At 42.0% G+C, this 1153433-nt stretch overlaps 4 protein-coding genes across 15 annotated transcripts; 1 reads left to right on the forward strand and 3 right to left on the reverse strand.

The window, feature by feature from the left end:
- Positions 1-1993: 1993 nt before the first annotated feature.
- On the reverse strand, positions 1994-22036 carry fkbp14 (FKBP prolyl isomerase 14). Its single transcript, XM_080206189.1, has 4 exons — positions 21678-22036; positions 15212-15363; positions 11724-11851; positions 1994-2631 (listed from the first exon to the last, which is right to left on the reverse strand). The coding sequence occupies exons 1-4, from the start codon at positions 21908-21910 to the stop codon at positions 2473-2475; spliced, it is 672 nt and encodes a 223-aa protein (XP_080062315.1). The 5' UTR covers positions 21911-22036; the 3' UTR covers positions 1994-2472.
- A 287-nt stretch (positions 22037-22323) lies between these two features.
- plekha8 (pleckstrin homology domain containing, family A (phosphoinositide binding specific) member 8) lies at positions 22324-77793 on the forward strand. Of its 9 annotated transcripts, XM_080206165.1 has the most exons (15): positions 22324-22458; positions 23329-23386; positions 30018-30134; positions 35322-35477; positions 38118-38251; positions 52029-52181; positions 56415-56455; positions 58322-58458; positions 60242-60428; positions 61373-61458; positions 64296-64354; positions 64486-64616; positions 70657-70727; positions 76077-76138; positions 76241-77793. In XM_080206165.1, the coding sequence occupies exons 3-15, from the start codon at positions 30113-30115 to the stop codon at positions 76436-76438; spliced, it is 1437 nt and encodes a 478-aa protein (XP_080062291.1). In that variant the 5' UTR covers positions 22324-22458; positions 23329-23386; positions 30018-30112; the 3' UTR covers positions 76439-77793. The 9 variants fall into 9 exon arrangements, with proteins under 9 accessions (XP_080062291.1, XP_080062243.1, XP_080062251.1 ...); XM_080206117.1 differs by lacking the exon at positions 23329-23386; XM_080206125.1 differs by lacking the exon at positions 23329-23386 and having other exon boundaries at positions 60245-60428.
- Positions 77794-133149: 55356 nt separating this feature from the next.
- Positions 133150-227830, reverse strand: colq (collagen-like tail subunit (single strand of homotrimer) of asymmetric acetylcholinesterase). The gene is made up of 17 exons (XM_080216224.1): positions 227641-227830; positions 217713-217822; positions 202927-203031; positions 187697-187741; positions 187554-187580; positions 186548-186619; positions 184626-184688; positions 178573-178599; positions 176588-176632; positions 176388-176423; positions 170774-170854; positions 157513-157609; positions 154780-154919; positions 148106-148225; positions 136542-136668; positions 136078-136180; positions 133150-135197 (listed from the first exon to the last, which is right to left on the reverse strand). Exons 1-17 carry the CDS (start codon positions 227735-227737, stop codon positions 135128-135130), a joined length of 1365 nt encoding a protein of 454 aa, XP_080072350.1. The 5' UTR covers positions 227738-227830; the 3' UTR covers positions 133150-135127.
- A 59518-nt stretch (positions 227831-287348) lies between these two features.
- On the reverse strand, positions 287349-902503 carry LOC145354743 (RNA-binding motif, single-stranded-interacting protein 3). Of its 4 annotated transcripts, XM_080206195.1 has the most exons (14): positions 902011-902503; positions 781872-782041; positions 706044-706102; positions 601987-602078; positions 477567-477724; positions 464980-465059; positions 391140-391246; positions 374554-374600; positions 373625-373721; positions 366742-366792; positions 316031-316141; positions 299486-299566; positions 295694-295821; positions 287349-293728 (listed from the first exon to the last, which is right to left on the reverse strand). In XM_080206195.1, the coding sequence occupies exons 1-14, from the start codon at positions 902083-902085 to the stop codon at positions 293722-293724; spliced, it is 1263 nt and encodes a 420-aa protein (XP_080062321.1). In that variant the 5' UTR covers positions 902086-902503; the 3' UTR covers positions 287349-293721. The 4 variants fall into 4 exon arrangements, with proteins under 4 accessions (XP_080062321.1, XP_080062341.1, XP_080062332.1 ...); XM_080206215.1 differs by lacking the exon at positions 366742-366792; XM_080206206.1 differs by lacking the exon at positions 287349-293728 and having other exon boundaries at positions 295690-295821.
- Between the last annotated feature and the right edge of the window lie 250930 nt (positions 902504-1153433).

Consider the following 1153433-nt stretch of genomic DNA (forward strand, 5'->3'; position numbering starts at 1 on the left):
TAAGCCATTTAAATGTAATACATTTTTGATTTTGAGAGATCCAATTTATTTCTGACAACATGTTTCATTACCATTTTTTGAACGAGTCAGCTTGGTGGGAATTTATACTACGCGCACGCACGTTGCCCAGATCCATTGCCTGTGATGAAGGTCTTTCTTACATCTAAGAAGTTCAAGGAAAGCTTAGATATGACTCTAGTTCTCTTTTAAAGCTACAATATGACACAGTATAATTAAAGATTGTAGATACCCAGAAATTATTAAAATTAAGCTAAAAAAAAATATAATTGGATTGAAAGAAACACTAGTTTTGTTCCAACAGCTGTGGACAACCACTCATTGAGTTTCTAAATCAAACTACCAAGAAATCCACAATGGTTGAGTCTCTGTTTGCAGGCTTCAACCTGCTAGATCATTTGGAGTCAGTTTGGGGAAAAACAAAGTTCCAGTGCCCAGTGAAATTTAACAATCTTGGCCCCACCAGTGAGTCAGACTAGCTGGTCAATTACCAACAGCATTCCAGATTACTGCAAACTTTCCTGGGTCAAGTATTGGATTGGTGATACTATGGTCATTGCTGGCAGTGTCAATTGGAGCCAACTCAACTGTGAAGATCTTGCTTCACAAGGAGGAGGCCATTCACTAGGTAATTATTACACAATGACAGATGTCAATTTGAGCCATCACCAGGCAGACAGATAACAGATTAGCAGGAACTCCTCAAGTAATGGATGAGAAGGCAAGGAGAACATCTCACCATTAAATATGTAGGAATCATCCTCCAGATGTTAAATGCAGATGACCAAGTCTCATATTACTTTCAAATTATGGATTCTCACTTTATGCAACTATTTCCAGATAAATTGAAGTAATATAACCTCAGGATAATGTGTAAACATTGCCTGAATTTAAACACCACACTGTTGCAGCCTAACAATCACACGTACTGGCTATTAATTGTTTACGATACTGAATATATAGGAATGACAGTTTTAAAGATCTGTTGGTACAATTTCACACTAAGTGCTCTTCTAATTTAATTTGGCTTTTACAGCAATAGGAAACCTTATCTCATGTAGGAAAGGAAAAAGTATGATCTGTGAATGTTTTAAAATAGATAAATTTGAAATTTATAGATTTGACATGCATCAGATCCAAGGAATGCAGTGCATGAATCCACAAAGCCAATAGAACACAGCTGTATCGACAATACTAGTCAGAAAAAAATATGACTAAACCATGCAGTACTCTTGTCAGATCACACTTTGAGCATTGCATACAAATCAGGTTGCTGAGACTTGAGAGACATCCACGTGCTGGGGGCAGAGTAGAGAAAGGTCACAAAGGTAGTGCTAACTGTCTGTATTATCAGAAAAGACTAAAATTTTCAGCCTGGAAAGGAGACATTTAAAAAGGTAATCCTAGAAGTATAAAAATAAAATTGATTTAGATAGATACTGGGTGAGATTCTCCAGCCACACGTTTCCTGCTAGTGGGAGGCAGCACTTTGTTTGCTAGCAGTGGGATTTTCTGGTCCTGCCATTGTCAATGGGGATTCCTATTGATTTTTAGAGATCTGGAAAATTCCAGCCATCATTTTAAATTAAAAGACTGAGACAAGAGGACATGCATTCTAAGTAATAAAAGATAAATTTAGAACTGCTGTCTAGTGTCCTTTACATAACGTGAGCAACATATGCAATACACTTCCTGACAGAGTAGTCAAGACAAAAACTCTGGCACTTAAGAAAAACATCGAATGTGACATTTGGTGGACCAGAGGATCTCCCTGCATACAAATTAAGTTCGCTAAATTATCTTCTCCATCTATAATTAATTATCTTGGCTATGATTTAGCACAAGTGTATTAAGTTAATTTCATAAACAAAAATCAAACTGAATTTTCTTGTCCTGACAGGGTGGAGGTGAAGAAAAATTACAAGTGGGAAATTTGTTTTAGATATCTTGTACTGTTAAAAAAAACTCCCTGGAACATATTCAAATATACTCTGTTTTAATGTAAAAAAGTCCAATGACAACAAATTAAAAGGACTGTGCAGTTCACTGGTAAAGTACAGACTGGATTAACTGTTGTCTATCATATAAACACACAGCTAGGTGCAGAAAATAAGACTTCAACAACGCACAATTGAAAAGGATAGTGTCCCTTTTCAAAATGAACAATCTGTGGTGGGCTTGCGATTCCATAGCCCTTACTCTTGAAGACTCATACAAATACGATTGATATCGATGTCCACGCTTACTGAGTGAATGTTTAAGATAAAACATTCAAAACGAGAGGTGAATTTGCCATCCAATGAACAATTCATCCAATCTTTTATAATATGTTATGTTTGCTTTTAGAAAAACATGAGGCATTTAATACATCAAGCTTTTCAATGGCGTGATTTTTTTTCTTTTGAGAATGCACAAATTCTCATATGCTGGTGCGGAACAGAACTATTAATTAATTTACAGCTCATCATGTTTATATGTGAATTCCCTGGCAGAAATAAATCCATCTTCGTCTTCATCTTCATTTGTAAAGATGTCTTTAACCATAGAGTCCTGTTGGGTGTCATTTTGTGCAACTCCATATTTGTCGAATTCCCTGCGGAGATACTCTTTCACCTAATTTACAAAGATAGCACAGGATTAATATAGCAGAAAGGAATATTCAAAGGCATACATAACGTGTAGAAAGTTTACATGTGAAAAATATTGTAATACTGGGGAAATGGAAATGCAATTAAAAATAATTAAATGGACATAACAAAAAACATTAACAAAGTACAAAACATTAAGCATCCACACTCACAGGCTTGAATTACGGAAATTTCTTACCCATTAGGAACATAGTTATCAAGTAATTTTTAAGATATTCTGTTTGGGTAAAGGTTTGGTGTGACATGTGTGCATGTGTGAAGTGAGCTTAATGTGCCTGCTAGAGGCTTAAACTACTGGTACCAAATTTATGGGTCAGGTAAGCTCTTTTATAATGCAGTAATAGGCATCTGGTTCAACAAAGGCCGCACTAATGGTACCTGTCTGCTTTAAAGGTAGCATGGTGCAAGTATGGAGTGCTTGGAGGCAGGACATGACTGAAAGCAATGACCAAAATTTTATGCCCCTTGTGTGGTGGGTGGGTAATGAGAATTTGCATGAATGGGATTCCCTTCAGGTACGTGACGCCGGCTCTGACTCGGTTGCAATTTCACACTGAGGTGGACAGGGCCTTGGACAGGAAGCTCACAAATGGCCGCGTAAGGGTTTTTCCCAACCAATTTTTAGGCAGGCAGATGACAGTTTTGGGGCTGGGGGAGGTTGGTTTGGTGAGAAAGAGGCCAAAAGAAAACAAAGTTCAATCTTGAACAGGCAGCTGGGAGTCAGGGGTTCCTCCATCAGAGGACCTTTTCCGACTGTGGGCATCCACCATCAAGCTCCAGAGTGCACCTCCCCTCACCCCCACCGCCCTATTCCTGACTGTGATCACCCTCTATCACGAGCCCCCAGGCATTCATCACCCTCCCAATTCTGGGAACCTTGCCACTTACCAGTCTTCTTTGTTCAAGTACTTAGTTCTGAGCAGCTTCTTGCATTCTCTCTTACGGCCACTGCAGTGCTATGCCTGGAGGGACAGGAGAGTTCCGGTCAATCAGATTGGCCGGCAGTTCTCCAAAATGGGGCTTTTCCTAAGGGAGGGTGGAAGTCTCGCCTTATGTCAATCAACACTCTAAGAATCAAGCCCCCACCAAGTCTGGTGCAAAAGTCAAATGGGAAAGGAGCCAAACCATGGCTTATATGGGAAATTAGTAGTAATGTTTGATTCAAGGAAGAGGAATACAAATGGGCCAGAAAAAAAAACAACAGACCTGAGGATTGGGAGCAATTTAGGATTCAGCAAAGAAGGACAAAGGGATTGGTGACTAGTGGAGTGCCCCAGGGATCAGTGCTGGGGCCTCAGCTATTTACCATTTATATAGATGATCTGGAGGAGGGAACCGGGTGTATGGTGTCGAAATTTGCTGATGACACCAAGATTGGTGGAACGGCAAATTGTGCGGAGGGTGTGGAAAGTCTGCAGAGGGATCTAGATAGGCTGGGCGAATGGGCCAGGAACTGGCAAATGGTATTTAATGTTGGCAAGTGTGAAGTTGTCCACTTTGGTAGGAATAATGGTAGGAAGGATTATTACTTACATGGCAAAAAACTGCAGCATGCAACGGTGCAGAGGGACCTCGAGGTCCTTGTGCATGAGTCGCAAAAACCCAGCCTGCAGGTGCAGCAGGTGGTCAGGAAGGCTAATGGGATGTTGGCCTTCATAGCGAGGGAGATTGAATATAAAAGTAGGGAGGTCTTGCTGCAGCTGTATAGGGCACTGGTGAGGCCGCAGCTGGAGTACTGTGTGCAGTTTTGGTCACCACACTTACGCAAGGATATTTTGGCCTTGGAGGGAGTGCAGAGGAGGTTTACTAGGCTGATACCGGAGTTGAGGGGGTTGAACTATGAGGAGAGGCTGAATAAACTAGGCTTGTACTCGTTAGAGTTTAGAAGAATGAGGGGAGATCTCATTGAGACATATAAGATGATGAATGGGATGGATAGGATAGAGGTGGAGAGGCTCTTCCCGCTCAGAAAGGACAGTGGGACTAGAGGGTACAGCCTCAAGATAAGTGGGGGGGGGCAGTTTGGAATGGAGCTGAGGTGGAACTTCTTCACTCAAAGGGTGGTGAATCTCTGGAATTCTCTGCCCGTTGAAGTGGTGGAGACTGCCTCGCTAAATATATTTAAGACATGGGTAGATAGGCTTTTGTTAGGCAAGGGGATTAAGGGTTATGGGGAGAAGGCGGGAAAGTGGAACTGAGCCACGACAGATCAGCCATGATCTTACTGAATGGCGGGGCAGGCTCGAAGGGCTAGATAGAACATAGAACATTACAGCGCAGAACAGGCCCTTCGGCCCACGATGTTGAGCCGACCAGTTAAAAAGCAATGACCCTCTAACCTAAACCAAACCCTTTCCATCCATAAACCTATCCACGGATCTCTTAAACGTCCCCAAACTAGTCGCATTTACAACTGCAGCAGGCAGGGCATTCCAATCCCTCACCACCCTCTGGGTAAAGAACCTACCCCTGACATCCGTCCTATAACTACCACCCCTTAATTTAAAGCTATGCCCCCCTCGTGCTAGCTTTCTCCATCCGAGGAAAAAGGCTATCACTGTCCACCCTATCTAAACCTCTAATCATCTTATATGTTTCAATAAGGTCCCCTCTTAGCCGCCTTCTTTCTAACGAAAACAACCTCAAATCCCTCAGTCTCTCCTCATAGGACCTCCCCTCCATACCAGGCAACATCCTGGTAAACCTCCTCTGCACCCTCTCCAAAGCCTCCACATCCTTCCTATAATGTGGGGACCAGAACTGCACACAATACTCCAAGTGCGGCCGCACCAGAGTTTTGTACAGTTGCAACATGACGCTGCGGCTCCTAAATTCAATCCCCCTACCAATAAACGCCAAGACGCCGTATGCCTTCCTAACAACCCTATCTACTTGATTCCCAACTTTCAGGGATCTATGTACACATACACCTAGATCCCTCTGTTCATCCACACTATTCAGAGTCCTACCGTTAGCTCTATACTCTACACATCTGTTATTCCTGCCAAAGTGAATTACCTCACACTTTTCCGCATTAAACTCCATCCGTCACCTCTCGGCCCAGCTCTGCAACTTGTCCAAGTCTCCCTGTAAACTAAGACACCCTTCCTCACTATCTACCACACCTCCGACTTTGGTGTCATCAGTAAATTTACTAATCCACCCAACTATACCCTCATCCAGATCATTAATAAAAATTACAAACAGCAGTGGCCCCAAAACAGATCCCTGAGGCACACCACTCGTAACTGAACTCCATGACGAATACTTACCATCAACCACCACCCTCTGTCTCCTATCCGCCAGCCAATTCCTGATCCAATTACCCAAATCACCCTCAATCCCATACATCTGCATTTTCTGCAGAAGCCTTCCATGGTGAACCTTATCAAACGCCTTACTAAAGTCCATATATACCACGTCAACTGCCTTACCCCCATCCACCTCTTTGGTCACTTTCTCAAAAAACTCAATAAGGTTAGTAAGGCACGACCTACCCTCCACAAAACCATGCTGACTATCTCCAATCAATTCATTACTTTCCAAATAACTATAAATCCTATCCCTAATAATTTCTTCTAAAACCTTGCCCACAACAGAAGAAAGACTCACCGGTCTATAATTCCCGGGGAAGTCTCTGTTCCCCTTCTTAAACAATGGGACAACATTCGCTATCCAACGTTCGCTAGATGGCATACTCCTGCTCCTATTTCTTATGTTCTTATGTTCTTATTAAGAAGAGAAAATAGAGTATGAGAGTCAGCTTGCAGGGAACATAAAAACTGACTGTAAAAGTTTCTATAGTTAAGTAAAGAAAAAAAAGATTGGTGAAGACAAATTTAGGTCCGTTACGGTCAGAAATAAGGGAAAGTTTAATGGGGAATAGGGAAATGGTTGACCAACTAAATATATACTTCAACTCTGTCTACACAATGGAGAACACAAATAACATACCAGAAATGTTGGGAAACACAGGGTTTAGTGAGAAAGGTGAAATGGAAGAAATTGGTAGTAGGGAAATGGTGTTTTGCAAATTTATGGGATTGAAGACCACAGCCTGATAATTCACATCCTGTAGTACTTTAGGAAGTAGCCCTAGAAATAGTGGATGCTTGGTGGTCATCTTTCAAGATTCTATGAACTCTAGACCAGTTTCTGCAAGTTGGAGGTTGGCTATTGTAACACCACTATTTAAAAAGGGAGATAGAGAGAACACAGGGCATTGACTTTGATAGTGGGAAATTCTAGAGTTGATTATAAAAGATCTAATTGCAGATCACCTGAAAACAGTGGCAAAATCAGACAGTGTGGATTTACAAAAGGGAAATCATGCTTAACAAATCTACTGGAATTCTTTGAGGATGTAACTAGTAGGGTTAATGATGGGGAGACAGTGGATGAGGTTTATTGGCCCTGCCAACAGCACACCTCGCCACAGATTTCCTAGCAGCAAGTGGTGTGATTAACAGGAAACCCTGCTGAAAATGGTGGGACTGAGAGATCCCACTGTCAGCAAGCACGCACCACTTCCCACCAGTGCAAAACATGCCGTGGAGCAGGAGAAAAATCCTGCCCAAGATTAACTTGTAAAATTAAAGTGCATATGACTGGGGTATTGTACCAAGATGGATAGAAAACTGACTGGCAGACAGAAACAAAGAGTAGGAGTAAATGGCTCTTTTTTCCAAATGGCAGGCAGTGACTAGTGAGGTATCACAGAGATGGGTGCTGGGACCCCAGCTATTCACAATATATATTAATGATTTGTATAAGGAATAATGTAATATCTCCATTTTACAGAAGACAAAAAATTGAGTGGGAGGGCGAACTCTTAGGAGGAAGCAGAGATGCTTTATTTGGACAAGCTGAGTGAGTGGGCAAATGTAGCATAAGTGAGAGGTTACCCACTTCGGTAATGAAAGCAGGAAGGCAGATTATTTGAATGGCTATAAATTGAGAAGGGAATGTGCAACAAGACCTGGGTGTTCTCCTACACCAGTCGCTGAAGGCAAGCATGCATGTGCAGCAGGTAGTAAAGAAGCAAATGGTATGTTGGACTTCACAGCAAGATGATGCGTACAGGAGCAAGGATATCTTTCTGCAATTATACAGAGCTTTGGTGAGACCATACTTGACGTATCGTGTGCAATTTGGGGCTCCTTATTGGAGAAAGGACATTCTTGCTATAGAGGGAGTGCAGCAAAGGTTTACACCAGACTGATTCCTGGGATGGCAGGACTGACACATGGGGATGGATCGAGTCAACCAGAGTGATATTCATTGAAGTTCAGAAGAAGCAGGGTGGGGTGGGGGCAGCGGTGGAGGGAGGAAAGAGGGAAGATCTCATTAGGACCTTATGAAATTCTATCAGGACTAGATAGGGAAGCTGCAGGAAGGATGTTCCCAATGTTGAGGGTGTCCAGAACCAGGGGTCACATTCCTAAGGATACAGAGCTGAGCTAAAGAGAAATTTCTTCACTGAGAGCGGTAAGCCTGTGGAATTCGCTACCACAGGAAATAAATGAGCCAAAATATTGAATGCTTTCACAAAGCAGTTAGATCTAGCCCTCAGGTGAAAGGGATCAAAGGACATGGAGGGAAGGTGGGGACAGGCTATTGAGTTGGTTGATCATCCACGATCATTATGAATCGTAGAGCAATCTCAAAGGGCTGACTTGCCTCCTCCTGATTCAATTTTCTATGTTTTTATGTTTCTATCTTAAAAGTTCAGGCCAATATTTTTTCATTTAATGTGAGACACTCTGGAGGAGTTTTATACTCATTCAAAATAATCAACAATATAACTGAGGAAAAAGTAGTTTTGCATTCAAATGTCAGTTAAAATTAGCCATTAAATGTCCACCTATGTTAAATATTGCCCATTTGCAGTTAAATTGTTGCATGTTATTAATACAACAAAGCATGCAATGGACCTGGTTCACAGGCTGAAGTAAGTAATTAATGCAAGGGCAGGGAAGCATTGAGCAAACAGTGACCACAATACCATTAGGTTAAATAGAAAAACTGAAAATAACTGATGACATGACAAAATACTTGACTTTTGATAAACAAACCTCAATTAAGTAAAAAAGGAATTAGCCCAGATAAACTGGAATGAAAATTGTTGCAAGAAGTCTCACAATACCAGGTTAAAGTCCAACAGGTTTATTTGGTAGCAAAAGCCATTAGCTTTCGGAGTGCTGCTCCTTCATCAGGTAAGTGGGAGTTCTGTTCAGAAACAAGGCATATAAAGACACAAACTCAATTTACAAAATAATGGTTGGAATGTGAGTCTTTACAGTTAATCAAGTCTTAAAAGGTACAGATAATGAGAGTGGAGAGAGCATTAAGCACAGGTTAAAGAGATGTGTATTATTTCCAGACAGGACAGTTAGTGAGATTTTGCAAGCCCAGACAAGTCATGGGGGTTACAGATAGTAATGAATCCAAGATCCTGGTTGATCCTCAAGTGTGCGGGACTTGGTCATCAGTCTCTGCTCAGTGACTCTGCATTGTCATGTGTCGTGAGGGCTGCCTGGGACGGCCTTCACGACACACAACTCTTTTACAACTCATCCGCTTCATCCTGGACCAAAAGGTCTTCACCTTCAACAACCAGTTCTTCATCCAGATACACGGAACAGCCAAGGAGACCAAATTCACACCTCAATATGCCAACATCTTCATGCACGGTTTTGAACAAGACCTTTTCATTGCACAGGACCTTCAACTGATGCTATACACTAGAAACACTGATGACATTTTCTTCCTTTGGACTCATGGCAAACAATCACTGAAACAACTATATGATGACATCAACAAGTTCCATCCCACCATCAGACTCACCATGGACTACTCTCTTGAATCGGTTGCATTCTTGGACACACGCATCTCCATCAAGGACGGTCACGTCAGCACTTCACTGTATCACAAGTCTACGGATGACCTCATGATGCTCTACTTCTCCAGCTTTTACTCTAAACACACCCTCTGTATACACAGGATCTGCTCAGATGAGGAGGATCACAACGGACACCAACATTCTGAAAGATGCCCTCATAAGAGCAGGAAATGGCGCTCGGCTCATCAATCAATAGTTCCGACGCGCCACAGCGAAAAACCGCACCGACCTCCTCAGAGGATAAACACGAGACACAGCAACAGAGTACCCATTGTCATCTAGGACTTCCCTGGAGCAGAGAAGCTACAATATCTTCTTCGGAGCGTTCAACTTATCATTAAAAGAAGATGAACATCTTGCCAAGGCCATCCCCACAGCCCCACTTCTTGCCTTCAAATAACCACACAACCTCAAACAGACCATTGTCTGCAGCAAACTACCCAGCCTTCAGGAGAACAGTGACCACACAACCTTGCCACAACAACCACAGCAAGATGTGCTGGATCATCAACACAGATGCCATCATGTCACGTGAGAACACCATCCACCAGGTACCTGTACATATTCTTGCAACTCGGCCAATGTTGTCTACCTGATACTCTATAGGAAAGGATGTCCCAATGCATGGTACATTGGAGAGATTGTGCAGACGCTACGACAACGAGTGAACGAACATCACTCGACAATCACCAGGCTAGAGTTTCTCTTCCTGTTGGGGAAAACTTCAGCAGTCACGGGCATTCAGCCTCTGATCTTAGGGTAAGCTTCTCCAAGGACGCCTTCATGACACACACCAACACAGAGTCGCTGGACAAAGATTGATAGCCAAGTTCCGTACACATGAAGACGGCCTCAACCAGAATCTTGGGTTCATTTCACACTATCTGTAATCCCCATGACTTGCCTGGGCTTGCAAAATCTCACTAACTGTCCTGGCTGGAGACAATACACATCTCTTTAACCTATGCTTAGCCCTCTCTCCATTCACATTGTCTGTACCTTTAAGACTTGATTACCTGTAAAGACTCGCATTCCAACCATTATTTTGTAAATTGAGTTTGTGTCTTTATATGCCCTGTTTGTGAACAGAATTCCCACTTACCTGAAGAAGGAGCAGTGCTCTGAAAGCTAGTGGCTTTTGCTACCAAATAAACCTGTTGGACTTTAACCTGGTGTTGTGAAACTTCTTACTGTGTTTACTCCAGTCCAACACCGGTATCTCCACATCATGAAAAATGTTAGCAGATGAATTAGTACAAATACAATGGAAAATGTTGAAACACAAAATGGTAAGGGTGGAGATGTGCTGTCACAAAGAAAAAAGTGTAATGCAGCAAGAAGAGTTCCTTCAATAAGTACAGAAATTAAAATTAGACTTCTCAACAAAGCATATGACAAATTTGATAATACTTTTCACTGTTACCAATACATGTGACAATAATACATCAAGTTGAATGGAAAGTCAGAGAAAATAAAGCCAAATTGAACAAAAACAGAGGAAACAAAAGAAATTAGGCTCAGCAAGGTTGTAAAAAAAGACTAGCAAGGAATCTAATAACCTGCATTTTGAGAAGAAAAAGCAGAGAGAGTATGAGTATTCACTGTTACTTTGGAGTAAATTGGACAAGAATTTCTGGCTTCTGCACGTGCAGAGTTAAAGGCAAAAAATGGGAAGTTGCTATCTGGTTTTCCTTGTTCTCCACAAGTTTCGTAACAACAACACCTCATTGATATATTTCACGTATTTTAATATCAAATCTGTGAACCTGCAGTACTTACTCACTGGTTACCTGCTAATCATTCCAGTAAAGGTGAAGGCTGATGCATGCTGAAGTAATTGAATATATTTTAGTGGTATGATGAATCTTAAGTCTACCAAATAACTTTTATGGTCTTAAATTTAATTTTACAAATCTAGGGCATTCCTTCAAAATTTAACTGATGAATTTTTTTAAATAAAAAATTGTATATATTTTGAAAATTTTCTTATCTATAAACTTTTTGATTGCATCTTTCTTTTTTTTTGCTTTCTGTACAGGATTTTATATTGAACTGAAGATTATAATTGATCTTTCCTGGTTTTAGATTCTTCGGCCTTGATTTTAATCTGGCGTGTAGAGAATATTTATCTACAAATAATAATAAAGAAGTCTTACCTCAAGTCTGGACAATTTCCAGTCATCATTGAGGTCCATCTCCTGGAACGATTCATGAGATCGTGGTCCATTTTTGATCTCAAGAAGTTCAATTTCAAATATCAAAGTGCTTTCAGGTGGAATTTTTCCTGCATAACATTTATTTTAGTTAAGAATTGGAATAGCTGCATTCAAAATTAAACAATGTTATGACTTTATTGAATTTTTGAGATATGATCCATTTCCATTTCACCATTCATGTCAAATAAAGCAAGTTAGTCAGAGATAATCATTTCCTATCTTGCATCACTAGTTTTGTCATTAACATAAACATCAAGATATTCTTAGAAATATGGTGCTACATTTTTGATGTCAACTGTTACACTATACACAATTAAATTATTAATGCTATATATTGCTTTTTAAACGGTTTCCGTGAATTTTGTGGGAAATGGAACACTTCAGATTCTGAGCATCCAGAATCAATACCAATCTCTCCTGAGAAACATAGTGTGACTAGATATAGAGTAAGTTTTTTTGATTCTGCCCCAATAACACAAGTGAATCCATTGTATCATTTTTCCATTTGTCTTCCAGCCACTCTGGATGAGATGGTCAATTTATTGCTGAATATGGTGCGTCAAGTGGCATCTACTGGTAACTGGATTAAGATTGGTCAGATTCATTTAATGAACAAAGTTTATAGGCAGCAGAGTGGAAATTCGCGTTTTATTATTCCCGCTGGATTTGAACTTTGGACTGGAGAATACCTGTTAATTGTACTCCTGCAGAAGTCAACATCTGCCACATTTGCAGACACTCCTGAATTGGGAGTGCTCAGGATAGGCACTTGCGATATGGGCATCTGTTGATGATATGCAAATATAGACCTCCTGAGTTCAGTGGCGGGATGTCAGCACAACAAATCTTTGAGGCTAAAACCTCCTTGCTGGATCCTGAGTACCACTTTTAAATAGCAATTTTCCACTTGTGAATATGGCCAATGAGAATTGATAAGCTACTAGAACTCAGGAAGCATCACAGTTGAGTTTAATGTTTTTAACATCCAATATTCAATGTTTATCTTGTCTTAACAGTCCTTCATATTTCTAACATACACTGACATCTAGAGATTAAGTAGGTCTCAGCTATTGAAGGTAAAGAGGTAACAGGAGTTTCAACCACACTGAAATTCAGAATGGTACTATCACTATGGGGCAGATCTTGCCAGACTGTGTGCAAATATTAAGCATGATTATGATAGATGGAATTAGTCCATTATGATATTCCTTTCACTAACTTGCAGCCAACCTTACCAGAAAGTAAAACTGACAACAGCCAAAATCAGCATGCAAAGTTCACTGGGTAACGGAGATTTCAATTCAAGAACATGCATTGAATATGCATGACCATGTTAGCTGTTAACCAAACAGAGAGAGCATGGAATGGTTAGTAATTTAACAGTAAAAACATTAACAATTTTCATACTACCAATTGTTTAGTACATTAGTTGAAAAGGTGAAAAGGGTAGATGCAGGATATTTTGGCTATATTAAATACCTACACAAGCATAACATCTGGTGTTCTTCTTTGTATACAATATCTGCACCAAAGCAAGTAGAACTTAAAACTGCAGACTGACTTTCCTGAACATCTCTAATATGTCAAATTTTATGAATGTTGACCTTATAAGATGGTTATGTTTTAAGCTCTTTTAATTTAAAGTGAGGCAAAATGTCCTGGAATGGGGAATGTGACCATCTATGAAATCCTACCAGGCACAAACCAAGTGACCTGGTTGTCATGGAAATAGAGGCCCAGATCAAAATATATTGAAATTAAGGAGCAAGTTTTCAAAGCTCAACACAAAGAAGGTGGCAGTTAGCCTTACTACTCAGACTCTCAGTCAGACAGAGATTTGGGGAAGAAGATTGAAGATTGCTGTGCTTCCGTAGCAGCACCTAAGGACTGTTTTTGTGTTAACTACCAAGCAGAGTTCTAGTTAGGATGGATTCCCTGTTTGAAGACGCAAAGACCAAGAAATCACCAGATGGTGCCTTCCTACCGGTTAGGTCATGCTTGGAATACTGTGCGCAATTCTGGTCACCCTATTATAGAAAGGATATTATTAAACTAGAAAGAGTGCAGAAAAGATTTACTAGGATGCTACCAGGACTTGATGGACTGACTTATAGGGAAAGGCTGAATAGACTGGGACTTTTTCCTCTGGAGCATAGGAGACTGAGGGGTGACCTTATAAAGGTCTATAAAATAATGAGGGGCATAGACAAGGAAGATAATCAATATCTTTTCTCAAAGGTAAGGGAGTCTAAAAGGGCATAGGTTTAAGGTGAGAGATATAAAAGTGTCCAGAGGGGCAATTTTTTCACACAGTGTTGAGTGTCTAGAACAAGCTGCCAAAGGTAGTAGTAGAGGCGGGTACAATTTTATCTTTTAAAAAGCATTTAGATATTTACATGGGTACAATGGGTATAGAGAGACATGGATCAAACGCAGGCAATTGGGATTAGATTATAGATTTAAAAAAGGGTGGCATGGACAAGTTGGGCCGAAGGGCCTATTTCCATGCTGTAAACCTCTATGACTCTACTGTAGTCCATTTGATTATGCTCAACAGATGGAGTGATAGGATTGTTTTAAAAAAGTGAGAGAGGGAAAATAGATCATGTTGAACTTGTGAGGAGCTTGGTATTTTATATAAAAGACTACATCTCTGCTGGGAATGTGTTTATTAGTTGCCAACTATAAAACTAGTATGGCGCTTTCAGTTGTGTTAAGAATTTAATGGTAGTATCTTTTCTATAGTTTAGTATATCAGCTGCCTACTAAGTAAATGTTTTGTCAATGTGGATTTTAGTTTTCTTTTTACAGTAAAAATCTTAAAACATGAAACCTTGTCATGCAATCCTTTGTACTGATCATTGAAAAATTCAGATTGTGTTTCAAGTTACCAATTCCTATCAAGATCATAACATAAAGCAGATATTCATGAGTCCTGATTAGAATAATGCTTGCCTTCTCGTACTTGACCTAATACTGGAATTATAGAACTTTCACACTATTTGATTTCTTGTATCTTCCAAAGTACCTAACCCATCCCAAATGTTGTGCTTTTATTAGATTACTGAATGGCAGCTAAAATCCACTGGGTTGGATAGGAAATGACTCACTATAAAATATATTAAACACAATGTAGCAAAACTCGTATACTTTGAAAGATTAGGTTTGACTGAGCGATGTTTTCCAGAAATTACTTTTCAGCAATCCAATGTTAAGCTTGTGCTATTATCTCTAAGTATCTAATATACATCAGCATATCTAATCTAGTATCATATAGTATAAATATCATTTGAAAATTACTTCCTGAGCTGATGGTTAAGTATTCTGAAAACCTATTTAGACTGTGCAGCAGGAAGAATGGATAGACTATATTTTCTGGATTATGCATTAACAAAAACTCGGCTGTGTCATTAATTCTGGTGCAATACCTCTTCCTTCTTTCCCATATGCAAGGGCTGGGGGAATGATTAGTTTTCTCTTCTCTCCTGCACACATCTCACGTAACCCTCTGTCCCAGCCGATAAGTGATTCTTTAATCCCAAGTATGAACCAAACTGGCTCGCCATTGTTGTTCTTATGACTGAAATACAATAAAACTGTTTAGTACCAAAATCTGACAGCATAGATGTAAGTAGATTCTTCCAAATTGAAAAAAATGATGAATAAGCCACAAATGTATAGGTATACTGAAGGAACTTGTACTAAGAAGGAAATTATGTCTCATTTCTTATGGGCATTAGCTCACACTGCCATCCATATAAAAATAAGGATATTCTAAGGTACTTCATGGAAGTGTGATCAGACCTTGTCAGGCAGAAATAGTAGGTGGTGACAATTCCATTTTACCATGAAGAGACTGTTTAAAACATAGCCATCTCATAATACCTCACACTCATGAAGATCCAAAGGTGCTTCACAGGAGTTGTCAAAAGCAAATTTGGGCACTTATCCATATTAGGGTAGGTGACCAAAAGCTTAGTCCATGAGGTTGGTTTTAATAACTGTCTTTAAAGCAAGAAAAATAGCTAGAGGTTTAAGGAAGAAATTCCAAAGCTTAGGGCCATATCAGCTTTTTGAACAGCCATTTAAAATCAGGAATGCTCAAGAGGCCAGAATTGGATGAGTACAGATATCTCAAAGGGTTGTAGGGCCGGAGAATATTAAAGAAAGGAGGAAGAGTGAGAAACTGCAGAAATTTAAAAACAGGGATGAGAATTAAGAAAAAAAATGTTTTTGTCAAGGAGCTATTGTATGGCAGCGAGCAAGAGGTTATATGTGAGTGGGATCCAATGCAAGTAAGGATGGAGGCACCAGAGTTTTGGAACTCATATCAAAGACAGAATGTTGGCAGCCAGAGTACCTTTGAATAATAATGTCTAAAGGGTGCAAAGATATGAATGAGGGTTTTGGATTCAGATGAGCTAAGGCAAGGAGGAAGTCATGTGATATTACTGTGGCAATACTGTCTTCATATTGGCATGGGTGGTTGGAAGCTCATTTTGAGTTCAAAGATTAAATCTGTGGTGAACAGTCAGGTTTAGTTTCAGTTATCAGGGAAGGGGTTGAGTTAAGATCAAGAAAATAGTGTTTGGAGCAGAGACATGGCTCTGGTCTCATCAACATTTATGTGGAGAAAATTTCTACTCATTCAGTTTATGGATGTCAGATGAACAGTTGTCATTTCATTGAATTGTGGAGCAGACGATGGACTGAATGGCCTACTTCTGCTCTTAAATTTACAGTTTTATAGTCTGATAATTTGATAGAAGTAGAGGAGTCAAGAGAACTGGTAATGAAGTAGAGCTAGTTGTTGCCATTTGTTCTTGGATAAAATTGCTGAGGGGCAGCACGTGGATGGAAAATAGGAGGGGACCAAGTATCGATCCTTGGATGATCCCAGAAGTTAACCGTGGAGTGGGAAGAAAGCCATTGTCAAAGTCACAGAGAATGCCTCTTTTAAGTGGCCAAGTTCCAATTTTATGATATGTACTCCTGTCCATGATTCTCCCATCAGATGACATCGTTTATTTGGATTTATTGGATGATTTTAACATTTTTAAAGACTTCAATATTCAAGCCAGGTCTATACAAATTATGTCATAATTTAATCCACTAAGCCACCTTCTAATGAATTTGTACTACACCATTTCCTTTCAGAAGTTGAGTACCTAAAACTGCACTTTAGGGTACGGACAGACTTTGTACACCTAAAGCATACTACTTCCCTTGGTAATAAAGCTAATATTCACTTAGCCTTTTTGATTTTTTTTGTATCTGTCAACTAGGTTAAAATGGGTATTGCTGAAAAATAGAGACATGTCATCTTCTTAAAAATTCATTCATGGGACATGAACGTCGCTGGTTGGACCAGTATTACTCACCTCTAACTGCCCTCATTTCAGATCATTTGAGAATCAACCACATTGCTATGAGTCTGGAGTCACATGTTGGCCAGACCAGGTAAGGACAATAGATTTCCTTCCCAGAGGACATTAGTGGACCGGATGGTTTTAACAATCAACAATGGTTTCATGGTCATCATTAGATCTTTAATTCCAGAATTTTATTCAATTCAAATTTCACCATCTGCCATGGTGAGATTTGAATCCTGATCCCTAGGTCTTGCCCTGGGTTTCTGGATTACTAGTCCAGTACCAGTGACAATATCACTATGCCACTGCCTCCTCTTTTCATTATAAATGGTTCTCCTACATAGTAGATAAATTGTTGTTTTACCTTTATACTGATACTCCTGAGAAATATCCTGATGAGTGCAAGATGGAAAAGCTTCAACATATCTCTTTTTTCAATAATACTAAAGTTCTGTACTCCCAGACAACTATAAGTTAAAATGACTAGCGGAACAGAAGGGCTGATACTTAGAGATATCAGAAAGGTATAACATATGACATAAGACCCAGAAAATGGAGTGAAAGAAAGAGGGAATTCAAGAATCCATGAAGAGAAAATGGCTTATCAAGCAGTACATTGTCCTCAAGTCACTCTCCCACCAGTAACTTCAAACTCTCTGCTCTACTTTCCCCTACCATTGGAGCCCTACTCTAATCTTCCCCCACCCTCAAACATCCTTTACCAACTAACAATAGCTACTTCTAGGCCTAGAATGTTGCATCCTGCCCTCAGTCTGGCGCAGGGTATAGCAGTGCAAGTGGTTTTATGCTGCTATTGGAGTAACATGGAATACAAATTCAAATCCTACCATGACAATTTAAAAATTTTGATTCAGTTACAATATCACTAAATAAACAACTGTTATCGATATCAGTGACCATGAAGCTGTTGGATCATTCTAAAACACAAATACACTGCAGGGAAAGGAAATACCAGTCTGACATACATGTGGCTCCTGCACCAGACCAAATGGTTGATTCTTATTTCCTGCATAGTTAAATTAAACCTTCCAGCACCTTCACTACTCAGTCAGAATTTTCACAACATCTGATGAAGGAGCAGTGCTCTGAAAGCTGACTCCAAATAAACCTGTTAGACTTTAACCTGATGTTGTGAGAGTTCTCACTGTACCCACCCCAGTCCAACGCCAGCATCTCCATATCTTCACTATTCAGATTTCAGTGGTTTATGAAGCCAACCCACAACAGCGTTCTCTGCAGAACTGGGGGTGGGTAATAAATGACAGTCTTGCCATTGCTGATCTACATCTTAAAACAATTTTTCTTTTAAATCCTTCATTCTCTACTTCATTTTGACTTCCCACGCCAATGCTAGGGGACATTTATTAGGATCTTTAAAAAAATTACTATGTGCCATCAAAGTCCTTTCCAATAAATGCTTTAAAAAGAACACAACATGTAAATCTTTGGGATATGATTTACAATTTTGATTGTAACCTGTTTTCCAATCTGCCAACATATCTGTTTATGGTCAAGCACCATCCATCATTTGTCATGTTACAGACTGCCCTCCACGGAAATCAGAAACAGAAGAATTCTGAGCAAGGACACTGTCGTGTATGCTTTTCTGATTACTTACCAATGGGCTGTTCTGTCCCAGAAAGCCAGACAGTGACAGATAGACCTAGAACCAATCTTTACACACTTTTAATAAGCTTTTATTTTAGAAATACACATCACAAACATACAGCTCCTAGGCCAGGAACCACTTATATTTATACATTTTGTAGGATCTGTCCTCAATAACGTGCCCCATTTATGGGTGTACAACTGAATTCCCAACTCCTGCTCATCACCTGCATACAGCTGACATACAATTAACATGAGCTGCCTGGGGACTTCAAAAATTAACCAATTTGGAGTTTTGTTGTAGCCAGTGTAAACTTATGCTAGATGGCTCACTGAAGGGTTTTCACGCTGCTTTACTGCGGTCAGAAATCAGAAATGGAATAAGCACACAATTCATGGCATCATTTTATACATGAAACCATTGCATAGAATGTGAAAGTAAAGCCCAACAGCACTGTTACACATTAATTAGAAGTATCAGGGGTGTCACTGTAGAGCCTTCAGCATATGAACAAGGTTGGCACTTTAATGCAGTACTTTCATTTATTTAGCAAATCCAAATCCCTGAAACCATGCAATAATCTCTTCATTTACTGAGTTTAAGGTGATTAGTCTGTAGAGGGGACACTCCTTGGAAATGTGCAGCATGGATTGCCTCTCTCCAAAAGTAAATAAGGTGTTTGTACTGAGGCTTCAGCAGAGGAGGTTGGCTGCAAAGGGATGCTGGCCTGTCTGTTCTCATCATGGTAGTTCAAAGCCTGCCATTAGATAGATGTGGTTTGTCACAAAGATCTTTTTTGGTGACTTCCTGTGTTTCCCATTCCTTCATCCAGAGGATGACTACTGTAAGATCTTGCTCAGGAAGGTTGCTTCACACAGGTGTCAAGATAGAAGTGGGCAGCAGGTGGGCTGAACAGGTCATTATGGAGCAGTAGCTGAGCTGCAGAATGGATGGTTTCCACCAGTTTTTGGCCTTCAATCAGATGTGTGGCCGAGTGATGTTTGCAAGAATAAGAAGCCAGGGAGGATGTTGAATGGAAGCTTCCAGTTCTAATATACATTTTTGTATTCAATTGAGTGTCAACAAGATGCTTGTTTGGTGACCTTTGCCAGATGGGTGCACATTACTGCAGTGGAGTAAGATAGGGGAAGTGCTAACGTCCAATATTGTGGCAGCAGTGATCCACTAGTTTAGTTAGTAGATAGTTCAAAATCAGAAACTTTGTTGCCGTTTTCTTCAGGTGTTCTGAGAAGAACAAAATCCTAACTAAAGTAATTTCCAAGTGTGTTGGGTTGCTTTAGTCTCTGGCTATCCATGTCGATATTTTTTGACACAAGCGTTGTAGAGGTGGACTACACTCAATTTAGTTTTAGAGGGATTCTTGAGAAGCCACAATAAATGCAATCAGTTCTTAGCAGGCTACTAATGTGATATCCTTTCCAGGTTTTGAAATGGCAATGATTTTTGCCATCACACACCTTCAGGAGAGCGAGCTGATGGTTCTTGTGTAGCACTGAATCAGCTAGCTGTGAGCATGGTGGCCTAGTTGGTTCAGATGCAATGTTGCCAAAGAACCATAGAATCCCAAAAGTGCAGGAGGCCACTCATCTCATCAGGCCTGCATCAACTCTCTGAAAGAGCATCTTACCCAGGCCCGCATCTCCCCACTCTCCTCTATCCCCATAATCCACACATTTAGCATGGCCAATCCACCTAACCTGCACATCTTTGGACTGTGGGAGGAAACTGGAGCACCGAGTGGAAACCCACACAGATAAGGTGAGAATGTGCTAACTCCGCAGAGACAGTGACCCAAGCCAGGAATCGAACCCAGGTTCTTGGCACTGTGAGGCACTGCGGTACAAAGCATAGTGATCTTGAAGCAATCATGACTGCCACATTCTCTGCACTGCTCGTGATGTTTTTCCAGTTCGTTTTGGGTGAGGCATTTTATTTTCTATTTCAGTGGTGCCCTCATGGTGACTGATGGACAATTTGGCCTACATGATTTTTGGACTCCTTAAAGTTTATCTATTAGTCATAAGGAAGGCTTACGTTAGCACTGCAATGGAGTTACTGTGAAATTCCTCTAGTTGCCACACTCTGGCACCTGTCTGGGACAATGTACCTAACCAGCACATCTTTCAGACTATGGGAGGAAACCCACATAGACCCAGAAAGAATGTGCAAATTCCACACAATGACCCAAACAGGGGATCGAACCTGGGTCCGTGGCACTGTGAGGCAGCAGTGCTCGCCACTGTGCCAACCCTCCTTCAAGAGGCTCCAGGACTTCTGACTGGAATGAGTGGAATTAAGTCCTGCCGTCATTTTCTCCCATTTGGTGTAGCATGCAGCATTTAGAGAGTCAATGAGGTAGTTTGTTATAATCAGGGTTACCAGATGAGTCATACTCCTTCAGGGAGTGGTATGCTCTCTGTATCAAAGCATGGGACATGGTTGGGCTGACAGATAAGTGATTGCTGTGCAAACAGCTTTGTGAATGGCACCACAAAAAAGTTATACTGGCAAAGTGCTACACTCTTGGAGGTGCTTACCTTGTATATGAAATGGTAAGCTTAGACCCTCTTAGGTGGGCACAAAAGAGCCACTATTAAGAACAGGAGATTCCCTGATATCCTAGCAAAAACTTATCCCTGAGGCAACACCTCGGCCTTTATTTCATTGATGTTTGTTGGATTTTGCTGTGCACAAATTGATTACCAGTTTGGACGCCCTGAGGTTGTGAAAGACACAGTATAAGTGCAAATTATTTCTTCGCTGTTTTGCCTCCATTCGCTCAGCTTTCCTTATAATGCATCTCGAGTTTATTTTGTGTAAACATTTTAAAGCTCTGAAATAGCTAGCAAGTCTTGAACCTCGCGGGCTTACCTGGAGTGAAACATGGTGCCATTCTCAAAGAATCCAGCGTAATGTATCAGTAATCGGTCACCTAGTTTAGTCTTTCGGTGACAGAGGAACGGCTTTTGCAGCACGTCGATTTTAACTTCAGGTTCCGGTATCAGAGCACAGCTGGCGTAACCCAGCACAAAGGTGAAAATGAGTGCTCGGTTTAAAGGCTTGGGTAACATCATAGACGGAGTGCTTTTGCTTTGAGGTAGCATATCTATCTATCTATTATCCCCTCTCTGCCCCGGCCCTCCCTGGTCCCCAGTGCCACACAGACGCATACGTGGCAGCGGCACTTTTCCAGCGCTGAGCTCTCACACAAACCTCACTACCTCCCCTCCCCTCCGGGCTTGCTGCCGCCCACACGTCACAAAGGAATTGGAAGGCCGCCAATAGGAATTGTTCCGCGGCACGAGCGCACCGGTCCGATCGGCGTCATGACGCAACAAAGCGGCATGACGTTTCTCCCAGCGTGAACGTTGACTGGTGCTTTCAACAGGGGCAGGCGGAGGAGGGTGAATGAGCCCGCCCCCTCCAGGTTCTGATTGGTCACTCACTGCAAACACGCAGCGCCTACCTGAGGAGCGAGCGTTGTTGGCCACTGGTTCACTCTCACCTGTCAATCATCGGGGCTCTAGGTTCCTGCTGTTCCTGGTTCCGCCCGGCTATATCTCATTGCTGTGGGGTAGGGACTGAATGAGTGAATGGCTCTGTACACTTATCATGGAAGGAATGCTTTATAAGTGGACCAATTATCTCAGTGGTAAATTCCCTCTCTCTTTTTTTTAAATTTCAAGCTTGAGATTTGCTTTGGTGTTTGGCGCTGATTGGAAAGGTGGGATGCCTGCTCAGCCCTCCTGTCCTGTATTGGAAATCGGTGCATTCTTCTGACCCAAAGGATTTTTAATCCCCCCTCCCAGTTGACAGGCCTCCGAAGATGGTAGTGGGGCCTCTAGAACAACCATCGGGCGTTTTATGTGATTGTGTGTGATTATTTTAAATCTCTATTCGGGGTCTCGGCATAAGCAGGAACGCGGTGCAAATAGGAATATAAACTGCGCCAAGTAAGCTGCAGGCAGTGTTAGAATAGTGGTATCTGGGTCATACGGCAGCAAGTAAAGCTGTTCTTGTCAGGTTAGACCTAATCCTGTTGGCATTCATTTGTCATTAAAAGTCATTGAGGATGTATTATAATAAGCCCTAAATAGCACGTCTGTTTGCAGCCGCCTCGTTTAGAGGCTGCATTTCACAATCCCTAACTACATGTATCTTGAACAAATCTGTTGTCCGTGGCTACTTTTTGCCATTTCACCCAAATCAATATGATTGGGCATGTTACACTTGATAACTACTGAGTGCTTTGGTTATTTTTTAAACAAAAACTGGAGAATGGGAAAATATTGAAGGAATTCTCACTTCAACACATTTCTTCCATTGTCGAACGTTAACTTTGCTGTATGTTTCTTTAAAATTATGTTTCATTGGGATAAGACCAATCTGCAAGTTAATTTTAGTTTGTCCAGTGATAGCTTGTGTAATGGGGTTTGTATTCACTTAGTTTTGTTTGAAATCAAATAATTCATATGAAGTATATTTTATATTGTAAGAGGATGAACTTGGCATGTGTTCATAGGCAACTATCAGATTGGATATTGAAGATTTTTAGTCTGACAGCATTCTGCTTACATTGCGTGAGTAACACTTATTCTGCAACCCAGCAGAAATTTCTATACATTTATGTTTATGTGCACACACAACTCTGCTCCAGTTCCTGTCAGTGAACTAGGCTGGCTGATTGCTTATCAATATGGCAGACTTCAATACTTTAACAGTGTAGGTTGAACAGTCTGTGTTGTCTCAAAGTTTTAGCTAGTTGTTGGTTAAGTATAAAAGAAAAATAAGGAGGTCCAAAGGACTCTCTCTCATTTGTTACATTTTTTTTAGATTTACCTTATGCAGAAGTGAATTAAAAGTGATAGAAAACCCTCTGCTCCATGTTATTTTCAAGCTGTGCATTTACGCTACATCCGTAATTTTGATGTGAAACGGATTTATAACATTGCTGATAGTGTAGCAGCACTTAATTGTGTTCTTGTTATTTCTGCCTTTTCATTCTCACAAAATTCATTCCACATTTGTACTTTTGTGGCCCACGTGAGAGATTAAGGACAAGCTGTGATGTGAATTTATTGCAAAGTTTTCAAGGCCTGTTATGTCTGCCGCTGAATACTCTGCAGGAGGCTTAATTTAACCATAGGCAAAGCACTTTACTAAAACCATGTGAGGGATTAGATTAAGCAATTGATTACTGGTAAACTGGTTATGTGCCCCTGCATTTGAGCATTAAGGTATCTGGAATAAGTGGAGCTGACGTGTCTGGAATCAGGTGGCTCCCTCCTAATTCATTTGACTCTGGAGCCTGGAACCAAGTTAACCTTTCACTATCTCATTAACTAATGTTGCCCCAAGTGGGTCCAGGCAGGTCCAGTGTCATCTTGATTATCAGTAAGCGTGGCTAATCTTACAGATGGTCTCTAGCGAGGTAGATCTGTCACTGAGCTGGAATTGTTTTCACTTAGAGCCAGATAGCCCTGGAAACTGATGCCGCGTTGAACAGGTAATCCTGGCCGGGAAGTTACGTATGTTTTGTGCAGGTTAGCTATGTGGTTTCAGCTTATTAATCTCTAGCAGTTCCCCTCTACAAAACCAGAAGTCCTAAGCTTTAACTCATACTGGTTTAACTCTATCTGGAGTTGGATGGTTGGCTATATTGCTTTAGAAAGATTGTGGTATATTTTATGGGGTCTTGGTTGTGATGGATGTGTTGACGAGAGAGAGAAATTCAATCCTGGTTGCACTCATTGTGTTGAAAACCATATGAGGCAGGAAGAGGGTTGCCCTGGATGTCAGGTGCCAGATTGTTCCAACTAGCTGGACAGACATGCTGCTCTTGCAGTCTCTTGGTAATATATTTTCCAGGATGTCTGAGTTAATCTTGTGAGACCGTGCTTGTGATCAATGTGTACTGATAAATGCAACTGGTCCTATTTCATTGCATCCTGAATTCTAGTCACATTTAGGACTTGAGAACACCAGTGTTACATACTCTTTCCACTCTATACCAGTGATACATTGACAATGGAAATGGTCCACCCCTTAAATCAATTTAGAAGAAGATGAGAATAATTTGGTTCAATACTCCTTGTTCCTGCTGGAGTCATTGCTCAAGTTTCACAAAGGCCTTTCAAATCCGTTGTGTGGTGTGGATTGTGATGCTCTGTTAGAGAGCATTACTGAGGTAGCAGAAATGTATCTGTGACCTTAAGTGGTACATTATTGATTATAATCACGGGATAACTGAATGAGTTGGAACATAACTTTAGTGTTTTTTAAAGTTGATTTTAAAGGCCAAAACGTTATGCAGCCTGAGCAAAGCAGTTGAATTAAAGCAGAATATCCTCAAGAACGTGGTCTGTTAAAATTCTCATGTGTTCAAATCCCTCCATGGCCTTGCCCTTGCCTATGTCTATGACCTCCCTGATCACTACAACCCTACAAGACCTCTGTGCTTCTCCAAATCTGATCTCTTGCACATTCCCCCAATTTTCATCAGAATGTCCTTCAGTTGTCTAGGTTGTAAGATCTATAATCCCCTCCCTAAGTCAGTCCGCTTCTTTGATTTGATTTATATTATCACATGTATTGATATACAGTGAAAAGTATTATTTCTTGCGGACTATGCAGGCAAAGCATACTGTTCAGAGTACATAGGGGAGAAGGAGAGAGTGCAGAATATAGTGTTTCAGTCATAGAAAGATCAACTTAATGTAAGCTAGGTCCATTCAAAAGTATGATGTTCACCTGCCCTTTAAAATCTACTTCTACCAAACTTTTGGTCACCTGAAATTTTTTAAAATGTGACTCAATGCTTTTTTTTAAGGAGCACTCTTGTGAGGTGCCTCAAGATGCTTTACTGTGTTAAAGATTTTGTACAATGGTAAATTGTCATGAGGGCAAGAAAGGCAAAAACAGCTATTGGCATTATCTTTGTTTTTGTACGCAGCCAATGAAGGTTAAAGATGTCATCACCTAGCACAGTATTGGATTTAGCATTCTCTATCATCATTCTGAAACAATCCATGCAGTACTGCAGCAAGCAGTATCCTCAACAGCACAGGCAAGAACACAACCATGCACATTGTCAGTGACTGCAAATGGTGATGACACGTAAAGCTGGCCTGTTACTCAGGCCAACATGCCAGGGGAAACTACTAGACAATATTCATAGTTCTGCCAGGCCATTTGTCCTCTAGAAGTAAATCCTGCAGTGTATCATGATTCACTAATTCAAAAATTTTAGCACACATTGTATAGAAATTCTGCCTCCCCTACATTTTCCTGGATTTTAAGGCTGAAAAAAAGGATGTTCTGTGGCCAACCCAAAAGCCATATGGTCTTTCTGGATTAAAATTTTCTGTTTGTTGTTCTTTTAGTTGGCAGAAAATGATGTGGGCATGAATTTTACCTGCTAGAGATTCAGAAGTGAAATTCCCAGTGCTGGTGGTAGCGGTAGCAACAGCAATCACATTTGTGCTTGTACAGTTATACAGCATCTTTGAGATCTTGCACATTTTTGCATTCCCAGATTTTGTTGTAGAGGGCAAGGAATCTCGTACTAAGCTTGTGGTCCCATGGAGATTGTGGATCTGTGCAGGGATATCATTCAAACCAATTACTTGCTTGATTGCAAATTGGACTTTAGCATTGGTAGTTGGGGTGGGAGGCTGGCCTTGCTAAAGTACATATTGAATGTCAGTTAGTGTGTCAGAAAACACTGCAGAGGGACAGCTGAAGATTTAGTTGAAGTCGCTATATCGATGTTCCCATGATTTCTGTTTGGTCAGTTAAGCATGTTAGTGCCATCTTCACTCTGAATGGGACTGTATCTCTTGTTTTTTGCTCCATGCACAATCTGTAGATTACTGAAGAAGCATATTGTGTTCCTTTTGGTCAGTGGCTCATTGCAGTACCTCATTTATCTTTCATTGCATTTCCCTCACCGAATGGAAGCTTAAGTTTGAACTAGCTGCCTTAATTGTTAATGTGCAGTTTTCTCCACCATGAATCTAGAAGTGGTGGGCAACATGCACAGAAGCCCAAAAACAGTGATTTTTGCCTTTCTTGTCATCAAAATAAGCAACAGTTTGATTTGAAGGCTCCTGACAGTGGACTTTTGCACTTCTTAGCTGACAAAAAAGAAAACTTGTTTTCTTCATATCTTAACTCCTGTATCCAAGCAAGGAAGTCACAACTGAAACAAGAATAGAAGACACTGAAAACTCAACAGGTCTGTCAGCATCTGAAACAATTAACATTCTGAGTCCATAAAGTTTTCATCAGAAGTGAAAGAAGGGAGAATGAGTTAGAGCGATAGAAGCTGTCACAAAAAGTAGCAGCTTTAAGAACAAATGACAGATGGCCTGGCTTGAGAGGGGATGTTTTGCATTGAACTTGGCATATTTGGGTCTCAGTCAAAAGCACTGGCCTTTATTTGATTGATTTGATTTATTATTGTCACGTGTATTGGGATACAGTGAAAAGTATTGTTTCTTGTGAGCTATACAGCCAAAACAGACCATTCATGGAGTACATTGAGGAGAAGGAATGGATAGGATAGAACAAAGAACATCCCAGCACGGGAAACAGGCCCTTCGGCCCAACGAGCCCATGCTGCCGCATCTTCCCACACCTACCCCGCCCTGTGTGTATGTGAGTGGAACCCCTGGTGTAGCCAGATTCAGGGGAGGATAGTGTCAATTTGGTACACCAATCAGCCTAAGAGCACATCTTTGGGGTGTGGGAGGAAACCGGAGCGCCGGGAGGAAACCCACGCAACCACAGGGAGAATGCGCAAACTCCCACAGACACAGGCCCAAATCCGTGTATCTGCACAGCTAGCAGTGCTAGTCACTGAGCTGTTGCGGTGCCCATCTGCTGGTCCAGGATTAAGCATACACAACGACACGAAGTACTAGGCCACTCCCGGAACCTCCAAGAGCAGCCCACGCACGACCCACCATGTGCATGCCCCTCGTTTGACAACAAGGTGGACCGACCCTGCGGAATAAAAAGACAGTACGTTAACATATAAAACTTCGGAAATGCAGAATATAGTGTTAGATTTACCGATAGGGTGATAAGAAAGATAGGACCATTCAAAAATCTGATGGGAGCAGGAAAGAAGCTGTTCTTGAGTTGGTTGATCCATGTTTTCAGACTTTTGTATCTTTTTCCTGATGGAAGAAGGTGGAAGAGATTATGCCCGAGGTGCGTGGGATCCTTGATTATGCTGGCTGCTTTCCTGAGACAGCAGGAAGTATAGACAGAGTCAATAGGTGGAAGACTGGTATGTGTGATAGACTGGGCCACATTCGCATCTTTGTAGTTAACTTTGCTGCAATAGTAACAACAACACTGTGAGCACTTGTCATTATTCCAGACTAAATCTCAGAGCAACTTTGTGTGTCCACATGTGTGCAATTAAACATGGAATTCTAAATGTTGCTGCCAGAGCTCCCCTGCTCCTCCACAGGGTGTACTATTGCATTTCTCTTGCATCAACTTGTGCTACTTGCTTACAAGTTCTGCACTGAAGATGGGTTATTGTCAGGAAAAATCATGATAATTTGAAAATTTAAGGAAATCCACAAATTTGCAATGTGCTGGTTATATGTTTTTAAAACCTATTCAAAAATGGAAGCTGTTTAATTATAGGGACAGTTTGTTTGGATTAATGGAACTAGTGCTTTTGATGGATGAGCCTTGCAACACTGTAAATAGATTTTTACCTAAAAGAAGTTGGTAACAATGGAAAATAGAGCATCAAGGATTTGAGTAAGATGTTAGAGGTTCAAAGGAGGAGAAAAGGCGTGAACTTTGCAATTACATTCTAAAAGGTGGACTCATGAAATTAGGGTAATTGAGTTTGATTTCTGAAGAGATTAGTTTTAGATAAGATGATCAGTAGGGAAAATCTGAAGTCATTTAACCTATGCAAGATTAGCTGTTTTGAGATATCAGTTCACAGCAAGATGCCTCTGTGGAAAAGCCTGTTGGAACAATCAGTTGTTCTGTCCTACGTTAGAAGCAAACTTGAAAGATATAACTGCCTGTTGTGGTAACTATTACTGGATTTTGCTTATAGTTTTTAAAAATCTATAGGATTGGTCCTGAAGTTAGGGAACTAGAGTTGTTTGGAACTGGGTAAATTTAGTGATATCGTGTATAGCAGTTGAGTTAATTAAGTGTATTTCTAGTTGACTTTATTGCTGGTTATTTCATTATTTAATAAACATTTATTTAAAATCATCACAAATGATGTCTGGGACATCATTCTCTCATTTTCGAATTTTTTCTCACATTATATCAAATTGCAAAATACAATTGAGGGAAGCTGTTTCATGTTTCTCATCTGAGATTTGTAATACCCTGGCATCCACCATCAGGTGTGCTTTTAAAATTATAAAAATGAGGGCAAGTGCATTTAGAAGTGATATTGTAATATTATAATAAGTGATAATTACTGCTGAGTAAACTCTGACCCCCAAAAATTTATTTTTGCAAGTGTGAAGTCATATTCCCAGAAAAGAGAATTAATGCTGCAGTTTTTTTTAAAAAAGGTTTCCTATTTTATCTCTCTCCCTTACTCCAGTTGTGCATATACCAATCTCTGTTTCACTATTTGTACATGATTTAAATATAAGTTATATTCCTTGTATTTTGTTTTGTGGCTGGCAGTATGCTTAAGTAAAGATACTTCAATCCGATTGGTTGAAGGACCTTGCCGTTACTTGTACGGTTTGTGATGCCCCAGTGACTGTGTGGAGTTTGCACGTTCTTCACATGTCTGCATGGGTTTCCTCCCACAGTCCAAAGATGTGTACGTTAGGTGGATTATCCTTGGTAAAGGTGTGGGATTACAGGGATAGGACGGAGGGGAGGGCCCGAGTGGGATACTATTTTGGAGAGTTAGTGCAGGCTGGCTGGGTCGAATGGTCTCTTTTGCACTGTAGGGGTTTTAAATTGAGATCCTTTCACAGTTACAAAAGTTATTTCCTAGCATTGAATTTCAGGTGAAAAGGTAGATGCAAATCTTGAAATGAGGTGTTTGACTGTTAAATAAATTACTGGCACTAAGATATTTACTGACATGTTTGTGTACCTGCACAGCTATTGGCTAAACATTCCCATTTTGTCTTTGTAGAATCAAACGTTTGTTACTCTACAGTATAATAATTTGATATTACGAATGTTTCTGCACAGGATGGCAGCCACGCTGGTTTGTTCTTGCTGGTGGAATTTTGTCTTATTATGATTCACGAGAGGACACATGGAAGGGCTGCAAAGGCAGCATTAGGATGGCAGTGTGTGAAATACAAGGTAAGGTATTGGATCACATCATCTCTGATCTTTAACTTTCACCTTTAACTTTCTTTTCCTTAATGCTGTTTTGGAATTGTTGGAAAATCTGATTAGGTGGGACATGCACTTCAGGTAAAAGGGGGAAAATTCAAAGGTGATGTGAGGGGCAGGTTTTTTTTGAGTGGCAAGTGTCTGGAACATGGTGCAGGCAGAGATGTTAGGGGCTTTTAGATAAGTACCTGAATATGCGAGGAATAGAAGGATATGGACCAAGGGCAGTCAGAGAGAATTAGTTTTATTTGGCATCATGTTTGGCACAATATGAACCAAAGAGCCTGTTTCTGAGCTGTATTGTATGATAGTAAATGACATCTTAGTAAATGTTAAGATAAAGTAGTGTTGTCAAATTCATTTGGTTTGTGCTTATAGGAAAGAAAAGGAACTCTTAATTAAAAATTAATGCATCAATCCCACTTGCAGTTAATGGTCTCACTTGATGGAAATTATAAACTAAAGATATCACATTTAAGCCTGATGGCAATTTAAATTACCAGTGCAGAAGAGGCCATTTGGCCCATCGAGTCTGCACTGACTGTCTGACAGAGTATTTTAGCTAGGTCTGGAGGAAACCCACGCAGAATGTGCAAACAGTCACTTAAGGCCAGAGTTGAACCCAGGCCTTTGGAGCTGTGAAGCAGCAGTGCTAACCATTGTGCCACTGTGTCATCCCACATTAAATGTATACAGATAGCAATGGATTGTACTGAATGAAGGGACTGCAGTTTTGATCAAGGAAGCTGTTTTGAAGTGGCTGTATGTATAAAGATTGAATTCTGATTAAGATTATAGTGGAAAAATTTTTATTTTCATTGTATTGGTTCTGAGAAGGTACTATTGTTTTCAAACATTTGTATGAAATGTAACAAGTGACAAATCCATCTTCAAACAAACTTCTAGGGGCTTTTTTAATTTGATGGGAAGTGTTATTTTATCAGCAGGATGATCAGCCTCTTTTAGAGAGGTTATCTTTTTAGGTGCAAATTTTATTTAATTTTGGAAATGCCCAGTAGAACACTAGACATCTAAGAAAATTTTGATTAGATAGAATTACTTGCTTTTCTCTTTCTGATGTTGTTTCATCAATGTTGTCAGAAGTGTATGTTTTTCTTGGTAAGTGCTGTCCATGTTGAATACTTTAAGCAACAGCTATATTTAATTTTCTTTGTTTAGTTTTGGTGCCCCACTTCATGATGTATTTTCAGCAGCAAGTTTGCAATTTATCTGAATAACATGACCTTATCAGATCAAGTAATGGAAATCCTATGATGTTTTATTACAAACCTTGTTTTGGTTTGTTACCATGATGTAGTCAGACCTCTGCACATTTCTGTTTGGATGAAACACAGGAAGGAAACCCCAGTTAGAAACTAAAATTTGAAAACATACCTTTTGTATGGAAACATCACCACTTGTAATTTTACTCCATATCGCACACCATCCTGACTTGGGAATAAATCACAGTTCCCCCGTCATTGCTGGGTCAAAAACCTAGAACCTACTTCCTAACAGCAGTGTGGATATATCTTCACCACTGCTTTTAATGATTTTTATGTATCTTTGTCTTCAGATTCCTCTGTTCCTGTTCCTATAACCACCTTAACCACTTAATTTCTCCCTCAATGTCCACAAAATCAAGGAGATAGCTATTGACTTCAGGAAGTGTAGTGGAGGACACGCCCTTGTCTACATCAATGGGGACGATATGGAAATGGTTGAGAACTTCAAGTTCCTGGGTGTTCAGATCACCAACAACCTAACCTGGCCCCTCCATGCTAACACTATAGTTAAGAAAGTCTACCAGTGCCTCTACTTTCTCAGGAGGCTAAGGAAATTTGGCATGTCTGCTACGACTCTCAACAACTTTTACAGATGCACCCCTAGAAAGCATTCTTTCTGGTCATATCACAGCTTGGTATGGCTTCTGCTGTGACCAAGGCCACAAGAAACTACAAGCCCAGTCCATCACTCAAACCAGCCTTCCATCTATTAAAACAGCCTATACTTTCCCCTGCCTCAAAAAAACAGCTAGCATAATCAAGGACCCCACGCATCCTGGACATTCTCTCTCCCATCTTTCATCGGCAAAAAGGTACAAAAGGCTGAAAACGTGTACCAACCAATTCAAGAACAGTGTCTTCCCTGCTGCCATCAGGCTTTTGAATGGATCTACCTTGAATTAAGTTGATCTTTACATTCTAGTTATGACTGTAACACTACATTCTGTACACTCTCCTTTCCTTCTCTATGTACAGCATGCTTTGTCTGTATAGCAAGCAAGAAACATTATTTTTCACTGTATACTAATGCAATAATGAATCAAATCATAGTAAAACCAACGTGCTATCCATTCTGCTACTTGTCTCCTAACTTCACATTCTCTATGATCTTACCATGCAATACATTTATCAAAGGCCTTTTGTAAATCCAAATATATTACATCTTGAGGCAAACATTTAAATTATACTTAAATATTGGACCTCTAGAGGTTTGTCTTTAAGCCACAAAGTTCAGGATTGACACCAGGCTGGACTGTTGCCCTAAATCTCATAGTTCTGACAGTTTTAAAAACAGCTGTCATTCCTGTAGCCAGGGAACCATTATTAAACACAGGCACCTTGACACAATAGTTCAGAAACCTCAACATATTGAAGTCATCCTGCAATTATAATCTGATTAGAGACTAGGGATGGTAGAGTTCATTATTAGCTGTCAGAATTTTACTGTACTTGGAGAAAGAGAACAATCCACTGCCACAACAAAATTAACTGAAGGAACCAGAACAACCTGTTTTTCTGGCAGTCATAGATCTAATATTGCAAAACATTCATTTCCACATTTTTGCCATGCTGTGATGAGATACCAAACTAGCGACATACATTTTAGTTAGGAGTAAACTATCCCATTCCTATCATCTGTTGGTACGTTATCCAGCACATTAACAAAAATATGAGAACACCAATGAAAGCAAATTTGATTTCCCTACCTGAAGAATGTTAATCCTAGTGCCAGGTTTTTGTGATTAACTCCATATTATGCTCTTTGTGGCCAAAGTGAAGTGATTGTCTACTGTGTGTTGGCAAAACCTATTGAGAATAAATTTAAGCTTTTTTTCAAATTTTTGTTTGGGCTACAGGAAATGCTTGTCAGGCTATATTTATTTACCATCCTTCATTGTCATGATAAGTTTTTTTAAAATTTAAATTGGTGCAGTCATATATGAACATACAAATTGAGAGCAGTGTAGGCCATTCAGCCATTTAAGCCTGCTCTGCCGTTCAGTAAGATTATGGTTGATTTGATTGTGGTCTCAACGCCATTATCCTGCCAACCTCAGTCCAAGTTCAAATGATCTAATGTAATTTGTTTGTGAACAATAGTGATCCCAGCACCAATTCTTTTGGAATACAATCCCTCACTTCTTGTCTGTTGAAGTAGTTGTCCTTAACTCTTACTGTCTTAAAGCCAGTTCACTATCCATTCTGCTACTTGTCCCCTAACTCTACATGCTCTATTCTCTTACTCTGCAATACATTTGTCAAAGGCTGTTTGCAAATCCAAATGTATTACATCTTGAGATAAACAGTCCCTGTGCAATATTGTCCTAGCAGTAGTGTTCGGTAGGGAATTCTTGGCTATGGACTAAATGATGATGAAAGAATTGTGAAATACCATTATTTAATCACATAATTGACTTGTCAGTAAAATTTCTGTCAATGGAATGAAAAGACTATTGATGACATGCATATACTTTGGCTAACAGAGGAAATGCTGGAAAATCTCAGGTCTGGCAGCAATTGTAAGGAGAGAAAAGAGCTGATGTTTCGAATCCAGATGACCCTTTGTCAAAGCTAAAAGGCATAGAAAGTGGGAGATATTTATATTATAGGGTGAGGGAATGAGTCACAAAAACAACGGGAAAGGCTGCTAATGGCAGTCCATGGGGTGAATAAAAGGTGTGAATGGCCAAACAGCAGAGAAGCTAAAATCAGAGGGTAAGTTATGACAGATGACGATGTAGGGGGAGAGGGGAGTTGGGTAGGAGAGAGGTGGGGGGAAAGAAAAAAATAAAGACAATCAAGAGTAAAAGATAGAGAACAGTTAAAAAAAATTAAATAAAATTAAAACAAAGGGTTGAGGTGGGGTAGAGCTAATCATCTTAAGTAGTTGAATTCGATGTTGAGATCGGAAGGCTGTAACATGCCTAGCCAAAAGATGAGATGCTGTTCCCCCAGTTTGCATTGAGCTTCATTGGAATATTGCAGTAAGCCAAGGACAGATGTGTGGACATGAGAGCAGGATCATGTGTTAAAATAGCAAGCAACTGGAAGGTCAGGTTTCTGATTGCACACAGACTGAAGGCGCTCAGCAAAATGATCACCAGGTCTACGCTTGGCCTCTCCGATATAGAGAAGACCACACTGGGAGCAGCGAATGCAATACACCCAATTGAAAGAGGTGCAAGTGAATTGCTGCTTAACCTGGAATGAGTATTTTAGACCTTGGATGGCCCAGGAATGTCTATACTGAAGAAGTACTGCTTTTCTCTTCGACAGGATTTCCGTATGTCTCTTTCCCCCTCCCCAACCATCCACCTTCACTGCTTTCCATTTCTCTTAGTGTTCTCTTCATATCCCATTATCAGTATCCACTCTTTCTACAATCTATTATGTTCAGAATCAGTGAGTCATTGACTGGGCTGGCAAGTCTTTAAAATGCTCTTGGATATGACACAATTAACAAAGCAGATTTGAAAATCTCCTCTGGGGGGAGGGGGGAATGGCTCATCTTTCAATCAAAATCAATTATACATGGTCACAAGTAGGCTTACATTAACACTGCGATGAAGTTACTCTGAAAATCCCCTATTTAACTCATTGCAAAAGGTGGATTTAGTTAAAATCCTGTTTAATTCTTTAAACTTGAGGTAGATCAGAAATTGAAGACCTTATGCAGGTTTTTTTCTTTATAGAAGCAGAAGTAATAGCCAGATATTTCAAATTATTTTGCTCAAGTTTTTCTTTGATATGTGTGTGGCAAACCTTGCATTAGTTATTTCTTCTGTTTAGTTACGTATTAATGGGTATACTTTTTTCTCCCCTATCCCCTTCTGTCAGGGTTATTATAATCAGTTTCTTTCACTTGCAGTGCATACTAGTGACAGCACAAGAATGGAACTGATCATCCCAGGAGAACAACACTTCTACCTGAAGGCTGTCAATGCTGCTGAGAGACAAAGGTGGCTTGTTGCCTTGGGGTCATCAAAGGCTTGCCTGACAGACAGTCGGACAGAGAAGGAGAAAGGTAAGTTCTTTCCATTCTTGGGACAGAACTACCATTTTTATCTTTCTTTAAAGTGTAATTTGCACCAAAACAATTTGCTTTTTTAATTTTTTTTCTTCCATCCTTAAAATTACAAAGCCAATGCGCAGAGTGGACTGGGCAGTCCAAACCCATTCCTTGCTTGCTCCAAATGTCAAATTCAAAATCCAATTGAAACCAGTTCATGGTTCCCCACAAGAGAGACAAACAAGATCCGAGCTTATAGATAAGGGACTGCACCCCATCTTAGGCTTGATCCAATGCTTGATCTTATCCGAAAAGTCAAGAGATTTTCTAAACAAATGGCATGGTGTAGCCAGGTTACCACCCTGAACATGGGTAATTTGGCTAAATATAATTTTGAGATATTTGTGGTAGTACCTTTTTGAAGTCCCCCCTGTTCTTGACACATTGATTTTGAGTTCAGTAGTCCTGTGCCACCTCAATGTCTGACTCTGTTCTTTGACCCCAATCTACACATGCCCCTCAAATGTTAATTCAACGTTAAGGCAAGAACAGAAGTTCAAAGAAGAAAAGACTTGCACTTGTATAGTGCTTTTCATAACCACTGTGTGTCTGAAATTTTTTTTACCGGCAATTAAGTACTTTTGAAGTGTAGTGACTGTTGTAATGTAGGAAATATGGCAACGAATTTGTGCACAGCAAGCTCCTACAACTTGTCAATATTTGTTTGACGTCGGCGGTAGGGAAATTAATGGAAAAAATACTTAGGATTTAAGGGTGAGGGGGGAGAGGTATAATTTGGATGTGAGAGGAAGGTTCTTTATGCAGAGAGTCATGGGGGTATGGAACGCGCTACCGAGTAGGGTGGTGGAGGCAGGAACGTTGGACTCGTTTAAGGTTCAATTAGACAGACACATGAGCGAAACGAGGATGGAGGGTTATAGTAGGGGCTATTAAATAAGGTCAGAGCCTTGGGAGACACCGGAAATGCAGACTTGTAAGTTAACGTTTTTGTCTTTTTATTCCGTAGGTGGAGGTCCACCTCGTTGTCAAACGAGGGGCATGCACACGGTGGGTCGTGCGTGGGCTGCTCTTGGAGGTTCCGGGAGTGGCCTAGTACTTCGTGTCGGTGTGTGTGCTTGATCCTGGACCAGTAGACGGGCGCCGCAACAGCTCGGTGACTAGCACTGCTAGCTGTGCAGATACATGGATTTGGGCCTGCGTCTGTGGGAGTTTGCGCATTCTCCCTGTGGTTGCGTGGGTTTCCTCCGGGCGCTCCGGTTTCCTCCCACACCCCAAAGATGTGCTCTTAGGCTGATTGGTTTACCAAATTGACACTATTCTCCCCTGAATCTGGCTAAGTTAGGGGTTCCATTCGTAGACACGCAGGGTAGAATAGGTGTAGGGTGATGCGGCGGCGCGGGCTCGTTGGGCCGAAGGGCCTGTTTCCCGTGCTGGGTTGTTCTTTGTTCTTATTTCCATATGCAAAATTCATGCTCTCATTTACTGTCATAAATTCTTGGAGAGCTTAGTATAAAGACGACTTCACCTTAGCATTCACAACCTCTGATTTTAAAATCTTTCGTGGGATGAAGATATCACTAGGTAGAGCAGCATTTATTTACCCATCCCTAGTTGCTCTTGGGAGGGTGGTGGTGAGCCATCTTCTTGAATACTGCAGTTCGTATATTCAGTATTATGAGAGCAGGGGTTCCAGGATTTTGACCTAGCAACAGTGAAGCAATGGTGTTACAAGTCAGGATGGCGTGTGGCTTGGAGAGGAACCTGCAGATGCTGGTGCTCCCATGTATCTACCTCCCTTGCCTTTCCTGATGGCAATGATTTGAATAAAATTGTGCTCTGGAGAAAACTTGTTCCTTGTAGCTGATTCAAGTTTGTCCTCCTGGCTATTGTATTTGAGTTAGTGACAAACTCTACCCAAAGTTGTTTTTTTTTAAGATCTATTTTTAATCTAGCTGCAAAGTTTCATCTCAAAAACATGTAGCTTTATTGTATATGTCCCCTTGTATTTCTGTTGTACCACAATGAATTTTCAGGATTAATCACTCTAAAGTGGAGATATAATTAATGCTACGTGTGTCATGATTAGAGCATATTATGAAGCCTACGTATTCCGCAGTCAAAGATTTTTTCAGCAAGTTTTCTGTTCTGCCAATTTGACCTGGACTTCGGAGACACATGCATAATGTATGAATTGTACTGAGCAGTTTAAATTGAGAAGATCTTTTGCTTTCAGATAGGTCAAAAAGCAGGCAATTGGCCTTCATATGCAATATCCCTGTTAAGTTTGCTCACAAATGAAGCTTGCACACTGAGTGAAGAGGGGATTGAGTTGAACTCTGATATCCCCCTGTGGGTGCCAATAGTATCTTAGCTGGCCAATTCTGAATAAAGACCTGAAAGATTGCTATGATTTTGAAACCAGACTGTGTAAGATTTGTGGTCTTTTGCAGAGGCAAGAATTGAAATTAAACTCATCTTTGGGAAATTCACTTATCTATTTGCATTTACATTAAAACTATTTCACTTGCAAAAATTACAGTGAAATATAAGGCTATCAGAACACAAACCAGTAGGCTTATAGAAAGTTGGGGGGGAAAGCAACTAATTTTTGTTTTCTCTTTCTATTTTTTAAAGAAATAAATGAAAACACGGAATCCCTGAAAAAGAAGGTTTCTGAATTGAGATTGTACTGTGATCTTCTCCTCCACCAAGTGAATAGTCTAAAAGAAAATGCACAATCTAATCAGTCTAACCCAACTGATTTGGAGGTATATATTCATTATTTGCCACTGCATTGCATCTGTTGCTCAATAGATATGTTCATTGCTACTAATGACCTTCTAATCTATGTAGTGCATTGAAGGCAAATAATTTTTCTGGGCAATTATCCAGGTTGATATAATGGGATGTTCTATAAATCAATGGGAACAAAACATAGCAGTAGAATTTGATTAAGTGCAATTTAAAAAACAAGGCCACCAGCTATTCTGGCCATCAGAGAAAAGTACTCTCTTTAATTATTTTGGGGGATGTGGACATTGCTGGCAAGGTCAGCATTTATTGCCCAACCCTAATTGCTTGTGAGCTGAGTGGCTTGCCACACCATTTTAGAGAGTAGTTAAAATCTATTTCTGTGGGTCTGGAGTCACATGTAGGCCATTCCAAATGAGGGTGGCAGATTCCCTTCCCTAAAAGATATTAGTGAATCAGATGGGTGTAACCTGAGACCGTAGAAATAAACAAGCTGCAGCATGCTGGCAGCCCATTCAGACCAACCAATACCTGTTGTCATTTGCCCTCCAGTTAAACAAATAGTTCTAACTGTGTTTACCTACCCTGTTCTGACATCATTTGATCCCTTTTCCGAAATTCACACATTTAACCTAATATTGAATGACAAGAAAGCGTTTGCGTCTTTCCTGACTTTGAGACACCCCAAAGTGTTTCACAGCTGAGGAAGTATTTTAAAACCATAGACACTGTTGTAACTTGGAGAATTTGCAGAGAGAGGTGCACAATCAGCAATGAATTGAATGACCTAGATCATCTGTTTTGGTGACATTTATTGGGGGTTAACATTGGTTAGAACTCCTTTTGTTCTTCTTCAAATAGTACAATGGGATCTTCCACTGATAGGGCTGTTTAATATTTCATCTGAAAGATGACACCTTAGTCCACAGCCCACCCAATACAGTGCTCTTTGTGAAGCTGGAACCCATGGCCTGCTAAATTATTGTTCTGTTTTGCAATTTGGGTGTAAGCTGAAGATTTACTTCTGGTTGTTTGGCTTCCTTTTATGTAAAGTGCCTGACCAGGTCAAACCCATGTCCCACTATTTAATTGGCTGCATTTTTCTATATATTCATTTTAAGTCAATATAGTTTTGAATCAGTGGGTGTACCATAGCAGATAACGTTCACTCTTTGGTGAAGGAGGAGAAAATGCCATTGAATAACTCCTTTAAATGATAATGGTGTCAGGGGGACTAGCAGGGTAAATACTTGGGGTTGCAGAGATGGGGCCTGGGTGGGATTGTTGTCGGTCCAGGCTTTATGGACTGAATGGCCTCCTCCTCTAGGGATTCTATGAAAATTAAAGCATCACTGAGACAGTGTAGCTGGTTCAATATTGATTGTTGGATAGCTCAGGAAAGTGGAAAACCCCAGGTATCAATTTGGTCAGGAAAATGAAGTTAATAGATTACAAAATGTTTTGAAGAAAGGTAAGAAAAAAAATTTCCATTAAACTAATTGTAAAATCTTAAAATATTATGAAGGTGGGAATTTCAAACAATTGTGAAATAAGATGAATTGGCTAACAAGTTAGAATATGGTCGCTGTGAATGTGTACTGAGTTAAATTATTTTCTAGCTTTACTTCTATGCATTCAGTGGAGGTTGGGTCAGATTTCGAGGATCAAGTGAAAATGTTTGTGTTTTGTTTAAACAAATGTCATTTTAGTTCTCAAATGACTGTCAAAATTTCTCTGCTCAATTGAAGACTTAGTGACTTTCTCTGAGAATGAACAGAAATGACTTGTTGGTCACCCAGAGGCAAAACGTTCTTACATAGCACCAAAAACGTAACACTGAAGGACAGTGAGAAATTATTAATAGCCTAGAAGTCACTGGCAACACCAGGCACATCAGCTGAAGTTATAGTCATGTCACTAAGGGCAGATACAAGTGACTGGCACAGAATTGTTGGCCATGAGATAAGAAAATATATATATGAAAAACATCTGCACTGACAGCAAAACTGTTGCGAAAGGAAACCTGAGTTAACAATAGGAGCTGTATGAATGGGACCATTTGCATTTCCACACAATAGACAATGAAAGCTAACAGCTGTTTGTTTGTTTTCCAACCGTGAAAGAAAGCATTTATACCGAGTTTCTGTTAATACTGAATTTGAGGTTTGAATGGTGTTACGGCCAGCATGAGGAATGTGCGGTTTATCCAACTCCATATGCCGGTTACACCATTAGTGTGAATGTTTAATTCGTTCACCAGAATGGCTAATTGTTTATGTTTGCTACTATTAGACCCAGAATACAAGAGACTTTAACCAAGCTTCCTTCGATAAAGTCAGAATGATTGATTTAATAATAGATAAAACTTTGCTTAAAAATTGCAAGAACTGGCTAACCCACGGTTTGTAAATTTTTGAGGTGTAATTATATCACATTTGAAGTACCCCAGCTTACATACACAACAAACAAATAGGTTGTCTGTAGAGACTGGCTGCTAAAGAAAAACTTTCTGGAAAGGCTAAAGTTAGCAGGGTCGCCAGTGTCTGGAGGCTGTCCCCAACAAGGGTTTAGTGTGGAGGAGAATAGAACCAGATGAATCCTTGGGCTTTCCCTCTCGTTTCAGCCTCTCTGGTTTCCAAATATAGGCAAGTTCCGCTGAGATGAGGATTCCTAGTTGGATACTGATAACCACACTGTGTTTTAGGCAAGGCACAGAGAATGCGAATTGGCAGCTTCCCCTTCTCTGTTTACTCTGAACTGAACCTTAAAAAAAATGTTCAAAACATAATCCCCATCTTCCTGAGATGATTTCCAGTAAAACACCAAGGCTGCTGCCTTTTAAAACTTTTTTTTCCCCCAACCATTAAAGTAATTATAATTTAAATGAGCAAAATAGCCCTCCTCATGAAGTGCCATGCTGGTCATTTAGTTGAAATCATGTGATTTCTTAGACTGAGAGCTAGCATGCCTTTTCCAAAGTGAACTTATGACTTTTTTAAAAAAATCCAGTTTTGTTCCCAAATTCAAAATTCAATGTCTTTCCAAATTTTCAAAAAAAATAGTTTTTGAACACTTGGTTTCTCAACATGGTCAGGACTTGTGCACAAGGTAGAACAAACAGCAATCTTATCTGTTTAAAATAGAAAGGTGGCTGGATTTTACACTTGCCTGATGACTGGTTTAAAAGTGGGACGGGGGCAGTGGAATTCACTTAAGTTCCTCATCCTGCTACTGCCAGTAATTTATCCACAGCGGATGAGGCTTATGATGTGTGTGAAGCCTGGCAAGTTTAGCTGGACAAGCTAATGATAGGCAAGGAGAATGGACTTCTATTGTGGGCCTTAAAGCAATTAAAGATGCTTGTTGGGTGATTTGCCCACTATACAGCTCCAGTCCCCTTATTTTTTAGTCCAGGCTGGGTGGGGGGGACAAGAACACAGTGCCCTGTAAAACCCAACCCCTCATATAGACAAGTGAGCCTTACTTCTGTTGTGGGCAAAGTTTTGGAAAGAATAAGAACATAAGAAATAGGAGCAGGAGTAGGCCATCTAGCCCGTCGAGCCTGCCCCGCCATTCAGTAAGATCATGGCTGATCTGTCGTGGCTCAGTTCCACTTTCCCGCCCTCTCCCCATAACCCTTAATCCCCTCTCTTATCAAAAACCCATCAACCCGCGTCTTAAAAATATTTAGCGAGGCAGCCTCCACCACTTCAACGGGCAGAGAATTCCAGAGATTCACCACCCTTTGAGTGAAGAAGTTCCTCCTCAACTCCATTCTAAACCGCCCCCCCTTTATCTTGAGGCTGTGCCCCCTAGTCCTACTATCCTTTCTGAGCGGGAAGAGTCTCTCCACCTCTATCCTATCCATCCCATTCATCATCTTATACGTCTCAATGAGATCTCCCCTCATTCTTCTAAACTCTAACGAGTACAAGCCTAGTTTATTCAGCCTCTCCTCATAGCTCAACCCCCTCAACTCCGGCATCAGCCTAGTAAACCTCCTCTGCACTCCCTCCAAGGCCAAAATATCCTTGCGTAAGTACGGCGACCAAAACTGCACACAGTACTCCAGCTGTGGCCTCACCAATGCCCTATACAGCCGCAGCAAGACCTCCCTACTTTTATATTCAATCCCCCTCGCTATGAAGGCCAGCATCCCATTCGCCTTCCTGACCACCTGCTGCACCTGCAAGCTGGGTTTTTGTGACTCATGCACAAGGACCCCGAGGTCCCTCTGCACCGTCTCCTGCTGCAGTTTTTCGCCACGTAAGTAATAATCCTTCCTACCATTATTCCTACCAAAGTGGACCACCTCACACTTGCCAACATTAAATTCCATTTGCCATTTCCTGGCCCATTCGCCCAGCCTATCTAGATCCTTCTGTAGACTCTCCACACCCTCCGCATAATTTGCCATTCCACCAATCTTGGTGTCATCAGCAAATTTCGACACCCTACACTCGGTTCCCTCCTCCAGATCATCTATCTCGGCCTTTTGGCTAAGATCAAGTGTGTAGAATTACAAGGGATAGGATTTATAATCATCCAGAGGGAAATAAATTGATTAGGGATAGTCAACACGGTTTTGTGAAGGGTAGTCGTGCCTCACAAACCTTATCGAGTTTTTTGAAAAGGTGACCAAAGAGGTGGATAAGGGTAAGGCAGTTGATGTGGTGTATGTGGAATTTAGCAAAGCGTTTGATAAGGTTCCCCATGGTAGGCTGGTGCAGAAAATGCAGATGCATGGGATTGAGGGCGATCTAGCAGTTTGGATCAGGAATTGGCTAGCTGATAGAAGACAGAGGGTGGTGGTTGATGGGAAATATTCAACCTGGAGTTCAGTTACAAGTGGTGTACCTCAAGGATCTGTTTTGGGGCCACTGCTGTTTGTCATTTTTATAAATGACCTAGATGAGGGTGTAGAAGGATGGGTTAGTAAATTTGCTGATGACACCAAAGTTGGAGGAGTTGTAGACAGTGAGGAGGGATGTTACAGTTTGCAGAGGGACATAGATAAGCTGCAGAGCTGGGCCGAGAGGTGGCAGTTGGAGTTTAATATGGAAAAGTGTGAGGTGATTCACTTTGGTAAGAATAACAGGACTACAGAATATAGGGCTAATGGAAGGACTCTTAGTAGTGTTGATGAGCAGAGAGATCTCGGGATACATGTGCATAGCTCCCTGAAAGTTGGCACCCAGGTTGATAAGGTTGTTAAGAAGGTGTACGGTGTGTTAGCTTTTATTGGTAGAGGGATTGAATTTTGGAGCTGTGAGGTCATGTTACAACTGTACAAAACTCTGGTGCGGCCGCACTTGGAGTATTGCATACGGTTCTGGTCGCCGCATTATAAGAAAGATGTGGAGGCATTGGAAAGAGTGCAGAGGAGGTTTACCAGGATGTTGCCTGGAATGGTGGGAAGGTCTTATGAGGAAAGGCTGAGGGACTTGAGGTTATTTTCATGGGAGAGAAGAAGGTTACAAGGTAACCTAATTGAGGCATACAAGATGATCAGAAGGATAGATAGGGTGGACAGTGAGAGCCTTTTACCTCGATGGTGATGGCTAACACAAGGGGACGTAGCTTTAAATTAAGGGGTGGTAATTATAGGACGGATGTCAGAGGTAGGTTCTTTACTCAGAGGGTAGTAAGGGCGTGGAATGCCCTGCCTGCAGCAGTTGTGGACGCGCCAACTTTAAGGGCGTTCAAATGGTCAGTGGATAGGCATGTGGATAACATTGCAATAGTTTAGGATAGAGGGTCATTAGATTGGTTCCACTGGTTGGCGCAACATTGAGGGCCGAAGGGCCTGTACTGCGCTGTAATGTTCTGTTCTATGTTCATGTTTATAAAAACTCAGTTTTTCAACTGTGACTGACATTGATAAAAATTCACGATTAAACGCTTCTTTTTAAGTTAATTTAGAGGTAAATTTTAATATTTGATGCTTCTGTTGTTAATAGCTATCTAACTGTAAAATATGGGGTATGTTAGGTTTTTCTTATGGTTTGTTTTGGTTCCTTTTTGTTTTGTGACTGTTGGACATGAAGGCACAACAGATCAATGTACAAAATCTGCTTGTGACCAGCGTCCGAGGTGCCACTAAACTGTTGGCCTTAGCAAAAGATGTATAAACAGAAGCATCAGAGTCTATTTGCTATGGAAGATTCAACAAAGCCTGATCATTACTGCACTTTTATCAGTTGTTCATCTGAACCTCTGCCTCATATTTTGTCTCTTACACTTCAAGCCTGTGCACGTGCTTCTTCTGCCACCTAGCTCAGATGTCGACAAGGATCTCAAAGTTCATGATTATGTACAATAATAGTGGTTGTTAATTGACTAGTAATCCATAAGCCTGAGGCAATTATCTGGTGCTGTGTTCAAACCCCACCCATAGCAGCTAGGAAATTTAAATTGTTAGTTAATTTTGGAACAAAAAATATATTTAAAAAAGTAAGGATCAGTAATGATGACTATGTATCTGCTAAAAATCTGGTTCATTAATATCCTTCAGGAAAGGAAATCTGCCATCATTACCTTGTCTTGCTAACATGACTCCAGACCCACAGCATTGTGGTTGACTTTTAGCTGTCCACTGAAATGGTTCAGCAACACCTTCAGTTGTAACAAACTGCTGTGACATAAAATATAATTGGCACATAGCTTGAGCTGTTCAAGAAGGTGGTTCACCACCAACTCCACGAGGGCAGTTAGGAACAGGCAACAAGCACTGGCCTTACTAACAATGTCTGCATTCTAAGAATGAATCGGAACAAAGACAACAGGGATAATTAGACCAGGGTATGCAGATATTATTTATTACTTATTTGCTGGACTCAGTTTGGATAGAGCTCAGAACAGAAGAACATTAGAAATTGAACAGATGAAAAATGGTCAGAAAGAAATGGTGGCAGTTGTTTATGGGCTCTGAACATTTGTTGTGGCGTAGGGCAGAGTATAACTAAGGAAGTTAAACCTGCATATACTGAGGATTATACAGCTGTCGTTGGGAACTTTGATCTTGTAAGCAAGGCAAACCAAATCTGCAGTATTATGATGGGGAATGAGTTCTGGAATGTGTACAACTGGTGCCCCACAAGGCTCTGTCCTCAGTCCCTTGCTATACTCCTTATATGCATATTATGACTGTGCGACCAAATTCTGCTCCAATTCAATTTTCAAGTTTGCTGATGGCACCACCATAGTGGGTCGGACTTCAAACAATGATGAGATGATGTATAGGAAAGAGAGAATCTGGTGAGTGGTGCGACAACAATAATCTCTCCTTCAATGTTAGTAAAATAAAGGAGCTAGTCATCAACTTCAGGAAGCCCCTATCTTTATCAATGGTGATGAAGTGTTCGAGAGCTTCAAGTCCTAGGTGTCCTGATCACCAGCAGTCTGTCCTCAATCACCAACAACCTGTCCTGATCCCTTCACGTTGATATTATAGTTAAGAAAGCCCACAAAAGCCTATACTTTCTGAGGAGGCTAAAGAAATTCAGCATGTCCGTTACACCTCTCACCAATTTTCACAGATGCACCACAGAAAGCATCCTTTCTGGAAGTATCACAGCTTGGTATGGCTCCTACGTTGTCCTACTATGACAAGAAATTACAAAGGGTTGTGAACGTAGCCCAGTGCATCATGCAAACCAGCCCCCCATCCATTGACTCTGTCTACACTTACTGCTACCTTAGAAAAGCAGCCAGCATAACTAAGGACCCCACAAACCACCGACATACTCTTTCCTCTTGGAAGAAGGTGGGAGAAAAGTCGGAAAGTCTGAGATCACGTACCAGCCAACTCAAGAACACTTCTTCCCTGCTGCCATCAGACTTTTGAATAGAACTTTCTCTATACCCTAGCTATAACTGTAACCCTACATTGTGCACCCTCTCCTTTCTTTCTCCCCTTATGTACTCTGTGAACAATTTGTTTTGTCTTTATAGCACTCAAAAAAAAGAAACCAGTAATTTTCACTGCATCTCAATACATGCGACAATAAATCAAATCAAGTATGTTGAGAACTAACTAGGACACACACGGGCTTGTAATAGATTGAGTATTCAACAGTGACAAATGTTCAATTAATATTGTGATAGTTAAGGGACCTCTAGGGAAGAGTGACCATATTGTGGTAGAATTTTGTATTGATTTTGAAACTGATTTAGTTACACCCAAAACAAGGATTTTAAATGTATGAAGGTGAGTTTACTAAAGGAGATTAGAAAACATATGACGGGCAATTGTAACATTTAAAAAAATTATTAAATAATTTGCAATGCATTTCTGAAGGCACAAAAAGCAATAGAACAAAATAGTCTAACCACAGCTAATAGAGGAGTTAAATATAGTTTTTGATCAAAAGAAGAGGCTTGTATTAATGCAAAGATAAGTCGGAAGCTAAGGATTGGGAGAATGTTAGAATTCAGATAAGATGGACTAATACATTGGTTAGGAAAGAGTAAATTAGAAAGAGGCATAGAAACATTTACAATTTGTTTTCATGTATGTAGAAAGAGATTAGTGAACATAAACATGAGCCCTATTACTGGCACAGACAGCCAAAACTCTAATGATGAGTAGTAAAATGGCAGAGACTTCTTTAAAAAAATACAGTTTTCGGAATTTGGTAGAACATAAACAGGAACAGGAGTAGACCTTTTGGCCCCTCTAGCTTACTCTGTCATTCAATAAGACTGTGACTGACCTGACTCTGGTCTCAACCCTTTCCTGTGTGGCCATCCTCCACCAATTGCACCCTTGACTCTTCTGTAGATTTATGGTTTAAAAAAAAATTCCAGAAATGATGGGGTACCATGAGTTAAGCAAGAGTAAAAAACTTAATTCAGAATAAATAAATACAAAATGCTGGAGGTAGTTGCAGAGATCGTTGATACATTGGTTTTGATGTTTCAGAATCCTTAGATTCTAGAACGGTTCCTAAAGAACAAACATAATTCCTCTAGTTAAGCAGAGGAAGAGAGAAAGCTAGGAACTATAGTACAACCAGGATAGTAGGCAAAATACATATTCTATCATTAAGGCACTTAGAAAATTATTACATGATTAAGCAAGGTCAACACAGATTTATGAAGGGGAAAGTTGATGCAACTTGTAAGATAGATAACCAGTGTTTGTGTATTTAAATTTTCAAAAAGCAGTCAATAAGGTACCACGTAAGAAATTATTAGAATAATTAAGCCTTCTTTTATTGCCCATCCCTAATTGTTCTTGGGGTTGTTGTCATCCTAGTCCTCCCTCAATGTGTGGTGACTGTACTCCTACACCATCGTTAGGTACTTCAGAATTTTGACATCGTGATGATGAAGGAACAGCAATACATTTTCATTGTGAATGGAGGGGGCCATGTATTTGGTGCTTTGTCTTTTCAAATGGTAGGATTTGTAGGTTTGGGAAGTGGTGTTGAAGTCTTGGGCCAGTTGCTGCAGTGCATCTTGCAAGTGGAGTGCCAGTGGTTAGAGTAGTAGTGAATGTTTACTGTAATGGATAGGATACTAAAGAAGCTTAACATGACCCAAAACAAAGCAGTTTTATTGGGGCTGCATTCTTCTAGACAAATGATATTTTCTATAAGACTCCTGTTTTGTGCCTTCTAAGTGGTGGACATGCTTTGGAGAGTAAGGGGATGAATTACTTAATGCTGAATACCCATCTTCTGACCTGCTCTTTTAGTTGTAGTATTTATGTGACTTGTCCAGTTACACTTCTGGTCAAATGAAAATGCCTCACTAAAACTAATTTTAATTTAATCATGATATCAATTCATGCAATATTATAGTGTTTAATGATAGTACTGTAGTATACACTTGTCTAATTTCCTACAGCTTAATTGTCCACCTGTTAGAGTATTTAGTGTAAATAGTGCTTTCTCCATCTGTTAGGCTTGGACCAGTCAACATGACTTTGAACTTATTTAACTCATCGTTAATTACTTCTCGACAGTAGAGTTTCTTTGTCTGCAAATAATCAAAGCCTACTTATGTACACATTTTTCATAACAGAGAAATTTTATTTTTACTCTGAATATACGTGAGCTGCATAGACTAAGCTTATTGCGTACACCAATTTTCAGACACAGTAAAACCAGGCACGGTGTCACAGTAGTTAGCACTGCTACCTCACTGCGCCAGGGACCCAGGTTCAATTCTGGCCTCAGGTCACTGTATGGAGTTTGCACTTTCTCCCCATGTCTGTGTGGGTTTCCTCCGGGTGCTTCGGTTTCCTTCCAGAGTCCAAAGATGTGCAGGTTAGGTTGATCAGTCATTCAGATTGACCTTAATTTCAGGGCAAATAGCAGGGCAAATGTGTGGGGTTACGGGAATAGGGCCTGGATGAGATGTGGTTGGTACAGATTTGATGGGCTGAATGGCCTCCTTTTGTACTATAGGGATTCTATGATTTCATGAATTATTCTGCAGTTTCTTTTTCTAAAAATTTTCACTGCTTGCATTGAAGCATAGAATTTATTGAGAGGAAGTAAAATGTAAAAATCTGGGGTCTGAAAATCTGTAACCCTTCTGCCTCAACACTGATAGGAGTGCCACATTTTGGCTGAATCACAGCTTTGATAAGGAGCTTCTGAGAGTCATTGTCAGGACACAACCTCCTCCACACCAAACAAGGATAATGCCAAGGGAGAAGGTGTAGCTCGACACCTGGATATCCCAGCTTTACAGTTTCCATATCCCTGAATGAGTGAAAGAACATTGAGTGGAATCAGGTGGAAGTGGGATCTGTCTTTGGGATATGACTTGGATCCTTTGAGATCTAATGAGTGCAAAGTTTTTCCTGCTGACCTTTTTACGTATGGTGCTGATGGTCTCCTGTCTATTAGGAGACAGGACTTTGGCATTCCACTTCCTCTCAGCAGACGTCAACAGCCACATTTTGCAGCTGCTCTGCTATAATGGTGCCTAAACCGCATCACCAGATTATAACCACCGAGTTTAAGATAATGAGGTGATCTTTCCAGGATCTTAACCTTTGATAGGATTATTATGCGATGTCACTCTTATTTCCATTGTGATAAAGTGCTGTGGATTTTTGAGCCTTTTGTTTTTATATAACTGAACGTTTTGGATGCCTGTGGATACAAAGATTTACATTCTCTAAATTGCCCTCTTGTTTCCACTTTTCACCATCACCGTTCTTGGCATTTCCACTGACCGCACCAGAGATATCCACTGATTAAATTTTGGGAAACTAAAGACACTGCCCCACCATTCATTCACACTCTAGCCGTGAATTCTATCCTTTTCCTTGGCAAGTGTCTGAAGCTGAAGCAGACTGCAACCTTGATATCATAATCGACTTGGAAGGAACTTCCAAATACAAACTTGCACAATCATTATGATCACCTATTTTCATCTCCAAACCATTCTTGCCTCAGCTCATTTTCTGCTAAAACCCTTACCATGCCTTTGTTATCTTTAGGCTTGATTTATTCTGATCCCTTTCTGGTCAGTGTCCAACATTTTACCCTCTGTAAAATTTGAGGTTATCCAAATCTCTGCTACCCGTGTTCTAAATAGCATCAAGTCCTATTCATCCATCACTCCCCTGCTTGAATCTACATTGGCTCCTAGTTAAATAATATCATTTTTATAATTCTCATGCTTGTTTTCAAATTCTTCTATGGCCTCATCCCTTCTTCCTTTGTAATCTTCTTGAGTCAGACAACCTCCTCATAGTATTGGCAATCCTCCAATTTAGGATTCTTGAGCATCCCAAATTTTAATCACACTATTGTCAATATTGAATTTGGCTGCTGTGGTCTGAATCTCTGAAATTCTCTTTTCTAAACCATCTGCTTCTCTACTACCCTTTCCTCCTTTAAAATGTCAAGCAATTATCACTTTCAATAAGAGAAAAATTACCTCCCCTTGACATTCAATGAATTCAATGGAGTCACTGAATTCCCAACATCAACATGCACTACCATTGACCAAAAAGTTAACTTGACCAGCCATATAACTACTGTGGCTATGAAAGCAGATGAGAAGCTGGGAATCCTTTGGTGTGTAATTCATCTCCTGAATCCTCAAATCCTCTCCTTCATAAACAAAGCACAAGTCAAGAGTATGATAGAATACTCTCCACTTGCCTGGATGAATGCAGCTCCACTAACACCCAAGAAGCACTCAACCTTCCGGCACAAAACATCCTGCTTGATTGACACACCATCAACCAACTTAAATATTAATTTATTCCCTCCACTAACAGCAGCAGCAGTGTGTACCATATACAAAATGCAATGCATTTTGGGAGTCAGTTTAGATCAGTTGGCTGGTAATTTTTCTCTTATTGAAAGTGGTAATTGCTTGACATTTTAAAGGAGGAAAGGGTAGTAGAGAGGCAGATGGTTTAGAAAAGAGTATTTCAGAGATTCAGACCACAGCAGCCAAATTCACTATTGACAATAGTGTGATTAAAATTTGGGATGCTCAAGAATCCCTGTTTGGGGATGCAGTGTGATGCCAACAGCACTGGTTCAATTCCTGTACCAGCTGAGGCTTTTTGTGAAGGGCTCACCTTCTCAACTTTACCCCTAGCCTGAGATGTGGTGATCCTCAGATTAAATCACCATGAGTCACCACCACCTGTGGTCGTCTGGGACTGTGATGACTTTACTTTTACTTTACTGTAACACAGCTACACGTCAAGACTGGCTGAGGAAGTTGTAGACAGACCTGCAAACAGTGAAAATGCTGAGTGCTCAACCAATAATTATTGCCAAATAATTTCCAAAAATAGCAAACCTTACAATTATTTGCATAAGCTTTGCTGTCCTGGCACCACTGTTTCTGGAGCCATCAAATTAAACCATCCTTTGAAAAGATTTGTTTCCCAAACTCCACTCTAATTTTATGGAGTGCACTATAAAATTATTGAATGAGGGTAACCAAAAAGATCCCATTGCCTTTGAACTAATTTAGAACACAATCTTTCTTATATTCCATCTTATTGCATTGGTTACTGTCCCAGAAAGGGAATTGCATTTATTGTTTAACCCTGAATGTTAGAATCATTAGTGCCGCTCAGTGCTTCCTTGTTCCTATGTTTGGTGCTGTTTATAGGTTTGGGTCTGCTTTTACATTGTTGTTGGAATTAAACTTCATAAATTCGTCAGAGGAAATTCTACGCAAAATGTCTGCTGCTCACTAACAAGTATAAAATCCCAATAGTGGAACCAGATGGGAAAAAACTTGATGTTGTTGGTCTTTTCCCTATTTATTTTTATTCTGTCCCACCTGTGCACCACTCGCACAACTCCCCAAGCAATCTTACAGTTGAAGGTAAAACAAATTTTGCTGCCCCTGAGTCTTTTATTCATCGTGTTTTTTGCAATCTATATTGGCTTGACTCTCTGATAATTGTAATCAATCTTATGCAATTAGTTGTTCTCCACTTCATTGGTTGTGATACATCACTGCAAAATATTTATTTTAAAATAAAGGAGTGCCTTAGTGCTATTCTCTCTTCTGGCTGGCTTTAAAAAACACCCCTGCTGTGTATGTATTTATGCTGTGATTTTCAAGAGGAATTGTTACTATTTTGTGGAGGTGGAAAGGAAGCCTGAATTATTATGGTTTGCATACAGTTCAGTTTTAGGGACTGGTGCCCATTAACATCATTACATAATGGGTTAGCAAGCTTAGCCAATGTTTTGTCATCTATGACAATCCCTCTTAAATCGTTAGACCATCTCATGTAAAATTGTAATATTGTGCCTGCTTTTTTTTCTTAATTATGTACACACCACCAAGATTGATATGGCAACCCTTCTAAGATCAACCTGCAATACCTTTCTGAAGACGTTGGAAGAATGCATGCAAATTGCAAATGCTACATTTAGGCCTGAACTGCTACAGCCTACACCTCCAGGTTCTCCACATGTGGCCGTCATAAAACCAAACAGAGTACGTTTGTTTTTAAGCAAGTAGTTTTTTTTAAACATTCTATTTGACTTCAGTATATAGGATGGAATCTCTTCAAGTGAACTGATGCTGCATGCTGTTTCTATACATTTACCTTAATTTGCTCAGGCAGGTTCAAATTGAAAGCAGAACACATGACAGGAGTAAATTATATTACAAGGATACCAAACAGATTATACTACAAGAGCATCCAATGTACTAAAGTTACATAGGATGTAATGCATTTATTTTGTTGATCTGTTTCTTTAATTAGCTACTTAAATGCTACTAGAAAGAAAATAGGCAAAGTGAATAGAGAGATTTTAAAAAAGCAGTGCAAAGAAAAAACTAGCAACACAGGAAGGTTTTCTGTCCCTAAATTAATATTCTCTGGTTCCTCAGTCCCTCAGGTAATCAGCCAATTAAAAGAGCTGTTTGAGATAGGAAATTCCAAAAATGCTCTCATTTTTGATGTTTGTTTTAAAATAAAGGCAACGTAATAATTGTGATGGACTTTAATCTTCAAGTAGTTGGACAAAGGTTGCCTGGAAGATGAGTTTGTAAAATGTTTTCATGAGTTTTTTGGAACTATATGTTGTGGACCGAACTAGGAATGAAGCTATTACAATGTTGTGCGTTGAGACAAAGTTTCTCAGTAATTTTGTGGTAAAAGATCCTCTGAGGGAGAAAGTGATCATAGAACAACTGAATTCCATATTATGTTTGAAAGTGACATAATCAAGCCCAAAACAAAAAGTTAGCAAAGCCAATTACTAGACTGAAAGGTATAATGGTAAATAAACAGTGGGAAACGTTTAAAGAAACAATTCTAAATGTTCAACAAAAATACATTTCATTAAAAGATAAAAGCCCAGTGAGAATGATCCATCCATGGTTTATTATGAAGTTGAGGATATTCATAGATTAAAAGAAGAGGTGGTACAGTGGTTAGCACGTCTGCCTCATACTGCCAGGGACCCAGGTTCAATTCCAGCCTTAGATCACTTTGTGGAATTTGCACATTCTCCCTGTGTGTCCATGTGTTTCCTCTGGGTGCTTTGGTTTCCTTCCACACTCCAAAGATATGCAAGTTAGGTGGATTGGCCATGCTAAATGTGTGGATTACGGGGTAGGTCTTGGTAAGGTGCTTTTTTTGGGAGTCTGCACTGTAGAGATTCTATTGTTGTGTAATGTTGCAAAGCATTGTAGTAAGCCTGAAGACTTGGAGTTTCAGAAACTAGCAAGCCATGACCAAAAAATCAATATTGCTGAAAATAAAATAGTCAGGAAAATGAAAAAAGCTTGTGATAGTTTTTACAAAAGGCAAGTAGCTAAAGCAAATGATGATCCCAAAAGCAGAAGAAATTATCATGGAATGAGGAAATAGTGGAGATGTTGAACAAAAATTTTTTGTCTGGCATCTCAAGGGAAGAGACAAGTTGCACACCAGAAATAGGAGCTAATAAGAGTGAGGAACTTTAGATAATTAATATCACCAGGAAAAGAAATTAGAGAAACTTAAGGGACCAGAAGCTGAAAATCCCAAGGACATGGTGTTCATCCTTGGTCCCTAAAAGAGATAGCTACTAAGATATTGAGTGCATTTTTTAAACAAATTTCCAAAATTCCCTTGATTCTGGAATATCCCTAGTGGGTTGGATGATAACAGTACTATCAAGACTGGAGGGAGAGAGAAATTAGGTAACTGTAGGTTAGTTTGCCTGATATCAGTCGTCAGGAAATGCTGCAATCTATTGTTTAGGGAGTCTTATGTGGCTTTCTAAGTGCTTGTTATGATCAAGGAAAGTCAACATGGTTTTGCAACAGGGTATTGAGTCTGACAAATTTGTTAGAATCCTTTTTGAGGATATAACTAGTAGGATATATAAAATAGAACCAGTAGATGTTGTTTTCTTGTATTTCCAAAAGGTATTCAATAAGATGCCACACAGGTTAATGTAATGCTTTTATGACCACTGATCTTTACGCCATTATAAAGCAAAATTGGCTTCTGTATGTTGCAAAGAAATAGTTTTTCATTTTGGCATATTGCCTTATAATACAAATGCTAATGTGCAAAGTGCCACATCTCCAATAAAGAGGCTTTGTACAGAGAAAGTTATTTCAACAACCAGCTGCATGGCAGCACAAAACGTGAATATTGCTGAAATGAGAGACATGTTACTGAAGTCTTCCCTCTTGTACTCATCAAGACAATTGCAAGAATGCCAAACTTCAGACAGTCTCAATTTGTACCACAGGAGAAGAAAGGTGCTGGTTGGTTGGCAAGTTGACTTTTGGCAGAGGGGTTACCATGGAGAAAGAGGTATGGGCTCTCCATACTTTTAGGTAATTCAAAAAAGACTTCAGGTTTGAAAGTAATCCTTCTGTTCACAGAGAACAAGTCCCTGCATACGAACATATGTTGCTTTTAGTAAACTTAAATGAGCCTTGTTACAAGCTCAAAATAACAAATTCCCCATGAAAGATAAAGTATCTCAAACATTTGAACAACAGGTTAAGCAAGCAGTTCTGTATTGCTTCTCTGCAATGGTGACACAAGTGTATTTTCCACTTATAGGATGCTGTCATGAATCCAAAAATACATTCTACCTCCCACACAATTGAACAACATTTGTGCATGAATTTCAGTGCTGGTGTGAAGCCAGGTATTAAGGTTGTATGTCCCAATAATTGGCTGATCAAATTAAACATCATGTTCCTCTGGCTGTTCATAATAGATGGAGTCCAGACTGTTCTCAATTAGTTCACACTTGCAAAACAAAATACAAAATGTATACTGTTGGTTGTGATTGAACAGCACTTGCTGAACAAGGTTGTACACGTCAATAGCTACACCAACAACTAATTTTAGATAATTGGTTGAGCTCATAATGTGCTCATTTACTCTTGCAAGAAGCAACACACTCATATGCAGGCACCTGTTGTCTGCAAACAAAATCTTCAAACCTTGCACCATTTTTGAATTTCACCAGAAGCATGGAAAGCTCCATAGCAAAGCTTTGGCTAATTGGTTGGCAAGTTGACTCCAATCAGCACCCCTTCTTTCCTGTGGTATAAATTGGTATAATTGTTTGAAATTTGGCGATCCTTGTATTTGTCCCGATAGAGCAAGGTGAACATCTTCAGCAGCATCTTTCTCTTTTCAATAACGTTTCAGCAAGCTAATGTTTTATTCAGGTCCTATTGGAATCAACTGGAATGAAAAAGTGATCAGCATCAACAGAAAGGAGCAGTGTTTAAACTACATTTGAGAAAATTATATATCTCTTTACATTAAAATGTGCTTGCAAAGATTGTTTTTTTAGGAGATGTACCATATTTGTATGCCAACTGTCATTATATATAACCTGAAATGTCAGCTTGCATATTTGCTATAATTTTCCCAGATTCATTTTGTAGTCTTGGCTAGTTGTCTGATTTCTGAGACAGTGCTAGATGTGCTACAATTGACTTCAGTGGCCTTGGTGTAAACTTAGTATCTCAACAAGGGGACAACTCCTTCCAGTTAGTAGGAGGGAAAATAAGTAGACCATCAAATTGGCATAACAACATATATGTTTGTAAATCTTGCTTGCCTCCTGTTACAGCTACTGGCTGGTCTCTCTCACAAGTCACTCTTCTTTGCCAAAGAACCAGTACTTTTATTAAATATAGCATATGTTGTTGTCAAGGTCTAATGTGCAACTCCTGTTCATTAAATTATCTGAATCTATTATTCCTTCATTTTCAACCTTCAGTGAGCTTTGATAAACACATCCCATTGTGCAGATGGTTGAAGGACATGTAGATGCCTAACAGCTCTGCCTGAAACTATGTGACAATTATTTTTTTTTAATAAGCCAAATCAAATAATTTTTAAAAACAATTTTCAAGAAGTAATGTTCGGCAAGATCGACCATAGTTGAAAAAGTGAACAATCTTAGCACAAACAGCCCACAATTGAAATTGTCACATTTTGTAGCTCATGTGATTCTACAAAAGATGGCCAGTGTGCACAATTTGAGAATCAATTTATCACTGTACAAGACACATTAAAACTTGGTTGAGGCCCAAATGATATTGAGTATGTATCAAAGAAACTCGGAATTGACACACTTAAGGTCAGGAAGATAGTTACTGTGAAACGCATCAGCAACATTTTATCATTTGTTGACAATGTGTTGGGCATGTTGCCATTTTATTGTAATTTGTGTTCTTATACCATTTTTGTAGATTAAACATCATTATCCATCCAGTTACAGTTCCACAAAAAGGTAAGAATTTATAAATGGCATGATTCCATGGGGTATGTGTTTCATGGATCAGCAGCACCTGACATACAATTTAAAATTTTTAAAAAATTGTTTTATTTTGAGCACTTTTGGTCTGTGTGAAATCAGGACTCTGACCTTCCGGTTGCTTGCCATTTTAACACACGATCCTGTTCCAATGCCCACATGTCTGTTCTTGGCTTGCTGCAGTGCTCCAGTGAAGCTCAACGCAAACTGGAGGAAAAGCATCTCATCTTCTGGCTATGCACTTTACAACCTTCCAGTCTCAACATCGAATTCAACAACTTCGGATGATTAGCTCTGCCTCACCACGACCCTCTTTGTTTTCATTCAATTTTATTTAATTTTTTACTGCTCTCTACCTTTTCGTTTCTTTACTGTCATTCTTCATTTTTCTTCCCCCCCCCCCCAACTCTTTCCCCCTACTTCACCCCCTCCCGTATTCCCCTTCTCTACGTTCTACCTCTGTCCCACCTTCCCCTCCCCCACCCCAACATCTTCATCTGTTACAGCTTCTCTACTGTTTAGCCATTCACACCCTTTAGTCTCTTTATGGACTGCCATTAACAGTCTTTTCCCCTGGCTTCTATGGCTATGACTCATATTTCATTCCCTCACCTGCAGTATAAATATCTCCCGCTTTCTATGCCTTTTAGCTTTGATAAAGGATCATCTGGACTCAGTGTCAGCTCTTTTCTCTCCTTACTGATGCTGCCAGACCTGCTGAGATTTTCCAGTGTTCGTTCTTTTGGTTTCAGATTCCAGCATCTGCAGTAATTTGCTTTTATCTGACGTACAATGTTGGACTCAGTGTCTTGGTTCAAACTTCAGCCAAATGTGACATTAAAATTTAGCAACCTATATTTGTTAACCTCAGAACCCCAAAGAGTGAATTACTTCAGCGACTGATAGCTCAGTAAATGTGGCAGGATTTCTATGTTAACAATGTTTCACAGCAATAAAATGAATGACCAATATGTTTCTTGTATGTTATTGGTTGATTGCTGCTATCAAACTATTTTGCTGCTATGTTAGGCTTAGAAGAAGTAGCATTTAGCACTGTGGACTTAAACCATGGATAAAATCGGTACAGTGTAGAAGGAAGCCATTTAGCCCATCGGCTCTGCACCCACTCTCCAAAAAAGCAATTACCCAGGCCCACATCCTTGCCTTATCTCTGTAACTCCAAACATTTCCATGGCCAATCAACCTAATCTTCACATCTTTGGACTGTGGGAGGAAACCCATGCAAACTCCACACAGTCACTCAAAGCTGGAATTGAATCCAGGTCCCTGGTGTTTGTGAGGCAGCAGTGCTAACCACTATGCTACTGTATTGCCCCCTTAAGGATGATGAATCTTTATATATAATATAAATAGATTTGATGTATGCAGCTTCTGAGTTTTGGTCAGCGAGTTGTTAACTTACGGATTCGAGGCAAAAACTAGTCTGTTCTTTTCTTTCTTCTACTATCAATAGCAGATGTTAACATTTTGGGAAATAAATGCTTTGCTTCACTTCATTTCTGAATTGCGTGATTCCCTGGAAATGGAAAGGAAAATTTTTTTTTTTATTAACAAAGCAGTTAAAAGTGCAGATTTATTTAAAAGTCACTTATAGTTTGAAAATGCACAGTCTGGAATTGCTGGCTTGTTGCATCACAGTAATGGTGAAATAATGGTGAATGCCATTTCTATCACTGTTGATGGCCTAGTAAATTATGTTGTTGGTGAGTGACACCTCCGTTACTGTAAAAGCATCATTTTCTTTGACTTCTGTGATGCTGTGCAAACAATTTAAAATAATTTAACATAATTTATATTTTGTTACATAAAACTTGTTTACAGCAGGAGTGAGTTGAATAATGTCCAGAATGGAACAACAACAGAACAAGCCAACTTCAAGACTCAGGAAAGGTCACAGTCAGAAGATGACAATCAGCATAAAGTAAATTCAAGAAGGGACAGCAAAGAAAATGCAGAAGGTATATTTTTAAACAAGAAAGAGAATAAGCAAAAAATAAGGATCAAGCTACCGGAACAGTATTGGAAAGCCTTTGGAATAGGAATACTTGGTTGTGGCCTTGATTGAAATGTTATATGATAACTGAAGATTCTAATGAATGGAGTACACAGTAACATATTTGCCTCTCAAAGATCGCTTGAGTAGAAGTGCACCACTGTAGAAACACTAGGTCAATAAATTTGTTTTATTTTTCATAACAAAAAAATGAGAATTTTATTCTTCCTGTTAGGGGCAGCACAATGGCACAGTGGTTAGCACTGCTCTCAGGACCTGGGTTCGATTCCAGTCTTGGGTCATTGTCTGTGTTGAGTTTGCCAACTCTCCCCATGTCAGCATGGGTTTCCTCCAGGTGCTCCAGTTTCTTCCAACACTCCAAAGATGTGCTGGTTAGGTGGCTTGGCCATGCTAAATTGCCCCTTGGTATCAGTGGGTTTAGTGGGATAAGTGCATGGGATTACAGGGATAGGGCCTGGGTGGGATTGTAGTCAGTTTAGGCCTGATGGGCCAAACGGCTTCTTTCTGCACTGTAGGGATTCTATGGATGCAATTTTTTTATTAGCAGATGGAAATTAAGAGCCGTTTAGATTCATGATATCTGAAGAACTAAATCAGGATTCCCTCATTAGCCCCTTGCAATTTTTCACCTATTAAAATGAGTGGGTGGATAATGAGCATAGAAGCACAAACCCTTGCTCCCCCGCACCCTGCACCCCCCCCTCCCCACCGCCAAACTGTCCTTTCATTGACTTATGAAATTATTGTAATGCTGCATTATGTTTTGCAACTTCCAGAAAAAGTTTCCAAACTTTATGAAAATTTCCCTTGTGCTATGGATTTACAATATGGAAGTTGTGATGGTTATAATTCTTGCAGAGATTTGATGCTACCTTGTAAAATTAAGTTTGATTTAGCATGTAGTTTGCACAAGACCCTTTTTTAAGCTGTTGGGAATCATTTTGCATGTGTTGCTTAAAGTCTGTTGCAGCATGAGAGGCTTTGTAAAGAAGTGGTTTTTATCATAAAGCCTACAGAAATAGTTAATTTTATACCAATATTCAAAGCTCAGTAAGCTTTCAAAAAGTAGCACAAATATTTCAAAGCAACCCAATGAAAGGAACACTGCACATCCCAAGTAATCTGTCCTTCTAAACAATTGAATTTTCTATTCTTTTCCCATTATCTTTTGTTCTTAATGAGTGAGATAGAAGAATAAAAGGACTGTGTTTCATGTCATCACAGTATGCAAATTCCTAAGCCGCGCATGGTGCAACTCAGCAGCAAGAACCCTTGCGGTACAGGCTGTGTATCTGTCATGACTGCTGGCCTTTGTTTTCTACAAATGAGCCGGGCTAAAGCTGAATTGAGGCAGCTGTAGTTCAGATTTCTTGTTAAGTAATCTCACCAGCCACCAAGAGGTTATAAAGTCCATTCCTTGGAATAGTAACGTTTCACATGCCAACAAAACTTGGTCTTATCAGGAATTCCACTGAACGTCCTCGTAAAGTATGTTAAAGATGGTACAGCGAACAAGTCAATGATCTTGGATTGCATTTATGTCAATTGCTATTTATGTGGGAAGTATCGGATGTTTACGTCAAAACCTTTTCCCAAAACATGTATATTGGCTACCTAATTCAATTTGAATCAGTGTCATTTATATGCCGATTAATCCAAATGAGTTTTCTTTTATGCCTGTAAAGTCTTGTCTAATTCTGTGTTTTTCTTTCCCCTTGTTATGTAAGCAGAGAGGATGGACAACTCTGAATTAGTAGATGCAGCTACCGAAAAGTGTGGCGTGAATATTGAACTTCAGCCTTCTGGAGCTGAAGATGAACCTGCTGAAGGCAGCAAGGAACTGGAGGGTACAAATACAACACTTCAAGCAGAAAAGGAAGAGATTCAGACATTCTTCAGTGCAATGGATCAAAGGTATGAACAGTTGATACAAGAATCTCCATGTGTTAAACAAGATGTGTTTCCTTCTGCGAAAATAGGATTTTGATCAGCTTGTCTTTCTGTAATCAATGTATTTGTATGTCCTTACACAAAGGTTGAACTTTGATTTATTTGTCCTATATCCAGTTTTCCTCTTTAATTGAGGAACAATTAAGTGGTTAATGATGATCTGGAACATGGTCAAACTTTGTTTCCAGAGCTTGAAATCCCCTGGGTGTGATAACAAGTTGAGTTGCAAATATTTTCCTTTCACATCTTCCATTCAGTGATCTCTGAAGTGCTAGAGTTTATATGGGGGGAAGAGAGAAGAGGTTCTTCAATCTTTCACAGTAATCTCCAATCATTTCAATGAAATTCCTAGAGAAACAGCAAAAATAGCCATTTAAACAGCTCCTGCAGCCGTTGCGAAAACCACCATGAAAATACAGTTGTGAACAAAAATTACAGCCACAAACTAAACATTAGAAAACAACTAAATATTTTTGCGTCAAAGTTAGCCTCTACCAATCAAACATTATCATCAGACTGCACGTTTCAGCTAATCGTTGTTCATTACTCATAGCAATCTCTGTAGTTGTACAGGTCAGCTAATTTAGGTTTCGGATTTATGGTACGTTTTGCTTTTTCTAATTCATTTGTACAAGTGATCCTTTTTAAACTGATAACCGGTCAGGTAGCATTAGTATCTTCTATTTAATTTGTTTTGATTTTACCAATTGTAGATGTTACTGGCCCAGAATTTGCTGCAGTGACGATATTGGCGCCATTCCAAGTTTTCCATGATAGCATAGCCACTTATTAGTCTTTATTTGCATTTCCCTTTGGAGGCAATGTCGCTGGAAGTTTTGTTTTCCTCACCTTAATATTTTCTTTGATACTTCCCAACAGTATACATGGAAGTCTGTTTTCATTTTCAGGTTTAATGATATTGAATTTGAAGAAGACAATGGTATTCCTACTCTGCCATTTCTGGAATCTTGTTATGCAATAGTTCCAGTATTAGGTAGGAAAATACACTTTCATTTTCTGCAATATTCTTATAGATTAACTTTAGGAAAGGATGTGTTCTGTTATGGAAATATTTGGGGAGAGTTGCAAACAATTTACATTATCTTTAATTTTGAATTTGTTTTCTCATTAAAAAATGCATTTTTATCTCGTAAGCAGATACCATAACTTAAATATAATTGTGCTAATTACATTTTGTTCATTCAACCTTTTTTAAATTATCTGCTTTCAGTAAAGTTTTTTTTGTCCCATACCACATTAAAATTTAGTCTCCTTACCAAGTCCCATGGAGTTATGAAAATGCGCAACTGATATTGGATTTCTCTCCTGCAAAATACTTGATTCGCTTAGTATTTTTGATTCAAGAGAAAATTATAATTCTAGAGTCCTACTTTGTACACATTGCATTTTGACATTAGATTTGTTTCAGAAATTAGTTGGATCTTTGAGGATTTCTTAAAATTAAGCCAATATTGGAATGGTAAACTGCAACTATTGCATGTACACAGTCAAATTCAGTTTTATAAATACTAAATTTGACAGCAAACTGTAAATAACTGTTAAAATTAATGTTTGATACTTGCAGCAGATCCATTGATTTCAAAGGAAGTGTTGTAGCAAGCCCTTTAAAACATTGCTATCAAAACTATTACATATTAAGGATTCGATGAATCAGTTGATGGGAATTTTAAAAAAACGCATTTATTAGATTTGACATTTTAAATCTGATGCCCAAATAAAAAGATGAGATCAGTAGTTAATGGAAGTAAGGGTATTGTGCCTGCTGATTGGAGAGCCTGTCAGAGCCTCACATTGCCTTTTATGTTGGGAAGAATTGCCAAATTAACTGGCTAGCCACAGCCACCCAGGATCAAGGATCCCGGGGGCAGACGTCTTACCTAATGAGAGCTGCCAGCCAGTCAGAGGCTGGAAGTATTACTGAATGGCAGCGCTACCAGTGAGGCCTAGGATTGTTGCTCGATGCGAGCCACCGATGGGTGATTGCAGGAGTTGGGTGGAGGAGAGGGGGGGACAGAGTTGGCAGCAAGAGCAGGGGATGGCTCACACCTTGATCTCTCCTTGCCAATGTAAGATCCCTCAATCAGGCACTGAATGCTTTCTAAATGCCCTCTGGGAACCCTCGTGCAACTTCACAAGGGGAGCCCTCTGTCAGCTGCTAGATTAATACCAGCAGCAGCAGGATGAGACACTGAAGTGTATCACCTTGGTATGGGAGGAAAAAGCCTGTGCTGGCTAGCTGAGAGACAACAGCAAAGTTACTGGTAGAGTGGCAATGTTAGGAGCATGAATGCTGTCGCCCTGAGAGGACAGCTAGTTTGTGATGCATGGAGTCACTGCCACTACCACATGGGCAGTACCTATCACCATTACTTGTAATCTGCTGAAGCACAGATTACTGGACTGATGACAGAACCTGTAAGCTGTGTTGAACATTGAGGTCATTTCCATAATGGCAGCAGTTTAGGCCTGCATGCTAGCAGCCATGGATCTCGTACCCTTGACCAGATCTTTCATTGAAGCACTAAGACATCTGGTGTCATCTACCTGTGCTGCAGTGGCAGCTGAGACAGCAGACACTCCATCATTGAGCAGTTGGACAATGCTTCCATGGAGTTGCTCCTCATTTCCAAGCTGAAAAGATGAGCTTCAAGCTCACTGTGAAGTCTGCTATTGGGCTGGAATGGGCCTCTCTGTGCTCAGTGTCAGTGACTGGAGGATGTCTGGTGGGCCTGCCAATAGACCAAGCAGCTTGATGCACATTCATAGCATCATAGAATCATTACAGTGCAGAAGGAGGCCATTCGTCCCATTGAGGCTGCACCGACCACAATCCCATGGTATCCCTATTCCTGTAATCCCATGTATTTATCCTGCTAGGTCCCTCTGATGCTAAGAAGCAATTTAGCATCGCAAATTAACCTTCTTTGGACTGTGGGAGGAAACCAGAGCACCCGGAGGCACCCCACACAGACACAGGGAGAACGTGCAAACTCCACACACAGTCACCCAAAGCCAGAATTGAATCTGGCACTATGAGGCAGCAGTGCTAACCAGTCTGTTGCATGGTCATCAGAGCTCACATTAGGCAACATTTTACCATCATCCTCAATAACAACATCAGTTGCCACTGGTCCCGATGATTTGTTGGACCATCTCTTGAGTGCTGAGGGGATGCATATAAGCTGGTTTTCCAGCCTCTCAGGGACCACCTCCTACAAGTAAGGGGGCAGATGCTAGTGACTGTGTGTTAGTGTGCTTGGGTGATGTGCTGCCATAGCTAAAATTGGAAAATGAATGCGTCAGAGTCTACACTTGTGAAAGGGTTACCCAAATTTCTTCCATTTACCTCAAGGAGGACTGTCAAGTTCCTTTACAAGTATGCACTGTGACTCAGCTGAGCTTTTGATAATTGCCAGTGCAAAGTGCTCTAGGGCACTCTCCCCTGTCGTCTTTAGGTCATGAACACAAACCATGCTGAAATTATTAAAAACAAGTCCGTGTGCTTGTCGTTTTTGATAGCACTGATGGATTTTTAAATCTGCAGTATAATTGTGCGACTTCAGAATGTATTGCTTTCTTAAAGGTGGTAACAAGAAATTCTGTCAATGGAATTACTTTCAATGCTCCATCTATTTTAATTTTGAAAGAAATAATTCCCTCAACCTGCCTAATTACTTTTAAAGGTTAAATGGGCTACTATAACAGTCTATGAATTGCAGAAAATTATTTCCTTACCTTTAGTTCCTATTCCAAATCAGTGTTTCAATTTCAGTATTGTATGCTAAACTTGTGTCATTTTTCCTCTCATAGATAAACTTGGCCCAACAGTCTTTGCTCCTGTTAAATTGGATTTTGTAGGTAATATTAAGGTAAGTGGGACATCATTTTGTTCCTCTGATACTCAGACTACTTGTAATAACACTGGATAGTTAGGTTTCACGTGCTTTTTTAAAAACTATTTAAGTTGATGATGGTTGCAAAAAAAGTATTCTACTTTCAGAAAATAAATCAGAAATACATCACTGATTCCATAAGGTTCACTACCCTTCAGAAGATAGTGCTGTACGAACTGGAAACTGATGAGGCTACAGTTAGAAATTCTGCTACAGAGGCACTCCTTTGGCTGAAGAGGTATGTATAATTTCCTGTCCTTCCTAAAAGTTTATTTTTTGATCAGTTCTCTCCTGCAGGCATTGACATATTGGGAACATAGCTGCACTCATGAAGCACTAGCACATTTCCTAGAGCTTATCCCACAGAAAGGGAGTAGCAGTCTAGTTAACTCAAATAAACGTAAGACACTGAAAATCCATGGAACGTATCTCACAAAGTTGACATTTTGGCCAGAATTCTCTGGTCTCGTTTGCCCTGCCACTGCTGCCAGTGAGGGTGGAGAGTTTGGCATTCAGCCAAATCTCCACTCACAGAAGATGGACTGGAGAATCCTAGCTGCAGACAAGGTCGGCAAACTCCAGCCTTTGTGACCAGAACAGCACATTTTTCTATTTAAATACCTGTTGGTGTTTCCTGAGAGCTGTATGTGTCACAGGACTGTGCTTCCGTTTCACAGTAAAAGTATCAGGACTGATGCTTAGCACAACAGTTAAAACCTGGCTAAACAAAGTACCCACAGTCCTGGCATGTCTACTTGTTAGTGTTGAGTGTTAAGACTAAAATGGAAGGAAAGGACATTAGTGGCATTGTCAGTTTAGTACAAAGGAATGGCTTATTGAGATTGCCACTTGTTTCAAACTTGGCTTGTATTGGAGTTATTAGGAGAGTGTAATCTTTTTAAGTGGGTCATGATGAATTTGGGGGATGGGGGGAGCTGTCACTGTTCTTTGGGATCAGGGCACCCTCTCAGGAAAGGAACCTGTCAGCATATTCAGACCTGACCCCTCTCAAGGCCAGTGTAAAGCTCGTCCCTGTCCAAAAAATTTCCAAGTGTCTGATTAGTGCTGACAGGGCCAATGGGAATGCATTGATTTTTCTACTGGTGGCAGCATATTGCTTTGGGGAATTGTGGGCAGAAGTTTTATGTAACAGACCCAATCACAGCACTGGGTGTGGAAGGCAGGGGGGGCAGCAGTAGGTGGGAAATAAATTTGCTTCAGCAGTGGGATTTGTTGTGACTGTCTAATCAAACCAAACCCACTTTCTGATTAGAGTATGGGCATGAGGGTGACCCACACCTGTAAATTGTAGAATCCCTTTTTAGAGTGACATTGGCAGGGGTTAGAACTACTCCACTGAGACTCTTTGTTAAGTATGCAGTAACCAGAAGGATGGATTTGCAACTTGGGAAGGCTGCCTCTGGGTTTTCTGGTGCTTTCCCAGAATTTATGCTATGGGTTGTCAGCAGGGTCAGGGAGAGAAGTCATGCTTCCAGGCCCCCTTATCCCTGCCCACTTTAACCAAACCTCTCACATCCTTCAGCTGCCTATATTTGGGAACCAGAGTCACAATGGGGTTGAATTGTTGCTTATAGGTTTAGCAAAAACTTCTTGGCTTTGTACTGTATGCCCCTATTTATAGAACCAAAAACTCAGGTTTCTGTATGGTGCACAACCGTGACTTTGTCAGACAATTACACATAACCCAATCTTATATATTATGCAACCAGTTCACTTCTTTGATCCTGGCCTGATGCAATGTTTGGACAGCAACTTTCAAAAGACTTGAACCTCCCAAGCACCTGAACCAATAATCCCTTTACAAATGAGAATATCTTGAGCTAACAGTGACATATTTTTGGAGTAGTATTTCTAAGATTAAAAATGGCAAAAGTTTCCAGTGAATTAGCATTTAACCAATTCACTGGCACTGGAAGCTGACCCTAGAACAGAGTGTGCCCATCATGTGCTTGCTAAAGCAACTGAAGAGAGGCAGCAATGCTGCCCAAGCCCAGGCTCCCAAAAGGTATAGGCTGATTAACAACCACCACCACCACCTTAGGTCCTGGCAGTGAGCACCCAGAGGAAAGCATTGGTCTCTTTGGACGAGAGGAAGAGGCCAGTCTTTCAAACCAAACAAGTGAAGAACTAGCAGAAAAAGTAAGGAGTGCAGTGCCTTGCAGCTGAATTCAGTGCCCCAAGAAGTGCAATAGCCTCATTAGGGAAGGAAAGGTGAGTGGGGTCCCATTTTCAGGCTCCAGCCCTCAAGCCTAACCCCTGAATTCCTCAGCAGCACACATTGTGGCTCCACTGATTCCTCTTAATCAAGGCATCTCATCATAGAATCATAGTAACTCTACAGTGCAGAAGGAGGCCATTCAGCCTGCACCGATCACAACCCCTCCCCCCTGCCTATCAAACATCTCTCCCCAAGAAAGAGAAAGAAAAAATAATTGCATTTTATATTGTACCTTCCACAATCAGCGGCCATCCCAAAGCTCTTCAAAGCTAATGGAGTACTTGAAGCATAGTCTCTGTTGTAATGTAGGAAATGCAACAGGCAAATTGTGCACAGCAAACTCCCACAAAACATAGGACATAATGACTTGATAATCTGTGATTCTGACTGAAGAATAAATATTGGTTAGGATACCAGGAATAACTGCCCGACTCTCTTTTGAAATAATGCATTGGAATATTTTCCATCCACCCGAGGTGTCAGACGGAGCTTTGGTTTAATGCTTCAGCTGAAAGATGGCACCTCTTGCAGTGCAGCACTGGGCAGTCAGCCTTGATTCTTGTTCTCATGTTCTGGCGTGGAACTTGAGCCCATAACCATTGAAGCTGAAGCTAAGAGTGCTATTGACTGAGCCAAGGCTGAAAGTGTCCTCTACCATCATCTTCATTAATGTTGAATAATTAAGCATCCATTCTTTATTTTACAATTATTCTTATAATTAACAATTTCGTTATATCAAACAGTTTCACTACAATTTAATGTATAACTTCAAAGAACAAAAAAAGTGAAACTTTTTTTTACTCCTAAAACTGAACAACCTTTCTGTCCATTTGCTTTCATATCACTAGGCTGATACCGGAGATGAGAGGGTTAGACTATGAAGAGAGACTAAATAGACTAGGTCTGTACACGTTGGAGTTTAGAAGGATGAGGGGGGATCTTATAGAGATGTATAAGATAATGAAGGGGATGGATAGGGTAGAGATAGAGACATTCTTCCCACTTAGAAAGGATAGCAGGACTAGAGGACATAGCCTCAAGATAAGGGGTGGGGGGACGCAGTTTAGATCGGAGTTGAGGAGGAACTTCTTCACTCAAAGGATGGTGAATCTCTGGAATTCTCTGCCTGTTGAAGTGGTAGAGGCTACCTCGCTAAATATATTTAAGACACGGGTAGATAGGTTTTTGACAGACAAGGGAATTAAAGGTCATGGGGAGAGAGCGGGAAAGTGGAACTGATCCACTTCAGATCAGCCATGATCTTATTGAATGGCGGGGCAGGCTCGAAGGGCTAGATGGCCTACTCCTGCTCCTATTTCTTATGTTCTTAATTAAGGCCATGGAACAGCAATAATGAATCATAATTATGGCTGTTATCTCCAGACTTCCTTTACTTTCTTTCCCAGCACCAGAGGAGGCTGCAGCCACTATGAACCATGATCTGTTAACTCCACCTAAAGCAGGATTTGAAACTGAGAGCGTTCTGAGCTATGTAGCTGAGGAATGCACCAGGTTGTCCACTGAACCTCTAAGATGTGCTAGTCTATCATCTTGTAGTAACTTGGCTCCACCAGTTATTAATGGACATAGAGGACATTTATAAACAGTAACAACTATATGCAGAGCAGTGCAAATTCAATGCTTACAGTCATGTCTCTAGGATCTAACTGCTGGGATAAGCCCAGACAAGTTGGAGTAAAACTCCAACTTGTTCCCAATTGGTCAGCCTGGGTCATGTGACCCTTTCAAAAGCTCCTCTTAAAGGGGCCACACACCACAGAGCCACAATGTCATTATTTGTTGATTCACTAATTTATGTTTCTCCCATAATTAAAGTGCAATACTCCTGCATATGTCAGCATTTTAGTGCTATTGAACAAGTTTTGTTCTTTATATTATCATTTTTTATTTTTTTTACATCTGTTTTAGCATTCTGATGTAAGTGAGACTACTGACCATATCCTATTGAGCTCTTGTGTGTGTATATATACCTACATACATTTAGGCCTGGTGTGTTATACTCGAGACTGTTGCCTTCTGCTGGTGGAGGGATAAAAAGTGTAATTTTATGATGGTATTCAATACATTAGCCAATAGCACATGTTATTAATTGAGAATCTGGATGTGGCTAATTGAATTTTTGATTAGTAAATAAAGAATGAATAATTATTCAATCATTGAATATTCAGTGATTTCAGTACTAATTTGCATGGTGTATGCATGCATACTTTTTGTGGTTTTATTGGTAAAATAGTGAGAGAAATGTCAGTGTGTGAGTGAGTACTTTTTACAGCTTTATTTCATTGGGTTCTTGGTTATCTGTTAACATGGTCTGTAATATGGATAAAAGAGCCAGACTTGGACATCATGGAAAGCCAACAGCATTGTCTGGAGAGGAGAGCTTCTCTCATGATCGGATCGGCCAATCCAAATAGCTGTTCCAGGCCTGCAGAATTAAATTACCTCAATCTATACCAAATTGTTCCAACATGTTATATACCATAAGCATAGGCTGATACATCTTTTGCAATTCCGCATTCCCAGCCATTGTCATGATGAAGTCAAAGTACTGTTCACAACTGCAGGACAAATATCTAAAAGTTGCACTAAGATGTGCTAACTTCATGTCAAAATTAGAAACTTCAATAAAAGTGAAAAGTTTTAAAGTTTCATAATGAATGGTTGCAAATATTTGATGTACTTTGTGTAGTACATTAACTCTCTATTTGTACACGGCGTTTTCCACTAAAATAGTACATGATGTTAAAACGGTGTTGCAGTAGCAATGCTTATGACTACTCAACAATTTCTCTTGGGTCTCTGACTTTTTATCCTTGACTACTATTTTTATTTTGGTTAATATAGAAAACATCTATTACAGCACATTTGACTTGAATGGGTATGTCACACAGCACTTTGATACTATCACACCATTTAAAAAGGTGTCTTATTTTGTGTGGGGGCATGAGAATATTGGATATTGAACATAAGCTATTTAACTCCCTCACGCCTGTTCTGCCATTCAGTTAAATAATTGATGATCTTGATTTTTAGGCCAAGAATTGGAATCATCTTTCAGTCTCAGGTTTGAAATTTTGGTTGCCCCAGCCTGAACACCATTTTGGGGAGAGAGAAAGTTTCAGATTTTCATGGCCCTGTCTGTATAGAAGTGCTCCCTGGAGCAGCCTCGCTCTATTTGTAATGTCATGTCTCCTTGTTCTGGACTCTCTCACTCAGAGAATAATGGGAATTCTCTATCTATCCTGCTGATTCCTTTGATCATCTTCAAACACCTCAATCAGACAACTCTTTCTTTCTTCTTTACTCAAGGGAATGAAATCCTAATATGTGCAACCTGTCCTGATTGACTCTCTTAACTTGGACATGATTCTGGTGAAGCTCTGCTACCCAGACCTCATAAGAAACCTTTATTTCTCCACAATCTGAGCTCTCCTCTCTCTGCAAAAATATTAGTTATTTTTGCTTCTGTTCCTGGAATACAATCAAAGGAATGTTGGGTGTAGCTACACCTTATGCCATGACCAGTTAAATACCGCTGCACTTCCACAGTAGCTCCCTTTCAATGCTGGCCTTTTGAAAGGGCTATCCACTTCCTCTGTTCTTTCACCAAGTCCGTCACAATATTACGCCTTCAAATATTAGCCAGTTCACATTTGAAAGGTGTTACTGAATCTGCTTCCACCACTCTAGATCATAACTCACTGCATTTTACAAACATTCTCATGTCACTCCTAGTGCTTTGTTTAAAGATATTTTGCACTTGTATGTTGATTTATTTTGCCAATCTTGTAGGACATGTGCCTTGGTTTTTTTTAAGCTATATTTTAGCCCTTCCATTTTTGTAGGGGTGTGTGAGTGTTTCATTCCACCATCTAGTGGCAGCTTTCAGTATTGCCTTTATCATCCAAATCCAAAACTACTCTTAGATTGTTCCAAACTTTGCTATAAAATGCATCAAGAAGTAACTGGTAATCCATGTGAAAATCACCATTTTCCCTGTTTAATGCTTATGTGACAGGGGATTGAAATTTCTGAAAGGATTTCTGGAAGAAGTGAACAATGGAGAAAAAGACATCCAGAAAGCACTAAGTAAGTCTGAGTTAACCACGTAGTTTGTGGGAATGCCTTACTATTACTCTTGTGTTTAATCAACACTGTGAGAAGAGAGGAAAAGACCCTTCAACTAGAGAGAATGAGCATTTATATGATCTTCTAGAGGGAGTATTTGCTGTGTGGTAGGCAGGGAGATGGGAACCTAAGCAGGATGACGAGGGAAAGAGAAACAAGGACAGTAATAAAAGAAAGAACAGGAAAATGCAAAAATAGGGTAATCAAGAGTGACTGGCAAATAGGGTCACCGTATAAAAAAAATTAGGATAATTAAAAATGGCAAAAGGGCAAACCTAAAGGCTTTGTAACTAAATTTACAAAGCATTCGTAATAATGGAAATTAACTGATAGCCCAAATTGAGATAAATAGATATGATCCCATGACCATTACGGAGACATGGTTAAAAGGAAATTAAAACTGGGAACTTAATGTGCAGGGATATTTGGCATTTCAGAAAGACAGGAAGGAAGAAAAAGATGGTGGAGTAGCATTCTTAATAAGAGATGAAATGAGGTCAGTTGTGAGAGACATCTAAGCTTGGATGATGCACAGTCCATTTGGGAGGAGGTTAAAAAAAAACAGCAAGGGAGAAAAGACATTGGTAGGAGCAGTTTATAGATCCTCTAACCATTCCGTGGGAGAGGGTATAAATCAACAAATAATAGGATCATGTAAAAAGTATAGAGCAATAATTATGGGTGATTTTAATTTTCGTATTGATTTGGGTTACTCAAGTTGCAAAGGGTAGCTTTGACAACAAATTCATGGAGTGTGTTACATAGGGATAGTTTCTGAGAGCTAGTAGTCATGGAGCCAACCAGAGTCATTGTCGGATCTGGTAATGGGGCAGGTTTAATAAACGACCTCCGAGTGAAGGATCCCCTAGGAAGTAGTGATCATAACATGAAAGAATTTAATATTCAGTTTGAGTGAGAAACATGGTTTGGAAATAACTTGTGCTTAACTTAAAGGGAATTACAATGAAATGAAGGTAGAGTTGGCTAAAGTGGACTAGGCGGATAGATTAGCAGGAAGAACAGTAAACAAGCAGTGGTAGATATTTAAAAAGGTAATTTATGACTCTCAGCAACAATATATTCCAGTAAAGAGGGGAATTCTAAGAGAGGGATAAACCAATTATGGCTAACCAAGGAAGTTAAGCAAAGTATTAAGTTGAAAGATAAAGCATACAAAGGGCCAGATTTTACCATTCGGAGGCTAAGTGCCGGATCCAGACGTAAAATGGATCCAAGCCCGAAATTCCCGTTCGAGCGTGCCCATTTGCTTTTTGCCAGCTCCGGTCCAATTCACATTGTAGGGTGAGGCTTAGCGCTGCCGGAACGATCAGAGCCCGGGCATGGAAAAACAAAACAGAGAGAGCTGGGGGGAGGATGAGCCGCGATCAGACCCTCTGGGAGGCAGACACTCCCCCCCTCTTCCCCCGCACGCGGCAGAGCACACCCCCAATCTACCTCGATTGCTGCTGTCCCTCCACCATCCTTCTGACCTCCACTTGTTGATGTGGAGATTCTGGCATTGGACTGGGGTGAACAGAGTAAGAAATCTCACAACACCAGGTTAAAGTCTTGTTGGAGTGGTGTTGAGATGTCTTACTGCACTCGCTGGACAGCCTTCAGCACCTTCCTGGCCTTCCACTCGTGTCTGCCAGAGGAGGGGGCAGGCTCAGATGGATCTCTGGTTGGGGGTGGGGGCAGCGGGCACAGATAGATCTCTGGTTGGTGGGGGGAATGGTGGAGGATGGGGGGGAGGTCTGCCTACCAGGGGATTCGGATCGCGCGCGGTGGCGGGGGAGGGGTGGGGGTGGTGGTCTGCCAGGGTGGTAGCAGGGGGTCTGTGAAAGCTGTTCGAGGATGATGGGCTTTGAAGGTTCCCCTGCAGAACAGCAATCTGCCTCTGATTTTTATTCTGCAGTTTGGTAACAGCGCAGATCTGAAACGGATCCGAAGACGGTAAAATGGGATTTGGTGGTAGAGTTGGGCACACAGTTCATTAAGTCAATTTAAATGCATGCTAATGCATTTAAATCGTTGCGCTGCCTGATTGGGCAAATCGGGTGCCGATAAAGGCACGATCTGCCTGGTTTCGGGTGCAGATCATGTTGCAGGCCTGATACCTGAACTTACTGTGATTTCGCACCTGAAAACGGGTGTGAATTTTTGGTAAAATTGGGGCCCAAAGAGTCAAAAGTCGGTGATGGCCCCAAAGACTGAAATAAATTCAGAATCCAGCAAAGATAGACTTAAAAGATAATAGAGAGAAAATAAATTATAAAGGCAAACTAGCAACAAATATAAAAACTGACAATAAGAGCTTTAAATATGTAAAAAGAAAGAGCAAGGTAAAAGTGAACATTGGTCCCTTAGAAAATGAATCTGAGGAGTTAGTTATGGGCAACAAGGAAATGGCAAAGGCGTTAAATAGATATTTTGCATCAGTCCTTACGTTGGAAGATACTTTGAACATCCCATTAATACTAAAGAATATGGGGAAGAAGTTAAATATCATTAACATTATTAGACAAACTAATGAGGCCAATGGTAGAGAAGTTCCCTGACCCAGATGGCTTGCATTCTAGGAGCCCAAAAGGAGTAACTATAGAGATAATAGATTCATTGGTTTTAATTCTCAAACTCCTTGGATTCTGAAGAAGTGCTGGAGGACTGGAAAGGTACCAACGTGACAATCAAAAAGGGAAGGAGGCAAAAAGCAAGTTACGATAGGCTGATTAGCCTAACATCTATTGTTGGAAAAATGTTGGAATCAATTATTAAGGAAGTGCTAGCAGCACATTTGAAAAATCCTAATCTAATCAAGCAGAATCAGCATGGATTCATGAATGGGAAATAGTGTCTGACTAATTTATTAGAATAGATTTGTATTTGTATTTGGATATCCAGAAGGTGTTCAATAAGGTATCTCACAAAAGGTTATGTCATAAGATTAGAGCCCATGGTGTTGGGAGCAGTATATTGGCATGGATAGAGAATTGGCTAATGGGCAGGAAATCGTGAGTGGGGATAAAAGGGTTCTTTTTCAGCTTGGCAACCTGTAACCTGTTCTGGGATTCCACAGGGATCTATGATAGGACTGCAACTGTTTACAATATAAACGACTTGGAGAAAGAAAGCAAATATACTGTAGGCATATTTGCAGACAGCACAAAAATACATGGAAAGGCAGGTTGCAAGAGGGATACAAACAGTTCACAAAGAAGTATTGATAGGTTAAGTAAGTCAGCAAAAAGTTGACAAATGGAGTATAGTGTGTGAAAATGTGAAGTTGCTCATTTTGAAAAGGAGCTCAAAAGAACAGAAAGCTGTAACACAAAGGGACTTGGGGGCACTTGTGCACAAAACACAGAAAGCTAGCACACAGGTGCAGCAGGAAATCAGGAAGGCTAATGGAATGTTGGCCCTTATTTCAGGAGGGTTGGAGCAAAAGAGTAGGGAAGTCTTGCTGCAAATGTACAAAGTCCTGTTGAGACCACATTTGTAGTACAGTGAACAGATTTAATCCCCTGTTTAAGGAAAGTTATAATTTCATCGGAGGCAGTTCAGAGAAGGTTCATTCAGATGATCCTGGTATGGAGGGATTGTTTCATGTGCAAAGTTAAACAGGTTGGAACCCTACTTATTGGAATTTGGAAGAATGAAATGTGATTTCTTTGAAATATATTGGACTATTAAGGAGCTTGACAGGGTAAATGCTGAAAGGATGTTTCATTCATGGGAGAGTCTAGGACCACAGTGTATAGTCTCTGAATAAAGAGGTGCCAATTTAAGACTGAGATGAGGAGGTATTTCTTATCTCGGACAGTTGAAAGCCTTTGGAGTCCTTGCCACAGAGAGCAGCAGGAGTAGAATACTTGTATATTTTTAAGGCTGAGATAGATTTTTGATCAGTAAGAGGATCGAAGGCTATGGGGAAAGGGCAGGGAAGTGGATGTGAGGAATGTTGGATCAGCCATGATCCTATTGAATGGCAGAATAACTTTGACAACCCCACTCCTCTCTGATCCCAGATGATGCCATGTTCCAGTTGCGAATTGGTTGATTACACTGCTTGTTGAAAGATTTTACATCGCCTTTAGGTTGTTGAGTTTGTGTGGAAACTTTAGTTGTTTTGCTTGAAAACCAGTATAGTGTGTATTGCATTCTGGGCCAAATGGCCTATTCCTGTCCCTGTAGAAAAAATAGCAGCTAAACTTTCCAGCACATTTGATAGTCAATGATTCATAGAGACCCTGTAGTGCAGAAGGAGGCCATATGGCTCATTGAGACAGAGTGTCTTATCCAGGCTCTCTCCTTGCTGTATCCTAGTAACCCCGCATATATTGAAGTATGTTCAGTAGCTGTAGATTAAGCAAATACAAGTAGTTTTCTGCAGCAAGAACTCACAATTAATAATGAGATGTGTGGAATCCCTTTGGTGTTGCTGTGTCAGGATGAACATTGGCCAAGTCAACAGGAGAAACCCCTGCTTTTCTAATAGTTCCATTAGATGGTTTATGTTCACCTGAATAGGCAGTGAAGGAGAATTAAAGTTGGCCTAGTCTGCCACAATGCAAGCAATCAATTGAAATCAATTAAAGCTTAAAATCAAGAGCATAAATACATTTCAATTGATCAACTATAAGTGAATTTAATTTAAAAATTTGAAGAACAGCTAATTTCCTGGTAGTTTCACTCCTCTATGATCCCAGATGATGCCATGTTCTAGCCGCACATTGACTATGATTGACCAAGCTGATTAACCCTTATGTTGATAAGCATGGGTTATTTCTCTTCAAAACTGGCACACTGCGTAATGCATTCTAGGCGCATTTTGCTGATAGCCCCCCCTCTACACCAGCTTGTCTATTTCCTTCAAGAATGGAAGTCTACTTTCCCGGAGACCCTTGGCTTCCAATCTTTGCATGAGCCTGCACAAGAACAGAGTTAACTTTTCTAACCTCTGGTTGGGTTGTTAAATTCTGGTCTATCTCTCGATTCTTGCAAAAGCTGTCGCCTCTGCATTCATTATCATGATTTGTTTTGTTTCTATGGTGCCAATTCTAAAACAATGTTGATGAATTCCTATAGTTTTAGAGAAAGATGGGCATTGCTAATCTTTGTTTAATTTCTTGAAAGATTGCACTGTGAAAAGAGAGAATGAGAGAGAAAGTATTTGTGAATTTATAGTTATCCATTGTTAATCTAACGTGTGAAAAATTGTTGTGGGTGTTGTTTGCTATAATTGTATATAGTTTTACATATTCTAGATTTTTATTATCTTTTACACAAAATGTGTTTTTCTTTCTTGTTTAGATACTTCATATGGTAGAACATTGCGACAGTATCATGGCTGGGTTGTTCGAGGTGTCTTTGCAGTAAGTTTTTACCAAAACAAATATAAGTTTAGTGCATTTTTATGTTCCCTTTTTTCAGAGAAATTGTGAAGTAAGTGTAATCGCCTTTATTCTCATTCACAGTTGGCATTAAGAGCAGCTCCATTTTATGAAGGGTTTATGGCAGCCCTTGCTGTAAATGAAGGAGATGAACAGAAGGAGGCATTCTATGAAGGAATGCAGAGGGATTTAAACCAGTATCTTCCAGCCATGGGGAAGCAAATTGAGATCTTGGATGCTTTGTATGAAGAATATAATTTAGAATCTGATGAAGTGGTATAATAATATATCAATGTTCCACACAACATTGACTGAAAAGGAAGACCTTTGACCCACTTGGGGCATCCTGCACCACAAATGAAACATGCAACTAATATTAGTTCATCGGTTTCAGTCAGGCCTATTGCTTCCACTTGAAATACATTCTATTGAATTTCAAAAATTGAATATGTGCATACTGAACAAATGGACAATGGAGGTACATTTCTGCAGGCTTGTTTTGAAGGTAGCAGCATATTTATTGGGTGTTATGAATCCAAGCATTTTTGAGCTCAACTCACATCCCTCAGAATAATTCCTGCCAAAATGATCATAATTAATTTGAAACACTAATCACTGTTAATAATGATCATCATTGTTAGGTGGTCCTGAAAATAATTACATTGTTTTCTATTTTGTTGTAAATTTATGAACTCTTAAAAGTTTAAGTATTTGATGTATTGCACAGAATCTGGTTGATTTTGGCATATTTTAAAATATTAAGAATTATGCAAAAGGACAAAGTGCTTAAGCAACTGACCATTGTCCATTAATTCTGTGCAGCCCTTCATATATCCATAAAGGACTTGACTGAAAGCAGATCCAGTCATCCAAACCATCTAATAATGTACAACTTTAATATGGTTTATGATGTGATAAAAAGTTGTTAATTAAAGCAGAGGACATGATTTTAATCCATTTTATAACATTATACAGCCATAATATCGTTATGTTTTAATGCTGGCTTGTAGAGTATGAACTTTATTTAGGGTGAAAGCAACTTTTGTGCATGTTACAGCAGACCACTTTTCACTTTTTAATGAAGCTTTAAGGAACAAAGTAGTTTTTCTTACCCGTACTAATCCATGTGACTGTTAGTTTGCCTGTTTGAACTGTTCCAATCCAGTGTTCCTGGAATGAGGTGGTCACAAGTTTAATGTGGTACAGTACCTCATTAAGAGACTAAACAATTAACAACAGCCAAGTATGTGCCAAAGTAATCCATCTCTCTTGCAAGTGGAATGCAGAGGCTTCTGCAGACCATGACTGGGCACAGGGCTGACTCCAAAACTTATTCAGGGAAAAGGCTTGGTATAAAAGAACATATAGCATACGCTGACATGAACACTTCAAAATAATTGCTCAATGTGGAGAAGTTGCCAACATTATTTTTGGCTAACCTATTGTCGTACCAACTTGCCAAATGGGATGACTGAGCTAACTTAGTCTAGTTTTTAGAAGTCTTTCTATAATGCAGTAAATGGACTTAACATGAAATTATAGCCATTAGAATTTATTTAACTGAAAAATGCACTGTTTGTGTGTAATATATATAATATATGCAAATAATATATATATATACACACAAGGATAAATATATGGATATATTTTGTACTTATTTAATAAAAAGTTGCACTTTTCTTGTTGTTTGGTGCAGTTGCATTGTTCATAGGAATATTTGTTGATCATAAAACTTTGAGTTTGTGTGGAAATTCCAATTCAAAATGGAATGATAGAAGTGTAGGAGAATGTAAATTGGCATCCATATACATCTTCCTCATCGTACAATACAATTATGGGATGAAATAACTGACCCAAGAAACTTCAATGCAGATCCAGTCCAAAATTTCACAGTACCAATTTACTTAATCGAGACAGGAGGCCTGGAGTCCAGCAGAGAAACCACCACTGTAGTAAACAGAAAAAGTAGGGTGATGCCATACTGCAGTGGTAGAAACTAAAACCAGGGATTAGTTGAAGTAAAAGGTCAGTCATTTTTGTTATAATCTTAAGGGGGGGGAAAAAAGGTTATTTCTGTCCCTCTGCTACTTTCCATTTCTCTCGCGTGCTAGTTGCGCGTACTTAAGCACGGTTGCCTTAGTCCTTCATTATCGTATGGACTTCATTAAGGGTTTCACTCTCCCTTTTCAAAACCACCCATTACACTCTGATTATTATAATTGTTAACTTCCTCCTCTGCTACAAATAACGCTTTCCAGTCTCCTTACTCTCACTCATAACAAATTTGAAGCAATCATGGATTTTTTTATACAATGACAAAGATGCTTCATTCAGTTGCTACTATGCTATTGAAAGGACGCAGGAAAGAAAAAACTGAATTGTTGACGGGATGGTGAGACTAGATTGTGAAGAACTATTAGGAAATTGGGCATTTCGCAATGGAAAAGAGATGGTTGAGAGTTGATCCAATCGATTACTGTGCTTAGGCACTGGATAATGTAGACCATGTTTAGCTATGAAACCTTGTCTAGAACCAGAGATCGCTTGACTGTTTAATTCAAAGCTAGTCTGCAGAAAATTTAGCCCTGATATTAGTGGAGGGGGATCTTTGGGATCAGGAAACACTGATTTCCTTCAGTTCCTGTTGAATTCAATGACTGGGCATTATTACCATCTTTGGAATCCATTTCTTGGCTGCAACCAGACATATTGAGAAGGTCCCTCAGCATCACACAGGTCAGCTTGTGGCACCAGGCCACAGTTGTAAGCATATAAGATTGGTGGGGCGTTGATCAGGGTGAAGGGAAACATGAATTGGGAGAGGTGGGATGATAATTTAGGCTGGGGATTCGGGTGGGAGTGAACAGCGCTTGGGAGAACTTCAATGGGGAATGCGGGAGAGTTCCAAAGACAGGGAAGTATTATTGCAGAGCATGGGGAGGGGCTGCAGGGCAAGAGATGTTGGGGGTGGGGGACATTTATTGGGGGCAGGGGAGGGGATGGTGTTGAAGAGAGAGTACACAGAGGGTGTCAATAGGGGGTAAGGAATGGGGCTGGGAAAGAGGGGTCAGTCTGGAAAGGTTATGTGTCAAAATGAACATAAATTAAGGGGGTTATCAATGAACAGGCATTGGTGAGGTTGGAGATCCAGGGATTCATCAATTTGGGCCAAGAGAGTTCAGTGGAGAATCAATTGTTTGGGAGAAAATCATGGGGATCCATAGACGATATTGGGAGGTAGGGCAGACTCTGCAATTGCTGCTGAGGTTAACAGGGTTCTTCAGTGGGCAGTGCCTAGCATTTCAGCTCCTCCTGGCCCACAAGCAGTTACGTATTCCGCACAGGAGCCCTCACCAACTTTTAACTGCCGGGTTTCCTCTCTTGTCTTTCTTCTATTCTTGCTCTGAGGATTGACTGCACTTTAATCTTTCTCCCCTGCCTGTTCCACAGGGGCCAGTCCACAGTCTGACATCATCCATTCATGTCATCTTGAGTCGGTCTTATGCAAGTTTTCCAATTGTTTTAATTTTTCATTAACTCTTTCAGAAACACCCCTTCCTGTATACATGTCCAAAATATGTGCACTTCCTTGAAATTACTGCCTCAAAGAAGTATCTTTTGTCACCTGATTCTTTTATGACATAAGTGATTATCGGTCTGAGTCCTTTCATTTCAGTTGCTCTTATTCGAACCTCGTCAGTCTTGATAGTCCAGTTTTCACAGCTATACATTGTTACCAGTCACACACAGGCTTCATTGTAATCAAGATGTTGTGGCTTCTCCATACTGTTAAGTGAGTTCACAATGCTATGACCTTTGTTAACTCGAGCCGGAATTTCTTTGGTAAACAAAGAACAGCTCAGCACAGGAAACAGGCCCTTTGGCCCAACGAGCTTGCGCCGCCGTCTTAACAAAGCATTTTCCTACACCTACCTTGCCCTGTGTGTATGCGAATGGTACCCCTATTGTAACCAGATTCAGGGGAGAATAGTGTAGGGTCAATTTGGTACACCAATCAGCCTAAGAGCACATCTTTGGGGTGTGGGAGGAAACCGGAGCACCCGGAGGAAACCCACGGAACCACAGGGAGAATGCGCAAACTCCCACAGACACTAGCCCAAATCCATGTATCTGCACAGCTAGCAGTGATAGTCACTGAGCTGTTGTGGTGCCCATCTGCTGGTCCAGGTTTAAGCACACACCACGACGCGAAGTACTAGGCCACTCTCGAAACATCCAAGAGCAGCCCACGCACGACCCACTGTGTGCATGCCCCTCGTTTGACAACAAGGTGGACTGACACACCTGCAGATTAAAAGAGACAAAACATTAACATGTAGTATTACATTTCCAGTATCGTCCTGAGGCTCTGACCCTTTTTAAAACTGTCGCCTATAACCCTCCATCCCTGTTTCACTCGTGTCTATCTAAGTAAACCTTAAACAAGTCCAGCGTGCCTACCTCCACCACCTTACTTAGCAGCACATTCCATACCCCCACGACCCTCTGTGTGGAAAAACCTCCCTCTAGTATCCAAATTATACCTCTCCCCCCCTCACCCTTAGCTCGTGACCCCTCGTGATATTTATCTCCAATCTAGGAAAAAGCCTGCCACTGTTGACTTTATCTATACCCTTCATTATTTTATACACCTTTATCAGATCCCCCCCTTAATCTCCGTCTTTCTAAGGAGAAGAGCCCCAGTTTACCCAATCTTTCCTCGTAACCCAGTCCTTCCATACCAGGCAGCACCCTGGTAAACCTCCTCTGCACTCTCTCCAGGGTCTCCACATCCTTCCGGTACTAAGGTGACCAGAACTGGACGCAGTACTCCAAATGCTGCCTAACCAACGTTCTGTATAACTGAAGCATTAGACGCCAGCTCTTGTACTCTATACCCCTTCTTATAAAGGCTAGAATTCCATAAGCTTTCTTCGCAACCTTCTCCACCTGGGTTGCCACCTTCAGAGACTTGTGCACTTGCACTCCCAAATCCCTCTGCATCCTCTGTGATGAGTGACCCAAGATAGTAGAACCTATCAACCTGTTCAGACTGAACTCTATTAGTTAGGATCTTGTGGGTCTTTCCATCCATTCTCCTCACTTTTGTCTTGTCAATGTTGACAAGAGTGCAGCGCAATGCAGAACCAACATGCTACGTCAGAGTACAACATGTATTTATATAATGCCTTAATGTAATGAAACATCCCAAGGAGTATCATTAAGCAAAATATGATGACATCACACAAGGAGATATTAAGCCAGATGACCAAAACCTTATTTAAAGTGGTAGGTTTTAAGGGGTAACTTAAAAGAAGGAAAGGGAAGAGAGATGGAAAGATTTAGGCCTCAGACAACTAAAGACACAGCCACCTAAAGTGGTGATTGATCAAAGGACCATATATTTCCAGTTAATTTTATCAACACGATCCACCAACTCCTGTAGCTCCTTCACTGAGTTAGCGAGCAGAGAAATGTCATCAGCATATCAAAAATCCAAGACGAGCGACCTGCCATTTAGTATCTTGCCTTTGTATTCTTCAAGTGCCTTTCTCATTATTGTTTCTACTAAGTTATTGAATAAATCTGGTGGAAGAGCACACTATTTAATACCCTTTTTTGAAGCTGAACTAATGCGAAGGGTGCTGGCAACTCTAACCCAAGCTTGTTGTCTACAATAAAGCTTCATTAGCAAGTTGATGTGATGCCCACCGTATTCAATGTCTGATCTTCTTGGAATTTGCACATATTCTAAGCTTAGTGACTTGATCTCTGGTTTCTCTTCCATGTCAAAATCCAGTGCTCATCAACAACTCGCCTCGTCTTTTTCCGGGTCAGACCTAGGATGATCCTGAGCAAGATTTTATTTGCATAAAAGATCAAAGCAATTGTTGTATAATTTGTGTGCTATCTTCATTTAGAAGAGGAATGAAGGTAGAATCAATCCAGACCTCTAACCAATCACCAGTGTAGGTGACTGTCTTCAGTTGTCTGGGCCCTAAACCCCTCCACCTCACTTCCCTTTCCTCCTTTTAAGTTGCTCCTTAAAACCTATTATCAACTAAGCTTTTGATCATCTGGTCAAATATCTCCTTGTGTGATGTCATCATATTTTGTTTAATGATGCTGTTTGGGATGTTTCATCACATTAAGGCACTATATAAATTCATGCTGCATTCCGACACAGCATGTTGGTTCTGTGTTGCACTGCACTCCCTATCTCGCCTTCCACTGAGTTTTGTTCTGAACAGTAACTGGTTTAGATGCTGTGGGAATTGTGGATTTGGAATTCCTTGAAATCCTAATGTGTGAGTAGTGTGACCCTGATCTGAGCTGTTCTGCCAATAACCTGAACAATGGTTGGTCAACTTACTGTTGCCAGTTGGACAAGAGCTTTTTCTGTTCAGTCATGTGACTTTAGTATCAGGAAACAATTGACTGCTGGGAAGGGTAGACAAGAGAAAGGGGTGACTGAGAGTAGGACTGAATCCCCTCTCCCCACCAGCCCCCGCCCTCCCCATCCCCACCGGAGGGGAACACTGTGGTGCTCAGTTATATAAGGAGGTGACTAAGCCCAGCACATGATGCAAGTATCATGTCCAAATTTCAGTCTTTTTTTTGGCTCACAGAAGTTTCAACTAAATCCTTCTGCCCTAAGATAAAGGGCATGGGAAGCAAGCAAAATACTGCAGATGCTGGAATTTTGTCCAAACAAAGTTTAGATAAGATTTGGACAATGAGGGTGAGGGGTGGAGGGGCTGTAATGGGAAAGCAATGGCATAGGTAAAATGGCAAAGGGAATGTAAATTGACAATGGTAAAGGCTAATTTTCCTTGCCTTCAGCTCTGACGAAGGGTCATCCTGATTCAAAACGTTGGCTCTATTCTCTGTCCACAAATGCTGTCAGGTCTGCTGAGATTTTCCAGCGCTTCTGTTTTAGCATAGTATGCAATGGGCTCTAAGATTATTATCTTAACACATCCATTGAATGATAAAGGATGGAACATTAAATTCTTATTGCTAATGAAGGAACCCCATTTGCCTAACATCTTGACCCTCTTCTTGATCTCCCTCAGTGACTCATCATTTTTTCTGTCACACTACTAATTGAAGTGTTCTCAGATATGTGCCCTGAATTGTGATTATTTATAAAAGGATATCAAGGAGAAACGTAGACAATAAGAAGGCACTCTGCTAATCTTAGTCAGTGCTCTGTGTGACAGGATGGCCTTGCTGTTCAGCCACTTCTATGGCATGTTCCAGTTGTGGCATCAGTGTGGTAGTGGCAGTCTGCTTACAGGTCGTTGCCTGTGACAGTTGTGCCTTATTGTGGAGGTGCCTGGGTCTGTACCATTGCTGGGACAGTTTCCATGACTTGGCTCTGTTGCACAGATGCTTCCTTAATGAGCGGAGCTGAAGGCACCTAATGAAAGATGGCACCCTCACCCTCCTCAATAACACCCTCGGCTGTCAGTTGGCACACCAGATGTTGGGAAAGGGACACCAGCACATTAGGGACGTGCTTCTCGCCAGTGTCACCGTATTAAAACGAGTGCTGGGATACACAGATGGAAGTATCTTTGTTAGTGCATTGGCAAGATGTGATGATGCTTCCTTAGTTTTGGGAGGTTCCTGTGGTGCTGTGCTGGGACAGGAAGTGGGTGTACTGGGGTAGATGCCTGCACTACTGGGAGACGCATGAGGAAACCCCATACAGGAGAGCAGAGGCCATTGCAGTACGAAGACTAACCAATGCAACTCGGTGTTCTGCATGTTTCCAACATGGTACTGTTCATTGCACCAACCCCACTTCCAAACTGTGTACTTTGCTCTCTGCAGTCATCATCTGCATCACTGGTTCCTAACTTGGCAGACCCAGCCTTGTCTGCATTCAAACTCCTGGCTACCTCCATTGGCATTATCCTTGGTAAAAGGGAATCCCACCAACTCTCATCCCTCTTTCCCTTGTATAATGAACCTGCTTCATCTTGAATGATGAAAGAGGACAAGATAAGGCACATTAAGGATGTACTAAGGCACATAGGGTGTATTAGGGAGGTCCTTTGTGGCCATGGCACCTGATTCATTTTAAGCTGTACACTTCAGTGTTGTGGCTTTGAGCCATTCTTAAGGGTCATTGTGTTCTCTCATGTCTAGGAGTAACGTGATGTGGAGATGCTGGCGTTGGGCTGGGGTAAACACAGTAAGAAGTCTCACAACACCAGGTTAAAGTCCAACAAGTTTAATTGATAGTAAACCCACAAGCTTTCGGGGTTTGCCCCTACGTCAGGTGAGTGGAGAGCTCAGGCCTCAAACAGAGTGTATAAAGGCACACACGGTTTACAGAATACTGAAGTAATGTGCTCAGAGTGTTGTGTATCTGTTAGAGACTGGGGTAGCACTTGCCAGAGAATATCACGTTGTTCAGCCTCTAACACTAGTGGATCCATATTTATGTAGTAATGCCTCTTGCTGCTGCTGGTGCAGGTACCTCATTCCAGGCCTGTTTAGTTTCAGTGGGTGACTACCTTCTGCCACCCTCCAGGAATGTAGCCTCAATTCTCTCCCTCTCAGCCTCGAGCACCACCTGCAAGTCTCTATCTAAGCATCCAGCGTCCAGTGCCAGGCCTCCACTGCCATTCCTTGAAGCCTTTAACTTGGCACAGAGATTCCAGATTTCTGCCTTCAGGTTTAAATAGCAGCAACAATAATGACTGCTGAGGTGATTTAAATCAGACCAGTACTCCTCAGGCATGCTCATGCCAATTAGCTGCCAAACCTGGCTCCAACCCAATTATTGAGGTGCCCCCATGAAAGTCATGACTTTAATATACTTTCACCTGGAGGCAGGTTCAGGAAGCAGAAACAGCCTCAACTTCCATTTCCTATCTCCATCACACAAAATTAGACCTTAATGTTTGTTCCAAAAGCCTTTTGTCTTATTTGTTCTTTCACAGGATGTGGGCGTTTCTGGCTACGTCAGAATTTATTGCCCATTTCTAAGTGCCCTTAGGAGTGTTTTTCTTAACTAAATGGAGGTATAACAACATTAATTTATTTGGAGCATTTCTGAATGTCATTGTGTGAATTCTTTTATCCCCAGCCAATAAGGATATTGTCCGATATATATTGAAAATGACCAGGAGGTGCTGTAGTTAATTCTAATGTACTGAACTCTAAGAATGACCTCACAAGCGTTCTGTTCTTACACCAAGCAAAGGACATCACAAAATAGAATGGTCCAGTGAAAATAAACACTTTAATGACATTTTAGTTGCCAATCAATCTAATGATCATTAATGTAATTTGGTATAATTTTATGATTCTCAGTTCTAGCTCACCTGAATAATATTTATTCAATGGGCATTTTAAATGCAACATCTTTGGTGACTGTTTGTGACAGTTAATCTGTGGTTGAGATTCTTGAAGCCCTCTCTTCCTCCACTCTCAAATTTATATGAAATATGTTTAGATGTGGAACTTTGTTTCCATTCATCAGAAATTGACTAAAATCTTCAGGAAAAACCACCATCAATCATCAAGTAAAACCAACTGCACCTTCTTTGAGGGTAGCACGGTGGCAAAGTGGTTAGCACTGCTGCCTCACAGCGCCAGGGACACAGATTTGATTCCCGGCTCGGATCGCTGTCTGTGTGGAGATTGCGCATTCTCCACATGTCTGCATGGGTTTCCTCCCACGTCCAAAGATTTGCTGGTTAGATGCACTGACCATGCTAAATTCTCCCTCAGTGTACCCGAATAGGCATTGGAGTATGATGACTAGGGAATTTTCACAGTAACTTCATTGCAATGTTAATGTAAGCCTTGTGACATTAATAAATAAACTTTACTTTAAAACTTTGAGGTTGAGATAGGGAGAGCTGACTTATGGAATCTTCAGTTATTTTCTTTAAAAGAATACCTTCTCTCTTGAAGCAGCAGTAATCTTTTCCTAACCCAGCTAGCAATCTTTTGTTTCTCATGTGTGAGTCGAGGCAGTGATTATTGGCAAGCTGCTCAGAGTCAGGAACATGACAGTTGAGTTGAGTATTGCCCTTGCCTTAAATTCTGACATATACTCTCTTCCCTCCAAATTCCCTCCCACCCTCAAATCACCCCCTAGTTGAGAAATTAAGTCAAATTTTGTAGCAATAACTGCAAAGTTGTTGGTGCTCAGCCTCTTTATTCTGAAGGAGGCAACAATTTATGATACTTGCGCATGTACAATTACATGTGGCAATCCAGAAGTTGCTGTCAGTTCTTCCCCAATCCTCCACGGGGTAAGCAGTTGAGGTCCTCACAGTCTTAGAAATCACTTGAGTTAATGTTAGTCTCACCTTGAAAAGACTATATGTTGCTTAATGAGGCACAACTGGGTTTTTACTTGTCATTGCATCTGAAAAACCTCTCGGGCCCTGAAAAACTAATTTTATATTTGTGGAATGCTAAACTCCTTAATTATGATTTAGAAAAACATCTTTAAAATGAATGCTATATTTTCAAGTCTGATATTTCAGTGTTTACTATAATCCCATGTGTGTGTGTCACAATTTTAATTTGCTTTCCGTAGACTGGTTAAAAGGTGAAGAACAATCATTGTTTTTTACTTCCTGGTTTGCTGTGAGAATCCTGCTGCCTGATTGGCTGGTTAGCTTGCTTGATGACATCACAAATCCTGGACACTGGAGATGATGCTGGAATGAAATTAATATCAGAAACAGTGAAATCCATGTTTCAGCTATTCCTGAGGGCCGCTTTCTTCAAGATCCATGGCAAGCACTTGTGGGGAGCCTTTATTTATTTTGCTTTTACTTTTTTATATAACATTTTAATAACATTTTATAATGGTGTATTTATATTAACATTTTTACATGAGATAAATCCTACTGAATCTTCAAGTTTCAATTGTGCTGGGGTCATGTTACAATGTTACAACATGTTGAGATGTGCTACTCTCATTGTCACTTACTCACAGTGTGTGATTTTGCTAACCTCAGCAGAAACTGCTAACTCATGAATAATATATAACCAGAGATTTGGACTGATCAGCGTTGGCCATCTTATGTGAACGTGTTCAACTAACCAATGAATGTGAAAGGAGTGTTCTCTGAAATAATGTATAATAATGACTGTAAGACAGAGAACAAGAGCAAGGGAGATTGGTGATATCATGTAAGAGAGAGAGAGGATGAGTGAGACTAAGAAGCTGGTGAACATCTTGTAATGAGACAACAGAAGGAATTCTAATAAATATGTTTGTATCAGAGACCATGAGGTATCAGTGAATTCTTGATTCTAATACAGTTCGCCGCTGCTAAAATCATGGCTAATCATTGAAACCAACTGTTTTCTTCCATGGCCCAAAATAAGATCAACAAACTCAGCGTAGAACAAGAATGAAACCTGGAACCATTGAGATCTGAAGGGCTCACCCTGTGTGCTGCATGCATGCACTTACTGAGCCATCTGAGTATTTGCTTTAACCAACATCCTCTGACCTGTAAGTGTTCAACAGAAAAATAGTTGTAGAAATAACTTTTTAAGCTTGTAACTAGATTCTGAAAAAGGAAGTAAAGATTTTTTAGAACATGAATGCGAAGCAGAGACTTTTTGCTTGTTTTTCCTGTGCCATGTGGGAGCTTCAGGATATTTCTTGTGTGTCATACGTGTACCAAATGTGTAGGAAATGTCTCCAGTTCATTGAGCTCAAGCTTAGAATTTGTGAGCTTCAGGGACAGCTGAAGTCAGTGCAGACCATCAGAGAGGATGTGAGTTTCCTGGATTATACTTTTCAGGAAGTGGTCATCCCACAGGGAGTATGAGTTCAAGACAGAAGATGGTGGCCATTTGGAATAGTAGGAGGAGGCAGAAATACAGGAATCTTCAGGGTGTGTGCCACTCAAACAGGTGCTCTGTATTGAGCATGACCGGGAATGATGACACCTTAAAGATGTGCAATCCAGACCATGGTACCAATGGACAAAGGAATGCAGGTGGGGAACAGCAATACAGTCATTATGGGAAGTTCCATAGTTCAGGGGACAAGCTGGTATTTCTATAACCATCACTGCAGTGATATGTTGTCTGCCTGAGTTTTAGGGTAAAGGGCACCTCAGAGAGTGTACAGAATATTCTGAACGAAGAAGAAAGTAAACTGGATGTTGTAATGTTTGTCAGTACCAATGATATAGAGAGGACAGGTATTGAGATTCTACACTCAGTTGTCCGACACAGGGGCTCATGTCTAAAAAGTAGGACATCAAAGGTAGTAATTTCTGGATTATTGTTAGTGCCACATGTTGGTGGCATTAGAAATAGGAAGATAAAGAGGATCATGGTTTGAAGCGCAGTGCAGTAAGGAGGGCTTCAGATTTTTGGGATGTTGAGACCAATTTTGGGGCACGGGATATCTATTCAAAGTGGGTAAGTTACACTAAAACATGACTGGGATTAATAGCCTCACAGGGAAGTTCACGAGTGCAGTCGCAAAGGGTTTGAAATAAATTGGCAGGGGAATAGACACTAGCAAATAGAAGGAGAAAAGATTAATAAGTTGATAGTATCAGAGAGCAGGGAAGAAAGTAGTACTTTATTAGATAGGATCTAGCCAAGATAAAATGGATCCATATGTTGACAGAAATATCAGTAATAGAGCAATGGATGATCTTTAAGAATTTTTCATGTACAGGCTAGGCGCATCCTATCAAGGGTGGAAACCTGGTGAGTAAAAGCCAGTACCCCATGGTGGTGAAGGAGATATAGAAAATAATTAAATAAAAAGAAGTATGTTGCGTATGGGGTAAATTCTTCATGTGGGAACCAATTAAAAGAAGTGAAGGAAAAAAATAAGACTGACAAAGAGAGAACATGAGAATAGAATGGGAGTTAACAGAAAAAGAACCCCCCAAATATTCTGCTGACAAATAAACAGTAAGCAGGTGGTAACAGGCAGGAAGAATCCTACGAGAGAAAAGATGGCAAAATATGGTTAAAAGCAGAGGGCAAGACTAGAATTTTTTTTTATCAATGTCTAATAAAGAAGAGGATGCTGACAAAATGTCAGCTAAAGAGGAGATGGCAGAAATAATAGATTGGGTGAAAATTGATAGGTAGGATTACTGGAAAGGCTGCCTGGGCTTTGAGTGGATGTCACCTGATCCAGCTGGATTATATACTAAGTTGCTCATGGAAATGGGGTCAGAGATGGCGGAATGGCTTGCTATAATCTTCCTAAAATACCAAGGGAGAATTAGGGAGTGGCAAATAGGACATCCTTATTCAAGAAAGGGTGTGAGAATGTTCCTAGTAACAACAACGCAATCAGTTTAACACCATGAACTATGGGCACGATTCTCCCAAAAGTGCTGAATTGGTGGGAAAACTGTTCTAAATCCTGACTGTTCTGTCAGTTCAGCTTCTCACCTGAATCTCTGCACTCTGTGCACTGAAGAGGTCCTAGTTGTGAAGAATCTCATTAAAAACCCAGGAGGAAGGGACCTATTCGTACCTGAATTTGACAGTTCGGGAAATCTGCACATGTGTGGTCTGTCAAACTCCTGTTTGCTGGCCAGCTTGGTTGCTGGCCAGCCCGGGACCTCCACAGTGCTGCCCCTCCAGTCCCCCCTCCACCCCCTCCCCACAACCTGATTGTGGCCCCCACAACAACTCCCAGGCTGGCCCTGACCAATCCACCACCCCCGCCCCCCCCCCGCCCCAGAGCATCTCAATGTTGTTCCCCCCCCCACCACCCGGCAGACCTCTAGCAGGAAACTGTGAGTTGATAATCTTGGCTGAAGGAGAGGCAATATAGCCTTAATCCTACTGTTCTAGTAGGATTCAGAGGGACCTGGCGTGCAAATGTGTGGATCTTTAAAGGTGGTAGAACATATTGGGAGAGTAGTTCACAAAGCACAAGGGATCCTGGGCTTCAGAGGTATTGAATGTAAAAGCAGGGAGGTTATAGTTGACCTTTATAAAACTCTGGTTAAGCTACAACTAGTGTATTGTATTCAGTTCTGGTCATCACAATTTAAGAAGAATATATGAGTCTTTGAGAGGGTGCAGAGGGCATTTACTGGAATAGTTCCAGGGATAGGGGATTTTAGCTATAAGGTTAGGTTGGAGAAACTGGGGTCTTTCCTGATGCAAAGGTGATTGAGAGGAGATTTGATAAAGGTGTAGAGGATTATGACAGATTTAGATAAGATAAATGAGGAAACGCTGTTCCCAATAGCAGACAGTGCAAAGACTAATGTTATAATCTCCATGGAGACCAGTAACCTCAAAGAACCAAACTTAGCAAACCACACAACAAAGGAAACTGAAAGACTTTATAATTTTTACTGTAACCGTCAAACCAAACTCAATATAAAATTAAACAAATTAATAGACAAATTGTATTCAATAGAAATTATGAATTACACTTTAGTGGCTGATACAACAAAAATAGAGCTCTTGGATTTATTTGCAGTCTTCTTAACACATTTGTGGCACCATGTGCAGCCATAAGTGGATCACAACTCTCTCCTCTTCAGGTAGAGTTAATCTCCTTTGCTTCATACAAAATTTAACTATGAAGCCATCTCCACAAGTAGCTTTACACCATCCGAATTCCACAGATAATGGTTATCACCAAAAAGGACCTGCTTCTACAGAACCAGCTTGGCTCGGTTAACGACAGTCCTGATGGCATAGATTCCCCAGAGTCACCTGTATCCAACCACTTAACACCTCAGTACCCAGTATGTCCAGCTCCAGTAAAAACTGAAACATTGGCAGTAACCTAATTTCCCTATTCCTGCTGCAAAACGCAATGTTAAGTCTTTGAATGGACCTGTCATATAGTAAGCTCATCTTTCTCTTGCAATTACAACATTGTATTCTGCACCCTCTTCTTTCTTTCTCCCCTATGTACTCTATGAATGGTATGCTTTGCCTGTATAGCATGCAAGAAACAATACTTTTCACTGTATCCCAATACATGTGACAATTAATGGCCTCAGCGATAATATTTATTTTAAGTGCTGCAAAATCCAGCTTAAATACATGATTGTTACAGAAATGGTTGGCGTTTTAAAATTTCATATGCATTATTGTAGATTTTGTTTTGTTATAAAGCTCAAAAGCCATAGGCTGGAACTTTTCAGCTATTCACGCCCCACTTAAAGCAAAGATGGGGAATTTGTCACTCAACCAAATCTCCGTTCGTTGCAGCTGAACCAGAAAATTCTGCTGGCGTGAACAGCCAGAAAATTCCGGCCATATTCTCTTTTGCCATCTGATATGTGTAAATAAAGATAGGGGGAAATAATAGCAGATTGGTGTTTCAAGTAGGTTCCTCCCTCCAAACATCACATAGGTGAGGTAATCCAGCCCTGGAGAGTGGGCTACGAGGCAGCAAATCGAGTGCCCGTCACTTGTCAACTCCATCCGATTCAGACAAGGTGAAGGTCAAGGACAGCATTCCTGACAAGAGGCCAATTAAAGTCCTTAAGTAGTCAACTAATGGATACTTTAAAGCCTCTTTCTTCCGCCACCAGAGGATTACAAGCGGCATGGGGTTAAGGGCTCTATGGTATGTGAAGAGGCTGCCCAGTTAAAGCTGGCAGCTTCCTTACAGACCAGGGTTTGTGATTGTTGGGGGGTGGGTGAATTGGGGTAGTCCCCTGAATGGGCATCCTGTGGCCCATGGAGGGCATCTCAGACAAAGAAGGATGCCCCATTTGAAGAACTCCTTTCCATGCTCTACAATGTCATCCCCCTCCCTCTTGCTGGACTCTGCCTGATGAGCCCCAGGAGCTTGATCCACTTCCCTGTGTCCTCCCCCATTGTAACTGCCCCAGGTTGGCTGTTATACCATCAGTGGCCACCACTGCCAGTGTTGCTGCTTGGTTCAAAGAGTTGCTGGCCCTGCGACTGGCTGGCAGCTCTTGGAGGTGGGGTCTTCACCTTTAAAGGAGCGGGAGCTCCAATTCCAGACAGTTAACTGCCTCAAGGTAACTGAATTGCTTCAGGACTCCTGGAGAGAGCTGTGACAGAGTTGCTCCCAGCATTCTAGCTGATGAACAGAGTCACTGCCACTGACGTTAAATTCAGCCCTTAGTGGCAACCTGCTTTAGTTTTTAGCCTCTTCAATAGCAAAAAAACAAAAAAAAAGGAGCCACACTGTGGATTACACATTTACCAACAAGTCAGAGTTTATTGAGATGGACGGCACAGTGGCACAGTGCTTCGCAATGCTACCTCACAGTGTCAGGGACCCGAGTTCAATTCTGCCCTTGAGTAACTGTCTGTGTGGTATTTACATTTTCTCCCCATATTTGTGTGGGTTTCCTCCAGTGCTCCAGGTTCCTTCCACAGTCTAAATATGTGCGGGTTAGATTGATTTGCCATGCTAAATTGTCCCTTAGTGTCAGGGGAGCTAGCAGATTAAATATGTACGGTTGCGGGGAGAGGGCCTGGGTGGGATTGTTGTCATTGCAGTCTTGATAGGTCAAATGGCCTCTTTCTGTACTGTTGGGATTCTATAATTCATCACAAGTATTTCAGTCTCTAAGATGGAAGAACCCTGTGAGTGCCTCTGGTGATGTCACAGCACGTCATGTGATTAATCATACAGCAATGTCTTGCTTTACAATCCCCTTGTTCTAAGCCAGTTTAAATGCTGTTCATTGACATTTCCCAGTTTTGACCCAGAACGCTAATTTGCCCATTCTCTGCACACAAACTGCCCGTCCTGATGAGTGCTTCCAGAGTGTGTTTGGGTCAGATTTCCAGCATCAGTGATCAATGAGCTGACGATGTGAGCAATTGATCTGTTCTGATGTTTTGAAGGCGACATTCATGACTGAAGCTCCTGGCCAAGTATATTGAAACGAATTTAGCATCTGTTCCAGTGCTGATATGGTCAGCTCATTTGAACTCATCTGAGAATAACGTGCCTCGCATAGTTTCCTATAGGTCACAGTTTTCCACTTGGTTTCACTTAACAGCTGGTACCCAGGCTTCTTCCTGCAAATAAGCCGCTGTGCATCAGTACAACCCTGGGCCTCTCTTCCTCACTATCAGCTTTTTACGGTTCCGCCATATGACATTTGAGACAGGTACTCTAGTATACAGTGCCCTCCTAAACTTTATATGTGACTACTTTCCTATATCCAACAATTGACTTACTTTCTTTTGATATTGTTGCAGTTCAAGGCCAATAGGTCAATGATTAATCTCCAAGCAAGTGAAACCTTTTCAAATAAATGTATATGAATTGTACTTTCTCCTTTCCATTTGCATTCGAGCAGTGTTAAGCCAGCTGCACACAAACTATTACACCATGGAGAGAATTCCATTTCACATAGCATTGGTTGTGTTATATGTTATATTTAGATAACTTCTGTCATGATCCTGATTTACTGCTAATTGTTCAATAAAGTTTTTAACACCCTTCAAACTTTATAATAGGAGCATTAATGAATCCAAAGACTTGTAATATTAGCCAGTACAATACTTCAATGTAAACTGATACATTTTGTCTTATGTGTTGAAGGATTCATAAATAATAGATTATTACAGAATGCAACAAGTGATAAATTAAAAGCTTTTTAATTGGCTTTGCCATAATGGATACTAAAATCCCTTTGATAAGATCAGCATTACATGCCATAGACTGGTCATGGCCACAGAAGTTCAATGTGCTTATGAAATTTTCTATGATGTTGAACTAAATGTTAATTAAGTTTCTCTTTTTTTTCATTATTGAAGTGCAGAGCCTTTAGTGTGACAATGTCTCTAATTTTAGCATGGATTTAGACACATTCAGGGTATGTTGTAGTGGCTGCTCTGATTCATTTAATTGCTTTGCCACAGTGACCCCCTTTTGCATATGCCCACACTGGATTTATTCACAGAATAAGAATAAAGAAACTTTTGCTCCTGACATGTTGCTACCAGGTTTCCCTGTGGCATGTACAAAGTATACAGGAGTAACCCTGTTGGATCTATCATGGTGCATACTTGCCTTATAGGCTGAGCTGGAAATAGACTGATCACTCATTTTATTTAACCGTGATGGCACCACAAATTGAGCATCATATACAAATGGAAATCCGCCACGTTTTTGGTTTCATTTACAACACAAACATTCACTTAAATGAGACTGAACATATTAATTGACAAACAACTGATCACACACATAACGCAGAGAAACAAAGTGTAAGTATGCATTGAGATAAAATATACAAAATAACTGGTCAATCTCTTTTATTTGTTTTGGCCTTGTTTAGGTACAAGATATTTAATGATTTGGAGCATGGAAACTTTAATAGTTAAGGGGAACATTTTTGAGACGCACTGTTGATGATAAGGTTACCAACCCTGTAGGATTGGCCTGGAGTCCCCAGGAATTGAAGATCAGTCTCCAGGACACTGCTGTGTGCAGCCCCAGAGAAAAATCAACAGGACACTAAAAAGAGTTTGCTTTTCTTTGTAATTTTCTTTGAATATTTTTCTTTACCAGATATAAAAGTACTGAAAATGCAAAGAAAAGGGTGTTGGCTGTCAGCCGAGCATCATCCAATTGGGTAATGAATCTTATTGCTTTTCAATTGGTGAAGGGAGGCAGTGCATCACAAAGATGGATGTGTTTGTGACTAATGGGAAGGGCATGGGGCAAGTCATGTGTTGAAGCCTCCAGGAAATACATTTAATCATACTTGGCAACCTTAGTTGAACTTAAGATGGAGGATATCACATGTCATTTGTTCTGAGTTTGTAATTATAGTCTTATTTCTAATAGCTTGCTTTAGGACAGTTTTTAGATACTTATATATAGTTTAGAGTCTAATTATTGTAACTGATGTCAAACAGCCACCACAGACAGACTATTTCTAAGTATGTTCCTTTGGATTATACACAGCACTATAGGAGATATGGTCCTTTGCGCCTGTTCTGGCTCTTTGAAAGAACTGCTCAGTTTCAACGCAACTTTCGAACTGCAAACTAATTCTTTTTAAATATATGTGCAATTTGAAAGTTATGTTATTTGATTCCACCATATTTAACATAATGCACTCCAGACCTCAACAACCCCTCTGCATACTTCCCTCCAGTCAGAAAAGTAGCCGTACCCAAAGTGCCACTGTCCCTTTTATTCATAAAATAGAAAGGCACAAATACTTTTTCAAATACCTGTTCAATGTCTGTGGCTGCAAAATTAGACAAGAGCCAAAAACTGGTGTGACATCACAATGTAGGGTTACTCTGATGCCCGATGCTTGTTAATTTAATTGATTGTGGCATACATCTAGCATTTAAGCACACCTCTGAGGAAGGAGTACAAAATTGTTCCAGGTTATTCCCATGATTCAGCTGACCTGTGCTGCTTAAATTCAGCTTTATCTCTGAAAGGGAAAGTGTGACACGGTTGGAGAAAGTGCTGGTGGCCATTTTCAAAGTGATCTTGATCTGGAGAACACTAAGCAATGGCAGCAAGCAGCCTACAGGGTTTCTTAACATGTGAAGACCTTGCTGAAAAAATATGGAGATGCAATGATATGTTCTCCATCCATAAGGGTGCCTAGGGGTCCTCGGGATGAACCTAATGAAGGCAAGTCTAACAAAAATCCAGGTTGCGCCACAAAATGTTCAGTGACCTCAACGGTCAAGGACAGTGAGAATATCTTCAAATGCCATTTACCTCCAACTCCACTACTCAATGCATCATATCCCTACCAACATTCCCTTTCAATTACAACTCATTCCTAATGTGGTTTCACCTCATTCCTACACTTTTAGCAATGCTGCAAGTCTTATACCCACTTCTCACAGCTTGTATACACTGTCAACTAGTCACCACGACTGCCATAGTTAAAGATCAAAACAAACTGTTCCGCTTGATCATATAAAAATGTACACATATTCTTAAAATGGCTGAGGAGCATTTTTACCAACAAAGGTATACACTTTTGTACATAAAGTGGCCATTGTTAACTTGTTACCACCGAAAAAGACCACTTAAAATGTTTGAGTCTGGCAAATGAACTTAAAAATGAGCGTATACATACAACTGAGCAAGAACTAAGAGATAGTTTAATTACGGATTAACTGGCACCTCCTTACTCAACTTAAACAATGAAGAATTTATGAGCATGGAGGACAGTGAGGCTCAAAAGGTGAATTCTGAAGGAGAATTTTGAACAGACTATTGTAAAACCTGAGCTGTGAAAGTCACATGCTGTGAATGTTTCATGTTTGGATAACAGTGGGGAGCCACCTCCTACTGGATTTTTGTAGGAAGAAAACTTTCAGAAATAATCACACAAAGTAATATTTTCCATCTTAAAGTGGACAGTGACTCCTGGGGATGGAATTTGGTGTGCTTCATCAAGATTGATTTCTGAATTTGGGCAATGGGGATTGACTTAAGATGTGTTTTGCATGAGGTGAGTAAATTGCTAAGATATATAAAATTGTGCAGTCATTTTTTCCTGGGAGCAGGTGTTGCAAACATTTGACCCATAATTCATGTGATTTAGAGTATAAGTTCTCTCAGGATTACAACTTTTAGATTGGAAGCTAAAGTGTTAAATGCAAAAAATAGACATCTGATTGAGAAATTGATAATAACTTTGAAGTAAATTCAATTCAGGCAAATCTGAGTTTATTAAATTAAAAAGTGACTTATGTTTATCTTCCAAAGTCATGGGTAGAGGTGCAAAAGGAATGAAGAATAAAGGCTCTTCTATCTTAGTTTCATAGAGCCAGCAGGTCTATCCCTACATCAATAAAAAATTAAATAACGTATGTGCATTCCAGTTGAAAGGAAGCTCAAAGCAGCTTTATAAACATGTTTCTTTTCTTTTGGATGGAAGCCTGGAGGAAGGGTCGTAAAACTCCATCAGCGATATAAATTATTCATAGTGGCTACAGAATCAGAGTAACATTGAAGGTAATTCATTTGTTTGTATTAATTTTTGAAGACATCCCAAAACATGCTGCATGGCCATAGACATCTGCTGTGGGAGTGGAAGCTTATTTTGTTTAAATTATCTGGGTATTTGCTAACAAAAGTGGTTGCAGCTCTGCTTTGATGTAGACTGCATGTCACTGGACTGAGATAAACAAACAAAAATCCTAGTGAGTTAGGTCTGCACTTCAAGCAAAGAAAATACCAATGGCATGGTTAGCATTACTGCCTTACAGTGTCAGGGAAGTTAGTTCAATTCCGACCTTAGGTGACTGTGTGGAATTTGTACATTCTCCCTTTGTCTACATGGGTTTCTTCTGGGTGCTCCGTCTTCCTTCCACAATCCAAAGATGTGCAGGTTAGGCTAACTGGCCTTGCTAAATTTTCCCTTAGTGTCAGAGGGATTAGCAGGGTAAATATGTGGGGTTACAGAGATAGGGCCTGGGTGGGATTGTTATCGGGGCAGACATGATGGGCGAATGGCCTCCTTTTGCACTATCGGGATTCTATGGTTATATGATTCTTCATTTACTGTGCAAATGTAGATTGAGTTAAGTCTCAGTTGGATTTCATGAGGAGAACATTTGCATTACTTTATAGCTAGTAGATTAAATCTGTTGTTGTCCTTACTGGGCCTTGTGGTTGAAAGCAGCCAGCAAAGATAGTTTGAAAAGTCATGGGAAGGTGGTTGGGCATCTGTTGACAACCAAAATTAGGAACTGAGGCATCCATGTTCAGAAGACCTGTAAAACAAAGGTGAAGGAACATTTGGCAAAAGTTAATGGAACAGAACTTGTTGAATCCTAACTTAGAGGATAGCTGAAACACAGATGAAAATTTAACTGAATTCCAGAGGGCTGTAGCATACCTATTGTTTGGTCCTCAGAGAGGTTTGGGTGGGGGGGGGGGAATGCCAATGGAAGTGGATAGGTTGGGTTAGAGGTTAAGGACCATGACCTGGAGATAACTGAGGAAGATGCTGTGTGGGCTTGGCGGAAGGCCTCCCTTAGGGCTCTATCACTGTGTTCAAGGTTTAAGAATCAAACATGAAACATCCTACCAACCCCAACCGCACCACACCCATTCTCTCATTCCCTCTTTGCCAAACAAAGACCACACTGACACTTCAATGCCATTCATACCCTCCATGCCAATCTATGCCCCTTCACCTACCCCCATAATCCTCTATGCTCACTCAGGCCAACACATTCCCTTTTCCTTTACACCTACCATGCCAATCCACCTTGGGTGGACCTCAGGACACATGCAGAGATGAGATAAAATCAAGTCTTACAAAACAAACTTCTATTTATCTATTGCAGACTTCACTATATTAGTAAAACACTCATTCATAAAAACCCATTTATCAAATTTACATTTCTTCAACTAAATATTGCCTTATAATGAGAAATATTTCATCAAACATTGGAATTCATAAACCTCCATCAAAGAGCCTATAACCTCTTGTAGCTGTCAATCAACCTATGAAATGACAATAATGGAAGGTGTGAAATGTGTCAAGCAGCATTAATACAAATCCTCAGGCTTATGTCAGCAGAGAGAGTAAAATGGTAATTTTTTTAATGCTCCAGACGTTTTCTTTCAAAGATTTAAAGGGCAGGACTTTTAAATGCCTTGACAGCTCCCTTTGAAAGGTGCTTTCAACAGTTTTGACAATTGATTTCGAGTGTGTTGATGGTTCTAATGAACTTGACAGTAAGGGTTTATACAATTTTTACACGAAGTTATGCCTACTTTGAACAATTTCAAAGGTCACTTGGCTAACCCAAAACAGCCCTTAACTCCCTAAAGGCCAGATCCAAAGGGGTGTCTTTCCTTACCAAAAGGCTATCCAAATCAATGTAGCAAGTTCAGACCTGCTGTTATCTAAACTAATCTATACACATCTCACATTCCTGGCTTTCCAAATCCCACTTCAGTGGAAGCAAATGATGAATACATGGACAGTTGCCTCTATAAAGGGCCCATGTGAGAAACATGACTGTGAAAATGGTAAGTGCCATGTTTGAGGGTGGGAATTATGGTTTTCAACCACTTTTGCCAATTTCACCATGACAAAGTGTCTTCCTGTCGAGTGAAAATCTGAGCCTGTGCATATATTAGATTGTTGATTCACTAGACTTTTGGATAGTTCTCCCACCTTGGATATCAGTCCCTAGATATAAGTGAGAAGAACTTTGCAAAGTGATTTAGGCTGATTTTATCTCATGCTGCTGTTAAAATGCAAATCACAACAATTTCTCTAATTTCTCTATTTCTATAACTATTTTAAGTACACCTCCTCTGCTATGAAAATGGCAATTAAATAACCTCATCTGACAATCTTCTCTTGCACTTTAAGCTGCATTTTGTGGCTCCAATTGTAAATACGAAACTAAACTGAAGTTAATAGATCAACAAGAGTATCAAATGTAATATCAAGGGAAAGCAGTAAAACATGCTTAGCAAAGAAAATAATTTAACTTCCCACATTATTTATCTGAAATACCTTTTTTAATAGCTACACTAAAGGGACATGATAGTGCAATATTTTGCAACTTGAACAACTACAGAATGATGGAATATTCTGAAGCCCAGATTTTCGCAGAGCTGTGGCTATTCTGCAGAACTTCCAAAATGACGGATGGGATCTGGATGTTGAAGTCCCACCCCTAGTTCAGAGAGATCTAATTTTTGCAGGTAGGGGGGAAGGGGGCAGATCATGATTCATGAATGAGGTAAACCCAAACTGAGCAGGGGCTTTTGACCTCAGTGCTGAATTTTAGCAGACCCCATTTTGGTTTTCGCAAGGACCTTAACGCATGATGTGGGAGGCACAAATTTATGGGCAGAATTTAAGGCTCCTTGACAGTGGGTTTTCAGGTGAATGGCTTCCTTCTAGACTGTAGGGATTCTATGGTTCTATATAGTGTAAGTACACCCACAGTGTTGTCAGAGAAGGAGTTCCAGACTTCGACCCAGCTACAGTGACGGTCTAGCAATAGTGTTCAGAGTCAGGATATTGTATGGCTTGAAGGGGAACTTGCAGATAGTGGTGTTGCCATGCATTTGCTGTCCATGTCCTTCTAGGTGGACAAGAATCTAAATAAAGGCAGAAGTTATGATTTAAAATTGTTGAAGTCAATGTTGAATCCAGAAGGCAGTAGAACGCTGAATCAAAAGATGAGATGCTGTTCAAAAAAGAGATGTGGAGTTTTCTATTTGCTAGCCATTATTTACCCCTCAATTAGCTCCATGGGCCTTGCTGTGTGATAATGACTGTAGCATTGCCCTTCATCAAAGCAACTCATTTCCTTAACTGTGAAGCTCTTGGGGAGCTCCAAAGGTTGTAGTTGGAAAAATGCTTGAATCCGTCATCCAAGAAGAAATAGCAAGACACCTAGAAAGGAATGGTTTGATAGAGCAGACGCAGAACGGATTCGTTAAGGGGAAGTCGTGTTTGACAAATTTATTGGATTTCTACGAGGATGTGACTAGTATGGTAGACAGAGGGGAACTGGTGGATGTGGTGTTTCTAGATTTTCAAAAGGCGTTTGATAAGGTGCCTCACAAAAGGTTGTTGCAAAAGGTTAGGGTGCACAGAGTTGGGGATAAGGTGTTAGCGTGGATAGAGGATTGGCTGTCTAATAGGAAGCAGAGAGTTGGTATCAAAGGGTGCTATTCTGATTGGCGGTTGGTGACTAGTGGAGTGCCGCAGAGATCGGTGCTGGGGCCGCAACTGTTTACCATTTATATAGATGATCTGGAGGAGGGGGCTGAGTGTAGGGTGACGAAATTTGCTGATGACACGAAGATGAGTGGAAAAGCAAATTGCGCGGAGGGTGTGGAAAGTCTGCAGAGGGATCTGGGTAGGCTGAGCAAGTGGACGGGGACCTGGCAGATGGAGTATAATGTTAGCAAGTATGAGGTTATCCACTTTGGCAGTAATAATAGTAGGAGGGATTACTATTTAAAGGGTGAAAAGCTGCAGCGTGCTATGGTGCAGAGGGACCTGGGGGTCCTTGTGCATGAGTCACAAACACCCAGTCTGCAGGTGCAGCAGGTGATCAAGAAGGTGAATGGGATGCTGGCCTTTATAGCGAGGGGGATAGAATATAAAAGCAGGGCGGTCTTGCTGCAACTGTACAGGGCACTGGTGAGGCCACAGCTGGAGTACTGTGTGCAGTTTCGGTCGCCGCACTTGCGCAAGGATATTTTGGCCTTGGAGGCAGTGTAGAGGAGGTTCACTAGGCTGATACCGGAGATGAGGGGGTTGGACTATGAAGAGAGACTAAATAGACTGGGTCTGTACTCGTTGGCATTTAGAAGGATGAGCGGGGATCTTGTGGAGACGTATAAGATAATGAAAGGGATGGATAGGGTAGAGATAGAGAGATTCTTCCTGCTTAGAAAGGATAGCAGGACTAGAGGGCACAGCCTCAAGATAAGGAGGGTGCAGTTTAGATCAGAGTTGAGGAGGAACTTCTATACTCAAAGGGTGGTGGATCTCTGGAATTCTCTGCCCGTTGAAGTGGTGGAGGCTACCTCACTAAATATATTTAAGTCACGGGTAGATAGGTTTTTGATAGACAAGGGAATTAAGAGTTATGGGGAGAGAGCGGGAAAGTGGAACTGATCCACTTCAGATCAGCCATCATCTTATTGAATGGCGGGGCAGGCTCGAAGGGCTAAATGGCCTACTCCTGCTCCTATTTCTTATGTTCTTACGTTCATGGAAGTTGCTACATAAATATATGTAACGGAAGGTTTTCCTGAGTGTGAGTAATACCCATACTAATAATCATGGAGGAAAATAGTAGCCATATGAATGACGGTCTCCAGTGAAAGGGTTAACAGAGACAAATCACAAAAGCCTACATAATGTATAACTGCTGGATAAGCAGCTAGTTCGAGACACCTGACCTTCAGATAAGAAAGAGCGAAAGGTACTATGCTGGGGAAAGGCCTTTAAACCAGGCATTAGAAAAAGAAGTTGATCCACACTTTAACATTCAGACACAGCTGGGATCTTTAAAGACAGTTGAAAACAATACCCAATTATTGCAATTAAAAACCTCATGCCCATTGGATGGTATAATTAAGCAAGTGTAAGGTGATTGTAATAGACTTTAAAAACTGGCTCAAACAATGAAAGTTAGTGGATAGAGATAACTCCCAGACTTTTATTGGTATATGCTAATTACTTGTAATCAAATTTGAAACTATAATTGCTTTTGCATTTCTGAATTTTTCACTCTGGTCTTGAAAGACTTCATTCAGAGTTCTATATCTATACTCTTTAATAAATTCATCTTGAAACCACTTGGCCACTTTGGCTACTTGAGGGGAACGGTAGTTTTAAACACAACAAGAAAACCATCATGATAGCCCCGTAACACCATTATTAACAAGCTGGCACTTCATCTCCTTTCTTTCTTTCCTGCTGCTTCTGATATTATGATCGATTATGACTTTTTCCATCGTTATAACTAGCTGCTTGAACCAAAAGTTAATTTTATGACTCATTAGGATTCATTTTACTGTTTACAGTTCAAGTAACAGCTTGTGACAAGTGCAAAGTTAATTCAAATGAAAAAAAATTCCACTCAGCTGACAATCAATAGTTTTACAAAATGTTTCCTGCACCATCAAGGTGAATGTGAATGTAATGAAATACAGTGAAATCTAATTATCATCAGCTTTAGTTTGTTCAAAATAAATCGACTATAGATAGAATTTATTCTGATGAGATTTCTTAATATCAATAAAGAAAATAAATCCAATAAAGCTAATATTCTGTAACCTACACAGTACAGTAAATACTACATGAAGCAGACATACTCATTGATATTAAGATCTTGGCCTTGTTTACAGATTTAGTCTCCTTATTTATGGAGGCATATACTTGCATTAGCAGCACTTTAGAGAAGGTTCACTAAGTTCATTCCTGCGATGAAAAGATTGTCTTATGAGGAAACATAAGTTTAAATTTATTACTAGTTTCACAAGTAAGCTTGCATTAACACTGCAGCTAAGTTACTGTGAAAATCCCCTAGTTGTCACACTCCAGGACTTGTTCGGGTACACTGTGGGAGGATTTAGCATGGCCAATGCACCTAACTAGCACGTCTTTCAGACTGTGGGAAGAAATCGGATCACCCGGAGGAGGAAACCCATGCCGATTCCGCACGGACAGTGACCCAAGCCAGGGTCCTGGCACTGTGAGGCAGCAGAGCTAACCACTGTGCCACCAAGCCACCCCATTGAACTCATTGGAGTTCAGAAGAAAGATCTTATTGAAACATATAGGGTGGGATTTTCCAGCCACATTCACCCCAAGGCCAGAAAATCCCGCCCAAAGTCAATGGACCTTTGCATGGTCCGTGTCCCACCCGCTACGATTCCCGTGGCGGCTGGGATGTGAAAATTCCACTCATAAGGTTCCAAGAGGGTTTGACTATCATTGCTCAGAGGATGTTTCCCCTTGTGGGGAATCTAGCTCTCGGAGGCTCATTTCAGAATGAGGGAATCTCCCATTTAACTTAGCGATGTGAAGAAATTTCTTCTCTGAGGGCCGTAGAGCTTTCAAATTCTCTACTCTAAAGAGCAGCTCTGGCTGGACCATAGAATATATTCAAGATTAAATCTGACAGATTTTTGATCTGCTAGGAGGTCAGTGATTAAGAGAGCAGGCAACAAAATAGAGTTGAGGCTGGAATCTGATCCACCACGATCCTATTCAATGGTGGAGTGGATTTGAGTGGTCAAATGGCCCACTCCTGCTCCTGTTTATTTGTTCTTATATCTCAGTTATGGATATAATATCATCCTTCCACACGTCCGCAAATGCTCTCCACTCATCTGCCTTATTTCCCAGACTGCTTGAATTGATGTATATACTAATTGGTGATGTCAAACACCCTTGTTATCTATTTTCTAGTCTTTGCTTCTTCTGCCTTCCAAACATACTTAGTAATTTTCTGTTCTCCACTTTCAACTGTTATTTTCTCCCTTCAGAATCTATTCTCAGGTTCCTCACCAAGCTAGTTAAAGCTCTGTCTACAGTGCTTGCGCAGCTCCTTGCTAGGATACTAATCCATGCCCTGTAGAGATGCAACCCACCTGGCATGTTCAGGTCCCACCTCTCCCAGAAACAGAGCCAGTGCCACAGGAATCTAAAACCCTTTCTTCTTCACCAACTCTCCAGCCACCTTTTCATCAGCTCTGCCTTCCTATTTCTGTACTGTCAAGCACATCACACCTGGAGTAATCTGGAGATCACTACTGTTGAAATCCTGCTTTTCCATCTCTCCCCAGCTCCCTCAAATCTACTTTCAGGAACTTAACCCTCTTCCTGCCTATGTCATTGATGCTAGTAATCACAACAACATTTTCCCACCTCAGAATGTCCTTCAAGTATTCAGTGACATCCTTATCCCAGCACTAGGGATAATTCTGCATTTTCTGGAGGAACTGTTCTCTAAGAGTATTCAGAGCTAAATCACATTTGGAGAGCAAGATACACTTATGGATCCCTGACTTTCTGTGTCTGATCATCCTGTATATATTTGCTCATCCAAAAATATAATATTATTGAAGTCATCACCCCTTAGGGTTATTTAAATACAACATAAGCTGATAAGATTGTAAATCCAATAAACTTTCTTTACTTCAAGCAATGTCTACCCCTTTGATTTTATCAATAGCAAATTCTATCACCCAGGTTTGCCCTTTTGGCTAAGATCAAGCATCAGATCAAGCCCAAGATGGGTGCAATGCCTCATCTTGTCAGCTTGGACCTTGTTTGTCTTTCTTGTGGAAACCTTGAATTGGATTCAAATGGATTTTGAATTTGGTCTTTAGAGCAAGTAAGGAATGGATTTGGGTTTGCCAAGTCCACTCTAAGCATTGGCTTTGTAACTTTAAGAATGGAGTCATAAGAGTTTCATGATGGTTGGCAAATTATAACATTGGGATTTGACTTATTACTCTGAAGTATTTTACATTGTGTTACAATCATTCATATGCATTTAATCAAATGTGTTTAGAAAGTCATTCAGAACTTATCGTGTCCATTAATCAATCATAAGATTGCTATTAAATTGTACACTAATCCCTGATTAAGGCATCACTGTTACAGTTTTATCCTGATTTAATTCATGAAGTTCTGAAGGATTCTCTCACCTGTAGTCATTAGTACCACAAGAAATGGCCAGCAGGGGGCATGTTAAATGAATGCAAATTGCAGAATCAGGAATGAGACAGGGGTTGTCTGTGGCATTAACTGGTCCCACTGCTGTGAATGGAGACTTGGCTGCATGCCAAATTCTCCATTCTTGCTGATAGCAGTAGTGGGACAGGTGAGAATAGAGAATTCCAGTCAGGATATCATAGTCTAGAAGTTTATAATACAAGGCCAGAAACCTAGAAGTCATGAGCTCAAAGTCTATCATGCTAATTTGCAAATCTGCTGTCTACGCTCGCCCTCTCTGTATCATTGCAGGGCGAACTCAACCACAACAAGCATGAGCAAGCACACCCAGCCAGAGTAATGCTGGAGCTCAGAACCCTCACGCTGTTTGAGGAGAGAGCCATCAAGCTGGTCGGGGAGGAGGAAGAACCTGCCTGTGCTGCTGGTGAAGTGGGGGTAACAAACAAACGTGAGAATCCTCAAGACACACTGTCATTCTGCAAGTCTCATGGGAATAATCAATCTTCACTCCTTTATACCCTGTAATGCACTAATGATATCTCCTTTCTCTTGTGGGCAAAGCAGGCGAGCAGGCCGGACCATTCTCATATCCCACCATACACAAGCAGCTCTGAGGAAGACTTCTCGGATCATACTCGCATCTCAGTGGAAGGAAGATAAAGAACTGTTAGGCACCTGGTTGGCACCGGTGAAAGCAGGCGCAAGTGTGGAGAGGTAACCACTGTATATAGCTACAAAAAATAAATCACTCACAGAGTCTCCAACTTGTCATTTCATGCCACCATACTTGGCAGACCCATGCATACATCCAGCACTTCCTCCCTGTGGAGCGTGAGAATGGCTGTTCCATGTCTCTCCCACACTGAGGACACAGTAAAGAAGCTCTGCTGCAGCAACTGCACTCCACCACTCTTAATCCCTGGCCATCCTTTCCAGGACCTCATTCATAGAAGGAACAAAGTCCCCCAACCATCCATCCAGACTAGAGCAGTTCAATTTTGTATCTTGTCATTAGAGTGGGAGAGGCCAGTAGCTGTCAAAATGCTATTGCCTGTCCACCTCAGATGTACAATGAAAGTAAAAACCAGGCCACATATATACCGGGCATTGCAAGCCCTTCTATCAGTCCAGCTTTGATGAAGCCTGTGATTTGCCTGTTCGCTGATCGGGCATGTGCAGCTGAGGATGAAAGAGGCATCGCTTTGTCTCACTGCAAGTCATCATCATTCTCCTGTAGAGTCAGGCTAATGGCTGCAGTTCCCTGTTACTGAAAACATGGTTAGATAATGGTGGCAGTACATCATTAGCTCAACCTTATATCCATTGCGGGAGACCCCATCACCTACTACTCCTGCTCGTCCTCAAAATGAAGGGGAATCAGGGCATTCCCAGGCATAAATAGCCTAGTGCTTCATGTCGTTAGTGTATGCTTAAACTGGACCAGATGTTGGGCAACACGACAGCTCAGTGACTATCACTGTTTGCTGTGCAGACACATGGAATTGGGCCGGTGTCTGTGGGAGTTTGTGCATTCTCCCTGTGCTTGCGTGGGTTTTCTCCAGGTGCTCTGGTTTCCTCCCACACCCCAAAGATGTGCTGTTAGGCTGACTGGAGGTAATAAATTGTCCCTAAATTAGTTTCCCTCAATGTGGAATGCCATAAACAATAGATAAGGGGTCATGGTAATGTTAAAATGGCGACGTGGGCTCGTTGGGCCAAAGGGCCTGTTTCCCGTGCTGTTTTTGTTCTTTGTTCTTATTCCCTTGTTCGACAGCCAATTCTGGCCCTGTCCACTGCCCAACCTTCTTCCTCCTCCTTGACATCATCAGGCCGACTGCCCTCCTCAACAATCTCCTCATCTAAGGAGATCTGGTGCTTGCTCATCTCCTCCAGGTCTAGGTTATCTCCCCCCTGCAGCACTAGATTGTGGAAAGCACAGCAGACCACAATAATAAGGGAGACTCTCTGGGGCCTGTACTGTAGAGCATGCCCTGACCTGTCCAGGCACCAGGACTGTATTTTCAACCTGATCACCTGCTTCATCAACATGCACATTGAAGCGTTAGCCTCATTATATGGAGTCTCGGCTGGTGTTTGTGGTCTCTGCATGGGTGTTACCAGCCACCTCCTGAGAGAGTATCCCTTCTCCCCGAGGAGTCACTCCTCATCCACTGCTCTCCCTCAAAGATAGTTGGAATTTGCAAGTGCCCAAGATGTAACTGTTATGGGCGCTCCCCAGGAAATGGGCACATACCTGCCTGAAGCATGTTGTGTGGTCACAGACAAGATGAACGCTGAGGGAGGGGAATTCCTTGTGGTTCCTGAATAGTGCCACATGCTGCACATGGGTGCAGTCTATCAGTCCTTGAGACTGGGGTATTCCTACTAGGTGGGCAAAGCCCATGGCCCCAGCTTCTTGGCTTGCCTGTTGATTAGTTGATTAGCTTTTCAGCTCTGGCATAAAGGGCATCTGTAATCCACTGATACATTTGTGAGTGGCAGACTGGGAGATGCCCCAGATGTCCCCTGTGCTGAACTGGAACTCGCATAAAAGTTTAGAATGGCTGTAACTTTAAGGGCTACAGGCATTGGGCATCCTCCAGTTCCATGGAGCGCCAACTCATGCAGTATGTGGCAGGGATAGTACACTGCCCCTGGGACAGATGCAGTCTTCTCCGGCATTGCGGCTGAGACAGCCGAAGATAGGGGCATCAAGATGCTGGAAGATTCTTGGCCCCATATCTCTGACATTGTTCCTCCATGTGTAGTCTTGCTCCCTGAGTAGCTGCTGGCCCCTGGTCCGGCTGCATGCAGCAGCACATCATTGTCTCTGCCGCTGAGCAATCCCAATCAGTAGAAAGGCCAACTCAACAGGCTCCATGATTCTCATAAATTATACACTGAAAGAGTAAGAACACCACAGTGACTGTTGAGGAGTTATCATAGAGCACTGACCCTCATCACTTCCTGTGTCTGTGACTTTCACCCCAGTGCTTTCCATTGCCAGTGTGAATTTTTTGCTCTCCCTCACACAGCCCCTCTGACACTCTATCCCCACAGAGCTTCCTCTGTGTTCCAGTGGGTGAATAGTGTTGAGCCTCTATTGTGTCTTGGCATCTGACCTGCACATTCCACCACCTCTCACTAAAGAACATGAGTCCAAGCCCAACATTGCGCTAAAGTGCATTAGAGAGAATGCATGACAACAAGGTCTGCAAAAAGGTGCCAGTCAGGGTAGCACAGTGGTTAGCACAGCTGCATCACAGTGCCAAGGACCTAGGTTTGATTCCTGGCTTGGGTCACTGTCTATGTGGCGTCTGCATGTTCTCCCCATGTCTAAGTGGGTTTCCACCAGGTTCTCTGGTTTCCTTCCACAGTCTGAAACTCATGCTACTTAGGTGCATTGGCCACACTAAATTCTCCCTCAATGTATCCAAACAGACACTGAGGGGATTTTCACAGTAACTTCATTGCAGCATTAATGTAAGCCTACTTGTGACACTTATAAATAAACTTTAAAAAAACTCATGATAATAAACAGGGGGAGTGGTGCCAGCTATCACCGTCCTACATTGCCAGGGCGTTCTCCACAGCGTGAGCAGTGTACTGCTGAGGCTTGAATTGAAAAAGCATTACTGGGGTTTGGTATTCCAAAAGGTTAACCTTTGTCCTCAGACCATGCAACTAGATTCTGAATATTAAACTGGCATGCTGGATTCCTCAAAGGATCGTTAGTGAGTTGCTCTGGCAGCAACATTGATCTTGACAAGACACAGCTGATTCTTGAGAGATTTGCAATTAGGTTTTCAAGCAAATCGTAAAATCCAAGAATCATAGACTCCCTACAGTGTAAAAGGAAGCCATTTGGCCCATCAAGTCTACACCAAATATTTAAAAGAGCATCATAACCAAGATCCACCCACCCATCCCTGTAACCCTGTGCATTTACCATGGCTAGTCCCCCTAACCTACACTCCCTGGACACTAAGGTGCAATTTACCATGGCCAATTCACCTAACCTGCGCACCTTTGGATTGTGAGAGGAAACCAGAGCGCCCAGAGGAAACCCATTCAGACATGGGGAAAACATACAAATTCCACACAGACAGTCATTCAAGGCTGGAATTGAACCTGGGTCTCTCCCGCTGTGAGGCAGCAGTGCTAACCATTGTGCTGCTGTGCTGTCCAAATCCCTAAAGGACAGCGTCGTTCTTTGGAGCCTTCAGTGTTATGCAATTAAGCAATCTTGCGTGAGGGCAAGAAATACATTTTCACAGCTGTACCTGACAGTCAGAGTTTGCAGGGAAGTGTATTTGAACTTCCTGATCAGTAATCACCTCTGGTCTTACATTATTGCCAGGGTGAGAGTTGTAGGCTTCACAGCATTCACCCTCCCCCATGTGAGAGGGTCCTTATATATATCATGAAGCAGGGTAGCTCCCCATCACCGTTCCCCTCCACTGCTCTTGCAGCCTGGCCTCTCCCAAAGCAGGACCCTAGAGCCTTATAGTCACACCCAGTACTGTCCCTCTGTTGTGGCTGCCTCCCACCCAGATTGCCGCTCCAACAAGGAAGGGCGTCTACTCAGCTACTGTTTGAACGTTAACCCAGCATGGAGGAGCCAGGAAGCAATGCCTGCTTGGCAGCCACCACGTCCCCTCGGAGCAAGAGGTGACCTGATCTGAAGGGAAGGTAAGACCTCTGAGCAACCTGCATACCTACCTCAAACTGTCCCCCTCGCACCACAAAGGTGACAGTCACCCTCACCCCCTGCCCTGAACTGCGTTTCTTTACATTCCCAGCATTCTCCCTGGTGCCCCTTGCTTTTTGGACTGCGTGAGAAGTAATGCTGCCTGAGAGTTCACCTCTGATATCCCCTTCTGAGGTGACGGAGCCAGGTTCACATTTATGTAGAGCTGTTGTAAATGGTGCCAACATGTCGCCACGCCTGTGCAAGCTGAATATGCGGTGTGCTGTCAATATCCAGAGTGAGTGCTCACTAATGATACGTTGTTGTATTCAAATTAGAGCTTTTGCCCCTCCCTGGTGTGTTCTACGTCACCACGCCAGCAAGGTTAGCTCAAAATCAGAAAAGACAATCTCACCGGCGAGATCTCTCCATATTGTGATTTCTGATCTCTCCATATTCTGAGCTTGCTCTGCCATTCCCTTGGATGGGGAGAGTGAGCTCAAGATCCTGCCCTATATCATTTAAAAAAATTGATTTATCCAATGGTTCTGATCCATCTCTTTAGTGCCATATTACCTTCCAGATTCTTTATACTGCTCACTGCTTCTAATTATCTCATTCAATACACAACTGCAATGTAATAGAATTGTGGTTTATGGTGTACAGGAAAATGTCAAGAGACCACACTATTAATCACAAGGAAGAATCTGCAGAATGATAGCTTTTTATTATTCTTCGTGTTGTGCTTAACTTAAAATCTTAAAGCTCTTCCTATTGCAACTGCCATTTTTGTCCACCTCCAAAATTCAACCTGAGACTTTAATTACCACCTTGTTTCCTTCTGCTCAGGAATTTCTGATGCTTGTAGAAGTGCTTTTCTTAATTGATAAGGATGCGTAACTTACATTGTAGTTTTATCACCAATAATCTTCTCATTCACTTAGAATAACTTGAACCCTTACATTGTGGCAAAGTATTGAGAATCTGCAGACACCCCAAGATTACCCAATCTGTTTTGAAAAGCTTTCTGCCCTCCTTCAGAGTATTAAAATAATAACACTACCATGATTTCACCTAGCAGCATGTTTACCCTTGGTTGTTACACAGGGACAAACAAAATGACATGGGTGTGGAATGAACTTTAGCTGTAGAAATTAAGGTCCATGGTGAGGTTTGCTGGCAATGGAATTGGGTGACCACCAAAGCATGGTACAGAGATCTGTTTCGGTCTCTTGTGAGAGACAGAGTATTCAGCTGATCTGCTTTCTTTACACCCCTGTGGTAGGGAACCTTCTTCTTCACAGTGGCACTTGTTAGCGGTTCCCACTCTGATCTCCTGCTGATTTCCCACCCTGTGGTCGGGAGATTGCTGCTATCACAATTCCTTTGGCTACAGCTCCCTTCCTCTCAGATGCTTCTGCTCACTGGAGGATCCTTCTCCTGAGTGGAAAATGCCCATGGCTATTTGCCATTCCCAGGCTCAAAGACCATGCTCCTAGATGTTCTACCAACCAGGGAGGTGATAGCCTAGTAGTATTATCGCTGGATTATTAATCCAAAAACTCAGCTAATCTTCTGGGAATTTGGGTTCAAATCCCGCCATGGCAGATGGTGTGAATTTGAATTCAGCAAAAAATGTTTACAATTAAGAACCTACTGATGACCATGAAACCATTGTCAATTGTCAGGAAAATCCATTTGGTTCACAAATGTCCTTTAAAGAAGGAAACCCACTGTCCTCATCTGGTCTGGTTTACTTGTGACTCTAGAGCCACACAAATGTAGTTGACTCTCAACTGCTGTTGGACACTAAGGAAGGGCATTAAATACTGGCCAGCCAGTGATGCCCATGTCCCACGAATGAATAAAAAAACCCATGCCACCACACCACTTGGATGTATATGTGTTAGCAACGAGCAGCTGCAGTGGAGACTCCATTCCAATGTCACCTCATGCAATTTTCAATCCCCACCTCCAAGGCCATCCACAATCTGGGTGGGAATCCTGCTCATTGTCCTAGTTACACAGTAACGGGATGTGCCTGGGTGCTGGGTAATGGATTAAGAGGATGTTATCGGTTTCCTTGTGAGAAATGGCCATTTCTTGCGTGTGGAAATTAATCAGCTGTGCATTTTAACATGACTGTGGATCTGCATGACTTTCCAGAGTGTAGACAGTGATGAATTGTTTGATTTAGATGGGACTGTCCAGTCTTTCTAGCTTGTCTTTTGTCCTTAGCTGCCTGTATTCTTTGCTGTTGGAAAGAAACAATGCCATACTAAAGATAAATAGAAGAGATAGAAATGAAATAATTTATTCACCTTTGTTTAGCATTGTGCCTCTTTCTTTTATATCCAATTATAAAGCTATGGCCTGTACCCAGCTCCTAATTTTTGTGTTACCTCCAGAGATAAATGGCTACTTTGGTATAGATACCCCCAAACCATCCATGTCATCATGCAAAATGATGAATTCATCCTGAACCATTGTAAATTTTTCTAGATCGATCTGTTATCTTGTGAAACAAAGCGTATTGTTGTTTATGGATGTCAACATTCTTTCCGTCCACTGGTTTGTAGATCATTTCAACATTGAAACTTGAATACATAATTATTAGAGACCTTGAAAACAAATGAATGTTATCAGTACTCCTCACAGGCTGTAATCCAGAATGAAATGCAGGACAACAGTGAACTATGATGATGGAAACTATGGCTTTCAATTATTTATTGGATTACCCTAACCCTAATCCGAAACTTTAATCTACAATAAAAACAGAAGTGGCTAGAAAAACTCAACAGGCTGGCAGCATCTGTGAAGGGAGAAACAGAGTTAATGATCCAAGTCAAATATGATTCTTCTTCAGATCTGACCTATACTGTTTAACAGGCTATTGATGAATAATTGTTGAAAAGCTTTGTTAATCTGGTGCACTATCTAGTTCATGCTCTTTTCATCATTTAATAAATAGATACAAAAGACAGAGACACCTAATATAATGCAAGGGTTAAAATGGAGTCAGAGCATTTTCCATTCTCAATTGTTTCCCCTTATCCCAGTATTTTAACTTCTGTTTTTTTTGAAAGCGTGGAGACACTCAACAGAGGGTGGATCTTCTAAATATGCAATTAGGGCCTCAATGCAATTTTAAGTGTACTGATCCTGAATACTGCTGGATGTACCATTAGAAATTCCTGGCAAGCTCGAAAAGAGTCAGTCAGGTCCCCGGTGCTCCACTCCTGAGCACCATAAGTAACGATTCCTATCGAGTTCAGGTTGGTGTCATGTATTCAACATAGAAATGAGAACCTAGGAGTTAGATTCCCTCTGGGCCTCACACTGAGCCATCATGTTATCTTATTGCTCATTTCGAGACCTGCATATGCCTCACTTGTACCCCGAGTTAAAATGGGGGTTTTCGTTTAAAACGTACTTCAGTTGCTGTAAAGTGCATTTGAATATCCTGAGGTAGAGTGACGCTGCTGCAAAATTGCAAGATCTTTCTTCTCTTCCTAAAAGAGTTTTGGTTCCCTACACTTTGTTGTAGGAATGGTGGATAATGTTAAGCACTGCAGTTCAATCAAATTGTAATTTAATTAAAGGTCTGTCTCATGCAAGTTTGGCACTTTAAATATTATTGTAAAAAGGCATTTCACATTTATCAGTCTCTATGTACGCTAAACTAAGTAATTTGATGCTGAGCAAAGCAGACCAGAGCAGCAATAAAAGGGCAGACAAATATAATTGTATTGGCTTTCTTGCCAAAAAAGCCTTTAACACAATTTGCAATCAGACTTTTCTCCAGCCTCATAATATGGGCTGCTTAATTGCAATGTTTGAAGCATCTTATCTGAACTGAGCCCATTTTCTTAACTAATTTTATAATTAATTTCAAAAGCATTCACAATATACCAGCTGACTATAGCACAAGTCTGTTTAATTAGAGAGAAGTGGTCAGTACTGCGGCCTCACAGTGCCAGGGACATGGGTTCAATTCTGGCCTTGGGACACTGTGTGCAGTTTGCATTTTCTCCCTGTATCTGAGTGGGTTTCTTACGGGTGCTCTGGTTTCCTCCCACAGTCCAAAGGCCATGCTAAGTTGCCCCCAGTGTCAGGGGTATTAGCAGGATAAATGTGTGGGATTGCGGGAATATGGCCTGGGTGGGATTGTTGTAGGTGCAGGCTTGATGGGCTGAATGGCCTCTTTCTGCACTTTAGGGATTCTATTCTAAGATGCAGGGTCCGACTCAGGATAGATAAGTTGAGTTTTAATTTGTTCATTTTTCTTTTGACAAATTGGATTAATTTGCTTGCATGATTATTCCTGTAGGACTATCTTCAAATCCAGTAGATCACTTTGCTAACTACCTTGGCAGTTTTATTGGCAGCCAAGAGAAATTTCTACAATTGACAGGCTCAATTAAAAGCTCTGTGTTATCTGGCATACATTTTTATTATGAAAATGCATTGTCCTAGCAAAATGCGCAACTAAATTAAATCCAGGAAATTTTTGGGATAATTTTATTTTCTTGAGACATCATGATGAAGGTCCAAAACCCATAGCACATGCATCTTGAACGTAAAGAGATTAAAGGAGAAGTGATAAATCAGAAATTGGTAACTGTCTCCTGACAAGTTTGTGTTGTAAAGGCTGAAGACTGACTGAGTAAAGAAAGATTAAAGGAGATCGGATATTTCAGTTATACTGTGAATATACTGTGATATTCTTTCAGATATACTGTGAATATGTGTTTGGATCAGAGACAGGGTATAGTCGGCGTTGACTTCAAGATAGTGGGATGTGGGAAGGAAAAGGGTTTATAAAATGATACATATGCAGTTCAGGATAATCCATAGATACAAGTGAAGAAACCTGATTGTCTGACTCTGATAGCTTCAAATCCGGCCCTTCAGCTAATTGACTTTGCCAGCCTCCAGTTTGCCTTTTATCTGATTGATTCTGATAGAGACTAATCATATGTCACAGTCATTCCGGATTGATTTTGATGTCCTCTGACTGGTCTGATTAGTTGGTATCCCAGTGGGAAAGAATGGATTTCTCTTGTGCGTTATCAGTATGTGGCGACGTGAGAGGTTTGGAGGTTGTAGGCACCAAGAAAATATGACTTAATGATTAATGATTAATGTAAAGTGGCATCATTAGCATCATGGGGGTGGTACAGTGGCACAGTAGTTAGCACTGCTACCTCACAGTGCCAGTGACCCAGGTTCGATTCTCGGTTTGGGTCACTGTCTGTGCGGAGTCTGCATGTTCTCTCCATGTCTGCATGGGTTTCTCCCGAGTGTGGTGACTAGGGGATTTTCACAGTAATTTCATTGCAGTGTTAATGTAAGTCTATTTGGGACACTAATAAATAAACCTATAAACTTAGCAAAAATCTGGATGGGATTGGATGATGAGCAATGAAACTAAATTCCCAGTAACATTGTTTTGATGGAGACCATTTGATGGAAGCCTGTTTAATATATGGCATCAATTATATATTCACTGACTACATTTTTGGATTCAATTCAATCAGTCACTCCAGTCGGAAAATTCCCATCCCATATGATTTAGCCAACAAGTTAGCTGTCCAATGGTTGATCAATAATGATATGACCTGCAAATGATAATAACAGATGTCCTGCCATGTGCATAGATACTATGATCTCACATGGGTTACCAAGTGCATTCACCTGCCTTTTCAGAAAAAAGTCTTTTTTTCAGAAAATGGCAGCACAGTGGTTAGCACCACTGTCTCATAGCATCATGGGCCCTGGTTCAATTCTAACCTCAGGTGACTGTGTGGAGTTTGCACATCCTCCCTATGTCTGCTTAGGTTTCCTCCAGGTGTTCTGGTTTCTTCCCACAGTTCAAACATGTACAGATTAAGTGGTTTGGCCATACTAACTTGCCCCTTAGTATCCCATGTTGTGTAGGTTCGAGGGATTAGAGGGGTAAATACCATGGGGTTATGGGGATATGGCGAGGGTAAGATGCTCTGTCAGAGAGTTGATGCAGACGCGATGGGTTGAATGGTGTCCTTCTGCACTGCAGGGATTCTAAAAAAGAGCCTGAAAAGTGCTCTAGTTGTAAACCATCTGATTCATTTGTGCATTCAATTTTCCAGTTAGATGTGCCTATTTTCTACAGATTCCCATACAATATGATAATAAACTATGAAACTCTGCCATTAAAATAGTTAAGCTCATTTACTATTTTGCAGCCTTTGAACTAATCTATTTTTTTGCAGGCCATTCGTCAATTATTGGTCCAATTCTCCCTCTAGCTGAAGATCTGACTTTCTGAACTGACATTCTTAATCCTTTAATCAAATGCCTTTTACATTTTCCTCTGCTAAATGGCCTCACTCAATATCATTGTTAACTTGTTATTGGGTTGGCATTATTGAATATAATGCTCTTGTTTCATTAATATTTCAATTTTAAAACCTTAATCACCTTGTGCCACTTACACTAAATATTCTGCCTGAGGTAAAACTTTTAACTTAAATAGAGGGGGGTGAAACAGTAAGCAGCAGGCATCAAAAGCCTTGTTTTACTATTTTTTTTATGGACAGTATCAATGGCCAGCATTTGTTGTCCATCCCTAACTGCCCATTCCTGTAACGCATCTACCCCAATTGATCTTTCTATTCTTCTGTGAAATTCTATTTTACTTGCATTTAAGACTGAGTTTGATTTGAAAATCATATTCCTTCTTTTTTAAAATAAACAAGAACATACATTAAATTGTCCTTTCTTAATTACGTTTTCCTTTATGTTGCGTACTTATTACTAACAACTATGTTTATTTCTGCTAGATAGTTTAAAAATATTTTTAAAATAAAAATTGCATACATGTTAAAATAATAACTAACCATAAATAATACATGCAAACTCAAAAACAAACTAAAAGATAAATTTTAAAAGTAAGAATAAAATGAACAAGTTGAGAGTAGTGGATTCTAAAGGCTTAAATGTATATTAAAATAAACTTCATGATATGAAATATTACTCAAGCTGCTTATTTTTAACTCTAGTTATTGTATTACTAGTCTACTCAGAAATAATACCATCCCTTCTTAAACCTCAATGTTGTCCCTCTGGACTGCAGCAAGTAACACTGCTTTAATGCTTCTCTCCACAGGTTTGTGTGTTTACATGATCCCACTGTCAAGTCCAGAGTCAGTAGCTTTCTGTTAGCAGTTGTCCTTTAGACTTTTTGAAATGAATGCCACAAAGTGAAATATCATGGGAAGAAAGGTGGCACAGTGCTTAGCACTGCTGCCTCATAGCATCAGGAACCCAGGTTCAATTCCAACATCAGGTGACTGGCTGCGTGGAATTTGCATGTTCTCCCCGTGTTATGTGGGTTTCCTCTTGGTGCTCAGGTTTCCTCCCACTGTCCAAGGAAATGGATTAGCCATGCTAAATTGCCCCTTAATGTATCAGGATGTGTAGGTTATATGGATTAGCCATGGCAAATGTGTGGGGTTACAGGGATAGTGTGGGGGAGAGGACCTGTGTAAGATACTCGGTCAGAGAGTTTGTGCAGAATCGATGGGCCAAATGGCCTCTCCTGCACTGTAGGGATTATATGATTCTTGTGTCACCTGTGAAAATAGCCTGCCATCCTATCTTAAGGGTTTCAAGTTTTACAGCATCAAGTGATCCATTTTAGTAAAATTGATAACAACATTTATACAAATTGTGTGAAATAAGAACATAAGAACTAGGAGCAAGATTTGGCCATCTGGCCCCTCAAGCCTGCTCCGCCATTCAATAAGATCATGGCTGATCTTTTTGTGGATTCAGCTCCACTTACCTGACCGCTCACCATAACCCTTAATTCCTTTGCTGTTCAAAAATTTATCTATCCTTGCCTTAAAAACATTCAATGAGGTAGCCTCAACTGCTTCACTGGGCAGGGAATTCCACAGATTCACAACTCCTTGGGTGAAGAAGTTCCTCCTCAACTCAGTCCTAAATCTGCTCCCCCTTATTTTGAGACTATGCCCCCTAGTTCTAGTTTCAACGCCAGTGGAAACAACCTCCCTTATCTATTCCTTTCATAATTTTATACATTTTATAAGATCTCCCCCTCATTCTTCTAAATTCCAATGAGTATAGTTCAAGTCTATTCAGTCTCTCCTCATCAGCCAATCCTCTCAACTCCAGAGTCAATCTAGTGAACCTCCCCCGCACCCCCTCCAGTACTAGTATATCCTTTCTCAAGTAAGGAGACCAAAACTGTACACAGCACTTTAGGTGTGACCTCACGAGCACTTTATACAGATGCAGCATAACCTCCATCCCTCTAGCAATGAGGGACAAAATTCCATTTGCTTTCTTAATTGCCTGCTGCACCTGCAAACCAACTTTTTGAGATTCCTGCACAAGGACACCCAGGTCCCTCTGCACAGCAGCATGCTGCATTTTTTTATCTTTTAAATAATAGCCCTTTTTGCAGTTATTCCTATCAAAATGGATGACCTAACATTTATCAACATTGTACTCCATCTGCAGACCCTTGCCCACTCACTTAAACTATTTATATCCCTTTGCAGACATTCGGTGTCCTCTGCACACTTTGCTCTAAAACTCATCTTAGTATCATCCGCAAGCTTTGACACACTACACTTGGTCCCCAACTCCAAATCATCTATGTAAGTTGTTAACAATTGTGGTCCCAACACTGATCTGTGGGGCACACCACTAGTCCCTGATCACCAACCAGAAAAACACTCATGTAGCCCACTCTGGAATTCTCTGCCCGTTGAAGTGGTGGAGGCTGCCTCGCTAAATATTTTTAAGACGCGGGTTGATGGGTTTTTGATAGGAGAGCGGATTAAGGGTTATGGGGAGAGGGCGGGAAAGTGGAACTGAGCAGCGACAGATCAGCCATGATCTTATTGAATGGCGGGGCAGGCTCGAAGGGCTGGATGGCCTACTCCTGCTCCTATTTCTTATGTTCTCTTTGCTTTCCGTTGGTTAACCAACCCTCTATCTATGCTAATATATTATCCATGATGCCATGCACTTTTATCTTATGCAGCAGCCTTTTGTGCAACATCTTGTTGAATACCTTCTGAAATCCAGATCTATCACATCCACCGGATTTAAATTCAAGCATTTTCCCTCTACGTAAGTTAAGCTAACCGATCTAAAGTAGTCTTTTGTCTACCTCCTTTTTTAAATGGTGGTGTCACATTTGCTGTTTTCTAATCTACCAGAACTGCCCCAGAGTCCAGCAACTTTTGGTAAATTACCACAAATGCATTTGTTATTTCCCCTGCCATCTCTTTTAATACCCTAGGATGCATTCCATCAGGGTCAGGAGACTTATCTACCTTTAGCACCATTGGCTTGCCCAACACTGCTTCTTTAGTGATAATGTTCATTTCTAGGTCCTCACCTGCCATAGCCTGCTTGGTCATCATTTTTTGGCATGTTATTTGTGTCTTCCACTGTGAAGACCGACACAAAATATCTGTTCAATGCTCGGCCATTTCCTCATTTCCCATTATTAAATCCCCCTTCTCATCCTCTAAAGAACCAATGTTTACCTTAGCCGTTCTTTTTCATTTTATATATTTGTAGAAATTTTCACCATCTGTCTCTATATTCTGAGTGAGTTTACTCTCATAATCTATCTTACTTTTCTTCATAGTTTTTCTCGTGCTTTCTGTTGACCTTTAAAGATTTCCCAATCCTCTGGGTTCTCACTAATCTTTACAACTTTGTATGCATTTTCTTTCAGTTTGGTACCCTCCTTTATTTCCTTAGATAACCATGGCTGATTACTTCTTTTGCTACAGTCCTTCCTTATCACTGGTATATACTTTTATGAGTGCTGTAAAAAATCGCTTTGAAAGTCCTCCACTGTTCCTCAATTGTCCCATCAAAGTTTTTGCTCCTAGTCTACCTTAGCCAACTCCTGCCTCATCCCATTGTAGTCTCTTTTGTTTAAGCCAAGACACTGGTATTGGATTTTACCTTCTCATGCTCTATCGTGTACTTTAAATTCAACCATACTGTGATTGCTCCTTCTGAGAGGATCCCAACTGTGAGATCATTAATTATCCCTGGGCTTATTGACTGACACAGTAAGAAGTCTGACAACACCAGGTTTAAGTCCAACCAATTTATTTGATAGTAAACTCACAAGCTTATTGACTGACACCAGAGTATGTTTCCAGTAAGAAAGATTTATATATCAGGAGACATATTCTGTAACTGTGGGCAGGTCACAGATTTAATACATTGACATCCACAAATGATGGTTAATTTTTCACTTTTTTTGGTGTGCAAGGGGCAAGTTTTGAGAAAAAGTTTTAAAAGTAGAAGATAACTGTTGGCTGCTAAGACAGACTTTCAGCTGTTTCTACAGCAGGTAATTCCCAGATTGAGTCACTCGCCTTTTTCCAGGGACTTATAGCCTGAAGGGCACAACTCCACATCAAGTGTAGCTGCCCAGGAGAACATAAGAACATAAGAAATAGGAGCAGGAGTAGGCCATCCAGCCCTTCGAACCTGCCCCGCCATTCAATAAGATCATGGCTGATCTGTCGTGTCTCAGTTCCACATTCCCGCCCTCTCCCCATAACCCTTAATCCCCTCGCTTATCAAAAACCCATCAACCCGCGTCTTAAAAATATTTAGCGAGGCAGCCTCCACCACCTCAACGGGCAGAGAATTCCAGAGATTCACCACCCTTTGAGTGAAGAAGTTCCTCCTCAACTCCGTTCTAAACCGCAACCCCCTTTATCTTGAGGCTGTGCCCCCTAGTCCTAGTGTCCTTTCTGAGCGGGAAGAGCCTCTCCACCTCTATCCTATCCATCCCATTCATTATCTTATACATCTCAATGAGATCTCCCCTCATCCTTCTAAACTCTAACGAGTACAAGCCTAGTTTATTCAGCCTCTCCTCATAGTTCAACCCCCTCAACTCCGGTATCAGCCTAGTAAACCTCCTCTGCACTCCCTTCAAGGCCAAAATATCCTTGCGTAAGTACGGCGACCAAAACAGCACACAGTACTCCAGCTGCGGCTTCACCATGCCCTATACAGCTGCAGCAAGACCTCCCTACTTTTATATTCAATCCCCCTCGCTATGAAGGCCAGCATCCCATTTGCCTTCCTGACCACCCGCTGCACCTGCAGGCTGGGTGTTTGCGACTCATGCACAAGGACCCCGAGGTCCCTCTGCACCGTTGTCTACTGCAGTTTTTCGCCCCGTAAGTAATAGTCCTTCCTACCATTATTCCTACCAAAGTGGACCACCTCGCACTTGCCAACATTAAATTCCATTTGCCATTTCCTGGCCCATTCGCCCAGCCTATCTAGATCCTTCTGCAGACTCTCCACACCCTCCGCACAATTTGCCGTTCCACCAATCTTGGTGTCATCAGCAAATTTCGACACCATACACCCGGTTCCCTCCTCCAGATCATCTATATAAATGGTAAATAGCTGAGGCCCCAGCACCGACCCCTGGGCCACTCCACTAGTCACCAACCGCCAATCCGAATAGCACCTATTGACCCCCACTCTCTGCCTCCTATTTGACAACCAATCCTCTATCCACGCTAACACCCTACCCCCAACTCCATGCCCCCTTACCTTCTGCAATAACCTCTTGTGAGGTGCCTTGTCAAACGCCTTCTGAAAATCAAGAAAGACCACATCCACCGGCTCTCCTCTATCCACCGCCCTAGACACATCCTCATAGAACTCCAATAAATTTGTCAGACACGACTTCCCCTTAACGAAACCATGCTGCGTCTGCTCTATCAAGCAATTCCCCTCAAGATGCCTCGCTATTTCCTCCTTGATGACGGATTCTAACATTTTACCTACAACAGACGTTAAACTAACCGGCCTATAAGTCCCTGCCTTTTGCCTGGCACCCTTCTTAAACAACGGCGTAACATTAGCCACTTTCCAATCTTCTGGCACTTCCCCGGAATCCAGCGACATCTGGAAAATAACCACCAAGGCATCCACTATCACCTACGCCATTTCTTTCAGAACCCTTGGATGCAGTCCATCCGGTCCTGGGGACTTGTCCACAGTCAGTCCCTCCAGTCTGTCGACCACCGCTTCTCAAGTACCGCCAGCCATTGGTGTGTTTGGAAGGATTTGCAGGTGAACACAGTCTGCCTATTGGGCTGTGTTATGAATGTGGATTTACCTCTGACAGTCTCTACTGCAGCAAGAATCCAGAAAAAAATCATTGAAGCTTGTAACTGAACTGCTCCCCAAAAATTTAGTTAATCACAGGACTAATTAGAAGTTCAATGCAATGTCCATTTAAAATATTTGAATTATTTGAATCAAATCTACAGTTTTCCACATGGCAACTGCATCTCAATGGTTCTATCTTTCACATATGCCCATGATAACAGAACGAGGAGCAGTTCTGCAATAGGTTTTCAGAAAAAGAGGTTAATTTTCAGCCCTCAGATTAATTTTAGCTCATAAATCATGACACTTCCAATGGATAACCATGCACTGCATGTTTTAGAATCTTTCTGCCTCTAACCCTTTAAATAGGTTCCTGGGGTACATTTGGGATTGTTAAAATTAAACATGATTATGCACTTTTTAAACTTATTGGCATTGTCAAGCTGCTAAATAGTTGCCCAGCTGTCAAGAAACTGGAACTGTCCAGTTGTCAAAGAACTGTCCAACTGTTAAAGAAGTATCATAGCTGTCAAGGAAGTGTCAAAGCTGGCCAGGAAATGTCCAAAGATAGTCAGATGGCATGAATGGAGTATAGGCAACTTATAGGGGGAATGTGGAATGAGGACTGGAAAAATATTTTTTGTTTTGATCCTTTCTTTTACTTACTTCAACAGTCAGCTGCCCCCATGACCAGCTGACAGTTTTAAAGGTTCACAGAGCTGGGAATCTCCTAACACTGAATATCAGGGTCGAAAATCTGGGCCTAGGAATTTAAAATGGCACAAAGGAATTGGAATTCTTTTGAAAACTGGCAAATCTTTGACTTTTACTTAAACCATCCAACCCAGTCAGATGCCTTCATTGGAACTGCAGCTTTTGAGTTTATTTTTTATGTATTTTGTGTCATTATAATGAAGAATGACATTGCTATAGAAAGCAATATTTAAGTTGGTTTTTTCATTTCATACTTAAAATTATTACTGCTGCCAGCATAGAGCCATTTCCTAATTTAATTTCTTTCCAGCCTGGCTTCTCTTCTCATAGCTAATTTAGTTTCAGGTATTTTTTGAATGTTGCCCACATCATTCAGCAAGAATCGTTGCCGCAAAGCATCCAAATTGAGAAATGGAAAGGAGCTTACTTTGAGTTTCAAACTGAAGTGGATGTGTCCGTGTAACCATGGAATGCAAGTATTAAAGTTAAAAGTGCAGCTGACGAGAAACAAAATGGTGTTTTATTATCAGCTGCAGTTTAAAACATAGGCTGAAATTCTCCGGTCTCATACACCCTGTTACCTCCATGAGCGAGTACAGAGAATTTGGTGCTCAGCCAAATCTCCATTCACTGCAGTGGGTCCAGAGAATCCTAGCAGCAGGCGAGATCAGGAGATAGCACTGCTGTCTCACAGTGCTAGGGACCCAGTTTCAATTCTGGCCTCAAGTGACTGTCTGCATGGAGTTGCACGTTCTTCCCCTTCTGCCCCTTAGTGTCAGGGAGATTAGCAGGGTAAATACCTGGGGTTATGGAGATAGTGTCTGGGTGCGATTGTTGCTGGTGCAGAATCGATGGGCCAAATGGTCTCTTTCTGCACTCAAGGGATTCTATGATTCTATGAATACTGGCCATAAACTGCCAAACTTCCCTTGTTATGGTGATATTTATTGTGCATCTGCACAGGTCTACTTCTGCCCATCTGTTGATAGAGAAGAAATAATAGAGGAAATTGTAAATGAGGAGAGCAGTGCCAGGAGGCCAGTGTAATGCTACTTGTTCAGAATGAATTTTAGAATGTAAAAACACAAAGCAGTGCTGTGATATCCCGCAGGGCAACAGAACACAATCTCCTCAGCCATGTTCTAACCTGGTCAAATGTATTTAATAAGATCAATCTCTGAGAATTTGCTATCTAATAAATACCATGGCAGCAACACCATCACTAGAAGGATTTTAGCAGTCTGCCTCCCTGCATCCCCTTCTCTCTGGAACCCCTTCTGAGACCAACTAAAATGGGAAATGAACACAGACTTATTAGATTGAAGAAAAATGATGAATAGTTCAATAGATGCTGTAGGGCTAATGCAACTGCAAGAAAAAGCACATTGAGGCAGCGCAGTGACACTATGGTTAACACTGCTGCCTCATAGCACCAGGGACCAGAGTTCAATTCTGGCCTTGGGTCACTGTCTGTGTAGAGTTTGCATGCTCTCTCTGTGTGTGGGTTTTCTCCGGGTGCTCTGGTTTCCTTCCACAGTCCAAAGATGTACAGGTTAGGTTGACTGGCCGTGATAAATTGCCCCTTAGTGTCCACAGATGTGTAGGTTACGTTGATTAGCCATGTTAAATGCACAGGGTTACAGGGATAAGGTGTTGGCTGTACCTGGGTAAGATTGACCTTCTGAGAGACAGTGCAGACCTGATGGGTCGAATGATGTCCTTCTGTACTGTAAGGATTCTGTGGAGGGTTTCTATGGTCCTATGGTTTTATGGAACGCATTAAGATTGTACTTGATAGGCAAGGAGGAAATGGCCAAGTGAGGGAACCATGGTTCACAAAGGAGGTTGAATGTCTTGTTAAGGTGAAACAGTAAGTATATGTAAGGATGAAAAAATAAGGTTCAGTTGGGTCACTTGAGGGTTACAAGGTAGCTAGGAATGATGTTGAATATTGTGCTCAGTTCTGGTCACCTCACTATAAGAAGGATGTGGAAATATTGGAGAGAGTGCAGAGGAGATTTACCAGGATGCTGTCTGGTTTGGAGGGTAGGTCTTATGAGGAAAGGTTGAGGGAACTGGGGTTTTTCTCTTTAGAGTGGAGGAGGATGAGAGGCGACTTAATAGAGGTTTATAAGATAACGAGGGGGATAGATAGTGTGGACATGCAGAGACTATTTCCTTGGGTAGGTATAGCTGTCACTAGGGGGCATAACCAAAAGGTTCTTGGTAGGAGATATAGGAGGGATGTCCGAGGTAGATTCTTCTCTCAGAGAGTGGTTGGGGTGTGGAATGCACTGCCTGCTGTAATAGTGGAGTCGGAAACTTTAGGAACTTTCAAACGGTTATTGGATAGGCACGTGGAGCACACCAGAATTATAGTGAGTGGGATAGCTTGATCTTGGGTTTGGACATAGCTCGGCACAACATTGAGGGCCAAAGGGCCTGTACTGTTCTATATTCTATGTTCTAAGATTCCAGTTCAATGACCCTTCATTCCACAAGCATTAAGTATATAAGTGTACCCATGAAAAAGCCTATCATAAAGAAACATGGTTCATACAGTGGACAACTGTTCCTTACCAGCTCAAAATAAAAAAGCATTGCGGGCTCAACTTCTTGTGGGATTCCATCCCCTCCCACCAGTAGGTTCCTCCAATCCTGCCGATGTCAACGGAGATTTGAATGGCTCACTGCTTTGGCTGCAGGGGAACCCCCCAATACCAGAAAGTCTCAGCCCTTGTTTCCAATCAGCAATGTCATAGATTTGTTGAAGAAGCATTTGGAAGCAGGGTGCCTTGCCTTCTACTGGAGTGTGGGCTTATAAATCTAAACCTCTCTCTTTTTAACTCCCATTCCCATCCTCTGCAAAATGGGTTTAGGTTTAAAATTATACCTGAAACACAATAAAAAACATTAGCGATCCAGCGTGCTCATGGCACTCTTGCTGCTAGAGCCACTCGCATACTTGAGCCACAAATTACCTTATCATCCAGGTCACAATTACCCCTGCCGTCCCTGCCCCCACCAACCCACTTCACCAGCCTGCTCTACTGAAAGGACACCCAGCACTGAAAACTCCCACAACTCTGCGCTCTCCACCATCATCTGCTGGTCCACAGCCATGGTGGAGTCCAGTGCAAACTGGGGGTGACTCCTGCCACATAATGCTGCAAAGGGCCAGTGGCCACAAACATTGGCTAAAAACTAGGGACAGGGCTTTCCCTGCGGCCATCAGACTCTACTGTCTGGCTAAAATGAGAATTAGAATTCCACACGGTTGTTGGAAGTTTACAGCCTTGCTGCAGTGGGGCTGTGTGGTGGATGGTGTAGGGCCGGGCCCTAAAGTGAGTGAGCCTTTCAAAAATCCAGTGACTTCGACTGGAAGGACTGGAAGATCTCACTGGCAGGAAGGGCTGTAAAATTCTACCCTATGTGAGAACAGTCACTTGCCTATGATATTCGCAAAATTGTCCATTTATTCTCCAGAGGGTTGCCTTGCCATTCTGTGAGTGGAGTCTTGAAGTTTGAGGACCAATAGAAAGCTCTCCAGCACCGAAGGAGTGGAATTGGTTTTTCAAGATAAGTTAGAGGCAGGATGCCCTACGGTGATGGAGTCCTTACCCCAATATTTGAATATAAACAATAGATTGAACAGCTGGGTCATCACAGGGTGGCCTTTAGGTCTGTCTGGAGTGCTGGCCCATAAGAACATAAGAACATAAGAAATAGGAGCAGGAGTAGGCCATCCAGCCCTTCGAGCCTGCCCCGCCATTCAATAAGATCATGGCTGATCTGTCGCTGCTCAGTTCCACTTTCCCGCCCTCTCCCCATAACCCTTAATCCGCTCTCCTATCAAAAACCCATCAACCCGCGTCTTAAAAATATTTAGCGAGGCAGCCTCCACCACTTCAACGGGCAGAGAATTCCAGAGATTCACCACCCTTTGAGTGAAGAAGTTCCTCCTCAACTCCGTTCTAAACCGCCCCCCTTTTATCTTGAGACTGTGCCCCCTAGTCCTATTGTCTTTTTTGAGCGGGAAGAGTCTTTCCACCTCTATCCTATCCATCCCATTCATCATCTTATACGTCTCAATGAGATCTCCCCTCATTCTTCTAAACTCTAACGAGTACAAGCCTAGTTTATTCAGCCTCTCCTCATAGCTCAACCCCCTCAACTCCGGTATCAGCCTAGTAAACCTCCTCTGCACTCCCTCCAAGGCCAAAATATCTTTGCGCAGGTGCGGCGCCCAAAAATGCACACAGTACTCCAGTTGCGACCTCACCAATGCCCTATACAGCTGCAGCAAGACCTCCCTACTTTTATATTCAATCCCCTTCGCTATGAAGGCCAGCATCCCATTCGCCTTCCTGACCACCTGCTGCACCTGCAAGCTGGGTTTTTGCGACTCATGCACAAGGACCCCGAGGTCCCTCTGCACCGTCGCCTGCTGCAGTTTTTTGCCCTGTAAGTAATAGTCCTTCCTACCATTCTTCCTACCAAAGTGGACCACCTCACACTTGCCAACATTAAATTCCATTTGCCATTTCCTGGCCCATTCGCCCAGCCTATCTAGATCCTTCTGCAGACTCTCCACACCCTCCGCACAATTTGCCGTTTCCCCCAATCTTGGTGTCATCAGCAAATTTCGACACTCTACACTCGGTTCCCTCCTCCAGATCATCTATATAAATGGTAAAAAGCTGAGGCCCCAGCACCGACCCCTGGGGCACCCCACTAGTCACCATCCGCCAATCCGAATAGCACCCGTTGACGCCCACTCTCTGCCTCCTATTTGACAACCAATCCTCTATCCACGCTAACACCCTACCCCCAACTCCATGTCCCTCGACCTTCTGCAATAACCTCTTGTGAGGCACTTTGTCAAACGCCTTCTGAAAATCAAGAAAGGCCACATCCACCGGCTCTCCTCTATCCACCGCCCTAGACACATCCTCATAGAACTCCAGTAAATTTGTCAGACACGACTTCCCTTTAATGAAACCGTGCTGCGTCTGCTCTATCAAGCAATTCCCTTCAAGATGCCTCGCAATTTCCTCCTTAATGACAGATTCTAACATTTTACCTACCACAGACGTTAAACTAACCGGCTTATAATTCCCCGCCTTTTGCCTGGCACCCTTCTTAAACAACGGCGTAACATTAGCCGTTTTCCAATCATCCGGCACTTCCCCGGAATCCAGCGACATTTGGAAAATAACCACCAAGGCATCCACTATCACCTCCGCCATTTCTTTCAGAACCCTTGGATGCATTCCATCCGGTCCTGGGGACTTGTCCACAATCAGCCCCTCCAGTCTGTCGAGCACCGCCTTTCTAGTAACAGTAATGTCATTAAGACCCTCCAGTCCTACCACCTTTCCATCGCTAACACCCGGCAAATTATTCACGTCCTCCTCCGTGAAGACAGAAACAAAAAAGTTATTCAATACCTTAGCCATATCCCCATCCCCTGCCACTAGGTCCCCTTTCTCATCCTCTAAAGGACCAACATTCACCCTAGCCAGCCTCTTCCTTTTTATATATTTATAAAAACTCTTGCTATCCTTTTTTATATTAAGCGCTAGCCCAGCTTCATAGTTTCTCCTACCCTTCCTTATCAACTTCTTTGTCAATCTTTGTTGACATTTAAACCTCTCCCAATCCTCTTCTCGCCCACTGCTCTTAGCTACTCTAAATTCTTCTGCTTTTAGTTTAACACTTTCCTTCACTTCCTTCATTATCCACGGCTTATTACCTCTCCTCCTACTATCCTTTTTGACCATTGGAATAAATTTCCGTTGAGCACCAAGAAAGATCTCCTTAAAGATCCTCCACTGCTCCTTAACAGACCCTCCCTCCAACGCGCTCTCCCAGTCCACATTCGCCAATTCTTCTCTCATCCTACCGTATTCCCCTCTATTCAAACAAAGGACGCGTGTCCGGGAACCCACTTTCTCCTCCTCCATCTGCACCAGAAACTCCACCATACAATGATCACTCTCCCCAAGAGGATCCTTCACCACAAGGTCTCTAATTCTACCCACTTCATTACATAGCACCAGATCCAAGATAGCTCGCTCCCTCGTCGGCTCCAACACACACTGTTCGAGGAAACTATCCCGGCAGCATTCCAAGAACTCTTCCTCGAGCCCCCCACGTCCAACATGGGTCGACCAATCAATATGCAGATTGAAATCCCCCATAACTACGGCCGTCCCATTCCTGCACGCCGCACTTATTTGCGCGTTAACAGCCCGCCCCATCTCCAGATCATTATTCGGGGGCCTATAGACGACACCCACCAGCGTCTTCCTCCCTTTGCTGTTCCTAATCTCCACCCACAACGATTCCACCCTCTGCTCCTTGGCTCCAATATCATCCCTTGCTACCACTGTGATGCTATCCTTAATCAGCAGAGCTACGCCCCCCCCTTTTCCCTCCTGCCTATCCTTCCTAAACACTTGATAGCCCTGTACATTCAGTTCCCAGTCCCTGTCACCCTGCAGCCATGTCTCTGTAATGGCCACCAGATCGTATCCATTTGTGTCGATCTGCGCCATCAGCTCATCCACTTTATTCCGAATGCTTCGTGCATTCAGATAAAGTGCTTTCATCCCAGCCTTCACCTGGACCCTATTTGCCGCAACGCCACCAACTATACTCACGCCCCCTACTCCCTCTATTATTGGGACATCCTCGGCCTCTTCCCTTACATGTACACTCTCCTTAACTTCAGACCTCGTAAGGTCACCTACCCTCGCACCCTTCCCCCCCCAGTTAGTTTAAAGCCCTGTCTACAGTCCTCTTTACTCGATTCGCCAGCACTCTGGTCCCAGCACGGTTCAGACCAACCCCATCCCGCCCGAACAGGTCCCACCTACCCCAATACTGGTGCCAATGCCCCATAAATTCAAAACCATTCCTCCCACACCAATCCCTGAGCCACCCATTCACTTCCTTAATCCTGTCAACCCTACGCCCATCTGCACTCGGTTCAGGCAGTAGCCCAGAGATAACCACCTTGTCGGTTCTACTTTTTAATACCATTCCCAGCTTTTCATACTCCCTCCCCAGATCCTCAGTTCGCATTTTGCCTACGTCGTTGGCACCCACATGTACCACAACGACTGGATTCTCACCCTCCCACTCCAGGCTCCTCTGCAGCCCAGATCCAGGCCCACCCCTGCTTAGTGTCCTGGAGATCACCTTCAGGCAGTACACAGTTCCACAACACCTCCAGAGACCAGGAGATCATTCAGACAATTCCAGTCGACTTCCAACAACAGGCTTTACTGAACAGGCATTGACAAGGTTAAATTACAGTGGCTAGCCCAGCTACAGCACTTCTTCGATCCCAGAGAAATTGCCTGTGGGTGCTTTGGAGCTACCATCCTAGCTTGCTATCAAAGAATTGCAGGACTTTTCTCTGCAAAAAGGTTCACCAAAGTGATGCCTCACGACCGCACATTTATGGAATGGAAAGTCGGACAGTTTCTAAACCAGTTGCCAATGATGTGGAAGTGCTGCAGAACCAAGTGCACACAATTGATGCCCCTCCTGTGTGATCAACCGCCCACTGTCCTGGTATAGCCATATCCTTTCATCCTGCTTCCTCCTCAACAAAAAGATAACAAACTGTCCTCATTTGAAGCGGATAACCTCTGTGACTACCTCTCCCCCCACTTCTCGCTAGATGGTGTTCTAGCAAGTGTTGCCGATATTTCCCACTAATCTCCTCCTCCCCCAATTGGTGTAGACATTGATTACCTTAATGGCCACTTGGAAGGCCTTTCTGGCTTTGGTGTGAGGCTATAGATCTGATTGAAAGAGGTGGAATTGTTCAGTGACCATCTCCTTATTGAACAGGCAGCATAGTAGCACAATGGTTAGCACTGCTGTCTCACAGTGCCAGGAACCCAGGTTCAACACTAGTCCTGGGTCACTGCTTGTGTGGAGTTTGCACATTCTCCCTGTGTCTGCATGGGTTTCCTCCAGGTGCTCCGGTTTTCTTCCGCAGTCAAAAAATGTGTGGATTAGGTGGATTGACAATGCTAAATTGCCCTTTGTGTCCAAAGATGTCTAGGTTAGGGAGATTAGTAGGATAAATACATATAAATAGGGCATGTTGGCAAGTGTGAGGTGATCCACTTTGGTAGGAATAATGGTAGGAAGGACTATTACTTACGTGGAGAAAAACTGCAGCAGGCAACGGTGCAGAGGGACCTCGGGGTCCTTGTGCATGAGTCGCAAAAACCCAGCTTGCAGGTGCAGCAGGTGGTCAGGAAGGCGAATGGGATGCTGGCCTCCATAGCCAGGGGGATTGAATATAAAAGTAGGGAGGTCTTGCTGCAGCTGTATAGGGCATTGGTGAGGCCGCAGCTGGAGTACTGTGTGCAGTTTTGGGCGCCGCACCTGCGCAAAGATATTTTGGCCTTGGAGGGAGTGCAGAGGAGGTTTACTAGGCTGATACTGGAGTTGAGGGGGTTGAGCTATGAGGAGAGGCTGAATAAACTAGGCTTGTACTCGTTAGAGTTTAGAAGAATGAGGGGAGATCTCATTGAGATGTATAAGATGATGAATGGGATGGATAGGATAGAGGTGGAGAGACTCTTCCCACTCAAAAAAGACAGTAGGACTAGGGGGCACAGACTCAAGATAAAAGGGGGGCGGTTTAGAACGGAGTTGAGGAGGAACTTCTTCACTCAAAGGGTGGTGAATCTCTGGAATTCTCTGCCCGTTGAAGTGGTGAAGGCTGCCTCGCTAAATATTTTTAAGACGCGGGTTGATGGGTTTTTGATAAGAGAGGGGATTAAGGGTTATGGGGAGAGGGCGGGAATGTGGAACTGAGCCACGACAGATCAGCCATGATCTTATTGAATGGTGGGGCAGGCTCGAAGGGCTAGATGGCCTACTCCTGCTCCTATTTCTTATGTTCTTATGTTCTTATGTATAAGATACTCTATTGGACATTTAGTGCAGACTTAACAGGCTGAATGGCCTCCTTCTGCACTGTAGGGATTCTATGATTCTATAAAGCTGAGTCACCTCAGGCACTGTTTCTGGGTCAGGCATGGTGAGACAAAGCGTTCTTGGAAACCTCTTAATGGACAGGCTCTTCTGCGTAGAGCCCTTACTGTCTTCTTTGCAGAGCTTCCCTTATCTGCATCTTTTGCTCCATTACTGCTGGCTCTGTTGCAGAAGCAGGAACATTGTAACCACAGTCCCCGTGGTTGGATCAGATATTCCCCTGTATTCCCTAACTGTAAACACCAGCTCAGAAAAAAAGACTCCAGCAACACTGCACATTAACTCCACTAACTCAAGCTCCTTGTTTGCAGCTTATGGAATGGCCTTTTAAATAGTGTTGCTTCAGACCTCATCTTGTGGCTGAACACTTGATCTTTGTTTAGTGACATGCAAATTTATTAAATGCACTTGGGTGTTCCAACTCTGGGAAATGGGCGGCACACCAAATAGGCTGTATAACATCAGAATCACATCAGTTTTACTTCTTCTGGCACTGCTAGGACATGCCCATCTAAGTACCCTTCTCAAAACCCTGGAACCCCCTTCCTAACAGCACGTGGACCGCAATGGTTACCACTCAGTGCACTGGGTGCCAGGTTGTTACTTCACACCTCCTCCTGATCGCTAATGAGAGGGCAAGGACCCCAAATTTTTCAAAGGGGCAGTTGCTTGGGAAGAGACAACAAGGCTGGAATTTTCCCAACCCGCCCACCACGGGCAGGGTGAACCATGCAAATGTCCATTGACCTTGGGTGGGAATTTCCAGCGTTGTGGGCAGAAAATCCACCAAAAGTATCAGCAAGACTGGAGGCCTAATTTTAGAGCATAATTGGACCTCCCATTTGGAGTGTTTGCTGCTTCTACAGCACATTTTGGAGTTTGTTAAATTCTATTTGGTATAATAATCTTTACAAGAATTCTTTTGTATACTCCATGGGTGGGATTTTTCTCCCACCCCGCGGTGTGTTTCGCAGCGGTGGGAGGTGGCGCGTGCCCAATGGTGGAGCGCTTATGATCCTGCCATTGTCAATGGAGTTTCTCATTGAACACACCCATCGCCATTGGGAAACCCGTTCAGTGGGCATTGTCGGCAGGACCTTAAGATTCCACTGGTGTGAACAGGAGCAAGATTTCGGTGCATGGAACTGTTGAATGAGGAACACACAAAACATCATTTAGTTCTCTTTATTCATACTGATTATAAATTCCAGTATCATGGACATGCGAAGGTACATGTAACGCAGCAACATTTTCTGTGAAAGCTAGAAAATAAAGAATCATACTTTATCTACAATGACCACCTTATTATACACATTCCCAGTGGCAGACTGATATTTTACTCAGATTGCCAGCTTATTGCTCGTGATGTCACAGCTCATGCATTTTATCTATTCACCTCAGTATGTCCTGCCACTGTGGGGTCAGATCCAGCTTCAGTTGAAAGACATTCACATTTTCATATGTACCACTCTAAACACAAAGTGGATTCTTTAACATATTTTATGTTCGGAAGAATGAAAATGATGGTGATGAAAATGCAAGTAAATGGTGGGAAGGGCTCCTTGTGTATAATTCTTCCTGCGTCTACGGCCAAGAGTTTAAATATCCCACTATACAATTTGAGTATTGTGTCTGGTTTTGGTCAGCATACTGTAGGAAGGATGTGAGGGCCTCTGAGTGGCATTTACTAGAATGGTTCCAGGGATGAGGGATTTTAGTCATTAGGTTAGGCTAAGATGCTGAGGTTCTCCCTAGACTGAAGGAGACTGAGGAGAGAAATCTGACAGAAGAGTACTAGGATCATGGCAGGCTTAGGTAAGGTAGACAAAGAAAATGCTGTTCCCATTAGGTATGAGGACTAGGGGGACAGAGATTCAACACTTTAGGCAAGAGGTGCAAGGGTATTGTGAGGAAGAACTTTTTTTTACACTGTGAGTGATCTTGACTTGGAGTTATCTATTGGTGTGGCGGGTGGGAGTGAAGATGATCAATGATTTGAAAAGGAAATTGGTTGGGCACTGGAGAGAAATACATTTGCAGTGCCACAGGAGGAGAGTAGGGAAATGAGGCTGACTGGACTGTTCCACAGAGAGCCCATGTAGAGTTGATAGACTGAATGGCTTCCTTCTGTGTTGTTATGACTGACTATAACATGCACCCACCAAACGATATGAAAGAATATAAATACAATTTGAAGGCAGTCAATGCTATATCCAGCATAGAACATTTTAATAAAGACATTGTACATTCAGGTGAATATTATTTATACTCAGAATGAGAAGTTTTCTTGGAAACAGAAAGAAGCCATGTGTTCCTTACTACATCTGTCACTACTTCAATTCACCCAAACATCAAACCTTTTCTATGTATCATATATGTCATAGCCCACACTCAGCTGGCAACCACTATTTGGTAAATTTTTAGCATTATTAGTTGTTAATAAGGTGAGCTATTCAAATATTAGACAGAATTAGGATATTATACATGTCTCTTAAGAACATAACAGACACCCTATAGGATAATAGCTGATCCTATTGAACCAACAGCAATCAAGGCATGGAAGGGTGTTTTTTTGTAGTTGATGTCTTTGTGCATAATATTCATGCAAACGCAGTAAATAAAGTTTCACATTTCGACAACTGAATACTTGACATTTTCATGTGTTCACTGTATTAATACAGCATCAAGGATTCAGTCAGTTTTTTCCCTTGAGTAAGCCCAGGTATAAAACTACAGTAGTCTGTAACAGTGCACAGTTGAGGTATGGCAGTTTTGATTCCAGTCTCTTACGGAACAATATCACATCTTTTATATTTCTGCCTGAGAGTTGTCAAATGAGGATGAGCAGTCTTTAGACATGGCTACCTAAAATATATATATATATACATATGTAATATTTATGCATATATGTATTCTTTAAAGATCTCAGTGGAAAGCAAATATCATCCTTTTCGTAGCTTTGTTGTTGGTGTTGATTTTATTTTAAGACAAAATGCAATGGTCCTAATTGTCATCCAGATAATGACTTCAATTAAATCCCGGAAATCTAAGAGCCTTCCAGCTGCTGGTTATGGTAATATTGAACAGAGGTTGTATATGTGCAGCCCAAACCTGTTGGTTCTGTAGATAGCACCAGATGAGTATGGTTACAGTGACATGTAACCCAGCAACCACCTTTCAGTATCATGTGAAATACCGACAGCTTGTGGAGTCAATGTAACAATATGAAGTGCATTTCAGTTCCCCATAAGACCTAAAGCAAGCAAATGCAATACAGTGAGTGAACAAGAATCTTTAAATATTCTTTCAGAAAAGGCTGTATGCAAAAAACAAATACAAAATTAGATGATACAGTAAACAACTGGTATCCAGAACCAAATGGACAAACAAAAACACAAGGGATAAAAAGAAATCCATAAAGCCAAGAAATGTGAATGAACACTTAAGGCTGGAAGTACACATTGATTAGTCACTACACAATAGTGAAGTCAGGCTAGTCTTTTGGCTACAACTTTAGATGTGCCATTCATTCACCTGGGCCACATTTGTAGGCTTTCCATTCGATTTTGGTAAAAGTACTATTAGCAGAAACCTGGTTGCAGGTCTCCTGGTTGAAGGTGGTTGTTCTTAATATAGTGAAAGAGTAGAAAATAATTTAGCTTAAAAAACTCTAAAGTATTTTTTGAACAAAATTTGCAGTAAACACATTCCTCATTGGAAAAGAAAATCAAAAATGATGGAAAATCTCAAGAAGTCCACACGGACTTAAAACCTTAGGCAAGATTCCCTGGCTTTCCTTGGCATTTTACTTGGTGGGGTGTCATATCTCTCGTCCCGCCGTGTCAATGGGAATTCCCATTGAAACCTCTTAACGTCACTGGGAAGCCCATGCAGGAGTGTGTCCCTGGTGGGACCAGAGAATCCCGCTGGCACGAATAGTCAGATGATTCTAACCTTAAAGTCTCTTTCTTGCTCCACAGATGCTGCTGAACCTGCTGGGGTTTCTCCTGCATTTTCTGTTTTTATTTCAGATTTCCAGCATCTGCAGTATTTTGCTCCCATTCCTCATCAGTGCTCACTTCAAGGAGTTAATCTTTGTAGTGGAACAGCATGCAGTCCTCAGGTAAACTTACCCAGGAAGATAGGTTTTACAGGTTTGGTAACCAAAATCTTTGCCATCACATTCTTCAAGTCCTTTCCATAGGTATCCATCCCCACAGTGGGCTTGCTTACAATCTGCAACAATGCAGCAACACATTTTATCATTAGAAGCTTATGACACAGATCAGCATTACTGAGTATAAAATATTTCTGCCAAATTGCATTTAAAAGTCCACTTTTTAATTCATAAAATATTCATATATCCATTAGAAAATGCAATCCCAGGACTAGACAGGATTAGCCCATGTCAGGGTTTTTGCTAGTGTCCAGTTGACAGACAGGGTAGTTTCAGGAACATTGGCTGTAACATGTTTGATTTTCCCTAAACTATACTGAGCTCAGTTATCTACAAATAAAAATGATAATGTGCCATTGTACACTTCCAATGAAAACTTTAAGAAGTATTTTTTAAAGTATATAAAGATGGCTAACTTACTTATACAGCCATCAGTGACAATCTTGTTTCCATCATCACATTCTTCTCCATTTTCCTCCTGAACTATTCCATCTCCACAGAACCCTGCTGGAGGTGGAGAAACAACTGCTAGCTGGATAGGGGAGACCTATGTGAAAATAAAATCGCAAGGTAGAATTGTTATTTACTATTGGTATTTTTCACAAAATGGTTTGCTTAACAACTTTATGGAGTGAGGTTAATGTAGTCCATTTCTCTTATTATTATTTGTTCATTGGATGTTTACAATGCTGGGAAGGACATCATTTTTGCCATCCCTGCTACTAACAGCAAGTCAGTAAAGATGATCGTAAAAAGGTACATATCAAGCAGCACCTCAGCGGATGACGGAGATCTGAAGAGGTTGAGAGGACTGGCAAGGGGATTCCCAAACTTAGGATCCAGAAAGCTGAAAGCATGGCCACCAATGGTGGGTCAAAGCAAGAGTGGTGCACAGGGGGCCAAACATGGCACAGAGTTTGTAGGGCTGGAGGATAGTACAGAATTAGGGAGGGGTGGGGCTGTTGGGGTAAAAATTGGAACTGTGACCTTTGAGAGTTAAAACGTGCAGAACTAACTGCACACATAGCACTTACCTTGTGGTTAACAAAGAACATCCTAGTATTGGAATAATTAAGTCTCAGGGTAACGAAGATATTAAAAATAGAGACTTTTCGTTTACCTTGTGGTTAACAAAGAACATCCTGGTATTGGAATAATTAAGTCTCAGGGTAATGAAGATATTAAAAATAAAAACTTTTCATTTGAAAACTTTTAGTAATTTGTTTATCTACAGCAGGAACTCTTGTCGCATCTCAAGAGGTTCCTTTGATCTTCACAGAATCCCTACAATACAGAAGGAAGCTATTCAGCCCATCGAATCTGTACTGACCACAATTCCACGCAGGCCCCAATCCCATAACCTCACACATTCACCCTGCTAATCCCTCTGACACTAGGGTCAATATTTTTAGCATAGGCAATCAACCTAACCCGCACATTTTTGGACTGGGAGGAAATCCGTGCAGGCTGCACATAGACAGTGACCAAGTCTGGAATCAAACCTGAGTCTCCGGCACTGTAAGAATTTGAAACCTGGTCCTAATGCTGCCAAAGCACACGTTCTACCACTGAGCTATGTCATCACCCCAAGCCTACTGCACCTGGAATTACCAGGCAGTCTCCCATCCAAGTACTAACCCAGGCTTGAACCTGCTTAGCACCTGAGATCAGATATTTTCAGACTAGTACAGCTGCAGGTATCGTGGTGAGTAGATTTCAGATTTGTTGGTGCATCTTTTAGTTGAAGTAAATGTTAGAATTTAACAGCTACAATTAATTCAACAGCTTCATGTCAAAGAACAAAGAGAACAAAATCAGCCCGGGAAACAGGCCCTTCGGCCCAACGAGCCCGCGCCGCCATCTCAACACCACCAGTCCCCCTCTCCCCCCACGATCCCTGTCTAATGTTTTACGGCCATCCAGATTGAGGGAAACTGATTTAGGGACAATTTATTCCTGCCAATCAGCCTAACAGCACATCTTTGGGGTGTGGGAGGAAACCGGAGCACCCGGAGAAAACCCACGCAAGCACAGGGAGGATGCGCAAACTCCCACAGACACCGGCCCAAATCCATGTGTCTGCACAGCAATCAGCGATAATCACTGAGCTGTTGTCTTGCCTAGTATCTTGTCCAGTTTAGGCACACATTAACGACATGAAGCACTAGGCCAATCCTGAACAACCAAGAGCAGCCCCAGTACGACCCTTCGCGTGTATGCCCCTCGTTGGACACGAGGTGGACCGACTTAAAACCTGTGAATGAAAAGAGAAAAAACATTATTATCATACCATACCCATTTACATTACCAGGGATGCCCCAATGCTAATGACCCTTATTTAAAACAATCTCCTATATCCACCCATCTCCAACACAGTCATGTGCCTGTCTAAGTTACTCTTAAATGACTCTAGCGTGTTTGCCTCCACCACCTTACTTGGCAGAGCATTCCATACCCCCACTACCCTCTGTGAGAAAAACCTCCCTCTAATATCGGTGTTGTACCTCTCCCCCCTCACCTTAAGTCCATGGCCCCTTGTCCTACGTGCCTCTATCATAGGAAATAGCTTATCTCTGTTTACTCTATCTATACCCTTCATAATCTTATATACCTCTATTAGATCCCCCCTCAGTCGGCGTCTTTCAAGGGAAAAGAGCCCCAATTTCTTCAATCTTTCCTCATACCCCAGTCCTTCCATACCAGGCAACATCCTGGTAAACCTCCTCTGCACTCTCTCCAGAGTCTCCACGTCCTTCCGGTAGTAAGGCGACCAGAACTGGACGCAGTACTCCAAATGCGGCCTAACCAACGTTCTGTACAACTGCAACATTAGACTCCAGCTCTTATATTCTATACCCCTTCCTATAAAGGCTAACATACCATAGGCTTTCTTCACCACACTCTCCACTTGCACTGCCACCTTCAAAGACTTGTGCACTTGCACCCCCAGGTCTTGCTGCGATTCTATACTCCTTACGGGCTTACCCTTCACCATATAACTCCCCCCTACATTATTCCGGCCAAAATGCATCACCTCACATTTATCCGGATTAAACTCCATTTGCCATGTATCTGCCCAATCAACCAGCCTATCAATATCCCATTGTATTGCCAGACACTGCTCCTCACTGCCTGCCAATCCAGCCATCTTGGTGTCATCAGTTAATTTGCTGATCATACCACCTACTCCCTCTTCCAAATCATTTACATACACTACAAAGAGAAGAGGTCCCAGTACTGAGCCCTGCGGCACCCCACTAGTGACAGACCTCCAGCTAGAAAAGGACCCCTCCACTACTACTCTCTGACTCCTCTTTGCAAGCCAGTTCTCTACCCATCTAGATACCTGACCACATATCCCATAAGCTTTAATCTTCTGTACCAACCTACCATGAGGGACTTTGTCAAACGCCTTACTGAAATCCATATAGACGACATCAACGGCTCGTCCTTCGTCGACCGTTTTTGTCACCTCCTCAAAGAATTCTACCAGATTTGTAAGGCAAGACTTCCCCTTGACAAAGCCATGCTGCATATCCTTAATCAGATCGCAACGTTCTAAGTGCGCATACATCCTATCCCTAAGAATCCTCTCCATCAACTTACCTACCACTGACGTTAAGCTCACCGGCCTATAGTTACCCAGGCTATCCCTCCTACCCTTTTTAAACAACGGTACCACGTTCGCTATCCTCCAGTCCTCTGGGACCTCACCTGTGTCCAAAGAAGAGACAAATATTTGCGTCAGAGGCCCAGCAATCTCATCCCTCGCCTCTCTAAGCAGCCTGGGATAAATGCAATCGGGCCCCGGAGATTTATCAGTTTTAATGCCATCTAAAAGCCCTAAATGTCACTTTTCATTGCCTTACACAAACGCCACTACTACTTGCTCTGAAGTAACTAAATGTGTTTTCAGAGTGAACTCTTTCCAGTTTATGTATCCAAAGGCAGCTTGAGGTGAAATGAAGGATGAAGGTAATGATTTATGTGTTTTCTGAAGACTGGAGCCGTGATTCCTACGGACCTTAATGAAGGTTGGAATAAACATTGGGGAAAAATGATTTCATTCACTTGGCTTGATGCCTGAAGCCTGGGAAGACAGTGCATGGTATATTTCTGGATTGCCAACAATCTCTTCTGTTACTCAGAGCAAGGAAACATCTTTAAATACAGAAGCTTGATTTGCTCTTTTTCCTTTTCCTCTTGATGACAGAAAGATGCTGCAGCGTCTAATTAGCACTTCCCCAGTGCGGATCGCTCTCTGCTGGAGAGGGAGGAAGGAGGGCCGATCATTCTCTGATGTGGTGTGGGGTGTGGGGGTAAGCATGATCATTCTCTGGTGGTGTTGCGGGGGGTGGGGGGGCGGGGTTTGGTTGAGGAAAGGGAGGCCTGATCGTTCACTGGTGGGGTGTTGGGGGGGAAGGAGGGAGGCCTGATGGTTCTCTGGAGGGAGCAGGGGAGGAGGGCCAGATCATTCTCTGGTGGGGGGGGGGGGGGGGGGGGGGGGGAGGGAAAGTGGGTCAGATGTATCTCTGGTGGGGGGGTGGGGGGAGAAGCCCTATTACTCTCTGGTGGGGGTGGGAGGGAAGGAGGGAGGCCCCATCGCTTTATGGTGGGGGGGAGAAGGGAGTCAGGCCAAATGGATCTCTGGTGGGGGTGGGGGGGGGGTGCAGGGGCAGGTGTTGTCACTGCCACTCTGCGGGCAATCGGTGGGGGTGATTGGGGGGCTCCGCTGCCAGTCTGCAGTCGATCGGTGAGGGGGAAAGGAGGGCAGGGGGCCACAATCGGTCTGAGTAGTGAGGATGGTGGCGGCCATCGCTCCCGCTTTTTGCTGCCTGCGAGTGACGCGATGGGGGGAGTGTTTTTTTTGGATTTTTTTCTCACTGCGCATGCGCAGTTCCAAGCTCCGATTGGAGCTGCAGCACTTCAGGTGCAATAAGCCCCGCCCACAGTGCGATTCAGACGTGTGATTTTTTTTCAGGCTAAGGGTGTATGGGGGCCCTGAGAGCAGTTTTCCAAGTCAGATCTGAATTGCACCCAGATTCAGCACTTAGAATCAAAATAGTAAAATTGGGCCCATTGAGGAGATTTTACACTGGCCTAAATTTCACGCTTGGTGTGCTCGCAAAGTCAACAGGCCTGGGAGCAGATTGTACATCTGCTGCTGGGCAAGATTGTGTTCTCAATGCAATTTCATTCAGTGTAGCCGATTAAGGCCCACGCAGTGTGAAATACGTCTTCAGGTTGACCTGACAATGCAGGTGGAAGGGTGGGAATGAGTCATGTGCTTGGTCCAGTGGTATCCACGCAGGGCTTTGGTCACTTCAGTTAAACTTCCAGCGGAAAATCATTTAAGTCCTATTACATGGAAATGAGTTTGGTGTTAATACTGTGGCTTTTCAGCCAAGAACTGATCCTGACTAAATGTATTTGTATATAGTGGCTCTAAAATGTGCCTTGAAAATCTGCAAGTTCTGCCCAGCATCTGCCCACTGGTCCAACTAAACCTTGTGGCGGCAGTGAGGAAGATGTGAGTGGGGAAAAATGTTGGGAAGGGGTTTCCCTTCATCTACTTAAAGTTTATGTTATTAGTATCACAAGTAGGCTTACATTAACACTGCAATTAAGTTACTATGTAAATCCTCTAATCGCCACAGTCCAACGCCTGTTCAGATACACCGAGGGAGAATTTAGCACGGCCAATGCATCTAGCCAGCACATCTTTCCCGACTGTGGGAGGAAACCAGAGCACCCAGAGGAAATCCACGCAACTATGGAGAGAATGTGCAGACTCTGCACAGACAGTGACCCAAGCCGGGAATCAAACCTGGGTTCCTGCCGCTGTGAGACAGCAGTGCTAACCACTGTATCACCCAACACCAAATTTCCAAAATTTCCAAAAGGCGTTTGATAAGGTGCCTCACAAAAGGTTGCTACAGAAGGTTAGGGTGCACGGAGTTGGGGGTAAGGTGTTAGCGTGGGTAGAGGATTGGTTGTCTAATAGGAAGCAGAGAGTTGGTATCAATGGGTGCTATTCTGGTTGGCAGTTGGTGACTAGTGGAGTGCCGCAGAGATCGGTGCCAGGGCCTCAACTGTTTACCATTTACATAGACGATCTGGAGGACGGGGCTGTGTGTAAGGTAATGAAATTTGCTGATGACACGAAGGTGAGTGGAAAAGCAAATTGCGTGGAAGGCACGGAAAGTCTGCAGAGAGATCTGGATAGGCTGAGCAAGTGGGCGAGAACCTGGCAGATGGAGTATAATGTTAGCAAGTGTGAGGTTATCCACTTTGGTAGAAATAATAGTAGGAGGGATTATTATTTAAAAGGCGAAAAGCTGCAGCATGCTACGGTGCAGAGGGACCTGGGGGTCCTTGTGCACGAATTGCAAAAACCCAGTCTGCAGGTGCAGCAGGTGATCAAGAAGGCGAATGGAATGTTGGCCTTTATAGCGAGGGGGATAGAATATAAAAGTAGGGAGGTCTTGCTGCAACTGTACAGGGCACTGGTGAGGCCGCAGCTGGAGACTGTGTGCAGTTTTGGTCGCAGCACTTGCGGAAGGATATATTGGCCTTGGAGGGAGTGCAGAGGAGGTTCACTAGGCTGATACCGGAGATGAGGGGGTTAGCCTATGAAGAGAGACTGAATAGACTGGGTCTGTACTCGTTGGAGTTTAGAAGGAAGAGGGGGGATCTTAGGGCTAGGGTTAGGGTTATAGAGATGTATAAGATAATGAAAGGGATGGATGGGGTAGAGATAGAGAGATTCTTCCTGCTTAGAAAGGATAGCAGGACTAGAGGACACAACCTCAAGATAAGGGGGGGGAGCGGTGGGCGGGGACAGTTTAGATCGGAGTTGAGGAGGAACTTCTTCACTCAAAGGATGGTGAATCTCTGGAATTCTCTACCCGTTGAAGTGGTAGAGGCTACCTTGCTGAATATATTTAAGTCATGGGTAGATAGGTTTCTGATAGACAAGGGGATTAAGGGTTATGGGGAGAAAGCAGGAAAGTGGAACTGATCCACTTCAGATCACCCATGATCTTATTGAATGGCAGGGCAGGCTCGAAGGGCTAGATGGCCTACTCCTGCTCCTATTTCTTATGTTCTTAACACCAATGAAGAAAGAAATAGTAATGAATAAGCATAATTCCACCACCTTTCATGACTTCAGTAGATTCCAGTGTGCTTCAGGGACGCATGCCCAGCATCAATTTGTGCAATTTTATGTGCTTTGGGTTGGGCACGTGCCCGATCTTGGAATGTAAGATTCAGGCTATTATTTATTCTCCTTTTCCGATATGAATGGAAATCCAGTAGAGCCACTAACCTCCCTATCTAACTTCCCAATATGCACTCTCAAAGCCAACTATGGGAACATGGGACTCGGCCATTTGGAACTTTATTCTTGCTCTGCCATTTGATAAGCTCATGGCTGATTGTGGTCTCAGCTCCACTTCCCCATCTGCCCCCCATAAACCTTGACTCCTTTATTTATCAAAATTCTATCCAGCTCAGCCTTGAATAAATAAGTGGTTATGAAAAACTTGAAAATACTTTACAGCCTGTTTTTAAAATATATTTTCATTTTTATTAGATTTTCTTGGATCTGCACATTTTTCTGACTTTATATTGCCTACTTTTACAATTTATGCTTAAGGAGAAAAACATTCTAGCTAATGGATAAACAATCTGACTGAAATGAACACATGGAAAAAAAATGGATCCACTGAAGGGCACGCAGATTTGTAAAACTGGCCATGCAATTTCACTGTGTTCCTTTTATATACTTCCAAATGAAGTAACCAACAGTGAATACTAACTGAGCATCAGAGTCAACCTGCCATTGCGTTCTTTTACTGGACCAGCTGGGGGTTGGGCAATCACTTTGTGCAACAGATCATCCAGAGGGAGTAAACATGAAGGAATTTTTTTCTAATGCACTCCCGTTTTAATGCTAGGATCAGTGTAAATTGTACTGCATTTTGCTGTCGCAGAGGAAACATTACAGAACTCTCCGAACGGAATTTGAAAGAAAGTTAGCCCAGGGACACAAAATGATAACATTCTGGCTGAGAGCCAAGTATTCGCCTCTTGAGACTGTCAGGCCTCACAAGCCAGTTGGACAGTTCCAGATTAATTATGTTAGGCTCACAACTAAGTCATGGCATTGTCAGATGTGACATTCTCTTTGAACTGAGTTAACAAAAACCAAAATCTTTAAAAGAATATGGCTTACCTTTCTGTCCCTCCAAATAGTGCACACATCTTTTAATTTGTTAAATCATTAAATTGGCAGGGCTTAAAGTGGCTCAGAAACTCATCTATCTGCACCTCCTCATGATTTTCCGGCAATTGATCTAGCTGGAATGTGCGTGAATAGATGAGGGGTGGTTTTATAAATAGCATACTAATGCTGATAACCTGGATATTACTGCATTATCTGTCATTTACATTGTTTCAAAGTTTGAATGTAGGGGGTGTTTGGAAGGGAAAAAAAATAATTTTGTGGTCATCATTCACAGAGCATAAACTTCAAACACATGGGGGCCACATTGCAAAGATGTGCTGGGGAATCCCGTTTGGAATTTACTAGGTAAGGGTTTGTGCAGCAATTTCCCAGATTACAAGCTCTCCTGCTCTGCACTGGGAAATATCTGAGAATGGGATTTAAATCAGAAACTTGAGATGTTTCCAACTGGGCTACACCAATTGTTACCCAGAAAAAGTTAGAAATATTCAACCATTTCTAACTTCTGGGTAACTATTGTATACACCTAGGCTGATACCCCCTCCCTCATCGCTCCAATATCTCCCCACTGTGGGGCTCCCCCACACTCTCAACTAAACCCCCATAGGAATCCCCCCACCCCTTCAGCAGCAGGGGCTCCTAACCTTTCTCCTGAGCCCCAGGCAGGCCTTACTCTTACACCCTCCACCCCCGTCCCCGAGGCCTAAGTGGGCCTGAGGCCCAATCCCCCTTGCTGATCTCTGATGTCCTCTCAAACTCCATTAGCACACCTATCTCCGACCCATGCCATGAGCTCCAATTCTGCCATGACCTCCATTCCCCTCTAACCCCCAAACCTTATCCACTCACCTTACACACTTACCTTTACCCTGGCCTACCATGGATTTTTAAATTTCAATGAACTTTTAAACTTACCTATTTTAGAACCATACCGTAGAACCATAGAAAATTACAGCTCATAAACAGGCCTTTTGGCCCTTCTTGTCTGTGCCGAACCATTTTTTGCTTAGTCCCACTGACCTGAACCATATCCCTCCACACCCCTCTCATCCATGAACCCATCCAAGTTTTTCTTAAATGTTAAAAGTGACCCCGCATTTACTACTTTATCCGGCAGCTCATTCCACACTCCTACCACTCTGTGTGAAGAATCCCCCCCCTAATATTCCCTTTAAACTTTTCTCCTTTCACCCTTAACCCATGCCCTCTGGTTTTTTTCTCCCCTAGCCTCAGTGGAAAAAGCCTGCTTGCATTCACTCTATCTGTATCCATCAAAATCTTATACACCTCTATCAAATCTCCCCTCATTCTTCGTTGCTCCAGGGAATAAAGTCCTAACGTATTCAATCCCTTTCTGTAACTCAGCTTCTCAAGTCATGGCAACATACTTGTGAACCTTCTCTGCATTCTTTCAACCTTATTTACATCCTTCCTGTAACTAGGTGACCAAAACTGTACACAATACTCCAAATTTGGCCTCACCAATAACTTATATAACCTTACCATAACACTCGATACTCCGATTTACTCTGATTTATAAAGGCCAACTGGGCTACACCCAGGAGAAGGAGAGACTCTAAAGATATCATGGGAAATGGGGAGAGTGGGGGAGTTTCTTGCTGAGATGGAGGATCAGCCATGATCATATTGAATGGTGGAGCAGGTTAAAGAACATAAGAACATAAGAAATAGGAGCAGGAGTAGGCCATCTAGCCCTTCGAGCCTGCCCCACCATTCAAGAAGATCATGGCTGATCTGTCGTGGCTCAGTTCCACATTCCCGCCCTCTCCCCATAACCCTTAATCCCCTTTCTTATCAAAAACCCATCAACCCGCGTCTTAAAAATATTTAGCGAGGTAGCCTCCACCACTTCAACGGGCAGAGAATTCCAGAGATTCACCACCCTTTGAGTGAAGAAGTTCTTCCTCAACTCCGTTCTAAACCGCCCCCCCTTTATCTTGAGGCTGTGCCCCCTAGTCATACTGTCCTTTCTGAGCGGGAAGAGTCTCTCCACCTCTATCCTATCCATCCCATTCATCATCTTATACGTCTCAATGAGATCTCCCCTCATTCTTCTAAACTCTAACGAGTACAAGCCTAGTTTATTCAGCCTCTCCTCATAGCTCAACCCCCTCAACTCCTGCATCAGCCTAGTAAACCTCCTCTGCACTCCCTCCAAGGCCAAAATATCCTTGCGTAAGTACGGCGACCAAAACTGCACACAGTACTCCAGCTGCGGCCTCACCAATGCCCTATACAGCCGCAGCAAGACCTCCCTACTTTTATATTCAATCCCCCTCGCTATGAAGGCCAGCATCCCATTTGCCTTCCTGACCACCTGCTGCACCTGCAAGCTGGGTTTTTGCAACTCATGCACAAGGACCCCGAGGTCCCTCTGCACCGTCGCCTGCTGCAGTTTTTCGCCACGTAAGTAATAATCCTTCCTACCATTATTCCTACCAAAGTGGACCACCTCGCACTGGCCAACATTAAATTCCATTTGCCAGTTCCTGGCCCATTCACCCAGCCTATCTAGATCCTTCTGCAGACTCTCTACACCCTCCGCACAATTTGCCGTTCCACCAATCTTGGTGTCATCAGCAAATTTCGACACCATACACTCGGTTCCCTCCTCCAGATCATCTATATAAATGGTGAATAGCTGAGGCCCCAGCACCAACCCCTGGGGCACTCCACTAGTCACCAACCGCCAATCCGAATAGCACCCGTTGACCCCCACTCTCTGCCTCCTATTTGACAACCAATCCTCTATCCACGCTAACACCCTACCCCCAACTCCATGTCCCCTGACCTTCTGCAATAACCTCTTGTGAGGTACCTTGTCAAACGCCTTCTGAAAATCAAGAAAGACCACATCCACCGGCTCTCCTCTATCCACCGCCCTAGACACATCCTCATAGAACTCCAATAAATTTGTCAGACACGACTTCCCTTTAACAAAACCGTGCTGCATCTGCTCTATCAAGCAATTTCCCTCAAGATGCCTCGCTATTTCCTCCTTGATGACAGATTCTAACATTTTACCTACAACAGACGTTAAACTAACCGGCCTATAATTCCCTGCCTTTTGCCTGGCACCCTTCTTAAACAATGGCGTAACATTAGCCGTTTTCCAATCATTAGCCGTTTTCCAATCAAAGGTTCAAAGGGCTGAATGGCTCCTGTTTCTATTTTCTGTGGTCCTATGCCACAGCGTGAATGGGCAAATGAAGGCGCAGCTGTGAATATCAGAATATTAGCTATAATTATTGAAATGGTCCTATAGTACCGACAGCTTAGACTCAATTTTCCTCCTTAATATTCATGTAGTCCAGCAGATGGCAGTCTGCAATGAGTAGTAAATCAGTCTGCATTTCCATGAATGGTGGAAACTGTAAGCTCTATAACTTTGTGACTCTATGGCCGGAATTTTACCATCATGCCCGTCCTGGAACTTGGCGGGTGTGGCTCGCAGAATGGAATTCTTCATTGGGCTTGGACAGGATTTTACGAGCCTCGCCTTAGCAAGTTCATAAAATACTGGCCTGTAACTCTGTGACTCTATAACTGCTGCTGTTCACATTGCATCTTGCTAACACAGAAATATCTGACCAGAGTTCATAACAAGAGTGGCATGAGAAAAGAATTCTACTTCTCGTTCCGTTGCCACGTTCATGCTTCAAATTCCAAGATAGTAGTTGAAGGGAGGACACAACAATTAAACTCTCACAACCTGAATTGGTAGCCATCCAACGGTGTCCTTGAAGTACAATGACCTCTGATCTTTCCGGAAGGCCAGAGCATTTTCAGTGTTCAGGTTTTCGAGTTCTTCTTCACTATTTACAACAAATATCTGAAAAGAAAATGGAACTCTTTCTCATTTGATTAAATATTGTTTTGATGTTACAATTTCTTCAAGAAATCCAGGATGGCTGTAGTGTGATCAATTGGAGCAACGAAACAATGTTAGAAACACACACTCTTTTTAAATGCAACATTTTCATCAGTGGATTCCAATCTTATACAGCGGGTACATAACTATGGACCAAATCTTCTGAGGAGTGGCTTTCACCTTCAGATTGCCACTTCACACCTTTTTTTTGTACCAAGGTGGAATGCCACATCTCTGGCCCAGAGCATTGAATCGCATCCCTTCAGAAATGCAGCACATATTGGTTCTCAGAATCCTTCTTTGTGGTACAGGATCATCAGGGGAAGCCAAGCCACACATTTTTACAGCACTGACTGCTGTATTTTCACTAACACACTGAGCAGCTTTGGGACATTTAAATATGTTAGTGACTGAGTGGAAGTGACACAAATGGGCGAGTGCTTTAGGTGGCAGGGTGGGTATGATGGCCAAGCTGGTTCATGAGTCAGAAGGTCAAGAGGAGTGGGAGGGGCAGGTGGAGAGTCACAGAGAGGAAGTCAGAGGGTCAAGTATGGAGTTGAGGGTTTTGGGGGAGCAGTAGGTCAAGGAAGGGAGTCAGAAGTCAAGCAGAAGGAATGAGAGGGTGGGGATTTTGGGGTCGGATAGAGAGAGGACATGTCATCTTTTCCTCTTGCTCTGCCTCATTTCATTCAACTCATGTCCAACCCTTGTTGCCCCTTGTGATGTCTTGCCGTTATACTGTGGTTTGTTGTCTTCTTGTCTCCTGGGCCTTTTCCTTTTTCTTATTATTCCTGTTAGTTTTTTCTTCTGTGGGGGAAATTGTTGTTCGGGACACTTGGAGGAGGAGGGTCGTGTGTGTACGGGTTCTGCCATATTTTAGGTGGCTGGGTTGAGGTGGGTGTGTGTTAGGGGGAGGAGGTTGTTAGGTTAGGGACTTTTGTTGTGTTTCCGGGGGTTGGGGTGGATGTCAAGATGGTGTGTGTGTGTTGGAGAGATTTTTTAGTTTTTCTGGCTGGGGAGGTTTTTGTGTGCCTGTTGCTGAGTAAGTCTCTAGATTTGCAGGGGGGGAGCGGGGGAGGTGGTGGGGGTGGAAGCTCTCCTGGGGGTAGCAGGTGGACTACTGGGGAGAAGTCAGGCAGTGACGGGAAGTTTCCTAGGAGTTTCCTGATAGATATTGGGTTGAAGGGTGGTTTGTTGTCTTTCCATGTCTTGGCTCATATACCTCCCATGTATGTATCTGTTGAGGTGGGCAGATGGGAGGGGGCTACCGGAGTCAATGGGATGGAGTGACTTTTTATTTCTGGGTGTTTTATGTTGCAGTGGGCAGGTTGGTGTGGTTTGGATTGGGGTAGTATATATCAGGCTGGTATGGGGACATTAGTTGGCGGAGCAAGGGAATATCGGAACATCCTTCTTTATCAGAAAGGTTTATAGGTTTGGCATGAAGCAAGAACCTTTGTTGGCAGCACAAAATCACTTCTTTGACAAATTATTTATTTATTAATGTCCCAAGTAGGCTTACATTAACGCTGTAATGAAGTTACTATGGAAGGGGACACTGAGGGAGTATTTAGCATGGCCAATCCACCTAACTAGCACACCTTTGGAGTGTAGGAGGAAACCAGAGCACTCTTGAGGAAACCCACACAGGTGCGGGGAGAATGTGCATACTCCTCACAGGTAGAGATCCAAGTCACGAGTCCAGCCCGGGTCCCTAGCCCTGTGAGGCAGCAGTGCTAACTACTGTGCCACTGTGCTGCCCATAGATGAACAATTTTGCATATTTGGTTTCCTGTCCGTCTTTTCACAATGCTATCTTCTCTGTTGTCCACCTCCCCTTTTACCTCCATTTCTTCCTTGTTCTCCCTTGCCCGTTTGCTTTGTATCCTCTGGATTGATCTTGTGTGCCACTTTATTGCTCCATCCCTTCTCCTTCTTGTTTTGGTTCCCCTGTACCCTCTTTCTGCTGCTCTGCTCTGCCAACTCCCCCATTGGCAGCTGTTTGGGAGCGATGGGGTTTGGGAGAAAAACAAGGAGGGGAGGGGTGGGGTTTGGGGGGTGTTGGATTCATCTTTGAGTCTGTTTGGGGTTTTTTCTTTTTATTATGGGGTGTCTGGCCTTTGGCGATGGTTGTGCCGTGTGGTTGGTCTTGGTAGGGCAGTAAGTCAGATATGGCCCTTTCTTTCTGTTTTATGGTCAACATGAAAGAGTTTGGTGAGGAGATGAGTCCATGGTGGGCCTAGGGGTTCTTTCTTTGTTTAACAGTTATGTATTTATGGGTGATATGGGGGAGATGTCCTTTGGGATGTGGTTATTTAGTGGTATGTTCCTACCTTGAGCTCTGTCTCGGTACACTGTACTTGGCCATTTCTCCAGTGTGAGGGAATCCCCAGATTTTGGGGAGCCTAGTAGTTTGTGAACGGTTATTATGTAGTTCCCCCTTGACCTGTGACTCATGTTTGTTATGGTTTCCCAGCTGTACATGTTCCTTTACTCCTTTCAGTAGTGTTTGATTGGATATATTATTGGTTTTTGTTTGTTATCATTCATTGTGGTTTTGGACCTCCATGTAGTTGACCTTTTTGGTTCATGTCATTCCCTGTTTTTGTGTGATTTGTGTGTTCCTGTGTTCTAGGTTTAGGCTATCAGGGTATAAGGTTTTCATTTTATAGATCCACACCTTCTCTGCTCGTTTTCTTACTGCTGTGGTCCAATGAACATTTGTGTCTCATCCTATAATAGTTAGGGCTTCAGTGTGGTGTTGCATGAAATGTTTGTTTATGGCCTTGTTTTCCTTTTTTGCCCTAATCCCACTGAGGTGTCCAGAGAGTCTTTCCCTTAGCTTGTTGCCTGTTTCTCCTATGTATATTATCTTGCACATTTTACATTGGATGGCAAACACCTCATTGTGTTGGTTGCATTGGATTTTTGATTTTAGCTATGCTGATGTTAGTGTGATGGTTTTTTATTTCCTCCAGCATTACCAGGTTTTTGCAAGTCTTGCAGTTTTTATTTCCGCAATTCCCCTCCTTGGACACTTTTATCCTGCTTCTGACTAATATGTCCCTCAGATTTTTATGTCATTTATAAGCAGCTACTATGTTGTAGTTCTCTAAGGTTTTGTTGCTCTTTTTTAAAGTTTCAAAGTTGTTTTTGACTATTCGACTTCCCTACCCTATGGGCTGTATGTGATGATTAGTGGTATGATGAGTTTCTTTTCCTTTCTCCGTACTTGCTTTCCTTTTGATTGATCTTGGGAAGTTTGATCTGAGGTGTCTCAGGAGTCTCTTGGCGTATCCTCTCACTTTAAGTGCTTGGAAAAGAATTGTTGTTGCCTTTTCAAAAATCTGCATATGTGGTAGAAGAGGGATAGTTGTAATTTTACTAAGCCCTTAAGTGTATGTCGTGGGTAGTGGCTGTGTGTATGTAGGAGTGCTTGTGTGTCTGTGGGCTTGAAGAATACTGTAGTAGCCAGTTTGCAAGTACTTGCATTATTGTGTGGTGATTCAAATACTGTCATGTCCAGGAAGTCTAGTTGGTCCTTATGTATTGTTCTTTTCATTTTAATTGAGGGGTGGTTGTTTACTGTGTTGGTGAAGTCCTTCATTTTTGCCTCACTGTGTGTTCATACTCCCCAGGTATCGTCCAAATAACGTAGTGGTGTTGTGGGCTATTTCTTAAAGGCACTGATCACCCATTCTGCCATGTAGATTTCTGCATATGCTGGTGCAAATCTTTTACCGATGGCTGTCCCCTTGACCTGTACGTAGTACTTGCCATTGAATTCAAAGTCAGTCGCAGTCAGTCCAAGATGCAGTAAACGAATTATTACCTCATCAGGTCTGCCTTTGTGGGAGAACTTTCTGAAAGCTATTCTTACTGCTCCAATTCCCTATCTGTTTCCATGTTTGTGTATAGGCTCAACATCCATCGTGAATAGGAGGCTGTTTGATTAACTGACCAGAGAGTTTACCATTTGTACAAAGTAATACGTGTCTTTGATGTAACTTGGGTGTTTCTTTGATATTGGGTTCAGGAGGTAGTCAATATATTCGGCTATGTTGTTAGATTCACTATTGCGGTCCGAAACTATGGGTTTGTCTGTGGGTGCTGTTCCGGGTATTATTCATGTGTTTGGGTATTTTTGGAAGTATGTAGAAGATCCTGGGGAGTGAATGCTGATCTGCTAGATATTTCCTTTGTCTTTTGTTGATGTATTTGTCTGCTAATAGTTGATTCAGGATGTTCCCTATGATTTGCCCGGTTTCTCGATAGATTGGTCTTTCTAGTTGTTCATAGTGCTCCCAGTTGTAGAAGCATCTATTTGCCTGAAGTAGATATTGTTGCCTGTCCATGATGACAATGTTGCTATCTTTGTCTGCTGGTTTTATAATTATGTTCCTAAGTTCCCTTATGGCCTGTCTTTCTGTTTTACTGAGATTTGGTTTGTTTTTCAATTGTGGAATCCTTGCTGTTTTCTCCCTTGTTGCTGTAATAAATTCCAGAGTCTCCATGCTGATTTTGTCCTTGGTGGGGGGTTTCCATTTGGGTTTTGGTATGGATGGAGGCGTATCTGAGACTCCCTCTTCAAAGTGGTCTACTCGTTGTTTGAGAGTGCCTTCTGTTTGGCTGTGGGTACATAGGAAAGGCCCTTCTTTTAAGGTCCTTCTTTGTGTTTCTGTTATTTGGAAGATAGTGCTCAGGTTTATGACTGTGTCATCCAGCTAAGGGGATGTGTTATCCTTGGCATGGGTGAGTGGGGGTTAGAGCTAGGAGGCAACAAAGAACAAAGAACAAAGAACAAAGAACAACCCAGCACGGGAAACAGGCCCTTCAGCCCAAAAAGCCTGCGCCACCATTTTAAAGCATTTTCCTACACCTACCTTGCCCCACGTGTATGTGAATGGTACCCCTACTGTAACCAGATTCAGGGGAGAATAGTGTAGGGTCAATTTGGTACACCAATCAGCCTAAGAGCACATCTTTGGGGTGTGGGAGGAAACCGGAGCGCCCGGAGGAAACCCACACAACCACAGGGAGAATGCGTAAACTCCCACAGACACTGGCCCAAATCCATGTATCTGCACAGCTAGTAATGATAGTCACTGAGCTGTGGTGGTGCCCGTCTGCTGGTCCAGATTTAAGCACACACATCGACACGAAGTACTAGGCCACTCTCGAAACCTCCAAGAGCAGCCCACGCACGGCCCACCGTGTTCATGCCCCTCGTTTGACAACAAGGTGGACCAACACCTGTGGATTAAAGAGACAAAACATTAACACATACTATTACATTTCCAGTATCGACCCGAGGCTCTGTCCCTTTTTAAAACCGTCTTATATAACCCTCCATCCCTGTTTCACTCATGTGCCTATCTAAGTAAACCTTAAACAAGTCCAGAGTGCCTGCGTCCACCACCTTACTTGGTAGCGCGTTCCATACCCCCACGACCCTCTGTGTGAAAAACCTTCCTCTAGTATCCATATTATACTTCTCCCCCCTCACCCTTAGATTGTGACCTCTCATGATATTTGTCCCCAATCTAGGGAAAAGCCTGCCACTGTTGACTCTATCTATACCCTTCATTATTTTATACACCTCTATCAGATCCCCCCTTAATCTCCATCTTTCTAAGGAAAAGAGCCCCAGTTTTCCCAATCTTGCCTCATAACCCAGTCCTTCCATACCAGGCAGCATCCTGGTAAACCTCCTCTGCACCCTCTCCAGGGTCTCCACGTCCTTCCGGTAGTAAGGTGACCAGAACTGGATGCAGTACTCCAAATGCGGCCTAACCAACGTTCTGTACAACTGAAGCATCAGACGACAGCTTTTATACCCTATACCTCTTCCTATAAAGGCTAGCATTCCATAAGCTTTCTTTGCAACCTTCTCCACCTGTGTTGACACCTTCAGAGGCTTGTGCACTTGCACTCCCAGGTCCCTCTGCATTTCTACACTCTCAATTGGTCAGGGATGGTGTCCAGAGTCAGAGGATTGGGGATGGAAGGGGTTAGTGGAGAGGTGTTGGAAGGTCACGGCGGGGGAGTCAGAGGATGATGGACTGTAATCAGAGCTAGATTGAGGGGAGTAGTTGGAGATCAGGGGAGAGAATCAGAGGGTTGGGGATGGAGTCAGGGGGTCAATGAGTCATGAAGGTTAGAATGATCCTGCAATTGGGGTGGAAAGAAGAGTTGAAATAGCAATCTACACAGATTTATTTATGTAATATTTATTTTTAAAGACTATTTCTAGGTCTATAATGAGTAATACAAGATAATTTTCCAACTTTGCTTTCTCTTAGGATTTCATTTGGAGGGATATCTTTATGTCACCCCTTCATCCAAATCCAATCACTTAATGGTTCACATAACTATACAAACATATGTACAAACATACACACATCGACAAAATTAGCCATGTTAAACGCAGAATTGGAACTGAATTGGATAGTAAGTCAATATGTCAACTATTTTTGGAATATAAAATACGGTTTCCACCTAAGGTGTGTACTTACTGCTGGCACTTGTGGAGAGTTGACCAAAGGTGGGAGCTCACTATATGATGGATTGCTTACGGTCTGAGGGAGATTACAATAACATCTTCCTACTGGCCCTGGGAGTCCTCTTTCACCCTTTGGTCCAACCATTAGGCGACCTTTATATGAAAACAAGTGAGTTAGTATTTAATAATGGCCAGTCAGGAACAATGTGCCTCTACTTTTTTTTATTCAATGGCTGAGTCATTTCAGTGCACATTCCATACTTCTTAAACACATGGGTGGCACAGTGGCACAGTGGTTAGCACTGCTGCTCATAGCGCCAGGGCTCGATTCCGGCCTTGGGTGACTGTGTAGAGTTTTCATGTTCTCCCTGGGTCTGCATGGGTTTCCACTGAATGCTCCGATTTCCTCCCACAGTCCAAAGAAATGTAGGTTAGGTGGATTGGCCGTGCTAAATTGCCGCTCAGTGTCTAAAGATGTGTAGATTTGGTGGATTAGCTGTGGTAAAATGCGTGGGGTTACGGGGATAGGGTGGAGGGTAGGGCCTGGGTGGGATGCTCTTTCAGAGAATTGGTGCAGACTCAATGGGCCGGATGGCCTCTTTTTGCACTGTAGAGATTCTTTGGCTATGCAACCATTGTGAAATTGGGTAGTTAAATAAATCTCCTTCAAATGATCTTTGCTAGCCATATGGAAAGAAATTGAAGGGGGCAGTGGGAGTGGAGTTTGGAATAATATATCAGACAGTGTTCAGGAAAGAACATTTTGCATTTGCTAGTCATATCACAGCTCATAGAAGAAAAGCAAAATACTGCAGATTCTGAAGATTTGAAATAAAAACAAAGTGCTGGGAATACTCAGCAGGCCTGTGTGCATTTGCAGTGAGAGGAACAGTTACATTTTCCAGTCCAATCTGTTTTGTCTTCAGGACCAAAGTTCTTTAGTTCTGAATCTGAAGCATTAATTCTGTTACTCCCTTCATGGATGTTGCCAGATCTGCTGAGATTTTCCAGCACTTCTATTTTTAATTATTGTGATATATTGCTGCTCATGTCTGGTAAATAGTGGAACAATGACCATTTATCCAGTACTTGATAAGCAGTTACCTTCGATCAAGCATGTATTGCAATTCAAGCAATTTTTTTCAAACTAGGCACATGCCCTTTGTAGATTTCCACCAAGGGGCAGAATTGAATGCTCTTTCTACAGGCAAGCTTGGATGCAGGAGCAGAATAGTGAGAAGTAGCATTAGGACAGATAGATAAAAGAGTTTAAAGGAGTGTCTTAAAGAAGTGAAGAGGTTTAGGGGGGGCATTCCAGAGCTTTAGAGACTGGACACAGCCACCAGTGGTGCACAATTAAACAGGGGATGCTCAAGAGATCTGAATTGGATGAGTGGGTTGTTTGAAAGGCCCCCAAATTCTGCCCACTCAAACATGCACTGAGAATGCTGTCAGGAGCCCAACACACTTTCTGGTGCCAGTATATTCAGGACCAATCTGCCACGGCTGGCAAAGTCCAAAGTTCCTACTTTTTGTGCCATCTTCACACCTTACTTTCCCACATAGCTTTGTACCATCAGCAAACATAAGTACATTACACTCTGCCTTTAAGTCATGAGTATAGATTGCAAACATGAGGCCCCAGCATGGATCCTTGTAGCACCCCACCAGTGTCAATGTGCCAACCTGAAAATGATCTATTTACTCCTTTTCTTTCTGTCCTTAATCAGTCTTCTAACAATGATGCCAGCAATGCCCACATCCCATCAGTGAATAAATTGAAATTTAAAATTTTCTAATTAAATTCCATTTACGACCACACTCTAATTTATTCCACTTTTTAATGTGAACATTGATTTTAAATGGGTTAGTGCAAGAAGATCAAACGAAGGCAATTATCCATCATCAGATAACAGTAATGCACCAAGTTTTGCTGTCAGAGGCAATGTAGCACTGCAGTGAGGGAAGCAGCATGTTTAGGACCAGAGTGAACAGGGCAAGCAACTGTGCATCTTTATAACAGAGTGAAGTACAAATTAGAATGGGGGAATTTAATGTCAAATCAGGTACAGAAGAGAAAGAAAGAGGGGAAAAAACGTTGGGCGGGATTTTACAGCCTTGCTCGGCCCAAGACCGGGAAATCCAGCCCGAAGTCAGTAGGCCTTCGCACTGTCCGCCCTTGCCCATGCCAATTCCTGTGGTGTGTGGGCTGGTAGAATGCCAGCAGTTGGATCAAGTGAGAGACAAGTGAAGACAGAAAGCAAAAGTAAAAAATGAATTCAATTCAAAATTTAACCTTTCTAAAATCTCCAACACCAGTTTTTACAGGAAGTAATTAATTTTCAGTGCAGAGAAGTTATCTGGCAGTACTTAACAACTATACAATGTTAAACAGCCACTTTGACTGAAAAGGACAAATTTAGCTTATTGTGGTGAGTTTAGTTCATACTTCCTACACAAACACAGCAACTTACAACCTTCAGTGCTTTCAGTAGAAAGGCAAATCAGAAGATGCCATTTCTGTGGAGCTAACAGTGGACCATCACAACATGGACAGCAAATTTTAGATATTTCAGTTTAGCCATACATCTGCCTCATCACCTGAAGTTGCTGCACCATTTGTGTAGAAATAACAGTGAACACCATTAACCTCTCTGTTATTCAGAGAGAAAAAGTGGCCCAATATCTTCTCATACCTTAAAACAATTGTACTTTGTCCTGTGCATCAATGTACTAAATTGCTGACCTGATGTTGATATCCCTGGAGGACCAGGATGACCAGATGGTCCTGGTGGACCCGAAGGTCCCATAATTCCAGCTGGACCAATTTCCCCTTTTTGTCCCTTATAGATAAAGAAAAGTACATAATGTGACACAGTAGATACCTGTTGGAAATTACACATTTCTGATAAATAGGATTCATGCTTATCTCATATTATCTTAAAATGAAAGTCAATATTATATTTCTATTAAACTAATAATAGATTATTAAACAATGCCTGTTGTTTAATTTTCTCTTTATTCCTTATTATCAAATTATAGACATTATATTAGGCAGGTGTTATAGGGGTGCTTTTGTAAGATTCCATTATTGGTGTGAAGAATCATTTGATGCCATTCTATGGCAAGACCCCCACTGCAAGAACCGCCAGCCAATCAGAAGGCTGTTAACAGTTCAGTCTCAGCAGTGTGGCTGTAAATGGGGTCCGCGGTACAACTCAACAGATCCAATTCTCCAAACTTGCTTGTAACTTGTAGAAAAGTTCCCAAAACTCCTCTGCAGCTTTTTGGGGTCTAAATATAGCAATGGCCAGTTTCAACTATGTTGGTGAGTCATCACAGACATAAGCATAAGAAAGAAACTAAGGAATTTCCAGTGTTCTCACAGATTATTAAGCAATGATAGGATATGTTGTCCACCGTTGACATATGTGAATAGCACAGACACAGCTGGTTAGTCCTTCTATTAACTGCTACCACATTATTAGAATCACTTGCAAATCATGTCATGCAAAGACTTTTCAGCCCATTGTCCTTTTATCATGATAGCCCCACAAATAGGTAGTTGGAATTTTATATTCTCTGCAGCTGATCAGTTGGTCAACAAAGTCACTTAAAACTCTGTCACAAAGTAATTCTTTGGATCCATCTACAAAGAAAAAGTTCTCGACAAGCAAAGGAGAATCAATCAATCAATAAACAAACATTTGGCACAAGATTAAAATGATTGAAGAACACACCTCTGCCATACTGTGTTAACTCAATACTATTATAGTTATGTGGCTCTTCCTTCTCCCCATCTGGTTGGTGCTATTTAACCACAAAGCTGAAAAAAAGAAATCTCTTTGGTAAGAGCTGCCATCTCACTGAGGACACTTCAGGCCAATCCACATCCAACAACCTGCTCTGAAAATTCTGCTCACATTTTGACAGCTGTGACAAACTCCATCACAGCAGCTGAGACAATCCAGAACCTTCCACAACAATCAACAGCGTTCTAACTAAACCAACCCAAGATATTATTTAAAAAAGGTCAATTTTCCTCATCTCTCAACGTTAACAGATCCTTTAAAGAAGTTCCAGGGTCCGAGATTGCATTTCACCGAAAGCTAATCAGTCCTCCTTGGGCCGTGTCCTATCTGTGTATCAAATTTCATGGAAATCTGTCCATATTGTTCACAGACAAGCAGACTAACTTGGCAAAAAGATTACATCTACCCAACATCAGCAATAGAGGTAAAAATTCAAATTAATTCACCTTTAGAAAACAGGGGCACAAAATTTGGATCCCTATCATTGATGTTAAGGAAGTTGGTCGTTCTAGAGCGGGGCACTCAAGGTTGGGAACTTTGCCCATTTCCAGCATGGCCTGCATGGTGCCCCACGGAAGGGCAGTCACACGCATGTCTGCTTCATGTACCTTCAGCCTCCCAGCTGGCACTGGCATGATAGCAAAAAGCCATAATGGCTGATTTGACACTCTAATTACAGTTTGGACCATGCAGGGCCATTCATATTTGCTGTCACTCACCAAAAAAAAACCTGCTCAGCTGCAAGAGGGGACCAGCAGTAATGTTACTTAAAGGCTAAGCTCTCAACTTATAGGTAGGGCTATTTAGAATAACTTCTGCTATTGCAACTTCTCTGGAAGTAGTGTGGGCTATTTTGAAAGTGTTGTTGAATTTGGCGGTGAGTGTTGCTGCATTCCCAGAGGGAGGGTAAAGGATTCAGTGAGTGGTCCACTTAAAGGTTGCACCAGGAATGCAGGTAGCAGTGGCAGTGCCTCTTGGTCTGCAACATGACAGGGAAATGGAACACAGGCTGTGGACAGGGAAAACTCTGCATGCTGCTCTCTGCCAGATTCCTCTATTATTCATGAGAATAACAGGCCAGCTAATGCATGTAGCATCTCAGTGTGCACTCTTATCTGCGTTCTCCCATATATCACTCCATCCAGACACCTGGAGCAGAACACATCTGCAACCTTATTCCCATAAGCAATCCTCTCCCCTGCCCCTGGCTGTAGTCCTCTCATGCCGAGTAACTCACCACGCTGGACTTTACCTCCACCCAACCCCCTCACCAAGGCCCACCTGAATGGTTTCAGTCACCGCGGACCCCATTTACAGCCACACTGCTGAGACTGAACTGTTAACAGCCTTCTGATTGGCTAGCGGTTCTTGCAGTGGGGGTCTTGCCATAGATAAAGACAGGAGTCCTGAGGCTGACTGATTAATTTCTGGGCATAGGGAAAATGCAACTGGGGGACTCTCAAGCGGCTGAGGCAGAATTACCCCCAGAGTTGAGAAGGGGTATAAAGTAGGAGCATCCCATCGTCCTCAATGGATTTCAGGAAACTTGGATGTCACTGTCTTTGTTGCTGCTAGCTCCATAATGCAGGGAACCACCTCCTACACAGGGCTCAAGCCATATAGACTGCCCACCTACTGCGACTGCTGCTCTGCTCCTTCCTATTGTGAAATACCTTCTCCTGCTAACTGGAGGGGGAGAATGACAATGAGTATGTTGCACAGTGTTTGGGTGTCATTCCTCCCACAGCTGAATAGCTAGAAGTATGTGCAAGTAGCAGGATCTGGGTGTGCAGCATTGGCAGGTGTTTGAGGGTGAGGTGAATTTTTTATCCACTCGTTCACAGGATGTGGGCATCGCTGGCTAAACCAACATTCATTGCCCATCCCAAAGGCACAGGTGACCTGCCTTCTTGAACTGCTACAGTCCACTCGCTGTAGGAACACACACACAGATAGGAAGGGAGCTCCAGATATTGACCTAGTGACAGCAGAGGAACACTGATATATTTCCAAGTCAAGATGGTGAATGGCTTGGGGGGGATTTTAATGTCATGGTGTTCTAATGCATTTGTTGCCCTTGTCCTTTCCAATTTGATACAGGATGCAACACAATTTCTTTACTGTCAACCTCCGTGATCAAGGAACAGACTTATAATTCACTCCTCAGATGCTCCTTGCTAATCATCCATTCTGGATCAGGTAAGAATTCTCAGTCAGTGTCATGTAGAAAGGAATATTCCTTTAATATTTTCTACTGATGTAATACTAAAATTTATTTTATTGCTAAAATTTATAAAGATGAAATTTCTCCAGAATTTTACTATCCTAAACATTACAAAGTGAAGGAGTATTCAAAAAATCACTTCGCCTTTGATGCCAGCCATTTGCCTATTTGTGTACCATTGATTAAAGGCTCTGAAAAAATCTCACTTAAAACCACTTTAAAATATATTACAACACTGAAAACATCCTTTTCTACCTCTGTCTCCCTGCTTCTAATTTTTTTTCACAGTTATGCCTGAGTGAAATAAAACAGGAAATATAACACAGGAGCACGGAAACACGACAGGGCGTAACATCACAAACCTTATCAGGATTCAATTATTGCTCCATATAGTTGAAAAAGGAATCACAGCAACAGGCTATTTATGTCTACCAATATGCCAAATCTGCTTGTGTTATAAATAAGATGTGGAAATAGAAATTCAGTAACTATTTTTGAACAGGAATCATAAAGTTAAACTGGAGTTAGAATCAAAGAGAACATGCTGCAAACTGTTTAAAGTTTATTTACTAGTGTCACATGTAGGTTTACATGCACACTGCAATGAAGTTACTGTGAAAATCCCTTAGTCACCACACTCTGACACCTGGACAGGTACACTGAGGGAGAATTTAGCATGGCCAATGAATTTAATAAGCATGTCCTTCAGACATGGGAGGAAACCCACTCAGACATAGGGAGAATGTACAGACTCCACATATACGGTGACCCAAGCCAGGAAGTGAGCCCAGCAGTGCTAACCACTGTGCCACCGAGTCGCCCTTAAGTCTAGAAGCTATCACTGTTGGGATGGTTAATAGCTTGTGGTTTAAAATAGAAGTGAGAAGTTTTTTTTCTCTCCTGAATAAGTGAAAGTTTTTCACGGGACATCCAATCACAGTGCTCCTATATTAAGAAGTCAACTAAAATATGAAGACTCTTTCAGGAAGTAGATTGGACTTCAGCATGATTAACACGCGGCAGCCTCCTTACAATGCCAAGGAAAGTATTTTCAAAGGACTTTTTTTTAGCTCTGTAGAACAGAATCAAAATGGTGTTGACGAAAGGCCATGGCCCTAAAACTAATATTCAAATAGTCAATGCCTCCAAAAAAAAATATTTATTCAGTAAGAGCCGGGGACTGGTGTTAACTCTGTGCAAGTGGGTGGATTCTGAACGAGTTCAAATCTCACCCCTGGATTTGAATTAGTTTGCAACCATAATTCAGAATATCTATATTGCCTGTAAATTTAGATATATTTCCATATTGTTTCTGATAGTAACAAAGAGTTAGATTTAGAATCAAAACAAGGAATTGTATATTCTCAAATGTGGGCAATACGAAAAAGCAAACAGGGTAATTTATTTCCACCTAATATAATTGCACTAGAAATAATTTAACAGCAAAATACTGTAAAATTTGTCTAAAGGCAAGCTGAATATAGAACAGCAGTGCAGTTTTATCTTGTCAGTGCCAGCTTTTTGTTAAAGCAGTGCAGAATTACTGCCGGTGCCCTGTTCTCTCCTCCTAATCCTACATCTTCTGCTGTTTCAAATATTTATCCCAATCTCTTTCTTGACTCTCTTGCGGATAATTTAAAATTAGTTATCTCTTATCACTGCCTCCCTTAGAAGATCCTATTCAGTTCATAGAACCTTGAAGAAATCTCCTCATAACTGTCCTTGCCAGTGTCTCAAGTCTCTACTCATTACTATAGGTTTTCATTCTTATCGTTGCGATGATTTTTAGGCTCCTGCAATGCTCTGTCTCTAATGGGATACCAGAAGTGGCACAGCCTTACTGTAACTGAACAAAATTATTGTTATCCCTGCACTGCCTGCTTTATTATAGAACTCAAAATGCAATTTTTATGACTTTGCTAATGAGCATCTATACTTCAAATTTTTATTTCTGACAGAGCAGTTCATCAAAGTCTAGTCACTCTACAGTTACAATTAGCACCATATATTTTACTGACAGTCAAACTATTCCTCTCTGAGATCTGAGTGAATAATTTTAAACAGGGCTTGACATAGAATAATTGCACTGAGATTTAAGACACAATTCCTCTCTAAAAAGGTAGAGGAGATTGAAGATTTGGGAGATGATTCACTTGAGATTTTACAGCTGATTACTCATTGAGAATTGACAGACAGTTCTTTATTAAGATAGTATTCTATGGTGATTATTATGCAAAAGTGGCTATTTAATGGCTCGATGATTGAAACAGAGCCGAACAGAACAATGAGTATTCAAACATAGCAGAAGATTAGAATAATTCAAAGAATGTCCTAAATTAGGTGATAGAGTGGGGCTGGGGGCAGGTGATCTGTGAAGGTTGTCAGCTTCTATGTGCCTTATTGAATGAAACATGCTACCAGTTACAGTGGTGATTGTTACAAAAGTGCAGTTTGCTTGCATAAGATCCTAACTAAGCCTTAGAGTGAAATTTTCCCATCCGGCCCACCACGGGGGTCATAGCGAGGCTGGGACACAGACCGTGTAAAGATCCTCAGGCAGGATTTTCTGGCCTTGCAGCAAGTGTGGCTGAAAAATCCTGCCCTTAGGCTGCATTACCAGAGGTGGCACTCTCAGTGAAGCTGGACACCTAGGGAATAACCTTAAATGAATGTAACAGAGCTTGAACTGGAGCAGTCAGTGCATCCCCAGATGAAGGACACGCTATTTGATTTGAATAAAAAATGAGGATGAGGAAAAGAAATTGAGAATATAGAAACCAAAGAATGGTCCATTAGGAAAGAAAACCTATCAGCATCACTTTTCTTCGATTCATTTGTGGAGTGTGGGCATCATTGGCAAGGCTAGCATTGCTGCCCAACCCAGATCCAACTGTGTGGCTAGGCCATTTCTCAACATAGTTAAAAGGCAACCACATTGCAGTGGGTCTGCAGTCACATGTAGGCCAGACTGAGGAAGGAAGGTAGATTTCCTTCCTTAAAGGATATGGGTTTTTATGGCAATCTGGTATTTTCTATGATCACAATTACTGAGAAGAAATTTTTGAGCTGGATTTTCACTCTAGAGGGGGGTAACGCGAGTTGGGATTTGCAGCCTTCGCATGCCTACCTTGGGAGAAAGTGTCATAAAGGCAGGATTTTCTTTCCAGGGAAATGGGTGAAATTGGATGTTCTGATGCTTCATCACATTATTTTATTTAACATTAGGCCCTCTCACCTTCACCTGCACAGCTCCTCATCCATGCCCATGCCCAATCCATGCCAACTCTTGCCCCTTTACTCACCCCATGGCATCTCATACCCTCCATGCCAACCTATGCCCTCCCCAACAACCCAAGACTGCCATATCTTCAATGCCAATCCAGGTCCTGCTACTAACTGCCAGTGACCCCTCATACTGATCATGCCAGCCTACAGCACTTCCATGCCCATTCACCCAGTATACACTATGTGCAGAACAAATTAACTCAATAGTTTTTTTTTATTCATTCATGAGATGTGGGCTTTGCTGGCTAGGTCAGCAATTATTGCTCTTGAGGAGGTGGTGATGGAGAGCTGCCTTCTTGAACCAGTACAGTCCATATGGTGTAGGTATACTCACAGGGCTATTAGGAAGGGAGTTCCAGGATTTTGTCCCAGTGACGTTGAAGGAATGGCGATATATTTTCAAGTTAGGATGGTGAGTGGTTTGGATGGGAACTCCCAGGTGGTGGTGTTCCATGAGTCTGCTGTCCATGTCCTTTTAGATGGTGGCGATTATGGGTTTATAAGGTGCTCTCTAAGTCTTGATGAAATCCTGCAGTGCATATTGTACATGGTACACACTGCTCCAGTGTTCATCAGTAGTAGCAGGAGTAGATGTTTGTCAATGGGGTGCCAATCAAAGTACTCCAAATCTACATTTCAGCCTGGAGCTGTGGCTGGAATCACTGTGGAGCAACTGCAAGGATGAAACAGCATGTAAAGAACAAGGAACAGTGCAGCACAGGAACAGGCCCTTTAGCCCTCCAAGCCTGTGCCGCTCATGCGCCCGACTAGACCATTCATTTGTATCCCGCTATTCCCTGTCTGTTCATGTGGCTATCTAGATAAGTCTTGAACGATCCCAGCGTGTCCGCCTCAACCACCTTGCCTGGCAGCGTATTCCAGGCCCCCACCACCCTCTGTGTAAAATACGTCCCCCTGACATCTGTGTTCAACCTTGCCTCCTTAACCTTGAACTTGTGACCCCTTGTGTTCGTCATCTCCAACCTGGGAAAAAGCTTCCCACTGTTCACCCTATCTATGCCCTTCACAATTTTATACACCTCTATTAGGTTACCACTCATCCTCTGTCTTACCAGGGAGAACAACCCCAGTTTGCCCAATCTCTCCTCATAGCCAAGACCCTCTATACCAGTCAAAATCCTGGTAAACCTTTTCTGTACTCTCTCCAAAGCCTCCACGTCCTTCTGGTAGTGTGGCGAGCAGAACTGGACGCAGTATTCCAAATGTGGCCTAACCAACGTTCTATGTAGCTGCAACATCATATGCCAACTTTTATACTCTATGCTCCGCCCAATAAAGGCAAGCATGCCATATGCCTTCTTCACCCCCTCTCCACCTGTGCTGCCACCTTTAGGGATGGACTTGCATACCCTACAATGAGAAGGTCACACCACAGATGAAGAGTGCACAGGCAGAAAGAGAATGGTTGACTGCCAGACAGAACAAAAGCACTAGACAGATATTGCAGGAGTCCCTGAGTCTATCTCCCTCTCTAACTAGGTTTTCCAGTTTGGATACTGCTGAGGGAGATGATTTCTCAGGGAAAATAGCAAGCGCCAAGTGTGTGGCGCCATGAGTGGCTCAGTTGCACTGAGGTGGGGTACGGGGAGGTAGGAGGGAAAAAGACTGGGAGAACAAGCTGAGAGGGAGCTGTTTCATAACTGGAACAGAAAGACATTTCTGCAAGTGTTTATCGTAATCTCGGGATGCTAAGCTGTCTTGCTGATGCCAGGACAAGGATGTCACTGAGAGGTTACAGGACATTCTGAAGAAGGTCATGGTCTATATCAATACCAATGACATAGGTAAAAAGCGGGATGAGGTCCTGAAAGCAGAATCAACATAGAATCAGGGAGCTAGGAAATAAAATAAAAAGCAGGACCTCAAAGGTAGTAATTATAGGATTACTTCCAGTGCTGGTGAGATCAGGAATAGGAGAATAGACTAGATGAATGTGTGGAAGGAGGAATTTAGATTCCCGAAGCCTTGAGACCAATTCTGGGCAGATGGGACTTGTCCAAGCTGGACAGGTTGCATCCCAGCTAGACACAGACCAATATCTGCACAGGGATATTTGCTAGTGTCACTGGGGAGGTTTTAAACTAGGTTGACAGTGGGATGGAAATCTAAGCAGGGAGACACAAGAGAGGGACAGGAAGATAGAAATGAAAGACAGAAAAGTAGAAAGCAAAACTGGAAGACAGAGATAATGAGAGTTGGTAACAAAGAGGGTCATTGTACAAAAATTGTCTAAAAAGATGTTAAAAAGACTAGTCTAAAGGTTTTGAATCTGAATACATGAAACATTCAGAATAGGGTAGATGAATTACCAGTGCAAACAAATGTGAATAGAGTATGGTGTTGAAATGGGGGGTGGGGGAATTTGCCACTGTTCACACCAGCAGATTCTCCGGTCCTGCTGGCAGCACACCCACTGGTGTGGGTTTCGTGGAAGTGTGGGATAACATGAATGGGACTTCCAATGGGAATCTTGCCACCAGTGAGTAGCGCACCACCTCCCACTATCCTAACTTGAAAATATATCGCCATTCCTTCACTGTCACTGGGCCAAAATCCTGGAACTCCCTTCCTAATAGCCCTGTGGGTGTACCTATACCACATGGACTGTATTGGTCCAAGAAGGCAGCTCTCCATCACTACCTCCTCAGGAGCAATAAATACTGGTCTAGCCAGCAAAGCCCACATCCCACAAATGAATAAAAAAAAACTGTAATTGGTCTGCACATTGTGTATACTGGGTGAATGGGCATGGAAGTGCTATAGGGTGGCATGGTCAGTATGAGAGGTCACTGATGGTTAGTACAGGCTGGAGAAATCTCCCCAGGAGATCAATCTTGGTCATATCGAATGGTGGAGCAGACACGAAGGGCTGAATGTTTTTATGTTTTTCCTTGTTCTGCTTTCTCAAATCCTCTATATTCCTGAGCTTTATGAGTTTGAAGCCTAAATCCTGTTCTCTCTGTTTCTTCTCCTTTGCAAAGATTCTCAGCTCTATTTTATCCATATATATTTTAGTCCCTAGTCACCACTCATTTTAATAGCTCTCATTTGCCTTTTTTAAAGTTCTGTTGGACGTGGTCAAGGTATGAAATCATTGCATAATTATTACATGAAATGCTGACAAACATGTTGAATATTCGTGGAATAGCTCTCCCTTTCCCTTTCTTATATAGAAAGTTCCCATGGCAATTTTCTGGGCCATTATTTTTGTTGAGGACATGTCTCAAACAAAGTCACTGAGACATTGCTAATCCTGATTGGGGGGAGTGGGGGGGGGGGGGGGGGGGGGTGGTGGTGGTGGTGGGGGGTGGTGGGGGTGCGGCGGTGACATCATGAGCCATATGTGAACCATCTCTCTGAAGGTTAAATGCATTAGGGAACAATGAACAACAAGATGTCTTTGTGGACATCCAATATAAATAGCAGGGATTACCTTGACCATCTTTCCCTTGCCAATGGCCAAATAAATAAATGATTGGCATAAGATACCTAGAAATAAGGCTTCTACAGATCCTCGTCAATCCTTCATTATTGTACAGGATGGAGTTGCCTGTCTTAAATACTGTCATCAACGCTTATCCCTTCTTTTGTTCTCTTTCTCCTCCTTGATTTCTCTCCAAGTTGAAATCAAAACCTATCCCATAATCTACTACTCTAATTGTAATATCATAATTCTGGAAGTCTGTACTGTGCTGAATCTTCTCTTCTTCCAATGAGCTACAAGATTTGAAAACGCACATTCAGCATCATACGTTCATAGTTTTTCTTCTTACACTTTTCCATTTGGTGATATTCCATTCCGTGGCCCATTGCTTTCCATATTTTTGGATAAGAAAACTATGCTTGTTTTTTTTGTTTCCTTCCTGGTTTTCTTTACTTACCTGCAGTTACTGATATTTGGCAGGATATTGTTTCACAGGCACTAACTGCTTCCAGTATCTCATATAAGTGCCAGCTACTTATGTGGGAGCAAATATAGTGAGCATGAGCAGGGATTTTCCGCGTACATAGAGTGGACAATTTTCCTCTGCAGGATTGACCTCTGGTGGGACGGGGCATTCACCTGGTCCTCCTTATCCTGGATCTAAGTTCCTAGGTTTATTAGAAATGCACATGGAACTCCCAGCAGGTTTCCCAACTAGAGGAAGGAGGAATCTTCCAGCGGTATTACAGTTAGGACATTGCTGCAGCATCTCTAGAATGAGGAGCATATTAAAGGGACAAAATCACAACAAAAGTCCCACTAAATGTCTCAGCCTAGCCCAGGGTCTTCAGCAGGTACATTTTATTGGCAGTATCAGAATGTTGACAGTTCAGAAAAGAGCTATTCAGCCCATCGAGTCTGCACCAATCTACCTTTTCTTTAATCTTACCCAGTCCTAACCCCATAATCCCATGTATTTACCCCATTAATCTCCCTAGTTTACACATCTTGGGACAATTTAGCATGGCGAATACACCACTCACATCTTTGGATTGTGGAAGAAAATCAGCACACATGGGAAGAATGTGCAAGCTCCACGCAGTCACCCAAGACCGGAATTGAACCCGGGTCCAGAGCACTGTGAGGCAGCATTGCTCACCACTGTGTCAACGTATTGAAGCAACTACAGCACCCTCTCCCTCCATGGTGTTACAACCAGATTCTACTGTCATCTTTTGCATGCTGGTTCATAACTGGTTGGGAAGAAAATCTGTTTGACCACATGGATCCCAATTCCCTGCTTCGTGGGATGGGATGGAATATTGAGCAGCTGTTTGAGCAGGAGTGGGATGGGCAATTGTTGGCCACACAGTGAGGCTATGGTAAGCCTCATTGCATTCTCCACAGCAATTTACCTAATTTGAGGTAGAATCACAGAGGACAATCCCTCCACCTGCCTTCTGATATATCCAACATGTTTTAATTGACAATAATCAGCAGCGATATCTTTTGCTAATTTTCTCTTGCGTAGCCTGAAACTTTTTGTATTTGCATCTTGTCAATTGATTGTCAGTAGGCTTTCAGACAGAAGCGATCACATTGCAGCAATTACAGTCCTAGATTGTTTTGTTGCATCCAATTAAAATATTCTTGACAGTCTGAAATTAAAGCAGCCGTTATGTTTATACTTTGGGAGTGTTGGGACCTGAGACCAACTGTAATATCCTAGCCAGAATCACATTGCCCAGAGCAAACAGGCAATGGAACCTTAAGCCAACTGTTCTGTCATATCAAATGGTGCCACAGAAAGAGTGGGTGGATGCTTTCCATCCAGAAATTTTTCAAAAATTCCATAAAGGCTGTTTGGGAGAATCTGTTTTCCATGTTTGAAGATATCTAGCTTTTGTTAACTACTCACACAACACTGAACAGAGAAACATAGAAGATAGGAGCAAGAGGAGGCAATTCAGCCCTTCAACCTTGCTCTGCCATTCATTACAATCATGGCTGGTCATCCAACTCAATAGCCTAATCCTACTTTTCTCCCATAAACTTTGATCCTGTTCACCCCAAGTGCGATATCTTGTAGAAGGATGGATTAGTAAATTTGCTGACAACACCAAAGTTGGAGGAGTTGTAGACAGTGAGAATGGATGTTACAGTTTGCAGAGGGACATAGATAAGCTGCAGAGCTGGGCCGAGAGGTGGCAGATGGAGTTTACGACGGAAAAGTGTGAGGTGATTCACTTTGGTAAGAGTAACAGGAGTACAGAATATGGGGCTAATGGAAGGACTCTTAGTAGTGTTGACGAGCAGAGATATCTCAGGGTACATGTGCATAGCTCCCTGAAAGTTGGCACCCAGGTTGATAAGGTTGTTAGGAAGATGTACAGTGTGTTAGCTTTTATTGGTAGAGGGATTGAATTTTGGAGCTGTGAGGTCATGTTACAACTGTACAAAATTCTGGTGCAGCTGCACTTGGAGTATTGCGTACAGTTCTGGTCACCACATTATAAGAAAGATATGGAGGCATTGGAAAGGGTGCAGAGGAGGTTTACCAGGATGTTGCCTGGTATGGTGGGAAGGTCATATGAGGAAAGGCTGAGGGACTTGGTTATTTTCATTGGAGAGAAGAAGATTACGAGGTGACCTGATTGATGCATACAAGATGATCAAAGGATTGGATAGGGTGGACAGTGAAAGTCTTTTACCTTGGATGGTGATGGCTAACACAAGGGGACATAGCTTTAAATTAAGGGGTGGTAATTATAGGACGGACGTCAGAGGTAGGTTCTTTACTCAGAGGGTAGTAAGGTCGTGGAATGCCCTGCCTGCAGCAGTTGTGGACTCGCCAACTTTAAGGGCATTTGAATGGTCAGTGGATAGGCATATGGATAACATTGCAATAGTTTAGGTTAGAGGGTCGTTAGATTGGTTCCACTGGTCGGCACAACATCAAGGGCCGAAGGGCCTGTACTGCGCTGTAATGTTCTATGTTCTATTGTCTCTTCTTGAATACATTCAATGTTTTGGCATCAACTACTTCCTTTGTAATGAATTGCACACACTCACCACTCTCTGGGTGAAGAAATGTCTCGTCATCTCCATCCTAAATGGTCTATCCTGTATCCTTAGACTGTGACCCCTGGTTCTGGACTGAGCTCTGAACTGGAACTATCATGCAAACTATAAAGAAAAAATCAGAAACAATGTAATAGATAGAAGGGCAAAATAATCTTACAGATTTTCCTCTTTTTCCAGGTCTGCCAACAGGTCCTCGGTGTCCAGGGGCTCCAGATTCTCCTTTTGGACCCATTTCACCCTTTCACAAAAAAATATAAAGTTAGGTTCTTGCTATATTATCATTCTTTACAGTTTTATTGACATTTATAACATACCAATTTTTATTTGTCATTTGTACCATAACACTGAAGAAAAGTATTCCACAGATTCATATTTTGAGCATCACCTTAAAACTATGCTTTTGAATATTCTATGCTTTTGTATTCTAATCAGTGATTTCAAAACCATGAGTACTTACGTTATACTGTCCATCACTGACTGGCATTTTAGAACCATAATGGGCAATGTAATGGGCAAGTTTAAATAGTCTCAGCAAATTATTTATGTGTTGACCGTTCGCTATGTTTTACAAAATGTAGGTTTTAATTGTCTGCTGGATGGGAAAAAAGTGACAATTAAAGGAATTGGACAAATTGTTTCTTGAATTTGATTGATTTGTTTTATAGAAGCTACTAGAACTTCACTGGTGCCACGAGAAACATAACTGACTGGCTGATTTCAATGCGTTGCTGGTTCTAGTTGGGAGCTCATCTGTTTATTGGCTAAAGATTAGAGAAGCTTTCTCTATATGTCTCTATTAGGAGGGTTAAAAGGAAGATACTGAAATGCTAGACCAATGGGTGCTATGGCCAGCACTTAATGAGGCTAGCAGAGGGCCCCAGTGTCCGCCACCATAAGACCATAAGGCATAGGAGCAGAATTAGGCCACTCAGCCCATTGAGTCTGCTCTGCTATTCAATCATGGCTGATACTTTTCCCATCCCCATTCTCCTACCTTTCCTCCATAATCACTGATTCCCTTATTAATCAAGATAAGGTGAACTTGTGAAAGCCTTGCCAGCCAGATTTTTAGGAGCCCCAAGGGAATTAGATTCCTAATTGGCAGCGGGAATGCTGCTGTCAGGCTCCTAATTCCACGGAGGGCATTTAATTGTTGCACTTTCCCAAGCCTTGAGGGAATCCTGCCCCCGATACTGTCAGCCAGCGTCAAACCTGCACCCTATCAGCTGATTAAGTGGCCTGTCTCTCCCCAGAGCTTACCTCCAGGTCGAGCCTGGCATTCCAGCCTGTTTGTGTGCAATGCTTGAAAGTTGTTCCATACATTACATACTTGAGAAATAATGTCGGCACTTTTATTTTGTTATTGCTCCATGTGTTTAATTGACGCATGTGATATAGTAACTAGGATACATCTCATGGTTGCATTGTGATTTATACAACTTTACTGGAATTGATATTGCCTATTATGGTGATTAAATATGTGATTAGAAATCCTAAACATAAATATTATTGGAGGTCATATTAGTTAATTAACATAATGGATCTGCTACAATTAGCTTCAGTGCTAGAGAGTGGACAATTGCCAGATACTTTGTTGTGTTTTATTTTTCTGCTTTGGCACCAGCTCTGCCTTTCACTCAAGGACATGGGGCCAGTTGTAGGCAGTATTTTGCCTTCCCCTCACTCCCCTACGTTTAATTCTGTAGCTGGGGAGGCTTGTTCTCTTGTTCTATGCCGAGTTGCTGTTTGATGGGCAAAACCTGTTTACATATCCAATTGTTTCATAACTGTAAACATTTTATCACATTGCCTGTAATCTATGTTATTCTAACTGAAGTGCATACTATTTCCCAAGCCTTTCTCCATGTTTGTGTTTTTCAGACAGCACCTTAGTGAATCTAAATCTCTGTTCTAATATGCTTCTTATACTTTGAAACATTATACTGAAAAAAACTAACTTGACACTTATAAAGTGGATAAAAACTCACCTATATCTCTTTAATATTCTATTGTATTACGAGCTAAAATCTATGAACATCTTTCTTGATTCTATCAAACTAAGTTGCTGTGGAGTCAAATGTGTGCCAGACCAGATAAGGATGGCAGCTTTCCTTCCCTAAAGCACATTAGTGAACCAGATGGGTTTTTGTGACAATCGACGATGGTTTTATGGTCATCAGTTTATCTCTTAATTCTAGTAAATTTTTACTGAATTCAAATTCCACCGTCTGTAATGGCAGGATTTAGATTTAGATTTGATTTATTATTATCAGATGTCTTAACATTCAGCGAAAAGTATTGTTTCTTGCATGCTCTACAGATAAAACATACTGTTCATAGGTAAGGAAATGAGGGAGTGTTTTTAATATCCAATGGACCTGTACCCACAAAACTGCTCTTCCTCGGCACTAAGCCTAATACAATATATAGTTTCCTAAAGCCCATGGGGTGAATGTTTTGCTTTTCAGTGGTGTTGTGCAGGGTTGTGGGAGTGGAAGTCTGACCTGGTAGGGTGTGTTTCATCAACTCCCACACAGAATAAAGCGTCTTGCAGCCAATTAGTGGCAATTACCAGGTGGGAAGCCAAATAGGAAAGGGAAGAGTCAGCAGTGGGTCATACTAGGAGACCTAGTGGTATTATTGCAAGACAATTAATCCAGAAACTCAGAAATGCAGGGGACCTGGGTTCGAATCATGAAGGTCGTGAATGTAGTCCAATCCATCACGCAAACCAGCCTCCTATCCAGTGACTCTGTCTACACTTCCCTCTGCCTCTGCAAAGCAGCCAGCATAATTAAGGACCCCATGCACCCCAGACATTCTCTCTTCCATCTTCTTCCGTCAGGAAAAAGATACGAAATTCTGAGGTCACATACTAACCGAGTCAAGAACAGCTTCTTCCCTGCCACCGACAGATTTTTGAATGGACTTACCTCATATTAAGTTGATCTTTCTCTCCACCCTAGCTATGACCGTAACATTACATTCTGCACTGTCTTGTGTCCTTCTCTATGAACGATATGTTTTGCCTGCATACTGTGCAAGAAACAATACTTTTCGCTGTATGTTAATGCAAATGGCAATATTAAATCAAATCCTGCTATGGCAGCTGATGGAATTTGAATTCAATAAAAATATTTAGGATTAAGAGTCTATTGATGACCACAAAACCATTGTCAGTTGTTGGAAAAACCCATCTCGTGCACTAATGTCCTTTAGGGAAGGAAATCTGTCGTCCTTATCTGGTCTGGCCTACATGTGACTCCAGAGCCACAGTGATGTGATTTATGCTCAACTGCCCTCAGGTAATTAGGGATCAGCAATAAATGCTGGCCAGCCTTTGATGGCCATGTCCCATGAATGAATGAATAAAAAAAAAATCAGGCCTCCAGGGCTGGATGTCCAGGGAGAGACAGGCGGGTCTAGCACCAGTGGTTGGTCATGGCTACCCATTTAAAGACATCCTGGCAAAGTTTTCAGGCAGCTACACCATAATTAGTAGTTTTCAGCCTGAAGCTTTGACCCAGAAGAGTATGCAATCCTACCAACTATTGAAGCAGCAACAGATAAGAACTTGTTTCTAAATTTTAATGACTATCGTGCCAGTCGTGTCTCTCTCAGTAGTCTCTTGAGTGCATCCATCTGAATAACAAGGTTTTTACAAAATTCAAATTCTATTCTTTAGCTCTCTGTCTTTTCATAGAGATTGTAAGGTCACCACAAAGCGAAGAAAGGAGCTACTGAGCGGCCCAGATGTTGAGGGGTGGGGCGGGGGGGAGCCAGGGGAATACACTGGGTGGGATTTTCTGGCCATGCTCATCCTTAAAACCCTGGGCAGGATGGAAAAGTTCCCCCCATTAACTGTGTGTATAGTTGGGAGGAGAGTGGCACTAGCTGTCGGTAGGATGGGGTGAGGGGTGGGAGGAAGAGTCTAGAGGTGCTATCTTTTGACTGTGATGGCAGGGAGGGGATGTTGGTGGAGAGGCACTAGGGGTGTGTGTGTGTGTGTGTGTGTGTGTGTGTGTGTGTGTGTGTGTGTGTGTGTGTGTGTGTGTGTGTGTGTGTGTGTGTGTGTGTGTGTGTGTGTGTGTGTGTGTGTGTGTGTGTGTGGCTGTATTCAGAGGGTAGGTTGGTAAGATTTTAATTATATGGAATCATCATTTTGTATAAACTAACATGTTTCGGATAGAGAAGACAAGCACAACAGTTTATTAAGATACAAGATTAAAAATGATTATTTCAGCACTATTGCGGAGTTAACCACACATTGTTCAATTCTCTCAGTTACTAAGCACGATAGTTAATTCCCCGTTTTACTGTTGTGCTGGAACTGCAGTGAATTACCCACACAGCAGGTCACTCAATAAAGCTGCAGAGTCAATCACCCGAACCAGCAGTACAAACCTTAGTAATGAGTTATTTAAACAGCAGGAAACATGCTGGCAGCCACAGCAGTTAGGACTCAACAATATCCATGAAGGATGACATGGTGCAGACAGAGGGAAGCCACATTTACCGATAGAATGGTGAAAGCTCTAGTGGAAGAAGGTGGGGAGAAGAAGCCAGTGGGAATAAAGGACGCCCTACTGACAGTGAGAAGCAGATAGTGCTGAGTGCATCAGGAGGCAGGAGGTGAAACAACAAACACGATTGGGGTGATCTTGAGCCCATTCATCTGTGTGAATGGCAGCAGGGGCTTAAGATCCAGTGAAACCCAGAAGTCGTAAATCTTGCCGGCGAGATCGTGATTTCCAATTTCATCTCCTCTCGCCAGCAACGTAATCAAGTTCACGACCGCAATGGGCATGAACCTGCATTTAATACATTTCCATACATAACGTAGAATTAAAGACCCCCCCCCCCTCCATATACTGAGCCAAAATCATATTTTCAAACCTTGCTAATATCACATTGGCGCAGTTTACATCAGGTTCACCCCTGGGGGTGTAAAGGTGAATAAAACTCCCAGAGGAGAGGGAAGTGACCAGGCAGTGCCCTGGCAATGCCTCTTGGCATATGTTGGCACCATGCCAACATGTGCCAGAGGGCAGTGCTGGGGTGGATCCCAGTGGGAACCTCATGGGGGAGGATTCATTGATTTGTGGTGGTGGGGAGGAGCAGCTGGTGGCAACTGCTTGATGGAGCTGGGAAGAAGGAGTTTGATGCTGGTGATGTTCAGCGATAAGAGTGGGGGGAGCTGCTGGCATTGACTGTTTGGATGGGGAGACTGCCGGCATTGACTGTTTGGTGGGTTGGGGGGCTGCAGGCATTGACTGTTTGGCGGGTTGGGGGGCTGCCGGCATTGACTGTTTGGCGGGTTGGGGGGCTGCAGGCATTGACTGTTTGGCGGGTTGGGGGGCTGCAGGCATTGACTGTTTGGTGGGTTGGGGGGCTGCAGGCATTGACTGTTTGGTGGGTTGGGGGGATGCTGACATTGACTGTCTGGAGGGTGGAGGGGGCGGCTCTGATTGCAGCAGCCGGGGTTGGGGGGAGGGAAGGTGGGAGCCCTGTGACCTTCATGGTGGGGTGGGAGGGGAAGGTTACTGTTCCCTCTGATTGGGGCGCTCTTTAAACATGCCAGTCCAATCTCACGCTTTGCTTTGTCCCTATTTTGGATTTTACCTCCTTACCTTCTGATTTTAGTTTGATTTCTTGTGGTCACTTTATTTGCTGAATGTAATAACTTAGTTTTAACTTTTCTATTTTTCAGGTAGTATGTTAACTATGGTGGGCTTTGTCATTCTGTGCATTATTCTATGGAAAGTACTTACCTTCTGTCCCAGCATTCCAGGAAGGCCCATAACACCCTGAAATTTAACAAGATTCTAAATGTTAATGATCTTGTCAGAGAAACTTTTACACACTTAATATTCCACTTCTCAAGTCAGAGCACAGTCAATAAAGCAAATGAGAGCAAATACTACGTGTATGGCACAATCTACACTACAGATTATATGACAATTGTTCTTACCATTTCTCCTTTGATTCCTTGTTGACCCTTTTCACCTCTTATCCCCTGTGAAAAGCACACTTTATTAGAATGCATTTTTTTTACATGTTTTAACCTGTCCGTTGCAGAGTACAGGTGACTGGAAATTATATCTTAAATGCAACAATTTTTTTCACTTGACCTTCACGACTTTCTCTCCACATGTCCGGAAAGTTCTAACGTGTTACTTGGGTACAGTTACTCCATAGGGATGTACTGGGCATCTTCCAAAACAGTTCTCATTATTGCATGCGTCTACTTGGTTAACAAATTCTGCCTTCAGCTGACATCCGCTTCCAGCAGAAATAGCTGGACAACAAGCAGGATCAATCATCTTGTCTCTAATACAGTAGCAGCATACTCACACTATAGCAGCAATTAGCTAAACCAGCATAGTCTAGGGATTAATCCTCAGGACCTCCTAGTTTGGGGATGGGATTTTGACTGAGTCCCTTTAAAAATGGGGGCTGATACCTGAATCTGGATGCCCGACCCCATTCCCGGATTTTCCAATTTTCAGGAGCATCTTCTAAAGGCGAAGGTTAGTCTGCCCCCTGAATTCCTTGGTCAGCTCCATTGTAAGGTTAGGAACATCCTAGTCCTCTGCAATTTTCATGGAGTTGGGCCAACTTTGCAAATAATCATGATTCACAGCACTTCAGAGGTGTAGTGAATCATAGTTTGCATGAAGGGAACATCTGAAAATTCAAAAGATATTTATCATGACCTTAAATCCTTGGGAATTTTCACAGTAACTTTATTGCAGTGTTAACGTAAGCCTACTTGTGACACTAATAAATAAACTTTAAAAGGTCAGTCATCCAGGTCCTTTAAAGTATCAGTAATAGGCACTGCAAGCATTTGAAACCTGTTCATCTTACATAAATAAATATTGCAAAATGGATAATATAGACCAGAGCTGTCAATCAAGCAATGTTTTTTCTGTGTGTGAGGTTTTTCCTCAGGACAATGGATTGCCGAGAACCCATAAATTCATTAGCTTGTTGAATCAGTTGAGCCCCAGAGAAAACATGGCTTGATTGACAGCTCTGGCTCTCTGAACTTTGCTGCCAATTTCACAACGTTTCTTCACACAAGATAACAAGGTTTTGCTATAAACTTTAAAGAATCTAAATGTTTGACACTTTTAATGAGCTATAGTAAAAGGGAGTCTTTATTAAGCAATGACTTACTAAAATCTTTCTGTCACATCCTCCAGTCACCCTAGGGGCAATTTGTTAAATTTACACCGAAAATCTCCACCTTCTGAAATTCTCTGGTGCTGCTGAAAGTGAATGGAGTTTTGGCTTTAATGCCAAATTCTCTGTTCTCACTTGCAGCAGGAAAGCCATGGGCAATATCGAAGAATCACACAATATATAGTGGGTGAATTGTAGATTCACATAATTGTAGCAGTACAGAAGGAGGCCTTTTTATCTATTGTGTCAGCACTGGCTCTTCAAACAAGTACCAGAGCCTGGCGTGGGGACATGAGGAGCAACAGGAATGGTTTGGGGGGTATAGCTTGGCATGGGGTTGGGTGGGCAATGTGGTAACATGGATGGGGCATGGGGAGCATGTGGGGATAAAAAGGTATGAGGTTTGAGTGCTGTGGAGCCCTTCTGTTCTTATTTTAATGGGGATGAATTCCTACAGCATCAACGTGGGCTTTCTCAGCAACCCATCTCTGTATTTGGCAACTCCTGTGCTGCCTTCAAACTTCTCCTGTTTTGGCTGGCCTGACTGCAGTCTGTACCTGAACCCTGCCAAAATGAAAATCCCAACCTTGCAGGTACTTTCTCCCAAGTCGGATGGGACAAACTGGGAATTTTCCCAACTCCCATTATCTTGAGTATGAAAATTCAGCCCTAAATATATCTGAGTTATGAAGTTTTAGCCATTGAGCCATCAAGCACCTGAAGGTGGGCTTCTGAAATTATTTTATATATCGTTAATGATCTACTGACCTTTTCACCTTTTTGACCCATCAAACCCTGGAAAAACAAAATGAAAATGCAATTAACTCTTCCACATTTTTAGTTAAGGAATTAACATTCCTCCCTAATATTGAGATTTCACCCAATATACACTGAGTCAGATTTGACTGATTCACTTACTTAACAAGAGTCTATCAATCTCAGTATTAAAAAAAAACTAAATTGGCACAACATTTTGCAGTCTAGGTTTCCTTATGCTTCTTGATTTCATTTTGAAATAGTCTGGCTCCAAATGTAAGTTTTATGCTCACTTGTTCTGAGTTCTCACTCAGAGAATATATTTCCTCCATATCTACCCCAACAATTGCCTTTATCATTTTAAACACTTCTAAGGTCATCTCTTAACCTTCCGATATTTCTCTCCCATTAAAGCAATGGGGAGTAAGTGTTGAGAAAGGACACCAACTGTTCACCATCTCAAGTGGTGTCATCCAATGTGTAATGTTAAAACAAATATTGATTTGCTGCTCCAATTGTAAATATTATATTTGCCGGTACTGTTGGAAGGGTGGATTAAGGCATTGGCTTTACCACATGCTCACTTGCCCAATTGGTATCTCCCTCTGTTCTCTTCAGATGTTGATATCACTTGAATATAGAAAATCCTCTATTTGGATCTGTTCAGGGGGTGTTCCTTTTCCCCATGTGGTGGGGTCTAAATTGTAGGCCTTTCTAAATTTCTAACTTTCTAAATTTAAAAAAATACAAACTACATTGATGCAATCCGTCCTAATAATTTGGCCTTAATCCCTGGCATCATGCAGATTCATCTGTAGTGTACCTGCCATGCAAATTAATCTATGCCATCCCTGGCATCATGCAGATGTATCTGTGCTGTACCTGATATCATACAGATTAATCTGTGCTGTACCTGGCATCATGCAGATTAATCTGTGCTGTACCTGGCATCATGCAGATTAATCTGAGCTGTACCTGGCATCACGCACATTAATCTGTGCTGTACCTGGCATCATGTAGATGAATCTGTGCTGTATCCACTCCAAGGCCAATAAATGTTTCCTGAGGTTTGGTGACTGAAACTAATTGGAGCTCTGGATGAGGTTTCACTAAAGCTTTGCATCTTATTCCTACCCCTAGAGCTGGAGGTCAACATTCCAATAACACTTCTCTTCACTTTTTCTATCTGTTACTAGCTTTTGGTAGTTTCGTTGCCTGGGTCGCCCTGCTGCTGCATATCTCCTAGTTTCTCACAATTAAGAAAATGCTCCAATTTGTCTTTCTCAGATTGCAATGTGGATGATAGCATATTTTCCCCCATTTAGCTCCCTCTGCCATAGTTCTGTCCACTTACTTTTTTGTTCCCCATACCTGACACAACTTAACCTGCCCCATAATTTCATGCAAACATTGATGTCCAATTCTGTAATCCTTAATTTAATTATTAACATAAACTGTGAAAAGCTCAGGAAGCTCAGGCCCCAGTTTAGATCTCTAGGGCACTCAACAATCAGACATTCTTCCCATTGAACCAACTCTCTTTTTATCTCCCGACCAATTTTGAACCCACGCAATAAGATTAGCTCCTATCCTATGCATGTCCATTTTAAAAAAAGATGCATTTTATTTACATTATACATTTTATTAACATTATAATATTTTGAGATAAAATGATGTTTCTCTTATAAATTTAATTCTGATAATAATAAAAATATATTTTTGAAAATTTACAAAGTCATTATATGGTCTTGTCAATAATATGGCTTTAAGACATCAACCATATTGAATACAATAATGGCTTGTGCAGAACATTATCAAGAATCTTGTACAGGGAAGTGATTAAATTATCAAGAGTAACTTGTTACTGAATCTGAAATACTTTCACATTCTTTGATTGTAAAATCTTTTTTTAAATCATATTCATTTCAGAATGGAATGAGAATAGTTCCCCATCACATTTTTTTCAAACACTAATATAATTTCCTAATGGAATAATGCAGTTTGTAAGTTAGTAATTATGTTGTAATTGGACAGAATTTTAACTCGACAAGGTGGAAATTCCAGCCTTGCTTGTAAACCCTCTTGTATGGACCTCATTACGGTTCAAGGACACTTTCTGGCAATTGGCATCTGCACTGCTGGCCACCGGTAGCACAAAAATGTCCTTAAACTAAAAATATCCAATGCCCTTCCCCCATATGTTAAATTGAAACATTATGTTATAAATAGTAAGTTGTCAGGGAGCCATTTGAAAACTGTAAGCCAATCTCAGGGTTCAGGTGTCGGTCATAAATATCTTGAATTTCACTCTCACAATTCATGACGTCATCTGAACTCCACAGTTGAATTACAGCCTTGTGCTCCATCCTAAGTACTTTAAAGAAATATTTATTTTATGTCTTTATGCTGCTCACTTAGCTTTGTAATATTTTGAGATAAAATGACGTTGCTCTTATGACTTTAATTCTGATAATAATAAAAACATGTTTTCGATAAATTACAAAGTCATTCTTTGGTTTCATCAAGAATATGGCATTTTGACATCGATCCTGTTAAACACAATAGCTATGCTTGGACCAGGCACATCGCCAATTCCTGTTGGGCCTGTCGTGACTGCATATTTTAAATCAGCATACATCTGTTTGTGCATATACATTACGAAAACAACTTCATCTCAATTCTGACTCGAGGAACAAGTTGCCTTTTTCCATTGAGTGCTCTATAGATAGATTTCCGTACCATTGAGATGCCATTCAGATGAGTGACAAGTAAATTTAGTGAGAGCTGCTATACCTGTCTCAAAAGAGCAGCTGATTGTTGATGTATGTTAGCTTCCCTAGCTCTGGTTAAATGGAACATTAATTGCAATATATAAAGTATTCAACATTCCTCAATGAGTTATATAGGAACCGCATAAGACTTTGAGTAAATCAGTTGAGGGTCTGGCAAAGAGACAACAGGATAATAGATGACTCGGGAAATGCACTGGAGTGTTTTGATCATTCATGCATGTCCAAGCCCAATTCTTAGAGATATTCTTATGTCACATCTCTCACCTCAGCTTTTAACACAGAAAGCAGACTTTCTGTCTTTGTTGATCCTGTTTTTTAAACATTTACAAGCAAGACTAAAGAACTGAATAACAGGTTAGTTCTTGTTCCCAGGTGAACGTCAGGTTATTCTTTGATTTGAGTATCAAGCATATGCAATCTTGAATGCAGCACTGAGAAGAGATGCATTTTTAAAAATGCTCTTCTTTGAATTTGATCCATAGTTTGAGGATAAAGATGTTAAAGATCCCATGGCACTCCTTGAAGAGCATGGAGGTTCCAACATTGCTCCCTCAGACTATACTGAACAACAAATTAACCGATTGTCCTATTAATTGGATTTTGGTATACACAAATGGATCTGCCCATGTTATATGTATATAACAGTAGTCAATGCAATTCAAAGTACCTCTTTTTAAGTGAAATGCTATGATGTAATATGGTTATACATAACTGTACGTCTTTCTTTGTAAATTAGTGCAAAATGCAAACTCCCTTTCAAGTTGAAAATAGAATTACTTGCCAGTCCTTTTTTTTGATATTGTTATTTTGTAAGGAAGCTTTTTTTTTTTGCTATCTTTAGATTGTAATGGGTGCTATTAGTTGGCTTCAAATGAAAGAAGAAGTGTTGTGTCTATGGGCGAGGAAGAATTCATATCCTGCAGGTGTGGCTAGAAATTAGATTGTGCGGAAATTCAGATCCACAGATGATGTGGCTGCATTGATACCAGCTGGTCAGATCAGCTAATATATTATGTACTCTCACCAGAAGCAATTCTTCATACAGATAAACATCTGCATTGTCGTGATATTGAATCCAACTATTGTCAACTCATAACCTTGACTGCTGGAGACAAATGATTGTCCAGCCCTTCTTTCCAGCAGGATCTTCCAGTCCCACCAAAGGCATTGCCCCCCCCACCCCCCCCCCAACCCCCCCTCATCCCGACTCTGCCATGGTGGGTCCCTAGTGGTATGGTCAGCAAGCAAGCAACACAAATGGCCATTGAGTTGTGCAGGGCCTGAGGATCCTGCCAAAAGCCAATGGTGAGATGACTTTGCCACCAGAAAGCCCACTACAGCCAGAGCGGGATGGGAGGTGTGGGTGGTGGGGGGGATCCTGGCCAATATATCCAGAGGTGGGATTGGGATGTTGATCCTGATCTTTTTAAGATCATTTGAAAGACATGATTGAGTTTACAAGAGTGAGGGCTTGAATGAACTATATTAGATCCTGAACAGTCTTAACACTGTAGATGCAGAAAGGATGTTTTCTTCTGTGAGTGAGTTTTCAATTGGAATTAATTGTTTTAAAATTAGGGGTTGCCCTTTTTTTTAGAGAGCTGCGTGACTTCAGGAGGCGGTGAAGGCAGGGTCATTGTTCTTCTTGAAGGCGGAGGTAGATAGATTCTTGTCAGGCAAGGGAATCAGAGGGTAGATGGGAATGTGGAATTCAAAACACAAACAGGCCAGCTATGATCTTATCAAATAACAGAGCAGGCTCGTGGGGCCAAACGGCTTTCTTTTGCTCTTATTTTGTATGTTCATAAGAAAGCAGGATGGATGGGGGCAACCCCACTTTGGCTCTCTATCTCTGTAACCTCCTCCAACCTCTATAACCCTCCCTATCTCTGTAACCCCCTCCAGCCCCTACACCCTCCCTATCTCTCAGTTGGGCCTATTCTACATGTTGCATTTTCATTGTTCCATCATCGCAGACCATGCATTTGGATACCTCAGTCCTAAACTCTTGCAGTCTCTCCCATAACCCCATCATCTCTTTGCTGCAGCCATTGGTCATCTGTCTTAACATCTACAACTTTAGCTCATTATCAAATTAAACCTCCCTCTACACTGTCCCCCATCAAACACTCCCAGGACAGGTACAGCATGGGATTAGATACAGAGTGTATCTAACCCCGTGCTTTCAGTGGCAAGACTGGCTGTCCCTAATAAGATGGCTGCCTAACCCCAAGAGCTGCCAACCCAGAGGTCCAGCAGCTTGGCAAACTCAGTAATGCCAGTGGTACCAAGTGAGCATTTCAGAGACTGCACCTGGAAGAAGAGAATACCACAGAAGCAGGCTACCATGCCAATTAGCTGAGCGACATCTGGGTGCACCAGGGCCAGTCACCAATTTAGGTTGGCAGCGCTTTTGCCACGAGTACAGCCGTTGCTACAGGAGGCTCATCCGTGAGTTCTTCAATAGGACCACCCCTCTGTAAGCCAGCGGGGAAGCTATCTGGATTTAACTGGTGGTTTCCCCACATGGTGGAGAACTCACCCATCACTGATAAAATGCCAGCAGCACCTAGAAGGGACTTTTAATTTCCCACCATTGATAATGGATACTCCACATTCTGCCTTCCTTGTCATTCTACAGGCCCCACAGCTTCCCAGCCAGTTTTCAGAGGGCTGGCACAATTCAACCCTTTGTGTTTGTCAGATCTCACATAATTTCATGCTTCAGATGCCAGTCCTGATTTAGTGTTATAATGATAACTAGCAAAACTTTTATGTTTGTATTTGAGGGAGTATAAGTGAGAAATTCTACAACCAATTTGAATTTGTTGTACTGACTTTATACAATGGTTTAGCTGCAAGTTTTAATAAAGATAATTAATAGCTTATAGCCTAAACCATACCTACTGATAAGGTGTTTATTCTTCCATAAGGCAAAAATTAGGGAAAAGCCAAACTAATCACCAGAAGGAAAATTTCTTTCTGACTTCTGGGCAAAGCTTCCTTATGTATGTAAAGGCACACATAGCGAATAAGGGCTTGATTACAGGAGCAGTCTTAGGCAATACACATGAGGGAAATATCAGAGTCAGAATTACATTGGCAGCATCTTACCTGGCATCAAAATCAGGCTTATGTCTGATCTTGTACAGTCAGGTTAAGTTCCAAAATGTTGCGGTCATTGGTGGCACTTGCTTTCTTTCAGTCACTGGATACTGTGCTATGCATTTCTAGCATTAAGAGAACAACACACAGGAGGAGGAAGCTACAAACCTTAGAGCCCATTGGTCCTCTTGCACCTGGCAATCCCATTAATCCTCCATCACCCATTTCACCCTTAAAATAGGAGACAGAAATGAGTCATTGAACAGTACTTGGCACTAATTGACTGTATTGTAATGATGAAAACAGCCTGGGTGATTCCTGTTCAACAATACAATTCCCTGCAATCCACAATAATTGTGCTTTGTTTGTAGTAATAAATAGCGTCTTCAGAGAAAAGTCACTGACAAAGACTCGCTGTTTGCAAGTATACAATGTAATTACATAAACAACATTCAGATATTGGAACAAGTTTTCTAGTGTTCAATTGCATTGGGCGGGAAATGGACATTGTCTGTTCACCACTTGCTCCTTGGAATCGATGAATGGTGTATGATTGATTGCCATTCAAATAATTCTGGAGAGTTGGTAGTCCTGAATGGGCACCGACTGGCAGCTCCCCCACCGCAGGAGGGTAAAAGGAGGATATCTATGCAGCTGAGATGGATGTGAAGCCTTTACATGATGGAGGCAATCCCAGAAAAAGAACTGGAAGTGACCAGTCATGTCCCTCCTTCCCCACAAGAATCAGAGTTACAGTGTATTATTGGTGGGTTTGGAAGTGCTGGTAGTGGCTGCTACTTAAACTGTTACTAAGTAAGTACAAATGGTACCTGACAGTGTGCATGGGGGCGCACTGTGTGTCACAGGACTCTAAATTGTACATGCTATTGAGGGGCTTGGCTGAAATGGGTGGACACTCGAGCTACCTATTATCAAGAGATTCTCCCAGCCCGCACACACTCGAACCAGTCTCTATCTGACTGGAAAAATCCTGCCCAATGTGTGAAAATATTTTCCCTGCAAAGATAGAGTCCCTTTAAAGAAATCTATTGAAAACAGAAACAATTTTAACTGCATTTTAACTGGATTCTGTTTTAAAATAGTTAACAAATGGTTTGACCTTTTGACTATGTACTTCCTTCCATCCCCAAATACAAATGATTGTGCCAATGATTTGATGATTAGCATTGCTACTCTATCAAGGATGATTATGAAGTCCCTGGAGTAGTATCAACCTCAATATTTACCCCATAACATCGAGAAAACTAGCAACAATGGACAGAATCTTGCCAGAAAATGGCAGGATCTGACTGAAAACGGATGTGTTTCTCTCCAGAGAAACAGGCTGGTTTCGTTCCAGATCTTCTGACACTTTGGGCGGAATTTCCCCATCCGCCATGGGAATTGTAGCAGGTGTGACATGGACCATGCAAAAGTTTGTTGGCCGTGGGCGGGACTTTCTGGCTTTGGGGCGAGCATGGTTGGAAAAAAAAGGTGTGTGTTTTTCATGTCGTCGAGTTGAGGGACAGGACCTAGACATACTGGGAAAGCTGGCTGCACTAAGATCCTTAAAAACAGGACCCCAGTTAGAGAAAAAAAATAACTTCCCCTCCACCCCACCACGGTCCTTCCTCATCCCTGTGATCAATGTTGACATCTCTTCCACTGCCAAGTAGTTATCGCTGGTATCCAGCCACACCTCCCGCCACCCCCTCGCCCCTCTTCTCTTCCCCTGTGAACTTTACCGGCCACTTCCGTCCACGTCCTCTACCAACCAGTCATGGCAACCATGCACACATGTGCATGTGGACACTCACTCTAAACTTTGCTTTGAAATGTTTCCCTACTGGCAAAGGACCAATGAGCCTAAAAAAGGTATAAGTGGGTTGAGTTGGTCATGCTGACTGAATAATATTTATTGTTATTGGCCAGTACATCAATTCATTTATGGGATTAACTAGGTCGATAACTTCCTCTCAGCATTTTGTCTGTGATTCATATATCTGGAATGCCTGGGTTTGTTTTCGGGGAAGGCAGTGTATGTTTGTGTACAACACATCTGTGTGAATCTGTAAACCAACAGCCCTTACCTTGGGCCCAATTGGTCCCGGTGAGCCAGTTGGCCCTGGCATTCCAGGAGGGCCTGATAAACCTGTGCTCCCCTTCAAAATAAAGAATAAAGAATTAGTCAGATTTCTTTACTTGAAACAAAGGCAGAACAGTCACATTAACAGCTTTAGAACACTCCTGTTTTGGATCAATAACTCAGTAGCTTAGAATTGATTCTATCAATTGTGTGTGTTTTACTAAACAGACAATACTTCAAAGTAAATGCAATTTGCTATAGTCAATTATTCATGCTTATTTACTGCAAGGAAATCTGAATACTGAATTACATTGCCAGTGCAGTAAAACACAAGCTAGAAGGTGGTGAAGCCATATAATGCTCTGCTGGATTGCAATTTGCACACTGAAATGCAGGGAAATCAAACAAGGTTTTTAAATTTTTTTTAAGTTTATTTATTAGTGTCACAAGTAGGCTTACATTAACACTGCAATGAAGTTACTGTGAAAATCCCCTAGTTATCACACTCTGGCACCTGTTCGGGTACACTAAGCAAGAGTTTAGCACGGCCAATGCACCTAACCATTGGCCATGCTAAATTCTCCCTCAGGTGTACCCAAGCAGGCGCCAGAGTGTGACAACTAGAGGATTTTCACAGTAACTTCATTGCAGTATTAATGTAAGCCTACTTGTGACTAATAAAAAAAAGACTGCAGGTCCCTAGAAACTCACAAGCTGAATATATTTTTATTCAAAAGGTTAACAATCAAACTAATGCCTAAGGTGCAAATGATTCTCAAAATGAAGGTGACAATGAAAATGAAATGTCGCACAAAGTTAATAATTGAGAGACCCATTACCACACTTCACTTCACAATTTAGGAGGAAGAAGGAATAGTAACTTTAGTAGGCTTAGGTGATATCAGCAGGACAAATCAGGCATATTTTTAACTCAGATCATTTTAAACTCCAGTCGTAGGGCAACCATGGAGCTGATGAAATGTATTGATGTTGGCCTTAGCTTTACTTACTTTTCTTCCTGGCCTTCCAATTTCTCCCTAAGAGAGGCAGAAACACATTCAATTGATACTGGGTCCTGCACCGAGTTTGCAAAGTGATGACTTTAACAATAAATTCTGTGATTGCTGGGTAAAGCCAATCCAAAGATACTTACATTCTCACCTTTTGGTCCCCTAATCCCTGGAATTCCTGGCAGACCCTGTTGGTAAAAGAGTGCACTTTGTCAGTTTGGAAGGAAATGTCAGTTACAACTACAATACGCTCAACCTTTCCGGACTAATAGTTTAATTTAATTAAATTGCTCCATAACTATGTCGGGGTGACTTTTAAGCAGAAACAGATGCAAATTCAAAGGAAGGTGAAGACTTGCACTTTTTGCCAGCTGAGCATAGCAATGGTTACTAATAAAGTGAGATTTATTGTGTTAGCAAGACCATCAAATTTCTGGGAATTCTCAAGTGCAGAGGAGTGCCACAAGCATCCTGCCCATGTAAACCCTCTCATCTCCAAATCCAGGAATGAAAGATTTGCAAGGTTTACGTACACATCTAAGTTATGGAAGAAATTAAAATCAGAGTGGTGCTTTATTTTTGAGGTCCAAACAGGGACCTGCAGAATTGATCAGTCCAGGCAGGGGGGGTTGATCTGTTTTGGCGGGATGGGGCTCGTGATAGGCCGCGGACCCCCTGGTAGTTGGGGGGATGCTGTATTTAGGCCATGGAGGCCAGCTGAGGGCAGCTGAGACAATGTGACAGGTCTCTCTGCTGCTCAGAGAGTCCTGCACGTGCACAATGGTTCCCTCTGCTGCTCTCAGCCAGCTTTCTAGTGATTTAAGCCCCTCCCCTTGCAGGCAAGAAATGGATTCTGAGGGGTTTGTTCTGCTCTAAATGCATAAAATTTGAGATTCGTACTTGCCAAAAAAAAGAACTAGAAATGTTCCCATTTTCATGCTCGTTCTGGAACTTGAAATGTTTTTCATAAGGTTGCCCCCAATGTTAGGTCAGGTGTAAAAGGCTTGGTCAAAATTTTTTTAAGGCGCGGCTCAAAGGAGCTGAAGAGGTAGTGAAGTGTAAGGAGGAAATTTCAGAACTTCGGGTCTGAGCTCAATGGTTGAACAATTAAAATTGGGGCTACACAAATGGCCGGAATTGGAGGATGGCTGATATCTCTTAGCTCTGGGAGGAATTCATAAGAACATAAGAAATAGGAGCAGGAGTAGGCCATCTAGCCCCTCGAGCCTGCCCCGCCATTCAATAAGATCATGGCTGATCTGTTGTGATTCTCCAGTCTCACTTGAGTGAGATCGGAAGTTCGTGACCGAGGTCAACAGGCATTTCTGTTGTTCGCCCCTTGCCCACTCCGATTCCATGGTGGGCGGGGTGATAGAATTTCACAGACCATTGATCTGTGATAAAGGAGAGGAGGAAATTGATAGGTTTTTAATTAGTAGAAGGATGAATGGGTTTGTGGGGAGCGGGCAGAAAGGTGGAGGTAAGGCTGCGTTGGGATCAACCATGATCGTATTTAATGGTTGAGCAGGCTCGAGGGACTGAATGGCCTTCTCCTACTCCTAATTCTTATGTTCCTAAATCAGAGTCCCTCTCAACAGTAGATGAACTGAGGCAGGGGTTAAATCAGATGAAGTTACACATGTTGAAACAGGTAGTTTTAGTGATGGTGTGGATATGTAATTGGAAGCTCATCTCAGGATTAAATATGACACCAAGATTGTAAACACATTGATTCAATCTCAGACAGTTGCCAAGGGGAGGGATAGAGTCAGTGGCTAGGGACAGAGTTTGTGGCAAGGATCAAAGGCAAGTTCTTGCAATACACAATTGGAAAATATTTCCGCTCATCTAGTATGAGATGTCAGACAAGTAGTTAGACAATTTAGAGACAGTGGAGGGGTCAAGGGAAGTGGTGAAAAGGTAGAGCTGATGTTATCAGCGTACATGCAGAAAATGATGTATGCTTCCATTCTTATCCAAAAACAATGAGTCAAGCTCTGGCAAGCTGAGTAACAGTGGAGCGGTGTTGGAGGATAGTAGTTTAGCCAATTGTGACAAAAGTTACAGCCAGCTTAGGTAAGACGAGAAGGAAAATCATTTACCTTCATCACAGTCACATAGGATGTCAGGTTGAATTTTCTTATTTTTTTTGTCAGCGCTGTGTAAGGAGGGAAAGGCAGCAGGCAGTTCTCTGGCTGCCTTGCTAGTTTTTCCTGCTGTATTTTTAAACAGTTGGGAAAAAACAGAAGGGGTGGATTCTACCACATCTTGCTGCCAGCAACTTCAGTATCTGAAAGATTGGGGCACCATTTTTAAACGGCAGTTTAACATAGGGGAGACAATGAGGCACAAGTGCCTAATATGCCTATGAGAATTGTAACTACTAAAGAGATTTCCAAAGATGATACCAGAACTGAGATGTTGCAACCGTCAGAAGATAAAGTAAGAAAAGGAATAGGAACAGGATCAGACCATACAATCCTTCTGTCCCATTCAATAAGATCACGGCTGACATTCTGTTTCAACTCCACTTTCTTGCCTGCTTCCCATATGCCTCAATTACACAGCCGAAGTGTTATCAACAATTAAATGTAAATAGGGGTGCTGATTTTTAAAGTGCGGCTTCCTGTTAGGTCATTGGCAGGAGTGGTGGGGGGCGGGGGTGTGGGTACAATCAAGCGGGGATATCCTGCCACGTTAAAGCCTCTTTGGCTCCCCCACTGGATTCTTCAGCCATGTCACCATTCCCACCCCCTCCCTCCCACTGAAACAGGGATGGAAAATCTACCCCCCCCCCTCCCTTGTCATTCATGAATTTGATAAGAGCTATTTCAGAGCTGTGGCAGGAGTGGAAACATGATTAGAGGGATTCAAATGTGAAGATCTTGGAGGGTTGTCATGGTGTTGGAAAGCAACAGAAAAGTTCAAAGAGTTTAAAGAGAAAAGGGAGGTTAGAAACGTGGCTGTGGTTTCTGAGCACGAAGGGGTTTCAACCTCTGTTTTCATTTGAGAGGTATGATGACAGCAAATTTGAAGAAGAGACGGACAACACTGAGGAGAGAGAACAGTAAATAATACCAGTTGCAAGTATGTGTGAAAAAGAGGGCCAGAGGATCCACTCTGCACTAATTTTTATTCTTTTCCAATGGGCATGCTTTTTTACAGCAGCCTGGGCGAGTAAAGGAATCAAGTACAGCAGGGAATTATGGCAACAAACTTCTGCAACTGTGGCAGAATAGGACTATCCTCCAACATGTGTGAAATCGTGGTGTCTTATATATTTATAAGAACATAAGAACATAAGAAATAGGAGCAGGAGTAGGCCATCTGGCCCTTCGAGCCTGCCCCGCCATTCAATAAGATCATGGCTGATCTGTCGTGGCTCAGTTCCACTTTCCCGCATTGGTGTCTATGTATATGACAAAACTGGAATCACAATTGACAGTAACTGCTGCTGGGGATCAGCAGGTGACTACTTGATCTGCAAATGGAGTAGTGACATGTGTGGCACTAGGGGTACAACTCAAAAGTTGGTCCTTGTGCTGGAACCTATCCCTTTGTTTCAGAAATTAAAGTACATTCTGGTTAGAGATAAATGATTAACATTCCTATATGGATGCTATTGCTATGGAGAAGCAGGTAGAGGAAGCCATTCTTAGGTCAGGATGCAGGCTTTCCTATAAACCCAGGCAGATCACAGATAGACTGAGGTTTTTGGGGTTGCAGTTTGGTCTTGTGGGATTTTCAGTCAATCAAGAGGGAGGAGAGGAAAGTAAAAGCTTACACCTTCAGCAAAGAAGATGAAAGCCCCTCTTACAGTTCAACAGACAAAATGCAGGTTGGATCTTGCATTCAGTTTGAAGAGCAAGCTCGTGACGAGTTAAAATATGGCTGGGAGGATTCGTCCAGCTGGACCGAGAGGGAGAATCCCACAGGAAATCCCTCACTGTGGAAGATAGTATTGGGGTAAGTAAAAAGAAAATAGAAATAAAATTCTCGGGAGTTGCAAAACACTTTGAATTGGTTCCAGGAGAATGTAATGTCTACTTGAGAGACCGAGTAAAGTAACAAAATTACAGCTTTCAGTTGTCAATAAAGGTAGAAAGGGGCGAATTCTGTTTGGTGATTTTACCTTCACAAAGAACTGTTTCATTAATAGTGTTGTTTTTGTTCAGTCATTTGATACAGTAAAAGTTTTAAAACAAAATCTTGTCTCAGCTAAAAAGATTGGAGTGGTCATGCTGACTGAAGATTGAATTTCTCTTCAAAGCATCACCAGTCCCATTGGGCATCGGACAGTGCCAATCAGTGGAAGTGGGGGTGACCCACTAACATGTGGCTGGCCTGGGGAGTTCCGGAACGCCAACTATTGGGGGATGGGGCGGTTCGGTAGGCCAGCAATGGGGTTTGCAGGGCTGGCCAGTGATAGGGCTAGCTAGCGATCTGGAGGCCGGCAATGCAGGACCACTGCACATGCACTGATCTCCACTCTGACAGATCAGCACATTCACAATGGCCTGCTCAGCACTTTGCTGCCAGCCTCTCAGGCTGCAAGTGGCCCCGCCCCAGATTTCCAGAGTGAATCACACTACGGCACAATGTGATGCACAGAGTGTCAGAGATTCATTCTAGAAATTATGCTAAGAAAAAGCAGTGGGAATTACTCTCATTTTCCCACACATTGAGGACTTAGAATTTTTTGGGGCGAATCCTGGCCAATGAATTACTTTTGGACTGCAGCAACTACTGTTTTGTGAATTGCAGTAACAATAAATTTAGGCCAAATCTTCTTGTCTTTGATCATCAGAAACAGAACATGCAACTGAAGATGTGTATCAGCCACCATACAGAGGTCCTGATGCTCAGGCCCACACGGGAATTGTCCAGGAAGTTTAAACTTACAAAGGGCAACTCCCGTCTCAGGCATTTCTGGAGAGTCAGACTTGGGAAAGACACCTGGGGCTTACTTGTATAGTTACCCAGGAAATGTTATACAGATTAAAACCTGGTCTAAAACCTGGGTAACTCCATGTCTGACAACCACTCCCCACCCCATCACACTCTGTCCTGGCTCACCAAACCTCCTAACTGTCAGATGACTACATTGCTTATTGGACCTGACCTCCCACACCCTCCAAACAGGCTACCCTCTCCCTGACCCAACCAGACTATCCTACTGATACAACCATCCCCCAACCCAACCCGACCATCCCCCCTCCCCGCCCATCCCCGAACCAACTCCCCATTCAACCATGTAGTGCCTCATCCACGTTCACCTCCGACAACTTTCTAATGTTCATTCGAGGACTGGATATTTAAACTTGCCATACAACAGCTAATGCCATAAAGAGGGATCATGTGCAGCTCTACTCCATTCTGATAGAATTCCGTGGAGTTCGTTGCCCTGTGCATTCCTTTGACAGCCAAGACTGAGGAAATGAACAGCAGCATCTGGTCAGGAGAATCTTCGCAAGCTGCAGCAACACATGAAGCATTGTTGCTGCTCAGAAGATTCAAGCCCCAGTCCCAGCAAAGGTTCCAATATGTTTAGTAGGGGAGCTGAAAATTTGATGGTATTGACTATTGCTTAAAAACAGAGAGAGATAGAAACTAATAGCAGGACTGGGCTATTTGGCCCTTTGAACCTGCTCCACCATTCAATATGATCACAACTGATCCTTGATTTCAAAGCCATATTCTCACTTTCTACCCATATCGCTTGATGCCATTAAAGTCTAAGAAATTATCTATCTTTTTCTTGAATATTTTAGTGACTTGGCCTCCACAGCCTTCTGTAGTAGAGGATTCCACAGGTTCATTACTCTGAGTGAAGAAATTTTTCCTTATCCCAGTGCTAAATGGTCTACCCCATATACTGAGACTGTGTCCCCTGGTTCTAGATTCCCCAACCAGCAAAAACACCATCCCTGTATCTAGTCTGCCCAGCCCTGTTAGAATTTTGTATGTGTCAATCAGATCCCCTCTCTTCCCTCTAATCTCTAGTAGGCCCACAGGATCCAGTCTCTCCTTATAGGACAGTCCGCCGTCCCTGGTATCAGCCTTGTGAACCTCCGCTGTACTTCTTCTATGGCAAGTATCTCCTTTCTTAGATAGGGAGCACAAAATTGCACACAATACTCTCACCAAGGCCCTGTAAAACTGCAGTCAGACATCTCTACTTCTGAACTCAAATCCTCTTGCAATGAAAATCAACATACTGTCTGTCTTCCTAATTGCTTGCTGCACCTCTCCACTTTCATTGATGGATGTACAAAGACACCCAGATCCCTTTGTACATCCTCACTTCCCAGGATATCACCATTTAAATAATACTGTTCCTTTCTGTTTTTCACACCGAAATATATAACTTCATGTTTAGTCACATTGTACTACATCTGCCATGTCTTTACCTGCTCATTTAACTTGTCTAAATCACTTTGAAGCCTCCTTGCATCTTCCTCACAAATCACAGCTCTACCCAGTTTTGTGTCATCAGCAAATTTGGAAATGTTATGTTTAGTTTTCTCATTTATATGCATTGTTGGCTCCTCTGTGAATTTTAAGAATTACAGTTGGACATTTGTTCTTGGGCAAGTTTTTAACTTGGCATCAGCTATTCGCTTGTTCATACTTATCATCATCAATCCAGTTAATTTACACATTAGAGATCGTATTTGTTTATGACAACAAGCCACATCCACCCTACAGAATGTATTATTAGCCTTCCATTTTAATCTCTTTGAGACTGGACTAATGAAGCAATTAACTGAATGAGTTCAATTATACACTGACTAGCACAAATAATCGACATTAACATATTGATTATATCCCAGAGATCCAGCAGCTTAATGCTTAATGCTTTCTAATGATCACCCTCTGTCCACTTTTACTGTTAACCCATTGATAGTTTCTCCTTTAAATTACAGGCAGACAAACATGTTGGCCAGGATTTATGCCACTGAGATGAGAAGCTTGAGTTGTAAAATCTTCCAACCTAAAAGTCTCTTAGCTCATGTAACGTTTTGTCAGAAGTGAGGATGTTCGCACAATGTTCAGCACCATTTGCGACTCCTCAGATACTGAAGCAGTCCATGTTCAAATGCAACAAGATCTGGACAATATCCAGGCTTGGGCTAACAAGTGGCAAGTAACACTTGCACCACACAAATGCCAGTCAATGGCCTTCACCAATAAGAGACACTCTAACCACCCACCCCTTGACATTCAATGGTGCAACCATCACTGAATCCCCTACTGTCAACATCCTTGGGGTTACCATTGACCAGAAACTCAACTGGACTCCCAATATAAACACAGTGGCTACAAAAGCAGGTCAGAGGCTAGGAATACTGCAGCGAGAAACTCACCTCCTGACTCCCCAAAGCCTATCCACCATCTTCAAGGCAAAAGTCAGGGGTGTGATGAAATATCCCTCACTTGCCTGAATGGATGCAGCTCCAACAACACGCAAGAAGCTTGATACCATCCAGAACAAAGCAGCCCTCTTGATTGGCACCACATCCACAAACATCCACTCCCTCCACCACCAACGCTCAGTAGCAGCAGTGTGTACTATCTACAAGATGCACTGCAGCAATTCACCAAGGATCCTTAGACAGCACCTTCCAAACCCATGACCACTTCCATCTAAAGGGACAGGGGCTGCAGACACATAGGAACACCATCACTTGCAAATTCCCCTCCAAGCCACTCACCATTCTGACTTGGAAATACATCGCCGTTCGTTTGTCATCACTGGGTCAAAATCCTGGAATTCCCTCTCTCATGGCATTGTGTGTCAACTCATAGAACGTAGATTCCAAAGATTCAAGAAGGCAGCTCACCACCACCTTCTCAAGAGCAATTAGGGATGGGCAATAAACACTGGCTAGCCAGCGATGCCCATATTCCAGGACTGAGCAAAAAAAACTTTGAAAAAAAGTGTTCTTTTGCCGTTAGCAACTTTTGCTCTTCTTTTAGAGTGGTGGCACATGTCTCACAACAGGACCACTGACCTTTTCCTTACTTTCTGTAGTAGGCTGCCTCTTTATGGCAGCGGCGCCATCTTACATAGAATAGCACTCTGCGTAGAGAGAATCTGCAGGCATGGCCCACACCGTCACACTAGCTGGCTGGAAAAAGCCGGCAATACCAGAGATCGCAAGATCGGGGCTCTGATTTGAGTGGGAGCCCTGGTCTCCGATAAGAACCAAGGAACTCCCACATCCACAATGTACACGAAGTACCACCTCTCCCAATACCCATAATGATAAATACCACCACAGTCACAGGGAAGCCACTTCCCCCAACTCCATGGACACAGGTACCCCCACTTGTACAAGGGGATCCCTCCCAATGGAACTCCACAGAGGCATCATCATTTTGCACTTCCCCTGGAACCCTAGAACTGCCCCGGCACCATGGCAATCCTGGTGTCAGCAGCAGCGCTGGGGGAGCATCAAGGTACTTCCTAGCCACGTCCCTCTGCCTCCAGGGCCTTGGTGGATTCCCTTCGCCTACTGCATGTTTTGTAAAACCTTTTGTGAACCTTCATCAGTGTGACATCATGCCAGTGAGGGGGAATTTCTGAATGTGGGGGATGATACAGTGGGGAAGGTCACCAGTTACATCACAAAAACATTAAGATTCTTGTGTTGACTCTGGTGACAGTTCGCGCTCACCTTATCATCTGCGCTCTTGATGAAAACTGTTGCAAAATCACATCCTATGCAGCTGTTAGTAATACCCTGACACCCTAATTGTAATCGTAATCCTGTAACTTGCTGGAATTCATCCTGACATAGTAACCTAAGTCTCCCTACACAAGGAATGATTAGGCTCCCGAGTTGACCACTTTTAACAGATTGGATATCTCTCCTTAGGCTATGGTTTGGTCTCAGGCTATGTGTGAAGATGATAATTCTGACCTGGAACCTCAGTCAGGGCTGACCTGTAGCTGGACTTCACATGTCAAAACCAAGCAGCACAGACCAAACTGAACCAAGAGATCGCAAAAGTGGCAGTGAGTTCACACACTTCTCCTGGGGCACATCGCCCTAAACTCAGCTCAGTATCCAAACTTCTAAGCTACTCTCTAGTCTCAGTTTCAAAATTCTGGAGTTTTTCCAGAATTATAGAAATTACAGCATGGGGCGAGCTGATTTAACCCCTGTCGCTAATGTTCTCTCCTATAACCCCATTCCCCCAAAACGGTCTTTTTACTATTCCTCCTGTTCAGATTCTATTCCCTCTGAAATATTGCTTTAGCTTGCATCTCAAATCAACACACATGGTGAAGGATCTCATGGTCAATTAGCACTCAGTTGGTGAACTTTCTTCTCTTCTCTTCCTATTACCAAGAAGATTGATCTCTTGTTTCCTAGTTTCCCATTCACCCAACAATGTCAATACAACTACCCACAGTAAGAACTCTGAGTTTCAGTCATCCTTTTATCGGCTGTTCCTCTCTTTGTGTCTTTCCCTCTCACCACATTTAATGTCTTGACCCCAATATTTCACTTTGAAACAATAGATCGGATTATCACTCTCAGGCAGTTGGCCAGCAATGTGAGCCAGCTGCCTAATCCTGCTGGCAAGAAGCCTGGACTATTTTGAGGGTCAGATCTCATTACACGCTGCCGGCTAGCTGTGCACCATTGTGGGTTTTCTAATGCAGCACACCATCACCAGGCCAGACTAATGTTGAATTTACTGGGGGTGGATACAATTGACGGCAAGGCAGGCCTGAGCAAGGAGGAGAGCCAGAGTGGCAGCAGCCCAAATTATTCTTGCCAATATTCTTGCCCCTCCTGATCTCACAAAAATAATTGGCCCTATGACTTGTTGGGACCTCTTACTCTTCATCACCTGGTACATGTGGGGAATTGCATGTTTGGTAATGACTCAAAATTATATATGTCATAGGCCATACAGTTTGTATACGGTAATGAAGATTCCCATTTTATTCAACTAGGCACCTCATCAGTCTATGGAAAGACCCTTTGGATATGGTGACAGAGCCAGAACAGGCTGCTAGGCATTGTGCAGTGATTTTAGCTGAATTACACCCCACTTCCACCTTGTGGGCCAAATTAAAATCACTTCAAATATATGAAAGAAGCCACGTGGAAGGTGGGGTGTGGATCTGCATGAATTCACCCAACTAAGATTACACCCAGCTCTTGCGTTGCAACCAACATCATGTAGCATATTTAACATCACAATGGTCTATTGCAGCACTATCTACAGGTGTGGCTGGTAATGTACATACATGTGGGCACTTTCATTATTAAATTTCCCATAAAGAATGACTGGCATAGCTGGTTTCAATCATTTTGAAATGCAACGTTGCAGGCCCCTGGGTGATTTTAGTATAGATGAGATATATTGATTTTATTTAATTCTGTTATTTTAATAACAGAGTTGTCGTGATGGGAGACTTCAATTTCCCAAACATCGACTGGAATATCCCTAGGGTAAGGGGTATAGATGGGGAGGAGTTTGTTAGGTGTGTTCAGGAGGGTTTCCTGACGCAGTATGTGGACAAGCCTACGAGGGGAGAGGCTGTACTTGACCTGGTACTGGCGAATGAACCAGGGCAGGTGATGGATCTTTCGGTAGGAGAGCATCTTGGATATGGTGACCATAATTCTATCTCCTTCACAATTGCGTTGGAACGAGATAGGATCAGGCAGGCTAGGAAGGTGTTTGTCTGGGGTAAGGGGAGATACGAAGAAGTCAGGAAGTTACTTGGACAAATAAACTGGAAGGAGGCATTCTTAGGGAAAAGTACCGAAGGAAGGTGGCAGATATTCAAGGAATGTGTGTCTGGAGCTCTGAATGACAACGTTCCGATGAGACGAGGGGGTTTTGGTGGGTCGAGGGAACCGTGGTGCACAAAGGATGTGTTGAACCTAGTCAGGAAGAAAAGGAAGGTGTACAAGAGGTTCAGGGAATTAGGAGATGTTAAAGATCTTGAGGAGTATAAGGACTGTAGGAGGGAACTTAAAAGGGAAATTAGGAGAGCCAGAAGGGGTCATGAGAAGACCTTGGCGAGTAAGATTAAGGAGAATCCCAAGGCCTTCTATAAATATGTGAAAGGTAAAAGGATAAGAAGAGAAGGGATAGGACCTATAAAAGGTGAAGGGGGAAAGGTCTGTGTGGAACCAGAAGAAATGGCAGAGGTGCTTAACGAGTACTTCGCCTCAGTATTCACGGTGGAAGCCGATCTGGGAGATTTTGTTATGGATTTGCAGCAGATGGAAAGGATTGAGTACGTGAATATTAAGGAGGAGGATGTGTTGGAACTTTTGAATTCTATCAAGGTAGATAAGTCGCCGGGACCAGATGGGATGTACCCCAGGATACTGTGGGAGGCGAGGGAAGAGATTGCAGAGCCCCTGGCGATGATCTTTGCGTCGTCAATGGAGACGGGAGAGGTTCCAGAGGATTGGAGGATTGCGGATGTAGTTCCTATTTTTAAGAAAGGGAACAGAGATAGCCCGGGAAATTACCGACCGGTGAGTCTGACCTCAGTGGTTGGTAAGCTGATGGAGAGGCTTCTGAGGGACAAGATTTACGAACATTTGGAGAGGTTTGACATGATCAGGAATAGTCAGCATGGATTTGTCAAGGGCAGGTCGTGCCTTACAAGCCTAGTTGAGTTCTTCGATAATGTGACTGAACACATTGACGAAGGAAGTGCCGTGGACGTAGTGTACATGGACTTCAGCAAGGCGTTTGATAAGGTCCCCCATGCAAGACTTCTTGAGAAGGTGAGACGGCATGGGATCCAAGGGCCTTTGGCCTTGTGGATCCAGAACTGGCTTGCCTGCAGAAGGCAGAGAGTGGTTGTGGATGGGGCTTTTTCTGAATGGAGGTCAGTCACCAGCGGAGTGCCTCAAGGATCTGTTCTGGGACCCTTGTTGTTTGTCATTTTCATAAATGACCTGGATGAGGAAGTGGAGGGATGGGTAAGTAAGTTCGCTGATGACACGAAGGTCGGTGGTGTTGTGGATGATCTGGAAGGATGGCAAAAGTTGCAGCAGGACATAGATAGGATGCAGGACTGGGCGGAGAAGTGGCAGATGGACTTCAACGCGGATAAATGTGTTGTCGTCCATTTTGGCAGAACCAACGGGATGAACGAGTACACTATTAAGGGCAGAAGTCTGAGTAGTGTTGAGGAGCAGAAGGATCTTGGGGTCCGGGTCCACAGGACTCTTAAATCGGCCTCGCAGGTGGAGGAGGTGGTCAAGAAGGCGTATGGTGTACTGGCCTTCATTAATCGAGGGATTGAGTTTAGGAGTCGGGAGGTAATGCTGGAACTTTATAAGACCCTTGTCAGGCCTCATTTGGAGTATTGTGCGCAGTTCTGGTCGCCTCACTATAGGAAAGATGTAGAAGCTATTGAAAGGGTGCAGAGGAGATTTACAAGGATGTTGCCTGGACTGGGAGGCATGCCTTATGAAGTTAGGTTGAGGGAGCTGGGACTCTTTTCCCTGGAGAGACAAAGGTTGAGAGGCGACCTGATAGAAGTTTACAAAATGTTGAGAGGAATAGATAGGGTGGACTCTCAGAGGCTATTTCCCCAGTTTGAAATGGTCGCTACGAGAGGACACAGATTTAAGGTGCGGGGAGGGAGGTTCAGAAGTGATGTTAGGGGTAAGTTTTTCACTCAGAGGGTGGTGAGTGAATGGAATCGGCTGCCGTCAGTGGTGGTGGAGGCGAACTCGCTGGGGTCTTTTAAAAGACTTCTGGATGAGTATATGGGGTTTAATGAGATTGAGGGTTATAGATAGGTCTGTAGGTTGGTAGGTGATGTGGTCGGCGCAACTTGTGGGCCGAAGGGCCTGTTTGTGCTGTAGTGTTCTATGTTCTATGTTCTATGTTCTAATTAAATAGTAAACTCTACAGTAATTTGCAAAGCAGTGAAAGTGAGATAAGCAGCACAAAGAAGCTTCACAACAATTAAGGCTAAAGAGCCTGGAGTAATAAATCCAAGCTGTTCAAGCACCAGCACTAACAGGAGTGTAATTACAAGCAACACATTTACAGAGGTAGTTTCTGTTATGCATATGGGCATAGGGAATCAAAGTACAAGAGGGAGTGTGCGCAGATATATTTAATACATCATAGGTTTATGTTGCACTCCATAAGTTAACACCACAATGGCAGTCTGATTTTAAAAATCAGTAGAAAAATGTTCATTAACCCACGATTACTAAATGAATCTCTCATTCACTGACCTCAACACAAACTAAACCATTTTCACAGTGCCCCTTTATAAACCATTTTTATTTTACTGTCAATACCAAACTGTGCGAGGTCTTCTGCTTATAATAATTACAACTATTGCAAGAAGTAACAAACTTTTTGCCAGCGCATGATTAATCATCTTAAGTGCTTCCTGAAGGAGAACATTATAATCATAGAATTTCCACAGTGCAAAAGGAGGCCATTCAGCCCATCAAGTCTGCACTGACCACAATCCCACACAGGCCCTATACCCACAACCCCACATATTTACCCTTCTAATCCCCTGAAACAATGGGGGCAATTTGGCATGGTCAATCCATCTAACCCACATATCTTTGGACTGTGGGAGGAAACCGAAGTACCCAGAGGAAACCACACAGATACAGGGAGACTGTGCAAACTCCACACATACAGTTACCCAAGGCAGAATTGAGCCCAGGTCCCTGGCGCTGTGAGGCAGCAGTGCTAACTACTGTGCTACCATGCCACCCTTAATGTTAATGTTGGCATAAAGTCCATTGACTGGTGATCAGAAACTAGTCTTGGTGTCTTTGACATTTGGGTAACTCCATTTTTAGGTTTTAAATCGTGGTGCACAAGTCAAAGAGATATTGTGCGGAGGGTGTGGCGAGTCTGCAGAAGGATCTAGATAGGCTGGGCGAATGGGCCAGGAACTGGCAAATGGAATTTAATGTTGGCAAGTGTGAGGTGGTCCACTTTGGTAGGAATAATGGTAGGAAGGATTATTACTTACGTGGAGAAAAACTGCAGCAGGCGACGGTGCAGAGGGACCTCGGGGTCCTTGTGCATGAGTCGCAAAAACCCAGCTTGCAGGTGCAGCAGGTGGTCAGGAAGGCAAATGGGATGCTGGCCTTCATAGCGAGGGGGATTGAATATAAAAGTCTTGCTGCGGCTATATAGGGCATTGGTGAGGCCGCAGCTGGAGTACTGTGTGCACTTTTGGGCGCCGTACTTACGCAAGGATATTTTGGCCTTGGAGGGAGTGCAGAGAAGATTTACTAGGCTGATGCCGGAGTTGAGGGGGTTGAGCTATGAGGAGAGGCTGAATAAACTAGGCTTGTACTCGTTAGAGTTTAGAAGAATGAGGGGAGATTTCATTGAGACATATAAGATGATGAATGGGATGGATAGGATAGAGGTGGAGAGACTCTTCCCGCTCAGAAAGGACAGTAGGACTAGGGGGCACAGCCTCAAGATAAAGGGGGGGCGGTTTATAACGGAGTTGAGGAGGAACTTCTTCACTCAAAGGGTGGTGAATCTCTGGAATTCTCTGCCCGTTGAAGTGGTGGAGGCTACCTCGCTAAATATTTTTAAGACGCGGGTTGATGGGTTTTTGATAAGAGAGGGGATTAAGGGTTATGGGGAGAGGGCGGGAATGTGGAACTGAGCCACGACAGATCAGCCATGATCTTATTGAATGGCGGGCCAGGCTCGAAGGGCCAGATGGCCTACTCCTGCTCCTATTTCTTATGTTCTTATATCAGCTCCCAAATGTATGATATGGAGATAGTGCAGTAAGATTGATTCACCAACATCCAGTCAGTTTCTCCAATACTTGAACTACCACAAATGATCAGTTTAAAACCCAGGACACTCAAGCACCCAACACTTGACTTTGATAGGCCACTTTAATGCTGTAGCCAAATTATGGACTAAACCTTACTCTCTTTACAGTAAGAACTCCAAATGTAACGATCCCTTCACACCATAAGAGCACCTATTGTACAATGTATAGTTTAGTTACTCATGAAGGCCCCCCCTTCTCAACCTGGCCCTTCACCAGAAGTGTGGTGATTCTCAGGTTAAATCATCACCAATCAGTGCTCCCCCTCAAAGGGGGGAGCAGCCTAAGGTCATCTGGGACTACGGCAACTTTATCTTTATTCAACAGGATGAATTCAAGACAAACAAAAAGACTAGCGCTTTCATTTGTTTTGTGGGACAGTGACTAAGACTGGGCAAAATATAGAGTGCTGAATGGAACTAGACTCAAACACCTGTAAATTGCATTATTTCTAAATGGTGGAAATTCTACATTAAGAGAGAGTGAAGATTCAGATCATTTTGTTCATCCCAAAATGTTGACGAATCTTACCTGGGGGCCTGAAGGCCCAGGAGGACCGATTATACCTGATACTTTACATGAAGATTCATTTGTCTTTACTTCTAATGGTAAATTCTTCAGATTTAGTTCTTCTTGCTAAGAGACAAAAATAATCAGAAAAAAATGTAATGTAAAAATGAGCTCATTCAAAAGGTGATCGATCAGGCTGTAAAAATGGTCCGCTCTTCTTATTTCAACCAGTCTTTGGCCAAGCTATGTAATAACTGGTTCTAAACATTAACTGCATGCACAAGAGTAAAATTAAATGAGGAGGGCGATATTCAGGAACTCACAACATTCCAGCTGTTTTAATTAATGAACAGAAATTTGAATAGTCTCCATTAACAAGTGATTCTTCCTGTCAGCCAAGTACAAAAATAGGAACATTTGACCTACTGCTAATTAAGTTGAGTGACCAAGGTGAAGGGTCAAATATGTGTTATTGGACACTACTAAATTTGAAAAGCCAAGACAAATTAAAGAGCAAGTAGTCAGATTGGCAGTCATTGATTTTCAGCTGTCATGCTCCTTGAGCTGTGACTAAATCATCTACCAAAACAAAACACTTGGAAGTCTCTGTTCAATAATCATTTTCAAGAAAATTTGAACAGCTAACTTAAAAGTGGTCCAGCATGCAGTACTATCTATGTCACATGTCAGAGTGTACAGATTATTACAAAGTAATCTGTTACTGAGTAACAAGTAGAACAGAATCTGAATGAAAAACAGTGAATGCTGGAGAAACTCAGCATGTCTGGCAGCACCTATGGAGAGAGAATCAGAGGCCAGACTTTTACCAGTGTTCACTCCAGTAGGATTTTTCCACCCCACCGCAGTGAATGGAAATTTGGCAGCTGCCAAACTGTCTGACCTTGCTGCAGCATGATTGTGGTATGAACAGATGGTAAGATCATGCCCAGAGTTAACGTTTCAAATCTAAATGGTCCTTCTACAGAACTGAAGCAAGGTAGAACTGTATAGAATTATATAGTTTGATAAGAGGTGAAACATAAGCGTAGGCTGTGTAGCGGTCTTTCTGATGGGTACCATGGCCTCTGGGTGTCTCCAGCTGCTGGGTTACCAGCGTCATCAGCTCTGCACTGAAAATCAGCATGGAGCTGGTTAAAGTATTAAAATGAGCATTTGTATATCATTAGGACTGACATCTCTGGGCCCGCTAGCCTCTCTCCCCTGCACCAGTCCCAGCCTGGCCCCTTGGCACTACCCAAGGGGCAAAGTGGCAATGCCCAGGAAGCACCTTGGCATTGCCCAAAGGGCACTGGGCAATGCAAAGGGGGCATGGCCAGGGCAGAGCCTATAGGGGGAGATCCTGGGGGTGAGGGTATCCCACTGCCACTCTGCAGTCAGGATTGCTGACAGAGGGAGGGTGAACAGTGATCAGAATTGGCCATTGGGGTGGGGTTGGCTTGCTGGGAGGTTTGGGGCTGTGAGGGGAGAGATGAAAGAGTATGGGGGTAGGGCTACATTGGAAGGGGAGGTCGGGGAGATCGGGACTGCTGGGGGTGGGGATAGATAGAAAGGGGGAGTGTCGGGCTGGCCTGGGAGTAAGAAGTCTCACAACACCAGGTTAAAGTCCAACAGGTTTATTTGGTAGCAAAAGCCACTAGCTTTCAGGCCTCCCATCCTCTGGCCCAAAAGCTAGTGGCTTTTGCTAGCAAATAAACCTGTTGGACTTTAACCTGGTGTTGTGAGACTTCTTACTGTGTTTACCCCAGTCCAACGCCGGCATCTCCACATCATGTCTAGGAAGCAAGCAGTTGATGGGTGGAGGGGTCACACAGGCAGTGATTTGGGCAGTTGTCGTGGTGGCCAGTAATTGGGAGGCTGGCAATGCGGGCTACTGCAAATGGCCCACTCAGTACTATGCTGCCGGCCTCTCAGGCAGGAATAGGCCTTGCCCCCAAAGTTTTATTGTGAATCTCGCTAGAGCACTCTTAAGTGCACAGAATGTGGGAGATGCATTTCGAATATCCTGCTGAAAAAAGCAGCAGGATTTATTCCAGTTTTTATGCGAACTTGACACTTTTTTTGGGAGATGTCCAAATGGGGGAGGGGTTGAGATTGTGTTGGGGGAGGTCAGGGAGCTGAAAAATCAACAGATAATGTGGAGGGGAAAGTTCACAGACTGAAATTATTGAACTCAATGTTGAATCCAAGTTGAGCAGGACTAAGAATGGACATGTGGGCATGAGAGAATTGAAATGGCAAGTGACAGGAAGGTTGGGGCCATGTTTGCAGGCAGAGCGGAAGTGTTCAGCAATGCAGTCATCCTGCCTCATTAGGAAACCTAGGGGATTTCAAATGACAATCTGCACTTTTCAAAATGACCCAGCATGTAAACACACTGTCTATTGTGGATGTGTCATGATGTAGATATGCCGGCATTGGACTCGGGTAAGAACATAAGAACATAAGAAATAGGAGCAGGAGTAGGCCATCTGGCCCTTCGAGCCTGCCCCGCCATTCAATAAGATCATGGCTGATCTGTCGTGGCTCAGTTCCACTTTCCCGCCCTCTCCCCATAACCCTTAATCCCCTCTCTTATCTAAAACCCATCAACCCGCTTCTTAAAAATATTTAGCGAGGCAGCCTCCACCACTTCAACGGGCAGAGAATTCCAGAGATTCACCACCCTTTGAGTGAAGAAGTTCCTCCTCAACTCCGTTCTGAACCGCCCCCCCTTTATCTTGAGGCTGTGCCCCCTAGTCCTACTGTCTTTTTTGAGCGGGAAGAGTCTTTCCACCTCTATCCTATCCATCCCATTCATCATCTTATACGTCTCAATGAGATCTCCCCTCATTCTTCTAAACTCTAACGAGTACAAGCCTAGTTTATTCAGCCTCTCCTCATAGCTCAACCCCCTCAACTCCGGTATCAGCCTAGTAAACCTCCTCTGCACTCCCTCCAAGGCCAAAATATCCTTGCGCAGGTGCGGCGCCCAAAACTGCACACAGTACTCCAGCTGCGGCCTCACCAATGCCCTATACAGCTGCAGCAAGACCTCCCTACTTTTATATTCAATCCCCCTCGCTATGAAGGCCAGCATCCCATTCGCCTTCCTGACCACCTGCTGCACCTGCAGGCTGGGGTTTTGCGACTCATGCACAAGGACCCCGAGGTCCCTCTGCACCGTCGCCTGCTGCAGTTTTTCGCCACGTAAGTAATAGTCCTTCCTACCATTCTTCCTACCAAAGTGGACCACCTCACACTTGCCAACATTAAATTCCATTTGCCATTTCCTGGCCCATTCGCCCAGCCTATCTAGATCCTTCTGCAGACTCTCCACACCCTCCGCACAATTTGCCTTTCCCCCAATCTTGGTGTCATCAGCAAATTTCGACACCCTACACTCGGTTCCCTCCTCCAGATCATCTATATAAATGGTAAATAGCTGAGGCCCCAGCACCGACCCCTGGGGCACCCCACTAGTCACCAACCGCCAATCCGAATAGCACCCATTGACCCCCACTCTCTGCCTCCTATTTGACAACCAATCCTCTATCCACGCTAACACCCTACCCCCAACTCCATGTCCTCTGACCTTCTGCAGTAACCTCTTGTGAGGTACCTTATCAAACGCCTTCTGAAAATCCAGAAAGACCACATCCACCGGCTCTCCTCTATCCACCGCCCTAGACACATCCTCATAGAACTCCAGTAAATTTGTCAGACACGACTTCCCTTTAATGAAACCGTGTTGCGTCTGCCCTATCAAGCAATTCCCTTCAAGATGCCTCGCAATTTCCTCCTTAATGACGGATTCTAACATTTTACCTACCACAGACGTTAAACTAACCGGCCTGTAATTCCCCGCCTTTTGCCTGGCACCCTTCTTAAACAACGGCGTAACATTAGCCGTTTTCCAATCCTCCGGCACTTCCCCGGAATCCAGCGACGTCTGGAAAATAACCACCAAGGCATCCACTATCACCTCCGCCATTTCTTTCAGAACCCTCGGATGCATTCCATCCGGTCCTGGGGACTTGTCCACAATCAGCCCCTCCAGTCTGTCGCGCACCACCTCTCTAGTAACAGTAATGTCATTAAGACCCTCCAGTCCTACCACCTTTCCATCGCTAACACCCGGCAAATTATTCACGTCCTCCTCCGTGAAGACAGAAACAAAAAAGTTATTCAAGACCTTAGCCATATCCCCATCCCCTACCACTAGGTCCCCTTTCTCATCCGCTAAGGGACCAACGTTCACCCTAGCCAGCCTCTTCCTTTTTATATATTTATAAAAACTCTTGCTATCCTTTTTTATATTAAGCGCTAGCCCAGCTTCATAGCTTCTTCTACCCTCCTTTATCAACTTTTTTGTCAATCTTTGTTGACATTTAAACCTTTCCCAATCCTCTTCTTGCCCACTGCTCTTAGCTACTCTAAATTCCTCCGCTTTTAATTTAACACTTGCCTTCACCTCCTTCGTTATCCACGGCTTATTACCTCTCTTCCTACTGTCCTTTTTAACCATCGGAATAAATTTCTGCTGAGCACCAAGAAAGATCTCCTTAAAGATCCTCCACTGCTCCTCAGCAGACCTACCTTCCAACGCGCTCCCCCAGTCCACATTCGCCAATTCTTCTCTCATCCTACCATACTCCCCTCTATTCAAACAAAGGACACGTGTCCGGGAACCCACTTTCTCCTCCTCCATCTGCAACAGAAACTCCACCATACAATGATCACTCTCTCCAAAACACAGTAAAAAGTCTGACAACACCAGGTTTAAGTCCAACCGATTTATTTGATAGTAAATTCACTAGCTTTCGAGGTTACCCTCAGGTGACGAAGAGGGTAACCTTGAAAGCTAGTGAATTTACTATCAAATAAATCGGTTGGACTTAAACCTGGTGTTGTCAGACTTTTTATTGTGGATGTGTGTCAGAAAGGGTGGAAAGGTCAAATGCTAATCAGTGCTGAGTTATCTCTCCCCTGTTTTAATACTTCAACAGCAAGGCTACTTCAGTTTGAAACATTTAAGATGGAATATTTGTATGAGATGCCCATTGAACATACTGGATCGCAAGCAATTTGAAAAGAGGTTGCGTGAAGTGCAGGGAGAATGACAGTACAGATCAAGAAAAATAAAGATCTCAAAGAATTGTTTGGCCAGTGCAAATTTCAAAGTTATTCTTCTGAAATTTTAACTTCCAATTAACTGTCGTTCAATCCCTCCACCCTATCAGAGACTTTCCCTTCTCTTCTTTCCTCAAGCTCCCTGCAAACCATCAGCATTTTCCCTAGTCCCTGCGCTCACTTATAAACCAGTGTCCCAGGACGTGAAAGTTAAAGGGATTAGTGCGGTAAATATGTGTGATTGTGGGATAGGGCCTGAGTGGATTGTTGTTGGTGCCAGATTCAATGGGCCGAATGGTCTCCTTCTGCACTGTAGGGATTCAATGATTGATTCTATGAAATCTCTTACTCCTTCCAGCTCTGATGTAAGATCATTGGCCTGAAATATCAGGAATATTTCAACAAAAGTAAATGGGAAGGTTTTGATCATTTGGGAGTTAAAATCTTAAACTTGTGTTTTCTGACCCAAGCCTGGCTCCAGCCTTCAAAGCTTTAACAGAGGCTGGAAGATGGGCCAACCCATCTGGTCACCATCAAGCTGGTGACCAACCTGCCCCAAGTGGGCAAGCTTAAGTCTCATTGTTATTCACATTTTAAACTCTTAAAACACATTTTAAACATATTTTAAATCCAGAGGCCCTGTCTCATACTCTAGGGACATGAGTTCAAATCCCATCATGGCACCTAGTGGAATTTAAATCCAATTAACAATCTGGAATGGAAAGTGGGCCTTTCTGCCACGGTGGAAATCCTGGAAATGGCTGGAATTTCTGGACATGGCATTCGCCAACATCAGTGGGGAGATACTGTGATGATTTGCGGAGGCAGCTGGTGATTTCAACGGTCACCTGCCCCCACTGAAGTGGGATTTTGGAAGAACAGGAATGAGGAATCTGAAGTGTGCAGATTAGAACAGGTAAGAGGTGGCAGGAATTTGATGGGTTCTTATGAATGGCCAAGATAGGGTTCCAGGACTCCTTTGGGAAAGGTAAAGCACACTTCTGAAGAGGTTTCAACACTTTTGAGATTGCTAAAGGTGAACATGATTAAACACGTTTTGCGCACAACTCATCATCACTGTCATCTGTAAAAAAGATGTCCTACTGTCCAAGAGTTGTCCAGCTGTTAAAGCTATCCAGGATGTATCAAACCTGTCAAAGAATTGCCAAAGGATACTAGATGAGATGGCATCGAGGGTTGAAAGCAAAGGTTGGTGGGGGCATGGGTTAGCATGAGTTGACATGGGGTGTGGGGGTTGAATGGGGATGACAAAGGTTGGCATAGGGGTATGTGTGGTGGGGTTATGAGGGCTAGAGAGGATGTTTTTGTTTTATGTTCTATTCATATACACAGTGTGAGGGCACAGAGGCAAACATTGCGCACACCCTCCTACTGCGTCTGAGAGCCTGCAAATTCATTGCAGGGGTATCCATCCTGATTCCTGCTTCAGCCCTCTCCCCTACTCCACCCAATGCCCTGGGGCAGACCATTTTTAAAGGTTGTGTGCACCGAGCCAAGAAAATACTCAAGCTCAATCTGGGTTTGAAAATCTGGACCTCAGTAACGGTGATCATGAAATCATTGGTGTTATTGTAAAAACTGATCTGGTTCATTCACTAATGCCCTTTAGGGAAGGAAATCTGCCTTCTTTACCAAGTCTGATCGACATGTGACTCCAGACCTATGGAAATGCAGTCGAGTCATGAATGCTCTCTGAAAAGGCCTAGCAAGACGCTCAGTTATACCAAACCACTATGATATCTGAAAGGAATGAAATGAGACTGACCACCAAGAAATCGACCTGGGCATCTGAAACAACAAGGACAAACCCAGCCCGTCAAGCCTGTAAAGTGCTCATTGCTAACCTCTGGGGGTTTGTTAAAACCTGGAAGAGCTGACTCTCAGACTAATCAAGCAATAGTCCAACAATCATATTCACAAAATCATACCTTACAGATAATACTCCAGTCATCACCATCACCATCCCTAGGTATGTCCTGTCCCACCTAAGGACAGAGGTGACAGCACAATGATTATAAGCAGGAGGGAATTGCCCTGTGAGTTCTCAAAATCAACTCTGAACCCCATGCAGTCTCTTGGCATCAGGTCAAACATGGGCAAGGAAACTTCCTACTGATTACTGTCTACCCCACCCTTCAGTTGATGAATCAGCCAGTGCTCCTCCACATTGAACAACAACTGAAGGAAACATTGAGGGTGGCAAGGGCACAGAACATACACTGGGTGAGGGACTTCAATGTCCATTGCCAAAGGTGAATTCATATCACCACTACTGACCAAGGTGGTCAAGCCCTAAAGGACATATCTGCTGACCACGTCTTCAGCAGGCAGTCAGGGAACCAAAAAGAGGGAAAGAGCAACGTGACCTTGTCCTGTTACAGATGCATCTGTCCATGACAGCATGATAGAAGTGACCACAGCACAATCCTTGTGTTGTGTGGCACTACCGCTGTGCTAAGTGGGATAGATTTTGAACAGATCTTGCAGTTTATAAACTAGGCGTCCATGGGATGCTGTGGGTATCAGCAGGAGCAGAATTGTACTCAACCAGAATCTGAAACCTCATGGCCCAGCATATTCCCCACTCTATCAAGTTGGGGGATCAACCCTAGTTCAAGAATGCAGGAGGGCATGCCAGGAGCAGCACCTGACACACCTAAAGATGAAGTGTCAACCTGGTGAAGCTACAACACAGAACCACTTGTATGCCGAACAGCAGAAGTAACGTACGATAGACAGAGTTAAGTGATCCCACAGCCAAAGCTCCACAGTGCTGCCACATTAAGTGTGAATGGTGGTGGATGACCAACAGGAGGACGAGGCTCTACAAATATCCCAATCATCAATGATACTGGAGCCCAGCACAAAAGACAAGGCTGAAGCATTTGCAACTATCAGCCAGAAGTGAGGGGGAAAGGAGGAGGAGCCTATGATTGGTCTGGATGGTGGAGGGGTCGGGAGATAAAGGGGTCAGTAATGTTAAGGGGATGGAGCAATATCTGTGGGGGCCAGGGGGAGGCATTATACATCCTGGGAGTGATGTGGCAGGGGTGCCGCATTCCATCATTTTATTGCGCACGCGCAATTGGAACTGCCAGATTTCGGGTGCATCAAGCTCCACGCCCAGGCTTCTGCAGCGCGATTCGGAATCGCTAATATATTTTCAGGCAGGGTGCATATGGCGGTGCCTGAGAACGGGTAAAAGTCGGATCGGAAACATCACAGTTTCAAGTCCACCCAGCACTTAGAATCAAAATGGTAAAATAGGACCCAGTGGGTCAGATGGCCTCTTTCTGCAGTGTAGAAATTGTAGGATTCTATGTTGACAAGAGAATGTGACTTTGTTTGTAAGCATAAGTATCGTATGTTTGCAATGGAATGTAAACTCTGAGACCCCCAAGGGAAGAACAATTATCTTTTGTCTATTTGGCTCTAGTTACAAAGGTGGAATGATACAAGATGATTCGCAGCCTCACCCAATGGAAGAGGTGAATTAGGACTTTTCCAATTAAAGCAGAAAGAATAATGAGAAGTGGGGATAACAGTTGGAAAATTGTAATCTTTGTTGGCTCAATATTACAATGGTCTCTGGAGCATAACTCTCTGGATACAGTTCAACATCACTTCAAAGTGCTGGCAAAGTTCAAGAACACCTAGAAACTTGGGGATGAGGAATACTATTGTGTTTGCTGCTTTGTGTTAAGTACATGTAAAAGCTAGTTTAATAAATTTCACTTAATGCACGCATACTAGTTATTCATACCTTGTTAGCTCAAGCACATCTGAGGACCTGAGCAATGAATAATTTGAAGGTAAAGAAATTTTACTTAGAAGGGTCTTAGCTCATAATCCTAAAGGGGCGATTCTCCCCCAAAAAATTCTAGGTGTCGAATCGCATGAAAACTGGGGTAATTCATGCTGTTTCTTTCAGTAGGAGTGTAGAGAACAATTTCTCACACACTGTGCACTGCTGACAGCCTCAGTGTGAATCATGTAAAAGATCTGGGGGCGGGTCCTATTCCTGCTGGAGAAGTCGGCAGCATAGCATAACTGTGCATGTGCCTATCTGTCAGTGCCCTGTCTGCCAGCCTCCCGAGAGCCCTGTCTATTGGCCTCCCGCTTACTGGCCAGCTTGATCACTGGCCAACCCTGCATTGCCCGTCCTCCGAGTCCTCCCACAGCCCGATCACTGAGCATGCCGAGGCCCAGTCCTGACCACCCCCTCCCCCCAATTCACTCCCCCAATCAACAGTCCCAACACTGTCCATCCTGCAGTGCCAACCCCTCCACCCCGATGGGCAGCCCCGATCACTGGCCTCCCTCCCCAATCAATCCCAACTGCAGAGTGGCAGCAGGAAACTCCGCCCTCACCAATCTCCCGCTTCTTCAGACCCCGCCCCCATTAGGCTTTGTCCACTTGGCACGTCCCAATGCCTGACGGGTGCTGCCAAAGTGCCCCTTAGGCAGTGTTAGGGGGCCCAAGCAGGCACTGCCAAGGTGCCAATACCCAGGGGGTAACCAGCCCCGCTGCCCAGCCCTTTGGGGGGCCTCAATTGCCCGTCTTCACTCCAGCGGGGCCACCAGCTCACCGTAAATGGGGAGCTGTAGTAATTCCTGCTGGAGTGAAACACTCCTGCCGGGGGGGGTTTGAGTTGGTGGGGGGGGGGGGGGGGGGGGGGGGGGTGCGCGCAATCTGTCACTGGAAAACGTGCTTGGGGCTGGACACTCAGCGTGGATCATACTAATCCAATGCCGCTAAAATCTTCCAGCCCGCTGCACCAAAAAGACAGTGCATTGGGGTGGGAGAATCATCCCCCTCTTACATTTCCAGCCTCTGCAACATTTTGCTTTCTTTATAATTGAGCTAAGTTTGACTTATTTAAATATTTCTAAGTGTTATTAGCAAGCATTCCATGCTCTTGCAAATTAATGGTTAAACTTAAAAGGATTATCACAGGTCGTTTTTAGTAACACTGTAGTATGTTAATATTTAATAGCTTGACAATTCTTCTTTCCTGCTAGATATTGTAATGCAGTTAACAACAAAAAAGAATAGAAGCAAAGTAATTTTGGGTAATGGTGGATTAGTTATTGCTGTAATAGTCTATTTTATATTATTCAAATATGTTCATGTGCTGTCAGAACTGTGAGGAAAGTTCACTTGAGGAAAGGAATACAGCTAATAGCTACACAGGTAAACCACAACCTAGTTATTCATACATTATCTCCCCCTAATTCTCACACTTACTAGTCTCCCCATGCATGCGTGTCCAGTAATGGACAGGACAGCTTTCTCCCATTTCTTGGCCAGCCCTGATCTGAAACCTGGACTCTTTCCTGGATTTATTTTTCTTTCTTTCCTAAATTTTCCTCTGATTAATATCTTCCTACAATGATGCCAGTAGAGGTTTTTAAGTCAGTCAGGGTGGGTGGAGTTGTTGGGAAGTGGGGTGTGCAAGAGTGTGTGTAGGAAGAGCAATCAAACATCTTGCACAATATCTTGTATTGTTGCTTTAGGACGCTTCAACAACACGTTGCTCAAACTGCTATTATATTTATTTTAGTTACAGACTTGTTAATTATAGCCTGGAATTCTAATAGTCTATCCAAATCATATAAATCCAAGCATAGTCAGTCTAATCTGTGCATCTAACATTGCTGAGTATTACTGGAAGTCTTGCGGCAGATCTAACTACTATTTCTTTAAAAATTCTGTACCCTTGACCAACTTAATTTACAACTTAGAGCCTCTCCTAAAGAGGGTACAGTGTTAGTTTTATTCCAGTAAACAGTAAGTTAATGGCATCTACAAGTAAATGTTTCTATTCACATGTAAACTCAAGGATGTTTTTAAGACTTCATTTCCCAGACAGGCTCTTTGCCAGCTCTGAATATTGGAAATCCAGGTGCAAAGATGGACAGACCCTGTAGGATTTCCCGTACAAAAAAAAGACTTGTATTGAAATAGGGGCAAGTTTTAAAGGAGATGTACAAGGCACTTTTTTTTACATCGATGGTGGTAGGTGACTGGAATTTGTTGCTGGAAGCAGATATGATAGTGACTTCTAAGGGGCACCTGGGCAAACACATGAATAGGATGGGAGTAGAGGGATATGGTTCCTGGAAAGGTAGGGGGTTTTAGTTCTGACAGGCAGCACGGCCAGTGCAGATTTGGACGGCTGAAGGGCCTGTTCCTGTGCTGTAATTTTCTTTGTTCTTTGATATGTTATTGATACATACCCTCCTTACAGCCACTGCACACAAAGACCTTTGCAGCCGATGAAGAATTTTTTTGAAGTACAGTCACTGCTGCAATTCAGGAAATGCAGCAGCCGATTTGGACAGAGCAAACTCCTGTGAACAGCATTGTGATAATGACCGGATAAATACTAGCCAGAACACTGGCGGTAACTCCCCTCTTCTTCTTCAAAGCTGTGCCATGGGGGATCGTGACCTAAGACAGACGGAATCTCGGCACAACATTTCAACAAAAAGGTAGCACCCCCAACAGTGTAGCAACCCTCAGTATTGTGCTGGAGTGTCAGCCCATTTCTATGTTCAAGACCTGGAGTGCAATATGAACCTGTAACCTTCTGATTCAGAGGTAAGAGTGCCACCAACTGAGCTACAGCTGACACATCCACAAGGGGCCAATACTGCAGGATCAGTTGTGTCCATTGTCTACATTGATGACATGTGCTCCAAGTCAACAAATCTATCCTTCAGTATTTTACACTGTGTACCTCATTCTTTATCTGTACTATTCAAATATTTCTATTTGCATGTTATCCAGGCACATTATTATTTTATTTTTGCCAGTGTATTCAAGTCAATCTGTCCAGCTTGGTGCTTGGTACTAAGAGAATGGATGCATGGTTTACTCTCAGATTTCTATAATGCCCTCTATAATTGGCTGCCAGAAATCATCCACATGGGATGCTCCCCTCCAAAGTAGGGAAACATGGCATAATTTAGGAACTGGAATTGTGTTGGTGTAAAGTTAACTTATAAAATCAGTGAGCTTATATTGTATAAATCTAGAGCTAGGATCAAGCTGACTCTAGACCAACACAGAGAAAAGCTCCAATCAGAGTTGTATTCCAATGATGGACGAGATACTGACTCTCAGGCCTGAACTCCACACTTCACCTGCCACAGAATCAGAGTGGGTGAGGGTCTTATAATGGAAATCTCCTTTGACTTTGGGCGGGAGTTTCCGATCTCGCCTGAGCAAGGCAGTAAAATCCCGCCCTCGATTACAGTTTCAGTTACAAGGTAACTAATGCTGGTGCAAAACAAAATGCTACTGTTGCATAAACAGAAAATTTTCTGAATAAGCTAGCACTCAAACAGCAACTGCTCCATTTCTGTGAATTGGGCATTAGCCACTGTTCACTATCACTAAGCTATCCAAGTTTTCCATCACTTGTATTGAGTTTCTGAATCCAATTCATTGACATAAATTAGAAACAGTCATGTTCCCAGCCCCAAGTTCTGAAGTATCCCATTCAGTACACCCTTCATCCCAACATAACTCTTCTAATAAATACCTATTGGTCTCCACCTTATAAGCTAAATGATTCCAATTAAATTCTTCACACTGTAAGCAGGAATTATAGTGCATCAGAAACTGGATAGAATCATTTATACAAAAACAACACAAGTGTTGAATAGTAATAAGGAGGCAAAGGTAATGTTGTTAAATCTTTATCATCGAAACAAAGCTGAGAAACAGGCTGAACCAAAAAATCTACACCTGAGAAAGAGAAAATAAATGTATAGAAATTAAGGTATTTTCTGTACCCGATTGAGAGTTAGGATACTATAATTTGTCTTAGAAAACAATATTTCAGTCTTGCACTAAAATTTGTGGGTTGGGTATAGGGAGGGCGGGGGGGGGGGGGGGGGTGCGGGTGTCATATGTCTGGCCTTGGGGGTGTTGGTGGGGTCTCAGGAGAGTTGGATGAGGACCTTTGGTGAGGTCCAGTCGTAGATCAGAGTTAGGCTTGTCGGAAGAGGAAGCAAGGTGGGAGGATTCAGGTAGAGATAGGGGAGTTCCATGGGATGGGTAGGAGACCCTTGGAGGGTGCAGACAATAGTTACTCAGAAGTTAGAAGTGGTTATGACCCTTCTAACTACCCTTGTGTAACTATTGCTATAACCTAATCAGAACTCAGTTTGCAATGTAACTTGCATTTTATGGATGGTTCCCAGTGCAGGACAATTGCTCAAGAGAAGTTGGTACTTCTGGGCAAGTTCCATGCAAACCCTACCTGTGAATTTCTGAAGGGGATTTCCAAGTATATCTTTGATTTACTACCCCTTCCCCGCCCCCAGTGTAATGCTAGGGAGCTCAAAGCCAGTACCCATTACGATTGTACCACAGACTCCAGTAGAATCCATGCTGGAATGGAGTGCTTTAATCAACTCGGCTTAAGAAGTAACAAGTAGATAAATAGACTCAAATTGAATTATTGTTCTTAGAATGTGGCACTAGGGGTTACTCACTTACAGCCAGCCAGTCAGAGCACCGATAATGCAATCTGCTAACATAATATGAAAAAGTCTGAGATTCCACATATTTCCCTAGTCAGCAATAAATAAAAGAGTAGCCGTACCATGAATGAGATTTTATTGATTAAGGATGTATCTTGAAATGAGGCACTGAAAAAATTGCTGTCAAATGTGAAAACCCTGATGAACACACGTTGGATGTTACTTCTGAAAGACAGCAGTAAATTTGTGTAGTTCAATCGTGATCCTTCTCTTTAAACTGAAATGTAGAACATAACTGTTGGGAGGGTGTTTGACAACAGGGTTATCATAGCTGAGTTATGCTTTTTTCTCTTCACCAAGAATACCAAGTGTCTGCTGCTGGCTGAGATCAGCAACTTCAGCTCAAACCACACAGTAAACTGAGGACATTCACAGCCTTATAACTCATTCATACAAATAGAAATACACCCACTCAGGTCAGTCACTTCATGTTCTTAATGTTATACTTCTAAATTAGGGCACAGTGGTTAGCACTGCTGCCTTGCAACACCAGGGACCCAGGTTTGATTCCAGGCTAGGGTCACGGTCTGTGCAGAATCTGCATAATCTCCGCATGTCTGCGTGGGTTTCCACTGGGTGCTCCAGTTTCTTCCCACATTCTAAAAGATGCACTGGTTTGGTGAATTGGCCATGCTAAATTCTCCCTCAGTGTACCCAAAAAGGTGCCAGAGTGTGGCGACTAGGGGATTTTCACAGTAACTTCATTGCAGTGTTACAGTAAGCCTATTTTTGGCAATAAGAAATAAACTTAAAAAGTAGATATCTATTTCTATATTTACAAGATACTAAAACAATTGAAATCAGTTGAGAGGCTACAAAGAAAGGGACATTGGAGGTTGAACAGAATGTTCAATTCAGACCAGGAGATACACAACTAATTGTGTCAATCCTGTTCCTCCAGAGCTAGTTCATTTTAATACACATCATCAAAATTTGCTGCAGGTAATTTCTACAGTTGTTATGTGATGGACCTCGTGCAACTGATGAAAGTTGCAAAGGGCATTTCAAAGCTTAAAGAAACAGCAAAGAGAAATATACAGCCATCCATCAAGCAGTTAATGCGGAGTGGATGTGACACCAAGAAACGTGGCGGTACTCACAAGACTTCTGCTTTCCCTGAAGATGGGTGGTGGAAACATCGGGGGTGGAGGAGGGGTCAGAAGGCAACACTTATTAATGCTTCTCTTTTTGTGCTCCACGGGTGCCAGTGCTGCGTGACAAAGGAAACACAAATAAGGCATTATCTTTCTGTTGTTACCAGTGCAGCTCAACATTTCCATTTTAAGGAATAAACTTCTCAAGAATTGGCACAAAGCAATGCATTGATCCTAAAGAGTTCCTACTCAATATTTTTCTTTTAGGCAAAATTCCTTAATATTGCAGCATAAATCTTAAAGCTGATCTCGTATTGACTGGCAGATGGTGACACTAAGGGCCCGATTTTACATTGTGTTGCGCCCATTTTTGGGTGCAAAAACTTGGTAAAGTTGGGCGTGAGGCGAATAGCGCAATCCATGCCCATATCCACTCAGATTCCCACTTTACCAAGGCATGAAAATGGTCATGATCAGAACCACACCTGAAATGGGTGTGACGTCAGTTTAAATGCATCTGCATGCATTTGAATTGACTTAATGAGCTGGACGCCCAATCTTACCTGCATTTCCCCCTTTATCATTGCATTTGAACGGGCGAATACAATGTGAAACAGACATGCTCGGTGTACAGATATGCTTTGGTGGTGGTGGTGGTGGTGCTGGTGCTGGGGCTGGGGGGAGGTCTGATCATTCTCTGGTGGGGTGGGAGGGGAAGTAGGGAGGCCAGACCATTCTCTGGTGGAGGAGGGGAGGGGAGGAGGAGGAGGGCCAGATCATTTTCTGGTGGGGGGGAAGAGGAGAAGGGCCAGATCATTTTCTGGTGGGGGGGAAGAGGAGAAGGGCCAGATCATTTTCTGGTGGGGGGGAGGGGAGGAGGAGGGCCAGATCATTCTCTGGTGGAGGGGTTAGAGGGGAGGGAGGGAGGCTATGTCATTCTCGGGTGGGGGGTAGGGAAGCCAGATGGATCTCTGGCTGTGGGGGGGTAGATAGTCAGGGGCGGCAGGGCGACTGCTGCTACTCTGAGGGCGATCGGTGGGGGGGAAGGGGGGGGTCTACTGCCATCTGTGAATAATTGGTGGGGGAGGAAGAGGGGCAGGGGGTAAGCGATTGGTCTGGGTAGCAGGGGATGGGTGGATAAGGGGGACAGTCATGTTTGGGGGGTTGGGCAATGTCTGTGGGGGCCATCTCTCCTGGGCCACTTTATCCACTTGTGGCCCAGAAACGAGGTGATAGGGGAGTGCTTTTCAAATTTTTTGTCATTGGAGCCTTCAACTGCGTATGCGCAATTGGAGCAGCAGCGTTTTGGGCACGATAAGCCCCACCCACAGTGTGATTCAGACTCGCGACTTTTTTTCAGGCTGAGTGCATTTGGAGGCGCCTCAGAACAGGTTTCCAAGTTGGATCTGAATTGTACCCAGATTCAGCACTTAGAATCAAAATGGTAAAATCGCCCCTTAGGAGTTAAAATCACATATTCGGCAGAACTAAAATTCTACAGGTTAGTACTGATTCACGATAAATCATGGATTTATCAGTTAGTCCAAATGCCTCATTTCATTTTGCAGTAAAATTGAAATTTTAAATTTACTCTTAATTAATTTTCATGTTTAATATACAGAGACTTTTTTTGCCAAAGTGTTTTATTTATGCTTGCAGCATCTTTTGAAGAAATATGAAGTGGAGATAAGCTGCAGCAAGAAAGTTGTCAGGGGGTGTTGTCCACTTAACACAACTGCAGGGAACATAACTGATAGAAATCTTTGCCACTGTTTGTCTAACAGGCTTCTTTCTTCACAGTAATGTAAGCAAGGAACTACATGAACATAAGAATATAAAAATTGGAGCATGAATAAGCCATTCAGCCCATCAAGCCTGCTCCACCATTCAATAAGATAATGATTGATCTAATAGTGGCTTTAACTTCACTTTTCTGCCCTGCACTCTCCTCTGCCTCCCAACACCTGCCCCACCCCCTGCCCTCTCCACCAAAACACTTGACTAAATCCGTGTGTGTGTATATATATAGATACGAAATTGATAGATATTGACAGGCAGATATCTCTCTCTCTCTCTCTCTCTCTATCTGTAACTCAATTAAATACGCACCTCAATCACATTAAAGACTTCACACAGACAGCCCACCAGGAAATTATAATCTCAAGAATCAAATCACTTTTCAAATTTTTTACAAAGGACCAAATAAAGATTGAACATAAATCCTGGGGGTGAAGGTAGATGTAGAAATATCATGAAAAATCTCTCAAGATAGTATTTGAAATATTAGTTCATAAAAATCTGAAAATTAATCTTAATAGTGACACAACACAAACATAGAATTATTATTTTTTCTTGGCCAGATCAGTTACACAGCAATACTTATCATTCTGATACCCCATTAAAAACCCAGTTATGCCTCCCTTAACAATGATGAGAAAAAGCAGCAAAAAGGCAAGTTCTTACCACATCAATTAGTTTCACTCATTGTTGACTCTGGGGCTGAGGGGCTTACGTTCAACAAGATCATGGCTCTCCTATATCTCAACTCTATTTACCAGTCTTAGTGCCATGTTCCTGATATCTGAACAATATTGACCTCAGTCTTGGAACTTTCAACTGATCTATTATATTCTTTTGAGGGAGTTTGTTTTTGAAAACAGCAATTGGAACACCTTGTTGAAGACGTACAAGACATTGGTAAGTCCACACTTGGAGTATTGTGTACACTTCTGATCACCCCATTATAGAAAGGATACTATCAAACTAGAAAGAGAGCAGAAAAGATTTACTAGGATCACACTGGGACTTGATGGTTTGAGTTATAAGGAGAGGATGGATAGACTGAGACTTCTTTCTTTAGAGCATAGGAGGCTTAGGGATGATTTCATAGAAGTCTATAAAATAATGAGAGACATAGATAAGGAGGATGGTCAACATCTTTTCCCAAAGGTAGGAAAGTCTAAAACTAGAGGGCATAGGTTTAAGGTGAGAGGGGAAAGATACAAAAGGGTCCAGAGGGGCAATCTTTTCATACAAAGAGTGATGAGTGCATGAAATGAGCTGCCAGAGGCAGTAATAGAGACAGGTACAATTTTATCTTTTAAAAAGTATTTTGACATTTACATGTGTAAGTTGGGTATAGAAGGATATGGGCCAAATGCAGGCAATTGGGACTAGCTTGGTGGTTTAAAAAAAAGGATGGCATGGACAAGTTGGTTGAAGGGCCTGTTTCCATGCTATAAATCTCTATGACACTATTTCCACCATTGAAGAGAAATAACTTCTTAAATGGTCTGTCTTTAATTGACCTAGGGATAGATTTTCTGAGTATGTGTCAGCAGAAAAGTACATTAACACAGACTTGAAACATTTTCCAGAACACTTTAACAGTATGGGTGTGATTCCCTCTCCACCAGAAAAAGCTTAAAATGAAGGCTTGTGCTTATACATCCAGCTAACAAGTATGTAAAATGTTAACTACTCTTCCTGAGAAGGTCTTCAAATAGAATGTAAAAATGAATGTGGAATAATGTTCTGTTTCTGAATGATGATTTCAGCTTGCCTGAATCATCCAAATAAACAATGTTGATCTTTGAAATAAATAAAACTACAAACTCTGCGACAATAATTCCACGGCTGGGATTCTCCCAAAAACATTCTAAGTACTCAAAGTGCAGGAAAATGGGAGTAACTCCATTTGGCTTTTTCAGCATGATTTCCAGAATGAATCTCCAACACTGTGCATCAGAGAGTGCCCTAGTGTGATTCACCCTGAAAATCTGGGGCAGGGGCTATTCCCGCCCGAGAGACCGGCAACATAGCGCTGAATGGGCCTCTGTGCATGCGCCAATTTCCACGCTGACAGATCGAGGCATGTGCAGTGCCCCCCTTGGCACAACCTGATGCCCAGTGGGAAGTGCCAAAGTGCCCTTTGGGCAGTGTCAGTTTGCCTCTTTGGGCAATGCCAGGGTGTCAGGCTGGCACTGCCCAAAGGGCACCCCCCTTACTTCCGACCTCCTGGGGTGGCCTCAATGGCGTCTCTTCTCTCCACTGGGGTCAGGCAGCCTGCTCTCCATTAGTGGGGAGCAGGAGTAAACCCTGATGGAATAAACCATATCCGGGAGGGGGAAGGAGATGCAAGCAGGCCCAAAAACTTCAGTCCAGTGCCTGTTAATGAAATGTAAATGCTAATTTCCATATTGCAGTCAGCTCTGCATCAATTTCTCATGTGGAGCTGATTACATTGGAAATCTTAATCTTGGAGGCTCGGGGAGATTGTGGTGCCCAGCAGGAAGCCCATGGAACGGCCTCCGCTGATATCTCCTGGCTGCTAGAGTAGCACAGTGGGCTGGGAAAAAATCCCCCCAGATTTCAATTACTCTATATATTGAAATTTCTTGAGATCAGGACCTTCAATGTGTTAATTAAAATGGATCCCTAAAGACTGTTGATGGAGGGACGCCAAAGGTGTAGAACAAGTCCTACTGTCTGTTGATCACTAATCCTTTTTTCTTGGTTGTTAATAGGAATCAGAAGTCAGGGTGAATCTGATCCCATTTGTCCAGCCTATTAATTTCATCCAGGGAGGTTGTCCTGCTTTCAAATGCAATCAAATAACTGGTTTACAGCAGCACACCAGGAGCTGTGGCATCTGCTGGGACTACAGCCAGTCCCAATAGTAAGCTGCAATGCAACCCGGATCACGCCCGATAGTTGATTACAGTCCCTCAGCCCGAGAAATGAAATGCGTGGTAGCGGGAAGAGGCCCTTCGGAACCTCAGTTGGCCTCACATGCAACAAATTCACAAAACATTAATGCTAAAGCCTGATCACAGGAGTATATCTGAGTGCATGCAAGAAAGGGATGGTTGTTAGATTTCAGTATAGCTGTTTATATGTATTGTTGAGTACAGGGAGGTGCATCTGTTGTGTAGTAAACTGGCTGTGTCCATTAGGAGTGCAGGTACATAGTTCCTTGAAAGTGGCATCACAGGTATAGAGGTGGTGAAGAAGGCGATTGGCACCCAACTCCTGTACTCAGTGCTTTCATTGGTCAGAGCACTGAGTACAGGAGTTGGGACATTATGTTAAATTGTTAAGGCCACATTTGGAGTTCTGCTTACAATTCTATTTGCCCTGCTATAGGAAGGATGTTATTAAACTGGAAAGGATGCAAAAAAGATTACAGGATGTTACTGGGACTGAAAGGTTTGAATTATAAGGAGAGGCTGGATAGACTGGGACTATTTTCCCCTGGAGTCTAGGAGGATGAAGGGTGACCTTATAGAGGTTTATAAAATCATGAGGGGCATAGATAAGGTAAAAAGCCAAAGTTCATCTAATGGGTAACATGTTCCCCAAAACAGGGGAGGGGATTCCAAAACTAGAGGGCATAAAAGTTAAAGTTAAAGTTTACTTATTAATCACATGTAGGCTTACATTAACACTGCAATGAAGTTATGAGAAAATACCCTAGTCGCCACATTCAGGCACCTGTTCGGATGTACCTGAGGGAGAATTTAGAGTGGCCAAAGCACCTAATCTGCATATCTTTAGACTGTGGGAGGAAACCTGAGCACCCAGAGGAAACCCACTCAGGCACAGGGAGAACATACAAATTCCACACAGACAGTGATCCAAGCCTGGAATCAAACCCAGGTCCCTGGCACTGTGAGGCAGCAGTGCTAACCACTGTGCCACCATGCCACTCCATAGGTTTAAGGTGAGAGGGGAAAGATTTAAAAGGGACCAGAGAGGCAACCTTTTCACACAAAGGGTGGTGTGTATACAGAATGTGCTGCCAAAGGAGGTGGTAGAGCTGGGTACAATTACAACATCTAAAAGACATTTGGACAGGGGCACGGATAGGAAATGTTTAGAGCAATAAGGACCAAACGTAGGCAAATAGGACTAGTTCAGTTTAGGAAACCTGGTCAGCGTGGATGAATTGGACCAAGGAGCTGTTTCCGTGCAGTATATCTCTATGACTCTACGGTGGGATTTTCTGGCAGTGCTCGCCCCAGAATCAGAAAATCCTGCCCGATGTCAACGACCTTTGCATGGCCTGTGTCCCACCCACTACGATTTCCATGGAGGGTGAGATGGAAAATTCTGCACTGTGACTCTATTACAACTGCTTCTGACTCCATTTATCATTTACTCCACAGACCCCCACACCTACCCTCCCATCAGGACACCCACACACACCCATAAAGATCTTTGTTCTGAACCGCTCTGCAGAAGGTACAGTCTTTTCTGGTCTTCAATCTGGTCTTTCAGCGTTCACCACTATTGGGACCACAAGATCCAAGCCATTATTTTCTATATCCAGGACCCCCAACGTGACACCTGAAGCTATGAAAGTTCATTTTCAGGCCCTTATTGAAACCTAATACTGCACATAGACCTGAGTCCAGGCCAGGTGCCAGTTATTATCTGTAATGCATTCAGTCTTAATTAAAACATTCCCTCCCAGCATTGAAACCATTTGATGCATTCCTGCTCTGGCTAAGACCAATTAACTGTGCAGAACAGAGATCAAAATTGGAACCTTAGTACTCTGTTGTGATCCTGCTGTTTGCTCGCTTAATCCTCATCTTTCAATGATCTAAGTTAACCAAAGAGTTTCGAAAGATGAGCTTGATGTAGGTTATAGTAACACACTAACCAGTGCAAAGATAGTGTTGAGTAAGACTACCTGATCTATGTTATACTGCTCATCTTCACCACTCAACGTGACACCAAAACAGATGAGCAATTTTCTGCCCCCTTGTACAGCTACAACCAGATTGTCTGAAATTAAGGCAAAAACAATTGAATTCCCTTTTATATATTTGTATGGCTTTCCTCTGGAAATATAATTCTAAAGCATTTATTTTCACTACAGTATTTTTCTTCTTAGGTACCATATAAATAATTATTGTCAGAGCCCAACAGCTTTATGGATGCATATATGTTATGAAAAGATCGTAATCATAAAATCATAGAATAGCATAGCACAGAAAGAGACCATTCAGCCTATTGAATCTGTGCTGGGTCTTCTGAAGAGCACTCCAGTTAGTCCCACACCCTGGCTCCTTTCCCTACAGTGTTTTTTTCCCCTTCAAGTCTTCACCCAATTCCATTTTTTCACCCCATCAGGCAGTGCATTGCAAATTCAAATCAATCACTGCATAAAAAGTACTTTTTCTCATATCACTTTTGTTACTTGATCAATTCAGAAACTGAACTGGACTAGCCATATAAATACTGTGGATTAAAGGGCAGGTCAGAAGCTGGGAATCCAGTGGAGTAACTCACCTCCAGACTCCCACCATCTACAAGGCACAAGTCAGGAGTGTGATGGACTAAATATTCTCCACTTGCTTGGATGAGTGCACTCCAACAGCACTCAAAAGCTTGACACCATCCAGGACAGAGCAGCCCATTTGATTGCTTCCTTTCCACAAACATTCACTCCCTCCACCACTGAGGAACAGTGGCAGCAGTGCGTACCATCTGAAAGATGCACTGCACAACCTCACCAAGTCTCCTTATGCAGTACCTTCCAAACCCACAACCACTACCATCTAGAAGGCCAAGGGCAGCAGATACTTCAGAATGCCACTGCGAGTTCCTCTCCAAGTCACTGCCCATCCTGACTTAGAAATATATTGCCATTCCTTCACTGACACTGGGCCAAAATCCTGGAAGTCCCTCCTTAGAAGCACTATAGGTGCACTTACACTTCAAAGACAACAGAGGTTCAAGAAGGCAGTTCACCAACACCTTCCCAAGGGCAACTAAGAATGGGCAATAAATGTTCGCCTAAACAGTGACGAATGAATGAATGAAAACAAATCACTTTCAGTCTGTCAGGTTATCAACTCTTCAGCCATTGGAAACACTTCCAATACTTTTACTCCCTAAGATCTTCATGACGTTAAACGTCTCTATAATCTGGTTAGGTGCATTGGCCATGCTAAATTTTCCCTCAGTGTACATGAACAGATGTCAGAGTTTGGCACCTAGGGAATTTTCACAGTAACTTCATAGCAGTGTTAATGTAAGCCTACTTGTAATAAATAAATGAAATTTATCTCCCATTAGCTTTCTCTCCTCCAAGAGGAAGAATCCCAATTTCCCAATTCTGTCCACATAATTCTAATCCACTCTTGACTGCAGCCATTCTACTAAATCTCTTTCAAAGCCTTTTCTAAAGACTTTACTCCTTTATAAAGCATGGGATTCGGAATTGGACACACTATCCCGCCCAGGATGAAAGTAATATTTTGTGCAGACTTTGCATGACTTTCTGGCTTTGGTACTTTCTGCCTTTGTTTATAAAGTCCATATGTTTTATTAATGTTTTACCGACCTGCTCTGCTACTCTTAAAGGTTAATGCAGAAACATCCCAAGTATCTACCTCTATTTTCCCATAACTTCTAAAATTTTCCATTTAACTTGCCTCTCTTGATTCTTCCAACTAAATAGTAAAGCTACTGCATTGAAAGTAAATGTTACTTTGCTGCCAATAATACTTCAATATTACTTGTTAACAATGCACAGATATTACTGGTAATAATACTTCAGTATTGCTCTGTTAAACAATGCACAAATATTACTGCCAATAATACTTCAATATTACTCTGTTAATAATGCACAAATATTACTGGCAATAATCACTATTTTTTGTTAAAAATGCACAAAATTATGGCAATAATACTTCAATATTACACTGTTGACAATGACAAATATTACTGGCAATAATACTTCAATATTACTCTGTTAAACAATGCACAAATATTATTGACAGTTATACTTTATTATTACTGTTAAAGAATGCTGTTATATTACTGGTGATAATACTTCATTATTATTCTACTAAACAATGCACAGATATTATTGGCAATAATACTTCATTTGTAGTCTGGTAAACATTATCTTTATATTACTGGTGATAATACTTCACTATTACTCTGCTAAACAATGCATATATATTACTGGCAATAATACTTCAGTATTACTCTGCTAAACAATGCACATATTGCACTGCTGTATAAAAGTTATTTTGTTTGCATTCTCTGCTATAAACTTATTCTCCTTACATCCCCATCCGTGTTAGATGCAGGTTTTTCTGAAGTAGGTTGCCAATAACATCACCCGGGAATTTTATGGATTAAGCAATACAGAGTGTGATACCTGATGTTAACCAAACTGCCAGAAAATCCTACACCACGAATGAGTGTTGAGAGGTTTCTAACTTTAAAATAAAGTGGACTTCACACTCTGAACCTCGGATATATGATTACAAGGACCGTGTGGAACATCTGTTGCATAATGCTCCCCATGGTGCTCTAACTAATTGCATTCTTTGACAAATCTCTTCTGAGTCGCTCTGCTCAGTAACTCCAACCAACCAAAACATGCTGAGGACCACCAGAGTTCGGCGTTCCCATGGCAACATCCGCAAACAATTAGAAATAGTTTCCCATAAATTCCCGCTGGCTGAACACAGTTATTTCAGGAGTGCTGACTGAATATGTGATACGGAGGGAGCCAGCTGATGTTTACCCTGCACCTCCCCTACCCCCCACTTCACATCCGATTGGAGTCCGATGGCAATAAGGAAGAGACCTGAGGGTATTTTTAGAAAGAACATTTACATTTGGACCCTGTTCCCTGTCCTGGTGGACCGACCGAAATAGAATGAACGCGGGCAGCTTACACCATTAGTAAATATCGGCAATCTTTTCACATCCTGATCCGGGTCAAGTCGTTAATCTACTGGGATAAGATTTAAGAGAGATCTACAGCGGAGTTCCCCCCCCCCCCCAGATCTGGCAGCTTCCCTCCTTTACACACATTGCCGACTAACAAAGATTTTACACTGAGCACCAAGCAGAGGAGGAATGGGAGAGAGAGAGAGGGAGCGAGCACTCCATCTGTTAATACCTGCTTGTAATGGAAACGCGTTCTCCAAGAAGGTGGATTCAGCCAACACATGGTAGACAGAGAGCTGGAGGAACACTCCGAAGGTGATGGGGAACATCCTGGCTCGGGTGCAATTCAAACTTCACGCTGGCGTCGCTGTTGCCTTTAGGGGAAGAATGGCAAACATTTCCCATTAAATCTTCTCCTTACCGCCCGCCGGCTATATTTAAACCCAAAGCACATCAGCTGCTTTTACAACACAAGCCCCACCGCGGATATTAGACACTGGCATTGCCCATTACGGCCAGTGGTGATGAATGCAGTGAAGCAGCAGACAAGTGTGGAGATGTAAACACACACACACACACACACACAGTGTGACCACGGTTCAGGACCTTTCTCTAAACTCCAAAGGGACTTTTGAAATTACCAACAGCAATAGTTTGAATACTTAAAACCTTTTAAATCAGCGTGACAAGTCGGCTTACATTAACACTGCAATTAAGTTACTGTGCAAATCCCCTAGTCGCCACACTCCAGCGTCTGTTTGAGTACACTGAGGGAGAATTTAGCATGGTTGGTGCACCTAACCAGCACGTCTTTAGACTGTAGGAGGAAACCGGAGTACCTGGAGGACATGCAGACATGGGAGAATGCGCAAACTCCGGACAGACAGTGACCCAAGCCGGGAATCAAACCTGGGTCCCTGGCACTATGAGGCTGCAGTGCTAACCACTGTGCTGCCATGATGACCATTCCAATTATATCATCTCTCCTCACTTTCCATCTTTTTAAGGTGGCCATGAATTATTTTAATATGTTCGCATTAAATAAAATCCTGGTCACCTGAGCAAATACTGAACAAATTCACGTGCGAGTGCCCTCATCTTTAGAAGGAAATAAGCAAATTTGAAACCAGAAGCCATGTTACAAAAATAAATTCTCCAAATGCAATAAACACCACCCTCTTAAACCTAATCCTCAAAAAGAAAGCACCATCCCTGAAGGCAGCTCACTAATGACCCCTCTCCTATCAATACTAACCAAGATCAAGATTCAGTCCCTACCAAAGCCTATAAAGGTACAGACCCTATTAATCCCTCCCTTAACAAAAATATCCCTACCACACCAACAACATCACTCCATTCAATCCAACCCCCAAAACACAAAGCCACATTTATCTTCTGGAGTGACCATATATCCTGTTTTTAAAGGGACAATCTGATATTTAAGCATATCGTAAATGTCCTGACCTTTTCTTAAGAACAAACTGTCCCATATTTTCAGCCTCCTCGTATAACAACTGATTTTGCTAAATGGCTATACTGTTCCGGAAACAAAAACATGGATAGTTTTATGTTGTTATATGATTCCAAAATGATTTAAGAAATATTTACCATGCAAAAGCATACATATCTATATATCCACAGTGTCACATCACTCACTATAGTCCATGTACCAAACCAACACTGTATCATTTCGCCACAACTGGAAGAGATATGTTCAATTACTGCAAAAATGTCAAACATATGCGTGCTCTTTTAATGACCTATAAAAACAAGTTTTTGAAAGGCAATCTTTCAGTAATTGACAGTCAGCTAACTCAGATTATATGCCAAACAAATGCAACACGTTTTCAATTACTCAACTTACTCTGCGTCCTCAGACAGAAACACATGGAGACTGAAAAAGTATTTTCTTTATACATTCATAGGATGTGGGATACGCTAGCTAGGCCAACATTTGTTGTGCATCCCCAACTGTCCTTGAGAAAGTGGCGAGCTGCCTTCATGAACTGCTGTGGTCCATTTGGTATAGGCACATCTGCAATGTTGTTAGGGAGGGTGCGCCAGTATTGTGACCCAACCGCAGTGAAGGAACAGGGAAATATTTCCAAGTCAGGATGGTGTGTGACTTGGAGGGAAATTTGCAGAAAGTGGTGTTGCCATGCACCTGCTGCCCTTGTCTTTCTAGAATCTGGTGGTTATTGGTTTGGAAGGTCTTGTCTAAGGGTGGTGAGTGAGTGGAATCGGCTGCCATCAGTGGCGGTAGAGGCGAACTCTCTGGGGCCTTTTAAAAGACTTCTGGATGAGTACATGGGATTTAATGGGATTGGGAGTTATAGATAGTTCTATGGCCTGGTAGGTATGGATATGATCGGCGCAACTTGTGGGCCGAAGGGCCTGTTTGTGCTGTAGTGTTCTATGTTCTAAGAAGCCTTGATGAGTTCCTGCAGTACTTCTTGTAGATAATATACACTGCTGCTACTGAGCATCAGTGTTGGAGCAAGTGGATGTTTATGGATGGGATGCCAATCAAGTAGGCTACTTTGTCCTGGATGGTGTCAAGCTTCTTGAGTGTTGTTGGAGCTGCATGCATCCAGGCAAGTAGAGAGCATTCCTTCATACTCTTAATGTGCCTTATAGATGGTGGGCAGCCTCAGGGAGCAATCTTGCCAGCTCATCAAGTGGCAAACTGGCAAGATCAGGCGAGAGGGGTAAAACAGGGTTCACGGCCAGTTCCCCGCCTCTCATGATGCTACCGGCTCAGATCTGCTTGAGGTTGATTTAAATATTCATGATGTTGCGGGTGGAATCTAAAGGGATGTGGGCTTATGGGGAAGGGTGGGGCATAAAGGGGGATGGTCCAATGAAGGGGAGCCAGTGCATTGGGGAGCTCAATAGGTGAGGATACTTTGCACCAGGAATGACTGTGGTGGTGATCAGCCGGGGTAAATGGGAGTGTTGATTGGTCGGGTGAGAGGAATTGGGGACAGCAATTTGCTGGGGAGTGCAAAAATAGAGGTGGCAATCCACTGGGGGGTGGGGTCATGATCAGGGGGAGCAATCGGGGGCAGGGAGTGTTGGGATATCCGGGGGGTTGGGGTGTGACAGATCTCAGTGCACTGTGTACACTGAAGATCAGGGCAGCTGTGCAATAGCATTCCTACAACTCAGCAGCTAGCTTCCTGGCATGAATTGGCTCTGCCCACTCCCCCTACTGGTGACCATCACATTTTGCCTCATTAACGATTGCACCCAGATGCTCGCCCAAAATACAGGTGGGATTCTCTCCTGTTTTCATGTTCATTTGATACTTAGAAGTTATTTGTTAAGATGGCCCATTTAGACTTTGACCTGTTCTTGTAGCCACAGAATTTATATGGCTAGTCCAGTTCACTTTCTGGTCAATGGTAACCTGCAGGTTGTTGTTAGTGGGACATTCAGCGATGGTCATGCCATTGAATATCAAGGGCCAGTGATTAAAATCTCTCTTGTTGGTGACAGTCATTACCTGATACTTGTATGGTGTGAATTTTGCTTGTTATCTGTCATCCCAAGCCTGCATATCATCCACGTCTTGCTGCATTTGGACGTGGGCTGCTTCAGTATCCGAGGAGTCGCAAATGATGCTGAACATTATGCAATCATCAGCAAACATCCCCACTACTAATGTTATGATGGAAGGAAAATCATTGAAATCCAAAATGCAATTGGCCCCAAGAGTTTCACATAAAGGATAATTGTTTTGTACTAATCTTTTCTCCAATAAAGATATCGCTTCTATTAATTTTAATCACGATAAAGATACTGCCCCATTAATCCTAAATTCAATAAAGATACTGCCCATATAAATCCCAGCTTTAATAAAGATATCACAGTTATTTATCCATCCAAATAGAGAACATAAAATAAATGAACTGGGGTAGACTATAAAGGCTTTGAGCCTCCTCCACTATTCAGTATGACTGTGGCACATTTTCTGTCTCAACTCCAGTTTCCCGCCCAGACTCCCAGAGGGATCCACACTCTGTCTGTCTCAGGCTTGAATATGTTCAGTGATGGAACCTCTGGGTTAGAGCTCCAAAGAAATACAACATTCTGAGTAATGAAAATTCTCATCTCTGTCCTAAATAACTAGCAACTTACCCTGAGACAGTGTCCTCTACATCCATTCTAGATTCCCCAAAAAGGGGAAACAATCTTCTGGTGTCCACTCTGTCAGCTACTCTTCAGAACCTTCTAATATTCAATGAAATTGCTTCCTGTTCTTTTAAAGTCCAGAGAGTATCAGCCCAATTCACTCAGCCTCACATTAGAGAGCAACTGTCTCATCCAAGGAACCAATCTAATGAACCTTTGCTGTGCTGGCTCCAAGGCAAATATATGCTTCCTTAGAAATGGGGACCATAACTGCACACAGTATACCAAGTGTGACCTGAGCAATTCTCTATACAATTAGAAAAAGACTTATTATTTTACTTCAACCCCTTTGCAATAAAGGCAAACTTGCTATTTGTCTTCCTAATTGTTGCTGTATCTGCACACTAACTTTCTACATTCCTTGTACTTGCACACTTAAGTCTCTATGGCCATCAAGACTAAAAGATTAAAATATTAACAGAATACTTTTTTGAAGTATTCCAGTTTCTATTGTTACCACAAAGCAAATTACCTGATACTTCCCAGATTATACACTGTCTGCCACCTTGTTGCCCATTCACTTAATCTGTCAACATCTCTTTGTATCCTCCTTACAGATTGCATTTCCACCATGTACTATCAGTGAATTTGGATGCATTACTCTTGCTCTCTTCACCTTAGTTATTGAAATAGATTGTAAATAGCTAAGACCCCGCATTGATGCATGTGGCACTCCAGCAGTTATAGCCTGACAAGGTGAAAATGCTGCATTTATTCCAACTCACTAAATCCTGTTCATTGCCCAATTCTCCATCTAAGCTAATATATTATTCCAAACACAAGCCCTTATTTTGCATATTAACCTTTTACATGGCACCTAAAAGAATTTTTATCTAAGTGTATTCTTAAGACTTCATTAAGAACATAAGAAATAGGAGCAGGAGTAGGCCATCTGGCCCTTCGAGCCTGCCCCGCCATTCAATAAGATCATGGCTGATCTGTCGTGGCTCAGTTCCACTTTCCCGCCCTCTCCCCATAACCCTTAATCCCCTCTCTTATCAAAAACCCATCAACCCGCTTCTTAAAAATATTTAGCGAGGCAGCCTCCACCACTTCAACGGGCAGAGAATTCCAGAGATTCACCACCCTTTGAGTGAAGAAGTTCCTCCTCAACTCCGTTCTGAACCGCCCCCCCTTTATCTTGAGGCTGTGCCCCCTAGTCCTACTGTCTTTTTTGAGCGGGAAGAGTCTTTCCACCTCTATCCTATCCATCCCATTCATCATCTTATACGTCTCAATGAGATCTCCCCTCATTCTTCTAAACTCTAACGAGTACAAGCCTAGTTTATTCAGCCTCTCCTCATAGCTCAACCCCCTCAACTCCGGTATCAGCCTAGTAAACCTCCTCTGCACTCCCTCCAAGGCCAAAATATCCTTGCACAGGTGCGGCGCCCAAAACTGCACACAGTACTCCAGCTGCGGCCTCACCAATGCCCTATACAGCTGCAGCAAGACCTCCCTACTTTTATATTCAATCCCCCTCGCTATGAAGGCCAGCATCCCATTCGCCTTCCTGACCACCTGCTGCACCTGCAGGCTGGGTTTTTGCAGATACCAATAATAGCAGATACCAACATTTTTCCAACTATTCATGTTAAGCTAACAGTATGGCCTGTATTTCCCTGCTTTTTCTCTGCCTTCTTTTTTGAATTGTAGTGTTATATTTGCTGACTTCCAATCTAATGGGACTATTCTAAAATCTAGAAATGTAGGTAAATTATAAGCAATGAACCCAACTATCTCTGCAGCTACTGCTTTTAGAACTCTAGGATGTAGAACATCAGCTCTTCAAGATTTGCTGGCTTTTAGCTCCATGAGTCTTTCTGATACTTTTTCAATGCTGATATTAATTATTTTATGCTCCTCAGTCTTATTAACCTCTTTGTTACATTCTATTTCAAGATGTAATTTGAGTCATCCATTATGAAGTCGGAAACAAAAAATTTTATCTCCAATATTTTCATCACATGATCATTTTCTGTCTGTGCCTACAAGGAACCAGGAACTTTAGCAAAAGGCAAAATACTGTAGACGCTGGAATCTGAAACAAAAACAGAAAATGCTGGAAAAACTCAGCAGGTCTGACAGCATCTGTGGAAAGAGAATAGAGCCAACATTTCAAGTCAGGGTTACCCTTCCAAAGGTATTTTTCAGTCTACTAACTAAATTAACGATAGCCTACTCTCCTGTCATATCAATGTAATTGGCTTTATTTTTGCTTACAATTCTTATTTTGGACTCAGATTTGTCAGTCTCAAATTTAACATAGAAAAACAATTGTTTTTCTGAGGAGATCTTTTGTTTCGAGTTTATTAATTAGTTCAGAATCATTGCACAATGCTAGATCTAAAATAATTTTGTCTCAAGTTGGTACCACAAAATATTGTTCTAGTAAGCTGTTCCATAAACAGTCTACAAATTAATCTTCCAGACTACCTTTGCTAACTTAATTTGTCCAGTTTATATGAAGATTAAAGTCCTAATGATTATTACATTGTCTTTATTATAATCTCCAAGTGTTCTTGCTTAATGTTCTGTCTAATGGTATAGTGACTATTAGGAGATCCATAAAACATTTCCTCCAGCCTTTGTTATTCCTAATCATCCTTACTGATTCTGTTTCTTGGTCCTTTCTTTCAAGATTCTTTCTTCCTACAGTCCTTATGTTATCCTTAATTCTTAGAACTACCCCAACTCTTTTCCTTCCTGCTTACCTTTGTTGGGAGGAATCTTACTGGCCCTACAGGAGTAAGTTTGGAAGTGGTTCAGGAAACAAAATTTGGAAGTTACTTGTTGAATCAGCTCCTCAACACATTCATAAGAACATAAGAACATAAGAAATAGGAGCAGGAGTAGGCCATCTAGCCCTTCGAGCCTGCCCCGCCATTCAATAAGATCATGGCTGATCTGTCGTGGCTCAGTTCCACATTCCCGCCCTCTCCCCATAACCCTTAATCCCCTCTCTTATCAAAAACCCATCAACCCGCGTCTTAAAAATATTTAGCGAGGTAGCCTCCACCACCTCAATGGGCAGAGAATTCCAGAGATTCGCCACCCTTTGAGTGAAGAAGTTCCTCCTCAACTCCGTTCTAAACTGCCCCCCTTTTACCTTGAGGCTGTGCCCCCTAGTCCTACTATCCTTTCTGAGCGGGAAGAGTCTCTCCACCTCTATCCTATCCATCCCATTCATCATCTTATACGTCTCAATGAAATCTCCCCTCATTCTTCTAAACTCTAATGAGTACAAGCCTAGTTTATTCAGCCTCTCCTCATAGCTCAACCCCCTCAACTCCGGCATCAGCCTAGTAAACCTCCTCTGCACTCCCTCCAAGGCCAAAATATCCTTGCGTAAGTACGGCGCCCAAAATTGCACACAGTACTCCAGCTGCGGCCTCACCAATGCCCTATATAGCCGCAGCAAGACCTCTCAACTTTTATATTCAATCCCTCTCGCTATGAAGGCCAGCATCCCATTTGCCTTCCTGACCACCTGCTGCACCTGCAAGCTGGGTTTTTGCGACTCATGCACAATGACCCCAAGGTCCCTCTGCACCGTCACCTGCTGCAGTTTTTCGCCACGTAAGTAATAATCCTTCCTACCATTATTCCTACCAAAGTGGACTACCTCGCACTTGCCAACATTAAATTCCATTTGCCATTTCCTGGCCCATTCACCCAGCCTATCTAGATCCTTCTGTAGACTCTCCACACCCTCCGCGCAATTTGCCATTCAGCAGTGATGGGTAGGCAATTGGGATCAGTTAATTGTCAATTCAACAGCATACGGAGCACTTGTATGCAGCCCAAAGACCTCTCCCCTGTGGTGTCAGCCCCTTGGCAAGTGAGCAGAGCCTTGTTAAATTTAAGGCTAAAGGCCTCACAAGTAGAAAATGGCAAGGCTACTGTCTGTCCATATTGCAGTAATGCCATTCAAAGAAGAAATTATGGAGGCAGATGTCACCCACCGATGGTCATATGCCATGAACCTTATATCCATGACAGTAATGGTGACTGCAGTTTCCCCTCGACAACACCATAATTCAGTGCTCCCACTGGTTTCACAGTGGTGTGAGTGGGAGGGAGAGGGAGGGGCATGGTGGATGCCTTGCCTCCGTCACAGGTATCCACCTGTTGTCTTTCACTGGACTGCAAACACAGCCTTTTATTTGCCACCTCCCTGAAAAGACTCCTTCATCAGCACATCTGAATGATCCTGATGCCTACGTATGTTCTAATTGTGTATCCTGGAATATCCATTTCCCACCTTGAAGCCTTGTATTTGTCATCGTAATTACTGTCAACTATGCGTCTCTACTTACATCACTAAATCATTTACCCTCTTACATGCATTCAGATGAAGAGCCTTTAATTTTATTATTTTGCCAGCATTATCTGCATAGACCTTATCCATGCATTGTTATTGTCAAACTCTTCCTGCCCCATTCAGCCTGTCTTTACCCAAAATTGCTACACTGCACAATTGCCTTGACCTTTTTGTTTGAATTTCTATGTCAACGTCACTTGACCACAACCACAACCACACCACCGTGCCCCTCCCCCCCCCCACAAGCAAATTCCCACTTCTTTTATTTGGAGCTCTATCCATATCTCTAGCTATATGATTTGCCAAGATGTTGGTGCCAGCCCAGTTTAATTGAAACTCATCCTAAGGGAATGGTTCCTTCTTTCCCCAATACCGGTGTTCCAAATAATGGATACCCTTCTTCCCACACCACACTTTGATCCACATGTTTAATTCTCTAAGATGCTTAATCCCATATCACTTGGCATGTGATTCAGGTAATGATCTAAAGATGACTGCCTATGTGCTTCTGCCTTTTCATCTGTATCCTAACTGCTCAAACTCTCTCAGCAAAATATCATTCCTAGTTCTGCCTATGTAGCTTGTTCCTACATGGACCACATCAACTGAATCCACCTCCTCCCACTTCAAATTCACCTTCAGCCTTCAGGAAATGTATTTAACTCTGGCATGGGCAAGCAGCAAAACCTTTGGAACTCTCAGTCACATCAGCAGAGAACAATATCTCTTCATCAGACTATACTATCCCCTTCCACCACCTCATTTCCCTTCACTCCCAGGCTTCGTGCAACATTGTACAGTGCACCCTTTGCCTTAATCTCAATAATGATACTGCCTCTTTTAATCCTAAATCCAATGGAACTCACCCTGCTATTAATCACAGCTCCATTCAAGATACTGCAGCTATTAATCCTATCTAAAAAAATGCCTCAGTAACCCTAGCACCAATAAATAAACCTTCCCATTAAACCTAACCACAATAGAGATGTTGCCACTAATAATTTTAGCCCCAACAAAAATATCATCCTTACTAATCCCAACCCAAATAAATATATTGTTTTCCTAACCCTAAAATAAGTAATGATGCCTCTTAATCCTAAACCCAATAAAAATAGTGCTCCTATTAATTCCTAACTGTGATAGAGATAATACTCATATTAATTATGTGAAAAAAATTACGGGTCATCATTAAAAACTAATTTGGCTCACCAGAATCCTTCAGGGAAGGAAATTTGCTGCCATTATCTAATCTGGTCTACAAGTGACTCCATAACTTCTTAACTGCCCTCCAAAATGGCCCGGACTATTACAGAAAAGTCCCTGGCATCAACCTAGGCACCATTAGCAACAAACGAACACCAGCTCGTTCAAACCTACAAAGTCCTTAGTAACATATGGGGACTTGTGTCAAAATTGGCAGAGTTGTCCTACATGGTCATACACACCAAACCATACCCTCCATCACTGTCCTTAGGTATGCCCTGTCCTACCAGCAGATCAAACCACCAGAGGTAGTATATATTCAGAGAGAATGCCTCTGGGACTCCTCAATGTCAACTCTGAATCCCACTGTCCTCATGGCATTAAGTCAAATATGGGCAAGGAGACTTCCTGCTAGCTGTCACCTACCGCCCTCCCTCATCGGGTGAATCAGTAGTCTTTCATATTGAATACCACTTGGAAGAAGCAAGACACAGAATATTCTCTAGGTGATGATTTCAATGTCTAATACTCATAATTGGCTCTGTGGTACCACTACTGTCTGAGTTCTAAAGAATACATCCATCAGACAGCACCTATGACAGCTGGTGGGAGAGCAAACTAGAGAGAAAAGCCTTAAAACTTATTTAAACTTACTCCCAATCTACCTATCATAGATGCATCTGTCCATACCAGCATTGGTAGGAGAGAACACCTCACAATCCTTTTGAAACCAAGCTTCTTATCCTCTATCATGTTGAGTGGCATGACCACTATGCTATGTGGTAAAGTTTCAGAACAGATCTAGCAACTCAAAACTGGGCATTCATGAGGTGCTGTGGGGCCATCAGCAACAGCAGAACTGTATTCAACAACAATCTGTAATCTCATGGTCCAGTATATCCCTGACTCCACCATTCCCACCAAGCTAGTGGTTCAGCCCTGCTTTAATGAGGAATGTAGTTAAGCCTGCCAAGAGCAGTACCAGGGATACCTAATAATGAGGTGCCAGCCTAGTGAAGCTGCAACACAGGATGAGTTGCATCCCAAACAGTGAAAGCAGCATGAGCTAAATGATCCCACAATCACTGGTCAAATTAAATGGCGAATTGTGGCGGACAATTAACTAACTGGAGGAGGAAGCTCCAAAAACATTCCTGTTCTCAATGATGTGGGGGGCTCAGCATGTTGGTGCAACAAACAAGATTGACACATTTACCACCATCTTCAGCCACAAGCACTGAGTGGATGATCCATCTCAGCCTTCTCCTGAAGTCTCAAACAAAACAGATGCCAATCTTTAGCCTTTCACTGCATATCATATTAAGAACTGCCTTAAAGCACAAGATACAGCAAAGAACTTTGGACCCTGCCAGTATCCAGGCTGAAGGTTTTTGCTCTAGAACAAGCTGCACCCATTCCCAAGCAACTTCAGGACAGATACAGCACTCACATTTTCCAGTCAAAGTGGAAAATTTCCAAGGTTAAATCCTGTCCACAAATCCAGTACGGCCAATTATTGCCCTATCAATCATCGTAAAGGGGTCATCAACAATTCTATCAAGTGGCACTTTCTTATCAATAGCCTGCTCACCAATATACAGTTTGGATTCTTCCAGGATCACTCAGCACCTGACCTCAAGCCTCAGTCCAAACAGGGACATAAAGAATTGAATGTTAGAGTGATTGCCCTTGACATAAAGCAGCATTTGACTGAGTGTGGCATCAAGAATTCCTAGCAAGATTGATGTCAATGGGAATCAAGGGGAAACGCTTCATTGTTTAGAGTCATACCTGGCAAAAATTAAGAATGTTTGTTTGTTGTTGGAGCACAATCATCTCATCCTCAGGACATCACTGAGGGTGGTGTCCTAGGCCCAACCATCTTTAGCTGCTTCATCAATGACCTTTCTTCCAAAATAATGTCAGAAATGGGGTTGGTTGCTGATGATTGCACAATGTTCAGGAACATTCACAACTCCTCACCTACTGAAGCAGTCAATACCAGCATGAAGCGAATAGTGGAGACCCATGTCTAGATTGGTCCCCACCTCATTTCCACACTGGGAGTCTTTCCTAGGTATGGCTTTGGAAGTGGATCAATTGTGCATTCCATGAAGGAAGCGCCTCATTATGATAGTTAAAATCCCAATTAGGTTGATTTCACAACATCCATGGTAATTGCTGCCAGCGAAGCCTCACACTTCCCATGCATGGAAGACACAATCTCCTTAGAGGGCACCATCTCCTTCTGGCAGGCCAAATAACCATCAGAACCTCAGGCTTCATGTTGCAAACAAGGGGCTGCTCTCAGGCAAGTTCACTCCCTGAGCAAAAACAGACCCAGTGGGCTAAGGGGTTTCTGCTCTGTCCCAATTAATCTATCATCTAGATCCTGGTTATTTGATGACTGATGCGCAAACCAGTGAGGGCACCTCTATGTTTTTGTTTAATTCATTCATGGGATCTGGGTTTCACTGGCTAGGCCGGCATTTATTGCCTATCCTCCAATTATCCACTCTCTAATTGCCCTTCAGGAAGTTTAAGTATATTTATTAGTGTGACAAGTGGGCTTACATTAACACTGCAATGACATTACTGTGAAAATCCCCTAGTCGCCACACTCCGGCATCTGTTTGGGTACTGAGAGAGAATTTAGCATGGCAAATGCACCTAACCTGCACGTCTTTCAGAATGTAGAAGGAAACCGGAGCACCTGGAGGAAACCCACACAGACACAAGGAGAATGGGGAGAATGTGCAAACTCTGCACAGAGAGTGACCCAAGCTGGGAATCAAACCTGGGTCCTGGCATTGTGAGGCAGTAGTGCTAACCACTGTGCCGCTGTACTACCATAAAGGCAACTTTGTTCTGCCCATGGTATTTCTGACCTGCGTCAAGGTGCTGAAAGGCTCCACTGACAGCAATTACCATGAACATTCTGAAATCACCCGAACTGGGATTATAACTATCATAATGAGGTGCTTCCTTCATGGAATGGACAATCGATCCACTTCCAAAGCCATAGCTAGGAAAGACCGCTAGTGTGGGAATGAGATGGGGACCCCAGACATGGGTCCCCACTATTTGCTGCATGTGGGCATGGACTGTCCCAGCATGTGAGGAGTTGTAAATGTTCCTCAACAACCATCCCCATTTTCAACCTTATTTTGGAGGGAAGATCATTGATGAAGCCAAAATAACCCCACCTATCTTAATTTAATGCCAATAAATTGCCCTGTATAAATTTCATAGCAATAAATATACCTTGTCTGTTATTCCTAATCTCAAAAGGTACCTCTCATTTCATTCCAACCACAATAAAAAAACACCACGATAAAGGCAAATTACTGTGGATGTGGAATGTGAAACAAAAACAGAAAATGCTGGAAAATCTCAGCAGGTCTGACAGCATCTGTGGAGAGAGAATAGAGCCAACGTTTCAAATCAGAATGACTCTTCCTCAGAACTCTGGCTCTATTCTCTCCCAGTCAGAAGCCTCGCAACACCAGGTTAAAGTCCAACAGGTTTATTTGATAGTAAACGCCACAAGCTTTGGGAACGCTGTTTCTTTGTCAGGTGAGCGGAAAGAACAGCATTCCGAAAGCTTGTGGGCTTACTATCAAATAAACCTGTTGGACTTTAACCTGGTGTTGTGAGATTTTTTACTTTGTTTACTCCAGTCCAGCGCCAGCATCTCCACATCTATTCTCTCCCCACAGATACTGTCAGATCTGCTGAGATTTTCTAGCATTTACAATAAAGACATTTCTGTAAATCCTAAAAACCCAATGAAGAAACATTCCCATCAATTTCAAACCAAAGATCTCTACGAATCCTAACTCCATTAAAAGTGCCACTTCTATTAATCCCAAATCTACTAGACACCACCCTTAATAATCGCAAACCCAATTTAAATACCGCCCCATTCATCATAATCCAATAGAGTCTATTCATTTTGACGTTAGCGGGACGGGAACTATAAGCCCTGCTGCTTTTGACTTTCCTAAATGCTGCGAATTACTGATCGAATAAGACACCCATTAGCTTCGTTTTTTGCTCAGTCTTAAAGAGATTCACATAAATTGATCGCACACAGAAACATCTGAACTGTTCGCTGCTGGAGCCATCCGCTCTCTTGTAGAATGAGGAACTTTTAATGACTTGGGGCAATTTGGGGGATTGTAATCCTCATTTGTGTAAAACTTGTGCCTCAACCAAGTTGCAGCGATCGAGTTGGGGTTGGTCACAAACGTAAATAAAACAAAAAAAGTCTCATGAAAATTAGGATCCTACATCATTTAGGGTGGAATATAACTCTCTCACTTACCTTTTCAGACCTTTCAATTCGGCAAAGTCAATCCTAAAGCCCCTCTTGTGGTGATCCCATTGCTCTGACCTCTCATTCAAACATCAATGCAATGCTGCAGCCAAGCGAGGCTGCTTTCAATAAAAATGCCAAGATTCCCCTCTCCAGGTAATCGGCAGAATACCCAGTGCGTTTTTCATATCTTTGATCTCAGCGTGTAACGCGTGATTTGAAAAAAAAGATATTCCTCTTGTAGCCAGACAATGGGATGCGATATTTAAAATACCCAAGTGGGCTGCCGGAGCCCCCTCTCAGGAAGCTGAGAGCGACTAAGTGGCAGCGAGGAGGCGCTCACCTTCTGCAGAGCACACTGAGCACCCCCCCCCCCCACCCGCCACTGGCTGCCAGCCAACTAGTGCCAGTTCACACACACCATGCCGAGGCGCTTCTTCACAGAGTTTAAACTACATGGAGCCAATCTAGAAACAATAGCAGCAAGCAATTCAACTCAGACACTTGCCCCCTGGCCTCATGAAGTAGGAGCTGGCTAATGTGAGATACTCGAGGCTACCCTCTCCTCCTGCCCCCCCCCCCTCCCCCACCACCCCCTCCCCTGGACTATTGCTCGTTTGCCTCCAGAACAAATCTGTAAACAGATTTTAAAAACTGACTTGAAATGTTCAACAAAAATAAATACTCAAACTCTGAATTACGACCATTACCGCACGCTACTCTCCCAGTACATAACTTCCTGATGCCTGCTCGGTTTCAGATAGCTGCTTGCTATCTTGGTCTAACTTTAATATAAGTGGGTCGATGATAGTTATTTAACATTCTATAATTTCTACCACATCCTTATTTAATTTGCTTCCATACACCCAATTTTCAACAGTTTATACAGTTACTGGAGCTGTACATTCAACAACAGAACTTACCTCTTTCAATAAAAGTGCTTGAATTTATTGCTATGGGTCTTTATTTTCCAACATGTAATTACAGATCTAATGATATCACATGGGCACCGAACTGCTGCCGCAGACCAACCTGTAAAAAGTGGACCTGAATTGTAACAATGGACCTGAATTGTATTTCAGACTGACCCAGTTGAGGAAAGTTGAACCCTGGAAATCAATGAAGTAATGAAAACAAATCCCAGGATATTCTTGTATCCGCCCTGTTGCCTCTGATTGCACCAGGTAAACTTCTTATACATTAAAAAGCTATTATGAAAAAGACGCCGTTGCCTTCAAATCTTCAGACTGGGGTTTGAAGGGAAACAGTGAGTAAAGAGTAAGACAATTATACAGTTCTTACCACTCCACGGACCTTGATCAGTCTCCCAGGGATAAGTCCGCAGTCTACCACAGTATAAGGTTATTGATCTACTGCACCACGTAAATCTGATTTATTAAACCTTTCTATTTTATTCTAGAATTAATGGTAATGCAATTAAGTAGAGAGCTATACACAGCATGGTATTGCTTTCACTGACTTTTTTGCACAAACGAAGATTAAATCAATTTTTTTTCTCTTTCATTAAAGGCTGAAGTTAATTAATGAAAAGCTCTGGGCAAAACTGTTGACGAATTCTGATAACGCAGAAAAACGCACAGACCAAGCAAGCACAAGGGTTACACAATAGTGCCACAACATAGACTTCTGACGCAAACGTCCATCAACCAAATAATCAGCCGCTAAAGATTACATATGCTTTATACAGGTATTGATTTGTAGAGTCCGACCGACATACTGGTTAGGAGAATGGGCCATGCTAAATTCTCCCTCAGTGTACCCAAACAGGCATCTGAGTGTGGCGACCGGGGGATTTTCACAGTAATTTCATTGCAGTGTTAATGTAAGCCTATCTGTGACTAATAAATAAACTTAACTTTTGAATCCTAGCTTTAAGAAAGCCAATGAGGATTCAGTTCCCCCCCAGATCTGCAATTTTTGGGGGCTGCTTCAATTGTATTTTACCAAAGAAATTACAAATTGAATGCACAAAACTGAAACTTAACAGAAAAAAAAGCTAAATTCGTAAAAAGCATTTTGCTAGTTTATTGCAATCTATTGGAGTTATTGATATAATTGTTTATTTAAAACTTCATGCTATTCTGATACAGAGATCAAACTTTATCTATTCAAGATAGCGTTTACAGTTTTTCAACATCAGCATTAGATTGCCCACACTGTTGGAAAATACCCATTAGCTAATTGATTGGCAGAGTATAGGGCCATTGATTTAACTACCTTCTTACTCTTTGAAGACATACTCAGGCTTGTCACTCATGACCAGATAAAGCTGATGATAAGGAATACTTGATAAAGCACCTAACAATATTGACATTTTTCTTATGAGGCCTGTCAATTCAGTGGAAGTTGGAGGGAAAAAAAATGATTCTATCCAGTTAAAGGAAATCTTGTGTGCCAGGGCAGCAAACACTTATGTTCTAGTCCGGGTGATACCACGTCACATAAAACTAACTGGCATCTAAAAGAAACAATAGTGTTGGATTGACTGAATCCTTCCTTACGGAAGCGCAAAGGAAAATTGTAGGCCATGCATCTGCATTTTATCAAAGTCTGCATGATCCATGTGAGTGCAAGCACTTCTTTTATTCTTTCAAGGATGTGAGCCTTGTTACCCATATCTGATTTCCCTTGAACTGAGTTTATTAGGCTATTTCAGAGGGCAGCTAAGAGTCAACCACATTGCTGTAGGTCTGGAATCACCTGTTGTTTATATTGGCTTTAGATGGCAGATTTCTTTCCCTAAAGGACGTTAGTGAACAAGATAGGATTTTACAGCAATTGATGATAGCTTTTATCATTACTGAGAACATAATAACATAAGGACATAAGAAATAGGAGCAAGAATAAATGACATGGCCATTGAGTCTGCTCTGCCATTCATTACAATAATAACTGATCTTGGGATTCAACTCCACTTTCCTACCCTTTCCCCATATCCCTCAATTCCCTGAGACCTAAAATCCAACTTGCCCAGTCTTAAATATATTCAACCATGGAGGGCACTAGAATACTGGATTCGAAAGGTACACTTTGAATGAAGTTAATTTCTCCATATCTTAATCCTAAATATTCAGCCTCTTATCCTGAAACTGTGCACCTGTTTTTCAGATTTCCTGATGAGTGGAAAGGACCTCTCACCATCTACCCTATCAAGTCCCTTCAGAATTTTTTAGGTTTCAAGAAATTGCCTCTCATTCTTCTAAATTCCAGAGAATATGAGTCTAATTTACTCATGGGACAACTCCCTTATATCAGGGACCAATTTAGTGAATATTTGCTGTACCACCACCAACGCAAGTATATCCTTTCTGCACACAGTACCCCAGATGTGGTCTCACCAAGGCTTTGTACAATTAAAGTGGGACTTCTTTAATCCTGTACTCCAATCCCCTAGCAATTGATGCCAACATGTTGTTTGCTTTCCTAATTGCTTGATGTAGTTGCATGTTTACATTCTGCTTGTATAAGCACAGCCAAACCACTTTGAACATTCAAGTTTCTCACCTTTTAAAAAATATTCTGTTTTTCTATTCTTATGATCAAAATGAATAAGTTCACACTTCCCTATACTATACTCCATCAGTCATCATGTCGCCCACTCACTTAACTTGTGCAGCCTCTTTGTATCCTTCCTGCAGCTTATCTTTCCACCTACCTTGAATCAATTGCAGACCTACATACGTTATCCACTTTTTCATCATCTAAGTTATTAACATAGACTGTAATTAGCTAACGCCCTTGCACTAATCCCTTGCACTCCATGTTCACCATCAACTTTATAAAGACATGTTTATGCATAGTCTCTATTTTCTATTTTCCCAGTTAATTGTAGCCAGTTCTCTACTCATATCTATTAATTGGCTTTATTTAAGTTTAACATTTTCGTTTGTGTTTGGAATACATCACCTTTAAACTTCACATGGAATTTACTGGTATTATTTTCACTATTTAAGAACATAATGCTGCAGACAAACTGTGTTTATTTCTTCCCACCATCTGTCCATAAGCAGAAGGTGTTTTGAATGATCTTTAAAGTATGCAGTGGCTTTTGTCTCAAACCCATGGTTTGCCTGACCCAATTTGCTAATAACCCACAGTAAACTCACGTTGTGCCTAACTCAGAAGGTTAGTTTATTTCACATTCAAAACCTGGGGAAGGAGTGTTTTCACCTTCCCACTCTACCACAAATGCACATACTATAGGAAGTGGGGTGGGTATGTGATTAAAAAAGATTTTACAACTATGATAATAATAGTACACAGGCCACAGAAATGAGTATTAGTTCACATAATTCTCAAAGCCCAAAGTCCGATAAAGAATTCTTTCACATAGGAGCTTGAGTTCAGCTGGCTAAAGACTGAAGTTGTGGTATTCATTTTACAACTGATGCTGAATCCACAGGATGAAGAAGGCACACAGAGATTGGATCAGTTCTGCAGGCAATGGCTGGATATCTTCCAGCAGAGACAGATTTTGATGGGCAAGCTGTTGTTCTGCCAAGGACCTACTTCTTGATGGTTCACCTGTTGGATGTTAGACTGCAGACTGACTTTAAGGCCAAAGTTGTACGGGGGGGATTGGCTGGGCCCGCAAGCTCGGATCATGAATTGTGATTACCTGAAGAATTGGGAGTAAACTGAGAAAGGGTTTTGCGCTGGGTGCCAAAGCCTCTGTGACCCTCCCCGACCACACTGCTAGCCCTAATTGGATACTTTGAAGTGGTTTGCAAAACAGCAAGTGAAATCATAGGCTGTCAATCGAGATTTTAACCTATCCACATTGTGGTCAGGATCAATGGGGTACTTACAGTGCAGTCAACTATGAAGGGAAATTGAAATAAACGCAGGTGGCTGGAGGATAATAGCCATCTATTGATTTGATAGCCAAATCTTTTAGGAGGCACTGCCATTGAACTTGTTACAGACCATAGGCTTCAAGTGCAATTGAGAGGGCTTTGACGATTTCTGCTTATTGTGAAGCAACTTCAAATCAAAGCTGTTTGCATACAATGGGGCTGACTGTTCAGTTGGGTAGACTGCAAACCACGGCCTCCCTTCCCACACAGGTGAAATTGACATATTTTCCCTATTGGAGGACTTCAAAGGGGTCTGCATTCGCATGTAGCTTCTGACAGGAAGAAAAGAAAATCTCTGTTGCAGAATGTAGCCCTTCAATGATTTAAGCTCCTACCAGGTGACCAGGGTAGGGGTGGCGAGCATGGAGGTTAAAGTGACTTGGCCACTTCAGAACTTGCACAGCTGACAGGCAGGAATGCAGAAATTGTGCCACGGTCAGTCTGCTCATCTACTTTGCGGTTCTGCTCCTCATCCACACAAAGGCAAACACCCAATACCTGTTGGATCACAGGGCTGACTGAAATCACCTTGCCAGGATGATCTTCAGGTAGGCCTGGGCTAGAAGTGGCAGTCCAGCCAAGATACCCCCATTCTAATGGAGAATGGTGAGGTCAGCCCCTTGCTTCCAGCCCGAGCCTATCAATTCCCCAGGACCCTCGAATGCATTTATACCAATTTGTTTGACACAGTCTACATGAAAACTAAAGTCACCCACAATGATTAATAAATATCCTTTGTAAAAAAATCCCTTATTCAATGATCTGCCCAATGGTATAACTGCTCAAAGAGCGCTTGTAAACTACACGCACCAGTGTTTTCTGACTCTTGATATTCCTAATTTCTACTGATAATGACTCCAATTCCTGATCAGAGGCCAATGTTCCTTCTCACTAATGTTCTTATGCCATCCTTTACTATAAGGGATACCCCACCTCCTTTCATATTCTGTCTGCCTTTCCAAAATATTGTCTACACTGGATTATTTATTTCGCAACATTGATCATCTTGTAACCATTGTCCTGTAATGGTGATCAGATCTGAATCACTTGCCTCTATTTGTGTCATTAATTCTATTATAGATACTTAATGCATTCAGAGAAAAATGCCAATTACTTCTATTTCCTGCAATGACCTTATTCACCACCATCCACAATTTGCTAAACTCGCTGTCCCTTCCTGTCCCACTTTGCTTGTCTTTACCCACATCATTATACTGTTCTGATACATTGATCTTTCTCTCCTTCACCCACCCTCCCTCTCCATTAGCTTAAAACCCTGTCCACAGTTCTAGCTGTGCAATTAGTCAGGGCATGAGTCCCAGCCTCATCCCAATGGAATAGCTCACTCTTCCCTGAGTACTCACACCAGGGCCTCTTGAGTAAAAACCTTTTCTTTCCACATTAATCTTTGAGCCATGCATTTAATTCTCTAATCTGTTTAACCCTGTGCCAATTGGCATGTAGCTCAGTTAACAAACCACATATGATTCATTTTGATGTCCTGCATTTTAATTTGAACTCCTACTCCTCAAACTCTCTTAGCAGAACATTATTCCTGGTTCTACCTATGTCACGAGGAGATAATGGCTGGGAACCATGAGCAGGAGGAGGTCTCAAGGGCTGAAGAGAAGGGAGGATGGACGACTGTTAGGAGGGGAAAGAGGAAGAAGAAGAGTAGTCAGGGTCCCCCGGCCTCCCCGGAGGCCCCCCAAGGTTCGTCGACAGGGGCACAGAAAAATAGGAAGGAAGGGGAGACTGACTTAGAGGGACGGAAGGGGGCTGGTAAGGTGATAGTGGTAGGGGATGGGAGGGTCCGAGGGATTGATAGGAGGTTCTGTGGGCAGGGGCGCGACTCCAGGATGGTGGTCTGCCTCCCTGGAGCAGGGGTAAAGGATATAATGGAAAGGGTAGAGGGAATTTTGAAAGGGGAGGGGACCCAGGCAGAGGTCATAGTACACGTAGGGGAGGGGGATATAGGAAGGAGGAGTAGGGTAGAGGTCCGTAGGCAATTTAGGGAGTTGGGGGCCAAACTAAAGAGCAGGACCTCCAGGGTGGCACTGTCTGGGTTGCTGCCCAGTACGAGCAGGGCTAAGAATGACGAGATCATGCAGTTGAATGCATGGTTGAGGGACTGGTGTAGGGTAGAGGGGTTTACTTATGTGGATCACTGGGAGGTGTTTAGGAGAGAAAGGCAATTGTACAGGAGGGGTGGGGAGGATTTGAACGGGAGGGGGACTAGTGTCTTAGCAGGGAGGTTAGCTGGGGTGTTCAGGAATGATTTAAACTAATAGGGAGGGGGGGTGGGGAGGTGGCTTGGAGAGAGACGGGTGAAAGGAAAATTATAAGGGAGAAGGTGGTTCCGAGGGACGCTTGTGGGTTGAACTGTGTCTGTTTCAATGCTAGGAGTGTGGCAGGGAAAACGGATGAGCTTAGGGCCTTGATGTTTGTGAGGCAGTTAGATGTGGTGGCTGTAACGGAGACGTGGTTACGGGAAGGGCAGGACTGGCAGCTGAATGTTCCTGGGTACAGGTGTTTTAGGTGTGACAGAGGAGGGTTGAAGAGAGGTGGAGGGGTGGCACTGTTAGTCAAGGAAAACATCACAGTAGTGCAGAGGGAGGACGATATGGAAGAGATAGGGATTGAGTCGTTGTGGGTGGAGTTGAGGAATAAAAAGGGAGAGATCACATTGCTAGGGGTGTACTATAGGCCACCCAACAGCCCAAAGTCAGTGGAGGAAGGCATTTGCAGGGGCATTTTGGATAGGTGCAGGAAGAATAGAGTGGTTGTAGTGGGTGACTTTAATCTTCCAGGAGTGAATTGGAGGGGGCCTAGAGCTGGGGGTACGGAGGGAGAGGAGTTTGTGAAATGTGTTTTGGAAGGGTCGCTGGAGCAGTATGTAACTAGCCCGACTAGGGGAGGGGCTATACTGGATTTAGTGTTGGGAAACGAGCCGGGGCAGGTGGGTGAGGTAGAGGTAGGCGAACATGTGGCTAACAGTGACCACAAGTCCGTCTACTTTAGGATAAAAATGGAAAGGGACGAGTGACGTCCGAACGGGAGTGTGCTGAACTGGGGAAAGGCGAGCTATAGCCGGATTAGGAGGGAGCTGCAGCAAACTGATTGGGAGGGACTGTTAGCTGGCAAGTCCACGGTTGGCAAGTGGGAGGCTTTTAGGGACAAAATGAAATGGTTGCAGGGGAGGTATGTTCCGGTTAAGCAAAAGGATGGGAAAGGTAGGATTAGAGAGCCGTGGATTACGGGGGATATTGAAGACTTGGTCAGGAAGAAGAGGGAGGCGTATGTTAGGTCAAAACAAATGGGTACAGAGTGTGCGCTGGAGGAATATAGAGAGAGTAGGAGGGAGCTAAAAAGGGGAATTAGAAGGGCGAAGAGAGGGCATGAGATGGCTTTGGCTGGTAGGATTAAGGAAAATCCTAAGGCATTTTATTCCTATATTAGAGGCAAGAGAGTAGTTAGAGGGAAAATTGGTCCTCTTAGGGACAAGAGTGGAGAGTTGTGTATTGAGTCGGAGGGAATGGGGGAGCTCCTGAATGAATACTTTGCGTCGGTATTCACGAAGGAGAGGGGTTCGGAATCGTGCGGTCTCTTGGAGGGGGCGGAGGTTCAGTTGCAGGATATAGTTATTACGAGAGAGGAAGTGCTAGGGCTTTTAGGTAGCGTAAGGACGGATAAAGCTCCGGGGCCTGATGGTATTTATCCCAGGCTGCTTAGGGAGGCGAAAGATGAAATTGCTGGGCCTCTGGCGCACATCTTTGTCTCTTCTTTGGACACAGGTGAGGTCCCAGAAGACTGGAGGGTAGCAAATGTGGTCCCGTTGTTCAAAAAAGGTAGTAGGGATAACCCTGGGAATTATAGGCCGGTGAGTTTGACGTCGGTGGTAGGGAAGTTAATGGAAAAAATACTTAGGGGTAGGATGTATGAGCATTTGGAGAGTTGCGATCTGATTAGGGATACGCAACATGGCTTTGTTAGAGGGAGGTCTTGCCTTACGAATCTGGTGGAATTCTTTGAGGAGGTGACAAAAACGGTTGACGATGGGAGAGCCGTTGATGTCATCTATATGGATTTCAGTAAGGCGTTTGACAAAGTCCCTCACGGTAGGCTGGTAGAAAAGGTTAAGGCGCATGGGATACGAGGCCAGGTAGCTAGGTGGATTGAGAACTGGCTGGGAAATAGGAGACAGAGGGTAGTTGTGGAGGGGACCTTGTCGAGCTGGAGGCCAGTGACCAGTGGTGTGCCGCAGGGCTCAGTACTGGGACCTCTCCTCTTTGTAGTCTACATAAATGACTTGGAAGAGGGCGTAGGTGGTGTGATCAGCAAGTTTGCTGATGACACCAAGATGGCAGGGTTGGCGGGTACGGAACTGGAATGTCAGGTGATACAACAGGATATAGATAGGTTGGTGCAGTGGGCAGATAGGTGGCAGATGGAATTTAATCCTGACAAATGCGAGGTGATGCATTTTGGACGGAATAATGCAGAGAGGAGCTATGTGATAAAAGGTAGACAGATTAGGAGTATAGACATACAGAGGGACCTGGGAGTGCAGGTTCACAAATCCATGAAGGTTGCGTCACAAGTGGAGAACGTTGTTAGGAAGGCTTATGGGATGTTAGCCTTTATAGGAAGGGGCATAGAGTATAAAAGCTGCCGTCTAATGCTTCAGTTATACAGAACGTTGGTTAGACCGCATTTGGAGTACTGCGTCCAGTTCTGGTCACCTTATTACCGGAAGGACGTGGAGTCTCTGGAAAGGGTGCAGAGGAGGTTTACCAGGATGTTGCCTGGCATGGGGGGACTGGGTTACGAGGAGAGATTGAAGAAACTGGGGCTATTCTCCTTGGAAAGACGGAGATTGAGAGGGGACATGATAGAAGTATATAAAATACTGAAGGGAATAGATAGAGTTAATAGTGAGAGACTGCTCCCTAGACTGGGTACGAACACGAGAGGTCATCATTTAAGGGTGAGGGGGGGGAGGTATAATTTGGAGGTGAGAAGAAGGTTCTTTACGCAGAGGGTTGTGGGGGTCTGGAACGCGCTACCGAGTAGGGTGGTGGAGGCAGGAACGTTGGACTCGTTTAAGATGCAGTTAGATAGGCACGAGTGAAACGAGAATGGAGGGATATGGTAGGGGCTATTAAATAGGGTTAAACCTCGGGAGACACCGGAAGGGCAGGCTGTATGATTAATATTTTTTGTCTTTATTCCACAGGTGGATGTCCACCTCGTGTCAAGCGAGGGGCATGCACACGGCGGGTCGTGCGTGGGCTGCTCTTGGAAGTCCAGGAGTGGCCTAGTACTTCATGTCGGTGTGTGTGCTTGATCCTGGACCGGTAGACGGGCGCCGCAACAGCTCAGTGACTAGCACTGCTGGCTGTGTAGACACATGGATTTGGGCCTGTGTCTGTGGGAGTTTGCGCATTCTCCCTGTGGTTGCGTGGGTTTCCTCCGGGCGCTCCGGTTTCCTCCCACACCCCAAAGATGTGCTCTTAGGCTAATTGGTTTTTACCAAATTGACACTATTTCTTCCCTGAATCTGACTCAGTAGGGTCCCATTCGTAGACATGCAGGGTAGAATAGGTGTAGGGTGATGCGGCGGCGCGGGCTCGTTGGGCCGAAGGGCCTGTTTCCCGTGCTGGGTTGTTCTTTGTTCTTTGTTCTTTGTCACCCATCACCACAACTGGATCTGCCACCTCCCACTCAAAGTTACTCTATAGCCACAAGGAGATGTCCTTAATCCTGGCAACAGGCAGGCAATACAACCATTGAGCTGTAGAGAACGGTATCCATCCCCATGGTTATACTGTTCTCTATCACAACTATAACCTCTTCACTCCGCATACCTGAATGACATCCTTCACCATGTGCCATGGTCAGTCTGCTCATCCACTTTGCAGTTCTGCTCCTCATCCACCCTAAGGCAAGCACCTCATACCTGTTGAACATGGCCAGAGGCTGATGCTCCTCCATCACGACATGTCAGGTTCCCATATCTGCAGGATGTGCAGTCATACTCCCCTATCCCTGGTCACTGACAAACTTTAAAGTTCTGCTTAGCCTTTAGGTGCACCTGGAATAAAGCATCCAAGTATTGTTCCCCATTCACAGTGTCAATAACACTGAGCTGAAACTCCTTAAGCTACAGATATTCATGACAGACAACACTGCTGTCCAGACGCTCCCACATTCCACATCACCTGCCCTATCATCTTTTTATATGTTAATTATGTGTTCCTTAATTCATTCATAATTAATAAACCCTATTACTCCTAATAACCCACTACTGCTAACAAATCTTATTTATACCAATAAAACCTTGTAATTATTGATAATTTATGCACTTTTGAAAGAAAAAGGAACAAAATACTCACCAATCAATTACTTCACTGTTTCCCTGTGACCCTGTGACAATTCTTTAATTGCTGTTGGTCCACAGACTGAGCCCCCATGCTGGCTCTGCTCTTTAGTGGACTCTCTCCTCTCTCTCCTCACTCTTTAATGGACTCTCATCTATGTCTCCCCACTCTCTTTCAGGGAGTTTTGTCATTCTCTCTGCTCTTCAATGCCCTCTCTCTCCGTGCTGTTTAATGGACTCCCACCTCTCAGTGCTGTTTAACGAGACTAACTTTATATTCTAGATTACGTGATTGAATTTAAATTCTACCAGCTGCCAAGGTGGACTTTGAACCTGTGTTTCTCTCTGCTACAGACCCAGTACTGCACATAAACCACATCATCACATGACCTTGTCAATCATAGAATCATAGAACCTTACAGTGCAGAAAGAGGCCCTTTGGCCCATCGAGTCTGCACCGAACACAATCCCACCCAGCCCTACCCCCATATCCCTACATTTTTATACCCACTAATCCCTGTAACCCACGCATCCCAGGACACTAATGGCAATTTTAGCACGGCCAATCTACCTAACCCACACATCTTTAGACTGTGGGAGGAAACCAGAGTACCCAGAGGAAACCTATGCAGACATGAGGAGAATGTGCAAACTTCACACAGGCAGTGACCCGAGCCGGGAATCGAATCCAGGTCCCTGGAGCTGTGAAGCAGCAATGCTAACCACTGTGCTACCATGCCACCCAAATCACAAATCAAAAATCCCAGGGGCACGTAAATAAACAAAAGTCCTTAAACTCTACCTGACAGAACCATTTGCAAGGTTGAAATGAATAATTATCCTGCTCTCCCAGCATCAGAGTTGCAATCCCCCCAGATATACTAACTGCCTGCTGCATAAAGCTGAATTTTTAAACGTTCCCTTAAACACAAATATATTGCACCAGCATCATCACAGAAACAAAAGGAAGCAATATTGTTTTGAGAAATATTTTTCACATTGTGTACATGCAGATGAGGTGATCAGGAGACACTTGAGGTGATTCTGTTACTGCCTGCTGCCGATAAAGGATGGATAAAGTTCCTATTTGCTCAAACAATACTTCTTGCAGGCATAGCTGAGAGTTTGGGATTATAGAATCATTCCAGTGTGTCAGTTATTGTGGCACATCTTTAACCTTTTGCTGAAGAGCAGGTTTTGCTATTGGAATCCTTTGGTACACTTAGTTTTTGAAGGAAGAAAAGGAGGAAACATAAAATAGTGCTTGATGCAGGCTGCACCAGAAGTGTTCAGCACCCCTTTTCACAAATCAGGTATTCTCACATTCAGATCTGCACATGAGTTGCACATGCTAATCTGCACAATTTAGCAGAGGATTAGTTCATGCGGAGGTTCCAAATCTCAAGGGAGGTCCGGTCATGTCAGCTTCCTGATAGCATGAAAGTGATATGTGAAAGCCTGACTAATGTTAGAAAATGCTTATGCGTACACAAATAGGGAGAGAATGTCAGAGATCTGCATCTGATTCACAGCAGGCTGGATTTTGTAACTTCTGGTGGGCAAGAGCAGGAAGCAGTGCTGGTGTGAGTACAAGCTTAATTCCCACTGAATACTTATTGAATTCAATCTGATGCCACATGTCACATTTGTCCAAGTTCTGTCTCTAGTATTTATCTCACCAATAAAAAATAGTTCCGTGGTCTTAACCTATTTAGCTGTCCCCTTAAAACTAGTTTATAATGTACATAATTGGGATGGAAAATTAGAATCATACAACCCCACCAGTGCAGATAGAGGCCACTCAGCCCATCGAGCCTGTACTGACAACAATCCAACCTAGGCCCTATCCCTTTAACCCCACTTAATTACTCTGCTAGTTGCACTAAGGGACAATTTAGCATGGCCAACCAACCTAACCCGCACATCTTTGGACAGTGGGAGGAAACCAGAGCACCTAGAGGAAATCTACGCCAACATGGGAGAACATGGAGACATTGCACAGACAGTGACCCAAGGCCAGAATTGAACCCAGGTCCCTGCCGCTGTGAGGCAGCATTGCTAACCACTGTGGCGCCCATTCAATGTTGGTGGACGTTGAGATAGCATTATTTTTTTCTTACCTTTTCTACCATCTTCACAAAAATCGTTGTTTATGGAACCAAATAATTTTCAGGTTTCTTCTTTATTGCTATTGTTATTGTGTAACTTGCAGCTAACAAAATCCAGGAAAGGGAATCACGTGAGTTTCCTCATTGTAGTGCGTGATTTAGATATGGTGCAAAATTTCAAGAGCTGATCATCACACGTGGGTACAATGATGCCCAAGAAGGTATGGACAGAACTGCCAATATTTTTGGAGTCATATTTATACCTGGGTATGCGTGAGAGGGCCTCTTTCCATTGCTTTTTCGTCACTAGAAGAATTGTAACTGTGCAGCTACACTACCTGTTCCAGACTAATCTTCAGACAAATGCAAGAAGTGTTGTGTAGCTGGTCATCATGCAGTAAATACCTCTGCAACAGGATCCATCCAAATCAGCCAATGCTATCCATAGAAGCATAAAGCAATACGATGTGTTATGCTTGTAAGGAAGAACTCCTTCGCATCTTCACCTGCAATAAGGGAGCAATAGCTGGAGAGGGCATAGAATTCTTTTCCATGTCAAACTTCCCAAGAATGTTGGCAGTATAAATGTACCCATATGACTGGACCTCATCCCCCTTTATGCAAAAACATTGCAACGTATGCATATTTACTACCAACTTCTTATGGGTCCTTAAGATTTATGCTCTACATCACTTACGTAATAAGAGACTGCAAAGAAAATTAGGAAGGAATATCTTATACTCTTTGCATTCTATGTCCTTGAGGGTACAGTTATGAATTAGTTTTCTACCCCAATAAAAATCATAATGAATGCAATATTTGTCTGCGAGTGCTGTTTGGAAGGCCTGGAAGCATATGCACATTCTTCTGCCATATTGTTGATGGCATTAGCATGTATACAGTGACCATCTGCTGGAAGTATGCAATGCAGGTATATCATGATGTTAATCAACGTGCAATACTGCACTGACGCCAACAGTGCCACTTCTGGGCACAATGCTGCTGCTAACATTCTCTCTTAACCTTGGACGAGTAACTTAGACAGGCACATGACTGGGTTGGAGATGGGTGGATATAGGAGATTGTTTTAAATAAGGGTCATTAGCATTGGGGCATCCCTGGTAATGTAAATGGGTATGGTATGATAATGTTTTTTCTCTTTTCATTCACAGGTTTTAAGTCGGTCCACCTCGTGTCCAACGAGGGGCATACACGCGATGGGTCGTACTGGGGCTGCTCTTGGTTGTTCGAGATTGGCCTAGTGCTTCATGTCATTAGTGTGTGCCTAAACTGGACAAGATACTGGGCAAGACGCAGCTCAGTGACTATCGCTGATTGCTGTGCAGACACATGGATTTGGGCCGGTGTCTGTGGGAGTTTGCGCATTCTCCCCGTGCTTGCGTGGGTTTTCTCCAGGTGCTCCGGTTTCCTCCCACACCCCTGTTAGGCTGATTGGCAGGAATAAATTGTCCCTAAATCAGTTTCCCTCAATCTGGATGACCATAAAACATTAGACAGGGGTCGTGGGTGGAGAGGGGGACTGGTGGTGTTGAGCTGGCGGCGCGGGCTCGTTGGGCCGAAGGGCCTGTTTCCCGGGCTGATTTTGTTCTTTGTTCTTTGACATTGAACAGGCATTGAACAGCAGCAAGGATTTTCCCCAGAGTGCTATCTAAAGGGTCCATTAACTACTTATAGGTTTTGTTAACTGTGCATTCCTTCTGGATTGTTACAATTTGGTGTTTTCCATATTTCAGTTTGCAAAGGTTGGTGAAGAATGATTGGTAATCAGCAGCTAACACAGTGCCGCAAGGTTTCTAATCTTGAGGGCAGGGATTTTAAAGGGACGAGAGCCAAAGCTAGAATTAATTAGTTGCTAATCAGCCTAAACTGTGGCTGTTGGTCCTCCAGGTAGTCGAGGCCGGGTTTCCCCCAACTTTCTGGCTCATCGTTAGAGCCTCCTGACTCAGCGTTCAGCACAGTGATTGATAGGATGAACTATGATCAGTCTTATAATATAAACTCATCAAATTAAATGTTATCAGCTTCCCATTTGAATGGCTGGAATTTCAAGGTTTGCAAAGAAAGGAGTTAAACCACTTATTCCTTTTGGGGAAATCACAGCTGTCAATCAGGTTTAGCATCTTTGTAAATATTGTGGTTAGGATCAGTGGAGGAACTTGAGATGTATTCAAGTGGGAAGGGAAATGAAAATGAACACAGCTGATTGGAGCATGAGTAGAAATACATTGAGATCTGAGGTGAAGTCTTTTTCAAAGCACCACACATCGAAATTGACAGAGGTCAAAGATTTCCAATGTAATGGAGAGGGCTTCAAAGGTTTCAATTTGCTAGGAAGCCTCAGAAACTTCAAATCAAATAGTCCCCATGGTGGGGGTGTGCCATTGGTGGGATTGGAAGATCCCGCTGCTGTGAACGGCTTATATCTATTTATGTGGAACTCGACTCCAAGATGGTACCAGAGCAGGGCGACTTCTTGCAAGCTATGCCCAGCATACCTTCTAATTCTACCTTTTACTCTCATTATGGCTCTTGCTCTGCCCAAGAGTGCAAGGAACTACAAAAGGTCATGAACATGGCCCAATCCATCATGCAAACCAGCCTCCATCCATTGACTCCGTCTACACTTTGTGCTGCCTCGGCAAAGTAGCCAGCATAATTAAGGACTCCACACGCCCTGGACATTCTCTCTTCCACCTTCTTCCTTTGGGAAAAAGACACAAAAGTCTGAGATCACATAAAAAACCGACTCAAGAGCAGCTTCTTCCCTGCTGCTATCAGACTTTGGAAACGATTTACCTTGCATTAAGTTGATCTTTCTCTAACCCTAGTTATGACTGTAACACTACATTCTGCACTATCTTGTTTCCTTCTCTAATAATGGTATATTTTGTCTGTATAGCACTCAAGAAACAATACTTTCAACTGTATGTTAATACATGTGACAATAATAAATTAAATCAAATGAAAGCAAAGTGAATACTTAACCAATGTTCACCACTTGCTCACGCTACAAATAATATACAATTAATAGCTTTAATTTATAAGAGAATTGGGTTGAATATTGGATTCAACTCATTTTTGGATGTGGGAGCTATGGTACAATCAATTCATGTTTCTTCATGTCAATGATTTCAGTGTGTAGTCTGATGATTGCACATTGGTTGGGGCAGCATGGTGGCACAGTGATTACACATGGACCTGGCGCTCTGAGGCAGCAATGACTGGTGGGCTCCTGAAATGCACCCACCTGGCAGACACTGCTAATGCCAGCAAGAAACACTCCTGTATTCCCACTGGCATGAGCACTTTGTCCCAATTTGGGAGAGTTGCAGCCATGATGTTTGTGACTGACATCACGCTACCCCCTCCATCCCTCACCCCTTCCATCACTCGCCCCCATCAGTCACCCCCCCTCCATCACTCACCCCCCTCCATCACTCACCCCCCTCCATCACTCACCCCTTCCATCACTCGCCCCCATCACTTGCCCCCCCATCACTCACCCCCCTCCATCACTTACCCCTTCCATCACTCGCCCCCATCACTCGCCCCCCAATCACTCGCCCCCCAATCACTCACCCCTTCCATCACTCACCCCCATCACTTGCCCCCCTCCATCACTTGCCCCCCTCCATCATTCGCCCCCCCCCCATCAGTCACACCCTCCATCATTCACCCCCCCATCCCATCATTCAGCAGCAAGCAGGATTTATGTTTAACAACCAGATGTTTGAAGAAAGTTTGCTGAAATTGATTAAAGTAGTGTTTGTCAACTCTGACTCAGTGTACTCCTGGAGGTTTGATCATGTGACATTTGGATAGCAGCTGGTTCCAATTGTGTGATAGGGTCATGAGCAAAGGTTGTGGGTGTGTTCCAATTCCTGCGCTGTTGCATATACAGTGATAGGGCAGAGCTATGGAATTTCAATTCCATTACACCAGATCTTACAAGTTTGATTAGTGCGGGATGCAAAAGGTAACAGAGCAAAATTCCTTTGAAAGTCTGTTTTGTGTTCATGTAACCCGTGCAGTGTACATTGGCTCAGTGATGGTGAGCAGTCAAATGAAGCATAAACACTGGTTGGACTGAATGGTTTGTCTCGGTGCAATAAATCCCAAGTAAATGTCTCCCACAATATCCAGACATGGGTGAATGACCTTGAATTCCTCACCATTTCTAAGGCCTGCTTCACAATGCATCGCTGTTCAACAGAAAGTTGCTGTAACTCATCACGTGCTGATCCTACCAACAGCCCAGGATATTGAGGTATTAGCACTAGATCACAGTTGGACAACGGCATACCACATAACAAACTGTGAGAAATGCTGAAGTGTTTCAAAGAGGAAATCCGAAACACGAAAGGTCAAGCAGGAAGACAGGCACATTGAGGGTTGGAAGACAACTCAAGCTGCAGCATTGTAATGCAGAGTTTGTTCAGATATGTTGTCAGGCCAAAGACTGACTGCAATGTGCTGCCTTCATTCAGATAAGAGGCACACATCCTATCACCATGAATAATGCTTTGGAGAAATGAAAACAAACCATAAAGACTCTTAAAGTGCTCTGTTTAGTACTAATTTTCTTTAGTTTAGACATCAATAAATGGAAGTTTAATTGATATGTAAAGACAAATATTTTCAAATAAGTAGGACGATATATTCTGATTCTAATATGATTTTGAAACGATTCACGCCTCTGGTCTGTATATTCAACCAACAATGTATCAGTCTATAGAACAAGGTGTGATCTGGGAGATATACTTGATGAAGCTTCAGAATTTCAGTTATAAAAGTGATTCATTTGAAATTCTGGGAAGTACAAGAGATAACAGGTATACAAACAATGTGAACCCACATTGCTTCCTGCACTCCATCACTCCCCTCGCCCTTCTTTTCCCATGCTCCTGTCCCTCACTTCCAACTCAGCTCTGATTGCTCGCAACTCATGTGTTCCTCCCCCACTCCCTCTCATCTCCCACCCTTACCCCTGCCATTGTTCACTTAATCTGCTCTGAACTTACACTCTCCTCCCCACTCCCTCAACTCCCCTTCCTCTACCTGTTTCCTTCCCCTGCTCCCTCATATTCCTCCTTGATCCAGTCTCTTCCCTCATCCTCTCCCACTTTCACCCTCATTCCCCTGCTCTCTCCCTCTCCCCTGGGTCTTTTCCACTCTCTTTCTCTTGCTCTCATCAGAGCTCTCCCTCCAATGTCAACAAAATGAAGGAGATTGTCATTGACTTCAGGAAACTTAAAGGAGAGCATGCCCCTGTCTACATCAATGGGGACCAAGTAGAAACGGTCAAGAGCTTCAAGTTTTTAGATGTCCAGATCACAAACAACCTGTCCTGGTCCTCCCATACTGACACTATAGTTAAGAAAGCCCACCAATGCCTTTACTTTCTCAGAAGACTAAGGAAATTTGGCATGTCAGCTACAACTCTCACCAACTTTTACAGATGCACAATAGAAAGCATTCTTTCTGATTTATCTTGGGGAGAGCTCCTGCTCTCCCTAAGATTGCAAAGAACTACAAAATGTCATGAATGTAGCTCAATCCATCATGCAAACCAGCCTCCCATCCATTGACTCTGTCCACACTTCCCGCTGCCTCATCAAAGCAGTCAACACAATTAAGGATCCTGTGTACCCTCGACATTCTCTCTTCCACTGTCTTCTGTCGGGAGAAAGATACAGAAGTCTGAGGTCATGTACCAACCGACTCAAGACCAGCTTCTTCCCTGCTGCTGTCAGACTTTTGAATGGACTTACCTTGCATTAAGTTGATCTTTCTCTACACCCTAACTATGACTGTAATATTACAGTCTCTCATTTCCTTCTCTATGAACAGTATGCTTTGTCTGTATAGCACGCAAGAAACAATACTTTTCACTGTAAGTTAATACATGTGACAATAATAAATCAAATCAAATCAAATCAAATCAATTCTCTTTGACTTCAATTTTGCTCAGGCTGCTTGATACCACCCTGAGTCAAATGTTGCCTTGATGTCAAGAGTCATCCTGACCTCACCTCTTGAATTCAGTTCTTTCGGCTATGTTTGAACCAAGGCTGTAATGAATTGTGGAGCCAAATGGCCTGGTAGAAACTGAAGTCAACATTGTTGCAGAGTAAACACACCGAGTAGAACTGTCGACAACTTCCATCACATTCCTAAAGTCTGGGAGTAGACTGATAGCTGAAAGCTCTGTTCTGAATCTATCTCCTTTAGCACAATGGGACTGTCACACAACACCATGGAGGGAATTCTCAGTGTGAAGATGGTTTCCATAAGGACTATGTGATTGTCATCCTACTAATACTATCTTGGATGGACACATCCACAGAAGGTAATTGGCAAAGATGATGCCAAACAGATTTTTCCTCTTATTGCTTCTCTCACTGCCTGCCACAGGCCTGGTCTGTCAGACAGATCCTCAGGATATGGATTGTTTGGTCTGCAGTAGTGTTACTCTTATTGATGAAGTTGAATTTTCCCACCTGCAGAACATTCTGCATCCTTGATCCCTGAAGTACTTTGTCCAAGTGGCATTTAACATACTGACTCACCGCAACCTTCTTAAGACCAGGTAGGAATGGGCAATAAATGTTGGTCTTGCCAGTGAGGTCAAACATCCCATAACTGAAGACAAGAAAACTAATTTGAAGAGAAAGTATGCAATTTTGTGGCATGGTGATAGGGGTGGGAAGCAAGGAGTAGAACAATTAAAACTTCAATGGAATGTGAGATGCGACTGTTGAATGAATAGAACATTAAAGTGTATAGTCCACCTGGTGTATACTAAATTAATCATCTATTTTAAAGTATGTAGATCACCCAGTATATTGAATTAGTTATATCTTCTAAAATGTGCAGGCCACCTGATCTATACTAAATTAATCATTAATTTTAAATTGTGTAGACTGTCTGGTATATACAAAATTAAACACATATTCCAATGTTTGCAGATCACTTGGTGTATATTAAATGAATCATATATTCTAACATGTGCATGCCACTTAGTGTATACTAAATTAATCATATATTCTAATGTGTACAGCCTACTTGTTGTTGCATTAAATTAATCATATATTTCTATTATTTGCACCCTTTCAACATCAAACTGCCTGTGAGGAACTTTTCCTGCCAAAACGCACGTTGCTAACTCAGTTGTGAGCTTTTTAAGATTTATTGATCATTTTGGTCAGTAAATTATGAAGAGTAGCTTCAAGTTGCTACAATAATTGGGTAATGCTCTCTGTTGTAATCATGAAGTAGGGAAATTATCCTTCATTTGTAATATCAAAGGCCTGAGGCAGTTATGCAGAGTCAGGAAATTTTCCAGCACCAACCTTAGCCTAAGTGGTTGGATCTTGATTGAGGGAGAGGGAGGGCAGGCGTGCACTCAAGTTGATGGAATAATATTAACATTTTTTAAGCCGATATACTTGCTTGTTTACTCGAAGGAGCTGGTAGCAGAATGACCGACAGCTGAAAACCATCCCGCGATTGGGAACTGGCTATTGGGAAAAGATCCCTGGCCAGTGTTTGAGGGAAGGTAGGCCATATACCTGGTGTCCTGGCAAAATCACCAAAAACGATCAATTCATGAGTTATTATGGAATCAATACAGAAGGAGGCCATTTGGCCCATTGAGCCTACACTGACAACATTCCCACCCAGGCCCTAGTCCTGTAACCCCACGTATTCACCCTGCTAATCACTAAAGAGCAATTTATCATGGCCAACCAGCCTAACCTGCACAATGCCTGGACTGTGAGAGGAATCCAGAGCACCTGGAAGAAGCCCACACAAACACAGGGAGAACACACAAACTCCACACAGACCCTCACCCAAGGCCAGAATTGAACCTAGCTCCCTGAAGCTGTGAGGCAGCAATGCTAATCATTGTGCCACCGTGCCACCAATCTCTCATCTCTTTGTGTACTTTGTGTGTAAATTGATGTTGTGCCTGCCTTCAAACCAACAGGGAGTATTCTTCAAAAATAGCTTGTTCTCTGTAAAACTCATTGGGACTGAGACAGTAGACAGGAAAGATGCCATATAAATGCAAGTCCTTTCACTTTCATTTGTTAATGCAATTACACAGTTGATGTAAATCCCTCTGCCAATCATGAAATACCTTTTCCATTCCTATTCTTCACAGTTTAGCATTCAGTGCAAATCTGAAAAGTTTACAGTGAATTGTGATCTTGAAGATATTTTTGCAGACTGGATACAGGGATTCAAGCAATGGACTTTGGAATTCACTCAGAACTCAGCCTTTACTATACCTTTACTGATAATCTGGCCTGGATTTTCACTCTGGGTCAGGGGCAGAGTCAGGAAAGTTCTCAAATCAGCAAACCACACTCGGGAGAAGTTGCCCTGGATGGTTTAATTTTTGTTCCGGGAGAGATGGATGTGTGTGTGTGAGGGATGGGAGGCAGGGGTGGGGGCAGTGCAGGTGCAAATGGAAGTCAGGTACGGATGCAGAGTGTGTGAAAGTCCGGGCTTGGTGTTCTTGGACTTGTAAGAAAAGGAATGAAACCGAATAACAGCCATCTAACTCTCACTCTTCACACCTCACACCCTCCCTATGACATGTCCATGACAAATGATGCCACCTCATGCTCCTCAACCACTTCCCATGACACCTCATACAACCATGTCAATTCATGCCTCTCTACCCACCCACATATCACACCTTAGTACCAAGTCATACCGATCCATGCCCCTCACCCAGCATCCTTTTCCTCTAGACCCTCTGTGCCAAATCACCCAATATTCACTTTAGGAACCGTGCTGAGATGAAATAAAGTTCTAAGTGTATATTGATGATGTAAAAAAACCTCTCATTCATAAAAACCCATTCACTATGTTTACATTCCTTCAAGTATTTAATCAATTAAAAAAGCAAACATTTTATTCAAGTATGTAATCCTTTATAAAACAAGTATTTGTATTCATAGCCCCACACAAAAATCTTATAACGACTTAGAGCTGCCAGTCAAACTGGCAGACTCCTCACTATGATGATGATAAGTTGTTAACAGTCATGCAGTACAAATTCTAAAATGACAGCACTCAAAAATATGTTAACATACAGATTGAAATAGCAAACACTGATTTTTTTACACTTTGAAAGGCAGGAGATTTAAATGATTTGACACCTTGACCATTCCAATGAGTTCACCTACTTCTATGCATATTCATTCCTATTTTTAACAATCAAGAAGGGCACTTGATCTCTCCGAATGGTGTCCCTGGATGTATCCAACAGGGCATCATATTTCTCCAAAAGGGCACTCTACCTCTTCAAAGAACTCCAATAAGTTTAAACCTTCTCTTAAAAATTGTAAAGCCCACAGGTAATGTCTTTGAAGACTGTTTGGGGTAATTGAGTTGGCCAGTACTTCCTTTAATGATAGACAATGCAAAACTCATGAGGTAGATATATTCATATAAAGGTGTAGCATTTATTTAATAAAAACACAAGAAGCAGCTGCTTGCTAAATCACTAAAAGGGTTAAGCAGCTCTGGGGTAGAATGACAGAACCTCTAAGATGAATCTGATGTATACAATCAAAAACAGATCAATTATCATTTTTCTTATCAATTATTCTTGCCTTACAAAAGTTTAAACACAATTACATTTCGTATATCCACATTAATAATAACCTCTGACATTCACCTCAGCCAATTGCATTCTACCATTCAGTATAATGACATTTCATTTGTCCATTAAATCCGGATGCTGGCTCCCAACTTGGCTAAAGTAACTTCTAGGTTGCCTGGTTACCCTAGATGCTTGCTACAAAAGTCAAAGTGGATGTTCCAGCTAGATCATTGCCAACCTGGATGAACACATGGTCCTACGATCAGGTACATCTGTGGACATTAAGTTACAACAAGGCAAACTCTGTCAGCAAATCAAACAAGGCCTCATTTGAGGTCAGCAGTTGTGCATTCAGGAAAGAGACTAATCTAACTCTATGTCAGTTTCATAAACACTGCATTCCAGGGCTTGGCCACAGGATGAAAACAAACACAAGTTACCATGACAAACATCAAAAAACAATATATGTTGACATATTATGTTAATAAGGGGGATGAATTTCTGTAAGAAAGGGCAAAAAGCTATGAATTGGTTGGTGGACTATGTATGTAAATTAAGGATTATAAATTCTATTGGTTGACAGTGCACACTTTAAGGCTATTGGTGTTTTAACTGGCATGTTCTCTCTCCTGGGCTAAGAAGTGCTATAAGTGACACTGTTTGTGGAACTCTATTAGAACACCATAGTGAAATTCACTGTGTCTGTTCTCTTTGCAGGTAATAAAAGCTTAAAAGATTTGAATACTCACCGTGCATTGTCTGGTTAATTCACAACACATCCTTATCCTGAGTCCAAACAATGAGTGAACCTATTTATAATGTTGCAAGATATGTTCCCTTCCCAGAAACTTTTTGATCTGAATTTTCCCTAACTACAGCGTTCCCAGGCTTGTGGCTCTGAACTCTTCACCTTTACCATCATCCCTTACGGTAACCTGCTTTCGGCTGAAGTAAGCAATGATTGATGCAATACTCAAGATACATTTTAAATGTCCATATATGTGTTTTAAAATCATAAATACTTGTTTAATTCTTTTACTGTATTTACATATTTGTAAACCTCATTGGCTTATTGACTTTGTTTTGTGGATCATATAACTCTTTACTGGTAGAATTGACAATGTCTCAGTGTATTCTGTTATGAACGTCATTAAGTAATTAGAAACTTCCCAGTTCAACAACTCATGAGCAAAATTCAGATTTGTTTGAAGGTAACTTTTGCCAGTGCAGTGACCTTCAAACAAACTTTTGCCTGTATGAACCACAGATGTGCAAATTATAAGCTGCCCTGTTACTTGCCTGGTGAAAATGGTGGGTGCCAGGTTCAAGGGCACGACCTTTGGACTCAGGGCTCCGGCACCATTTTGGGGAACCTCTCTATCCCTACTACCTGTAATTTCAATAATTACAAGCTGAGGCAAAACTTATAACAATATTAACAATGACACTGAGCACAAATGATCCTGACACTTCTATTTTCATTGATAACAGCTGTGACTAGATGTCATCCATTGTAAAGCAGAAAGTCTAAAATCCACCATATTTGCAGCATTAATTTATAACTTTGTTCATCTTTCACTTTTCAGAAAATGCATTAAAATATAGGAAGAGATTAAGAGAATAAATGGAGGCAGGTATCTTCAAGAAACGTTGGACAATTTCCCTAGATCATGAATAACAGATTACAAACAATTTTTCACCCGGGTGGGCAATAAATACAATTAATGAAGGTGAATTCAGACACATACTCCCACCTACTGGCATTGTTTGGAATAACATGAACTTGAAGTTCTCTGTTCAGGAGCTTTGCATATTTGCACTTAACTTATTTGGCAGGACCCTTTCTTTCAACAAAATCCTTCAGAAAAATAGGCATTTGGATTTCACTGAGTTTTAATCAAAACATGATCTGCCCTTATTTCATATTGTTCCACTGAGTGGAATTAATCTGTGGTAATCGGCAAAGGCGGTTACTGAAATCTGCGACATGCTTTTTCAACTGCAAAATACGATGTGTAATCGACATCCTTGTACATTTCTACACTTTCTAAGTATTGGCAAATAACACATCATTGGTCCATCTAGTCCATCAAGTTTATTCCACCACGGTGGCACAGTGGTTAGCACTGTTACCGCACAGTGTCAGGGACCTGGGTTCGATTCTCAGCTTTGGTCATTGTCTGATCAGAACCAGCCTCTGTCTGTGTGCGTTTCCTCCGGATGCTCCGGTTTCCTTCCACAGTTCGAAAGACGTGCTGGTTAGGTGCATTGGCCATGCTAAATTCTCCCTCAGTGTACCCGAACAGGCGCCAGAGCGTGGCAACCAGGGGATATTCACAGTAACTTCATTGCAGTATTAATGTAAGCTTACTTGTGACACTAATAAATAAATTTAAACTGTTTTATTAACCAAGAAGCAATTTATATTATTTCTATTCCCTGTCCTTTATCTATTTTCCATAATGATCCCATTAAAATATTTCTAAGTCTTAGAACAAGAAATTTTAATGTGTTTAAAGGAAGAGGCTCTTGTAAAACAAAAATGGGTTTAGATTTAGTGGGAACGTATTATTGCAATAATATGGATTAATAAGTAAAATGGCCAAGATCTCCTGCTAGAAACATTCATTCTCAGCTTAATTTTAACCAAGGGCGTGACTCACGAATGTGTAGGTCAAAGGGGGCAGAGGACAGCCTGGCTGCCAGGAGGACAAAGCCCTGATTTTCAACATGTTTCAATGTCCCTCACTGAAGCTCACTCAAAACTGGCAGCAATGACATAGAGGCTGCAGAAAGTCATGTGGTTACAGGTCACAGTCAGGGATCCAAAAAAAGCCAGGTTAGAATGAGGGATCTGGGGATTCTGATGCATATGGCATGGCGGGGTTGGGGTGTGAAACCTGGATCGGAGGAGGACCAAGTTTCTTGTTGGACTGGGGGAAAATAACTGTGCCTCCTGGCATGGAGGTAATTATGAAATGTTCAATTTATAGAACCTCTCCTGGCTCGTTCCTGCTTGCTGCCAATTTTGGTTACGTTTGCAGTGCAGATCACATCACTTTTTTAATGTTAATATTTATGATTCATATGGCTCCCATCAGTCTGCAATGCTTGGCCTCCAAGCAACCCAAAAGCAAGATATTAAAATCTCGGTGTAGAAGCAGGAATGCAGCACCTACAGCTGAACACTCTCTATCTGCAGTTTCTGTCAAAGTTAAAGTTGGACCTTCTGTTACCATCTTACCTTGACTGATTACGCCTAGTCTGCTATCTGGGGCAGCAGGGCATCGTCCAAGGATAAAACACCCACCACCTTGGCAAAATTTCTGACTTTATCCTCAGCAACGACCAACGTTTGAGATAATTGCGCTCAACAAAGGAGGTAATCTGCCAACTGCTGGAGGCTCAGCTCCAAACTGAGAGCAGGGTAAGGTTTGCTTTTCCAATGGCTGGAATGGTGATCACGGTGATGAACTTTTATACATCTGGCTCCTTCCAGTCTGAAGATATTAGCAGCACCTCACGGTTCACCGTCCATTGTTGCATAAAGAAAGGCACTGAGCCTCTCTGTGTAAAAAATACACCTAGACCTCATTTCCACATGCTAAAGGTAAACTGGCTTTAGCAGAGCTGCAGGCTTCTCCATTGTGCAGAGTGCCATTGATGACTCAGACATTAGTTAAATGCACCTTCTGTCAGCTCTGCCATGCAAGGTAGCTGAAAGGAATTCCATTTCCTCAATGTGTAGATGGTTTTCAATATTATAAACCCGTATCCATTATGTTAACAGGGATAAAATCAGAGTAAAGGTACAGATTTCTTAAGCTGCACCCAGAAGATTTTCTTTAGCTTTGATGGGGCAAAGGCAACCACAGGAGGGACAGCTCTGGACCTAGCTTTAGGAAAATGAAGCTGGACAGGCTGAAGGGGTATCAATGGGAGAGCATTGATCATAATTCAGTCTGATTTTAGTGAAGTTATGGAAAAGCACAAGGCTAAAGGCCAATTTTGCAAAGATGAGGTGTGATTTGGCAAAACTGGACTGAAAGCAGCAGAATGTAAATTAGTATCAGAGCAGAGAGAGCTATTCAAGGAAAAGACAGAGGGAATTCAGGAAATAACGGGGGGTATTTTGCATTCCCGTTTTTTGGACTGGACTGGATCGGCAGTGGGAATGGGAAATCACGCAGCATTCTCAAAACAGGGCTTATGCCAACGGGGTTTTCTGTTCCGATTGTTCCTGCTGCTGCCATTGACGTAAAGGGAATGCCAGCGTTGAGTATTGAGGATCTCATTTGAAGATATTTAAATATAACTATCAGGCCTTTATGCCTGATTAGATTGTTCATTTATGCCAGCATGAATCATGATGTGGAGATGCCGGCATTGGACTGGGTTAAGCATCGGAGGCGCACAAGTAAGTACATTTCTTGGTGGGGGAGGGGGGCAAAGAGAGTCATACCTGAACAGAACCTTGGCAATGGCCCCCGGATCTGCCCCTCTAGGCACTGCCCTCAGTCAGCATTGGTTAGGAAATGCCAAATGAACTATCCAATTATCCAGGCAGTATAGGAACTCCCATCACACAAATTTTCAAACATGTAAACTTATTCAAAGGAAGGTGACAGTTCCACTTTTAAAAAGGTAGCAGTCATATAATTTAAATATATTTACAATTAGAATTCACAATATTCAGAAACATTTCAAACATGATGTTTCTGCTGAAGGCTGGAAAGGTGTCAGTATCCGTTGTTGGTGCCACTGGCTACAGTGGGGGTTGAGTACATACAAACATATGAAAAAGGAAAAGGAGGAGGCCGACAAGCTGTGCTTGGAGAAAAGCCTGTTTGCAAAACCAACTGTTTTATCCCATGCTGGAAGCAACCTCGAAAGATATAAGTGTGGTAGCTATTACCAGATCTTGCCTATACTTTTTAAACATTTGGGATGTTGTTTGGGAAGGTTTCATTTTCCAGTCAGGAAAATAGAGAGATTTGGAACTGTGTAAACCTAAAGACATTGTGGATAACCATTAAGGTTATGTTATGGGGATGTGATGGCCTAGTGTATTATCGCTAGACTATTAATCCAGAAACTCAGCTAATGCTCTAGGACCCAGGTTTGAATCACGCCATGGCATATGGTGGAATTTGAATTCAATAAAAAGTATATATCTGGAATTAAGAATTTACAGATGACCATGAACCATTGTTGGGAAAATCCGTCTGGTTTCACTCATGTCCCTTTAGGAAATCTGTTGTCCTTACCTTATCTGGCCTACATGTGACTGCAGAGCCACAGCAATGTGATTGAATCTCAACTACCTCCAAGGGCAATTAGAGATAGATAATAAATGGCCAGCCAATAATGCTCATGTCCCACTAATTAATAAAAAGAAGTGACTTTCTTTTATGTGTTTTGTTGTTTAATAAGCATTTGTTTTATTTAAAATCATCACAAAATGTCTGGGACATTCTTCACTGGTTTTCACATCTTTCCTCATATTATTCCAAATTCCAAAATATAGTTGAGAGTGGGATTGGAATATCCTAGCATTTAACATCAACTCTGCTCTAAACACTTTCCTTTCAAGTTTTTATCTCTTGGACTTAAGGGAGGGAAATATGGGAAATGGGCAGTGTGAGTACAATGAGATCACTAACAGTGTAATTATAATAGCTATTAAACTTTTGGCAACACTGCATTTATGACCTTAGGGCTTTACTTCTGCCATTGACCACTGTGGTTATCCTTACCCATTACTTTCTCATCATGTATCTTGAGGGTCTCCTGTCCCATGCCGATGTAGGACAACTTTCCTTTATTCCACCCCCTACACAACGGCCATCAATGCCACATCTGAAAACAGTGTACACCCTCCCCTAGGGTCAACCATCGCTGGCTATTATCGCACGGTACTATTCCCAATAATCTCAGCTGTTCCAGCAACCACAATGCACATTCCCTTTGAGAGATGGGTAGACCTGATTTAAGTTGCATTTGTGAGCTTTAAATAATGCAGACTAGTTTTAATTGTAGGCCAGTTTTAATAGTGGATGCTAGCTTTATGTAACGCTGGCTACCTTCAGGTAGCGCAGGCTAGCTTTATGTAACGCTGGCTACCTTCAGGTAGCGCAGGCTAGCTTTATGTAACGCTGGCTACCTTCAGGTAGCGCAGGCTAGCTTTATGTAACGCTGGCTACCTTCAGGTAGCGCAGGCTAGCTTTATGTAACACTGGCTACCTTCAGGTAGCGCAGGCCAGCTTTATGTAACGCTGGCTAGCTTCAGGTAGCGCAGGCTAGCTTTATGTAGTGCAAGCTAGTTTTAAGAAGTGAATTTGTCTGGAGCACTTCTCATGATCGCAGGATATTCCAAAACACTTTATTGTCAATGAACTATATTTGAAGTGTTGTAATATAGGGAAATGTGGAAGCCAATTTGCCCACGGTAAGATTTAACAAACAATCCTGAGAAAATTGACCAGATTTTGTTTTAATGTTATTTTAACATTGACCTAGCTAATTTTACAAGTAAATTCATAATTAATCCTTCACTCTTTCTGCCTTAGTTTGCATTCAGACTACCTCACTACTGCCTTTTGGTGTCTAACGGGTTCAACCACATAAATGTCGACCAGCTATGTTCATTCAGAAAAAAACGGACTGCTTTGTTATCCAACAGTAGCAACACTACAGGGGCTGAATTGCCCCTTAGTGTCAGGTGGATTAGCAGGGTAAATATATGGGGTTTCGGGAATAGGGTGTGGGTGGGACTGTTGTCAGTGCAGGCTCGATGGGCCAAATGGCTTCCTTCTGCACTGTAGGGATTCTATGATTCTAACACAGTTAATGACACATATTCCAAATGTCCATAATTTTTTATGATGGATATATCTCAAGTGCCCAGCTACTTGTAGTTTCTTGAATATTTAAATTATATACATAGGTTTCTGCACTTTGAGGGTATGAATAATTTATGAAGGTCAGCGATTAAACTGTTTACATGGGAACCAGCACTCAGGTTCATTGGATGTGTGCATTTAGCTGACCATGGTAACCCCAAAACAGAGAGCTGATTGGTTCTTTAACTTATGTAAATATATTTGGGTTAACTTTGTGAGAATGTCATTAAAACTTGAGGCTTCCCTATAATGATATACCTGAAAGTGTGTTATAAAGTATGGTTATGTCTCCTAATTCATAAAAAAACCCATTTTTATAGCCTATTTAATGTAATGTTAATTCACAGGAACATTATAAAACATGAAGCCAAGTCATATGAGGAGGTATTTAGATAGTTTGGTCAAAGAGGTAGGTTTTAATAAGCAACTTAAAGGAGGAAAGATCGGTGGAGAGTGTGATATATGTAGGTTGGGATGCATGCTGTCCCTTTAAGAGTATGGATCAGGCGACCCCAGGGGCTAGCTGCACCCAGGGTGGAAACTGGGCAGTCAGTCAAAGGCTGACTGTGAAGCTGGGACATCTGGAATATCCCTTATTCAGTACTTTAGGCCTAACTTGTGGTCTTTTCTACACCCTACAGCAGGAGACCCAAACATAATAGAGAGATGGATAGGTTTAATGAGGGAATTCCTTAGCTTAGAAGCCAGTCAGCTGATGGCACGTCCATCAGTGGTGGAGTGATTACAGAAAGAAGTCTCACAACACCTGGTTAAAGTCCAACAGATTTGTTTGGTAGCAGAAGCCACTAGCTTTCGGAGCGCTGCTTAGTGCCACTCCACTGCCTTTTTCCTACACCCCTTCACACTGTTTCTATTCAAATAATCAACAAATGCCCTCTTGAAAGCTCAATTGAACCTGCCTCCAAAGTGGACTTCTAAATCCATATTCTATGAAAGATGTAGTACTAGAGGTAATCTCTTGTAGCATTTGACTCAACAGGCAAAACAGTGGAAGCCAGAGGCTATTCATAACACGAAACAGGTCATTTTCATGAACCATTTGAGCGAAGGATCATAGGAAAGATTAAGTGACCTTTAGCAATAGTCCATTAGATCACTTCATTATACATCATTTGGAACACTGTGGTGCCCCTTTTCAATTGTTCTGCAGCGACTACTTCAGAGAATCTTCTCGGGCATCTTTTTCTCTTCTAGCGTGTCAGTGTGCGGCCTTTGAAATTGCTGCTATAATCATTTCAGAATGGTTTCCTCTCATTTCTTCGGGAAAGGCTGCATTCAAACTGTGACCCATTCTGGCATCTCTGAGCAGCAGCATGGTGCCACTGACAAGATTGTAAAATGATAATGGCCTCTCGGTGTCCTGCAGCTGATTTCCTCACACAATTCAACAAACCTTCCGAGTTACCAGCCAATCAACACCTTCTACATTTAAGATTGTTAAAGATTTGAGTTTACAAAACATCAAAATACGCGGATATGGAAGAATTTGGATTGGAATTATTCTGTCTCAGAATAACATAAGGTTATTGCCCCATTCCAACTTGGTTGTTAAAACCATACAGTTACATTGTCATTAACCCTATTGTCTGCATACATACTGCTGCTTTGCACTTGCTGTCTTTAATGTAAGCAATGTTGAATAATGACACAATAATTAAAACACAGTTTAACCAATTATTTTGCAACGGATCTGACTGTTTCATTGAGCAAGTTGTCACAACTTCCCAATACATGGAATGTGCATTGGAAAGTGCAGGTCTATGTGGGGTAGAAAAGTTGTTAAAAGTTGTACCATAGATTAGCAAAAGTGATTAAAAAGAAATAAAAAAGAAGCTTTCTTTCAGGTGCGACAGAACTGAAAAATAGGGAGATAAAAGCAAAATACTGTGAATGCTGAAAAATCTCAGCAGGTCTGACAGCATCTGTGGAGGGAGAATAGAGCTAATGCTTCGAGTCAAATGACCCTCCATCAGAGCTTTTCCGTTTTTTGTGTGTGAGAAATAAGGAGATTATGCTAAATGTGTATCAAACATTGGTCAGACCACACTGAGAGTACTGTGCGCTGATTTGGCCTTTATCTCATAATGTGACAGTGTTGAAAAAACATGTTGAAATTATGGAGGTTCTACATTATGGAGGTTCTGCATCGTAGGAATTATAGAATCCCTACGATGCAGAAGGGGGCCATTCGGCCTATCAAACATGCACTGACAACAATCCCACCTGGGTCCTATCCCTGTAACCCCATGTGTTTATCCAGCTAATCCCCCTGACACTAAAAGACAATTTAGCAGAGACAAACCATCTAATCTGTACACCTGAGAAGAAACAGGAGTACTTGGAGGAAACACATGGCGACATGGGACGAAAGTGTAAACTCCACACAGACAGTGACCTGAGGCCAGAATTGAACCCAGGTCCCTGGCTCTGTGAGGCAGCAGTGCTTAGAGACCAATCAGTGACCCATAATTCAACTGGCCTTGAATATATAAGTACACTCATAAAAATTTTTATAAAGAAACAAATATCTCTCAGTAGATGGTCATTGTCTTGGCATCCCAAATTCACAAGCACCCTTGAGAGCTCCACTCCTTACTTTGAATCAGCAGCATTGTAGACTCGTCTGCTTAACAATGGGAAGGATGCCTTGCTTGCACCAAAGTGAAGACTTGTGATTTTGAATGCTTCACTTTGGGGATAATGCAGTTTTACCTTCAAGTTTTTGGATGATTTGCTGGAAGTCTCTTGGCTGAATTTGTCCTCCCACTGTGGCTCCTCACAGCACATGCCCCAAACCCTGAGCAATTGCAGGCCAGAGATAACTGACTGGCTGCTCTGTGTGTGTTTCAATAAACAGTGGCTGCAGTTTCCAGCCCAGTCAATCCAGCACTCAGTCCTTTTCTTCTGTTCTCCCACTCTGAGGCTCCTTCCCTTCCTCTCCACGCTGCCTCAGAGCCTCCTTGTCCACCTGCTCACATTAAAGGCAACTTGAGGCCTCTGTCTCCTCCCTCACAATCCCACCATCAATACTGCTCCATTCTCCAAAGAGATCCTTTGGGCACAAAGACAATTCCCCTGCCTGGGCTTCTTCCCTTACCAATGCCACATGATGGCAGGGATCTGGCTGACAACTACCAGGGCAAATGCTGGGCCAGCATAGTGTCTCCCCATTGTAATCTAAAGGATATAGAAACTCTGGACAAGGTGCAGAGAAGAGTCACAAAGTTAATCCCAGAAATGTATGGACATGCATATCAAGAAAAGATTAATAGGCTGCGTCTCGCCCCCAAAGGGCACGAGGCTGATTAACGTATTTTAAATAGCATAGCCCATTCGATGCCGGACTCTCCCAGCTCTTCCAGGGATCTTCCAACCCTCAGGCATTGCGAGAACCCGGTGAGAATTACTACTGGTCTCCGTTAGCGGAGACCAGGCATGATGGCCACACCAAGAAGCTCAGAGATTATTGAAGGCACCAGGTGGTTGGGAACATGGCTGGGCAGTGCCAATTTGGCACACAGGCACTTCCAATGTGCCATGGCAGTGCCAAACGGATGGGGCTACGTAGGAGGTGCTATGATAGGGGGGCTATGAAGGGAGGTTGTGAAGGGGTGGGGCATGGTTGGGGCACCAAGAGGTGAGGCATGAATGGCACAAAGGGGTGGGGCATAGAGCAGGGTTATGTCAGAGTTCATGAAGGGGGACCCAGTGGGAGGCCTCCAATGCTGGTAATCCATGACTGGGGGGGGTGGTGGAGAAAGATGCTGCCAATGACGGGGTGGTGGTTTTGATGGCTGTGGGGGAAGGAGGGAGTCTTCCAGTCCACTCTCCAGACATGGCGAGACAACAACAGCTTGCATTTCTGTAGCACTTTTAACAGCAAAGCATTCCAAGGAGCTGCACTGGAGGATTGTAAAATAATATTTTGCACCAAATTAGGGGAGGTGACCAAAACTTGGTCAAAGTGCTAGACTTTAAGGGATATCTTAAATTATGAGAGCGAGGCAGAGTTGTTGATGGAGGAAAAACATGGGGGGGGGGGTTGTAAAATGAGACAAGAGGTACCAAGATGGTCCTTCCTTCCTCAGGGAAGCAGCTTCTTTGCCCTCCTATGTCAGTCTAATTAGGATATCGCACTCGTTCCATGGCCTGTCAGAAAATCTTGAAATGAATGTACTAAACCCCCAGCATCATGGGAATTTCAACAATTTTTCATCGACTTTGTCCTGTGATCCCAGGACAAGCAAAGGGAAATTGATCCTTTTACCAAATCTGACATGAATGGAAATTGTAGATTAGCAGACTGATTTGCAGACACAAGGTCAACCAGCTTTTACATCGATGAACAAAGGATAATCACACACCAATCCATCAGCATGCTGCAGAATATTCAACCGTGCAATCCTAAACTTTCTCTCTGCATTGATGCCACTAGATTTAACTTTTAGTTTTTCAACTGATCTGTTATCTGACATTCAAGAAAATGTCACCGACAATGAAGTAATGAATTATAAAGCATGGGATAACAGATCTACATTAAGGAAAGGTCAGTAATTACCTTGACAAGTGACAATCTTCGCAAAAATGTTCAGACACCACAATGACTGCATTGGTCTGAATGTTTACACAGATGGAGAAGTGCAAAATTGCTAGCAGAGACCTGAACCTAACACTTCCACCTCCAAACCTGGCCTTCACCATTTCCGCCAAGGAAAGGGGGCTTTGGGGGTGGGATTGATTGGGGAATGGGTGAGAGGGAGGAGATTATAAATGACATATCTCTGGTTTCCAGGGCTGTTGGCCATATAAATCAGCAGGTGCCTCCATTCCTGTGATTTAAATAAGGCAGGTGTCTGAAGTTCAAAGTGTGCAGGTTAGACCTGGTATGAGCAGGTCTGAACTTTGTAGATCTGTTTGGATAGATAGGAAACACTTTCAGAGAGGGTATACACCCTTTGGGGTAGATCAGCTGCCCTTTGAGATTGTTAAACGTTGGTATGATTGCCTAAGCTCATTGGAAATGGCAAGCTGTCAAAGAACTGTCAAAGCTGTTTGCTTGTCAAACCTTCAAACAATTGCCAAAGTTCATTGATACTGAAAAAAAATCAAGGAATATAACTCTACTGGGCTTTAAATTTATAAAGTGAGGGATTTACAAAAAAAAATCAGTGCCTGCTCTTTTGCTCTGTCAGTTGACATAAACCTAAAGCCTATAATTACAAGATTTTTTGCAGTGTAATCAATTTTACAACCTAATATTATCATAGTGGCGCACCTGTTAAGTGAACAGTTTGATTGACAGCTCCAAGTGGTTCTAGAATAAAAATATTTGTTTTCATAAGAAAGTAACTGAAGGAATTTTAAAGTATTGAATGTTTTTTAATGTAGCTGCTTAATGAATGGGTCGGCATGAGTTGGTACTAATTTGGCCAAGGGGTTAAAAAGATCGATGTAGTTGCCTGACGGATATGGGTTTTCATAGGTAGCATGAGGGGAAATGAGGTGGGTAAAGGGCATAGGGTGTCATGGGGTGAAGGCCCATGGTGGGGGGGGAAGAGGGGCATATGGCAGCATAGAGATTCTGAAGGTCAATGGGTTTGTGTAGTAGGGCATAGTTTGACATTGGGATATGGGGGCATTGGGAGTGGGTAAAGGGATATTGGATGATATAAAAGCTATAAGGGGTCATGAGGGCCTAAGGTGGCATATGTTGGCATGGGGAATATGTATGGAGGCTGAAGAGTGAGGACTGGAGGGATATTTTTTGTTTTTTAGTAATTTTTAAACTAATTGCAACACAGTGTCTGAGCACAGAGGTAAGTCTTCCACCCAGCTCAGCACCACACATGCCTGCCTCCACATGCATTGCAGGGACAATGAGGCCGGCTTCTTATCCAGTCTGAAAGGAAAATCCAATCATCTGGGCCTTTTTTCCCTGCACTGGGTTGGCAGAACCAGAAAATGCTCCACGTCTACAGAGTATTTTCTGTCAGAAACAAACCAGTTGCTGGATCTAATTTTGTCCCTACTATCTAGTCATTTATTTCACGGCTGTTTTGTGGCACTTTGCAGCAGTTGGCAGCCATCTTATCCTACTTGACAACAGTGCCTACATTCCAAAAGTCCTTCAATGGTCATCTGATGTGATATATCAATGTAAGCTTCTGCTTGAAGTATTTTTTCCCAAGACGTGTCCACCTTCTGTGTTTAAAAAAAAATTAACAGTAAAACTTGAACAGTTTCCTGCATCAATTACAATGGCTAGCATCTGGAAATAGATTACTTTTTAGACTAATAACGTTTCCATTTTAAAGGATTAGTTCTCTGCAATATGAAAGTTTCAGACCCCTGAAATAACACTTGGTTAGCCATTTTATTTCATTCCCTATCAATGATACGTCACGCTCATTAAAAATGGGCAAGAGATTAATTTGTAATTGTCAAGCTGTTTAATTTGCATTATTACACCTTCCATTTGATTGGAAGTTTTCACTCACAACTGGTGGTAAATTAAAAGTAAAACTACCAAAAATGATGAGCTAACAGTTGGGCAGAATGTATAGGTAATTACTGCACAGCTATCACTAAAATTGGCATGTGGCCCCAGGATGTTTCTTTATTTTGTTTTTCTAAGATGGCTGCATTCAAGCGACATTGCACAAATTTAGCAACAGCAGATGACAGCAAAAATGTTATTTTTCATTTTAAGTTCAATTAACAGAACTATCCAGATAGCATGGAGATGTTAACAATTTTGATTTGAAGCTAAGGTAGTTTTGTAAATGTTGATCTGATTTCTGGGACCACCTGACCTTGAAAAAAGAAACATGGATTTCATCTTTCTTAACCTTAATCTGGCACGAAGTCAAGGCATCCAGCAACAGTGGCTTCACCAAGCAAGATAAGCAGCAACATTGAATAATTCTCACAGGTAGCAAATCAGGAATTAAAATGCTCTGATTACCCTCCTTTTCTATCCATTTTCCTGACAGCAAAATAAAGATTGCGCATACACATTACAGAAAATTATGGAATTGTTATTACTGAAAGAATTGACATTTATGTAAATATAAAAAATAGTTGTTCAGGATTAGAGAGGTTCAACATCAGAAGTCAACATCTTTGGGGTTACCATTGATCAGAAACTCAACTGGACTGGCCACAAAAACACAGTGGCTACAAGCGCAGGTCTGAGGCTAGGAACACAGTGGCAAGAAACTCACCTCTTGACTCCCCAAAGCCTATCCACCAAGGCACATATCAGGAGTGGGATGAAATACTCCCCACTTGCCTGGATGGGTGCTGCTCCAACAACAATCAAGAAGCTTGACACTATCCAGAATAAAGCAACCCGCTTGATTGATGTCACATCCACAAATATCCACTCCCTCCACCACGAGCTCAGGTGCAACAGTCTGTACTAGCTACAAGATGCACTACAGCTATTCACCAAAGACAGCACCTTCCAAACTCATGACCACTTCCACCTAGAAGGACAAAGGCAGCAAAAACATGGGAACACTACCATCACCAGCAAGTTCCCCTCCAAGCCCTCAGCATCCTGGCTTGGAAATATATCACTGTCCTTTCACAGTCATTGGGTCTAAATTTTGGAATTCCCTCCTACTGGCATTGTGAGTCAATCCACATCACATGATGCAGCAATTCAAGAAAGCGGCTCACAGCCATCTACTCAAAAGCAACTAAAAATGGGCAACAAATGCTGGCCAGCCAGCAATGCCCATCTCCCATAAATGAATAAAAAGAAAGTAGTTATGACTTAATGCAGTAGTAAAAACCCAGTTACAACTCATGAACGAGCTATATCATTTTTGGAGTGAGGGGAATTTAACAATGGCATTAAAAGGGAAAGTTCTCATTAATTCAGTGATTTCTAAAGATTGACATCTGTGGAGACTTTGACACTGCACCCTATGGAGAAGAAGGGAATCATTGACACTGACTTCTGGATTTTGTCAGATGCTGAGAAAAAGTACCGGCCAATCAACAAAGAAAACGTAGCAGTCAACTCTGCAGTGAAGGAATTTCACCGGCACATCTATGGACACTGTTTCACTATTGTGTTGGATCATAAGCCATTGTTGGGTCTTTTCCGTGAAGATAAGCTAATGCCACCTATTGCCTCAAGCAGGGTGCAAAGATGGGCCTTGCCGCTGGCAGCATATAGTTATACCTTCCAGAATAGGCCGGCAATATACACCCTTCAAATGCAGACGCACTAATCTGCCTCCCACTGCCACAAAGCATATCATTGCCACCTGTTGTGCAGGAGATAGCGTTGGCTATGCAAGGACACCTTGCCTTTCTCAGCCACCCATATTAGCTCATGGACAGATTGGGACAGATATGTCAAAGGTCCAGAGAATGGTACTGACGGGTGGCACTTCGACAAGGTAGAGCAAATATTTTCAATGCAGGAATGGCATAATCTGCAAAGATAAAGTGATATTGTGCAGGGTGAGAGGGTGGGGGGGGAGGCATTTCACTTTACCACCCTGGGCAACTGTCACTGCTCCAAGAGCTACATTATGCCCATTCAGTTCAGAGCAGAATGAAAGTGTTAGCCAGAAATTACGTCAGATGGTTTGGCATTGACAGAGAAATAGAGCTAATGATTGGGCTGTGTGAAAGTTGTCAGACTCAGCAAACATTACCATCACCAGTGAGCATGCATCCCTGGGACTGGTTGGGCTGTCCGTGGTCACAGCTTCATGTAGGTTTTGGGGCACATGTTCCTGACCCTAGTAAATGCCCATTCCATCTGACTGGACATTCAGCTCATGAGATCCACCACAGCTATGCTTAATATTGAGAAACTGAGGTAGATCTTCACGATCCATGGTCTTCCTAATGTGTTGGTAATGGATAATGGAGCGGTATTCATGGCTGATGTGTTTCAGATTTTCGTTATGACAAATAGTGCTCACAATGCTAGGGCAGTCCCCTACCATCCTGCCTTGCAGGTGCTGATGGAACAAGTCGTGCAGACATTCAGGGCTCCTACAAAATAGTAGGCTCTTAACAGTTACCTTTGTGATTAGCCAGTTTTTTGCTGTCCTACAACACCACACCTGGAGCCACCACTGGCATGATGCCTGCAGAATTGCTAATGGGTTGGTGCCAACATACCTGTTTGGACTTGGTGTTCCCAAATTTGTCAGGGAGGTTGGAGGCTAGGTAAGCCTCTCAGAAAGAGTATCATGACTCTCAGGTAGAGGACAGATCGTTTCATGTGGACGACCTCATTTTGGCAAGGAATTTTGGTGGTGGATCTGCATGAGTGCCAGGCAGAGTTGCAGAGAAGACTGAGCCAATTTCATATAGGGTGGAGGCACAGGGCTGTTGTTGACCACGTATGCAAGAGAGTAGAGCCAGCTTCAGGAGACAAGCAAATGTGCCCAGCATCCAATTCATATATACCAACCTCTGAGCTAGAGATTTGGATGCCTGTAGTGAGGTAATGGCCACTTCTAGCTTTGGTGGCTGAGACAGAGGAAGAGGCTGGCAGGGACCTAGCTCCAGAGATAGTTAGCATGCCTGCTCTATCTGTGTCATTGGCTGCTGAAGAAGCCCTGACAGAGTTGCAGCGTTCTCAAAAGTTTGGAAGTCACCTGCCATTAGGAACTGATGTCCCTCCAGTAAAATTGTTGTGTGCCTGCATTTGTGTTGACTGTTTTGTTTTACCATAAGTAGTGCAAGATGTTGGGGGGGGGAGAGGAAGCATGGCCCTTTAATTGGTGACCCTTTTTTGGGCCATGCTACTGGGCCAGAACCAATGGAGCATGAGTGTGTGAAGGTGGGCCTTTTGGGAGCAAGAGCACTTACCCCCAGGGCTGGAGGCTGCTATTGGAGCCAAGGCATTGTCAAGAGTAGACCTGTATAGTTGTGCTTCTAATCCCTTCATTGTATATAGCTCTTCTCAATCAATAAATCCTTTAGTTTGTTACTTGTCACATTGTGTCTCTTCGAGTTACTACACCTACTGTTTTCACTGGGAGTACGAATGGGTCTGTATCAGGATACATACATTTGTGTGTGTCACATAATCAGTGCCCATGAAATCAGTGGTTGTCTTCACTCATGTGTAATCTTGGTGTGAGATGTTGCTGAAACTCGCTGTGAACAGCTATAACTTGATATGGGCAGGTCTGAAGTTTGAGAATCATCAGGGATTGTCAGGGAGCTCTTTTAGAGGGTTGAGGTATCCCTTTGAATACAACCTTGTGACATCTAGGAAGAGGTCAGCTTCCTCTTTGGGAGAGGTCAGGTGCCCTTTGTTATTATAACAGTATGTCTGGATGTGTGTAAAAAGTGCATGAACACATTAGAACTGTCAAAACCAATTCTCAGGAATGTCAAGATGAATTATCAAAAGCTAGAGTGGGATTTTACAACCTTGTCTGGGTGAGATCAGAAATTCCCGCTCAAGGTCAATGGAGATTTATGTTGTCGGGTCCTCACCCGACCTTAACATTCATTCCCATAGAAAGGAGAATTGATAATGGAAAACAAGGAATGGCAAATGAATTGAACAGGAATTTTGCATTGGCCTTCATCAGAAATAGCTGTAAATCAGGAATTAGAAGGTAAGGAGAAACTCAAGAAAATTTATAATCACCATGGAAGTGGTTCTGAGACAATTGTTGGACCTGTGGGATAACAAGTCCTGAGGCCCCGATAGACTTCATCCTAGAGTCTTAAAAGAAGTGGCTAGTGAAATATTTGAAGTGCTAGTATTAATTTTCTAAAATGTGCTATACTTGGGGAAGGTCCCATTAGTTGAAAAATAGTATATTGAACTCTTTTATTCAAAAAGGGAAGGTGTCAGAAAGAGGAAACTACAGATCAGTTAGTTTAACCTTTGCATTGGGAAAATGTTAGAAGCTATTATTAAAGATGTTGTAACAGAGCACTTTGGTAAATTTGAGGTAATCAGGCAGAATCAATATAGTGTTATGAAAACAAAATCACGATTAACCGACATACTGGAGTTCTTTGAGGAAGTAACATTCTGTGGATAAAGGGAAACAGGTGGACATACTGTACTTAAATTACCAGAAACATTCAATAAGGTGCCACATCAAAGATTATTGCAGAAAATGAAAGTTCATGTTGTAGGGAGTTACTTACTGACATGGAAAGTAGGCATAAATCGATCATTTTCTGTTTGGCAAGATGTAATGATTGATGGGCCACAGGGATCAGTACTGGGACCTCAACTGTTTACAATTTATGTAAGTGACTTAGATAAAGTGACTGAAGGGATTGTTGGTAAATTTACTGATGACACAAAGATAGGCAGAAAAATAAGTTGTGAAGAAAAAAACAGGGAGGATACAAAGTGATATAGATAGATTAATTATATTGGTAAAGATTGGCAAATGGAGCATAACGTGGGAAAAGTAACATTTTCATTTTTGGAATGAAGAATAAAAAAGAAGCATATTATCTAAATGGTGAGAGATTGCAAAGCTCTAGGATGTGTCTCAATGCATGATTCGCAAAATGTTAGACTGCAGTCACAGCAAGTAAGTAAGGAAACTGATAAAATGTTATCATTTATTGCCAGGGGAATTGAATACACAAGTAGGGGGGTGTTATACTTCAGTTATACATGTGAGACCACACCTGGCGTACTGTGCACTGTGTTGGTCTCCTTATTTAAGAAAGGATGTTAATGCATTGGGAGCAGTTCAAAGTTTTACTAACCTAATGCCTGGAACAGGTGAGTTGTCTGATGAGGAAAGGTTGGACAGGCTAGGCTCATATTTGATTGAGTTTTGGTGAGAGGCAACTTGACTGAAATATATAAGAGCCTGATGGGTCTTAATAGGGTGGATTTTTTAAAAAGTCATTTATGTGATATGGTTGTCACTGGTTGGTCCAGCACTTATTGCCAATCCCTAATTGCTCTTGAACTGAGTGGCTTGCTAGGCAACTTAGGAGTCAGCCGTGGATCTGGAGTCACACGTAGACTAAACCAGGTAAGGACAGCAGATTTCCTTCTCTAAAGGACAGCAGTGAACCCAGTGGATCTTTACAACAATCAACAATGGTTTCATGGTCATCATTAGACTTTTAATTCCAAATTTTTATTGAATTCAAATTTCATCTTCTGCCATTGTGGGATTTGAATCCTGGCCCCCAGCGCATTACTCTCAGTCTTTAGCTTACTTCTGCAGTGACAATACCACTGTGTGGAAAGAATGCTTCCTCGTGTGGGAGAACCTAGAAATAGGGGTCACTGTCCAAAAATAAGAGATGAGGAGACAAAATGTAATGAATCCTTTGAATTATCTTCCTCAAAAGATATGGGCGATGTGGTGGCACAGTGGTTAGTACTGCTGCCTCACAGTGCTGGGGATCCAGGTCCAATTCCAGCCTCGGGTGACTGTCTGTGTGGAGTTTGCACATTCTCCCCATGTCTGTATGGGTTTCCTCCCACAGTCCAAAGATGTGCAGGTTAGGTTGATTGGCTAGGCTTAAACTGACCCTTCTATCATGGGCATTGGCAGGGTTATGGGAATAGGGCCTGGGTGGGATTGTGGTCAGTGCACACTTGATGGGTCGAATGGCCTCCTTCTGTAAAGTAGGGATTCTATGATTGGAAGTAGAAGCAGGGTCTTTGAATATTTTTAAGGCAGAGGTGGATAAATTCTTGATAAGCAAGGTGACAAAAAGTTATTGGGGGTAGGTTGGAACGTCGAGTTGAGGTTACAATCAAATCAGCTGTGATCTTATTGAATGGCAGAACAGGCTCATGGGGCCAAGTGGCCTACTCCTAATTCATATGTTTAAATGTTCAACAACTCATTGTATTTATCAGAACCTCAGAAGACAGAGTTGTCAATTGAGCCACTTTCAAAAACAAAATGGAATATTTTGAATACATCACCATTCAAAGAGCAATGGTTCACATTTCACCAAAGCCTCATGTTCACACACTTTTCTTTTAAATACAGTGCATATTTCCACAATGTTACAACTGAGATTTAAGTGACATTGACAAAGCAGTATTTATTGCCCATCGCTTGTTGCACTGAAGGCAGTAAGAGTGAACGATGTAATGTGGGACTTTAACCACGTGTAGCCAGACAGATGTAGCATCATTTCCTGAAGGATATTAATGAGCCATAACAAAAATCTAGCACAGATAATGCAACACAGCCCACAAATTGCCAGGTTTTTTTGGACTAATTCCATAACTTTCGATGGTGGGATTTGAACTCATTAATCTCTAGGTTACCAGCCCAACATCACAAAGAGAGGGTAGACAGGTAATTGAGGGAGAAAAGGATAGAGGACATTCCAATTGATCAGGTGAAGAAGGAGAGGAGGAGACTCACGTGGAGCATAAGTGGCAGCACAGTTGGCCTGATTGGTCTTTTTCTGTAGATTCTATATAATTCTATGTAGTAACTATTAGGTTACTATATTTTTTACAACACACAGAGTTTAGATTTAGTCACAAGAAAGGAAGCAGAAAAGGAGATTTGGACTCTTCAATCATGTTGCTGATGTTGAATCATAGAATCACAGAATCATAGAATCTCCACAGTGTAGAAGAGGCCATTCGGCCTCCATCAACTCTGTCATAGTATCTTACCCACGCCCTGTCTACCACATCATCCTTGTAACCACACACATTTCCCATGGCTAATCCATCTAACCTACACATCTTTGAACTATGGGAGGAAACCAGAACTCTTGGAGGAAACCCATGCCGGCAAGGGGAGAAAATGCAAACTCCACACAGACAACCAAGGCTGCTATTGAAGCTGGGTCTCTGGTGCTGTGAGGCAGCAGTGCTAATCACAGAACCACTGTGCCGCCCACAGGAGGTTATCTGTCAAGAAAACCTTAATAATTCTGTTGTAGCTGTTGGGTACTGGATCCTGCTAGTTTGACTGCTTTGTAAGTTGCAGTTAAAGGAATATATTTCTATTTGGATTCAAAAGATTCCCTGGGCTTCTTAAATAACATATTCAGAATTTGTACTTTCTCAATGACAGAATAAATGCAAAGGAAATCGGTACAAAATAAAGTTTTTCTGGTAACCCACATTGCATTAGACAATGAATCTTGCCTGATTCAATAAAGTTATTTTTCTATAATATAAATGACTTGTCACATTGCCATCACTATTGTCTTTTATCCTATATCATTGACTTGCTTATCTAACATCAAGTATTGAATTGTTCAAAATTTTCTTTGATAGAAAGGCCTTGCATTTCTGTAACATCTTTCACATTATTTGTGTGCCTCAAATTGTTCTGAAACAATTGAATTTCTTTTGAAGTGCAGACAACATCATGCATGTGGCAGCCAATCTGGACACAGTGAAGTCCCACAGGTACTAAGTGATATAAACAGCTAATTATTCAGCTTCAGTGTTGTTAATTGAGAAATAATGTTGACTAGAACTTGAAGGAGTATTTCTGCTTTTCATTCTTTGACCTACTTGTTTGGAGGATGTGGGTGTTGCTGGCAAGGCGAGCATTTACTGCCTGTCCCTAATTGCCCTTGAGAAGGCAATGGTGAGATAACAGCAAAATTTCACCACCTGGCCCACCATGGGAATCAGAGTGGGTGAGGAGTGAACAATGGAAAGTTCTGTCGACCCCAGGCAGGATTTTACTGTTTCGGAATGAGTGAGGCAACACATGCAATCCATGTGGTGTAGAAAAACTCACAGTGCTGTTATGAAGAGAATTCAAGGATTTTGACCCAGTGACAATAAAGTGACAGTGATATAATTCCAAGTCAGGATGGTGAGTAACTGGGAAGGGAGCCTGCATGTGGTTGTGTCCCCATGCATCAGAACTAAAGACAAAGGCTAGAATGTTGCTAATAGTGTCCATTGAGAGATTGGAATGTGTAAGTGATGGGAAAAAGGTGCAGAGTGTCAAAAGACAACCTGTTGAATGTGGCAGATGGCTCTAGTGAAGTGTTGGTGGGAGGATGGTGGGGTTTTGTTTATAGTGCTGACAAAGGGTCATCCAGACTTGAAACATAAGCTCTATTCTCTCCCCACAGGTGCTTCAGACTTGCTGAGATTTTCAAGTATTTTCTGTGTGAGAAGTATTATGGGATGGTCTGCCCGATGCAAACCACACATGTAGGTAAATAATAGAAGGTTCCCTAAATCAGTTTGTTCAGCACAGAGCCACCACTCGAGTTTGACAAGGATTGGGTGTGTAGTGGAGGAATAGGGCTATAAGAGCTTGAAACAGGTTTGTCTGGAATGGATGGATGGATGGAAGCAAACATGTTGCACTGCATTAATAACAAGTAGCAGTAAATGAAGATAGCACTTTACAAATCAGAAATCAATCCTCAAGGTACGTTGGCATTTTGGTTGGAGAATACTAGTGACTTAGATCATTTGAGATTCCAGAAACCTCAGGGATGGCATGGTGGCACAGTGGTTAGCACTGCTGCCTTGCAGCACCAGGGACCCGGGTTCAATTTCTGGCTTGGGTTACTGTCTGTGTGGAGTTTGCACATTCTTCCCGTGTTTGTGCGAGTTTCCTCCAGGTGCTCCGGTTTCCTCCCACTATCGGAAAGATGCGCTCGTTAGATGCATTGATCCGAACAGAGGCCGGAGTGTGGCAACTAGGGGAAGTTCATAGTAACCTCATTGCAGTGTTAATGTAAGCCTTACTTGTGACTAATAAATACACTTTACTTTGGAAAAGATGGAAGAATATGTTAGCAGCAGACCCTAACGGAAATGAAAAGTTCAATCTCAAAACTGAATGAAACTTAAGGCCACTGTGAGCATGTAGACCAATAGAAGAACAGGCATACCAGGATCCAACCAGCCAGAATCCTAAAGGGTGACATTACAAGCTTAAATATTTAACTATTGCAAGGGTTCAGTGTACAACCTCCCGTAGCATGACAACAAAAGCACGCATACAAACAGGATTTTTTTTTCAAGATTTCTTTTTTATTGAAAGCTTCTTCAAAGAAAACAGAATTTTAAACCTAACATCCACTGATCTACATAAATCTCCAGGAGCAAACAGATAATGAAAGAACAGCCAGACAAAGTGATGCCTAGCATGTCTGTGGCACAACTGAAACACAAATTTAAAAAATTAACTTTCTTGATCTTATAGACATCTCTATGAGTTTTTCTTAAATGAAAAGAACTGTACAAAATAAGGTCTTCATAAATTAAAAAAAAGTTTCATAATTTAATGACTGGTGAAACAATCCCGGTCCAAGACCAGGTTACAGAGTTTCCCTGTGCAGGTTTGTAACAAATGAAAAAAAGTAGTATCAGACAGAAGGAAATGGCATTTAACCCTCCAAGTTCTATAGTTTTTTTCCCCCCTACATGGTAAGAGGCAATATTAAAACAAGCTAGTTGGACGTTGAATGTTTGATTACCGGTAATCTTTCTGTTTTGTTTGGCTTAAATGTCCATGGGCTATGGGGCACTCACTTACACTGTTGGTGGCTCTGAAGTAGGACATTACTGTCGCTTGCTTCTGCAAAAAGTCATTTTCCCTATTTCTTGGTCATCCTGACATATTTTATTTTACTGATCAAATTACTTTTTGACTTCCAATTTAGGACAATATTTGTAGCTTCATCGCTGTTAAGATTCTTTCTGAAGGACATGTGTTACATTAATTTCTCCATGAATGATATTGAGAAATTCACTCAATGTTGACAATGAATAACCAAACAACAATGACCCATTATTTGTACTTGAGCCAAATAATGCCATCCATTTGCTACATTCAAAACAAAGACATGATACTTTGAATTTAGATTTAGACCAAGCAACAGATTTTGTTGGAACTGTTCTGTAGAAATGCCATCACTTTTTTAAAAAAAAATCCATTGAACTCAAAGGTTAAATGTTGTTTTGGACTGAACTGTGTCTGACAAACTAAAAAAGACAGAAAAACATTTATTCTGTGAGGTTATAAATGATGAAAACCTTTGTGTCTGAACAAAGCAGCATAGATCTGAATTGATACACAGAGCAATCTCAACATCTGCACATAATAATGTAGCTTGGTTATCAACTGGTATGTCAATGTACCCTCTTGAAGGATTTCAAACTGGGACCTTCTCCAGTAATCTGATGCCACAGCATGATACTCAGTGTTGATATTACACCCACAATAGGAAGTGAATTTTTCACATTCCAGTTATTCACCGCATCCTTTGTTAAAGAAACGTGAGCCTTCTTAGGAGTCTCTCATTTCTGTCAAACATGCCGAGTCAATTTTGAAATGTTTCAAAGGACTAAACCCTGAGCCTGGGCAGAATCTCAGAAGTCTGGCTTAAGGTTCTTCAAGCCAAAGGTCAAGCCCAAACCCGAGACCATATTTGTGTCAGTCAAATATTGTTCTCTGTGGTTTGAAAACAGATCACTGGGCACTTCGGTTATTAACTAAAAGGCAACTTGGACGGGAGTTTCCCTTCAGAAATGTTAGTATTTTGCTACTTATAGCTTTTTGTGGATGTAACATTGACACTGCAACTGGAGGTTCGTTAGCAGAAAATAACCCCATGATAACACTGGATAGGGACTGCCAGAGCAAACAAAAAGTTTAAAGCTAATTTTGATGTGCATGTCTTGTGTGCAAATTGTTTAAAGCAATATAGTTTCTTATTAGCATTCCTTTTTTGTGATTTGTATTCTCTTTACATTGATGAAAAACAAGGATACCAATAACAATACAAATATCTCTATACTAATTAGATACAAATTCAGGGATAAGTGCTTTGAAGTGCCTCAGAAAGGCAATAGTGTCTCTCTTGCATACACACATATACGCACACACTTTAAAATAAAATTTCATGATTGGTTAGCAGCACTATGATATATCACATGTCCATATTTGGAAATTCAAACAGAAGTACCACTCTGGTTCACCAAAAGCCAATGATTTTTTTTAAAAAAGGGTATCGCTAGTACTGTATTAATATATACAGTATAGACCTGTCTAAATAGGCCACCATTGAGGGACTACTCCTCAAGTAATGACCTTGATTCACAGGTACTGAACAGAGGTGATGCATCAATTGTGTATCTTAAACGTCAATATCAAAAGGTGATCCTTCAACCTAGAAATGTACACTTTGGGACAATTAAACTCGGTGGAGCCACATCTATAATGGATCATTGGTTAAAATGATTGGAAAGTAGATTGCCAAGGACTCACTGTTCAATAGAGATGAATTCTAACTCATTCCTTGAGCAGTTTTGTCTCTCCAGAAGGAAATGGTACATGATTGTGGTCCTCAGAGCAACTCAGTGATTGGGTTTTTTAAAAAATAAGTTGTATATTGCACTCATTCCATTTCATTAGGTTACAATTACATCCTTGTCAGTTTCATTAATAATGGTAAAAAAGGCCATCGGATAAACACAGAAAAGAAAGGACCAAAGCTTCAACTTCTAATCTCTTATCAACAAAACCACATTTGTTTAGGAGTTCACTTTGTTCTGAACAGGTACGTAATTTAGTCCTGCATATTTCAGTGATGCAGTGCGAGGTTCTGGTAAGCTCAGTCATTCATTATCAGAAAATGGGAGAATTAAGAATCCAATTCCTATTGTGAAAATAAGATATACATTTCTACATCTGCACAAATTCTACACAGATTTATGTGATTTCCATGAAAACAAAATTACAGACCTTTGAAATATTAAACATTACCTTTTTCAAATTTATGGGGAGAAATTTGTTTATGCCTGTATTCGGGCCTGGGATGATCAGCATGTCCTCAGCACGAGCTGTAAGCTGGAAGCCCAGGGATTGTTTTATATCGTAGCTCAGACCTCTTTTAAATAATAAGTGAGCCATAGGAGCTTGTTTGGCCTATTGAGGCAGCGTACTGCACCAATCTGGGTCAGCAATAGTAGCTCTCTGATAATCCTGATTAGGGGAAGGGTTCATAAACAAGAAGGGCCCAAGTGTGGGCTGGTTGCAGCCTACAAAATTAATGAGGAGCTAATTGGGTCTGTCTAGTGTTGACCTCCTGCAGTTCTCTTGAAGGAGTGTTGGTTAGGCCAAGGATGGAATAGTTTATAACATATAACCGAAAATGCTAGATAAACACAGCAGGTCTGGCAGCATCTATAGAGAGAAACAGTGGCAGTATTTCAGCACAAAAAATCTGTTTCTCTCTACAGATGCTGCCAGACTTGCTGAGTTTAGCCAGCATTTTCTGTTTTTATTTCAGGGTTCCAGCAGCTGCAGTATTTTGCTTTTATTTAATATCATGATGGAATAGTTTAATTGAGCACAGTACGCTGGCTAATGCTCTGCTTGGAATCTGACCAATTTTGGAGAGGGTTTTTTAAAACAGACATTTGGAATCTCATTAGTATATGCAAGGGACCTAGTGCCAGTTTGAGGTGGCTGCCAGGAAAGCTTTAATATTACCCCAGCCGATACAGTGCTTAATGTAGCCCTGCAAAAATTATACTTTGGCAAGAAAAGGGTAAAACAAGGTCCAATTTCATCCCCATAGTCTCACTTCTGTTGTTTAAATGTTGGGAATTATTAAAACAAAAATATATAATATTTACTTTCCAAATATCTTACAAGAAGTTTGAAAAAATATTAATTGGATTAGGCTTAAACAACAGGGCTTTGTAATGTACACAATTAAAAAAAATCTGGACACTATTCAAGTAGCCATAAAAAAATGAGACAATTGAAAGTGGCTTTTCTGAGAAATTACTCTCTAGGCATTCTGAAGAGACTGAGCTATGGTTTAAAATGTATATAACATAAATTGAATTAGAAATATGATTGAAATCCATCTTGGATAGGCTGACACAAAAATTTACAGTCTCACGAACAATATTTCAGAACTGTGGTGAGAGCTGCCACCTTAATTGTGTCTTTAGAGAGGAGGTGAATTGCTTATTGGTCATTACAGGACACTTTCTTTTGGTTATGTTCATTGGTTGATATGTCCTAAATTTAATTTCAAGTACATTAATCACATATGCCAACACTCAACCCTTGCCCTCCTGATTTTCTCCCCCTCCTTGTAGTCCCTGATTGTCAGCAATATCTTTCATTTCTCGAAATCAGAAGGGAAAGGGTCATTTTTTTAAATATAAATCTATTACATTTAGATTGTTAATAATCAGAACCAGCCTTTACCCAATATTGTTCCCTTTCTTCTTTCCCACAACATTCCATCGGAACATGGCCATGAAATGAATGACTGTGGTACTAAATGACAGCAGTGGCATGTTGCAGTAGCAATATTTACCTTTCAGAATGGGAAACACAACTCTGTATTTTGCACAGTATATTTGTGTTGTGCTACAACACAGACAAATATCAAAGACACAGAGACATTTTTTTCCACCACTAAAATGGTGTCATTTCTTGTCTGGACCCCCAAATGGAGTCTATGATCTGCTTGACTTGACAGTACACATACTATCAATATAGCTCCAGCACAAAGTCATTCCTTTGACTTACAAAGAAAGCATATTTGAACATTTTAATATCAGGTTTCGATCTTAGTAGAGTATAAAAGTGGCTAGTCACTGGGGCAGTGGCTGACTTTCCTGCCACCATTGCGTGCAGGATTAATTAATAAAATCTCTCAAGTCTGGGCATACAGCAACTATTTCTAGACTGCTAATGACCTGATGTGTACCTGTACATCTCATCAATGTCCTGTTGAGGCAATCTGCACACAAGAAACGCTGGGCACGTTTTAAAAAAAAGGGGAGGAAATATTGAAGCTTTGCAAAATGCTGGATAACAGCTGCTCAGCACACTAGGAGATGGCATAGACTGAGGTAGATAAATGAGCTATCCAGATGCAGAAAGTATGAAGGAAGACTGAAAAAGTAATACACTTTGCAAAGATAAACACATAATGCACATTTACAAACACATTAAGGCCAAAGTCAGGACAGAAAAAAAAAATCGATATTTTACAGAATTAATCCTTCTTTCGATGTACATGGATTTCTTCCCTCCCCCCCCCACCCCTCAATACCAGTGCACCACCAATAAATTTTTAGATAAACATTCTTACTGTGTATGAGTTATTAGAGAGTAACCAGTGGAAGAAAAGTTTAAAGAAAGTAAAGTAAGAACTGGTCCGGCCATGTAGGTCAAATAAAGATTTAAAAAACAACAGAAAAAATCTCTAGCTTCTTGACTGCTTTAGGGTGTCACTTCATCTTTGGTATAAAATAGGCCATCCTTAGGCTGCATTTGATCCACAACTATGAAAATTAAAGACTACAGAAATTGTCCACAATTTCTTCAATCTATTGCTTTTGCTTTGATTTCGTTTTAACCATAAGCTCCTATCTATCTAGTTCGCACCTTTTACTCTTTAGCTTGCATCTGCAAGGTGACAAGCAAAGCAGACTAAAAACATTTTAAGCTAATAAAAAAGATTGCAAATATAAAGCACTAATTCTGCTGCTAGCAATTATGCTTTGTAAATAAAACAATCTGCCTTAAGCGATAAACTGCATTCTGTACAATGCAGTCACTTTTTTTTTCAAAATCGCAAAACGCTTCAGCCTTCTGCAAGTTGTCAGTTTCCACTGCTTTAAGACAAAATTCATTAAAAGTCTCAGCAATTTTTTTAGATTTTGTCAGTTGTCCTTGTTCTTTATCAATAAAACCATGTTCTTCTGCAAAAGAAGACAAGCACATTTTTTTTTGTTTTTTTTTGTTTTAACCTGTACAGCTTATTAGCATTTACCTCCCTATAAAGTTAAGCTTTTATCAAATTCTTGCACCAACCACTTGGTCCAAGCACATAATTTCAATCTAGAATTTCTAACGCAATGTTGACAGCTGGCTTTGAGAGCCTGACGTCTTCAAAATTAAGGCAATTAAGAGTCAAGATAAATCTTAGCTAAACGTTTCTGAAAAACCTACAAATTAATAAAAGACATGAAAAAAAGAGTAGCTTAATATCAGAGGAAGACCATTAAACTTTCCTAAAACACTGCAGCTTCCTTCCTCTTCCAAACTTGTCAGTCTTACAGTTCTAAGTCTATCTGAACATACAAATCATTTATATTTTACCTGTTCATCTGAATGAAAAGTCAAAACAATTCCCTTTTATGGGATTTACTTTCTCTTTTAAAAATAAGCTTTTATAGCAAAATTAAACTGTCAGACTACATCACTGAACCATTTGCACAGCACATAAAAACACTTTTTTTTGTCAGGTAAGGTAGGAAATAAAAAGCATTCATTCGACGCCTGTGCAAACTGGAAGCCACCTTCATATTCACTGAAGTTTCCTGGTTCAAGGCAATTTTCAGCTCATGATTCCTGTTTTCAGTCCTGTTTACTGTCTGTGGAAAATAGGAAAAAAGAAAAGGATGTTTGATGCCACACATGGGTACAGGAAAAAATAGTGTCCTATTTACGAAACCTGGTATTAATCCCCCGACACAGACAAAATCATTTCAGGGCAGATTACAAAATAAGACATGCACAATTTTTAAAATTATTTTCTTGAACACATTGCTTTATCTTGGGAAAATGTTCTACACGAGCCAGCTGCACTAGTGGGGTATTCTGTATTCATCCAGCATCCACAATGGCACAGCCTCACAGCATCAGGGATCTGGGTTCAATTCCAGCCTTGGGTGACTGTCTGTGTAGAGTTTGCATGTTCTCCCCTCTGGGTGCTCTGCTTTCCTCCCACAGTCCAAAGATGTATAGGTTAGGTGGAGTAGCCATGGGAAATGCACAGGGTTACAGGGATAGGATGGAGGGGAGGCCCTGGGTGGGATGCTGTTTTGGAGAGCTGGTGCAGACCCGACGGCCAGGTCCCTACTATAGGGATTCTATGATCCAGATTTAGAAATGGCAGATGCTAATGGTAAATGGTCAGCATACGTCCTGGCCAGTTCCTTCCACTCACCCTTAGGATCACCAAGTCCAACTGTAGAGTCTCTACCACTGTCTAAGCTGGCTCAATTAATTTAACTTAAAACGCAGCAACTGAAAATGTAACCATTCTTGTCCTTTTGGTTCAATACTCCACATGGCACCCATTGAGCCACATGGCACCCATTGAGCACTGATCCAGCCTTCAAAGCTGATCTTCAAAATAATTGCTTCATTTATCAGAACAATGGTGAGGCAACTGTGTCTCAGGACAGAGTCAATCAGAATCAGATTCCTCGCTTTTAAAGTACTTCCGGTTTGTGAAGGCAATAAAAACATGAGGAAGAGAGCAAAGTGGCTTCTTGAGTGAGAACCAACTTAAACTTAGTTATCCATGTGAATTGAGCCAATTCAAGTTCATTAATTGATGATGCTTGAATATCAAACCAACTCAGAGACTTTGAGGGTGATGTTTATTGATTTTAAGGGAAAAGAACCTCAGGTTTGAGTAAAAAATGTACTGCGTATGCTTTGCAATGACTGTCTGCTGATAATGATTCAGTTTATTTTGTCAGCTGCGAAGTGATGACATCACTGTAGATTACTGGGGAAATGATGTATCAGGGGTCAGTCACAACATGAACAAGATCACCTCTCCAAGCATTCATTCAGTTCTTAATCCTATGGCCAGAATTTTCCACTCCTGGGTTGGTGATGGGAATGGAAAATATTGCAAGAGTGCAAAGTCACGTTTTACGTTGGTGTAAACACATGACACAATTGTCAGTGATGTTCAACATCGGGAACTTCATTTGAATATATTACCGTCTAATTATCATTTACATACAGCAATATCATCCCCTCTAAACAAAAAATAAACCCATGCGGTGTGATGGAGAATTGCATGAAGCCCAGCTGGTCTCTGATGGCATGCACCTAGCAAGAAGACCTCCCAAAGGAGCTGAGGTGAGTGCAGCACCCGGGGGTGGTGGCAGGGGTGAAAGAGAGGGTCATTCTCAGGTACTGCCCTGGCAGTGCAGTGGCACCCTCTGGCAATGTCAGTCAATGTCAGGATGCTCCTGGGTCGTGCTGTGTGGCAGAGGGAGGATAAAGAGGGTTTCTGGGGTTGAGGGCAGTGGTTACAGGGTTAACTGGTTTGGTTGCTATGTGCTGGGTGGCCTTTAAAAATGGTGCTCCAATTCTCATGTTTCTAAGTTGCTGGCAGGGCAGCCCGCTACACATTGTGGGACCTGACCCTTGAAGTTTTTTTTTGGGTCTTGGACTATATGGTGGAGAAAGCTGTCATTGCCATCGACGGCTTTCAATGTCGCCTTTTCTGCCCGCAGGGAGCCTTTGCCAATTTCTGGGAAAATTTCATGTCTCCTGATTATCCTTGGCTGCTCTAATTGTATCCAATCACTTACTTAGCTTGTTGGTAAGAATAGGTAGGTGCATGATCATTGGTCGTTTCCACTGGTATCTGTTGTTGTTGGCCACTGGCTTCCTGTGATGAAGGTGCGACTGTCTGTGGGGAGGTATCAGCAACGACACCCTGAAGTTAAGAAGGAAGTAAAATCATATGAGACCTTGACTCACCTCCATGAGGGTGATGGTAGTTCACTACACACTGTTAACAATGAAAGAAAACCACCATCAGCAATTTTTGGTAAACAGCTTTCTGCTCCCCCCGCAGTTGAATGGAGATAATTTGACTGAAAATGGGTGAGAGCACAATTAACATCTCTCCCATTTCCAAAATCAAAATTCTCTCAATCTGTTCAATTGACCTCTGTGCTGGACATTTCTTGATTCTAGCTCCTAACTCTTTAAATCATTAGCTTATTTATGATGCATTTTCCAATGATTCAGGCTCCAAACTCTTGCACCTTCCTGCAAAAGGAAAGTAACAGGATTCTTTGAAACAAAACTCTGGTCTTACTAAATGAATTAACTGCTGTAAAACACTTATCAGCTCTCATTTTCTCTGTTCCCTTTTCTGTTATTTTAAAATTCAAAATAATGGCATCTCTCATTCTTCATGTTATAGAAGAATATAACTTATTTCTTCATCAAGGTTACAGAATAGCTGAATTCCAGGAATTGTATTGATTGGTGTACTTTGTTCTTTCTAATGCATCATTTTTTAAAATCAAACTAAGTATAAAACCTGAAAAAGTCCCATTAATATATTGTTCAGGGCTACTTTTAAACAATTATAATCATATTTTTCTGATCTATTTGCCAATGGACAGCACATCGGCAGTGGTATTTGAGAAAGTATATTTGTAAGTTACTTTATTTTGTTAAATACAAGCAGAAAAACACAATATTATAAAACTATTTTAAAAGTATGACTATTTCAAATAAAAATAAATCAACTGCATGCTAGCTTAGAACAATGTGCTTTTGAAACCTTGGCTTAAATAGAGTCCTGTCTTGTAAGATTAAATTTTGCCACTCTGTCAGTTGTTAGGGTCCTAAATGAAATGAGTTAAGGCACTTTCTACCAACTTCTAGGAAGGACAGGACCATAGCACAAATTCGGAATACATACTGACATTTTTTAAGCAGGCAATCTTACCAAGAAAGACATCAGATTTGGTCATGAGGGAAGTGGAAAAAAAAATCACAATGAGAAGTACTGACATGGTTTAAGACTCAAGCATATTGAGCAGGACAGAATAAGGAATCTGAGTGTGTTAAACCACATCTTTAAATGATTTGATGCAAACAACTTTTGCATTTCTAGGGCTAACGAACGTAACAGGTGGAATTTAATAATCACTGGGATGGGCTCTGCCACCTGCTAGAGAGCCTGTGGCGATCCACTACAGTCTTTCCAGTCCCCTCCCCTGGACCTGATTTGACGCCAATCAGGCACTTACCTGGTTGGCGACGGGGTCCTCATCAACTTCAGGGCAGATGTCCCACCTCGGACAGCAGCTGGCCACCCGAAGGCCGGCAGCAATCTACTACTGGAGGCTCACAAGGAACAGTGGCAACTGCTGGCATTGCCTAGGCCCAGGCTTCAGGATTGTAGTTAAGAGCCCTGAAGGAAAGGTAGGTGAGGCAGAATCAGCAGGGCCAGTCAGGGGGTTGGTTTAAAGGGTAGATAAGGGGTCTTCAAGCATGGCCAGGCATTGCTGCCAATGGGCGTGAGCTGTCCAAGTAGGAGGAGCACTCCCCACCAGGTCACAAACCCAGGTATGCATGGCCCCCAAGCCTTGGTTAGACAAACTGGAGTTCTGTGCAGTTTTAGTACCCTTACCTTAGGAAAGATATTATTGCCATAAGGGAGTGCGGTGAATGTTCACCTGACTTGTTCCCGGGATGGTGGGACTGTCCTATGAAGAAAGATTTGGGAAACTGGGCCTGTATTCTCTAAAGTTTCGAAGACTGAGAAGTGTCTTCATTGAAATCTACAAAATACTTTAAAGGATAGACAGAATAGATGCCGGTGAGATGTTCCCCCTGGTTGGGGAAGCTAGAACCAGTGGACACAATTTCAAAATAAGGGGTAAGCCACTTAGGGCTAAGATACAGAGAATGTTTTTCACTCCAAGGGTGATAAATCATTGGAATTTTCTACCCAGAGGATTGTGGAAGCTCAGCCCTTGAAAATGTTTACTGCAGAGATTGAGGGATTTTTAAATACCAATGACATAAAGGGATATCAGAACAGTGTGGGGGAAAAGGCATTGAAGTGAATGATCAGCCATGATTTTATTGAATGACAGAAGAAGCTCGATGGGCTGAATGGCCTTCTCATGCTCCTACTTTCTCACCTTCCACTGGTACAATACCAGTAGTGACAGGATGAGGCCATTTGGTGGGAGAGTCTGGAGGTCAAAGATATCTCAGAAGGACAGAATTATGTAAAGGGGAGGTGTGCCTGGGTAAGACAAATCACAGCTTCAAAAGTCACTGCATCAGATGGTATTGACACTGTGCTGGTGAAAGGGAAATTCATGATCAAAAAACTGTTTGGTTTATAGAAAGAGAGCTGGAGCTCGACTTTGAAGTCAGTTTTGGCTCAGCTTAATCTGTTCAGAAAACTCTCCAACCAAACAAGATGTGTTCGTTCTCACAGAGACTTCCAAATCCTGTCAGTCATAAAAATATTTTAAAAAGTTAAGTAATGCCAAATAAATAATTTCATTAAAAATGTGTGTGTGGTAGCCAGTAATCCAGTAGACTGGCTTTTCACATCTCATAGGATCAGATTTTACAGGTAGTCATCATTGCTGATGCTGATGGGGGGGCAGCTGGGTGGAGCTACTCATAGGGATAGAGAGAATACCAGACAGCAAATCATACAGGTTACTCCTGTATCCCTTCAGCAGCAAAAAAAAATAGATAGAAATAGAAAGCTGAAATGGAGGGAGAGGGGAAAGAAAAAGAGAGAGAGAGAGAAAGAGAGAGAGTGAAGCTCACCCAGTCAGCCCAGGGGATAGTGCACAAATCAAAGTGAACCTAAAGAAGGCGAAGAAAAGTTACTTTCAAAAATGGAATAACATATTTTCATGAAGGAGAACAAACGTCTGAGCTTTATTTTGATTTTTATCAGACGAGGATCACTGATGGAGACTGAAGTGAACAGTGTCAGCATTATAGGCATACACGTGACTCAGAGAGTACAGCCTTCGCTATCTTACCCCAACTTCGGGTGGGATTTTCCCCATCCCCCCTCCCCTGCCCCATGGCATGTTTTCCAGTGGCAGCGGCAGCCCACCATTGGCTAGTGAGGGGATCTTCTGGTCCCACTGATGTCTACGGGATTTTGCGCGGTCCACCCCTTCCGCTGCTGGGGAACCTGCTGCAGCTGGGGGCTGCCACTGACGGGACTGGAAGACCCCGCCTGCGGGAAGGGCCAGAAAATTCTGCCCAATGTGTCTGACCGTCAACTTGAGAAGAGTACTCCTCACTGCATCTGTAACAATTTCCAGTCCACACACCAACCATCCCTTGACCTTTCCGAGTGAGATTGCCAATTAAGTGGCTCATATCCACCGAGAGTTTGGTTAAAACTGCTCAAACCCATTTCACATAGGATTCTCTGACAACAAACTAAAAATCTTTCAACTCATCAGTATGGGTGAAATTTGGTGCCTAACTTTAGGATTTTAATAAGCTTAATAACAATTATGAATCTAAAGTGCTTGGTAAAAAATAAAACTGTACAACTCAGCCATGCAGAGGAGGGTCCATATACTCACTTCAACAGGGACAGCTGCTGGAGGCACAGGAGTGTACTGGGGAATGTAGGTCCCTTGCATAGGTGCTGCAGCAGTCATGTACTGCAAGAAAAGAGGATTACTAGAATCTTTTTTCTAAAGAATGATAAACACAGTACAATAGAGTGTAAGAAGTCAATAGTCAATCATGAGGTAAAAGCTAATGGGAAAAGAATACGTTAGAACCCAAGATAACTAAACAGCTTGGACGCAGTACTTCCTGTTCTGCAAATTTTACCCAAGTAATTCCACAGTTTCCTGAGAAGCTTTGTAAATCTCTGTACGTTAATTAAAAATTCTGCCTCTACTGCAGTGTCGCATGTCCAAAGTACGTTTGCAAAAGACAGATAGAACATAGAAAAACTATAGCACAAACAGGCCCTTCGGCCCACAAATCATGCTGATCATATCCCTCCCTACAAGGCCGACCTATAACCCTCAATCCTATTAAGTCCCATGTACTCATCCAGAAGTCTGTAAAAGACCTATCCAATTTGCCTCCACCACCACAGACAGCAGCCGATTCCACGCACCCACCGCCCTCTGAGTGAATGACACATCGAGCCTCATCATTCCACAATGTCACCGCACAGACCAGCTGAAGCAGAAGAATTTAACTCTTGGTTTGTCGGCAGATTCACGGTTTCTCCGGCTAATTAGTTTGCTTCTCTTCCAAAATACTATGCAATCAAACAAGCTATTGTAATATTAATTTGTTACTGCAACATGAAATATGCACTTAATACACAACTTCACTCAAAATAAAAAGTAAGCATTTTCAATCTGCTTGCCATCACATGATTGCTCCTTTTATTTTCTCTCTCTTTATCTGTAACTGTTCTATTTTGCAGTTTTAGCTCTCCTTATCGCTGTTTGATTTACTGAAATATCCCCATAGAAATTAAGGTTTTGTGTTACCTTGATTTCCTCTTTGCAGTGAAAGCAAGGCTGTATGTTTGTGTTATGGCTTTGCTCTACATAACACGCCAAAGCAATCTTCTACACGACCAGCACCTCCCCGCATCCCCCCATCCCCCACACCAAAAACTTCTACAACACCTTTACATAAATCTCGTCTTTCAGCATTTTAATGTGTTAAGGTTACAACACATTTACTGAAGATGTGCAGTGATCATTCCTTGATCATTTTAATGCAATGTATTAAAAAGCAGGGATGGTGTGAGCATACTTGGTAGCACCCATAAATCCCGATGGCACTTAAATGATTAAACTTTAAAAAACAATGGACTCTTGCAAAATATGGGGCCATATTAATACCTTCTTAAAATCTAGTTATAGAGTTCATGAAGAATTAAAACGAGGCTGGAAGTTTCGCCTAGCTTGCACTAGAGAGGGAATTTCTGGGGGAAAGCCGCGTTCTAGGCCGAAGATGTGTGTCTCCTGGCCGGATCCGCCAGAAAAGTGGCGGGTGTGGATGGGAGAATCACGGCCTTGATGTGGGTATTCCAAGTTATGAAGAGTCTGGACAGAACGGAGAGTAAGAAACTGTCCCCACTTGCGAAATGATCAAGAACACATGGATACACAAATTTAGGGTCATTTGCAAAAGCAATATGAGAAAGAAAATGATCATGCAATGAGTAGTTAAGGTCTGGAATACACTGCCTAAGAATGTGATGGAGGCAGATTCAATCGAGGCATTTAAAAGGGAATTAGACTACTATTTTAACAGGAAGAATGTGTAGGATTAGAGGGCGAGGGGAGGAGAATGTTCATTTGGAGAATCAGTGCAGACACAATGGGCCCAATGGCCTCTTTCAGCATGTATTGTACAATTTTCTGGTTGAAGGACTATATGGAATAAATGCTCCCTCCACTTCTTTCTTTGAGTGCATATCCTATTGAGAGAAACAACCAATGGAAAAAAGACTTTCTTTCTTTCAGTCATAGTTGTTGGTGGATGTGAACAAACTGTTCCAACAATGATCCAGGAATAAGACAGGGACGGTGAGTAGCTGTCAGACACAGGGCAGCCTGACCCTGCAAAGATAATCCCATTAACATAATACAGACTGTGTACTGTAAAATCAAATGTTCACAAGAGTATTGTACACTTCTTCCCTTTGTGGTGACTCTGCTGGAAAGCTGTCTAAGTTTTCAAACACCTCATACATTTCAAACTCCTGCTCCTAAAGTAGAAAGTGAGAATCTAAATTTAAACAGGGGCTTCACATTTGCCAAATGCTCAGAGTTAACTTATAGAAGAAGCTAATCCCTTTTAAGGTCCACAGCACAACATGCAAAATGGAGCCCACTGGTGTTTATTCAAAAAGTTTGTGCATGACGCCAGGTTAAATGAAACCAGCAAAATACATTAATTGGCAACATGGCTCTAGATTCGAAATTACTTATTTCATTGTAGAGCTGCAATGTGTCATGGGATCTGTAGTTCAACTTTCATAGAAATCATAGAAATCCTACAGTGCAGAAAGAGGCCATTTGGCCCATCGACTTTGCATCGACCACAATCCCATCCAGGCCCTACCCCCATATCCCTACATATTTACCCGCTATTTCCTCTAACCCACGCATCTCAGGATACTAAAGGGCAATTTTAGCATGGTCAATCAATCTAACCAACATATCTTTGGACTGTGGGAAGAAACTGGAGCACTCGGAGGAAACCCACGCAGACACGAGGAGAACATGCAAACTCCATACAGACAGTGACTCATGCCGGCAATCGAACCCAGGTCCCTGGAGTTGTGAAGCAGCACTGCTAACACTGTGCTACCGTGCCACCAACTGACCTGCTTCACAAGAGTCTGACTTCTTATAAACAAGCATAGTTCCAAGATTGTGCAGCTGCAAAGTTTAAACGCAAAATGAGTCAGAGGCTCCCTTATCCTGTTTGCTTAGTTTTCTATTATTTCCTTCTGACTTTTACTTTGATTTTTCTCTTTTTCTTTCACCTTTTTGTCCCTAAAAGCAGCTGCTCACACTGGAGTCTGCACAGGATAGTGTCCACAAGCGACACTGCTGCGATCATTCTTTGTGTGCTCATTTGGAAGCGAGTTGGCCAAATTGCTGAACTATGGAAGTCAATCCCGTCCATGTTTCACATTTACCCACATATTTCTTGCAGGGATCGCTACATATCCATTGGGACTGGGGACTCGGGTTGATTTTTCTGCTTCATTCAAGGATGCTGAGACCATCCGGGGGATTCTATTGCAGGCCACACTGAGATTAGGTAAATGACTTACACCAGGGATTAAACATACAGGCCTAGAAAGTTGTCATTGCAACATAGATTTTTTGAGTGCTAAAGGGCTTAGTGAGCCTCCAATAATATGGCAATCTGTCATCTTGGTAAAGGCTACCTCATGATGTGTGGGAAGTAGTCCCGAGCAGAGATCTCCCCAGTTTGGCTAATTAATGACCAAAGGCTGGGTCACTTCATTAGGGTAGGCTCATGAAGCTGGGAGGCCAATAGGTGATCCTCCAACTTGGAAAGAGGTATAATCTGAGAGAGGGCACCTCTGTGTTGAGGTACCCTCTACTATCTCAATTTTTTTAAAAGTAGGAAATAATCAGCAACTTAGTCCCCATTGTGGAGACAGAACCCCTCTATCCTCCCTCCGCCCACCTCCAACCCCAATCAGCCTCTGACAAAGGACCTTAAATGACAGCTTAATGACCTTAAGTGGCTGACGCCATGGCTGGAATTTTATCAGCACACCCACTGCAGAATCGGGATGGGCAAGGCTCGCAGCTCTCCACTGGCCTCAGATGGATCTTACCAGTCGCTGTTGGGCGAGGTGGTAAAATTCTGACACACTTGCGGACAGATAGCTTCTGGGAAAAGGGCCTTGGGACAGGTTGTTCGCAGTGAATGTTTGTGCTTGCCTGCCTCCACACAGGGGAGGCTATCTTGCCTTACATATTTCACAAAAGACTTTCAACAATTCCTACCTTTAATCGGTTGTGCATTTTGTCTCAACAGACACAGAATCACGTTTACCAGTTTAGTATCTCTGATTTGTGGGGTCGGTGGTTTGGGACTGATCTCTGGGGATATTCTACTTAATTGGCAGTTCTGTAGCTAAAAACATCCTAACACTGTGCAGAGTGACAACGTAGCAAGGTTCATTTAACCTTCTGCACATTTGTACTTGTTTTGCATCTGCACCTCTGCATATTTCTGGACAGATGTGAGTCAGCTGCAGAGGAACACAGACAGGGAGAAGCCTATTGCTGTCCTGAGCTGGAAGCTGTCTTGTTGCCTGCCTTCCTAGGAGCCGATCATTGTAATGCAGCTATTGGGACCAATGCAGCAATCAATCTGCGATCAGCTCAGGTGGAGGACTACATATTGCAAGCAAACAGCTCACCAACTTTACTAGCAGCTATCATGGATTACTTTTCAGATTAACATTTGATTACCGAGAGCTCACAAAATGCTACTGTGAGGAAAGCAGCAATCAATCCACAATATGACTGATTTCCAACAACGGTGCTATGAATTACTATTGAACTCAACGATTAAAGCAGCAGTCCATAACACTACAAATTACTATTGAAGTTAACGATAAACAAAAGCATAGCCAAAGGTTCCAAAATTTAAGCAGCAATTCAGACTCCAACACAGCAAGTACAGGCCGAAGGCCTAACACACTTCAGGCAGCTTCAGGCCTGGATTCCCTATAGCAACATGCTTCAGCATACGCTTCTTCCAGTTTCCACTGCAATCTCGGCAGCCTGGGTGCACGAGTGAGTACAAATGATCAAGTGTAGATGCACAGTCTCAAAACGGCTGGGCATAAACTTGCAGAAATGCCTTGTAATCAATCACTCTAGTTTGGTTTAAATGCCTGTGATAAATTGCAAGACTTCTGAGTCATCATGTGAGGTAGTGAGTGAGGTTTCATTTTACTTAGAGATCATGTTTCTCAGGATAAATTTGTGTGGGTTGGCAATTTCTGGCCAGGTGAGCAAATAAAAATACTCTGCATTGATCAACCACAGGATAGATATGCCCAGTGCAGAGTCCAGAACAGTGCGGACACGGTCACTGCGGGACTGACACTGCGGACACGGTCACTGCGGGATTGACAGTGCAGACACGGTCACTGCGGGACTGACACTGCGGACACGGTCACTGCGGGACTGACACTGCGGACACAGTCACTGCGGGACTGACACTGCGGACACGGTCACTGCGGGACTGACAGTGCGGACACGGTCACTGCGGGACTGACAGTGCGGACACGGTCACTGCGGGACTGACACTGCGGACACGGTCACTGCGGGACTGACACTGCGGACACGGTCACTGCGGGACTGACAGTGCGGACACGGTCACTGCGGGACTGACACTGCGGACACGGTCACTGCGGGACTGACAGTGCGGACACGGTCACTGCGGGACTGACAGTGCGGACACGGTCACTGCGGGACTGACAGTGCGGACACGGTCACTGCGGGACTGACAGTGCGGACACGGTCACTGCGGGACTGACAGTGCGGACACGGTCACTGCGGGACTGACAGTGCGGACACGGTCACTGCGGGACTGACAGTGCAGACACGGTCACTGCGGGACTGACAGTGCGGACACGGTCACTGCGGGACTGACACTGCGGACACGGTCACTGCGGGACTGACACTGCGGACACGGTCACTGCGGGACTGACACTGCGGACACGGTCACTGCGGGACTGACAGTGCGGACACGGTCACTGCGGGACTGACAGTGCGGACACGGTCACTGCGGGACTGACACTGTGGACACGGTCACTGCGGGACTGACAGTGCGGACACGGTCACTGCGGCACTGACAGTGCGGACACGGTCACTGCGGGACTGACACTGCGGACACGGTCACTGCGGGACTGACACTGCGGACACGGTCACTGCGGGACTGACAGTGCGGACACGGTCACTGCGGGACTGACACTGCGGACACGGTCACTGCGGGACTGACAGTGCGGACACGGTCACTGCGGGACTGACAGTGCGGACACGGTCACTGCGGGACTGACACTGCGGACACGGTCACTGCGGGACTGACAGTGCGGACACGGTCACTGCGGGACTGACAGTGCGGACACGGTCACTGCGGGACTGACACTGCGGACACGGTCACTGCGGGACTGACACTGCGGACACGGTCACTGCGGGACTGACACTGCGGACACGGTCACTGCGGGACTGACACTGCGGACACGGTCACTGCGGGACTGACAGTGCGGACACGGTCACTGCGGGACTGACAGTGCGGACACGGTCACTGCGGGACTGACACTGCGGACACGGTCACTGCGGGACTGACAGTGCGGACACGGTCACTGCGGGACTGACACTGCGGACACGGTCACTGTGGGACTGACACTGCGGACACGGTCACTGCGGGACTGACACTGCGGACACGGTCACTGCGGGACTGACACTGCGGACACGGTCACTGCGGGACTGACACTGCGGACACGGTCACTGCGGGACTGACAGTGCGGACACGGTCACTGCGGGACTGACACTGCGGACACGGTCACTGCGGGACTGACACTGCGGACACGGTCACTGGGGGACTGACACTGCGGACACGGTCACTGCGGGACTGACAGTGCGGACACGGTCACTGCGGGACTGACACTGCGGACACGGTCACTGCGGGACTGACACTGCGGACACGGTCACTGCGGGACTGACAGTGCGGACACGGTCACTGCGGGACTGACACTGCGGACACGGTCACTGCGGGACTGACACTGCGGACACGGTCACTGCGGGACTGACACTGCGGACACGGTCACTGCGGGACTGACACTGCGGACACGGTCACTGCGGGACTGACACTGCGGACACGGTCACTGCGGGACTGACACTGCGGACACGGTCACTGCGGGACTGACACTGCGGACACGGTCACTGCGGGACTGACAGTGCGGACACGGTCACTGCGGGACTGACACTGCGGACACGGTCACTGCGGGACTGACAGTGCGGACACGGTCACTGCGGGACTGACAGTGCGGACACGGTCACTGCGGGACTGACAGTGCGGACACGGTCACTGCGGGACTGACACTGCGGACACGGTCACTGCGGGACTGACAGTGCGGACACGGTCACTGCGGGACTGACACTGCGGACACGGTCACTGTGGGACTGACACTGCGGACACGGTCACTGCGGGACTGACAGTGCGGACACGGTCACTGCGGGACTGACACTGCGGACACGGTCACTACGAGACTGACAGTGCGGACACGGTCACTGCGGGACTGACAGTGCGGACACGGTCACTGTGGGACTGACAGTGCGGACACGGTCACTGCGGGACTGACAGTGCGGACACGGTCACTGCGGGACTGACACTGCGGACACGGTCACTACGAGACTGACAGTGCGGACACGGTCACTGCGGGACTGACACTGCGGACACGGTCACTGCGGCACTGACACTGCGGACACGGTCACTACGAGACTGACACTGCGGACACGGTCACTGCGGGACTGACAGTGCGGACACGGTCACTGCGGGACTGACACTGCGGATACGGTCACTGCGGGACTGACAGTGCGGACACGGTCACTGCGGGACTGACAGTGCGGACACGGTCACTGCGGGACTGACAGTGCGGACACGGTCACTGCGGGACTGACAGTGCGGACACGGTCACTGCGGGACTGACAGTGCGGACACGGTCACTGCGGGACTGACACTGCGGACACGGTCACTGCGGGACTGACACTGCGGACACGGTCACTGCGGGACTGACAGTGCGGACACGGTCACTGCGGGACTGACACTGCGGACACGGTCACTGCGGCACTGACACTGCGGACACGGTCACTGCGGCACTGACACTGCGGACACGGTCACTGCGGGACTGACACTGCGGACACGGTCACTGCGGGACTGACAGTGCGGACACGGTCACTGCGGGACTGACAGTGCGGACACGGTCACTGCGGGACTGACAGTGCGGACACGGTCACTGCGGGACTGACAGTGCGGACACGGTCACTGCGGGACTGACAGTGCGGACACGGTCACTGCGGCGCTGACACTGCGGACACGGTCACTGCGGGACTGACAGTGCGGACACGGTCACTGCGGCGCTGACACTGCGGACACGGTCACTGCGGGACTGACACTGCGGACACGGTCACTGCGGGACTGACAGTGCGGACACGGTCACTGCGGGACTGACAGTGCGGACACGGTCACTGCGGCACTGACACTGCGGACACGGTCACTGCGGCGCTGACACTGCGGACACAGTCACTGCGGGACTGACAGTGCGGACACGGTCACTGCGGCGCTGACACTGCGGACACGGTCACTGCGGGACTGACACTGCGGACACGGTCACTGCGGGACTGACAGTGCGGACACGGTCACTGCGGGACTGACAGTGCGGACACGGTCACTGCGGGACTGACACTGCGGACACGGTCACTGCGGGACTGACAGTGCGGACACGGTCACTGCGGGACTGACACTGCGGACACGGTCACTGCGGGACTGACAGTGCGGACACGGTCACTGCGGGACTGACACTGCGGACACGGTCACTGCGGGACTGACAGTGCGGACACGGTCACTGCGGGACTGACACTGCGGACACGGTCACTGCGGGACTGACACTGCGGACACGGTCACTGCGGGACTGACAGTGCGGACACGGTCACTGCGGGACTGACAGTGCGGACACGGTCACTGCGGGACTGACAGTGCGGACACGGTCACTGCGGGACTGACAGTGCGGACACGGTCACTGCGGGACTGACAGTGCGGACACGGTCACTGCGGGACTGACACTGCGGACACTGCGGTCATTCTTGATTCAGATGTTGTGAAAATGTCTAATTTCATGATTTGTATGTTTCATGTGTTTTTTTTAGTTTGGAGGTTGAATTTCTTTTTGGAATGTGAGATAAATGACAAGTTGTGATATGAGGCTGATAAACTGACCTAAAGTAATTGGAACTATATGAAGGGCCTATATTTATTTAATAAGATCCAAGTTGTAAGTGGGAAAACATTAAACAATGATGATAACTTTGAGTTTTTTGGTGGAGACAAGATCCTGGACTTTTGCAATGATGGAGAGCTTCTCCGTTGAAAATAGCTGCAGTGGCCAAAATCTGGAAATCCTATGCCTGGACACAGCACTCACCCTTTGTGTGGGTCAGGAACGGGCTCAGGGTGGGACTTGCAAAAGGATGATTTGCAGAGGCAGCTGCTCATAGAAAACAACAGCTGTCTCCAGTCATGTCTAATTTCAATTAGCCAAGAATGGGAAACACGACATGTGCAGATTAGACTAGGTAGTACATAGAACATAGAACATTACAGCGCAGAACAGGCCCTCTGGCCCACGATGTTGCGCCGACCAGTTAAAAAACAATGACCCTCTAACCTAAACCAAACCCTTTCCATCCATAAACCTATCCACGGATCTCTTAAACGCCCCCAAACTAGGCGCATTTACAACTGCAGCAGGCAGGGCATTCCAATCCCTCACCACCCTCTGGGTAAAGAACCTACCTCTGACATCCGTCCTATAACTACCACCCCTTAATTTAAAGCCATGCCCCCTCGTGCTAGCTTTCTCCATCTGAGGAAAAAGGCTATCACTGTCCACCCTATCTAAACCTCTAATCATCTTATATGTTTCAATAAGGTCCCCTCTTAGCCGCCTTCTTTCTAACGAAAACAATCTCAAATCCCTCAGTCTCTCCTCATAGGACCTCCCCTCCATACCAGGCAACATCCTGGTAAACCTCCTCTGCACCCTCTCCAAAGCCTCCACATCCTTCCTATAATGTGGGGACCAGAACTGCACACAATACTCCAAGTGCGGCCGCACCAGAGTCTTGTACAGTTGCAACATGACGCTGCGGCTCCTAAATTCAATCCCCCTACCAATAAACGCCAAGACACTGTATGCCTTCCTAACAACCCTATCTGCTTGATTCCCAACTTTCAGGGATCTATGTACACATACACCTAGATCCCTCTGTTCATCCACACTATTCAGAGTCCTACCGTTAGCCCTATACTCCACACATCTGTTATTCCTGCCAAAGTGAATTACCTCACACTTTTCCACAATAAACTCCAAAAACATTAAACTTGCTATTTAACTCTGTCCATTGAATTACGCTTGAAGGTCACCATTACTGGATTAGCGCAATGTGACTGATTTCACAATCTTCTATTCTCACAATAGTATTTCAATTTGATTGACAGGTCCAAGTGGTTATAGACTCTTTGAAATAGGAATATGAATTCCAATGTTTGTTTTATAAAGAATTAATCAATTGAATAAAATGTTTTTATAAAGATGTAGTTAAAGTAATGTAAATGCAGCGAATGGGTTTTTATGAATGAATGTTTTCTTAAAGTCTGCAGTAGTACATTAACTTTATTTAATCTACACATGGGCCCTGAGGTCTGCTTATGGTTAATTATGAGTAAGTTGACATGTTGGGTGTAAGATCGAAGATTAGTGGTTTGGGGGCATGTTTGGCATAGGGACTATAAAGACAAGGAGTGGCTACAGTGGCGTAGGTTGGCATGGAGGGTATGAGAGGCCTTGGGGGAGTAGGTGGAGGGGTATAAGTGGTAGGGACTGCACGGATGTGCCAATAGGGAGTGATGGAATGTGAAGGTGAGGGCTGGAGCACTGCTTTTTGAAATCATGGACACAGCGCTGGAGCAGAGATACAGACCTTCTTCTCAGCTTGCCTCAGCACCTAAAAGCCTCCTCATTTATTCCAAGTCCAAATCCAGACAGCCCTACCAACCTGGAATGAAAATCTCAACTTCCAGGGTGCCTCATCCCGGGTCTAGTTTGTGGAGCTGGGAATTGTCCTGATGCTGTGCTCCTGACCTGGGAGCGAAAATCCAGGCTGAGATGCCTACAGTTCATAGGGGGTTTAATTTATTCACAAATTTCCTCAGATCAAAGGGCAGGTTTGGGAATGTGAGATACCGCAATGTCTCTGAATCTCCATCTGGAATATTCCAAGAATTGCCACATTGCCATGGGAATAGAATGCAGGGAAGTCTATTTTGTTTTGGGTTTAGTTGTATATTTTCTATGGAAATCATTACTCAATTTGGATGCAGCTTTGAACCAGGCATCTCATTTCTGGAACTATATCTTCCGAAAAACAGGTAAAGAGAATACCTGCCAGAAGCTGTAAATGAGCAGTGGACTAGGACTTAAAGGATATTTCTGAATTGGAATCACTAAGCAATAGTACCATAAGGTCCATGTACACATTGCCCCTAGTGTGACCACGATCATTACTGGAGTAGGATCTGTGTGAACATGGTCGGTACTGGACGAGGAGCAGTGTGAACTTGGTCATCACTGGACTAGGAGCAATGAGAACATGGTCAGTACTGTCAGTAACAGCTGAATTTGAGTCAATTATATATTATGCAACTTAACTGCCTCTTTAACTGATGGCCCAAAATTTCCACAGAAGTCTTTTTATCTGTTGCCATAACTCCAATTGGACATCAGTGCAAGTCCCAGAGAAACAATGTAAGTGTCTTGTTTTTGACATTTGCTCCACCTCGCTGAGAACTCTTGTGAAATCATTCGGAAATTCCAGGCATCTTTTGTTTCTTTCTATTTTCTTATTTCGTGACATTGTAGAAATATAAAAATTATTTACATCAAATCATTTTTTATTGATACACCCTAAAAGAAATCCAAAACCTGAGTTTTTGCATATTTTACGACATGATTTGGTCACAGAGGAACAGCTACGAAATGTACCACAGCGTCACATTTTCCAACTTAATCCAAACCTACAACTGAGCAGTATTGTCTGGAAGTTAATTTTACTTGTACTGAAAAAGTTTGAGTTGGAATCATTAGTTTCACTGCGTCAAAGCAAGGAGCAGTTATCATGTTGAGTGAAATATTCATTTATAGCCCCATAATATACACTGCTGGGATGTCTTTTGGCTGACTGCCTATTCACCTCCAGTGAGCTGCTGTTGAATGCAGATCCTTAATGGATTGGACTGTGTAATGGATTGGAGCATCTTCCATTTCACTAATGAGAAAAGTTAAAAGGCAATTACTTGTATTGATTAACTGTGTTGAGGAGGCACAATGTATATTCCTGTTAAATCTGCACTGAGTTATGCACTGCATTTCTAATTATTACTAATGGTGGTTAAACAAAATAGACTCTCATTCTTGCAAACTAGAAGAAAAAGGGAACCAGGTGAAACAAAGATTACTGTTCAAATGTCAGTTTTATCAAGGTTCCTGATCAAAGGAAGATACTTATTCCAATGCACCAGATCTAGCAGAGAAAGAAAAATGGAGCTGCCACATTTCTCTCCACATGCACACTAGTTTCCAAATTTTGCAGGAAGTCAGATTATTCAGCATTAATGTCACTGACAAGAGTCCACCAGGCAAAGAGGTTTTATTTATTTCGGGATATAGATAGGGGGCTTGGCTTTGTGAGGAATTACTTCAATTTTAGATTTACAACTGAAGGTAATGTAGCACATTTTCCTTTCAGCAGGTCATGTCATTGGGTGTCAGGAGTTTGAATTTAACGCAGTGGTTATTTTACTTCATTAGACATATAAAGCATCCTTTTAGCTAACCACGTATACTTCCAAACTAATGTATTCAACAATTAGAAATTTTAAGCTGACTTTTCCAAACAAACACATTTGAGGTGAATTATCTTGTGGATTTTCCCTCTTCACTTTAACACAATATTACTTTTGCTTGCACACATACCTATGCTAAAATGGGGAAGGGGGCAGCATTGGAAACCCAACCCCATTCATCCTCAAGAGAAATTTTCAAGAACTTACTAAAGCAGTTAGCTAAACAAGAGAAGCCAACAGATTAATTTGCACCATTTTGTTTGGACATCGACCTTGGGCAATCTACCAGCAGAATGGGTGTGGTCATTGCTGGACTTAACACAGTGTGTGCATGATCATTACTGGACTAGGAGCAATGTGAACATGGTCATTACTGGACTAGAAACAACATTAACATGATCATTACTGGACAAGTAGCAGTGTGAACACGATCATTACTGGACTAGGAACAGCGTACTCTCAACCAAGAACAGATCAAACAGTAAGTTCAATATTGCTGATCAATGAACATGTACTAATGTACAATGTACTAATTACTAGTCTGTTCAATATAGATAATATTACATTGTATTCCAAATCACAGCCTTGTTGTTAGTGAAAACTCATAGAATGCCTCTTAGTACTTGTAAGATTCCTTTATAAGAATTTGTTTGGTATTTTCGCAAAAATACATCACATATAATCACAACCAAAGTATGATCATCAGATCAGAAAATAATCAATAATGTACTATTTGCAACATGCTCTTGATCTCCATAGTGTAAGTGAACCTGATCACTTGATTGGAAATGTGCAAGAGCATGAGAACAAAAATCTTCACTTCTCCTTAAGACCCAAGATTTTGGTCAGATCTTCTAACTTCTCTCTCTTTGATTTGGTTCAATTTCTGCCTGATTACACCCAGTGAAGTGCCTCAGCATGTTTCACTAATGACATTACAAATTGTTGGTACATTGGCAATACCACAATGGTTAAAAAAAAATATTCTACAAGACTGTGAGCAAAGGTCAGGAAAAACAGGAAGAAGCTTGGCTCATCAAATCTCTGTTCTTTCTATGTTGCTCCATCGTTTCTGAGGTTTTGCAAAGAAAACCCAGCAGACACTTTGGAAACATTTAAATAAGGAAGGAAGAGGTTACCACTACTATGCCTCTTTTTCAAGTACACAGGGTGGCCCGGAAGATATGGTAATGCGATCTATACCTGAATCTCAGCCAATGGATTGTAGGATACCATATGCAAGCTGAAAACTATAAAATCAGCCTTTACCAATGTGATAAATTACATATAAAATAGGAGCAGGAGAAGGCCATGAAGTCTGCTTTGCCATTCTATAAGATCATGGCTGATCTGAGTGTCACCCTAACTCCACTTTTTCGCCTGCCCTCCATTACCCTTGTCAATCAAAAATCTGTCAAACTCAGCTTTGAATATATTCACTGACCCAGTCTCCTCTGTCCTCTGGGGAAGAGAATTCCAAGCCTTAATGACTCTTTGAGAGAAGAAATTTTTCATCTCTTAAACAAAATCCTTTGTTTTGAATTTGTTCGCCTTAGTTCTAGATTCCTCCATGAGGGGAATTATGCTCTCCATGTCTACTCTGTCAAGCCCCCTCAGAATATTACTTGTTTTAATAAGATCAGCTCTCATTCTTCTAAACTCCAATGAGTATTAATCCAACCTGCTCAATCTTTCCTCATAACACAAACCAGGGCTCAGTGGAGTGAACGTTCTTTGAATTGCTTCAATGCAAGTGTGACCCTCCTGATGATAGGTGACTAAAACTGTACCAAGTAGTCTAGGTGTAGTCTCACAATGCCCTTTAAAGTTCAAGCAAGATTTCCCTACTTTTATACTCCATTCCCCTTGCAACTGAAGCTAACATTCTATTTGCCCTCCTAATTACGTGCTGTACCAACAGGCTGACCTTTTCTATTAAATGTTCAAGGGTATCCAGGTCTGTCTGTACCACAGTGTTCTGCAGCCTCTGTCCATTTACATTATATTCTGTTTTTATATTCTACTTGCCAAATTGGAATAACTCAATTTCTCCACATTATACTCAACCCACCAATTTTTTGCCCACTCACTTAACCTGTTAATATTCCTTTGCAAACTCTTTATATCCTTCTCACAATTTGCTTTCCTACCTATCTTCATATCATCAGCAAATCGAAGTAAAATATACTTGCTTTCTTCATCCATGTCATTCAAACATATTGTAAATATTTGAAGCCTCAGTTCTGATCCACGTCGCACTCCACCACAGATTACAATCCAGAAAATGACCCATTAACCTTGTTAGTTCTCTACCCATTCTAATATATTACCCCAAAACTATACACCCCTAGTTTTTGTAGTAACCTTTTATGTGGCACTTATACTGCAAATATACTACATCTACTGATTTCCCCTTAATGCACCCCACTTGTTACATCCTCAAGTGTCAAACATGATTTCCCTTTCACAAAATCATCTTGACTTTGCCAGATTATATTGTGATTTTCTAAATGTCCTGCTATTACCTGCTTAATAATGAATTCTAGCATTTTTCAACAACAGCTATTAGGCTAACTGGCTTCTGGTTTCCTGACTTGTGCCCAGCTTGTTTCTTGAACTCTCCCTTTTTTCTTGAATCCCTATCCATAGAATGTCCAAGTCTATTCAGGGCTTTTAGCTGACAATCACCATCAACAGCCAGAAATTCCCAGTCTTGAGAAGAAAGGCAGTATCAGACCTGACTTTACTGTTTCTTCTGGTGATACCAGCCCCATGGGAAAATCTTTTATGGGAGCTTCCCAACATAATACACAAACTAGAAATCATAACAGCAGGCAATGATTACCTCCAATAAGATTGAATCTAACCATCTCCCCTTAACATTCAATGCCAGTATCAACATCCTGGAGGGGTGGCATTACTATTGACCAGAAGCTGAACTGGACCATATAAATACCAGGCTTACAAGAGGAAGTCAGAGTTTGGAATTCTGCAGAGTGTAACTCACCTCCTGCCTCCACAAAGCCTGTCTACCATCTATAAGGCACAAATCAGGAGTGTGATGGAATACTGTCCTCTTACCTGGATGAGTGCAGCTCCAACAAGAAGCTTGGCACCATCCTGGACAGGAGTTTCTTGCGCACTGAAGAACAAACTTGGATTAAGGGCTGATTCTTTCTGGTGTCCTGACACACTGGCTGATCCAGATGTTTTAACTTACTGCCCACAAAGAAACCCATTCACCTGGATAGGTTAAAAATCCCCATTTTTATTCTGTAGCCCCCCTGGACATAACTGCACACATTTCTTAATATATCCCTTTAGCAGGGTCTTTATACTCATCCTTCAACTCTTTAAACCTCCCCCTTTTATTATTTTGTTCTAACATCTCCTAATCTGGTTTGGTGCTAACTTTTGATTGGTAACACTCCTGTGAAACACATTGTTACATTTTACTAGGCTGACAGCTATATAAATGCAGGTTATTTTTGTTGTTCTAACAATAGTGTTCCTCCTACTGGACTGAGATTATGATATGGAGATGCAAGCGTTAGGGTAAACACAGTAAGAAGTCTCACAACACCAGGTTAAAGTCCAACAAGTTTATTTACTTTCGGGAAATACTTACTGGCTTTTACTACCAAATAAACCCGTTGGACTTTAACCCGGTGTTGTGAGACTTCAGATGAGATTAGCCTGAGAAAATTTGAGACTGGCCACAAAAATGGAAGAAGGCTCCTTTGCTCATCATTGTTTCTTACCATTAAGATCTTGAACAAAATACAATACATAACGTTTGCCCCATGACTGAATTGGCTGTTTTTTGATATCCCTGTTGTTAAAACATTTATAGCTTATTATAAGATGAAGTGCTTCATATTGAAATCTCCAACACTCACTGTTCCTGCTGTGCCCAGTGACAGGTGATTCATCTGTTGAGTCAAAGGTCCCATCATACTGGCTGGCTGCATGGACATGGTGTGGTCCATTGTGGGCGTTATCACAGCACCCTGAAAAAAAAGCATTATAGCAATTCAGTTAAAAACAAGTTTGCCTCAAAGCTGAATGCAATCTTAACAGTTCCCATTTTTATAAATCCAACTAACATTTATTAAACACAATACATTCTGGGAACCAATTTTCTGCCAATCAAGTCTTGATAAAGCCAAATATAATGCTATAATCTCCAATCCTCTTCAGTAATATGTATAGCGATAGCAGTCATCTGAATTGAAAATATGTGGCACGAGAAAAAACTGACCCAAAACAAAATAGCATTCTCCCCCCTACCCCCAATAAAGAATTAAAATAGTTACGGAGTTTACATGGAAGTGTGTACATGCCTAGAAACAAGTATGAAGCTATTCCAACAGTGTAGTCTAATATCAGGTTATAGTATAAGAGCAAATGACTGCGGATGCTGGAATCTGAAACAAAAGCAGTGAATGCTGGAAAAGCTCAGCAGGTCTGACGGCACCTGTGGAGAGAGAATAGAGCCAATGTTTTGAGTCTGGACAACTCTTCATCAGGTTATAGTTTTGAGTTTGGATGATTCTTCATCAGGTTATAGTTTTGACTTAGGCTGTTTTTTCATATCCCTGTAGTTAAAACATTTATAGCTTATCATAAGATGAAGTGCTTCATATTGATATCTCCAACACTCACTGTTCCTGCTGTGCTCAGTGACAGGTGATTCATCTGTTGAGTCAAGGATTATAGTTTCAAGTCTGGATGATTCTTTAGGCCGGATTTTACCATTGTGTTGCACCCATTTCTGGGCGCGAAAACATGGTAAAGTTGGGCTTGAGGCCTGCGTCCGTGCAGATGCCCACTTTACCAAGCCTGAGAATGGCCGCAATCCAATATGCACCTGAAATGGGTGCAATAGCAATTTAAATGCATTTGCATGCATTTAACTTGAATTAATGAACCGCCCGCCCAACTTAATCAGCATTCTCCCGCCAATACGGTATCGGGAAGAAATGGATATGCTAAATAGAAATCTGTTTCGGGCGCTCCAGCTGCTGAAGAGGTAGGTTCAGAGCTTCCAATGGCTCTCTGACTCAGATCAGTGGTGAGGGAGGGTGGCGGGGAGCAGGGAGGGTGGCGAGATCATTCTCTGGTGAGGGAGTGGGGAGGGAGGAGGAGGCGGGTCAGATCTACCTATGGGGGAGAGGAGAGAGAGACCAGATCCTTCTCTGGTTTGGAGCGGGGTGGGGGAAGTGGAGGAGGGAGGCGGGTAAGATGTATCTCTGGTGGGGGGAGGGAAGGCCCGATTGTTCACCGGTGGGGGGTATCCGCTGCCACTCTGTGGGCGATTGGCGGAAGGGAAGGAGGCAGGGGGTTGCGATTGGTCTGGGTAGCAGAGCGGGTGGGTGGATAAGGGGAACAGTGATGTGTGTGGGGCCATCGCTCCCACACTTTGCTCCCAGGCCGCTTTCTCCACTTTCTGCGGCCCAGGAGCGATCTGACATGGGCGCGCTTTTTCAAATTTTTTTCTAACTGCACATGCGCACTTCAGAGCTCTGATCGTTTCAGGCGCGATAGGCCCTGCGCACAGTGCAATTCAGACTTGAGGTTTTTTTCAAGCTAAGTGCATCTGGGGGTTCCTGAAAGCAGATTTCCAAGTTGGATCTGAATTGCACCCAGATTCAGCACTTAGAATGAAAATGGTAAAAATCAGGCCTTTGTCACATTATAGTTTCAAATCTGGAAGACTCTTCGTCAGGTTATAGTTGATGATTGGAAGGTTCATTCTTCTGCTTAATAATGTCACCACTGCTTTATTGAACTCATTCCTGGGTATGGACCATTGCACATGTTGGGCCAGTATTTGTGTCAGCCCAGCTGAAATATCCAGAGTGAAACTTAAATCCTAAACTTCCGATTCAAAGGCAGGGGGGCCGCTGAGCAAAAGCTGACACTGAAACAACTTGTTATTTTCGGGAGATATGCCTCAGATAAAATAGGACCCTTTGTGTCATAACCTGGACTGCACAAGTTGAACTGAGGAGGGATCACATTACTGGCCCAGATTTGGCAGTAGCATCGGCCATAGGATATATATGACTTTCCAACTGCAAGTGTGAGTCGAAGGTGACACAGAAAGCAAAACAAGGCAGATGAGTGAACAGGGAACCAAGTGTATATCTTTTTAAGTGATCCAGTTGAAGGACTGAGCTGTAGGACGGGCAAGGATTGAAAATTGGAGTGAGCAGGTTCAGTATCAAATCAGGTATAGAATAGAAATAATACAAGATATCAAAAGATTGGATTCAGGGAAAGAGAGACAGAGTGAAACTAAAAGTAAACTATATATATATGTAGGATGGGATCTTTGAGCCCATCCCGCCAGCAGGATCTTCCGATTCCACCAAAGGCACCCACCTTGACTGGTGAGCAATACAAATGATAATTGACTTTGGTGGGACTGAGAAAGACAGAGGGTGAGAAAGAGAGAGGGAGAGAGGGAGAGAGAAAGAGAGAGTGAATGAGTGTCTGGATATAGGTACTGAAGTTATCAGCTGGAACACCATTGGAGCTGGGCGCTTTGTTCTTTCTCAGCCCAGCCCATCACGCAAACCAACCTCCCATCCATCAACTCTGTCTACATTACCAGCTGCCTCGGCAAAGCAGGCAGCATAATCAAGGACCCCAGGCACCCTGGACATACCCTCTTCCACCTTCTTCCGTTGGGAAAAAGATACAAAAATCATGTACCAACCAATTCAAGAATAGCTTCTTCCCTGCTGCCATCAGTCTTTTGAATGGGCCTATTTTATATTAAGTTGATCTTTCTCTACACCCTAGCTATAACTGTAATACTATAGTCTGCATCCTCTTCTTTCCTTCTCCCATAGGTAATCGAGGAAAGGTATGAGTGTCTGTCATACCCTCTCCATTTGTTGACATTGGCCTCCCACTTTGCCACATGAAATGAATTTAAGAGAAAAAGAAGAAATGCTATGCATTTGCTTATGAAGTAAAGTTTATTTATTAGTTACAAGTAAGTCTTACATTAACACTGCAATGAAGTTATTGTGAAACTCTCCTAGTCACAACAGTCTGGCACCTGTTCGGGTCAATGTACCAAACCAGCACATCTTTTAGACTGTGGGAGGGAACCGGAGGAAACCCACGCAGACACGGGGAGAACATACAAACTCCACACAGACAATGACCCAAGCTGGGAATCAAACCTGGGTCCCTGGCGCTTTGAGACAGCAGTGCTAACCACTGTGCCACCGTGCCGCCCCACGGCCCTGCCCCCTAGGGGGCGGGCATGGAAGATCTCATTCTACAAACTCCCTGGCAGAAATTCAGTTCTGGGCCTCTGCCGAGAATTTCTGGCCAGAATGGAATTTGTGCCTGCCTCAAACAGAGCTATAACTTTAGGCTAAAGATTGTACTAATAAAAGTTATTCTTCATTGCTTTAATTTTTAATAGGCCAAATTTTGCTGAAGAAAAATGGCTGGTTGAGGACACACATTGTTATTAATGCCCAAATCGGTTAACAAATTCAGGGAATTAAGATATGCTGAGAGTTGCAAATCTCCAGAACCTGCTGGTTGATTTGCATATTAATAGCAACATCTGCTGTTTCACATAAACCCATCATATCCTTAGCCTCTCCATTGCTTTTAAGAGTTTGGCATATTAACTACCAAATAAGGTTCAGGCTGGTAATTAATAGTACAAGTACCCTTTGAACATTGTGATCATTATTAATACAATATCAATCAATCTCACCAATCCAGAAAGGTAAAAATTTAAATGATTTAGTTTCTTTTCAGCACATAGTAAATGTTTCTTATTTTAAAAATTTGCATTTTTAAAATATTTTTCCTTGTGCCTCTTTTTCTCTTAATCTAATGTTTCTTTGCCTCTGATTATTCATTTACCAGTACCACCCCACTCCATCATTTGTTTCTTTCCCAATCTAGACTGTTGGTCCTATGATTCACTAAAGTCCCAGGTGCCCTGTAGCCCTCGCCAAACCATTATCAGTCCACACTTCCAGTAGGTTATAGTGCAAGGTACTTTCAGAAACATTTCTTTCTCAAAGCTACAAAGCCAAGGTACAGAATAAAAATTTAAACTGCAACTGAGATTCTAATCAGTTGGTCTGCATCAGCTAAGAACTAAACCTGGAGCTGCTGCTCAAGAAGCTGTGTCATGTTACTGCAGTGCATCCTGTTGCATACACACCGTAGGCACGGTATGGCATACAGAGTGGATATTTAGGTGAGTAAATGAAGTCCTGATCAAGTAAACTGCTTTGGCCTGTGTAGTGTCAAGTTCCTTCAGTGTTGTTCGAACCACCCAGACAAGCAGAGAGTATTCAATCACGCTCTTGATGTGTACCTTATAGCTAATGGAAGGATTTCAGTGAGTCAGGAAGGGGCAAACTGAATCCAATTCGTGGTCCCCACAAGACAGAGATACAAGATCCAAGCTGACAAGAACAGGTATTATCCCTAATCTTGGACTTGATCCAATGTTTGATCTTAGCCAAAAGGCCGATCCATCCGGTTATAGCGCAAAGTATATTCCAGCTTAAGGAAAAAGTCTAACGGCACATGACACACGATGTTCACCTCCAGCAAGATCTTCTTCTTCAGCTCTCTTTAAAGTAGGAAGAAAGCAATGGATTCATTTAAGCATTTTTACATGCAACTGCACTGGAGGTCCAGTGACTATAATTTTTTTTTAAAGGCTCCTCCCCTGTAGTAACTGTGTGCATGCGTGTGTGCAGATATATACCTCTACATGTGAGGACCTGGGGCAACAAGAAGGAAACGGAATATAAATTCCCTGGGGACATGCCACCAAGATACATGTCAGAAAGCATGTGCGCGATTGTCTCTGTATGCACAGTTTATCAATTGCAGCTCTCCGTGGATAACTATGGGAGACTGACTGTTGGCAGCAATGATTCATCTGGACTACACACCAAGACAAGGGAGGTCTGTCTTGATTTTTAAAGATTTACATTGAAATAAAGATTTGTGTTGGCAACAAGATGAGTACAGATGGGCAGGCTTTCTGTTTGGCTACAGTTTCTGTTTGAATCTTTATCATGATTTCTGTCCAGATATACATAAACTGAAGGTTAATTCACTTTTCTTCATGGCAAACAGGGATTTGCTTGCTTTCGAGATGTTCCAGTATTGTCTCACTCACAATTATTAGATCAGCACCTCTTCTACCTGCCCCCTCTCCTTCAGTGAAAGATACCTGCAATCGTTGTTCATTGCAATCACTCACTTCATTCATTAACAATCTTCATCTTAGTTGCGACCTTAGTTTAAAAAATACTCTTTAACCTAATGTAGCCCATACGTCCTGTATGTTCAAACACAGATAATAGATAACAGTGAGACACTCACGAATGCCCCTAAGGATTATTTGTAAATATGTTTTGGATTTAGGTTTTCCTAAAACATTGGAAGAGGCCAAGAGAAAAACATACATAATTGCTGCAGAAATGTTTCAGCGGGCTGTTTGGCATAATCTTGCACCTCGATAATTGCAGTGATTAGATAGGCATCACAGGCATTGGCATTTGGACAGAAAAGTTAACCTTTTTAAGAGTTGTTATGACTTTTCAGGGTATTGTGAAAAGCAGCTTTGAACTTGGGAGTATCACTTCAAAGGTGCTTGAGGCACTGTGGTCCTCTGCATCATTTAAATTCACTTTATTATACATGGCCTAAGAAATTCAGGGAGTGCAAAGGTTTTATGGCAGCAAATATGTCTGCACTTTGTGAGCCAAAAAGCTCTTTCAGTTCTCCCAATTATGTGGGGAGCTTTGGAAACTTAAATATTTGGGGGGTGGGGGGGGGTGGTGTCATGCATCTTCATTTTCTACCTGAGTATTCATCAATCTTTGTACGGCATCTATCCACTTCTTTCATCCATCTATTTTCCCATCTACCCATTCACCTTTATAATACATTTTAGGTAGTTATCCATTTGGCAGAAACTCAATTGTGGCATAAAGTAATGAGATTCACCCCCAAACACCCAATGAAGAAAATGGAAACTGTTGAATATTCAGGAATCCCATTGGCACAGTGGTTAGCACTGCTGCCTCACAGTGCCAGGGACCTGGGTTCGATTCCTGGATTGGGTCACTACGTGTGTGGAATTTGCACGTTCTCCCCGTGTCGATATGGCTTTCCTCCGGGTGCTCCAGTTTCCTCCCACTGTCTGAAAAACATGCTGGTTAGTTGTATTGACCCAAACAGGCACTGGAATGAGGTGACTAGGGGAATTTCACAGTAACTTCATTGCAGTGTTCATGTAAGCCTTACTTGTTACTAATAAATAAACTTTAAAATAACAGAAGCTATATCAGTAGGTAGGGTGAATTAAGATATTAGACACACTCAGTAATTTGGGGAAAAGGCAAACTGACAAAATCATCTGAAATTAATCTAGAAAATTGTATCTTGACTGACTTTTAAGTTTTCAATAACAAAGGGAGTTGAATGAATAACGCATCAAATATGAATAGCAAAAGAAATGCTGTGTTGCAAATTTCCTGACAGCTGCATGAAAGTGAGAACATTTTCATGCATGCATTACAGTGAGGAAAAAATGTGTAAATTCAGTTGCCCTCACCGCTTATTCACGTGTTATTTAACACTTTCAGAGTGGTGTTAAATAACAAGATAATTTGCTGCTGCAGAAAACAATAATGGGGGCACATTTTCTTTGTCTTAATAAACATGCACAGCTTTGACTCTCACAGGTCTTGTGAAAATGTTCACAGGTAATCGAGAACATTGTAAACGCGAGGGTGGGGCAACTAAGACTCTTTGATTATTCACTAAGTTTGATTTACTCAGTTTCATTATTAATTTTCTAACTATAGCTAATTAAGTTTAAGAAAATCCAATGGTACGTTTTTGAAATCAAGTACTTCCTCTATAAAATTAATAATTAACTCCTCTCTCAACTTAATTGGTAACTTCACCTCTGGTCATCTTGTCCCTGAGCAATGCAACAGGGATTAACTGGAACATAAATAAAAACTGCGCTTTCAACTTAAGCAAGTACATTTGTTATGTTTATTGCTAATGCATTTTACTTAATGCGCCTTGGCAAAAGGCAGAAGCCCTCTCACAATGACCCCAATGGTGGTGTTGCACTTGTACTTGCTTGTGTCTTTTTTTTGGCTTCTGGCTTAGGCAAATGAGTTCTGCAGAAAATTTCAACATAAATTGGTGAGGTTGGTGTCAAAACCTGTGGAAATTTGGACGTAAATTCTGCATTAAGTGCGATCCAGGAAACTTGAGGCTTGAAATCCAGAATCATTTTCTCTTAACTGCAGAATCAATCTTGTAATGTCTCTCTCCAATCACACTGCTTTTATCTTAGCATCATACATGCTATATCCATCCTGTAATTCGTCTTTGTCCATTCTCATTGTGGAAGGCCATAATTTGTAGATTATAAACAGGACAGTTAAAAATGAATCCATAGCCTTCAGAAGATAAGTGTTTTTTGAAGGAGATTTATTTTGTCCAATAATTAGGATATCATTCTTTTAATGACTGGAGAAAGTGCGTCTTTAAGAGAATTAATACCCGGGTAGGAGGGAATAAACTTTTAACTCGGATAAATAATATTCAACAGGGTTAGTATCAGGGTCTAAATGAATCCTGTAAATCCATTATTTCCATTCCATAAGATCAATTAATGAGAAAAGTATAATGTCTGTTCTGGGTCACAGTTAAATGACAACAGTCACCCAGTGTATCTGGCACAGTGGTTAGCAGTGCTGCCTCACAGCACGAAGGACCTGGGTGTGATTCCAGGCTTAGATTACTGTGTGGTGTCTGCACATTCTCCCTGTGTCTGCATGGGTTTCCTCCGGGTGCTCTGGTCTCTTTTCACAGTCTGAAAGATATGCTGGTTAGGTGTTTTGACCATGCTAAATTCTCCCTCACTGTACCCGAACAGGTGCTAGAGTGTGGAGACTAGGGGATTTTCACAGTAACTTCATTGCAGCGTTAAAGTAAGCTAACTTGTGACACAAACTTGACAATTAGAGTGACACTAATAAATAAACTTAAACTTCATGGGCTGAAAAATGGCAGATGGATTTTAATACAGACAAGTGTGAGGTATTGCACTTTGGAAGAACAAACCAAGGTAGAATATACAAGTTAATTGGTAGGACACTGAAGAGTGCAGTACAACAGAAGGATCTGGGAATACAGATACATAATTCCATAAAAGTGGCATCACAGGTAGATAGGGTCATAAAGAGTGCTTTTGGTACATTGGCCTTTATAAATCAAAGTATTGAGTATTAAAATTGGAATGTTATGGTGAGGTTGTATTAGGAATTGGTGAGGCCGAGTTTAGAGTATTGTGTACAGTTTTGGTCACCTAATTACAGGAAGGATATTAATAAGGTTGAAGGAGTGCAGAGAAGGTTTACAAGGATGTTGCCAGGACTTGAGAAACTGAGTTACAGAGAAAGGTTGAATAGGTTAGGACTTTATTCCCTGGAGCGTAGAAGAATGAGGGGATATTTGATAGAAGTGTATAAAATGACGATGGGTATAGATAGAATGAACGCAAGCAGGCTTTTTTCACTGAGGCTAGGGGAGAAAATAAACTAGAGGACTTCAGTTAAGGGTGAAGGGGGAAAAGTTTAAAGGGAATATTAGGGGGGGCTTCTTCGCACAGAGAGTGGTGGGAGTGTGGAATCAGTTGCCAGATGAAGTGGTAAATGTGGGCTCAGTTTTAACATTTAAGAAAAACTTGGACAGGTACATGGATGAGAGGAGTGTGGAGGGATATGGTCCAGGCGCAGGTCAGTGGGACTAGGCAGAAAAATGGTTCCGCACAGCCAAGAAAGGCCAAAAGGCCTTTTTCTGTGCTGTAATGTTCTATGCTTCTATGGTTCATGAATAATTAATATTCATTAATAACAGAATTGCTTCAGTGATTTAGATGCATAGATTAAGTAACTTTTTAATATACATTTCAACTGCAATTATATCATCTCAAAATAAATAAAAAGTATTTTAAAAACAAAGTGTATGATATGGCAGAGAAGCAGGTAGGGGTACAAACCCATGATGAGCATTGAGTCAAATTAAAAATCAAGGCACCTAGATTTCCTGTAGAGAAACATTTCTGCAGATGAACAATTCGCTAATTTGCAATTTTCTCTTGCAATTCATGTCAAAGGAGTGTGTCTTTGAACCCTGCTGAGTTATTGTTTGCAATTTATTTTTAAGTGCATCTTATAATTTTATTTTCCTGGTTGTCCGAAGGAGGAAGGATGAAATATGGAATGGGATGAAGAGCAGGGACCTGGATTTAAATTTGCTGATGTCCTGATGGGTTTGTACGTATCAATTCTTATTTCTTTTTATACAAATGGGGAAACCTATCTGGTAACCAAGCACTCTGGCATATTTCATGTTTTGAAAGCACTACATTATTTTTACATGAATATTTAACTAGGCCAATATATTTTATTAGCAAGATCTGAGAGGACCTAAAATACTCAGTAGGTCTGACAGGTTCTGTGAGGAGAAAAACCAGAGTCAATGGCCTGGATTTTTGATCCAAACATAGGCGATGCAAGTCAGGGTATTCTGCTCACTGCACTTGCTTTGAGAGAAATTCTCCAAATGGAGACACAGTAGGGTGAGGGAGGGTGGCGTTTGAGGGGTAGAGGTGACCATGCTGCTGTATCCAGATCAAAGGAGGCCACTGGGGTTACAGACATGAGCTGTTTAAAGGTCTGCCACAGTTTCTGGGACTTGTTTCATTAAATTTAGGCTCTCTACTCCTCACCCCTTGCACTCCATCATGAACAACCCATTGCAAATGCCATATCCATGTTCCCATGCTGACTAAATGCCTACCCATGTACCCACTCTCTACCATTTCCTCTTACAGCCTCCATGCCAAATCATGCCAGACTCTTAGCTCTTACACCCTCCGTGCCAATTCATCCAGTATCCATCATGCCAGATCACAGGATCTGTGTTGAGATGAAATCAAACAAAGGTCTAAATATCTATTATAGTCTTCACTATATCACAAAAAAACTCCGAGTTGCAAAAGCCCTCCATAACTTTAAAATATCCTCAAGTGTTTAATCCCTTATAAAAATAACGCACCTTTATTGCCAACTCCATATCAAAGACAACTGATCCTTTAACAACCTTTTCAAGCTGTCAATCAAACTTTAAATTTAGGAGTCTTCCAGCTGAGATAATTAAACATTGTGGAAAGCAGCCAAGCATCATAATGGTGTAATGATAGCCTTTGGAGAAATGTCATCAGACAGCTATTGTAAATGCTACAATACAGTTTGTTCAACTCTCAACAACATCAGCTGCCAGTATTTTTAGTTCAATTTTTATAGGGCTGGTGATTTAAATAACTTCACATCATGGCAGTTCTTAACTACTCTTAACAGGTCTTAACTACTCTTCAAGAACATTTACCCTTAATTTTAAAAAATGTGACTCCCACATTGCGAGTTAAATCACTTGCTTCAGGAAACATGGGTCTGTTGGAATTCAGCACTGACTTGAAATGGCTCTGAGTTTGTGTTTTCTGTATGTGATACTTTGCGCCTTCCTGCTACTGGCAAAAATAGAATATGTCAGAAATGGGGGCAAGACTTCCACATCTGGGTCCTGGCTATCATTTTTAAAGCTCTGCGGTGTTTCATGATTCCATGAAAATCTGGGCCAATGTTTGAAGTTGATAACCTTTCAGGGGCCCTGATGAACTTGCCACTGTTTGCCAGCTTGCTCTGATATGTCAGTGATTTTCTTCTTGCCACCACAGACAAATGTCTAGCATTTAGCCCTTTTATAAGAATCACTGCGGCTGCTTTTTGGAATTGTTAGGCCCAATAAGGACAAGGTTGTGTCACCTTTTTAGGATTCCTAGGTAGATTATTTGGCATTAGCCTAAATCAGCATAACGTTGAGACCGTCCTGTATATATCCCAACCTACCTCCAAAACTGCCTTTCATTCCTTTCTCAGACTGGTATAGCAGTAGTGGACAGTCATTCGAGGAGAATATTGCACTGCTTTATGAACCACTTTATGGTGATTGCCTCCAGATCCAACCTGGTTGCACTGAAGAGTGTATGGAAGCAGGAAGATAATATTTTTGATCCATTTGTTCATGGGACATGAGTGTCTCTGGCCTGCACTTTTTACCCATCCCTAATTGCCCTTGAGAAATGCCTACCATGCAGGCAAGGGGTCACTGAGAAAACCCTATGCTAAGAAACCAGGACAGACTACTACTCATTGAATATACCCACAGATTCCTAAGAGGGCATGAACTGACGTAAATTCCACTTGCGAAAGATTTTCGTTAGACACATTCTGGGATGTCAAACACTTCAACTTGGATCGCAGGAGTCAGCAGAGTGAGACTCCACAATCTACACGTTCCCCTAAAACTGCTGCTCTGATCAGGGGACTCATCAGATTGGCTGAACCGTTTGACATGGTAAACGACCTGGAAGACACTCCCGAACAGAGTACTTTGCTCCCTCAGCATAGACCAACACACAAATGTCTTCTCCCTTCCTTGGCTTTCCATGCAAGTTGGTCTAAGCAGAACCAATTAAAGGGACACCAGACATCTTCACCGGATCATTGTATCACAGAGTTGGCCAACTATATACCAGTTTTGCCATTATCGTGTTGAACGGGTTTATTCAATACAGATCATAAAATCATAGAACTGTACAGCGCAGAAAAGACCTCTCTGTCCATCGAGTCCGCACCAACACATTAGAAACACCTGAACTCCCAGCTAATCCCATTTGCCAGCACTTTCCCATAGCCCTGAATATTATGCTGTGCTAAGTGTTCATCCAGATACTTTTTAAAGGATGTGAGGCAACCCGCCTCCGCCACTCTCCCAAGCAACACATTCCAGACTGTCATCACCTCTGGGTAAAAAAGTTTTTCCTTACATTCCCCCTAAAGCTCCTGCCCCTCAACTTGAATCTATGCTCCCTTGTGACTGGTCCTTCAACTAAGGTGAACAGCTGTTTCTTATCCACTCTGTCCGTGCCCCTCGTAATCTTATACACCTCAATCTTCCTTTTCAGATAACAGTCCAGTTCCATTTTGAATGATTCTGTTGAACCTGCCTCCATCACACTCCCAGGCAGCACATTCCAAACTCTAGCCAGCTGCTGTGTAAAAACGTTTCTCCTCACATCACTTTTGCTTCATTTAGTACACCCTCTCATTCTCAATCCTTTCATGACTGGAAACAGTTTCTCCCTCTCTACTTTGCCTAGACCTCTCACAACTTCGAGCATCTCTATTAAATTTCCTCTCAACCTTCTTTTCTCCAAAGAAAACAGTCCTAACTTTTTCAATCTATCTTCATAACTGAGGTTTCTCATTACTAAACCCATTCTCCTGAATCTTTTCAGCATTCTCTCTAATAATTTCACACCCTTCCTAAGGTGTGGCAATGAGAAAAGGACAAAATAATCCAGCTGAGGCCAGACTACTGATTAATACTAATTCAACATAACTTGCTTGCTCTTGTAGCCAATGCGCCTTTTAATAAAGCCCAGGATGCGGTATTCTTCATTAACTGGTCTCTCAACCTGTCCTGCTACTTCAATGACTTATGCACAAGTACACACAAGTTCCTCTGCTCCTGCACCAATCCCCTCTAGTGTCTTAGCCTTTATTTTATATTGTCTCTCCATGTTGTTCTTATCAACTCCATTTGGTCATCCTCCACAGATCCTCTTTTATCCATCATACTTGTGACATCAAAGAAAATACAAGTAGATTTGTCATGAAATTACTCACCCTAATATAAACTATATTAAAAACTGTGAGGTGAACGTCAAGTACTGCTCAGCTGTTTAAAGTGTGGATGAGAGCTTGTTATTAAAAATGTAGTAATCAGATGATTGGCAAACAGTGGCAGGCACTTTAAGCTAGTGCACACGGGGAAAAACAAACTTGGCTTCATATAGTTCCATTCACATTCTCAAGATACTTCAATACACTTCACAACCATGTTTGATGTGTAGTCATTATTGCTTTGTAGCCAATTTGCATACAGCAAGGTACCAAAAACATTCATGACCAGTTACCCTGCTTTGTTAATGTTGATTGAGAGATAAATGATAACTGCTCTTCTTCAATTACTCTCACAGGACTTTTTTATGTCTAACCGAATAGGCAGACAAGGCTATGATTCACTGTTGAATGTAAAAGATGGCATCTTGAGCAGTACAGCATTCCCTCAGTACGACATTGAAATGTCAAGTTACTGCTCAAGCCCATGGTTGGGTTTTAACCCATTATTTTAGGTTCAGAAATAGCAGTGCCACCACTAAGCCAAAACTGAACAGGAGACTTGCTGACAGTGCTCGACATTGCAAGTGCAGTCCTTCAAAATTTCCTGTTGCAGCATGTTAATTTCTGTTCCAATTAATTAATGTCAGTTTATTGTCCAATTCCATTTACTACATGAGCTCAGTCAGTGAAAATGAAACTAAGAAACGAGTTGGCACGAGGGTAATTGTAGCAGTAGTTATTACTGTGACTGATCTTTAGGAGACTGGACTTTACCTGATGACACTGGAACCGAGAAATATTTTATTAAGGATGTTTAAACACGAGAATAAAGAGCTACCTGCATTAAAACAGCAGATGTGTTAAATGCTCATCTGCAGATATTAATTATTTGTCTCTCAAACAGATCACAATAATTCCCAGGCTGAATTTCTTTTACATGAAGGCAGTGCCATCAATTCTTGAAACAGAGGTTTGTAGTTTAGGGCATTAGTAAATGTAATCTTAATAGCCTCTATTTAGCCGGCAGCAACATTTTTCCTAGATCTCTGACTGGTACTTCAAACTCCCGCATTGGCCTTGTAAACGTGTGAAGCTGGCTAAGCTCAGTGGCAATATTATTTCATAGTGCCAAGCTGAATCAAAATGCGCAAAAGCTGGCATGGAGGAGTATTTGGATGTCACATTAGCATTTTCAACACCTATGCATGTAGTACTGAAAAATCACACACCGTCAACAAAGGGGATTGCTCCCAGTATGTTACAACAGCTTTGTTTTCAGATCTGGCCTTTACAGTACTTGGATTGTCACCATTGCACTGTACAATCATGGGGAAAAAAGCACATTCTCCTCTACACCCACACACATCAAACTTACAGATCTGGGTGATTAGTTTCAAGGAGGTCAGGCCTTAATGAAAGAGGGCAATTGGGACACAGTTACTTATTATGCAACTCCCAACAGTCCCTGAAGCAAGCTTCCAGTTATTTCTTTTCAACCAAGGAAGATGCATAAACCAAGCAGTTTCAATAAGAGTGGGCAATGATGTCCTACATGAATGTGATCAAGAAAAATGCCAGGTCATCTCTCAAAACTCAAGTCTCCTATCCAATCCAAAACATCCATTCTTTCAAGACCCCAACTCTCTCACTATATCCAACAAATGCTCAAATCACCTAACTTCTATCATTTGCCTACTTGGTGAACAAATGGTATCAAGTCTCAAAAATACTCTAACTTGTGCATACTTATATCTTTTTGGCAGGCTCCTATTTTCATATGTTTGATTTGGGGTGCCAATATGTTGTATCACAGAGTGAAGCCAGGCATACCTGATCTTGGTGCTGTCCTATTGTGACTGGAAGAAGACCAGGATTCAACTCAGGCCACTTGGGTAGCAACCATTATTCATTCTGACTCAAGCACCATTGGAAGCAATTTGCCTTTATAGGCTCTCAGCCATGGACCATGCATGGCATGGGAATACCCTTAAATAGCGCAAGAGGGGAAATATTTGTATATTAATGAAGGTACATACTGCACAAAGAAAACGTGGCTCAGATTTTGCAATGAAAGTAAGTGTGAATTGGAGAGCAACTTCCGGAGATTGCGCAATCGTGGTTAAACATGGAAATCATAAAGTTGGGATTCTCTCAGTCTGCTGTGCTCCTTAATCAGCTCAGCAGGTCGGGAGACATCAGCTGGGGGCTTGTAGTGGGACTCGCAACTGGTGTTCAACCAATCGTGAGACTCCCAGTCTATGTTTGTAGACGTAATCAGCCCCAAACTGGAAATCAGTGAGGCGGCAGTGCCGGGAATTGAATCTGGCTCCATGGCGCTGTGAGGTAGCAATGGTAACCACTGTATTCCAACATACAGGTTGCAATATATATTTTTAATATGAATTAGTTAAAATTACATTAATATTGAAGATATCTGACCATTTTCATAATTTGCGTTCAAAATGAGAGGGTTAACACCAAAAATCATGTTTGGAATCTTACCATCGTTCATACTAGCGGGATTTCCCATCCCACCACAGTGAATGGATATTTGGCTGGCTGTCAAATTCTCCAGCCTCACTGAAGTGGGAATGTGGTGCGAATGGCAGGTAAGATCGTGCCCAATATATTTAATGTAAAATTATATATGTTTTGGCAAAATTAAAAAGTTATCCTGTCAAATGCAGAAATAATTATTATCATCCTGAGGATGAATGTGACAGATAAAACAGCTTACAAATTAAGTAACCAACAGTCAGAGTGAAGTAGGATTTAGCATTGCCCCTCAGTAAGTTATGGTTATACACTTCAGAGCTCTAAAGTTGAGCAGTTGCTAGGCCTCAGTCGTCGAAATCTTCCCTGCTGGCTGTGTGTGTCTTTTTTCACAAGATTTCTATTTTTAATTCACATCAACAGGATTTCCCAGGTCTCCAGAGACCTGGAAGGTAAATTGAAGTAGCAAGGGTGAGATCGATAAAAAGTAAAGCACTGCCTGTGGTCAGAGGCAACAGAGGTGTTTCCGTCTGGTCCAGCAAACTAATGCTGCTCATCATCCGAACACAACCTGCTCGATTCCCATCCATCTCATTGACTGTCCCCGTTGCAAGCTCTTGCAATGTCCTCTGCAATTTCTAACTCCGCACACTACCTCAACTCACTCAACTCCACATTGCCTCAGCTCCCTCACAACTCCACATTGCCTCCCCTCCCCCCACTCCACACTGCCTCCCCTCCCCTAGCTCCACATTGCCTCCTCTCCCTCAACTCCATACTGCTCTGCCCACTCCCAAATCCACGCTGCCTCTCCTCTCCCAACTCCACACTGCCTTCATTCTCCCTACATGCCCACCACCCCCCCGCCCCGCCACCCCCTCCATTAGCCACGATAAATGTTCAGCTTTACGGGGATAGGGCAGATGGGGGAGCCTGAGTGGGTTGGTCCTGAGAGCTGATGAAGCAATGAAATAAATGGCATCTTTTTTGCACCACTGAGATTCTATGGGATTGTCCATGAATACACAGCACTTCCCTGCCACTTTACATCAGCGGATCCTGCAACGAAATACAGAATAATGGTAACAAATCAAAATTCTTAATATGCATAATTAATAAACACAACATCAATAGATTAGACGTTCTGGAAGACTGTGTAATTGTTGATGAATCTTGGGCGTCCGCATTTTCACGTTGACTGCAACCTCTTATGTTTTTGGTTTAGTTTGTCTTCATCAGAGTTGATGTGATGTTCAGAAGTTGACCTGGTGTTGGAAGTGTTCGTAACTAAGCTTCTGTCTCCCTGAATTGTTTTGTGTATTGTCAGTTCTCAGGAAGATTCAGGACTTCGCTTAGCACAGATTGTTTTGGACTCTTGGTTGAATATGTCTCTGGCAAACTGATCGTTGTTTCAAAAAGTTGATCTGCATGATTTCTCCATACTACATTAAATCAAGTTTGTACAGTATAGGAGACTGGTCCTGACTGTACTAATACAACGGCAAGTATCCATTTCTCACTGGCGGCGTAATTCCTTTCGAATACTTCTCAACCTTTATGAAAAATGGTTTTAAGCTGCGCTCATGTCGTATAACCTGACTTTGCTGTTTTTTCTCAACAATTTCTCTTGTCTTGGACAGCTTCAGCAGATAAAATGTTGTGTGGAATTGGTGTTTTACCATGAGCAATCTTGGACAAACTTGGCTTGTTGAATGTGTAGCATTTCTGTACATCATTGAGAATCGGCTCAATCATTCAGACAATGAACCTTGCTCTTGGGTTACCTTCAACGGATATTTCATTGTCTGAACAAACTGTTCTGCTAGCCCATTTGTGGCAGAATGCTAAGGAGTGGATCAGATGTGTTGAATCATATTTTCCTTTCAACAGCTTTAAATAGCTTGTGTAATGAACTGTGGCCATTGTCACTCAAGTTGTTCAGGGCAACCGAACCTTCCAAAAGCTTCACCTAGTTTTTCTGTTGTTCTCTCCGAGGACAAGAGATGGACTCCCAGTATGAAGTCCAAATTTCATTGTCAGTGGTCAATAATCCATTAACAAAGTAAAATTTCCTCCCATACAGGTAGTGATGGAAATGTCTGGCTCTGAAAATGATTCCTAGAGTTTCTTTATCTGTGCATCGTCCTCATAATGGCAATTCTAGGCCATTTTGAGTGCGCATGACCACAATGAGAAACATACATCCTTCAAATGGTTCGGCATAATCTATATGAACTCTGCCATGGCCCTTCTGGCCATTCCCATAAATATAATGGCACTAATGGCAGCAGGTTCCGAACTTTTGCACAAGATGAACACATCATCGCTTTCTTCCTGATTTCGGTATTGAGTCCTGGCCTACCTTCTAGCTATTTCCTTCTTCCTGGCTACACCACATGAACTTTGTGAAGTTGGATTAGTACATGTTTCATAATAATAGTGGAATGATGGCTCTCATTCCTCAGAGGAGACACCAGCTTGTATGGACAGTTCGAGTCTTCAGGTGAACCGATTCACCTTCTTGTTGGTTCATGGAACCTGAACCTCTTGGTGATGACCGAAGTTTTACATGAGAAGTGACCCTGCAATATTCCCACTATCTCATCATAGCTTTTTGAGCCTGTCTTTTCCAGCTATAACCAGACTATCTCAAGAGGTTGAATGTTTTTGCCTCCAATGTACTCACAGAGGTTTCGACTATATTATCCACTGCAATTTTTGACCCTGGTTCAATTCTGGCCTCGGGTCACTGTCTGTGTGGAGTTTGCATGTTCTCCCTGTGTCTGCGTGGGTTTCTTTTGGGAGCTCCAGTTTCAAAGGTGTCTGGGTTAGGTACAAATAAACAAGGGCTTTATTGGAAAGGTTCACTCCACAGGCTGTTAGGATAGACTGCCAATTTTCCCATGTAAACGGTTGATTGCATCATCAGGATGTCACGTAATCAATCCCTTAAAATGCCCTTGTTCCAACTAGGAACAACGTGAGTACACAACAAAGTTAGAGTCGCTTGACTAACTGAATGCACATTGGACAAACCAACAGTGTCAGCCATGCTGAGAAAAGGATCATATTAGGTTTGTTTCAGAAGGTAATCTACTAATTGTAGTGGAGGCACTTTTCCTCGGGTTTACTCCAATGACTGTTATAATTTACCTCCAATATTACAGCAGCAACACATTCAAACAGTCTTTGTGAAGCCATATTTTTAAAGCCCTTACAGCCCAAAATAGAATCTAATTAACATTGCTTCATATTTATCCATACTCTGTTTTCTTCAGTGTCTCTGTTTCACATGATATGAATAAAAAATATCCAAAAATCATTACTTTACAATCTGGCCTTTGTTGTGTTGTGGGCAGTGGAAGGTTACTGTGGTTTGGGGGTATGGGGGTGGAATCTTCCACCACGGTGTTTTTATACATTTAGGGAGGATATGAAGTAATAAGCTTCTGGCCAGCAAACCTGAGGAGGGTAGAGAGGGGGGCAGAAGAGTTTATATTCTCTGTATTCACTGTTATTCTGCAAGGAAGGCAGATTGCCAGAGTGATAATTGGGCTCCAGAGGGTAACATGTGACTCTATATTGACTCCAAATGCACCCCTTCCCCACCACCTCCCTGACATTTGTCATGCTCCTATGGATGGAGAATAGGATCCTAAAGCATCTGACGAAAGCGACCTAACCTCTAAAGGTAAACAGATTTTCATTGCATCCATTGCACCAATTATAAACAGTGCATCGAGAGTTCACCGTTAAAGCGTGACTCAGACCTCTAATATTTTCTAGCAATATACTTGATGGTATCACTGAACTGTTCAAGGTTGGCCTGAGATCTGGGCTTTGAAGGAGTTTTGCAGCAAAATAAAATATGCTGGCTGCTTTTAAACAGTGCTTGTTGGTGGTCCTTAATTATTAACATTGAGCTTTCTGCGCTGCAGTACTGTTTACTGTTCTGAATAACATGCTTGTGTTTTCTTACAAAGCAAACAACAGATACCATTCCTGAGCTTGCACGGAATGTTACTAACAGTGCAATAAAAACAGCAAGTGCTGGAAATATTCAGCATGTCTGGCAGCATCTATAGATACAAGTTTTGAGTCAGTCATTCTGAAGAGTCACAGTTGCCTCGAAATGTTAATGCTGGTCCAGATTTTTGTCACAATGAAGCTCCAATGAAGTGGGATTTTGGTAGGCCAGGTATGTGAAATCTGAATGTGCAGGTTAGACCAGGTAAGAGAAGGTCTAAAGCTATGGATTTGTTTGGATAGCCAGAGTACTCCCTTTGGAGACACACGGTCCCCCTTTGGATATGGTCCCACGACACATTTAAAAGAGGCAGGGCACCCTTTGGGAGTGGTAAGGCACTCTTTAAAATTCTTAAAAGTTAACTTGATTATGAACTTTTTATGTATAAACTCAATGAAATAATCAAGCTGTCAAGGAACTGTCAAAGGATACTAGGTGGCTTGACATAGAGATTATAAGAGCAAAAGGTGGGGGCATGAGCTGGCAATAAATTGGCATAGAGACTATAAAGAGCCATAGGGCATGAATGGCATATGGGGCTATGAGGGAACATGGGGGTGCAGAGAGGAGCATGGTTTTGCATGAGCCAAGGAGGGGCCATACAGGTGGGTGGGGAGCATGAGATTGCATAAATTGGCATGGATGGGGCATAAGGAGTGTAAGGTGGGGTGGGGTGAGAGGGGTCAGGGGTGAGAGTGATGTTTTTGTTTTATTCATTTTTTAAATTTATTTCAACACAGTGCCAGAGCACACAGACAGATCTTCTACCCAGCTTGCTTCTACATCCAGCAGCCTTTGCACTCATCTTGGAGTCAGTGAACCCAACTTTTAATCCAGTCCAGCCCATCAGAACAAAAATCTGATCTGTGGGTGACCATTTTTAGAAGCGGATTCACAAAGCCAGGAATTTTCTCTCATCTCTGTGCACTTGATCCAGGAGCAAAAAACCTGAGCCTCTGCTTCTCTCTCCACAGATGCTGCCAGGCTTGTTGAGCATTTCCAGCACTTGCTTTTTTTTATTTCAGATTTCCATCATGTGCCATATTTTTCTGTCATTAACAGTGGTTGGGTTAATCAATGTCTGTATTATAAGAAAAATGGAACACATAGATAGTAAGAGCCCTTTCTCACTCCCAGTTCTGACAAATTCATGTAAATATATATCTTTGGGTGATGTACATTTTTCTCAAATGCTTTGGTCCAAATTCTTCCATATCCATTTCCTGACTGAGAAACTGGGCAAGGAATCATCACCCACACAGTATTTCTTGCAATTTTATTGCAAGCTTGCAATTATTCGTCCAATGTGTTTTTTTAAATTTATTGATGCCACAAGAAGGCTTACATTAATACTGCAATGAAGTTACTGTGAAAATCCCCTAGTTGCCACACTCTGATGTCTGTTTGGGTACACTGAGGGAGAATTTAGCATGGCCAATGCACCTAACAGCATGTCTTTTGGACTGTGGGAGGAAACCAGGGCAGCTGGAGGAAACCCATGTAGACGTGGGGAGAACATGCACACTCTGCACAGACATTGACCCAAGTCAGGAATCGAATTCGAGTGCCTGCTGCTGTGCTAGCTACTAGGATGGTGGTCACTAGGACGGTCCCTATGTGCCAAAATGGTATTAGACTCTTGAAAACCAAGGCAATGATCTTTCTTTCATGTAGAATAAAGCATGCTTCCACAAAGTTTGGAATTTCTGGATGATCAGATCTGGCAGAGCATAAATATTTCGAAGTCCATAAACATACTGTTCCTAATTTGGCCATAAGAGGAAGATGTCTGGTATCTGTTCTCTATGTCGATTTACAATGTAATTAATGAAAAGAACATGTTTCACAATGCCTGACAGCTAAAAGTATTCCATGTAAGGACTACAGGGAATAGAGTATTCACTGATCTTGTTGCCTTTCAGGATAAGCACTTGGCTGCCACACAAGTGCCCTGCCAGATTGTACCACCAGATGGAACTCTGCCACGTGAAGAACTGAAATTGCCAAACCACCTCACTGTGGCACTGCATCTGGAGCACTAAAACACAGCACAACCATCTGGTAAACACTTAAAATATTTGTTCTCTCTCAGGAACATTTGCGCATGAAGTGACAATTCTTCCAATTTCCATAAATCCATTCATCACAGGACAAGAAGTTAGTCCAGCTGCCTCGTATTTATTCAATCAGCCAGATGTGACCCCTCGAGTCAGTGAGCAGGTTATTGATATAGTTAAAAAAAAGCTCAAGCAAAGAACTGTCAGCTCCATTCCTAGCAACTACTGTGTTTTATACCAAACATTGGCAATATAACTTGTGAAGAGCCTAGAATGATACTGACCCCAGGGCTGGTACAAGCATTTCAATGCTCTTCATAGTGATGGCTATATGATAAATCAGACAGTAAGTGGCAGAGTAACACAGCTTCCCCCTTTCTCTGTGCATAGAAAACATACAGCACCGTACTGGAAACCTAACCCCATTTTCTGGTGAAACACTGCCAGAAGGTGATTGAGCAGAAGACCACCATTTTAATGAGCAGAATCATTTGGAAGCTAGTTGTAGTGTTTGTCCAGTAAAATAAATAATCCCACAACATAACAAATTCTGTGGAACGTGTTTTCATATTTTGTTTTGAAATTATTAAATCTTCTCCGACACAGACGTTGTCAGTATGTCTAGCTCGGAATAATAAGACAGTAATGAACTGATTGATTGTGTCTTTGTTTCAAGACTGCTGGTCACTGCAAAACAAACTTTGTCCAGTGATATTTGGACAATTGTGTGGACATTTTGAAACATGAAGCGCATTCATCCAAAAAAAAAATCAACTTTGGCTCAGTGGTAGTGTTCGCGCCTCTGAGCAGGAAGGTCTTTAGTTCAACACCATCCCCCGGAGAGAACACGGCGCACAATCCAAGTTGGCAATTCAAACCAATACTGAGGAAGTGCTGCACTATTAGAGCTGCTACTATTCAAATGTGATGTTAAGCCAGGCATCGATCTGTCCTCCCCAGTGAATGTAAAAGATCCTATAACACGATTTCAAAGAGGAGCAAGAATGTTCTTCCCGGTTTACTGACCATCATATATTCTCGACCACCATCAATAAAACAGATTACCTGGTCATGTATTTCATTACTGTTTATAGGACTTGTGCACAAATTGGCTACCATGTTAGGCTCTGCTGCCTCATAACACCAGGCACCTGGCTTCAATTCCGGCTTCAGGTGACTCTCTGTGTGGAGTTTGCACGTTTCCGACCCCTCCCCTCCGCCGCGCAACCGCACCACCACCGCCCCCCAACTGTGTCTGTGTGGATTTCCTCTGGATGTTTCGGTTTCCTTCCACAGTCCAAAGATGCCTAGATGGATTGGTCACATTAAATTGCCCCGGATGTCAGAGGGTCTTGCAGGGTAAATACACGGGGATATGGTGATAGGGCCTGCGTGGGATTGTTGTCAGTCCAGGCTTGATGGGCTGAATGACCTCCTTCTGCACTGTAGGGATTCTATGATTCTATGTTTTCTGCAGTGCGACAGTGACTACACTCAAATGCACTTGTTTGGCTGTGAATTGCGCTGTGGCATTCTGAAGTCATGAAAAATCCTGTATTAGTGCAAGTCTGTTTCTTTCCCATATGTGGTCAAAGCTGCCTTTTCTCATTGCACCGAAAGTGATAAGATGCCAGTTTTTGTCTTTTAAAACAGCTTGTGATATTGTGGTCTCTACCTGCATTGCCCGGGTTTAAAAAGATATACAAGACTTATGTAAAGGTAAAGGAGTCTCTTGATTTACTATTAAGTCAGCATTGATGAAGTCGAGCTAATTACCAAGATAATTTGAAGTGTTAATTAGTTATCCGAGGAGAGAGATGCTGGCACAAAACTACTTATGCAAATCTCTAGAGTTCTGAGATGAAAGAAAAATATCAGCAAATCTGTAAATTGGAAGGACTAGTCACTGTCAAGATTCAATTATCAGCAACATCTCTATTCAAGACAGCCAGGTAATCTGAATAAATTGGAGAAATGTTATCTGACTACTGTTCCTGATGTCAATCTGATTTAAACTCAATGGCGACTGACATCAGGGAGGGCCAAATCCTATCGATCTCACCACTTTAACGAGTGGTTTTCACCTGACGAAGGGACTAACCCCGAAAGCTTGTGAGTCTATTATCAAATAAATCGGTTGGACTAAAACCTGGTGTTGTCAGACTTTTTACTGTGTTTACGCCAGTCCAACGCCGGCATACCCACATCTTCTCTCTGAGACACAGGATGGGTGAATGACCCCAACCTCAAGTTGCTTGTGAAAAGAAAGACAAAGTCAAATAGCTTTGTGAAGTGAACACTTGTCTACAGCATTTCTAAGATTATTTATGCTGTTCTCCATGAAAAGGAGAGATTGAGAAGTTGAAATCACACTGTGGATACTGAGTTAAAAAGGTTAAATAATGTGGAGGTTGCAGAAACTAAACTTGCATTTCAAATAATCCCTACAGTGAAGAAAGAGATCAATTTGGCCTATCAAGTCTGCACCTACCACAATCCCACCTAGGCCCTACCCCAGAACCCCATGCATTTATCCTGCCAGTCCCCCTGACACTAAGGGGCATGTAGAATGGCCAATCAGCCTAACCCACACATTTTTGGACTGTGGGAAGAAACCGGAGCATCTGGAGGAAACCCACGCAGTCACGGGGAGAATATACAAATTCCAAAAAAGAAACTGACCTAAGCCAGGAATCGAACCCGGGTCCCTGGTGCTGGAGGCAACAGTGCTAACTACTGTGCCACTCCATTTCCTTGCATATGGAAGATTAAGGGTCGAACTAATTGAGGTGTTTTGGATGATTAAGGGAACTGACAGGGATGATAGAAAATATTTCCTCTGGAGGAGGATTGAGTCAAAAACAAGGGGGCATAATGAGTGCAGGGATCCAAACCTTTCCGTGGGCTTGGGTAAACCTGATCTGTGCACAGTCACAGCTCGCAAACCGCACACCTGACCCATGTGTGACTTTGCACATCATTTTAGTTTTTCCGCTCCAGAGTCAGGTTTGCAATGCAGTTTGTAAGTTGCACTGGAGTATGTAAGGATGTAGAAGTTAAAAGGCCCATCACAGCGCTCCAATACAGTATTACAACTCCCAAAATTTTAAAGGCACCAAAACCTCCCTTTTTACAACCCACCCACACCATCACCCATGCCAGCCTATGCCACTTGTATGCCCCCTTCCCTCCATAATCTCCACAGTCATTCACCCAATATGCATGCGATGAGGTGAGAGTGACTGCCCTTGACATTAAGGTTGCATGAGCCCAACTATCAAGGAGCTGTAACAAAACCAGAGTCAAGGGGAATCGAAGGAAAAACCCTCCATTGCTTGGATTCATTCCTGGCACAAAAGAAGATGGTTGTAGTTGTTGGAAGTCAATCATCCCTGTTCCAGGACATCACTACAGGATTTTCTCAGGGTAGTGCCCTAGAGCCAACCATCTTCAGTTACTTTATCAATGACCTTCCTTCCATTGTAAGGTCAGGGTGGGATAGTCACTGACAAATACACAACGTTCGGCACCATTTGTGACTCCTCAGATGCTGAAGCAGTCCATGTCCAAATGCAGCATGACCTGGTCAATATCCAGGCTTGGGCTGACAAGAGACGAGTAACATTTGTGCTGCATAAGTGACAGGCAATGACCTTCTCCAACAAGAGAGAATCTAACTATTGTCCGACAACATTCAATGGCATTACCATCACTAAATCGCCCACTATCAACATCCCTGAGGTTTACCATTGACCAGAAACTGAACTGGACTCACCATATGAATATAGTGGCTACAACAACAGGTCAGAGGCTAGAAATCCTGTGTTGAGTAACCCACCTCCTGATTCCCCAAATTTAGTCCATCATTTACACGCCATAAATCAGGAGTGCGATGGAATACTCTCCCTTGCGTGGATGGGTGCAGCTCCAAGAACACTCAAGAAGCTTGACACATCCAGGACAAAACAGCTCACATGATTGGCATCCCATTCACAAACATTCACTTCCTCCACCACTGACAAACGGTAAACTATGGTAGTAGTGTGTATCATCTACAACAAGTACTGCAGAAACTCACCAAGGCTCCTGAGACAGTATCTTCCAAACCTACAAATACTGCCATCTATTCAAACTCTGGCCTTCTGTGCATCCTTGTTCCCCGCAGACCCCCTTTCCTCAAGCTGCTCCTTTACTGCCAACATTATCTTCAGCTTCAGTTATCTGAATTCTCAGACCAGATTTTAGCAGTGTTGGCCAACTCCAGAGCCCTTTAGAAATGGCAGCCAGGACCCTGATGAGTAGATCCCACATCCAATTCCAGCAGGTCCCATTTTCATTAACAGGTAAAGGAAGTAAGGTGTTAATCACATAAATGGGAAAACTGATCTCAGTAAGATCATTTGAAGAGTGTTGAGATTAAACAGACCACATTTGCATTCTTCCTAGTTAACTCGCAGTATGGGAGTCATGTATTTATTTTGGAGGTGTACAGATTTTGGAAGGGTGGATAAGATCTGTTTAAGTGTCATGGTCTGAAGCTATTTAAGCCATGATGTGGGTATGCCGGCGTTGGACTGGCGTAAACACAGTAAAAAGTCTGACAACACCAGGTTTTAGTCCAACCTATTTATTTGATAATATACTCACAAGCTTTCGGGTTAGCCCCTTCGTCAGGTGAATGGAGAGTTCTGGCCAGAACTCTCCATTCACCTGACGAAGGGGCTAGCCGCTATTTAAGCCCCCAGTGAAATAATAATGAAAAAAGGCTTCACCTGTCAGTTAGAGTAAAAAAACCTAAATATCCAATGCAGGAATGCATTGAATGACATATCATCTGGTACAGCTTAAAAATACCACAGTCATTTGTTGCTGCAGTTACAATGGACTTCATTGTTGACCTTTCTCAAAGGTTGTTATTATTACTGAGCTAATTGTTAATGCTTGGCCGAGTTTCAAAAGTTGTATAAACATTTAGCCCATCAAGGGAGCAAAATTCACATTTTGATTGGGCGCAAAATTCATATTTTGATTGGCAGTTTTAAGAGGCTATTAAAGGATCATCTGTATTTGGGTTTGTTTTTAATATAAAGTTTATTTATTAGTGTCATAAATAGGCTTACATTAATACTGCAATGAAGTTATTGTGAAAAATCCCCAGATTGGCCATTTGAGTGGATTTAAGATCTTTGAATGACCTTCGCTAATGTAAGTTTTTTTCATTATCAAGTACATCTGTGTGAGTGCTCTCTTAGGTTATTGGAAGTTTTTTCTCATCTCCTCATATTAGATAAGGATTGAGTGACCATGGATGAAGTTTGGGGGTATGGGGCTAACATAAGGGCATGAAATGGAATGGGGGTATGAGGGTCCATTGGGGGATGCTAAAGGGTCTAACCACCTTTAACAGAATTGGGCTAAAGAGAACTGAAGTGGTCCTACTAATCAGCCCACCTTAGTATTTGCTCTGTGACTGCTTCTGAATACCTCTGGAGGTGGTGGGCCCAATTTGGTCACACCCTCACCCAACAGAATAAATTGAGCATTTCCAAAGAGGTGAACCTGCTGAGTCAAGAGATTTCTGAACTCTACCTTCCAATCTCAAAGGTGAAAGTTTGGCCTATACGCCCTGAAATCTCTCTGCTGCATTCTCTCTCACCATTATTAAATGTTTACTGGAAGACAAGCTTTTAGCCATTTTCTGATACAGACAGGGCAGCTGGTTTGCCTAAGGATATTTTGCTATGTCAAATGTGCTACATAAATACAAGCTGTTGCTGTCATTGTATGTAATGGTGCTCCACTACTAACAAAAACACACCAGAAGCAACTGCAACAGCTAAGATGTACAAATAAATTTACTGAACAGAAAGTGATAAAAAGAGAACAAGAACTGAGAGAAAAAGATTAGATTGATAAAGCAGGCAACAAATTGTTGAATAAAAGGTACAAACTATTTAAATTGTGCTGATAATATCAGATATTTTGACTTGATTACATTCTTTCCAGGGGCCTCCAGCCCAATTATTGGGACTGTGCCATCTCACAAAATTGTTCTCTTTGCATAAGGCCGAACCATAGGAGATAATAACATGCTTATAATGCTCTAGTTATTGGCTGAATTCTAAATCCTAAAAAATAGGTGGATTGAGATTGTGTCAAAGATTTAAATGCAAAAGATCTGGAACAGGAACTGAATCTGTTCAGTGTCAGTTTTAATGGAGGCAGGGTGAGGTGGTGGGTCTATTTGGGGGTTGGCCATTTCAATATTATAATAAGGTCATCTACCTTCAATTTAACTATCATTCTATTCTAAACTATAGGTGGCTATGTTTTCTCAGGAATTGGGAAACTCAGCAACAAAAAGAGCTGAGAAGAGTTGAATCCTTAAGTTCCTTCACAGCACTGCTTCTGGGTCAGGAAGAGTGTTTCCTCCTGGCACTACAAGCTCATCTGTAAACACTCCAACTTCTCTCACAGACTATCAGCTCCTCGCTCCCACCATCACCATTTGCTAGTCCACCAAACACCATCAAAGCTCACCCCAGTAATCAAGAACCTCCAGACCACCACTGTACAGCATCACCCCTCGACTGAGGCTGCCCTCCAGATGTCTTCAATATATTTTCTGTTGTCTTAAGGATTTGATCCTGTGAAGCAACCTCCCCTCCCTAAAGTTCTCTAGCCTGTGAATCAGGAGCCCATTTTTAAGGGAGCCCAGCAATTAAATTCTATGGAACATTTGTGAAATCTGTTTTTATGTCTATGTATTTAATGGCTTCTGTAATTTCACAATACAGGTGGAATTTTCTTGTCACACTTGCCATGGGAATCATAGCGAACAGGGCATGGACCATGCAAAGGTCCATTCACCTCGGGCAGGATTTTCCATCCTTGGGATGAGTGCGCCCTACATCTGACTGGTGGCTAATTTCCTCCAAACCTCTGCCAAGAAACAACTCTGGAGTCAGCACAACAATGCAACTCCGAAATGATGCGCGTTCTAATTTTACCACAGGCCTTTGGGAAGGCAGCTAGCTTTCACTTAGTACCTCACCTCAAACAACTGGCCATGTGGGAAGAAATCACAAGCACAAATTCATGTTTTATTATTTGGGTGACTGTTCTTTATTAAAGGGGATAATTTAAAAAAAAATGCTATTGATATGCAATAATCCCTCCATGTACAAATGCAATCCCCTCACCTTGAGGTGGAGTTATGGCAAGCCAAACAAGATTAACAACACAACTTTGTCATATTGAAATGGACACATTTTCGATATTAACATCACCACATCCCAATGCCTTGGTGAGAACATCGACCCTGATTTCTTATTACTAAACTAGCTAACAAGTTACAATAAGCTTTCTAAACTCTAAACAGTGTTCAGTGGAGACAACTCACTACTGGAGTCCTCACCTCTTGAGGTCCTCTCATTTTATTAGTCGGGGATTTCTGGTTGGTGGCCAGTATTCCTGCCAAAAACAGGAAGGGACCTGATAAATATATGCAAATAGGGATCAACTCTTATCGCCAGAATGCCCAACATAATTTATTGCGACCACTACTCCTTCCCCAACTCCTCATCAACCAATGGCAGTAATGGTGAAGAGATAGCTGTATAGAATCTAGAGGGATCTTTACTTGCATCCAGCGAAGTTGTAGGAACTGAAGCTTTTCACTTTTGTGTCTGTTTCTTGAGTGTTTTAAGTATTAAAGGCTTCCATAAGTTCATCGCCTTGCTGCAATGTGTGATTAAAAAATGTTTTATGGACAAAAGTTTCAATGCTCTCTTTAACCCTGAATACTTCAGCTCCTCTGCTTTAAGCTCTGCTGTAATGATAGCACAGCGAATGTCTTCAGCAAAGGATTTCTGTCTTCTCATACAATGAGCTGTTTGCAAACAGCGCACTTAATACTGACAATTTACCTGTTCTATTTAAATAGGGCTGGACCACTAAAATTGATGGGTCCTACAGGTGTCACGGGGCAGGCACAGCGCATCTTGCCCACGGCTTATTCAAGTTGCACTCCATGCCCAAAATCAACCAATCTTTCAACATTCAATCTTTCATAAGCTGTCTGCATCTTAACTCAAAGCAATTACTCTGCTAGCTGACCTACACAGGCTTATAATCTACCTTATTCTATTAAAGGAACTATATCAATATCAGCTATTGTTGTACAGTCAGGCATAACATACGAGGGCAAATTTTCCCATTCTGCCCACCACGGGGATCGTAGTGGCAAGGGACAGACCTCGGAAAGGTCCATTGGCTTCCGGCAGGATTTTCAGGTGTCAGGATAAGCGTAGTCAGCCACCATCATCCTTTTCTGTTTCCTTCAGCTAACTGGTGGTGTTCTCATGCAGCATCGCTGCACCATAACTTTTCAACATGTGTTACACAGCAAAGTCTATAGGACTTTGGAAGGAATTCATCTTTAAATTTCTTATTTAGTCCCTTCTTGGAATTTACTTCCATACTTTGGCCTATTTTTTCAGAATATACAATGTTACATGGTAAAATGGAGCCAATTATGTTTTGCAGATGAAATACTCAACCAATCACGTCCCCTTATATCATGTTTTGCCTCCAAAAGAATCAGATGGGGAAGATGAAGCAGGAGGCAATTTTGTTTCAAAATGGATGACCTGCTACAGAAACACTCAGGCCAGAATATTCCAGCCATTCATGCTGGTGGGATTTTCCCAACCCACTGCAGTGAACGGAGATTTGGCTGGGTGCCAAATTCTCCTGCTTTGCTACAGTGGGGGTGTGGCTTGAACGGCCGCTAAAATCCCACCCTATATTTTTATTCATTCTTGGAAAGTAATGTTATTTTAGATTCAGTTAGCATCAAACTGAAATACAAGGCTGGTTTCTGGCTACTGACTGGTCAGACCCACATTGGTAAAACTTGTGCTCAGGAGGGGTAGATGCAGGTCGGAGTGGGGCCCACTGACTCTAGAAGGTACTTTGTCCCATGTGTGTTAGAATAATTAAGGCCCTCTTGCTCTCATCACCACCTCCCCAGCCCCAGGGCCCCTGATAACTTCCATACAAACTCAGTGCCAACTCACCCATTCACAAATATTCTTTTGAATAAAAGTTGGAGTTCCTACAAAATGCATAATGATACTCAGTTGTGAACTCAGACCAAGCAAAGCACTAGCTCAGCAGGAAGTTCTGTTTTGACAACTGAAGTGAATTGTTGGCTTTGCTTGATTGACCTCGTTAAGTTGTTATAATAAGTTGTTCTTCCTGTGATCTTTGTTGTTAATGTCTCAGTATTTATTTGGAGAAGATTCAGAGGTGTGAAATCTTTGAAATCTCTGTATTGATGCTATAATGGTCTATCTAAATGGTGCTTTTATAGGGTTGCATGAACGGCAGTTTTTTTCAAAAGAAGATTTATAAATTTTTTTTTTGGCCTCAGCAGTTCCGCACGTGCCACAGCTTATTAGTCTGTCCGTACTGCACACTGGGTGGATGACCGTGGAAGGTTCAGAAGTTGACATTAAATTGGCATGGAGAGTCTAAGGGGCCATGCAGCTGGCACTGAGTTGGAATGGAGGAGGCATGGGGCATGCGTAAGACATTTTTACAGCTACCTTTCAAAAGGTTCCTGATTCCAGACTATGGCTCAAGTCTCCTCTGAGTGGCTGTGAGCCATGAGTCATGGAGAAGCAGGCTTGACTGCAAAAATTGTGGAGGAGCTAAGAGATGCAATAAGCAGGCCAGGTTGAGAGTGCAAAATGTGGGCTCACTACCCACATGCTTATCCTGCAACACTGGGGTCTCTGGAATCCTGGAATTTGGACCCACCCAATATTTTTAAATGGCTGTGGAATCATTCTGACTCTGAAAATCTAGGCCACAATCTCAATCGGAGATTAAAGTCTGCAATACATTTAGAAGAGTGGTGCAGCAAATGGTATTTCAGTTTTAGTTTGGGTGTCAAAATAAATGTATATGCATATAATTTCTAATCTGGGAAACAGGGGAGTGGAGAAGAGTTCAATGTAATTTAAATGACAAGTGAATAATGCAACAATATGATCATAGCCATGCATGACATCTAACAGCGGTGGGAATCATGATAATAATTTTCCAATGGGGATAATCTTCATTCACCATAAGCAGAGGAAAATATTGGCATGTTCTTCTACATTCTCCTGAATTGTTTTTCTAGAGGCAGTCAGTGTTTTCAATTTTGTTTTTTAATTACCTTCTGCTGAAATTCTATAAGCCGCTCCAATGCGCAAACTTACTTCTCAAATTCAGCAATGGTTAGTTAACCCTTATTTGCAAGTCTCCCTCGTTACTAGGGTATTTCAGGTATTTCTTTTTAATTAACTTCAAATACTTCTTGATTATTTCCTCTGCTGCAATGCCAATGCATTTTCATACTGAAGTAAAGCTTGCTTTAATGGATCAGCTAGGGCAGAAAAACTATCATCCAACAATGTGTGATTTATTCATTTATACCTGCATTGTATAGACAGATAAGACTCTTTCAGACTGATATCCTCCAATGGAATAATTATGCTATCCATGCAAGAATACATAATATTCCAGTTAAGATATTTCATTCAACTGAGCCTGATCCAGGCATCATTTCTGATCTTCACTGAGTAACACAATAAGCTTGACTTTTTCACACATATCCCTATCAAATGCTGATGGCAATGACTGTCGGGGCTGGTGGGCTGGAGTGAGAGCCACATACCACAGTGGCGGGAGGAACAAGGGAACGACCCTCTCTGTTAGGCAATTACAGGGCATGGGGTATTATACAAACAGGTGCAAAGGGAGAGAGAAAGAAACTGGGGTCCTGAGAAGGCCCGTGGATTTTATCTGGAGCCCAAAAGAGAAACCTTGCACTGTCTAGTCCTCAAGGAATCCTCTTGAACAGCGAAAAATAAAACTTACCATGATCTCTTCTGGTATGCTGCTGCCTCTCAATAGCCAGGCTGCCTTTCCAGTTACATTGAAGTTAGTGTTGCAGCGTTATCAGGCTATTCTGTTACATTTCTATTAGGCCTTATCTGCCTATAACTGGATCCTCATCTGACTGGAAAGTCAGAAAAAATTAAATGGCAGCAGGCAGGAACTGAGTAGCCTTAACTCGATAAGTAGATTTAGTCAATGTTAACCCCTCCCAAGCATTGTTCTTGCTTGATGAGAGTGGAGAGCTAAAATCAGTCCCATATCATTATTACACGTGATCATTCATTCTATAATATGCATGCTTGATTATGAGGGCGTTTGAATATTTTTTGTTCCTATATCTGAAAACATAGCACAATATAACTTTGGTTTGCATTTAAATGAATAACTCAACTGATCCAACAGCAGCTTGTTCTGAAGTAGGAAATTTAAAGTGACATTCTAAATATGGGGTACCTAAAAGTGAGGTGAGTACAAGAAACACCGTTCACTTTAAGAGGAACTCTGTCACGGTTTTCAGTTGTGTTTAACAATCTTTTCTCTTGAAGCTCCAAGTCTCCAAGTGAAGATAGAAAATTTAATGGGAAGAACTTTAATCTACAAATAAACTGCTTCAGGGCATTGTTTCAGTGACATTCACTCACTATGGATATTCCCACTCATACCATTAGAGAAAGTCATTTACAGGATATATCACAAAGGAGGATCATTTTCCAATCCAATGTGTCCAACGACAATCCATTCTGTTTATTGGTCTCACAAAGAGTTTTTCAGTACAAGATATAGCCTGCAGTATGACTATCTGGAGACTGGCAAACGCAACCTCAAAGTGGAAGGTCACCATCATTCAGAAATATTTCATTGACGATTGACATTTAGCTTGAACACAAATAAATCTACATTTTCAGTTTATGGAGCACCAGGCATTTCCAACAGCAAAACTTTAAACCTTCAGCTATCATGTTTAACACAGAGGATGTGAACTGAGCTTAGAAACTGGTCAGCACTATGAACAGGAAATTGAATTATAGAAAATATTTGATGTTTTGTCAGAGTAACAACACTTCAGTGCTGATGTTTGATAAAATACTTCACTTGAGTGTGTAAACGTGCAAACTATGGCAGAAACAGCAAGAAAGAACACCCACATGCAACCAATAACAGAATATGTACGTGCAGCCCTGCGCATTCTCCACTACAGGCAATATGTAGCAGGCAATTTGCATTAAAAAAATTTTAAAACTTCATTTAGACATTTTTTGTGGCATTTTCTAAAGTTGTTTTTAAAATGTTCACAACCATGGATATGTGAATAATTGGGCCCGCAATGGGTTATCTGGTGTGCAAAGGCTTTAGCCTGGGTAAGCGAATATGTGGCTAAGGATGTTGCGTGTGAATGGCAGAGGACTTTATCGTATTTAATTTATCAAGCTGATTCAGAACTCTAATTTTTCAGTATAATGCAAAATCACAAATTCTTGTTGCATTAATTCAATTACCAACGGGGTGGGAGGAAGTAAGAGGGGTGAAATTGATTGTATTCTTTATTCCTTGACCCAAATCATGATGATTATGATTCTATTCTAAGTAAAACGCACAACATTTTAACAAAAGCTCCCCGAAGAGATCTCAGTTATGCTTCTCTTCATCTCATTGTTGTAAAGTTATTTGATTCTATGGAATTGTTTTTGCAATGAATGCTGCCTCTTGCCAATTATACAGACCCCATCACAACTATGCCAATGAAACTCAAGCCTGAGACATTAAACTGAGATCTCGTTGGCCTATTGCAGTGCTTCAGGTTGACTAAAAATTCACTAGCACTATTAGAACAGCAATGAGTTTTTCCAGCATCGAGCCCAACATTCCTCTTTCAACCAACACCACCAATCAAAAGATACTCAAAACGTTTTTGTGGGATTTTAGTGGCACATAACAATTCCAAGATTTGCCAACACAAGACCAAATACTGCCCTCCAAAAGTAATTATATGATGCATTTTTAAGATATTTTGCTGCAATTGTGAATTATCTAAATTAATATTTATCATTATAATACTGTGATGCTTTGTCCAGTTCATGTGATGCTTCACAAACAGATTGACAGGTTAAATAAACTGGAAGATTTTAGTCCAGCTCTAGTGTGAATGGAGCTGGTAAGTTAATAAAGTTTTAACCGGGGCTTGAGTGGGGAAGGATTCAAACCTTTTTCCTCACATCAAACCATTTTTGCTCAACACGAAAAAGGCATGATTGAGGATCTCCTGTCCAAAGCAAGTGCAGATCAACGTTACATCCAAAAAGCCCTGATGGTTAATTCATGCTTAGTGGTGAGCTGAGGTAAGTATTTTTATTTGTGAGGATTCCTCATACGCTGAGTGGAGCAACTGCACACTGTGTAGTCCACAAGGGTTCTTTGCGACTTTGTTTCTCTTCATAAAGTCCAGAATCCCAAATGGCTTCTTAACCACTTCCTCATTCTGCCTTGCCACCAATGATTTCAATACCTCCAGGTGCCCCTGTTCCTGCACCCCACTTCAAGCTGTATATTTTATTTTATATTGCCTATCTTTCTGATGAATCACTTCACACTTCTTTGTATTAAGTTTTATCCTACTATGTGTCTACCCATTCCACCAGTCTGTCTGTTCTAAATTACTCTCCTTTCACAATACGTCCAAAGTTTGTGTCAGCTCCAAATTTTAGAAATTGTGCTCTGCAAACCCAAGTCTATGTCATTAATTTACTCTCATGAATCACTGTTACCTCATGACAAAGCTCATGACAAAAGTTGGCTGAAGACAGTTTGCCTGCGTGCGCTGTTAGTCACCAAAACAAATGGAAACATTCGGCACTCGGAAATGGTGCAGAGAAAGGCCAAATGCTGAAAACATTTTGAACTATTCAAAGTTTAATTGAGGAAAAGGAGATATTGGCCATATACAAAATGCCAACATGGAATAGAAAAGGTTAAGCCTGAGCACTATTTCAAATTAAAATAGGAAAAAGCTATTAAAAAGCAAGTTCACGCCTAAAGATGATCTAGAACACTTTGAAAAAAAAGATTAATATCTAGAATAGTTTTCTGGATGAGAGAGAGTGAGAGGAGAATTTATTCTCAATGAACAGAATAGCTTCATTTGCCTGTGCTGAACTGTATGAAATAGGCATTTGTACATTAGGGCATTAATTCCCTTGGATCTGTTCTGTAGGTAATTATGGTAAATAGCCAATTATGAACTGTTCCAACTCTCAATTCTGCATTTAGCAAACAGGGCACCTGTTTCCCAACCTGCCAGCAACTGAGATGAATGCACATCAGAAACAGCTTCTTTTGTGAAAATGACAAGCCCAAAGCCAGGCGAGAGGTTACTGTGCGTAAAATGTGCTCTCAGAGAGTGCTATCATGACTTGCCAGGTGACTGCCAACACTTGGAAGGCACCTGACCTATCTCAGACTTCATTCACCTCCTGCTGTCAGCCTTAACTACAGCATGAGTAGGGCTTACATACCTGCACTTTGCACCTCTGACAAGGGCAACAACAAAAGCCAAATCACCACCAGTAGCTCCAGTAGGAGTAACATTAGCAGAAGCACAAACTTCCTTCTCTTCAACCACATACCTTCCACAGGAAAAGGAAAGATTCATCAGGAAGGTGACGGGATGCTTTAACAGGATGTATAGGCAGAGGATCAGATGTCTCCCTACATGGCTCAGGAGGCATAGGGTGTCTTGGCAGGCCACTACCGATATCTTCAGCCTACTGGAAGCCTCATTCCCACTGGATCAGTTGGACATGCATTGCCAGTGGATGATAGATGGCTGACTGAACATCCACTCCCTCCCCACCCCAAGGTGCCTTTGCCTCTTGTCAAGTTGTGTGGTCTCTTCTACAAGGAGAAAATAGTGAGATGCAGAGGTGTGTCATGTCTTGTGCGGCGAGTAGGGATGGATGACATCTGTGGAGGGTAACTGTTGAGAGCAATCAATTGAGGGTGAATGTGAGTGTCGGCTGCTCAGGTAAAGATGTGACATGACTGGAGAGACAGGAATGAGTGAAGTTACAAAGTGTGGCGTCCTGAGGCATCCTGTGAGGAAAATGCTGGGGAAGTCTGAGAATGGGACTCATGCCACTTGGGGGAGTCACTGGCATAGTGGTAAGGTTACTCAACCAACAATCCAGAGATACAAGCAAATTCTCTGGGGACATGGTTCAAATCCCACCACAACAGCTGGTGGAATTTAAATTCAATAAATAAATCTGGAATTGAAGAGTTGGTCTCTGTAATGGTGACCATAAAACCAGCATCGATTGTTGTAAACATCCATCTGGTTCACTGATGCCCTTTAGGGAAGGAAATCTGCTGTTCTTACCTCATCTAGTCTACATGTGATTTAGACTCACAGCAATGTAGTTGACTTTTAACTGAACGGCTGAGCAAGCCACCCAGTCCAAGGGTGATTAGGGATGGCTGTGCCTGAAACACCCACATCTAATGGAAGAAAAACTCATCATTTCCACCCTTCTGAGGTCCTCGATCTTATCGGTGTTCTGCAATCAGACCACGCTTCTGCTGTTCACTTCCTCCTCTCTTGCCCCTGTTTTTGCAAAGGCTTTTTTGAAGTCACCAGGGCCACCTATAGACTGAGGTCAAATGGACAAAACTTCCCTTGCTCACAGGATGATGCCTGTCCCGTTCAGGATGACAATACATTCTGTTGCCACTGGAAGAAACAATTTGAACAACTTCTCAAACATGAATTGACAATGGTGGCTGATTCTCTTCAGGCTACCTCCCAGTACCCTTTGGTAGAATACAAACTGCCCTCACCAGGACAGTTGCAACAAGCAATCAAATGGATAAAAAACAAATCCTGCAGCTACAGTGCTATTCTAGCCAAGGTCTTCAAAGCTGATGGGCTTTTACTCGCATCAAAACTCCGTGTGCTCATCCTATGGATTTGGATGTTAAAACAACTCAACACCATCTGATTTCAGGAATGCTAAACTACGTAACTGGCTACAAGGAGGGAGATAAATATGTTATGAGAAGTATTGAGATATTTCCCTCTTGTCCAAAGCAGGAAAAGTACTGACCTGCATGTGAGGGGCAGCCTTCCCAGATTTTTCTCTCTGTTTCTCAAAAATTAAAGTGCTCTTGAGTCCTTGTGTTCCATGCCATGGTCCCTTTAATTAAATCCTTCCACTGTCAGAATGGATGCACCATTGAACTCATGTTTCTTATTCTGTTGGCCAATCTGGAGACTAATGACATAGCAGAGTCAAAAGGCCTCAGCAAAGCCCGCTCGTTCACCATTGGGGTTCCCAACCATGCCCCTGTTTTGGCATGGGCAAAGTTGATAAAACCGCCCTATTTAGTTTCCTGATGGAACATGGTATTCTGTATATTTTGATTGCTGCTCTGCAATGACCCATATGGTTTTGAGCCTGCAACCATTCCCAGCTGTCTTTCAGTCTCCTCCCCCTCACCAAGCTAAGGACAAGGGAGAGGAAAATTGGCCATCAGTTTTGATGATCCCTATCCAGTTATGCCTGCTGGAATTGCATGTGCCTGGGCATTTTCAGCTATGAAGGTCCATAGCAAATAGCCTGTGACACTAATTTTTAAAACCCATATACGAAGAATGGTCAATTGATACTATTACCATATAGCGTCCAGTACCTGAAACATTACATGCTGCCATTTAGATGACAACTTCAAGCTAAAGGGAGGAAAGGGGAGAAAACTAGAAAGAATGAAAACTATTGTACTTGTAAGTAAAACAATGTGTGTTCTTTCACTGTGCTTATATTTGGAGAATGCAGAAATCAAAACACGTCTGGTGAATCTCACATTCTTTGAATCTTATACACTATCTGCCCAAGCCATTATTGAAATCAATGCATCAAATTGCAGACAACAAGTAGAGTTTAAAATTGAACTAGGAAATCCGTTACTTGATTTACTGTTTCAATTGTTATAACTACAACCAGTGAGTCACCAAAGCAGGCATTATACATTGTATTGTATATAGCAGGGAGAATCAATCTGCTACAGATTCTTTTTTTATCTTATAAACCTGTAGCAAAATCAACACAAAGAGCACCTCTTTTTAAGGGGCACTGGCTTTAGTGAAAAACTCTTTTCCAGTCTTTGCTGTTACTTGGACAAGGAGCAGAGTCAAAATTGACATGGGCCAATTAATCAAATTCAAGTGAAACTTGGATGTGTTTTAATCAGAATTACATTGCTGCATAGTGTACTTGTTAACAGATAAGTTGGCCAAGGCACTGAAAACAGTGACTATTCCTTAGAAAAGTGATGTTGAGATGGAAGGGTTTGCTAAACAGTGTTGTGGAGTGCTCCAAGGGTTATTATTGCAATCCGTGCTATTTTTAAACTTACATTAATTACTTAGATTCAGAAGTTTGATACAAATTGGTCAAATCTGCAGATGATACCAAACCCAGATGAGATAGTTGAGTCTGTAGAGACTAAAATGAATTGGAATAACATGTGTAAATGGATGGAACAGTGACAGAAAAAATTTAGTATAACAACTGATTACGATCCAAAAGAATTGTACAATATATGTTCTCCATGAATTTGTATGGCCAAACCAATTCTTGCATTACTGAGTCTAGCATTGGTATCAAGGCACATTCAAGTTTGAGAAACAATGCAGGGAAAAAAAAACACAAGTCTGGCCTCCTGCATTAGAGGAATAAAGAATTGGAGGACTAGATAAACCTTTGATTGAGAGATGGCCACAGAAATATGTCTGTTGGTAAACAACGGTGAGAAGGTAAACCTAGTAAAACTGATCATTAATGTTAGAATAAAGATTCATTCTAGCAAAGAGCAAATTTAAGGTTGAGATAAAGTAATTGTCATTCTAAACAAAGAACTGGATTGTAAGAAGAAACAATTGGATTCTGAGGGACTGAAGGGTATTTCTGGATGAATGGGCTGAATAGCCTTCCTCATTAGTGCCAGCTTAAAAAAAGTCAAAACTGGATAATAGGAATACTGGTCTGAACTGGACTTGTATACCTTAAAATGAAACATCAGTAAAAACTGGGAAACGAGAATACTGGTCTGAACTGCTTTTTGTCCCCGTTGGACTTGGAAAGTGAACAAAAAGCTTAGGAAAAACTTTTTAATGAGCTATGTTCAGAGCCCAAAAGACAACCTTAAATTCTCCAGATTTCTTGACTTTGTACATGAGCAAGAAAGAAATAAGTCTCAGCACTGTCACGTACATAGAGATTTTGTTAAGAGAACTCTTCAAATGTGCATTGTTTGTTGTTTAGCTCAATACAACAGATGTTTTTTTAAAATCAAGCTTCCTAATGAATTCATGCACTCGTCAGAGAACTATTAGTTCTGCTAGTGTGCATTCAGCAGTGGAATATAGTTCAAATGTACACTGTGGCCTTTTCTCATTCCTTCCTGCTGACCTCATAGGATTCAGGCGGACATATCTAAAGCCAGAAAACAATCTGACAGGAAGAATGTTTTGGCAAAACCACACATTTGTGAACTTGCCATATTTTAAGCAAGACAATCCATGAGAGGAATGCATCACAAAATGAAACATACCCCAAAACTCGTACAATTATTTTGGCACTAGGCCTATGATTGAAATGTCAGATGTTAGCTCAGTGCTGAAGTACAATAAACTGAAGCTATAAGGGCAACACAGCTGAATACATCAGCATTTGAAATTGCTGCAATATACTACTAAGCAAGCTACGTAAGAAAAAAGAACAAGAGTAGGCCATACAGCCCCTCGAGCTTGTTCTGCCACTCAATAATACCTCGGCTGATTTTCTACCTCAACTCCATTGTCACACTCTTTCCCCAGTTATTATTTGATTTCCTTAGTATCTAACAATCTGTCTTATATACTCGGTTACTCAGTAACCGAGCTTCCATGACCCTTTGAGGGAGAAAATTTCAAAGAATCACAGTCCTCTGAGTGAAAATCTCTCCTCATCTCAGTGATGAAGTGATAAATATCCTGAAACTACGTCCCCTGACAGGATCTACCTTGCGAGGCACTTCAAGAAATTTGTGTTTTAATGAGGTCACCACCATTTTTCTAAGCTCCAGAGAATATAGGCCACTCTACTTGTCGATGCTTTGCAAAACGGAATATCTTTTGACAACGCGTACAATTAATGTTTAAATAGAACTGATTTTGTGAAAAGGTGTTTGACAAACCTTCCCTTGAATTCCACAAGGAAAGCTGGAAGGGATATGTCATTTTTTCATAGGACATTGTCTGCTGTGATGCAGTGATGTACTGCAACATACTGTATGCTAGTTTGCCATATATTGATAAACAAAGAAAAATATTCCGTCCAATATAAATTCTGCCCTTTAAATAACACCTTTCATTAAAAAGTGAATATTTACTACCAAACAATATCGTAACTCTGTGGGTGATACTGTAAGGGGAATAGATAGGCATTTCTGCCATTACAAACGAGACTCCAGGATGGTATGCTGCCTCCCTGGTGCTAGGGTCAAGGATGTCTTGGAGCAGCTATAGGACATTTTGAAGGAGGAGGGCGAACCCCCAGCGGTTGTAGTATACATTGGTACAAATGACATAGGCAAAACAAGGGATGAGCTCCTAAAAGCAGAATATAGGGAGTTGGAAGCAAGCTGAAAAGTAGGACCTCAAAGGTAGTGATCTCAGGACTACTACCTGTGCCACATGCTAGTCAGAGTAGAAACAGCAGGATACATAGGATGAATGTGTGGCAGAAAAGATAGTGTGAGGGAGAGAGTTTCAGATTCCGAGGGCATTGAGAACAGTCCTGGGGGAGGTAAGACATTTACTAACTGGACAGGTTATATCTGGGCAGGATCGGATGTCATTGGGGATTACTTGCTAGACTGGTTGGGGAGGGTTTAAACTAATATGGCAGGGGGATGGGAACCTTTGCAAGGATTCAGAGCAGGGGGAATTAAGACCAAGAGGAAAAGCCAGTACAGAGAATAAGGAAAGTGATAGGCAGAGAAATCAGCGGCCAGAATCAGATAAAGACAAAGTAAAAAATAGTGGGAAAGGGAAAAGAAATGTTAAAAGTGCCCACCTTAGGTTTTGTACCTGAATGCTCAGAGCAATCAAAACAACATGGATGAATTAGTTGCACAGATAGATGGAAAGGGGTATGGTATAGCAGGCATTACGGAGACATGGCTCCAAGGTCAGCAAGGATGGGAACTAAGCACTGAGGGCCATTCAACGTTCAGACGGGAAGGAAAGGTGGTGGAGTTGCATTGTTGATCAATATATATTAAGAAAAAGATATTAGCATAGATGATGTAGAATCTGTTTGGCCCAAGTTAAGAAACAAGGGGCAAAAAACATTTGCGGGGGGTGGGTATACAGACCAACAAACTGTTGTGTAATATTGGGAAATCAGAGATGCATGAATTAAAGGAACATCTGTGATTATGGGCTTCTTTAATCTGCACATAGATTGAGAGAGTTAAATTAGTCACAGTACAATAGAGGGGGAATTTCTGGAGTGCATACAGGATGGTTTTCTGGAACAATATGTTGTGCAGCCAACAAGGGAATAGGCCATCTTGGATGGGTGTTGTGCAAGAGAAAGGATTAGTTGGCAATCTAGTTGTCAGAGAACTCTTGGAAACAAGTGACGATAATATGGTGGAATTCTTTGTCAAGGTGGCGAATGATGTAGTTGGTTCTGAAGCCAGGGTCCTGAATCTCAATAAAGGTAGCTATGATGGTATATGGCATGAATTGGCCATGATGGACTAGGAAACATTACTAAAGAAATGACAGTGAACAGGCAATGGCAGGCAATTAAAGAACGAATAGGTGAACTCCAGAAATTGTTTACTCCTGTTTGACGCAGAAGTGGTAAGGGGATTGTGGCCAAACCATGGCTTACAAGGAAATTAGAGATAGTATCAGATCAAAGAAAGAAGCATACACATTGGCAAGAAAAGCAATACACCTGAGGATTGAGAGCAGTTTAAAGTTCAGCAAAGGAGGACCAAGGGATTGATTAAGAAGGGAAAAACGGAGTATGAAAGTAACTAATGAGGAACATAAAAACTTACTGTAAAAGTTTTGATGGATATGTAAAGGGAAAAAAGACTGACAAAAATGAAATAATAGTCAGAAACAGGAGAATTCATAATGGGGAATAACGAAATGGCTGAGGAATTAAATTTGTACTTTGCTTCAGTCTTTGCAAAGGAAGAATGAATGATGTACCAGAAGTTCTGAGAGAAGCAAGGTTTAGTGAGGAGCTGAAGGAAATCAGCATTAGTAGAGAAATGGTTTTGGGGAAATTGATGGGATTGAAGGTGGATAAATCTCCATGTCCTGATAATCTTCATCCCAGAGTATGTCATGAAGAAAGTAGGTCTAGCTCTGGGGATTAAAGGAATCAAGGGATATGGTGGGAAGGCGAGATCAGGATATTGAGTTTGATGATCAGCCATGATCAAAATAACTGGTGGAGCATGCCTGAAGGGCTGAATGGCCTACTTCTGCTTCTAGTTTCTATGTTTTCTATGATATCACTGTGATGTAGAAGAGGTTGTCAGCAGTAATGACGTCATATTGTTCACTTTTAAGATCTGAACTTCATTAAAACGAACCCTTTGAAATTGACATCTCCTTCAAAGGTGGACAGTATGCTGCAAAGATGGCCAGCAAAGGTCAGATGAATAGCCCTATGTTTTCTAGAATTCTTCACTGTCTACCAGAGAAAAAAGGGCACATCACTGATGAAACGTGCTAACTATACATATCCTTATATCATCAGAATACATTCCTGAACTAAACATTTTTTGAAACAGAGGCCCACAAATTTGCCCATGATGGAGAGCCATGGTGAAACTAGAGGGACTGAGTGAGCTTTGCAAGTCCCACCTCTGAATGGAGCACTTTCAATTTTCCTGGAGACAGGAATGGGGACATATTTTGCCAGTGCACTGTTTATGGCGACAGCTTACCATTTAAATTACCTGTTACCTGCATTAAAGTCGGATTTTGGTAGTTTAGGAACATGAAACTCAAAGTATGCAGGTTAGACCTAGTAAGGAGGTTTGAAATATGTGGATTTGTTTGGAGACCTAAAGTATCCCTTTAGACCTAGTTCACTCACACCTTTGGTTGAGGTAAGGTGCACTCTGGGGTAGGTCTAATGCCCTTTGGAATTTTTTGTAAAGCATAAATTTGTATAAGAAGTGTATAAACTTGTTACTGTCAGGCTCATTGGAACTGTCAACAGACCTGTCAAAATCAACTTTCAAAACTGTCATAAGCATCTGTCAAGGGGACCTGTCAAAGAAAGCTGTCGGAACTGTCAAGAGGATTTACCAAAGGCAGTTGTCAGAAGTGTCAAAAGGACTTGCCAAAAGCATTTGTCAAAGGGAGCAGTCAAGCTGTCAAGAAAGAAGTCCTGCCCTATAACTTTTTAAATAATGTCCGGAGTGTTAGAAAAATAGACTGTTTGCAATTTCACTTCTGTTGATATTCACCTAAGTGCTGAAAGACTGATTTCACAACCACCTATTATCACAGTAGGATGTCTGCCATTTCACAATTTACTTGGCAGCTAGAAATAATTATAGAACATAGAACATAGAACATTACAGCGCGGAACAGGCCCTTCGGCCCACAATGTTGCGCCGACCAGTCTTATTTTTAAAAAAAAACATTGACCCTCTAATCTAAACCAATCCCTTTTCGTCCATAAACCTATCCACCAATCTCTTAAACACCCCCAAACTAGGCGCATTTACAACTGCAGCAGGCAGGGCATTCCAGTCCCTCACCACCCTCTGGGTAAAGAACCTGCCCCTGACATCCGTCCTATAACTACCCCCCCTTAATTTAAAGCCATGCCCCCTCGTGCTAGATTTCTCCATCCGAGGAAACAGGCTATCTCCATCCGAGGAAACAGGCTATCACCATCCACCCTATCTAAACCTCTAATCATCTTATATGTTTCTATAAGATCCCCTCTTAGCCGCCTTCTTTCCAGTGAAAACAACCCCAAATCCCTCAGTCTCTCCTCATAGGACCTCCCCTGCATACCAGGCAACATCCTGGTAAACCTCCTCTGCACCCTCTCCAAAGCCTCCACATCCTTCCTGTAATGTGGGGACCAGAACTGCACACAGTACTCCAAGTGCGGCCGCACCAGAGTTGTGTACAGTTGCAACATGACGCTGCGACTCCTAAATTCAATCCCCCTACCAATAAACGCCAAGACACCGTACGCCTTCTTAACAACCTTATCTACTTGATTCCCAACTTTCAGGGATCTATGTACACATACACCTAGATCCCTCTGCTCCTCCACTCTATTCAAAGTCCTCCCGTTAGCCCTATACTCAACACATCTGTTATTCCTACCGAAATGGATTACCTCACACTTCTAGACTGATATTGGTCTATTGCTTCCAATGCTTGTTGCTATAAGGGACTGCAGATTTGAATTAAACATTTGTCGTCACAAGGCTTTATGTACTTGAAGGAATTTAAAAGTAGTAAAGGAATTTTTATGAATGAGAGTTCTTTTCAATAAAATTAAGTCCATAGTGGATACTTCGAACATTATTTTACAGAACTTAATTTTATCTCATCCTTGCATGCATCCTGAAGTCTTCCCCCATGGTGGCAATTGGGTGAGTTGCCATTGTAGGTGCAAGGGAAAAGGGTGATGGGTGGGAAGGCATGAATGGGCATGGGGATATAAAGGACATAGGGAATGGAGAGGCAATGAGGACCCACGGGGTTGTTTGGGGATCACAACAAGGCATGAGTGGTAGACAAGAGGAGGGTCACAGGAGTGGATGGTGGGAACACCGTGGCATGAAGATCATGATGGGCCATAAGAGGGGGGCTGGAGTATGAGGCAACATGCGTTGTCATGGTGGGGCATGGGGAATGCATGTCGGGAATGAAGGGGGTGAGTTCTGAGGGTTGGTGAGTTGTTTCATCTTTAAATATTTATTTTAAAACTTTGGAATAGTGCTAGTCCTCTGAGGCTGGCCTTCCACCCAGCCTGCTTCTGCACCCAGCAGCCGCCTCAGTTCTTCCGGATTACCCACCCTAACTTTTAATCCAGCCTACCCCCTGGACTGAAAATCTGACATTGGGCAACCATTTTTAAACTTTGAATTTGTGGAGCCTGGAATTCTCCCATTGCAGCACACCTGATGTGGGAGTGAAAATCTGGGTAAAGAAGGATGAAGGTCTTAAAACAATAAACCAGGATGTGGCTAATCAACTAAAGACTGCTGTCATATTTGGAAAAGGAACTGTCATTGTGAGGCAGCCATGTTTGCCCCTTTGTAATCTTCAAGTGCTACCTGTAGAAAGATCCAGCAGCAGAAGTGGCAGTAACACCTGCAAGTTAAAAATAACACCATGTGGGATGCAAGCCTGTTCATTTCCAGGCCCAACAATACAGCAAACTTGCAGCAAGTTCAACCATTTGATGGCGATGGAGTGTAGCAACTTCTTGCAAGCTGTGCCCAGCACAGACATTAATTCAATCTTTTACTCTTGTTTTATGCTTTCAAAGCTCTACTCCATCAGATTTCTGAATGGACCCACCTTATAATAAGTTGATTTTTCTCAAATCCCGAGCTATGACTGTAACACTACATTCTGTACCCTCTCCTCTCCTTCTCTATGTAGGGTATTATTTGTCTGTATAGTGCAATAAACAATACTTCTTACTATATACCAATACGTGTGACAATAATAAATCAATTCAAATCAAATCGAAAGGAAATCCTCAAAATGACTTTGGCTGTTCAATTCATCAAATTGTACTTTAGGAGATGAAGATGTCTTTTTGTAGGCCTGCAATGCATGTTTTCCAGATTTTGACCATCATGTGACTTTTGTTTATAGTTAATGCTTATAACTTGTAAAACTGCACTGATATCTTCAACTGTACTTTCTTTGAGTGTTTGTGCATGTGTACTTAAGTGAATAAGTGCAATAGTGATCGTTTTCAGTTTGAATGTTTAAATAAATAATCATCTTCCTTTCTGTAAACCCACAAAAAGCTTGCTGCTAGATTCAAACTGTCCACAAATACAGGGGTTAAAAACACACACATATCTTTCTCTCAAAAGATTACTGATTGTGAACAGTGGAAAGGGAATCAGGATTTTAGTTCTCTCTCACCCTGCCTCTAAACACTGTTGCCAAAAAAAAATTGAAAAGTATGTTTTACAAAGAGACAGTCTCTTTAAGTACTTGAATTGAACTTAACACCATGAATGTTCTCTGTATTTCACAGTCCTGTTCAACTTCAATGTATTGATTTGACTTGATTTATTGTCACTTGTACTGGGATACAGTGAAAAGCATTGTTTCTTGCTATGCAAAACATAGCATTCATGAAGTACATAAGGGAAAAGGAAAGGATAGGGTGCAGAATGTAGTTTACAATTAATATGTAGGGTGAAGAGAAAGATCAGCTTAATATATGATAGGACCATTCAAAAGTTTGATGACAGCAGGGAAAAAGCTGTTCTTGAGTCTGTTGGTATGTGCTTTCACACTTCCTTATCTTAGTGAGACATATTCTGCAATATTGCAGCTCTTTACCAATAACTATAGTATTCAAACTCCTTTCTGAATTACAAAAGACAACTCCACATAATGGATCTCAGCTGGGGCAGCAGTAGAGGTACTAAAATTAGCTTCAATGCTCTGAGCTGGGAGACAAAAAAAAATCAATCTGGCTTTAAGCTCCTATTCACAACCTAGCCTCTCTGCCGGAAAGTGCTGTGTAAGGGTCTGGGTACAGCGTATGTTTGGACATTATGCCCTCCATAACTGGACTCCTTCCTCACTATCTGGTCTTCCACATTAAAAATGGCTAATTAGTGGATGCTGCCAGTTCCCATGGCACCAGAACCCGTATCCTGGAGGCAAGGGGAGAACGGTGAAGTTGTTATAAATTCCCTCATGTAAATCAGGTAACAACATTTTAAAATACCGTAATCCTTCATCAGAGAAGAACTCGCTCTCAAAATCAGCCAAGTTGCAAGATTGCTATTTTTAATCACCAAGAGCATAGACTTAAGTATCGCCTTTCATTAACTTTTCATCAGCAAACATAATGAACTTCAGGAACCCACTGATAATGTAAACTGTCATCGGTACAAACCTAAGAAGCCCCTGTACCATAAATGCTTTCTCATTCTAGCCTTTTAGAGGAATGCTAGATCCAGTAATCTTTTCTGCTTTTTCTAGCAGTACCATTCTCTCAGCAGCCTTAATAATCATAATTTAGGCAAATAAGTAGGGGGTACTGTTGTAACAAGTACAGGATAGCATGGTCTAGCTGCTTAAGAATTTATTTCCAGAGTAACAGAGCTAGTCTTGCTTAGGTAAGGGCAGCTGAGAATGACAAACACATTGATGAAGCACGGGTTTTATAATTTTAATTATCTCTGATAGTTCTAATTGTCTGGCCTTAGACTCTTTACACTGACAGGATTCTGTTTTTGATAGACAACCTCCATTTAGCATATTTTAATATATCAAACTAGAGGTTATTTTCACCAAGAATCGTTCCATTGGCTCAGTTCAGTGCAACTGAAAAATAAATCCTCGATAGTTGCATTCCTTACAATCGCACATTGAGAGACTGCAGACTGGCTGACTGACTGAGCGAGAGTGAAGGATAAAGGCATGGAAATGAAAGAGGTTCAAAGTCGGTTACAAAACAGCGTTATCAGACTGGGTTCTGAATAAACTGCACCACAAATTGGGTATGAACATACACAGAATATGAAAATGATTCTGATTTTTCAAAACATTGATTCCTTCCTGCAGAACTGTAATTTTCTTCTTGCATAATATTGCAAAGACTTTCAATAACAAAGACAGCTAAGTCTTCAATAGTGCTTGTATCGCAGCAAAACATCCCAAAGTGTTCACAGGGGCATTAACGAACACAGTTTATCACTGAGCAACATTTGGAGATATGAGAAATATTGAGCAAAAGCTTGAAAAATAGTAGATTTGAAGAAACATTTAAAAAAAAATAGAGACATAGAGAGGCAGAGAGGTTTAGTGAGGAAATTCTTGAACCTGGGAAAGGAAGGGCAAGAGGCCCATCACATGAAGCAGATGACAGGAGGCTTAAATATGTTGTTCAGGATACCATGCCAATTGTAGGAATCAGTTGCAATTTTCAAGTACAAACAGGTGGAGTGTGCACCTATAATTCTGTGTCCATTTATCCGAGATGCTCAATAACCTAACCAAGAAATGTTTACTTTTTTTTATACTGTAGGGCCACAAAAAGAATCCTGCACTATTACTGAGCTTTTACCCCAGCATCTCCGCTCTCCCCACTTTCCCCTCAGGGCTCTAATCATTGTCCAATTTCCTCTAACTGGCATGCTGCAGGAAGGTACCTGGAACTAATCAGAGGCATTGAACCAAGGCCGGGCCCCCAAAGGTCTTGGGTTTTATCCCAGGAAGGACAGACAGGTGGCTGATAGTGCCGCTTTGTCCACTCTGCGTCCATTTTCAGAGAAAGCCATGGATCGCACCCTTCTTTGTCCCTACCCACTGTCTGCGAAGAAATGCTAAAAATGGAAGAGATTTTTTGATGAGCCTGCCTGTGTTCCAAAACTGGCCAGCTTACTCCACTGGGCAGAAATAGAATTTGGCTACAGAACCAAAAAACACTGCTGTGCTTTTGGAACCTCTACCACCATGATTATCATTCTTCCAGTATGGATGGAGCCAGTAATACAAAAGGGCACTGCTGCCTGCAAGAGCAGACAGAGCATTTGGTCACATTTATTCAACAGCTCTGTTGAATTCAATCATTTAACATTTCAAACTCTAATTGGAAAAGAAACAATTAGCACAGTGTGTGTGGAGCAGTGAATTGCAGTACCCTCATTCAGGACAGAATTTCTGCTTTAATTAAATTCTACTGCCAAATTATATTACCAGTTCTGGCTGTTAAAAATATTCATTTATTTGTGGCTCTTCTTTGTAGCAGCCACTTAATTTTGGTGGCTTTTAAGTGCTATTAAATGTCTATTACCCTTTGCTTCAGAATACTCATTAAACATTTTGCAATCCATCCTTTTGCTATCACCAAACAAGGTTTTCATAACCTTCAGCCAGTAGTAGACAGCAAATAAAAATAAATATACAGAACTGAGGAATACCACCTAATTCTCCTCAATAATTTGACTTATAAACAATAAAATTCTTAACCTTCATACCTGCAACTGTTAACTGGCCATTTAATAGCCTCAATAACCAAAGGCCTGACATTGAACCCATAATATGGAGACAGGTTGGCGGGGGTTGGGGGGTGGGGGAGGTGTGAGGTGGGAGGTGGTGGGGGTGCTGCTAGTGGCAAGGCAGCTTGCTGTCAAGGCAGTTTGCTGGTAAGCCATTATATTTTGTGTACTCTGCCCCCTCCATTTCAAATATGAAATACGGTGAGAGGGACCTTAAGATTCACCCCATTTGATAATATTTTGTATTCACACAGAACATATGGATAGGAGGCAGCTGCTGCCCTTAGTTGAAGAGTAAATAACGAGGGGACATCATTTTAAGGTGAGGGGCAGGAGGTTTAGAGAGGATTTGAGGAGACATTTTTTTCACCCAGAAGGTGGTGGGAGTCTGGAATGCGCTGTCTGGAAGGCTAATTGAGGTGGGAAACCTCACAACCTTTAACAGGTACGCGGATGAGCACTTGAAAATCTCATAACATTTAATGCTCTGAGCCAAGTGTTAGAGAGTGGGATTAATGTAGATTTAGTTTAATTTTGTTAGTGCAAACTTGATGCGCAGAAGGCCCTCTTCTGTATGACTCTATCGCCGGAATTCTATCTGGCCCGCTAAGGAATCAGAGCGGGCGAGGACTGGACCGTTGAAACGACAGGACTGTTGACTACAGGCGGGAATTTCTGGTCTTGTTCGAGCAAGGCCATAAAATCGCGCCCTATGACTATAAAATTGGGGGGTGGATGGTGAGGAAAGACAGAAAATACAGTTATGCTATAGATAATTACACATAAATCTATGGCATGAATGTTATTGAATACATGATACAAGCCCCTGTTGAGTAATATGTGGCAATCTGCTTCTTACACAAGCTGAAGACATCTTGCTGCAATTCAAAGAACATATTAAAGTTACAGGAAGGTTTGGAATAACTTACTGCTGGTTGCATAACATATGGTTGATGAGGCATCCATGATGTACTCTGGACCTGTGTGGAAAATAAACCTAATTAGCCAAGTAAATTAAGAATAAAATAAGTGGATCAAAGACTCTAGCGTGCAAATGTTCAGTCGCTTAACACAGAGGGTTGTATAGTCCTCTTGTTGCAGTTCAAAAGAATAGAGCTCTTAAATTGGCAGAACTTGAGAAATGTGTTTATAAATTGGAATCAGTGACATGTTAAAAAGCTAATGCTTGTGATTTCATTTACTGTAGAATTGTCAAGAAAAAAGTAAAATCATAGCTGATCTCCACCTCATTCAGTTTCCATCCTATCCCTTATTTATCCCCTTTGCTTTTATCTTAAACATACTCAATGACTGAGCATTTACACTTCTCTGCTGTAGAGAATTCCAGGTTCACAAAGCAATGACCCGTAGGTTCGAAGTTCTTCCGGAATGGAAATATTTTCTCAGCATCTACCCTGTCAAGTCCCTTAAGAATCTTGTGTGTTTCAAAAGTTCACATCTCCTCCAGGGAACAGGCCTGGTTGACTCAATCCCTCTTCATAGGATAACCCGCCTATCCAAGGAATCCATCCAGTGAACATTTGTTGCAAATATATTCTTCATTAAGAAGACCAAAGCTGTACACAATACTGTGGATATGATTCTCATCTATGCTTAGTATAACTGCAGTAAGATTTCCTTACCCTTATCAATCCCATTTATAATAAAAGCTCACACATCATTTGCTTTCCTAATTGTTAGCTGTGCTTCTTGCAATTCATATACAAGGACAACCAGATCCCTCTAAATGCCAACATTTTCCAGTCTCTCACCATTTAAAAATATTCTGTTTTTCTATTTGTAAGACCAACAGTTCTTCACATTAGATGGCTCCTTCATCATTCCCACCTGCTCATTGAACTGGTCTATGTCCCTCCACAACTTTCTTGCATCCTTCTCATTTACATCCCTACCTAGCTTTGTAAAATCAGCAAACTTGAATATATTACATTCAGTCCCTCAGCTAAATACCCTTTATTGGTAGAGGTTCTAAACAGCTGAGGCCCAAGCACTTTTCCTTGTAAACTCTGCTGGTTACAGTCCACTAACCTGAAAATGACCTGTTCATTCCTACTATCTATTTTCCATGAGGATCATTTAAGAATTTGAGGAATTCTGGAAGATCAAAATCAATGCATTCACTATCCATACAACCACCTCTTTTAAATCCTTTGGGTGTAGGCCATCATGTTGGGGGGATTTGTTAACTTTTAATCACATTAATTTTTCCATTACTGTTGTAGTTCATGGAGTCCTGTCTCCTTGCTTTGCTCCATGCTTGCAGGTTGGTGGGCCTTAAGCTATGTATAACCAATTGTCTCTTCAAATGGAACAAGATGCCTATGGTCATCTGTGGACTATGACTAACTAATAAGAACTATTATTTATTTATTAATACTAATAAGTTTCTCAGTCTCTTTAGACTCTTAGTTCTCTATTTCCAGACTTTTTTTGTGTCTTCTAACCTTGAGGACAGATACAAAGGGCAAATTTTATTGAAGGGGATGAGAATGTGACTTGGGAAAGTTCTAAACTCCACACTCCATTTCTGTAAAAGAGGCTCCTGCCCACTATTTAATCACGCCAGAGAGACAAATGCAACAGAAGCTGTTAGAACAGATGATCAGACATTTTTTTTTCAGATGGTCTCATTCTGAATGCTTGGTTTGAGCTCCAAGAATGACTAATGCAACTGACTCTCAACAGGCAATGCTGATAAGGCTGAGAAGGCAAGTTCGTTTGATTGACATCTTTATTACTTTATAATAACCTGATCTTTCTTTGACATGGTTTATACAGATTAAGAGGTGCAAAATAGATAAAAGCTTCTGCCATTGATACTATGAATGGCTGTGATTGATTGGCAACGTTCTGAGAGAGTAATAGGGACAATATATTTCAAAGGGAAAATTGAATGGTTGTTTTTTTTTCCTTGTGGTTCCTGACTTGGGGCAAAAGCTCCCCTGTGGTTCATGATCCTTCAGAGAGTCTGTGAAGTACATCTTTAATCAAAACAGACCTAACCCCATCAAAACTGTGGGTTGAAATATCCACCAAAATGGAGTCAGCAAAGGGTGGGGTGTGGGGGACTGTTCATTTGGGCTGGCCACCTGAACCCTTTACAATGCCAGTGAAACGTTTTGCAAATGAGAATGGGGTATGGAATGCCAAAATCAGATCTTGCCCAGGAAGGCTTCCTGACTCAGCCCAATTCCTGAAAACAAGGGCCAAAGTATTTGTTTAGTGTCTTACAATTTCCCTATTCTCTTTTATCATTTCTCCTGCCTGTTAGGGAACCATGTTTTCCTATCACTAATCTCTTCTTTTTTACCTTCCTAGAAAAAACTCTTACAATCTGTTTTCTTGTCTCTTGCCAATTCCTCTCATATTCTATCTTCTATCAGCTTATTTGCCGTCCTTTGCTGAATTCTAAAATCATTCCAGTTTTTAGGTTTCCTTTTTCAACAACATTTATTAGCTTTTCTTTTAATCTAATACTACCTTTAGCTTCTCGTCAGACACAATTGGATCACATTTCCTGTAATATTTTTATTCCTAAAGGGAATGTATATTTGTTGCAGATTAGGAATTATGTCTTTTAGGTATTTTTCACAGCTTATCTACCATCGTACATATTTTAATCCAATTTCCCAATCTATTTTAACCAACCTCTATCTCATTCCTGTGTCGTTTGGTCAGACTGCAGATTTGGACTTAACTAAATCACCCTCAAACACAGTAAAATATTCTATGACATTATAATCACTCTTTCTCGAGGAGCTTCTTTGTTACAAGATTTTAATTAACCTTGTCCCATAGCATAATATTAGATCTGGAAGTACCTGTTCCCTAGTATTTGAGTGTAATAAAGCAGTTTTATGTTCCTTCCTGAATCAAGAAACTACATTGAGATTGTCACAGTTCACTTTGTAAAGAAGCATGAGAAAGGAAACACTCATTCATTCATTCATTCAATCAAATGGTGTAGCATGCTGGCACAATGATTAGCAGTGTTGCCTCACAGCACAGGTTCAATTCCAACCTCAGGTGACTGTGTGGAGTTTGCACGTTCTCCCCGTGTCTCTGTAGGTTTCCTCCCTCAGTCCAAAGACGCGCAGGTAAGTTGAATAGGCCATGCTAAATTGTCCCTTAGTGTCCCAAGGTTTTAGGTTAAGGGCATTAGTGGGGTGGATGTGCGTGGATAAGGGAATGGGGCAGGGCAGTGGGCTTGGGCAAAATGCTTTGTCGGAGAGTCAGTGCAGACTCGAGGGGCTGAATAGTTTCCTTCTGCACTGGAGGGATTCTACTCTATTCAGTCTTGGTATTCATCTGAGTCCAGGACCTAGAGGTGAAAAGACATGAGCCAGATAACATAATGTTCTGGCCGGCTCAAGATCAATTGGTCTGATTGGAGATTCCTGAGAGACTTTAATAGATGGTGGTGTACCAAGATATTACCAGTGATGCTGCAAAAGAGCAGGGAACTGACCTTTCAAGTGATGAAGCATCTGAAAAGTAAAGTGATGGCTCAAAGGGTAGATAAAAGAGTGGTGAACTTTTAAGAATTCAGCTTGAGCTGATTCACATTGACTCGGTATAGTTAAGGTCACCGAGAAACATGGGAGATATTTGAGTTTTGGAGGTCAGGGTACAGAAGTACCAGAATACACATAAGTAATATCAAATGCCTGAGTTGTGTGACAAGATTGGAGAAATGTGAAAATTCCAGCTTCAAAACAGGCATCTGTGAGCAGATCTTAGACACGTACATAAATCAAAGGATGGGGCCAGAACCTGCGACGAGTGGCAATTATTGTCACATCACTCCAATCCAATTTACTTACCCAACATCAAAGTTGCACATTTCTCACCCAGACTTCTGAAACGGGCCTGTTCAGAAATGTGGAGTGCCGGGTCCTCCCTCAAAATGCAGAAACGTTGGGGGAAAACCAAGCCACGCCTTATTACAGCATTAGCTGCAATATTCTGGTAACTTTAAATGTCCCAAAGTCACTTTAGAAGCTACAGAGAGAACGTTGGTATGTAAGACCAAGTGGGTGTGGGGTAGGTCAGGGACACAGTCAGTGTGTGAAAGGCTCCTTTGAGTCGTTAGGGGCAGGGCTTGTAGGGTAAGGGCATGGGGGAGTTATCAGGTGGTCAAGGGTGGTAGTCAGGTCAGGCATTACTCAGCCAGGATTGGAAGAGTAGTTGGGAGGGGAGATCGGTCTAACCTGATCAGTGAGGTAGCTGGATGGAGTAAGGGGTAGTTGGACTGGAGGGAGTTGGGGCAATCAGGGATCAGCAGGTAGTCAGATTGGGGGTTCGTTGGGGGGAAGGTGCAGATCAGGAAGAGTAGCTGACTCAGGACTTAAATGTGGACAGGAAAGGGTATTTGAGGATTCAGAGGATTGTAGTTAAGAGGTTCCAGTGGGGAGTCAATGGTGTAGTTATCCAGGAGTTAGAACTGGTTTTAATTCTTCTAAAATTTCCTGGCTAACTCTTCTGGTAAGTGAGTTGGAACGATTCAAAGTGTCCGACTTTAACTGAAAGTTTTGGAGAGTTCCCGATGCAGGATTAATTACCCATCGGAAGTCCAAGCTTCCTAGGCTGTTCTCTTTGAGACTTCCAAGGGGGCCCCCCACTGCATCTTGGTGGGGGGTACCTCTGGGGTCTGACCATCTGGAGATCAGATGTTCTGGGCCAAGGTACAGAAAAGAGAAACCTGGAAAATGAGTTTAGATTTAAAGGGGGGGAAAAGGAGGCAAACGTTCAAACTAGTCACAGGTCAATTTGGGATTGACGAAGAATGATCAATGTGTGAAAAATTGACTTCCAGACAGAAATACAGAGGCAGAAACCCCAGAATCATACATAAACTACCTGGATGCAAAAATGTGGTTAATTTAGTGTCTTTTTAGATGAATGATTTAAGTCAAAGCATTCCCTTCATTGGTAATTATCCCAATAATTTGTGACCTGTTCTTGTCTGGAACAAGTGACCAGATATAATTGTATTATAACTGTTTATACAGTAACATCTCTATCCTGAGTGCTGTATTGTTCCCAGGAGAGCCACTTCTATCCTCCTTTTGCCATATCCAGCCAATTTGTTATTTTTTGAGCAACGGCCCACGCATGTCAAATAATATTGCCTTCATAGGAGAAAAGCAAACACAATTATCGATGACAACTTTGCATTATAATAGCAAGCCCAAATATCACGTTTTTTTACTGAAATGGTGTTGTCACTGTACAAATACTTATTGTCATTATTATCTGGAATTTCTATCTCTATTTTAATTGTTAACTTCATACAAGCATCTGAGTATTCATACTACAAAATCAGTTCTGGCAAATTCTGAATTTTAAAATTATTCCATTCACATGCTGTGTTATGTGTGGCAGCTTGGCTACCAGTAAATTGTATCAATCTTTGCCCATTTTCATCACAATAATATGCAAATCGAATGAGCTGACCAAGTTAATTTTCTATGCTGACTTACATGTTTCATTAGGTTCACAAATTAATATATCAGGAAAATTTCCATTTACATACTGAGAGGAAAGAGACAGAGTTATTTGTTGTACAATGAGAAGACTAAACAAAAGTATTGGGACAGAATTTGTACAAGGTCCTTCCAATCTCCCACTCTAACTTGTGGAGGCTCAGCAGGAACCCAAGAGAAATAGCATTAGACCATAAAGAATTGCAGCAGAAAGCCATTTGGCCCCTTTGAGCCTGCTCCATCATTCAGTAAGATCATCAGACTGCGACCTTAAATCCACTTTCCTGCCCATCTCCTGCAACCCTTGACTCCTTTGTCAATCAAATATTTGATAAAACTCTACCATTTCCCTAGCCCTACTCCACTTTTCATTGTATATTGACTAAATAATCTATATGTGATGCAGGGCAGTTGCACAATTGATGATGTCAGGTGCTGTCAAAAATCAAATTTAACTCAATTGTGAAATGTATAGAACCCCATGGTCACCTTTCTGAAAGACTGACTGAATAATAACCCATGCTTCAATAAGTCATTCACTTCACTGATAGTGTGAGGGGAGATTGCACGTGTGCTTGTACGCCTTGCGATGCAGCAGATCACTCAGATCTGGAGCAGGACTTGGAAGCCAACATGAAAGTATAAATGGAGGTGGATGGACGCAGAATTAAGGCCACTGATGAAGTGCTAGCTGAAGTTTTCCAGTAGGTGTCTGGCCCCATTGTGTGGGAAGCAAAGTCTGAGACTGAAGATGGCCTCCCAGCGGCAGACTGGGATGCCAGCACTTCACAATCACTTTGAGGCCTCCTCCAGCCCCACCACAGCCATATTTGAGGAAGTGGAGGGAGGGGGCCGGGGTGAGATTTTTGACAAAATAACTTCTTGGTGAGTTGTAGAAGCTGCAGTTCACCAAAGAAGACACCTAATTAGTGTAGAAAACCAAGACCAGGCAAAGGAGCTGTAAAATGGCCTGAGTAAGATGCATCAGAAATAACTTGTACCAACCCTCCCACTGAATAAAGCGCTGCAGGGGATTCATATAAAGCTTAGGAAGGACAGGATGACAACAAATATGAAAAAGAATATTCTGAACCTCAGCTCCAACACATCCAACCCCTCCTTGTAGACCTCCTTCCAGATAGCTCCAAGTAATCAAAAATTCTACAAGGCTTTTTGACTAATTTGCATGCATTAAATGGCCTTCCAGAAACAAAAAAAAATAAAAATTGGATGTAGTCCTCGTGTGGTTAATGACGAACAGAATAATGGGAAAAAAATTAAAGAGCAGTGGATCATTCACCCCTACCTGATATGTTGAAACAGGAGAAGCAGCAATGAAAGGTGTGATAGATGTCTGTGCAATCATACGATTTGTTGCAATACTGTATGGTGAAGAATAAAAACTGTAGGAAGTAAGCACAATATTAGTAAAAGAAAAGAAATTCCAGACAAAAACCACAGCTGGCATCATTCTCTTTCCAACTGCTACAATATGCTGTGTTTTTGAGCAGCCAGGTCCATGAGGAACACATTTACAATGGTTCACTGTAAAATTATGCACATCAAAGACTGGGCAATCCTGACTGCTCCAACTTAAAAACATCCATTAGACATAATGTTTAATTGTCAAGTTGTTTGCCAACATATGCCTTAGAGGACACTATTGTTCTCTCTGCTATATGTATGTACATAAACATGTTCCCATACATATATATATGGTGGAGTGCTGGGTACAGCTAGATGTGTCTGTTGTCACCAGTTTCCTCGCCAAAGCCTGCTGCTTGTCTTTATCTACAGCAGAAAAATACTGGACTTAAAATGTATTTTCCCCATTGTTGGCATCCCTCCCCCAAATAGTTAAACTCGTGCAAATATGGATTTCAATATATATTTTAAAGATAGCATTTGTATTAATTTTGTTACCACAAAAGCATACCAGACCAGCAACCAACTGCAAAAGCAGAGAGGTGGAATTCAGTTCTGCTGTCCTGCAGTTAAAGGTGTTTTGGCAATTCCTCCTAGAATGCTAGCAGTGGCAGCAAGAATTATGGAATTGCATTACTACCATATCATTTGTAAATGCTAGTGCTCTGAATAAAGCACAGGTCAGCAGCTCAGTGTGTGGCTCTTTGCTACATTTGGAACGGCATTGGGAGAAGGAGGTGGTAACTTGAGGTTCATCGAACACACCAATAATTTATAAGAAGCCGGCACACGTCTCCAGAAAATACTCACCCGTTCTGCATAGCAGCGGTTGGATCATAGGTTAAAGCCATTCCAGTCTAAAAAAAAGAAATTGTAACAATTGTTAAATAATGAGTTCTGAAATAACTGTATGTTGACACCAACTAAACTATTGTTATTTATCTCATAGCTTCTAAATCACAGAATTATTATCACATTAAACTGATCATATTTTGCAGGAACACAGAAATGGTCAATAGTTCAGTTAATTTAAAAGATGTATCTGAGCCCTTTTACTGGAGCTGCCTGGAATTCATTGTTCAGATTAAGATTTTTACATTATTTAAAAGGTAACTATCTTTATGAATTTGTGTTTGACAAACATTTGTTGTTGGCCATGATGGAGAGAACCAGGAGCACCGCAGAAGTTCAAGGTGGCAGCTGTACCACCACCTTCTCAAGGACAACCAGGGATGGGCATTAAGTGCTGACCGAGCCAGCAACATCCACATCCCATCAATTAATTGAAAAAAACATAATTTTCACACAGAAGCAACACAAAAATCTTTTCCAATAAGATATATGCAAGATATATATCATGCTAGGAGGCCACGATAAAAGGTTGGCTAATATGATTTTTCCTGAAGATAATGCCGTTATAGGGAAATGCAATATCAAATAAGTGAATGAATCCAATATCAAATCAGTCACCAAATTGTACTTTCGCCTCTGATTTGTGCTATGAATATTAAACTGATACAAGGATTCTGCAGATCCTGGCAGATTTTATGTTTTGATGTTAGGACAGCTCGCATGTCCAAGTAACAAGACTTTTACAAAATAGGAGTGGAAGTAGGCCATTCAACCCCTCGGTTTTTATTTAAATTCTGAATAGCTTCTTTGGTTAAAAAAAGAGTAGTCCAGGAATCCTTTCTTAAATGTGGAGAGGAGTCAACTTGTATAAATTCCTTTATGAGGCATTAAGCCAATTGGGCAGTAACCAGCTGGTTATGAGACATAATTCGACATATTTAGCTTTTCCGGGTCTCCCACGGAGGTAAGTCAAGCCACACATGATTATGAAAATGCATCAGCTAAACAACCAGAAGATAGCCAGTTCATTTCTGTTAAGTTGAGTTTACATTGACAGCAGCAGAAAGAGGAAGGGTCTTTATAAGACCCTTGTCAGGCCTCATTTGGAGTACTGTGCGCAGTTCTGGTCGCCTCACTATAGGAAGGACGTAGAAGCTATTGAAAGGGTACAGAGGAGATTTACAAGGATGTTGCCTGGACTGGGAGGCATGCCTTATGAAGTTAGGTTGGGGGAGCTGGGACTCTTTTCCCTGGAGAGGCGAAGGTTGAGAGGCGACCTGATAGAAGTTTATAAAATGTTGAGTGGAATAGATAGGGTGGGTTCTCAGAGGCTATTTCCCCGGGTTGAAATGGTCGCTACGAGAGGACACAGATTGAAGGTGCGGGGAGGCAAGTACAGAAGTGATGTTAGGGGTAAGTTTTTCACTCAGAGGGTGGTGAGTGAATGGAATCGGCTGCCGTCAGTGGTGGTGGAGGCGAACTCGCTGGGGTCTTTTAAAATACTTCTGGATGAGTACATGGAATTTAATGGGGGTTATAGATAGGTCTATAGATTGGTAGGTGTTGATGTGATCGGCACAACTCGTGGGCCGAAGGGCCTGTTTGTGCTGTAGTGTTCTATGTTCTATGAAAGCCGAACCACACCATTGCACAAGACAAGTCTCAGGGAGCAAGACATTCACACTGCACCAAAAGGATTCATTAAATGCATTCATTACCTAACCAAGTGGATGTTGAAATAACTGGGTGAAGACTGCCTTTAAAGAAATGCTCAAAATTTGTAAAACCAAGATAGATGCAGGGGCCTGTAGAAAGCAGCTGAGTATCTTTGAAGGAATACCAAGGATTAGGCACCTCAATATAAAAGTCTATAAAGCATGGACAATGGTGAACCTGCAATAGCAACCATATTATTGACTGCTATAGAGAGACAAATTGTCAGACATCCAGCAATTATAAACATTAATTATTACTCATGATTCTTTTGATTAATTAATTGATCAACCATATGTACTGTAGACTAGTGCTGAGCATAGAAAATACATTTGACAAAGCCACTGTCCATATTATGCACAACATTGCAGCCTGAGGCGAGAAAATCTTCGGTAGAGGGTGCACAGTTCAATGTGTCAATATGTTTCACAAAATAAACTGCTCAAAATATATACATAAATGATTTATCCAAGTTCCCCTCTGAGTCAGTGTCATTGGGTCAAAATCCTCCAACTCTTCACTTAAGAGCATTGTGGGACCACCCTAAAATGGACTGCAGTGGTTCATAAGCAAGGCTAGTAGCGGCATGGTGGCATGGTGGTTTGCACTGCTGCCTCACAGCACCAGGGACCCACATTCGGTTCCCAGCTTAAGTCACTGTAATGTGTGGAGTCTGCACATTCTCCCCGTGTCTGTGTGGGTTTCCTCTGGGTGCTTCGGTTTCCAGCCACAGTTCGAAAGATGTGCTGGTTAGGTGCATTGGCCATGCTAAATTCTCCCTCACTGTACCCGAACAGATGTCGGCGTATGGCAACTAGGGGATTTTCAGAATAACTTAATTGCAGTCTTCATGTAAGCCTACTTGTGACCCTAATAGATAAACTTCTCACAGGAAATCCAGGACAGTCAATAAATACTGGTCTTGTCAGAGAGGCCCATATCCTGAGAATGAATAAACAAAAAGTTTGTAAACTGTGATAATTTGTGAAATATGACTGTTCAATTCTAACTTCTAATGCTCTTCCGTGCTTGTATCATTGGCCGGGATTTCCTGGTCCCGCAAATTCCTGAAGATTAATGGGTCTTTTCTGGGATTGCCAGATTTTCCATGTTGCTCCTCATAATTGAAAAATTCTAGTGTTTCTATGATGGATAACTTAGAATTTTTCTGAGATGCTTCTGTTTTTATAAAGCTTTGTTGGAAAACAATGAGAGCCACAGACTCAGTTCTATTATGAAAACAGTCGTCTGCATCAGTCTAAAAATTAGTTTCTAAACATTGCCACAAAAAAATTGTATATAACATGTATTTGATATGCAAGAATACCCCAGAAAATTAAATTAGATTAGCACTGCCCCACAAGAATTGACTTTGACCCCCTAATTACTGTTGCAAATGCATTAAAAATGAGAATGTGGCAATTATGTTATAATTAGGGACAGCACAAAATTAAGCATTCCACTATATTTATGACCAGGTGGTTTACCTTACCTAAATTTTAATTTTTTTTGACATATTTGAAAAAATAAGGTCAACTTTTACAGGATTCCACTTCTGCCCATCACAATGCCCGTAAGCCATTTCAGTGAAGAACTCCATTCAGCCTGTGTTGAGCCAACTGAATAGCTCTCTTATACTGGCTGGGAGGAGGTGAATAGTTGTTGAGAAGGTCCCCATTCAAATATTCACCGGAATACCTACAATGGCAGTGCATATCCAGACATCTTGCAAAGTTCCTCACTGGCGCATATTAATTATCAGGTAATTGAAACTGACATTAGCCTGAATTTCTTTCCAGTCATTCATTATTTTTGGATTATATTGTGATCTTTATGCAGAAATGGCTCTGGTACCACCCAAGTTCCTTGGATGTGGCAACATGAAGTATCACAGCTGACAATTAGGCACCCAAACAGAAATTACTCCACAATATTCAAGCACCCTTAGGCATTTTGCAACTGTCAAGGATATGGGGGATGTGGAGGCAAATCAAAGAGTCTCCTCAGAGGCTGCGGCAGCTTCATTTCACAGAAGATATTTATTTTGGTGAAACAAATATACAATGTAACACTCCAGTCAGTACACAGTCGGTATTCCTACACTAATAAGATGAACTTACAGAGGGTCCACAACCGTGAAATCATTCAATTAAATCTCATCAGATACCACAGGCCAGCTGAAAGCATCTCAGCAGAATGACACAAAGAAGGTTGACTTCAGTGTGTAAAGGTTCACAACGCATTGAAAATGCTCAATAATACCATCGGGAAAATAAGGTACTTTCTCCAACTAAACACAGTCATCTAGTGAACCTGTTTTATAGTTAATGTCTGAGGAAAGAAACCTCTTCCACAAAGTCCCAATGTCATTATCATTCTAGTTATCTCCCTGTTATGTAATCCCAAGTACAGTAAAATTAGTTAGAAGATGTAGCTTTGATTTTGTGAGGTGAAGCATTGAGCAGAGAGCTTCACTCAACAGATGAGTGGACAAAAGAATCTTATAGGACGGAAATCAGAAACAGTGGAACCCATTGAGGAGAGAAAATGATCCAAATCCACAATCTGATTACCACCCAGCAGGTAGGGATCCATACTGTGCTGAAGGCTCCAGCAGTAGCAGAAATGAAAGGACATATACACAACTCACTATCCAACTCAACATTCAGAAGTTTTGCAGCAGAAAGAGTGGGTCTTTCTAAGCAGGTCATTGTCAATATTATCCCGAGTGTCGAGCCTAGGTATACCTCACCTATGAACTCACACGTGATCCAGGCCAGTTTTTCGCCTCTCTTGGATCTTACCAGTTTGCCACGCTGATCAACCGGCATGACTAGCTGGTAAGATTGTTTCTGCTGTTTCTAGTCACTTCAGGGCAGCATAGAAATGAAAAATAGGAGTGGGCCAAGGATAGATGCTTAAGGAACACCAGAGATAATGGTTTAGAAATGGGAAGAGAAGTCATTACCGTGATGATTAGATAAATACAAATAGGACCAGGTGAGGGCAGCACCACTCAACTTGATGAAATCGGGAGTGGTACTGTTAGAGGATGGGGACAAAGGTTGCAGACAAAGGACATGGGAGAATTGTCTACATTCATCACAGTCATGTAGCATACATTTGTGAATATTTTAAAAATCATTTTGGTACTACAGTGGGGCAAAAACCTCATTGGAAAGATTCAAACACAAAGTTCCAGGAAAGGTGGGAATGGATTTGAGAGGCAAGAACATTCTAAGACTTTGGAGAGGAAAGGGAGGTTGGAGAAAGTGTGGGTCAAGAGTTGGTTTTGTGAATAGAAGGGTGAAGGTGGCAAATTTGAAGGAGGGAGCAATAGTAACTGAAGAAAGAGATCCATTGACATGGGAATGAAGGAGGAATTTGACTGAACATCAGTTTATTGAGACTCAGGATGAGGGGGCAGGTGGTGAGTGTCATGCATTTGATGAGCTTGGACAGGGTATGAGGCAGACAATCTGCCTCTCCCAGGTGGCCTGAGACAAAATGGAGAGTAATCCAAGTTCAGGAATGGGGCAGAACATTCTCCAGAAAGTTTGGCCCATTGGGCTAGAGGAAAGGAGGGAATCAGCAGATGGTTTCAATCTTAGTGACAAACATATCTATGTACTGTTTGAGGTGAGGATGGAAGTGGTACCAGTCAGAGGAAGCAGTGTTCAATCTTACAGTGCTCTAGTCAGACCGCATCTTGAATACTACACCCAATTCTGATCTTCAAGTAACAAGAGATATATTCAAGTGTCAAAGGAAGTACTGAGAAGAGCCATGAAGCTGTTTTCCATGGGGTTTGACGCTTTAAGGAAAGACCAGGGGAACTAAAACTAAGGCTTTTCAGCCTGGAAGGATCTGAGAAATCATCTTGAACAGATATATAAAACTGAATAGAAGATAAAAAACTTGAACCCAAAATATCACTTTAAACTATTATAGCAGAATTAGGGAACTAGTCCAGATTTTAGCGCCACTAAGAAGTTCTTCTTCACACAAAGTGAACATGCGGCATATACTTCTAGATAGAATAGTGGGACAATTGTGGAATCATTGAAGAAACAATAGATTACTGAAGGTAAATGAGGGAAAGTCAGAATCTCTCTGAATGGATGATTTAAAATGAGCCTCATTTGTAATTTGTATTTATTTTCCCAGATCTGTTTCATTGCGCTGCTCACTCTCTGAAGTGTAATTAGAATAATTCCAAGAATGTTCATTGAAATGTAACACTACTTTGTCGTAAGAGCCTGCTAAACAGGTTGTGCATGTCTAGAATGCCTTTGTGTACTACCCAATAGAATAGTGTTCTTTTCAGAGGAAGTTTGTACTCCAAGCACAATATATTGGTCAAGAATTAACGTGGCTCAGGCCCAATGGTTGGAGTACTCAAGGAAGCCTTGCTTTCCTCCAAAAAGCCCAGCACTAATACATTCCAATCATTGGACATCCCATTCAGCCTCCCAGGACGGCAGAAGCCTCAGCCCCGAGACATGCTGGCCATTCAGGGGCTGGCAGCTCTCCAGTCCTGGCAGCGCCACCGAGAGTGGTGTCCATGCTGGTTATTACAGTGGAGCTTCTCTCTGATGGACCCTTGGAGAGGGGTGTATATGGGTGGGATTGCGGTCACGTGGAGGGGGTCACCTTTGAGGTTGGGGGAGAGGGGCTGGAAGCAAGGGCAGGGGGTGGCTTCCTGTGGGATCCCCCTTTTCAATGTAGAGTCCCGCAATAGGGCACAGAGTGGTCATGAATGAAGATGATCTGACCACTCAGACAGGCTGCATTTACACCATAAAGGTTGTGCTGGGCAGCCTCCCAGGATGGCGACTTCCTCACTTGCAGCAATGGGATGAGGCCATTAATTGGTCCTAATGCAGCCATTTTATGTGCTTCAGTTGGCCTCTAGTTGGAAAGGACACTCTGTTGGAAAGGCAGATATCCCTCGCACCCTTCCCAACTAAGGCTCTCCTCAACCCAAACCTACCTGCGAGCAGGGTAGCACAGTGGTTAGCACTGCTGCCTCACAGAGCCTAGCACTGCTGCTTCGCAGTGCCAGGGACCCGGGTTCAACTCTAGCCTTGGATCACTGTCTATGTGGAGTTTGTACATTCTCCCTGTGTCTGCGTGGGTTTCCTCTGGGTGCTCCGGTTTCCTCCCACAGTCCAAAGATGTGCGGGATAGGTTGATTGGCCATGATAACTTGATCCTAGTGTCAGGGGGATCAGCAGGGTAAATAGGAGGAGTCGCAGGAATAGGGCCTGGGCGGGATTGTGGTCAGTGCTGACTCAATGGGCTGAATGGCCTCCTTTTGCACAGGAGGGATTCTACGATTAACTTCTGCCCATCAGGTGGATTTAGAAAGCCACACCAAACTATCGAGGTAAAAATTCTACTACGCAGAAACAATTCTGCCAAGAATTAAGACTAAAAAGTGAGAAAATCTGGACTTTGCAAACTCAACAGCTACAAAAATAACCACTGCAGAGCTGTGTATCTCCCACAATTGATGCAGAATATGCTTCCTTATCTGTTGACAAGGCATTAGGCCAAGGAACTCAGCTTTCAGTCTTTAATGACAAGTTATCAACTGAATTAAGTCCACCTATTTAAGGTGAGTATTAAAGGGCCACTGAGGCTATCTCCAGCTGGGAAGGGAGCTCTTACAGGCATTCTGTAATTTTCTTTTTGAAACGTGATTTACTCTCAAAGTTCTATCGTTGGATTTTCTGCAAGAAGATAAAGATAGATGAAAAGAAGTAATCCAGGAAGATCAGGTGACAGCTGAGTCAGAATATCTGCGGCTGACATTATGACAACAAGTATATCTATTGACTTCGGCACTTTACTTGGCAATGGCCAAGGGAACTGCCTCCCCAGAATCTGGGTCAGCAAGATGACTTTTGCAGACTTGCACCATCTGTTACAAAGGCAGTGCAGCTAATGGTCATCAAAGGGACAATATTATTAACGGAATGTCAAGATTATTTCAAACCTCAGCTTTTCCAGACTGAAGTTGTTGAGGCCAGCAAAGGCATTACTTACACTTGATCAATTTGCTGTCCAGGAGTCTATCAAATAAGTGACTGACAACTTGTTTGCAAGGTTCACACTTTCTACCTCTTCCTCCGTGAACAGCAAGAGGTGTACAGCACAGCTGTCAATTATTATCGCACTGCTGGATTTCACAATTACCTAAGGATCATTGAGAGTGTGCCCGCAACAGATTACTGCACTCCTCTGGTGCCAGAGCTTGTCCATCTTGCCTGTGCACACTGCTATCTGCATCCTGCAGAATGTGTGTAGCAGTGAGGGAGCTTGTAAATGTATTTGTGGGTTCTACAGTGCAGTGGGACAGGAAGGGAAGAGGTCACTTTTGGTGTTGGTGGACAGCTCTTCCCAGGCCTATACTGGCTGAACAGGGACACATATTGTACTGCTGGTTATAAGAATGAGAAATAACTATTGCAGGGTACTATCAGCCACCACTCCATCTTTCCTGCTCCCTCAATGAATTCATAGGCAAGGATGCCCTGGATGAACTTTACAAAGTAAAAAGTCTGACAACACCAGGTTTTAGTCCAACCTATATAGGTTGGACTAAAACCTGGTGTTGTCAGACTTTTTACTGTGTTTACACCAGTCCAACGCCGGCATACCCACATCATGAACTTTACAAAGGCAGTGAAGAGTTTGTCATTTCTGAGCTGCCCCGCTCCAGTATGGCTCTGTTCTATGTTTTAACCACTATCCTGTCTGGCAAGCACAGAACTTGACTTGAGATGTAAGTTTGAGAAACACCGGCAGCGAAAGATATCTGTCTGACATGTCGTCCATTTTGTAACTGGTCATGATTTATGAAGGCAGGATTTATCAAAGGGTTTGCTGTGTGAATAAGATGCGTGTATGAATGCTATGCTGCAGAATGGTCATGCTTATTGAGAACTGAACAGGCTGTAAAGTTATGTGAAAGTTTTTCAAGGCTGTAACAGGTTCTGAGCACCTGCTCTATGTTATGCACAAATGGGACAGTGAGGAATCTACTGGGGAGAATTGCCTTGGTATTTTTCCTTAGGCCTTCCATCTTCTGCCACATTGGCAGACTCGAGATATTGCAGAGAGCTGTCAGCTATCTCCTGTGAGGCACTCCAGGTGATTTTTTCTCTGGATTGGATGCCCTTGAATGCCAAACTCCTTTAACTCACAGTACACAGCAATCTCTCAACAGCATCATTGATAAATGAACCGCTGCGCTTTGAAGAAGCCTTTATTATGTGTATATTCAAACTCCCTCTGCTCATTCATATGAAATAAAATTTAACTCGGAGGAAGAAATGATTGGAATTTAATACTTTTTTGACAATATATTTTACTTGTAGATCAATAACCCATTTTCTCACCATCTCATTCAGTAATATTTGAAAATTAATAATTTTCACTGCAACAATTTAGTCCACTATTGTAAAATTAAAAGACTTGCATTTATATATTACTTAAGATGTTACTTGCGAGTCTATGTCATTAAATTGTGAGGGTTCGGAAGAAAGGTACTTACAATAATCTTGAGCAATTTTAAACTTCACACAAAGTCAATCAAATCAGCAAAATATAACCTTGAGAAGGATTTCATGCAGTGTATTCAAGCCAGTTTGTTAGAACAATATATTTTCCAACTAACTAGGAAACAGGTAAATTCAGACATGGTTATGGATGGTGAGACAGGTGTAATTAATGATCTCATTGTAAATCTTTACGTGACAGTAACCATAACACGACAAAATTTCACATTCAGTTTGTGGTCGAGAAACTTGGATCCGAAACTAGCGCATTAAACTTAAATATACAATTGCAGAGTTGATTACAGTGGACTGGGAAAATAGCTTAAAATGTGTGACAGTAGAAAAGCAGTGGCAGACATTTTAGGAGATATTTGATAATTCTCAACAGAGATACATACCATTGAGAAGGATAGAATTCATTAGAAGGATGCATAATGTGTGGAAAACTAAATAAAAGTGGTATCAAAATGAAATAAAAGCTATATGGTGCTGCATTCATTAGTGGTAATCATGATGTGGAGATGCCGTCGTTGGACTGGGGTCAACACAGTAAGAAGTCTGATAACACCAGGTTTAAGTCCAACCGATTTATTTGATAGTAAACTCACAAGCTTTTGAGGTTTCCCTCTTCGTCAGGTGGATGGAGAGTTCCACTGTCGAAGCTGTCGAAAGCTTGTGAGTTTACTATCAAATAAATCGGTTGGACTTAAACCTGGTGTTGTCAGACTTCTTACTTCATTAGTGGTAAGCCAGAAGATTGGGAACACTTTAGAAAACTGCAAAGGATGACTAAAAAATACTAAAAATGAAGCAAGTATAATATCAAAGTAGACTAGCAAGAAATGTAAAAACAGTCAGTAGGAGCTTCTACGAGTATATAAAAAGGCAGAGAATAGCTAAAGTAAACACTGGTCCCTTGGTGGGTGAGACTGGGGAATTAACAGTGGGAACAAGGAATAATTATTCTGTATCTATCTTTACGGTAAGATGATACTAAAAACACCTCAATAATAATAGTAGAAAATGAAATGGCAAAAGCAATGGACAAACTTAATCACAATCATTGGAGAAAAAGTACCGGGAAAATTAATGGGACTAAGGGATGACAAGTCCCCTCGACCCAATAGCCTACATTCTCAAGTCTTCAAAGAAGAGGCTACAGAAATATAAGGAGCATTAGTTGTGATCTTCCAAAGGTCCCCAGAGTTTAGAAAGGTCCCAGTGGATTGAAAAACCACAAATGTAACACCTCCTTTCAAGAGGGAGACAGAAAACAGGAAACTACAGGCTACTTAATGTAACATCAGTCATGGGGGAAATGCTGGAATCCATTATTAAGGGAGTAGTAGCAAAACATTTAGAAAATTACAATACAACCAAGAAGAGCTAACATGGTTTCACAAAAGGGAAATTGTGTTTGACAAATTATTAGAGCTATTTGATGACATGACAATCAGGGTGGATAAAGGGGAACCAGTAGATGTGGTGTGGGATTTTCTGGCTCCTCTGCAGAGTGTTTCATGGTAGCAGAGATGGCTCACTGGCAGGATCTTCCAGTCCCATTGATGCATAGGGTGTTTTGCATGGCTTGCCTGTCCCATTGCTAGAAAACCTGCCGCAGGGTTGTCTTTAGTGAGACCACAGGATCCCACCAGTGGAAAGGGCCGAAAAATCCTGCCCATGATGTTTATGGATTTTCAAAAGGCACTCGATAAAATTACATATCAAAGGCTACTTTCAGAGATAAGAGCTCACGATATTGGGTTATTATATTACCATAGATAGAGCATAGTGTCAGGATAAATAGACCATTTTCAGACGAGTAGTTGGGTGCCACCAGGATCAGTGTTGGGGCTTCAACTATTTATAATCTATATTAACAACTTGGATGAAGGGACCAAGTGCATCATAGCCAAATTTTCTGACAATACAATGAAAGTGAGGGATATAGATATGTTAAGTGATGGGGGAAGAAATTGGAAAATGGGTTACAACATGAGAAAGCTTGTTCACTTTCATGGGAAAATAATAAAACAGATTATTATTTAATGGAGAGAGGTTGCAGAAATCTGTGTTACAGAGGGATCTGGGTGTCCTCCAACATGAATTACCTGAAAAAGCATGCAGGTACAACAAATAATTAGGAAGCAAATGGATTGTTAGCCTCCATTGCAAAAGGGAATGGAACATAAAAGTAGGGAAGTCTTCCTTCAATCATTCAGCCTTTGAAAAGACTATACCTAGAACACTACATATACTTATGGTTTCCTTACTTAAGAAATGACATGATTACATTGGAGGCATTGGAGAAGGTTTACTAGATTGATTTCTGGGATGTAGGGCTCGCACTTTGAGGAAAAGTTGAACAGATAGGGTCTATATTCATTGGAGTTCAGACGAATGAGAGATGATCTTATCGAAACACAGAAAATTCTTGAAGGGCCCTGACTGGATAGATGCTGAGAGAATGGCGCAATCTTGAGCCTGCATTTATCATCTGAGTGAATGCCAGTGGGGGGTCAAGGTCTGGAAGTCACAGTTCTCGCCAGCGACTTTGGGTCTCCCCCACCCCTTGCTGACGACATCATTAGGTTCATACCAATAATGGGCATGAACATGATTTACTTGCATTTTAATATAATTAAACAGTACCCTCTCCACACCTACTGTCGTATCTTCACCCCTTGCCATCTCTTAAAAACGCATTGATGAACTTATTCACACAGACGTGAACCTGTCATGGGGGTCTTCCCGGGGCATAAAGGTAAGTATAACCCCTGAAGGATGAGGGACAGGAAGTACCCTTGCAATGCCCTTGGCACAGGTTGACATGATATCCATGCCACCCTGGCATTGCCAATCAATACCAAGGGGCAGGCCACAATGGGAGCCTCATGGGAGGTGGGGTGGATTCATACAGACGTGGATGTGGTTGTGGGCTGGGAACGAGCAGATGAGCATGGGGAGGCCAGTGATGGTTGTTGGGAGAAGGGGTGCTGATGATCACATGGGGGGCGGGGAGAAGGGGCCAATAATCACGGGAGTGCGTGGTAGTGGGGGTGGTGAAATGGCCAGCGATCACAGGTGGACATGGGGGGGATCGGTGGGAGTCGGAATGAATGCTGGCTCTGATTGGAGATGGGGGGAGGGGAGCCACACCTGAGCTAAGCTTAATCACTTATAGGACTGTCATGGAGTATGATGCATAATTATAACAAAGTACACCAGAAAAATAGTCAGAACTGATTAAGGATTACACCAATTATTTGCTCAATTAATGCTTGCAATCCATTAATTTCTAATGACAATGTATCACTATTGAAATTTGTAAATCACTGGAACTATCGCCTGAAAATTTGCTAGTGCCCAGACAATCAATTATTGTATCTGAATGTAAATTGACAATTTATCCAATAAACAATGCTAACTGTAACCCTTGTTACTTTATTTCGGTGGGTGGCATGATGACTAGCACTGCTGCCTTACAGCACCAGGGACATGGTTTTGATTTTAGGATTGGGTGACTAAGTGGAGTTTATGTCTGTGTGTCCACATGGGTTTCCTCCAGGTGCTCTGTTTTCATCCCACCGTCAGTCCAAAACGTGCAAGTTAGGTGAATTGGCCATGCTAAATTGCCCCTTAGTGATCAAACATGAGTAGGTTAGGTGGTTTAGCCATGGTAAATGTGTAGAATTAGATTGGGTTGGGTGGAGGGGGGGATGGTGCTGCACAGTTGGATGGCCTGGATATGATGCTCTTCTGGAGAGTCTGTGTAGACTTGATAGGCCAAATCGCCTCCTTCTGCACTGTAGGAATTCCATGGTTCTGTGTCTGATTTAAGCAAGTATAGCAAACATGTAAATTCAGTAAGGTCCACAGTAACATATAACCGGCAGCACGCTGTTAATGTCCATTAACTATGCATGCAAGGGTAATAAAAGAACAGCTGGAAGTACGTTTATGGAAAAACCACTTGATATTGAAGGACAAATAGCCTTACAAACATTTTTAAGTATAATTTTCACAACTTTTATTTAAATTAAATTGTTGCTCAAAGTTGCTACAAGAGTTTCCTGAGCAGAATCCATTCACTTGCTCTGGCGGAAGTGCCCTTTAGAGTGCAGCAAACAATGTTCCACTTGATTCTGAGGATTTAGCTTTGTTCATCATTGTTGATATAGCATGTCGTTAAGAGCAGTGCCATGATGGCAAGCCTACAAATTATTATTTTTTAAATATTTTATATCCTATGGCTGAATCCTAAAGCTATTCAGAATGCAATATAATCTGAATATGTTTAAATTGAGCATTGGGTGCTGGACATTGTTTAAAAAATAAGTCAGCTGTTGGAAAGAATTGACTGCCAAGTAGGTTCTTCATCTTGCCAAATTAGAGACAGTCCATCAAGAATACATTGGTTTCCAATCTTTCCCACTTTCTTCTTTTCTCATCATCCTCTGGCAATCAGGTAATAGGGACCGGCACTCACACTGGTTGTGTCTTTGTGAGTTATGCCAGTACTCTCCTGAATAACCTTTTGGCTTTCTGGGTTAGTCTGTGCACGCACTCCTTTTGGCTCAACACTTTAACTTTGTTTAGATCTGCGCCTGAAAATTGGACATGATTGTTGCTTGAGAACCCACAAAAAAGATGGCAAGGTCATCGTGCACTCGGTTTGAATGTGGGATTGTTGATTCAGAGCCTGTACCAGGACTGCCTTGCGATTGCTTGTTTTACCATTTTAAGTAGGTCTTAGGTCCGAACCATGCACAGAAATTGCAGCACAATTCTGTATAATGGAAATGCTAAAATTAAGAGGAGATGGCCCTTCAGCTGCAGGTACCATTTTACTTGATGTTGCAAGTTGCATATTGATGTTGAAGTTTTCAAACCAGGTGTACTATCCTGACAAGTCACACAGAAGTAATCAAATTAATGTCACATGATCACCACCTCACATCCCTTTATATTCATATCACTCCATTAAAAAAATAGAATAATGCTGAACATTGAAACAATATGGGCTCAAACATTAGGGAGCATTTTTCATACAAAGGGTTGTGGAAACCTGGTACTTGTTCCCCCAAAAGGCTATAGATTCTGAGGATCAATTGAAATGCTCAGGACCGAGGTGGCTAGTTTTTTTTTGGGTCTGGGTGTCCAAGGGATATGAAGCAAGGGTATTGTAAATGGAGGTGAGGTACAGATCAACCATGGTCTAACTGATTGGCAGGACAGGCTTGAAAAATCTACATAGTGTACTCCTGCCCTTATCCCAGTGGAAACATCCACTATGGCAAAAACACAGGCTTGGGAGCTGTTGTCTCTCTGTCCTCTGCCAAAAAAATAATTAGAGTCATGTGGAGAAAAAAAAAACAAACATTAAAAAAATATGCACAGCTCTTACATTAACATCTCAGATTTGTAATGTTGCCTCGTTATCCGCTCGGAAAGAAATTCCATGTTTGTGTTTGTTTGTGATAATTGTTAAAGAGCAACACCAGTGTTCAGTGATAGTCTCTTCAAGAGAAGCTATCCTCTTCAATGGAACTCCTTTGCACACAAGAGGTATATTTTGTTAAATTTGTTTACTTATTTAGTTTTGGAAAAGATTCTCAGGACAATGCTCAATAGTGCATTGCAGGCAAACCAGGCTGTACTTACGCGTCTTCCCCCCAAAAAAACTGAGCTACTTGGGTGTCACTCCTAACTTGCATATGCCTCAAATGAATTAATTACACAAGTTCCTTAGCAAGCTCCCAAGGCATGTAAAGTGTTAAAATGAGCACAGCCGAAATGTGTGGGGCAACACAGGCACAAACTCCACTAGGTGGCACTCAGTTAAATGATTCTGTCGCAGTAACCGGAGCCTCTGCAACATGGATACTGTGTTGTTTAAAGCTGGAGAAACATAATTTAAAATTTAATAAAATAGCCATAGAAACCGGATGGCTCCAGGTTCAACCCCTGGTCATCAAGGCAGTGTGAGGACTACAACTGCCAATGTTGCCTCAGGATTTAGGAAAGGAAAATATCAGCAGGAAAATCACTTTTGTTCATTGCCATACATTTGAAATTAGATAGAATGGACGCTACAGGAGAACAGGATGGGGTACAGTTCTGCTGTCCCAGGGTCAAACAACCCATAGACATAATTGTCTAGGCTGATACTCTCAGAGAAAATTGAAATTTGATATAAAATTTTGATGCATTGGTGTTAACTGTGTATTTTAAGGACAATTTTGAGATCAACTGGGAGCCAATTTGAAGTTTGTTCAAATGCACTTCATTTTGGATGAGGTTTATGTGCTATCTCCATGGTCTGCGTTCAAACGCTTGGCATGTGTACTGCTATCAAAAACATGGTCAGCTCCAATGCAGAATACGGTCCAGAATTAGCCCAGGGTGAAAACAAAATGATGTCTGCATCATTTTGGTCCAGACAAAATGCTTGATTTTCAGCAATGAAGGACAAGGTGTAAGGCTGATTACTTCAGTATGTCAAAATTTTTAAAAGTCCTTATTCTTTGAGAAAGAGCATTTAGAAATCTTTTGACATTTTGTTTAGCACACAGACAGTAACATAAATGATGCCAAAAGACAACACAGCCTCATTTGTCTGTAATACCATCTTGTCCTAAGAACCACTTGGTTCTTTGATTCTTGTTCTTTTTCATCTAAAGGCCCCTGAAGACTGATAGTCTAATGTTTTCCATACTAGGCAGATCAATTAAGGCCAAAGGCAAAAGTTAATTTATTTCTATGCAAACCTGAATACCTTTGGGCAATCGGAATTGGACACAAATACAAATATGCGTAACGGCTATTTCGAACATGGAAAAGTGTTGCAATTAATTTTTTAAAAAACTAACAAAGAGTAATCCTTTTGTAGAGCACAGTTGACTTTCAATTAAGAAGGCCTGATGCACCAGGTCAGCTGGTTCTGTCTCCCTCCCTCTGTTCTCAAGCAGAGTGACAGAAGTTAATTGTCACTCAGGATCCGCACACACTGCCTGGTAAAGAGAATCTGCAGACTCACAGCTCTGTATGAGGTTTGATTTGGTGATGGAAGTCCCACATTAGTTTGGTTAATAGACATTATTAGTATGCTGCATCAGCCGCTTTCCCTTATTTTTGCACTCATCACAACAAATATGTTATTCCTTTTTGCCAATCCATAGAGCCAAAAAAGATAAAGAATCTCTTAGTACTGACCTTACAATCGCTTTGCTTTTTTCAGAATTTCAGACTTAGACAATAACTCACCTCTCCTTCTCTGGGCCACGGCCTTCCATTTTGTGTGTATTTGCTTTGATTCTGTCTTTTCTTCTGTCCTCCATCAGCAAATTTACAGAGCAAAGGCTCACTGGGGGCTGCAAAGGCAAACAGCCAAGGCCACATTAGCAACAGAGAAGTGATTATATCAGCAGAAGTACTATTTTGTGTGTGTGGCTGAATTCTTTTGAAGTACAACTTGTTAAAACATAATCTGAGCCCCTTCATGTTAGGTGCCAACAGCAGCGAGCACTGCTCAAACTTCAAAACATTGGTTAGAGTACAAGAACTTAGATTATTCCACACTCGCGATTGATAAATTCCTGCACATATTAAAAAGATAAAGGTGTCTCACAGGCCAGCTGAGGGTTACCCACCTGCATTTCTGGATAAACCTCTTATCTGCTGGTGTTTCCAGATGTATTGTGTGAAAAAATACATCAAAATGACTTTGAACAATGCCACTTCCCACAGACTTTCAAATTGTTTTGCACCTTTACAACTGGAATAGGCTGAGTCCAAGTTTCTTCAGTCATCTGTATGAAGTGAGTTAATTCAGCCTTCTATCTGCTCCACTCTGAATATAGTTGGCACGAGGTGATAAATCACACTTCTGTTTTATAAAATAGCTTTACATTCTCAAGTCCAGAAAGCGACTAAATGTCCAAACATTTAGTATGGACACGAAGCTAAAAGTCTTAAACATGAATATAAGCGCAAACATAATCTCATGCATAGTTGATGGACTCACTCTGATAATCCGTCAACATTTTATAAATACAAGCAATCATTTTCTCACTGCTTTATTGGCAAGTTATCACAATTGATTGCTGAACCCCCGCCCCATTTTGCTGACTAAATTGCAAGCAGACCAAACTTCATCAATATATTAGACAATTCAGTGGAAAAGTCAGGATAATTCCACTTTTTTGAAGGTTTGTGTACAGTCTTTCCTCCATTTGTTTACAAACACACATCACCATGATATTAATCCCATCAGAATGCAAGACTAGAGGGTTTGGTGGCCAATTAACAGCAGTGGGTGTGAGATGGAGGTGAGTGTGGACCTGTTTCAAAGGCACATTGGCGGCCATTTTGAATCAGGAATGGCAGCCGCAGCTCACCAGGAGGAAAGGCAGAGGCCTAGCGGCCCATGTTTCATGGACGCAGCTCTTAAGTGGACGTTGGAGGCTACTAGTAAAGAGGGAGGTCTAGTTTCCATAGGGTGGCAGCAGAAAACCACCCAATAAAGCACACCTGAATGGCAGAAAATGTGAGCAGTGGAAGTGTCAAGTGGAAGAAATAAGTACAATGTCACAGAATGTATAATGACCTTGTTCAGTCTGGCAAAGTGACTGCAGCATGAGACCTTGATGACAAGCTTTTAGGTATGCAACCTCTGCAGGCACATGAGCTGAGTCACCAGAAAGTGTATGTTGCGCCTTAGCACAGAAGAATTGCGCGCTCAGGGTGCTTACAGGTTAGTCAGCAATAGCCAGAGTTCTAGTGCTGTTGAGTACCTGCAGCAGTTTCTGACTTTGGTCATGGCCAGCAGTGCCTCATCCCTCTCTCTCAGTTATATCATTGTAGAAGAGGGCACATAATTTGCAGCAATAGGCTCCAACAGGAGGAGGACTGTTCCAGCTTGCCACCCTCACGGCTTTAGGAAGGATGGGTATCCCTGTGGGAGCAAGTGGAGGATAGAGAGATGGGAATACCTGTATAGATAGTGAGATCTGTGGATAAATGGGGTGGAGTGAACTCTTCCCTATCTGACAGAATGCTAAAGACTCATTTGGACTAGGAAACCTCAATGCTGCAGATGCTTCTGCTGTCACTGGTTATTTCTCATGACCTTGTTGTGTCTCCCATAAGGCCAGTCACGGAGGGTGAACAATAAAATACAGCTGCATCCCCCAGCAAATCTCAAGCATCTGAGGTAGTTGCACCATATCCACCAGAACAGCTAAACGGCCTTGGCGGCTGCTCATGCCTGATTGGAAAGGGCAGCACTGGGTGAAGAGCATGACACTAGTGAACAGGAGGATATGAGGGAGGTCAAGGCAGCTGTGGGCAATTCCCCTTGGAGAGATGGAGGGCAGACACAGCAATGATCCACTGGATCGCAGATACAGGGCCCTGCAGCTGCAAAAAAGGAGACTCACTTTGACCGGCAGCAACGAATGTGTTCACATATATCAGAGTTCTCTGAGGCCGCATAAAGTCATGGACTGAGAACTGGGGACCCCATTCAGGCTCATGTGCACAAGCCTCAAACAGGGCTTTGAATGCCAGAGTAGTCCACTGAGAGAATGGCCAACCTCATAGAGAATCATGTGGGACAACACGCTGAGAGGTCATGAACGAAGCCCAGTCCATCCCTTAAACCAGACTCCCATCCCTTGAGTCTGTCTACACTTCCTGCTGCCTCAGAAAAGCAGCCAACATAATCAAGGACCCCACCCATCCCGGACATTCTGTCCTCCACTTTCTTCCGTTAGGATAAAGATACAGAAGTATGAGATCACGTAACAACTGAATCAAGAACAGCTTCTTCCCTGCTACTGTCAGCCTTTTGAATGGACCTACCTTGCATTAAATTGATCTTTCTCTACACCCTAACTATGACTATAACATTACTTTATGCACTGTCTCGTTTTCTTCTCTATGAATGGTATGCTTTGTATAGTGTGCAAAAAACAATACTTTTCACTGTATGCTAATACTTGTGACAATAATAAATCAAATCAAATTGCAATATGCTGATAGTCACAGAATGCACAAAACACTCTGTAGGATAGACCATTCAGTGAGGCAAGGATGCAGATCTGATACTCCTTCTCAGCTTGCAACAGTGTCATCCAAGGGCTGAGGAAGTCCTGATGAGGATCAGGGAGCCTTTCCACACAAGGTGCCATCATCTTCATCAGCCTCCTTGGCCCTTCTGACTGAAGGAGATCTATACACCATGGCCATGGAGGGCCACAAGCATCTCCATGACAAGGATGGCAACTATGCATATGTCAGCCAAAAGCTAAGACAGACTGCTCCACTCACCCCAGGCCATAAGCGAAGCACGTTTCACTTGTTAATGGACACTTTCCTATTTGTTACTGAAACTGTCAATCTTAACACAACTTCAGATGTGTGAACTTCTTTAGTGGTAAAACCTGAAGAGGGATGAAGTGGTGAAGGTATCGTTGTTCGTCTATCGTCATTGATGAGGACCTCGACACCATTAGTCACTTTGAGGCTGGTTGCGGTGTGTCCGAAGATGACTGATCAGGCCAATTTGGGCACGGAATGCCCAGGCACACATTGGACAGACTTGTGTAGACACTGTAGTTGTTGCACTGGTGGCTCTGGACTTACGCAGCTCACGCTTTAGTTGTGCTTCAGCAATACACTTGCTTCGTAAGCTTAACAGCCTTTGTGGATAAGGTAGCGCCAGGTAGGGCTGTTTTGTGCCAGCATTTCCCAGGTGATCGTGTCAATGTCAAGCAACTTCAGGGAGGCCTTGAGTGTGTCTTTGAAATGTTCCTTCTGCCCTCCTTGTGAGTGTCTTCCAGCAGAGATGTCCCCAAAAAGGAGCTGCTTGGGTATGCGGTAGTCTGACATACAGATGACATGACCTGCCCACCAGGTCTGCGCTCTCATCAGCAGTGTGTGGACTGATGGTAGACTTGCTCTAGAGAGAACTTCAGTGTATAGTACTTTGTCTTGCCATCGGATGCATAATATTCTGTGAAGACCAGTCATGTGGAAATAACTGAGCTGTCTTGCATGCCTTCGATACAGTCCACGTTTCACAGGCATACAGGAGGGTAGTGAGTACCGCGGCGCTGTAGACCTCCAGTTTTGTTACTGGGCTGATTCCTTGACGTTCCCATATTGTGGTGCGCAGTCTACCGAAAGCAGAACTTGCCTTTGCTATTTTGCAGTTAACTTCTGTACCTTCTGTAAAGGTAAGATGTGTGTTGAAGGGTGATAGTGAGATCATCGCCTGATGTGCATCATGCTTTGGCAGTAAGAGTGGATGAATTGATCTCAAGGGCAGCTTAATTTGATTTCCAGAGCATGCAGTCATGTAGGTTTGGTGAAACATGCTTGAATGGGATATTCTCTCACATCGATACCATTCTGATGAGATCATCAAGGCCCATTCTGGGCAATGCCTGGGCACCTCTCTGCTCTCATCTTCCTCCTCTTCAACCTCCTCCTCCTCTTCTTCACCCTTCTGCTCCTCCTCTAATAAGCTGTGTCACTCCACTGACTCAATCTCTTCAACATCTACAGCTCTCTGAAAGGTCATGTTATGGAGAGCATAGCAGACTCGCATTCCGTATGAACTTGACACAAACAATAATGTCCATCTCCCTTCCCAAAGGTTTAAAACATGGGGCACTCTTGCCATCCGTGAGATTGTTGGCAATGGGCCCAAGAGCAGCGAAACCCAGAAGTCATGGATCTCACTGGTGAGATTACGACTTCTGATTTCTGCTATCCCTTGCCAGCAATGTGACCAAGTTCACACCCACAATGGGCATGAACCTTATTTACATATATTTTAATAGATTTCCATACAATTAAACACATCCCCCCACCCCCTGTATATTCACACTGCGCCAATGTGACGTCACGTTGGCACGGTTTACAACAGGTTCACTTGCATGTGAATTTATCATGGGGATCCCCGAGGGCATAAAGTTGAATATAGCCCCCAGGGGAGAGGGACTGGGCCAGCCAGTGGCCTGACACTGCCCCATGACACAGTTGGCACCATGCCCGTGAAAACCTGGCAGCGCCAATCTGTGCCAGGGACTGCACCAGGAATGGATCCCATTGGAAGCCATGCAGAGGGGAAAGTGTTCATTTGTATGTGGTGGTGGCTGGGAGCTAGCATGGGAGCTGGGGATGCTGGCGATGGCCGTGTGGTGGAGGGACCGCCCCAAGTGACTGTGTGGGTGAGGATTGGGGGGGAGGGAAGGGAGAAAAAGGGCTCGATGTTTGGTGGGGGGGTGGGTGGGTGGGTGGGTGGGGTGGTGAAGGGGTGGGTGCTGACATTGAGAGTGTGGGTGGGGGAGTTAGGGTGAGATGGGCAAAGGGCCTGATGCTCGGGGGATAGGGGTGTGCTGGCATTGATTGTTGCAGAGTTGTCGGCGGGAAGGGATCTGATGTTCAGGAGTAATGGGGGAGGTGGCAATTACTGTTGGAAGGTGGGGAGGCGGGGGGGGGCATGCCGACTCCAATCAAGGCCAGGGTGGTGGGGTGAACGCTGACTCGGAGCGGCCAAGACCTCTGTGGTGGGCTGGGGCACCTTTTAAACATAGTGCCCTGATCTTAGTGCAGCCCAACTTCGTTGATTAGTTAAGGTGTGCCCAATTTTAGATCTCTTATCCCAGTAACGTTTCTGAAGCTACATTTTCTGCCAGACATGCAAAGGACAGTTTTAAAGAGGTCAAATTCACAGTGGCTGACTTTACGTACTGAAATAGCATGTATTAATTAGGCAATAATGATCAGTGAGATGTAATTATGTAAGGTTTTGCAGGAATAGTGTTTATTCATTTTTGAAGAGCTAGAATTAGAAAATTGCTGCTTTCTTATCAAAGACAGGACAAAGTCATCTATCTGTAGACTAAGCTTTTAAGTTGGAGTCCCCGGTCAGCAGAATTTGGATAACTGGCATCCTGCCCTCCTACTGAACATTTCCTCTACAAGTACTGACCCTAAATGATAGCTTGGTGATAATATTAACCCTCTTCTTCACTGAGTAGCCTTCTGACAATGCCTTCCACAGAGCAGATATTTAACAACTGTCATCTAAATAAACACCTTCTAAATAACTGGAACCACTTGTAGTCCCTACCTCTTGCCATTGCATAGATCCTGGAATAAGCTGCCACTGTTTTCTCATCCATCCCCAAGACTTATCCTGAATCTCCACGATCTTGGTTTAATTAACAATTAATCATATGGAACAGAGCCTCTTGCCTTTGGGAAGTTTAGATCGGTCTTACCTATGTATGTCAAAAAGGTCAGCCAGTCTCAATCATCACCTTCTGAATGCCACTGACAACAGCTCACTCAGTGTTTACTGTAAAAACAGTCTTCAACTACACCTGATAATTGGCTCTCTTACTCTACACAGAAATGGATCTATCACCTCTCTGGCATATGGCACACTTTTCAACTGTTTCAAATCTGGTACCTTCCTGAATGTCCAGATACCTTTTTATGATAACCATGAATGCCTCACAAGTATCCTCCCTAGACTTCTTTACCACTCTTTATTCATTAGCATCTACCCATGGGATTTAATTGTTTTGAGACGCACATTTCCTTTCTAGGGCTTCCATTTCATTTGTATCAATGTCATTAATTTGGCCTGGATAAACTCTGTTTGGGGAATGCCTGGATCGAGTGCACATGGGAAAGATGTTCCCATTAGTAGGAGAGACTAGGATCTGAGGGCGTAGCCTCAGAGTAAAGGGTAATTTAGAACTGAGATGAGGAGGAATTTCTTCAGCCAGAGGATGGTGAATCTATGGAATTCATTGCCACAGAAGGCTGTGGAGATGAGGCCATTGAGTATATTTAAGACAGAGATAGATGGGTTCTTGATTGATAAGGGTATCAAAGGGTGCAGGGAAAAGGCCGGAGAAATGGGGTTGAGAAATTTATCAGCCATGATTGAACGGCGAAGAAGACTCAATGGGCTGAGTGGCCTAATTCTGCTCCAATATCTTATGGTCTTATAGGGGCATGCTATTCATGTCTTCCTTCGCAAATACTGGGAGGAAGTAAACATTTACATTTTTTGTAAAGTTCATGATGCTTCTCTAACTATCCCCTTGCTGCGAAGGACTGGAAGAAATTCTTGCACTTAGGCTTTATGCTTGGGGCAATTTTTTTTATGCGTCTCTTTAGAAGATCCAAATAGAAATTGGAGCAGGAGTAAGCTATATGGCCTATCGAGCCTGTTCCCCCATTCACTCAGACCATTGCTGAAATTTTACATCGACTCCACCTTCGTGGTCCTATCTCACAATTCTCTTAGTTTTCAAAATCTATCATTCTCCATGTATACAGCCCCTGGGTAGGGAATTCCAAAGATTCACAACCATCTGAGTGAAGACATTTCTCTTCATCTTATGTGAAATGGCTGAAACCTTATCCTGAACCCATGACCCTTAGTTTTAATTCTTCAGTGAGTGTGAGGAAAAGGCCTCCCAGCAGCTATCCTGTCAAGTCCTCTCAAATGTTTCAAAGATCATCTCTTATTCTTCTAAAACCCAGAGAATAAAGGTCTGTTCTACTCGCATAGGTTACCCCTCTTACCCTAGGAAGTAATCAAATAAATCTTTGTCGTCGCACCTCCTTCCTTTGGTAAAGCAGCCAATTCTACACTGTACTCAATCTAAGGTTCACTGAAGTCCTATATAATTGCATAAAAAGGTTCTTCCTTTTATACTCCTTTGTGTGGAAGGACTACAGCTACATTTGGAAAGAGTGGTACCAGGAAGATTTTCTGCATTCAATGGAGGGCAGTGGTTTGATTGATAGACAATGCCGGGTGAATTGATGGCAACGCTATTGCGGCGATGTTGCCAGTGATTTTGGCCTGAATATTGTACTTTAACTTTCTTTCTCTTTTTTGTATTTTTGTATTTTACTTGAAATTGATTGCAAAACTTACTTTCATTTGGCTCCTGGTTATGATGGGAGCTGACTTTAATAAGTCATTACTAATTTCCTTGCAATAAAGGTTAACATACCATTGGCCTTGCCTTCCTAATTGCATACCTTTTCAATTCCTATCAAGACATTTCTGTATGTTCCTATATTCCCCTTAATGAGCCCATCTCCTTTTTCTCTGAAGTAGTTATGGAAGCCAGTTTCCCATTTTTTTTCACTTTTGAAGTGTTAACCCACTTTAGGTCATCCCTATTTAATCCCAGCCTGCTGGTTGTAGGCAACATTAATCCTGCATGGTCAATATTTTTGTGCCTTTTAAGGTGTTCCCCCTGACTGTTACTGAAGGTTTGGTGAACAAACTCCCCAAATCTTGTGGTTTAGATTGTTCTCTGATTCATTTGAAATTAGTCCTTTTCAAGTTACACATTGACTCCAGACATTTGCTGGTTCTGAGTCTCAGATCATGTTCAGAGTTCCTTGTTGACTAAAAGCTTCTCCAAAGAGAGACATTTTAAAGGTGTCAAGAAGGAGAGGGAGGTAGAGAGGCAGAGAGATTTAGGAAAGGAATTCCAGACTTTAGTTCCCAGGTGGCTGAAGGCACTGCTGATGAGGTGAAGAAAGTGGGAGCTGTAAGTGTAGAGAAATTTCCAGATATAGGAAGGGGCAAGATCCGAATGGAATTTAAATATAAGGATGATAACTTTAAATTAGATGCACTCAGGAAATGGAAGCCATTGTAGGTCAACAAGCATAGTGAAAAATGTGGTTGAGTTGTGAGGTAGGATGGTAAAGATGGGATCATTTAAAGCCAGTGGAGGCAGGACAATGGGAGGTGGACAAGTAGAGTATTGGAATAGTCAAGTCTAGAGATGACAAAGGCATGGATGGGGATTATGGCAGAACCTGATCTGAGGCAGGGCAGAGATGGGCGATATAATGAAGGTGCAAGTAATTGGTCTTGGCAATGAACAGAATACTGGAGTAGAAGATCAAATCTAGGTCAAGTGGGCCTTCAAGATTGCAAACAATTTGAACCAACCTGAGACATTTATTGAGGAGAGGTTGATGCAATCAATGACGAGGGTATGGAGTTTGCTGCAAGAGCTGAGGGCGCGACTACAATATTGTCTTTTTCTGCAAACTTACATCCTTCTGATTTTTTGCACAGTGCCTGGAATCTCTGGGATACACTAAATGTCTTACCTTCCCTTGTACCGATTTAAGCAGTGGCCAGATGATGTCATGAAAGACACCAGCAGAGATTGTGATTTGAAATCAGCTAATATGCATCCACTGAATTACAACGACATGAAATGAATGAGAAGGCAGACACTGACCTTGTCAGATTGATGCCTTTAATATTACAAAAGAATTTTCATGCTAATTAACTGAAGGTGAAGTTTTGGAAAATTCTGGGAGGTAGGGAATATACTACTGTCAGCTCTGACAATAGAGGAGCGATGTCCAGCAAAGACAGGTCCTAAGCAGGAATAATTGCAGGATAGAACACAAGAATTTATAAATTAAATGAATCTGCCGAACCTTTAATGTTAAACATGCTGAGATTATCTGTATCAATGGAGTTGCCATTGAATAGTCACCAAAGTCACAGGAATTAATCAGGAGAAACTCTACATCAGGAAATTCCTCACCATTTATACATCATATATCAGAACTCCCAACCTTGCACCTAACCCTTCACATTGTCCCAGTCCTTTAAGCAATTTTGTTACAGTGCATATGTAAAGCAATAATATTAAAGCATCATAGGACATTTACTGTGCAGCCAGCTAAAGATACTGACAACCTTACTGTCATTAATTGGGTTCTGCCAGCTGTACAACCTATATTACATCTGCACCAACCACCGACACATCCAATTTCTGTGGATGAGGCCTGATGAAGTAATTAGAAAACATATTAGATTTCAAACTGGATTTCAACTAAGGATTCCAAACACAGAGGGCAGTATTCTGTAATCATTGCTTCAATGCATTTTACTTGGGCAGATCCAAATTGATCTCAATTGATGACATGAATTATAAAAGCTGCTGTTTTTCCTTTACCTTACAGTTCTCACAACCAGAACTAACAATGCGCAGCAATGTAAAAGGCATTAAAATTATTCTGACCAATCATTCATGCATTTGGACAACATTTCTGTGTCAAAAATACATTAACATTTGGGCTGGACAGTCAACAAAACTCAATATAAAATTTTCAGTGCATTGGACTGACTTTTCAATGCTGGTTAAAAGATTAGCAAAAGTATCACTGATACGAGAAGGAAAAGTCCATTGTCTGATTTATTCCTGTAAACTTAATCTCAGTGGGACTTTTACAAAACTAAAGGCTTGTGAGCTAATCAGAAGGATTACGTTTCAAGGTCTGATTTATTCCTGCACTTATAGGACCTGATTTTCTCCACTATAAACTCAGATTTAGAACTGAGCAGATCTCTTTGCACTCAGCTGTAATTTGCATCTTGCTCACTTTTTTTTAAAACAGCAGATCTGCATGCAGTGACGGCAATGCATAAGGCCATTCAAATATAAGCAGCCATAAGTACCTTTGAAGCAGTATTGGCAATTGCCAGCATACTGTGCACAAAACAGATATTTTCTTGCTTTAAGTAAGGACTGGACTGTGGTGATATAATTCAACAAGAAGTATTGCAAACTGAACTGTGACATTACAGGGCAGAATTTCGAAGTACACATACTGATAGAGAGCCTCATTTGCCAGATGTACAGATCATGCCTGCAAGTTTCCAATATCTGTGGCAGGCACTCACAGCTCTATGCCAGCAATCCATATTCAGAGAAAGCAGATGTCTACAACTCTCAGTGTGGAGGATTGCTGAAAGTATATCATTTTTGACAAAACGTCTGCTGTCTATGGAGAGAGCCAAACAAGTTCAGGAATTATAGTGTGTATTGCACCAATAATTAAAGCATGTTTGAAAAGGTAAAGCAAAACTGACAGCAATGGACAGAAGATTTGTACTTCATTTTCACACCAGTTGAATATCTGCCACATCATCTCTGGAAAGTCAGACCATTCAGTGCCATTCTAAAGTGAGTAGATTGCACACTGACCATTTCTTAGTCCTTGAATAGTCTTTCTTGTTAAAGTTTAGAATAATTTATTTCACAAAGTGAGGTGTTAGCCCTCAATATGTAACACATGTCCAAAACAACCCTTTAGTCAGGTTTAAATGCGTCTTTTTTGTTCACTAAAATAGCATTCAATACAGAGTTGTTCTGCATTGTTAAGTGAGTACAAATAAAGATCAATAAATGGGCTTCTATATACATTCCTTTTCTTGTGAACGTCCATAGGATTCAGATTCTGCTCAAAAACACCAAGGGGGGTGGGGGCGGTTTGGTTGAGGTGGAGAAAGATTTACGGCTTACAGCACAATTGTACAATGGACTGACAGTGAACTGGCTATCAACTCTCACTATTTCTCTTTCTATTAGACTCAAAGAAAATTTGGTGCGGTATTGAATGAGCCAGTGATTTACTATTCACTTCTGGCATAGATACATTTTACCCCTCAAACTTATTTGTCCTAGAGTGAGATCTGTTCTGTTGCCTGAGGGTAACATATTCTGGTAAAAGAGTTCTGAAGTGGCTATAATGCAATTGAGGACATAATTCAAAAAATACTTGCGTCATGTGGGGGACTGCGGGTTTACAGTGAACACTCATGGACATGAATTGGGAAGGCTGTGAAATTTTGCATTTGTGCACTCCCAAGTTATGCAAAATCATCTGTAGTCTTGCTGAGTGCTCTGCTAATCAAAAGAGCTGGTAGGACCATCTTCCTTTCAATTGGTATAAAACAGAACAGCAATCAATATCCCCATGATAGCTGAAAGGTTGTGCATAGAAAGACAGGTTTCATGTTGGTAGCAGCATACTTCAACTGCCATCCAAGTGAAGCCTGCAATAGATAAATATAATTCTCTTGGAGGTTGTTTTCCTTATGTCAATGTAGGTTGATATTAGCTGCATTATCTAGCACTTATCATGCCAAAGCCATTGCTTTTTAAGTTCTGCATTAACAGAGTTGTGTTTGGTTCCTAACATTCCATTCCATGCCTCAGTTTGAAGGCAGTTGCTATTCGTTTTTCATCACATCATCTTTAAGCTGATGAGCAACTTGGAACATGAGGCTGCTCCAGTACAGGAGGTTACATTGTCGTGAGTTGAATGGGCCTCTTCAAGATCTCAGACCTAACATTTGCCCAAACAATTATGTAGTCTCTTATGAATCGAGATGACAATGATCATATGATACAAATTAATGGGTTTTGCAATCAAATAATTATTCTCACAAGTTCAACATCAACTTAATTTTGCCTGCAGAAGAAATTTTGGTCGCATAGAGAATTTTATATTATGAACAAAGATAAAGGTGAGCGCCTTCAACTGTAATCATTATAAATGAAGAACTGAGCCCAGGGAACTTTAGGAGTTTGATTCATACATTAATTATATAACAAACATTTCAAGCATCTTGGGTGCAGGGTAGATAAGTCTAAACAATGGGTCTTTCGACTGAGGCAGCACATGATACACCAAGTGAAACAATACTCTCCTTCAGTGTGTCATCCTGCTGAGCCTAGTTAGCAGAATAACAATTGCATCATTTGAGCTTCCCTGTTGACAGTTTACCATGGTTACAGATTTCCTGTTTATATCTTGAGGGACCTCTGTAATATCTGTAATTATTGAAGTCCAGACAGAAGTACACATTCGTAAACACAGCACTTCAGTGTGGGCATGAGTTCAAGGAATTTCAGAACGGTTACTATAGTATAATGTCCAAAATACAAACACTTGGGACTTAAGGATGGGTGTGCACATGTCTAAAATGTTCAGAACTATCAGGCTTTGCAAATTTCCAATGTTTAATTTCTAACACTATTTTATTGCACACTGAACCACTGTGATTTCAATTCATTGTACATTCTGTAGTACTAAATAGAAATACATGAATTATTAAAAGTTTAAATTAGTGTCACAAGTAGGCTTACATTAACACTGCAATGAAGTTACTGTGAAAATCTCCCAGTTGCCATACTCCGGCATCTGTTTGGGTACACTGAGGGAGAATTTAGCATGGCCAATGCACCTGACCAGCACGCCTTTTAGATTGTGGGAGGAAGCCAATACACCTGAAGGAAACCCGCACAACAGTTGACTAAGAAACAAAATGTAGTTATTGATTGCAAAATTACACTCCTTAATGTTCACAAAGTAATCAGCCAAACAATAAGTTACGCAACCTGTCAAAACACATAGTGGTAGTGTTAAAGAGTTATCTATATAAAAAGTATTTGATTAAGTCTCTTTCTGATTTAAGGTGAGATAAGAATTATACATCATTTCACCAGCATCACTTCATGTGCAAGTGATGTATTGTGCATTCCAATCTAATTTTCATAATCAAGTTGCAATTTTTATGAAGACAACAGTCCATTAAAAATATTGCTAACTTATTTCAGGAAAGAACTTATCTGCTTCATTTGTTACAGGGAAATTAATTGAGTAATTTACCAACTTGTTCTGTAGAATAGGTCAAAGATGTGCAAAAATTAGCTACATTGGCCAGAAATTCTGGCATAGCCCACTCAACAAAATGATCAGATGAAAAGCTATTTGACGTTAATATGTCATCCTAGTTTATTAGTTGACAATTACAAAATAGAACAGTAAGATGGAACAGTGCAAAAGGTGAGAAATGTGTTCTACATTGCAAGAATAAAAAACTGCTGGCATGGTGGCATTGCTGCTTCACCTCGGCAGGGACCCAGGTTCTATTCCAGTCTCGGATCACTGTCTGTGTGGAGTTTGCACTTCTTCCCAGTGTCTGCATAGGTTTCGTCTGGATGTTCTGGTTTCCTCCCACAGTCCAAAGGTGTGCAGGTTAGGTTGATTGGCCATGATAAATTCACTATAGTGTCAGAGGATTTAGCAGGGTAAATAAGGGTTACAGGAATAGGGCCTGGGTGGGATATAATCTGTACAGACTTGATGAGCTGAAATAGTGTACTGTAGGGATTCTATTTTTCTAGGGATTCTATCTATGAGAAAATATGTTATAAAATAGATGAAAAATGTCATTGTAGCAGATTGCTGGCATTTTGCTTTGAATCCATCCAAGCTGTTTAATTATTGTTGGGGGCACTTTCACAATAGATTGAACTTTCTAACACATGTTCCCATCTAATCAGTAAAACCTTAGACAAAGAAAAGCCAAAGCTGAAATCTTGTAATGGATAGAAGTAAAATGTGATTTCCACCGTTGTATTTCAGATCCACTAAGAACATTATATCAAAACCAAATTACTGCCTTTCAGCTGAATTTTGGTGGTAGTAATTCTGCAGATAAATTGCCCTGTGTTTTCAGGCATAATACACAGCACAGTTCCAAAAGCAGGATTAAAGCTGCTCCTGCTTGTCTAATAGGTGGAAAATTGTTTTCAACAGGCAGGGAGTATTTAGAAGAAGAGAAAATCAATTTGAAAATGGAACACAGATAAGCTAATGTAACAAATACAATGTATGTTCAATTGGATAAAGCTTCACTTCAACAGCTATCAGTTTACCACGACCATGACCAGGGGTAGCCCTACTTTCTGTAAATTCAACAAATGTACAAACAGCACAAACTTGAATCACAAGAGGGCGAATCTCTAACCTTGCCATGCACCGTCAGTAGATTGCCATTAGTAGGAGAATGGAGCCTACAAATCCGTAATGCACCCGGCATCAAACAGTTTGCAATTCTCTGAGTCCCACTCTAATGGCGCAAACCAGTTTGCGCCCTTTCGCACTCAGAAAGAACGTGTGAGCCCTCACAAAGCTCTGAAGCCCCTCTATAATTGCCTGCTGTATCTCAAGCATGCTCTCGAGGCTCTCAGCCATGGGCCTCGGCGACTCAGCCATGTCTTGGATCCTGCCACCTATGGAATTCATTTCCTGTCCCAGGCTTTTTACTGTGGTTGCTGCCCTTGTCATATCGGCCTGGTACCACGCAACGTTGGTACCATATTTTGCACCTGAGGTCTGTGGCACACCTCCAAACAGTTTGTGACATTAGTGTCACTTTAAGAGATCTTTTTTTAAAAAAATCATGATCTCTGCCGCTCACAGCCTGAGGTGTTGTCATTGGTGGGAGGAGAAATAGAAAAAAAACTGTGCTGATCATGTGACAAGGATTGTTTTTAGTTTTGATTTGGTTGCAGAATGAGAAGCGTTGGTGAAAGAAAAGTGTCCCTGTTTTTATTTTGAAAGTTTTACAAGTTACCATCTTGTTTGCCATCCTGCAATAAAGAATCTGCGTTTTGGTATTTTGAAGACTACAAGCCGCACTGAGTTTTCAAGATCTTTTGAAATCAGCATTCATCCCAGGGAACTGGATTCCAATATTAAGCGGGCTTTAGCCTGTGCAGTGATAAACCCATTTAAAGGGTTTTGTTTATTGGATTTTGGTTTTAATTGGAACATATTAGAAATATTCATTATGAGTTGCTTTGTTTCTTGTTTGTAATTGATACAAGTTCTTGCTAATTTTCTTACTACACATGTTAACTATATTCTTAAATAAACTTTGTTTGATAAAAGCTCCCTATTGGATCATTTGAATCACACTGAAGTGGAACATCTCACGCTTATCCTAACCAAATTCAAAAGGCAAAACTTATAAATCAGGTGGGCCTGATAAAACACTTTGGAGTTTCTAACCTGAACCATTACAAGCCTCACAGCTGCTGAATGTCTCAGACACCCTGTCCAGTACTCTGTTTCTGCAACTCCAGCCATTCTGTGACAACTGTTTCTAGCAGCCCAGCATCTGGCTGTGGGCCAGCTATTTCCTTGACTCTGGCAGACCTCTGCCTGCCCAATCCTTGGATGTTTTCACCTCCACTTGATGTGCATTAGCAGCTGCGTGGTGCTCACCAGACAGTGACCCTAAAGCTAATTCCACCCACCGAGGGTATGTGTCTCTGCGCTGGTGGACAGTGCAGGTGGTGCCTGACACATGGTTGGTGGTTTCCTCAGAGCTTTCCTCCAAGGTGCTTGCTTGGGTCACGGGGGGAGAACTTTTGGGGGATGCAGAGTGGGCACCAACTCCTGAGGCCAGGCCTCATCCAATGTTATTCCTGCAATAGAAGACACCTGGGGAAGTGCAAGGGAGGGATGAGTATTAGGACAACTTGGCCCTTAACTTGAGAAAGGTCTAAATGGATGGAGGTTTGGTGGATCCTCACTTCTGTGGCGCATGCCAATATCACAGTTGCTTTCAGCCCTCTCAGGAGCCTCGCCTGTGAGATCAATCATGCACTCCTTGAAGGGAGTTGGGAGCTGCAGTTTGTTGGTCAACCATCTGTCTTCCCCTGCACATTCTTTTCCTGCAAGGACACAAGGGAATGATTGAGAGCTTGATGGCTGGTGGGCTCAGGAGAGGGGGCAGGGAGGGATGGGTGCTGTAGCTTGGCACTGTGCTCGCCAGACAAGGGTTGTGATGGGCGGTGCAAGAGGGATTTGAGAAGGATGCTGGGGGATCAAGTGCTGGATGGTTGTGGGGTGTCCAGGAGTGGGTTAAGGAGAAGATTTCAGGTGTAACGGATGGGACTGATGCCAGGACGAGACAGATGGACACTCACCTTTGCAGCACAAATGGGGTCACTCATCTTCATCCAGCAATGGGCACGAGTCCTCAGTTTCAGGCCATGGGCACTGACTGCCACAGCCACAGCATCCCAGGCCACATTTAGGTCCCTGCTCCTCAGTCATCTGCCCTCTGGGAGGTACAGGATGACCTGCCTCTCCTCCATGGTGTCCAGTGGCCGGCTGCGAGGCTGGTCTGCATGCTGCCATCTTCCTGGCATGAATGGCTGTGAGTATTGGGGGAGTGTTTAAATGCAGCTCCCTCTGTGTAAACGGTGCACAGTTGCAGCCACTTTGGGCACAACTGGAAACTCCATAACAGCGTGCATCACATGATAGTTCTGTTAGTGCTCTAAGTGTTGGCAAACTGTGGCGCGGATCACTCCATTATTCTCGCTGTTGTGACACTTAGAAATTTTTGGGGACAATTCCGTCCATTGTCTCCTGCATCAATTTCTCTGATTTGTGTCTGATTTTCATCGCTGTGGTCATTCCTGTCTCTGTCATCATTGTATGCCTGCAAGTTCTGAGCAATCATTCTTTGCGGCATTGGTAGCAGTGGATGAAAAAAGATGAGTAAATGTTATTCTGAGGGCTAGTTGGTTAATTTATCCATTCACCTTTAGCATGGATGAGTAAAATCTCAACACATTGATGGGATGAGGGTCTCCCTAATCGGCTGTTCAGAGAGATCTACCGGAACTCTACCACCTCACCCGCCATAGAATCGGAATGGGCGGAGGTCCAACAATGGAAATCTCCGTTAACCTCCGGCGGGAATTTCCGGTCTCTCTTGAGCGAGGCTGTAAAATCCCGCCCACTGTGTATAAAAGGAGACTGGACTAATCTCAACCTGGCTTCTACTGGCAGAAATAAATAGGAAAAACTGCTCAACGTTGACACTAAATAGGTACTCTTACTCCAAATCATGAGCGGGTTAGTCTGGGAAGTGGAACAATTGAGACTGATTGTGGTGGACTGGATAATAAGATCGATGAGACAGTAAAGGCAGAGCTTTACTCTCTCCCTGATGTATGCTTTAAATATTTTTCAATGTTTCCAATATTTTTGCAGCTTTTTTCCCCAAATGTTCCACCGACATCACTCAATGTTAGGATAATTCTCACCAAAAATGCTATGTAAAGATCTTATGAAATTTAAGACAGTTTACTGGCTTCAATCCCAACTTATTCCATTAATTACTCTTTTTTACACACACATGTTATATATAACATCTATCTATATATTGTATATATCTATATATCTATAAACACACAGACATATATATCTATCTTTATACATCTTAGCCAATACTGTAGTCTGGTTTCTGCAATAGTGCAAACATTCAATTTTCAGTTAATACTCCAGTTCTGATGTTATTCCAGTAAAACCATGGCCATTAGAAAGCTCAATGTGTCAAGCTGCAAAGCTGTACTTCTAACAAATAAAAAATAATTCAGAGCACCGTCGAGTCCAAGAGCTGGTGTCAGATGTTGCTCGGCCTACAGGCTGGCATCTGCATTAGATGCAGCAGACCGACAGAGACATCAGCTGCCTGCTTACCACCACTCATAGCTGCAGGAGTGAAATGCCAATCAAAGTTACTATAAAAGCATAGGCAGTTAACGGCTGGAAAACAGCAAGCAATGATAATTGTTTTTTTTCGAATATTGACCAAAGGGGACTAAGGCACTCTGCAATCCAGTTTGCAAATTATCAGCTGACACTTCCAATTCGGCACAGGATGTGTTTCACCAGCTGATTAACTGCATTCTTTTCCTATTTGCCATTAAAAAGGGATTATGTAAAGTTGCCTCCCCGCAGCCTGATAACAGGCAGTTCTCTGAATCAGACAATTACATTATACAGCACCTTCACAAAACAAACTTGTCAAAAAGGGCATTCTATGTGAATCAGAAAAATGCAGTCCAGTAAAATGTCTAAGCACTTGATTAAACTGGTCTCCCTGCTTCTGCCAATTCATCGTAAGTTAGCAATGACATCTCAAAAGTCAATGTCTGAAATATAACTTCATTGGAACTTTTGGAGATCCTTTTCTCGAGCCTATCAGGAAAATATCTGAGATCTTGAGGGTGATTTTGTGCCCTTGTTTATTACGAGCACAAACAGTGATGTGGGCACAAAATCTCAAGACTCCAAAAATGAAAATCTCGCTAATGAAATCTCCTTCTTTGAGTTTCTCCGCCCCTACCGATGATGTAAAGAGGTTCCCTCAAAGAAAAGTTGAGAATCTTATTTCCATAAATTATAATATAATCAAAGGGCTTCCCCACCGAATATTGCCCCCACGACAAAAATTCACCCTCACCAGCATGACATCATGTTGGCAAGATTTACAACAGTTTTTGAAAAATGTGAACCAGGCCAAAGGAACCTGCTGGGACAGAAAGTTAAGTATAGCTATCGGAGGGAGAGGGACTTGCATGTTCAGTACCTCGCAGTGCCAAGGGGTTCCCATTTTATGAGGGGCAGGGGGGTTGCCCTGATGCTTGCAGGGGTGGGGAGGGTTCTGCTTATCCATTGGGAGGGTTGCCCCAGTGTATGCGGGGTGGGGCTCTGGTTGCCCATATCAGGGGGGTGGGAATGGACTTTGTAAAGGCCACCCTTTTTACAGCCGACATTGCCAGCTCTATCAGGCCCTGACCTGACACTGTGACAGCATGAGCCATGCCTCCAGGCTTTTTTGTGCACAGAGTGTTGGATTATCTGGAGTAAAAAACTGGGCTGCAAAGCTGGAGAGCTGCATGCAGGTTTTCCTTGGCCAGCACTCTATGAGCAAAGTAGAAAATTCCACCCTTTGTGTTTCGTTAAAAGTGTGAGGGTGGGTAATGAGTGAATAAAAAAAAGGTTTGTATTTATATAGCACTTTTCATGATCCTGAATGTCTCAAAGCATTTTACCATCAATTAAGTACTTTTGAATGTGGTGTATTGTAAGAAACATGGCAGCTAATATGCACATAAGTTCCCACTAACAGCAATGTGGTAATGACAAGAGAATCTGCTTTTGTGAACTTAAATGAAGGATAAATGTTGCTCAAGTTGTGGGTGGTAGCTCACCAAGCTCTTCTTCAAAATAGTAACATGGGATCTTTTACATTCACCTGAGACAGCTAACAGGGTCTCAATTTAATGTCTCAGCAATAGGAATTAATACAGAAGGTACAATGAAGTGAAATGCTTTCTTATTCAGTCAACCCACAATAACACTGAATAGTTTGCTCTCAATGTTATACCAAGATACAGTGTGAAGGGAAAGGAATGTTCTTCATTTGAGAGCCAAAATTCTGAAAGTCATCCTGTTTACCAAGTTCAAAATGCAGCAACAATTTATAAGGTAATTAAAAACACCAGTGGGATAAAAAACAGAAACGCTGGAAAATCTCAGTGGGTCTGGCCGCAGTTGTTTCTCTCTTCACAGATGCTGCCAGACCTGCTTGAGTTTTTCCAGCAGTTTCCGTTTTTGCTTCAGGTTTCCAGATTTGCAGTATTTTGCTTTTTAAGAACATTAGTGGGTCAGGTTGAACAAAATACTGGCAGAGCGAATTGTATAGAATCAGACTTGTTCTGCCAATTTGAAGCCAAGACCATCTAAGCTTTGTTTTTTTAAAAAACAGTTTCCACCATATTATTTTAAGTTGTCCAGACATCCCCTTCCCTTTGTAATATTTTAGCTCTAAACAGATCTAGCCAGTTAGCAATGTGTGTGTGTGTGTCTGTGTGTGTCTATGTGTGTATGTAGGGGGTGTGTGTGTGTATGTGTGATATTGCCCTCGTTAACAAGGTAGTGTGAAGAAAAGAAAGCATCTGAATGTCTCATGCTATCCTTGAAAGTGTATAGCATATGAACTCAGTTGAAGTTATGGAAGGGATAGGTTTTCCAGTTTAAATGTATTGTTCACACAAAAGGTACCCCTTTCACCCTTCAGTTCAGTGTTGCACATGCAAATTCCGTTTGAAGTGACAGTTGTTGTATTGCTGCCAAATTCCATTTGCAGTGTAAGTAGGCAGGTTCCACACCAAGGGAACTGGCACATTTACAGAACCACTTCCAAGCCAAGTGGACCTAAAAAGTTTAAGAATATACATTCATGATAATCGTGATGTATCAGCTATTTGCAAATATGAGTAAATTCAACACTTCATTATTCACGAACCAAGTCAAACTAATGTAAATGTGAGACTTCTACCTCTTTAAGTGTATATCTCACATAATAGAAGTCTAAAAAAAATCACTGTTATACATTTATCAAAACAGTAGGGTGCTATAAGAAACAAATTGACAACACTGGGTGGGATTTTCCGGCCCTTCCCTTCGGCAGGATCTTCCAGTCCCAACAAAGCAACCCCACCTCAAAGGTGGGTTCCCTGGAAATGAGACAGGCAATCCACACAAAATGCTGCAGACATTGGCAGGACTGGAAGTTGCCACTGGTGGCCAAAGATGAGCCACTAATTGCCTGCTGTGGGGATTGAACCCACAACTTGCTAAATGTTCTCACCAGTCCAATCTGACATGATCCCCAGTGCAGCCTAAACGAAAGAGTAATCCTTCCATCAAAGTAAGGCAAAACATTAATTCAAGCAATGTCTGATGGATGAAAATATTTCTTACTTTTCATTTACAGGACTTCACAAGATTTATTTTGAATGTTATTTGTGAAATTTGCTTTAGAAGCAAATACATTTGTTCTTCTTCCCAAGTGATTTCCAGTGATTGTGCTAATGAGATATATCATTATTTGCTGAAATATATGATATAAAGATGCATGTTAGATGCAAAACTTCTAATTATGTAGCTGGATTGGAAGGGTGAATTAACAACTTTTCTTTAAAGTAAGCAAAATACTGTGGATGCTGAAATCTGAAACAAAGAATGCTGTAAAAACTCTACAGGTCTGGTGGCATCTGCAGAGAGAGAAACCAAAATCATGGAATCCCTACATTGCAGGAGCTGGCCATTTGGCTCATTGAGTCTGCATCGTCAATAATCCCTGTAACCCCACAATTACCCTGCTTATCTCCTGGAAGTAAGGGTAATTTAGCATGGACAATCAAGCTAACCTGTACTGAGAGAGGAAACCAGAAAACTCGGAAGAAATCTACGCAGATAAGGGGAGAATGTGCAAACTCCACACAGTCACTCAAGGCCGGAATTGAACCCGGGTCTCTAGTTCCAAGAGGCAGTAGCGCTAACCACTATTGCCACCCCAGAATCCAGGCATCCAGAATTTGCTGTCAGCGATGCCTTGTTCCTCCACATGCTGCACTCAAAGTCCCTGCAGATGGAAACCTTTTGAAATCACTTGATCCGACTTGAACGTCCAGGATCAGGCTATTAGTCTCATTCTTAAAAACTCTGGAAAAAGTTAGACCTTATTCAGTGGGGTGTAACTGGGTTTTTAACCAAGTTCTAAATTATTAATTACAGAGGAATTACCTCTCTGACCCTGAAATTTTAACTTTATATTTGTGGAATGTCAAGTTTTACGTTAATAAAAAGTACACGCATTTTTAAAATATACTTTATCGCGTGAAATGTGTAGGCTATTTCAGCTTCTACCCCATCTCATGTGTATGTCCCAATCCTTAATTCCGCTGTTTATAAAGGATTAAAAAGTTAAGGATAATCAGTGGTTTTTACTTCCTGGTTTGCTGCCTGTGAGGACACTGTAATATGATTGGCTGCTTAGCCTGCTGCGTATCATTCCTCATGTTGGATGTCAGAGATTGTTTTAAATTGACACCAGAACTGCACTAACATAGAGAAGGGAGAATCCATGACATTATAATCACAAGATCATTGTTGCAATATGGAATACACTATGAGATGATCATGCAGAATGGGAAATAGTGTGAAGGAACCATGTAAGAAGTGCTGGAAATGTCATATGAACAAGGAGCAGAATTACGTCACTTAGCCTTTTGAGCCTTCTCAGCCATTTAAGATGATCATGGCTGATCTGAGAGGAATCTCAAATCTGCATCCCACCTACGCCCGATAATCTATCAGCACCTTGCGTAACAAGAATCTATCCATCCTTGAAAATATTCAAACGCTCTGCTTCCACCATCTGTTCAGAAAGAGAGTTCCAAAGACCCACAACCTCCGAGAGAAACAAAATCATCTCATCTCCATTTCAAATGAGCAAGCCCTTATTCTTAAACAGTGACCCTAGTTCTAGACACTCCCACAAGGTGAAACATCCTTGCCACATCAACCTGTAAATATCCCGCAGGATTTTATGGATGGAATTTTAAGGCCTTGCTCATCCCAAAACTGTAAAATCCTGCCTGAGGACAATGGACCTTCCCATTGTCCGCCCCTTGCCCACTCTGATCATGGGGCAGGCAGGGCGGTAAAATTCCAGTCTATATATGTTTCAATCAAGTCACCGCTTACTCTTCTAAACTCCAGAAGATATAGGCCTAGCCTGTCCAAACTTTCCTCATAAGACAATCCACCCATTCCAGGTATTAGTCTGATAAACCGTTTTTGAATGGCGTCCAATACATTTACATCCTTTCTTAAATAAGGAGACAAATATTGTACATAGTACTCCAGATGTGGTCTTACCAATGCTCAGCATAATATCCCTCCTTTTGTATTCAGTTCCTCTCATATTAAATGATAACATTTTATTGGCTTTCTTAATTACTTGCTATAGCTGCATTCCAACCTTTTGTGATTCATGCACTGGGGTTCCCACTCATTATCATGGTGGTGCATGTTGTTCCACAGGTAACGTTACCACTTCCTTCTCCTTCCGGAGTTGAGGGGATTGAGCTATGAGGAGAGGCTGAATAAACTAGGCTTGTACTCGTTAGAGTTTAGAAGAATGAGGGAAGATCTCATTGAGACGTATAAGTTGTTGAATGGGATGGAGAGGCTTTTCCCGCTCAGAAAGGACAGTAGGACTAGAGGGCACAGCCTCAAGATAAAGGGGGGGCGGTTTAGAACGGAGTTGAGGAGGAACTTCTTCACTCAAAGGGTGGTGAATCTTTGGAATTCTCTGCCCGTTGAAGTGGTGGAGGCTGCCTCGCTCAATATTTTTAAGACGCGGGTTGATGGGTTTTTGATAAGAGAGGGGATTAAGGGTTATGGGGAGAGGGCGGGAATGTGGAACTGAGCCACGACAGATCAGCCATGATCTTATTGAATGGCGGGGCAGGCTCAAGGGGCTAGATGGCCTACTCCTGCTCCTATTTCTTATGTTCCTCCTGGTTAATGTTTCTTATGTGTGAAAACTGATGCTTAGGACCATCATGTCATGCTTGCAAATATCCTTGAAGCAAAGCTTTGGGCTTTATCTGCTTATCGATGAGGCATACCTTGGGAATGCATCTGGTTTCATCCTGCAAAATGTGCTTAAGCCAACAAAGTCACCTCTATCTGCTGAGTGCTCACATATCTAGGAGGAACATCTCTGTGAACGACTGTCACATTCACCATTTTGTCCTTCTATGAGATACTGAGGATGCGCCACAGGCATCAGTGCCTACTCTCAAAATCACAAAATTTACAGCCTAAAATATTATAACTGCAGAACTGGCTGAAGCCAGTTTGTGTAATTAACAAAGCATGTTGATGACTTATTTTACAAGTTACACTTCTATTTACACCAGTGCGTTGTATTCCCAATTACACAAACATCATCGCCAAAATATTCTCTTCTACTGAACACAAGGGGGCCAGACGTCCGGCTTCAGGCTGGACAGTCTGGCTTTTGAGCACTCTGCCCTCCGTCCGGCGTCACCTCAAGCCAGATGTTAATTTGTCCTTCTTTGGGTCTGACTAAAAAAGGGCAGGCGCTCGGCTCTTTCAGGAGGATTTCCAAAGTCAGCTTCGTTCCATGGAGTGCCCAAAGGCCAGTGATGCAACCTCCGCACCTCCGAGGATGACGCAACGCTAGGTCAGAACGCAGCGCCCTTGGCTTATTCCAATCGGTGGCTGAAGATGAGTCGGGAGTGCTTGAGTGGGTGGTGATGTTCTCAGCTGTGTGGAGGCGCTTGCTGAAGCTGAAACAATGGGCGAGTGTCCAAGCGCTCGGTTGTTTCTGGAGGGACCCGAAGATGAGTCGAGGGGAACTCGGATGGTGACGCAATGGTGTTCTGGTCTGAGCCGGCACGTTGCTGAAGGTGACGCAGTGGGGGGGGCGGTGGTGGTGGATGGAATCAGTCGGAGCGGTTCTCCCGGAGATCTTCAGCTATTTCCGGGGGCTGGCCAAAGCTGACACGGGAGGTGGGGAGTGGCTGTCGAGGATGACGCAATGGTGTGCTCGGCTGTTTTCCAATGATGACGCAACACAGGGCGGCTGGCTGAGCGGATGTTGTTGTTGTTGACAGGTGGCTAGAGCCTGTGTGTGTCTGTGAGTTTGCAATGTCCTTCTTTTTGGAAATGGCCATCCTACTCAACACTGAAGGTAGCAGTGCCTCTTGGTGATAATCAAATCATTATGTTTGATTTGATTTGATTTATTATTGTCATATGTATTAGCATACATTGAAAAGTATTGTTTCTTGCACACTATACAGACAAAACATACCATCCACAGAGAAGGAAAGGAGATGGTGCAGAATGTAGCGTTACAGTCATAGCTAGGGTGTCGAGAAAGATCAACTTAATGCAAGATAGATTCATTCAAAAATCTGACGGCAGCAGGGAAGAAGCTGTTCGATTGGTGCATGACCTCAGACTTAGTATCTTTGGCTGTCAGGGAGGAATTAAATTACAGACAAAGTAAAGCATTCCTGTCTGCCCACAACAAAGGATCAGTTAGTTTACTAGTTAAGCTATTTTGGGAGCAAGAAAGTACTCTAACCTGGGACAGTTCCAGAAAGCAGATGAGCTGTGCTAGGTGAAAGTGGGGGTTTCAGAGAGGAAACTATCTAAGGACACACTACAAAAATACTTGTTGTGCACCATATTTATTTCAATAGCTGTCAGAATGTGAAAAGAGATCAAAGCAACAGGTCAATTCTGTTTTCCATGAGCATGTTTTCAGGAAAACTGGAGTTAACTTTCAGGCTAGATGTTGGGAGGATTCACATTTATCATCCCTCACCAATAGAGGCAGGAAAACTGTAACTATGTAACAAGCGCGTCTCCAGCTTTGATCAGACTCAATACTGGAAGCACTCAAATTATGCTACCTTGGATCTATGGTGACAGACAACCTTTCCCTTGATGAAGACCTGAGAGCACACAGTGGAAGACAGCCACCAATTTCAGACAAAAACTAAAATGGGCAACGGAAAAACAACAAGCTGACATTCAAAGTGAAGGTGCTTATCTAGAAGGCCTGTATCCTCAGCAAATTGCTATATGGCAGCGAAGCCTGAACAACTTACGTCTACCACGAAAAATGGTTCAATAACTTCTTTGACTGTGATACATCCTCAACACCACATGGAAAAGTAAAGACATCAATAAAGCAGTCCTTTCTGGGGAAAACACGCTAATGATGCTAGCGTGACGCCAAATAAAGAAGGCTTTGCTGACTCACGCATGTGCATAGGATGGAAATGGTCAAATCCCCAAGGATATGCCATTCTGGGAGGATATGAAAACAGACTAGCATGGCACTCAAAGCTCCAATTTAATGATTTCAAAAAAGAAATGAAAGTCTTCAACATTAATCACAAGTAGGGAAACTCCAGCTGATTATCGACACAAATGGCAACACAAGCTGTGGGCAGAATTCATCGCCATGACAATGTGGTTTCAGAAATTCCAAGGCAGATATCAACCCTGTAAATAAGGTATCAGCAGAGACCATCGGGTCCCACCAAGGAAGGACAACTTCATATGTGGCAGAGTAAACAAGTGCAGCCAATGATCTGATCCAACCTCACCAAGGCTGCATTCCCATCATTCCTCAGAGGTGGAAGGATGCCAATCACAATAATAGGCAGAAACTGAAGTGTGTAACTTTTCAAACAAGAGATAATCAGAGACTTTATACGTTAGAAGAAACTGCTATTCTTGTCCGTCCCACTCAGGGTCCAGGCATTTAACATTGTTAAAGTCCTTATACAGCTGAAAAGAAGACTTCAGCTTTTTCAGCGGTGGTAATTTGAAAATTCAAACATGATGACAATTATGACCAATCAAGTCAGAATTGATATAAAAAAAACTCAGAGCTTTGAGTAAAAGATTGCAATTTCTGACAGCTCCCAACAAAACTGGGGCTCTGGCCAAATGCCAGGTTGCTGGCTGAAAACTAACACACTATTTCTATACTTCCAAGAATACCACCTAAAACATCATTCATAACAGTTCCTCCAGGCTTTCCCCTATATTTCAGGCCTATCATAATTTGGGCTGTATCTGAATGGATTGAGTCCAAAGCAATTAGGGAGAGATGTTGCTCAGCTAGAAGTGTTGCTATACTCCTGCATCTAGACAAGTGCGACCCTAAAACCAATTATTGCTAACTCCCATACTTGCCTGTAAAGCATCCTTTAACCAGATGCTGCATTCTTTCAATGTGTATGTTTGCTTATTATTGTTATGTTTCACTAACCTCTACTTCGTGAAAAGACCCTGGCAAGTAACAATAAGATGATTCTCTTCATGCACTTTTAATCCAGTGCATAACCAAGCTCTTTTCCACGGTTGGAAATTCTATCTCCTACGTGCGCATGTTTTGTATGACAGTGTCTGTGGGAAATTTCATTATGTGTATATAGAAGCAATGTGAATATATTTGTGTACATCATCCTGTTAGTTTTTTTACTGATTGTATGCGCTAAGTGTTCGTCGGCAGATGTTGCTACTATTCCTGTTTCATTAAGTGCCTTACTCAGTTAAAAACAGGTACAGTAGGCATTACAAGGACCGACATAGGTTTATTGAACTATTTTACAAACATTCCATACAGTGCAGAAGGAGGACATTTGGCCCATCATGTCTGCTCTGATTCTGTGATAAAGCATCCCATCCAGGCCAACCCCCACCCCATTTCTGCAACCCCATGCATCCATCCTGCTAATCTACACATCTCTGGACACTAAGTGGCAATTAAGCATGGCCAACCACCTAACCTGCACATCTTTGGACTGTGGGAGGAAACCCGAGCACTCAGAGGAAACCCACGCAGACATGGGGAGAAGATGCAAAGTCCACACAGACAGTCACCCAAGGCTGGAATTGAACCCAGTCCCTGGTGCTGTGAGGCAGCAGCGTTAACTACTGCGCTGACATTTAGAGTTGAAGTTGAAAATAGTTTTGAGCTACCAGTGTGCAGAAATAAGACTAGGAAATCCAGCAGAGGAAGATTTTAATCTAGATAGTTAAGAAACAGCATATCCTTTTGCAAATATTCTGGTCACCTATACTAAAGGGAAGGTATTTTACTTGAAATCAAGCATGCATGAAGGAATTGCAATGTGCGTGTGCACACTGTTTGAATGCTCATACATTCGGATCAGAGAAAATTCAATTTAAAATGCTCACCTCACTTTTCACTGCCTAAGTAGGTCAATTTCAAAATGAACAGAACTAGCAGGAACTTCAACAATTAGCACATAGCACAAATGCAGCAGTAAAGCACAGAAGTGGAAAGGGAAGGGCTGAGACAAAGATAGTTCTAGTGTCCAGAATTAAGTGACACCGGCATTATCCGAATGCAATTACAGCCATCTTCTGCAGTCAAGGGTATGTCATGTGAATCGATTCCAGCTTGTGTTTGTTACATTAAGGGAAGAAGCATACATTTTGACTGCAGGACCATGACATTGCTAGCTTCTGTGAAGAGCGTACAGGCAGGCTTGTGCTAAAAGGTAAAGGGTTGGAATCCCGTAGTCTCACAGCCAGTGGTCTATTTTCCAGAGAACTTCTCTAGTCTCTCCCTTCACCCCTGTAGAATTTTCCTCCATGCTTTCAAATAGCAGAATCATAGTTTAAAGACCATCCCTTTAATTCTAAATTAAATTAAAAAGTAATAGATTAGGCACCTAAAAAAAGTGAAATGGTGAAAAAGAGTGGCAGGAATTAGAAAGAAAATACAAGTACTGGAAATGCTCAGCAGGTAAGGTAGCATCTGTGGAGAGAGGAACAGAGTTTTTAGATCAATTATCTTTCACTGAAGTGGAAAAAGTTAAAAAATGTAATAAGTATTGGGGCGGCATGGTGGCACAGTGGTTAGCATTGCTGCCAGGCACCTGGGTTTGATTCCCGGCTTGGGTCACTGTCTATGCAGAGTTTGCATGTTCTCCCTGTATCTGCATGGGTTTCCTCTGGGTGCTCCGGTTTCCTCTCTCAGTGTCAATGATGTGCTGGTTAAATGCATCGACCCGAACAGGAGCCGAGTGTGGCAACTCAGGGAATTTCACAGTAACTTCATTGCAGCATTAATGTAAGCTTTACTTGTGACTAATAAATAAAATGTAACTTTATTGAGCAAGTAAAATGGGGGAGGGTGGAAGAAGAACAAAAGGGAAGGTTTGTAATAGGTGGGAGAAATTAAATGAGAAAACAGTTGATGATGCAAGACCTAAAGGAGTGGCAAGCGGAAAAGTAAAGGAACAAAAGATATGTCAGGAGGAGCTTTGAATGAGAGTGATGAATAGCAAACTCAGGAGAAAAATAAGAGTGACACTGAAATAAGCAAAGAGAAAAGAAACAAGATGGGAGCAGAATTTACAGTCTGAAATTATTGAACTCAATGGTGAATGCAGAGTTTGGAGTGGCACGGTGGTTAGCACTGCTGCTTCACAGCTCCAGGGACTTGGGTTCGATTCCTGACTTGGGTCACTGTCTGTGAGGAGTTTGCACATTCTCTTTGTGTCTGCGTGGGTTTCCCCCCATAGTCCAAAGATGTGCGGGTTAGGTTGATAGGCCATGCTAAAATTGTCCCTTAGAGTCCTGAGATGCATAGGTTAGAGGGGTTAACAGGTAAAATATGTAGGGATATGGGGGTAGGACCCGCGTGGGATTGTGGTCGGTGCAGACTCAATGGGCCGAATGGCCTCTTTCTGCACTGTAGGGTTTCTATGATTTCTGGGAGAAGCTGATAAAGTGTCCAGGTGAAAGAAGAGCTGTTGATTAATGTAAAACAGAAAATGCTGGAAAATCTCAGCAGGACTGACAGCAACTGTGAGAAGAGAATAGAGCCAATGTTTTGAGTCTGGATGACTTTTCGTCAGAACTGGTCAAAGCTGCTGTTTTATGTTGAGGTTCACTGGAACACTGCAGTGGGCCAAGGACAGAGAGGTCAGATTGAGAGCCGATGAGTGTGTCGGTGCTGTTTCCTGCCTCATCCTCAAGTAGAAAAATTCATCAATTTTATTTCTAATTTCCACCCTTTGCTCATCTTTACATGCTCCTTCGCTGACTCTTTCCTTCTCTTCCTTAACTTCTATGTTCCATTTTTAGGGATAAAGCCATAATTATTTATTATAAGCCAATAGAACCATAGCTATCTTGATTGCACTTACACCCTGCAAGGTATCTACTCCATTCTCTCAGTTCCTTCACCTCCATCACATCCGTTCTGATGATGCATCCTCTCACCGCCAACCCTCCCACGCTTTCCTCTCCCCCCAGAGCCATGATAGAGCTGCTCTTGACCTTGCCTTACACCCACCAGCCTCCGTATTCAACAAATCTTCCTGCCTCATTTCCAGCTTCTCCATCACAATGCTAGCATCAAACACATCTTCCTCTCCCCTTCATAACATCTTAGGCTAATCCTTACTCATCCAAACACCCCACCCCTTCCCGTGGCATCTTTCAGACAAGCCTAGGAGATGCATCGTATACCCTGTCACCTCCTTCTTCCTCACTGTCCAAGGCCTCAAACACTGCTCCCAGGTAAAAGCAGCGGTTTGCATGTACTTCTTTCAATTTACCATAATATCTTCACTGCTCAGCAGTCTGCTCAATATCGGGGAAAGAAATCACGGTCTTCTTTGTGAAACATCTTCATTCAATCCACACGTGTGAGCCAACAAAAAGCTCAATAAAACTCGAGGAACAGCACCACATCTTTCAATTAGGCACTTTACAACTTTACAATTGTCCAGTTGCAACAGAGTTCAACAATTTCAGACCATAAACTCTACCTCCAGTTTAATTCCATTTTCTTGTATGTTTCAGTTCTATGCTTGTCTCTCACCTGTCTGCTTTCAGATGGCAGCTGTCAGTCTGCCATTTCCACTTTCTCACAGTCCCTCAAAGCAAGGAGGGCACTTGCCATGGAGGCTATGGCTGACCAGGAAACTCTTCTCCATTTACTGCCTGTCTTAGATGTATTGACAATCCACCTTTTTGGCCATATTCTGAATGTGCCTTCTGTGACCATCATGTATTGGTGTGGGACTCAAACCGAGAGCTCCTGCCTCACTCAGAGGTGGGGATGCAAGCCATTGTACCTTTAGCCACAAGACTACTATTCTGCCACTCACACTTCCTGTAGACATATCATTTGCCTCTTTACTTGTCCCTTTGACCCTGTACCACCAACTCTATTGTCATTTAATCTCTCCTGTCTTCCACTCCACTGCATAACTTCCCATTTGTTCTCTCCCTTTTCATTGCTTAAAACTCCTGTTCTGATAAAAATTGATCTGAAGCATTAACATTGGGTGGGATTTTCCAGCATGCTCGTGGTGTGGCTCACCATTAACTGCCAGCGGGATCTTCTGGTCCTGCCAATGTCTAAGGAATTTTGCCAGGCTCACCCGTCCTGCTACTCGGGAACCTGCCACAGGAGGTCACCTTCGGAGTTACAGCAGAACATGACTCCCACTTGTTTTCTTTCAGCTTCTCCCATTTTACTTGGGGTTGCCACAATGCTGGTGGGTCATCCTATTCCAGCCCTCCTTCTATCAGTATCCCATTCTGCTTTCAATCCTGTGGGTTTAAATCTCAGACTGCTGCATCTTTCCATCTGGTCTTTGGTCTTCCTGTTCTCATTCTTTCTGGCAGTCCCCTCTCCATCACTTGTCTCACATATTTCCTCTCTCCTGCGGCAACAGATGATTGAAACATTGCAATCTCTTCTCAGCTACTTTTTTTGATGATCTTACACTGCAGCTCTGAGGCACTGGTTCTGACCTTGTCCTTTCTCAGTCACTCCTCAATCCGTCTCTCATTAGAATCATTTTCTTGACTTTGCCCAAGTTTCCACACAATATAACAGACCCAATATTCTTACATTATGTTTAAATCTTTGGGGGCTGGAATTTTAGATTCATTTGGATGCCCACAGTCATTTTTATAGCAGTCATTAAAATGCATGAAGTGTTAGGAATCTGTATCTGATATCCCACAAGTATGTTTTGATTCACTTCAGTTGCAAGATTCCTGGGGGAAATTCCACAAGCACATCAATGTTAAAATATGTGTATATTTCTACAGGAATTTAGCACTATAGAAAACAAAATATCCAGTGATCTGTCTTTCTTTAACATTTTTTCAATGGCACCAAGTATTTTTGTACCAAAATCATTTACAACATAAAGTTTGATTTGTTTTATTATAATTTGATGCGGGAAAAATTTTATGATACGATTCCACATTCTTTTAGCTTCTATGTTACTGCCATCTTTGTTTCATTTAAAATACAACTTTCAAAACAAACTTAGCAGATTACCAGTGGAAAGGCACTTATATTTTTCCACTTAAGAAAAGGACCAGCATCTTGGAAGATGGCCCATCGTTAACTTGCTTATGTCGGTGATAAGTTTTCGGCAATGCTTTCACTCCAGGACAACAGTTTACTACTTTGGACACCTCAAGTGTGAGAAATCTTCAGATGTGAGGTTGGGAATTAAGCATTCAGGGAGAACTCTGAGCTACATCTGGAATGTGAGATACGTAAGCCAACAGCGCATATCACACCACAATTATATTCAACTGTTCAAAGATACTCCATTACTCAGAACTGCCATCTCTCCCCTTGCTGAGCACCGGCACACCCACAGTCATCATGCATCTCCATATCCGAGGTGTGTAACTGTCATCTGCTGGTTCCACATCGATTCAATCTAAGGATCACTTGAGGAGAAATCAGATCACCTCAGTTCCTATTAACTATACGCTTGGAAGGAATTCATTTGCTACATCAAAGATGCTGAAAGTTGTCTTGTTCAAAATGAATTGCTTTGTTGGTTTAAAGGAAAATTATTTCTGTACACATCACGCTCCCTGTTCAATTTGAAATCACGCCTACATTTGAGAAGCAGGTGTTAGTAGATAAAGACGAAGAACATTTTTGAGACTTTGTAGAGTTTCCACTTTGGTGCAAATAGGAAATTGTGCCAAAAGTATCTTTGACATGGTGCCAATTAGGTTCCATTTGACTTTCTGATAAATTCATTTTCAGAATCACAAATCCTCAATGACCCAATACAATTAGGCAGCTCTAAAAATTTGATGCATTTAAGAAGTGCAGTTTTATTAATACACCTGAAAAAGTGGTTACTATCAAACATAAAGATTTTAATGCATGTCCAGCCTTTTAACTGAGAGTAACTGATTTAAACTCATTGAAAATTACTTTAAGAAACTGTACAACCCATTTACTTATTACAGTGGTGTAAATAATCATTCTCTCAGTAAATAATTGTTTTAATATAAAAAAGTCTTTTTGCCCAAGAAAATGTAGGCAATTTGAAGAGCCTTCCCTAATTAGCACAATCAGAAAATGCTGCAATGTTGTTCTGGGGATATGGCCAGCTTTGTGGGTAGAGCCCATCGATGCAAGATGAATCTTAAGCCAGCATAAAAATATTGCGGCACCCCACATAAGTGACTTTGGGCGTAACCTATTTATGTCTAAACTTAGTCAATAGTTTGCACTGGTTCAGCCAAGTTTACCAGAATTGTGTTGATATTCCTTGCATAAACAAGTGAAAACACTCCCTCTTTCTTTTACTTGAGACAGTAACCCCAAGTACAACTGGATTTTAGCTCTTTGCTTTGGTTTGCAAGTGAGTGGTTGAAACACTCTGGCCCTTGACGATTATAAAAATTCCTTTTTTATGCATAGGGACACAAGAAGGCCATTCAGCCCATTGAACTTGCTCCACCTTTTTTAATTCATTTGTGGGACACGGGCATCGCTGGCTGGTGAGTATTTAATGCCCATTGCTAGATGACCAAGGGCAGTTGAGGGTCAATCACATGGCTGTGCCTCTGGAGTCACATGTAGGCCAGACCACTTAAGGATGGCAATTTTTTCCCCAAAAGGACATTAATGTATCAGATGGAATTTTCCGACAATCAACATTAGATTCTTAATTCCAGATATTTTTTACTGAATTCAATTTTGACCATCTGCTGCGGCAGGATTTGAACCCAGGCCCCAGAGCATTAACTGTGTTTCTAGATTAATAGTCTAGCGATAATACCATTAGCCCATCCAGTACAATCATGGCTGATTGGACATTTCCAATGCCTTTAACGCCCACTCTCCCCCTAACCTTTTACATTATTGTTAATCAGAAATCATCAGAAATGTGTCAATCTCTGCTTTTAAACATACTCAATGACTGGAATAACCACTGAAATAGATCCCAGTGAAAACTACACCAGATATTTCACTTTGTACCATTTTATTTTCATTTAATTAAGTATGAGTTCTGGGATATTTTGCTCTGAATGGTCTCTCCTATGCTGAAATGTCCATGATTCTATTATTTATATTCCAGATGTGGTGCTGACCAATGATGTGCTCTCAGGTCAGTCTATTTCCACTTACAAGACGTCAATTGTATCCCCTTGCTTGTCATCAAATCATGTATCCTCTAGGCATCTTCACAGCAGATGGTATAAAGGGAGCTATTGTACCTTTTGTCACAGAATCTTTGGACATCAAAAATGTAATTGTAGCGCAACTGTAGGGCTCTAAGCTGGATGGACACAGTTAACGTTAATACTTAAAACCATTAAAAAAATAAAATCAAGGTCAGCAAATGTTTCACTTGGAGAACATTATTAATGGTCTGGTGTCCTTTAGATTGCATTATGTAACTGTTGCACACAGTCTGTATTACAACCTCGCATGTTCTCCATTCATTAAACTGAAAGTCATTCACTGCACTGCTTCTGTCCAGATGCCAAAGCACCTGCAATTCATGTCTTCCATTTTATTGCATGCACTACAGGTCTTTCAGCACCAGATGGCACCAGTGTGAGCTGGTGATTATTGAAACTCACAAATCTTTCTGTTTTGTGGTGCTCGCTTCCTACAATGTTTAGGGGTAATACTTTGGGTAAAGCTGATAGTTAAAATCAAACACTCCATTCCCTTCCATCACAGTCACAGGAAGCCCTGAAACATTTCTACAAGGTCAGGATGGCAACACCTAGCAGCAAGGAAGTGGCAAGTGTTGGTCTAAAGCATCGCCACAAGAGATCATATTCCAATGTGGTTCTCCAGACACAGATCCTCACTGCCTTGTAATTCACGTCAGGTTTACAGGCACCTCTGGTAGAATGAAACTAGAAAATTATCACTGCAAAGTCATCATTCCAAAATGTTGAGGCCTTAAAGCCCAACAAATGGCTAAGAGTGTCCAATAAATAAAACACAATTTTAAAATTATCTACATGGACAAGTAACAGAAACTAAGCCATACCAATTGATGTGATAACCAGGGAAACAGTACCAATCATTATGACATTGATGGGTAAGAATATCAGTAATTCAATCAGGTGCTCCAGGAAGACGCCAGTCTGTCTGTGACTGATACACATCTGCCCAGCAAGCAACATGTTAAGGTCTGCACTGAACATCGAGCACATACTCAGCAGTCAAAATGATTGACCATTGGGGGCACTGTTGCCAAAAACACACCTTGGGGTGGCAATTCTCCCCCAAAAATTCTAAGTGTCAAATCTGCATAAAAACTGGAGTAAATCGTACATGTTTTTCCACAGGAGTTTCAAAATGAATCTCCCACACTCAGCAGTGCAGAGTACACTAGCATGATTCACGTGAAAAGCTGTGGGAGGGACCTATTTCCACTGGAGAAGCCAGCAGCATAATGCTAAGCAGGCCACTGCACATGCGTCGATCTGTCAACGCCAAGATCAGTAGCCTCGCACTGCCGGACTCCTTATTGCTGGCCAGCTCCACGACCCCGCATCACTGCCCCTCTGGCCTCCTTGTGCCCCGATTGCTGGCCTCCCAGGCGTGTCCAGGCCAGCCTTGCACCTCTCATTCTGCCTCTCCCCAGTAGCCCTGATCTCCCAATCCCCCTCCTCCCCTGTCCCCTGCAATCCCACCCCCCTCCCGGCAGGCCGACGTCCCCAGTAGGCTGATCAGTGGGCAGTGCTAATGTACCCCCTTGGCATTGCCATTTTGTTCCTTGGTCAGTGCCAGGGGCCAAGCTGGCAATCACCAGGATGTACACTCCCCCCCTTACCCCAGACTCTCTGAGGAGCCTCAATGGCCTTTCCTTCACTCCAGTGGGGTTGGACCTCCAGCTTCCCACAAGTGGAAAGTGATTGTAAATCTCACTGGAGTGAAATGCTCAGGCAAGGGGATGTGGGGGGAGAGGGAGACTCCAGTGGGCCCGGAGACTTGAATCTTAAGGAGACAAATTACATTTAAAGAACTTATTGAACAATTTATACAGCTCCGCACCAGAAATTGGCACGGAGCTGACAGTGCCGGAAATCCAGCAGCTGGAGACTCGTGGAGCCTTGGTGCCCACCGGAAAGCCCACTAAATGATCTTGAGACCCAGCTGCTGTGCAGCTAAAGCAGCTGCGGAAGAAACTCCCCTGTTTTCATGACCAAAAGTAAAACAAGATGTATCACAATGTCATCCCTCTGCAGCATCATCATGCCAAAACTGCCACACTATTCTTTTGCCTGTTCCCTGACCCCAGACAAAACAGAATTTTGTCAAATATGGTTTTTCGAAAATAATTAATGGTAATCAGCTGTGAAAATGTTAGTTTCAAAGTATTATCTGTATGCTATTATACAAATTTTCATGTAATCATATTCAATCCCTCCATCTGTTATTTAAACAGAGGTAATTATTTTAACAGGTTAATGCATTCATTAAAGTATTGGACAATGGAATTCAATACATATATGTTCAGCATCCTTTTATTAGTACAACACCAAGTCATTTCCCAGCTGGGTTTTTTAAAGCAGCCTTAGAGTAAAGCAGAAAGCAATTTTTACTAAATAATCTTAAAGCATTATTCACAATATCTCTCATGCTGGTTGTACGTAGCTTGTGTTTCTTTGGTGAGATACGTCTGAAATGACAGAGTGAAATTCTACACATGTTGGAAATCTGAAATAAAAATAGAAAATAGCGGGAACAATCAGCAGGTCAGGCAGCATCTGCGGGAAAATGGGTGCATCCTTCATAGAATCCTACAGTGCAGAAACAGGCTATTCGACCCATTGAGTCTGCACTGACCACAATCTCGCCCAGGCCCTAACCCCATGACCCAATACATTTACTCTAGCTGGACCTCCTGACATTAAGGGGCAGTTTAACATTGGCCGATCCACCTAACCCACACATCTTTGCACAGTGAGAGGAAACTGGAGCACCTGGAGGAAACCCACGCACTCACAGGGAGAATGTGCAAACTCCACACAGACAGAGAACCAAGCCAGGAATCGAACCCAGGTCCCTGGTGCTGTGAGGCAGGAGTGCTGACCACTGTACCACTGTGTGTCCCACCTTGTCTTACCGGCCGTTCATGCCCCCCTGCCACTGCCAGCGAGGACGGAGAATTTGACGCTCAGCCAAATCTCCGTTCATTGCAGCAGGAACAGAAATTCCCACCAGCGTGAACGGCTGGAAGATTCGGCCCAATATTTCTGGGCGACGACCTTTTATCAGTGCCGACTAAAGGCTGGCATCCTGAAATATTAACACAACATTTCCATTTCTCTTCACAGATGTTGCCAGACCTTCTGAGTGTTAACTGTTTTCCTGTTTTTGTAACACATTAAATGACTGCCTCTTTAAAACTGGCCACCTCATGCCAGAATTTACACTGAAAATGGCATGGGCTAGTTCCAGTCATTCATCTCTGGATGCAGAAAGGTTCCAGCTTAATTATCCAATGGCAATATGATGAATTTGCCAGTGGGCAGACTCATTCAGTCTATTTTGGAAACTTGCATTCATTTGTTTTTAATTTCAAGCTAAAAGCTTGCAGGCAAATTTTGATTTTTTTGAAAAAACTCTTGGCTGATATTTGTAACTAACCAGAAGTACATTTTGGAAATGAATAACTCTCTGGGTTTCTTTTAATAATTTCATATGCAAACATAGCAGTGAGGTAGAAATTGCCAGAACTGCATGAGGCTGTAAAGTTTTGCCTTTCATGCACTATTCCCTCATCTTTGTTTAGTGAATTGTCCATTTATATAAATATTTTATGATGGGATCCTGGTGACAACTCCATATAATTAATGCACATTTTGCCAAGTTATGTGCATTTATGAATATCATTATGTTTGCAATTATGAAGTATAGACCAGTACAGCTGGTATCCTGAACATCTCAGCACTGCATTTAGTTAGGAAAGTGGAAAGTAAGAAGAAGGTAGCATAGTTGTTCTTAAAGTTACTTTACAACCATGTCTCCCACTTAGCTATTTTGTTCTCAAAGGTTTTATGTTGATCATTCTGAGGGAATCACAGCCTCATGTCATTTTCTCTGTGATTACATCATATGACAAACTACATGTTAAGCAAAATCTTCAGCCAGAGATGGGAAACAGGAAACAGGTCTGTTTTGGGGTTAGAAACCTGCCTCGGGTGGGAAACTGATTGAAGTCTACATTGTCATGGGGGTGCACCCTCAATAGATATGAAGACAGGTTTGCAGTCCACTTAGAGCAGTCGGGGTGGGAAAGGAGGTGGGTCATAGGAAGCATGAAACTGATTTACAGTTTCCATGGCAACCATCACTAAGGCTGCTGGTTGTCACAAGGGTGAAATCTGCTGCTTGTGCCAAAATCTTTCATAGCATCAGAGGAAGGTGAAACCTCGCGGGAGAACCGGAGGCCTGGCACCCAGGTCAGGTCTGACCTTCACTTCATTGGTACAGTGTGTACACCTGCAAGATACACTGCAGAAACTCGACAATCCTTCTTCAACACCACCTTCCAAACCTCTGACCTTCACCACCTGGAAGTAAAAGTGCTGCAGGTACATGGGAACCAACATCTGCCACTTCTCTTCTAAGCCAGACACGATCCCGACTATATCACCATTCCTTCACTGTTGCTGGGTCCAAGACCTTAAAACTCCCTAGCATTGTGGATGCCCTACACCAATGGATGCAGCGATTCAAGAAGACAGTTAACGACAACTGGAGCTGGGCAAGAGACTGGCCTTTCCAGTGATGTTCACATTCCTTGAAAAAATAAAAAAGAACCTGAATCTAATGTTGGAGGCCGTGAAGGAGAGGAGGGAGATGGTCCTCTCTAATGGGCTACCTCCATGTTCTGCATCATCTCTCTCTGCCTCCAATTCCTTCTCCTCTTTTACCTCTACTCTTCCTCTAATAAACTATCTCATTCTATGGCCCCACCTTCTACACTGCTCTAGATGGCCACACTATGAAGAGCACAACAAAGCATTGTAATGACAAAGACCCTTGCAGGAGGCCACCACCATTAGACCTGAATCTTCAGAACCCTAGAGGCTTGCTCAATGGATGTCCTTTTGAGTGATGGCAGTGATTGGATCACCCACATGCTTCAGTCTCTTCAAGCCTTATTCTCTAAGGTTCATCCATAGACTTTGGGGGGTTGGTTTGGCTATCTAAAACAGTCTGCAGTGGTGAAAGATGAAGGAGTCATAGCAGATATCAGGAAAATGAGTAGATACATGAGGCCTTGTCGTATGAAGAGAGATTGAACTGTTTAGGCCTATACTCTCTGGAATTTAGAAGCATGAGGGGAGATCAAATTGAGGTATACAAGATGTTAAAAGGTATGGACAAAGTGGACGTGGAGTGGATGTTTCCTCTTGTGGGCATTCCAGGATGAGAGGCCATACTCTTAGGATAAAGGGCAGCAAATTTAAGATAGAGTTGAGGAGAAACTACTTGTCCCAAAGGGTTGTGAATCTGTGGAATTCACTACTCCAAAGTGCACTGGATGGTGGGACAGTGAATAAAGTTAAGGCGAAGTTAGGCAGATTTTTAATTGGTAATGGGTTGAAGGGTTATGGGGAGAAGACAGGAAAATGGAAATGAGCAGCATATCAGCCATGATTGAATGGCGGAGCAGACTTGATGGGCCGAATAGGCTGATTCTGCTCCTATATCTTATGAACTTATGAACATGGAAAAGTTATTATTGCGGTAGGAGATGATTGAACATTGAGGGAGCACAGCAAGTCAAAAGGCCATGGTGACTTTGCTGGCCATTGGCTGATAACCTGCACTGTGAGGTGGAAGGTCCTCCATAATGTCTGTGATCAGAGAATTGCAGTCTCCTAAAGGATTCAGTCTCAGTCATCACCAGATAGATCCTGTGTTGAGGATATGGCCTCCTGAACCTCTTCCTTCATCTGTCTCCTCCTTTTCAATGCAGGGTGTTGCTCTTCATCACCATAAGGCCTAACATCTGACAACCAACTCTTCATCGCCAGCTGCACAATTCCAGCATAAAACTACTCACTGCCAGTTTGTGTGCCAGCTATTTTGAGATAACTGTGTCCACCTTGAGCCTTTTCTAAATCTTGTGCATGATTGAAATCATCAGACTTCACCCAGTATAATTAAAATGTACAGATAAATTAGAAGTAATCAGTTGTGTAGCTTGGAACGCCGACCTCAATAGTCCAGGATATTTATAGCACAAAACCTGAGATAATTCCAAACAACATCATTTATTTTAAAATGGGCCAGAGAGAAAATTGGACACAAGCCTTCAGCAAATCTGTCAATTATGTGTTTAATCATTATGAACCTTGAATAACAGTTGAGTTCTAGATGAGATCTTAAATGAAGTGAGCAATTTTTCTCGCACATCATATGATATTAGATATAGCCCTTGGGGCTAAAGGGATAAAGAGATAAGAGAGGAAGGCAGGGTAAAGGTATTGAATTTGATGATCAGCATGATCAGAATGAATGGCAGAGCAGGCTCGAAGGGCTGAATGGCCTAATATATGGACTATGTGCTATGGACTTATCATAAAATCCTACAGTTGCAAAAGGAGGCTATTTGGCCCATCGAGTTTGCATCGACCACAATCTCACCAGGCCCTATCCCCGTAATTCCATGCATTTACCCTAGCTAATCCCATTTACACTAAGGGACAATTTAACATGGTCAATCCATCCAACCCACAGGTAAATTTCAAAGAACAACCATAAGTAAGTTTATTTAATAATCACAAGTGGGTTTACATTAACACTGCACTGTTACTGTGAAAAACCTCTAGTCACCACACTCCAGCACCTGTTCGGGTACACTGAGGAAGCATTTAGCATGGACAATGCACCTAACCAGTGCACCTTTTAGACTGTGGGAGAAACCGGAGCATCCAGAGAGAATGTGCAAACTTCACACAGGCAGTGACCCAAGCCGGGAATCGAACCTGAGTCCCTGGCATTATGAAGCAGCGGTGTGAGCCACTGTGCCACCATGCCACCTCAATTAGATTAGTTAGATCCACTAGTAAGCAGTTACAGGTGAAAATATATGTGCATTCTGCAAAACTCTTTAGTAGCAAACCTTAATTTGCCCAATAATATATGCTGAAAGCACAACACAAGAGACAGCAGCACCTTTCAAATTTGTATCTGCCTCATGGTGCTGGGAAGGAAGCCCATATGATACTCCTGAACACCTCTTCTTCTAGGCTCCTATTCATTATTCACACAGTGTTGGCACAAGTCTTGCATGTTGATGTTGTTACAATCACCTTCCACGTGACATAACAAGGGCATTATGCTACATTTAGTTTTTTAAAAGTGGGGGAACAATATTCATTTCGCTAGAGACCATTTTCCCCAACAGGCACGAGAAGCCATGAACCATGTCGGTCATTTTAATTTGAAAAGAAGATGGAAAGAGAAACCTGTATCTCTAGTAAAAATGCCCCCAGGTCTCAACTGGCAGCAAATGTTAACTGGAACAACTCACAACATGGGCACAGTAAGGAAACAACTCTTGGAGCCAAAAAAAAGCATCACATTTAAATTTTGACTTGGTGGATTTTTTCACAACAGCTGAAGAGATAGATGAGTTGTGAGAGCTACAGTGAGGCAGCCTGAACTAATTTATACTGCTTTCTGCTGAATAGGTTTAATGCTTCTGCATGCTTTTTTCCTGCTGTCACAGCTCAGGCTATCTAATGGTGGATAACTGCTGTGCACAGAAAACATTTCAAAGTCACTTCAGTGATTTTGCCTGTTTGCTCTGATATTTGCTTTACATTTTTGTTCTTTGCATTGTCCTTTCAGCTGACATGAGGCTGGTTTATCTTGTGAAACTGACAGCAATCTGAATTGGGATCACTCTCATACTGAGATTTCAGAACGAAGAGAAGCTCATTTTTTAAATATTAAGTTAAGGTCATAATTACTTTTTAAGCACTTTCACCTTTGGGGCATGAGCCACGTTACTGAAAGTTGCTGGACCGAAAGTCACTGTACTGCTTTCATTGAAGTGGTTTTAAACCACTAACCTCAGAATGCCTATCAGAATTGAATACAAGTTATTTCTGGGGGACTGCAGACATTTGTCTACATTTGGCTTCAGTAATTTTTAAAAATTTATTTATGAGCACTAGTTGCCCTTGGAGGGCAGTTGAGAGTCAACCACATTGCTGTGGCTCTGGATTCACATGTAGGCTAGACCAGATAAGAATGGCAGATTTCTTTCCCTGAAAGCCATTAGTGAACCAGTTGGGTTTTTCTGACAATCGACAATGGTTTCATGGTCATCATTAGATTCTTAATTCCAGACATTTTTTATTGAATTCAAATTTCATCCTCTGCCGTGGCTGGATTTGAAACCAGGTCCCCAGAACATTAGCTGAGTTTCTGGATTAATAGTCTAGTGATAATACCACAAGACCATCATCTCCCCTAGTACGTTGCTGGAGTTTAAACTGACATGCAGTACTAACTCACATGATAAGTCAAGAACAGAAGTCCAAAGATGTGCAGGTGTTACAGGGATAGGGAAGGTGGGTAGACCTGGGTAAGATGCTATTGGGAGATTCGATGCAGACTCAATGGGCCAAATGCCTTCTTTTCGCACTGTGGGGAATCTATGATTCTATGGAAACATGGAACATGTGGCTCATCAGGCCTTTTCTGAAATTACAGCTTTCTCCATCAGGCGCTCTGCCTACTTGCTCTGCTCCTACAGTAAAGTTCACTCGTTCTCTATATATATATTCCTGGATTTGCAAAGGTAGACAAACAAAACAAAAGTAATTATCCATTCCTCACATTGTCACTGTTCAACCCTGACTGTAACACAAGTGATGCTATTTGTGTTTGATTAACTAAATTCTTGTGTGCAAGCAAAACATTCTGGAATTAAAGCAAGGGCAGGGATGGCAAACTAATAGTTATTTTTGGTTAAATATATGTTGTGAATCAACAAGTTAAGGGCAAACTGCTGCAAGAGGACTCTTGCCACATCCGCAATATTAGTGGATAAATATGAGGAAGCATTGATTCAAACATATCACACACTGAAGCATAGTCTTCCGGATACTTAGAGACTGTTTGCAAGTAAAGCTAAACAGAAAAACAGTGGTTTGTAAAAAGGAACAAGAATAATATAAAAACTCTGGGGAGCTGACTTCTTCAGAAGATTGTGTGAACGGAGTAGAACAGGTTGGCCAGTCTTCTATCGCTGAATACTCTAATTCCTTCTGGGGTACCCCATGCACCAATCCTTCAACCCCCATCTACATGCTACACTGATACCATTATCTGAAAACATGACATTGGGCACCACATGTACGTCGGCAACACCTACCACCACCTCACCAGCACCTTTTTTAATCTGCCCATTGCATTTTTACTGGCGAATTGTTTGTTGAGTATCCAGTGCTAGATAGCAGCAATTTCCCCCATTCAGCCTGGGAACACCCAAACCACTTGGTGGAACTTTAACATGGGTGAGCATTTGGCCTTAGGTGGAATTTACCCATCATTTGGCTGAGTGTCAGGCACTGACAGAAAACTTATGTGCATCTATCCAGATGTACTGTCAGCTTTTCAGACTAGGTTTTGAGCCACTCTGACAAAAATAAACTTGGAGGGGGGTGGTTTACGCCCTCACCCTGGTGGTGCACGGATGGCTCCACAGAGATCGGGGCCCTATCTTTAAAGGATGCCCCAATCAGAACTGAGGGAATCCCACCCACTACAAAGGTATGGGGGACTCTTGTCTCCATGGAACAATTATTAGGAGTTCCCACCACCTCCACCAGCTCTGCAGCAGTGTCACTGGCGCTCCCTCCATCACGACCAGTTTGCCCCCCTTTCACTGCCAGGTTGCCACAGTGCTAACCTGAGAGTGCCAACATGTTGTGGATGTGCTGACGTTGGACTGGGGTAAACACAGTAAAAAGTCTGACAACACCAGGTTTTAGTCCAACCAATTTATTTGATAGTAAACTCACAAGCTTTCGAGGGGACTCCCTCTTCATCAGGTGAATGGAGAGTGCCAGGAGCAGTGCCCAGGAATGTCCCTCTCCCCCTGCAGGTTAAATTTACCTTGGCACCCCAGGTGGGATTCCTTCAACTCATTCCCGTCTTCATAAAACGCTTGTGAAAATTGGCTAGGTTTGAATATTCTGAGGGGTTGGGGGGGAGGGGGGTTCCTGTGACAGGTATGTCCTTTAATAATATTCAAATTCATTAAAATGTATTCAGATGATGTTCTTGCTCTTTCATTATGTCAATGACTGAAAGGAAATAGGGAGAGCAAACAGCCTCCTTCTGCACTGTGGGGATTCTATGATTCTAACAGCAAAGGGATCTGGGAGTATAAATATACAAATTATTAAAAGTTGCAGTACAGTTCAATAAGGGAATTGTAACAACAAGCCAAGAACTAGAGTTTATTTTTTGAGGAACAGAATTGAAAAGTAGAGATTTTATGATTGATTTGTGTCATACTTTGGTAGAAAGAATAGAGAGTGATGTTAATAGATGAGGAAGGAGGCTCAAGTGGAGCATAAATGCCAGCATTTTGGTTGGGCCAAATGGCCTGTTTCTGCTGTAAAAACTGGTAATATTTATAACGGGTGCAAGAAAGATTATAAAGTAAAGTTTAAAAGAAAAACATCAAATTTACCAATAATCTTACCCACTCATTTGTCCGCTGGAATCACCCTTCCCCTATTCACTTAAGAGTTGCAGCAAACTATTCCCAGATCTTTTTGCTTATAAATATAAAATTGAACAACACTTGCTGTGATAAATTGATTTGAACAATCTGTACTCTTAAACAATTCCATTTCATTATCAACAGCAGTAGCCACTTCTAAATGGTTATAAAACTCTCGTACACAGATTTTATATGCTAATATTTTTGCTCTGTAATAAACCTCAGGGAAGGATTTTTTTATGCCACAGGATTTAGTTAATACAGTATAAGAGCTGGTGATTTCTTTTGAATAAAATTGATGTTGAAATGGAAGAAACAGAATGAGTTTAGTCATAAGCTGCATAAATCAGATGAAAGCAGAACTGAGTCTGAGAAATATCAGGTGGAATTTTCTCAAAAATAATCTCAGTGTCAGACAGGCGAGAAAACAGGAGGGTTTTTGTCTGTTTTGTCAACAAGGTCAGTCAGTAATGGTAACCTATGGCACTTTGCAATACAAAAGCTGTAATGTAAACCTTGCCCGGGGGAGGTGATGATGTGGGGTCTCCACTCCCCTGAGAGGCTGGCTGCTGAGCTCGAGAGGTACCATTGCACAGGCGCCCCCATTTCCCAGTAAAGTTTTAAAGTTTATATATGTGTTACAAGTAGGCTTACATTAACAGTGCAATGAAGTTACTGTGAAAATCCCCGAGTTGCCACACTCTAGCACCTGTTTGGGTACACTGAGAGGAAATTTAGCATGGCCAATGCACCTAGCCAGCACATCTTTCAGACTGTGGGAGGAAATCCACGCAGACACTGAGAGAATGTGCAGACTCCGCACAGTGACCCAAGCTGGGAATTGAACCTAGGTCACTGGCACTGCATTTTCCACCCTGAACATCGGTCTCCCATCCTGATCTCTGCCCCAGCCGATTGCAACCCCATTACCACCCCAGACAATTGCTGCCCAATTGCTGCTCCGCCTGATCACTGCCCCACCCTGCCAATCGCCGCCCCACCCCATCCCACTGCACAGTTCCCCCATTCCCTCCCCCCGTCTCTCCATGTTAAGCTCGGCCCCTGTCAGGCCCTTTGCAGATGCACCACCTCTGACCTTCCTCTAGGCACATCAGATGTTATGATTTTTGTGCAAGTGGTCCTTGAATCATGCTAAACCAAATTTCAGCACTCGCCTCCACATGGGCCAATCATTTGCAGAGTTTTCCCAATGGAGACATGGTCTGAAATGCAGAAGTTTGTCAGGTTTTTTTTGGGAATCCTTGTGCTGTTTGTAACAACCACCATGCTGTACTTGCCCTGAGACAGTTACTCATAGAAGATCTTACTTGCAAAAGAATATACAGGCACTGGAGGGAGTGCAGAGGAGATTCATTAGGTTGATTCCAGAGTTGAGAGTGTTGACTTATGAGGAAAGATGGAGTAGCTTTACTCATTGGAATTCAGAAAAATGAGGGGAAATCTTATAGAAACATATTAGATTATGAAGGGAACAGGTAAGATAGAAGCAGGGAAGTGTTTCCACTGGCAGGGGAAACTAGAACTAAGGGGCATAGCCTCAAAATAAGGGGAAGCAGATTTAGGACTGAGTTGAGGAGGAACTTCTTCACACAAAGCGTTGTGAATCTGTGGAATTCCCTGTCTAATGAAACCGTTGAGCGTACCTCATTGAATGTTTTTAAGGCAAGGATCGATAAATTTTTGAGCAGTAAAGGAATTAAGGGTTATGGTGAGTGGGTGGGTAAGTGGAGCTGAATCCACAAAAAGATCAGCCATGATCTTATTGAATGGCACAGCAGGCTTGAGGGGCCAGATGGCCTACTCCTGCTCCTAGTTCTTATGTTCTTGTGTCCTTATGTTCTTATCTGCTTGGAAATTCTGCAGTCAGCTATGAGTCTCTCTATCTAAGTTGAATTTTCTGGAGGATGGTTTGCTGTCAAGCTCAACATGAAGATGAATCTTATGTTTGTGATTTGGGTCTGCCAGCCACTTCTCATGATGGACCTCAGATATCTGTTAGAAGTGTTCCAGAGCTTTGATGCAGCACCTATTGCAGGTCCAAGGGTGGTTAGCACTGCCAGCTCACAGCGTCAGGGACTCGGGCTCAATTCCAGCCTTGAGTCACTGTCAGTGTGGAGTCTGCACATTCTCCCTGTGTCTGCATGGGCTTCCTCTGGATGCTCCAGCTTCCTCTCATAGTCCAAAAATATGCAGGTTAGGTGGATTGGCCATGCTAAATTGACCCTAGTGTCAAGGGTTTAGCCGGGTAAATATGTGGGGTTGCGGAATCAGACTGATGGGATGTGGTCGGTACAGACTCGATAGGCCGAATGGTCTCCTTCTGTACTATAGGGATCCTATCTATCCAGGAAATCTGCGTCATATAGTAGGCTGGTAAGTAATGTTTGATTTTAGTTTTCAGCTTAATGCCACAGTGCTTTCAGACACGATCATGGAGTTGGCCACAGGGAGATCTTGCTTTCTGGATGCATCCATAGATATCTTCTTAAATAGTGGCATCCCTAGCGAACACACTGTCAATGGTATGAGAACCTTTTTACAGTTATGTCTAGTACATTAAAATTAAAACGTGTGCCTGGTGATGGTTGAAACGTAGCTGCGATCTTGGAAACATTGATTTGAATTATTAGTTTGTTATCCCAAAAATCATAGAAAGACACAACACTGAAGTCCATTTGGCCCATTGTACTTGTGCCAATTCTCTGAAAGAGCTAACCAATTGGTGCTTATTCTTGCCCTTTTTCCATGGCCTTGCAATTGCTTTCCCCATCAAATATTTAGCGACTGAAAGAGGGAGAGGGGTAATCAGGACCAAATTCTGGAAACCCCTTTGCAAGGGAAGGCAACAAGCCTCAGGAAGCTTGAGATCAATACGGCTCCAGGCCATCACCATCCTAGTGAGCTGTTAGAGTTGAGCGGGGAGAATGCTGAGAATGCAACCTCCAAATTGCCTACTTCCCTCTTATTCTGCTTTCCTCCTCTTATTTCTTCTTTTAATTTCCCTCTTATGGGTTTTTGGGTGGCATGGGAAGCATGGTGAGGAGAAGCTATTGGTTGCAGTAGAAGTGCTCCAAACACCTTTTGAAATGCCTGTTTTTTGAAGAATTGGGAGGAGCCAGAGTTTTCCTACTGGCTTCACAATAAAGTTGCAGGCTACTGCAAGCCTGCCTTCATCCCCCTTCCATTTACCTGCCTCCAAGTTTATTGGTGGGCAACAGCAGGAATCGATTAGGTGCTGATTATAAGCCGTGGATAACGAAGGAGGTGAAGGAAAGTGTTAAATTAAAAGCGGAGGCGTTTAGAGTAGCTAAGAGTAGTGGGCGAGAAGAGGATTGGGAGAGGTTTAAATGTCAACAAAGATTGACAAAGAAGTTGATAAAGGAGGGTAGGAGAAACTATGAAGCTGGGCTAGCGCTTAATATAAAAAAGGATAGCAAGAGTTTTTATAAATATATAAAAAGGAAGAGGCTGGCTAGGGTGAACGTTGGTCTCTTAGAGAATGAGAAGGGGGACTTAGTGGTAGGGGATGGGGATATGGCTGAGGTCTTGAATAACTTTTTTGTTTCGGTCTTCACGGAGGAGGACGTGAATAATTTGCCGGGTGTTAGAGATGGAAAGGTGGTAGGACTGGAGGGTCTCGATGACATTACTGTTACTAGAGAGGTGGTGCTCGACAGACTGGAGGGGCTGATTGTGGACAAGTCCCCAGGACCGGATGGAATGCATCTGAGGGTCCTGAAAGAAATGGCAGAGGTGATAGTGGATGCCTTGGTGGTTATTTTCCAGACGTCGCTGGATTCCGGGGAAGTGCCGGAAGATTGGAAAACGGCTAATGTTACACCGTTGTTTAAGAAGGGTGCCAGGCAAAAGGCGGGGAATTACAGGCCTGTTAGTTTAACGTCTGTTGTAGGTAAAATGTTAGAATCCGTCATCAAGGAGGAAATAGCGAGGCATCTTGAGGAGAACTGCTTGATAGAGCAGACGCAGCACGGTTTCGTTAAAGGGAAGTCGTGTCTGACAAATTTACTGGAGTTCTATGAGGATGTGTCTAGGGCGGTGGATAGAGGAGAGCCGGTGGATGTGGTCTTTCTAGATTTTCAGAAGGCGTTTGACAAGGTACCTCACAAGAGGTTATTGCAGAAGGTCAGGGGGCATGGAGTTGGGGGTAGGGTGTTAGCGTGGATAGAGGACTGGTTGTCAAATAGGAGGCAGAGAGTGGGGGTCAATGGGTGCTATTCGGATTGGCGGATGGTGACTAGTGGAGTGCCCCAGGGGTCGGTGCTGGGGCCTCAGCTATTTACCATTTATATAGATGATCTGGAGGAGGGAACCGAGTGTATGGTGTCGAAATTTGCTGATGACACCAAAATTGGTGGAAAGGCAAATTGTGCGGAGGGTGGGGAGAGTCTACAGAAGGATCTAGATAGGCTGGGCGAATGGGCCAAGAAATGGCAAATAGAATTTAATGTTGGCAAGTGCGAGGTGGTCCACTTTGGTAGGAATAATGGTAGGAAGGACTATTACTTACGTGGAGAAAAACTGCAGCAGGCGACGGTGCAGAGGGACCTCGGGGTCCTTGTGCATGAGTCGCAAAAACCCAGCTTGCAGGTGCAGCAGGTGGTCAGGAAGGCGAATGGGATGCTGGCCTTCATAGCGAGGGGGATTGAATATAAAAGTAGGGAGGTCTTGCTGCGGCTGTATAGGGCATTGGTGAGGCTGCAGCTGGAGTACTGTGTGCAGTTTTGGGCGCCGTACTTACGCAAGGATATTTTGGCCTTGGAGGGAGTGCAGAGGAGGTTTACTAGGCTGATGCCGGAGTTGAGGGGGTTGAGCTATGAGGAGAGGCTGAATAAACTAGGCTTGTACTCATTAGAGTTTAGAAGAATGAGGGGAGATCGCATTGAGACGTATAAGATGATGAATGGGATGGATAGGATAGAGGTGGAGAGACTCTTCCCGCTCAGAAAGGATAGTAGGACTAGGGGGCACAGTCTCAAGATAAAGGGGGTGTGGTTTAGAACGGAGTTGAGGAGGAACTTCTTCACTCAAAGGGTGGTGAATCTCTGGAATTCTCTGCCCGTTGAAGTGGTGGAGGCTGCCTCGCTAAATATTTTTAAGAAGTGGGTTGATGGGTTTTTGATAAGAGAGGGGATTAAGGGTTATGGGGAGAGGGCGGGAATGTGGAACTGAGCCACAACAGATCAGCCATGATCTTATTGAATGGCGGGGCAGGCTCGAAGGGCTAGTTGGCCTACTCCTGCTCCTATTTCTTATGTTCTTATGTATCACAGGGGTGAATCGATTAACTTATATAAGGCAGCAGTAGAATGAAATTAGGATGGACCTTGGACGCTTCATTCAGGTGCACCATTCTTACCGAATGCCATTGGAATCGTGCACAGTTTCAGGCACTGTGCAACTACCTGCTCCCCTACATCCCAATTTGCCTGTCTCAAGAAAATTAACAACTACATTTTTCCAACAAGACATGGATATTTAATTATCTTCAAGATTCAACTTTATTTTTAATTGAACATTAACAGGAATTCTTTCTCCCTTGGACATCTTTACCCTCCATCTCTGCCCTGTCTCTTGCTCTCTCTACTTCTGTCAATTTAATGTACTATTCCGAGTTCTTTTCTAAGAAAACACAAAGCAAAGGCTACAAAAAAGTGTACAATCAGGAGTGTCAGTGTTTGTCATTCTCTCACAGAGAGGCAACCTCGAGGTTTTGTCCTTCGCTCTTGCAGGCACTCAGTGATGGTAAATCAACTGCCCATAATGCATCCCACCCAATTTCCTTTCCAAATTGGTGAGAGGCAGCTGATCAGATACCCCAAGTTTATTGACCCTGCCAAATGTTTTCTCAGTTTTGCTCTTAAAATTTCTTTTGTTCTTCAAAGTAATTTGAAAAAAAGCTATGAAATGGAAAAAAGCTACAAGTTAAAGTGACTGAACAATTTTGAAGAATGCTGGGGATTAGAGCACAATGCACATGCTCAGAATGCACAATCGAGAAGATAGCTCACAGAAATATCCTTAAAAAATATCAGCTCCATGTCCAGACATATTGAAAAGTTTAAGGTCTTCATGTAAAAACTTCAATGAGAGCATTAAAAAACAATTCCATGGATAACCTTCATCCTATTGCTTTGACATGCGTGTCCTTTTTTAAGAAACCTTTGTTTTAGACATTAGAAACTTCAGTTACTAAAAGATAAAATGGCAGATGAAAACCAGAGATTGGTGAGAACCCAGCAGCTAGGTTGGGAAATGACAGGGTGATATACTTTTATCCTCAAATTGTAGCTTTTGCGTGTCTCACACTGTAAGCTATCACAGTACCACCTACAGGGGAGGATTAACAGCTATTGTGGTTTAAGTATAATCAATTTAACATGAAATGCACACCCCAGGTTCTGAATTTAACTAGAAAAGACAGAATTATTGTGATTTTGAGCAAACTGAATAAGACTAAATATGATTGATGTACATGCTTTTGTCATTTATCCTTCAAAGGAGAAGAAACACTGTTGCTTACAAGTGTATTTTTACTCAGCTTCAATAGAATCCCGTGCCAACTTTGTATCTATTGTCCTACAGTCTAAAAAGTTAACCATTCATTAGTAACCCAGGGTCACATAACACAATTGTCAGATTATGGCACGGTGACACAGTGGTTAGCACTGTGCCTCACAGTACCAGGGTCCTGGATTCGATTTTCGGCTTGGGTCACATTCTCCCCGTGTCTGTGTGGGTTTCCTCCAGTGCTCTGGTTTCCTCCCATAGTCCGAAAGATGAGCTGGTTAGGTGCAATGGCCACGCTAAATTCTCCCTCAGTGTATTCGAACAGGCGCTGGACTGTGGTGACTTGGGGATTTTCACAGTAACTTTATTGCAGTGTTAATATAAGCCTATTTGTGACAATAATAAATAAACACATTCTTTGATGGCTGAGGGAACATTGTGAATTAGCTTGACTCTAAAATTAATTTACAGTCTCTTGAATTTTCTCAGTGAATTGGTTTGTTGTTAACAGACCAGTAATACTTCTTAAAAAATGTTCTTGCCTATATACTCTCCATCATCATCCAGAAACTTCACTCACGTGATTCCCTTATCATTTATCTAATCACAGCCAGAAGATCACTTGCAATGGTTTCTCTTCCTGCTCCTGTACTGTTACCTCTGGTGTCTCCCAAATATTATCCTTGGCCCAGTCTCATGTGCATATGGCTCCCTGGCAGCATCATTGAAAGGCACATCTTTAATTTTCACATGGACGTGAACGACACCTACTCTGCCTCACTGCAACCGCTCTCAAATCTGCCACCGTTACTAAACAATTGGACTGCTTATCCAATATGCAGTACTGAATGAGCAGGAATTCCAAGTAGATATGGGAAAACTGAGGCCATTGCCTAGCTACTGACTGCATACCTCTCTCAGACAAGAATTAGAGTTGAAGCCATTCAGTTCACACCCTTAGTGTCAAATTTGAAGTGAGCTTCCGGTCCATTTTTGTACCATCACTAAGAGTGCCTATTTCCACCTCTGTAACATTGCTTGACTTTGCCCCTCTCTGAGTTCATCTGCTACTGAAACCCTCGATCATGTCTTTGTTACCTTTAGACTCGACACTCCTGGCTGCTCTCCCATATTCCACCCTCTGCAAACTTGAGGATCTACAGGCATTTAGAGAGGCAAGGACTGATTAGGGACAGTCAGCATGGCTTTGTGAGTGGAAGATCATATAACACGAATTTGATTGAGTCTTTTGAAGGAGTGACCAAGAAGGTAGCTGAGGGCAGTGCAGTTATGTTGTCTACATGGACTTTAGCAAGGCCTTTGACAAGGTACTGCGCAGTAGGTTGTTGCATAAAGTTAAATTTCACAGGATCCAGTGTGAGGTATCCAACTGGATACAAGTTGACTTGAATACAGAAGCTGGAAGGTGGTTGTAGAGGGTTGTTTTTCAAACTGAAGGCCTGTGACCAGCAGTGTGCCTCAGGGATCACTATTATTTGTCATTTATATTAATGATTTGGATGAGAATTTAGGAGACATGATTAGTAAGTTTGCAGATGACACCATGGTTGTGGGATATGGGGCAGTGAAGAAGGTTACCTAGGATTGCAATGGGATCTTGATCAATTGGCCAGTGGGCTGATGAATCGCAGATGGAGTTTAATTTAGATAAATGCGAGATTATGCATTTTGGTAAATCGAACCAGGGCAGGACTTACTCAGTTAATGGTACGGCGTTGGAGAGAGTTATAGAATAAAGAGATCTAGAGGTACAGGTTCATAGCTACGTGAAAGTGGAATCACGGGTGGACAGGGTGGTGCAGGAAGCATTCAGCATTCTTGGTTTCAAAAGTTAAAGTTTATTTATTAGTCACAACTAAGGCTTACATTAACACTGCAATGAAGTTATTGTGAAATTCCCCTAGTCGTCACAGTCCGGCACCTGTTCGGGTCAATGTACCTAACCAGCACGTTTTTCAAAATGTGGGAGGAAACCAGAGTACCCGGACGAAACCTATGCAGGCACGGGGAGAATGTGCAAACTCCACACATCCGGTAACTTGAGCTGGGAATCAAACCTGGGTCCCTGATGCTGTGAAGCAGCCGTGCTAACCACTTCATGATCAGAACAATGAATACAGGAGTTGGGATGTCTTGTTCAAGGACTGATTAGGGACAGTCAGCATGGCTTTGTGAGTGGAAGATCATATAACACAAATTTGATTGAGTCTTTTGACGGAGTGACCAAGAAGGTAGCTGAGGGCAGTGCAGTTATGTTGTCTACATGGACTTTAGCAAGGCCTTTGACAAGGTACTGCGCAGTAGGTTGTTGCATAAAGTTAAATTTCACAGGATCCAGTGTGAGGTATCCAACTGGATACAAATTGGCAACGACATTTGTACGGCCACATACAGAATATTGTGTTCAGTTCTGGTCACCCTATTATTGAAAGGATATTATTAAACTGGAAAGAGTGCAGAAAAGATTTACTAGGATGCTACCAGGATTTGATGGTTTGAGTCACAAAGAGAGACTGGATAAACTGGGATTTTTTTCCCTGGAACGTAGAAGGCTTAGGAGTGATCTTATAAAACAATGAGGGGCATAGATAAGGTAGATGTTCAACATCTTTTCCCAAAGGTAGGGGAGTCTAAAACTAAAGGGCATAGTTTAAGGTGAAAGGCGAGAGATTCAAAAGGTTCCAGAGGGACAATTTTTTCACACAGACGATGGTGAGTGTCTGGAATGAACTGCCGGGGTAGTAGTAGAGGTGGGTACAATTTTGTTTTTTAAAAAGGGTCTAGACAGTTACATGGGTAAAATTGGTATAGAGGGAAATGGGCCAAAAGCAGGCAATTGGGACTAGCTTAATGGTAAAAATTGGGTGGCATGGATATGTTGGGTCAAAGGGCCTGTTTCTACACTGTAAATCTTGGTGATGATGACCCTATGACTTATCCAAAACTCTGCTGCCTCTGTCTTAACCCGTAGCAAGTCCAATTTTCATGCCCTTGTGCTCGCTGCCTACTTTGGCTCCTATTCAAGAAGTAGCTTGATTTGAAAATTCTCAAACCTAGTTTTCACATCCTCCCAGAGCCTTGCTCCTTCCAATCTCTGTAATCCCCTCCAGCCCCACAACCCTCTGAGATATCTGTGCTCCTTTAATTCTACATTCTCTCTTATACAGTGGCACAGTGGTTAGCACTGCTGCCTCACAATGCCAGGGACTGATTCCCAGCTTGGGTCACTGTCTGCAGAGTCTGCATGTTCTCCCTGTATCAGCGTAGATTTCCTCCCACAGTCTGAAACTTGTGCTGGTTAGGTGCATTGGCCATGCTAAATTCTCCCTCAGTGTACCCGAACAGGTGTCGGAGTGTGGCGACAAGGGGATTTTCACAGTAATTTCATTGCAGTTAACATAAGCTACTTGTGACATTAATAAATAAACTTAAACTTATAATTTCTCCCCCATTCATTTCGGCCACAAGCTCTGGAATCTCCCCAAAGTCCTTTCCTCCTCCAGACCTCGCTTTCCTTCTTTAAGACTCTTCTTAAAGCCTTTCTCTTTGAGCAAGTTTTTTGGTCATATGATCTAATATCTCCTTACGTGGCTTGGTGTCATACATTGTGTGACCATGCTCCTGTGAGGCACCTTGAGACATTTCATTAAGTTGAAGGTGCAATATAAATTTGACTTGTTGTTGTATATTTGATTGTGTCACTTAAAACCCAAAAATACTTTGCCCATATGTTGCTATGTGTGGAAAGACTAATTTTTGAAAGGAGCAAATTTAAAAGCAAGGAATTTATTGAAACATTGTTCCTGCCATTAGCAAAAATTTGAGGATCTATAAGGGAGAGAACAAACAATGCAGTCCTACTTTCTGTTCAAAACATGTATGTGATTTTTATTTGAGTCACACTCTCCTGATGGATATGCTTGTTTATATGAAGAAGTAACTTTGGTTTCTACACACATACACACAAACACACACATAGCTTCACAAGGCAAGAGATTCCCAATAGGGTGCAGGCTTACTGGAACTACTTTAACCTGTAACTGTTGGTGAAAGGTGACCTTTAACAGTGCAACAAATACTAAATTCCAGTATCAAATGACGAGAGACAGTAAAGAGTGGCACAGACAACAACACTTCCTGAGGGAACTTCTCAAATTAGTTTGTCATCAGTAAAATTGACAAGTGGGAACTGTGTGCTGGAATTAATAGGACAAATTTACATAAAATTGAAGAGCATTGTTGAAATGTCAAATACATAGAAACAAACCAACAACTCCACATACTCATTTTTTTCCCTTTCCCATTTATATGATTTTTCCCTTCCCATCAAGGGGAAGGGAAAAATCTTCCACTTTTTTCATCTTCCATTTGCTGAAAAGGTGGGGAAAATTGAACTGTATCCAGAACTGTCAAACATGTTCCATATATGGCTAACAAATGATGCACTCAGTACAGACAGGTACCAATTGTAGCCCCTCTCTACAAGCTACACATTCTGACATACCACAGCCACATAGTCAAATCTCATCATAAAAACCTTTATGACAATGCATTTAGTCATCAAGTGTAGTATTGACTGAAACTTTGAGCTGGGTTGTGGGAGGAAACTCCCAGGAGGACAGTGGAAAAGTTTTTTTCTGATGCCCTCAAAGCATCCCTGAAGGGGTCAAACATTCCTGCTGACTTTTGGAAGAGCCTGGATTGTGCTGGACAAAAACGGAGAAGCACTTGGGAAGGCACTGAGCACACTGAGACACATCATCAGGAATGTGCAGAGGTCAGGTCAAGACATCAAGCAGAATGTACTAACATTGAAACAACCCACCTGCCCAACCCTTCATGCCCCTGTCCCACATGCAGCAGAGTATGCAGATCGTACACTAGACTTATCAGCTATTTCAAAACCTATCAGACCAGAGAGGAAGGAAGTTATCCTTGATGTTGAGGAACTGCCCAAGGAGAATGGGAAAGATATAGATGTGCAAGGTCCCACATTCGAAGCCTGCTCCATATTGTTGTATTATAAAGTTTATAAGAGTTTATAAAGGGGGAAAAACACTGTGACTAACTCTTCTGAAATAACATAAGAGGCATTTCGACTGTGGGACTGGAAGGCGGGGGTTGCTGGTGACCATAAATGCTAAGGAGGAGTGGTGGTTTAAAGCATTCAGAAACTTACAACTTATCTTGTTAACACTGCTGCCTCAGTGCCAAGGAACTGGGTTTGATGCCCGGCTTGTATCACTGTCTGTGCTTGGTGTGCATGTTCTCTCCTCTACATGGGTTTCCTCTGAGTGCTCCAGTTTCCTCCCACAGTTTGAAAAATGTGCTGGTTAGGTGCATTGGCCATGTTAAATTTTCCCTCAGTGTGCCTGGACAGGCATCAGGCTGTGGCAACTAGAGGTTTTTCACAGTAACTCCTTGTAACATTGATGTAAACCTACTTGTGACACTAATAAATAAACTTAAATTTTACCCTGCTGAGTCAGCATTATTAACATGCATTTAGAGTTTGATTCTATGTTTACCAATGTCACTGATGCAGGAGCTCAAGAGCAATTCTTTGCTGAAGTAATGCTGATCTGTATTGGAATTAGGGTGGGAGTTGTGCCAAGAAAGAACAGTCTCACTGAGGAAATGATTCAGCTGGTACAACTGGGCAGCATTTTAGGGTGCCACTTTTAAAAATGATTTTTGCATTGAGAAGTCTTCTTAGATATATCTAAAAGTCGTAACAACGTGCCAGCAGTAGCCTTTAGCAGCTCTCATACCTCTGAACAATAATGTTAATAGTTACAAGCCCCACTCCAGAGCCTGAGCATAAAAGTCTTGGCTGACACTTCAATGTGAAAGTGCTGCAAGGTTGAGAAGATAAGAAAGTAGAAAGAGCAGTAGGCCATTTAATTCCTGTACAATTCAATAGAATCATGGCAGATCTGCATCTTAACTTCATATACACTTTGCCCAAATCCCCAATAAACTTCAGATAACAAAAAGCTAGCAATCACTATTTAAAATTTGTAACTGATCTGGCATCATTTGTTAAAGGGAATTCCAAACTTTTCCCATCATGTGTGTATGGCTCCCTAATTTCACTAATTGAAAGGTCCGACTCCAATTTGTAGTGGATCTCCAGCCTGCCCAGTCCTAAACTCCCCAACCAATACCACCTGCCATATCTGTTCTCTTTCAGATCTTGAAAATTTCAATCAAATCGCAGCTCAACCTTTTGGAATATAATCCTAGCTTGCATAATCTCACCTTGTACTTTAGCTCAAGAGTCGAGGTTTAATTGTTATAACCTTATTCAATATCTGCACCAAAGCCAATGTATCATTCCTAAGGCAGTGTGCCCAGAAATGAACACAGTACACCAGGTGTGTTCTAATCTTTGTACAGTTGAAATATGACCTCTATCCCACTGTATTCTAGCCTTTTGGATTATTTTTCTGTACTTGTTCATGACCTTTTAATGATTTAAGTACTTGGATTTCCCAAATCTCTTCAGACTGCCACTGCTTCTAACTTTTCACCATTTACAAAAATGTCCTGGTCTATCCTTTTATGCTCCGCAGTGAACCTCCATTGAAATGCATTTTGTACACTTTTGCCCATTCACTCCATCTGTCAATATCTCTTTGTAATGTTGTGCTTCCATCTACACTTCTTACAATGACGCCTACCTTACTGTCAGTCCTTGAATGAGATGTTAAACCGAGGCCCCATCTGCTCTTTGAGATGTACATAAAATAACTCTTTCAAAGAACAGCAGGAAAGTTATCCTAGGTGTCCTGGTCAATATTTATTCCTGAACACCAGAACAGAGCATCTTCTCATTATCACATTGCTGCTTGTGAGAGTTTACTCTACACAAATTGGTTGCTGTGTTTCTAACATTACAACATTGACTATACTTCAAACATACTTCATTGACTGTAAAGTACTTTGGGATGTCTTGAAGTCATGAAATGCACTTTATAAATGTAAGTCCATTTTCAAGAGCTTTTCATAGCTGGAACTGCTGAAATTATCACAGGATTTGGAAGTATCAGCGTGTTGAGTATGTCACCTCTGAGTGGTTCCATTGTGAAATAACTGAAAACGATTTTGCACAGCTATTCAGAACTAGTTTAATTGGTGGCATTCAGCAGATTTTGTGTAAATTTAACAAGTTAACACTAGAAGTTTTTGATGCCACTATTCATGTTCTTGTACCTAAAGTTTAGTTTAGGCCACTTTTAGCAATTTTGATTGTGGAATCAGAGCAATAAAAAGGGACAGTATGACTGGTCAATGGCAGGCTCTTGAGGGTTAGGCAAGGGGTATCTGGGGATAAATAGAGAGATTACCCAAGGACTCAAGTCATTGTCCACAAAGTGGTTATGGGGTCAGATAGAAGTAATGACAGAAAGAGTAAATTATAGATAGTGTGATCAATATAAATATGATGGACCATGGAGTGTGTTACTTAGGTAGCTTGAGTTTGTGATTGGGGTTTGGGGTATGTGGAGCTGCAAGATGAAAGCTAAAGGGGGTTCTACTAAATAGTTATCATACCAAACCAGAGCCTATGCAAGAGTTGTTCAGGACAAAATGTATTAGAATTGATATTTTCTGCTAGTGCAACTTGTGAAAGAACTAATATCAGTCTTGAATGAAGATATTATTAATTGTTCAACCTGCATAGTGCCAAGTGATATAAATCAATGCGAACCATTACATTTCTAAAAGGGAATTTCATCTTACTGTTGTGAGAAACAATACACAGTTCTTCCACTGGGGGAAATTCTCCACAGATTGGAAATATAAAACTTTGCACAGAAGCATCATTTCCTCAAGTGTTTATTTTGTGGCAAAATGCTATCCGGGACCAAACTCATTTAGCACGTGGACCAGGAGCTGACATACCTGTCAGAATGCAGTAAACCATCTTCATGCAGTTACATAAGCTGAAGCACAGGCTCAGGATTTCAAAAATAAATATTTGGACGTAAACAAACTGTTTTTAAAACAGGCCTTTCAGAACTCTGTGAAATATGAACTCTCAGTGACTAACTGTCAGGAGATGTCCCAAAAGGTGGACTTTAACCTGGTGTTGTGAGACTTCTTACGATGTCAGGAGATGTCCAAGCTCTGTCCCGCAGCCTCGGGAAGAAGTACTTAGAAAGAGAGGATTTCCGTACCAGGGTAGAGAGTCAGGTACTAACAGGTGTCAAGTCCACCACCCCCCAGAGAACATTTGGAGGCAGCTGAGGTGGGCTGTTTAAAAAACCCAACTTGGTGTTTGGGACTTTGACCAGTGGTAATAATGACAGCAAAGTAAAGATTCCTCGATTTAGCCCTCACACCCCCTCACCTCTCACATATTCCTCATACTTCATCTATGCCAACTTATACCACCTCTTGCAGCCCTCCCACTCTCCCCTAGCCTCATTTACCATCCATGCTCAGCTGTGGCAATTCCATACCTATTCACCCACTATACACTGTGCAGAACCAATAAACTCTTTAAAAACAACAGGAAGGCTGAAAAGGGTTTCAAAAAGTCATCATTAATAAATTACTACTTTCTTAAATTAAATCATTTTGCTACAGTCATATGAAAGTGTCAGTCACTCAGATCCTTTAAAGTATCAATAGCAGAATCTGCAAGCACTTGAAATCTCTATCACATGGAAAGAAACATTGTGCAATTGACAGAATAATTAAAGAGCAAGAACTGTCATTCAAGGAGTATTTTCCTTTGGGTGCAGCTGTTTCAATAGTCTAATGGATGTCTGTGCTTTGGGGACACTAGAAATGCTAGAATCAGGTCCTGGCTGCCATTTTTCACCACACAGACTTCCCTTGGTCCCATAAAAACACAGCAGTTAAGGGTCTTTAATATGACTGGTCCCGTATTTTAACATTTACCTCCCTGAACTGCCGAGAGTTTCTGGTGTCTCATATCTATTATTCCGAATGCCTATCGCATGTAGCACTTTGATAAGTTAAGTAAAAATGAGCTGATGGGCTTTTCTTTAATTGTTCAATCATCCTCCACCCAGGCATGGCAATGTTTGTCTTTGAATTCAGATCCCATTTATGTATTTAGTGCTAGAGTAAAATCAATAACTAATAATTTAAGTTGTTATAATGAGTTCCTTCCCCATTCCTTGTGGACAGGATTTCTTTCTTGCCAGTAGGGTTTCTCCTACTGGGAGGGCCAACATTTTTCCTTGCCAATAGAAATAGATGGCATGGTAGCGCAGTGGTTAGCATTGCGGCCTCACAGCGCCAAGGACCCAGGTTCAATTCCTGCCTTGGCTGGCAGTCTGTGTGGAGTTGCACATTCTCCCTGTGTCTGCGTGGGTTTCCCTCGGGTGCTTCGGTTTTCTCCCACAGCCCAAAGATGTGCAGGTTAGATGTATTGACAATGCTAAATTGTCCCTAAGAGTCCCCACAATGTGCACGTTAGGGGAAATTACTGGGGTAAATACATGCAGTTATGGGGATAGAGCCTGTGTGGGATGCTCTATGCCTGTTGTTACAAAATTGAGAGCATGGTTTACCTGATCCCGTGCTTGTGATGAGGTCAGTGAGGTATGAATATTCAATGAGCGGGGGGGGGGGGGGGGGGGGGGGGCATACTGAGGGGAGGCCCTATAATGAAATGTAAATTTATTCAAATTCATTGAGATGAGGTTCCTGCCCTTTCTGAGTGAGAATCTTGTTATGTCATGAGTGAGGGACATGGTTAATTGGCAAATAAAATCTTGCTAGTGAGAATCACCAACACCTCAACTTTCTCAGAAGACTAAGGAAATTTGGCATGTCAGTTATGACTTCACCAACTTTTACAGATGCACCATAGAAAGCATTCTGTCTGGTTGTATCACAGCTTGTTATGACTCCTGCTCTGACCAAGACCACAAAGAAACTACAAAAGGTCGTGAATGTAACCCAACCCATCACACAAATCAACCTCCCATCCATTGACTCTGTCTACACTTCCCGCTGCCTCAACAAAGCAGCCAGCATAATTAAAGATCCCTTGTACTCTGGACATTCTCTCTTCCACCTTCTTTCGTCGGGAAAAATATATAAAAGCCTGAGGTCACGTACCAACTGACTGAAGAACAGCTTCTTTCCTGCTGTCATCAAACTTCTGAGTGCATGTTCCTCGCATTAATCTTTCTCTTCACTCTAGCTCTGACTGTAAAACTACATTCTGCACTTTCTCATTTCCTTCTCTATGAATGTATGCTTTGTCTGCATAGCGTGCAAGAAACAATACTTTTCACTATATACTAATATATGTGACAATAATCAATCAAATCAAAACAAAATCAAACCAAAGGATCTCATTTCCTGAACCGAATGAAATTTTGGGCCTACATCACTGATGGTGAATATGGGCTCAAAATCACCCCCATTATTCACGCAATGCTCCTTTGATGGTACCCATTTTCCTCAATTGCTGGTAGAATGCAGCAGATGCATTCTGAGCTGTAACTAAATTTTAAGATTCTACTACTTTGCTTCACAAATTCTCTTTCAGCATTTGTTTTATTAGTTGGCTTCACTGTTGTCTTGTCTCTTTTCTTAGTTATATTATCAGAAAGAAAGAAAAACAAACATCAAGCTCTGCTGTCTCTCAGTTAGCAGTGCCTGCGAGTTCCAAGTAGCTCTCCAAGATAGGAATGGGGAACTTGGAACCCTGTCAGAGTTTAGTTTTGCTGCTGCCAGCATCACTAATGCTTGTTACCAGTAATAAAAATAAACCAACATGTGCAGGAAGAGTACGCAGGATGATCATTGCGATTAACAAAGGTGTCTGTTTTATCAGCAGGCTTTCGATTGATTTGCTTCTCTGAGATTGACCAGAGGAGATGCTATATTTAGTACTCATCCTGTCATTCAGATCCAGCCAGAGAAAGCAGCAGTAAGAGACACAAGCACACATATGTATTAACAGGTTCTCAGAATGCAAAATATATCACAAGAGATGATCATGTCATCATTAGCATTGTCTTTTTATTCAAGTTTTCACACAAGCATATGTTTCTTTTTGATTTTGTTTTAAGTCCAAATTTTGACAACTGGGAGTTTCAAAACAGATCTTCAAAAATCAAATGTGTAATTTACCGTTTCGAAAAATACCAGATGCGCTCCTTCACTCATTGTCTCTTCTCTCTTGAAGGGCTACAGTTCACAGTTATTGTATGAGTGACAAGTGCTTCCAATCCCTCTGACGTACTCACAAGCACAGTCATACACAGCTCGGGTGTAACCAAGTTCTGCATCGCAAGCACGGGATTATGTATACCAAACTCTGAATCTTGTAACAGGCAGAAAAAGAGCTCTTTATCACAGGATCCTTACAGTGCAGAAGAAGGCCATCCAGCCCATCAAGCCTGCACTGACAATAATCCCACTCCTGTAACCTCATTATTCACTCCTTTTGTCCTCCTGACACAATGGGACATTCAGCATGGCCAATCCACCTATCCTGCACATCTTTGGACTATGGGAGAAAACCGGAGCACCTGGAGGAAACTCACGTAGACACAGGGAGAATGTGCAGATTCCACACAGACAGTGACTCAAGCTGGGAATCAAACCCAGGTCCCAGGTGCTGTGAGGCAGCAGTGCTAACCATTGTGTCATTGTGCCATCCCCATGGTAAGGAAAGGCAAGTAAAATGGAAGGGTGAATAATCAGAGTGCCCCAGCACGCTACCTAATGGCTGGCTGCTGGGGGAAGATCAACTAACCAACCCATTAACTGAGCAGTTAATGGCATTGAAATATACGACAGAAGAAATAAGTATAGATTATATTTATTATATATATATATACATATTAAAATAGATTACATACTCCTACGTGAAGATGTGGGTGAGTGTAAGTAGAGAAAAGGAGACATAGGCTGGGATTATGTGGTTGGAATAATGGTGAGGCTATTAGCATTCACGGTTATTAAATGATATGCATGTGTGCAGATAAATGTGAAAATTAGGAAGTTGCTGTCAGATTTGCCTTGTTCATTCATGAGCTATGCTACACTGGTAGCTTGCCGAGTGATTCGGCAATGAAATACATGCAAGGGTGTGAAACTGCAGTACTTACGAGGCACCCATTAAACACGCCAGAAAAATTTAGCACTTGTCTGTTCCAGTGTAAGTGAACTTAATAATTGAGAAGCTTTAATTACTGCCAAACAACTTATCCCAGCTCTGAAAATGTACTTTTATAAAGCATGGGGTCTCAGATTTTAATTCTTGGAAACTTTAAAACATTCCAGAAGGTTTAAAAAAAACACTTCAGACTAGTATCCTTATTTCTCCCTTTCACTGGTGTTCCATTTTAAAGCGTACAAGACCAGTTCAGACCAGTATTCTTATTTCCCTGTTTCACTGTTCTTTTTCCTTCTGGGATTCTGTCTCTTTTATTTATCTTTATGAATTCCATCATTAAAAATGTTTCAGTGCTGACGGCGCTGTTCCTACCACTCTGCAGCTAACCAGTAAAGAGAGCTTCTCACATCCACCTGCAGCCACTTGTGTGTGATCTGAGAAAAATGAGAGGATCTTCCCCTTCAAAGTGGCCAGGGTAAACAGAGAGCTGGGACCTGAGGTAAGGCAGTGAAAGTTTGTTCTTAAAATGTCATTGCTGTGCAGTAACATTTTTATTGAACCTTTTACCATTTTTGTTAAAAGCAACTGTTTCCAAGTAACCGTCTCTGTTCCCACTAGGTTGCAGTTAATCAAGTTCAAGAAGCTCCGAATAGTTGCCTGCTCCCAAAAGAATCTTGGGAGTTCAGAAGTTGAGCTCTCAACGAGCTCTCTAATGACCTCAATCTACCCAATTAACGAGGCAGGCAAGTTCACTTTCCCGCTTGCCCGCACCCCTGTGTTCAGGAAAGCCATCAGAGTCAAGGTGGAAGAGTGGCATTCAGATGAACTGTGCCCTTCCTTTTGCCGCCCTACCTTGGTTCTGTCCCAATTTGGGACAGGAAAGTTTGACTCTTGTGTCTCAGTTAGGATTCTTCAATCTGATTGTTCAAGGGGACATGCATGGTTGGCACCGTGATGGGTTTCCTGACGGTGAGGGGTGTGTTCAATGGGAAACCTCATTGACAATGATGGTACTGTAAGATTCCCTACCGGTGAGTGGCACGCTGCCTCCCACTGCCATGAAATATGCCACAGTGGGGGAGGAAATGTGGTCCATCAAGACTGCACCACCAACAACCTATCCCTTAACCCCACATATTTACTCTGCTAATCCCTCTGACACTAAAGGGCAATTTAGCTTGGCCAATCCACCTAACCAGCGTGTCTTTCAGACTGTGGGAGGAAACTGGAGCACCTGGAAGAAATCCGTGCAGACATGGGGAGAATTTGCAGACTCCATGCAGACAGTGACCCAAGGCAGGAATTGAACTTAGGTCCTTGGTGCCATGAGGCAGTAGTGCTAACTAACTACTGTGCCAGCCCTATAACAACAGCTAATCTGGTATTAGTTGTTTTACACCATCATCCACAGTAAAAGTTACCCCACAGTTCGAGATGTAGTTATGTTAGCGGACATGAAAACCATGTGGGCAAGCTGAACAAATAAAGAAGGATGGGATTTTCCTCCCCCTCTGTTGCATATTTCACGGTGGTGGGAGGTGGTGTGCTGCTCGCTAGCAGCAGGATCTTACAGTCCAGTCACTGTCAATGGGGTTTCCCATTGAACACATCCCTCACCACTTGGAAACTCGTGACAAGGGTGCACCATTAGCGGGACAGTAAGATCCAGCTGGCATAAGCACTAGCAAGATTTCAGTGATGGTCTTTTGCCTCATCCTTCATTCCTTCATACATCCTTAAGACAAAGATTATTTTACTCCACTCTTCCCAGCAAATTCAATTTTGAGAAGTGTTTGCACCAGGCTGGGTGAAATTTGAAAGCACCTTCCCTTAACTTCCATTTGCCTGCAACCAGAACAAAAATAAACAGAGCACTAATAAGTTTCAAAACATCAGCATCTGACTTCTGTTGGGATCTGCGATTAACACAAACAGAAAGGCCACCACAGCAACCCTGTGCTGATAGGGGCTGCCCTGTGTTCATCTGGCTGGAACAAATTACATAAGTCTGTTCATAATTACTAGCTAAAACTTCCATAACATAGTAACTAGAGAGGCGCTATCGAACCAAAAAGACCAACTCGGCCAGATTCCGGAACCCTATACAAAGCAGGACTTCAGGTTTTTATTATACACCATATAATCAGCAATCCCTGCTATATGCAAGCTATAAATTTCCAGACGTTAAACTGACATTAAGTATTTAGTCATACTGTGACTTTGTTTTTTTCACATACTAAGTTGTGGTACTGCATTGCACCTTATTATGTAAATCTAAAATCTTCGTTAAGTCTATAATTTATTGATACATGAAATAGTAAGACACACGTACCTCCTTTCAGGTTTATGATCACTTTCAAGAAGCAAATAGAGCTTCTAAAAGGGTCATTATTAATTTCCCTTTAATTGCAAGAATTGTTCATCTACAGTGCTTCCTTGACATGAATGAATGCCCACTGTTAAGATCAAATATTTAGACCCACAACAACACATACATGCCTGTTCTCGGTAGGGTTGGTCTATGCTCACATTTTGTGCAACTCTGTAACTATCTCTCCAAAAGTGGAAAAACTGCCAGACAATATGGCCTCATTCTCAAAACAGCCACAATATTAGCCGCCTATCATCAGGTTGAGTCTAGAATAGAAAAATCAATGCCTGCAGTCACAACATAACATGGTAGAATCATAAAATTTCTGCAGTGCAGAAGGAGGTCATTCGGCGCAATGAGTCTGCACCAACAAGAATCCTATCCAGGCCCAATCCTGGTATTCCCACCCTGCCATTCCCCTGACACTAAGGGGCAATTTATCATGGACAATCCACCCAACCCACACATCTTTGGTCTGTGGGAGGAACCTGCAGCACCCGGAGGAAACCCATGCAGACACAGGGAGAACTCCACACAGTCACCCATGGCTGGAATTGAACGCGTATCCCCAGTGCTGTGAGACAGCAGTACTAACAACTGTGCCACCGTGCCGACAGCATCTGCAACTGGAAACACAACAGCTTTTGCAAGATTGAAATGCATAGGCTAACACTACCCACCAGATGTCCATTTCATGGGTGCATGGTACTAGGTACTATTTGGTCTTATAAACTCCTAAGGAAATGGCTAATGACACAGCTCAGCAATTTTTCATTCCTCTTGTTCCTGACTCAATAATTTATCAAGAAATATGTTTGACTTTCCTGCCTTTGCAAGAGCTGGAAGGTTAAATGTACACTCAAACAAACAGCTGTCTTAAAACCCAGTGATCCTCAACTTTCCCAGAATCCTCATCCTCATCCTCGCACTGAAAAGCAGAGGAAATATTCATCTTTAAAGAATGCTCATTTGGACTGTCAAGCAATGGATGTAAACCGCACATTTAGCTTAGCGTGTTGACAGTTTTTAAAAATGATGAAACGATGAATTTCTGATGCAAGAAAGGAACAGAAAGCAAACACATCAGCAAGAACATTTTCATTAATCCAGCTTTTACTTTCATAAATTATTAAATGTGTGGCTCATGTGACCTCCAGATATGTGTGACCTTCCTTTCATTAACAAAGAAAGATAAAAATACCTATATTTTTATGGTTGGCGGCACAGTAGCATAGTGATTAGCACTGCTGCTTCACAGCTCCAGGGTCCTGGGTTCAATTCCTGGCTCGGGGTCACTGTCTGTGTAGAGTTTGCACATTCTCCTCGTGTCTGCATGGGTTTCCTCTGGGTACTCCGGTTTCCTCCCACAGTCCAAAGATGTGCGGGTTAGATTGATTGGCCAGGCTAAGAAATTGCCCCTTACTGTCCAGGGGTGCGTAGGTTAGAGGGATTAGTGGGTATAATATGTAGGGATTTGGGGGTAGGGTGGGATTGTGTTTGGTGCAGACTCAATGGGCCAAAGGGCCTCTTTCTGCACTGTAAGGTCCTATGATTCTATATATCATGTACATAAATGTACACACTATTAAAAGGCACTCAAATTCTATGGGAACAAATTTAACCTGCCTGTCTGGTAGGAACAAAGCAAACAGGTGGTTAAAATCATGGTTAAATATTCTGTGCTCCAGTAAATTCCCACCAATCACCATTTTAACTGTGCAGTTTTGTTAAGAAAGCCAAAGGCTCACCAGAAGCAGGTATAACCCCGTGAATACTTGCAATAAGGACCTAGTTCTTACACAAGCACATTGCAAGGGCTTGCCCCACCTGCTCAATTCCAGCGTGGAGTTAAAACTGGAACTTCATTTTAGAAAATTGGAAATAGATATTTCACCCGCAATTAAGGAAACTCCTGGAGCTGCACACCAGGAAAGGTTAACAAGGCGGCTGCTTGGTAAAGTACTTCAAAGCAAAAAGAGAGCGCAGATTCTAAAAGCTATTTGAAACAAGATGGCGATTACTCTGTGCCTGTGTAGACCACTGGGAGGTATTTATGAGAGAAGGGCAACTGTACAGGAGGGGTGGAGAGAATTTGAATGTGAGGGGAACTAGTGTCTTAGTGGGGAGGTTAGCTGGGGTGTTCAGGAATGGTTTAAACTAATAGGGAGGGGGGGTGGGGAGGTGGCTGGGAGAGAGTTGGGTGAAAGGAAAATTATCAGGGAGAAGGAGGTTCCGAGGGACACTTGTGGGTTGAACTGTGTCTGTTTCAATGCTAGGAGTGTGGCAGGGAAAACGGATGAGCTTAGGGCCTTGATGTTTGTGAGGCAGTTAGATGTGGTGGCTGTAACGGAGACGTGGTTACGGGAAGGGCAGGACTGGCAGCTGAATGTTCCTGGGTACAAGTGTTTTAGATGTGACAGAGGAGGGTTGAAGAGAGGTGGAGGGGTGGCACTGTTAGTAAAGGAAAACATCACAGTAGTGCAGGGGGAGGACGATGTGGAAGAGACAGGGATTGAGTCACTGTGGGTGGAGTTGAGGAATAAAAAGGGAGAGATTACGATGCTAGGGGTGTACTATAGGCCACCCAACAGCCCGAGGTCAGTGGAGGAAGCCATTTGCAGGGGCATTTTGGACAGGTGCAGGAAAAATAGGGTGGTTGTAGTGGGTGACTTTAATCTTCCTGGAATGGATTGGAGGGGGCCTAGAGCTGGGGGTACGGAGGGAGAGGAGTTTGTAAAATGTGTTTTGGAAGGGTCCCCAGAGCAGTACGTAACTAGCCCGACTAGGGAAGGGGTATACTGGATTTAGTGTTGGGTAATGAGCCAGGGCAGGTGGTTGAGGTAGAGGTAGGCGAACATGTGGCTAACAGTGACCACAAGTCCGTCTACTTTAGGATAAAAATGGAAAGGGATGAGTGCCGGCCGAATGGGAGGGTGCTGAACTGGGGAAAGGCAAGCTATAGCCGGATTAGGAGGGAGCTGCAGGACACTGATTGGGAGGGACTGTTAGCTGGCAAGTCCACAGTTGGCAAGTGGGAGGCTTTTAAGGGCAAAATGAAAATGTTGCAGGAGAGGCATGTTCCAGTTAAGCGGAAGGATGGGAAAGGTAGGATTAGAGAGCCGTGGATTACAGGGGGTATTGAAGACTTGGTCAGGAAGAAGAGGGAGGCGTACGTTAGGTCGAAACAACTGGGTACAGAAAGTGCGCTGGAGGAATATAGAGAGAGTAGGAGGGAGCTAAAAAGGGGAGTTAGAAGGGCGAAGAGAGGGCATGAAATGGCTTTGGCTGATAGGATTAAGGAAAATCCAAAGGCATTTTATTCCTATATTAGGAGCAAGAGAGTAGTTAGAGGGAAAATTGGTCCTCTTAGGGACAAAAGTGGGGAGTTATGTATTGAGTCAGAGGGAATGGGGGAGATCCTGAATGAATATTTTGCGTCGGTATTCACGAAGGAGAGGGGTTCGGTGTCATGCAGTGTCTTGAAGGGAGCTGTGGATCAGTGGCAGGAAATATCTATTACGAGGGAGGAAGTGCTAGGGCTTTGAGATAGCGTAAGGACGGATAAAGCTCCGGGGCCTGATGGTATTTATCCCAGGCTGCTTAGGGAGGTGAAAGATGAAATTGCTGGGCCTCTGGCGCAAATCTTTGTCTCTTCGTTGGACACAGGTGAGGTCCCAGAAGACTGGAGGGTAGCTAATGTGGTACCGCTGTTTAAAAAAGGTAGTAGGGATAACCCTGGAAATTACAGACCAGTGAGTTTGACATCGGTGGTAGGGAAATTAATGGAAAAAATACTTAGGGGTAGGATGTATTAGCATTTGGAGCGTTGCGATCTGATTAGGGATACGCAACATGGCTTTGTTAGAGGGAGGTCTTGCCTTACGAATCTGGTAGAATTCTTTGAGAAGGTGACAAAAACGGTTGACGATGGGAGAGCCGTTGATGTCATCTATATGGATTTCAGTAAGGCGTTTGACAAAGTCCCTCATGGTAGACTGGTAGAAAAGGTTAAGGCGCATGGGATACAAGGACAGGTAGCTAGGTGGATTGAGAACTGGCTGGGCAATAGGAGACAGAGGGTAGTTGTTGAGGGGACCTTTTCGGGCTGGAGGCCAGTGACCAGTGGTGTGTCGCAGGGCTCAGTACTGGCACCTCTCCTCTTTGTAGTATACATAAATGACTTGGAAGAGAGCGTACGTGGTGTGATCAGCAAGTTTGCGGATGACACCAAGATGGCAGGGTTGGCGGATACTGAGGTGGAATGTCAGGTGATACAGCAGGATATAGATAGGTTGGTACATTGGGCAGATAGGTGGCAGATGGAATTTAATCCTGACAAATGCGAGGTGATGCATTTTGGAAGGAATAATGCAGAGAGGAGCTACGTGATAAAAGGTAGACCGATTAGGAGTATAGAAATACAGAGGGACCTGGGAGTGCAGGTTCACAAGTCTATGAAGGTTGCGACACAAGTGGAGAAGGTTGTGAGGAAAGCTTATGGAATGCTAGCCTTTATAGGAAGGGGTATAGAGTATAGGAGCTGCCGTCTAATGCTTCAGTTGTACAGAATGTTGGTTAGACCGCATTTGGAGTACTGCGTCCAGTTCTGGTCACCTTACTACCGGAAGGACGTGGAGACTCTGGAGAGGGTGCAGAGGAGGTTTACCAGGATGTTGCCTGGCATGGAAGGACTGAGTTATGAGGAAAGGTTGGAGAAACTGGGACTTTTCTCCTTGGAAAGACGGAGATTAAGGGGGGACATGATAGAGGTATATAAGATACTGAAGGGAATAGATAGAGTCAATCGTGAGAGGCTGCTCCCTAGACTGGGTACAATTACGAGAGGTCATGATCTAAGGGTGAGGGGGGAGAGGTATAATTTGGATGTGAGAGGAAGGTTCTTCACGCAGAGGGTCGTGGGGGTATGGAACGCGCTACCGAGTAGGGTGGTGGAGGCAGGAACGTTGGACTTGTTTAAGGTTTACTTAGATAGACACAAGCGAAACGAGGATGGAGGGTTATAGTAGGGGGTATTAAATAAGGTCAGAGCCTCGGGAGACACCAGAAATGCAGACTTGTATGTTAACGTTTTTGTCTTTTTATTCCGCAGGTGGAGGTCCACCTTGTTGTCAAACGAGGGGCATGCACACGGTGGGTCATGCGTGGGCTGCTCTTGGAGGTTCTGGGAGTGGCCTAGTACTTCGTGCCGTTGTGTGTGCTTGATCCTGGACCAGTAGACAGGCGCCGCAACAGCTCAGTGACTAGCACTGCTAGCTGTGCAGATACATGGATTTGGGCCTGTGTCTGTGGGAGTTTGCGCATTCTCCCTGTGGTTGCGTGGGTTTCCTCCGGGCGCTCCGGTTTCCTCCCACACCCCAAAGATGTGCTATTGGGCTGACTGGTTTACCAAATTGACACTATTTTCCCCTGAATCTGGCTAAGTTAGGGGTTCCACTTGCAGACACGCAGGGCAGGGTAGGTGTAGGAGGATGTGGCGGCGTGGGCTCGTTGGGCCGAAGGGCCTGTTTCCTGTGCTGGGTTGTTCTTTGTTCCTGATGCGCTGCTCATACACATTAGGAAGAGTACTGATTATATAAACAGATTGTAAAGGAAACTCAGGCCTCAATAAGCAGGAGGTTCGCTGCCCTCTCAGGACAGGCTGGCAGTCAGAGAGGGAAATGTAAAATGACAGTTTGGAGCACCCATCATTTTCCAATGTCATAGCATTTTACCAGAGCTGATGAAGATCAAGGATAGCCTTCCCACCCTAAGGTCAACTGACACACTTTTAAGTTCATTTGTTAGTGTCACACGTAGGCTTACATTCACACTGCAATGAAGTTACTCTGAAAATCCTCGAGTCGCTACACTCCGGTGCTGTTCAGGTACACTGAGGGAGAATTTAGCACTGCCAATTCACCTAACTGACACGTCTTTTGGAGTCTGGGAGGAAACTGGAGCACCAGAGGAAACCCAGGCAGACACAGGAAGAATGTGCAGACTCCACACAGTGACCCAAGTCAGGAATTGAACCTGGTTCCCTGGCGCAGTGAGACAGCAGTGCTAACCATTCTGCAACTGTGCTGCCTCTTAGGTGCCCAAATACTGGCCTCTTCTTGCCTCTGCTGGCATTTGATCGGGCGGGGGGCCGCCACCATGTGGGAGGACTACCTGGTGAATTCTGGCAGTCTCAGTGAGGAGGGAGAGGCACGGTGGCCCATGCAAGTGCTTCCTTTGGCAGAAGAGGCTGATCTTGCAGCAACAATCCCTGCAGCTATCCTCAAACAACTTCCTACAACACCTCTCACCAGGGTCCATCCAATGGGCCTTGGTGACCCCAGACCTCCTTTACCAGTTGCAAGAGCAGACTGCTCCTAAGGTATTCTCTCTGGTAGGTGCAATTTCAGTCGTGGCCACCACTCCATGTGGCACTGTTGAGCTAGCCCAGCCCTTCAAATGGCCGTCAGCCCATGGGGGCAAGTGTATGTCATGAAGATGGACCCCAGCAGCAACTAATTTGTTGCTGGATGGCCAAATAATGCATACTGAGGTCTAGCAAAAGGCTGAAGTGGGATTGCCTGCAGTTTTTGGGCCCATTGTCTGCTACTGTCCCAGTAAAATTCAGGAATTTAATGTGTGGAGGTTTAGTAATAAATCACACTGCTTAATATCACACAATAGCATCAATGAATAGCCATTAGTAGACCAGTTACCTGTCTGCTCAGACAATGGAAAACAATAAAGTGGACATGGCTGAAAATGATCATACATAACTTTAGAAAATAACAATGCTATGCATTTTTATGTGAACTCACGGTTAAGGGTCTGGAACTGGCCTTGGACCCAAGATAGATGAGAACAAATCAGCAGCCCATTTGACTGCAATGAAAATGAAAATTAGCTGAACTATAAAACAGGCTGTTGCCTTACTGGGCAGAATCTTACGAGGTCTGAGTGGGTGGTTTGGAGGTAGGACTAGGAGGGAAAACTGGAAAATCCACATTGATTGAAGGATCAAGATCTCTGGCAAGATTTTGTTGAGGCAGCTGAACAGCAGATAGTCAATAATTATGTTTTAAGGACCTATTGAGAGGGGAGGACCCCACTGGGATGTTCCCACCATTGAAACAGCTCCCTCCACGTGCTAAGCCTAGGGGCTCTGTGAAGGTGGCTGACTGAAAGAAGGGGAGGCCCTCTGCCCTAATGATGGGGTTGTGACAGAAAAGACTGAAGAGTGGTGGTTTTCCCTCCACTCTGAAGGGGCTATCAACTTCAGTGCTCACCAGTTTTGAAGTTAATGCACACGTCTGAATGTGCCTCAGTGTTTGAGGTGCCCTGGCACACTCCTTGTTGGCTGAGCAGTGTTCAGCTGTTCTGGTGGGGCTGCTGGCAGATCTTCGAACTCTGACGAAGGGTCATCCAGACTCAAAACGTTGCTCTATTTTCTCTGTCTACAGATGTTGTCAGACCTGCTGAGATTTTCTAGCATCTTCTTTTTTCTTCCAAAGCTGCAAGACCTCTGACTGGGCTAGCAAGAACCCACTCACTGTCATTAATTAGACAGGACTCCCAGAGGCAGCCTAATGGGATGCTTCTGGGAGGATTGTGCAGGCCGGCAGGACTCTGAGACTTTCAGGGAGGGAACTTGCATTTGGCCCTGATGAATGAATATTTTCAAAGATGGCAAAATTCCCCTTTTTTCACCAATTTATGCTACTGCTAGTTTCATCCCCTAAATATCCATAAACCACACATTTAGTCTGGCACTGTCACATCAACAAGTTCAAATCATCAAGGGACAAATGCAACAAGTCAGGTAAAATCTTTGTAATTAAAAATAATATTGCTCTTACTTTTATATCTCTGTTTTTGCTTCAGTGAGAATGATTACATTGAAAATAAACTCTTCTTAAAGTTAAGGGAATAATAAACCATTCAAACTTCAATATTGTGTTCAAATCATCTGAACCTTTGATGTTTTTCACACGCTCGTGCACTGTTCTCTATTAGCTCCATCTTCCTGATATATCAATAACAAATAATAAAAAAAGGTCATACCTGGTACACCTGGTGGCATTTTCAGATATTTTCCATTAAAATGTTGAATTACTACTTCACATTTCTCAGTGGACTCCATTCTAGATATAAAGAAAAGGATTGAGTGGTATTTTGTAATGCAGTAACTAACAATGTGGTCATAAATACTTTCCTCAGAATATAATTTCTATCCTAGAGTGTGCGAATGACATTTGACAACAGCTCTTTTTTTTTTAAATGGCAGACACATTGTACAGAGATGGCAGGATATGCCACCAATATTACGGCCAATTTAGAAGTGTATGTTAGCTGCAAGCCTGTCCTAAAGTCATTGGCCAGAATTCTCCAGCCATTCGTGCTAACAGGGTTCTCTGGTCCCGCTGCAGTGAGTGGAGATTTGGCTGAACGCCAAATTCTCCATACTCACTGGCAGCAGTGGCAGGACATGAACAACTGGAAAATTTCAGCCACCTTGTCTGCACCCAATACGATAAATAATACTGGACATATTCGACCAGCAACTGTTCCTCTGGAGCGAAGCACTTTCACTGTTGTACCTAATAACTTGAGACTGTTCCAAATCATTGACATGAAAACTTTATGTGATTAGTGCCCATTAGCAGAGTCAAAACAACAGAAAGCCACTGCAATTATAGACCAATTACCAAGTGTCTAATCACCATCTATGGAGAAAAATTAGGGACAAGGCTATATCTCAAGGAAATTTCACTATAATTGGTACAGATTATTTAAGTTATTCATGCCCACCCCTCCCCCTTCGTAAGAATGCTGGTGCATTTGCAAGCATTCAGCAAAGGATAGCAAGACAAGTTATGACTGGGAGACGTATAAAAGTATATTAATTGAAGAATAGAAGACCAAATTGGAGATTTTTAAACTGCTGAAGCATAGAAGTGTGGAAACAACACTAACTTACATGAATATAGAGTCTTCAACATTGTATGATGCCCCATGGTGCTTCATATTCAACACCAACTCGCAAAAGGAGTTATTATAGGATAAGCAACCAAAATCTGGTCAAAGGTTTCAAGGAGCATCTCAAGGAAGTCAAAACCAGAAAGATTAAGGGAGAAAATTCCAGAACTTAGGGCTGAGAGGCTGTTGGGAAGGCTGCCACAGTGAAGTGATGATAATCAGGCATGTTCAATATCATGTATGCCCCTATGGACTAAGGGGCATCAAGAATCACGAGGGAATCTTGAAAACTCAGATAATGGGAGCTCTGTATTAAACTGTGCTGTCATTCACAGTCAGGTCAACACTACCCAACAGGGCCCTACACTGGACAGAGCTAATAGCCCCAGAGTCATTTAATTGGATAAGTGCAGAAATTTTGAAGGGTTGTAGAGCTGAAGGTAACTTGAGAGATAGGCAGAACCCAGTTGCAGAGCATTTAAAAACAAGAATGTGAATTTTAAAATCAATGCATTATTTAACTGGGAGCCAGTGTTGGTCAGTGAGCACAGGGGTAATGGATGAATGGCATTTGGTGCAAATTAGGTTACGAGTAGCAGACTTTTGAATGAGCTCAAGTTTGCATAGATCAGATTTACAGTCACGAGTTGTTGTCTAAAACCACGTATTAATGGCATTAGATAGAGTGCTGTTAAACAAAATTGAGTAACAATTTGTATCATAACAACAGCATTATCAGCCTTTGCAATGTTATAAAATGAAAAGTTGAAAGAATTATTTCCGTTTTTTCTGTACTTGTGTGCAGAGGAGCATAATCAGGCTTAACTTGAATGAAGAATTTGAAGATACTGGTTAGATTTAACTGGTTTCCCAGAAGACTGCAGATCAGAAGAATTTTTTATAGACAATAAAGCACATTCGTGCTTAGATTAAAACCTGGACAAAATAAATGATTAAAATCGAGACCAGGATGAAATAAATACAGATACAGATGATCAAATACTCAACAGAATATAACTGTTGGGATCATGGAGGAGTCAGTTATGAAATGCAACTGGTCAGTAATCAGTGGAAGTTGTCAGATATATTAATAACCTTGAGCTTCTATGGAAATTATGTAAAACTTCCGTAGGCTTGATCTTCCATAGTTTTAAGGGGTGGTTTCCTGTCTTGGGACATTGAGCGAGTTGGCTGTGTTAATTCCAATAATTGCACATTGAAGGAAAATGAGGCCGGAGCTAGCCTGTACCTTAAAATACATTTACTTCCAAGACAGCAAAGCAAAGTCACAGACTCTGCCAGTTCCTCCCAGACACTGCTTTAAATATGCATACAGCGATTCCATAATTCTTTCCCAATTGGGGGACAGCTCTGCTTAATCGCCAGCTTAAAGTATGAATTTCACTGCAGCACAAGTTCAACATGAACAGGTTCAACATCATGGGAGCTCAAATTATACAGGAGGAGAGAAAAGAGCTTTATAGATTAAACAGCCTTTCACAGCTTTCTGTTACTTACAGTTGATCGGCAGCATGTCAGTCTGTTGGGGAGGTGAGGTCGTTTGGAGTGGGGTTCAGTCAGAGGGGGGTTGATTGGTCAGTGGGGGAATGGTGGTCATGTGTTTAGTGGGGGGGTGGGGGTCAGGCGGTAAGTGGGGAGGTTTGAGGCAGGTATAAAGTGGGGTATGTGGGTTGGGTGGTAACTAGAGGGTGGGGATTGGGTTGTCAGGGGTCTGGATGGTCTATGAGGGGGTGTGGGGAAGGGGGCTGTCAGTGGGAGTGTCCCATGGAGTGATCAGGGAGGTGAGGGTCAATATTATAATAACACAGGAGATAAGAGCAGTTTTAATTCTTCTAACCTTTCCTGGGCAACTATTCTGGTTAGACTGTTGGAACCGTTTGAAGTTTGTGATTAATATAATATTTGCAGATGGTTTCTATTGGAGGGGCTATTACCCAATGGGATTTGAATTTCCCAATAATTGCCATACAATCCTTGTGATCGGGACAGGTTCCCCAACACATCTCTGGATTAGGGGAGGCAACTTTTTAATGTTTAGTTATTAGCGTCACAAGTAGACATACATTAACACTGTAATGAAGTTATTCCCCTAGTCACCAAACTCTGGTGCCTGTATGGGTACACTGAGGGACAATTTAGCATGGCGAATGCACCTAACCAGCACATCTTTCAGACTGTGGGACAGAACCAGAGCACCTGCAGGAAACTCACTCAGATATGTGGAGAAGGTGCAGACTCCACACAGACAGCAACCCAAACCAGGAATCAAACCCAGGTCCCTGGCACTGTGAGGCAGCAGTGCTAACCACTGTGCCACCGTGCTGACCCTTGAGAACCCATGTGGAAATTTACTCCTTATCTGACCATGCAATAGAAATATTAACACATGCATTGATTGGATATTAATTATGCTTGCAATAGGGACCTTCTCCAGTAATAGTTAGGCAATAAATTCTAACTTTATAAACTTTCAAGAGTGCAGCTGACCAGCCAGGATTTGATATTACAATGGAAATAATAGTGCATTGTTCTAAACAATAATTATTATTTCAATCTTGAATTAAAGCAGAAGTGTAATCGGCTACTGGCTACGCATATGTGAATGCACCAAAATGTCTGCATTGCTCGGTTCACTGTTTCAGTGACATATTTAGAATGTGTTACTACCTCATTAAAATAAATGATGGAGGAATATTAGACTTGCAATAGTTTTTACATTGCAGTTTGAATTCATTAACCATGAATCCTGACATCTTAAAAAGCCAGTAAAAAATTGGAAGATGGGATTTTTATTTAAATTGATACCCCACCAGACAAACATAATAGATGCAGATTCAATACCAGCACAAATGCTATATGCTCGCCAACTCTGCTAATGTACAAGCACAGAAATCTCAGGAGCTCGTTGCTGTTACTCTGACAAAGACTGACACTGCAGCATGACATATTGGATTACCTCAGCTTTAACCCCTTTGTCTTCTCCTCCCCCTTCAGCACGTCATTTCATTTAGCAGTCCAGGTAACAATTAGCTGGCTGATAAAGGCAGACCTACCTGAGCTCCCGCCAACTCGCAAGTGAAATTCAAACTCTTCAGTGATAAACTAGGAGGTTCATCCACACAAACCAGTCAGCCTAAATGTTTGTTAAAATGTACCAATCATGGGCACACATCCTCATGAAAATTTTGTGATTTTATGTTGGCTTCATGGTGCCTGTGCAAAATGTTGCTTTGCCTTGTGAATGTAATTACTATATTCTTTAAAATCTCCAGTGGATAGTTTAAGATTAATTTCTCTCTTCCTTCCAACTTATTTTGGATAATCTACCTTCCCAATTCTCATGAAGAGTTGGCCTGTGTTGCAGTTCCTTTCCATGGATGGCAGTGGCCTTTGCCTTGAAGTATAAGAGCTAACAGGTCTCAGTTTGCCATTCTTTCTTCATTATTCAGCCTGTTGGATAACAGGCTATCCAACATAGGCAGCATGACTACCAACCCCAAATCTGTCTTTATGCAGCATGTAGTTTCCACAAAGGATACGGAATAGTGATCAACAGCATCACTGGATTGGAGAACTCCATGTTTGTAATTTCAAACATAGAGTATTAGTAGGTGAATGCTTCTTTCCATAGCCTGGCTTTGCAGCACTGAAGTGTACCTGGCTGAGTTCTAGCCTCAGCTGGAATTTCAAATCGGCTTTCATCTTTAAATAAATGGAATCATTTTGTGAACGGATTCTGAGAGACAGCATTGCAGAGCAGTGAACAAAAGATACCAGAGGTGAAAAATTAGAATTAACTGGCCCATCATGCAGTTCAGCCAATGATAGGGGTATCCTGGAGGTAAAGTAAAGAGACACATTCCTCTTTTCTAGCTACTTATCCAACCAATGATAAGGAACATTCTTCTTCTAAATTTCTGTTCTCGACTGAGTTTTTCAATGTGAGCCAGTGTAATGCTGGGATTTCTCAGTTTGCCATTCTTAATTATTCAGCATTCTTCTTTGAAATCACATGTGCCAAAGCACAAGCCCACTTCTTCAAGAATCACTTATGAAGAAGAGAGCTAGAGGGCAAAAAATGTACACAAATATTTATGTGATGGTTGATGTATGTTTCCAAAAAAAATTGTTGGTGCCTGATGATACTATGAAGCCATAAGAAGAGTTGTACTGTGAAACCAATAAAGACATATTTCATAAGCAATATCATATGTAAACTCCTCCAATAAACTAGCTCGAGAGCCAAACCTTGCAATCCCTATTGCAGCTGAATGAAAAATGCACTCCTTTTCTCCTAGAATTTCTCAATTAGTTGATCTGAAATTCCAGCAGATGTTATCAGCAATCTGGCACACGCTTGGCTTTAAGTCAAGTGAAAACTTATCAGTCCTGACAAGAAGCAGAGCACAAAGAAAGGAACACTGTTTACAGTTCTCCTTTTATGTGGTGTTCAGTTACCTCTACTGGATCTTTTGTCCCTGTGACGTACCTGAAACCTAATGGGACTCTGCCATTGCATAACTATGGGCAAGTTGACATCCTTTCAACTACCTGCTATACATGTGGAGGGGAGAAATAGATCTTAATGCTGATCCTACTATGTTCAAAATACCGCAGAAACTCTTCAGAGTAAATTCTTGATTTCAATTACAAAATTCTGTTCCATCAGAATTCCCATTGTATTAGAAGCCAGTTGATTGAGTGTTGTTGACTGACTCACTGACTGATGAAACAGAGATCAGCAAGTTTCACTTCACTCACATAAAGTCAATCTGAAGTCAATGTAGTTTCAGTGTTGAGTTATAAAGCAATTTCAAAATCCCTCCACAGATTATACAATTTTCTCTTGTTCTCAAGGCTATGTTATGAGCCAGCGCTTAATGGTGCGAAATGAATGGATCGGGACACTAATGCTTCCAATAGGTGAACTGGGATGAACACTCAACAAGAAGTATAGGTTGAGAATTTGGTGTTTAAGATTGGAGGCCAAGGGGTAGGCTTTAGTTTTGGGAGATAAGTGACCACAATATCAGCAATGCTCTTGCTCTGCTTAATGGTTGGAAGGCACGAACCACTCTCAGGTTTGGACCCCATTAACATTTTGCCAAACAGGAGATGTAGTAAAGCTCACTGGTTACCATAGAGGAACATCAGCTGCTGTCACATATACCCAGCAGCTGAACACTGTCACAAGGGAACAGGCTGTGTGGAGTTGGTGCGGGAACGCGAGAAAAGGCAGACCGAAGATTTTTGTGGGGCCAGGAGGAGTGAATTTGGAAAATGCCGATCTTTTTCATGCATAATAAAAATTCTCACAGTATCAGACTTATGTTATTGTAAGGCATTATTCTCCTTCCTGAATTAAAATCCAAGTTAAATTGGATGAGAGATGTTTCAATAATTTTGACACTTAAGGCAGAATTCTTAGATTCAAAAAGCTGGTAATGGCAGATTGGTCACTTGTTAAACACTCAAATTTGACTACAATAGAAAAGTGAATTGGATGAGGGGTTGTAATGGGCCTTCAATCCACTGCGCTTATTTTACACAGCTACCCAAATTGGCAGCTTTGCACTTAATTTGTTTGAAATTCTATGATGGAGCAATGAAAACGGGTTTCTTTTCAATTCCATCACTGCAAAACATTCCATTTTCTATCTGTCCCAGTGTAGATATGATATGAATTTTAAAGAATAAATGTAGCAGACTCCATTACAAAAGAGTAGTGAATCATCAAATCAGGACCATGAGTATCTGAGAGAAGACCAGCTGGCTACTTAATACAGTAAGAGGTCTCACAACACCAGGTTAAAGTCCAACAGGTTTATTTGGTAGCAAAAGCCACTAGCTTTCGGAGCACTTGCTGCTCCTTCATCAGTTAAGTGGGAGCTCTATTCACAAACAGGGCATATAAAAACACAAACTCAATTTACAAAATAATGGTGGGATTGCAAATCTTTACAGGTAATCAAGTCTCAAAGGTACAGACAACGTGAATGGAGAGAGCATTAAGCACAGGTTAAAGGGATGTGTATTGTCTCCAGCCAGGACAGTTAGTGAGATTTTACAAGCCCGGGCAAGTCGTGGGGTTACAGATAGTGTGACATGAACCCAAGATCCCGGTTGAGCTGTCCTTATGCGTACGGAACTTGGCTATCAGTCTCTGCTCAGCGACTCTGCGTTGTCGTGTGTCGTGAAGGCCACCTTGGAGAACGCTTACCCAAAGATCAGAAGCCGAATGCCCGTGACTGCTGAAGTGTTCCCAACAGGAAGAGAACACGCTTGTCTGGTGATTGTCGAGGAGTGTTCATTCATCCATTGTCGTAGTATCTGCACGGTCTCCCCAATGTACCATGCCTCGGGGCATCCTTTCCCGCAACATATCAGGTAGACAACGTTGGCCGAGTTTCTAGAGTATGTACCATGTACCTGGTGGATGGTGTTCTCACATGAGATGATGGCAGCCATGTTGATGATCTGGCATATCCTGCAGAAGTTTTTGTGGCAGGGTTGTGTGGTGTTGTGGTCACTGTTCTCCTGAAGGCTGGACAGTTTGCTGTGGACAATGGTCTGTTTGAGGTTGTGCAGTTGTTTGAAGGCATGAAGTAGGGGGGTGGGGAGGGCCTTGACGATATGTACGTCTTCATCAATGATACATTGAAGGCTCTGGAGAAGATATCATAGCTTCTCTGCCCTGGGGAAGTACTGGATGACAAAGGGTACTCTGCCCGTTGAGTCCCACGTTTGTCTTCTGAGGAGGTTGATGCGGTTTCTCGCTGTCAATTGATGAGTCAAGTGCCATATCCTGTTCTTATAAGGGCATCTTTCAGCATCTGGAGATGTCTGTTGCGATCCTCCTCATCGAGCAGAGCCTGTATATACGGAGGGCTTGTCCTTGGGGATGGCTTCTTTAACGTGTTGAATGGCAGACAGAGTACCCTTTGCCATCCAGGAATTTTTCCGGAGCCTTCAACATGTCATTGATGAAGACGAACATCTTGCCAAAGCCATCCCCACACCCTCACTTCTTGCCTTCAAGTGCAGAGGAGGTTTACTAGGCTGATGCCAGAGTTGAGGGGGTTGAGCTATGAGGAGAGGCTGAATAAACTAGGCTTGTACTCATTAGAGTTTAGAAGAATGAGGGGAGATCTCATTGAGACGTATAAGATGATGAATGGGATGGATGGGATAGAGGTGGAGAGACTCTTCCCGCTCAGAAAGGATAGTAGGACTAGGGGGCACAGCCTCAAGATAAAGGGGGGGCGGTTTAGAACGGAGTTGAGGAGGAACTTCTTCACTCAAAGGGTGGTGAATCTCTGGAATTCTCTGCCCGTTGAAGTGGTGGAGGCTACCTCGCTAAATATTTTTAAGATGCGGGTTGATAGGTTTTTGATAAGAGAGGGGATTAAGGGTTATGGGGAGAGGGCGGGAATGTGGAACTGAGCCACGACAGATCAGCCATGATCTTATTGAATGGCGGGGCAGGCTCGAAGGGCTAGATGGCCTACTCCTGCTCCTATTTCTTATGTATGTTCTTATGTAACCGCACAACCTCAAACAAACCATTGCCCCCAGCAAACTACCCAGACTTCAAGTGAAAAGCGACCTCTGCAAGAAGTGCCAGATCATCAACATGGCTGCCATTATCTCATGTGAGAACACCATCCACCAGGTACATGGTACATAGTCTTGCAACTCGGCCAATGTTGTCTACCTGATACGCTGTAGGAAAGGATGTCCTGAGGCATGGTACATTGGGGACCCTGCAGGCGCTACAACGGATGAAAGAACACCGCTTGACAATCACGAGGCAGGATTGTTCTCTTCCTGTTGGAAACACTTCAGCAGTCACGAGCATTTGGCCTCTGATCTTCGGGAAAGCATTCTCCAAGGCAGCCTTCACGACACACGACAACGCAGAGTCACTGAGCAGAGATTGATAGCCAAGTTCTGCACACATGAGGACGGCCTCAAGCAAGATCTTGGGTTTATGTCACACTATCTGTAACCCCCACGAGTTGCGTTGGCTTGCAAAATTTCACTAACTGTCCTGGCTGGAGACAATACACATCTCTTTAACCTGTGTTTAACCCTCTCTCCACTCACATTGTCTATACCTTTAAGACTTGATTACCTGTAAAGACTCACATTCCAAGCACTATTTTTTAAATTGAGTTTGTGTCTTTATATGCCCTGTTTGTGAACAGAACTCCCACTTACCTGATGAAGAAGCAGCGCTCGAAAGCTAGTAGTTTTTGCTACCAAATAAACCTGTTGGACTTTAACCTGGTGTTGTGAGATTTCTTACTGTGCTTACCCCAGTCCAACACCGGCATCTCCACATCATGGCTACTTAATGACAGAGGTACTGCCATCTGACCCTGAGACGTTCTATTTTGGTAGTGGAAGAGTAAAGTATTTATTTCATGTCTCATGTGAGTCAGCTCTTAAATAAATAATACATACTCCCATATTAATGTTCTGTGCCTGTCATATGTGAGCATTCTGCACATGTATCATTAAAACTGTATGAACTCTCTCGCAAACCCTTTGCTCTTACTGACGGGCATATAAAGATAATCTCGTCACTTAACAGTATCTATTGTGCCACCGTGCTGATATACCAGATGGATACTTTATGCAAGAAGTGATGTTACTTTTAAACAAAAAAATTCTTATTAAGAAAGGCATTGTTCTCTTGCATTTGGGATATTAAATTAGTTCAATACCCTTGGACCAGCAAAATATCCCTCCTTGTTTGCAATGGGGTTTACCACTTTAAAGTCTGACAAGAGAAAGAGATGGGCTTCCTGTTCCGGTTTGGTTCACCATTCTGTGGCAACTGATTGTGAGCCCACGTGGAGTTTGGCTGATACAGGACTGAACTCAGCCTGATATGCCTATCTAGCCTCATATTTTAATGAAAAAGAAAAATATATATGAACGACAGTAATGAGGAGTCAATAACCAGGTGGGATAGATTTAAGATGAAGGGCTGGAGATTCAGAGGGGGAAACCCATTTTCACCCAGAGGGTGGTGGGAATCTGGAACTCACTGCCTGGAAGGGTAGTAGAGGTGGGAGCTTGCATAACGTTTAAGAAGCACTTGAAACACGACAGCATACAAAAACAGTGACAAAGTGCTGGAAAATGGGATCAGAATAAATCGGTGCTTCATGGCCATTGTTGACACAATGGGCCAAAGGGCCTTTTTAATCAGGAATCAATATCATGAATGAGGGGTGAATTTGATTTACAAGCAGCCAAATGGCCAGAATTAGTGGTCCAGATTTTCCAGTCTGGCCCACAGCGATTCTGGAGAGGCAGCCAAATGTCCATTAACTTCTGGTGGGATTTTCCAGTCCTGCTGCAGGAACTCTATCAAGAGTGGTGGGGGTGTGGGGGACGGTGAGTGCAGTACAAGTACTAAATGGGTTGCTCTAGAGATCAGCACTGGAACCATTACTGTTTCTAATATACATAAGTGATCTGGATTCAGAAACTCAAGGTACAGTGGTCAACCTTGCAAATGGAACTGAACTAGGAAGGCAGGTAAAATTGGATGAAGCAACTCCACATTGGTAGAATAAGCTGTGCATGAATATGCAAGTAAGTAGGAGAATGGAAGATGAAAGATGATGTAGCCAAGTTCAAAGTACTGAATTAAAAACAGATAATGCATGCCCTTCAGAAAAAGTGCTGAAAAACTAAAACTGAAGCTGTAAAAGATGGAGGCATCTTTTTAGATGTATTGTTAAACCTTCCCAGCCCATGCAGAGCAGTAATCGGTAAAGCCAACATTGTGCTGAAGTCTACAGTCAAAACGACATAATACAAATTAAAATAAGGAGTGATCAGCTAGCTTTTCCAGTGCTCCAGTCAGATCACACCTTAAATCCTGCATTCAGCCTGGGACCAAAACACTCCAGGAATATTCCAGTGTTGGCGGCAGTGGTCAGCGGATATATGAGGCTGATCAAATGTATCAGGAATGAAATACAATAGGGATAAACTGCAAAAACTTGAGCTTAATGATTTAGGAAGGAGGTGTGTCTGAGAGCTCAGTTTATAGAAATACATAAAATTGTTCAGGAAATAGATTGTCACTTTAAATTCTGGAAGGGGAACTTCAGGACACAACTTAAAATGAGTAATTGTAGGACTGATATAGGGACACAGAAACAGGACATTCATGCCACACAAGTGCCAGGCAATGACTATCTCTAATAAGAAAGAATCTAACCATTGCTTCTTGTCATTTAACCGCATTACCATTGCCGAATCCTCCACTACCATCATTCTGAGGGCTTCTATTGAGCAGAAACTGATGTGGACTAGCCACATAATACTATAGCTTTAAGAGCAGTTCAGGATTAGGTGAAGTAATGGGGTAAATGTGTGGAGTTACGGGGATAGGGCAGGGTGCCCTGGATAAGCTGCTCTGTGAGGGTGTCAGTGCAGTCTTGATGGGCTGAATGGCCTCCTTCTACACTGTAGGGATTCTATAATCTGATATCTATCTCAAGTTATGTCCCCATGTTCTGGACTGCACCACCAGAGAACATAGGCCAGGATTTTATGACCTTGCCATGGTCTGCCTATCCCTGGTGATGCAGTGAGCCATTTAAATTGCAGTTAACTTCAGCAGGCCCATAATAACCTGCCAGGCCGGGCTAAGTCCTGGCCATAGTTTCTCTCTATCTGCCATTACAAACCCTCTGATCAAATTAAAGACTTCCATTTGATTACCCTTTAATCTTCTAAACTCAAGGGGACACAATCCTGATAACCTGTCCTTATAACTTAACTCATTCTAACTCTGATGAATCTGCTTTGCATCCAGCCTGAAGCTAAAAAGGTGTGGCAAATAAAGTGAATATAGTGCTCTAGATGCAATTTAATCAGCACAACATCATCTAACACTAGCACAAAATTATTCACACAGATGTAATGAATATTTGGACTGTACTTCCAGGTTAAGCTGGAGAAGCAAATTAATTTAACACTTGGGAGGATACAATGGAAGATGTTAGGTTCTGTCTGAATCAATGAAATAATGTGTGCCAAATGGCCTTCCTCTTCCATAATTATCTTGTGAGCTGAATTGTCAGTCCTCTGGTTTAGGGGTGCAATGATCTTGTGCTATTTTCAGCTGCATGCTTCATGGGCTAACAGGTGAGAGATTGTGTTGTTTTTTTCCTCTGACAGTTTGAACAGTAAATCATGCACTTCAGTCTGTATCTTTTAGCCCTTTCAGCCTGCATGAAGATGGCCTGTGGCTGACTTGCCTTAAAGTAAACGTTCAATGAGTCAAGTGACTCTTTCGATTATGAGGCATTTTTACCGTACGTATATTATCGCACAATAATATCATACTTGGCGGGGGTTGGGGGGCTTTGCTCTACTTTTTGGAGGGAGTAATAAGGGGGTTCCTGTTCACTCCCGGACATGGGCAGATTTAAGATATACACTTTGATTAGATCCTGTTCCTGTTACTGCTCAGAAAGACAAAAGGTTGATATGCTCAATGCAAACCTGACATGAGTAGATCAGCTGTTTGACTTGATTTATACCAAGATTACTCAATAAAATTCCACTTTATTTAATCATTTGTGGCAGTTTTTATTGAAGGATAGACTCCTGGCTCTCACCTGGCAAATCCCACTCCTCGGCTTACTCCATTTGCATCTCTTAATATCCTTGTGGAGATCACGTGGCCAAAAGGCTTCAGCATGTTCTCTAGTTCCTGCTCATCCATGGATATGGGCAGATTTGAGATGTACAGGTTGGTTGGGTCCTGTTCCTGCTGCTGCAAAGAAAGAAGAAAATATGACATGAATGTCTACATTTCAAAGTGGAACATCTAAGAGTTTCAGACATACGAAAAAAACAAGACTACCAGGAAAAGCACAGCCAAATAACACAATAACAACTCCATTTAAAACCAATCACAAGTAACAAAACATTCTAAATGTGGAAAAAAAAACAGCTATGGGTAAGTAAGTTTATTAGTCACAAGTAGGCTTACATTAACACGGCAATGAAGTTACTGTGAAAATCCTCTAGTTACCAAAGTCTGGCACCTGTTCGGGTACACCGAGGGAGAATTTACCATGGCCAATGCACTGAACCAGCATGTCTTTTGAACTGTGAGAAGAAACCGGAGCACCCGGAGTAAACCCACGCAGACATGGGGAGAATGTGAAAACGCCGCACAGTGTCCCAAGTCGAGAATTGAACCTGGGTCCCCAGCAACATGAGGCAGTAGTGCTAACCATTGTGCCGTGCACAAAGCGGTCCTGCATTTTCTTACCATCTTCAAAATCTGAACAACATCTGCAGTACTCTTAAAATCGTCTGTTCTGAAGAAAAAATTCTACAGACGCACGAATGACACACACACAGAATGGCCTCAGTTATGGTTGGCATGGACAAGAAGGTGGGACTGAGCAGCAGAATGGTGTCCTTTGCACATCAGGGATAGACCCCTTAAGATAATAGCCCTACATCCAATTTGCTAAGCTGGCCAAATCCTCTCTACCCAACACTTATCTCACACTAGAATCTAGTGGACTTTCTTCTTGGGAGTGGATGCAGTCCTGATAACACTCACTACTGAGCGCAAGGTACTGTTGTGACTGTCGAATGGCTGGCCAGTCCAATTGGTTGGCAGCTCCTAAGAAGGGGTAGAAGCTCTACTGCATTTAGCCCACCCACAGTGTCCAGTGGCTGTGGGGCAGGCTTGCATGGAGTGAGTCGACTTCCAGCTGACTTTCCTTCCGGTGAGCAGCGTGCACCTGTCCATCTGCTTCCCGCCCTCCAATCCCACACCCTCATAAAATGCAGCCCGTTATTTAACTTGATACTTCCTCTCATATTCCATTGAGAAGACACATGCATTTTTCTTCTGTTGATGCCTTAAATAATACTGGCTTTGTGGCAGCTTTCCTCGATTTTGTGAATATATTTGCTGTTATTGCTGTCTGACGGCTGCATTTGATGTTCTGGGTGCAGTTGACTTTGCAGAATGCTCAATGTCACTTCTCAGTTATCTCGGTAAAGGAAGTTGCCAGGTATATTTTGAATTTTTCAATGTAACTGTTCATTCTTGATATCCTTTTATTTTACTTTTAAAGGATAATCAGGGACTGCTTCTTCTGATGAACAATAATAATTTGCTGAGTAATTCATTACTGAGCTGCTTAAATCTGGGGCTAATGATTGACCTGACACAAACAAATTAGGGGATCAGTTTTCATCTCTTTCCTTCAGATTGCTCCTCTGTCTTTCCTAATTCCTAAAGCCACCAGCCTTGTTGTCAGTGGTCTGACCACATGCTCAAACCTCTCCCTTCTAACATCATGATTGACCTTTTGAAAACTGAAGATGGAGTATTAAGTGCCTTTCTATCTGTCAAGGACAAATTTTTAGAAATCTCACTGTATTAGGCATGTGCTAATTGGGACTCTTACATATGAGACAGTCTTGGTGAGACTGCTACACCATGTGAATGTCTGGCTACTTGTTATGCTGAATGGTTTTTATGGCATTCCAATGATAGCACAGTGCTGTAAAAAAGAAGATACACGTGGGTGACCATGAGCCTGTGTGCACTGTTGGGGAACATCAGCACCAAATGATTTGGGGACCCTTCTTCCTCGGTCAGCAAAAAGGCAAATGCAAAGTGATGCTACCCATTGCAAAGATTATTGCAGCTACCATATACAGCAAGAGGATTGCAAATGATGGGAAGTGTAACAGTCATCTGTGACTTGAAATCTGCTCACCTCTCCTTCCAGGTGTGACACAATGCTGAGCTGTGGCATGGCACAGTGTTGTAGCACAGAGGGTCACCCATCTCAAAAGCAGCTCATGTGGCGCCACCTTTATACCAGCAGTCACGAAAGAAGAGATTGGATGTGAGTCTAGTCCGCTCTATTGCTGGAATTTTACCACCACATTCTACTTGCAGAACGGAAATCTGTATTGGCCTCGGATGGGATTTTATGAGCCTCACCACAGTGATGTCATAAAATAGTGGGCTATCAGTTGTTTTCAGACTCATGCATGCACGTGCAATTTTCATAAGTAAGACTAAACAGGCAGGGGGATAAGATGTATCAGACCAAATTGAAGGTAAAGACTACAAACTTTTAAGGTTCTTCAAAAACTTTCTGCACGTGTACCGCACTTAGGTGACAGCCCACTTTAATTGCCTCCGTTCTTGATTTCAAAAGTAAAGATGCACCCAAAAGAACAAATCATATATCAGAGCATAGAAACAGGAATATCCCCTTGATTCTATTCTTTAATACAAGGCATCACGGCTGATCTACAAACTAACTCCATATATCTGCTTCTGAATAACAAAAATCCATTAACAAAAATCCATTCAACTCAAACTTAAAATGAACAACTGATCCAGTCATAATTGCTGTTTGTGAAAAAGAGTTCTAAATATCCACCATCCTTTGCATGTAGAATAATTTCCGAATTTCGTTCTGAAAAGGTTGGCTCTAATTCTTAGAAATATCCTTCGGACTCCCCAGCCAGCCAGCAAAAAAGAAAGTTTATTGGTATCAAATTTTCCAGAAGACGCATTCAACTTTCATGCTTAATCGCAATCGCAGTGCAATCAGCAACAGTATAATCATTACAAAGCAGAACTACTGAACAATATGGTTTAAAATAACAAAGAAGTTACTTCGCAAAACATACAGAAAACGAACACTACAATATCAGAAAGTGACAATTATATGTTTATAAAATGCTTCAGGTTTCAACTTTTGCCTCAATTACCATTTAACAGTCGTTACAGGATGACAGCTATGGTGTGAGTGCTTTTCCAAAGAGCATTTAAATTATAAAATAAATTGCAGCACTTGGAAGATAGTGCTTGCTTAAGCTTATTAAAGCCCAGTAATTGGAAATGGTTGCTGCACATTAAAATGCAATCTCATTAAGCAGCTTTTTGAAAGCTCCAAGTCTTTTAATATTCTGAGATACTTGAAACTGCAAAACACTTATTGCTAAGACATGGACATCGCAAAATTCAGATGCATAGAACGCCTTAGATATCCAAAATGGCATCCACAGTGTGCACACACACACTTCAGGTGTAAATCACATTGGACACCATTTTGGTGAGGGCATTAGTGGTTTGTAATGAGACTGCCCTGGAAGTATATAGATCATGACATTAATCAGTGTCGAACACTGATTTGAGATCAGCATTCTGTTCTGGAGCACAACCTTCCAGTTAACGTCTTCTCTTAACCTCACATAGCTGAACATATGCTCAATAGCAGGAAGGAATCCCTGCCAATGATGTTTAAAGTGATCATCAATGACTTATAGGTTAGCTGCAGACTGATTACTACTGGCTGTTGCTGTGATTTTCCAATGTTTTCCTTGCTTTCTTTAAAGCTGTAGAAATATTCAAGGAGCAAAGTAACGCTCATGAAGAACTTCTTCCCTGACATCAGGTATTCTGCTTAAACCATTTACTCTCAGATTTAAAAGCCATCCTCCTGGGATTACAGTATGAAAGGGCAAATAAGTGGAGGTGACGCAAAAGATGTAAAGTTGCTGGAAGAGAGAGGAGAAGGAAGGAAACAAAGGTTCTCAGCAGGGAGTTGTAACCACCAAGAACATTCAGGAGATAATGCTCCTACCTGAACCTCAGCGAGGAATAATGTCTGTGTTTCAGTAAGTGTATCCTCACTGAAATCTATCACCTGCTGCAGCCATAACTACAACCTTAGAATAGGAAGAGAAAGCATTGCTAATGACTATGGATGTGACTGTGGCTGTGAATTTAATGTGTCTGCTCTCTTGTTAGCTGGAGCAGAGATATTTGCAGCATCCCCCAGTTTTGTACTGACTAATAGATAAAGGTGGTCACTGAGGATCTGAATTGCTAAAGATGTCTCTTTTCTGGAGTGAAGCAGGCAGTGTGAGCTTGTGGCTTTGCAAGGATTGCAAACTTCTCTGTGCTGTAACCATGCAAACTTGGCTGCAGACATATTGGTACTGCATGTTTTGGTCTGAGATGTAACACAACCAAAAAGGATTCCACTCTTCCAACATCTTGAAGGTTTGTGAATGGTGCAGGTAAATGCCCAGTATCCTACTGGCAGTCATGCTGCCTTAATCTTGGTGACAGTTGGCTGCGTTGTTGAACCAACACATTAAACCTAAGGTTGGCTACTGGGTGACAACTGGGCAATCCAGTGATGACTTGGCTGATGACTCCAGCATGCAATCCCCATTCAGGTGGGTGTGGGCAGCATGCGTATCATGAAAGCCATGCTGCCACTCATAAGAGCAGAGCTGAAATAACACTTGCGTTAAACGGGTCACTCAGCTACAGCAAAGGTTAGAGCGATTGGTTCCTGGAATGAGAAGGTTGTCCTGCGATAAGAGACTGACTAAATTGGTATATGCTCTCTGAAGATTAGAGCAATAAGGGGCAATCGCATTAAATACGCAAAATTCAGAAGGGGCTTGATAGAGTGGACACCGAGCAATCGTTTCTGCTAGTCAGGGAAACTAAAACACAGGAGCATAGTCTCAGATTAAGGGCCTGATCATTTTTGACTGAGAGGAGGAGAGAATACTTCAGTGTTGCGAATGTATAGAATTCTCTATCCCAGCAGGTTGTGGGGGCTCTATCATTGAGTACATTTAAGGCTGGGGTAGACAGATTTTTGGTCTCTCAGGGAATTAAGGGATATATGGACGAAAAGGGATTGGTTTAGGTTAGTGGGTCATTGTTTTGTAACTGGTCAGCGCAACATCGTGGGCCGAAGGGCCTGTTCTGCGCTGTAATGTTCTATGTTCTATAGAGAGCGGTGGCCAAATGGTATTTAAACCCACGATCGTGTTGAATGATAAAGCTCCATTTTTTGCGATCTTGTGGAGGAGCTCTGCAGTACTTTGCTGAGCAGGTCTCAGGATTCATGTTGGTCTTCTGCATAGCACACAAACTATTACGAGGACATTACTCTTGCCAGCAGCTACACGATGACCAGCTGAGAAGCAGGAAAGAGAGGAGGGAGAGGAAGCAAGAAGACAACACGAGCACTTGTCTGTGAATTACAGATCTAACTGTGATACAAGGCTGGCAGAGAGCCACCGTCTCTCACTGGAGCATACAGCAGATTCCCTCACAGGACGTATGTGAATGGCTCTGGATCTGGAAGAGCCGACTATGGGCTGCATCAAGTCAGCATGGGTAGCAGCTGTCTGGGCTGACAAGGGCACAGCAAGGGTACTGACAGAGTGACAGAGTTTGGGAAGGGAAATGCTGTCACTTAAAGGAGGTCAGCAGATGGGGGCTCCATGGAAACACTCCACCCTCCGAGGATGTCCCTTCAACAATCCTGATAATCTGCTGGAAAACAGATTGCTGGGCTGCCGTGACATTCTGCAAGCCCCTTTGAACACTGGTATCTACACATACAATGACAGCTATCTGAGCCTGCATGGTAACAAGCAGACCTTACATGGCAGGTCTGAGTTTCCAAATACCCAATTTTGGGTAGTTGTTTTCACTTGTGCTGCAATGGAGACTGGACTAGTGGCCATCACAGTATATCATGGTGGGATTTGTGAAGGTGTCCATGGAGTTGGTTGGAAAGGATGGGCTGTAATATCTCAGCGAAGCCCTGTACCAACTGGATGTTCATCTTCTCCATGCTCCTTGACACTGTATGCAGATATTCTCAAAGACCTGCTATTGCACCAGCAGTGCATTGTGGATATACATCAAAGTGCAAACCCGAGTCCTTGGCAGCAGAACATTGCCTACCTGTGAACTGATCCCTGCCATACCCTTATCCATGATGTGGAAATGCCAGCATTGGACTGGGGTAAACACAGTCTCACAACAGCAGGTTAAAGTCCAACAGATTTATTTGGTAGCAAATGCCACTAGCTTTCGGGGCTCTGCAGATTGCAGATTTCTGGCAAAGCCCCTGAAAGCTAGTGGCGTTTGTTACCAAACATACCCTTATCCCCCAGCCCTGACCGCACACCACTTGTGCCCAGTATGTCACCACATGCAGATCTGCTCTCTATACTAAGTGTCATGTCAGTATCTGAGCTGGTAGCTGCTGAAATTCAATGAGTGGTTACTCTTCACTGTCTTTCATCTATTGCTTCTCAATCACTGCCTGACCAGGTTTCAGCTCCAGAACGTGAAAGGAGAAAGGCATAATATGTGGATGTTTACACCTTCTACAGCTCACAAAGCAGAAGAGATTGGTGGATGTGAGAAAGACGATTAGTCATGGGTTCACCATCACCTTTTATAGTTACAGCTCCTCCACTGCTCCTGGCCTCAGCAATGGCCACTCCAGAGACAGTCACAGCCATCTCCTCCACGGTGGGAAGGAGATGCCGTGGCGCCTCTTCCTGCCAGTTAGGTTTTATTGCCACCCGGTTATGCGCCACCCTGTTCTGCCAGAAAGATGGAAGTGTGAGAGTGAGTGCCAGTTTGGCTAATGTGGCTCACACGGTTGCAATGTGTGTAAGCTGTAACATGCAGGTGTGAGACGGGCAGTGATCTAAGAGTGGAGGGGTAAGAAAAAGTGATGAGTGGTAGTCACAAAAACAGAAAATGCAGATGCAGACTGGCTTTAACTGGTGCTAGCCTCTCAGTGTTTTGTGCCCCCCTGTCCAGCTGAGTAACCACCCATCGACAGTCTTAGCTGCAATTATTAAAGATAGCAAGGAGCACGAAGTTTGTATGTTACCTGAATTGGGAAGAATAGTACTGAATAATTCTACATCGCAATTCCGCACCCATTTTTTGGCCTCTGTCCAATTTTGTCCCCAAATGCTCTTCAAGAATTCTGTCAGCCCTTAACTGGCAATAAAAACTCCCCTGATGAATACGCTTACAATCTCATTATATTTTGTGGTGAATTAGGAGAAGGAAATAATGATTAAGCAGCTAAGATAAATGCAGCACTGGTTTGGGATTTAAATCCACCTTTGGCCACTCAGTACAGAATGTTAAACTGCTTTCTGCTCAAGAAACTCTCCAGAGATAGACAACCTCTGCCAAGAAGGGCAATGACTCAAATTGACCATACAAGATGTGGCTTATAATAAATAGTCTTTTGCCAAAAATCTGGTGACCCACACTGAAATTGACCTTTTCTTTCCTCCGGCATATTTTAGTGATGTTTGTTGAGAAACTGCTCTCAAATACAGACATCTCCCACCCTGTGGCTGGTGACAGAATCTGTCCTATGTAAGCTCAATTTGTCGTTGCAGCAATTTCACTTCTCCTGTTCTCCCCCACAAAATTCTGAATGACCTTTCAGTGAATAAAGAGACAAGCCAAGGAAATCACAGAACTGCAAAGTGATAAGAAGTCAGAATTCGGAATGTAATTTTCCTCAGTGAAAAACAGCCAACGCTACAACTGACTAAAGCTCCTCAAAATGACCTAATTAAATTCAGGACTGTAAATCTGCTTCAGTTAGAAAGGGCGTCCCAAATGTTGCTGGAGCCGGGCATTTAGCAAAGTGGTTAGAATTAATTGTGCATTTTTAGGTTTTAAGAATTTTTCCCACAAAGTTGCTACAAGTGCACATTTATAATGGCCACCTGCAGGCAACAGGGCATCTGACACCTTAGTGAACTGCAGGACAAAAGATGTTTTTAGAAGAGGCGATGGCGTAGTGTTATTATCACTGGACCAGTAATCCAAAGATCCAGACTAAATCTCTGGGGACTCGGGTTCGAATCCCATCATGGCAGAGTGTAAAATTTGAATTCAATAAAAATCTGGAATTAAAAGTCTTATGATCACCATGAAACCACTGTCAATTGTTGTAAAAGCCCATCGGTTCATTCATGTCCTTTAGGGAAGGAATCTGCCAACTTTATCTGGTTTAGCCTATGTGTGACTCCAGAAACTCAGCAATATAGTTAACTCTTAAATGTCCTCGGAAGCAGCCTCGCAAGTCACTCAGTTCAAGTATCTATATGAAGTTTAAGTATTGAGAAATAAACAGGCAGGACTGAGGAGGATGGTGGATTGAAGTGGGCTACTTCAATGCCAGATCAGGAACAAAAAGAGAAACAACAAGGAGGAAAAAGACTAAAACAAGAAGTATCGAAGGAGAAAAAATTCACTTTTTAAAAATCTCCAACAACAATTCACCATCTGAAGGAATGAAACTCCTCATTTTTACCAGTTCACCTTTTGAGCCAGAAAGATCAATTGGCTGTCACTAACAATTCTGTAAGAAGTCTCACAACACCAGGTTAAAGTCCAACAGATTTATTTGGTAGCAAAATCTTGGTAGCAAAATTTGGTAGCTTTCGGAGCACTTGCTGCTCCTTCGTCAGGCGAGTGGGAGTTCTATTCACAAACAGGGCAGATAAAGACACAAACTCAATTTAAAAATAATGGTTGGAATGCAAGTCTTTACAGGTAATCAAGTTTCAAAGGTACCGACAATGTGAGTGGAGAGAGAGTTAAGCACAGGTTAAAGAGATGTGTATTGTCTCCAGACAGGACAATTAGTGAGATTTTAAATGAAAAACCCAAGAAACTGATAGCCAAGTCCCGCACACCTGAAGACAGGCTCAACCAGGATCTTGGGATCATGTCACACTATCTGTAACCCCCACGATTTGCCTGGACTTGCAAAATCTCACTAACTGCCCTGTCTGGAGACAATACACATCTCTTTAACCTGTGCTTAACGATTTCTCTACTCACATTGTCTGAACCTTTGAGACTTGCTTATCTGTAAAGACCCGCCTTCCAACCATTATTTTGTAAATTAAGTTTGTATCCTTATCTGCCCTGTTTGTGAATAGAACTCCCATTCACCTGACGATGGAACAGCAAGCGCTCCAAAAACTAGTGGATTTTGCTACCAAATGAACCTGTTGGACTTTAACCTGGCGTTGTGAGATTTCTTACTGTGTTTATCCCAGTCTAACGCTGGCATCTCCACATCATGACTAACAATTCTCACATTGTTAAGTGGGTACTTTAAGAGCAGTTAATGTGCAAGTTCAGCAATTTCATGAAAATCATTGCGGGGACGCGGGTTAGAGTGAGATGCTGTCTCCGCAAAGCCGTCTGAGCAACGCATGTTATCTTGCAACTTGTGGTGGCTTGTAATTCATGCTCATTTCCTCCTTGCCACAAGTTGCAGGTCCATTTGTCTATTAATAAAAGTGTTCAGATGGGTTCTTACACAGCAAATTCTGCACAATTATTATTTAGTCAGCAATTAAATTGCAGCTGTGCAATTCGGAACATTTTTATAATTTTATATAATCATCCAAGTCAAGCTTTGGCTTTGCCAAAAGTACAAACAGGTGCACAAATGCTTCACTTCCAAAGAATGTTATTTTTTTTAACAGAAGAGAATGGTTTTGGCTACAACCAACACCCCTCCCCAAACCTCTATCCATCCGACTGTGTCAGAGAAAACTAAACAAAGTAGTGTTTGGGTTAAATGCACACCCCTGGAAAATTAATGACACAAAGCTATGTGAAGAATTTCCATCAGTTTGCATCAATATGCACCCATGGAGAAGAATATAAAGGCCATCTTGGGTCCCCCTCCTGTTCTGCAGGGTTTATATATAAAAGGATTAATAAATGAAACAGCATGTCTGACTGCCAGTATGCCTCTTATTAAAAAAAAATCCCAATTTGTTTCAAATTTTTCTGTTAGCCTTGACCATTCATTCATTTGGAATGATTATGATTGCAACTATCCCTTAGTGATTGCATTTGTCTGCAATATAGACAAAAATGTGAAGTGTCAGACATTAATAATTAAAAACAAAAGAAAAATCAATCAAAATGGCTTTGGAATCTTGTTTTGCACCATGCCAACAATGTTCCCTGTAGAAGTGATCAATGAATTTACATTCTACATAATTTTTAGATATTTATACAGGTACAGGAAGTGAAAAATAGGACAACATTTTCTGCTCCCATTCACGTTGCGTGGGTTCAGCAATGGAATGGAAAATATCGCAAGAGTTGCAAAGTCGTGTTTTACGTTGGCGTAAATGTGTGCCGCGATTGTCCCCTCTTCCCATCACGATGGGGCACGTTTCCCTCAGGCACCAAGTCCAGAACCATGCCCCTGTCCCCATCAGAAAATCCACCCACAGTGGAGTGATGGCAGGACAGCGTGAATCATGACTGGTCTCCAAAGGTATGCACTGGCGAGCAGATCTTCCGGGGGGTCTCAGTGAATGTAGTATTGGTTGGGGGGGGTGGGGGGGTGGTGTGGGGAGGAGAGAGAGAGAGAGAGACTCATGCCCAAGTACTGTGTTGGTACGTCTCTGGCACAGCCCCAGCACTGCCTGTGTGGTGCCAGGATGAATTGGTTCACTCACTCTGCACTGGGGCAGCCTTCAGAAATGATACCCCAATCCTTGACTAAGTTGCTGGTGGGGCGGTGACACAGAAGCTGCCCTCCCAGCAATCTGTGGTGGAAACTATTATTTCAAGTTTATTTCCCAAGTGCTACACGATATAGTGGAGAAAGCAACCCCTCCAACTGATGGCTTTAACCCCACTTTTCTCACCTGACATTGGCTTTTGCCAGTATTGGGGAAAGTCCCAATCAAAAATTGGATTCAGGGAGAGTAACAAGAAGACTGAAGGGATAAGTAAGCTTTATTTTGCAAAGAAAAGATTAGATTTAATCATTTTAAAGTTTTCAAAAATTAAATCCTGAAGGAATAAGACAATTTTCAGTGCCAGAGAAATTGGCTGAAGATAATCAAAGCTTATACATTGCCAAAAAGACTGTGGCAAGGTAGTTTCCTATCAGAAGTTCAAATCATTACTGTGCATTTCAATGGTGGAATAGACAGTGCAACATCATTTTTGCAAAGCTAATAGCAGAACAGCATTACACTGACAGCAACTTTCGAATATCCACTTTTATTCTATCAACTGCCCATTGCCTGAAGTTGCTCTACCATGTACATATAAATAATAAAAAAGCACCGCACATAAATTGATAGCAAATTGTTTCTCGATATGCCTGAGGTTATATCATGGTGAGTTTGTTTTCTCTCATAGTTGTTCACCTTGGTTTGAGGTTGTACCTGCTGTTAATTATTAACTGATTCCATAATCTTGGAATCAAGGCAGTCAAAAAATAGTTACAATTAACAAAGTGTAGTACATATCTCTATTTTTCACCTTTAAAAAAACTATTAAATGCTTGGCAGATGAATTTAAATCTTCATTTATATGCTTTGGGAGTGATGCAAATGTCCTAACTGCTCCAGACAATGGGTGCATTCAAACAGCAAAGCATTGTATCGCTGTTCTTCTTTGAATGTTCCATTACATTTCAAAATACAGCACTCTTGATACTAAAGGCAAAATACCGCAGATGCTGGAATCCAAAACAAAAACAGAAGATTTTGGAAAATCTCAGCAGGTCTGACAGCATCTAATAAAGTACGAAGTCTCACAACACCAGGTTAAAGTCTGGTGTTGTGAGACTTCTTACTGTGTTTACCCCAGTCCAACACCGGCATCTCCACAGCATCTAATAAAGTCAGAGTCTCGATGACCCTTTGTCAGTACTCTGATATTTTTCATTTACCCCACACTCTGTGTGACCTGTGAGAATTTCCCAAACACAGATATTGCTCCATGCGTGAAACTGCCTGTGGAACTGGAATCCAAAGCTGAATCTAAAAAAGACAGGGAAAGTGATGGAACTGATTCAGGAGCCTGACTGCACATTTCCCGGGGTGAGTAGATGTTGGTAATAGCTACAGGATGAAAACCAACAAGTCATGGGGTTACTATTCATTACAGGTAAAATATCAGGGTGTCAAATTAATTTCTGCCCATTACATATCGACTATCATTAAGGTATTGCATGACTGTTCAGCATGAGAGGAATCTAATGAATCAGATAGAATAGGCAAAAAGACAGACAAATGGTACACTGGCCTTCACTGCAATGGAATTAGAGTACAGGAATAAAGAAGTTTAGTTATAATTGTACAGGGCTTTGGTGAGACAATGCCATGGTTTCAGTGGAGTTTTGGTTTCCATATTTAAGGAAAGAAAAACAAGCATTAGCAGAAGTTTCATGAGAATGGTTCCAGGACTGAGCGAATTGTCCTATGGTGGGAGGCTGAGTAAATTAAGCCCATACTCTCAGGAGTTTAGAAGAACGAGAGTTGATTTCATTGAAACATACAAGACTCTGAAAGGTCTGACAGTTTGACACTGAGGTTGTTTCTTCTGGCTGGAGAATCTAGCACACAAAGGACAAAGTCTCAGGAAAAGGAGTCAATCGTTTAGGACCGAGATGAGGAAAAACTTTTTCACTCAATGGCTTGTGATAAGGCTAAGGGCTTAGAGAATTCCTATCCCAGAGAGTTGTGGATGTTCCCATCATTGTGTTATCTAAGGCTGGAATAGATTTTTAGTCTCAGGGAATCAAGGAATATGGGGAGTGGGTGGGAAAGTGGAGTCAAGGAAGAAGATCAGCCTTACTGAATGATGGAGCAAGTTCAAGGGGATGTATAGACCATGCTGAACCCTATTTCTTATGTTATCAGGGAGTAGAATCATACAATGCAGAAGAATCCTTCAGCCCATAGAGTCAGCACTGACATGCGACAAACACCTGACCTCCCACCTAATCCCACTTGCCAGTACTTGGCCTATAGCCTAGAATGTAAAGATGTGCCAAGTAGTCGTCCAAGTACTTTTTAAAGGTTGTGAGACAACTCGCCTCAACCACCCTCCTAGGCAGGGCATTCCAGACAATCACCACCCTCTGGATAAAAAAGCTTTAATGTTCTTAATCTGAGTGTTACCAGTATTATTATTACTAATTATTGATGCACCCTCAGTGAGTTACTATTAGTTACTGGTGGACTCAAAACTTCCTCTCATCTCTAACTTTCCCATTTTGGTCCCCTCTTTTCCCGCCCTATGTTTGTGGTGACTGTGCAAGGTGTAAAATGCTACCACCCTTTTTATATTACTATCAGAAAAACAATTTCGCCTTCACATTCTTTAAACTGTTGACAATTATTGGCACATATACTGCTGCTTACTCATTATATTTCATAAAACCATTCAATCTTGTATACTATAAGCCAAGGTCTGATCTGATTGTTATTTTATTCCTTAAGATTGTTTTAATACCTTCCAAATCAAGATGAAGTTGGTGATACATCTGGCAAACCAAATCAAGTGACAACCTGATTGCTATTCAAATGATTTGAGAAGACAACTAAATTAACACATAACTGTTCAGCATATTTTACTTGGATGTCAGAGTCCACTTGATAAAATTTCACATTGGAGAGATTTTAAGGAATATTTACACCTTTTCAACTTTTTCTGGAACTGGGACATTGGTTGGAATTTTCCAGCCATTCACACCATCATGATTCTCTGGTCCTGCTGGCAGCAGAGCCCCACCCACAGGTTTCCCACTGGCGTGGGGTGACGTCAGTGGAATCCCCATTGACAGTGGTGGGACCAGAAAACCCACCGCTAGCAAACAATGCACCACCTCCTGCTGGCGGGAAACACACTGTTAGGAGGTTGGAGAATTCCGGCCATTTACTGACAATTGAACTTAAAATAAAGTAGTGTTGTGCTTGCAACAGAAAACTTGAAACTATATTATGTGGATTCATTCCATCAATGCTAACTGAACTACTGACTGTCACTCAAAATATTTCCTGATGTTTTTGCCGCGGCAGGAAATGGGCTGGACTCACTTGTTGCTCTGGATATAAATGTGGTCAGACCCCGTGCAGTGAAATGGCTGACATTTATTCAGCAATATCCCCAAAAGGCTGTCTGTCGTATGAGTAGAACTGCACTTTCTGGAGGCTCAATTGTACTATGATGGACGAGAGGTGAGATGAATGATAGACAGTAACTAATGAGATGCTGCTGTTGAGCTGAGAGATACGCACGAGCACCTGCAGCTAAATTAAAATAAATGAACACAGCCTGACAGGTGGTTTCATAAAGGCTTTTACTAGTGGGAAGAGAGATTTGTGACTGTTTAAACTGGTTATGCACGTTCATCTTTTCATCAAAGTATTACCTGAGAAAATTAAACATTATGAAGATTTGGCTAGTACTTTAATTACATATGCTGTACATTGTCATGTGACACGCATGCATTCATCACGCTCTGTGAAAAGTTACAGCACCAGGGACTTGAGGTCAATTCCTGGCTTGGGACATTGTGCGGGGTCTGCACATTCTCCCCGTGTCTGCATGTGTTTCCTCAGGGCGCTGCAGTTTCCTCCCATAATCTGAAAGATATGCTGGTTAGCATTGACCATGCTAAATTCTCCCTCAGTGGATCCGAACAGGTGCTGGAGTGTGGCGACAAGGGGATTTTCACAGTAACTTCATTGCAGTGTTAATGTAAGCCTACTTGTGACTAATAAATAAACTTTTTACTTTAAATTTACCAAAATACTTGAATTTTAGGTGCTTAAAATGATCAAGCGTTTCAATTGGGTAAATATAGAGAGAAACATTTCCCCTGTTGAGGAAATCCAGAACAAAGGGACACAATCTGAAAAATTAGAGCGAGCCCATTTGAGTGAGATATACTTTTTCCACAAAATTCCCCCAAATTCTGTGTATTCTGGGACAAATGGAGCTTTCAAAACTGGGAATGATAATTTTGTTCATTAAGGTAGTCAAGGATGTGGAGTAAATGTGAGCAGATGGGTTAAGTGAATCAGTATGATCTGACTGAAGGACACAACAGGCTCAAGGGATTCAGTTGTCTCTTCCTGTTACCATTGCAGCTTGGCAATATTGTAAATTGGTAGCATCGCTTCTATAAATTAAGTGCTTCCATCTTGCTTGTGATTGCTTATTTGCAGTTAATGACTATTTCACAGGCTCTTCTCACAGCTTGATACGGCTCCTGCTCTGACCAAAACCACAAGAAACTACAAAGGACTGTGAACGTAGCCCAGTCCATCATGTAAACCAGTCTCCCATCCATTAACTCTGTCTACACTTGGAAAATCAGTCAGCATAATCAAGGACTCCAGCACCCCAAACATACTCTCCTCCACCTTCTTCCATTGGAAAAAAGAGACAAAAGTCTGAGGACATGTACCACCAACTCAAGAACAGCTTCCTTGTCGCCATCAGACTTTTGAATGAACCTACTATGTATTAAGCTGATCTTTCTCTACACCCTGGGTGGGATTCTCCAGCCATGATAGCCTCAAAACTGGAGAATCCCGCCCAAGGTCAATGGATCTTTGCATGGTCCCCGTCCAACAACCCCCCCACCCCCGACCACCACACCATCCCACCCCCTCCCCCATCTATGACAATTGTTGTGGCAGGCCAACAGGAGGTTTCTGGCCCCCACCTATAGCAGTATCACTGTATTCTGCACCCTCGCCTTTTCCCCTCTTTACTCTGTGAATTCTATGTTTTGTCTGTATAGTGGGCAAGAACCAATACTTTTCACTGTATCCCAATACACGTAAAAATAATAAAAATAATAAATTAAATCAAAAAACCTGAAGCAACTTTACGTGTATTTTTTATCTGAAACTGTTCCTTTTCTCTCTAACCTCAGCTTTCATTAACAAGTCACAAGCTGCGGGTCAGGAATTTAGGTCCACACACTTGAAGCTTCAGGTCTGTCAAGGATCACAAGCGAGGGACTTCACATGATCCTAGGTTTCATTATGAGTTCAGTACATGCTGTGCATAACAAACTGGTCCTTGATAATATGATACATCCATTGGGAATTATTTTTCTTTCAGTCCTCAATCTACAAAACACAAAACATTTGTGTTTTTTTTTCACAGCAAAGCATAGAAGTTAATACATGACTTCCTCTGATAGATGCAGCAAATTCAGGAATGCATTCTTTATAGACAGGTTTACGATTTTATTACACAGTATGTAGATAAAATAATCCTGCAAATGTTTCCCTTCATTATTTTGAAATACATTTGTTATGGTTTTGGTGCACACTACTTTCAGAGGAATGCTCTGGCACATTAGAACTACTCACAAAGAAGAAAGTACATCCTGCACAACAGCAGCAGAGATTGACAAGGAACAATTTGTACCTTATTCACTATGAATGGGAAAGAAATTGGTGCCCGAGGGTTCAAAATTCTAGGTCTGGGTCTATAATTTGTAGAATTTATTCAAATGTCTGGAAAGATAAGATATGTCAAGGTAAAGAAGACCTTTTGAACCAACTGAATATTAATTCATGTTGTGATATTTGCCCCATTTCTGCAGTGTCTCCTGTGTACGAGCCTACATCACTCTTTCTGGCAACTTATTCCAGCCATTTATCACTCTCTGCGTAGAGAAATACTTCCTGGCATCTGTCTTAAATCTGCCCTTTCGTGATCTGAACTGTGTCCACTTCTCCTGCTGCTCTCTTGCACTTCTAAAACACTGTACAGATTTTACTTCCTCCAGCCTGTAATGGCTTCTCTTACACCCTTTTTAGTCCTTTTTGAGAAATGTCACTTTTTAAACATTGGTTCATCAAATCATTCCTTAGACCTCATCTCTCATACACAAAATACACCCAATTTGATGTGGGTGATGGTGGCTTTGGTCTGGGGAAATTTAGTCCACTGTATTTGTTACAAGTTGATTACTGTTGTAAATCAATTAATATTTAAATAACTTTTTTCAGCACAGTTTAAATAATACGTAAAAGATTTGAACGTCCCAAAGTACCAACGTAGTTAAGTAAAGTTTATTTATTAAGGCTTAATTTAACACTGCAATGAAGTTACTGTGAAACTCCCTTAGTTGCCACACTCCAGCACCTCTTCAGATCAATGCACCAAACCAGCATGTTTAGAGCACCCAGAGGAAACCCACACAGACACATGGAGAATGTGCAAACTCCACACAGACAATGACCCAACCCAGGAATCAAACCCAGGTCCCTGGTGCTGTGAGGCAGCAGTGCTTACTACTCTGCCACCCGGTGTAGTAGCTAAAACAGTACAGCATGGTAACTGCTCACCATATAGGTAAAATGACTACTTTTTGTACTTTTCAAATTTCTGCAAATATCATTGATTCCATGAAGGCAATGACTCTTCCAATCTTCTTGCACGGCCCACAAGCTGCTCACAAATCTTTTAAGTGTGTTTATGAGATGTGGGTGTCACTGGTCAGACCAGCATATTTTGCCCATCCTCAACTGTCCTTAGGAAGGTGAGCCCCCTTCTTGAACTGCTGTAACGGAGGCAGTTTGAGGTTTTTGATCCAATAACAGTGGAGGACCAGCATTATAGTTTGAGCCAGAATAATGCATGATTTGGAGAGGAGCTTGCAGGAAGTGGGTTTTTAATACATTTATTTCCCTCTTCCTTCTTGGTGGTAGAGATCATAGGTTTGGAAAATCTTGTTGACAGAGCCTAAGCGAATTAGAAAGTTCAGAATTGCTAGATCATAGTACTGAATCACTCTAAAGTGCAATTCAAACTCTCCATTGAATCAAGGTCCTATCCCTGTAACCCCATGTGTTTACCCTGCTAATTCCCCTGACACCAAGGGAAAATGTAATATGGCCAATCGACCTAACTTGCACATCTTTGAATTGTGGGATCAAACTGGAGCACCCGGAGGAAATCCACATAGACACAGGGAGAATGTGAAAACTCTACACAGACAGTCATCCAAGGCCGGAATCAAACTTGGGTCCCTGGTGCTAAGAGGCAGAAGTGCTAACCATTGTTGTCACCGTGCCGTTCAGGTAGAAATGACTGGTTTTAGACATAAAGCATGTGCAATGAGGGCTGATCTCCGAGACTCAAAGTTCACTGAATGACACTGAGGCATCCTCATTGGCCACTGGCATATGTAAATGAAGAATTTAACACCAATAAGGGGCCCCCTTTTAGAAAATGGAAAGTGATGAGCAGAACAGTCCTAAAAGATGATCACTTGTTCAGGTGGCTGACTGTCAAACAGACTGAAACTGTGTTCATCTCATTCCTTTCCAGAAATTTAAACATCTAAAGTTGAGCTGCTGTTGAAATCAAAGATATTGATCTCTGCCATACCATGCACAGCCTACTGTAAGGCTCAGACAAGGATGAGTACTTGTCGTGCTGCTCTCATTATAAGAATCCAGTTCTGCCATATCTTAGAATGACAGCAATGTTAACTTTTCGACCACTCGAGTCTCACTTGGTGAGGAGTACACATCAACTCATTCATATTGAACACAGAAGTTGTTCCCGTGTTCTCCTTCTCAATGTCCCTGTGACATTCATCTTCATGGCAGCTCCACAGTTTTTTCTGAGCTAGGTCATTATAACTCAAATTGTGCTGCACAACTCCAGTGAAAATATCCTATACATACCTCCCACTATCTTCATTTGTGCCGCAGAGAGTGAGCCAAATCCAAACTGACTGCAGTAGACAGGTGCAGATAACATTCATGTTATGCACCAAGTTGTTAAAAAAGTCCATTTTCACAAAAAATGCATCCCAAATAAAAGGTCAATGTCATTATATAAAATGGTCATTGTCCATCAAAAAAAAGCACGAGAATAAATACAAGAGATGCAATTGACAATTTTCAGAGTTCTTGTTCATGGTTAAACACCTGCCCTAGTGTGAGAGTGGATCAGAAAATTCTTTCGATCTGCACCAATATTCGCCTAAATACTTCACCATAGATGAGAGCTCTGGAAATCTACCGTGTTTTCTAAAAAGCTCTGGTCAGATAATAAGAACTATAGGGCAGTATTTCTAAAGTTAAAGTTTATTTATTAGTCACAGGTAAGACAATGCTGCAGTGAAGTTACTGTGAAATTCCCCTAATAGCCACATTCCAGCGCCTGTTTGGGTCAGTGCACCTAACCAACACGTCTTTCAGACTGGAAGGAAGTCAGAGCACTAGGAGGAAACCCACGCAGACATGGGAGAATGTGCAAACTCCACACAGACATAACCCAGGCTATGAAGTGCTAACCACTGTGCTATCGTGGCATCCATGAGGTCCAGATCTGTGTCATTGTTACCGAATTACAACATCCTCAGGCATGGACAATCATCTCCCACCCATAGCAGTAAAATTGAGCAAGATTAAGAAATGCAAGTTGTTCTAATAATGACATAATATGTTTAGCAATCAAGTTCTGTGGAAAAGCATTTCTTCATCTGATTAGGTTGCAGTTGTGATTGGATGTCAATGAGTTCATTCCTCTGCTGTGCTATTTTGTATCTTTTAAGTAAAATGTATTTTATGGAACAGAAGTTTGTTAAAAGTGCTTGTTATTTTGAGTTAGGCAAGTGAGGGCATAAAATATTGGCCTCAAAATGTTTGGAGATAAGAAAGATGAGTGTTACTGCCCTTGACATCAACTCAGCATTTGATTGAGTGTGGCATCAAGTAAACCTAGCAAAACAGGAGTCAATGGGAATCGGGGGGAAATCCCTCTGCTGGTTGGAGCCATACCTGGCACAAAAATGATGATTGTGCTGGTGAGAGGTCAATCATCTCAGCTCCAGGGCAACACTGCAGGAGTTCCTCAGGGTAGTGCCTTCGGCCCAACCACCTTCAGCTGCTTCATCCATGATCTTCCTTCCATCATAAGGTCAGAAAGGGATGTCCACTGATGAACAATGTTCAGCATCATTCCTGACTCCTCAGATACTGAGCAATCCATGTTCAAATGCAGCAAGATCTGGACAATATCCAGCCTTGGGCTGACAAGTGGCCAGGCATTGACCATCTCCAACAAGAGAGGATCTAACCATCAGTCCTTGACATTCAATGGCATTACCATTGCTAAATCCTCCACTATCGACATCCTGGGTGTTACTATTGACCAGAAACGGAGCTGGAATAGCCATATAAATACTTTGGCTACCAGAGCAGCAGGAATCCTGCTGCGAGTAACTCACTCCTGACTCCCCAAAGCCTGTTCACCATCTACAAGGCACAAGTCAGAAGGATAATGAAGTACAATTCACTTGCCTGTATGAGTGCAGTTCCAATAATACTCAAGAAGCTTGACACCATCAAGGATAAATCAGCCCACTTGATTGCTACCCCTTCCACAAACATTCAAACTGTCCACCACTGATGCACAGTGGCAGCAATATGTACCATCTACAAGACGCACTACAAAAACTCACCAAGGCTCCTTTGGCAGCACTTCCAATCCTACAATTAATACCATCTAGGAGGATAAGGGCAGCAGATTCCTGGGAAAACCAGCACCTGGAGGTTCCCCTCCATGCCACACCCCATACCTATTTGGAAATATAACCCTACTCCTTCACTGTCACTGGGTCAAAATCCTAGAATTCCCTATCTAACAGCACTGTGGACGTACCTAAACTTCAGGGACTGTACTGGTTCACAAAAACAGCTTACCATTACCTTCTCAAGGGCAACTAGCAATGAGCAATAAACACTGGCTAACCAGTTACACACAAACCCTGTAAATAAAAAAAACTTAATGGATTCACGACAAAAAAATTCCTTTTCTCCATGTTTCACCAACTACAGAAGTTTTGATATTCTTCCTGCTTTATAGAAATGTGAATCTAAATTCCGTAAAATTTTATAGAATATAACACATAATTAGAAACATAGAAACTAGGAGCAGGAGTTGGCCATTGGGCTCTTTGAACCTGCTCCACCATTCAGTATGATCATGGCTGATCCTGTATTTCAATGCCATATCTGTGCTTTCTACCCATGCCTCTTGATGTCATTAAAATTTCAACAAAATCTATCTCTTTCTTGAATATATTCAGTGACTTGCCTTTCACAGCCTTCTGTGGTAGAGAATTGCATTGGTTTACTACTCAGTGAAAAATTGTTTCCTCATCTCAGTGTGAAATGGTCTATTCGATATCCTGCTTCTAGATTCCCCAACCAGGTAAAACAGCCTCCCTGCATCTAGTCTGTCCAACTCTACTGGAATTTTATACACTTCAATCAGATCTCCCGTCGTCCTTCTAAATTACGGTGAATATAGGTGCAGTCAAACCAATTTCTCCTCACAGGACAATTCCACCAGTCTTGGTATCAATCTAGTGAACCTTTGTTGCACTCCCTCCATGTTAAGTATATCCTTTCTTTATGTAAGGAGACCATTTGACAGACAAGGGAATTCAGGGTTATGGGAAAAAAGCGGGAAAGTGGAACTGAGCCACTTCAGATCAGCCATGATCTTATTGAATGGCGGGGCAGCCTTGAAGGGCTAGATGGCCTACTCCTGCTCCTATTTCTTATGTTCTTATGTCCTATGACCAAAACTGCATGCAAAGGCCCTGAATAATTGTAGTAAGACATTTTTACTTCTGAACACGAATCCTTTTGCAATGAATGCCAACATATCATTTGCCTTCCTAATTGCTTGCTGCACCTGCCTCTCCACTTTCATTGACTTATGAGGGCTCCCAGATCCTTTTGTACATTTACACTTCCCAATATATCACCACTTAAATAATACCAAAGCGTATATATTCGCATTTAGCTGCGTCTGTGATGTGTTTACCCACTCATTCAACTCGTCTAAATCACCTTGAAACTTCCTTGCACCCCTCTCACAAGTCATAATTCCACTCAGTTTTGGGTCATCTGCAAACTTGGAAATGTTACATTTTGCTCCCTTATCTAAATGATTTATATATATTGTGAGCAGCTGGGGACCACCAATGTATCCAAAATTTGGAGGGCCACTTCCTTTCATACTCTGGCATATAGATTATTGAGCCCTGGTGATTTGTCAGTCTTTAAAACCATTACTTTATAATCATAGGATCCTACAATGCAGAAGGAGGCCATTCGGCCCATCAAGTCTGCACCGACCACAATCCCACCAAGGTCCTCTCCCCATAATCCCATGCATTTATCCTGGCTAGTCTGCCCTGACTAAGGGGCAATTTGATGTGGGTATGCCGGCGTTGGACTGGCATAAACACAGTAAAAAGTCTGACATCGGTTGGACTAAAACCTGGTGTTGTCAGACTTTTTACTGTGTAAGGGGCAATTTAGCATGGCTAATCCATTTAACCCACACATCTTTGGACTATGGGAGAAAACTGGAGCACCTGGAAGAAACCCACACAGACACAGACAGAATGTGCAAACTCCACACAGACAATGACCCAAGCTGGCACCATTCTCCAGCATCATTTTCTTACTAACACTGATTTCCTTCAACGCCACCCTGGCATTAGACCCTCAGTTCTCTAACCTTTCTGGGAGGTTATTTGTGCTTCTTTGGTGAAAACAGAACCAAGGAATGTGTTCAATTCTTCTGCCATTTCTTTGTATTCATTTATAAGTTAATTATGTTCTGATTGTATGGGACATTTGTCTTCACTAATCTTTTTTTCTTCACATATTTATGGAAGCTTTTATGGTCAGTTTCTATGTTCCCTGCAATTTTACTTTCATAATCTATTTCATCCCATCTCAATCAAATATTTTGTCCTCTTTTGCTGAATTCCAAAATGTTCCCAATCATCAAACTTTGGATATTTGGATTTAATATTATCCCTAAATTTTTTTTTGAAACCACGGTTGGAGCCACCATTCCTCTTTTAATTTTGTGCCAGACCGCAATGAATAGGTGTTATAATTCATACACATGTTCTTTAGCTATGATCCATTGCCCACCCTTCATAAACCCTTTAGTAAGGTTCCCTCTTTGATCCCCGTCTAGAACGGCCTGCTATCTGGTTGGTTTCTCAACACATTCCACATACACACTCCAGGAACTCTTTCTCCAATATACAATTACTAGTTTTGTTTGTCCGATCTGTGTGTAAATTAAAGTCACCAATGATTATAGGCATACCCTTATTGCATCTCTGAATTTTTGTTTAATACCTTCCTTTATATCTCCACCATTGTTAAGGGCTCGGAAACTTTAACACGGTCTCAGGTTTAAATGATTTTGTAAACCACAGAAGGGGAAGCTTGGACACTATACACAGGCTTTCAACAATACTACAGCTTGTAACGCAGTTACAAGACCATTGTTTGGTGACATTGCTTTGTTGATGCACATTCTATCTGAATTTGTAACTTCTGATGTAACCATTCTGTTTTGTCAGTGTTCATTAGTCTTTATTTTAAACAATGAAAGAAGGCATGCAACCTTCTGATAATATTAAAGGACAAATCAAATGAAAACAAACCATGATCTTATTCAATATTTGCCGTTCTGTATATCTTTTACAAAAAGCAGTACATCTTAGGGATAATTATCTGACTTTAAATTGCTTAGAAACTGAGTCTGGAAGTAAGAAGTTCAGCAGTGATGAAACTGAGGTAATAACAGATTTTGGCAAATATGTACCTTGGCAACAAACATGGTATAGGATGTAAAGCTTAGAGTACTGAGATTACACATCATAAAGTTTAAAGTTTATAAGTCATAACTGGGCTTATGTTAACACTGCAATGAAGCTACTGTGAAAATCCCCTAGTCGCCACACTTTGATGCCTGTTTGGTTACACTGGGACAGAATTTAGCATGGTCAATGCACCTAACCAGCACATCTTTCAGACTGTGAGAGGAAACCAGAGCACCTAGAGGAAACCCATGCAGACACAGGGAGAATGTGCAAACTCCACCCAGACAGTGATCCAAGCTGGGGATCGAGTCCAGGTCCCTGGCGTTGTGAGACAGAAGTGCTAACCATTGTGTCACCCTGTGCCTGCGCAGTCTGTCCGGTTCAGTCCGTGTTAGAGGTTAGGGAGAAGTGTACAGAGATTTTTAGTGGGGATTATTAAGATGGTGTTAGTCTTCCTGATGTTCACTGTAGCTCATTCTTTGATAAGGCATTCAATAAGGTGCCATACTAATGATAAACACGCAAGATACTGGCTAATGAAGTTGAGGGTAAGATATCATGGCTGATGGGTTGGTAAAAGGACAGGAAGCAGAGGTTTAGGATTAACAGGGTATGCTATGACAAGTGGTATGCCACAAGGCCTCAGTCATTTCCAATCTATATTAACGACTTGGGCATGAAGACTGAGAGTAATGTTTCTAAGTTTGCTGACGATACAAAATTACGGGGGAATGTAAGCCGTAAAATTGAAAAAGTTTGCGTGAGCAACGAGGTGAGATGGAGTATAAAATGGGGAAGTGTGAGGTTATTCATTTTGATAGAATAACAGAATATTTGACTTGGGTGTACTACAAAGTTAGCATGAAGGCACAGCAAGCAATTAGGAAGGCAAATAGCATGTTAGTCTTTACTGCAAGGGTACAGTGCAGGAATAAGGAAGTCTTGCTACAACTGTACAGGTTTTTGATAGGACCACACCTGGAAGTCCCGTATGCAGTTAAAGTCTCCATTTAAAAGGAAGGATTATATTTATCTTGGAGATGGTACAGCAGAGATTCAACAAACTCTTGGTGCAAAAGAGTTGTCCTGCAATGTCAGACTGAGTAAATGTGGCCTATACTCTTTTGAATTTAGAATGAGAGGTGATGTCATTGAAACATACAAGATTCTGAAGGGGCTTGTAGGTACTGAGAGGTTGTTTCTGCCTGGCTGGGGAATCTAGAACATGGGGGCACAGACACAGTATAAGGAGTTGATTTGGAACCCAATACAGATAGAAACCAAGCTCGAATATATTGATAACATTGGTGATTGGGCCCAAGAATGAAACCTTGGGATAAACAATAAGTTTTCAAGCAGAAGAGAAGGGATTGCTACAGTTCTGTTGGTTATATTGGAGCAGGAATGAAAAGAGATTTGCCACAACAGCAAACCATGAAGGACAGTAAATATTACCTCATTTAACCTGTCCTGGTTATGTAATATATATCATTGCTTGACACCTGTGAACGTAATGAGGTACAAATACATGACTGCACATGCTTTCTAAACCTGTGGTTTTTCTGAAAAGAGGTAGTGTTTTAGTACAAAAAAAAGTCAAAACATGCGAGTAATGTATTGAAATAAGTGAGACAGAAGCTCCATGTGTATTATTTCTCCCTTCTTCAATAAAGCAAAAAGTATTTTTAATAATGTCTTCTGATGAACTTGGAAATGATGCTATAATGGCAGCAGTTAATGTATGATGTGCTTTTTGAAACCTCTATCACAAAGTAGTCAAGTAGTCATCCCTGATTGTGATGAAAATTCATCAGCATTAAATGTTGACTCTGTTTCCCTCTCCACAGATGCTGCCTGACCTGCTGAGTGCTCTCAACATTTTTTGTTTTTACACCTAGTCATGAGGTTGTTTTGACCAATTTGGTCATATAGTATGTTAAGATCTTAAACAGACCCTGTGTGAGGATTGATGGGGGAGAAGATGAAAACAGCTGTACCAAAAGTAGGCAGGCTTTCGTTTGCACTCCACATATACTGAAGTTGCCATAGTCCCAGATGACGATAGGTTGACTGGTGGTGATTTAACCTTAGGATCACCACACCTCAGGTTGAGAAGGTAAGGCCTTCATGAATAACCTCAGCCAGTATGGGAATTGAACCCACGCTGTTTGTGTCAATTTGCATCACAGACCAGCTGTCTAGCCAACTGAGCTAACAAACTCCAAATATACCAAAGTAGTAAATGTCAGGCCATAGGATGTTTCAGTAATGGGATTCAGCAATGACTGAGGAGACATATCAGCCAAATGTGAGATGATGGAATGCTATCAGATTTAATTTACTTGGCAAATATGAGGATACTTATCCACATAGCAAGCATACAGATACATTTTATAGGAATATGGCTGAGTGAGGTGCAGGAGGAAATCTTCGAACGGAGTAACTACTCTTAAGATTCACCATCTGTGAGGCTATTGCAGTGGAACACTCCTTCTGTGATGTTACAATTCTACAAGAATACATCCCATTTAAGTGAAAGTAGTTTGTTTAATAGTTACTCTCTAATTACAGTGACTTACAAAAAAAAATGTGCTTTTAATATCAGGTGACGGAGCTCTACGTGCATCTAGGAAAAGGAGCTGATGATGCAACTTCCAATTGTGAGGAAAAATATAAAATAAAGGATGATCATTTCTTGTCCTAAGGACCTGGAAAGTAATTTTAGAATATGGTAGAATTTTTCAAAAATTCAGGGACTCATTGCATTTTCTGACGCTGTACAATCAGAATTTGTAAATCACTATATTGTATGTGAAACAAATGCCAAGAAGGATTTTTAATTCACATGATCACATACATTTAAAAGATGAATTCATCTTTTGTGTAAAAATGTTATGTATAAAAAATTATCACCTCAATTTGAAAAGAAATTGAGGTCTAAACATGCCTAATTTCCAAGTAGACTTCATGAAAAACGATACCAATAGGTGAATGCCTAAAGACAGACAAATTCATAAAAAGCTAAGGCCGCAGCAACTTTGAATCTTAGAATTAAACCAGTGCAAATAATTTAATATCCTATTAATGCTACACGACATAGGAATAACTCATTTTTCAGTATAAAGGGCATTAAAAGCTTTCCAGTCACTGCTGACCTCTTATGGGAGAAACTCCACAGAAGATTATTTTCAGAGGAAGGACTTGTGAATTTTTAATAACCGCTAACTCCTTTTAATAATCAGGATGTGAAACAAAGTGAGTTTGGATTTTCTTTTAAATTTAAGCTAACAATTGGGAAAGATAATCTTTCTTGTTGGGCAAAAGGAAGAATTTCTGCACAAGGGTTGTGATGTCCACATGGCTAACAAGATGATTGTCACCTTATTTGGACAATGACTCACCTGACGAAGGAACAGCATTCTGAAAGCTTATGGGCTTTACTACCAAATAAACTTGTTGGACTTTAACCTGGTGTTGTGAGACTTCTTACTGTGTTTACCCCAGTCCAACGCCGGCATCTCCACATCATTTATCAGACCCACAGGAATCAAGGGAAAACACGCAGTAATGTGTTTTCCCATAAAAATTGGAGCATTCCATTCCCAAACTAAAGCTGTCTCTGTTCTGAAGCAAAAATATGGAACTTCAGTTCTGAGGTTGGAAAGAGGTCAACTTTGGGGAATCCCAACTCCAGTGGAGTGAGTCATTGCATCTGCCATCAAGTGTTAGACTGAAAGGTTGGTGTTGTGGTGTGTGTATTTCAAAGCCAGAGATACAACTCCATCTTGTTTGCTTCAGTTGACTACTGTTGTGTTTACTCCTGAATCAGAAGCCAGGTAATGAACAAAAAATCCAGTTTTACTCATTTGCATTTCAGGTAATTGTATTGCTCTTTGAAATGTCCTGAGGACATTTGTCTTGAAGCTGAATGTGATGAAGGTGTGGGCTCTACAATTTGCAATGTCAGCATCTTTGACGATATGCATTAGAGAGGAAGAATAACACATCATAATTTCTTCAGGTCATTGCTTTTTTGGATTCTGAACTATTAGAGCTGATTCTCAATTATGCTTGCTGGAAATAACATAGCTGCCCAATTAAGGGTTGGCGGAGGTGGCCTACAGTGTAAGATGTTGAATTGACACGAGTTCATAAACAGATAAGTTACAGGGCATCAAGTATGTCGCTATGATTAATCTCAAAATACTAAGGTAAGGATACTAGAGATATGGGTCCTTTGTATGGAGGGGAAATCATATTTTTCAGGACCTTGCATGATCAATGATGGAAAGAGCTAGAATTTTCCTTTGTTAATCAGAAACCTTAATTCCTCACATGAGAATTTAATAAGATAAGGGGATAAATTGCAATACGTAAAGATGTAGTTCAAATTTGTAGCTGCTGGACAATAATGAGGTTATTGTGATTAAATAATTGGCTTGAGTAAAACCACAGTTAGCTTCTTTATGAATTAAGACTCCAGTCCAACGTTTGTCGTGAGCCTCCAGATGTTTGCATTCATATAAATATCAGGAAGAGGAACTTTTGCACTCTTCCCTGATGGGTCTTTTCCAGATTTTCAGTGAAAGTTTATTCATAAGTAACTCTTATTTACAATTATGTGGTATAATAAAGTTGCAATTTTGTCTGACAATTGCAACTTAGAAGCATAGAGGCAAGGTCACAAATTAAGGGGATAACCAGCCCTTCCATTCTCACTGGTGTTACAGTTTGCAAATGCACTTGAGTTTGCAAGAACTGTTGGGTCAATGGCACCTCATGAGGCAGGTATAAGAAATCATTTTGGCAATGAGTGACCCATTCCGGTGAAGGTTTAGGAATCCAGAAGGGAAATCTAGAGATTCTATTTGAATTAAGAAAGAGCTGCTGTGAGAGGGAAGCTAGCTGTTCATGACTGTATTGGTTTTCATTAGACAAACTGCCTGACATTAAATGCAAATATTTTGCTGCTTTCTTTAAAACCCAAATCAACAGATTAAAATTCAACCTCAGTTAAGCCAACAAAATGATAAATCATGGATTGGCCACCCCTTATAAACCCATTCAATGGGAAACAAAAAATCAGAAAGGGTACAGCAGACACTCAATCCAGTATCACCTGTTTGGCAAATCTGCTAAAGTTCAATTTTCCCACCCAAGTTCAATTTTGCCAATCTCCCTTCGTTAACCAAATATTCCCTTTTCATCAAATGAAAAATGAAATAATTGTAATTTATTCATTAGAGAAAGCTTAATGCACTAAGAATTTGACACTCCTATTGTGTCTATTCACCAGGCTGGCCTCAATCTTGAGAAACAGAAATCATCTCATTCTAGTGGGAAGTATAACTGAACTTCATATTAGTTTGAAATGGAGTAACCCATTGACATTCAAAGCATGCTCAGTGTATTTGGTGGCAGTCCATGTATTATTTAATATGAGCTTTGGGAAAATAAAAGCTTATCATTTGCATCCGAACATCGCATTCTCTTTCTGTGAGGTCTAATTGGATTCCTGGACTGAGGATTTACCAAAACCTGATAAAAATGAGAAGACTACTGTGGAATCCACAGCACAATCTTTCATAATGACTCTACAGTATTGCAGTACATCTTATATCCCTCAGCTACTTTGGACAGTAGATTAAACAGTTTGCGAATGCATTTCCAGGATTACTTCCTATGGAGAGATTTTCATCATAAAAACTATTTGGAGTCTGCAGGAAATTTTCAAGAAAGGCACCTTTCCTGCATTTGGAACCTCTTGAGAGATCTTATGGCCTCGGGTAACATTTAAAAGCTTTGACAAATTTAAGGTTGCAACCTAACATATCTTCCACAGGCAAACGTAGATTGTTATAAAATGAAGTTGGTACCATTTCGGTGATAAGAAGCTGAGACCCCATTCATTGCAGATGGGAGGCGAAGTATCTGGAATGATTGAGTATTCTGAATGGTCTAGACAGGGTGGTGGAAGATTAGATTAGGGAGTTAAAATTTGTGTGACCTGTAATAGTTCCAAGACATTAATAGATGTGAGCAAGTTTCAATCTGATTAAGAAGAGACCTGGCCTCTCGAAGTAGGCAGTTTTTGATAGTATCCTGAAATAATAAGGAAGCAAAATTATTAGTCAAGTGGGTATCAATTAGACCACTGGGAAGTGTTGAAACAGCCAGTTTGCTCCATTGTAAGTGGAGGTCTTAGCTTTGGCATCTGATCCTATATTGAAGAAATTAACAAATTATTCCAAAACAGCAAGACCGAGTTGACGCAAAAATGAACAAAATAATAAATGAACAACTTCTGCTTCGAAGAATTTGGAATGAACTGCCTGATATTATGGAGGCAATGGCACCTGGAGAAGGCTTTTGAAGGATCTGATATCAATGTGAAAAGCCATTCTGAAAAGACTGGACAATTTTTGATTTTGGTACATTGTGATGGCACATCTGCTTTTGGGGGGAAAGTCCAATATTTTACATTGAGGTAATGGTCCCTTTAAGATCAAGGTTTCTAAGGAAGGTGATTTATTGTAAAAACAAACTTGGTGCCAGTAACTGACCATGTGACAAAGCTGTCTGGGAGATGAACAATAGTAAAGGAAGAAACAAGAGGTTACTTACAAGAAAAAGTAGATTTCTGTGTATGATTGCTTTCAAGCAATTTAGTTTTGAATAAACTGACCACATAAAACATCTCATTCAAACTGAATTCTGTTGAAATTCTACATGCTGACTATTGGGGTTTAAACACTTTGATTACTGTATTAACTGCTGACTCTATGAATAGTGAGTTGACCTTCTGGGATAGCCAAGCTGAGAAGAGAGAGAGAAAAATTTCTAGATGCAAGAGTTAAAATTTCTAGAGTTAAGAAACATTGGAACCCGGAGTGTTCTGACATGAGGTGGCTGCGCTTAAGACACTACTGACGGGAGACTGAAATGGGAAACAACAACCTTGGGATGGTTACAGGATGTTTGAAAGGATAACCTCACCAGAAGTAAGTGGAATGTTCAAGAAATCACAAATTTATACAAATTTTGAAACAGTATTCAGACCAAGTGGCTAAACTATCAATTTCTGGTAAGTAACTTAAGTGAGTTATTTTGGGGGGACTTAAGTTAAAAGTGTAGAATGAAATTTAAGGTAAGAAATTTGGTTTAACATAATCGTGTTCATTCTCCTTTTGTACCTTTAACATAATTGATTAGTTAAGATAATGTCATGCCCCCAGTTCTCGCGTGTTATATCCTGAACTTTAAGTTTGTTTTATTTAAAATTGATACATAAAGGCTGGAAAAGATTGCTGTCCAAGGTCAGCTGACTTCTTGTAGATTAGAACCATTCCCTGTCTCAAGAGGGAACACAAAGAACATTCCAGACAGATGTGAGATGATGCCCTTTCCTGAAACCATCAAAAGGATGTTATGTGATTTGAATTGGTCATTCTAAAAGAAAGACACTGACTGTCTCAAACCCTCAGAGATGTTAACCCACAACCCACGGAATATGTGATCAGTATAAACACTCCATCTTATTTGGAAAAATTTGAATTTGGGAAAAGCCACATGGATGCAGCCATATTGTCTTTGTCTGTTTAAAAGATCAGCCAGGAGTTGTTCGCAATGAATCCAAATCCATTGGACCATTAGTTCAGCCAGTCTATCAACCAGACTCTGAAACAAGCTGCAAGACATTAGACAGCCTGAGTATGCAACCTGTTCCAGTTAAAATTCACCTGAGAATCAAACTCCTAAAAATAAGACGACAAGAAACCTCACAACCTGCCGTGAACCCTTCTAGATGCAAGAGTTAAAGAATGCTCTTGCATCTAGAATTTTTTTTCTCTTTTCTCAATGAAGGCCCTTCCTTCAACTTTAAAGCATCAAAACAATCCATGTAGTTATAGAGTTGCCGTGCGGGAGATTGGTGATTGTAAACCTGAAACTGAAGTAACTATAAAATGTAAAAGTGTCTGATCTTTATCTGCATCTAGTCTTTGTGTATGAGAGGTAACAAATGAGTCTGACATCGTGTTTAGTTTGTGCTAGGGGTGTGTGAGAATAAATAACCTTCATTATTGTAATCTCTCACGAGCTTGCTGTTGAATTATTTGCAGGAATTTCTAGAAAGACTCAGCAGGTCTGGCAACATCTGTGAAGAGGGAAACAGAGTAAATGTTTCGAGTCCATAAGTCAGATGGACTTGAAATGCTAATTGTGTTTCTCTCTCCACAGATGCTGCCAGATCTGCTTAGTTTTTCCAGAATTTCTTGTTTTTACTTCAGATTTCCAGCATTCCCAATATTTTTCTCTTTGCGTTGAATTATTTAATTGGAATGCACACTCAAGCAGGGTATTGAAAGGCACACCTTTCTACTGATCACGAACAGTGAGAGAGCAAGTGCATTCTACATAAGAACATAAGAACATAAGAAATAGGAGCAGGAGTAGGCCATCTAGCCCTTCGAGCCTGCCCCGCCATTCAATAAGATCATGGCTGATCTGTCGCTGCTCAGTTCCACTTTCCCGCTTTCTCCCCATAACCCTTAATCCCCTCTCTTATCAAAAACCCATCAACCCGCGTCTTAAAAATATTTAGCGAGGCAGCCTCCACCACTTCAACGGGCAGAGAATTCCAGAGATTCACCACCCTTTGAGTGAAGAAGTTCCTCCTCAACTCCGTTCTAAACCGCCCCCCTTTTATCTTGAGGCTGTGCCCCCTAGTCCTACTGTCTTTTTTGAGCGGGAAGAGTCTTTCCACCTCTATCCTGTCCATCCCATTCATCATCTTATACGTCTCAATGAGATCTCCCCTCATTCTTCTAAACTCTAACGAGTACAAGCCCAGTTTATTCAGCCTCTCCTCATAGCTCAACCCCCTCAACTCCGGTATCAGCCTAGTAAACCTCCTCTGCACTCCCTCCAAGACCAAAATATCTTTGCGCAGGTGCGGCGCCCAAAACTGCACACAGTACTCCAGCTGCGGCCTCACCAATGCCCTATACAGTGCCCTATACAATGCCCTATATATTCTGTCTGTGACAATAAAGTTCTTCACAATCATGGGCCGGAAATTTCTTGTCCCATCCACCATGGGAATTGTAATGGGCGAGACAGAAAATATGGCCGATCATTTAAAGATCCACTGGTCTCAGGTGGAAATTTCCAGTCTTGGAGTGCACATGGCTGGAAAGTCCTGCCTATGATCTGATGTAAAAGCTTGTCAGCAAGGTCCACATCCCATTAACAAATGATTATGAATAAACTGTAGCTTTTGAAAAATAAAGTGAGGGTGCAATCAGCTAATCACAAGTTGACAACAAATTTACGATATTGTGATCTGCAAGTTAATCCTGTGATACCCCAGGACCAACAGGATAAATCATAGAATCCTTATAATGCAGGAGGAGGCCATTCGGTCCATCATGTCTACAATGACTCTTCAACAGAGTACCTATCTGGTCCAGGCCCTACCCTGTAACACCACGCATATCCCACTAATTGCCCTAACTACACATCTTAAGACGCTAAAGGTAAATTTGGCATGGCTTAGCAACGTAACCCATACATCTTTGATCTGTGGAAGGAAACCAGAGCACCTGGAATTAACCCATCAAGACACGAAGAGAATGTGCAAACTCCACACAGTCACCCAAGACCAGAAGTGAACCCAGGTCCCTGGCACTGCGATGCAGCAGTGCTAACCAATGTGTCACCATTTAGAATAGAAAATCTGAAACAACTGATGCAAATCCTCAAACGCTGGGTTCAAAATTTACTCAGGCTAGGGGCCATGGTGGTGGGCAGTGCGTAGGGAGGGAGTGTGCATGGAGGGAAGGAGAAATAGATAAATGACTGGCAAGCACAAACAATTCCGGCCAAAAAATATCAAATACAAAATGTCAAAATGTTTCCCACCTAACAGCTGATATGAAAGCAGCCAGGTGGTAGAAATCAGGTTACTATCACATTGTAGGTGGCAGGGGTCAAAATTGATTTTTTGATTTGATTTATTATTGTCACATGTTTTGGGATACAGTGAAAAACATTGTTTCTTGTGCGTTATGCAAACAAAGCATACCATACATAGAGAAGTAAACATGAGTGTGCAGAATATAGTGTCACAGCTAGAGAGTAGAGAAAGATCCACTTAATACGAGGTAGGTCCATTCAAAAGGCTGATGGCAGAAGGGAAGAAGCTATTCTTGAGTCGGTTGGTACGCGACCTCAGACTTTTGTATCTTTTTCCCAACGAAAGAAGATGGAAGAAAGAATGTCTGGAGTGCGTGGAGTCCATAATTATGCTGGCTGCTTTGCCGAGGCAGCAGGAAGTATAGACTGAGTCAGTGGATGGGAGGCTGCTTTGAGTGATGGATTGGGCTACATTCACAGCCCTTTGTTGATTCTTATGGTCTTGGGCAGAGCAGGAGCCATGCCAAGTTGTGATACAACCAGAAAGAATGCTTTCCATGTGCATCATAAAGGTTGATAAGAGTTGTAACAGACATGCCAAATGTCCTTAGCCTCCTGAGAAAGTAGAGGTATTAGTGGGCTTTTTTAACTATAGTGTTGGCATGGGAGGACCAGGATGGTTGTTGGTGATCTGGACACCTAAAAACCTGAAGCTCTTAATCTTTTCTATTTCGTCCCCATTGATGTAGACAGAGGTGTCATCAGCAAACTTGATAAGGAATTGGAGGAGAATTTGGCTACACAGTCATAGGTGTATAAGGAGGTTGAGTAAGGGACTAAGAACACAAGCTCGTGGGGCACTGATGTTGAGGATGATCGTGGAGAAGGGGTTGTCACCTATCCTTACTGATTGCAGTCTGTGAGTTAGGAAGTTTAAGATCCAGTCACAGAGGGAGGAGCCGAGGCCCAGGCTATGGAGTTTGGAGATGAGTTTTGTAGGAATAATGGTGTTGAAGGCTGAGGTGGGTATGGTGGCCAGGCCTGGAGGAAACATTTCTGCTCCTCCTGATCCACAAGCAGTGCTACTCCTTTCCCTTCTCACCTCCTTTAACTTGCAAGAATTTCTGAGGCCTATGAACATCAGCCTCCATGAAATAAGATTAAGAATACTGTTAAAATGGCAGTCTGCTTAAAAGACAGTATTGGCCTCTTATCCCTCCACCAACCTCCCTCTGTCAAAAACAGGAACTGGGTGTGTTGATGGCAGGTTGGGATGGAGTTTGAAATTTTTTTTCCAGTTTTATATTCCCATTTGCTCCAACCCCCATTCTTGGGATGAAAAATTTTTCCTTTTGCGATGAACTCTAACCCAAGGGCAGCACAGTGGTTAGTACTGCTGCCTCACAGCGGCAGGGGCCCAGGTTCAACTCCCGGCTTGGGTCACAGTCTGTGTGGAGTTTGCATGTTTTCCCTGCGTCTGCTGGGTTTCCTCTGGGTGCTGCCGTTTCTTCCCATTGTCTAAAGATGTGTGGGTTAGGTGCTTTGGCCATGCTAAATTGCCCCTTAGTGTCCTGGGATGCGCAGATTAGAGGGATTAGCAGGGTAAATATGTGGGATTACAGGGATAAGACCTAGGTGGGATGCAGACTCGATGGGCTAAATGGCCTCCTTCTAAACTGTAGAGTTTCTAAAGTGACTTCAATTCCACTGCAAAGGAACATATGAAGAAGCCATTGTATCTCTTCGCTTTTTTTTAAACACAGCAAAATCTACTGAGAGCAGTAACTGTGACTTTACCAAACTGGTCCAAATTACACTGGAAAATAATTACTCATAGTCTGGCATCAATGAGTGTAACAGGGTGTAATTATATGACCTCACCAGTTCTTTGCAACCCAGGGTTTCTCTGAAAGTCACCCCACATGCATTTCCACGAGGTCTGTCAGAAACTTTCCCAACCACTGATTGTAATGTGAGATATTTCAGCAGTTTGGACAGGTTTCTGAGTGCAAGATTACTACATTTCTGCCTGTGACCACCTGGGAGGCAGAGGTGTTGCAGATGTCTCTTCTGGAGACTCTCTTTGTGAGACACGATGATTAGAATTCACAGAGAAATGCAGATCAACCTCAAACTACATCGTCGGATATAATTAGAATAATTGATCTCAGATGATGCAGGTTTAATTTTAAAGGAATGCAGACAATGCTATAGGGCTTTTTAAAGCGCTTGTAGCAAAAAACACATATGGGCTGATTTTATTGCAGACATTTTGGATCAGCTGCCTTCTGCACATCTGTGTTCTCCACAAAGAATTAACCTCAAACTACACAGCAAAGAACAGGTATTAACAAGCTGTGTGAATCATACAGGAATAAACTCTGTGCGCTCTGCTGTTGAGGCATTGTGCACAATGCCTCAGTGAAATACCTTGGTGAGGTTCTGTCTCTAGCTTGGAGAAATTGAAGAGCTGTTTGCCAGTTTTCTTCATCATGACATTGCTCATAAACCAGTAACACATTGAGAGGCAAATTGCATCAGCATGTTGCAAAAAAAACAGAAGTTTAAAGTTTATTTATTAGTGTCACAAGTCAGCTTACATTATCACTCCAATGAAGTTACTGTGAAAACAGTCGCCACACTTCAGTGCCTGTTCGGGTACACTAAGGGAGAATTTAGCATGGCCAATGTGCTTAACCAGCATGACTTTCAGACTGTGGGAGGAAACCCACACAGACATGGGGAGAATGTGCAAATTCCACACAAATAGTGACCCAAGTTGGGAATCGAACCCAGGTCCCTGGCACTATGAAGCAACAGTGCTAACCACTATGCTATCCTAGTTTTAAAAACCAATTTTTAACAAAGACAATACCCCTTAACAGTTCAAGCATTAGATAAACATCCTTGAAAGGAGTGGGGAGGGGTCTTTGAAAGGTACATGGAATTTTACTGCCCTGTCCACCAAGGGAATTGGAGCGGGCAAGGGATGGACCATGACAAGATACATCTTCGGCCGGATTTTATGGTTTTGGGATGAGTGAAGCCATAAAATCTTATCTATTGTCTCCTCCCCTCCAAGCTTGTCCCATTCCAGAAAGCATTGACTTACAATAGAACACAGTTCTACTTTTCCCAGGTGGCTATTTTTCCAATGTGAATAACCAGTGCTTAATAGACGAAGATCATATTGTAAGAGAAAGCACAGAACCTCAACTCTGTCTTCTGACATCCAGAAATGTTTGCAGCAGCAGTCATTTGATGTAGATAAGCAATAAGAACTGATATCTATCCCCTTCCCATCTTATGGAGGTTTCTGACCAATGATCTACATGAGAGCAGAGAACTCAGCACATACAGTACAGATTGAGCGACTCAGCATCAAAATGGTGTAATTATTTACTGAGCCATTAGGGAGTATGAAAGCTTCCTTTTAAATCAGTAGGAAGTATGGTATTCATTTGATATTTGCTCTGATACTAATAGGATGAGAGATATTAGTGTTGGACCAGGAGACATAACATGATCCATCTCGGGTGCCAGAATCAAGAACTTTCTAAAACAAAAGCAAAATACTGTGGATGCATGATATCGGAAATACAAAAAAATCACAGAAAATGCTGGAAAAGCTCAGCAAGTCTGGCAGCATCTGTGGAGAGAGAGAGAAACAAGGTTAACACTTTGAGTCCAATATTACTCTCCACAGATGTTGCCAGACTCATTAATTTTTTCCAGCATTTTCTGTTCTTATTTCAAGAGGCTATAAAGCAGAGATAGCATTGATAGATGCAGAATAAAAATGCATCTTATCTTATTAAGTAGCGTATGGAGGAGGAGAAAGTGGGTTCCCGGACACGCGTCCTTCGTTTGAATAGAGGGAAATACGGTAGGATGAGAGAAGAATTGGCGAATGTGGACTGGGAGAGCGCGTTGGAGGGAGGGTCTGTTAAGGAGCAGTGGAGGATCTTTAAGGAGATCTTTCTTGGTGCTCAACGGAAATTTATTCCAATGGTCAAAAAGGATAGTAAGAGGAGAGGTAATAAGCCGTGGATAACGAAGGAGGTGAAGGAAAGTGTTAAACTAAAAGCGGAGGAATTTAGAGTAGCTAAGAGTAGTGGGCGAGAAGAGGATTGGGAGAGGTTTAAATGTCAACAAAGATTGACAAAGAAGTTGATAAGGAAGGGTAGGAGAAACTATGAAGCTGGGCTAGCGCTTAATATAAAAAAGGATAGCAAGAGTTTTTATAAATATATAAAAAGGAAGAGGCTGGCTAGGGTGAATGTTGGTCCTTTAGAGGATGAGAAAGGGGACCTAGTGGTAGGGGATGGGGATATGGCTAAGGTATTGAATAACTTTTTTGTTTCTGTCTTCACGGAGGAGGACGTGAATAATTTGCCGGGTGTTAGCGATAGAAAGGTGGTAGGACTGGAGGGTCTTAATGACATTACTGTTACTAGAAAGGCGGTGCTCGACAGACTGGAGGGGCTGATTGTGGACAAGTCCCCAGGACCGGATGGAATGCATCCGAGGGTTCTGAAAGAAATTGCGGAGGTGATAGTGGATGCCTTGGTGGTTATTTTCCAAACGTCGCTGGATTCCGGGGAAGTGCCGGAAGATTGGAAAACGGCTAATGTTACGCCGTTGTTTAAGAAGGGTGCCAGGCAAAAGGCGGGGAATTATAGGCCGGTTAGTTTAACATCTGTGGTAGGTAAAATGTTAGAATCTGTCATTAAGGAGGAAATTGCGAGGCATCTTGAAGGGAATTGCTTGATAGAGCAGACGCAGCACGGTTTCATTAAAGGGAAGTCGTGTCTGACAAATTTACTGGAGTTCTATGAGGATGTGTCTAGGGCGGTGGATAGAGGAGAGCTGGTGGATGTGGTCTTTCTAGATTTTCAGAAAGCGTTTGACAAAGTGCCTCACAAGAGGTTATTGCAGAAGGTCGAGGGACATGGAGTTGGGGGTAGGGTGTTAGCGTGGATAGAGGATTGGTTGTCAAATAGGAGGCAGAGAGTGGGGGTAAACGGGTGCTATTCGGATTGGCGGATCGTGACTAGTGGAGTGCCCCAGGGGTCGGTGCTGGGGCCTCAGCTTTTTACCATTTATATAGATGATCTGGAGGAGGGAACCGAGTGTAGAGTGTCGAAATTTGCTGATGACACCAAGATTGGGGGAACGGCAAATTGTGCGGAGGGTGTGGAGAGTCTGCAGAAGGATCTAGATAGGCTGGGCGAATGGGCCAGGAAATGGCAAATGGAATTTAATGTTGGCAAGTGTGAGGTAGTCCACTTTGGTAGGAAAAATGGTAGGAAGGACTATTACTTACGAGGCGAAAAACTGCAGCAGGCGACGGTGCAGAGGGACCTCGGGGTCTTTGTGCATGAGTCGCAAAAACCCAGCTTGCAGGTGCAGCAGGTGGTCAGGAAGGCGAATGGGATGCTGGCCTTCATAGCGAAGGGGATTGAATATAAAAGTAGGGAGGTCTTGCTGCAGCTGTATAGGGCATTGGTGAGGCCGCAACTGGAGTACTGTGTGCATTTTTGGGCGCCGCACCTGCGCAAAGATATTTTGGCCTTGGAGGGAGTGCAGAGGAGGTTTACTAGGCTGATACCGGAGTTGAGGGGGTTGAGCTATGAGGAGAGGCTGAATAAACTGGGCTTGTACTCGTTAGAGTTTAGAAGAATGAGAGGAGATCTCATTGAGACGTATAAGATGATGAATGGGATGGATAGGATAGAGGTGGAAAGACTCTTCCCGCTCAAAAAAGACAATAGGACTAGGGGGCACAGCCTCAAGATAAAAGGGGGGCGGTTTAGAACGGAGTTGAGGAGGAACTTCTTCATTCAAAGGGTGGTGAATCTCTGGAATTCTCTGCCCGTTGAAGTGGTGGAGGCTGCCTCGCTAAATATTTTTAAGACGCGGGTTGATGGGTTTTTGATAGGAGAGGGGATTAAGGGTTATGGGGAGAGGGCGGGAAAGTGGAACTGAGCAGCGACAGATCAGCCATGATCTTATTGAATGGTGGGGCAGGCTCGAAGGGCTGGATGGCCTACTCCTGCTCCTATTTCTTATGTTCTTATGTTCTTACCCCCAAGGTGAGGGTAGTTTGGTACTGTGCCCCCTTCCCATTGGGAATTTGATTGTGATGATCCAAACTTATTCTGTATAGGAACCCGAGGTCTAGTAGAGAAGAGGTTTTGGTATCATCGGGGTCGATTTGGACAGGATACTGCACTAATCCTTTTCTCCTCACCAAGTTCCGTTTGAAAAGTAGGTCAGAGACAGGTGTCAGCCTCGGCTCAGTGCTAGCACTCTTCTCATGAGGTCAGAAGGCCATTCAGTCAACTTACACACCATAACTGAGGTTGCCATATAGGATAGGATTTTTCCAGTCCAATGGAGATGGGGTTGAAGGTATTGAGGTCAGGAAAATGAAGGGGAGCCTAGTCAGGACAACTCCCTGGCACATACCTGCCTCCAATAAAGGCAGACTGGGAATTGGGCAGGTTGTCCACTGTACAGAAAAGCCAGTGAAGAGAATGAAGGAAGCATTAATAGACCACTTTGCAGCAGTACCGATATTATCCCACCATCAGAGCACCCCTCAACTGCTCCTCCACACGCCGCCCCCCCCCACACTGTGGTAACCACCAAGTTGTATGGTGCTCATTGATCACTTAATGCCCCCATGATAGGCCCACTAGGATTAATGTCCACACTACATATGTCACTACATCTGCAATGAGGTTTGCATTCCTGATCTCCTTGGGGAATTGGTGGCACAGTGGTAATATCACTGGACTAGCAATCCAGAGGCCCAGTGTAATGCTCTGGAGGCATGGGTTCAAATCCTCCCACGGCAGCTGGTGGAATTTAAATTCAATCAATAAATCTGAAACCTTATGCTCATCTCAGTAATGGTGACCAAGACAATTACCATTGATTAATCCATCTGGTCTGATAATGTCCTTTAGGGAAAAAAATCTGCTGCTCTAATCTGGTCTGGCTGGCATGTGACCCCAGATCCACAGCAATGTGGTTGACTCCTAACTGCTCTCTGAAATGGCCTAGCACGCCAACCAACAATTAGGGATGGACAACAAATGTTGCCTTGTCAGCGACACCCATATCGCACGAAAAAATAAGGAAAATAAGGCTTTCAATGTAGAAGGGACTCTCAACCTGAAATAATTGCGGGCCCATTAATTGGGCCTTCACCTCAGAAATCTGTTCGTTGATCACAATAGGATGATGAGCATGGAGGTGGCTAAGTAGGAGGTTGCCTTCCAGAAAGCTTCATTGGATCCCAGGTTCACAAATCCCATGTTGGCCCAATTTTGGAGTTCCGATGGCCTCTGGAAAATCCAGGCTTTAAGCTTCAGAACTGAAGAAGTGCTGCCTTTTGCTTGAGATATTAAATTGAGTCTGCATTTGCTGTCCCAGGTAATCGCAAAAAAAAACTCTGTGCTATTATTCGAAGAATGGCAGAGAAATTTTCCCTAGTGTTCTGTCCAGTTTTTACACCTCAACCAAAAGAAAGAATATCTGATTATTACCTCATTGTTTCTAGGTCTTGCTGTCTGAAAATTGACTGCCATGTTTCTCTACATTACCACAATGACCATCAATCAATAGCACTTCAATAGCCATAAAATGCTTAGAAATATTCTGAAATTGAAGAAGTAGCTATATAAATGCAGTTCCTTTTCTTTCTTACATTATTTATGCAGCTATTTAGCATGAGCTTTTCTGAACCTAGACCCTTATGACACATCTTTTTGTTTTAATTTAAAATGTCATTAAGTGTTTTGGGCAGGTTTAGGTCCAATGACAGCCTCAAAAGCTTGGCAAGAAATGTCAAGATGGTTGCCAAGGGAAGTCTGTGTTTCAGCCGATGCTGTTTCTGCTTCACAACAAATCTTTACTTTTAGCTCAAGTTTCATTAAAAGAAAGGACAAAAACTAGCAGCAGCAATTGACAGCACCACGACAATCTCGTTACTGATCATATCAATTTACCAGTTGCTGGATGTAAACATCAGAGGACATGGACAGAACCTGTCCTTTAATGTTGAAGGTGAAAATTAAGGTTTGAGTTTTTGAGTGGTGAGGATCAGAAGGGGCAAGCTGTACTTGTCTACTTAAACCACTTTCGGAGTGAGGGTGAAATCAGAGCTCTGAGAAGCAGTTCTTGTAACACCAGAAGAAAATGTTTTTATGTTTGTAATGGGTTAGCCATCCTGCTTGCTGTTTCCTCTTGTTGGAACTTTAAAAGCGATTCAGATAGCAACTCTTCAACATTTGAAACAAGATTATTAGAAAGATCACAGTTTTGATGGTGCGGATGTGAAACTGAAGGGTTGTGAGCCAGTCTTGAAACGGGCTCTGAACCAAGGCCAGGTTCCAAACTGACAATTGCCATTCTCTATGTTTGTCAGTGCAGTCTGAAAGCTACTTCCAAGCAACAATGAAAAGTACAGTACAACTTTCCTATAAGTGTTTACGCAAACAGCTATCTTTGCCAAGGTTCAATATTTTCACCATTGATGAAGAGCTTTACAGAATGCGCACATATGGTAGCAGAAAAAAACAAGCAGATCAAAGTGGTACACAGCAGGTATTCCCACAGATTTCAGTAAATTAGAAGGTGACAGTACAGTTTGGGCACAGAACTTGGCAGAAAATCTAAAATTTCTCACTACTGACTTCAAATTTCAGTACATTTCAATGGGATGAACAGGATCACGCAAACAAGTTCAAACAAGGTTGGATGTGTGCCTATTTAGTACAGGGACTAAAGTTCTGTGATGCACTAACCTTGGAGGTATATGTAGATAATGAATCTGCCTGCAGCACCAATGCTGCATTTTTAACATTGATTTTTCTCATTCTATCAGTTGATTCAATAGTTCACTATTTATGAAGATATTACAATGCAAGAGTTTCTATCATCTGTTGGGAAATGATCCCTTACCCATTCCTGGGAAATAACAAAGTGTTTGTGGCAAAAAGAAAAATGTTTTAATGCAAATCTGAGAGAGACTGGCAAAGCAATTTTTAATCAGAGAATTAGAATCCAAATTATTGTGGGCAGCAAGGAGAACATATTATCAGCCAACACAGCAATAGACCCAAAGGTGGATGGTCCATTTCACTGATAAAGGGAGAAAATATAATGTTACAGAATGAACTTCCCACAGTGATCTTATTTTTGGCAAAACCCTCAGCAAGAGGTATAGAGGGCAGCACAGTGGCACAGTAGTTAGCACTGCTGTCTCATAGCGCCAGTGACCTGGGTTCAATTCCTGGCTCGGGTCACTGTCTGTGCAGAGACTGCACATTCTCCCCGTGTCTGTGTGGGTTTCCTCCGGGTGCTCCAGTTTCCTCCCACAGTCTGGAAGACATGCTCGTTAGGTGCATTGGCCATGCTAAATTCTCCCTTAGTGTACCCGAGGCGCTGGAGTGTGGCAACTAGGAGATTCTCACAGCAACTTCATTGCAGCGTTAATGTGAGACCGCTTGTGACACTAATCAATAAACTTCAAACTAGTACCAGCTCCTGGCTCTTTTTCAAAGGGCAAGAGCAAAAATTGATAGATTGGCTTGGTCACTTGCAACAATTAGAGGTCTAGGAATAATAAAATTCTAGGAATAAACAGTTGCTTAATAGGACCAAACTTAAATATTGCTGAGAAGGGAGACATGTTGCCAAACATTTTGTCTTACATTCACTAGAACAAATGCAAGAATGCAAAATTTCAAATGATCACATTGATTTACATCTACAGGAGAAGAGGGTGCTGATCAGTTGGCAAGAAGATTCTGATTGGCCAAAGCATTGCCCTGGAGAAGGTGATGGGGCACTATAGACTCCCCATCAAACTTTTGGGCAATTCAAAGAAGGTGAAAGGCTTGAACATATTCCTTTTATTTGCAAAGAATGGGTTCCTTTGTATGAATGTACATCACTCATAACAAGTATAAGTGATCAGGTTATGAGTTGAACTGATTAACTTAAATTGGTTGAGCAGGTTGTCAATTTAACTATTAGCGTACTCAGGATTCTGCAGTAAGTGCCTCCTAATCACAGGATCTCATGTAGCAACTGACGTTTCTGAGATATGGAAGTGTAGGCCTAAGTATGATCTGTACTCTGCTTATTGTGAACAACCAAAGGAACACGCTGATTCAATCAGCCGATCACTGGGAAACGTGACCTACACACTTGGCATCGCACCAGCGCTGAAATTCATATGGATGCGACATTGGTCAATTTAGTGGTGAGGGGCAGAATGTTGTTTTAGATCGAAAGCAGCATCTTTTTGTAGAACATACCACTCACATAATCACTGGATAGTATTAGCGTGAAATGGCTTGCTTAATCTATTGTTGATATTTTTTAGATGCTTTGCCATTCCGGTGTAACTTAAGATAGACCAAACAGTTTTTGGGTCCAGAAGTGGTGGCCTTTGATCTATTTGCAAGAAGACACCCAGAAATGGTGTCCCGTTATGACCTATTTTATCAATGACCGGTTCTGTGCAGCATAAAATGGCCAAAAGGTTAATTAAGTTACAACAGCTAGTCTTCAGTGTGTATGCCGCAGGATTCGGTCATCTTTGCAAAGAGTATACATGACCTACATATTGAAAGCAATGCCGTGTCCATGTGTCCATTTGAGAGTACAAGCTTATTTATGAATGTGCCACTGAAGGGAGGCATTGTAATCTGCACCATGTAACTGTCATGGCAATGTAGATGTGCTGCCATTTTCTGAATCTGGATTCATTGAACTTACAAACTTAACAATCAATGATACTGAATTCAGTTTTAATAACACCACGTGTGCCCAAAACATAAGGCAAAGCCATGGAATCTCCTCTAGATCCAGCGTTCATTAGCGTTTCCATCTGTTTCCATGAGAAACCTCCTACCCCATGCACATTTCTGATCTGAAGATAACACATTTACAATCTTTGATTCTGCAGCCATGTGAAAGGATTTCCTTGCAGACCCTAATGCACTCCGTCCTGCACTCAAATTATTTTCAAGACGAAGCAATCCAACTTGCTCTCCTTCCTCATTGAGAAATCTGATAATGGGCTCTCCATTACAGTCTACCCCAAGCCTACCTCCACCATTCAATACATACACTGGGCTTTGTACAGCTCCATGTGCTAAGAGATCAGCCTCATCAGCAATCTTATAAATAGGGCCCTAGCCATTTTGACCCCTTGCCAGCCTGATACAGAAACAGAGCGCAGTGAAACTATTTCAAAGGACAATGGCTATCCTGATCAGATTGTTGTTTTTTGTGTATCAAACAAACTCATGAGTAGACCAAAGGCCGCCACCACCTTTGGACCTGAAAGGTACCCAGTCTACCTCAAATTACGCTGGAATGGCAAAGTATCTGGAAAATTTGAACAACAGGTTAAAGAAGCCATTTCACACTGCTGCTATGCAATGGCTACACGAGTGGTATTTTCCATTAAAAGGATTCTGCCATCAGTCCAAAAAGATGTTCTGCTCACTACACAATTGAATAAAATGACACATGAATTTCAGTGCCAGTGCGATGCGAGGTCCATATGCCATACATCCCAGCGATTGGCTGATTGAAGCAAATAACATATTCCTTTGGGTTAAGTGCAGACTGTTCTTAACCTGTCCATTCACGTAAAATCCCAACCAAAACATCTACTGTTAGATGTGATTCTATGATTGGGCAGCACTTAGTTCATTTCTGCTTGTTAGAAACCACCATACATTCACACACATGGGTCTGTTCCTTGCAACAAAAGGGATATGTTCAAGACTTGTGCCTTTTTTGAATTACTGAGGAGCTTGAGGAGTCTATAGCTTACTATTACTTCCTTTCAGACAGCACCCTGCCCAATTACAGTGGCCCTGCCAACCAATCAATTGCCAACTTTTTTCTCCTGGAGTACAAATAGTGATTGCTTGAAATTCAGCATTCTTGCATTTGCCCTAATGAGTGCAACATGAAAAACTTCTGCAACATGGCTCTCTTTTCAGCAATATTCAAAGTCTGAGAGTAGCTCAATGCCTCCACTCTTAGCTGGACAATTATGGAATCCCTACAGTGCAGAAGGAGGCCATTTGGTCTGCACCAACAACACTTGCAACAAGGACCAATCCCCGTATCCCACATATTTACCCTGCTAGTCGCCCTGACACTAAAGGGCAATTTAGCATGGCCAATCAACCTGTCCTGCACATCTTCAGTTTGTGGGAGAAAACTGGAGCAACTGGAAGAAACTCAAGCAGACACCAGAAAATGTGCAAACTCCACACAGTCACCCAAGGCCAACATTAAACCAAAGTCATAGAATCATAGAACCATACAGTGCAGAAGGAAGCCATTTGGCCCATCGGGCCTGCACCAGCCACAATTCCACCGAGACCCTATCCCCACAACCCCATGCCTTCACCGTAGCTAGTCTCCTTGACACCAAGGGGAAATTAAGCATGGCCAATCAACCTGTCCTGCACATCTTGGACTGTGGGAGAAAACTGGTGCAATCAGAAGAAACCCATGCAGACATGGGGAAAACATACAAACTCCACATAGTCACCCAAGGCCAACACTGAACCCAAGTCATAGAATCATAGAACCCTACAGTGCAGAACGAGGCCATTTGGCCCATCGGGCCTACGTCGACCACAATCCCACCCAGATCCTATCCCCACAACCCTATGCATTTACTTTAGCTAGTCTCCTTGACACCAAGGGGCAATTTAGCATGGCCAATCAACCTAACCTGCATACCTTTGGAATCCCTGACACTGTGAGGCCGCACTGTACCATCATGCTGCTCATAAGACGCTGCATGATTTAGTGTGATGTAAGGTGAGGAAGCAATATAAAAAGGAAACAGAACAAAAAACATCTTTATCAAATGTTGAAATGTTCAATGGTAGGTTCACAAATTGTGCATTTGCAATCTCACATCACTGGGTGGCATCAAAAGGCATAGTCCTTTCCATTGTGGAAATGCTTATCAGGAGAACTGTGATTCATTGCAGAGTGGCATTAATGAAGGACTAGGAACAACAGACCTAACCCCTCTTTCAACAAACATGATTTGAAGGAGCAAAATATGTAGAATTAAAAAGGAATTAGAATACATTTAAAAATCAGTCTGAAAGGATATTTCCATGCTTTGAACAGAACTTCCTGTGTTCAGCTATGTACAGCTTCCAGTTGCTCGCGTGCATGCTGAGCCTGCTTTAGAATAGCAATTCATTCCTTGAACACTGATTTATACAAATATGTCTTCTGTTATTATTTTACATTTTTGTGCCCATCGAGGTGTTTATGTTGGGAATGAAATGTCTCCTATATTGGGCTCCGAGCATCTGCATTAAATATGCCTAGATCAGGTACAGCAATGACATTTGCCAAATAAAGATTCTGCTGCTCCTCCCCACAACACATATCAATTACAACCTCCGCACTTGTGTGAAATATTTTCTTTGCACACCAGCCATCCTATGATCTTTGTGAATGAAAATGCCAACTAATGCAAAATTAGGGGTATTTTTGCGCTGTTGGCCCAGGAACATTAGGAAATAGAGCCAATTGAAATTTATTTTATACGAGGACCCTTACAGCCCACAGATAGAGACAACCTTCATTGGTCTGCGCTGAATATGAACCCAAGTCCCAGAAATGAAAGGAAGGAATTTACCTCATTGCAGCTCACACTTGGCCAACAATATATATAGTTTTAAGAATGATATGTAATAATCAGTATAATTCTATTCACTTAAATGCACTTCATCTTAGGAGTTGTCCTGCCTCAGCTTTATTGTCACACTGCAGTGACTGAGTGTAGTAATTCCCTTCATAGGAGACTTATGGCTGATGTGTTTTGTTTCCTCAAGCGATGCCATCACAACAATTTTGCTAGCTATTCAGCACCTTTGCTGGCTTTGAAACCTGCACAAATTGGTTGCCAAGCTTGCTTACGCAACAGCAGTGACTTGACATCAATGTACTGAACTGGCACAAGCAATGCCTTGGTCATTCCGAAAATGTTTGAGTAAATTACAACAGCTAATTTTTCGTGCGCATGTCACGCATGCAGTGAAGGATTCCTTCGCCTAAAGCGCTATATAAATGCAGGCTCTTTCTTTCTTGTTCAAACTTTATAATATCTATAAACTAAACAATTTGGAACTGACAGTAGGAAAGGACAATGACAGTAAGGAGATAAATCACAAAGTTTGTCAAAAGCACAATGGCTAACATTTAGATGGCTTTAATTGACACTATTTCAAGCTAATAAAAATTTTTATTTAGGTCAGAAGATCAGAAATAAAGTCAATTTTTTTCCATCAGCTTCACAGTGCATACACAACTTGTGTCTGTAATACAGCATCACTGCAGCCTCCCTATTTTTCTGATAATAGGCACAAAATGGAAATGGAAATATTTGGTACCTCTAATGCTACTTTTAGTTTCTATTACATAGTGCAATGATAATAATCTCTCCCTCAATGTCAGCAAAATGAAGGAGATAGTCACTGACTTCAGGAAGCATTGTGGAGGACATGCCCCTGTCCACATTAGCGGGGATGAAGTGGGAATGGTCAAAAGCTCCAAGTTTCTAGGTGACCAACAACCTGGTCTCTCCATGCAGATGCTATGGTTAAGAAAGCCCACTAATGCCTCTACCCTCTGAGGAGGCTAAGGAAATTTGGCATGTCCACTATGAATCTCACCAACATTTACAGATGTACCATAGAAAGCATCTTTTCTGGTTGTATCACAGCTTGGTATGGCTCCTACTCTGACCAAGACAGCTAGAAACTACAAAGGGTCATGAATGAAGCCCAGTCCATCACCAGCTTCCCATCCATTGACTCTGTCTACACTCCCCGCTGCCTCGGAAAAGCAGCCAGCTTAACCGAAGACCCCATGCACACTGGGCATACTCTCTTCCACCTTCTTCCATCAGGAAAAAAAATACAAAAGTCTGAGGTCATGTACCAAATGATTCAAGAACAGCTTCTTCCCTGCTGCCGTCAAGACTTTTGAACGGACGTTCTTCATATTAAGTTGATCTTTCCCTACACCCAAGCTCTGAGGGTAACACTACATTTCGCACCCTCTTCTTTTTTTTCTAGGAACGGTATGCTTTGTCTGGATAGCACACAAGAAACAATACATTTCACTGTATACCAATACATCTGGAAATGCTGGCATTGGACTGGGGTAAAACAGAAAGAAATCCCACAACACCAGCTTAACTTGTTGGACTTTAAGCCGGTGTTGTGGGATTTCTTTCTGTTTTACCAAGACATGTGACAATAATAAATCAAATCAAATCCAAATTAAAACTATTTAATATCTATTCTCATTGGATCAATGGCAAATACTGGAAAGAATGAACTACCTCCTGGTAACGAGCGCCATAATAATCAGCTATTGAAATCTGATTAGTGTTTCCTCTAAACAAGCCAAAATACGCTACAGAACAAATTGCAACTACTGAAAGACAGTTAGTGATCTCTTTTCTCAACACCTATTTGTTTCACTATACAACCTACAACATACAAGCAAAATAACAAAACTATTGAAACTCATCATTTAAGTGAAAATATAATAAAGACCTGTAAATTAAAAGAGCAGATTCAAGTTCCCCCAATGTAAACAGTAATGAATATAGAAATTTTCACACACATGCACAGTCATCCTATTTCCCCATTATTTTCTGTGTTCTTTCACTGAAACGTTAATATAATTTCTCACAATACATCATGTATGTTAAACAGAAATTAAGACATATGGAAGATTATGAACTTCTTTAGTTCAGGCAGATGCAGATGAAGCCTCATCTATCACGCAGTCAGCAATCGAAAGAGGCCTGATAACTGTTCCCACCATTTAGATTACATATTTATTGAGCCATACATCTGCAAGGAACACTAACATCTCCCAAAATTTGTTAGATGCATTCCAGCACCCAGAAAAATATATCTCTTTTCCCTTGCAGTAAGACGACTGAGGGGTAACCTAATGTCCTAATGGATAACGATAAATGATTTGATTTAGGAAACGGGAAAATGGATGGGACTTTTCCGAAGCAGCTGGGGAGCTGTTGCTGAGACTGAAAGTGGGGGCTAGAATGAGAGTATGCAATAAAACCCAGGACTGTTTTCTTTAAAGCAATGGCAGCCCATTAAGTGGCTGTCACAAGGCTTGGCATTCAGTAAGGAGCAGTGGCCGTTGCTGGGGCTAAACCTGCAGGAAGAGGGCACACTGATGGGAGTTCATCCTCACAATCAGATAAATTGCGGACTGGGGAGGGTGTTGGCAACAATCAGGTAAGTCCCTGGGAAGGTGCTGATGGGGGGGGTGGGCGCTAGTGGTCTCTAAAGGCAGGCAGTGCAGATACTGTGCGGTAACTGTTGCTGCATGGTGCCCCTTTCTGAAACAAAAGGTGCTCAAAAAAGAGAGGTCCCTGCCTGGAGCTGGCTGAGAGGTGAACAAGGTTTATGTGGCAATCTCCCCATGTGGTGGAGGGTGCCTACATTTCTGGCAAATTGTCAGTGGAGGTGGGAAGAAACCATCAATTGGACACTTAAGAAGCTCAATTGGGCCCTAAGCAGGCAGGCCATCAGCCAGTTTTGCTAGAAAAATGGCTTGAAGGTGGGAAGACCACTTGACTCTTGCCCAAAGCTATCTTACCAGCCTTCCCAATGCCTACCTCATTTTCTTCCTCAAAGATGCCAAGCCTTTGGTTCCCTCTGCTATATCTTGGGTCCCTGTGATGCAATGAAAGGCTTTGGCACAAAGTCTCCCTCTCAGGACAATCAGTAGCTTCAGTGATGCTGCTACGGGTATTTCTATATGGGTACGTGGATATGGGTATGAGTCCTCCACTTCAGCTGTCCCGCCTATGCTCCTGTCTCCAATGGTTCTAACAGGAACAGAAAATCTGTCTCCATACCACTTCAGAGCTCATCCCTGAGAAAATCGGAACTTCGCACCAGAAGTCAGTTTCTGACACAGAAAACTCCGCTTTCCCACCTCTGTGGAAAGAATCCTAGAAGCTTAAGTTATGAGGAAAAAGTAAAGGAAACTGAGCTCTTATTCTTTGGAAAAATAGCAATGCTGATATTATGAAGAGAATTGATTACATTGATCCCAACAAAGGATACAATACGCAGTTATAAAATTAGCAAGATAAAACCAAGTAGGGAGGCCAGACAGAATGTTTTCACTGCTGGAAGTCAGTCATGCATTTTGAATATGTTTCACCTCAGAAAACTGGATCATGCTCCGGCTGACATGGAGGAGGAGGCAACAGTATTTAAATATTCGGATTCAACTGGACAGAATGTGAGCCGTGCACAGGTGACCCAGTTTCAGCAAGCAATCCAGCCAAAGAAGAGTTTTTTTTGGCATTAGGAGGAACAGTTCTATTCCCCTGGGCTGCTCAAAAAACAATCTTAAGTGCTGGTGGCCCAGTGCTGAACCTACCACCAGCCCAAGGGATAGAAAGGTCAGGAAGGACACCAGACAAGTGTAAACACATATTTGAGTAGAAGGTATGGGAAATGTGCCACACCTTCTGCCCAAAGGATAATGGTGGGTGATTATCATTCTTGAATGTTCTTTGTGGATTGTTTGATAAATTTTAAGTCTCACCTTGAAATCATAACTGTTGCTGATGTAGAGTTAGGTTCAAAGTATTGCACTGACAGTCCAAAGGGACTTCACGTGTGTGGCCAAATTCCCCTCCAAGTCGATTTTCAAGTTTGCTGGTGACCGTAGTGGGATGGATCTCAAATAATGACGAGACAGAGTACAGGAATGAGATAGAGAATCTGGTGAACTGGTGCGGCAACAATAATCTCTCTCTCAATGTCAACAAAACGAAGCAGATAGTCATTGATTTGAGGAAGACTAGTGGAGGACACGCCCCTGTCTACATCAATGGGGACAAAGTAGAAATGGCTGAGAGCTTCAAATTTTTAAATATCTAGATCAGCAACAACCTCTCCTGGTCCCTTCACACTGACGCTATCATTAAGAAAGCCCACCAATGCCTCTATATTTTGATAAGACTAAGGAAATTTGCCATGTCCACTATGACACAGCTTGGTATGACTCCTGCTCTGTCCAAGACCACAAGAAACTACAAAGGATTGTGAACAAAGCCCAGTCCATCATGCAAATCAGCGTCCCATTCATTGACACTTCCCCCTGCCTTGGAAAAGGAGCCAGCATGACTAAGGACCCCACGCACCCCAGCCACACTCTCTTCCATCAGGAAGAATATACAAAAGACATGTACCAGCCAACACTCAAGAATAACCTTTTCCCTGCTGCCATCAGACTTTTGAATGGACTTACCTCGCATTAAACTGATCTTTCTCTACACACTATCTTGTCAGTAACACTAAATTCTGCACTCTCTCCTTTTCTTCTCTATGAACAGTATGCTTTGTCTGTATGAAACAATACTTTTCACTGTATACTAATACATGTGACAATAATAAATCAAATCATTTATGAGTGGCCTCCCTCCAGTCTATCATCACTGAGAGCCCCCTGAACTCCCCAAACCACTCGTTTTCTGCACTGTATCCTCAAAATGGACAGAGACTCTCTCTGACTCTGGCAGGAAGCTCAACTGAAAGCTGTGTGGAGGGAAAAATCTGCTCCCTGGGGTGTTCCTTGCCATCATCCAAGTGTGCATTTTGAGCTTTAGATAATCATACAAATTAGGCTAGCCCATGAAACTGAGCAGAATTGGCCTGCTTGCACTCTTTTTAGTTTCCCACTGGTTCCTAACTATTTAGAATTGAACTGCACTTAAGAAAAATTGGCCTCATTGTATCCATATCCCTGCAGACTGAAACTCGCTCCTAATGACATTGCAAAGATGAAGGATAGAGTGTGAGTTAAGGCTGGAACTCAGAACCACTGCTATTTTAGCATTCTATGTGTTGGACCGTATTCAGGCCGTGTCTTTCCAAAATCTTCTAAATCAATATGAATAATTTGTCATCCAATGTTAAATTAAGCACAAGAAGGAATTTCTCAGCAGCACTATATACCAAAAGCAAGTGAGCTGCTCTTTGAGCAGAAATGCCAGAAATGGACACACTGATAAAAGCAAGATGAAGAGCAATTTGAAACTGTTCGAGCTTGAACACTTTGGCATTCAAAGCACTCATCACTGCCAATCCACACAACTGAACTAACGAGGTAAATACAACCAGTGCTTGTGGAGGGGAAAGTGTGGCCACATTTGGAAGAACTGAAAGAGCCAGGAAAGAATGACTGTGTGGGAAAAGTGAAAACAACAACATGCTATGTTTCAAAAGTGGAATTGGATCTCTTTTAATGAGCCATCACACTAAAGCAGCTTCCCAAACTTCCAGTTCAAAGAATGCAGCCGATCAAAGAGGCCTACTGGCATAGTGTTACAAGCTGGATTTGAAACAAGTTAGTTTGGTCTACAAGGCAGAATAACAAAATTCCAAATTTGGGAACACATCCAGGAGCTTGCTATCCCTGCCAACTGATAGAAATGTGCCAAGTTCTGTTTTAGTGGGTGTGGTGCTGTAGTGGGGACTGTCTGATGGTGCAGGTCTTTAATGCAGGCTGCACTGTTCTATGATGTGACTCAACCCTACTGCAATAACTCCTAAGGAAGGTGTTGAATAAAGATGTTACATTTGGCTTGAGGCATTAGCAAAACAACGAGCTCACCAGACAGCAACGACCAGGACTTACATTCTTGGCTCCCATCCAGGCTGGCTTTGAAGGCATATGAGAGCTAAAAGCAGTTCTACCATCCAGCATGCTGGTTTCCTGGCTTCATCCTGTTCCAAGCCCATTGTTGGCAAAGTGAGCTCAGGAGCCAGCAGAGATTCTACCTGCAATGGGTGTATGGCTGATAGGTTCATTGAAAACCCAGGAGTTTATTAGAGTCCAGATATCTATTAGAATAACAGAGCACCTGCCTGCCAGAGGAAACATTGTTTGACTGATAGTTCAGGCTATCCGATCTCTGCAGTCAATTTCATAATGTTTGTTGACATAAGTCAAGTGACCTTACATGATTCTGGTTTTTGAAACTTCAAAGGGCCTTGTTGATTGGCACTTTCCTTACCTGGCCATCCAGACACTTTTTCCACAGGAGAAAGTGATAAATGAATTACATTTTTTCAAAGTTTTTTTTCACATATATTATTTTATAATGCAGTGTCCATTGATTCCAGAAGGTTTGTAGTGGGCCAATGAGTGTGGAGATGCCAGAGCCTGACATAGGGTGATGAGGGGACATAGTGGTGCATGGGAAAGCAGAGCTTGGCATAGGCAGCAGGAGGAGAAGATTTTGAGCTCACCTTTTAAAAGATGCCCCTCATGTACACTTGGGTTCACGAGAACTCCAAGCAGTCATGAACCACTGCTCTTTAAAAACCTGGCCCAACTCCATGAAAATTGAAGAGGAATAGGAGATACCTATCTCTGCATTAGAGTTGGCCAGGTTGGGCATGCATGATGTGGGCATTGGACATGAAGCAGTCCTCACCCTTTAAAATCACTCCAAAAAATTGCAGAACCTGGGAATGGCATTGGGAATTCCAGAATCGTGATCTGTCCGCTATTTTTAAAAATAGTCAACCCAATTCGGTGGAAATCCTGGCCAGCGACTGAAGTAATCTCAGTACAATGTGTTCTAATTCATTAGGCCTGGGCTAGCATTGCACCAGCAAGTTCAGATTCTTCCAGAAATCCATTTCAATTTCAGTGATGAGCTGAATAAGAATTAGTTAAGCATTGTTCATGCATTTCTCATTAGACCATGGATAGGGCTAATAGAGGCAGTCTGAGAGTCATCATGAAGAGATCTGCAGTTTCACTTGACTTCACATTATTTCTTTGTTTTGCATCAGATCTTCAGCTGCTTATTCAGGACAGCATCAGGAAATGCATTTCAATGTTTGACAAACTCAATTAGCATGAAGTATGCAGACATCCCTGGAAATATAATGGAACCAATTAACTTCTTTATGTTTATCCACATCTATGTGTTTTCAGCTTTCTCTTGTGGAAAATGTTGGCTCCCGCTAAATGTAGACCATCTCTTCAAATAGTGCCTAAATATATCTTAATGATTTGCTACCGATGGTTGACTGTCTAACAGCTATTTTCCCAGCACTGGCTCAGTATGTTATTGAACACAATGGCATCCTTCTGTGTTGTAATTAGGTTAGCGATACTTGGCTCTACAATCAGGCACTGTATAATCAAATCTTCGTTATCTTGAGGGGAATTTTTATTGTATTTTGGGGAATGCTCAAGGAGGTAATGTTTTAAGATTAACTATAATATTTCATGATATCTATATAGATGCACAATATACGCCTAACTTTTGAGTGTCAATGTGAATTATTTTTGTGCAGTTGTACCACAAAACACTAAGCAGGTGGCTCTGCAATATATATACAAATGGAGACAATCCTGCCAGAATTCTGTAGGTTTCAATTAGATCGCCCCTCCTCATCCTTCTAAACTCCATCGAGTATAGAGACTCTTCACCCACTTCTCATATGACAAACCCTTCATTCCTGACATCATGTTTGTGAACCTCCTCTGCATCCCCTCTAAAACCAGTACATCCTTCCTTAGATATGGGGCCCAAAACTGCTCACAATATTCCAAATGGGGGCGACCAGAGCCTTATACAACCTCAGCAGTACATTTCTGCTCTTGTATTCTAGCCCTCTAGAAATGAATGCTAACATTGAATTTGCCTTCCTAATTTGCCTTCCAACCCAGGAGAAAGTGCCCTGGATGGTCAGATTTTTATTCTGGTATGACAGGGCTCTCTGGGAGTCTGGCCCCTAGAATGAATGCAAAGGTTGCTGGGTGCGGAGGCAGGCTGATGTAATGTTTGCCTTTGTGCTCTGCTACTATGTCCAAGAATTTTTTTTAAAAAAAATCCTCCAGCCCTCTCTCACTCTCACCCCCCACACACAACCCTATCACTCACCCATGCCTCCTCATGCCCTTTATTCCACCTCATATCCTCCATGTCGAACTACGATCCTCTACCTATCCCCAAACAACCCTCATCCCCAAACAGCCCTCACACCCCCATTGCCATTTATAACCAGTAGTGCCAATTCATGCCAACCCATTCCTATACCCATTACCCATTGTCATTAAGCCTACCATGCCAACTCACTCAGAAGACACTATTGGCAGACCTCAGGATCCATGCTGACATTAAATAAAGTCCTAAATGTCTATTAAAAATTTCATTTAATTAACACTCTCATTCATTAAAAAAAATTCCTTCAACTACATGGGTGGCATGATGGCACAGTGGTTAGCACTGCTGCCTCACAGCACCGGCGATTCCAGGCTTTGGTAAATGTCTGTGTGGAGTTTGTACATTCTCCCCATGTCTGCATGAGTTTCCTCTGGGTGCTCTGGTTTCCTCCCACAGTCCAAAAATGTGTGGGTTAGGTTGATTGGCCATTCTAAGTTGCTCCTTAGTGTTGGGGGAATGTCAGTGGGATTAGCAGAATAAATATGTGAGGTTAGGAGGATAGGACCTGGGTGGGATTGTTGTTGTTGCAGACTCAATAGGCTGAATGACCTCCTTCTGCACTATAGGGATTCTATGATATAAACCTGAAAAAAGAAATTACACTCAAGTGCTTAATCCCTTTCAAAAATAAGCACTGGAATTCGTACCCTTATTTCAAAGAGTCAGTGAGCACTTGGAGCTGTGATATATCAAATTGTAAAATAAAGGCAACCTATTGTGATAATGGAAGGCATGAAATCAGTCATGCAGCGCCAACCTAATAATCTAACACTCAGCTTTAAGTCAACAGACAGAGAGAGATAGCAAGCAGGAATTTTAAACACCTTGGCAATTGTCTTCAACAGTAAGTAAGTTCGCTGATGACACGAAGGTCGGTGGTGTTGTGGATGATCTGGAAGGATGGCAAAAGTTGCAGCAGGACATAGATAGGATGCAGGACTGGGCGGAGAAGTGGCAGATGGACTTCAACGCGGATAAATGTGTAGTCGTCCATTTTGGCAGAACCAATGGGATGAACGAGTACACTATCAAGGGCAGAAGTCTGAGTAGTGTTGAGGAGCAGAAGGATCTTGGGGTCCGGGTCCACAGGACTCTTAAATCGGCCTCGCAGGTGGAGGAGGTGGTCAAGAAGGCGTATGGTGTACTGGCCTTCATTAATCGAGGGATTGAGTTTAGGAGTCGGGAGGTAATGCTGGAACTTTATAAGACCCTTGTCAGGCCTCATTTGGAGTATTGTGCGCAGTTCTGGTCGCCTCACTATAGGAAAGATGTAGAAGCTATTGAAAGGGTGCAGAGGAGATTTACAAGGATGTTGCCTGGACTGGGAGGCATGCCTTATGAAGTTAGGTTGAGGGAGCTGGGACTCTTTTCCCTGGAGAGACGAAGGTTGAGAGGCGACCTGATAGAAGTTTACAAAATGTTGAGAGGAATAGATAGGGTGGACTCTCAGAGGCTATTTCCCCGGTTTGAAATGGTCGCTACGAGAGGACACAGATTTAAGGTGCGGGGAGGGAGGTTCAGAAGTGATGTTAGGGGTAAGTTTTTCACTCAGAGGGTGGTGAGTGAATGGAATCGGCTGCCGTCAGTGGTGGTGGAGGCGAACTCGCTGGGGTCTTTTAAAAGACTCCTGGATGAGTATATGGGGTTTAATGAGATTGAGGGTTATAGATAGGTCTGTAGGTTGGTAGGTGATGTGATCGGCGCAACTTGTGGGCCGAAGGGCCTGTTTGTGCTGTAGTGTTCTATGTTCTATGTTCTAACAGGTCATTTCCACACTTTTGACAGTTGCCATTGATTGTTCATTTTGACACCTTTGATAGTTGTTTTTGACAGTTCACCTTGACACTTTTGATAGTTCCAATGAACTTGATAGTTAATTAGTTTATGCCCTATGCCTCCTTTTAATAATCTCTAAAGGCACCTTGCTTCCTCCAAGGGGCATCAGAACTCTCCCAAAAGATACCTGACCTCCCCCAAAGGTGTTCCTGGAACATAACCAAAGGAGTACCTTATCTTTCTAAAAGGGTATCAGATCTCACCAAAGGACTCCACAAAATACAGACCTGCTTCTACCAGGTCTAACCTATGCATGTCATGTTTCACACACTGGGGTCACCAAAATCTGACATGATTGGAGGCAGTTGTTGATTTATATGGATAGCTACTTGCACAAAACACACATGCTAAATGCCCTGTTCAGATGTGAGGCTTCTGCCATTCTCACAACATTGGAAGGCCTCCATCAATGTAAAAGTCCCAGCCAAAGTTTAAGCATGTGGTATATTTACATATTACAGGGCAAGTTCCAGAGACACAGGAAGCAATATTCAAGTCACGAGCTGATTTTTCAGACACAAAACAGACAGATAGTGATGGAAAACTGGGAATGGGAATGGGCATTCCAGGTGACCCGTGTGCACCAGAAGTCTGCCATCTCTTCAAATATTCAGGTAAACCTGTACCTGGAATCACAGCATGCATACGCAAAACAGGCAGCATGCACATAGGCTTCTGACACCAATTTCTTGCAATGCTGACATACAAAAACTTGGATTATTTTCTGCAAACAAGCAGTGAACATGCCGCCATGTTGTCTTTAGAAGGGCTGCTTAATGTTGCTTCAAATATGAGCTGGTACATTCATTTGGAGGAATTTTTTAGTGCCAGAGGATAAGAATGGCTGCACAAAAAATAATGTGGCATGCTGCTAGGATGCTATTGTAGTTAGCCCATGACTTTTCTCCCCCTCTTCTCATTAAGTGCAGAATTACTAGTGTTCGAATATGTCCTATACGCAGCAGTTTATATAGCAGGCAGCCTGCGGAGAAAGACAGCCTTCAGGGGAGTTGAAAGGCTGCCATCTGAATCGGATGGTTCTGCTATAAACCAGGAATTGCCAGAAGCCAGCATCAAGAACAGTGTGAAAAGATGTGAGCCATCACATTGCTTTAATGATAAAGGTGCGTTCAGGCCATTAAGAATATCCTCTCCTTGCTCTTGGGTTTTTATATTCAAAGGAAATCACACTTCAGCAGCTCAAAGATATGATGTATGTTAGCAGGCTTGATATTTTCCATGACCATCTTAGTTTTATAAAATCTTCAGTTATGGAGAAGCTCTCAAAGTGGCCAAAATACAACCATCTCTCTGCCTGCAGCCCCATCCATCCCACTCCACAGTAGGAGTTAAAGGATCCAGAAAGTTAGTGATGACAATAATGGAAAAAGGGAGAAGTTATTGGGAGGATCACTAAAATTCACAGTAAGTTTAAAGTTTATTTATTAGGCTTACATTAACACAGCAATGAGTTTTCTCAAGCTACCACATAAGTTTATCAATATATGGTATGTCTAAAAAAAGATAGTAATAATTGACTGTAAAATAATAAGGCTTCAGAAACAAACTTGTTTCGTGGAGCGGTAAGGTAACATGCTCCTAGTCAATACAATGACACACAAAAGCTTTCTCCTTACAAAATTATTATCCCCATTTTTATTCCACCCTCGGCCATAAAGTTTCCCACAATTTGCTCAGAAAAATGTCATAAGGGATCAGCATTTCCAAGGGCTGATATCCCAGGGTTAGTTTAGTTTGTATTGATGGACTTGACCCACAAGGATATTGCACAGTGTCCTAGTAAGGGAATAACAGTAAAACCTGAATCATGGAAATGTAATAAATCTCAAATCGAAATCATTCCAAAACAAGTTTGGAGCAATAAAAATGCACCATTGTTGACTTTTGTCCTCTCAAAACTTGCGGCAATATATTCATATTATCCATGTATATTCCTCTTTGCATACAAGCATAAATAGTATTTTGCTTTCTTGTCCTATTTATCAAAAAAATTATAACCATTGAGACTATATACTGGCAATCACCTGTAAATCATTCTTGCAAAGGTACAAGATTGACATCAGAATCATTAAACTTGTTGTGAGAATATCATCCAGTGTTAGCGACAAGCAGCACACTATCAGTAGCAACACTCCCAACCACTAGTCTGTTCCTACCATGTGGTTTCTTTATTAAATGGCCATAGGTTTCTCGCTTTAAGGATATTTACAAGGATATTGGGTGGGATTTTCCAGCTACATTTGCCCCAAAACTGGAAAAACCGGCCCGAGGTCAATGGACCTTTGCATGGTTCACCCTCCCTACTCCGATTCCCATGGTGAGCGGGGCAAGAAAAGTCCCCCCATTGTGTTTTGGTCACAGACAATTCATAGAGCTTGAATCAATTTGAATGAATGCACAAGGCAGCCGTCAGCCAGAATGTGCCTGAAATAATGTTGCCAAATTGCTAGCTCCCCTAATAGACGTATAAAAGTTCTAAAGAATATTCGGTGTGTCAATTCAAGTCTGGAATATGTTAATTTAGGCATTCATGGAGGTAGCAAGGAGCTCTCATAAAGCTCACTTTATGAATACAGTCCCAAAGATCATTCCATGTGTCACACACAAATGACAAAACGCCTTAAGTTAATAAAGAGGGTAAGGAGACAATGGCACAGGAGAAAATGATGATGTCCACAATCTTCTGAATTTGCACAAACATGTGGATGAAGGTTTCCAATTTGAAACAAGAGGTCAATTACTTTAGACTGTTAAATATGACATAACTATCAAATGTTTTGTATTGTTACACTGGGCATGATGGTTACAAATTCCGTGCTAACCACTGTGCCATCGTCGTTAGCTCTGCTATCTCACAGTGCCAGGGACCCAGGTTTGATTCCTGGCTTGTGTCATTTTCTGTGTGGAGTTTGCACGTTCTCCCAGTGTTTGCATGGGTTTCCTCCAGGTGCTCTGGTTTCCTCCGCCAAAGGTGTGCAGGTTACATGAACTGGCCATGCAAAATTGCCTCTGGGAATAGGAACTGGGTGGGATTGTGGTAGGTGCAGACTCAATAGGCCAAATAGCCTCCTTCTGCACTGTAGGACTCTATAACTCTATGAACCTCATACGGGTGGAAAGGGATGTACAGAAAACCTGCAAATATCAGTTTCACAGAAATGAATTAATATCCAAATGCTGCTGGAACTGAAGCTAATTTGAACAGGTTGTTTTAAGACTTTTACAGAATACCACACAAATGAATAACAACAACTAGCCTTCAACATAGAAATGATATCCCAAAACACTTCAGAGAACGTGCAGAAAAGTTAGGCACTGAGCCTAAGAAAGAAAGATTTGGCGGTCTAGCCAAGAGTTCAATCAAAGAAATGCATTTTAAGAAGAACTTTTAAAGGTTGACTACCAGAGGGACTTAAAGAGGGAAATGGGGCCCAGATAGCTGAAAGCACAGTTATGAGTGATGGTGTGGTAAATGGTATGTAAATTTGAGGTTCCAGCCAGTGGAATCAAAAGTTTGCAGCTTTATGCAGCTGACGGAGGTTGAAGAAATGGGAATGGGGTGGGAAGGGCAAGGTAATGAAGGGGTTTAAAAAAAAAGAATTTTAAATTCAAAGCATGGGGGATAGTGCAATCAATGAAGGTCAATGACTGGAATTTGGACGTATCAAGAAAATGAACAAGAATTTCAACAGCAATAGAGAGAGGTGAAGGCAAACAATGCTGCAAATGTGGTTACAGTATGGATTCCTGGGGGCTTCAAAGATGAGGGTGCAGAGCCAAGGAATATATATTTTAGCTATTGAGTGAACATAATCCAACATAGCTGCTGTGATTAACCCTGGTAGACATGCTTATTAGCAATTGAAAAAAAATTGCTAAACATCCCTATCCATAGATAGAACCGATGAAATAAGACACCTATTTGCTTTGCCAGTTTTAGCTACCAAGGTAATAAAGGCAAAACGCTGGAAATACTCAGCAGGACTGGCAGCATCTTTAGAGAGAAACGTGATTCAGTCTTTGACCTTTCACTTGGATAGAAAGGTATTTGACATTTCATGTTATGAGGCTCAGCAAGGTATAATGTTTTGTACAACCACTGCACTTTTTTACAATTTACACTGCATTCTATTCATTATTTTACAAGAAGTTGGTAACAAGTGGCAAATAATATCCCCTCATTGCTACATGGGCACCACCACGAAGATCAATGGCTTAAAGCTGTACATTGCCTGGGAATGTCAAGGGGAGGCAGCACATCTTTTGTTGGAGATGGTCATTTCCTGGCACTGTGGTATGATTTAACTTGTCACTTATCAGTCCAAGTCTGGGCATAGTCTTGTGTTGCGCTCATCCCAAGATCAAAGAAAACAAAGACCAACTGGTCCAAAATTTGAATAAAACTGTTCAAAAAGAGAAACAAAGGTGTAACTGAATCAAGAATCTTCTGGTGTTGGTTCTGTGTTGCCTTACTTCATTCTTTAAGGTTTATTTATTAGTGTCATAAATATGTTTACATTAACACTGCAATGGAGTTACTGTGAAAATCCCATTGAGGGAGAATTTAATATGGCCAATGCACCTAAAAGGCACGTCTTTCAGACTGAGGGAGGCAACCAGTGCACCTGGAGGAAACCTATGCAAACATGGGGAAAACGTGCAGACTCTGCACAGTGATCCAAGCCCTGAAATCAAACCCAGGTCTCTGGCGTTGTGAGACATCAGTGCTAACCACTGTTCCACCCTATTGGTCTATTTTTTGCCACTGGAAGATGTTGAAAAGCTCACTCCCTTGTATTGGTTTTTAATTGTCCATTACGCTATCAGTAAGTTTGTAATGGTGGATACGTACAAAGTTTACGTGAATCAGTTTTAAAAATTCTTACTAATTTTGATTCTGAAACAAGGAAAATGCAAATAATAAAGATCACAACTTCAGGCTTAAACTTCCCCCATTTCTGGCATGTTATCTTACCGTAAGTATTTTTACAATGTTATCTTACCATAAGTATTTTTACAACACAGGACAAAAGGTGAGAATAATTTTCCTGAGTGATTAAATCTCACATTGAATATCCAATATATTACACACTGTTACCTTTGCTGCTCATTTTTCAGTACTTGGGGCAAACCCTGCAGCTGCTGCACCAAAACAGAGATTCCTTCTTGTAGGAATGTCTAACACAATGCACTCTCTGAGTAAAAATACATTTCTTGTGTCCTTTAATTAATAAAGGAGATGGGAAACACCCTTCTTACAGCACATGCCTTACTGTAATATGGATTCATACAGTGTCAAATGAAGCATTTATGACAGGGTTGGGCACTTTTCTGTGTTTCCAATTTCTCTGGTTAAGTCATTTTACCCTTCACCTTTGACTAAGGTTTTGTAGTCAACACATTCTAAAGCTCATTAAGAGAAAGTGGGTCTGTGTTTTATTCCAAATCATCAATTTGCCCAAAAACATCTTGTTTATCAACACCCCCCTCCCCCGAGGCAGACAGTCACACGCACAAAAACAAGTGGCTCCATTTATCCATCCAGCAACATACTTTTAGAGAGTTTCAGGCTATGATCTGTCATATGGTTAAAGAAAGCATTGTCCAGCAACAACGATGATTTGCTTCAGCTGAGTAGCAAAGATGCAAGGTAAATGAACTGCAGTTTGCTTGACCATCAGTTCAGTATGAATCACTGTCAGTTACATATGTCCATTAGCTTTTATCATTTCTGGGTCAGAATTAGGAGGGGGGCCCTTGATAGATTCCAGTGACTGCCTCAGGTAGCAATTTCTGAGCAGGTAGAGAAGCCATGGCAAGTAAAAATCTGGATACAATTAACGAGATAAGAATGGAACCAGGCGACTCCCACTCAGCGGGACAACAGTGGAGAGGCATTGGTGTAGGATGGTCATCCTTATCAAAAGCTGCAGACAGTTCCAGAAAGATGAGGAGCGAAAGTTTGTCTTTGTCACAGTTACACAGGATATCATTTGTGACAGGGAGCTTTTATTCTCAGGGCTTGCATTGTGCAAAATTACAAGCGCACAGACTTTGATTTGCAGTCATTTTAGCAGGTAGTGCTAAATCCTTGATCTTGCCCCAGTATAGCCCCCAGATATCTTTCCCGAAAGTACCATTTCCTTCTGGGCATACTGGCTTGCAGAATCACTCATTTAATGTATAGCTAATAAGCAAAGTAGCTCTCATGAAGGAATTTGAAATATAATCTGTTTCAACTTCGTACATTGGCTGACCTTTTGTGCATTTCAAATATTTTGTTCTTACATCAGATTTCAAGCCATTGCAATACACAGAATCATACAGTACATATTGAATAGAAACAGGCCATTCAGCCCAAACTCATTCGAACTGGTGTTTATACGCAACAAGTCTTTTCCCATTTCGTTTAACTTTCAACATATTTTTCCATTTCTTTTTTCTCTGTTGCATGTTTACTTTTTTGTTCAAAGCACCTTCACTATTTGCCTCAGCTACTTTCTCTGCTCATGAGTTCCACATTCTAACCAGTCTCCGACTAAAGACAGTTTTCCTCATTTCCATGTTGGATTTATTAGTAACTATTGTGTATTTATCGTCCCTACTTTTGGATTCTCACAAGTAGAAGTTCCGCTTTGTCCAACTCATTTATAATTCTATTAGGTTACCTCGAAATTTCTGCTTTTCAAAAAGAAAATGTCCCAACTGGTTCAATCTTTCCCAATGACCAGAGCCTCTCAGAGTTGTTACCATTCTTCTGAATCATTTTCTTGACTTTTCAATGCTTCAACACTTTTTATATCTGCTGTTTTTGCAGATTTCCTCAAACATGATTTGGAATGGTGAGTTCACTTTATATTTTTACATAGAATTCCTAGAAAACTCTTGTCGCCTGTGTAGAATGTTCATTGATGTGATGACCAACAAGAACACTGATTGTTCAGGAGTCTGTTAACTAAAGACATGAGCTGTCAGGTTCTACCTCTATTATACTCTTTGAATGATTCGCATGTGCAGTAAAGCACAAAGCCTTCTCACACGCTGTGAATACAGGCAAGAACAAAGGAAGCAAAATAAGATGAGGTAATTAGGTGGTACTAAATCTCACATCTTTTTCCTCTCCCTTCCATTCAAATCCAGCCCTGACAGATTAGTTAAGGTCCACATTCCATCCCAGCTGTGAAAGATCTGAAAGGAGCATGCTTTTATGGTTTTAATCCAGTTCCCAGCTGACTCGTCCATTGAAATGTTCCCTCATTCGTGGCATTGATGCTAATCCAGTAAAGTGGTACAGAGAGCATGAAGGTGGATGTGATTCACACTGCTGTAATCATGGAAGAGGAGCACTTGATTTATCTCCCACACTTATGTCTCTCTTATTTTGTTGTTGTTGCTTTCTTTAGGATCCCTTCTTGCTCCTCTCACCTCAAACAGCTTTTTTTTTTAATCTTGTCCTCATCTGGATATTCCCAAAAGTGCACTTTGATTCACAGTGAGGATGATTCCACCAAAAAACAAGAACATTATTGCCTGTTCTGTTGCCCTGAATGCTGATTAAAATATCTAGCTTAATAAAGACTGGAAGTTCAATGTTAACAGTTACACATTCACTGCCAAACTTCCTGAGCTCCCAGAATGTCATTAGCAGCAAGTTCCTGTACAGAATGCAGCATCAAAAGGCTGTACGGATTTGGAATTTAGCTGAGAACATCGGAAAACAGGTTGGCCATTCATCCCATCGAGCTCGTTTTACCATTCTACCATACCTCATAGAAGTTTATAAAATTATGAGGGGCATAGATAGGGTGAACAACTGGAAGCTTTTTCCAGGGTGGAAATGACAATTACAAGGGGGCACAATTCAAGATAAGGGGGAAAGGTTCAGCAGAGATGTGTGGGATAAGTTTTTTTTACACAGAGGGTGGTGGGAGTCTGGAATGCACTGCCAAGTGAGGTGCTTGAGGCAGGCATGTTACTGACATTTAAGACTTATCTGGATAGACACATGAACAGGCAGTTAATAGAGCAATACCGGCGGCTGGTCTAGATAGGACAACGTGATTGTTGCAGGCTTGTTGGACTGAAGGGCCTGTTCCTGTACTGTACTGTACTTTGTTCATTTTGTTCATTCTATCAGATCATGGCTGGTATGTTGCTTTAACTCAAATTACCCACCTTGGTTCTGTAACCTTACCTAAAAGAAACAAATTCCTGACCTGCAAATGGTTCATTCAGTCATTGGATGCAAAATGAGATTAAATTTTTCTCAGAATTGTCAACCTGAACAGTGTATTGATAAGCAAATGCACACAAGCACGAATATGTTTGCCATTGTACCAAAACTTAGAGGTATCCTTCTTTGCAACATCATACTGTTGCAAAATTTTTCCTTATGTTTGATAAGTGGTGAATCCTAATAACATTTTTGTAGATATTGCTTTGAAAGATTTTCTTTCAATGTCTCAGCAAATAAACTTAAGGAGCAAATCCTGCTCTGGACACAGAAATAGAATTTTCCAGTCCTTCCATGTGGTGTAATCTTCCAGTCCTGCTGGTATCAATGGAGATTTCAATGGCTCACCACCACAGGGAATATTCCAGCCAATATGATTGCTTCAAGCTCTCAGTTATAATATTGAGTTGACACTGCAGTATAAAAACATGTGTTGCTTTCAAATTTTAGGGCTAGAAATAAAAAAAGATAGTGATAGTCTTGGTCAGTGGGCCTGGTAGGCTATCCTTGTTTAGTGAGCTCGTGGAACATAATTTTAAAGAAAATGCTCACTCTTTTAACTTACACCCCTTTCAAGGTTAAGTGCCTACTTGGTTTTGACCACCACCAAGTTGTGTAATTGGCATTTACCAAGTAAAGAAATAAAAACAGAAAATGCTGCCAATACTCAGCAAGTCTGGCAGCATATGGGGAAAATGCGAAGAATCTTATGGGTCCTCCCCATTAGAGGGTAAAATTCCCAACTGGTCTTCCGCCATCTTCCCAGTCCCTCCAATCCATCTGCAATTCTACAGAGATCAGGCAAGCGCCACCCATTCACCCCAATTGAGGCTCTTAAGTAGCCAATTAATGGCCACCTAAGGGTCACTTCACACCATGGCTTCAATTTTGAGGCTGGTGGAAGGGGTTTGGGAAAAGTATAGGCGAGGCAGCAGGTTATCCTGCTCTGGCGGGAGAGGGGGCACCTCCAATACTGTCTCCTTTCGAGATCAGGTACCACCCCATCTCCCATAATGTCTTGCCCCGTTACCCTAATACTCCCTCCCTACCTACCCTTTAAATCACAGCTCCCAGCCCGCTCGCTCTTCCCTTCCTTCCTCTCCACGAGATTCCAGTGTTGTCTCTGTCCCGCGGCTCTGACACTTTGGGTGGAATTTTCCCATCCTGCCCACCATGGGAATCGTAGTGGGCAGGACACGGACCATGCAAAGATCCATTGACCTCTGGTGGGATTTTCTGGTATTGCAGTGAGCTCAGCTGGAAAATCCTGTCCTTTGACTCTGTGGGGGATGCATGAAGTCCTAACAGTGGCTAGTGCCCCCAGTGGTGCTGATGGCATTACAGAACTGTTAGTAGTACTGTGAAGAGGGAACTCTAGTCAACCATTGCTCCTTGGAGCATTAAGCATTTGGGAGCATCCTGGATCACCAGGTATGCATTCCTCGCCAACTTCTCTGGTGGCAAGATGGAAAATCCCGCCATTAGTAAATCTTTTGACCTGAAAATCCCAGTTGATAAAGAAAGGCATCTTTGTGTCAGGTGAGGTGTTAAAGTCTGTTTTCTGACCTAATACTGCCTCCATTACGTGAGTAGGTGAGTATGGGAACCCAACCTGCTCCGAGGAGACAGTTTGGAACTTTTAAATATAGTAAGAAAGCCAAACATTTCTGGCATTTTCTGTTTGTGTTTTGGATTTCCAGCATTCATATTGATTTGCTCTTGTTGAAGTAAAGAAGGATATTCATAGACTGATTGAATGGCTTGAAGAAACCAAAAGGATATTAAAGTTGTAAGTTTTTAGTCGAGTCATCATCACCATTAAAGAGCTGATTTAAGCACATGTTGTAATACAATAGCATAGTTTGCATTGCAGGGCAACATTCTGGTGCAAAAACCTTATTTGTTGTTGACGTGAATGTGAGAAAACGCTGTGCTATTCTCTTCATTTCTTTACTTCCCAAAATGCCAGCATTCTCCCTCCCTGAATGATTCAGTTGTTAAGCTTACTGACGATGTGGAACTAGTACACACAGGCTTGGGAAGGTGCCTGGGTTAATCTTCATAGCAATAGCAAACCTGCTGCAATTGGCCAAAACAGCAATACATTAGGGGAGGGCGAAAAGTCTGTTATAATTCCCATTGTTAATGAATAAACAGTAACTATCATTCCAAAAGTGTGCACATGAGGACAGAAGGGTGCCCATGATGGTTGAATATATGTTGAAGTGTTCACATTTGAGAAATGGGCACTTGCAAAAGGCACTGGAAGGTAGCCACATTCATTGAGCCAAATGCCAGTACGAGTCAGGGACACAAGACTACGGACACACAAATCTGATTGGGTCAAAGACTTTTTTTGTGCCCACACTTAAGTGTGCTAAACTATACTTTAAGATACAGTTCAATTTCTTTGCCATGTCTAATTTGCACATACAAAGCTGCTACTATGTTGTGTCTGTGAAAGTGGAACGAGCTACAGAGCACATCTTAACGTACAGGCATGTCTGCAATATCAATATAACAGAGAGACAACAGTACAAATTTTACTGGCTTTTGGTTCAGTTAATACTGTACTTCAACATGTGCTTGGCGTGTAATCTAATCTGCTGGGGTGATGACACAGAGCAGTGCTTCGAATACAGTCTTGTAACGGGGAAAAATTTACCAGCCTTTACTCCTTTCATTCTTTTCAGTGACTCAAAAATCTTACAGTAAAATCCCATTCAAAATAAACTAACACACATCTATCTGGCTTTAAGAAATATGAAACTATTGATACATTTGACAAAATATTGCTGACAACATTGTCAGTGAAATGTTCCAGTCCACATCACCTAGTGAAATCTTTCAACATCCAAACAGGTTTGTCTATTCAGTTCGTAGCACCAGGAATGCTTTCATTCCCAGATCTGACAGTACGGGATATGTCAAACAATTGTTCTGTCAGAGACATTGATAAAGGCTCTTTATACTGAAATGGAAGGAAACTGCAGACTAAAACAAAAGGCCAGATACTATTAAAATAGTTACTGCTTTATAAAGACGTTCTACATCAAAACAGTGGCTGCACTTCGAAAATACCTTATTGACTGTTAAGTGCTATGGGGCGTCCTGAGGCCAGGAAAGGTGCTTTTACAAACACACATCTTTTTGTTGAAAACCATATTCAAACAGTAACATATTCAATGATGTACCTAGAGCGCCATCCCAGTAAGCAGTTTCTAAAATCTCCAGCAATAATAAGAAAATAAATTACTACTTTTACTCTGGGAAGCTCCATCTGTGAGGCTTGGAGCTTTGTCTACTTATAACCTGCAGAAGGTTCAAGTGTTGATTGCCAAATAGTATATAGTGTGGGTGAGCTTTGAAACCCCATGCTGATTAATGGATGATCATTTAATGGGCTTTGATAGTGATGAATGGAATTGGAAATAAAGGGCTTTTATTTCTTTCATTGTGGCAATTTTAGCTTTGAAAACTACAAGCCCTCAATTATCAGAGAAGGAGGAGAGACAGCAAATATAATTGTTTTACAGGGTAAAGATCTCTAATGACCATCATATATAACTTTAATCATTCTCCCTCAGTGTACCCGAACAGGCGCTGGAGTGTGGCGACGAGGGGATTTTCACAGTAATTCCACTGTAGTGTGAATGTAAGCCTATACATTATGACACTAATAAATAACCCTTAACTATTTTTTTCATAGAATCCCTGCAGTAGCGCAGAAAGAGGCCATTTGACCCACCAGGCCTGCAATGACAACAATTCCACCCAGACCCTATCTCCATAACTCCATGCATTTACCCTCCTAATCCCCTTGACACAAAGGGGCAATTTAGCATGGCCAATCAACCTAACATGCACATCTTTGGATTGTAGGAAGAAACTAGAGCACCCAGAGGAAACCCACGTAGACAGAGGGAGAACGTGCAAACTACACAGTCACCCAAGGTCAGTATTGAACACGGGTCCCTGCTGTTGTGAGGCAGCAGTGCTCACCACTGTGCCACTAATGCTTAGAGTGGACTGGGCAAACCTAAATCCATTTATTGTTTGCTCCAAAATCCAAATTCAAAATCCAATTGAATCCAATTAATGGTCCCCACAAGAGAGAGAGACAAACCTGATTCAAGCTGATCATATAAGGCATTTTGGGCTTGATCCAAAAAGACATTTCCTCAACTATAAAAACACTGTACTGGGAGGCCAAATCCAATACAGACACCATGTCCTGGACTAAACACGAACAAAATAATCTGGATGTTGGAAATGTGTGGAGAGTGCGAGTTAACATTTCATGCAGGTCAATCAGCAGTTCTGACAGAAGATTATTGACCTGAGACACTGAGCAGAATTTTCCATTGCTGCCATTGGCAGGAATAATGCTGGGCAGGGCACTTCATTCGGCGTGATTGGAGAAGTCAGTTTCCTACCGGCAGAAAATTAGCTTGGAATTTTGTTCTCCTGACTTTGATAATGCATTCAGGGTTGGGAACCACATTTGCATTCAGCAACATCCAAAGCAGGCTAAGTAAAAGACCACCGCGCCAGAATCAAAGACATCCTCCAAATTACACTGCCTAGCAACAAGAATCGAGAACATTCAAGTTTATGATTATATGTTCATGGAACACACCTGATTAATTCACTTTGGCCATGACACTGAGGTCTGTAAATATTGATAGATGCTGCTTCCACCTCCTTGAAGACCTCACATAAGTTCACTTGAGTGCTGGTAACTAATGCCATGCTAAAGCTGGCAACTGGAGGAACTCGAAGGCTGGAAGTGAGGAGGAGGAGTGAAGGCTAGACAGGCGATCTCACCAGGGAAAGTGGGGGAGTGCATACCCAATTGCGTCACACTCCCTCTCTGACTGTGACTGTTCCCTCCTATTACCAGTAGCTTGAGTTCACTCATCACACCACCCCGTCCTACTCATCATATGCCAGGACCCCACCATGAAATCATGCTAACTTTCCTGCTTGCCATTGGTCTCCAGAATGAAACATTTTGTGTATTAGCTCTGATTCTTTCTTCACTAATGCTACCTTGTCAATTGAGTATTTCCAGCATTTTCTGCATTTATTCCTGCTTTCAACAAGCCCTGTTTTCAACATGCACATTGGATTATACAGGCCAGAATCACCTATCAAGAACTAGACTGTTCTGAACATGTAGGTACACCTTACGTTATACAAAAATTGCAGTGTATAATGCAGTAAAGACTGCTTTTCTCCCCAGATCATATTATAATTTTGAATAAAGTTTCAGTGCAAGGGGATTGCTCCAAAATACTCCTTTTGGGTATGTGCAAGAAAACATATAAAATAAAACCACTACTTATTAGTGTCCCCATCCTCTTTCAACCAAGAGAAGATGCAGCATTCAGCAGTTTAGACACTTTTACCATTTGTCCTTTTTAACTTTGCTACAATAAAGCTTTGCCTGCAGAGAAAGGAGCTGGAAATGCAGGGAAATTAGTTGCTGGATGACTTCGAGGTTGTTCAGTAAGAACAGTGGGCTGGGAGGAGAGAGCTATAATTATTGACAGGGTCTTTGGAGTTACATTTGTGATCAACAAGGATGATGTAAATATACAAGCCCTGTTAAATACATGTCGGAGAGATATATTCCAAAATATTTATTATCTTTCCTCACATTTGATAGTCCTGTGGTATTCAAAGTATTGTGCTATTTATTTCTAAGCCAAGGTCACATAGTGATAAAGGAAATCTATTTCAGTAAGGCACTGGGGGTGGGGGGTGGGGGGGAGAGGGAGGGAGGGAGGGAGGGTGATGATCTTGATTTAAATTTTTGATTCTTACTTAGCAATATTTTTGATGCTTTCAGACTCTAGTTAACTGTCTAATGTCATGGAGACATGTCATTGGTTATAAGCAGTGCAAATCCAGGAAAACTGGAGGTGAAAATGTTCCTGGAGGCATTTAGTTCCAATCTAAATATAGACATACAGTTACACAGGGATCACAGTTGGTATCATTTATACTAAACCAAACCTGCGCAGCACTGCAATCCAAATGTGTGTATTGTTCATCACAGTTTCTGTTAATCCTAATGGAGATCTGAATCCCCCAAAAAGAGGGCTTTATTCAACATCCCTAGAGCCCACGATTTTCTATTGATGAATTTTGCTTTTATTTTTAATATTCATGGAGCGCTTTCAATTATTTTATTATAACTACAACCTTTAATATAACATGTGAGATGCAGTCTTTTAAAAAATTATTAATTTGAGGGGGAAGATCTTAATGTATCTTTTTTATTTTGAATTCTTCTTATCGTCCTTCAGGAACACCAATTGGTGTTACCTCTTTCATAATTGAAAACAAATTCCCTTTTATTAATACCAATTTTCTTCCCTTCCATCTTTTTATTTGAAGTTTATTTATTAGTGTCACAAGTAGGCTTACATTAATACTGCAATGAAGTTACTGTGAAAATCTCCTAGTTGCTACACTCCGGCACCTGTTCAGGTACACTGAGGGAGGATTTAGCAGGTCAATGCACCTAACCAGCACGCCTTTTGGACTGTGGGAGGAAACCGGAACACCCCGGAGGAAACCTACACAGACACGGGGAGAATGTGCAGACTCTGCGCAGACAGTGACTCAAGCCAGGAATCAAACCCGGGTCCCTGGCGCTGTGAGGCAGCAGTGCTAACCACTGTGTCACCGTGTTTTTGGAAAATTTTAATCCTTTTATTATATTCTAGCTTGAGAAATGTCCTTTTTGAAGCCAGGTCCACAAGCATTCAGATCAAGCCCCTGCAAAATCAATTTAGATGGTCTGGCCATAGTGTCCACATGACAGAAAAACATCCATCTCGTCAGATCCTGTTCTCTCGACTCTCAAAAGGCCAATAATCCAGGGCTGGACAAAGAATCACTTCAAACACACTCTGAAACTTTCCTTGAAGTGCGGCAGTATTGAACTTAATGACTGGGCAGAGCTTGCTACCAATTGTTCAAAATGCCAACAACTTGTCCATCCAGTTGCATCATGCTTCATGTCCCAATGCTTTAAAATGATGAGACCAAGTGATGGAAATGGCAGAGAAGGAAAGGAAAAAAAAGAAAATTCGACACTCTGGAGCTCACACCTCGTAGAATATTGTTCTGCCCATTTTCCCAATGATCTTCAGATCAGAAATCAGCCTGCTGAAGACCGACAGCAGAAACCCATGACCCTGAGTAGATATCATTCTCAGATGCAGACTTACCAAGAATTCATCACCAAGCATCATGGCCAAATGCCAAAGCTCTGGGGCAAAATTTTACAAGTGTCCAATTCTAAATGTCCAGCTAGCGTGAAAATGGGAGAGTTCCTGGCCCATTTTTTGGGTGAGTTTTCACACCCAATCTTATGCACCTCATCATTGAAAATTTGAGCTAGACTATTTCTAGCTGTTGCAGGCAGTGGGCTATGCTTAATTCTCTAGGCAGCCTGCAGAGGGAGCTATTGCACATACACCAATCCCTGTGTCTGCAAATACATATTAGCAACTGTAAAGGGAGTTATTGTGCATTTGCAGACCTCTGATGCTGCACATGTTCAATTACAACAGAGGGGTCTGACAAGAGTGAGAAACAGAGCTGTCAAGCTCCTGCTGCTGCAGGCAGCTTCAACACAGTTAAACTACCCCCCCACCCCAAAATCATGGGGGCCTGTGACCATTTGCAAGCCCCACACTGCCCAAAATGCTGCCTCTACTGCCCAGACCGATAGTGCTGCCCTCCCCACACCCGATCGGATCACTTTGCAGAGTGGCAGCAGACCCTCCCTCATCTGATCACCTGCAGAGTGGCAGCAGGGCCACCCCCATTCCCCTCCCCCCTCTCTGCCCCGATCCGATCGTCTGCAGAGAAGCAGCGTCCCGCCACCCCCATCTGCTCACCTGCAGACTGGCAGTAGGTCCCCCCTCCCCTCCCCCCATCCGATCACTCCTTCAGGCTCAGCCCCTTCAGGCCCCATCTCCGGCACTGCCCAGAGGTGTCATGCTGGCACTGCCCAAGGGGCACTCCCCCTTGGCATTTAATGGGCATGCACTTGGTCTACCACGCAAGTGTGCCACAAACCATATTGATTATGGTGCCCTTAAGTCATCTACCATGACCACCTGAAACAGGCATTAGCACCATTGCCTCTGAAAATTGGGAGCGCTAACACATGTCTCAAGTCCCTTTGGGAAACTGGATGGTCACTAGCACAGCATGCACCCTGCGGCCAGTTTCTCAGGGAGACAGCTGAGAAACCAATCATCCTCAATGAGCCTGCTGAGTGTGGACCCAGGAGGAGTAAGAGTGCTTCACTTGGCTCTACCTTAAAACTAAATTAAAAGTTTATTTATTAGTCACAAATAAGGCTTATGTTAACACTGCAATGAAGTTACTGTGAAATTCCCTTAGTCACCACATTCTGGCATCTGTTCAGGTCAATGCACTTAACCAGCACATTTTTGGACCGAGGGAGGAAATCAGAGCACCCAGAGGAAACTCCGCACAGTGATCCAAGCCGGGAATTGAACCCAGGTCCCTGGCACTGCGATGCAGCAATGCTAACCACTGTGTCAACTGTGGCCCACATTGGCATCCCTCCTGATTGACAAATCCCCCTAGATTTATCAGTCAGAATCTGAGCTGATCAATTTTTGTCTCGTCATGATTAGCACACCATCTCTGGGGTACAAACACCCACATATATTTTCACAGGCACATGATATGGCACATTAGAATTGGCATCTGCAACTCACCAGCCCTTGGCAAAAGTGATGGGCAGATTATTTTGTCATGCCCCCATTACCTTCTGCATTAGGCATGTGATGGGACCACTCTCATTGGTATCCAAATTCAGGCACAATTCAATTTCTGGGCCACTTTCATTGTTGCCTGACACATGTCGAGGAGCAAAGCTGGAAGAACTGAGTGCTTAATAATAAAAGATGCTGCTACGATAACACAAAATGCCTTTAAAAGCTGCATCTCTCCACAGTTTTATAATATTAATTTCAAGAGCGCTCATTGAAATAATGAATTTCTGAAAGGTACAGCAGAAAATACCCAAGCCAGTTAGGAAGGGGCAGATAATAAGGACAGAGTGCCATTCTTTTTAATGAATCACTTGATCTTTTAGTCCAATGTGCATGCTAACTAACTTAATATCAGGAGTTAATTGAGAAGGAAGGAGTAGAATTTTTGCAATCCATTTAGAAAAGAACCTCACCATTTTCAATGTCTCGAGTAGCAACACAATTGTGTGCCTCATTAATATTTAAAAGCTGCTATAAAGGCATGAATGCTGCATCAGCACACCATCTGCATCACTCCCTCTCACACAAGGGAGTTTGAAAGCATTGTGCAGCTTGGCTGCGAAGATGTGTGTCGATATTAATACAAAGGTATTGTGACTTGAAAGTATGTGCTGGAGAATCAGGAGAATTTTGATAATATTAAGGTCAAAAATATCCATTAAGTGAATCAGCATATCCGACTGCAAATGAAGATATAGCGGACAATCAATCCCGTTGGGAAGGGACAGGGGAAGGGGTGTCAGAATTCAAATCACACAATATGGGATATTAAAGAAAGTGGAGCAAAAATGCTATTTTGCCATCCGTTGTATGTACACTACAAACTTATATCGATTTTGGAATCTCAAGGCCAAAATAAAATTCAATGATGCCTGTAAATATTATCTGATGAACTCTCTGTAGTATAGCCAGATGCAGTGAGATAGTTTGCCATTATTCTTTAATTGTAACACTAAGATGGTCATTTGTAATCAACTGCACAAGTGAGGGTGTTATTGCTGTTGAAGAACTGTGAGTTTGTCTTGATTGAGGCGCGAAATGTAGGACACTAGACTCGTAACACTGCGGCTGTTAAGCAACATAGAAACTGGAAGCAGGAGTAGACCATTTGAACCATTCATTATAATCATAGCTGATCATCAAATTCAACATCCTGATTCCCCTCTTCCCCCCATATCCTTTGGTCCCTTTAGCCCCAAGAGCTATATCTAATTTTTTCTTAAAATCACACAATATTTTGGCCTCAACTACATTTTGTGGTAGTGAATTCCACACATTCACCACTCTCTGGGTGAAAAAATTTCTCCTTACCTCAGTCCTAAATGGTTTACCCCTTATCCTCAAAACTGTGACCCCTGGTTCTGGACTTGCCAGCCACTGGGAACATTGTTTCTGAATCTACCCTGTCTAATCCTGATAGAATTTTGTAAGTCTCTATGAGATCCCCTCTCACTCTTATAAACTCCAACAACTATAATCCTAATCGATTTACTCTCTCCTCATATGACAGACCTGCCCCCCCACCAGGAGTCAGCCTAGCCATCCAGAGATTCAGGGCTACATTTTTGTCAGTTGGTAGAGGTGTCACTGCCAGGGCTGAAAGTGGAAGGCCACCCTGCTTCAGCCTACAGCGGGATTCCAGAAAGCTTCTGCCCAGCGATGATCAATTGAATGGCCTCTGATCTAGTTCTTGATGGTGTCCTTTCCCTATGAGCTGCTGGCCAAATCAGAATGCTGGTAACTCAACAGCCTCAGTGGTGCCCAGGGCTGAGGTTGCTGCCTCAAAGAGAGGACATCTCAATGGCCAGTCACCCTGAAGAGGAGTGAGGGGTTGGAAGATATCAGAGCCAGCCAGGCAGTCCTGCTGCTTTAGAGAATGGGTGTCCTGAGGCTCAACTGGCACCAAAACAGCAAGGATAACCACTGCTGCCTTAGGCATGGAGTGCCTATCCTCAGAGCCTGTTAGATTTCACTGGGTAGTCTCTCCACTCAGTAGGAGTGGCAAATTGCCCCATGAGGGCAAATTACCCACAGAGGCAGAAGATGGCCCTTAATTTGAGTTGCTGGTAGGTGGCGTGTCTACCAACATGATAGCAGGCATGCCTCAAAACACATTATAGTACCATTTTGTGACTCTTCCTGCCTGTCACCAAGGGCTGGTATAATTCCAGCCCCAGTGTAGCTCATGTTCCTCCCTGGGAATCAGAATTCTGCGAAAACTGGAATTGCAAAAGTTGAAAGAAGGAAAAAAAATCAGAAATAAAATATCGCAAGAAAATATGCAGGTTAAAAAATGTTTTCTCCCTAAAATACTAAGCAAATGACACTGCATTAACTCAAATGAATTTACTGTATCAAAATAGCAAGTCAGGCATAAACAAGCCTGTATTGAGGTAGTATTTTTGTATCTAAAATGTCATACCACCCATCGTCTACCAAAGGAAATGAATATGCTTTTAATGTCTAGCAGCACTGTTTTAACTGTGATCTGTCAGCCAGATTTGAACATGTATACGGACAAGCAATGTAGCTTTACACATGCATCTGAAAGGCTGAACACAGGGCGATGCTTTAGATGTCACACTGTGGCTCTTTCATCCTCTCCCTCAGACAAAGCTGCCTTGTCACTGCAGAAATTCCGAAGACAGTGCCGGATTCTCTACTAAATCCTAAACATGAATAAAGCTGAAAGCGTACAAAACACTCCTCATTCAGCAGATATTAATTTAATTATGACAAGGCCAAATACTGAATTAATACACCACTCCACAATCACTGGGCAATTTGAGCTTTGCCCATTGAACAAGCCCGCATTTTAGTAGGCTTTACCAGAGGCCTGTTACAATCCTTCTCTTATTCATTTTACAATGCAATCTTTTTATTTTGCCCATATCAGTAGAAAACTCCATCTGGGTGGTATTTGTTACAATGGAAACGTAGCTGGAGTTGATCCCATTTAAGATACGGAAAAAAATAAGCACAATTATCAGTCAACTAATAAAACTGAGGGTAGAGAGTTAGTGTTGTGATAAAGAAGAAATATGGCCTTTGGTACTGACTGTCTTAGCTGTGTGCATTTCTCACTACAGTTTCAGGAGAAACATTAGTTCCCCGCTGCCATGACTATTGTTCCGTGTCTTGCTGGAAGCTGTCACTCCGCTGTAACCAATTCATGTGTAACAACTTTCAAGTTTCAGAAGTTTTGCTAAGGCAGAATCTAGAATACTTTGGTAACACTCTTGCTTGTGGCAGGAGTTTTGCGTTAAAGCTCCACTGCAAGAGATATGAGCATAAAAATCTTGACTGACATTCAGTGCAGTATTGAAGGAGTTCCTCACTGATGAAAGTTTTGTCTTTCAGAAGAGACAGTAACCTGAGTCTCTGCCTGCTTTCTCAGTGGATGTAAGACATTGCATGACGTAGTACCAATGCCCTGGCTGATATTTATCCCTCAACAACATCACAGAAAAAATATAATCTGATCATTATTACAGTGAAACTTGTATTAGCAAGCCACGCACAAATTAAAATCATCACTGCTTTATAAATAATCCTACAGCAGTGACCAGAATTCAAAAATACTCGTTGGCAGTAATGCATCTTGGAATGACCTGAAGTCCATTTTGCCATGCAGAAGAATGCCCCAGAAAAATCCCCACTATAAAAAGTCGTATTAAATGTGAGTATAATATCCACCAGTAGTATAGTGGTTACACTAGCAATTGAGAGGCCTGGATTAGTGATCCAGTGATCCAAATGGGTTTAAATCCCAGCAAGACACTGGAGAATTTAAATTCAGTTTATTAATTAAATAAATATGAAATAAAAACCTATTGTCATGGTCCTAAAAAACCTCTCTGGTTCACTGATGCTCAGGAAGGAAATCAACCACCTTCACCCTGTCTGTTCTACATCTGATTCCTGACCAACAATAACATGGTTGACTCTCAATTTTGTTCTGAAATGGCCAAAGAAGCCTTTCAATTGTATCAGAATACTGCTCTGATCTTCAACATGGACTGGAACAGTTCTCAATGGTTATTAGGGAAGGACAATAAATGCATGTCTTTCCAGTCGTGTTCACGTGCCGTGAACTAATTAAAAGTGTGGGTGCGATTCTCCGGCCTCCCAGCCGTGTATTTCTCAGTGGCGGAAGGTGCGATTCTCTGGTCCCTCCGCTGTCAATGGCATTTCCCAGTGATGTCACCCCATGCCGCCAGGGAACCCACAAGAGGGGAAGTGCTGCCAATGGGACCAGAAAATCCTGCCAGCCAGATCAGCCAGAGAATTCCAGCCTGTAACTTGCATATATTTATTTTTCTCAGAAATACCTTAAAGTTGTTTTATATAAAATCAATTATGTTGAACAGAAACGTTGTTATTTAGAAAACACAAACAAAGAATGAATCGCATTTAGAGAGTGCTTTTCATGGACACTGATCATCTCAATATGCCTTACACCCAATTCATTCTTTTTTTTAAAGAGTAGCCAATGTTGCAATGTAGGAAATGCAGCCAATGTGTCAAATCACACACAGTAAATCCCAAACAACAGCAATCTGATAATGACAGATAATCTGCTTCGTGGTGATGTTGACAGAGGGATAAATTATTGGCTAGGACACTGGGTATCACTGCCCAGCTCTCCTTCAAAATCTTGCCATGGGATCTTTGACATGAACTTGTGCAGGCATATGGAGCTTCAGTTTAACATTTGATCAGTTAGGCAGTACCTCCAACAAGTGCAACACTCCATCTGTACTGCACTAGATTATCAGATTTTGTTTCTGCGCTTAAGCCTGGAGTGGGACTTGAACCCAGAACCTCATGACCCAGAGGACGGTATGTCACTGACTGAGTCATAGCCAAGAAGTTACTTGAACACTAAGTCCTACAAACTGCATTAGGAAGAATGAAAATTTAATCAACTTTTCACTCCACATTGGTAATAGGTGAAATGTTAGGCAGGAATCCAGAACCTCTTACTCCTCTCCAAATAACGACACAGAACCTTTAACACTTACTTGAACCACCAATAGGTTCCTGACTCCTACAACAAATCATCACTTACTCAGTCCTGCGCTCGGCTGTCACCCCTGGTCCTGCGCTCGGCTGTCACCCCCGGTCCTGCGCTCGGCTGTCACCCCCGGTCCTGCGCTCGGCTGTCACCCCCGGTCCTGCGCTCGGCTGTCACCCCCGGTCCTGCGCTCGGCTGTCACCCCCGGTCCTGCGCTCGGCTGTCACCCCCGGTCCTGCGCTCGGCTGTCACCCCCGGTCCTGCGCTCGGCTGTCACCCCCGGTCCTGCGCTCGGCTGTCACCCCCGGTCCTGCGCTCGGCTGTCACCCCCGGTCCTGCGCTCGGCTGTCACCCCCGGTCCTGCGCTCGGCTGTCACCCCCGGTCCTGCGCTCGGCTGTCACCCCCGGTCCTGCGCTCGGCTGTCACCCCCGGTCCTGCGCTCGGCTGTCACCCCCGGTCCTGCGCTCGGCTGTCACCCCCGGTCCTGCGCTCGGCTGTCACCCCCGGTCCTGCGCTCGGCTGTCACCCCCGGTCCTGCGCTCGGCTGTCACCCCCGGTCCTGCGCTCGGCTGTCACCCCCGGTCCTGCGCTCGGCTGTCACCCCCGGTCCTGCGCTCGGCTGTCACCCCCGGTCCTGCGCTCGGCTGTCACCCACGGTCCTGCGCTCGGCTGTCACCCCCGGTCCTGCGCTCGGCTGTCACCCCCGGTCCTGCGCTCGGCTGTCACCCACGGTCCTGCGCTCGGCTTTCACCCACAGTCCTGCGCTTGGCATTCACCCACAGTCCTGCACTTGGCTGTCACTCTCAGTCCTGCACTTGGCTTTCACCCACAGCCCTGCGCTTGGCTGTCACCCACAGTCCCGCACTTAGATGATGAGTTCAAGTTCCTCATATGAAGCAATACCTTCAGGCAGCTTACACATCCCTTGGGCGTTGGCCCTCTGCCTAGTCTTACAACCAGCAGGAAATACAGAAATACAAAATTAATCCTTCTTTTGATATGATAAAAGGCATAAACAAGTAATACAAGATCAGCTTTGCACCATAAATCCATACCTTTTCAAAACCAGAATAGGACTGCCAACAGGAAATTTTGAACATATCATGATTATAGTTGCAGCTTCCATTCCAATTAGTCCATCCTCTTTTGGTTTGGGACCGGTTTGACTTCAGTAGGTTTGAAAACACCTGCCTCTGTTTCAGTACGAGCGGATTAAAAGATAGATAATAATTGCCTTGCTGCAGAGGATACCTGTATCGGAATCTCTAACACAGAAAGCTGGCTACAAAGTAAATACCAGGACTTGTGGAAGAAAAACAGAAAGGAGGAAAGACTGAGAAATGGTATTTTTGTCTTTTCTGGAAAGCTCCAGTTCAGTCAAGCACATTGCTTATATCTTGTTACAACATCTATACTTTCATCTGCTATAAGACAAGTGGCAAACTGGCCCTGACTGAATTTCTTGGGGATTCTGTCAAGTTCCCAGTCTACTTGTGATGATGTCTGGCAGAACCCACAGGAAGATTACAAAGTCTTAGATATATTGGGTTTCTGCTATTTTATTGCATTTTTGCTCAGCCTCAAGGGCAGATCCTCCACCAGACGTTGTGATAAGCTAGTGCCAATGATAGTAGTTGACTGACACATTAAGTTAAATGAGCTGTGCCCTCTCTCCATGCTGGCATGTAGGAACCACTAGAGGAGGGGAGAGAGGGGCAAGGATGGGGAGCAGCCTGGACCCTCAAAAGCTTGTCATGGTAATGTGCCCACGATTTGTGGTAGGCACTGGCTTTTCCCGCTGCTTGAGGCCAATGGGTATGGAGATCTCGTCAAGGTGGTGTGTGCGTCTATTAGGATGGCATGGTGGCACAGTAATTAAGCACTGCTTCTCACAGTGCCAAGGACCCGGGTTCAATTCCCGGCTTGGGTCACTGTCTGTGCAGACTTCTCCCCGTGTCTGCACCGAGTGCTCCAGTTTCCTCCCACTGTCCGAAAGATGTGCTGGTTAGATGCATTGGCCATGCTAAATTCTCCCTCAGAGTACCCAAACAGATGCCAGAGTGTGACAGCTAGGGGATTTTCACAGTAACTTCACTGCAGTGTTAATGTAAGCCTACTTGTGACACTAATAAATAAGCTTAAAACTTAAACTTAACTCTACATAAATGATGTGACCTCTCTCTGACCCTGCGAATTCTGATAGGATCTGCACTGCAGTGAGCACAATCCCAATGTAACAGACAGGATGATGGTCCATTGATTTTCAGGGCTAGTACAATTGATGCTTTCAGCATTCGAATTTCGAGCATGATAGCAGAGTAATAGCACCCTCTGTATAGCATTAATCTGGTCAAGGTTCTGAGGAATTTAAGATTCACTATATTAAAAAAAATCTTGTCTTTAAAACAGCTTTCTGAAAGGGAAAACATCTGTTGATTACTGATGGCATCAAAATGTATGCCGGTCAGTATTGTGGTATGGGTTAAGCTATGATATGAGCCATGTAAGGACCTCTTGCACAAGACAGATGATGAGCCTTTCCTAAATAATGTTAACATTCGATTTTGACAGAATCCAAATGGCTAAAAGCTTTTGCCGATCTCCAATATTCTCAGGAAATCTGATTAATTTGGAGAAAAGGAACTCGTATTGCTTATATTTTGACCTGACTATGGCGTAATTCGATTGACAGCACTCTACCCTAATTATACCATCAGATTAAAGCTCTCTGTTTCCTTGGTTTATCTCCAAACAAAAATTGTGCTTCATCTAAACGTGAAAAATAATTATTGGATGGGACTCAACGAAGCATTTTCCCCACACTGTCATGATGAGATACTTTGTTAAACACTGTATTAAAAGACACTTTTGAACTCTCTTCTGTGTTTTATCTAAGAGACTAACACAAATGCAATTGTTCTACTCATAGTCTGAGTCTGAATCGACCATGCCAATGTCAATTGACAGCATCTTCCTGTAGTTGGTGTCTGCTGGTCAGTACAAGTAAAAAGAACTGCTTTTTTTTATCTAGCTCCCAGTGGACTATTTTGTCACAGTGAAACTGTATTACTTTCCATTATATATGCTGGCATTGATTTAAAAGAAAATCACTGCACATCTGAAAAGTTTCAGAAAGAATCAATACTTTGTGAAACACTGGAAAACATTATTTTCGACTTGTAAAGTTGTGCTGTGCACAAATGGACTATCCTGAACATTAGCAGCAACTGGTTTGGTCACCTGCTCAAATTAGGGAATGCCATCGGGTACAAACTTCCCTAAAAGGTGAAAGCGGCCTTTTAATAAGAGCAGCATCATATTGATTCCTCAAGCACATTTTCAGAGAATTTGATGTTTTAAGATTACCCATCTTCTACTTACACATCTCAAGCACTTTCAAACAAGCTATGTGTGTGGCAACTTTTCAAAGTTCCCAAGAATACAAAGATACATTCAGTTATCTTACCTTCCAACATTGAATTTTGTTTGAATACACAATAGTATGCTCTTCTAAATATTCAGCATTCAGCATGACATCCACACTAGGAGCAAAGGATTGCTTAATTCATTCAAAATCCATTTAACTTAAGATATTAAAACACTCTGAAGATTTCTTAAATTAATAAAATTATTTTTTTTTAGAGAAAACAAAAATTTGAATACTGGAAATTTAAAGCAAATACATAAAGGCTGGAACTCTACCACTGTGCCCACCACAGAATCGACGCGGGTGGGAGTCCAACAACTGAAATCTCCTTCGACCTCGGGCAGGAATTTCCAGTATTAGTCGAATGACGCCATAAAATCTCACCCAAAATGTCATAATATCCAAAATAAGCTAAGCTTTACAAAAATATGAAAAATGTACAATTGGTAAACTGGCACCTTGATGAGGACTTACAGTTGGAATGTTAATTATCTTGTCCCCTTAGATACTGATTGTTGTGTTTTTGCTAATTTGCTGATTTTTTTAATGTATTTGATTTATCTCAGAGCAAATCACAGATAATACTAGTTCTTAGTCATCAATAGATTTATAGTACTTTAAAATATCTTAGAAATTACAGTATTGCTACACATGTGCTCTCAGCCCAGGTTCCGGTGTCATCCGCATGCAGGTATAATCAATTAAGTGCAGTGAGCATTGATCAGTAAACATAATCAGTCAAACATAGATCAATTAAACAACTGAACGTACACTGATTAATTTGCCGCACATTTCCAGTTTTGATGCACACATAAACAATAATTTAGGATGGCTTTTGTAATATCATCATGGAATTTGATCCCTTTAAGAATATGAAAAAATATTGAAGAAAAAAATGCCATTTATCATGCCTAATTCTAAATTAAATGTTTACTGTTATGGACTTCACTGTCGCTCTGTTCTCTTCAACAGATATTTCCACAGTGTGCCGTTGTTTAAAACATCCCTGTGGCCTCCTGGAGATTTCTCTTAAAACTGCAAGATATCTATCTACGTCGAGCAACCATATTATTCAATGCCACATCGCACAGAAAACATTTGCACACTCCCAGCACCCGTGGAACTATTGTGTTCCACAGAGCACCTGCGTCATTTCATGGTTCTTAACTTATCCGGTTATAATTTCTGTCACTGGGTAACGTTAACAAACTACTCTGTGCCCCAAAATTATTACTGTACTTTATGTGCTTATTCAAAGTCTCTACTAAGATTTCAATATTTAACTTCCATGATGAAACAGCAACTGAAGTAACAGCTTTCAAATTGGCTGCTTGAATACTTATCGAATGATCTTGGTCCTGCTAAACCAAACATTTGATCTGCTTTTTTTTAAAACCGCATTTTAATGCTATGGAAATACTGAGACATAGAAATGGAGGATGAAAAGCTATGATATGAGCAAAGTCCAATCATGAAGCAAGCAGTGATTTACTAAGTTGCATGGCTATTCATAATTCATCAGCATTCTTGAGTTGTGCAGGAAGGAACTCTCTGCTCAACATATCCCTCCTTTAAAAAGATTGGCAAACATGACTCTTTGGAGTATGAATGCCCACAAAGTCATTTGTTCATATCTGGGTCTCCAAACAAAGTCCAATGCAATTGCATTCATTTCTGCTGGATAGCTTGCACTATCAGTAAACTTCTCCAAAGTGGGCTGCTGAGGTAAATCTTAGAATACAAACCTATGCCAATGAAACTGAGAAATCTGAGCAGATACTCAATTCGGATAAAGCAAATAATTTGCACATTAAATGTAAAAAAATTTGGAAATATAAGTAAATCTTTCAATTTGAACACACAATTTTATAATCACTATGCCTGTATCTATTTGCATGTTACCAGTGACTTTGTACAGAATCTGACAAAGACTAGCTTGTCTGAGAAGTCCTAACTATATTTCCATCGCCTCCACAATTTAATTCCTATTAAATATTCCATGGAGTTAATACCAGTAAATTTAAATTCATAGAACATGCAAGAAAATAATTATCTTATTTAGCTAACTCAACATATGCCATCCACTACAACAGGGAGAACTTTCTTGAAAGCAGCAATGCACACAAACCACTCTAAAGTATCAGATAGAAGCAATAAACAAGGTTTTGTGCCATAAGTTCCACTTATAGCTCCTTTAATTGAAATTCAAAAACATACACTATGCTTTTAACAAAAGCAAAATACCACGGATGCTGGAATCTAGAATAAAAACAGAAATTGCTGGAAACTCTCAGCAAGTCTAATAGCAACTGTAGGAGAGAATAGAGCCAATGTTTCATGTCTGGATGGTCCTTCGTCAGAGCAAAGGGTCATACAGACTCAAAATGTTGGCTCTATTCTCTCCCCACCAATGCTGTCAGACTTGCTGAGAGTTTCCAGCATTTTACGTTTTCGTACTTTTTTTTTTAATTTGACCAATGTGGATTCTCTATTATTCATATCATGAATTAAGTAGTGAGGGATAGTAATGTGTGGTCAGCATATCTTAATATGTGAAGATGGTGAAGAACAGAATTTAAGCTCATATACGTGAAGATTGGTAAACCTCAAGGTAGTGAAATGGGGCCCAGCTAAAGAAAAAAAACTGGAAGGCTAAAGTTCAAACGGTGGAGTCAGGTACAAGATTATCTTTTTTAAGCTTCTCTTCATAGGATATGGACAATATTGGTGTGGCAACATTATTTGTCCATCCCTAGCTGCCATAAGATAGTGGCATTTTGCTTGAACTACTGCAGTACTTATGCATTGGTGATGAGGGCAGCTAGTCTCACCTCTCTCCTTTGGTATTCACTTCTTTATGTTTCAAACAAAACAGCTATGAGGTCTGAAACAGAGCTTCCAGCAAAACTTGAACTGAATGTCAGTGAGCAGGTTATTGATGATGGCTCGACTGATGACCCTTGTTGGCACTTTACTAGCAAATGGAAGGCAGTACTGAAGGAGTAATTGTTGGTTTTTTCCTGAAGAGGCAAAATTAAAAACGCTTCTTAATCCATAATTGTACTGGAATCACACAACCAGTGGTCCAGTTAGTTCTCATGTAGCACAGATATTGCAATGGCCCATAGCCTCTACTCTATCCAATGCACTTGGATGCTTCTTCATTGGCATCAGTGAACTGATTTTTTTATTCATTCGTTTGCATGGGCGTTGTTAGTTGGCCAACATTTATTGCCCATCCCTAGCTGCTCTTGCTCAGATGATAGTTAAGAGTTGCTGATATCTCTGATGATGGCAACCATTGAAGCAGACCAACAAGGTCATCAATTCAAAATTTTAGCTGAAGCCATCTGAAAACATTTCAGCTTTATCTCTTGCACTCACATGCTGAGCTCTAACATCTGCTGAAATAGAAATATGGGAATAGAGACAAGAGAGAAGACCAACAAGCACCAGCAACTTTTTGAAGCCACAGTTAAATTTTGCTAGATATTTCATATCTGTGGCTCGAAGTTTAGACAATATGTAGATTAAGGAAATAGAACTGTTAACATTCATAATCCTTGCACAAATATTTTTGTCCTAACTCTTAATCTTTCTCCCAAGATTGTACAATGCTCCAACTCTACATAAGCAAAGCCTGATTTCTGGTCTCTCAGAACCATTTGCCAGCGTGAATGTAATGGGGAGATGAACAAAAATCATAAACCAACTGAAGTCTTGAGCACCACTGCCATTTTTAAGTAGGCCTTGATAACAGCAAATAAGCAAGAGTTCCATTATGGGTTTACTGCAGGAAGGTAAGGAAGGTGTTTAATTGATTAGGAAAGGATATTTGGGTTACAGATTGGTCATCACTGGGCTTCCTGCACTTTACTACAAATGCTTCGGAATATTAACCTTATTACCTGGTACTCTCCAACACCTGATTGGCTTGAATTTCTGTCAATGTGGTTCTCTGGATGAGTTACTGGATTTCCATCTTATGTGACAGCTGCAGGTCAATGTTCAGATTGCACTGGCATCTCACCATTTGCGCGCAAATGAGACCTGTCACTCACACTAGCTATACTGGGTGTGATCTTTCCATTCACCATGTAACCCACATATGTTCAAATTCAAGCTTCCTACTAGCCCCATGTTGTTTTGCAGCTGAAAGCACCAACAGGCACGGTGAGTTTAGGCAGAATACAGTTACCATGGAACATAAAAAAAATCACACCTTCAAATGTCTATAGTAACCAAAGGAAAATCATTACACCTTCTTAAATAATTCAAACTAAACTCAGGATGTATTTGGTAGGCCTCCCTTCCATCTAACATGCACGACACAAGAAATCGGAGCAGAATATTGTCACCACTTTTTTGTAGAAATAAACTGATCGGATGGGAATAGATTTGCTGCAGTACATTAAACAACATATGCTCACTAGATTCCACATACCAACATAAATACTGATTTGGTTCCAATGAATGAAAATCTATAAATATCACAAAGTTGTGTTTGAAATTTGTTTACTCCAACAGAAACTGACAGGAAAACAATCAGTTGTTGTATTTCTCAGTGTTCACTTCACATCAGTAGCATGTTGCACACAGTGGAATAAAAATGAGACTTTAAATTCATTCAGGCCTGAGTTCATTTTCTCAAAGTTGTTAATTATTAAACCTGAAGCTAAGGCCTTTAGTTGGGTTGAAGGCCGATTGAGATTCTTTTGCAGGCCCCGCTGGAATGTTAGGGATTTCAAATTTGGAAACCTCAACTAAATGGATGGAGAATTTGTATGCATCATAGCAATCAGTAGGATTTCATTTGCATTATTCTCCAGCCTCATTTTCCAAGATTGTAAAATCCATGTGGGGCGGCATAGTGGTACAGTTGTGAGCACTGCTGCCTCGAAGTGCCAGGGACCTGGGTTCAATTCTGGCCTCGGGTCACTTTGTGTCACTTTGAGTTTGCACATTCTCCGTGTGACTGTTTGGTTTCATAGAGGTTATAGAGCTTTACAGCATGGAAACATGCTCTTCGGCCATGCACCCTTTTTTTAAAATGACTAAGCTATTAGCAATTGCTCATGTTTGACAGAGTCAGAGAGGTTTCCTCCTGTTGCTCTGGTTTCCTCCCACAGTCCTAAGGTGTCCAGGTTAAGTTGATTGGGCATGCTAAATTAACTCTAGTGTCAGGTGGATTCGCAGAGTAAATATGAGCAGTTATGGGAATAGGGCCTGAGTGGCATTGTGTCAACACAGACTCAATGGGCTGAATGGCTTCCATCTGCACTGTAGGGATCCTATATCACAGGACTGCCAGAGATATAGCAATCCCAAAGTCCACTGCACAAATTGTCCGGTAGTGTTCAAAAATATATCCATTGTATTTGGTGGAAGGTGAGATTTTCGCTCTGCTAGGGAAAAACCTGGTGAAGTTAGAATGCAGCTGGTGAATTACTGTCCTATTTCCACACTGCCACCATTTAGCCCGGTACCTTGCAATAGGCAGCCTATGTGCCTACTTGAGTCATGTGAGGACCTCCTTGGCATTCTATTAAATACATATTTAAAGTTATTTATTAGTGTCACCAGTAGGCTTACATTCACACTGCAATGAGGTTACTGTGAAAATCCCCCAGTTGCCACACTTGGCACTTGCTTGAGTTCACTGAAGAAGAATTTAACATGGCCAATGCATCTAACCAAAATGTCTTTTGGACTGTGGAAGGAAACTGGAGCACCCGAAGGAAACCCATGCAGAAACAGGGAGAACATGCAGACTCCAAGCAGACAATGAACCAAGCCAGGAGTTGAACCTGGGTCCCTGACACTGTGAGGCAGCAGTGCTAACTACTGTGCCACCGTGTCACCCCATGGCCCATATATCTTTTTAACAGACTACTGGGTTACCTGCAGTAAATTACTTCTTGACCATTCAAGGTATGTCCGTTATCTGCAAGGCCTAAGTTAGGAACATGATAGCACACTCATCATTTATCCAAATATGTACAGTGGAGAAGGCGCTTTCCAAATCAGATGAGAAAAATGCAGCCAAACAGCAATGTCCTCTCCTAAGTCAACTTGCCTAGCATTGAGGCACTAATTATCTAAAGCCTGGGTGAAACGCCATTCATAAGCCAGTAATGTGTGCTAAAAACAGTAAACCCCCAAATGACAACATATACATAATGAATCTCTACCACCAAGAAGAATAATAAGACCCATGAAGATTCTGCTCAATATAAAACTTTTCGGGACATGGAAAAAGCCTTTTGAAACAAGTGCTGAAACTGTTGCGAGATTAGGAGAGGCAGGTGTACTCCTCCTTGCTCCACATGAATAAAGCAGGCCATGACTGCCCCGTGTTTGGCCCTCTCTGTGATCATACAATACTCCCCGGACTTATTTCTTTCTGAGCTGTGTTAAGCTTCCAGGCTGACCGATAGTGTGCCGGCTCAAAGTCAGGGAGCAGAATCAGGAGAATTGTCGGAAGTCCGTGATTCAGGATGTTGATGTTACTGAGGCCCTCTAAGCTGATGGCAGATCTTAAGATCATAAGAAATAGGAGCAGAATTTGGCCATTCAGCCCATTGAACCTGCTCTGCCATTCAATAAGATCATGGGTGATCTGATTGTGGCTTCAACTCCATTCTCCTTTCTATCTCCCATATCGCTTGACTCTCTTGTCAATCCACTCAGCCTTGAAAATACTGAATGGCTCAACTTCTAGTGCTCTCTATCGAAGTGAATTTTAAGTCCTAATGCCAGTCTGAGAGAAGAAACTCTCTTTGTTAAGTTGACTTTGTCAAAATAGACTTTAGCAAGGCCTTTGACAAGGTATTGACTGCATGGTAGGTTGTTGCATAAGGTTAAATCTCATGGAATCCAGGGTGAGATAGCCAATTGGATACAAAATTGGCTTGATGACAGAAGACAGAAGGTGGTTGCAGCGAGTTGCTTTTCAAACTGAAGGCCTGTGACCAGCAGTATGCCTCAGGGATCGGAGCTGGTTCCACTGTCCGCTGGTTCCATTTGTCATATATATTAATGATTTGAATGAGAACTTAGGAGGCATGGTTAGTAAATTTGCAGATGACACCAAGATTGATGACATAATGGACAATGAAGAAGGTTATCTAGGATTGCAACAGGATTTTGATCAATTGGGTCAGTGAGCTAATGAATGGCAGATGGAGTTTAATTTAGGTAAATGTGAGGTGATGCATTTTGGTAGATTGAATCAGGGCAAGGCAGTTAATGATAAGGCATTGAGGAGAGTTATAGAGCAAAGAGATCTCAGGGTACAGGTCCATAGCTCCTTGAAAATAGAGTCACAGATGGACAGGGTGGTGAAAAGGCATTCAGCATGCTCGGTTTCATTGATCAAAAATTGAATACAGGAGTTGGGACGTTTTGTTGAAGTTGTACAAGACATTAGTAAGGGCACACTTGGAATACCGTGTACAGTTCTGGTCATTCTATTATAGAGAGGATATTATTAAGCTAGAAAGAATGCAGAAAAGAATTACTAGGATGCTACCGGGATTTGGTGGTTTGAGTTGTAAGGAGAGGCTGGAGAGACTGGGACTATTTTCCCTGGAGCGTAGGAAGCTTAGGGGTGATTTCAGGTCTGTAAAATAATGAGGAGCACAGATAAAGTAGATAGTCAACATCTTTTCACAAAGGTAGGGGAGTCTAAAACTAGGGGGCATAGGTTTAAGGTGAGAAGGGAGAGATACAAAAGGGCCCAGTGGGACAATTTTTTCATACAAAGGGTGGTGAGTGTCTGGAATGAGCTGCCAGAGATTGTAGTCGAGGCCGGAGAAATTTTGTCTTTTAAAAAGCATTTATACAGTTGCATAAGTAAGACTGGTATAGAGAGATATGGGTCAAATATGGGCAACAGGGACTAGTTTAGTGGTAAAAACTTGGCAGCATGGACAAGTTGGGCTGAAGGGCCTATTTCCATGCTGTAAATCTCTATGACTCTCTGAGGGCTATGAAATATCTTCTTGAATGTCTGCCATGGCAGGTCTACTGACTTATGTGTTAATCTGTTATCCCATTCACTTTAGCCAACTCTGTCATCATATTCTTGTAATTGCAATTATTTAAGTTTAAGACATTAGATTCAGACCCAAATTTCTCATGCCCAAATTCTACAATGTTATGACCACTTTTATCTGAAGAATCCTTTCTTTTGAGATGGTTAATTAATTCTGTGTCTTTACACATTACCAGCTCAAAAATAGCCTGCTTCCTGGCTGGTTCTAGAACATATTATTCTGAGAAGCTGTCCCAAATGCAATCTAAGAATCATCTTCCAGGCTCGTTTTGCCAATTTGATTTGTCCAATCTATATGAAGATTAAAATCTCTCACAAATTTTGTAGCACCTTTCGAACAAGTTCCCCTATTTCTTGATGTATACTCTGTCCTACAGTGCAGCTACTCTCATGAGCCTATAAGCCATTCCCTTCTTTTGCATTTGTATGGTCTTCCACCCTAAAGTGGCAGCTTTTAAGGATTTTGCCATTTTAACCTCCACTAGACACATCTTCAGTTCTTTGCTCAACCTAGTGCCTTCGGCTTTGTCCATCAAATCTTGTGTCATTTATTCTCTGCAGAAACAAGAGAAAGATCTGATAAACAGAGATCTATAGATCACAGAATCCCTACAGTACAGAAGGAGGCCATTTGGCCCATCAAGTCTGTACTGACCACAATCCCACCCAGGCCCAATTCCCGTAACCATTTAGCTGGCTAATCCCCCTGACACTGGGGGAAATTTAGCATAGCCAATCCATCTAACCCGTACGTCTTTGGGCTATGGGAGGAAACGGAGCACCCAGAGGAAATCCACACAGACACAGGGAGAATGTACAAACTCCACACAGACAGTGACGTGAGGCCAGAACTGAACCCAGGTCCCTGGCTCTGCGAAGCAGCAGTGCTAACCACTGTGCCACCGTGCCGTCCCTAGATATTTCTTTCAATTTTGTATATTGTATTCACTGCAAACAATGTACTTTCCTCTACACTGTGGAAATCAAACGCAGACTGAGTGACCGCTATTCAGACTGCATGTGTGACCCTGAACTTCCAATTGTCTATAAAATGAATTCCCCACATTGCTTCTATTCTGACCTTTTTGTCCTTGGTTTGATGCAGTGTCTCCAATGGAACTCAATGGAAATGGCACCCTCACTTATCCAATGAGCACTTTCCAGCCTCCTGGACTCAACACCAAGTTCAACAACTTCAGATCATAACCTCTGGCGCCCCCCCCCCACCCCCACCCCCAATTTCGTTACGCTATTTATTTTACAGGTTTGTCTTTTTCTCTCTTATCTCCTTTTTTTGGTATTTGAACAGAAGCTATTAAGGATCTTGCCTCACCCCTCTTCTAGAAATTATTTCTTTAATTGTCCCCTTGGCTTTGTAATACGATGAGCGGGATTCTCCGGCCATGCACACCCCAAGACACTGGTCCTGCCTGACATTTTAAAAAATCCCCATAGTCTCCACGACTCAGTGAACATCCAGCCCAATAATGCTGCCTCTTTCAACCGAAGCCACCACCAGGCCTACTTCATATTTCCAGTATTTTACATTTTTATTTGCAGCTATTTTTAATCATAGAATTTCTACAGTACAGAATGAGGCCATTCAGCCCATTGACCCTGCACTGACAACAATCCCACCCATATATTTACCCTACTAATCCCCCAAAAGTAGGGTCAATTTAGCATGGTCAATTAACCTAATCCACACATCTTTGATCTGTGGGAGGAAACCGGAGCACCCGAAGGAAACCACACAGACATGGGAAGAACATGCAAACTCCACACAGACAGTGGCCCACGCCAAGAATTGAACCCAGGTCCCTGGCCCTATGAGGCAGTATTGCTAAGATCTGTGCCGCCTTAATTTGATTCCAAATTTTCAATATCTGCAGTATTTTGAGCTTTTGTCATTATCGGTCAACAGAATGAAGCAAAACACTGTGAATCATCAGCAAGAAGCCCCACTTTTTACCTTATGATGGATGGAGGGTCACTGCTTTTTGCCAAAACAGCTTATGGTAACAAGCTGCAGATACCAAGCTTTAGTTGGCATCAAGCCACAGGTAACATTTACTGCATGAATGAGAGTGAAATAACTTCAATTCCAATTGTGGGACCAGTGGGGACACTTGAGTCAATTTCCTAGTGCTTTGTGCTCTCATAGTCTGCATTGCTGCTATTTACTCAAACAACCCTCTGGGACCAATTATGATCAATTAAAATGAATAAAATTTCCACATTATAGTAGCAAATAGTATCTACATTAATGGCTTAATCTCGCCCCAGGCTGTTAAATCATAAGTATTCAGTTTTGATTTGCAGCCATCATTCCTTCTGTAGGAGGCACAATGATAACTGACTGCTGATAAGTTTATATTTTGACAAACCATACCTTCTTTTTAAATGTAACCTCAAGAAGTTGTTGGCATATCCCCAGACTTCCAATCAACATCCAAAGCAGCTAGCACTTGTTCAAAGTTCATCAAGGGGTGACATTCCTGGTTTGAGTCTCAAGAAGCTATGATGTGGAGATGCCGGTGTTGGACTGGGGTAAACACAGTAAGAAGTCTCTCACAATACCAGGTTGAAGCCCAACAGGTTTATTTGGTAGCAAAAGCCCCTAGCTTTCGGAGCGCTGACTGCCCCTTCATCAGGTGAGTGGGAGTTCTGTTCACAAACAGGGCATTTAAAGACACAAATTCAATTTACAAAATAATGGTTGGAATGTGAGCCTTTACAGCTAATCAAGTCTTAAAGGTACAGACAATGTGAGTAGAGAGAGGGTTAAGCACAGGTTAAAGAGGCGTGTATTGTCTCCAGACAGGACAGTTAGTGAGGTTTTGCAAGTGCAGGCAAGTCGTGGGGATTACAGATAATGTGACATGAACCCAAGATCCTGGTTGTGGCCATCCTCGTGTGTGCGGAACTTGGCTATCAGTCTCTGCTCAGTTCCGCACACAAGAGGACGGCCCCAACCGGGATCTTGAGCTCATGTCACGCTACCTGTAACCCTGACGATTTGCCTGGGCTTGCAAAATCTCACTAACTGTCCTGGCTGGAGACAATACACATCTCTTTAACCAGTGCTTAACCCTCTCTCCACTCACACTGTCTGTACTTTTAAGACTTGATTACCTGTAAAGACTCACATTCCAACCATTATTCTGTAAATTGAGTGTGTGTCTTTATATGCCGTTTGTGAAAAGAACTCCCACTCACCTGACGAAGGGGCAGCCAGCGCTCCGAAAGGTAGTAGCGTTTGCTACCAAATAAACCTGTTGGGCCTTAACCTGGTGCTGTGAGACTTCTTACTGTCTGAAGAAGCTACACAGTTTTCCACCTTGACGGGAAAGAAAATGTACGCTTTCCTATGAAGCACGCTTCCTGTCAACCATTCAGGGAGGGCAGCCACAGAAAGGCTCATATGCACAACACTTCCCCTGAGATGATGTGACATAAGTGGAGATCTATGGGAAAAATTGGATTCGGCCAAGTGAACAGGGGAGAGAATGGATCTTTGGCATAATAACTGGTGTGTTAAAAATCTAAATTTAACCTTTGGTGAGTGTGAAAGAGAGCGTGAGAGCGTGTGACTAAGTGTGTGTGAGGGTGAGTATGTGTTTAAGTGTGTGTGTTTGTGTGTGTGTGCGTGTGTGTGTGCGCATTTGTGTATGAGTATATGTATCAGCGAGAGTAATGAGTATGTGTGAGAGAGTGTGTATGTATGTTTGTGAGCATGTGTGTGTGAGTGTGTGAGAGCGTGTGTGTGTGAGAGCGTGTGACAGCGTGCGCGTGTGTGTGTGTGTGTGTGTGTATTGCGAGTATGTGCGTGTGAGTATGTGTATGTGCATGTGAGTATGTGTGTGTGAGTATGTGCGTGTGAGTATGTGTACGTATGTGAGAGCATGTGTGTGTGAGAGCGTGTGTACAGCATGTGTGTGTGAGAGTGTGTATGTGTGAGTGTGTGTGAGAGTATGTGGGTGTGAGTATGTGTGTGTGAGAGAGAGAGAGAGAGAGAGAGAGAGTGTGTGTGTGTGTGTGTGTGTGTACGAGAGTGTGTGCGTGAATGTGTGTGTGTATATGTGTGTGAATGTGATATGAATGTGATGTGAATGTGTGTGCATGAGTGTGTGTGCACGCGAGTGAGAATGTGAGAGTATGCGGGCGAATATGAGAGTGTGAGTGTGTGTGTGCACGTGTGTATGGGTGAGTGTGAATGAGAGTGAGTGTGTGTGCATGTGCAAGAATGTGAGTGTGCATGAGAGTGAATATGTGTGTTTGTGTGTGCGTGAGTGTGTGTGCATGAGTATGCATGAGTGTGTGTGGAAGAGCCATTGTGTATCATTATAGAGAGTTGGAATACTGTAAATGTTCCAGGTTTATCTCTGTGAATGTCTCCGATGCTTGCCAATCTGATACCTCAACACCTGGAACGCACATTTTGAGTCTCAGAACTGTATGTTCTGGGAGAGTGAGGAGGGGAAAGAAGGTCACATTGGAAGATGATTAGAGACTAACAGAAAACAGATGTATGCAGACCTTTCCAGACTGTGAAAAACACTGCTGCTTTTTAAAATGGGGTAGTGACTGGAACAAAGTTGGAGAATGTTATGAAGGATCATACGCTCTTTCACTTACAAGAAAAATAGAACCATTGTTTGCGCACTGGTATGCGACTGCCTTTATAAACAAGAATGCAAAACATCACTTAAACCAATTTCAATTTCACTGATCTCAGGAGCAGGAACTGAACAATTCTAATTAATGTTTCTTCACCAAACCCAAACACTCCACTTGAAGTAGAGTGACCATGAATCTAAATGTTACGTTTCTTGGTTGATGACCAGCATGCTCCTGGGTGAACATGAGAGGTTGAAATTACACATCAAAGCTCATGCCGTACTTTACTGAAAAATCAGCAGGAATGCTTCAGACCTAGGTGTTCATTTGATCCCTATGGATGATTTGTAAAACCTGACAGTTAAACAATTTTCTGCAACCACCTGTCTGTGCCTTAACGGTGAGAGTGTGGGGGCCTGTTCAAATCTCAGTGAAATAGTTTCTATTCACTCCATATTGCCGCCATTCTACCATTCAATGAATGATGATCATGGATGTCAACATTTAATGTTGCTTTTCACACTGCCAGACAAAAGAAAAAGGCGGAAGAGGCAGTCTGGTGAGAATGCAGCAAAGAATGCTGTGTTCGGGGAAATGCTGCAGCTTCCCCTCCCAGACAAAGAAACCCTTAATGGAGATCAAATAAAGATCAAAAACATGTGTTTCCTAAAGTGCAACTCCAGCCAAAGCAGTGCTTTTTCCACTTTCTTTCTGATATTTTAAAATGAGCCTCAGTTGCTTGCAATCTCTTGTAAAGGTATGTTGATATTCCAGTGAAGCTGCCTTTGCAGGGATCAACAATGACGCACTTTGAAAGATGCCTTCAATGCCAAAAGCCAATTCATCATTGACATCCTACTGCACAAACAGGAATGAGATTGTAGTGTTGGCACAAGTACACCTCCGAGTGATTCTACGAAGGAGCCTAAGTTTGAAGAATTACACTGAGGACCCAACGTTATAGATAATATGAGAGCAAATTGCTTTTTTTCCTATATATAAAGCAAAGCATTTCAACGGCACTCATAGGTCTGACACACGCTGGTAATGGAGGTTCTGCATTAAATGGCGTAGGCCAAATATCGTGTTGTGCCTTTGAAAGCCAGGTGCTATGCCTAGTAACAGAACTTGCACCAGCCAAATTCACAATGCAGCTGAATGTATTATTTATAGAGACAAGTGGGATGAGTCTCAATGGGCCCAAAAGGTTATTTTTCATAGTATCTATTCTTAGGCTTTTGAAGAACAATATATTTTTCCTCCTTCTAAATTGATTTGCATTTATATAGCACCTTAATTGCTCAGGAATGTGCCGTCACACTCGCATTCAATTAATTACAATAATGTGTAGTGACTATTCTGTTGATGAATCATTTTGCACTCGAGATCCCAGAAAAGACAAGGGCAAGAATGGCCTGCTAATCAGTTGTGCATGTGTTGGCTCAGGGAGGAATGCTGACCTGTTTTCCTTCAAGCAGTGCCATGGAATCTTAAATCCTCAGTTTAATGGCTCACCTTCAACAACAAAGCACTCCCTCAGGATTGCACTGGAGCAACAGCCCAGATTATGCTCGGGAATGAGTATGAACCAATAAACCTCTGGCTCTCAGAAGACAGGGCTGTTAACTAAGACAAGCTGACACTTGACATAAACTAAACAAAAATAAACCACCATGAAGCGCTGAAAGATCGATGTATTCCACTTTTGAATATTACTAAAATCCAGCAACTGCACTACAGCACACGGATAACTGTGACTTGCGTTGGAACCAAACCAGCTAAGTAGTACATACTTGGGCCCATGCATCCATGATTTTCTGCCCATTGAAATTAATGAAATAAAGTCATAAGTGGAGCAGTCTAGTATGGATGCAAACCTGGAAAATGACCCAAATGTGTACTATGCTCCATTACATCCTGCACGAGTCTGGAGAATGTTGATTTTATGTGGACATTTATGGTGGTGAAGTGTCACACAATTCAACTTTTTGAGAGACTAACATGAAATCCTGGTTTTAAAAGTTATATCACAACAAATTAAAAAGGATATATTGTTCGGCAAGTGCGATCAATCACAGAACCTCACAAAATCTATCCTTATATTTTTGGGTTTAAACGTTCATAACCCAACTGAAATCTAATCAATGCAAGATCTGGAAATCAATGTTTTTTTCAAATCATCAAACAATTACAGAGAAACCAGGCCTTTCCATGAGTCAGTCAGTCTGATATATAAATTCTTCCTCAAAGCCATACCACAAATCTCAGAACCAAGAGCCTTCCAACATCTTTTTGTAGCACTTGATCACTTTACACCAATTTTCACTTCCTGATGCAAAAATTGAAACAGTCACAGCGCACGTGAAATAAAACTCTGCATTAACAGAGATCTACCCCACCCCATAAAGAGGTGTTCAAAAAGATTAATAAAAGACTAAAATTCTTTGTGGTGTTGCTCGTGGGTGGTCCAGTGGAGTGTGGTTCCTGATGTTTATCATCATCCAGCTGCTGCACAAATGCACCAGCCGTTTGCCTATTACTGTAATCTGACCAATTCACTGAGGCAATAGATCACCTAACTGCTAAAAATATTGCAGCCTTAAACTTTCAAAGAGGCAAAAGTGTGTCGAGACAGGACTTCTGCCTGTCACTTTCTTGTGCGGTGCTTCCTGTCCCCGAACCTGTGGAAAGGGACAATAAGCTATTCAGCAAAATCAATCACACTTGGAGCTGGTCAACATAGAGGTCTAAATTGGGCCCAAGAAGAAGGCAAGAAAAATATTACCCTACCTGGCAGAACGTCTTTTTTACCAATATTCAACCGCACTGGGAAAAATTATCATCCTCCTCTAAAGATTTTGGACCCTTCAGCAGATCTTTTTCCAGGGTAGCATGGTGGCACAGTGCCTAGCAGTGCTGCCTCACAGTGCCAGAGACCCGAGTTTGATTCCGACCTTGGGTCACTGCCTGTGTGGAGTTTGCGCCCTCTCCCAGTGTCTGCGTGGATTTCTTCTGGGTATTCCAGTTTCCTCTCATAGTCCCAAAGACATGCTGGTTAGGTTGACTGGCCATGCTAAATTGATCCTTGGTGTCAAGGGGATTGGTGGGGTCAATACATGGGTTACGGGGATAGGGCCTGGGTAGTATTATTGTTGGTGCAGACTCATTGGGCTGAATGGCCTCCTTCTGCACTGTGGAGACTCTATGAATCTATGAATTCTCAGTGTCTATAGGTCCTGCCGGATTGGCACTGGGATGGCATGGTATCACAGTGGTTAGCAGTGCTGCCTCACCGTGCAAGGACCCGGGTTCAATTCCAGCCTTGGGTGACTGTGTCGAGTTTGCAGGTTCTCCCCATGTCTGTGTGGGCTTCCTCTGGGTGCTCCGGTTCCTTCCCACAGACTGAAAGATATGCTGGTTAGATTGATTGGCCACACTAAATTGACTTTTGGTGTCCGGGTGATTATGCGTGGGGTTACGGGGGAAGGGCATGAGTGGGATTGTTGTCGGTGTGGGATCAGTGGGATCAATGGGCTGAATGGCCTCCTGTACTATAGGGGATCTAAGATTCTATGACCTATTGGGGCAAGTGGGGTAAATTTCTGAGGAACGTGCCCAGACTTAGCTTTCAATGTAAGGAGGATGGGTGGCTGAAAGGACCACATTTCCACTCTATCCTATGTTCCATTGAAGAGGTAAGTGACAAAAGGAGGGTTTCACACTGAAATGTAGTCCATTCCACACCAAAATTGTGCCAGAGTTCCTTCACCCACTTCATCCTTTCACAGGCCAAACATGTTTAGCCTTATCATCTTCCTGATTTGGAAAGATACAGCCTCATTATTCACCTGCCACTGTTAAAATAGGACAGAACAATGCAAATGATAGTCAAAGAATTGGAAGGAATGTACAAGTACATACTTCATTAAGATTGAGTTTTAAAGTTTCAAAGGGGGAAGGGAAAAGAACCAAGATTGGCACATTCAGAAAGGGAGTTAGTTTCAAAGACACTGAAAGTTATGCTGCCAAGAAGGCAACTGTGAGATGGACACTAGAAGCCCAAGACACTAGACACTAGAAGTTGAAGCATCGTACAATTTATTTTGGGAGGAGGAGGAGAGATGCTTGGCATGGGGAGCATATGGGGTCATAGGGGATGTTTAAAGAGGGAGCATAACTTTGTATGGGGAATATGAGGAGGACCTTACCTTTTAAATGGTCTCCTCTTGCAGACTATTGTTCACAACACCTCTGAGGTGCCGTGAACCATGATTCTTTGAAAAGCTCACCCAAATCCATGAAAATTGGACAGGACTAGTACATACTTGTCCCAATCATAGAATCCCTACAGTGCAGAAGGAGACAATTCAACCCATTCAGCCATCTAGCCAGCCAGGTCAGGAGTGTAGGGTGCAACGTTTGGACCAGAGCAGCCACATCCTTAAAAGGCACACTTGAAAATCGGAAACCCAAAAAATGGGGTTGGAAATCCTGCAATTGGGCCCAGCCACTTTTTTTTTTAAGGTGTTCTGGAATCATTCTAACTCAGCAAACACCCAGCCCATTGTCTCCATTCATTCTAAATATCAATAGCAGCAATGGTACAAACTATACTAGCTCAGCCTCACAGCAATCTGTCCACATTGTCTGGAGCTCCTGTTGTTCAGCTGGCATTTCCAACTCAAACCACCGGCTGCAAGCAGAAAAAGCAACCTGTATAGTGGCTAGGGGGATTAAGAAGGTGGAGACACTATGGAGGCATTAAATAACCACATTTAGGGATAATTTTGTTTCAAAATTGCATTGGTGATATTATAAACTTTTAGTTCTACACAGAAGACAGTATGAAATAATTATCTGAGCAACTTAATTGGTGCATTTTGTGATACTTATGGACTTGTGAATGAGACCCTTAAAAAGTGTACAATTTGAATTTCTGGTGCTTTTTGATATTTTAAATTTATTTCAAGTTTTTTTTGCCCAAAAGATATGAAGCTCTGAAGGCGTGACATCTTGAAGCTACATTTCCATTTACAACATATTTCAAAGGAGGGGTGCAAGGGACATGCACAAGGCTTTTAATTCACTGACTGAGAATATTTCTTCTAAGAGTTGTGGAAAAGGCCAAAGGTACATTGGTGTACTTTGTAAGTTTTACACCTCCTAATTCTTTATAGGTTTGTTATCTATCAAATCAAATAAGACCACTTGCTATGGTTACATGCCTCCCCCTTCCTCTTTTCACTATCTGATTTAAACAATGTATAACTTGCTTAATGGACAGAAAATCTGATATATCTTTCTCTTGCTCTGCAGGACAATTCTCCATGTGGAACAAACTGTAATTCAATTTAAGGAATGGCCCACTGGCTATTTTGTAGAACATTCTGATGTGGTAGGCTATTGTGCGTTCAACTGCTGCAAACTAATATTTCCAACATAGAAAGCCATTTCAATGACTCCTGGCAAGAACATTGTGAAACATATAGCCTGACAAGTTTGTGGCAAAGAAGGTTGGGAATCTATATGGAGAGGATCAATTTTGTTGTTCTGACAGCATCTGCAAAACCCTTTGGACAAAATAAAGGGGAAAGTGGTTGAACTTAATCTTCGGCTGAAGGCTACATTTATTAAACTGCTGTGACTTGGACCGCATGAAACTGTCTATCCTACAATAATTTACAGAAGAACTGTGGGGCAGGGTGTATGCGGTCTTACATTTTTACCAGTCTTCAAATCAATTCCAATGCAACACAGGGAACATTGCTCCTGGTCATGTCCAATTGTAGCTGAAAAAGATCAAAGTGATGAACAAATTTTTGCTATGCCATAAATGAGAAAATATAGTTAGGATAGCTGTACAGACCCCAAGGCCAAATCATTTGGTTGTGCAACAATCTCGTTTAGAAAATTATCTTCTAATTTCCCCTGACCCCAATAGCACCACCTACATCCCCCACCTCTCCCACCCCATGAAGCATTTTATGAGTGTTTTCTATAATTGAAGGTCCAGGTCATATTTAAAAGCTAGCACTTTGGGGCCAATTTTCACAAGGCTGTTTCAAACTCTCAATTTTGTCACAAACTGGGCTTGCAATATTATTGCATTTGCTTGTTATTTTCAAAATGCCAGAGGTTTCTGAAAATGTTCTTGTCAGAGATAAGAATGTGACAAATCCCTTTCTCCAACTCCTTTGTAGCCTCACAAACATATTGTGCAACACATCCCACATTGAACAGTTTCAACTTGTCACAGAGGAATGTTGCCGGCAGAGATGCTTATTGTTTCAGAAGTCACTGACCTCTGCTGTGGTACCTATTCATTAGCAAAGGATTACTTTTGTGGAGAGAAGGGCCATAGAAATGCAGGTTAAAATCTTGAGCATTTGCCCAATGTTCCTTGCTAGCCATTTGGAGGGTGGCAGGCAATATCTGATGGAAGGAAGCACTGAAGATATAATGAACGATCTAATTATTTTTAAACAGCTATCCCAATGACTACCTGAGTAGAAGACAGCGATCTAGAACTAAAACTATGCAGGGTCAGATGAAGCAACCTCCATCTTTGGTTTGTAATCAGTCTGTTAATTTTGACAGGGACAGCATATGTTATGCCATAATTTGCCATTGTAATGCTGAACTCTGGAGGGGTGAAAATCTTACCAGAAAGTGCACACGCTTAGACGCTGGCAAAGTCTTTTGGGTCAGACGTCAAACGGGCATGCTGGTGGCAAAGCCACGCCTTTCTGATGGTCTACATTTTCTCACCGAGTTGATGGTGTGTCCATGGGCATTGAGACAGTGATCAACAAGATATCACACTTGATGGCTTGATGGCAGCTAAGAACTGTCAATGGGGTAGAAGTGGTTGATGGTGCGCTGGAAAGATTCTGTGCAACCCAGGGGAGAAATTCTACTACTCCTGGGTGTACGGGATAATTTTCTTTATTCATTTGTGGGCATTTATTGCCCATTCCTAGTTGCCTGAGGGCAGTTGAGACCCAACATTGCTGTGGCTCTTGAGTCACATGTAGGCCAGACCAGGTAAGGACAGCAGATTTCCTTCCCTAAAGAACATTAGTAAACCCTTCTGAATAAAATGGCACTATCTTTCTGAAGTGGATTCCAGCAGTCTATTTACAGGCCTTCCAAGTTAGATCACTCAACACCAAGTGAAATGGGGCAGGAAATATGCTGTACTTCCCCTTTCTCTGTAAATTGTGCAGCAGGCAGACAATATACATTTCAAAACAGCGTCCTCTGCCCTGGGCGGCAGGACTGATGGGCAACCATATAAACGGTTTGAATATTGGTTCTGGTGGTCAAATGGATCCCACAAGGGTTTGCTCAGAGGGCAGGCTGACATTAACAGCGTACACATGGCTTTGTGGGCACCACATCTAATTGCTGAGATGTACGACACACAAAAGCTTCCGCTCCCTGAATGTGTGGTTTGTGTGAATGCACACTCAACACGTCATCAGGTAATGTCCATTCCTTGGCCACAGTAATTTCAGTTGAGAAATTAGCTGTCAGCAGTTGAAAGCCTCCCCTGCAGTTAGGAAAAGACTCAGTAATGAAGAATTATGTTTCAAAATGTGGAGGAACCCTGGCACCAACTGAACTGTTAAAATCTTTATTGCTTAAGGTTCAGATGACTGTTTAGGCGAGAGCATTTTGTCTGCCCTAATAAAATGTACCTTTTATGGGGTAGTGCACTGGCACCCACAGGAATAGGCACCTTTGCAAATTGCAAAAAGTTGTGCACTTGATGATTTTCTATCTTTGAATTTCAGTGTCAGAGGCTCAAATGCTGGAGGCTTGAGATTCTCTGAGTTGTGTTCCCTGTGAGAGCCAGATCACGGAATGGCCCATACAAGTAAAAGCTGACACCAACATATGGATCCTGTGTAATATATAATCCATGCAACATGAGCCTGTCTAATGCAATTTATGCAGTGACACCTCTAATTGAAAAATGTTTCTCTGTCACCAGCAGGTAACAGCTCTTAAGTGTGATGGACACACAAGCTATACCCATTTCCACAAATCATGTGCAACATTTAACTAAGGCGCAGAGTATGATTGAGATGTGAGTGAATTGTCAGCTTTTACTGGCCATAACTGGCATAATGCATTACTTGATTGCACTGGACTGATTTATGCAGTTAACTAGCCAGAACATTGTCCTGTGTGTATTTGATATCAATAATCAAAGTATGATATCATTCTGACATTGAATAAGATGTGAAAAGAATCTATGGGTGGAACTGTCCCATCGAGACCAAGAGTGATGGTGGGCGGCTCCAGCAGCGCCTGTCCCACCAACTAGAATAGTGGGACCCCCACCAGATTCCGTGCTTGGAATTTCATTAATTATTCACAAGTGGGTCCCCCTCCAAGTCACCCGTGGCCAGGAGCTGTTGGTCCACCTGCCATCGGCTAGAATGTTCAAAGTAGGTGGCACCATATTTAAACACCAGTCCAGTGCACTCGTGTCGCACTCTCCAGCCTGGCTGTCTTCACAACACTGTGCAGAATGTCAGTAACTCAGAGGGAAAATGCCAGCAATCTCAACACAATTCTGATCCTTGATTCAATCAACTTCCTCCCAAGCCCATCATCTGTGAGGTGCTCATGCCCCGCTTGGACCTCTACCCATCACATCTAGAGTCTTCATCAATCCCCTTCCAGTAAATAATGTAGTATTCCTTTGACCTCCCCCTCCCCCTGCCTTGCTGGAAGCTGAGTGCAGCTTTCCTCCCCTTAGTCTTCCATTATTCATCTTCTTCATCCACCTCCTTGCCCTTTGCATGCCTCACCCTCCCCTCACCCTTCCCCCACCCTCTTGTACAGTCCTCCTTCCACAGTGGTCTCCAGATCTTTGTTAGGCTACACTCACCACTCTCTGGTTTCATCTCACATTCCACCCTCAGCCAAACATCAGACCTCTGTTGTGGTGGCTGTATGGATCCCACAGCACAGTGCGGTGACACAGGTGGGCAGGAGAATCCATGTGTCCAGGAGAGATCATGTGTCCAGCAGCTCGGCATGGAGACAGAGGGCAGAAATCAGCATCTCCTAACTGAATGGTGAACAGCGAGTCAGGAACAGTGCAGCACTATGGTAGAAAGTTGTTGCAGTCACCTTGACGTCTCTGGCAAACTGACGACCATTCTTCAGCATTTGGCGCTGATATGATTTCCTGCTGGCATCACTCAAGATTGGAAGGCTTGATGGGATGCCATTAGGCAGTTGTTTTAATGAGCATTCACATGATGTGCCACCTGCCAGCAGGAACAGCGACCCACCATTAACCCACCACTGGGAGAATTGGACTCTGATTTCATGCTGGTGGCTTGCCAATCTTTTGGTTCCAGCCGTATCCACCATGCCCGCTCCCCCGCCAAACCCACCACAGCTGTAAATCTGTTATTCCAACTTCTCTGAGCATCATTTATCAATTTATCAAAATGAGGAATTGCAAAGATTTGTGATCATGATCGGTGTTGAATATAATTGACCTGAAACTCTGGGCACCAAGGAGGGTGGAGATGTTTTGCAATGCAGGTGCAGAACTAAATTTGCCAAATGAAGTTGGGACATATGATTGTTCACCGTCTCAACCCGACTCTCCTACTCCACAGTAGACTGGAGGCAAGTGCAACTTTAAAGGATAATCATGCACTTGCAGGTTAATTGCTAGTTCACGGAGTCATATAATCGTTAATAGTGCAGGAAGCCATTCAGTCCATCTGTCTCTGTCAACTCCCCGAATGAACAATTCACCTAGTACCTTCTCTCTACTTTCTCCCAAAACACTGCATTCTTCCTTTTCAGGTAACAGTCTAATTTCCTTTTGAATGCTTTGATTCAACCTGCCTCCACCATACTCTCAGGCAGCGCAATCCAGACCTTATACACTCAGGGCATGAAAAAGTTTTTCCATATGACACCTTTGCTCCTTTTGCAACTTACTTGAAATTTGTGCCCCTTGTTCCCCAGCCTTTCACAAGTAGGAGTGTCTCCCTATTGACCAAAGATGTACGGGTTAGGTGGATTGGCCATGCAAAGTTGCCCATTAGTGTCAGGAGGACTAGCAGGGTAAATGCATGGGGTTATGGGGATAGGACCTGGTGGGATTGTGGTCAGTGCAGACTCGATGGGCCAAATAGCCTCCTTCTGCACTGTAGGGATGCTTTGAATCTATGCAGGTCCCTCAGTTTTGAATATCTCTATCAGATCTCCGATCAGTCTTCTTTTCCCTATGGGAAATAGACCTAACTTCTCGAATCTACCTTCACAACTGAAGTTCCTCACCTCTGGAAGTATTCTCAGATATTTTTTCTGCACTCTCTCCAATGTGTTCACATCTTTTCTAAAGTATGGTGCCCAAAACTAGATGCAATATACCAGCTGAGGCTGAACTAGCTAATTGAAACTGATTTTGTAGAAGAGTGTAGCGGTTTGCAGTGTTGGGTGAAGTTGGTGAAGTCAATAAGGAACAGTGCTAACACAGAGCTTGGTGACTTCCCGACTTTACTTAAGGCCATATTGTGCCCAAATTCTAAGCTCTCAGCTCCGCTATCAGCTTAAAGCTGAAGAGATCCAACCTTATTCCAGCACTGCAATGCCAGCAACATGAGGCGCTGCAATGTAAATGATCCAAGCACCGCTAAAGTAATGTTAGGCACTTTTCACTGACCTCATGCTGCAGTGAGGTGACTGCAATTGTGGATACTGGGGCACAGGGACACTCACGTAATTACATGTAATAGATGAACAGAATGATGTTCACTCCCCCATCGTTCAAGCAACACCAAAAGAAAGTTCAGTGCTGCAGCTTCACTGCGCATATCATAAAACAATTGGGATTATGTTCTTTTCTGCAGAAATCATAATTAAAGAAAGGCTTTTGCTTGACTTCTATAAAGTGCCTGCCATGTGGAGGCTAATTAGAGGGTAAAAATAGTGCCACTGCATAAGAAATACAACGGTGCTACCGAAAACCGAGTGAGTTAAATCACCTGGGATTTAAACATCAGATTAAATTGGCTGCAGGTAAATAGACCTTTAATGAAGCTCAGAGTTTTAGTACAGCATGCAGCTTCAGTGCAGCAATACACATCATATACTTTATATCTAGAGCGAGAGAGAGAGAGAATAGAAAGAGCCAACAGAGATACTGGAAATTTGAAACAGAGATAAGAGAATACAGGGAATACTCAGGGGGCCAGGTAGCATCTGTGGAGCAAACAGGCTAGTTTCAGGTCAAACGTGTACCAGGTTGGCACTCAGTGAAAGGAATTTAATCTCCTACACCAGCTCTCCCATGACATGGATGGGAAAGGGGTGGGTGGTCACCGAATTGGCATGAAAGGTCTGAGGTGGAGTGTCCCAATTTCCTGATTAAGTCAGAGACAGTTAATTTGGAGGACTACCTTCTTATCTGGAGGCCTATTGACCCCTTAAGTTACCAAATTGTGGCCACTTTAGAGCCTCATCCCATCATCGTTGGTATTTTACTAGTGGTGGGTGGCCCTTTGTCATGTTGGGAGGCCACCCAGTAAAAGTTGATGGCCTCCTTATGTATATCCCACCCCCACCCAGCCCTCCACAATGACCCTCCCTGAGCCAGGGCCTACCTGACTTGCCTCAGTGAACCCAATCCTCTCACCTGAGTTCCAAGTGTTTCTTCTCTTCTCACGGCAGGATCTCCTGCAGTCCCAACAGCAGCAGTGCACCCAGTGCTGAGGCTACCAGTCCTCCAATTTGGTCTTGAAGGCAGCTTCCCCACCTACAAAGGCACAAAAGCCCCGAAGGCAGGCAGGAGGCTCCTTGATTGAGGTCCAATTCCCTCAGGTTCTGGAATTGGCAGCATTGGTGTTTGCAACCAGAGTATAGGATCATTGCTTTCACCAAGAAATTCAACACAATGTGTTAACTGAGAATATGAACGACAGAGTTTAGATATTTGAGCAAGGATTGCTCTCCTAGAAGAGATGTCCGCTTTCTGTCTGCTCCCTGACCTCGTTTTCTGGCTAGCGACTCATGACAGATGCACATTGGGATTCCTAACTGCATGGGCGTGCAAGTCATTGTTCAGCAACCAACTTCCAGCTATGCTGCAATGAGGTCTTAGCAGATCCCAATTCGCACTTACTTACTAATCACCATAATGGCCAGATAATGAACACATTTGGGTATATGATTTTTATAAATGCATTAGACAAGAAAAAAATCTTTAAAATCATTCTTATGCTCTGAAAGGCTGTCTGAAGCAAATCAATGTCCATGGCTTGTCTTGGTTACATGCAAATTGGCTCATTTACAAGGAATTAAAAAAGGTACTTAATATTTTCTGTTTGTAACCAAAACACTAACATCAAATCATTGGTAGAACTGCACAGTGATGTTTTATATCTGAAACATTTTCTTTTCATATTTTTCTGGATACAGTTTTCTTCACCATCACACTCCAATGGCAAGAAACAGGAGTCAGGACTGTTTCCGAGTCCTGGACCTGCCTCCGGCAGAGGGAGAGAGTTGGAATTTTGACTGAGATGCCCACTTAACTTCATGGAGATAGATTCCCTATCCAATTAAAGCTGACAGGTAGGCTGCCCTGCTGGAGAGCCAATTAAAGGCCTTTCAGCTTCAGAAGAGGGCCTGACTGCAGTAAAAGACAAGCAACTGAGAATGTGCTTCAACATTAAGGTGCTTTGTCAGCAATGTTTTAAGAATTTAATTAAACAATAGGTTTAGATACTTGAGCAAGGATCCCTCTCCCGGTGGAATCCCAAATGCAGCCAGGCCACCACCATGAAGGGGATGGGAGGAATGAATAGTGGGGAATTCCTCTTGCAGGGCACCCTTTGGCTGCATGTCCTAGGCATGCAGGGAGGGTCTCTAGGCCTGCCCAGGGTGTTGCACCCTCTCTCCTCCCCCTTTGGCTGTCAGTCAATTAAACAACCACTCTATCATATTGGGAAATTGGACATTGACTAAAAATCCCAAATGTAACCATAACCAGGCTAATTGGAGCCTCCCCACCTCCCCACACATGAATTCAAAAACATAGTGGGCACATAACCTTTGCCTAACATTTGATAAATCCACACATTGTGAGTCATAGAATCATACAATTCCTGCAGTGAAGAAGGAGGCCATTCAACCCATTGAATCTGCACCGACGGCAATCCCACCCAAGCTCTATTCCCATAACCCCACATATTTACCCTGCTAATCTCCCTGGCTCTACGGTCAATTTAGCATGGCCAATCAACCTAACCCACATATCTTTGGGCTGTGGGAGGAAACCAGAGCATCAGGAGGAAACCCATGTAGACACGGGGAGAGTGTGCAAACCCCACACAGACAGTGACCTGATGCTAGAATTGAACCCAGATCCCTGGCACTGTCAGGTAACAGTGTTAACCATTGTGCCACTGTGCCATCCCAAGTATTGCAGCAAATGCTGTGATGTATGACTCATCTACTGTAGCTCAAAAATCTATAATTTGCATTGATATAGTACCTTTAACATAGAAAAATATGCAAAAATAACCAGTAACAAAAGCATAATTCTCTATTTTGCCAACTCTGGACTCAAATAAATCTTCTGGCTGGTTTCCCAATCTGCACCCTCTGTAGATTCCAGCTCATCCAATACTCAGCAGGCGGTATCTTAACTTGCACCAAGTTCTTTTACACACCAGTCCTGCACACAATGACATCCAACTGACACCAGGTTTACCAATGCCTCATTTTAAAATGCTCATTCTTGTTTGCACATTCGGCCATGACTTTGTCCCATTTCTGTTTCTGTCACCTCTTCCAGCCAAGCAACCCTCTGGCGTCTCTGTGCTCGTCTTGCACACCCTCTATTTTAATCACTCCATCATTATTGGGCATGTTTTTAGACTCCTTAATTCTAAAACTCTGGAATTCTCTCCCTAAATCTCTCAGCCTTTTTACTGCTCGTGACTCCTTCATTGTCTCTTATGTATCCCCAGCACCCCTTGGCGGACAAGGTCACCAGCTCAAAGGTCCTGGAGGGTGAGAAGTCCATCAGCATATACTCATTGCTAAACCAATGACACCTGCGCTGGTTCAGTTACATTCATCATGTGGATGATGACTGTATATATTTTGTATGATGAACTCGCCACTGGGCATGACTTCCTAGGCTCTCATACCTCTGCTACAGGGACACCTGTAAGCAAAATTTGAAGATGGCAGCATCAGCACTGAGAACTGGAGGAGAGCCGCTGAAAGCTCTGTCTTCTGGAAGGGCACCAGAAGAGGCGTTTGCAGGTCATGAAGAGGGCCCAGAATGAAAAATAGGCCACTGAATTATGCATCTTCTTAGCCTGCTGTCCATCTCTGCAGTATGCGCAGCAAAGCCATACTGGGGTGGGGTGGACTCATAGATGGCCACCAAGGCGCAAACCATCGATTTATGAGACTGAAGGTTACCACTTTCTTCCTTCATTGAAACCTACTTTTGTGACCAAGCTTTTGGCTGCCCACGGAGCTCAATGTCAAATTTGATTTGGTACATCCCTGTGATGTGCTTTGGAATATTTTACAGTGTTAACGATATTATACAAGTTATTGTTGCTTCTAAAGTTACTAAAATAAAACCCAATTTTCTGTCAGGTACTTTTTCTTTTCAAAATAATGGTCTAAGGGAAAATTCAAAGAATGTCTTTGTTTAAAAGCACCAGTATACATTTACATATATACAAAAATACATATAATGTATAAGTGATTGTCAGAACTTTGGGAAACACCTACAGTAAATCTTTATTACCTAGGATGTGTGGGGAATGGGTTGCGGATTAATCAAAGATACCACATAATGGGGAGTTACAATTACCAATGGAATATAACACAACCCCTGTAGCACGAGCTAATGTACAAATACTCAGGAAGTAAAGAAGAGTATTCTTTTTACTTCTAATCTCCAACAGTACATTAAGATATAACAAATGTAAAATCATACCGTATACAAGTACGGGTTCCAGATAACTTTGCAACTATTTCTGGTTGACAAAGTGATGATTTATATTAGGGGAACGACAGAAATTAACAGAGAATTTGCCTCCATTGTGCCTGAGTTTACTGCAATTATTTCTTCACCTTATGAAAAGTTCCAGTTTTATTTAAACACTGTCCCACACACTTTAAACATGGACAATGTATCCTTTTCTTATCTGTAGTGAGGGAAGTGCTGAAAACGGAACATGCATCTCAGTAAAGCCTGGCAACAAATCAATTACAATGTAACATTATCTACAGCTTTTACAAAGGATTTCTCTTGATGGGTCTGCAGCCGGAGAAAAAAAAGCCATTTAAAACATATTTAAACCAATCAATTTCCTTGACTAGACGTTTAGATCGATTGACGTTCAATGTTTATGAGAAACCTTTACCATTTAAAATCCCATAAACTGGCACAGACTGGTATGGGGCTTCAGTGATCAATTTATTTCAAGTAGCCTCTATTTCACTGAAAACTGCGTGTATGTGTTTTGGTTGTGAGCTTTCAAGGCTCAAACTGTTTAACTGCACAGAAGGGTGATCGAAATAGCTGGCACCAGTCTTATTGTTGATCAGAATGCTTTGCAATGCAACAGATACAATGCAAAGCATTTCAAAGCTCCTTTCAGGCCCACCACATCTTTAAAATGATTCTTCAGCAAATAGTGAACCCATTGACCTACCTAACCTCCATTATATTTATATATCCAGCACTCTTCATACAATTGTGAAATAAGGAAATATGCATTATGGCCATAATGCAAGCTATCATATTTTCTTTGCCACTGCAAGCAACTGTGGAATAGAAGAATCCCCTACAGTGCAGAAGGCGGTCCTTCGGCCCATTGAGTCTGCACCGACCACAATCCCATCCAGGCTGTATTCCCTCAACCTCACATACTTATCCTGCTAATCCCCCTGAGACTAGGGTCAATTTAGCATGGCCAATTCACCTAACCCGCATATCTGTGGACTGTGGGAGGAAATCAGAGCACCTGGGGGGAAACCCACACAGACACTGGGCAAACTCCACAGGCAGTGACCCAAGGCCAGAATTAAACCTGTGCCCCTGGCGCTGTGAGGCAGCAGTGCTAACCACTGTGCCACAGTGCTGCCCCATCTTATTGAACTCCTCTTGAAGCTGGAATATTCCCAATAAACACACTTTATCTTCTGTGCATAGCACCATTCTAAAAATAGTAACAGCTTCATAACGATTTGAAATAATTTTACTGAATTAATATAGCTGTTGAGAAAAATGTACTTTCCTCAAGAGAGATGGGGCTGTTTGACATGCTCAATATTTTTATAAAATTTCACACTGTGGGTTCATATACTAAACTGGGAAATAGGTTTCTGTATAGGTTGAGAGCCGATAGATTTAAAATTGAGATAAAGAGGAGCTACTTCTTGCAGAGGGTGGTGAATTTGTGGAACTCGCTATCCCATAGCGTGGTGGAGTCTGAATCATTGAATGGTTTCAAGAAGGGAATAGTAATATTTTTAATAAAAACAAAGGGATAAGGGGATATGGGGAACAGTGAGGGTGTGGAGACCAGAGAGAAAGATCAGCCATGATCTGACTGAATGGCAGAGCAGGCTTGAAGGACTGAATTTGTCTACTTCTGCTCCTAATTCCTATGTTCCTAGAAGAGCTTAAAGACATTTGAAATGCATTATGCCTTCTTCAATGTCAAGTACATACAGCATCTCCTTGGACACAGATGACAATTCCAAGTTCTTACAATACCAAGCATATTGGCCTGGGTATGTGATGTAATGAAACTGTCGGAGTTCATTGCTATTGCTCCATGATAATGATAGCAAGCTCTGACAGCCGCATGTGGTTAAACATGAAAATCCAGAAGCCAGTGATTCCTATTCTTGCACAGGGTGTGCTGTTTAAGTTGTTGCAGCTAGAAACCAATGGCAAATGACTGATTAGGCATCAACTTCCAACATTTAACCTTTAGTTTCGCTATGAAAACCCTTGAAAAAAACGTGTCTTACTAAATTAAATGTAACTGGAATTTTAACAGTGCACTAAATCATAATTACTGCTGAACAAACTCTAAGGCCCTGAAAAAATAAATTTTATAATGGCAGAATGTCAATTTTCTCCATTAGAATAAAGAAAATCCATATGGCTCTATAAACATTTTAAAAAAGTCTATTTTGGATAATTCAGCTTCTACCTTAATCCCATATGTATGTCCCCATCTTTATTTTGCTATCTGTAAAATGATTAAAGAGTGAAGGATAAGCCATGCTTTCTACTTCCTGGTTTGCTGTGAGAATTCTTCAACACAATTGGCTGTTTGATGCCATTGTCCTCTGAAGGCTGTTGCCAGAACTAAATTAACATTGAGAAAGGTAAAAACCACATCACAAAGATCACCAGATATTTATGGGAAGCTATTGATTGCACAAATTTGGGCTATTATTGATTGAAAATGAAATCCTGCAAGTTGAAAAAAATCTGACTTGGTATTAATGTAGCAACCAAATGTGAATATTAGTGTTCACCACTTACCTCCCCTCCACCCCCAACCATCTACCCACCACCCCTCCCAGCCCCTGCCCCCAATACTTGTTTGGTTGTGGGGATGGTGTGGAAAATGAGCCTTCAATATGTCCATGGTGGTGGTGGGGAGATTTGTTTGAAGCTTGTGGGAGGGGGTGGACAGTACTCTGTGTCTGTGGAAGAAGTGGGGGATGTGCTTAATTCTAGCGCTCATTGGGGCACTCCTTAAAGATGACACTCCAATGCATCATGCTCCAGACCACCATAGTGACAGGATAAACTGCAGTTCCAGATCTCCGTGCACAGAGTGCCAGAAAGTCTGGTCTGAGAAGTTGGCAATGCATCTGGATAGACACGTCAATTTTCAGTCAGAGCCTGCACGCTTGACAAACGTTGGTAAAATTCCGCCCGTAGTTTAGTGGTTAACCATGCCACGTCATATGTTAGTGACAAATACTTAGGTGACCACATGTGTAGTCAAATTCTTGATAAATTCATGCCCTGTAGTTCTGTCTGCCAGTACAACATCTTTTTTGTGTTAAAAGTGAATAAATATGATTCAAGGCTACAAGCGACAATTAGTTACAGCAGCAACAAGAATAAGAGATGTATGGTGAGAACTCCATCTCGAAATGAATGTTCTCAGGCATTATGAAACATCAAGTAACCACAGGATGTTATTCATTCCATCAATCCAGCTGCAGTTATCATTGGTAAAATCTCCAGACCTTGGACAACATGCTACCATTCCAAAATGATATAGAGTCCATCCACATCTGAAATGTGCAGCTTTTTCCATACTTTGTGGAACGTGGAACAATTAAAACTTGACCACATCCTCCAGACTTAGCTTAGTCATGTTGCCCAACACTGTTATCGTTTTACTAACAGTTCACAAAATTGAGCAATAGATCAGATATTGTTTCATTCTTATTTTCATTGTCAGTTGGTCATTTTAACTGCAGAGTTGATGCAAATATCCACTACATGATATCTGAAAAATAAAGTTAAATTGAACTTCCAGAACTGTAATGGGCAAAATGTACATCCTGGCAGTCCTTGACTTCACAACATTCAAGTTATGATGAATGGCACTTATGATGTTTATAAACTGACACCCCATTTCAACTTTACCATATCGGTTTTCCCTTCAGAACACCATGCCAGCATGTTCATAAGTGCGCACTGCTGTTCTGTACTAACATCTCTATGACTGGACAAGTTGGTTCATCTTCATTGGCTTGGAAACTACTGTTTTATTCTGTTACAATTTTGGCACAACCATTGCGTTTTTAATGCATTTATACACTTATGTTGTATTTATTATGCAGTCAGACTTGCAGAAGTTCAAGGTTAAACAGGCAAGTGACAATGATCAAAGGCTTCATTGTATCCCTCGCACTAACTGAGGAACTTGTGCTAAGGCCTGCAGACATTAACAGTCATCTCAGGGCAAGAGTTGAGAGCATTTTACACTGCCAGACAACCTATGAGTGATTTCCAGCCTTAGTTCAAGAACCAATCCCTCATTTATTCCATAGTGCCTATGGGAAAATTGGTTCTGACTTATGCTGTTTCGACTTTAAATGCGATTTTCGAGAACCAATGATGTCATAAGACTGAGGGCTGTCTATATGTTTTAAATAGCTTTGGAGCAAGATGGTATGGAATTTATTTCTCAAAAACACGATTTGAGTGCCTCTGTAGCTTTCAAATAGTTATCATTGTTGCCAGTAAGTTTTATTACTGCAGGAACAGACCAAAGGATAATGATGAAAAATCTTGTTCAAATCAATGGATTTAAATTCATGTCCAAATTCCAAATATGAAATCCTGGTGGCTCATAGTCCACGCCAGGAATGCAATTTTGTAACAAATATCCCTTCGGAATCCCTCTCTATGAACTTATTCCATCATCAGATAAATGCCTACCTCGCAATATCCTTGAGAAATGTAATTAAGTCAAAGAGCTCATATGCAAAAATGCCGATCACATTCATCACATAAATGTAACATGATTTTAAGTAGGACATCAAGGAAATTTCATCTGGGCAGATTACCACAGAGGACAAATTACATCTTGCTTCCTTGAGCAGCAGACTATGTCATAGATCCTGGACCTTCATCCAAACCATGAAGGTAAAAAATAGTGAATCTGTGCATATTTATGTAGTGTAGCGATTCTCTGAAAAACATCTGCAACAAGGACAGATGGACAAAGAGTCATATGTGTGCAATTGATTCACCTCAGGATAGGCAGAAAGTGCACGATTTGTTGAAGTTGTGCTGTCTGTGGGATCAGAAATGAAGATGCTCTGCCAAGAGCAACAGTCAACTCAGACATGTAGCACAACATGATGCCCAGTTATGTCTTACACAGCCATTTAAAATTAGCCAGCGGTAAAGAGAAACATCAGTATGACCACTTCTTACTCTGGCAAAATTGGTCTGAATATTTATTTCAAATTCATCACAAACTCCAGCCCATGATTGTTTAAAGCCCTAATGTGAATTTGATTAAACAAATATATTGATGTGGCACTATTTTACCCTTCTTTGGAATGGGGAAATATGGTATACGTAAAATCCCTTGCTAATGTTCCCTGTATCAGATACAGTGACAAAGTGTGTTGTGTGGTTTTCAGAATGTTTGTAAATAACTAGGGGAGGTGTTGGCATAGTGGCAGTCTCACTGGACTAGTAATCCAGAGACCTAGGGTAGTGCTCTGGGCATCCATGTTCAAATCCCACCAATTTAAATTCAACAGAATCTAAAACAAAAAGTCTAATGGTGACCATGAAACCATTGCTGATTACCAGAAAAACCCACCTGGTTCACTAATGTCCATTAAGGGAGAAAATTTGCTGTCCTTAACTGGTCTGGCCTACATGTGACTCCAAATCCACAGCAATGTGATTGACTCTAAAATACCTTGAAGGCTGGGCAATAGATGCTGGCCTAACCAGTGACACCCACATCCCAAGAATGAATATAGAAAGAAAATCCCCCACTCTACCATTACCTCAAGACAGGGGATCAACTCTGGTTCAATGAAGAGTACAGGAGGGCATGCCAGGAGCAACACCAGACATACTAAAAATGAGGTGTCAACCTGCTGAAACTACAAGGCATGCCAAACAACATAAGCAGAAATTGATTCCACAGGCAACAGATCAGATCTTAGCTCTGCTGTTCTGCCAGTCTTAAATGGTGATTGACAACTGAATAATTCATTGGAGAAGGAAGTTCCACAAATATCTCCATCCTGTAAAAGATAAGGAAGCATGCACAGCAATCTTCAGCCAGAAGGGCGGAAGGGATGATTCATTTTGGCCTCCAGAGGTTCAGAGTGTCACAGATGCCAATCTTCAGCCAATTTGATTCACTCCACATGATATAAAGAAATGGCTGAAGGCACTGAATGCTGCAACGATCCTGACAAGATTCTGGCAATAATACTCCAAATTGTGCTTTAAACCTTTCTGTGCCCCCACCCAAGATAATCCAGTATAACTACAACACTGGCATCAACCCCGCAATGTGGAAAATTGCCCAAGTCTGGTGAACAAAAAGGAGCACAAATCGAACTTGGCCAATTACCGCTCCATCAGTCTACTTTTGATCATCAGTAAAGTGATGGAAGGGGTCGTCATCAGTGCTATCAAGCAGTATTTGCTTAGCAATAACCTGCTCACTGACACTCAGTTTGGGTTCTGCTAAGGTCATCCAGTTCTTGGCTTCATTACAGCCTTGGTTAAAACTCAGAGGTAAGGTGAGAGTGACATCAAGGCAGTGTTTAACTGAGTGTGACATCAAGCAGCCCTAGCAAAACGGGTTAAGTTAATGGGAAACGGGGGGGAAACTGTCCACTGGTTGGAATCATATCTGACACAAGGGAAGATGGCTATGGTTTTTCGAGGCCAATCATTTCTGTTCCAGGACATCGCTGCAGGAGCTCTTCATGATAGTGGCCTAGGCCAACCACCTTCAGTTGCTTCATCAATGACCTTCCCACCATCATAAGGTCAGAAGTGGGGGTGTTGGTAATAAACAATGTTATGCATCATTCACAACTCCACAGATTCTGAAGCAACCTGTGTCCAAATACAGCAAGACCTGGACAATTTCTAGACTTGGGCTGACAAGTGACAAGTAACATTCATGGCACACAAATGCCAAACAACAACCATCTCCAACAAAAGAGAATCTAGCTATCACTTCTTGACATTCAATGGCATTAACATCCTGGGGTTTACCATTTGAATCCCTAGTGCAGAGGAGGGCATTCGGTCTATTGAGTTGGCACTAACAACAATCCCATCCAGACCCTATCCTGTAACCCCACATATTTACCCTGCTAATCCCTCTAACCTATGCATCCCAGGACACTACGGGACAATTTAACATGGCCAATCAATGGAACCTACACATCTTTGGAATGTGGGAGGAAACCAGAGCACCCAGAGGAAACTCACACAGACATGAAGAGGACGTGCAGACTCCACACAGACAGCGACCCAAGCTGGGAATCAAACCTGGGTCCCTGATCCTGTGAGGCAGCAGTGCAAACTCACAGCTGTCATGTTTACACGTTTCAGGAATAATTGATTTTGAATTCTTAAAGGTCTGATGAGCATGTCTATTGGAATTATTGTAATACTATGTATTTCATGGATGATTTTAGGTGAGAGAGTAATTGATGGAAGTTAATCTGGAATGTTATGAACCCAGAATATTGAAGATCACATGTAACCTGGCTCTGAAGCAGATTTGTGATGGTCTTTTATTCTATTATCCATGAAGTCAAAGATACATTGGTTTGTACCTGGTGGTGTCCAGCTGCATAACTGGACCTTATCTCTGTTCAAGAATTCAATTGTCATTTTCCAGTCTCACATTCTTTGAGGCTTCAAGTAGAAAAGGCAAGTGTTTTTGCCATTCAGGTGTCCAGGCATGAGCGCTAGTCAAATTGTAACATGGGATTTTAGGTCACAAGGCTTTTTCCAAAAACAAATAAATAGTTTCAAAGTTACAAACCACATCCATCACATGAGCTGCAGGGAATAAACAAGTGACATCGATGTATTTATTTTCTTGTTACTCTGATTGGGATAGCATCATTCTGACCACAAGGTCTATTCCATGCTTCCGCAATGGGTATTTTGTTACTTGTAACTTCCTCAGTCCCAATCTATGTGAAGGCTGCAGACTTTTCTAAAGCAATTTTGAACCTTTGAAAACATCCCAGTATTTCTGTCATCTCTATTTGTCAGCTGTTAAACAAAATAAATGCAGGTTGGAATTAACACTTTGAGAGACATGAATTCTGTGCATTTATTGGCAGAGTGATTAGCACTGTTGCTTCACAGTGCCAGGGACCCAGGCTCGATTCCCATTGGGTCACTGTGTGGAGTTTGTATATTTTCCCCATGTCTGTGTGGGTTTCCTCCAGTGGTCTGGTTTCCTTTCCACAGTCCAAAGACGCGCAGGTTAGGTGGATTGGCCATGCAAAATTGCCCCTTAGTGTCAGGGGACTAACTAGGGTAAATGCATGGGGTTATAGGGGTAGGGCCCAGGTGGGATTGTGGTTGGTATAGGCTCGATGAGCCGAATGGCCTCTACGCTGTAGGATTCTATGATTCTGCAGGAGGAGCTGCTGTGGAATGGTAAGTGACAAGACCATCGCTTTTCCATAGTATTTTGTTCTATATCCAATCAAAGCTGTCACTTTCATATTATAGCTCTATTTGAGCAACATGCTTCTAAAATTCTTACTCAGTCCAACTATCACAGTCACACTTACTGGGAAGGTTGGAAGGAGCTCATTCCAATGATATTCATGGGCCATCTCCATAGGTTTTTCTCACTTAAACTGGCCTACTCTAGAAAAGCAGAACCTCCTCCTCTGCTAATGGAGTCATTTTCACCCCAGGGGAGGCCATTCAGCCCATTGGGTCTATGCCAGGCTAGCTCCTTAATAGGGGCACTGTCTTACTCTCCTGGAAAAAAAAAATCATCAAAATATTAAGGAACCAGTCACCTTTCACAAACTTTCTCACTCAGACAGCTAGATCAGTGGTTCCTAACCTTTTCAGTAACAATTCCATAGCAATGACACAGACTCCAATGACATCCACACCGAGAGGAGTGGTAATCTGGAAATCTCTTCCCCAAAAGGCTGGGGGTCTTTCTAGACTGAGAACAGATTTTAGGTGGATGAGAGTACTAAGATCAATGGTAGGTCATGTGACGCAGTGGTAGTGTTCCTACCTCTGGTCTGGAAACTCTGCATTCAAGTCCCCTTTCAGGACTTGCTGACAATGAAAGAGTGTCAAATGTGAAGTCCTTCCAATACAGCTGATGGCAGGTGATAAGCGTGTCACCCTGATCCCAAATCGGCAGTCGCAGAAAAATTCTGCTGCAGGAGATTCAATGTCGCTGGATTCAAAGACCCTGAGAAGCAAGAGTTAGTCAGCGTTTCGCAGCTAACCTGGCAACGACCAATGAACCAGAGCCACAGAGTGCCCTAGTCCGCCTTGAAAGTGACCATAACGGTCAGCACCTGCGAGGAGATGCTCAAGCTTTCGCCCAGGAAACACGAAGGCTGGTTCGACAAGAATGACCAGGAAATCCAGGTTCTCCTTGACCGTTCCTGAACTGGCAGCTCCACCAAAACGTGAGCGAGAGGAAACAAGCCTACAGGCAACTGAAGGCCAAGGTGCAAGAAAGGACCTGCCACCTAAAGAACAGATGGTGGGTGAAAAGAGCGCAGGAGACTCAGCAACTCACCGTCATATCTTCTTCAGTGAAATTCAAAACATCTGTGGACTGTGTAAGCAGGTACCCACCACCCTGACAGCCAAAAACCGAGAGGCTCACATCAAAGACAGAGGGGCAGCCAATACCAGGGAGAGCACTTTGAGGACTTCCTCAACAAGACATGGATTTCAACACAAGTGATCTAAACGCCATCCTGCAACATGCTTCCCACCACCATCTCAGAGCAACTCCAGCTTGCCATGAGGTTAAAAAGCCATCCGACAGCTGAAAAACAACAAGGCCTCTGGGTTGAAATGGAATTCCCACTGAGTATTAAAATATAGTGGAGGAACACTCTTAACAAGAATACACAACCCCATCACTTTGTCCAGAAGGAAGAGGATATTGGGAGCATACCAGGAGAGATGCTTTAATTGTGGCCACCTTCAACAAAGGAAACTGTGGAAATTACAGAGGAATTTTCCTACTCCGTCAAGAAGAAGGTCATCATGAGAATTCCCCTCAGCTGCCACCTCCCAGTGGCTGAAGATCTCCTCCTGAGTCTCAGTGCAGTTTCTGCCCATCAAGAGACACAATGGACATGATCTTCAGCTCATGACCAATCCAGGACAAGTGCAGAGAACAGCATCAACTGCTGTACATGGCCTTCTTTGATCTCGCAAAGTCTTTCAACTCTTGTCAAACGTGAGGGATTATGGAACATTGTCTTCAAATCAGCTACCTGTAGAAATTCAACATTCTCTGTCTGCTCTGTGATGACATGCAGGACATAATCCTCACCAATGGAACCACCACTGACCCAATATGTGTGCAAACTGGGGTCAAACAGGGAACCGTGCATTGCACCAGTGCTCTTCTCCATCTTCCTCGCAGCAACACTCCACCCATCATCCTTAGCTCCCTGCTGGAATGGAGCCAACCTATCGGACAAGCGGGAAATTTTTCAAACTCCAGCGCCTCCAGGCTAGAACCAAGACCACCCCAACTTTTGTCATCAAGCTGCAGTATGCAGACAATGCCTGTGTGTGTGCACATTCAGGGGCTGAGCTACAAATCTTCGTTGACGCACTCACCGAGGCATTTGAGAGAATGGACCTCAGACTAAACATCCGAAAACAAAGGTTCTCTACCTGCCTGCTCCTGCTCCCTAACCATCAAGATCCACGATGAGGCCTTGGACAGACTGGTTCATTTCCCATACCTCGGGAGCCTCCTCTTGTTGCGAGCAGACATCTTTGATAAAATCCAGCATCAACTTCAGTGCGCCAGTGCAGTCTTCAGACATGCGAGGAACAGAATGTTCAAAGCCCGAGACCTCAAATCCAGCACCAAGCTCATGGTCTACAGAGCAGCTGTGGTTCCCACCCTCCTGTGTGCATCAGAAACATGGAAAATGTACAGGAGGCACCTCAAATCCTGAAGACATATCACCTACGTTGCCTCCACAAAATACTATAAATCCCGCTGGTAGGATGGACATATCAATGTGAGCATCTTCTCCCAGGCATCAAGGCACTCATTATGCTCAACCAGCTGCAGTGAGCAGGCCACATTGTCCACATGCCTGACACAATACTCCAGAACCAAGTGCTCTATTCAGAGCACTGCAAATGGCAAGCGATCATGAGGAGGGTGGAGGAAACACTACAAACAAACTCTGAAAACCTCCCTGAATAAATGAAACATCCCCATCGACATATAGGAATCATTTGCCTTAGACTGCCCAAACTGGAGAAAAAGCATCTCTGAAGGCGTCAATCATCTTCAGCATCACCGGGCAGAGCACACAGAGGCGAAGTGTGTAAACACTGGAAAGAGAACACAGAATCCAGAATGTCCCACTCACCCATCTCATCACCCAAAATTGTGGCAGAGTCTGTGGCTCAAGAGTTAGACTATTCAGCCATTGCAGAACCCACCTCCCAGAGTGGAAGCAAGTCATCCTCAACGCTGAGGGACTGCCAAAGAAGAAGAAGATGAACCGCTATCAATCTTGAGATGAAAATCCTATATTTACAGTCAAAGAATGGGGAGACCACATCAAGGATATGGTGTCATCAAAAGATATGGTGACATTAAACTCTTAAAGGGACAGTCTCCAAACTTTTCCATGATCTTTATAGAATAGAATCCTACAGTGCAGAAGGAGGCCTGACACTAAGAGCAATTTAGCATGGTCAATCAACCTAACCTGCATATCTTTGGACTGTGGAAGGAAACTGGAGAAGCTGGAGGAAACTCACGCAGGCATGGGGAGAATATTCAAACTCCACACAGATAGGTCATCCGAGGCCGGAACTGAACCCGATTCTCTGGCACTGTAAGGCAGCAGTGCTAATGACTGAGCCTCCCACCTTACTTATATAATCGCCTGTTCATTGTGGTGAATAAGGAAAAATTGGAATTGCTGCTAATTAATTGTTCACCTGTGAAACTAAGTAACCTTTACATTGGTCCCTGCACACTAAACTCAAAGCCACAAATAGATATGGTTGCTAGGAAAGTTTCACTACAATGGAAGTTACATTGACTTGCACCCGCACGTTACTTTTTTTTGGATAAAGTAACTATTCTTCAATCTGGCAGAATCAGTGACAAGATGGCATCATTAACTCACCGTATCTCCGACAGGATTTGATATGTCTTTGGGCGGTAAATGTATTCATGCTCACCATTTGTGCCACTCAATTTGTGCCACTTCTGCTTGACAGAAAGTAGTTCTCAGTATTTGATACAGCACTATCTGTTCTTCTATGTCCTCAGTTAGAATGGTAGATTATTATGTTACATACATCACCCAGACTTTGAACTATATTGCCCTCACCATCGCTGGGTCAAAATTCTGGAACTCCCTTCCTAACAGTACTTGGGTATTCCTCCAATGCGTGGACCTGCAGTGGTTCAAGAAGGCAGCATGCCACCACCTCCTCAAGGACAATTAGGGAAGTGCAATAAATGCTGGCCTAGTCAGTGATACCACATCCCGCGAACAAAAAATCTATTTGGATGTAATTGTAAGATACCTACCAATGGCAGTCAGTTTCAGAATGTTAATTGAGTCTACACCTATCAGGTGGAATTTAATGAGCCCACCCCAGCCCAAGGCAGTTTTGAAGTCAGGGGGAATTTAATAGAGTGGCAATACCAGGTCAGGACCCCACTGCCTTCCCACCTCTGCCCCAATTAAGTCCACAGTGGAAAATGTGAGGTATGTAAAAATGGGCTCCCTTAATAGTTCCAACATTCAAAGGCACTCAATGTCTGACAAAGTGACCCAGCAATGGGTAGGACAAGGGCCTTCTGAGACCACTCCTGTGCCCTTTCTTCCAAACCCCCCTGTCTACAATCCAAACCCCCTTCAACAGCAAGTGACCCTTTCTTCACACCCATTCCCCCCTTTTGCACCTGTGGGCTGAGATCCCTCACTGATCCTGGGTCTCTGATGGGTGCAATGCCCGCAGCTACCCTCCCCTCCTCAGCGGCACTAGCAGCAATGAGGAATTGCTTGCATCTGACTGGTCAGCATGCTTCAGGGGCAGAATGTGTGCCCCTTGTGTCCTCAATCTGGGGTAAGGCCAGTGACTGGACAGTTCAGTGCTTAACTCTGTGGGCCTCCCTCAGATGAGATGATGTGGGGCCCTCGCTAACTCTCCAGCCAACTGGATTCAATCCTGCCGAGGAGGTCTATCTATCTCTCTTTGAGTAATCGAGCATCCAGTACTGTAATACTAGAACATCTTCCTGTGTGGTCTGATTTTCATGTTTTCCTGAATCCATAAACCAAAACAGCACTTTTAGACTCTTGCATTAGTTCCGCTCACAGTCCAATCTTCCTCAGTATATTACAATCATTTTGATGAGGAAACTTAGTTTAAAATCCTCAAGCAATACAAAACTCTTTTCTGAACAAGTTATCACAGCTTGAGACAAATGGCAGCATGGGTACACGAGGACAGAGTTTCTATTCATAGCTTTGCTAGGTAGCAATGCCCTTTTAAAACTGTACAACAGTCACACAATTTTTTATCAAATGAACTACTTTTCATACACATTCATATTCAGCCAAATGCATGTGGGCGTGTTTAATTTGGTACATCCAGGGTATGTAGCAGTATGCATTTATGCGCATCTCACTGACAAGCCAGGCAGATATTTTCTACAAGTGCCACCTTGTTCATTGTTACTAACCGGTATCTTCTTTAATCCAACAGACATTATCCTAATTTACAATTCCAATAAAGAAACACTGCAATGCAGAGGCAAAATTGCTTAATTGTCAAGAATGCTCACCTTTGCCATCTGGGCCTGTACTCCACTGGCTTTGAGAGATGCCACTGCCTTCTGTGCAGCTGCTGGGCTGTCAAAATCTACGAAGCCATAGCCTGTGAAAGACAGTTACCGTACATTATCAGCACTGGCTACGTGCACAGCATCCAAAAGCAGTCAACTGCGACAAAGAAACCTCTTGTTTGACCCAGGATCAGATTAACATGAAAAGATCATTCATCTTTCCAAAATTTTGCTCTCATTCCTCCAGAACTGTACCCAGTCGATGCCGAAGGTGTATACGGGGCTGGGTAAAAGAACCAATCTCATCAACAGTGGCTTTGTTTGCTGGACAGATATAGAAGTATCCTGATGATGATGCATTGGTTGTAAACCTTAATTTAGTTGATAATAAACATTTGGCTAGAAACTTATTCTGTCAGTGCTTTACCAGCTGTAATAGAAAGCATTCCCTCATTCTGCATTGATGTAGTGCCATGGATTTTGTTTCTTACCTTTCCTTTTAAGCTAGACTTTTATCCCAGTTATAGAGTCACAGAGGTTCACAGCATGGAAATAGGCCCTTCGGCCCAATTTGTCCATGCCACCTTTTTTTTTTGAAACCCCTAAACTAATCCCAATTGCCTGCATTTGGCCCCTATCCCTCTATTCCCATTCCACCCACGGAACTATCTAAGTGCTTTATAAAAGATAAAATTATACCCACCTCTCCTAGTACCTTTAGCAGCTTGTTCCAGACAATCACAACCCTCTGTATGAAAAAATTGCCCCTCTGGATACTTTTGTATCTCTCCCCTCTCACCTTAAATCTATGCCCTCCAGTTTTAGACTCCCCTAACTTGGAGTAAAGATATTGACTATCTACCTTGTCTATGCCCCTCATTATTTTATAGACCTCTACAAGGTCACCCTTCAGCCTCCTACGCTCCAGAGAAAAAAGTCCCATTCTATTCAGCCTCTCCTTATAACTCAATCCATCAAGTCCCGATAGCATCCTAGTAAATCTTAACTGCACTCTTTCTAGTTTAATAATATCGTTTCTATAATAGGGTGACCAGAATTGCACACAGTATTCCAAGTGTGGCCTGGCCAATAGCTTGTACAATTTCAACAAAATGTCCCAACTCCTGTATTCAATGTTCTGACCGATGAAACCAAGCAAGTTGAATGCCTTCTTCACCACCCTGTCCACCTGTGACTCCACTTTCAAGGAGCTATGAACATGTACCCCTAGATCTCTTTGTTCTGTAACTCTCCCCAACACCCTACCATTAACTGAGTAAGTCCTGCCCTTGTCCAATCTCCCAAAATGCATTACCTCGCATTTGTCTAAATTAAACTCCATCTGCCATTCATCAGCCCACTGGCCCAATTAATCAAGATCCCGCTGCAAGTGGAGGTAACCTTTCTCACTGTCTACCATGCCACCTATCTTGGTGTCATCTGCAAATTTACTAACCATGCCCCTATGTTCTCATCCAAATCATTAATATAAATGAAATATAACAATGGGCCCAGCACTGATCCATGAGGCACACCACTGGTCACAGGCCTCCAGTCTGAAAAACAACCCTCTGCAAGCACCCTCTGGCTTCTGTCAAGAAGCCAATTTTGTATCCATTTAGATACCTCACCCTGGATCCTGTGAGATTTAACATTATGCAACAACCTACCATGTAGTACCTTATCAAAGGCCTTGCTAAAGTCCATGTAGACAACATCAATGGCACTGCCCTCATCTACCTTCTTGGTTCCCCTTCAATTAAATTTGTGAGACATAATTTTCCACTCACAAAGCCATGCTGACTGTCCCTAATCAGTTCTTGCATCTCTAAATGCTTGTAGATCCTGTCTCTCAAAATACCTTCCCACAATTTACCCACCACAGATGTGAGGCTCACTGGCCAGTAATTCCCAGCTCTTCCCAGCAGCCCCTTTTAAATAAAGGCACAACATTTGTCACTCTCCAGTCTTCAGGCATCTCATCCATGACTATCGATGATTCAAATATCTCAGCTAGAGGACCCGCAACTTTCTCCCTAGCCTCCCACAACGTCCAGGGATATACCTCATCAGGTCCTGCAGATTTAATTACCTTGATGTGCTTTAAGGCATCCAGCACCTCCTTCTCTGTAATATGTACACTCCTCAAGACATCAATATTTAATTCCCCCAGTTTCCTAACAGCCATGCTTTTCTCAAAGGTAAATACTGACGAAAAATATTCATTTCACCCATCTCTCGTGAATCCGCACATTGATGACCTTGTTGATCTTTAAGGAGCCCTACTCTCTCCCTTGTTACTCCTTTGCCCTTTATATATTTGTAGAAGCTCTTTGGATTCTCCTTTGCCTTATTTGCCAAAACAATTTCATGACCCCTTTTTGCCCTCCAGATTTCTCTCTTAACTCTACTCCTACACTCCCTATACTCTTCAAAAGAATCACTTGATCCCAGCTACCTGTGCATGTCATGTACCTCTTTCTTCTTCTTGACCAGAGCCTCAATATCCCGAGTCATCCAGGGTTCCCGACTTCTGCCAGCCTTGCCCTTTACTCTAAAAGGATTATGTTTACCCTGAACCCTGGTTAACACACTTTTGAAAACATGCCATTTACCAGACGTCCCTTTTCCTTCCCACAGACTCCCCCAATTAACTTTTGGAAGTTCCTGCCTGATACCATCAAAATTGGCCTTGCCCCAATTTAGAATATTGACTTTTGGGACAGACCTATCATTCTCCATAGCTATCTTAAAACTAATAGAAATATGGTCACTGGTCCCAAAGTTGTTGTGCATGGGCTGAGTAAATGGGGAAAATCACCATGTGTGGGGTGAACGGGAAGTAAGGAGTAGTCGGGCAGGAGACAGATTGTTTTTCAGTGTTGTCATGCTTGGGAATGAAGATTTTGCAACAGCTTAATAGCTGTGATTCTGAGTCAAAGTCTGAGGCAAAGTTCTGAAATTTCACACACATTATGAAAGCAGAGACTGATCGGGCATGCAAATCCAGTGTGCAGTTATTGGGATTTTATGCAAACCAAAGAAGTGCAGATTAGGTTGCCTGGCCATGCTAATTTGCATTAGTGTCCCAAGATGTGCATGTTAGGGGGATTAAGGGGTAAATACATGGGATTGCAGAGATAGGGCCTGGGTAAGATACTCTGTTGAAGAGTCAGTACAGATTTGATGGGCTAAATGGTGTCTTTCAGTACTGTAGGGATTCTATTCTATGAACCATCAAAGACATTCCTATACACATGAAGAAAAACTAACATTGTGACAAAGATAAATCAAGTGAGCAAGCATGACGGTTTCAATAGATTTCAATTACAGTCAGGAAAAATTCTCAGTACAGAAGAAAAGCCTTAATGGTATGTGTCACATTCTGGTTAGGACAGTAAATGGTTTCTAAGGGACTTTGAAGCAGGGTGGGACAGATATTTCTGCTGAGCAGAATCTGGTGGAATGCACTGCAATTCTGCTGAGAAACTTGGTCCATTTTGACCACTGGGCCTCATTGGCATTGGTTGGTTATGGAAACCCCATGTCAGCCCAGTGGCTCTGTGCAGAATGACATGATCTCCCACCTAGAAAGAAAGGAACTGAAATGTAACAGGCACCTTCAACCCCAGATATCTCTCCTAACTACAAACCATCCTGGCAAACATACATTACTTTTACTGACAGAATCATAAAAATCATAGAACCTCTATAGTTCAGAATGAGGCCATTTGGCCCATCAAGCTTGACCCATCATTATCCCACTCATGCCTATTCCCGTAACCCCCTCACAAATACTCTAGCTAATCCCCCTGACACTAGGGTCAACTTATCATGGACAACCCAACACACTGGCACATCTTTGGTCTGTGGGAGAAAACCCACACAGGCACAGGAAGAAAGTGCAAACTCCACTCAGACAGCGACCAAGGCCGGAATTGAACCTGGGTCCCTGGCGTTATGAGGCAGCAGTGCTTACTACTATATCGCTCCACAATGACAGTGAATAAATATCCTAGCATTAGCAGTCTAACACATGGTAGGAGCATCATCAGTACCTGGACTGAAGTCGTTCAAGGGAAAGGTTCCATGTCACCTTCTCAGGATAAATAAAGTTTAAAGTTTATTTATTGGTCACAAGTAAGGCTTACATTAACACGGCAATGAAGTTACTGTGAAATTCCCCTAGTCGCCACACTCCAGCACCTGTTCAGGTCAATGCATCTAACCAGCACATCTTTGGACTGTGGGAGGAAACCGGAGCACCAGGAGGAAACCCATGCAGACACGGGGAGAACATGTAGGCTCCACATAGACAGTGACCCAAGCTGGGAATCAAACCTGGGACCCCTGGCACTCTGAGGCAGCAGTGCTAACCACTGTGCCACCATGCTGCACATGAATGGGAAGGACAGTAAATCTGTCTTTACTGGGAGTTTTTGCATCTCCAGAGCAAACCTTTAAAAATATTGTCAGAACATTTTCACAAATCTTCATCTTCTCAACTTTAAGTTGGTCAATCTCTTTCCTCTCCCTATTTCCAAGGTACAGACCATCAGTCAGGACGAAGAACTGTCCTTTGATGGTATAATTCTTTGGTTAACTAGTAGAAAACACAGACTTGAATATAATTAGAAATTTTCCTATAGAAGACAATGTGCACTGTTTGCTGTGATTTGTATTTATTCAGAAGAATAAGAAGGTGTAGGCAAATAGAACAGTGACATGTTCCCATATAAACTACTTTATCTTTCCAGCATGCATAAATTAACTCAAAATTCACAATTTAATGGTGCAATGTTTCCTTTCAACCCACGTAATAAAATAAAGAGCAAAGGTTAGCAAGTGTGAGTCAAGAAAAAAATCATTTATTATTTTGAGAGCCATCCCATCATGGAAAGTGTTCCACTATTTAACCACTGACTCCTGAAGATAGTCAAGCAAAAGTTCACCATATATATTTGTACTCCTTATTCAAGCTTGGATAGTTGCTTTCTACAGACACATTCAAGGTTTGTGCAGTAAAATGTTAAAGTCAGTGAAACAGAAGATGCTTCACAGCCAGCAGATAGCTCAAAGGTGGTCCAGCAGATAACTCACAAGTTTGCGTCATGGTCAGCCTACAGTATGAAGATCAGTATCACATCAGTTGTCCGTTCCTGACTTATCTTATTTAAAACACGGTTGGATTGAAAGTGGAGAGAAAAAAACGTGAATTTTAATGAGAATTTTGTTGCCTTAGGATAATCAGTTGAACCTGCTATGCACTGCAGAAGTTTCGATTTACTTCCACAGTCATTTCATGACAAAAATCATAAAATCTGCGCAAGAATTGTTACAACAAGGCACAATGCAATAGAGTTGCACTTTGAGTTAAAAATATTTTCAGTGAGTTTTATAATGGACAAAATAGATGTTGATACAATGACACGGATTGAACATTGATCATGTGTTAGTATAGAATCCACAAATCTACATAATCTACCAAATCAATATGTTTTAAGGCTAACTAATTTATTTTTAAGATTAATCAACTTTTTTTTGAAAGAGAAATATTTTCTTTTAGAGGAATGATAAGCGGCTGTGGGGTTGCATTTCCACATAACTGTCGCTTCAGTGGACGATTGGTGGAAAGCTTAAAGGAACATTGTCATTTTTGTGAGGCTCTCCGCTGATCGTCCTTGCGGAGGGAGATGGGGGAGAACTTCATGGAAATTCTAGCCCTGTTTAATTAACTTTGATCTGGCAAATTTGAAATACTCAGCTGAGTCCTTGACAACAGTGTAATAATTTGAGCACCAGGGTTTACTAGGGTATGCAATAGATTTTCAACAAGAGTCTATATCAAGGACAATTGTGAATAGATGAACAATGAACTGATACTCAAAACACAACAGACTATGTTCCCTGCCTGCCAGAAACTGCCCACTCCTGCTCCCTAAGCAATAGGGGAGTTTCACAGTAACTTCATTGTAGTGTTAACGTAAGCCTGCTTGTGACTAACAAATAAGCTTTAACCTTTATCTGTAGCGGATTGGCATCCAGTGACACATCCAACGGTGGGCCATTTGAAATCCTTAGGTGGCAATTAATGTCACATAATTGCCTGTCAGCAGAAGGAGAGGTCCATACCAAGTACGCCAGCCTGACAGATTCCCCTTCACTGGAGGCTGACTGGTGGGGAAGAGGTTCCTTCTTAATAGGCCCTCGAAGCCCAATGGAAGGCCTCCCCCATGGCGTTGATGCTATCCCACTTCTCCCCACCCTCATTTCCCCTTTCTCTAAGGGCTCTCAAACATGATCCCCAAACACTTAACAAGTCCTGATGCATCATTGGATGTCTCCTCGAGCCACAAGTGAAATACTGACGGTGGCCAGCATTCTAGGTGATGCAGCCAGTACTGGAGAGCTGATGTCCTCCCATTTGCCAGCAACTCTCTGAGGCAGGGCTTCCTGTTCCTGTTGACTCATGGCCAATTGATGGTTAGATGATTGAGGGACAGCTGTTCTTCTGTTGGGCAGGCTACCCTTGCCTAGTTATTTTAATGTATCAATAAATTCCATGAGGCATTTCTGTTTCAAATGCTATTTGAAGTGAGCAAACAATATTCTGAAAGGCAGCAATCCAATAGTTAAAGAAAAATCTCTTGTTCATACCCTTAGGCCATTTTAATTAAAATGTGTGTTCGGTTAAGTTCCACTCATCATTTAACAATTTATTTACTATGAGGACATTTGTAAAGGAATGACCATACATTTTGTGGTCTACAGGAATGTGGAGTTGAGATTACAATCAGATCAGCCATCATAATATTAAAGGGTGGAGCAGGTTTGAGGAGCAAAGTGGCCTCTTTATACCCCTAATTTGTATGTTCTTATCCCCTCATACCTGCAACAAACCTTTTAACTACCCTATGAAAGTTAGCAGACTCGTTCATCTCTGCAACAATTATAAAGCAAAAGTGAAGTGAGGTTGAGATTTAACTCTGTATTCTTGATTCTGGTTAAGAGTATTAAAGTTATCTTAACTACCAAGCTGAGGAGATCTTTCTATAGTGCTGGGGTATGTTTTGTAAATAGTTTGGCTCTAAAATGTGTTCTCTCTGATCTATCCTGTGCAAAAACTCTGCTACCTGACTAATACTTTCAACTGAAGCAGCAACATTGTTCCAATTGTTCACTGGCGTTCCATTCATTACCAAAGTTTTTATTTCAGATCTCCAACAGATTTCACTGCTTATCTCACAGCACAAACGCTATTACATTCATACAAAACATGTTTTCTGAACTGCTCCCAGAAACATATGTGCTCGCAAAACAAAGTGAGTGGTGCTAAGACCAGCTGAATGCTGGAGGTGACTTTTGATCAGTCAGTACCACTACTACTCCTGAGCTTTGTTCACATCTTCAGGTATTTGCTGGTGCTGTGCATGAGGGCTAAAGTACATTTGGCAGAGGAATGGGAACAGAATACAGCACTAGGAAGGGTAAAGAAGGTTCACAAAGGGTTGAGAGATGCAGATTGCATTAGAGTAAGGGATATTTAGATATTGTGGGAGTCAGACCAGGAGGTAATGCAAGGTGGTGCAAATGCGATTTATAATACCTGCATATGTGTTTACAATCAAAGTGCAGTAAGCGAGGTTGTAAGCTGCTGGTGCATACAGCCACATGGGCAATAAACGGGACGGTACTCAAAAAAGGGCAGCACTGAGCACTAAATATTCCAGAACACATGTTCAGGAAAGATAGGAATTTAAAGCAAAGTGGTGAGTGGCTGTAATGATTAAGGAGAATATTACATTTCGAGAATAGAAAGGCAAAGGACTGAATCAATTGAGTTGAGAAATCACAAAGATGACATTACACTACCGGGATGTATTCTATTAGCCACCTACCAGTGAGGATAGAGAGGGAGAAATTTGCAAGGAAATTAGAGGAACGCAAAACTGATAGAGTGGTAATGATGAGGGACATATCCTGCTATAGACTGGGATAGTAATAAGGGCAGAGAGGAGGAAGAGTGCTGAATTTTGCTCAGGAGAGTTTTCTTCACCATTATGTTTCCAGCCCAAGAAGGAAGGAGGCATTGCTGAACCCAGTTTTGGTAAATGAAGTGGATCAAGTGGATCAAGAGGGCTTTAAACTAAATAACAAAGGGGAGGGGGCGGCTTCACGTGAGGGGAGACTTACAACATTAACAAGAAAAGGCAAGGCAATATTCAGGGTAGTGATGTGACAAATGATAACCAGACTGGGACAGAACAGAGTGCACTAGCAGATTGGGTCAGAGCAGGAGAAATGGTGAGAAGTCAAAATTATTGGCTCTTTATCTGAATGCACTCAGCATTCTTAACATGACGGATGAATTGATAGCAAAAATTCAAGTAAATGGGTACGAAATGAGAACTTTTACAAAGACGTGATTGCAAGGTGACCATTGCTGGAAGGTGAAAAATCAGGGGCATCTGGACATTTTGGAAAGAAAGAAAGAAAATGAAGATGAAGCGATGTGGCTGTGTTAATAAGTGAGCAGATCAGTGCATCAATGAAAAGTTATCTTGGCTTTGAAAATCCAAATCAGTTTAAGTGGAAATAAGAAATAGTAAGGCAAATAATTTACTGGCTGGAGTTAAGGACAGAATCAAATCAGGACTGTTATTGAATGATGGAGCAGGCTCAAGGGACCTGTTCCGAGTTCGAGTTCTTGTAAACTGCGAGTCATGGAATCTTTAGGAACAGTGATCATTGTAACATGAGGTTTAACAATGGAAAAGGACAATTTGCAATCTAAAGTAAACAAAAAAGATGAGAATGGAGGAGGGCACATTTCTCTGAAATGAGAACAGACTTGCCCAAAGTAAAGTGAAATCGAAGAGCAGCAGGTAAATCTGTAATGAAACTAAAGAAGAGATTCATAAACAGAAATCACTGGAAAATCTCAGCTGGTCTGACAGCATCTGAGGAGAGAAAATAGAGTCAACGTTTTGAGTCAGGATGACCCTTCGTCTGAGTAGATGCTGTCAGACCAGCTGAGATTTTCCAGCATTTGTTACAGATTTCAGTACCAACAGGTTTGTTTTTAGAAAGGAGATTGTCCAGGGATTGCTGAGGCACATTCCCACAGAGGGAAAGATAGGTCAACCAAAGACCTATCAGAGCTGCCTGCATGACAAGAGATGGAGAGTAAAGAGAAAGCAGAAAGAAAGGAGCATAGGCCAGAAAGCAATTTGATAATACAAGTGAGAAACAGGCTGATTATACAAGGTTCTGAGGGAAGGAAATGAGAGAGGCAAAGTGAGAAGACAAGAGCCAGCAGTCAGCATAAAAAAAATGTGAAAGTCATTTGGAAGCATCCAGATTATAAAAGGGTAGTAAGAAAAGGATGGTGCCGATTAGGGAGGAGGCATGGCTGAGATACTATACGAGTACTTTGTACCTGTCTTTACCAAGTAAGAAAATGCTGCCAAATCATTGTGAAAGAGGAGTTAGTTGAGACACTGGGTGGGTTAAAATTTGATATAAAGGAGGTATGTAAAAGTGGCCAAGACTGGATGGGTGTCATCATAAGATATAGAGGGAATTGAGGCGAAAAATTACAGAGGTACTGGCCAAGTCCTCCAATCCTCCTTAGATACAAGACTGGCAGGAGAGGTCTGAAGAACTGCAAATGTTCCAACTTCATTCAAAAAAACATGCCATGATAAGCCCAGCAAGTTCAGGCCAGTCAGGTCAACCTTGGTGGTGGGTAAACCATTGCAGACAGCAATCCAGGACAAAATTAACAGCCACTTGGTCAAGTATGGATTAATTCAGGAAAGCCAACATGGAGTTGCTGGGGTGTTTTCTGGTTTGTTTCTGTTTTTGTTGGTGTTTAACTAACTTCACTGCGTTTCTGATGAGCTAACTGAGATGGTTGATGACAGTAATACAGTTGATATGCTGTTATGGCTTTTTAGAAGGCGTTTGATGAACTGCCACACAATAGACTTGCCAGTACAGTTGAAGCTCTTGGAATAAAATAAGTAGTGGAGGCATGGATACAATGATGGTTGAGTGATAGGAAACAGAGTGTACCGGTGAACAGTTATTTTTTTGAGGAAGATAGACAGCAGGTTCCCCAGGGGTCAGCAACAGAAGGACTGTTTTTCTTGCTGTATGTTAATAATCCAGGCTTGGTGTGCAGAACACAATTTCAAAATTTCCAAATGACGCAAAACTTACAAATACTGTGAGCTGTGAGGAGGATACATTTCAATAAAATACATACAGTTTGGTGTAATGGCAGATGAATGACAGTTGAAGTTTGATACAGAGAAGTTCGAGATCGTACACTTTGGAAGAATGAGGACAGTCAATGCAAATTAAGTGAGCAATTTGAAAAAAAGCTACGGCAACAGGGAGAACTGGAGGGCTCTGACATCAAATCATTAAAGTTAGTACAACAGGTTATTAAAGCACCTAAAAATACACAAGGGGTCCTGGGATATATAAATAGTGGCATAGAGTGCAAAAGCAAGGCTGTCTGCTGAGGTTGAATCCTGGCCAATAAATGCAGGCAGACATCAAATGCCAGCGTCCAACCTAGCATATTGAACCCCGCTCTGTGGCTGCAATTGTGAGCTGGGTACCACTGTGACTGCAGGCTGCCCTGTAGAAGGTCACTCTCCACATTAACCATTTAGCATCTGTGGCCACTTGTTATTTCACTTTTTTAAAACTAGTCTTCAGTGAGCACCTCTATTTTGAGGTGCCCTCACTTCCTCCTGCCTAGATCAGCATCTCCCACCTCTGATAAAGGGGCTGTCGATCTTTCTGTGCTGGAGAGCTGCCTATAGCTCCTCCAGCTTCAGGAGCCTACCCTCCATCCAGAATCGGACAGGATTCCCGGTGGCAGTCAGCTAATTAACTACTTCCTTGAAAATCACATCAGGCTCCCACTGGAACTCAGCCCAGTGTCAGGGTCAGGGCATGGATTGAAAATCCAGCCCACAAAGTGAGCTGCTGCTCGGAAATCATTTCAACTGAAAGAGCAGGAGGAATTTAAATATGACTAAAATATCCAGAGAAGAAACAAACTGATCTGTAAAGTATAATAATGCTCATATATATTGATAATTTAGTCCCCTTCACAACCCTTTCATTAAAGATTGGTTCTGGACTTTGATTCAGAAACTGCAAGGCAAGTTCTACCCTCAGCAGTTTCTCACAATGTCAGCATTTCAAACTGAACACAAATAAACTTGTACTTATTTCTGCCTATTCAATCTTACCATCCCTTGCTCCCACCCTGAACCATTTGAGCTAAAATCATTGATTTTTGGTGACCAGTTGCTTTGGCTCTAAATTGGAGGCAACTCTTGCTTTTTACTATTTGAATGGTAACTTCCTTTCCCCCTTCAGCTTTTCCCTTGTTACATAGAGTTGAGTCAATTCTGCCTCATCACCCTTCATATCAAATTTTTTTTTTGGAGTTAGCAGGTGATTTTTACAGTCAGATGCCTTTTCTGCCACTAACCCTTCCTATTCACCCAGGCTGGGGCCTGTACTTGCTCCCTTCCACAGGAGCTTGGTTCTTTCCTGGCCAACATATTCCTGGATGGGACAGGCATCCAGGACCTTCTGGCTCAGAGGCAGCAGAGCTATCTACTGAGCCACTCAAGCTCTTTACTGGCTTGAACAATGACCAATCTATAATAAAACAAAATAATGGGGTGGGGAAGGGTATCGCTAGGACTATAGAAGATTGGAATTATATCCTGCCCTACTCTCTCTCCCACTTTGATAATGAAATGGATACTTATATGGAGTTAGGGGATGGAAGAAGGTCAAGTTGTGGATGTGTATTGGGAAGGAGAAGGTGGTAAGGATATGATAGCATGAGTTAAATTTGAGAGGAAGGAAAGGTAAAACTGGTTGGGCAGGCTGGAAAGAAACTCAGATGGGTCATTACGAGACAGCAGTGAAAACCACACAGACGTGGCATTCTCATCAGCTCTGGATAATATGTGTCAGCTGGGCCAGGCCTGAGAATGACTGTGCATAACAAGAACTGACAGGCACCTGCACATGCAGAATACTCACTTAGTAGGAGGAAATAAATACTGGATGGAGAGGAATGGCCCTCGCATGGAATGCTGCCAATCTTATGTGAATGATGGCAACAAATAAGAGACTGGGCTAAGTGTGATCTCCTGTAGAATTACATTGAATTTACAGCATAGAAACAGACCGTTCAGTCTAATGAATCAATGTCAGTGCTTTATACTCAAACCTCCTTACACCATTACTGCTCTTGCCTGCTCCCTCGCCAAATTCATTTCTCACTAATCTTTTCTTCCTGATGTTTACATCAAGCCTTGCCTTAAGTACATCAATGCTATCTGCTTCAATCATTCCATATGACAATAAGTTCCACATCTTCACCACTCTGTGCAAAGAAATTTCCTACAGAGTCCTACTTGATCGGTTAGTGGCTATTTTATTTATATACCCCTTTTATTCTGGACTAATCTACAACAGGCATCAATTTCTTCACATCCATCCTATTGAATCCCTTCATAATTAAAAAAAAACTTTCTTAATCTTCACTTATTCAGAAGAATTCTCGTATTTTTCTGACAGTTGCAGATTTCTAATTCAGGTAACTGTTATGTACATCTTTTCTGTACTCTCTCCAGAGCTTCCATATTTTTTTCATAAGCTCCCATCTTTGCAGAGTTGTGGAGACTCTAGGCCTCAGCCAAAATGGTACCAGAACCCACTTCCAGAAGTCCTACTACCCCATTCCTGACAGATCCATTTTCACTGGGTGGTGGGGAAGAGGGCGAGGTGTGATTCAGTGCTGAGTTCAGATGTCAATTTTGTAAGAAAGATTTGTTTCCCACAGTGTATGACTTACAATTTTTAAGAGTAGGTATGAATGTGCACAAGGTCTGTAAAACTGTCATGCTGCCATGTTTAAATGCCCTGCTCTTCAAAGAAAAACAGCTGACTGTGTCTCTGAGCTGAAAAACATTAGTACTTGCAATTATAGTAGCTGTTTGCTGACATAAGCCTTGTGGCTATCACTATAATATTATAACTGCTTGACTACTTCCACAACCTATCATTATCACTTTGGGGGCCTGTAAGTTCACAGTTTGATTGTTCAAATAAATGATTAAGGAATTAACTTTGACGTGGGGCTATGATAACAAATGTCTGTTCTTGTAATGGATTAAATGCTTAAAGGAATTCAAAGATACCTGTAGAAATATAGAAACTAGAAGCAGAGGTAGGCTACCTGATTGTGGCTGATCATCAAATTCAATATCCTGATTTCCCCCTTCCCCCCCATATCCCTTGATCCCTTCAGCCCCTAGATCTATATATAATTTTTTCTTGATGGATCTTTGTCAATGAGGCTTTTTCCTAATATAGTGAAGTCTGTAATAGATTCTTAGCATCTTGTTTATTTCATCTCAGCCTGAATCCTGAGGTCTGCTATTGGTAGATACTGGGTTGGACGACATGGTAGATACAAGGGAAAGATTAATGAGCACGGTGCATTGGTTGGCATGAATTGGCACTAATGTGGCATAGAGTTCATAAATGGCAAAGAAGGGAAGGATAAAAGGACATTGGTTGGCATGGCAAGGATAAGCAGCCACGGTGGGTTGTGATAGAGGTCATGAGGTGGCATTGATTGGTTTGGATGGAAAATGAGAGGGGTGTGATGGATGAGGGCTAGAGGGTTATTTTTAATTTTAATGACTTTTTAAAAATTGCAAGGGTCCTGAGGTCTGCCCATGCTGCATACTGAATGAGTTGGCACTAAATTGGAATAGATGTTCTACGAGGCAATGAGAATGATTAGTGGGTATAGGTTGGCATGAAAGATCTGAAGGTCTATGGGGGATGGGTTGGGCATACGTTGGCATAGACAGGGCATGGGGGAGTGGATAGGAGGATGAGGAAGTGTGAGGGACAAGACTAGAGTGCCTATCTGTCTTTATTAGAACTGGGTCAAAGTCCCAAGCACCAAGACGGGCTTTCCAGCAGCCCACCTTGGAACTCAGCAGTCCTTGTGGCCGGCTCCACACTTCCAGGGGACAGTGGGGTCTGACTCCAGCAACTCCCAACACCACCACCCCAGAACAAAAATCCGGCTGTTCAGGCCCGTTTTGCCCGAGGCGTGTGCACCAAGCCAGGAGTTTTCCTGACTCTGCTCACCTTCCTTGGTAATAAAAATCCAGGCCATAGCTTGGAGATTAGAAATATACAGAGTATTGCAAGCATAGTCTAACCTAAGGTTCTTTATCTTACATTCTCTTGGGTGAACATCTAATATTCCATGACCCTCCTGGAAAGCAGAACAGAGGAGTTATCCCTGCTGTTTCGATCAATATTTATCCCTCCAGCAACACTATTAAAATGGATTTTCTGGTAATCATCACACTGCTGTTTATGGGAGCTTGCAGTGTGTAAATTGGCTTCACAATTCCTACGTTACAACACTGACTACACTCAAAACTACTTAATTAACTATAAGGCAAATCCTAAGATCATGAAAGATCAATACACCTTTGTTTGGGATAAATGGAACATTTCTCTAAGTGCATGTGTGTTCTATTTTTCCCAGCACTTTGTTTGCAGTCTGCATGGCTTTACAACTAATGTTACTACTTATAATGATTTATATATGCCAAGATCTTTTCTCTCCCCGAACCCAGTTAGTTTATTGCCTTCTGGAAAGTAAGTGATCTTCTTAAACCCTCCAATCAAAATAAACCCCACATTTTACACATATAGAGAAAAATACTGGGTGCTGGCAAATCTGCCCTGAATGAAGGAGAAAGATGATGGGACAGAGTGGAGTGAATTATAGATCAAAATTTCTGAGACAACAAAAGATGACGAGGCAAAAGCCTGAATAAAGTGAGGGCAAGAAACAAAATATAATTTTATAGTTTACCTATGGGAAAGAATAAATTTCAATGTTTATTTGGTTGGGAGTTTGTACTTTGGAATGCACAATTTAGTTCCCAGTGACATAGATGATTTTAAGGTGAGACCTTTCATTGCACATGATCAAATATATTTGTATGTGGACATGTGTCCACATGTAACTCAGCAGCAAGCCTTTGCATATTAACAATGAAGGAAGTCACTTTATTTTTTACGCGCACTTGCCCCAGAGGTTAAACAAAAACTTGGTTTCTCACTCACGCGACTCACTCACACTATCACATAGACAGAAAAGAAATATGGTTGAAGCAAAAAAATGAAAAAACTGATATTTAACTCAGCTTCTATTTTGCTGCAGGCTGAAGGTTTCTTGGTTGAGACATCTTGAAAAGCAAGGATTTCTCTATAGTGGTGAAGGCGCTTATCTTCCAGACACTGAATACTTAGGTGAATGTGGTAGGGGAACAGGTTAGAGGAGAGAGTCATTGGCCGAAATTTTCCAGTCTGGTTCATCCTGCTACCCCTGCTAATGACAATGGAAAATTTGACACTCAGTCAAAACGCCACAGTGAAGTACCCTCGCTGCAGACGAGATGGGAGAACTCCGGCTTTTGTTCCTCTTGTAGAGTATTGTGGGAATATACTTAGGCTGCTTAGCTAACTGCAGCAGTGGATGGCTCTCTGCAGGACTCACTCTCACTGAGGGAAGTCAGTCTAGAACTTACTGAAGACTCTTCTTTCCTGAGACATCATAATATTTTGCATCCACTGGCCTTTGAAAGCCACCTTGAATTTCAGTCTTTTAAAGTGTAGCTTTTAAAAATATAGTCACAATATTGACACACCAGTATGGCCATCAGTTTGAGTGATTTGATTAGTTTCATTTTGGTTGGTTTCATTGGTTGGCACTGTGCAGATTAGCAAACAATTCTTAAGAGGTTGGCTGGAGGCTGCTAAACTAATCAAATACATTCTGATTTCTTTCCTGAACTCAGAAGATGGAGCAATGTTCCTCCTGATTCAAGATAATTATTTATTAACATCACCCCCACTAGTCCCTGTTGTCCTCAGATCCAACCACTCAGTCAGTTTCATGTGAGGCACAGTTGATTTGTTGCTGTGCTGACGAGCGTGCTGCAGCTGGATGCCTGTTTGATGCCAACACCTTGCGGGTGGTATGTAAATGAGGCCTAATGTTGAATTGGCTCGGGTTTCATTCTGGCATGAAGCAGTGAGCAGAGATATCACTTTGCTGAATTTGTGCCCATTTCAGGAACCAGTCAACGTTACTGGTAATCATACCCAATATTTGGGTAACTGCTATGAAGCAACCATGAGTATAAAACTGGCAATTCACACCGGGGTTCTATATTATGGCAACTGTGAAACTGCTCCACAGCCAAAGTAGACATTATTGATATTTTTCTACACTAGTGATCAGAATTGCTTTCTTCCTATCCAATCGTGTCACATGGGGCTGCTTTTAACACCAGAAAGGGAGAATCTGTTATAAATTTGTCGCCATTGATATTGTGCTCAGCGCTTTGTTTTTTGTCACAAAGGTCAAGGTGTTGACCACATCAAAGTCATTGCTACATTAAAGCACACTGCAGTATGTGTGTGTGTGTCTGTATACTGAAGACTAAAATCACTGATGGACAGACCTGATTTACCAAACTATGCATCTGCAGTAAGTCAGTGGCCTTAAATTTCCCATGCTCCTGGAAGCCACAGTGATTGACAGAGCATGAGAGTCAAAATCACCATTAACTATTGCAAATGTGGACAATTCCAGATACTGTGGATGCTTGCTACATTCACAGTGAGAACACTGGAATCAGAACTGAAGGTGATGGGGGCCTGTAAAGTATATTGGAGATTTGTGCTAGATGGCTTCTGGATACACCCCAGGGAAACCTTCCCAGAGACATGCGCAAACTAGGATTTCCACTCCACGGAGGCAGAAAGCCAATTAGTCAAATTAAGGTTGAATTCATTCTGCAGAAGTGTCTGCATTTTATCAACATTAGAAAGACCCCTGTCATGGGCTGAGGCCGCTGATGCAACTAACGTGGCTTTGCAACAACAGATCAAATGACCTTTGGAACAAGAAACCTCACACCCTGATGATGGCCCCATCAGTGAAGAAGCGTGCGGAGGGATTTTCCTTCCAACCCAAAGGTCTATATCAGCCTCAGAAAACTTCAGTGCAGTCTTGTGCCAGAATTTTACCATCTCGCTGGCCCAAGGCTTGTAAGATCCTACCGAGGCCAATAGAGAATACGTTCTGCAAACCTTCCCTGCCCCGATTCTGGGGCAGGTGTGCCAGTAAAATCCCAGCTCGTGTTGGTCAGCAATGGAACCTTCATGTTCAGGTATCTTCACAAGTCCCTGCCTGTCTTAGCACACAATATCATAGAACAAACCAATACACAACGTTGCACTGGTTTATCAAAAGCTCTATAAAAATATTTTACACTCAAAAGGAGACATTATTCATCCAAGGGCAGGGTTTTTTTTGTTTAAATCTCAAAATCAACTTTAGCAGCTGTTTAGGCTTAAAAAGAAAAGGCAGGTTAGGGTTCGGCGACCAATTCAGACACAGGAGGCTGTCACTAAAATCTTTTGAGGTCATATACCCAGTTGAACAGAAACTGATCCAAGTTATTACATTTACAACATATGGAGGCCAGAGTTCATGGGCCTCAGCAATACTGGCAGCAAAACACAGCACCAGGGACCCAGATTCAATTCTGGCCTCGGATCACTGTTTGTGTGGAGTTTGCACTTCTCCACATGTCTGTGTGGGTTTCCTCTGGGTGCTCTGTTTTCTTCCCACATTCCTAAAAGTGTAAGTTAGGTAGATTGGCCATGGTAAAAAAAAAAATTGCCCCTTTGGGGTCCCAAGATGTGTAGGTTAGATGGATTAGCCATGATGAATGTGTCGGGCGGGGTAGAGGGCTTGGGTAAGATACTCTGTCAGAGAGTCAGTGCAGACTCAATGGGCCAAATGGCTTCCCTCTGCACTGTTGCGATTCTATGATTCCATGATTCTATGAAAATACACGAGGATGATCAGATCAAGAAGTAGGTGTCTGCTTGTGGGCCAGGTACTCCTTGGCCCAATGAAGTATTGTTACACAATTAATCACCAAAATTAGCTCACCTCCAAACCCCCGATTTCTGACCTTAACCCTGGAATGTACAATTCATCACTCACTCCAGCTGCCCCTCCACGTATTGTCCCAAACTATTCCCACTCTATATATGACTCATCTGACCCCTTCTAGATTTTACTCTTAACTAGAGTGGACTCTTTAATGGTTTTCTGCTGTTAACCTGACTGGCATCAGGCAGGAACCCTATTGAAAAAAACTGAAACTCATCAGATTAGTAAACCCCTACTTCCAGGTTTCCTATTTGAGAGTCCTCCTGTGCTGCCCACTTTCTGGCTGAGTTAATAGTAAGAACAAATTGTTTGATCCTTAAACACAAAGACTGAAGACAAATTCTTCCAAGCTAAGATCGAAAGGTTTGTTTTTCCGATATCCTATATGATGATATCGATGAAACCCCATTTTGTTCAGTAATGCTATTTAATGCTATTCTGCAGAATGTCTATCCTAAAGTAAATGCTACTTTACAGTTTAATTCAGCTGTAGATGTCATTTCTGAATTCAATTTGGATGTCAACAACTCATACCACATGAAGCAACAATCTCACCACCTGTGGTTTTTAAAGCCAAGTAAATACACAGGAGGGGAAAAAATGAAATGAAATGAATAATTAATTCTTACAACATGATGATTTTGAGTAGCAAGTCCATTTTCCATCTCAGAATGTGCAAAAATTGATATTGTTAACATTGTGTAAAATATGAATACACAATGAAAACCACTTGAGTGGGGTGCAGGAGAGCAGCTGGGACCTGTGTATCTGTACTTCGTATAAATAATTGCTTCAGGAGAGATAGGGAGGAAAACCGCAAATATTACCCATGATCTCCTCTCCTCATCATGACAACATTTGACGATAAAGATTTGTCCTATTAAATAGATATCAGCATCATTAAATGATTGCACTCAAGTGTGAGATTTTCAGTTCTTCAGATCATCCCTAAATAACACAATACAAGCAAGTCTAGCTACTACACAATTATTTTTAAAAACTGGTTAGTTTCTTTTCTGTACTTTCTTTGCCATTAAGTCTGTCCAGACGTTGTATCTTCTGATATGCATAACACAATGCAAATTCGGACAAAGGGTAAGAACATCCTATTTTTCAAATATTGCTATCACCAATCTGTCAGGCATTTCTGATTGATTTTTTTGTACATTTTGTCATGATGATGTGCTAATGGAACGAATTTGATATCTCATTTGTTGGTTTCACATATTAAACTTTCCAGAAGGAACATTTCACAGAAACAAGGACAATGGCCGGATTTCTCCGGCCATTCACACCTGTGGGATTCTCCAATCCCGTCAGCAGCGCACCCCGCTCGTGGGTTTCCGGCCTGCATGGGGTGATATCAGTCGGAATTCCCATTGACAACAGCAGAACAAGAGAATTCTGCTGCTAGCAAACAACGCGCCAACTCCCACGGCAGGAAATACGCGGCTGGGATGCCACATAATCCTGCCTCTCAACTTAAAATGGCTACCAATTAGCATCTTTGTACCCATATTCCATTTTTTAATTCATTAGTGGGAGATGGGCATCGCAGTCTGGCCAGCATTTATTGTTCATCCCTAGTTTCCTGAGGGCCGTGAGAGTGTCAACCACATTGCTGAGCTCCGGAGTTACATGTGGGCCTGATCGAGTAAGGACAGCAGATTTCCTTCCCTAAAGGACATTAGTGAACCAGATGGGTTTTTCCGACAATTGATAGTGGTTTCATGGTCACCAGTAGAACCTTCATTCCAGATTTTTTTTTATCAAATTCAAATTCCACCATCTGATGTGGCGGGATTCGAACCCAGGTCCCCAGAATGTTAGTTGAGTTTCTGGATTAATAGTCCAGCGATAATACCACTTGGCCATCGCCTCGCCTCATCCCCCCCACCCACAACTTCAACAGAGACAAGAACTTCCTTGGAGATGTGAATAGTTTCCTTCCTATCTCATCCAAATGGAAGAATGAAACATTCAGGAATTAATTGCTGGAACCGGAAAAAATTAAATCACCTCCTCAATCACAATGGCTAGGAATGGCTGTGCCAGGCATGAGTTGATCAACTTCCTTTTAGAAAATATAACTGACGTACATTGAGGTCTTAGGATACACCCATTTTTATGGGTGCTTGAATTTGGGATATAGTGGAATTTGGAATACTGGAGAGAGTGGCTTTCTCTTGCCCTCTCTCTCTTTCGCTCTTCACAATAGTCCATCTAAGCTTTGAACCCTATTTTGCTTATTAAAAGTGCAGATACATTCTTACAACAGACAGAGAAACTCACTCAGAATCACTGGATTTCTTCAACAGTGTTTCCAGGAGAAAAGGGACTCCTTTTGTTGACGTGACACAACTTTAAACCAACTGCCTCAGCTGAAGAACCCACGCCTCCAGATACAATCAGTAAATCTTTACTGACTTGCCTTTTTTTAAAAAAATCACATTAACTTGGCCAATTTGATTCTCTGTAAAGTCATTCCTTCTTCTGCAATCTTGGGGTTTGAGAGAGTATTTGCGCATTTATTGGAAAGTAGAGCATATATGATTATTTTTCATATTTTTACTTGGGCAAGTTTCAGTACAATGAAACTAATATCTTGCGTGTTTAACTGGTTTAATTCTTACAAACTGCACACAGTCAAGTTCACACTGAACTGGTAATATAGCACCATTTTTAAAAATTCAAAATATTTGTTATTACCAAATGGGGAGTGGGAGAGGAGGTAAAGCAGTTTATTCCTCCTCATTTGGTGCTGTGACGGGTCTCCAAGTGAGGTCCCCAAATTTGTTACACTCCATCCCCTCTGTGGGAGTTCTCAGCATGAGCCCCAATTCTGGACTGGATGCCCCCAAACTGTTATGCTACCAGGAGAGGAGGCATAAACTGACTCTCTTCCTTTGTTCAACCTCCTCACAACAAGATTACTTCAAAAGAATTGCTTCCCTTGTAGACACCATTTCCAAGTTCAAATGTATTTTTTTAAAGTAGTCAATTCTGCTACGCTTTCTTGTGTAAAGGAAGAGTTTATTAGCTATGAAATGCAAAGAAAATAATAATAAAAAATGCACTCAGACATATTAGAAGTGTCCAAAAATAAGTGAGGAAAAAATATATGGATCAGTCTTTGACTTGTCTGCGGAGACTGGATACTGAAACACTGCTGCGTTTTTAGATTTGCCATTCCAGTAGCACTGCCTTCAGCAGTTGAACAGTCGGTTTCAAGATTCCAGGGTTCTGCCGATTAGCTGACAGGAGCTGCCTCAGCTTGCTTCTGGCAATCCAAGGGCAAGACTGTAACCTGCATCCTTTTCAGGGGTGACTGCTGCCATCTTTCCTTGCTTCTATGTCACACACTCTGACACACACAGCACTAATCCACACAGATCAGCATTGTGGCTGTGTTTCTTTTCATCCCAGTCTTCTGTGTATTCCTGGGAAGGGGAGAACCCACAACAGTTTCAGGACATAACTTACAGGGTGTGATTCCTGACAAGATGAAATGAGGTGAGACGAGTGCAGACTTTATAGGCTGAATGGCCTCCTTCTGCATTGTAGGGATTCTATTATTATCTCCATAGGTGATTACAGTTAGTTCCTACAGTACTTTGTGCCTTTGTTTTGTTCCTTTCTGGAAAAAGAATATGATATTCCATTGTCTGTGAGAACGTAGTATCACCCACACAGGAACTTCCCAGACAGTCACTCAACTTACATTCCCACAATTTATTTCCTCAGCCATCTTTAGCATATATGTCAATTTTTGTGAACATGTTTTATTTAAAGTTTAATATGGGGTTTTGATCCATCATCATGGCACCTGGTCACATTAGTATAAAGCCTACAAACTTTCTAAAATGAATTTCTCCCACTTACATAAACTTTTTATTAAAAAACCTGAAGTAAATCCACTCATAGCCTACAGGGCTACAGATCAAGGGCTGGAAAGTGGGATTTGACTGGATAACTCTTTGTTTGATTGGCACAGAATTTTTTAAAATTACTTTCGTGGGACATGGGTGTTGCTGGCTAGGCCAGCGTTTTTATTGTTGATCTTGAATTGCCCTTGAGAGTATGGTGTTGGTGTAGGTACACCCACAGTGCTGTTAGGGAGGGAGTTCCAGGATTTCTATCCAGTGACAGCAAAGGAACGGTGATATATTTCCAAGTCAGGATGGTGCCTGACCTGGGTGGGGGAGAGTTTGCAGGTGGGGCTGTTCCCATGATGAACTGAATAGGCTCCTTTTATGCCATCCAATTCCCATGTTCCTGTAAATTCCTACAATGCAAGAGCCCAAGGATTCTAAACTCTCACAATACAATGGTCAGCTGCTTTGCCTATGGGAAAAGATTCTTCCAACTTGTCAAAATATTTTCAAATTCCCTTTAGATACTTCAATAGGTACAAATACTGAAAGTGGGTAGCTCATAGAACATGCAGTAATTGTGTGGGAGGCAATCTTGTATTCTTTTGTGTATAGGCAAACCAAACCATACCCATTAGACAACTGCTAAGGAACCACACAACGTGTTACAGTTTAGCACTTGATATGTATTATTTTAATTTATTCAATTTTATAGTCTTAGAATGGATTTATCACATTCCTTAAAATGACACTGTCATAAAATTCCTTTGATACTGTCCTCAGTAGAAGCTCACAGATCAAGCATAGAGATAGGTGCTAACACACCTCGGACCATTAATGAAACTGAAATATTAACAAAATAATATACATTTTCTGTTGTGCATGTGAAGCAGTACGGATCAATTAATAAAATAGTAATATAAATTGAAATGCTTTTGATGTGTTTCGATTTATGCCAATACTTTATTAATGGGGTCAAGTTGCTTCACACACGTTACGGAGAAAGCACAAGTCTGAGAAATACAGTTAACAACAACCCTGCAACTGTCGTGAACCAATCTATTTAATATTAACCATGTTTACTACTGAGAAAAACCCTTACAACAATGGAAAAAAATGCAAGATTATGCAAACAGCCGATGATACTAAACGAATAATGGCAAATAATATATGTTGGCATTGTGATTATAATGTGAAAAAGTCCTTTGTTTCCACATGAATTCATTTAATGCCCCATTTAATAAACAGAAGTATATTAAAATTGCCCTTGCCTATTCTTTGGAAGAAAATTCTAATTTGAGGGAACAATTACAGCATTTAAAGATTTCACTTCAGTTTTTCAAATATCATTATTTTAAATGAGTCAACGGCCAGAATTTTACTGCCCTGCCTGCTAGGGGAATGGGAGCGGGCAAGGGGAGGACCATGGAAAGGTCCATGGACTTCAGGTGGGATTTTACTATTACGGGATGGGCAATGCTGTAAAATCCCGCCCAAGATTTCCACAAACATACAGAGTGAGCACTTCTGGCTGAATATTTAGCGTGTTTGTCTTCAATTGTCCCACGCCATGATTTCAGACAATAATTTAGTATAGATGAAAAATGCACACTGTAAATATTCAATATTTACAAAAAAAACAACAAAAAAGAACAACAAGGGAAATTACAGCACAGGAACAGACCCTTCGACCCTCCTAGACTGCACTGACCATGCTGCCTGACTGAACTAAAACCCCCTACTCTTTCGGGGACCATATCCCTCCATTCCCATCCTGTTCATGTATCTGTCAAGACGCCCTTTAAAAGTCACTATCATATCTGCTTCCACTATCTCACTGACAGTGAGATCTAGTCATCCACCACTTCTGTGTAAAAAAATTTGCCTTGAACATCTCCTTTAAACCTTGCCCCTCACACTTAAAACCTATGGTCCGAGTAATTGGCTCTTGCACCCTGGGAAAAAGCTTCTGACTATCCATCCACTCTGTTCATGCCCCTCAAAATCTTGTAGACTTCTATCAGGTCTCCCCTCAACCTCCATTGTTCCAGTGAAAACAAACCAAGTTTCGCCAACCTCTCCTCATAGCTACTGCCCACCATACGAGGCAACATCCTGGTAAATCTGCACCCTCTTCAAAGCCCCCACATCTTTCTGGTAGTGTGGCCACCAGAATTGAATACTATATTCCAAGTGCAGTCTAACTAAGGTTCTATAAAGCTGTAACATGACTTGCCAATTTTTAAACTCAATGCTCCGGCTGATTTAATAAAACATTCGTGAAAAACATTTAGGGCATAATTTTCCAATCCCACCCACCCACCACAGGAATCATAGTGGGCGGGATACAGGTTATGCAAAGGTTTGTTGATTTCGGGTGGGATTTTCCAACTTTGGGGCGAACACAGCTGGAAAATCCCACCTTAGAGTTTTTGCAAAGTTATGTTAATATACCAAAATGCAAGTGCAATCACCACTTGACAAACAGTGTAGATTCTGGGGAGGCACGGTGGCTCACATTGCTGCTTCACAGCGCCAGGGGCCCGGGTTCAATTCTGGCCTTAAGTCACTGTCTGTGCTGAAACTGTACATTTTCCCTGCATCTGCATGGCTTTCCTCCAGATGCACCACTAACTCCCACAGTCTGAAAGACGTGCTGGTTAAGTTGATTGGCCATGGTAAATTGCTCCTTCGTGTCAGGGTGATTAGCAGGCTAAAAACGTGGCGTTATGGAGATAGGGCCTGGGTGGGATTATTATTGGTGCAGGTTCAATGGCTGAATGGCCTCCTTCTACACTCCAGGGATTCCAAGATAAGAGTGGGCAGAGAGGGCTGGAAGTTCTTAGGACGCTGACTCAATATAAATAGAATTTCATCTATTTGGAATGAACAATGGGGAGGACAAAATAACAATTAATCTCGGTAAAATGAATCCATTGCATAAATGGTGTTGTGGGTTGTCCAGTGAGCATCTCCGGGTTCAGCAGCACAGTTATCCAGGATTTAAGCGGTTTTAATACATTTTCTGGGTAATCTAGTCCACTGAAAAGTCGGAACCATCTGAAGTGCCATTTAAATCGGAGTATCGGATGGTTCCAGTTTCAATTTCTGAGCCTATTCCCGTGCAGTCCTTGAGTGGAGACATCCCCGGCGGCGGGGGGGTGGGGTGATGGTTGTGGTGGTGGTGCTCCCAGCACATTTTCTGGGATTTGGTCACCAGGGAACAGAGGTTCTGGGCACTGGATTTGGAATTGGTTTCCATTATTTCACGATATTGACCTATTTCACTTGAAACTGGTTGGATGTCAAAAGGTAGTTGTGTTTCAATCAGCAAGTATCCTTTAATAACTTATTAATTATTTAACTGTAACTCTGGCTACATTTGAGAAATATTCAAAACTAAGTCACAATTATTAAAAACAATTGTTCCTTCATATCAGCAGTTTTATTTCTGTATGCAAATAAACAACTCAATTTTCATTTTTATTCACCCCAGGGCAGTTTTTCAGGAGTAGCCGTAAGATTGAAGGGAAGTTCATTAGTGCTTCCTTTTCTAGCCTTAATTATTTACTCACAATCTACTTTTTTGTGACTCCCAACACACAGATCAAAATATGGCCAATACAAATCAACGTAAGTTTTGAAATATAAATGAAGTAACAAGTAAAATGCATTTTCCTTTGCATTCCTTATCAGCTTCTTACATTGGCATGGTGGCGCAGTGATTAGCCCTGCAATCTCACAATGCCAGTGATCCAGGTTCATTTCTGGCCTTGGGTGACTGTCTGTGTGGAGATTACACTTTTTCCCCATGTCTGCATGTGTTTCCTCCGGGTGCTCTGGTTTCCTCCCACAGTCCAAAGGGTTGGGCGCATTGGCCACGTTCAATTGACCTTTAGTGCCAGGAGGATGAGCAAGGCAAATATGTGGGCTTATGGGGACAAGGCCTGGATAGGATTGTTGTCAGTGCAGGCTCAATGGGCTAAACGGCCTCATACTGCACTGTATGGGATTCTATGATTCATAAATACATTTTCTTTTTTCTCTAATCTGATTTTTTAACTTATACACTTTGTTTCCCAGATTAGGATACATAGCTGAGGTTGTCCAATGTAAACTGAACAGGAGGTTATGAAATGACAGGAAAATATTTATGGAGGGGGCAAGAAAAATTGTGTGGTTGTGCGATTATACACAAATTTTAATAATAACAGTATCATCCAGCATATTATTCTGAATCTGGATTATCTGTTAGATAGGGCCTTGTTGAAAGGCCGCAGAAAAATCCACTTCAGCAAGACCATCAAGAGAAGCTTTAAGAGAGGGCTTTTCAAAGAAACATTGCCAAGGAGGGGGATGTTCCTGGTGATGGCTAAAAATCATCCCAAATAATGTCAGTTGCCTGATGTCAAAAAATCGTTAAAGAATCTGTGCGAGAAGACAGATCTTGTCTGAGGAAAATATCAAACATCTGATTGTGGGAATCCATGATGTGAGAGATATGTGAAGTTCTTTCCCAAGAATAATACTGGATTCATGTCAGGGGAAGGTTTTGAAAGGAAGTTTGTGACCTAGAGATTCTATTGGTGAAAGGCAGATCTGCTCCCCACATGGAAACCCAATCTGGGGATGATGGATAAAGAGTGTTGATAAGGTATTCTAAAATGACGGATATTGACACAGAAAACTGTGGGATGTAGTCTACATTCTGGACTCAGTTCCTTAAAGCAAAGTTAAGATTTTAAAAATTATGAAGGAAATTGATGCAATTTATCTAGGCAGAGTATTCAGCATAGCAAAAGATTAAAATCCACATGAGGATACAAAAGCAAAAATGTAGGAAGCCACAAGTAAGATAGGAGGTCAGATGGATTAATACCTCCAGCCAATGAGTAGTAGGCGAACACAAGATGTTTCTAGGCAAGACCACTGCAGTGAATAACATAAATGGATTTAACAACATTTAATTGTGTACCTGCAGCTTGAAGAGATTCAGGGATATGCTGAAAAACAGATGCTGCAGTTGAACCAATGGTCTTCTCCTGTTCCTAAAGATTCTTTTTTTAAATTTTTCTGCCAGGGCCTAGGATTTGGATTTGTCAGTGCTGTGCATTTTCAATCTGGTTTTAATTGGCTTGGCTTAAATTGTTTTGATCAGAACCAACAGCTTTCACTCATTCTCAATGACTACCCTCACAAACATTGCAGCTTGTGAAGGATGGTGCAGCATGCAAAGAGGTCCTTAATGAAACCACACACATGGAACACTTACAAAAGCCTAATTTCCTGTCACATTATGGGCTTCCTTACTGCAGGCCACTACTAAGTTGTCATTCATTTTTATAGAAATTTAAAATGGCCACCACATTCCCCATATAACAATTGTGACTATGCTTGTAAACAACATCAATGGCTGTGAAGCACTTTGGAATGTTCTGAGAACATGAAAGGCATTTTTTATATGAAAGAAGTTTATTCTTTTGTTCTACTTATAAATCATACAGTTATAAAGAATGGCGATTCCTTCGCAAAATCTTTCAAGCTTTCCTTAAGAGCTAGTATACAGTACACTAATTGGCACTAGCAACATCCCAGAATTATGGAATTCAGCAAAGTAAATCTAATTCTCCAATGATTAAAATGTATCCATTATAAGCTAACTGAATATTTGAATATGTTTTTTAAAAGTAGCACCATCATTGCAGGATTTTATATTTCAATTTAGCATTGAAATAGTTATAATCAGATGTACTGACTCCTCTGTATGGATTATCTTGCATCATGATGTGGCAAAGCACAGATCCATCAAATCCCAAAGCAAGAGCTGAAATCCATGGGGGTAGATTTTCGGATGGCTACTGATGCACAAAACCATCTAAAACCGTAAGATATAGAAGCAGAATTAGGCCATTTACCCATTCACCCTGCTCCGCTATTCAATCATAGCTAACGACTTTCTCAACCCCATTCTCCCACCTTTTCTCTGTAACCTTTGACTCCGTTATCAATCAAGAACCTATCGATCTCCTTGTGGATTGATTGGCATTATAGAAACAACTCAGTTTTAATTTCCATTGATTTCACTGGATATGGAAATCAGGCAATTTCTAGATTGGGTCAGCAAATCCACAGTAGGAGTTTACACGTTAATAGTAAAGCTTACCCATTCCATAACTTCACAACAATCCAAAGCAGAAAATAAATGATCTAGTCTGTACACATATAATGGCTTCTTCATTAAAGTTAATAGGCGGATTTTCCTCTCCCTTGGTTGGAAAGAGAGATGGGATCTGTAAAACTAGAACTAAACACAGGGAAAATTAGATAGGTACTGAAAAATCACTGCCTATCTCCTTTAGTTTTATTCCCCAACCTGTTCCACTTTCAGATTGAATAGGACTATTCACAACTGATTTGACCCCAAGATGACCTTCGAACCCCAACCTTCTACATCAGCAAGACTGCCTACTTCCACCTCTATTACATTACTCATCTCCAGCCCTGCCTCAATCTATAGGTATATATCTGTTGATTGACCTTTCATTTTCCACTCTCCATAAACTTGAGATTGTCCAAACCTTTGCTGTCCATATTCTAACTTGCACCAAGCCCTAGTGTTCAGTCACCTAAATCAGCTCCTGGTCCAGCAATTTGTCAAATTGAAAATATTTGATTGTGTATAAATCCCTTTGTGGTTTCACTCCTCCCTACCTCTGCGAGTTGCTCTACTCTTAGCCTTTGAGAAATCTGTATTCTGCCAACATAGGCCTTTGGGTATCCCCAGTTTGCTTCACCCCATCACTAATGGCCATGCCTTTGGCTGTATTAGCTCCAAGCATTTAAATTCCTTTTTAAGCCACGCTATCTCCTTCCCTCTCGCCTTCTTCATGACATTCCTGAGAACCTACCTGCCTGACCAAACTTTTGATCATCTGTTCTAGATAAGGGAAATAGATATAATTCTCTGAAACTAAAAGCATGAGTTGCAAAGAACGTACAGCTGCCTGGTGTGAGGGTTAAGGACATCCCCTCTGGGCCAAAAAGGGGAAGGATCTAGTTACAAGTCCATGTAGGTACAAAGAACATAGGTAGGCCTAAGAAAGAGGTGCTTCTGAGTGATTACGAGCAGCCAGGGACTAAATCAAAGGACAGAACCACGAAGACAATAATCTCTGGTTTGCTACCTGTGCCATGAGCAAATTGACATTGGGTAAATAAGATCAGAGAGTTGAATGCATGGCTCAATCACTGGTGTGGGAGAAATGGGTTTCAATTCATAGGGCATTGGTACCAGTACTGGGGAAGGGGAAGTTGTATCATTGGGAAGGCCTTTACCTGAACTGTGCTAGGGCTAGTGAGCTGGTAAGTCGTATAACTAGGATTTTAAATTCAGTAGTGGGAAGGGGAAGTGGTGGAAGGATTTACAAGGGGATGTACGGCAAAAGAGAAAATTGAGGCAATAGAAAAGTATATTGATATGGGCAAAGACAAGCAGAATGGGACACAAAAATATGGAGAGTGTATAGTAATAGTGCATCAGTCAGTAAGGCCAAAGTGGGGAATAGTATTAAAATAATTGACGTCACTTTATCCTAATGGGTGGAGCATCCCCGGTAAGATAGATGAACTAGTGGCACAAATACAGATAACTGTTTGGATCCAACTGGCATGAGAGAGACATGGTTACAAGATGATAGGGTTGAGAGTAAATATTCCAGGATGTGCAACATTTGGAAAAGACAGGCAAAGGAGGGAAATGAAGAGTAATAACTCTGATAATAAAGGATGATACACATTAGTGAGAAAGGACGTTGGCTAAGAAAATCTGACAATACTAAACTAGGTGGGAATGCAAGTTGTGAGGTGGGCACAAAGAGACTGCAAAAAGATATAGACAAGTTGAGTGGGCTACGAGGTGGCAATATAATATGTAAAGTCTGAGCACACTCATTTTCATCATAAGAATAGAAAAATAGATTGTTTAAAAAGACATGAAATTTATCAATGTTGTGCAAAGAATCTAAAAAAAATGCACTGCAATTAAGGAAGCAAATGACATTTTGGCCTTTATTGCAAGCAGATTGGTATAAAAGAATAAATAAGTCCTTGCTACAATTATACAGGGGTTTTTTGAGACCCTAGAATATTAGTCTCCATATTTAAGGAAGGGAACACTTGCATTTGAAGGCAGTACAGTGAGGTTTCACTTGATTAGTGAGCTGGAAGGGTTGTCCTATGGTGGACGTCTGAGTAAATTGGATTTTTTTCTCAATGGAGTTTGTAAAACTGAAAAATGATCTCCTTGATACATTCAAGATTATGAAGCAATTTGACATGGTACTTATTGCAATATTGTTTCCCCAGTCAGGGACTCTAGAACAAGGGGGCATATACAGATTTGGATAAGGATCCAATCATTTAAGACTAAGAGAAATTTCTTCATTCAGAGGATTGTGAATCTTTGAAATTCTTTTGACCCCAGAGGGGTCCTTCATTGAATATATTTAAGGCTGAGATAGAAAGACTTTTGGGCTCTCAGGAATGAGGGGATAGGGGGGCAAACAATTGAGGCCTAAGATCAGCCGTGATTATATTGAATGGTGGAGCAGGCTCAATGGGCTGTCTAGTCTTCTCCTGTTCCTTATATTCTAATGTCGTTACATGGCTTGGCATTACATTTTGGCTGATAAAGCTCCTGTGAAATGCTTTGGATGTTTTTGTCCAGTAACAACATTATATAAATATAAGTTGTCATTGTTGTTCACATACAGTCAGTGATCAATTTAAGAGGAGCTATGATAGGCTTCCAAGACCAGGTTTCCTTGTCATCTCAGTGGGGAAATCATCTATGCTATCACCAAATCAAAATACAATAAGTAGAGATTTTTCTCCAAATTTCTAAGCTTATTGGCTGTTGATTTCTCCAGTTTGTAAATCAACTTTGGCAGCCTATTCAAAAACGATAAAGCTGAAAACAAAATATCAGTCATTGTTTTCCGAACAAAATGCTCTTACTATATTGTTGGTTATGAGCTGATCGGAAAGATGGCAATTAGCAGTGAGACAAAACTGGAAAAGAACCAAACACTCTCCAATTAAATTTATCCTATTGAATTCACTCACATTTTGGCGAATGTTTGACCTGAATAATAAAAACAAAATGAAACAAACATTCAGCCAGGAACTTACTGTTGCTTGTAGACATCTGGATATCTTTCCTACTCTCCAAAGCTGGAGCATGACAGCATTAAATATCACAATACTGTATGTATTAGCAAGGCATTTGGCAATCTCTTATATTTTGTTTTGATTAAACTACTTTCATTTAGATATTATGTCTATTTGTTGTAGCCTTGAGCTAAACTGGGAATTATAATTGATTGGTAGTCTCTCTCGCCTGCTGAGTATGTCTCTCTCTCTGCTCAAGTCATTTTGCTTTTACAATCGTCTGTGGCAACTGGTGGTCACGAGAGGCTCAGTACCTGGATCTCCAGTGAGTAATATAAAGATGCTGAAATCTACGCCTGCAGTTGGTTCAAGTGAGGTGAGTTTCATTCCAACAATAATCTTGAGTGTGGCATATAAAGTATTAAAAAGTCTCACAACACCAGGTTAAAGTCCAACAGGTTTATTTGGAAATATTTTGATTCCAAGTAAACCTGTTGGACTTTAACCTGGCATTGTGAGACTTCTTACTGTGCCCACCCTTGTCCACAGGCAGCATCTCTACATCATATAAACTATTGGTTGGTCTGTCACTGAATTCCATTCCACATAATCCCACAAAGAGTATACTGACCTACTCAATTCTATTGTTGTACTATCCCCAAAACATGCTTTACATGTTGAGAGTTCAGAAAGTAAAAAGGGAAATTCTGCCCGACGCAACCTTGGGTTCCAAATTTTAAACCTCTGGAAAATATAAAATGATAGAATGGGTGTTGTAAGTGGGCCTTGTTTGGACAGCTTCAGCTAGAAAGCTTAGGAAGGAGCAGGGGTTCGATCCCAAGAAAGGCCATAATTAGTTTAGATGGTTTTTGCCTCGAGAATGTGCGCTTGTGGAACAGGCTACTTGTGTATGTTGAATGCCAATTCATTGAATTATTTCAAGCAAGATCTGTACCTGTTAATAACTGAGGTAGCAGCCACTTTGTACAAAAGGAAGATGCCATATAATATCAATTTGGGTCAGGATTATTTCCTGGACCTTTTGATCACTTTTGGGGTCAGAGAGGAATTTTCTCAATGTTCTTTCCCCTAATTGGCCTAAGGTTTCATCTGTCTTTTAGTCCCTCCTGAGAGTTAGTTGTAGGCTGAGGAGTTTTTGCATTAAGATGCATGAGGTAATGGAAAGGTAAGAGATAGGTTAAGAACCTGTGGGTCCATTCCTGGCTGTCATTGTTTGCATACCGTATGAACAGTACAAGCTCTCTCAGATGCTATGCAGTGAAATTAAAATGAAAACTACTCTTTGTTCATACCTATCAAGCAGCAAACTGGCCACATGATACTTGCAGGAAGAATCGGCCTCCACAACCCTCATGACTCTGCTTCCTTTTAAGAACTATTTTAAATGGAGTAACGGAATGGCAAATTTAATCACATGAATCAGTAAATCGGTGTTCCTCAGATCTTGAAAGGAAAATCAGACTTGTTGAAGGAAATTGAAATTCTCATTACACTTCAATTAATCCTTTGGATAAATGCCAAAATTATTTAACTGTCAGTTTATCATTTCTGTTTTTCTTAAATTTAAAAACATTGCTGTATAAACAGAATTCTCAGAATATATATGGAAAAGGAGAATTACTTCCTCCCCATCTTGACTTAGCTGATAATAGGGTGATTGTGGTACTGGACTTCAATATTAGATACAATACGGTACACTCTGCGCTACATGGGGGCACCTGATCTGGGGGTTGAAGGTCAGATAGCACATGTTAGGGAAAGTTGTAACAAAGCTGCAGATGCCTTGCAATTGTGCATTCATGTTCTGTTATTAATAAAATTAGTTTACAGCAATTGTGTCTGTCACCCTGCATCATACAAACACGGCAAATAACAAACCTAGTTTCCCATCTTTGCAGCACCCAACTGTTTTAGAAATTACACTAAGGCTGGGATTTTTGGCCTCTGCTCCCCCACCCACTGCCCCAGGGGTGGGTTTTCTGGTGGCAGAGACAGCTTGCCATTTGCCACTGGAGGGATCTTTTGGCCATTTGCATTGTTTGCCTGCCCTCTGCTGCCAAGGAATGCACCGTGGTGTGATCACCTTCACTGGTGCGGAAAGATCCCACCAGCGGGACAGGCCGGAGAGTCCTGCTCTAAGGCCCTGGTTTTCATAATTTCCAGGTTCTTTTTCACGAAAGAGCCTGTGTATCGAAAACAAAAAACCTAGGAATGGCCAAATTTTCTGTGTACCGAACTCAACATTTCCTATTGTGGGGACAGGACTGGAGGTAGGCCAGGGATCGCGGATGTATGATTCACAAAGGGAGTTGGCCACTTAAACCAGCTGCCTTCACTGAAGTGGGATTTTGGAAGAACAGGGATATGGAACCTGGAATGTGCATGTAACAGGAGGCCTGAACTTACTGGATTCTTATGAATAGCCAGCATAGCCCTTTGGATAGAGTTCTGGGACATCTTTGGGAAAGGTAAAGCACCCTTTGGGATTGTTAAATGTGAGTATCATTGTGCATGATTTATGCAGAAACTAATTGGAACTATCATGTTGTAAAGATGGTACCCTGTTACCCAGGAAATGACTACCTGTCCATGTACTGTTGTCAAGGAAATGTTAAGGAGCTGTCCAGCTATCAAATCTATCCAGGAAGTATCAAACCTATCAAGGAAATATCCAAGGATACTAAATGAGTTGGCATGGAGTGGGTAAGAGTAAAGGGTGGTTGAGGGTACGGGTTGGCATGAATTAGCTCCACATTGGTGTGGTAAAGGGGAATTAAGTTGGTTTGAGGGTGTGGGGACATAGGTTGCCATGAATGGGGCATAGGCAGTGTATGTGTTTTTGGCGAGCAGGGCAGGGGGTGGGGTTGGGGGAATAAGGGTTAAAAGGGATTTTTTTGTTTTTTTTTATATAGACAGTGCCTGGGCACTGAGGTAGATCTTGCACCCTGCTAGCCTCTGCGTTGGACAGTCTGCCTCCACTCCTGTTTCAGCCTGTGGCTGGCCATTTTTAAAGGTCACATTTGCTGTGCTGGGAAATCACCCATCCTGGCCCAGAGACAAAAATCTGGGCTAAGTCTTTGTTTGGTTCCACTACTCTGTTTGGAAGTCCAGCCCACGCAATGCTGTGTGAAGAAGAATTTCCTGGCATTAGCATTCATTTCCCCATTTGAATCTGTAGCATTTTTTTTTCCTACTGGCCCAATTTAAGTAGAAGTGGTGTTATGATATGGTGTTAGGTATTCCACACAATTTGATGTGCTTTCTAGTTCTAATGGATCCCCTCTCAGCAGTATCTTTACTTGTGAAAATGTCTGCAATAATTTTGCTTGGTTGTGTAATCACAAAGTCCTGTCATGCCAGGATGCTAGGGAAGACAATCTTATGCATGTCAGCAACATGGTTGCAAGTTGTACAAACTTTCAGAATTTGGGTCTTGATCGTCAAATGAAAAAGTTTCAGTTCAACCTCCTTACACATTTCTGATTAAAGTCACCTCAGCCGATACACTCCGCTGAATTTCATTTGTAATGTGGTCAGTGATTGATCCATGTGGCAAAACATTATCAGATCAAAATAATAGCAAAAAGATACTGTTCAAGTTGTGTCTTTTGAAAGCTGAATAACTATCTGACCATCTTTCCTAACAATTAGCTTCTCCAATAATTTGGGAACAGCCTTGTGATTCTGCACTAGTTCCACGTCTGATGATCTCTCATTCATCATGAGGCAAACACTGGATATGGTATTGATGATACAATGTGACCATCATTGTACAATGGGAACTCTGAAATATAGAATTGATTTCACTCATGAAGACATTGACTTGCAATCCCGTGTTGTCATATCTTTGCCAAAGTAATAATAAAGTAGGTATTCCACAACCTTCCACTGATAATCTATATTTATTGGATTTATTCCCTGCACATCATTAAAGTAGTAATGACTGAAATATTTTTGTGTTTAAATGCTATTGAATTTAATTACCCTTAGTTTGCATTAAGCCAAAACAACCTTTACCACTGATCATAAATGCATTGGGCTCAAATGCATTGCACTCAAAGTGCTGCTGTCAACAGGAAAACCGGAGTGTTTCCTGCTGGTGTTGGCAGTGCCTTCCAGGTGGGATTCAACTACCTTTGGGGGGGGGGGGGGGGGGGTGCCGGTGTGTGTGTGTGTGTGTGGAGGAGGAGGAATCCTCTAGAAACATGCTGAAACCTCCCATTTTACAGAGATCGGGGCATCATTTTTAAAGGGTGTTCTTCAACAGGACCACTCCCCACTCCCACAACAGACAAAGCAACATCCCACTGACAAGCGGAACACCCCAACCATCCCCCCAGACAGAGGCCTCAATACCCCACCACAAGAGAGAAACTCTGGTATGGGATCCCATCAGGCCACTCCTTCAAGCCCCTCCCGCCCCCATCGACAGTTCCAATCTTACACTGCTCCAGCATCCTGCCGGTGACATCATGGTAGTGACACCATGGCAGTCACTGTCCAAGTAAGCCTGTTCGGCTTTAACCTGGTGTTGTGAGACTTCTTATCGTGCCTACTCAATCCAACACCAGCATCTCCACATCAAAGTTTTTCAAGGCATTTGAGCTTTCTACTAAGGCTCAGAGAGTAGAAAAGCATGCAGTGTTAAAGGAATGGAGCTGAGTGAGCAGCTATGCTGAAAAGTTGAAGTACTTGAGGCTTACTCAATTATATCTGCAGTGAACTGTTTGGTCTGTTCTGGTGCTGTCAATCAGAGCAGTTCAAAGTGGCCAGATTGCACCTGTGGCTTATCCAGGCTATAGAATTGAATTCCCCCCAAATGAAACTGACATCTCTCAGTTAGAGGGCTTCTAAGGGGTCTGTGAACAGACCTTGGGCTTCTAAGAGCAAATCACAGTTCAATTCTTTCTGTAGGTTGGAGCTCTTAAATGATTTTGATGGCTTTTAGTATCCTGGGGGCATGGATATTATAGCGACCAAGCCACTTCACAGGTTTCACTGTACCCAGACAGAATAAAGTTTAACAGAAAACTGCCTGAACTCACCATGCCAGTGTGATCTCCACTTCTCCCAGGACAAGATGGGCTGTCCAATTGTAAGACTCCCAAGCTGGGGGAGAATCCCAAAGCCAACTCCTTTGCCCCAACCCAAGACCATCGAACTGCTGGGGGATCCTCCCTCTGCAGCCTGGCAGTGGCAGAGGGGAACATAGGCACAGAATTTGCCTCATTGGCCCCTTCCTTCGGAGTCCAAGGTGTCAGGTCTATGTTTGTCAGGATCTGTACCAAATCCTGCCTGCTGGACTTGCTGCTGGGAGGGGGAGTACATAGCAGGAGGCCAGAGCAGCTGGCCTCAAACCTGTCAATGACACAGACATGATATTTAATTGGTATTTATCAAGTTCCTGCCCGCTATGGACAGCAGCCTGAACTGAACTCTGCAGCTGGCAGGGAGACTCACAATGGGTTTGATGCATGGTGGGAATCCCATTTTTGCCCTAACACCCAATTCAACAGGCCATCACGATTCCTACCAGGGGCTAGCTGCCCTGGAGAATTCCCCTCACATTCCTTGTTACTGAGGTTTCAGTTTATGACTATGCTCCTTGAATGCTCCTACATTTATACAAAGATAAAACAATGGCAATCTTTCAATAGAGAAGCCAATTGAAAGAGTGATTTCTCAAATACAAATGAATGTTTTTCACATTAAAGTGATGAATTGCTGCTTCAACTGAAATAGTTTAGACAGCAGCTATTGGTTTGTAGGACAATTCACTATGAATTGTGCTTGACCTAGTTTAGGATCAGCATTATACAGTCAAGTTCTTTAAATGCAACTGATTCTAATGGAAGCAAAGCTGCACTTAGTTGGTCCAAGGATACCAATGCAGATGTAAAGGGGAAAAGAAAATTGCAGTTCTAATGACAGCAACGTTGTCAGCATTAGTTATCATTACTCTGTGAAACCAGCAACAACTTCTGGCATCTATATATTCGCAGTTAAATGCAGTCATTAGAAAATGCTGTCATTGATAGTCCATTTCTCCATATGCTGTTGAAGTTCTCACAGATGGAAATCTTGAAATCACTTGGTTTAATGAGAACATCTACGCTTTACACGACTCACTGCTAAACCCCTGTCTGCTGAGGTTTAATTGGATTTTTAACAGCATTCTAAATCATAATTACTTCTGACAACCTCTCTGGCTCTGAAAAACTAATTTTATATTTGTGGCATAAGAAAATTCTCGGACATGATAAAAATACAGATTCTCAAATTAATTTTTAAGTCTTTTACATTTCAGTTTCTAACTTCATCCCATGTGCATGCTGCAAATTTCAATCTTTACGACAATCAAAAAGTGAAAGATCATCAGTCCTTTACACTTCTGGGTTTGTTTACTATACATGGTTACTGGGTGCCAGAGATCTCACATAGCCAATGGCAGAATGAAATTATCAGAAAAGGTGAAATCCATATTCAAGAAGTTGGTAAATCCTTACGGGCAGCTTTATTCAAGTACAGCAATGAATTCTCTGATAATTCGCAACTAGAATCATAGAATTGCAACAGTGCAGAAGTGGCCATTTGGCCCATCAAGTCTGCACTGACTCTCTAACAGATTATTTTACCCAGGCCCGCTCCCCTGCCTTATTCCGGTAAGCCCACACATTTCCCATGGCCAATCCATCTAACCTGCACATCTTTGGACTGTGGGAGGAAACTCACGCAGACATGGGGAGAACGTGCAAACTTCACACACACAATCACCCGAGGCCAGAATTAAAGATCAATTGCAAAATCCAGGCTTATATAGTCAGTCTTAGAACTAGGGGTGTTAACTCTGGCTGGCTGCTTTCCTGAAGGTTTCATCACATGACCTTCTGCTTCACAGCTGTTTTCCCCACTGCCAGTACTTTTATAATGAAAAGATGAAACTGTTCACAAAAGTGAAAGAAGTGCCTTTTTTCCTAAATGGTTCCAGGACCTTTCTCCCAGGCAGTTCTCAACAACATCCATGGGATCTTTAACTCTTAGAGATTTCGCACAAACTGTGGAGTTGGCAAACCTAGTGTCAACCTGAATCAACCCACTATTCAGGAATTTGAATACAGCATGATTGCAACTACTTGTATTCCAATGTATGTTCAACAAAATAAATCAATTCGCAATGCAATATAGTGAAAAATTTATGTTGAAACCTGAACGGATAATATAAGTACTGTAGACTGATTAGTTATGTGAGAACGTGGTGACGTAGCTACAAAAGAGGTCAAATGAGTGTGATTCCCGGCAGCGCGGGTAGATCACAAGGGCTGAAGTAGCTGCTAAGCTAGAGAACAAACTACTCTTTGTTGCAAGTCCTTGCTGTCAGTGATTCAGGAACCCACAGCATTTACAAGTATTAAGTATAATTTTGATCTGAGACAGTGATAGTACATAATAGGAACTGTAAAATTCCATGGGAGTTCTCCAGTTCTTATAGTTTTGGTACAGAATCAATAGAAGTGCTACAGAAATGGCTGAGAAAGGTCATTTACACATTTCCCTCACAAAGTTGATCTCCCACTGAGATTCCAGTGGGAAAGATACAGAATGGTGGAATCTTAGGCCCACAGAGTCTATCATAAATAAGAAAAACATGGTACCTCAAAGATGGCTCATATTTGTAGAATAAAATATAATTTTACTCTTCCATCAGATGTTCCATTTGTACTGTGAGCTCAAAGATAAAATGTTGCATTTCAAAAGCAGATTCTCAAATATTTGGAGCAAAGTGCTTAAGCACAATGCTTTAATTTCCCCATAGCCTTTGAGGTTGCTTTAACCTCTTCAAAGATGTTTAGCAGTCATTCATATAATTCCCTGAAAAGAGAGATGGGTTAAAAGCACTGGGCTACTGGAGCCCAAACACTCTGCAGGTTTACCACTATTAGCATGAACATTTTTCCTGTCCTGACAAAGATAACATGTGCTTTCAAAATCACTCAACAACTGCACAATGAAATACAGATCCTATAACAGTGGTGCTGAAACCAGTAAGCGTATTTACATTTATTTCTATTATGGTGCAAAATATGGATACTGTAAATGCCAGCATCACTTTCAGTTCTCCAGTATCTGCATTCTGGTTAAAATTTTGAAAAGTAATATTGCCAATTCTAGTCTATCTTTCAATCACAATGCTAAATATTTCACAGGCTGCCTGACCATCAGTAAAGCCACCAGTGTATGTTGTTTTAGCAATACTGGGCTGGAACTTCTGTGGAGTGACAATCAGACTGCCACTCCACTCCCACATCACCGATCTTCTGACTCAGGCTGGGCAAGAACTGTGCAAAGCAGATCCCTCTTGAAGCCTTCAATCAAGTGCTACAGAATCAGGCAGAAGTGGGGTAGAGGCAGGAGGTTGGACCATAGGTGGTGGGGGTGAGAGTCAAACCTACTGTGGGGAGGGCAGGGGGAAAGAGTCCCGTGGGCATATAGTGTCCTGTTGGGGAGGTCTTTTGGTGGGCTGGTGACTGAAGAATCAGGGGGTAATGGGGAGTTCCATTTGAATTTCTGTGGGGTTTGGTAGATCCCGTGCAGGTCAGTCGGTGGGTGGATGGAAAGAAGGCGGTGGGTGTTAGTTGCAGGAGTCCCATGGAAATTCAGGGGTGTTGGGGAGTTCTGCAGAGAGTGTTGTTGTAGGTCTGTACAGTGGTTACCCAGAAGTTTGGAGTGGTTTTACATTTTCAAAGTTTTTTTGGATAATTATTGATGTAACGATTGGCAGTTTAAATCACATTTTTGGATGATTCCCAGCGCAGGACATTTGCTTTGGGAAGTTTGAATTTCCTAAATGTCGCCATGTAAACATTACCTGGGAACCTCCAAGTGGGGCAGTGAGGAGTGGGGGTGAAATTTCCCAGCCCTGGAGCTAGGAAATTACATCCCACACGTGCTCAAAATATGGATGACTTTGGCAATGGCAGCATTTATTTACTCTAAACAATTGCTCTAAAAAGGTGGTGAATTTCTGCAGTCATGGGCTGGTGGTGTTCCTATAATACTGTTATGGTAGGTAATTCTGGGTTTCGAGGTAGTGCTGATGATAGTAGCGCGATATACGGCAGGATGGCGTGTGACTATGGAAATGATCTCCTTAAAGGCTGTTAACTTTTAAAGAGAAATTAGAACTTTCAGTCAACAGCTGAAAGGATGACACATTACAATTCCATGTTTAAAACTTTTACAGTAACTAACGACAAAACTGTTGAGTAAACACATTTTTTCTTTTTGTGAGCAACTTATACTTTAAACTCCAGAAAGGAAAATCCCCATTTAACTTTTAGCATGATTGAAAATCTCCCGCTATGGGTATCAGTTTTATTTTCCCTTAAAATGGAGAATTCCATCTTCCAGGAACCAGTTTAAAATTATGCCCAGATGCTGATGGTCTGTTCCCCATTTTACTTTCAAAGCCAGGACTGCCTGTCATTGTGTGGGTTACACTGTAGATCCCTTCTTCTAGCTCCAAGCTAGATGAATCTTCCAGCCTTCTTTAAATCTTAACTCAGTCTCCAATCTGAGTGCAAGCTCATACTTGTGCTCTGTAAGGTGAAAACAGAAACAGCATTATCTCTGCTTTAAATGCAGGCCTGGCTGCTGCTATTTCTATCTTCCAGATGACTCAAAACAAAGCTGTGAACTTTGTCTTAAGTCTGCGATAGTCATGGATTTACCAGGAAGCCAAATCTCAAAAATGGCTCCCTTTACCCTCGTCCCCATGGTAATAAAAAACACATTAGCTTTGTAATCTACTTAGAAATGTCAGTAAATTATCTTTGAACCTAACTCTCTTTCATTCTAGAAGTAAATGGCTAATTTACAGCATTACTGTTTTCAATTCAATATCTATAACAGCTTTCTGGATCATTGGGAGACTCAAGATCAACGGATAGTAAGCTTGGAGGCTGCAGTCATTGGGCGGAATTTTTCCATCCCACCTGCCATGGGAATCGTAGTGGGCAGGGGATGGACCATGTAAATTAATGTAAATGGACCATGTAAATGTCAATTAACCTCAGGCAGGATTTTCTAGTCTTCGGGCACACGTGGCTGAAAAATCCTGCCCATTATCTCCAAGCATAAATGCTTTGCACCATCTTCTCAGTAAAAGTCTTCCTTTAGTCCAGAACAATCAAACTACCCAGGCTCATTGTAAAGCTAACACCAGAACAGGCCACATGACTTCCTAAATTTACCCTAAAGATCACGCTCCCAAGATCTGTTGGCCAGAAGGCACCACTATGAGCACTTCCACTGCTGAGGCTGTACCCAACTTTGAGGCACTGAGATGCTGAGGCCAGTCAGTCAGGCCATAGTGAGAGTAGGGCTTTTGATAAGAGTAAGGGTGGAGGGGCTGGAGGCTTGGCATTTCCCATCACGGAACACTGCCCCACATCACCAAGTCTACAGGAAATCTACCAAGCTTTTCTGGATAGTCTCCCATCTGGGCAGTGTTCGCACATTCCCGCCTGCCTCTCCACCCCACCCTCCTCTGTTGCTGCTTGAGTGCCAGTGGTAACAGGAAGAGGCCCCAACTGTCTATTCAAGGGTGTGTGGGCGGGAAAGCAATCTTCCACCTCCCCTCACCCCAGTCAAAATCCTACAGTGTCGGGAAAACAACAGACACACTCTCTTTCTGCCTTCCTTCTCAATTCTCTGCTGTTCATACCATCCCCCCCCCCTTATACACACACTCTCCCCCGCCCACTGCACTCCTCCTTACCACACTCTCCCCCTCCCACACTTCGCTCCTGAGTTCCCCTTTAAATTCTGTCCACTTGATTAATTTATTCTTTGAGATGGTAAAGGTTACAGATTTGGGAGATTCTGCCAAAGATGCCTTGGCAAGTTGCTGCAGTGTACCTAATGGATGACACAGACTGCAGCTACAGCTGCAGGTGTTGGGAGTGAGTAAGTGTATAAATTGATGGATGGGATGCCAGCTGCTTTGTCTTGGATGGTAACAAGCTTATTGTTGACATTGCACTCATCCAGGCAAATCAATATTACTCTGTTACACTCCTGACTAGTAACTTGTAGGTGATGGAGGGATAGGGGGTGAACCACACAGAATATCTTCCCTGACCTGCTATTGTAGCCACAGAACTTGGGTGGCTGGTCCAGTTAATTGTCTGGACAATGGTGATCACCAGGATGTTGATGGTGGGGGTTACAGAATGGTGATGCAATTCAGTGTCATGTGGAGCTTGTTACATGGTTGGAGGTGGTCATTGCGTGACACTTGAATGATGTGAAACTTGAGATGTCACAGAATAAATTGATTTATCTGAATCACTGGATCAGAATAGACTTTCTGATGTTGAAAAGGAGGACGATCTTTATCCATGATGTATTTTTAAAATTACATGAATTTTTTGTTGCAAATTATGTAAATCCTCCTGCTTCAGTAGGTAAATATTAAATGGCTTAATGGGTGTTTGAGTGTTAATCATTATTTTTCTACTTCAATTTAAACTGCTGAGATAAAATCCTTCTTGCTTTCTTTCCCTCTGCTGAAAAGTCTTTTGTGTCAAATGATATCAGCCAATCTCTGCCCGTTCTATGTGAAGATTGCTTTTTAGAACCATGTCCTTTGAAACATTTTTCTCTATTTCTTCATTCCTATACCTGTACCAATCCACAGCACATAAACTGTGCATCATTCCCCTCTCCTGCATCATTATGTAATTTGAAACCTGAAGAGTCAATATTAACGTTATTGAGAGAAAGGGTTGTGCTGATGTAGCATAATGTTAAATGAGTATGATATTGCCATTTAATTCCTTTTAAAGTGTCCTTATATCATCTTCAATCATTTAGGAAGTGGTGCCAGAAGTTGTCCCATACAAATGGACATTTTTCCTGTGTGAGACTAGAGAGTGAACATTATGACTGATTGCTGTGGGCCATCAGAACTGAGCCTCATCATGTCTTCACCCACAACCGAGATATTGCAACTTGACTGACATCCTGAACTCAGCACCAATCGTGCCTCAGAGCTGGGACTTCATTGCTCTGTGCTACAACATATTGTGCCGTTACTAAGTAGGTCATTTGGAGCCTGTGTTACAATTAAAATATTTAGGTACTTCTAATTGGATCAGGGTCATATTCCTCCTTTTTTTGCATTTTTCAATTTCACTAAATTAAGGAAATGACATCTTGGCTTTCTGAGATGTGTATGATTATTTCCTTCCCATAACAGATATAAATTATTCAGTCAGTCCCCAGTTATAATGTTCCAAGAGTCATGGAGGGCTATTGTACCTGGAAGCATGAGGTTTGAAGTAGGCAAGCTGTGATTGTTTTCCTGTCCTGGTTACTGTCACATTTGTTGTCAATCGGCTACTGAATAAGGTAATTGAAGGATGTGGTTTCAGTCTTGGTTATTACTTCTACCTCACATTTGGCACCTTCTCTCTCTTTCGACATTCTCCATCAAGTGGCCCTGAGTTTCTCTTCTACATCAGCTTGTGCCAATATGGGCAGTTAAACCTGCACCATTCTGTTCAGCTGAAAGTGTACATGAAAGTGAGAGATCTTAAATATAAAATAAACAAAATACGGGGGAAGGGGGGTGAAATCTGATTTTATAGATTAACATAAAACCAGTGATACTGAACAGTCACCCTGTTTAACAACTCTGAATTTTTAGCTTCATTCAAGTCAAGTGAAAGTGAAAATCAGAAGAGATGTAAAACAGGGCGACTGCTCAGTATCATCCATTTTACAGCACCGAACAAAATCAAACTTAGTCCCTACCAACTGCTTAATCAGCGTCTAACAATTGCTCAGCAAGCAAATCGAGATTTGTAATATCCAGGTATTTTCGTAATCATCTTTTCAATGAAAGAAGGACAGGAAGCTGCATTACTTTGGCACAGTTTCAGTGATACAAGTATATCCTCCTTTTATACTTCTGCAATTCCCTTGTAAAGTTCATTGAACCAGGCGTGGGTGAACAACCTGATTGTGATCCGCACACCAGGCCACTGAACGGTCAACAGGATGCACAATGGAGACAAAAGGCCGGAGGTTGTGAACGCATTTTGTATCTTCATTGCGTAAAGCACAGGCAAATTTATTTTTAAAGGATGTACAAGTAAACAAAAGAATTTCAAACGCTGTGAGGAAGTAAGGAACTGTGCGGTTGGAAACAAAAAAGTCACAATAACTGCCAATGGTCTAATACCTTGCAACAAATGAGAAATACAGTATTTAAGAAAGATAAGCTGAAGAAAGAATCACAAATACTAGCTACATAGGAAGCACAGTAGCATCACACTGATAAAATCGATAGCAAAAGGATTCGCAAACAATATAAAGCACACTAAGATACTTTAACCTTCAGGAGATGAAACACTTAACGGCTCAGAGAGTATTCTAGATTGCCCTAGTCTGTAATACAATCACTAAAATGATTTGTAAATTATCCTCCACCTCTGCCAGTCAAACTATGCCTTTGGAATTGTATTTGCGTGATATGAGTTTGTAGTTAACAGTGCAAGATTACTTCTACTGCTGAAAAATACCAAAAATGAGGATATGCATGTTAGCAAACATGCAAGTTAACCTGAAGGAGTTCAATTTGACTCTTAAATTGGTGGCACAGTGGTTAACACTGCTGCCTCATGGCACCAAGGACCCAGATTCAATTCCGGCCTTGGGTCACTGTCTGTGTGGACTCTGCACGTTCTTTGTGTCTGCGTTTCATCCAGGTGCTCCAGTTTCTCCCCACAGTCCAAGACATGCTGGTGGGGTGCATTCGCCATGCAAAATTCTCCCTTAGTGTACCTGAATAGGCACCAGACTGTGGTGACTAGGGGATTTTCATAGTGACTTCATTGCACTGTTAATGTAAATCTACTTGTGACACTTACAAGTAAACTCAAACCAGTCCATGCTTGTGATTAGTACTGACATATTTGCATAACAAGTTTCATAGAATCCCTGCAGTGCAGAAGATGGCCATTCGACCCATCAAGGTCTATACCGACAACAGCCTCACCCAGGCCCTATCCCCATAATCCCACGAATTTACCCTGCTTATCCCCCTGACACTATTGGTCAATTTAGCATAGCCAATCAAGCTAAGCTGCATGTCTTTAGAATGTGGGAGTAAACTGGAGCACCCGGACAAAACCCACATAGACATGGAAAAATATGCAAACTCCACACACAGTGATCCGAGGCTGGGATTGAACCTTGGTCCTTGGCACTGTGAGGCTGCAGTGCTAACCGCTATGCCACCGTGCTGCCCATATTCTAAAGATCTGTCTAAATGTTAGTTATGAATGTTGATTACTGTAAATGCTTGAATTTGTATTGAATTTCATCCACCAATTTAAAATGTTATGAAATGGCATTGTTGAACCAAAAATGAACACATCACAAAACTGAAAAAACTGTCCAACAGCTCTATGTGCAATTACTAGGCCCAAATTTGAAGGCTGCAGTATTAAAAGGATTTAAAATTCAATTTCACTACTGTTAAGAAAACCTCTATGAAGTTTGCCATTTTCTAGTAAATATGATACAACTTTACAGAATTGTGTTCAGAGAACTGGCTTCCATGGACTGGAACATCGGGGGAAAATTTGACCCATGACTTTCACTGCGGTAAATATCAGAGGAATTCTTCACCATCAACCTGAGAGGCCAACACATTGGGCAGAATTTTTCAAAATAAGTGTCAGCTTTCCCCCAGAGAAGCAGGCAGGTTTTCTCTCTAGATCTTCTGACACTTCATCAAAAAAAAACATGTTTTGCGCTTCATTCCTGAGAGCAAGGCCTCAGACCGGAAAAGCCAGATCCAAGAGATCGACAGGGCACTCCAATCTTAAATGAAGTTAAAGAACCCCCCCCCCCTCTTCACCAGCATCAGAGGACTGACCGCCCCCACCACCCCCCCTCCTCCGCTTCGCCCCATGCAGGTATCCTACACCCCAGTCCCCTGCCACAATGTGGGCAGTCCACCCACTCTCACGACCATCACCAGCCCCATCGCACACAATGGAAAGCCCCTAGTGGGGTTCCCTAGAGTACCTGCCCTGACAACTTGGCAGCGCCAACCACATTGTCTGTGGCACCATGGCAGTACCAGTCATTTCCTTCATCACCCGGGGAGGGGGGGGGGGGGGGCTGGTGGCTGTGCTCACCTTCAAGCACCCGCCACGGTCACCATGATTGGTTTCTGTTCTTGAAAACCAATAATGATTCCTGCCAGCGTGATACCACAGCCGGGAACATACAGGGAACCCAGAAGCCACGGTGTAAAGCCGTTTCTGCATATTTAAATAAATGGAAATCAGATTCACATCCTCGCTGGATTTGAACCTGGTGCAAGTCCATTATGATCCTCTCACAAGAGTTAGAGGCCGCAATAAGATTTGTGTGTACATCGAATGGGCTCAGAAAATCCTGGCCACAAGTTGGGAATTTGGAGAAAACTAAATTCTATTTATTTAATTAAAATGACCAGCTACAGACGTCTGTCATAAAGGACGATGATTGAGTTAGATAACTTTTTTTTAAGCATGAAACAGGGCATGTTACTTTGGGAATGAACAAAAATGCCTGGTTCACATGTTGAGTAGTTTTTAGCAGCTTCAGAGCTGTTTCAATAGCTGTATAAGTGAGAACCATGCAGGTGGCAACTTTGGATTGACAAGACTAGAATGATTTTAAATCAGACTGAACCAAGCCTCATGTTGATAATGGGACAAGTAAAAGCAGGACAACTGCAACTCCTGCACAGTAGGGGTTCTACGGTAACTGAATCAAGACAAGCCCATGACTGTAGAATTCCAGGGGTCAAAGTCACTTCCCTTTGGATTCTGTTTCAGAATCATAGTGGACTGAATCACTTCCCGCCCACATCAAGTCCATTCTTAAATATATCACCAAAATTGTCTCAGAATTATACTGCAAATTTTCAACAGAGTTGATGGTATCCGGATATTGACATTGTTTAATTTTAGATGTGGAACCTTCCTGTGCACAAAAATAATTTGACTGTTTAATAAAATATAAAAAGTTGCAGGACAAAAAGAACAGGATGTACTTAGGCTGGAAAATTGAGCGGAAAAATGGAAGATGGAATTTAATCCGGACGAATGCAGGGTGATCCATTTTGGTAGATCCAATTCAGGTGGGGGCTATAAAATAAAGAGCAGAATCATCAGGAGCTTAGACACACAGAGATCTGGGCGTGCAGCTTCACAGATCCTTAAATGGCAGCAGGTGGAAAAAGTGGTGAATAAAGAATATGGCATGCGTGCCTTCATCAGACAGGGCAATAAGTATAAAAGTTGGCAAATTATGTTACTTATATAAAAATGTTGGTTAGGCCACATTTGGAATATGGTGTTCAATTCTGGTCATCACACTACCACAAGGCTTTGGAGGGAGCACAGAAAAGGTTTACCAGGATGTTGTCTAGTATGGAGAGTATTAGCTTATAAGGAGAGATTGAATAAATGAGATTGTTCTCCCTGGAAAAACTACAAGGGGTATAGAAGGATAAACAGTTAGAAACATTTTCCCAGGGCAGAATAGACAATTACAAGGGGGCACAAGTTCATGATAAGGGGGGAAAAGGTTCAGTGGAGATGTGCAGGGAAGCTTTTTTATACAGAGGGCGGTGATGGCCTGGAATGCGCTGCCAAGTGAGGCAGTTGAGGCAGATACATTAGTGACATGTAAGACTTACCTGGATAGACATATGAACAGGTGGCCAATAGAGGGATATAGGCGGTTTGTCTAGATAGGACAACGCGATTGGTGCAGGCTTGGAGGACTGAAGGGCCTGTTCCTCTGCTTTTCAGTTCTTTGACGTATAGAATAACTCCAGGTGAGATTTAACACTATTGTAGATATATTGGATTAAATATCACAATGCTGACAGCATTTAGATAGAACTTTCAGGAAATCACCCAACAGCATTTCAAAGAAGTATAACAGAAATCAACAATGTTGAGACAAAGAAGGAAATGCTGAACTGAGTGACCCGATAGAGCTTGGTCAAGGGGCAAACTTTAAAGAGGGGCTTGGCAGCAGAGAGGGAATGGGAGACAGGAGGCAGGGTTTAGGAAGGAGAGGGTGAGAGATTGGGGCAGAGGGAAGGTGAGACACTGAAGGTCAGAGTTGGACGATAAGTATATTTTGATGGGGAGGGGGGTGCGAGTGGGTTTATACAGCTAGAAGAGGTTACGCCGAGAAACAGAGGGTTATGGCCACAAGGGGATTTAAATACAAAGGGGGGAGAATTTTAAATCATAGGCATAGAGGCTCAGCAAGCCAATATCAGTCAGTAAGGACAGGAATGATGGAGTAGCTGAAGCTGCTGGAGGATAAGGATGGGAGGCTGCCCAGAAGGACATTAGAAATACTGGTCACCAGGTAGGAGGGTTTCAGCAGATGAGTTGAGGTAAGGACAGAGGCTGATGATGTTACATGGGTGAAAGTCAGTGGTTGGTCCTTATGGCGAAGGAACCTCAACCCCAAATCAAATAAGATGCTGAAATTTCGGACACACAAAACCAAGAATTTAGAGCAGGGGTAGGCTTTTCGGCCCCTCAAGCCTACTCTGCCATTCATTAAGATCACGGCTGATCTGATTGTGGTCTCAACTCCATTTTTCTGCCTGTCAATTCCCTCATAATTCTTAACTTGCTTAGAATCAAAAGTCTATCTAACTCAGCCTTGAATATATTCAATGTTTCAGACTCCGTTGCTCCTTGGCTAAGAGAATTCCACTGACCAATGGCCCTCTGAGAAAAACTTTCATCTCATCTCAGTCTTAAATAGGAGACCCCTAATTTTTGAACCAGGTCCCCTGGTTCTCGACTCTACCACAAGGAGAAACTTCCTCTCGGGATCCACCCTGTCAAGTTCCCTCAGGAGCTTATATGTTTCAGGAAGCTTCCCTCCTAACTTTCCCGAGCTCATATGTATAAGCCCGATCTGCTCAACCTTTCCTCATAAGCTAGCCCCTTTCATCCCAGGAATCAGTTGAATAATCCTTCTCCGAATTGCTCATGATGGAATTATATCCTTTCTTAAATAAGGAAACCAAAACTGGGCAGTCTCACTAAGGCCTGTGCATCCATAGCAGCTCTTCCCCTACTTCGATATTTGATTTCTCTTGCTAAAGACTTGAATGACTGGAGAATGGGATGGAATTGGTGATGAGGATTCAGAACTCTTGAATTGGGGCAGCATAGTGGCACAATGGTTTGCACTGCTACCTTACACTGCCAGGGCCCCGTGTTTGGTTCCGGCCTTGGATGACTGTGTGGAGTTTGCACATTCTCCTATGTTTGCATAGGCTTCCTCCAGTTGCTCAGGTTTCGTCCCACAATCCAAAGATGTGCAGGTTAGGGGGATTGGCAATGCGAAATTGTCCCTTAGTGTCAGGGGGACCAACAGGGTAAATATGTAAGGTTCACAGGAAGACGGCCTGTGTGGGATTGATGTCAATGCAGGTTCGATGGACCAAATGGCCTCCTTCTGCACTGTGGGGATTCTATAAAAAATAACTTGTGGCCCAAAGATGGTCTTCCAAATGATTGACCAGAAGTTGTTGTGGCTTATCCAACAGTGAATATTAGACATGCAGAGTGACTGCACAGGGGAGTGTAGTGGGTGAAAGACAAGATGAGTGACCAGATATAAGCATTTCAATATCTTCCTGTTCCATTTTCCAGGCAACACTGCTGCTATGTTTTCCAGTTTTAGGTGGTATTGTGGAGAAAACTCCCAGTAAAACTAATGAAAATATGTCACCTGTTAAAATCCTTACCAAGGCAAAACATTTCCTGATTGATGATTCAACTCTCCAGCTAACTTACTGATATGTAAGACATGAATGTTTGACTACTAGGGAGAAATCCCTCCAACAGCATAGATATGATTTGTGCCTTGGCTCTTCAACAAACTCACAGGAATGTACTATTTTAAACAATGATTTCTGCAAGACTAGATTAATTCAAATGCATTCATAATGAATTAGGTCATCAGAACAGTTGTTTTGCTCATTGTAAAGCTGCCTACAGGTCCAGGCACACATACTCGAGGCCCACCCATCACCTCACTGAAGCTGCATGTTATTCTTACTCAAAAATTACCTGATGCAGCAGTTATAACATTTTCTTGGGCATTTGTTCAATCAAACATTTTGCAGTTTCTCACACTGACACAACTGAATGTGATAAAATGGCCAAAAAAAAACCCCTTTTCATTCCTCCTTCATTTTTGGATGTTTTTCACTCTCTTCCTTTGCTTCCATCTCAGTTATTCACCTTGTTCACTTTTTTTGTTGCTTTTCTTCAACTTTTGTTTTCCCTCTTTCCTTCTTTCACTCATTATTCCTCAAATTTGTGTTTTTATCATGGGATGTGGACATCACTGACTAGGCCAGTATTTATTGCTCATCTCTAATTGCTCTTAACAGGATGGTAGTGAACTCCATTCTTGAACCTCTGCACTCCATGAGGTGCAGCTACACCCAAAGTGCTGTTAGTACATCTATATCTCTTTCTCCTTTGTTTATACTTCTCTCTCTTTGCTGAGTTTCATTCTTTTTGGCTTTCCTAGACACTAGTCTTATCTCATTTGCTTCCTTGCTAGTTTCTGCTCTTCATCTGCCAGCATTGCATGAGGAGTAATTCAGTTTTCATTTCCTTGCTTTGCGACATCTGTTTTAGTCAGGTTAAACATAGACAGGAGAACAACAAGAAACCCATTTTCCTGCATTTAACCTCACACTGTAAATTGCAGGTAAGCTCTCACTGATCTGTTCCTCAAAAATCACCAAACAACTGGCATCTACAAAGTACCAAGAGATTGATGCTTTCCTAAAATGTAAGATTTGTGCGCACACACTTATTGGCCACTTAAGAGCCTTTTTCTGCTCAGCCTCAATTTTCAGGTCTGTTGGAGTTCCTGAAAATTCAGGCCCAAATCTTTGTTTTTATGACCATAGAACAGACTATGAATGAACAATACAAAAAATCTCTGATGTACATTCTCTGTGACCACTATCAATTCTAAGCTCAGAGAAAGCAGAATTTTCAAAATGACACGTATAACCAGCAGCAGAATTAAACACATTTATTTCAATTCACTTCAGTTAAAAAGACAACTTGAAGTTTATATTCCAGCTGTAGCTTTCAAATTCACAGCAATGAATGAGTATTTCATTTTTGAAATTCTCACATTTAGTGGCACCAGATACTGGATCCCATTTGGGTAATTCAATTCAGAGAAAGGAAATGGGACAGGTTTAAAGTGATAATATTGTGATAATGTGCTCAACTGCAATAACACAAAATGTGATAAAATGTACTCCTATGAAGCAGAATAGTTCAAAACAAAAGGCCAGTGACATTGCTTCTCAGGAGCTAATCACTCTGTTTGCTGACTTTATTCAGTAGAGCTGTGAGGTCTAATCGCAGACTGACTTCCACAGAATTTATGGACCACAATACAATTAAGAAATCTCCAAAAGAGAGACGTTTAGATTAATCAGCCTTGTGGATAGATTCAATGACCAGTGATCACAACAACCACAATTTGTATTTTATACAGCACTTCCTACAACATTTAAGATCCCAATAAACGTTAGAATGTTCTCAAATAAAATATGACACCCAGCCATATTAGTGGGGCAGATGATCAAATAGGTGTGTTATTTAAGCTGCTGAAACAATAATGGGTTTCAGCTCCATCACCATCATGAGCAAACAATGATTAAGCATCTATTCTCCCTGATCAATTCCAGAAGGTGGGCAACAACAGAAAAATAATAGAGATATTTCAATATGACTGGCTCCATATCTTTCTTATTGGTGTCACAGCAGTCAGTTCCCCAGATTATCACGTCCCTTAAGTTTTCATTCTCAAAGGGCAATTCTGGCACATCATTTGCCCTCTACTCACTCCATTCTATGAGCCTAATTCTCCACAGTAATGAATACCGTCAATTTCACACTCAGCATGGCCTCAGTTAATCAAGTTAAACATTCCCTTCCAAATAATACAGAACCTTTGATCTTCTAGTCAGACATAAAAGAAACAATTGGCTTTGATGGTTCTGGCAAATAAATACATGCAACAGATACACATTTTTCACTTCCAGCAATGTTCTCTCCCTTTCCAACTACAATCTTCTATAATGTTCAGACCATTAAATGTGATAATCTTCAACAGCCCAACATGTTCTGTAGGGTTTCTAAGGGGCTACTACACATATTAGCATTAAGATACCAACCTACAGAGCATGATATCCAGTGCTCTTTAGTTCCCACCAGGCAAAATGCAAAGGACACTGTAGTTTCTTTGTGTGCAATTAAAATCGTTACCATTTAGACCATCTTGCTTCAAATCAAGGAACAGGTCATTGAAATGATTAGATTATGGGGGACCATTAGTTCAGCTGGACTAAGAGAACTGCTATGGATACAACCCGGAAAATGCGGATAAATCCAGTGGATAATGGGATCCTGCATTGTGCTTGAGATAGCCAACTGATTACCAACAAACACATCTGCAACCATTCTCTGGCATTTATTATGATTTTCGCAATTTGTATCATGCCTCACTCATGGGTTTAACAAAAATTCTCCATTGTGAAATACCAGTCTAAATATGACAGCATTAAGCTGATATAAAACACAATCAAAGTTGCTGTGCCAACAACTAGATCCATTTCATAACTTTACTAATCATTTTTGAGCTTGTGAAAAATAATTATATGGTTCGAGACACCTTTAATTTGCAGTGAGCTATCTCAAGGATGCACAATGTACAGAGATAGTTAAGCTGCCAAGCAAGTATGATCCAATTGAAGCAAAATCAGAAACTGCTGGAAAATCTCAGCAGGTCTGACAGCATCCTTGGAGAGAGAACAGAGCTAATGTTTCAACTCTGGATGACCCTTTGTCAGATCCAACTGAATTTTGAAACAAGCTCAAAAGGTTGAATGGCCAATCCCTGTTCTTCTGTTCCTATAAAGTGCTCTTGATTTCAATACTGGAAATCCACCTCAGTGGTTGCATTTCCAGGGATTCCTTTCGAAGTCAGTAGTGCCAGAGGCAACAAAACAAGATGTTGCCAGGCACAGTGCCATCTGGTGTGGTTATCTGGTCACAGATAGTCAACTAAAAGGCCAGTCACAACCAACAAACAATTCTATACACGTAACTCTTCGACATGGGCAAATTCTGTCGTGTCAGCAGTCCCATTATTTAAACACACCATTTCTGACTGTTTTACAAAGAGGAACCTGATACTATGAACTTTATTTCAACTACCCCATTCTCAGGTTAAGTTTAATTTCAGTGTGACAGACTCTGCATTGAAAGTTCAGGAAAAGAAAGCTGTGCAGTTTAGCTGTCTGATGAATATGGAAGAAAACACAAAGTGAATTCCACTTGTCTTTCAGGCCTCTGAATAGAATGAGAGAATGAGAATTCCCTCACTAATTTTCCACCGTCACAATCTGGGGTTGTAAATTTTAGTTACGTAGCACCTGTATTCGTATGTTCAAAATGGCGTCCATCCATCATGCATATACTTCTGACACAGGCTGTAACTTTCTATTTAGGTATATTTTTAGCATAGGCACTAAGTGTACACCTAAATATATACAGGGCAGGCAGAATGAGACATCAATCAAGGTGTAATGCTGATTTGATTCTGGCAGTGCCATTTTCAACCTCAGCATTCTAGCTAATGCTGTCTTGTTACCTTGCAAATCTCAACATGCAACCAACAGCAGGAAAGACCCCACACCAGCACCATTCAAAGGATCAAACACTTTCAGATTAGTTGATTGATTTCTGTTGTCTGTTGCTGAGCTATTGCAAGGATTGTACTGTTGCTTGAATTTGCTAAGTCTTCAGGGAGTGAGATGGTGAAGGCTTCACTTCTCGTTTTGAAGATTCTATCCTCATTACCTCAGTATTATAGAATCCCTACTGCGCAGAAGACGGCCATTTGGCCCATCGAGTCTGCACCAACTCTCTTTGAGAAATAGCTTACCCAGGTCCTTTCCCCCACCTTATCCTCATAACCCCAAGCACATAATATGGCTAATCCGCTTAACATAGATATCTTTGGACATCAAAGAACAATTGAGCATGGCTAATCCATCTAACCCGCACATCTTTGGAGTGTGGGAGGAAATTGGAGCACCTGGAGGAAACCCACGTAGACACAGGGAAAACATGCAAATTCCACAGACAGTCACTCGAGGCTGGAATTGAACCCAGAACCCTGCTGCTGTGAGGCAGCAGTGCTAACCACTGTGCCACCATACCGCCTTACTTGCATCCAGTCATGGATGCTTCAGCTTCTATCCTTCTCGGCCTCAGTATAACAGGAAGGAAGAGCAACAGTGACACATGCTACTTAAGAAGGGAGGGAGGAGGAGGTTGAGGTTATCCTTGTATAACCCCTTTATGCCTGTCTTGTGGGTGCCCTCACCTGGTCTAACACTTTCATAGTCACTGCAACATGGCTGATGGAAAGCTGTAAACTTTCACTCAAGGAAACTATGCAGATGGTCTTGCAGGATGACCTTGCCCAGCTCTGGCCTGACTTGCATTGTATCATCTCAGATGGCTAATAGCAGACTGAACAAGCTAGTTGATGGGCTAGAGCAATTGGCAGTGTCGAGAGGATGAATGCTGTCATCCTGTCCTTGTTCCATGGATGAAAACATCAAGGTTTTAAAGCACAACAGGAGGAAGTCCCAGGCCATGAAAATCAATAAGGCTCAAAAACAGGGAGGGATCCCTGCCACTTCTGCTCCCCTGTGGGATGTCTCAGTGATCATAGCACTGGAGGATGGATTACTGGACTGCTCCAAGACCCTGTAGTTCAGTGGTAGAACTCTCACCTGCCACGCAAGAGGCCCAGGTTCGATTCCTAGCCAATGCAAAGCAACTTCTTTCGTGACTGTTTCTGTGGAGTTTGCACATTCTCCCTGTGTTTGCCTGGATTTCCTTCGGGTTGCTCTGGTTTCGTCCCACAATCCAAAGATGCGCAGACCAGGTGTGGCGATGGTAAATTATCCATTAATGTCTCGAAATGTGTATGTTAGGAGGATTAGTGGGGTAAATATGTGGGGCTAAGAGGACAGGGCCAGATAAGTTGCTCTGTCAGAGTCAGTGAAGACACAATGGACCAAATGGCCTCCTTCTGCACTGCAGGGATTGGTTGACATGCAAGGCTGCATGCTGCAAACATATAATTGAACAATCAGGATAAGGTGTGCTTGCTGCTCACATTGGAAGGAACAGGCATTGACACAGCAATCCCTGGGCCTGTTTTTGGGCCTTGGGTTTCTTTTTGCAAATTTGAATGCATATTATTACCAGTGCTGATCACAACTGAACAAAATTCAGAAGACTGGTATTCAGAAGAGTTTGAATCTCACATGGTGAGAACACATTCCAAGGCAGTCCCTTATAAAAGAAGCCAGCCTATCATTAAATATTGCTTACGGTGAGTGTTTACCCTTACAGTACCATCCATATTTCGCTTCCTAAATACAAGTGTGCAAAATGTATTATTGCAGATCTGCTCCTTCGGCCTCAGGTTTCCTTCAACATGCTTTAGATTTCCCTACTTTTGTTGGGCAATAGAGTGTCAAATATCCATGAAAATATTCTCAAACCAAGGAGAAATGGCTTCTTCATGTGTCATTCAAGGCCATTTCCTCTTCAATGTCTGAGTAACATTCTGGCACATCAATATGGAATCAGGCTCAAACCACATACTAACACAACTATTTAATCTCAGGTGGCTTTATGGCACTGTGGTTAGCACTGCTTCATCACAGAGCCAGGGACCTGGGTTCAATTCTGGCCTCGGGTCACTGTCTGTGTGGAGTTTGCACATTCTCCCCGTGTCTTCGTGGGTTTCATCCAGGTACTCCGGTTTCCTCCCACAGTCTAAAGATGAGCAGGCTCAGTGGATTGGCCATACTAAATTGCCCTTTAGTGTCCAAAAGATATGTAGGTTAGGTGGATTAAGCACGGTAAATGTGCAGAATTGTGAGGATGGGGTGGGCGTGAGTAAGATGCCTTGTAAGTGAAGAGGAAGCACCAGCACTTAATCTTTACAATCGTAGCTGCCAGTTCACATATTGGCACCATGAAGGCTTTAGAGGTTAGCATAGAGTCACTGTCATCACATGGTGAGTCAATGGGTAAGAGTGGATTGCAACCACCCAGAGGGTAAAAGAGTAACTCATGTACCAGCTTACAAATGAATGAGAGAATGGCGATTGGTGATCTAGTTTGAGCTAGAGACATTGTTACAAATGGCACACTCTCTGAAATTCCATCTATTACACAGGGCTCCTCCTCCTGGCCTCTTTGGAGAGCATCTCCTCTCTGACTTCATTATTTCTTGATCATGCTGTAGACCAGGAGACAATGAACGAACTTCCTCTCTACTTTGGTAAAGAAGTTGTCTCTGCTCTCCTTGGCTGCATTCCTAAACAATCAGGAAACCCCTACAAGAATGCAACATAAAGTTCCCACCAACTCTCAGGGGGAAAGGACTTAAAACCAACACAAGTTCTTCAATTAGAAGAGTCACCTTTTCATTCGCAGAGGTTCAGGTTCTATCCTGCAGATTTACACCTGATTTAGGGTAAGTGATGTATGAACTGTGATGTATTGGACTTCCATCCACAATCCTGGCATTGCATCAGCTAGTTCATCTGAGTGATGCCAAGATACTGTGAGTTCAAGCTGTTCTGGCACATTCAGGGAATGCCTGACTTTAACTGGCTGATAATTATATTTAAGACACACCTTCAAATAGTGTTATTAAAAGACTTGCAAGTGTTAATATTTCTTGAGAATTATGTCTTATCTAGAATCTGATTTTCAGCAATGTTGCAATGTTACATCCAAATGATCTAATTAATATTTAAAGGGTGTAAAGCTGATTTTGCCAGCAAAGCAGCGCTGGTAAGATCGGGGGAGGTGAGAAACCAGGTGTGAAGTTTCCTGCCTGATTTTACCACCTCACCTCACCGAAAGTCGGGTGGGATGAGGTTGTAAGGTTGCAGCCTAAGCCTCTGCAGTTTTCTGCACTTTTCTTTCTTGCCCCTGCGAGATATTATACCTATTCTCTCACATGCTTCTTCCTGTTTCCTCATGATGTTGAAATTCAAACTTGTTGAAGACTTTTACCACAACATATTCTTTCCTGGAATTCATCTAAAATCCAAACTTCTTTCCAAATCCTAATCCCCGATTCATATTGTCTTTTCTCCTGAAATTTCCCATCTCTATTACAAGTGATTACGCTTTTAAAGTGTTTCATTGATGACAGTAAGTTCCCATTTTAAATTTTCTCATTCAGCAATGTTTCACTTTAGCACTACAGATGTAATATGACCAGTCCACGCACTTAGCATCAGGGCGTTTGCTTTAACTTTATTTCCAGCTGGGCAGGTAGTGTGTGCATGGGAGAACTTTCCACAAAAATGACAATCTGTCATCTCGGCCATGAAACCTGGTGTGATCATCAGCTGCGCGGTCCTGTTCTTTCAACACTATCATTTTTTTTGCAGGGGATGGGTTTTGCGTCATCATTGAGAGGGGCAGAGCCAAAAGACGCCAGTAACTCATAGGATCATAGAACACCACAGGTAGAAGGAGGCCATTTGGTCCATCGGCTCTTCACTGACCACAATCCACCCAGGCCCTATCCTCCTGAGCCTGTGCATTTACTGTAGCCAGTCCCCCTGCCACCGAGGGGCAATTTGGTATGGCCAATTCATTTAACCCGCACATCCTTGGACTGTGGAAGGACACTGGAGCACCCGGAGAAAACCCACACAGACATGGGAGGAATGTGCAAACTCCACACAAACAGTGACCCAAGGCTGGAATTGAACCTGCGTCCCTGGTGCTGTGAGGCAGTCGTGCTAACCACTGTGCCACCCTCAGATCAAGGTGCCATTTTTAAAGATCTCAATTTCATTCGAAACACCTAACCTCCATTGCTGGCACCATTGGGACCACATCCCCTCCCCCAGCTGCCAGCATCATAAGTCATAAGGACCCCCCTCCTCCACATCACTGGCAACATCGGGACCACACCTGCCTTCCCACTGCTGGCAGCATTGCACCACCCCACCAGCATCTTTGGGCCCCACCACCCCCCATCCCCCATTGAACCCTGACAACATGGTCACCTATCAGTCCCTTCTCTTCAGGCATCACCTCTCCAGGCCCGGCCCCAGCAGTGCCCAGTTTGGCACTGCAAGGGTACCAGGATCACCCGGGGGCTACATGAGCCTCTGATCCTCTTGTATGGTAATCACATCTGGTCTCCATTTTTTAGAGAGCAATATTGATTCCCAGCGTGATAATAAAATGGCGGGTGGGAACTTCTGACATTCCCTGAAAATACTGCATTAAGCCGCTTTTGAATATGGAAATATAGTTAAATATATGGTAATCAGATTACATTACAACCCGGGGCCGGGGAAGGTCTCATTCTGAGATCTCCCTGTCGCAAATCCCGAGTTGCAGCGAACAGGAGCTAAATTGAAAAAGCAAGCATATTTCATTTGTAATTTAAATTTATTATTGTTTTTCAAGTTATATTGCCATGGCAAGAATCCTCCATGCTTTGAGGGACTGTTGGAGAGAGCAGGTTCCTGAATAGTGAACTTTTCCATGGGTTGTGTTGGAAGAGCTTGGACAGGTGGCTTTTTAACCTGGGAGTGCCATTTCCACTGATTCCAGCTGACCAGAAAATTCTCAACTTTCTCAGTCTGCCATAGGCGAATTGAAAGGACTTGCTGTTTGATGATCCACCTGTTCGGCTATACTGCAACTCACCTTCTGTGGCCATCAAGCCGGGGTGGCACAGTAGTTAGCACTACAGCCTCACAGTGCCAGGGACACAAATTCAATTCCAGCCTCTGTGTGAAGTTTGCACTTTTTCCCAGTGTCTATGTGGGTTTCCTCCAGGAGCTCCAATTTCCTCCCATAGTCCAAAGATGTGCAGGTTAGGTAGGCTGGCCAAGATAAATTGTCCCTTAGTATCAGAGAGATTAGTGGGCTAAATATGTGGGGTTGCGGGAATAGGGCCTGGATGGGATTGTATTCAGTCCAGACTTGATGGGCCAAATGGTCTCCTCCTGTCATTGACGGATTCTATGATTCTACATCCTGGGGTAACACTCAAAGCCCCTCAGCGTCTGGCTAGTCACTGTACCACAAGACCTCCTGCAGTGGAACACAACTACAAGTTTCAGCGAGGAATTACATGCTTTTGAATGCCCTGCAGTTATGAAAGCTGCTATATAAATGGATGTTATTCTTTCTGTCTATACAAAGGAGCTTAATTCATCTAGTTTCATAAGATCATAAGATATAGGTGCAGAATTAAGCCATTTGGCTCATTGAATCTGCTCCGCATTCTCCCGCCTTTTCCCTGTAATCTCTGAATTTTCCAAAAGTTTATAAATCTTAAATAAAACATTTCAAATAGAACTGTTCAATTCTAAGTAGAATTACAGCAAAAATTGCAGAGCTAGGAGGAAAAGGTGGGAGTGTGACAGGCTGAATGGCCTCCGTCAGAACAGTAATCATTCTATGATATGAAATCTAGGTGGTACAGTTTTGTGTGGCAGTCATTTTTCTTGTGCAAAGTGAGTTAGGTACCACCGAGCAGCAGGATAGTAATGGTTAAAATGCTGAGAGGCAGATTAAAGTTGCGAGATTGTTTCACACCACCATACATTATTTGTAGCGCTGATAGCACAGTTATCAGACCTGATTTGCGAGCCACTCCTGCTGGGAGCCAGTGTGCTGTTGCTTGAATTTATTTCCAGCAGACAAGGAAATAGTTCCCTTTGCTTTATCTCGCAAGTGAACAACAAATCGAATGTTTGACATGAGATAGTAACTATTTATCACAGTGGTAAAACCCATAAACAATGTGCACAAATACTTCAGCTTGTGTCAAAACACTTTCCATACTTCAATAAAAGTCAATACTATCATTTCAGATCCATCATCAACACTAACGTAAATGTAATTCATATACGTTTGGTAATGATGTCTAACATGTGTTGTTAATCTGTAGTAAACATCAGTTATAAATCATTTATAAATGTGTTGTTGCTTTGCCTGGTGCCAACAAATAGTTGTAAAATGACATCAATTCATTTTATTTATTCCTAATGTCTCCTATACTGTAAGCTGCAATATTAACATGATACAATCATTGCATTTGACAAACTACCAAGTTTTAAGGGCATGTTAGCCCTTTAATTCTTATTATATACTGAAAGCTGTCAGTGGTACAGTGGACTTAAACCTGGTGTTGTCAGACTTCTTCCAGTGCTAGAAGTCACCATGGGAAGAATTTACCATTCTGGGCCTAAGTCCTGGAGCAGGGACAGGAACTTTCCCACTACCGAGACTGGTGGGAATTTGCACCGTTTCACGTGGCACCAGCCTGATTAATTATGGGGTGTATTCCAACATTTTGCATGGCAAAGCGGGCTGGATGACACAAACCCTCCCATTATATTCAGATGCCATATTTAAAAGGTGGCCAGACATCGGCCTACCCACTGTTCAAGGAGTAGATAGCCCAGAGATCCCAGTATTCCCGGATTCAGTGACACATCCCTGAACGTTCTGCTGAATGAAGGTCAGGAGGGAAATTCTGCACCCACAGGATGGGAAGAGGAGGAGGAGGCTGACCTGATAGACCAAGCTGGCATGGGAGGACATCTTCATAGTGGTCAGCGCCCAGGGCCTCCCCCAAAGAACAGACCTGCAATGCAGGAAAGAGATGAATGACCTCATCCACCCCACCAGGCTAATTAACCCTCAACTGCTCACACTCAGATCACTGAATGGCACAGTAGGCATGGGCTCAGTGGCAACGCAATACAGTGACCCCTCAGAGTTCAACTGCAATCCACCAAGTCTGCAGGTAGAGAGGCCACTGTGTGTCTCTGACCCTTCCACCACACGCTGTCTGAGATGAGGAGGAATTAGGGGAAAGGGGTTCAGGCATTGACGGCACCAAAAAGCTCTGCTAACAACATGCTTTTGTCAGCCTAATCCTTTATCTACATGTTTACGCTGCTGTTGAGTGCTGCCCCAGAATCCTTTTGGACAATCTGCACTGCTGCAATCACATGACATGCAATGTAAATTTGTAAACCTGGAAGTGTGAGAAAGATGAATGAAACCCAATTGCTTTCAACTGCTTCTGTCTGTGCGGGAATTGCTAAAGCACAATCGGAGAGAGAGGGAGAAGTCGGGAGGGGGGCCAGCTTGACATCAAGCATCTGATGAAAGGCCACTCAAATCCCAGCACAAATCACAGCATTTGGGCGTGGTGCAAAAACAGCCAAAATCGCAACAGCTCTCCACTTGCAGACACCTGGTGAAGCCTGAGGGAGCTCGGTGGCCACTGGAGCCCTCAAAGGCTGGACAGCGCCTACCTGGCACACCAGCAGTGGCCACTGGATAGCTTGGCTGTGGTCACTGAAGTGTCCAGCAGTGCCAGTGCTGAGGGGGTAGGGCCTAAGTGGAGGCCGTGGTCCAGGGTTTGATGGGGAGGGGTGGTGAGGTATCCCCCCCTCTCCCGTACTGATGTGGAACTCACTTCTCTCCAGAAGGTGACAGTGTGGGGGAGGATTGCAGTGCAGAACACGGTGATATTACCGGCATAGAGCACTCTGTTATTTTCACTGTTACAACACTGAAAATTACTTTGGGAGAATTCCACCACGTTTCTTTGCACAGAGAATCAAGAATAAGGGGATGTGATCTTAAACTTGGAACTCGGCTAGTTAAAGCTGAAATCATGAAGCAGCTTTCACATATAGGATAGTGGAAGTCTGGAAAATAAAGGGCTATATATGTTAAGTTAATTGATATTTTCAAGATCGCAGACTAATAGATTATTTGTTAGGTAAAGTATCAATGGGTAGAAGGTGCATGAAAGGAATTGAGGTATAGATCAACCATGATCTAATGACCTGACTGTTGCCTCAACTGAGATTAGATTCACACAGAATGGGACTTCTTCCTGGCATCGATTACTTGACAACATACTTACCGTGCAGCATCCATTTCTTTTTTTATTCTTGCCTCTTCTGTTTCCTTTTTAATGCTAAGTATGAATTATATAAAATTCAAGTTGGACACCAAATGCAGAATGGTAGAATTAACTTTGATGAAAATACTTTCCAAAATGGTTATGACGTCTGTTCATTCAAAAACAATAAATTGAGGACATAAGCAAGCTATTACACTCTTGGGATGTTGCTTTACATTCTACGAATGACAGTTTGAGGCAACACTGTCAGGTAGAAAAAGCAGCAGTTGATTTTAGCACAGCAAGGTTCCACACTGAGCAGTGTTCATCTGTTTTCATTTACATTTCTTTTTGGGGGAGAAATACTGGCTAGGGCAGCAGGAGAACCTCATCTTATAATGCCTTGAGGTCTTCTACACTTGGTCTGAAAGGATCTCTCCTGCTTCTTTTATTATTCTTTTATGGAAATATTCTATAGGGCCTTGAAAACAACACTCCCATCCTCACCAGCTCTCAGTGCCAAAAGGCACTTGAGTTTAAACTTGTTCATCAACTTGTCCTTCCTAATCCCTGTAACCTCTTCCAGCACTACAATACCCTCTCTGCACACCACATTCCCCAGCCAAACTCTGTTCACCTGCTTATGGTATTTTATACATTCACCCTCATCCCACTATTGGTAGTTGTGCTAAAACTATCTAAAACCTCACCCTTTTGGTATTTTATCCCTAATCTTTCCACTTTCCTCTCCTCCCTTAAGGCCCTCCATAAAATCCACATCTTCAGTCAAGCTTTGGGACTTCCCTTCTGATTTCCTTTGCTGCTTCTGCATCCATTAGGTCTCCATGCTATATGAATGCAAGCTTTTGTTACCATCCCAGCACTTGTACTACATTCGGTGCTCAAGGTCCAGAGGGTTAGCTTGAAGCAGAGGCGTGAGTACTAGGAAAACACCACAAGAAAGTTCATACTACTAGAAATATAAACTGGAGAAAAGGCATCTGAAGCTCCATGAATAATGCAGGAAGCCCTATTAAGAATTTTACCCAAATTCTACTTGAGAATCACATCTACAGCTCAGAGATGATCATTTAGCTGTGGACAGTGAGTTCCTGTTGCAGACTTGCGTTCCACATAACTGCTTCTAAAATTATTTTGTCGTTAAGAATTGCAAAAAGAACTGGTGCATATTGAAGTGCCTTTATTTGCCAACAACAACGAGGGACATCATTGAGAGCGAGTTACATTACAGAACAGTTCTCAGACCCAGCGGCCTTACCCACCTGGATAAATAGAAATAAATGCGTGTCAGCATAGTAACTCGTACGCTGACACAATTCACAGTGAACAAAAATGGACTCATAGGTAAACCTACAGAAAGGTCAAGCTTTTAAATATGTTTTCTAATCTTAACAGTCACCAAGTGAAACTTTTGGCTATTAAGCCAACAATACATTGGAGACCAGTTTTAGCCACTTAACAACATCAGCTTAATCGTTGGAACAGAGAAATCCTATGACTTGTTACTTCCTCGTTTCTGTTGGGCAACTGAAGCATATAGTTCACTTTGATCAGAACTATATTTTTCCACTTGAGTTCCTGACTAACTCAACTGATTAGCATTGATTCAAAAGGGATGCAAGGAGGTGTGTGCACAGCAACAGCAAAGTGTAAATGTGAATAGAGTTTCTGACCGCATACAGTAAGATCAGTGAAATGTGCGAATCCTTCAAATGCTCTATTTCCTCATTCTGAATAATCATGTTTGATGCCACTCCCATGCAGTGATCCAGAACTAGAGATGTGGGAAATTATAAGTTAAGGAAAAGGTCACATCATTTGCTGCGACACTGCCCCTCCACCTCATTCGAGTGTTTACATTTCATTAAAGATATGTTGATGCATCAACTGCATGTCAGCATTGTCCAATGAATTATGTTGTGTAGAGGTTTCTTCAATGGATCATTTTGATGATATTATCAACAAGGAGGGTTCATTTTGGTTCAGTGTGCATTGTGCCAGTGTAAGGGTTAATATGCTGACACATGAGTTAATTTCTATTTATCCAGGTAAGGAAAGCTGCTGGATCTGAGAACTGTTCTGTAATGTAACTCGCTGTCAATGGTATCCCTTGTTGTTGAAGACAGATGAAGGCATTTTAACATGCACCAGTTCTTTTTGCAGTTCTTAACAGACAAAATAGTTCTGTGGAATGCAAGTCTGCAATAGGAACTCCCTTTCCACAGCTAAATGATTATCTCTGACTATAAAAAGATGCAACTGGGCCTTGCTCCAACATACACACTTTAGATGTTCTTCAGGGCACAACCCTCAAACGCATTCCCAACACAGATGGTGGAGAAAATGAAGGCTGAGTTAAATTGAGCTATTAACTTGGGACTTTCCACTAGTGGGCGGATCTTTGGAAGATGAACTTCTTGTTGCCGATTTGGATGGTATGTCATTACTGAGCTGCAGAATAAAATTTGAAATGAAGCAAAACAACAAACATAGCAGAAATATACTGAACAATGCATCCTGAACTAATCTGGAATTATAGAGAGAAGTGGCTTTTGGTCTGTCATGCCTGTGCTGGTTTTTGATAGACTGATTCATTTACTTGAAGTCCCTTCCCCTGGGTTCTACAATCAAACGTGATTTTATGACAAAGAGTAAATTCTCCATGAAGGTAAAACTTCCATGAAGATAAAACTTCCATGAAGATTGATCTTTGCAAACAGAAAATACGGTAATACAGCATTTTTTTAAAGCAGGCTTGCTATTTTACCTTCTATAGTTGGTGCAAAATTGCTACTTTACAACTCCTGTTGAATGAAAACCAAGCAGAATGGATCTGTGTTGATCTTCTTTAGACAACAGACAGGGGTGCCACAATGGCACAGCGGTTAGCGCTGCTGCCTCACAGTGCCAGGGACCCAGGTTCAATTCCAGCCTTGGACAGTATGGAGTTTGCACATTCTCCCCATGTCTGCATGGGTTTCCTCCAGGTGCTCTGTCTTCCTCCCACAGTCCAAAGATGTGCAGGTTAAGCAGATTGACCATGCTAAATTGCCTCTTAGTGTTATGGCCTTTTTCTGCACTGTCGGGATTCTATAATTTTGTGATTTGTTAAGCAAGGCATCTACATGTTTGTTGACTTCTGATCCATAAATGTTGGCTTATGCTGGAACATAGTACATCTATGCCCAACATTTTCAGTGACAACTATGGTTCAGCGAGCACTGTCCTGTCTCTGATTCAGGAGACCATAGCCTGCATTTTTTGTCACTTCCTGCTGATGGGATCTTTCAGTCCTGCCAAAATTGACCCCCCCATGGCAGGCTCTCCAGCAGCGTAGCTATCTAACAACGCAATTAGCAATTGACTTCACTGGGACTGGAAGATCCCACAGGTAGCCAATGGCCAACTACCTCAGCTATTGAAAAACACATCATGGGGAGGGGGGGTGGTGGCGGTGGGATCCCGGCCCATGAGTTCAAATCCAACTTGTGGCTAAAGGCTTTTTTTTGGATGAAACATTAATTTAAGGCCCTGTCTGCTCTCTTGGGTGGTGGTAAAAAAATCTGATACCTCTGTTTAAAGAATTGCAGGGACATCTCCCAAGGTACTGGTGAACACTGACAGCATCCAACATTAAAGCAGATAGCCTATGCATCATGGGTGGCACAGTAGCACAGTGATTAGTGCCAGGGACACGGGTTCAATTCTGGCCTCTGGTCACTGTCTGTGTGGAGTTTGCATGTTCTCCCCATGTCTGCGTGGGTTTCCTCTGGGTGCTCCAGTTTCCTCCCACAGTCCAAAGATGCCCAGGTTAAGTTGATTGGCCATGCAAAATTGCCCCTTAGTGTCAGAGATACTGGCAGGGTAAATATGTGGGGTTACGGGGATAGGGCCTGGGGTGGAATTACTATATGTGCATGCTCAATGGGCCGTATGGCCTCCTTCTACACTATAGGGATTTTATTCTATTCTGTTCACTTTCCTGTTTGTGGGATCAACTGCACATTATATTTCCTAAGCTACAACAGTAACTACACTTCAAAACTCATTAGCTATGAAGCATTTGGGATATCTTGAGACTATGGAAATGCAAGTCCTCTTTTTTGTTCCAGTTGGTTCAGGGCAGCACAGTGGTTAGCATTGCTGCCTCACAGCACCAGGGACTGGGTTCAGTTCCTGGCTTGGGTCACTGTCTGTGTGGACTGCACATTCTCCTTTTTTGCATGGGTTTCCTCCGGATGCTCCGCTTTTCTCCCACAGTCTGAGAGACATGTTGGTTAGGTGCATTGGCTATGCTAAATTTCCCTCCGTGTACCTGAACAGGCACCAGAGTGTGGTGACTGGGGGATTTCCACATTAACTTCATTGCAGTGTTAATGTAAGCCTACTTGTGACACTAATAAATAAACTTGAAGTTTAGAAAATGTATCCAAAATGTTCTTCTTTAGACTGTCTATAGATCTTTCTGCTTTGTTGTAATGTGTATATAATCATTCCCAATGCTATTTATCTTTTTTGTATAAGGTGCAAATCTCAAATTATCAATTTTCATGGGCAGAAATGCAGCATCATGGAAATATAACTGATGGGTTCACGTAAATCATCACCAATATAGAATCATAGCATTCCTATAGTGAAGAATGAGGCCATTTGGCCCATCGAGTCTCCAACAACTCTGAGAGAGCATCTTACCCAGGTCCACCTTCCTGCCCTATTTCCCCAATGCCACTCATTTATGATGCTTATCCCCCTAACCTGTTAGAATGTAACCAGTGACAACTTCGTATTGAATGTAATGTGATGAATGGGAACAAGATGTAAGGGTAAGCTGACACAGTAAACCATGGAACCAATTACAGAAGGATGTGACTCACTATAAATAAGGAACTGTGTAGAATTGTGGGGAGCTTGGAGTGGCTTAGGGCAAAGCCCCAAGTCTGGAGTAATTATATTTCTTTATTAAACCCTTTCTTTGATTTATAAGTTGGAGTAAGTTTTGTTGTATTTTCATTAGCTGCATTTTGAAGAGTTCCGTCTAAAAAACATAATCTAGTCATCTTTGGACACAAAGAGGCAATTTAGCATGACCAATCCACCTAACCTGCATATCTTTGGACTGTGGGAGGAACCTGGAGAACTTGGAGGAAACCCAGATACAGGGAGAATGTACAAACTCCACACAGACCGTTGTCCAAGTCTGGAATTGAACCTGGGTCCCTAGCACTGCGAGGCTAGAGTGCTAACCACTGTGGCACCATGAATATTAATGAACAGTAAATATATGAACAGCAATTTTGCTGTATAGCCATCAATATTATTTTTTGTGGCACATGGAGCACTTTCCTAACAAACAGGCTTGGGGTAGGATTTTCATGAAGGATGTGGGATGGTTTAGTTGGGAAATGTACCCACCCACCATATTTCCGTTCAGGGAAGGGTGGAGCAGTAAATTGAAAAAAGCTTCAGGCCTACAGCCTCCATTTATTGGGATATTCGCTCAGTTTTAATGATGAATGTCAGGCCCTCAACCAGCCCCACATGTTATCTCCATGCCTCAAACCCTCAATGCTCCTGATCACCTATATTCCATCCATACCCCCATACCACAAGCCACCATATTACATATCATTATGGGCAGATCTCAGGATATCTTTGAAACGGATATTTGAGAAGAAAAAATATATCAATCTAATAGAGCTTTAAATTCAAAAATATCTCATGCTTGAAAGAAAAACTCTCATCCATAAAACCTATTCAAAAAATGTAAATCCCCTCAAGTAGTCAATCTGTCATCGGTCACTTTGAACATCAGAGACAGGTAATCCTTTAATAACTTCTTAAAACCATCAATTAAAATGTTAACACTGTTCCCCCGCTGAGGTAAATGGTTCTGGGCCTTTTCAAACTCATTCAACCATTCACAATAGCCTCAGCTATTAATCAAAATCCTGGAAAATGTCAACAATGGAGTCCATTCTAACTGAAGCAGGAGATGGTCTATTTTCCTGCTGTTTCATTTCCATTTTAAAACAGATTGCCTCTCAATCAATGGAGTATGGTAGATACTTTTATTTTTAAACACTCAACAGCAGGGTATTTTTTCAAAGCTCAAGATTGCTGGACATTTAACTCTCAGTATAAAACAGTTTCCCAGCACATTTTTTCCTATAGTTTTGAATACATTATAGCACTTTCTCCATTGAGGAAAGTAGTTATACTTGTCAACATGTACATAATAGCAGGCATTATAATGGTCAACTTACCTTTGCAGGGCACAGTCCTATAATCAGTCACTGCACTGGGGCAGCACGGTAGCACAGTGGTCAACACTGCTGCTTCACAATGCCAGGGACCCGGGTGCAATTCTGGTCTTGGGTGACTGTACAAACTTTACACATTCTCCCACAGTCCAAATATGTATGGGTTAGGTTGATTGGCCATAATAAATTGCCCCTTAATGTGAGGGGAGGGTAAGTATGTGGGCAGGAATAGGACAGGACCTGAGTGGGATTGTTGTCGGTGCAGGACAAATGGGCTTCTTCTGTACTGTAAATTCTATGAAAAGCACATTTGACATGCGATAAATCATCTAACCAGGTGACTGATTTCCTTTTGTTCGCCACAAAGGATTAAGGTTTACCCATGCTTCATCACTCCTCTGAGGTGCCACAAACCATATCTCCTTCCAAAACAAACCAGCTCCGTGAAAATAATGACGGATCAGAAAGTCCAGCCCCAGCAATGAGTAAGCAAGGATGGGATAACTGTATGCAAATTTGCTTCATCTTCCCTTATCCCAGAGCCATAAAAATCCAATATGACTGGAATGGGGAATACCAGGACCATGTACCATCCACCATTTTTTTCCTCCCTTGTCTCCATGCCAACACAGATGGAGGCATGAAAATCAAAGTTCTAGAGCTTGCACCAATATCCATTTTTTTTTGTTTCTCCACTGCATCCATATGCTCCATTTTGGAGTCTCATCCTATTTTAAACATCATCCCATTTCTTCTGTTAGTCTAACGCCAGATATAAACAGCCATATGTGGTTACTCTGTCAAAGGTCAAGCTATAGGAACTAATAGAAGCCCACTGGATTGCTTATCAAGCTAAAAGGAAAGCAAATCTGTACATCAGTGTACACAATGGTCACGATTTTATTGTAGGACTAATGGTAAGGCATGCAGAGTTCACTGTTATGCAAGATAGAAATTGGACAGCAACATCTTACACATGCACAGGTAAACACAGAAATTAGGGAGCTGGTATCCAATTTATACCATTCCACTGCATCAGTGTGTAGACAAAAAACTCAAACATTGAAGAATGTGAGTTCACTGTTCGTCCCACTAGACACTCACTAAACACACTAGAAAAAGTTGAAGCTTGGTCATTCTAGTTTACCTAATTTTGATTATTTGGAACTTTTAGAATTAAAATAAAATATACCTAGTTTTTCCTTCCGTCCTCTATTTATTTGTTTGATTTCTGTGCATGATTTTAAATTGAATGAAAAATTCTAACCTACATGTCCTCAAGTAGATTTTGCACGCCTCTGTAAGGATTCTGAAGTCTGACTGATTGAAAAGGCACCAAGTTGCTTGCTCTCCTGACACTGGTTCCAGATGGCCTGCAGAGGGCGCTGAGCTGTTTCAGACTCCCAGTGACCACAAGTTGCCATGCAAAAGTTCATGGGCAATTGTGTGTAATGAATACAGTGTTGCTCATTTGCCACTGATTGCAAATCAAAGACCACGAGCTGGAAACACGGGTGCAAATGGAGATACGGCGCAAAATCCCACGAGAAGCCAAAACTTAATCTCGCCTGCAAGATCCTGGAACATAACTGTCTTCACCTTTCACTATTGGCACAAGGTTCCCACCCAGGAAGGTCAGGAACCTCATTTAAACGCATTTCCATATCATTAGTGGGCCTCCTCACCCTATCACTCCCTCTCCCCACACTGGCATCACGCCCCCCGCCCCTCCCCATTCATAACATCACATCGTCAAGGTTTGTAACATGTTTTTAAAAATGTGAACTAGGCGAAGAGAAACTGCCGGTGGGGGGGGGGGGGGGGGGTGCACAAGTAAGTGCAAGCCCTGGAGGAAAACGAACATGCCTGTGCAGGAACCTGGCATTTTCCTCTGGGTTGCTTTAGTGGGCTCCATGGTGGGGAGGGGTGTGTGATATGTACAGTGGGGAGAAGGGTCTTTTAAATCAGAAAAAAGTATGCTCTTTAAAAACGGTGCCTCAATCTCTGGAAAACCCATGTTGCTGTTTTTTGTAGAGTTTACTCCCCAACAAGCTGCACACTGCTTTTCTCACTGAATCCAGCCCTTTAGAAGAAAGGGAAAATTCCATCCTATATGTTTACCTACATGTGCAATTTTACAAGAGGCGGTAGGAGACAACAACTGTAAAGTTTTCAAGTTAAAGTTTAAAGTTTATTGGTTAATGTCACATGCAGGCTTACATGGACACTGCAATGAAGTTACTGCGAAAATTCCTTAGTTGCCACACTCCGGCACTTGTTCAGGTACACTGAGGGAGAATTTAGCACGGCCAATGCACCTAACCAGAACATCTTTCAGACCGTGCGAGGAAAACACACACAAACATGGGGAGAACATGCAGACTCCACACCTAAGCTGGGAATTCGAACCCAGGTCCCTGGTGCTGAGAGGCAGCAGTGCTAACTATTGTGCCACTGTGCCATACTGTGTTATTACTATAAACAAAAAAATGATGTTATATTAGTGTACATTTTTCTACCTCCAACATCAAGATGAAGTTTCCCTTCTTGACTGCAACACAAGCTAACCTTGGTGAAAAATGCTGCACTCTACCACACGTATAGAATGTGTGTTTGAGAGAAACATTTTTAAATAGCTGTGGCAAGAAAAACAGTCAAATGGTAATTTTAAAAGATGTTGATTTATCTGTATTCCATAAGTCAAGAAATAAAATACATCTGGTTAATGATGTGACAAAATAAAGGTTTTGGGGAACAAGGTAATGAAGCAAGACGCAATGAAGGCTAAATTAAATTATAACCATTATAAAGGTGATTCTTAAATTCATCCTGCTATTGTACGCACTCCCCCAAACAGTATTTGTTGAAATAAGTAGGATATTATTAAGTCAGGGTGACCAATTTGTAAAACAGGCAATTTCTTTGCAATGCTTCTTTTAATCTTTGAATTCCCATAATCGCTGACTTCAGGCCAAGTTGAGTATTTATTTCCAGCTGCAGAAAAATCTCCTACATAGGAAATCAGAGAAGTTTAAACGTCAAAGTCATTTCCCTTGATACTCAACTCATTCAGGAAAAATGTCCTCCTGGCCAATGACATCTCATTTGTATTCATGGAATACCATTCCCAAAGACCTCATTGGTCTTGATTTAAAACGGCTTGTAAATATCATTTCTCAGGACACTCCCAGATAAGTTTAACAGGCCCAAGGACAAAAACTTCCCAGAAACTCCTGCCTCCCACAAAACTCAAGTTCAAATACTTTTGTCAGCTTTTGTCCTGCATGGCATCAGTACTTTGTCTGTCACAGTTGGCAGCTTTCACTATTCCATTGATTAAATAAAATTAAATCTCCAGACACTGATCAAAATACTTCCCTTTTTAAGTTGGTTAATTTATTATTAGCACTCACAATGGTGATTATGGCAGGAATTCTCTGACCTCATCGGTAGCTGGGATTTTCCAGTCCTCCTGCAGTGAATGGAGATTTAGCTAAGTGCCGAATTCTCTGTTCTTGCTGGCAGCAGCAGTTGGGCATGCAAGACTGGGGAATTCCGGCCTACGTTTTACATAAATACCAATAAAGATTTTTGGTAAATCAATTGCATGAAATCTTCATCAGTAATTAGTCTGGTAGGGCTCCTTTTTCATCTAATGAGTTTCCTGGCACATAAACCTTATTCAGTGCAACCCTACATCACTGCAGATAACTTGTGCAATTTGGTCTTCCTCATGTCTAATTCTGCCAACAGAAAATAGCCAGATAATCTGCTCCATGTTCTGACAACGCCATTCTTGTACCAGGCAATCTGAGGTGTCTAAATGCAGCCCAGAGTAACTTACAAATGTTTGTCTCAAGGGTAAGTGAACGGAGGTTTGACAATGTCATCAGTTTTACTTCCGTGTAAAAAAAACCTTCATCCAGAATCTTTAAAAACGCATTGAAGTCATGAAAATGTGAACGCTGCAGCAAATCACAACGCAAAGCTGCACACTCTGCCAATCGTTCAAAGCTCGCTGTTACAACTGCGCAGCCCCTTGTTGAAACTCCCCATTATGAAGACCAGATCTATTTAGCCAATGAAGGAGCTGTCTTTACCTCATGCTCCATTGACAATATTGCAAATATACAGAAGCACAAAGAACAGCGAGACACCAAATCAAGAGATGATGAAAAAGAATTACAGTGACAAGGTATTTGTAAACACAGCTGAGATCTGAATATTTTCGGTTGGCTCAGCCTTTGTGCTTTAGTGTACACAGCTTGAAATGTTAAGTCTGGCAAACTTCGCAAATTTGTACCTTGGGGCAATAGACAAAAAGTGAACCCGGTAGCTACACTATTTTACTTTACGAAAATGTTCCTTCCCTCCTTCAAAAACATCTCAAAATAACACCAAAATCTTGCCAGTCCTAGAAATAGGCAAAGATGAATTAACACGCAAGACTAAAATCATTTATTTCTACACAAGGACACAGCTTGATTCAGTCTGTTAAAAAAAGCAGGGAAAGCAATCAAGTTGGTAGTTTGTGTGAGGGATATAAGCATGGCCTGCAGTCATGGAGACGGATGAATGCACTTTTAAAATGGTTTTAAGTGGAAGATTATGCTGACTGTTTTATTTGAAAGTCTTTTTCATGTATTGCATTTCATAAACGTGGGATACGAACTTACTTCTGAGATACCCTGAGACTGAAGATCCAGATTCTCAGCTTCAAGTTTACATTCTTCAAAGAGCAACAGGAATAGGAAGTGAGAAACAGATGAAAGTCAGGTTGCTCAGATCAATAGCTGCTTTAGAATTTCTCACACGCAGCACAAACTTTTAAAAGGTTTTTCACAAGGCAGTTGTAAAAAAAATCCATGATACAATATGTGCAGACCATGCTTGGTTAGAAAGACTTTAATTATCAAAGCAGGCTTTTGTGTCAGAAGCACACAGGAACTGAGCTACCTTAACAGAAAACATTTGGTAATGTCAAATGGACTGCAATTCATTCACTTCAAAAGGTAATAATGCTTTCTCTGTTCTTCGCAGTGCCCTACACAACAAAGATAAAACCTAGACAGCTAACACATGAGCGTTAAATAAAAATTTAAAAACTAGCATTTTTAAATGCTATATGGAGCGGAGCTTTTGACTTTGTATTCAGGTTGCTGGTGATCAAATGCTCAAGAGATAAGAATCTACAAAAATGGCAGAAGGACTATCTAGAAAATTAAGAAATAAGATACCAGGAACAAAAGTTAACGGAAAAGAAGAACTGTAAATGCTTGAATTCTCTGACCTCATTGGTAGCTTGGATTTTCCAGTCCCCCTGCAGTGAATGGAGATTTAGCTAAGTGCCGAATTCCCTGTTCTCACCGGCAGCGGCAGTGGGGCATGCAAGACTGGGGAATTCCGGCCTATGTTTTACGTAAATACCAATAAAGATTTTTGGTAAATCAATTGCATGAAATCTTCATCAGTAATTAGTCTGGTAGGTCTTCTTTGAAGTGTGACTTCAAAGAATGGCAGGAACTGTGTAGCAGATTGATCAATAACTTGGAGAGAAGGATGAACTAACCCTTCTTCAAGGAATCTTTCTGATATCTACACTTGGCGGTGCATTCTGATTTTGGCCAAAATCGTTGACCTCTATCTTGATTGGCCCATTGTACATTGTCAGTATTTCAATTCATTTCTAAATATCTATAAAGGGTGGCACAGTGGCGCAATGGTTACCACCTGCTGCCTCACAGCACCAGGGACTTGGGTTCAATTCTGGCCTCAGGTAACTATCTGTGTGGGGTTTGCATGTTTTCCCCATGTCTGAGTGGGTTTCCTTGGGGTGCTCCAGTTTCCTCCCACACTCTAAAGATGTGTGGGTTAGGTAAATTGGCCATACTAAATTATCGTTTAGTGTCAGAGGGTTAATAGGATAAATACATGGGGTTATGGGGATAGGACCTGGGTGGAATTGTTCTCAGTGCAGACTTGATGAACTGAATGGCCTCCTTCTGCACAGTAGCAATTCTATGATTCCATAAAGGGGCTGTGTGAACTATTAATTTAAGTATAACACATATAAATTAATATATACGAATTCTATATATAAGCATTGACCCAGGGAGTGATGTATAACTGCTACAGAAAGCATTTGAAAGTTTAAATGGAGAAGATCCTGAAGTTTTAAGGAGCATGGGTGCCATGCACCTATATGTTCAAAATAGATAACCAGGCAATTATGAACGTATTAGGTTAACACTGATTATGGATAAAGTGGGAGGCCTTAACCTGGGACAAAATTAATATGCAACTTGAAATGACATCAATCAATTAAGGTTAACAAGAATGGAAATTCAAGCTAATGGAATTATTTTAAATAGTGGAGCATGGCGATACAGAAAATGGAGTGGATTTTGCTCCTATGAATTTTCAAAAGATGCTGCAGAGAGATTTGTTGATTGTGCTATGTCAGAAAGTATTACAGGGAGTGTGGTAGTGAATTGTACTTAACGTAAGCTTCTTGGTAAATAGTACTGTCCCCCAGGCATCAGTGTTAGGATCATTACTCTTCTTGATACGAAGAAAGGAGTCAAAGTTGGGTACAAGGCAGAATATCAAAATTTATAAATGACATAAAATAGGAGGCATAGTTAACTGAAAAGGACTGTAAACAATTTTAAAATCACTTAGGCAGGTTATTAAACTTGGCAAATAAATGTCAGATGAAATTTGACAGAAAAAATTGAGGTGATGCATTTTAGGAAGAATAAGGAAAAGACATACACCGAATAACAAAAGGTTAAAAGGAGTGGCAGAGCAGTGACACTCAGAGAATTCTCATGCACAAATCTTTTGACAGTTTAAGGACAAGATGTTAACTCAATAAAAAAAACACACTATACTCCAGAGTTGTTTCAAGAAGGGTACAGGAGTAATACTAAAACAATGCAATTCACTGGCATTGAATTGCCAGTGAATTGCATTGTTTTAATATTTCTCCTGTAAATTGTAAAACTCATGCCCAATCTTCGGTACCTTACTGAGGAACACAGCCATGTAAATGATGCAAGTATGCTGATAGTTGGGTAGCTCTGTTGGAGATCTGACTCAAACTCATTGCATCCCGTGGCCTCCTGCATTGCAAGAAACTATTGCAGGAAATGACTTAACCAGAAGAGGATGTGCCCACCCTTCCATCATATTGCAGGTTTGAGCTTAATGTTCGACAGCATGAAGTAAGATGGTTCACTGTTGGAAGTAGCTTATCTTGGCTGGAAATCTCTGACCATTCATGCTGGCGATATCTTCCAGTCTCACTGACAGTGCATCCCAGCTTCCCGGCGGAATGGGGTGGAATCAATGGGAAATCGCATTGACATTGGCGGGATCGAAGATCCCACCAATGGTAAACGGTGCACTGCCTCCTGCTGCTGAGAAACACCTGGCTGAGAGGACTGAGAATTCTGCCCCATGTCTATTTTTGTTATTTTACCATTTGCAAACAACTCAGAATTGGGTTTTCAATTGGATCAGGAGCACAGGGTACTGGTGGCATAGTGGTATTGGCACTTACCTAATAATCCAGAGACCATAGTGTGCCAACAGTAATCTGCCATGGCAGATGGTGACATTTGAATTTACTAAAAATCTAGAATTGAAAGTCCAATGATGACCATGAAACCTACTATTGATTGTTGTAAAAACCCATCTGGTTCACTAATGCTCTTTAGGAAAGGATATCTGTCATCCTTACCTGATTTGGCCTAAGGCGGCAAGGTGGTACAGTGGTTAGCACTATTGCCTCACAGCACCTTACGGCCTCGGGTGACTGCCTGTATGGAGTTTGCACATTCTCTTCCCTTGGATGCTCCGGCTTCCCCCACAATCCAAAAATAAGCGGGTTAGGTTGATTGGTCATGCTAAATTGCCCCTTAGCATCAGGGAGATTATGTGGGGTTACGGGCATAGGGACTGGTTGGGCTTGTTGTTGGTGCAGCCTCAATGTGCCAAGCGGCCTCCTTCTGCACTGTAGGGATCCTATTCTACATGTGACTCCAGACCCACAGCAATGTGGTTGACTCTTAAGTGCCCTGAAATTGCTTAGCACGGCAGTCAGTCCAAGGGAATTAAGGATGAGCAATAAATGCTGGTCCCAGCCACTGACCGTGCCCGCACCACCCCCCACCCACCCCCAACATCCCATATCAGAATAAAAAGAAAGACAATATAATGTGCCAAGACACACAAGATATTATAAACATTCTTGATCCCCTTAAATGTCTTTTTTAATTGGAAGTCATTTAAGTAATGGGAAGCTGCTACAGGTAAAGATGAATGAATAAAGTTGCAAAACAATCTCACCCTCAAACAATTAGCAAAAAGTTGCTAAATTGCATCAAGAACAACAATTTATATTTACTTCTATTGCACCCATAGCATAGTAATCCCAAGTCACTTCATAGAAGTGTATTTAAACAATATTTGGCGTTGTACCACGAAAATATTAAGGCAGCTAGGTGACCAAAAATTTAATAAAAGAGATATGTTTTAAGAAACATTTTATAGCAGGAGAGAGAGGCAGAGAAGATGCAGAGCTTAAGCTTCCAGAGCTTGGTGCCGAGGCAGCTGAAATCATGGTCATCTTTGCTGGAGCATTTAAAATAGCAGATGCACATGAGGCTAGTTTGGAGGAGTGCAGCGACCTGAGAGATTTTATGGCTGAAAGAAGTTACAGAGACAGGGTGAGACCATACAGGGATTGGAAAGCAAGGGTGAGAATTTTAAAATAGAAGTCCTGCCGGATTGGGAATCAATGTAGATCAACAAGCACAGGGGTAAATGGGATTTCATGCAAGCTGAACACAATTTTCCACAATGATCCATGAGGTACATCATTTCACAGGGCTTGGCAAGTTAGAAACAAATTTAACATTCTATATTCTAAATTATTATGAAATGAAATCTTACTGTCATTAGATCAAGAGAGTCTAAGTATGCTGCATCACCCTTTCTACATTACGTTTCCTTTGCTGTTGCCAACTGGAAAAAAAACATTTATAACTTCACAAAGACATTTCTTCACAGGTTCTTCACACTGCTGCCAGCACATTCCTGTTTCTGGGAATTTTGCATTAATTACAGGAGTCCATGATTGCCTCAGCTTCTCCAGTCTGTGGCTCAAAGTCTCCATGTACACAGAGCGCCGATCACATCATCTGAACACTCAGCACTTTCTATTCACAATAATCCACTGCAGCTGTCAATGACATTGGACGTCAATATTAATATAACATTCCACCGTTCTGGACACAACTGATGTGTTCTAAATATAAATGCTATTGATATACAGGAGAAACCTTCTGCCTTTACACTTTCCTAGGTATTTCAATGACAGCTTGAAAATGTGCTACAAGTTTAAAGAAAGACATACTTAACTTGCTGCACCTTGTTCTGCTTACCCAGTGTTTTCTATTATCCTTTTAATTTCTTTGGAACCACCTTTGTAGTCTTTGCTAGGTGGAGGGAGGCAAGAAATCTGTTATCAGGCACTTATCGGTGCCACACAAACTCTCAAGATGTCAAGCTGAAGGTATTTGATGATAAAACATCATACCTGCATTTGGTCAACCCCTTAAACTTCACAGCTAGTGCCAGGAACACAGAGGGATTTTTCTCATTGACGCTGTCCATAGGTTGGCCAACAGGCAGCACTACCTGATGGGCAATCCATCTTAACATATTATTGTAACATATCTGTACTGAGAAAATCAGTGGGATAAACTTTCAGGGGTTCCCTGGCACTAATCATCAACATGGGGTATAGTGGGGTAGAAATCCCACTTTCCTTCCAACTGAAGCCAATGAAAGCTGCTTAAAAGCTTATTGAGAGTTTGTCAAGTTTGAAGTTACATTTTTACAGGGGCACATGATGCATTCAGAAACAGGTCAGTGGTAAGCAGAGAGTGGGGAGCCAGTCATGGCAACCCAGGGCATCATCCAGCCTCATAGGAGGGTCAGAGGAACAAAGGGCGGGGGGGGGGGTTGGTGGTAGTGTGGGGTTTAGCCATAGGTATGTCAGTGCCTTTGGTGTCTTACAGGTGAAAGAGAGGGAGCACTTAGTGCCTGGGATTTGAATGGGGTATGTAATGCCCCCCCACACCCTCTCCTGAAAGGGCAGAAGAATCTGAAGCAGGAACACTTGGGTGGCCACCTATCCAATAGGAAGGCTCCAGCTTGCAATAGGAATGAGAGATTTTGAGCCCCACAGCGATGAGGCGAACACCCTCTACAGGAAGGGAAGAATCGTGGCCATCAAGAGGGCCCTAATGAGATCACCTATGTACCCAGTGAATGTCCAGTGACATCCATCAAAAGGAAGACTTTTCGTTTCCTCAGTATCCACCTGGTCTGTGACCACAATAAAAGATTCCTCCGTGTGTGTATTTTCTAACAATTCCTTCATCCTATACTGGTCCAGACTGCCTCAGACCTTCAATCCCTTACCTCTTCAATTTGACCCTTGAACTTTCCAGTCTGCCTACTATCCGAACAAGCGCCTAGCAATCTTTCCGATCTATCCTAAACTGTCTGATATAAATCCTGAATCTTTCAATCACCATACCCATGGAACTTTCTAATCTGTCCTGTGTTCCAGTCTTCACCACCCCTTCATCCTTCCTCTCTGCTCCACTCCCCTAGTGCCACAAGTCTTCCAAGACAGTAGCCTGCATATCAACAGCAATTGGGAAATGGTAACAATTTTTTTTAGGAAGTCCTACCATTTAATTTGGCAGAAACTTCAAATTACCCATTCTCCAAATTTCCGACAGTTACGTTCTCTCTCTCTGTGCATATGGGGCCAAAGATGTAAATAGCATTTTGAAGAAATAAAGAAAAAAATAATGAATTTTATTTCTCGCAATCACCGGATGTCTCAAAATGCTTTACAGCCAATGAAGTCTTTTTGAACTGGAATCACTGTTCTGTTGGAGATGCAGTTATCAATTCAGTCACAGCAAACTCTCACACACAGCAATGCGATAATGACCAGGTAGTTTGTTTTCCAGATGTCGATTGAGGGATAAATATTGCCCAGGAGATCAGGGATAACTCTCCTGCTCGTCTTTAAAAATAATGCCATAAGTTCTTTTGCATTAACCCAAGCAGATGGCGCTTTGGTGTAACATCTCACCCAAAAGATGGCACCTCCAACTGTGCTGCGCACCTTCTGTACTGCACTGGAGTGTCAGCCTTGATTTTTGTATTTAAGCCCTGTAGTAGGATTTCAAATCAGAACCTCATGACTCAGGCAGGAATGCTACCAACTGAGCCACAGCTGACATTTGCAATAATTATATTGCAATTTTATAGTACAAATCATCAAATTAAGTCTTCTGCAAATGTATTTTGGTGATCTACTATACTATAGTTAGACACATTTCTTACTTAGCAAACAATGCTGTAATTAAAACATTATTTTTTCCCTTCATTCACAGTATGTGGGCATCGCTGGCTAGGCCAGCATTTATTGTCCATCACTAAATGCTCCCCAGAAGATGTCAGTGAGCTGCCTTCTTGAACCATTGCTGTCTATGTGGTGTAGGTACATCCACAGTGCTGTTAGGGAGGGAGTTCCAGGATTTTTGACCTTGTGAAAGTGAAGGAATGGCAATATATTTCCAAGTTAGGATGGTATGACTTGGACTAGAACTTACAGCTGCTGATGTTCCCATGTATCTTCTGCCCGTGGCCGATTTGGAAGGTGCAACTGGAGAAAAATCTTGTTAAGTGTATTGTGCCAAAGCCATGTTCCTAGAGACCGAAGATCCAGCATGGTTCCTGGCTCTGCTGCAGCACCCAGAGTCTCAGACCTGACAGTTTCTTTTCAACCAATGGCAACTGTTGACTGAACAGGTCTGGGGGAGGTAGGATGGAGTCCACTGACTGGATCTGCAGTCATGGAATGAGATTTATCGGGCAAAGGAGTAGGTAGCAACTCTCGTGGTGCAGATCTAGGCTACCATTGAATATGCGATTGCTGCCTGTATAATGGCCTTCGACTCCAATCGTAAAAGATGTTGACTTGCTCGGCTTTAACATGGTGAGAGATGATATCAAGATGGTGGATTGCAATACAAAGAACTCATGCAGTCCAAAGTTCTGCTTTCACAAGCATCATTGATCATGGAACTTCCCAGCAGTGATGGCATGTCTGCTGTAAAATGGATCAAGCTGTTGCTTCCCGAGACACACCCCGAGTATTAAATGCTCCTGTCACATAAGAGACAGTATTACTGACAGGAAGAATCCAAGAACAGACAGCACTACAGTGCCAGATCTGACTGACTCAGATGCAGATTCTGCATGACGCATAGCACAAGGAGGTCTCAGATCACAAGAATCCCAACAGGCTGTCAAGTGAAGCCCTGAAGCTAGCCACTGCACTCACTTAGATTAAGTAACATACAATTGATCCAAAGCACAAAGGAAAGGCATTGCTGGAAATCATTTTAATGACATTCACACACTGTAAAAAATTAAAATCAGTGCCCGGTGCATGAGTTATATTATGCAATAAACATTTGTGTCATTAGTTAGAATGAAGCAGCAAAATATGAGAATAGACTTTTATTTAAGGAACACTGCAGAAAGGTGCCAGACAAAGTAGGCAGGTGATTTTGCAGATATGCAGAAATGGTGGCAGCTGTAAAACTCATTCAAAGACATCTTCAATTAGAACATGGCACAGCAGTATTCCTTCCTGCACTTTGTGTTCAACATTGGAACTTATTGTCACTTACACCTTTTTAATCTTCGTTTTCAAAGTGCACAGCAAACTAGTATTCTTGAGATTCTGAAGCAGAGGTTATATTGTACATTGCTTTCCCTATTATTGGAGATTTTCGAAGCACTGTTTCAATATGCCATTGGTACATTCAATAAATATTTCTCTGGAAGCATGAAGTTCCCAGTATGTGCCTTCATCTGCCCATTGTTGGTGCAAGGCTGTCAGGGTTGCAGCCAACCTTCCCATTGGAAAGGTATCGAAACCATTTAATGTTTAATGAACAAAATGATCAGGCAAGTATATATAATCCCTTGCACCCCAGCGGAAAGGAATACATAAACATTCAATTGTAATAGTCAAGAGAATTTCTCTACATGTTCATACGTATCACAGAAATAGCAGCAATACAACTAGCTCCTACAAGTGTGGAGATGTTATTGAAGGAGGTATTCACAAATCCTAACAATTTAGAAGTCAATAATTCAAAATGTCCTGAATAATTGCCTCAGTTGGTGCAGCACAGGAGCATATTAAAAATCATCTCTGAGATGGCTCCTGGCCTTCTGATCCCTTAAACTTAGACAATTTTATCTGGCAAGGAACCATCAAATTTCAATTTGTGTCTGAAGCTTATAAGATATTCAACACGGTGAGAGACATTATAATTAGCAAAACCCAAGGCCTTGAGAGAAGGAGCTTGAGGTTAAACGTATGCACTTCAATTGGTCCATCACTTCAAATATTGACTCAGATCTGAATTTATTTTAAAACAACAGATGCAACAGTTTTCATAATTTAATGTTGAGTGTATAAAGTGCACGCAAGATGCAGTGCATTCAGCAATATTCACCATAATGCACTGCTTGGAAAGTAGCCAAATTGCATGTTTCAACATAATTGTGTTACAACCAAAATCAACAAAAAGATCATGCTATTATAGTAATTCATGACAGAAAAACACCACTGTCTCCTCACTATGTCAAAAGTTGTAGGACAAAAGGTTGCTTCCTTCCAATTCATAACCTAATGTTCTCAGTCTTAGCAAACTATCTTGGATGAAGTGTATACTTTTGAGTTTCTTATGCAAGTTTCGAGGGGAGGTAGTAGAAGTAACCGAGTGGTAACTATTCCTCTTTCACATATCTGTCAGTAATGAGTTTTGAAGCAACATTAGCAGAAGGATGGGACTGGCCTTTATTTGCCTGTCCTCATGTGATGGCCAACATGAGTTTACGTATGAGTAAAGTAAAAGTGAGACAGCAACCACTGGGAAACACAGGCACATCTGGCCCATTCCCTTTATCCATTGACAAATGACTTCGGGCTTCACACATTAGAACTGGTCAAATGCAGATTTCCTTGTTCATTCCACACACTCCATATCGTCATCAGCAAAAAGGAAATATTTACTCCTGTGATCATTTCTGAAATGATGTAAAATATTGTAATAATCAAAGCATTTATTAATATCCTCCAGAAATAGCCATGTTCTGCTTACCACAAGCATTTTTCCTTCTCAAAGTAGATAGGAATGCAATTTGGGTGATTTCCTGACAAGTCTGTTACACTTAGATGGACTTCACTGAAGGCCCTTTATAGCTTTCAGGAGAGGAGAAAGTTGTTAAATTGTCAACACAGAAATAGGATCATTCTTTGAAAAGCTCCTTTACCCTCTTTCCTCATATTGCTATCTCCATTTGTCAGGCTGCACAGTTTAAAGATACATTCTATTTCTGGAGCACATCATTGCATCATACAGCACAGAAGGAGACCACTCAGCCTGACCCTGCACTTTGTAAGCACACATTCCCTCCTTGGCTCTTCCCCATTAATTTGTTATGTTTTTTCCCATTTTCAAGTATATAACCAATTTTGTTTTGACAGCTGCAAATTAATCTTCCATAGAATTCCTGCAACGAAAGGCCATTCAGCCCATCATGTCTGCACTGCTTCTTCAAAGGATCGTCTTATTAAGGTCCACTCTCCCGCCCTTATCCCAGTAATCCTGTGCATTTACTATGACTAATCCACCTAATCTGGACACAAAGGCATAATTACATGGCCAATCCATTTAACCTGCACATCTTTGGACTGTGGGGGGAAACTGGAGCACCCAGAGAACGTGCAAACTCCACATAGACAGTCACCCAAGGAATCAAACCTGGAAATCTGCTTTGATTTTTTCTTACATCAAGGAGACTCTGCAATTCCCCACTCTTTCGGAGAAACTTTCTCCCCCACCAACAGTTAAAGTTGACCCTGTTTTGCAGCATGCAATGGTTTGTGCAATAATGCCCCTTGCAATGAATGGAGAAGTGTTCAGATGTGTACGGGTGTCATCAGAAATGGCACTAACAGGTAGCTCTTGCCCCCCCTCAATACCCACGTGGGTTTTTCATCTTTGCCATTGGGGTGGTAACCAGGTCGTAGATGATCATCTGATTTTCATTCTATTGTAGAACTGGGAGGGTTCCAGCAGATTACTGACAGGCAGAGACTACAAAAAAATTGACCTGAATGAGGTTGGAAGCAATCAATCTAGAATCTAGATTGCTTTAGGCAGTTCCAGCAAAGCTGCGGGTAACCTACAGGATGACCTAATGTGTTGTAGCTCCAGCCTCATCCACTTGCTTCTAAAAAAATAAAAGGATGTTAAACATGGCAGCGCATCAAATACTTATGTCCTTATGGCAACACATTTTACAATAATAAAGACGTGACAGGAAATCAATGGTGGGATCTTTATAACAAGATTAAAGAAAGATTCCACTACTGAGTCTGATAATATATAACCACGCTGAGTTTGATCATTCTATAGCCATCTTTTAATAATATTACCGAATTCTTTGCTTTAACAGCAGACAGGATGTTATCTACTGCCGTGACAATCAGGCCCACAGAGGGCAGAGAGAGACAACATGACGCCTCTAACTGGCTCCATTATTATTTTATAGTGTTAGCAGAGGGAGTTCTGCCTTGTTTGAGATTGGTCCCTAGGGTTTGTGAGGCATAAAGTTGTTTTGAGACTATAGAAGAGGACTCCTAATTGAGTCAAAACAGTCCAACATTTTTAAACAATTATGCCAATTTTTTTATATAAAAGAATTTGTCCCCCACTCACCCCAACAGCATAAAACTTTAAAGGCTACCAAATATAAAATTACAAGAATGAACATCATTTCATTTGAGTTACTAGGCAAACTGCACACCCATTAGCATGTTGACCTTCTTGCTTCATGTTCAGCTTCAGATCTGAAGCAATTTGAATCTTGTATCTTACACAATTAACAATCAAACAAAATTTTGCTCTTCATTTTTGCCTATCCTCCCTCCTTTCTTTAACATTGGGGGATGGGCACATATTTTTCTGGGATTAACATGGATACAAACCAAGAAATTTTAATGCAATGGCGAGCCAAGACATTATTTTAAAATGTACTTTTAGTTTAATTTGGCAAAATAAAAATTGGATGAACACAGAAAAATAAGCCTGAATAGATGTGTGTGTGTGTGTGTGTTTGGGAGGAAGGTGAAGAGGTGATTCTTAAAAGGAATTGCCTCTTAGATGTAAAAGAAACAAAATGTTGAAGAGCTCCAGTTTTGAAAGAACAGAACAGCAAGGAACAGCAAATCCAACAGTTATTACACATGCCTTTTCCTTTCATACTCAATTTCCTGGTCGCATAGAAGCCAAGAATCTCTGAATCACAGTGTCTGCAGATTGACAGTCTGCCTGAGGGAATACAACACATGGGTCCTGCAATCTACAACCAAAAAGCCCAGAGTCTTCATTTTGTAAAAGCTCTGAAATATTGTTTTGTCAAGAGGTTCATTATTCCAAGTATTTGAGTAATGCAGTCCATACTTTTCATGTGAATACTTCACACTGGCACAGGGAGCGAACTCCACAAATTAGTCTTGAAGCAAAACTTGCTTGCACACTTTAATTATTAATCAGAATATCATGGCAGGAGTATAAATCATAGATTTTGGAAATAAATCAAACTGACCACAGCTATTTAACAGCTGCATGGCCTGGAGAAAGTCGCCTTAAAACAACTAGTGGAAAGGAAACCCATTTTCTATGAGGAGTCAATTAGTCCATCATTATTCTTTAACAGTTCTTACTTTTAATGTCTTGTCCATGCCCCCACCTCATCATATGTACGCCAAGATGCCATGGCACAAGTGATTTTATCTGTGCGAATGTACCAACGTTCCGATTACAGTCAAAACTGTAACAACAGAAGTGTAATGCAACAGGAAACGGCTGAATATTCTTATACTAACTGTACTCTACTTAAGCTTAAGTTTATTTGTGTCACAAGTAGGCTTATATTAACACTGCAATGAAGTTACTGTGAAAATCTCCAATACCTGTTCAGGTACACTGAGGGAGAATTTAGCATGGCCAATGCACTTAACCGACATGTCTTTCAGACTGTGGGAGGAAACCTGGAGCATGTGGAGGAAACCCTTGCAAATACAGGAAGAATGTACAGACTCCGCACAGATAGTGACCCAAGTCCGGAATCAAACCTGGGTCCCTGGCACTGTGAGGCAGCAGCGCTAACCACTGTGCCACCATGCCGATGGTACTGTAAAACAATAAAATAAAATGCAACTATTTTTATGCCTTTAATTTCCTTCTCTTCTCTCCTGAAACATTCACTCTATAGTTCTACAGTCACCCTCCAACATCACCCAAATGATCATTCCTCATTTGTATTCTTAAAAATAGCAAGTTGTTTAACCATAATGGTCACCACAACTATGCCTGATGCAGTGCAGAATATCAAGGCACTCCATAATAGGGATTGCTGGATGACAATCTGAAACTGACTGAATGAATATTCCACCCTAACAGTCATATAATGAGCCTCATAATGAGCCTTTTTTGGACTGATGAATTAATTTCCATTCTCCAAGAACACACACATGCAAAAATATTGCTTGGAAAAGAAAAGAACACTTGATACACTAATGGGCCTGTGATAATTTGTATCAGATTTGATAATATAAAATGAAGGACCAGGGAATCCAATGCAATCCTCTGCCAACTGAAAGTCAAGGAATTCAGTCCAAAAGAAAGTGCAATGTAATAACATCTGCTGGGTGAATCAGAGGCCAGTAGACTGCCAAGTGAAATTCTGCTCCTCCCTCTTTGTTTTTCTCCTTTATTTTTTCATGGGATTTGGGTATCAATGGAAAAGCTACTATTTATTTCCCATCTCTAATTGCCTTCAAACTGAGTGGCTTGCTCAGCCATTTCAGAGTGCAGTTAAGAGTCAACACATCCCTTTGGGTCTAGAGTCACATGTAGGTCAGAATGATGGCAGATTTCCTTCACTGAAGGGTATTAGAGAGCCAGGTAGGCTTCTGCAACAGTCCATGACTGTTGTCATTGTCACTATTATTGAGATTAGCTTTATATTTCAGATTTGGCAGCTGAATATAAATTCTTCCAGATGCCATTGTAGGATTTGAATCACAGCATTAGTCACCTGATCTGGCGACATTAGCAGTATGCCACCATCTCCCCAAAGTCTGTTCTTAATCAACTATACAACAATTCTATATTTATAAAAAAACGATGTGTTTTTGGTTAAATTCATAGATTATATGCTGAAAATCTCCATCTTCATTCGCGGCTGGGATTCCCCAATGCCAGTGAAAGTGGATAGAGTTTTGGCTGGAACGCCAAGTTCTCTGGTATCACTTGTGGGAGTCATGGGCGAGTTCGCAGAATCCCGCCCATATTATGTTAATACTTTTTCAAAAAGCATCGAGCTTGAGCAGAAGAAATGCAGCAGTGGAATATGAAGAATTCCCCAATCCAAGACCGTACCAAACCATGAGGGAGACTGCAAGAGATTATTGTAGGGCTTTAACAGATAAACAGAGTGGGCTGATTGGTGTCAGATGGAGTGTAATGTGGAGAAACGTTAAAGGGTCCACTTTGGATGAAGGAATAATGAAAGGTGGTTGAGCCTTCTCCAAGTAGAAAAGCAGAGGGATCTATATCATCCCTTAAAAAAAACCATTACATCGGAGAAATAACCCACGAAAATGCAAATACAATTCTAGGATTTATACATGGAGCATTCAATATTAAACTGAGAACGTAAAGTTGAATTCATACAACACTGAATATCCATGAACATAGAACCAGCTCCAAGTTCAGGCCAAAACTTGTGTCCACGTTTAAAGTATGGTGACAATAGACCAATTTTTTTTTAAATCACCAGATTTTCATATTTGCTTTGTTACCATACTCTGTCTGACACTGAGCATTTCATTACTGAAACAGATTTGTTGTTCTATCTTAATCCCTTAAAGCTGTGTCACCGGATCCCATGCCATCATTTCTCTTCTCTTTATTTGTTCACATTCGGGTCCATTGCAAACATGATCATTTGTATCATTAACTCTCGCTGTTTTGAGAAATAAGTTACCAACCTTTTGCTTTAAATTGTTCGCTACCTTTTTGTGAATTGATGTGTTTAAATGATCAGTTGGAATTGAAAACTAAATAATAAACGCTATCTTGGTTATAAAGGAATGCAACAGCATTTCACTAAATACATTAATGATCTGGGGGGTCCAGAGGAGGTTCACAAGAATGATCCCAGGAATGAAGGGTTTGTCATATGAGGAGCAGATGAAAAGTCTGGGTCTACACTTAATGAAGTTTAGAAGGATGAGGGTGGATCTAATTGAAACTTACAGAATATTGAGAAGCCTCGGTAGAGTGGATGTGGAGAGGATGTTTCCATTCATGGGAGAGACTAGAACGCGAGAGCACAAACTCAGAGCAAAGGGATGCTCCTTTAAAACTGTGAGGAGGTGGTGGATCTGTGGAAGTCATTGCCACAGAGGCGCTGTGGAGGCCAGGTCATTGCGAATCTTTAAGACAGAGATAGGTTCTTGATTAACAAGGGGATCAGGGTTATGGAAAGAAGGCAGGAGAATGGGGATGAGAATCATATCAGCCATGATTGAATGGTGGAGCAGGCCTGATCGGCCAAATGGCCTGATTCTGCTCCTATATCTTATGGTTGCATATGTAAGGGTAGAGCTCACAGTTGGATTAATAGAAATTTATATGTTCAAGAGCCACAACTTGACAAAAAAGTCTTATTAAAGCTAATGGTAAGTAAGCATCAAAGGTCAAATAAGCACACAAAATACAACTTAACAATGATTGTGTTAGGAGTCAAATCAAGTTTCATATTAAGCAAGTCCATATACTTGCATTAAGTTAAACATTACATCCTTACCTGCAATGGAAACTGCAGTCCTAACACTTTTAAATAGTGTTTAATGTGGCTGCCAAACCTTTTTGTTTCAGGACCTATTTCATGTTTTTGTTAGCGATGAGGGTTCACTGTTGGCAGATTGAAGCTATGAATAGCTGGCCATGAAGCAAGAACCCACTGTACAAAGGGGAAAGGTCTCAGAGTGTAGGTAATGTCTGGGGCCAATCCTTCCACTGTTTTGTTAGTGCAAAAATTGGGAGCGACTCACCAAGGGGCCTATGTCAGCACCTTCTGAAGCCAAGGCCCCTACCACCTAGAAGGATGAGGACAGCAGATGCTTGGGAATACCACAATCTGGAAGTTCTCCTCCAAGCCACACACCATTCTGACTTGGAAATATATCACCATTCTTCCACTGTCAATGGGTCAAAATCTTGGAACCCTCCTCCCCATAGCAGACGGACTGCAGCAGTTCAGGTGGCTCACTGCCATCTTCTTAAGGGCAGTTAGGGATGGGAAATAGGTGCTGGTGTTTATTGTGATGCCCACATCCTGTGAGCAAATCAAGGAAAATTTATGACTTTCTTTTCACGTTCATTGCATCAGACACAGAAACATTTCCTTTTGTAAGTTTTAGATAGTACACAAACTCCTGAATTCTGGCTGATCAAGTCTGGGACTTCTTTGAAAGTTAATTAGACAAATGTCCATGTAGTGGTATGTACATAGATGCAAAGGGTCACTTCCTACTCAGTAATATCAACTAGAGTATTTTAGTGCTCAGAATAACTCCAAATGAACATGTCTGTCATTTAAAAAAAAATCCTTGGGTATATTATTTCTCTGTACAATATGGTAGTATACTCCTCCAGCCTTGATTTCCTTTCAGCTACCAAACAGCAGTCACAGAGGGCTGCGTATTGACTCAGAGGCAGGGAGGGAGCAGCACGACTGCTCTGGGGTCAGGAAACCAGGAAGGACGGATTTCCTGAGGTCCTGCTGAATTTAATGGCAGGATCTGATTAGCAGTTTCTTTATCTCTGTTTCCTGGCTGCAGTAAGCAAAGCAAGGTTAGTAGAAAGGCACTTACCTGCTGGATCTAGCAGTTTCTGCCTCTCTTTAGCCAACAGATTTTTCAAAGTGCAAAGAACCTGGCTGGACTGCATTCAATTTAAAACCTCAGTGTAACTTTTAACTTGTCAACCCACCCATTGCCAGTCCCACCTCCATTAACACCGGAAATGGGTGAATGGGGAGATTGCGATCGAGATTCAGGGTTTTAACATTTAACATCTGACTCATTGCAAACGTGTCCAAGTTTGGGAGTTAAACTTCCCCTCAATGACTTACAGAGCCTCATCATATTAAATCACAGTAGAGGTTTGGGCTGATAATTACCAAGTATCACTTGTTCTACATCTGTATTCGACAATGACCATTTCCAACAAGAAAGAATTCATGTTGGTATTCAATGGCACTACCATTGCTGAATTCCCCGCTATCAACAAACTGAGGGTCACCATTGACCAGAAACTGAACTGGACCAGCCATATAAATACTGTACCTACAAAAACAGGTCAATTATTGGGAATTCTATGAGAATAATTTACCTCCTGACTTCCCAAAGCCTGTCCACCATGCACAAGGCATAAAACAAGAATGTAATGGGATACGCTCCACTTAGAACATACATAAGAACATAAGAAATAGGAGCAGGAGTAGGCCATCTAGCCCTTCGAGCCTGCCCCGCCATTCACTTGCCTGGATGTTTGCTGCTCTAACAACACTAAAGAAGCTTGACGCCATCCAGGACAAAGCAATCCATGTGATTTAATACCCCATCCATCACCTTCAACATCCACTCCCTCCACAACTGACACACATCGGCAGCAGTGTGTACCATCCACATAATGCACGATAGCAACGCAACAAGGCTCCTTCAACAGCAGCTTCCAAATCCGGAACAAGGGCAGGAATGCATGGGAACACCAGCATCTGCATGTTCCCCTCCAAGCCACATTGTATCTTGAAAATATATCACTGTTCCTTCACTGTCATTGAGTCAAAATCTTGGAACTCTCTTTCTAACGGCACTGTGCGTATTCCTGTACAAATGGACTGCAGCAGTTCAAGAAGGCAGCTCACCACCACCTTCACAAAGGCAATTAGAATCATAGAATCACTAAAGTGCAGAAGGCAGCCATTAGGCCCTAACCCAGTAATCACGCATTCACACATAATACTGTGTGATTGTGATATTTGATTGATTATAGAAATACGAAGACCACTTTGATTGTGTAGTACAGAGTCATTCCATCAAGCATTCCTAAGACTTAAATCCTCACTTTTCCCTTTCAACACTGAATGCACACTTCAACTTCTGCTTCTAGTCACAGAAATCTTCCTACAATATACACCCATAATGGTCAACACATTCAAAAGAAAATTGACTGGTGCAGTGGATCAGTGACCCTTTCAGCTCCGGGCCCAAGATTCATAACTAGTCAAGTTGGGTCAGATCAAAAAGCAAGTGGCTTTACTAAATTGTTTTGCAGCCTCAAGTAATTTCCAAGGGAATTTTAATCCATGGTACAGAATTGTCAGTACTTCGATACCAGCAATCATTCCAACTCCAACACCAAGAGGGAGGTTGGTAGGGAAAATCCACTTGCATTTTTGTTTAACTGTGTAAATGCAACCTTATGTGTTTAAGTTTTCTTCTGTTAATAAATATTTAATTGAATTTTAAAATCCAAAAATTGTCATTGAAATTTGTGGCTTTTTACTTCAGTACATCTTGTGGTCAAAATATGAAAAGAAAAAAGTTGTAATAAGTTTGCCCAGTTTCCCTTTGGAATTTGAATATCGTGGCAATCGGCATCGACCAGACCAAAACAATTAGGGGGTGCTCTACTGTGGTTAGAATAAAGATTTGGTGTAGAGTTCAAATGTTCACCAAAAAAACTACAAATTTAGACAGAACTGGAAAAATTCAAATAATTAATGCCAAAAAAAATTCTAATTTTTTAATGGTGGGTTTGCTTTTTCACAGGTGAAATGCTTATCACTGTCAAAATTAACTTGTACCTTCTGCACACTCGTAAATGAGCCTTTGCTTTCTATAGTGGGTGATTGGGATATCAGAGGTTTTGATAGTGAACATAAATAAAATGTAAACTACTTCTACTGGTGAGCAATACACTTTGGTTGCCTTTTAACTATTAAAATCTATGAATAATTAAACAGTCAAGTGCTATAAAAATAATATTGTCTGGTGATTTCGTACGCTTCATTCATTTGCTCTGTTATAATTAGACTATGCTGACTGATCGAACATAACCAATGCATCAGTATAAGTAAAGAAATCATACTGGGCAAAATTAATGGGTCTGAATGTCAACAAATCTCTTTTTATTTGGGGGTAACATTTGGCAGGGAAGCCAGCTAATCCTGATCTGATAGTCTGCATCACAGGACTTTAAAAGAAATAATGGCAGAGGTAGTGGATGGATTGGTTTTCATCCTCCAGAATTCCTTACATTCTCAAACAGTTCTGAAAGAGAGGAAGGCAGCAAACACAACCCTGCTATTTCAGAGGGTAGTAAGGGACAACAGGGAAACTTATTGGCCATTTAGCCCAATATCAGCAGTAGGCAAAATATTAGAATATGTTATCAGTGACAGGGTGCTTTTTGTTTAAGAATAGAAACCTATAGTGCAGAAGGAGGCTCTTTGACCCATCAGGTTTGCACTGCCTCTCTGACAGAGCATCTAACCCAGGTCCACCCCCTGCCCTACCCCGTAACCCCAAGCATTTACCCTGCTTATCCCCCAACCTGCACAGCTAAGGGGCAATTTAACATGGCCAATCCACCTAACTAGCTCACGTTTCGGACTATGGGAAGAAAACAGAGCACCCCGGAGGAAACCCCCTCAGACATGGGGGGAACGTGCACACTCCACACAGACAAAGACCCAAGGCCGGAATTGAACCTGGGTCTCTGGGGCTGTGAGGCAGCAGTGCTAACCACTATGCTGCCCACTTTGAAAATCATAACATGATTAAGCAGAGTAAACATGGATTTATGAAAGAGAAACAGTATTTATCAAATCTGTGGATGATGATGTAGCCAGTAGGATAGATAAGGGAGAAACAGCAGGTGGAATGTTGCATTCTACACACAGATGGTGGCTGGACGAGAAAGCCGGTGTTTATCACTTCAAGCGCACAGCTGACGTTTCTCTCCAGATTCTCCGGTGCTGCGTGTGCAGAAAGTCTGAGAGCATGGTTATCACCATCACGCAGGCTGGGCAAGGCCTGATGGAGCTGCTAACACTGGCTCCACAGAGAACAGGGCATCCTTGACCTGCATTAAAACAAAACTCCTCTCCACTCAGCCCTATGAAAACAAGGAAACTTCCCCCGTCCCCATTAGCTGTGCCAGGTTGGCACTGCCAAGTTAGTTATGCCAGGGCGCAGTGACAGGGCATGTACCTCTTTCCCTCCGGCACCCCTAGCACGTTCCCATTCATTGTTTCACATTTTGCAGAAGCTGTTGTAAACGTTGCTATTGTGACATCATGTCAGCAAGGGGAAATTCTTTATTTGAGGCTAACATATGGCGGGGAAGACAGCTAATTGCATTAAAATGCATTCATATATATTTAAATGAGGTGTAGAAACCTTGTTAGATCATTGGCGAGGGGTGGGGAAAATACTCTCATGGTATTTTCGGCCTGTATCGCCATTTTTGCTGACAGTGAATGGAGGCTCAGGAGCACCACCATACCAGGTGCCTTATTGAAAAAGTGCCCAACATCACTGACCCACCATTGAAGAGAGAAGATTGACCTCTTGCAGGAAGAAGGTGAACTTTCTAAAGAAAAAAGATGGGGGAGGCACTGGCATTGTGTTATTGTTGCTGGGCTATCAATCCAGAGACCCGGTGTAATGCTCTGGAGATCCCAGGTTCAAATCCCACTGTAGCAGATGGTAAAATTTGAATTCAATACAAATTTGGAATTAAAAATCTAAGATTATCATGAAATCATTGCCAACTATTGCGAAAACCCATCTAGTTCATTGATGTGCTTTAGGGGACGGAATCTGCTGTCCTTAGTCTGACCCCCAGCAATGTGACTCTTAAAAATTGCACTCTGAAATGTACTCAGTTCAAAGGCCCACACCCAACAAACATCCAGCCAAGAGGCTAACATCCCATGAACGAATAAAAACAGGAGAAAAGATGGAGCTCTTGAAGAAAAGAGATAGAGCTCCAGGATCACACTGGAGGCTGCGAGATGGTCTTCCATGAAGAAATTGAAGCAGGAAAATCCACCTGATAGATACTCCCTCCCCCAATTGTTGTGGTGCTTCAGGGTCGCTGGTGACTTTCATCACAAACTCTGAAAGCAGCCCTTGGTCTTCTCCAGGCAAGCTCTTACTTTAACAAGCCATGTTGATCCAGGTGTGGTTCTGAACTGGCATGCTTTCTCACTGGCACTACGGATAATTGAACTTGGGGATAAGATTCTGTTTGCCACCAGTGGGGACATGGGAAAATTCCATCCAAAGAAGACACTTTTCTTTTGGTAAGCTCGAGCTCTCAGAATAAGAAATGGACCATTTAGTATCAAGATGAGGGTAAATTTCTTCACACAAAGGGTTAAGAATCTTTGGCATTCTATCCCCTAGAGATCTGTAGATGCTTAGTTGTGAAATATATTTGAACATGTTTGAGTAATAATGTATCAGATCCAGGATCCTGGAATAAGGCATCCAAGGCATATGCCTGATTCTTTTGGATGCTGGGGTCACCCTTCCCATCATCCGAGGCCAACTCTCAGTGCCTGAAGCCATATCAGGCTGGAATGGGTGTTAAATGGCTGCAAGTGGGACTTCCACCCCTCATTTGGGAGAAAGCCCTGCTTTAAATAGCTGCTGGCCACTCTGATTGGACAGTAGCTCTCCAATCCTTGCAGTGATAAGAGCAGCAGTGGGCAAAAGAGGAAGAGCACCAACAAGCCCAAGGCCTAAGTACCCACACGGGAGGTCAAGGTAAGTCTAAAGGGCCCAGGGTGATGAGGGTAGGGAAGACCTGGGTGGTGTGGGTAGAGAAGACCTTGGGAACTATTGGGATGTCAGGGATAGAGTGTGGGGTAAGGGAGGTCCAGCAGCCACTTGAACTTAAAGGTGGGGGGGGCATTCCCACAGTCAGAGAGGTTTCTAATGGAGGCACCCTACTTCCCACCCCAAATCTGGGCCCATTCCTTTCCAGACTTCCTCGCCACCATCTACTTCAGTAATGCAGGTTGGTCAAACAGGAACACACTAGGCATAGCTAAAAATGCCAACCTGGTGAAGCCATCACAAAGGTATGCTACACAATGGAAACAAAATGCTATAGGCAGCTAAGTGATCCAACAACCAACAGGTCAATTGAAGCACTGCAGTCCTGCTACATCAGTAGTGAATGGCAGTGGACAAATAAACAACAAAACGGTGGTGGAATCCAGCATGTCTGCATCAAAGACAAGGCTGAAGGATTTCCAACCATCTGATGGCAAAGAAGTGGATGATCAATCTTGATCTCCTCCTGATGTCCCTAGCAAAGCAGATTCCAGTCTTCAGCTCAGTTAATCTATTCTTCATAATACCAAGGAGCAGCTGTGTGCACTGAAAACAGCAAAGGCAATGGACTGACAACATCACAGTTGTAATGTTGAGCACTTGTGCTCTAGAACTAGTGCACCTTAAGCGAAGTTGTTCTTGTACAGCTACAACACTGGTATCTACCTGACATTGTAGAAAAATGGCCAGGTATTTCCTGTCCACAAAAAGCAGGACTAACCCAACACAGCCAATCACTGCCTCATCAGTGTACTCTCAATCATCAACAAAGTGATGGAAGGTGACAGTGTTACTACTTACTTAACAATATCCTGCCTGCCAATGCTGGCTTTAGATTCCATTCTGCTTCCAACATCACTACAATCTTGATCTAAGCATGGACAAAAAAGGCCAAATTCATTGCCAAACATGGCATCAAGATGCCCAAGTAAAATTGAAGTTAATGGGAATCAAGGATAAACTCTTCACTGGTAGCAGTCATACCTGGCTACAAAGAAAGATGGTTGTTGGACACCAATCATCACAGCCCAAAAACCTTACCACCATCTTATCAAGGGAAATTTGGTGCAAGCAACGCATGTTGACCTGATTCCCACATCCTGTAAATGAGTATATTTTTTTAAAGAGGTGACTAGATTTTTGGCCATTAAAAGAATGGGGACTGGGTGGGAAGGTGGAGTTGAAGTTGAAGATCAGCTATGATCTTATTGAATGGAGGTGCAGGCTGACAGGGCCAAATGGCTTACTCCAGCATTTTGTTGACATGAAGTGGAAAGAGCACTGGTTTGCAACCATATGTTCCTGAAGGTTATATTTCCAATCTTGAGACCTTCATCAAATGTTTCCAATCATCAGCTGATGAGCCACCAAGAGGAGACAAAATATTTTTCTTCTTCTTGGCCCACCCCTAATTACTCTACTGTCTATATCTCCTTTATATTCGGAAACAAACAGTTTGGGCCAAAGAATCTGCCCACTCTAGAATAGTGCAGTGAGCAGATGGGAACTACGCAGCCAGAGCAGTTGGCTGTCAGATATGAGGAGGTGCACGCACAAGTGGAAGGAGAATTAAATGACCATATGGGAAGAAAATATGAGTTATAGAAATAAATAAATCTGGGAAAACTTCTGTTCTTTCTGAACATTGGGCAAAGTTCTGAAAGTTCTTCTGGAGGCTAAAAATTCCATTTCCACGGTCACAATGTGCTCCCACCCAATCCCATTGAGCCAGGATTCCTGCTGCCTCCTTATTTCTATGATTGTCACCTTCAGATGGGCATAAGATGTGCTGCTGCTGCTGCCTAGCTGAATGTTACAAAGGCCTTGCAGCATGTGAGATTAGCACGTGTTGCAGTTAGCCTCCAGTTCTTAAAGGCAGCCTGGCACTCTTAAAGGATAGCTGTGCTCATTAGGAGGAAGCTGCTGCTGAGTGCCTGCAGTGGAGTTGGCTAAGAGTGGTGCTGAGGGCCTCGGAGATGGAGGCTGCCAGAGACCTTCACCAAATGTTTTCAAGGCCACACAATTCTTGTCATTAATTCTCTTTGCTTTAGTATTCAGCTCTGATAATCACCAGGAACAAGAAAAACATTTCTAATTGGCATAAAAATCCCTTAGCTGTTCCAGCAATATTCTGCAACTCCAATTAAAGAATAAAGTATAGAAAATACATACTTTTTTATTTCCCTTGTACACTTATTTAGGATTCACAAAATGCAATGCAACATACAAGAACTGTTAATTTGCAATATAAAGTTGATAAATATGCTAATTCTATTGCAAGCAATTGCTAAAAATTTACATGAAGGAATACAAGGCATCCTGTCTTTGGTCTAATACAATTGCCTTCAGCTTAATATCCAGAAATAATTATTTGTAACACCTACTGACTAAACAATCCTGTGTTGTTATTATCTCTGATTGAAATGCCCTAAAAACATTTAAACACCATGTTAAAATATTCGGCTTCTTCTTTCTCTCATTAACTGGTACCGTTATTCTTCTTGAATCACTACATTTTAAGATCTCTAAATGTTGTCTAATTCAAACAACTGTAAACATTTGGGAGTAGGTATGTGCCCCTATTTTAAAAAGCATTTTCTGTCACATCAGGACCATGTAACTATGATGCATTTTACATTCTCCAACCTCTGCTCAAATCTAATAATGTGGAGGTGGTGTTGGACTGGGGAGGGCAAGATGAGAGGTCATATGACACCAGGTTATAGACCAGTAAGTTTATTTGAAATCACAGGCTTTCGGAGCCTGTGTCAGGTGAAGTCTTCAGTGCTCCGAAAGCATGTGATTTCAAATAAACCTGATGGACTATAACCTGGTGTTGTGTGACCTCAAATTTAATAAGTCACATTGCTATTTGTTGGGATTTATGTTTTTTTATTCATTCATGAGATGTGGGTGTCACTGGCTGAGCCAGCATTTATTGCCCATTCCTGAGAGCAGTTAAGAGTCAATCATACTGCTGTGGGTCTGGAGTCATGTGTAGGCCAGACTGGATAAGGAAGGCAGATTTCCTTCCCTAAAGGACATTAGTGAACCAGATGGGTTATTACAACAATCGACAATTCAACTAGTGGTTATCATTAGACTTTGAATTCCAGATTTTTATTGAATTCAAATTCAATTGGACCCCAGAGCATTACCCTGGGTCTCTGGATTACAAGACCTGCGACAACACCTCTATGCCACTGCTTCCCCTCAATTGTGTAAAGGGCAGCACGGTGGCACAGTGGTTAGTACTGCCACCTCGCAGTGCTAGGCACCTGGGTTCAATTTCAGCTTTGAGTCACTGTCTGTGTGGAGTTTGCATGATCCCCCTCCCATTTCTGCATGGATTTCCCTTGGGTGCTCTGGTTTCCTTCCACAGTCCAAAAGACATGCTAGTTAAGTGCATTGGCCATCCTAAATTCCCCCTCAGTGTGTCCATACAGGTGCTGGAGTGTGGCGACTAGGGGATTTTCACAGTAACTTCATTGTAGTGTTGATGTAAGCCTACTTGTAAGCCTAATAAACAAACTTTAAACTTAAATGTGTAAATTGACTGTCACTTTTCTCACATTACATCACTGACTGCAGTTCAAAAGTACTTAATTAACTGTTAGATCCTTTGATGTGCCTGAGGTTATGACAGACAACTTAGAAATGTAAATGTTTCTTTCTAATAAGGAACACTAAGAATGATGGTTAATGTTTTGATGTCATCTGTAAACTTTAAGTTATGACTGTTTTGGTCTTAATGCTAGAAGTCAAAGGATTTTTTTCTAAAGTATTATACTGTAAAACTGCCATAATATACATCATATTTGAGGATGAAACTGCCATTTTCAGTCATTTCCAAACAATATCTATGTTTTAAAAGAGCATTGTTTCTGTAGGACAACATCAGAATGTCATGCTGAGTTCAATATCAAATCTAAAGCCATCCGCATGGCAACATTTCAGCCTTTCTTGGATAGTCACCAAGTCCTTTAGAAGTGCAATACTGTAGCCTGATGGTTTTCCAACTGATTAGCAAATATACGTTAGTAAAGGAAAGCAGCTGTGATGTGAGGGTAGACATAAATTCATCAACTACATCTCCATTTTCTTCAAAATTCTTTCAAAAGTACTGTAAAATGTGGTAACAAGGTAAGTGATCATACGCATGCCATTTCTTCAAGGGCAAGCCACTTGCTAGCCATCATATTTTCCCAATGGATTTTACCATAACAATACACCTGCCCTAGCATTACATTATGCAGATATTGTGATAATCTCCTGTGTTTGCTGTGTACGAACTCTCAGAGTCACATCTGGCTTAACTATGGCAGAAGCTCACAAGAAATAATTTTTGGAAAATGATAAGAGTCAACTCAGCTTGCATGAAGACAAGTCAAAACATTCCACATATATTATGTAAGAAACATGTCTGGAGACTGGTTCCAGGCATCAACCTGTTCAAGGGTTGAGATGCAACTGACAAAACATTTAAATTTAATCATTGTCACCTCAGCCCTGAGATGCATCACAGCCCTTTGACACATTCTCAAATTGTGTGTTAACATATGTCTATTAATGTGCTGAAAATGGTGAGTAACTGTGACACTCGAATGGAACTGTAGTTCTAGATGGTGTTGAGCTTACATGGGTCACATTTTTTAAAAAGTGGAATTCCCCCAGTTACGTGGCAGTTTGCTGTCCACCCCACCGCCACCCCAAACCCTAACACCCAAATGCCACTTCTTTTCTCATTTACAATAAAAATTCTCCAAAGTACCTCAGAAGTTCTCCAAAAGCTCAAAGTTCATCTAACCAAGCAATAAAAACCCACAATGTCTTGGAAAGCAGATGTTAGCCATTGCCATTTAGAAGCAATGCAAAGGGCCTTCAGCAGCTGCTCGACAAAACAAATGGAATTTTCCTTTGATAAAATTTTCCCTCATAACACCAACCAAAACCTCTCCACACTCTCCAAACCGAGGAGCAATCCAGCCACGAGTCGAATGAAATAAGCCGCTCTCCAACCTGCTAAACGTTCTTTCAACTAGTGATAAATGCAAGCCCCTGATGTCTGGCACAGATTCTTTCCATTAGAACTGAAGGGTCAGTATGAAGAACCTCTAACATGGTGCTTCATTTGATTAGCCATTGCAGCAACCAAATGATACCTGGTAAAAAATGATCCCACAGCCATTAGTAATTCTGTCCTCCTTGCAACAAGCAGCAATTCTAACCACCTCTCACACCCACTCTCTACGAAGCAATGAGCTCTAACTCTCATCGCAGTTTACTCTTAAACCACCTGAAATGCAATTCAACCTGACACCTTCCCCTCCATCCATTCAAGAAACAATTCAGGATTTTGCGCCCCAAATTATGCTCACAAGCAACAACATCCTCCCCATGGAGTTGGACGCATGCTGTAGCCCAGTGCCTGCTTCCTCAACCCTATTATGAAGAAGATTAACATTAGCTCATTACATCTGCCACCCTGCCATCTCTCCTGTCTTTCCCTATGGTAGACACAATCGCTTTTGACACTCTGCCTCCCATTATCAACGTCTTCTGATCTGAGTGCTGCAGATGGTCTTCATTCCCCACATACAATGTCGTAGAGGATTATTAAATATTACACATTTACAATAACACACGAGCAAACCTGCCAACATAACTTTAATGGAGCCACATCATCATAGTGTGGCATTACATTACAGAAGCTACTCTCATATTGATTACTTTGTGAATTCATAAAGGCAACTCAAATGGATGCATGCACAAGAGGTTGTAATCTAATGATGTAAACTATTTTCCATGAGCCTGTTATTATATGTACCTGCATATGGATGGAGAAACAAAACAATGGTATATAACGACTTTAGGAGTTATTGGGGGAATTGTAATTCTGAAGAATGGGTGTGTTCGGGAAGATAAAAGAAACATTAAAATTCTCAAACCCAACCTCTTCCAGCCCACTTCCGGTTATAACGAAGGCGAGTTGGCTGATGAATCTGCTTTCAGGAGTTTCACTTAACTCCTGGAAGAGGGCACGTATTTCCCTTTTAATTAGCTTGTCATTTTATGGAGACCAGGATTCTGGGACTTTGGGAAACCCATCAGGTAAAAAGAAGTGAAAAAGATAGTTCCATGAGATAAAGTACCTTCACTGAGGGCTGAGGAGGAGGAGTATTTTCCCAAAGTCCAACAAGTTCATCACACAATCAATCGGCCAACTCTCAGCAACATCCATCACTTTGCAATAGTCAATTCATTCTTCCTCCCCTGTGATACTTACCTGGTATTCCCCATACTGGCAGGCAGTCAGCCAATCTAGCCAATCTGGCTCTTGGACGAGAAGGCTGATGTAAATATTTAGAAGTTGTCCTGTAGCATAGCTGGGATGTCCTTACGCTCAGGCTTCCTGTTCAAAAATCCTCTCTCTCTCACTCTCTCTCAGTCACAATGTAATTAATGGGACCATATTTCTTGATGACCATATAAATCTGAACATATTTTGATGAGATTGATTTTCACATAATTTAGGAACTCTTGACAGTTCAAATGTTACAATTTGTTTTTTGAGCCTATATCATGATGATACATTCACCATATAAAGTGAAAATCTGAAACTTCGCAATAAGAAAATGCGTTCAATACGTGCTGAAATCCTTGCACATTAAAGTCAAAGGCACTAATTCGACTTAAATATGGAATCTTTCCTTTAAAACGGAGATACAAAAACAGCTTTGTGATTGAAACATTCAATACTGATGACACCGCTGGCAAATTGGTGGAGTAACTGAAACAGATACTATGGGATAATTTTGATTGCAAAAAGAATATTATTGATTCAGTTAAACGTTGCACATAATTTTCAACAGAAATTTTAATCTCACAGAACAAGGTGAGGAATTGAAGTTTTTCAAAATCAGAATCCAGACACAAAAATCAGCACCAAGCAATTTCAATGGACATGGGAAGATGGGCTCGTGAGCAATCCATCCAATTTGATAGGCTGTCTTTTTAAATCTTATTAGTCTGAAAATCTGATTGTTATTCTAGCTTTTGAACTTAACTTTAATCAGGCTGGTTTTTTGAAACTTGTGAGATCCAGCAGTTATTCCAGATGAAGGCTGCCTAATGCAGGAGGCCAGTGCACTTACACCTAGCCTCTCGGTTCAAGGTGCCTGACTGGGCAATTCCTGCAAAGGTAAATCTTTTCTCCCCAACCTTCCCCATGAGTCTACCAACTTCCTCCCACTCCAACTTCCCAAGCATCTCCCCATTCTGAGGCCTCAGAACCCTTCCTGCAGTCGAGGCCTTGTTCCTCCCCCAAACACCCAGGAAGTCTGAAATCATTCATCTTCCCACCAATAGCACTCACCCCATAAGCCCACAAACACAAGCGGTACGGTGGCACAGTGGTTATACTACTGCCTCACAGAGCCAGGGACCTGGGTCACTGTCTGTGCAAAGTCTGCACATTCTCCTAGTGTCTGTATGGGTTTCCTTTGGGTGCTCCAGTTTCCTCCCATAGTCCGAAAGACGTGCCGATTAGGTGCATTGGCCATGCTAAATTCTCCCTCAGTGTACCTGAACAGATGTCAAAATGTGGTGACTAGGGGATTTTCCACAGTAACTTCACTGCAGTGTTAATGTAATCATACTTGTGACACTAATAAATAAACTTTAAACTTTAAAAACATCACGCCCCCACTACATAACCACTACTCCAGGGCCTGGCTACAGTTTCCACCTACTGATTACTAGTCAGACTGGAAGCTAAGCCTATTAATCAGCTTGGCTTCCTGTTGGGAAACCAATCAGTGATATGACACATGTGCTATGGTATTAAAACTCCACAGTGTGCAGATGGATTCCCAATCTCTGGGTTTCCCACATCTTACCGACCTCCCCAACTCCTGGAAGCTCAGGAAAGTTAAAGTCCAGGCCTGCATTGCCATCAAAGTCTGAGGAGAAATATAACAAGCACTAAAATCTATAGCTGCCATTTTATGTCATCATTCAAAGCCAGAATTAACTCCTACAAATGAATGTGTGGGGGAATGTGGAAATCTGATGTTGCCCAATTCCCCTGTTGGCATTAGCTAGCCTCTGAATATATCATAATTTTGCAGTGTATGGATAAAAGGTGGCTTTCAATAATAAACTATGGCCTTGTTAATTTAAATTAACAAAGAACTAGGAGCAATTAGGAATCGTCCAACTCAAGAACGTAAGAAGCACGGATAAGATCAGACAAAAAATGACATCGCACCGGCCAATAAAGCAAATACATTTTTGAATGTTATTCCCCTTTAAGCAACAAAAGTCTTGCCTTCACCAGGGCAGCAGTGAAGTCCATTAAGGTTTCTGGCACAGGAGCAATGAACCATGCTTAATGTATAAATTTTATATGGTTTATATACTGTTACTGGGTCAGACATTTCTTCCTTCTTTCAATACTACTGTTAAACATAATACATTTTTAGATAAATGGCAAGCATCATACAAAAAATTGTTTGCTTTTGGTAAAGCCAAGATTTGAATATGCTTTAATGAAACTTTAGATTTGACTAGTTTTGTTCCACTACTTTGACTGAATGTAACTTTAGCTTGCCAGCCTATCACAGCTTCTGTAGTATTCAAATGAGTGAAGTTTGGTGATGGATTGGTATGATTCACCAGTGAGGTTGGCTTCTCATTTCCAGCCTCAGAATAACTGGATCAAGACTGCTGCTGTCTGAAGGCAAGTTTGGCTGATTTTAACATCTATTTTCCTGCAGGCAAAGCCAGCTGATTCTAGTGAACATGTTACGTTTTCCACACAATATTCAACCTACCTGTGCAAAATGTGACTTACCAACAGCTCAACAATCATCGTTATGTAGCATCCAAATACACATCTGAAAAGCCCGCACCACAACCAAAGATGGTGAGCGCACCATGGAGTGAAGGGGCCTGTATGATTTTCTCCTTCCCTCGCCCACCCCACATACATGCTGAACTTCCAATCTCAGTTTGGCAGTCATTCAGATCGATGTAAAAAGCTTTCGGCTACACAGAGGGAGGAAAGAGAGTCACTGGCTGTCAAGTCTCCCAATAATTCTGTCACCAACCATTATTCCTGTGAGCTGCAGAAAGATCTTGGAACGGGAAGCTCAAAAAGAGTTTGAAGGGAGCAAACTTTCAAAAACCCCTTTACAAAAAAGTGGATCTCACTTTCGGAAGGCACACAGATATACATGTAAACTTGATATAATGTGACACTTGATAAATACCTTTGCACTGGTTGGTGTTTTTGTCTAGGATGGCCTTTGTCGATACTATCTTTCCATATCTGAAAAAGATAAATGTGAAAAAGCTCAATTTTGCTCCAATTCCCCTCAATTCTGGGATGTTACCAGTTTTACCTGAGATATTGTATAGACAGTCCAGACACAATAACAACTTTTACATTTATATTGTGCTCTTTACATACTGCTGCTTTACAAGAGGTATAAGCAGAAGAACAGCTTCAAGCCAACAGAAAAAATGTTAGAAGGGACAGCTAAGAAGATTTTTGCTATTGTGGGTCTTAAATTTAGGAAGGGAGTTCAAAATGGTAGGCCTCAGAAGTTGAAAGCAGGAGCGTTACTGGTGGGTGAGGGAGGTATGGGAGAACAACGGACCAGATCTATAGCAATGGAGAATTCAGTCGGGAGATTTGTAGCATTGTGACCAGGTGAGCAACAAAACAGTCAGATTTGGAGATGACAAGTGCATAGCTGAGGATCACAGCAGCAAGTTGTTCATCTTGATTCCAATGCAAGGCAACATTCTGGACTTGGGAGAAAATAAATCCTGCAGGATGGTCCTACAGTAGTAAATAGTGTCAGCAAAGGCAAACAAGGCCTAGTAGAGCTCGATGTGATCCAGCCAGCCCAGCCTCCAGTATTGCTAACTGACAACATTTCCACTGAGTGAAAAGAAAATAATAGCGCCCAAAGGCTTCGTACTTCGTCCTGTGCCACAAAACAAATCCTACAACTGAAAATCCATGGGTCATTCCTGTCATAGAGGCCTGGCTCCACCCACAGATGATTCCACTTCTGTTGCATCATTCTGCCATCATTTATTTGTTTAACCAGACATGACCTGCCAATACAGTAGTCCTGATCATAAAAACCTATAAATAGAAATAATCTAACGATGGCTCTTGAAGATCTTGAGAGATAGAGCTGTGGGTATTTCCATTGGCATTGTGTTCTATTGTGTGATTGTCCTCAGGAAGAAAGGTTTTCGATGCACTGTCTTGGAAACAAACACTTTTTATAGTTTGTGTGGACAGCTACCACATGTTCGTCATTGCTGGAGGGTGCTAGAAATTTGTTTCTGTCAATTCTCACCAGTTCATTCCATATCTTACAGAACATGCTCAGTTTATGTTTCATCTTTTGCTGAACTGATTCCCATTCCAAATCCTTGATTGAGAATGTGACATTGCTGTATTCCCCATATTGATGTGTGCAGAATCATGCAGCATGTCTTTGGATTGCTTCATTTTTATTTATATCTTACGTTAATAAGGATCCCACACACAACTTGCACAGTCCAGAATTCGATCAGCCATAACTCCGAAATTTTTGTTGCAATGCTGAAGATTCTGTTGGGAGCGTGTTAGTTACAGAATGGCATGTCTTAAAAAAGCCTTTGTGGTCTTCAGTATGTTAATGGTAAATCTTTATTAAAGACTAGAACTATATACACATGTACAGTAAAGGGTACAAGCTAGGAGCTATCTCCATGTTGAGATATCTAGCAGTTTCTGTGCAACCCCACACTGATCCCAGCATCTGGATCAAATGCCTTCTTATATCACTGAGTTGGGAGCCTGCATTCTGTCCTACATTAACCCTGCATATGTCAGACCCCTATATTACAGGTTCCTCTTCAGAAATCTAAGAACCATGTCTACTCTGAATATTATCTGCTAAAGGGATAATTCCCAACGATGCCACCAAAGTCAGCAGAGGTCATCTTATTTAAATAATTCTGCTGGCTTCTCACACCAGAAGGGAAACATCAGAGGAACCTGAATCCCAGGAGACAGCAAATCTAGGGAGCGGATCCCAAGGCTCTTCTCAGGTACATCCTCAAAGGACTGAGAAATCTGCCTAATATCATTGAACCATGGGGACTGAACCCCAGGTGGATCTTAAATCAGCCATTTCACAGCTGGGCAGAATGTGGCAAACTGCTTCACTGATGCTCCATCAGGCTAAGGATACTTCCAGTTCACGTGCCACTATGCCAAGCACACCTTTTCTTCTTCCATCCTTTGTCAAACAATAAAGTGTGGAATCATATGATTCCCTGCAGTGCAGGAGGTAATTTGGCCCATCGAGTCTACACTGAGCACAATCCCACCCAGACCCTATTCCAGTAACCCTCATTTATCCTGCTAATCTCCCTAGGGGCAATTCAGCACGGCCAATTCACCTAACCCGATATCTTTGGACTGTGGGAGGAAACCTTCACAGAGACGGAGAGAATGTGCAAACTCCACACAGATAGTGACCCGAAGCTGGAATTGAATCCGAGTCCCTGGCGCTCTGAGGCAGCAGTGCTAACCATGCTGCCTTTTCTCAAATCAATCCAGACCCAGTGCATCTGAGCCAAATTCCTACTGGATGGACAGCAAGCGTATGTCAGAAGATATGTATATCTATTCCGTACCGTGCCCCTCCCAACTGCTCCACTGTCTATTCTACATTGGCTGCACTGTAATACAGGTATGCATTCGGTGAAGCAATAGTTTCTATTTCAGCTGCTAGTTGATTCTTGTGATAGCACTTTTTGTTTTCAGAGACGGGTATTTGATCATCTCCAAATGGTTGAAAAAGTACCCTGCAGTTAAATGAATAAATAATATTTTAAATACTTAATATAGAAATCCTTAATTGAAATATAACTAATATTTAAATCCCTGATGCTGGATCTTCACTTCAAAATGACTGAAAGTAAATGGCACACTGAGGCTGAATGTTACTGACTGATATATGAAAAGATAGGCACTGGTGTCCATGTATAAATATGAAAAAACATTATTTCTTCTAATATGTTGCCACAAGCATAAATTGCTCTTAAATACTGTGTTTAATGTAGAAAGATACCTTAGAGCTTTCACAGGAAACTGGATGATGGGACATAATGGGAAAGTTGAGGAAGGTTGACTAAGGCATATGAGAGAAACGGTGTAATGGAAGCACTGAATCCAAGCGACATGTTATAACCATTACTTTAATTATATAGTAGGAATTCTTGTCAGCGAAATCATTCCAGTGAAGAAATCAAAAACATGTAAGAAGCTCTGAATGTTTTCTGTTCTTCTTCAAATAGTGGCATAGTATCTTGCTCAGTTTTTGATGCCTTTTCGAAAAATGTGCTATTTATGAAAGGAATAGATTTGTGAACAGGTACCTGTTAACACCTCTGCAGAACACTGTGTGTTTGATGCGAGATCAAAACATTCCTACCTGCATCTCAAGGAGCAGGATATGCTTCTAAGGCCCTGATCTGTCTCGGCATCAAAGATTCTGATTATCAACAGGTTGAAAATACCCATCAACAACAAAGTTTTGTTTTGTGCTCATCAGATAGATAGATACTGGCTTTCAAGTGCCGCAACTTCTTAGCTCCCTCCAACCCTGCCCCCCCACCCCGTTTGTGAGCCCCTTGGAGATCCAGTTCAATGGATTCACTGAAATGGCTACTTTGGCACAATCTCTAAACAGTGCACTCACCTTTGGTGAAACTTCAGTTATTTACTATAATAGAAAGGATCAGCTTCCTGTCACAATCCCAAATGCAAAAGATAATGAAAAAGGGACAACTGAGACATCCCTTATCATGAGACAGACAAAGTGAATTGTTAGCTTCTAATTGGTCTCATCCGATGACCAAATAAAGTACCTATCAAGTGAAGATCTGACCCACATTATTCATTTTAAAGGGTTATTCATTTATAAAGGAAGTTCTGGACTAATGGCCCCAGCTCTTGGTGAACTCCTAGATGAAAGCTAAATTGGATAGTAAATTCTCTCAGATATTGGGCATCAAATATCAACTACTGATCCTACAGGGTCAAACACCAAGAATCTGTGAAAACTCAGATTTAATGACCGGAATTTTCCAGTTGTTGGCAGGACCTTCCATCGACAGTGGCAGGATCCGCACATCCTGTTCTCTAGCCAATGGTGGGCTGCTTTGGCCGCCATAAAACACACCACAGGGGTACGGAAAATCCCACCCATTATTTATTTGTAAAACTATTATAAGACACGCAAAAATAAATTCTCCAACTTTTGATAGCATTAAGTAATCCATGGGACAGAGTCCAATGAAGTTTTCAGTAATAACATAAGCCATGCCTAAAATAAAAGCAGAAAATACTGGATAAACTCAGCAGGTCTGGCAGCATCTATGGAGGGAGAAACAGGACTAATTTTTCAAGCTGAATATTACTCTTAGCATCACAGAGTCATACAGCACAGAAAAGACCCTTTAGCCCATCAAGTCTGCACTGACAATGACTACCACTAAAAGCGCGCTAATCCCATTTTTCAATGCTTGTCCCATATCCTTGAATGTTATGATATTTCAAGTGCTCACCTAAATACTTTTTAAGGTTGTACAATTTCCAGTCTCCACTACCCTCCCAGCTAATGCATTTTACATTTTCATCATCCTGTGTGTGAAAAAATATTTTCTCAAATTCCCTCTGAATCTTCTGTTCTTCACCCTCAAACTATCCCCCTCATGACTGATCCCTCAACCAAGGGGAATAGCTGCTCCCTGCTCACTCTGTCCAAACCCCTCATAATCTTATACACCTCAATCATGTCCCCCCTCAGCTTTCTATGCCCTAAAGAAAATAATCAAGCCTATCCAATCTCAGTTTATAGCTCAAATACTCCATTCCACGCAGCATCCTGTTGAAGCTCCTCTGTACCCCCTCTAGTGCTATCCCAGCCTTCCTACAGTGAGGTGACCAGAACTGCACACAGTACTTCAGCTGTGGTCTAATCAACGTTCTGTACAGCTCCAACATTACCTCCTTGCTCTTATACTCAATGCCATGATTGGTAAGGACTCTGTACATCTAGAAACATTGGCCGGGAGTGGCTGGGGTTGTTGACAATTTCACGAAAAATCATAGAATCCCTACAGTACAGAAGGAAACCACTCGGCCCATCGAATCTGTAGTGACCGCAGTCCCACCCAGGCCCCATTCCCGCAACCCCAAGTATATACCCTGCCAATGCCCCTGACACTAGGGTCAATTTAGCATGGCCAATCAACCTAACCCGCACATCTTTGGACTGTGGGAGAAAGCCAGTCCACAACTGGAGGAAACTCATGCAGACACAGGCAGAAGGTGCAAACTCCACACTGTTGGAGTAAAAGTGATTCGCTGCCAGAGGGAATCCCGAAATTTGAAGGTACAAGATGGTTGCCTGGTACAACATGGACTCTGTGGAAAGACATTAAAATGTGCTGACTTAGGCACATTGCACAACTAACTAAATCCTGTTATTGTTTAATAACTACGGAACGGACAAAAAAACCAGACCTTGAGATCCAGATGATCAAATTAGCTTAAGATAAAGCAGGACCGAAACAATAAGTTTTGTTAACGAGGTCAGTCATTGCTGGGGGGTCATAATTGGCTAATGATGTGATCACTGCCAACGTCCATACTTGTCGTCTCTTTAAAATGTATAAAAGAAGCTCAGCTGCCATTTTAAAATTGAAAAGGTGACTGTGAGCACTGTGGAGTGCCCAGCGCTTTTCCCAAAGCTTTGTCCAATAAACTGCATGTTGAATCTTCAAATCTGACTCCAAGTGGTGATTTCCCACAGCAACACAAACAATGACTCGAGGCCAGAATTGAACCCAGATCCATGCTGAAGAGACCAGGTAAGTCCGGGATCAGGAATCTCAAAAAGGAAGGTGGGGGACAGAAGGGAGGCTTAAAGGGAAGAATGATCTTTTGGGGAGAGGTGGGTTTCACTGGTGGGTCCATAGTCAAGGTCCCCTTTCCCTTGGCCAATGCCAGGCTTCTCACATGGCATGGGGTTCTCCCTGCTGTGAGGGAGGTGAGGTAGGAGTGAGGTCCTGAATTGGCTGCATAAAACCCTCAATCGGCACAAGTTGGGCGCAGATTGCCCAGCACCTCATTTCTTTCCTTAAAGTATTATTTAGGTTGAGTGAGGGTTATAGGTGGCAGGAAGTCAACCCACTGGATTTTACCAGCGACCCCCCACCCAGTGCCTTCAAATGTCAAAATGCCATTAGCTTTTATGATTAACTTCTGCACTTGTTTTTAATGACTTTTTGGGATATCCAAGTCTCATTTCTCACAATTAAGGAAATATTCAGATTCATCTTTCTCAGACTGGAAGTGGATAAGAACATAAGAAATAGGAGCAGGAGTAGGCCATCTAGCCCTTCGAGCCTGCCCCGCCATTCAGTAAGATCATGGCTGATCTGAAGTGGATCAGTTCCACTTTCCCGCTTTCTCCCCATTACCCTTAATTCCCTTGTCTATCAGAAACCTATCTACCCGTGACTTAAATATATTTAGTGAGGTAGCCTCCACCACTTCAACGGGCAGAGAATTCCAGAGATTCACCACCCTTTGAGTGACGAAGTTCCTCCTCAACTCAGATCTAAACTGCCCCACCCCCCTTATCTTGGGGCTGTGCCCTCTAGTCCTGCTATCCTTTCTAAGCAGGAAGAATCTCTCTACCTCTACCCTATCCATCCCTTTCATTATCTTATACATCTCTAAAAGATCCCCCGTCATCCTTCTAAACTCCAACGAGTACAGACCCAGTCTATTTAGTCCCTCTTCATAGTCCAACCGCCTCATCTCCAGTATCAGCCTAGTGAACCTCCTCTGAACTCCCTCCAAGGCCAATATATCTTTGCGCAAGTGCGGCGACCAAAACTGCACACAGTACTCCAGCTGCGGCCTCACCAGTACCCTGTACAGTTGCAGCAAGACCTCCCTACTTTTATATTCTATCCCCCTTGCTATAAAGGCCAGCATTTTTGCGACTCATGCACAAGGACCTCCAGGTCCCTCTGCACCGTAGCATGTTGCAGCTTTTCGCCCTTTAAATAGTAATCCCTCCTACTATTATTTCTGCCAAAGTGAATAACCTCACACTTGCTAACATTATACTCCATCCGCCAGGTCCTCGCCCACTCGCTCAGCCTATCCAGTTCCCTCTGCAGACTTTCCACACCCTCCACGCAATTTGCTTTTCCACTCATCTTCATGTCATCAGCAAATTTCGTCACCCTACACTCAGCCCCCTCCTCCAGATCATCTATATAAATGGTAAATAGCTGAGGCCCCAGCACCGATCCCTGCGGCACTCCACTAGTCACCAACCACCAACTGCCAATCAGAATAACACCCATTGATACCAACTCTCTGCCTCTTATTAGACAACCAATCCTCTATCCAAGCTAACACCTTACCCCCAACTCCATGCACCCTAACCTTCTGTAGCAACCTTTTATGAGGCACCTTATCAAACGCCTTTTGAACATCTAGAAACACCACATCCACCGGTTCCCCTCTGTCTACCGCACTAATCACATCCTCATAGAAATCCAACAAATTTGTCAAACATGACTTCCCCTTAATGAATCCATGCTCCGTCTGCTCTATCAAACCATTCCTTTCTAGGTGCCTCGCTATTTCTTCTTTGATGGCGGATTCAAGCATTTTTCCAACTACAGACTTTAATCTAACCGGCCTATAATTCCCTGCCTTTTGCCTGCTACCTTTTTTAAACAGTGGCGTAACATTAGCCGTTTTCCAATCTTCCGGCACTTCCCCAGAATCCAGTGAATTTTGGTAAATAATCACTAAGGCATCCACTATCACCTCTGCCATTTCCTTCAGAACCCTGGGATGCATTCCATCCGGTCCTGGGGACTTGTCCTTCAGACCCATTAGTCTATCAAGCACTACCTCTCTAGTGACAGTAATCGCATTCAGGCCCTCAACTCCTACCATCCTTCTATCTTTAATATCTGGCAAACTATTCGTGTCCTCCTCCGTGAAGACCGATACGATCACACTTTGTCACACTAAGACAGCAGGTCCAAGGGATTTTTCTACCTTAAGTTGCATTGCCTTTTTTTAACCTGTATTAAATCCAATAAGTTCTCCCTTTGACTTATTTCCTGGTTCCTCTCTACCACTGGCATTTTGTCCTCTTCCTTTACCGTGATATAAAGTGATCATTTAACAAGCCAACTTTTTTTTACGTGGCATCTATCGTTAATGGGGCCACTTGCCTTTACCACTCACTTTTTCCTAATGCAATTACAAAACCTCCACTGTTAGTTTTAATATTCATCGTAATTGTTTTTAGTTGACATTTTGCACTTCTAACACTTCCTCTGTATTCTTTTGCTGTTTTCTTTAGTTTGCTCTGACTGCTGAATTTCCATTCCTTCTTGCAGTGGTTTAAGTCTATTTCTTTTCAGCAGTGATGACACTTCAAAAGTACTTCTTCCCTGAAAGGCATCTTAGGATGCACTTAAGACATGAAATATGTCACATGTTTCTGTACATTAAGATTAAAACACAGAAAAATCAAGGAAGGAAACACAAGTTGCACACTTACAAGATTTTGTTTCTTTGTTATTTCCTTTAACTTGCTTTAAACTAATTTGTTGATGATGATTATAACTATAGGGATCAATGCTTTGTCTTGCACTAAACAAAGAGCTTCTTTAAATACTTCCCAGTATTTATCTGTAGGCATGCGTTGATAGTTTAGTCTAGTTGACTGTGATCAGTTTATTACTCATCCTTTGAAGTTTGCCTGATATTAATTTAAAACCTTACTTTGTGGCTTTCCCTCCCCATCAAATCCAATGTCAAATATAACTGTATTTTGATCACTATTTGCAAAATGTTCCTCCACCATCAATTTGCTAAGTAATTCAGGTTTGTTACTCGTCACTAAATCTATTATGGCATGAAATTGCCTTTGTCAATTCTAAAGCATACTAATTCAGAAATTTTCCTGAACACAAAGAGCACGACACAGAGCTGCAACTTAAATGTCTTCAAATAGCCGCACATACAATGCTGTTTAGTATTCATACACAACAATGGCCATGGGTATTAGGTGCAAGGTTGCCTTTACAAGGAACACATATCTACCACTAGGCTTTTTGCTGCTGTCAAAAATTAATTATACACAACTGATGTACAAGCAATGATTCCTCAAACACACGCTTATAAGGAGAAGTAGCATTTGCAGGGATTTTCTGATTTTCTATACATTAAGATTAAGACACAGAAAAATTAAGAAAGGAAATCGAGTAAGTTGCACCATACGAGCTATATTTTACATGCCTCTACTCCTGGTATGGCATCTCCCTCCATGACAGAGCAAGGCAGGGAATCTGCTGTGGCCGTCTGTCCACCTGATTCTCTGGTGATTAAAATTTCTCTTTAGAAAAGTAAGCAGAGTCCACATTCGATGCTCAGTTTGGGAGCAGAGCCTTGTACATTTATCCATCAGCATTTAAATTAATGAACAGTTCCTTAGGATGCACTTGATCTGGAATTCTAGTCTATTAACATATTGTTACCAACGTCTCGTCAAAAAAAGCCTGAAGAAATACCTTGTCCCAGATTTTCCCATATTGGTGTTTTTGGCCATAACTTTCTCTTTCTTTCTTGCCAAGGGGCCTAACCTGACATGCGTCGCTACAGTGGTGCAGGAGCCCAGGGAAACCTAGGCTCATTTATTTTGTACATATATTTTGTTGCTGCTGTGTGTCGACATGACAACAGAAATCTTTAAGGTTGAAATTAAACTGTACTTACTGATCATTTTCAATATCTCCAGCCAATAAGAACTTTGTATGCTGGTGAAAATTTAAGTGTTGATTTTTATAATTAAATTCAATTTTCCTCTCATAAAGTTGGGGTAAATCTGTGCTAGAAAGTCAAATGCTTTCTCAGTCATTTTTTTGTAACCATTGACACTTGCATGACCAACTTAATCATGATTCGATGCAGATTAAAGCTCTCACTAATTGGTCCTGAAACTGTGTTTGAACCTCAGTCATTGAAAAGTGTCTACTCCTGCGCCAGTGTGACCTACTACTTCCCACATCAGCGTCTTCACTGGCTGGGAGTCAGACATCAACTTTGTCCAAAGCTGTTTTCAATTATAAGCACCTTAGCCTACAGGAATGGGGGCTCAGACTGCCAGTACTCATTTAATTAAGCATCTCAACAGTCCTTTGAGAGAGAGAGAGAGAGAGAGAGAAGAGACTGTCATCCTATCAGTCTTCTGTTTTCTGCTACTGTTCCATGACCAGCACTGTAATATAAACAGTTGGCACCAGTGCCTTTGGCAGCAAGCAGCTCCATGTCAGAGAGAAGTAAGAGTTACCTCATGCCACTGGTGACTGCTGGTAGCACATAGTAAGAAGTCTCACAACACCAGGTTAGAGTCCAACCAGTTTATCTGATAGTAATGTCACAAGCTTTCGGAAATGGTGTTCCTTCGTCAGGTGTGTGGATGGTTCTGATCAGAGAAAGGCATATAAAGTCACACACAGTTTACAGAATACTGACTAGAATGCAAGTCTTTACAGCTAACCTACTATTCAAGTCTTGAAGATGCAGACAATGTGAGTGGAGATAGCATTAGCATAGGTTAAAGAGATGTGTATTGTCTCCAAACAGGACAGTGAGTGAGATTTTACAAGCCCAGGCAAGTCATGGGTCAATGCATTCTAATCAGTATTCTGTAAACTGTGTGTGACTTTATATGCCCTTCTCTGATCAGACCTTCCACACACCTGACGAAGGAACACTGTTTCCGAAAGCTTGTGAGTTTACTATCAAATAAACTGGCTGGACTTAAACCTGGTGTTGTGAGACTTCTTACTGTGTTTACCCCAGTCCAATGCCGGCATCTCTACAACATGACCACTGGTAGCAGTCAGAATTCATCGACCTTGTGTAGACTCAAAGCTCAGCTCATCCAACTTACTATTTGTATGTATTTTTCCCCTATACCAGGCAAGATCTTCATCAAGAAAATTAGAAGTTGTGACTGAAACATTTGAACTGCTGCACACAGTTGTCTCAGTTGACACTGCCATGCTGGGAAACAAAACAAATCATCACAAAAGATTGACTCTAGGGTTACTAAGGAAGGTAAGGATAGCACGAGATCAAAGGAATCTTATAAAGTGGGAAAGAACAGTTGTAAGTTTGAGAAACCAGGAAAGGACCACCAAAAAAAGTTGTCAATAAGAGAAATAAATTACATATGAAAGCAAACCAGCCTGGAATTTAAAAAGAGTAGATTGTAAGAGCTTTAACAAGTACATAAATAGAGAGCAGCTAAAGTAAACGTTCCCTAACAGGCAGAAATAGGAAAATTATCATAGAGAATGAGGAACTGGCAGAGAAATTGCACAAATATTTACTGCCTGTCTTCATAGTGGGTGACATTAATGACAAGCCAGAAAATAGAAGGTAATCAATGGGTTAATAAAGATAATATAGGCAATATCCGAGATCATATGGCCTAATATCCAAAGGTTCTAAAACAGATAGCTATAGATATAGTGAATACACTGGTTACATTTTTTCAAAATTCCTTAGATTCTAGAATGGTCCCAGCAGATTGGAAGTTAGCAAATGCCACTATTCAACAAAGGAGGAAGAAAGAAAATAGAGAACTTTAGACAAGTTAGCCTGACATTCAGCAGGAAAAAGCTGGAATCAAAGTTTTAGCAACGCACTCAGAAAATTGTTACCACTTAGTAGTCCAGAACTTGAGTATTGTTGAGAAGAGATTTTGTCAAAGCTTTTCATCTTGCACTTATCAGGACAATCACAACACTACCAACTTTTAAATGATGTGCAGGTTAGGTTGATTAGCCAGTCTAAGTTGATCCTAGTATCCAGAGACGAGCAGAGTAAATACATGGGTGGGATTTTGTTCAGTGCAGACTCGATGGGCCAAATGGCCTCCTTTTGCACTGTAAGGATTCGAAATAAAAGAAGCAGTCAAATGTTGATTTCTCTTGATTCCCCCTTTTCTTGACATACTATTTGAGAAATTTGCCAGGAGGTTCTCTACTACAGTATACCATAAGCCTACCTCACTGGTCAATACACGCATTGAGATGCTTACAGCTTCACACACCATAAAATTGGCCTTATTAGCAAACTTGCAAATAGCAACCAATCTATTTGCTCACCAGGCAAGCTAGATGCTGAAATGGGGACAATGGCAATCATGATCAGATCATTTCATGTTGAATATCATGCAAGTCCATGAATGCATCTGAAGCCATCACTTGCAGTTCAGAAAAATGTCCAGTCTATCTCAGATTATCCTCAAGTGTAAAGTATCTAAAACATTTGAGCAACAGATGAAGCTACCTGTTTCATGATGCTACTATGCAGTAGCAACATGAGTGGTATTCACCACTAACAGAATGCTGCCATCAAACCAAAAAACATTTGCCTATCACACAAATGAGTAATACGGTATGTGAATGCTAGTTACGTAGGCCATATATTCTAAGACTGGTGGATCAAATCAAACAAGATGTCCCTTCTGCTATTTGCAATGGGAAAGGTACAGACCAAATGCAACTAACCCAAAACTCAAAACAGTGTGTGGAATTTTTCTCATTTTCTGCAGTGTTGTAATGGGCTAGAAAGGCAGCATTGAAGCCACCAGCCCGAAGGGAGGGGCTTTCTCCACCAAATTGCTAGTAATTTGGTGGAGAAATTACACCAAAGGGATGAGCTCCATGATGCCACGCTGGTGGGGCAGGATCTGATTGAGCATAAAAGTAAAAATAGAGCACCAACCCCCACATCCTGCATGCAACACACCCCTCAACAGTGCCAGACGGAAGTGCCAGAGTACTCTGGGTACTGCCTGGGCATGCATGACTCTCTCCCACGTGAGCAATGTACTCACCTGAGCTCCTCCGGTTTGGCAGCCAGGTGAACGTCATGGGAGACCAGTAATTCGTAATTCACATAGGTGTGCAAATGGATAATATAACAGTGGTGGGGGGCTGGGATGCAGCAACAAGGTGGGAGATCCCACTTTGTTACTGCATCACTTCTGCAGCGAATAGGATGAGACGGACATCAACAGAAGCAACTCAAGTGAGTGGAAATGTAAAATATAAAAGTTGCTAAGTACATATAGCACCATAGATATCACTCAATGAATTTGAGCAGACCTTGTTCAACAAGTATAATTCACTCAATTGCCAAATGTGGAATGCTAGTTAGGTCACCAGTCGGTTATCTTTAGTAGATTGTACACTATCAAGCTTTAGCTCTCCAATTCAACAGCTAGGATGTTTTCATAGTGCTAATCAGATCAGTTTTTTCCTCATCTTTACTATGTAAGAAAAACATGTAAAAAATTCAAAATCAAAATTAAGAACTCAATCCTTAGATCCTTAGTTTATCTAGAAAATCTGTGAGGGGGTGGGGATGGGGCATTGAATAGAATACAGTTGTTCTTCCGGTGGAATACATCTCACTGGCCAGAAGTCAGAACACACTTGTGTTGTCTGTTACAGAATGAATTCTGACTGTGCGTGACACACACGCACACACATAACACACTAACCGTGTGTGCGTGCATGCATGTGCACGCACGCACACACAATAATAATTGCTCATGTCTGTCACACAAGCACTGGATTCTACTTTCCCGCTTCATGTCATACATTTGACAGATTGTGCACAGCGGCAACAGCTCTGTAATTAAGAATCTGAAGAGAACTGCAATGTCCAGTTTGAAGAAATGGAAAGAGAAAAAACCTCAGAACAGTTCAGATTGCTAGCTAAGAACTTTGCACAGGAACAGGGTGATAAGTGGAGCTCTGCAAGGGAAGAAATACATTTTAATTCATGATGCGCATTGGATATAATGGCAATTCTGAAAACTGCCTGCAACTTATATCCAAATATGAGAAAAGAAAAGCAACAGAGAATGCCTGCTTCATCATTCAGTAAGATTGTGACTGATTTGGGTGTATTCTCAGTTCCACTTTCCTGTTCAGCCCCCTTGACTCCTTTGTCAAACAAAAGTCTACCTAACTCAGTCCTGAATAAATCTAAAGATGCAGTTTCTTTCAGTTTAAGGCTACCTTTGAGTTAATCATTTAGCCATGGATGATGCATCCTTCTCAAAGATCCTTTCTTTTTCACTGAGCTAAATCTTTGCTGAGTATTATTCTGTTTTTTTATTCATTCTTGGGACATGGGTGTCAATGGCTGGCCAGCACTTATTGTCCTCCCTACTTGCCCAAGGGCAGTTGAGAGTCAATCACGTGGCTGTGGCTCCGGAGTCACACGTAGGCCAGACCAAGTAAGGACGGCAGATTTCCTTCCCTGAAGGACATTAGTGAACCAGATGGATTTTTCCAACAATCAACAATGGTTTCATGGTCATCAGTAGATTCTTAATTCCAGATTTTTTTTTTGGGAATTCAAATTTCATTATCTGCCATGGTGGGATTTGAAGCCTGGCCTCCAGAACATTAACTGAGTTTCTGGATCAATAGTCTAGCATTAATACCATTTGGCATTGCCTCCTCCAAAAGACATTAGTGAACCAGATGAGTTTTATTACACATCTTCTTAAAGGTCTGCCACTGCATCACTACTGTCCTATCTTTTAATATAGTTTTCCAGTTCACATTAGCTATCTCTGCTTTCATACCCTCATAGTTATCTTTATTTAGGTTTAAAGCACTAGTTGTGGACCCACCCTTCTCTTTTCATACTGAACATGAAATTCTATCATGTTATGATTGCTGTCGCATAGAGGCTCCTTTATCAAGAGATTATTGATTAATCTTGTCTCATTGCACATACCAGGTCGAGGATAACCTGCTCCCTGGTTGGCTTTTGAACACACACATCAAAGAAATTGTCCCATATTTGTATTATTAAGACGTGAATATTCTTATTGCAAAGGTGTCACCCAGAACATAACCAGCAGCTTAGTTGGTAACTGCATCACCTGCTAATAAAAGCCACACAGGCTATAACATCCAAATTTAATTCTGAGCAAAAGCTGAAATAGCTTATCTCAGCCCGGGTGTGGTTAGATGCTGCTTTTAGTGGCTCAAGGTTAAGGAGAGGAAATATCAAGCAAAATTTCTTGACGACTTTTCATTGACCCCTTTGATAAATGCTTCAGAGTACCCAAGCACATTCCAATTACTTAGTGATACTCAAGATCTTGGAAAGCACATGAAGAATAGTCTTTGAAATAGTTAAATTGGCGAGGGCAGAGTTCCACATTATCTCACCAGTGAATCAATGAATCTTTGTACATAAAAGTTAAATGAGGTGCTATTCTTAGAATAGGTAAAAAAAAGCCTGTGTTTCATTAGTATGAATACGCTGATCAGAGTGGTGAGATCACACTTGAGGGCAACTGTTTCTTCATTTCATGGAACCATAGAAAAGTTACAACATAGAAAGAGGCCATTCAGCCCATCATGTCTGCACCAGCCTAAAATAATCTAGCCGCCAATTCTAACCCAGCTTCCAGCACTCGGTCTGTAGCTTGCAGGTTACAGCACTTCAGGTGTAAACCCTAGTGTGGCGGCACAGTGGTCAGCACTACTGCCTCACAGTGCCAGGGACCAGGGCTCAATTCCCAGATTGGGTATTATCTGTGCAGAGTCTGCATGTTCCCCCCATGTCTGCGTGGGTTTCCTCTGGGTGCTCTGGTTTCCTCTCACAGTCTGAAAGACGTGCTGATTAGGTGCATTGACTATGCTAAATTCTCCCTCAGTGTACCCGAACAGGCACCAGAGTGTGGCAACTAGGAGACTGTTACACTAATTTAGTTGCATTGTTAACATAAAGCCTACTTGTGACACTAATAAATAAATGAATGAATAAATAAGTAAAGAAATGAAAAGATATTTTTTAAATGAATTAGCATTTCTGCTTCAATCACCGATGTGGGCTATGAATTCCAGACACCCAACAGCCTCTTAGTGAAAATGTTTTTTTCAATATTCCCTCGAAACGCCTTAACTCGGTGGCCCCTGATAATTGATGTCTCCACTGTGGGAAACAAGTCGCCTCAATCAAGTTACATCTTAGCTTCCTCTGTTCTAAGGAAAACAACCTTAATTTTTCCTCATTGCTGTAATTTTCCAGCCCCAGCAGTATTCTTGTAATTCTCTGCTCTCTCCATAGCAACCCTTCAGATAAAGTGGTGATAAGAATTGTATGCAAAACTACAGTGTGGACTACAGTCCCTATATTATGTCCTACTTTTTACTTAAGATCTTGTGTAATAAAGGAAAGCATTTCATATGTTTTCTTTACCACTTTATCTACTTGTCCTGCCACCTTCAAAGACCTGTGAATATGGGGCGGCATGGTGGCACAGTGGTTAGCTCTGCTGCATCACAGCTTCAGAGTTCAATTCTGGCCTCAAGTGACTATGTAGAATTTGCATGTTCTCCCCATGTCTGCATGGGTTTCCTCCCAGTGCTCTGGTTTCCTCCCACACTCCGAGATGTGTGGATTAGGTTGATTGGCCATGGTACATAGCCCCTTATTATCCTAAGATGTGTAAGTTAGGGAGATTAGTAGGATGAATGCATGAGGTTGCAGGGATAGGGGCTGGGTGGGATTGTTCTTGGTGCAGGCTCAAAGGGTTGAATGGTCTCCTGATTCCATGCACTCCAAGGTCTTTCATTTCCTCTACCCCTCTCAATATCCTCCCCCCCAACCCCCACACCACCACCATAGAACCAAGCCACTGATTTAATTCTGGAGTCCACAGCTATCCTTAATTACATGGCCAATTCTTGTGTCATCTGCAAATTTCCCAAATAATGCCTCCCACATTTAAATTCAAATCATTAATATATACAACAAACAGCAATAACCCCAAGACTGAGCCTTGTGGAACACCAATTTCCTAAAACATCCACTGCTTATTTCACTTGCAGGTTTCCTATACCTGAGCCAATTTTGGATCCAACCTACCACATTCCCCAGTAACTCATGGAATTTTAACTTTTTTGACCAGTCTGCCACATGGAACCTTATCAAATGTTTGACTAATATCCATGTAGACCATATCCATCACACTACTCTCCTCAATCCATCTTGTTACTTCTCAAAAAATTCAATTAAGTCAGAAAGGCATGACTTTCCCTCAAAGAAACTGTGCTGACAATTCCAGATTAATCCTTGCCTTTTGAGATGATTGTTGATCCTGGCTCTCAGAATTGATTCTAATATTTTGTCCATCACTGAAGTCAAACTGACCAGTCTCGCATCTTTTTTAAATAACAGTATAATGTTTGCAGCCCTCTGGTACCTTTCCTGCAGCTAATTAGGATTGAAAAATCATCCTCACGGCATCTGATATCTCTCTCCCTGGCTTCCTTTAACAGCCTGGGATACAATCCATCTGTCACTGGGTATCTATTCACCTTCACGGATGTCAGTCCCTCTAGTACTTCCTCTCTCGTTAGGCCTATTGCATCTAATATTTCACACTCCTCCTCATTAACCAGAATGGGTGCATCAGCCCTCTCCTTTGTGAAGACAAAGACTAAGTACTCATTAAGAACCCTGCCCACATCTTTTGCATTAATTGCTGATTGGCCTTGCCCTTTCCTTAGTTACCCTCTTGTTCTTAATGTACTGGTAAAATACCTTTATGTTTTCCTTGCTTTTACCTGCAATTTTTTTTATATTCTCTCTTTGCTTTTCTGATTTCATTTCTTAATTCATCCTTGGACTTTCTAGAATCCTTTAGGTTTTATAATGTATTTTTTGTGACTGTCATAAGCTTTCTTCTTCTGCTTCACCTGGGCTTGTATGCTGCTAGATAACAAAGGGGCTCTAGATTTGGCACTGCCACCCTTTTCTTTGTGGGGCCATGTGTGTCCTGTGCCTGTAGAATCTCACCTTTGAGCATCTCCCACTGGTCGAACACTGATTTCCCTTTCAGTTGCTGTAACCAATCCACTTTCACAAAATCACCCTTCAACTTTGTAAAATTTGTCTTTCCCCAATTTAGAATTCTTACTCCTGTTCTATCTTTATCCTTTTACATATTGATGCTAAATCTAATCATATAATGGTTACTATCTCCAAAATGGCCATTCACAGCTACTTTGTCCCCCTGCCCAGATTCATTTGCTAAGTCCAAATTTAGAATTGTGTGCCCATCTCATTGGGCTTGTTACATGCTGGCTTAAAAAGTTCTTTTGAATGCAATTAAAGAATTTTGTGCTCTCTGTGCCCTTCACACCATTCACATCCCAACTGATATAAGAGTATTTGAAGTCCCCAACAACTACTGTTCTTTTGCACTCAGGTATAAGTCTATATATTTGCCTTTCTATCTCCTTCTCAAGATTTGGGTGTCTATCGTACACTCCAATAGTTTCGCTGCCTCTTTTTTATATCTGAGCCCATGTGGCCTCATGAAATGAATTATTTAGTATATCACCCCTCCTTACAGCTGTAATTGATTCTTTAATCAATAATGCCACACTCACACCTTTTAGCCCCCTCTCTATCCTGAGGGAACACTATTCAGGGATGTTGAGCATCCAATTTTGCCCCTCTCCAAGCCCAGTTTCCAGTGCAGCAATGATATCATATTGCCATGTCTATCAGCTTTGTTTGCTTTGCTTCTTGCATTTAAACATATACATTTTAACACTGTCAAATTCCTGAACTGTGCACTTTTTAATCTTTGCTTCTTCTATCTTGCAGAGTCATCACTAGTTTTCTATCTCCTGCTCCCTGCTCCAAATCTGCTCTCCCCTGCCAATCTTGTTTAAACCCTCCCCTATAACACTAGTGAATTTTCCTGATACTTACTCCAGTGCACTTCAATTGCAGATCACCTGGCTTGTACAGATCCCACTTTTCCCTGAACCAGTCCCAATGCCAGAGAAATCTGAAGCCCTTCTTCCTGCAAGATCGCTGTAGCCACATTTTTATTTGGAGTATTCTCCTATTTCTATACTCATTAGCATATTTCTTTGAGAGTAGTCTAGAGGTTACTACCTTTGAGGTCCTGCTCACTAATCTCTTCAACTCTCTAAACTCAGCCTGCAGGACCTCATCCTTTTTCTACCTATGTCATTGGCCCCAGTGTGGACCATGGCCTCCAGCTATGAACCCTCACCCTCCAAAATGCACTCTAGCTGTTTGGTGAGATATATGACCCTGGCACCTGGGAGGCAACCTACCATCTTGCAATTGTGCCTGTGACAACAGAAATGCCTGTTTGTCCCTCCAACTAACAAACCTCCCCCACCACTTCTCTTCTCCCCTTCTTCCATCCTTCTTGTCCAGCTGAGTCATTTGTGGTTTCACAAACCTATCGCTGACGGCATTGCTCCAAGGATCGAATACCCCCATCAAAATCCAAACTGGGATTGATTTGAGAGTGGGACCCCACGGGAGTCCTGATGCACATGCCTGGTTCTTTTGGACTGCCTGGTGGACAACCACGCCTTTTATGCCTTCATGCTATAGCCTGCTGTGGCCACCTCTCTGAATGTGCTATCCACATAGCCCTCAGCCTCACAGATGTGCCATAGCAAATCCAACCAATATTCAAGATCCAAAACCCAGAGGTCAAGTTTCTATAACTGGTGACCATCCCTGCAAATGGTCATCTTGATCATTGGGAACATCCACAACTTCCCACATACTACAGGACATGAGCAAGTTGCTCTGCCATGTTTTAACTTACTTCACATATGTTAACTTCACTTTGCTTCAGTTTATTGGCGTTAACTTAATACACCTTACAACCATTGACATAAATACTTGCACTGATACATCTGCTTACTGATATTTTCATCTTATTCTTTATTAAGAGTAATTTTTGTAGTATTGGACAGATTTGTGATGGAGAGATACTGTCCTTATCTAAATTTACTAATCTACTAGTAAAAAGCTTTTTGCAAATAAATAGACTAGATGCTGCCTCTTTAAATAAGTTTGTATAAAATACACTGCAGAACCTAATATGACTACAATCTGCGATTAAGTCGAGGTAACTTAATTGCTGCTGGAACCTGGAAAAATATTTTATTTGACCTGTTGCCAAGGGTTTGCCTCAGAAAAGCAAAAAAATGCTATAATTAATTACGTGACCTAATCACAATCGAATCCATTTACAAGAAAATGTATCTTTAGAAGCGTTATGTGAAAATAGAAATTTATATTCAGCTGATTACAGTCTTTTCTTGCTTTGATTTTGATTCAAATGCTACACTGAACTCAAAGATAACAGACCTGAAAATGACAGTGTACAACGCATTATTATTGCACAAAATGTTCTTAAACAAATCAACACTGCTACTGAGCTGCAATTAGAGTCTTTTTCGCACCAAAATATTTGACACTATATTTACCTATAACATTAGTAATTGATCTCCTACGATATTACACATAGATAACAATAGCCGGATGAAGGAGGGCGTACAGAAATCATTCAGTCCCCATTTTGAGGCACACATTCCCCAGCATTTGGAAGGTAGACTTTATTATTGATATCACCATATATGTAATGTTCCCAACGTTAATAGTGATATTACTGTTCTTGTTCTTTTCCTTCCCAAGAAAACACATTGCTGATCTGTTTAGAAAATAGACATCTTTTAGGTATATAAAAAAATTTGTATAAAATATGCCTTTGATGAAAACTAATGTCCCATACAATGATCACCAAAAGAGATTATTTCCTGGCCGCTCAATGGGTCAATTTAACCCTTCATTCTTCCCTTCTATCAGTTAACGTGGACCAGGTCTTATTAGTGGATCCATGATTAATGTGTTTCTCATTTAGTCCCTCTGTTATTTGAATTCTATATCTACTCCCAATCATATTAAGTGCTACAAAACTGGAATGGACCTACTCATCCTAAAAAGTTCCAAAGTGAAAAAAGGGAAGATGACGACATTCAAGTGCCTCCCTCTCAAAAGAACAACATTCCAATGCCAGCCTCCGCTAATCATACACTTAATAAGTCAGGTCACCTAGCACCAGTAGCAGTCTGAGGAGTTAAAGTATCAAGATTACAAAATACCAAGAGCCAGTCTGGTTATAAAGTGATTAAAAAAACACATAAAATTATGCCTTAATCAGGATAACGAGACTCAAATGCCAGGCTAACTGGCAATGGCGCCAATCTGATGGACAGCAGAAGGCTACAGCTTAGCAACAAAAGCAAAGCTGCTGCTGCCTGATAAAGATGCACAACTAAAGTGCACAGTTCAGAAACACACTCATTCGATAATCAACTGTTCATAGAAAGTGCAAAGCAGCAATCCAAAACCAAAAGACTACTGTAAACTTTAAAGGACATATTTAAAACTAATTTGTTTCATGGAGGGAGTGAGGGAAACAGAAGAATTGCAAGTTAGCAGTCACAGTCGTTCTCATTTCCCAAGATAATTTCTCCTTGTCACCTTAACATTTATTTAATATGGAATCTCTGTTCACACAATGAACTAGGGAGTGGAAAATTCCACGGTGACCCCTAAGAGTAAATAAATTTTGAGTCCTAGAACGTGGATCTCAGAACTTCCAAGAAATGATCATAAATGAGGGGAAGATATAAAAATTGAAGGTAATGAGACAAATTAATGATAATTTTATCAGTTAACTATGTATTTTTTAATCTTGATGATGTGGAAATGCCAGCATAAGAAGTCTCACAACACCAGGTTAAAGTCCAACAGGTTTATTTGATAGCACAAGGTTTCAGATACTTGCTCCTTCACTCACCTGAAGAAGGAGGAAGACTCCGAAAGCTTGTGCTACCAAATAAACCTGCTGGGCTTTAACCTGGTGTTGTGAGGTTTTTAAATCTCGCCATGTTTTTTGCTTTGTGGACACTTCCCATCTCTGACAATTTCCCAATGGTTTGTCAATAAAGTGCTTTGATGAAAGGGATTATTTGTTACAGCCTTTCTAATACAATAAATATGGTGAGAGGCACAGATTTAATGGAAGAACTGCAGACAAGTAACTGACAGAAAAAGATAACTTATTTACATAGTGCCTTTCGTAACCACTGGACAACTCAAAGTGCTTTATAGCCATGAAACATTTTTTGGTATAAATGTTGTTGTGTCAGAGATACAGCACAGCAAGCTCCCACAAACATCAACGCAACAACCAGATATCTTGTTTTAATGATTCTGTTCAAGGGAACAATATTGTCCAGGATACTAGAGATAACCCCACTGCTCTTCTCAGAAATAGAGTCATGGAATCTTATACATCCACCTGAGAGGATCAACAGGGTCTCAGTATAACACCTCATTTGAAAGATGGCACTTCTGGAAGAGCAGCGCTTCTCAGTTCGACACTAGAATGTCAGCCTTGATTTTTATACTCAAGTCCTGGAGTGGGGCTTGAAATTAGAAACTACCAACTCAGATGAGAGCACTACCAATATGACTGACAATTCATGCGAGGCCCATGACTTCTGAAACTGCTCGACAAAATGACTGGTGAGAAAAAGAAAAGATGCATGCCTCGCAATGCTTTCTCCCGATTGCAGTAACTTTGATGGCAAGATCCCGAAAAGCACCATAACTGGAAGTTGATAATGACCGACAGTCAGAGAGAGATAACAGATACTCCAGCTGTATAACAAAAACATCCTAAATTTGTCTCCTCTGGCTTGATATCAATGGTTGGGAATTTCCTCAAAGATTCTGCTGCTCTGCTGTCGTGACTATGCTGAGCCTAGTGACCTAAACATTTCCGAAAGATGGTGCTGGAGCAGGAGCAGCTACGGTGAAAATCCTGGCGTAATTGTGGGCTGATGAGAAGCAGACAACAGAACACATTCCAATACAAGGGCAATAGGTCTGCCACGGAAAGGTATGTGCTCATGGTTGTCATATACAGCAAGTTTCGAAATTTCAATCATGCTATCTGATACAAGAGGCCAAGGCAAATAGTTGCCCCAAAATAGCCATGAGAAAATTGAAAAGCAAGTCAACCAATGTTACATCTCTTGTTCCTTGTATATCATTCCTCTGATTATCTCCTGAACTTATCAAAAGGAGACTGCATTATCACAGCACTATTAGCCAAATTTAAGTTAATTTGCTTGCCCTGACCTATTACCTATTCTCCAGTTATTGCAATTGGGTGGCATGGTGGTATAGTGGTTAGCACTTCTGCCTCACAGCACTAGGGACTCGGTGCAATTCCCAGCTTGGGTCACTGTCGTGTGCAGTCTGCATGTTCTCCCCATGTCTGTGTGTGCTTCCTCCAAATGCTCTGGTTTCCTTCCACAGTCCAAAAGACATTTTGGTTAGGTGCATTCGCCATGCTAAGTTCTTCCTCAGTGTTCCCAAACAGGTGCCAGAGTGTGGCGACAAGGAGATTTTCACAGTAACTTCATTGCAGTGTTAATGTAAGCCTACTTGTGACACTAATAAAAGATGTTTTAAAAAAAAGAGGTCACTAAAAACAGATTATGTATGTGGTGCCAATTAAATCCTCCTTTACAACAACCTTTATGCATCTCTCAGTGACGATTACATTTTTCTTTCAAGCATGCCAAAAATACAAAGCAATGGCTGCAATGAGGCTTCTAAAGAGATGCTTTGGATACACTGAGCTCGTGAAGTTGTAAGAAAACAGTCTGTATTAAGAAATTGCCATAATTAAACCGCATTAGTCATGCAGGAAATCCTCACTGAAAAGTATCAATAAACTCATCAATGCTCACCCTTACCGGGCAGCACAATGTATTGCTCCCCTATCATTTGCAAAGCTATCTCTTGAGGAGTCAAGAAACAGACAAAAAGAAAGCACTTGGCCAAATTCACAATGCAAGATGTGTAAAATGCACCAGATCAATCTGGAGGACATCTTCAAGTTTGATATTGATAAAGTCAGCTAGAAGATCTCAGGATATGTCTTCTGTTTTTGCTGAATTAGACAATCTGCAAACAGTATCCGATATGACCATCAAGTTACCTGGCTAATATCTAATCTCAGTCATAACCTTGAATCTTTGTCAAGAGACATTGCAATCGCGGTGGTACACTGGTCAATGGCTTTCACCAAATCATCTTCTGTGTCTTGTGGTCAGTCTGTACCACAAATCTTTTGCCAAAGAGGTAGATATGAAAATGCATGATAATGTTGCCTGTTCAATGTTGCAGTCGTGGGATTACAGTACAGACAGAGATTTTGAAGCAAATGCAATCGGTTTAGTAATAAATGGTCCCAGACCTTACTGTGAGGCCTCTATCTCCAGGGTAGTTGTCTTCCTGGGATAATAAAATTGCAATGTTAATGTTTTTGATAATGATTGATTCAGTGCTTCAAAGAGGTATTAGTAGTCTTGGTGCCACAGGTGCCACATCCTTTCACAACAATTCCCTTAGTGACGAAGATTATTGATCAAAAGTAGGAATGCATGGGGATAAGAATTTTTTTAAAACCTCAATATTTACAAAGATTGTCTTTACCTTGAGGAGTTGGCATGGCTTAAATATTCTATATTTTTAATTAGACTGAGACATTTTCCAGCATTGTCCAAATAGAATCAAAGAAACTGATCTGCTGAACATTTCAGACTGTGGAACACCTTCTTTACATGCTGCTTGCATCACAAAATGCAGATTGTAGTTATGTTCTTGCTTTGTGGTTCCCACGGCAGCAATATCATCTGCAATACAGAGGCATCCTGGCACAGTACATATAATGTTGTCCATGTCAGCTTGATAGAGATCCTGGCTAACTGATAGCCTGAGCGGAAGTCACTGAAAACAGTATCATCCAAGTGGGGTATGAAACGTAATAACCTCTTGGGACGCTTCTGTGAGCTGTACTGACCAGTTGCTACGCTTGGCATCAGGCTTGGAGAAGAATTTTTCACTTGCAAATCTCAGATTTAACTCTTTTAATGTGAGTATTTTGTAACAACAGCATTTCAAATCTGCATTTAAATATCATGGATTGAGGCATACACTTCATGAACCATATTTCTTTACGACACGTGATTGAGTTGCACTATCCTGTGTGCTCTTGTGCTCTCATTCTGAATTTCTCCATTTTACTTCAATCTTCAATCTGTCTTTTATGTGGAAGCTGCACTTACTTGATGGGCCAATCGACAGACTTGCATTCTCCTGCAAGTATAATGTTGCAACTCCCTTGAAACTGCCAATTTTGTTGAAACTTACCAAATATTTTGCTGTTAGGCTATGACTGTGGTAATGTTTCTGAAGTTGATACTTGTGTTGGCTGTCTGATTCCAAGGACTGTTGCTGGTGAGAGGTCATAACATGCAATCGCTGGGCCTTTAGCTTCCATGATGTGGAATATCTGTGACACCCATGAGGATTGATTGTACTTGCCCTCTAGGACTATGAATCATGCATATGGAATTAGTGAACCATTGTACCATGTCTGTGGAAGCAGGTCTTTTAAATTTTGCTGTGATAGCATATTGCAACATGTCCCTGTGACAATCTTGGCCAATAATGCATAGTTGTCAACTTTAAGGACACATAATTTAAAACTTTGGACAGTGTGATGGCATCGATGTTTTCCATGAGATTGATGGTATGAAACATGTGCTCACTGCTCTTCATCTCGTCATGCACATTATTGTTATTATCTGGTTCACCTCATGTATGTTTCTGATGGGGCACTGGAGTCATTCTTACTGCTTGAATGTGCCCGTTGCATATGGTCTGTGTGAGTCAGTACATAGCTCTTTGCAGCTGCATCACCTTTTTCTCTTGTGCACTGCCAATGGCCCTTTCTGCCACGTCCCTTGCAGAATTGATGAAAAGCTGAGCATTTCCTTGGTGTACGCAGAAGGCCACACCTTCCACATGTCTTACCAGGTCTGAGTATTCCAGTGAGCGCATCAAAAATTGAGGTTGCGCCTAAGAACTGCAACCATACTTGTCAGTTTTTTGACAGTTTTTTCTGGAATGATTATATGGCAGCGGATGTGAGCATCAACTCAATAATCCTGTCTGCTAGTTCTGCATTTGAAAATTCAGCACATACCTTTTTCTCTGCATCTGTTTATTAAGTGATTTATGGATCCTGTGGTCTGGTGTCGAAATGACATGAACTCTAGTCAAACAAATCTTCTAATGTAGTTCATATCTTTTGGCGATCCTTTAACTCTTGTGGTTAGTTGTGATGTGTCCAACTATACAGACATACACTCCCAATTGCTAGGTGGTTTTTTTTTATGGTTTGTCTGGTTCAGGCACACCTGAATCAAAAAACCATAGCTCTCAATGCTGTTTAAACATTATGAATTCGGACAGATAATCAGCTGCATCCCTTTTCAAACTAGGGAATTTTGTGAACATTCTGAGAATATCCCTTTGACCTTCTTGCTTCTATACTTCCTGGAGTAGGTGTTGCTGTGGCCACTTGAGTGTCCTTTTACAAACCTTCGCCGAAGAAGACAGGTTGTGGTGTCTTTGTTTTTTAGTTAACTTACTGTATAGCAATTTCCAAAGACATACATTATAATCACAATGCTCTCTGGCACAATTTTGATGACAGATGTTTTTGTTTGAATTTCTCTTTCTTACTATCAATCCAGTCCACAACCTAGTAACTCACCTCTCCCAACTGAGCTAACTCAGTGAGAGTCCTCTTGACACATTGTCCCACTCAGTGAACATACAGGCAATACATTTAAGTTCACTACGAGGCGTCAGTCTGCTTACCGGCTCTTTATTTGAGCATCACATCTCCAAAGCTTTTCTGCTCAGTCATCCACTGCATTTTCAACACTCATTGATGCGACAACTTCAATGCAATTTGACCAAAGTATCAAAGGTCTTTTCATGCCATGGAGCACATTGAAAGCTGTTCACCATACTCTTCCTGTACTTAATCTTGCTGCCACCTTTCTTTTGCCAGCACTGATTACCATGTTATTATAATGATTTAAACACCAACTGCTCATAAGGGATTGGTCAAAATAGTATGGCTTCATTTATTGAGACCAGGCAAATGAGAACAGTCTTACGCTGTCATATATCTTGGATGCTATGTCTGCCTAGCTGCATAAATGTGAAATTAAGTCTGTATCACATGACGCACTTCTCTTCCAATGCTGTCACGCTGATATCTCTTAAAAGCATATTACCACAATTGGTTTTGCAGGAAACTAAAGTTATTCATGATACACTGCGAGGGGAAATTTGCTAGCCAAAAACTCTTCAATATAGTTATCATCCTTGATGCCATCAGTGGCTATAACTGGATATGGAGACCAAATACTGGGTCCAATACCACAAAAATCGATGACCCAACACCACCTGGATGTTTAGTTCAGGACAGACCCTGACACCCTGACATTCACATCATGATTTTGTTTATCTGTAAATACATTTTCTTTCTTAGCAGCAGACAGGATCTGTGATGGGTGATGTCTTCATGATATTATTGCACTCATTTCTATTTACTCATTTGGTGAGTTATCATGCTTGACAGTTTATCAACGACAGTCTATTCAATTTAAATGGAAACTGAAAAGATATTAAACTAAAAGCATGATTACAATGATTACAGTTTCCATCAGATCTAATGTAAAAACACAATTTTTCTTCATTACATTAATTTGATTTAGCAAACTGCTGTCCTTTTCAAGACATGCAGTGGACATATATCATTGTGCCTGGCTGGAGGACACTCATGCCTGTCAATAAAAGTCAATCCTTTTTATATAGATTTAACTTTTCCTGAAACCATCATGAGTTGATTTGAGTCTTGCTTCCGTTAGCTTTTGGATTCACAGGAGATTTATTCCTGGTGTCATCATGTCACAGTAGTGCAATTTTGAGATGACATAATGGAAGTGGGCCCTGAATAGAAATTGTAAGAATGGATTCAAGAGGTGCAGACACAAAAATGCAGCTGAAAAATGTTTCAATCAAATTTTGAAAGAGGGAAAGGTGAAGAAGGCAAGGTAAAGCAGTTCTAGAAGTAAATGCTGAAAGAGCAGTGTCGCGACACAGGAAGCTGTGACCGAATGAGATACACCTACAAATTCACAAACTAACCACAGGCATACTGAACTTTTTAAAGGAAACCTGTTTAAAAAATAAATACAAGATAACATACTGATTGTAAATTGCTGCCATGAGTTGACCAGTTCTCTGGAATGTTTTGAAATGGATTGTACTGCAGACTCATAACAATTTCATACTGGAGGTTATCAAGGCTCACTTCAAACAGGGACTGTCTTGAAAGGAAAGCATTAAAAAAACAGAGTGCTGGACTTTGATCAGCTGTAATTTGAGTCAATGGGATCTGCTAATCACTCAGATACTTTTCAGACATTCAAAACTTTCTGTGGAGAACAAAATAACCCCATCTCCTGGTGATTCCTATCTTGGAATGTGTCAAAAGGTTGGAGATAAAAAGATCAAAAATGGGATGACTTTGTCTGCAACAATGGCTGCAAGACATGCTATTGAATTCCTTTCTGGGAATATATGGGCAGGAGTTTTTAAAAACTGGTTCTACCAAGCAGAATCAGAAAGGAGGAAGGAAAGAAATATCACAGGAAGAGAGCGGTATCGATAGCTTTCGCTGAAGCTAAAACAGTGTCTTCAACAAAGTGAAGACCTGAACCAAGTCAACTCCAAAATTATACAGGAAACCAACTAACTTCAATCAGCTACAACGTTCAACAAAGTATGCCTCAAAGATGAGCAAAGGATTTAATTGCAGATTCTTTTAAATTTTTATTGGATTATAACTTCACTCTTTCTTTCATTCAAGAAAACCTAGCTGATTGGCTCCTTATGAGATGGAAAAGGCAATTACAGGGAAAATGAATTTTACAAAGCTTTTGTGGTGACCAGTTGAGTGCAAGGGAAGTCAGCTCACTCCTCCTTATCTGGCCATTACAATAGTTGCCAACAAAGGATATTGGCCAATAGTCAGAGAATTGCAAGGTGAAATTGGTAACATAAAATTGAACATGCTGACAATGGAAAATGGTGTACATCAATGAAGATATCTGAGGGAGAGAGAACAGATCTTAAAGTTGATTTACAAGAGGAGTGATGATCTAACTACGATAACGAAGGATCGGTGTAATGGAAATGCAATGCTTTGAATAGGTGAGAATGTGAAAACTGGCATTCCTTATGAAGTGCAGAATTGGAGTGTAGAAACAGGAAGGTCAGTTAGAAGACTTTTTGATAAGTAAAAGCTAAGGATGTGACCTTATGAAAAAAATTCTAAGGGTGGAATTTTACAAATAAAATTCAAAGTGCTGAACAAGTGAGAAAATGTGAGAGAATCACACTGGTTTTATCGATAAGCTGTGAGTCAGAATCTTATGGCACTCAGTGCAAAAAAAAACTCGGATGCGATTGTTGCTGGGGAGGGGGGCAGAGCCTAAACTCACCAGTAAAGCCAGCTGCTGAGCTCTAAGGGCACCATTGTACAGGTGCCCCGATCTCCCAATATACTGGGAGACCTCCTGCCCTCAACCACCGACCACCACCACCAACCCCCCCCCCCCCCCCCCCCACCGCAATCACTGGTGGCTTCCTGTGCTGGTGTACCAACACCTCCCAACACCTGCCATGCCTGTCTCACCCCCCACCCCCCCGCACCGTGTGCAGAGCCCCATCCCCCTGCCCCGATCACACCCCTGTCTGCAGAGTTCCTCCTTCCAGATCACCCAGCCATGTGCAGAATTTCCCCGATCATCTCCAATTGCAGAGCTCCCGTCCACCTGATTCCCCTTCTGTGGAGTTCCCCACTTCCCTCCCTGACCACCACCCCTGCAGAATTTTCCTTTCCTCGCAATCACACTCTGCTGAGTTCCCCTCATGTCCCTCCCAGTAATAGCCTCACCCCACAATCAGGTTCCACTCCTACTCAGGCTCATAGCTTGGCACTGTCCTGGCACAGTTATGGTGCCCATTGGGCACTGCCAGGCTGGTACTGATCCACAGGCACTGCCTGACTCTGGCCCCAATTGCCTGAGGGTCTGTGAAGCTCATTTCACCAGCAGAACAGGGCCAGTAAAACTGGGGGAGGTGAGAAACCAGGCACAAACCTGAGTTTTCACCTCTCATTATATCTTACCACCTCACTGAACAATGGATGGAAGAAGGCCATTAGACATGCCCAGTCTCAGTGGAAGGACATGAGATGAATAGATATGGTTGCACAGTGATTAGCACTGCTCAATTCTGGCTTGGATCACTGTCAGTGTGGAGTCTGCACGGTCTCCCCATGTCTACGTGGGTTTCTTCCGGGTGCTCCGGTTTCCTCACACGGTCCGAAAGCGTGGGTTAGGTTGATTGGCCATGATAAATTGACCCTTAGAGTCAGGGGGATTAGCAGAGTAAATATGTGGAGTTATAGGGCCTGGATGGGATTGTGGTCGGTATAGACTCAATGGACTGAATGACCTTCTTCTGCATATTGGACTTCTATGGTTCTGTGAGATGAGAAATATTAGAAGGGTGAAAGAAAGTTCAACAGAACAGAGGCAGCTTGGGAACTGCATCACTTGAACTTTGTCTGAGTTGGTAATTAGACAACTGGACGATAGTTGGGAGTCAAGACATCAAGCTTTTTAATGGCAGTCAAATATATCACCTTTGGCTTTTCCAGCATTAAGATGGAGAACATTTGAATCATCTTAAATGCAACATCATACCAGCTGGAGAGCCACATAACTGACCAAACAATTTGGCCCAAAAGTTCTCAGTAGACATGGAATACAAACTAGGACTTCCCAATTGCTATCATCTGAAAAAGTTTTACAAACACGGAAGAAAAGGGGGCCAAATGAGGACCCACTGATATAACAGCAATGAGCATATGGGAATGGAAGGAGAAATAGCTTAAGGACATGTGGTATGTAACTTGCAACTTTGGCAAACCCCAAAAATTGTCAAACAGCCAATTTACCATGCACACAAGTTCAACATAAAGGGAAAAAACAGCAGGATTCATCACTTTGGCACCAGTTTTTAACCTTCAGCAAAGTTGTAAATGACCATGTAATGTCTTTGCCGGAACAGGTGTTCTTTTTTCTAAGAGTTTTTAACCTTTCATATTTAGTGCATGTACACACTGAACAGAACCCCTTATCTCTGGAATATTTTGTAAGACCTCCAATGATATTCCATACTTTGGAGACTGGCAGAGTAAACTATAAATTACAGAACAAACTGCTAAACAGGCTTGCTAAGATAAGAGATAAGTATGCATAAAGGGGAATGCAACACTATAAACTATTTTTAAAGCAATGGTGAACTCATGCTTTCCTTTTCCAAACTGTGTAAAAGCTGTGGATGTTCACTAAGTTTGCCAAAAAGGACGAATTGTTATTTAGTTAGCAGCCCAATTCCCGACATCATTAAAAACCACCCTAGAGCCTACCCTTACCCTGTGACACCTCAGATTGCCCTTGCCATGTCTATGCTCAGATCACTCATGCCACCTCAATACCTCCATGTATATCATCCAAAGCCATTCACCTAGTGTGTATGGTCCTCAGGAAACATGCAATAGAACTGGAAACTATTTCAAATAGGTGTAAAGAATTAAACCTGCGACAATGCACTAAGTGGACTTGGTCTTCACAAAATTAGTGGTAATCAAACCAGAGTCTCTTTCAGATATGACACAATTTTCCTTTTCATTCAAGGGTCAAGAAAATCAGATAAGGTGTAAAATGAGCTGCTAATTCCCTGTTGTCCATTTTGCACTACTACCAAAGATCAATTTCAACCCCTATACGCTCTCATTCCTGCACAATGATGTACGAGGACTCCTCTCTTGGTCGGTGATACATACTCGTGTCAGCCAAGTCCACTTGACATCTGATTGTAAATTTCTTTCAGTTTAATGGGCCATTTGTTAAATGAAGTACTGTGTCCGCTGCCATTGATAATTTTGGACCCCTCTTCTACTCCCAACCCACCTCCATCTCCTCGCAATCCCAACACCCCCCCCCCCCCCCCCCCCCCAAAGATGACAATGAATTCAATTCTCTCTATCTCACCTTCCACCCACCCTTCCCATCATCCAAATTTTGAGGGCAACAACTGGGAGGGAAGTAAAAAAATTGGAGCTTGTGGCCTGTAGATTTGTTGCTACAGAAGGATTTCAGAGCTGATTGAATTTGACTAAGTATTATCAGCCAACTAAATAGAATTTGATTCATGAGGAATTATAAACTTTGAATAATCTTGTTCCTTGGAGAGGCATTGAAACATCAAATAAGACTATTCGAATTTTACATGATTTAAAGGAAAATACCTTTGGACTATATTTTCCTTTATCAATTTTACAGCATGAAGTTCCCCAAGTTGAGAGCAGACAGCAGTACTTTACATTTATTTTTCATAGAATTGAGTTAACAAAACCCTTTGGCCCACTATTCAAGATGAAGTTTATGAAACTGAAAACAAAAACAAAATGAATGGATATAAATATTGCAACTTACAACTAAGAGATTCCAGGACTACAATGCATCAAATTGAACTTATCTTACTTTCCTTACATTGGCAATCAGAAATAGTCTTTTTCCATTTGTAATATACATAATTTCACTTTGGAGAATGGCCTCTTACACTACTTTAACAAGAATACTCGAATGACTATGCCAGGATTATTCACTTAACAGGAATTTCCAATAGAATGGCATTGCCATATTTGGTGAATTTCTGGGTAAGCTAAGGTGCAGCAATAATCATGAACAGCCCACTCTAAATGCAGAAGTTAAAGTTCACTCTGTTGGCACAGGAACACGTCTACGCAGCAATGGATACTAGGTCTGATGCCATGAAAACACTGTTTGGGCTTTTTAAAAATTAATTTTAACTTGCTAGAACATTTGGTGCTGCAGATGCAAAATGTGATACAACTAAACATTTTTATTTTAATAATGGCATTGGCTGGAATTCTCTAGCCCTTCATGCCCTGCCAGACTGGATGGAGCATTTGGCCCTGAGCTGAATGTCTGTTCACTGCAGCAGGACTGGCGAATCCCACTGGCGTGAACAGCCGGAGAATCCCATCCATTATTTCAAGGGTTGATGCTGGAAATGAAACAGAAAATGTTGGAAACACTGAGCATATACAGTGGAGAAAACATTTTCTGTGTGCGTGGCGAGGACATTTTCAAGGCCCTGGTTTTAGGGAGCCATGTATTAGATGCAGGAGGATTAGTTAAGGATGGAAAACCCATAAGTGAAAGCCTTCTGAATGCTTTGTCCTGCAAGTTTTAGATGCAAGATAATTTTAATTTTTTTTCCACGTTTCTCCAACCCACTGCAAGCCTGATCAACACTCTGCTTGGTGGGAAATTCTGTAGCAAAGGATGAAGGAGAGGATGTAGGAAAAGATCGCCTGCCTTGGTAGTGGGGTCAGTGGACTGAGATGGTGGTTACAGGGCTGGAGACTATGGGAAGTTTACAGGGCAGCTTATTGACCCACAAGCAATGCTATAATGGCATACATACCTTAAGGATCTAGACCTTCCCACCTCCTTTTATCTGTCTAGAATCTCGATACCTGCCAGACATTAGTTGAGAACACAATGGGGACACCCAGCCTCCTGAAAAACTGAAAGCGATTGAGCAGCCTCCTGAGAATGGATCAGTCACTCACACAACACCATCCCACCTCAATTCAAAACAGGAGTCAGTTCATTTGAGGTGGGTTTAAAATTAGCATCTTAATCTTGCACCTGACCCAAATCCACCCTTTTTTTGAAGGTATCCCAGGTCCATACCTGAAACATTCATTCACCTGTTCTGCTGACTGACTTGCTAATGTTTCCAGCATTTTCTGTTATTTAAATAATGTGGGCTAAACTTGGACCTGAGAAAGAAGAAATGGCAGCAAAGGCATATTCGACTGTTATATTTTGTCACAACCTTAAATATCCGCCTTCAGGGGCAATTCATTTAACCCATGGTTATTTCATGTGACCCTGCAATTTTATGAATATTCAAATAACCGGACATAATATTTACTCCTTATGTACTCCAGATTAACTTCATACATTATCATAGTTTTCACAACTAGAAACAAAAATGCGTTCCAACGCATACAGGAAAAAGCCCAAGGTTGACAAATAGCATTAGTAACAGGGTGAGTAAACCTTGTGCTATCCAGCAATCGACTAACTGGAATTCTCTCTTAACCGGAATTTCTGATGTTCCCCTAATACAAATCGTCACTTACAGCAATTAGGAAGGTATCCAAAATCTATAACTATATATTGGGTAATTTTCTGCTTTGATTTATGTTTTAATGTGTTGTTGAAGATTGGAAGTGAAAAGAATACTGGATACTTGTATATTAATTGATGCGACAAGTATTGTGCCATATGCCATTAGTAAAAGGAATTCTCCATTAACCATATTTTTGATTAAATGGCACCATCCATTACCCACCCATGTTGGAAAGTTTTACAGTACTCAGTGATTGAGTCAATCTCAGATTTCTGAATTTGGATCCTTTCTTCATCCTGACTTTATGCAGAATTTTGACATTAAATTTAAAGTTAGGTATTAATATCCTGAAGTAATATTTATAAATGTGATAAGTAATCTTCATAACAGAGGATGTAGGACTGACTGACTGACCACGGTTGTCCAATTAAATCCACTATTACAGATGATTGAAAATTATATTAAAAAGGAACATTAAAAGAAAAAGCTGATAATGGAAGTTTGGAACCAATTCAATCCTGAGTGGTGTCTTTGATAATCTAATACATTACGCCACCCAGCCCGCAATCAACAGCGCTGTTGATTGATCAACCAGTCTGGAGTCTTGGATTGTTTTCATTTCATTCCAGATTACTCTGAAAGCTTCTGCTCTGATGGATGGCTCTAGCTGGTAAGGAGCAGAAAATTTACGCTTGTTCTGTGCTGGTCAGCTGCAGCTGAATCTAGTGGCTTAATAATGCGTATTTAGAAATGCTGAAGCTGAGGTTGGTGCCAGCCTACAGCAAGTTGGACATGGATAATTGGGTATCTCCGATTGGGAGAGAGTTTGAACTTTACATTAGGGATGCAAGACTCCAGCAAAATGGATTACTTCTGCGGCATGAAGGTACAGGAATCAATTAGGAAGGCACGTCGGCCACTGTTGCAAGTGATTGGAGTACACGAATGATGAAGTCTTGCTACAACTACACAGGTCTTTGCTGAAGCCAGACCTGGAATACTGTGCAGACATTTCTAATGAAGGATACACTTGCCTTGGAGACAGTGCAAAAATGAGGGGGTTGTTCGCTGATAAAAGATTCAGTAAATTGGGTCTAACCGTTCCAGAGTTTGGACAAATAAGATGTTATTGCACTGAAACATAAATGATTCTGAAGCAGCTTGAGCAGGTGGACAGTGGGAGGCTATTTCCTCTTTCTAAAGAATTCTGAATGTGGGGACACAGTTTCAGGAAAAGGGTCCATTATTTAAGACTGAGATGAGGAGATTTCTTTATTCACTGAGAGGGTTGTGAACCTTTGAAATTCTCTGCTCTGGAGAGTTGAGAATGTCCCACTATTGAGTATACTCAATATTGAGGTGGATAGATTGGTCTCATGGGAAATCACAAGTATGGGGATAGGTAAGCAGAAATCAACCATGAATGTATTGAATGGCAGAGCAGACTCAAGGAAGCAGATGGTTGACCCCTAGTTCTATTTCTTATGTTCACAATAAACTGGCTTAACAATCTTAAGCACAGTAATGCATTTAACAAATTCTGCTAAACATACTGAGGTAACACATTTGCCTCTGATTCAGTGTAGCGTGAATTGGAGTCCTACACTGAGCACATAATCAAGGCAGCAGCATTAGTGCAGTACTGAGAGTACTCAATGGATTGAGATAATGTCTTACACATGCAAAGATAAATCAAAGCCCCATCTTCCTGCTTAGTTGCTCGTAAAAGATTCCATGTTATTTTTCAAAGGAGGACAGCAAAGCTCTCCACGTGCTCTTTGTTAGAATCTCTTTTGTTACACTTTCTCGGCTTTGAGTCAAACCATCCAGCTTACGCTATTCACCTTGTGAAAGTTCATCAAGACGTGATTTTGACATTCCAGTTTTTACAATATTTAAGTGCTCATTATATCATAGCCTGAATGTTTCTACAAAGGAATCTCTTTTCACATATAATGCTGAGCATAAAGTGACATGAGTTGACAACAGAGGAGAAGGTTCTGGATTTTAATGGGAGGGATAAGTAAGATTTTCCCAGAAACCGTTATGGGAAGAGTTCAGAGATAAAATATGTTCAGAAGCCAAGCCTGATCATCGAGTCTGCAAAAAAACTGGGGGTGGAATTTTCTGGTCCCGCGTGCCACAGGAATCATAGCGTGTGGGACAGAACCATGGAAAGGTCTGTTGATCTCATGTGGGATTTGTCGGTCTTGGGCGAGCGCGGCCAGAAAATTACACCCCTACTGTTAAGTGTTTATTGAGTAATTGTAATGATGACTGTACTTTTGTGTCTGAGTAATAAACTTGTATTTGGTCAAAACACTCATGTTTGAACCGTGAGGAATATTGAAGTAATTAAAGGGGAATTCTGCCAATACAAGTTTATCTATCCATTTCTCTCATTGTGCCTGTGTGCAAACTGGTTGTCATATTTGCCTCAAAAACAATAATGCTTGCATTTGTAAAATGTACTTCAATTGTTCAGACTGATATTGGGATGTCCTAAATAAATGAGTTATACAAAAGCAAGTTCCATCCTTTTGTTTTTCTTCAAGACATGATATCAGATAACTAGCGACAGACTGCCTAGAAACTTCCAGAATTTGATATTGCGAATCAACTGCACCTCATAAGCACCTTGCATAGTAGCAAAGGGGATTTGCAGACTTTGTCCTATACTCACTCAGGTAGGAGCTCTTAAGGACTTTGTGATCAATTTTTAAAAGATGCAGTTTTGCAAGTTCATCACGCACTTTTCCTGACATTTTATTATACCCTCATTGCTTTATTGGTGACTTACATTGGCTTCTGAGTAGTGAGCAAGTAATAGTGCTGCATGTATGACACGAATCAATGTTTTTCAAACCTTTCTTTCCAGTGGCCTGCTTTTACCAACGGCTGGCTCTTGCAACCCAGAGCAGGGAAAGGAAATTGGTGCCAAATGCACATTCAGAACACGCTGACCTGTTTATTCCTGCTTCATGTTGTCATGCACTGTACTGAAACAAGCAATTAGCCAGAGAAATAATGGACAAAAAGGTCAAGCAATCTTTGGAAATTATTTTTGGCGACCCATTTTTCAACATTCTACGACCCACCCGCGGGTCATGACCATCACTTTGAAAAACACGCATCAGCCTCAGGTCTCAAAGTGACTCTCCGATTTCAATAATCTGTAAACTGTCCTGCAAAGAAATATTTTCAACTAACAGTCACACAGCTCAGTGTCTTACTCATCATAATAGGCTATCATTATTATTTGTGGAAACTTGCTGTGTGCCCACTGACTGCTGAGTTTGCTACATGGCATTACTGACTACATTTCAAAGGTACTTGATTGGCTGTAAAGCACTTTGGAACATGCAGGTGTCCTGAAAGGCATGATATCAATGCAAGTATCTGTGTCTGAGTATCTGAGGATTGCCAGCCTGGCAATTGGCCCAGAGATGGCCAATTAGTAGGTCACCTCTACACTTATGGTTTGACTGCGGACTATACAGGTGAAAAAAAGACTAATCGGTGTGCCTAAGTCTGTGGGTAGCAAACAGCATCAACGTGAGAAGAGGGTACCCCTCCACATGATGTCATGTGACTGTGGCCATCTAATCCCAAGCCAGGTCGGCAATATTTAAAGGAGGCTTCAACGCTCCCTTCCCCATGGCCTGTCTCATTTTGTTCTGACTGATCCTGCTGAGAAGACACGGTGTGGAGATGTCGGCTTTGGACTGGGGTAAACACAGTAAGAAGTCTCACAACACAGCTAATCAAGTAAAGACTTGCGTTCTAATCAGTATTCTGGAACTGAATGTGTGCCTTTTTATGCCCTGTTTATGATCAGAACTCCCCACTCACCTGACGAAGGAGCGGTGCTACCAAATAAACCTGCTGGACTTTAACCTGGTGTTGTGAGACTTTTTATTCTGTTGAGAAGATCCAGGTGTCATCACTAATTTGTCTCCAGAGGACACTTAATTGATGATAATTGTTTGGTTGTCACTGCCGGCAGGTAGCTAGTTTCTGTCTGGACCTGCTTCCAGAAACGTCAGGTAAGTGGCCCAAACAAGCAACTTTCAGAAGTTCACGACTTTCCCGCTTCCGCCCAGCTGGTAAGATTCTAGACAAGTTACAAGTTCAAGTTGATGGGACTAGGCTGTTCTAAAAGAATGACACATGGGGCTAGATTTTCCCAGCTCCCACGTGGTGGGCAAAGGAGGCAGGAGAGAAGCGGGAAAATAGTCTGAGCCATATGAGGACAACTCACCTCACCTCAGTTTGAGATCTTCCCCACCCTCTGTCAGTCACATAGTCAGGTTAGCATCCAGTGAGGCTTATTTATATAGATTTAAATACTTTTAATGTAATAAATGGGTTTGATGCCATAGCATCCCACCATGACATATCTTCCCCCTGCGCCGCCACTGTTGTCCATGTGGGGTAATGCCATGCTGCTGCGAATCAGTACTAGTTTTCATAAGTAAATACCAGTTGTGATGACAACATTGGGGATATGGAGCTATATGTAGGCTCTAGGGGTTGAGGGACAAAGCTGGGCATTGCACCCTGGCAGTGCCAAGGGGGCCTTGACAGGGGGTGTAATCCACCTTGGGGGGGTGGTGGGAGACAAGAAATCTCTGAGGCCTGAAAAAAAAGAGGGGGGCAGAAGGGGAGATCACTGATGCCTACGAGGATATGGGGGTGCCCCAATGTTTGCTTTATGATGAGGGGACTGGGGGGGGGCAGAGTTCTAATGTGGGGTGGTCCCAACATCTATGGGGGAGAGGGGGGCCTTAAATGTAACTTTGAGTTTGGAATCCCAGCTTTGCTGAGTGTTAAGGCTCTGTCCCTCTAGCTGGCTGTGCGATCCTCACTGGCACTTCAAAGTTGCACAGACTGCTGTTAAATCAGGCGACAAAGGGCAGCCATGAAACCAACACTCTGTGCAACTTTGGGAAAACTGAACCCATATTCAGCACAGATTCATCACAATGATACACAGCCCAAATAGTTAAACTGTCAAGGCTGCATAAAAGTGGCATTCACTTGAATATCGGAGGTTGATGGTAATCTGTACAAGGTGAAATATTGTACCCAAAAGGCCATGGATATTACGACAACTGTAATGTTCACGACCAAGTTCAATTAACTTTTGTACTAAGGGTATCAAGGGAAGTGGAGCAAAGGTGGTCCAATGTACAGAACAGCCATGATCTCAATGATTTGCTCCTCCAGTACCTTCCTCATGTCTATGAGAAGCACTGGTATCAAACAAACAGAGAGCAACAGATGAGTAAGGAATAAAAATAACAGTTTTACAGTATTTGTTTAGAGTAGGTAAAAAGAGGAAATCTAATTCACATTCTCCACGTGGCACAGTGGTTAGCACTGCTACCTCACAGCATCAGGGACCCAAGTTCAATTCCAGCTTTGAGTGACTGTCTGTGTGGAGTCTGCATGTTCTCCCTGTGTCAGCGTGGGTTTCCACCAAGTACTGCAGTTTCCTCCCACAGTGCGAAATGTGCGGGCTAGGTTGATTGGCCATGCTAAAATTGCCCCTTAGTGTCCCATGACGTATAGGTTGGATGGAATCAGTCTTGGTAGATGTGTGGGACTACAGTGATAGGGTGGGGGAAAGTAAGATAGTTGGTGCAGACTCAATGGGCTGAATGGCCTCTTCTGCACTGTAGGGATTCTATGATTCCATCTGAGGGGTTGAATGGTCTCCTACAGTTCCTATGCTTTTATGCAATTCACTTTGAGAGAACGGTTGAGATACAACGAAGGTACGATGGTATATGATGCACTGAGTGCCGCATGTAGGTGACAATTTACTCAGGACTTTTCCATCCTGCAAAATTTCTGAAAATAGTATTTTAATGAGCCATTAATAGGAGCTGATTGTCCATTTTTATGCAGGTACTGCAAATAGGAGGGTTGATCTTAAATATTCTTCTCGTGTTCTTCACAGCTTTTCATATTCACTGCACTGACAATAACAAAAACCCTTCTACGTTACTAAAATGAAATGGGCGATTCATGTTACATACTGAAGTGCTTATTGAAAAGTAAAGTCTTTTGTCCTCATCCTAGCTTTGTAGTTGTTGGTCTAACTGAGTCACCTCACAAAGGCACCAAAACCAGCCACACTTCAGAATTGTATTTCTGTCCTTACTGGATATTTCAGTTCAAGGGCTTCTGGTTGTTCATCTTTAGGGCTGTTTGCTAAAGTAGGAATCAAGCCATGCAGTTCCAACCAAACTATATTCTTAGGATCTATTCCGTTATCCTCAGAACTGGCAGCCTTGAACTTAAGCTGGCAATTATTCAAATCCAATAAGCTTCGGCAACTGTTTCTGGGGTATTTAATTAGCTTGGGCTGTTCAAATTGGAGACATGGTTTGGAGCTTTCTTCAAGCTTTGATCATGTCTGCTAGCTCATACAGCTGGTAAGAATGCAAGGAGAAAATAACCTGGTAGAAAAAGTTGATTACAAAATAAATAACATGGAGAATGGGAATAAGATTTTCCCTTTTCTTTACTTACGCTAAATAAATACAATAAAACTGTTATTTTTATTATTTGTTCATCTGTTGTTCTCTATATTTGTTTGTTACTATGCTTTCCACTGTTCTCATAGACTTGAGATGTATGAGCACAGAATGGACCCAGTTTTTTACAGCAAAATTGAACTAAATATTTTCTGTTTGTTATCTTTGGTGGCCTGTCAAAATTTACCAAGATATCCGGGCTGGTGAAGATGCTCTTAAGGCCACAAAGAGATAAGACTCAACCACAGGAACAGTTTAAAATATGATAGCTGAAATATCTACAGAAAAAATGCCGGAAAAATATCTAAAAGCAGGACAGATTTCTAAACTCCAGCTGGTGCCAGATATGCAGCTCTGGATGCAAAATAAGAGAAGGAAAAAGTGACAGTGTGTTTGTTTTGATTTATTATTGTCACATGTATTAGTATACAGTGAAAAGTATTGTTTCTTGCTCAGTATACAGACAAAACATACCATTCATAGGGAAGGAAAGGAGAGCGAGCAGAATATTGTGTTACAGTCGTAGCTAGGGTGTAAGTAAAGATCAGCTTAATATAAACAGTATAAACAGTGAAAGTGGCACAAGGCAATTGTGCCAATAAGGGAGACAACATGAATGCCTGAAATGCCTCATGGAAACATTTTCCATTGGCTTGACTGTCATCAACAAAGTTGAAATATGTATGTACTGTTGAGGCAGCCAAGATTTCCAAAACTATGATTAAGTGCTGTAATTGCAGATTGTAAAGGAAGACAGACAACTGAAATAATCTGGGTCGAAAGAGGTCTTCTTTGATTCAATCTAACACATTTAATCTCCTCTATGATATGCAACAAATGGGGACAGTCGGTGGAAAACTTCTTGGTTTGAATTTGAGCTTGGCATTGATAATAAATGAATTCAACATTGCAGTAAACGGAAAAGCCTTGAAAGAGTAAGTAGTCCCATGACACTGGATGCCATGGAGATAAAATATTTATGGCAATGGGAACTCCCTTTGATATAGTTGAAGATTACAAAGGGTTTGCACATCTGACCTAAATAGCATTTTCTTAATTTATTCCCCATTCTTTCACCAACAATAACAGTACTTGAAAATGATAGCAACTCAATGTTCCAGTATTAAACTACATATATCCAGTATTTCGTAAACCTATAACATATATTACAAAGCATAATTATTATAATAGTTTACTGAAAAAATCCTTTGCTTTCTGAAATGCATAACAAGCCCAGATCATTAATTGAACAAATGGATTACAAAATAAAGAACATTCGACCAATTAAAACACACTTCTTCAAGCAAAACTGAAAGCATAAGTGGACACAGACATCCTCTGAACAATAATTTTGAAAACAATTTTGTTTCACCACTTATTTGAATGTATAAGTATAATGTCTTTACAGACAATTACATTGGGTGAATGCATATACACGCATGATGTATGAACAACATAAACAGCTGGAAGAATACTATGGATGGTTGAATTGATTAGAACAATGGATGGGTGGTTGAAAGACAAAAACGACATAAAACCATGATATATAAGAGCAGAATTAGGCCATTCAGCCCATTGAGTCTGCTCCACTATTCAATCATAGCTAATAAGTTTCTCAACTCCATTTTCCCGCTTTTTCGCCCATAATCCTTGATCCCTTTACCAATCAAGAACTGATCCATCTCTGTCTTAAATGCACTCAATGATCTGGCCTTCAACCCTTCTGTGGCAATGAATACCATTGATTCACCACCCTCTGACTGAAGAAATTCCACATCATCTCAGTTCTAAAGGGTCATCCCTTTACTTTAAGGCTGTGCCCTCGTGTCCTAGTATCTCTTACTAATGGAAACATCTTCCCCCATCCACTTTATCTAGGCCTTTCAGTATTCTGTAAGTGTCAATGAGATCCCGCTTCAGCCTTCTATACTCCATCAAGTACAGGCCCAGAGTCCTCAGACACTCCTCAAACATCAAGATTTTCATTCCTGGGATCATTCTCGTGAACCTCTTCTGGGCCCTCTCCAAGGCCAGCACATCCTTCCTTAAGTACAGGGCCCAAAATTGCTCGCAATATTTTAAATATGGTCTCACCAGAGCCCCATAAAGCCACAGGAGTACATCCCTGCTTTTGTATTCTAGTCCTCTCGAAATGAATGCTAACATTGCATTTGGCTTTCTAACTACTAAGTCAAAGAATCATAGAGCAACGGAAATAGTCTCCTTGGCCTAACTGGACCATGCCGACCACTGTGCGCTCCTAGCTAGTCTCAATTGCCCATGTTTGGCCCACATCTCTCTAATCCTTTCCCAAAAGGATTTATCCAAATGCTTTATAAGTGTTGCAAATTAACCTTATGAGAATTCTGAACTAAGACTCCCAAGTCCCTTTGTCCTTCCGATTTCTGAATTCTCTCCCCATTTAGAAAATAGTCCACACCTCTCTTCTTCCTACCAACATGCACACACTTCCCCACGTTGTATTCAGCATATTTGATTTCACCCTATGTTATCATGCACTTCCAAGTATTCCAAAATCTCACCCTTAATAATGGACTCTAAAATTTTATCAATACTGAGATCAGACTAACCGGCCTGTAATTTCCCATCTTTTGCCTCCCTCTCTTCTTAAACATGTGTGTTACATTAGTGACTTTCCAGTCCTCTGGGATCCTCCCTGACTCTAGTAATTCTCAAAAGATTGCCACTAGTGCCTACACTGTCTCTTCAGCTATTTTCTTCAAATCTCTGATGTGTAGTCCATCTGGTCCAGGTGATTTTTCTATCTTCAGACCTTTCAGCTTCCCTAGCACCTCTCCTTTATAATGGTCATTCAAACTCACCTCTGTCCCCTGACTCTCTTGAATTTTTCATATGTTACTGGTGTTTATCACCGTGAAGATTGAGGCAAAGTACCTATTTACTTCCTCTTCTATTTCTTTGTTCCCCATTACTAGTTTTCCAGCATTATTTTCCAATGGTCCAATGTTCATTTTTGCCTCTCTCTCTTATCCTTTATATATTTAAAAATAATTCTAGCAATCTTCATTTACATTCTTGGCTAGCTTACCCTCATATTTCAGCCACTCCCCCCTTCTTTCCTTTCTAGTTGTCCTCTGTTGGTCTTTAAATGATTCCCAATCCCCTGGCTCCAACTAATCTTCGCTACATTGTATGCTTTTTATTTTGTTTTATGCTGTCCTTGATTTCCCTTGTGAACCATGGTTGCCTCATCCTCCCGAGTATGATTCCTCTTTGTTGACATGAAATTTTGCTGTGTATCCCAAATTACTCCTAGAATCTCCTGCCATTGCTTTTCCACCATCTTTCCATGATGTGGAGATGCCGGCACTGGATGGGTGTCATAGAGTCATAGAATCACAGAGGTTTATAACATGGAAACAGGCCTCTCAGCCCAACTTGTCCATGCTGCCCTTTGTTTTTAAACCCCTAAGCTAGTCCCAGTTGTCTGCATTTGGCCCATACCCCTCTATACCCATCTTACCCATGTAGCTATGTAAACACTTTTTAAAAGACAAAATTCTACCCACTTCTACCACTACCTTGGCAGCTTGTCCCAGACATTCATCACCCCTATGTGTGAAAAAATTGGAACTCTGGATCCTTTTGTGTCTCTCCCCTCTCACCTTAAACCTATGCCCTCTAGTTTTAGACTCCCCTACCTTTGGGAAAAGGTATTAACCATCTAGCTGATCTATGCCCCTCTATAAGATCACCCCTCAGCCTTCTACGCTCCAGAGGAAAAAGTCCCAGTCTATCCAGCCTCTCGTAATAACTCAAACCACCAAGTCCCGGTAGCATCCTAGTAAGTCTCTTCTGCACTCTTTCTAGTTTAATAGTATCCTTTCTATAATAGGGTGAGCAGAATTGTACACAGTATTCCAAGCATGGCCTTACCAATGTCTTGTACAACTTCCACAAGACATTCCAACTCCTGTATTCAATGCTCTGACCAATGAAACCAAACATGCTGAATGCCTTCTTCACCACTCTGTCTACCTGTGACTCCACTTTCAAAAAGCTCTGAACCTGTACCCCTAGATCTCTTTGTTCTGTAACTCTCCCCAAAGCCCTACCATTAAGTGAGAAAGTCCTGTCCTAGTTCAATCTACCAAAGTGCATCACCTCACATTTATCTAAATTAAACTTCATCTGCCATTCGTCAGCCCACTGGCTTAATTGATCAAGATCCAAATACAATTCGCAACAACCAGTTAGCAAGATAGATAGGGCTTGCAAAATCTTACTAACTGTCCTGCTTTGAGACAATTCACACCTCTTTAACTTGTTTTTAACCCCCTCTCTGCTCGCATTGTCCATACTGTAAAGACTTGATTATCTGTTAAGACTCACATTCCAACTATCATCTTGCAATTGAGTCTGTATGTACATATGCCCCGTTTGTGAGCTCAACTCTCTACTCACCTGATGAAGGGACAGCACTCCAAAAGCTCGTGCTACCAAATAAACCTGTTGGACTTTAACCCAGTGTTGAGAGACTTCTTACTATCCAACCATCTTTCTAGCTAGGTCCTCTCCCAGTCAACTTGGGCCAGCTCCTCCCTCATGTCTCTGTTGTTGCCTTTACTCAATTGTAATACTGTTACATCAGCCAATAGGAGGGTCAGATGTTAGGAGACAGGAATTTCACAGCAAGTATGGAACTTACGGGTGCCGAGAGATCTTTACATCAGCATTGGAGTTATGGGCTTGGAGGAGTATTCCCTGTTCCTTTCTTTTCCCAGTTGTATTATAATTCATGCACCTCAGATGTATATTTAACAAAAAAAGTAGCAAAAGATCCACCCTCTCTCTTTTCACTTCCTTAAAGCCTATCTCATTTCTATCCTTTCCCAGGTCTGATGAAAGATTGGCAACCTAAAACTTTGGGCTGGACTCATGCAGAGTCACAGACACTATGTGGAGGTTGTGAAATGGCAGGCGGGACACAGGCGAGGAAGTTCTGCTTCCATTTCTGACAGGCCCTGTTTGTACTGACAGGGGAAAGGGATGATCCACACATCAGGGAGACTTGAACTCTGTGGTGCCATTTGACTCAATGCTGAATTGAAACAGATCCTCATTTTGGACATAACAAGAGTCTTGACCACATTGGATGGATAAATCCTGTATAATTATCATAATGGGAAGTTATTTACATGACAATCCCTCTAAAAGTGAAAAAAAAGAAGACCTTATCAGTGAGAGATTAGCCGATTCTGTTCTAGAAGTTACAATAGCTGTTTGTTGACATCCCTAAGGGATATCCTTAAAGACATCCCTTTACGGATGGTTGGCTGATTTCTAAAATTCTTAATTATCTCACTTTTTAAGAGGATATTAAAGGATTAAGTGTCTTCAATGTGGAGTGATTAATATAACGTTTTTCAAATAAGAATTTAACTACTTGAGGTGATTTCAAAGCTGCTGGAATCTGCAGTGCAGACAATGCTTGGCACCAGGAGAAGCAGAGTTCCTTGGGCACTTGTACCAGGAGGTACACACATTAAGTTAAATAGCATTGGTCAATGGTGAGGGGCTGGGGCAGGGGGATGTGTGTGACTGCAAGTAAGACAGGAATGGGGATCCAGCATATGTTGACGAAGGAACCTCGGCCATTGGTCTTGATCACCTCAGGGTTATATGTGATACAAAAGTTGCAAACAGATTAGTTTCATCTAAGACTACTGTCAGAGAATGCTGGAATTTATTAGTCTTCGCAAAGTGCTTGAAGAATCAGTCTGATGAGACAAAGTTAACATTGTTTTACTGGAGGAAAGTTGGGGTTGATAAAATTATTAAAGTTTTTTGAGCATGTAACTGGGAGAGTAAAGGGGAACCAGTAGATGCTGCATGCTTCAATTTCAGAAAGGTATTTGAAAGGTGCTCCATATTAAATTAGTCTATAAGATATCGGTTTGTGGCGTTTTGTAATACATTAGCAAGGATTGTGGATTGGTTAATGGACAAGAAGCAGAGAAGAACGGTAAATGGAACATTTTTAAGTTGGGAGGCTGCAACTGCAAAAATCAAGACAAAGAGTAATATCCAGGTTTGCTGATAATACAAAGCTCGGTGAGAATGTAAGCTAAGAGAAAGACACAAAGAAGTTACAAAGAGGTGTGGACAGGTTAAGAGAGTTGGCAATAAGGTGGCAATGGAGCATAATGTGGGGAAATATAAAATTATTCACTTTAGTAGTTAGAAGAGAAAAGCTGAATATTTTAAAAAGCTGTGAAATTTGAAGTTGATGTTCAGAGAGCTTGGAGTATACACATATGAGGAACACAGAAAGTTGCCATGCAGGTACAGTATGCAATGAGAAAGCAAATACCTTGAACAATAGAGTTGTGGTACACTTAAGGTTCAGTAGATTGATTCCTGAGGTGAGGTTGCCCCATGATGAGAGACTGAGAATATTGGGCCTGCACCCTTTGGAGTTTAAAAGAGGGGATCTCATTGAAACATACAAGATTCTGAAGGGACTTGATAGGACAGGCGAGGAGGTTGTTTCTCCTGGCTGGGGAATCGAGAACACTGCGGCATGGTGTCAAGATAAGGGGTTGGTCATTTAGTACTGAGATGAGGAGAAATATCTTCATTCAGAATGTGGGAATCTGTGGAATTCTCTATCCCAGAGGATTGTGGGTGCTCCATCACTGAGTATATTCAAAGCTGAAACAGATTTTTAGTCTCTCGGGGAATCAGGGATTTGGGGAGCAGACCAGAAAGTGGTATTCAGACAGATCATCAACCATAATCATACTGAATGGTGGAGCAGGCTCAAGTGGCTGGATGGTCTACTCCTGAACTTATGTGCTAAAAATAAAGAAAACTACTTGATAAAGGTTCACAGAAACATTAATCATCTTGGCATGTAATGGTCTCCAGTGACTGAATGAGCATCCAACTCAAAACTGCAAAAGTGCTTGTAATAAGTTGGGAATTACATGTGGATAAAAGCAAAAGACAGAAGTGGATCTAAAAACAGTCAGGCTAAGTATAATGGCAAACTTTTTACTTGAGGTACAGGGCTGATGCAGGGGATGAGGTGAGCTGCGCACTCACATCAAGGCAACACATAAGGCACAGAGGGATTTTAATCAGATCTCATTCCCATACTAAAACTGAGTCTTCCATCTGAAGCAGGTAAGAATCACTGTCTGGCCAGCGAGCAGCAGCAGATGATGGAAAGAACAAGGCTGTCTTTGGAGTGCCAAAGTAATGATCCTGATACCAACTGATCAGGAGGTGACTGTGGTCAAGACAGCAGGAGGAGGTTGTCCAAAGGTTTCCTCACAGACTGAAGTAAACTATATAAAAGCTTACTTTCCCCAGGCCTCTTCTGACCTGGTGCTATTTGCCAACAAGTTAATGTAGGACCAATTGTGAGTTATATCTGTGTTCCTGGCTCTCATTGGGTGCACAGGATTAAAATTTGTGCTTTTATTCTAATGTAAACAGAGGTGGGCAATATCTGAAAAGTGGGTAACTTTACAGGGTTTATGGTATTCTCACTCGAGTCTGACCATTCACAACAAAGCAGATGTATATACATGCCAGCCAGAAACTCAGGTGAAAATTGCAGTCACACACATGAAATCACATTTGCGTGATATTTCATTGGTGGGCGCACAAGAGTCAGAAGCATGCCTGCCAAAACTCAAGCAAGCAATTTAGTCCATTAAGGGGCAAATTGACTTCAATTTTACATAGCCCATCCGCCTTTATTGTTGGCGGGTGGGCTGATTGGCTAGATGGCCTTTACATTTTAGCTGCAACCTTGATGCAAGTCAGGACTGAAATAAAATTAACGGCTGTGTCTGGGGAGTGAGGTTTGCGTAAGATAGTGCTGCCTACACATTCCTTGCAGTTCATCCATGGCTATTTATTTTCCACAGGTCAGCGGCTCCCTGAAACAGTTCTGCAGTGGCTGTCCCCATGAGGGAGCACACTGGAAGCACCGGCTTCCCTCCCTTTCTTCAGCATCCACCATCCTCGGTAGCGCTGAGCCTTGAACAGAGCACAGTTCAATTTGGCTGCCTGTTAATTGGCCAGCCAGCATGAAATCGCCTTCCGGGGCCAAGCATGGCCAGACGAATGTTCCATGCCCACTTTCAGGCCTGCCAGGTGAATAATTCAGGCCTCCATTGCAACATCAATTGGTTAACAAAAGAACATAAGAAATAGGAGCAGGAGTAGGCCACCTAGCCCCTCAAGCCTGCCCCGTCATTCAATAAGATCATGGCTGACCCAACAGTCATTCAGTTCCACTTACACGCCTGCTCCCCATAATCCTTAATTCCCTTATTGATCAGAAATCTATCTATTTGTGACTTAAACACATTTAATGAGGTAGCCTCCACTGCTTCAATGGGCAGAGAATTCCAAAGATTCACAACCCTCTGGGAGAAGAAGCTCCTCCTCAACTCTGTTCTAAATTGACTCCCCCGTAGTTTGAGGCTGTGCCCTCTAGTTCTTGTTTCCATTCTAAGTGGAAATAATCTCGCTGCTTCTACCCTGTCTAGCCACTTCATTATCTTAAATGTCTCTATAAGATCTCCCCTCAGCCTTCTAAACTCCAACAAATACAGGCCCAGTCTACTCAATCTCTCCTCATAAGCTAACCCCCTCATCTCCGGAATCAACTTGGTGAATCTTCTCTGCACCCCCTCCAAAGCTAATATATCCTTTCTTAAATAAGGGGACCAAAATTGTACACAGTACTCTAGGTGCGGCCTCACCAGTACCTTGCACAATTGCAGAAAGATCTCCCTGCTTTTATACTCCATCCACCTCGCGATAAAGGCCAACATTCCATTTGCCTTCTTGATCACCTGCAGCACCTGCAGACTGAGTTTATGTGATTCATGCACTAGGACCCCCAGGTCCCTCTGCACAGTAGCATGTTGTAAGTTTTCACCATTTAAATATTTAACTATTTAACTATTATTCCTTCCAAAGTGGATAACCTCACACTTGCCAACATTATACTCCATCTGCCAGATCCTTGCCCATTCACTTAGCCTATCCAAATCTCTCTGCAGACTTTGTGTCCCCCACGCAATTTACTTTCCCACTCATCTTTGTGTCATCCGCAAACTTTGTTACCCTACAGTCAGTCCCCTCCTCCAGATCGTCTATGTATATGATAAATAGTTGAGGCCCCAGCACCGATCCCTGCGGCACGCTAGTAATCACTGACTGCCAACCGGAAAAGCACCCATTTATTCCAACTCTGTGCTTGAGAAAACTGAAAACACAGACTAAAACCCAAGCTGTAAAAAAATAGCTTACATCACATAATACCACAAAACATAAAATGGCTTGAAAAGACCACTATTGATAAATTATTGTTGAATATTCTGTTCTTAATTCTTTCATTTTATTTTTGGTTTCTGAAGTCAAACTCACCAACACCACATCTGACAGAGGTTTTGTGGTGAAAAGACCACAAATATTGCACCCTGGTCAGTCAAAACACTTTCTATCTTCTATTCTGTTACCAACTGTTCCAAGACTTGGTACTCGATTGCATCAGACAGGAAATACCATAAGCCAATTGTGGGCTAAATCTGTGCTCCTTCAAAATGAGCTTTTATTATTTTAATTTTAAATTTGTCTAGACATCTTCAAATAAATCAAACATTAAAAACAGCAGTGCAAGAGAACAAGCAGTGAAAAAGTATTTGGCAGATAATTACTGAGCGCACGGTATGTAGGCTGTATTTTGCTTTAAAAGAATTCCTATGAACTCATCCCTCCAGAAGGCATATTTAAGAAAAAAACGATAATCATTTTTTTACATATCTAACTTAGGAACTCGCTCCTACACAGTGAATACTAATGTGTGTATTCTAATACTCACAGGTGAATACTAATTATTGTGAAAAACTCTTCACGCTCAACACATTCCATTCTATTTGCTTTGAAACATCTCCATTTTATTCAAAAGCAATAAAGAACTATAATGACTGACATCCAAGCTGTAGAAGTATACTGATGCACCAGGATAGGGCCCCTATGGAGTTAGCAGGCTACTTTGCACCTGCTATTCACCATGCAGCGAGTGCCTAAATTTGGTCATAGCTTCAGGCCGGTTGCTTCCCCAGGCAGAAGGAGGCAGGGGCCTAAAAGGGAGGAAAAGGTAAAATGCAAGATTTTGCCAAGAAGGGGAATTTAAAAAAAACATAACTTACATAATCGTCTCCAAAATGTTACATTCAAGCTTTTACCAATTTGTCTCTACAATGCTCAGTATAAACTGAGCACTTTTCCCTGCTTATTTCAAGATTACCAGGCTTCATTTGTTGTTGTGCCATTTTATGAACCTATAAAAGCACAGCTATATTTAGTTATTTGGTTACACTAATTGAAAAGAATGGAGATATATTCCTGACGGGGCAAGGGAAAGAGCTTGAGTTTAAATCTGCAGAGGCATTGTGCTGATCCTTTTTAGGAAGGTGTACTGCATGAAGGTCTTGGCTGGCACAGTGACAACTATGTAAATTGTGAACTGCAAGGCGCAGCACTGATGGTGCTATTCTTAAATATCAAGGCACATAGGAAATGCATTCTACTCAAAGCACTGCTACAGATACACATGAGGGCAGCCCAGTGGTACAGCCTGAAAGCAGAAAAATATCACAGCAAGGAAACTAATTTTACTGAACAATCAATACTTGTTTGCAGAAGGATTCTTGTTTATAACTGGGAAATGCAAGATAGGACAGTACGGTCCCCCAAGAAATAAACGGTGAGAGGGTAACCGGCACACTGTACTGGTTAGCTAGTTAAATGCTGACAGCCCCCCAACACACTCTTGGTTACTTCTTATGTTTGTCTTCTTACCATCGTGCACTTAGGGATCTAAATGAGATATATCCCCCTTGTGAGAGTGTTGGCTGCTTATCAAGCAATCAGAGACATGACCTGTCTGTATTTTTCAGTTTGTGTGTTTTTTACTGTACGTTAAGTTCCTAGCTGACCAACAAAAGGCACAAACAACACTCAAATGTTAAAATGGAGAAAAAGGAATTTCATAAAGAAAAGGAATTTGTAGAAAAAAAAGCCCCAAAGATTTCTAATGCAGAGGCGTAATCTCCTTTTAAAGCCAAAATCTCAAAGTTTTACTCACTTCCTCCTAGCTCAGTCTTTTAGTACTAAGGATTAACAACAACAGTTCACATTGTATAGCACATTCTACATTGTAAAACATTCTAAAAAGCGTCATAGAATTATCAAAGCAAACTTTGGAAATATTGGAACAAGTGGTCAAAAGTTTGGTCAGAGAGGCAGGTTTTAGGAGCCATTCTGTAGCAGAAAGAGATAAAGAAGCAGAGAGATTTAAGGCGCTAAATTCCATAGTTAGGGCCCAGTCAGCCGAAAGCACAGCCTGGAATGGCGGACTGATTACAACTGGGAATGTGCGAGTGGTCAAAATGAGAGGTGAACACAATTGCAAGACTAGAAAATGCAGTAGAGAAAGGGGGAGGTGGTGTGATGGGTGGGCAATGGAGGACTTGAAGGGATTTGAAAACAAGAATGAGATTATATGAGCCTATGTTTCACTAGACAAGAAAAATGTAGATCAATTAACACGGGAAGGACGGATGAACAATGCTAAGATACTGGCATCAATGCACTGGATGAGCTCAAGTTTAGGTGGGGTTAAATGTTAGAGGAGAGCATTAGAACATTCAAGTCTAGAGATAACAAAGGTATGGATGAAGATTTCAGAAGCAGATAAGCTAAAGCAGGGGCAGAATTGGGTAATGCTGCCAAGATTGAAGTAGGCAGCCTTGATGATGAGTCAGATACATGGTTGGAAGCTCATCTCAGGGTCAAATGTGACACCAAGGTTGCAAACAGCCTGGTTCAGCCACCGACAATTGCCAGAACGAGGGATGATGTTGACAGCTAGAGAATGGAATTTGTAGTGGGGGGCCAAAGACATGGGGTAGAATTTTTTCAGTCCTGCCAGTAGTCTGAATCATGGCAGACGAAGGCATATCATTTGGTGGGAAGAGAAAATCTGTTTCTCGCAAGAGTTAAACTGTTAAAATTTTCTTCTCCCAATATCCAAGAGAAGTTGACGCCCTCCTGACCAACCATGTTGCAATCCCATCTGCATGCATTGGCTTCTCATGTATGCTTGCTAAAAGGCCACCTCGTGGAATTTAGCTCTCCTATAAATGAAGTTCCCAGCCAATGAGAATTTACAATATTCAGTTTTATGATTGTGTGTAAAAGCTACGCACTTGGCAAGCTTCATTTGTTCAACAATCTTGCGGTCTGCAGACATTGCTTCCACCTGTTCAGAGACCTCAAATAAATTCATTCGAGTGCCTTTAGCAAAGGTGGTGCCAAGGTAGACGGGCAAAGGCTCAAGGAGGGCAGTTGGAAGGCTGGAGTGAAGGCTAGACAGGGGAGGCAGGCTTACAGTGGAAGGGCAGGGAGAGTGTTTGTGGAAGGGGGGAGGGAAATGTTGAGGTAAGGGGGTGGGGGGAATGTCCAGGGAAGGGATAATGTTTGGGGGGGGGGGGGGGTGGAGTTTAGCATGAATGGTATTTATGGTGAGTTCTTGGGGAAGAATCCAGGAGTCAGGTTCCTGGCAATAAGAAGGAACAGTAAGAGTCAGGGAGTTGGGGTTAATGGGATGTGTTGGTGTGGCCAGTTCAGGATGAGAGTCTGGCAAATGAAGGTCAAGTTGGATAGGTCATGGAAGGGAACCACTCAGGTGGCTTGGATAATGGGACGGGGCAGGATCAGGACAGGCAAGGAGACGGTGATGAGTGTCAACTCTGAGGAGAGGTCAGGCATGTGGAGCTGGAGCATGTTAGGGCCCAGACTAACAGAGAGGAAGTTCAAGGATGACAGAAGAGAGAGAAATAGTGATGTTGGGTGAGTCAAGGAAAGGGTTGGTGAGTCATGGGGGAAGGGCAGCGGGTGGGGGAAGGGCAGCAGTTTGAAAGGTGTCTCATGCCCTTTCTCCAAACTGACCGTGACCATGCAGTTAGTCAGTGAGATCGCTGGAGGTTAGAGTAGGGTCTTTTCAAGTGGATAGAGTTCAAAATCAACATAAGTGGCTGTCTAAAGGGAATCTTAATTATTACGAGGCAACTGGATGTCAACCTGCTCAATTGCATTCTCCTCTCCATAGTGAGTGGGTTTGTTCCCAGCTCATTGGTCTCATGACATTGAATAGCAGCTCCACAGCTTGCTGGGATCTCATTCTGTGCCATATACCATCTGCTGCAGTTGGACGCAGTGATGAAGAAAGAGAGGGAGGTGGGTGTCTCCAAGGAGGGCACCAACCCAGGACTCCAAACCTCCTATCTCACGGGTGAATGGTCGCAGCTGACAAAGAATCACGCGGTTGGGTTTTCTATGTTGCCCAGGTCTACCTATATAGTTTTGAAGTTAGTGGAGACAAGAGGAAAAGTGGTTACGTAAGACTCCCTGCACATGGCTCCATCCCCTGGCCAAACAGCAATGTCTCCATACACATTCATCTATGTGTGGGAGAAACACCCATCACTTGTCCTCCAGAATGTCCTTTTCCTCGAATGGGTAGCATGGGGATATCATGTCCAAATGGAGGGCAGGTGAAGTGCTTAGCACTTGTCTGCTGGCTTAGTGATGCAGGGAAACCTGTACTGGCATGGTCACTAAATTTATCAGTCTAATTCATTTATACAAATACTGAAATGTCAATGATGCAGGCTGCAGGTAACCTTGCCTTCGTATTGGCTCTCAACCAGAGGCCCTATCACAGGTTGGCATAGGGCCAAGAGCAGCAAGGACCTGAGCAACAAGAGGCATTAAGGCCTCTATAGGGTCAAGAAGATGGCCAATTAGACTACTACAATGGGAAGCATTGGCCTGCCATTGGGCAGCTAGAGATGGCAAGATAATGACGGAGGCATTTTTATGTGTGCTGGGATGTGGCTGCTAACATCTGTCAGCTTCCCCAGTATGAGCTGCAGCTGTAAGGACTCTGCAGGAGTCACGTGCAGCTCCTGGCCTACAATGAGTGAATGTTTCTCTGGGTAAAAATGGCACCAAGCCCTCCGACCCCATGAGCAGGGTGAGCGAGGTACCCAAACTCAAGCAACAAATTCTTTCAGTCTTGGAAAGGATTGCCAGCACTTCAGGATTGCAGTGGAATCTCCAGAAATTACAGATTTATTGTCTGGGCGTTGCTGTAAGCAACCATTGAGAATCAGAAAGGCAGGAAAAAGAATTTTGTCGTGTTGGATTTTCTAAGATTTTTGTTTATTAATTAGAATCTTGCTGTATTAATGACAGTGCTCTTATCTGGAGATGAATGCAAGGCAATGCTGGAGGCATCTTTGTACATGGTTGCTAACATCTGTCAGCTTTATCAGTATGAGCTGCAACTGCAATGATGCTGAAGGAGCCATGCGCAGCTAATTTGTGTTTCTTAGACAATTCAATAGTGAAATCTTGAGACTTGCACGTTTAAACATGAACCATTTATTGTTATCTGTCAACTTTATACAGATCCCACTGGGCAGCACAGTGGCTAGCGTTGCTGCCTCATAGTGCCAGGGACCTAGGTTCAATTCCTGGCTTGGATCACTGTCTGTGTGGAGTTTGCACATTCTCCCTATGTCTGTGTGGGTTTCCTCCAGGTGTCCCAGTTTCCTCCCACATTCCAGAGATGTGCAGGTTAGGTTGATTGGTCAGGCTAAATTGCCCTTTAGTGTCGTGGGGGAATTACAGGGATAAATATGTGGAGTTATGGGGATAGGACCTGGGTGGAATTGTCGTGCTTGAATGACCTCCTTCTACACTGGGGTTTCTACAATTCTATAATTTTGTCTTGCATGGTGTTGCTTCTCCACGCAGGTAGGCTTCCAGAGCATTCTCTTGAGGCCTATTACCATGTGACCTTATACATCATACTGTGGGCTGTGCCATTCTTTTGTCCCACTTTAATCCTTGCTATGCCGAGAAGCTTCACATTGCAACAACATGTACACAAGTCATAACAATAGGAAGAAAGAAAAAAGTGAAATCCTAATAGATGGAACTGAAGAAAATGGAGGTTGGAATGATGAGGTAAACGCAAGGCTGCATGAGTCATTTTTCAAGCAGGCACAAAATCCAGCCTTTAAAGAATTAGAAATATAGATCAGCATTCTATTAGCTTGGTCAATATTGGTCTGTAATGATTGGATGTGGACACGGTTCTTGCATCTCTAGGAACTTGTGTACGTACTAGAGTTTCAATGTGCAACTTGAGCAACAGGAGTGCTCTGGGGAAATGCGAGCCCGCAACCACTCCGCAATCAAAAAGATGTGTCTCAATGAATGCAGTCTCAGTCTACTGTTGGAAACTGCCTATTTGAGGCAAAGGTAAAACTGTTCAGCAACATCCTGATCATAACTGATGGATAATCACTTAATTAGGATTTTGTTTGATCTTACAGACTTTTCTGAATATTTGAAATCTGACTGGAGAAGCTGGAGTTGTGCTCCTTAAAGGGAAGGTTCAGAAGAGATTGGATAGAGTTGTTCAAAGGCATGCGGGATCGAAACAAAGTAAATAGATCAAAGCTGTTCTCATTGGTGGAAGGATTAAGAACCAGAGGCTTCTGATTTAAAATCAAAGGGAACAGGAGGAAAAATGTTTTTATGCAGTGAGTTGTTCTAATCTCAAATGCCCTGCCTGAAAGGGTTCAATTGTGGCTTTCAGAAGAAAATTGGATAAGCACTTTGAGGGTAAAAAAAAAATCAGAGCTACAGAGAAAGGGGGTAGGCAAGAGGTACTAGATGAATTGCTCTTACAGAGATGCTATGAGCTCCATGAACTGATCGACCCCTTTCTGAATTGCATGCTACGAACCCAAATTTTTGCTCTGTGCGAGTGATGGGTTTTAAAATGTTGCTCTATGATTCTAGTTAATTAGAATATTCTGACCCCCTTTAACATTTATCAGGAATAGATTAAGATGTCACTTTACCATAAACGATCCATCAAGAAATGAAGTCACTGACAGTTTTTGACAGATGCTTAGTGTAAATAAAAGACAGCAAACCTCACATAGATGCATTTTAGATTTCAGAAAAATAGCAAGATAATTTATTTGTAGACCAAAATAGATCAGAACGGTAGCAGTTGTAATCACGCAATATTTTTTAAAGTGTTAATTCAGTTCAGAGTACTGAGCATTCCAACAATGTAAATGCATTTTCTCAATGCTTTGACAGTACTTCACACGTTGGTACATCACACCAACTAATCTCAGCTCACTTTAGCAGTTTACAAGTAGCCAGATCTCATATTGAATTCACCACATGACTTCAGCAGCATCGCGACAGGAAGAGCAAAGTGCATGTGCCAACACCTTAAGGGAGACTTTGGCTGAAGAATGTCAGGAAGCGGTTACGGATTGGGAATGGGGATGTCCCTCAGAATTGGGAGCATCAGGGGTAATAAGGAAATGAGTGGCAGTGGTACCAAGACAAAAACTTTACTGTGCATCAATAATACAAGATTACTCGGCGAGTGAATGGAAAGGAATAAGAAGTAAGGTTTTTCATTGAGGCCTTGTAGTTCAGTGGGTAGAAACTCTGAGTGCGAGTTGGTCTCCAAAACTTGAGAGCCACAGAAGGTACAATGGAAATCTATAAATTATAGAAGTTACCTGTAAATCCAATGGGCAAGAGCTTCAAGTTTTTAGATGTCCAGATCACCAACAACCTGTCCTGGTCCGCCCATGCCTACACCATAGTTAAGAAAGCCCACCCATCCACTACCTTTTCAGGAGACTAAGGAAAACTGGCATGTCAGCTACGACTCTCACCAACTTTTGCAGATGCACCATAGAAAGCATTCTTTCTGGTTGTATCACAGCATAGTGTAACTCCTGCTCTGCCCAAGACCATGAGAAACTACAAAAGGTAGCCTAACCTATCACCCCCCCATTGACTCTGTCTACACTTCCCACTGCCTCAGATAAACAGCTAGCATAATCAAGGACCCCTCTCTCTTTTACCTTGTTCCATCAGAAAAAAAGGTACAAAAATCTAAGATCATGTACCAACTAACTTAAGAACAGTTTCTTCCCTGCTGCCATCAGGCTTTTGAATGGACCTAACTTGCATTCAGTCAATATTTCTCTACACCCTAGCTATGACTACATCACTACATTCTGCACCCTCTCCTTTCTTTCTCCATGAACGGAATGCTTTGTCTGTATAGCATGCAGGAAACAATACTTTTTACTATGTACTAATACATGTGACAATAATAAATCAAATCAAATCAAAATGTCCATGGCAGGCATTAGGAATAGGACAGTCTCTGGGTCAACTGTGCTTGATAAAAAGTGGCATCTCTTCCACTATAGCCTCCAGCGACAGGTGATTTGTTCCAGGAAAACCAGCTATGCATACAGATCTGAGCATGTGCTTTGTCTGCCATTAGATTTGGGAAGCTTCTCTCTCACTGAAGTGAAGGTGGTCCTTGAACTGAGGATGTTTGACCATGGGATATTTTACAACATGTGGCTATTGAGGTGTAGACTAAAATATAATTTCAAAGGGAATGGGATATATGTCTTTTAAAAATTATGGCAAAATAGGTTTACAGGAAAGTGCCAGTACCGGGAGCTAAATAGTCTCCTCTTGTGCTATGATTCCCATGATTCATTGAACGTATTGCTTCTTTGAAACAAAGCCCAGGGAGTTCTTTAGATATGTTGGTGCTGAGCTGAATTTAAGACAATGTGCCCTGTGAGAAGCTCCATACACCGAATCCACTTACCTTTGTTCAGATCAGTCTTGCCAACTGGTTTGACTTGTGAAGTCCAAATATAGATCAGCTCTGTCTGAGGTTTCCTATTCCAAACTGTCACCTTCAAATGGAAGTGGACTTCAAAACTGGAGTCCAAGAAGGTTGGTAGGGTGATTAGGCCAGTTAAAACGGGCTGACTTGAAGAGCTTAATCACTCCCTGTGCAGAAATTCTGGCTATGGTTTCAGAGTGAATATCATCATGTTACAGGATTACACTTAATTACAGATGGGTATTGGATCATTACACCCTTTGCTATCAGTTACATGCAAACTATCAATGAGTCATTACTGTTAGTTATGATAGAAATCTAATTTCTACCAGATTTACTATTACTTATCAGTGCAATGTCAATGAGTTATACCCTGAATTAAAGTTTGTCCCATCTTTGGTTTCTGTTCTGCAAAGTTAGGTGTGAATTTAAGCTGTGAGGAGGACACAAGGAAGCTGCATATTATATAATCAGTTTAAGTGAGTAGGCAGCAAGGTGGGAGATGGAACATGATGTGGAGAAGTATGAGATAGAATGGGAAGCAGAATATGTTTTAAAAGGCATAAGATGTAGATATTCAGAGATACTTGGGTATCTCTGGGGTACAAGGAACACAACAGTAGCATGCAGGTACAGCAGGGCAATTAGAGAGGCAAATAACATTTTGGCCTTTATTGCCAGGGAATTAGCATGCAAAAATAAATAAATCTTACTCCAATTGTAATGGGCTTTAGTGAGATCACACCTAGATTATGGTGTATAATTTTAGGCACGGACCTTTGCCAAGTAAGGTTGACTTTAAAAATGGTAGGTGGGACTCAGATGCAGGAGATCCACCTCCTGGGTTTTGGAATGTGGGGAAAAAAATAGACTTGCACTTGCACAGCACTTTTCATGACTACCTGATGTTCCAAAGCACTTTACAGCCAATTGCTTCTTTTTGACGTGAAGCTACTATTGTAATATAGGAAACAAGGCAGCCCAGTTTGTACTCTGCAAATGCCCAAAAAAACAACAATGTTACTATAATACAATCTTTCTTTGGAATGTTGATTAATGGGTAAATATTGGTTGCTCTTCTTCGAAAGAGTGACATGTTTTTTATTTGTCCACCTGAGAGGGCTGAAGGAGTCTCAGGTTAACACCTCATCCAAAAGATGACAATGCTAATACTGCAACACTCCCTTGGTACCTTATTGGAATGGAATATTCTCAAGTCATGGAGTAAGATATTCTCAAGTCATGGGGTGAGGCTTCAGTGGGATAAATTCTCAAGTCCTGGAGGCTGAGGGGTGACCTTATAGAGTTCTATACAATAATGAGGGGCACAGACAAGGCAGATAATCAATACCTTGTCCCAAAGGCAGGGGAGTCTAAAACTAAACAGCATAGGTTTAAGGTGACAGGGGAGAGATCCAAAAGTGTCCAGACAGGAAATTTTTCACACAGAGGATGGTGAGTGTCTGGAACAAGCTGCCAGAGGTAGTAGTAGAGGTGGGTACAATTATATCTTTTAAAAAGCATTTAGATCATTACATGGGTACGATGGATATAAAGAAATATGGGCCAAATGGGGGCAATTGGGATTAGCTTAGGGGTTTTAGAAAAGAAGGGCGGCATGGACAAGTTGGGCCGAAGGGCCTATTTCCATGCTGGAAATCTCCATGACTTGAAGCCACAACTCTATACCATGCCTACTGGTGTGAAACCATGAACAAAAATAAATATTCAACTACTTTTCCATCAACCTTTACAAGGCCATCAAGCATTTAACACTTTCTGACTCTTTATCAAAAGCCATAATGTGCAGATGCTGGCATTAGACAGGGGTAAGCACAGTAAGAGGTCTCACAACATCAGGTTAAAGAAAACAGGTTTATTCAGAATTATGAGCTTTTGAAGCGCTGCTGCTTCATCAGGTGAATCTATGAGCTTACAGAGCGCTGCTCCTTCATCAGGTGACTCACCTTCTGAAAGTTTGTGATTCCAAATAAACCTGCTAGGCTTTAACCTGGTGTTGTGAAACTTCTTATTTTATGAAAAGGAATAACGATAGGGTGAGTGGAAGGATCCTGTTTGTGATGTACATCTTCTTACATGTATTGAAGTCCAGCTATTATTGAACAGTCGTTCACCTTGCAAAAGCAAGGCAAGAATAGAATATTTATCCTAATTTCAAATGGGATAAATAATTAAAATAATTAAAGTGAATTAAAAACTACCTAATGATGCTACACAATTCTCTGTTATGTTTCATAATATTCACTATCACAAATTCACTAAAAGGCAGAAGAGAAGAATTTGTTTGCAACATGTAAACTATGTCAATTTCACAGAGGCAGGCAGTGTCATGGTCCATTATCTCTATGGCCCACATTCTTCAATGATATTAATGATAAATACCATGTGGGTTACACAGGTTACACCCCAGGTACTGCCTGCCTCCAGGGAATCAACATAGACTGTATGGTGATGCTACACAAACACAATTTTTCACATATTTTTTTCAAAACACTCATACTTCTCTGTGACTAAAATTATTTTTACAATTTCAATAGGTTATCTTTTTACAAAGCAATCTCAACAAATAAAGGTGAGCACTTAGATGAGCGTTGCTCTAATTAGATATTGCACTTTCCTGTTTGAAGTGTCTAGTCAATCAGTGACTCATGGTCTTCCAAAGGAGCTGTTACAGTGCTCCCATTCATATGACTATGAACCAAAATAGTACTGGCTGAAACTCTGTTTGCAAAAGATTTTTAGAATCTGCAAAAAATGTGGCTTTACAATGCACGAGCAGATTAGAAACTCCTGTTTAAAACAACACCTCTGCAGAAATGATTTACAGAAAACAGCAATTTAGACAATATGTAAAACTGTAAATGTGCATTTTACTTCATTTGAATAGTTAAGTGCAATAATTAGTGGACGTTGATCAACTGTAATATTAGGGTATCTAAATGAGCCACTTGACTACTTGTTCCACACTGGATACAAAATGCCAGGATATCTAAACAACAAAAAGCAATAGCATGTAAAGTTTTTCAAATGAACTGACTGAACATTATATTTTGACAACTAATGTTAGCAAGATAGTGAACAGATGCAAAGAGCGGTGAATCTATTTTAGAAAGGACAAACAAACTATCCATGGAGTCCTATAAATGAGATATGACCATCATTGGCAAGGGTCAGCCATTTCCTACGGACACGACTGAGTAGCCTGTGCTAAGATAGTTCACAGCAGAGTTAAGAAACAAACACAGTGGTGTGGAACTGGAATCAGACATAAACCAGGACAGTTAAGAATATTTCCTGAAGGGCATTATTGGGAGTAATCAAACAGCTTCCAGGTTGCTTTTACTGAACTCAGATTGTTATTCTGGGACTGATTCTTTTAATCATATAAAAATTCTCAAACTCTCATCATGAATTTGAATTGATGTTCTCTGAATTGCTTGACTAACACCAGAACCACTGTATGACCATATATTTGCATCACTTTCTGGCGAAGATTGTCTTGTAAAAATGTACACAAGAAAACTCCAATTTTTTTTTAAATTTCAGAATTTAGGTCAAATGATGAGTCAGACTTGGAGGGGAGGAAGGAGCAATATACCAAAAATCCCGCCATGTCAGAAATATCATTAATTAGAAAATGCAAGGAACACTAAAGAGTAGAGCGTATAGAGTTCAGGTCCATAATCTTTCGCCAGAAAGGTCATTGACCTGAAATGTTAACCTGGATAGTTTCTGCATTAATCTCAGAGTTCCAATACCTTGTCTTCTATCATTAAATTTTAATTACTGGCATTCTCGACATTTGCAAGCAAATGCTCAAAGCGCAAATAATCCTTTTGCTCCAATCTTACCTACACACGCTCCTCATTTTGCCAGATGTAACTGAACTGGCACCGAAGGGGCACACAATCACAGTCAACATGATATCGGAGCCCAAGGACAAAATGCAGAGTTCACAAAAATATGTTTGGTGATCAGAAGGTGCCTCAAGTGGTGCTTTACTCTATTCAAATGTTTTTTAAAGCTAAATAATTTTAAAAACTCATCCATCTCAAAGAACAAGTTAATAATGAGATTTCTATAAAAATTCCCAGTACCTGGAAAGAATTATCTTGGTACCACAACACTCTGAAATATTGGTGCTCCTCCCAAGTCACAAATGTAAAACTGGATGCCACCAATTATGGGCAGATATCCTTGCGGACCACTTAGATGAGCAGGTTAAAATTGGGAACTGTCAGTTTGTTGCAACTCCAAGATGGATAAACAATCCAGCCAATTAGCTAAAGTGAAATAGTAAGTAAAATGGAAAACAAAAAGTGGTAGGAAGAAAAAAAGCAAACTAACAACAAAAATACAATTCACCCCAACAAGTTTTTTAAATATTCTTTCATGGGATGTGGGTGCCACTGGCAAGGCCAGCAAGTGTTACTCATCCCTTATTGTCTTTGAACTGGGCGAGTTAAGAGTCAACCACATTGCTGTGGATCTGGAGTCACATGTAGGCCAGACCAGATAATTAAGACAGATTTCCTTCCCTAAAGGGCATCAGTGAACCAGATGGGTTTTTACAACAATTGATATTAGTTTCGTGGTCATCATTAGGTTTTTCATTCCAGATTTTTATTGAATTCAAATTTCACCATCTGCTGGGATGGGATTCGAACCCTGGTATCCTGAGCATTACCCTAACATGTCAATCATCAGGATTAACTAAGAAAGCTGGGATTCTATATTTTAGGGCAATGATGGCAACTTAGGCTGGTTGTGTTAGCCGCATGAGTGTCCCTCCTTCATTTCAGTGAGCCACAAGGTTGAAATGTTCACTAACCATGATCCCATAAGTAAGATTGAATACATTTAATACATGCCAGATATTTCAGAATGTAGTATATTCTGATATTAGAATATACTACATTAAAATATATATTACAATATATGAATATATATATATATTCTAATGTATGAATCATTCCTATATTAATAAAACTATGAACTTCAAATGATAAAACTGAAATAAATGTTTGTACCTCGATTGGACACAGAGAGAACACATGGCAGTCACAGCCAATGTTGTATACAGTCAGCATGCACCCCACTTCATTTGCTCTTGCCTTACATGCATATTACTTCAGTCATATCAGTAGAAAAAAACTATGTAAATGGAAACCAGTAAAATATGGCAACCCTGTGTGTGGATTGCGTCCAGTGACAAGATCATTACACCACCAGCTCCCCTAAAATGATGTTTGAACCGGGGATCATTGTCATAAGCATCTGTCTCCATCACTCCCTTATCCCAGAAATGGCAACACACTCATCTTACTGCACCAGGTCACTGAAGCAAAGGAACAACTGGACACTGAGAAAGAAGGAAGTGCATCGAGAAACTGAACAACTAGATCAACATGAAAGGTTTTGTGAGTAAATGGGATTTTTTGTTCGCTCTTTTATACACATATTGCACACTTCACAGTTAGATCACAAAATATTTTGTCATTTATAACGGTTAAGTGGTTTGCCAGCCGTTTGACAAGTGCTCAAAGATCATTATCACAATTGTGAAATGGTGGCCGTCCTTTTAAATTGTTCTTACCGACAAAATTGCCCTTTTAATAAAAACTGCTTAGCCAATCTAAGTAACAACACCAATTCACCCCCTTTTTTGAACAAGGAGGCAGTCCACTGTCCAAAACCATGTATACATTTGCATGATAATTTAAAAGAATTATTCAGTGATATTAGGATAACTAAGATCAGTGACAACTGCTCCATCCCTGCAGCATAATAATGCCTCCTGAAATGGTGACTTCTAAACATTACTGCATTGTGAGTCATTTAATAATGTGAAGCCTGTTGCAAAACTTCCGCCAAGTGAGCAGCAGACAGAACATCACTGTGCTAAACGTTTCAAGCATCTTGAAAGATAAAAGATGTACCCGAGAGGCTGCCTCCAGAACACATACTCAGGCAGAAGATGTGCAGTGTAACTGGTTCATTTTGCTTTTGTACTTTGTCTGCCTCTTTTGAAAAAAACTTTGCTTCTTTCTTCCGAGGATAACTTTTCTTTCATCCTTTGTTTCTCCATGATGTAAATACAGAGACTGCTTTCAACAGTTAACAGAGTTGCAGTCAGTGTAGTGAGTACATTCTGCGATATAAATAAGGCATTAAAGCAACTAAATGACTGCATTCATCCTCCGCTTCACAAATGGCAGTGTTTAATTATTCAAATAAAAGAGCTCAACACTTCAGTGTTATCACTCTGATACAGAAAGTATTGTTAGGAATGGGTTAACAGACCTTCCAATTAAGTCCTAATTTGATGTCAATTGTCAGTAGAAGTCATTGATATACAGGGCCCATAGGTAGCATTGGGTGTTGATGGAGAATTGTACGTGGAGTTGGATCAGAGAAATAAAGGTAGTTTATGAAGAAGCAGAACTCATGCCTCCTTTGCCGAACAGCAACCTAGAGGCTCAAGCAAGTGTCAATGCTCTATGTCTAAGCCTTCCTGTTATAACTGAAAAAGAACTATAGCTTCTTAGTCATCAGGAATGACTAAAAAAGCTGGGATTCTATATTTTAGGGCAATATTTTAGGACAATCTAGGCCAGTTGATTTGGCCGTATGTGTGGCCCTCCTTCATTTCAGTGAGCTGCAAGACTGAAATTGGGCATGTTCACTTACCATGATCCCACAATTAAGATTGAATACATTTAATACACGCCAAATATTTCAGAATGTGTTATAGAAAATGCTGAATCATTCATACATTAATAAAACTATCAACTTCAAATGACAAAAACAAAATAAATGTTTACAGCTTGATTGGACATAGAGAAAACACATGGCTTTCACAGGCAATGTTGTGTGCAATTCGCATGCACTTCATTTCACTTGCCCTTACCCTACACAGAAACACAGAAGATAGGAGGAGGCATTTGGTCTTTGAGCCTGTTTTGCCATTCATTAAGATCATGGTTGATCATCCAACTCAATAGCCTAATACTGCTTTTTCCCTTTTGTTCCCATTTGATCCCATTTGCCCCAACTGCTATATCCAGCCACCTCTTAAATGCATTCAATATCTTGGCATCAAGTACTTCCTGTGGGAATGAATTCCACAGGCACACCACTCTTTGGGTGAAGAAATGTCTCCTCACATCCGTCCTAAATGTTCTACCCTGAATCCTCAGAGTATGATTCCTGATTCTGGACTCCCCATCATCGGGACGATCCTCCCCACATCTATCCTGCCTAGATATGTTCGAATTTTATAAGTCTCTGTGAGATTCCCCCGTCATTCATCTGAACTCCAGCAAAAACAATCCTGACCTAGTCAATCTCTCCTCATACATCAGTCCTACCATACCTGGAATCCCCGTACTCCCTCGAGAGCAAGAACATCTTTCCTCAGAAAAGGAAACCAAAACTGAACTCAATATTCTAGGTGTGGCCCTGTAAAGTTGCAACAACACATCCCTGCTCCTGTACTCAAAACCTCTCGCAATGAAAGCTAACGTGCCATTTGCCTTCTTTACTGCCTGCTGCACCTGCATGCTTACCTTCAGTGACTGGTGCACAAGGACACCCAGGTGCCACTGCACACTGCCCTCTCCCAAATTACAGCCTTATGTTCATATTACTTCCGTCATACTGGTAGGAGAAAACTATGTGGGTGGAAACCAGTGAAATGTGCCAACCCTGTGCATGGATTGCACCCAAAATCCTGATGGGTTGCGTGTGGTCCTAGGGCCGTGGCTTGCTCACCACTGTTCTAGAGAAACCCAGACTTAGTGGTGATTACATTGAGAGTTCTGATTTGACAAAAGTAATAGATCATGTTCAAGTGACAGTTAATTCCAATTAAGTTGATTGAGAAGGACTGGGGCGGGGGGGGGGCGTCGGTCATGATTTTAAATTGTATAAGGACAGTCTATGTTCGATGTCAGGAAGTAGTTCTTTTCCCTGAGAATCGTGGATGTGTAGCTCATGCCACATGAAACTTACCTGTTCCTGGCTCGGGGGTGGATCACTGTAGGTATTGCATCTTTTTAGTACCAGAATGATCTGTTGAACTGGATTTGATTCCCTAAAAGGCTGAACAGGAATTTCCCAAATTTTTCCCCTCAAATTGGCTTGGGTTATTACTTGTATCTTTTGCTTCTCCCCAGGAGCTCACTTGGTGTTTGAGAGGCAGAAAGAGTATTGTATTTGAATCAAGAACTGAAGGGAGGGCAGGAGGGTCATTTCCATCAAGTGAGCACTATGTGTGGGCTGCTTAAAGATCACGAGTTCACCCTGCAAACAGGCAAAGGCCAATCCAACTGCTCCACTCTGTGATCAGCTGTCAACATCCCTTCCCCACCCACCCACCGTCACCCCACCAGCACAATGATTGGACCCACAATGTACAACTAACCTACCTCCAATATCTGATCACCCAGCTGCAACTTACCCCCATGATCTCAGCCACTTTCAATCACATCTCTGATGTTGGCCCCCCCATCGCCCACTGCTAGCATCTAGCTAAGCTTTGCTTTGTTCTCGGAATGTCCTCCTCTAACAGCCAGCCTGTCAATGTGGCTTGTGCTGGCCACGAAGCCCACGCAAAAAGAAATTAAGTAAGTCCTGCCATTACCCAGAAGTCCAGGTTTCTCAGCCACTACACCTCCATATTGCTCCCTTCGCTCCTCCCACTTATAGGCGGAGCTAAATTTTTGTGCAACACTAGAGAGTCGTAGAATCATAGAAACCTACAGTCCAGAAGGAGGCCATGCAGCCCATCAAATCTGCACCAACAACAATCCCATCCAGGCCCTATCCCCGAAACCCTACATCCTTACCCTGCTAATCCCTCCCTGGAACACTAAGGGGTAATTTAGCATGGCCAATCAACCTAACCTGCACATCTCTAGATTGCTCTTTCTTTGGTTTTCTCCATTTTGCATGTCCTGTCACTATAACAATTATATAGGTCTCTGTAGAAAATTATGCCCTGTGGATCTCAAATATTTTAGGCATATTTGTCATCACCAACCAGAAACTGGATTGATTAGCCATATTAAATACTGTGGCTACAAGAGCTAATCAGAGACTATCTGTTCAGCAGCAAGTAACTCACCTCTTGACCCCTCAAAGCCTGTCCACCATTTACAAGGCATGACATGAGTGTGATGGACTACTCTCTACTTGCCTGGATGAGTGCAGCTGAAGTTTGACACCCGCCAGGGCAAAACTAACTGCTTGATCATCCCATCCACCAATTTAAACATTCACCCCTTTACCACCAGCTCAGTGCAAAGTGGTAAGTGTGTGCCATCTACAAGATGCACTGCAACAAACTGCCAATCTTCAACAGAACTTTTCAAATCTGCAATCTCTACCACCTACAAAGACAAGGGCTGCAGCCACATGTGACCACCATCACCTGCAAGTATCGATGGTCCCAGTACCACTGGGTCAAAAATGTGGGACTCCCTTTCTAACGGTACTGTCAAGCGTACCTAACCCAAATGGACTACAGTGGTTCAATAAATCAGCTCATCACCACCTTGTCAAAGGCAATCAGGGATGAGCAATAAACGCTAGCTATGTCAGTGATACCAACATCCTATGAAAGAATAAGAAAAGACAATATGATGCGCCATGGTTCATTGGCGATATCAAAGATCCAAATATTAAACTTGTCTTCAGGCTATATGTGTCAGCAACCAATGATTTCCCTTTGAAATAGCTCTCCTCAGAAATAATGGCACTCACATCCACAATGCTTTGCTGATGGTCATAGACCATTTCAGCATTCACCCTTTTCTAGCGATGAACAACTGGAATTTTGCTCAGTTGCAGTTCCAAGGGATGGCATCATTCATCTTTTACTTCTCTCCCGAGGCAAATTTTAATCCTCGGAGGGTCTGACATACAGTGGTCCAATTAGTTTGAGTAGACACGCTGATGACAGAGCTGCTTGGTCCTCTCTCTCTACTGTTCCTTTTCCTTGTCCTCTGCCATTTCCTGGTGTTTAAGAGTTGCTGATGTGTCAATGCTGTTAGTGGAGTGAAACAGTTTAGTTGCTGTTTACAATTATCTCCTGCTCTGCCTCATGCTGGACCTGTGCCAACTTGTTCTTTTACTTTAACACTTCCTTTAAATGGATACTGTTAAAACAGATTACCCTTTAGTGAAAACAAGGAAGAGGGATACAGTCTAAATTTACTATGCATTGGAAAACTAAGATCACAAACAACAATTTCTAAGCATCCTGCAGTGAGATGAACAGCTGTGAGGCAAGATTTCTAATCAGCAGAATTTATGACAAACACTTAAGCAATAGTACTACATTCCTCTCGACATTATTTTTAGTAAAATATTAACTTGTTTATTTTAAATGGATTAACGACTGCTAAAAGTAATAGTGGACTGGGAAATATAATAAGCAGTTATGTATGAACTCTGCCAATTGGAATATTGGACGGCATGGTGGCACAGTGGTTAGCACTGTTGCCTCACAGTACCAGGGACCCAGGTTTGATTCCAGCCTTGAGTCACTGCCTGTGTGGAGTTTGCTCATTCTCCCTGTGTCTGTGTGGGTTTCCTCCGGGTGCTCCGGTTTCCTCTCACAGTCTAAAGATGTGCAGATTAGGTTAACTGGCTATGCTAAATTGACCCTGGTGTCAGGGGGATTAGCAGGGTAAACGTGTAGGGTTACAGGAAGAGGCCTGGGTGGAATTGTAGTTGATAGAGTCTCGATGGGCCAAACGGCCTCCTTCTGTACTATAGGAATTCTATGATTGTAAAGCTTATACATTTCAGTAACAAGGCATTTTTTTTCCCTTTTTCTCCTCTTCCCAATTTTCTCTACTCTACCCTGAAGGTGTTGGCTCCTTGCTAGAGTACAGTTCCACAGGGTTACTCACTGGTATTTCATTCAGGCCACCATTACTCATATTCAAGTTACGACTATAGTTGCTGGCAAGCATCATACTGGAGCTCAACCATGTCCTTACCCAACGTCCATATAATTACACTTCCAGCAGGATTTGCTGCAAGAAAGCAATTAGGAACTTTTCTGCTCTTTAACTCAGGAATGCTGAGGTCAATCGCAGCATTCCTCCACCATCCAGTCCAAGATCGAATAACTCAGTGCAGGCCAGGGGCTGGATGTGGGATCTTCTAAATGTGTACAGTTCAACCCAGCATCCAATAAACTTGCCGATCCAGCAGGAGCTCTTAACCCAATGTTAACTAATTATTTTTCTCCTTGCAAAGAAGATTATATTAAAAGAAAGTTTAATTGGAATTGCACTTCAGCTTCACTGTCTGATCGAATGAAAAGCAGTAGGGAAAGAACAAAGAACTGGCTAAGTTCTCCATGTATCATCTGCTGAGGGGCTGCTCTGTCACATCACTGATTTGTAATGGTTTGGTGATAATACCAATTAATATAAAGCAATGTCAATTGTTTAAGCAACTGTCAGAGAAGTAGGTCAGGGCTGTTAAGGAACAAAAGAAACAAATGTCTTGTTTAGTGTTCCAAATTAATATTGGATTTTACAAGTCAATCCCACTGAATGTGAATCTAATTTCAGAATTAATCATTTAACTCCAGGGTTTTGGACTGATTCAGACCGATCTCAAATCTGGCTGTAAGATCCAGCCCAACTCAGTGTGCTAGTTGTGAGATGAACATGTCGATTCCATGCCTAAATCCTGATCGTCCAAAGAAATGACAATCATTGACCCCATTCGCACTGTGTGACAGCTGTCATGCAATGAAAAATTGCAATTTATCCCACCTTGTCTCGTCCACCGCTGAGACACTGGTTGAACATACCTGGAATTTTAAAGATGATTTAAAAACACCATGATAAATTTGACTTTCTCATCAATACATTTCGCTCTTCATGTTGACGTGTCAAGTTGTGGTGAAAACTGATCTCTAAAAATGGGCACGGCACAGTGGTTAGCACTGCAAGGGATCCGGGTTCGATTCCCAGCTTGGGACACTGCATGGAGTTTGCACATTCTCCCCATGACTGCATGGGTTTCCTCCGGGTGCTTTCGTTTCCTCCCACAGTATGAAAAACATGCAGGTTAGGTGCAATGACTCGAACAGGTGTCGGAGTGTGCTGAATAGGGGAATTTCACAGTAACTTCATTGCAGTGTTAACGTAAGCCTTACTTGTGACTAATAAATAAACTTTACTCTTTAATTCTGACTTTGCCATGTCTCTCTGAACCTTGCAAATGCTATGCTAGAACGGGTTACCCTCTCTCCTCCTTGCATCTCTACACGGGCTGCAGCCTCTGCAAATTGCAAGTGGGATCTTTTCAGTGCTCCTCTTGCAAAGCCAAGGTAAATAGGAGGAGAATGCTGCGGATCAGGCCATCAACAGAAGGATGGTGTCAACTGCGAAAGTGAAACCATTTTCTTCCTGCAGGCTGCCGCACTGCTGAACGAGTGGTAGGAGCAGTTTCAATAGTAACTTTTTAAAAGGAATTATATGTGAAGGAGAACTGTGCAACATGATGCAGAAAGAGCAGGAGATTAGGATTAATTGGAGAACAATTTCAAGCAGAAGGGTAGGTTGACTCTATGCACTGTCCTCTAAGCAGGGTTCATAAGCCATTGGAACATAGGTTTCACGTCGTGACAATAAAGGAGGTAAAACAGAATTTGCTACAACTGTGAACTGGGCAACAAAGCAGCGATTAAAGAAATTCGCCTAGTCAACAGGCAAGGAATCCCTATCCTTTAGCATTCAGGGCAATAGAAAGGATCTGGCAATAAAGGTAAAAAAAAATACAATTTAAAAGAAGCCAAATCCCGCACTTTATAAACAATTGGAAACAGAAATCTAGGCCCACAGTCTGAATTCAGATTCAGCCATTTGTTCTCAAATCTAGTCCAGTGACAAGGAGCAGCTCTGTGCTGGTTTTCCATGAAATCCTAGACTGCAGGTGAGTTAAAGCACGTTGTCAAGTTTATTTTGACTTTAGCAGTACAAAGAAAGACTACTTAATCCGCAATAATCTTTCAAAATTCCTGACAGTCTGGTGTCATTTTTCTGGCAATCTAAATTATCACAGCAAAAAATGTAAGATCTTAACAGCCTTAACAGTGTTTGTACATTCATTCAAATGGCCTGTTATTACTTAGAATGTATGTCATTGTTAAGAAAACAGCTACTCTGAAGACTGTAATTTTCTATTGAAGTGTCTCACTACAGTCTCTTTGAACTTCAAACACCCACATGACTTCAAAGGCAAAGTAGGAAATTAAATGAAATAAGACGGAAACTTGTCATCTGAAAACATGACACACTGAATAACTGTTTTCTCTCCTATGTATTTAAAAAATGCACGAGCAGTCTCCAAATGGAAATGCTACCAGCCTCTTGCAATGGGCACACATGCAATTAGGTTACATATATTTTCTGCTGTTACGAAAATACAATTTAAGTAGCATAGAGAGGAAAGCTTGCGTGACATTCAAGGTGTAATTCTTTTTCCCAAAAGGAGCTGTTTATCTTCTGCCATGAGGTGACAGAAATTCCTATTCAGAGGCCAGATGAACCCTCCTTTTAGTTTTAAAATCCCCAAAAAAGCAGGCAAAATTAAAAGCAATTTTTTTTAATAGATAAAGATTCGAGTCAAATGAAAGCACTTTCACCTCTGGGTCTGAAAGGTGCCATTCAATCCCCACTCTGGAACGAAGTTGACAATACTGAAGAAGTGCTACATTCAACACAGAAGCAGTTCTTTGGATGACACCCGCAAAGCCCCATTCATTGAAGGGGGTGTCAAATTTCACAACATACTATTTGAAGGAGAGTATGGAATTCAGAAAGAATTTTACCAGTGTCATTAATCTCCATCTGATTTTGCAAGCTTTGTTGTGGGTAGAATGACAACAATGCTTATCTACATAACAGCAATCACTGCAGTTCAGAATAGTATAGAGTGTGTGACGATATTTAGGTTATTTCTCTAAGACACAATAAGGTGCTATATTATTGCAAGTCTCTCTTTCTGTTAGGTATAAGCACAATCTTTCATTGGGGTTTTCTCCCCTGAACTGATAAATGGTCATTGTTAATGTATCCTTCAGCAGTCAACAGCAACACACAATGTAATCGTAGGAGGAAATCACAAGTGTTCAATTCTATCCATGTCTGGAATCCACACATACAGTTTTCAGCAATGGTCTCTGGTCCAGAACCCTAAATCACTTTAGGCTGTGTAACTAAGTACAGGCGCCAATGTTAACTCAGCTGACTGATAATTGAAAGCTGGAAGCTTCTTGATATGCATGGTTCTGCAATACACTAAATAAACTCACTAATATATCAGCAGCACAAACATTAATTACATTTCTTTCCAGCTTCTTTATTTAAACACTTAAACTGCTTTTCTCCTTTTCCCTCTCCTATTTTCCCAAAGGCACTAGTTGCTGTTGAGATTCAATCACACTGACACTTCTTCCAATTGCTTTTCTTTAAGCATCAGCGAAGTGATTGTCTGTACACTATTCATCCGTTGTGGCATCACAGCTAAGTCAAATGCTGCTGTCACTCAACATCAACCAACAGGCATTGGAACATCCTGATTTTAGGGCCCGAGTTCAAGGATATTCAAGACAACTGTAATGCTGCACTGAAATCCTTGCTGCTAACTCAACACGCTTAGGGAATCAAACTTGAAACTTTAAAAAACTAATTTCACTAAAAAAAAACTTTATTATAATTATGAGTATATCCTGGTAAGACTCAAACCAAAAGAACACTAGCAACCTCCATCATTGGAGGCAGAGTGGCCATGTGGTTAGCACTGCTGCCTTGGGTGACTGTCTGTGTGGAGTTTGCACATTCTCCCTGTGTCTGCATGTTCCCCTCCCACAGTCCAAAGATGTGTGGGTTTGGTGGAATGGCCATGCTAAAATTGCCCCTTAGTGTCAGAGGGATTAGCAGGGTAAATGCATGGGATTATGGGGATAGGGTCTGGGTTGGATTGTGGTTCAGTGCGCACTTGACGGGCCAAATTGCCTTCTTCTGCATTGTAGAATTCTATGATTGTGCAGTTAGATCTAGGAATTTTTAAATGTGAAGCAATAATAACCCACGTGGCATGTTTTACTTAAATTTCAGTCCTCTGAATTAAAACGATGCATGTGATTTAAAAGGACCACTTTCCTGAGGATTGCAAGTCATAAACTGCAAAATACAGGCAAACACCCTGCCAGCTAAGAGTAGATACTTACCTTTTTATGTTTTTGTGCCAAGGTATTTCAATCATATGCTGTATTCCATCTGTAAATGAGCTCTTCCTCCCTGCAAACTACTGCATTGTTCAGGGAGTCTGCAAATAAAATCCTAGAGACTGTACTTAGCTGATGGGGTTTAAAATAATGTATTTTAATGAGGTAGTGGTGAAGAGTGGAAGAATGACACTCTGGCTGGGTTACTGCTTTTGAATTTTTAAAAAATTAATACAATCAGTATAATACCAGCTTGCACTACCTTTTAAATGTCTTTCAATGCACACTTCCTCTTCAAGCACAACAATAACATGATACTTTACTAGATCTAATGATGATGACCTGGAATTTATTCAGATTGCTCCTGCATCATGACCATAATTTAGGCGGAAAACGGCTGCGTCTATACTGTGCCTTTAAGAGATATATTTATGTCATGTTTTTTGCGCAGGATTTGTTTTAGCAGTTTGATTTATTATCAGTGCCGCTTTGTCTGTAACTGGCAGTCCATGTTGTTACTGCAGCAGGATAATTGATCATAATTGCTAAAATGTTTTAATCTGGACTAATGCCGAGTTGCTATTTTAGTGTTTTCCCCCGGGGGTTGTCAGAGTGGGCTTGATTTGGATTTTGTCAGGAAAGGCCATGTGATTGGGAAGGGCTAAGCTCACAGAGAGAAACCCAGTTCAGTTGTTGTTTGGGTTCTGCAGAGAGAAGAAATAGCTATCTGTTTTTCTCTTTCTCCCTTTGAATTTGGAGACTGGGATCTTCCAGAAAATAGGTCTCTTTCTCTGAGGTTCTGCTGCTTGAAGGCATACCTTTCTTTGGAAACAGTGTATGGGAGTCAGAAGGCAGATGTCTTTCAGTATCTGTCCAGAGGGGTTAAAAAGCGAGCGTACTGTTTTTGCTGCTAATTGATTCTGAAGGAGGATGTATAACTATAGGGATTTCCTTTTCCACTTTTTCCACTGAGGCTAGGGGAGGAAAAAACTAGAGGACATGGGTTAAGGGTGAAGGGGGGAAAAATTAAAGGGGACATTGGGGGGGAATTCTTCACTCAGAAAATTGTGGGAGTGTAGAATAAGCTGCCAGATGAAGTGGTAAATGCGGGCTCACTTTTATCATTTAGGAAAAACTTGAACAGGTACATGGATGAGAGGAGTGCGGAGGGATATGGTCCAGGTGTAGGTCAGTGGGACTAGGCAGAAAAATGGTTCGGCACAGCCAAGAAGGGCCAAAAGGCCTGTTTCTGTGCTGTCGTGTTCTATGGTTCTATGGATATTGCTTAAATTGAAATTACAGAAATAGGTAGCTGTTGAGAATTGTACTTTGTCTTACGTATTTTAATTGGTAAAAGTTGCGCTAAATCTTATTATATTCTAACTGTGCTCTGAAATAAAGTTTGTTTTAATAAAACTGCCTAGTGGGTCAATAGAATCACATCTGGGGTGAAACACCTTATGCTCATACTAATGCCAAAATCAAATAAAGTTTGGGTCTGCTCCAACTTCATAACATATTTATGAGTTTATGATCTGAACCCTAACCTATGGAAACCCGTTTTCACATGTAAATGGATTGATTTCAGTTCAATATTAAACCTGGATTTAACTCTTAAATGGGAACATTTGCTCTGACACGCAGAGCTGCGCAACAATCACATGCACATGAGCTGTAGCGCAAGATGAACCTTGTGAACAGCCTGTGCAGCTTGGGATATAACCCTTGGAAGGTTTAACATTGAAAATTACAAACCAGCAGCATAAAAGGTCTCTGTCTTAGCAAAACGTAGTAAGCGATTTATCTTGCAATTGATATCTTTTGAGATGATTGCGTATCCTCTTCAAAGTGGGAAAACTATTGCAACCACACTTAAAGAAAATCTTCCCATGTCATTGGCAGGTATTAGACTATATAGTTATGGCTGAAGAGTGAGAAAATTTCATATCTGACGTGGTCAGGTGAGGATCATGAGACAGAAAAATGATCTTTACCACTCTGTGTCATGGTACTGCCTTTCTGAAGTCAGTCAAAAGATGAAGGAACATGTTTCTGTGGATGAGAAAGCTCTTTAAAAAAGGAAGGAAAAGAGGAACTTACGGTTGGCAGAGCTTGATGAGATCTTGATCGGTGGTGCCTGGTGGCAGACCCCTAATGTAGAGATTTGTCTTACTCAGCTGCTCACCGCTGCAGTTGTTGCTGCTGTTGTTGCTGCTGTTTGTGCTCGGACTGGGAGGAGCCATAGGGTGAGGAGCTGGTGCATAGGATTGCTGAAATGCATGAAAAAAATACAAACTACGTGAGGAATATAGTAATTAACCTTTGCAGCAATATCTTTCTATTTCCCATTTAACCCCTTGTCACGTGCCCTGTTTATCTTTCCATCGTGGTAACAACATGTGCTTCTAATCCTGCACGCATCTCATTAAAAGTGTAATCTTCTTGGCAGATACACCTAAAAGAACTTTAAAGTGAAACTGGAAGAAAGGCTTTCAAAGAACATATTATTAAAGATTTATGTAGTCATGACTTTATAAAATCTAACTGATACATTCAAAAATCCTTTTAGATTTGGAATTCCTTCACTAGAAAACAGTTATTTTCTGCACCATGTTGGCATCAAGTGCTCCCAGGACAAGTGTAGACTGACTAGGTATCCAATAAAGTTCTGCCCAGTTTGTACTTACGTTTAAACACAACCTCAAGACACCAGTGTGACAGCTCCATTTTGCATCACCTTTTGCTCGTTATAGCCTTTCTGATTAAGACTGTCAATTTTTAACGTCAATTAATGCTGAATTATCGGACTATTTTGCTACGTATCTGGGCACATTAAAGACGGAGTTAAAATTACCCAAACTTGTCGGATTCGACATTTCCATCTCACCAGCTAAAAACCAGGGACTGAATTTTCTGGCCATTCACGCCAGCAGGATTTTCTGGTCCAGCTGCAGTAAACGGAGATGTGGCTGAGCGCCAAATTCTCTGTCCCAGCTGGAGCAGCGGCAGGGAGTGAGCAGCCAGCAAGATTGCGTCGCAGATCTCTATGATATAGGTGCTGTGCCCTAGCCTACCACCCAGTCTTCAAAATTGGACTTATATTTAAATTATGTAAATAATTTATTGAATTTTATCCCACTCTACTTTATATAAAGGCACATCTTGTAAAAAATGATGCCCTTCCAATGTTTTTTTCTTCTTTATTGTCATTCCACTTGACAACTCATATTCTTAACCTGTAAACTGTGTGAAGATCAGCCTGGTGCAAAATAGTCAGTAAATAGAGAAATACATAATACAAAATCAAGGTCCAAAGTCTGGATCCACAAAAATCAATGTGCAAACCTTACGAAGAAAAACTGAAAGAATTGCATGTCAACTTCCAAGAATCATTTATTGATCCACTCCTTCCACAAACACGGATATCAAATGGATTTTCACAAAATGCCCTTTAAATTGCACAGCCTAAACTTGTTTTAAAACAGACCCTAAAGATCAGCTGCAATCAGCATTCTGCAGTCTTAAGTCTTACTGAAAATGGATGAGGCATGTCAATATCGTGCTAGTTAGGATCAAATCCAGAGTTCAATGTACTCAACATAAGACCGTATCTTGAAAAGTAACATCAAAAACAACTAAAGAGGAGGCTGATTCAACTGCAACCTAATAACGCAAAATTAGACCCAGATTGTAAAATTGCTTGTTGACCTGTGCGTCAAGCATAATGCTAGCTGTAGTTAGAGGAGGCAATGTGATAGCTGCTGTTCTTGCTTCTGGTAATTGCATATAGGCAGGTAGGATTTTCCCCACAGGCCTAACTTGAAGCATATTGGCCCTTTAAATAAATCGTGGGAAAGAATTTAATTCACCCATTTTGCAACGTTGTCATGTTTTTCAAACAACATAGTATCTGTCAAGAACCAGCAAAAGCTGGATTTGCCTGTTGTTTGATTATGTTCTGACATGTTCAAGATCTCCACCTCCTGGGAGGCCTAAAGGAACATTTGCTTTTATTTTAGTTTTGAGCCTCTACCCAGAATTTTATTTACATTTTTGATATTCATAACTTGACAGGTATTTTGATGTACATCATTCATTTTTGCTAATGAGAAAATATTACAAAAGAATGTGAATATCAGGCATTGTGCCAAACTAAACTGATTTCAATAACAAACTCACAACTTTAATACATTTTAGCCATGATATTCAACATCTTTATAACTTCTTTGCAATTATGTTTACCACGCAGGCAATGACAGGTATGTGGAATTAAACTTTATGGGTTGGCCTTTTATTTGGCATGATCACTTGAATTTGGATAGTGTAGTGAGGGGAAATAAAGGAGAATTGGGCAGAGAAACTTCCTTTGACATCTAAACTCTGACCTACGTATTCCACTTTCTGAAATAAACCTGGCTAGTGATTACCCTGAGTGCAGCAATTTATTCAAGGGTTAAAGCGCTGGTGTTAATAGAAAGCTGAGGCAAACACTTTGTCATCTGTCCATTATTAGATGAAGCATTCATACCAAGTGAACTACCTCATGACAAACCTTGACATTGTTCTCTACCTCTTACTAAACATTGAAAATATCCTGCCTCTTGTGTTTTTAAACCAGCCCTGAACTATTTTATTATCAAAACAATTACAAATACAAAAGTACATTACACCAATATCAACACCAAACATGTCATTTAAATACAGCAGTACCAATAACATACCACAACAACAAGCAGCTCGTGGCAACAATAAATCCATGAGTTGTTATTTGAACAGTACTGACAGCTACCACTGTCCTTTGACCAATAACAAACTATTATTCCCTTGCAGTAAGAGCTCTTTGTGGGTTATCTTCAAATTTCCAGGGCGTTGCTCTCCATATTTTCCCTTCCAAAGAGTCTGGTCTGCCTCTTGTTTAACTGGATTTTAAAACAGTAGCTTTAAGTGGTGGTTGGTGCCAGATTCGACTGTCTTCTCTCCTCTCGTGGAAGTGCAGACATTTTGCAAGCAGACAGCTCCACAGCCTTCAGTCACACTCTATTACCTCTCCCAAATGACCATGACTTGTGTGTGAATGTTTACTATCAGGAATTTATCAGCCATTTTTGTTTCTATCCTAACCTGACACACACAATTCCAACCACATTGTTTTTTTAAATGTAACACTTTCATTGATTGGAGATGATCAGTAGCAGCTGCTGGTGAGGCCTCTTGTTGACTGGGAGTTGTTGATTTCTTTCTATGTTAATTGCAGATAATGTTACCACTCAGCTGAACTCCCACTGTGTTCCAGCTGGTTTACGTCTGGTTAATTCACAGAATTTGACACAGGTGTGAAATGTTTAAACCAAAATGGTGATGTTAGAAATGCAAACACAAGGCTTCAACAGTGGAAACTTAATTGTACAATTCGTTCAAACTAAAATATAGCTTTGTGGCAGTGAAGCATTGTAAAAGGGCTTTCAAATTGGACTTCTCTTAAATCAGGTGAGAGTGTTCCAGGCTGTGTTAAATAGATTTAACAGCAAATAATACTCAGCCAGCTCAAACTTTTAAATCATAGAAGTTTAGAAACAGACCATTACAGGCATTGTGCCAGATCTTTAAAAGTGATATACAGATAATCGATTTATGTAGATTGATCCTTTGGTAGTCAACGTAAAGTTGGTTGAATGAACTACAATTAGAAATGAATTATTTGTTGATTTGTAGGGCCCACGTATAAATTATAATTATAATTAGTAATAATAATACTTGGTGGCATTGCTCACTGAGTTAGAGGAATTGCTATTTTCTAACCATAGGGTAGCACAGTGTTAGCACTGTTGCCTCACAGCACCAAAGACCCAGGTTCAATTCCGACCTCGGGTCGCTGTGTGTGTGGAGTTTGCACTTTCTCCTCATATCTGCATGGGTTTCCACCCACAGTCTGAAGACGTACAGGTTAGGTTGACTGGCTGCACTAAATTGACCCTAATGTCAGGGGGATTTGCAGGGTAAATGAGGGTTATGGGAATAGGGCCTGGGTGGGATTGTGGTCAAAACAGATGCGATGGACCAAATGGCCTCCGGCTCTACTGTAGAGATTCTAGAGCTGTATTATTACCATGTGTGCATTATTCTACACAATTGCTAATGAAAAATAAGGAGAAGTTTATAAAGTTTATTTATTAGTTGGCTTTCATTAACACTGCAATAAAATTACTGTGAAAATTGCCTAGTCGCCACAATCTGGCACCTGTTCGGGTACAGGGAGGGAGAATTTAGCATAGCCAATTCACCTAACCAGCATATGTTTCAGTCTGTGGGAGGAAACTGGAGCACCCAGCGGAAACCCAGCAGACATGAAGAACGTGAAAACAAGGATCTGCATGTTGTTGCCATTTTTTTATTCACGTCCTGCACCTCAATACAGACCTTTTCCTTTGGTTCTTTGTCCCTTTTTTTCCGGCTGACTTAAGCTGTTTATTATTACCATCTTCCAGTTCCGAAAAGCTATTGACTTGAAATGTGAGCTCCATTTCTCTTGGCACAGTTGCTACCGACCTGTTGACTGTTTCCAACATTCTGGAGGGGGTTTTTGTTTTGGATTTCCAGCATCTGCAGTATTTTGCTTTTGCTGTTTTTGTTTCTGTTCTGCTCAGCCAAGAACCACAACGGTTGGTACATTTACCCACAAAGGGAGTCAGGACTGCCTCCATCCCTGCTTGTAGCTTGCTGCAAACTGTTACCCTGCCTATAATTATTAGCAGTTAATGCATTCAACACTCAATTCAAAAAATTGAGAACTGGTACCTGACTTCTACTTAATGTATGCAGCACATCAATGGAAACTTATTGAGTGGAATTTTCCCATTCTGAGCACCACGGGAATCTTAGCGGGCAGGATATGGACCAGGCAAAGTTCCATCGACTTTGAGTGGGATTTTTGGGTATTGTGGTGAGTGCGGCCAGAAAATCCCACCCATTATTTCTGGTCTGCATGTTAGGCACGTTCTCCTGAGATGGGCAGTGTGAGCTGGGACTTTTCCTGACTCCTGCTACTCGCCTCAGTAATGAAAATCCAGGCCTATATCTCCTCATCTGGCTCAGTGACACACTGTTTCATAATGCTGCTGGGAAGTATGATTGGACATTTTATTGTATTAAATGTGCAATATAAATACAATAAGAAGTCTCACAACACCAGGTTAAAGTCCAACACGTTTATTTGGAATCACAAGCTTTCGGAGAGATGCTCTTTCTCAGGTGAGCGTTTGTGAACCCACATGTCCACTCACTTGATAGAAGGAGCACCTTGTAATTCCAAATAAACATGTTGGGCTTTAACTTGGTGTTATAAGACTTCTTACTGTGCCCACTGCAGTCCAATGCTGGCATCTCCACATCATCATATAATTACAAGTTCTTACTGTATGTTTAGCAAACTGTGACAATTACAGGGCTATGTATCCGATATAACTAAACTATTACAAACTCTGACTTAGACCAAGCAGAGAAAGAAAACAAAACTTCAGCCGATCACTGTGTTCCTTCTTCTCGCTAGGGGATGGTATATAGAGGACCCATTTTTTTTCTTGATTTATATTAATAACCCAGACCCTGGGCATACAGAGCACAATTTCAAAATATGAAGATAAGACTTAGAAATATCGTGACCATGAGGAGGATAGTGAGAGATGTCAAGAGGATATAGACAGGCTGGTGAAATGTAGCAGATAAAATTTAATGTAGTGAAGTGTAGAAGTGATTCATTTTGGGCAGGAGGAGGAGAGATGATAACTGGCCACCATTTTGAACCATCCTTCAAGAAGAGTTTCAGAGTGTCTTTGCAGCACTTTCTTTGTCCTCCCCTGGAACACTTGCTATTTGAGAGTTGAGAAAGCAATACTTGGTGGGAGAGATGGTTTTCAGCCTTCCAGACACCGTATCCAGTCCAACCTAGTAGTTTTGCCTGAATGCGCATGGGGCTGGCTTCGAGGAGGATGCAAAGGTTTGTCCGATGCCTTCTCCACTGCCTAGTACCAAGTTTGACCCCATCCTGACCCTACTTGCTATCCTACAGCCAGTAAACTTTCTAAACTAGCAGAAGTAAGTATCAGTCACCAGCAGGTCTCTTAATGTTTTTGATTCGCTATGCCCAAAGGTTACTGGGGTAATTATGGTGCCGTCATTGCTGTCCCAACTGACATCAACTATTTATTATTCACCAATAAGGCATCCTGGGACCTTCCTTCATTGCATTCTGTTTGTATTCATGAACCCAATTGTCAACATGACTACTTCACTTGTTAACTTGTTGCATTATCTCAAGATGGTAACCAATAATTCAGAACCTAATCTAATTTGGTCATTATATTTTACTGAGAGTTTTTTAAAAATCCCATCAAATAAACAGTTGAATACTGTTTTAAAGTGCAGTTAATTAATAGTTTTTTTTAATGAAGTGAAGCAGTGAACATAATAAAACTTTTCAATCCAGCCAATAATAGAAGTGTGAAATACTTGTTGAGTAAATCCTATCTGCTGCCTCACAGTTACACTATGTTCCAATTCCCATGTATAGATTTACATCAGTTTACGGTTGAGGCACACACATGTAGAAGTATTACAGACAACTGCAAACAAACAGTGCACTTGACTTTTGTAACATATATCATTAGAGGAAAATAAGATACATTTTATAAATAAATCAAATGCACTCAAAACAAAGATAAATCATATGTTTAGAATAAACAGTGGACATCAGTCATGGAAAGAAAATCCAGTTAGCGATTTTAAATGAACAGTGAATGGTTGACATGATGCTTGGTATATTTTTCTTCCTGCTGCCGTAGTTTTCATTTGCCATTTTGAAGAGGGTAAGTCACCCTTGTCCTAAGGGAACCCCCAGACCTTTAGCTGACCTTATTCCTCTAAGGACAGGGCTTTAGTTTTAAGTCCACAAGCCCTGATTTTTGGAACTGTCTACAACCATCCCCTCACCTCTCCTGGGCCTTGTTTGGAGGTGCTGGAGCAGCTCTTCGATGCACTCGGACAGCACTCGTCCTTGATGTGGAGGATGGAATTCAACTTTGGATGGGACGCATGAATGGGCAGTGATGGATCGGCTGTCAGTTTTATATCCTGGCCAATTTTCCTTTTGGTCAAAGCCATTGAAGTACATCAGGTAGCTCATCTGTTACCACCCACCTGTTCTCATGAGCTGAAGTTAATTTCAGGACAACCAGTGTCAAGGGTGCACTAATTATAGAATCGAGTAACTTTGCAGCACAGATGGAGACCATTTGGCTCATTGTGCCTGTGCCAGATCTTTGAAAATGCTATCCATTTAGTCCACCTCACCTCTTTTTACCTGTACTGTGCTGCAGTTTCTTTCCTATTCAAGTATATATCCAATTCCTTTTTGAAAGTTACAGTCAAATTTCCTTCCACCACCCATTCAGGCAGTGCATTTCCAGAATCATAACAACTTGTAGCATTTTAAAAGAACACATGGAATACTGAAAGTGCACGATCAATTATGATCATAATGAATGGTGGTGCAGGCTCGAAGGGCTGAATGGCCTATTCCTGCACCTATTTTCTATGTTTTCTATGTTCTAAAAGAAAACTTTTGGGCTGGATTTTTCAGCCGCACTTACCCCAAGGTCAGAAAATATCGCCCGAGCGGTCAACAGACCTTTGCATGGTCCGTGTCCCACCCGCTTCGATTCTCGTGATGGACAGGATGGGAAAATTCTGCCCTTCATCTCCTCTTCTCCACTCTGGTCTGAATTTTTGATGATTCATTGAATGCACACCAGCCACCTTCCCACAGGAAAAGGGAAAATAATGGGAAAGTTCTTCTCGGAGTCTGGGTCTCCCCTTGAGGAAACTTGCTCGAGTCCCGGAGATCTGCACCCGACTATTTTGTACTGCAATCACTTTCTGATTGCCTCTTGACGTCCACCATTGGTGACATCAACAGGAGCGTGGCCTTACAGTCGCAGGTGGATTACTGCCTAACCAGTGACAAAAGATACCCTCAAATAGGAAGAGTAGAATTAGTTTTAAAATGTGGTTTTATTTTATATAAATTATATTTTAAAAAAGGAAGTGGGTATCACATTAGGTCTGAGAAATTAACAGATGCCCCAGAGGCAGTTGGATAAAGTACCTGCAATGGAGCAATTTCTAGGGGGTAAGTGAGGCGCTATTATGTCACACAAAGATATGTTGAAATTGGTTTCAAGCTATTGATGTCTGTTGAATCACTTGTTTAGCATAGGTCAATGGTGGGTCCTCAATTATTCACGGTGTCACCTGGTTAGATTAGAGTAATCAGCAACATTACAATATTAACTTCTAAAAGAATTCCAGGTCTACAGCCATCCATACAAGGAAACTGGACAGGGGTGGGGGGCAGAATTTGGGGGAGGCTTGATAATTTTGCAGGGTTACATTCAATGCCCAAAGATATCTGCCACACATCCAACCCCATGCTGGGTTAGGTAATATTCAGGTGGCTCTGAAGACTAAAGCAAGCTTGCTTACATTAAGAAAAACTATAAACAGAACTTTACTCTGCAAGCTCTTTTGCCAAGAATTGGGTGCGTCAGAGATATTCTCACATGACTTCCAGGAACAAGCCTTCCTGGCCACATCCCCTGCGACATTCTGCAGTCAGACAACGTGTTTACAACGGAAAAATGATGCTCCCTCCACCTCCACTGGAAAGATTGCTAAACGGAATTCCCAGGCCCAGACTTTCCCACATTATTTTGGCCACTACCACTTCCCATTCACAATCCATCATTTTGATTTGTTTCAGATTACGCCTCCACCCCGTTGTTACTTTAATAATACCAAATGCTATCCCTTAAATTAGGTCACTGCATTACAGAATCAATGGTGCAATGTGCAAATAAGGGTCCACAGTTGGTAATTAGAGTTGATGGATTCAAGAGAATGAGCTTTCCACAATAGTTACTGTGCTATTATACATTTGGGCTCTGAAATTTCTGATTATCAAATGCAAATTGTTTTTAATAAACCCGCAGTAATGGCAGTATAATTGTTAATCATTTAAGAAGATAGTTCATCAGCCATCGTTGGCACTATCCACAGCAATACACAGCAGCTATATTAATGGCCAGTAGAAGCACTGAAAATGGACTCAAAATCTGAATTAAAAACATCCCCATAGAATTACAGATGTATGGATGCAAGGTCCATCTCAAATTGCTAGTTATCTAAATTGTGTGGATGGAGTGAGATGAAACCAGTGCCTGTAGAGACACATCAGAGGTGCCCGACCCAATCACCTAGAGGAAGGCAGAGTATTCCACGATGAATTCTGAACTCATTCCTGAGGCTAAGCCAAAATTCAGGTAAATAATCTTCAACTCACACAGGAGCAAATTTTTTTTTTAATTTAAGGATCTTGATTCCCTTTCTGATTCGTCACCTTAGTACTTATGAATCCTGGGACCTCTACACAAGACTTAAAATAATTTCAATTCTCAGCTGGTATTGAGACCTTACAATGGTGCAAGTGGAGAAATTACCAAGAAAATAGGAGCAATCTTACCAGAAAGTGGTGAAGTGTCAGGGTCTGACTGAAAATTGGGCATGTTTTTCTCCAGATCTTCTGGCAATCAAAATAAAAACAGATGGGCATATTTCACGTCATCATATAGCGTGGTGGAGTCTAATCGCACCAGTAAAGCCAGCTGCACTGAGATTGGGCCACCCTTTTCAACGGGCGCCCTGATCAGAGGTAAGCATATTCTTCAGAATTTATTTTGAATGAGTTTTTTTTTAAAGCTTACTTTTTTTTTACTGTCACTATTGGGTCCAATGGTTCTATACTGTGTATACAAGGTAAATGGGCATGGATGTGCCATCGCTTGGCATGTGATACATGAAGGAACATGGGGTGGTTGCGAACATATTCTTTGGCATGGGGGATGGCATGAGGGGCCATAGTGGGAGGAGGGTGGGCTCCTTTGGTAAGAGAGGCATGAGGAAAACTTGAACTCACCTATCAAAACATTCCCCTGTGCAGATTATGGTTCACGATATCTCTGAGGGCAAGTTGGGAATGCTAAGTAGGCTTGCCACCTAAACTAGCCAACCCCCTATATAAGGCACTGTTAAAAATGGGAAACCCCAGGAATGGAGTTGGAATCCTGAAATTAGGTCCCCCTCACCATTTTGAAAGCTCTGCAATGTCTCCCCTACTCCACAAAGCTCCAGCCCAAAGCTTCAGCAGAACATTCTGATGAAACGTTAACTGTTTTTTCTCCACAGATACTGCCAGACCTACTGAGTATTTTCGGGTCTTCCTGTTTTTCCCCCATCCCCTGACGCGTGTTGAATCTTAGGTAAGAATTGCTGAGACTGGCTCTGATGCCAGACCTGGTCCAAAGCCAAGTCAACCAACTCATCAATACTTAAATTACGCACAGCAATGAACCAATAGATAGCTGACTCCTTTGAATCTTCACTCCAGTGAGTCACCACCAGAGAGGGAAGAACCGGACCCAAAAAGCATTCAGACTTTTCCATGAGGATATCTCTCCACGCTATAACATTTATTTGCCACAGTCTGTGTATTAACCATCAAAACAGAAGTGAAACCAAGTCATAGTTGATTCCAGACTAGCTCCATCAGATTTTTACAAAAGCCACAATATTTTAAATTAGCTCAGCTGATAATTTCACTGGCTGTTTATTGCGAATGATCTTTCTCATATTCAGTACAATGTGGTTGCTCATGATTTTGTGAAAGAACCCTTTCTCTGGCAATGCTTGGTGTACAATCAACGCAGACATTCTTGACTATATGCATAAACCATCCTCCAAAACAAGAACACTTGTATTAATGGTGAACAATGTTTCTTTGTCTGACAAACTCATCTGAGGCAGCAGCTGCTGAAGTACACTCAAAAGTTCCCACCATTAAATGAAGTGCAACTGTTGTAGTGAGAACAAGTCCAGGAGTCAGTGTTCTGCCGGCTGTATCATATCGGAAAGCGATCAAGTGATCTTGCTTCTCAGAGCAAGTTCCTAGATCTGGACAGAGCTATGGATAATTTGGTGGTAAGAGGTCAAATTGAGGCCAGATGTATTCCCACAGAGACGAAAGAAACAGCAGAGATCTGCCTGTCAGACAGGATCAGCAGATTCCTGCGTTCCATCTGGCTGGTCGCCACACCCACTCAATCATCTCCTCCCAATATAAATGTTGCCACACTACCTGCCTCCACTGCCTCTACAGATGGGCGGAAGATTCCAAAAACACGGCCAAGTGTCAGGGTCTGACTGAAAACCGGCATGTATCGCTCCAGAAACACAGCCGACTTTTCAGACCAGACTTCCCGGCAGTTAGTGCATGTGGTTTACTGCTTCACCCCGATGGAGCGGGGCCTGATAGACTGGCAAGGCCAGCTCCATGGAGATCAAAGAACAAAAAACGGGCCCTTCGGCCCAACAAGCCCACGCCACCATCTCAACGCCACCATCTCAACACCACCAGTCCCCCTCTCCACCCATGACGCCTGTCTAATGTTTTATGGCCATCCAGATTGAGGGCAACTGATTTAGGGACAATTTATTCCTGCCAATCAGCCTAACAGCGCATCTTTGGGGTGTGGGAGGAAACCGGAGCACCCGGAGAAAACCCACGCAAGCACGGGGAGAATGCGCAAACTCCCACAGACACCGGCCCAAATCCATGTGTCTGCACAGCAATCAGTGATAGTCACTGAGCTGTCATCTTGCCCAGTGTCTGGTCCAATTTAGGCACACATTAACGACATGAAGCACTAGGCCAATCTCGAACAACCAAGAGCAGCCCAAGTACGACCCATCGTGTGTATGCCCCTCGTTGGACACAAGGCGGACCGACTTAAAACCTGTGAATGAAAAGGAAAAAAAAAATTATTATTGTACCATATCCATTTAAAGATCAGAGCACCGTCTTTAAAGGGCATATTTAAAATATGTTCCCCCAGCTCACCCACCTCGCCCCCAATGGATAAAGAGGACCATCTTTAAAATAATGGGTTTGACCACTCCCTCCACACCACGGGACTATTGGGGGGCACCCCACAACCCCACCACATGGTCATCAGAGTTCTCCACTCTCCCCCACCACCATTACCAGATGTAAGGGGAAACCAGCTCCTCCCCCACAATGGAGGCAGGTCACTTGCCTGCCAGTGCCGCCTGGAACTATCTACTTCAGTGCTCTCTGGCTGTGCCCATGGCACTTCCAAATGCCCAGCCTTGGCTCTCCACCCCTGGTGCCTCCAGGCACATCTGCACACAGGCATAGTCGTAACTATTTTTTGTCTTTGAAACCAATAGTTATTTGTGTGACATCATGCCACTGGGGGATGGGAGGCTCGATCACAGGCGCACGCTCTGATGTAAAGCAGTTTCACTAGATTAAAATTTATTGAAATTCATAAAAATCAGGTTTCTGCTGATGTCACTGGTGGTAGGCAGGGAAGATCTCACACAGATCTCACCAGCACAAATCCCGCTCTGGCCTTCTCACAAGATTTAGCAAACAGAACACGACTTGCGTCCAAGGCCAACCTGCCTTGCAAATTCTACCCCAGGTCTCCCATCTGTTCCACAATCTCTCCTCTCCAGGGATTTGAACACATAATCCCGGCTGACACTTCAGTACAGTGCTGTGTGGGAGTGCTGCAACATCGGAGCTGCCATGGTTGTGACCTTGGTCTCCATTTGCCGCCTTAGTGGATATAAATGATCCCATGGTTCCATTTGAAGGTTTGGAGGAAAATTCTCCCAAACATTCTATTCAATATTTATCCCTGAGCCAGTATCACTGAAGCAAAGATTTTCTGATCATTATCTGACCTGCTGTGTGCAAACTGACTGCCGCTTTTCCCACACACAAATGTCACCATACTTCAAAATTCAGCTTCAAAGTGTTTTAGCACATCTTAAGATGGTGTGAGGCCCAAAAGTCATGAATTCTTCCTTGCATATAGTGGCTAAGTTCCAACCACTGTCTCTGCTGTCAATAACTGTGGATACTGTATACGAGGCATGTTATTAGGGAATGATTCTGATAAGAATCTTGACCAATATCCTTTTTGAGCATCTGCTGCTCCACTGCACAAACCTAGGCTCTTCATGTCCTTTTCATATTTCATATTTGTTTAAGTTTGGTGTCAGTTTATTGTCCTTATTGTCTGGATAATTCCTGCTGTAATATGGTCACTATAATCGTGCACAATACTCTAGCCACGTCCGGATCGACAGTTTCCACAGATATATCATCACCTTTTGCAATTTATGGCTTCTCGCTCTGGCAGATCACATGATCTGGTTAGATTTCCTTACTGGAGACATGCATTGCAATACAGCTTTCAGTGAAGTGTCTTCCAACATAGGTATACAGTATACTGTAGATCGCACCAATTTGTTTATATTCAGTTATTTATTACTGTCACAAGTAACATTACGTTAATACTGTAATGAAGTTACTATGAAAATCCCCTAGTCGCCAAACTCCGGTGCCTGCTCAAGCCAGTTTTGTCATTATGTTCAAGGCTGAGACAGACAGATTTTTACTCAGTAAGGGAATCGAGGATTATGGGGATAAGGCAGGAAAGTGGAGTTCAGGATTATTAGATCAGCCATGATCTCTGAATGGGCAGCAGACTTGATGGGCTGAATGGTCTATTTCTGCTCATACATCTTATGTATGATCTCATTGAGTGTTCTTTTCTTTACTCAGAGGGTAGTAAGGGCAGCAGCAGTGGACCCGCCAACTTTAAGAGCATCCAAATGGTCATTGGATAGACATATGGATAATATTGGAATAGTTTAGGTTAGAGGTTCATTAGATTGGTTCCACTGGTCGGTGCAACATCGAAGGCCAAAAGGCCTGTACTGCGCTGTAATGTTCTATGTTCGGCTACACTAAGGGACAATTTAGCATGGCCAATGCACCTAACCAGAACATCTTTTTGGACTGTGGGAGGAAACCCATGCAGATACAAGGAGAAGGTGCAAACTCCACACAGACAGCGACCCAAGCCAGGTATCGAACCGGGGTCCCTAGTGCTGTGAGGGAGCAGCGCTAGCCACTGTGCCTCCGTGCCACCCTGGTTACTTATCCACCCTATTAACCAGATAACAAATCACAAAAGTGCACAAAAGATTTTTGAAACAAACATTCAAGAGAAAATGAAACAAAAACGTTTTTCTTAACCTTTTAAGTGCTACTAACATAATCAAGTTTCTTTTGTCTGTAGCCTCACTTCTGAGTCCAGGCTGCATTGAGTTCCTGCAATTGACTGAGACTAGAGTTCAAGTAACAATGACATCACTCCTGGCATGTGTAAGGTCTTTTCTGGCACTTTGCATTCTGCTGTACTGGCTGCAAGTCAAGCTCAGCATTTGACCTTAGCATCAGCACCTGCAATAATTCAGACCAACTGGCCTAATTCAGGAGCAAAGTACATCTCTGATTACCAACATTAATAAATAAGTTAACTCATCGCCAATCTTATGGTGTAGACTGGCGATTGACTGTTTCCGCCACAGTAAAAAGTGACAAATGCTTCTCGCTTTTACACATTATACTTTACGTTTCAGCTCTGTTCCCTTTGCTGCTCCCCTTTCTGAAGCTTTGTTTCAGTAAATGCAGCAGTGCCACAAGCTCTGAGGCTTCAAGGTCAGCTGTCATTGGTGAAAAATCAGTCAATGTAAAAACTGACTTCAGATGATCAGACAATACCTCGGAAATCCGACACTTCAACAGTGTCACGGGAAGATCTGGAGATGCAAAAGATTCGGTGACAAAAGGGAGATTTAATTAAAATGCTACATATGTTTGCCTTGGTGTGTTCGCCAGCCTCTTTCAACAATGCATTTTATTACAGGGTGTGAGATAATAGGAAGAGTTGTTTTTGGGGAAATAAATGACAGCCACATCATAACATGGGTATCACTAAATTTAATCGATGGTCCAATAAACATGGTTTCTTTTCCTCAGCCAGCAGTTCTGTTTGTTTATTTGGAAATTTAGTAAGTTCTTTTACTGTTTTCACTTAACGCAGAGTCATGCATGTGGCGAACTGACATTCCACCATGATGTGAATACAAAATTCAAGAAGAAGAGTTAACCATGGTGAAGGTTTCCAGCAGTATGGAATGGAACTTCTTGTTTTCAGGTACCCTGCGTCAATGTATCATGCTCCTAGTAAGATACAGTTTGGTTAAATGTAGAGTTACACAGTCTTTAATTTAGCATCAACTCCAACCCCAAAAGTGTGCTATATATTTCACGAGCATTACAAGTTTCCCATTTCTCACACCAGCCTGTCTGTGACTGGTCTGAATGACTTTCAGGTCACATTGGAGGCAATTCATGCATTAGCTCCATTGAAATTGCCCTAACATTAGATCCGTGAAGGCCCTAAACAACCTCGCCTGGATACAAAGCCAGTTTCCAGAGCAGAAGGGCAAATGTCTTTGCATTACCCAGTCTCCAAGCCAACATTTCTCTCTGTCTTGAGGCTATGTACATTATTACATTCCATTTTTAAAAGTGCTCGTGATTATACATGGGAAGTAGAAGTCGGTGGTTCTCAAACACATTTGGTTGACAGACCCATTTTCAAGTGGCCTAGATATTGTTGATCCCAATCTAAGTTATCATATGATGTAACACCAGAATGTGAAAGGGCAGCGTGTAAAATATATTTCAATAATGCTTCTCAGAAAATAGTTACACACTTTCAATGAGATAGAGTTACTTGCTTCTCATTGCAGAGTCTGTCTATCCTTGGTAGGAGTGAGGACAGAGCATGAATATAAAGAGGATAGAAACAAGGCAGAAGCAGAGTATGGAGCCAACAGCAGCATACGAAGAGTGCAGAACACGGAGAGTAGTACACAGAGCAAGCAGTAATGGAGCACAGTGCGTGCAAGAGCATAGGAGCAGAAAGCAGGGAGGCAGAAGCACAGGGAGTATGAAACACGGGAAAAGCAGGGGCACAGGGAGTGTTGTGCACTAGAAAAGCACTGGTGGAAAGGGAGAGACCAGGAACATAGAGAGTGAGGAGCATATGGAGTGCAGAGCATAGGGAGAGCAGTTGGGGAGAGGGAGAGAGCAGAAGCACAAGGAATACAGGGAATGGGGAGTACAGAGAGTGCAACTGGGGGAAGTTGGAGCACAGGGAGTGCAGCATGCCAGGAAGGCAGTAGTGGAGAGGGGGTGGGGACCACACCTCCAGTCGTTGCTCATTTCATTATTCTTAACATGAAACAGTGGGCCATCATCTGCAATGCTCACCCATAGGGCTGGCCCTATGTTGCATGCGGACTACATGAAAACTCTTGGAGCCGAGTTTGTGAACGAATGGCATTAATAGCTTGGGAATGATAACCGCCACAGCTCAGTGACAAATTATAGGATAGGATCGACCCAACTTAGCAAAATAGGCTAAGTAAACCAGATTCTAGCTACCAGGTGGGTTGAGTTAAAATAACTCCAGCTGCCCTCCCCTCCACCTCACTATTATTGTGTAAACTCACAGATCTCTGATGGGTTTCTCAAGGTCAATCTACAACCTGGAGTTTGATTTCTGATTTTTACTGCAGTCTCATAGTGCCTCAAACACAGCAGCAATAATACAGAACATTTACAAAAATAAGAAAAGATTTGCAGGGTGAAAATATGTTCCAGATGATAGTAAAAGATATTACTGTCATATGCTTTATCTGCCACCTGTTTCAGATGCAGTTTCTTCTTTCCCTAGATGTAGGTTTTAATTCAATGAAAAGATGTGAAGGCATTAAACTGAGTGCAGAAAAGATTTATAGAAATAGTTCCAGGAAGAAAGAGAGTGTGATTCAATATGGGGTGCCCTTGATGGGCCAATATTTTTCAGTGTGCCAAGGCAAGGTTGGCAAGCCCCGATGATGGGGGGGGGACCCCACAGTGGCTGTGTTGGAGCCACACTGGGCAGTCATTGTTAGAGGCTTGGTGGGGGGAGGGGATATGGGTCATCGAGCATTGTTAAAAGAGGGTACCCCAGTATGTCACTAGGTGGATGCCTCACCATACCTGGTGGTAAGCCCATTCAGTGCGAAGGAATGGCAACCAGTTCCATGCTGGTACAACACTGGCAGTGGCATAAAATAGTTGTTATTAAGCTAATTAACTGCCTTGATTCGATGCCTACCTCCAATCAGTGGATAACCAAACCACTGCTGTTGCTCCCATCAAGATATCCCCTGGTGGTGTAAGGGATTTTGGTTTCTCTCCTGCAGCCTCCTTCCTCTGGCATTTTATCAGCCCTCCTGCCTCTCAACCCATTTCCAGAGGGCCAGTTATATCATGGAAGTCATAGAATCCCTACAGTACAGAAGGCGGCCATTCGGGGAGGCGATGACCTAGTGGTATTATCACTAGACAATTAATCCAGCAACCCAGCTAATGTTCTGGGGGCCCGGGTTCAAATCCCACCACGGCAGATGGTGGAATTTGAATTCAGTAAAAAAAAAATCTGGATTTAAGAATCTACTGATGACCATGAAACCATTGTTGATTGTTGGAAAAACCTATCTGGTTCACTAATGTCCTTTAGGGAAGGAAATCTGTCATCCTTGCCTGGTCTGGCCCACATGTGTCCAGAGCCACAGCAATATGATTGACTGTCCTCGGGCAACTAGGAATGGGCAATAAACGTTGGCCAGCCAGTGACGACCATGTCCCACAAATTTTTTTTTAAATTTGGCCATTGAACCTGCACCGACCACAATCCCACACTTTTCCTGTAACCCCACATATTTACCCTGTCAATTCCCCTGAAATTAGAATAAAGTTAACATGGTCAATCAACTTTACCCATACATTTATGGACTGTGAGAGAAAACCAGAGCACCGGGAGGAAACTCACACAGACATGAGGAGAGTGTGCAAACTTCACTCAGACAGTGATCCAAACCGGGAATCAAACCCAGGTCTCTGGTGTTGTGAGGCAGCACTGCTAACCACTATATGCCATGGTGCCACACTAATTTATTTGGCATTGCTTTAAGAGCTAGACACATGATTCAATAGTGTTGCCACTGAGATGTTTCACAGGTTCCTGCTTTAGTTTCATGTTTACTACAGGAGCTGTTGCCTGCACAGAGTAATTGGTTGGTATTTTGAATCTACATCTGTAAATCACAGCTGGAATTTACTGACCTTGCTGGGATTCTCCCACTGCAGTGAATGGAGATTTGGTTGAGTGACAAATTCTCCATTCTCACTGGCAGCGATGGCGGGATGAGTGAGTCCAGAGAATTACGGTCCACATCTTTTTCCTTTTTGTTTAAAACTCACCACCCCAGCACAGATGGGAGATCACACCAGTAAGTCAACATTTCAGATCAATAAACTTTCATCAGAATTTGTAAGATAGAGATGTTCCTGTGTGGGTGGCAATGGAACTGCCATCAATCAGTTTGACAATTCTTAGTCCAATATTACAGTAGTAACTATACTTCAAAAGTATTTTTTGGGTGCAAAGCTTTAGGATGTGAAATCATGCAGGGAATGATATAAATGTCAATCTTTCTATCCTCATCCAGTTCACACGTAAAATTTGCCAACCCAATTACTGACCTGCTGAAATAAGGGAATATTGTGCTCTTGGAAAATGTTTGTACTTCTTAGATTATTGACTTGAATATAACTACTCTCCTTTGGATAGATATGTGCAGCACATGCAATTGTGACAACCCTCCACTCCACCACAGCCTCAGTGTCAGACCATTCAACCCCCAACAACAGTCACCTAAGGCAGTTCATTCCTTGTAAGTCACTGTTAGATTCCATTACTTCAAGAGCAGAATTGTCTAGCTACGCTTGCCTCAAGGTTGGAAAATCCCACCCGAGGTCAACAGACCTTTGTGTGATCCGTGTCCCTTCCACTACAATTCCAGTGGTTGGGCAGGACAGAAAAATGCCACCCCTTTTGTTTGTGAGATCAGCATTTTAAAGAATTACCCACTATATTAGGAAGGAATTAGATTGACCATGGTCTGCCAAAGAGTAGTCAAGACATCGGGATAGGAAGACGTTACAGATAAATGGAGTGTAAGTGCTGGTTCCAAAGATCCATGAAAACAGCAATCTAATAAAGACAGGATATGTGACAAATTAAATTAGGTTATGAAGCTAATATCCTAGCAACATAGAATCATTGTACCAGTGACGAGTTCTGTGTAGCTATCAATTGTAAGGGGATCCCATGCTGCTCTTAGGATCCCGATCAAGGCAGAACGGGAATGGTGATCCAATGGTGGTCAGGGTAGGAGCTGGATTGAGTGCCTGGAGTTGGGAAGTTGGGGAACAGTCAGTGGGGAAGCAAACAAATCACGGTCGGGTGGAGGTTATATTGGGTAGTTTGGTGTGCCTGGTGGAAGAATTCCTACTCCTCCTATCCCACAATACAGGAACAGAAGAAATAGAAGCAGGAGTAGGTCACCAGGCCCTTCAAGCCTATCCCGCCATTCAATAAGATCATAACTAATCTATGCCAGCCTCATTTTCTGTGCCATTTTCCCATAGCCCTCTATTTCTTTCTCTATTAAATGTTTATCCAACTCCACTTTAAGTACTTTTAATGATCCAGCCTCTGCCCTTTGGGGCAGAGAATCCAAAGGTTTACCAACCTCTGTGAGAAGAAATTCTTATGCACCTCAGTTTTAAATGACCGGCCCTTTATCTTGGAGCTACGTCCCTGAGGTTTCCCCACTAGTGAAAACATCTCATCATACTTATGGGCCAAAGGGCCTGTTTGTGCTGTAGTTTTTCTATGTTCTATATAGAAAACATATTCTAGATTTTTCTATGTTCTGTCAAACCTTTTCAGGATCTTGTATGTTGGAACAAGGACACTCCTCATTCTTCTAAACTCCAAGGAATTCAAACCCAGAGTATTTAGTCTCGCTTGTTAGGACAACCCTCACATCCCAAGAATTAGCCCACAAGGGCTGCAAAGGCATTTACCTCATGCTTTCTTGAAGTGGCTGAGCTTTCCAATGCTGGGAGATCGAGTTGAATGTGATTAAAAATAGCTCCTGCAACTCTGCCTTCATAGAATGTCAGGTCACCCCTGCCTCGAGCTGAACAAGTTGAAAGTGAACTGGGTGACTTACGGTCCCTGCTTCTGATCAATTCCTTGGCTTTCCCACTGAACCAACTACTTGGCTATGCTCATCACCATTTGCTCAGAAATGGTTGGGGAAGAAACTCTTACCGCTCAATAAGCCCTTCATTTTGTTGCTGGTGGTGGGGAGGGGGAGCTGGGGAGGGATAGCGTGGAGTGGGAAAGAGCAGTAGAGAATAATTCACTGCAAAGACTCCCTCCATCACTGAAAATGTTGACAATGAGGTGAACTGAAGGAAAGTTTTGCCACTCCGAACAGAAACTAAATCCAGGTTGTCCTTCCCTGCTGAGATAGTTTCTTTGCCCTTCTCCCATCTCTAACCTCATTCCCATTCCAATATGTGCTGGAGATTGAAAAGATGCCAGTTATTAATTCATAATTATGAAATTCAGACAATTTTTTCCATTAACTCTGACAATGTCCAGCTGGAGGGCTGTTCTGAAGATGAAAGATAGATGGACTAACATGACATGCATGAGCCATTGTTGAAATATGTTATTGGCACAATTGCACCAATACAATAAGTGGAAAAGTAAGCTGAAATATTAAGTTTTTAAGTTTATTCACACTGAAATGAAGTTACTGTGAAAATCCCCCAGTCGCCACATTCTGGCGTCTGTTCGGGTGCACAGAGAGAATTTAGCTTGGCCAATGCACCTAACCAGCATGTCTTTCAGACTGTTGGGGAAAACTGAAGCACCCGGAAGAAATCCAGACTCCACACAGACAGTGACCCAAGACGGGATTTGAACTGGGTCCCTGGCACTGTGAGGCAGCAGTGCTCACCACTGTGTCACTGTGGATTCTAGTTAATGGTATATTTAACTTTTTAAATGGTACACATGCAGCTTGTTGGGTTTGGTATTTCTTTGATTTATTTTAGTAACTGGATTTCTGAAGGGGCAACAGTTCATGGCCATTGGATTATTCTCACCCTGGCATCAAGTCAATGTTACAGACATTATTAACTTCAAACTACTTTACTGACTGTAAAATATAGTATGACCCTCCTCATGATAAAATGCTTTTTAAATTTCTGATCATCTTTTGTTTGCATGATATCAATCTATTATGTCTAAAATGCCTGGTTACTCCAATGTGTTCGTGTAACACCATACACTCAGCAATGTCTCAATCGTTTGTTGAATCTGGTCTGTAATTCAAATCCCTCCGAAGATTCAGGATTTGTAATATACGCAGTTTAAAACACTCGAGCCTTTTTGAAATGTTTTGTTTAAACATCACTAAAGGTGGATTTAACATAATTTGCACAGGATGCAGCTGACCATTCAATACTGTTCCACTGTCACCTGAAGTATTTGCACAGACTGAGCTCCTTAGCTCATGCTCCAGCAACTTTACAGATATTCAATAGGTTGGGATTATCTATTTTGTTCAGGCAAAGATTACTGATGATAACAAAAAGATTGCTGTAGCTTAACGTCACATGAAAATACATAGTCCAGATTAAATATCCCCTAAAATGCTGACCAAGTAAGGGGGAAAATCTATACTGCTGAAAGCAATGGGTTAAGACATTGCGCCTGCTTAAGGGGAGTCATGATATCACTTTTAAAAACTGACCACTGGCAAGCAAAGGAATGTTTTATTTTCAGGCTCATCCCCTCCATGACCCGGGTGTCAGGATTTCAGAGAAATTAACATGATTGACACGGTTGCTGTGCGTCCTATGTATTTGGCTGGAAGCTGGCGCGGGCACAGTACAACGATCAACCAGCATTCTCTTCCTGCAAGGACAGGTTGACACGTCAGGGGCAACAGTTTCGATTCACTGCAGATGCTGACAGATGGGTTTCCTTAACCTGCAATCAGCCTAATGGAAGCTTTCAAACAATTTACATACCGATTCTTACACAAACCAGGGCCTTTACATGTCAATGACTCCACACCATGCAAACCAAACAGTCTTTTTGACAGTTTAACGTTACATCGCTTCACCATACAATCAATTAAAATGTACAGAAAGCAAAAGAGACAGATAGAAGCAAGACATCAAAAGAAAGATGAGGTGACATTGGCTGCATAGGATGAAATGGAGTTCAAAAGGCATGTGTAATCTTATCAACATTGTGACCTACTGTACCAAATGGAAAAGATCACAAGATAAAAGAGATGAAGGCGGCCATTTGGCCCAAGATGAAACAGTACTTTAAAAATTGATAATACAAAGTGACTTGTGATTCCAACTAACATGATCCTGTCAGATTTAGACTGTTCACCTTGTAAAATTAAAAGATTTTGCATTCAGTACTTCTCCAAGGAGAATATGAACAGCACAGAGCGAAGTGCCACACAAGGAAAAACCTGATTGACTGAAATAACTCATATTCATTCCATCTATTACGCTGACTTACAAAATATAAACAGGTAGGAGTAGCTGCAAATCATGAGGGTGGGAAGATAACAAAAGTAACCAATCAGAAAACACCAGCCTACACAAATACTATCAAATTGTTAATCAATTTCAAAGCCACCAAACAGGGAACAACAACTACTACCTACAATACGATACAATCATTTATTTTCAAACAACCTTTCTAACTGCTTTCCGTTGTGGTTTCTCTTCCTCAGATCACTACATAAGGTTAAAAGTAAGATTGATGATGTAGCACAAAGTTGTAAATACACTGATAATCCAAAAATAAATGTCCATTTGCTACAAATATAAATCCTTCAGTATCAAAAAGGTGTGTGAAGTATTTACCTCTGATCAGTTATGTCATGTTCTGTGATTCAGACATAAATTAATCACAGAAGATGGTATTTCTCAAATTCAGCTTCACTCTGTGAGCAGGCTCTGAAAATTGAGGGTATTTTTGATTCTTCAACAGGATGTAAACGTTGTTGGCCAGACCATCATTTGTTGCCAGCACTAATTGCTCTTGAGGAGCCGGCCTTCTTGAACTGATGCAGATCATCAGTGCTGATCAGAAGTGAATTCCATGCATGTTATACAATGACAGTGAAAGAATAGTGTGATGCTTGTCTTGGAGGGGAATGAGGCAGGTGACGGTGATGTTCCCATGTGTCGTATGTCCTCATCTTTCTAAGTAAAAGAGATTGCAAGTTTGCTGTTAAAGTAGTATTGTCAAGTTCCTACAGTGCATATTACATATAGGACAAACTGCTGTAACTGTGCCCATTAGTGGAGGGATGAATATTTAAGATAATGGATGGCATGTCAAACAAGGGGCTGTTTTGACCTGAAACTTCATTCATGCATGCAAGTGGAGAGTATGTCACCACACACTTGACTTGTGCTTTGTCAGTGATGAGTCAGGAGTTGAGTTCCCTGTCTCTGACCTGCCCTTGTAGCCACAGTATTTATAAGGCTAGTCCAGTTAAGTGTCTGAATAACAGTAATCCCAGGATGTTGATGGTAGGGATTCAGAGATGGGAATGCTGTTGAATGTCATGAGGAGATGGTTAGATTTGCTTTTGCTGGAGATAATTATTGCATATCATTTATACGGCATGAGTATTACTTTTCCCTCATCAGCCTAAGTCTGAATATTGTTCAGGTCATGTTGGATATGGACATGGCTCCTTCAGTTTTGAGGGTACTAGATACTTCACAAACATCCCAACTTCTGACTTTATGATGGAAGGAAAGTCATTGATGAAGCATCTGATGATGGTTGGGTCTAGGACATCCTGAGGAACTCCGACAGTGATCTCCTGGGATTGAGATCACTGACCTCCAACATACACTCTGGAGGGACTGAAATTGCATCAATGAGCAGGTTATTGCTGTGTAAGTACCACTTGATAGTGTTGTCCAAAATATCTGGCATGACTTTGCTAACGATCAAGAGCAGACTGAGGGGCAATAACTGGCTAAATTGGATTTGTTTGGAGATTTGTAGACAGGACATACCTGGGCAATTTTCCATGTTGTCAAGGAGATAACAGTGTTATAGCTGTACCAGCACAGCTAGTTCTGGAGCTCAAATCCACAGTGCTACAACTGGAATATGTTAGCAGGGCCCACCCTGTCTGCTGTATCCAGTATCTTCAGTCACTTCTGAATATCACATGGAGTGAATTGAGTTGGCTGACAATTGGCATCAATGGGGACCATAGGAGGAGGCTGAGATGGATCATCCACTTGGTACCTCTAGCTGAAGATGGTTGTACATGCTCCATTTTTGTCTTCTGTACTCACTTAGCTCACCCACCTACCTGATCTGCCATCCTAACCTTTCACTCATCCAATCACTAACATTCAGACTGGATGTTTAAACTTACCATACGTCAACTCGTGTTATACAAAGAAAGCGTGTCTTGACTTTGCCCTGACACTACAGCACTGCGATCAAGTTTTTGGAGGGATGCTGCTTTCTATCTTTCAGGAGAAACTGTCCTTCTAGGACCGGCCAAAAAATTCAGAGCATCTACAAGGCGTGGAAATATTTGTCGCTCTGCAGAAGATCCAGGTCATTTAAGTTGTTTTTCACTGCATGGAATTTGCGTGACCTTTTGAATATTCCCAGCAGTTTCTCCTTTCACTTCAGATTTGCAGCACAGTTTGCTTTTGTATTATGTTTGTCTTAATTACTTTCAGCTTTTTTTAACAATTAAATTCTTGTACAAATAACTGAAACAGCCACAGAATAAAAATGTACCAATTCTATTTGTTGTCTGATGTTTATAAAGATTCCAATCCTGTCTGATCCTGATTCAAGCAGCAAGTTTCTTGGGAAAAGCATTTAAACATTTATCGGCATTCAATTGTGGTTAAAATTAACTTTTGAAGAAATATAGTATACCATGAGGAACAATGACATGTAAATTATTCTATATAGCTTTTAGAACATTGTCCCTTTTGAGTTCTAAGGTATTCTTCTTTGTGTTCTTCATGATTTAACTGCAAAAGCAATTAAAGTAATTTGTTTTATGAAACAACCTTCTCTTTGATTTAATTCTCTTTTCTTACTTCCCTTGTGCTTTTTAATAATCTAAAATACTTTGCCACTTATAATACTGCTATCAATGCTTTATTTCCAGAATTTCAATGCAAAATGCTACAAGATGGACAAATAAGCCACACTCCAAATGAATCAATCATTTCAGTAACAGAAAACAGATTGGACAAGTCAATCTAAGTGATTGGGCCATAGGCGCTGTTTGTCTCACAATTGGTTTGACACCCACAATTCCATCGTACAGTTCAAATTGATTCAATGATTCTTATTTCATCATTGTTACGACCACTATTCCCGTGGTTTACAGGCACTGTATTATTAAGCAATTTTCAGTGGCCTGGAACAAGCAACAATGGAGAATGTAATTTTTTTCGGGAACAGTAAATGGTGTTGATTTGACTCATCCCTTTTTGGATGTATCTGAATTCCATCAATATGCCTTCTTCCTTTAGAAATGTATCCAAATAATCTCTTGAACCAAATTATACTTTAGTTTCAATGATCCAGCAATGCTTGAATTTATTACCCATTAGATTAAGAAGTTCTTGGTTCTAAATGTTCCACAGTAAACAATTTATTTGTACTACCTATGTCAGAACCCTTCCAATCTTCAATTCATGAAGCATTTCATATTTTTATACAAAAAGGGCAATGTAGGGGGCAATACAGTGGCGCAGTGGTTGGCACGGCTGCCTCACAGCGCTAGGGTCACTGCCTGTGTGGAGTTCTCCCCATATCTTTGTGGGTTTCCTCCACGTGCTCCGGTTTCTTCCCATGAAAGACATGCTGGTCAGATGCGTTGGCCACGCTAAATTCTCCCTCAGGGTATCCAAACAGGCACCAGATTGTGACAACTAGGGCATTTTCACAGTAACTTAATTGCAGTGTTAATGTAAGCCAACTTATGATTCTAATAAATAAACTTAAACTTGGGTAAACTGGAAGTCTCTTGCAAACAGCGTGATTTCCTATCATTGAAATAATACAGAAAGCAAATTGTTAAATGGTAGTCACCCTAACTGAAGAATGATTTCGCTCAGTTGAGGCTGTCTTTCCCTAATCACGGCTGAATTTCATTTCTCGGTTAATCAAAATAGTATGTTCCCCAAATCTGGATTTACATAATGATGGGCATTATGATCCACTAATTTACAAAACTGTTCAGGTTCTGAGATAAATATATGATTCAAACCATTTTAATACTCAATTTCTCCCACACATATTGCAAGGCAGCAAAAGAAAAAGATTCAATGCTGTAATTTGCTTTTCTGGTTCATCAAACTTCAGATTAATATTTTATGTAGGCACTGGACCTTTGCCTAGTAGAACTACAACCACTGTGACATTGAGAGGGATATCAGTCACACTTAGATATAAGCTTATACCAGTGAAAAGCCCATTGCTTCTTAGTGATTTTGCTACTGGCACAATTTACATTTTCTCCCCTTCGATAAGTTGTTACTGCTCTTTATTTGGTGATGTCTAAAGTCTGTTTTCATTAAACCACTCAACCGGTTGAGAGTAATGCCTGGAAAGTTTGGAATTATATAGATTTCTCTCAGTTCTTTGGCCGCAGATATATATATATCAATGTAAGAACACCTATTGCCAAGCCAATATGAAACACTTCATTTAACCTGGTTTCTTGAAACTTTCTAGGAACTGATAAACCTCAGAAACCTTTGCTTTCACACGCCATACAAAACAACATGCTACCCAGGCAGTTATTTCACATCAGAGATGGGTAAACATCTCAGTTTAACCATGTTCACCACATGCATTGATGACCATGGTGCAAACCTTCATTTTGCAAGACTGCAGATATGAAGAAAGTGTCTGCTTATTAACATATCTTCTCTGACTTTCAAAGGAATTTGTTGAGCATTTTATAGTTAACTATTAAACCAACTCATCTGTGGTTAAATTAGTATCATCTGCTATTATGTTATTTTATTTCTTTTTATTTATAACATACAACATATGTGGAATCTACTAGGAGTATTTGGAAGAGCTGAAATAGATGAGGAAAACTAAGTGACAATAATGTGGCTGCGTTATCCAACGTCTATGGATTTCTATTCAAAAGATAATGTTTCTTTTTTTTGAAAACATTTATATATAATACTCTTTCAATGCCACACTAGAAAATCAGCAGTTATGTAAACACATCGATTGCATGTTGAAGAAGCAATGCTTTAATGAGAAAATAAAACAGTCATGTGCCAAGTCAACATAATTCATTCCCCTCACCGGCAGCACTTGAGAGTTAGACTCACTGGCGTTATTTGGTGGGCCAGGACTTTTTTCCGAAAAGGCAATGTTTGTGCTTCAGGACAAGACTTCACTTTCCACAGTGCAACCATCTTGATATCTAAATATCTATTTACTTCAGCCACAACGATGATCAGCCGCTCAAAGGAATAATAAAATCACATTGGGTCATTTTATTATTTCATATTATAAACTGTCAAACACAGACAAAGCTGCAAAGGATCCCTGAGTAATTTTCTTCACGGATCACTTCTTTTCCCTCTGAACATTTCTGCATGCAAAATAGAACGATTCGCTAACGTAACATTGACACTATAGTACTGCAGGAAATATAGAATCAGGCTAATTTACTGGAGAGTGTTACTTCAGGTTCATGCCTGTTCCAGGCATTTTAACATGTTTTATTGCATATTTGCCAATTGTGATGAATTCAGAACTCAGTTGCACTAAACTGTAATGCAGGGTCAAAGATACTAGTGGACAAATTCTTCTCAGATTCCAGCAGGGCTGCTGTCATAGAATCATAAAATAGAATCCCTACAATGCAGGAGGCCACCATTCGGCCCATCAAGTCTGCACTGACCACAATCCCATCGATGCCCTATCCTTGTAACCCACATATTTACCCTTCTAATCCCCTGACATTAAAAGGCAATTTAGCATGGCCAATCAACCTAATCTGAGCATCTTTGGACTGTGGGAGGGAACTGAAGCACCTGGAGAAAACCCACCCAGACATGGGGAGAATGTGCAAACTCCACACGGACAGTGACCCGAAGTCAGAATTGAACACGGGTCCCTGGCACTGTGAAACAACAGTGCTAACCACAGTGCCACAATAAGTCTGAGACCTTCTTTTATTATCTATCCACATGGAGCTCCAAGCCCATGTTGGACCTTGTGCCAGGGGCTTGACAAAGGTGCAGGGCAGCATGGTGTGTTCACCAGCAACCTTAAATGGCCAAAGGTAAAATTAGAAGGTTGTGAATTTAAAGGTAAAGAGTCAGAAGACCGTAAGAATTAGGCCATTCAGACCATCAAGTTTGCTCCACCATTCGAACATGATTGATGTGTTTCTCAACCCCATTCTCCATGTTCCCCGCAATCTTCGATCCTCTTATCAGTCAAAAACCTTTCTATCTCTGTCAGAAATACCAAATAGGAAGCAAGAAAATACTTCTTCCGTGTTTGGGCTACAAAAAGTGTCAGCAAAACCTACAGTGCCCGTCAAGATATGCGCAGAGGCAGGAAGTTGTAAGTAAATCCTAGAGTGACTTGGCATTCAAAATCACTGTCTGATGACTAGTGAATGCGAATGAATGAAAGCAGCCAGCATAATTAAGGACCCCAGCACCTCGAACATTCTCTCTTCCACTACCTTCCGTTGGGAAAAAGATACAAAAGTCTGAGGTCACATACCAACCGACTCAACAACAGCTTCTTCTCTGCTGCCGTCAGACTTTTGAATGGACCTGCCTCACATTAAGTTGATCTTTCTCTACACCCTAGCTATTATTACATTTTGCATTCTCTCATTTCCTTCCCTATGAACGATACGCTCTGTCTGTATGGCACGCACAAAACAATACATGTCACTGTATACCAATACATATGATAATAATAAATCAAATCAAATCAAGGTACTGCCGCATAGGCTAGATGTGAGGTGACTTGCTTTAGCAGTCCAGGGAATCCTTGTCAAAGCACAACATTATTGTACACCTGGCAGAAAAGATCAGAGGAAATCTAAGGAACAAGGTGACCTCAACTGCGAATGATAACGCCATCCCTCTAGCACAGGTTGCTACCAGTATTCTCCCAGCTGATGATGTATGTAATTGCATAATTGCAACCGTGGCCTGTCTTTGATGTCTGCTAAGAAACAAGTCGGAATTAAGCAAAATCAAATTGTAAGATGGCAAATGCATGTCTGGGGCTTTGAGAAGTTGAGAGTTTGGAATAGGTGCAAAAGCAAGCAGTGTTGCAGAAACTGAAAATAAATGGTCTTTTATATAGATGTACAGTGTTAGAAAAAGACAGCTCTGTGTTGAGCAGGGTGCCAAGACTTTGCATGGTCTGAATCAACCAACCTGCCAGGAAAGGGAACAGGCTGAGTTGGAAGCGGGTAGCATTTATGGGAAGAGTGGGAAAACAGTGACAATAATAATTGTCCCCAGTGCTCAACTGAAGGAAGCTATAACTCATCCAAGATTTGGTACCAGATGGGTAGGCCAAAAACATGGTGCCTTGGGAGAGGTAAGACACCCTTTTGGGTTGTTAAAAGTAAACATGGTTGTGTGTAAGAGAGGTCACACCACACCAGGTTATAGGCGGACAGGTTTATTTGAAATCACAAACTTTCAGAGCATTACTTCTTCGTCAGGTGAAGTCGAGCAAGACGTATACTGTCTGTACTTATCCTTCAATACTCTCGATTACCTGTCAGTGTCGGGCTATCATCACTCAGCCTATATATTCTATGCCTGCGCACCTTGCTCCACTTCACCTGATGAAGGAGCAGCACTCCAAAAACTTGTGAATTCAAATAAATTTGTTGGACAATAACCTGGTGTCATGTGACCTCTCAGCTTGTCCACCCCAGTCCAACACTGGCAGCTCCACATGAGTGTGTGTTAATTGGAACTGTCTACGGTGTCAAATGTGCCTTACAGTGCCATTGGACCTATGTTCAATTCTGGCCTTTGGTGATTGTGTGGAATTTGCACATTCTCCCAGTGTCTGCATGGGTTTCCTCTGGGTGCTCCAGTTTCCTTCCACAGTCCAAAAATGTGCAAGTTAGGTTGATTCACTGAATTGTGGTTACTGTCCAAAAGTGTATAGATTAGATGGATTAGCCATGGTAAATGCATAGGGTTATGTGAACAGGGCAGAGCAGGGGGCTGTTTTGGAGACTCGGTGCAGACTCAATGGGCCTGATGATCTCTTTCTGCATTGTAGGGGTCTTATCATTCTATGGTGTTGGATTGAGTTAGTATGATGAGTAGAACAGATGATAAGGGGGTGGTTGAGGGACATGTGTTGGCATGAAATATATATAAAGGCTAGGCGGGGGGCAGGGGGCATGAAAGTATGTGGGGAGTAAAGGCCTAAAATCTTCCAACACAACTGGGACAAACTCCCAGAGAACCAAGGTGGGCTTTCATACCAGCCTTCTTCAGCACTCGTTCAGCCGCCATAACTGCCAATATGGTTTCCAGTGTCTGTAAGCTCTAACGGGGAAATTTCCCAATTCAAGCTATCCAAAATCTAGCCCGTTCTGTCTAAAGCCCAAATTTCAAACATCAAGAATTATGGCACCCAAAGTTTGCGGTTATTTACACACAAATTATGCAACAACCTCACGTGAACGGCAGGTACATAACGAAACTGAAATATCCAAAGGTTGCTGTCCAAGTTGCACTCTGAGATTCCCTACCACAGCAAAATATAGCCCATTTTAACTTTTGAAAACTTTCTGATTGCTAATTCTAGCAGTCTTCCCTGCTGCCATCAGACTATTAAATGGGTCTATCATATATTAAGCTGATCTTTCTCTACTCTGTAACAATGCACTCTGCATCCACTCCTTTCCTTTTCTCCTATGTTTAAAGTTTATTTATTGGTGTCAGCAGTAGGCTTACATTTACACTGCAATGAAGTTATTGAGAAAATCCCCTTGTCGCCACACTCTGGCACCTGTTCGTGCGTACTGAGGGAGAATTTAGCATGGCCAATGCATCTAACCCAACACATCTTTTGGACTGTGGTAGGAAACTGGAGCACCCAGAGGAAACCCACACAGACTGGGGAAGACATGCAGACTCCACACAGATGGTGACTGAAGCCAGGAACTGAACGCAGGTTCTTGGCACTGTGAGGCAGCAGTGTTAACCGGTATCTTTTGCCTGTATAGCATGCGAGAAACAATATTTTCACTGTATTCCAATACATGTACAATAACAAATCTAATCAAAAAAAGAATATTTGTTTGGCTGGCGAAGCAAGATGGGAGGTGGCTAAAGCTGCAACTTCACATCCCCAAGTGTCCTGCTATCTCTCCATCATAGGCAGCAGGTCTTGTTTCGAGGCCCCTGTCCAAATGTGGCAGGTAGCCTGTTAAGAGCTTAGCTCAAGAAAATCTCCTGACACTGACCGGATTTTCAATCCAGTGTTTGACATACGTGCTGTGTCAGGAAGCTGTGCCTGGAACCATGGTGGCCTCCTAGCAACTGGCCAGACATCCTTCAGAGGCTGGAGGCTCCATTCAGAGGGGAAGGCACCTGTGGCAGTGCCCATTATTATGAGGGCCTATTGGCACTCCAACCTGATAGATGTCCAGTGCCATGTACTGGACGGTGCTTCTGGAGGCAGCCTCCGAACTCATCATCTCCTCAAAAATCTCTTCCGGAGTCTTGTTGCCAGAAATGCTGGGTTCCCAACCCAAATTTCAGGCTGGTGTGAGGGTCTGGGATCTTGGAACGGAAATTCAGCTCAATGCCACATAATATTCAATGTCACTTGTACTCACTATTATTATTATCCACTAAAAAAAGGTACATTCAATTATGTCTCATATTATGAAAATATTTTAATCTACAATAACAGTTTCTAAAACTCAAGATAAAAGCCACGCAAATTTGACCTTTCGGAAAAAGCTAAATGTAATACCTGACAGAACATGGGTAATCATCAATGACTAACATGCTATTTAGGAATGGGTGGGTCAGTGGATTTTCACCTTGGTTTGAAAGCAGCCCAGACTATTCTGACTAACATCAACTCTGTCTCTGCTTGATGGAAAAGTTCTTGCATGAATTAAGGTTGAGGATGCCTGGTATTGGCATCTCCAGGGAAAATATCCTGTGGTAAATATTTGTTGTCAAATACCGCATTATTAGTTTCAAGGTACAGAATGAACAGCATCAATTTTCCTCCCTGCTAACCAAACTGTTAATGCATTCCAATATGCCTCATCAATATAACGTAAAGCATAAAATACTAGAAGTGCAGGCTTGGCAACGTTTATTGAGAGAGAAGCAGGAGTTGTAGAGTAGGATCTTGTGGAGTCAATTGGAGTCTCGCCTATTGGCTAGACAGGCTGCGAAAGACCCACATTGGCTCCTTTGGGGAAACCTACTGAACCCTGAGCCAAAAAGGCAGTTGAGAAGCCAGCAGCGGAACTTTCCGATATCAGGACCCCAGGGCTCAGCTCCCACCTACCGAGGGATACCAGCCATTTTGTTCAGCAGCACTCCCAGGGAAGCAATGGCTGCTGCTGAAGCGCCAGCCATCTGAGACTCAAAATTGAGGAGTGACACAGGCCACTGTTAAATAAAGACAGGAGGGGAGCAAAGCAGTTGTTAAGTAGGGGATTGTAGAGGTGGTTGGGAGTAAGGGTAGGGATGGCTCACAGCAGATGCCAACCTTTCCCAATCAGGCACTGAATGCCTTTGAAGGAGGAAAACTGCAACCCCCACTCCTGTCCAACTGGGAGATGACAAGCAACCCGCACAGATTTTCCTGCCACCCTTCCGGTGCAGCAACAGGTCTGCCCAGAGCTGGATTAATATTAGTGGCAGCGGGATGATTTGATTTATTTTTGTCACATGTACTAGTATACATACAGTGAAAAGTATTGTTCTTGCACGATATATAGACAAAACATACCGGACATAGAGAAGGAATAGAGAGAGTGCAGAATGTAGTGTTACAGTCATAGATAGGGTGTTGAGAAAGATCAACTTAATGCAAGGTAGGTCCATTCAAAAGTCTGTTGGCAACAGGGAAGAAATTGTTCTCAATCAGTTGCTATGTGACCTCAGACTTTTGTATCTTTTTGAAGGTGGAAGAGAGTATGCCTGGGGTGCTTGGGATTCTTTATTATGCTGGCTGCTTTACGAGGCAGCAGTTAGTGTAGACAGAGACCCTTATATGTTCGTTAATTGTGTATGCAAGGGTCTCAGTTACCGGCAGCGCGAGAAGGCTGATGAAGGGTCTTAATGCCCTGGATTTAATTGGGATGGAGTGGGAAGGTGGTAGGGTGTTCATTCTGTCACACAATTAAATGCTCGGACAGTTTGTCAGAACCTGCAACTTTAGCGCTGTTTCTATCTGTAGATGCTGCCAGATCTGTTAGGTATTTCCAGCATTTTCTGTTATTATTTCAGATTTCCTCCATTCACAATATTTCATCTCTTTTACCTTGATTTATCAAAAAAAGCCAAAAATTAGTTTTCTTTAAACAAAAAGTAAAATTATTAATGAGCTTTTGATTGGCTAATGGCACATTCAACCATCTGTTCATCAGATAAAGACCAAATAGACAAATGAGCAAACCCAATGGTGCATCAGATTGTGGCTTGACTGCTTCCACCCACTCTCATATCAAACCCTCTCTGCTTGATTTACGAGGATAAGCAATTTGGTTTCACTGTGGCACAACTGATCTGTGTAGAATTGAAAAGTGAGAAATGATCGCTGTTGAATGAATGCCTGTTTTATATTGTGTTAATTTGCACCAAAGCTTGTTTTGAGTGTTAAATAAGCAAAAGAATTTAAACAGAAATACATCCATTGGATACTCCATTGTGATCCATTGACTTTTTTTAAAACAAATATTTTTGAAATGCTTCTTCAGTTACCACATAGTTCAGCAATATTTTTGTGGTCTACAACATTCTTGGTGCAGTGTGCGTGTCAGAGTGACAGATATTGAGCATCATATCATGGCTAATGGGTGGTTAGAAGACTAGTTTTATTGACTGGCTTTATTTGTTCAATGTATTTCACCGATTACTTCTTGCATCAATGTTCACTGGAATCTTGTTCACGTTGCTAAAATTTCATGACTGAATAGGCAGGGAATCAAGGGATATGGACCACTTAGAGGCAAAATGTCTTCAGATAGGCATCATGTGTCAGCACAGGCTTGGTGGGCCAAGGGCCTGTTCATGTGCTGTACTGTTCTTTGTCTGTGGAGGTGTATGGGACCACTTACATTTCTTATCATGTTTTATTCCCAACTAGGAAACTGGAGCAAGTCTTCTATTGATGTTACCGTTACCTCAGCAATATAAAAATAGTTCCACAGTTTCTAACAAAAAACATAAAAATGGTACCAATTTAGGAGGCGACCTCTGACAAAGATAATTATAATTAAGTACTGTAATAAACTGTGTCATGGTGTATTATTTACTCTAATTCTAGGTAAGTGTTCATTTGATGTTCTACTAAAACTTGTTTCATTCAGTACTTCAATTATAGAATGTTCAAGTCAATTATAGTTTTGAGTTCTGTTTGCATTATGTTCCCTATTGAGTGTCTTATATTCGTATAATTGTTTGTTTGGTGCATGTGCTTTACAAGTTACTCATTTAATTGGAACTGTGAATAAACACTAGAGAATTCCCAACCTAGACTATATAAAGTCTAGCGTTCATCCTAGTGTCAGCCATGGCTTAGTGGTAGCCTGTTTGCCTATGAGTCATGAAGATTGTGGATTCATGCCCTATTTCACAGGGGTGAGCACATAATCTAGGCTGACACCTCAATACAATATTAAGGAGTGCTGTACTGACAGAGGGGCTATCCCTTGGATGAGATGTTAAATTGAAAGTCTGTCTACCCTTAACACACAAAATGCATTCCCTCATTTTGGCAAGATATGAAAGACTACAAATTGGGCAGTAGATTGAGAAAGTAGGCAAGTTGAAGGCATGTTTCTTGAGGATATGTAGTAGATGGGTTTCAAGAAGCACAGTGCCAGAGAAAGGAAAAATGGTTGATAAATTCAGTTAATATGCGATGGGGAGATGAAAGTAGATGGTCCTGTATAGTATTGACAGGGTGGATTTTGAACGGATGTTTCCCCTTGCAGACGAGTCCAGAACTGTTTTAAAATTAGGGATTGCCCTTATAGGACAGAGATGAAAAGTTTTTTTTTACTTCAGAGAGTTGTGCAACTTTGGAACTCTTGCCGCAGGTGGCGGTAGAAGCAGGATCACTGAATATTTATTCATCGGAAGTAGATACATTCTTATTGGGCAAGGGAATCAAAAGTCATCAGGGGTAGATGGGAATGTGGAAATCTACACAAACAGATCAGCCATGATCTTTTCAAAAGGTGGAGCAGGCTCGAGGGGCCAAATAGCCTAACCCAGCTGCTATTTCATATGTTTGTGTGGTCAGTAGCTGGGTGGGAGGGGGTTGAGGAAATAGGTGTTGGCTTTGATACAGTAAGTCCTCACTTAAAAGCTGTGATTGTTTTCCTGGTGATCATGACTTTAAGTAAAACAATGTTGAGTGAATCAGGGTTTCCAGAGGTTTCAATGTTAAAGTCAGAGTTAGGTTCCTTCAGACATTTCTTGTCCAGGAAAAAGCAATGTACAAGTTGAAATACTGTGCCAGACGTGTAGCTGGAATAACTTAAATACTGAAATAAATCACTGGGTAGAATAGACATACTATCTAAATTCAAATTAAGATAACAACAAGCCCTAGTAGCACAGCTTCTGTTTCTCACCCAGAGGATTCCTGAAACCCAATTTGCTTGCTTTCCATTCTCACTCCTTCTCTTTCTCTTTTTCCCACTCTTTCTTTCTGCTTTTGCACTTTGTCTCTACCTTCCCTTTCCTTTCCCATGTCTGTCTTTCTCGCTGCTCTTCCTCATTCTGCTTGTTTGTTTGTCTCTCTCTCTCTCCTTCTCTCTCCTTTCCCATGTCTGTCTCTCTCTGTCCTTTCCCACTCCCTGTTAGTCTGGATAGGATTTTCCAGCAGTTCCCACCAGCAGGATCTTACAGGTTCCCCGGTGACAGAGGGTGTAAACAACAGAATGCCTTGATGATGTCAGCGGGACTGGAAGATCCCATCATCAGCCAATGGGGCGGGGGAGGCAACCTCTGCTGCTGCATGCTGCGGGGAAGGGGGTTGGAAACTCCTACTCTCTGTCTCTCTCTCTCCTTTCCCTCCCTTTGGTCAACTCCTAGTCTGAAGATACACCTCATGCCAGGGCCTAGATCCTTCCAAAGGGTAAATTATGTTAAAATGACACAACATTCAACAGGGCAACTTAAAGTGAGGACTTATAGCATATGTGGTGTGAGATAGGAATAAAACTGCAAAGTAAGAGTGAATGAGAGTTTGAATTAGTAGGGAAGGATTTAAATGACGTAACTTTTAAAATATCAGCACTGTGTTGTACAACACCTTAAACCTTGCTAAAGTGGTGACACAGTGGTTAGCACTGCTGCGTCATAGCACCAGGGACCCAGGTTCGACTCCCAGCTTGGGTCACTGTGTGAAGTCTACACATTCTTCCTGTGTCTGCATGGGTTTCCTCCAGGTGCTCTGGTTTTCTCCCACAGTCCAAAACACATGCTGGTTATATAGCCATGCCAAATTCTCCCTCAGTGTACCCAAACAAGTGCTGGAGTGTGGCGACGAGGGGATTTTTACAGTAACTTCATTGCCATGTTAATAATGTAATTATTGCAACAATAATAAATAAACTTGAAACCTTGAGGACAACTTTTAAGCTATCTCCTTTTAGTGAAGAGTGAAAGTTAATTGTTTTATACTGAATGTCTAAAGACTTAAAATTGCATGCAATTCTTCTGTTTGTTCTATTTACTGATTTGTCTTTCTCAAATGCTTATCCCCCATAACAATTTATATCTTAGCTTCAAATAAGACTATTTGGCTGAATTCATTATTTATGTTACACATTACAAACTGACATTGGTCTTTCATTTCAGACATTATTTACATGGTTAGCGTAATTTACCAACCGAATTCCATTGCGTATACAGTGCTATTTATGATTTATTAACCGAGAGACCACCAACAAGGCTACTGGCTGCTTATTAACCCAGTAACTGTCATGAACTTTGATCTGCTTCTTATCATTCTGCAACATTTTCCTTTCCAATGCAAGACATTAACTCGAAAATTCTGGCCCAGGTTTTGCCACAATGGAGATGCTGTACCCTCACTTCTGAACTCACTTCCCATTTCCATGGGGGCAGGATTGGAGGCGGGCATGTCTCATGCACATCCAGTTTACAGAGGCAGCTGGCAACTTCAAACATCAGCTGCCTCCACTGAAGTGGGATTTTGGCAGGCCAGGACTGAGACACCCCAATGTGCAGATTTGATGGGTAATAGCAGGCCTGAACTTCATGGATTTGTTTGGATAGCTAGCATAAGCATTTGGAGAGGTAATGCACCCCTTTGGTTATGGTCCCAGGATGCCTTGGGGGATGGTCACGTGCCCTTCCGGATATGTATAGTGTGCACTGGAATCGTTAAAAATATGCAAAAATATATGTAAAAATGCATAAACTAACTACTGTCAAGCTTATTGGAGCTGTCAACTGATCTGTCAAAGCTGTCAGAAGTACCTGTCAAAGGAATCTGTCAAAACTGTCAAAACATTTAAAAGCTCTGCCCTTTAAATCTTTGTAAAAAATTTCTGGAGTATTAAAAAAATGCTTGTTACTTCACACACACTGTTGATATAAAGCGGAGACCTTCAATTATTGGATTAGTACTGCATGACTATCTCACAATCATACATTATACACAGAAACATACATTAAAAAAAGCAGGAGAAAGCCATTCAGCCCATTGATCCTGCTCCGCTATTCATTATGATCATGGCTGGTCATCAAATTCAGTATCTTGATCTCACCTTCCCCAAGATCCCTCAATCCTTTTAGCCCCAAGAGCGAAATCTATTTGTTCTTGAAATCACTCAATTTTGGCCCCAATTACTTTCTGTGGTAGTGAATTTCACAGATTCACCACTCTGGGTAAAGAAATTTCTCTCACCTCAGTCCTAAAAGGTTTACTCCTTATCCTCAAACTATGAACCCTAATTCTGGACTCCCTCCATCATTAGGAACATTCCTTCTGAATCTACCCTGTCTAATCCTGTTAGAAGTTTACAAGTTTCTATGAGATCCCCTCTCACTCGGCTAAACTCCATTAAATGTAATCCTAACTGACATAGTCTCTTCTCATATGACAGTTCTGCCATCCTGGGAATCAGCCTGCAAGTTCACGGTTTGATTGACAGCTACATTCATTTATAGGCTCTCTGAAGTGGGATTATGAATTCCAAAGCTTGTTATTATAAGGGATTGTGCACTTGAATGAAATATTTGTTGTTATGAGGCATTATTTAGTTGAAAGATTGTAAATGTAGTCAATAGGTTTTTATGAATGCAAGTGCTTTTTCAATATAGTGAAGTCTTCAATGAATTATAACTTTATTTTGTAGAATCTCATTTTATCTTCCAGTGCTCCTTAAGATACAGGTGTGGAGACAGAGGACTAGGAATTGCAAATGTTACACATGTTACACTTTTGCTCGAAATTGAGAGTAGTGGTGAAGAGTTGAATTTCAGACTGGAGGAAGATACGCAATGGCTGGGTTTCTCCATGGGTTAATACGCCGTTCACTGCTGTTCTTCATATACATATTAATGATTTGGACTTGGGTACACAGGGCATAATTTCAAAATCTGTGGAAAACTTAGAAGTGCAGTGAAAGTGAGGAGAATGCTGATGGAATTCAGGAGAACATGGATAGGCTGGTGGAATGGGCAGATGAAATTTAACTCAGAGAAGAGCAGTGATAGATTTTAGTGGGAAAAGCGAGGAAAGTGTGTTATAAATTAAAATGTACAATTCTAAATTGGATGGGTAGTGGTGTTCAAAAACAGAGACCTTGGGGGACATGTCCACAAATCATTGTCGGTAGCAGAACAGAATGATTAAGGTAATTGGCAAAAAATAATCAAAGCCACTGCTTTTGCTGTGGATAGGAGAGCCTTTTTGGGGGAAGCAAATTCAGTCATGGCTTTCAAAAGGGAATTGGACAAAAACTTGAAAGGAAAATATTTGCAGGGCTTTGGGGAAGGACTAGGGAGTGGGATAAGGTAGACTGCAATTGTAGACGGCCAGCACAGATTTGATAAAGTGGATAGCTTCCTTTGGTGCTGCAACCATTCTATGATTCATGAAAGCAAAACCTCCAACAACATAGCCATCCTTCAATACTGCGCTACAGCGTCAGCCTACTCTTTGTGCTTAGGCCTCTGGTGTAGGGCCCACAATATTCAAACTTGGAAATAAGTGTGCTAATATGTAATTAAGGCTGACACCAGCAGCTACATGAAACCTTATTCATGTATTTAGTCTCTTGAAGAAAATTCTATCACACTCTCTCCCACCTCTCCTAGGTAAATTAAGCAAAACCGTCAGCATGTTTGTTGATTTTTTTATAGTGTAGATTCTTCAGTGTTGACCAATTGCCATCCTTTACAGACATTTCTATGGCACCTCAGTTCTAAATTTCCAAACGACCTTAATCTGTCCTGCCTGCATTTACAACCCTGTTCTGATCAGATATTATCCAGATCTATTTTTAACTTCCTTCCCATACCTAGCTTTGCTGGAGACAATAGTTTTATACCCACACAATCTATTCTACGTTTGTAGCTCACTTAGCTGGTAATCTGTATGCTGTAGTGTTAGGTTGGCCAGAGTGCTAGATGGTAGCCTTCATACCTCTTAAAAAAGAAAGAGCTTCATCAGTTCAAGTGCAACCCCAGCAGTTTAGCACATAGTATTAGATGAAAATAATATGATACTGGAGTATCGTGTTGCAAGAGGTGCTGCTTCTTGATTGAGCAACTAAAGCAAGGAACTATTTGCCAGATTAGTTGGGCATAACAAAAAAATTCCAAAATAACTATTTAATGAAGAGCTCTCTGTGTCAACCATAAAGAACATGAAAAACTATATATATGGGAGGGGACTTTGTACTGTACAAATTGGCTGTTGTGTTTGCCAAAACAACAATGACTATATTTCCAAAGTAATCCATTGAACATGGTGAAGTACTGTATACATGAAAATGTTTTTGTCTTTTTCTCAGTTCATTTGCCAGATGGTGAGGATAGAAGAGATCACAGTGATCTCTTTATTACCAGCTATTTTTTCGCTACCCTAGATATTTGGCTGAGACTAATAATGAGCTCTGCACTTAGCTCTCCAGGTTTGTATGACTTATAGCTAATGGGCCAACCTTGTGTCATTGAAGTGGGATAAATCAAAGCTCTATTTGTCAATATTTAGCAAAGTCAGCTTCAGGTAGTTGGATGAAGCTATCACCCATTGTAATATGTATTATAGTTTATTTATGGAAGTTTAATGGACACAGTAAACATATTTAACTGCTTAAATCCTAATTTTTTGCTGCTCCTAAACTAAATATATTTTATTGCATTATTTTAAAATATTGCACTGATTATTATAAAGATTCAAGTAAAAATTATGACATTTGTGCACTTGTATTTCTTGTTCTTACTTAAGTGTCACTTCTATCTTCTTTCTCTACCCTCCACTTTATGACGGCCAGACTTTATGTTATTTGGACAATTTGTCTGATATAAATGGGTTATAAAGATCACTGTAAAAATAGCATCCATTATGACAACATCAAGGTTTTCTCAGCAGAGATCGATTTCAGGAGGACACATTTGTTCGAGGTATGGCATTGATCATGCTTATCCCACTTGTGCTGCTGCCAATTATAGAATGAGAGCTCAGGTTCAGATGGTAGAGGTCAGGTTGTGAATGCAGCAACAACATTGTCCTGAATCAGCCTCCACTGCTAAACTTTGACTAGCTGGATAATGATGTTTAAAAGCATATTTAGAACGGTAACTTCGCATATGAAATTCTGGCTAGTGTGTTGTTTTTTGCAATTTATTTTGAGTAGTTCATTCCTGCATCTCTTATTTCAGTACAAAATAAGGGACTGCTGTACTGTCAGAAGTACCATTTTTCAGTTTAGCCATTAAACCAACTTAGACATTAGACACCGCTTGCCTGCTAAGGGCTTCTCCCTGGTATCGTGGTAGATGGAGATCCATGAACCAACATTCCGAAACTAAAGTATCTGGCCAATATCTCATTGCTCTTTGTGAGAACTTAACTGAACAAAAATTGGCCATTGTTTTTCCAATGTTACAACAATGATGCCACTTCCAAAAGTCTAAGTTGTTTCACTCACTTATAAGTGTTACAGTTTGTAACAATTTTGCTCAGAACATTGTATTTTATCCCAACTTGCAGGCAATGTGGAAGGAATGATCAAGTAACCAACTTTTCATTTGGAGAAAAAACTTTGTTTCAAGTCTGGTCATTCTATTATTGTGAATAACTTAACTGCATTTGCAAGTTGTTATTTTAACCACACTCATCTGACTCCCATTAGACATGCATACATTACAACATTTGTATAAGAACTGTTCAGATTCATAGAATCATAGAATCCCTACAGTGCAGGAGGCTATTCAACCCATCAAGTTGGCACCTACAACAATCCCACCCAGGCCCTTTTCCCAGAACCCTACATATTTACCCTGCTAACCCCCTCCGGACACTAGGGTCAACATAGCATAGTCAATCAACCTAACCTGCATATTTTTGGTCTGCGGAAGAGAACAGGAGCATCTGGAAGAAACCCACACAGACCCATCCAGGCAGCAGTGCTAACCACTGTGCCACCATACTGCCTGAGATTTGTAACAGAATGTCAAAGGGGCTGATTTGGACTATTAAGTCACTGATCAGTGGAGAGCACTGAACAGTCGCCTGCTCCAGCAGCAGACACATCCCTGTAGTTTTGGGCCCAAACCCTCAAGATCAGACCAAGGTGGTTAGCAGCGCAGGGAATGAGTTCCTGGAACGGCAGCGCCCAGGTTATTTTATTGGTCCTCATAGGAGCACACAAGTTCTGATATTCTTGCAGAAGACACAAAAATGATTCAACACTTAACTTCGGCAGGCCTCTTCTGTTCCAGTTCCTGGCTTTGATCAATTCCAACCAAAAGCCATAATTTGGATCTTATTTATGTCATCATGGGATTCTAACTTCCATATTAAAATGGGCTTATTGTCTGATCAGAATTTTAATTAGTAAGTGAATCAAGGGTTATCGGCATAAGGGGGAAAGTGGAGTTGAGAATTATATCAGATCAGTGCTGGCATCAATGAATGATCGAGCAGACTCGATGGGCTAAATGGCCTACTTCTGTTCCTATCTTTTATCGTTTTATGAAACAGGAAAGACACTTTGAATACCTGCTTTGCTGCCTTTATTCAGTTGCATCACCAATGTTAAGAGGATGGTAAGGTTCCCAATTTTATTCTAATGCTATTAATAGCAAGTGACACAGAGACTCAGCTGCAAAGTCTCATGGACTCTTTCTTTCATTCTTGTAACTTACTCTCCCTGGCTTTAAGGCCAGAACTCTACCACCTCAGCCGCCACAGAATCAGCACAGGCAAGGGACTGACAACAGAAATCTCTGTTGACTCGGGCAAGAATTTCTAATCTCATCTGTGCAAGGCTGTAAAATCCCACCCATTATGTCAAGAAAACTTTGTCATGGAATAAGATGTTGCAACTCCACCTCAATTACACTAAATAACCCCCCCAACTTGAAATGGTTGGCAAATTCTGCTACTTTAGGTCCATGGTGACAGCCAATCTGTCCCTTATTGCAGAGGCCAATACACACATCAGGACAGCAGCTACCATTTTTGGCTGACTCGCAAAACTTGTATAGGATATCAAGCTGACCCTTAGGAACAAGATAATGGTTTATAAGGCCTGTGCTAGCTGTACAGCTGTGAAAAGTGGGCAACTTATAGCTAGCAGGAAAAAAAACTCAATAATTTCCATCTTTACTATCTATGGTGCATTATGGATATACTCTGGCAGGAGGAAGTCAGCGGTGCAGCTGTCTTCTTAAAGGCAGAGCTTCCAAATGCGTTGGAGCTCATCAAACATTTCTGGCTTCAGAAGCTTGGGTATGTCCACAGATTAGAAGATGGTCACATATCCAAAGACCTTCTGTACCTTCAGACAACTAGTAAGAGACCAAAGGCACTATTTAGAGAATGCATACGAGCATGGCATGAAGACCACAAACATCAATTATTGCACCTATTGATGGAAGGATAGCAACACAATGCCAAGCAATAGCAATGCAAATTGGCCTAAAAGTGCCTCATTTTCCCACCACAGAGGGTCACACCTCTATGTATCCTTACAGCAGGGTGAAAACTAATTTGCATAAATTGCACCACATTAAAAAATCTTAAGAAATAGTAGCCAATAGTTGCTTGGTAGTGTGGAACTTGAGTATTGCTGAAAAAAGAGACATGCTTTCAAAGCTTTTCATTTTCTACTCATCAGTACAAATACAAGAATACCAAATCTCAAAGGGGACAAACATTTATTGCATGAAAAGACTGATTGGGCATTGCCATGGAAAATACACCATTCAACAGTTAACTGCCAAGTTTTTGTTTGAATTCACAACAGGCAAGTTGTCTTTGATTGTTCAAGGCATTACTATGGGGAATGAACCAGAGAATGGCTGAGCCCAAGCTTTTGTTTATTTGAAAAAGGCACAATGAATGGTCATGTTTTGTTTAAAAAAGGGTAGAGACCTGCCTGTGAATATATGTAGCTTCGAGAATGTGTAAATAAGCCACACTGCGCACTCCAATTGAAAACCTTAAATTGGTTGTTAATGTAGTTCTCAGCACAATCAGGATTGTTCAGTGTTGCCCAATGATAGAATTACCAACTGGTTTCACCCGTTGCTCAGATTTTTAAGATACCTTACCCAAGATAGATTTTTTAGGACTGAAAATGGTTGCCTTAGGTCCAGTCATAATTTTTCACAATATACAATAAACAATGATATAATTGAGGTAACCATTGTCCCACAGGATAGCTAGCTGTTTCACGCCAGTAGAACTAGCCACTTCATACTTGTGCAGTGCAGTAGCAACATGAGTGGTATTCTCCACTAACTGAATGTTGCCATTAAGCCAAAAAGACATTTTGCTTTCCACACAATGAGCAATGTGGAATATGAATTGAAGTGCTGCTGTGATGCCAGGTATGTACTCTGTACAAGAACACACGAATTAGCAGCAGTTGTGGACGATATGGACCATCGAGGCTCCTCCGCCATATGATACGATTGTGGCTGATCTTGGGCTTTAAATGCATTCTCACTCCTTTGCCAATATCCTTTAAATCTGAGAGATCAAAAATGATTGGTGGAGCATGGCAAATGGCGCATCCCTTCAGGTTTTTGCAATGGATGTAGTATTGAATATACTCAATTAACCCGTGCTTGCAAAATTCAGCAGTTTCTCCAATCTCACCATGCCAAGCACAGATTGCTCCAACCCCAGAGAATAGCATGTGAGCCTAAAAATCAGTTTTGCATCTGTTGCAAAATGGTTTATGGTCTCCCGATTAGCATACTGAAAGTAGCAAAGTGGGTGGGGTGATGGTGGTGGTGGAAGAGAGAGAGAGAGAGATGTGTGTCAAATAAAATGAACATGTCCACACATCGTGCCTTTGTCAACTAAACAAACGAGCTTGGAGAACAAACATTTCCTGGTTCATTTCCTATGGCAATGCCTTGAATAGAGGGGACTTGCCTTGTTTGAATTCCAACAAAAGCTTGGCAGTCCACTTGCCAACCAATCAGCATGCTCTTATTGCTCAGCATAAATTGTTGTTCCCGTTGAGATTTAATATTTTTGCATCCACCCTGATGAGTGCAAGATAAAAAGATTCAACAGTATGTCTCTTTTTTTCCAGCCATACTCAAACCATAACAGCATGTACTGTTCGTCCTGGAAAAGGAACGTTTAATTATTTTTGATTATGGTCATCTGTATTTGAGGCTTTACTGGAACTAATATTAATATGAATGCTCATCATTATTCTGGACCATCCTTGTGGAGCCTGAGTGATGGAAACAATATCCTTAATACAAATGAAATTTAGTATTGATGGAAAAAAACAAGTTGCTGCTTTGTTCATAGACTGAAAGCCCCAAGCAGCCAGAACTGCTTAATCCAGCAGGCTGGAATTCCATGCAATTTTTTGCTCAAAATATAAATAAAAAGATTTAACAGTTTCAACTAGAATTGTCTTTATTACAAAGGGAAATATTCAGATTACAATATAAAATATCCAAGGTAAATCAGCCGTTATAAGTGTAATGGGGAGATGTCAGCGTTGGAATGGGGTGGGCACAGAAAGAAATCTCACAACAGCAGGTTCATAAGAGCATAAGAACATAAGAAATAGGAGCAGGAGTAGGCCATCTAGCCCTTCGAGCCTGCCCCGCCATTCAATAAGATCATGGCTGATCTGTCGTGGCTCAGTTCCACTTTCCCGCCCTCTCCCCATAACCCTTAATCCCCTCTCTTATCAAAAACCCATCAACCCGCGTCTTAAAAATATTTAGCGAGGCAGCCTCCACCACTTCAACGGGCAGAGAATTCCAGAGATTCACCACCCTTTGAGTGAAGAAGTTCCTCCTCAACTCCGTTCTAAACTGCCCCCCCTTTATCTTGAGGCTGTGCCCCCTAGTCCTACTGTCTTTTTTGAGCGGGAAGAGTCTCTCCACCTCTATCCTATCCATCCCATTCATCATTTTATACATCTCAATGAGATCTCCCCTCATTCTTCTAAACTCTAACGAGTACAAGCCTAGTTTATTCAGCCTCTCCTCATAGCTCAACCCCCTCAACTCCGGTATCAGCCTAGTAAACCTCCTCTGCACTCCCTCCAAGGCCAAAATATCTTTGCGCAGGTGCGGCGCCCAAAACTGCACACAGTACTCCAGCTGCGGCCTCACCAATGCCCTGTACAGCTGCAGCAAGACCTCCCTACTTTTATATTCAATCCCCCTCGCTATGAAGGCCAGCATCCCATTCGCCTTCCTGACCACCTGCTGCACCTGCAAGCTGGGTTTTTGCGACTCATGCACAAGGACCCCGAGGTCCCTCTGCACCGTCGCCTGCCGCAGTTTTTCGCCACGTAAGTAATAGTCCTTCCTACCATTTTTCCTACCAAAGTGGACCACCTCACACTTGCCAACATTAAATTCCATTTGCCATTTCCTGGCCCATTCGCCCAGCCTATCTAGATCCTTCTGCAGACTCTCCACACCCTCCGCACAATTTGCCGTTCCCCCAATCTTGGTGTCATCAGCAAATTTCAACACCCTACACTCGGTTCCCTCCTCCAGATCATCTATATAAATGGTAAAAAGCTGAGGCCCCAGCACCGACCCCTGGGGCACTCCACTAGTCACCATCCGCCAATCCGAATAGCACCCGTTGACCCCCACTCTCTGCCTCCTATTTGACAACCAATCCTCTATCCACGTTAACACCCTACCCCCAACTCCATGTCCCTCAACCTTCTGCAATAACGTCTTGTGAGGTACTTTGTCAAACGACACAACATTCAGCCTCTAATTTTCGGGTAAGCGTTCTTCAAGGCAGCCTTCATGACACACAAAGACACAGGATTGCTGAGCAGAAACTGAAAACCAAGTTCTGCACGCATGAGGACGGCCTCAACCGAGGTCTTAGGTTTTTGTCACACTACATGTAACCCCCCCATCATTTGACCTGGGCTTGCAAAATCTTGAGACAATTTACCCCTCTTTAACCTGTGAATTATCCCTCTCTCCACTCGCACTATCTGTACTTGGAAAGACTCGCTTTCTAACCATTCTTCACATTCCAATCTGTAATTATCTTACAATTGTGTCTCTGTCTATATATGCTGTGCTTGTGAACCTACCTCTCCACTCACCTGATGAAGGAGCGGCACTCTGAAAGCTTGTGATTCCAAATAAACCTGCTTTAAGTGTGAGCACCAATGGATACATTATTTTGAAAACTGGTTGAGCTACCATTTATAGGAAACCATAGCAACAGCAGCTTGTTAATCATTGGGCTCTTCTTCACATCTGTACAAGGTGTACAAGATTATGAGGAGCATGGACAGAGTGGATAAGGAGCAGCTATTGCCCTCAGTTGAAGGGTCAGTCACAAGGGATGACAAATTCAAAATGAGGGCCAGGAGGTTTAGGAGTGGTGATGGTCTAGAATGTGCTACCTGGGAGAGTGGTAGAGGAATGTTGCTCACATCCTTTAAAAATGTACCTAGATGAGCACTTGGCACATCATAACATTCAAGGCTATAGGTCAAGTGCTGGTAAATAGAATTAGGAGTGGGAGACCAGATGTTCCTCACATGTTGGTGCAGACTCAATGGGCCAAAGGGCCTGTTCTGCACTGTATGATTCTATCTCTTCCTCATCTCTTTTGCTATTCATTCATTCTTGCTCTGTCTTCAAAACTGTGCAAGACTGCACTGATATTATTTGTGCTGAGATTGAAAGTAAGAAGGGAACCTGTGTGCAAGAATCTGGCTTTTGGGTTCAGATTCAACTTCTGGTGAGGATGATAGTGAAGCAAGGAGAAGGAGGGGAGGAGGATGTAAAAGGGTCTGTAATCTGAAGTCTCTACATTGGAATCAGAATGTTACTACACTGTTAGAGCATAGCACAATGGTTTCCTTTTAATAATGTTCCTGGCTATAAATAGAGGAGAAAACGCAGCTACCACCATTTTGTCCTACAAACACAGTTGCTCCACTGTGAATTAGGCCAAATAAATCCAAGAATACCAGTTTGGAATGGTTCTGTTAGTTGGTAACTCACCGTTTCCAGTATAAGTTAAAATCTGCTTGTGCATTGTTATTTGTCTTGAACATTTAGTATGACGATCACATGTACGCAGTAAGCTGACTTTTCCTCTCATTGATCGACACAGTGCAGACAGAAAATACAACACGGTTCATTCTACCATATTCCCTCACTCAATCTTAATTAAAACACTTTTTTTTATATACCAATGATGAGAAAGCAGTAGTTTATGTTTTATGTTTCACCTGATATATTTATTATTTTCTTCCCTTCTCTCCTGAATATAACTCAGAACGTGCTTGGACTCCTTGTCTTCCATTCGAGGGCTTTTTTCGTGGAAAACCAGTCACAGGTTATTTAACATTTGTTGAGAGGGAAAGGGGCAATTATAGACGAGTAATATTCTGGCCTCAACAACTTCCGCACCACAGCACGATGGCACAGTGGTTAGCAGTGTTGCCACTCGGTGCAAGGGACCTGGGTTCGATTCCCAGTTTAGCTCACTCTCTGTGTGAAGTCTGCACATCCTCCTGTGTGGGTTTTCTCCGGGTGCTCCACAGTCTGAAAGATGTGCTAGTTAGGTGCATTGGCCATGTTAAATTCTTCCTCAGTGTACCCGAACAGGCGCCAGAGTGTGGCAACTAGGAAAGTTTCTCAGTAGCTTCACTGCAAGGTTAATATAAGCCTATTTGTGACACTGATAAATAAACTTTATAAAACTAAACAAACACATACTTTCTCTCTGACAAGGTCTGGCTTATTTTTCCTCTCATTTATCCAAAGACAATGGACTCCAATTGTCATAACAGTCACATCAGTTTACACCTGTGGATAAGGCAAGCAGCTGCCTGATATGTGGTGCACAAGCTCCTCTCAATAAATGCATCCAATGTGAATAACTTGCCAGGGTCCTGTTTTACCGATCTTCAGCTATTTTCACAGAGTAGAGGATCTAGATGACCTAGAAGTGTTCTTTTAATAAATGGTCAATTGGACTTCAACTTTTGAATCTACATCCTATTCTCACATTTACTGGCACGATCACTTATTCAGTCTAGAAGTAGTTTTAAGTGCTGGCACTGGCGAAGATGAAAGCTCTGGACCTGGCAATGGTGCTCAGACTACTCTGTTGCCAGGTAACATTCCACAGGGCCAAGAGGAGCAAACCCTCATCCAGTAAGTGTAGAATTTTGTAAAAATGTTGGAAACCTTTCCAACTTCTTACACTTGATGAAGTAACATTTCATAAGTAAAAGATAATAATCCATGATTACTATGAAAAAATTATAAGAGCCGCTGTATTATACTGGACCTTTGCTAATACTGTTGTTTAAGTGCTGATGTGGAGTCGGTTTGTCTGACTTATGCCCAAGTGTCTTTGACAATCCGTCAATGTCTTTTCTCCACAAGTATAATCAATCAGATCACAGAGATTCCACAAAACCATGACTCACTGCTCCATTACAAGTACACCAAAGAAATTCTTTAATGCAGGAAATTACTCACCCGCCTACTACAGTTATACCACGGTGACTGCAGTCACTCACTTCTGTTTCATCTCTGAGAGGACAATGCAACCAGCATTATTTCAATTTAATGTAGCAAAAATCAGCTTGTTGTCTCTCAGTGTTAAAATATAGAGGCTCTGTGGGTTGCTGTTGCACTGAGAGATTACGGTTGCTCCCATTAATATGGTAGTTACTATGAAATGAATGTTCGCTCACTGCACACTGTCGGCATAACATATTAATCACATCAAAACATAATTTTAGCTTATTTAAATACAATTTTAAAAATCTCAAGATGCTGATGTTTCATTCCTATCTGAATATCGACTCTAATAGTTAGAGTCTAACTAATATGATGTAAAGACTGAACTGTCCAGCCATCTGGGCAGTAATCATGCTCACGATAACTTCTGCTGTATTTAAAATGCTGCTTTCAATTTTTATGGCAGGTTGGGAATCCAGTCTGAGATTTTCAATTCCAATTGCACTGACATTCAACTCAGTGGATATATAAAAAGACGTTGCTGTAAAAACTGAATAGGCAACTCAAGAAACAACTTATAAAGAGCTTGGTTTGGAGTGTTGTTTTGTCTGGATGTGAGACTTTGAGCCAACAGGAAGGGGATACCAATGTGTTAAGTAACTTTGAATGCAGGTTTGGAGGGAAATGCAAAGGATCAGTTGGACGGAAGAAGAAACAAATGAAGTGTTCAGGAGAGTGAACAGACAAAAAGGATTTGCTGAATGTAATTGGAACAGACAGAAAGTCTAAGTAGCCCACAGCTTAAGAGGAAATGGATTTCTAGAGCGACGTTATAAGGGGAAGATTTCAAGGGTAAAGAGTAAGGGAGAGACTATTAATGCCGGATGCCTTGAAAATTGAAGCAAGTTATTGGCAAAGGAGAAAATTGGCACAGGATAAAGAAAGATAGGGAAAGACAAGATTGAGCCAAGATTCTGCATGATGGTAATGGTGAGATGGTGAGAAGGTGAGCAATCATTAAATTATTTTTGGCAATGTATTATAAAATGATAAAATCACACAGCATATAAGGAAACCAGTTAGCTCATTGTACCTGCGCTGGTCCTTTGCAGAAGTTTTGCAAGTGAACCTACTACCCAGCTCTTTCACACAGCAATGCAGTTTTGCTTTCTTTTTAATTATTTATCTAATTCACTTTTGAATGTTATTATTAAATCTGCATCCTCTATCCTTTCAGGCAGTGCACTGTAGCTCAAAACAACCTGCTCCTCATCTGCACTCGGCTCTTCAGCCAATGACCTTCAATTTTTGCCCTCTGGTTGTCCATCCTTCTGGCAATCATAGAATCCCTACAGCGCAGAAAGAAGCCATTTGACCCATCGAATCACAATCCCACCAGGCTCTATCCCCATAACCCCATGCATTCACCCTGCTAGTCCCTAGTCCCTCTGACACTAAGAGGCAATTAAGCATAGCCAATCCACCTAACCCGCACATCTTTGGACTGTGGGAGGAAGCCGGAGGACCCGGAGGAAACCCACGCAGACATGGAATGTGCAAACACCACACAGTCAGTGATCCAAAGCTGGGGATCAAACCCAGATCCCTGGTGCTGTGGCGCAGCAGTGCTAACCACTGTGCCACCGTGCCGCCCCAAACGCAGACAATGTATCCTTATTTATTTGATCAAAGCCCCTCACTTAGGAGCACCAAACTTCCTCTCAGCCTCCTTTGTTGAAGGAGAATAAACCCAGCCTCTCTGCTCTCTCCAAACAACTGAAGACTCTCATCTCAAAAACAAAGGATTACATTTAAAAACGCTAGATTTTGGGGTCAGGAACCCAACTCTGGCAACAAGAAAATCTCAATCGAGCTACTTGTCCTTTGTCAGAGCTGTATCCAGTCACTACTCCCAACCTGTACCCTAACCATGGGCACTTCACTTGACAAGTCAAATCACCACACTCCACCACCCCAGCCACAGTGTCCTCTGGTGGTTGTAGTCCACTCTCTACCCAGTTCCCCTTCTCCTCCATACAGGAATAGAGGCACTACATTTCCCAGCCAGCACTGGGGGACTCTCCTTCTTGATTTGGAGGGGAGGTGGTGATGATACTTGTGGAGCAAACTCACTCAACTCACTCAATGATGTCAACTTGAAATATTGTTTTAAAATCTCCTGGAATGGTTTCTTTGACCACCAGGAGACTGATGCTGTTTCCACGAGGGCTATTCCAAGAGGGTTGGCAACCCTCAATTAGAGGGCTGGTAGCTCAAGAGCCATTGTAGTCCCAATGGGAGAGGTAGGCAGTGCTGATGCAGGCCAAGGGCTCCTAAATATGGAGGCCAGCAGATTGCTTCCATATAGCTGGGATGATAGATGAGTAGGTGATTCGGGGTGGAAGGGTAATCTCCCCGCTGGATCAGTTGCAACTACAATCATGGCCTTTCATTAATCCAGCCCTTCCTGCAGCATGGAGCCTTTGGTTCCAATTGCATCCCTCGCCTACTGCAGGGAGGTAATCTTCTATGAGCTGACGCCCCCCCCCACACATATCAAAAGCCTGCTCCACCTTCTTCAAGATGACTGAGAGACCACAAAATGACCCAGAAGTGAAGTCTTAATAACTGTCTAAATTGGTTACCTACTTCCGTGGAGCAGGTAGCCAATCCCCTTCTCATCCTGCCCTGGGCACATTCCTCACTGATGGGAATGCACCGGACAGTTGTCCTAACCATTGTCACAGCCTCCCCCCACACCCCCACCCAACCACTCCCAAACCTGCCATTGCAGAACTGGGAAAATTCAACCTAAAGCTACAGAGAATCCTGAAGCTAACCCCTCCCAACAGGAGGCAAAATAAATAAACAAAAAAGAGAGTTGTATTTATAAATAAAATATTTGACACCAAGCAAGGCATTTTAGAAATTCCTAGGATGCACACTTGAAAAATCAAACAGTCCAGTCGAAGCTGGAGAGGTGGCAGTCTCGTTGGTCAAGAATTATTCTAAGCGTTAGCAAAAATAACGAGGAAGGTCACTTCGGCTTTGCGGGTGATAGTGTGGCATTAAAGGGCCTGTTAAGGGTGCATTTGAAATGGTAACTGACAATCCTTTCACAAAGCTAATTATTAACATCTTGGTCCTGACCTTTTTCTGGAAACCGTTCATTGTTGGTGCTAATGGATTTCCTGTTCCAGTTACATTGCTTGATCAAAGATAATGAATCACAATGAACTGCTCAGGAACTGCTCCGAGGTTGTTATAAACTGCATTCAGTTGAAGTTGGTGAAGCCATTTGCGAGAGACGGGGGGAGGTGGGGGGTGGGGGGGAGCGGGCAGGCAGGGGGAAGCAAAATACAGCAGAGGCTTGGAGATTTTTTTTCCCCAGAATTTCTTTCCATGGTCACCCAGACTTCATGAAGCAATAGATGACATGGCCTAACATACTTCAAAAGCCTCTGGGCCTATGGCCCAACAAAGCCCCACCCTACAATAAGTTTGAGTCTGGAAAGAGTTGAGGGTTCACAGGTACATTTAATCCGCAGCAAGCATCCGTTTCAAGCTGTAATGCTCATGCAAGTATAATACACAGGATCCTTCCATGCTGATCAGTTTACAAGAATGCAATGGGAGTCAAATCATCATCCTGCTCCACTGCTGTCTCCTGCTTCGGGTGAACAACACTCTTCACAGCTCTTCCTGTTTGACATACTCCCAAGGGAACCTCCAGTCTGATAACCAGAGCACAGTACTCCAGCTGCAAACCAGTCCTGAGAGCTACAAAAATCAATGTCCATTTCACAATTTAAAGATTTTACCCACTTGGCTGTCTGTTTCAAGGCATAGCACCTTAAACTATGAACAAAAAATCTTTTAAGTGTTCCCTCAATGAGTGCTATTCATCAAATAACTTGCTGGGTTCAACGGCACATGAGCTCAACTATAGCTGCTCCAACCCTTTCACCATGGGTTTTGTTATTAACTAACCTGCAACTGGGTATTTTTAAAACATTTCTTAAAATATGTTGAACCGTTTTCGATATCTACAGATAGCTCGCATGCATCTAGCAGGAATAGAAAAATCAGAGCATTTGCAAAATGTGCCCAATAATGACCCTTAACAAACTCCGTGGATCATATTTCAAAATTAAAGCGCAGGACTGCATACTTACATCCACAAGCAAGCCCATTCATACACATTTCTACAATGATAAAACTGGAGTTTTTAAATGCTTACTAATCCAATGCACAAACTGTTTCCTCTGAGCCTGAAAACATCTGCTTGTCTTGCACAGATACAACAATTAAGAACAGATCACACAACTCTTTCAAGCTGCACTGTTTTAGTGCAGCCAAAGAATCGATAAACATCAGCAAATAGCAAATGGCCTATAATGATCTAGTCTAAATTGGAAGTACTACATTCACAGATCCAACCTCCAGATTAACGCAAAAACAAAGATTTTGCTCAACTCCGCATCATAAGCTCTCTGAGCCAATACTTGAATCGAGAGCACAGCTCAGAAGAGCCAAAGTTCCCATAAGTTGTGATTCCAGATCTATCATTTATATTGCACCAATTAATTTCATTTCCAAGTCCTGTAGAGATTCATGTGTATCCATAGGGTGAGTCTAGATTTGGATATAACTAATAATTACATTTTCATCTTCCTTTACTTACAGGCCCATGCATACAAAATATTCTCTATGTTTTAACTGCAGTTAGAACCAGAGAATCCCTATAGTGCAGAAGGAGGCCATATGGCCCTTTGAGTGTGTGCCAACTCTCTGAAAAAGCCTCTTACCCAAGCCCCGAGGGTGGGGGGAAACCAGAGCACCCAGAGAAAACCCACACAGACATGAAAGGAACATACAACCTCCACTCGGTCACCCAAGGCTAGAATGAATCTGGGTCCCTCGCACTGTGACGCAACAGTGCAAACCACTGTGTCACCGTGCCATCTAGTGTAGTTGAAACTATGTCTACATAGTGCGTGCAAACTAACAAGACAAGGAGGAGGTTTGCCATTACTGTTTCTTCCACAGAGTAAAATCATAAAACGTTATAAAGCATTTTCCTTTCCTTGTTGAGTTCTATTGGATTTTTTGAGCAGTTTTTGTTTATGCAAATCCTTGCCAATTGGAATGCTAGATGAATAGGCTGGAAGGTTACTGTCACAGTGAGAGCAGAATTTAGATCAGTATGACCTGCCAATAATAAAGACTTTCACCAGCCTTGCATATGTTAATTTAGCCCCTTCATTTTACTTGGGAAGTGATTCCCTAAGAATTACCGCTGATTGCATGATCAGTGATCACCGTTTAAAACAATAATATTATACACAATCAATGAGAGTAGAAAATATTAAAATTGGCCACTTTACTTGGATTTAAAGAAATCTTGATGACTCACACTGTCTCTTTGGCTCATAATTAATGTCAGGACTATATAGACCATTAAACTTTTGTGCTGCATTAACGTCCAGAATTGGAACTTGAGGAAACCCCTCACTAATTGCAATTGATATGAATCATAGTATCCCTACAGTACAGAAGGAGGTCATCTGGCCCATCAGATCTGTACCAACTACAATCCCATGCAGGCCCTATTCCCACAACCCCATACATTTACTCTGCTAAGCCCCTTGACGCTAGAGTTAATTCAGTGAGACCAACCAACCTAACCTGCACATCTTTGGACTGTGGGAGAAAACCAGCGCACACAGAGGGGACCCATGCAGACACAGGGAGAATATGCAAACTCCACACAGACAGTGACCCGAGGCTGGAATTGAACCTGGGGCCCTGGTGCTGGGAGGCAGCAGTGCTAACCACTGAGCCACCATGCTGCATTTGTACAGCAGGCTCTATTGGGAAGGGTTATCAGCTGACATCTAACTGATGGATAGTAGTTCAGGCTTATGGTTTGATGGCATGCTTCTGGAATGTTTAATTTATTGTTAAAAATTATTTGGGTTTACTCATGACTTTCTAAATGCAGCTCAAAACACTAACTTTCCAAAAGGAAGTTAAGCTCACAAAAATATAGTTCAGACCACCACAGTCTGTGCACTCACTCCGTTATGAAGTGTTTTACTTGGTCCACACATTGAAAATAGAAAATCCGCTGGATCAGATGAGAAGGTGAAGCATTAAATGCTCAATCTGAAAATATTCTGTGTTGAATTATGCAACAAGGCGAGCCAAAAACCTCAGGGTGCTGGAAACCTAAAACAGAGATGAAAAATGCTGGACCCATTCAGCCAGTCAGGCAGCAGGGTTGGAGTGAGAGAGAGAACGAATTAATATTTCAGGTCAATGCTCTTTCATCAGAGCTGATAATGAGAGTTCTGATGAAAGGTCATCAACCTGAAATGCTCATGGTTTCTCTTTCTCTCTTGGGCAGCACGGTGGCACAGTGGTTAGCACTGCTGCCTCACAGTGCCAGGGACCTGGGTCACTGTCTGAGTGGGTTTCCTTTGGGTGCTCCAGTCTCCTCACACAGTCTGAAAGATGTGCTGGTTAGGTGCATTGGCCTGAACAGGTGCTAGACTGTGGCGACTAGAGGAATTTCACAGTAACTTCATTGCAGTGTTGATGTAAACCTTAACTGCGACTAATAAATAAACTTTACTTTATTTTTACTCTCTCTTTCCACAGTCTAACCTGCTGAGGATTGCCAGAGTTCTCTGTTTGATTTGGTATTCTGGGGAGTTTGTGTCTTAGTTCTAAAATGAGCTATTTAGATGATGGCTGGTGGTGTCCCGTGTTGTGGATCAGTGTGTTACATGTGTTGTGTAACAGGTGGTAAGATGCAGTTTCATGCTTATGGGTTCCCTCGAGATGCATCCCTAATTCCAACAGGTCAGTGGGAACGGACAATCAAAGGAAAGGGGCTTCCACAGAGGAAAAGATAATTGATACTGACACAGATACTGCCAGAATGCTGCGCTGACAGAAGTGCTGACTTTCAGATAAAATGTCAAACCACAGTGCTGTTCACCCTTGTAGGTGAATGTAAAAGATCCTATGGCATGATGTGAAAAAAAGCAAGGGAGTTCCCCCAATGTTCTGACCCTCAGTTAACAGCTAAAACAGATGATCTGGTCATTTATTTTGTTGCTGTTTCTGGGCCTTGCTTTGCTCAAATTTCCTATTGTATTTCCCAAATTGTTGGAGTTCCTACAAATCACATGTGTATCACTGGCTGTAAAGCATTTTTAGTAGCACAATGGGCCAGCAGGGTAGCACAGTGGGTAGCACTGCTGCATCACAACGCCAGGGACACGATGTGATTCTGTCCTTGGGTGACAGTCTGTGTGGAGTTTGCACATTCTTCCCATATCTGCATGGGTTTCCTCCCACACTCCAAAGATGTGCAGGTTAGGTGCATTTGCCATGTTAAATTGCCCCTTATTGTCCAAAGATGGCTAGAGTAGGATGATTAATAATGGTAAATGCACATAGTTACAGGGATAAGGCAAGAGCATGGATGAGATGCTCTTTCGGAGAGTCAGCGCAGACTCAGTGGGCCAAATGGCTTCGTTCTGTACTGCAGAGATTCTATGAATCCCAAGCTTATGAAAAGTATTTTATAAATACTTCTTTTTCTCTTCAACAACTCAGGAAATAAGCCACTTAGGACCATTCATACATGGCACATACACACAGAGATATTGGCAGAGATTTAGGTTTAGTTGATTGGACTTGATTTATGAATTGGACAGTGTGATAAGGTTGTAGGTGAAGGCAAGGGTTTGGGGGAATGGGTGGGGTGGTGCTCACTGGTAATAGGGAAAACAAAAGGAGTTAGAATTTCTGCAGAGACTATTTTGATCTCCTGCTGTAACCTCGGCTAAATTTCGCAAACTCTTGTTTGTGTTTTTTTTTAATTAGAATCAGCCAACAAGATTATGGCAGAATTTCAAAGGAATTTCCTCCCATGCCTTCTGTGGCAATTCCATGTGAAATCATTTCGAAGTTTCATCGAATGGAGCTATTTCTTTTTTGTTGAATGCAACAGAACAATTTTATATAAACACCAAACGCTGCAAATGCATCACAGGTTAGCCTGTTCATGGGAGTAAAGATATTACCATTTTGGGTGGAGGTGCACATTATCACACAACTTGTCACAGACCTTTTCTCTCAGAAGCTAACCAGCTGCTGTGGTTAACACTCTCTTTCGTGATTTCCGATTTGCAGCACTCGTGGTTTTTCTTTTATTTTTGGTTGAATTTCATATCCTCTTTCATGAAAGTTCCAAACAATGCCAAGTTATTTTTATATAACACAGCCTTATCCCAGGGAAACTGCTGACTGCAAGAGAGATTGACTCATGTTCTTGAGCACTTGGGAGTAATGCGGTGAATCACAGGAATGAATAAAGCTCTTCAACAATTTCCCATGAAATGTTCTGGCCTGGATTTTCACTCTCGAGTCAGGACGGGAGTTGGGAACTTTCCCAGCTCAATGCACTCACCTCAGGGTGGGTGAGGAGGGAGAGACAAACTACCTCAAAAGGTGCAGTTTTTCACTCAGGGTGGAGAAGTGCGGATGGATCAGGGTCTGCTATTCTTTGGAAAAAGTGGCCCACATGATCATTGCTGCAGGCTACGTGTCTTAAATCCATGTTCGCCCTTGACACAATGGCATGATTTGGCTAGGCACAAGACCAAATCTTGGCCTGTTATTTCCCAGTCTCAAGCAGTAATGTGTACAGTAGTACATCTGTGGATAGACCCCAAAGGTGATAATGGTGCCAGGTTCAGCTATACTGATAACATTGATTTTAAATGTGTCCTGTTGGTATTCTCTTTTGTTGGGGTTGAATATTTCCGCGATGACGTCTGGAGTCCATGGAAAGAGCCCATTATGGCTGTTGCTCACCGGGGACTGGCTGATGGACTCGGTTGCTGATTAAAATTCATGTCCGAGTAAATCTGCTCTGTACTAAGAGATTTCTGACAATAATGTCCTGCTGTAATGAATCAGTCCTGGACAATGGGCTACCCCTCAGCTGGTCTACCATTGCTGTCCTCCTCCTCTACTGTCATCTTCATCGCCTTAGATGGAAGCCTCCTCCACCTCTTCCTCATTATCCTCCTCCTCTGATGATCTAACTCTACAGCTGGTTTCTAACCCTTTCTGTGCGGGTCCCCACCAGATCTGGGAGTGGGGCTTCTGCATCTGTGATCCATCCGCCATTTTGGAGTTGCTGCAGAATCTCCATGACTCCATGAATCTACAGGCCTTTGTGTTTGAATGGTTTTCCCTCCCAATTTGACTCAGTGGAAAGAAAGTGGTCAAGTTATCTTTATCTGCAGATGTTTTCGTAAGTGATAACAGATATTGCTCTCAAAGTTGTGCATTCAAAATCCTTCCCAGTCTGCCTACTTGATTTGTTTATTCAGAAGAAAATACAGCACAAACACAAACAACACACAATGAAGTCAAAAGTTTAAATCAACACCCACTTTAATGACAAGCTTTATTTGCTCAGCAACCTTTCCTTGGTGGCCTTTCCCTTGAACTCTGTCACGCAAGTTCAAGATCTCATATAAATAAATCAAAGTAAGGATGTATTAAAACCACACCACAGACAGGAAACAAACAATTTCCTCATTTGGCATAAGATGTCAAGGGTGTTCCTCCGTGGAATATTCTTGAAAGGTGCAGACTAAAAGGGTATTACCATTTTCAAAAACTTTACAGCGTGGAAGAACAACATTTCAGCCATAAACAATAACTGCATTTCCTTTATCTTCCACGTTTGCCAGATAGCTTTGAAAATTGTTAATGTTTGTGATGATACTGTTAGCCCACGTCTTATTCTGCTAAACAACCTTGTCCTGATTACTTCCCAGTCCTTGAGCTCTGAGATTGCACAGGGCAGGTGGAGGAGTGAAAGAGGAATGCAATTCTATTTAGGCTACCGCTCCTCATTTGCTATCCATTGGTCCCTGCTGGATGAAGTGGCTGGGTAGAATTGGCCTGGCTGTAAATAACCTAACGAGACTTGAAATCAATAAAGTGAAAAGCAGCTTGTTCTATGATGAGCAGGCAACCTCCTCTCCCAGATCACACTTGGAGTTGAGGAGGAACTTCTTCACTCAAAGGGTGGTGAATCTCTGGAATTCTCTGCCCGTTGAAGTGGTGGAGGCTGCCTCGCTAAATATTTTTAAGACGCGGGTTGATGGGTTTTTGATAAGAGAGGGGATTAAGGGTTATGGGGAGAAAGCGGGAAAGTGGAACTGAGCAGCGACAGATCAGCCATGATCTTACTGAATGGCGGGGCAGGCTCGAAGGGCTGGATGGCCTACTCCTGCTCCTATTTCTTATGTTCTTATGTTCTTATGACATACATATAATGCACGCCCATATTGCTGAAGTACTTAAAGGTGGCCTGCACTCATGGAACCTCAATATGAGCTTTTGGGTTAGGTAGGATAGGAATGGGAGTTGGGGAGAAGTCCACAGACATTGTAAGCCACCAGTGAATTGTGTGGTGGAGCTGATCTGAAAATGATAGAGATAAAAGCATGTACACAAATGCCAGTTAGAGTTGCAAATACCCAGTTAGTAGCCTCAGCATAATACTAAACATAATAATCACAAAAGATAGGCATTTCTTTGAGTATAGCTAGAGGAATTTTACATTTACCATATCTATTTGTTCTTTCTATAAGAATGTTGAGGAAGAAGAAATTGAACAAAACAAAAATATGGTGGCACACTGGTTTACACTGCTGCTTCACAGCGTCAGGGACCCAAGTTCGATTCTGGCATCAGGTCACTGTCTATGTGGAGTTTGCACATTCTCCCAGTGTCTGTGTGAGTTTCCTCCGGGTGCTCTGGCTTCCTCCCACAATCCAAAGATGTGCAGGTTAGGTGGATTGGTCATGAGTAATTGCCCCTTAGTGTCAGGGGGACTAGCCAGGATAAAAACGTGAGGTTGTGGTGATAATGTCTGGGTGGAATTGTTATTGGTGCAGGCTCGATGGGCCGAACGACCTCCTTCTGCACTGTAGGGATTCTCTAAAACTGTTCTGTCAGAGTCTAAAATTGCTGATGAGATTCGTAAAGTTTAAAATTTATTTATTTCTGTCACAAGTGGGCTTATATTAACATTGCAATGAAGTTACTGCAAAAATCTAAGGAGAAAATGCCGAAAAATCTTAGCAGGTCCGGCAGCATCTGTAAAGAGAGAAAGGGCTGACATTTCAAGTGGAGATGACCGTTTGTGGGGGGGAGGGGGCGGGTAGAATGACGACACTGGAGCACCTGGAGGAAACCCACGTAAACACAGGGAGAACATACAGGCTCCGCACAGTGACCCAAACTGTGAACCAAACCCGGGTCCCTGGCCACTGCGCTGCCATGCCGCCACGGTCTTAGGTTTGTTGTAAAGGATATTTGGGCCTAGAACAGCCACTGTATAGTTTAAACATTCTTCAGTCTAAACAAATAGGCAGCAGCATACTGTCTCTTCCTTCTGCTTCTGAATGGTATGCTATCCAATCTCTCCCTTATCAGATCATGTAGAAATTCTTAACTGTCACATTCCAGTTTGAATCAGTCCTTCAATAGGTTGCAAAGTGGCAGCTTGGAATGAACACATCCTGTGTTTTTTATATAGAACCTCAAAAGAAAATCAGCATGAGAGCCGCAACTGATGAATGTATGGCATGCATTTACACACACTTTGTACCCCCTACAACTAAAAATAAACCACTTTCTGACTTGCACGCCATCAAGTCCTTTAATGTTAGCTTTGATACTCAAGCTCTGTGAAATGTTTGGAGTCACTTGGGCTTGTTTCAGGAGGGGAAGACCTACACAACAGTCAGTAATCTGTGGTGGTAGCAAATATTGGGAAGTGACTATACATAATATATACTTTAAATTTGCAGCAAATATAATGGTGCATCTCATTTATTGGGATGTGAAGCCATTTCACATGATTAGAATACTTATTTGACATTAAAACGACCATCAATCCTTGTCTTTGTTAATGCTCCACAGAGTTTGCGAAAGTGGGGAGCTCTGTGGGGTATTAATAAAATCAAATTATTACTGAAATCTATCATTGGAAAAAGCCTCAAATTTAACATTTTCATCCCCATTCAAATTCCTCCTGGGCTCACCTCTCCTGATCTCTGTAACTTTATCCAGCCTGAAAATTCTTTGAGAACTTTGCACCAGTCCAACACTGGTCCCTTGTGGATCCTCAATTACCTTTGCAGCACCATTGGCAGCCATGGCTTCAGCTGCCTAGGCATTAAGCTCTGGAATTCCCTCCTTAACTCACTTCTGCCTCCTTGTGCTCATTAAAGAAGATCCTGGAAACTCCCTCTCCAGAATTTTAATATTTCCTCAATGGCTTTGTGTCAAATCCTATCTGATTATGCTTCTGTGAAGCACATTGAGAATTTTTGCAACATTAAAGATTGCTGTTTGAAAAAACCCAATATTGCAGAAAGAGGCCATCTGGTCCATCAACTCTGCACCAATTCTCTGAAAGAACATCCTACCCTGGCACTCAGCTCTACCCTATCCCTGTAACCCCACACACTTACACTGGCTAATCCGCCTAATCTATACATCTTTGGACATGGAGGAAACTGAGCACGCAGAGGAAACCCACGCAAACACAGGGAGAACGTGCAAACTCCACACAGACAGTCACCCAAGGCTGGAATCAAACCAGAATTCTTCATGCTGTAATTGCATTTGTATAGTGCCTTTCAGGATCTCCCATGACATTTTACAGCCAGTAATATATTTTAGAAGTTTAGCAAATACTGTAATATAGAAAATAACAGCAGCCGTTTTGTGCACAGCAAGCTCCCAAAACAACAATGATGATGACGACAATATCATCTTTTTTTTAATTATGTGAAGTGAGGTGAAATATTAGCCAGGAGACGAAAGGTAAGTCCACAGTTGGTCTTCAAAGTGTTGCTTTTATTGTAACATTAGTCAACAGTAGTTAGTCCATCTTTAAATCTAGGTAAAATTTCCAAAACTGATTTTAACACAAACTAATAAGAGGATTTGAGGCGCTACCACATGGAATCTTATTTGCTCCAATTTCCTCCCCATTTCTGTAGGTGCTTTCTTAAAGGACAATTGTACTATGGGCATCAGCAACTATCAGTAAATCACCCAAGAGACCACCTTTCATGTCTGATACTGTACTCACCCAAAGCCCCATTAGGTTCAGTTTCCCAGATGGATAATCTCTAAACAAGGTTCTTATCTTTAGTTGTTGAGGGCATCAAGTGTGTCAGCGCCTACCATACATTCATCAATCGCAGTGCTCATGCTGATCCTCTCTTGAGGTTAGCAATTAACACTGGGAAGCATGGCTGGTTGCACATTTCGAATGTATCGGCATTGAACTCAATTGTCATTGCCTAACTGTTGCCCAGACTGAGATCCACCAACAACGGGGATTGGAAATCAAATCTGGGATTGTCATGTTGTGTGTTACATTGTATGCTGTGTTTTCACCCATCCAAATAAACTGGGCAATATTGATTTCCATTTGTTATATAGTTGAGTATAATGTTTGAAGACTTTCAGTAGATGTGTATTTTGATTCTTCTGGTTTCGTTTTGCTCTCCTGTCTTCATAAAAGACACGATTCAATTGGACAAGTGCAAGTTCCTGGTAATAATAGTGCCTCAACATTGGTCTGAATCTCCTTGTGTCTCAAGAGCAAGGATTAGTTCAGATCCCTTCTGCTATTATCACCTCCCTCACTCCTTCACAACCATCTTGCAAGAAATAGTTTGCGAGGTTGTGTTACAGTACAGAACCTAAAGAAGGCACAGTACATTTTCACTGAGGGAGAAAATAGAGTTGTACTTTAAGGGCAATGTATGATCAAAATATAACCTCTCAGAAATGTTGGGCTAAGTCTTACCGTAAAATGGCAGCGTGTTATTTCTGTTGAGAAAACTGGCGTGTTTTTCTCCAGATCTTACGACACACTGCTGAAGAAAATCAAGGGGGTGTTTTTCACGCAATGATACCTGGAGGGCTGGGCCTCAACACACCATCATAATTCAGCTGCACAGAGATCAGGACGCCATCTTTGAAGGATGCCCCAATTAGAATCTGAGTAAACCTCCCCTTTAGCCCATCAATAGGGCTTTGGGGCTCCCCTTCCTACCCTCGAGTGGGGAAGGAGGTGTAGAGAAGTGCTGACTCCAATCAATGACCAAAATCAGCGGGCCTTCTCCTGTCCCCCATCGTCGGACCCTTCCCCTCCACCCTGATTGTCGGCCCCATCCTCTTCATCTTAATCGTCTGCCCCATCCCCTTCACCCTGATCAGCGGCCATTTCCCCAACCTGATCATTAGCCTTTTCTCCTTCACCACCACGGTCTAGCTGACACCAATCTCCATCACCCCCTCCCCACCCCCAACAGTCATTGCTGGCATCCCCAACTCTCTGTCTGCTCCTGGCCATCATCATGTATAAATCATTCCTCCCCCCCCCACCAATGAGGCAACTACTGGGGCCCATCCCTTGGCACAGGTTGGCACAGCCAGGTTAGCATTGGCATGGTGCCATTATATGCCAGGAGGCAGTGCCTCTCCTCCAGGGGTTATACTTACTTTTGCGCACCTAGGGAGTCCCTCACGACAGGTTCACTGCTGTGTGGACCTGTTGCAAACTGCGTCAATGTGACATCACGGCAACTTAGTGTCAATATATGGCGGGTGTCAATATCTGGTGAGGAGGTGGGTTTATTATATTCCACTTAATGTAACATAGGTTCATGTCTGTTATGGACATGACCTGATGATATCGCTGGCAAGGAAGATTCAAAATCGCAAACTCGCCAGCAAGAACTGCAATTTCCAGATGTGGAGCCCCCGCTGGCATCTGCACAGACAGCGAGCATGGGCTCAAGGTCACCCCTGCTGCATTTGTGTGTCATATTGTAAATGTCTTTAAACATTGCTATTGAAGTGATCTGATACTGCCATCTGAGAAACTGGTGGTCTTGAGTAGCAGTGAAGAAGACCCAAGCTAAATGGTGCTAACTAGAAGAAATACCAAAACAAAGCTACCAGAAAAAGAAAAAACAGGTAAGGGAAGACAAGTGGAGCAGAAATTCAGCCTTCTCTCATATGTGATCACCTCCCCTCTCCCTGCCAACTCAAAATGATTAAGCACTTAATGTAGATAAAGATGTGGGTGGGGTTCCTGCAATGTACTTGAAAAAATACAAGCCCTTCACTTGTTAATTAGTAAAGCTCCTGACTTTACAAAATATACAGGTTCATTGCTTCTAATGAAGAAAGAAGTTTTCAAGGGTCAAAGAACAGCTTGTGCTCAACACGTACATGGGCGAAAGAAAATGCAAGACGCAATGTGGTTGTCGGCAGGATGACGTTTTATTTTTGTCATCCAAGTTTTTTCATTCTTTGTTCTACATTGTTGAATGAATGAAGCAGAAGACAGTCACCCCTCTCTCCACCATCCCCTCCCCATAGAGTATTCTGTTTTGCATACCATCGCATCTCAAAATTCAAAGCTCTTTGAGTATAATAAAGCGCTCACAACAAAAAATTCACAAGGGGTTAGAATCACCCAAATAAACAGGACTAGATTCTATGAAAAATATAAGATTCCTATAAATTTACAATTGAAATTTAGTTAGATGTCATTTGGCTTTTTGAAATATGACATTATTTGAACGTGACCACCTGGGTTTTTTGGGGTCAAATACATTAGCTGCAGATTTGAAATGCACTGGGTTGATTTCAGTTTTGACTTACTTTTGAAATGTAACGAAGGCTGATTTCATCAAAGATTTGACAAATGCTCAGTGGTTGAAAAAAAATCTCTTTGTGCTAGTTCGTTGATCTTGTGTTTAGTTCCTACATCACAACAAGTAGCTACACTTCAAAAAAATACTTTGAAGTGGTTTTAAGGGTGTCTTGGGGTTAAACATGCAATACAAATGCAAATATCTCTCTCTCAGCTGAACAGTGAGATACACAGCAATGGACTAGAATGCACCTGGGTTTGAAGGGAGAAAAATCAAACACTTCACTTGGGATGAAGTGACTTTATTGCAACAGATTTTGTATTTTGCTGTTTGACAACAGCATGATCAGGTAAATACTCCTATAGTTGAATAACTTCGCTGGTGACTCACATGAAAAAGGGCAGCTGAGTGACATAACAAAATGCAGCTGACTCCAGTAGAACTGTATCCCAACATAAATTAGCACAGTGTTGTTATCACCCCCTGCTGCCGATCATTTGTCAATATTGTGGCGTCCCAAGGGCTGCATCTTGATTCTAATACACTCACAAGATTGCAATTGAATGTGAAATCTTCTCCAACATCCACCATACCTAACATTAAGACAGATGCAGACAATAAAAGATATCATTCCATCAGTAAACGTTCCTGTCAGAGTGAATGGAAATCTTCCATTATGGACTTCTAACTCAATGATTAGCTGCAAACTCTGTGGCATCAGCCACGGGTTATCTATGGAATTGAGGGAAATTTAAAATAGACATTGATAAAAGAGTTTGCTGTGCTTACATTCTTGGTAATTACAGTGCCATATTTTATTGTGATCTTTCTAACTGCAGTTCCTGAAGGAAGACTCAATAAGTATTGTACAGCATTACCCAGGGAATAATGAAGTTCTAATGACAACAATTTAAATTATTCCAATATGTCTTATTTGATGATATCTGCGAAAGCAGAGTTACTCTGATCAGATGAATGCTCAACTTTTAAAGATAATTCCGCAATCAACCTATCTCTCTTCAATTCTTTCGTACATTTAGAAAATCATTCAATACTGTGTAATTTGACATTTTCAGGCTCTTCTGGTTAAAAAAAATGTTTAAGGCTTTCAATAAAGAACTGTCGAAAAGTGGGTGACTTTCATCTATCTACCAACTAGATTTTCTGCAATTTTGACAAAAATAAAAGTACCCCGGCTCCTTCATGCACTTATAACCCAATGCCAACACAATTCAATTTTTGAGGTGATCCCAAAAAAGGAGACATTGCTCCTACATGAGACCAGCAGGAATCTCATCAATATATTTAAGTCAAAGCCCCAAAATGTGTTTTGGGATCCAATCCAATTGTGGTCTTCCACTAGGCACACTCCATATGCTCTGTCCGAACTAGCAGTCTTGAAGTGTCTGCTGCTGGCTCAAGATGAAACTCAAAGTGCAGCTTTAGATGTTCCCTCTGACCCACAAGCAGTTTCTAGTCAGCTGCTAGTCCCTCCACTCACTACTGCCTCACCTCTCCTGGGTCAACCCCCAGCCCTCAACTTCTCCCTGGGATTGCCACACAAAGAAAACACCAACTCAGTCCTTCAGAGGACCCAAACCATGCACAATAAATTAAGGCTATTTTAATATTTTAGTTATTGCTACCCATGAAGAATCTGGCTTTTCATTGAAATCTTTCAGAGAATCCCTACAGTGCAGAAGGAGGTTACTTGGCCCATCAAGCCTGCACCAATCACAATCCCACCCAGGCCCTATTCCTATTACCGCACATATTTACCCTGCTAATCCCCTGACACTAGGGTCAATTTAACATGGCCAATTAGTCTAACCTGCACATCTTTGGACTGTGGGGGGAAACCAGGGCACCCAGAGGAAACCCACGCAGACACGGGGAGAATGTGCAAACTCCACACAGACAGTGAACCGAGGCCAGAATTGGACCTGAGTCCCTGACGCTGTAAGGCAGCAGTGTTAACCATTGTGCCACCATGCTGCACATAGACAATAAAACAATGGCCGCAACTCCAATTTGTTTGGTATCCAAGCAGAATTATCACAGCAGAGAAACTGAAGTGTAACAGAATCAACATGACATGGCTATACAAAAGAAGTGTACTAACGAAAATTATGGGATCATTCATCTCATTGCCATTGGTGGGGTTTTGCTGTGCTCAAATTGGCTGCTGTGTTTCATGATATTAAAAATGCTTCAGAAAGCGCCTTAGGGACTCCGAGGTCATTGCTAGATGGTGCAAGTTCTTTGTTTCTGCTTTATTACAGATGATGATCAGGGTTAACAATGCAGATTGGTCAGACTAAATTTCAGAATCGTTAAACACAGAGTCCTATACTGCTAGGCTGTGTGGGGCTTTTTTTTAAACTGGTGATTCAAGCGACCCAAACATATTAAAGATTCAGGGAACGTACAAATGCAGATTGATCGCGATATTCAGTTTCATTTGTTGCTCATCCCTTCATGCCTGCGAGGGACACACATTTCAGGAACTGGCTTCATCATATAAATTGTGTAATGGATGCCAGCCTGAAGAGACCCATAACCTCCGCTATTGGTAATGCGCATCCATTATCTAGCTTCTCTGATAAGGTTCAGATATCACAGTATTTATTCCGAGAAGAAACATGAGTTTTCTAGAATGAATTGTGAAGATTTATAAATGTTAGGGCGATGCATTAATCTAACTCCTTTTTTCCAAAGCTAACTTTGATGGATTTACATGTCAGATTTCAGAGAAAAATTACCAGAATGTGTTCAACTGTGCTGGCATAACAAAAATTAGATTAAAAAATAAACCAACTGAAACTGCAATTCATACCCATTGTACAAGTTAATTTTATTTAGTTAACAACAGATTGTAAGTGCTTACCAATTTATTTTAAAACCACAATTCAAGTGAATGATGAAAAAGTAATCAGCATCTCATTGGTACTATTTTGAATCTGCATAGATTCTTAAATTCATAATCAAGACAGGCTTCAGTGAATTAGAGATACTTAGATCAGTGGGATAAGTCAGACACTTCATTCATTCTGTGCATATTCCAAAAAAAAAGCTTTTTCATAAGTTTATAAGATACAGGCACAGAATTAGGCCATTCGACCCATCCAGTCTACTTTGCCATTCGAACACAGCTGATATGCATCTCATCGTAAGAAGTCTCACAACATCATTAAAGTCAAACAGGTTTATTTGGCAGCACTAGCTTTTGGAGCTTCAAGCTCCTTCTTCAGGTGAGTGAGGACTTGTGTTCACACACAGGGCATATAAAGACACACATATAAGTGGAGAGGATCTCCAAGACTACCATCTGCAGCTCATCCCCAATTTCCTGCCTTCTCCCTATAACCCTTCAATCCATTACCAATTAAAAATCCGTCTCACTCCTCCTTAACTTTATTCACTGTCCCAGCACCCACCGCACTTTGGGATAGCGAATTCCACACATTCACAACTCTTTGGGAGAAGTCGTTTCTTCTCAACTCTATTTTAAATTTGCTTCCCTTATTGTAAGACTATGACCTCTCTTCCTAGAATGCCCCACAAGAGGAAGCATCCGCTCCACGTCTACTTTATCCGCATCTTTTATCATCTTGTATGCCTCAATTTATCTCCCCTCATTCTCCAAAATTCTTTGATGCCATTGCCCCTCACACTCTACCGTATCATGCCACCAGCCCATCAGTAAATGCACTCCCTCACCTTTCCAAGTACAGTCTAAATTATGAAATATTATCCACTGGTATTAGAATTTTTCTTTGAAATCAATAGCAATTACATATACGACTTCCTGCAAGAATGCTATCACAATCACAGTATAATAATCCCAGGAATGAATGACCTAGTTGCTTTTGGGAGGTCAGTCTGTAATATCTGGAATTAAAATAAAATAATTAGATTATCCTGAAGTTCTTTCATGGGATGTAAGCATCAATTGCTAGGCCCAGCATTTATTGCCCATCACTAATAGACCTTAAGCTGGTAGTGGTGAGCTACCTTTTTGAGCTGCTGCAGTCCGTGTTGTGTAGGTATACTCACAGTACTGTTAGGGACGCAGGCCCAGGAATTTGGCCCAGCAACAATGAAGGAATGTCAATACAGTTCCATGTCAGTATAATGTGTGACTTGGTGGTGGGGAATTTATCTGCAGAGGTGTTCCCATTCATCTGCGGCACTTGTCTTTCTAGGTGACAAAGTTTGCAGGTTGAGAATTAGAAGGTGCTGTCAAAGGATCCTTGTCAATTTGCTGCAGTGTATCATGTAGATGGTACACACTGCTGTCACTGTGCAGCTGTGGTGGAAGGAATGAATGTTTAAAGTGATGGATGGGATGTAGATCAAGCCGGTTGCTTTATCTTTGATGTTGTACAGATTCTTGAGTGTTGTGGGAGCTGCAAGTTGAGTATTCCATCACATTCTTAATCTGTGCCTTGCAGATGGTGGGCAACGTTTGGAGAGTCAGGAGGGAAGTCGCTGATTATAGAATGCCCAGCCTGCTCTTCTAGCCATAGTATTCACATGGCTGATTCAGTTAAGCTTCTAATAACATTGATCGCCAGGATGTTGATGGTGGAAGATTGAGTGATGGTAATGCAGGTGAATGTCAAGGAGAGGTGGTAATTTTCTATTGTTGGAGATGGCCATTGCCTGACATTCATATGGCATGAATGTTACTTGCCACTTGCAAACATTTTATCAAACATTTGCAAACATCTGCAATCAGAAGTTCAAAGGCGATGATCCACCTCAGCTTCCTCCTGAGGTCCCTTCTATCACAGATGTCAGTCTTCAGCCAATTTGATTCACTCCATGTAATATTAAGAGGCAGCTGATGGTACTGAATACAGCAAAGGCTTTGGTCCTTGACATCATCCCAGCTGTAGTACATTGCCCTTAATCAGGCTGTTCCAGTACAGTTATAATGCTAGCATCCACTGACAATGTGGAAAATTGCCTAGGTATGCCCTGTCTGCAAACAACGGGACAAATCCAATCCAGATGATAACCACCCCATTCATTTACTCTCAATCATCAGAAAGCTAATGGACAAAGCTATTGGCAAGTGCTATCAAACAGCACTTACTCAGCAACAACCTGCTGACTGATGCTCAGTTTGGGTTCGACTAGGGCCACTAAGCTCCTGACTTCATTACAGCCTTGGTCCAAACATGAACAAAAGAACCCAACTCCCGAAGTGACATGAGAGTGACTGCACTTGACGTCAAGGCAGCATTTGTGTGGCATCAAGCAGTGGTAGAAAAAATGAATCAGGGAGAAAACTCTCCACTGGTTGGAGTCATTCATGGCACAAAGGAAGATGGGTGTAGTTATCTCAAGCCCAGGACATCCCTGCAAGAGTTCCTCAGGGTGGGGTACTAGGCCCAACCATCTTCAGCTGTTTCATCACTGACCTTTCTTCCATCATAAGGTGAGAAATGGAGATGGTCGCCAATGATTGCCTTGTGTTCAATACCATTTTCAGCTCTTCAGATAATGAGAATGTCCCTGGCTGAATGCAACAAGAACAACATTCAGGCTTGCGTTGCCAAGTGGCAAGGAAATCTGCCATCCTTACCTCATCTGACTTACTTGCGACTCCAGATCCACAGCAATGTGGTTGACTCTTAAAATGCCCTCAGTGATGGGCAATAAATGCTGGTCCAGCCCATGAATGAATAAAAAAAGGTTGCCTCCTTTTGTGCTGTATGATTCTATGAACTAAAAGAATACTTTGTCCACCTCGCCCTTTGCAACCTGCTTTTTGGGATCACAGTCCAGGCACCATAGAAGAGAACAAAAATGTATCTTATTTATGAAGTTTTTATGATATATTCTGTGCCAGTCTCACAACAGTGTTTCCTGGCATCACCTTTGCTTTGGAAAGTCAGTGTGATTCCATGTCTGTGCTGTTGCTGTCATTCAGCCTTACAAGCAGCTTCAGTCAGGCTGAGCATAGAGGTAGCTAACTGAAAAAAAACCTCACTGAACCAATTACCAGCCCAAATATGGGCCAATAAACTAGGTGCAAACACATTAATAAATGCTCCAGTAACACTTTGACACCACTAACATGACTTACCAGATCTCTGTTTTCATTGAGAAAATAGAAAATCATTCAGCAACTATGCTCATTCTCATAACTCAAGCTGATTGAAACACTTTACAAATAAAGCTGCCATGCCAAATCGGAGGCTATTGCATTCCTTCGATGTGTGACTGAATAGTCTATGAAAGCAGAATTTCCTCAACCACCTGAAACTCAGTTCTGTAACAGTTGTTCTCAGTTAGTTCAGGTCCTGACAATGTTTACTGTGCAACGTTATTGTGGTGAATGGTTTTGACATCCTCCCCAGGATAGGACTACAGTGTAATGCAGTCTGTTACATACAAACACAGGTTCAAATCTAGTCCAGAATGATCAGATGTGGCGAGAGTGGCGGCAGTGGCACAATGGTTAGCACTGCTGTCTCATAATGCGATCTACCCAGGTTTGATTCTGGCTTTGGGTCACTGTCTGTGTGGAGCTTGCACATTCTCCCCATGCCTGCGTGGGTTCCTTCTGGGTTTCTCCCACAGTCCAAAGATATGCAGGGTTAGTGGATTGGCCGTGCTAAGTTGGCCCTTAAGGCTCTTCTTGTCCCGTTGCTGTCAATGGGGTTTCCTGTCGTTTGCAGCCCTCTTTGCAGTGCAAGTTCACTGGATCGGTTCCTGGAATGACAGGTTTGTCCTATGATGAGAGGCTGAGCAAACTGGACCCATCTTCGTAGGGGAATGGGAAGTGACTATATGGAGACGGTCAGGTTGTTTCCAGGGGGCATGGCCTCATAGCTGATTTATTAGGGCTAAGATGAGCAGAAATGTCTTCACTCAAAGGATTGTGAATCTTTGGAATTCTCTATCCCAGAAGGTTGTGGGTGTTCTATGACTGAGTATACAATATTTAAGGCTGGGACAGATCTTTGATCTCTTCGGGAGTTAAGCGATAAGATGGGTATGCAGGAAAATGGAGCTGAAGTGATAATTCTACTGAATAACGAAGCAGGCTCAAGGTGCCACATGGTCTCCTGCTCCTGTTTTTTATGTGCTTAAACAATGCCCAATCCAACAGCAAATTTGAAATCCCACTCAGACAAGCCACATAATGACTGCAAGTGGCAAATGTCATAGTAAGAGCATTTTTGTGAGACTGCAGACTGCATATTGTTGAAGCAGTAAGGTGGGAGGTTCTACACCAAAAACAGAAAATGCTGGAAAATGTCAGTAGGTCTGACAGCATCTGTGGGGAGGGAATAGAGTCAATGTTTCGCGTCTGGATGACCTTTCTTCAGAGCTAAGAGCGAAGAAAGTCAGAAGAGATTTATACTATGAAGGTGGGGGTGCTGTAATTGGACAAAGGAAATGTAAATGATGATGAAAAAGGCTGATCAGAATGTGTTAATGGCTAAATAGAGGTACACATTGTTAAGGGACTGCCTGTGGCAGTTACCCTGAAAGGGGGGGGGAGGAGTGGTGGTCAGAGGCAAGATGGAAAGCAAGAATGGAGAAGTGGAAAAATGGAGAAAAATGAGAATGAAGAATAATAAAAATGAATGAATGAATGAGGTGAAAAGAAGAAACAAAATAAATGGAAATGGGGCAAAGGTGGATATAGAGTTAATGCTCTGAAGTTATGAACTCAATGTTCAATCAGGAAGGCTGTAAAATGCCCAACTGGAAGACGAGGTGCTGTTTTAGCACCTTTCTCAGCCTTCTTCATAATCATTTACATTTCTTTTGTCCAATTACAGCACCTGCCCCCAGAATATAAATCTCTTCTGATCTTCTTTGCTTTTAGCTCTGATGAAGGGTCATCCAGACTTGAAACGTTGGCTCTATTCTCTCCCTACAGGTGCTGTCAGACCTGTTGAGATTTTCCAGCATTTTCTGTTTGCGTTTCAGATTCCAGTATCTGCAGTATTTTGCTTTTATCAAAGGGGGAGCCTCACTTTGTATTTAATTGTACTATAGCTGAACTGAGCGCTTGATGCTGCAAGTGGAACAGGGTGCTTAACATGTGAAGCTTTTCATTCTCAAAATCTAACATCCCACAGCTTGATGAATGCACAAACATACTTTTAAATAAAACACCAGAATGTGGATATGATTCTGCTTTACAGCACAGTAATTTGATATTAAAGAGTCTGTCACTTCTGGGTCTTACTTATCAAACAACACATTGTAATGGTTTGCTGGTTGTTTTTTCATATTCTAGTCTTGTGACATTCATTTTTCACAAGAATAATTTGTGACCTTCAATTCTTTTTGCTGCAGTTTACTGCATCTGAATGTGTTACACTTCCTGTTGCTTTCTGTAAAATGCAAACTGGGTGCTTATTAGCTCTATCAATGGAAGATTAGGGCTTGTTTTCATTGTAAAAGTGTGATCTTTTTACAATTACCCACATGCAATGAACTCAAAGAAAGCAAACGCAAAAAAAAAGATGCTTAAGGCATGATTGAGATTTTAAATTTTCAATAAGAATGGATTTTTTTTATTATCTTGAAAAATGATCACAGAACTAGAGGGCATGATTAGAAAGTTAACAAGACATGAGCAGGATTTGGGATTGTAGGAATTTTTTCCCTTCAAAGGCATGGCTACAGAGTAGACCGTTATATGAAATGATTAATGTTCTTTGAATTAAATCATTCAAAATGATTCTGAAACTGTGTGTGCTTAGAAACTGAGAGAGGGTAATGAAAATATTTTAAAAAACACTACAAAACCGAGGAAATACAGGTAATGTAGTATCTGATTAACTTAAATGTGATTAAATATGCATTCTCCAGCTTTGCTCTCCTGGTAGAGGGAAGGTGAAGGGAAGAACTTTGCAGAAATTTCCTTGGGAGACTAGTGGGTTGGGACACGCCTGAGCCAGGTTTGGAGCCATGTTATGTAATGGGCTTAATGGGCTCAAATAGGGCAACTTCTTATTTGTTTTCAACACATCACATTCAAATATATAAATAAATCAGCACCTCAGGAATACAAATTTAAAAGAAGCTTCAGGACAAATTCAGGCCATCTCGTATGCTCCTCAGCAGAAATACAAAGGTACCATTCTTACCTAGTAATGCTGTTTCTGCTCTTATGAAAACACAGATTCTGCTGATTAAAAAGAAAGCTGCCATGGTGACAGACATTTTACAGAAACATTTTTTAAAGATTACTTGCAGGTTTGTGAGGTCATCTAGCTCGCAGCCTGTTAGCATATTCTGCACTACAAGACGCAAAGTGAGTTCAATTGATGTGTGGGTTCTGGCACAGTGGCTCTGACTTGGGTATACTACTAACTCTTCGCACAGTGCTTTGACTTTGCTGGCTTCATCAGTGTCTTGAAATAACTAATAATTGCACTGCACATCCATCTGCAATTATTGGTCTTGGCCTGCAGAATTCCCTAAATTACAAAGTACAAATTGTTTACATAGTGATATCTCTAAACTCAACCCTTCCACTGAATGGTTAAGGCTTTTAAAAGGGATTGACGCAACAGAGGTTTTGGCTTGCTTCTGCTCCAAGCAGCCAGGTCTATAATTTCCATTTAAACAAAGGATTTGTCCGTTTTAATTGGAGTGAAACTATGGATGGAATCTTACTATATTTTTTCAGGCTTAGATTGAAAACCGACATCCAGCTCTCCAGCTGCACAGACCAGTTATCATTCCAGATCTCGAGCCTCAGAGAAAAATAGAGTGGGCAGGGTTTAAACCTGCAGGCCTGATATATCAGGGCGATACCTTTAAAGGGCATCCTGATCAGCACAGAAGTGGAACTCTGCCAACCTGTGCTAAGATACAGTGCCGGGGGCAGTGCCCATGACCCTCTCCTCAGATTTTCTCCAGGTTTTCTGCCTACATTGGCAATCCCTGGGACTGTAAATGCGGGCTCACAATTGCCCTCACTGTATAAGCTACAATACCCGAATAGTCCATCAGCAGAATGAATGACAGGCCCTTTGATGTTAAAACTATATGATCACAACATATCATAGAATGGTTACCACTGAGGAGGAGATCGTTAGGCCCATCGAGCCTCTGTCGGTTCTCTGTAAGAGCAATTTAGCTAGTCCAGCACTCCATCCTTACCTATAGCCCAGTAAATTCTTTCCCTTCAAATGCTTATCTAACTCCCTTTTAAAAACCATGTTTGACTCTGTTTCCGATACCCTTTCAGACAATGCCTTCCTGATTTTAACCATTCATAGCATAAAAACAGTTTTCGTCATGTCACATTTGGGTTTTTAGCCAATCTTCTGAAATCTGTAACATCTGTTTCTCAACCCCTTCTACCGAAAGGCACAATGGTACAGTGGCATGGTGGCACAGGGGTTAGCACAGCTGCCTCACAGCGCCAGGGACGTGGGTTCGATTTCTGGCTTGGGTCACTGACTGTGTGAAGTTTGCACATTCTCACCGTGTCTGCACGGGTTTTCTTTGGGTGCTCCGGTTTCCTCCCACAATCCAAAGATGTGCTAAATTGCCCCTTAGTGCCAGAAGGACTAGCAGATTAAGTACGTGGTGCTAAGGGGAAAGGGGCTGGATGGGATTGTGGATGGTGCAGATTTGACAGACCGAATGGTTTCCTTCTGCACCATAGGGATTCTATGATTGGGATATTTTCTGTCCATATACTTGTAGATCTCCTCCATCAAATATCTTCTCAACCTGTTTGAAAGAGGACAATCCCAGTTTCTCCCATCTATCCATGTAACTGAAGTCCCTCACCCTATAAACATTCACATCAATCTTTCTTACGCCCTTTCTAAAACTTTTGCATCCTTTCCAAAATGTGGTGTCCAGCATGAGGTGCAATACTTCAATTGAGGCTGTCAGTGTTTTATGATTTATATGAACTGCCTTAAGCAAGATACCGATGCACCAGTTTTGTTCTGGGTTATAAATGATGCCATCCACTGGGTTAATTCAGAATTTTTGCAGAAGACCAGTTCAGAAGTGGCTTTGAGCAACTGAACAAGTACAGAGTAGGAAGAGATTAGGTACACGGTCTGTGTTGTGTTAGCTCATTTCAGCTGCGCTGCGATTTGCCTCAGTACTCCTAAACCAGGGAGGAGATGGGTGGCACGATGGCACAGTACTTAACACTGCTGTCTCACAGCACCAGAGACCCAGGTTCAATTCTGGCCTTGGGTAATTGCCTGTGTGGAGTTTGCACATTCTCCCTGTGTCTGCATGGGTTTCCTCCTACACTCCATAAAGATGTGTAGGTTAGGTGGATTGGCCATGGTAAATGTGTGGGGTTGTGGTGATAGGATGGGGGAAGGGGCCTGTGTAAGATACCCTGTCAGAGAGAGTCAGTGCAGATGGGCCAAATGGCCTCCTTCTGCAACGTAGAGAGTCTATGATTGTATTCAATGATGATAAGACTAAAATTCAGCCATCATTCCCAACCTGATTGCTATCCAAAGACTGCTAGTGAACATTTGTGTGCACAAACGTCAAATGGGATTGAACTCTAAGACAACTTTAGTAAAGGGCTTGGTAATGTATATACCAGCAGAACCAGCAACACACCACAGCATTCCATCTACAAGCCTGCTGTTTAAATCACACATCTGTCAACTTTGTTAAAGTTGACACTCACTCATAAAAGGAAAAGTGGCAGTGCACTCCATCACATTAGATTGTTATGCAAATTTTCATCAAATCTTTCTATTCCAGATGACAAAGCTATAGTAGTGAAAAGAAAAAAAAAGTGTCAAATATTCAGTCACCAAAAGCAATGTGTAATCATTGGAGCACTCCTTCAGTAATGGACTCCAGACCAAATATTTGCATTCTTCCTCGAGATGATCTCAAAATATTTGCCCATAATGATCAAAATCTAATGGGTAATCTTTGCACTGAATGAGACTGAAAAAACATTTTTTTAAAAGTGATTCTTCAACATACAATTATGCCAATGCTCTCCAGGTTGGCATCTTACCTAGTACCTGAATTTATCCAAAAGTGTGCTGCCCACATTCTAATTCATACCAAGTCCCATTCAACCATCACCTCTGTCCTCACTGACCAACATTGGCACCCCATCCAACAAGGCCTTGCTTTTAAAATTCTCATTCTTGTTTCCAAATCCCGCAAAGCACTCACTCTTCCATGTCTCTGTAACCTTCTCCAGTGCAACAACATTGTAGAGCTTTACAGAAGCCAAACTAGAAATCATCCAAAGTTCTCTCATTTCAGAAACTATTCCTTTAGATTGGGGAAGCGTGCATTTCACTGCGCCACTTAAAAGGGGTGACAATGATAAACCAGGGCACTATCGATCAATTGGCCTAACATCTGTTGTGAGAATTAGTTGAGTATACAATTCAGGACAGAGCACCTAAACACCTTGAAAATCACCAGTGAATCAGAGAGGGTGAGCCTGGATTTGGAAAGGATAGGTTTTGCCCAGTGAAACAGAATGATTATTTTTGAAAAGGTAGCTTAAGTAGCAGCCAGAGAAATGTCTATGGGGTTATTTATATGAACTTTCAATAAGCATTTCACAAAGCTCCTCAGAGGAAGCTGTGAGCACATGTTGAAGTTCATGGTATTGAAGGCAAATTATTGGCCTGTTAGGAAATGGGCTGAGTGATCAGACAGAGTAGAGATGATGGGCAGATACTACAGTTGGGAGGATTGGATTTGTGGCGTTCTACAAGAATCCATGTTGGGACCTCAACTTTTCAGCATATTTAGCGATGTCATAGATGACAATAGAAAGCCATATATCCAAATTTGCCAATGACACAAAGATAAGTGGGATAATAAGTCTTTTACATGGAGCAGAAAATTACGTAGAGACATTAGTGGATTAAGCAACTAAGCAAAACCATGGCAAATAAATTGTAATGTAGATAAATGTCAGGTCACAGAACAGACTATTTTCTAACCAGTGAATCGTTAGTGGAGATCTAAAGAGATTACACAAACTAGGGTTGTATTCACTGGAACATAAAGTTAAGGGGTGATTTAATGAAGGTTTCAAAATATTAAGGGAAACTAAGAGGCCAGATAAGCAAAGCTATTTCCACTGGTTGGGGGTTCTCAACCTCTGGCGTGTAGTCTAAAAATAAGAACCAAGGCTTGTAGATGTAAAGTTACCTGAGAAGATAGTAGAAGTTTGGTGTTCTGTTATTCAAATGACAACTGGCACTTGGTCAATTAAGGGATATGGCCAACAGTGGGTCAATTAAGGGATATGGCCAACAGTGGGTCAATTAAGGGATATGGCCAACAGTGGGTCAATGGATTCGGGTCACGGGTCAATTGAGATCTCACTGAATGGCCAAATAGACTCCTCATATTTCTACGTTCTTAACACTCTGAGATCTCTGCCCTCTTCCAATTCTGGCTTGTTGTTCTTCAATTTCCACTATCTCAACCCTGGCAACTGCCCCTTTCAGCTGCCTAGGCTCCATGTCCTAGAATTCTCTCCTTAAAATTCTCAATCACCCTATCTCTCTCTCTCTCTTTCCTTTTCTAAGATTCCTTAAAATCCATCCTTTGGCTAATATTTTGATCACCCGTCCCAATATTTCCTTTTGAGGTTCATTGTCAAAGTTAGTTTAACAATATTCCTGTGAAATGTCTTGGGGTGTTTTACCATATCAAAGGTGCTATATAAATGCAAATCCGTGATTGATGCCCATTTAAGAGGACACAGCAAGAAATGAGGGAAATTCTTAAAAGGGGTAGAGGAGTGATTATAAAGGCTAAACAAACATTCACCTGACAGTAAATGGGTATTTTCCAGTTCAGTCTGGTCACAATGGTCAAAACCAACAAACCCCAGACAGCTAATTATGCAAATGATTGTGTAATGCTCAGTAGGCTGTTTTCTCATCCTGAGCTCGGAAAATCAATGCAGAAATGGGAGATATGGTGGTCTAGAATAAACAAAAGAGCATGCTTTCATGCTGATGAGTTTCAGTTGAAGCTCTCGGGCCCCTCTCCTCCTCCTGACTTGCCCTTCTGTTTGTTTGTTTGCCCCACCAAGACCGTTTGCTCATTTCCTTCAGCCTGTACTTCACTCAAACCCTTCACATCTGCTGAGACACAGGCAAAATGACTCATCTCCTATTCCACCACATGGTGATCTTGGCTGTGATTATGGAAAGTCCTGACCTGTCCTTACTCTCCTCAAGCTGCAAGAATCTTCAAAGAGGTGAAAAGGAACTGGCAGAAAAGTAGTAGAACAAATAGTTTAAAGAAACATTGCCTTCATTGAACAAGAATGTTGGCAAACTTGGGGTTTTTTTTGTGTTTATGTACAGAGAGGAGCAAGCGAAACCAGGAGATCTCTTACAGATGATGATTTGACTCACACCATCATGTTGTTATTTATAAAGTACCAAAATATTGCTCAGTAATACTTTTATTAAGATAATTCCACTTTTCAAAATAGATCACCACTGGAGCAATAGATCATCTTGTCTCAATGTTGTACAACATCATTGATGAAGTCTGTTGTGAGATCCAAACCACTCTTCTCATAGAGTGGGGCCGGAAACTCCAAGTCCTGTTAAAGCTCGGTGGGGGGGGGAGGGTTTGCGTGCATGCAGGCTTGGAATGGGCACTGCATGCAAAAACTAACATTTTATAGTTCTTCAAGCCAAGAGCAGACCCAGTGCAAGCCCAGTGCACTGTGCAAGTAGTGAATGGCATGGAAACAGGCTCATGTAACCCTGTGCTCAGCACCATAAATGAGAAAGGTCCCAGACACGGGAGAAGAAGCGATTCCAAAGGAAGCCCCAGGCAGGGAACAGAGACAGGGGACATCGAGAGGTTCTGGTCAAACTAAGGAAGAGGAGCAGAGAAAGAGGCTGCAAGCAGAAAAAAGGACAGGCCATATGTGGAGATGGTACAACAAAAGTCTTGGCAGTCAAAGAAGGCAGCAGAAGGTTAGTGATTCCATGCTACAAGCCGTTTTGATGAAGGCAACCCTTCAGAGCAGTAGTATTTTGCTCGGACTGGTGAAGAGCTACAATTGTGCTTGTGAGTTGGTGCTAGAATGCAGACTCAGGAATTCAGGATAACCAAGGTTCAGGGGACCTGAAATTCTGAGAGGCGTGCTGTTGTTGAGGCCATCCAATTGGAGCAATTCATTTGGCGAAAATTCCAAAGCAAGATCTTTAAACTAGTGATGACAACGCCAGTGCTGAGGTCCTCTGATGCCAATGAGAAAGTCACTCTACAGTGTGATGCCAGCAAAACAGGATTTGGAGCAACCCTAATGCTGCAACATCAACCAATTGCATGTCATCCAGAGTGTTAATGCAAAGAGAACTATGCAAGCATAGATGGGGAAAGAGTGCCTGGCTACTGCCTTTCCTTGTGACCAGCAGCTGTTTGGGAGAGACAAAATGACAATAGAGCATGACCAAAAGACACTTCAAAGCATATTTCTCAAACTGTTTCTATCTGCTCGGAAGCACTTGCAAATGATGCTACTTCATTTGGAAGTCAAGTACAAGCATGAGACTGACATGTATATTGCCAACATGTTGTCAAGAGCTGCACTCCCTTTGAAGAAAGTTGATGATGCTAGCACGGAGTGTGAAATCTTCCAGATTCAACAAGAAGCAACAGCATAGCATCTGGAAGGCATCAATCCAGCAGAAACATTGAATCTGACACACATGCATCTTGTTCAGATCAAGCAAACTACACAATGAGATGCAACCCTCCAGCACTTCAAGAAGTAATGATGAAAGGATGATCCAAAATCATCAAGGAGACATTTGTTACTATAAGATTATTGGGCATACAGAATGAAATGGTTGCACAAAGAAACTTGCATCATCATCCAAATATTGATGGGAAAAGAGATGCTGAAACACAGCCATGCAAGTCATCAAGGAATTAAGGCTAGTTGGGAGAAAGGTTCTCTTGGTCAAATATGAGTAATGAGATTAAGAATCATAATAGCCAGTGAAGTGCTTGTAATGAATATTAAGTTAAGTAAGCTGAAGAGTCGTTCATGACTCATAAAACTCTAAACAGCTTGGAGTAGGCCTCATTAGTCTCTTTGGAATGGATTCCCTTACCACCATCAGCTACTATTCAGAATATTGGAAGTTAGACAAACTGACTGCAACAACTGCCAGTGAGATCATAGAAAGCCTGAAAACACACTTCTTTTGTCATGGCATTCCAGACAGTGATGAGTGACAATGGCCCTCAGTTCACATATGAAGAATTTAGGCACACCACAAATGATTGGGAAATTCAGCAAAACACATCATCGCCACACTATTCCCAGTCAAATGCAAGACTGAGGCAGCATTGAAAATTGCAAAAGGGATCAACAAAATAATGAGATGATCATGCATAGTAAATACAAAGCAGTGTTAGAGTGGAGAAACACACCACTGATGGCATGGAAGGTAGTCTAGTTCGGCAACTAATCTAACACTGTGCCCAAACTACTTTTTCAATAACTAAAAAAAACTGAAGCCATAAACAGTAATAGGAGTTAGTGATAAAATCAAAATGAAATGACAGAAAGCCGAATTTCATTTTGAATAAAGTAATCAAATCATTGCCAGATTTGAAAGTTGGAGAGCTGATCAGAATGCAAACATTCAAAACACTCAACAAAAGTCAGTCCACCTGACAACGTGGAATCTTTGTAAAGCAGTTGTCACCTCAATTGTACACAGCAAAAATGAACAACTAGATATATCATCGCAACTACAGGCACATAAATGCAATTGAAGAAACCGCTCCTTTGCAGAAGATAACTGATGAGGAAGGGTTGATTTCACCAACTGAGCAAAGAATGGGCAAACTATCAGTCCTGGGGTCAACTGCTCCCCGACAACTGCAACAGATCAGCAGCAACACTCGCCATAACAATGACATTCTCTAAGAATACACGCCTGGAACCAGCACACACCAAACCAACAACCAATAACAATCCGCACACCATTAGAAGACCTGAATGCTTTAAAGATTGCATGTGCAAAGACTGATCAAATTAAGCAGATTAGAATAAATAAGTTTTGTTTGTATATGATGATTTCATCAACCGTTTTTATAGGTAACTTGCAACTGCAAATGAAAGTGAATATAATGTGATTTTTTTTATTTTGATGAAAAGGGAGACGTTTGGAACCTTTGTGCACTGCTGCTTCATGTGTATTGTAGTTTGAGATAGTCATGCAACTACTGGTGTTATCTTGAATGAAACAATGGTCAGAAGGCATTTTATCCACCACATAGATCATAGTTTGTGCCTTGGCAATAGCTTCCCATCACCATCACACAGGGTATGACTGACAATGGCTAATGAGGAAAGAAAAGGTGAGGAAATTATGATCTTCTATCTGTATCCAGGTCATTTTAAATTCTTAACGCTTGACAGTAGAAAATGATCTCTCAGCTACATTTATTCACATTTAAAAGAATCGTAAAACATCTTCCAAGCATTTGGAGGAGTAGTTTTTGTCCACACATCTATTCTACATCTGATGTTAATGCTACAGAAGAACTTAGTTTCCAATTTAAAGATCCAAACATTATACCGATAACCCCTATTTCAAATATCCTGACCTCCTCCTATTGATTTCAACAATAAGATTTAACCATCTCTGTCCACACAGCTCCTACTCATGGGTATGGCATCACAGCTTTAGAACAGCAAAGGAACTGATTTGAGGTTCCCAAGCCTCTGGGAGAATATTAGATTTAATTTTAAAGGGAAATATAGAAAGCTTTATTTTCTTCATTAGAACTGGGAAGTACTTTCAGCAGCAAGTACTCTCTCTGGAATAGGCTTCCTTTTTAGTTGTTGACTGCAGTGGAAATAAAGCTGGCTGCCTCAATGTAGAAAAGCCAAGTACGGAGCCTCGTCACCACTGTACATTTTGTAAAATAACTGCCCTGTGGGTTATATTGAAGAAAATGCTTTACTTGTTCCATACAACTGTTTTCTCAGCTGTGACCTTATTCTGTGCTCTGTTATTTAACTTGTTGGTCCTAATACAACACATTTCCTGCCCTTGTAGTTACATGTTTGGTGACTGATGTTGAATGGCAATGAGATGGTCAGAAATATCATGATCAATTACTGAAAAAAACTACAAAGCTTTCAGAACAAAATAAGGACTGTTGATAAGAGCACACACTTGCCTCTCAGTGAAAAAACAGTGCAATTAACTTGCACAATAATTTTGCAATTATTTATTGCAGGCTTTTTTTCCACATTTTTCGGCCACGTTTCCATGTTCAAAATGATTGTAGGCAGATGTACAAACATAAGCTTTAGGCTGTGGCTAAAACATGTCAATTATTTCACATCATGCAAAAGTGCCAGTGAATCAAGTGAGATCAGAGACTAGCAGAACCACTCAAGGCTTTTTCATTAATTAATAGCAATTAGATCAATCAAAAAATACTGCAAAAGCCGTTATTTTCTGTCATGGATTTAATTGTGTAGATATTTTTAAAATCTACATGACACAATTCCAATAGAAGTGAGTACAACCATGTGTGCATTTGGCTCAATTAGTAGCACTCTTGCATAGAGCTAGAAGTTTATGAGTTCAAGCCCCATTCCAAGACTTGACCCTACAATCTAGCCTAACACATTTTAATCGTTGGCACACTGATTAGTACTGCTGCCTCATAGTGCCAGGGATCCAAGTTCGATTTCTGACTTGAGTCACTGTGCAGAGTCTGTATGCTTCCCTGGTGTCTGCGTGGGTTTCCTCCAGGTGCTCCGATTTCCTCCACAGTCCGGAAGATATGCTGGTTAGATGTACTGGCCATGCTAAATTCTCCCTCAGTGTACCTGAACAGATGCTGGAATGTGGTGACGAGGGGTTTTCACAGGAACTTCATTGCAGTGTTAATGTAAGCCTACTAGTGACATTAATAAACTTTAAACTTTAATGAAAGCACACGGTGCGTGGTCAGAGAGGACCAGGATAATGGGGTAAAATAAACAAAGATTCTGCCTCCTCAGGATGGAAGTTCAAAAAGACTGGAAGAGATCAGGGTTGGCATCCAGGATGAGCAAAATCAAACCAGCCCAAGGGTCCTCACTGAACCATGTATGGATAATGCATGGAGAAGTCCTCTTAATGAAAAAGGAAAGATGGCAATTTTTCCTCAGTAATTGATAACCTGATAATGAAATGTGTCCAGAATAGTTGCATCATCTTGTTTTGTACATGCAGACTTGAACTGTTTTGTCAACATGCCTTTTTTTAAATGTCCAATCTTTAACTCATCACCCATCAAATTCCACTGTGAAAGCACATTATGCTATTCCATTTGGCCACCCCTGTGTCTACTTTAATTTAATTTTTCTGTTACTCTTTTAAGTAACCCTGTCTCACACAGCAGTCTCTGCCCTCAACAGCAAACAGATGACCTTCTCTCTGCCAGGTTCAAAACCACCCTCTGACGACAGAAGTAGATCAAAGCCCAATGTGGAATTACACTGCACCCAGTAAAATGCTTTTGAAAAGACAAAATATAAATATCCTCCAGCCTAGCACAAACATTTCAGATTTCAACAAAAATCTCTTAACGTAGAGCACTAAAATATCAGTAGCTGAAAGAAGCCGTTCTCTATTGTGTAGCAGATTAACAGAAAGCTTTACTTCATGCTCACAAACTTGCAGGGAAATGAGAATCACAGACTACAATAATCATGAACATTTGTGAGACTGATGAGCTATGGTTTAATCAGCCTTTCTTAGGGTTGAGCAGCATGCAGTCGCAAAGTGTTATTTTGTGTGATCATGTGTTTTTGTAACCTTTCCTGATGAAAAGTGTATTTATAAATGTTTTGTGTTCACTGTATTAAAAGCAAAGTTGTCAACATTAGACAAACCTGAAATGTGAAGATTTCCAGTCATGACTCAACCTGAGGAATCACCTCACATCAGAGTCAAAGGTCACAAGCTGCATCCATCACCCCAGACCAGAGGCGCCTTTGTGCTTTTATCTGATTTTTGCAGCCCTGTTACTGTTGTTCATTTTATTCAGTTAAGTTTGAAAAGACTGAATTTTGTCTCTTGATAACTCTGTGAAGAAGCATCTGAGAAGGATGTAGAGATAAAAGTATTCGATCTATTTTTATGTATGGAGTTCAGCCTTCCCTGACTTTATAATAGTGTGGCCAAGCAGTGGAAATGTAGCTTCTGCTAATATTAAATAGAGCCAGCATTATAACCTTAAGTGTAAAAGCAGCCTTAATTTGTTTCCTTTTCCACTTAATCCTTTCTTCTGGTTTCCTTCCTTCCTGTCTTTTTCCCCAAAACTTTTTGTGTTCCTGACCTGGCCCAGTCGTCGTCGATCAACTCATTTTCATCTGTTTTCATCTGCCAGCCAAATCCAATAAAAGGTTTCTTTCAAATAGAGCAGGACTAGTCCAAAGACTGGGTTTCAAGTGTATTTGGTAGTCCCAAACATGGTCCCTTACCAATGCCATATTCTTCTTGCTGAGGTAACCACACTGTTGATGGGAGTTTCTTCCCTCTGATTACAGTTTTTTAAACACAGTTTTTCAGTATTGTTTTTCAATTTGTGGACTTCTTGAGGGGATCCTGATGGTCTGCAAACGAATAACATTTCTGGCCAACTGGGCTGAACATAGCATGTACCATAATTGTTCTATCTGCGTACTTAAAAACCATTATTTTATAGGCTGTGTCCAAAGAAATCTGCCTGAAACATCTGCACTAGGTTACATGTATGGAATTGATGCATGCAGAGTAGAATCTTCACAGGTATAATCAGAAATTCGTATCAGGGACAGTCTAAAGAACAGATTTTCCTTGTTACTTTTTGACTGAATTTCACAAAATTAGCAGAAAATTTGACTATCTAGCACTCTCTTGAGTGCCAAGCATCACAAAAGAACACAACCATTTTTTAGATTTCCTTTTTAAAATCTTACATCTCTGTAAAAAAGGGCATTATTCTCTAATAAAATTCCTCATTTCCTTTGCAGGACGGGCACAAGAGATGGTAAGCAGAAAACGGTAGACACCACACACTCCAGGAGAAGCTAGAGTATACCTCACATTAAAGTGATAATAATAAGACAGTATTCTATAAAACAATTTTTTTGGTATTTGAGACCATGTTTAAGTGTTTCCAAACAAAATTATCCCCTGGAAATATGCAGCGTTAGAGCTCCTCATTGCCAATTAAGAGTGAACATTCTCTCCTTACAGGAAAGGGTGTTCACTCCAACTCAAGTTCCGAGAACATGGGCTTAAGGATCTTCATGTAACTTCAGGGCTAATTCTGAAAACCATTTAGCTTGCAGACATCTGGAGGCAATTGCTCAGAATTCTCAAGTTTACCCATTCAGATTCAATAGTGTCCTCTGATCTGCTAGGCTAAGGCTGTCAAATTACCAAGAGGTTCAACTTGGTGCCAAACTTGCATTGCCACTTTAGACCTTTTGCAACCTCAACCAAATTTCTCTTAGCTGCTCTCCAACTCTGAATGCCAAGGGTTACCTTGCATCCAAGAAAGGATTAACCAATACATCAGCAGCAGTGCTATTGAAAGAATGGAATGTCATATCCCACTGTGCTTAGCATTTGAGAGGCAAGTAAATGGTTCGTCTATTCGTAAGAAGTTGCAAGGAAAGGCAACTAAACACAATTTATAAAACGAGAAATTTCACACAGATTCCATCTCGGTGTACATTCTTCAGCATGGTATATCTCTTAGTCTGGGTGTACAGGATAGATTAATCTAATTTTCACCGGTCCAAATCGGGATGCTTTGTAAAACCATGGGAAGATGAGGCTCAGTGATGATTGATGTGTTGGGAATCACTGGCAGAAACTGAGGAAGAGGGGAGTTGCAAGATGTGAAGATATCTCCTGGAATACGTCCAGCCAGAGTTGACAATCCTATTCTGTAATGCACTTAGAAGATGTCATCAGCCATGAAGCCATCAAAGCCAAAAGGGTAGTGACATCTCCCTTGGAGATGTTGTGAGGGGAGGGATACAGGTCTACTGCATGCAATGCGGTGATGGTGGTTTACAGGAAGAAGGACAAGATTTCACATTAGTTCTGCCCCCAGGTCCAGTTTCCATATGACAAAAAAGGAAAAGGTGAAAACTGAGACATTTGAACTATTTTCAGGAAATTCACTGGACACCAAAATGTTTAAAAACTGGGATGTTTGATCATTCTAAAACACAGTTATCTCTGTTTATACTTTGAAAACAGCATATAAAAGAACAATTCATTTTTTGCTATGAAGTCAATCATTTATTGCTAATCTTCTTGAACTGTGCATTTAATTAAGATTAATTGTGAGTTAAGCAACTAAATCCAGTTGCCATTAATAACCCACCGACATCCATTTATCTTCTAGTTCTCTCACTGTGTTTGACTTACTGCTGACTTATACATGCCAGCATCCCTAAGCTAAATCAGCATGTTTTAAACTGACTGGTGAAGCAGCATGTCGTATCACAGACTGCTTAGTATTGGCCATACTGAGTGCTGTCAAAAATTAGGCCAGAGATACTTCCTCGCATGGAGGAAAGGAAAACTGGAGGGTAAGTCAGCATTCTCAAAACCCTTATACTGGCATGCTGAAACTTGTGAGGGCTGGAAAAATTTCACAATGGGGACCTTTCACACGCTTGTAGAAAGTTGAAAGAATAATTAGATTTTTCAAAGAAAAGGGGAAAATCTGAGTAAGGGGAAATGTTCATATGTACTAACTGCCCAAATGTTACAAAAGATTTGACTTCATCAAGATTCTAAGGTGCAAATTAAAAAGTACAAAGACAACATGTTCTATGAAATATAGAACAGCAACTCTTTATCATTCAGTTAGTCTAAATTACTTCTGCTTTTCAATGGATGTGCTGCTTTCTTCCATAACAAAATGATAACAGTCAGATCCTATTGTAAATCATAAATAAGTAAATGGTTCAAGTCATTATAGTGTGAGATGTATCTTACAACAGTGACTACCTTTCAAAAGTACTTGTTTGGCTGTAAATTGCTTTGAGATGTCCTCTCAGAAGCGTTTATTTCATTAATTGGTCAACAATAAAAGCTCAGTAATACAGGGCATAGAAACAAAAAGCAGGAATAAGCCATTCGGCCCTTCGAGCCTGCTCCACCATTCGTTGTGATCATGGCTGATCAACAAATTCAATATCCTGATCAACCTCCCCCCCCCCCAACCATATCCCTTGATCTAACCTCTTCTTAAAATCAGACAACGTTTTGGCCTCAACTATTTTCTGTGGTAGTGAATTCCACACATTCACCGCCCCCTGGGTGAAGAAACTTCTCCTCACCTCAGTTCTAAAAAGTTTACCCCTTATCCTCAAACTATGATCCCTAGTTCTGGACTCCCGCATCATTGGGAACATTCTTTCTGAATCTAGCCTGTCCAACACTGTTAGAACAGAATTAATAGATCAATTTATCTTTTGAGATTAAACTCTGCCTCTCCAACTGGGAATTCAGATTCAGACCCTAAAAGTTCTAGTGACTCCGCTTCAACATACGGTGAAAATATACATGGTGCGCTGAGGATACAAACAGAGGCATCCTCCTGAAATTCCTTACTAAAATGTAAACGGTTTGTGACATATGCATAGCACCCTATAAGACCAATGTCTTTATCACCCTCAGGAATTCAATCCTGCTGCATACCAGTTAAGTTGATTTGTGGGATGTACAACAGTTAGCCCACTATACAAAAATCATTTCTTTGTCCTTCTTCTCGTCAACACCACAACCTTGATGCACAGAGAGATGTGAAAACCTTCACAATATGCATGCCTTCTTTACATATGAGTTAAAGGGTCTGGTCATTCCAAATCAGCAACCTCCAAGTATAACCCAAAGATTTGTTCAAATAATGTCTGAATTTACACAATTCATTCCAATAAAGGTTCGAAATTCAGTTTGGCGAATTTATACTATTTACAAAACCACCAGCCTCGCTCTATTTCTAAGGAGGCCAATACTTAAGTCCTTTACCATCTCCCAGTTTTTTTTCACAGTGGCACAGTAGTTAGCACTTCTGCCTCACAGCACCACGGAACTGGTTTGATTCCAAGCTTAGGTCAATATCTGTGCAAAGTCTGCACGTTCTCCCCGTGTCTATGTGGGTTTCCTCCGGGTGCTCCAGTTTCCTCCCACAGACCGAAAGACATGCTGGTTAGTTGCATCAGCCATAATAAATTCTCCCTCAATGTTACCCGAACAGGTGCTGGAGTGTGGCCACTAGGGGATTTTCACAGTAACTTCATTGCAGTGTTAATGTAAGCCTACTTGTGACATGAGTACATAAACCTAAACTTTATTGGTACGGCTGGGGAAGCAATTAAATGTCGATGAGATGAGTGGCCTCCTTGTTTCTTACTGCTCATCCCCAGACTTGTCACTCACACTGAGGATTCAGGAGAGGGAAACAGAAAGCAGGAGAGTCAGCAAGAGGAAAGACCAGTGAGAAGGTGAGTTAGGGAGTGATCAAGGCTGCAAGTTGGAAGGTGGGCAATGACAGAAGCGGGTCAGGAGATGAAAGAAGCCACTGCAATTAGGTCATGTTTCCCTATGTCAGACAGGCACAAAACAAGTTTAAAATTATACCCATCACACTGAAAGAGAATATTGGCCCCATGCACTGTCCAAAACCATATAAAATGGGGCAAAGACTTACTGTTTCTTACACTCCACTGTTCCATGCTGACACACATTCTACAGATCCCTGAAAACTAAGCCATGTTGTAATGCCATACAAATATCAGCATAGGAACATATAAAGTGTTTGTATGAAAATCTTTTTCCAATGTTTAAAAACAAGTTTTAACTGGCAACGGACAAGAATTTTTGCATCAGCATGCTGAGCAATTACATACAGCTATTCATACAATGTAACTTCAAGGGTCAACAGTACAAACAACAAACTGGACAATGACTCCACTACCTCTTACAACACAGAACTCTGAAAAAGGAGCATTATACTACAGAGGCCACATTTTAAAAGAAAACTGAACTCCACACCATCTTTTACGTAACAACGACAACATGCATCTAGAGTTATTTTAATGTACTAAAACATCCCAAAGCACTTCACTTGAGAATTATAAAATTAAACTGACGCTGAGCCACAAAAGGAGATATTAAGGTGGATGACCCAAATGCTTGCAAAAATGCTAGATTTTAAGGGACATTTAAAGGGAGAAGGAGATGCAGAGACAGAGGTTTAGGGAGGAAATTCCAGATCTACTGCCGTCCACTGGAAGACATGTTCAATGGTGAAGTGATTAACACACTACTTCTCGCTGGAATAATTCAACCAGTAATACATGGGTTTACAGTACTAAGTAATGTGCATGGTGTTGAAGAGCCAAATTTCCCAACCATTCTATTTGCCTTTATCTTTCAGTAATGCTTTGGCTAATCAAAAAGGCTGAAACGGTATTTTTTCCCATTTTGTTAGAACCTGTTCCTAATTAATTCAAAGATCATAAGTCAAAAAAAAATTTTGAAAGATTATGCCACAACAATACTTCAAAAATCATTGATGCCTCTTAGAATCTGATGCAGAAGAGATTGACTTAGTGTCAGAGATGAGGGTCAGGACTCGAAGAGAAGATAAGAGCATTTTCAACATGGCTGCCTTGGCAGTAATCTGGCTGGACAGATTGTTTGCCCATTGTGGAATCCACCTCTTTTCATTTCACTAAAATGAAGAAATGAAAATTGGGTGGTTCTATAAAGGGTGAGAGTTCCATTTTGCCAAGTTACTCTTAGGTGGTGAAGTTGAAAATTACCCATGTTTTGACCCATCTCTTTGCAGTTTCTCCTCAATGTTCTTTCTCACTTACATGTGATGCAAGCTGACTTTCTTGCATGTGGTATTGACAGGCATAGCCAAATGACTGAGGAATCAAAGTTGGCTGTCTTTTACAATACAAGTAAATCTCACTTGCATTACTCCTTAGAAATTTAGTCAATGTTCATGTCAGGCACCAATCCTCCAGCACAAAAACAAGGAGGTGATCTGCTCCTACTGTATTGCTTTGTTTACACTGTTCTAAAGATTTCTCTGAGTGATCACTCTGTACACATTCCCTCCCTCTCCATATAAAATTCTCCAGCCTCTGCAACGTTCTTTCACTTACAACATGGTACAGATTGGTAATTGTGTGTCAGGAACAGCAGACAGTCAGGATTCATCAACTTTGTACAGATACCTCAGAAGTAATGAACTGTTGTGCCACCATCATGGGAACAGTATTTGAATACACACCTTGAATTAAAAAATTGATAGAGCATAGGGATGAGGGGCCATAGCCTTCAATAATTAACTTAAAAGTAAAATCTCGACAATAGCATTTACACTCTGCAATTGGCCACTTGTACATAAACTCCTACAGGTCATAAATCTCACCTATGTCACCAACTGCATAGCTTGTATTAAATTATAATAAGCAGCTTGAGGCTTTTCAAGAGCTGTTCAGCTAAACCTGATTTGTCTTTGTTTCTAGCTACAGAATAAAACTGATGATTCTTGCAGAAAATACCCTGAAGCAAGTAGATATGCTGAGTGACTCCAGCACTGCAGGTGGAGAGCAAAGCGATGGAAGAGTTGCTAACAGTGACAAAGGCTCCCGCAGGATGCTGGGAATGGGGAGAATAATTGCACATTAGGCAATCTGAAACCTGGAAAACTAAGTGGACTCGTTAAAAGTTTCAACTGAAATGCTCGTTTTCAAAGGACTAGCTGTCAGGAGATAATATTTATTGTTCTTTCTTTAAGGTAAGGTTGTCATAGTCCCAGATGATTGTAGGGCGCTTACCCTTTTGAGGAGGAAAGCTGACTGGTGGTGATTTCATCTGAGGATCACCACACCCCAGACGAGGGACAAGTTTGAGAAGGTAGGGCCTTCATGAATAACCTCAGCAGACACAGGAATTGAACACTGTTCACATTACTCTGCATCACCAACCAGCTCTCCAGCCAACTGAGCTAAACCAGCCTTTCTTCACTACACGTGAAAATTACCAAAATAATTTGAGAAAACACAACATTGGTATATTGCTATTTTCTGATAAAACCCATCATATTTTTAAAAGAATGTACTAACTGTGCAATGCGCTATGTCAGCCTTTTATATTCATAGTTTTAAAGGACACACTTACCAACAAGATAATGACACAGGTAAATCAACACAAAAATAAATTCTCTTTAAATCATGTAAAATCTGTTTCACAACTTAAAAGATCAACTCATTTACAGAACTGCAGATGCAACTATTTCAGGTATTCTTTACCTTTATGTGCAAGCTTTGAAAGGCATTATAGGTAAATGTCTTGGTGGGCTAAAGCTGATTTTTTTTTCGAGTAGAACTGTATTCAATCACCTTATAGTCAGGGAATATTTTAATAGAATTTGAACTTTACAAACATAATTCCAGTAACTTCTGCAATATTCAATTTGGCCCCTTTTCATCTGAGTGGCACACTGGTTAGCACTGCTGCCACACAGCGCCATGGACGCGGGTTCAATTCCAGCCTTGGATGATTATCTGTGTGGAGTTTGCACATTCTCCCCTGTCTGCGTGAATTTCCTCCGTGTGCTCCGGTTTCGTCCCACAATCCAAAGATTTGTCGATTAGGTGGATTAGCCATGCAAAATTGCCCATTAGAGTCTTACGATGTGCAAGTTAGGCGGATTAGTCATGGTAAATGTATGGGATTATAGGATGAGAGAAAGGGCCCGGGTAAGATACTCTGTCAGAAAGTCAGTGCAGGCTCGATGGGCCAAATAGCCTCCTTCTGAACTGTAGTGTTTCTTTCAAGATTTCCTCCAATTTTCCCACACCATTGAAAAGATATCTTTTATGCCACAATTCCTCTAAGGTTAAATTTGTTTTGTCACACTACTTCATACGAGGGCGCAGTATCCCTACAACATGAGAGAGAATTTGGCCATGTAGATTTGTAAGTATCATAGGCACACACAATGTGCATCTACAACAATACGTGCATTTATCAAAATAATACAATACATAAAGCTTCTAGAGCATAAATATGCATAAAATAAAGAATATTCTGGTCAAGACAAGTGTTAAGAATGCAATACATGAAGAGTGATAGTTTGTGGGAATAAACCACCTTGCAGGTAAGAGTTTTGGTTCAGGGGTACATGCGCTGATGAGACATCAGGCTGACATCACTAGCTGGTTTTCTCCCCATGCATAAACTACTAGCTCAGCAACTGCTAGTTAGTAATCCTCATCACTATAACAAGTAAGATAAAAACAAAGAAACATCCAACAGAGAGAGGAAAAGAATACCAGCACATTCAACTTTTCACAATGAACGAAGATCCCTTTTGCTTTGCTGACTGTGTTACGTCTGTGTGAAAACATGTTTGGAATTTAGCTTGACTCTGGTGCTTTGGGGCATGTTAGCACTAAAGGGAAACCATTTCTCCCTAGAGATTAAAGACTTTAGTGTGAGTTTATTAACTCCTGAGGCACTGGAGCTTGACTCACTATTAGTTGGATTGCTCAGCAGTCCAACATCTTTTCATTTACACTGTTAAATTTCAGCTATGCAAGGTCAACGCAAGGTCATAGCTGATGGTTCTTGGTTCTCGCACTTTAAAAAACCCACTACCATTTAAAATATTACTGTTGTCTTTGAAAATCTGAAAAGTTCCAGTTTTTTTGCATTTCTTACATGCATCATTGTGTTAAAAGTTTGTTGCATTCTATTAGTGTCATTAAAACAAGGATCTATGAATTATCTGTTGAAATCTTATCCACCTCTGAAGTATTCAGTGTCAGCATTTCATTCTTTTAGTACTCAGGACGGAATGTGATTGAAAACATGTTTGCATGGTCTACGTATAAAGGAAGTTCATGCTCAGGGTGATAAAAGCATATGTTTCAGCGACTGAAAAGCCCATCCTTCTATGTCGCTCCCCTATATGATCCTTGTTGGTTGGAACATAGGTCATTTTAAAACAGTATCCAAATTCTTCGTGCATTTGTTCAAAGTCAAGACAGATATTTGTTTCCCAACAAAGACTTAATAGAATGTCAATCTCCCAGTCAGAAGTTAAACATTTTCAATTCTGTGTGTTTGTCATTGAGTATTTAAAAAGGGAAATGTCAATTAGTATGAATTCTTTCCAAATCCCACTGCAGACCAATTCTGTCACAGTGCTGACAACAATGCTGTGTAAAACTATTTCTTGTCATGATGAAGAAATAGGACAATTGGATTTTTTGATAGCGTCTTGCAAAGGAAAAAGAGATTCATAAAAAAATTAGGATCCTGACACCATTCTTTGGGCACAAGTGATTCACAAGTGGATTGCCTAAGAGTGCTAAAATATATGATTGCTGGCAAAGACTTGCAACAAGCTATTCAATTAAAGTTTGAGCAGTTTTTGTTTGTGCTTCAATTGCTCTGGGCACTACTAATAGTAATTAGGGTGCAATGTTTATGGGCTATCTCACTAATGAAGTGGGAAGAGAGAAATGTTTAGTTGGTCTTGGATCGCTCAGTTCAGACCAAGTCTAATGCACCAAACTTAAATTGGTTTTAATTAAACATTGAACATAACATAAGAACATAAGAAATAGGAGCAGGAGTAGGCCAACTAGCCCTTCGAGCCTGCCCCGCCATTCAATAAGATCATGGCTGATCTGTCGTGGCTCAGTTCCACATTCCCGCCCTCTCCCCATAATCCTTAATCCCCTCTCTTATCAAAAACCCATCAACCCGCGTCCTAAAAATATTTAGCGAGGTAGCCTCCACCACTTCAACGGGCAGAGAATTCCAGAGATTCACCACCCTTTGAGTGAAGAAGTTCCTCCTCAACTCCGTTCTAAACCGCCCCCCCTTTATCTTGAGGCTGTGCCCCCTAATCCTACTATCCTTTCTGAGCGGGAAGAGTCTCTCCACCTCTATCCTATCCATCCCATTCATCATCTTATACGTCTCAATGAGATCTCCCCTCAATTGTTCCTACCTCTAACTCAATGACATAGTGAAACCATAATCCAAAGGTGTGCTGGTTAGGTGCATTAGCCATTTTAAATTCTCCCTCAGTGTACCCGAACAGGTGCTTCAGTGTGGTTCTGAGGGATTTTCACCATAACTTCATTGTAGTATTAATGTATGCCTACTTGTAATACCAATAAATAAACTTAAAGCTCAGCCCAAGAGTCATCCCATACTTAGTGCTACCTCATTGTTCACGGATCTCCTTTATGCGAGAGCATGTACATCAGGTTTTAAAACATTCATTCCATTTGCTTTAATCATGAGGCCAGATCCACATTGTCTTACCCTTCATAGAAACAAGCACCTCAAGAGATGTTCAAGAACTCTGTGATAGATGGTGTAGTTAAAATATTCCATTTTTTATAAAGAAAATATTTCCAGTTCAATGTAACAAAACTACATAAGTTTAGACATGGGATTTCTTTTCCATTTAGCTTGCACTAGCTTTTACCAGATTGTACCTCCCCACCTCCACATTCCCCCCCGCCCCACCATCCCCCCTTCAATTAGGGTGACCTGTTCAGTAACCATGGCATGTTAAAGATAAGAAGCCTTCAAATGAAACAAAATCTTGACTCAAGCCGTTTTTCTTCCTTTCTATATGCTTGCTCCAATTGAGTTCAATTCTTATATCTCAGAAAGTGAACCACCATGTAATGCTTTCTCAATACTGGCTAATTATCAAAAATGAAAAAAAAAATTCAACACCAGTAGATAAATGTTCATATTCAGTATTGAAAATATGACTTTGTAATGTTTTTCATCAGCCATTCCAGAATGATACAGTATTAACAAATGCAGTCATTGCCTTATCTGTTCCAACATTGATTAGAGGCTAATAATATGCAAGTATGCTTGTCCTAGTTTAACGTTAAATTTCAGACTCTCAATAAAGATTGCAGCCGTTAATAACTTCATTATGCCAGTTGTGGAAATTAGTGATTATCTGCCTCTTCATGGGAGCTGACACGGGGTCAACTCCATACCTTCACCTCTGCCCCATATAGCCCAAGGCAATGGAATGAAGGAGTCTGAGAATTTCCCTGCCAATTCAAATCCTATTCAATTTCTGCAAACTTAGCCCTGTCGCCTTCTCCAAGTTATCTTTCACTTCGAGCAGAAACCTCTGGAATGCATTCACTGTGAACTTTAAAGACCACCAACATTCTGGTTTACAAAAAGAAATATTATACTCTTACCCAAATAATGCACACCTCCTCCCAACAAATTCCTGTCTAGACCTGTTGAAATTTACTACAGGGCTGGAGTGGAAATTCACTGGATCGCATTTTTTTCCTGGAAATTGTCAGGATGAATTTGGTCAATGCCAAAGGGGTAAAATGGACTGATGGTGGTCCTGTACTGAGGCTAATTTTCTTTGTATTGACGTCACTAGACGAAAAACCGAGCACACTGTAAAATGAGCCACCAATAGATACACTATCAATCCATTTTGTGCAACTGGTATTTTTTTTTAATTAATTCATGGAATGTGGGTGTCACTGGCTGGGCCAGCATTTATTGCCCATCCCTGAGGGCATTTAAGAGTCAGCCAGTGTCACATATAGGCCAGGCCAGATAAGGACAGCAGAGTTCCTGCCCTAAAGTACACGGTAGCACAGTGGTTAGCACTGCTGCCTCACAGCACCAGGGACCTGGGTTTGATTCCCAGCTTGGGTCACTGTCTGTGTGGCATTTGTACATTCTCCCTGTGTCTACGTGAGTTTCCTCCAGGTGCTCTGGTTTCCTCCCACAGTCCAAAGATGTACAAATAAACTTTAAATTGTGTAAACATGATCCCCCTCTCACAAAACTATGTTGAGTCTGTCTCTAGTTTCCCGAGCTAGAGGGAGTCAGTTCAACTGCCTGGAAGCAGGCACCCAGCAGAAGGCATTCAATGTTGGGCAAGACTTAAGGGCCCTCCCTGTCTGGGCACAGCTACAGGTAAAAGGCTGTCCTCCAGAGGGATTTTTAAGGTTGGTTAGATTGCATCACCATGCTGAAGCCCTCTCCCAGGTGTTTCCAATCTATTGTAGGCTGATGCTTTTCTCAAGCTGGAAGACCTCTGGGTGACTATCCCATTTCAAGAACCCATTTGCCATTCTTAACTGGACAGTGCATCTATCTCCATGCCAGTTAAAGGAGTTCCCACATCGAAATCCCAAGGAGTGACTGTTTCTCTCCCAGGGCCGAGTTCAGGAGCTGGAAACAATCCCCAATTTTGTTTCCAGCTCTTGAAGGAAAATAAATTGTTGTTTCTGTTGCCAAAATGCACCATTCTGGTCAAATACTCAGCTACCTGACTCACAGATGTGGCTGCCAATAGAGCTGTGAAGCCACTGCACACAGCTGCAATAGTTCCCGCACTCCTCGGTCCGGGGAAACTATTCATTATTCATTCAAGTATCCTTTAAAACTTTACATAACCTCATCCACCTCCTCTATCCTATGTCTCACCTTCTTCCACTCCCACTCCCTGGATCCAGTTATTCCCCACACCCTCAAATCCAACATGACCAGAATGTAGCACTTGAACTCAACTTCTGATATGTAATGCTATGAGAGATCAGCTCGTGGAAATACATTTTAAAGAACGTTCCAAGGTGTATCCTAACATAGTGGAGTGAGTAAGCAGAATGTTCAAGGAATGGAAAGTGTCATGGTGAACTCAATAAAGATCTGCATCAGATTCCATTTTAAAAATCTGCAGGAAAAAGAAGAACAGGCATTCTGGATTTGGGCTCAAGTCTACTATTAATGTAGACTTGAGTACTGCCAGCTGGAGATTGGATTTTGTTCACTTTACCTTAAGTTGGCAGTATTTCTTTGGCCTACGACATGGATGGATATCTGTAAAATGAATCAGATACACTTCTTCCAGAAAGCTGCTTTCTTCATTACGGCATTCAGCTCCACAGATACTGGCTATTTTGTTTTAAAGTCTGCTTTTTTGGCAAAAAACAGTTTGCAGAGGGAAACATGATGTGAAAGGCTGCCACCCCAACTGAGAGAATGACAACTACCTAGCTGAAAGCCTTCAGCCAGCCAGCCCTGATGAATGTTCTGTCTTTAGGAAACATCCTTTAAATGAAAGAACTAACATTCTTTACAACTGCACCACCTTCAAAGACTGGGAAAGTCGAAGCTCTACTTATCTGATTCCACACAGCTGTGTTGTTTCAAAATCCTCTTCCAAAACAAAAATCTCGGAAACTTGCTTTGAATTCCAGAACAATCCATGCCGTGTCAATGCATCACACGTCAATCTGTGTAAAGTTTCAAATACTCAGCTCTTAAGTATTTGCATCAATCCAGCCACTGATTAACACATTTTAGTAGAAATTTGGAAAATGGGGCGACTGCTAAAGCTTCTGAGATTTGTTGGATGATGGGCATAGGCTCACCATACATATCTAGACAGGTATACAAACCCAGAAAGAGATATATATAAGCACTTATGTATGCTGTATAGATACACATAATCAATCGATACACACCAACATTTTAAGTGGCCTTGTGGCTCAATGTAACTTTCATGTCTCTGAATCAGAAGTTGTGGGTTCAAACCTCTCTTTATGACTTGAACAATTATCTCCCCTGACTTTTGGGTGAGATGTTTATCTGAGACCTGTCAGGTGGACATTAAAGATCCCACAGCACTACTTGGAAAAAGATCTGGGGATCTTTCTCCATGTCATGGTGGTTGTGAAACCATGCTTTAAATTTTAAAAAATTGATTTACTGGTTGGAAACCCTGAATTATTTTTGTTTAAAATGAGCAAACTTACAATCCAGTGACTTAGGACCATAGCCAGAGCTACTACAAATTTACATTTCCAAACAACCATTAAAATGGAGACTTGAGCCATGGGAACAAAAACCATGAAAGAGGATGAATGGCAATCATCTCCTAAAACCATTAGCAAAGTGTCCAGACAATCACCTAAGGATTAAACTTGCTGGAGGCAAGTATAATCAGTTGGACAATGGGACCCTGGCTGAGACGAATTTCCAGCTATGACTTAATCAAATTACAACTGGAATACATGAGCCATAACGTTATTTGAGTCACCAGGCAGTTGGAGTGAGAGAGATGGCCACGTGACAAGCCAAGTTAAAGGCAAAATACTGTGAATGCTGGAATCTGAAACAAATACTGAAAAAGTGGGAAAACCTCAACAGACCTGACAGCATCTGTGGGGAGAGAATAGAGTAAAAAGTCTGACAACACCAGGTTTAAGTCCAACCGATTTATTTGATAGTAAACACACTAGCTTTTGAGGTTTCCCTCTTCTTTACCTGAAGAAGAGGGAAAGTTGTCAGACTTTTTACTGTGTTTACCCCAGTCCAACGCCGGCATATCCACATCGGGAGAGAATAGAGCCATACATGTCAAGTCTAGATGAGTGCTTTAGAAAAACTGCTACATAAATGGAAGTTCTCTTTTTTTATAGCACTCAATAATATATAGAAACATCTCTCAAGACATTTTATAGGCCATTGGGCAAAGAACGGACACCAACCAGAAGTGTGAAATAGCAAAAGAATACTAAAGAGAAGATAAGGAGTGTGACATAAATGAGTGATCAAGAAGGAATGAAAAAGGGAAGATTAATGAAGCAGAACCAGAGAATGCTAAGTTTGACTTGGAAATTATACAAAGAAGCAAATGGAGCTTAAGTAGCTGGGGCAAGGCCATAGACTGAAAAAGAAGAAAGACCTTTTCGATAGACAAAAGAAACAATAAAAAATAAAACCTTTGGTTGAACTGAATCCATTGGTGGCAATTCAATTGAATCATGAAGTTTATTTATATCAATCTTTTTCTTATCACTTCAGGGTGATTTTGCAAACATCAAGTGAGATGATGGTGAGGATGTGTTGAGGGAGTGAATTCCGGGGGACTGAAGCCGAAGGAACAATCGGCAAAGAATGCGTCAGAGAAGTTGAAGATGCTCATAGGAACTCACAGCTGCAGATCTCTGGAGCAGACTGCAGTCATGTATGGGTTTGAAGATAAGATTGAGGGTTATAAAATCACCTCCATGCACCCATGCTCAATGTTCATATGTCTTTCCTTCATGGACTGAAAGAAGTAGAGATGTGAGCCTTACACCTTGATACACATATCTAAACTTACACAATCATATACATGCACTCACATGAACATTGCCATGCAAAATCATACGTAGACATCAATAAATGTAAAAGAGCGACATTCACAAAAACATATGGATACGCAAAACTCTAAAATTTCACATAATCATAGTTTCCCTAGTCTGGATAACTTTGGCAACCATTTTAAATGTTATTGAACTACTTCTTCTTCACCCACCATTCCCATTCTCCTGATGAATATATTCCATTATCTCAAATTGGTCTATTACATTTCTATCAGACCTAATATCCTACATGAGGAAAGGGCAGTTTTTGCTTCTATAGATGATCAAACCATTTAATTACTCCAATTTTCATCAGTGTCATCTCACAGGTACTAGGTTGTCGGATTTATTGCTTTCGATGCTGGACAAAAAGGCAAACTGCCATTGTCAGACAACCACTTCAAGTTCAGTGTTGGCTGGAGAGATGAGAACAGTCCCATCTGCATCTAGGTCAGCATTTTTCTGTACTTTATCTCTGATGTCAATGTCATGAGAGAAACTGCTGTTGAAATTGTGGCAGTGAAATGTCTAAATACTGACACACAGGAAAGAAAGGGTAGACTTGGGAAGTCAAGGAACTATCAAGCACTCAGAGGCAAGCAGTGAGGGATGCGGAGACCAACAAAAGGAAAAGCTACAGAATGGAGTTATGAGTGAAGAGGTAAATAGGTCAACAAGAGTAAATAGGGAAGAGGCAGCACAGAGGCAGAGTGTGAAGTCAGATGACAGAACCTGAAATCAGAACCTGGTGAAGATGCAGCAGAGGTTGTAACAGACTGAGCAGCCAATAGTAGCCTGGGGAAAAAGGGGAGAAAATGTATTGCTGATTAAAGAAAAATCAGCAAAAAAAATCATTAAACTTCATGATTCAGTTGAAAGTATGAGAGAATATTGTACAATGCCTCATGTGGCTATATAAACTGGCCTCTTCTGGTATAAAACTGGGTTCCATCTAGATTTTGTTATGAAATATTATCAACATTGCATTAATGTTGATTCTCTATTGAAGTGCAGTCTATCCATTCATTGCCCAGCACATTGGAGGTTATTTTCTGTCCAGTTTTCAATACAGAGGGGCTGGCCTGTATTTTGTTGTGTATTACCCAAAATCATACGAAGTGTTTCCTCTTAAAACAAGCATTGTCAATTCAATGAAGAGTAACGAGTATAACTGCAGAGGTCCTCACTGAATGGATTCTGCATATTTTCAGGAGAAAGGGACGACACACCCAAATAGGACCTCGTCAGCATTCTCTGCCTCTGTCTCGCAGCCACATGCAGCCAGTTTGAGAGGGTGGTTGTCGATTGGGAAGGCCTTTGCATTAGGATGCAGCCAAGGAGTGGTGAATAACTAGGGAAGATTGGGAGGATTGTGGGGAGTAAGGAGGAAGGTCAGTGTCTGGAGATGGGTAAGATCAGGGACGTTCAAGCAGAGGGTGATTGTGATAAAAAAACAGGTAATATTCAGAAGGCTGGGGTCAGGGGAGATCAGTGGTCAACAAGTGACAGAATAGAGCCTGAGTTTAATGGAGATTGGAAGCCAGAGGAAGATTGGGGATGTGACTGGACCCAGCTGTCTTTGCCTCCTTAGTATTTGTCGGGTTTCCTAATGTTAACTACGGTTAAATTTAAAATGATAATTGAGTACGAGACCTGGAGTCTCACGATAATTTAAAAAATGCCAACCTGAGAGCAGTCTGGCTCTCTGCTCCCTGTCCACCTCTATGATTACAGGAGTGAGCAAATTAGATGCCAGTAGGGTCGGTATTCAGATTTTTTTAGTATTTAAACATCCTACTCAACATTGCATTTTGAGGTTAAAACCCCCCTGTTGAAGCAGGGGGAGTTTCAGTTCAGCTTGAGCAGACTGAAGCCAGAAACACCACATTAATCCAAACGACTCTGTCCCAATCAACTATACAAACAGCAGAAACTTTGATCACTCACGCCAGAGGGTTATAAGATTGAACTCACTTGGCCATGATCGCAAGCGCAATCAGTTCCTGACTCAACTGCTGGACAAAGCTGCTCAACTTTACAAAGATGTCTTGATACAGGAGGAAGGAAGAGGGACAGGTTCTTGGTCTATCTCGTATTTTCTCTTAGCTGATGGCTGAGAGGCAGAGTCAATGATTGAATCGTAGCAATTACATTACAGGAGATGACCACAAGGCCCCTGTGCCTGTGTTTGGGCCTTTTTGACATGGCTGCGTGCACAACCTTACATCCAAAATGTCCTTTGGGCGAACAGAGTGGCAGCTCCTGACAGGAAAAAAGTCAGCGATAAAAGCCAATACATTTTTCAGAATGAAAAGAAAAGCACTTGCTCTATGAGCTAAGCTTCTTTGGCAGCCCACCAGGCCTTTTTTTATCCCAAAATTTCAGCAGGAAACATTATCCATGCACACAGGACTGCTTGTTCCTCCATCAGTCAAAACGGCAGCTCCACCCACTTGAACTTTTTGCCCTTAAACCGAACAGAAAATGTTGAATGACGGAAAACAATGGGCAGGCAGTTTTAGACTTTTAATGTATGACACTCCCAATAAAATTAATTCGGGGCAAAACCTGTCACTCTCTTTAGATAAATAGGTATAAAGTTTAGCTTTTTGCTGGCTAAGTGGGAAAAATTCACTATCTGATTATGCTAGTTTGCTTTACAGTCCAAGAACTTCACAATCTTGGACTTTGCTGATTCAGTTGATTGCAAACAGTTCAGCCATTACAAACTGTGCACTAAGTCAAGGTAGGCAGAGAGGCAGAAAAGTTCAACCAAGCTTCTTTCTGTTGATCGCTATCCTGTGATCCTTGCTGAAAGGTGTCTGTATGTAGATAGCAGCGAGCGATAGGTTCAATATGTATCAGCTATTTCCATGCTGAGACCAAAGTGTTTTGGCTCACAATTGAGTATGGTCACATGGGCTGGGTAACATTTTTGGAAGTGGGAGCATTCAGTCAAGTCAAAGGGGTTACAAAAATAAGATTAGTGAAGATGAAGTAGCTTGAGTCATGTGCAAGCACAATATGGTGCACATTGTTTGCTCCTGCGCCAATATTTCTAAAGCAGCAAGTGGATGATTTGACATTTGGATCTCTTGCTTGCAAAGAAACCAATGATTCTCCCATCATAGAATCACATTCTCTCTTAAATAATACCCAAGTCATGTCTCTTTTATTGTTCACCATCTCACAAAATTAAGTGCTGGCATGTTACTTAAAGTGTGACATTGCTGTAGCCACAATGGTGCACATCCCTTTCAGCAAGGCACATTCTGACCAGTACTATTTTGCAAATGAGGACTTTAAGCTTCATGACACAAACCAGGCCTCCCATACAGTTACTGAGATCTGTTTCAAATGTCTAAGTAGCACCAAAATACTGTGATATGTTTAATAAGTACTCTTGGCTCTGGTTCAGTAACCCCGGTTTAATGCAGGGCAACCTACCCAAGCTAAATCATGCAATAGACCTAAGGAAGAGTCTGGTAAAAGTATGACAAGTATCCACCTCACGCATTCATCAACTGGACAGCTAAAAGCTAAGGAAGAGATAGTGGAATATGATTGCATAATGTAAGAAAAAGCCACTTTAAACATTCCAAATAACTTAAGGCTTTGACCCCAGCTAAACGGTTTTCTTTTAAAAAAAAGATGATTCTCTGAGGATTAATTGTAACAGTCAGAAACAGGTCGTGATTTAAGGACAGATTTTCCTGGGTCTGAACAAGGATTGTTTAAGTGCAGTAAAACTGGGAAATATCAGATAGGTCACATCACTTCTGTCAATAAAGCTGCAGGATTCTTTTTCCATTCATTAAAACAACATGCACTCAAAGCATTTCCTATATTCGCTGAGCCTAGATTAGCCTCTGGAACTGGGACCACACCCAGATTCAGGAAAAGCACCTCCTTCACAATATAACTGCTATTGAGTCACACAGTGCAGAAAAGGCCCTTTGGCCCATTGAGTCTGCACCAACAATAATTACTACTTTGTACTGGACAAAGGATATAATGATCGCAGAGCAAATATCAGCCCAGTGTAAAATTTGCACAAAACATAGAAGGACAGCCCTGCATCCAGTCGCAAGTCCACTTCATGGACATAACCACCCGGTTTAGCATATCTACAGCGATTTAGAGCAAAGGTAAAAAGATTATTACACATAAAATTATGACCCATTGAATTGGAACAGGGTTGAAGGCACCATCTAAATTTTTGACAGACGGTGGAGGTGAATTCACAAGTGAAGATGTGCGAAAATTTAAATATTGTAGCAATGCACATTGCAGCAGAAATCTCATTCAGCAATGGCCACTGTGAAACGAATCACGCAGTTATAGATGATATGCTGCGTAAAATTTTGGTGGATCAACCAGGCTGTAAATTGCAGATTGCATTAGCGTGGGTAGCGCATGTGAAAAATTCTTTACAAATGGTGGGCAGCTGTAGTCCGTGCCAGTTGGTATGGAAGGAACCTGAAGTTACCATCAGTATTAACAGATGCTGCTCTGGTATTTAGAGACAATCCTTAGCTCCATCTGTTTCTACACATCTAAATACGATGTGTACAGGGAGAAAGACCTTAAGGTTGAGGTTTCAGAATGGATAAGATGAGCTCTAAGGCATCACATAAGACTGTTGGGGGTATATTTTATGAAAGGTGTTACGGTCTACTGTAAAAGGGGCCTGAAAGAGCGGAAAGGACCCGGGAAACTGATAGGGACAGATGGCAAAGTAGTTATGCTACAACACGGCAACCAGACAGTGCCAGTCCATTCTTCAAGAGTAGTGGACTTAATAATAAATTTGGAGCATCTGAACAAGATGTAGAAATGCAAGAGACACCTTGTACCTTACATACACATACCTTGAGCAACTATGATGATCAGCTAATTAACGGTGAGACTGGGGATGAAGCAGTTACTTCAAAGGTTCAGCTACCCAAAGTGGGCACAGTGATATCATACATACCCGTAAGATCAAGTGAGTAGAGGGATGCCACTATAATCAGATGAGCAGGAAAAACTTCAGGAAAATGTAAACACTGGCTCAATGTCCAAGGGCAAAAAATGAAAGCTATAGATTAGAAAGACGGAAGCCAAAAAAACGAGATTTAAGTTCTGAGGATGAGACAGTGAGCATTCGTGAACCCAGGAAAAAGTCACAAATCTATGACTGAAGTTCTGGCAACACGGAACAGCGATCTGAGAGTAGTAGCTCTGACAGGAACAGAAATGGCAGTACAGGCTAGAGTTTAATGAGGAAGGCTAGGAATCAAACCAATGATAGCAATAGGAGTAGAAGTCCTCGTGATAGGGAAGTGTTGCTAACTGCCAACAAAATGGAGCTCGTGGAAATAAGAGATGCCAAACTAAGAGTTGGGCAGTTGGAAGGAGTTTGGGGTGTACACCAAGATACCAAACAAAGGGCAGCTTGCTCTGTCCCATCGGTGGGTTTGCAAAGAGCAAGTTTTGCAACGTTGGACTTGTAAAGCTAAAGCCTGGCTGGGAACCTGTGGGTATGAGGAATACTTGGAGGGAGAGACATTAGAGTTGATTCACCCATAGCAGGGAAAGTGACACTGAAATATTTTTTGCTGCTCTACCATCTAATAACTGGGAATGTAAGCCAATAAATATCAAAGCAACATTTCTGCAGGGCAACACATTTCATAGAAGAGTTTCTTTTGAAGTCACACAAAGAAGCAGGTAATACACAGGGACAATTGTGGAAACTGAACAAAGGCATATACATCAAGAATTTGGTATTTTTCTGTTAGATCTGTTTTGCTGGCCATGTCCAGTTAAAAGAAGGTCCTGCTATTGGAAGTCTGAAAGAAAATTGGCTGGAATTTTGTGATGTATGTTGATGATTTCCTATGGGGGTGGCACAGGAGAATTTGAAAAGAGGGTAATCAATAGGCTACAGATAGAATTTAAAGTAGAGAGGTCAAGCAGCTGGTGCTTTCCAATATCTTGGCCTCGATATCCGACAAAGCAAATCCAGGGTAACGTTGAATCAACAGGACGGCACGGTAGCACAGTGGTTAGCACTGCTTCTTCACAGCTCCAGGGACCTGGGTTCAATTCCCAGCTTGGGTCACTGTCTGTGTGGAGTTTGCACATTCTCCTCGTGTCTGTGTGGGTTTCCTCTGGGTGCTCCGGTTTCCTCCCACAGTCCAAAGATGCGTGGGTTAAGTTGACTGTCCATGCTAAAAATTGCCCTTAGTATCCTGAGATGTGTAGGTTAGAGGGATTAGTGGGTAAAATATATAATGATATGGGGGGATGACCTGGGTGGGATTGTGGTCAGTGCAGACTTGATGGGCCGAATGGGCCGCTTTCTGTACTGTAGGGTTTCTATAATTTCTATGATATCTAAATACCATTGAGCCCATTCTCATAACCAGAGAGAGGTCAATGGAAAAAGAGGAACCGGCCAACAAAGAAGAAACATAATTGTTGAGGAGTATGATATGCACACAGACAAAGCTGGAAAGGAGCTATAATGTCCTAGAGCTAAGTAATATGTTGAGGCATGCTTCAGTCAGATCTTGCAGGCAAATAAAATGTTACTGTTAAAATTAGAGGATAGCATAATTAAATTCCCAGTAGTAGGGGAACCAGAAGACATGAAGTTCATTGTATTTAGTAATACTTTACATGCCAATATACCAAATGAATATTCAAGCAGTGTCGGATTCATACTATTCTTGGTAGCTAAGGGAGGAAAATGTTACTCCTTGGCCTGGGAAGCAAAGAAAGTAAAACGGGTAGTCAAAAGTACATTGGCAGCTGAAACTCTAGCACAAGTGGAAGCGTTGGTTATGTGGATATATTTGTCCGGCACATTAACAGAGTTATTTTTTATGGCAATGTCAGGAAAGAAAGTACCAATTGAGTATCATGTGGACAATGCTCATTCGACAAAGTGACTGAGGATTGATTTAGCCAGCAATGCTGCAAAACAAGGAAGTTTCAAACTCAACTGGCTTGGTGCAAATCTAAAGTTATCTAACTGTTTTACCAAAAGAGGTGCAGGTACTGGAAAGTTAAGAACACATGAAATAATTGTCTTAAATTAATTTGAAAAAAGGGGAACTGTTAGAATGTAACCAATGATAAGATTGGATTGTTATTTGGCCAATGGTAACATGCTGTGAGGGTCAGATGACCCAGTAAACTATGTAACCAATGACAAAATGATGGTGGTGATCAGCTAACTCAGTATATATAAGCAGCAGTCAAGAATTGTGCAGAGTTTGGATTGGCCCAGGTGTGGCCTCAGGTATTGGAGTAATGAAGTTTCTTTATTAAACTTTTTTTATTTGATTACTTGAAGTCTGCAGAGGGATCTAGATAGGCTGAGCGAGTGGGCGAGGACCTGGCAGATGGAAAACAATGTTGGCAAGCGTGAGGTTATCCACTTTGGTAGGAATAATGGTAGGAAGGACTACTACTTACAGGGCGAAAAGCTGCAGCATGCTACGGTGCACAAGGACCTGGGGGTCCTTGTGCATGAGTCGCAAAAACCCAGCCTACAGGTGTAGCAGGTGCTCAGGAAGGCAAATGGGATGCTGGCCTTCATAGCGAGGGGGATTGAATATAAAAGTAGGGAGGTCTTGCTGCAACTGTACAGGGCACTGGTGAGGCTGCAGCTGGAGTACTGTGTGCAGTTCTGGTCGCCGCACTTGCGCAAGGATATTTTGGCCTTGGAGGAAGTGCAGAGGAGGTTCACTAGGCTGATACCGGAGTTGAGGGGGTTAAGCTATGAGGAGAGGCCGAATAGACTGGGCTTGTACTCGTTAGAGTTTAGAAGGATGAGGGGAGATCTCATTGAGATGTGTAAGATGATGAAAGGGATGGATAGGGTAGAGGTGGAGAGGTTCTTCCTGCTCAGAAAGGACAGCAGGACTAGAGGGCACAGCCTCAAGATAAGGGGCGGGCAGTTTAGAACAGAGTTGAGGAGGAACTTCTTCACTCAAAGGGTGGTGAATCTCTGGAATTCTCTGCCCATTGAAGTGGTGGAGGCTACCTCGCTAAATATATTTAAGACGCGGGTAGATAGATTTTTGGTAGGCAAGGGGATTAAGGGTTATGGGGAGAAAGCAGGAAAGTGGAACTGAGCCACTTCAGATCAGCCATGATCTTATTGAATGGCGGGGCGGCCTCGAAGGGCTACATGGCCTACTCCTGCTCCTATTTCTTACATTCTTATGTTCTTATTTATTAGTTGGAGTAAGTTTTGTTTTTTTGCCTGCAACTGAAGAGTTTCTTCTGCTGGATAAACATTTGAGATGTTGCTGTTGAACAATTTGCTAAAGATCATTTGAACTTGTATGTCCCAGTATATCGCAATCTTTGTATCAATGTGGCTGTGCAATCAAGCCTGTGTTGCCTAACGCCACAGTGGGGGTGGATGGGGGTGGATAGTTGCAAGGGAGAGAGGAATTAAAAAAAACTAAGGAATTTAAAACTAACATAAGTTTGTCATTTTGTTTTTGTTAATCCATTGGGATAACTAGTCTGGAAAAAAAAGAGGGGAGGGAAAGTACCAAAAAGGTTTTGAGTCTTGAAGACATTAGTGAAGCCCACACAAATCTGACATTAAAGGTGCAAAGCGGCTCATCTGCTTTCTCAAGTAATGACAATTCTTGTGTGCTCCTGGAATCTGTAAGGATGTGCCTCTCTATTTACGTGAATGTCAGATTTGTTTTTCTTCATCTTGGGCTAAATGCCACAGGGCCCAGCCATTTTGTTTTGTTAACAGACTGATTTCCTGTATTTTTGCTGTTTTGGAGGTCGCATGAACGCTGTGGGATAGTTCATGTAGAGCTTTTTAACTAGCCTCAGCACATTTTTGGTTCTTTGCAACCATATGGTGATTGCTTGTGTTCACTGCTGTAGGTTGAGTTCAAAACTAAGTGGCAGGCACGATGTGTCCCGCTACTCAACAATAAATCAGCAGCCAGAGAAATTAATGGATTATCGAAAGCTTGGATTGTCACCTGTATTATAAACCTAATTATGACAAGTAACTCCTCACAAATCACTTCTTCAGTAGCGAAGCTTATTTCACAGAATTGCCCCATCACCAAAAATATAACAGGACCAAATGATTTTTAAGCAGAAGCTAATTCTGACATCACAGAAGGGGAGTTCAGTGTAAAATGTCTGTTCTTACGTTACCATTAATCAGTAGGTCCAAGTCAGAAAATGGACACCAAGGGATAGAGAGAACATCTTACATGTATATTATTGAGGTACCCTGCCAACATTCCTCCCCCAGTCAAAACCACCAACTAATAGTTTAACTGCTCATTCATTTTACTGTGCACAAAAAAGCTGCTGTAGCTACCTAAATATCGTTCAATGCACTTCAAAGTAATTCACTACATATGTAGAGTTTGATGTTTCAGAGAGTCATACAAGGTATTTTGTTAAACAAACGAGACAAAATGGAATTACATTGTTATTTCTTTCCTTCACTTTAGGCAACAGTCAAGCAACATTGGGCAGCATGGCGCCACAGTATTTAGCACTGCAACAGGGACCTGGGTTTGATTCCTGTCTTGGGTGACTATCTGTGTGGAGTGGAGCTTGCATGTCCTCCCGTGTCTGTGTGGGTTTCCTGCCACAGTCCAAAGATTATAGAGGTTGTGTGGATTGGCCATGAGAAATTGCCCCTTAGTATCCAAAGGTGTGTAGGTTAGGTGGATTAGCCGTGGTAAATATGCAGGTTATAGCAATAGGCCTGGGGAGGGGGTTACTCTTTCACAGGGTCAGAGTCTGGATTCACAAACATTGACCTGTGTTTTACCAAGCTGGGATACAATGCAGTAGACAATCACTGTACTGAGCAACTTTATTTAGGGCATATATATTTGGATATTTGACTTTCTAAATATGTTTAAGGTGTACTTTTCACTCATCCAGCCAGACTTTCATAGTATTCAAAGTCTGAGGCAGTGGAATACATTAGGTAATGAACCAATTGCCTGGTTCCCTATGCCAAATGCTGCTAGCTACATCATTCAGGAATTGCTGCTGCGACCTCCTTGAGGATGGTGATCATCCCAAATCATAGAATTCCTACAGTGCAGAGGGAGGTCATTAGGCCCATCAAGTTTGCACCACTCTCTGACTGAAATCTTATCAAGGCCTAGTCCCCACCCTACCTCTGCATACCCCATGTATTTACTCATTATCCGCCTAACTACATATCTGAGACACTAAGCAGCAATTTACCACAGCCAATCCATCAAACCTGCACATCTTGGGACAATGGGAGGAAACCCACACAAACACAGGGAGAATGTGCAAACTCCAAACAGACAGTCACCCAGGTTGGAATTGAACCCAGGTCCCTACTGCTGTGAGGTACCAGTGCTAGCTATTGTGCCACAGGATTCAGTGGCTTGGCAAGGGCAATTTCTTCACATTTCCTTGTATTTTTCCAAATGTTCTTCATTAAAAAATAAATTAAAATGTTGCACTTCCATAAAATGGCTGTGTAAACCATTTTAACACAACGCCCTTGGCATGCTAATCCATACAACAGTTAACTTTTCTCTCAGTACCAGTGACGCTTTTACTGGACACCTTCATGTTCTCATTAATCAAAGAGAAAGGTCTCAGCGAGCAAGGTTTGTTCTCTTTGCAGTGGTTTTCAATGATCTTTGTAGATATTTCTGCCAAAAATACGAAGAGAGCACCTTTTGGTTTGCATGAAAAATTTATGAATGGCAGTTACATGATTTATAGAATAGATGGAAGGGTTGCATTTTGTTTTGGCCATAAGGCTCATAATCTGGCTGAAGGGATCGTCCACTCACAATCAAACCCAACTGATTTGAATCCCATTGCTTGACTACAATCCTGTCCGTCACATTACAGCCCTTGTTTACCCTGTGATATCTACAGAACCTGGCTCAGTGCAGCAAAATGAATGTAATCACACAGACTGCAAAAAAGCCACATATATTTGGTTTACTACAAAAACAACAGCTAAGTGTGAACGTTGTGGAATTGCATCCTGCTTATTGAGCTTCATCCAACATTTTCTAGCAAGTATAGCTCCAGCCAGTTATTGGTTTGACAAGCGCCATCATGGAAAGAAGCAACTTTCTATACCAATAATTTAACTTCACTTATTTCAGGAATCGCCATTGTAATCTTAGCCAAGACCTCCTTGCAATCCATTGGATCTAATATCAGAGTTGGAAAGCCTACTTAGAAACACTAAAATTAGAAGCAAGAATAGGCCATTCAGCCCTCGGATCCTGCTCTGCCATTCATTTTGATCATGGCTGATCATCAAATTCAATATCCCTTGAATATCCCTTGGTCCCTTTAGCCCCAAGAGCTAGACCTATTTATTTCTTGATCAGACAATGTTTTGGCCTCAACTAAATTCTGTGGTAGTGAATTCACTGCTCTTTGGGTGAAGAAATTTCTCCTCACATCAGTTCTAAAAGGTTTATCCATTATCCTCAAATTATAACATGTACTTTTGAACTCCCCCACCATTGGGAACATTCTTTCTGAATTTACCCTGTTAAATCCTGTTAGAATTTTGCAAGTTTCTATAAGATCCCCTCTTACTCTTCTAAACTCCAATGAATATAATCCTAACTAACTTAGTCTCTCCTCAAATGACGGAACTGCCATCCTAGGAATCAGCCTAATAAACCTTCTTCATATGCCCTCTGTAGCAAGGACACCCTTCCTCAAAAAGGACACCAAAACTGCACACAATATTCCACATTTGACTTCACCAATGCTCTGTATAACTGCAGCAAAACATCCCTATCCCTATGCTCAAATCCTCGCTATGAAGGCCAACATACTATTTGCTTTTTTTTACTGCTTGCTGTAATTCCACGTTTACTTTCAGTGATTGGTGCACAAGGACTCCAGGGTCTCGCTGAATATTCACCTCTCTCAACTTACACCCATTCAAGTAATAATCTGTCTTCCTATTATTGCTACCAAAGTGGATAACCTCATTTATCCACATTATGCTGCATCTGCCATACATATGCCCACACATTCAGTCTGTCCAAACCACACTGAAGCATCTCTGCACCTTCCTCACAACTCACACACACCCTCCCCCCTCCGACAACTTTGTATCAACTGCAAATTTGGAGGTAATACATTTAGTTCTTCCAGTATATCTATTACAAATGTTTGGGGTCCAAGCACAGATGCCTGCAGAACCCCACTAGTCACTGACTGCCAATCAGAAAAGGACCCATTTATGCCAACTCTTTGCTTCCTATCTACTAACCAGCTTTCTATCCATCTCAAGACATTACCTGCAATCCCATACACTTTAACTTTACATAGTTAGACCTTGTTGAAAGCCTTCTGAAAGTCTAAATAAATCACATCCACTGGTTCTCCTCGGTCAAGTCCACTAGTTACATCCTCAAAAAATTCCAATAGATTCGTCAAACATGATTTCCTTTTTGCAAGTCCATGTTAACTTTGTCTGATTATTAGCGGGCTTACACTAGCTACCCTCCAATCTGTAGGAACTATTCCAGAGTCTAAAGAATCTTGGAAAATAATCACCAATGGATCTACTATTCCCAGGGCTATTTCCTTAAGTACTCTAGCTTTAACTTATTTTAAAGGGAAACTTGAAGACAGGGCTCAATGATAATCCAATCCTCAAGTATTATTCTAAAAGAGATATCTGCACGTATAACCTTATTTAAACAAATGATAGAAAATATATTTTAAGAAAATTACACATTTCTGAAGCACTGAAACATATACAAATTTTACTCCTAATTTCTGACCACCCCCAAGTTTTGATTACTTTTATCTCTGGGATCAATTCCAGATTCACTGATTTTCCTATTTACAGAGCATCTTTTTGTCATAATGAAAGCCTCCTCACCAACGATTAATCGAGAACCCCTCTAAAGTTAGACTGGAAGAGTAGGGTTCTAACCTCTGACCATCTAGATAATTGGTTCCTGACTTATGCCACTCAGATTAATATCAAATTTAACTGCAAACTTTCTAGTCTGTATGGCTTGCTATTGCTCCAAAGGCAGTGTTGTCACCTTGGGACTTTATCTAAATCTTGTTTCTCACCTACACACTGCCTCTTAATAAAGCTTTCCATTAACAAAGGACTGAATTTTACATGGGGTATACTACTCACCCCTCCAACAGAAAAGCCCAAACCTAACTGACTGCTTTTAAACAAGACCAGACTGTAGCCATAGTACGCCTTAAGGACATCCCCCGTCAAACAGGGTCAGGGATCCTAGGGCTGGAGGCGAGGGTTTTGAAGACCCAAGTAGGAGGTACAAAGGGAGGAGAGGCTAAAATCACTGGAGAAGGTGCCCCTGATGTGCACAAGGCACACTCCCCTCCCCCACCCCACCCTGCTCCAAAGTAGGGAACCCTCTCCCTTCCTGCCCCTTTCCTAAAGTTGTTGAAAAAATCAGCCAGCTGACACAAATCCATTGACAGTGATGGGACCAGAAGTTCCTTCTGCTGACCAATGGTGGACCACCTTCCAGCACCATGAACCACACCATGGAAAAGTTAAAGGAAGTTAAAGAATCCCACCCACTGTCTTTGTTCTCCACCATAAGCCATCCCTTTCCTTGACACCTGTCAAAGGCTGAACTCGACAGTTCTAAACTTTGGTGTCATTTGACCCTGAGATGAGCTTCCAACCACATAATCCATGCCATCACTAAAGTTGCCTACGTACACTTCTACAGTATCGCAGACTTTGTCCTTACAACAGCTGAAACTCTCATCCATATCTTTTGACACTCATATGACGGCACCAATGCATCTCTGGTCTGTCTTCCATGCTCTACACTCCCTAAACTTGAGGTCATCTAAAACTTTGCTACGTGTGTCCTGATTCACACAAAGTCCTGTTCATCTATTACCTACATGCTTGCTGACCTTCATTAGCTCCCAATTAAACAGTATCTCGATTTCAAAATTCTCACCATTGATTTCAAATCTCTCTCTCTATCTCTATAATCTCCCTCAGCTCTTCAGTTATCTGAGGTATCTGTACTCCTTCAGTTGGGATATTCTCAATTTTAATCACACCAACATTGGTGGAGGTCCCTTAAGCAGCCAACTTCAGAATTTCCTGTCTTTCAACCTCATTCCTGATTTAAGTTGCTCATTCAACCCTGCCTTTCTTACCAAGCTGTTGGTCAAGCAGCCGTAATATCTCCTTATGTGTTTCAAGTTTTGGTTTTAGGATATTTGACGGCATTAAAGATGCTACATCAATGAAGGTTGTTTTAGTTAGAAAGGGAGTTAACCAGGCTTAAAACAGAAAAATCTTGCTGCAGATAATCTGACAGAAGGAAAGTTTAAATGCCTCCAAATGTTGTGATTTTCATGCCCATTGAATTTTCTTAATTATGACTTCATTTAAGCTTCTCTCAAACCCAACTGACAATCACATTTACTTGAGTCATGGATATCTTTCTTGTAACTCTGTCATCTGAGTTTCTTAATACAGTCCCTGATGGAATGAGAAGCATTGCAACCCAAGAACTGAAATAAAAGATGATTTTGGATGATGTCTCTGTCCCTTCCCAACCAAGATTTTTCTGATATTATGTCCAAATATTATGTCATATAATTATGACAATGCATAATTAGAAACATTACCACAGAAGTCAAAGCATAGAATAAAGCTATTTTGTGAAAGAATGCACACTATACAATGCAAATTTTAGAAATCACGTCATTGTCTTCTAATATGAGCCTTACAGAAATCGCTACTTTGAATGTTGACTCATCTTATTTTCCCTTTGTTTTAATCAATTTTAAAATCTACAAAACTTCATGTATCTTTAAACAAACCATTTCTATCATGGGCAGCACAGTGGCATAATGGTTAGCACTTACAGTGCTAGGGGACCGGGTTCAATTCTAGCCTTGGGTCACTGTCTGTGTGGAGTTTGCATGTTCTCCCCGTGTCTGTGTGGGTTTCCTCCGAGCGCTCCGGTTTCCTCCCACAGTCCAAAGATGTGCAGGTAAGGTGGATTGGCCATGCTAAATTAACCATAGTGTCAGAGGAATTAGCAGGGTAAATATGAGAGGCCACGGAGATAGGGTGTGGGTGGGATTGTGGTCGGTGCAAACTCGATGGACCGAATAGCCTTCTTCTGTACTGTAGTGATTCTATGATTCATAGTCTATGACTATTAATATGTAAGAAGGGAAGGCAGTTTTAAAAATTAATTTTAAGAGTTTAAGACGTTATTTTTACAAGTATTGTATAGAGGGAGAAAACCTTCAAAATCTAAGTGTCTTCTGTATGTGGCAGTAGGATGATAATCACTTTTTTTTCAAACAAATATCTGCTCTTTTAAGTCACTAAATATACAACCCCCCCAAAAAAAAGATGAACAGCGTACAATCCTAAAAACAAAAAATGGAAGAAAACTTCTCGTCCTTCTCGGCTGAGAATATTTTTCAAACAAAAAAAATCTGACACTGTCAGACTGACTGTGGAGAACATACCAACCCATCCCATCCTCCCCTTCAAAACAGGAAATATAGTGGCAAGGAAGAGGTTTTGCATTTTTGTCTTCAAATTAATTACATTGGGTTGGTAAATACTGTGGTTTTGCATTTTTTCAAGATTTAATTTTAGATGAGTGACCTTCCTGCAGTTGACAAGAAGTTGTTTGTATCCAGAAGCATTGGTTCAGAAGATAATGTGCGTATATTTTACAGTAATACTGAATATACTGTATAGGTTGAGAGCATCTGTGTGTTCCGTCCAGTCCTGGCTACACTCCAGGCTGCAGATGGCTAGAGAAGGCAGTTTGAAATTTGTGCTTGCTTGATGAATTGCTCGCTCCATCTGACCCAGCTCCACGTTCGGTACTGAACACAATCTGAATAACACAAGGCAACGGAGCCTTGTCAGGTTGGCTGGTATTTGGAATCCTTGCACCAAATCCTTCTGTGAGTCCAGATGGTGGAGCAGGGGATACATCAAATGTGGTAAAAAGTAATCAGACTGCAAAATGAGCAGACAATAGGGGGTCTTCAGTGACTTGACACTACAGAAGTGACACGGGTTATCAAATCAAATCATAGCCACACACACACACACACACACACACACTGACACTTTTTGTGCATTAGCTTCAAATTAGACAGCATGTCAGTGCAACAAGTGTTTGTTTTAAATTCTGTGTACATACAGTTTTGATTCAGCAACTTTTCAACGTCTGTCTCCTAGCTTCTGTGGGCAACACAAGTCAAATTGACAGAGGAAAATACACAGAGAGCTCAAAGAAACAAGGCCAAAAAAACTATTGCAAATTTAGAGCAAAGAGACAAAACGCAGTGATTTATCATTGGTAAGGACATTGCACCGCCATCTTATAGACCTGCAAAAGGTTTACTCAAAGCTTTCACCCTGACTTTGGAATGGCTTAAAACATGCAATAATGGTCTAAACCTATGATCAGACAATAAGAATTCAAGGAAAATAGAAAATGTGTTTGTCAGTATTGCTGGGTTAGTTAATGTTTAAGTTGTCGGCCTTTAGCACTCTCAGGTAAGATGTACATCTGGCATTTTCTGCTTTTGTTTCAGTGTTCAGCATTTGTTCAGGTTTTTTCTGCTAATAAGTGTGTCTTATATTATGACCTTTCAACTTATCAAGATCATGATCACAAATTCCTAGATTCAATCAAGTAATCTGTCTCATCTCTATTCATTAAATCAATTCAAAAATTGCAAAGTTAGGTTGCACAAGCTCAAAGCTGGGGACATCTTTCTCAAGCAGCCACCATTATCACACCCCCTGTCCCTTCAGAGTTGGTCACTCCCCACAGTTCATACAAACAAACCAGCTCACAGCAGCCACATTTTCCAGTAAAAATTGACCTGGAATAATAATTAGCTATGGAACCAAGTGTATTTATTTGCTTAGCACAACAGCACCATAACTGTAATGTATCTCTACCCTTTTAGGCCGTGTTTAGATTTTCCAGAACATTACTCTGGAGAGTACACAGGAAGCTGTTCAATGCTCTGCAAAAATGCGTTGGAATATTTTACTAAGAAACCAGATCAGGAGCTGGAAGGCCTGACGACTTTCGAATGGCGATCTCATTATAAAATTAGTCTGCACATGGCCTATATTAAAATGAGAGTATTGTGACATTGGCTTTATTACAGGATATTGGTAAACAAGGCCACAGATTAACGAAGGTCACAGAGTTGATTTTTTTCTCAAGTAACATGCTCAAATTACAATTAAAATGTCCCGTTGCTTTATGAGAATCAACATTGCTCCAAGACAAAACACTGAACTTTCCTTCGTTTGTTTGACTGTTATCAATCATGAAAAAGCTGATCTGCGACTGGTTCAATTTATACATGTTGCAAAATGGCCGAACCTACTGTCCTTCTTGAAACACCGGCTAACACTAAACGGGTACTACAAAGAGCAACAACAACACTGTTGCCAACTGACATCAACTTCAACGTGCCAGTGTCAGACCACAACAAATCACTGGCCATCAAATCAGAAGGCAGCACACTTGTAGAGAACACACAGTGCATTTTGAATCAATAGATATCATTGGTTTTGCTGTGCTACAGTACAAGCTGAATCACAGAACTGGAACTCTACAGTCCAGACAAGCAGCGTACAAAACCAGCATGACCGTATACCTCAAGGGAAGGGGAGGAGGAGGAATTTGCAACTCTACCCCTCTTTCAAGCCGACATTAGAAGATTATTTTAAAAGGGAGAGTTGTGTAACCATCCTGCATGCGGGAACATATTTTATAGGTTTCATTCAAAATTAAAACCGACTGTGCAATGAGTATTGCCATCAGTTTTGGAATATTAGGTGCTCATTTTAAAATCATTTTTCTGTTTTCAAAATTGCATAAATTGTTATTCATCTTAATATTTCAGGCGTTAATAAATCATCAAGTGCATGCAGACAATTGGCACCCATTCCTCAGGTACTGTTTACTGCAGAAATGAGGCTCATATGAAAATAAATATAACATTTGTCCATATTTTGGTGCCTTTAGTGCCAAGGAGATTCTCAATGTGCTTCATTGCAAGGCATTCTTGACCTCTAAAAGCCGGCTTACTTACAATTTAAACCATGCTGTCTAAACTGTGCTGCACAACTGCTCTCTTAGGTTTTATCCTGTCAGTAGCATTCAATCAAAAAGAGCTGAAGAAAATCTCGACATATTTACTTATAATGACTAGGGAAACATGGGGGGAAAAAAGCCCTTTTAATTAGAGTAGGAAATCTAATCACTGCATAGCCGCTGCCTAGAAGACCTGATTTTACTATTCAAGCAACTAAACCTGGCTGACCTAAACATGTTTAAAAAAGAAATCGCTTGGAATCAGAAACTGATGGTATGTAGATTAAAATTAGCACCACACGCTTCCCAGTCACTAATTATCAAAACGCTGAAACAATGGCGAAATGTAACTGTAATTATCCACGCCAGTTAGAAATTGCAGGATTCACATATCTAAAAGCAGTCTGCATGCAAACTACTAAAGTGAGTAAGAGTCTCCCGTATCCCTGTGAAGAGGGCTGGGAAATAAAGATCCAAGGTTTAGACCAAGCCCTGCTACAATTGCAGTTGAACTGGGACCTCAGCTGGTATTATTAAAATGGCCTAGGAACTGATGACTAGCTTTCCAGTTAATAAAAACCAGATGTTTTCCTTCTACTCTGTTCGCAAGCGCTCTGGGTTACTTTGTGGACTATGGCGCATGTGATTTTTTTTCCCTCTGCACTGAGATATCTTAAAAAACAGAAAACAGACAATAATTTTTTTTAAAGACAACAATTATGAGGATTGAAAGGAGGATTTTACTGCTATGTTTTACTCAGGTTTTAGCAACAGAGAACTGCAGGCACTGTAGCAGCCAGCACCAACCCAAAGCAGCCAACAGGGTGGAGGCTGAACGCTCGCAGAGATCACATTCTCTGGAAATCGACCTTGAAGGGGGAAGAAGAAAACCTTGTAAAATGCTGTATAATAGTGAGGGAAATAAAACCAGCTGGATTGCACAATGAGCGAAGCCAGACAGACTTTCCAAAAGCAGTATGCAATACGTACTGTCTAAAAGAGTTGCCACTGGCAACAGGGAAGTAAATGCATTAAAATTATAAATCAAATCAAAGTGTCACCAGCTGCGGTCAAATTTGTAGCTAAAAAGGAAAAACGCGCAGGCCTTCCCGGCAGCTCAACTAACAGGTAAATGACATGTCACCCGAGGAATTAACCAGCGGGGTCTAGGATATTTCAATAAAAAGGCAAACAATTTATTTTAAAATCAAAGCAAGTGAGATCTATCTTTCATACAGACAGCAATAAAAGGTTTCAATTAGCATCATTCAAAAAGTGTTAATCCCGTAAACAGGCAAATCTATAACAACAGACCTTTCTCTTTCAAGTACCTATTTAGACTAATAGTTCTGCCTGCAGGACACTTCGTTGAAGAGCGGTAAAAAAAGAACATAATTCACAATACACGGTAGGTGACTTGTCATTCATCATTCAGTAAGTGTATAAAATATGCATATAATGCTGAAAAAAAACATCGAGGTAGACTGCTTGCATACAGTACCTTTGTGTGGAGGTAATGAGGGTAATAGTAAGTGTACTGAGGGTACATTGGCTGCTGTTCCAAACGTTTGCCCATGTAGATGGAATCTTTATCTCCGATGTAGGGAACTCGCTGACAGCGTGTAGTGCCCCAGGCCCTTCTTCCTCTTAAACCACTATTCCTGACAGTGTCAATGACTGATGAGGCTTTCGGGACTTCTCTGCCTTCTGCTGTTTGCCAGTTTAAATACAGCTGAAAGATTTTTTTCCTTTGGATTCAGAGTTCTGTCGGAGCTTGTCCTTCCTTTATAAAAAAAGGTATACAATCCTTGCTATTTGATAAAAGTGTGATTGCCAAAATGTCAGTTGGTAAGTGCCCACAGCAACTCCAATTATTCTGAAGGATGAAGAAGATAATACAGCAGGCTTAAAATCTCTGCAGTCCCGGCTTCCTCTTAAGCTTTCTGTGTTTCCACCAGCCTTCCAGCCTTGTTGCTGCTATCTCCTTCACAGAGTGACATGGTGTTTAGGGCTTGTCTTGTCTTTCATTCAACCCCCCCACCCCCACCCCTCCTCCTCCTCCTCCTCCTCCTCCTTCTCGCTGGTGGGTGGGACTTCGGCAGCCTCTCCCTCGAGAAACAGACGCAGTCCAGAAGGCTGCAGTATTTCCTTCAAGAAATAGCCTGCATTCAGTCTGATGCAGGCAGGAGCCAAATTCACCCTGCCATCTCACTTGAATGCTAAGTACTTTTACAACAGGCCAATCGTAACCAGAATAATGAGGTACATGCAGGCAGTGGACATTCAGTCCTCTCAAGAAGTTTTACCTTTTGGAAATAAATAAATCTCTGCCTGCTTACACAATAGATAAAATTGTTTCATGCTGGCTTAATGTTTTGCTTACAAAATGGAGCAAACTGCTCTGTTTCCTGAGACTGTGAGAGCTTTATTCTAACCTCGCTGATAAACCCAGTAAAACAGACAACACTGAAATAATTGTAGTCGAGGTTTAAGTTTACAAAAGGTGATGACCTGATCACCAGAGAACCAACGTTTTTAAAACGAAACCTTTCAGCTGAGAGCAATTTGGTTCTCTCTCCAATCTCAATCTGAATTTAAAATGTAGGTTACGGCAACAGCTCCTAACATGAAAAGTACTTACTGGAGAATGAGCAGAAATAGTTGAAAAATAAGTTTTGTTTCTTTCTTGTGCTGTGCACAGCTTGGAATCGGAACTGAAAGGGGAATCATCATCATGCAAAAGTGGTTTGGCAAACTTTATTCGATTGTTTATTAACACATTGTGGGATGCTGTACATCACCTGATAAAAAATATCTGCCATTTGTGTCCAACATGGCATGATCTGAACTGGGTTCCAGATTTTTCACTTTTATCAAACAGCCTTTTACAAAGTATATACTGCAAATGCAAAAGCTTTTATTTATTATTGCCACAAGTAGACTTACATTAATACTGCAATGAAGTTACTGTGAAAATCCCACAGTCACCACACTTCGGTGCCTGTTCGGGTATATTGAAGGAGCATTTAGCATGGCCAATGCATCTCTTGGATTGTGGGAGGAAACCGGATACCCGCAGGAAACCCACGCAGAAGCTGAAGGATATGTAGACTCCTTTAATTGTTTGAAACAATGATGGGCACGCTGTGAGTGGGCTGAGTGAGTGCCCTCCTTCATTTAGGTGGGCCACAAGATTGAAATCAAGCTTGTTTACTAATCATGACCCTATGAATAAGATGAAATATATTTAATACGTGCTGAATATTTCATAATGAGTTATAGAAATGCTTACTCATTTATATATTAATAGAATTTTCAACTTCAAATGGTAAAAATAAAAGAAATATTTACACTTTGGACACAGAGGGAACACACGGCTCTCGCAGTTAATGCTGTGTGCACATGCCTCATTTCACTTGCCCCTGCTTTATGTGTGTATCACATCACTCATTCCAGTTGGAAAAAAACTACACAGACATTAATCAGTGAAATGTGGCACGCCTTTGCGACAGCCAACAAAATGTCTCATGGGCCACACTCAGAATCCGGATGAACTGCATGTTTTTTTAAGTTTATTTATTATTGTAGCAAATAGCCTTACATTAACACTGCAATGAAGTTACTATGAAAATCCCCTAGTCGTCACATTCTGTTGCCTGTTCAGTTGCACTCAGGGAGTATTTAGCATGGTCAATGCACCAAACCAGCATGTCTTTGGACTGTGAGAGGAAACCGGAGGACCCGGAGGAAAAGGGGAGAATGTGCAAACTCCACACAGTGACCCAAGCCAGAATCAAACCTGGATCCCTAGCGCTGTGAGGCAGCAGTGCTAACCATTGTGGCCCCCCGATAGGTTGCCCACCACCGGCTTAAAATCACTTAGTTGCAGCATCAAGTGAAAGCAAAACATATCTAAGCTGTTAGTGTAACAGACACCCAATAAGCCCATCAGCAGTCGCCAGTCCTGTTGGGCTCTCTCTTCCACACTATGCAATAAGAAAGCCAAATATCTGGAGAAAAACATTCCAAAAATGTAAAAAGCATGCCTGGTCACCAAACAGAAAATGATAGGCTGCCCTGGATTCAAAGATATGGAGATGCCAGCATCGGACTGGGGTAAGCACAGTAAGAAGTCTCACAACACCAGGTTAAAGTCCAACAGGTTTACTTGGCAGTAAATGCCACTAGCTTTTGGGGCTTTGCTAGCGGTGTTTGCTACCAAATAAACCTGTTGGACTTTAACCTGGTGTTGTGAGACTTCTTACTGGATTCAAAGACCGGGAAATCCTGCCAACTGACAATGGAATTCATATCACAAGGGTCTAGAAAGAATACATGTTTCCCAGTTTCCCCCTTGAGAAGCATTCCTAGGCTAACAGCTCGGTGAGTGGGGTTGGAGCACTGGATGGCAAGTCTGCCATCTATCTTCCACTCTAAACAGCTTGGGCTGTTGGCTGAATAAATATTTAAAAATATAAGAGAAACTGACCTAATTTTCAGATCAGCCAGTCACCAGCAGAATTAAGGCATTGTCACTTAGCGGCAACTAGCAAATCAGATAACTCCCTACAGCAAGGCACCCAGAGAGCTCCACAAACCTTCATCATGACAAACAACTCAGTATATCAAGATAAAACTGATAATATTTTCTGCAGTTAGTACTTAGTGTCAGGGCACACTGGGTAAGATAGTCATAGACCACATGTCATACGTGTACACGTCATAAGTCTGAGCATGTCATAAGTGTGTCTTGTCTCATGGCATGACCGGGGAAGTATGAGATGTATTGTGCCTACAAATGAGAAAATGAACTTTGCATGGAACCAGTAATAATGGTTTGAATAACAACATACTTTGCTGCATGTTATAATCAATACTGTAGGCAAATAAATGTGGCTTACATCAAGATAACACTGTCATGCTCCTCTGAGAATACTTGTCATCTCAGAAGTAATGTTCAAGCTACAGCACTGTTTACATATTCTGAATTTTAAGAGTCAAAGGGCATTGTACACACACACACACACACACACACACACACACACACACACACACACACACACACACACACACACACACACACACACACTGATCGAGGGATGCTGCAAATTGCCTGGGAACAATTTCAAAATCTGTCAGAAAAGTTAAGAAATTTCCATCAAAAGGGAAACACTATCAAAAGCTCATTTTGTTGCTTCAATGTTGATAATGCTAATTATTTTAAACTGATATCAAGACATCCATATTTGAGTAGAACAAACACTGCATCATTATGGAAGTGGAAATAAGATTAAATGGCATGAATGGCATTCTTACTTGCAGGACAAGGCTTCGGTATCAGGTTGCGTTTGAAATGCAGCAAGACTCCAATGGCCGACAGGCAATTTGCAGTTAAGCGGTGTTTAATAAGGATCCCAGCTTTCCACAGCTTTTTGATATTGTATTAAAAGATATGAGCCTTTCAATAAAGATTACAGAAACATTCAGATACAAAACGCTGGAGTGAGACAGAAACCGCCATTTCAGCTTGCATCAAGAATACATAAGGAGGGGCCGTGGATTATGATTGATAACTCATGAACAATGAAGCCATAGTCAATGCACAAGTAGAATGTAGGTCATATCCTGCATACCTAGATCACTGTGGTCTGTTTAGATCACATAACAATACTCAGAATAACAGATGCAAATATTCATTTTAAGTACTGACTTACTAATCAACAAGTGTTGAGATGGCTACATTCACTTCATTGTTGCTTTTTTCACAATTCTCCCTCTTGTCAATTACAATCCTTTACCAAACACTAAATATATTTTATGGAGCAGATATAACTTCATGGAACAAAAGTGTGTTCCAGGTAGACAGATCGGAGAAATTAGGCATGTTTTCTTTGAAGAGAAGGCTGAGAGGAGATTTGATAGAAACAATCAAAATCGTGAAGGGCCAGGTTTGGACCAGAATAGATAGGGAAAATCTATCCCCATTGGCGGAAGGATCAAGAACAAGAGAGCACACATTTAAGCAAAAGAAGACAAGACGGTTTTTTTCCCTCCCCAACACAGTAAGTGGTTAGGATTTGGAATCTACTGCCTCAGTATGGCAGAGGCAGATCCAACTGAAGTATTTGAGAGGGAGTTAAATTATAATCTGAAAAAAGAACAGGCAGGACTACTGGGAAAAGGAGTTGGGTGGGGGGGCACTTGGTGAACTTTGTCTGCAGAGAACCAGTGTAGACACGATGGGCTGAAGGGCCTCGTTCCATGCAGTAACAGTTCTGTGCCTCTGTGAAACTTTGTTTTGTTGGATCCACTTCTATGGATTCGGAGGTCATAATGATGAGAAAAAGCATTTCAATTTGCCCACTTTCAATGGATATTCTGCATTGTGTCTCTGCACTTGGTTTCTTACTCTGTCTATCAGGACTCTGGTATTTCATGGTGTAAATTTTGGCCTGGAACATTCCAGGAAGAATGTCCTCTCTATTCATTCATAGATTGGACTCAACTTTTCCTTGCCCGTGGGACCTGCCGTGTTAATAGGCAGGATCTTGACCATGCACTCTCCATCCGTGAAATAATCGGCAGGGCTCAAGATCCGGCAAAACCCAGAAATCGCAAATCTCACCGGCAAGATATTAATTTTTGATTCTTGCCAGCAACGTAATCAGGTTCACTCCGATAATGGGCAAGAATCAGATTTACATTAATTTCAATAAATATAAATATCAACAACCCTCTCACCAGATTTTCCCCCTTAACTAGAATTTTGTGTCTCACCGATATGTGATGTCAGTGAGATTTACAACAGTTTCATCTAGACATGAAAAAAGGTCAGTATAGATCCCAGAGGACAGGCATATGGCCAGGCAGTGCCTTGGCAATGTCCTTGGCAGAGGGTGAAAGTGCCAACCTGGCAGTGCCAACCTGGGCAGCTCCCAAGCAGAGCCTCACATGCAGTGACTCTTATTTGTGGTGGTGGGGGTGCAGACATGTGAGTGATTGGGATGCCAGTGATGATGGGAGATGTGGGGGAGGTAAATGTTGAGATAATTGAGGAGAAGGACTGATGCTGGGTATGTTTGTGGGACTGGGCGAAGGAGGCCAAGCTGGTTCTGATCGTGCCAGGAAACGCTGAAATGACCAGGGGAAGGGAGGAGCAGGCCAATGCTGGGAATGTTTGGTGGATGGGGGAATGGCCAATGCCACTGCTGATCGTTGGCAGTGAATGCCAGAATGACTGGGGGGGTGGTGGATGGGAGGGGGACGGAGGGGAGGAGGGGGATGGGAGGGCAGGCCACAGATGCCTACATGGTGGAAGTGGGGAAGTTTGATTTTTTTTCCGGTGCCCTTTCAAAATGGTGCGGCGATCTCAGTGGAGTCGACTCCCACCTCTTAAGAGTCCCCACTCTGCCAGATTGATGGTGCAAACTACAGCCACTCCTTTTTTTTGGCAGTGAAAGAGACAAGATCTGGAGAGAAAACTGGCCAGTGGAGCTGGAGGGCTCTGTGCCAGTTTTCTCACCAGAAGTGACACTCGGCCAAATTCTCCCATGATGCTGCCCGAAGTTTCAAAAATGAAGCTTTAATTTCCACACCTTCCACAATTTTAGTCAAATATTTGCTTATTCTCTTAATTTCCAGTTCTTTTTTAAGCTTATAAATCTTCTAATTCAGCTCTGCAATTACTCTAGTGAGTTCAGTTATCTGTAACTCAGAGTTATCTATAGAACCCTCTTACAAGCTTAACAAGTGTACCTGGGCTTTCAGTTCCTTTTGGAGTCTTTCGTCAATGATCACTGACTGCTCTTTTGACTTTTCTAATTCATTCATTAGATCTTCAATCTGTTTCTTAGAAGTTCCCCTCTCTGCTGGATTTGCTCTTCCATTCTGCACATCTCATATTTCATGTTCTTCATGTTGGATCAAAATTCAAGAATTTCACTAATGTGTGTTAATTCTGCATTCAATGCATTGTTCTGATTTATCAGCATTTCTTTTTCATGTTCCAGGCACTTTTTACAATACATAATCGAGATTTCTGATACTTGAGGTTAATCCAGTTCTAACTTTTCATTAGCAAACTCATCTTCCATACATGAAAGCTCACTTTCACTTCTGTTGGTTGTTTCTGAAACTTTTCATGCTTCTTTGTGAGAATTCTACTTTATTCTGGCTTTCTGTAGAATATTAGAGAACTCCTTTTCCGGCTGTTGAAATGGAGCTGCAATTTTTCCTGTACACAGTAATTCTTTGTCTTCTCCTTTCCTTCCTGCAGTTTCAAACCTTTGTTGTCCAGTGATGTTTCCATTGTCTCAAACTCTTCCACAGCAATGTGCTGTAACCATAATTCTGCTTTCATGTCTGGATGTCTGATTGTAGCCTGGCACTTTCCTCCTGGAATATAGAGCATTGCTGAGTCTTCTCTGTCAACTGACTCCTCCAGAGCGACAGTAGGTTCATTTTGCTCCTCTTTGTAATTTTCCACAGGAACACACTTTCACCTTGTGGCCTGTGAAGGTCCTTCAATAGGTTTTCCTTTTCTTTGTAGAACTCAATTGCTTCTTCTTGAGCTTTCTTATAATTCAACAGAGCTTTTGACTTTTTTCTGCAGTTCCACCATTCTGTTATTCAACACTATCTTCATTTCTTCATGCTGCTGAAGGGGTGTGTATTCCATTTTGCATTTGATCTTGAAGCACAATGGTCTGGCGAAAGTTGCCCTGGGAGTCCTCAACATTGACTTGGCCTCAGGGAGACTAATGGCATCAGCTCAAACCTGAGCAAGAAAATCACTCGCTGATTACCATGTACCGCCCCACACCACTTTAACAATTGATGAAATACTCTGGAGAAAGCTTGGAGAGTAGCAAGGTTGCAGAATGTATTCTGGGTGGGGGAATTCACTGTCCATCACCAAGAGTGGCTTGGTATGACTGTCAATAAATGAGGACATAGCTGTGACTGGGTCTGCGGTAGGTGGTGAGGGAATCAACAAAAGGGAAAAATATACTTGACCTCAACCTTACCAACCTGCCTGCTGCAGATACATCTATCCATGACAATATCAGTGGGAGAGACCACTGCACAGTCCTTGTGGACACAAAGCCCTATCTTCATATTGAGGGTACTTTACATCATAGTGTGGTGGCAGTGCCACATAAGAAGTGGCAAAGATTTCAAACAGATCTAACAACTCAAGATTGGGCAATCATGAGGCACTGTGGGCCAAAGCAGAACTGTACTCAACCATAATCTGTAACCCCATGGCCTGGCACATACCCCACCCTACTATTACAGTTCAACGAAAAGTGCAGGAGGACATGACAGGAGCAACACCAGGCATACCTAAAAATGAAGCGTCAAGCTGATAAAACTTCAACACAGGACCGCTTGCAAACCAAACAGTTTAAGAAGCAAGTGACAGGTAGAGTTAAGTAATTCCACGACCAATGGAGAAGATCTAAACTCTAAAATCCTGCCACATCAGGTCATCAATGATGATGGACAGTTCAACAATTCATTGGAAGATGAGTCTCCACAAATATCCCCATCTTCAATGATGGGGCGAGCCCTGCACATGAATATAAAAGATAAGGCTGAACACTTGCAATAATTTTCAGCCAGAAGTGCCAAGATGATGATGCATCTCAGCCTCTTCCTGAGGGCCCCAGCATCACAAATACCAGTCTTCAGCCTATTCGATTCACTCCAATGTGATAGCAAGAAACAGCTGAAAGCATGGGAACTGACATTATTCTGACAATAGACTTGTGCCCAAGAACTTACCCTGCCCATAGCCAAGCTGTTTCAGTACAGCTACAAGACTGGAATCTACTCAGCCAGGTGGAAAATTGTTCAGGTATGTCCTATACACAAAAAGGACAGATCCAATGTAGCCACATCAGTCTACACTTGATCATCAGTAAAGTAATGGGAAGTGTCATCAACAGTGTTACGAAGCAGCATTTTCTGAGCAATAACCTGCTCACAAATGCCCAGTTTGGGTTCCACTAGAGTCACAGAGATCCTGACCTCATAACAGCCTTGATTCAAAAGTGGACAAAAAAAAGAGTTAAACTACAGAGGTCAGGTTCACATTCATACTTACTCCACATCATCGTTTGACGTACAATGGCATTACCATTGCAGTTCTCCCACCAACAACATGCTAGGGATTATCAATGACTAGAAACTGAACTAAACGAGCCATATAAATACTATGGTTACAAGAGAAGGGCTGTAGCTAGGAATCCTGCAGTAAGTAACTCACCTACTGGCTTGCCAACTATCCATGATGGAATTCTTGCCACTTGCCTGGAAGAGTACACATCCAACAACACTGAAGAAGCTTGAGACCATCCAAGACAAAGCAGCCTGCTTGACTGGCACTCCAGCCACAAACATTCACTTCCTCCACTACTAACACATGTTGATAGTAGTATGTATCAACTACAAGATGCACTGCAGAAACTCATCAAGGCTCCTTAGACAGCACCATCCAAAACTTAACTGCTCCCATCTTGAAGGATAAGGCTGGCAGACACATAGGAACACCACACGTGGAAGTTCCTCTCCAGACACACACCAATCTGACTTGGAAATATGTTGCCCTCGGGTCAAAATCCTGCAACTCCCTCCCTAATGGCACTGTGTGTATATTAACATCATCTGGGTTACAGCTGTTCAAGACACAGCTCACTACCATTTTCTCAAGGGCAATTAGGGATAGGCAATAAATGCTGGCTTTGCCAGCGATGGTCACATTTTATGAATGAACAGAGGAAAATAATCAGCTTTCCTTTCATCTGTTTATTTTCATGTTCAGCTTTTGCCATGTCACTCTGCATTTTAGTACACTGCTTTGTCATTACTGATTGTACCAATGCAACTTTTTCTGACATAATAATCAGCATCTTTAACTCCTCATGTTTTTCCAGGGGTACATATTCAAGAAAGTTCATCGAGTACATTTTCTGCCTGCTGTTGTGCCTGGCCATATTTCAGGTTTGCATCTTCTAACTCTTTCTTCAATTTGACCAAAAAAGTATTTAGAGTTGTTATTTGCTCATTGTACTTTTCTGGAGATACATACTGAATCTGCACATTATTCAGACTTTCACTTATTGCATTCTTCACAACATTCAATTGGTTTTGTTTCTTTCAAAGCTTTCTTATACTCTGATGACGCCTCAGAAATGTAATTGTTCAGATCTTGAACAGTTTTGTTCATTGAAGATTTGAGTTTATCAAGTGATTTCAAAGATACTTACTCTGCTTCAATCTTGTGCTTCAAGTCTTTCAGTTCTGCTTTGTTCCTTTTTTATTTCTGTCTTTTCTTTCTTCATCTCCAGCAGAGCTTTGACCTTGTCCTTTATTTCGGTTTCACTGTTAGCCAGGTTTATTCCGATGAACTCCTAATTTGTTTAGTTCTGTAATCATGCTACTCATGGCTTCATTATCCACCCACAGCTTGAACCTCTCACTTTCATTCAAGCCCGATGACTTGGCACTGCCACCTACTGTTGCATTTTGAATAATGTGTTGGCATTTTCAGAAAGATCTATTTCAAAGCCTTCTGCTAGTTCTCTGCCTTCCCTTTTCTGTGCACTAAAGTCCATGGCTCATGCAACTCACTGCACTGATGTGGTCTACCATGATTGTATGGTTTGCTTGGGTATTGTCTTTTGTCACTTTCTTGGGGTTGTTGTATCACATGTTTTAACCTCCACACATTCCACTTGAAGATCAAAATACTTATCAAAAGCTTTTAATATCTTATCAAAGCAGGTTGAGGCTTCATCACAGCCTTGTGTAAAGATTATTTAATTTGAAATTTCAGGAAATAAGTGTAAAAGTGTATTAATTTAGATTTCTTCTTAATTCTTACCTAATCCTGGTTGACTGAAAATCCTGATTAATCCTGAAAATGTAACCCTTTTGTTCTCTCTGTGATGCACAATTTTGCATCTGCTTTGGCCATATATGAGTGAAAATTGAATTGATAGTTTTAACTTACCATCCATTTTTCCATGACAGTGGAGCACAGCGTTATCTTTTTTCCTGAAAGATGGCATCTCAGTAACTCTCCTTTGACTGTTTCTTCCTGCACTTATCGGGCCCTGGCGGATTCCCAAATTGATCACACATCCAATTCATTAAACTAAGTAATCCTGCAAGCAATGATCAAATCCAGCAGTTTGGGGCAAGAAATAGGTTTTAAAAGTGTAAAAACTGGATAGGAAGGTTTTAAAAGCTTTTGTTTTCATTCATTCATGTTTGGCTGCCATGTGGTATGGAGCAAACTCCCGACCCACTGCAGCATTCTCCCTGTTAGCTGGTTAAACAATCAGCATTGCTCTGCCTGAATAGTCATAGAGGTATACAGCATGGAAACAGGCCCTTTGGCCCAACTTGTCCATGCCACCCAATTTTTACCATTAAGCTAATCCCAAGTACCTGCATTTGGCCCACATCCCTCAATACCAATTTTATCCACATAACTGTCTAAATGCATTTTAACAGATAAAATTGTACCCGTCTCTACTACTATCTCTGGCAGCTCAATCCAGACAGTCACCACCCTGTGCATGAAAAAATTGTCCCTCTGGACACTTTTGTATCTCTCCCCTCTCACCTTAAATCTATGCCCTCTAGTTTTAGAGTCCACTACATTTGGGGTAAGATGTTGACTATCTACCTTATTTATGCCCCTCATTATTTTATAGGCCTCTATAAGATCATCCCTAAGCCTCCTATGCTCCAGGGTAAAAAGTCCCAGTCTATCCAGCCTCTCCATATAACTCAAACCATCAAATCCTGGTAGCATCCTAATAAATTTTTTCTGCATTTTTTTGAGACCAGAACTGTACACAGTATTCCAAGTGGGGCTCTACCAATATCTTGTTCAACTTCAACAAGACATCCAAACTCCTGTATTCAATGTTCTGACTAATGAACCCAAACTTGCTGAATGCCTTCTTCGCCACGCTGTCCGCCTGTGACTCCACTTTCAAGGAGATATGAACCTGTACTTCCAGATCTATTTGTTCTATAACTCTCCTCAGCGCTCTGCCATTAACTGAATAAGTCTTGCCCTGGTTCAATCTACCAAAATGCATCACCTTGCATTTATCTAAATTAAACTCCATCTGCCACCTATCAGCCCACTAGCCCAACTGACCAATTGTAATACTAGAAACCCTTCACTGTCCATTATGCCACCAATCATGGCATCATCTGCAAACTTACTAACCATGCCTCCTAAATTCTTATCCATATCGTTAATACAAATGACAAATAACAGTGAACCCAGCACTGATCCCTGAGGCACACTGCTGGTCACAGGCCTCCAGTTTGAAAAACAACCCTCTAAATCACCCTCTGTCTTCTGTCATCAAGCCAATTTTGTATCCGTGAATATTTTGGGGATGGTAGGGGAGAGGGGGAGGGATGGAGAACCAGAGGGCAATGAATCTCCTGGGTGGTCGGGGTAGGGCCCATGGGCAGTCAGCTTGGTAGTGCCTGCCTGGCACCCTGGCAGTGGCAATCAGGTACCATAACTGTACAGAAGCAGAGCCAAGTTGGGGGCAGAGCCACTGGGGTAGAGCTGTGAGGGGTGGGAAAGAGAGGTGGGGAGATCTGCAGGATTGATAGAGAGAAAACTCTGCCAGGATGGGACAGAAGGGGAACTCTGCTGAGGTGGTGATCAGTGGGACAGAAGGTGAACGCTGTTGGGGTGCAATCTGCAGTGGGGTGGAGGAAGGGGCAATGTCTGTGAGGGGAGGTCCCGATGTCCATAGGGGGAGGGGATGGCAGGAGATCGGTAGCCCAGTGGTATTATCAATAGACTATCAACCCCAAAACTCAGCTAATGTTCTGGGGACCCAGGTTTGAATCCTGCCACGGTGGATGGTGGAATTTGAATTCAGTTAAAAAAAATTGGAATTTAGAATCAGTTGACCGTAAAACCATTGTCAATTGTCAGAAAAAAACCCCATTTGGTTCACTAATGTCCTTTAGGGAAGAAAATTTTTCTGTCTTTACCTAGTCTGGCCTACATGTGACTCCAGAGCCACAGCGATGTGGTTGATTCTCAACTACCCTCTGGAATGGCCAAGCAAGCCACTCAGTTCAAGGGCAATTAGGGATGGGCAATGAATACTGGCCAACCAGCGATGCCAATGAACCATGAATTAATTAAATTAAGATCTCTTCAGTACACTGGGAGAGCAGGATGCCTGCACAATGGCTCCCCCAGAGCTCAGCAGCTGGCTACTGGCAAGCTGAGACCCCACCACCCCAGAATTGCATCCTGGCAATTTTTGTCTACTAACTGCCATAAGTTCGCATTTTCAAACTCCCTGAAAAAATGTCTGAAACTCTCTTGTTTTCTCACTCATTCAGCGCTTCAAATTTGTTTTTGTAAATTTCAGCCTTTAGTCATTCTTTGGGAGACGGTCAAGTTTTACACTGGTTCTGAGAGGGGCGGAGTCTAACCAAGCCAGCAAGCAGAGTTTCACAGAGATCAGGCACTGTTTTTAAATAGCGTCCCAATTGCAAAGTGAAATTGAAGATGCCTCCCTCCCTGATGGGCATCAGGAACAGCCACCTCCCTCATCAAAGACATGTTTCACCCCCCTCTCCAAACAGATCACTGGCATCAAGGCATTGGGACCCTCCCAATGGGTCCACCTTCATGCTCCTCTTTCTTTAGAACTCCCTTCAGGTGTTCACATTGTGTGCTCCCTTCACACTATACTCCCTTCATGCCCCACCTCCCTCAGGCCCCTCCCCAGGTATCTTGGCATACGTGCTGGTTTAGGGTTTCAATTGGATTCTCCGCGCTCCCCCTATCCCTGAAAACAAGGGTGAAAAATTCCCCTCAGAGCTAATGTTCATGGTCAATGAACCTCCCTAGCTTCTGTGTTATGCCACAGTGACAATACTGGCAGTAGGATGCAATTACAGCATGACATTAGCATCATCCATTCTAAATGTGGCATAATGTCACAACAGCAATGTGCGACTTGGAGATAGGAAGTAGAAAATAGGGGAAAAAAAGCCATTTTTTTACTCAGCACATAAATGGCTTCATCAATGTTGTTCTACATTATAATTGTCAAATAGAGATGGCTATTAATAGGCCTTTGCACATCAAACTGATGGCAGATACAACCGAAGAGAACAAATTTTCTGGTAAAAATAATAAGCGTTAACTGGTGCTTCCTGTTGTTAAAAAGTGAATCAACAACACGCACAGTTAAATACGGAAATTGGGAAGCTGTTTTCTGAGTTGCCCTGATCCTTCAAAAGCAACATTATTCTGGTATCTCTCTGATAGACTTGGCATTGAAATACAAGGAAGTGCATCAGGTTGGTTATGTATGTGATAAACATACATAAAACATGCCAGAAAAAGTTAGAGCTTCTCAATTCCAGTGTAAACATATGTTTGATAAGCGCTGATTCTCTGGCCCTGGAAATTAACTTTTCAAAGTCTGGCAATCGCATCAGAATTTGATTTAAAATTAAAAATGAAACATTTTCTGTTTCTTCAGCCTTCAGACACTTCAGATAAATGCACATGCTTTCCTTGTTTATATAAGCCCCAGATCCCTGGTAGAGAGTGCTGTGATGTTTTGGAGTTGCAATCACTGCACGTTTCAATGCAAAAGCATATAGACAGTCAGGGGACAAGTGGAGTGTAATGAATGGCTAGTTCACCACTGATCACAAAACAAAAACATAGATAATTTGTAACCCAAATTGAAGCTCTACAGCCATTTGTGTCCATACCAGGTGAAAAGGAACTATCTAGCTGAGTCCCACATTCACATTCTCAGTGTTTAGCTTTCTGGGTTACAGCACTTCCAGCTCATATCCAATTAGGGTTACTGCCTCTACCAGCCTTTCAGCAAGAGAGTTCCAGAACCCCATTATTCCACTGAATGAAAAAGAAATTATTTCCTTTTTAATTCTTCCTAAAAATACTTTAAATTCATACCAAGTAGAGTATTCACATCAAACTAAAAATGGCAGATATAACCTAACAGAACAAATTCTCTGTTAAAAATACAAAGAGTTGATTGGTGCTTCCTGTTGTTAAAAAGTGAATCAACAACATTCTCAGTTAAATACAAAAATTGGGAAGCTGTTGTCTGAATTGCCTTGATCCTTCAAAAGCAACATTATTCTGGTATCTCTCCGATAGACTCGGCATTGAAATATGAGAAGTGCATCAGGTTGGTTATGTGTGTGACAAACATACATACAACATGTCAGAAAAAGTTAGGGCTTCTCAATTCCAGTGTAAATATATATGTGTAGGTAATCTCTACTAAGGGCCTGGGAAAGGTGGGGGCACAGATCGTGTCAAACATTGGGGCATGGAGTCTAAAGGCTTGGTCTTTCAAATAGAGTCCTCAAATCATCTGCAATGAACAACCAGAGCTTCAAATGCAATGGTGAAACATTCAGTCTCTGCCCTCTGCTCTCTGCATACAGACACCTGAGGGCTCCAACGCTTTCCACTGACTGTAAATTCCTAAGTTAGTTCAAACATTCCATTATGTATTGATTCTTCCCCCCAAATATGAAATTACTGCACCTCTGTTCATGTGATGCAGTGTGCAGAATGCAGAATATGTTAATGTGGGCTGAGGCAGTCACTAAAATCAATGTTATTGTCTGCACAGTATTGTAAATTACTAATGGGATATTTTCCTGTCAAGTTAACAATATTGTACTATGCTGTTAAGGTAAAATTTGTACTCTCTGGTTTGCTTAATAGTAGTAAAAAGTCTGACAACACCAGGTTTTAGTCCAACCTATTTATTTGATAATATACTCACAAGCTTTCGAGGGACACCCTCTTCGTCAGGTGAATGGAGAGTTCTGGCCTCAGACAGAGCATATAAAGCACAGACAGTTTAGAGATTACTGATATATGCTTTATATGCTCTGTCTGAGGCCAGAACTCTCCATTCACCTGACGAAGAGGGTGTCCCTCGAAAGCTTGTGAGTATATTATCAAATAAATAGGTTGGACTAAAACCTGGTGTTGTCAGACTTTTTACTGTGTTTATGCCAGTCCAACGCCGGCATACCCACATCTTGCTTAATAGTTGCAGTGGGATCACCTATAGGACACACACAAACTAACATGGTATGATATCAGTGCTGCTTTTAACATTTAGGACCAATGCAACAAATATATTGGGTGAGGTTTGTAACAACAAATGGTATTGTTTTACTAAGACCTTTCTGTGATTGTTTAGTGAATTGACTGGTGAAGCTTGAAAGGGGAAAATATCATGGATGATGAGGGTGAGGGTTAAAGTGCTGGGGTTGGTGGGATAAAAGACCTGGAAACAGGAGAAGCTGATGTAGAGATGCTGGCGTTGGACTGAGGTACACACAGTAAGAAGTCTCACAACACCAGGTTAAAGTCCAACCAGTTTATTTGATAGTAATCCCACAAGCTTTCAAAAATGCTGTTCCTTCATCAGGTGTGTGAGACTTCTAACAGGAGAAGCACCAGGGCCAATGATTTCTCTCCCTGGCTCTGCTCCTTTGAGCCTCTCATGCCTTGGGTTGGATCTCCCTTTCCACTGCCTTGTTTAACTGTGCAAGGTCAACACAGATACATATTGAGTCAGTTGAGTTTGGTACAGAAACAATGCCTGAACATCAATTTGTGGGTTTGCTAAACAGGCAGGATGACTCCTTGTTGCAGAGATGATCCAATTTCTTGTTTCACTTTTTGTAAAAGTGGCTGTGAAAAGGAGTGATGGAAATTGAGTCTTCAGAAGCTGAGGAAGTTTATACTCTCAGCAGCAAGTTCCTTTCTTTCACAGAGACACCATTCATTAGACCCAATGTGGAAAGTCAAGCTACAAATCTCTCAGTTCACCATGGACTAAGGCCTGAGTGGCAGATAAAGAAGGCACTGCCACCGACGATGACCATCCCCATGAAGATCTGTTGGACCTGAATTGGCTCTTCCTCGAGAATGATGAGAAAGAATCTCTAGTGTTGACTGATCCCTTGGGATGGGAGTCTTTCCTGTGGATGGATGCAACTTATGAACTCTCTGCTGTCTTCTTGGAGGGTTCAGCTGTGTTTTTCATGGCTGAGCAGCATTCAAATGTTACTTCCACTGAATCTACCAGTCTGTTGCCTACTTTACCTCATGTTGTCCAGCTTCTGCTAAGGATGCTTTGCTGGAGTCCAGGTCAGGATCACACTGCTAAACAGCTGATACCTTCTAAAGGTCAAAGTCAATTCCCACCCATACTTCAGTCCCGCTGAAAATCTGCATTCCTCCAGAACTGGACATCAGCACACAGGCTGCAGCAGAACCTTTAGCACTTCTGAAGCTGCAGAATTCTGCACAGTATTCCTGTCCCAGTTGAGTGTCGACTGGAAAGTCCTTTCATTATATCAGTCAAGATCAAAAGGAAAAGCTGAACAGGCTTGAAGGGCTGAATGGCATACTCCTGCTTCTATTTTCTATGTTTCTGTGTTTAAGATGAGGCTGTCTTGACTCCATATTCTCAGCGGCTCTTCCCATTGTGACGAAACCTCACACAGAAAGAAGTTTGGTTCTCCCAAAATATCACATCTTATTCTTTTCCTGACAGGCTGTGAGAAGTTTGTTGCTTTTTTCCCTTGTTGTCCAAATTCAGTTGGCTGAATGGCTGATTCATGATGCACAGCAATGTCAAGAGCGTGGGTTCAATTCCTGCACTGGCTCTCCATGAAGGCTCCATCCACCTTCTCAATCTTGCCCCATGCCTTAAGTGTGGCAACCCTCAGGTTAAATCACCACCAGTCAGTTCTCTTTCAAAGGGGAGAGAGCAGCCTATGGTCCTCTGGGACTATAATGACTTTTACTGTTTGTTTTTCATCGTAATCTCAGATTTTCAATGCCTTTTTAGTCTTTGATGAACGATGCGTAATACAGTTGTGACAGTTTTCCCTGGAATTGAAGATTATTCTCCTTTGAAAATTCTCCTCAGAATCCTTCACGCATGCAACAGAGTGCCCTGGGTTCTTCTCTTTTAGTCCCACAGAGTCCAAAGAATCACAGAATCATACAATGCAGAAGGAGGCGATTTGACCCGTCGAGTCTGCACTGGCCACAATCCCACCCAGGAAAGGTTGATTCTCTTTAGTTTTCTCTCTTAAATCAGTCTTTTGTTAAAAAATTCTTGTTGTCCTTGCAGTTCAGTAATCCTGCAACCTACACTGCCTTTCAGAGAATGAGGGGAGGACGAGGCATCCGTGGCTGACAAGGGAAGTCAAAGACAGCACAAAAGCAGAAGAAAAAGCATACAAAGTGGCAAGGGTTAATGGGAAGCCAGAGGGTTGGGAAGCCTTTAAAAGTGAGCAGAGGACAACTGAAAAAGCAATAAGGGGGGAGAAGATGAAACATGAATGTAAGCTAGCTAGTAATATCAAAGAAGATAGGAAGAATTTTTTCAATATATAGAAGGTAAGAGAAAGGCAGAAATAGCCATTGGACCACTGGAAAATGAAGCCGGAGAAGTAATAATAGGGGAAAAAAAAATCAATGGCAGAAGAACTGAATAGTTACCTTGCATCAGTCTTCATGGTGGAAGACACCAGTGGAATGCCAGAGCTCCAGGAGAGTTAGGAGGTACGAGTGAGTGTAGTGGTATTCACGAAGAAGGTGGTTCTGGGGAAACTGAAAGGGCTGAAAGTGGATAAATCACCTAAACCGGATGGACTACATCCCAGGGTTCTAAACGAGATAGCTGAGGAAATTGTGGAGGCATTGGTGGTGATCTTTCAGGAATCACTGGAGGCAGGGAGGATCCCAGAGGGCTGAAAAGTTGCTAATATAACACTGCTGTTTAAGAAAGGAGGGAGGCAGCAGATGGGAAATTATTGGCCGATTAGCCTGACTTCAGTCATAGGCAAGATTTTAGAGTCCATTATCAAAGATGAGATCTTGGAAGTGCATGATAATGTAAGACTGAGGCAGCATTGCTTTGTCAAGGGGATGTCATGCCTGACAAATTTGTTAGAGCTCTTTGAAGAGGTAACAAAGAAGTTAGATAAAGGAGAACCAGTGGATGCAATATATTTAGATTTTCAGAAGGCCTTTGACAAGGTGCCACATAGGAGATTGTTAAATAAGTTAAGTCCCATGATGTTAAGGATAAGACCCTGGCATGAATAGAGGATTGGCTGACTGGCAGAAGGCAGAGAATGGGGATAAAGGGGTCTTTTTCAGAATGGCAGCCAGTGACTAGTGGTGTGCCTCAGGGATCAGTGCTGGGACCAAATCTTTTCACAATATACATTAACGACTTGGAGAAAGGAACTGAAGGCACAGTTACTAAATTTGCAGATGATACAGATATATGTAGAGGGGCACGTAGTATTGATGAAGCGGGGGGCAGGGCTACAGAAGGACTTGGACAGGTTAGGAGGGTGGGCAAAGAAGTGACATGGATTACAATGTGGAAAAGTGTATGGTTTTGCACTTTGGAAAGAGGAATGGAGGCAAAGACTATTTTCTAAATGGGAAAACGCTTAGGAAATCAGGAACGCAAAGGGATTTGGGAATCATTGTTCAAGATTCTCTTAAGGTTAACGTGCAGCTTCAATCGGCAGTTAGGAAGGCAAATGCAATGTTAGCATTCATGTCAAGAGGGCTAGAATACAAGAACAGGAATATAGAATACAGAGCCTGTATAAGGCTCTGGTCAAACCCAATTTGGAATATTGTGCGCAGTTTTACACCCCATATCTAAGGAAGGATGTAGTAGCCTTGGAAAGGGTCCAGAGGAGATTCACAAGATCCCTGGAATGAAGAACTTGTCGTATGACTAATGGCTGAGGACTCTGGCTCTATACTCACTGGAGTTTAGAAGGTTGAGGGGGGAATCTTATTGAAACTTACAGAATACTGCAAGACCTGGATAGAGTGGATATGGAAAGGACATTTCCACTAGTAAGAAAAACTAGAACCAGAGGGCACAACCTCAGGCTAAAGGGACAATCCTTTAAAACAGAGGTGAGGAGGAATTTCTTCAGCCAGAGAGTGGTGAATCTGTGGAGCTCTTTGCCACAGGAGGCTGTGGATGCCAGGTCATTGAGCGTCTTTAAGACAGAGATAAATAGGTTCTTGATTAATAAGGAAATCAGGGCTATGGGGAAAAGGCAGGAGAATAGTAATGAGAAAAATATCAGCGATGATTGAATGACGGAGCAGACTCAATGGGCCGAGTGGCCTAATTCTGCTCCTATGTCTTATGGTCTTATGGTCCAATGTTGCTAAAATCCTCTGCAGATGAAGATGTTCTACTAGATATAGAACCAAGGTACCTTCCCGAAGGGCAAAAATACTGTGAGAGATGGAATCTTCCAGAACTCTGACTTGGGAAAGGGATGGATTAGAAGGTGGAGTTGGCAGAACCTGCAGCTACAGAAATGTAATGTAAATAGCTAAAAATGTAGCTTCCTTGTTAGTAAAAATTAAGATAGCATACTTGGGGGACTTGTAGCTTTAAGGGTTAATAGATGGAATATGCTAATGCATGATGCAGACAATGATACAGTACTGACATTAGTGAGTCAAGTGTCAGACTATTGAGAGAAAGAGGTTGAAATCATGCCAACTCTGTAACACGTTTAGATGCATTAGATGTTTAGATGTATCAACCACTGTTAAGCAGGTCCCAGAATTTGTCTACAGTCTGATATAGAACCAAATACCTGCCTAGAGTCCAAAATAGGACACACCACAAAACACCTAGTACTTCATACAAATGTCTATTTTCCTCACGAGTGAGTTTTGAGTTCATGTGGGCTACTCAAACATGGTGTTACGAGTGGAGGTTAACATATCATCTGTTAACATTCTCACATATACACTTTTCAGTATTTCCAGTAGAAATTATGGGACAATGATTAAGAGCATAAACTCCAACAGGTTGTTTCCCTCCCTTGGTAATGAGACCCAATTACTGCCTCAGCTAGGGTCTCCCCAAACTGTAAAATTTATTGCCATCCTAGGAGATTCAGTTAGCCAGAAACCAAGAGCTCTTCTGACAATAACAGTCAGGCCAGACCATTGTTCAGATGGAAAATCTATGCTGAGAGTTTCATAACGTTTGCTTAGATCACACAACAGTTTTGAAGGCTACTATTTTAGTTAATCAACCTGAGCTCAGTATTCAAGGGAAAAGTCACAGCAGAGCAAAAGGAAAAATGCATTCAATATAAAGTTCAATTCCCACCGCAGTTTGTACTTCCTCTATGAAATACATACTGTGAAGTGCAGCATTAAGCCACGTTGGTAAATAATTGATTTACCATTTTACACTACAAAAGATAAAGAGCTTTTAAGGATTTGCTGCACGTCTAAAATGTTTTTGGAGGGAGGCGATTGATTTCTCTATTAACATAGTGCAAAATGTATTTTGTTGGGATATGTCCCAATTTGCAGCAATTGTCCTTAAGGCAATAAGATGATGGAAAGCAAATAATGTCCAGTCATTAATCTTAGCTTTGTACTCTGTTTTAGATCTCATGACTATCAAAGATAGCCTGCTCCAGAAGGGTATGCCAGAAATTGAAGAGGAAAAGGAAGTCTTTAACTTAGCATGTCAATCAAGCTCTACCGTGACTGTATAATTTATAGCAACTCTAACCAAACACAATTCAGGAACAATTCCCATGGCCGCCATTGAGCCTTTCCTGGGTTCAGGGCCCTGACGGTGGAAGTCTTGTCCGTTGAGAACTGCCAGGCAAATAGAGATTGGTAGCTCTCCATTGCTCGTCAGCACCAGAGGAAGCAATGACAACTGCTGGCAATGCATACACCTTAGGCCCAGGCTCACCAAGAGGCCAAGGTTGAGGGACGTGGATCGTGGGATCCATGAGAGGGGCACAGGGGAGATGAAATGTAAATTGGGTGTGTTAGGGACCTGATCAGAAATTCCAAGATATGTTATGAAGTTAGACCAGACCCCTACTATTTTTAATTTTGCCATTGGTGTGATTATAAGGTGTTTCACTCCAAGTGTGATCTAACTGACACATGAGGAAGATTTCATTAAAACAAGTTTTATTTAACAATACAATTTAACTACAAGTAGTTAACGTAACTTTTACCAACTGAAATACTTAAACATGACAAGATGCAATTCTTAACAGTATCTCTATTAATCCTAATTTAAGTAATATTCCTCATAGATTTAAACTCCTTTTCAAAATGAGCAAACAACAGATTGAGCTGCTAGTCCTGAAACCTCCAGAACACATCTGGAGAGAGATACCTAGTTTCTAGCAGGTCACAAACTGCCGTCCCTAAAGAGAGAAAAAAAGTTCCTGCTCCTGCAGACCCAAGCAGAAAACTACTTGCTTGTCTCTGTGAGTGTAGCTCCTCCCATGAACACATGACCCAGCCTCTGTCAATCAACCCAATCAAACCCCACTTTACAGCCTTCTGGACTCAACATTGAGTTCAACAATTTCAGATCATAATCTCTGTCCCCCATTTTAACTGTCTTTCCTTTGTTTTTTTTAATCTTAATTATGCTTTTGGATAGTAACTTACTGGCTCGTAACATACTTTTGCCTCTTTGTTTCTTTTGCTGCCCCATGTCCATTCCATTTCACCATGTAGAATTAGCAACTTTGTTGTTCACTTCTCTCCCATCTTCCACCCTATCCTTGACCCACCCCTGATATCTCTAACTTTTCCCAGTTCTGATGAGAGGTCACTGACCTGAAATACTAGCTTCATTATTCTCTCCAGAGATGCTGCCTGACCTGCTGAGTATTATCATAATTGTTTGATTTACCCGGGCCAAACTGTAACCACGTTATAAAACAAAAACAACATGCTTTCCTTTGCCACAACAGAATCAAACATTGCTGATTCCTTTAAACAGTAGCCAACGCAGAAGATTGCTTCAGCTCTTGGCCAAAGCAGGAAATCTTTTGTGGTTTGATGAACTGCTCCAAACTTACCCACCCTGAAGTGAAGAAAACACTGTTATTTCCAACTATTTGACTTTGTCACCAAGTCTAAGGTCTGGATTTTCACAACAACGGAGTGCCTGTCCATCACTGTGAATATGACGGAGGAGACTGAAATCTGGCTGTGCCACCCCGAACACAGCACTTAGCAATTTTGAGGAGATAGGAATGTGATTCCTACATTCCTCAGGATGAGATTTGTGCACTTGCGATTTGCACAGACAGCTGCCCATGCAAACCAGCAGCTGCCTACCATTATGTCTGACTTTTGGTTACTCAGGAGTGGAACCAAGACAGGTGGAATTTTCAAAACAATTTCTTAGGGGACAATCTTTCCGTCTCGTCACACCGGTCCTTCAGCCTGACAAACTGATAAGAGCGCGCAAGAGGTGAAAATCTGGGTTCACGCCCCGTTTCTTAGCTCTCACAATGTTATCAGCCCTGTTCTGCTGGCATAATCAGCCTCACACCCACAAAGGGCGTGAGGTTGATTTAAGTATTTGTTAGGTCATTCCCAAATTATTAGTCAGTCCCGGATGTAATTGTCCGAGCTCAATTGCCATAACAACATTGCCCGTAGAGGTCCTCACTAGCGAGGATGACTTATGGCTCCACCAACAGGAACCTGACATGATGGACATGCTGGTGGGACCACAGACCATTGAAGCCCCCTGGATGGACAGGGGCAAGGTGGGCAGTGCCAGCCTGACACTCTGGCATCACCCACCAAGTACTGCCAAGGGGGCAGTGCCTGAGTAGAGAGGGGAGCCTGAAAGAGCAGGTCTATGGCAGGAAAGTGTGCTCTGCATCAGGAATCGGCCGAGAGGGTGATGGGGGAGGGTTGAATGGCGCATAAGCAATACTGCCCCTACAGCTTAGCAGCTGGTTTTCCGGCGTGAATAGGCTCCACCATTCAGCATCCTCCCTCCCATCCAATGGCACCCTGATGTCAGTGCAGCCGGGCTTTGCTTGCATGTTGAGGCCCAGCCCCTGCGTGACTGTGTGAAACACATCCCCTTGATTTATCTGGCAGTTTGTCGTTAGACCTGGAATGAAAGCCAACCTTTTCTCTGAACAGAAACACACCAGTCTTTTCACCAGAAAAAACACTCTTTGGTAAGATTTCACCTATTGTGTTTTGTCATTGCTGGAGGGCACCCGGTATCTTTTTTCTGTCAATTTCCAACAATCATTTCATATTTTGTACAACTTGGTATTTCCAGATTTCTCCCTCTCTTGCTTCAGTGATTCCCTACCCCAAATCTTTGATCCAAGATGTGACATTGGTGTCCTCCCCATGCAGATTCATGTAGAGCATTCTACATTTGTTTCAATCTTCTTTAATTCTCTCACCATGTAAGGATCCCACACACAGTTTGCATACTCCAGAGCTAGACAAACAAATGTTTGGTAAGTTATAACTTTTGTTTTTGCAAAGGCAAAGATTCCGCCTCAGAAATCCAGCCAAGTATGTTTTTATTTCCCACTTTATAGCTTTTGACATTGCTAATCTTTATTTTCAGTTGTACTCCAAAGGCCACTAAAAAATATGAACGCCAATATTTTCTCCACAGGATATTCAACACTGCAACTTCATCAAAGTGTTGACGATACGTCAGCTGGCACTGAAAACTACACCTAGTAATCACGGAATTTTCACACAATGAGTCTTGCTATATGGATCATAGGAACATAGGAATTAGGAGCAGGAGTTGGCAATTAAGTCTTTTGAGCCTGCATGGCCATTTAACATGATCATGGCTGATCCTGTTTGGGCCTCAACTCCACATTCCTGCCTGCTCCCCATTGCCCTTAAGCCCACTTTTCATCAGAAACATATCTTTGGGTGGCAGGGTGATACAGTGGTTAGCACTGCCGTCTCATAGTGCCAGGGGCCTGGGTTCAATTCCCGGCTTGCGTCATTGTCTGTGTGACATCCGCATGTTCTTCCTGTGTCTGCGTGGGTTTCCTCTGGGTGCTCTGGTTCCCTCCCACAGTCTGAAAGACGTGCTGGTTCGGTGCATTGGCCATGATAAATTCTCCCGCAGCATACCCAAACAGGCACCTGTGTGGAGCAACTAGGGGATTTTCACAGAAACTTCTTTGCAGTGTTAATGGCAGCCTACTTGTGACACTAATAAATAAACTTTAAACTTATTTCTTTCAATCTATTGATTGATTTTGCCTCCACTACGCTTTGGGGCTCAGAGTTCCACAGTTCACAACTATCTGAAAGAAGTAGTATCTCCTCATCTTAGGTGTGAACTTACCTCCTTTCACTCTATATAGCACCTTGTTCTAGACTGTCCCACAAGGTGGAACATCTGTTCAACGTCTACCTAATCAATTCTCTTTAGCATTTTATAGACCCCGATCTGAACCTCCTTCATTCTTCTGAACTCCAGCCAGTACAAATCCAAGCTACTCAATCACGCCTCATACAACAGCTCTTTCATCTCTGGAATCAAATTGGTGAATCTTCTTTTAATTGCCTCCAGTGCCATCACATCGTTTCTCAAATAAGGAGAGCAAAACTGGACATAATACTCCAGGTGTGGTCTCACCAACACCTTATGCAATTGCTTTTTTGAGATTGAGATTTAATCCTTTTACAATAAATGCCAAAATCTGCTTGCAATAAATGCCTATTTGAAGGTGCTTGCAAGTGACACATAGTTAACTCTTTGCAGATTTTTTTTCTGCCATTATGGCTGTGGACACAGGGGTCAGCAGTTCATAGTTTGTAGGATTATAACATTATGGAAAAATGCTTGGCTCACAGCTCAATAGAATCCACTCTGTTTACACTGTGGAACAGATTCCATAGCACCAGAACAACATACAAACAACTGAATTCCTCAGAAGGATTGTGTCCAAAATGTCAACATGTTTTTTTTCTTTTCATAGATGCCGATTGACTTGTTGAGTCTTTCTGACATTTTCTGTTTACATTTCAGAGTTCAGCATCCGAGGCTGTTTGCTTTTTTACGACGCAGGCGTTTTCCTTTATTCCAACTGCAAAAGGGTCTGTACAGACCATCAGCCACCAGATAAAGTGATAGAAGAGCACCAAGTGCCTACTTTCTAATGCAAGGCCAGTGTGATCAGTGCAGTGGGTGAGGTATTCATGTGAAAATCATTGCGAATGACAGTAATGGGAGTTGACAAAAAACATACACACCAAAAATATGAAAACTTTCAATAGAATAAGAATGGACAGAAAGCAGAGGGGAATAATCATGGACAATACCTGATTGGCCGCCATCCATCATAAACTTTGTTTGATTTTTCAATTGGTAGGATGTATAAAGTGGCTGATCTGATCCAGATTGAGAGTCTCTCTCCTAATGAACCATTAAGGCTCAGAGAGTCCTTTGTTTGATATTTGGTCATTTGACCTAGCTGGTCTCAGCCTGGCCAACAGTAGGGGCATAACCAAGGCCTTCAGCACCACGAGATTGAAAATTAATAGGTGAGAGCTCCTTTTCCTCAACATGTACCCGGGAATCATGACGCGTGGATGTTGGGTGAGGACAGGGCTAATGTCCACCAACACTCCCCATCAAGGCTGACAAGTGTTGCTTGGGTGAACAACTGAATATTAACTGGCCCTGGTGAGCTGTAATTGAGCAAGGAGCTAACAGCTTCATTAAAAAGAAACTGCAACAAAAACAATCCCAAGAGGATGAAAACATTTTTAGATGAGCATGTCCTGTCATACAATTTTTTCTTAATTTAGATACAATGCTGGCAATCTGTCATAGAATCTCAAAATTGTTATGGTGCAGAAGAAAGCTATTTGGCCTCTTGTGTCTACATCAGCTCTCCAAATGATCATCATGACTTAGTGCTATACCCCTGCCTTTTCCCTGTATCCCTGCACATCGATTATTTGAACAGAAAGATCAAACGCCCCAAATGAACCTGCTTTCACCACAATTCCAGGCAGTGTTTTCTGGACCTGAACCACTTGTGTGATAAAGTTTTTTTCTCACATTACAGTGGCTTCTTTTGCACTTGTGCCCTCTCGTTCTTGATCCTTTTGCAAACAGGAACAGTTTTCCCCACCTACTCTGTCCATTTCCCTCATGACTTTGAACACTTCTCTCAAATTTGACACAGTAGCACAGTGGTTAGCACTGCTGCTTCACAGTTCCAGGGACCTGGGTTTGATTCCTGGCTCGGGTCACATTGTGGAGTCTGCATGTTCTCCCCATGTCTGCGTTGGTTTCCTCCAGGTGCCCCAGTTTCCTCCCACATTCGGAATCACATGCTGGTTAGGTGCATTGATCCAAACAGGCACAGGACTGTGGCGACTAGGGGAAGTTCACAGTAACTTCATTGCAGTGTTAATGTAAGCCTTACTTGTGACTAATAAATAAACTTTATTTTAAATCTTTTCTAAACCTTCATCTCTCCAAATAGGACAGTCCCAACATCTCCACTCTATCAAAAATGAGCAGATAAGTGGATAGGCTATGCAAGTTAGTGTCAAGGGGTTAGCAGAATAAATAGCTGGGTGGAATTTTGGTTAGTGCAGACTCAATGGGTCAAATGGCCTTGTTCTGCACGGTAGGATTCTATGACTCTATCCTCATAACTGAAGTTTCTCATCCCTGGAACCACTGTTGTAAACAATTTTTGCACTCTCTCCAATGTGTTCACACCCAGAATGTCAGCGCTGTGATGGTTACTCAAACACCTCTGAAGCTGAAGTCAGTGGTACTCTAATGACTACCTATCATTCTGTAGGTGTGGTTCACACGTTTCCTATTAATATTTGCAATGTCCTGATTGAACATTTTAAATGTTCAATAAGCTCATCAGCAGCAAGCTCTAAGTGTGGAAGCACAGGTTAAGCTGAACCAAGAGCCAGGCTGTCAGTATAAAAACCTGAGCATTCTCACAATGCTGTCTCTCCACTGCTGGACTGCTGAAGGTCTTCTGACAGTTGGGGGAAATAACAAAGAATGGCTCCAAGCAATGAGTATATGTTGAGAGTGAACCATTTTATGGACTAATCCCACATGGGACTGCAAATTTTATTTGACGATGTTTATAATCAAACTACCTCCCAATATATAAATGAGCAGGTGCCCTCCTTAGGTTTTCAAATTACTTTGCTCCTACAGATATCTCCAACTAGTTTCTCACTGAATCACTTGGGCTTTTGAAACTGACATCCATTTCCAGTTGACAGTTTTATCCCTTGGTACAGTTGCAGTTTAAATATAAGGGGTTTGCGAAACCTTACAGCTTCAGCAGAACTACTGGAAGTAAACAGCTGTTCTATTAATTTTCCTCGCAGCCCTTCCCCATGGGATTTTCTGGCCACATTCACCCCAAAACCAGAAAATCCTGCCAGAGGTCAACAGAATTTTGCATGGTTCCCCCCTCCACTGTCCACTACAATTCCCATGGCAGGTGGGATGCGAAACCCCCTCCCCCCCATAATGTTAGCCGACATGAAGGAAACAGTTGCTAAACCCACTTCAGTACCTCATTCATGTACTTACTGACCAACAGTAATCCCAGACAATGAGAGCAGACAGGCTACACGAGTGTGGGAATCATAACTGTTAGGGGTCTGTGGACTGAGATTAGCTAGTATCGAGTGGCTCCCTTTTTAAACCCAGGGCCCTGGAGCTTCCTCATCTCTGTCCTAAAGGGGTGACCCCTGATTTTAAAATAGTGCCCACTAATTCTGCACTGAAACAAGAGGAGACATCCTTTCCATGCCCACCTTGGCGAGGCCCATTCCAGATCTTATATGTTTGAATCAAGACACCCCCCATTCTTTTAAACTCCAGTGGAAATAAGCCCACTCTTTTCTATGCTATCCTCATAAGACAGCCTGCTCATTTCAGCTGTCAATCTAGTAAACCTCTTCTGAATCGGCTACAGACTTGAGTTCCATTGTTGAACATTGATGATTGATATTCATTTAAAAATCTATAAATTAGTGAACTGAAGCACAGAGCCCTATGATAAATTGTTTGGGAACATTTGAAACCCAGCCAAGTATTCATAATAGGTTCAGCTGCCACAACAAACTCTGGGAAGTCAATTGACACTGAAAAAACTGCATTTTCAACCTAAATTGTACAAGATGTCCTGTCGATCAAAGCTAGGAGTAGGTGGTAGATTTTTTTCTCCAAGTGAAAACTGCTGAAGATTATTTTCAATCTGAAAGGACAAATCATTTCAGATTATTACACTGGAGATCACAAACAATATTTCCTTCAGTTTTGAACTCATAAGAGCACTTTTTGTAAATGTGACAAAGACCCCGCTTTATCTCAACAATTAAACAATGCTGGTCAATGTAATGGTCAACTTACCTTTTCAGGCAAGGGATAATTGATGCATCATTACAGTTAAAACACATCTACATTACATGACAGCATTTAACACTGAAGTTACCAAAGCTTTTAACGTTTACCTGTCATAATGTTCTCCCTGAGCAGTCACGAACTTTCAAACAAGGCAGGATTTTTAGGGTTCCCAAAACTCTCACTAGCACAGGGAAAATAGCAACGGTGAGGGAATTCAAATTTCCGGGGGGGGGGGGGGTGCATAAACGCACCCATGACCTCAGGGGTATGCACAGGTTTGTGAGCACAGGCCTAAGAAGGCCATACAAAAATAATGCAAGGAGAGAGAGCAAGTTTAACTTTTCAGTGAAAATCCTCAAGATTTCAACTTTCCCAACCCCATTCCTGTTTCCAACAGGATAAAAATCTGGCCAACAAGTACAGCTCCTTCAGTAACAGCCCATGGTGCCCTAGAGTGACGTCCAATGATCATTAGACTTAAACATGCATTTAATTGAAAATCTTAAGCCTGAATATTACTAAAGGCTCCTGGTAAAAATAAGGTGTTTGCATTTAACAGCCAATTTACACTGCCCAACTTTGATATGAATATACGCATAAACAGTGGAATTAGGAGCAGGAATAGGCCATTCAGCCCTCTAAGCCTGCTTCTCCATTCAATGAGAACATAATTCATCTGATTATAACTTCAACTCCACATTCCTGCCTACCCCTGATAATCTTTCACCCCCTTTGCTTACCAAGAATCTACCTATCTCTGCTTTAAAAATACTCAAAGATTCTGCTCCCAGCATCTTTTGAGGAAGAGTGTCAATAACAGTGAGGAGTTTTCCCAGCAGGCTTGCCATCATTAATCTTAGAATCATAGAATCCCCACAACGCAGAAGGAGGGCCATTTGGCCCATTAAATCTGCACTGACCACAATCCCACCCAGTCCCTACACCCGCAATCCCTCATATTTACCCTGCTAATCCCCTTGACACTAGGATTAATTTAGCATGATCAATCAACCTAACCCGCACATCTTTGGATTGCGAGAGGAAACTGGAGCACCCAGAGGAACCCCAGACAAACATGGGGAGAATGTGCAAACTCCACACAGACAGTGACCTGAGGCCAGAATTGAACCCTGGGCCCTGGTACTGTGAGGCTGCAGTGCTAACCTCTCAAAATAACACATTGAAAACAGGTTAACTTGTTACTTACTTCATCTGCAGTTTGACAGACCTTGCATGTTCAGCATCATTCTTTCATTTGCCTCCACAAAACAATGTTTACATTTTTTTTAAAAATTGGCTATGAAATAATGAGACTTACTGAGCATATGAGAAGCACTATAGAAATTCAATTCTCCCATTTCTCTGTCACTTTTCTTTCCCTAAGCCCTCATATGGCAGGTTGAAAGTATCCCAATGTTGGGCCTTGTGTCCATTCTGAAGTGGGGTTTGACTCCACATCCTGACTTCATGGCAAGAACATTATCTTAGGGGAACAAAACAGGAAGGAAAACCAAAGGGGTGTGTGTGTGTGTGTGGGGAGGGGGGTGGTATGGAGGAAAATAAAAGGAATAAACTAAACAACTATGTCAACAAATCTATCCTCAGGAGAAACACAAAGAGCAACACTCCATTCAATCACCTCTGACGTCTGGACTCTACAGTCCAAATGCACTTGAGGACAATGCTCCTTGGATCAAATGTTCACATTCATAGTGATGCAGGAAGGCCAAAAAACAGCGTTTACATTCTAATTCCAATGCTTAAAAATATCAGTGTCACAGAAGAGCTCCCAGAAATGGAAATCCAAAGTTCAATCTCTTCTGAGAGGAAGGAGCTCAGAGGAAGTGCACACAGCTTCTATCTTGGATTGTTTTCCTCTGCTGTACAGGAACCTTGTGCTGACGCATTTTGACTGAACGATTATCAAAGATACGAGACATCTTAAAACATGCACAAGGTCTGCTCTAGCTGGCTATGACTTTTCTTTCTCTCCCTGTAACTTACACAGGACCAATAAACTTCAAGTGGATGTTAACAGATTCAATTCAGTGGCCAGTTGGTATTTTTGGAGAGTTGTGTGGGACATATCTCAACCAGATTTCAAAGATACTGCAGCATCTGTATGAACTGTTCAGGACTCCAAATCAAGGCTGCACCATTTAAGAGTTATTAAGTGCTTTTAAATTATTCAGGAGCAGAAGAGCTGCCTTTTCCAGGCAGTAAAGGTATAAACAACAGAAAGGCATAAAGCCATGCAATATCTTTCTGATAACACAAAAGCCTTTATGTTTGTTACTCCAAGGGCTTGGGTCTGATTCAAAGAACACAGAACTCCACACAATACAATCACAGCAAACCAATATCAACAGGCTAGAAAGTGAAAATGAAATAAAAGTGATACAAAGCAAATAAATTACCATAAAACATAAAATTATAGCCATGCCCAAAAAACAGATGGACAGAAAGGATGATATGCCATGTACGCTTGTAAAGGCAACAGGCACCTCTTAAAAAGGGAAGGACAGCCTGCTATCTGGCTGCAGACAGCAGGGGATCTTCCCAGCAGAGAAATAAGTGTACAAGGTACACAGGCACCACTTACATTTTGGGAGGTCCAGCTCCAGATTGCAGGCAGGAAGAGGGAGATCCAGCTTTTCCCGAGGCAGAAAGTCGTGCACTTGACACCTTCATAACAGTGGGAAGAGCTGGCTATGGAAATGAATGCCAGGAGATTAGTATCCAGGGCATACCGTGCATCAAAATGTTCAATGACCTCATAAGGGCTGTCAAGGTAAGAATCTTACCTTCTACGTGAATTACTCACTTCTCACAGCTACAGTCTACAACCAAAAACACTTCCCTCTGTCGCTTTGCTTCATTCTCGCAAAATCAATGGTTTATCACGTCACACCACCTCCTTCTCCATCTGCTCTTACTGTACTGCAGTCATCACTGACGCACATCTTAAAAATGATATCCAAACCATTGAACCATGACAGGTACACCCTCTAAACAGCTCACAAGGCTGTCACTAACACACACTTCTTTCTTGCAAGAGAAGGTTACAACTGACTGGAGGAGACCTCTAGTGGAGAGGCCAAACCCACCTCCATTTCTTTCCTTCTGCCTACGGTAGATGGCCCTCAGACGCAGGAGGAGATTCATGGACTTACCAGAGGAGATAATGCTCTTTGCAGTCGTATCCTTTTCACCCTTTCTTACTTCTATTTCTGGCTACAAAGTCTGCACGATAATGTCTTTTTTTTTAAACAGGGCATAGGTGTCACTGGCCAGTCCAGCATTTAATGCCCATCTCAAACTGCCTTTGAGAAGGTGGCCGAACTATCACCTTCTTCAACTGCTGCAGTCCATTTGATGTAAGGACACACAGAGTGCTGTTAGGGAGGGAATTCTAAATTTTTGACCCAATGATGGTGAAGAAACAGTGATATAGCTCAAGTCAGTATGCTGTATGGCTTGGAGGGGAACGTGCACATGATGCTGTTCCCATGTAACTGCTGCCTTTGCCCTTCTCGGTGGCAGAGGTTGTGGGTTTGGAAGCTGCTGCAGAAGGAGCTTTAATGAGGCGTTATCTCGGAGATGGTGCTTCTTGCTGCCATTGTCTGTCAGTGCTGGAGGGATTTAGTGAGTGTCTAAAGTGGTGGATGCGGTATCAATCAAATGGTCTGCTTCTGAACTGGATGGTGCCAAACACCTTGAGTGTTATTGGAGCTGCAATCATCCTGGCAAATGCAGTTGGTTTTGACAGCCATTCTTTTCTCTTTTTTCATACTAAAAGATAACAATATCCCTCTCAGGTGTGAATGTGGGTGTTCTTTGCCACATTAACAAGTGGACACCAAAGTGGAGGCCAGTCTTCCCAAGGAGACAATGTCACTTGATCTAACTGTATGTACTCAACCTCAAAGACTGACACCACACACTTTCTAGAGGTGAAGCTTGAGGAGTTTTCACATGGTGAATCATCAGCCACAGGGTGCAGGAAGAATACGGTTTACAAGTGCCAGCTCAGCCACAGAGGACACAGATTCTGACTTTGAAACCCAAGCTATCTAAAAGGTTCAGTGGGCAAAATACCAGTAAATGTTTGGAGTACCAGGCAGCTTGCCAGCAAAGCAGAACACATGATTCAAAGCACTGAGACCATCCTTCTCAATATGCAGCGCGTAGTTACAAAGCTAAGATTTGTGCCTACCATGATGGAATCTTTCTGAAAGCTTCCAGAGCAGTTCATAACCCCACCACGAGAGCTCATACTGCAGCCATTTTGACTCAAGGCAATAATAAAGGTTTCAAGGGTGTCGCAACACAAAATTGGGGATTTTGGGCTGCAGTGCCAGGAAAGTGGCCTTGGATCCATGCCAGTGGTACCTGCTCTCCTTTCTCAAGATGTCTGCCTGTTTGGTACCCAGTTATTCACTCAACCAGTTGGCATCTATGCCAATATGGCACAAACAATGCAGTTGGACTATCCCAGCCATGACTTTGGTGGTCTGCAGCTGGGTACTAAAGTTTCAGGGCTGCCATGGTCACCCAGTTTGGCCAACTGAACTATCCTTAATGGGAGCTCAATTGCTTCCCTACTCCAAGCTGAAGGGGCCTTGGAACTCGCTGGCATCTCCAATTGCTGGGTTATGCAGGGTACCAGACATAGCTGGACTAATTTCATAAAGCATAACACCGTTACTGAACCGTTTTTAACACTTTCAATGCATAGCCTGGCCCGCTATGGGGGAATCTAATCCATTGTGGAGTGCAGCTCACAGTGCAAAACATGCTCGTGCACGGTCACTGGCCCTGTTAGATTCCAAGCTTCCTGTTTTGTATCTGTTAAATGGATGGAGAATCAATGAATTTTCAGGCCATAACATTTGACAACCAATAAGCCAAGAAGACATCAAAGTCATCGGTTCGAGAATCAGAGTGAAAAATGACTCATACAGACACCATACAGGTAAGTCACAAACTGTGATCCATGGTGCTGATCTTAGTTGACGCAGTCATAATGCTGGTAAAGCATTTGCCGCAGCATTGCTACTATACAGAAAGGGCAATCTGGGAAAGAAGAGGGGCAGGAGGTTTGAGGAGGGGAGGAGGAATGTGGGGAAAATCTTTTTTACCCAGAGAATGGTGACCATCTTGAATGCACTGCCTGGAAGGGTGGTGGAGGCAAGTTCCCTCACTTTCTTTAAAAAGTGCCTGGATGAGCACTTGCCACATCAAAACATTTAAAGTTATGGGCCAAATGCTGGTAAATGCTGGGATTAGATGAGTAGGTCAGGTGATTCTCACAGGTCAGTGCAGAATTGATGGGCCATCGGGCCTCTTCTGCACTGTGACTCTCTGATCGGCAATCCTTGGCATCTGTTGGAAAATACACGGAGTTAAGGCAGGACTGGAACCAGCGGTGATGTCTACTACCTCCAACAGAGAAACAGGCCACCAACTTCCACACCTCCGGCCCACACAAGAAAAGTAGCCTCTTGAGGAATATTACCGATGAACTACAACCCAGTACACATTGCCTAATGGTAAGAAAATTAATGGGAACAAATGCCTTTGAAATTCTCCCCATGACGGAAGGGATGAAAGTCTCCAACATCTGTTGACTGTAAGAGTCTTATGTACAATGAATTTTAATTCCTAATGGGCACAGGTCCATAGCATTGAATGAGGCCTAATTTGAAACTAATTGGCACCAGATTTACAATCTCACTAACGCAGAGAAATCACAGGATGGCTGCCATAGGCAAATGGTCTTTCTGGTGTTGTCGGTGCTCTAATGAGGTTGAGGTGGAGTTGCACAGTTTGGTCAGCGCAGGGATGATTTACTCCATACCTAACCATACTGCACCTGACCAATGTATATTAGAAGACAATAAAGGATGCATAAAATGGAAGGAATCCCATTTATCAGCGTGAAAATAGCTTCACCTTAATGAGTACTAAATTCATAAGCAGTAAAGCAGAAAGGCTAAATTGGGTACAGCTGAACATAGGGGTAGCTGGGATCGTGGTGTGTGATTACCCCACAGCTGTTGACTGCAGTGCAGGCAGTTGGTCAACTGCTCACTGCAATGATCTCTGCTAATTATGCTGTTAATTGGCTGGATAAATCAGTAGGTGCCAATACCATGAGTAGCTCCCACTACTTAAAGTGAACCTGAACTACTTAAAGCTAGCCTGCACCACTTAAAGGATACTGCACTGTGGCTGGGGTGAGTGCTGGCAGTGATGATGGAATGGAATTTGATTTGGGAAGGAATTGAGAACAGCACAGCAGGGCAGAGAGTGAGATCAGAGTTCTTCTGATACTGCTATGGAGGCTTTAGTGGAGGAGGTGGAAAGGAAGAGAGCTGTCCTGTGCTTGCAAGGAAGAGTATGGCCCTCCGGACATGTATTCAGTTGGTAGTGGAACAAATAGCCATGGAGGCGAAAGAGAGAAGCCAAGCACAAAAGACCTGGATGCAATGCTGTAAGATATCAATGAATTCACATGAGCGCTCAAGGTTAGTGAATGCATCTTCAAATGTTACACCCTATCAACTGTGCCAGGAGCTTCTCATTAACTGGCCCAGCTGGAAACAATACACAAATCTTTAACCTGTGCTTAACCCTTTCTCTACTCACATTGTCTATACCTTTAAGACTTGATTACCAGTGAAGACTCGCTTTCCAACCATTATTTTGCTTATACGCTGTTTGCAAACAGAACTCCCACTTACCTGATGAAGGAGTAGTGCTCTGAAAGCTAGTGGCTTTTACCACCAAATAAACCTGTTGGACTTCAACCTAGTGTTGTGAGACTTCTTACTGTGTTTACCCCAGTCCAACGTCGGCACCTCCAATCCAGGGCTCAAATCACCAGGTCCCCACATCCCCATCACTTTATCAATCTCTGTAAATCAGTCGTCACTAACTGTCAATCAGTAAAAGACCCACTTATGCCAACTCTTTGCTTCCTATCTACTAACTAGCTTTCCATCCATCTCAAGACATTACCTGCAATCCCATGTGCTTTAACTTGTTATGTGTGACCTTGTTGAAAGCCTTCTGAAAGTCAAAATAAACCACATCCACTGGTTCTCCACAGTCAACTCTACTAAATACATCCTCAGAGAATTCCAATATGTATGCCAAGCATGATTTCGAGAGAAAACTGGGAATTACAGACTAGTGAGCCTAATGTCGATACTGGTGAAGTTGCTGGAATCTATTATCAAATATTTCATTACTCGGCATTTGGAAAGCAGTGGTGTAATTAGTCAAAGTCAGCATGGATTTACAAAAGGGAAATCATGCTTGACATATCTATCAGAATTCTCTGAGGAGGTAACTAATAGAGTTGACTGAGGAGAACCAGTGGATGTGGTTTATTTAGACTTTCAGAAGGCTTTCGACAAGGTCACACATAACAGATTATATGAAGTTAAAGCACATGAGATTGCAGGTAATGTCTTGAGATGGATAGAAATCTGGTTAGTAGACAGGAAGCAAAGAGTTGGCATAAATGGTCTTTTACTGATTGGCAGTCAGTGACTAGTGGGGTTTTGCAGGCATCTGTTCTAGGACTCCAACCGTTAACATTGTATATTAATGATTTGGAAGAGGGAATAGAACATATTACCTCTAAATTTGGGTGATACAAAGTTAGGTGGGAGGGTGAGCTGTGAGGAGGATGCAAAGCTGTTTCAGTGTGTGGATATCTGACAGATGCAATATAATGTGGATAAATGTGAGGTTATCAACTTTGGTAGCAATAATAGGGAGCCAGAATATTACTTGAATGGGGATCAATTGAGAGAGGTGGATGGATATTCAACGAAACCTTGGAGTCCTCATGCATCAGTTGCTGAAAGTAAGCGCGCAGGTACAATAGGCAGTAAAGGAGGAAAATATATGTTAGCCTTCACAGAGAGAGGATTTCAGTACAGGGACAAGGATGTTTTGCTGCAGTTGCACAGGGCGTTGGTGCGGCCACATCTGGAGTATTGTGTGCAGTTTTTGTGTCCTTACCTGAAGTAGGATGCTCTTGACATGGAGGGGGTACAGCAAGGCTGATTCCTGAAATGGCAGGTCTGTCATGTGAGAATTATATTCACTGGAGTTTAGAAGAATGAGAGGGGATCGCATAGAAACTTATAAAATTCTAACAAGATTAGTCAGGATAGGTACATAAAGAATGTTCCCAATGGGTGCGGACTCCAGAAGTAGGGGTCAGAATTTGAGGATAAGGGGTAAACCTTGTAGAACTGAGGTGAGGAGAAATGTCTTCACCCAGAGGGTGGTAAATGTGTGGAATTCACTATAACAGAATGTAGTTGAGACCAAAACATTGTGTGATTTCAAGAAGAAATTAGATACAGCTCTTGGGGCTAAAGGGTTCAAGGAATATGGGGGGCAGGGGGGATCAGAGTAATTGAATTCAATGATCAGCCATGATCAAGATGAATGGCGAAACAGGCTTGAAGGGCCGAATGGCCTACTCCTGCTTCTAGTTTCTATGTGACTCCAGCCTCTCAGAAATATGGTTGACTCTGCACTGTTTTCTTCGATGGACAAGCAAGCCTCTCCACTCAAGGACAATTAAGGATGAGCTCCCGGCTTTGCCAGCAACACCTACAGCCCATGGAAGGGTTTTAAAAATTATATGCTTCACTTTCCCCTCACACACACAGCACTGCTGAAAGCCTCAGCCACATCTCAGTCTGCAGACATAGCCAGCTTTTTAAGTATGACAACCACATTAGTCAGATTGCATGACACTCACTAACACATCTGCCTCTCTCTCGCAAGGCAAACTGATGTACAACCAGGGGCGACAGAAAGAGACATGCAGGCCTGCATTTCCCATGGGGGTGATGATGCAGATAAGTACTGGGGTTGCTGAGGGTGTGATAGCACCATGAATCCAGCTGCAGATTGTTAGTTGAAGACTGAGGCAGCTTGCAGAGAAATCCTTGTGGCTCTGCAGAATGAAATACTGGGTGCATCGGAAAGCCTGCCACAATGTTTGTGAGCAACGTCAAAGAGCAAGGAAGGAGCTCAGTACTAGCTTGGCACAGGGTATTAGGCAGAGTTTGGGACCCATCATTATCCAGCATGGAATTCTGTTTCCACATTTCTGGATCTGACTCTGATTTTGCAGCTTCCATTGCTGCACAGGCTGATTTGATCAGAAATCCGGCTGCTGCTGTGAAAGTGAAGTAAGGCCATCTTGCTACTACGTAACCTCAGATTGCTTTTTGTTGGTTGTGGATATCAATGTTCAAGGGGTGTCACAACACTCCAGCAATCTGTCTACCAGCAAATTGCTAGAGTCACTAAAAGGCCTCCTCGGGGAAGAAGCAATGGTTCCATGAAGCACAAACCTGCTGTCCCAATCCAATGCCGGCATCTTCACATCATATCCTCTCAGGATGACAGCAGCCTTGCTATTTAGCCTGAACCCTAACTGTTGCCTATCAACAGTCACAGATTACTGCCACCTACATTGAAAGGATGCAGTCCTCCTCCTTGGCCTAAGGTGCTGGAGATTGTCCTTCAACCCCAACTGCAGTTCCCTCCACTAACCATGGTGGAGCTATTAGGATAACACTCCATAGGAGCACTAGAACAGGCAAAGGTACATGAAAGACAGATACAACACACAAAGCAAGCAATATGACATAGTTTTATTCATAAAGTTAGTTCCAAATATTTATTTTGTGGTGCATTTTATTTTTGCATTGTTTCCAAAAGGAATCTTATGATCCATGACAAAGAAAAGGCAAGGTGTGCAACACTGGAGCTCTTCTCAGACAGCCAAAATACAAAACTGTTGTCTAGATTACTTCTTCCTCTTTTTCCTCCTCCTCTTCTTCCACCTCATGCTCCTATTCATCACCATCTTGCTTGCTGCAGTGGTGGGACCTGCATGATGGTGGGGTTGTGCAGCAGAACATCATGAATCTTGCTTTGCTTAGTACTAAATAGCGGGAGTGTTGCTTCAACATGCCGATGGTCTGCTCAATCACATTTTGTGAGAAAGCAAAGCTTTCACTCTATGCACATTGCATGTGTGTTGGTAGCAAACCAGGATCATCAGCTGTGTCGATAGATTAACAGCCAGTTTGTTGTGATGGGTTGAATACTGATGGAAGAGTGTACAGCTGCAGAATGACTACTGCCAGGAGCCTGGACATTGACCTGCAAGTTTCACTGCCTCTGGTTGCACACCTACCGCACATTGAAAGAGTCAAATTGCTTTTGTTTCTGGTATTCGGAAGAATTGATATGCAGTTCCTACAATACTGAATAGTATCAGCACTGTGAGAAATCTTGCAAACATAGTTAATTTGTATGTGTGTCTCTAGTGAGCAAGAATGAAATGTTATCCCTCTTTAGAGAGTCTCTGATCGCCCCGATAAAACAGTGCCTAGAAATGTGTTCAGATTTTGCAAGGATGTCCATCTCCAGCCTGGAAGGAGCCACAGTCTCCTTCACAGTCACTGGCAATGTGGTTTTGGCTCTGCTCTGAGGTTGCAGTTGTGGCTGTGACGTGGCAGATCTCAGGATGAGCTTACTGAAGCACAGACATCTCACAAGTTGTTCTTTACTGAGGATTGAGGAAGTGAATTGCTGCCTTGGCAGTGGGTGGTTATGGCCTCCTGCCTTTCTCCCCTCTTCCAATAGCCTCTCCTGGTCTGCATGGCCTCTGCTCGTTCTCCTATGCTGCATTCCAAAGGGAATGCCGACTCCTGCACTCATGCTTGCAAGCTACTGGCTTTTGCAGAAGCTTTGAGTGATCAAAAGGCTCATCAGCAACTGTTAGTAACTTCAAACAACTGCTGAAATTTTAAGTAGTTATAACATTGTAGCAACAGCCAGAATAAACAAACCAGCAACGAACCTCTAAGTTTTAATGATCATTTTAAATAGTACTGATAGGTGCAGATTATTCCTACTGCTGAAATAATTCAGTGGTGCAAGGTTAAATATGGGCAATTCTTGTAGCATGGAATGCAGCACTGGCATCGTATCAGCATTGCATGCTGATTGTTATGATCTGCCTGTTGTGCAAGTGCAAAGCACACTGACACCCTCACCAATATGGTCGCCAGTGTAATTCACCCAAGTATGCGCCTGTGCTGCAGCAGCCATTGGAGATCATAGTACATTCATAACATCCAAAAAAGGAGCAAATGAGCCTAATTTCTCAGCCACAGTTGTTCCATAATGTTCAAGATTATCATTTATTGTTCACAAAAGTCTATACTCAGACCTTAAACATCTTCCAAAGAACAATTCATAGCACAAAACTTTTCATTTTATTCTTTTCATGAATGTGGGCATCGCCCCCTACCTTTTTACTGTCCATTGCTAATTGCCCTTGAAAAAGTGGTACTGAGCTGCATTTTTGAACTGCTGCAACCTATGTGATGCAGGTAGACCCACAGTTAGAGAGGCAGTTCCAGGATTTTGACTCTGCAACAGCGAAGGAACAGTGATATAGTTCCAAGTCAGCACAGTGTATGGCTTAAAGTGGTATTCTCGTGCATCTGCTGCTCTTCTTCTAGGTGGTAGAGGTCATTGGTTTGGAAGTGGCTATCAAAGAAACCCTGCTGCTACTTGTATATGGTACACACTGCTACCACTATTTGTCAGTAGTGGAGGGACTGAATGTTTGTGGAAGGGGTAGCAATCTAGCAAGCTGCTTTGTCCTGGATGACGTCAAGCTTCCTGAGTATTGTTGGAGCTGTACTCATTCAGGCAAGTGAAGAATATTCCATTACACTCCTGACTTGTGCCTTACAGATGGTGGACAGGATTGGGAAGTCAAGAGGACAGTTACTCATCAAGGAATTCCTAGCCTCTGACCTGCTCTTGCAGCCACAGTATTTGTATGTCTAGTCCAGTTCAGTTTCTGGTCAGGATGTTGATAGTGGGCGATTCAGTGATGATACTAACATTTTCCATCCAAGCCAAGTTAAATTGCATGACTCACAATTCCACACAGATACAGCTAGAGCAAAGCAAAAAAATTCCTTTGAACATTCATTGTGGACTCATTTTTTTGCTTATTGTTAGTCCTACTCTGGATTCCTAAGGCTTCAATAACTTCACCACAATTAAACTTATTAGCAAAACATTTCCTTCCTCTATTCAAAACAGTTACTATTCCTATCCTCTTTCTTGAATGCAAATGACAGAAGATACTAATTTCACTACCTCAACAGTTGCTTCCAGTTTAGAAGAAGGAAGTCCTCTGGAAGTGCAATTTTCAACTAGATGCCCCATCTTAGCTGTCTCTAGAAATGGCCTACTGAGGAAAACATTGAAGGTGTGGAAAGCATAAAATTGGCAATATAAAACTGGCTTCGCATTTTACACCCTCTCCGATTCCCATTTCCATTTTTGTCAACGAGAAGAAATGCCAGGCATGGTGTATAAGAAGTGGAAGATTCACGACCACCATTTTACAGCCCCACCGAAGGTGAATTTTATTCCAGATTCCCACTCCAACAGTTTTAGTTTGGACCCAAGAAGTGCTTCAGCATATCCAGTACCAATCACGGTTTTGAAATATATGTTCAGTCCTAACACTGTTTCCGACATGACTATACTGGACAGTAGTTTATTGTTTATTTTGTTAATAACACGACTATACTGGGCCACAGTTTACTTTATGGTTGTCACTTAAACTCAGATTGGATTATTGAAATTACTCCAGAGGCTTCTTTATGCATTTAGCAATATAAAAATTGCTCATTTTATTCAGGTGTGGGTGATCCATGAATTGTGCTCATACTGAAGGCATGGTGTTGAATTGGTTTCTCTTTTAATGATAATCTGACAGCTTTTATCTGGCCACTAGTGGGTCAGATTCGACCCACGTAGTGGGATGGATCTCAAACAATGACGAGACAAAGTACAGGAATGAGACAGAGAATCTGGTGAACTGGTGTGGCAACAATAATCTCTCCCTCAATGTCAACAAAATGAAGAAGATCGTCATCGACTTCAGGAAGCGTAAAGGAGAACATGCCCCTGTCTACATCAACGGGGACAAAGTAGAAAGGACTGAGAGCTTCAAGTTTTTAGGTGTCCAGATCACCAACAACCTGCCTTGGTCCCCCCCATGCCGACATGATAGGTAAGAAAGCCCACCAACGCCTCTGCTTTCTCAGAAGACTAAGGAAATTTGGCATGTCAGCTATGACTCTCTCCAACTTTTACAGACACACCATAGAAAGCATTCTTTTTGGTTGTATCACAGCTTGGTATGGTTCCTGCTCTGCCCAAGACCACTACAGAAGGTCGTGAATCTATCATGTAAATCAGCCTCACAACCACTGGCTCTATCTACACTTCCACTGCCTTGGCAAAGCAGCCAGCATAACTAAGGACCTCTCGCACCCCGGACATTCTCTCTTCCATCTTCTTCCTTCGGGAAAAAGATAAAAAGGTCTGAGTCATGTACCAACCGACTCAAGAACAGCTTCTTCCCTGCTGCTGTCAGAGTTTTGAATGGACTTACCTTGCATTAAGTTGATCTTTCTCTAAACCCTAGCTATGACTATAATACTACACTCTGCATTCTTTCATTTCCTTCTCTACGAACGGTATGTTTTGTCTGTTTGGTGCGCACGAAACAATACTTTTCACTGTATGTTAATACATGTGATAATAATAAATCAAATCCAATCAACTTGCCTTCTCAGCCCTGCTCTCCTTAAAGAGTTCATTCTTTATGAGGTGTGATGTTAGATGCGCCAATTCACTTCTGATATCTCATTCAAACATGAAACAAGGTGTGCTGCCTGGCTATTCAGCAGTTGAGCTATCGGGATTGGATATTGCTTAAATTGCATTTCCAACTACCAAAGGTGCCATACATGCTGCTGGCAAAGACTATGAAAGCAAGAGATGGCAATTAATTTCTTACTGAGTCATTTTGTCAAATGATATTTTATTTTCCTAGAATTTCCATTTGAATTTAGGAATGATTGCATGTAAATAGAAATGGAGGGTAACTGCAATTTAACAGGGACTGCAGGCATGCAGGCGACAGAAGCAATTTCAACTGACTCGATCCCTAGCCTCTGATTTGCTCTTGTAGACACAATATTTATATGGCTAGTCCAGTTCAGTTTCTGGTCATTTATAACCCTGAAGATGTTGATAGTGAGGGATTCAATGATGGTAATACCAGCAAATGTCAAGGGGTGATGGTTAGATTCTCTCTTGTTGGAGATGGTCATTGCCTGGCGTGGATGTGGCACAAATGTTATTTGCCACAAATGTTATTTGCCACTCACCATCCAAACCCTGAATGTTACATAGGTCTGGTTGCATATGGGCATAGACTGAGGAGTCGTGAATGGTGCTGAACATAGTGCAATCAGTGAACATCCCGACTTCTGGCTTTATGATGGAGAGAAAGTCATTGATCAAGCAGCTGAAGATGGTTGGGCCTACGGCACTGCCCTGAGGAGCTCTTACAATGATGTCCCAGGACTGAGATGATTGACTTCCAACAACCACAATCATCTTCCTTTTGTGCAAGATATAACTCCAACCAAGGTTTCACACAGATTCCAATTGATTCCAGTTTTGCTAAGGTTCCTTGATATCAACTCAGTCAAATACTGCCTTGATGTCAAGGACAGTCACTCTCCCCCATCTCTCCTCTGGAGTTCAGCTCTTTCGCCCGCATTTGAACCAAGGCTATAATGAGATAGGAGCTCAATGACCCTCACAAAACCCAAACTGAGCAACAGTGAGCAAATCATTTCTGAGTAAGTGCCACTTGATAAAACTGCAAACAACCCCTTTTATCACTTTGCTTTGATGGAGAGTAGGCTGATGGGGTGATAATTGGCCATGTTGGACTTGTTCTGTTTTTTGCAGACAGGGCATACCCTGGGCTGTTTTCCACATTGTTGGGTAGATGGCAATGTTGCAGCTATGCCATAACAGCTTGGCTAAGAGTGATGCTAGTGCTGGAGCACAAGTCTTCAGTCCTATTGCTGGAAATAAAATGACTAAAGGCTCTGTAACTGACTGCACGTAGCATTCAAAACAAAACATTTGCACTGAGAGTGTGCACAGAAATAAATAAATACGATTTGATAGCCATTACAGAGACATGCATGCCAAAGGATATGGATTAGAACCAGAATATTGAAGGGTCTAAGATATTCAGGAAGGACAGGCAGCCAGAAAAAGGTGGAGGGGAGGCACTGTTAACGAATGATGGTATTAACACAACACAGGAGGAGGACCCAAGTTTAAGAAACCAGGAGGTGGAAATGGTTTGGGTAAAGATGAGAAATGGTAAAGGCAAGGAGTTGCTTGTTTACAGGCCTCCAACAGTATGGTAGAGTGGATCTTAAAGAAATAATTGGAATTTGTCAGAAAGGTATGGTGATAATTATGGGAGATTTTAATTTACATACAGACTGGAAAATTCTGATGGGCAAAGATGGGATTAATTAATGATCATAAAGCAGCAAACTTTAAGGGGATATTTCAGAATCCATAGAATAGATACATTATAAGGAGTAAGAAAAATAAAAAAAATCCAAGTGATGGATCTTCTCGTGGTTAACTAGAAAACGTTAGGATAATGTCAAACTTAAAGAAAAAGCATACAATTATGCAAAGGCAGGTGAGAGATCAGAATATAAGGAACAGAAAAGCATGACTAAAAGATTAATAAGGAGGGAGAAATTAGAGTTCAGGAGAAAGCTAGCCAGAGATAAAGAAACAGATAGTAAGAGATTTTTATAAATATTTTAAAAAGTCAAAAAAGTAAGCATTGAAAGTGAGTCTGGAGAATTGATAATGGAAAACAAGGAGATGGCAAATAAATTGAACAGGTCTTTTACATCAATCTTCAATATAGAGGATACAAGTAACATTCCAAGAAACAGCCATAAATCAGGAAATAGAAGGAAAGCTGGAACTCAGGAAAATTATAGTCACCAGAGAAGTGATGTTACTTAATTGTTGGAGCCACAGGCTGACAAGACTTTGGATCCTGATTGACTTCATCCTATGATCTTAAAGAGGTGTCCACTGAAATAGTTGATGTATTGGTTTTAATTTTCTCAAACTTCCTAGATTCACGGAAGGTCCCGTCAGATTAGAAGATAAATATAACTCCTTCATTCGAAAAGAGGAAGGGAGACCCAAAGTGGAAAAGTCAGGCCAGTTAGCCTAACAGCTGTCAAAGGGAAAATGATCAAAGCTAGTCTTAAAGAAGCAATAGCAGGGCATTTGGATAAGCTCAATGCAATCAGGCAGAGTCAACATGGTTTTGTGAAAGGAAAGTCATGTTTAATCAGCTTATTAGAATTCTTCAGGGAAACAATCTGTGCTGAGGACAAAGGAGAACCAGTGGATGTACTGTATTTATTTCCAGAAGGCATCTGATAAGGTACCACATCAAAGGTAATTGCAAAAAATAAAAACTCATCTAATTGAGGGTAATATATTGGCATTGATAGAAGATTGGTTTGTTAACAGGAAGCAGGGAGTAGGCATAAATGGGTCTTTTTCAAGCTGGCAGGATGTGATGAGTGGTGTGCTATAGGGGTCAGAGTTGGGCCACAACTTTTTACAATTTAGATCAATGACTTGGATGAGCATTTGAAGGTATGGATGCCAAGTTTGCTGCTGATACAAAGATAGTTAGAAAAGTAAGTGAAGATGACATAAAGAGACTATAAAAAAAGATACAAATACATTGAGTGGGCAAAAATCTAGAAAAAGGAGTATAATGTGGAAAAATGTGAAATTGTCCATTTTCCAAGGAACAATAAAGAAGTAGTATGTTATCTAAATGATGAGAGATTGCAGAGCTCTGATGTGTAGAAGGATCTGGGTGTCTTAGTACATAGATCACAAAAGGCTATTTACATGCAGGTACAGCTAGTAACTAGGAAAGCTCACAGAGTGCAGCTGCTTATTGTGAAAGGAATTGAATAACAAAAGTAGGGAGGTCATGCTTCAGTTGTACAGGACACTCATGAGACCATCACTGAAACTCTACTGTCTCACCAGCTATGGAATTAGAGAAGGCAAAGGACAGACAACAGAAATGTCTGTGACCTCAGGTGGGAATTTTCGTTCTCACTCAAGCAAGGATATAAAATCCTGCCATGTTCTGAGTACTTATTTAAGGATAGATGTAAATGCATCAATGTCCTCAGAAAAGGTCTACAATTCTCCAGACCTTCTCTAGTCCTCAGAGAAGGTTTACCAGACTAATACCTGCAATGGGTGGGTTGTCTTATGAGGAAAGGTTAAATATGCTAGGCTTGCATCCACTGAAGTTTAAATGAATGAGAGATGACTCGATTGAAACATAAAAGATCCTAAGGAGTATGGACAGAGTGGATGTGGAGAAAATGTTTCTTGTGGAAAAATCAAGAACAGTGCACATTGTTTAAAAAAAGTGGTCACACATTTAAAATTGAGATGAGGCAAAATTTTTTCACTCTAGGGTCGTGAGACTTTGGAACTTGCTTTCTGAAAAGGCAGTGGAAGCAGAGTCTGAATATTTTTAAAGCAGAGGTAGATCGACTTTTAGGAAGCAAAGGAGTGATATGTTATTGGAGGAAGGCAGAGTGTATGTTTGAAGTCACTGTTGATTTGATTTATTATTGTCACATGTACTAACAGTGAAAAGTATTGTTTCTTGCACACTATACTAAGTCCATAGAGAAGGAGAGAGTGCAGAATATAGTATTACAATCATAGCTAGTGTGTAGAGAAAGATCAACTTAATGCAAGATAGACCCATTCAAAAGTCTGAAGGCAGCAGGGAAGAAGCTGTTCTTGAGTCGGTTGATACGTTGACCTCAGACTTCTGTATCTTTTTCCTGATGGGAGAACGTGGAAGAGAGAATGTCCAAGGTGCATGGGGTCCCTAATTATGCTGGCTGCTTTGCCAAGGCAGCAGGAAGTGTAGACAAAGTCAGATGGACGGCAGGCTGGTTTGCATGATGGATTGGGCTATATTCACCACCTTTTGTAGTTCTTTGCAGTCTTGGGCAGAGTAGGAGCTATACCAAGCTGTGATACAACCAGAAGGAATGCTTTCTATGGTGCATCTGCAAATGTTGGCAAGAGTCGTAGCTGATATGCCAAATTTCCTTAATCTTCTAAGAAAACAGAGACTGGTGGGCTTTCTTAACTACAGTGTCGGCATGGGGGTACAGAACAGGTTATTGGTGATCTAGACACCTAAAAACTTGAAGTTTTCTACCCTTTCTACTCTGTCCCCATTGATGTAGACAGGGACATGTTCTCCTTTACACTTCCTGAAGTCAATGACAATCTCCTCCTTTTTGTTGACATTGAGGGAGGGGTTATTGTCGCCGCACCAGTTCACCAGATGCTCTCTCATTCCTGCACTTTGTCTCATCATTGTTTGAGATCTGACCCACTACGATGGTGTCGACAACAAACGTGGAGGGCAACTTGGCCACATAGTCATGACCTTCTTAAATAGTGGAGCAAGCTCGAGGGCTGCTCCTTGTTTGTATGTGCATATGTTGTCAGGGCCCATAGCCCTTTCAGTATCCAGTGCCTTCAGCTATTTCTTACTATACGGAGGAATAAATTGGCTGAAGACTGACATTTATGATGCTGGGGACCTCCGGAGGATGCTGAGGTGAATCATCCACTCAGCACGTCTGCCTGAAGATATTACAAATGGTTCAGTCTTATCTTTTGTACTAATATGCTGGGCTGCTCCATCACTGAGATGGGGATATTTGTGGGACCCCTCCTCCAGTGTGTTGTTTAATTGTCAACAATGATTCATGACTGGATGTGGCAGAACTGCAGAACTTAGATCTGATACACTGGTTGTGGGATTGCTTAGTTCTGTCTATCACATGCTGCTTTCACTATTTGGCATGCGTGCAGTCTTGTGTTGTAGCTTCATCCAGGTGATGACTAGATAGAGCTGGTGCTGCTCCTGACATGTCTTTTGCATTCTTCATTGCAATGAAGAATGCAAAATTTGACTGTAATGATAGAGTGGGGGGGATATTCTGGGCCATCAGTTTACAGATTATACAATTCTCCTGATGGCCCACAGCACTCATGGATGCCCACTTTTGAGTTGCTAGATCTGTTTAAAATCTATCCCATTTAACACAATAGCAGTGCCACACAACATGATGGAAGGTATCCACAATGGGAGGATGGGACTTCTCCACGAGGACTCTGCAGTGGTCACTCTTAATGATACTGTTATGGACAGATGCATCTGTGACAACTAATGAGGACAAAGTCAAAGAGATCTTTTCACTTGTCATATCTTTGAAGGTGACCTGTTATAAATTATGAGAAAGTTTAATTGCCAACAATATTTACGCATGCGCAAGCAATGGTCTAACAGAACTGTGATACATGTCTACTCTCCTGCTCCCTGGCTCCAATTGAGGTTCCACTCCAATGCGGGATTTGTGCCCTTCTACTCAATTGGCTCGGCTTCCCACATTGCCTCTCCATTGAGTCTGGCCCGATCACAGGGATCAGCCCCTGAAAGGGGCTACCATACTCCTTCTCCATCCACCCCACCCCACAATTCCTGAAGTTCACCTACAAATGAAAGAAAAGTAACATCATTAAATAATCTCAGCAAGATATCTGGGTTACCTGAGGAAAAACTCATCACAAGTTCAGATCCACGTGTCAGCAACTTTTGAATACAAGTCTACCGCAGGAGACGTCTGTTGATACCCTGTCGACCCAACTCCTTTTCTCAAATGATCCCCATGTTTTTATTTATACAATGACCTAGTATTTCTGCAACACAGGAGACTGGTCCCAATCTTTCCACAATTTTAGCAGCCACCCAGGCCGGTCCTGCTGCAAAGTTTCTGGCCAGGACTGGATCAACTTGGTAATCTCTATCCTTTTTCATTCAGTCATGACTTTCCTTCTAGGAGGCTTGTCTGCTCTTCCACGATCCCAACCAAATCTGGAAGTACTACATTCCAAAGGTTTTAAGCGACATCCCATTTGTAATTCAGCTGGTGTGATTTCTGTGGCACAGAACTGCATGACACCAAGAAACTTGCCAAAGCCAGTGGCCTATAAAACAATTATTTTCATTGATTATTTTAACATTTGTACAGCTCGTTTCTGCTAATCCACTGAAAGCTGGGTCATAAGGTTCTGACCGAACATGCCGAATATTGTTCAACTTAATGATTTTACAAAATTCCTCTGTTGTAAATGCTGTTCTGTTGTCTGACACTAGGATCTCTGGGATGGATGGCAAAACTTTGCCTCAACTTGTCACTGGTGGCTGTGGCTTCATTAATTGGGCATCCAACCATTCGGAATTGGCATCAACCAAGATGAGAAGCACGTTCCATAAACAGACCTGCAAAACCTATGTGGACCATGGATTATCTGGCCACTTCCGTGGATGCATATTCACAGGTGGCGGCAATGCCTGTTGGGCTTCACAACCTGGGCAGTGGTTGACCATTCATTTCAATTTCTTTACTGATGTCCGGCCACCAAACTTTACTTCAGGCCGAATTAAACTCTACCCTGAAACTCCGGGGACAACCCCGAAAAATAACAAAAACGTACCAACTCAGAATAAAACAAACACCCCGATAATTAGGAGCAATTTTCTTCTGCAAGCTCAGTTGTAGACAATTGGCACTGCAATCAGAGCTAAAGTATAAAACAGTCCCCCTTCTAAGAAACATGACATAAATACATTTCTTGAAGGCACAGTATCACATTTGTCAATGGCCCTTCCTATTACTATAATAACATACATAATTCCTGCACCAGCAAGTTTCTTGGGAGTACTCTTCTGTACATCAGAAACAACCTTCCACTTGCAATGCTGTATTACCCTTCTTAGGATCTGCTGTGCCCCTCACTTGGACTGTGCTTCATAGCAGCTGCTTCCTGCCACTAACCGTTCAACTTGTAACTCGCCTGGATCTTGCTCAGCACTTCCAGTTTAGCTTTTCCTAAACTGATTTTAATCTCAGTTAGTAACCTTTTCTGTATTACATGGAGCTAATGGTCTCTTAACATCTCCCCTAAAGCTGGGCTGAATTCATAGCATTCTTCTAACTCTCTCAATCTGGCCACAAAACCGGGTCGGCTTCCCCTGGCTCCCAGACTGTAGAATGGAATATAATGATTGAAGATCCGGGGTTAAAATGATTTTTGATCATTTCAACTGTCTGGTCAAAAGACTGTGTCTGGAGCGTCAGGCAATGTTAGACTCCTCGTTAGGCTGTAAGTTTGTGGACCACAGACTGTGAATCGTATCACCTTTCATTTTTCCTCTGCTGTGATCTCATTTGCTGTAAAGAAATAACATAGTCTTTCAATATATTGTTCCCAGTTTTCCACTTGAGTCAAATGGCTCAATCTTTTCAATTAAAGGCATTTTTATAAAGTAAACGTACCTTGCTTCTTTGTAATTTCAATGCTCATTCCCCTCCCCCTCCAGCTGCACACTGCAATCTCTCAATAACCATAAAAGGTTTTTCACCAGTGTGATATCTTCAAAGGCAACTCCTTATGGCTTCAAGTTATAAAAGGTTTATTACCAATAACATTTGCATGTGTACAAGGAATGGTCTAACAGACTGCAATATATGTCCACCCTCCTGCTCCCTAGCTCCAACCGAGGATCTTCCCTGACCTGGAAAATGTGCCCTCCCGCCTGATAGGCTCGACTTCCCGCGCTGCCTCTCCACCTGGTCTAGCCCAATCAAGTGGCCCTCAGGGATCATCCCCTTTAAAAGGGACACGCTGCCACATCCCTTCTGTTGCTTCCCTACCAGCAGCTGCGGGTCCAGTCTAACAGCTATGTCCTTGAGGATTTTGTCAGTAATGCTGCTACTGAGTCACTTTTAGTGATGGACATTGAAGTCCCCCACCCAGAGTACATTCTGTGCCCTCACTACCCATAGTGCTTCCTTCAAGTTGTGCTCAACATGAGAAGTACTGATTCATCAGTGGAGGGGGAGTGTGGTAGCTGGTTATCAGCAAGAGGTTACATTTCTCATGTTTGACCTGATGCCATGATACTTCATGGGGTCCAGAGTTTGTTGAGAACTCCCAGCGCACCTCCATTCTGATCGTACATCACTGTAGATGGGACAGGACATAACCAGGGATGGTGATAGTAGTATCTTGGACAGTGTTCATAATGTATGATTCTGCGAGTATTACCAGTCTGTGGGACATCTCTCCCAGTTTTGGCACAAGCCTCCAGATTTAATAAGGAGGACTTTGCAGGGTTGATAGGGCTAGGTCTGCAGTTGTCGTTTCTGGTTTTTAGGTTGATGCTGGGTGATCCATCTGGTTTCATTCCTTCTGTAGGCTTTGTAGTGGTTTGACAAAACTAAGTGGTTTGTTCAGCCATTTCCGTTAAGAATCAACACATTGTTGTGGGTCTGGAGTCACATCAGCCAGACCAGATAAAGATGACAATTTTCCCCACCTAAAGGGCATTACCGATGGGCTTTTACAACGATGGTTTCATGGTCACTATTTTCAAGACTAGCTTTCCAATAAGCTGCCATGGTGGGATTTGAACCTGTGTCCTGAGGGCTTTTGCCTATTTTTGAATTACCAGTCCAGTAACATTATCACTGCACTACCACTATGCCACAAACCTTCCCATTGTTGAAAGATCACTGTGTAAAGAGTTGGACTTTAATTTTGGATGCAGAGGACACAGGCTAGTGACCTACATGCTAGCCACTAGTTTAAGGCCTAAGTTAGCTTGGGTTATCAAACAAGTGTGCCAAACAAGCTCCCGATATATCTCACTGGATTAAAACTGGCTGATTGCAGGCTGCCTCAGGTGCCATCAGTTTAGGTATGGGACTGGGGTTCTGGAGTAGCAATGGTTCCTTAAGGATTACTAGGTCCCACAGTAAAAATACCAAACTCACTTTTGTTGGGTCTCCGGCTCTGCCACCCATGGAAATTAAAAGACTACATTTAAATGAGCCATTGTCTAAAAGAGCTGGGTAGTTTAGGGTCCTCATGGTAACCCCGTTTTCAAAATGGCTCCCAGCACACTGTCAATGCTAACAGAGCACTACTGAGTCCATCTTAAGGTTCTTGCTGTTGCATTAACACCGTGTGACACAACTTAAATTGGGAGAAAGCAAAACTCTTGCCTTGTTTCTACCGTTCAGTCTGTGTTATTATGTATTGAAAATCCTGGCAATCAATTTCACATTTTTTTCTCAAACTCACAGAAATAATCTTTTACTTCAGCATGAAGGCTGTCAAATTTCGATATGGACTACATATTGTCAGCCACTACACTGACAGCAAGGCTGGTGCAGAAAAATAAATCCAAATTGAATAAATCATCCCTGTCCATAAATTAAACAACCAGCGATTTCAAGACATGTTTGATAGGGAAGTCAGTGAGCTCAGTTTGCTGAAGGCCTGGTTCATGATGCTGAGTGACGCCAACATCATAGGTTCAATTCTTGTACCAGCTGAGATTATTCATGGATACCTTAGGATATTTTGCTACTTTACAGGTGTTATGTAAATCCAAGTTGTTGTTGTGTACTTTGCGACAGCATCTTCCTGCACCTGATATGTAGGATAAGGCTACAAAATTCAGCAGGATGATCTCAATGCTACCAGCTACCTTTGACCCATCATGCCATGGCAGGTTGTTACTGTTGATGTGTCATGCATGCAGAGTGGACATGTTGTCATGTCAGTTAGTGTATTCATCATGCTGGTGAAATCGTGGCAGCAATCTCAACACCTTCAGCCTGAAGCAGTTTGCCATCCATCCCTGCATCAAGGAGGTCACTGCAGCCCTGCTCGCCAGATCAGAGAGAAGCAGCAGGAAGGGGAATGGTTTCCAGCACCGACTAGATTCCCTGTATGTCAAAGTTTGAGGTGGTCTGCTGCATCCTCCACAACCTCACTCTCATGGAGGTCACAGCCACTATGATCAAGTATTTATAGGCCACTCAGGAGGGGGAGGAGCAGGAGGGGGAGGATGCAGGGTAGAAGGTAACTGGCACCACTTTATTTTGGATGGGCTGTCTGTGACCAACTACTCTGACCCTGGGACGTGATCACATCACCATCTTTACCCCACAATTCCCCACTTTTCTAACTGGTGTTGGAAGGGAATGTACCCGGGGGATAGGCTAATGTGTTAACATGGGAGCAGGATAGTTTGAGTCAAGAGGTCAAGTGATGAAACCCCCAGGAATAAATACGTCCAAGGTGGCAACTTTCGGATCATGTCAGTTTGTAATTTCATCAGATAGATCCTGGAAAATGAGTCTTAGACTGCATGTGAAGAGCAGGTTTCACAGTCCACCCAGATTAACAATCCCAGCCTTTCTAGGGTGGCACTCAGGCATCACCACTTGAAATCACATTTTAGCTCTTTTTAGTGCCTGCCCATGTATTAACTTAAAGGAAAATGCTTTAAAAGGCAAGCCAAGCACTGATGACAACATCAAAGGAACAAAGTAGCAGGAGGTTCCAGTGCATCCATTCTCCAAGACCTCTTCAGCAAGAAAGAGATTTTACCTGTACGTTATCATATTCAGTATTTGTAGAAATGATTGGAGCTGATATTATCAAATAAGCCTCTTGCCTCACCTCTTCAGTAAAATTAAATGCATCCAAAATTCTGCTGGTATTCTCATTCACATGTTTACCTGTGGAGCAGCACCAACTCCACTTGAATATTCTCATCCCTGTGTTCATAGCCTCATCCCTCCCGAGCTCTGAGGCTTCCTCCAGCTATCACACATTAAGCTGATCTTCCTCTATACCCTAAATGTAACTGCAACACCATATTCTGCACCCTCTCTTATCCTTCTCCGCTATGTACTCTATGGTTTGTCTGTAACAGCTCGCAAGAAGCAATACTTTGCTCTGTATACCAAAACGTGACAATAGTAAATCAGTTCAATACACAGAGAATATGTTATAGCCATGAATGGAGATACTCGTGTGATGATTCCTTTATAAACTTTCAGTAGAAATAAATAATTGGGATGTTTCATTAAATAATCTCAAGCCATTCTCATTGTTCAAGCAACTCAGCCAAATATAATCTTCTCAATCAACATCTACAAACATGCATTTTAAGGTGCAAATAACTGGATAGAAAGTGGGAGCACAAGCCCTGACTGATTCTTTTCAGGATTATAAATTGATTTCTGTGCAATCTATCCATGTGTATGTCCAAAATCATGTGGTATTCTGCTAAAGAAGCTCGACAAGTTCAAACTAATTTGTGGGACCAGCTTGCCCTTTGCACAGTGAGCTGCAGTGTCCGTGGTTGCAGGCCCAGGATCACACTGGAATTTCACTTGTCCCAACAGATCAAGTAATCTGTTAATCCTTTCACACTTGTTCAGCATTTCCCAGCTCCTCACTTTTCCAGCATTCTGCATTTTTCATTTGAAGCTGCAGTAACATTAAAGACAGCACAGCCAGCAGCACGGGCAGAGTTTTCCTGCCCTGGGCTGAACTTCAAAATATAAACAGTCCATCTTACCTTGACCAAGCTGGGGGCTCAACCCACTGTCTCATGAACTCTGTTTGCAGATTCAATGTTGCCACTTCTAGACAGCATTCTACAGAAAAATATACTTGGTACAAGTGGGCAGGATTTTCCTCTCCCTCTGTGGCTTGTGGGAGGTGGTGTGCTGCTTGCTGGCGGCAGGGTCCTACGTGGTCCCAGTGTTGTCAATAGGTTTTCTTGTTGAATGCAACCCTCGCCACTGGAAAACCTAATTGATGTGTCATTGCCGGGATTGTAATTTCCCACCGGCATACACAGCCGAAAGATTTCAGCGATAAGTGGGGAAGATTGGAGCTGGGGGAACCAACATTGTTCTGTTTTCCTCAATAAAATATTACAATGTAAAATAAATCATACAAATTGTTACTGTTTTTCCTCTGCTTCTCTTTCTCATTTCTAATGAGTGGAGTCATTACTTATTTTAAGTCTTTCTAATTGCTGTCAGATACTCAGCTAAAGGTAAGAGGGGCTTCCAGGGCAGCATTAAATTTCATTTAGTTAAAACTTGTGATTCAAAAACCTCTAGTTTAATTATCAAATAACATTTCCTGCAACTTACATTTCTGCACGCTTTAATTATGTCCAGAGTTTTATACAAGAGTGCCTTACAGTGTAATGGCAGAAAGGTTCAGCACTGAGATGGAGGGAGAAAGAGAAGAGACCATATCTGATATATGGTTAAAGGGAAAGGTTTCTAGGAACCTGCTGAAAGCTGTGGAAAGAGATGAATAGGCTAAAATGCTGAAAAAGAGGGAGCTGGGGTTCAAGCAGTATACCAATTTCCACACAACTGTGATCGATTGGAGGTGGACGACAGAAAGATATATAAAGTCAGGAACAATGGTACTCAGGTACTTATGGGAGCTGATCTGGTGGGTTAAGATTGAGTCATACAGTTTTGTAGCACAAAAATAGGCCCCTTAGCCCATCATGGCTGCGCCAGCTATCAAGCACATGGAACATAGAACATTACAGTGCAACACAGGCCTTCGACCCTCGATGTTGTGCCCACCTGTGAAATCAATCGAAAACCCACAATACACAATTCCAATGTCATCCATATGTTTATCCAATGACCATTTAAATGTCCTTAATGTTGGCGAGTTAATTACTGTTGCAGGCTTGGCATTCCACGCCCTTACTACTCTGAGTAAAGAACCTACCTCTGACATCTATCCTATATCTATCACCCCTCAATTTAAAGCTATGTCTTCTCGTGCTAGCCATCTCCATCCAGGAAAAAGGCTCTCACCGTCCACCCCATCTAATCCTCTGATCATCTTATACGCCTTTATTAAGTCAAATTGTGCGGAGGGTGTGGAGAGTCTGCAGAAGGATCTAGATAGGCTGGGCGAATGGGCCAGGAAATGGCAAATGGAATTTAATGTTGGCAAGTGTGAGGTGGTCCACTTTGGTAGGAAGAATGGTAGGAAGGACTATTACTTACGTGGCGAAAAACTGCAGCAGGCGACGGTGCAGAGGGACCTCGGGGTCCTTGTGCATGAGTCGCAAAAACCCAGCTTGCAGGTGCAGCAGGTGGTCAGGAAGGCGAATGGGATGCTGGCCTTCATAGCGAGGGGGATTGAATATAAAAGTAGGGAGGTCTTGCTGCAGCTGTATAGGGCATTGGTGAGGCCGCAGCTGGAGTACTGTGTGCAGTTTTGGGCGCCGCACCTGCGCAAGGATATTTTGGCCCTGGAGGGAGCGCAGAGGAGGTTTACTAGGCTGATACCGGAGTTGAGGGGATTGAGCTATGAGGAGAGGCTGAATAAACTAGGCTTGTACTCGTTAGAGTTTAGAAGAATGAGGGGAGATCTCATTGAGATGTATAAGATGATGAATGGGATGGATAGGATAGAGGTGGAGAGACTCTTCCCGCTCAAAAAAGACAGTAGGACTAGGGGGCACAGCCTCAAGATAAAGGGGAGGCGGTTTAGAACGGAGTTGAGGAGGAACTTCTTCACTCAAAGGGTGGTGAATCTCTGGAATTCTCTGCCCGTTGAAGTGGTGGAGGCTGCCTCGCTAAATATTTTTAAGAAGCGGGTTGATGGGTTCTTGATAAGAGAGGGGATTAAGGGTTATGGGGAGAGGGCGGGAAAGTGGAACTGAGCCACAACAGATCAGCCATGATCTTATTGAATGGCGGGGCAGGCTCGAAGGGCTAGATGGCCTACTCCTGCTCCTATTTCTTATGTTCTTATGTTCTTATGTTCTTCTTCTCGCTAACGAAAACAGCCCCAAATCAAAGAACAAAGAACAACCCAGCACAGGAAACAGGCCCTTCGGCCCAACGAGCCCACACCGCCATCTCAACAAAGCATTTTCCTACACCTACCTTGCCCTGTGTGTATGCTAATGGTACCCCTATTGTAACCAGATTCAGGGGAGAATAGTGTAGGGTCAATTTGGTACACCAATCAGCCTAAGAGCACATCTTTGGGGTGTGGGAGGAAACCGGAGCACCCGGAGGAAACCCACGCAACCACAGGGAGAATGCGCAAACTCCCACAGACACTGGCCTAAATCCATGTATCTGCACAGCTAGCAGTGATAGTCACTGAGCCGTTGTGGTGCCCATCTGCTGGTCCAGGTTTAAGCACACACCACGACACGAAGTACTAGGCCACTCTCAAAACATCCAAGAGCAGCCCACGCACGACCCACTGTGTGCATGCCCCTCGTTTGACAACAAGGTGGACCGACACACCTGTGGATTAGAAGAGACAAAATATTAACAAGTAGTATTACACTTCCAGTATCATCCCGAGGCTCTGATCCTTTTTAAAACTGTCGCCTATAACCCTCCATCCGTGTCACTCATGTGACAAAGTAAACCTTAAACAAGTCCAGCGTGCCTGCCTCAACCACCTTACTTGGTAGCACATTCCATACCCCCACGACCCTCTGTGTGAAAAACCTTCCTCTAGTATCCAAATTATACTTCTCCCCCCTCACCCTTAGCTCGTGACTCCTTGTGATATTTGTCTCCAATCTAGGAAAAAGCCTGCCACTGTTGATTCTATCTATACCTTTCATTATTTTATACACCTCTATCAGATCCCCCCTTAATCTCCGTCCTTCTAAGGAGAAAAGCCCCAGTTTACCCAATCTTTCCTCATATCCCAGTCCTTCCATACCAGGCAGCATCCTGGTAAACCTCCTCTGCACTCTCTCCAGGGTCTCCACGTCCTTCCGGTAGTAAGGTGACCAGAATTGGATGCAGTACTCCAAATGCGGCCTAACCAACGTTCTGTACAACTGAAGCATTAGACGCCAGCTCTTATACTCTATACCTCTTCCTATAAAGGCTAGCATTCCATAAGCTTTCTTCGCAACCTTCTCCACCTGGGTTGCCACCTTCAGAGACTTGTGCACTTGCACTCCCAAGTCCCTCTGCATTTCTATACTCTTAATTGGCCTACCTTTTATCATGTAACTCCTCCCTGCATTATTCCTTCCAAAATGCATCACCTCGCATTTGTCAGGATTAAATGCCATCTGCCATCTATCTGCCCAGCACACTAGCCTATCTATATCCTGCTGTGTCACCTGACAATCTTCCTCACTATCCACCAATCCTGCCATCTTGGTGTCATCTGCAAATTTGCTGATCACACCACAAACGCCCTCTTCCAAGTCGTTTATACATATTACGAAAAGAGGTCCCAGTACTGAGCCCTGCGGCACACCACTGGTGACAGACCTCCAGCTTGAAAAGGACCCTTCCACTACTACTCTCTGTCTCCTGTTGCCTAGCCGGTTTGCAATCCATCTAGATACCTGTTCCTATATCCCATGTGCCTTAACCTTTTCTACCAGCCTACCGTGAGGGACTTTGTCAAACACCTTACTGAAATCCATATAGATGACATCAACGGCTCGCCCATCGTCAACCGTTTTTGTCACCTCCTCAAAAAAATTCTACCAGATTCGTAAGGCAAGACCTCCCCTGAACAAAGCCATGTTGCGTATCCCTAATCAGATCGCAACGCTCCAAATACTTACACATCCTATCCCTAACAATTTTCTCCAACAATTTTCCTACCACCGATGTCAAACTCACTGGTCTATAATTACTAGGGTTATCCCTACTGCCCTTTTTAAACAGCGGTACCACATTAGCTATCCTCCAGTCCTCTGGGACCTCACCTGTGTCCAAAGAAGAGACAAAGATTTGCGTCAGAGGCCCAGCAATTTCATCTTTCACCTCCCTAAGCAGCCTGGGATAAATGCCATCAGGCCCCGGAGCTTTATCAGTTTTTATGCTACCTGAAAATCCTAACACTTCCTCCCTCGTAATGGATATCTCCTTCAACTGATCTACAGCTCCCTCCAAGACATTACAAGACACCAAGCCCCTCTCCTTCGTGAATACCGATGCAAAGTATTCATTCAGGATCTCCCCCATTCCCTCAGACTCAATGCATAGTTCCCCTCCTTTGTCCCTAAGAGGACCTATTTTCCCTCTAACCACCCTCTTGTTCCTAATATAAGAACAAAATGCCTTTGGATTTTTCTTAATCCTATCAGCCAAAGCCATTTCATGCCCTCTCTTCGCCCTTCTAACTCCCCTTTTAAGCTCCCTCCTGCTCTCTCTATATTCCTCCAGCGCTGTCTCCGTTCCCAGTTGTTTAGACCTAACATATGCCGCTCTCTTCTTCCTGACCAAGACCTCAATATCCCCTGTAATCCACGGCTCTCTGATCCTGCCTTTCCCATACTTCCTCTTTACCAGCACATGTCTTTCCTGCAACCTTTTCAGTTTTCCCTTGAAAGCCTCCCACTTGCCAACCGAGGACTTGCCCGCTAACAACCCCTCTCAATCAGTGTCCTTCAGCTCCTTCCTAATCCAGCTATAGCTTGCCTTCCCCCAGTTCAGCACCCTCCCCTTCAGACAGCACGCATCCTTTTCCATTTTTAACCTAAAGTAGACAGACTTGTGGTCACTGTTAGCCACATGTTCGCCTACTGCAACCTCAACCACCTGACCTGGCTCATTACCCAAAACTAAATCCAGTAATACCCCCCTCCCTAGTCAGGCTAGTTACGTATTGCTCTAAGGACCCTTCCAGCACACATTTTACAAATTCCTTCCCATCCGTACCCCCAGCTCTAGGCACTCCAGGAAGATTAAAGTCACCCATTACAACCACCCTATTCTTTCTGCACCTATCTAAAATGTCTCTACAAATGCCTTTCTCCACTGCCCTTGGGCTGTTGGGTGGTCTATAGTACACCCCTAGCATAGTAATCTCTCCCTTCCTATTCCTCAACTCCACCCACAGCGACTCAATCCCTAACTCCTCCATTTTGTCCTCCCTCTGCACTGCTGCGATGTGCTCCCTAACTAACAACGCCACCCCACCACCTCTCTTCAACCCTCCTCTGTCACACCTAAAACACTTATACCCAGGAATATTCAGCTGCCAGTCCTGCCCTTCCTTTAACCACGTCTCCGTCACTGTCACGACATCTAAATTCCTCACAAACATCAAGGCCCTAAGCTCATCCGTTTTACCCGTTACACTCCTCACATTGAAACAGACGCAATCCAACCCTCCAGGCCCACTCGGATCCTCATTTCCGCAGATAATTTTCCTTTCAACCAAACCTACCCTGTCACTCAACTTGCTCCCGATCCCAGTGCCTAATGAGCTATCAGTCTCATCCCCACCCCCCCTCCATATTAGTTTAAACCCTGCTGAAACACTCCAGCTAACCTCCCAGCTATTTGTCCCCCTCCCATTCAAATGTTCCCCATCCCTCCTGTACAGGTGCCCTTCTCTCACAAATACTTCCCAGTCAGCCTTTCCTCATAAGATCTTCCCACCATACCAGGCAACATCCTGGTAAATCTCCTCTGTATCCTTTTCAATGCTTCAATCTCTCCTAATCCCATTTTCTAGCACTTGGCCTGTAACTCTGTTGTTTCAAGTGCTCATCTAAATGCTTCTTAAATGTTGAGGGTTCCTGCCTCTACCATCCTTTCAGACAATGAGTTCCAGATTCCCACCACTCTCTGGCTGAATAAGTTTTTCCAGAACTTCCCTTTAAATCTCCTGCCCTTTACCCTTTTATCTATCCTGGGTATTGACCTCTCTATGAAGGGAGGGGAGAATGGGGCAGGGTGGAGGACAGGCAATTTTTTGTGCTTTCAATGAGTTATCATTGTTCACAGAACTTACCATTCCCATTTTTGTCACCCAGCATTACACTTTAGCATTGATTAGCAAAGCAAATTCCTTCTATTTTGCCACAGTGATAGATCTTAATCCTAAATTTGTAAGACTACCAGTGTGACTTTCTTTGTTATCTGCTTCCAACCATGTTTGTAGTGTCCCTAAGTAAGGCCGTCTATTGAACATCAATTGCTTTGGACAAATATGAACAGTTTAACATTGGGTTTGTGTTCACTGGGGACTTGGATGTGACTGCTTAAGTCCATTGTACAAAGGATCCAAACAGCTAGTTAGAATAGGAAAATTTTAATCACGTTAACCAGAGGTCAAAAAAATGTGAAATGCCCTACTCACCCAGTCTCTAAATAGACCAGTTTCACTGCAACAAATTTCCAATCAAAGATGGATAATTTGTATGTGTAGTTAATGGGACATGCACAATCACAAAATAACAGTGCAGGATGTCAAGTAAAATCAATTTTACTAAGGGAACAGAAAAGGATAGCATTTCACCCTGCAGAATATGAAAAACTGACATTAAATAAAAACTTCCAAGGGTCCTGATTTCAGTCCCTCTTGTCTCACATAATCCGAACAAACAAAAAGTACTTTTGAATGTTAAGAAGAAAATTTAGCTTTCGAAGTTACAAATCTGAGCCTGAATTACATAGAACACTACAGCACAAACAGGCCCTTCGGCCCACTAGTTGCGCTGATCACTTCTTTACCTACTAAGCCATAGACCTACCTATAACCCCCAATCCCATCAGATCCCATATACTCATCCAGAATTCTTTTAAAAGACCCCAGCGAGTTTGCCTCCACCACCACCAATGGCAGCCGATTCCATTCACTCACCACCCTTTGAGTGAAAAACTTACCCCTAAAATCTCCTCTGTACTTAAGGTGCTTCCCTGCACCTTAAATCTGCGTCCTCTCGTAGCGACCATTTCAGCCCTGGGAAATAGCCTCTGAGAATCCACCCTATCTATTCCTCTCAACATCTTATAAACCTCTATCAGGTTGCCTCTCAACCTTCGTCTCTCCAGGGAGGAGTCCCAGCTCCCTCAACCTATCTTCATAAGGCATGCCTCCCAATCCAGGCAACATCCTTGTAAATCTCCTCTGCACCCTTTCAATAGCTTCCACGTCCTTCCTATAGTGAGGCAACCAGAACTGCGCACAGTACTCCAAGTGGGGTCTGACAAGGGTCTTATAAATTACAGCAAATAATTGAGCCAATCCAAACTTCCATTGACATTCACTAATATTCACTTTCTCTGAGAGGTTTCAGGCTGTAGTCTCTGGATGTGTACTTCCACATATTTTGCTCCACGTCTGACAGCAGTACAGAATGTATCTTCTGATGCATATACATTGGATATTTCGCTTTGCTCCCCCTTGCCACAACTTAGCCTCAGTTTGAATTGTAACCACCCAACCTATTACAGGCTAGTTTTTGAACACTGGTTTCAGTTTTGTAACTCCCCAGACAGAGGCTTTGAGAAGAAATTTTAAGTTAACCTGTCTGGCAAGAAACTTACAAAACAGGGTGGATTACTGGATTTATACTACACCCAATATTCCAAACACCCATTAACCCAACACTCTATTGATTGCAATGTGCTGTAAAAAAGTGCTCAATTCCAGTTTCCCCAATTTGGGTTAAGATAGCTTTGTTCCACACTTCCTTCATTCTGAGAGGGGGGAAATGGTTATTAAGATATTCGATTAATATTCATCAGTGACAAAGCAAACATTGGATCTCAAACAAAAATCCCATTCCCTGGTACTGTTTAACATTGTAATTCAACATTGCAACACAAGAAAGCATGGGTCAATTCAACTAATGAAATCAGACATGCTATCACTGACCTAACCTTCCACGTGAATTCCTGAGGCAAAGCCTTGAAAACATTCCCTAATTACAATAGTAAACGTACTGCTCAAGTACTTTGTTGGCTGTGAAGCATTTTGTGAGCATTTTGAAAGGTGCTAAATACATGCAAGTTTTTGTTTTTTTTTCCCCTAAAAGAGCGCAAAGCAAAACATAATAATCTGCTTCTATACAACATTGTACAGTTTACCCGACTGATTTTATTTACTTTATTTAAATGAAAAGCCATAACAAAAATACACCCAGATTTTATTCCTCCCCAAAAATAAACAAACTGGACTTACTGTCCCACTCTGACTTCAAGGTGTGAGGAAGTCTGCAGATAGATGCTGGGGGTGGGACAGCGGTGGGGAAGGGGGAGGGATTTTCCATTTGCGCCCATCCTAAGACTGGAAATTTCCACCCAAGGACAATGGACCTTTAAATTGTCCATCAAATTTTCCATCTCTCCCGTGATGACTCAGTGGTGGGCAGGACCAAAAAATTTAGCTCCCGTCCACCCAGAGCTATGGAGATGTTAATAATCTTGTACAACAAAAAAATACAGTGGATACTGGAAATCTGATATAAAAACAGAAACTGCTGGAAATACTCAGTACCCTTCAAAAAAATAATTTTGGTTATTCGTTCATTGGAGGTGGACATCACTAGCAAGATCAGGTTTTATTGCTCATCCTTAACCGCACTTGAAGTTGGTGGTGAACCACCTATTGAGTTACTATAATTGTTATGTTAAAAAAGACTGTTACATAGTGAGGATTCCAGAATTTTGATCATGGAAAAAACATATTTCTAAGTTAGAATTGCATGCAACTCCCCGTTTGCCCATTGCCAATTGTTCTTCTAGCTGGTAAAGGTTACAGGTTTGGAATGTATTGTGGAGGGAGCATTACTGAAATTTGTCTGTTGATGGTATATACTGTGGCTACCGTGTACCGGTGGTGGAGAGAGTGTCTGTTTACGGTGGTAGGCAGCATGCCAGTCAAGTAGGTTGCTTTGGTCTGGTTAGTACCATCTCCTGTTGGAGGTACGCTCATTCTGGCAGATGGTGTGTATTCCACTGGGGTCCTGACTTAGGACAGACTTTAGGGTGACAGGGAATGAGTTGCTCACTGAAAAATTCACAATCTATGACTTTTTTAATTTGATTTATTATTGTCAAGTGTATTGGAATACAGTGAAAAGTGCTCTATACAGACAAAACATACCTGTTGTTATAGCCACATTTACATGGCTGGTTCAGTTAAGTTTCTGATCAATGATAATTATCAGGATGTTGATGATAAGAGATTGATGATAATAATTCCACTTAATGTTAAGGGGAAGTGGATAGATTCTGTCTTGTTGGAGGCGGTCACGCTCTGGTACTTATGTGATGCAAATGTGGCTCACACGTATCAAACCAAGACTGAATGTTATCCAGATCTTGCTGCACATGGATTTGGACTGCTTAATTTTCAGAGGGGTTCCAACAATTTGGAGTCATGAGTGAACATCACCAGTTTTAACTTTAACAAGGAGGGAAGGTCATTGATGAAGGAGCTGAAAAAGATTAAGCTATAGACACTTCCTTAAGGAATCCTGCAGCAACCAACTTCTTTGTGCTGGGTATGACACCAACAAATGTGGAGTTTTCTCCCAATTCTCATGGACTTCAATTTTACATGGCCAAATGCTTTCAATTTTTCACTTTGTCAGGAGATGCCAGTGTTGCAAGTGTACTGGAAATGTTTGGCTGGAAGTATGGCTAAATCCAAAACACCAGTCTGTAGTACCACAGTTGGGATGTTGTTGGGGTCCACAGACTTTGCTGTAGTTAATGCACTCAGCTAATGTCCTGATTTGAAATAGTAGTTAGGAGCAGAAGTAGGCAATTCAGTCTTTCAAGGCCATTCTGCCATTTAACATGATCATGGCTGATTTTATCCTGGTCTCAACTCCACATTCTTGCCCGCTCCCCATTGCCCTGTATCCCGCTTTTCATCAGAAACATATCTATCGTTTTCTTGAATCTGTTGATAGCTTCTCCCTCCACTGCACTCTGGGGCTATGAGTTCCACAGATTCACAACCCTGTGAGAGAAGTAATTTCTCCTCATCTCAGTTTTGAACCTATTTTCTCTCACTCTATATCAACGATGTCTTGTTCTAGAATTTAGAAGGGGGAATTTCTATTCAACGTCCATCTTACCAATCTCCTTTAGCACTTTATATACCTCAGTCAGATTCCCCCCCCACCCATTCTTCTAAACTCCAGCGAGTACGAGTCCAAGCTATTTAACCACCCCTCATACAACAGTTCTTTCATCTCTGGAATCAATCTGATGAACCTCCTCTGAACTGCCTTCCCATGTCCTTCCTCAAATAAGGAGACCAAAACTGGACACAATGTCCCAGGTGTGGTCTCATGGACACCTTATGCAATTATAACAACACTTTACTTTCAAAATCCACTCTTTTTGCAACAAATGTCAAATTCCATTTGCCTTTCTTATTATATGCTGGACTTGCATACGCACTTTCTGCAATTCATGCACCAGGACACCCAGATCCTTCTGTACTGACACACTCTGAATCTGCTTCCCATTTAAATAATAATTTGCCCTTTCATTTTTCTGGCCAGACTGGATAACCGCACACTTATCCACATTAAACTCCAAATGTCAGATTCTGGCCCACTCTCCTCACATATTAGGCTATGTGAAGGCCATATCCTAACCTATATGAAGTGAACTAAATTGCTTGTAGACAGTCATATGGGATGGTAGGGGCCTCAGGAGGACGCTGAGATGACAGTGATTCAATTAACTTGAGATCCAAACAAACAGAAATTCTAGCGGTAGGTGGGAAGACTTGCTAACCATCCTTCACCAAAGAGAAACCTTTTAATAGCTGATGTAAAAATGTGGGAAATTGGGAGCCTGTACAAATCTACCCATAGCACTTTTTTTATTACTGCATAATCAACTTTGCATTTATTTAGAATGACCTCAAAATGTACCAAAGTGCTTTACAGCCAATGAAGTATAGTACGAAGCATCATCACTGTTGTAACGCAAGAAACATGGCAGCAAATTTGCATGTAGGAAGCTCCCACCTACAGTAATGCAATACAGTAATGATACCTCCCAACAACCTCTAAAGGAAGGATCAGAGCTATTTTAGCTCTGGCTATCCATAATCTTCTTTATGAGACTCATCATTGTTTTATGCCTGGGGCTCAGTACCTAGTTATATAGCAACAGTAACAATTCCAACCTTGTAATTTTCATGCCTTCAGTTAGTTTATGCATCTCTTTTCCTTCAGCTTGAATGATTGAAATGTAAGCAATGAAGTGTCTCTTGTCGCATATTTACTTCATGCAGACTAATATTGGGATCATATTTTAGTGAATTTTCTCTTCTCTTTCATTTGATTTAACATCCAACAATTTTTTTTTGAGAATTGAATGTGCAGGCATACGATAAAATATTCCATCACTAAAGTATCTGAGTTAAAATTGAATAATTAATAATGCACGGTGCTGAGGACTTGAAAATGGTAAATATTCTGGGCACTGGAGAACATTAATCAGAATAGAAACTTGCAGTTTGTAATTAAGCAACCAGCTCCACAAAAATATGTCACGTATAGTATGGAATGCTTTCCTACAAATTAAAATGTTCACAGAATGTAGTTTCAAAAATATTACACCGAGCTCCCATTAAAGAGACATTGAAGGTTACGTATTGTCGAGCCATGTGATACAAGGCATGCTCTGTAAGGGAGGAAAACCACCCATTTATTCTTCCTTTAATGACAGTCTAAAATTACAGACAACACTGCATGGGTTCCATTTATGCAGTACAAACTGCCAAAAATGTAAGCACAAATGATTCCCGTGGCACAGCGATGCAGCAAATCGAAATCTATTCTCAGCTAAATAGCCCGAAGATGGAAAGCTACCAGCTAAGATTTGACATGATAGAAAGACACAGGCATTCCAGTGGGTCTCAATTTTATCTCCTTATCCTGAGCATTTTTCAATAGTTGACACAAGTCAAAGAGATACTGAAGTGAATACACTGTGCAGTATGTTTTATGTGGAGGAATCATATGATTTTCTGTTTATTGGTAGCTTGCAACGCACTTCAAGAGAATTCTGACTCGAGAATGGGAATCTTGAGCATTTATAATCTGCTGAGCAAAGAGGTTGAACAGCAGACCTATATTTCCTACCAAAAGCATGTGGTCTGATTTGGAAGCGACTTCACAAAGTACCTTTCCAGCTGTGCATGTTCTAAACAGCCTGCAGACACTATCAACTCCTTCAGAATTTACTATTAGTGTGCATTTCAAATTAGAAATTAATAATTCTAACAGGGTTAGGCAGGGTAGATTCAAAAAGAACTTCTCAATGGTTGGGGAGTCCAGAACTAGGCAGTCGTAGTTTGAGGATAAGGGGTAAATCTTTTAGAACTGAGGTGAAAAGAAATTTCTTCACCCAGAGGATGGTGAAGGTATGGAATTCACTACCACAGAAAGTAGTTGAGGCCAAAATGCTGCGTGGTTTCAAGAAGAAATTAGATGTAGCTCTTGGGGCCGAAGGGATCAAGGGATATGAAAGGGGGGGAAAGGGGGGCCAGGATATTGAATTTGATGATCAGCAATGATCATAATGAATGGCAGAGCAGGTTTGAAGGGCCAAATGGCCTATTTCTGCTTCTAGTTTCTATGTTTAAATCTAAGGAGCAATAAATGCATTCATTTTTCCTATGGTAATCCTCACTTTGAGCTTCAGGAGTATTCAATTGGCCAGACAAGGAAGATTTCCCTTGCTAACCAGCCTGAAGCATGCTATTTTCCAATTTTGGAACAGGAACTGAGGATGGGGGGAAAACGTAGCAACCGACCCAGCTAGCAGGGAACAACCATGTTTTTAACTCTCCACATCTAGTCTGCTGGCTGTACAATTGGGTTTCATAGCCCTGCCTGTTCACTGTTACAGAAACCTGGAGGTGCTGAAGGTGGCAGTTACTCTGCTTCTGACCACTTCTGGTGAAATGAATCATGCTGTAAAGGACAATAATACGGGCTGTTAGTGCGCTGGGAGTATGCAAAATGTTCAGACATTGTAAGCCCCATTCCTTTCGTAAACATTTTCCATGCCTATGGGATATCTATTAATGTTATTTAAAGGGATCACTATGGTACTTGTAGCTGACGTGCTTTTGACTTTCACGTTCCTTTGTAAAGCAGGTGGAAATCCTGTGTATTGTGCAGTTGGAGGAGCTCTCACAGATGTGAGAAGGGAGTGGATTTTTCCAAGGGATTCAATGGAATTTGAAAGCCCTGTTTTCGCTCATGGAGACTTTTGTTGCAGTCATAGGCTGCAGCACAATGTGGAGATGGAGTATTTGCAACAAGGAGGGGAATCTGTGCAGAGGGGGCAGAGAATTACTCTCAATAGAATACAGTACCCACCAAGAATCTTTGGGGAATATTTCCCCTACTTCCAGTGCCTGAGGCAGTTACAGGAATTGGTTACTGAACTGTGCCACCTCCTTCGGTGGGCACCCAGTCGCTCAGCAGCTTGCAAACGGCATTGCCAGTGGCTATCAAGATCACTATGGAATTCAATTTTTACACATCAGGCTTCTTCCAGGCAGGAGTGATTGACATTATCAACATCTCAGTTTGATCTGCATCACAAAGGTGCAAGGGGAGTAAGAGGATCAGGCATGTGGTTTTTTCTCAGGGTAGCAAGATTCCCATGGTGCAGGAAGCTTTTGACATCACACAACTGGCTCTACATTGCATCTTAATGGGAAGTGTACTAGAACAGAAAAGGGTTTCAGTCCTGTAACATGCAGTTGGTGTGCAAGAGTGATGGAGCCATGATACTTTTATCTTTCACCAGTCTGCTGCTCCTACTTTTTTTTATTATTTATTAGCCACAAGAAGTAAGGCTTACATTAACACTGCAATGAAGTTACTGTGAAATTCCCCTAGTCACCACAGTCTGGCATCTGTTCAGATCAATGCACCTAACTAGCACATCTTTCAGAATGTGGGAGGAAACCAGAGCCCCCAGAAGAAACACACACAGACACGGGGAGAATGTGCAAACTCCACACAGATAGTGAGCCAAGCCAGGAATCAAACCTGGGTGCTGTGAAGCAACAGTGCTAACCACTGTGCTGCTAATATTTGAGCCACCACAACAAACCAGGGAGTGTCTGTTTGGTGAAAGGGGCCATTCCCTTTATGTCAGGCTAATGACACCATTCAACACTCAGCACACTTGAACCATAAGTCTTGCTGTGAACAGGAACTTCATGGGGCTAGCTGGCAGCATTCTAAAACAGTGGTTCCTCTGTCTGGACCATTCAGGTTAGGGGGGAGGACTCAGGTTGGGTGAGTGGGGGGGGTCGGAGAGGAGAAGCTACAAGACTCACTGAAGCAAGTCTCCAGAGATGTAGTGGTCTGCTGTGTCCTATACAACCTCGCTTTCATGAGGCAATCAAGGATCAGGCCAGTGATCATAAAACTTGCTTATTAATTTTTTCGGTTCCATAGATATCGGGATCTTACCATTGAGACACAATATGCAGAGATGCCTTATTAAGAATGAAGTCTCTAAGTAAACCATAAGGTGGACAATCTAAAAGGGAAGGTGGATACATGCGTGCATGGAGGTCTCCCACTAATCCTTCCCAGAGGTATAGCCCCGGATTTTGCAAAATTAATTTCATAGCCCAAGAAGGAACCAAACCTACCCACAACATCAGTAATAGCAGGAACAGAGACACTTGGCTTAGACAAGAATAGCAACACATCATCTGTGTATAATGTGATTCTATGCTGCTTTTCAACATTAGGTAACCCAAATACTGAAGGATTATATCTAATTACCTCCACTAGTGGCACAGTAGCAATTACAGTCACCCAATTACAAACATGGGCAACCCGGACTACTCTCTCTCTGAAGATTAAAATTATCAGACCAATACCATTAGTAAGAACTGCCACCAGTGGATTTGAATACAGCACACTGATTCAGTCCAAATTTCTGCAGCATGTAGAGAAAATAATCCCACTTCGTCCAATCAAAAGCTTCCTCTGCATCTAACGAGATCACAAAGCAATCTATCTATCGCCTGCTTTTGAAAGAATGGATAATTTTAAATAGGGTGGTTAACCCTGTATAGCCACCTTGCAGTTTTACATTATGGTGGGGTCCCTCTGCTGGCTGCTGGTGTGTAGGTTCTGTGTCTTTTGAGACACTACTGTCCTTTGGTGGATGGTCAGCTCTTGCTGTACCTCTGGGGCGGGGGGGGACTTTTCAACTAAATGAGGCATCACCCTCACACTTTCTGGGCAAATTTGAGAATTTCCTGTTCCACGTTTAAACTTGCCTTAAAGTTACTTGATAGGCCAATCGATGACTTCCTAGGCTTAGGAGTGGGGGCTCTCCTTACTTGTTGCTCTGCTTTTAAGTGGAGGGGCACTTCCAGCTACACTCCCTTAGGACATTTCAACTGGGGAGGCATCTCTATCCCTATCAGCTCACCTGTTTGGGAACTTCCTTTGTTTCTGTTTAATGTTGCAAAGAAGATTTCTGCTAACCATACTTCAGGCAAGTCTTTAACCTTTTCCCTTCCAGGCTTAATAACCTGCCATCCTTTTGGCTCTTCAACTATGCGGGGGGCATCTCCCTGACTATTTCTTTCCCTGATTTAGACTTATTTGGTCCCCATTTAATTCTTGGGGAATCTATTTTAGATTCTAGAGGCCTGTTCTGGACCTCTCAGTTTCATGGATCTGGCTTTGGTCTTACAACCTCTGAGCAGTTCTCACCCGAGCGCGCTATTTCATCTACTGGGCCTCAGGACTTTCCCCAGATTTCTGCCCTTCTGCAGATTTTGCTGGTTGGAATCAGCCTCTTTTATTTAGCTGGCTAACACCTTGCAAACATCCAAATTATTCCCAAGAAAGAATTCCTGTCACTGGTAACTTACGAGACAAGTCCGGCTATTATAGCAGAGACTATTTCCTCGGGTGGATGTAGCTGTTACCGGGGGCATAACTATAAGGTTCATGGTGGGAGATATAGGAGGGATGTCCGAGGTAGATTCATCACCCAGAGAACGGTTGGGATAAACTGCCTGCTGTGATAGTGGAATCAGATACTTTAGGAATTTTCAAATGGTTATTGGATAAGCACATGGAGCACTCCAGAATTATAGGGAGGGGATAGCTTGATCTTGGGATTGGACATAGCTCAGCACAACACTGAGGGCCAAAGGGCCTGTTCTGTGCTGTAATGTTCTATGTTCTATGGCTGTAACAGAGCCTGAAGCAAGGTCACACTCTTTGTGGACATAAGGAGAAGTTCAAACCCAGCCTCTCCTTTCACTCCACTGTTTTGGGCTTTGGTCCTTCAGAAAGGACTTGTGGTAGAGGAGAAGGGAGTAAGTTTATGTTTCCCACTAACATTAAGGAATGAGTGGCCTCTTGTCCTGATGCAGCACCAAGGACTTGCTCACAGTTTGGGATGGGGAGGGAGACACTGTTCCTGACAGGATAAATGCTGGAAGCTCCCTGGGTGTTCATCTGGCTTAGACATGGTGCCATGTCCTCCAAAGGGGAAGTTTCTGTTCTGAAGGTCTCATACCCATTGAGGCATCCTTCGGGGGATTACTACTATGTAACCTATTCAGCCAACAGTTCTGATGAAGGGTCATCCTGACTCAAAACACTGACTCTATTCTCTCTCCATAGATGCTGTCAGACCTGCTAAGATTTTCCAGCATCCGCGGGATTTTGCCTTTATTTAGGCTCACAGACTTGCTGCATTCAGGTCTGGCATGGTCTATCTTGTTGAAATGAGAATATCCCAGCCACCAGGAGCTCTACTATCAGGCTGCAGGGGAGCTTCTCGCATCCTCTTTTGTGTTTTCTTTTCTGGGTGAGCAGCCCTTCCTATTGAGATCTCTGTGCTTATCTTCCCAAGGCTGGTGGGGGTATGGTTTGGAAAGGGTCTGCCTGGGTCTCCAGGCTTACGGGCAAGACCATAGTTATCCACTGTATCTGCTGCCTCACTGGCTGTAAGAATTCTCTGCTCTTCTCAGTGTGACCTCAGGTTGGACAGTAAGCAAGTTTTGAATTAATTCAGCAGTACTGGCTCATGCAACTCCTCATAGGTGCATGTGGTTCTAGGGATCTTATCCAGTGGTGGAATGCGATTTGCACCAGCTGTTTAAACTCAAATGATGTTTGTGTGGGCTTCCTCTGAATGTTCTGGAATTGCTGGCTGGGACTAACTCATAGGCATGAGGATGACAGCCTTGGATTGCTTGTAATTCAATGATACATAATTTCTTTTTTGCCACGTTTGAGAGAAAAGCAGGACAATTAAAATGTCCATCGGAGATCTGGACCTTTCTAATTCAAGGGCAGCTGGCAGGGAGAGCCCAAGGGGTCTGTTCCAGGCCTCTAAGGCCCTCTCTGACAGCTGCCCTTGAATTAGAAAGGTCTAAATCCCCAATGGACATTTTAGTTGTCCTGCTATTTTCTTAAATGTGGCAAAAAGAAATGACTCCACATCAACTTTCTTCAATTACGAGAATGAGTCTCACGAACTCGATTGTGTCAGAGACTGGTTCCAAGGTAGGGAGATGGGGGTACACGGCCACTGCCAATTGTCTGCTCTCTCCCTTTTAAGCTGTTAGCTCCATTCCCAATTTTCAGAGCTGGAATTCACCTTTCCTTTCTTGCTCTCTCTCTCCTACTTGCCTTAGCTTCCCTCTCCAACTCTCTTCCTTCTCTCCAGTTCCTTTGATCTCTCACTCTTTCCCTTTTCTCTTTCTTTCTTTCACCCTCTCCTGAAATTCCAGCTGCAGTTCGAGCTTTCTGGCTTGGAATTGGCTTGCGGAGAGGATTCGGAGTCCATGATTAAGCTCCACACCTAACTGCTGTGCTGGTAATGTGAAATTCAAATGTTCTCCTAAAAACTGGATCAATTCACATCTTTGCACTTTGCTGGGTCATTTTAACTGTACCAGCCTCACTAAAGCTTTCACTTGAAGAGCTGCAGAAGTTTCAGTGTTTAAATTTCCTTGCTGAATATTCCTGTTCCTTCGCTGTTGCTTATTTTCAAGGAAAGCCTCCAGAACAGTCAGCAAGCTACATCCCACATTTCTCACCCAAGTTAACACAGTCAAAAAAGTTAGGAAATTCCAGCCGTAGTGTACAAGAGGATCAAAATTTCATTACACTTTTAATGTATGGCCTAAACAAACCAGAAAAAGTGCAGAAAAGATTTACCAGGATGCTACCAGAACTTGATGGCTTGGGTCATAAGGAAAGGCTGGATAGGCTGGGACTTTTTCCCCTGGAGTGTAGGAGGCTTAGGAGTGATCTGATACAGGTATATAAAATAATGAGGAGCATAGGCAAGGTAGATAGTTAACATCTTTTTAAAAAGTAGGGGAGTTTAACACTAGAGGGCATAGGTTTAAGGTGAGAGGAGAGAGATACAAAAGCGTCCAGAAGGGCAATTTTTTCCACATGGAGGGTGGTGAGTGTCTGGAACGACCTGCTAGAGGCAGTGGTAGAAGTGGGTACAATTTTGTCTTTTAAAAAGCAATTAGACAGTTACATGGGTAAAATGGCTATCGAGGGATATGGGCCAAATGCAGGAAATTGGGCTTAGTTTAGTGGTTAAATAAAGGGCAGCAAGGACAAGTTGGGCCAAAGGGCCAATTTCCATGCTGTAAACGTCTATGACTCCATCTTACCCAGAGTTATGTTACACAGAGAATAATGAATACTCAGGAACAGTTGCAAAATGTGGAACCTGCCCATGAGATATAAAAGAGACTGAACAGCAGCAGTGAAAACTGAGCAGATTACACTCTCAATTGAAAAACAAACTGTCTGGTCATCATCACATTGGTGTCTTGGATCTGACCACATGCAAATTGGCTGTTCATTTACAAAACAGTTTAAAAAAACACTCCATTGGGGTTATAAAACACTTTGGAATGTTGTAAACTCATGAAATGGGGTCTATTTCTCCTCTGAACTTTCAGATTAGATTATTGACAGATTGCATTTACTTTCATTGTGTAGAATCTGATATACAGCAGAGCAATAAGTGACAGCTGAAAATCCATGATTGGCAATACAGAACATTTCTGACCACAGCCACGCTGTCAGGAAACACAGAGAAACAAGGCCAAAGACAGCCTGGTGAGGGTAGAATGCAGGGAAAGTCATGTGGGACTGCCCATGTGCAAAGACCCCCATGAAAACAACCATAGAACAGGGAGCATAAAATCTACCCGGTTTGGAAATACTCAGGCTCAGAAACAGGGGAATAATTGAAACAAAATGATTTCTTAAATTATCAAAAAACAAAAATATATTTTAAAAGTGGCAAGAAATATTGCCAGCTGTTTTGATAAGCAGGTTTCAGTTCTTATATTCACCAGTGACAATGAAGGAATAAGGAAATAGGAGCAGGAGTAGACCATTCAGCCCACTATTCAAACTGATGATCTAGCTCATAGAATCAGAATCCTTACAGTGCAGAAATAGGTCATTTGGTCCATCAAGCCTGCACTTGACAACAATCCTACCCAGGCACAATCCCCGTGGGGTTAACCACGTGTTTACCCTGCTAATCTCCCGTTCACTAGGGGGTCATTTAGTATGGTCAATCCACATAACCTGCACTTCTTTGGACTGTGGGGGGGAAACCGGAGTACCCTGAAGAAACCCACACAGACATGGGGAGAATGTGCAAATTCCATACAGACAGTCACCCAATTGAATTGAACCTGGGTCCTGGCCATGTGAGGCAGTAGTGCCAACCACTGTGCCACCCCTCCATCGCCCTATCCCTTAGTGTCATTTGGATCCAGAAATCTATTGGTTTCTATTTTGAACACATTCAATGACTGAGCTGACACAGCCCTCAAGTACAGAATTCCAAAGATTCACTACCCTCAGTGAAAAGATTCCCCCCTCATCTCACATGGTCTGCCTCTTATTCTGTAACTGTGTCCCCGGTTTTTAGGCTCACAGCCAGGGGAGCATCCAATCTACAAACACCATGTCACGCCTTGTAAGAAATTTGTAAGTTTCGATGAGATCACGTCTTTCTTCAAAACTCCAGAGAATATGGGACCAGTTTCTTCAATCTCTCCTCATTAACCTGATGAACCTCCAATGCACTCCCTCTATGCTAAGTGTATCCTTCCTGAGGTAAGGAGGCCAAAACTGTACACAATACTCAAAATGCAGTCTCATCAAAGCTCTATATAATTGCAGCAAGACAACTTTAGTCTTGCACTCAAATTTACCTGTGATAAGGTCAACATAGCATTTGATTTTCTAATTGGTGGCTGCACTTGCCTACTAACTTCATAGAATCGTAGAATCCCCGTAGTGCAGAAAGAGGCCATTCGGTCCACCAAGCATGCAACAACAACAATTGCACCCAGGCCCTCATCCTCATCAGCCGATGTATTTACCTTGCTGATCTTTTTGACACAAAGGGTAACATGGTCAATCAAACTAACCTGCACATCTCTGTGACTGTGAGAAGAAAGCGGGAGCACCCAGAGGAAATCCATGCTGACAGGGGGGAATATGTTCTTAATTGTGTTCTTAACATGCAAACTCCACACAGTCAGTCATCTGAGGTTGTAATTGAACCTGGGTCCCTGGCTCCATGAGGTAGCAGTGCTAACCATTTTGCCACCATGCTACCCAACGTTCTGTTGCTCTTGAACAAGGGACCCAGATCCTTTGGGGAACAACACTAGCAAACTCCCAGCATTCAGGAAATACTCCATCTTTCTGCTTTTCCTACCAAAATTGATAACATAACATTTATTGACATTATATTCCACCTGCCATGTTCTTGCCCACACACCTAAACAGTCTGAATCCCCTTGATGCCTCCATGTATCCTCCTCACAACTCACATTCGCACATAGTTTTGTGTCATCAGCAAAATTTGGAAATATTGGACAGGATTCTCTGATCTTGCCTGCACTTAGGATTCTCTGGTCCCACTGCTGTGAATAGAGATTTTTACTCTTGCTGGCAGTGGCATTGGGGTATGAATGGCTGGAGCATTGCAGCCATTATATTTGTTCCCTACATCCTAATCATTTACTTAGATTGTGAGCAACACTGGTCCCAGAACTGATCCTTGAGGCACCTCACTAGTCACAGCCTGCCATCCTGAGAAAGAACAATTTATTCCTACTCCTGATTTTCTGTCTGTTAACAAATTTTCAATTTTTGTCAATATATTAACCCCAAACTCATCTTGCCAAATTTTGTTTACTAATCGCCAATGTGGAACTTTATCAAAAGCTTTCTAAAATTCAAAATAGACCACTTCCACTGATGCCCCTGCATCTATTCCACCAGTAATATGCCCAAAAAACTCCAGCATGTTAGTCAAACATGATTTCCCTTTCATAAATCCATGTTGACCCTATCCAACCATATCTTTATTTTCTAAGTGTCCAATTATCACATCCTTTATAATGGATTCCAACATTTCCCTTCTGCTGACGTCAAACTAACAGGTCTGTCATTCTCCCTTTTCTTCTGTTCCTCTTTTCTCAAATAGTAAGGTTACATATGTTATTTTCCAATCTGCATGAATCTCTTGAACATTGCAAGATAACAACCAACGCATCTATTATCTCTATAGCCACCTTCTTTAACATCTGGATGCAACTCATCTGGGCCAGGAGATTTATCAACCATAACCAGAAGCAGACCTTTTGAGTACAACATACTTACAATCAAGGAACAATCATAGAATGAGATTAGAATGGGAATGTCCTGTGGAGCATAAAATATAAGTTGAGGGAAAGCAAGAACAAGTCGTGGGACAATGATAAGAGGCAGGCAAGAACTAAATTACAAAGAAATAAGGGTGGAATATGGCACCATCGCAGTGGCGGTGGGGATGTAAAATGTGCCGAACCGTTCAAAAATCCATGGACTTCAGCAAGACCACAAAACCCCGCCAGCGTAAAATTCTGTCTTCTTGTTTCCTTTCAACAGACATAGAATATAAATAATGCCTTCAGCCAGGATTGATGACAATTTATTTGACAGAAAATTAGGCAACAATTTGACATTTGTGTCTTACACCATTCCTATTTTCATTGCATTTAAAGTTCTCCTCTGGACATCAATTTACAGTAAGGAGGACGCCGGGGCATTATCTTAAATCCCAACATACCTCCTCCCCCCAGCCCTGCATTTAGCTGACAGGAATTGTAACTGGAATAAGATCAATCTCCACCGATGTGAGGCACTCAGCCTTTACAGGCAGGCAGCCTAGTGCGGCACCTGATGGAAGCAGCAGCAGCAGGCTGGCAAACTATCCTGACAGGCAATCCAGACATTTTGAATTAATAACTTCACAGGGTTGCTAAGCAAACAGCTAAACCACCTGGGGTTGAGTTAACTTTGTTCACTAGCGTAGAACAGGTGATGGAGAGACAGCAGGCCATTTTACATCCCGATTAATGGAAATAAAATTCCGGGAAAAATGCAATAAGGGCTGCTGACTCCCTATCACCTGTTTTACATTATTGCATAAAGTCTAACTAACCCCCAGTCTTCAGACTGATCAGAATTCTAGCTTCATTCTGCAAGTCCAGTTTAGCTCAAAACGTACGGCAAATATTAGTTTGCAACATTTCATCTTCAAAACTATACCAAAAACATCCACAAATGTTGCTCTCATTTATGGCAGCAGGATCTTACTGTCTGGTTGATAGGATCCCTACAATGCAGAATCCCTACATTTAGCCCGTCACGTCCGCACCAACTCTCCTACAGAGCATCACACCCATGCCATAGATATGTTACCCCACATATTTATCCCACTAATGCCCTTAGCCTACACATCTTGGGAACTAAGGGCCAATTTAGCATGGCCAACGCACCTAACCTGCACATCTTTGCATTGAGGGAGGAAACTGGACCGTCCATTGGAAATTCATGCAGACACAGGGAGAATGCACAGAAACGACACACCATCCAAGCCGAGAACTGAATCCAGGTCCCTGGCGCTGAGAGGCAGCACTACTAACCCATAATGATGCAACCCTGTCATGGGTTTCCCATTGGTGAGGGATGTGTTCAATGGGGAACCCTGTTGACAATGGTGGCAAAACAGTGCCCTGCCTCCAGCTGCCGCAAAACATGCCGCAAACAGAGAGGAATATCCCACCTATAGTAAACAGAGATTTACATTTTTCTGGAGTGTTTGTAAAACAGGGATATCTTCATCCCCACCTATCATCATCTTCAACATTTACATTTTTCTCACAGAGCACACAAAATTTATGCTGTGGTTCCATTATCCAACAACACCTGCAGTCATTCCCCTTGAGTTTCAGGGTGCACAGATGAAAAACTGTCCTCACAGATACGGCAAGATATTGGGAGCTTACCATTTCAAAGATATTCACAACTCAATATTAGGAACTGATAATTATAAGACTGCAATCCATTAAAGTCATTTGTTTTACCTACAAGCACGTGCATGTGTCTGCGAGTGCGTGTGCACATACTAACCAGCATGTTTGGGGCTTATGTCCCATCAACATTTACATCAGGCTGATCATACAAGTATGTGAAGTGTTCCCGGTACTGGCCAACCTCGAACATGGTGGTATAGTCCAAAAGCTGGTCTGTGCATTAGCCATAATATAACCATAGCAGACAATACAACCACAAATTTACCAGCTTGTTCACAATGTTCACTTAGCATATGAAATGAAAGAAACAGACTGCCTCATTAGCGGCTGTCAAATCAGAACAGAAATGACAATACACAAGAGGGTGATCCTGAAATTCCTGTGTTGCCAGAGGGTAAGTAAAGATTTGTATATTTGTGGGGGTCGGGATTTTCTGAAGGCACCTATTTATGCTGGGATTGTACTAGAGGAGGTCCTTAGAAGAAATTTGACTCGAGTATCATGGTATGTTGAAACAGCACATTCTCTCACAGTGGGAGCCATATGCAAATGAAAGTATTAGAACAGCTTGATACCACCATCTTAAATTCTGTAACTTCCACCATCTCACCTGCCCTTGAAAATGTGCACCACCTAAGGCCCTGAGTTGGCAGTCAGCAATGAAACAACTCGACTCATCATTTCCGTGAGTAAAGCTGCTCACCAAGATCTAGTGACCTCTGAGGCATGGGACTTCTCTTTCTGTGACATTAATTTGATTCTGATCCTAAGTCAAGGTACTTTTCAGCAATCCAGTAACAGATTCCAGGTGCTCAGCAGCAGTACTATCATCAAACAGTCTAAGCAGCCTATAATAACTCAGGAAGCCTGATTGGAAAGGAACATAGTTCATTTACAGAATGCAACACAAAAGCACAATCACGCACTAGTCCCTGCCTGGGATTTCAGTTCAGCAGGCTTAGTCCTGGGGCTGTCTTATAAAAGGTGTGGTCTTGAGTTCCAGCTGGGCAGACCACTGCCTGTTACTAGGGGAACTCTCACACAACAAGACCCACAGGGAGAACAATCAGTGATTCTTCATGGGTCATGTGGGGGTTATCACGGGTGGGGCGGGGGGGGGGGGGGGCGGTGTGTGTGTGTTAAAAGATTATAGCATAAAAGGGAAACTTCTCACCAGTTCAGTGATTTCTTAAGACTAGCCTCTGTGGGGACTTAAACAACACACCTTCTGGAGGAGCGGTGAATCTCTGACAGCTCCTCTAGATTTCTGCATTTTACTGTGCATGCGCAGATACCAGAAGTTTGTCAGGTTTACAGCAGAATGTTGCCAAATGCTGACAGTTTTCCATCATCACATCTGCAAAAACCCAGTCACCCTGGTTAAAATAGTGAAATGGTCTGCTCATTGAGACTGTTAGTGGAGACTTTTGGCTATGTTTGCACTACCTGCAGTGAATTGCAAATTTTTAAACTTCCATGCTCAGGAAGCATACTTAGTTTATTCTAGATTGCTACTTTGGAGGGCACTTAAGAGGCACCTACAGCGGTGTGGGATTGGAGTCACCAAATAGCAAGAGCAGATGTCCTTTAAATTAATGAACCAGTTACACAATATTTTTTTAATGTCAGTTTGGCCACTTTCTATTCAGTTTTACCAGTTTTCCACTTCCAGATTTAAAAACAATCTTAATCCCATTTCTCATTCAACACACCACAGTGGGGTTTAAAACTCCATGCTATCTAGATTACAAGGACAGGAACATAACTATTGAAGGTTTAGAAATCATTCTGTTTCAAGAGGATTGCCAAGCTAGGATCTAGGGACTTTCAAAGGAAACTCCAACTTTTTATGATCTGTGCAACAGGAAAATAGCAAGAGGCTGTAGAGGAAAGCAGACCACCCTAGCAGCCAGACCTCAGCGCAGTTCCTGAGGAGCCATGTCTCAGAAAGGTGCACTTCATTCACAAAACTTTGGAGAAGCACTATTTGCATCTGCAGCTTAAGCATTGGGGCACAGAAAGTGACCACAATTCTTGACTTTTCAACGACTTTCCTGCTCAAGAAAACCACAAAAATCTTCAGTCAGATTAGGCAATTTATTGCACATTTCTTTATAAGGTAAACCACAAGTCCCCTCTTCGGCAAAGGATCTCAATTTATGTGATTTGTCAAGGATTGCATATAAATGACTGAGAAGATCATTAAATGTTTCAGCATGGCTAGAATCCCCAGGGTTAGTAGCGTTATTGATGCTACCCAAGTGACACTGCACAGCCTCAATGCAAACTTGCAAATTGGAACGAATTACAAATGTTTATATTCCCGAAATATGCAATTCATTTACAACGACAAGAATAACTTCTTAACTTCTTGCATTCAAATTGACAGCACTCTGGAAGCTGCCAGGGTGTTTTTGGCTCTATTACAAGGGCTGAGGCGACAAAAAATATTTGCCACCCCCATCGTGACAGCGTTTTAGGGGGAATCACCAGTGTTGGAGAGAAGAACTACAGTGAAAGAGTATGAAAGCCTTTGGGATGCTAAAAAGAAAATGGGGTGCACCACAGTATCAGAGTACCTGACAGCATGTCCGCTGTATCCCAGAAAACAATTGTGGAGGAAGGGAAGAGAGAAGGCGAGGAGGAAGTATGTAAGCGTGATATCTCAGCCATCATGGTGTAGCTAAGGGTCTTGGTGGACCTGCTCGTCTGTTCCTGTCCATCAGTTACGTACGTTTACATTCTTCTGCAAATGGTGGTAGTATGCGATCAGGAAAGAATACTGAGAGATGTTGCACAGCATGATGGATGATGTAGACTTGGCCCTAGATGCAGATGCAGTATGACCTGAGAGACAGATTAATCTGGTACACCTTTGTAAAACAAATAGAGAATAATTAATTTGAAGTCACTGTTCATCGACGTAATGTAATATCTGTTTTCTTTGCAGCTAGCTATCACATCTTAATTCTGAGCCTTAGGGTGGAATTTTCCCTTCTTGTCCGCCATAGGAACGTAGCGGGTGGGGCATGGACCATGCAAAAGTTCATTGACCTCGGGCGGAATCTTCCAGTTTTGGGGCGAGTACAGCTGGAAAACACCCTTAATATCAGTACATTACTTACTTTCCATTGCCACACAAGAGAAATAAACTTCGACCATCCTGATATCAAATATTGTGGTGATGAATTTGAAGTCATTCAAAACTCTGTTCCCAACTCTCATCTTGCCCCTCTGCTTGTTGACCAACATTGCTGTGGATCAAACAACAGCTAAACTTTAAAATTTCCATTCTTCTATTCAAATCCCTTTAAGGCCTTGGCCCTCCTTATGTCTGTCACTTCTTCGCTCATCAAAATCTTCTGAGATATCTGTACGGCTCGAATTCTGGCTTCCTGTGCATTCCCTGTAATGCACTGTTGTGCAACCTAGGCTAGTGAGTGGGCCGCATGAGTGGCCCTCCCTTATCTCAGTGGGCTGGAACGTTGGAATTAGATTTGTTCACTAACCATGACCTCACGAATATGATTAAGTACATTTATTACATTCCAAATATTTCATAATGAGTTATAGAAAATGCTTAATAATTTATATATTAATAGAACCATCAATTTCAAATGGTAAAAACAAAAGAAATTTTTACACTTTGGACAGAGAGCGAGTGCATGGCTCTCATAGCCAATACTGTGTGTAATCACCATGCACCTCACTTCACTTACCTACATATCACTTCAGTCATACTGGTAGGAAAAAAAACTACACAGACAGAAATCAGCCAAATGTGGGCAACTGTGTCTGGGCAACGGTCAACAAAATGTCTCATGGGCCGTATTCAGAACCTAGATGTGCCCCACTTAGCCTTTGGCTGCAGGTTACTCACCACTGCTATAACTGCTTCACCATTGATGTGTATCTTCAGTTGTGGAGGCCCCACATCCTCCCTACACCACTCTACCACACTTTCATGCACTCTTTTGGTCAGAGGACCTCATATTTCCTCATGTGGCCTGGAGTTTACATTTTTTAAATAATGTTTCTATGAAGCATCTTGAGATACTATATTATCTAAAGATACTATGCAAATATAAGTTGTTGTTCATTATAACTACTTGAAAAAATATCAGATTTTCTATCAGATGCTATTGGCAGATTTTCAGATATTTTACCAAGTGTCAGTCCTGGTGAGAAAAGTGGGTAATATTGGGAAAACTTCCCATATACTTAGCCTTGTTACCAATTTTTTTCCACGTGTTTCTTACCACGCTTGTAGACGCTTTCCTCCGATTTGCTCACTACAGAAAAGCTTAATCTCTGCAATCAGTGAGGCACTCCTTTTAAACGCCTCCCCAGCACTTGTTCCAAAACAGTTGAAGGAGATGACTGCAAAGACAGCACAATATTTCACCAAGGAAGCACTCTCCTGTCGTTGTGGACTCTTCCCCATCCGTTTCATCGTAGGGTAAACTCATAGAATCATAGAACCCTACAGTGCAGAAAGAGGCCCTTCAGCCTACCGAGTCTGCACCGAACACAATCCCACCCAGGCCCTATCCCCACATCCCTGCATATTTTACCCGCTAATCCCTCTAACCTGGCCAATCAACCTAGCCCACACATCTTTGGACTGTGGGAGGAAACCAGATCACCCACAGGAAATCCACACAGACAAAGAGAATGTGCAAACTCCACACAGACAGTGACCCGAGCTAGGAATCGAACCCAGTTCCCTGGAGCTGTGAAGCAGCAGTGCTAACCACTGTGCTACCGTGCCGCCCCACGTACAAAACTCAAGTATAATGGCATAGCCTGTCAGAGTCATGTCCGAGCTCAGAAGTCTAATGCCCTCTGAGAAGATCAGGTCTTGAGGGAGAGGTCAGAGGGTGGAAGGAAGTCTGGAAGCCACCAGACCCTAAGTGGGTGGGGGTGAGGGAATGTCTCACTTCTGATAAAGGCAATGCCCCCTCTCGAGATGCAATTTTATTGCTTCCTAGCCTTCCCTTATGCAAGTTCAATTGCCCCACCAAGCTAAAAACTGAAGCTGGGTGGGGAAACAACACTTAAATGGCCAATAATTGGTCACTTAGCACTTCAATTGGGGCAAGAACAAGTTTCCCTATCCAGGCCTTGTCTGCCCCAGTGGAAATATCACTGTGTGATCAGGATGCTTGAAAACCTGAGGGAATCCCATCATTCCAATTTCATGCTCTCCCCAGTTCCCGCACTGGCCTGAAAAACTACCGGTGGAGGAATGTAAAATTCTAGCCTTGAGTTCTAATACAATTCTTCATTAATTCACTATGCCATTACTCATTGAGGAAAATGTTAGTGGATGAAAATTTTAAAGAAGAGAAAGTAAACATTCTCATGAATTTACTGAGGGACAGAGACAGCTATTTCTCCAAACTCGAAAAGGTTTAGTGAAAAGGCAAGAGAACAGAGCTAAGCCATGGTACTCATTTGGAGAACTGCGGCAGACATGATGGGCCAAATGGCATCCTTCTGCTCCGTAACACTTCTGCGATTCTATGACTATCAGGCCAGGATTGAAGCCAATTACAGCTACTGCTGCCTTTTCATGTGCTATTAAATGTCAGATATTGGCAACATCCTCCTTATTATTCTTCGCAGGAAGTCACAAAACTACATTCCCAGTCATACAGTAAAAATACAAAACTGCTTTCAGTGAATGCTACCCAATCAAAGAAATGTTCACAATGCAAATCACTTACTTCATGAAATGGATAAAAAGCAACTCATAGAAACTTCCAGTAGTAAAGCACTGTGCTTGAAACAGTCCTAATTTTAACTTGAATTTTAAAATGATTTCAGTTTAATTAATTCTGTACAAACAGAATAGTCACTGGGGAGGCATTGTCTTCCTCTCTGCTGGAATAAGTCCTGCAGCACACATTTCTCCTCGGAATTATTCCTTATATCTTTTGTGCTGATGTATTGGATTGAACATTTGTTGCACACAGGATTAATGTCAAAGGTCTCCTGCAACACATTGGCCAGGCTGGCTGCAGAGTGGCACATTCAAAGTTATCAGGAATGCCAAGATGTATTTTAAAATGAAAAATCCCAAGCCAGTAGCTAATTTGGTTAATCTCTCAAAGCTGTTCTGCATATCATGCTAATCCTTTTCCTGCTGAATAAGCAAGAGTTCCAAACGGTCAGCATGCCAAACACCAAGACGAATGGTTCATTTGGCAAAAGTAAAATTAATGTTTGATAACTTACTCAGTGGATCATACAGCCTCTTCAGCAGGATGCTACTGCATTCTCGAGAATAGACAGGGATTCCGCTGGGAGGGGCGGGGGGGCGGGGGGGGGGGGGGGCGGTGGTGGTGGTGGTGGTGGTGTGTGTGTGTGTGTGTGTGCAGGGCATCACAAAGTGACATCCCATCAAAGGGTCTGATGATATCGTATGCCTTAGCAAAACACAAATAACTCAACGCTGTGATTAGAATTCCTCAATTTAGTTTAGATTGCAGACCTGATTTTTTTTCAATAAATACATAAAATTTCAAATACATGTCATTGATGCATGATTGTGATGCCACAAGTGGATCAAGGATTCTGTGTGAAGAATAATCAATAGTTGATTCCACCACTTGTACACAGAATGCAAATCCGATTCACTCTCAACGTCTCCAAATCTCAGCCCTACAAATTTAAATCAATTTGCACCTTCTTATTACATGTCCGCATGAAATCATCTGGTGTGAAAGAAAGCAGGCATTACACACAATTCTGTGGAAAGGTGCCACTTTGCACCACTAGTCCAAAACATGTGCACCATCGGCCATACTAATTTCTCCTTCAGTGTACTTGAACAGGTGCCGGACTGCGGCAACTTGGGGATTTTCACAGTAACTCATTGCAATGTTAATGTAAGCCTACTTATGACATTAATAAGTAAACTTTTAAAAGAATCCAAATCTGCTAAGGATGAAATTCCTTATTGAAGCGACAGTGCCATTTATATAAACTGTTTGCACTAAGTATCCACTGTACTTAGAGCATCAGCAATAACTCAACTGACTCTATCAGAAAGAAGGCAGAATTTTAATGTTTGGGCCTGCCTCTAACAGGGATGACTGGTAGTGAGTCAAGAATCTGATTGTTGCACAGTGGGCTTTGCTGTAGGCTTTTAACTGAGCCACAACTTAAGTTTCCCAATCCATCGGCCTGTGCGGTGTGATCACAACCTTCACCTGACAGTTCAGGCCTCGTTATTTAATGGGAACTGAGCAGGGGTCAGAATGGATGATTGTTACAACTGCCAGGACACAAGCAGCAACATCAGTGGTGGAGTCTCAAAGTGCACATGTTGGCCTGCTTCCCTGAGACATCCCTGGAGATATCCTTTCTATCAGACAGAAGGAAGAGGCCAGCCTCTTACATGAAGCAGGCATGAAAATGACTGATGAAGGAGCAGCAGGAGTGCGATCCCATACTCATAGTTAGGGTGCTGGAAATAATTCAACAACTTCAGAGTGAAATGCCATGCCACATTCTAGAGTGAACCTCCTCACTCTGCCTGCACCAGCATTCCCCTGCACTGCTCTTCACAGACTGACACATATCGCGGCTTCACTCAGAATCCCTACAGTGCAGGAGGCGGCCATTTGGCCCATCGAACCTGCACCAACAACAATCCTACCCAGGCCCTATCCAGTAAGATAGGCAACATTATCTCCTCCATGATCATCCTCAACACCAGTGCCCCATAAGGCTGTGTACTCAGCCCCTTACTATACTCCTTATACACCTACGACTGTGTGGCCAAATTTCCTTCTAACTCGATTTTCAAGTTTGTTGATGACACAACCACAATCAGTCGGATCTCAAACAATGCCGAGACGGAGTACAGGAATGAGATAGAGAATCTGGTGAACTGGTGTGATGACAGTAATCCCTCCCTCAATGTTAACAAAAGAGATAGTCATCGATTTCAGAAAACGTAGTGGAGGACATGTTCTTGTCTACATCAATGGGGCCAAAATAGAAATAGTTGAGAGATTCAAGATTTTAGGTGGTCAAATCACCAACAACTTATCCTGGTCCCCTCATGCTGATACTATAGTTAAGAAAGCCCACCAATGCCTCTACTTTCTCAGAAGACTAAGGAAATTTGGATTGTCAGCTATGACTTTTACAGATGCACCATAGAAAGCATTCTTTCTGGTTGTATCACAGCTTGGTATGGCACCTGCTCTATCCAAGACCACAAGAACTACAAAAGGTCGTGAATGAATCCAAGTCCATGACGCAAACCAGCCACCCACCCCGTGACACTGTCTACACTTCCTGTGCCTCAGAAAAGCAGCCAACATAACTAAGAACTTTACACGCTCTGGATCCTGGCAGGCAGTGAAGAAGGCAAATGGTATGTTGGCCTTCATAGCAAGAGGATGTGAGTATAGAGATAGGGATGTTTTGCTAAAATTATATAGGGCATTAGTGAGGCCACACCTGGAGTTTTGTGTGCAGTTTATGTCCTTATCTGAGGAAGGATGTCCTTGCTATTGCAGGAGTACAACAAAGGCTTATCAGGCTGATTCCTGGGATGGCAGGTCTGTTATATGAAGAGCGACTAAGTCAGTTAGGATTATATTCACTGAAGTTTAGATGAGAGGGGATCTCATAGAAACTTGTAAATTTCTAACAGGTTAGGCAGGGTAGATTCAGAAAGAATGTTCTCAATGGTGGAGGAGTCTAGAACCAGGGGTTATAGTTTGAGGATTAGGGGTAAACCTTTTAATACTGAGGTGAGGAGAAGTTTCTTCACCCAGAAGGTGGTGAACGTGTGGAATTCACCACCATTGATGTATAGTTCAGACCAAAGCATTGTCTGATTTCAAGAAGAAATTAGATATAGCTCTTGGGACTAAAGGGATCAAGGAATATGCAAAGAAGGGGGGACAGAGTATTGATTTCAGTGATCAGGTCAGCCGTGATCAACATGAACAGGAGAGCCTGCTAACCTCCCTGCCACTAAGGGGCAATCTAGCATGGCCAATCAATGTAACCCACGCATCTCTGAACTGTGGAAGGAAACTGGAGCACCTGGAGGAAACCCCCGCAGACATGAGGAGAATGTGCAAACTCCACACAGTCACTCAAGGCTGAATCTGGATCTTGTGCTGTGAGGCAGCAGTGCTAACCACTGTGCCACCTTGCTGCCCCATTCTCTGCTTAAGTCACCATCTTACAGCCAATACCCACCCTCATATAATTGACACCTCACACCCATGCCTTACACTTCCCCTCTGCAAATGACATTCCCCTCTCCTATCATCTCAAACAATTTCTCACACTTCTAACACTCTGCCTTCTCTCATCTGTACAAAGGGTGTAGAACTTCAGTGAAAGACAGAACCAGCAGGTAGTAGGTGTGTCCCTCCAGTCATTGTCACAGGGCTAAAGTAAAGCCGCCATAGTTACAGATGACCATAAGGTGACTGGTGATGAATTAACCTGAGGATCACCACATCTCACACTAGGGGAAAGATTGAGAAGGCAGGGCTTTCATGAATAACTTCAGCAGGTATGGGAATAGAACCCATGCAGTTTGCTTCGCTCTGCATCACAAACCAGCCAGTCAGCCAACAGAGCTAATCAACCTCCACAGGACTAGTTGCATGCCAAACACATAAGCAGCAAATGATAGAGATCCAAGCAATTTCACAATCAACAGATCAGATCTAAGCTCTGTAGCCCTGCCACAACTTATGAATGCTGGTGAACAATTAAGCACTGATTGGAGGTGGAAGGGTTCCACAAATGTCCCCATCCTCAATATTGAGAGAACCCAACACATAGTGCAAAAGGTGAGGCTGAGGTATTTGCAACAATCTTGTCAGATGTTCTCTGAGGTCCCCAGCATCACAGATCTCAATCTTTAGCCAATTCAATTTACTCCACGTTATCAAGAAACAGATGAAGGCATTGGAAGCTGCAAAGTAAATGGACCCTGCCAATACTCTGGCAATACTTCTGAAGCCTTGTACATCCAGAACTTACTGCACCATTAGCCAAGTTGTTCCAGCACAGCTGCAACACTGGCATATATCAAACAAAGTGGAAAATTGCCCGGGTATGCCCTGAACACAAAAAGCACCAGAAATCCAGCCTGGCCAGTTAACATCCCAGGCTATTCCTGATCATTGGAAAAAAATGGCAGGGGTTATCAACATTGTTATAAAGCTGAACTTGCTCCATAATAACCTGCTCAGTTTGGGTTCCGCCAGGCCATTCAGTTCGGCAGACACATGGGAACAACTGGAGATTCCCCTTCCACGTCACTCACCATTCTGACTTGGAAATATATTGTCATTCCTTCACTGTCACTGGGTCAAAATCCTGGAATTCCTTCCCGAACAGCAGGTTATACCGGCACATCAGGGACTGCAGAGATTCAAGGCAGCAGCTCACCATCACTCTCTGAAGGGCAACTAGGGATGGATAATAAATGCTAGCCTAGCCAGTGTTGCCCTCATCCCATAAAACAATTTTGAAAAACCTCTGATTGCTGCTGCAGAGAAGACATCAAAAATCAGCAGGCTGTCAAAGAGCCTGCTCATTGGTGATGGAGAGATGGGGGTCTTCCTGGTACCTGGTGACAGAATTAGGTATCATGTACCCACACAGCAAACATGCATGTTGCAATGTTACCTGTAACTGAAATATGATCATCTCCGCAAGGATAACTTTAAACTCCATTGTTAGTCAAGGATCTATCTACTTCTGCCTTAAAAGTAGGCATGGACTCTGCCTTTACTACTCTCTGGGGAAGAGAGTTACAAAGACTCATGACACTCAGAAAAATATTCTTCTCATCTCCTTCTTAAGTGGGAGATCACTTACTTTAAAACTGTGTAACTGTGTCCCCTAGTTCTAGTCTTTCCCACAGATAAACATCATTTTAGCTTCCACCCTGTCAAGTCCCCTCAGGATCTTACATGTTTGAATAAGATCACCTCTCATTCTTCTAGACTCCAAGGGATACAAGCCCAGCCTGTCCACTCTTTCTGAAGAAGGGAAACCAAGGGGGGGAAAAGAGATAGGAGGGACTTTAATTCCACCAATTGCACCTTGCTGAAGGTGCACCAGTAACTAATTATTAAAACACACATTTCCATCATAACCAATGAAAATATAACTTTGATACTTAACAGATGCAATGCCCCAATATCCTAATTGTAACTAACAGTATAACCCACAGAGGAGTGCTGGGGTTGGGGGGGCTGATATTAACAGTTATCTCTGTTCAGATTCTGTTCTTTGTTCTTACTCTTCTCCTCAAAAATACAACCCTTGACTCCCACCTTCCTTGCAAATTACCATCTGCAACCTCCCTTTCTTCACCACAGTTTGTGAAAGCTGCTGCCTCACAAGTGCGTGGCCATCTTTTCTGGAACTCTGAACAGGATTTTGAAGCCACACACATCCCCAAGACCGGAAAATCCTGCCCAAGGTCAATGGACCTTTGCATGGTCCGTGTCCCACCCGTTGCAATTCCCGAAGTGGCCAGGACAGGAAAATTTCACAGTCAAAATCCAATCAGGAATCTGCCCCACCACAGCTCTCATCAAGTCTTGAGGGGGAAACTTTACCTCCTGCTCCTTTGTCGTGGCTGGCCTTGCAATCCTCCTCCAGCATCCCTTCATTGTTATCCTGCTGAGTCACAGTAAGTTCTACCTCACCATCACACCTCTCTGCTCCTCCAAAATCTCAAAATTGCCAGACCACCGAGCAAACGTCCATTTCTGGAAAAGCTAAAATTGTCTCATGCAGTGTTCGAGACTTCCTAGTCCGAAAAGGTAGAAAATGAATCACAGGCAAGCACATCGGTATTCGCTAGAATAATAGTGAGGTATTGTGTGAAATGGCACCATGTCCCTTATTCCAGGAGCAAAGTAGTTAGGCAGAATTCTAATATTCTGTATTGCATGTTAGCACAATAAAATCTCACGGCTTTAAGGTCTTTTATCCCTTCTGCTGACAATCACTAGCATTCTCTCCAGGAATCCGGACTGCGAAATCTGAGACTGCAGCTATCAGATCAACAGCACACATTGCTGCAGAATACAACTTACAATGCACACAGATGCTCGAAAAAGAAAAGCAAGGAAGCATGGCATTGTGAGGGTACAGTTCATTAGAATACCAACCTATAAAACAGCAGGACAAAAAGCAAAATACTGCAGGTACTAGAAATCCCAAACAAAAACAGGAACTGTTGGAAATACTCCTCATGTTAGGCAGCATTTCATAGAAACCCTACAGCGCAGAAAGAGACCATTAGACCTATCGAGATCACAATCCCACCAGGCCCTACCCCCATATCCTTACACATTTACCCACTAATCCCTATAACCTACGCATCTCAGGACACTAAGGGGCAAATTTAGCATTGCCAATCAACCTAACCCGCACATCTTTGGACTGTGGGAGGAAACCAGAGCACCCAGAGGAAACCCACGCAGACACGAGAAGAATGTGCAAACTCCACACAGACAGTGTCCTAAGTCGGAATTGAACCCAGGTCCCTGGAGCTGTGAAGCAGCAGTGCTAACCACTGTGCTACCGTGCCGCCCCCACAAAAAGTACCACTAATTTATTATTTTCAAATTCGCCCTGTTTTATCCAGTCCGTTTGAAACGTGGACAAATTTCTGAACAAATTCCCTTTGCGACGGCTGGGAATCGAACCCAGTTAAACTGCTTGGAACGCAGCTATGCTCACCACTATACCACCATTTTTATTTTTCATTCATTGGACATGGGCGTTGCTGGCTGGCCAATTTATTGCCCATCCCTAGTTGCCCTTGTTCAAAGGGCAGTTGAGAGTCAACCACATTGTTATGGCTCTGGAGTCACATGTGGGCCAGACCAGGCAAGGACAGGAGATTTCCTTCCCTGAAAGACATTAGTGAACCAAGTCGGTTTTTCCTGACAATCAACATTGGTTCCATGGTCATCAGTAGATTCTTAATTCCAGATACTTTTTATTGAATTCAAATTCTTTCATCTGCTGTGGCGAGATGTGAACCTGGGTCCCCAGAACATTTGCTGAGTTGCTGGATTAATTATTTAGCAATAATGTTACTAGGCCATCCGCTCTCCCAAGAATAAGAGTGTTAATAGCTGAGGTCATTGCCACTGATCAGTTAGATACGGTAGGCTAAGTTTTTGCACAAAGTCAGCTCTGCATTCTCACTTTCAAGTCAGGCAAACACAATTCAAACTTAGTCTTTAGAATAGTCCAGATCAAGAATTCATGACCTGAAATTCTCAGGGCTGATCACTTTTGAGATTTCAGATAACTTCTGTTTCAGATATCACATTTAGGACTAGGCCTACTTACATTGTAATAATCAAAGCCTCAGCTGACTATAATTAAAGTAAATAAAATGGCTTGTAAAGTAAGATGTATCACTGAACAATAATAGAGTATCTGTAATAAGTTCCCACCCGTGGTGCCATATCTGCGATTCTGCTTGTCAGAAAGGGTTCAGAGTGTCAATGTGCAGACAAACAACCAGACTTCCAGCATTAAAGTTCAGGTGTGAGCAGCAAGGTCAGGAATTTTTCTGCACTATAAGTCAATAAGGTTCAGAAAAAAAGTGTGATTTTTGGATATGTTTTGTTATGGCTCAGGTCAGAAATTGCAAAGTGTTTTATGGAGCTCATCTGGATTATAAGTTTTGTATCTTGAATTTGGCTAGGATAAGCATGATAGGTTTCACCTCAGGTATGATTCAAATGACCCACTAGGGAGCTTTTATCAAACAGAATTTATTTAGGAATATAGTTAACATGTAAAGTAAGAATATTAGCAATCGCTTATCCATTACAAACAAACTAACTACAATAATAATATAACAAATATATCTAAGATGTTCCAATCAAAACAATAATGTAAACACCCCTTTTCACAGGTTTAACACAACAAAGACTTATGCTCATATGATACTGGAATTGATTCCTTTGAATGAATGCTGCAATTCACCTGATCCCTCAGAACAGGTTAAACTCAGAACAGCTTCCTAGAACCCCAGATAGAGGCTCTGGTCAAACCACCAACAACAGATTTTCTACTCCAGGAAGGCTTTCAGCTAACCAGCTGAATTATCCATTAACAGGGAGAGAGGGAGAGGGAGAGAGAGAGAGACTTATTTTCAGATAGGTGCTCCTTCTAAAACTAAAACCTGCTGCTCAGAACTGAAACTGAAAGAGCTCCTGTCACCTGACCTGCAAACATTCTTCCTTCTGACAATGCAGGGTCACCAAACTAATTCCCAAAGTAAAAATAAACAACCCCCATTTAAGTCACTTAAGGGGCAATAAAAGGACTCCTTGCAGATAGCTCAGCAACAATGAGAGTGAAAGCTACAGAGAACACGATTTTTTTGAAGTCTTAAAGATGCACTAATGTCACAGTTTTCTGCTTGGATTTATGGATAAAGGATACTTGATCCGTACTGAATGAGTTCTGGAAATGTAATCCTTCAGATCAGCTGTTAAAGAAAGATCCTTTCTATTAGTTAAAGATCTGAATGATACTCTTTAAAGTGGAGCAAAGGGTTTCTATAATTTCTTGACAACTACTCCTAATGCATGAAGGTAAGACTGAAGCATTTGCTTTATCCAGAAGTGCTGAGTGTATGATCCATTTTAGCCTCTTCCAAGGTCCCCAGCATCACAGGTGTCAGTCTCCAGCCAATTTGATTTACTCCACATGATATCAAGAAATGGCTGAAGGCACTAAATATGGAAAGGCTATGTGCCCTGACAACATTCTAGCAATAGTACTGAGGTCTTGTGCTCCAAAACTAGCTGTGTCCTTAGCCAAGTTATTCCTGTACAGCTACGACGCTGGTATTTATTCGACAAAATGGAAAATTGCCCAGGATGTCCTGTCCACAAAAAGCAGGCCAAATCAAATCAAGCCAATTACCACCCCACTGGAGTGTCTACTCTCAATCATCAGCAAAGTGATGGGAGAGGTCATCAACAGTGCTATCACACAGAACTTACTCAGCAATTACTTGCTCACTGACACTTAAGTTTGAGTTCCGGCAGGGCCGCTCAGCTCCTGACCTCATTACAACCTTGGTCAAAACACAGACAAAGGATTCCAGCGGTGAGGAGAGTGACTGCCCTTGTCATCAAGGTAGCCTTTGACAAGTGTGGCACCAAATAGCTGTAATAAAACTCAATTCAATGAGAAACAAGGGGAAAACTCTCCTTTGCTTAGAGTCATACCTGGCACAAGGAAGATCTTTGGGGTGTTTGGAGGTCAATCATCGCAGCTCCAGGACAACACTGCAGGATTTACTCAGGGTAGTATCCAAAGCCCAACCATCTTCAGCTGCTTCATCAATGACCCTTCTTCTATCATAAAGTCAGAATGTTTGTTGATAACTTACAGTGTTCATCACCATTTGCGACTCCTGAGATACTGAAACAGCCCATGTCTATACGTAGGAACCTGGCTAACATTCAGGCTTGAACTGACAAGTGTCAAGTAACATTCACGCAACACAAGTGCCAAACAATGACCAAGTCCAACAAAAGAAAATTTCACCATATCCCCTTGCTCTTCAGTGGCATTATGATTGCTGAATCCCCCACTTTCAACATCCTGAGGAATTACTACTGACCAGATATTGAACTGAATCAGCCACATGAACACTGTGGCAAGAAGAGCAGGTTAGAAGCAAGCAATCCTGTGGTGAGTAATTCACCTCCTGTCTCCTCAAATCTTGTCCCCAACCTACAAGACACAAGTCAGGAGTGTGATAAATATTCTCCATTTGCTTGAATGACTGCAGCTCCAACAATACTCAAGAAGCTCAACAGCATGAAGAACAAAGCAGCCCACTTGATCAGCACCCCATACACCACCTTCAACATTCACTCCCTCCACCACCGATGCACAAAGGCAGCTATGTATACCATATATGAGATGCAACACGGAAACTTGGAAGGGTCATTTGGAAACACCTTCCGAACTGACAACCTTACCACCTGGAAGAACAAGGCAGCAGATGCATGGTGACACTATTACATATGTTCCCCTCCAAGTCTCTCACTCTCCTGATTTGGAACCATATTGCTGTTCCTTCACTGTCAAAATCCTGGAACTCCCTTCTCTAAAAGCACTCTTGATGTACCTACACCTCAGGGACTACAGCAGTTCAACAAGGCAGCTGAGTACCACCTACTCAAGAACAATTATGGATAGACAATAAATGCTGGCCCAGCCAGCAACACACACCTCCCATGAAAGAATATTTTTAAAAACCCACTAAGAATTAATTTAGTGGTCATTCATCTCATTCTTTTTCAAAATGTTTTGCCAGAAGCATGGTTTCTGTGGCTGTTAATACAACAAACACAATTTCAAATAATTCATTGGATATGAATTATTGTGCGATGACAAATCAAATAGAACACTCCACTGTGTTGGTTTCTAATGAGTCATATTGTCACAATAAGCGATAAAAAATTCCAGACCTAGTCGCCAAATGATAACCATCGAATCAAAATCCCCACAGTGCAGAAGGAGGCCATTTAGCACATCAAGTCTGTATTGACAACCATCTCATCCAGGTCCTAACCCCGTAACCCCATGTATTTACCCTTCCATTCCCCTGGCACTAAAGGGCAATTGAACATGGTCCCACCCACACATCTTTGGACTGTGGGAGGAAACTGGAGCGCCCAGAGGAAACCCATGTAGACACGGGGAGAACGTGCAAACACCACACAGACAGTCATCCAAGGCATGAACTGAACCCAAGTTCCTGGCACTGTGATACCGCAGTGCTAACCACTGTGGTGCCCTGTACAGCACAACTAATAGCTGGCATTAGTGGTATGGGCATGGGGCTAGAAATTTTGCCTTTCCAACCACTTAAACACAATCTGTGAGCACTTGTTTTTAAAATGCTTTAAATAATGTTGAACAATACTTTTGCTAATTGGGAGTTTGACAATTAAACAGCATGCCAAGGCAAAGAATGGTAGATTGAAGCTTTACACTAGCAAATTGTTATTTAGTAGCTCCTCCAATTTAAGCCATGCTCCCATCATTAAGGTAAAATGGAAGCTGAGCACTCTTTATTGTGAGATAAGAAAAATCAAAGCCCTTTCACATTTGAAAGCATTCAGCTGAAATACAGAGGAGCGAATGTGCTATTCACTACACAGACACACACAGCCATGAATAAAGGTGAAAGTTCAGACAAAACAACACTACAGCATTAGTCAAACTAACATAAAGATAAATTAAATATAACATTCTGAAACTGAAATATGAAATTCCTTTGCATGAATCAGGAGGAACAATTTGAAAACCTTGAACAATGATTATCTATTAAATCGACCAGAATCATAGAATTAGAACAGAAAATGCAGGAAACAATCAGCAGGCCACTGAGAGAATCACTCACTATTATACCATGGAAGAAGCCTATTTGGCCCACTATTTTTGTGCTGACCCCTGAAAGAGCTATTCTACTTTGTCGCATGGTAGGAAGGACTATTACTTACGGGGCGAAAAACTGCAGCAGGCGACGGTGCAGAGGGACCTCGGGGTCCTTGTGCATGAGTCGCAAAAACCCAGCTTGCAGGTGCAGCAGGTGGTCAGGAAGGCGAATGGGATGCTGGCCTTCATAGCGAAGGGGATTGAATATAAAAGTAGGGAGGTCTTGCTGCAGCTGTATAGGGCATTGGTGAGGCCGCAGCTGGAGTACTGTGTGCAGTTTTGGGCGCCGCACCTGCGCAAAGATATTTTGGCCTTCGAGGGAGTGCAGAGGAGGTTTACTAGGCTGATACCGGAGTTGAGGGGGTTGAACTATGAGGAGAGGCTGAATAAACTAGGCTTGTACTCATTGGAGTTTAGAAGAATGAGGGGAGATCTCATTGAGACGTATAAGATGATGAATGGGATGGATAGGATAGAGGTGGAAAGACTCTTCCCACTGAAAAAAGACAGTAGGACTAGGGGGCACAGCCTCAAGATAAAGGGGGGGCGTTTTAGAACGGAGTTGAGGAGGAACTTCTTCACTCAAAGGGTGGTGAATCTCTGGAATTCTCTACCCATTGAAGTGGTGGAGGCTGCCTCGCTAAATATTTTCAAGAAGCGGGTTGATGGGTTTTTGATAAGAGAGGGGATTAAGGGTTATGGGGAGAGGGCCGGAAAGTGGAACTGAGCCACGACAGATCAGCCATGATCTTATTGAATGGCGGGGCAGGCTCGAAGGGCCAGATGGCCTACTCCTGCTCCTATTTCTTATGTTCTTATGTTCTTATGCATCGCTTCTGCTTTCCTAATTTAGTCTTTTCCTTCTTGAAATATTTGTCCACTTTCCTTTTAAAATCTCCTGCCAATCCATTGAACAAAAAAACCTAATCTTTCCCTTTGGTCCTTTGTGGCCTGTAGCTAACAGCTCCCTGACCAATGGAAATAATTGTTCTCTATTTATCTGATCAATACCTCTTCTCATAACAAAAGCATCTCATACTCGGACCTAGAAATTATTCAGTGGATTTTCGAACAATTTCAAACTACTGAAGCCCCAATATAGCAAGCAGAAAGCGTGCACACTATTCTGGCCAGAGATGCATCACCCAGCATGAAGTGCAAGTACAAACAAGAAACACCTTTCACCCAAGAGTTAGACCGTTTACATCTCTGCAACCCACAAGGAAACCTAACACTTCCCCACTGCCCCCTGGCCTTTTTGAAGAATTGTTGGAATATGCAAGTTTTTGACACCATTCAGAAGGCATCCATGAACCTTTGAATACAAGGGTTGTGCCAGAGGCTAAATTAGAAAGAACTCCCTTAGAGGATGAGAGTGATATGGTGAAAGAGCTGGATCATTTGATCTCGGCCAGTCCATCACTTGGTTCCCAAATGGCTTTAGGAACAGGAAAACAATATTGGTTTGTATTGATTTGCAGGTCAAATTTTGAAACAGAAAAGAGGTTTGGAAATGTGGATCTTTGACAAAAAGATAATCCAAATAAAAAGAAATTGTTTGTTCACAGTATAAAGAAACACCCTATTTGAGATTTAGCTTTGCCACAGGCTATTCCTAAGAGTCCTCAGCAACACTCTCCTGCTCCACTCTCTCGTTCCCACCTCCCTGTACCATACATTGACATTGGGTCTGGGTGAGAGTTTATTTAAATGATGCCTTGGAGTCAAAATGGATCCAACCTCACCTCAACACTTATCTCACTGGCCGCCACACAATTATTGCCCCTAATTAAAATCAAAGCTAATTAAGAATCATAGCGCAGCCGCACAGAACATTCTCGCCTTCCAATGCATTACTTAATTGAAGTATGAATGATTTATATTTTATGACATTCTAACTGATTACATTTCATACAATTGGGACATAAAATAATAACTGTGATTACATATTTTAATTACTTTGCCCCATTCATTACGATTCAGTCTTAATCTTTGCAGGGCAAGCAGGCAATCATTCATGAATCGTGGACAAACTGCTAAGAGCTCATGAAACCAAATACAGACCTTGAAGTCCTTGGAATTAATTTTGTTAACTTCTACGTGCAAGTTAACTTTTTAGATAGATAATTCATAGAACCAAATCTATTAACAGCGATAAAGGGGATCATTCAGCTCATTGTGTCAATAACTAACATGACAGAGTTCTTCCACATTGCCCAGTTTCTTCCTTGGCCTCAAATACTGATCGATTTATTCACTACAAGTGGTAATGGTCTTTGCCTCAACTTTTTCCTATGTCCTAATGACTCTCCACACTAAGTCATTTCCCCTTACCTCCTTCCTCATTTGTAATGAGGGTTTTAAATTTTGTCATCCGCTCATCACTATTTCCCTAATCACAAGATGATAGTTTCTCCCCGGTCATCCAATCAAAAGCCTTCATCATTTCAGAAACCTCCATTCATTCCGGTTAACTGTTCTACCCTCTGTTTTCTGCTCCAGTATTTCAAGTCTCCCTTCCCACTGAAAAATGTTGTCAGAATGAACGGAAAGAGGCTTGTTGTGAAAGTTGTTGGTTGGTCCCATTGTGGCTGTAGCCCGGTCACCGTCTCAGCAACAACAGATTCCAAACAAAGAGAAGAGCAATCTAGCCAACTCTTCTTGATCCTTTACTGTAATCTAATCTAAGAAACGTATTGGAGTATTTTATATATAGTTAATAGTTTAATGTTTTGTTGCTCTGCAATCTGACCACACTAGTAATACCATCTACAGACTGTGGCCAGAATTGTGCGATCATTCATTCCCTGCTGGCACTTCAAGTGAGAATGCACAATTTGGCTCAGCCAAATCGCTGCACTGGGACCAGAGAATCCTGCCGGCACACACAATCGGAAAATTCCGACCTTCGTCCGTGTCTCACATCCAGCTACTGTGTGTGTCTTCACTCACCTTTCTCACGAATCTGAGCTCCTTGATCTAACTAGGTAGCACAGTCCTCACTTTCCACTTGCTCCCTTGTTGCTTCAGGCCCACTCTACCTTCAGGGTCCAAGTTGACAACCTCCTGTCTACTCTTCCCTCTGTGTCCTCCCATTGTGACTTACATCGTGGGAAGTTCGATATGTGAAGCCCTCAAAAAATACGTGTAGGCTGTATTTTGTCACACATTGATTAGATTTCATTCATGCCGACCTAACAGTCCCTTTTTTTGCATTTTTCTTATTCCCTAATTTACACCACTTTCTACATTGATCTTCCTGACAAAGCTGATGACCAAGTTTCCTGAAAATCTCATTAGTGTACAGTTGAATGTAAAAGCAAGTGAATACCAGGAGATATAACCAGGGCCTGAGGGAAGCATTGAATGATCTCCTTTATCTTACTGATTTTATTAAAATTAAAGTTTGAATGCAGGCAACCATCCTTTATGCACATTTAGGGCAACATGTTTTAAGTTGGTGATGCCAAAAAAGTTCAAACATAGAAAATATAAGTTTCAAAAGGACAAATAAAGATAATTTTTCTTTAAGAAGCTACTAAATGCCAAGAATCCTGACTTTGGTTCTGCTGTGCTAAGATTTTTGGGCATAAATTTACACTAATCAAAATGAGTGGAAATGCAGGAAACCCACAGCTGCTGGTTTGTCCTGTTTCTTGTGTACAGGACAGCCCTTCACAATTTTCCATATTGCTGAGTAAATGCCAGTGTTACAGCTTAGGCTGACAAGTGGCAAGTAACATTTATGCCACACAAGTGTCAGGTAATGATCATCTACAACAAGAGATCTAATTGTCGCCCTTGACATACAATGGCATTACGATTGCCGAATGCCCCAATATCAACATCCTGGGGGTTACCATTCACCAGAAACTGAACTGGACTAGCCTTATAAATACTGTGGCTACAAGAGTAAGTAAATAACAAGGAATCCTGAAAAATTAACTTACCTCCTGACTTCTGAAGGCCTATCCATCAGCTACAAGGTGCAAGTCATTAATGTGATGGAATACCCTATATTTGCCTGGATGAATGCAGCTCCAGTGACACTCAAAAAGCTTGACACCATCCAAGACAAAGCAGCTTACTAGATTGGCTTCCCTTCCACAAACATTCACTCCCTCCACTGCCAATGGATAGTGACAGCAGTGTAGGCCATCTACAAGATGCACTGCAGGAATCAAAAGTTTCTTGGGCAGCATCTTTCAAACCTACAACTGCTACCGTCTAGAAGGATAAGGGCAGCAGATACCTGGGAACACCACTATTTGGAGGATCCCTTTCAAGTTACTCACCATCGTGACGTGGAAATATATTGCAAGTCCTTTATTATTGCAGGCTCTTAATCCTGAAATTCCCTCCCTAACAACACTGTGGTTATACCTAGACCTCGGGAACTGCTGTGGTTCAAGAATGCAGCTCACCATCACCTTCTCAAGGGCAATTAGGAATGGGGGCAATAAATGCTGGCCTAGCCAGTGACACACATATTTTGTAAATGAATAAAATTATAAAAAAGGTTGTGGAGCCGAGAAAAATGAAGCTAACAACTTTCTGTGTCACATAATCAATGCTGATAGATGGTAATTTGGTAACATCCTGGATCCTGACATTTGCCTTCTTGATGCTGATGGTCAGACCAAACTCATTCCAAGTGTGAGAATACATCCATTTAATGCTGATGGCTTTCTTTAATATGGAACTCTAGAACAAAGAAGGATTTGAGTATAGCACAGGAACAGGCCTTTCCGGCACTCCAAGCCTGTGTCGATCATGATGCCCTAACTGTGTGATCAAATTCCCCTCCAATTCGACTTTCAAGTTTGCTGACAACAGTGGGTCAGATCTCAAACAATGATGAAACAGAGTACAGGAATGAGATAGAGAATCTGGTGAACTGGTGCGGCAACAATAATCTCTCCCTCAATATCAACAAAACAAAGGAGGTTATCATCGGCTTCAGGAAGCATAAAGGAGAACATGCCCCTGTCTACATCAATGGGGACGAAGTAGAAAGGGTTGAGAGCTTCAGGTTTTTAGGTGTCCAGATCACCAACAACCAGTCCTGTTCCTCCCATGCTGACACTATAGTTAAGAAAGCCCACTAACACCTCTACTTTCTCAGAAGACTAAAGAAATTTGGCATGTCAGCTACAACTCTCACCAACTTTTACAGATGCACCATAGAAAGCATTCTTTCTGGTTGTATCACAGCTTGGTATGGCTCCTGCTCTGCCCAAGACCGCAAGGAACTACAAAAGGTCATGAATGTAGCCCAAACCATCACGCAACTCAGTCTCCCATCCATTGACTCTGTCTATACTTCCCGCTGCCTCAGCAAAGTAACCAGCATGATTAAGGACCCCACCGACCCCGCACATTCTCTCTTCCACCTTCTTCCTTGGGGGAAAAAGATACAAAAGTCTGAGGTCACGTACCAACTGATTCAAGAATAGCTTCTTCCCTGCTGCTGTCAGACTTTTGAAAAGACTCACCTTGCATTAAGTTGCTTTTTCTCTACACCCTAGGTATGACTGTAACATTACATTCTGCATTCTCTCCTTCCCTTCTCCATGAATGGTATGTTTTGTCTGTGTAGTGCGCAAGAAGCAATAGTTTTCACTGTATCCCAATACATGTGATAATAATAAATCAAATCAAATAATTAAACTAAAAAAGCCTTCTTCCCTCACTTGGTCCGTATCCATCTATTCCCTCCCAATTCATGTAAAAATCCAATCTTCGTGTCATCCACAAACCTACTAATCGGACCACCCACAATTTCCTTCACATCATTTCTATACACTACAAACACCAGAGGTCCCAGCACTGATCCCTGCGGAACACCACTAGCTACAGATCTCCATTAGTTTTTGTACCAGTCTGCCATGTTGGACCTTGTCAAATGGCTTACTAAAATTTATATAAACCACATCCACAGCCCTTCCCTCATCAAATATTTTTGTCACCTCTCCAAAAAACTCAGTCAAGTTGGTGAGAAATGTACAAAACTATTCTGCTTGTCACTAAGAACATAAGAAATAGGAGCAGGAGTAGGCCATCTAGCCCTTCGAGCCTGCCCCGCCATTCAATAAGATCATAGCTGATCTGTCATGGCTCAGTTCCACATTCCCGCCCTCTCCCCATAACCCTTAATCCCCTCGCTTATCAAAAACACATCAACCCGCGCCTTAAAAATATTTAGCGAGGCAGCCTCCACCACTTCAACGGGCAGAGAATTCCAGAGATTCACCACCCTTTGAGTGAAGAAGTTCCTCCTCAACTCCGTTCTAAACCGCCCCCCCTTTATCTTGAGGCTGTGCCCCCTAGTCCTACTGTCCTTTCTGAGCAGGAAGAGTCTCTCCACCTCTATCCTATCCATCCCATTCATCATCTTATATGTCTCAATGAGATCTCCCCTCATTCTTCTAAACTCTAACGAGTACAAGCCTAGTTTATTCAGCCTCTCCTCATAGCTCAACCCCCTCAACTCCGGCATCAGCCTAGTAAACCTCCTCTGCACTCCCTCCAAGGCCAAAATATCCTTGTGTAAGTGCGGCGACCAAAACTGCACACAGTACTCCAGCTGCGGCCTCACCAGTGCCCTATACAGCTGCAGCAAGACCCCCCTACTTTTATATTCAATCCCCCTCGCTATGAAGGCCAGCATCCCATTTGCCTTCCTGACCACCTGCTGCACCTGCAGGCTGGGTTTTTGTGACTCATGCACAAGGACCCCAAGGTCCCTCTGCACCGTCGCCTGCTGCAGGTTTTCGCCACTAAGTAATAGTCCTTCCTACCATTATTCCTACCAAAGTGGACCACCTCGCACTTGCCAACACTAAATTCCATTTGCCAGTTCCTGGCCCATTCGCCCAGTCTATCCAGATCCTTCTGCAGACTCTCCACACCCTCCGCGCAATTTGCCGTTCCACCAATCTTGGTGTCATCAGCAACTAATCCATCTTCTTCAAAATATATCCTGTCCCTCAGTATCTTCCTCAAAAGCTTCCCCACCACGGACATCAGGCTCACCAGCCTATAATTTCCTGGATTATTCCTGTTTACTGTCTTAAACAAGTTAACGATATTGGCTGCCCTCTAGTCCTCTGGAACATTGTTTGTGTTCAAAGAGGATTTGAAGATATATGTTAAGGTCCCAGCTATTTCTCCTCTTGCCTCCCACAGTGACCTGTGATCGATCCCATCCAGCCCCAAGAACTTGTCTACCTTATTACAATTTAGGGTACCTAACACTTCCTCCTTTGACATATTGGCAGTCTTTAGAGCATTCACACACCTATTCCTGATCACAACCTAAATCATGTCCTTCTCCTCGGTGAATACCGATACAAAGTTTTTCGCCACGTAAGTAATAGTCCTTCCTACCATTATTCCTACCAAAGTGGACCACCTCGCACTTGCCAACATTAAATTCCATTTGCCAGTTCCTGGCCCATTCGCCCAGTCTATCTAGATCCTTCTGCAGACTCTCCACACCCTCCGCGCAATTTGCCGTTCCACCAATCTTGGTGTCATCAGCAACTAATCCATCTTCTTCAAAATATATCCTGTCCCTCAGTACCTTCCTCAAAAGCTTCCCCACCACGGACATCAGGCTCACCAGCCTATAATTTCCTGGATTATTCCTGTTTACTGTCTTAAACAAGTTAACAATATTGGCTGCCCTCTAGTCCACTTGTCCACTTAGGATCTCACCCACTTCCTGTGGCTCCACACAACTTCCCTCCAATGTATCTAGCAGGACATCATAAATATAGAGCAACTCTCTGATGGGAACTTGGCATACTCTTTTTGAATCCCAGATTGGCAAATCTGAACAGCTTTCCGCTTGTTCTGATATGTAAGTAGAAATCTTCCTTCGATGACCTGAAGACATATGACGGCAGCAAAGGAAGATGATGCTGGAATGTCGATGCCAGAACACAACTCTATTTGACCCCACTGCAGATCTCAAAGAATTCCAATGTTGCCCCATCACATTGACCAACTTTGTCAAGCAGCCAATTTTCTCCAGCAACTTAAAGAGGCTGCCTCTGCTCACATGGCCAAATGCTTTGGTGAGACCAAAGTAAGCAAAATGCAGTGGTCTCCTTTGTTCATGGCATTTCTCTTGCGGTTGCCAAACTGAGGAGATCATGTCAATTGTAGATCTTCCAGTTCTGAAACAACACCGGGATTTAGAATAGAAATGTTCAGCCAGGTTCTGCACGCTGACCAGGGCAACAGGGCAAATATATTTTTCACAATGGTCAGCAGGGAGATGCTTTGATACTTGCTGCAATGCCATGATTGCCATTGTTCTCATATAAGGCCACATTATTTGCATTGCACATATCATGGGGTACAGTGCCCTCCCTTCAGCAGAGACACAAAGGTTCATACAGAGGCTGCACTAGTGTCACTTTCCTGAGTTTGATTAGTTCAGGCTGCTTAGCAGCAGCACCTCGAGCTTTATCCTTGAAACTGAGTGAATAGTTCAAATTCCTCTACTATGGGTTTGACATCCATGACAAATCATGACAAGCAGGCTTCCTATGATGTCTAGAGTTACCTTGGTGACAGTGTGGAACACAACTCTACTGCACAACTCAAGGTGATGTTCCATCTGTTTATTGCAGTCGTGATGACCTCCCCTGCCTTGTTTTCAGTGGAATCATTCCTTTTGCTGACGAACCTATTGCTTTTTTGATCACTTACGCACCACTTTGCAGGCTGTTGGACTTTACACCATGTCACTCTTAGCACATTCAGAATCATCTTGGTTTCTTGTAATTAATGAGAGCTGACCCCTTGGTTACAACGGCAATTTCCATCAACGATGTTAGCCTTGAACATTTTCCTCAGCATTTTTCTTCTGTTGTTTCCCATATGTTGAGAGTGTAGGATTGTAGTCCCAAACTGTGTTCCATTTCATTTTTGTACTTGGTGCTAGCCAGTCAGCACCTGTTTCATCCAATTGAGGAACCACTGGTTTTTAAATGGGTGTATAGTATGGCCAACATTAATACAGGTCTGGCATTTCCACCTTAAATGAAAAACCTTCAAGGATTGCATCCTACACTTAGTACATACCAGGGAATAATCTGTATTTTACTGGGATAGTTACATGTATTGAGAATGCTGTTCAGAGAGTCACGTCTGGTGACGATCAGACCAACCTGGTAACAATACCATGATCTTGAGTGTCCTCAAAACACTGAGTGGCATTGTTTGTTCTGAAATTAGATGATAGATATAGAAAGTGCAAGTACTCTCTGTCTGCTCCTCTTAGAATTGCTTCCTTGCCTGTGTTAAAGCATAGATACTCAAGACATTAACAAATCCTGTTCAAGTTGAGAGGCTGATAGACAGAGCTTGCATTCCAATTCTCTTCCCACAGCTAGTGGTACACTAAGACAGACTTTTGTCTGTTTCTGTAGCTAGACTGTCACTTGAGCGGTACCATCCCACATCATGCATGACTGACCAGGAGTCTCTCCAACTCTTACCATTGTCATTGGCAGGATTTGCAAGTTGACACACTCAACCTGTTTGGCTGTGTTATGAATGCACCTTCCTTAGCCATCAAATCTTGGGGTGGAACTCAAATCCAAAGCTTCTGGCTCAGAGGCAGGGACACTATCCACTGTACCGAAAGACCTTCTGAGAGCACGTGAACAAGTGCAAATTTTTGGTCAATGAAATTAAAGGATTGATTAATAAACAGAGGAAGGCGGCTGAATTCAATGTCAAGTCAGGTAAAATAAAAAGTAATAAGAATGAAAGAAAGATTGGATTAAGAGGAAGAGAGAAAAGTTAGAGTGACAGGAAAGGCAAGATTTTGTAAATTGTTTGCACTTTTAAAATCTGTAACAATCCACTACCTATTTCCTCATTTTTTTGGGCCAGGGTGTGTCATTAACAATGATCACTTTGTTAAAGAGTACCAGTACCATTCATTACTAGTTTTAGTCTTTTGCAGCATATTTAATGGACAATTAATGTGAAAAATTCAGGAACATGAAAATCGCAGGGAGGTCAAAGGCTAAACAGCACAAATATGCCAGCAATTTGCAGTAATGTGTTTTATGGGTTATTTCCTCTTTGACCCAATTTGCTGGTCAATTTGCACATTAATAATGATGTGCATCATTCACAAGCTGTTATTTATAAGCAAACTCTGGCCCATTAACAAAGCTTGCTTATTAGGCTTCTGATCCTCACACACGCACAAGTACACTATTGCAATATGTAGCACTTCACAACTAAAACATCAGCAGAATACTTATTCTCTAAGTCTCTCTAATGTTCTGCAAGAATGTTCAAAATCTAGGTGGGATTCAGAGATTTTCTTGGCTGCAAATCTGGGTAATATTGTTGCTTTGGCAGTTGGAGGTGCCTTTGTGTTAGTTAAAATCAGCAAAAATAAAAATTGAGCAATTTATGTTTTAGGAGAAATTCCTGAGTTAAGCTTTTTCCACCTACCTTTATTTCAGTGGATCAGCATTCATTAACTTAATAGAGCATGGTTTGAGCCAATCATAAAGATGGCAGGTGATTTGTCATGCACTTAAAGAGTCAGAAACACATTTAAAGTGGAACATACACATTTAGGCAAAATTCTCTAACCATGCACATCCAGCTACCATGCTCAGCTAAATTTCCGTTCACAGCAGTGAGGCCGGATAATGCCAGAGGCAGGCAAGGTTGGAATAAAATATATATATATAAAACCAGAAAGTAGATGATAGGTTCCAATCCAAACCAATCAAATAGTCTTCAAAAATGTCATCAGTGGTTCAGCTATGAAGCAAATATACAATAGCTTTATATTAGACACAATAATTTGTTCACATTTAATATAAAGCTGTATTTAAAGTTATATTTATAAACACTGCAATAAGTGTACAACTTACCAAGCATCCAGTGCTACTTTAACATAGCTTTAAATCACTAATGATCAAGCATGGATTGATATACAATAAAAAAAACGACATTCATAATTTTACTGAGTATAATTGCCAAGTCGCAATTAATGCAAATTTTCCCAGCAAAAGATCTTTATAGCAATTAAGTGTGACATATTTCAAATGCCTCATTTAAACTTCTTACTAAATTGACCCAACAACAACTTGTATTTCGGTGGCCCAACTGAAATACTGGATAGGATTTTTTGGCCACCATGAGAGCGGGCACATAGGTGGAGTGGGATGGAACTCAATTTCACTGGTCAGTTTGCCAGGGTTGGCTCTCTCCAACTCAAGTTATAAATAACCTGCGTGCAAGATATAATTTCATTTCAACCTGCCCAGGCTGGATCGTACTTTGAGCAGCTCCACAATCAGCCTGACAGAGAGAATGAAATGCTGTTTCCTGTGACCTTTTAGAAAATCAACTCAGCCATGCATGTCTGTTTGACCAATTTACCATATCTCGATTTTACCATTATACCAATGCATCTTCATTTTCTTTCTTCTGATTCCTGATTTGATTTCATCCAACATAAGAACATAGAAAATAAGAGCAGGAGTCAGCCATTTGGCCCTTAGAGTCTGCTCCACCATTCATTATGATTGTGGTTGGTCATCCAACTCAATGGCCTGAACTCACCTTCTCCCCATTTACTTTGATCCCTTTCACCCCAAGTGCTATCAGCTCCTTTTGAAAAAATAATATGTTTTGGCCTCAGCTACTTTCTCTGATAACAAATTTATCCTCGTCTCAATCCTAATGGTCTATCCAATATCCCCAGAGTGTGACCCCTGATTCCAGACTACCCCACCATTAGGAACATCCTTCCTACATCTACCTTGTCTAGTCCTGTTAGAATTTTATAGATTTTTATGAGATTTGCCCCTTGTATTTTGAACTCCAGTGAATATAACCCGAACGGACTTGATCTTTCCTCATATGTCAGTCTCGCCATCCTAGGAATCAAACTGGTAAACCTTCACTGCATTCCATCCAGAGCAAGAACACCCTTCCTCTGATAAGGAGCCCAAAACTGTGCATAATATTCCAGGTGTGGTCTCACCAAGGCCCTGTATAACAGGGGCATGACATCACTGTTCCTGTACTCAACCCTTCAGATTTTGAGCATCTCAATATTAACACAAAGGTGTGCCCCCAGCCGGGGAAGGGGGTTTGATGGGGAGCTTGAAGGGATTGGCAAATTTCACATACACAAAAAGAAAGCAAACTCAGTAGGTCAGATTCTCTGATTTTGAGTAAATTGACTCAATATTTTTTCCTTCCAGGTTTCACATTCCAAGTTGCACAGAGAACATAAGAACATAAGAAATAGGAGCAGGAGTAGGCCATCTAGCCCTTCGAGCCTGCCCCGCCATTCAATAAGATCATGGCTGATCTGTCGTGCTCAGTTCCACATTCCCGCCCTCTCCCCATAACCCTTAATCCCCTCTCTTATCAAAAACCCATCAACCCGCGCCTTAAAAATATTCAGCGAGGCAGCCTCCACCACTTCAACGGGCAGAGAATTCCAGAGATTCACCACCCTTTGAGTGAAGAAGTTCCTCCTCAACTCTGTTCTAAACCGCCCCCCCTTTATCTTGAGGCTGTGCCCCCTAGTCCTACTGTCTTTTTTGAGCGGGAAGAGTCTCTCCACCTCTATCCTATCCATCCCATTCATCATCTTATACGTCTCAATGAGATCTCCCCTCATTCTTCTAAACTCTAACGAGTACAAGCCTAGTTTATTCAGCCTCTCCTCATAGCTCAACCCCCTCAACTCCTGCATCAGCCTAGTAAACCTCCTCTGCACTCCCTCCAAGACCAAAATATCTTTGCGCAGGTGCGGCGCCCAAAACTGCACACAGTACTCCAGCTGCGGCCTCACCAATGCCCTGTACAGCTGCAGCAAGACCTCCCTACTTTTATATTCAATCCCCCTCGCTATGAAGGCCAGCATCCCATTCGCCTTCCTGACCACATGCTGCACCTGCAAGCTGGGTTTTTGCGACTCATGCACAAGGACCCCGAGGTCCCTCTGCACCGTCGCCTGCTGCAGTTTTTCGCCACGCAAGTAATAGTCCTTCCTACCATTATTCCTACCAAAGTGGACCACCTCACACTTGCCAACATTAAACTCCATTTGCCATTTCCTGGCCCATTCGCCCAGCCTATCTAGATCCTTCTGCAGACTCTCCACACCCTCCGCACAATTTGCCTTTCCCCCAATCTTGGTGTCATCAGCAAATTTCAACACCCTACAGTTGGTTCCCTCCTCCAGATCATCTATATAAATGGTAAAAAGCTGAGGCCCCAGCACCAACCCCTGGGGCACTCCACTAGTCACCATCCGCCAATCCAAATAGCACCCGTTGTCCCCCACTCTCTGCCTCCTATTTGACAACGGGCTTGGTCCAAATCTGCATGACAAGATCTCGAGTCAACTATTTAAAGGGTCAGTATAAAAATGAAATTAAAAGGAGCCAGGTGGTGTTTGACATGGATTCAGAAACAGTAACAGCAACACTCAGATTTACTGGTGCTTTCCTTGTATTACTGCTGGGAGCAGTCAGAAACAACCAGGACACACTTCTTGCCAGAAATGGGAAAAAGAAATCTGTTACTCTTATCAAGAAAATATGATTGGAACAAGGTGAATGGCAGGTGCATTGTGTACGAGTCTTGGATGGGATGCAGAAAATGATTTCATGACCTAATTAGGTCAGGGAAAGTTAGTACATTCGGAGATTTGTGTACATCCTGTGGTACAAATCTCATGTCTGACCCCTTTTCCACCTACCTCACTGTCTTGTCAGGGGTACAATAGCTTAGTGGCTACATTACTGGACTAGGAATTCAGAGGCTTGGACGAATGATCTAGAGCCATAATTCCAAATTCCAGCCACGGCAAATTGGTAGTTCAAATTCAGTTAACTCAACATATCTGGAGTGAAAGACAAGTGACAATAAAATCACCCAATTATCATTAAAAAAAACCCAATTGGTTACCTAATGCCCTTAAATGGAAGGATATCTTACATGGCCTGGCTCCAGATCCACAGAAATGTGGTTGCCTTAACTGGCCTTTCGCAAACAACTCTGTTGTATTCAAGGAGGTGGCTCAAATCCAACTTATTGAAGTCTATTTTGGATGAGCACTAAATGCTGATTTTGACAACAATACCCATATCCCAAGAATAAACCAAAATAAAGCACTCTTCGCACTCACTTCAGTTTCAGCAACACAGCTTCTTTTATCTTTGCACTGCCTCATCACCCCATGTATCCAAGAGCTGCCACTCTCTGATTCTTAAACAATACAATGAATTTCTCTCACAGTCACCTTCACTGAACATACTGCATCCATCAGCTGAATATGTGACCTTCAGTTATTCGCAAGTCTGTTCTTGCACACCTGGGGGATCAGAGGTGGGAGAGAGAGAGGGAGAAAGAGAAAACAGAACTCAAAATCGAGGAAAAGGAGAGGCCAAGAGGTGGGCTGCCTCAAACAATCTAACTCAGAGCTGGTGGTACTGGAAATAAATGGCACTACAGATAAAGAGAAAAGTATGTAAGGAAATTAAACCAGGAGGAAATAATGGAATTGTGAAAATAAAATATTTAGAGTAGGAGAGGTTCAGGTGTGTGTGGTCTAAATAAGTACTCGTTCTGTAAACATTGAGCATAAGAAACAAACTGAATGAAATGCCAATGCAAATTCAACTTGTTGGAAGGCACGATATGGTCATTATTACTGAGACTTGGCTGCAACTGCAAAACTGACAACTAAATGAACCAGGTTTAAAGGCTACAGGAAAGATAGGGGAAATGGTAGAGATGAAGGTGTAGCTTTTATGAAGAAGTATGAAATCACTTCAGTGATAAGTGATGATAGCCAGTATTGTCCGGCCATTCACACCCCACCGCACTTCCAGCGAGAACGGAGATTTGACGCTTAGCCAAATATCCATTCACTGTAGCAGGACCAGAGAATTCCAGCTGCGGGCAAGATCGAAGAACCTGGCCGGATATAACATGAGGTAAACAGACAATGCAGACTTCATGAATAGAAAATAATTGACTATAGTGGGAATCATGTTTAGTTTCTCCGGTAGCAAGTATGAAGCATTAGATTATATAAATACAGAGACTAGGCAAGTTTTCTAGTCAAGTTTGTAGAAAAGGCACAGTGGTTTTACTGAGGAATGTTAACTTGCATATGGATTGGGATAAGTAAGGTCCTACATGTCAGAAAGGTACCAAATTTCTTGAACATATCCAGAATAATGCAGCAATATATCTTAGAACCAAGGAGCAAGCATGCCATATGTGATTTAATAATCAATAATGAGACAGATTACAGCTTAATAATGCATCAACTTTTTATCTTATATCAATCATAATATGATCAAGTTCAACATGTAAAACAGAGAAACGTGAAACAGCTATTAAGATTCTAAATTTAGGGAAGGTTGACTTCAATGAGATAAATCAGAGTGTCCATAGTAAACTGGGCAAATCTGTTATTGGCTAAAATAACAGCAGGTCATTGGGAGGTATAGAAAACAAATTAATGTAATACCTCCAAGGGTCAAGAGCTCTATTTGCCAAACATGTTAACCATGGTTAACTAAAAAAGTAAGTGACAAACTGAAACTAAAAGAAAAAGCATAGTACGCCAAAAAAAGCACAGATCCTGACAAATGGGAAAGCTACAAAGAACAGCAAAGTGCAACAAAATAGATAGTCAGTGTGACAAAAAGAGTGTGCAAAGAAATTTGAAGGGAATAGCAAAATTGACACAAATTATTTTACAATTACATTTGGTAAATAGGTGGTCAGGAGCTCTTGAAACTGATAATAATGAAATTGTCAATGAAAATAGGAAAATGATGGACATTCTGAAGAAATACTTCCCATCAATAATTACAGCAGAAGTCAGAATGCCAGAAATTCTAAAAAAACAAATACTGAGTCAGGGACTCATCAATATTAACATCAGCAAAATAAGAAAAACAAAGAAAATAATGACACTAATGAGTGAAAAAAAAACACTCAAACCATTCCAGGGTTATAGAATAAATAGATGAGAGCATTGCAGATGCTCCAACTAGAAGCTATGAATTGCAGAATGTCGGTATGCAGGTGCAGCATGAAATCAAAAAGGCAAATGGAATGTTGGCATTTATTGCAAAGGGACTGGAGTATAAAAATAGGGAAGTGTTATTGCAATTGTAGAGTATGTTGGTGAGACCACATCTGGAGTAACGTGTCCAATTTTGGTCTCCTTATTTGAAGAAGGATGTGGTGACATTGGAGGCAATTCACACGATTGATGAAAGGATTGACATACGAGGAAAGATTAAACAGTTTGGGCTTGTACTTGCTGGAGTTTAGAAGGATGAGAGGGGATCTGATCGAAGTGTATAAAATTTTAAAAGGCATTGATAAAGTAAATGTAGACCAAATGTTTCCTCTTATGGGGCAACCTCAAACAAAAGGTCACAGGTTTAGACTGAGAGGCAGTAGATTTAAAACTAAGATGAGGAGGAGCTACTTCTCGCAGAGGGTGGTGAATTTGTGGAACTCGCTGCCCCATTGCGCAGTGGAGTCTGAATCGTTGAATGGTTTCAAAAAGGAAGTAGATATATTTCTAATAAAGAAAGGGATAAGGGAATATAGGAATAGGTGGGGAGGTGGATTTGAGACCAGGGAGAGATAAGCCATGATCTGTCTGAATGACAGAGCAGGTGCGAAGAGCTGAATATGTCTATGTCTGCTCCTAATTTCTATGTTCCTACGTAAATCTTCCAAAGTTTTCTTGAATTAGAAACTGTTCCTTTAGGCCAGAAAATTGTGCACGACACTCTTATATTTAAACAAGGTGGCAGAAGAAAACCGGGGAATCAGAGACCAGTTAGTCCAATGTCGGGAAATTATTGGATCTATAATTAGGAATGCGGTAACTGAACACTTTAAACTTTTTCAGTTGATCGCAGGGACTTATAAAGGGTAGGTCAGGCTTGATGAGTCCAGCTAAATATTTTGAAGAAATGACTAAAGTGGGTGCATAAGGGAATGTCTGTAGCTCTTATTTGTATGGATTTCCAGTAGGAATTTGATAAGGTATGGTGAGCTAAATTAATTGAATTTCATTATGTTCATTTTTGAGCTGGTTAGGAAACTAGCTGAGTAGCAAGATAAAAAGTCTCACAACACCAGGTTAAAGTCCAACATGTTTATTTGGTAGCACAAGCCGCAAGCTTTTGGAATGCTGCCCCTTCATCAGGTGAGTGGGAGTTCTGTTCGCAAACAGGGCATATAAAACACAAACTCAATTTACAAAATAATGGATGGACTATGAGTCTTTACAGGTAATCTCCACTGGCAATCTCCACATCATGTGTCGCAAAAGGCAGAGATTAGGGATAATGGGTACTCCAATTGGGAGCATGGGACTACAAAGATCCATGTCAGGACCTTAACTATTCACCATATTTATTACCAACTTAGGTGATAGGATAGAAAGCTGCACAGCCAAATGTGCCTATGAGACAAAGATAGATGGCATTGGAAACAATGTGGATGGAGATAGAAAACTGCAAAGGCAACATGAAGTGAATGAGTAAAACTGTGACAAATGAATTCCAAAGTATGTAAATATAAAGTCATCCACATTAGATCTGAAAAGGATGGAACAGGTCAGTTTCTACATGTGGAAAAGTTGGAAACAGTGAATTAAGCTCCAGGGAGACTTGGGGCTCTGGTACATAAAACATTTAAATATCATGGACGGGTATAGAAGATAATCAAAAAGACTAATGCAATGTTCACCTTCATTTTTGGAGAATAAGAATATGAGGAGATAGAAGTTATGCTGAAACTATTCAAAGTTCTGATTATTTCACACTTGGAGTATTGTGAACAGTCCTGTCTACACCTTAGGAAGGATTTTTGTTCATTCTTTTATAGGATGTGGACATGGAATGCAAGGCCAGAATATGTTGTCCATCCCCATTGCTCTTGAAAAGGTGTTGGTGAGCTGCCTTCTTGAAATGCTGCAGTCCAATTAATGCAGGTACACCCACAGTGCTGTTGAATGGGAGTTCCAGGAATTTGATCCTAAGACAGCAATGCATTTCCAAGCCTGGCTTGGAGGTGTTCTGCTGTCCTTGGCCTCCTGGGTGGTACATGTCACAGGTCTGGAAGGTGCTGTCAAAGAGCCTTGGTAAATTGCTGCATGTATTGTGTATATAGTACACATTGCTGCCACTGAACATTGGTATTCCAGAGAATGAATGTTTAAGCTAGTGGATGGGAGTGCAGATCATGCGGCTGCTTTGTCCTGGATGGTGTTGAGCTTCCCAAGTGTTACTGGAGTTGCACTCATGTAAGAAATCACCATATAATAAATTTATGAAACACAGAGTATTAGAGGAATTGTTCTCATTCTCTTATAAAGAAAATTCCCATAGCAACTTCCTGGGCTGACAAACTCAAGGCAGCGAAGGTCAACTTATCTCTGCCAAGGATAAGTCTCTGCATAAGCACTGAAACAAAATATTACCAATCCCAATAGGATGGTGAGAGGTGACCTCATGACTTTTTTGTGAGCCAACTGTGTGAAGGCTAGACATGATGTCCTAGCAAACAATGAGGTATAAGATTACATCATGTGCAATCATCAACGACCATCCCCACTTTTGCCCTTATGATGGAGGGACGGTCATTAATGAAGCAACTGAAGATGGTTGGGCCTAGGACACTATCATGAACAACTCTTGCAGCAATCTGCTATGACTCCGATGAATGGCTTCCAACAACAAATCATCTTACTTTGTGCCAGGTATGACTCAAGCCAGTGGAGAGCTCTCTCCCGGAATCCTATTGACTTCACTTTTGCCACAGTCTGTCAATCACTGCCTTGAATTCAAGAGCAGTGACTCATCTCACCTCTTTTGATCAGCTGTTTGTCAATGTTTGGATCCAAGGCTGCAATGAGATCTGGAGCCGTGTCACTCTAACAAAACCCAACTGAGCATCAGTGAACAGTTTATTATTGAGAAACTGGATAGCAGTATAAATGATACCTTCCAAATCTTTGCTGATGAGCTGGAGGAGGCTTATGGAGCAGTTATCTGTTGGGTTAGAATTTCTCCTCCTTTTGAACAGGACATACATGAGCGCTTTTCTATCTTGTCAGGTAGATGCCAGTGTTGCAGTTGTACTGGAAGTTTGTTAGGGGCGTAACTTATTCTGGGACACAAATCTTCATTACTAATGTTCAATGTTGCCAAGGCTCATAGTCTTTGCAGTTTCCAGTGCCGATAGCTGTTTCTTGGTATCATATGAAGTGAATGTGATTGGCTGAAGATTGACATTTATGATGGAGAACTTGAGGCCAATATAGTTCATCCATTTGACATTTCTGGCTAAAGATGGCTGCAAATATTTCAGCCTGGTCCTTTGCACTGATAGAAACAGAAACTAGAAGCAGGAGTAGGCTATTCAGCCCTTCGAGCCTGCTCCACCATTCATTTTGATCATGGCTGATCATCAAATTTAATATCCTGATCTCCCCTTCCCTCCTATATCCCTTGATTCCTTTAGCCCCATGAGCTATATCTAATTTCTTCTTGACATTAGACAACATTTTGACCTCAACTACATTCTATGGTAGTGAATTTCACACATTCACCACCTCATCACCTTCTGGGTGAACAAATGTGCTGGGCTCCTTATTTTTGAGGATGGAAGCATTTCTGGAGCCCTCTCCTCGGCCATTCACACCTTCTAGTCTCTCTATGGACCGCCATTAGCAGCCTTTCCCCTTGCTTCTGTGGCTATGACTCATCTTTCATTCTCTCAGCCTACAGTATAAATATTTCCCACATTCTATATCTTTCAGCTTTGACAAAGGGTTGTCTGGACTCGAAACATCAGTTCTTTTCTCTCTTTACAAATACTGCCACACTGGCTAAGATTTTCCAGCATTTTCTTTTTTGGTTTCAGATTCCAACGTAGTAATTTGCTTTTGTCCTCGGCCTGTTAGTTATCTAAATATCCAACACCATTCATAACTGGATTAGACAGGACTGCAGAGATTTGATCTGATCCACTGATTGTGGGATCACTTAGCTCTGTAGATTTGGCCTTAGAGGGAGTGCAGCATAGGTTATCAGAATATTGCACGGGCTCAAAGGACTAAGTTATGAGGAGAGATTACATAAACTAAAGAATGTATTCCCAGAATTTGACATTAAGGGGTAATTTTAAGTATTTTAAGAACTTCTTCACTCAAAGGGTGGTGAATCTCTGGAATTCTCTGCCCGTTGAAGTGGTGGAGGCTGCCTCGCTAAATATTTTTAAGACGCGGGTTGATGGGTTTTTGATAGGAGAGGGGATTAAGGGTTATGGGGAGAGGGCGGGAAAGTGGAACTGAGCAGCGACAGATCAGCCATGATCTTATTGAATGGCGGGGCAGGCTCGAAGGGCTGGATGGCCTACTCCTGCTCCTATTTCTTATGTTCTTATGTTCTTATGTATTCAAGTTTTAAGAAAAAGGGAGGATAGATCAAAATTATTTCCACTGGCTGAAGAGTTCAAGATTAGGAGGCAAAAATTAAAAATTGAAAATCCAGAAGGGAAATTAGGGAATTTTGCTCATAAAGGTGTAGGAAATTTGTAATTCTCCTCCATAAATGTTGACGGATGCTGCTACAACAACTGTAAGTTTCAAATCTGACAGGACTTTGTTTTCCGAAGCCTTGAAGTTGTTTGGGCAAAAGATGGATGGATGAGATTTGGTTGCAGATCAACCATGATCTCAGTGGAATGGAAGAAATAGGTCTGAGGAACTAAAAGACTTATCTTGTTCCTATGTTTCTAACTCACTGCATAAAGTTAGCCAAAGGAAACTGGGAAACCAGTGGTATTCAGTGCAGTTTAATTGATCTTCGTTAATCTGAGCTTCAAACATCTCCATGAAGTGCTACTCAATTTTATCTCTCTCCACTAGTGAATTTTCCCAAGCCTCAGAAAACCCTTACCGGATGCATCGAACTTACACTCTTGTTAAAATGATTTGAAATTCACCTCATTAGCACATGATAATGCTCAACCTGCCTCAGGTAAGCTTTCTCGCACAAAGCCAAATGCAACTCTGTTAAACTTGGAAGTGGGCTTGCCGGAGGTGGATTGTGGTCTCAAATTGGTTTACTTTTACTACTCACCCATGCTTGGAGGTTAGAATCCTCTCATCAGTGGCTGAAAGAGTGCCATCCTGAACCGAAAGCTAGAACAAAAGCAAAATACTGCAGTTGCTGGAAATCTGAAATAAATATAGAGAATTCAGGAAATACACTGCATGTCAGGCAGCATCCATGGAGAGAAAAACAGTTATAAGAGATGGAAAATCACAAACCAGCAATATTGGACTGGATTTTCACTTTAGAGACAGGTAGTGGGAGCTGGGAAACTTCCCAGCTCAGCACACTTGCCTCAGAAAATGTACCCAAGAGCCCAGACGTTCAGAGTTGGGGAGACTCTGAAAATCTAGCCCATTAACTTCGCAATTCTCTCCACAGATGCTGTCTGACCTGCTGGATACTTCTAGCATTTTCTGTTTTTATTTGATCTAGATGCTGGCTGCAAGCTGTGACACTAGCCCCAATAAACTTTTTCATGGCAAATCCTGCCAACAACAAATTTATTGATTAATATCCTAGCAAACATTACCCATGTACCTAGACTTCCCAGCTCAAGTTGTGACTCAAGCTTCATTTGGAGCCACAGCTTTTAAAGTTGGCTTTTTGCCCAATTTTCCCCCAATCTCTCTCTAGTTGGAATTTTAGCAGCAGCTCTCATAAGTCGGACCTCCTCCCAGACAGAGGCAGAAGTCTCGCCCTGAGCCAATAATGGCCCATTGGCCACAAAATCGGTTGGGGTGACCCAGCCAAAGTAGAGGCAGTCACACCCCCAACTTCTGAACTGGAGGCCATAGGGTGCTGGTGGGGGGAACAGCTCACGGTGTCCAAGGAAAATTTCAGCCTCTGTCTCTGATTTTTCTCCTTTCATACAAATGATTCGTAGCAAGTACCATTACCACACTGAAATGCATGCTTTATGGTTATACATAACAACTGTGCATATGTTGGAGCATAGTATGCATATGATACTGTATCAACACTATAATCTGCCAGCTAAAATGTTCTAATTAGATACATGGCCACTCCACAGTTTGCAAGATCATGAAGTTGGATCATAAAGTGGCATTCAGGTCATGATTGATGTGCTGCTGGAAGGATATCTCAATGCCACTACATAGTATGAATAACATGCAGGGGCCAAGACCTCACACCGCTTTGATGGAGTCAGTGGGCACAATTTTGAACTGACAGTCTCCAGCCAAAATGGCAGGACCTATTGTAGGTTAAGAAGTTATTCAAATCTGCAGCGGACTTTGCCATGGTACTTTAACTGAGTCACACATCCCTCTTCCGGGTTTCAAGACGAAACAGAAAGGATACGATATTCTGGCAAGATCTTCTGGTCCTGCCGATAGTGCACTCTGGCCTCATGTTACCCGGTGGCATGAATGGAATCAATCCTATTAACACCCGGGGGACCAGAAGATCCCGCCACTGGCCAATAGCATGCCACCTCCCACTGCTGAGAAAAACACTGCAGGGAGGCCAGAGAATTGGGTAAGAATCTGAACAGGATGACGTACCAGATTTGTCAATGGAAGGTTTGCCAATTAAAGGAATCCTGGCTGGTTCTGCTCTTGTCGGACGTAAAAAATACTTTCTAAATTCAAGTTTGCTCTGAACTGCTAGGACGTGGGCAGATAATAAACTGATTGTAGCAAATTTAAGTTATTGTGAACTAGATCCATATAAATATATTTAGTGTGTCTCTGGGTGCTCTTGATTCCTCGTTTGGGGTGCCACTGAACAAAGTGAAGAAGAAAGACAATGGCCAGGATTGTGCGCCCCATACAACATGGGCACAAAATCCCACAAGTGGCCAAAAATGAAAATCTCGCTGGTAAGATTTTATAAAGCAATCATCCCTGCCCTCCACCACTGACATAATGATGTTCCCACCCAAGAAGGTTGGGAACATTATTTAAGATCATTGTAATGTCATCTGTGGGCTTCCCCACCATATCAATCCGCCACATGGGGTCACATCGGCAACATTTACAACAGGTCTGGAATAATGTGAAACAGGTCCACTGGAGAAGGAAGGGGGTTCCCTATTCCGTGGAGGTGGAGTGAGGGTTTGCGGTGGAGAGAGGGTTCCCCATGTCCGTGAGTGGTTGTGTGCGTTAATTACTAGTGCTGGAGATCAGGTCACCCTTTAAAATCTGCACCCCAATCTGTGGGAAGCTAACATTACTGGCGCTCCTCTAGCGGGATGGCATTGGACATGCCTCCAGCATTTTTATTCTAAGTTCTGGAAAATATGCCAAGAAAAGTCAGCTGTGTTGCTGTCGAGCTGCACTCCGCTTTTCTCGTCTGGTCCAACACAGACAAAAAAAACAATGAATAATTCCACCCAATAGGTTTTGGCATCCCAACTGTGCATACGTAAGGGTTACTAACACATTGTAAAGCAGTTTGGAGACCATTTTGGCACATGTACATCAAAAAAGCAAAACAAAGGAATAAACCTTCTAAATTGACTCTGCTTTCTGTGTCAACACATCATAAATACATTGAAAAGAACATACTTATAATGTTGCAAAACATATTTATAAAGTATAATGAGCAGAACACACCTAAGGATTGTATCACAACACAACAAATTCATCCTCAGTCTGAGAGGTTTTGTCATTTCAAAGCCCCTCTGGGCACACTGCCCAAGATCAATCCATCTCCAACTCGCAAGTGTATTTTTTTTGTTGTTGAACTTCAGAAATTCAGAATTTATGAACAAGGATTTCTGTCACACATTCATCACATCTGGAGTTGAATATAATTCTTCTTTACATGACGCTTTTAAAATAGAAAATGCAGGAAAAAAATGGATGTGGCATTCATTGAATTATTTCTGTTATTTACTCAGGATTTTGGTACCACTTTATACTGCACTCAAATTAACTGAACAAAAAGGTGTTATCCAGTTGTGCACAAGAGTGAACAGGAAATTCAATTGCTAGTGTCTTTTAAACACATGAGGTAGTGATTTGATTTTAAAGTCACATTTTGTCGAATGTGATGCACAGCTTTGCTTGCTGGCTTTCCTCTTGTTAAACGAGAGAAAAAAAACAATCAAATCAAGCATTCCCTCAACGCTTTTTCGTAAAACCAGTGGCCCTTCAAAATCAGATCCAAACGAGTCTCAAATCATAGTGGACGGGATTTTCCCAGCTGGCAGTGCAGTGGGCCAGGAGACTTCAGCAGGAGGCATTTTGCAAGGATCTTGACTAGTGTCTAGCCGGTCGCGAATCTCCCTAGCGATCTTTTTTAACGCAATCAGCTCTGTGCCAATTTCCAACGCAGAGCTGATTATCATATGGAAATGTCATTGAAATCACCACCTACCAGAGGGAATCATGCTGAGGCACTCTGCATTGCACGGAGTGTCAGAGATTCGTTCTGGTAAGTACAACCAGAAAGCGGGTGGCGAATACTCCTGTTTTCCCACCCGTCGGGCACTTTTTGTTTTGCTTTTTAGAACCCCAGCAGAATGACCAAGTAATGATCCCCAGACAATTACCATATTTAAATAATGACATTTACAAAGATGAAATAGAAGGGTAATTCATCAGAGATGAATTTAAAACTGTCCAGGAAAATGATAATCAATGATTGTGCCTGGAGCAGTTTCGTGCATCAACATAATTACTCATTTGAACCACTGAAGTCAAGGAAAACAATGGACACATACCACAGCAAATCCACACAATCTGTAGGGAAGGGCATCAAACTTCATCAGCCTTTCTGTCTGAGTTTTAGTGTTGCAGTGTGACAAAGGTCAACCTAATCAAATGGAAGCTCCCAAATTTCTTGAGCATAAGGTGATGATTTTTCCAGCGGAATTAAATTATTTACAGCGAACTAAAAAGCAAATAAAGAAGCATGACGTATGGCATCTTTGTGCGTTATTTTGAATATTATTCCAATTCAGAAGGTATCTAATATATTGCATATTACATGGATTCTACTTTTGTGGCAAACTATGAGCAAATGCTTTCACTTACATGTCCAGAAATAAACCTTATTCAGTATCTGATTTTGCATTGCCAGCTGTTTTCTTGAGTGAACATCCAGTGCAAAGTAAATCACACAATAATGTTGTGCCTTGTGAAAACACTGTGACAAAATTAGCCCATTGTTAGTTCAAGGCAATCCCTTTAAATCCAGTCACCATGCATAAGCAATTAACAAAAAATTGAGAGACATTCAAATCCCTGTACCAAGCTTACTTTGATGCATGTGCTGCAAAGACAGTTTAAAAAACCTGGACTTCACATTATAAGCATGAGAGAATGAATCAAGCTAACTTTGGATAAACACAGGTGGCAAGATTTGTTCCACTAAATGCATGACAGCCAATTATGAATCCCAGGAGAAATCCAAATAAGCCATTGCAACTACTGAAAGGATATTTAAGTGACTTCCCTTCCTAATATCTCCTCCTTTGGCTCAGTAACCATTGTAGTCTGATTAAGCCTCGGGGATGTGCCTTTGGACATTTTTCGATGTTATGTGCACAATATAAATGCAAGCTTTGTAAATGAGTTCATGTAGCTGAATTGAATGCTCAGAAGGTCACTGAAATCCTTAGATACCCTCAGGAAAAGATGGTAGTTAAACTGCATAGTCAGAAAGGATTGTACAAAAAAAAATTACAAAGGTTATTTATTGAAAAAAGATTGTGATTTAAAGCAACTATATCACTGTTAAAGGGATTTGTTCATTGTCTATTTATAAATTTGTTTGATCTCAAACCACAAGATGTGGTCTGATGTGATACTCTACTATGTTAGAAGATTAAAGCATGATCTTATGGAAGTAGAAGTTTGTCTAGTGACAAATAGCAATTAACAAACAGGTTTATTGTTCATTTTCCTGGGCACATTACCAAAAGCTTCACTAGGTCTCAACGCAATAATAAATGATGGTATGGAGAGTTGGGGACTGATTCATGAAAGTAATCTAAGAAATGTAAGCCAAAATATACAGAATGTAACAAACATTAACTATGGGCGGAACCAGTGATCAAATGAAACCTTGTTTCTTCAATGCTATGAGTAACTTATGCCTGCTAAAGAAAACTGAATGAGAATAGGGTTAGCACTCATCTGTATCGTAGCAGGCATTTTATTCCACTGTTTCCATCAAATCTTCAAAAGCAAAGCACTGGAGAAATATTTTAATAGTCACTATTCATTTAAAATCATAAATGAGAATATAAAAAATGAAATTACATTTCTGTTATGGCAGAAATGCCCTTATCATTGGGTGGTATTCTACAGGGGAGTAAAACTTGGTGAGTTCTTTTTCCAAATGCTTTCTGTCCCATGAATGCATGGATGGAGCTGCTGCCACAGGCTCAAACGCTCCTTTGAAAGAAAATACATGTTCTATTTCAATAACTCCTGCGTGGCCACCACTGAGCTTGTGTCAGCTGTGGCTCAGCTGGCAGCGCTTTTGCTTCTGAAACTGATTGTTGGTTCAAATCCCTTTCCAGGAGTTTAGCACAAAAATCAATTGCGGTACTGAGGGAGTGCCTTTTGAATGAGATGTGAAACTGAGGCCCCCTCTGCTCACTGAGGTGGACAAAATAATCCAATGATACTACTTTGAAGAAGAACAGAGGAATTGTCCTGGCCAATAGTTATCTAGTCATTACCACATTATTGTTTGTTGGAGCTTGCTGTATGCACATTGGTTATCACCTTTCCTACTTTTATGACCGTGATTACACTTCAACATTACTTAATTGATTGTACAGTGCTTTGGGATGTCCAACGGTCATAGAATCCACAGAAGCAGAGAATCCCAACAGTATAGGAGGCAGCAATTTGGCCCATTGAGTCTGCACTGACAACACCTATTCCCGTAACCCCACATATTTACCCTGCTAATCTCCCTGACACTAGGGTCAATTTAGCATGGCCAGTCAACCTAACCCGCACATCTTTGGACTGTGCGAGGAAGCTGGAGCACCCGGAGGAAACCCACACAGACATGTGGAGAACGTGCAGACTCCACACAGACAGTGGCCTGAGGCTAGAATTGAACCCGGGTCCCTGATGGTGTGAGGCAGCAGTGCTAACCACCGTGCCACCTTGCCACCCATGAAAATCTATGCATAAATCCAAGTTCCTTGTTTTCTTTCAACCCTTTCGGTGACTTCTAAAATGAAAGGTGCTGGACTGAGGGAATAAAGCATACCTGAGTACTTTTCCAGTAAGTATGCAAAGTACAAATGAACATGATGAATCACATAGCTACTAAAGTAACATTACAGATTGTTACAGACACAGAGTTAGAACAGAAAAGGAAGAATGAAACATAATCTGGAATGTGTGCACTCATTTGAGAGAACTACTGAAACATATCAAATTTTATTGCTCCATTCAATCAACTTGCTAAAGGCATTTCAGAAAAGAACACATTTCTTTCCAGAATTTTAAAAATCACAACCTCACATGAATGCAATTTTCTACTCAGCTGAAATTTGGGTAAGACTAAGCTTTCCCCCTCATCTTTTTCAAGTGTTGGATCACAACAGTGTACATTTCCATGAGAAAGGGTTGCTCTCTCATATCTCACCCAAGGTGAGATTCCTCATGGGTGAGACAAAGCAGTAGATGCCAACAGGTTGACTATACATATAGAGGCATCACAACCAATTTACTCTGAAATCTTGTCCTTGATAAAGTACTACATACCTTCTAGCAACATTAACTGAGCACGGGATGGTAGGCTGAGGTTTACAAAAGTGTTTGTGGGCCTTGCCTTGTGCCTGGAGAGCCAGCAAGAGGCCTGTGTTGTCTCTTCACAACAGACTGGCTGGCATTAATTGCCACTCAGGCACTTAAATACTCAGGCACTTAAATAACCATTGGTGGCTTTTTCCCGGGATCAATGACCAGGGGGAGCAGGGGAACAAGCATATTGGAAACTGCTGGTCAGTCGGAAGTTCTTTTCAATAGCAGCACCACTGGGGAGACTGTAACTGCTGCCAAATCGACACTGGCCAGGAACAAGGAACAACCCAGGCCATAGGTAAGTGATGGTGGGAAGCATTTTGCACGGTGGGGGTGGGGCCCATTCCTGTGAGGCAAGCAGGTGGTGTATGACGCATTTCAACAGGCTCCCAAATCCTGTCACTGAGTTAATACCAGCAGGGGCTGGATGAAGCCCTTAAATGGTCTTAATGTCTATTTAAAGGCTTTAATTGATGGTATGGGGTGGACATCTGACCATAGACCGTCTTGTCCCCGACTTCACTCTGGAAGAGGCAGGAAGGTGGCGGGGTTCAAGCATGCCACCACCCCTCCTACTTAAATACCCACTAGACATGTTATAGGAGAGGCCATAAAATTCGACTCCTTGTCTTATTTTCCCCAGTCTAGTTATGATATCCAACTTCAGCACCAAACCTATCTGAGAGAAGATATTCTAGTTCCTATCGAAAGACTTGAAAAAATGTCACAAAATGTCTCTTCCCCTTGATTGACAGGATTTTTCTTATTCACTGATCACAACTGGAGCCAAATACACAACCTATAATAACTGCATGACAGTAATTTGAGAGAAAGAACCTATTCATTTCACTGTAAGCTACTAATTTATGCATTAACTAATCAATGTTATGCAATTAAACAGGAGCTATTGTGTGTAGAGCCTAAAAATATCAGTCACAGACGGATTGCTGCTTTAAGACATCACTTCTGCTACTTATTTCTTTGAATAGTGCACATGGTATAAAAACTATGTATTTATTTTAGCACTATGCTTCTGGTTTGGTGATTATGGTATAGTTTTGCACAGACGAAGATGACATCACCGTAAGTGAAGGTAGATGGATTTAACTGACTTGAACCAAAGTTCTCAATTGGTTGACAACCAGCTATGCATATTATCCCTCTGTGTGTTTTTGTGCATGAAGCAGATAGGTATATAACATAAACATAGACTCAACAGACACACTGCTCTTCCAGTGGCCCTAGTGGTGAATCCAGTGCATACTCACTCATACAGAGCAGGAAAGTTGCATGTTCAATCCTTAGTTGAACTGAGCTTGTTCGCTGTTACATTAGGGGCATTAATATTAGCATTGGCCGATCCAATACAGTGATGGATAACTGAGCAAATACTTTACCCTAACTGTTATCCAGTGATCACCAGGGAATGGATATCAGGTTAGACCAGTATTGGCCACAGCTATGAAACCACTGTACTAATAGTTTGACAAACACACTCGCTGGGTTCTAAAATAGATAATGGCCATTTGAGTGTGTTACTGAAGGGAAACTGTGCCTGAAGGACCATACCTTGGTAAGGAGTCACAACCTTTGAGAGCAGAGGATATCGCAGGATGAGGATGAGGAGATGGTCAGGAAGGAATATCTTGCATGGGATACCGTTATGCTTAGACTAGAGTCAGAGCAGAATTTTCCTGTCCTGTCCGCCATGGGAATTGTACACATGGGACAGGACCATGCAAAGGAGCATTGACCTCAGGTGGGATATTCTAGTCTTGGGGTGAGTGCTGGGGGAAAATCCCGCCCATAAAGTCACACAGCAATATAACACGGAACAGGTCCTTCAGCCTAACTGGTCCATGCCAACCTTGGTGCCCTCCCAGTTAGTTCTAATTGCCAGGGTTTGGCCCATATCCCTCTAATCCTTGCCCATCCACATACTTATCCAAATGCTTTTTGAATATTGCTATTGTACCTTGCCCCAACCATTTTGTCTGGCAACTAGTGTTAAATATATAAGCTTTTATGTCTGGACTACAGTATTCATATATATATTTATTCATCAACCAAAAATCTATACCCTTCAAATAGGCAGTACAGTGGCACAATGGTTAGCACTGCCGCCTCATAGTGCCAGGGACTCGGGTTCAATTCCTGGCTTCGGACACTGTTTAGAGTTTGCACATTCTTCCCATGTCTGCATGGGTTTCCCCCGGGTGCTCTGGTTTCCTCCCACAGCTCAAAGATGCGCGGATTAGGTGGATTGGCCGTGCTAAATTGCCCCTTGTCAGGAGGACTAGGTAGGATAAATGTATGGGGTTATGGGAGTTCCTGGGTGGGATCCTGGTCGGTGGGCTGAATGGTCTCCCTCTGCATGTAGGGATTCTATGATTCTGGTGTTGCCCTAGTTCCTTTATGTCTGGGCTATTATGCATGTTGTGCAGTAAGTGTTAGTTTCTTTCGCTACACCATTTTCTTCTGTCTCACCTAGGTTATCTACCAACTGTATCTGAGACAGGAGGAAAACAAGCTGTTAAAGGGCTTCTTGGGAATAATTATTTGCTGATTTCTTAATATCCTTGCTGAAATAATATTTGGCTTAATTTAGCAAATCCACAGAATGACACGGCTGCTATTGGAAGCTCAGTGGAGTGAGAAGGGAAATCAATCAATGGCGCGTTTCTTGATGGATCTGTTGATTCTCAATGTGCTCAGCCATTAAAGGTCACTCACCTCGACTGAATTCTTTTCACACTCATCCATCGGCATGTGTCAGTGAAGGGGTTAATGCCCATTTCTATTCTGCCCTGTACTTGGTCCTCACTAATACTTCCTGAAATATAATAAATGACAGGGAAGCTGTGCTAATATAGTTCCAAGAAACGAAGAGATCGTATGAGAATTCAGAATCCCATCATCTCAGCCATTAAGTGTGACTGCATTGTTTATTTTACTCAAGTCAGTATGCCTATACAACAGCAATTTGCAAGACATCTGGTTCACAGTGAAAAGCATCCTGCTAGTCTGCATGCTTCAAAGCACATTGTATACGCAGGGAATTAAAATATTTTAACTGTGAGCTTACATGAAAAGGAGGGTTTTACAAAACAAACAAAGCAAAGAAAAGAAGAAAATGATTTAACCACGCACAGTTGACTCAAAGAGCTGACAGTGACAGTGGATGAGTTGAGCATATTGGTGTGAAAATCCTCGACCAATTTTGAATAGCTTGTTATACATGAATGATTAGAAAAACAGTTTAAAGAATGCAAGCTGATCTGATCTGAATTAATCACATTTCATTTCTGCTTTGCAAAAAAACTGGGCCAAGAGGACTGAGTTGAAAACCACCGAAGCAATTCATCACTGTTCTCACACCGAGAAAGTGAACAGAGCATCCAGAAGTTAATTATATTGCGATTGCATGAGTATGTTTGACTGAATTTTTCAGTGCTTTACATTTTCTCCAAGAGCCTGCGTGATGTTGTCACAAATTGAAAGGATTGATGTGCAATCCAAGTCTATTCACTTTGCAGCCACCCAGAGCACACCGGGTGAGATTTGACCAGGCCTCTGGAGATTGGCCGAAAGGAAGGAGGGCTGGTAAAATGGCAGCAGAGAGCATCAGGAAGGAAACCTGACATTTTCCAAGCGATATTGTGAGTGGTGCTATTGGCAGCGGCTCAGACACCCGCTGACCAGGGGCAGGAGGCCAATTAAGCAGCAACTAATGGACATTTCATACTGCTGCCAGCATCTTATTGGAACCATCCTGGTTCCCAGCTGTTTGGAGAGACTGCCATGTCGAAACATTCCTCCCAGTAGCTTCCCAAGAGAGGCCTTCCTTCAATGATGCTTGTTGGCCATTGGAGAGGTCCCCAGAAGCAGTGCTCACACTGGTGGCTCTGTCACCTCTCTGATTGCTGGCCCAGACACATTAAAAATAAGAATTCTTTCTAACTCTTCAAGGGTGCATCCTCATGGAGGCTCCAGCTCCCTGCAACTTCAGCAACAGTTGTGTCCATTAGAGTAGCTTCTTAAAGGGGCAGAAAAATTTGGTTACAGGTAACTGTTACGAAACATTGTGGACAATAATGGGCATAGGAGAGGATGGGAAGCTCCTCCCTGTTTTGCTGATGTAGTGTTGGAGGTAAAGGTAGAGGGTGGAAACGTGCCACCAGGTGACAGGAAACTATCACAAGTGGACCGAGATAACAGAGGCTGAGTGTCAAAAACATCTCCCTGATATTGCTGGACAGCAAGCAAAGATAAATGCCCTCACAATGCTAGCTATGGTAAGCATGCTAACTCATGTCTCTCACACTCTCTGCTCAGCCATGCAGTACCAGTCCCCAAATATCCACAACCTTCCCATTCCTAATTTCAAAACCTCATTTCCTTCAGCAGTACACTGAACTTGCCACAAGGCATTATTTTGCCTGCCTTCACACACTTCTCTGCCATCTATCAGACAGCAGCAATCCTGAGATACACTTGCTCAATATATCCCATCACTTTTCAAACTGAACAGAACCCTCTTTCTTGCACAAGGTCACATGCAATAAAAGGGAGCAGGCAAACCACAGGAGAAAGAGACCTCATCATGTGCTGTCTTCACAGGAACAATGCATGGTGCACAACATGGGTAGGTTGGGGGGGGGGAGGGGGGGGGCGGGTGCGGAGAGGGAGAGAGAAACGACTCGGGAGTGTGGCATCAGGTGAGTCTACACGAGCAGTTCAGCGAGGTTTTAAACAATCTTTCCCTCACTCTCATTTCACTTAAATCCATGTTTTTACCAACAATCATCTGTCCACACACAGACAGCATTGAATACTGTCCCTGCACGCATACAGCACTGAATACAGTCCAAAAACACAGAGCATTCAATATGGTACACACACACAGCATCAAATACAGTCTCTGCATATACATACACACAGACACATACAGAGACACACACATGCACACACCCACACACACGCATTGAATATTGTCCCTGTTCTCACACACACAACACCAAGTACAGTCCCTGCATATATATATGCACATACGGACAGACAGACACACACATACATTGAATATTGTCCCTGCTCTCATACACACACACACACACACACACACACACACATGCATATAGCACTGAATACTGTCCTTGCTCTCATGCACGCACACACTAACTGCGTCCTAATCGTCTGATTCAGGCCCCAAATCATCACAGAGCCCTGAGGGAGCAGAGGCTGAATAGGTATGCACTGTAGAAGAGAAGGCAAATCACCTTACACTTGCAGACACCGAATCAGACACTCTGGGTAGTTCAGTGAGTTAACTGGGAGGGAGGGTGAAATTGCACCCAGCATTGGTGTGCAGGAGCAAGTAGAAGATTGTCCAAGAAGCAGCTTGCCAGAGAAAGCAATCATACCATAACCCTTTTGCAGAAAGCCCAGCTGAAATCATAGAAGTCCAACCATGCACAGGGACCTTTTAAATCACTTAGTCTGACAGACTGAGGAAAGTGAGAAGGAGTCCTGTTCCATCTGTGTGCTAACTTTGCTAACAGCATCAAGACAATGCAGTCAAACATGGTACCAGTGATCAATTCGATAACCACTGCAGAGAGTTCCCTGACAGCGTATTCACTCGGTGCCATTTTGACTTTAGATCCCGTAGTTCCTCTGACTTATAAAGCTGGAAGCACAGCACAAATAGAAGTGGGGGAAGGAGTGGGTGTTTCTGTGGAGGGAGACACTAATAAGTTTAAAGATTAGTTATTACTGTCACAAGTAAGCTTACAGTAACACTGTAATGAAGTTACTGTGAAGACCCTCACAACACACCTTTAGGCTTTTCTGACAGAGTAACTGGTGAAGTTCAGCTTCTTGCAGGTGGCACGCAGTGTCCTCTCAATAGTGACATTCCTACTCTCCAGCCAGCCACTTACGCAGTGCTCGCTGGCTGATGCCATTCTGCCAGCCTGGCCTGAGCCCTGGCTAAAGTGAAGTTCCAACAGTCTACTGCCAGGTCTTCAATGGTAACATCACCACAAGTTCAACAATCATATCCCATCTCAAGTGTTCTCAGCCAAAGTTTAGCAGTTGTCCACTTCTCATACTGGGGAGCCACTTCATTGCAACACAAGGACGTTGAGAAAAGCGTGGATATAAGGGAACTTGGGGAAATAAACAGTGATGTCTTGAGGAGTGTACATATTACAGAGGAGGTGGTGCTGGAAGTTTTACAGTGCATCAAGGTAGATAAATCCCCAAGACCTGATGATGTGTATCCCAGGACATTGTGAGAAGCTAGGGAGAAAATTGCGGGTCCCGTAACAGATGTATTTGAATCATCGGTAGTCACTGGTGAGGTGCCTGAAGATTGGAGGGTGGCAAATGTTGTGCTTTTGTTTAAAAAGGGCTGCAAGGAAAAGCCTAGAAACTGGAGGCCATTGAGCCTCACATCTGTAGTTGTTGGAAGGTATTTTGAGAGACAGGATCTACAGGCATTTAGAGATGCAAGGACTGATTAGGAACAGTCAGCACCATTTTGTGAGTGGAAAATCATGTCTCACAAATTTGATTGAGTTTTTTGAAGGCGTAACCAAGAAGGTAGATGAGGACAATACAGTTGATGTTGTCTACATGGATTTTAGCAAGGCCTTTGACAAGGTACCGCATGGTAGGTTGTTGCATAAGCTTAAATCTTGCGGGATCCATGGTGAGGTATCTAAATGGATATAAAATTGGCTCGATGACAGAAGAAGTCTGTCAACACCAGGTTTAAGTCCAACCGATTTATTTGATAGTACACTCACTAGCTTTCGGGTTAGTCCCTTCGTCAGGTGAATGGAGAGTTCTGTGTTTACCCAGTCCAACGCCGGCACATCCACATCTTGATGACAGAAGCCAGAGGGTAGTTGTAGAGGGTTGTTTTGCAAACTGGACCAGCAGCATGCTGAGTCCACTGTTGTCATTTATATTAATGATTGGGATGAGAATATGAGGCATGGTTAGTAAGTTTGCAGATGACACCAAGATTGGTGGCATGGTAGACAGTGAAGAATGTTATCTAGGATTGCAACGGGACCTCGATCAATTGGGCTAGTGGACTGAGGAATGGCAGGTGGAGTTTAATTTAGATAAATGTGAGATGATACATTTTGGTAGATTGAACCAGGGCAGAACTTACTCAATTAATGGTAGGGCATTGGGGAGAGTTACAGAACAAAGAGATCTAGGGGTATATGTTCATTGCTCCTTGAAAGAGGAGTCACAGGTAGACAGAGTGGTGAAGAAGGCATTCGATATGTTTGTTTCACTGGTCAAAATATTGAATACAGAAGTTGGGACATCTTGTTGAAGTTGTGCAACACATTTGTAAGACCATACTTGGCAAACTGTGTACAGTTCTGGTCACCCTATTATAGAAAAGATATTACTAAACTAGAAAAAGTGCAGAAAAAAATTTACTAGGATGATACTAGGACATGATGGTTTGAATTATAAGGAGAGTTTTGATAGATTGGGACTTTTTTCTCTGGAGCATAGGTGATCTTATAGAGGTCTACATAATTATGAGGGGCATAGATCAGCTAGATTGTTAATGTCTTTTCCCAAAGGTAGGGGAGTCTAAAACTAGAGGGCATAGGTTTAAGATGAGAGGGGAGAGGTACAAAAGGATCCAGAGGGGCAATTGTTTTTTTTTACAGAGAGGGAGTGTCTGGAACAAGCTGCCAGAGGTATTAGTAGAGATTGGTGCAATTTTGTCTTTTAAAAAGCATTTAGACAGTCACATGGATAAGATGGGTATAAAGGGATATGGGCCAAACGCGGGCAATTGGACAACTTCGGGGTTTAAAAAAAACGGGCAGTATGGACAAGTTGGGCCAAAGGGCCTGTTTCCATGCTGTAAACCTCTATGACTCTATAATAGATAACTGAGGAAACACAAGGCATTGAGTCTGCACCAACCACAATCCCACCAGGCCCTCTCCCATAACCCCATGCATTTACCCTTGCAAGTCCCCTCAGGTAACTGAGTAAACATAAAACAAATGCTAGGAACTTGTAACCATTTGGAATATTTTGGCAGTAATGAAATAAAAGGCTTTGCCCTTGGCCTTTACAGTCTTAGTAATGAGAGAGAAACATCTCTGAAATTGACCAGATTGAAAACAGGGGCATACTGTATGTTAGATCACCTGGAAGGTGAGGTTGTTCAGACTCTGTGAAGGGAAGGGATGTTTTAAGAGAATCTTTTCATTTATGGGATGTGAGCATTGCTGAAAAGGCCAGTATTAATTACCCAGCCCTAACTGCCCTCGAGATGGTAGGGGTACCACCTTCAAAAAACCACTACAGACATTGTGGTGTAGGTACACGCCCATAGTGCTGATAGGATGAGAAGTCCTGGATTTTGACCAGTGACAGCATAGGAATGGTGATACAATTCCAAGTTAGGATGGTGTGTGGCTTGGAGGGGAATTTCAGAAGTGTGGTGCTCCCACGTGCCTACTACTACGTACCTTCTTAGTGTTAGAAATCAAGGTTCCGGACAATGTTCTTGAAGGAATTTTATTGAGTTGCTGCAATACATCTTGTAGATTGTGCACACTGATGCCACTGTGTGCTGATGGTGGAGGGAATGAATGTGGAAGATGGAAGATGGGACACCCTAATAATGTCAATCTTCTTGGAGTTGCATTCATCCAGGCAAGTGAGAATATTCCATCACACTCCTAACTTGTGCCTTGTAGATAGCTGACAGGTTTTGGGAAGTAAGGGGGTGAATTGCTCTCCACAGAATTCCAAAATTTGCTCTTCAAGTAATAGTATTTATGTGGTTGATCCAGGAAAGTTTCACATCAATAATGACCCCAGGATATTGATAGTGGGGGATTCAGTGATGGTAATGCCATTGACTGTCAAGGGGCAATGGTTAGGTTCTTTCCTGTTGGAGATATTTGCTGCCTGGCACATGTGTGGTGCACATGTTACTTTCATTCATTAACTCAAGCCTGACTGTTGTTCAGGTCTTGCTCTATGTTTAGGTAGAACCCTTACAGCATGGCTATTGTAATAATTGGTACTCTGCCTCTATGCCTGGTTTCCTGAGACGGGTCAGGCAGCATCTGGAGAGGAGATAATTCTTGTCCTTCAGCACCAGTCTGCCAGCTGATGTTTTAGGTGGAACAGAGGAAAATTGGAACACTGGTACAACATGAAAGCATCATGATTATTGCAAGGAAAGTGGGCACAGACCTGGATGACTTGTCTGTAATCACAGACAAGTTAAATACTTGAATGAAAGGCATTGGACTGGATTTTATGACCCCATCATGGAGAGGATGGGCTGGAAAATGCAGCGGGCCTCTCAAATGTCCATGGGCCTTGACGGGAGTGGAAAACTCCATTGGTGGAAAATTCCAACCATTGTGTGCTGTTAGAAAATAGCTGGTTTGGGATCAGAAATATATGGGCCAATGTAGGTGCAGTCCATAATACCAAGCATCTGTGGGAATCAAATGAATGCCAGCCATTCTTTCTCCCTGCTCCAGTTTCTATGGGAGGGCAAATTAATTGGACCACTCATATAAATATTGTGGCTACAAGAGCAGGCCAAAGGCTCTTGATTCCCTAAAGCCTGCCCACCATCTACAAGGCATAAGTCAGGTTTATGATGGAAATTTTCCACTTGCCTGGATGACTGCAGTTCCAAAAACACTCAAGGCTCAACACCTTCCAAGATAGAGTATCTGGCTTGATTAGTACCCCATTTAACATAATAAACATTCAATCCCTCCTTACTACCTGCATACAGTGGCAGCAATGTGCACTAGCTACAAGATGTACTGCAGCAACTCACCAAGGCTCCTTCGACAGCACTCTCAAAACCCACAATCTCTACTACCTCAAAGGAGAAGGGTAGCAGATACATGGAGTCACCACCACCTGCAGATTCCTCTCCACATCAGTCACCATCCTGACTTGGAACAATATCAACATTCTTTCACTATCATTGCATCAAAATCTTGGAACTCTTTTCTTCACAGTGTGGTGTACCGACACTACATGAATTGCAGCATTTCAGGAAGGCAACTCATCACCACCTTCTCAAGGGCAATTAAGATAGGACAATAAATGCTGTCCAGCCAACGATGCCTATATCTCATGAACAAATATTAGAAACAAGTTGTAGCTGCCTTCCATCCTCATGACCTGGGAACGTGGACGTGAGCCAAGCGCAACTACCAATTAAGAACAAGCAACTCTTCAGAAAATGAGTTCAGGACCTCTACAAATTCACTCTTCCAATGAATGCCATGACTTTCTACATGTCTGTCACACTCCAGGCCACCTCCTGTGGACTAGCACAGTATTTTAAATGGGGAAGGGAGTACAGGGAGTATTTCGTGATCTCCTAGCCAACTGATAATAGACAAGAATCCCTAACTTGGGTAACACTAGTGCAGGCAACAAATTCAGAAATCTGAATTTTTTGCTTGTACTGAAGGGAGGTTCCTGAAGCAATATCAATTAATGGGCCATTCAACAGCTGGTGTGTTTCTTATGAACCTTTGCTAAGGTAGATTTGGTGGAAATATTATTTTTAGTTCTTGGAGGTGATTTTTGCCAATAGCCAAGGAGAGCAAAATACTGATCAGGGTATGGCAGCAAGGGGTGCATTGCCTCCCGAGCCCACAACACAACCAGGAAATCAAATGGAGGAGACAGAGGGGGGAAACTTTGTAAGGAGAGAAGGAAAGAGGGAGGGAGGGAGGGAGGAGTGTGAGGCAGGAAGGAGACATCCTAGAAACCTGTGTAAGAGGTCAGAATGTTGTGGAACAGATTGTGAGGCTTCACTTCTACTCAAACAACTTCCCCTTTACAATTTGGAACCATCATTCTTCATTTTCACCCTCTGCATCAAAATGTCCATTTGAACAACATCCAGTAACAGGAGCCACCAACAGAAACAGACACCAAACATTTTTATACAGCAACTTAGCCACTTGCACAAACAGTAATAAACTATTCCTTAAGACCCTGTCTTGCAAATGCCTTTGACTTTCTAGGTTCTCCCATGTAATGGCACGGAGCATGAAGCTACTGTCCTCATTCAGAATGACAGCATTCCTGCTCCCATTCCTGCCTCTCTGCCAGTTCTCTTGCTGCTGTCTGCCAGCCAGCCAGCCATCCCACACTCTGCTACCCAAGGGCAGCTGGTGCAGTCCGAAGCTGAGGTGCTACCCCAGTGCCTGCAGCATGGCTGCTGGAAGGTGGAGAAGACTGCAGATGGCCTTGGAGGACAACCTCATGCAGCTCTTTGCCATGAAGGCCAAGCTGAGAGAGAGGACAGTTCATATTACATTGCCACTTCCTCAGTGTGGTACTCAGCAGTCCCAGTAATTTGCTGATGAATGAATTGTGGGACTACTATTGAGAGTGCCGGCATATTGCTTTGGGCATTGACATCCACAGCCATGATGGCAGCTATCAGAGTGTGCCAAGCAACAAGCATCAATCTCATCGGGCGGCATTCTCCAGCCACGCGTGCCCCATGAGCGGAAATTCCTAGCCGAGCTCAACGGACCAGCAAATTTTCTGCCTTGCCTGCTACAATACCCATGGCGGGCGAGACAGGCGATTTTCAGCTATCGACTCTATCTGAGCTTCCACTGCTGCGCTGAGACATTTTATGTGCCCTCACCAAGCATGTTTTCATGTAAAATAGGGCAGGTGCCCACTCCACCACCTTGCTGCCACGTCTGAGCTCACCACATAAAATTGTAGGTGGACATGTATCAAATAATTACGAGTCAATTGAGCTTGTCAACAAACCAATTATCCCCAAGAATATATTGTTCACAGCAAAATGCTGTTGGAAATCTCTTTTTTCCTAGCAGCCATCTATTAAGTCTGCTTGCAGTTCTGAAGACATTAGACAGCTTGGGCCATTGCAGAAATGAAAGCTTCATGGCAACTCTCTAGGAATTTCAAGCATGTAGAACAGTGGTTAGCACTGCTGCCTTGCAGTGCTGGAGGCCCAGTTTCGATTCCCAGTTTGGGTGACCATCTGTGCAGAATCTGCACTTTCTCCTTGTGTCTGTGTGGGTTTCCTCCCACAGTCCGAAAGATGTGCTGATTAGGTGCATTGGCCACGCTAAATTTTCCCTCAGTGTACCTGAACAGGTGCCAGAGTGTGGCACCTAGGGGGCTTTCACAGTAACTTCATTGTAGTGTTAATGCAAGCCTACTTGTGACACTAGTAAATAAATCCTAAACCTTTAAATCACATCTTCAGAACTAACCTTTTGTGGCTGCACAATGATGCGATAGTGGCCTTTTAGGCTCAAACGTTCTCCCAGGGAATCTGGGAGTGCCTGGGTTGCCATGACGTACAGTCAATGGTATCTTGTACCTGAGGGAGGCCATCCAGAAATCAAATCTGACAACCCATTTATTCTGACTGCATTGCAGGCAAAGTTGGCATAACTGGCAGCCTGGGTGAATATTCCATCAAGCATTTGTGCAAGTCGTTGTGAACAGCTGACAACGAGGTCCTGGCAGAGACCTGGAATAATCTGGAGGCTAATGAAGGTGGTGATGTTGACAGTCAGCAGTAACACATGGCCACCAGCGAGCAGCAGATCTTCGAGGGATCTGCAGGTAACTGTAACCATCTGACAATGAGAACCTGAACAACCTGAAAGGCTGCTATTTGGACACGTCAAGAAAAGTTATATTTTCCCTGTATACCCTGTGTCATGGGTAGCTGCACTCCTCTGCTGCTGCCCTCTCTGCTGTCCAGCTACAAACCTCTCCAGAGCAGGTTGCTACTGATTCTTATCAATGCCCAGTCGAAGGTCAAAGTACCACACATCCTGAGATGATTCAGAAAACCTCCAAATTGCATCAAATCTCACCAAAAAATATCATGAATATCCTTTCCCACTCACTTAATGTCAATGGGATTGATTCAGTCCCCTCCATCAACATTGTGGTCTCACCTTGCTTGCACTGGTGAGTTTCAGGAACAAGTCTCATAACACCAGGTTAAAATTTAACAGGTTTATTTGGTAGTTTATTTGATTTGTGCTACCAAATAAACCTGTTGGATGGACTTTGACCTGGTGTTGTGAGACTTCTTACTGTGCTAACCCCAATCCAACGCCGGCATCTCCACATCAGAGTTTCAGGAAGTCAGGGACTCCCATGAACACACTGTTAAATTTGGAAGGATGTTGAAATATTGCTCCAATTGAGTGGGTAACAAGTTAACTGGCAACCTGCACTCCCAAACTGGCAAGTAGTCGAATGTGCTCCAGTTCAGTATGGAAACTGGCCTGTTGGAGCTGGCTTCCTGAAGTGCTGAGTTTGTCTTGGTTAGCATCCCCCCTGCCCCTGCCACCTGGACCCAAACTCATGCACTCCTAAAGGATAAAACTGCTCTTAACTAAGTTACCATGGAAAAAGCAGTGGCAAGCTATTAGTTCCCCAAGTGTCCAGGTAATTTAAAAAAGGTGCACGGCTTCAACAGAATTCCTTTCGTTTGCAGAGGCTGAGTCCCTGGGTATGAATGTATGTTGCTTCAAGCGAGTGCAAGTGACCCCTTTCACGAGCACGCTGACCTAAATTGACTGCTTGACGCAAGTATGATGGAAAACATTCTTACATGCATTTAGAGGGGTTCCATCGCACCTTTGCTGAATTTAAGGAGTCACTTTGGCAGAGAGTCCATGGAAATTGAGGACCAACATGCACTCCTTCATTAGAATTATCCCCGGAAATGGCCAGCTCTGCAGAGAGTTCTCTAAGTTTGTTTCTTTCATCATGTTTGTACATGGAAAAAACCAGTAGCGCAATTAACCCTACTTTGAAATTGATGTTCTCATTAGCTTGTTGGCCATTAACCCTACGCACGCATTCTTCACAAATATTCAAACATATCTGTTGATGGATATATACTTCGTCACTGTGCTTCTGGGATTTTCAATGATTCCAGTTTGATTGTGAGTGACGGGAGGCAGGCAATATTCAAGTAAGAGCAATTTTCTTTGACTACTTCATGCTCTCATTTCCTTGCAAGGCTACAAAGAAGCCAGAAGTTTTCAATAAAACCGCCATACGATTTTTTTTTATTTGAAAAGGACAACATTAAAAAGCGATATTGCCTTGGTTTTCAAATTATCCTTCAAATGGTCTGGGAGCAATTACCTAGCCAAATTTCACTTCCTTCAGTTTTCAGATGCAGAAAAGGTTAATGTTTTGAATGTTGTTGCCACTGGCATCTCTCTGCTTCCACTCCCCCCACTCCCCCCCCCCGCCCCACCACCCCACCTCTACCACGACCTGTATAGCTTTAACAGAACTGAAGAGGTTCAAAATGGATACACTCCAGGTAGAATTCAAACACAATTCACCTAGGCCCAGGTTTTGTGGGGAAGCGGAGGGTGGATTGACCATGAAAGGTCAGTGTTATCTATCATTACCTCTCTGAAATTGACTGCAACTTCAGAACGTTGGGCACACGTGGATTAGCACGGAAATTCTGAAGTTGCAGTCTGTCACTCAGCAATCTGCTGCAGGCCATGCTGTGGATCAGCTCCCACATGCGGAAATTACTCTAATCAGCAAGAACTTTAACTATCCCACTCTGGTATTGCTGTTAGAAACCCCCATGAAAAGGTACACCTTGTTCAGTCAGGGGTGACTGGCTTTTAACAGTGAAGTGATGAAAAAAATTTGATGAACTATCGCAGCAATGGCAAAATATAATTCTATATTCGCCGAGTGCTGTGAAATGATTAATTAGTAGATTTTAAAAGCCGACGACATCACTGGTGCTGCATGCTGAGAGATTCCAGTGAAGAACACTGCACACTGATAAGATGAAATTCCCACCAGAGAGATTACTAGATCTCAATGAGGCTTCAAGGCCTATACCGAATGTCTATGCTCCATCACTGAGTGCAAACTCTGGGTCAGACCGAACAAATTCCACCCCACTTAAAAAAAAGGAATCAAAAGAGCAAGTGGCTTTCATATCATCTGCTCTGCACAAATTGTTTTTGTGCCAAGCATAATTTGAGCTAAAAGCTCCTGTGTAACCATACAGTAGAATCAGCAGTTAAGGTAGCATTTTGAAACTCATTATGAATTGTTGAACCAATGTGGAAGGGATGAGTACTGATTTACAATATAGCTCATGCACCGAGTATTTGGAAGTGGAATGCAAGCACATATACAGAAGTTATAACCCAAGGACACACACGAGCCATGGATATCTATGTTTTCTGCAGGAGTTCTCACAATTGCCTGCCATAACTTCAGCAGAAAATTGATTGCCATCCCAGCAGCACAGTGGCATACTGGTTATCACTGCAGCCTCACTGCACCAGGGACCCAGATTCAATTCCGGCCTCGAGTGACTGTCTGTGTGGAGTTTGCATATTCTCCCCATGTCCGCATGGGTTGCTTCTGGATGCTCCGGCTTCCTTCCACAGTCCAATGGTGTGCAGATTAGGTGGACTGGCCATGCAAAATTGCCCCTTAGTGTCTCAAGATGTGGTTAGATGGATTAACCATGGAGTTATGAGGATAGAGTAGGGGAGAGGGCCTGGGTACAATTCTCTGTCAAAGAGTCGGTGCAGCCTCAGTGAGCAGAATGGCTTCTTCTGCACTGAAGGGATTCGATGATTCTACTCTTGAAAAAAAAAACATTGTAACTAGCCCTTTATGCCATCTGGCATTCCCAGTGATCACTGGCCAAGGCACCGTTGGAAATCAGGAAAATCCTCAGAAATTCTACCCCAGAGTTCACTTGTAAATTGTTGATTATTTCTTGGTGCCCTTGCGGCTGAAGTGTCACAATAGTTAATCTTCATGTGTCACCAGTGCTATTAGCCAGTGTTGTGTTGGGTCTGACAGGCACTAGTGGCACTGATAGAGAATAAATCTCAGACATAATACAGGAACAGTTTAGTAAAACAGGTAGTAATTGGTACCACTCGTGTTTGCAGGGCCTCAGAATTGCCTCACCTAAGGATTCAGAACCAGGTTAAACACTTCTCCCAGCTTATGGTTCATTTGAAAACTTTATTTAGCCAGTAATTTTCAATCAATCTATTCAATCATCTGTAAGTAGTCTTTCTGTGATATACAACTGATCATTAAATTGTATCTGATACAGCCCGTCAGATGGCCCCACACTACATCAACGTTCTTAATTCTTTCTGATATTAGTTTGAGAAGTGGAAAATGGATGATGGATAAAGGAATAAAAAGAAGTCATTGGTTGAGTCATGATCTCTCTCTTCCTGTAGCCTGTCATGTTGGGCTTGCAGGCACATTGACAAAGGCTAAGGTACAAGTCGTTTAGAAATTATAGGTATCAGTGTGCAAGCTGGCTTCTGAAGCCTCAAAAACTCCTCACCCAAAAAAACAGGGGTCAACTTACACGCCGGGTATTAAAGTGAACCGCTGGAGTAGGTGTGTGGGGAGCCGAAAACACTGGTTCGCCTTATATGCCGGGTTAGTTTAGGTGTCCTGATCTATGATACCTCTCAATTGGAACATGAAACACACAATGGGCGTTCCCAAAGAGGGCCCGAGGTATTAAACAATTTTGTCTCCTGTTAAATTAATATTTGATTTTATGTATATACTGAATCAAATGTCATCAATATAAACCTATACATACTGGACTTCATGAATTGCTGGATTATACTTGCAGTTCCTCGTGCCTATTGTTAGGAACAGAATTGTCATGAGAACGCACTGTTCTATAAAAGGAACTGGAAATGCTAGATTGGGTCAGAACCAAGAGGAAGTTGTTGCTACAATTGTAAACATTGTCAATAAACCGCAGCCTTTCCGGCCCGTTGTTCCCAAACCGCCAACAAGCTTTCTGCTCATTTTAGACATGTTTGCAGCCACCAGCCCAATAGCTTAGAGTGCAGAGCAGAAGTAAACATTCTTTGAAGGTTCCTCTCTTTTTGTCTCAGGTCAGTTCTAAATGTTCTAATCTACTAACATTAGTTGTCAATGTGCCCTATCCTTCCCCCGGGAAACTCTCAAGCAATAAATCCTGTCTTGTTTCCTGGTGGCTTCCACTCCACCTACCAAAGCTACTGCCATCATAACATTAACGTCCATAAACAGTGTGTTAGCACTACAGTTTAAACTGTTTTAAAAAGGAGTTCTAAGGAAGTTAGTATGTTGATAAAGCTACATTCATTGCATGCCTGTCATTGTTTTAGAATTGCCTTAAAATGCTGGCAGTGTGCCGCCTACAGGAGGTAGGTGTCAGGAGGACAGTCCAAGACCTTTATCTAGCAATGATGCAGGAAAGACAGGATGACACATGATTTGAGGCCATGGCATTCCCATAACATTGCTGTTCTTGATCTTAATTCTTGGTGGTAGAAGTCACTGGACTGGGATGTTAAACCAAGCTAGGTGAACAGTTGAAGCACATCCTCTGGATGCCATTGTCGTGGTTGGGATGGATATTGAGTCCAATAGCTGAGGCACCAATCAAATCTGCCCTGGGTTGAACTGCCTCACTTGTTGCACCCAGCTAAATAAAAGGGAGGGAGTATCCCAACATACCCCCATCGCACTGTGGGTATGATCTATATGGGTGAGGCAGAGGCTTTGAGAGGTAAAGAGGCTTGTTGCCTGCAGGATAATATCTGCACTTATCACCGTGTTGATGTAGCTGATCCAGTTAAGCTGCTGCTGAGTGGTGCGGGATCAGCTTTGGGGACAGACTATCAGGGGAGGTTGTGGACTTTTTGTTGTTGGAGTTGATCATTGCCAATACCTACATGTTACAAATGTTACATGGAAATTAGAGGTAGGAATAGGCCATTCAAGCCCTTCAAGCCAACTCCGCCATTCATTCTGATCACGGCTGATCATCGAATTCAATTTCCTGATCCCCCTTCTCCTCATAATCTTTGAACCTCTTAGCCCCAAGGGCTATGTCTAATTTATTCTTGACATCAGACAACGTTTTGGCCTCAACTACATTCTGTGGAACTGAATTCCACATTTCACCACCCTCTGGGTGAAGAAATTTCTCCTCACCTCAGTTCAAAAAGGTATCCTTTTCCTCAAACTATGACCCCTAGTTCTGGACTCCACTATTGGAAAATTCTTTCTGAATCTACCCTAACCTGTTAGAATTTTTTAAGTTTCTACAAGATCCCCTCTCACTCTTATAAACTCCAGTGAATATAATCCTAACTGACTTAGTCTCTCATATGACAGGCCTGCCACCCCAGGAATCAGCCGAGTGAACCTTCGCTGTACTTCCTCTATAGGACATCCTTCCTCAGATAAGGATACCAAAACCACAGACTCCAGGTGTGGCCTCACTAATGTTCGATACAACTGCAGCAAAACATCTCTATCCCTATACTCAAATCCTCTCGCTATGAAGGCTAACATACCATTTTCCTTCCTTACTCCCTGCTGTACCTGCGCACTTACTTTCTGTGACTGATGCATGAGGACTCCAAGGTCTCATTAATTATCCACTTCTCTCAATTTACACCCATTCAAGTAATAATCTGTCTTTCTATTATTGCTACCAAAGTGCATAACCTCACATTTATCCACATTATGTTGCATCTGCCATGCACATGTCCACACACACAGCTTGTCCAAATCACACTGAAGCAACTCTGCACCTACCTCACAGCTCATCCTCCCACCCAACCTTGTATCTTCTGCAAATCTGAAGATAATACATTCAGTTTCTGCTTCCAAATCACTAATATATAATGTGAGCAGTTGGGGTCCTAGCACAGATCCCTGCAGAATCCCACTAGTCACTGACTGAGAAGCAGAAAAGATCCATTTATGTCAACTCTTTCCTTCCTATATGCTAACCAGATTTCGATCCATCTCAATACATTACCTGGAATACCATGCGCTTTAACTAACATAATAGTTTGTGATGAGAGACCTTGTCAGAACCTATCACTTGTCCAGATTCTACTTTAGATTGACATGAAATAGAACAATAGGACAATAGGGGACAATCTTACCTGAATTTGGCACAGTTTCAGTCAGAAAAGTGGATTGAATCGCACCAATGTAATTTCTGGCCGAATCTTGAATCTCATTGACAAAACATTTTTATGGCCATGGGAATAACGCCATGCCCATGGCGGCTTCCCTGATTTGCCCACTACGGCTCCACTTAATCACGCTAATCACTGGAGAGCTCTATATAAACAGTTTCCCAGTACTTGGTGAACAGCAACTGTAAGGATGGCAACAAGCAGACCTGCACTGCGCTTCTCAGAGCGAGACATCACCAGACTTCTCAATGGAGTGCAGCAGAGGATGCACTCTACCCCATTCCAGAAGGCCTCCCATCAAAGTCAGCACCCCTGCTTGGGGTGAAGTGACAGTTCTGGTGAGTGCAAGTTTGTTGCAGGAGAGGACAGGGCAGCAGTGCTGCAAGAAGATTAACAATCTTCTGTGCTCAGCCAGTGGGAGTGAGCCCCATGCAGTTTTTTTCTGGACCCCCTCACACAACCCCACCTCCATCTTCATCTCTTACCCAGCCATTTTGGCCATTGCGAACGCCTGGAAGAAGGCTGTCCCTACCCTCACTGCTCTCACAATCACCATGCTTCTCCCTACTCATTGCAAAGCTCCTCACACGCCAGCTCCCACTCAAGACCCATGCTTACCACATCTCATTACTATCTTAAGAAGATCTATGCCCTCCCTCTCTGTATCATTGCAGAACAAACTCTACCACAACAAGCATAAGCAACTACACCCAGCCAGAATAATACTGGAGCTCAGAACCCTCACATGTGTTGGGGAGGAGGAAGAACGCGCCTGTGCTGCTCGTGAAGCAGGGGCAGCAGACAAACTTGAGAATCCTCGAGACATGTTGTCATTCCTCAAGTCTTATGTGAATAATCAATGTTCTTCCTTTATCCCATGATGCACTAACGTCATCTTCCTTCTCTTACAGAAGAAGCAGCCAAGCAGCCCGGACCATCCTCACGCCCGCTGGACCCACAGGATATGAGCAGCTCCAAGGCAGTCTTCTCGGACCACACCACTGAAGAGGTGTCACAGCTGTCACCCACACTCAGCACCAGCATTGAGGTACTCGCATCTTGTTGGGATCACTAAGTAGACAGGCTTCTGAGTCACTCACTGGTGAACACCTTACAGCTGAAGATCCACAGCAGGTGGAGGCAGAGATATCCCTATCCCTGCAACCTGCCCACTTACCATGACTGAGCCACCTAATTTTTGGATATTAAGAGGCAATTTAGCAGGGCCAATCCACCTAACCTGTACAATTTTGGAGTGAGGGAGGAAATCAGAGCACCCAGAGGAAATCTACACAGACATGGGGAGAATATAGACTCCACACAGACAGCCGTCCAAGACTGGAATCGAACTTGAGTCCCTAGTGCTGTGAGGCACCAGAGCTAACCACTGTGCCACCATAAAATGTTCCAGAGTTCTGAAATAAAAAAGCTGTGGAATTGGTTACTAAACAGCTGCATTTCTGACCTTAGAGTAATTACAAAAGTCAAAACACTGAAATATGACTTTCAACCGCTATCTCACCTTTTCGCTTATTAACACCTTAGCCTTTAACACCATTATTACCATTCCCTTTGTCTTGTGTCCATGGCATCTTCGTAATTTACTTTCTTCTGAACTCCAACCTATCTCCGACCACTTCCTTTCAACAGCATAAAACCCATCACATTTCTACGACTCAACGAAGGACGAGCCATTGATGTCGTCTATATGGATTTCAGTAAGGCGTTTGATAAAGTCCCTCATGGTAGGTTGGTTGAAAAGGTTAAGGCTCATGGAATACAAGGACAGGTATCTAGATGGATTGATAACTGGCTTGGTAATAGGAGACAGAGAGTAGTAGTGGAAGGGTCTTTTTCTAGCTGGAGGTCTGTCACTAGTGGTGTGCCGCAGGGTTCAGTACTGGGACCTCTTCTATTTGTAATATACATAAATGACTTGGAAGAGGGAGTACGTGGTGTGATCAGCAAGTTTGCAGATGACACAAAGATGGCTGGACTTGCGGACAGTGAGGAGCAGTGTCAGGCAATACAGCAGGATATAGATAGGCTGGTATATTGGGCAGATAAATGGCAGATGGAATTTAATCCTGATAAATGCAAGGTGATGCATTTTGGAAGAAATAATGTAGGGGGGAGTTATATGATAAAGAGTAGACCTATTAAGAGTATAGAAACGCAGAGGGACCTGGGGGTGCAAGTGCACAAGTCTTTGAAGGTGGTAGTACAGGTGGAGAAGGTTGCAAAGAAAGCTTATGGTATGCTAGCCTTTATAGGGAGGGGTATAGAGTACAAGAGCTGGTGGCTAATGTTGCAGTTGTATAGAACGTTGGTTAGACCGCATTTGGAGTACTGCATCCAGTTCTGGTCACCTTACCGCCGGAAGGACTGGAGACCCTGGAGAGAGTGCAGAGGAGGTTTACCAGGATGCTGCCTGGTATGGAAGGACTGGATTATGAGGAAAGATTGGGCAAATTGGGGCTGTTTTCCTTAGAAAGACGGAGAATGAGGGGAGATCTAATAGAGGTGTATAAGATTATGAAGGGTATAGATAAAGTAAACAGTGGTAAGCTTTTTCCTAGATTGGAAACAAATATTACGAGGGGCCACGGGCTTAAGGTGAGGGGGGCGAGGTATAATTTGGATGTTAGAGGGAGGTTTTTCCACACAGAGGGTTGTGGGGGTATGGAAAGCACTGCCAAATAAGGTGGTGGAGGCAGGCACGCTGGAGTTGTTTAAGGGATACTTAGATAGGCATATGAGTGGAATAGAGATGGAGGGATATAGGAGACTGTTTAAATAAGGATCAAGAGCCTTGGGACATTCCTGGGAATCAACTGATTCCTACGGACCTTCCAACATATCTTCTGGCTCACTTGTTTTACTTTTGAGCTTCTGGGGATTCCTTTGAATGTCTGCATAAGATGTGCATGTTATTGATGTTTTTCTCTTTTAATCCACAGGTGCTTTGGTCCACCTTGTTGTCCAACAAGGGGCATACACACGGTGGGTCGTGCGAGGGCTGCTCTTGGATGTTTCGAGAGTAGCCTAGTGCTTCCGGTCGTTAGTGTACGCTTAAACTGGACCAGATGCTGGGCAACACGACAGCTGAATGACTATCACTGTTTGCTGTGCAAATATATGGATTTGGGCCAGTGTCTGCGGGAGTTTGCGCATTCTCCCCGTGCTTGCGTGGGTTTTCTCCGGGTGCTCTGGTTTCTTAGGCTGATTGGTGTAACAAATTGTCCCTAAATTAGTCTCCCTTCAATCTGGTTTCCAATGTGGAGTGCCATAAGCATAGACAAAGGTCATGGGTGGAAGAGGGATCTCACAATGTTAAAATGGCGGCACGAGCTCGCTGGGCCGATGGGCCTGTTTCCCGTGCTGTGTTGTTCTTTGTTCTCTCTTCAGCTCTGAAGAGTCACATGGACTCGAAACATTAACTCTATTTCTCTCTCCACTACAGCCAGCCCTGCTGAGTTTTTCCAGCATTTTTTGCTTTTATAACTGAAAGATGCAGTTTTTGTAGAAGTAATTCCTGAATGTCAGTCAACTGAACATGCAAGTAACTGCAGTGTGTGAAGTTAAGCTTCCAAGAAGTTTGTTTACATCTCTGGAGATTGGAGCAAAGATGTGGATTAAATTCCATATACCATTTGTGGACTTAACAACCCTGGAGACATAAAATTCTTCTCTCTGGAAAAACATTAATTATTATAACCCACATGATGCAAGTAGTAAACTACCAACAGCATAAATTTATATGGAACCTCCAGCATTGCAAAACACACAACTTTACAATGAAGGAAGGCAAGAAATAGGAGGAACAAACACAGTTGAAGATAGGAGGGACATTAAGGTAGATGAAGGCATGGATTAAGAGCTAGATTTTGAAGTTTCCAAAGATAGAACAATATAAAGAGACAAATATATTCTAGAGTTATGATTCTTTAAGAATCCATTAGCAACGGCAACATAAAGAGAGAAGAGGTAGATGATGCTGCACAACAAGCATATGCCCAAACTGAAAAGACTTACAGTGGAATTTTACTGTCTCACCCGCCACAGGAATTGTAGTGGGCAGGACACGGACCATGCAATGGTTCATTGATCTCAGGTGGGATTTTCTAGTCTTGCGGCGAGCACATCCAGAAAATCCCAATATTAGGATCAATGCGAATTGTTCCCTGGGTCTCATGAGCAGACTCATCCTGTAGGATTAGAGACAAACAATTTTCTGACATTCAAATTTCCAGAAATGGTTTCTGTCAAGACCACACGTTCCCCCACTTGTGAAAGACAGGAAGCATATTTAAACCTACCATGCTGTGGGGATATGGAAATTCATTTCATTTTGGATCTGCAATGCTTCTACGACTGTGCAAATAGTTCCCCTGTTGTTCCTAACAGGATCATTACCTCGGTTACCTCGTACTTTTTCCAACTTTAAATTGGAAAATAATTAACAAATTAGCCAACTTGAATCTAACTGAGAAAATCAAGTATTCCTTAGGACCCTAAACTGAAAGAATAGGAACATCAGACTGTGGTGGAAAGTTCAATCCTCTGATAACAGGAAGACAGTGTTGCCTTAGTTACCTGGGCAGAGAAGTAAGAGTAGTATTGAAAAGAGAGGCATGTTGCTCAACTTGCCAAATACAAGAATGCCAAATTTCAAATGATCGCAATGGTTTATACAACGCTACCTCCACCTACTTGGCCCCTATTGTGATCATTTGAAATTTGGAAATCATGAGTTTATCTTAAATGAATGTAAAACAAAAACAACTTTGTCTTTTTTTTAAGCAGTATTCCAGCTTTGTACCGCCCAGTGACTATAAACAATAGAGGACTGAAACAAGTCCAAACATTACTGGAAGAAATGAGTGAGATGTGAAGAAACAATAACAATGAGCAAGAAGTTAATGTGTCAGCTCAAAGAAAATAATTGTCACTTTGGATAGATTGAGTAGTATCACCGAGAACATTTTGTTAAATAAATACCTATTAATGCATTAATGCATTTCATTATTTGTTAACTACAGTCAAGGAAAAACCTAATGAGTGTTTCAGCTGTAAGAAACATAGTTAAATATATTGATACCTAAAGTTTCTTGAGCACACAATTGTAACTGAATTGATCAATTACTTATCAGTCATAAGAAATGATGTGCAAGTGTAAGAACTCCCGCGTCTATTAAGATCCTTGTACTTCTGGGGGCACGCTTCATCAAAATCACCTTCTCTTTACTGCAATGGAACCTCGATTATCTGCCATAATGAAGGGTCACAACCCATTCCCATCCCAAGCTGCAATGGAAAGAATGAATTGCATTAAATAGGAGGTGATTAATGTTTAAAGACTGTGTAATGAAACAATGGGCCAGGAAATGGCAAATGGAATTTAATGTTGGCAAGTGCGAGGTGGTCCACTTTGGTAGGAATAATGGTAGGAAGGACTATTACTTACGTGGCGAAAAACTGCAGCAGGCGACGGTGCAGAGGGACCTCGGGGTCCTTGTGCATGAGTCGCAAAAACCCAGCTTGCAGGTGCAGCAGGTGGTCAGGAAGGCGAATGGGATGCTGGCCTTCATAGCGAGGGGGATTGAATATAAAAGTAGGGAGGTGTTGCTGCGGCTGTATAGGGCATTGGTGAGGCTGCAGCTGGAGTACTGTGTGCAGTTTTGGGCGCCGTACTAACGCAAGGATATTTTGGCCTTGGAGGGAGTGCAGAGGAGGTTTACTAGGCTGATGCCGGAGTTGAAGGGGTTGAGCTATGAGGAGAGGCTGAATAAACTAGGCTTGTACTCGTTAGAGTTTAGAAGAATGAGGGGAGATCTCATTGAGACGTATAAGATGATGAATGGGATGGATAGGACAGAGGTGGAGAGACTCTTCCCGCTCAGAAAGGATAGTAGGACTAGGGGGCACAGCCTCAAGATAAAGGGAGGGCGGTTTAGAACGGAGTTGAGGAGGAACTTCTTCACTCAAGGGGTGGTGAATCTCTGGAATTCTCTGCCAGTTGAAGTGGTGGAGGCTACCTCGCTAAATATTTTTAAGACGCGGGTTGATGGGTTTTTGATAAGAGAGGGGATTAAGGGTTATGGGGAGAGGGCGGGAATGTGGAACTGAGCACAACAGATCAGCCATGATCTTATTGAATGGCGGGGCAGGCTCGAAGGGCTAGATGGCCTACTCCTGCTCCTATTTCTTATGTTCTTATGTTACACAAATCATTGGCTATGAAAAGTTGAGCGGGCAACTGCCAGGCTAAAAAGTGGGCTGCGGATATGTCCAACTTCTGTTCATAAATCGAGAAATATACAATGAAAGACTTACTAAAACAATGACATTGGCATTTTTACATGTGTTAAAACATAACACTAACACAAAAATCAAAGCCTACGTCATGCTGCTTCAACTATAACATTCAGTCAATAAGAACACGAGTCAATTGAGGCCCTCAAGATTATTCTATTGTTCAACTAGACCATGGTCAGTCACTCCAATTTTTAAGGAAGCTTACATTATTCACTAGGTTTAATCCCATGACATACTTCTAGCTTCTTTTGTACTGCTGAAACTGTGACTACTTCTTCCATTGTGAAAACAGATACAACTTAATCTTTATCAGGTCTGCCATTTTCTTATTGTCCATTTCAACCTTGTCTGCATATTTTTAATGGATCCAATTTTCCCTATACCTCTTACTGTCAATGCATTTACAAACTTCCTCAGCTGTTCAGTATTGCTAACTCTAATACTGTACTTGTAGACCAGACTCTAGGCCTGCCATAATACTCCACAAAAATGAGAATTCCACTTCTCAAGAAAATTGGCTTCCTGTACTCCCATGGGCACAGACAAAAACACACTGTGCTTCCTGCTGCTTTTAAATAAATAATAGAAGAGTTTCTCTATGCTTTGTGTGTAGCAGAATTGCAAACATATTTATAAACAACAACCTGTATTTATGTCATAGGAACATAGCAAAGAGGAACATAGGATTTAGGAATAGGTGTATGTCATTCAGTCCTTCGAGCTAGGTCTGCCACTTAATAAGATCATGTTGATCTGGTCTCAACTCCACTTTATTGCCTGCCCCGCACCCCCCTGCCCCGCCCCGCTCCCCCCATAACTCTTGATTCCCTTCGTTATAGACAAGTAAATTAAGATTAATACAGAGGCACAAAAAATATTGAAATCTATTATAAGATTGACCTTTAATTCAAAGGGGGTTGCAATAAGAAAGTGATAAAGTGATTTTTCAGTTTTACAAAGCCTTGGTCTAATCCCATTGAGACTACTGCATCTATTTTGGACATCAATGCATGTCAGAAAATATATGTTGGCTTGGAGGAGATGCAGTGTGGTTTCACCAGAATAATATCAGACTTAAAAGGTTAAATTGTGGGGACATGTTGCACAAACCTTTATTCCCGAGTTTATTTAGAAGGTTGGAGTATGATCTAATTGAGGTGTTTGGAACGATAAAGCTATCTGATATTGTAAATAGGGAGAGACCATTTCCTCTGTTGGGAAAATGCATTGCACTTCAAAATGAGCTGTTGGCCATTTCGCAGTTTAAACAGGAAGTTTAACGTCACACAAACATAGTGGAAATCTGGAATTCTCATCCCATTGTGGATGCCGGGTCAATTGGAGTTTTCAAGGCTGAGATTGGTCAATTTTCATTAGATAAGGGTATCAAGGCACATGGATAACATGCAGGTAAATAAAGTTGAGAAATGGACCAACCATTATCCAATACAATGCTGGAACACATTCTTGAAACTGACTGGCTGTTCCAGTGTTCCTATCCCCAGTGCAAAATTCCACGAAGCTCTAAACATGCCCTTTTAAACTATATAATGAGCTAAACAAGTGCATCAGCAATTATTTTGTCAGCAACCTTCTTCACTACAATAACGTGTGCGCAGAGTGCAGCACTATGATATCCTCATAAAAGCTGGCTTGATAAGCCAATTATTGGATTTCCTGTTAATTACACCTATTTAACAGATTAGTCTAAAAGCACTGTAATTGGTCACTAAGCACCTTGTGTTTGAGTTTAATATTGAGACAAGATGACAATTTCAGAATGCTTGCCCTGCATTTCTTTGCCACTGATGCGCTACTATAACCATTGGGAGTCTCCACATCCATTCTATCCAACTGTGTGTTTACACTGAGCCGTCATCATTATATCTGACTAGCCATGGGTAACTGACAGTCCAGTACTGAAGTTAAGTTGCACTGATGGCAAATCTGTTTTTGTATTATTTTACACTTGTTGAAGTGATATTTAAACCACCCATGTTGCTTTCTATCACGAGCGACTGCAACTAAATGCAACAATCAATTATTTTAGCTTACAAAAGCTTACTTCATGTAAGAAGTTCTTAAACATAAACCCAACTCAGGATGTCTAAGTGCATTTGCCACCTGCATTACTTTTGAATATGCACGAATATACTCTCATCATATCTTTGACATTGATAATGTTGATTGCCATGGACTCATCCGCTGAAGTAAGCCCTGAAGTAAGTTCTTTTATCAGAGCTTCAGGGGTGAGGAAATAATAAAACAGACCAAAAAGTGATATGTCACAGCACGCTTAACAGAGGAACACAGCACAAGACAAGATTGATCAATTCTGATAAGATCAAATTTTGCTGAAGGTCATTCTCATACAGTATTATGTCACTTGCATTCACTTCTGAGTGATTTATCTACCATAAGTTTAAGTTAACACTTTACTGTAAATCATTTTTTGTTAACGTGCAAGCTGAAAGGGAATGCCCATTCTCCAATTGCTCCAAGAAAGAAGCTTTACACAGCTACATAAAGAACAGACACACATGTACTTTGTGGCATTTTACACTGGCATCTTTTCATTGATGTGATTGCATACATTTTGTTAAACAAGTATTTCGATGTTTTCCAATTTAACTTTTAACATTGTAGCCTCTTTCCCAGTAGCAGAATGGCTTACTAGTATTTCCATGAGATTTAATGTCACATAATGGAAATGGTGAGGCGATGGTGGGATACAGGATAATGATATCAGATCAGAGTTAGATTAGCAGATACTATTTCAGTTCTCCTCATACACGAAACAACAATACTATTGTTTCAATAATGTTTAGAAACTTTAAAGCATTTAAGATTAGGGGCCATGTTTACGGGGAAATTGCTTTTTCTGATAGTCTAGCACCATGATAAGTCAACAACATCTGGTATTTATACAGCAATTCTAAAACTTCCCACGGTTCTTCACATTAGAGTTATCAAACAACACTTGATGCTGAGTCACACAAAGAGATTTCAGGATTAAGTGGTAGGTTTTAAGGAGGGTCTTAAAGAAGAAGAGAGGTGGTGAGGTTTAGAGAGCGAATTCCAGAGCTGGAGATGCAACCACCAATTATGGAGTAAATTAGGGGTTCTGAAAGCTTACAGAATTGAAAGAGATTGCAAAGGGTTACAGTGGGGGGTGTTACAGAGATATGGAAGCACAAGACCTTGGACGAATTTGAAATCAAGGGTGAGAATTTTAAAGCTGAGATACTGCTGGGCCAGCACTAGACAATGTAGGCCAGCGAGGAGAGGGGTGATGGGTGAATAATATTGCTGCATGTTAGGCATCAGAGCTTTGAATGAACTCAAAGGCAGCACAAATTCAATACAATTATACAGCAACGGCAGGAAAAAAAAACATTGGGCCAAACAGGCACCTCATTCCATTTTTGTCATTGACAGGGTGTGGACATGACTGGCTAGGCCAACATTTATTGTCCATCCTTACTTGCCCTCGAGAAGATGGTGGCAGGCTGCCTTCTTGAACCATTTCAATTCAAGTAGTTTAGGAACACCCACAGTATTGTGAGGGAAGAGTTCCAGGATTTTTACCCAGAGAAAGAAAGGTTATAAAGTTCCATGTTAGGATGGTATCAGGTGGTGTTGCTTCCTTGTCCTGCGAAGTGATAGAGGTAATGAGTTTGAAAGATGCTGTCAAAGCAGCCTTGGTGAGTTGTCGCAAAGAATCTTGTGGATGATGCACACTATTGCCACTGTATATGGGTGGTGGAAGGAATGAATGCTTGGGTGACAGTCAAGTGGAATGCATGTCCTGGATGGTGTCAAGTTTCTCGGTTGTTGGAGCAGCACACTCAGTCAGACAAGTGGAGAATATGCTATCACACTCTTGACTTATGCCTTGTAAATGGTTCACAGGTTTTGGTGAGTTACTCATCACAAGATTCCAAGCCTCTGACCTGTTCTTTGTGGACAGGACTTAGCTGGGCAATTTTCCACATTGTTGGGTAGGTGCCAGTGCTGTAGCTGTGCTGGAATAGCTTGGCTAGGAGCACAAGTCCTCGATATTATTCACAGAATGTTGTCAGGACCCACAGCATCTGCAGTATCCAGTGTCTTCAGCCATTTCTTGATGTTCACATGGCATGAATCAAATTGGCCGCAGATTGTCTTCTGTATTGCTTCGGACCTCAGGAGTAGGGCAAGATGAATGGCTTCTTGCTGAACAAGGGCAATTTTAAAAAATCTTTTGCACTGATGTGCTGGGCTCCTCCATCATTGAGGACGGGAATATTTGTGGAATCTCCTCCCCCAATGAGTTATTTAATTGTCCACCATGATTCACAACTGGATGTGGCAGGATTACCGAGCTTAGGTCCGATTGATTGGTTATGGGATTGATTAGCTCTGCTGATCACATGCTACTTACGCTGTCCAGCATAGAAGTAATCCTGTGTTGTAATTTCACCAGGTTGACACTTCGTTTTCAGATATGCCTGTTATTGCTCCTGGCATGGTCTCCTGCACTCTGCATTCTATAACTGGATGTGCCCTTTTATCTCAAGAATTTATTCAATTCCTTTCTGTAAAACTGTATTGTACCCAATCTTATCAAGTGATTTGGTAATCTGTCCTCAAAATTTATTGCGTAAGGACTTTGTATGTAAACTCTTTTATTTAACTACTCCATATTAATAAATCCAAATGTCTCTCCTCTAAGCCTATATTTTTCAAATGAAAATCAATCCAACTCCTTGAGCTTATTCTGATTACTAAATGCAATTTACAATTGATCCACTAGATACCACTGGCAGAATGATATGGTCCCTCACACTCATGGGATCTTCCAATGCTGTCAAAGTCAACAGACTTTTGAATGGCTCACTGCTTTATTTGGCCCACCCTGGCACGATGGGACCGTACAACTCTGTCCAATGTGTATAACATCGCAAAATAATTCTCCTGTACCTATCTAATTCAAAGTCTTCAGTCCAACTTGTAACTGTTGCATGGTTGCCAGTCAATAATGTCACATTGGTCATGCCTCAAAAGTGCCAGAACAAGTTTCAATTTGTAGTCATGACTGGTCCTTGTTTCAGCCAAGTCAACTGACTGCTCATTTACAACTGAAGAAAAGCTGTTAAATTCGGCTGGTAAATGCCAGCGAGGAACAAGCAAGAAGCAGAGAATTGAGCAATCAACACACTCACTATTTTCAAAGCTCTCAATTGTCAACAGGAAATTAGCAGAAAACGGCCAAATTACTAAAGTAATTTTGTCAAATTTTTCAGAGCAAATTGAGTTTTTTTTACCTACTTCAAAAATACTTGTACATGTCGTACTTAAACATGAAAAAATCCATTAAAAATTAAAATAAAATTGAACATTTTAGATCCAAATCTCATTCTATTTGTTCAGCATTCAAATCTCTTGAGAATGCTTTCTGTGAGAATGTCTCCTCTGTAATCAAGTTTGAAGCACTTGATTACATCCTGTCTTCATTTTGGATCTAGAATACTGAGAAAAGTTACTACTTTCTAAACTGAAGGGAGCCACATCGAATTCATATTACCACAGAATTCGAACATTGAACATTACAGCGCAGTACAGGCCCTTCGGCCCTCGATGTTGCGCCGACCAGTGGAACCAGTCCACTACTGCTGCAGGCAGGGCATTCCATGCCCTTACTACCCTGAGTAAAAAGCCTACCTCTGACATCTGTCCTATATTTATCACTCCTCAATTTAAAGCTATGTCCCCTCGTGTTAGCCATCACCATCTGAGGAAAAAGGCACTCACTGTCCACCCTATCTAATCCTCTGATCATCTTGTATGCCTCAATTAAGTCACCTCTTAACCTTCTTCTCTCTAACGAAAGAACCTCAAGTCCTTCAGCCTTTCCTCATAAGATCTTCCCACTATACCAGGCAACATCCTGGTAAATCTCCTCCAATGCTTCCACATCTTTTATAAAGCGGTGACCAGAACTGTACGCAATACTCCAAGTGCGGCCACACCAGAGTTTTGTACATCTGCAACATGATCTCACAGCTCCGAAACTCAATCCCTCTACCAATAAAAGCTAACGCACCATACGCCTTCTTAACAACTCTATCAACCTGGGTGTCAACTTCCAGGGATCTATGCACATGTACACCGAGATTTCTCTGCTCATCCACACTACCAAGAGTCTTTCCATTAGCTCAATACTCTGTAATCCTGTTACTCCTTCCAAAGTGAATCACCTCACACTTTTCCGCATTAAACTCCATTTGCCACCTCTCAACCCAACTCTGCAGCTTATCTATGTCCCATTTCATGAATTTTTCATGAATATTTCATGAATTTCTTATTCATTGACAGCGATATTTGCCAGTTCCTGCTGTCTGTAAACCCTACATCCTCACTTCCCTGTCCAACAATGGACAGGCCGAAAAAACATTGGACTTGTTTTTTGGTATAAAATGCCAAAGCAACAATAAGCTTGAACCTTTGGACTTGCATGATTACATAATATGTAAATAACATACCAGAAGATGTTTATTATGCTATTTATATTTTAAAACGCAGCTACATTTTTACTATTCCAAAGACATTCTCCTCTCAGTTAGTTTCCATTTCCATTCTTTGAACTATTCCGCCGGTTTCATTCATACCTACAATGTGTTGGCTTTTGTTTACGTATCTGCAATTCTTCCAAGTTGTCTACTGATCAGCCATGAAATAAATAGTTATTTCAACGTTCATGCCATTCTACTATTACACCTCTGGCACAACTGGCCACACAATTCCTCTCTGAATCCTCACCTCCATTTTCCAGCTCTCTGGAATGCCCTCCTCAGAGACCTCTGTCACCAATCCACTCATAGTCAGAGCATCTCTTGTGGCTTCTCTTTTCACACCCAAACTGTTAGTTATGGAGTCCCCCAAGGATCCATCCTAATCTTACATCCTTATTGTCTACGTGCTGTTGGGTTCCGGCTACATGTTGTGTGACCCATCACCACAACTTAACTACTTTTCACCTTATTTGTTGGACATCTAGTCCTGGTGGAGCTGTATTTTCATTGAGAAGAATGAAACCACTATGTACGACCCTTGCCAAAGCTCTGATCCCACCACACTGATTCCAACCTCCTAGCCAGCCACCTTCTCAGGCTGAATAAAAGTGTTCACAACCTCAATGTTCAACTTGACACTGAGTTCAGCCTCTGGCCTAATATACACTCCATTACCAAAAACGCCTACTTCATCTCTCATAAGACCGCAATCTCCAGCCTTGCCTCAGCTTTATTGCTAGTAATACTCTGATTCATGCATCTGTTATCTCCAGATGCAACAACTCTAATAGGCTCCTGGCCTCCTTCCCATTTTTCCATCCTTTACAAACTTGAGCTCATCCAAAAATCCACTGCTTGTATCCTAACTCATGTCAAGTCCTATTCACCCAACATCTGTATCGAGTCTTACATGGTCTACCAAAACAGGAAACAAAAATTTTTCATTTTCATGTTCACATTTTCACCTCCTGTTTCATAGAAAATAGAAAATAGAAGCAGGAGTAGGCCATTCAGCCCTTGGAGCCTGTTCTGCCATTTATTTTTGATTACCACTGATCATCAAAATCAACATCCTGATTCTGCCTCCCCTCCATATCCTTTTAGCCCTAAGGACCTTTGTAAAGCAATTGGTTGGTATGACAACTTCATTTTTATGTTGAAGATTTGAGTCAGGCTTGTATGAGGCCTGCACTATGAATTTTGCATAGATTCTTTGACACTTAGCTTGGTAGGTGAGTGTTCCAAGTCATAGATTTGTATTTTGTTACCTATACTCAGCTTATTCTTATTTGGAAGCCACTAGGAGTATGAATTTTGTGACAATGATTATGCATGAGAAAGGATTGGACTTATGCTAAGTGTTACTCCAGGAATTCTTAATGATCTTGACATTTCACAACTAATAAAACTTTGTACCACATCCTCTTTTGCAAACCACTTATTCCTTTTGAAGAAACCACAGGCTGTCAATCAGACTTAGAATCTTTGTCAACATTGTGGTTAGGATCAATGGAGGTACTTGAGATGCATTCAAGCTTGAAGGGAAATGAAAATAAACACAGCTGACTACAGTAGGAGAAATTCATTAAGCTGTCATTTGAAACTTATTTCAAAGTACTGCACTTTGGAATTACAGATCAAAGGTTTCTAGTTGAGTAGAGAGGGTTTCAAAGTTTTCAACTTGATACCAAGCCTCAGAACTTCAAATCAAAGCTTTGGGAATGCATTTGGTCTGAATGCACATCTGTGCAGAATGGAGCCCCCTGTGCCCCACCCCCACAGGTGGAAATCCTCTCCGTCTGAGGGCTTCAAAGGGGGTCTGCTCACACCTGCAGCTCCTGACAGGGGGAAGAAAGGAAATGTTTGCTGCAGAATGGAGTAAAGGCTGCCAGGTGACCAGGAGGCATGGAGGTTAAATGATTTGGCCACTTCAAAATTTGCACAGCTGATAGGCAGGTATGCAGATGTTGATCACAGATCTGCCTGAAATCACCACACCAGGTGTGGTCATCAGGTCTGCCAGGGCTAGAAGGAACAGTCCAGTCATAAGACACCCATCCCAGGAGAGAGCGGTGAGGTCAACTCCTTGCCCCCAGCCCAAGCCCACTCAGCCCCATCTCCCTTGAGGGACCCTTCCTCTGTAGCCTGGCAGTACCAGAGGGGCAAACAGTCATTGGACCTCCTTGAAACCCTCAGGGCCCAAGGTGCCAGAGCAGGGTGTCAGTGCACTGTTACAACTGCAAAGGCACACAGCCTGAAGGGGGGCTGGGTCAGCTCACCATCATACCTGTATTTGGGGTCTCCTCTGGACCTGCAACAATCCAGGAACTCTGAGTTCATCCAAATCTGGTTTCTTGTGTAATCTCCAATTCCATTGTCCTATTATTGGCAATTGTACTTTTAGCCACCCAGGCCCCAAGCTCTTCCCAAATATCTCTGTTGCACCACCTCACTTTAAGGTTCTGCCAGTGCAGGTGATGCTCTAGCTATAAAAGGACTGTGAGAGAAGACCCCGAAGAAGCATCTCCTGCCTGTTGGATAGTGGAGATAAGGATTTGGAGGAGAATTGTGGGGTCAATTGTGTTAGAGTGTAATAGTAGAAGGTGTGAGTGTTGAGGACAAAATAATAATTCATAGTAAGATTGTCCCTCCAACCTGCTTTCTTAGACCAAGCTTTTAGTCATCTTAATGTTCCTTTCTTGGCTCAGCATTAACATTTGTCTGGTTACATATCTGCACATCTTCCTTTTCCTACATTAAAGGCAGGACATAAACAGAACAACAAGGACCTGCATTCAGTAAGCACTTTTATTGTAATAAAACATCCCAAGATGCTTTACTGGAACATTATCAAACAAAATTTGACACCTTGCCATCTCAGATGTTTGAGCAGGAAATACAAAAATGGTCAAAGTGATAGTTTTTATGGAGCACATTAAAGAGGAGTGAGAAGTACAGAGAGACAAAAAAGTTTAGGAAGGTAACCCCAGGGCTTAAAACCTAGTCACGTGAAGGCTAATGATGAAGTGATGAAAACTGGGATGCACGAAAGGCTCAGATTTTTAAAGGTTGGAAGGAAAATAAGGAAGGTAATTGCTGTTGCCATTTCAAAAGCTCTGTTACATGCAAATAGTTATGTAGCTGTGGTATATGAGGAAACAATCTCTCAGTGCATAGGAATAATATTTTTCAAGAATAAAGCAAAAGACACGACCTTTAACCATGTTCACACAAACCGCTTTTGTCAAAAAGCATGGACACAAGGCCATGTGCTCCACCCACCAGGCATCACCAGAACATTCAACTCATCATGACCATTGTCTTGACAATGCTTGTCAAATGGCATTAAAAATTGACAAAACAATAACAAACAATATGATTAACAACGCAAGATCTAAACATTTTCACGTGGAATCCCCTGGAAAGATGATGAGGAGCTCATTCATACTTCTTTCCCCAAATTTTCCACAAACCCCAAAGTCAGCAAAGATGCTCTCTTTAACGTAATCATGACTTGGTCCAGAATGCAACATATTTCCTATACAAACTGGTCCAATTGGTTTAGCAAGCTGCAACAAGATTTCAAACACAGATTTTGAAGAAATTTCAGTTCTTTTACAAAACAAACGCAGGCCTAATGTGCAATAAATAAAATGTATATTTTAATTAATGGGTATTATTGGACCAGTAACTACTTTCACATTAAAAAGTGCAGCTGTCAATGTTTCTTTGTTAAATGCATAGCCTTTTCTGCCACTATTTATTAAGGAATTATGAATATTCTTTGCATTTACAATTTCAATACAACTCAATCATTTTGATCTCTTCAGGATAGTCTGCAATTGCGAAGTCTCAGAGGTAACACAGGAATTTTAAGTTTGTCTGTATCCATAACATAAAGACTCAGAGAAACAGTTAATCAGGAGTTGGGAATTCGCAAACATGCCAAACGCAATAGCACTCTCAAAGTAGAGTAGCAGCATCTAGTGGTGAACCTTTAGCTCTATTACTTTTAACCTGATTTCTCAAGATTACAGGCTTAGAATCAATGTTCCTCTGCTACATTGCTTCACTGTAATTCAGTGGAGCACTATCTATTATTATCTGAGCTGTCTTTGCCAGCAAAAGAAGGCCAACATATTTCTAACCCTGTATTTTAGTCACAGCAGTAAAACACTCAGTTATCCTTAATAAGACATTTCCCAATGGGTGTACTTACGGCAGGATGCCCAGGGCAGTAGCTGTAACTGCCGTGAGACTGGTAGTGAACGTTAGCCCTAGGATAGGTGTAACTGTTCCAGGCAGACTGGTTGTTGTTCCACTGTGGCGTAAAGCCAGGGCTCATGGTGACTCTCGCCTTACTGCTCTGATATGTTCTCATTGCAGGCCCTGGCTGCTAAGGATAAATAAAATTCAAACTGTAAATAGCATTCCGTGCAACAGATATAGAATACAATGAATTAATTAATGCTTGTGGTCAGATAACCAGTGCTGCAAGGTAACATTTTTAATTCAAGAACATTTTTAATGAGCGAGTGTTTCTTAATACATTTGTAACTATTTGTTGAAAGATTTTTTTCCAGTAATTCTCAATATTTTTTCATTGTGAGAATACAGCAATGGAAATCTCATGCATGTTGCATCTCGGAAGAATTTAGTTGCAATGCTGAAAAGTGTTTCTTACACTAAGGGTGTATACTGTGCTCAGGTAAAAACTCAGTGAAATAACGGCATCTTCCTTGGACTCAAGTCTCACAAATCTGAACAGAGCCTCAGGATGATATCTTAACTCTCAAACATCCAGCTAACTAAGTCCGTCACTTGCATAATAAGGAAATAATTGGCAAATGAAGTTCAAATGTGGAGTAGAATGTTTTGGTAGGAAGAATAGGGAGATCACTTATTATTTGGAAGTTTCAAGCCTACGTGGGCTAGAGGGACTAAGGGATCGTGGATTACAAAATACGTCAATCACTAGAAGTTGCGTCAGAAGATAGCCAAAAAAAAAGCAAACTAAGAACAAGGCCTTATTTCTACAGAGGAATAGAACTGAAAGTATGGAAATTATGCTAAACCTGTATCAAGCCTCAGTTATACCACATTTAGAGTTGTGTGTACAATTCTGGTCGTCTTGTTATAAAAAGGGTGTAGAGACATTGAAGAGGGTTCAAGAGAAGATTAACAAGGATTGTACCAGAAATATGTGGACATACATATTAAGAAACAATTGACAGCTAGATCTCTTTTCTGTTGAAAAAAGTCTGATCGGTAACTTAAGAGAGACCTTTAAAATTATGAAATTTTTGGATAGAGTGAATACAGAGTGAATGACTCCTTGAGCTGGATTTTCCCAACCCAATGCAGCGCTGATGTTCATTGGCAGGTTTTGAAATGGCGAATAAAACCTAAGGCTGGGATTTTCCGGCCCTGATGCCAGCAGGCTTCATCGTGGGAGGGATGGCAAAATTTTGGAGAGCCGTTGACTTTGGGGCTAGAAAATCATGCCCCTGGGATTGCTGCCACTATCCCTACTCCAAAAAAATTCACTGCTGTGGGATAAGGGGTCAGGTTGGGACCCTGCATGTAGATGTCCCAATAGCAAATTCAGAAGTGGGCATTATAGACCTTGCCCAATGTTGATGCAGTTGTATTGATTTTGATGGATGATGTAAATCACACCAGCACAGGATGTATGGTGAGCCTTGGGGAATCATGTTTTGGAAGCGGGCGCCATCTAAAAGATAAGTTCAAAATGTTCTGTAAAAGGGTTATTTGCACTCAAAAGGTTAACTCTGTTCCTTTTCACAAATGCTATCAGGTCTGCTGAGTTTATCCAGCATTTCCTGTTTTTATTTAAGTTCAAAATGTGAAGGGAGTGAACAGAATTGTGAAAATAGGAACACCTTCAAACACGTTACAGTACATTATCCTGAATAATGTGCAATGGTCAAATCCCAATCTAATGGTGTGAAATATCCCAACGGCTTTGACTGTATCCTTTGCAGTTCAGCTCAACCACCTGTTTGGCTGTTTCAAAGCTATGATGGGTGGCTAAACTTCTCCGTGTTGAGGTTTGAATGTTTCTGCATAGGAGAGGTTTGTTGACAGATTTCTTCAATGGAATTGCATTATGAATGCGTGGCTGAAAATGGGGTAAGATTTTACACTCGCCCATTGGTGGATCTGTAAGCAATGGTGCTCACTAAATCCAGGGGATGGCCTGCCCACTGCCTTCCCCTTTGCTTCTGCCCCATCCATAATAATACCTGTGGCAAAGAACCAGTTGAGGTCCTGATGTGGGCAACTAATTCCCATGTAAGGGCGTTATCCTTGGCTAAGCAGCCAACTCAGCAAGTTTGCCTGCACGGGCTAGTTAGTGGCAAGCACAAGGTGGTCCCTCTTTAATGACCTCCCTGGCCCCAATGAACAGTGCTTAGCATCTGGAAAATGCCCATATCATTGCTCAGTTTGCAAACCAATATTGCATGCCTGTCTCTAAGCGCCAAAACATTTACTGGCAGCCCTCTGAGATGAGATCCCCTGATCCTGAGGGTAAAAGAATAGGAGATGAATGGTCTGGAGAGGAATAAGAATGAGGGGGCTGAGCAAATAAGAGGCCTCATACTCATCTCCAAAACAAAGTCAATGTCTCAGCAATTGTGCAAGGCTTTTTCACATGGCTGCTTTGGTATTGGTCTGCTTTCATCTCTGCCTTGGGCCTGTCACCAACTATCCGTCGCTGACTCTCCACCGTGAAGATAGTGTCAGTGGCACTGCCAGATGCAAGGCAGATAAATGTTTATTTATTAGTGTCACAAGTAGGCTTACATTAACACTGCAATGAAGTTACTGTGAAAATACTCTAGTCGCCACACTCCAGCACCTATTCAGGTACACTGAGGGAGAATTTAGCATGGTCAATACATCTAACCAGCATGTCTTTCGGACTGTGGGTGGAAACCGGAGCACCCAGCAGAAATCCACACAGACACAGGGAGAACGTGCAAACTCTGCACAGTGACCCAAGCTGAGAATCGAACCTGGGTCCTGGCACTGTGAGGCAGCAGTGCTAGCCACTGTGTCACCATGTCACTAATGTCGGTATGGCTTCAAACTCCCAATTTCCAGCTCAGATGAAAATCTGGCTCCTCTTGCGGGGTAGAGCATAACTAGAGACCATCAAAATAAGACAGTCATCGTGAAAATCAACAGAGAATTCAGCAAGTAAAACTTCTAGACCAAAAGTATAATGAAAGCGTGGAACTTGTTACCACAGGGAGTGTTTGAAATGAATTGAATAGTTAAATTTAAGGGAGTCTTTTCCTTGCATCAAACTGGGAGTGTCAGTTCCTCTGGCACTTCCTAAGGTAAACTGCTGACGATAGCACTCTGTGTACTATTGGATTTGTAAATAAAGGGTTTCAAGGGAAAGATAAACAAGCATTTAAGAGTGAAGGGAATAGAAATTATGGTGGTAGATTTAGTTGATACGAGATGGGAGGATGCTCAAGTGAAACATAAATACCGCATAGGCTGATTGGGATGAATGGATTGTTTCTGCACTGTATATCTTATATAATCAGGCCATGTTAATACAGCATTTCACATGTTTTATTTAACATCTACTTTGAGCTCAAATTTGGCTCATAAAAATGTCAGCAATTGTATCAAGTTCATCTTTATGATATTCCTAGAAGTGGTCTTGTATTTTTTTTAAGCAGGCAATATCAGTATGTTCCAACCAAGCTTTCCAATGACTTCTGCCTTTTGCTGCTTGCTGTAATGAACTAACCCAAGGAAAAGCACTGGGCATTAAAAGTATTGCAGTTGCCAGTTTTTTGTTTTTTATTAATAACATTTCTGGAAAAGGAGAAAGTCACAACTCTGGGAATATAAAAACTGCTGCAAGAGTGATGAATGCAATATATCCCATCAGAGGCTTTATGTTATCCATTCCATCAAATACATATTGCCCACTCTCCAGAGCAAAAGAAGCAAGATTCAGTATTATTTAACCCAGCTTATATAATTCCATTTTATACCCTTCCAAATGTGACATTCCTCTCCAGTCTCAGGAGTACAACCATCATGACCTTGGAGTATGTGACCATCTCTGTCTACACCTATCCCTATCATTTCCAAACTCCTTCCCAGCCATTTATCCAGCAACCAGCTGTTGCATCAAGCCATGGGGCTTAAAGTGAATCCTCAAAGATAAAGAATCTCTTTTAATCTAAAACAATTGGTGGATTACTTATTACCAAAGACAACTCAATATTTTAGCATTCAAAACCCTTCACTCATGTTATCAAATTATGTTCAGTTTTATGTTACTCATCACCTGTCATATGGAGTGTTTTGATAGAGTAGATACTGAGAATCCATTAACCAGAGGACACAAACCTATGATAACTGGTGGAAGAACCAAATGGGAAATGAAGAGAGTTTCTGTTACACAAAAAGTTATAATGATCTGGAACACACTGACTAATGGATGGTGAAAGCAGAATTAATGGTAACTGTTAAAATGGTGCTTCCTAAATGAAAAGGAAAAACAAATAGCAAGGATATGGGAAAAGAGCAGGACAATGGGATTAACTGGATAACTCATATATAAGATCATAACAGTTTATGAATGAAGAGTTCAGGAAATTTATGGAAGACTAAGAATTTGTCCACACAACCAGTTCATCCAGATTTCTACAACCAAATGGTGAGGCCAGAAGAGAAGTAAGAATGGTAAGGGCTTTATTGAAAAAGAATGTTATCAACTTATCATTATTGAGCAATCATTCACCACTTCAAAATCGTTTGGCTCTGGTGGGAAAAAGATCGCAAACTCAACTTCCTGTTCTTCCACATTTGCTCATGCAATGTCTTTAAAACAACTGATAGAGAGGGAAGAGGAGAATGGGTATCATGAAAGTCAGATCTAAAGCTACAACCACTGTCATAGAGTGCAAGATCTACCAGGATTCCAACTAGTTGAATCAATCTGGATTAGAGCCCAGAATCAAGAAGGTCGAGTAGTAGATTCAAGCTCTTATCTGCTAGAGACTGAAAGTGAAATAGTGAGAAGAAACAGAAGCACGCTTACCTCAACAAGATTAAATCCATCAATGGAATGGACTAACTACCCTTATGATCAGGAAGTCAACCTGAACAAGAAAACCAATAGCCTCTGAAGATTCACAGCTTACTCTTAGGAGTCCAAGAGAGAACTCAGAAGTCCTATTCAACTTCTGAGGGCGATGAGAACGAGGTCAGGGAGATAGGTGAAACCAGTTTAATGATTATCCCTGTGAGCCAGAAGTAAACATGATGTGGGTATGCCGGCGTTGGACTGGCGTAAACACAGTAAAAAGTCTGACAACACCAGGTTTTAGTCCAACCTATTTATTTGATAATATACTCACAAGCTTTCGAGGGGACTGCCTCTTCGTCAGGTGAATCTGACGAAGAGGCAGTCCCCTCGAAAGCTTGTGAGTATATTATCAAATAAATAGGTTGGACTAAAACCTGGTGTTGTCAGCCAGAAGTAAAGGCATTGACTTCAGGACGAGATGTAAAATAATGTAATGAATGTACTTATTGGAATCAGAGACTTGGGGAAGATGTAATATAAAGCGCTGATGTTAAATCTGTTAGTGTACAGTCTGCATCATCGGTGACGTGCAATCACATGAAAACAAAGTATAGACACACAGAAACTAGGAGCAGGAATATGACATTTGGCACTTCGAGCCTGTTCTGCCATTCAATACAATTATGGCTGATCCTTAACCTCAATGCTATATTCCTGCTTTCTCCCCACACTCCTTGATGCCACTTAAATCTACAAAAAAAGGAAAGAGTTAGTTCTCTGTAGAGCTTTGAGATGCTACTGCATTGTACATGGCTCATATAATGTTCAATAAAAGGTAGAGTTTACCAGCTTGCCATTAGCAGTGTCTCGAAGTCCAGATCATGAACAATGCTATTTAAGGCCCACAACAATGATGCCAGAAATATTAGCCATTTTGTATCATTGCTAGAAGTTAAAATGACACCTAGAGTTTTAACCATCCCATTACTTAAAATATCCACTGCGCATTGGAAAATATTATTTGACAGACGTATTCAAAATTATGAGGGGTCTAGACAGAGCAGATAAAGTAACTGTTCCTCTTGGTGGATGGGTTGAGAACCAGAGGACACAGATTTAAGGTAATCAGCAAAATAACTAAAGTTCACATGAGAAATTTTTTTTCATATCGTGAGTGGTTAAAATCTGGAATGCATTGCCTGAAAGTGCGGTAGAAGCCAATTCAACTGTGGTTTAAAAAGGGAGCTGGATAATTATTTGAAGAGAAAAATCTGCAGAGTTATGGTGTGGAATTTTGCCAAAAAATGAAGTGTCATAAGGGCGAGAAAACCGGAGCGATCTATGCTGGTCTATCAGGCGTGGTCCTGACCGCAATCATCCCACACTTCATCATATTTTGGGAGAGTGGTGAGTTCTGGGATGGGCAGGGCTAAACACACTGGTAATCCCAGTTGCAAAGCAATCAGTAATGTTTTGAAAGGGTGCCCCAATCTCTCGGTGCATTGGAAGACCTTTGCCCTCCGCCCATGGACACCCCACTCCATGGGTATCTACCCCACCCTCATGGGTAGCACTCCCTCCCCAACACAGATTGCCGGTATCTGGGCCCTTCGGATTGGTCCCTCTTCATGACGCTCATTACTTATGGTCCCTGACCTGCTTCCCCTTCATGCCCCCCTGACATGCCTGCCTTTCATTGCTCCACCCCTTTGTGCACCCAGTCATGCCCCATCCCTTCATGATTCCACTCAGGCCCTGTCCCCACAAACACAACCCCTGCTCCCTTTGGCACTGCCCCTGACACCCAGGTAGTACATAACTGGCAGTGCCAACTGGACACCAGTAGTGATTCTTGTCGGGTTCTTGTTGCATCTGAGGGTCAGAAGATCCTGGGCGCTGGAAGAAATTGGCGTCAAACAGGCTAAGCACAGGCTACTTTAAATATGTTAATCAGCTTCATGCCCTTTCTGGACGAGATCAGATTTGCACTAGCAGAAAGGGATTGGGGTGATTGCTAACTGCTTTGCACCAGGCATTGAATCTGTTTTTAGGCCCACACACAATTTTCTGGGATTGGCGCAATGAGGTAGAAAATCGCAATCTTGGTGTAAGGGTGGGGAGTGAGACTAGTCCAACTGTTCTTGCAGAGAACAATGTGGAATCGATGTGCCAAATGATCTTAAATGATATACTATTAACCATTCAATGATTCTCACAACTTTGGACAGCTTATTACATATCATATAATTAAAAGAAAAACATTAAATACATGGTAGAAGCACAAAGACTAAATGCATATAGGGTCTGTACAGTGGAACATACCAGTGACAACATCCAACGTTAAATTATATCCAGTTGACAAACTCTTCTTCTTGCAAAGAGAAATAAAAGCCTCAAGTATGCATTACCTAGGGATAGAGTTTTTAATCACTGTAAGTGTATCTGTTGTCTGAAGACAACAAACAAATTTAAAGAACTTGAACTTTTAAATTCCATGTCACAGCTTAAAATTGGGAAATCTCGTGTTTGATCTTCACATTCTCAAAAATCCATGAAATATTACTTCAATTTCTGTTGAAAGCATGAAATTACCTGAAAACAAAACTTTAAACTGCCCCTAAAATCTCACAGCCAGAGTTGTGTTCAGATGGGTTTAACAGCTCAGTGTAGGCATGAGGGGCAAAAAAACGACAAACAGTTTCCTATGTCAGGCTTCCTGTACCGCTCAGAAATCCAAATGCCCTCACTGACATCTTCTGTCAGGTTTATTTTGGGAAAATAAAGTGTTTGTATGCTTTGGGAAGCTGTAGGAATTTTCTAGGTTAAGGCCTGAAAATCTCGCCAAATCCTCAAGAAATCGCACACAGACACAAACAGAAAAAACACGCGGCTTCTGCTACCACCAAAAATCTACAAATCAACAAACTACAAAGAAACTCTCCAGCTGCAGTTCACCACAACTACAGCAAAGTAAACATTTTCTGGCCCTGAAAAAGATACAAATACATTTTATAATACACACCAGCAGAAACCAGAGTTTGCTCAGTGAACTTCTACTTCCATTCATGAATACAGATCTAACTATTGTTCCAACTTGATAATATTAATTCCCTGTGGATTTTGGCCTATGTAGACTTAATTCAATCCATTCATTTCAAGTATCTACCCATTAAATACACATACACTAAAGAGCTGCTTTGGAAAAAAATTGTCATTTTCTTTCACCGAGCTTTCTGTGTTTGTGGATACAGTTAGATGATAAAGCCTATTTGCCAATCAAGCCTTTTCCTTCTCATAATATGTGGATAATGTACACTTCAGTAAGTGTTCTCAAACCCAATACTGCAGTTATACTGCAGCCTGAAGTTAGAGCCCAGTTGGGGCGGCAATGGTGGCACACTGGTTAGCATTGTTGCCTCAAAGCACCAGGAACCCAGGTTCAATTCCAACCCTAGGTCACTATCTGTGTGGCGTTTGCACATTATCCCCAGGTTTGCGTGGGTTTCCCCCAGTGCTCCGGTTTTTCTCACAGTTCAAAAATATGCAGGTTAAGTTGACTGGCCATGCTAAATGGCCCATCGTGTCAAAGGATTAGCAGGATAAATACGTGGAATTGTGAGGATAGGGCCTCAGTGAAATTGTTGTGGTGCAGGCTCGATGGGCCAAATGACCTCCTTCTGCAGTGCAGGGATTCAATGATTCTATGAACTGCAAAACTGATTCTGTCCTGGTAGTGGGAATTGGGAACATTCACAGCTAGGTTCACCCACTACAGGAGAAAGTGGGAAGTTTATTGTGTGGAGGTGGGTGCCAACCTGGGAAAACATTCGGAGGCAGTCACAAGAGTTGCCAGAAGCCGAGATGTTTAAAACACCTGCCCTTGGTGCTAGCGGACTTGATTCGACAACAAAAGTCTCTCCTGCTCACCACACATCATACCTTCAACCCTTCCCATGTCCCATCCATGCCATCTCATGCCCCATGCCAAGATATGGCGCTTCAATGCACAGTCACTATATGCTGTACAGAACCAAGGAACCCTCTCATGACAACAGGGTGAAGAAGAAAAAGCTTTAAAAAAGGAAGTCATTCATTGATAACTTTTTAAAAGTCTCCCCGCTGACCAAGCAATCATCGACCTCCTGCTATTACATAAAAAGTAATGTAAAATACAAAAAAGTGTAGTTTGTACCAGGGATAGATTTGGACTTATGGAAGAAAGATACGAGTGGTGAAAGCACTATATATATTTCCCATCGGGATCTATGGGGATATTTGATTTTGTCACTTATTTTAGTATGTTTACTGACATTTTGGAGCCTTTAACTTTTCCTTTCAAACCAAAAATAATTTGTCCTGTAAAGGTTACATTCATTTGTCCTTCTAGTGACATTAATAATGCTATAAATTTGACCAAAGATAAATGTTTTCATTTCACAAATTAACATGATTTACAATTATAGTAAAACTAAACAGTGTATTCTAGAAACATAACACAAAACTGGTTCACTGTTGCACTGTGTCCACATCCAATTATCCCCTAGTGTGGAGGCAGGGGTTGCATTGTGTGAAAGGAGTGGATAGTAATTTAACTGTTTTGAATAAACAATGGTTACTTCTAAATTATTTCACGTACATTAAGGATGAGGCCATAGACCAGAATTTCTGGAAAACTTACACCAAAACAGTGGAGTAATTAATTGTCATGCAGCTTTTCAGCACAAAAGATAAGGAAACGTGGGTGTAAATCAACCACTTTGATGCATATAGTACAACCAAATTTCCTTGATATTTACAATCAGTTCCATCAAACCTCTGGCAAATTCCTTGGCTCCGCAACAGATGGAAGAGAACCTATGCAAAAGTACACATTATATCAATTTCTTAAAATTATGCTAATTTTGAATGGGCTGTAAGTTTTAAACCTATCATAGGCACAACAGGAACCAAATCACCTTTCTGGCTTTTAATGGGGCTTCTTGTCCTTGTTTTGTTCTCAGAAGTGGTACAACAGGTCAAATCTTGCATCCTACTGTGTTGAATAGGCTTGATGCCTTAAACTTTCATTTTCATGCATAAAGAGGCTCTACAAGAAGGAATAGCACAGTAGCCTCCAGCAAGAGGCCATTTGACCTATTCTATATGTGCTGACTTCCAGAGGAGCAACTATTTAGTCCTACTCCCTTACAATTTCTCCACGTCACTGTACATTTTCCCTTTTCAACTATACATACATAAAATCAGAGAAACCTGCAACAGAGAAGGAGGCATATAGTCTGTTATGACTATGACGACTCTTTGAAAAGACAGCTACGGTTGTCCCATAACCCTTGCCTTTTGATCATAACCCTGCAAATTCCTCATCCTCAAGTACCTGTCCAACTCTGTTTTAAAATTAGCTTCTAGCACATATTCAGATGGAACATTCTATTGTTCAGCAATGCTCGGAGCTCCTGTCTATCTTGTTCCAATTCTTTTAAATTTATGACATCCACTTATAGATCCACTTGCCAGAGAGAGTATTTTTTCTAGATCTATTCGTATCAAATCCTCTTGTCATCTTGAAAATACCTACAAGGTCACATCTTAACATCCTCTATCCCAAGAAGACTGTGATTTTTCCAACCTCTAGTCATAACTAAAGACCCTCATACATGGTTACATTCTTCCAAATGTCCTCTAAACATTTCCTAAAATCTCACATCTTTCTTGAAAAGTGATGTCTAGAATTCTCCAACTGAGATCTAACTGCCCATCCAGCAGCAAGGATGCCCCACTAGGAAGCAATAAACAAACTAACTTCACAAAGTAAATCAAAGGAAAAGTTTAATAAAGAAATTTCATTATACAACCACACTCTGGATGTTAAATATTCCCACAATCCCCACCTGCTTTCTATTTATACCAGGTCAACTGACCATCACATCAGTTTGCCATTAGTCACATTGTCTCCTGGGTCAGCTGACCTTCACAGCATGTTCTCATTGGTTACATTGTCTACTGGGTCAGCTGATGCTCACATCATGTTCTCATTGGTTATGATACTAAGGATTTAAGGAGGAAAAAATCAAATTCACTTCAGAATGTTAACATTCAATCTGCTTCCACTGTTTATAGACTGGATTTTTACAGCCCAATCAAAGGAGGCTGGGGAAAAAGTGGCATCTGGGTTCCAGGTCCAGCAGCCCCAGCTCAATCCCCAGCACCAGATCCTTTTACTGGTCTGGGAAAGGGGAAGATCCTAATCCTGGCTGTTTAAAGTGGTCTGCACCGTTGATTTTCATGGAGATGCGATCGGGAAGGCCTATTGATTTATGTCTGACATGAGAGATTGTGAACTGTGACCTGGAGATGGGAAGAGTGTTCCCTGCTTTACAGTTCATCAGGAAATTCTGCAATTTGAAGCGTATGTGTCACCCATATTCAGGGCTGGTGGGCTTTAGGTCGGTGAATTTCTTTTCCCCAATGACTTATTGGACTGATATGTTTTCTTGATAGATGGCTGGATGTTTGAAAGGATTGTGATATATTATTATAGAAGCAAAAGTGAACATTTGGGTGAGTGGAGGAGTAAGGGTTGTTGGGGTAAGGAGGTGAAGACATTGGGTGTGGGGTCCATAGCATTGATCTGCATTGCTTTGTATGTAGGGTTAGAATTTGTATATTGTTCTCACCCATAGAGATGGGCATCAAAAGTGGACCACATTATCATCAGCCTGCCACCATCTCAGAACTTATTTCTGCCTCTCTCCTACATCTGGATATTTCCAGCCCATGCCCACCTCCCCAACATAAAAACAGGGTAGATTCAAAGAACAGAGAACAGTAACAGCACAGGATCAGGCCCTTTGGCCCTCCAAACCTGCGCTGATCATGAAGCCTACTTAAAATTAAAACCGTATGCACTTATGGAGTCTGTATCCTTCCATTACCATCCTTTTCACGTATTCATCTCAAATGCCACTATCATACCTGCTCCCACCACCTCCCTGGGCAGCGCGTTCCAAACATTCACCACCCTCTGTGCAAGAAAGACCTGCCTCGCACATCTCCTCTAAACTTTTCCCCATGCACCTTAAACCTATGTCTCCTAGTACTTGACTTTTCTACCCTAGGAGAGAGCATCTGACTATCCACGCTGTCCATGCCAGTCATAATCTTGTAAACCTCTACTGGTCACCCCTCAACCTAAGTTGTTTCCAGTGAGAAAAAACTGAGTTTATCCAACCTCTTCTCACAGCTAATATCCTGCAGGTCAAACAACATCCTGGTAAATCTCTTCTGTACCTTCTCCAAAGTATCCACATCCATCTGGTAGTGTGGCGACCAGAACTGTACACAACATTCTACACGAGATCTAACTAAGATTCTGTACAGCTGCAACATAACCTGCAAATTTTTATACTCTATGCCCCGACCAATGAAGACAAGCATGCCGTATGCCTTCTTGACTATCTTATCCACCTGTGTTGCCACTTTCAGTGATCAGTGGACATGTACACCCAAGTCTCTCTGCCTGTCTATACTCCTAAAGATTCTACCATTTACTGTATAATTTCTACATGCATTGGACGTTCCAATATGCATTATCTCATACTTGTCCTCTATCTGCCATTTCTCTGCCCAAGTTTCCAACTGGTCTGTATCTTGCTGTATCTTCTGACAATCCTCTTTACTATCCGCAACTCCATCTATTGTTGTGTTGTTTGCGAACTTACTAATCAGACCAGCTACATTTTTCTCCAAATCATTTATATATACTACGAACACCACTAGTTACAGCTTTCCATTCAAAAAAGCACCCCTCGGTCTTCTATGGTCAAGCCAGTTCTGTATTCATCTTGCCAGCTTTCCGCTGATCCCGTGTGACTTCACTTTTCATACCAGTCTACCATGAGGTACTTTGTCAAAGGCTTTTCTGACACTTATGCCTTTCCCTCATCTATAATCTTCATCACTTCCTCAAAAAACTTGATCAAGTTGGAGAGGCATGGCCTCTCCTTTACAAAATCATGCTGTCTATCACTAATAATTCCTTTTGTTTTCAAATGTGGGTAAATCCTGTCTCTAAGAAACTTTTCCAATAATTTCCTTGCCAGTGACAAAAAGCTCACCGTCTTATAATTTCCTGGATTATCCCTGCTGTCCTTCTTTAACAATGGAAAAACATTGGCTATTATCCAGTCCTCTGGAACTTCATCTGTAGCCAATAAGGATACAAAGATTTCTATCAAAGCCCCAGCAATTTCTGTCTTTGCCTCCCTCAGTATTCTGGGGTAGACACCATCAGGCTCTGGCGACTTACCTACTTTAATGCTTTTAAGACACCCAATACTTCCTCCTTTTCAATATCAACATGACCCAGAATATCTACACACCCTACCCTAGGCTCCTCAGCTATCAAGTCCCTCTCTTTGGTGAATACTGTGACAAAGTATTCATTTAGTATCTCACCCACGTCCATTAGTTCCATGCATAGTTCTCCACTATCCTTGAGTGGACCAACCCTCTTGCTCTTTACATGTGTATAAAATCTCTTAGGATTTCCCTTAATCCTGTTTGCCAAGGACTTTTCATGACACCTTTTAAGCTTCCTTACTCCTTCCTTAAGCTCCTTCCTAAGTTCTTTATATTCTTCAAGGACTTCATCTGTCCTAAGCCTTTTAGATCTTACTAATGCTTCCTTTTTCTTTTTGACAAGGCTCATAATATCCCTCGTTACCCAGGGTTCCTGACACTTGCCATACTTATCCTTTATCCTCACAGGTACATGCCTGTCCTGAATTCCAATCAACTGACATTTGAAAGACTCCCACATGTTGGATGTTGATTTAAACAGCCTCCCCCAATCTATACTCCCCAGATCCTGACTAACGTTGTTGTAGTTGGTCTTCCCCCAATTTACGACCTTTGCCCGGGGACCACTCTAGTCCTTATCTGTAAGCATCTTAAAACTTATGGAAATATGATCACTGTCCCTGGCTGTTCTTCTACTAAAACTTAGATCATCTGGCCGGGCTCGTTCCCCAATACCTAGTCTAATTCCTGAGCTGGGCTATTTACACACTGTTTCAAGAAACTCTCCTGGATGCTCCTTACAAAGTTCCTTCAGAATGGAAACAGGATCATGGGATCTGGTTAATTCCTGACTCCCAATATGTCTCAACTATGAAAATCTAGGCCAGTATCGTAGATCATAATAAATCGCCGAGTTTATAAAAATAAACTCATCTCCAAATTAGCTTTTGCGTTTAAGCAATTATGATAAATTCTTGTCCACAGGTGCTAGTGGAAACAGTTTATTCCTACCTAGCCAATTCAAACCACATAGACTTTGCACACATCCATCCTTTAATCTCTGCATAATGGATTTCCCCCATTCTGGTAAATATTCTCTTCACTCACTCTATTTAGCTTCTATTGCTTCACCTCATTGCTTTGCACCAGATGCACCACTTTTACTTCTCTGCATCAACTTATGTCTTTGTCCCACATCCTCCTGAAATCGTCTTCACTGTTTACTATGTTTCCAAACTTTTTGTCACATTTGCAAACTTTGAAGTTATGACCTTAACATTCAAGCCCAAGTCATTAACGTATATCAAAAAGACCAGTGTGACCTTCTGACCCCAAACTGACCTGATGTTGGGGTTCCAAAAGCCCATTACTCTCTGCCTTCTGTCCATTAGTCAATTTTGTATCCACATGTTACTGCTGTTTTAAGACCAGGGCCTTCAACATTTTTAACAAATCCATGATATGGCATTTTATTAAACACATTTTGGAAGTTCATTTATGCAACATATACTGTACTACTTTCTCTTTTCAGTGGCACACACAATCAAGTTAAGCAGACACGATGAAGGTTAGACTGTGACCATTCTCTTCCATCTTAAACCTTTTAATAAAAATCCTATACCTTTATTGTCTCAATACAATAACCCTCCCTTCCCCCCTACCGGGCCATCTGTCTTTTGTTCTTATGGTCGCTACATCTTGTTGCAATCTCTGACAGCTACAGTTTAATATCTAACACATTTTTCCTTCTCTTTAGTTCTGAAGAAGAGCCAAACAAACTCAAAACATAACTCTGTTCTCTCTCCCTACAGATGCTGCCAGACCTGATGGATTTTTTCCAGCATTCTCTGTTCTTTAATGAGACGTGATTTGGTCTACTTCGGTTGTTCATATGAATTTTTTTGATGGCAGTCATTTATTAATCAATGTTCTTCCAAGTGCAAGTTGATCTTGTATTGGTATAAATTTGACTTTTTCCTGTTACCCTTCTGTCATGATCATTTTGAATTGTTTGATGCCAGTTTTGACATTACAGAGTGTGCTGATAAGATTTTCAGAAAAATTCATTATAGCTCATTGATTGAAATACTAGCGTAACCTTTGATCCAACGTTTGGTAAAACAGGCTTGAATTTTAGTTTGGAAGTGCATTCAGACTGGGGGAGGGGGAGGGGGTAGTTTGCTTTGACTCAAGAATTTGGAAGAATGGTTTCCAGAACATCTTGCAACTTTTAAATGGAGGGCCCCTTTAAATTGTTGCCAGATTCTGAAGCTTACAGCACAAGGCCACAGCTGAGATGAGAGGGTAGGTCTACTGGAATGGAATGTCTCTAAACCTCATCATAGATGGGGTGGAGGTCCAATTGAAGGGTTGTTCCAATTGTGGATGTGAACATTCCAATGATGATTGGAGAGGATTGGTTTGACGGTGGTCTGGAGGAGTGATGGTAGTGAATTCTTGATAATGGGGATCTGATTACAGGGGAATGCTCCAATTGTGTTGATGTTGGGGGGCAATGTGGGCAGTCAGTCATTGGAGGTATCCACTGGTGGTCTGAGGTTCCAGTGGTGGTGGGGAGATGAGTGGGGGGATGGCATAGAGATCTTGGGGGCAGTTTTCAATAGATAGCTTGGTGAACTTGGTGGAAATACCTGCCCACAAGCAGCACTAGAAGGGCATTTACCACATGGGAGTGAGTCCTTCACCTGTGGGATTTCCCAAAGCCTGGAAATCCAGGTTGACATAATTTAAAAATTGAATAGCTGGTAAACTGATGGCAGGCGGCCTTATAATATTCAAATGACCAACCTGTCTTCCATAAAGCAATTGGTCACTCAGTCCTTATTCCGCATCTGTTAAAAATGTAGTGGGCAGGTTCAAGATGAGTTGGGTTCCTGTTTCAAAACTTTTCAATTCAATCTCGGAAATGACCTCAAACCAACATGTTTTGGGGAGGATAAAATTCAGTTGCTGATTGCAGGAGTTTTGACCCAATCACTGAAAGAAAACACTAAAGGTTCATGCTCAAACATTAATCAGCCTTTGACTCTTATTTCTGTTGAACAACCTGGTCGTGTTTCAGACATTTTCTAACAGGCGACTAGGAATTAGGGTTAGTGGCAGTAACTATGGGCTGCATGGTGGCACAGTGGTTAGCACTGCTGCCTCACAGTGCCAGGGTTCAATTCCTGCCTTGGGTGACTGTGTGGAGTCTATACATTCCCCCTGTGTCTATGTGGGTTTCCTGTGAGTGCTCTCGTTTCTTCCCACAGTCCAAAGATGTGCAGGCTGCCTCTTACTGCCGGGGGATTAATAGGGTAAATATGTGAGTTTATAGAGATAGGGCTTGGGTTGGATTGTTGGTGCAGGCTTGATTGGCTGAATGGCCTCCTTCTGCACTGTGGGGATTCTGAGACCATTGCTTAACATATTCACGTGATGTTCTTCTGTTTCCTATTAATGGAGTGGTTGGCTCATTTAAAATAAGTGGGTTTGCAACCTCTACTGAAATAGCACAAAGAAAGATATTCAGATAGGTAAAGTATTCATCTGCCATTATAAGACATAAGACCTAAGACATAGGAACAGAATTAGGCCACTTGGTCCATCAACTCTGCTCCATCATTCAATCATGGCTGATATTTTTTCTCATCCCCATTCTCCTGCCTTTTCCCATAACCCCTGATCCCCTTATTAGTCAAGATCCTATCTAGCTCTGTCTTAAAGACACTCAATGACCTGGCCTCCACAGCCTTCTGCAGTAACAAGTTCCACAGATTCACCACTCTCTGGCTGAAGAAATTCCTCCTCATCACTGTCTTAAAGGATCATCCCTTTAGCCTGATGTTGTGCCTTCTGGTTCCAGTTTTTCCTACTAGTGGAAACATCCTCTCCACATCCACTCTATTCAGGCCTCACAGTATCCTTTAAGTTTCAATAAGATCCCCCTCATTTTTCTAAATTCCAATGAGTACAGACCCATTCCTCTTACAACAAGCTCTTCACTCCAGGGATCGTTCTTGTGAACCTCCTCTGGACTCTTTCCGAGGCCAGCATATCCTTCCTTTGATATGGGGTCCAAAATTGCTCACAATACTTCAAATGGATTTTGACCAAAACCTTATACCACTCAAAAGTACATCCCTTCTCTTGTATTCTAGGCCTTTCAACATGAATGCTAACATTGCATTTGCCTTCCTAACTGCCAGCTGAACCTGCATGTTAACCTTAAGAGAATCTTGAATAATAACTCCTAAGTCCCTGTGTGTTTCTGATTTCCTAAGCATTTTCCCATTTAGAAAATAGTCTAATATTGCTCCTTCCAAAGTGCATAACCTCACAATTTTCCACATAGTATTCCATCTGCCAATTCTTTGCCCACTCTCCTAACCTGTCCAAGTCCTTCTGCAGCCCCCGTGCTTCCTCGATACTACCTGTCCCTCTGCGTATCTTTGTACCATCTGCAAACTTAGCAACAGTGCCTTCAGTTCCTTCCTCCAAATCGTTAATGTATATTGTGAAAACTTGTGGTCCAAGCACTGACTCCTAAGGCACACCACTAGTCACCAGCTGCCATCCTAAGAAAGGCTTTTTTATCCCACTCCCTGCCTTCTGCCAGTCAACCAATCCTCTATCCATGCCAGTATCTTACCCTTAACATCATAGGCATTTAACTTATTTAACAGTATCATATGTGGCATCTTGTCAAAGGCCTTCTGGAAATCTAAATAAATCACATCCACTGGCTCTCCTTTATCTCACTTCCTTGTTACCTCCTCAAGGAACTTATTTGTCAGAAGTGACCTCCCCTTGACAAAGCCGTGCTGACTTGTCCTACTTTATCATGCACTTCCAAGTACTCTGCGATTTTATCTTTAATGGACTCTGAAATCTTGCCTATAATTTCCTGCCTGCTGCCTCCCTCCCTTCTTAAACAGTGGTGTTACATTAGCTACTTTCCAGTCCTCTGGTACCCTCCTGCCTTCAGTGATTCCTGCAAGATCACCACCAATGCCTCCATAATTTCCTCAGCTATCTCTTTAGGAACGCTGGAGTGTAGTCCGTCCAGATCCAGGTGATTTGTCCACCTTTAGACCTTTGTTTCCCCAGAACCTTCTCCTTAGTGATGGCCACTATTCTCACCTGTGCTCCTCACTCTCTTGGAGGTCTGACATTCCATTGGTGTCTTCCACTGTGAACTATTCAGTTCCTCTGCCATTGCTTTGTTTCCTATTATTACTTCTCCAGCCTCATTTTCCAGTGGTCCAATGGCTATTTTTGCCTCTCTCTTATCATTTATATATCACCAACTACACTTTCCAGCCAATCTGGATCTTCCAACTCTTACTTCAAATGTTTAGTTTCCTGTTCTCAAAATCAAAGTCACTCCACTTGGCAATAACGAAATAATTTTTTAAAAATGGGGAAAAAATTCCTTTGCAGGGATGGGAGTTCTGGGTTTTGTGCCTTCGATTCAACCTAACTGCCATCAAAATGAAGTTTCCAATCCATGGTCACCCTTCTTATTTCTTTATAAATACTTACCACTTTCATGTCGGTCTTGCAGTCTTTCCTGGTTACTTTACTGGAACAAATGGGACCTCTACAACAATAATGCAAGCAATCTAACAATCACTTCTGAAGTTGCAGAGCATAGCTCGATGCGACAACTCATCCACAGTCATCTAACTCTCTGCCTCATTCATATAGCAGCAACATGGTGTAGTAAATCCCTAAAGATGAATACCCCAGTGTAATGTTTTCAGTGTTCCAACTGTAAGGAATGTGTCCCACAAATTGCTTGAAAGATAACTTCCATATTTGTTAGGAAAGTGCCATAAAATGTACCTACAACAGAGTTTTAGTTCAAAAAATGCATACATAAAATGGAGTTAACTGTTGAACTACATGCTGGGAAAAGGCTTTTCTCAAAACGCAAGAAACGTTAATTCAAATCATCATGCAGGCTTTTAGCTTGGAAGTTCCCAGATAATTTGACCATAAAAATCTTCTAAGCTAAAGGCCACAAAGAAATGAAAGCTATAATGGCCTTAAGTAATTTTCCTAGAAAGATCCATGTTTGTGCTACGGACATTTCTTACTAAAAGGGCTATAATTCCTGTCTCAGGCCTCAGGTAGAAGATCTACTTCAACATAAAAATGTCACATTTCCCTACTTGTGCGGAAAAAAAATGTTGAGAAGCCTGTCTGACCAGGGGTAATGTTGAGCTCCAATTACTTAACCACTTTGAAAACACTGTTTATTAAGGCTGATGGGCAGTGGGTGGATGGCATAATTGTCATCCTTGAATGCAGGAAGCTCACCATTTAATATTAAAATATAAAAACAAAAGGCTAACAACTGCATGCAGGGAAGGAAAGAGACTGACACGACCAAGCCTCCCAGCAAACTTGTAAGGTCTGTACATTGCTAAGAGTACCTAGCTAATAATCAATCCAATTGAATTGATAACCAAAGCTAGTGAGATATCTCAGAGTTAAACCCTAAAGTAATCTTACAAACTGTAATAACCTTGTGGTCTGATCATTATTAGAATTAATACCGCTGCGTCTGTTAGTGTTGACTTACGAGTACTTCACTGGATTGCCACGACGACTTTAGCTACTCATTTTTTGAGACAACTATGTCTATTGGAGATTTGGAATTCAGGCTTTTAGATAATTCTGACTATTAAGTATTTGTGTACCCAACTTTAATTTAATTTGTGATTTTGAGATCAATGAACCATATAATATTTGCACAGTCAATTGTGTGAATCTCAGAATTCATCAACTCATCTGATTGTTTTGTTGATGCCAAGTTCACCTGTCAGCAACAGAGAGAAAATAATGGCTTCAAAAAGTCTTCAATTTCACCATCAGATCAGTCTGATTGGCTGATAATTGCACTCTCCAATCCCGTGAAAAATAAACTGGTTTATTTTGTAAAGCAGAAGCAAGCAGATACATGGGTAAAAATGCAGTCACTTTTAGCTGAAAAAAGTTGCTGGTTGGCACATATGTGAATGTTCAGGCATTCCCAGACAGGCAGAGGTCCCTCTTCAGTAGGAATGTGCACAATGTGTGTGAACATTTTGTGATGAATTAGCTAAATTTAAAATAGGAACCTTTTGAACTCCTCTGATTAACTAGCTGTACACTGGGAGAACAGAACTGATTACAGAGACTTTTGTCGACTTTCTTGAGCTCTCTTATCCACAACTGAAAGTGAAGCATTAAAAAACCATTAAAAAATTATAAACTATGACAATCCCTTATCATAGAATCCCTTATCATAGGTAGTGAAGAAAGAAGCCATTTGTCCCATCTAGCATGCACCGACAACAATCCCACCCAGGCCCTATCCCCGTAATCCCACATATTTACCGTGCTATATTCTCCCCGACTCTAAGGGGCAATTTAACATGGCCAATCCACCTAACCTTCACATCTTTGAACTTTTCTGGTATGATGCGGATACAAGCTACATTAATGATCTAGAGTTTTTGCAAAATCAGCACTATGATCACTGGTGGTCTGAAGAATCTATTTTGGGAGGAGCAGAGACAAAACAAAATCATGAGACCTACCAGGGAGCAATATGAGGCATTCAATGAATCTATTGTGGTTTTAAATTCCTTTCTCAGATTTAATTCACTTTGTCTGTGATTCACCTCCCTTAGAGAAATAATGTCTTCTGCTTAATCTTTTGTTTAAGATGGTTCTTTAACCCATAACTTTGACCAAACTTTTGGCCACCTGTCCGACTGTCTCCTGATATGGTGTCAAATTCTGTTTAATCTTTTTGTCTCTCTCAGTCTCAGGCAGTCCCTCAGGGCGAAGATGACTTTCTTTCATATTAAAAATAAGTTCTCAGTGACTGAGGAGTCCAAGGTATGGCCTATAGTTTCTGTCACAGGTGGAGTAGATGGTGATTGGTAGAATAGATGGTGATTGGTGGAGCGGTTGGCTGGAGTGCCTGGGTTGTCACACACTATTTCACTGTTGACGCTTGGCTTCAGTTTGTTCTCAGCAATGAAATTCGAGGTGTTCAACTCCTTCCCGGATACTTTTCATTCACTTTGGGATTCTCAGGTGTCGGTGGGGTTGTTGCACTTTTTCCAAGGAGGCTTTGAGTTCAGTTTGCAGATCAATGTCACGGAAAGGTTCAGCTCTCTGAACAAATTGATACCAAGACTAAAACGGAAGTACGTAATAGATGGTGAACGTGTGCGTCTACAGGAGAACAGTGAAGATAACTAGATAACTGTCTTTGAAACATTCCTTTGCAGCCACCCCACCACCCACCCCCCCACTTCCCCTTGCAGTGGTGAAGACTCATGTGAGGCATGCAGATAATCTGGCCTGACCAATGGAGCTGATCAAGCATGGTCAATGCTTCGATGCTAGGGATGTTGGTGTGAATGGGAACACTAACACTGGTGTGTCTTTTCTGCCAGTGGATGTGAGGGACCACGCAGAAACAGTGCTAGTGATGCTTCTCCAGGGTTTTGAGGTACCAATATTTGTTCGCTAACTTCCCTGAGTGGCTTGTTCGGCCATTACAGAGTGCAGTTAAGATTCAACCAATTTAAGCGTAGGATTAAATTCATTCTCAATTTAGACACCTTTGTGATGTTACTGTACCTTTAAAGGCTTTTTTTGTAAATCATGATCACAGGCTTAGGTGATGTCATTGTGGGAGGAGAGAAAAACTGGGTAGATCAGGTGACAAAAGGTCAGATTTCAGTTTCATTTTGGCTGCAGCATTAGAAACGTAACTGAAATGAGGTCTTTTAGTCTATTTTTATTTTGGAAGTTTTACCAGTTAGCTGAAAGCACATTTTGCTTGCCATCCTGCAGTAAAAAATTTCTCTTTTGGTGGCTGCAGTAAAGAGTCTGTTGCTTTGGTGTTTAGCGAAGCTATTTTGTTTTCAAACTACTCAGAGTCTCAGGAGCATTTGACTGCAGAATTCAAATAACAGCTTCAATCCCAGTATCACGTGAACATTAATCTGTGTTAAACTGGGAAAAGGGTATTTTGTCTATGGAGGGAGGGTTTGGTTTTGATTGGGACAGCTTATATATATTCATTAATACATCATAGTGGTTGTTTTGTTCCTCATTTGTAATTGATAAAAGTTCTCACAAATTTTCTTACCACACATATTAACTATATTCTTAAGTAAACTTTGTTTGAAAAAACTCCCTAGTTGCTCTTTTGAATCACACCTGAAGTGAAACATCTCAGGATTATTCTAGCCAAATTCAAGATGCAAAACTTATGAATCAGGTGGGCTTCATAAAATACTTTGTGGAGTTTCTAACCTGAACTGTAACACTTTCAATATACATGGAGATTGGGTGGGGAAGTGGAGTTGAGGTTGAAGATCAGCCATGATCTTATAAATGGCAAAGCAGGTTCAAAGGGATTTGGGGGACTACTCCTGCTCCCATATCTTATGTTCTGAAATGATGCCTGAAAGCCATTGTTCCATTAATGAGTTGCTTGAATTCTTCTGTTCAATTCTGCCTGTCATTAACAGTATCACTCTCTCTATTTTCAGTCTTTACTTTTCCAATTTCCAATCTCTCTCCAGGTATTTGCTGTTCTCATTGGAGCCAGAGTTTAAACTCAAAGACCTACTATATTAAATATAATTACAGGTCTTCCACTGAAGCTATCATTGTTAAATATAGAATTGTGAAATTACTATAATGTTAAGAGTTAGGTCTTTAATTGCCATTTGCTCAAACTTCTTTCAGAATTTCATTTGTTTTCCATTACCATCTTTTGTCAGATCCAAAATTAAGTAGGACACACAATAGGGATGAGTCAGAAGGTGGAATCTAGGCTTGAAATCTGAGATTTCTTTGCTGGACATGAAAATGTACCAAAAAAAACATTAAACCCAATACATTCTATATTATAAAGGATGTAAATAAGTGAGGGGACATAGTCTCCAGTCTATATTCATATCTGAAACTTCTGGGCAAGCATGGATCAGATAAACTGAACATCAGTAACATACAAACAAATTTAATTGTGCCAAAGTCCTTGAAACAAATGAGCCCCACTGTATAGTGCAGTGAGGTTTAATGAACAGAGAGTAGTTTTGTTGAGGGTAGTGTTCTATGCGGTTTGAATAAGGGAGGGGGTGGGATTATCCAAAACACAGTGATGGGGTGGTATTATGAACATGTAAGAAAGACTGAATTGGTTCTCTTTGTTGTGACCAATCAAGCAGGCTGAATCAAATTTATTTTACCTGTAAATGTTTTTTCTAATACAGGTGTATTATCTTTTTAAGAAGCAGCCAATCAAACCAGGTTTTCCTGAGTCAAGAAAGAACAAGTTTATTAATTATGAAACCTGAGGAAAAAAAAAGATGCAACAACACACACACAAACACACAACTCTCAGAAATAAAAAATGTTGGAGTGGAAATAAAAACTTTAAAAATATACGAAGATGTTCTTTGCTTGGCCTTTAGGCATAGATTGTTGAATGTTGTGCCGTATGAAGTTTGCTGATTTCCCTTCAAATCCAAGAATTGAAGTTCAGTTAACTACACTCTGTTGGAGGTAATCTTCTCTTCAGAGAGAGACAGAGATTTATTGCTGTTCCTTTCAATAGTTTTTCCAGATGACTCTGATGAGTTTACTCATTCTGGGTTATTAAATCCAGTTTTTAAAACTCCTGTTATATATTCCAGGAATTTGATGTCATGCAGTCATTGTTGTAGAATAAGTAACCACATTTTTGATCTTTCATCTCAGAGGATTTTAGTACATTTCAAGATGGTAGCAGCTAACAGGAGATGGGATATTTTGTCCGCCACAGGGTGTTTTGAATGTCTGTCAGGTGTATTTGGTTGGTTAGCAGCTCCCATTGTCCTGACAGAATTACTGTTGATTAAATTCCAGCACTTTGCATTTATATTGCCTTTTTGAAGTGGACTTTGAACCACCTTCTCTCCCCGCCCACTCCTGCCAAGCTGTGAAATTCCATACCAGGGAACATGTCCGGGCAGTCCATATAAGAAATTTCCAGAAAAGGGATCAACAACAATACTAGACATCAGGCGACTGTTGGCAGCCATCTTGAAGCAGCAGAACTTTTACAAGAACTTGCCACAACTCGCTGGTGCCTGTTAGACGATAACCTTAAATGCCTCTTTTGTGAGAACATTTACAAAAGAATAATAAAATGCACCTTCAAAGGCTTCAATTTGCAAATACATATACCTCTAGTCAATGATCATAATGCAACACGTATTCTTTTAATACATGCAATTAATTTTAAAGCTACAGGAGGGATTTACAGCCTCGATCGGGCGAGACTGGAAATTCTCTCCCGTGGTCAACAGAGATTTCTGTTGTTGGACCATCACCCACTCCAATTCTGTGGGAGGCGAGGTGGTAGAGTTCCAACCTACAGGTTTGAATATTAATAGGGCCAGATGAAAAATGGTGGGAGGAGGTTAGATTGACCAGAATACAGACCATGTAGACAAAATGGTTTAACTCTGTAAATTCTATACAACTCTATCAAATTAATGAACTGATTTACAATGAACTACACACAGACACAAATGTCACTTAATTAAACAATTGCCACAAAACGAGAAGAGATTATGCTTTTCCAACAAACTGGTTTTTTAGACATGGTAAGAACTGCGTGATACTGTGCTTCCTGCCTGTAATTCTACCAGTGTTTTGGATCTGAAAACCTTGTTGAAGCACACAATAGTCACGAAGCTTAAACCTCACTTTTCAAAGTCAAGCCACAAATATTAACTATAACATACTTTTCCTAAAATCTGCAATAAATATTTGCACTGGCTGAATCACAGTTAATGTGAGATCTGATACAAGGCCAATAACTGCAGTGAAGGCTTAAGAAAGTGAAATATATGCCATGTTTAAATTTGTTATCTACAGCCTGAATTTTCCAGCCATTCGTGCCTTGCCGTCACTGCAAGTGAGGATGGAGAATTTGGCAGTCAGCCAAATCTCCATTCACTGTAGTGGGACCAGACATGAACTGCCAACATGAATGATAGGGAAGTGGAGTCTGCTGCCAGAACTGCACCGACATAAGGTGTTAAATTGAGGAGGGACCCAAGCAGCTGGGAAGGAGATTGCAGTCTGGGCTTTGCAGAGAAGAGGGGAGGGGCAGTCATCAGCAAGGGTAGGTTTTCAGCATGCCAAGCTCTCACCCTGTGCTGGGTTAATACCAGCGGCAGCAGGATGAGGGCTGTCCATGGACTTTCCCAATATGGACTTAACTGGGGACTACTGTGTGCACAGCAAAATTATTCCCCAACCAATGAGATCAGATCTAAGCTCTGCAGTCATGAATAGTAGTGGACAATTAAAAACTCATTGCAGGAGAAGGCTCCACAAATATCCACATCTTGAATGACGAAGAGCCCAATACATCAGTGCAAAAGACAATGCTGAAACACTTGCAGCCATCTTCAGTCAGAAGTGCTGTGTGGATGCTTCATCCTGTGACATGCTCCTGAGGTCTTGCAGGTTGCAGGTGCAGCAGGTGGTCAGGAAGGCGAATGGGATGCTGGCCTTCATAGCGAGGGGGATTGAATATAAAAGTAGGGAGGTCTTGCTGCGGCTGTATAGGGCATTGGTGAGGCCGCAGCTGGAGTACTGTGTGCAGTTTTGTGCGCCGCACCTGCGCAAAGATATTTTGGCCTTGGAGGGAGTGCAGAGGAGGTTTACTAGGCTGATACCGGAGTTGAGGGGGTTGAGCTATGAGGAGAGGCTGAATAAACTAGGCTTGTACTCGTTAGAGTTTAGAAGAATGAGGGGAGATCTCATTGAGACGTATAAGATGATGAATGGGATGGATAGGATAGAGGTGGAGAGACTCTTCCCGCTCAGAAAGGACAGTAGGACTAGGGGGCACAGCCTCAAGATAAAGGGGGGGCGGTTTAGAACGGAGTTGAGGAGGAACTTCTTCACTCAAAGGGTGGTGAATCTCTGGAATTCTCTGCCCGTTGAAGTGGTGGAGGCTGCCTCGCTAAATATTTTTAAGACGCGGGTTGATGGGTTTTTGATAAGAGAGGGGATTAAGGGTTATGGGGAGAGGGCGGGAAAGTGGAACTGAGCCGCGACAGATCAGCCATGATCTTATTGAATGACGGGGCAGGCTCAAAGGGCTAGATGGCCTACTCCTGCTCCTATTTCTTATGTTCTTATGTCCTCAGCACCACACATGCCAATTTGCAGCCAACACAACTCACACCACATGATACAAAGAAACAGCTAAAGGCACTGAAGACTGCAAAGTCTAGAGACTCTAACAACATTCCAGCAATAGTACAAAGGCCTGAGCTCCAGAACTGGCCATACCGCTGACCAAGCTATTCCAATACAGTTACAATGTTTTCATCTACCATGATGTATGGGAACACCAGCAAATGCAAGTTCCCCTCCAAATCACTCACCATCCTGAGTTGAAAATATATCACCATTCTTTCACTGTCACTGGGTCAAAACCTTGGAATTCCATAACAGCACCGTGGGTGTACCTACATCACATGGACTGCAGAGGTTCAAGAAAGTACACTACCTTGGATGGGCAATAAATGCAGGCCCAGCCAGCAATATCCATATCAGGTGAATGGATTTTTAAAGAAAATCCTCTCTGAGCAAGGTTCCATAATTGTTATTTTTGCACTTTCTGTACTCTGATGCAGGATACTGCCAGTATTGTGCAAAGTTCACCAATGACAGAAAACAGAAAAGGGTACCAACCATTGGAAATAAGCAGACCAAACCTAAAATGACCTGGTTAGCTTGGGGGACTGAGTTGACAAATATGAAAAGTTCCATGGGACAGATCCACCATCAGTGGTTAATTAAAAAGTTAGTCTCAAAATTAAAGAAAAAGCATAAAGAGCAAGGAGAGGTGGCAGGTTGCAAGATTGTACAGAAAATAAGGAACAGCAAAGGATGACCAAAAGGTTAATAAGGAAGGAAACATTAGACTGAAAGAGAAAGCTCGCCAGTAAACAGATAGTAAGAGATTTTATAATTTTCTAAAAAAAAGCATCAACAAAGCAAGCATTGGACCTATAGAAAGTGAGTCTGGAGAATTGATAATGGAAAACAAGGAGATGGCAGATAAATTGAACAGGTCTTTTCCATCAATCTTCACGATGGAAGATACAAATAATATCCCAGAAGCAGTCACAAACCAGGAAATGGAAGAGAGGGAGGAACTCAGGAAAATTACAGTCACCAAAGAAGCGGTGCTGAGTAAATTGTCAGAGCTGCAGGTCGATACAACAGTTTGGTCCTGATGGACTTCATCCTACAATCTTAAAGATGCATCCACTGAGATAGATGATGTATTGGTTTTAATTTTCCCAAACTCCCCAGATTCACAGAAGATCCCGTTAGATTAGAAGATTACAAATATAACTTTTATTCAAAAAAGGAAGACACAAAGTCAGAAGCTACAGGCCAGTTAGCCTAACATCGGTCATAGGGAAAATATTAGAAGCTTTTATTAAAGAAATTATAGCGGGACACTTGGATAAGCTCAAGGTAATCAAGCAGCGTCAACATGATAATTGGGGCTGTGGGTATAGGGGAACTAGTGGATGTACTGAAATTAGATTTCCAGAAGGCATCTGATAAAGTGCCATATCAAAGGTTATTTCATAAAATCAAAACTCATGCTGTGGGGAATAACATTTGACATGATTAGAAGATTGGCTAGCTAACAAGAAGCAGATGGATAGTTTTCAGGAGGGCAAAATACAATAAGTGGTGTGTCACACGAATATGTGCTGGGTCCTCAACTGTTAATAATTTATTTGAATGACTTGGAAGGGATTGATGGATGATTCCCAAATTTGCTGATGACACAAAGATATTACACCAAGTTGTGAAGAGGACATAAAGGTAGATAGGATAAGTGAGTGGGCAAAGATCTGACAAATGGATATAACGTGGCAAATGTGATATTGTCCATTTTGACAGGAAGAATAAAAAATGATGAGTGATTGCAGAGCTCTAAGATGCAGAGGGATCTGTGTATACAAGTGTATGAATCACAAAAGGCATTCAACTGGTACAATCTAATCAAGTAATTAGAAAAGCTGAAAGAACGTCAACAGTTATTGCGAGGGGAATTGAATACAGAAGTAGTGCAGTTCTGCTTCAGTTCAACAGGAAACTAGTGAGACCACATTTGGAGTACTGTGAAAAGTACCCCATTTAAGGAAAGATGTAAATGCATTGGAAGCAGTTAAAACAAAGTGTATCATGTTAATACCTGGAATACGTTGGTTGTCTTATGTAGAAACAGGCTAGGCTTTTAACAGCTAGAGTTTAGAAGAGTAAGAGATGATTCGATGGAAACAAGTTCCTGAGAGGGTCTTGAGAGGCTAGATGTAAAGACAAGTTTCCTCTTGTGAGAGAATTTAGAACTAGGGCTCACCATTTAAAAATAAATGGTCACCGATTTAAAACAGGGATGAGGCAAAATTCTTTCATTTAGAGGTTCGTGAGTCATTGGAATTCTCTTTCTGGAAAGCTTACAGGAGCAGAGTCTTTAAATATTTTGGTTGGATTCTTGGTAAGCGAGGGAGTGATAGATTATCCTAGGTAGGCAGAATGCAGATTTGAAGTTATCAGGTCAGCCATGATCTTATTGAATGGTGCAGCAGGTTCAATGGGCAAAATGGCCTACTCCTACTTCTGTTCCTTGTTTGGCTATATGTAAGAAGTAGATGTTGTTTAAGGTGGCAAATGTTAGGTAATAAATCTGGGAAAAGGGTATCAGCGTTGGTTATTTAAAATTAAGAGGTTGAAGCATAGCTCATTGAAGCAATGAGTCACTCTTAGAGCAATATAAGACAGTAGTAAAGGCAACAAAAATAGATCTCCGCAAGCAAATTCCAATGGATAAAACAGAAGTTTCAGGATGATAACAAGACTGAAGACCACTGGTGATTTCCAACTGGACTTCTTTGACAATATACTGCAAAAGAATATCTGGTTTTGGATAATGTAAGCAGGATATTAATTGTACAATATCAGAGATTGGGTACCTGAGCCAGATGGAGAAATTAAAATTTGGGATACTTAAATAACGAAAAAGAAATTCAGGGGAAACCTCAAAGCTTTCAATAATTTAAGACCATATCTGTAACCAGAAACTTTGCACTCAAGCTAAAGAGACAACATGAAGAGAAATTTTGGAATTAAACACTTGGTATGAAGGATGGTGTTTCTATGAAACAGGCTGCACTGAGCGACAGCAGGAATAAATACTGCTGGCAAATTTAAATAGGAACAGGATTGATTTTTCAAATGATGTTCATGTGAATTGGCAGTTACAGATTACTCTGCTCTGTATTGTCAATAAACATTGGGATGGGCACTTGCTTTACTAGGGCTTGAACAATATTGCTAATAGTTATTTTTAGCACTCAGGGCAGTAGATATATTCATCAAGATAACCTGACAGCATCTTCCTATATATTACCAAGACTATCTGAGGTGCCTCCTGTGCTACAGGCAGGACAACAGAATGATATAGACGCCATAGGGAACTTCAATGGTTGTGATTTCAATTTATTCTTTTTATTTTCCTTTCTTTTATATATATAATGCTTTTAAAAATGACCCAGTGAGCTTTGGCCAGTGAAGTACTTCTTGAAAGATAGCAATCAATTTTCACAGAGGAAGGTCTTTCAAATAGCAATATGACAAAGCCCAAATTATCTGCCCTTAGTGATGTTGGCTGGAGAATTTATATCAACCATCAGCCCTGCAGAGTACTGCCATTCTTCAATTCCACCCAAAAAGCCAGACAGAGCCTCTGTTATACAACTCGTTCAAAAGACAACACCTCTGACAGTGAAACACCCCTGAAAACCTATATCTCAACTGTCCAAATATATCTTTATGAAGTTTAGTGTCAAGCTTTGTTTGATAATCACTCCTATGGAGTTCCTTGGAACGCGTTATTACATGAGAGACACCATACAAATGTAAATGTTTGTTTTTTCCAAGTATTATCCCTTTTCTGTTACACAGTACCATATGCAACAATGACATGATTGATGAGGATACTGATGACACACATACATGACTACATTAAGATCACTATACAATGGTTTAAGTATGCAGTCCATCAAATTCTAAAAGCATCAGTTTGACAGAATTATGTGCCATAGTTCTCCTGTAACAGTAGCATTGTTCTTAGTATGAATTAAAAAACCTTCCTTCATCATTTCCACTGAGCAATGTAATACCTATCAAAGGAATAATTTTAAATCTAACATTGTGTATAATGCTGAGAATTACCTCTTCCTGATAAAGATCACGGCTCACATGTGAATGAAGCTCTGACAACCTTCGTCTTCTTCCTTGCGAATGTGAATCCAAGCTTGATTTTATGTTATAGAAAGTAGAACTAATGCCTCATGCAGAAAAAAATGGCCTGTTGGCACAAGGTTAAAGGCAACATTGGATTGAATCATGTAAGGTGCTGGACTCCCTATGTCCTGCATCTGCTGGCAAAAAAAACAGGGCAGCCCCACTGAATGGTGCAATGATAGGTACCAATGATCAATGGGCCATTCATAGGCTGGCGACAGAATATCCCCCCTCCTCACCACCTCCTTCCAGAGAGTTGGCAGTCTTCCACTTCAGGGCAGAAGTACGTAGGCAATGTGGATGGCAATGGATTGGGATTTGGGTTAGTGTTTAGGGCTCTTGCTGGATATCATGCTGGCAGGCGCTGGTGAAGAGAAATAGTGAGGGCAGGGGACAGGGGTTTGAGATGCCAACTGGGGACAGCAATTTTGGGGGGTGGGTGGGTATTATCTTGGAGAGCCCCCCAATGGGGTCAGCAGGCCAGCAAAGGAGGGAACATCCCCATCCACCAGCAGGAAAATCCACCTACCCATTCATCCATATATCCACCTCACCCACAACTCACACCTAACTATCTACTAAGTGGTCTTGAGACTTCTCTGGTTAAATATATATTGTTAATCATAACTTATGTACATATCCCAAGTACTGCCATGCATGGGTGCTGTTTCTATGCTGCTTCCTTACAGACTCTATTGCCAAAGTGTCCTCTCATGTGACTCCAAACATTACGCCATAAGCAGTACTATTCTTCAGTCCCATATTAACCCTTGTTCTGCTGAACAACTTTACATTACAATGGCATGCTGACACCAAATAAAACAGCCACCTACTTATCTCACCACCCTGCCCTTCTACTCAGTCACATACTTACATACCTACCTTCCCACCCTATCCATTTATCCATTCATCCACTCACCCATCCATTCATTAACATTCATTAAAAGACTGGACCTTTAAACTTACCATATAGCAACTATAAGGGGACAAGGCCTATCTTCCCCCAACTCTACTCTACTTCGATGGAGGTGCCCGGGAAACACTGTTTGACAGCCAAGATTGTAAGATCCTGGAAGAAATGCACAGTAGCATCGGGTTGGGAGAATCTTTGCGAGCAGCGGCAATGTGCACACTGCTCAGAACATTCAGGCTTTGTATATTTGCGTTACAAAACACAATGCAAACCTACATAACAATTATCTGTGAATGAATTGAATGGAGTGGTATTTTATCAAAATGTTAAATCTGTCGTGGCTGGAACATAATACTCTCTTGCAGTAATAAGAGCTGACAGGGACAAAGTTGAGCTTATTATTGAAGCCATCACCTTATTAAAAAAAGTGTCACCTTAACAAGGCACTCTTATGCTTCTCTATGTCTGTGGTTTCTCGTTTTTCCTACATGAAATTCCATGACGAAGTAATTACCAAAATGCGATATAAGCAAGTTTTCTGCAATAATGCAATCCTTTAAGGATCTTAACCCTTTAAACTCATCTGAGAAGAGCTAAAATGCAAGAGCCAGCAAGTCCACTTGTTAATTTGGACTGGATTAATCATGAAAATAAAACTTACGGTTGCAGCTAAGGCTAAATTTCCTAAATCTTTTTGTTTGTCAAATGATATCTAAAATGTATTTTCACTCAATAAAGATTCTTTTTAAAAACACTGCAACTGCCTCCAAAACGAACAGTCGATAGGAAGACAGAAGGCGATAAATTTTAAGATGAAAAAGATAAAGGAGAAAAGGTTAAAATGTTCAGAACAGTATTTTTTTTAATTATAATGCATCTACATGTCAAAAATTACAGGTAAAATTGAAACAAGTGGGATCATTAAAGAGAAAAACGACAGGCAACACACATCTTGAGTATTCTTCGTTGTCATGTAAAATTAGGATTTAGGCGTTTTATTTAGTAGTTCAGGGCTGATATTAAAGTGTTTCTATTTGTTATGGTGCAGCAGCTGAACTACCAGAATAGCACTATTCATTTTTGTACCAAATAAAACTAGTTAGGTCAGTTGAGAAAATAATTTGTTGGAATCTACAAGCAGTTCAAAGGCGAAAGTGATTCCCCACAATCACTTTATGGATGATCTCTCAGACTGCAGTAACCTGACACTGCTTTATAAGTTTATAATGTCATGGTAAAATATTTAAGTAAATATTTTTCAATTGATCTAATATCATTCTGAGCAAAAGAAATCAGCTAACAAGTCAAAATTTTTGAGTGCCTGTCGCACTTATTGTGCAAATCGTTGGTAGCTGAATGGCATATTCGTACATCACTGACATGTAAGGTGCTAATGTAGCAGGTTCCATTAAATGCCCTGGCATTAAGCCTTCAGAAGGGAATATTTTAAGAATTGCATGCTGCCAACAGTTGGCAAGCAGCACTGAGGACTCCCTGCACCCTGGTCTCCAACCAAGGGCCAGATTTTACCAATTGGAGGCAAAGGGCTGGGTCTGGATGTAAAACGGATTCGAGCCTGGAATCCCTGTTTCAGCACACCCATGCGCTTTTTGCTGGCTCCAATTCGATCCATGCTGTGGGCGGGGCTTAGCACTGCCAGGACAATCGGGGCTCTGAACTGCGCATGCGCAGTTCGAAAAGAAACTGAAACAGCACACCCGGGCGTGAAAAAACAAAACAGAGAGAGCCGCGATCAGACCACCCCCTGGAGGCAGCACCCCGCTCCTCCCCCACCCTGCCCCCCCACACCCACCCCCATCCCCAACCAACCTCCCCACCCCCACCCCACCCACCCCCATCCCCAACCAACCCACCCAACCCCCCCCACCCAACCCCCCCCACCCCCACCCCCCCCACCCAACCCCCCCCACCCCTCCACCCAACCCCCCCCACCCCCCCACCCCCAACCCCCACCCACCCCCCCACCCCCAACCCCCACCCACCCCCACACCCAAACCCAACTCCCCACCCACCCCCACACCCAAACCCAACTCCCCACCCACCCCCACACCCAAACCCAACTCCCCACCCACCCCCACCCCCCCAACTCCCCACCACCCCCACCCCCCCAACTCCCCACCCCCCCACCCACCCCCCCAACTCCCCACCCCCCCACCCACCCAACTCCCCACCACCCCCACCCAACCCCCCACCCAACCCCCCACCCCCACCCAACTCCCCACCCCAACCCCCCACCCCCACACCGCCCCACCCCCACCCCCATTCCCATCCACCACCACCCCCCCAACATTACTCTTCTACTAATCTACTAACATTACCACAATGCTGCAACACCCTGAGGTAAGGGGAAGTTTATGGAGAACAGCCTGATCCCAGGCAATGACGAAGCTGTAAATGTTTGCAATTTGTGGAATCTCAGCTCTGGAGTCCGAAATGCTGAGATTGCTGGCTATCAGAGAAGAGGAGAGTTACCAAGACATTTTGACTCCAAAGGCAGCCACAGCCCTTAGGTTAGGCAATGGTTTTCAATTGATTAGGACAGGAGGATGGGACTTTGACTCAGGGAAGTAAGAGAACCATAGATGCAGTGGTGGAGCAGCCTTGGACTTTGCCCTTGCCCAACAAGTAAAGATAATTGCAACTGATATGGATGAGAACAACAACTGCAGGGATGATGGGAAAACTGACCTCAGCACTTTGGTACAGGAGACCAGCCAAGTGGGGAGCCTAAAAGGAACGTGCTCATGGTAGGAGACAGTATTGTCATGGAGATAGTTACCATTGTCTGTACGGTGGTAGTGAGCGTTAAAGGGTATGTTACCTTGGAATTCTCTACCGCAGAGGCCTTTGACTAATCAGTGAGTAAGTTGAAGAAGGGGATCAATAGACTTTTGGCACTAAGGGGATCGCGGACAGAGCAGTAATATTGATATGGAAAAATCAGTCACGAATGGCTGAGCAAGTTCAAGGAACCACCTGATTTGGAGTACTGTGTGCAGTTTTGGGCGCCGCACCTGCGCAAAGATATTTTGGCCTTGGAGGGAGTGCAGAGGAGGTTTACTAGGCTGATACCGGAGTTGAGGGGGTTGAGCTACGAGGAGAGGCTGAATAAACTGGGCTTGTACTCGTTAGAGTTTAGAAGAATGAGGGGAGATCTCATTGAGATGTATAAGATGATGAATGGGATGGATAGGATAGAGGTGGAGAGACTCTTCCCGCTCAGAAAGGACAGTAGGACTAGGGGGCACAGCCTCAAGATAAAAGGGGGGCGATTTAGAACGGAGTTGAGGAACTTCTTCACTCAAAGGGTGGTGAATCTCTGGAATTCTTTGCCCGTTGAAGTGGTGGAGGCTGCCTCGCTAAATATTTTTAAGACGCGGGTTGATGGGTTTTTGATAAGAGAGGGGATTAAGGGTTATGGGGAGAGGGCGGGAATGTGGAACTGAGCAGCGACAGATCAGCCATGATCTTATTGAATGGCGGGGCAGGCTCGAAGGGCTAGATGGCCTACTCCTGCTCCTATTTCTTATCTTCTTATGTTCTTACTTCTGCTCCTATTTCTTATGTTCTTGACAGAAGTGCTGAAAATTAATAAATGACAAGGCAGAGGAGGCAAAAACAAATTGTTTGCAATGTCTAAAGGGCCCAGAGCATGGGGGTCTGGCCAAACGGGCCATCTAAAATGGTGTTTTGTAAAGCACTCTGGAACAATTTGGCAAGAACTAAACCGACAGGCTGCAGTTTAAAGACAGGGACAAACAGGCTGCAAGTCTGACGAGTGAATAAACAGGATATGGGTCATCTCCAGGATGAAAGGGACTTTATAGCCACACTGGCTTGTTTCATCTCCAGGATGAAAGAGACTTTCTGGTCACACTGGGTTGTGTACCAGACATAAGGGCACCGTGAACCCTTATTTAGAAGGGAGGTATGCGACCTATGTGCCTCCAGCACCTACAGACATGGCCGTTGGGGACACACCCAGAGATCGGTGTGGTAGCACCTGATCGGACTCTTAGCGATCAGGGTGATCAAGTCCTGATCAACTGATTGGCAATGGCCAAAAAGGGGTGTGAAATCAAACAGGGTATAAAGAGTGCTGCACAACTCTCTGGGTGCTCTCTCTCTCTCTGACCCCACAAACAAGCTACAATGGTGACCATCACCAGTGACGACCAGCACAAGGACAGCCACCACACTCGAGAAGGAAGAAAGAAAGACCAGAGCCAGGGTGCTAGACCAGACCAAAGGACCAGACTATGCAGACGACTACCAAGACTGGCGCGTAGATAAAGGCCAATATCTGCTTGGGTACTTGCCAGTCATGTAAAGTCAAGTCAAGGTCTTGTATTGGACTTGAATTTTAGTATTTTCTGTAAGATAACTTATTGTTGGTTGGGTGGGTGATTATTGATTGTGTGGGTTTAAATAAATATTAGTTGTACTAATAAGACATCTACTCAAAGTTATTTGCCCACCGTATAAGGGTTAAAACAGACTGTGCGGCAGGGACAGGGGTCTGGATACAAGATTAAATATCGGAGATTTGGAGACATTTGATTTACACATAGAACTATGAGGTTGTGGATTGCACTGCTGGAGCTAGTGATTGAATTGGTGGGAGCGATGAGGTCACTAAATGTTTTACAAAGAACAAAGAAAATTACAGCACAGGAACAGGTCCTTTGGCCCTCTAAGACTGCATCAACCATGCTGCAGTCTGCCTAATATTCAGTTTCAGACAACTATAAAACAGTTGGTCAATCCGCTGACTCCTCTTTCTCGCTTGATGGGAACAGTTAAAATTGCATCCCACGTCAACATTCGACAGTAGGTTAAATGAGTGTTTAAAACAAAGAATAAGGGCACAGCGGATTAATGCTAATGTTTGTGTAAACATCAGCGCAGTGAGACTCGGCTAAATGGCCAGTTTTCATGTTGTCATTTTTCCAACGCAAATTCTTCACATTTTTCGTAAGGTTAACCGCCAAATTCCTGGGGTTTGAATGGCTCCACTTTGCATTTCAAAAACATCCAGAGATGAACAAAGATGATCTCATCCAAACATAATTTCCATTCCCACGTTTGCTACATCTCAATGACTGAAACTGCTTTCAAGAAATTCAGTCTTCAACGTAGAATTCCATTGGAGTTACATAAAATATGGAGTGGGGAGACAGACCATTCGGCCCAATGCATCCATTTCAGTGTTTACGCTTCAGCTGAGCCTTTTCCTGTCTTTCCTCATCTAAATTTACCATCAGAACAATCTAATCCCTTCTCCCTCACTCCCTGAAACACCTGTGAGACGGCTAAGAGCTCACACGTATACTTTTATAAAAAATGTGTAAATATGTTCATCGCTTTTTTCTAAACTTTTAAAACCTAACAAGACCTGTACAAGACCAAACAAGAATTTTCTTCTGCATTCCCTTTTGGATTTCTTGGTAACTGTCTTATATTGATGGGCTTCAGTTATAGTCTTCCCTGCAAGTAAAGTATTCTCTCTGTATCCACTCTATCAAACCTTTCATAACTTTAAAACCTCTACTAAGTCAGTCCTTAGCCTTTTGTCAAGGGAAAAGAGACCCAGTCTGCAAATCCTTTCCTCACAAATATATCGATGAATTTCTGGTATCATCCTTGTAAATTTTCTTTTTGAATGTCAAATACTCCTAGAGTCTTCAGAATTACAGTATTAATTATCTCTTTTTAATGCATGATGAAATGCCATGTTTTGGCTGTGATGTATTACTCTTTAGTTTGTTCTGTATTTTCATTATAGCAATTTCGGGGGTTAAATCAGATTTACGTAAAAGAAAATAACCCAGTCTGTTACTATTTTAAGACCAGCAAAAAACCATTTATTTTTGAGCTGCCTCTAACTTAAAAATAATCAGAAAAATCTGGGCTGATGTGTCTGTAATAGAAATCAGTGTGTTAACTGCTTTACATCGCTGCAGGAGTTCCTCAGTAATAGTGTCCAAGGGAAAAACAATGTTAGCTGCTTCATCAATGACCTTCCTTCTAATACAAGGTTCACTGATGATTGCTCAGGGTACTAAAGTTGTCCTTGCCCACATGCAGCAAGGCCTGGACAGTATTCAGATTTGAGATAAGACACAATTAACATTCTTGCTGCACCATGTTAGGCAATGGCCATCTTCCATATGATAACTTAACCATCTCCCTTGACATTCAACAGCATTGTCGCCACTGAGTTCCCTATCATTAATCTCCTGTGTTCACCATTGACCAGAAAATGAACTGGACTAGCCAGGTAGATGTTGTGCCTATAAGAGTAGGTCAGAAGCTGGCAATTTTGTAACGCAGGTTCTGATTCCCAAAGTCTGTCAAGCATCTACAAGGCACAGGTCATGAGTGTGATCATATACTCTCCACTTGCTCGAATGCATGCAGCTCCAACAACACTCAAGAAGCTCAACACCATCCAAGGCAAAGCAGTCTACTTGACTGGCACACATGCTACCACATTAAGCATTCATTCCCTCCACATGGCCGCAGTGTGTGCCATCTGCAAGATGCACTGCTCAGGAAGGTTTTTTCAACAGCACTTTCCAAACCTCCACTTCTACCACCTCAAAGAACAAACCCATGGGAACATCACAACCTTTAAATTTCCCTCCAAATCATTCACCATTCTGTCTTGGAAATACATCACTGGTCCTTTATCATAACAAGATGCCTACCTAAATTCACTGATTATATCTACACCACCTTGTTCTAGTCATGTGAGGAAGGGTAGAATATGACTGCCATGTTAGACAACCCTAAGTCTCACCGTAACAGATTTTGTTGTGAATTTAGAAGGATGAAGGAATTTCACTCAGTGTCTGTGTTTAACCATTTGTGTACTGATCGCAAAGAAACAAATCAGACAGGCTTTCTTGAGGTTTCAAACAAAAAGGGGTTAGTTTTTATTGAGTTAAAAGCCCACCCAGGTAAAGTAGAATAGTATTTAATAAGGAAACCCATGTTTTTTGACCTTCCACAACCCACAGTCACACACACAGAAGCTTGCAAGATTTACAAATTAGACTGTGAGAAGTTACTTTCTTAGCCAAATTAAAGCTGAATGCTGTAAGATAAAAAATAGAGTTAACTGTTTGAGATTCCTTGGCTGGTTACTGTGGTTCTAAGTTTCTAAAGATTACAGGAATTGAGTTGAAGCTCATGTAAATACAATTGCAGGACATAATAGCCAGCATTTTCAGCCCACCCCCATGGCAGGTTATCTTGGTCCGATTTTCCAGTCCCATTAATGTCTATGAGCTTTTTTTGCATGGCTCACTCGCCATTAGGAAACCTGCTGTGGGTGATTGACTTTGCATGACCAGAAAACTCCATTGATAGGAGGGGCTAGAAAGCCCCATCCAATTTATTTTTAATCCATAATCCATCTCTTCCAGAAGTCGATGCATTTTATACCTGAGGTGGCTTGTGATCGGAAATTCACTATCTCTGCTGGATTTTTAATCTGCAAGAGATAAAACCCTAACTTGGGAGAGGAGAGAAGGAGGAAGGTATCAGTGCCCAGTTGGCAGGTTCTCCAGACCGTTGACCACTGTTTGAATCTTGCAAGCTGATTTAAGAGATTTTAAAATGGTTACTTCAGTCACACGTCCTATCTCCGTCTCCCAACTCATTTCAGAAGGTATTTGTCTATCTGATGTTTGAACCGATAGTGCAGGGGAGGAAGGGCACATTTGTGGTGTCTGGAGTCCCAGTGTAGCTCATTTCTTGGAGTACTACTTCGACACCCTTTTCAAATTGATGCGATCATAGGAAGTACTTATTTGATTTCCTTTCTCCCAAACAGGCATTGTAAAAGATATTTTTCGGGAGAGTTACGACAGTTCAGGAATCTTTCTGACAACATGAGAGATGGAATTATGTAGCAAACTGAAGTCTAGTTTTGCTATGCGATTCAATTCAGGAAAAACACTTTTTTATAATTAAAGTTGGAGAGGCAATGTTCTGTATATTACTGCAAAACCATCTATCTTTGCTACTGCACTCTGTCAATTATTTTCTTGAACCATTGTGTGATAGAATTTTATTCTACTGTATTTTGAAGACTCAAGAGATCACTTTTTCAAAATTTCAATCATGGAATGTGGGTGTCACTGGCTGGGTCAGCATTTATTGCCCATCCTAATTACCCTTGAACTGGGTGGATTTGCTACGCCATTAGAGGGCATTTAACCACATTCCTGTGGATCTGGAGTCACATGTGGCCACGCAGGTAAAGATGGCAGATTTCCTCCCCTGAAGGACATTAATGAACCTGTTAGGTTTTTGTGGCAGTCAACAATGATTTCATAGTGTTCATTAGATTTTAATTCCAGTTTTTTTTTAAATTCAATTCAATTTTTACCATCTGCTGTGGTGAGATTTGAACCCTGATCCTCAGAGCATTACTCTGGATGATTCGTTCCATGATAATAACACTGCACCACGACCTTCTCCAAACCAGATTAAGTTGTAAGGATGTCCATTACATAAATTGTTCATTTTTAATCAGAGATTAATTGATTTTTGTTAACTAAAGGTACTAAGGGAAATGGCAGTACATAGTTTAAAATTTTTATTTATTAATCACCAGTAGGCTTACATTAACACTGCAATGAAGTTACTGTGAAAACCACCTAGTCGCCACATTCCGGCGCCTGTTCAGGTCACTGAGGGAGAATTTAGCATGGCCGATGCACCTAACCAGCACGTCTTTTCGACTATTGGAGGAAACTGGAGCACCTGGAGAAAACCCATGCAGATTTGGGGAGAACGTGCAAACTCCACACAGACAGTGACCCAAGCCGGGAATTGAACCTTGGCACTGTGAGTCAGCAGTGCTAACCACTGTGCCGGCCACAAGAGTTAGATTGAATATCAGCCATGATCTCACTCAATGGTGAATGACACAGGTTCAAGGGTTAAATGGTTACTCATTTTTCTGCATTCATACCCCCAACCCACTACAATTGCATAGATATTAAGCACATACCAGAGTACAGTGAGCAAGAGATTACTTATTACAGTGGGCATTGGAAATGGCCTGAAGTCAAATCCCAAAACATCATACTCAAACCCATCCAATGTTAGGACATTACCTGGGATATGGGAAACTGTTTTTGGGATACCTCTGCACAATTGATAAAAATCCCTGTCTCATCATTAACTATCCTGTCAAAAATCTCTCTCTTCCCTCTATTTAATCAATATTCCAGTGGTTCGCTAAACTTTCCTCTGTTGTACATCTAAGTATAGATACAACATTGGTTGTGCTTTTCTCTTCTCACCAGGATAGCATACAATATTTTAAATGCTTCCTTTCAAATGATCCAAACAATATTAAAAGTAATTTGTCTGAATTTTCTGAGCAAAATACACTTCCGCTGAAATACACAAGTGAAGATTTGAGGCCTTTTACTAATCGTTCTTTATCAGTTACTGCTAACACTTAACAATGTACCTAACCTCTGAACAAAAACAAAATATTTTATGGTTCTTTTTTCCCTTGTTGTAAGAAATTTAGTTTGGAATTTTGGTTCACATACTATTGTATTGTTGTGAAGGCAACGGCTTTATACAACACGTAAATAGCTTCCTATTTTGAAGCTGGAAGGAAAATCTACAGCACACTTTCTTTCCAAGTTACGCATTATTTTGTTGGGCAGAGATTAAGAACTTGACATAACATACACCACATGGAAAGCTTCAAGAATGTGGTCTAAATTTTCCACTGGAAATACACCAATTCCCTCACACATCCCATCCAATACTGGTATGTTCCATAGGAAACGCCTTTCGGCATGTAATACATCCACCCAGTTTTGGACAGTTACATTATAATTATACACTAATTATAATTACACAGGAATATATCAAACAACATCTCTTCTGTTAGAATTGCCTCAGCGATCTCAGCAAAAAGGGACATCTCCATATCCATGATGTCCCTCTGTTGCTATAGAAAGTGGTGGGGATACGGGAAGATGAATGGGTCAATTAAATGGCTCTAAAAGACACTAAATGTAGAAATTCAGCCAGCTCTGGGGCACATCATTTTATCAGGCAGAACATTTATCCTATGCACTTAGTATAAAGTCATGGCTGACTGGAAGATATCGGCTCACCTGCAGAAACGCAGCACCGTTACCACATTTTAAATTTTTACACCACATTTCCCTTATTATAAGTACCCCAGAAATTGGTCTAATGACATACTTAACTAGCTTTAGTTTGGGAGACATGAGGCCATGAAAATTATTCACAAAGTTTAATTAGGCCAAGTATCCAACCACATTGTACTCAAGACTGGAAAGTAAAAGATGGATACTTCTGATTCAGAGACTAAAATTAAATTGTGGCCGTGTTTCCTTTTACATTGCTTTCATCTGACTAAACCAAAATATTCTTCAGGTGATACCTTATATCGGAAACTCAGAAATTGAATTCAGAAATGGGATTTGAATATTAAAATTTTTGGCATTCAGATTAAGGTTTCCTCACTTAAAAATACCAAAAAAACTTTGCAAACTAAAATCTATGAACTTGTACCTCAACAGGAAATCTAGTGTTAGTTTGTGAGGATATCATGCTTATAAATTTAAATTCATGTTCTAGATCTGCTGTTAAAATGTATTTTCATATTCTAACTATTGTCCCACAAGCATAAAAGTTGGAAATTCATATGATTTTCTTTCCCACTCTAATTTCTGATTAGAATATAATGCTCATAATTTATTTTTCTATTTTCAAACATGCTTTAATGCTGTAGGATATACAAGGAAAACCCTACGACATTAAAGTCTAGAGCTATCTATTAACATTAATTCATTTGACCAATTGGCACAAGTTAGTGCACTGATGTTAATAGAATAAGCACATGCTTTCAGATTTGGTCAACTGAAAAACATTAGTTTATCTTATTAAAATCACTGCACCAGGACAACTAGCTGTAACACATTCTATCATCATCAACAGACCAAGGTCCTATCAATACACAGAGTCCATTAACTACAACATACATGCACTCCATCTGCATATTAATACTGAGCAATGACACCACATTAACATTGGCAACACACCTGCACCCAATAAATTCACCCAGCTATTATTAGCTGCAACCCACCATATTAACAAGCCAGCACCTTATCCACGCTTACCATCACCATCCAAATTACAGAATCTGAGTATCTCATCACATGTACTACAACACACTGGAGGTAACCTTATCTCAGCAAACCCTGTATGTAATACTAGGGTTGAATACAGTGATTAACTGTATTCCTAGATGTTTCATCATATGATTTGCCCTCGCTTTCCAACCATTAGTCTGCCAACGCATCCATCCTCGTTGTGACACACTGCCTTCCTACACCAACTGAAAGTAAAAAGATTGGCTGACCATCTCGATGATACTTGACTGACAGCCAGTCTTTTTTTCCCCAATTTTTGATGTTTTTATATTTGGTAAAGGGAAACATTCATAGAAAATGACAAAAAAAACACAATTGTTATTAATGTCCTGATGATTTTTCTCCAGGGTTGCACACATCTTGGAGATTGATATTCATTGATATATGCAGGAGCAGACTCAAAGGGCCAAATGGCCACCTCCTGCTCCTATTTTTCTATGTTTCTATGTTCTAATTTTCTATGTCCAAACTTTGAGCGTTGGCAACCCTATGAAATACATGAGAGTTGATTGGATTCCCCAGTCCAATTCTGATGGTCAAATCCAAAATGTTAATCTGGTCTTTCCATTGCGGATGTGGTTGCTTCCAAGACTAGTGCAAAATTGGGATTTGTATTGGCTATTGTTAGGGGAGCAAAATGGAGTCCGATTTGCAAGTGCACACTTCTACCACGAGTTGTACTAGATGCCATCTTGGTGAGGGCGTCAGCTTGCATAGCTAATATCCATCAGAAATATGCAGAGAAATCAAGTCAAAAAGTCAAGAAGTCATGATGATATGCCAGCAGCAGTGCTATTTTAGAGTTCAACATATTGGCTGACATCCAGTCTTAACCTCATACAGCTGAACATTCATGAAGTAGCACAAAGGGCTCTCTACTAACACTGTTTAAAAGGATCATCAAATACATGCATGTAGGTTACTGGTTGGCTTCGTCCGGCTATTGCTAGATATGACAAGTATTTGGCACTTTCTACAATTCTTTCAGGATGCAAAAAATTACAGGGAATGGTGTGACAGGTATTGGAGGTGTTTTTGCTGACTGCAAGGATTGTGTCCAGATCAATTACTCCTAGATGTTGATAAACTTGTAGACATTCATTCCCTTTGAATGAAGCATGACTTGGAGAATATGAGATCATGCAGAGCAGGACAAGCTGTTGGTTGAGGAAGGAATCCCTCCTTCTTCAATTGGTGTGTGACCAAAGGCCAATATATTATGGCAACAATGATGATACCTACATTTGGTGGCAGTCTGTTTTATTTCAGCCAAGACCATAAACTAATAGTTGACAATTGGGCAACAAGGATTATCTGCTGACTTCAAGTCTAAGGAATCTGGTTTACACTTCTATAACATGCAAACAATGTAAATCATGTCACCTTATGAAATGTGACAGAGCAGTTCTTTGATATGGTGAGACAAAGCTTCTGCTGCTTAATGGCTCTGGAAGAGCCCTGCTTGAGTTAGTGTCAAGGTTTGTGGTGATCTGCTGAATACTGAACAACTCCACAAGTTTGAGGGGACATTCCTTACTACTAGCTATTTGATAAGCAGTTTGAGGAACAGAAGCTAGAGAATTGGGGAGGAGAATGAGAGAGAAGGAGGGATGAGAAAACACAGACAATTCCTTGTAGCTTGGGCTGTCCATGAAGAACTGATATGAATATGATTCCAGTAACTGCAACTCTGATTCCCTTCCATTAAAGCCTTTGAAAACATCCAGAAACTCAGCCATTTGTCAAATATCTGAAACAGCCAAACAGATGGCTCAGCTAACTGCAAAAAAATCAAAACACCAGATTTGGATTTTATGATTATACAATGCAGAAGAGTAAATTTATCCAGTAGATAATCTACTCTGCATCTGAAGACATTTCCTTTTTCACAATGCTGTTTTTAAGGGAAGGGAATCGGAGTTGCAGTTATTGGAATCATATTCATTCCATGGACAGCTTACCAAATATCAGAATTACAACCTGACAACCACACTACTTTATTTTGAAAAGCTGTCAACATTAAGTCCTATTCACTGCATTAAAAATTTATAATGTAGCATTTCATTATGACATGTGAAGTTGGTAACATCTTTTGAACTTAATTTCAAATGATTCCTGCCTCCAAACCCTAGTTCCCCAATGGCTCGTGACATCTGTGTTGGTAAAATACATATTGTCTGGCTTGAGGACAGAGGTGCGGAGATTTTCTTTCTCTGAGATTTGTGCAGCTTTGGAACTCCCTGCCTTAGAAGGTGGTGGATGCAGGCCCAGTGAATATCTTTAAGGCAAAGGATGCTAATATAATACCTGTAACTCCATGAGCCCTGATCTTCCATATTAAACTTCTGGGTGGCACCTGATCAAATGCCTTTTGGAAATCCAGATCTGCAACATTTACTGACTGCCCTTTATCTCCTTTACTAGTTATATCCTCAGAATAACGCTCATTAATTTGTCAAACACAATTTCCCTTTCATAAACTTTCATTTCCCAGGTCCAAAACATTCATTCCAAGTTAAGCAGTGTTTCACTTGCACATCTTTCAACTTGGTGTACTGCATTCACTGCTCCCAATGTGGTCTCTTCTATATTGGAGACACCAAGTGTAGACTGGGTGACCGCTTTGCTGAGCACCTTCGATCTGTGCACAATCAGGACCCTGATTTTCCGGCTGCTTGCCATTTTAACACACGATCCTGCTCCCATGCCCACATATCTGTCAGCTTGCTGTTCCAGTGAAGCTCAACGCAAACTGGAGGAACAGCATCCCACCTTCTGGTTAGGCCCTTTATAGCCTTCTGGTCTCAACATCGAATTCAACAAATTCAGATGATTTGCTTGACCCCACCTCGGCCCCCTTTGTTTTCATTCTATTTTATTTAGTTTTTTACTGTTTTCTATCTTTTATTTCTTTATGGCCTTTCTTCATTCTTCTTCCCCCTCCCCCCCACCCTTTCCTTCCCCCTTCCCTTACCTTTTCTTCCCCCGCTTTCACTTTTCTACATTCTACCTCTGTTCCATTCCACCCCCCCACCTCCAACATCTCCATCTGACACAGCTTACAGCTTCTCTGCCATTTGGCCATTCACGCCTTTTATTCTCTCTGTGGACAGCTATTAGGAGTCTTTTTCCCTGGTTTCTGTGGCTATGACTCATCTATCATTCCCGCACCCTGCAGTATAAATATCTCCCATTTTCTATACTTTGTAGCTTTGACAAAGGGTCATCTGGGCTCAAAACATCAGTTCTTTTCTCTCCTTACAGATGCTGCCAGACCTGCTCAGTTTTCTCTTTTGATTTCCTTTCATAAAGCTATGTTGACTCTGTAGGACTGATTCTCTAATTCCAGAGCTAAAACTTCCTTAATAGATTTTAGTAATTTTCTGATGAATGATGTCAGGCTTCCTTGTCAAAACTTCTATCCCTTTTATATATAGAAACTGTTGCTGCTGTTTGTTCAGTACTCATCCTATTGTCACTATTTTTACTAACGGACACTCCTCTGCAAAAATGTGTGCAGCATTCAATTTTTCAAGGCTATAAAAATGTTTAATTCATAAATGATGTTGCCTAAAAACTGGAAAAGGGCAATTTTACCATGACTTTATGACTGACTTTATTTTCATTGTTCTCACTGGTACTGTCAGCATTTTGATCTATTTTATTGCTTGTGTGCAATTATCCCAATTGCAAATAAAATATATTTATTTTGACCTAGTGATTTGACAGCTTTGACAGGAAAAAAGGAGACCATACTGGGCATCCTATTTACATTATTTTGTAACTAGAATAAAGCAAGATTTAGGACAGGATTCACTGGCCGGGCTTACCTAAAAACTGAAGAATCCCACCCAACCTCAATGGACCTTCACATGGTCCACCCCCCCCACCCTCCGCCTCCTTCGGCTCAGACCGAGGCCCAGTCTGTCCCTTCTCGGCTCAGACCGAGGCCCTGCCTGCCCCCCTCGGCTCAGACCGAGGCCCTGCCTGCCCCCCTCGGCTCAGAGCGAGGCCCTGCCTGCCCCCCTCGGCTCAGAGCGAGGCCCTGCCTGCCCCCCTCGGCTCAGACCGAGGCCCGGTCTGTCCCTCCTCGGCTCAGACCGAAGCCCTGCCTGCCCCCCTCGGCTCAGACCGAGGCCCAGTCTGTCCCTCCTCGGTTCAGACCGAGGCCCTGCCTGCCTCCCTCGGCTCAGACTGAGGCCCTGTCTGCCTCCCTCAGCTCAGACCGAGGCCCTGCCTGCCCCCCTCGGCTCAGACTGAGGCCCTGCCTGCCCCCCTCGGCTCAGACTGAGGCCCTGCCTGCCCCCCTTGGCTCAGACCGAGGCCTAGTCTGTCCCCTCTCATCTCAGACCGAGGCCTAGTCTGTCCCCTCTTGACTCAGACCGAGGCCTAGCCTGCCCCCCTCAGCTCAGACCGAGGCGCTGCCTGCCCCCCTTGGGTTAAATGTAAAATATTCCATAGTACTTTTATTAAGAACAGCAAGGCAAAGAACTGGTGTTCTGGCCAACAATTATCACACTATCAAAATCTCTGTTTACATTGCTCTAGATTTTCATCCTGGACCAGGAAAATACAAATTGGGCCTGTTCCCAACTTTCAGATCCTGAGCCTGCCCCTGACCCTACTCGTGCCATATCTTTGTCTCTAAGAATTGCGAATAAAGAGGGTTTGGGTTTTGCAATGCTGGAGTAGTGTGCATGCGGAGGCTGGCTGGGCATCCCTAGAACAGTACCCCTGATCCCAGCAATTTTCCTATTGCTACAAACCTCACTCCTCATCCATCCATATCTCATATACCTTCCATGCCAATTCATACTTCCCGTGTTCTCTCATGACCCCTCTGCTTCTTCTATGCCCTCTTGCACCATTCAAACCGCCTTTCATGCCTCCTCATAACTCCTGCTCTCCCACATATCCTCCATAGCCACTATCCACTATGAGCAAATCTCAGGATGCCTTTGGAATGGACTTTAAGAATATAAACTTCTAACAATCTAAAAGAGCTATCACTCAAACGCACTCCACAGTGGAAAAACCTGATTCAGAAAACCCATTTAAAACATGTAAATGATCTCAACTGGTAAATCTATTGTATAAAGAAAAATTCAATAACCATATCAAAAGCTTGATAACGCTTAAAGAAAAGCTGACAACTTTTTATTTGCTGTTACCTTTCCCATTGCAGGTTGGTCACTCTGACATTGGCCACTGAATATGTACTGGCTCAAGAAATGCATATAAAAATATAACACAGGAAATACAAGGTTAGTTGGTGCAGTGGGTTGGACAGTGACCTTTCACTGAGGTTTAATCCAGTTTTTATTAGACATTATCTCAGTTCAAATCTAGTTCTGCATAAATTGACCACAAGAAGGCTAATGTGCAAATTGGAAAAATGTCACATGTTGCACTCAGTGCTGTTGTAGGTCGGGACTGAGACGTTGTTCGAGCAGAGCAGAAGGAGGCATTTATTCATTTGTGAGTGAATTTAGAAGTGCTTAATGCTGACACTGGGACAACAAAAACATTTCATTATCAATATTAGCATTCCTCAGCTTAATGAGAAAAATATTTGCAAAAGGAAGTGATATTGAAAAAAAACTCACGTCTGACAGTTTTCCGATTACCTGCACTTTGTGACACTACAGGCTGTCAGGTAGGCTCAGTTTGGAGCACTTTCATCACTGAGTGAGAAGGTTGTAGATTCAACTCTCACTCCAGGACATAAGCTAGACCAACGTTTTAGTGAAGGATTGTTGGGGGTGGAACTTTACCAGGCCCCTTGAAGCAAGTTGAGATGACTGTAAGTGAGCAGTGTATGACAATGTAACCAATGGTAATGTACTGTGGCGGTCAGTTGACCAACTGACCCATTAGACAATGTAACCAATGGCAACAAGAACAGTGGTCAGCTGACCTGCAGACATCGAAAGAAGCTGGGGATTGGAGAAAGCATTTGTGCCCCAAGTGGTGGTGGTGGTGTAATGAAGCTTCTTTATTAAACCTTTACTTTGTGAAGTTAGTTATTTTATTGCTTGCTACTGGATTATCCTTACTGCCGGATGAACACAGTGAACAGGACAAGAAAGAAATGGGTCATACCAGTTTGCTGATGTGTTCCCACCGACCAGTGTTTTTCTGAGGGTTGGGCTGAGTGCAATGTTGGTAACAGGAAGCTGATAACAACCCATTTAGGACACAATTAATAATAAGTTTGTGAAGGCATTTACATTTTACCAGAGGGTACAAGTCCCTCACTCAGTTTGCAGCTCATCAACTGAGCACCAAGAATGAGGTAGTGACACCGTGGAAATAAAATGCAATCTGCCCATTTAAAGGTGAAAATTGATAAGCCTGAAGTCATCTACAGACAGAGTAATGAATAGCCCTGGTGATGAGGAAGCGGCTGCTGTTACCTCTAGCCATATTATCCGTCCATTTTATCCAACTGATTAATAGCAGCAGCTGCACACAATAAAGGTAGCAAGCCCTGCAACATCACCTGGCCTCAACCCAATTGAAACGTCCAGTTTGGATAGTGATTCTGGAAGTCACCTTCAGAAGATCAGGTTGGAAGTCTAGTTGCTGTGGTGATCGGGATCGTGACCTGCAAATGGTCCCACATTCAAGAAAAAGCAAAGCTGGAAAAATCTGAAGGCTCAAAGGGCTGAATTTGCGTACTTTGGTTCCTAATTCTACGTTAGATTTCAGATAAAGGAGAAAAGCAATACTCTGTCAGGCCCACAATGCCAGCCTGCCACAGCTGTCCAGCAATACAGCGCAGTTAAAGATTTATTGCTTGTACATTGCTGCAAACAGCATGCAAGAAAAATCAAAGCAGTGCTTTGAGTCAGTTATAAAAATATTCAAGATAGGAATATCTTGAATGGCTTATTTGACAGACAGTTAAGCATCCATCCCAACGGGTAATGAGTCTGTTTTCCAACTGGTGGGAGAAAGCGATAAATCACAAATAAAGAAGTTTACACGTTCAATGGTAGAAATATAGCTAGGACAGAATGGTTGAAGGCAGGAGTCAAGAGGTTAGTCATCCACCTAGAATTGGCAAACCTAATTCATGTTGACATAAACAATTCCATGGCACTATTGACGAAAAGATCATGATCTGAATTTTTCATCCGCAGGGCACACACATTCGGTGGTCCCGGAAGGACATGAAAGATATTCCCAACCGTGGTCAGCCCAAGAAAATAATTTCACGCTGGGCTGATCAATTAGCAGGCAGCTCGTGTGAAACGTGCTCTGTGAAAGGCTGGGCACAGCCAAGGAGGGTGAATGAGAAGAGGATGAGCAGAAAAAAAGGGATGGCATGGACTGGCACTTCTAATATGCCCCCTCAGGGGGAGCTGTCTCAGGAAGCTGCTGACATTAAATTGCAACAGAAAACTATGCAAAAAATGTTGAGTTGGCACAATGAAGCACAAACCTCAGTCCTTGAACTCCTTTGTAATTTTATTTCAGCTCTGACATTTCATCCTGCTCTGGAGTGAAGTTGCAACTAAAATGTAAAGACTGTCTGAACAATCGGTCAACCTGCCAACAGTAAAAGCAGGTGGCCATCTAAAATTGCATTCAATTGCCCCCCACCCCCACCAATGGGCTAAATTGTCTGCTTGATTGTTGGCAGGCTGCTTCCTATTCTCATGCACCCTCACCGACCAAAATATTGCACAACTGCTCAATGAGATCCAAACCAATGGTTTTCTGAGCGATTTCACACATTTCTGACAGTATCCATACACTTGCCCAAACAACTTAAAAATCTGGCCTGTAACTTATCATTTATTTTTTGCGTGCAATTTAACTCACAGGCATGTAGCCTAGCTTTATGTAGGTAACAACTGTAATTACATTTGAAAACTCATCAACTTTATGTGAAGTGCTTTGAGGTGTCCTAAGGGCACGATAAGGTACTATATAAAAGGTTCCATATAACTGCAAATTCACTCTTTGATGTTTCTGCTACATTTCATTGAAATGCTTCTTGATCATACTTAATCATAGTGAAATGTAACTTAAATGAGGCACAAATATTCTACATCAGATGGGGTTAATTTTCCCATGTAATTAACTCCTAGGGCAATTTTTTAAACTCTGTACAATTGAATGGGTTTTGTGCAAGTTGAAATCAGGCCCCCCCACCTTCGCTTACTGTGGTTGATTTGAACTCTCAAGCATGTGGCCCAGCGAATGACTAGCCCATTCAAGATTATAAGTTACTTGTCAACCTCTGGAGCAGGACGGCCAGGGAGTTGGCAGGAATGGGTTGCCTGGCTACCAAAATGAGGCAGCCTGAATGTTTCCACTGGGTGTCCCGGAAGAATCCACAAAGGGCGTCCACCACACAGTTATGTGGATCTGAAGGACTCTAAACAGGATTAGTGGTGATGCATGGGACAGGGGAGGCAAAAAATTTCATAAGAACATAAGAACATAAGAAATAGGAGCAGGAGTAGGCCATCTAGCCCTTCGAGCCTGCCCCGCCATTCAATAAGATCATGGCTGATCTGTCGTGGCTCAGTTCCACATTCCCGCCCTCTCCCCATAGCCCTTAATCCCCTCTCTTATCAAAAACCCATCAACCCGCATCTTAAAAATATTTAGCGAGGTAGCCTCCACCACTTCAACGGGCAGAGAATTCCAGAGATTCACCACCCTTTGAGTGAAGAAGTTCCTCCTCAACTCCGTTCTAAACCGCCCCCCCTTTATCTTGAGGCTGTGCCCCCTAGTCCTACTATCCTTTCTGAGCGGGAAGAGTCTCTCCACCTCTATCCTATCCATCCCATTCATCATCTTATACGTCTCAATGAGATCCCCCCTCATTCTTCTAAACTCTAACGAGTACAAGCCTAGTTTATTCAGCCTCTCTTCATAGCTCAACCCCCTCAACTCTGGCATCAGCCTAGTAAACCTCCACTGCACTCCCTCCAAGGCCAAAATATCCTTGCGTAAGTACGGCGCCCAAAACTGCACACAGTACTCCAGCTGCGGCCTCACCAATGCTCTATACAGCCGCAGCAAGACCTCCCTACTTTTATATTCAATCCCCCTCGCTATGAAGGCCAGCATCCCATTCGCCTTCCTGACCACCTGCTGCACCTGCAAGCTGGGTTTTTGCGACTCATGCGCAAGGACCCCGAGGTCCCTCTGCACCGTCGCCTGCTGCAGTTTTTCTCCACGTAAGTAATAATCCTTCCTACCATTATTCCTACCAAAGTGGACCACCTCGCACTTGCCAACATTAAATTCCATTTGCCATTTCCTGGCCCATTCGCCCAGCCTATCTAGATCCTTCTGCAGACTCTCCACACCCTCCGCACAATTTGCCGTTCCACCAATCTTGGTGTCATCGGCAAATTTTGACACCATACACTTGGTTCCCTCCTCCAGATCATCTATATATATGGTAAATAGCTGAGGCCCCAGTACCGACCCCTGGGGCACTCCACTAGTCACCATCCGCCAATCCGAATAGCACCCATTGACCCCTACTCTCTGCCTCCTATTTGACAACCAATCCTCTATCCACGCTAACACCCTACCCCCAACTCCATGTCCCCTGACCTTCTGCAATAACCTCTTGTGAGGTACCTTGTCAAACGCCTTCCGAAAATCCAGAAAGACCACATCCACCGGCTCTCCTCTATCCACCGCCCTAGACACATCCTCATAGAACTCCAGTAAATTGGTCAGACACGACTTCCCCTTAACGAAACCGTGCTGCGTCTGCTCTATCAAGCAATTCCCCTCAAGATGCCTCGCTATTTCCTCCTTGATGACGGATTCTAACATTTTACCTACAACAGACGTTAAACTAACCGGCCTATAATTCCCTGCCTTTTGCCTGGCACCCTTCTTAAACAACGACGTTACATTAGCCATTTTCCAATCTTCCGGCACTTCCCCGGAATCCAGCGACATCTCGGGATTCATTCTTTCTGGGCCACTTATCGAGAATTATAGAGGTTTACAGCAGGGAAATGGGCCTTTTGGCCCATCTTGTCCACACCAACCAGTTTTTACCACTAAGCTAGTCCCAATTGCCCATATTCTCCAATACCCATCTTACCCACGTAACTGTCTAAATGCTTTTTAAAAGACAAAATTGTACCTGCTTCTACTACTACCTCTCGCAGCTCATTCCAGACGCTCACCAACCTCTGAAAAAACAGCCCCCCTGGACTCTTTTGACTCTCTTTCCTCTCATCTTAAACCTATGCCCTCTAGTTATAGACTCCCCTACCGCTAGGAAAAGATGTTAACTATCTAGCTTATCTGCACCCCTCATTATTTTATAGATCTCTATAAGATCACCCCTGAGCCCCCTGTGCTCCAGGCAAAGAAGTCCCAGTCTATCCAGTATTCAACATACTTGCGGTCCTCAATGCAGCTCCAATAGCTAGGGCTTGGCAGGGAAGCTGTATCACTACTCCTCCATTCTGCTTCAGGGGAAAAAAGACCCACAAGTCCTTGATGATGTTATTGGAGCTTGACTTGCACGCTTAAAGGAGTGTGCTCTTGTCTAACACGTATACTTTAAAACTGCCAATTGCAGCTGCCCAGATTGGAGTGGGATGCAAGTGAAACACAAACATGGGACTTAAGAGCAGGTATATACCATTTGGCCTTCAAGCCTATTCTGCCATTCAATGAGACTGTTATCGGACAACAAATTTTATGAAATTGGGCACACAAAATCGAAGCAGACTAAAGTTACCCTCAGAGCTCTCCACTAAGAATCACACAGTAACAGACACCGATCAGTAGGCAAGAGCATGCTTTTAGAATGCAAATGAGGGCTAGCACATAAGGGAAGTTGGACAGGGTGGCACCTACAGGAACTAAATCTCCACCCCATCAAAATCAGCACCTTTAAAACAGTCAAACAACCCATGGAGACACCTAAAATTAGCATAGTTAAGGAAACATTCCTGGCCCCTCAAAACCTCTTTAGAGATCAATGACACACCTATGGTTCAAACCTCAGAGATTCTAGACTATTAAATAACCAATCAGACAAAACAATTAACACACACCTAAAACAATTTCCTCAACACTTGGAAACATCGAGACAGGATGGCTAAGGTCGAATACTGTAAATAAGGTATTAGCATTTGAATCACATACTGTACCGAAGTTCAGGTATAACCATAGCCTGCTGAGAGGGATGGGCAGAGCGCTTTCGGGACTGTCCGATTGTATGTCCTGGCTGTGCTTCTCCGTCGACGTAAAGAGAATAAAGCTGTGCTGTTATTGAACTTCATCCTGAGTCCGTGGTGGTCATTTTGCCCCCTCGCACTAACAAGACCATGGCTGATAAGGTTGTGGTCTCAACTCCACTTTCCTCTCTGCCCTCCATAACCCTTGACTCCATTCTCTATCAATAATCTATTAATTTAGTTTTGAACAAATTCAGTGACCCAGCCTCCATTGCTTTCTGGGCGAGGGAATTCCATAGACTATCGATCCCTTTAGTTTTAAACAGTGTCTTGTGGTTCTAGTCTCCCCTGCATGAGGACACGTCTTTCCAGTATTCACCCTCTAACATCCCCTCAGGGTCTTAAATGATTCAATAAGATCACCTCTCCAATTTTCTTTTAAACTCCAATTAGACACTGGCACAACCTGTCCAACCTTAAGACAACCCCTTCATCCCAGGAATGAATCATTTCTCAACTGCTTCTAATGCAATTATACCCTTTATCAAAACTGTTCACAGCATTCCAGATGTGGTCACGTCAGGGCCCTGTGCAGCTGCAGTAAAAATTTTCCTACTTTTATATTCCAGTTCCCTAGACATAAACAGCAACATCCCATTTGTCGTCCTAATCACTTTCATTTGCTATAACGGCACACTAACATTTTGTGATTCATATACCAGCACACCCAAATCACTCTGTGATCTCTCACCATTTCGATAGTATACTGCTTTTCCATTTTTCCTGCCAAAGTGGATATGTTCACATTTACCCAAGTTATGCTTGCTTGACAACTTACTTTCCTACTAATCTTGGTGTCATTGTCAAGTTTGGTTCTATATATTCTTTCCCTTCATCTGCGTCATTGATAAAGATTGCAAATAATGGAGGCCCCGTCACTAATTCCTGTAGTACTCCTCTAATTACAATTTGTCAATGCAAAAAAAAGAGACCCAATCATCCCTACTTTCTGCTTTCTTTGTCCATGCTAATATGTTACCCCCTACACCATGAGCTCTTATTTTGTTCAGTAACCTTTGATATGACCTTATTAAATGCCTTCTAAAAATCCAAGTATACCACATTTTTAAGGAGGCCCTTTATTTATCTTGCTTTCTTCCTTAAAGGACTCTATTAAATTAATTTAACACAATTTTTCTTTCACAAAACCGTACTGACTTGACTTGATCCCATTACGATTTTCTAAGTATTCTGCTATAACTTCCTTAATAATGGATTTGACATTGATCGTTCTTCCGCTTCCCTCTGGACAGCAGTCACTTTCTGCGTAACCTGTTCAGTAAAAACTTTTGATCATTAATTAATACTCTAAGCCACAACCCACATTGTGATCAATGATTTATTGCATTCTAATTGGCCTGAATGAAACAAGGCTGATACTTAATTAACTTAAGGTATGTGTGATCAATCTGTGATTGGTCTAGCTGGGCAACACCAGTTTCTTAACGGTTTTTCAAGGATAATGGTCATCTATTGATATAATTTCCTATAGTCCTCTGACTGGTCCTCTCAAGTGTCAATTACTTGAAGGACCATCCTTCTCATTAAAATTTGTGTCTGTTACTTTGTATTAAGATAATTTCCTTGCCCATTTGTTCAGGATGTCATGCGCTCATGATTGATATGTTGAGCTCAGCCTCATTTAATTGGTATTACATCAGACCCCTATCAATTTTCTGTTTTGGACATATTAGTTGAAAGTTACTGTTACTTTTTTCTGTGGTTACTTGGAATGGATTATTTTTAAACAAAGAATAGAATGGTAAAGTTGCCGATAACCTTAAAGCAGATAAAGAAGTTTACAAAGTACTAATATAAAATATACAGGGTTATGTACAGAATATAAGTGAGAGTCATTTTCTTTGTCTGCTTTTAATGAGATGAGAAGCTTGCAATGTTTAATTGATCTGGAGGTCTTCATTAAAACAGGTGCTTATTAATGTGTTTTTGGTATAGTTTCTTTTTGTATCTGTCGGTGCTTGGTATAAGTCAATTAATACAGAATAGTTTTGTAAACTTACAAAGTTATACAAAGTCTATATAGTTAAATGCTGAAAGTGATTGATGTGTTACACACACCATACATTCAACTGACAGATATTAAAATTTAAGAGTTACAAAAGCTAATTACAGAACTTAATTCTAAACTTACGAAATAGATGATGGTTCCACTGGGCGGGATTTACTATGCAACCTGTCACGTGTTTTGCTGCAACAAAATGCAGCCAGCCATTGGCCAACGGCAGCATTTTTTGCTCCCAGGGTTGTCAACTGGGTTCCTGTTGAATGCACCCCTCCCTAGTGTGGGGGTGCGCCATTGGTGTGACCAAAAGATGCTGCCGGCATGAACGGTCAAAAAATTCCAGCCTTAGTGTGAAATAAAGTGACTTCCCTTAAATATTACAAGTTAAACTGCACTAACTTACTTCATACAGAAAATTGAATGTTTTAATATAAAAGCAAAGTACTGCAGATGTTGGAATCTGAGACAAAAACATAATCTCTGCAGGTCTGACAGCATCTGTGGAGAGGGGATAGAGCCAACGTTTCGAGTCTGATGATTCTTTTTCAGAGAATGTTTTCCTTTGCACAATTGGACTTTGAATTTAGAGAACGGAGCTGATCATTTTAATTGAGGTGTTTAGTTCCTTACTAGTAATTGTTCAACCTTGAAGTCTTACATCACTGCCTAAGGCCGTATGTTCTCTGCCGTTCTCAAGTTTGAGTGTGATGCTAACACCAAGTCATGTGATGATCTTGTATCCCAGAATTCAGCATTAAAACCACATTGGCATACTTTGATTGTGATTTTAGATTTTAGTGATGCAGCTTCCCTGCCAAGCTCCCAGATAGTTCAGTTGGTTGAGCACCAGGCTTTTAATCTGAGGGTTGGGGTTCAAGTCCCTCTTTGGGCCAAGGTGGAGTCAATACCTTCACCTGCTGTTCAAGTTGTTAACGTCAAAATGTAGGAAATGCAGCAACCAAATTGCACACAGCAAGCTCCATCAAACAGCAATGCGATAATCTGTTTCTGCAATGTTAATTGAGGGATAACCATTGGCCAAGATACAGTGGATACCTTCCTTCCTCTCCTTCAAAATAATGTCATGGTTCTTTTTAAGTCAGAGAGGGCAGACAGGGCCTTTTCTTTTTAATGTCTCATTCAAAAGACGCTACAGGTAATGCACTGAAAGGTCCACCTAGACCTTGATGCTCAAGCCCTGGAGTGAGACTCCAACCCAGAATCATCTGATTCAGAGGTGAGTGTGTTACCGACTGAGCCACAGTGAGTTCTGTTTTGATAATGGATAAAATACATCTGTCAATGTTTGATCTCTGAGACTATTCTTTCCTCTTGATTCCAATACTGAGCACAATGTTTCAGTACAAGCAGTCCTCAACTTTACAACGCAAGAAACTCACAACATTTAAAAACTGATACCATGTTTTGACTTTCTGATGCCACATCAGCCCATCTTTCATATTTTAAAAATGTGAGTTATAAATGTGATATGTTTTGAATGAGCCTGGGGGAATTGTGGAATCTCCTGCTGAAACGCTGGGCCCCCTTGCACCCTTCACTCACCATGTCTTTACTCCTGGCAGGAAGGTCACTCTGGAGAATAGAAGCTAAGGCTTCTGATAGCACTGTGCCTGTCCAAGCTGGAGCCCAGAAACCAGGAAACTTTTTTGTGGGAATGAGGCCACAATTTGTCAGTAAAAATCCTGCCTTGTCCCACTGGCTGATCTCCCATTAAAGTTGGCATTGGACTGGGATGGGCACAGTAAAAGGTCTCACAACACGAGGTTAAAGTCCAACAGGTTTGTTTGGAATCATGAGCTTTTGGCATGCTGCTCTTTCATCAGGTGAGTGGACCAACGCTCCAAAAGCTTGTGATTCCAAACAAACCTGTTGGGCATTAACCTGGTGTTGAGAGACCTCTTACTGATCTGCCATCAGTAGCTTTTTCAGCTATGGAAAACGGACACTGTAGCCCACCGCCAGCAACCTGAATACATCGCCACAAACAGAAACCCACAGGAAATAAGGTCACACTTTTCCAGTAAAAATACTGCATTGGAACCAACCCCCTATTTTTTAAACATTGCTCCTATGGAGAAATCGGTTCTGACTTAGGTCATTCTGAATTATGATGCTGTTTCCAGAAGCTAACAGTGTTGCAAGTCCAAGGTCTCCCTGTACTTCTTTTCAACAGCTGGAAAGGGTTGAAATAAACTGTTGTCAAATGCATTTCTCAGCCATAGTTCTCAATAAGCACATGGACGTAATGTAAAAATGCACTGATTCTGCAAGTTTATTTCCATTGGGACTAATAAAGATGCAGAGAATGACGATATTAATTTGTACTTCAGGGGTTCACTAATGAGGTAGGGATTGAGTTGAACTCAAGGTAAGAAACATCACTTGCTCATCTTATAGCATATCCCGTTCCTATGTGTATAGGACTAAGATGGCCCACTGCTGGAGGTTGACATTCTATCTTTTGATTAATTTACATGTACCCATCAATGACATACATATTTGTCTCTGTATGGATTTGTATAATTTCTGTTTCTGTGCAATCTGTTGCTTATGTTAAAAATATGCAGAAGAAAAATGTGCCTAATTTGCTCTTTTCTCCTCAAACTTCACAATTAGAAGCACATAGTTCAACCTGCAATTGCATGCAGTGTCGGCAAAATACTGACCTTCTTTCCTCATGGAAAAGTTTGAAAGTCTTCCTGACAGCCACTTTTTTTTGTTAATGCTGGCTTATCTCCATAGCAACCCTCTTTGTGGTTACAATAACAGAAATCTGAGGCAGCTGCCTGTCGGCACAACACTATAATAGTTTTCCTGCCAGGATTCTGACCGGAGTTAATCCCAGCACTTGCACTGCATTCCAGACAAGGTGCATACGGCTATTGGATGAGGACGTAGAATGAGACTAGTCACTAAAACATCTGGAGCCTATCTTGGACAAGGTCATAGCACCATAGGGACCAAAAAATTTGCATGTTTGTCAGACAGATGCAAGATATCCCCAATTACGTCAGTCTATAGTAATCTATCTTTCTACAATTGAACACTTGTACACTAAGCCCGGCCTGGAGTTTCACTATGATAAAAAAGTTTGTTTTTATATTTCCTTAAATTTGATGCAGAAGATGGAAGCATCATCATGCGCTGATAGTAATCGCAGAATAGAGCAAAACCTCAGCAAATTTTGGAACTGGAAGATTAACTCTTTTGCTCCAGTTGAGTTGTATAAAATGATAAAAAGTGTGTGCTGACAGCAGAAATTCCAGCAAGGTGTAGTTGTTTTTATTGATCTGCCTCTCTGGATCGATTCTGCAAACTATCCACCTGAGTCATAAACTTAAGGCTAATTCATGCCAAAGCATGGTTCAAATTGCCCAATTATGTTGATTCCTTGGCTCACAGTGCTGGCCTGTCTGTGTATTCATCCAAATTGCTTACTCACGCAGTCAGTCATTCTTACCGGTTGATCACCTGTAGGACGTGTTTTTACACTGGCAAGAATGAGCATTGGCTGGAGTGTAAATCCCATCCAAAATAAAAATGCTTTCGATTCTAAATCACATTTTAGTCATTTATATTTTAAATGTGTGACAAACACCATGTTTTATGGCACTGTGTCAGAGACATTTTTGTAGTGTTGTGTACATCTCACTATTTTGCCTGGAGTAAGGTTACCAATGGATGTACTCCTGGAGATATCGTTACATGATCCCGTTTCCTTCCATCATTCTGCCCTCACCATTGGTTGTTTGACACCTTCACCGTGTGGAGCCTTCCCATGTCAATTAAAGTGAACAGTCCCCTTTGCTAAGTGGATGATTCTCAACTGGTCAAACAATAGCCCACAGTCGTACTCAACAATTCATATCTTTCAGCCAATGTCCTCCATCACCATTCCTGTTCCATGGCCCGAACTGTACCCTCCTCCCTTGGTGGGGATGGACAAAGTCTCAGACACAGAGCCTACCCTTCTCCCAGTTAAGGCTCTTAAGCAGTCAATTAATGGCCATTTAAGGGACATTTCCCACCCACCCTCAATTTTTAGGCTAGCAGGTGAATTGAAGTTTCATGAGGAAGTCAATCTGGGGCCACCTTTCTGACTGGGCGTGCCCCTTCAAAGACCTAGTAACCTCCGGCCGTTCCTCCCTTCACTAGCTTCACCCCCAGAACCCCAATGACCCCCCCTCCCCCTTTTACAAACAGAATGGAAAGCACTCAGTTTCAATGAACAGTTTTAATCATTATTTTCATTTGCAGTAAAGTATCTTGAAGTAACTGAATGTAATAATTAGATATGGTCATATACAATAACAGCTACTTTAGTGAATAGTGTGGCCATGCTGTTCTTTTAGTACAAATAGGCAACAATTTGAAATTCCACAGAACTCCTTTCTTTTTGTTTTTATTCCAATTCAATCAAATCAAGTCCAAAGAACAAAGAACAATACAGCACAAGAAACAGGCCCTTTGGCCCTCCAAGCTTGTGCCACTCATACGTCCAACTACACCATTCGTTTGTATCCCTCCATTCCGAGTCTGTTCATGTGGCTATCCAGATAAGTCTTAAACAATCCCAGCATGTCCACCTCTACCACCTTGCTTGGCAGTGCATTCCAGGCCCCCACCACCCTCTGTGTAAAATACGTCCCACTGACATCTGTGTTAAACTTTGCCCCCTCACCTTGAACCTGCGACCCCTTGTGCTCGTCACCTCCGACCTGGGAAAAAGTTTCTCACTGTTCACCCTATCTATGCCCTTCATAATTTTATACACCTCTATTTGGTCGCCCCTAATCCTCCGTCTTTCCAGGGAGAACAACCCCAGTTTACCCAATCGCTCCCCATAGCTAAGAGCCTCCATACCAGGCAACGTCCTGGTAAACCTTTTCTGTACTCTCTCCAAAGCCTCCACGTCCTTCTGGTACTGTGGCGAGCAGACTGGATGCAGTATTCCAAATGTAGCCTAACCAACGTTCTATATAGCTGCAACATCATATGCCAACTTTTATACTCCATGTCCCGTCCTATCAATGCAATAATGCCATATGCCTTCTTCACCACCTTTTCCACCTGTGCTGCCACCTTTAAGGATCTGTGAACCTGCACACCCAGGTCCAATTCAGAGTCTCAACAAGTTGAGACATTCCCGATCCAAGCTGACAAGACAGGGCTCTCACGTCCTGTCTTGGGCTTGATCTATATGATCCAAACTGATTGGAGTAGGCATAGCTCCTCCTCCAAGGCCTGATCTTATTTGCATCTTAGTCAAAAGGTCGAGATGCCGCTTTTAAAAAATTGTTTCAAAATAAGCTAAAATGTAACCCAATGACTTCAACCAAGCACAGCATGACGAAATTACATTTGATCTTAGCCAAACTCGGGCCAAATTTCAAAGTGAAAAATGCGCAACAGTAGATGGAGGTAAGTTTAACAGTAAAAGAGCAATTTGGAAAATGAAAGACAGAATATAAGAAAAATGTTTTAGGGAGACTTCATTTGAAAGGAGAGAGGATGGAGAGAACGTGACAACACGGTGGTACAGTGGTTAGCACTGCTGCCTCGCGGCGCCAGGGACCCGAGTTCAATTCTGGCCTCGGGTCACTATCTGTGTGGAGTTTGTACGTTCTCCCCATGTTTGCATGGGTTTCTTCTGGGTGCTCCAGTTGCCTCCCACAGTTCAAAAACATGTAGGTTAGATTGAATGGCCATGCTAAATTGCCCCTTAGTGTCAGGGGGATTAGCAAGGTAAATATGTGGGATTATGGGGATAAGGCCTGGGTGGGGATTGTGGTCAGTGCAAACTCAGTGGGCTGAATGGCTTCCTTCTGCACTATAGGGATTCTATTATTCTATAATATAACTGAGGGTAGAACTATAGTGGCTAAATGAGAAGCCATCAATAGTGGCGATGTGAGAAACAGCTTAGTGCTGGAAGGGTAGAGGGAGGAAACAAGAACTGGAAAATTCAAGTCAACTTCTCAGGACTTGTTTAGTGCCCAATCCAAGAATGAGAGTGAGAGAGAGAGAGAGAGAGAAAAAAATGCAGCTCCAGCAATTGGGCCTGGCCTCCAGGTCACTGCCTCCGTTTTTCCCAAGATATTTATCTCTTTCAAAAGAGCCAGCTGCAGCTTCGAGGCCTTGCAGAGCTGCTCCATGTAACTCTGTCTCTGACATGCAGTTCAGTCGTACGTCTGCTCTCCGACATCCCAGAGAATGCAAAACATGGCCCCCAGGTCTCTTGCAATCAATCTATGAGAGTTGGCATGTCTGGAGAGGACAGGAGTAATGTGGCCTATTCCACACTGGCCGACCTTTATATGTGCCCTCAGACTGAGATAACGTTCAGCGATAACCTATCACCGCAGTCCGATTACCCAAAAGGAGTCGCCTCTCTTCCCCACCTTCCTCAAAATTAGACACGACCATTTCAAACAGAGCTAACAAAACGTTGAACAGAATTTCTTACAGAGGAAAATGACAGACTGAATATTTTAACTATCTCAGTGAACTGACTGTCTTTACTGCAGTTCTCACGGTATGGTTATAGAATTTAGCAACTGTGCTTGTGACAGAACTTCAGTTCTGCAACGACCATTATATTTTCTCAGATTGTTTGATTAACTAGTCTGACTGGGACATGAGGGAGAAGATTTTCCTTTTGAGTGTAACACATGCTGCAACATGTATACAACACACGATAGGGAGGATCAAATATCTGAACAGGAGTCTCTTTCATTTTCGTTCCAACAATTGAAATAGATGCAAGTTATGGCTGTGTGATCCTCCCAGTTAAATTATCCGATATGAGGTCCACTCGTGCGTGCTTTGCACTGAAATCTTAAACAGAACTATCCATCCCCTGATCTTTTCTGCAGTACCAAATTAAAATGTCAGCTCTAAATGCAGGAACATCTTTGGCTATAAGGCAGACTTAATGCTGCTGCACATTCTTTCAGCTAGAACTCCACAAGTGGGGATAAATATTTTATCATCAACGCATTCTAAAGCTTTGGGCAAAGTTTAATCATCCTAACCCAATTTTCTGACAACCAATGTTACTTTAAAATCACTTTCTGGAAAATGTCAACATGCTGCGCGTACAGCCCTTTGTTTAAAGTAGGTATTGTTTTAGTCATGCATGTGTTCATCAACATGTTTAAGGTGGTCTTCTGGAGCAGTTACTTTGTGGGAGTTTGATCAGATTCCAACTGAATAGTAGCGCTAATGTTTTAGTGAGACTCACTGAACGCGTTAATCATGTGGCACCACTGTTTACATTGAAATAAGAATCTGCTTTGAGACACTTAAAAAAACAGACATAAGGAAAATCTTTACAGGTTAAAAACCATCCTTTGTCAGCAGCTATTCTCCAAAACCTGCAATAGATCTCTGTTTGCAAAGGTAGGAATAATGCTAACACAAATACTGATTGGCCTAATTTTGTTGCTGTAATAATCTGGAGAAAATTGTAAAGGGTTAAATTTTAAGGAAATAGTCACAATAAACCTCCACCAATTTTATGTGACATTTGAGTTCAATGCCTTTTGCATCATTTTCCAGTCCATTATGTCAGGTTTGGATTATGCACAACGTTAATGGTTGTCCATATTTGCTAATCATTTGTATTACATAAGGAGATAAACTTAAACAACTAGTCAGGAAATGTATCCAGCATTTAACTGATATTTCAGCAGCACTTTCTTCCCCATTTTTGCTTCCAATTCATTTTCATGAGCCATTGCAGGCATTATCGTGCTGGAAATTTGACCTGCTTCCAAAAGAAAGACAATGGGACAGTGGTTCCCTGCCAATCCATGACTGCTTGAGGCTTCAGACAATTTGGGTCTGGGCCTCATTTAAATATTGATGACAACATGAACTTGTGGGCATCAAATGGGTTTGGGATAGCAGAATATTGTAAGCCGAAAATGCCCTGAGACTTTCTTGGAGCTGGCTCAACCCACACCTTCAAGGATTCTTGGCAGGGAACCACTGTCCCATTGTCTTTCCACCACTTTGGAAGCAGGTCAAATTTCCAGCACGATAATGCCTACAATGGCTCATGAAAATTAATCGGAAGCAAAAACGGGAAAGAAAGTGCTGCTGAAATATCATTTAAATGCTGGATAAATTTTCTGACTAGTTTAAGTTTATCTCCTTATATAATACAAATGATTAGCAAATATGGACACCCATTAACGTTGTGCATCTTCCAAACCTGACATAATGGACTGGAAAATGATGCAAAGGGCATTTAACTCGTGTCACGTAAAATTGGTAGAGGTTTATTGTGCAAGCGGATGGAGCACTTTCAGCACAAGATTCGCCCACTTGTGCCTGAGTTTATTACTTACATATTTAAAGGAGCCCAGTATTCACGCTGGTTAGCTCAGTTTGCCAGACCACTCATGTGGCATTCAGGAAAATGCCAGAAGCGTGAAGTTTGATCCTGGTTCCAGCTGAGGTAGACTTGGGACTTGCCTCATTGCCCTGTCCAGTAGTAAAATCACAGCATATGCTGTGGTTACATGAACTGCCAGTAATCAAGGATGCTACCCGAAATAGCAGTATTCATGCTAGGTTGGCATCCTTGATGATAATAAGTCATTTCAGTACATTCCTGCCATATTTTGGACGTGGAATTTAGAAGTCAAATGCCAACTTTGTCAGGAAATTGGATGTACGTCCGTTTAATTTCCTTCTTTACCATTCTGGTGAACAGGTTTATTTGGTATCATGAGCTTTCGAAGTGCTGCTTCTTCATCAGGTAAGTCTGGGTGAGTCATGACTCACCTGATGAAGGAGCAACACTCCGAAAGCTCATGATCAAATAAACCTGTTGGACTTTAACCTGGAGTTGTGAGACTTTTTACTGTGCCCAGCCCAGTCCAATGCTGGCTTATCCATATCATTCTGAGTTTTTCACCCAGTTAACCATTTCAAACTGACATCAATAATATATTAAAATCAGCGCTAGTATGTCTAAAAGTGACAAAATAACAGTCTTAAAACTGCATAATCTCTTTCAACAATCACTTCTAGTTAAAACAATAATTACAGTTTTTTTAAATCCGGCCTTCATCAGTTTAAAAAGAATTTGGACAAAAATCTGTGGATACTTGAAATGAAGAGTGGAAGTACTAGGGGTATCTTTTTGAAAGAAACAAGTGAGACACTTTGTAAATGTAAGCAGGTTAATGTTCCACATGAACAGTCACAAAAGCTAACCTCCAGTTAAAAGGTGGCACCCCACTGATACTTGGGCACGACTTTGACCCCTTGCACATGACAAAAGGAACCCTCAGGCAATTAAAACATCGGTAGCATCACAGTCATCATGTCCGCACTTCACTCCTGCTCTGTTCCATAACTTCAGGCACATTTTGGCCATTCTGCAAGGTTTTCAGCTTCGCAGACATGTAGAATTCATAGCCTGGTAACATAATTCTGACTGTGCTTTAGTTTTAGACCCCACCCAGCTCAAATCCCATTGGCCACATTTGAAGCTAAGAGTGCACAAGCAATCTGCCACCTTGCAGTTCCACAGAAAGAAGCTGTCCAAGTTAAAGTTTAGAATTATTTTTAAGATATTTTAGTGGGCTTTGAGCAGCAGGCATGCTTCGCCAGGCTCCACACGAAATCCAGATGGCTCCTCCTCTGCTCTGGAATTCCCAGGTAAACCACAGAACCCCAATCATTTGTCTAATTGGGACTGTTTCCCTAAATCCCCAGCAATGATCTCCTGCTGCACACAATCTGCTCCTTATCTGACAGTGCCATATCATTAACACCAGGTTCATGTCTGCGCCAAACTTTGTGTTCAAATGAGACTTTGGAGTGAGTGAAATGAATCTGGTCATTTGCTTGACGCTTTCCCTGCCAATCTTACAGTCAGTCCTCATGTTCAGCTAGAATCAGGCTAACATGCCAAATGATTTGATTTGATTTGATTTATTATTGTCACATTGGTAGACAGTGAAAAGTGTTGTTTCTTGCGTGCTATACAGACAAAGCAAACCATATATATACACTGCATAAGGGAGAAGACAAGGAGAGGGTGTAGAATGTAGTCTTACAGTCATAGCTAGGGTGGAGAGAAAGATCAACTTAACATAAAGATAGGTCCATTCAAAAGTTTGATGGCAGCAGGAAAAAAGCTGTTCTTGAGTCGGTTGATATGTGACCTCAGACTTTTGTATCTTTTTCCCAATGGAAGAAGAGGGAAGAGAGTTTGTCCAGGGTACATGGGGTCCTTGATTATGCTGGCTGCTTTTCCATGGTGGCAGGAGGTGCAGACAGAGTCAATGGATGGGAGGCTGGTTTCCATGATGGACTGAATGGTGGTATCTTGCACTGTAATTTCAACTACAATGATCATTAATCAATTGATCAATGGTCAATGTAATTCAATGGAAGTGGGAAGGAGAGTAATTTCTTAGGTACATGTGATGAGTTAGTGGCTAGTCAGTGCTATTTGGAAGCCACCTTGTATTGCAGTAATTGCGTTGCTTTGCTTAATGACATATGGATCAGATAATCACCATGAAATTCATGCATAACTCAAAAACGAGGCCATTGCAAAGTATAAAAATGATTTTAAAAATGTAACCCTGTAATAGACTGGAAATTCAAATTTTGAATGCTGTATTTCTATGATGATTATAAACAATGATTGTTAAAAGTGGATTTTACTATTTTTTCAATAATCTTGGAAAAGAAATAATGGAACAAATCAATTGCTTTTCTCATTTTTTTTTCATGTAGTAGTGCACCCAAAATAAGTTATACTGCAGTTGGTTTACAGAATGTTGCTTATTGTTGATGAGACTATTTATGAAGTTCCAGTTATGGAATTGAGTTTGGGGTGTCTTTAGCTTTTTTTATATTGTTCCTGTGCTGCCAACTGCTGGTCCTTGGGTCTCGCATAGTCCTGAACCAGCTGGAAATTAAATACAACACATTTTCTTCTCTTAAGATCAGCAACAAACTTTAATGGGTCATCCCGAAACTAGTAAGCATATTGTTCTGAGCACAACATTACAACCCCATGCTATTCTGTATATGTGTGCATTTTATTCATGCACCTGGAAGGCAATGCCAACAGTTGCCTGTACATGCCAAAAAATCTGAGAAATGGGGATTTGCATCAAGACCAGTTATACAGTTGGGGCAGGGAAGTGTGCTTCCTTCACCTGATCTGCCATGTAAAAGCAGCTACGATACTTTATGCTTTAGTCCCAAGATGTTTTTGGACTTTTGACTGTTCACAGGGTACCAAAGAACACAATGAATGAATGAGATAAAGAGATGGTTTTGGCCTATGCCTCTGATGGCAATATAAATCTCAAATGGTTTGGTTATGTTGTGCAGGATTATGTTGTACAGGATAATAATTGTGAAAGAATATGTTGAAATCTTGTTTAAAATGCAAGGTACAATAATAAAGACTGTGAATTCTTCCACTGATATGTGAGCATGACCATCATTTAACAGACATGATGATGTTGTAGCTTTTACTTTTCTGTTGATAAAGAAGCAGTTAATTGTAAACTAGCAGGTTTAGTCAGGTTAACCACTTTATAATCCTCAGGGAGCATTTCTTGGAATGCCAGATCATTGACAATGATACAAATATATAATAGTGATAGAAATAACAGTCATACTTATTGCTTAAATTGGCTCTTTTTTTTCAAATGAACCTTGTGTATATCCCTTCAATTGTAGTGAAGAATTCTCCACTCCTGGTCAAGCAATACATGGGGCAACACAATGGTTATCACTGCTGCTTCATAACGGCAGGGACACGGGTTTGATTCCCAGCGTGGGTCAGTGTGTGTGTGCAGTTTGAATGTTGTCCCCATAGCTGCGTGGGTTTCCTCCACAGTCTGAAACACATGCTGGTTAGGTGCATTGGCTACGCTAATGCTCCCTCAGTGTACCTGAACAGGTGCTGTAGTGTGGTAACCAGGGAAATTTCACAGTAACTATATTGCAGTGTTAATGTAAGCCTACTTGTGACACTAATAAAAGAAATACATTGGCCAGAATTTTATCTTCCTGCCTGCTACAGGAATCGGAGCAGGTGAGGGCCAGAGCATGGAAACGTCCATTGACCTTGGGAGGGATTTTATGGTTTCAGGATGAGTGAGACCATAAAATCCCACCCATCATATTTCTCATCAAGATATCTTTACTACTCAAGTGTGATGCCGGCAAGCTATAACAGATAGTTGACCACTTTGAGTGAGCATCCTAATAGGATGGGAATATAGCCTTAACTTGATTTGATCTACCTCCCAGAAGGAAAAAGCAGTAAAACCAGGGAAATAAGCAATAATGATCTTGTATACCTTAAAATGAAGCACCAGTAATAACTGGGAAAGAAGGACACCGGTCAATTTCAAAATGTGCAGATAATATTAAACTTGGAAGCATTAAAGAATGGAAACATAGGGCAAAGTTTTAACTCATGCAAAACCCACCAAGTTGCAGAGTTAAAATCAGGCCCAGAGAGTACAAAAATGAGGAAGTTATGATGAACCCTTAACACATACTGAGTCCAATTCTGGCCATGACATTTCTGAGGGATAGGAAATCTATTTTAGATAGAGTACATAAAAAATTTATATGACTAGTTTTTAGGGATGATGAACTTAAGCTACGTGAATAGTTTGGAGGTGTTCTCCTTAGAGAAGGTTGAGAGGAGATTTGATTATAGTATTCCAAACCATGAGGGTCCAGGCAAGAGTCTAGGTAGCATTCTATTATGTAAATTGATAGTGTGTGTCATGGTTGCCTGGTGTCGCTCAGGAGCCCCACTCTGGCATGGCAGCCTCTGCCTCATTTTGTACACATAAACACAGTGGAGTGAGAAGTTACAGGATTGACTAGTCTCTGTTTTCCCTGGACCCCCTTCTCAGCCAGCTGCGTATTCTGAACTCACCTCTTTTAGTGCCCCTCCAAACAGAGAGCTCCAAAGGTTATGGCCATCAGCGATGTCTCCCAGTTACAAGTATCAAAATCTGCCATCTTCATATTTGTCCTTGTAGAAGAGGTATGGACCTCCAGGAGAATGTGACCCAGTGACCAGTTCACTGGGCGCAATGTCTTTAAGTATATAGCTGTCATCCATCAGATGAACAAAAGCAAATACAGACCATGTCGGAGTCTGAGACAGAACTCTGAAGAGTCATAAGGACTCAAAATGTTAATTCCGTTTCTCTCTGCCAGACCTGTTGACTTTTTCCAGAACTTTCTGTTTCGATCCATCTGATAAATGTGGCCAAGCCAGTGCAGATGTCATTGGCTTTGCAATGAGTGTATATGGAGAGAATCAGTACTTTCCAGAACTTCTAGGAGGTGACCTTGTCCTGCCAAGAAATGCCGAGGATATATTGACACTACAAAGATGGAAATACAGAGTCATAGAGGTTTACAGCATGGAAGCAGGCCATTCGGCCCGGCTTGTCCATGCTGCCCTTATTTTTTTAAACCCCTAAGCTAATCCCAATTGCCAAACTTACCCATCATACCCATGTAACTATCTAAATGCTTTTTAAAAGATAATTTTGTACCCACATCTACTACTACCTGTGGTAGCTTGTTCCAGACACCTACCATCCTCTGTGTGAAAAAATTGCCTTTCTGGACACTTTTGTATCTCTCCCCGCTTAAACCTATGCCCTCTAGTTTTAGACTCCCCTGCCTTTGGGAAAAGAGTTTGACTATCTACCTAGTCTATGCCCCTCATTATTTGATTGTCCTCTACAAGGTCATCCCTAAGCCTCTTACGCTCCAGAGAAAAAAATCCCAGTCTATTTAGTGTCTCCTTATAACTCAAACCATCAAGTCCTGGTAGCATCCTAGTAAATCTTTTCTGCACTCTTTCTAGTTTAATAATATCCTTTCTATAATAGGGTGAGCAGAACTATACACTGTATTCCAAGTTTTGCCTTACCAATGTCTTGTACAACTTCAACAAGACATCCCAATTCCTGTATTCAATGTTCTGGCCGACGAAACCAAGCATGTCGAATGCCTTCTTCACCACTCTGTCCATTGTGACTCCACTTTCAAGGAGCTATGAACACATACCCCTAGGTCTCTTTGTTCTATAACTCTCCCTCACACCCTACCATTAGCTGAGTAAGTCCTGCCCTGGTTCAATCTACCAAAATGCATTACCTCTCATTCGTCTAAATTAAACTCCATCTGCCATTCATCAGCCCACTGGCCCAATTAATCAAGGTCCCGCTGCAATTAGAGATAACTTTTTTCACTGTCCACCATGTCACCAATCTTGGTGTCATCTGCTTCAGACTGTTCAGTCTTTTCTGCTGCCTAGCATATCTTGTCCAGATCTCATCCCTATAGAGATGTGAACTGAAGACATTACCTTGATAAACTCAAGGTTTGGTTTCCTGTCAGTTTGTTCCATACATTCTTACTCAGTTTGGACATAACAGCTGAAGCTTTTGAACTCAGCGATGCATGAGTTCATTTCAGCATCAAGTGACAGATTGCTGGTGATTGTGGAGCTGAAATGTATGAAGCTGACAACAACTTACAATGTCACTTTGCCAATGCGGATTGATAATGGTATAGCAACATCCTAGACCAGAACATTTGTCTTCCTGATGTTGATGGTCAAACCAATCTCTTTACAGGCATGAGAGAATCTGTCCATTTGCTGTTGAAGGTGTACCCCAGTATGGAATGTTAGTGTGGCATTATCAGCATATAGCAACACTCTGGTGAGGAGTTGGTGCACCTTTGTCAGGCAAGCAAGACTGAATAGTTTTGTGTCTGTTGATGCATTGAAGGCTTATAACAGCAGCAAAGAAGAAGAATATACCAAACAGTGCTGGTTCTCAAACCCACCATTATTGAGCCCACTACAGATCTCAAAGAGTTTTCATGCTGCCTTGTCTTGGGTGGCCTTATTCAACATATTGTCATGGAAAGAAGTAATCCCATTGAGTAGCCTTAGTAGGCAGCTAATTTTCTTCAGCAACTTTAATGGATCCCTTCTGGTTATATGGTCAAATGCCTTTGTGAGAATGGTGAAGGCAATGTGCTGTGGTCTCCTTTGTTCATGGCATTTCTCTGTCATACTGAGGAAATCATGTCAATTGTAGATCTTCCAGTACTGAAACCACATTGGGGTTTGGGATAGATAGGGAGAAACTGTTCCTCTTGGTGGACAGATTGAGAATCAAAAGTCATGGATTCAAGATGATTGGCAAAAGAACAAATGATGACATGAGAAAATGTTTTTTCCACACTGAGTGCTTACAACCTGGAATGCAGCGCCTCAGAGGGTGATAGAGGCAGGTTCAATCATGCTTTTCGAAAGGGAATTCGATAAATACTTGAAGGGAAACAATCTGCAGGACTATGGAAGGTCTTACAATATGAATGGTCCTTGCTGTTGTTCTAAATGTCACACAGATCAATTTTAGGAGATAAAAGACAGGAAGATAGATTTCATGAAAAAGAGGAAAATATCAGTGGAGCTCAGAAATGACTTCCTCACATCACAATCATGGCCTATAAATGCCACAAAAAATCTTCAGTAACAGGGTTACTGAAGCCTGACACCTAAACAGTAAACAAATGGCATCAGTGTTTCAGGAGTGAGTGAGAACATTTTACAAGCTATCTTTTAAGTACATATAGGCAACTGAAGGATAACTCTGAAGTGATCTTGCAACATCATCACTTTGGTTTCCTTCAAAGGACAGCTGTTCCTCAAGTTTGATATTGCATTACACCAAATCCAATTTAAAACATTAAGTAAATATTTCACTTCTGCTCTCACTAGCCTTGATCTTCCCCCCATTAACCAGGTTAAACAATCTTTATTCCATGACGGCATTGCATATTCAAAAGGAAAACAGAGAATAAATGTCCTTAAGCTACATAAACAGAAAAGAGCTGCAGAGCTGGTACCATCGAATCACAGATGGAACAAATTAAACTTTACAATGACGTGGCTCGAGAAGACCAACAACACACTGATGATAACATTGAGCAAACAAAGTTCATACCAGTTCTGCTGGAAAACAATGTTGATGTTTTATTACCTAAAGTAAGGAAGCACCTTACTGTTTCTCACTCTTGGAGGGAGTAGTTTGCTGCAAACCTCATTGTCAAAATCTACCAATTAAATTAAAAAGGAATCAATATATCACTCAGAATAGAAGACAATGAATATTTGTAAGTAGGCATAACATTACTATCAACTGGATAATTCAATCTTGGGCTATTTCTTTGAAGTATCATCTCAGGGCAAAAGAACATTAGTGAAAAGTATAATATGGAAGTATTTCCCACAACCAATAGGCAAAGTGTTGTATCAGGTAGTTTCTATTGAAAACAATTTAATGAGGAAGTGGCCATTTGGTGGTCATTGAGCCTGCACTATAACGATCCCACCCAGGGCCCCATCCCTGGAGCCCCACGTATTTGCATTACTAATTCGCTGACACTAAGAGTGAATTTAGCATGGCCAATCAACCTGACCCACACATCTTTGGAGTGTGAAAGGAAACTGGAGCATGTGGAGGAAATCCACACAGATGCCAACCACCCAAGGGTGGAAGTGAACCTTGGTCTCTGCCAGCATGAAGCAGCAGTAATAACCACTGTGCCACCATGCTGCCTACATTACACATTGATGAGCTGTAGAATATAGGAAAATTTTCAATTTCAGATCAGGCAGTTTTCCATTCAATTAAATTCACTGGAACAGAAAATTAGGTAAAACATAATCATAGAACTCCTACAGTGCTGAAGGAAGCCATTCAGCCCATTGAGTCTGCACCGACCACAACCCTACCCAAGCCTATTCCCGTAAACCCTTACATTTACCCTGCTAATTCCGCTGACTCTAAGGGTCATTTACCATGACCATTCAACCTAAACCACACATCTTTGGACTATGGGAGGAAACTGGAGCACCTGGAGGAAACCCAAGCAGACACAGGGAGAATGTGCAAACTCCACACAAACAATGACCCAAGCCAGGAATCGAACCCGGGTCCCTGGCATTGTAAGGCAGTGGTACTAGCCACCGTGCCACCCTAATGATGAATAATAGCTGCACTGTTAGATATTTCCCTGCCAGAACTGGAAATTACCTGAATGGTTCGAATCCCATTGTTAGAAGGGATTGCAAGTGTTTGGAGTTAGAATCATAGAATCTCTATAGTGCAGAGGGGGCCATTTGGCCCATCAAGCCTTTTCCTGCAACAATCCCACCCAGGCCCTATTACTGCTAATCCCCCGACACTAAGGGGCACTTTATCATGGCCAATTGACCCAACCTGCACATCTTTGGACTGTGGGAGGGAGTCAGAGCACTCGGAGGAAACCCACACAGACATGGGAAGAATGTGTGAGCTCCATACAGTTACCTGAGGCCGGAATTGAACCCAGGTTCCTGGCACTGTGAGGCAGCAGTGCTAACCGCTGCGCCACCAAAATGATATTGACTGGTATCCTTAAGTTGTGATAGCAGTTGCTGAGCTGAGAACTGGATTTTCCATAATGGAATATTATTGCCTGTCCTTTAAATTCCTAATAATGATAAACACAATATGACAACATAAGCAAAATACTGGGGACGCTGGAATCTGAAACAAGAACAGAGGATGCTGGAAAAACTGAGAAGGTCTGTCAGCATTTGTAAGGAGAGAAACTATTCTGACCAAGAGCCAAAAGCTCTCGATGTTAATTTTGCTTTCTCTACTTGATTGCCACCAAGGAGCGATTAGGTGGACCTTAACCACCCACTAGTTGCAGGAAATTGATTGGGGTTGGAGGACGGTGGTTAGTGTTAGAGTGGTGGAGGGGGAGGGAGGTGCTCAGTTGTTTCAAGAGAGAAGGAGCCCTGATTCACTTTAGCATTGGGAAGAGTATTCCAGTGGACGAATATGTGTTGGCTATTCCAGTATTGCACCAGCAGCACATCTTTATTCAATTGTTTCCACATTAATGTTGCTTTTCTGATCAGTAGCCTCCAGAAATCATAGAAACCCTATTGTGCAGAAGGAGGCCATTCAGCCCATCAACTCTGAACCAATAACAATCCCATCCAGACACTATCCCCATCACCCCACATACTTATCCTACTAACCTACGCATCCCAGGACACTTAGTGTCAATTTAGCTTGGCCAATCAACCTAACCCACACATCTTTGTACTGTGGGAGGAAACTGGAGCACCCAGAGGAAAACCACGCAGTCATAGGGAGAACATGCAGACTGCACACAGACAGTGACCCAAGCTGGAAATTGAACTCAGGACCCTGGAGCTGTGAGACAGCAGTGCTAACCACTGTGCCATCATGCCATTCCTAAGGTGATGGCTGTCAATGAACTGTCATATGATGGCCCTCCCAATTTCAGCTTCCTGATTTGCTCCAGTGCAAAGTAACCAGTTGTGTTACAGATTTCATCCAAGCTGACTCTTAATAAGTTGCTTCTCTATATATAGAAAAGTTCAATTGAATGTCTATGAGTTTGAAACTTCTGATGTTTCTTCTTTTAATTTTTGACTTTTCTTTGTGCACAATGCCTATCATTTCCATGATTAGCTGATTCTGCAGTAATAAAGCTTTCTTTGGATGAGTTAATTGCATGTTATCATCAGCCTGATGAATGAACCAAGAGAATCCAACACAAGGACAATGCAGTAAGGCTGATCACGTGTTTAGTGGATTTCTGTCATCCCTGTAGTTACATAAGAACATAAGAAATAGGAGCAGGAGTAGGCCAACCAGCCCCTCGAGCCTGCCCCACCATTCAATAAGATCATGGCTGATCTGTCGTGGCTCAGTTCCACATTCCCGCCCTCTCCCTATAACCCTTAATCCCCTCTCTTATCAAAAACCCATCAACCCGCGTCTTAAAAATATTTAGCGAGGGAGCCTCCACCACTTCAACTGGCAGAGAATTCCAGAGATTCACCACCCTTTGAGTGAAGAAGTTCCTCCTCAACTCCGTTCTAAACCGCCCCCCCTTTATCTTGAGGCTGTGCCCCCTAGTCCTACTATCCTTTCTGAGCGGGAAGAGTCTCTCCACCTCTATCCTATCCATCCCATTCATCATCTTGTACATCTCAATGAGATCTCCCCTCATTCTTCTAAACTCTAACGAGTACAAGCCTAATTTATTCAGCCTCTCCTCATAGCTCAGCCCCCTCAACTCCGGCATCAGCCTAGTAAACCTCCTCTGCACTCCCTCCAAGGCCAAAATATCCTTGCGTAAGTACAGCGCCCAAAACTGCACACAGTACTCCAGCTGCGGCCTCACCAATGCCCTATACAGCCGCAGCAAGACCTCCCTACTTTTATATTCAATCCCCCTCGCGATGAAGGCCAGCATCCCATTCGCCTTCCTGACCACCTGCTGCACCTGCAAGCTGGGTTTTTGCGACTCATGCACAAGGACCCCGAGGTCCCTCTGCACCGTCGCCTGCTGCAGTTTTTCTCCACGTAAATAATAATCCTTCCTACCATTATTCCTACCAAAGTGGACCACCTCGCACTTGCCAACATTAAATTCCATTTGCCATTTCTTGGCCCATTCGCCCAGCCTATCTAGATCCTTCTGTAGACTCTCCACACCCTCCGCACAATTTGCCTTTCCACCAATTTTGGTGTCATCAGCAAATTTCGACACCCTAAACTCGGTTCCCTCCTCCAGATCATCAATATAAATAGTAAATAGCTGAGGCCCCAGCACCGACCCCTGGGGCACTCCACTAGTCACCATCCGCCAATCCGAATAGCACCCATTGACCCCCACTCTCTGCCTCCTATTTGACAACCAGTCCTCTATCCACGCTAACACCCTACCCCCAACTCCATGCCCCCTGACCTTCTGCAATAACCTCTTGTGAGGTACCTTGTCAAACGCCTTCTGAAAATCAAGAAAGACCACATCCACCGGCTCTCCTCTATCCACCGCCCTAGACACATCCTCATAGAACTCCAGTAAATTTGTCAGACACGACTTCCCTTTAACGAAACCGTACTGCGTCTGCTCTATCAAGCAGTTCCCCTCAAGATGCCTCGCTATTAGTTGTTGCTGAGAACCTTTCCTGTAGGATTTGTACACGCTGTTTGCCCTCTTCATCTCACCTTAACTTTGTAATCTATTTAAGAGTCCTGTTTGTTTAATCACAGAATCTTTACAATGCAGAAGGAGGCCATTTGGCCCATCTCATCTGCACTGGCTCTGTGAAAGAGCATTCCACCTAGTCCCATACCCATGTCTTATGCCTGTAACTGTGCACATTTTTTCTCTTCAGAGAGCAATCCAATTACCTTTTGATCGAACTTGGTTTGAAAATACATTTACTCAGCGTGCTCAACAATATACCTTTAAATGAGTTCCACTCACTTTCTATGAAATTCAATTTACTTGTTTCAGTTGTTCCTATACATTATTGAATTTTGCCATTTGAAAGTTATGTATCCATCCTATTTTTGACTTCCAGTTCACAAATTGGGATCCCAGGCTAAATCCAAACAATTTCAAGGTTACCTTCAAATGCTTCTGAAACTAGCAATCAAAATCTACAATTTCATCTGCATCGGAACATCTGGAGCTGCAAACACACTATAGATTATCAGTGACCTGCCACAAGATACAAGACCTCCCTATTCTTAGTTTCACAGTTAACCAATGAACTCATTAGTGCATTTGTTGCACCCTTAGCAAGTGAACCACATTAAAGAATGCTATCTTACTCTCTCCAGCAGGGAGAACTCAGGCTCAATATGAATCATGCTGAGACCATGGCATACATTGGTTTCTGTGGAGCCAGTTCTATTAAGAAAATGTAAAATACAAGAACACAAGTATACAAGAATGAGGAGCAGGAGTAGACCATTTGGCCCATTAGGTTTGCTCCGCCATTTATTATTAGGACACTTGTGACTGTGGCTCAACTACACTTTCCTGCATACCACCTTTAACCTTGATTCCCTCGTCGATCAATAATCTTTCTAACTTGGTCTTGGATATATTCAATGACCCAGACTTCACTGGTCTCTGGGGGAAGAGAAGCATACACACCAACAAGATAACAAAATTTGCCTCATTTCAGTCTTAAATGGGAGACTCCTAATTCTTAAAGACCTGGATTTTCATTCCCAAGGGCATTTCCTGTTCCTGCAAACCATCTCAGGGAAAAGTAGCCCCGAAGGTAGGATTTTCATTCTGGGATGGGTGGGGTTCCCTGAGAGTCAGGTTGGGCATCCATGGAATGAGTGCAGAAGCTGCCAGGTATAGAGGTACGGTGGCAGAAGGCCAAAGTTTTAAAATGAACAAAGAAACATAAATCAGCCCCCCAGACCTCTCTGGTCACACTGCACACTACCCTTGCCCCATTCATGTCAATCCATGCCACTGCATGCTTCCCATGCATCCCCAATGGCCCTCTATTGTCATATGTTACCCTATGCCCATCTCTCCAGTCCCCGGTGCATGATGCCCTCCACGCTAACCAATGCCCATCTGCTCACCCCATGACCCTCATACCCTCCATGTAAACAATTGCCCCCACCCACCCATGGCTCTTTAGAGCATCAACATCACCTTAGTGCCAACTCATGCCACTACTTCCACCCTTTTGCCTTATACCCATCATGCCAGCTCACTCAACATCCACCATGTGCAGACATCGGGACCCATACTGAGATTAAATAGAGTTCATACAACCTATTTATTACATTTACATTCCTTCAACTTCATTACTCCTGATAACAAGCATTTCATTCAATTGCATTATTATATAAACAAGCATTGGAATTCATTGTCCCACTTCAGAAAGTCCAGAACCTGTGAAATGGCAGGCACTCTATTGTGAAAACAGCCACTCAGAAATGCTCAGCTAATCTAGTATTGGAAACCCTAAAACGTATGACAAAGTGAATTAACAGGCTATCATTTTTAACATTCCCAGAAAGAGTTAAAGGGCAGAAATTTTAAATACTTTGACAGCTTGAAAGCTCCCTTTGACAGCTCATCTTGACATTTTGACAGTTGTTTTGACAGTTTCAATAAGCGTCAGGGATTTAGGATCATTTTACACAAATTCATGCCTCCTTCTGTAAAATCTCAAAGGTCACCTGATCCCTCCCAATGGCACTTGATCTCTCCCAAAAGCATCCCAGGACCTTAGCCAAAGGGCTACCTTGTCTCTCCAAAAAGGTACCCTGGCTTTCCAATATAATCTATAATGTTCAGATCTGCTTACAGCACATCTAATCTGTGCTTGTTGCGCTTCACGTACCTGGGTCACCAAAAATCACACTTTTGTGGAATCAGCTGCTGATTTCCATGGGCAGGTACCCTATGAAACAAGCATGCATGAATCCCGATTTGCGCCCACTCCTGACCCCAGGAAAACTGTACTTTGAAAACTGTGCTTGAAGAAAGAAGTTCAGGATTTTGGCCTTTTCTGCATTTTTGTTCCCACTCAGGTCCCATTCCTTGGCACTGCCCCTACCGCATGTGGCTCTGCTGCTGTGCCAGGTAGGCACTGCTAGTATGCCAGATGGGCACTACCAATATGCCAAGCAGGCATCGCCCAGCTATGCCCCTGACTATCCAGGAACTTTGATGGCCTCCGAGTCCCCTGTCTGGCCATCATGCCTGGTCGCCGCTAATGGGGACTCGTAGTGATTGTCGCCGGGTTCGGGAGATCCTAGAAGCTGGGAGAATTTGGCGTCAAACAGGCTAAGCATGTTTAAATATTATTTTAAATATGCTAATCCCACCTCCTGCCCTTTCTGGGCATGATCTGGTTTGCACCAGCAGAAAAGGACCAAGACAATTGCAAATTGTTTAATGCCAGGCACAAAACCCATTTTTAGGCCTACATGCAATTTTCCAGAATTGGCACGATCTGTGCCAGGTGCGGTGACGCCGGCAAATCATGGCTGTGGTTTCATAACAGCCTTGTACAGCTACTTTAATATTCAATTCCCCTCGCACCAAACTCTAACAATCCATTTACTTTCCTAATCACTTGCTTACTAACAAATACCATTTACAATTCACATACCAGGACAGCCAGTGCAAGGTTACTTCAGTTCAGAGTTGAAGGAATGTTGCATTGCTTGATCACTTTCATCCCTTGAATGAAATGTCAGACCAGAGCCGTGTCTGCCTGTCTCCCCGGACGTGCAAGATCCAACAATTTAGAAGAGGAGCAGGGAACTGTCACAACATCTTGACCTTGCCTCAACCAACGCAACAAAACAGACTGGCTGATCATTCAGCTACAACTTGCATTTATATTCATCTCATTACTGCCTGTGGACCATAACTGTGCTCAACTCGAGTGTCAAGCTTGCCTCCAAAACAATTGTCACTATACTTCAAAACGTAACACACAGGCTGTAGGTACTTTGGGATCTTCTGAAAACGTGAAGGATGTTTAGGAATACAAGTCTTTATTTCCATATTCTTTGTTTGTTTATTTATTAGTGTCACAAGTAGGCTAACATTAACACTGCAATAAAGTCACTGTAAAAATCCCCTCGTTGCCACACTCCTGCACCTGTTTGGGTATAGAGAGAGAATCTACCATGGCCAATGCACCTAACCAGAATGTCTTTCGGACTGTGGGAGGACACCGAAGCACTGAGAGGAAAGCCATGTAGACATGTGGAGAATGGCACAACCCCACACAGACAGTTGCCCAAGCGGGGAATCGAACCTAGGTCCCTGACATTGTGTGGCAGCAGTGCTAACCGCTGCATCACTGTGCCTCCTGAAAGAAACTTCACAAAAGGGAAAGCACCTAAGTCTTTCTGTAATACTGTTGTTTTGTCACCGAATACTCAAGCCCAAAACCATGCTGCTACCAGCATGAATTCAGAGTGTAAATCCTAGCATAGCCAAGTGTGAATACATGTAAATGAAGCAACAAAGTTCCCTTGAGATGACCCTGATATTTGAGTGATAATGGATTGTTGATCATAGAAGAAAAATCAAAGTAAGAAGAACTGTCCTGCAGCCAGTGTTACTTACGCACAGTCATGGGGTTGGAATGTGGTTACAAGCCAACATTTCAGAACAGTTACGGTGCAACACCACAAATATTCCTTTAAAAATAAATTGAGGGATTTCAAAGTCAGAAGTAAATGTTACTTAGCCCACATTCACCAGATCTTTCAGAAACATCTTAGTGCGTCGCCTTCAATCAGTTCCTTCAGAAACGATTAGTAACGCAAACAGACTTAGGGGAATAAAGAGCAGGGAAGTATTAAAATGCTACAATTTATTATTAACGCTCAGCATAACCTGGAATGAAACTTCAATGCTTCCTTTCAGCTAGTGCTTAACTGTGTGAGCTACGAGGCACTTAGAAAGAATTGATCTTCTTTAACACTAAAATGAAAATTCAATTGGAAATAAGAAAAGAAATTATAAATTCATTTGACCTTGGTGTGCGGTATTTTATTGTTGAGGGTGTTCTGCGTGCGTTTCAATTTCATCCTTGTCTGCCTGTTCTGTACTTTAAATGCACAACAAAGCAGAATTACAAAGGTGCATGGTAACAGTTATCTAAGGTTTGCTCTGGAAATAATGAAGGCTAGTTTACCACCCAAAAGACTCATTATATGTTGGATTCTATGGTAATTGTTATTTTTACAGCCAAGAACATTTTTGATGTCTTTTTTCAAGTGTTGCCGTCTCTCCTATGGAGAACTAATGAAGCCTCTTATGGACCCAGATCATTAAAGATGTTGCCCATCGGCCCACGGTGGTGCAAATGAACACCTTAAGTGGTTGTTGGCTTTTTCCTCCAATAAGTCCTCAATGCTGCATTTCTGTGCCCTGAGGAGTTTCAGATGCAACAGCTTTTGGTGTGTGTGTGTGTAATGGGGGGGGGGTGGGGTCAGTGGAAGAGAGGGAGAGAGAGAGAAAGGAAAGTGAGCGAGGAGGAATTATCCAGGCCTGCTAGTCCCGACTGTGATTTCCAAGGGCGCAGAGAATCAAAAGTCAGCTGGAAAGCAAGTTTTGCACTGCTCACCAGAGTCAGCGGCAATTAGGATCCCAGCCAGAACAGGTGAGAAGCCTAGTAATATCTAAATACACTCACTTACATGTTTATTAGCTGGCTTGCAGCCTGAGACAAATGGCTCTCGCTATTCTCCGGCCACCCCAGTGGGACCTGCACCAGGTGGGCTTTGGCACAGATCCTCACAAGCGAGGGCCTGGTGTGTTGAAACCCGAGGGTCGAGGAAGACCGCCAATCCCTCAGCAATGACAGCATCCTCCCCCCACCACACAAGCATTATGTTTATCTGATCCCCAACCCCCCCATCATTCAGTCCCTGCCCTCAGAACCGCCCCCCCCACTCAGCCCCCCATTTCCCTCAGATCTGCACTTAGCCTCCCCTCAGACCAAGTATGTTGGTAGTGCCAACAGTGCACTGCCTCCGGCACCAAGGCACCGACACAGTAGCCTGACACCTTGGGCCTTGAGGGGACTTGAGGAAGTTGGTCCAGTGGCCATTTGCTCCTCTGCTGCTGCCAGGCTTCAGAGGGAGGATCCCTCAAGGCTCCTGAAGGTTGAATGGGCACGAGCTGGAGGTAAGAGATTGACCTCACCACTCTTTGCCATGATGGGGCTTTCATGACTGGTCTGCCCTTCTAGCAGAGGCCTACCTGAAGATCAGCATGGTGATTTCAGGCAGCCCTGTGATCAATTTCTGCATTCCTGCCTGTCACCCGTGTAAGTTCTGAAGTAGACAGGTCACTTTAACCTCCATATCCTTCTAATCACCTGGCAAGAGGGAAGGATGCTCCTCTTTGGTGAGAGGTTGATAGTGCTCACCTGGTAAGTGGCAGGGACTGGGGCACCAATTCATTTTTTGGGGAGAGGAGGCTGGTAAACGAGTGCAGAGACTTGGTTGCCCTTTAAAAATGGCAGCCCAGGCTCGGAGCAGCAGGGCTGGCTGGCAGATTGCCTGCTGTGAATAAATCAGCATCTATTCCAGCTGATAGACACTGCTAACACCAACGGGACCTCTCCAGGTCTCCCACTGGCATGGGCACGTAATTCCAATTTGGAAGGATCATCCCTTTAAGACTTTACATACAGATGAGAAAAAGAGGTAAAGATTACCTGGCCGTTATCACATTGTTGTTGTGAGAATTTGCTGCGCACAAAATTGATCACGTTCCCTGCATTACAACAACGGTTACGCTGCCAAAAGTATTTAATTGTCTTGTGGTAAAGCACTACATAAATGCAAGCCCTAATATATCTCCACTGATACCATGCAGTTCTATGTTAAAAGGGTGTCCGTGGCATAGTGATATTGATGCTGGACAGTAATCCCCAGTAATGCTCTGAGAAACTGGGTTTGAATGCCACCATGACAGATGGTGAAATTTGAATACAATAAAAATCTGGAATTAAAAATCTAATGATGACCATGAAACCACAGTGTAAAAACCCATCCAGTTCTCTAATGTTCTTCAGGGTAGAGAAGGAAATCTGTCATCCTTACCTACATGTGACTCCAGATCCATAGCAATGTGGGTGATTCTTAAATGCCCTCAGGGATGGGATTTAGTGCTGGTCCAGCCAGCGATGCCCACATCCCATGAACAAATCAAATAAAATGACAGGCTTGCTTTCATTTGAACCAGAATGTTAATTTAGTTGAATTCCCGGACCTGTTTTAATGTGGCACGAGTATCTGTCCAGGTAACACCAGTTAGTGACGTACTTATTGTGCAGAGCAGTTGCACCCCAAAAATAAACACTATGCGATGGCACTGGAAAGCCTAACTTTCAGACTGCTAACTTTAGCTAATTCCAGCAAGATCAACGCATTGGAAGTTAGTGCTGATGATGCAGGTCTTAACATAGAACATAGAAAACTACACCACAAGCACGCCCTTCAGCCCACAAGTTGCACTGATCATATCCCTACCTATAACCCTCAATCCCATGCAATCCCATGTACAATATAAAATGTAACATGACTAACTCAGCCACTGCAAATGGGGGAACAAATGCTCTAAATGGAGAATTATAAATCTTCAGTTATTACATGGAATTACCACACTCAATGCAGCATTTTTGAACAAGTGCAGTGGATTCATACATGGGTTCACAGTCAGTAATAATGAACTAAAATTAATGAATCTTGTAGTCTTGAAACAGATTGGATTCTGACACAAAATGTCATCGGTTCTAAAAGATCTGGTATAACAAGCAAATAAATACACCACTTCATGCAATACTAATCCACTATCAAAAGGATTTCAGAATTACATGGTGTGAAGACAGTACACTGTAACAAGTCCTAAGCAATAATAACAACAACTTACATGTGATTAGTTCCCAATTATCTTATAGATAGTACATATGTACTATTTATAAGGTGCACTGCAGAAATTCACCAAAGATCCTTAGGCAGCACCTTCCAAATCCATGACCACTTCCAGTTAGAAGGACATAGGCAGCAGGTACATGGGAACACCACCACCTGCAATTTCCCCTTCAAGTCACTCATCATCCTGACTTGGCAATATACTGCTGTTCCTTCACAGTCACTGGGTCAAAATCCTGGAATTCCCTCTCTAATGGTATTGTGGGTCAACTCACATCATGTGGACTGCAAAGTTTCAGGAAGGCAGCTTACCATCACCTTCTCAAGGGCAACTAAGGATGGGCAATAAATGCTGACCAGCCAGCAATGCTCATGTCCCGCAGTTGAATAAAAGACTTTAAGTCCTTTATCAGGGACCAGGGATTGATAAGTGGAGAATATGCAATAGTTATGTGAGGTGACAATAGTATATACAGAAGTAAGTTTTCAGGAAGTATTTGAAAATGGAGAGGGAAGGGGCAACAGGCAGCGTTCAGGAAGAGAATTCAATTTCAGGGGAATACTGATCACAGGGATAAGCAATAACTTCTAAACCTACTTCTACAGAATTGTATAAGACTCACTGCAGTGTAGCAGATGCATTGGGATAACTGCACATCTTACTATCTCTGAGATTGGGAATCAAAGTACTGGCAAGAATTGCAGACAGTCTGGGCAAATAGAAATTCAAGAACACAGATGTGATTTGGTAAAAGACAGTCTTTGAGTTATAACAATTGGGAATATAAACAGCTGCTTTTCTTGATTGTCAAAGATCTGACATCAACCAGAATATCCGCAGAAATGTGATGACACATTATGAATGAAAACCGTTTTAATTTTCCAGTTTATAAATAGAACATAGAACATAGAACATTATAGCGCAGAACACTCCCCAGATTGACTGCCTAGGTTCCTTCATTTTTGAAAAAGTCCTTATTTAATTAAGGTCTCATATTACAACAAGCTCCGCCCTCTACCTTCACCTCCCTCCACCCTCCTCCCTTAAAATTCTACATATATTGTCTTTGATCCTGAAAACAGTAAATGATGTTGGGTATAAAACCTGGGTCACTGCGGCCTTCCATTAACTAGCTCAACTGAGCTTGTGTTCATGTAAGAGCCTGGATAGTAAACACCACTGGAATATTTGACCATAGGGATCAACAACAGGCTCACACAAATAGCTTGAATGCTTTTGGATTGAGTTGAAAAGATTTGAGGAGGAGGTATAACAGCCTGGAGATCTATCGTGCCTTGCAGCACTTATGCTTCAGTGCTCTCCACACATGGCTGACAGGTTGATGGCTAGTTTTTAAGAAAAAGAATCGGTGCTGAAGTTAGGCTGTGAACTCGGTTCCTTCACTTGTAACAGCATTTCACAATGAATGCGAGTTCATCAATCTTATTACAATACGGAGCAATTTGTCAAAAATTAAAAAGCTGCTGGCTTTGTAGAGTTTATATCCAGGCCAGTTTTGTGAGAAAATCATTTGTAAGTGAGCTCTTATTCTAAAACATCAACATGTTTTATATAATTTGTAACAAATCCACACAAAAATAGAGTAACTTTCAACTAGGTTAGAGGTGTGAAACTGGTGGTAACAGCTCAGTTGCCTCACACAGATATTTATTTCCATGGATATCAATCCAGAAGTGGTCTAAATGCAGGGAACTCACATTCACTGTGCTTTACACTGGAGGGTGGGGCAAGTTTTTTTTTACATTTATTTGTTCACGGAATGTGGGCATCACTGGTTAGGCCAGAATTTATTGTCCATCCTGTATTGCCCTGGAAAAGGTGGTGATGAGCTGCCTTCTTAAACCGTTGCATCCATTTGCTTGAAGTACATCCACAGTGCTGTATGGAAGGGAGTCCCAGGATTGTGATCCAGCAACAGTGAGTGAACGGCGATACAGTTGCAACTCAGGATGGTCCGTTGCTTGGAGGGGAATTTGCAGGTGGTGGAGTTCTATGCATTGGCTGCCCAATGAGTTTGGAAAATGCTGTCAAAGGAGCCTTGGTGAGTTCCTGCAGTGCAATTTGCAGATGGTGTTGTTGCTACTATTGTGAGGGAGTGAATGTTCAAGGTGGCAGATGGGATGTGAATCAAATAGGCAACTTTGTCCTGGATGGAGTTGAGGTTCTTGTGTGTTTTTGGAGCTACATTCATCTAGGCAATTGAAGGGTACTCTACCACACTCCTGATGTGTGCCTTATAGATGATGGACTGGCTTTGTCAGGAGGTGAGTTAATCATCCCAGAATTCCCAGCCTCTGCCTTGTCTGATAGCCACAGTATTTATATGGTTAGTCCAGTTCAGTTTCTGCTCAATAGTAACGTCCCAGGATGTTGAAATTGGGGAACTCAGCAATGCACTGTCATAAAAGGTCAAGGTGCGATGGTTAGATTTTCTCTTGTTAGAAATGGTTAATTACCTGGCACTTGTGTGGCATGAATGTTACTTGTCACTTAGCAGCCCAAGCTTCAATGTTGTCTAATGGGCACAGAACACTTCAGTACCTGAGGAGTAACAAATGGGCTGAAAATTGTACAATCACTAATAAACGCCCCCACTTTCGATCTTATGAAGGAGGAAAGATCATTGATGAAACAGCTGGAGATGGTTGGGCCTACAATACCACCCTGAGGATCTCCTGCAGTGGGACTGAGAGAATTGACTTCCAACAACTACAATTATCTTCCTTTTGCTAAGTACGGCTCCAATCAATTGAGTTTTCTTTCTGATTTGTCATGGGGGTGATTTTATCATCCCCCCCCCCCACCAAGTACTGGGCGGCCTTGAAACTGGGAGAGTTTCAGATCGGTCTTTTGGGCCAATTTTTCAGCCCCCCCCCCCCCCCCCACCCCCTCCATATGCATTCTGCCTGCAAAAATATCAGCAAGCCTGTTGCTCACTGCAGAAGCCTGTGGGCAGGGCCTAAGGTGCCCAAAAGCCTGCGGAAGTAGGTAGTGTGCATGTGCAGGCCTCTGATGCTGCACATGTGCAGGCCTCTGATGCTGCACATGTGCATTAGGTCTAACAGAAATGAGAGCTGTCAGGCCACTGCTAGTTCTGTTGCCTGAAGCAGCTTCCCCCTGCAATCATGGGGTTTGGTGGCCCGAGATATAGCCCTGCTGACCCCCCCCATCTATCACCCAGAATGATCACAGAATCCTCCTTCCCCAGCAGCCTCAGACCCGCCACCCTCCCCCCACCAATCGCGGACCTGCCGCTCTCCCCCCACCAATCACAGACCTGCCGCCCTCCCCCACCAATGGCTGACCTGCCGCCCTCCCCCCACCAATCAAGGACCTGCTGCCCTCCCCCACCAATCGCAGAGTCGCCACCCTCTCACCACTGTGAGTGGTAGTGGACCCCCGACCCCCCTCCCTCCCCCACACTGATAGCTAAAGAGTAGCAACTTGCCTTTTTCCCACTAACCCCTCCCCCATTGCTCAGTGGGCATTGCCCAGAGTCAGACTGGCATTTCCCAGATACCAGGGTGGTATTGCCAGTCTGACACTGCCCAAGTGACACTCTCCCCCTTTCCCTCAGCCTCCCTAGGGGGCTGAAATGGCCACTGGTTGACTATTGTTCATTGGGTTGAATTTGTTCTGCTTTTTTGTGGACAGGACATACCTGGACAATTTTCCAGTCAGGCCTGCAGTGTGGCGTATTTGAGTGTACTGGGATCTGCTTACATTAATACACAGAGCGCTGTCTTTTGCAGTCGGAAAAAACAGGCACACACATTGCACAATTAGCTGCAAGTATTGCAGCTAAACAAAATACTTCTTAGCTATTTGCTGACTCATTCTTCAAGGCAATGCCTTGGCAAATCAGGATTAAGCTGTCTGCTTTAAATTTCAAACAGTATTTGGCAGCGAACCATTAGTCACCATCACCACGTGCATTCACAGTGACAATGCCCCTACCAATCAGAGCCTACTTACCAGTCGATCAGCACTCAGTATAAATTGTTATTTCCCTTGTACTGTTTTTCTTGCAAAGTGTCTTGATAAGTGCAAGACAAAAAGCTCTGTGGAACAAACCCTGTCCTTCAGGAAGAGATACTGGGCAAAATCAACCTTCTGATCTACAAATAGAATTATTAGTCAGGCCAAAATTCAAAGTCACCATGCCAGCATATATCAATAGAGATACTGAGAAATGAAAATGAAGGGTGTGGTCCATATAACTCCAGTTTTAAAAGGCCACAGACTGTAGGAAGGTTATCGAGCACCTCTTATAGCTCAGATTCAAGGAAAGAATGGGTTAAAAGTAGAAGATATAGCTAAGAAGACAACAATGATTATGACAGTGCACCTCGAGAAAACTGGTTCACCAAGTTCTTACAAATCCTTAAATGCTTCCAAAAACAGTGCTGCACTCGGGAACTGAATACCGAAATAAACAGCAATAGATTGTATCCTAAATCAGGAATAGCGTCCACCAGGAGTAGCAAAGAAAAATTTAGTGCATTGAATTAGCTTCACTCCCAAGAGAGTTCTTGATTTACTGTTACTGGATAAAACTATCCATGAAAGGGGACACACACACAAGGACAAATCACGTAAATGAAACGTTGATACACTTCCATCAGGACCTGTCCAAATTAAATCTTGAGGGTCAGTACTTAGCTACTGAGAGAAGGGATTTGATAGAGTAAATAATGAGAAACTGCTTCCACTGATGGATGATCAGTTAGCCAAAGGACACACCTTGAGGGTAACTGGCAAGAAGATAGAGGTGAGATGAGCTTTTGTGCGTCAGAGTGAGTTATGGTTATATGAAATGCACTGTCAGAAACGGTGGTGAAAGATTCAATAGTAACTTTAAAAAGAGAATTGGATAAGCACTTGAAAGGGCAAAAATTGTAGGGCTATGTGAAAGAGTAGGGAATGGAGGTAGCACAAGCAAAATGGGCCGAATAGCCACCTTCTGTGTTATATGAATCTCTGTTCCTTCAGAAAGGGCAGAATGAGCAATGTGACATAAATTTGTAAGGAAAGAATCACAGCGAGTTCAATGTCCCAAAGGTTTAAAGAGAAATCCATCACCAAGGGGAGTCCTGTCCTGATTGTAACTAGTCTTAGCATGCAATCTGCTGTGAGGTGCATCACAATCATCTGTCTTTCATCATTCTCACACATCCTCTATAACTCGTTTGGAACTGCTCTGTGATCCTTGCCATCCAACTACACCAGGGACAACCCCATTTACTGGTGTCCTTGAACTTTACCCTCTTGAAGAGATCCCTGTAGTTCCAGCTGCAAAATTATGGAGGGCAGCAGAAAGAAGGTTTGAACAAGCTGTCACACTCACGTCATATGGACTTATGGAGTATAAAATAGAGAATGGGCATTTTACTTTAAAATAAAATGGAACTGCAAAGCCAGCTGCCCTTTCTCTTTACTGCTAAGACACATGGAACTACAAGACCCTCGAGCTAATCTTCATATTTGGACAATTCATTGAAATACAATTCAACTTCCTGGACATAGCTCTGAAAAGTCATTAAAATGCAAAAGACATTTCATGTGGTAAATGGCTGCCTTTTGCCAAATAATTCAAAAAAAGTTTTCATAGGTTGCAGACTTTTTGATCCCAGAGTTGAAATTCAGAGAATGGGCGTCAGAAATATCCTATTTGATCATGATGATATGTGAATGGGTAAAAGTCAGACCCCATTGCTGGAGACTGGTCGAGCCAGCCAGCAGAAAACATTTGTGAGCACAAAGGAAAAATTACACTCTGGCCACCTGATAGATATGAACATTTAATAAAGCGCGTTTCTGGAACAAAGGGAAAAAACATCCAGACCAAAGAAGGATCAAGACCCTGCCAAAGAATAATCAGTGGACAGAGACACTGGGTTGGCCATGAAGCCTTTTTTAAAAATAATTCTTCCATGAGATGTGGGCATCACTGGCAAGGCCAATATTTACTGACATTCTTAATTGCCTCTAAGAAACTGGTGGTAAGCTGTCTTCTTGAACCACTACAGTCCGTATGCTATTACAAAGGGAGTTCCAGGGTTTTGATCCAGTGACAGTAAAGTAACAGTGATATTGCGGGTGATTCTCCCACCCCTTCGTGCTAATTTTCAAATACAGTGGGGTGGGAGAATCTCGTGGCTGGGCGTGCTTGGGATTCAAGCATGTGTTCCTGCTGCAAGCACATCTCCCAGCGTCAGATTTCTGGTGCGATCAGATCGGCACTGGAAACAGGCGGGAAGACGAGGTAAGTAATCTTAATCTGTTTTTAATACAATTTAAATGTAATTTGCGGACCAGGGACTGAAGGCTCCAGGCCTGCTAACCTCTCAGACCCTGCCAGAATGTTTCACACTAGCAGAGTTTACACTAGCTCCCCACTTTCGGGGAACTACTGGGCATCTTGGCAGTACCAGCCTGTGTTCCTGGCACTGCCCAAGGGGCAAAGTGCTCATGCCCAGGGCGCATCTTGGTACTGTCCATCGGGCATGTGGCAGTGTCAAGGGGTGGGATCTATAGGGGAGGAGCCATCTGTCAGGAGTCCCGCTGCTACCCATGGGGGCAGGAGGGAGGCCAGCAATTGGGGTGGGCTCTGTGATGGGTTTTGCCTGGTGGTGGGGAGGGGGTGAAAATGGGTGGCAGAGGTCAACAGGGGGGGCTGCACTGCAGGGAGTGGTGGGAAGGTGTCATCACTGGGAAGTGGGGGGGCATCGGGGCTGTCCCAGGAATAGTCAGGAGGGCCACGATGAGACTGTGGGAGAGGCAGCACTGTGGGGGTCCCAGGCTGGCAGGTAATCAAGCTGGTCAGCAAACGAGAGACTGACAGTTCAGGACTGCTGCGCATGTGCAGAGACCAGCTGGTTTCAGCTCCCCGGGCAGGAATAGGCCCCACCCCCTGAAATTTAATAATATTCATCTTGGTGGCCTCTGCAGTACACAAAATGTGGGAGATTCTAGTGTAAACTCCCACGGAAATAAACGGTGTGAATTACCCCTGTTTTCCCGTGAATTCGACACTTAGAATATTTTGGGGAGATCAGGATGGTGTGTGACTTAGAGAGGAATCAACAGGCGGTGGTGTTCCCATGTACTTCCAGAAGGTGCTGTCAATGGAGCTGTGGTGAATTGCTGCTGTGCACCTTGTAACCTGCTGTCATTAAACATTCAATCCCTCCACCATTGATGTACAATGTGTTGGATGCGGTATCAATCAAATGAGCTGTTTTATCCTTGGGTGTTAGTTTCTTGAGTATTGCTGGAGTTGTACTCATCCAGGAAAGTGGAGAGTATTCCATAACACTTCTGACCTGTAACTTGTAGATGATGGACAAACTTTACGGAGTCAAGAGGTGGGTTACTCACTGCAAAATTCCCAATCTCTGAACTATTGTTGTAACCATAATATTTTCATGGCTAGTCCAGTCCATTTTCTGGTCAATGGCAATCCCCAATCCATTTATAGTGGGGGATTTGGTGATGCTTATGCCATTGAATATCAAAAGGAGTTGGCTAGATTTTCACTTGTTGGAGATAATCAATTCCTGGCATGAATATCACTTGCCATTTATCAGCCCAAGCTTGAATATTGTCCAGGTCTTGCTGCATATGAACATGGACAGCTTCAGTAAATGAGTCGCCACAAATGGTGTTGAACATTGTGCAACCACCAACAAACATCCCTGATCTTATGATGGAGGGAAGTCATTGATGAAGCAGCTGAAGGTGTTTGGCCTGGGAAACTCCCCTGAGAAACTCCTGTGGCGATGTCACAGGACTGTGATGATTGGCCTCCAATAACTACAGCCATCTTCCTTTATGCCAGGCATGACTCCAACCAATGAGGAGTTTGTCCCCTGATTTGCATTAACTTCAATTTTGATTGGATTCCTTATTACCACTCGGTTAAATGCTGGCTTAATGCCAAGGGCAGACACTTTCATAAGTTGTTATTTTGTCCAAGTTTGGATCAAGACTATAGTGAGGTCAGGAGCTGGGTGGCCCTGGTGGAAGCCAAACTGAAAGTCAGTGAACGGATTATTGCTGAGTAGCACCTGCTATTACTACTTGATAGGACTGTCGGTGACACCTTCCATCACTTTGCTGCTTGAGAAACCAAACCAGGGTTTTACTACAGGACTTTGAAAGCTTCTCAACTGGAGTGGAACAAGAGAAATATGCAACTGCAAGCAATAAACCACAACAATTCCATCTGCTTAAACCTCTTTTTTTTCAGTGCACCAAAAAAAATTACAGTCTGGCATCATTTTCAAGACTCCATTCCAGATGAAAACAAATTTGAAAAAGAACTTTAAAAATTTTAAGACTTAAATGCTTACTACTTTTTTAA

This window comes from Carcharhinus amblyrhynchos, chromosome 2 (assembly GCF_965287045.1).
Source record: "Carcharhinus amblyrhynchos chromosome 2, sCarAmb.v2.hapA, whole genome shotgun sequence".
Taxonomy (NCBI): domain Eukaryota; kingdom Metazoa; phylum Chordata; class Chondrichthyes; order Carcharhiniformes; family Carcharhinidae; genus Carcharhinus; species Carcharhinus amblyrhynchos.

Excerpts from the sequence above, each read along its gene's own strand:
- fkbp14 (XM_080206189.1), bottom strand. The coding sequence starts at position 21,910 with ATGCTACCTCAAAGCAAAAGCACTCCGTCTATGATGTTACCCAAGCCT. Across the intron at positions 15,364-21,677 it reads GGCACCATGTTTCACTCCAG|TCATAAGAACAACAATGGCG; the intron begins GTAAGCCCGCGA and ends ATTGTATTTCAG. Across the intron at positions 11,852-15,211 it reads ATATGGGAAAGAAGGAAGAG|GAAAAATTCCACCTGAAAGC; the intron begins GTATTGCACCAG and ends AATGTTATGCAG.
- plekha8 (XM_080206117.1), top strand. The coding sequence starts at position 22,392 with ATGAGTGAATGGCTCTGTACACTTATCATGGAAGGAATGCTTTATAAG. Across the intron at positions 52,182-56,414 it reads CCGTCATAAAACCAAACAGA|ATTAAACATCATTATCCATC; the intron begins GTACGTTTGTTT and ends CCATTTTTGTAG. Across the intron at positions 64,355-64,485 it reads ATTTTGTAGGTAATATTAAG|AAAATAAATCAGAAATACAT; the intron begins GTAAGTGGGACA and ends TTCTACTTTCAG.
- colq (XM_080216224.1), bottom strand. The coding sequence starts at position 227,737 with ATGTTCCCCATCACCTTCGGAGTGTTCCTCCAGCTCTCTGTCTACCAT. Across the intron at positions 187,581-187,696 it reads GGGGACCAAAAGGTGAGAAT|GGAGAAATTGGAAGGCCAGG; the intron begins GTAAGTATCTTT and ends TGCCTCTCTTAG. Across the intron at positions 170,855-176,387 it reads CTGGAATGCTGGGACAGAAG|GGTGAAATGGGTCCAAAAGG; the intron begins GTAAGTACTTTC and ends TTTTTGTGAAAG.
- LOC145354743 (XM_080206195.1), bottom strand. The coding sequence starts at position 902,085 with ATGGGCAAACGTTTGGAACAGCAGCCAATGTACCCTCAGTACACTTAC. Across the intron at positions 782,042-902,010 it reads CTCATTACCTCCACACAAAG|CAATCCTATGCACCAGCTCC; the intron begins GTACTGTATGCA and ends CATGCATTTCAG. Across the intron at positions 374,601-391,139 it reads CGTGGCCCAGAGAAGGAGAG|ACTGGAATGGCTTTAACCTA; the intron begins GTGAGTTATTGT and ends TCTTTTTTTTAG.